Here is a 981602-nt window from a genome sequence, read left to right on the forward strand (position 1 = left end):
ATTTACGCATTTTCACCCCCTTACAACCCCCTTTTCCAGTTAAAAAGTAGCCTATGTCATTTCTCAGGCTTTAGACTATCTGTGTACAAAATTTCATTAAAATCGGTTCAGTAGTTTTGGCGTGAAAGCGAGACAGACAGACAGACAGACAGACAGACAGACAGAGATACTTTCGCATTTATAATATTAGTATAGATTAAAAAAAAAGGTCGCTGTCACGTTGACGCTGTCACTCATCTGTCACTCGTGTTGTCACTTCTCACTTGTCAACAATATATATACTAGATCTGTGCTTGTCAAAGACATTCTTTAAAATTTGTAACACCGCATCGTGGCCTCTGGCCGGTGTTATTTTATTGAAATTTAATTTATTTTTAAGTAAATACTTGTGTTTTACCACTATATATACTAAGAATTTTAAATATAGCACTTGAAAGTAGTGCCGTGCTATTGTGCCTAGTTCCATAGAATTCCAGGTGGGTTAGGTTATTGGTTTCCTATTTATCTTTCATATTATTTCTTATTATTAAGTTTATATGTGTTTTAAACTATAATATATCTTTGTATGTTTATAAGAACAGTTTTCAAACTAACAACTTTATTGTATGTAACAATAAATATCTATTAGATAAGTACAGAAAATTAACTTGAGTCTTAACATATTGTGTTAAACTTTCAGAATGCCTCCCAAAAAGGTAGAAGAACCAGAGAAGAAGCCTTTAATTGGTAGAGTAGGAACAAATCTAAAAGTCGGTATTGTTGGAGTGCCTAATGTGGGCAAATCAACTTTCTTCAATGTGCTCACAAAGAGCCAAGCTGCTGCAGAGAACTTTCCCTTCTGCACAATAGATCCCAATGAAAATAAGTATTTTTATATTATCTTTATTCTTGCCTATCTAAAATTGTATCCGTAATATTTATTTTAATCAAAAGCATGTTATATAAAATACATTGATAGCGGATTAATCAAATTGCACCAGACAACACTGTTTATTTCTGGCTTAAAGAACATTATTATAATGCATTATTAACTAACTTGATATATACCTAAGCTGGCCACTAGATGAGCAATTATTGTATTGCGCAACATCACATATTGCATAATATAATTGACCATCTAGGGTTGATATTGCACAATACAATAATTGATCGTCTCAGAAGAAATTGATTCATAGGCAGATGACCTACGTCATTTGGTCAAATTGTGTCAATTCAACATGATCTGTCGGCTGGGTTTGAAACAAACCTACTGAAGGTTCGTCAACTGCCTATGAATCAACTTGTCTTAGAGTACAATAAATACTCATAAAACATAATTATTATCATGATAATATGTTATTTTGTGCTAAATTTACACAAATTTTGACATTTTTTAAATTGGATTGAATGGAAATGTAAAAATACTAAGACGAAGGAGGACAATTACAATTAGTACAGTCTGCATCACAGATACTTGAGGTCTGCATAAAATTTACATTTTTGACATTTTGTCAACAATGTCACAACTCAATTACTTACCAAAATAATATCAAAATGGAAATGCATTGTTGTTATAATAAAATTTGTCACCAAATTGAGATTGATGTAGAACCAAATTCTACAGAATGTGTGAAAATGCGCCCCTTAGCAGCAGCAATTATTGGCTTGGACAACACCAGCATACCAATCCCTGAAGATGGTGGAATTGAGAATCCCTGGACTGATCATGATGCCCTAGAATCATATCTCAAACGGCCACCCACATGCTATTTAATTATAGGCAAGCAAGGCACAGAAATATTTTCTCTGGGAGAAATGTTTTCCAAAAAGATAAACTGTATACACTTATGTCCAGAGAACATATTGTCTGATGAAATAAGGCAGAAAAGCAGCACTGGAAAATGTATTGATTTTAATTTGAGACACAATAAAGTGTGTAAATCAAACTTGTTGATGTCAATGCTCAAACAAAAACTAGAATGTCCAGTTGTAAAACATCGTGGATTTGTAATATCTGGATTCCCTTTGGTCGACTCCAGTGCAAGTATCAATTACATTTTTAATCAATTTTATACTGAGGAATCAGTTACCATTGTAGAAGATATTGTTCAAGAAATACTAGAATTTAAAAACAAAACTGATGAGCCAGATAATACAGATACTGTAACAAATACTTCTCTTAGTACTGAAAAAGATATATTAGAAGAGGGATCTAAAGGAATGGAAGAAAGAAATAAATCAGAAGAGCAATTCCAGTTGCGAAGGTTTATTCTAGATCCTTGTCAAAATATCGTCACTGCAACAAGTAAAATATATTATGCAAAAAAATGTGTGATAAATGCACAAATTAATGAAATTTTCAATTCTGAGCCTAACATTATCATTAATATTACTTGTCCCCACAGTGACCTGGCTACAAAAAGGATCAACAAATATTACAATTATTTGACTAATAAAAGAGAAAATAAACCTTTTGCGAGTATAAAACATGATTTTGAAATACGTTGGCCATCAAATTATAAAATAACTGATCATAGTCAATTGGTAGATCACAAAGTATTTAACCCAAAATATAACTGCAAACATCCATTAAATTATAAAGAAAAAACACATATTCAAACATGTAACTTTAAAGATCACACTGATAAGTACATAGAAGAAAAATTGAAAGAGTTTCATCCGTCCAAAATGTTAAATTTAGATGGCCGTATAACACTATCTGAAAAAATAAAGTTCATTGAACAACGTTTGTCTCTTATAGATGTGACACCAGTACTTATACCTGAATCACTGTTTTTAGATGATGCGTCTGGAAACAATGATCTATTTTGGACAGATGTGGAAAATTTCAATGTTTTAAGAGCTGATACTTTGAACTTTAATAGGCGTTCTTCCCCGTGGCATAATCTTTGCCCTGTTGAACTATCCCACCGGCATTTAACGCTCGGAAAAGCTAAATATAGTGTGGCATTGTACAAATATGTTTATCTGTTGTCTTCTGCTTATGCAATGTCTTCATTCCGTGATAATCCTCGTCCATTTTTGAAATTAGAAGATTTAAAGCCTACATGTAGAATAATAATCACAGGAACCGAGGCAACTGGAAAGTCAATGATTGCTACTTGCTTTTCGTGGATTTTTGACACTCCCGTCATTAGTTTCCAAAACTTCTATAATGAAAAAAAGCTTTCAAGGTATAAGACTGTTTGTGAAAATGTTTTTTCCAAAATAATTTCTACCATTGAAGATAAACGTAAAACAGAATGGGAAAAAATTGACGCGGAAAGAAAAGAAAAATTAAATGTATGGTTGGAAACAATAACGCTTGCTCTAAAAGCATATTTGTCAATAGAAAAAAATAAATCGAACAAAAAACATAGGAGAAAGGTACTTTCCAGAAATAAATTTAAAAACTTAAAAGAGATTACAGATAAGCTTTCTTGTATACCACTATTAGATGACTTAGAAAGTTGTGAAGAGGCATTAGAAAATAATATGTTAACGAAATTCGCACCTATTGAAATTACTGCAGAGTTACAGAAGCCTGCGATTCCAGCTATAGACGATATTGATGTTGTTTGTGAAATTGATAAGTATATTTCGAGTAACAATTTAGAAAACGATTTACTACCTTCTAATGAAGAAATAATGCAAGACCTCATAAGCCTCATACAGTGTAGATGTAATGATATTGAAATATATTCATGTGGTAAAGCAGAATATGACGACTTTATAATTGACGGGCTTCCTTCCGACCCCGAATTATGGGATTACTTATTTGAATCTGATTTATTACCAGATTACGCTATAGCTATTTACGATACAAGAGATCTAAACGAAGAAATAATAAAAGTATACGACGGAATTGAAATAAGTATGAAAAATTACTTTGAAAGAATATGCTTAGCTAATGATCCGTTAATAAAAACAAAACTTAAGCAGAAAATTCCTAGTAGTACACCGATAACTTCAACCAACTATATCCAATTCTTATTAGATAAAATTTTAAATAATGCACTTAATTATAAAGACACACAAGAAAAAATTAACGGGCGTACAAAATCCAAAGAAGATTTTCAAGATAACTGGAATAAGCTAAAGTTAAAGCTGAATGAGAAACAAAAATGCTACATTGAAGTCGATATTGAAGACAAAAGTGATATACAAGTTATAGAGGAAACTTTACTAAAATTAAGAAAATGCTATACTCAACCCTGCCGAAACTCTGATGTGATCATAGATGATAAAGATCGTGATAAAAAAGATCATGTATTGTACAACGAACCTGTAGCACTTGGCGAAACAAGTATTTACTGTCCTGTGTGCTTCTTTGATCATGGCGTTCTATGGAAAAGCAATCAAGAATTGTCTTTGAAATACGACGGCCGAGTTTATTATTTTAGTCAAAAACAGTGTAAAGATTTATTCAAAAGTGATCCAACAAAATATCAGAAATACAATTATCCATTTAAAAAAATCCCATGTATTCGAATTTGTATTATGGGTTGCGTAGGAAGCGGAAAATCTACAGTCGCCAAGAAAATTGCTGATGAAATGGGTCTTATACATATTGATTTTGATGAATATATTATAAAGTCGTTTTTAATACCTAAGAGATTCAAAAAAGTTGGATGGAAGTATGAAAATAATTTTATTGACAACAATCTGGACGCTGGTAAAGAGTTAGTTGATAAAGAAATTAAAAAACTAGGATCTGAAATTTTCAGCAATGAAAATTATGTCAGACGTACTATACATAACTATTTCGAGAAAAGAATTTCACTCCCTCTTCCGTGGATTCAAAAAATATTGAAAGAAATTTGGAACGATGTACCGTACGTCGATACAGGTTTTGTACTGGATGGATTTCCAAAAACAACAAAAGATGTCAAAAGTATGGTTGAAAGCTACTTTGTCCCAGATTTGGTTATTGATTGGAAAGGAAATTTAGGTACTACATTGAAAAGATTGTCACCACAGTATAATGAACTTTGGAGAAGTCAACTAAAAGAAGCGAAACAAAATGCTGCATTAAAATTGAAAGACAAAAAAATTAAATGGATTGCAGATATATCCAAAGCATTGATAGCCAAACTAATTATTGATGATATACTTGATAAATATCCTGATTTTAGTCAACAAAAGGAGTCACCTTCAACAAAGGTTGCCTTTAATATTGAAGATGCAATAAGTACTGATCCTGAAGTAATAAAGAAATATGATGAACTCGTTGAAAAATACCCCGCACCAACAGATCATACTGAATGGGAAACCTGGGAGTCAGCTCTTGATAAAATGAAGTTGAGGTGGCAAAGGATGTTTGAATTGGATTTAAATAATATCGAGTCTCTGAAAGAATATCTATCGGAGCAGAATATAAACGTTATTCCAGTAAATGCACTTAAAAGACAAGATAAAGTTTTACCCAAATTAATTTCACAACTAATATCAATTACAAGTAGAGGTCAATCAATTTTTGAACAAACATTCGTCGTCAGTCCGGAAGTTGCAGAAATGTTGCTACTAGAAGGTTTGGTATTTCTAAGTCGATTCAATCGTCTCTGCCCAGTATTTATAACCGAAAACCCAAAAACAATAATACATACTTTTAACCTTTGTAAGGTCCAAGGCAAATCATATCCGGTCATACACCGTTCCTACATTTACTTCATTTGCTCTGAAGATAATCTCGCAAAATTTAGAAAAGATCCCTTGAAATATCTCGATATCGAAGTATTGAAGGCTTACCGACCGTATCCTCTCAGTGTTGGTATTATTGGACCTCCTAAGTCAGGGAAAAGCCAATTAGCGGCTAAGATTTCTAAACGCTACGGATTGTTTTGTGTATCTAAAGGCATGGTGATTCGATACATACTTGAAGAAATGGGATGGACCGAATTAGGAAGAAGGATAAAAAAATATATTCGTTCCGGAGAAACTATAGATGATGAGCTCTTTGTTAAAGCTGTGCTGACTGTAGTTACAGTATTTGGGGTAAATACAAATGGCGTAATCTTTGATGGTTTCCCTGAAACAGTTCACGAATGTAGCGAATTTCTAAAGCATAGAATTTATCCTATTATGATTTTTCAACTGGCCAGTAACTTACAGACTGTCCAAAGGAATGGTCAGATGGAGGTATACGATAGTATAGTTAAACATAAGCCTCCCTACTCAAAACCATTGATCACTGAGAGATATAACAATTGGATGGCAAAAAATAAGGCACTAAAAGATTGGATTAATCAAGACCCTCAGAATCTCTACGTTATTAATAGTAATGAATCGCAATGGCAGTGTCTTACTGAAGCGATTGCAATTATAGATTCAATAATTCCAAAAATACATTATTATTTAGATGACGTGGATTGGAAAGTAGTTTCGGCCAACATGTTCGGGATATCCAATGAAGCTTTTGAAAACAAAATGTCTCGATTCAAAAACTTTTGTCCGGTGTGTCTTGAAAAGAAGATTCTTCGGAACAGCTACTATCCACCAGACAAGAAGGGTCTCGTTCAGTATAAGGACAAGTTTTATTGGTTTTGTCCCAAACATCTGGATCTCGTTCTAAAATACACTAGCGTTTTAACATTGCTGACCGATGTGGATATACCTGATATACCCATTGTAATTAAACATGTCGATTTAACGAGAGTTTACGAGGATGGAATATGCTTGGTAACTTACAAAGACAATTTACCCGCATATGAGATAGTAAAAGCAAAAGAGGACTATGCGGCTTCATATAAAAGGAGAGTATACTTGTTTTGCTCCTCTCAATGCCACGAAAAATTCTTAGCCACACCCCATTTGTACTTTGACATAAGTATACCGGAAGAGATAAGAAACTTTCAAAAGACGCCGTTAAAAAGTCTTCCACATTTGGATTATCTGGAGCAGACTGTTAGCAATGCAATCACAGACGCCTGCTGCGCCGTAAACCAGGCGAGACCGAAATATATCGGTCTCGATATCCGTTTATCAGCCCTTATGTATATTGGATTACATCTGAAACTATCTAACCCTCACACAGATAAATCCTTGTTACCCATATACAAAAACGCCTTACAACGTTATGAAAGTAGATGCGAATTTTACTCGACACTTCGCAAACGAGTTCGCTGTATGGAAAATCCTTTTGCTTTGTACCCTAAATGCTGCTCAAAAAGCGACATAGCTGGGTCACTGAACATGTAGAAATTCGGCCACCGACCTACTCAAAGCTTCCAAAGAAAGTCGAAATATCGCGCTCCAATCGCAAACATGTGGAAACGAGATAGCTAAATATAAATTCGTGTGCGAGTGAAAGAGAAATTAGCAATAGGCCAAATTTTGACGTTGATTTCTATGTAGGCTGTAGCTACTTAATTTTTTTTTTAGATTTGCATTTGTGTGCATTATTTTTGATTGAAATAAATGTTACTCATTCACCAAATGTTTAATTTTAAATAAATTTTATCAATATCAAAGTAAGTTTCTTGTTATTGGATAAACTTATAAAATGTTGGCCTTATTTTCAGATATCTAACCTTAATTTTTGTTTCAGCAAGTAGGGTACCAGTGCCCGACGAAAGATTTGACTACCTCTGCCAGTTCCATAAGCCAGCTAGGTAGGTATTATTTTTATAACAATTTTAAAGTAGTATTGCCATCACATTATAATATCGTTTACCAACAAGATTGGATTGCCCTTTGTACTGTTCAGCAGCCCATTGGCTCTGCTGCTCAAGTTCTGAGTATATGCGTGCTGCATTTTCAAACTTAACTGTTAAGTTTTCAAACCTTGCTCAATCATTCTAAAGCATACCCTTATACTTTTTTCAGCAAGGTACCCGCGTTTCTGAACGTGGTGGACATAGCGGGCCTGGTGCGAGGCGCGGCGGAGGGGCAGGGTCTGGGCAACGCCTTCTTGTCGCACATCAAGGCCTGCGACGCCATATTCAATTTGTGCCGTAAGTATTCCATTAATATTATAGTACCCCGATTCTACTACCTTTAATCCAACATACCAGGAGTAATTTTATGGTGCCGAAAAGTGCGTGCAGTAGCTACATAAAATCACCCTTCCTTTATATTCATAGGTCATAAGTCAATAACCCAGTTAAAGATTGACTCGAATGGCGAAAGGCCGATTTATTACATGCTCATCTAATACATGGACCTGCGTTCACCAAAATGATCAGCCTCCGAAGTCCTACATTTGGAAATAATATTTTTCAAATGCGAAAATCGATCTAACCGTTTTCCGTGGGAGAACCATGCTTCGGCACGAATGGGCCGGCTCGACCGGAGAAATACCACGGGCTCAGAGAAAACCGGCGTGAAACAGCGCTTGTGCTGTGTTTCGCCGAGTGAGTGAATTTACCGGAGGCCCAATCCCCTACCCTTTTCCCTTCCCTACCCTCTCTTATTCCTTCCCTACCCTCCCCTATTCCCTTCCCTTCCCATCCCTATCCTCCCCTATTACCCTATTCCTTGTTAAACGGAAGTTGCTTTCTATCAGGTGACCCGTTTGCTCGTTTGCCCCCTTATTTCATAAAAAAAAAAAAACCTCCGAGCCAAGAGACACTCTAAGCCAATGGACCACGTAGTTATCACTACTATAAACAGTGCTCTACCAGCGCCCTGGGCGAGATTTCTTCGCCGCCCAGGGTGCTGGTTGAACTAAAAAAGGAAGCGCCCCTTTTTATCCAGTGCCCTGTGCGGTCGCCCAACGTCGCCCCGTCTAACCTACTGACTATAACGTGATGTTGATGTTTCCTAACAACGCGTTGACATTGCCAGGCGCGTTCGACGACGAGGACGTAATCCACGTGGACGGCGAAGTCAACCCCGTCAGGGACCTGGAGACGATAGGCGAGGAGCTGCGGCTGAAGGATGAGGAGGAACTGATGAAGAACATCGAGAAGTTAGACAGGGTCGTCAACAGGGGCAACGATAAGAAACTCAAACCCGAATACGTGAGTAGACCATTGCCTATAAGTATACAAGGTGTAACAAAACATAGTTCAAAACGCCCCTGCGTCACTTCCCCATACAAAAGTGAACCCGAAAAGTACACCTTGTATACAGTATAGAGAGCGTTCAAGTATTACGTACCATCCTAATAAGTAATAGTGGACCAAGAGCCCGCGAGGGCCAGACCTTCCTTCGTTTCGTAAAGCTGAAAGTTTACCTTTAAAGGAATCTCGTCTTCTAGTGCCGGACATTTTTGAGTTGCTTCCCACCTTTAAACTTTCTTAAATTATTAGACTAAGGGTGTCTAGCAGTGGGAAGCAACTGTCAAAAATGACCGGCACTGGAAGACGAGATTCCTCCAATTACCGCGAAGAAAATAAGCTATGAAATTAAGCTTTACTCTTCGCGAAGGTCACGTAGACCTTCAGAAATGGATACCTGCTAAAGTAACCGCGACCGAAACTCCATAGTTGCTGGTTGTTCTTACCTCTGTAAAGGTCATAAACAGCTTTACTTTAAGCTTTACGAAACGAAGGAAGGCCTGGCCCTCGTGGGCTCTTACTCTATATTTTATTTTTTATTTTATTTATTTATTATTATTTATATAGTCTTACTATATTCTATAGTTTAAAAGTACTTACTTTAAAAAAAAACACGCCAATTTTTTTTTATTGTTTTAACAAAATATTATTGCATTGTTATTGGCTCTTGAAGACAAGAGGCTTGACTGACTCACTTCCGGCCAAAAAAATTGGTTTGCGTAATTTTTTCCTGAAAGCTGCTGAAAGGTTAAGTAATTTTATATTGAATATTTTAGGCAAACACTGGCATATGGTGAGGGCAAAGCATTAATTTTTTTTTTTTTCAAAAAAATTTTTACCTACTTCTGGCTTTGCAAATCTACGCAAACCGAGCGTTTCGAGTTTCCATAGTTCTAAACCATCTATTTTCATCAAAAAAAACCAAGCACACTATGAGGGCACTTTCGAGATTGACAGCTCCCGGACCAATATGTAAAAATCGTGCTCAAAGATTGCGTTACATATGTACAGTCCAAGCTACAATGCAGGCTGATCACCTGATTGTCTGACAAGTAAGATGATCCATGCGTCGGATGGGCATGTAAAAAGTCGGTCCTGCGCCTGATCTCTCGCCTATCGTGTCGGCCGTCCGTCACTGGGCTATGGGAGTATAGGAATAGAGAGTGCTCTAGTGTGCTGCGCACACACTTGGGCACTATAAAATTACTCCTGCGTAACTGGCCTCGTTTCAATGAAACTGGCTACCGTCACCGAAACCGTTGTGAGAGTTATTATTACAGTCCGAGCTAATTAAATCGAGTTAAAAAGGGAGAGGTCTGTATCTTTACTTTGCTTCTTCTGACTCTTAGGCTGAAAAGTAAAAGCTTAATGTAATACTTGAACTCTCCCATAGGCGGACCTACGTATGTAATTTAGTTGGGTTATGTCTAGTTTAGCCGAAAGATTATCAAATCAAGTCTATGTATCAGTATAGATATTTTGACTGGTCTTATTATGCGGAACAGGTTAATGACAACAGCTGATATTGTGGAATGTCTTTTATTTTTTATGTTTATATAATTTTTTTCAGGATGCATTAATGAAAATCAAAAGCATTTTGGTGGACGAAAAGAAACACATTCGATTCGGTGACTGGAGTGCAGCTGAGGTGAATAACTTTATATCAAGTTTAGTGTTTATTTTTATACTCAAAATAAAAAATAACGAGCATTCGTTTTTATTTGCAGATAGAAGTTCTAAACAAATATTTATTCCTGACGTCAAAGCCCGCGTTGTATCTCGTCAATCTTTCGGAAAAAGATTACATTCGAAAAAAGAACAAATGGTGAGTTTGTCTACTAACCGAAAATATTTCCTTCGGCAACATATTAGTTTCCATAAAATTTATATATTATACACACAAGACAAGTACGCACGCACTCGCGCTGAGTGCGTGCGTACTTGCGTGTGCCGCAGCCCACAGAGTGCGAAAAAGTGGTTGAACATTCAATTCACATTAATGGCAATGCCTCTATACCTATTTTTTTTCGTTACGTTAATCTATAACCCTTGGTATATTTAATTTTTTGTATTATTTTAATTTATGTATATATCCAGGTTACCTAAACTCAAAGAATGGATTGACAAGAATGACCCTGGAGCGCCTCTCGTACCTTTCTCGGGAGTGCTCGAGTCCAAACTGTTTGAAATGGATCCCGAGGAAAAGAAAGCGTTCTTGAAAGAGCACAATATTACCAGGTACGCGTTAAATGATTTTTAGGGTTCCGTACCCAAACTCGCACTTGGGCGATTATTTACAGAGCGAAAAATATCACTTTGATGTTGTAACTTGTAAACACCAAACGGAATTCATTGCAAACTAGATGACGCTCGCAACTCCTTTGCGCCAAAACTCGATTATCGCGTGGGAACAGTTCACAAAAAGTATCATACCTAATATTATGTCCTTTCCCGGAACTCAAAGTATTTCCATGGCAATTTTTTGGAAAATCGATACAGCGGTTTGGGCGCGAAGAGGTAACAGAGAGACAGACACACTTTATTATAGTATGAATAAACAGCTTCAACTGGCTTATATTTATACATTTATGACATTTATCATTATATATGATAGATATTATAAAACAAAAAGTGAATAAAGTCATTTTGTTTTAATAATAGATTTACACTCTCGCCTTGCGTGTAAATAACTGATTACAAAACTTTTACGCCCATTGTTGCAGTGCTCTAGACAAGATCATAGTGCAGGGTTACCGGGCGCTGCAGCTGGAGTACTTCTTCACCGCCGGACCTGATGAGGTTAAGGCCTGGACGATTCAGGTAAAATAAAAAATAGTGCAATCCCATAATTATTTTAAAATAAACACAGGATTTTGTAAAAAAAAAACAGTGTAAAAACGCGGACACTTTCCGCCTATGAGTTATGACCTATCGCTGCTTTGATTGTCGCACTTATAATGTAACAATCTAATTGGCAATTGCTATCTAGTCCCCCCCCAAGTAATAATAAATATAAAAAAATGTGGAACTCCTCAAAATTTATAGGAAAACATGTGGTGACTTCGGTTTCGTGAGAAGCATTCTAAGCATATGCTACCAACAAGTAAGATTTTGCACCAAGGTATACCTGGTATACTGTGGTTCGGAAGGTGCTGAGAGAACTCCTGATTCTTTATAGATACAAGTTTGGGAGTTTCGGCGTTGTTTTAAGAACGGAAAGCATATGCTACTATGCAAATTACATTCATCATCATCATCATCACTACCATATTATACCATGCATCGTCCCATGATTATGAGCCTTTTCATAGTCTTTTAGATCGAGACTCGAGTTTGTCAAGCGATAATTTAAAAATATATATAATATTATAAACCTGAAGAGTATGTTTGCTTGAACGCGCTAATCTCAGGAACTACAGGTTTAAAAACTTATTTCAGTGTTAGATAGCTCATTTATCGAGTAAGGCTATAGGCTATATTATATTATCACGCTAAGACTAAAACGACCGAAGAAACTCAGGAAAATGTGGGAAAAACGGGGAAAATATTAGAAAGGGTTTATCTCACGAACTACTGGAGCAATTTTTATGGCAATATTTGGCACATATATAAGGTAGACCACGTAAAAGGAGTACTTATATCTATTTTTTATGGGAAAATGTACGGTTTCTGTAAAAATCCTAATTTACGCGGGCGAAGCCGCGCAGGACATCTAGTCTGTAATAATTTCTCTTATAACTTACAGAAGGGAACGAAAGCCCCGCAGGCGGCGGGCAGGATCCACACGGACTTTGAGAAGGGCTTCATCATGGCGGAGGTGATGCACTTCAAGGACTTCAAAGAAGAGGGCACGGAAGCGGCTTGCAAGGCGGCCGGCAAATACAGGCAACAGGGTATGCCTTATTACATTATATTAAGGACATTTCGAAAATAGTACTTACCGATTTTGTTAGAGAGATTTGTTAGTTGATGTAGGATTTCCAATGATGTCGAATGATGTTGAACTACATATTTTAATTTTATAACAAGAAAAAAATTTAAGGTAAGCTGGACGTATAATATTAACGATTGTTCATATAAAATCGGGTTGAGCTATAATTGGTGAATTTAGATACATGCACGCACGCACGCATACAATCGGCATGGCCGCGCCATGCCGATTGTATGCGCGCCGCAGACTCGATCGCACAAAAAGTCTGTCGTCTGCGATCTCCCTCATGGACCGTTTTAAAATCTTACAATTAAAAATCACTTAGCATAAACGTATCAACTCAACATGGTATGTGGATCCTAAAAGCTCAACCAAAACAATGGGGCCACTTCGGTGTTGTTTGGGACCTTTCTGACTAGTGTTAACTGCAACTTTTTCTAGTATAAAAATATCGTGTCACATCGGGACTTTTAAAATCATTACTAATAAGTAATAATGTATTTTCTAAGGAATACAATTCGTTTTTCAGGTCGCAACTACGTAGTGGAAGACGGCGACATAATATTCTTCAAGTTCAACGCGGGCGCCGGTCTCAAGGACGCCAAGAAGAAATGACGCGGCACCGTGCTGCTACTGTTAGTACACTTCCTGTACTTCAATTTGGCCGTGTACTCGTTGTTACACGTCGAACGAACCGCACAGACTGAAGAAATACGTACCATCGAGGAAATTGATTCTTAGGCAGTTAACGGACCACATCATTTGGTCGGATCATGTCAATTCAATGTTAATTGTGATCTGTCGGCTGGGTTTAACATAATACGACCAAGCTACGTAGGTGCCCCATCTGCCTAGGAATCAACTTCTCTGATAGCACCTAAGGTACTATAACTTCCACGCATTTAAAACTATCGATATGCTGTGTTTATGTTATGATTTACGCATTTTGCCGCATTTTCAAACTGTAAAAAAAAAATCGCATTCCGCCATTTTTACACTGCCGCGCTGGTTGATATTTAAACTTTATGTCTTTATGGTCACACGTTGTTTCTTTAGTCTGTGCTAAATTATAACGCTTGTTACTGTTTGTAATAATATCTTTATTGAGGGATTTTGTAAATTTTGCTGTCAATTATATAACTTCAACCAACTCTTCTATTCTTGTGATAGCCTCTTTGCCCGTTACATCTTTGAATACCCTCTCTAATATGATGCGAATTTGTTTGATAAACTTCTTCAAATTGTTGTTCGATAGTATATCCTGGTCAGTAACTGGGGCTAGCTTTTCATTATCTTTGTCGGATTTCTTTAGAACGTTCTTGATGAAATATGATGATGCTTGAAAAACACTTTCTTCCCATTCCTAAAATATTTATTTTCTTATATTATTTCTAGCATTTACAATTGCGACTTTAACAAGTTGTTAATAAATTTTTACCTGAAACTGTTTGCTTATAGTGTCCAAAGATAGCATTTCCTCTATAAGTTTAACTTTGAAATCGTCAGGCGCCATTTGCTTGAGTATATAAATGACAAGATGGCCGACAGCGCACAAAGAATTTCCCGCGCTGAAAATTTGAAATTTAAGAGACATTATAGGTTATTTTGATAAACACATTTATATAAAAAATAGAGAACAACATTAATATGAACAATAGAGAACAAATATTTTAATATCATGTCATATCAAATAGGCGAAAAATCCCATATTTTTTGTTAATATATACCTGCAGACATTATTCTTGTGCACCAAAGTCTGTTTAGCGACGTTAACTATCCGCTCGTGTGTATCTCTCATGAGAAACTCCAGCGAAGCACAGTCCCCTGGCGGTACGGAACCGTATTGGACTAGCAGCCTCTTCTGTACCAGAGTAAACTGCTTTTGGAGTATGTTTAGCTCATTCTAGAACACAGTGACATCTGTTTAAAATTTAAAATAGATAATTCAGAGGTTTTTGTAACATTAGTATAGACTAAAGCACTAGAGACAAAACGCAAAAGGCCATCTTAATATCTGATTTAAAAAAACAAGAGTCCAATTCATTGTCTGTAAAGTGATGTTTTTAACTTATCAGACAAAGGCAGCTATATAGATTAGCTTATTCATAGAGAAAATAAGAAAAAATGTTATCTTCTAACTTATAGCGTTTGCATCTGGAATTGTCCCGGGGCAGTTCTAGATGCCGAAAACGCTATAATATAGAATAACGTACCTCATAAGTTTTCAACAGGTTTCTCTGCTTCGCGTGATTCTCAATACACTTTAAAAATCTCATTGTTACGTTCCTGTTCAAATCTGCAGTTATTTCTATATTCGCTTGTATGTCTTTGATGTCATGTCTGATACAATGGTTATTAAAATGATATAAGAAACAAACGAATATAGGGTAGATATCACAATAGTCATCTGCTTCGAATACATAAGACTTCTCTACTGCTTTTATTGTGACTGTTTTGTTGCTTGTACGATATGCAAAAGTTATGGAATTAGATGTGACATAATTGTTTAATTCTTCTTTAGTGAAATCTAAAAAAAAATTACTCAGTGAGAGTTTAAAGTTGAACTTAAAATAATTTTATTAAATATCTTTCTTGACATGAATAAAGGAGATGGACATAATACAGATATTTAGGCGGACTTAGTATAAAAGTAACGTCAGAATATAATATGTATTTAGTAAACCTACCTGAAAAAATATCTGCCACATCAAAAGACTGGTTACATATAACTGACAATATCGCATTGTTCTTCGGCACAGCGTCAACCGGGCTACAAAACAAGGATACAGGCAGCTGCACTTCTTTGGAAATGATACTTATTTTCCCAGTGCTGTCTATAACAGTAAATACTATAGACACTCGTGTGTCATACACATCCATATCTCCATCTATATAAACTCCGGTTTCAATGATTTCTGTACCGTTTATGTTCTCCAAGCATATTGTATTTTCCGTACATACTATAGGTTCATGATAGTTGTATGTAATTTGAATGCTCTCAATCAAATTCGGTTCCTCGCAAGTCAATATTGTCACAACGGAAGATGTATTCAATTCTTGGTCATTCGAAAATTTGTAATTTGAATTCACCGGTTTGCCGATGTCCACTTTTATGTGTAGTATTTTTTCGATTGTTGAGGATCCTTCATTTGCATCTAAAAAGTAATAAAAAAGAGTTTTTATTATGAAAGAAAAACTTTTGATAATTGTTATATAATGATATAGTCGGGCCACGGAGCACATAAAAATTCACTGACCCATTATTGCGAGCAAAATTTTGACCTCCACGACTGTTCGACTTTTTAATGCGATTTGCTCAACTAGACCCAACATTTACTATACCTTCTTTAGACCCTAATATCATTTCCAGCGATTCCTCAACATCTTTCAACTCATTTTGTATCTGCTCTGGATCTACCACTTCGTGCATATTCGCCCCGCTCGCGTTTAAGTCCGGTTCTGTGCCCAAGTAGCCGATATTCACGATCCCGTTGACGGACAAACTGACAACACCACCGGAGAGGTTTCTAACGTAGCACCTCGAGAGCGATATGGCCTTGTCCAGCAAGTCACATGACCATAACAGCGTTGAGGATTCGTATACGTTTAGCTTGGAGTCTTCTGATGCTACCATGATTAAAAGCCGTGAGTTTGGTTCTGAAATTAAAATTGTATTTCTTTGCGACAACGAAAAAAATGTTGATGTTAGAAACTTCTTAAACTCATGTTTTATTTAAATAAAAACTTTCAAATTTGATACAGAATCCACATTGACCGTTTAAAAATGCGTGCTATCTCAGGTATCTAGTCCAAAAGCTGCTTAAAGGTGATAGCACATTTTGATAAATGCGGCGCGCACGGCGCCTGCTTGCTGATGCAAGCAAGCGCCGTGCGCGCCGCATTTTAGAATTCTTTGTATGAAATGATGTGAAACTTCGCACATTCGTCCGCACCGTACGCGCAGCATTTCGTGTACTATGCGGTGCGTTCGACGCGTACGACGCTGACAAATGTGCGATCAGCTTAAAACGTAATTAGGTATGTAATATGAACGGCTCCTTACCATAATACCACCCAATCAAATAAGCGTGGAAACAAGTCGGCACATAATCAAATCTGATCATGTACTTCATGAGTCCATTGTCCTGAAAGCAGTAGAGATGTCTCTCTCCTAGAGCGATGATGCTCGAAAAGTTGCTGCTGGTCTGTTGAAAATTAATAGTGTTTTTTTCTTTATCATTAATCATTAGGTATAGTGAGTGTGGTAAAGTGCCACACTAAAACCCGGCAAGTACGCCATATAGCTATTTTTCCACACTGCTGATTAGAGAGGGTAGGCGCACTTTGCCACACTCACTAAGTAGGTATAGGTATTTTCTTTTGATACTGAATCAAAAGCTCGAAACCGCGCAAAAAATGTGTGTCTTAACTCTTTTACCCGGTTTCGGATTTTTTTACAGGATGTAAAATTGTCTATTCTGTTCAACAGCGGTTTAGATTGGCAATCATCAAAACTTTAACCAATCAAAAACTATATTGAACGTATAAGATAAACTCCAGTCAAAAAACCGTAGGAACCGTCCATTACCCGTATAACTTGAAGTGACAATATCTCTTCTCCAGGGTTATACGTCCATTGAGGTATATTCTTTTTGCCCGTCTTTACACTTAGCTCGCTGAATTCGCCTAGTTGTTGGTAGCTGAAATTTGAAAACATGTTCAAGGATGTGTCTGCTTTTATAAAAATAGTGATACCGTAATTCTTGGTGCCAGTGATAACACTCCCCAAGTTTTTGGGTAGTACGGTATCACCTAAAAATTTGGGCAGTATTTAGACAGTTACTATCTTTATCAGAAATATCAGCTGGCTTAGAGAATTTTTGCAACGTTTATATTAAATTCACCAACTGCTGCACTCAGGGTGGAACATATATTTTTTTATTTATATATTTATTAATAGCCGGTAGTGACCCACTGCTAGGCAAAGGCCTCCCCACTTTCCTTCCACACGTCTATCCTTCGCTGTATTTGGCTACTTTTTATCTACATCGTCTAGCTCGTCGCGCCACCTTTTCTTGGGTCTGCTGGCCGATTCTGTATCGTACATTTGTGAGTTAATCACTGAGTTACTAACGAAACGGAGGAGTGAGTAACGGAAAGTCTCACTTTTGTATGCAAGTGAATACAAAAAAGACACTTTACGTTACTCACTTCTCCGTTTTATTTACTAACTCAGTGATTAACTCACAAATGCACGATACAGAATCGGCCATCTGCCCCTGTTTCACCGACCGTTCGGTAGCTACTCCGTAACTAGACGCGTCCATCTGTCCGGGTACGTGCCGACGACGTGCCCTGTCCGGTTCCACTTTAAGCCAGCAGCTTTCCTGCCCACGTCTATGAGCCTCGTTTTGGAGCGCAGAGTAGTGTTTCGGATACGATCTATCCTTTTAACACCTAAAATGCTGCGCTCCATAGCTCGTTGACAAACTCCGAGCCTGGACTTCTGTAAATCGGTCAATGACCAAGTCTGAGCAGTGAGCACCGTAGTCCGTAGGTTAGCATGTGCAAGATGCACATGTCGACGAGTGTACGTTTGAGGCAAAGTGGAAGATCACCTTTCATTAGTTCTTACTTCTTTCATGGATCAAAACCTTTTCCACGCCTTCTCTGTTCTTTGATCTATTACTTTGTCTTGCCTGTTATTAAAAGATGTTATTTGGCCCAAATATAATATGTACTCGTCGACATAATGCATATCGTACCCATCTACCTCGACCCTACGTTTCGTGCTGTTAGTCATGATCTTGGTCGTGTTGGATGAAGTCCCGCCTCGATGCTTGCCGTGCTCAGGTGTAGCATACTGCATGGTATGTAGGTTCTGAGCTGACGTGGCAAACGGAACGATGTCGTCAGCGAAGCGAAGGTTTGTCATCCTTTTCGTGTCAATAACAACGCCGCGCCCTTGTCTCCCCAACCGATCGAGACTTTCTTGAAAACCTCTATGTCTGAGACGCTGAGTAAATTATTTTCAGTAATTCTATGTAAGCTGGTTCGATATTCTGGTTAATGAGGTCCGAAAAAATATTGTCATGAAATATTATGTTTCATGTAAATATTATTAAAATCGATAAACGCTAAATATAAGGATAAATTGAATTCATTACATTTTTCTATTATTTGGTTCACGGACCACAGTGTGGATAATATGATATTATGATCAGTTGTTTACTTATATATGTAACTAGCTGTCCCAGCAAACGTTGTTTTGCCATATAAACTGGGGATGAACAATGATTAAATTACTAAAATGGCTATTAAAAAATAAGGGTTGATCGTAAAAGGGTGAAAATTGAGGATTGTATGTATTTTTGTATGTTGTATCATAAAAAATAGAAATTAAAAATTTTGTCTAAAAAATAAAATAAAAATTTAGGGGTGGACTACCCATTAAATTGGAGTTTAATCATAATTAAAGTAGGTATGTCTCTGAGTACGGCGGTTAATAGTGGACATTTTTCCTTAACATTTAGATCTTTTCGTACCTGTAAGTTTCCAATATCCAAGTAGACTTGCATATTAGAAACAAATCGCTGCTCGGTACGTAACACACTGGCCCGGGTATGATGATGTCATTATAAATGCACATGAACAAAAACGTGTCCTGGTCGAAGAAACACAAGGACCCGTCCAAGTACTGAATGCAGATGTAGTCTCGGCTTTTAGAACTTCCGAAGGGGCCGGCAATAAGGCTACATGCTCGTCTCGTGAATGAGTGCTTTATAACACTTCTGAGGGAGTTTTGGTCACCTGTAAGCAAAATGTAGCAGGTAAGATGTACTGAAGTCTGAAAGCAACTTCCTAATAGATCCCGCGCATCTCTATCCTTTACAAGACCCTATATAATTATACAAAGAGTAAGGTATAAGACGCCTCACCCCGCATTAGGGCGTGCGTATTCCTCGGGCGTGTGAGCGACCGAACGCCGCAAGCGCGCTGCATAAGCGTCGCGCGTTGCCGCCGTGTGACGTGTGTGCAGCGAGCGTGTGGCGCTCGCCTTGGCGTTTAACCTTATATGTATTCTGTGGTTTAACCCTCTCAATCAAGTGAGTCATAATTTGGACAGTGTAGTGGAAGGAGTAACGCCTCCAGTCCACCGACGCTGCGGTCTGCGAAACAGCGACGAACCGATTTACTGTCTCATCCGAGTTCCGACACACTAGTCACGGCAGTGCGTTATATTGCATCTCGCTCTATTGCTGTTTCGAATTGGTTTCGCAGAGTTTTCGCGTTTCGTAGCGTACTAGAGGCGTAAAAAGTAAGAACGCATCGCGAACGCCTCATGCGCGTTGTGTGCGCTCTTAACACACGTCACACGGCGGCAACCAGTGGCGGATTTACCAATAGGCTAAGTAGGCTGGAGCCTATGGCGGCAGATTTAGAGGGGCGGCAAATTTAGTTCCATTTTTTATCTTACAGAAATAAAAAATCCCACTAAAACATTTCTTGTAAAATATTGCCCAGACGACCACATAAGGTTTAAGGTTTACCCTGTGAAAAAGATATGAGATCTCATGTAGAGCCAAGCTTCTGAATCTACACGGCCTAACTCTATTAACCCTAACTTAAACAAATTCTACATACCAGGAAATATGTACCTATGGCTTCGCCGTTTCGCTACCGCACAGGGTGAAACCTTGTGTGGTCGTCTCAGCAAAAATTTTCGAAAAATTTTTTTGGTGGGATATGTCATATGATTGTGAACTAAACTACCTAACGTATTGAATTTCAAAGGTCAGTTATAGGGGCGGCAAAAAATTGAATAGCCTACATAACAGGCGGCAAATTTGTAAATCCGCCACTGGCGGCAACGCGCGAAGCTTATACAGCGCGCTAGCGGCGCGGACGCGGCGCTCGCCTAATGCGGGGGACGCCTAACGAAAGTAGCAATAGATCTCAGTCGATTGATCTGCGTCCCGACTACACGCATAAATAGCTTCTCAATAATAAACTGAGAACTTACCAAGATCAATATGCCCTTCTTTTCTGTCTAAACAATACACGGCGAAGCTTTTTGGATGTAGTACAATAATTTGGCGATCGTGGGCGTCCCTTGAAAAGTAACGTGTTGGTTGAGTATTAGGTAATTATTTTAATAAACAAATTCCTTTAGTAAAGCTGTGGAAATGTTCTTATCATTTCCACAGCGAATAGTTGTATAATATCAGGCACTCTACTCATCTTGTCTGGCATATTGGAAACGTCACAATATGAAAGAAAACAAGGACGGCAGACCTGAATTAGCTGCGTAAATATTTTTATTATTATGGGGGTTATTCCTTAATATTTCTTCTTTCTTGTAAAGGAGGTAATGAATTGTCTGATAGTGATAATGCTATGTGATATTAGAAAATCGCACTTATGCCAAGAGCATTAGAGTGCTTCCGGTTTGTCACATCCACTGATCTCCATTGTATAATGGAGGTCAGTGGTCACATCGCATAGTGTGGAAACACTTCTAAATATTGTCACTGAGGGACATATTTAGGTATTTATAGTCTGTCAAGAAAGTGAAGAAATTAATAAGTGGCAACATCGTAGTGTCATCCCTTTTTTAGTAGATCGATTTGAAAGGGATGACACTACGATGTTGCCACTTTTTAATTTCTTCACTTTCTTGACAGACTATAGCTAAACTTTAATTAAACAATCCAACGACAGAAAAAAATACACTTACATAGTAAATTTTCCTGTGCCCACTTGTAATATAATATCATTCAATTGAGATTCTATTATTATATTTGATGCATTTTGTTCTACATAAGGTTTGTAAATACGAATGATGGAGCCATCACCGACGATGATGGTATCACTGTCGCTGTGGCAGTCAAACCTCTCCACTTTGATGCTGTTGGCATTTTGGAAACCTTCATTATTATTATCATCTAAAAGCTTTTTGTTCGACCACCATTGCTTAATTTTAAATATAGACATTGGGAAACGAAGGTATGTGGATATTTGAAGTTCTTTTGTTTTGTTTTTGTCGCGCGTATCTTAGCAACCAACGCAAGGTGCCAAATTGCCAATGTTGAAGTTACAAAGAGAATGATGATGATTCCAGGAATCAGGCAGCTCTAGGTGTACCACTGACCTCCATTAAACATGTATAATGGAGATCAGTGAGGTGTACTAATAAAAAAATTGAGAGGTGTCAAGGGTCACTTGGATGGAAGGAAGTTATAAAAAAACGCCATCTAGTTGACGCCCAGGAATACGAACAACGACACTTTTATGAAATTGTAATAAAATTTATTTAAACGTGCGGTAGATGTCGCTGTTTACTCTCAAAGACGCCATCTAGTTGCCGCCCAGGAATACTATCAACGCCCTCTGTCCATACAGTGCAGAAACTAATAAAAATGTGCCGTTACAACTTTTTCCGTCTAGCCCCTTTTGAGTGCGATAAGGAACTTCGTTCCAAAACTCATCATTATCAAAACTCAAAGACGTATTTATAAGAACATGATAAGAACATAACGTGAGAATAAAAATTTGATACTGATGTCAATAGGGATGATGACAAGGTCAAAGATTAGCGAATTTTGTTAATAAAATAAAGAAATCACCGTGAAAAATAAGTGTTCCTAAAATTTCAGCTTGATAGCACTTGTATTTTTTTTTGTTATGCGCCTTCAAAGTTGGATATTCAAGTCAAATTTTTTTTCAATTAAATTTCTTAATATTTGTTACACAATTCGATAACTTATGCAATTAAAAGCAACTTTTGTTAAGAAACCACTTTCATAAACGCAATATTTAATGCACCTGTCGAACAAAGTTGTCTCCCGATGCGTACAAACTACGAAAGACTGACGTCATACTTTCGTAGCACTTTGTATGGAGCGTTTCGGGTAGGTCTTTTTTATGACATATTTGAATTGTCATATCTTGGTGAATTTTTAAGCTATCAGAGTCATTATTTCAACGATGTTTCTATTTTTTAAGTGTCTTTCAATTACCGATAAGAAAAAAAATCATCATGCCTATTGTAAACAGGTCTAAGGCCCGTATAAATAGTCAGTACTCAAGATTCAGTATAGGCCTACTACGAAATCGTTTTAAGACTCAAACAATCGGACGAGAATGCCGCGTCCTGCTCTAACGACGTCATTTCACGTTTGTTAGAGAAGGACGCAACATTCTCGATTCTCGTACGATTGTTTGAGTCTCAAAACCGTTTCGTGGTACGGGCCCAGGCTCTGTGATTGGTTGGCTGTCAAAATTTGGACCAATCACAGAGTCGAATCGCCTCTTGAGACTATGTCGCATCTTAAGTTCTGACTATTTATACGGGCCTAAGTATAATAGTTTTCCTGAAGAAAAAGAAGTCAAAACACATTATTGTCATTTCTCATATTTTGTTAAATACTGTTGACAGTTGTTTTTCCCGGAATGTGAAAGAGTGATGTTGTTTTTGTATTATTTTCCTAAAATTGTGTTAATGGGTTTAATGTGAAATATTGGTAGGATATTAACCATTACATAATCATTATCGTGCACAAGTGTAGGAAAGTGATGCAATATTATGTGTTCCCTCCAAAACTCCATCGAAAGTTTCAGTAAAGCGACTTTTACTGAATTGACTGACTTGACTTCTTGACTGTATGCTACTGATATATAATCTGTGACTGTATCGACTTTTACTTAGACTGACTAGACTTTAGATCTGACATTATAGAGAAACGATGCTGAAAATTTTATAATTAAAGAATATTGTTATCCCGCCATAATATACTCGACACTGGCCATGGTTGACGAAGTGCCATAATAAGAAAAAAAACTGTTGACAGTTGTCAGTTGATACGCCAAGTGCCATTGTGCCAACTGCCAACCGCCAATCGCCATATTCTGTTGTACGCTGTCAAGAGTCGAACGTCGTTATTTGCGTCATCTTCGTTTGTATTGCCCGAAAATACGAAATCAAAAAGTGTTTTACAAAGACTAATTAATAAACAGTGATCGTTTCCAATATTCTATTGATTTATCTTTGCGTAAAAAGAATATTTTCAAACGTGTGATTAAAATGGCGGATTGTGAAGCTCACAACAATGGTGATGAGAATAAAGAACAAAGACCCAACGGAGGTGGCGACGAGGGAGATGCATGGGGAAGCCGAGATTTCTCCTCAGGTCGATCGGTCGCGAAAATGCCTGTGGAAAGAAACGCTCCGTACTACAACATGAATCATAAAAATCGAGGTTGGGCTCTCATCTTCAACCACGAGTCGTTTGATGTTCACAATTTGAAGAAACGCGTCGGAACTAGCGCCGATAGTAGCAATTTAGCAAAAGTTTTGGTATCTTTGGGATTCCGTGTGTCCGTGATGGACGATAAGACAGTTTCCGAGGTTCATAAGTATCTTCAAGACGTCGCCGAAATGGACCATACTGACAACGATTGCCTCATCATCACTGTCCTCACGCACGGTGAAATGGGTATGTTGTACGCTAAAGATGCTCACTACAAGCCTGAAAATCTATGGCACTACTTTACAGCCAACAATTGCCCTACACTTGCTGGAAAACCCAAGTTGTTCTTCATTCAAGCTTGTCAAGGTGATCAGTTGGATGCTGGGACGACTCTCGTGAACAGAACAGAGACCGACGGCTCCTCTAGTATGTCCTACAGAATTCCTAATCATGCAGACTTTTTGATTGCATTTTCTACCGTACCCGGCTACTACTCCTGGCGAAACACAACTAAAGGATCTTGGTTTATGCAAGCTCTGTGCGAGGAATTGCGTTATTCGGGAACTGAACGGGATATACTTACTCTGCTTACATTTGTGTGTCAGAGAGTGGCGCTTGATTTCGAATCCAATACTCCTGATATGATGTTAATGCACCAGCAGAAGCAGGTTCCATGTATCACCAGCATGCTCACTAGATTGCTAGTATTTAAGAAAAAACATTAGTCATTTCATATTTGTTACTAATTTTTTATTCCTTTTTATTTTTAGTACCATAATTATGAGAAAATAGTGTTTCATCTAATTATTGATCATCTATTTGGCCTTTAAATATCATTTTATTTAAGCTAATTGACTGAAGTCAATGCAACTTTGATCTCGGTGCAGGAAAGAGATTTAAGTGTTGTGCATTTAATATTTAGTTTAAGTAGCATTTCTCTAAAGCAAAAAAAAAGTATTTCTCTTTGTGTAATCACCATGTTTGTAGAATATATAGAAAATTTGTTAAATGCATAATATTATTACAGCATAGTAATAATAATAATAATTAAGGTGATTTTAGAAGTAATTGTCGCAGCAATGTAAAACATTTTTGTATCTAGAAATGCACAAACTAAATAAGACATTATGCTCAATTGTATGTATTATTATTAAAAAAAATATTAATTGATATAGAAAATAGCGCTTTGTATGCATTTTTGTTCAAAAGAACATAAAAAGTACTTAAAGAATAATATTTTTATGTATTTAAATATGCAATATTATATTTAGTATTGTATGTGGTACATATCATTTGTACACATAATGGGCTCAATTTTTTTACTTTTTTATACAACAATGCTTGATCAATTACCTAAATGACATAAAAGATTACAAAATAATATTATCAAACTATCGCCTCATATTATCAAGTAACATCATAGAAAGACATTTGCCATAATTTTTTGTTGCTAGTAAAGGCACCATAATATTTTGGCTGCCATAATATTTGAATGATTTAGAAATTAATGTTTGTTTTGTTGTTTTTAATTTTAATTTAGTTTATTAAATGTGCCGATTCAACGGGTTATATCCAGAGTACTGCCAATTGTTAAAATACATTGCCATTTCTTCTGTAGGTTTTACGAAATTTTAGGGATTGCAAACCCTTTTTTTGTATTTTACCAACGCAATAGAACTGTATCCTGAGTATTGCCAAGTGTTTAAAATACATTACCATTATTCTGTATAGTTTATGGAATACCAGGGATTGCAAACTTTTTTTTTTAAATCAACTACCTTTTTTTACAGTCATAATATTGTCCCAGCAAAAATATTATGTAACTTTTTAATGTGATTTTGTATGACTAATAATTTCGAAGTTTTATTAAAATGTTTTTTGTCACAATATCAAAGAGTGACACAATTATTGTTATTAGATTATTACTATTTAAGTATAGGTTTGCAATCCTAACCATACTTATTAAGATTGCAAGATCAAATTCTATTTAAGATTTAGTACAAATGTTTTAGAACATTTGATTATAATAGTAACTTTACTTTACTCAGATCTGTATGGAGAATTGTGATATATACGACTGAATTTAGAGTACCGTATATTTACAGATACAAATGGAGGAAAATAGTGTCGGTCCCGTTAAAAGTGTGCCTTGGAGATAGCATCCGTTTATATGTATTTCCGGAGCCAAAAATCCTCATAGATTTGAGTGACGTAAAAAATATGTATGTAAGTAACTTTAATAAAAATATTTTTGTATTTGATTTAAGCAATAAATCTTTCAATTTTACTTATGGCTTTTATGATGCAAAATTATGTTCCTCCCATAGAATTAATAAAAAAATTTATAATAGAAATTTATTAACCAACATCTGATAAATTTATTTTCTTATCTAAGTATGTCTACATCAAACATGCATTTTAAGGGCATTTACAAACAAAACAACTTGGTAATAAATCCTTTATTAATAAATATTAACAACTAATGCCGATTGCTTTCTCTCTGAGCTCCCAGCACTGGTCCCAGAACTGGCTGAGCCGCTGCTCCTGGTTCGCACAGAAGTGTTTGAAGTCCCGCAACATTCTCATCTGGAAGCCCTCGTCCCCAGTAGCGGGGGTTTGGGAGAACTTCAACTTTTTCGATATCATGTGATTCCATGACCACAGGAAACCCATCTGTAAAGAATAGATGTCACAGTATAGAAAAATCGGCCCAGTGCGAGTCGGACTCGCTCGCGAAGGGTTCCGTACCGTTATAGAGCGAAAGTAAGCAAAAAATTGTGTTTTTTGTATGGGGGTCCCCCTTAAATATCTATTTCTTTATTAATTAATAATAAACAAACATAATTAAAGATTTTGTGAATACTTAAATTGCCTATCTCTTACCATTATTGTTTACAAGCAAACAAGAACAAAAAAATCACTTTTGTCGTATGAGAGCCCCCCTTAAATATTTGATTTATTTAATTTTTTGTATTTGTCGTTAAAGCGGCAACAGAAATATATGTACCTAAGTACATAATCTGTGAAAATTTCAACTCTTTAGCTATCACCGTTCTTGAGATACGGCCTGGAGACAGACAGACGAAAAGACTTCGAAACAGAACCCTCAAAATTACTGACCCGTCTGCTGCTGTCATAATCATCTTTATTCTTCCCGCTGACGCTCCTCGTGATGTACGCTTCGTGTGGACTTGGCACCACGTCTGAGATTACTGGATATCTAAAAATTCATGTTTATGTTTAACTATAAAAAAATTATAGGTTTTCTTATAATTCCAAACGTAGACTTACATCGACAGATAAACATTAAAAAAGTATTGAGTAACGCAGATTTTTTCTTTGATCTAGCTATAGAAATAGAATTATTATTTGACTGTAGGTGCCTAAAGCCCTAAAGTTAGCAGAAATCGATTCCAAAATGTTCGCATTTCTTCCTTAGCGTGAAATGTAGATGAGAGAATTGAGAAATAATGCCGACATTCAATGTCTGATCTCATTTAAAAAACAAATCCTGTGAACTGTGCGATATGAATCACTTTTTAATGGTTCTAAGAAGCTACAGATTTGGGTCAGCTGAAGGGCGCCGGCCACGGCGCGGGCGGTTCAACGTTCGGACTATCGAGTTTTCACGTGAACCAATCGATATGTTTATCGACAAAGCTTGAATAGCAAGATTATTGACCTTCTTCTATGAGCGATCGATGCCGGTGAATCATTTTTGAGCCTTATTGCTTAGTAAATAAGGCTTCAACCTATGCCTTCGACCATGCATTAAGCGGTCAGAAAATTGTGGTGTCATCTTCAGTCGTTTTCAAGCAATTTCAAGCTAACATAAAGCAGCGAGCTATGTGCTAAACTTTAGCACATAGTTATATTATTTTAAGTACCTACATATATATTTTATTGCTAGGATAAGTCGGTCGTTGGACCTTGCACAACATACGACATAATTTTTACAACATAAAACTACGCAAGAATTTACACGTTATCTGGCAATAAAACTAGGTGCAATGACCGTTATCGCAGCAGCCTATAAGGTCAAGGTGAGGTGATAAAAAACCGCGGTGTGAATTGTGATTCACAGACTAAAATAGATAACACGTCACGTTATCACAGTTTTATGCAAATATTTAATTATTACGTTTAATGCAAATATTTTTAATAATGTTTGTCCTGTTTGGGTAACAGCAATAAAGTACTTATCAATTTAAATTACCTAACTATATACTTTTGGCTCGTTCATAGTAAGTATTGTAAGTTTTCGGTTTAAAGATCTTTTTTGAAAGAAAAAAGAAAGAGTTTTATAATGCTAATTCTTATTAATAAGCCGAAAGGATTTTACAAAATGTGTATAGAAATTATGAAAGTAATTATTCTGGTCGGCTACTTTAATAAGGGAGCTCCCGGCTTGCACCAAATTGCTAGTTAATAGGATATTAATAAATAAAATCATGAGTCCCGGGACCTTTGGGTCCGAGAACCCGAGGCCAGAGAACAAATTATACTGTTCGATTTAGCGCAAACGGCAGGGTGACTTTGTATCTTGCGGCAGCAATTCAACAAGGGATTGACAGAAAATAGATCACTGCGTAAAATTGATCACTGCATTGCACTATTTATAACCGGTCACGGCAATTTTAAAGCTAAACTTCATGGATTCAAGTTAATTCCATGTACACTTTGGGAGTGTTCGACCGAAGGCAGCCCACAAGGACAAACTGCTCATCACATACTCTGGGAGTGCGATTTCTGGCATGAGGAAAGAACCGATATGCTAAACAGCCTCCAATGTGTCTCTAGGGTCGTATATTACAATGATCTCGTAGACAGCGCAAAAAATCAACCTGCGGATCACCATTCACCGATCTAAAAAAGTTGTTCTTAGTAGCAATTTTACTTCCTTATAAGCTCTGATAGTATCACTAACCTGTCAGCATTAATCAGCTTGTTCACCGGCTTAGTCCGTCCCTTCTGCTGGGTCTTGACAGTAGTCGGTATGAGTATGAACATATTCCCCGTGACGTGCACGTAAAGGTGGTCGCCGACGCCGGCCGCGTGCGAGGTGCTCTCTACGGTGCACTTGATGAACCCGAACCGACCCACTATGGCTTCTTGGAAGAGAAAGAGACGCTCCAGCCATGTCTCTTCGGGGAAACCTGCGGCATTAGAGATTAGGAACCATCCATAAAGTATGTCACACCTAATGAGGGGTCGACGAAGTGTGACATGGTGAGACAAGGAGGGGGGAGGGGTCCAAAGTTTTGTGACATTACATTTTAAATTTAAACGCCAAACCACTGAACCGATTTTTCTGAATTATGGTATGGAGATACTTTTAATTCCAGGAAATGACATAGGATAGGTACCTATCCTTCCTTTCATCCCGAAAAAGTGTCCGGTTCCCGCGTGATAAACTAATTTTGACGCAACGGAGTTAGCGGGCCCCTAGACGAGCAATTTCATTGTGCAATATCAGGTATTGCGGTAATATTATTGACCGTCTACTTCACCGTCTAGGGTTGATAATTATTATCGCGCGCCTTCAATCTTATTGTCAAATAAACTGTTCAATAAAATTGAAGCGCGATATTGCACAATACAATTGACCGTCTAGGGGCCGGCTAAGATAATATTTTGTTTACCTTCAAACAAGGCACTCTTGCCTCTCAACAGTGGTTCCTCATTGAGCGGCACGTATATCGGTCCCCGCAGCGGGTCGGACTTCTCAGTGAACGGCAGAGCTAGCGGGTCCGCAGGGATCGGGACCATCTGATGCCTGCAGGTTTGGGCTTTGCGCGCCCAGCCCACGATCTAGTCAAGAACTAACATTTTAACTGAGTGTTTTCAATATAATACTTAATTGTAAACAGATGCCTAAATTATCACTGGAACTTTTCAAAATAGTAAACGGATTTTAAGAGAAAACTGTTATTTTAGCTAGGAATTTAGGTGGTGTTGAATCCAACCCAAACGTTAATGATATCTCCCACATGTTTTTGTTTCGATGACGTTCGCCAGTTTCATTGAAACCAAGCCAAGTTACACAGAAGTAGTTTTTATAGTGCCCCAGTGTGTGCGCAGTACACAAGAGCACTCTCTATTCCTTTACTCTCATAACCCAGTGGGACGGAAGACCGACACGACTGGCGATAGATCAGGCGCAGGACCGACTTTTTACAAGCCCATCCGACGCATGATCATCTCACTTGTCAGACAATCAGATGATCAGCCTGCATTGTCCTAACCAAACTTGGAAATAACATGTTTCCAATGCGGGAATCGAACCCACGACCTCCGAGTCAAGAACCAGGCTCTATACCACTGGAGCATGACGGAGGCGTTTAAAAACAGACATCCAAACAGACATTATTATATCGAATAGTGATTTCGTCCTCACCAGCTCCGAAACAATATTGCCGCTGGCCACAGCCCACTGTATACACATCTCGTACGCCTGGTCCGGCCGGAAGGTGGCCTGGTAGCGCGCGTGGCCCCACTCTATGCGGTCGCTCTTGTTGCTCACGTCTATGTCGAGGTGCGTGTTCTTGTATAGGGGCACTGAAAGGGAACATACACTGTAGAGGACTATGGAACCAAGTATAATTTAAAACTGGGGAGCGTGCAGCAGCTAAAGATGTCAAGTGGGTAAATAATAATAACAACTCCCACACCGTTGTCGGTACGGTGGCCGGTTTCATTGAAACCAGGCCAGTTACATAGGAGTAATTTTATAGTGCCCAAGTGTTTGCCCAGTACACAAGAGCACTATCTATTTATTTTTCTCTCATAAGCCAGTGGGACGGAAGACCGACACGACTGGCGAGAGATCAGGCGCAGGACCGACTTTTTACATGCCCATCCGACGCATGATTCATTCTACTTGTCAGACAATCAGGTGATCAGCCTGCATTGTCTAACTAAACTTGGAAATAACATGTTTCCAACGCGGGAATCGAACCAACGACGTCCGAGTCAAGAGACACGCTCTTAACCACTGACCACGGAGGCGTTCAAATAATAATACTATTTGTGGCGAGTCGTCGTGCAAGTTGCAAGGCAAGTTGCAACTTGCATGTAAACGCAGCACCAAAATCACGCCACGTGACGTCACACTCACCTGATTTCGGGGGATGCCAATACGCATTGCGTTAGCTCCGCCCACTTCGTTATGGCCGCTTACTATCGATCGCCTATTTGTCTACGCGTAGGGCCGCCATGTCTTAGCACCCCCGCTCCAACACAGGAACGGCCAAGTGGGAGTCGTTATTATTATTAATTATTTTTTTGTATAAATAGCCGAATTTGAAAATGTATTAGGACATTCGCTTTTTAGGGTTCGTTAATTAATTTTGTGTCCGTTAATAGCGAATAAATCGAAGTGTTTGTTTTGGCATCTTTTATTTAAAATTTAAATCAGTAATTTAGAGTTTTGGCAGTTTTCCTAAAAGTAATTTAAATTGAAGTAAATAGTTTATTTCTATTAAATTAATATTATCGTAAGTAGCTAGGTAGCTCCTAGCTGCTTCACTGGTGACCCCTGACTGCACACGCCCCTTCGGTTCATCATCAGCATCAGCCCAGGTGACCTAAATGGCGGACCAAGGTAGGACACTTCCGGCTGCACCAACCGCTGCACCAGCCGCTGCACCTGCCGCTGCACCAGCCTCCGCGCCTGCCACTGAACCTGCACCTGCCAAGGACGTGCTGCAAGAAGCATGCCGTGTTGGAGTACGGACACCTACTTTCAACTCAGAAGACCCTATGCTATGGTTTGCACAGTTGGAAGGTCAGTTTGTTTTGTCTAATATTACTGCAGACACCACCAAGTTCTACTTCGTCCTGTCTCAACTGGACCCCCAGCATACCATGGCAGTTCGGGACCTGGTCGTTTCTCCACCAGCTTCAGGCAAGTACGAGAAGCTGAAGACCGAGCTGATCAAGAGACTGTCAGCATCACAGGAGCGGAAGTTGAAGCAGTTCGTCTTGCATGAGGAGTTGGGCGATAGAAAACCCTCACAGTTTCTCCGCTACCTGCAGCAACTGGCCGGTCCCACCGTACCTGAGGATCTCATACGTACGATATGGTCCAGTAGACTACCAACCAACTTGCAAACCGTAGTCGCATCGCAGGTGAATATGAGCCTCGAGAACGTAGCTGAATTGGCGGACAGGATCAACGACATCGTGACAGTGAACGGGCAAGTAGCTGGCGCCAGTGCACCCCCGATGCCCCCGATGGTTGATTTTTCACCTGCTTCGACTTCTACCCATCAATCCATCGAAATGTTGACCCGGACAGTAGCCGACTTGAGCAGGAGGTTGGAGACAATGAGCATGGAGCTCCGTGAACGCCATCGCTCCCGATCCAGAGGTCCATGGAGATCCCGTTTTCGTTCCCGCTCTCGTTCCCAGTCCAGAGATCGCTCCTTCTGCTGGTACCACCACCGGTTCGGCGACCGGGCTCTAAAATGTATTCAACCCTGCACCTACAAGAAGAAGCCTGGTAACTCGGGAAACACCATGGGCAGCCATTAGTGGCGGCGAACGACTGCCTAGCTATTTCGAGCCGCCTGTTCATCACGGATCGCAAAACTAAGGTACAATACTTAGTAGATACGGGTTCAGACCTGTGTGTATTTCCGCGATCCGCTGTACGGGAGCCACGCATCAAGACTAAGTACGAGCTGTTCGCTGCAAATGGAACAGTTATCGCCACATATGGTTATTTGCCGCTTACTTTAGACTTAGGCCTGCGTCGCGCATTCACTTGGCGATTTATAGTTGCAGACGTCTCCAAGCCCATCATCGGCGTCGATTTCCTAGGTTTCTACAACCTACTTGTCGACTGCCGCAACCAACGCTTAATCGACGGTGTCACATCAATTGCAGTTGCCGCGCCTCGTCTCAAGGCTGCTGAGAATATTTCATCAGTCCGCACAACCCTGGAGAATACGGACTACGATAGACTGCTGAGAGAGTTCCCCGAGATTACTCGCCCTGCTGGTAGACCAGGTACTCCTAAGCACACTACAGTGCATCATATTCGCACTACTCCAGGTCCACCAACGTCCAGCCGCCCCCGTCGTCTCGATCCTGCGCGGATGAAAATCGCAAAACAGGAATTCGACGAGATGCTGCTGAGTGGTACAGCGCGCAGATCAGAGAGCGCTTGGTCTTCGCCTCTTCACCTAGTCCGCAAGAAGGATGACAGCTGGAGACCCTGTGGGGACTACAGAGCGCTGAACGCTCGCACAGTTCCTGACAGATACCCCATCAGGCACGTTCAGGATTTCGCTGACCAGCTAGTAGGTAGCACCATGTTTTCCACCGTGGACTTGATCAAGGCCTACAACCAGATTCCTGTTGCTGAAGAGGATATACCCAAGACTGCGATCACCACACCCTTCGGATTATACGAATTCCCGTATATGACATTCGGGCTTCGTAACGCTGCACAGACCTTCCAGCGTTTCATGGACGAGGTTCTCCGAGGGTTAGACTTTTGCTACGGGTACCTTGATGATATTCTGGTCTTCAGCCGTGATGATGAGGAGCATCAGGAGCACTTAAAGACTCTTTTCGGAAGGCTAGCAGAGTACGGAGTTCTGATCAACACCAACAAATGTAATTTCGGTCAGTCTGAGGTGAAGTTTCTGGGTTACACAGTTTCTGCCGCAGGTATTCGACCTCTCGAGTCCAAAGTGCAAGCAATTCTGGACTTCCCAGCACCCAAGACAATTAAGGATTTAAGGCGCTTCCTGGGAATGATCAATTTCTATCGTCGCTTTTTACCTTTCGCAGCTTCCTTGCAGGCACCCCTCAACAACCTTTTGACAGGACCGAAAGTCAAAGGTTCTCATCCAGTCACCATGTCGCCGGAGCTGCAAGAAGCTTTTAATAAATGTAAGCAGAGTCTTTCACAGGCAGTACTTTTGGTTCACCCAGACCCTCAGGCCGAGCTTGCAATCCAGACCGATGCTTCTGACTCAGCGATCGGAGCTGTTCTGCAGCAGAGGAAGGATCAAGACTGGCAGCCGCTCGCTTTCTTCTCCAGGAAGCTCAGACCTTCTCAGAGGAAGTACAGCCCTTATGATCGAGAGCTCCTGGCTATTTACGAAGCGATCAGGTATTTCCGATACATGGTTGAAGCAAGGACCTTCTCGGTGATTACAGACCACAAGCCACTGACATTTGCTTTTGCCTCACCTAGAGAGAACTGTTCTCCTCGTCAGTTCCGTTATCTGGACTTCATCAGCCAGTTCACTACTGACATCAGATTTGTGGCTGGTAAGGACAACGTTGTAGCCGATACCTTGTCACGCATTAATGAAGTTTGTTTGCCCCTAGATTACCATTCCCTGGCCCGCGAACAAGCAACGGACTCTGAGTTGCAAGATTTGCTCCAGAATGGCACGAGTCTCAAGTTGGAGAAACTGAGGATACCAGAGTCAGGTGTCGAGGTATATTGCGACACCGCTGCAGGTACACGACCTTTTATAACAAAATCTTTTCGCAGGCAAGTTTTTGACTCTCTTCATGGCCTGAGCCATCCAGGCGTGAAGGGAACAGTCCGCCTTGTAACAGAGAGGTTCGTCTGGCCTGGAATACGCAGGGAATGTCGACAGTGGGCTAAGGAGTGTCAAGCATGCCAGAGAAGCAAAGTGACGAGGCATACGACAGCTCCTTTGTCAGCATTTAAGACTCCATCAGCACGCTTTCGCCACATCCACCTTGATATTATTGGTCCCTTACCTTTGTCTTCTGGCTTCAGGTACTGCCTCACAGTCGTCGATCGTGTCACCCGTTGGCCTGAGGCGTACCCGCTCCAGGACATCACTGCTGAGACCTGCGCAGCCGCCCTAACCTCTGGGTGGATCGCGCGGTTCGGCTGCCCTGAGCACATCACCACGGACCGCGGCAGGCAGTTCGAGTCCCACACCTTCAAGGAACTCGCCGCCCTGGTCGGGGCCTCTCATCACCTGACCACCTCTTACCATCCCGCTGCCAACGGCCTGGTTGAGCGTTTGCATCGCCAGCTCAAGGCCGCCATCACCTGCCACGCCACTACGAGCTGGACCGAGGTGCTGCCCTGGGTGCTCCTTGGCATCCGCAGCGCGTGGAAAGAAGACCTTCAGGCATCGGCAGCAGAACTAGTCTTCGGTGAACCGCTACGTCTACCTGGCCAGTTCTTCACTTCCACTGTCAACGAGCCGGTAGACATGAGCAGCTTGGTGAGCAGACTTCGTTCCCACATGCAGAAGCTGGCACCTCAACCCACGTCTTGGCACACTAGTTCCAGTCGACCCTTCTATGTGCCAAAAGACCTGGACAAGGCATCGCACGTCTTCCTCCGCCAGGGGCCTGCACGAAGACCACTTGAAGCCCCGTACCTTGGACCATACAAGGTGCTCCAGCGAGACAAGAAGACGTTGGACTTGGAGATTAAAGGGAAGACGCAGAAGGTCACGATAGACCGCGTGAAACCAGCTTTCGTCGCGAGAGAGACGGCTTCATCAAACCAGGACAGTCCACCAGCCGAAGATCAGACTGCGGTCAAGAAGACGAGGAGTGGACGCAAGGTCCGGTTTCCCGATTTCTTCCGCCCGTAGTCACGGTCTCAGCGGGGGAGTAGTGTGGCGAGTCGTCGTGCAAGTTGCAAGGCAAGTTGCAACTTGCATGTAAACGCAGCACCAAAATCACGCCACGTGACGTCACACTCACCTGATTTCGGGGGATGCCAATACGCATTGCGTTAGCTCCGCCCACTTCGTTATGGCCGCTTACTATCGATCGCCTATTTGTCTACGCGTAGGGCCGCCATGTCTTAGCACCCCCGCTCCAACACAGGAACGGCCAAGTGGGAGTCGTTATTATTATTAATTATTTTTTTGTATAAATAGCCGAATTTGAAAATGTATTAGGACATTCGCTTTTTAGGGTTCGTTAATTAATTTTGTGTCCGTTAATAGCGAATAAATCGAAGTGTTTGTTTTGGCATCTTTTATTTAAAATTTAAATCAGTAATTTAGAGTTTTGGCAGTTTTCCTAAAAGTAATTTAAATTGAAGTAAATAGTTTATTTCTATTAAATTAATATTATCGTAAGTAGCTAGGTAGCTCCTAGCTGCTTCAATATAAGTAATTATGTTTGCGCTAATAGGCCTTACTTTGTTCGTATTAAAAGAACGTGTAGGAACGTGTAGGATAGCGGGATGTCTCGAGTAAATACTTAATCAATTAAGTATAATGAGAATGAGACTGGGCACAGAATTCCATACAAAATTTGATATTTTATGTAAAGTTTACTGCCTCTATTCGCCGTTTAGACTTTACAAGTTTCGGATTGCCCACAGTTCGCCACAACGATAACTATAAAACTGACGGTTGTACATGATAGAAAGATGTTTTAAAATAATCATATGGGAGATCGCAGACTCGATCACACAAAAAGGGTGCCGTCTGCGATCTCCCTAACAAAAATAATAATTAGCAAATATTTTTATTGCGCAATAATTGTTAATCGTATACCTTTATAGGTATACGATTAACAAATTTTTCGACGATCAAAAATTAAGTCAAAATAAATGAAAGTGCAGTATAGCAGACATATGTATTAATATAACTCATACAACACTCTAGTTTATATACATCGACATTAGAGTTTCAAAGTAGCAAACCACGGGTGTCCGTGTCCTGACCTACTTTTGTACAATCGCGTTCACGGACGCTCTATTTTCATAGAAATATATGTCGATTACAGTCGTTTATTGCGTTTCTCGATACACATAAAGTCCTTTGTCCTAGAATGTTTTGATCGTGGCAAGAGTAATTAATTTTTTACTAGATTTTTTTTATCACGCGGGAACCGTACTTTCGAGAATAAAACTACCTATAAGATAATATTTTGTGTCATGTCATTTTCAGGAACACAAAATATTATCTTCATACCGAACTTCAGGTATCAGGTAACAAACAGACCAACACGCAGACAGACAGACACATACATATAATATGGATTTATTGGCAAGCGCTCACCATTTTATAGACTAGTTGATACATTTAATAAAAACTTTGTCTCCGTAGACATTTTTAACGATAAGATATTAAAATAGGTATAAGAAAGAGATCTTTAAACTTTTGCCAAAATACACCCAAGACACCGATTATATTTCCTGAGTTTCGATGGCAACATATTTTAATTTTTCTTTCTTTTATCTAAAAATAAGTAATGATTGAATATATTTGTTACATTACACAGTTGACAGTATACTTACCTAGTGCATCCAAAGCCTACTGTAAATTGTTGCTATATTAAGTATTGTTTTATTCTTAAAATAATAATACGTATACTGTTGGTTGAACCAAATAAACTTAAAAAATAATGTATAAGATGTGATAGGTATTATGATTTTTAGGGTTCCGTACCTAAAGGGTGAAAACGGGACCCTATTCATGAGACTTCGATGTCTGTCTGTCCGTCTGTCTGTCTCCAGGCTGTATCTCAAGAACCGTTATAGCTAGAGTTTTGAAATTTTCACAGATTGTGTATATCTGTTGCCGCTATAACAACAAATACTAAAAACAAAATAAAATTAATATTTAAAGGGGGCTCCCATACAACAAACGTGCTCGTGCTCGATATCAATAATGGCAACAGGTAGGCACTTGATATTTTCACAAAGACCTTAATTATATGTCTACTTCAATATTTAAGAATTATATTAAAATAAAATAAAAAATTAAGGGGGGCATCCCATACAAAAACACAATTTTTTGCCTATTTTTCCTCTATAACGGTAGTCGGTACGGAACCCTTCGTGCGCGCGTTTTTTGCAGTACTTTTCCCTGACAGCCAAACACAACTGCTGCTACTTTCACAGTGAACTCTATATTATAAGGAACACGTACACACCCTAAAGTATTAAAATTATCACTCAGTTTAGTTACACCCAGTATTTATACTCACTATCATCACTCCCATGATGCTGCATATAACTAGGATCTATGTTATCACAGAGGAACGCGGGTATGCTCCGCCAGTCGGCGGTGGGGGCGCACCCCACTATGTCCATCCCCCCCGAACTCTCCTCCAAAAGGGGGGAGCGCTCCCCCAACACCTCCACTTCCATCCACTCGTTCTCGAAACTCTGCAAGTCTCCGAGGGGTTTCACGTAGTCGTGGAGTTCTGGAACGAGAGAGAATATAGAAAATTCTAGAATAACTTTTAGCAATGTGTTTTCTTATATTATGTATGTGTCGCAGCCAACTTGTTAAAATAGCCGTTCAATCAAACAGTTAGCCCTTTGACTGAACACGTTTGACGTCATTCAATCACACGGCTATATGTCTTTTAGCCGACTTGTGGACTGCAACGTTCAACACTACAGCTAGACGACGCTTAGCTAACTGGTTAAATGGCAAATTAACTAAGCTGACCATTAGTTTAGTGTTATTATTACACAAGCGCAATGATAATTAGCAGAATAAATTGTATTCTAACTCATTTTGAAAACAATAATTACAATTAATACCTTGGTGATGCATTTCACAATCCCGTAATTTCTCCTCGAATATATTTTGTTAAAATTTTGAAACACTCGTATGTGCCCCCTATATTTTCTGTCACTTTAATAACACTTGTAACGTATATTTACGAAAAATATCCTAATACAATCACAAAACACCGGCTAGTTGACGCCATATTGTAAACAAAACGCACCTAGCGCGGCGGTGGTGAGCGCTGAACTAATTCAATCAAACGGCTTCTTTTGCATCAGCTGTAGTGTTGAACGTTTCGAGCGACTGAAATATTCAATTAAAAAGCTAGCCGTGAGATTGAATGGCATTGTTCAGTCAAGGGGCTAGCTGTTTGATTAAACGGCTATTTTAATCAGTTGGCTGCGCAATATGTATAACATTTGCAAATCAATTATAAATAATTTTGTGTATTCGTAAACGTAATGTTAATATGTTATAGCGTAATTGAGATAATTTAGGGCATAAAATATATCAGTGTCCAGGTTGTAGGAATTAATTAGCCTTATTAAAAAGTGAACATATATAAACAGTTGAAATTCTTAAAAAAGTTGATTAGTTTTCTTCGCAATAATGATGCTGGTTTGCGTTTCAGTGGCGCAGATTTTCCTACCTCATCCTGATGGATAACTAATAACTTGATAGGTCCTGATGGACCTAACGTGGAGAAGGACTATAGGATAATAATATGTAAAATTCTTGCCTTTATCTTTCTTCTGTGGTAGTATGTGATACATGTAGTAGCCGACGACATAGCGTTTTAGGGTATCACCCGACGCGTGGCATATCATTTTCTCTTGTAAAAGTTTCTGCAAACAAGTATCAAATTAAATTTATATGTATTTTGAGTTGTAGTACAATTAATATATTATTAACTTAAATATAAACACAGGTTTTGGGTTACAACCATTCAATGATATTAAAGATAACATTTTATAATGATATGATGAAATACTAAATAATTGTATAATGTGATACGTTTTTTTATTTTTATTTTGTAGCTTTACCTCCATGATGCTAGTTGCTTTTTCATACGTCATATTTTCCATATTCGCCTGAAGCCACTGTATGGCGTAAACAGACACAAAAGTGTGCGAAGGAAGACTGACAGTTTGCTGTAGGAATCCCACGCCAAGTGTGGGATGTCGCATTCGCTCTATAATTTCAGCTAACGACGCATTTGCTTTTAACTTTGGTTCTATTACCCTGAAAAAAAAGTTGTGATATACGTTTGACGCATAGATACGCAAAGTACACAACGTGCACGCACTTTGCGTATGCGGTATCTACGTGTCGTCGTAGAATGCAAGAAACGTTCACAAAAGCAAATAATAGCAGAGTAGACGATTACTTGAAAGCCTGTTCACACTATTCAATGTCTTTTACCACTTACATTGAAATAGTCATTTGAAAAAATATATTTAAATAATGTTTTTTAGTACTAATACTCAAAATTTAATATGTAACAATTACCCATCATCATAACCATCATCCATTTCTCCCGTTTGCGACTGAGTTCGCTCCAGAACAGTCTTTGCGACAGCCCTGAAAAATTATGCGAGAAATATTTTTGTAAGAATACGTTCTGTGAATACCTAAGGTTGAATATTAAAAAATGCTGAAGCACTTCAAGCAGTCTAGTAATGATGCAGGAAAATAAATGTTTTTAAATGATCGTAAATAAAAATTACCAGATAAAAATGCCACCCAAATATGAAACGTACCCGGTACCACCCAATACTGACATATTTTGTTTATTTCACAAATTTTTATCCAGTAATTTTCAGTTTGTTATGTTAAATGAGATACTAGTAAATTACTTACTTGACCCCTTGGCAAGAATACAGTGACTTAGAAGGTGATAGTTGCTGCAATGAAACATTCAAAAAAGGATAAGAAAACAAGCTATTGAAGTCTATTCAAGCGGCGAGAGAAATCAAAGAGTGGAAATAATCTTCTCCAGAAATAAATAGACTACATAGATACATAATAAATAACAATATATAGATTTAATAGATTAGTCAGAGGATAGCCTAAACCTGTGATGCATGTTATGCTGGTGATTTGCAAAAGCACTGCCATGCCAATAGCGAAATCTACAGATTAATAACACCGTAAGCGAAACACAGATAGCATTATATCAATGATTTGTAGTACATTGTGCAAATACAATTAGAAATATTACGACATAAAAAATAAATATTGTGTTTTTGCACATTGCATGAAATAAATTTTTCATAACTTCTTAGTTGGGTAACAGAAAAGATTAATGTGATTGTTAAATCAGACATTAACTTTTTGAAGTTATCGATGTAGAATGTAGATAGATAATTACAGTAATCTGTGCAATCCATATTGTATTTTACAAAGACTGAAAAATTTATTTGAAACTTCTATCCCAGATACATTTCTAGACAATACTCTGATTTATGAATAACATTTTCTGAACTTTATATCCTCCCTTTCTTTTCTGTCACACAGGCTCACTTATGCTAGTAGTTTTTCGTTATTTAAAAAACATGATATCTCAGTTATCTCACGTTTTGGATTGAAATTTTCAGAAGCGACTATAAAATACTATTGTAAGAAATTTTGTAAATCACCTTTAGGCCAGGGGAAGAACAGACGAGATGATTTTAGCTAGTCAATAAATCAGAGTATAGTCTCACAAAGATCCGCACATATAGTACGGGTACTGACATATCGATCCGGAGGCGCGGCCGGTCCGGCAGGCGAGTGCTGCCGATCCGCTCCCTGAACGGCGAGCTGCTCGACCCGCCCTGCCACACGACACTCGTATACATGTGTGTTCACACGCACAAGCGCAAAACAGCCTAATATTAGTTATCTGAGCACTCTGTCGTGTTGTAGCGGTTGATAGTGGAACTAAAATGCGTGCGTGTACAGCATGCCACGCCTACCATGCACGCAGCATAGTAGGGCGTGGCATACAAAAATTTTCTGTAAAATTCTTGACGATAACTACGTACTCAAACGACACTACGCATATTTTATATTTTGCTTTTGAGGATTTTGTTTGCAAATTTTCTAACGAATGCTATAATGGTTGTTGAAATTCTATTTGCACCTGGTGGCGCGATGTAGCCTTCGGGTCTATCGTGTCCTACTATCATAAGTCAAGATATAGCTGTTGTGTGTCACGATAATCTGTTTATTTGACACGATAGATCCGAAGGCTATTTAATACGTCGCGGCACCTGGAGGCAAATAGAAAATTTGCAACGAAATTAGCGAAACTAAAATATAAAATGTGCGCAGTTCAGTATATCTAAGAACTCCACACAAAAGAAAATTTCGAATGCCACGCCCCACCATGCTGCGTGCTGCGTGCATGGTAGGCGTGGTGTGCTGCGTATACGCACGCATTTTAGTTCCACGGATAACCGCTAGAATCACTATTGACATGAAGTTAATAAAAATACAGGCTGTTTTGAGCTTGTCTACTACAATACATGATTTTAAAAATACCAAGGTTAGACTAATTTGTTTTGGTGTTTTTAAAACGGCACAGTTATGACAATATTGGTGAATTCATTTTAAGGCAAACTGATATTTCCGTTATATAAGAAACTTATGAATTATAATGTATTATTTTTTACTTTTTAATGAAGACTTTGCCTTGAAACAAAAACACCGTGGTACTTATATTTACAGTAATTGCAAGGACGCAGTCACTAAATATATTGAAGCCAGCAAACTTAATATAGTGCGGACCGTGCATATAAAATAAGCTGTGCTGAACATTCTGACAATTTGTACTGTGTATTAGTATCTACATTTTGTTTATGGTTTCTACTTGTTTTATTTTGTACGCGTAAACCCAATGTACTGTGCGTTGTTAAAGTTAGTTCTACGTTTATTAGCGATCGTTACTGGCTATAACAATTTGTCTCTATTACAGTTATTTCCTAAAAAAATAAAAATGCAAATTATATAAAAACTCGCAAATAAGGCATAAAACTTAGCTTTTTTAGATATTTTTGGGGAAAATTCGACCAAACAAGATAATTTTAAAGTAAGTAAATATAATTTATAATTACACTATGGTGAATGAATCTAATTTGGTCGAATGCTAAATATGTTACCGCTACTTTTTACCGACCGCGATATATTTTATTCCGACATAGTTATCTCAAAAGTATCTATCTTTTATTGATATTTGCTCGCTATTTTTGTGTATAAATTAATCATTCTATCTTAACTTAAGCTTATATACCTACACTTGTCTAAATCTTAAATGCCTACTTCGAATCTTAACTTGCCTCTAAATTTAACCCATGAAAATAATCTTTCCCGACTTATAATAAAGAGAAATTTCCTTACTAATAAAAAAAGTTACACAAAAATATATACAACGTTTTGTCCTTGTCTTTCAAGCGTCTCTTTCACACACACATACACTACATACAGACAACATTGTATCTAGTGTAAATATTTTCACTAGTAGGGGACGTATTGTTATGGGCTAGGTACCTGTGTTTTCGTGAGTATGGAGGTGGAGTGGCGGCGCCTAGTGAGCGCCGAGTCCGCCGCGCCGCCGCCCCCCACGCCGCACACCACGCCCCCCGCCACCTGCATCACGCTACACTATGCCCTCCTATTCTCTTGTTCTGGTAGCTGGACTTATTTTGACAACCATGATAGGTACATTATGATGCTACTAATCTCGGTAGGACCCGCTTTAACACCCCTAGTACCTAGATTATGATATTGCTAAATAATTTTGGAACGAAGTTCCTTATGGCGCGTTCGGCGTTGCGAAAGGAGGCTAGACGGAACTACACTTGACCTCGACACTTTTTTATTAGTACCTGCCTATTAGGGGCAGAAGGCGATCATAGTATCCCTGTGCGTCAACTAGATGGTGTTTTTGAGAATAAACAGCGACATCTACCGGACGTTTAAAAAACACCCTCCTGCACTTTTGTCAACCTAGTAGTTGACTTTCTGCAGTTTACGGTACGCGTAGACCAATTAAACTATAGATTTAATGAGCATACTATTTCACTATTTATGCTCAAATATTATATTAAACCCTCATATTTATTTTTGTGCAAAGGATATTTTTATTATTTACAATTTTGAATTTTCATAGAAGATTTACGCTAAATTTATATTATTACCAATATTATGTACAGTTGGTCCATGTAGCTGTAATTCAAAATTTATTATCTGTCGCCTCCGTTTGAGTAGACAGTCAATATTTAGATCGAAAGTCCAAAAAGTAGAGGCTTTTATTTTTTTATTAAGTATAGAATATCGAAATATGGAAGGAATGAACGTTTAAATATTAAAAGCAAATTAGATTGAAGACAATTGCATGCAACACTCAAACAGGAAACTATGCAAGAGGCGAAAGGTACACTGCTATGCAAACTAAAGATTTGTATCAAAATGCATTTTACTGTATAATACGGTCGTTAAAAAAATACTACCGCTTAAAAGGTATCGCTAACAATAGAATTACATAGTTTCATAGATAGAGGGTAGAATAAAAAAAAAAAATTCTTAGCGACCGCATTACGGTCAGGCAATTTTGACTTGCAATTTCATGTTTGAGTCTAATTAATATTGTGCAAAATTAGTAACGGATTACTAAATATATTACATGTTCAAACTTGTGCAATCTAAGCATGCATGCTAAGTGTAATGCAAATCATGCATACATCGATAATATACATGTATTTTTCGGATATAATATATAGATTATACATTTGGGGGTATTTTTAACCCCCGACAAAAAAGAGGGGTGTTATATTTGTAGTGCTTACCCGCTGCTTGTTAGGTCTTTTTACTTTATTGAAGTAGGATTCTGTCATTTTGAGGAATCCTTCGGTGAGGTTGTCCAAGTCCTGTCTGGTCGGGGTGAGGTAGATGTCGCAGTGCGTGGTCTCGTCTTCGAGTATCTGTTTGGTTGCCGGGTTGTTGAGAGGCAGAAGTAGCGTGCGGAACCGCCAATATTTCGATGACTGAAATTAAATAATTTGCAAGTAAATATAACCGCTTTGTAATAAGCGTTCACTCTAGCGCATAATATGAATAGAGGGACTTGAATACCGGGCGCCAGTAGGCCTACTACGAAACCGTTTTGAGACTCAAACAATCGGACGAGAATGCCGCGTCCTGCTCTAACAACGTCATTTCACGTTCGTTAGAGTTGGACGCGGCATTCTCGTACGATTGTTTGAGTCTCAAAACGGTTTCGTGGTACGGCCCCAGTTTCGAGCGTCGCTACTTGTCTCTGTTACGACGAAGTTTTCAGACGCAAGATATTATTAGAACTTCTACGAGCTACGAACTATTAAGTTTGTATGGCGCGTCCGATTCGATCGAAGTCGGTAACTCCAAAGGCACGGCTCCGCGCGACTCGAGCAGCTCGTGATATTGATGCGTGATGAGAACGGGTAGCGCGGACTCACCTGTTGGCTCGTGCTCGCTCGTACAAATCGGACGCGGCACGCCTCGTATATTACGCGCCGTGAGAAGCCAGCATGATAATATAGCTACAGTTACTGACCTCTACAAGCGCGAAGTCGGTGTCGCCGCGCGTACAGATGTAGTGGTCCATGTAATTCCAGTTATAATTCTCTAATTTCTCTGTGGTGAAGGATACCCATGACACCTCGTAGGTATCGTGGTACGGCGCGTGGAACCGGTACCGGTAGTGGATGTTGAACGGGGGGTAAGGATGTCTGAAAGGTACCATAAATAATCACCCAGAAATACCTTAAAAATTTCTTTCTCTTTCTCGCAAAACGAAATTTAGTATGGACTTATGTATGCAATGCCGGTGATATGACGGTACAGTTACACATTGGATCTATCTCTCTAACTAAGTACTTAAAAGAGTTATAACTTTGTTATTTTTTTTAATAATAAGAACACACAGTTTCTAAATAAAAGTATATTTAAATTAAAAAGTGCACATTATCTATTTACCTCGGTCTATATCTTGTGACAGTGATGGTAGAGCCCACTAGTGTCAGTTTGTGGAAGACTCGTCCTATCGACAGTAAGTAGCATTTGGCGGGCACGGGCGCGGTGGTGGGCGCGACGCGCGACGGCGGCGCGTGCGTACCGGGCGTCGTCACCGCTGACTCGTTCACGCCCACTATTAGTTGGAAACCCTGGAATTTTTAATGTTTTGTGATAACTTTTTGCAAAACTAAATACATATTATAATATAAACCGACATTTTAACTTTTAACACTACGCGTTAGTAGTTTAAATCCTAATATAGGACTTTATTAGAAAATAAATACAACTAAGTAAGGTACTTAGTTGTATTTATTTTCTCCTCCTGATTACTTTATTTAATACAAGGACAGGGACTCGAATCTCTTGATACTTCTTGTAATTGTTCTTTAATCGTAAAGGTTTACATTGATTCGGGATTTGGGGACGGAGTACACGGTCCTCTGACAGAGACCACCGAGCACTATAGCTGTTAAAATACGTCAATAAAAGTAGATGCCACAAAGCAAAGTATCCCACTTGACTTAACCCTGTCACTAAAAATATTTAATGTTATTTCAAGTTTTTTTTCATATTTCCTTACCTGCGCCAATCTCTGCGAAACCAGCTCCTTGAAAACTTCATTGGTCTTCAACGGTTCCTTATAAATGGCTCTGTTCCTCGCGAAGTCAGCGTTTACGTCGTCAGGCAACAGATTGTAGTCCGACACCAAATAGTCGTTCTGCAGTGACCTCTTGTCGGGGAAATAGTCCGTAGTTATCGGCAGACAGGCCGGTATAGTCAGGGACTTCCAATCGACACCTAGTTATTGAAATAAATACATTGATTCATAACTGTTGCTGTGGTTGGATGATACATTGGTAAATTGAAATATAGACTATAGTCAATAAAGTGAAAATTCGCATTTAAAATCGCGTGAAATTGCGCAAAATTCGACAAACGTCAATTTATTTAAGCGAGCTAGAATAAAAGGACTAGGCTCTGATATTGATGACACTATATTATAGTGTCATCAATATCAGAGCGAGGTCAAATTGCTCCTCTGCGTTGCGGTACGTCGCCGCAAAGGCGACACTACAAAGTTTCACTTATACATTTCGTCTACGCGATGTTTTTAAGGAATTAAGTGGAGGGAGAAAGAAGACGCACATGGGCGTACCCAGGTAGGGGCAGCTGAAGGAAGATAAAATAAACTCATTTTTTTTTAATTTATTTATTTAACTCAGGCATATTGGCCCATATTATAAACTAGCTGTTGTCCGCGACTTCATCCGCGTGGACTTCACTATATAGGTTACGTCACTGCATAGATAAAGTACTGAGTTATTTAATAACGTAGAAAAGAACTTTTGAGCAAGCGTCAGCGCGAAGTAGGAGACGCACGGCATCATCTCATATGAATTTTTGGAACTTAATTTGAACAAATTTACGCATTTTCACCCCCTTACAACCCTTTTTTCCAGTAAAAAAGTAGCCTATGTCCTTTCTCAGGCTTTAGACTATCTGTATACAAAATTTCATTACAATCGGTTCGGTAGTTTTGGCGTGTAAGCGAGACAGACAGAGATACTTTCGCATTTATAATAATAATATAATAATAATAATAATATTATAGTATAGATACCTTATAGACTAACATACATACAATTATAGTAAAAACTAACAATAACACTAAACACATATTGTCTGCGACGTGGGGCGCGACGCGTTTATCTACTCTGCGCAAAATAAAGTGTTGGAAAGAAAATATATTTTCAGTCAGATTATAATAAAAGTCAATTTCATGAGTTTTTGTTTAAATATATATTACCAGACCGACCATCTTCTCGAAACAGGTATGCTGCCCCCCCCCCCCCCTCCCCCCCAGCTAAAATCCACGGCTATGAATGCGCTTTATCATTCCGACACAATGCACCGGAGCAAGTTGACCTCGCTTTATGGATACCTATTAAGTAAGTTAAGATGACAAGCGCCTTTTTATGACGCATGTTTTTGCAAATTTTATAACTTTTAGCACTCGCAATTTGTCGATTTTGGAAGGTTAGTAAAAGCAATTTCTTAATTCATCGTCGTATTAAAAAAGTATAAATAAAGCAGATGAGCGGTCTACAGTGTTGATGTAAGTAGGACTTATTTGACAGTGATTCGATATTTAACTTTCTATAAAATCTTGAATAGATTATGAATTATAGCCACTACAAAACAAGTCCTGATTATGTATAGAAGCATAAACAAGGCCCAAAGCGTATTATGTTAGGTCCGAAAAATTATTTCATAACACCTCAGCACTACAACAGAAGAAAAGTTCACTGAAGAAAGACAAATAAAAAAAAACATTATAAACCAATTTAATAATATTTATTTATAATCTATACTAGCAGTGCTGAAACATTATTAATGTTTTTTCATGCATGGTTTTAAGCGCATACTAAATAAATAAATAATTGATTTTTTGGATAAATAATAATATAAAATATGAAACAAACTGTAAAGTTCTTGATACAAATGTGAATTAAAAGTATGTACTACTATATTCTATAATATTATAGTTAAAGTAGTCATCACATTATAATCGTAATATTCGTAGTATATACACTTGCATTGTAAATCTACAACATATAATTTGTACGATTTCAAAAGTATTGGATTTGCTAAACTCTACAAAGCGATTGCGTTCAAAATAACCCCCAAAAAACAAGAAAACTACGATGCAAATCCAATGAAATATATCAAACCTATGGCACGGTTCGCTTTGGGCCCGCACGATCAAGGAGCAATGCGACGTCATGAAACATCAAACATACTTGTTAACATACACATAGACAACAGACTGAGTAGTACTTTTAGGGTTTAATTTCAAAACGATGGGGATTCATATTTAATAAAATAGTCATTCAAATTTGGAACAGAACCCTGACACTCAAGGCAAGGGTATGGGTGAAATGACTAGTGATTGGATAGTAGTCATTAGACAGAGCACAAAAACACAATATTTCTTAAGGTGGCCATACACGGGACAATTATCGTGACGATTTATCTCCTCGATGTTAAAATCGAACGACAAATTGTACGTGTGTAGCAATATCGCAAACGATTTTACGTTCAAAAGATCGATTGGTCGATTTTCTTGACGATCGATCGAAACGACAAATTGTCCCGTGTTAACCCACCCTTAAGGTTATTTGTGTTTTTGTGCTTTGTCCAATGACTAGTACTGTCCAATCACTAGTCATTTACCCTACAACGAAAAAAAATGGCGACCTGTAGTAAGTGCTATTCCAAATTTATTTAAATAGCTCATTTGACCATTCAGATTTAAAACAGGCAGCCTTAGACCGCCAGCCGTATTGCTGTCAATTCAATGTATAACTATATAAGTATTGCATTGTTGTAAATATTAAAAAATGCATCCCAATTCCTAATGCATCGACGCGTTACGTTGCAATGGTTTGTATGCAAAGGCAAATAGTCTTCACTCATCGGAATCGGTAGGCTCCGTACGCACTATCAGTATTTATATAAAGGCTAAAGCTATATGGACTTTTGACTGTGCATTACACGAAGACTTGCCGACTTTTTGAAAGAGAAGAACCGAACGAGCGGCATGATACATATCGACAAGAGCACTTTTTTCACCTTTTTTTCCATTGCTGGCATTATGATATAATTTTAATATTCACTCAGGTCTATTGTCTATTATAATTATGCTTGGCAACCACACGACATACGCGCCAAATGACATAACTTTAGAAAGGCAATAAAAACAAAAATATATTACATCACTTTTACCACTGACACAAGACCTTATTATCATAATATAATAAACCGCGAATATAAGAAAAAAGGTAATCTAGATGTGAAAATATTTACATGATTTTCAAAGCACTTATATTACAAAATAGCTCCTATAAAAGTCTTACTTTCGCAGTTTATCTCAATCATAATGCATGAATAAAGTATTTACAAATTAAGATATGCATTGTGTAATAAACAAATCAAGCAATATTCAATACCACTTGTTTTCATCTCGATTGTCACATCACACATCATAAACATATTGTAAAAATTCTTACGGCAGCACTCGGAAACAAATATTAATTACTTAACTGTGTAATTAAATGATGATTTTGATATAAGCCTATTCATTATCTGTAAACTTATCATTAAATTGAATGATTAAATATCTCTGAGCACAGCCGTTACAAGCAATTGATAAACAAAATGGTGGATACCTCACAAAATGGCGGTGAAACAAGATGGCTACCTGTAGTAAGAGCGGGAGTCCACTCCTGTTCTCCAGTGGCGCCCCACAGCAGCGCTAATGAGGCGTTGTTTGTGGTTGAGGGCGTCCCCAAAGACGTGCCCAGAGAAGTGCCCAACACGGCCAGAGCACCAGAGGCACTAATCATGCGCTTGCGACCTGACATCACGTTCCCTGAAAAGTATATCAAGTTATTACAGATTTATTATATAAAAAATATAATACAACAATAAATTTCACACACTGAACCGCTCAAATATAACTCCAGTTAATGTAATAAAAACGTAGCGGCAACGAAATTATGATTTAGAATATTTATTTTTTCGTAGGCTCTATATCCTATTTAAAGGAAAGAAACTCCCAAGTCTCTAAAGTATTTTTTATACTTTGGCCCGTTATTTGTTGCGCTCCTATCTTGAGTACCTCCATTTTTGGCGAGGGATCTTACCATCGACCTGGCAGACGCCGTTGTGGTTGTATGTGGTGACGGTGTTGTCGTTGGTCTCACGCTCGCGGCTCGCCTCGCCCGCCGGCCGCGCCTGGTAGTGGTGCTGCTGTATCAGCACGCCCGTCGGACCTGAATAATAGTAAGAATATTAAGGGATTATAAGGCCTGCGTTGAGCGTGTGCCCGGCGCGGCTGCCCGTCGAGGGCGCCCGCGCCGTGTGCTCGCCATAGTAATCGTGCGACGGCTGACCCGCTCAACGCAGCGCTGCTCTATGGGATGACATGAATCAAGCACTGATGATGGTTAATCAACTGAGACTACCTATACGCATTTTAATTTGACAAAGGTTAAAAAAAACCTCCTTCATAAGCACTTATTCGACAACGTAATTTACGAGCCTTATTTGAACTAAATTGTATTTTTATTTTAAATCTACTGGTAAGATTGACGGTAATGGTGGTATAGGTGTAACAGAACTTAGATTAAGATTTAGGAAGCCGTAGCACATAAGATAGATATTTCTTTCTAACCTTATGCGAAGTACTCATACGGTTTTGCTCGATCGAGCAATAACGTCGAGCAATTCCATCAAGATGGCTCGATGCGAGCCTTCGAGCTGTCAGTTTTGCGGTCCACACAATAATTATTACTAGATTTGGAGTAAAACTATCGAGCAAAACCGCATGTGAGTACTTAGTCTTAGGGAAAATATATTATGCGTAATATATGCGAAGTAATATGTCTATCTCTTTCTAACCTTTTGGGAATATGTGAGTCCACCGGCGCCTATTACTCGTCAGTTTGACAGTGACGTGGGAGGGATCAAACGGGTTGATGAGAGCTCGGCCAGTGCGTTTGACGGGCTTGTGCGTCGCGCGCGGGGAGAGGCGCCCCCCGGCCCCAGTGGCCCCGCCCCCGCCGGCCCCGCCCCCGCCCCAGTCCGTACAGTCTGTGCCCGAGTCGGAGTATTTGCCTGAAACAGTTAATTAATTATAGCGTCTTTGTATTTTATGAATCTTTAAGGGGCTGTTTCTCCACTTCCTGAAGAAGTGCCGGATAGGCTATCCACAACTTCTCTGACAGATACTCCATACTCTATCTGTCAAGTAAAATGGTGGATAACCTATCCGGCACTAATCAGGAAGTGGAGAAACAGTCCCATAGTTTTCAATTCAGACATTATACATTAAAATTTGTTTAGTAGTTTCATAAAGCGTAAAAGCAAACTTGAAATCAGGAAGTGATGAAACAGGCCCTAAGCCTTTTTAAAGGGGTGACAGACTTGCGAGTAAGTACGCGGACTTATGGCTCGACGATCTTAATCGCCTGTGTGTCAGCAAAGAGCCGCGAGCTGCGAGCCTGGGGACATGGTAATCCAGTGTGAGCGATTTTCGTGTGTCACCGACGCGAGCCGAGTAAGTTCGCGAACTTAAAACCCGCGTACTTTAAGTTCGTACGTCTATCAGGCACTTTATCCTGACGTCTGATAACGAATAAAACCTCAGTTTTAGGTAAGCAAGCATTGTTCATGGAACTGACGGGTAATTTAAGAAATATTACTTACTACCATTTGAAAAGATATCACTCAAGCTGTGATGTATGTCGGGGTCGGACATTTTCCTTATCGCCGACACAGGGGGACTCTTTCTGCATGTTTCTAAGCCGGCTACTGATGTTTTCTTTGTACGTTGTCTTACTCTTTGTACACTGTAATAATAAGAATTTAGTTTACCAATTTAAATGACTTTATAGATTTTTAAGAAGGTACAACTACAAAAGATAATCTATTTAAAGCTTGGATCGGTTATCGAAATGGGTCTGCTAACATTTCTGAATGACACAGGTATGTCGATACAGTAAATCAAGATAAAGGTAAGTATCTCAAATATTTTTAAATAATAACTATGTGTATATCATACTTTTACATTAAATACATACCAAGTCCCATGCGCAAGAGGTAGCTGAAAAACTTGCGCGTCATACGCATCATAATCGAAGAGTAGATCCGAGTTGTGCATATAATCATCATCCTTTAAGAGCTTGCCTTTATCATCCTCATACATTTTCTTCAAAGGCTCTTGACTCTTACGTGGAGGTAACTTGATACGGGGTATAAAATTCGAGTAAGCAACCTTTTTGTTCGTCGAATAGAATGACAAGTTAATCCAATGGGGCATAGAGTAATCGTCTATGGAGTTAAGATTGCTGTCTTTGTTGTGGAACTTTAAAAGAGGCACAGCGTGCAGAGGCTGCTCTCCAACGCATACTAAGTCACTGCCTACACCATTATCGATGATCCTCTGCTTTGTAACGTTAGTCAGTTCTCTGTCCACTTCGAAAACTCCCACCCCAGGTGTGATGACCACACTCAACTGACCGGTTCTCTCGAAACATCTGTCCAAGTAGTGTTTTTCAAAGACTGAAAAAGTGATATTAATAAGTCATGCAGAAAAAAGTAGATTATAGTACCTTATTGAGTGTTAATTTACTAAACATAACACAAAAATATGCGAAAATAAGTGGCGAAAGCTATTTCCAAAATCCGGGAGTTGACAACTTTTTAAAAATAGTTTTAAGCGCTTCAGTTGTTTACAATAATACCTGTAAATTAATATTTTATTCATTATTATGCCCTAGAATGACTTAAAAGTTATTTTAAATACTGAATTCAAAATATGTCACAAAAACGCGGCATTATGGTCACGTGACCACGTGTGACGTCATCGTTCATGAAACAAAACAACCGTAGACAGAGCAAATGTGAGTTAGGGAGGTATTACATTATCATATATATATATGATCATTTATATGATCATACATAGGATCCAATATATATGATCATTTGATCATATCTGCATATTACATTGTCATATTTCATTGATCCTATTTTACGTCATATGTGGTTTCAATAGCCAATGGAGAGCGCTAACGCTGACAGGTATTGACGTCAGGGTTACCAGATCTTAGAGAATTCGATTTGTCAAAAGACATCGTCATTTTTAATACGGCTTGTTTTTTGTTATTTCAGCAAGATTATCCAAGTATATAATTAGAAAAATAATTACATTACATTATTTGAAACATATTAACGAACAAGAAATTAAAAACTCTTTTTTTATAATATATAATTTCATATTATTTAAGTAAATAATAACGTTAGATTATATTTGTTACTAGCTGTTGCCCGCGACTTCGTCCGCGTGGACTTTAGTTTATAGCGGGCGGTGTCAACAAAATGTGTGTCTTTAAAAACTTTTTAAAACCCTGGTAAGTGGTACCCCTCTTAGGGCCGCGCTACACCGGAATGGCAGCGCTGAAAGTGCTCGCCTCGCCGCTGCCATTCCGGTGTAGCGCGGCCCTTAATCAAAATACCCAAAAACAGCTGTGCAGTGTGCACATAATCTATACTAATATTATAAATGCGAAAGTATCTCTGTCTGTCTGTCTGTCTGTCAGTCTCGCTTTCACGCCAAACGCCAAAAGTATCTCTGTATGTCTGTCTGTCAGTCTCGCTTTCACGCCAAACGCCAAAAGTATCTCTGTATGTCTGTCTGTCAGTCTCGCTTTCACGCCAAACGCCAAAACTACCGAACCGATTGTAATGAAATTTTGTATACAGATAGTCTAAAGCCTGAGAAAGGACAAAGGCTACTTTTTTACTGGAAAAAAGGGTTGTAAGGGGGTGAAAATGCGTAAATTTGTTCAAATTAAGTTAGTTCCAACAATTCATAATAGATGGCGCCGTGCGTCTTCTACATCGCGCTGACGCTTGCTCAAAAGTCTTTCTATAAGACGTGGTATCATCTTACATTTAAGTTTCGATTTTTTTCGATTGGTATATCTATTCTACGGTATTAAATAAGTCAGTACTTTATCTGTGCAGTGACGTAACCTTAAATCTATCAATGATAAATAGTTTATGGGTAAAGTTGTGTAATTGGAGGGCTAAATAAGCTTTAAAATTTGGCATAAAATATAAAGTTTAATATAAAAAAATGAAATACTTATCGTGTGCACACTGCACAGCTGTATTGATTTAAGGGGTACCAGGGTTTTTTTTATAAAAGCTTTTGACACCAATTTTGTTGACATCACGCGCTATAAACTGAAGTCCACGCGGACGAAGTCGCGGGCAACAGCTAGTAACAATTAAAGAAACAAAACGAAGAAATTATAGTATAAATGTACCAACAAAATATAACAATGACGAATAAAATACAATGCGATGACCTATCACCTAACTAAAGAAAACCAAAAACGAAAAAAACTTAATGCACAATTTTGTAATCAATTTGAAGCAAATACCAATGAATTTCTATCGGAAAAAATTCAATTTCGCATACGTGTGTCACAATAGTCTGCCCTCACGTGTCTGCCCGTTCGGGTAGACACACTTGGACATGTTTCCCCCACCTAAAGCACGCGGCGCGGCGGCCGGCGAGTCGCAACTCGCAACCACAGAATACAAATTACTCACGGTCCACGGAGGAGGTCGCAAGTCGTAACTCGCAGACCAAACATTTTCGGTTTGGTAGCTTTCGCGTAAAAGCGAAGGTAATCCCGCGGCACGCTAAATTGTTTGTTTTAAAATTAAAACAATGATACCTATATATACTTACGTGAAATTTAAAACAATGAAAATTGGACACCAACTTTAAAATTTAAATAAACAAAGTTGGTGTCCATTTCAAAGCTTCATAAAACCTTTGACAAAATTTCGTTATAACCAGGGTCAAAATATACCAAGGGATAGTATATAGAAAGTATCTCTGTCTGTCTGTCAGTCTCGCTTTCACGCCAAAACTACTGAACCGATTGTAATGAAATTTTGTACACAGATAGTCCAAAGCCTGAGAAAGGACATAGGACATAGACTTTTTAACTGAAAAAGGGGTTGTTTATGCGTACATTTATTTAATTCATGAAGCCCCAAGCGGCCACATCTGGCCGCGATAACAATAGATAAGCTATTATTGTGTCTCGTTTTTCCGCGATCGAAAATTTCAAAAATTCATAATGAGATGGCGCTAAGAGACCCTACATCGCGCTAGATAGCGCTACTCAAGCGTGTTTCTATATGAGATGGTACCATCTGAATGTATTTTTTTCGATTCTTTCGATTGTTATACACGTTTATTAATAACTCACTACTCATTTGGCATAAATAAAGTTTAATTTGTTAAAATATTATGTGCACCCTGCACAGCTATTTTTGGGTATTTTGAATAATTATTAAGGGGTTACCACTCACCAGGGTTTTAATTTTTTTTTAATTTGACACCAATTTTGTTGACACCGCGCGCTATTAAACTGAAGTCCACGCGAACGAAGTCGCGGGCAACAGCTAGTTTTGAATAAAAACATATTATAATAAAGTATGATTAGTTCTGTTACAATAAAGTGAAATATAAAACGCCATCTGTTTTCCTATATTAGAACTAAAATGTTCATTGCATTGATATTTCTGAATGAAATATAGGCTAACACGGTACACTCCGCGTTATCTGGAAATGCAGTAGGAATAGATAAGATAGATTATACCAAGTGATAATATTATTAAACATAATATTCTAACGTATTAAAAATTATAAAAAAAAAACATTAAGTATGATTAATTCTATATTACAATGAAGTAAAACATAAAACGCCATCTGTTGTCATATATCAGAACTAAAATGTTCATTGCATCGATAAATTATATTTCTGCATGGAATAATAGGCCAACATGGTACACGTACTCCTTTATTTTAGAACGCCATCTGGTTTCATATTTTGAAACAGCAGTAGGAATTCATTTTATCGTTATTTTCATGGAAATAAGATATTTTCCCACATCAAAATGTAGCCTATGTCCTTTCTCAGACTCTAGAATAACTGTGTACAAAATTTCATTGCAATCGGTTCAGTAGTTTTGGCGTGAAAGCAAGACAGACAGACAGACAGACAGACAGACAGAGATACTTTCGCATTTATAATATTAGTTTTTGGCGTGAAAGTGAGACAGACAGACAGACAGACAGACAGAGATACTTTCGCATTTATAATATTAGTATGGATTAGTATAGAAGTATAGATACATAAAATATATTTAAGTAAAAAATAAAACGCCATCTGTTGAATCGTATTAGAACTAAAATAAAATAAAACGCCATCTGTTGAATCGTATTAGAACTAAATTGCATCGATATATTTCTGGATTTTTTATAATATTATACATAAAATATATTTAAGATTTTTGAAATATTATTTTAATACACATCCAAGACCCAGGAACATTGAAAACTTGTTCCGCCTGCGGGACTCGAACCCAGGACCCCCGGGATGAGCGCTGGCCTGCGCAATGCGAATAAATTTTCATCGATATTTTCATGGAAATAAGATATTTTCCCACATCAAAATGTAGCCTATGTCCTTTCTCAGACTCTAGAATAACTGTGTACAAAATTTCATTGCAATCGGTTCAGTAGTTTTGGCGTGAAAGCAAGACAGACAGACAGACAGACAGACAGACAGAGATACTTTCGCATTTATAATATTAGTATGGATTATTACTTTACATGTAATTACAAGATTTATAAAAAATTTTATGGAGTCACATCGTGTTTTATATTTTTCGAAATATTTCATGTAATACTTAACAGATGTTTCAAAATGATGATTAATATTCTTTTATTTTTAAATATTTTAGAAGAAATGATACAAATGACAGGAAAAATCATTAATATTTAATATTTTTCTTTGAAAAAAATATTTTTACTTATAATTCGCCCATATTCTTTTAAATTATAAATATTAATTTTGAATTAAAGGTGTGCTGTAGTTCGGTTTTATAACAATACATCGAAAAAGGTTTGCTTAAGTTACATTATTTAATTGTTTTTAGTGATTTAGATGATTTCTTTTCTCAGATCGATAAATGACTGATAATTAGAAAATAATAACATTTTAAATAGTGTTATTACAATTTACTAATAATATTATGTATTGCATATCAAAAATGTAGAAATTATTCGCAGACTTATGAATAAATTCAATTTCTTTAGACTCGTTGCGCCCGCGATATTCTGATGTTGCACCCGCGATCGTGAAAATTGTTAATAATTCCTAGTACTAATTACTTAAATTAATTGTATCTAGTTAAATCATTTCTTTGTCTTATACACTTTTGAAATATGGGTTAATAAATTACTAAAAGTTCCACAATTACCAGTATTCTGAAATGACCCGTCCGAGTTCTTAATAGAGGACCAATTTGGTTGCACCCGCGATAGCACTTCAAACATGTTTTGTGGCTTTTCTTAGATTTAATTTTAGTTTTCATTTACAATTTATGATTTAACTAGTTAAAATGTATCCCTTCAAAAAATAATTTATTAATAAAATTTTGTCAGTAGGACGCTTTAAGTGCGTCAAAATGTTGCACCCGCGATAATGGAATCGCCCAAATCTATAAAATTTAATAATTATTTTAAAATTTTAAACATACTGTCAACTCCCGGATTAGCGCAGATTTGCACACTTTTCCACGACAATAGTCATAACATGACTATTTAATTTTTCAATTTTACCATAACCATTTGGTGAACAAATTAATAGCTGCTAAAATTTATATAATAGTCAAATTTTTTATACTGTTTTAAGAAACTATTTCTTTTTGCGGTATCAAAACCATTAATTACAACAACTTCTCACCATTTAAGCTCATGTTGAGGACCTCAAGGAAATTGCCTTGTGCTGCTGTTGAGTTGATTGCGGTAGGAATCTCCATGTTAGGTCTTTCATGGTACTGCAACACTATTTTCTGATAGTCGGTAAACAGTCTTCTCAATTGAAGCAGTACATTTGACCAGTCTTCATATCTGTCGTTTTGGACTGCAACTCTAAAAACAATTTTCAGCAAAGATAATAAAATTTACAGTGTTATGTATGGTTTTAATAATAAAATAATAATAAGCTGCAATATTTTTAATATATAGAAGACAAGATTATATCAAGTATTTCTTGTGCAGAAATTAGTTTATGGCACAGGAACTGGACTCTCCATATTAAATTTGATCTAAATTGGTTAAGCTGTTCAAGCATGATAAGCTTATCAATTATCATGCTTTCGAACAATTTAACCACTTAACTCTTTTGCGCTTATTTAAATATGAATGTAGATAGATATACAACAATTTCAATACCTATAAAAATCCTCATAAAACCTCCCCCTATAATCCTTTTGGAGACACTCTTTCATGTGTTGGGGAAACTCTTCTAATGACTTAGCTTTATAGAACGTTCTTGAGAAAAGGACTATTGTAACTTCATGATTGCTGCCATTTTTCTAAAAGTAAAAAAGATTTTAATACCTTATAACTATTTAAAAATATTTTTAAGTAGTTAAATTTTTCTCTGACTCTATGAGAAACTAAATTAACAATAATGCAATAACGAAATATACAATTGGGGATGTTTTGTATAAAATACCTACCTTCCACTTAGTAAACAGATCAGCAAGGAAACCATTGACTGCTTTTTCAAAATACAAGTCACCATGTATATCAAAATCCCACATCTCCGAAGACATTTGAATAAACAGATACACCATGGATGTTGAAGACCTGAACACAATTTTGGTGTCTTCGGTGATGACACCGCAGGCTACTCTATCTCCCTGCGACCACATTTCGTAGACCTGACATCTTATGGCTCCACCACAGTATTCTATCTTCTTATTGAGATATACACAGGTGCTTACCTGTTAAACAATAATAAAATGTACGTATGACTAAAACCATTACATATTATATTATCATTATAACGTCATGGTACCACTAAGGGTGGATCACTATTCAGTAGTGTTATACAAAATGTTGTTCAATACAATCTTTTAATCTTTAACTTTTCCAATAAGAAAAAATAATAATATTTTTCTTTATCAACTGCTAGATGACGCCCGCAACTCCGTTGCGTTTTATCGAGCAGAAACCATACATTTTTCCAGGGTGTCCTATGTCCTTTCCTGGGACTCAAAGACAGACGTACACACTTTCGCATTTATAATGTTAGTAAGTAAGTATGGATATGGATTGTAAGTAGCAATAATTCAAATAAAAATGAATATTGAGAGCATGTATATTTAAAAACAATAATGTTGGCAAATGTTATCTACACTGATTGCTGAGGAATGTCCTCTTAAGGCGAGGATAAACCCCAATTTGTTATTCCGCACAGTGTTTATTGTTGCCCAAAAAACGGACATCGTCTTTTTACTTGTTAATTCGAAAGAGTACTTAATTACAAATCCCCGAGTTAAACACCCAGGTGTCTCGCTTTAATAGTTTTTGAATTATCTCGAAAAGAAAATCCCAATCCCGCGTTCATAAAAAAGTGAAAAGTTATTATATTTCAAAATTGGTACAGATTAGAAAAAACGTGTAATATAATACTTGTAGGACATACAAAAAGCTACATTATGAACCCTTTTTTAATCGGCTATCACTTATGGGGGCCATGAAAACGAAGAAAATCGATTTTTAGTTTTTATTTTTTTCTGACTAAACTAAGTCGATGTCGAAAGCGCATGTTACTTTAAAAGAAAGGTAATCATCACCACTACCAATAGTAAAAATACCAAATCCCTAACCCGTGGAACTTTTGAGTTCTATGACTTTAAAAAATCCGGGATTGGCGGGATTCGTGAACTTTGTTTTTTTATTACACTATTCGATCGTGTTGCTAACAAGGAACAAACTCTGCGAGTAACTATAGTTATCAAACTCTAAAAAGTATCAATTTTCTAAGAATGTAATTTTTGACGAAATATCTAAAGAAAAAGCGTAAGAAGTTAAAAATTTGTATAGAATTTGTACACAGTAATACGTGGGAGAGCCATGCTTCGGCACGAATGGGTCGGCTCGACCGGAGAAATACCAGGTTTTCACAGAAAACCGGCGTGAAACAGCGCTAGCGCTGTGTTTCGCCGAATGAGTGAGTTTACCGGAGGCCCAATTCTCTACCCTATTCCCTTCCCTACCCTCCCCAATTCCCTTCCCATCCCTACCCTCCCCTATTACCCTACTCCCTCTTAAAAGGCCGGCAACGCACCTGCAGCTCTTCTGATGCTGCGAGTGTCCATGGGCGACGGAAGTTGCTTTCCATCAGGTTACCCGTTTGCTCGTTTGCCCCCTATTATTTCATTAAAAAAACAGTGCCTTCTTATTTTTATTTCTAACCAATTAGAAATAAAAATAAGTTTTATTTCTGAGTATTTAAATACTTTTTTCCAGAACAACATGTAACATGTTGACCTACCACCGTTTCGGGAACTAACCCGTCGGGAAGAATCAGTGTAAGAATCTAGCTCGGGGCCACTTTTTAGCCAAAATTTTAAAATTATTCTTTTAAAAATAGGATTTACAACTTAATCTATAAAATGTAAAAAATTAACATATAAGTTAACAGTGTAAGTCACAAAATGATGAAAAATATTCTTTTAAGGTAGACTTGCTATCAGCTACCAACTGACAAGATGTGCCATCGCCCATCGCCTATGAAATCGTTGAATTTATTTGGTAGGCTTTAGCAAAAATAAAACGTTTTTTTGACTACCTTTTTCAATTTATTAATGGAATGATTTTGAAATATTTTTTAAGTTTTATTAAAAAAACGCATACATTGACCCATGGAAGTTTAAAGGCTTATAACTTTATTTTTTTCTATATATATATATATTATGGTAAAATATAAGAAATGTGTTTTTTAAAACTGTGGCATAACTCAGAAAAACTAAAAATTAACTTCGTTTTCATTGGAAAGTATGATAGTATCATTATTATTATGGCTGTTTTCAGCATCAATATTATAATTACTATCACCGTCGTCGCTGCTATTATTATTATCATCGGGGACATCGGGGCATGGGGGTTCAAAAGGTATTAATAAGTTTATTACTTCAGGTGGATAAGGTCGGATGACTCTAGCGCTCGATGGATCAATTCGGTCATAGTGTTTATCCTGGAATTTTTACGAGTGTGATGCTCCCGATCATTACGCCAATATTTGTTGCGCGTTACGCCAATATTGGGGGGGGGGGATTATTTAAGTCACTGTAAGCCAATCTTTAAAAAATTTAAAATTCTTCCCCTGGCCTGCCTATATATATATGAGGTATGTCTATTCGTTAAGAAATATGACTTTATGTTTGAAAAAAAAAGATACAACAAAAACTAGAAATAATAGAAATATAAATAAAATTAACATTCTTACACAGAGATTAGTAATCAATAGCAAAAACGCATATTGCATGACAATAAAAATATATAACAGTCTCCCAGACAAGATAAAAAATGAGAGTGATACATATAACAAATTTAAAAAATATTTAACTGGTTATTAGAAAAATGTTACTATAAAATTCAAGATTATTTTAACGACATATTGATTGCAAATAAGTTTAAAATAAAATAAAACATTTGACACTTTACCCATTTGACATCGCCTCTTTTTTCTATAATTGTATAATTAATTTAATTTATATTTTAAATATTGACTGAATAACATGAATTTAGACTAACGACTTTGTGGTCCAAACATTTATTTTATTGTTATCTTGACATTAATATTATTGTTTTGTATGTGTGATTGACATTATGAATTTGCATGAAAAATAATAATTATGACTGTTAACTGAATATCGCTAAATATTACTTAAGCATTGTTTCGAGATTCCAAATGTTTGTATAATTTTCACTGATTTTTTTTTTATAATTGGATTAATGTATTACTAATTTTAAATTTGCAAAACTGACACTATTTCCACGCCTGAGAGGCAGAAATTTTGTACCACAGTAAACTTGTACCACCTTGTAACAAATTTCTTGGAAATAAATAAATTCTAAATAAATTCTCATAATTCGCTTAATTGTATGTGTTAACAGTCCCTGTCACGAAACGGATGCTTCTACTTCATTTACGTTAACCGAATCTGGATAGCGAAATTTTTTTGCCTTTAATACCTTTGAATAAGAAGGGAAAATAGGACAGCCTCTTTGTTTTTAATCGCGCTGTAAAAATGTGTAAGTTTCCACGGTTAATTTTTTATCAATTATTAATCCAAGCGCTTCCTCAGCGGTATAGGGCTTAATTTCAGTGTCTAATTTTTCTTTGCATACATTTGGCTCTGTAATACACTTTTTTATTACTGTTTCCAAATTTTTTCGGATGCTAAGGCTACTTTTAGAAGTTGACACCGTGTTAACAAATGACTTGATTAATTTGTTCTGTGGTTCATCCTGCAACATCGTCTCCAACTGTCTTCGTTTTCGTTTTATACATTTTCCTAAAGCATTTCGTCGAAATATATGAAAAAAATATTTAGTACCTTTTAAACTGTTACAACTATAATTACTTCGCAGAATTTGATCCTTGTTAGCAACACGATCGAATAGTGTAATAAAAAAACAAAGTTCACGAATCCCGCCAATCCCGGATTTTTTAAAGTCATAGAACTCAAAAGTTCCACGGGTTAGGGATTTGGTATTTTTACTATTGGTAGTGGTGATGATTACCTTTCTTTTAAAGTAACATGCGCTTTCGACATCGACTTAGTTTAGTCAGAAAAAAATAGAAACTAAAATCGATTTTCTTCGTTTTCATTGCCCCCATAAGTGATAGCCGACTAAAAAAGGGTTCATAATGTAGCTTTTTGTATGTCCTACAAGTATTATATGACATGTTTTTTTCTAATCTGTACCAATTTTGAAATATAATAACTTTTCACTTTTTTATGAACACGGGATTGGGATTTTCTTTTCGAGATAATTCAAAAACTATTAAAGCGAGACCTGGGTGACCTGGGTGTTTTACTCGGGGATTTGTAATTAAGTACTCTTTCGAATTAACAAATAAAAAGACGATGTCCGTTTTTTGGGCTACAATAAACACTGTGCTCCGTGACTCCCGGTTTACCTAGTTCCAATATAATAACGAAGTGTTAAAAAATATGAGATATAAAGCACAATATTTAAAATACCTTAAACCATAAACATTTTAACAAAACGTAATACTTTGGCTGTAATTAATTTACAAACTAACCTCCGAAAAAACTATTTCATCGAAATATAAGTATTAACTAGGATAATTGTACATTTTATTTGAATAAATTGTTAGTAAATTTATATTAAAATCTCTTTAACCGAACAATTTTGTTTCTTAATATTTATTTCCAAAGATATTTAAAAAAAACATGAAAAATAGAGAAGATCCGCCCGAGTAGTTACAGTTTTATGCTAAGCTAAAATGAATCTTATTGCGATGCGTATACGCTTGGTCTTTGGTTGTGTGCAAGATTATCGTTTTTGATTGAGATTAATCCCCGCCTTAATGAGATTATTAGACATACTTCCTAAAAATCATAGTTTTATTACTGCTACAACAATTTACTTTAAAAAATTTTTTAAGATGAATTATTTATTTAAAAATATATAAACTTACTAAATGGTTTTTCAATCTCCACATTTCAGACCTTCCCATGTACTGGTCTTTAAATGTGAGTTCAACGGAGTCCAAGGCAACATCGGCTACATTCACAATGTTAACATAAACATCAGCAAATGTTCTTAGTTGGAATGTGGTAGCAATGCTATGTTCTACACTTATTGTATCTAAAAAAAAATTGAAAACTCAAAACCCAACTTGATAAATTGTAATACCCGGGTAAGTACTCAGGGTAGCATTAAAAATATATAGAAATTTTATTAATTAAAATTATATTAGTAGATACATTTTATTATACTATGGTAAAAAAAAAGCAAATATTTATAGACTTGAGACTGCCAAAATTGTTTGGCCTTGAGAGGTCTTTACTAAGGTTGAGTACAGTGCCATAAATAGCCTTTTTCGCGGCCTGTGCGAGCTTCATAACTGCGCCCATAAGTCTTGACTGCTGCCTGGACTGGCCATTCTTGTGTCTACGCCCTGTGCTGGACACCAGTGGCACTGTCCTATTTACAGCACTAAATTGAGTACAAAATTGATTAAAAAAGATAATGCACCACCATAACGTTTAAAAGTAGTAAGTTTACCTCTGCCTCTTCCGGGCGAGTCCACTTTTGTAACTTGTAACAGCAACCGAGGATAATCATTTTCAGGGTGATATATTTCTACTATATCCTTTTCTTTCAATCCTGGATAATCTTTTAAATTGATAATTAGATCTTCGGCTACAAAATACAAAGGGTGTGTATAAGAAATTCAGTGACATCATAAAAAATAAAGCCTGTAAACATTACAAAATAATATACTGTTTATAAAAAACTTACCACTAAAACTAGATTGATGCACAATAAGCTTAAATGACTTCATCATTCTCAAGTCTACATTAGATAGCTAGGTATACAATGTAGCAAAAAGACCTATAATAAATTCTAACAGAATATCGTAACCGATGACAGGGCACAATACACCATTTTAATTTTTTTGTTCAGCTTTATTCATTTCACTTGTAAATTCATGTTTAATATTATTTAATAGATAATTCACAATTATACAAAACAAACAACAGTTTTATTTTACAATTGAACAAAATCAAATAATTTATTTTTTGACAAATATAACGCCATCGGCTATTTGTTTATCTTCTTCTTAGACGCACAAATTATAAAATAATCTACATTTTTGCCAGTTTTGGGTTTTATATCATTTCAATTTTCATGCCGATTACGCGATTGTCGAACTTCTCAGTTCTCACAAAACAATTTGAATTTATTTTAGTATACACACAAGTATATAAAAGTGTATAATGATTAATGATACATTTAAAAAATCTTGACAATCGTCATCCGTCTTCAATTTTTTTAACATAAAAAAATTTACGACCACTGACAGTTGACACTTGACACTAGTCTCTGACAAATGACTGCTGACACATCGACAGTCGGCACTGACGAGTGACAGATCACAGAATTTGTGTTTGTTTTAGGATGGTTTTAGGTCAATCAACTCCTGTAAATATGTATTTTTGTTAGTAACCGTACTCTTGACTCTTGTTTCTTCACCAGACCTTCACTACTTCTTCTTCTTCTTATAGAGCAAAGTCTTTCGAGCCACTCTGACAATGGCAACTCACTGAGTCGACCATTATTAAAAGAAGAAGAATAAGACAGTTTTGTTTTGGAATTTGGAGCGATGTCCTTTAAGTGCGATATTTGAATAAAATATACTAATTAATTAATGCAAAACGAAATTATGAATTGGTTTATGGAAGCTAATATTAGATAGTAAATAGTATAAGTATTACACCAAGCACTATGGAATTAGTGGAAATAAAAGAGTTCGTAGCCAGTTTAGCTGTTCTTACTACTATTTTGCAGTTTTTATCCGGCATGTATGAATTTTTATACTATTTATAAACAATTTTATGTTAAACAGTATGAGAGACGTCATAAATAATAACTTTTGTTTCATTGCAGCTTGGTTTGCAAGCAATATGTTGTCAATAAAACTACCGCAGAGGCTTCACCGCTTCCATTTATTTGCGGTTTTATTTCGTAAGTAAATTTCTGTTTTATGATAAAAACTAAAAAAATATTTGGGGATAAATTGCTTTTACTCATTTTTGTTACTAAAATATTTGCACTGGCTTTTATATGTGCCATAATACCCATAATGTCAAAAGTTATTCATAAAAATGTAAAAATGCAACTTATTGCACCAATAACAGTATTTTATCGTTCATACACGTGTTTTCGTGTGGGCGCCGATCGATTGTTAAGGTGAACGCACACTTATAGGAACCGAAAGAATGGAACGAGCCGAAAGAAACGAATTTTAGAATTCTTTATATGAAGTCCTATGAAACCTCGAACATTTGCCCGCGTCGAATTGGTCGAATCTGGCAGGACCCCAGTAAGTTCGTTTTCTTCATTCGGTTCGGCTAAGTGTGTTCACCTTTAACAGTTAAAGATTTTATATTATGCATTAAAACTGGGTAAAAATAATTGTTTAATCATTATTTTACTGTTGGCATTAAATTAATTGAATTGTACCATGAAATGTAAGTATGTTATATCTCAATTTTTTCAGGGCAGGAATTTGGCTGCTCTATGGATTGGCCAAACATAATAATAAAATTATTATGGTGAATACAATAGGAGTAACACTTATGTTTTTCTATACAATAATATTCTATATATTTACCATAAAGAAATCAAGTGTCTTAAAGCAATTCCTTGCGGTTCTTGTGATGTACATATTTGTGATATTCTATAACTCTGCTGAAGAGGATAAATATCTTTTGACTAACAGATTAGGTGAGAGTTCTTTGCATACTGTGTACTATTTTTAGTAGATAAGGATACTTTACATACTTACTCTTGTGGGGTGTCATTATTTAACAGGTTCCTTTTTCAATGTATCAGACAAAGATCTGATAGCAACATAGATCAGAATATCATGACATAGCTTTTACCACAATATAGGTTTAGCAGATCTTGTTGCTTGACTCTAAATTTTTTTAAATAAATACTATTTGAAAATGTTGCAGGAACAATGGCATGCTCTCTTACATTGATAACAATAGCGTCACCACTGAGTAAACTATTGTATGTGATTAGAAGAAAAAGCACAGATTGTCTTCCATTCCCATTGATCTTGATGACTTTTATTGTTTCAAGTCTATGGTTCTTGTACGGATTACTAGAAGAGGATGTTTTTCTATCAGTAAGTAGTTTTTTTATTAATATCAGTTTGATAACATTGGAACAGTAATGCAAGTAGAAATATCCATCTTATGTCTTACCCTACATACAATTTTGTTCTGCGAAAGTTAGCAAACAACAGCATTAGAATGATCTTTATCTTAACAATCAAAGCCCTGACTAACTGAATTCAATATTGCTGTTTTTGTCAAAATAAAATTAGTAATTTTAAAAGTATAAAATTTTCGTTTTCAGGCTCCGAACTTCATTGGTGGTACTTTAGCAGCGTTCCAGCTCTCACTCTTCATTATATACCCGAGCATTCCTAGTTCTCCCCTAATAACTAAAAACACTCTAGCATAATAGAGACAAAATTTCGTTCCAGTAACAATATTTTTCGCTCAAAATATCATGCTTATTGAAATACTGTGAAAAACACTACAGAAACAGTATTTTTGTGAGTGTTTTTATGTTTTTGTGGATAGTTTTAACATAATCAAGATTGTGGTTTCATATAGCTATAATATAATGCTTAGTTTTTTATTTTATTATTGACTTTGCCAGTATTTAAGTTATAGTATTAAAATGAACTGAAATATTTTACCACTGTGGTAAAGCTTCTTAAATATAACAAAGCATCATACTTTAATATTTCAAATCATCATCACCAAACTGCTACAAAACATACTTAATATACTTAGTTCAAATATTTTTACTTTGTAAAGTAATAGGAAAATAGTAGGTACTACAGACTACTTATAATTCTAGCACAATTAAAAAAAAAGAAAATAGTAATAAATAATGGTTGTGTGCAATATTTGAGTGAAAATCAAATGAATTTAAATAATTTTAAATTTTTATGTGTGTTCAAATAAAACTTTTAATAATTTTGTTGTAGTTAATTTTAAATCAATTTATGTTAAGCCAGTGGCCACAATGTGTGTTAACTAGGCATTTAGCATTGTGTTCAGTTGAACATAGTTTAATTTTTATCTAGAGATCCTTGCCTTGCCCTTAAGCAATAAGCCCTAACTTATTTTAGTTATTAGATTTGCAAATAATGAGGTACAAAATGAAGAATCTCGATTCTCGACCCTAAAAAAATATAAGTAAGTACTTACTTACTAATCTATGATGAAAATATTTTTGCATTAAGTAAGTAGTTACTTAAACAATAATTGGAAGTCAAAAATTATATTTTTGACTTAGATAGTAAGTACTTACTTATTTCTATTTTATTTTAGCTTGATGTTACTAATTATATTATGCATTAATTAACATAATTTGAATTTATTAACCTGTAACCTTTAAATACTTATATATTTTGCCAGTAAGTTTTTACAATACCGTACTGTAAAATTTGTATTTGGTCCATAAACATTAATTTTTGAAATGTAAACGAAGAAATGCAGAATTTTTTTCTGGCGAGTGCATTTTGTAGATATAACGTTGACATGTTATTTAAAAAGATAACTTACCAGGTACCTACTAAAATAAAATTATTAAATGGAATAGTGAATAGTCTATTCTGGTTGCAATAAAAATATAACATAATTATTTTGTTTGTTTTTTCTAAACATCTCTAAAACGACGAAAAAAATTAAATGGTAATTCGCAGTCTTCGAATTTTATTGGTGGGACCGGACGAGGTAAAAGCGGGGCGGGTGTGAAGTGCCTGATAGACGTACGAACTTAAGTTCGCGAACTTACTCGGCTCGCGTCGATAGCACACGAGAATCGCTCACACTGGATTACCATGCCCCCACCCCAGGCTCGCGGCTCGCGGCTCTTTGCTGACACACAGGCGATTAAGATCGTCGAGCCATAAGTCCGCGTACTAAGTACTTACTCGCACACGGAATATATAACACTAAAGGAAGGGGCATAGCAAGTAAGTTTCATTGAAACTGCTGTCGCCAAACTCACACAGTAACATTTTACGCACACACAAAAAAAAAAAAACCAATCACAAAGAGATTACTTTTTTAAATACAATGTCGTAAACACAACCCTAACCCTTTTGAAATAAAGAAGAATTTAAATTTAGCAATACCGGCTCTGACTACCGAGTTCAGTTATTCAACGCTAGATGGCGCTTGACAGCTAAATATGATAAGACTTGAATTTGTACGCAATTTTACACCTTACGTCAACTAACGTAAGGTTTAAATCCCTACTCACGAATTTCCTTTTGCGTGCGAGTTAAGTTATGTCCAGCTGGACATAACTATGGCACGCGGGCCACGCCCATATGCCCTTTCCTGTAGTGTTATATATTCCGTGTACTCGCACGTCTGTCACCCCTTGATCAGACGGGTCGATCAATATTTAAGGCTAAACCGCACTAGGCGACACTACGCTGCATTGGAGCGACGCGACGCTTTACATTCTGTGAAGAGAACTCTGAACTGAAGTTTCGTGTGGCTTTGCTGTGCTGCTAGATATTGCAGTTTAACACAAACGAAGAATTTTAGGCCGTGATCTGTCGCATCTCTTCGCTGCAGCGTAGTAAGCCTTAGTTTTGTCTCTCTGTTAGGGTTATTAAAACAAAACTTTACTTGATTGCGGTCATCTATTTGGTTTGTGACAATGCGATAGTTTCGTACAGATACAATACTCCTTGTTGCTGCGTGTAGCCGTACAAGTACTTCTGGTGTTGTAAGCGGTAATCGTGTAGGTGGGTTGGAGTATGGTTAAGGTGCCGTTGTCTTCGACGACAGTAGTTTCGAAGCCAACATCGCCTATCATATTCACAGCCAACACATAATAGGTCTTATTGTTGTCGTCATACGTGTGAACTCTGTGCACATGCTTCAGCTTAAGTTTTTCGCATTTGGTACATTTTACAGTCTTTACTAACTGAGACCGATTACCCAAGTGCTCTGCGACCATTGCTACGCTACGTTTAACGGTATCCTTACTTTGGTCGGCTTTCGTCATGTGATGGCAACTACACCATTTGTCACTCACCCCGGCGTCGATGCATTTTCTATACGGCGATATTACTTTAGTTATGCTTCTGCATAGGGGACAGGCTTTCAATGTTTTAAACGACGCAGAATCATTCGTTATTCTGTGTATTTCCCACATGGTGAGGTGTATATCGAAAGGCGTCACCAACCGGAACTGATTGGTCTGCAAATTCTCGTACTTCTCGCGATGCAATCGTCTGAATGGCTCGGGTACCCATAAAAATAGCATCGGCAACCTTTCATCGTAGTAAGATTGGTACTGTACTCTCACTTCTCCGCTCCTTATACCGTGGTCGCTCAGAAAAAGTATGAACGTGTCCTCCAACGCGCCGGTTCCGTTTAGGCTTTTGAAGAAATCTATCAAGTCCTCCTCTAGAAATTTCGGATTGTTGTTGCTGTTGTGACTGTAGGAGTTGAGCCAGAAGAATCCGAAGTAGCTCCCGTTTCTATAGGTGCTGCTTAAGTCCAGAGCGTAGTTCAGTACGTGCTTAACGGATGTCAGTTTGTGTGTGCACTCCGTATTTCCTGTCGTAGTTTCTCCGTTAAGAAACAGCGGCCGCATGTAGTGGTCGGTGGGCTTGTTTTTGAAACCGTCGTATCTCGAGAATGTGTCGGGTAGGCGGATAAAGTCTTCGCCGTACGCAGTTTTGTACCCCAGCTGTTGTAATTCAGACCATAAGAGAAACTTGTTGCACCCGTCCATCCCCATGTAGCAAGTCCTTTGGAATGTCTGGTCAGTCATACCCGTCAGAAGCGACGCGATGTTTGGAAAGGTGTTGTAGCCGATCTGAAAAGATTGTTTTATGAATTAAGTGTTTTTTGTTTTGGTTATTATTTCAAGAAATAGTCCGGAATCCGGAGTGTGGAAGAAATATATTTTTCTTCAGGATTTTTCCCTTCTACCTAGGCATAAGACCACTGCCCAAACCAAAAAAGAAAATAATAAAAAAGCCTTGATTACCTTTTGATATCCCCTATAATCGAGCCACTTCTGTTCATTAAAATATCGTACAGTTTTCGGCATATTGCTGTACATTCTAGCTCTAGACATAGAGTCCATTCCTACTATCAGAATATTCCATCGTTTGTTATGCGTTTCTCTTTTCTCTTCTTCTTTGTCCTTTTTTACGAGCATGTATGAGTCCTCGTAAATTTTTATACTCTTTTTCCCGACAGTTTGGACACACGTGACCGTTATTATTTCTTCCTGTAATGACGATTTCGTTCCATTGTTAAAATATTGACAAGTTGTGTATCTGTAAGTGCAGGCACATTTCTCATCAACCAAATAAATATTGGATTGCATTTACAAAGCGATTAGCGACATTATGGCTATGGCAGCCAACACACGTTTTCCGTATTCGAATTTCGAATTCGTTTTCTGTATTCGGAAACCCGAATGCATGCAATCAGTAGAAAATACATTGACTGACGCACACGTTCGCTTTTTTCCAAACGGGACGAATTCCGCACGTGCGTTTTGAGTACAAGACAGCGCGTTCGCGAGTCAACTAACGTTTGCGCTAATCTTACGGAATTCCAAAACAAAATTCCATATCAGGAAATCGAATACTGAAAACGTATACGTGTATGCGGCCAGCCTAAGTTACGATTCATGTAACACGGTTTCCGAGTGTCATTGACTCAAAAGCGTCGTTGATTAATTATTAAAGCGCTCCCTAGACGGTAATTCAGCATGACATACATGCTGAATTAGGTACCGTCTAGGGAGCGCTTTAATAATTAATCAACGACGGAAACGAGGGAAACGATCATTCGTGCATGTCATGCACATAATATAGCAGGACGAAAAATTAAACAACTTATCAATTAATGTACAGCACGTAGTTTGCATGTCATTCACATCAATCAATACAATAAACGATCATGCGTGCATGATAGCAGTACGTAACGCATGTAATACTGAATTATCGTCTAGGGAGTGCATAACATAATATTGGAATTTAGCGCTGTAGAATTGTCGAAAATCCCCAAAATGCGGGCAGTAATCAATATAGAGTTCTACTATTCTCAGTTCTCACCTTACTTTCCTGTAGTCGTTTTCCCCATTTTTACTTCTATATGGGTGTCCAAATGCATAGCAACATTTGTGTGGTGACTTATTTTTATGTTTGTATGTATTTAGTACTTTTTCGTCAATTCGAAATTGTATGGTGTCATCAAATATCTTTTTGATAAACACTGCTCTATGCCCGCAGTTTTTATGTTTGTTTTTCGCCTCTGGGATGCTTATGGTTTTCATGTAGTTGGGTATTTGGCACCCTGGGGTGTTGATTAAATAGTAGTCATTATCTGAAATAGCAAATAAATCAAATATCATAATTGCAAAATAGGCATGGTAGTAATTATGCTTTTATGGCCTGAAATTCTGTTGGAATAGACCTTGATTCTTCATGGTGTTAGAACTCTACTCTCCGACTCTTCGATGACAAAATGGTCAGATAGAATGTTTACTAACTATGACGTCATTTTAGGGGTCTCAAACTTGGAATGAATTAAATATTCTCTCTTCTTCACACCTTAACTTTAAAAAAACTTTATATTTACCACTGTCATTATAATATAAATGCTGGTAGGTCACAGGAGCTTCTGTAGTGTTCCCGAACAGTCTATTAGTGTTGTTGTAGTAGTACATGGTTATGACTACCCATGGCACTACCAACAATAGAATCTTTGCCGACTTGCCTTTTGTCAGCTCCTTCGGTAACATGTCCTGAAAATGATCAACAGGTAAGAAATAAATCGGTTGCATAATGCATTACAAATGACATCAATCACTTAATTGACATTTTAGTATCTGTAGTTTAGGCGCTACTATGGATTAAGTAACATGCTATAAATTGCCCGCACGTCCGTGTGCCTCTGTCGCTCGCTATTTGTTATTTGTTTCTACATTGTTTTGAAAGTCTACTTTTCAACAGAACTTGTACGTTCCTCTGGCACTTGGCAGAGTAGTCGGAATGATAGATGAATAAGCTAGTATCGGTCACGAATATTCCTTAATTTTTTTAAAGGAAGTCTGGGAAATGAGCAACCGAATCGACTGATAACACCAGTAATCGCGGGTTTACTAATTTTGATAATTTCGCACACAGTTTATTCGCTGTAAGTTTTCAGAGACTAAAAATAATAAAAAAATTAAGTAGCGTCACATTGATATTTTCACTCCGACTTACTGTGAATGGACTATTGTACTATCAGAGAAGTTGATTCCTAGGCAGATGGGAGACCTACGTAGGTCGCGTTATGTCAAACCCACTAAAACCACCTGCGGTTTGCCTTCAGCCGTATACGGAGGGATGTCCTGGATCTGTCTAACACAGGACTCCCTCCACGACCGGCTGGTCTACCTCAAAAGGGACCGGACTTCCACCAAAGTAAGGGAATGCTCCGGCAAACTGAAGCGTTCCCCTCGGCGCCGGGACTAGTTAAGCCGGGCAGGTTCCGTCTTTGCCCCGGAACCTAACCTTTTTTTTTTTTTTGATGCGCAGGGGAAACCCATCATGGGTCCCCCGGGTCGGGTATGTGCCTCAGATAAGCTGAAGCACCCCGGGGGTATGTGAGACTCTTACTCACTAAAACCACCTGCGGTTGCCTTCAGCCGTATACGGAGGGATATCCTGGATCTGTCTAACACAGGACTCCCTCCACGACCGACCGGTCTACCTCAGGGACCGGACTTCCACCAAGTTAGGGAACGCTTAGGCAAACTAAAGCGTTCCCCTCGGCGCCGGGACTAGCTAAGCCGGGCAGGTTCCCATCCTTGCCCGGAGCCCCGGATTAGACGGAAGTGTGGAGGTTCGCGTAACGACGCCTTCGCACTCCCGTCCTACGCCGGCGTTATGTCAAACCCAACACAATCACAATTAACATGGAATTGACATGATCCGACCAAATGACGTAGGGTCTGTCAACTGCCTAGGAATCAATTTCCTCGATGGTACATAAGTACACCGTATCTTTACAAAACAAATGAGTAATGTTCCATTCAATTTGCTTTGTTTTTCACACACATCCACACATGACATTGTCTGTCATGATAACTTCATACATTCCATTGCTGTTTGCAATGAATTTGTAAACAGTTTTGATTCAAATCGTGTTTCAAGTCGAGCGTGACTGTGGCATCCTTGTGAATCTTTTCGTAACATTTGAAGTACTAATAACAGTTGTTAGATTGCATCTTGATTTTAACTATTGAAAAGTTGCTCAATAAGATGGACAAGCATCTGAGGTTCAGGGCATATTAGATTTTGTGTACAAGCCAATAAGATTTATTATGCTATGGATCTTATGACTGCAGTGTTCTCTACGTCATCAAATTAACATTGATGTTCAAATTCACTTTCACGTGTAGTAGTGACGAAAGCAGGCCTCAGCATGCCTCACCAATCACTATCATAGAAGGGGTTCAGCTTTACGGTAAAATAAGTCAAAAAGACTAATGCCTGTTTTCACCAACGGTCTCCTAACGCTAAGTGTTCCCTAGCGATCTTTGCGGGTCAAATATCTCTTAAAACAAACACATTTAAAAAAAAAAGTTATGTTTTGCAAAAGTTCTTACGCCCTAAGGCGAACGTGACACACAAAAATTCGTGAAATCTTGAAGGATAATATGTACCCTTAATGGCCGCTAGGGGACCACTTAGCGTTAGGACTTAGCAGGCGGTTGGTAAAAACAGGCATAAGCAATCTTTCAGTTTGTCCCTTAAATCTATCAGGGTTTCTATTCTTCCGAGTGCTCTACTGTGGTCTGTGGCTAGCTTAAGTGTGCTAAGAAAAGCCTATATAATATACTTATTTAAGAAACGAGTTTTGGGATTTGGATCGTCGTTCACAATATTAAGAGGATACACCAGGGGCTAGAGAAATGAAAAAAAAGTACGTGTAATATCTATAGCTGTCTCCCTTACCTCAAGCCTATATCGCAGAACGCGATAGAGACAACTGCAGAAAATCCAGAAAATCAACGATTCGTTGTCCCCTGATTCCTTCTCCAAAACTTAACCGATTTAAGTACTTTTTTCATTAAAGATTATAAAAAGGCTTGAGCTGTGTTCCTATGTTTTGCTTTTTTTGTATAATCTAGCCAAATCTGTTTTTTGCGGAAAATCTGGCCATTTTTTTGGGTTTTTGAACGTTCATATCTTATTTAATAATTAAATTATGAAAAAAAAGAAAACATAGGGACATTGTATTAGTGGCCGTAGATATTCAGGAAAAAATTATAACTCTACTAGCATTATCCAGGGAGGAAACAGGGGACAACGTTTGTGTGGAAAGCGGTGTGGACTCCTCTTAAAAAAAATGTATACAGACTGTAGGTAATGAAATTATCCCTATAATAATAGCCTTACGCCGCCTCTGAAGTTTTTCATAATATTATTGCAATAGGCCTCTTGCCCTTAGGGACATCCTAGACGTAATAGAGTATGTGGGTATCGTGTTCATTCATGTTGGAACTTGAAGGTCGGATCAGGTTGCCAAGTCGCGGAAAACTGGTGTTTTTCCAAACCTTATTGTCATAAAAATAAGGTCGAAGGTACAACATTAATTTGATACTAATTAATTAGATAAAAGTGCTAAAACGCCCAGACAGTCTGTTGGGGATTGGTCACTATTAGTTCACAACGAAATTTTATGGTGTTTAGTAGAAAATTGAAATCTAGGAGCCGTACATACACAAAACTATCATGTTCATCGCCACGCCCCTTTGTTTTCGTAAAATTGGTATAAGTGCTCCCAAAATAATTATTTTGTGTTATAGTAATAAAGTAAGTATTAATATTTCGCATTACCCGTAGGTACTACCCGCATAGAGATGGCTGGTATAAATAGTCAGTACTTAAGATGCGACCCGGTCTCAAGACGCGATTCGGCTCTGTGATTGGTCCAAATTTTGACAGCCAACCAATCACAGAGCCTGAACCGTGTCTTGAGACCGAGATGCATCTTGAGTATTGACTATTTATACCAGCCTTAGATTGTAGAGTTCTACTTTATAGTTATTTTCGTATCGAAGCCAAAAAATGAATGTTCAATACTATTAGATGTTCTCAGGGACTCTATAATCTATATTCTTCCTTGTGATCTGTATAAGGGCGTGTTCAGACGTGCGCGTGTTCTGCTGCTGTAGCGTTTGGGAAAACCCGCGTATTTAGCGCGTGCCGTCTGAACGCGTCCTTGTATAGTACATAATATATTTATTTGCCGCTCATATTAGTATATTAAGAGCCTGTTTCACCACTTCCTGATAAGTGCCGAATAGGCTATTCACCACTTAACTTTACACATAAAGTATGGAGAATCTGTCAAAAAAGTTATGAATAGTATAAATAAAATCATAGCTGGTCGCTGTTAAGTATTTGTGTATTAACTATTAACCCACAAAAAATTGTTCGAGTTAAGAATTCAGTCTTGTTCTAAATTATCTAAAGAACATGACATGCATTCATAAGTCAATACGTAATTTTTTGTAGGAACTGGGATGATAATCAGCGGCGCGGCGTCCAGCTTAAAATAAGCACAGTACAGTGAAAAATTGTTATCCAACTACGTAAGTTGGATAACAATTTTTGTGTTATCTCTGTGGTTATCTCTATCAAACTCAGCGGCAAGGGCAAAATAATTTGCATTGCATTAAAATTTATAATTAATAACAATATGTATTAATTATAAATTTTATGACACAACAGACGTTGTTTTATCTTTTTTTGCACAAAAATCTCAGATCTATCTTCCTAGATGTTATTATTATTATACCCTTGCAAGTTACAGCCCGTGTCTACAATACGCTCTTGTATAGAATTCATAGGTCGATCCAAGTATTAAAACAGAGCAGATTATTCAAGACGAACATTGTTTTTAATATTTAAATAGAATGCATCTAGTTTATCTCTGAGAAAATGTACTAATGTAGGTAATTAGAATTAGAGGGTTTTATCAAAAAGTTATGGGTAGAGAATACGTTTCGCTTAAAATTAAATTTAAAATAACTTCCTACTTACTGCTTATTTCAGTTTTACAAAACTATTTTATATTCATTCTAGAAATGTTACTCATGGTCATGAACCAAACAAAAATAATTTATGACATTAATTAAATCACTTTTACTTACTTTACCGATTTTTTGCAAAATATGCATTTATGTAAAGATTCAAAAATACATTTTCACTCCAACACCTTGGCACAAACTGAAAATGGGAAACGAAATACGTCCAACGAACATGAGTGATATTGGCCGACTGAAAAAATAGTTAGGTCAAAGCGATATGGCTATCGCCGTTCCTGTAACCTAAAATCCTTCAGATATCGGTCATAACTATTATTTTTATTATAACACCTATATATTCTAATTATTATAACTTAGAAAAAAGTGTACAAGGCTAACCTTGGCCTTGTATACTTTACTAGACGTTCCGCGCGGCTTCGCCCGCGAAAATTAGATATTTCACAGACAAATTAGTCCACAAAAAATAGCCTATTATCCTTTACGTGGTCTACTTCTTATCTGTGCCAAATAACAGAAAAATTGCTCCAGTAGTTCGTAAGATAAGCCCTTTCAAATAATTTCCCCCGTTGTTTCCACATTTTCCTCCATTTCTTCGCTCCTATTAGTCTTATCGTGATAAAATATAGCCTATATCCTTCCTCCATAAATGGGCTATCTAACACTGAAATAATTTCTGAATAAAACTGAAAATCGGACCAGTAGTTCCAGAGATTAGCGCGTTCAAATAAGCCCTTTCAAATAGTTTCCCCCCGTTTTTTCCACATTTTCCTCTATTTCTTCGCTCGTATTAGTCATAGCGTAATAAAAATATATAGCCAATAGCCTTCCTAAATAAATGGGCTATCTAACACTGAAATAATTTTTCCGAATTCCGAAAGCGGAAGAGTTTGTTTGTTTGTTTCTTTGTTTGAACGCGCTAACCTCGAGAACTACTGGTCCGATTTGAAAAATTATTTCAGTGTTAGATAGCCCATTTATTTAGGAAGGCCTCCTCCAACATAATTCATAATTGGACTTGTTGAAAAAGGCTTGCTGAAAAAGGTTGAAACGAAATCTATACTAATATTATAAAGATAATATTAGTATAGATTTCGTTTCAACCTTTTTCAGCAAGCCTTTTTCAACATGTCCAATTATGAATTATGTTGGAGGACATTTCTGGGTTTTACTAATATTTCATTACTTTAAAAGTTTCTACAGTAGGAACTGACTGAACTGTAGAGCAATAGTCTCTACCATAGTAAACCTAAAAGGCGTTTGGCAGTTCTCAGACTTCTCAGACTAGAATATATAAATAATTTCATACATACTAACTATACAACATAATATTTTTATAACTCACCTTATATCGTTCGGGCCGAATATGATCTTCCTTACCTAAGTAACTTGCTGACCAGCCAGAGTTTTCATAACAACTAACAATAACTTTTTGTTTAAATTCTAATTGTCTATAATGCGTAAATCGTGCGTTAGGTACCTTATGCCTCATGGGTTTCCCGACGGACACGTTCTTATTTTTGATTGACAAGATAATTAACCCTGTACGATGATTATGGTACCGAATTAATATCAGCTTCTGCTGTTCTTTAACCCTTAATTCGACCCTAAATATCGGGCTATACGTTTACTTTAAAAAATTCTAGCTCGTAAATTATTCCATATTTTAATGAGGTTTCTGTTTTGTACTATTAAAAAACTCTTCTAGTTTTTATAAAAAAATACTATTTTATGTGTTTCAAAGAAAAATAATATAAAAAATCGAAAAGTGTAAACCAAAGTCGATGGTTTGAAGGATACGTTTTTAAATAATATTATTTAAGATATTTATAATAGTCTAAGTTACACTTTAGCAATAATTGTCAACTATCTGAATCATGCGACTGAATAATAATTTGGACAAATCTGCTTTCATAAAATACCTATAATTATGCCTAAACTATACGTTTAGCCGATTATACATTGCCGATTTCTCTGAAATCACACTACGAAATTCTATGTATAGCGGGTTTCACTTCGTCGAATTAAAGGTGAAGTCGGTACTATCATCCTGGACCTTTTGTCAACTGCTGCAGCTAGAGCTGTTGGACTTATTGGACTTATACTTCGTCCATGGTCTTCATTATACTTAATATTTCGACATTTGGTCCCAGATTTGATCATTTCTATGGGAAAATTGTTCGGCCTCTTTAGTCTTAGCTTACTTTTGTACTGGTCTATGAAAAATATTTTGGTTATTCTAGGAATTTTACATTTCTACCCACTCTAAGCTCTTAAAAAAGCTTTCTTTTCCTCATTGAGTGAGATGTAGCTTACTGATTTTTTTTCTGATATTCTTAATTTTGTAAAAATTGGTAAATTATTACTTTGAGGCGTTTATTTTTAGTTGTCGGTGTTTTTTTACAAAAAATACGTGAAAGGAGTTTTAGAGGCCCAAAAGTATAGCTGGAAATGATAATTGACCTTTTTTACCAGTAAAATTTAATTAATTGACCTTTACTGTCAACTGTGTGTAGATAAAAACCCTCACCAACCACCTAGACTAAATCACTTTTAGTAGGCACTTAGATGGCTACTAAATTGGTTTTTGATATAATATTACCTTTTCCAATGTTTATCCTGTGGTTCTCTAGGTATATGACTCTATTATAGTTCATGAAACATTGTGTTAGAGCTTTCAAAGTTTCTGTCATTACTGCGCTTTTACCAACCAGCCATAAGCAAGTTATATAGCTGTATTTTATTGAAATTTCAATTTTTTTACAGATCAGGACCTTAAAAGCGTCATCTAAGTGCTTTCTGAAATCAGCCAGTTGATAAATACTTTTACTCGAAGCTTCAGAAGCTTTCATCTGTAAATTCTCTTAGTAGTCAAATTTTGATTCATTTTAAAATCCATAAAGAAAACCTCGTAGAAAATTACGTTTGAAATTAAGTCTATAATGTAGCTACTACTCTCTGCGGACATTTAACACCCTAAAAAAGGACACTTATAATTATCTTTTGCAGAAACTTATAACTATCCTATGTTTCATCCCCAATAAATGTCACTGCTTAAGCAAATCGATATAACAAGCTAAAGAAATAGCTATTATTTGTCCTAACTTAGCCTTAAAACCAATTAATTCTTTTTAAATTATTTTATTAAAAAAAAAAAATGCAATGTGCTCTGAATCAGAGTTGCATAGCGGGCTATACGTATATACTATATATTGGAAGGGTGTTTTGTAGGAAGGCAGGCAGTGTATAATATACTATATCATTTTCTCGAAAATTGTCAAATAGGGATTTTTTTAAATATTTTTCTGTACATATTTAGACACTAAAGGAAAGGTATATGAACAAAAAAAATTAAAAATCGCGAAAAAAAATTCCGTCAAATTAAGGGTTAACTTTGATTATGCATCTAACCTCCTTTTCATATTTGAAAATGTGTAAATTAATTTGTGTGGCTAGCTGCTACTAGCTGCAATCTCCTTCTTCTGTATCTAACTGTTATGTACTATTGAAGGAGTTTAATTCATAGGCAGATGGTGGACGTACGTAATTTAGTCACTTTATGTCAAACCTAGTCGACAAATTACAGCTCATTGAACTGACATAAGCTGAGATAATGACGTAGGTCCGCCATCTGCCTATATATTCTTATATATAAAACTAGCTGTTGCCCGCGACTTCGTCCGCGTGGAGTTTATAGCTGTTGTTCCCATACATCGATTGAGTCGTTTACGCGCAAATTTGGGAACCACACATTTTTCCGGGACAAAAAACACTCCTTGTCCCAGATTCCAATTAGTATCTCCAATATCCATGCCAAATTTCATCAAAATAGGTTAAATAGTTTAGGCGAGAATCATAAAAGTACTTTATTGTGCGGGAACCGTATACTTTCCGGGATAAAAAGTATCCCTTGCCCTTTCCCGAGACTGAAAGTATTGCCATACCGAATTTCATCAAAATAGATTGAATAGTTTACGCGCAAATCATAAAAGTATATTGTGCAGTAACCATAAATTTTTCCGGGACAAAATGTATCCTATGTTCTTTTTTGGGACTCAAAGTATCTTTATACCAAATTTCAGCAAAATGGGTCCAGCCGTTTACGCGTGATGTCGTGACCACGCGTAATAATATAACGTTCCGCGCAGCTTCGCCCGCGTAAATTAGATATTTCACAGACAAATTAGTTCACAAAAAATAGCCTATGACCTTCACGTGGTCTACTTCTTATCTGTGCCAAAAAACAGAAAAATTGCTCCAGTAGTTCGTGAGATAAGCCCTTTCAAATAATTTCCCCCATTTTTTCCACATTTTACACTATTTCTTCGCTCCCATTATCGTGTTAGCGTAATAAAATATAGCCTATAGCCTTTCTAGATAAATGGTCTATCTAACACTGAAAGAGTTTTGCAAATCGGACCAGTAGTTCCTGAGATTAGCGCGTTCAAATAAGCCCTTTCAAACAATTTCCCCCATTTTTTCCACATTGTCCTCTATTTCTTAGCTCCTATTAGTCTTAGCGAGATAAAATATAGCTTATAGCCTTTCTCGATAAATGGGCTATCTAACACTGAAATAATTTTTCAAATCGGACCAGTAGTTCCTGAGATTAGCGCGTTCAAATGAGCCTTTTCATATAATTTCCCCTGTTTTTTCCACATTTTCCTCTATTTATTCGCTACTATTAGTCTTAGCGTAATAAAATATAGCCTATAGCCTACCTCTATCAATGGGCTATCTAACAATAAAATAATTTTTCAAATCGGACCAGTAGTTCCTAAGATTAGCGCGTTCAAATAAGCCCTTTCATACAATTTTCCCCGTTTTTTCCACATTTTCCGCTATTATTCGCTCCTATTAGTCTTAGCGTGATAAAATGTAGCCTATAGCCTTCCTCAATCAATGGGCTATCCAACAGTAAAATAATTTTTCAAATCGGACCAGTAGTTCCTGAGATTAGCGCGTTCAAACAAACAAACAAACTCTGCAGAATTATAATATTAGTATAGATATTTATTATAGGGTAGGGGATTGAACTCACACACTCGGCGAAACACAGCGCTAGCGCTGTTTCACGCCGGTTTTCTGTGAAAACGTGGTATTTCTCCGGTCGAGCCGGCCCATTCGTGCCGAAGCATGGCTCTCCCACGCATACACGTACATTAGCTAATTTTAAACTTTAATGAAAATACATTTCAAAGCAGCAATTTAAAACGGCTCGATTTCGATGGAGTAGACGCGATTAAAGTAATAAGTAATTAAAACAGATAAATTGTCATCACATTTAATAGAGTATCCTATAACATTAATTAGGCATTAAATAGACATAATTCCATTGAGCTGTACCTACCTAACGTAGGTACCGATTACATAAAAATTTAGTAAAGTCTATCACAGTTAAAATAATTGGCTGGGGCTTAGATAACATACCGAATAAGGTTGTAACAGTATTTTAAGGACTTACTAGTAACTTTGATGCAATAATAATAATTAATGGTTACCATGTTTGCATGCAAAGGTAAACGATAAGTGTGAGTGATGTGATAGAGGGAGAAATTAATCTAATTAAGAAAGGACGTATAGTCTGTCAAGAAAGTCATGACAGGCGGGAAATTATTTAAATGAAAAAAAAATACATAACTTTATTAATTCGAGATAAAAATGTGCAAGGTGACAGTATTTAAAATGTAATAAGCGTTCTCTGTGAAAATACAAATAAAAAAATACATATTTTAAGCGTGATTACGTTTAGAAATTTTTTCCCGCCTATCATGACTGTCTTGACGCACTCGGCACTATACAAATAGCCTTGGCAGTGACGTTGCAATTTTCCGGGAGCTAAGATATCTCCTTGTTTGAATCTCAATTAAAAAAAGAGCAGTTGTAATACCACAACAAAATAAAAATAAGTTCCATTGGCAACCCTATAACACACATAATAACCAGGCGTGGACCCAGCTTTACACTATATTTTATTGGGAAGTAATATGTGCAGTACCTATGTCCCAATAAAAGACATAGCTATTACTAATTACCTTTATTATTTTAAATTTATTAGCTACTTAGGGGGAGGGGGGTCATGTTCCCTGTTAATGGGCATACGTATAACATATTACATTCTATTACAATTCAGACGCTTTTGGCACATACAAAATTGACGATCTTTCGCGTCGATGGTACAATTTCCAAAATCCAACGAGGGCGTTTGAAAAATCTCAGCTCTAACAAATTGCAGCTGAGTATCTTTTTCACAAACGATTGCGTCGTACCACAACCCTTCCGTCGTAGTAAAGGACATGATGTGGTAGACGTAACCCTTCTCCCTATTGATCATGTAGTAAAGGGATGCAACGTCCTTGATGACGAGAGGGTAGCATCTCGTGCAGCTCACTGTTCTGGTGCTTCGTACTCGTTTCTCCAAATGCTCCTGGACCAACCGGACGCTTTTTATCGTTAGCGCATTGGACGGCAACATCTTTTCCATCGTATACAATCTATTGCAGCTGCACCATACGAAGTCTATGCCGACTTTCTCGCAGGTGCGCTCACCGCTGACTTCGTCCAGGAGACTTTGGTGACTCTCGGTGATTTTGACGCTACCTCGAGCGTCCTTCTTGCACCTGGCTATTTCGCTTATATCGTACAGAGTGTCGTAGAGATCGAACAGTGTTATCAACCTGAATTGATTGACTTTTAAGGTCATCGGCTTTCTAGGGAATTTTCGTCTAAACTCCTCCGGCAGATACATGAAGAAAGCCGGCGCCTGATTATCGTAGAACCCTTCAATCGACAGAGGCCGCTTCTTGTGTTGGGGTCCGTGGTCGCTGACGAGCATCACGAAAGTGTTTTTCAATATCCCGGTGTAGGTGAGACGAGTAAAAAAGTCTTCTAGCATCTTATCAGCATTCTCGCGGTAGTTGTCCACGTATTTGCTAAAAGTGTTCATCCAGAAGAAACCGAAGAATGGTGTTTGTCTATAAGCTAGAGCGAAGTCGTAGGCGTAGTCCAACAGCTGTTGGGCGGAGGGTTTTTTTCCTGTGCAAACCAGTTTTTTCTCGTTGACTTCCCTTTCCTTGCTTTGGAAAAGTGGATGTATGTAGTGGTACGTGGAGGAGTCCTTGTAATAATACTGCTTGTTAATACTGTCTGGATGATTGACGTAGTCCTCTCCAAATGCCGTCACGTATTCTAAATCCTCGAATGTCTTCCAAATGGGATCATGGCATAACTCGGTCGCAAACGCGCACTTCTCTGTTCCCATGTAAACATCGTGACCTATAAATGCGGTCATTAGATTGGCGATTTTATTTGTGTCGCTGAGCTGAAAAGAAAAACGAAGGTAGAAATATTATGAAGAAACATAACATTTAAAAAAATGGGTGGAAAAACCTAGACGATACCTTGTGATATCCACGGAAAGCGAGCCAATCATTGTCTTTGAAGAAGTTGACCGTCCTCGGCATGGTCTGTGAAAATCTCGATAAAGACATTGAATTTACGCCAACAATGAGAACATTGAATTTATTAGAGCAGGCTGACGTGCCATAATACCCTGTATTCCTGACAAAAGCGTATACGTCCTCATATATAGTTCTTTCCTCGTCACTATCCATGGTCTCGAAGCATTTGACGCCAACAAAATCGTATTCCAAGCGAATCATGAATCCATCTCTGATATCTTGGCAACTAGAATTATTAGAAAAGAAGAAGATGCAATTAACATTTTGCATCGTATGTAAAAAAATCCTAACAAATGCCTTTATTATGCGTAAAAATTTTATGGATCAGTTAAATAAAGGCTTATAATTAACTGATCACCAGAAAAAATTACATTCCACAGACAAAAATAGTAAACGATCACCAAAATACAGACCACCATTTTAATGTAAAATGATAACCAAAGATTTAACATCTTAAAACCAAAAATAGTAAATGATCGCCAAAATAAGTAAATGCTCACCAACATTATACTAATTACTATCATTTTAAAGTAAAATGATCACCAAAATTAGTAAATGATCACCAACATTATACTAGCATTTTAATGCAAAATGACTCCAAATAAATCATTGTTACTTAAACCAAAAGTATTAAACGATCACCAACATTATACGTTAGTATTTTAATGTAAAATTATAACTAAATATATTTTTATTTAGCAAATATCCTAGTAAAGAGAAGAAGACATATAGACGGAGAGACAGACATCGAAGTCTTAGTAAAAGAGTCCCGTTTGTTTTCCGTATCCAAAGGATTTTGGATACGGAACACTAAAAGTGGAAATCTATTACTGAGACTTCTATGTCTGTCCGTCTGTCCGTCCGTCTGTCTATCTCTAGGGCCTAGGCTGTATTGTATCTCAAGAACCACTCCAGCTAGACTTCTAAAAAAAATTTTACAGATTGTGTATATCTGTTGCAAGTACTAAAACAAAATAAAATTATTATTTAATGGGGGCTCCCATACAAAAACACAATTTTAGGTCTAATTTTGTTTTATAAGTTATAACGGTACGGAACCCTCCATGTCCGACTCACACTTGGCCGACTATTTTGTTAATAATATGCTTGTTACATGTTTTGTCAATCGTAGTGATTTATTTGGACAAAAATATCGCATTGATTTGCTCACAAGGATTTGGTGATCATTTACTATATTTGGTGATCATTTACTATATTTAGTGATCATTTACTATATTTGGTGATCATTTACTATATTTGGTGGTCATTTACTATACTTGGAGATCATTTACTTTATTTGGTGATCATTTACTATATTTGGTGTTCGATTACAATTTAAAGTGTTGTCATGATTAAAATAGCTGGTAGTATTGCAATTTTAGACTTTATTTTTTTGGTGTTAATTATCTTTTTTTGGTAAACAAGTTTAGGGTATCAGTGCATTTTTTGGTGGTCATTATATTTGTTCCCTTAAATAAAATAACTTACTGACAAAATGTGTTGTACTTACTCAGTTTCCTTAGTTTCGTTTTTGTCTGATGTGAATTGGTAATAGCAGCAGTGGAACTCCGAGTCCTTAGCTATGATTTTAATGAAAGCCTTATCTGGTATGGACACTTGAATGAAATCGCTGTCAAATCTCTTCAGGAACACCATTCTCTCGCCACAAGTTGCGTTATCGATGTTCTTAGTTTCGTTGTACTGTTCTAAGATCATTGGGATCTTGCAGCTCGGAGTGTTGATTAAAAAAGCTAGAAACAGACATTTTCGGTTAGGCATGATGCCTCATACAGAGCTATGTATATCGCTTTTTGGATGACGTATTAATTTTGCAATTTTATACTTCAACAATAAAACATTATGTCGTCAAAATAACGATATTAACTATGTTTTATCATAGCGCTGCACAACGGAAGAAGATAAATTCAAATAGAGCGGTACAATTGAATAACCCACCAAGCTGATAATAATGATAATGTTGCTGAATCTTATGAAGCAATAAAATATGGAGCTTGTGTGTAAATCTAGTATAACATTTCGTCTAGGAATTGAGTAAGAGACCCTTTATAGTTATACTGTATAGTTAAAATCTCAGAACAGGAAAATAAGGTTAAAATCCATTTTTCTTAAGGTCTTTCTTAAGGTACGGTAAATCTATGTATTATCAAATATCAGAGAAATTTATTCAGGCACATGACGGAACTACGTAATGTGGTCGGGTTAATTCAAAACGTAGGTACGTATATCGGACGTCTGCCTACGATTTTTTTTCTTTTATAGTACTTTCTTGGAGTCTGTCTCCCAAATTATTGCCTTGTCAATATTGGCTTGTTTTGATGTTGATAAGTAGGTTATCAGCAAATAATTAACCACTAGCTACTCCTGTTGATTTGATTTTGGTCAAACTTACTCGGCCTATTTTCTTCAAATTCCAAGGAGAGATCGTCCAACGGCTCGGATTGTTCCTTATAAATCAGTTTTACACCAGGTACGTGCATCATCGGTCTGTTGATAGGTGGCCTGACATCTGTCATCGGTCCTGTATTCACCAACAAAGAATAATGCACCAACGCCACGATGATGAATAAAATGAGCAGCAGGATATTATACTTCAGTGGGATTATCTGTCGCTGTACCCTGTTAGCGATAGAAATAAATTTTACTAAACTTAACTAAAAACCTTTATTAGGGCCGAATAGTAAAAACTAACATAGGTTACTTGACCTACATTCTATTTCATTGAACAAATGCATATTTCTAGTAGAACTTGGCTTAGGAAACCGTATTTCACCCTTATCATCAAATAATATAATAATAATAATAATAATCTTTATTTTCTCCTCACAATACAAGTTCAAGTAGTATCTAATATTAACAGAATTTTTGACAGTCAGGTGAAGTTGTGAGGAGCTGGTGTCCATTATAGGTCATGCCTGTATTACGGATCACCAGGTCCTCACCCCAAGGAACATTTTAGTTATTTAGGTTAGATTCTAGTTTACAATCATGTTACAGCATTATGAGAAGATAAAATATTTTAAAAGTATATGTTTTTAACAAAAGTAAATTAAATCAGCACAATAATAAATGCCCTTTAAAACATAAGTGTGTGTGTGTGCTTGCGTGCATGTGAATGTATGTATGTGTGTGTGTGTGTGTCTGTCTGTCTGTGCGTGCGCGTGTGTGTGTGTGTGTATGTGTGTTTGTGTGTGTGTGTGTGTGCGTGTGTGTGTGTGTGTGTGCGTGTGTGTGTGCCTGTGTATGTCAGTGTGTGCGATGTGCATACATCAATGCGAGGGTCTGAACATGTGTAGGACCGTATTCCAAATTTTGTAGCCATTGACTCACTACAGACTTACATTTGTGTTTTGTCAAGGTGTAAATTTTTAGAATGCTTAACAGCGTCCATTAATAAAATAGTATAATTCATATGTATAGACTTGTCACTCAAAAATCTGTCATTTTTCCTAGTAGTAGTGTCGTAGTGTGTGTAACGTTTTATTTGTTAAAAATATATATGATAAAAGCATGATTTTAAAATAATATTAGCTCGATGCACTCCTTCACCATATAAACTATAACTGTGCGAAATTTTATGCACCTACGTTTCCCCATTTTTCGTAAAAAGGGTTACAAAGTTTTTCTCTCACGTATTAATATATAGATAATGTTATCTCCATTTACTGTAGTTGGAAAATGAAATGCCAAAACTTTTCTCCAAAATTTTTCAACATTACAAATGATTTCTTATAGTATTGGATCCGACCGTAAAATCCTGCAGGAATCGTTTTTTTCGATGAAATATATTTTAAAATAATCTTTAGAACGTATAGAATGGATTAATGCTGGGTTGCCTTGTCAAAAGTAGCCGCAAGTACCTCTAATTAAGTTGAATGTTCATGAGATAAATGCATAATTTGCATGTATTTTTTTTCAGTAAATTTTACATCATTTGAAAGAAAATGACGTGAGAAATTAAGGTATAAATGGTTGCCAGCTCTAAGTCAGCCGCAACCTAGGGTTGCCAGCCCGTAAACAGACATAGTTCTTCATCTAAATTGAAGCATCTATTTTTTTTAATAATTTTGATACCAAATTAAAGTTTTATGCATTTTGTACATGAATATCCATGGTTGCCAGTTGCACGATAGCCGCAAACTGGGGTTGCCATCACTTTTGTATATGACAAATGTTCAGGCCTACAATTATTATGCCTGGCATTATTTGAGGACGTCGAGAACTCGCAAGATTGCTATTTTTATTTAACAGGCGTTTTTATTTTTATGTGTATTGTCCTGTCATTCCTCAATGTCATTCCTTCTTAATTCTCTTACTTTTCTATTGAATACACGCAAGTTTGTATTACGGGCTTTCATTTTGCTCAATTAGAGGTACTTGCGGCTACTTTTAACAAGGCAACCCAACATTAATCCATTCTATACGTTCCAAAGATTATTTTAAAATATATTTGATCGAAAAAAACGATTCATGCAAAATTTTACGGTCAGATCTTAGGATATTATTTCTTATTTAATTCTTTTCTATTTTTTTGGCACTTTTAGACTCGTACGTTTAGCACATATTTATTTTTTAATAAAGAAAGTATAAAATACATGAAATACATATGACGCCACACTATGGCGGACAGTGTTTTCGGCGCCATTTAAAAGGCATAATTTTCAATCAACAGTTTTATGGGTTTCTACTGTTCAAAATATTAAAATATTTGTTTTTTTTTTGTGAAAATGAATGATTAAGAAGCGATTAGCATGAAGAAAAACGTAGGTCAAGTAGCCTATCGTATCCAAATAGTACCTACACACAAACATAGCTGTTAGTTGTAAAGCACACAAACAAATTAAATACTCCTGTGCACGCCTTTATAAGTTACTAGACGTTTCGCGCGGCTTCGCCCGCATAAATCAGGAATTTATCGGAAACCGTACATTTTCACGCAAAAAAATAGTCTACTCTGCTCTACATCTGTGCCAAATAATTTAAAAATTCATCCAGTAGTTCGCGAGATACGCGTCTCGATAAATAGGCTCGATAAAATGTAACACTGAAAGATTCTGAAGTTTTATTATATTCTAGCAGAAGTTTGAATTCTATTTCCTTAACTTAGTCTACCAATGTTAGCTCACATCATATCCGTCTCCGTAGTCACGTCACTGACTATCATCAGGTTATGCTGGCGGCTGTCGACCTCCTTGGTCACATTTGGGGGTCTTGCGTCCGCCCTGGACGACCCATTTGCATTGGCCGGGCTCTTTGGCAGTGGCGACCTACGTATGAGATGAATGCAGTGCAACTACGTTCTAGAAGTGATTAGTTAGAAATCGCTGTTTTATAAAAATCGGGAGTACTTGTAAATTATCGTTCTAAGTACTTTGAAATTAGGTGATCCTTAAGAGCGGGCTGTCAAATTTTGCTGTGTTTTTAATAAGTATTACGATCCCGGAAGACTAAAATGAAATTAAGATTTATTTAATCATTGCATATTTATCTGATATTTAGCTAACCAAAAACACGATTCACTTATTTTGACTAGTTTTATTTTTCGAAATTATGAAACTTTCTGGGCTTTTTAACAAATATCTGTTTCACTTATTGAGTTACTATCATTAAATAACTTGCACTACTACAATCACACACTTTATAAAATAATAGCTAAAGGGAATATTAGTATTGTATTCAATTTTTATTTTTTAGGACATAATCATCAAAAACATTTTTACGACTTGCGACCTTTACTTTCGTGCTATAATGCGGGAACTGTTGTTACGTGATTTACGCGTAAAGCACTTTGCCCGGGAGCACGATTCATGGAATCATTGTATCACGATTGGAGGATAGCGGTGTGTGTAGGCGGGGCTAGCGTTTTGACAGTAGGCTCTTAACTTACATTAACAACGAGTATAAATCATTCATTTTTATTTTTATTGATTCACTAAACTGGATAATACACATTTTCAACTTATTTCTAAATACAAGTTAGTAAGTATCATAACATTCTCCTTGAAGTGAATACTACATGCAAAATAAATCTAAGTTACAAAAATGGTGCTAAACTCTTGTTACCTAATCTTTGCTTACAATTTCATTTAAATTATCTTTGAATAATGATACAGAAGTACCAAAAATATCGACTTCACCGCAGGTCTTATTGTATGAGGCACGCATTCGGTATAATGGGGAGTTTTGTCCATAATTTGTGTGGTGTACAGGTATGTCAAAGGTTTTTCTATTTCTAATACGTCTGCCCGGTCGAGGAACTGATAAATTGATCTTATTTAGAAGTGGGGTGCTGTCTAAATTCCCGTTAATAAATTTATGCAAAAAAACAATATCGGAGATGCGACGTCTATGCTCCAGTGAAACTAAATTGAAGTGTGCTAATTTAGCTTCATAAGAAATTAAATTTTGACAAAGGTTTAGAGAGTAACATAAGACAAACAAGAAGTGTTTTTGCAGTTTCTCGATTCTCGAAATGTGGGTATAATAAAATGGATTCCATACTTGAGAACAATATTCAACAATGGAACTAACATAACAGTTAAAAAGTATCACCGGTATTTCTGGATCTTTGAAAAACTTGGTCTGTCGTATTACAAACCCAGCCATTTTAGCAGCTTTAGATGTTATACTATTTATATGTTCTCAAAAATCTAGTTTGCTATCAACTATAACACCCAAATCACGCATGGAAGACACTTCAGTTATAGGATTGCTAGAGATATGGTACCTACATGTGACGGAAAGGATTACGTTTACGTGAAAATTTTATATAATTGCATTTTACAACATTTAAATTCATTCCGCACAAATTTAAGCACCAATGAGTCACCTGGTCAATATCTCTTTGTAGTAAAACTGTGTCAGCCGTACTTTCTATAACTCGGTTTATTTTAAGATTATCGGCGAACATTTCATAATTGGATGTTAAGTTCAAACACAAATCGTTAACATAAATTAAAAAGAATATTGGTCCTAAGTGAGAGCCCTGGGGCACACCAGACGGTACCATTTTTAAAATAGACTCTAAAGTAGGGTTTAACCCCTAATTTTAACTAGCTGAGACCGGTTTAGTAGATAGTATTCACACCATCTCAATAGGGAACCACATATGCCAGCATGAGCTAACTTAGCAATTAGGATTTGATGGTTAACTACATCAAAAGCCAGAAAAATCAGTAAATATGGCATGAACTCTTTTTTGTTTTCTAATGCTTGATAAATATCCGAGACGTAACCTATCAGGTTTGATGTAGTCGATCTACCCGGAAGAAATCCGTGTTGATTTATATCTATTTTGCTTTTGATGTGAAAATAGAGCTTATTTTTCACAATTTTTTCGAGCAATTTACCCATTATTGACAAAATTGATATAGGCCTATAATTTGCTATATTACTTGGATCCCTGTTTTAATTATATGTTCGTCTGTTTATATATATTTTTTTTGTATGTTCAACCATAACTTCGCCGTTTGTGGACCGATTTTTATGATTATTTTGGTGTTGTACAGGGTTGAATCTGAGGTTGGTACCATGTTCACAAAAGTGGTGATCTGATGATGGGATCCATGAGGAATCGAGGGGACTCCTTGAAATTTGTATGGAAACATATAGTGATTTCGATTTTTTGAGAAGCATTCGAGGTAAATGCTACCAAAGAGTAAGATTTCGCACCAGGTTATACCCTGGGTCCGAAGGTACCGAACAGTACTTTTGAATCCTTATAGATACAGGTTCGGGGATTTCGGCGTTGCTTAAACAACTGAAAGCATAAGCCAACACATCAATTTAATTGATCATCATCATCACAACCATAATTATACCATGGGTCTTCACATTATAACCCAATTATTGGTACTTTTCGTGATATTTTGCATCGAAGCAGATGTTTTTGATGATTATTTCGCTGTTTGTGGACCGATTATCAAAATTCTTGTGTTGTTGTATAGGATATAATCTTAATTTTATATAACAATTACGAAAGCGGTGAGTTGATGATGGCACCTATGAGCAATCGAGGGAAATCCTTGAAATTTATCAAAACACTCATAGTGTTTAAAATGTTGTTTCTAGTAACTTAAGCATATGTTACGAATAACAGAAATTTCAAACGAAGGTATCTCTTGGTCCAAAGGCACTGAACAGAACTCCTGAACCTTTAAAGATAAAAGCTTGGAAATTGCAGCATCGCTTAGATAACTGCAAGCATTTACCACAATTTCGCTTACAGTAATATAATATGGACAGTTAATATTCGTAGTGGTTAACTACGCATAAAGCTTTGTCTTGTAGATAACTAAAAAGAGTAAAATTATTATTTTTTAACAAAAAATTGAACCCGACTTCCCCTTGGAAGTTGGATCACTTTTTATTCGAAGTTTTGAACTTATTTTTTTTAATCGTAATGTTATCGTTCGAAGAACCTTATCGATCGAAGATAAAATAAATTTTGTTTGGAGTAAAAACGCGAAAATTTTATTTCTGCGAATAATGATGTTAGTGGTAAAGTTTTACCCTACCTCGCCGCCGAATAGATACAAAGTTAAATGTATATTATTTTTTAACCGACTTCCAAAAAACGAGGAGGTTTTAATTATATAATAAAATATATTCGGCTGTGGATTTTTTTTTCTATTAGGCTCATTTCGTTTAAATAGTTAACAGTAAAGCAAAATTGGTTGAATTAGCACGAATAATAATGATAATAATAAACCCATGATTTACATTTTACACAAACAAAACAATGATTAAGAGTTATCTTAACAATAAGATTAAAAATCAGACAAAGTGTAAGTTTTAATCACAATAATTTTATAAAATGTTAGTAAGACTGACACAAAAAAACAAATCACGCACCCTTTAACTAAAACACGGAAAAAGTGAAAAAATCTGACGTAAAAAACTTTCCTTCTCTCTGTATCCATTTTAATTACAATTATTTGTTTTTATCAAGACAAAACCCTAACGGCAACGTATTAGCTGTCATACTGTAGAAATGTAATATAATTTTATATAAACATTGAATCAAAATAATAACAAGATTCAGTAAACACAAAACAACATGCATGATACATGACATAAGATTCATAAATTTTCTGTCAAACTGTTCATTATATCAAAGTTAAGTAATCATTAAATTTCTCTGACTTCGTCCGTAAGTGAAAATCTGATGACGCTGCAGCGTCATGACTCATGGCCAAGTTTGGAAACTTTTGTGCGCGCTACGTCACAGGTAGAGCCACAGACATATATCGTCACAGGTAGAGTCACAGACATATTATATCAAGATCTTGATCTATTTCTGTGGGTAGAGCTAACTCTACATAGCATCTATACATATAAATAAAATTGGAGTGTCTGTTTGTAATATTGAAAGAACCGTTTTAATTACTAAATGCACATGAATGTATATAGGGTACAGACACCAAAACAACATTTTTTACAATTTTTGTCTGTATGTCTGTCTGTCTGTCTGTCTGTTTGTTCCGGCTAAACTCCGAAATGGCTGGAGCGATTTTGACAGGACTTTTTTAGGCACATAGCTGATGTAGTAAGGAATAACTTAGGCTACTTTTTAACCGACTTCCGAGAAGGAGGAGGATATATTATTTCACTTTTTTATAAAGGAACCTTAAAAAGCGGCCAAGTGCGAGTTGAACTCGCCTTTTTTCTATGAAATCAAAAGATTTTTGATTTATTTTTATATTTCAGTTGATTTAATGAAAGTTAAATTAAGGTTTACCATTTACGACGTATAAAAAAACTACTTGCTAGATCTCGTTCAAACCAATTTTCGTTGGTAGTTTTTATAGAAATGTACATCATATATTTTTTTTTTAATTATCATGCCCCTACTTTAGAAGTTAGAGGGGGGGGGGGGGGGACCAAATTTTACCACTTTGGAAGAGTCTCTCTCGCAAACCATCCAGGTTAAAAAAGTGATATTAGAAACCTTAATATGATTTCGAATACCTATTCATAGATACCCCACACGAATAGGTTAGACAAAAATATTTTTTTTGTTTCAGTTGTACCTATGCGGACCCCTAAAATTTTTAATATTTTTTTCATTTTTGTGTCAAAATCTTAATGCGGTTCACAGACTACATCTACTTACCAAGTTTCAATGGTATAGCTCTTATAGTTTCGGAGAAAAGTGGCTGTGACATACGGACGGACAGACAGACAGACAGACAGACATGACGAATCTATAAGGGATCCGTTTTTGGCATTTGGGTACGGAACCCTAAAAAGGGGATTTTTTTTCTCTTTTTATTTTCTTTGTTATCACATTTTGCTGACGCGGACGAAGTCGCGGGCAACAGCTAAGTAGACAGTAAATCTAAACCGAAAATGTATAGTCCGTCAAGAAAGTCATGACAGGCGGGAAAATTTTCTAAACGTAATCACGCTTATAAGGTGTATTTTTTTCTTTGTATTTTCACAGAGAACGCTTATTACGTAGCATACATTTTAAATATTGTCACTTTGCACATTTTTATCTCGAATTAATAAAGTTCTCATATTTTTTATTTCATTTAAAAATTTTCCCGCCCGTCATGACTTTCTTGAGAGACTTGCTTCCTTGGCTAGCTAGCAATGAGATAACAATTATGAATAGTTTTCTCATTATAGAAAAAAAACCCTTGAATAGAGATAATTTTACACATTTTAATAGAACTAGCTATTTGACCGAGCTTTGCTCGGTATTCGATATAACACGAATAAAATGACATTTTCTAAAAATGATTCCTAGCTAGATCGATTTATCGCCCCCGAAACCCCTTAAATTTACTACCTACTAAATTTCATAAAAATCGTTGGAGCCGATTCCGAGATTCCAATCATAATATATTTGTATACAAGAATTGCTCGTTTAAAGATATAAGATACTAGCTGTTGCCCGCGACTTCGTCCGCGTTAGTATAGTAGATCACCTCCCAAGTATTATTTATTATACAAAAATATTCAATGTACAGCATTAACTTTCCTACGATTTTATTATATATCGCTGCTTATAAACTAAAGGGCCACAAATCAAAAAAGTCTGAAAACGTTTTTAATTGAAAAATGTTCCCGAAATAGGCCTTTTTTTTATATTTCACGAAGACACCTGTCAAATTTGGCCTCTGAATAGCTTATTTACATAAGCGCCCTTTTGGCATTTTCGAACTTTGACGCACAAGTTTGGCGCGAAACGGCCATATTTTTAGTTGCGACCCAAACGTCAGCGCGAGCGCACGTCTTCACTATGCGAAAAGGCCACATCGCGAAAAGTAACTGGTGTTGTAATTAGTTTTATGTGCGACAGAGCCACATTTTGGAATACGTCCGTTTCGCATATAACAAATGCAAGTAAGTAAATATTTATTTTTTTACAAAGTGCCAGGTTTTGAAATATGGCTGTTTAGCAATTAAAACATGCTTGATATGATTATTTTGTGATAAGCCAAAGAGTTGTTTCTGCGAAACTTCTCTTTTGCATAAAACATTAGAGTAATTGTCCCGACTTATTTTTAAGCTAAAAAGCTTAGTAATATATTTTAATTTTATTCTTAAATTTTGATTATTTATAGTATTCATATTTGCTTCGTTCAAACCTACGCGACCAATTATTATTATACTTAATATTTTTGAGTACTAATAGCAATCATTAGCCCTTGGAGCCCTATTATTTAATCTTGTCAATTTAAGAGTAAAATGAATAAAATTCATCGAAATTATAGTGAAAGATATAGTTAATATATTATTATGTAATTTTTAAAAAGGTTTATTTAGGGTTTTATTTAGCTTATGAAATAAAAAGCAATAACTAAGCTTGAATATTGTAAATTTTATATACTTATTAGTACTTTTACCACTGTGACTTACTTGAAATTATTCCCTCAACTTTATAACATGATAATTAGAGATTTAAGAGATTACTTATTATTATACTCACACGTCCACTCGAGCATTGTATTCGTTTTTACTTTCAGGATGAGCCGCAGTAGCAGGATTTTAAACATGATTTTACCTGAAAAGGAAAAACGAGAAGAAGACTCTCATATTCTAGAAGAAAATCACAATTTACCAAGTGATCAGCACTTGCTGAATCATGATTCTTCTGTGATTATTGGCTCTGAACCTCCACCTACTAACTTACATGACGATTCGTTTGATACCGATTCTATACCAGATAGTCAGATAGGCCTTGATATTAACTTCTCTTTTGATGATGACATTGAAACTGAGTTGGACAATTTGAAGAAACCAAATCTAGTTATCGAAGAAAGTAGCTCAGACTCTGATAAAGATTCTCAAACAAGTTCAGAGAGTGATTCTAGCAGCAGCCTGGGTAAAACAGATAATGATTTTTCATCAGACGACAGCGTGAAAGATCCCGACTACCAACATAACTCTTCAATTGAGTCAGATTCAGATAATTTTTCGCCAAAACCTGGGACTTCTGGAGCTCTTTTTAAGCTGTCATCGCGATTAGGTAAGCAACAACGTTCAGTAGATCATCAAAATTTCCAGCAGGTGATGGCTTTTTTGCCCCCTAATTTCGTTAAAAAATGTAGGTACTAAAATATTACAATTGTAATTATTTTCTTTTTCAGACAACATTGATAGAGAAGCACTCACGTCTGGCAAACAACCACACGACATGATTAACCAACTTTGTGAAGTCAATAATAGTGCAACGTTTTTCGATCTCCAACAATCCAATAACGACATTCAATCACCCAGCGTCCTCGATACTTACTTACTCAACGTAGATGCTCAGTCAGCCAATATCGATATCCAACCAACCAGCGTCGATAGTCAGTTGCTCAGCGTAGATTCACAGCCAGTTAACGTCGATATCCAGGTATCAAGCGTCGATGCACAATCTCCCTGCGTTACTTCTGTTTTTCAGTGCAGCAGCAATAACCGCAAAAGGAGAGCTAACCCAGAACTATGGAAAAAAAATCGCACTAAGTTTTTAAAAAATAGTGGTAAAGCATATACTTCTTTATCAAAATCTAAAAAAATTTTTGAAGCTAAAAAAATGGGACCTGTATGTTCTGATAAATGTAAGCTTAAATGTTCTACTAAATTTACAGATGAAGAACGGCTGTCAATTTTCGAAGCATACTGGGACACAGCTGATTTATATGTTCAGAGACAGTTTGTTCACGAGCACATGACTAAAATTACCCCAAAGTATCGGTACACTCGTGTTGGCAGTGATAGGAAAAATCTTAACAGTGCTTATTACTTGCCTCAAAATAAGGAGCGCCGTCGAGTTTGCAAAATATTTTTTATGCATACTCTCGCAATTTCCGACAAATTTATAAGAACTGTTCAAAAAAAACATTCCAACACGATAGGAGCCCAAACAAAAGACAATAGAGGCAAACATGGTACCCACAATAAGACAGATACTCATTTGATTGATGGTATTAAAATGCATATCGACTCAATCCCACGGATTGAGAGTCATTATTGCCGCGCACAAACCAAGCGAGAGTACATTGAAGGTAGTACTAACGTCGCTACTTTACACCGAGACTACATAGAAAAATGCAAATCGGAGGGTAAAGATTACGCTACGTACCAAATATATAACAACATCTTCAAAACTTATAATATCTCTTTTTGGCGCCCAAAAAAAGATCAATGCGACGATTGTGTCGCCTTTGCTAATGCTCAAGACAAAGCGCCACTCCAAGAAAAGCATGAACTGCACCTTAAAGAGAAATCTCTCGCGCGAGCCGAAAAGCAACGAGATAAAGAAAACGTCAGTGACACTTTTATAGTCGCCGTCTATGATCTGCAAGCCGTGATGCCTTGTCCCCGGGGTGATGTTTCAAGCTTTTATTACATCCCCAAAATTAATCTGTTAAATTTTACAATCACTGAACTCGAGACCAAAAACACAATTTGTTACGTTTGGCATGAGGGAGAAGGTGCTCGAGGCGTCAATGAGTTAGGTTCTTGTGTACTAATGTACTTAAAAAGATTGCATGACAAAGCAAATGCATTTTTTGATGTTGTCTTTTACAGTGACAATTGCTGTGGCCAACAAAAAAATAAATTTATGTTGGCAATGTATCAATATGCTATTCGCGAGTTACCAAAGCTGCGTAGTATAACACACAAATTCTTAATTAAAGGGCATACTCAAAACGAGGGCGACTCGGTGCACTCAATGATTGAGAGAAATATTTCTAATGCTTTAAAATCATCGCCAATCTATGTACCTCATCAGTACGTTACACTTATAAAAACGGCCAAGAAAAAAGGCCCACCTTATACTGTTATAGAGCTGACACACGACAATTTCTTTGATTTAAAACCCCTTGGTGTTGGCAACTACGCCGTTACAGACGATGGACAAAAGTTGAGATGGTCAGATATAAAAGTTTTAAAAGTTGACAGAGAAAACCTAAACAAGTTTTTCTTTAAGACTTCATACGATGATTCAGAGTACAAATCAGTATGCACTTTGACCAAAAGACAATCCAAGTCAAACTTTGTAGCACCTACAACATTGAAGAAAATGTATGCACAAAAACTTAAAGTTCCTGAAACAAAAACACGGGGAATTCTTAACCTAATACAAAAAGATGTGATACCTAAATTCTACGAAGATTTTTATATTAATCTTTAAATGTGATATTTGTACCATTTGCCTTTAACACAGGCTGATTTTTTAACTGTAGTATGTACACTTGATCTCATTTTTAAACTTATAGGTAGTAGTAAGAAAAATTTAGCTACAACTAAGCCAGAGGAAACTTAAACTTAATTTAATACTAAGTATTAGTAATAAATTAAGTTTAAATTATATTTATACTTAGTATTAATACTTAGTATTAAATTAAGTTTAAGTTTCCTCTGGACTTATAATTATAACAATTATGTGCTAAAACTCTATGAATTCCATGAATAGAATGAAGATATCAGAAGTTATAAAGTCTTTATAACGTAACATGCTGACATCTTCATTCTATTCATGGAATTCATAGAGTTTTAGCACATAATTGTTATAATTATACGTCTATTAGATTGTTGAACTGTCCTTTATACTTAAAATAATGTCTGTTTAAGTTTTTGAAGCATTTATTTTTGTTACTTTATTATATTGTATTTATTTCTAAAATACTGTTTTTGTCATACATTTTTTTTCGTTGATTTAATAAGAAAGTTAAAATGCGTAAAAGTGAGATTTTTTATGTTTTTTTTAAATAGCATAGATATGATTTTTAGCGAACGTATTTTTGTTAAAATATATAATAAAACATTTTTTATTTTTTGATTTGTGGCCTTTAAATCAACATGATAACATTATTTATGAAAAGTATTTTATATGCTAAAGGGACTTATCTGCTCCTACTAGTCTGTAAAATAAAGTTATGATTGAGCTTACAGAAACAATAGAAAGATAATTAAATAACGCATTGATACATATATAATACAACACCGCTGAAAGGAATAGCTAAGAAAAAAATAAGAAGTACGAAAATAAAATATTCTATGAGCTCTCCTGAAAAAACTATGATTTTGAGATGTGGCCCTTTAGTTTATGAGCAGCGATATATAGATGTTCCGCGCGGCTTCGCTTGCGTAATTTAGGAATTTCACGCGACCGTACATTTTTTCGCAAAAAAATAGCCTATGTCCCTTAACGTGGTCTATTCTTCATGTTTGCCAAATAACATAAAAATTGCTCCAGTAGTTCTTAAGAATTTATACTAATATTATAATTGGGAAGAGTTTGTTTGTTTGTTTGAACGCGCTAATCTCAGGAACTACTGGTCCGATTTGAAAAAAACTAACAAACTCTGCAGAATTATAATATTAGTATAGAAGTCGTTGCCGTGTGTCAATATTTTTGGGATGTTCTGTTTTAAACCTATTCTTATTTGAAACAATACCTCACACAAAACATGCACATAGTTACAAACAAAACCGAATCCTAAAAAAACATTTTCTAAACAAAGCAAGAAACAAAAGTTTACGTATTCGACATGAAAACTTACCCTGCGTCCTCATCCGGTGGTATTTGTGACGTCATGGGCGGTTCTCACTTATTCTTTACTAATTAAATTAAAATTTATGAGCACTAAATATGGTCCCTAACGATGCCAGGTCCAAAGTAATACTTTAAATTTTCCGGTCGGGCACTGCGCATGCGTTAATCTTCGATTTATTGTCACACAGCCAGATAAATACACACATGCAACAGGTCGTGCATATAGAAAGTGCATCCGAGGCGTTTGACCTAATAAAGTGACCTGCATCCTAGATCCAGGGCTCCGGGAGACGCCTGAAACCACGCCTAGGTAGTTGCTTTGACGCTGTCAATCAAAATATAATATGAATCCGGAAAAATGTACGGTTATTGCACTACTATTCAATCGATTTTGATAAATTTGGTATGGGACATGGGTATCCACGGGTGTCAACTAACTAAATAGCTCCAGCTGTTTAGACGTCAAAAACTAAATATTAACAAACATACACATCACAAACTTTCACGTTATTGTAATAAGTGATTTAAATATATACGTGGGAGAGCCATGCTTCGGCACGAATGGGCCGGCTCGACCGGATAAATACAACGTTCTCACAGAAAACCGGCGTGAAACAGCGCTTGCGCTGTGTTTCGCCGAGTGAGTGAGTTTACCGGAGGCCCAATCCCCTAACCCCTACCCTATTCCCTTCCCTACCCTCAACTATTCCCTTCCCTTCCCTTCCCTACCCTCCTCTATTAACCTATTCCCTCTTAAAAGGCCGGCAACGCACTTGCAGCTCTTCTGATGCTGCGAGTGTCCATGGGCGACGGAAGTTGCTTTCCATCAGGTGACCCGTTTGCTCGTTTGCCCCCTTATTTCATTAAAAAAAAATATTAGTGTGATTGTCTTTATTTGCTAAGTGACTTTTCCGACGAGCTTCTCGCAAAACTAGATCTACTTACTTTAAAAATATAAGTAGCTGAAGGGGTTCAATGCACATTTGAATAGAAATAAATAAAAATAAATCACTCTTCACCTAGGTTTAACTATACAAACCTAGGTGAAAAATGACTTTTTTTTATTATACTTACTGTAAATAATATAGTAAGGATCATCCTTACATGCCAACTTATTAACCGACTTCCAAAAAGGAGGAGGTTATATGTTCGGCTGTGGATATTTCAATAACTGCGTTATTGTTGATTATGAATTATGATGAAGCATCAAAAACTTAAAACACTATGTCCATGTCGTTGTAAAGTAGGTATTGATAGGGAAACATAATATACTTTTTGGAATAGATGAAATAAGTATGGTTTGTCACCCACGTTTTTTCACCTCTGTCTCCTAAGGAAAATAAATAGCAAGAAAAATATTAATGTGTCTCTTTTTTATTTAAAGGAGGAAAAAGGAAACAAATGTAATGTTTCTAAACATATTTATTAATAAATAAGTTATCACTTATCAGATCACATTCACGCACACACGAAGAACTATTTTACAATAAGTTACACAGGGCTGCATAGTCAAAACTAATTAATAATTATAATATTAACTTCACTTAAATAATGATTTCAAAGTTGTCTCATTTGCTGTTTGATTGAATTGTGAGATTTTGTGTCCTTTATGCTTTTGTAAAAAGCTTCTGTTTTTTGTATGATCCGCAAAATCTTAAATATTTATCTTAGTGAAATTAAACAATATATTTTTGTTTTGTTACTAGTCACTCACTTGGCGAATAATCCGTAATGTAAAAGCAAAAAACCCTTAATTTTTTATATAGGTAATTATTTAGAGGTTGGTTAACATAGTTAAAACTCAAGCACGAAAATAGCTCACAATTAATAGAAAAAAATAACTTCCTCTTTCAATTTATTTTGATGACATTATATTATTTAACTTTTAGCGTCAGTGTATTTTACTAGAATAGAGAATCATAATCTAAGATCTAGAATCTAGATAATAATTAGGATTAATAGTTACCAACATAAGTAAGAAATAATTCGGCATTTCAAATCCTTTCATTATAATATTAAAAACGTTAATTATATATAAAAAAAATAAAATCATTTAGCCTTAGTAATTGACAAAAAATCAAAATTAGGTATATCATATCATTCCATATCATGTGGTTTGGCGACTGACACATTCTAGTTAGGAGCTAGATACAGTTCGCCAAGGCGTTATATGAACGTGGTGATAAAAGGAACTAAGCGCTTCTATCATACAAAAACGTCATTTTTGGCATATGTTTGACAGTTTTCCTTTACCAGCAGCGCTGACGTCAATGTCACCCACGTTCATTTAAAGCCTTGGCGACCTGTAACTCTCTGGTTGCTACTCTTTTACTACGGTGACTACGTACTAATAAATAGCTACTATTTTCAAATCTAAAATTAATATATAAACTTACACTACTGCTATGTACAGAATCTCAGATCTAAAAACGTGAAGACAGAGTTTTGTTAAACAAAAACTGAGTGCAGTATTTTGTTGATGTAGTAGCGCGACTCACACATCTTTAAAAATTGCATATTATGCAATAAACACACACATTGCAAAGTAAGGCTTAGTTTCGTTACATTTGTGTGTGTGACTGTGACACTGTGTTATTACGCGGTAAGGCGTAGTTTGAGCGATCTCAGTCTGTTGTTTGCAAAACTCTATCTTCACTTTTTTGGTGTCTGAGTACAGAACTATAAATCTAAAAATTCCAATAAGAATAGTGTTAAATGTCTACTTTATCTAGGCGAAGAAAATAGTGCAAGAATTCTTTCTCAGTCTTATTTTGTTGCTTTTATAAAATACAAAGCAATAGTTACATAATTATTTTAAATTGAATCTCGTTTGAGTAGGTATAAGTTTATTATGTAATACAATAGAATTTTTTTTTTTATGTTAAAGTTTTTTTGAAAATAGAAGTTTAAAATCGGAATAAGTAAATATTTGTCGTGTTCTATAAATGTGACCAGTTTACTACTTTCAGTTTAAAGTCAAAGTAAAATTGAAATCATCAGAAGAACATTAATTTTACACTCTACGAAAACTTCTTATACACTTTTTGAGATCCGGAGTTATCTTCAGTTATCCTTGGTTCAGGGCGACTCTGGCGGGGCTGGACATTCTGTAACAGAAAAAAATATTGCTTTCATAATATCTTAAATATACTGAACTAAAAAAAAAAAACAAACATAAATAGGTAGCTAGTAGGTATATATTGTTACGGTACACGGTATACGGACATGTGGTGCCATGTGGTTGTGTTTGGTTTTGGTGTGGGTTTGGACTTAGTGCTTAGTGTTGTGACCTGGGTAGTCTTTGTGTGACTTGAACTTAGTGAATAAAGTCTTCAAGAGAGTCAGCTGGTCTTTCTCTCCAAATCCTCGAACCCTAGCACGTAACAATATTATAGGCCGTGCACTATTTTAAGTCGGCCGGCGCGCGGCGCGTTCGCTTGTGAAGAAAAACGAACGTTTGCGTTAATCTCACGGAATTCCAAAACGAAATTACACATTCGGAAAACGAATACCGAAACGTGTGTATGCGGTCAACCTTAAAATAGTATAACTAGTAGAATCAAGTACCTTCCAAGTACTCAATCAAACAATTCTGATTTCTGCCGTCTGTCTCTGTCATGGCCTGTCGATATGTCTCGTGACACAAAAGTAGAAAAACTCATATAATCTAACGGTGTATGACCATGGAGAATTGGCAGCATTGTTATGGCTACGTGCCTGGGTCTGGTCCTAAACGTTGACCTCTCTTTGACCCACAATGTTTAATGTAACCTTTTGTAGAAACCTTTTTACGCGTGGCTAAAAATGAATGGGAAATCAAAACATAGGCCATGTTTTGCTTTAACCACTAAGGGTGGATTCGACCAAACTGGAGTAAAATTTTACTCGAGTATAACTGTCTCCTAATCTAAGAGTAAGCTGGTTTTGCGTTTTTCCAACTTCTAATCCAAAAATGAGGTAATTACACGGGAGTAAATATTTACACGGGCTATTTTGGTGGAGTAAATATTAAACTGAGAATAGTTGCACAACAGAGTTCAACTGTCACGGTCGGTGTCAATGTGAACTATGACATTTTATTTCATACTCTTTGAGTAACTTGGTAAAATGCAAACGATAATACCCTAGAGTAAATTAAAGGAGTAAAATTATTCTCATGATAGTTATACTCGTGTAACTTCAAGTTTGGTCGAATCGGGCCTAAAGGTACAAGTTGGAACCGAGCGACACGCGACAACTGCAGACAACGTGTCGTCGCGATACTACTGGTTTCTACACTTGGTTGCAAATAAAAATTTTGAACTAAAGAAAAAAATACTTCTATGAATTACCCTCCGTAGCTAGTGACACGAAGCCAGCGACACTTACATAGAAACCTGGGAGGTGAGCCAAGATCTTTTCTTTATAGAATCGCCGATCAAAATGTATGGAATTGACATAAGACGAGTCGAACGTCAACGTCATATTGACGAACGCTTACGTCAATTCCATACATTTTCATCGGCGATTCTACAACGAAGCGATAACGAAAAAGTTATATACAGTGTGTAACACATTTCCCATACAAAAGTGAAAAAAAATTTTGATCTTTCAGCGCTGCTACTTTCACAGTGAACTCTCTACAAAGAACACGTACACATCCTAAAGTATTATCACTTATTTTTGTTACACCCTGTATAAATACAAGGACGTGAAAAACTAGTGCAGCGGAAGAAAATAGTGACACGCACAAGTTGTCGCTTCACAATAATAATTATTTTAGTGAATTGTGAGTGATTGTCACGCACATCGTGATCACTTGATTTTAGGCATTACGTATTATTACGTACGTACGATAACGATCCCCCTTTTTTTTAACATGGGGAAATGATTTACGCATCCCGGCAAATTGGGGATATCGGCCAGGGCAGCCCGCAGCTCCTGTAGTCTACCCACTAAAACCCCATGGTGCTCCACTCCTCGCTTAAGGAAGAGTTGCGGATACGATACTCGTATCATACAACCTACCGCAACTCTCCAGCGATTATCTACATTTTGCAGACCCAACACCACCCCACTACTCGGGGGGCCGCGATGCGCAGGAATACCTTGCGTATCACGTCTCTCTCTCTCTAGAGCCTAATGATCCCCTAAGCGGTTAACGTGAATTCCCTGGTGGCCAGTAGTGTTAGCACGGCGACCAGCGGAAATGCGAAAGTATGGACAAACTGTGGAAATAAACCTAAGGTGCCGTTCCGATCTTTTTTCGAAAAATTCAATTAAAATGCCACTTTATGACACACTATAGTATATGTCATAATGTAGGATATTATTTGAATTTTTAGAACTATAGTCTGTCATAAAGTGGCTTTTTAATTGAATTATTCGGAACTAAAAAAGATCGGAACGGCACCTTAAGTTTATCTCCACAGTTTGTGACTATAGTCTAGCATAAAGTGGCTTTTTAATTGAATTATTCGGAACTAAAAAAGATCGGAACGGCACCTTAAGTTTATCTCCACAGTTTGTGACTATAGTCTGTCATAAAGTGGCATTTTAATTGAATTTTTCGGAACGAAAAAAGATCGGAACGGCACCTTAGGTTTATTTCCACAGTTTGTCCATACTTTCGCATTTCCGCTGGCGGCGACCAGCTAGCACTACAGGAAAACTACTCAAATCTACTTTGGTATGACAAGAATAGTGGTTTATAACCACTAGACTTGTCAACAAAAAATTCTTGTTTTAATTGTTTATCAGACTGAACAGAAATGTTAGTTGTCAAGGGAACTATAGGCCCGAAGCTGCATGACGTAAAGGGGAATACCACCACTTGTGGTAAGGCGCATAGTCGTATAATTATCATCTAGAATTATTTTATTATTGTAACTGACATTCCTTACAAACATGGCTGCAGGGGCTTTGGCAAAGTTAGGCATATATTTCGCTCGGTCAGAGGATCTTCCTTTGGGGCCTGCCACCATATTCCCTGATTGTATGCTAAAGCTTTCTTGAGCTTATTGTGAATCAGGGTGCTGGGTCTGGATACTTACTACAGACGGAGCAGGCGATCTCGTCGCTGTTGTCGCCGCAGCCGTCGCGGCCGGAGCACGCGACCGCGGTGCTGCGACAGCGACCGTTGCCGCACCGCAGCGGACAGAACTCCGCCGCGCGCCATCTGGTGGTCAAACAACAACTTCATATTTTATTTACTTACGTGTTTCTTTTTTAGTAAATGTCCAAGAATTGAAGAGTGCATATTTTCGAGACAATGAACTAATGAAAGCGATTAAAATTGTTGGTTCCCCTTTATGAGGTTTTGACAGAAGTTTAGTTCTTTTGAATAGCACTGGTTAACTGATAGACATTAGCAATCAAAAGCTCTAGAAAAAAGACAAATTTCAGCAAAAAAATGTGTATTATTCAAGTAGAATTGAGACTAAACCAGACATTTGGTTCAAATGGTCATCACCAAGAATCAGAACTTATAACTTTACACTTTACAGGTTAAAACAATGACCGTTCATAACGGAACATCTAATTGTTTGCGGTAATCTCATGGGAACACAAAAATATTTGATCATTTTATAACATTTTTATTAGACTCTTCACCTAACTCATATTATTAATGGTTATGATGCTACTAAAGTAACTTACCTTATAATTTTATTAAATCAAAAGTATAAAGTTTTATGCCAAATACTTTGAACGGATTTTTTTTTATTGCTGAAGGCAAGTCAAGTAGCCCTGATGTCACTGCGACCCTTGAGGATCTATTGTGACTCCTTCGCATTAGAGTACCGTCCCCAACCCAATGCTGCTCATAAATTGAACGATGTGGTTGGGGTTGGTGCCACGATTTTCCTCTGTAGATGAGTATTCGTAGCGACCTTGTGCCTGTTCCTGCTCTGCAGTAGAGCAGGACAGTCAAGGAGATGGTGTATATAGGTGTCTCATGCTTCTCCTCAGACTCTGCGGTCTGCAAGTCGTTAAACAACTAACACCTATTCTGTTAAGGTGGCTTATTGAGCTTGCAGTGCCCAGTTAGGCTTCTGGTAAGGATTCTTATTTGATTCCTACCCATGGTGAGCACTATTTCTAACAGTTACTTGTAAAAGCCAGGAATTAGTGCCGTGGAGTGTTCAAGGCCAGGGGTCTCAACCCATTGCTTTCTGCTTAGTTCACGAACCCATTTTGAATGGATATTAACGTGTCTTATCAGCATATTACTCATAATAATTAGCTGCTCTACTATAATAAGAATACAATGAAAAACCCGCTTAATTCGCGTACATTTTTTTTAAATAAAATAAGAGGGCAACGAGCAAACGGGTCACCTGATGGAAAGCAACTATTCGCCCATGGACACTCGCAAGAGCTGCATGTGCGTTGCCGGCCTTTGAAGAGGAAATACGCTCTCTTCTTGTAGGTTTGCAGATCGTATTGGTCCGGAAATTCTGCTGGTGACAGTTTGTTTCATAGTTTTGTACTACCTCTGCAGTCGTTGCGGCTACTATATTTACCTGGAGTGTTCAGAGTTGCAGAGATACGAGGGCTCATCGGAGCCGTCCTTGCAGGAGATGATGGCGTTGCAGAACTCGTACTCCGGCAGACACTCGCCGGAACCGCACCTGAACGTGTGGCGGGGGCATCTGGAACATTCAACATCAATCATTTTTATCATTATTTATAAACAGACACTGTTGGGACCATTGCTTATTTAGATTAAAGCGTATAACTTAAAAATTATTTTTCTTGAGAAGACGACTAATTCTCCTAGGTAGAGAATGTGAGTTGTGATCAAAGACAACTCGGTCTAAGTCATAACTCTTATTATTGTTAAATTATTTTATTGAAAAAAAATTTTTTTTCATCTTTTTTGGGATATTTTTGCTCTATAACGGTATGGAACCCTTCGTGCGCGAGTCTGACTCGCACTTGGTCGATTTTTCTCTTTTAATAAAACACTAATTGTCTATAAATAAACTTAAATTAAATTACTTACCACAGAAACCGGATAATATAATATATCATACCAAAAGTACGTTCTACGTAATTTATTATGTACGTAGTATGTATGTGAGTGGCCGGAGCTGTATGTGTGTCACGGGCAGCGGGAACACGGAACTTAACTGTCACACACTACATAGTCACATACATACATAATATAAATAGTACATGGTACATACTACTGTGATACAGTAGGACTAGCAGGTAATGTATGTTCAGAGTTAATTTACTCCACACAAACCCTTTATAAATGCAAATGGAATAAAGATTATTATTATGATAACTTAGAACCTAAAATTACCGAACAAGCCCTTTAGCCAAGACATTTACTTTATAGAATCGCCGATCAATATGTTGGAATTGATACAACATGAGTCGAATGTCGACATTGTTTTATCGAATGGTTCGATAAATCAATGTCGACATTCGACTCATGTTATATTCGATTCGAACGCTTATGTCAATTTCATACATTTTGATCGGCAATTCTATAAAGAATACGATAAAGAAAACGTCTTGGCAAGGGCCGCAGATTATGTACAACCGTGACAAATTAGCTCCTTATTGGGTTCTGAAGCAAGGATTGTTGTGCTCTCCTACACTGAATGAAATCTGTTAATGTAGAGTTCTAAAGATGCCTTAAGTATATTAAAAATTTAAGTATATTATATTATTCAGTGGTTTAAGCTGCCAAATAAAAAGGTGTATAAAAAGGGTGTGTATATATGTGTATATAGAGTCCGCTGCGAAAGTAGCAGCACTGAAAGAGTAAGTAACTTTTTTTTCACATTTGTATGAAAAAATTCATACGCGGGGGAGCGCTTGCCCATGCAATTCCCAAAAAAATTTGCTCGTTCAGCGCTGCTACTTTTACAGTAAACTTTATATCAGGGACATAATATACAAACCCTGAAGTATTATCACTTATTTTTGTTACACCTTGTATAGGCAAGGACCATAGGTTGTCTAATGACGCTAGTACCTTAGTTATCGCTCAGTAGTTTCACGGATTCTAGTAAACACACTGTGGTAGAACTGACAAAACTGGTTGACGCACATTCCAAGAATCTATTACACGGTACTCCGTGTCCTATGGTCAAGTTATTTCAAGCGGCCACTGGGAAATAGGTCTCGGATACTAGGTCTTTTTACAAGGCTGTTCCATTAAGGACTATGGTGATTGAACAGGTTCTGTGGGTTGCAGTTGTAAAAAATAATCTAACCCCTTAGGGGGCGTCCACAAATTACGTGAGGTGTTTTTTTTATATTTTTTGACCCTCCCTCACTCCCTGGTGAGATTTCGTGAGATTTTATTCCCCCCACAAATCTCACGTGAGATTTTTCAAAATGTCTGTTTCTTACGTAAACGTTTGATTTGACAGTCAGTAGATTTTCTTTCGAATGAATTTGTGAATGATTTTAATCATATAACGATTACGCTTCAATTAAATCTTAAGCATACGTACCTACAATCTGAATGAAATGGACCATAATAGTATTATTTTGAAGAGAAAAAATTACGTGAGATTTGCCCCACCCCCCCTAAACACCTAACGTAATTTGTGGACGCCCCCTTATTAATGAAAATATCGATGCTTACAAACTTTCCGAATAATATAAGTTTACTCAGGAAACTAATTTTCAAAACAAACTTAAAAATTAAATACATTTAATAATAATTAATTAAAGTTAAAATAGAATCTTTATTCTTTTTATATCACGTTAGATTCATGGCAATAAAGCCGGGAACTTTAAGGGATTATTCAAAACTTATTGATTGCGTTAGGTTTTTTAATAGAACCTACAGAACCTACCCAATATTTTTTTCCTCATCTGTTTATTTGACTGCTACTGTTCTGGATAGAGTGGAGAAAGGCCTTCTCGTTCATTAATAATGTGACTTGTATACTCTACATTTCTCTAATAGTATAGCGCGCTTTAATAGGTTACGTGTATTATTAATAACATATGGTATTATTAACAACAAAAAACAAAACTCCAACAACATTCGAACCTTCCCAACGTAGGTCTAAAATATCTTGAAACGTGTAACAAAATCTGGCTCTACAATTATTTTCATCCTGGCCACCGGGACACTGCTGCTTTCGCGAACGCGGACCAGAATACTAAACTCCAAACCATACCAAATAAGGTCTAATACATCTAGAAACATCTAACAAAATCCTTACCCCCTCCTCCGTGTGGCTCTACAATTCTTTTCGTCCTCGCCGCCTGGACACTGCTGCGTGCCGTCGCAGCGCGCCGCACGCGACACTGAACTCCAACATCATTCAAACCTTACCAACTAAGGTCTAAAATAACCTCAAAAATCTTATAAAATCCTTACCCCCTCCTTCGTGTGGCTCTACAATTCTTTTCGTCCTCCCCGCCTGGACACTGCTGCGTGCCGTCGCAGCGCGCCGCACGCGAAACGCACGGCGAGCCCGGACCGCCGCACCGGAACGCGTGCATTGGACATCTCTCGCCAGCGTCTGAAATGGGAGTTATAGAAGTTAAGAGGGGATAATATCGTTTTCTCTGTTGCCGCCTCTGTAACGTTCGCAATAGAAGTTTAGGAAGAGAAAAACATCCCTCTTGCTAATAAAGAGTTCACACTGTGTAGACAGACGGTATGGTTATACAATGTTCTTCTTCTTCTTTTAAAAATGGCCGCCTCGGTGAGTTGCCAATGTCAGAGTGGCTTAAAGGACTTTGCTCTATGTAGCGAAGGTTCTTTGTCTGATACGTTACAATAGTAGCTTGACAGTTGACAGGCAATGACAAAACATTGTAAGTGTTTAGAATTTGAATTAAAACTTATTTAGATTGTCAGTCCGTAGCCAAAGTACCGAGTCTTATTAGGACCGAAGAAGTAGACCACCACCAGATGTGCGAGAAAGGGGAAAATGTGCAGGAAGTTACCTTTGCGAGTACCTTGACACTTCTCGTCGGAACCGTCGGGGCAGTCGTTGCGGCCGTCGCACACGAAGTACCAGCTTATGCACGTTCCCGTTGACTTGCACTGGAAACATTAACGTTTATATCATGAATAAAAAATTATAATCTCTAAAAATATATAATGTTTTCTTCCCAAACATTTTCGTTCAGGAACTAACATTTTCGGATTTGTCCTACATGATGTCTATAATTTCATTATATTCAGAAGCACATCTGCTGGAACAACCAGCGTAAGAAACTCGCACGACAAGCAAAAGCTTTGCTAAAAGTTTCGGAATCAATAGTTTTGCTTTGTTCTCCATGAAATTGTAAACTTACTTACGTTCGCATTATAATATAATGTATTATATAACCATTACCATACCTTATACCTACTTCTAATTTCTTAGTAACAAAATAATGCTAAACTTCTAGTCATTAGTCATTACCTGGAATGTTCCTGGCAAGCATCCTCTGTTCCGCGCCGAGCAAGCTGAAGTGGAGTTGGTGCGGAACGCGCAGTCGCAGCGTTTGTTGACGCAGCGTGCGTTTGCGTCGACCGCGCTGCACTGCTCGTCGGTGTAACAGGGCATGCCCAGAGAAACTGGACCCAGGACTAATGGAACAACACCGTCGAGACGGACTCGTTGCTTATCTGGAAAAAGTTCTTAGATAATATTAATGTCTTCGATATAGGAGATAAATAGGCAGGACGATTACGTATCTTAACAGATATTTTGCAGAACGATAACAGGTCGTGCAGTTGTCACACCATAGGTTGCTTATCGCTTGAATCGCAGCTTTTGACAGCAGGTATTGCATAATACCTGAGAACTTATATGTACGACATTTTTGAATACGGGTGTTAAATAAGGATGAAGTGCAAAGCTAGACCTATGGCTCGCATTTTACCAAATCTAATTACAAAGTTCGTTTCAGTTACCTTTAGATGTCTTTTTCTGGGGACTTTTCTGTGTCTTCGATCCAGTTTGTTCCTTTGAGTTGCCCTTCTTGGCATTCTTCTTGTCGACAGAAGGTTGGGTTACTACTCTGTAAATCGGTTGATCGTTTGCGTGCAGACTAGCAGTCATCTCGTCTAAATTGATTAGTTCATTGTTATCTCCGTCCTTTCTTACGGATATCGGCCTTTTAGCTGGTTCAACCGTACTGGGAACCTTCAATACTGCTTGCATAAGTGGACTGTCTTCTTGAGTGCTTAGCACGTCATTCTTGCTTGTGAACATGGGCAGATTACTTGGCTTAGCTTCTGCAGTATCTGCATTGGCTGGTGTCGTCTTATCATCTTCAATATTTATAGTTTTGTTTGCGTTCTTTGATGCTACGCTAATATTCGCAATCGGTACTTCCGCATTATGTATATCTTGATCTGTGAACTGTTCTGTTGCGTAAAATGGCACTTTATGCGGGAAGCATTTGGAGCCGACTTGTTTAAAGTAAGAGTTGCATGCGCATCTCCCGATAAGATCTCTGATCACGAACTCGCAGTGACTTTCTTTGTCCCATAAACGACAGTGCTCGTTGCTGTAGCACACGTGGCCGGGGGCGGCAGCTGTGGAAGAGATATATCACGTCATTATCTAGCTCTCAAATCAATCTTAAAAAAAAAAGAATTTGAATATTTTCTTGTAGACAAAGTTAGGTCATTTTTAAAAATACCTGGCGAGTGGCGACTGGCGTTGTTGAAATGAAGTGATTTTTTGGTAGAGGTAGTGTAGAATACGATATGAAGGGAATGGTAAATCGTGATTTTTTAAAACGGGCTTTGGCCCACCACACATTTCCACCGCTGTATCTCCTTTGTCGCCAGGATCGACAACGGTACCCAGCCACGAAACCCCTTTGATATGATCTCAGCAAGTCCGAGGGACATGCCAAAACTGTCTTGGGACCCGCAACGAACCTAATCAGAAGAAGATAGGAGTCTTCGTTCCACTTTCAAAAAGTGTATAATGATATCCATTTTGAATAAAAATATATTTTATTTTATTTTAAAGTGGTAAATTGTGATTAGTCTATAAAATAATGATACAATGTCTTTTAAACGGTGTTTGATTGTTCTACAGAAGTTCTTACCCGACATTACACAATCAATACGAGCAAAGACATACAAAATCACTATTACGTGACCACTGATATAAGATTTACACATAGCGACTAATTATGTCTGCTGGAGATGTTTTTACTTTACCGACTAACAGGCGTGAAATGATCACCGAGTCTCATGACTGGCGAGCATTGTGCAAGACACAAACTCATGAATATTGTATACAATTGCGGCAGCGTATTTTTTCTCACATTACATTATAGTTTCGGTACAGTTATATCACTTTTCTCATCGCGAACGGAAGTATGACAATTCTAATCATGAGAATACAACTTGTTACCGAAACGTATTGTTCGTGACCATAGAGTATAGATTTAATCGCAATTTCACAAAAAATCTCTACTTTCATCGCGTATTATGGGATTACATGGTGGCTTATTGTTGAAGCGTTGTAATGGTCTTGACACATTAAGTCCGACCCGAGATGAGATCGAAAGTATTTTCAATTATCTGTGTTAGCAAAAGAAATGTCTTATCTGCTCATAGCTACTATTATTTACTCACAAATCACAAGTTTTAGTCATCAAACAAAAAGTTTGAAACAAAATTATCTCGTCTTTAATCCTTTGAAGCCTTCTGGCTAGCATTGCATTGGTCCTATCGTCACAGGGACCAATGCAGATCTCTCTTAATTGATGATTATTAATATTTTTTAAAATTAAATACTAATTTATACGTGGGAGAGCCATGCTTCGGCACGAATGGGCCGGCTCGACCGGATAAATACCACGTTCTCACAGAAACCCGGCGTGAAACAGCGCTAGCGCTGTGTTTCGCCGAGTGAGTGAGTTTACCGGAGGCCCAATCCCCTACCCTATTCCTTCCCTACCCTCCCCTATTCCCTTCCCATCCCTACCCTCCCCTATTCCCTCTTAAAAAGGCAGCCAACGCACCTGCAGCTCTTCTGATGCTGCGAGTGTCCATAGGCGACGGAAGTTGCTTTCCATCAGGTGACCCGTTTGCTCGTTTGCCCCCTTATTTCATAAAAAAAAAAAACTAATGGAATTGCTTAAAAATTAATATCAGCTAAGACCTAAACTTTGACGTACCCAAGAATGTTACTAACCTCAGAACAATAATGAAACAATAGGTTGTTTAACACTACTATCCCGCAACAACGAAGATTCTAGCAATTTCTACAGTTCTAAGAAAGCTTAGTTAATTCCACTTGTTTACAGGTAAGTATTATATCTTAGCGCGTACGTAACTTTTGATTTTTATGCGACCATTGGCCCACCACAAATTCTACTGCAACTCCTGTATAGCTAGAATCGCAGCGATGACCTACCATAAAACCCGTTGGTAGGATTTCAATTACTTCCAAAGGACATGAATTTATAGCTTAAGCCACCATTCGTAGTTAAAATATTACGTTGCTATGAGTGCTAACACAATGATAATAATATTATGAATCGAAAACTTTTATAAACATTTGCTGTTTCTAACAAGTTCTCTTAGCTGGAAGTTTCTGCTGTTTACGAGACATGGCTTATGTCATGATTCATGACCTTTACTTTCTAGCATATTTACAGTTTCTAGCAAGTTCTGTTCTAGAAGTTTCTACTCACGAGATAGACACGTATGTTTCCTGAACTGCAGATGACCGTCGGTGCACCGGCAGACCCCTTCTAGGCAGGCGCTGTAGGCGACGCGCAGGGAACACTGCTCGGATACCACACACTCCGCACCCAGAAGAGTCGCTGGAATAAAAAAAAAATTGGGTGATGCTTTTCGAATGGGCCTACGTCTCGATCTAAAAAACACACATGCGAAAAATCTAAATAATAAAATAACAAAAAAAGGATATGGACGAACAGTCTATAGACGGCCCCAATTTTATAATAATAAAAAAAAAAAAAATAAAAAAAATAAACACCAAGGTATATTAAACTGCGTCACATAAGGTTCAATACCTTATGTGACGCAGTTTAATATAGTTAAGTCGGTCGGGTAAATTCTAAAAGTATCGAGTTAAAACTTCTGGTTTAGGGCTCTAGGGGCTATATATCTTAGAATTCTTTGTCTTTGTAATGTCCTGCTACAGGACATTATTCATCAGAAGCATAGAGTCAATTTGTAAATCTATCTGACTTCAGTAAAATTAACTAAATGTAACGATGTGAATACTCTTGTGTAATATCTAGTAAATCTATAGACGCTTTTTTTTATGAGATAAGGGGGCAAACGAGCAAACGGGTGAAACCTGATGGAAAGCAACTTCCGTCGCCCATGGACACTCGCAGCATCAGAAGAGCTGCAGGTGCGTTGCCGGCCTTTTAAGAGGGAATAGGGTAATAGGGGACGGTAGGAATGGAAAGGGAACGGAATAAGGGAGGGTAGGGAGGGAATAGGGTAGGGGATTGGGCCTCCGGTAAACTCATTCACTCGGCGAAACACAGCGCTAGCGCTGTTTCACGCCGGTTTTCTGTGAGGACGTGGTATTTCTCCGGTCGAGCCGGCCCATTCGTGCCGAAGCAAGGCTCTCCCACGTCGGCTTCACACCACGTCAGTCAGGCCCCGTCCTAAGTACCTGAAGGACTTGTGTTACAGGTACCAGACAACGGAAATATATTTAATACTTTTAAACATACATATATTTAAGATTTTTATTATATCATACACATATTTAATACGTGTATGATATAATAAATATGTGTCAAACTTAGTCAATTTAATTACGATTTACGACTTAATTTGAAGTGCTTCACCTGAAAGATAATTTCGCGTAAAATGTACCTTTTCCTCACTAAGTACCTACCTAAGTAGTTGGCTAAGTACCTGTGTTGCAAAATCTGTAATTATAATAATCTGTCAAGTGCGAGTCGGACTCGCGCACGAAGGGTTCCGTACCGTTAAGGAGTGAGCACACTGAGACGGGCCGTGCCGGGGCTCAGCGTGCCGGGACTCATCGCAAAAATCCGCCTCCATACAATTTGTATGGAAGCGAAAATCCGCTGCGCCCCGACGCGACACAGTGTGCGATACGCGCTTCCGCTTTCATATAAATTGTATGGAGGCGGATTTTTGCGATGAGCCCCGGCACGGCCCGTCTCAGTGTGCTTACTACTTTATAAGGCCAAAAATAGGCCAAAAATTGTGTTTTTTGTCGAGGGGCCCTAAAATTTTCATTTTATTATAACAGATACTATAATTTAATATTAAAGTACACATTAAGGACTTTGTGAAAAATTGAAGTGATAACCTGTTTCCATTATTGATATAGAGCAAAAAAGGCTGAAAAAATCACGTTTGTTGTATGGCAGCCCCCCTTAAATATTTATTTTATTTCATTTTTAGTAATTGTTATTATAGTGGCAACAGTACACAATCTGTGATTATTTTTTTTATGAAATAAGGGGGCAAACGAGCAAACGGGTCACCTGATGGAAAGCAACTTCCGTCGCCCATGGACACTCGCAGCATCAGAAGAGCTGCAAGTGCGTTGCCGGCCTATTAAGAGGGAATAGGGTAATAGGGGAGGGTAGGGAAGGGAAGGGAAGGGAATAGTTGAGGGTAGGGAAAGGAATAGGGTAGGGGTTAGGGGATTGGGCCTCCGGTAAACTCACTCACTCGGCGAAACACAGCGCAAGCGCTGTTTCACGCCGGTTTTCTGTGAGAACGTGGTATTTATCCGGTCGAGCCGGCCCATTCGTGCCGAAGCATGGCTCTCCCACGTATTCCAGAAGTCTAGCTATAGCGGTTTTTGAGATAAAGCCTGGAGACAGATAGACGGACAGACGGCTAGGTATCGAAGTCTCAGTAATAGGGTCCCGTTTTTACCCTTTGAGTGCGGAATTCTAAAACAAACAATTCAGTACTTTCCAAGCTTAATCAAAGTAAACAATCAAATCTTTACAAACACACTTAGCACTATCAAACACAGGTGCATCTGCTCACCTACATACAATCTTTAAAATAAAGTCCGCCATTCAAGTTACATGAATGGAGGTGATTGCGATCGGGAGATGAGGGGTTCATGACCTGCGACCCTATTTTGTTTCAAGTTCGCCGTTATAGTCTTCAATTTGCATGCAATACAACTGTATTGTCTAATCAGTTACTTTTACTTGGTACTTTCACAGGTCTAATTCACCGAGTTATGATAGTCTTTATAACAGAAAATATAATCTTTCTACTAGGTAATCCATTTTACTGCTTGCTTATATCATGTAAACAAATAATTTTATAACGTTACCCATAATTTCACTATATCAAATTATCAAATAATATAAAATAACTGTCCTCATGCGATTAAATAATTTCAGAGTACTAACGAACTTCATTTCGTAAGTAACATAGAGTTTATTGCTATTTAAATATTATAAAGTCGACCAATTAGTAACTCGTACCGGAACCAAATTGTGTAAATATGTAATTTACAAAGAAATAAATCATAGAAAATGAAAACAATATAATTAATCGTAGAAAAGTAATGAAGCGAGACGCTTAGACTCTAATAAGGAAGCATTATGGCGTATTTACACTTTCATTATTATTTATGGCAATCGGAATTATTGTTATTTACATTTCACGTTATTAATCAACGGCGTTCCGTGTACCGTTAACACTTTCCAACGATTAATGGTTTTGAGCCAATGCACACCGATGCCACTGCAATAATTGTACGACGCGGCCAATGCACAAGTCGTCACTATAATTATAGTCTTTGAGGACATCGCGATAATTGCTCGAAGAAGTCGAAGATCGTTTTTTGCCGGAAAAGCTAGTTTACCTACAATTAAAACTAAACTGCCGATAAATTGGCAAATTGCGAACACGTAGAGTGGCAATGTTGGTAACGTGTTAATAATATTAGCTAATGAGCACCCGCTGCAGGCATGCTACAATATTTTTATAATATTATGTTCGTGTGTGTTTTCTAAAGAGTTAGTGGACTTCCTCAAGTATTGATTTAGACCGCAACACGACGCGTAGATGCATTTCTAAATTTATATGGATTTGAAAGATTCGCAAGATGTCCCACGCAATTGAAATCTGTCATATCCATACAAATTTATGCCGCGCCACGCCTCGCCTCGTCGCGTTGCGGTCTGAGTTATTATGGTGCAGATTACTTGCATTCGATAATTTCGTCATTATGAAGTTATAAAATATCGAACATGTTTTGACTTTTGCTTGCGATGCCTGTTGAGTTTTGTCAAATTCCATACTTACATTTTTAATTCAAAAATCATAATAGGTGAGTTGGCTTAAGCAGAGTAGACAACTAACACATAAGTATCTGTTTTTAACCGATTATGTACAAGTCGAATGGAATGATAGTAATAATAATTATTGTTTTAGCAATTGCCATTCTATATCAGTATCGGTAGTGTCATATCTGGCATATTTCTTAAAAATAAAAAAATAAAGTATTCGAAGCAGCATTATGCCCCCAAAACTTCCAACTTTATTAGGTACAATTTACAGTTTACACATTTATTCCACACACAATCCCCAATAGAATATTAAGCATACACTTCGTCCCACATTCGACGCGCCGCGCCGCTTCGGCCGTGAAAAATCGCGCGCCGATTAAGCCATTGTTCTAATTTGTGTACTACTGACCGAGTAGTGAGTACCAGACAATTAATTTGAAACTGTAGAAGATTGCCGTGCAGCGAAATGTGGATACGCGGAAAATAGACTCTACATAAAAGGTACAGTCGTAGAGTGTAAGCAGTGTTGACCTACGCAGGAAAAACTGTTACCACTAGGCTTCTCCTACTTTTAGCGAGATACGACTAGATCTAAAATATGGTTGTGTTAATTAAATAGTTAATACCTACAAAAATAAAAAGTAAAATAAATAAAACGTTTCGTATTTAATCCATACTTTGTATCATACAAAGTAGTAAAATAACTTTTAGGTATTGAAAAAGTAAGTCTGTCTGAAAAAATTAAAATAATTCATCATTGAATCGCTAAATACTAAATTACGTTTCAATCGGAAAAAAACTTGAGAGGTATCAAGGGACACCCGAATGGAACGAAGTTATTTCTTATTTTCAAAAAACCTGTAAACTACAATCAAAAATTTAAAAAAAAAACGCCATCTAGTTGACACACAGGAATACTTACTATCAACGCCCTCTGCCCCTAACATGCAGATACTAATAAAAAAGTGTCGAGGTCAAATCAAGGTCGAATATCGTTCTGTCTAGCCTTCAGATTTACAACAGCCAACTACATATAAGAACTCTACATTCAAACACATTCTGTAACATAGTTTTAAAACCTTTCCCTAGAAAGCAGCTGCACTTAATATCTACTTACAAGTAATTAATAACGATAACTTTTCACTTGGCTAAGACGGAAACACGCTCGATGTCCTTGTCTGGGATTAATGTCATACATCCATTTTCCTCGCCTTATCACCCCTACTGCATCTACTATCTAGTTTACTGGATAAGAATTGTTTTTAATAGTAAAAATATTATTTACAGCTACATTTTTACTAGCGTTAAGCTGCGAATAGTAAAGTAGGCGTTAAGTAAGATTTTATCAGTATGATTTATGTAGAGAACTATAAATTATACTTAAACAGATAAGAATATTATAAAGATGGATACATATTAAGATTATATTACACTTATTATCTTAGTAAGACCTTTAGTAATACAGATGAACTTTGTATTTTTAAATAATATAATAATAAATTCTTTATTTGCACACACAAAAGAAAAGACATAAGAGCACATAAAAGAGACAAAAAAAACAAAAGAAATACTTAACAACAACAAAAAAAAGTATAAAAAAAATATTTTTATCAATGATATTCTACTTATATACAGATTTTTTTTTATGAAATAAGGGGGCAAACGAGCAAACGGGTCACCTGATGGAAAGCAACTTCCGTCGCCCATGGACACTCGCAACATCAGAAGAGCTGCAGACTGCGTTGCCGGCCTTTTAAGAGGGAATAGGGTAATAGGGGAGGGTAGGGATGGGAAGGGAAGGGAATATTTGAGGGTAGGGAAGGGAATAGGGTAGGGGTTAGGGGATTGGGCCTCCGGTAAACTCACTCACTCGGCGAAGCACAGCGCAAGCGCTGTTTCACGCCGGTTTTCTGTGAGAACGTGGTATTTATCCGGTCGAGCCGGCCCATTCGTGCCGAAGCATAGCTCTCCCACGTATAGATATGTTCGTCCATACTATTTTCCGGCTTAAATCTCTTCCGAACAATTTTCAAATTCAAAATTGCAAACATTGACAAATATTTTGACAGATAAGTAAAACAAAAGATACGAAAAACCATTTACATAAAAGAGACAGTTCTATTTTTAAACGTCGAATCGTATCGCTGTCTCTTTCTTAGCCTGAGCTATGACGAAAATTAGTTTTTTTCCAGATTGTACGAAAAAATTATTGAAAATGTAAATAATCGAGGTATTTATTGCAATCAAGACATGTGGTAAGAGATTCCATGTGTTTTGATTTACTTTAGAGTCATAATTGGTACATTTTCGAAACACGCACGACGTCATTTTCAATTTATTTACAATTTTATTTAGGTAAGACAAGACGCGGCACGTTTGTGACTGCGCTCGATGCAGACTAAATAACAGACGACCCAATTGGGCCGTATTTGAATCTTCACAACGCGCCCGATAGTAACATAATATCTGCTTTGAGTTTTTCATCATTGATTTTTATTGAAAGTTTTAAAGCTGCATAGGAGATCTTGATAGAAAAATTTAAATGATTGCGACATGTATCCACATTTAAAATATTGCTAAGTATATGTAATAACTTACTGCCGCACTCAGAGACGAATATTAATTACTTAATTGTAATTAAATGAAGATTTTGACATAAGCCCCATACATTATCTGTCAAACTCTTCATTAAATTCAAGTTCAATCATCATTTGTCGTCTCTGAGTGCAGCCGTTAGAATGAAATTTTGTTTTAACTATATTATCATTTATCAACAATAAAATTCGTAAGATCCATATTCGGTAGTAACAAATTAACCAATTTTTCGGTAAATTAAAAATCACTAGTGTACCATTTATAGTCATTGGCAATTAGTGAAATGGCGGTAGATTTTAACCGATTTTCGAGGGTATTTAGGGCATGAGGGCATGAACGCTTCTTTCTAACGTGCCTTGCATTTGACAATTTTGACAGCAAAGTTAGAAATGAATAATATTCGGATCATCAGGAATCACAAGGGTCATAACACTTAGCGATGCCTTACGCCAATTTTCATTTCTCATAGGTCACTCAACTAGCTGTCCCGGCAACGTTGTTTTGCCATAAAATGATTTTCCCTGTTTTCCTCTTGAATTTTTTTCTGATTTTTTTCTATAGACCTCACGGAGTCCGAGACCTTTCCAACGAATGCAAAACCGTGGAAATCGGTTCGTGCGTTCTGGAGTCATAGTGTCAGGAAGGAAAACCCGACTTATTTTTATACGTATTATATAGATTAGTAATTACTAATTAGGTACATAATATATTTTACATCTGACTTCGTTACTATTAACCGATTCAATGCGGCACGCCTTTTTGAAGACTTTCAGTCGTGGCGGCATACAATTTTCTCGTGACACGTGAGCCGTGTCATACGCCATAGAAGTAGATGACACGGCTACCGTGTCATCGGCCACGTTCAAAAAGATTTATTGTTTTTCTTGTTTTTTTTCGTGTTTATTCACTTAATTTATTCAATTGAACAAACCATTGATGTTAACGGAAGGCTACGTTGTTTTGAGTGGATTTCGAGTAGTTTTACTAAGTTTTAACCTGAAAATGGCAGGTAAGCTATTTTTTATTCAGGTGTTGCAAACCTTTTGTGGGTTTCAAAGTTAGAAAAATGAGTACTTATATTAAATAGATCTGGGTTTCCAATGTAAACTAGACCACTTTTAACCGCAGGGAAACGTTTTATTCCTATGGATAAGGCAGTTTTCAGAAACAGCTAGTTAGAAATATTTTCGAAAGAAACAACTTAGATTAAAACAAAAATCGTTAGTGGATTTGTAATACTATGATGTTGACGCAAGTATTTTTCTACATTATTGTTAAAAAAAAATGCGAGAACTTGAAAGTCTAAAATAATATAGAATAATATGGGCTCCCAATATTACTTCTTTATTTTCTTAAAAGTTTACTACTAAAAAGCCCGGCCGCACATTATCCGAATTTCTGATCAGAAAAATACATTTTGACACGTCAGAATTCTGATAGCATGCGGGGTCCACAACAAAATGTATGAACAGAGTGCGTTCCGGCGGGGGTCCGGCGGGCGTACTGCCGGGCTAAAAAGCCCCTACTTTTTTCAATTCCCAGAATATTCAGAAACGAAGCGTATAGGCTTGTTTTACGTGGAAAATTAAGACGGTTTTGTTCGGAGTAGAACCTTCTAAAGTGTAATTTGAGAGAGATACAATCGCTTTCTAAATGACACGGCTCACGTGTCATACGCCACACGTTAAAAACCCAAAAGATGCAGCTGTCGTGTAATCCGCAATCAATGCACCTTTTAAAAAAGGTTGACGGCCCCTACTTTTTTTTAATTCACAGAATATTCAGAGGCGAAGCCTATAGGCTTGTTCTACGTGGAAAATTAAGATGATTTTGTTTGGGGTAGAACCGTCTAAAGTGTAATTTGAGGGAGATACAAGCGTTTTTTAAATGACACGGCTCCCGTGTCATACGCCAAACGTTAAAAACATGTATGACACGGCTCCCGTGTCATCCGCACTGAATCGGTTAAGCCCAAGGTTTTCCTGTATGTGACCCTATAGGGGTAAGAATGACCAGCAACTCTGGATGCGGTTACTTTAGGAGGTATCCAGTACTAAAGGTCTACCGGCCCTTTGATAAAGAGTTAAGCTCAATTTTTATCTTATTTTCTTTTACTTTCGCCAAACTCTCTTAAATTTCCTTAAAGTATTAGACTTTAATTCGATCGTGGATTCTTGGAAATCTATTGTTATTCTATTGTGTCTCGCACACCGGTGAGCTTATGGGGCTGATGGTCTGGCAATGGGAAGCAACTGTCAAAAATATCCAGTAGTAGAAGTCGAGATTCCTACAGTTAAGTCCCGAAGAACTCTTTCGAATGCATTTTGTCTAGTACCCAGGCTTTTTAAAGGGATCTGCCCCCGTAGACAAGTGGCAAAACGCTAACGCTACCGCTACAAAATGTATGGATTTTTATTTTTATTTTATTTTTTATTTTATTTTATTTGGAAAACTTAAAGCTACTTAAAAATAACTATAACAAAGATTACTATAAAGCTAAGAGCCAATTACAGGTTTCCACTAATAGTTAAGATACTAAAAAAGAGAGAGAAGTGAAAATCAATGTATACATATATAGCTATAACTTTAAACTTTATCAAGACAATGATCTGGATGGTATGATTGGCTATGGCTAAATACTAATAGTACAGTTGAGAAAAAAAAAATAAATATATATATATGTATATATATATATATATATATATATATATATATATATATATATATATATATATATATATATATATATATATATATATATATATATATATATATATTTAGTATAACCACTGCAAAAGTAGAACGAAAAACTTATAGTAAGTAATAATAGAAAAATTACACAAGTGATTTTGAAAATTTATAATTGTTATATTGTATCATTATTATTATGCAATGATCTGATTTATTTTTCATGTTAAAACACGTAATATAATAATGAGTATTTTATTGGACTTCCTAGAAAAGTACGCGTCCGTTAATAGTGTTCTAATTTTAAAGGGTTTCAAAGAGAAAATATCTTCGAGTTGATTGTTAATAATAAAATTATTAAGTTGGGTGCTCGATCTACACATGAAAAAGTTGCGACGGTAAAAGGTGTTGTACGGTGGGACATATAGTGGAACAAAGTTACGGACATATCGGTTAGGGATATTAAAATTGTATTGGCTTAATAATTCAGGAACATCGACAGTATTATTAATAATTTTAGTAGGCCAGATCGGAAACATTTCTGCGATAGTGTAGTGGTAGAAAATGGAATTTTTTACATCTCGATTTATAATCTGGGAGATTGAGACCACATTTAAATTGAAGATACCTTAAAAAGCGCTTTTGTATCGATTCAATTCTTTGAATATAAATGTTATATTGAGGATTCCAAACTTCCGAGGAATATTCTAAAAGACTGCGTACATAAGAACAGTACAAAACTTTCATAGTTTTGGTGTTCTTAAACTTTTTGTAAGATCTTATTATAAAACCGAGAGCTTTTGAAGCTTTGTCGACAATATAATCGACGTGCTTATCAAAAATTAACTTAGTGTCGACAACTATTCCCAGATCTTTCATTGAGTTCTTCTTTAGCAATTCTTTATTATTAAGTTTATATTTAAAGTTAATTGAGTTAGGTTTGCGGGTGAAATTTAAAGTAAAACATTTAGCTACATTTCAGTCTAATTTGTTAATAGTACAGTAGTTACTAAATCTGTTAAGATCCTCTTGCAGAAGCCAACAATCGCTAAGAGATAAAATATGCCTCATTATTTTGGCATCATCAGCATAAAGTAAAAGTTTGGAATAAAAGAAACAAGAAGATATATCGTTTAAGAATATGGAAAATAGTAAGGGACCCAGAAGGGATCCTTGAGGGACGCCAGAAGGCACTGGCATTCAGCTTGACATAAACCCATTAAGGGCTACCGCTTGCGACCTGTTACTAATGTAGGAGGAAAACCATCGAAAGAGGTTCCCATGTATAGGGAAAGTTTCCGCAATAGTACAGAGTGGTCAATTCGGTCAAACGCCTTACTGAAATCCGTAAATATAGCATCAACTTGGGCACCCGCATCCATACATGCACTAACATAATCGTACGCAACAAGAAGATTTGATGTAGTAGATCGGCCTTTTAAAAACCCATGTTGATCTGGAGTGAACCAACATTTGAGGGTTGAGTAAACCTATTTGTATACAATATTTTCGAAAATTTTGGCAAAAATGCAAAGTTTTGATATGGGTCTATAGTTTTTAATATTAATTGTATCACCTCCCTTGTGTAATGGAGTAATAAATGCGGATTTCCAAATTCTCGGGACGTATCCTTCTTTCAGTGATCTACTATAGAGCATGCACAAAGGCATGGGCGTACCGAGGGCGGGGGCAGGGGGGGCAGCTGCCCATCCATTTATGTAACTGTAAAACGAACAACTCAATAACAGCTGGATAACTTTTACGATCATAGCATAATTTATGATGAAGTTGGTAATAATAAATAAATAAACTCTGATGTGTAAATATTATAATTGTATAAAAAATGGTGTTCAATGTAAAATGTAATGTAAATAAATATAACAAGATGAAGATGGTTAAATAAATATAAATCAGATCATTTGAAAAAGTAAGCGCATGCAAGCAGAGTATTAAGAGCATCAATAAACAATTTTTAAAAGCAAAGCGAAAAATTTGCAAGCTTTTGCGGTGGTTTACATTTATGTTTGTGTTTAAGTTCAAGGTGTGGTAGAATCTAAATGAGATAATATGAAAGCATTTGACATTATTATTCGCTAGCGAAGCGATGACTTATGTCAAATCGCATACATTTTGTAGCACTAGCGTTAGCGTTAGCGCTTTGCCACTTGTCTACAGGCCCTGTCCAGTGTCATGGCTATGTCTGTGGTATTCGGTACAACAAACCGCGATTGTTAACGCTCAATACGCACACACTCACCTACATAACTTGTGAACTCTACACGTAGTCGGCTGTTCTATGATCTATTCCGAAAAGTTCTAGAAAATTGCGTACTTTGTTACTATCAGTTTTGAATCTTTAAACTTTCATCTAACCATTTAAGCATAATATATTATGTGTACTACTTACGTTTCCTATCTAGTTACTAGTTAGATCAAAGAGTAACATCAAAACTGATTTTGGCAAGGTACACATTTTTTAAATAGAGCCTTTTAGAATAAACAAAAAAAAAGTGTAACAAAACTAAGTGATAATAATTTAGGGTGTATACGTGTTCCTCATAAAGAGTAGCAGCGCTGAAAGACCAATTTTTTTCACTATTGTATGGGGATTGGGGAAGCTCGTGACGCTGGGGCGCTTGTAGTGAAAAAAGAATTGGTATTTTGTACACCCCTAAAGTATTATCACTTAGTTTTACTACACCATGTATAACAGCCATCATAGTAAGTGAACATTCTTATACTGTAAGTAGAATTACACGAAATATCCAATGATATTCTATGTTACTAACGTAACTAGATTGGAAGTTTACGGCCGTAGCAACGCGTTGCCACTTCGAAGATGACTGCAGGCATATCTCACATATCTACATAATGACATAACGAATATATGACTTGACATTGTCTTTTGAACAAAAAAGTGGTTACGCATTTCTGAGAATCTTTTGTAAGACATTGCTACTCTAGTATTTTAGAAACTCATTGGAAATATCTGTATTTGATTTTTGACACCCTTTATTAGGTAACATTAATTTTATGTTTTTATAATACCATAATGTAGCGTATGAAAGTTTCGAGAGCTTTCTTTTCCAGTTTCTACAAAACTGCTAAGTGCAAGCATAACGGGCTCAATATTGATACCCTAAATTGATTCTCAATGTTTAATTGACGCATTTATTACCGAAGAAAGTCCATAAAATGAAAAACAAACTGCACTTGACGTTTGTAGGGCGTAAATGAAATAAAACGCTTAATTTCAGCAAGTTTTAAAAATATATTTTATTTTTATTTTTTAGCGGTGTGGAAACTTAACGGTAGCAGTGAAACGTAGTTACGGTAAAGACATAATAATTTTTAAAAATTGTATGAAGTTACACATCATGGTGATGACATGACAGCTCGCTGACAACCCGTCATCTCGCTCCCGCCTCCCAATTAGAGCAAGTAGTGACAAAGTGTCAAAAGGTAAGTCATACAAGTTCTTGTAAGGTGAAACACTGCCTATGTAAGCAAATTATTGCAGCAAATATACAGTAAACGTAGATATGCCCTACAATTTTGTTCCAGCGAATAGAAACCAGGTTAAATCATAATAATATTATATATTTTTCCGGGATTAAATCTATCATATTATTATTATATCCTTCTCCGGGATATCAAATTTCATCGAAATTGGTTGAGCGGTTAATTTTTCTTATAGAGATAATATAATTATAAGTTATAACATAATATAAAGCTGATTGGACAGCTAACAGAATTTTGAATGCGTGCGTTATCTTTTTTTTATGAAATAACGAGCAAACGGGTCACCTGATGGAAAGCAACTTCCGTCGCCCATGGACACTCGCAGCATCAGAAGAACTCGGGTGCGTTGCCGGTCTTTTAAGAGGGAATGGGGTAATAGGGGAGGGTAGGGAAGGGAATAGGGATTGTGCCTCCGGTAAACTCACTCACTCTGTGAGAACGTGGCATTTAAAGTAAGTCTGCCAGCTTTTTGATAGAGCATAATATAATCACATCTTGATTCTTGGCATCATTTTACATAATATTATATAATATAACTAAATATTTTAGCTACCTAAGTATATTTTTGATGATAGTGTTATAAACTTATCTAACTAGCTGTTACCCGCGATATCGTTCGCGTCAACAAAATGTAAAATACATAGGTAAAAAATAAAAAAGTAAAAATATGTCCTCCCCCTTTTTGGAAGTCAGTTAAAAAGTAGCCTAAGTTACTCCTTATTACATCAGCTATCTGCCAATAAAAGTCCCGTCAAAATCGGTCCAGCCATTTCGGAGATTAGACGGAACAAACAGACAGACATACAGACAGATAAAAATTCAAAAAATTGTTATTTTGGTGTAAGTACCGTCTAAATATTCATATGCATGTAGTAAAAAATGGTTATTTTAATATTACAAACAGACACTCCAATTTTATTTATATGTATAGATATAAAATTCCTCCTCCTTCCTCCGAAACGGCTTGATCGATTTTGATGAAATTTTGTGAGCATATTGAGTAGGTCTGAGAATCGGCCAACGTCTATTTTTCATACCAAAAAAAATATATATGACAAAACAACGTTTGCCGGGACAGCTAGTAACTATATAACTACAAGTACAAGTAAAAGTTTACGTTTTGAAGAAGGGGTTCCAGTAAGTGGCAACTTATTAATAAGTAAAACGCTCCAGTCACCACCGTTTGATTTATTCGTTAGCGAACAAGGATTTATTGTTCCTCACTGATGCAATGACTTTAGCATATTTTGTAAGTACCATCAGAGAAACGAATTCACTAGATGGCGGACCCACGTAATTTGGTGAGGTTATTTCAAGTCAATGTCAATTATTGTGATCTGTCAACTGTGTTTGACAAAACCTGACCAAATCACGTAGGTTTACCATTTGCCTCATCATCATCATCATATCAGCCTATAGTCGTCCACTGCTGGACATAGGCCTCTCTCAATGAACGCCAAGATGACCGATCTCCTGCTACTCGCATCCAACATGGGCCTGCAACTAAGCGGAGATCGTCGTCCCACCTAGTTGGAGGTCGACCTACACCCCGATTTCCCAGCCTTGGTCTCCATTCCAGAGTAAGTTTACTCCAGCGATCGCCTGTTCTTCGAGCTACGTGACCAGCCCAGTTCCACTTCAGCGTACTGATTCTCTGCACTATGTCAGTGACTTTAGTTCTTTGACGAATTCTTTCATTTCGAGGCTTATCCGCCAAAGAAACTCCGAGCATAGCGCGTTCCATAGCACGCTGAGCGACGGAAAACTTACGAGCTAGCCCTGCTGTAAAAGGCCAGGTTTCCGCCCCGTAGGTCATAACGGGAAGCACGCATTGATCGAAGACTTTCGTCTTCAAGCTCTGCGGAATATGCGACGTGAGAATGTGGCTTAGCTTCTTGAATGCTGCCCAACCCAACTGTATCCTCCTATCGGTTTCTCTCTCGAAGTTATGTCTACCTACCTGCAGTATGTGCCCCAAATAGACATATTCCGTTACGACTTCGAGAAAGACACCGTTAACTGCAACCGGTCTCGGGAGAACATGTTCGTTGAACATGACTTTCGTCTTGTCCAAGTTCATCCCGAGACCGATCCGCCGGGAAGATTCATTTAGGTCGTTCAACATTTCCTGCAAGTCCTCCAACGATTCTGCCAATATGACGATATCGTCAGCGAAACGAAGGTGTGAGAGGTACTTGCCATTAACGTTTATGCCACGTCCTTTCCAGTTTAGGGTCTTGAAGGCGTCCTCTAACGCATTTGTGAACAGTTTCGGGGAAATAATATCCCCCTCTGTCTCACTCCTCGATGCAAATAGATTGGCCTTGTTGTGGCCCCCTGTACTCGGACGGACATAGACGCGGCATTATATAGACCTTTCAAAACTTCGACGTAACGCCAATCGACTTGACATCGTTGCAGGGCTTCCAGAACAGCCCAGGTCTCAACAGAGTCAAAAGCCTTCTCATAGCCCACAAAGGCAAGGCACAATGACTGCCTGTACTCATGTGACTTTTGTACAACTTGCCTTAAGGTGTGAATATGGTCTATGGTGCTAAAGCCTCTGGGAAACCCAGCCTGCTCCGGTGGCTGGCATTCGTCAAGTTTATTGTATAGGCGATTCGTAATGATCCTAGAAAACAACTTATATGTGTTACTCAAAAGCGAGATGGGTCTATAATTTTTAAGAAGGGTGTTATCGCCCTTTTTAAAAAAGAGAACCACCTCGCTTTTAAGCATAGCTGGGCACCGTTAATCAAATAGTTAACTTCGTTAATCGTTAATTCGTTAAAAAATGTTAGCTTCGTTCGGACGAATTAACGCAAGTTAACGTTAATCGTTAATCCGTTAATATGTGTAATATGGCCTTGCTGTAACTTATATCATTGCGTTAGCGTCCATATAAAACCTGTTGGTTTAAGGTTTTGGAAGTTAACATGTTAGGGACAAAACAAAATACTTCTATAATTCGACGACCTCTGTGGCTCAATTGGTTGAGTGTGTGGCAGCTCAAGTCGGGGGTTGCGGGTTCGAATCCCGCCGACGGAACAAAAAGTTTTCAATGTTCCCGGGTCTGGATGTGTATTAAATATGTGTATGATATAATAAAAATCTTAAATATATGCATAGTATAAAAGTATTAAATATATTTCCGTTGTCTGGTACCTGTAACACAAGTCCTTCAGGTACTTAGCACGGGGCCAGACTGACGTGGTGTGAAGCGTCCATAGATATTATTATTATTATGTTGTAAACTCTCGAGCGAAGATTAACTCCCTGGGGTCTTTCCTCCTTTAAGTTGTTTCAGAGCCAATCCTCTGCTCGTAATCAATAATAGCGACAGCTAGGCACTTGAAATTTACACAAAGGACTTAGTTTTATGTCTACTTTAATAATTAATAATAATATTTAAATAAAACAAAAAAATAAGGGAGGCTCTCATACAAAAAAAACAATTTTGTGCTATTTTTCCTCAATAACGGTACGGAACCCTTCGTGTGCGAGTCCGACTCGCACTTGGCCGATTATTATTTTCATTTAATTAATTGACGTCACAATATTCTGTCAATGTCTACACGTGAAGACCCTTAAAGGTTCCGTTATCAATTAATTACTCCCAATTAAGTCCGATATTGATTAGGCAATTATTAACTAAATAATAAAAATATGATGCGATCTCATTATATTGCTGTAATTTAATGAATGATCGATCATTGCTTACTTAATATTAAATAGCCACAAAATAGCAAGAAAGTTTTGGAAAAATAATCCATTATTCCATACTTTATGCAAAAGTGTTTTATCTATTATCTCCATCCTTGATCGTGGAACCGATTACGATAAAATTTAGTGTAGAGATGTTTTAATTCACAGGCAGGGAAATATTTATCGCGGAAGAATGAGAGTTCCCGCTGAAAAAAGTATTTTGGAAAGGAATAAAATTATAATAATATGAAAGTCGTTACAAAAGATTAAAGAAAGCTATTCAGAAAACTAATCGAATTTAGCCCACACGATTACAAACGCGCGCTTTTTAAGACTTGAATGTTTGATTGCTTTATACTACAGATTAGGCTGTCAAAATAAAAATGTGGGTCACATGTCTCATGTCACTCATCATGTGGCCTATCAGGCGAGTACAAAACTAAATGGTTATAGGAAACAACTTAATTATAGCACAGAATATATATTAGTAATACCAACAGAATTCCCACTCGTGAAACCCGTTTAAAAAAATAACAACTCATGCTGCGATTCTATAAAGTTCAAATTCCGACCGCGCAGTGCCAACAATTATATTTGCCTACATGTGCGCTCCCTTTCTATCGCGTAAGAGGTACCCTTTCTGACGAAATCAAGATTGTCACCTTTTAGAAAATAAAATAATCTTCTTTTAATTACTATAGCTACTAATAGCAAACTTTTTTATAGTAAGAATCAAATTTTAGTAACCCAACGTATATTTTATAATAGTTTTATATTCGATTATAGTGTAGGAGCTGGTCAGGAATTTTTTACAACTTAAACATAGTAACTTTTATTTATTTATGTGTAGAATGCGGTTTATTTGTAACAAATTGGTTTATTTGCTATGTTTGATTTTTTTGTATTTTAAAGTCTTAAAATACTTTATTGAAATATTTCTTTGACTTTTTTCAATTGTTTTTATTTATTAGATTAATAACGATTCTGTCACAGCGGTTAAATCAGTACGTAGATATATGCGACGAAAAAATCTTGCGCGCGCGTCACCGCTCGCTTGTGAGTCCCTTGTGATCTGCCCCTTTAAAGGGGTACTTACAGTTCGATACCTAAATGCGCGAGTAGGACAGGCCTGATTATAGTTCCCGTGTAATCTCTAGCCCTAGAAATAAAAGCTTGAGATTTTTTTATAAAATTAGGGGGCAAACGAGCAAGTGGGTCAAATGACCCACTTGCTCGTTTGCCATAAATTTTTATTAATTGAATTTGAAATATTGCCATAAAAATTGCTCCAGTAGTTCGTAATTTCTAATATTTCCCCCGTTTTTCCCACATTTTCCTGAGTTTTTTCGGTCGTATTAGTCTTAGCCTATAGTCTTACTCGATAAATGAGCTATCTAAAACTGAAATAAGTTTTTAAATCGGACTTGTAGTTCCTGAGATTTCAAGCAAACATACTCTTCAGGTTTATAATATTAGGTAGGTATAGATTTTTTTAAATTATGGCTTGACAAACTCGAGTCTCGATCTAAAAGACTATAAAAGGACCAATAACATGGTATAATATGGTAGTGATGATGATGATGATGTTGATGATGAATGTAATTTGCATAGTAGCATATGCTTTCCGTTCTTAAAACAACGCCGAAACTCCCAAACTTGTATCTATAAAGAATCAGGAGTTCTCTCAACACCTTCCGAACCACGGTATACCAGGTATACTTCTGTGCAAAATCTTACTTGTTGGTAGCATATGCTTAGAATACTTCTCACGAAATCGAAGTCACCACATGTTTCCCTATAAATTTTGAGGAGTTCCCTCGATTACTTATGGATCCTTCATCAGATCACCACTTTTGTGAATATAATACCAAATTGGGATGATACCCTATATACCAAAAGAAAAAATTTGAAAATCGGTTAACAAACGGCGGAGTAATTGTTGAACATAAGAAAACGAACATAACACCTCCCCCATTTTGAAAGTCGGTTAAAATTGTAGCCTATGTGTTATTCTGATGTATAAGCTATATTATTGTAAAGTTTCATTAAAATCCGTTCAGTAGTTTTTGCGTGAAAGAGTAACAAACATCCATACATCCATACATCTATACATCCAAACAAACTTTCGCCTTTATAATATTAGTAGGAAGTAGGATAAGTTTAAGAGTGTTAATTAATAAATTTTGTGACTTTTGTCATAGTATGAGTACAATTCTAGTCTAAGGCATTTTGCAAAAGTTTTGGTAGACCAGTAAATAATTTCCGGGAGAAGAGTGTCCGGTCTCGGGTGGTTCTGCTGGTAGAGCAGATGCCGTTGACTGGGCTGCTGTAGGTTTTCCCCTCGCGGGTCCAGTAGCTCAGTGGCACGCGGAGAGAAGGCACCGTTTAGATTTAGTGTGTAACCCTGGGTGGAGCACCCAGGGTTACACACTCACCCCGGAGCACCCCGGGAGTCCCACATATCCCCTCTCCCAGGTTATCAAGCATTTTCCAACAGAAAAAAAACCCGCCATCAGTTGCCTTGAATCAATTTCTCTGACAGTACAATGACTGTATCCAATTGTAGACAACGAGGCTAATTTCAATAATTTGTTTAAAGGCCCGTAATTTTCTATGCGAGCTGCATGGAGAGTCGCAGATAGTATAATTATGTATTACCTAACATAATATTAGTTTAGACGTGCGTGCATAGGTACTTGCACTTTTGTTTGTTTCACTTTTCAGACGACTAGACTCTACCGAAGAACGTTTGAGGATTTGCATAGAAAATTTAATGATACAGGTATTAAGAGAACAATTTAATAAAATGAAGGCTTTTTAATCAACATGGCACTCAAGTCATATGCTGTTCTCCTCATTTTGCCAACTTACGACGAGGATTGTCGACAGTCGACATCCGTGAGAATATCTTTTCTTCGCGGCTTTAGCAACATTTCTGTAGTAGGTAAGAGGAGTCCACACCGCCCTTTTTTCCATACAAACGTTGTCTCCTGGATAATGCTAGTAGATAATTTTTTAATATTTTTTTTCCTGAATATTTACGGCCACTAATATAATTTCCCTATGTTTTCTTTTTTTTCATAATTCAATTATTAAATAAGATATGAACGTTCAAAAACCCAAAAAAATTGCCAGATTTTCCGCTGTGTTCAAACATCCAGAAAACAGATTTGGCTAGATTATACAAAAAAAAAATAAAACATAGGAACACAGCTCAAGTCTTTCTTTAATCTTTAATGAAAAAAGTACTTAAATCGGTTAAGTTTTGGAGAAGGAATCAGGGGACAACGAATCGTTGATTTTCTGCAGTTGTCTCTATCGCATTCTGCGGTATAGGCTTGAGGTAAGGGAGACAGCTATAGATATTACACTTACTTTTTTTTCATTTCTCTAGCCCCTGGTGTATGCTCTTAAAGCCCATGTAACATAATAAAATAATAGATTATATAGCTTATCTCTATATTATTGCATATCTCTATTACGTAAGTGCCTGAAAATTTGTATAGTTTCCTATTATAATATTTCAATGTATGTCCTAGTCCTAGATAAAATGACTATAACGTTTTATATTTTATAGCCTAAGACTGATCCAAGGCTATAAAATTATAAAGTCCTGTAACCATTAAGTGTTAGGGTCAGTTCACATTTCTTAAAACGGGCAAAAGGCCCACCACACATTCCCACCACTGCAACTCCTGTGTCGCCAGGATCAACAGTGGTAACCAACCACGAAAACCCTTTGATATGATCTCAGGGATGCTCGAGGGACAAGCTAAATCTGTCTTGGGACCCGCAACGAAATTAATCAGAAGAAATGTAGGAGGAGTAGGAGATAGGAGGTCAGTTCACATTGTATCGTTATTGCTTGCGATGTCTCATGTCAGGCACAATGTTCCAAAGGGTCTATACAGACGGACCGCATTTCAACTGCAATCCAACCGCAAATTGCAGTTCAAGTGCAGTTTGAAAACAGTTCACACGACTGCACGCCAACTGCAACTGAACTGCAATCCGACTGCGCGTTTGGTTTGCAGTTCTATTGCAGTCGTGTCAACTGCATTCAAACTGCACTTGAACTGCAATTTGCGGTTGGATTGCAGTTGAAATGCGGTCCGTCTGTATATAACCTAAGATTCATAATAGAGCGCCTTGTGTCGTTGCTATGTGTATTGGGCATTGGCCCTTAGGTTTTGTATTTTATAACCTTACACTATTCTGAGCCTATAAAATTCAGATAGACAACTATTAAGTATTGTATACCCTCTATTAAGTATTGAATACTTCCTCGATAATTTGCCACATATCGACAATAGTGATGTTAAGCGACGTATCGATAGATCGCAGGCAATCTATGTGCCGTTACAGGTTATTGCTAACGACTTTCATGCCAATATTCTCTAATTCTCAGGTTCCCTTAGGGTTGCCAAAAATCATAGGACAACCTTGGTGCTGCTCAGAAAACAGTGGAAGGTAATGGCGGCGTAAAAGTAGTGCCTAAAAGACGTGGATCACACTTTCTCTGTTACTGGCGAATTCATAAGATAGGTAACATGAAATTACGGCATACCGTTAAAGAACAACGAACCTGATTGGCATTTGGCATACACCTATGAAACATACGCCAATCGATTGAGAAGATCTTAACATAACAATAAATACTCTTTGAGAAAATGTAAATAATATACTTTGTGAGTTATTTCAGTTTGAAAATGAAAAATAGAATAACATTTAGATATTAAGTATATACAATCTGAAATATTTCAAAAAGTATATCATTTACGACATTTTTACCGACTTCCAAAAAGGAGGAGGTTATACGTTCGGCTGTATGTATCTTTTTTTTTTGTATGTTCAATGATAACTCAGCCGTTTGTGATTCGATTTTTAAAATTCTTTTTGTGTTGTATAGGGCTTAACTCGAATTTGGTACCATGTTCACAAAAGTGGTGATCTGATGATGGAATCCTGGAGGAATCAAGGAGACTCCTTGAAATTTGTATGGAAACATATAGTGATTTCAATTTTTTCTGAAGCATTCAAGTTAAATGCTACCAAAAAGTAAGATTTCGCACCAGGTTATACCCTGGATCCGAAGGTGCCCTACAGAACTTTTGAATCCTTATAGATACAGGTTCGGGGATTTCGGCGTTGTTTAAACAACTGAAAGCATAAGCCAACACATAAATTTATTTGATCATCATCATTAAAATCATAATTATGCCATGGGTCATCACATTATGACCCAATTATTGATGCTTTTCGTGATATTTTGCATCGAAGCAGATGTTTTTGATGATTATTTCGCTGTTTGTGGACCGATTTTCAAAAATTTTGTGTTGTTGTATGGGGTATAATCTTGATTTTGTATAATAATTACGAAAGTGGTGAGCTGATGATGGGATCTATGAGCAATCGAGGGAAATCCTTGAAATTTATCAACCTCATATTGGTTAAAATGTTGTTTCAAGTAACTTAAACATATGTTACGAAAAAGAGAAAGTTCATACAAAGGTGTCTCTTGGTCCAAAGGCACTGAACAGAACTCCTGAACCTTTAAAGATAAAAGTTTTTTAAATTTCAGCATCGCTTAGATAACTGCAAGCATTTACCACAATTTCGCTTACAGTAACATAATGTGAATAGTTAACATTCGTACTGATCATTTACGAATGAAGTCTTATCTTGTAAATAACTAAAAAGAGTGAAATTATTATTTTTAACAAAAAATTAAAACCGACTTCCAAGGTAATAATAATATGAACTAAAAAGTATTAAATAACTCTTACTCTATAATGGTGCCTTTTTCAGAATTCGTCTAAATCTCAACTATTTCTGTACATACTACAGTCTTCATTACTTTGAAGTCGGTAGCAGTCCCAAAAGCTTTTTTTTTTTTTAATGAAATAAGGGCGTAAACGAGAAAACGGGTCACCTGATGGAAAGCAACTTCCGTCGCCCATGGACACTCGCAGCATCAGAAGAGCTGCAAGTGCATTGCCGGCCTTTTAAGACGGAATAGGGTAATAGGGGAAGGTAGGAAAGGGAAGGGAAGGGAATAGTTGAGGGTAGGGAAGGGAATAGGTAGGGGTTAGGGGATTAGGCCTCCGGTAAACTCACTCACTCGGCGAAACACAGCGCAAGCGCTGTTTCACACCGGTTTTCTGTGAGAACGTGGTATTTATCCGGTCGAGCCGGCCCATTCTTGCCGAAGCATGGCTCTCCCACGTATAAAAGCTTCAGATATTCTGACATTGACTGAACTCACGATAAAATTAGCTGGTACCGACTTCAAATAGTGAAGTTTCATGGTCGTTAAGTGTCCACTGTCCAGCTATAAGCCTGGCTTTACTCGACAACCCTATTTATAATACGGTCCTATACTATGGTCCTAAAGGTTTTCCGTGTAGTTTAGACTACCTTACACTGTATGATCGCAATTATAGTTGTTACATAAACCTGATATCTTCATTATTTTCATATGATCACGATTGGACTTAAGCGTGTTCTACACTCAACAAATTTACAGAAATATATAGTATGTTTGTAGAGAACTAATTCTACCTCCTTGGCCAAAATATTCCACATCAATTAACAAAAATAATTGACCATAGCTAAACGTTAATAGAATTAATAGTTTTGCGATGGATAGTAGACTGGTTTTTAAATACGCAAATGATTCGTAGGTGTATAGTCGAAAGTTTAATATTTTGAGTGATTCAAATTCTAGATTTTTTGGCCTAAGTACCTAATTGTTTTCAAAAAGTTGTCTATCTACTCCTTTCGACCTTTCTTCTCCCATAGTTTATTTTTCTTTTGTCGTCTGTAACCTTTTTTATTTTACCGTTCTATGACTATCAGAAAATGGGTCGAAAGTCGATACTAATTTTCGGAAAACCGCTAAGATGTACCTAGTGTCCGATTCTAATCATTCGGTGAAAGCAAAAGTGATTGATTCTAAGTTACCGCAAATTCGCAGTAGATAGTACACGTATAAATAAGCTATATTGGCTAAGTAGAAACGTGAGGTTCAAAGTACTTAGAGATAGGGCTACCTTCAGCAATTTATTTGGAAGGAAAAAATCTTCATACAAGAAAAAATGCACCATTTGGGTTAGGTTGGAACTATATTGTGTTGGAGTTATTTTGGCACTTTTAGTTGATTACGCTTTTGGCTCGATGTGCCAGTACCTAAGTATTTTATAAATGGCCAGGTGTTTTATATAATATAGTATTTAATATGTACCCCCTTTTTTTTGAACCAGAGATAAACGTACAGAACATATTTTATCTATGGTTATTTTCTGATTCTAAACGGGTAACAAAGAGTAGGCTCAAATTTTTGGCAGCCCTATGATGACCATTGACCTCGCCTCGTAATCAGTAATCATCTCATTACTTTGTTCTCGCCGACCGCCGCGGTGCAGGTGAAATACTGCTGCGGGCTATATTGTCACAGTTAGTGAAAATTGAAGAAGTCGGAACTATTACGAAATAATATGAAAGAAAACTAATCGGTCTCTAACAACGGATTCACTGAAGGACGAAGTGTGTTCCCGACTAATTTCACAGCTCCGAGGAAAAAATATTATTATAGAGATTGGGATTGAATACGCTATGCAATGTTTTGTCCTTGTATAATCATCAGAGAAAGTGATTTATTGGCAGATGGTGAACCTACGTAATTCGGTCGTGTTATGTCAAACCCAGCTGGACTGCGGACAGATCATTGAACTGACAAGTATAAACCAACCAAATGACAGACGTCCGTCAACTTCTTCGATGGTATGTGAACCGTCTTTTCCAATGTAACAGACAACGGCAAAATATTTAAAGCACTGCTTAAATATTATTATTGAAAAGGGCGCCTTAGCACTTTAAAAAAGATTTAGTCTTCTTTACTCACATTCGATGCAGGTAGAATTATCCAGATTGGCAAAGTAAGGTTGGCATGCACACACTCCCTTCTGGCAGTGGGCATTTGGCACGTTGCAGTCATTATTATTGCGGCAGTTCGTGCCGATTTGGGAAGCACTGGCCACTCGCAGGATCTGGAAAAAATAAAAAAACTTAATGATTTTTACAAAGGAGGTCGGGAAATAAGAACCCAAGAACGCAAGTGATTACAGCGTAACACAATGGATATTTTACTGGGTTTAAACTGTAACAACATTAGGTGATAATACTTTAGGGTGCAGTGTGTATTGTGTTCCTAATATAGAGTACACTGTAAAAGTAGCAGCACCGAAAAAGCCAATTTTTTAGAACTTTTGTATAGGCAAACTCATGACACTGGGGCGCTTGCCCATACAAATCATAACAAAAAGCTCTTTTAGCGCTGCTACTTTCACAGTGTACTCTATTGGAAGTGGAACACATACACACCCTAAAGTATTATCATTTAGTTTTGTTACTAAGTACCATTATACGGGTGCCCAAGTGTCAATTGTGTACTATCGAGCAAAATAGTCAAATTAATAACATAACAATGAAATTAATAATTATGATTTATTATATTGCTTCAGAAACCTGCGTTTGTTTTGTAGTGTCTAGTTGTGGGAGTAGCCACACAAGCACAAAATTACGTAAGTAATCCAAAATAGAGCTATTTTTTGTCGATTATTGATTATTATTAATAGTTATGATATTGTCGTTAATATTAAAGATGACCATGACCTATAAAGAGACGCGGAAACAATTTTCCTAAGTCTTATTTTATACCAAACATGTTATACGATGATTAATCTGTTTGTCCCTTGTTAAACAATTTTAAGCGACCAAAGTTGTTTAGGACTTTTCTTAAGGGGGCGACTAACCCTAAAGTGTCAATTTTATAATTCATTTTTATACTTAAAAATAAACCCCGAATTGTTTCATTTTCTAAAATTAGATACGTTACATTATATTATTTCCGAGAATTCGATCTGAGCAAAAACACGATATCTTAAAAAAATTCTCGATAGAAAAAAATCAAAAAGATGCATGTAATTTTCACGAATTTTTCATTTATTGCCATAACCGTTCATTGAACTAAGTTAATATTTTAACACATTGTATAAAATTCTATCATTGAGAGATCGACCTAGCGGATTTTTAAAATGTATATTTATCGAGTTATTGAGAAAAAACTAATTTGGCGATGAATCCGTGTCGTCCTTTTTCGCCTGGCCTATGAAAGACGGGCGTGAGTGTGAAGAGAGAAGGACGATGTTTGATTTTTTTGGGTTAGTCGCCCTCTTAAAAACTAGATGACACTTGCAACACCGTTGCGCCAAATATCGTTTATCGCGTGGGAACTTTATATTTTTCTGGGATAAAAATTATCCTATGTCCTTTCCCGGGACTCAAAGTATCTCCATACCAAATTTGGGGAAAATCGGTTCAGCACTTTAGGTGTGAAGAAGTAACAGACAGATAGAGAGCTGATCACACTTTCAAATTTAAAATGCTGATATGGATTTTAAAGTCGTTACACGTTACGTCAAAAATGATTCCAGGCCGATCAGACACAGGAATTAAATGATTTTGGTCAGGTCAGCCTGAAATCAGTCCGACCTTAACGATCGATATACAGTGTGTAACAAAAATAAGTGATAATACTTTAGGGTGTGTACGTGTTCCTTGTACAGAGTTTACTGTGAAAGTAGCAGTGCTGAAGGACGAATTTTTTTTTCACTTTTGTATGGGCAAGCGTCACGAGTTTCCCCATACAAAAGTGAAAAAAAATTTTGGTCTTTCTACGCTGCTACTTTCACAGTGAACTCTCTACAAGGAACTACACACCCTAAAGTATTATCACTTATTTTTGTTACATCCTGTATAGAGGCCTTTCGGAATATCTTCGCCTCATTTCTCTCCAATCGACATAAATGTGGACTATGATGACTCTAACATATCATAAATGGCCAGATAAGAGGTCAATTCACTGAAGCTTCAAAGAACATTCCGACACAAAAGATTCCTTTATCGGCATAGAATTGTCTACTATAATGTGATAGATCATAAAGCTTTCTTGATATCGCTAGTGTCCATAAGATTATAGCACTCAAACATCTTCATCGAGTTTGGAATTGCTATTTAATTGCAATTTTATTGCTCATATTTAGCGGTACATAAAGTGATACCTCTATAAACATTAAACACGAGACGAGCTATAATAACTTGTACACAGTTATTGTTAGTTACTGGTAACGTCGTAAATTTTACCATTTATAAATAAAGTGAGAAATGCACATCACTTTCAAGTTTCATTCATCATAATATCTCATATTATGTTCACTAAAGGAGTGAGCACACTGAGACGGGCCGTGCCGGGGCTCAGCGTGCCGGGGCGCATCGCAAAAATCCGCCTCCATACAATTTGTATGGTAGCGGATGCGCGTATCGCACACTGTGCCGGGGCGCATCGGCGCGGACTTTTGCTCGGCGGATTTCCGTCAATGCGACACGGCCCGACAAGACCCGCTGCGCCTTGGCAACAGAGTGCTATAGCAAGCGGCGCGCGGATGTGATGCGATGCGGCCCGGCAAGCCTCGGCTCAAAATCCGTCAATGCATTACGACCCGACCGCACACACGGCAATAGTGTGGTATAGCGCATTTTGCGCTGCGCTGAGCCCCGATCCGAACCGGCACGCCTGCCTGCCTAGGCGTATTATGTAACATTCGATTTTGTAGCATGTAAGATTCGTCTTTGAGCATTCCATAGCAAGTTGACTTCACTGTCACGTAGCATTGATGTTACTTGTATCAAGATATTACACATTGTATCATTACAAGGTGCGCATTGTAATACTCGGTCCTCCTCAGTCCTCCCTCACTGATGTAATGCTCGTGCCTCGACTCTGTAACGTTACATTACAAGCGAATAGCACCTTTAGAGACATTTAATCTTGATCAAACTTTAGTTTACCGAATATTTTGACAGACAATAATAATAATAATAATATCTATTGACGCTTCACACCACGTCAGTCTGGCCCCGTGCTAAGTACCTGAAGGACTTGTGTTACAGGTACCAGATAACGGAACGGAACGGAACAATGTGTGGGTCTTATGTAAAAATCTTCATTAATTATCTAATTACAGTTAAATAATTAATATTCGTCTCTGAGTGCGGCAGTAAGAGTCCATGAACCCTAGCTTTTCGTTATTCTATTTAAAACTTGAGAGGTGTCAAGGGACACCCGAATGGAACGAAGTTATTTATTATAAAAACCTGTATGTATGTAACATATACACTCAAAAAATTATTTTAAAAAAAACGCCATCTATTGATGCCCAGGAATACTAACAACGCGTCGCTGTTTATTCTCAAAAAACGCCATCTGGTTGACGCACAGGAATACTATCAACGCCCCCTGCCCCTACCATGCAGTAATAAAAAGTGTCGAGGGCAAATATCGTTCTGACTTCTGTCTAGCCTCCTTTATGCCGAACGCGCGATAAGGAACTTCGTTCCAAAAGCTAAAAGCTTATCAGCGCATTATACAATGAGTTTCTAAAATACTAGAGTAGCAATGTCTTACAAAAGATTCTCAGAAATGCGTAACCACTTTTTTGTTCAAAAGACAATGTCAAGTCATATATTCGTTATGTCATTATGTATGTGAGATATGCCTGCAGGCATCTTCGAAGTGGCAACGCGTTGCTACCGTAAACTTCCAATCTAGTTACGTTAGTAACATAGAATATCATTGGCATTATACATATATAGCTGATTCTAATTATGTAAGTGTAGATACTAGATAGTAGCATAGTTATGAAGTATGTAGTGGGTTTATATTGATGTACTTAAGGTGACGGACGCCCGCCGCGTTAAAGTAAAAAAATGGAAAGGGCGTAAGCGACAAAATGGATTTTGTGCGTAATTTAATAACCATAAATACATTTCATATAAGCTATGGGCAAATTAAAGTGTATGCTTGAACCAATTTATGTACTGGAAGCTTAAATCACTCTCCTCTGTTGGCAAAATAGGAATCCCTTTTTTAACAGAGGTCTTTTTGATTGATTATTGTGTGTTATAAAATTTTACCAATCGTGTTATGCTATGGGTGATTCAAAGACAAAAACATGAGGAATACTGACAATGAACTTTAATTTCTTAGCTTTAGTCATTGCTGAGAAAAATCGATATCGCTACAGCCAAATTATCAAGCCGTCGCCTTAAGTTTTTTCAATGTAAGTTAGTTCGGGGGTCTTCTTTGCCAAACCCTCTATCTTTTTTTTAAATTTTACACAAGCTTTTCTGCTTTACATAAAATTTTTAAAATGAAGTTCGTGAAGGTTCTACAAGAGATTTCACAAAGTTTTATATTATTTTCTTTGTTCATTACTTACCTGACCTTACGGGTACATCATTTAACTCAATGAGGTCATAATTAAGATATCTATCAATGCTTAATGAATAATGATACACCTCTAGCATGACCAACATTGTATATATTATGACCTAACGAGGTGACATACAGCTACAAATATTTTAAGGCCCAATTCTGTCGTGCAATTTGATATGACAATCATAGTTAAGATGTCTTCGCCTATTATGAGGATGTCCGTCGTACCCACGCCTCAGTATCCAGTTTACATATTCAAACTGGATAATCAAGATATTACCCCATACTTACTAAAATGTGTCTTAGATTTAAAAAAATTGGCCAAGTGCGAGTTATACTCGCGCACGAAGGGTTCCGTACCACAATAGAGCAAAAATGGGCTAAAAATTGTATTTTTTGTATGGGATTCCCTTAATTATTTAATTTATTAAAATGTTATTATTAATTATTAAAGTACAAATACAACTGACTATTTCGTGAATATTTCAAGTGCCTGTGTTGCCGTTATTGATACCGAGCCAAAAATATCAAAAAGCACGTTTGTTGTCCCATACAACAAATGTGCTTTTTGATATTTTTGGCTCGATAATAATATAAGGGGGCTCCCATAGCCCCCTTAAATATTTATGTTGTTACTAGCTGTTGCCCGCGACTTCGTCCGCGTGGACTTCAGTTTATACCGCGCGGTGTCAACAAAATTGGTGTCAAAAGCTTTTTAAAACCCTGGTACCCCTTAAATCAAAATACCCAAAACAGCCGTATAGTGTGCACACAAAAACGGAAGTCTAGTTATCGCGGATCTTGAGTTACAGTTTGGAGACACACAGACAGACAGACGGACAGACATCGAAGTCTTAGTAATAGGGTCGCCTTTTTACCCTTTGGGTACGGAACCCTAAGAAATGATTAAAATTGATATGTTTAATAACTCATCAAGATTTTTGTACCAATTGTAGGTAGATGACCTACGTAATTTAGTATCATTTAGTCAAGTCAACGTCGGTTAACTTTTAGCAGTAAGTTGACATAACCCGAATAAATTATGTAAATCCGCCATTTGCCTATAATAATAATTATAATTTTTCTGCAAGTACGTATAACCCCACACCATTCGTGATAGTCCCACAATCCCTGTCTTTAAAAGACGCTTGAAGGAACACTATCTCAATACTGAATCCAGTTAAGATTATTATTAAATATACATATAGTATACAGTATCCATATAATGTTTAAATATTTATAATTGGTATATAATATTATGTCGATATAGTATGTAATAAATTATAGAATAGTATTATTAGTATCTAAGTATTGTAGTATAATAATATAGTATAATTATTGTATTTTAAAATGTTACATTAATTTAACTTGTTCATCAATATTAATTATTATCTGTGCACGCCCTATCTGATGTTTCTGTTCAAATTTCTCTAGTTAGGACTGCTGGAAGAAATTTCTTTTAGAGATAAGCAGTACCTGTTGTGTCGTCTTTCTAATATTATGTTACTTTTTAATGGTTTTGTGTGCAATAAAGTGTAAATAAATAAAAATATAATATTAATATTATTTTATCATGAATCATTCCTTTACTACAAATTGAAATAATGGGTAAAATAAATAACAAAATACGTAAATAGAGATTCCTCCAAGAGGGTAAATAGTTAGAAATACATTTTTAAAGTGTCTCAATACAACGTGCTTATCACTTATTCAACATCAGGAAATGGGAAATTCACAAAGGAAGAAAGGAAATTATTGTTGGTTCGTGTTGACGATTCGTGTTGTTTTGTTATGATTTCGCTCGGATGGATGGAATTTTGTCAGACGGAACTTGACTTTGGTGTTTTTAACCATTTTATGGCATGGCCACGGAGTACTATTATACATAATATTATAATACTTATTCTGTGGCATGACTCCTAAGAATAATAAATAGTAAGGCAGAATATTAACTAAATCAAAAAATGGGTCCACGCAAACCTAGGTTTATAATATTATTGGAACTATTGAATTAAGAACTATCCGTTTCTTCCATTATCGTCCCTCGACGACTTCGACTTAAAAAAATATCTATGCCACCTAACTTTATAACTCACGTGTTGTCTTAAATATTTGTAGACATACCATTTACCAAGTCTCATAAAGTATTTTTATGAGAATATATTTAATTTCCGTGCTACTTTATTTTTCCTTAAAATGTTATCCGAGACCTCTTTGCTATTTTAGCTATCCTCTTACTTTCCACGCCCACTTCATGGACTTATCAAGCTTACTTTTAGCTTACCTTCGTATCATTGATGTCAGATGATTTCACGCGCCATAATATCAATCGTAATAAAAATTCTGTGCCGTACGTGTGAAATCTAAGAAAGAAATTAAAGTTTTTATGGGATATATCTCATCTAAGGACAATGCATAGATATGAGTAATGAGACATCATGATGTCGAACTCAGTTTAACTTTAGTTTCTGGACAAAAAATATACTTAAACTTGGTTTATTTTTTTACCGTATTATTTTTTGCCGATTATAAGAATTCGACTTTAGTAATCCATTTAATTTTTAAACAGTGTTCCTTTGTCAACACTAATTCAATTAAAGTGCAAAAAAGTGTACCGTGTGCTTACGATAGCTTTTTCACTATCATAGTAACAGTTAAAGTAATTGAATCGTTGTGACTTGTGGATAAATGCTACAAAAAGTAGGGACCTGTAATAAATAATACTTAATTTAGTCTTAAAGAGGAAACGAAGAGACTAAAAAAAGTAAAGACGCCTTAAAAATTTGAGCATCTAATATACTGTATAGTGTATACTTAACATAACCCCTCTTCTTTAAATGTTTTAAAAATTTTGCATTACACGTTATTTTTTATTAAGAACATCTAGATTCTAGATTGAAGAATATGAGACTATTTAAGTCAATTCGATTAGAAACAAATATAAAAATATTGTGTAATTATTTTTCCCTAAGCGTCAATTGTATCGATCACAAACACACCCCGTATTTGTGATCAGAAACACATACGCCTGCGAGTGTTGGCCAATTAAACTTGAGAGTCATTCTAGGAGTTCAAATATTATGCCATGCACACAATGCCCGGTGCATACTAAGCGATCGAAAATTACTTTAAAGTTGTGGTATTAAAGTCCACTATGGTTTGATCGGATAAACCTGTTGCAGCCAGGAAACACGATGCGTGCGAACGTTTGGAGCCTAAATAATGAGGCGCATAGAGTCTCGCATACATACATAAATGATAAATCTTACGATTACTAAATAATTAATGTCTTGTTACTTGTACTTAATGTTATAATCGACATGTGATCTGTATCTGGATATTATCGATCTCGCCGCAGAATAGTCATATCGGTAGACATGAGCATGACTTATTTATGTACTAGGAGTTGGTCCCTATTTCGTTGTGTCGTATTAGTTAACGCGAGAAAATTTCCTGGGACTCAAAGTATCTCTATTCTCTATACTAAAATTCTTCCGAAACGGTTCAGCAAATAAAACGTGAGAAATTAATAGAGACAATATTACGAACTACTTTACCTAACATTTTGATCTTGTTTAATAGGTACTTAATCTATGAAACTAACGGTTTACTATTTTATTTTTATAACTTTGTGAAAGTGCAAACTACATCAAATTTAAGTGTGCAATAAAAAACGCTAATTTTTAAACACCTAACCTTACTTCAAAATTAATTTAATAGTCATTCAATAAATCATGTTAAAATACTTCAAATGTCAAAAATTATCCCGATTTATTTATTGAGTTCACATAGCATGGATTTATCAAAACACAAAAGTATGGTGAACATGACTAGTGATTGGACAGTACTAGTCATTGGACAGAGTACAAAAACACTATATTTATTAAGGATGCTTTAAAAAGTTCTTTTACTTTAAAAACAGGCAGTTTTTAAAGCAACATTAATAAATAAGGTGTTTTGTGCTTTGTCCAGTGACTGGTACTGTCCAATCTACTGGTCATTTACCCCATGATAAAAGCATGCCTTTGCCTCTCATGACTCAAAGATTAGTACTTTCTTTATGAACCCCGTTCAGGTCTGAATAAATGATAAAGATGGGACAGCCCTGGAATGTATTACCATAACACGAAGGGTTCGTAGAATCTATTGAGTATGATAATACATACACGACGACAACAAATTGCTTGAGTGAACAACGACTTATTTTGGGATCATAAAGTTGTTGTGATAGTCTTGCTGTAAGTTTGTGTAAAATGTGTTATGTGACATACGCGAGTTGAATTATTTCTTCAAACTAGGGCTTTGTCTTAGAAACAAAACGAACATTCTGTTGATTAATAACCGCCGAAAAAATAACCTTGTTGTTGAAAGTCGGATAGTGGTTTTCATGATTTTTAGACCCCCTCCCCCCTTTAAGTGAGACATATTTTATGGATGGCCTCTTGTTGATAATTTAATTTTTTTAAGAATGTCTCAGATAATACCTTCAATCTGCATTGTTACCAGTTACCACACACGATGCGTCGATACATCTATGGTCGATACCAATGCTTGAAGATCGATACGAACTGGCAACAAAGTTAAAGATAAAGTTCGTACCATGGCCTCTTTGCTGGTAAATGGGACAAAAGAAACCTACAAAAGGTTGATAGTTGACGAGGCCCTCATGAACCATTTCGGCTCAATCGTCATGGCGAATCAGTTAACAGGCGCCAACGATGTTATCCTCATTGGAGATATTAACCAACTCCCGTTTATAGAGCGTGAAAACCTCTTTAAACTTAATTACACTCGTCCAAACCTGGTAACCAGCATCACCCAGGAGTTGTCTTGCACACACAGGAGCCCTATGGATGTGGCATACGCCTTAAGCATGGTCTATAATAACATCTATTCATCGAAGGAAATAGTGCGGTCCCTAAAGCTAATGAAGTATTCAGGAGCGAGAATACCTAAAACCAATCTAAATACCCTGTATCTTGTCCACACACAAGAGGAGAAAGCAGCCCTCACTAATACAGGCTATGGATCGGGAACGGACTCTCGCGTCCTCACAATCCATGAAGCTCAGGGATTAACGAGTCCCTCGGTGATCATCATACAGACCAAGTCCCGAAAGCTGGCAATCCATGACAGCGTTCCTCATGCAGTTGTAGCCATATCCCGGCACACTAACACCTGTGTCTATTACACTGACACTGATGGAGACGCTGTGGCAAGCTTCATAAAAAGAGCCACGGAGGTGTCAACCGAACACATAAGAGATTATAATATAAAAATGGCTATAAAAGACAGGAACGATAAAGTCCTAAGCCACATGGCGGGTAGATTCGACACAGAACGATGTCTTTTTAACAACCTAGAAACTCCACCCAGCTTGAGTGACCCCTCTCCACCAAGCCAATGTCACAACATCTAAAGGCAAAGGGTGGAGCAGCAAAAAATCTAAGGAAATCGGAAAATGTCGGATCTACTGGCCGCCACACCGACTGGGACCTCACCGTTCAAAACATTAATATTATTATTATGCAATTTATAAAACAATAAATGTATATATCTATTTATTATATGTATAACATATTATACTCTATTCTATTAAATTTACATATACACATATATAAAAAAAAAAAAAAAAAAAAAAAAAAAAAAGTGTCCATGGCGTGATGGACCACAATTAATTAAAATTCATAATATTATTTCAATTATCCTTGGTGCGAAAAATCTAAATAATAAAATAACAAAAAAAGGATATGGACGAACAGTCTATAGACGGCCCCAATTTAAAAAAAAAAAAAAAAAAAAAAAAAAAAAAAAATGCTTGAAGATCTAGAATGCGCTCGATGATAGAGTCGGGCGGGCAATCATTGTTCCATAGAATTGCTTTGCAAAAACTACATCCATAGTAGTAGTACAAATTTATATTTGTCTGGTCTGTCCAAATTTGGTACGGCACATTGAATCCTGGGATAGGGTAGACTGTAGAGGGTAGTTTTTCTCTAGAGAATGTACGGTTCAAGTTTCGACGGAAGTTAGGGACAACATAGAGTTGCATACTTTGGTATTTTTGCACCTTTATGTCGATACCTTTTTTTTTGGTGGCATTCATTATAATTTTGGACAGCCTTAGAAGAAGCGTAGTAGCAAAGTTATATGTTTCTCTTTCACTGTTATGGGCTCTACCCTTTTGGCCTTTATATTTGTGTACAGATAGCTGCACTGCAAAAGCCGATACTTTCACCCCCTTTTTTTAAATTCTTAACAACTGTTACTATTTTATATTGCAACAACTTTGCATCTCTACTCATCTCTACTTTCACCCCCTTACCTACTAATAAACGTTGTATAAGCTTTGAATAGTTATACAGTGTTTTGTTCCTGTCACACAAGTGACATTTTTAATTGGATTGAAAAAGACAAAACACTGTATAACTATTTAAAGCTTATACAGCGTTTATTAGTAAGGGGGTAAGTGTTTTGTCCATCTTTTTATTCTTATCCCGAACTTTAAACCACTATTCTACTTGAATTTGGCACGAAAGGCCAATGGGGAATGCATTAATCCAAGTAAATTGCAACATAACTAACATACTTTACTGTGAATAGATAAATTTATAGACGATACCTCATACCGCTCGTAGAGGTCAGGGAGGGCACAGTGTCATCGGTACTAAGTGATAGCACAGCCTACAGGTGCATAGAAGTTAAACATAGTTAGACCTACTCTATAAATACAAATATCTTTATTGCAGCCTACTCTTTGGTCCATTGGTTAGTATTACATACATTAAATTTTTTTTAGGGTTAGTTAAAAAGAACAAAACATAACTTAAAACAAATAATTAACACTAAACTAAATCATGCATCCCAATTAGAACTATGTGCGGATGCATCCTGGAGGTCTGCTCTCGAATTCGTTCATTATCCGCACATAGTTCTTCAATATACCTAGGTGCATGCGGATCATCTGCCACAATCTTCAGGATGCTGTTGTCACTTCCGCGATTTATTACAGATGCAGTTTTCTTTACTTTAACTAGTAGTAAGTTACTAATGTAACCTAACTAATGGCGGCACTCGAATACAATAATTAATAATTACTAATATTCAAGGTTTTATTATGAACATATACATAATCTGTATCAACTTCCCATGTTAACTTACTATTTGCCTGTTGATAAAGCTCAAGTTTTGGGCATCTGATGATCTGATATAATGTAAGAAAATTGTATTATTCATATCCGTACATTTTTGTTCTTTATTCATATTATTGAATAATAATGTAATGACTAATAAAAGTGAAATAATTTTTAATGCCCCTGAGGTTTTTTGTACTGGAGAGTGGAGATTTCTTATGCACTCTACATATTATTGTGTGTATATGTATACCTACTTGATAATAAAACTGCAAGAACCATAACATGTAACATAAAACATTGTAATATAATATTAACGAGTTCTAGCCACGGTAATAAATCTAGACATCAGATATTATCTAGATCCAAGTCATAATATATGATCAATTATAATAAGTGTCGTGTGAATTATGTTACAACGGTTTTAAACTGCAATAAAATAACTTAATTGTTGGTAATTATTTCATTACTTGAAGCTGTTGTTGTTAATAATGACAGAGAGGTTTTGTGTTGCACTTTATGCCTCAGATTCTGGGGCCCAGAGGAATAATATTTAGGTGGCAGCTCAAAAGATTCTAGAGGAGTTTCCTTAAAGTTGCTTCTTGAGTAATGATGAATAACCATGATTTTTAACATATTTAGGAATTTGACTTAAGTATGCACAATTGAGGTCGATTATGGGAAATCAGTAATTATCATAGACGAATATGCTGCAATATAGCTCCTAGATGTTCGTAAATATTTGCTTTTGTCCATCAGGAGTGTCTTCTAGTTCTTTAACCCCTTACTAATAAACTATTAGCTTTGAATAGTTATACAGTGTTCTGTATCTGTCACACAAGTGACATTTTTAATTGGATTGAAGAAGACAAAACACTGTATAACTATTCAAAGCTTATACAGCGTTTATTAGTAAGGTGGTTAGTGTTTTACATTGATTCGATTATAGCGTGTTTACTTATTACAAAAAGCTGCTGGATGATGCAAAGCCAGAATGCAGTGAAACTGGCACCAGCTTCTAATGGCATATCACAGAATACGGTTTTCGCTGGGAATCTTTAGTAGATAAGTTTATTTGGTCGTGTGTGTCGACTATACAGGTTTAGCCAACTTCCTACACTAGGTGGGAAGAATAGCCCGTCCCAACCGGTAAAAGATAAACTTATTTACATACCAACCGCTATTTTCGTTACTTGGCCCTAAAATGTGTAGCCTGTATGAATTATGATGAATAATGAAAAAGATGAATGATGTACGTTAAAATGTTGCTAAATTGTCACACCGCAATGATTTGAAATGTCGATATTTACCTTTTGAAACTTCGAGCAGTTACATACTTCTTCATCCATTCGGCCTGGTTCCGTTTCGGTGTCACCTGATCCTTAAAGATTACATTTTTTTAAACCTACATTACATACACGATTTACCTTGTGACTTTGCTCTGATTCTGCCGTCATTTACAATGCTGCGACTTTGTTTTATTTATGCCATTAGGTTAAGTACCGCTTAAGGCCGCCACACACGTTCAGTGTTACAGGTTGACCCAGGGCTTTCCAAACTATGCGAAACGACGACAACGCGACACCTACTCCATCAAGGAGTACGAGATACAATCAAATAAATTACATGGATAAAGAAGCGTTTCGACATTGATATAATTATAGCAATTAAAGATTAGGAAATGATATTAATCTGAAATAATTGCGTTAACTTTTGACAGAATATAAATCATACCCCGATGTCGCAGTAAAAAGTATGGAAAGCCTCAAACCCTAGGTTTCCTAACCTGTTAGCCTTTTAATTCGAAAAGGTAATAGTCAACAGATCTAGCAAGGCATTAACCCTTACCCGGTTTTTCGGAAGTTTGAACCGGCCAGTCTGCAGAATGGCTTGAACGTGTATGTCGGCTATAAAGCTTAAGCCATGGTCGTTGACCGACGCGTGCGCAGCCTCTCATTAATCACACAGCCATTCTCGTACTTTTTACGGTAGCCGACTTCTCGTGCGTATTATATGACGTATGCCACATAAGGGTAATTTTACTTTGCAACGTACTGACTACTGACTACTGACCCGACGCGACGATGCGCTGCAGTTTTAAATGAGCTCTATATTTCAAAATTGGCAGACATCTCGATACTACAAGTGACAAGTCTGTCAATTCAATGTTTATTTTCTTGTATAGGTAAATAAATTTTAGTATTGAATGCAACGAATAATAAAAACTAAGAAAGAGTAACTCTGTCAAAAATTTGTTCCGCGAGCTACAAAAAGAGACCCGAATACATGCATACTTTATGCAAAAAGAATACATGTAAGAATTTTGTGTAATTATAGGAGTGACAAAAGGTTTCGTAGCTATTGTTATATTTTAGTGTGCGGAAAGGAACTAAATTCAAAACGGTTGAAGTGTGGAAGAAACGTAACTCACGTTGCCTTAGTTTTTATTATTCGTAGATTGAATCGCTCATTCAAGAATGTATCACGTTGCGTCGACGCGTCACGTTCCAATGTGAAGTGACCCTAAAATTTGTAGTAAAAAGTGAACTATGCTAGAGAGGGCAAACGTTTTGGCACGTAACATACTCATGAAGGTTGGAGCTTTGACAAGTAGCATAGTCGCACGACCTATGACAACTTTTGAGGCTAGTACAGATAACACAATCTATACTAGCCTTAGATTATAATCTTTAATTCAAGTTTAAATTCAAATTTATTGGTATCTAAAAACTGTCTTATTTTCATATAATCATCTCACAATACACAAGGCCTATTATTAAACAAGTAGATACCCACTAGATACCTAATTAAATCGAAATTTGGATGAAACTTTTACTTACTAAATTAGCCGCTATCGGCTTTGGACTTACCGTTATGGTTTTAAATTGATGCAATAATTTGAATTTTAAACACCTTTTAATGAATTAAACACATTCAATAAGATTTAAATCTGTTGATTTGAATAAATACGGCTTCTTCAAACTTTTATTTGATTTTGAAACAGGTACGTTTGTAAATTATGTTTTTAGTTTAGTTAGTGTTCAGGTAAATATTTCTTGTGATTCTTGATAAAAGAAATAGTCTATATAGTCTAGTATATCAAATAGTGTGTAAACCATAAATGCTTAAATTAAAGTTCTATACCAGGGGTTCCCAAACTTATTTTGTGACCTGCCCACTTTGAGAACAAATTATGTCTAAGCGCCCCCCATTGTTTCAATTTCAAATGCATCCAGATGAAAATATGAAATTAGGTACAAATCACCCCCGAAGCCTCTACATAACGCTCCAATATTTTTTTCTGGGTCCCACACCTCCCCCCTTTAGATCTTCAGCGCCCACAAGGGGGCGTTATTGCCCACTTTGGGAAAGGCTGCTCTATACGGACAATATTTATATATTTTATTAATCTATCAAGCCACATTTCCAACGTATCAGACGAACACAAAATATAGTATAACTATACCTAACGTTTATACAAAACCAACCGTCCGTCTGAAATAGGTAAGTACGTACCTAAATTGAATTTAGAAGTGTTACAATCTTTTCCAATATCTAATATCATTTTAAATAAGATATAAGCAACTCTTTTTCTTGTTTGTTGCGGTGCAACCAATTTTCTTTTTCACTTGCGGTGCAACAAATTTATTTGGATTAAGTTGAAAGTGGGAAACAATTACTGGTGGGCAATTTGTTTATTATTGAGTCAGTGGACCGAGGCGGTGGCTTTTCACTTTTATTATTAATTTCGCCTTGGTCGGCTTGCTGGCACGCGCTACTACTTATAGAAATCATCGGTGATTCTGTAATTATGGTATGGCTACTGTTACTGGCCTTTACTCGACTTTGTTATTCTTTAGACCAGTGTTTCCCAACCTGTGGTCCGGGGACCTCTGGGGGTCCGCGAGTATATGTTTTTGGGTCCGCGGTGGATCATACGTAATCTCTGGTTCATACGTAATCCGATCTTTTTGCTGTTTATTTTATTAAGGGGGTCAGTGGAAACTGTGCTTTTCTTCCTGGGGGTCCGTGGCTGAAAAAGGTTAGGGAACACTGCTTTAGACATTGCAGTTCATTAGTCTGGGATCTCGTCACTGACGAGGTCGTCAGTGGTTCCCCCAAAATGTGCCGGCAAAGAAACGCTAAGACCAGGAAAGGAGCACTATGAAGAGAAGTCAGAAAATAGTAACAGAGTATTGTAGAGTATGTAATTAAATTGTAATCTTACTCTTATTATTTGCTCTTCTATTATTATTATACAAAGTTAGGTCTGCTTAACTTTATCTGCCATATTGGATACATCACATGATAGATAAGGACTGAGTAAATAATATCTTTATCCTGAGTAGGTAAGTGTCCATGATGATACTAGAATTTTAAATATAATACTATAATTTCCTATGAAATGCCTTTAGTATAATGTACATTTACATATTATATTATATTATGGAGGTAAGAATGTTTGACATCTCAATCGCTTGATCTCCCGCACCGATTAAGTGATACAGTTAGAAACTCTAACGTCTTATAACTCGTTGCAAATGCAATTAAGTCCTTATGCAGATGTATCGTTATGAAGAATCTTAACTTACATAGTCGTTACGGTTAGTGATAAGATACACTTTGTAATATAACTTTGATAAAGATTACGTATGTACTCAGCCCCCGTAGACAAGTGGCAAAACGTTAACGCTAACGCTAACGCTAGCGCTACAAAATGTATGGATTTGACATTAGTATTCGCTAGCGAAGCGATGACTTATGTCAAATCGCATACATTTTGTAGCGCTAGCGTTAGCGTCAGCGTTAGCGCTTTGCCACTTGTCTACAGGCCCAGAACAATTGGGAAGAGTGACAAACTAATTATAAGATTTTTTTTGTCGAATCTAGAGACTCTATTAGCTGGCTAAACTAAGCATAGGCAGCATAAATCAGGCGCGGTCGCAGCCTGAAATTTCGGGGTCACTCACTAGTCACTACACTCGGACTTCTGGGTTGACAGCTGTCTAAGGTCGGACGCAGTGGTGGTTAGGGAATAGCTAGAAATGTCTTTTTATAAAATTTGGCAAGATTTTGAGATTTTGAGATTTGACCTTTAGATTTGGGGGGGGGGGGTTTCATGTCCCCTGTGACCCCCCCCCCCCCTTTGGACCGCGCCTGGCATAAATCCAGCTAAGCATTAGCATCTAGCTTTTTATATCGCTATAGTTACCTTTTAGCGATATTATTATCAAATTACTGGGTAAACTTTTAGACATAGATTCATTACTTTACTGGGTACACGTACAGTATCGCTTTTGATACATAATTATAGTATTTGCTTATGTCCGTGATTCAATAACTTCATTAGGCTCATCAAGTTATTTAGCTCACCATGATGTCTAATATTATAACATAATATCATAATCAGTATATCAGTTTCACCCCGCGGGGATCTTGCCCTCACCGTCTAGACTACCCCGCATCTTATCTAATTTTAAACGTTCGCAAACACGACTGCTGTAGGGTTGGCACAAGTTTGTTAATCCAGCCGGGATCACAGACTCCAGCTCCCACACAAAACCGCGAATTCGCATCGCATCGTAAATATCTGCGACAAAACTCATAATAAAAATGACATTACGATGCGAATTCGCACGAATTCACAGTTATGTGTGGGAGCCCTAAAACTGAGGCCTATTGTACAAGCACTAGATCTAATAAATTAGTTAGTAAAAAACAAAGTCGCTTCCGGCTGTATCTTTCAAGAATAAATGATTCGATATTTCATATTATTATAGAAAAATGAAAAGGACTTCCAAGGTGTAAACAATAATATTATTACTCTTAAATGAACTAAAAAGTATTAATTAAAATAATTCTTACTCTTTAGTAGTGCCACTCTAAAGATCTAATCAACTATTTCTATACACAATCTTCATTATTTTAAAGTTGGTACCTAACTCAATCGTAAGATCTATGACAACGTCTAAAATCTGAAATTTTTGGCACTGGTAATAAATCCTATTTAAAATATTTTTACTCATTAACAAAGCAGATGTTTTCCGAAATGTAAATTACTTTTTTTCAGAATACCTAATTGATAAAAATCTAATAAATGGCAACCCTACACACAAGGCTCCTTACAAACGTTTTTACAAGGGCTTGCTAACATTGTTATGTTTCACTTGTCCTTTTGCGTAAGCTTTTGTATTCTTTTGAAGAGACTTTGTCATTTCTTTTTAAAAATAAACTGTTGAAAAATGTGTATTCTTGCGTTCACTGTGTATATCTAATGCAACGAATGTTTCACTTTCTTTTGAATATCCTTCATTTAAATGTCTAAGAACTGTTTAATCGGCTGAACTACTTTTTTTAACTTTTCAAATGCTCAATTTAAGTTATATTAGTATTATAATAGCAATATAACTTAAAAATATAACAAAATATAATACGTAACAATGCTTTTTAAAGAATTTCAATTGAACAATTGAAATTCTTTAAAAAGCATTGTTACGTATTATATTTATACGTGGGAGAGCCACGCTTCAGCACGAATGAGCCGGCTCGACCGGAGAAATACCACGTTCTCACAGAAAACCGGCGTGAAACAGCGCTTGCGCTGTGTTTCGCCGAGTGAGTGAGTTTACCGGAGGCCCAATCCCCTACCCTATTCCCTTCCCTACCCTCCCCTATTCCCTTCCCTTCCCATCCCTACCCTCCCCTGTTACCCTATTCCCTCTTAAAAGGCCGGCAACGCACCTGCAGCTCTTCCGATGCTGCGAGTGTCCATGGGCGACGGAAGTTGCTTTCCATCAGGTGACCCGTATGCTCGTTTGCCCCCTTATTTTATAAAAAAAAGGTGTTCAGCATAAGCTCTACATTTTACTTTTCAATCAGGATATAAAAAATGCGATCACCTTATATAAAATCTTAGGCACGAGTTTTCTCGCAAATCGCAATCAATATTATCTATAGGCTATAGCCAAACGTTCCACATATTGGAAAATCAGCAAAATTCTCCCTTTTATGGGAAATCAAAAATTCGGATTTCACATTCGTGAGGGTCAAATTATAGTCCACGCTCCCCTCGCGGAGTAATCTTCACAATTGGAGTGCCGATATAGCGAGGAGTCTATAATTGGGTATTAGACTTAATACCACGGCGGTTGCCGCAACTTGTGGGGTTTTGAGCATGTTCTAGTACAAGTTTCCCAATATTTTTCAGCCACGGACCCCTATGGTATCAAGCACAGTTTTCACAGACCTAGAACAGCAAAAAAAATCTGAACTTGTATGATCCAGAAATGACACCGCGAACCCCCATACACACTCTATATCAGGGATATTTAATATATCCCTGATATAGAGTATGTATGGGGGTATAAAATGACCTTCGCGGTCCACACATTAAAAATAATATTTTTTAAACAAATGTAAAATTACGGAAATTACAAAGGTATTTATTTGTATCAATGAGAAAAGTGACAATAATATTTGTTGCAACAATATGTTCATCAGTATGTCGAGAACGAAATTAATTTTTAATGAAGTTCATCTTCGAACATGCCATGTCCGGATGCGGACCGCGGTCCGCCATTTGGTGACCCCTGCTCTATATACTCGTGGACCCCCAGGGGTCCACGGACAACAGATTGGGAAACACTGTTCTAGAAGAACTAGATGAGGCGATGCATGCACTTTCAAATAAATCATTCGAAATTGGATTAGGCAGTCTACTGAGAGCGACAAATGTGCCAATTCATCGAAATCATTGTATAAGTTCAAAAATATTAGAGTTTTCGCATAGCCTCGTCAATTTGCAATGTGTATCTAGGTACTGACCCTAAAACTGTTTAATCTGCAGCTACATGATACCTACGATTCTTATTCAAACCATATCAATAAGCACATTTTTCTGTTAATTCGAGAAATAAATAATAAAACAATTATGAACCTTTTCATTATGCTGGGAAAGCTTATTTCAATGGGTAGCTTTTAATTGTTTTAGTTATTTCGCAATATGCGAATAGTCTTATCTTAAATGAATATTCGTAATAAACTTAGAAGACGTAAAACAGCTATGAAACGTGCTCTAACAAGCTGCAAAATAGATATATAATTCATAATTTACGAGCTGGAAGAGATAAAAGTTACATAAAGTTCCGTAGATGAACGCGAGCTAAGTCGTACCATTATGTTTTATTAGTAACTAGCGAAACGCCCCAGCTTCGCATCGGGTATAAAATATAATATAGGCACTGAAAAAATGATTAAAATCGATTCAGCAGTTTTGACTTATATTCATTATTACTACCCGTGGCCCGCATTGGTCGGTACCGCCACAAAAGCTACTTCCCGCAATTTTTCAATCTTCGAAAATATTCATTTAAATCATATGCATTAAAGGGCCATATAGATCTACATTAAATCAACAAATAACAATGTATTTAAGTTATTTAATTGGATAAGAATTAATGCTGTATTTATTAAAATTGCTTCGAAAATTAGCCACTATTTGTCGTAAAAGTAAATGACAAAAAATGTTATTGTGGGATATCCATAAAAGATACACCATCGCGGAGTTTTCTGTAGACCTTTTCAATGTGTACAATACTTGGGGTCCTTCCCGTTTCGTACCACAAATTTTTCATACCGCGGTATGAAACAAAGAAGTACTGTTTTTGAATTGCCTGTTTCATACCGGCGTCCGAAACAGCGAAGACCTTGTATGTATTATTGTGCTTTATTAAAAAACCTGATGAGGTAAAAATTCAAAAAGATCAACACATTCAATTGAAATAAATCAAAGAATATGAAACGAGCAAACGGGTCACCAGATGGAAAGCAACTTCCGTCGCCCATGGACACTCGCAACGTCAGAAGAGCTGCAGGTGCGTTGCCCGCCTTTTAAGAGGGAATAGGGTAATAGGGGAGGGTAGGGATGGGAAAGGGAGGGAATAGGGTAGGGGATCGGGCCTCCGGTAAACTCACTCACTCGGCGAAACACATCACAAGCGCTGTTTCACGCCGGTTTTCTGTGAGCCTGCCGAGCCCGAAGCATGGCTCTCCCACGTCACAACCATACAAAAATTTAAAAAAACTAGTGGTACTACGGAACCCTACCCATATTGCGCGTGGCCCGATATGCACTTGGCCGGTTTTATTATTTGTATTTTCTAAACTATCCATTTTCCTCAAAAAAAAACAATGCACACTATGAGGGCACTTTTGAGATTGACAGCTCCCGGACCATAAGTATATTTATATTCTTTTTGATAATTTAAAATTAATTATATAGTGTTAGGTTAATTTTCCTATTTTTCTAATTTTTCTAATTTAAATGTTTTAGGTTAAGAGGCTTATGTCCAGCAGTGGACGAGTATTGGCTGATATGATGATGATGAGGTTAATTTTAAAGTTATATGTGTAATCAAGCTGTGATTCTATTGTTAGAAGTCTGATAGTATATATAATATTATATTTTTTGATTTTGAAAGAAATTACATTTCTTTATACAAAATATTTTTTTATTTCTTCTTGTTACCACTTTTCTATACGCCAGTATAAATAAGTGATTAGACTAAAAATATTTACTAAAACTCATGGTACGAATCCACCCATACCAAAAAAGAATTCGTCGTTTCATACCACTCCAAGCACCGCGGTACGAAACACAGGCAATTCAAAAACAGTACTTCGCTGTTTCATACCGCGGTATGAAAAATAAGTGGTATGAAACGGGAAGGACCCATACTTGGTGCATTATTTTGATAAATCTCGTAGGGTTCAGCCTGCGTTTGTAATGTAAGCGGAAAAAAATGTAATTATTTACGATATCACATTAGAAACGCCAACAATAGCGGTATTTCTCCACTATTTAGTGAATGTTATTATATTTATAAACCTTCCTCTTTAATCACTTTATCTATTAAAGAAACCCGTATCAAAATCCGTTACTTAGTTTTAAAGATTAAAGGGAACAAAGGGACATGAGGGAAAAAAGCGACTTTGTTTTATAATATTATGTATAGATACAGAAATTGGATACGAGTCATCAATACAAATGGCTAAAACCAAAACTGTTCAGTGAATGGTCGAAGCCCCGGCTATTTGGTAACGTATTTTATTTTGAGTACCGTATTTTAATTTATGTTGTGGAATATAGCAATTTATATACACGGCTCGCCGCTCGAGTGTGAGAGACTAGAAACATTAGTGCATTTTTTTTTCAAAAGATCTGGGGGCGCGTTAGTAATCCTGCAAGACAAGTCAAGACATGGCTGGACCGACTTGTTTATGTTTATTCTATAGTTTTGAGAATAAGTCAACATCCATTTTAGATACCCGAAATACGGCTAAACAACATGCTGCCCAGCTATGTAATAAAGTAGATGTCAGCACTTGGACAATTAATCTAAGTTTAATGCGGTCCAATCATAAAACCGCATGTCCAAGCATTATTTGTGATTTGTGCGTAATTCGGACAGTGATTTATACGGGGGGCGAGCCACCCTCGTAGGGAACCACAAATACGACAAACATTGATTTCTGGAAACGGGAGACATTTTTGAGCAGCGATTGAGCGATTGATTGGATGTTTGTCAAGAAATTTCGTTTTGATCGGATTGAATCTCTAATTTAATTTCTTAGAAGCAACTTTTTATTTGAAAACAAAATATTAGAAATTGGAAAATAAATTCTAAACAAAATACTTGAGAGGTGTCGAGGGACACCCGAATGGAACGAAGTTATTTCTTATGTTCAAAAAACATGTATATTTACTTTTTCAGGCTAGCCTAAGGCGCAACGCGCGATAAGGAACTACGTTCCAAAACTACGTAATACGTTCCAATAATAAGTAGAGTTTAAAATATCGTCAGAAATGTTTGCCCTTAATTCGTAGCGCTTCTATTGCAGATTACTACAGAGATGTAGAGCTTGTAATTGTAAAAAATCAATCTCACTTTAGTTTGTTACTTGTTTTCACGGCTTATTAGTGTAATAGCACAAAAAGACGTACTTACTACCTATACATATTTAATTTAAAAACTATGGAGTCACTGTACCACTTTCACATTATCAAATTATGTTTATCGCAATGAATAGAACTTATTTGGATGAAGCCTTGCAGATTTTGCACCAAATACGAGTACCTATTGTTCGACACTTATTGTTTGCATTTCTTTTTCGTACAAAATAATTGTACCGTTATATTGTACGATACCTCTTTTGTGAGCCTCAACTGTGTTAATTAATGGTCGCTTTCCTGATTAAGATTTGGCTCGAGGTAACGGGGGTATGTCAGATGTTTGGAGAAGATAGCTCAAAATATTCGGCCCAGCTCCGGCTGTCATGTTTGGAACACGCTGACATGGTTTGTCATTGTATAATTAATTTAGGCGGAATTAGGCGCCAATTGAAAAAACAATGAGTAGATAATTATACTATGATGGATCGTTACCGTTATACAAATTAGGACGAGCACGACTAAACCGAGATACTTTTTTCTAGTTCGACAAAAAATTGCAACATAAAGTTAGATAAAGAAATATAGAATAAGGAATTTATTAGCGGACACCTCGAGATTTGACCTCTGCCGAAAACAGTACTAGTAAATGTTAAATAAACGTTCTTATTATTATTATTAAATATCTACTGGATCTTACTAGTTACAACATTACACTATATACACACTTTCAATGGCAAAATAACAGTGGGTAACTCATTTTAAAGGTAAAATAACGATCGTGGGCCCAAAGGCCAAAGTCATGATTGCAGCCCATAAAACTATGCCGCCGTATGTAATTATTAATGCATGCAATACTGAAATATTTAGCCCTATTAGTTTGAGGATCGATAGAGCAATGGGGTCGTATACGGCGGCGTTAACTATTCAACAGTTCCTGGCTATTCAAGAGAAAATCAGCTAGAAACTTTAATAGTAGAGTTCGCGTTTGTGAGAATTCAAAATGAGAAAACAAGGAAACTTATTCGGCAAGTACACAATTCCCAGAAAAATGTAAAATATTAACCACATTTATGATCATTTCGATGTAAATAAACCACTAAAGAGTTTTAAACAGAACGAAAAATACTGTCGAAACTTAAGGCCATCCCCCGAGCAAACGACCTTGACCATACATTTGACGCGTTGACGAGATCGCACAAAAATCCTATTTTTTACTTATCTTAGTTCAAAATTGGTCTAAAAAAATTCAAAATATGTAGTTAATGAAATTGTCTTTCTATTGTCGTGTGTTTCAAATAAACGTAATTTTTAAATACTAGGGAGATGCTGAAAGTATGCTTGAATTTTAATAAATTGGTTTTACTTTGGAAGCTGATTTCATGAGTGTAATAAACAAAAATAGGAAATTAAAAACGGGGAAAGGAATTTTGATATACTGAAGATTATTGCTGCATTTATATTATAACTTTGTAGCTTTCAAATTATGAGTTAATAAGGCTCAAAATACGATAAATTATGGCATCTCCGTAGGGGAAGCGCCTTAAACTATACACTACACAGGCAAGATCGAATAAAAAATCAATTTAGGACTAATAAATTAGCTGTGCTATAGATCAGTTACAGATAAAAGCATAATAGCAAGCCGAGTTGATACCATTCCTATTGTTGAAACGACTCAAGTAGGTGAAGTAATATGCTTAATTGAATTTAGAATGATGTGAAGAAACAAGCTAGAAATACAAATGCAGACGTAAGTGGATGAAGTGGGGTGGGTAACAACTTGAAATTGCTCGTTTTTGACATAAATGGAGGCTTTAGGACTGGAAAAATTATTTGAAATAAAAATATGTCGATTTTTGTTGAGCCACATAATATATTGCCAGATGATGAAGTAGGTAAGTTACAAGGTTTGTTTAAATTATACGGGAAAAAAAATGAGTAAGAACTAATAGCACTTCACTACATAATATAAAAAAATTGTCGCGTTTTTTTTCCGTCATGTCCTTTGTTAGGAACAAAGGACATTAATCTTTAAAACTACGTAACGGATTTTGATGCGGTTTTTTTTAATAGATACAGTGATTAAAGAGGAAGGTTTATAAGTGTAACATTCATTAAATAGTGGAGAAATACTGTTAATTTTGGGGTTTCTAATGTGATGTCGTAAATATCTATTGCAAACGCAGGCTTAACCCTACGAGATTTATCAAAATAATGTAATAAGTATTGTACACTATAAAAAGGTCTACAGAAAACTCCGCGATGGTATAATATGTCAATCTCTTGAGGATATCCCATAATAACATTTTTTTTTGTCATTTACTTTTAACTTCAAATAATGGCTAATTTTCGAAGCGATTTTAAGCAATACGGCAATAATCCTTGAAATACATTATTGATTTAATATAGATCTATATGGCCCTTTATTTAAATTTTGATTTGATTTGAAGAATTTTATTGATTTAACGGGACGTAGCTTTTGCGGCGGTACCGACCAATGCGATGCAAATACCATGGGTAGTAATGAATATAATTAAAAACTACTGAATCGAGTGATATATGTTATACCCGTGCGAAGCCGGGGCGGGTCGCTGGTATGTTATAAAATGTGAGTTCAACCTGTGGAAAACACCTCAATCCTCATCCATTTACGTCTTCAAATCAAAGTCTAGGAAAATTAAATTAAATATTTAGATAAGTAACATAGACTCATTTCTTAATAGAGGTTGTTGGTAATACTAATATATTATTTTCTGTGGTAGAGGCTTATAAATTATGTTATATAACATCTCAATCATTTGTAACATATAATTATGAACGTTTAGCAAGATTCATTCCAAATTTCAATACATATATTTTGATAACTTTGCATAATTATTATGCATAAAAAAAAAATTTACTTTCATAAAATTTCAATTTTATCCCTGCTTTTCACTGATATTTTTGGACTCATTGAAGCATACGAACATGAAATAAACTTGTGTACACGAGGTAAATGTAAAAATACTTCATATGAACTGGTTGGTATTAAAAAAGACTTTTAATTATCCTTTCAAAATGCATTAATAACAAAACTATAGCAACTCTTTAAGCAATATTTTATGTGTATCTTGGAACGTAACATAAATTGTACCTCCCTTCTACATCTACATAATATTGTGAGTTGTGACCTCTTGTAAATTGAATTAAAATACATAATTTGCTAAGTTCCTCTATAATTGTTTTAGAAACATCTTATATAAAGCGTACTTGATGCTGGTCAAGTAACGCGCAAGTCATCTAAATTATACAATAATTACTCAATGTTAGGAGTCAGATCGTAATATTAAATATAAAAAAATACATAATAATATATTTTATTAATTTTAAGTAAAAATTTCGTAAGGATGTACTTACTTAATTTTCTTTAATTTATTTTTTGTTAGAATCAATTGTAAAGCATTCTTTTTTACATTTAGCTACCACATAAACCTAAGTCGCTTCTCTCACTCGCAATCTTGTTATAATATTATATCAATGGTCGCAAGTAAGCAAATCTATAAACGCTGACGGTATGATTTGTGAATTCAACTGAAAAAAAAGCAATTTGATTTAAAAAAGGCAACGTAGGAATCCAATGTGTATCTTTCATTAGCCGGCGTAATTGGACTGGGTCGTTGACGTTTAGGAAACATGGCTTTTTATATTCATAGGTATTACTTATATGAGTTATATGACTGCATGTGTATTCTATAAAACAACATTTAAACACAAAATTGTTGCTTAATCAAGCAAAATTTACCATAAACTCTCTATTTTAAAGTATTTTATGGCTATTTGGCATAACTTGCCCACCTAATAAAAACTCGAACTAAAAAAAAAAGAAATTTTACTTTTTACGGTACCTCATTTTAACTAGAGACCCAGTTTAAAAAAAGAACGTAACATTAAAAAAGTAATAAGCACAAGCGTACATTGCATTCTGCCATAACTTAACGCGTACTTCAAATATGTGCTCAAAACATGCGTATAAAAGATAGCTTAGTAAACAGTGTCTTACTTAAGCTATTACTGAACTTTTTAACATGGCAGAAATAGCATCTACAAACAGACAGTGTTAGCTTTAATAATGGAGTTTTCTTGTGAAGCGTGCGCCAAGCCCTTGTATGTGCTTAACTTGTCAAAATACAGAAGAGAGTTGAAGTTAGAACTTAATTTTCTTTTGTTAAATAACACAATGTTTATTTACTTTGAATATTCTGAATGTTTTGGTAGGTTTTGTTTGTGAAAAATATTTATTGTAAATACCCTCCCGCGCGGTCTTGGCGTTGGCACTACCATGGCCTCAAGTACAGACTATTCGACTCCACGGTATGTACTGGGAAAAAAGTACATAAATAAAGTTATTATACATGATGAGCACCACTCAATCTTCGAGTAATTCTCATTTGAACTTTCATTGAAGTCAATTTCTAATTACCTTTATTACGTGATACAACCTAATGCTTTTGTAATAGCGCGGTCGTTGCCGTTTATCTTCTAATGACTCCAAATGTTTTTAGTACTTATTCCCTAATATTTTCTTCCTTTTAAATGCAGTTATTTTTAAAGGTGTCGAAAAAATATATATACAATACTTAAAATAAATAGGCTTGATGACTATTTTTTTTTCTTATTGGTAATTGAAAGACCCTTAAAGAATAGAAACATCGCTGATAGCTTAAAAATTCACCAAGATATGACAATTCAAACATCTCATAAATTAGACCTGCCCGAAACGCTCCATACAAAGTGCTACGAAAGACTGACGTCACTCTTTCGTAGTTTGTACGCATCAGGAGAGAACTTTGTTCGATAGGTATATTAAATATTGCGTTTATGAAAGTGGTTTCATAACGAAAATTGCTTTGAATTGCATAAGTTATCGATTGGAATACAAATATTAAGAAATTTAATTGAAAAAAAATCGACTTGATTATCTAACTTTTAAGGCGCATAACAAAAAAAATAAAAATGCTATCAAGCTGTAATTTTGGGAAGACTTATTTTTCACCGTGATTTCTTTATTTTATTAACAAAATTCTCTAATCTTTGACCTTGTCATCATCCCTATAGCCGCACTCAGAGAGATTAATGATTGCTGAAGGTACTACTTAACTTCTATTTAATGAAGATTTTGACGTAAATTCCATATTTTTGCCATTAAATTAAAATTAAGTAATCATTAAATGTGTGCGGGCATCAAAGCCCTTATAAGTACTATCAGAGAAGTTGATTCCTATGCAAATCGGGGACCTAAGTAGTTTGGTCGCGTTACGTCAAACCCAGCTGACGGATCACAATTAACATTGAACATTGAATTGACATATTCGACCAAATAACGTTGGTCTGTCAATTGCATAGGAATCAACTTCCTCGATGGTACATTGTTATTCTAAAACAAAGTGTTTACTTTCTAGAAAAAGTAACACCATAGTAGGAAGATCAAAGAACTCGTTCGAGATTAAAGAACAAAGGTTTTGATCTAATACGTGGGAATCTCCCGACAATCAGGGATAGGGTGTACAATTACCTCTCCGTTCTTACCGTGTAGATCATGATCCCTAAAAAATGTACATGTACTAATGATCTACGGCAGATAGATCATAGAACGAGTTAGTAGTAGGTTGATGAATGAAATAATATGCTAAACAAAATACGCAATTTCTAATTTATCAATATTAAAGTGCTTTCAAAATGCAATAGTAAAATGCTTTCCTTTTCCTCGATCTATTGTTATTCTATTATATATAACTTGGTTTGAGAGGTAAAGTAGCTTAGGAAAGATAAGGTATTAGGTAGTAGGCATTTTAATTTTTAACTTTTCATTATTTAAACTCTACCGTTTATTAAATTTCGAAGATTAACACAGGTGACAGGACCATTTTTTCCATGTTAGTGGGTCTATACGTTGGAAAGGTCATTAGACAATAACAGCCACATGATAATTAAATTTGTTGATAAGGTAGAAGTTTCCGAGCGAAGTTTTGCGCGGTCTATGCTAAGTCTTGAGACGCACATTCAGAATAAATAGGTTACACTTTTTCCTTACAACCTTGTCCCTACACTTATGTAAATTCAACCGCGATTACGCGGCTCAGAGGCAGCAGAACAAAGCCTGTCGCGTGTTAGGATTCTGCATAATCTTGCATCGATAAATAGGAATGATGGGTAATAGTCGGGGGCACCCGAGCGGCACTGGTAATTGATATGACCAGCTAGCGGTTATTCTTCGCTGCATGCATCAAGCTACGCTCTTCGACGTATGTTAAAAAGAGCCCCTTCACACTTCATCGGCTTACGGGCAGTCAGCAGCTGATGCAGTGTGTATAAAAGAGTGAATTTTAAATTTTGTTAGTCTTGCCAAAACTCGGCAACCGATTTGGTTCATATTAGTCTTGAAATTTTCTTGGAAGTCCAGGGAAGGTTTATAATAGGAGGGAAGGGTCATCTAACGTGTTACATAAAAAGTTGAAAGATGGAAAAAAATAGTTTTTTTCACACGCCAATGCCAATCATGGCTGTCATAGATCTAGGCAAGATCTAGGTTGCTTATGGCAATCGCTGGCAAACAGGTGAAGCTGGCGATGCCCAAGTCATGAAAACGTTCGTCTTTAAAGTTTGGCACAATATTGGTCTGTAAGATTATAAATTCACGATAAAACCCCGGTCTATACAGTTATATGTGCGATAGTTAAATGTACGATGTGCGATAATTACTATTAAACAGTGTCCGTTGAGAAGTATAGCCTAACTTAAACGAGATGGAGGCTCTAATTCAGTATTTTTCAACCTGTTGTTCGCGACCCCCTTAAGGGTTGGTGGTTTTTCATACCAAGGGAGATCTATGACGTATAAAGAAGGTTGAAAAACACTACTAAACTCTATATTCCTGGAGCTTCGCGGCAGTCTAAATGGGTCTTTACCCTTTAGGTTACGGCAATCAAGTATGGCGCTTCTGGGCTAAGTAATTCATCTATGTTGTAACAGATACAGTTATGATGGTTATCTTATGTTAATGCGACTAAACGCCACGCGTTCCGATGCAATGACTTGTTGATACAGTTGTGTTACGTCACAGGCCTATTACTTACTTGCACTTGCGCTGTTCGCTATGATTGCGTTTCTTAAAGAATTTCTTATTTATGTCGTATTTTAATTGCTATCTGCTGCTGCACCTTGTATATATTTTATTCGCAATTAACTTTACATGTATGATGTACGTGATAATTTATAATATATGCCTATTTTTAGGAGTATTTCGCATACCACAAGGAACCCTATAAGTTTTTTTGTCAGATTATTATCCGTTCCTACGTTCTATTTAAAAAAGCCTTTGAAAAAAGACTTAAGTACCCTGTAGTACAGGGCTTGTACCACACATTTTTATACGTGGGAGAGCCATGCTTCGGCACGAATGGGCCGGCTCGACCGGATAAATACCACGTTCTCACAGAAAACCGGCGTGAAACAGCGCTTGCGCTGTGTTTCGCCGAGTGAGTGAGTTTACCGGAGGCCCAATCCCCTACCCTATTCCCTTTTCTACCCTCCCCTATTCCCTTCCCTTCCCTACCCTCCCCTATCACCCTATTCCCTCTTAAAAGGCCGGCAACGCACATGCAGCTCTTCTGATGCTGCGAGTGTCCATGGGCGACGGAAGTTGCTTTCCATCAGGTGACCCGTTTGCTCGTTTGCCCCCTTATTTCATAAAAAAAAAACACAAGAAATTATAGCTGGCTTAATATATTAAAGCTAAAGAATATCAGTCTTAGATGCTGTCTGCAGAATGTGGAGTAAGTTCCTTACTGTATAATTAATTTTTACATACCTAACTACTTACTTACTGATTTGAAAAGGGGAAAAATTCTATAAAAATACCGTACGTTTCACGGTGCAGTAATCATAAGAGAATTATAAATTATGAAATCATAAATAATAATTTAAATCAGCCCGCTTTAGTGAAAACATAGAAACGCGCTAGAAAATTCCTAACTAGAGAATACTATATTAATTGTGTTTAGTAGGTTGTACTTAGTAATTTTTTGGCAAATTTTAAGTAAGTATTTAAAGTGCTTAAGTTTTACAAAAAATATTAATAAAATAGTCGGAAACAAATCATTTCATTCTTTTCTTCGAATAATTTTAATTTTTATGTTGGTTTAAATCATTATAGTACACATAACATTATGTAAATATTTTTTAAATTCCATTATTTATAGTCAAGCATTGAGATATTAGTTAAGTATATTTTTTAAAGTCAATCTAAAAACCTACTTTTAATGTTTGATCAATATTTAATCAATATTTGGCCTGACTTACCTACTTAACGTTAATTAACCCAAAACAAATGTGTAACGGATATTCCGCGCTCCGCACAGTTCAAAACGATTTCCGCTCAATAAAATAAATAAATTGAACATCTTCGATATTTGACCCCATTTTTAACCCCCACAGTTCACTGTATCGAAAATGATCTAAATTCAATCAAATATTACACACAGATTCATGGAAACATTTAAGTATTAAAAACTGAGACAAATAATTAATAGAAAAAGCTTTTATCAATTTTTGAAACAAGCTAAATAAGTTGGAAATACTTACTCTTTTTATAAAATATGTTAATTTGAAATAAGAAAATAAGAGATTTTAGCTACCTTACAGAATAGTTTTAATTAATTAAATGGTAGATAAACAAACCTAGGTCCTAACCTCCCTTCGGAAAAGCACGCAAAAAAAAATATTTTTTCGAGCGTATTTTCAATTTAATCAACAAAATACAATAAAACCTTTTATGTGTAAAATATACTCACCAGAGCGACGTTCACGAGAAAGAAGCATCTCGTCATAAAACCTTTTATCTCCATCCTGTGCGACAATCACATAAACTAAAAAAAATGTTATTTTTTCGCGCGTTCCCGCCAATGTGAGTGCGCGCGCTCCGCGACGCTTAGCCCGCTAAACTGAGAGCTTCGCAAACGGAGGGAGACTGGCGGGAGGACGCGTAGGGGAACAGTCAAACGCCCGGTAATTCGCTAAGAAAACTTATGATTTATTTACCCGGTGCACTGAGGTCGAAAGTGTTTTGTTTTGTAAACAAATCGCGAGTTTATTGAAATGGTAATGAGCTTGGAGTGTTTTGGAGTAAAATACAAAAATATAATGAAAATTGGAGTAGCCCGGCTTTTATTAACAAGTTTTAAATAATATAATACTTATGTAATAAATAATAATATGTTTTAAATACTTACCTATACATACGGTACCTAGTTGGTCACATCAAAAGCTCAGTCTTTTTCAGAAGAAACTTTACGGTAAGTAGATATAGGTAGTAGGTACCTACCTAGGCAGGTAACATTGAAGTTGTACCTAATTCGTATTTTATCAGGGCGAGCGAAGCTAGCCCTAGTGTACGAGTATAATATCTAACGTGATCTGAATACGTCTCGGGACAGTTTTCCCGCTTTCAGGCAGTGTGGCCGAAATTGTCCTGCTTTTGCAAACAGACCAAACGACAATAATTTAAAAGTAGCCCCCCCTACTTTTAAATTATGGGAGGGAATAGAGATGATGACAAGGTCAAAGATTAGCGAATTTTGTTAATAAAACAAAGAAATCACGGTAAAAAAAGAAGTGTTCCCAAAATTTCAGCTTGATAGCATTTGTATTTTTTTTGTTATGCGCCTTCAAAGTTCGATATTCAAGTCGATTTTTTTTCTATTAAATTTCTTAATATTTGTATACAATTCGATAACTTATGCAATTAAAAGCAACTTTTGTTATGAAACCACTTTCATAAACGCAATATTTAATATACCTGTCGAACAAAGTTGTCTCCCGATGCGTACAAACTACGAAAGACTGACGTCATACTTTTGTAGCACTTTGTATGGAGCGTTTCGGGCACGTCTTTTTTATGAGATATTTGAATTGTCATATCTTGGTGAATTTTTAAGCTATCAGAGTCATTCTTTCAACGATGTTTCTATTTTTTAAGTGTCTTTCAATTACCGATAAGAAAAAAAAATTGTCATCATGCCAATTCTGTATTTGTCCCGCTCTGAAAAAAAAATGGTCACGTTAAGTATATCCCACAATAACATTTTGTGGTACACTTTACGGAAAAACGATGACGCCTATTGATATGTGCTTATGTACCTATGTATATTAATAATATTACTATGTTAAAAGAGATGAACAGTAAATAAATATTTTTGACCTTACTGGAGTAAGGGAAATTATACTGCTTGCGAATTTGCACTTCACTTTGCTCGTCTTGGCAGGCGCGATACTGTGCCCCCGGAGTCGGACGCACTATAATTAAGTATACTATTTAACAGCTTTAACTTTAAATAATATTACGAACTATATTTTATTAACCCCCGACAAAAAAGAGGGGTGTTATAATATAATTATGAATTAGGCTTAACAACTATGTCATACAAAATCTGTGTTATTTTGTTATTTTACTAGTAGGCTTTCTGAACTGCCTCTGACTGAGTTTTAATCTTTGGTTCGGTGGTTTCTTCAAATGTTTCTTAAAGCATGTAAGTTTTACGGCAGGTAATCGAAAGTTTTCCTAATTGTATCTTACATAAGTAGGTGGTTATTTTTAATCAAAAGAACGTCGCGCGTCCAAACCGCTTATAAACTTATAAGTTATAACTTATAAGGCACTTAACATCCGTTACGAAATTTTTTTATGGTTCTGGGTTCTGGCTACTGGTTCGATGCCCTGTCTCGTCTAAACGCCTAAACAGCTTAAGCCTTAACGGATCAAATCGTAAATAAGTAGTATTCTTTGTTAATTATGAAATATTATTATTACTTAATAATGATGTAGTCATCATAATATGACTTCTGAATCTGGGAGCAGTTAAGGCTAATAAGTCAGAACTTAATTTAGGCAATGAATTAAGTTATTACAATTTACATTAGTTATCATTAATAAGACGTACGTTTTCCTACTTAATGGACTCATTTCGGCGCTGTCAGAAGACAGATTTGGTACGTTCTTACTAGTCTACAGAATAATGAAACTTGCTATCTGTAACTTGTCTGTAGATAATTATTAAAGACACATTGAGTTACTTAGTAAATGTAAGTACAATCAGGAAAAAATATTCTTTGGCAGATGGCAGAACTACGTTATCACGTCTTATCACTTTTAAAATTTCTTATGAGCAACATCTCGTTATAGTTTGCTTTTCGTTATCAATAGGCACTGATATAAAACGCCTTTGAAATTTTTTGCAGCTACTTTTAAAATTATACTTTTAAATAATTACGTATATCACTGTCTGTATTTGGATATTACCTACTATTGACACGATGACCCGGCTAACCGAATAATTAAAACTTTATTTATTTTAACTACCTTACTTCCTATTTCATTCAATGATTCATTTCATTTAATTGTACCAAATCTTGGTCTGTTAAAGTTAATGCTGGAATTAGTATTGACACATTATCTCTCCCGTTTTTCATACTAACGAAAGAGAAGACATGACATTTTAACAAGCCATTAACACTAACTGAAATTAGGCCTTACTACATTATAATTTATAGCAATATTAAATATTGTCTAAGTAATTTGCATTTTAGCTGCTTACCTACTGAGGATGGCATAGATTATATTTTATTCACAGATAGGGTTGCCAGATGTCCGGTATTTAAGCGTACAGTCCGGTATTTTCGAGGCCTGTCCGGTAAAAAATAAACGGCCACACCGAACAGAACAATGTCCGGTATTTTGAGGAACGTCGGTGACACTGGTACCTAGTTTTAGGTGATTTTGATTTTTTTAGAAGCTCCTACCTTTATTTCGATATGTAAGTTATAGTATATGGCGACCCCCCCCCCCCCCCCAATTTTATAACCGCAATAATAATAAGTATAAAACTGTATTTTTGCGACCTACCATACAAACAACCCCCCCCCCCCCCCCATTTGGGGTTGTCCGGTATTTTTTCGTGACTCGCCTGGCAACCATATTCACAGAATACTGGTTATCAAGAACTTGTTTGTATCCGCTGGGCACATAATATCCCATGACAACCATTGGTAACCAGCCTCCTAACGGGCAGCGATATACGAATCATGCAGGGTAGTCTACATCTATGATGTCTGAAAATTCCACATGTTAATAAGTAGATATAGACCTACTTATACCGTAGCTACCTTAGTACCTACCGAGTACATAGGTACCTACGTTATGACATCAGTAATGAAGTCGGAGTTTTGCAACGAACACTGCACTGTAACAAACGTAGATTATAATAATAATGAGAGTTTGTCTATCTGTCTGATGTCTCTACACGCCAAAGCTGTTTAAGATGAAATTTTGTGTAGAGATATTTAAAGTCCCGTGAAAGGAAATAGCATAAGTACTTTCAGGTATCCTGTAAGTTGTAACTTCAACGCAATGATCGTATTGAATATGGAGTTAGAGAAACTTCAGTTACCTATCTACTCTTATTATTAACTTAATTGCAATTTTATTTATGGCAATAATTACTGCGTCATATAATGCATAATATTTATTACTAGCTGTTGCCCGCGACTTCGTCCGCGTAAACTGCATACAAAAAAAGTAAAATATATCATCCTCCTTTTCGGAAGTCGGTTAAAAAGTAGCCTAAGTTATTCCTTACTACATCAGCTATCTGCCAAAAAAGTCCCGTCAAAATCGCTCCAGCCATTTCGGAGATAAGCCGGAACAAACAGACAGACAGACAGATATACAGACAAAAATTGTAAAAAATGTTGTTTTGGTGTATGTAGCGCATAGGGAATGCAATAGCGGGATACCGGGATCCCGAAATACCGGGATCCCGCATGCGTTTTGCGGGACTGATCCCGGTCGAAAATTTAGCGGGATCCAGCGGGACTGGCGGGATTACAAAAAAACATGATTTATACCTGTAACACTGCGCGCTGGGGTGCGTGAACTGCCTACAGGCAGCCCACTAAATAATTTACCTTCGATTCACCTATAATTCACTTTAAATGACAATTGTACTAACTAGCGTGGAAGCTGAGCGAACTTTTTCAGATGCTTGCTACCTTGTGTCGAATATCAGGAGCCGTTTGGCAGACGACACAATTAATACCTTAACTTTTTTGACATACTTATATTTGAGCTTGTAACGGAATCTTTATGCACAATTTTCCCTATATTTGAAAAAGATGAATAATTTTTAGAAAATATGAAAAAAGCGTGTTCTTTAGTTTTTTTTTAACTTTTTTTTGAGTAGTCATTCCCAAAAAAAGTTCAGTTATTTATTATTTTTATACTAGTATATTAGTTTATTAATACTTCCGACTTTATATCTAAAGTCGGAAGTATTAATAAACGCTTGTAAAAAAGTGTCCGACAAAGTTTGTTTTATTTATGTTTATAAGAATAAAACGGGGTAAGTACTTATATCAAGTAAAGTCAATATAACGATTTATTTTAAAAGTTTAAGTCCACCCTGCGGGATCCCGCAAATACCGGGATTGAAATTATCCTGCGGGATTGCATTCCATAGTAGCGCATATACATTCATGTGCATGTAGTAAAAAACGGTTCTTTTAATATTACAAACAGACACTCCAATTTTATTTATATGCATATATTTAGTTATCAGCTGGAACGTGGTATGGTAATCAATTCAATAAATTAATTATTATTGTAATGTACTATACTTGGTCCAGTGCAGTGCTCTATTTATTACATCACGGACTTATGTGCTCTATGGACACCAAAGACCTATTTTCTTAGATACTGTTATTGAAGTCTGAACACGCAGAAAATAAGTATTAACTTTGCACCCGCGTTTTAGACTTTCCTTAATTGCCTAAATATTAATTTCGGCTAGTTATTCTAATCTTCTTGTAATAAAAGTAAGTATATACCTAATACTATCTACTTAACAATTATTACATTAAAATACATGAAAAACAAGAATACGTAGTGTCGACTGTCGATGTAGACTGTAGAGTCTAGAGGTCTGTTAAGTTACGTCATAGGAAGTGCGTGTGCACTGTGCACTAACTTAGTGTGAATATAAATACACTAGATGTCCCGCGCGGCTTCGCCCGCGTAAATTAGGAATTTTACAGAAACCGTACATTTTCCCATAAAAAATATTTCCCCCGTTTTTCCCATATTTTCCTGAGTTTCTTCGGTCGTATTAGTCTTAGCTTGATAATATAATATAGCCTATAGTCTTACTCGATAAATGATCTATCTAACACTGAGATAAGTTTTTAAATCGGACCTGTAGTTCCTGAGATTGACGCGTTCAAACAAACATACTCTTCAGGTTTATAATATTAGGTAGGTATAGATTTTTTTAATTATCGCTTGACAAACTCGAGTCTCGATCTATTAAAAGACTATGAAATGGTATAATATGGTAGTGATGATGATGATGAATGTAATTTGCATAGTAGCATATGCTTTCTGTTCTTAAAACAACGCCGAAACTCCCAAACTTGTATCTATAAAGAATCAGGAGTTCTCTCAGCACCTTCCGAACCACGGTATACAAGGTATATCTCGGTGCAAAATCCTACTTGTTGGTAGCATATGCTTAGAATACTTCTCACGAAACCGAAGTCACCACATGTTTCCCTATAAGTTTTGAGGAGTCCCCTCGATTACTTATGGATCCTTCATCAGATCACCACTTTTGTGAATATAATACCAAATTGGGATGATACCCTATATACCAAAAGAAAAATTTTGAAAATCGGTTAACAAACGGCGGAGTAATGTGTTGAATATAAGAAAACGAACATAACACCTCCCCCATTTTGAAAGTCGGTTAAAATTGTAGCCTATGTGTTATTCTGATGTATAAGCTATATTATTGTAAAGTTTCATTTAAATCCGTTCAGTAGTTTTTGCGTGAAAGAGTAACAAACATCCACACATCCATACATCCATACATCCAAACAAACTTTCGCCTTTATAATATTAGTAGGATATTAGTAGGATATTTAAACTAATTTAAGAATACATGAATATAAAAACGTCGAAAAATCACTCAAAACTAGCAGAAATATCGTCGCAGGTGGCCAGTCCGTGACCTTTCTAGTATTGTCGTACTTAGTAATTAGTACTCAGTAACTTAGTAGTCGTAAGTAGACATTAGTAGAGAATATATTATAGTAAGGTACTCTACGTAGAAGTTATGTTACGGAACAAATAGATTTTAGTACTATCTAATGCAAGTCCTGACCTGGCAGATTACATAAGTTACAACTGCTTGATATTATGAGGCTGTTTGAGTGAAGATAATTAATATACCTACTCAACAGAGGTTTTAAGACCAGCACTAGCAACTAGGTCCTAGGATTTTATAATAGTTACTAGCTGTTGCCCGCGACTTCGTCCGCGTTAGTATAGTAGATCACGTCCCAAGTATTATTTATTGTACAAAAATATTCAATGTACAGCATTTACTTTCCTACGATTTTATTATATTATATAGATTACGTGGGGGAGCCATGCTTCGGCACGAATGGGCCGGCTCGACCGAAGAAATACCACGTTCTCACAGAAAACCGGCGTGAAACAGCGCTTGCGCTGTGTTTCGCCGAGTGAGTGAGTTTACCGGAGGCCCAATCCCCTACCCTATTTCCTTCCCTACCTAATAGGGGAGCCTATTCCCTTCCCTTCCCATCCCTACCCTCCCCTATTACCCTATTAAAAGGCCGGCAACGCACCTGCAGCTCTTCTGATGCCGTGAATGTCCATGGGCGACGGAAGTTGCTTTCCATCAGGTGACCCGTTTGCTCGTTTGCCCCCTTATTTCATTTAAAAAATAAATAGTTTCGCACGGCTTCGCTTGCGTAATTTAGGAATTTCATGCGACCGTACATTTTTCCGCAAAAAAATAGCCTATGTCCCTTAACGTGGTCTATTCTTCATGTTTGCCAAATAACATAAAAAATTGCTCCAGTAGTTCTTAAGAATCTTAAGATAATAAGCAATTTCATATAATTTCCCCCGTTTTTTTCCACATTTTCCTCTATTTCTTCGCTCCTTTTAGTCGTAGAATAATACAATATAGCCTATAACCTTCCTCAACAAATGGGCTATCTAACACTGAAAGAATTTTTCAAATCGGACCAGTAGTTCCTGAGATTAGTGCGTTCAAACAAACAAACAAACTAACAAACTCTGCAAAATTATAATATTAGTATAGATTATCATTTATGGTGTTGCGACTAGACATGCAAGGGTCTTCTTTCTAGCTTATGAAAAAATCTGATTTGCCCCCCCCTGACCCAGAACCTGGGTAATTTGCCCCCCCCTGGCACCAGAACCTGGGTAATTTGCCCCCCCTTGGCCCAGAACCTGGGTACGCCCATGTGTATTTTGATTAAGTAATTGAGTAAGAGCCCGCGAGGGCCAGACCTTCCTTGATCCTTCGTTTCGTAAAGCTGAAAGTTTACCTGTTTGTGACCTTTACAGGGGTAAGAACGACCAGCAACCATGGAGTTTCCGTCGCGGTACTTATATAAAATTCTCGTGTCACGGGGTGCGTGGTTTAACTCCTCTGAAACGGCTCGACCGATTTTCGTGAATCTTAGCGAGCATATCGGCTAGGGTTGAGAATCGGACAACATCTACTTTTTATATTGATAAGTGCATATTTTGTTGAATAAATAATAGTAAATTGTTACAACTCGAGACTGACGGAGACCATTGTTTGTGTGATGGGATAGCGATGGACGTTGCCATGGTGACATACTTATTTAATGGGCGAAAATTGTAATAATTTATAAGTACGGCAAAACAACGTTTGCCGGGGCAGCTAGTAAGCTATGAAATTGAGCTTTACTCCTTCTCGAAGGTCAGGTAGACCTTCAGAACTGGATACCTCCTAAAGTAACCGCGACCGAAACTCCATAGTTGCTGGTCGTTCTTACCTCTGCACTGTAAAGGCTACAAACAGGTAAAGTTTCAGTTTTACGAAACGAAGGAAGGTCTGGCCCTCGCGGGCTCTTGGTCCATAATAGTTTGATATGTCTTATCACTTATCACAAAATGACATTGTAGTTTGTTATCGAGGTTCACATTATCACTGTGTGGTGTTTTCACAAGTAACTTTTTGATGACTGAAATGAAACAAAAAAAAATCGATTACGTATTATATTATATTAAATTAATAAATAATAATTTAAATGCATAAACCCAAGAAAATCCATTAAATAAAAATATTTCATTTGCTTACTGGTAAAAATAACTAATAAGTATAAAATTACAAATTACTTTTGTGACAGCTAATCAGTCATTTGCCCAAACTCTTTTTCAGGTTTTCGGCGAGCTTGTCCATGAACTCGAAGGTCTCGTAGTAGTCTGATCGCTTAACATTATTCATACCCTTGATGCAGATAGCCAGATCCTTGGTCATGATGCCTGACTCGATGGTGTTGATGCAGACACTCTCTAGAGTCTCAGAGAAGTGCTTGAGTGGCTCGTTGTTGTCGAGCTTGGCGCGGTGCAGCAGACCTCTGGTCCAGGCGAAGATGGAAGCTATCGGGTTGGTTGAGGTCTCCTTACCCTGCTGGTAGAAGCGGTAGTGCCTCGTCACGGTTCCGTGGGCCGCTTCAGCCTCCACGGTCTTGCCGTCCGGGCAGATTAACACCGATGTCATCAAGCCGAGGGAGCCGTAGCCCTGGGCGACGGAGTCAGATTGGACGTCGCCATCGTAATTCTTGCAGGCCCACACAAAACCACCCTCGGATTTCATCGCGTACGCCACCATGTCGTCGATGAGCCTATGCTCGTACCAGATGCCCGCAGCTTCGAACTGATCCTTGTAATCCTTCTCGTAAATTTCCTGGAAGATGTCCTTGAAGCGGCCGTCGTACTTCTTGAGGATCGTGTTCTTTGTGCTCAGGTAGAGGGGATACTTCCTGTCCAGGGCGAACTTGAACGAGGAGTGGGCGAAGTCGACGATGGACGCATCAGTGTTGAACATGGCGAGAGCTACTCCTGCACCTTTGTAATCGTTGACGACTTGTCTGATGGGTTCCCCTGATTTGGGGGTGAAGATGAGTTCGAGCCTGCCTTCCCCGGGCACGACGAAGTCGGTCGCCTTGTATTGATCGGCGTGGGCGTGACGACCGATGATGATAGGCTTCTCCCAGCCGGTCACGAGACGGGGAATATTCTTGCAGATGATGGCCTCCCTGAAGACGGTTCCACCGAGAATATTACGTATCGTCCCATTGGGACTTTTCCACATTTGCTTCAATTTGAATTCTTCGACGCGCTTCTCGTCGGGGGTTATCGTGGCGCACTTAATACCTACGTTGTATTTCTTAATAGCGTTAGCACAGTCAATTGTGACCTGGTCGTCAGTCTTGTCGCGGTATTCCATACCCAAGTCGTATGTATGTAATTCGATGTCTAAAAACGGTAAAATAAGCTTATTCTTGATAAGGTCCCAGATGATCCTGGTCATCTCGTCCCCGAGGACGTCAACAACGGGTCCAGCCTTTATTTTCGACATGTTGAATCTGGAATGGAATTGAAGATTGAGTCACTCGAGTTTCAATTGTAAGTAGTTAATTCAAACAATGTAATTTAGCATAATGCCTACGAATAATAAAAACTAAGGAAAAGTAACTCCGTCAAAAAAGTGTACTTAGGTAACATTTCAATATATTTGCAATATTCAGGTGGCCTTGAGCAGTATCAGTCTGATGTTTCATGACAGTTCGAAAAGAACCAAATTTAAAACGGTAATAGTATGGGAGTTAATTTTTTCTTCGTACATATTATAAGAATTTAAAGGATTCCCACAATAATATCCCGTATGTTTTCCAGTAAATATTGTAAAAAAAAATCAGTCAGTTTTGTTTTCTCATTGTTAAAAATAATAAATTCATCAATAACAAGCAGATAATGTCAATAGTCAAATAGACTCTGATGCAATAGCAGATTATAATATGTTACATAATATTTTGATGATGCTTGTTGCATGCAAATAATATTAGTTGTTTATACTAAAGTACAATAACACCAAAAGCTTATCTTTATTATGAAGTTGGCCTGTTTTGAGTAAGATATTGTGTTTAGAAGCAAAATAATGATAGGTATTTACGATTAGGACCATTTCTTTCATCCTAATTTATATTATAACTTTATGGGTGAAGAATTGATTTACCTATTGTGATTTGTGTAAGGTACTTTTGTCTCAGATTTAACTATAGTTAATTAACTGCTTCGTTAATCACAATGCTTGATTAAGCATTATAATAATTATGATACTAGAGTATATTATAGTTATACTCTAGTATCAAATTTACTAGAGTACTAAAAGTACCATCAAGGAAATTGATTCCTAGGCAGTTGACGGACCTACGTCATTTAGTCAACTTAATGTCAATTCAATGTGAGCTGTGATCGGTCAGATGGGTTTAACTTAGCGCAACCAAATTACTTAGGTCCGCCATCTGCCTAGGAATCAAGTATCAACTTCTCTGATAGTACATTGATATAACAATTCTTGGGACTAAAATTCTCAAGTATTAAATATTGTTGTTGCACTTGCCAAAACCTCTATGTGTATTAAGTCAAGTTTTCAGGCGTAGACAATAAACTATTTTATTGAAAGATTGACAGACTTATCAATAAATTAAAGTCTCACTTATTACATAATAAGATTTGGCAAGTGCAATGACGATATGCAAGTGGAAATAAAATATATAAAATGACAAGTAAAATAGCAAGTGAGCAAATTATTTTGATAAATCATACACATACACTGTGTCTTTAGAGTGCAGGCCACTTTTGTTACACACAAGTTATATAATATTAGATTAGATAGGCCTAAAGTGAGAAATATTGCTAAATTACTAATATGTAGTCCATATATATCACTGTAGTAATAACAATTTTATGATGCATTAATAAGAATTTGTAACAATAAAAAAGTAATTAGAGATAATTAATTGCCACCATTTCTATAAACAGTAGTTGTAAACTTGTAATACCTCGATCATGGGAATTGCAGACACAATAGATTTTCAATTGTCATGCGAAAGCAGAGTGCCGCTTGGGGATCGATGGGTTATTTATTATAGAACAATATCTTAAATAATTATTAAAAGATCATAACTGAGATTTATTTATGTTAATATAAGAAAGATAGACCACCAACAGATTACTCATATAAACTTACTTTTTTACAGTGTAATTTTTATTGATAAAACTGTAAAAAGTAAATTTTTAACTAGAAGGAATAAAGGTACAGTTTATAGCTCCAAGAGGTAATAAGTATTATGTAAAACCTTGAAAACTTGTTTTGTCAGTACAAAGTCCACTTAAAAAGTACTACCTACTTATCACATTTTTTCTTGCAGATTGTTAAGTACCTAAACTTTCCAAATCTATTAAAAAATGCTTACCAAATGTAAAGATTATTTATTTATATTAAAATAATTATGGATTTTGATGAATATTATAAAAGAAGCCTAGACACTGTTCACTGCACAACAGCCGGTAGTAAACTGGTTTGATTTAACTGATTTAACAAGCGGCAAGCCTCACCATTACTATGCAAACTCTACGATGGTACCTTGGCCTTTGAATTCAGAACATTCCAAATCAAATCGTACCTACATTCCTTGACGATGCCCCGTTCGTCACGTACAGTGGAGCGTACTCTCTCTAGTCTCTACGGCTCTACGTGAAACTATGATATATCTACTAGCACACTACTACTATCTTTCTAAAAGGATTGGGTATTTAAAACAAATTTTATCTTATTACAAATTATGATTTATGCTACATGAGATTCTAAGAATTTATAGTAAAAACTTTATTAAATTGAGGTAATGTTCAGAATAGATTTAGAATTACCTCTATTGGCAAAAGATGAATCGTAAAAGTGTGACGCAACGAATACTATTGGTGTGACGCGTAATTAGTGCAGTGTGCATAGAAAAATTCATTTTCTTACCTTTTATTTTATTCTTGATTATTTTAATTATATAAGCGTCGTAAATATATAAGAAAAATTAAAATTATTAGCAGTATTTACACTCAGTTTTGGCTGAAACCACGTAGTGATTATATTCTCTTTGGCTGAAACCAGCACAGATTACTACAAAATTGTAGTTTATATGGAAACCAGGAAAGAGAAATTGAAATTTGAAAAGTCAAAACTTCAAATAGTGATGGGCAACTCGAGTCTCGACTCTCGAATCACTTTACTCGAGTTTTTTTTTATGAAATAAGGGGGCAAACGAGCAAACGGGTCACCTGATGGAAAGCAACTTCCGTCGCCCATGGACACTCGCAGTATCAGAAGAACTGCAGGTGCGTTGCCGGCCTTTTAAACTCGAGTTACGTAACTCGAGTTCAACCCGAGTTACGTGAATTTTAACTCGGGTTAAATCGAGTTTAGTTTTTTCCGAGTTGGCACATCACTAACTTCAAAAGTGAAAGCTGAGATGTGAGACGTCAGATGCGTCAGCACAGATGTCAGACAAACTTCAAATCATACTGTCAAAAACAGCTCGCATATTTTGATGTGCATTTGAGGGTTGCCACCGTGGCCAAGTGGGAACTGGGAAGACCTTGTTTGCACTTTGCATCTGAGAGGGTGTAGGTCAACGATTAACCAATACGGTACCATACTCACAAGCATGGGCGTACCGAGGGGTGTTCCGGTGCTGAGCTGAGTTCCAGTGCGACGGAACTGTTGCAGTGAGTCCGAGTAAGTCGGAACTGTAAGCTGCTGCACGGGATCCAGTTAGTCGGATAGCTGCCGTGCGGGGCCGATGCTACGTGCTGACCAGGAGAGATGTGCTCTGCTTGCTGACCGGTAGGTGTAGTGAGAAAGTCCGATGATGCCAATGCGGAGTCGCCCAGGCCGCGGTACATTGCGGCTAGTGGACGAGGTACTCGATGAGGCGGTGCTGGCTGGCGCAGTGCGGAGAGGCGAGGAGTGATGATGATGAAGGAGGCGTGTTCTGTCGAGGGTCACCAATGTGTGAATAATGCGTGGCCACCACAAAGGAAGATCTTCCGACCGAGCGAGGTGTTATGCTCGGTCAGGCCGAAGCCCACGTGATACATTTCAGCTGTCGTATATATACCAACGCGCTCAGAAAACTTCGATAGCGCGATGCAGGAATGTTAGGCGAATTGTGGGTACCGCCACAATATAAAGAAAATCGCTGTTTGTGGGACCAAAAATCCCCAGCCTATAGTAATAAGCAAATAAGGAATACGGCACTGCGGCAAATTTATTTCCATACATATACAGATTGAAGTCTTATGCAAGTATTTTCAGAGTGCCACGGGGCGGGGCTCGACGCGTTTGCGAGTGGCAAGTGGCAACTTGCAACGGCGGCGAGGCGCAAGAGGGGCAAACTCGCCGAGCCCCGTAAGGCTCCCTGAAAATACTTGCATAGGACTTCAATCTGTATGTGTATGGAAATAAGGAGCAAAATCGTATAAATAAAAAAATACTTTAATTGATTTAGTGCGGATGACTCGGCAGCGGTGCCATATATGTTTTTAATGTGTGGCGAATGACACGTGAGCCGTGTCATTTAAAAAACGATAATTGTTTCTCCCTCAAATTACACTTTAGATTAGAAGGTTCTACTCTCAACAATACTCTTAATTTTCCACGTTGAGCATGCCTATATGCTTCGTTTCGTTACGTACTCTTACTTAGAAGCCCTGATATTGAATTTTGCAAGTACAGTATATTTCGGTTGTAACGACGCCGAAGGGACCATGTAAATGTCGTCGCTATATCCGGAGGTCTCAATATACGAAATAATAAAAAAAACAGATGCATATTATGTGTTTACTTATTAATTATTCAATTATAATATTATACATGGGTCTTATTGAAAAACGTGTTATAGTGCACTGTTTAAGTTTAGTTTTCAGTGCACGCTGTAAGGTGTATTCCATTGTCATAATTCCTTCTAAATCTAAATTATTTTAGCCTTCACCAAATAAACAGAACTGTTTGAGAGTCTTTATTTATTTTTATCGCTTCCGCTGATAATAATTGTAATTGGTTGTAAATTTACGTCTATGAGCCATATTTACAAGTTTAAGAAACACTGTTTACTCATTGGAATTTGTTGTCTTACTGATTATTTTTTTTAACAAAATGCATGCTTAGCATTCCTACATGTAACAAGCAAAGCATTTGTTTGAACATCTGTGAACTTAAACAAAGAATAAGAAAGCTTAATAGTTTTATAAACGAGTCTTTGCCTTTGTCAACTGAGTCACAATATCCGCATGGGATTTCTAGGAACCGGTCACAAAGGGGTCATAAAAAAAGTCGCTACACCCGAAATCGTCGCTACATCCGAAGTCGCTATTACCGAAAGAATTTCTTACGAAAGTATGCTTTAAACTCAAGGGGCGTAAGTTTGGCGTCGCTATAACCAAAATGTCGTTACAACCGAGGTCGTTACTAACGAAATCCACTGTATATCACATCCCTAGATGGACGGCAAAGTAGGATCATGTGTGAGCTATGTCCATTTCGCAGTCCTGCACGGCGGACTGCAATGCAGGATAGTGAATGGACCCTTTAAAGGGGCCAATTCTCGGTAGGTTGATTTGCCGTCCGTCGGTTTATGCAGGATTGTGAATGTTGTCGCAGCCTGCATGGTGGCCAGCAACACCGCGTAGGATGCGACTTGAGTCCTACACAAAACGTGCAAGTTCCGCCCACCGCTTGCAGTCCGCCGCGAAGGACTGTCAGTGACTCGGCGTCCTGCGTGGCCACAGAGTCTGTCAAGAAAGTGCACAAATTAAAAAGTGGCAACATTGTAGTAAATAAATAAATAAATAAAATATCTTTTTATTCAAAATGGGTATCATGATACACTTTTTGAAAGTCGAACGAAGAAACTACGTTGCCTACCACCGGTTCGGGAACTACCCCGCCGAGAAGAACCGGCGTAAGAAACTCGCACGGGGCCATCTTTTACTAAAAAAATGGAAGATTACAGTGTTATGGCTTACAGCTATGTAACAAAATTAAAAGAAAAGTAACCTGCATGGAGCCACCCTATTCCCAAGGTGTGCTGTCCTCGAAGAAATCATTGACTTTATAATACGCTTTAGCACACAAACGTTCTTTAACTGCTTTTTAAAATTTGTTTAAAGGTAGATTTTGAACATTTTCTGGGATTTTATTGTATAGGCGTATACATTGGCCTTTAAAGGATTTGCTTATTTTGGCTAGTCTGAACATTGGTATTGCTAACTTGTTCTTATTTCTAGTATTTACATTATGATTATCACTTTTCTTTTTGAAAATATTTATGTTCTTTCTAACATATATGAGATTTTCCAAAATGTATTGAGATGTGACGGTCAGAATTCTTATTTCTTTAAATTTTTTTCTTAGAGATTCCAAAGATGACATCTTATAAATAGAACGAATAGCTCGCTTCTGCAGCACAAATATTGTATTAATGTCCGCCGCGTTTCCCCACAAGAGGATGCCGTAAGACATTATGCTATAAAAGTAGCTAAAGTAAACTAATCGCGCGGTCTCTACATCAGTGATTTCACGAATTTTTTTAACAGCATATGCTGCAGAACTAAGCTTATCTGCCAGTTTCGCAATATGTGGACCCCATTGTAACTTACAATCGAGCGTTATGCCTAGGAATACGGTGGTGTCTACTAAATTCGTTTTCTCATCATTTAATAGTACATTGGTTTGTACTTGCCTAACATTTGGCAAGATAAATTTTAAACATTTTGTTTTATTAGAGTTCAAAAGTAAATTATTAGCATTAAACCAATGTACTATTTTTGAGAGAGCACTATTTACCTCGTCATAATTAAATTGTCGCCTCTTCACATTAAAAATTAGTGAAGTGTCATCAGCAAAAAGTACTATCTCATGCTTATCTTTAACAAGATAAGGTAAATCATTTATATAGATGAGAAAAAGAAAAGGCCCTAAAATGGACCCTTGTGGCACACCTAGTTTTATGTTGGTTCCATTAGACCTTATGGAGTTAACTTCCACCCTCTGCGTTCTATTTGTAAGGTAAGATTTTAGAAGTTTAAGTGCCGTGCCCCTTACACCATAATGGTGTAGTTTTCTTATTAGAGTATCATACTCCACACAGTCAAATGCTTTAGAGAGATCGCAGAAAATACCAAGTGCATCCTGCGACTCCTCCCAAGCTTCAAAAATACTACACAGAAAACTAATGCCTGCATCTGTTGTAGACCGACCTTTAGTAAAACCAAATTGATTATTATGTAATAAATTATTTGAGTTAAAATGAGCAAGTAATTGATTTAGAATTATTTTTTCAAAGATTTTACTTAAAGTCGGCAATATGGATATTGGTCTATAGTTGGCTGGGTCTGATTTCTTCCCAGCTTAAAATAGAGGCATCACCTTGCTGTGCTTCATTAAGTCTGGGAACACACCACTTTTGATACAATTATTAAAAACTAAAGCTAGGTAAGGGGCAATGATGTCAATTACTGATTTTATAATTTTTGTGGACATACCCCAGAGATCAGTGGTACGTTCAATATTGATTGATTTGAAAGTCTTGATAATATCTCTGGAGTCAATATCTCTAAAAATAAAATTGACATCACATTCCTTGACATGTTCTCTAAGTATTTTTTCTGCAACTGTAGGTGATGAATTTAAGTTCTTTGTAGTTGAGATTGGAATGTCTGCAAAAAACTTCTCAAAGACTGTCGCAACCTCAAGATCAGAATTGATTTTTTTATTATTAATTAAAAGTTCAAATTTAGAGTTATGACAGGCGACTTTTCCAGTCTCATCCGCAATTATTTTCCAGGTGGTTTACACTTTATTTTTAGAGTCTCTAATTTTCTCTTTAATTTGATGTGCCTTCGCTGCTTGACAGGCCTTTTTAAAAGTTTTTGAGTATTTCTTGACGTACAATTTAAAAGCTTCACTCCGGTTTATAGTTTTCTCGTTATACAAATCATATAATTTTTGTCTACTTACAATAATAATGTTGGAAATGTAACTAGTGAACGCAATCTCCTTAGTATTTAATTATAAAAAAAGTAAAATCTCAGCTGTCATTATCATTTTTGTAGAATGTCAAAAATGACAGCTCTCCCTCTTGGCCCAACCTTTGCGGTGGAATGTACGACTGTGCTCTTGAATAATATAATATCTGAATTAATCTCATCAAGTGTTTATTTTCCCAACCATTTTCCTCAACAAATAACAGTTGCCCATTTTTTGAAATTATTTCTTTTATTATTCAAACTGACCGTTTTAGAAGTAAATATAGCGTTATATTGCTGATTTACTCTATTGAATAAATTGTTAAACGCTTTATCTGGATCATTTGATACATTAAACTTCTCAAAACTTGATGATAATTTACTTCTAAATTTCTCAATACGTTTTGTATTTATAGGTATATATTCATTTTTTTCTTTTAAATTAGTATCACAATTAATCATCCCTTTCAAAACAATCTAAGAAAAAAAAAGATGACACTACGATGTTGCCACTATTTAATTTCTTCACTTTCTTGACGGACTGTACTATTGCGTGGTGGACTGCCGTGTAGAAGCAGGAGTGTGAATTTGGACGCAGGACTGTATTCTGTCATTTTTTTGACAATGGACAACACGGGCTTAGGGGCGTTTATTATACAGGGTGCAATTTAACCTTCCTGCCAAATTTGGATATATTGAAAATAAAAATATACGTATTTCTTCTTTTATAATCACTCAGTACTAAAATTTTGGGAAATAGCCTCCGAAAGCTATCCTACCAAACACCACAAAATATGGACACATGCGCGGCCTGGCCCCGCCCCGCCCTTCCATTGACATTCTTGTTATTATCATAAGTTGCGAATTTTCCCTTCATACTTTGGCGAGCTTAGGATCGTCAAAATGTAAAGGACGTAGACAGGTATGCTTAGAATAAAATTAATTAATACACATCAAAAGAATGGAAAATTTCAACTTTTTAATTACGAACAATAAGCACTTTAGCTTATAACAAATCTAAACCACATCCTTTGCATTTAGGCGTATTTAAAAAATTCAATCAACTTATGTACACAGTACAACTAATTAAAAATCAAAACGCCTCACCTCTAAATCTTATTTACTTCCACCTTGTCTACACTTAACATAGTTCAAACTGCAATTACTCATTAAAATCCGTTCAATATTTTTTTTCCGTAAAATAGTAACAAACATCCATATATTCATACATACATCCAAACTTTCGCCTTCATAATATTAGTAGGATATGTATGTACATATATATAGCCCGTCAAAAAAGTCACGACATTAATAGAGTCGCCACTTGTTTCCGGTGTGGCCTCTTATGGCCACACTACATCCAGTCACTATAAAAGATTTTGATACTTTATATTAAATATTTATAATATATAAGTAAATATTATGATTTATATATACTAGAGATCGCCCAATGGTCGAAATTCGACCTTAGTTTCAACGACATTAGAACTATACTACCTATATTTTGTAAAAAATAATATTGACTGTTGTCTCTGGGACTTAGCTGATCTGAGACTGGCCGTGGCAATATATTATCTCAATAAAAAACTATAATCCATTTTCAAATTGTCAACTTGTTGTCAAAAGACTTCAACCATAAATAAAAGAGTGTAACTCGTATGTATAGGCTTGTCACTCAAAAATCTGTCATTTCTCATGTGTGTGTGTTGTAGTGTGTGTAATATACTAATGATAAAAGCATAATTTCAAAATAATATTAGCTCGATGCACTCCTTCACCATATAAACTATAACTGTGCAAAATTTCATGCACCTACGTTTCCCCATTTTTCGTAAAAAGGGTTACAAAGTTTTTCGTTCGCGTATTTATATTATGATTATGTAGTTAAGAAAATTGGAAATAATTATGATGTAGTTATAGTGTGTGTTTAATTTACGACATTACAAGAAACAATCTAATCTATGTAAAGTATTATAATCTTTGTATATGTCATAGGTCGTGTTCGTTTCGTTTTTCAATGCACATTGCGCATGCGCAAAGTTAAAAATTAGTGTCAGTGTGAGTGTCATATTCAATGATATTCTACTTATACTATTGATTTTTATAAGTGGACTCGGCATAATGGTCTCTACCAAATCAAAATACTGTGGCCAGTCCACCATTTTATGTTCCGGTTCTCCGAGGTACATAAACTGTCAAAGTGTCGTATTATAGGGATGTCGAAATTGAAAGAAAATTTCGATATATCGATACATCGATATTTGAAAAAATATCAATATCGGTCTCGATATATCGCGAAAAAAATAGGCACTTGAAATGTTCACAAAATACTCAGTTGTATACATACTTTAATAATAATAATAATTGATGGTAAAATTAAAATAAACTGTAAACACTTCGTGCGCGAGTACAACTAGTATTTATCCGATTTTTTGGTAATTTTTGCCCGATATCAATAATGGCAACTTAAATAATAATTAATAAACTTAAAATAAATTAAATACTTTTATTAAAATTAAGGAGGCTCCTATATAAAAAAAACCATATTTGCCTATTTTGTCTCTATGTACTATAATACATAGAGAAAAAAAAAAGGCAAAAATGATATTTTTTTTATATAATATAAAAAAAATCATTTTTGATATCAATATTATAATCTATACTAATATTATAAATGCGAAAGTATCTCTGTCTGTCTGTCTGTCTGTCTGTCTGTCTCGCTTTCAACGCCAAAACTACCGAACCGATTGTAATGAAATTTTGTATACAGATAGTCCAAAGCCTGAGAAAGGACATAGGCTACTTTTTTTACTGGAGAAAAGGGTTGTAAGGGTCGTAAATTTGTTCAAAAAATTCATAATAGATGGCGCCGTGCGTCTTCTACATCGCGCTGACGCTTGCTCAAAAGTCTTTCTATAAGAGGTGGTATCATCTTACATTTAAGTCTCGATTTTTTTCGATTGTTATATCTATTCTACGGTATTAAATAACTCAGTACTTTATCTGTGCAGGCAGTGACGTAACCTTAAGACCAAATTTCACCAACGACTGTTAAAGTTAATGCTCGAATTAGTATCACGTTAGCTGTTCCGTTTTTCATATGAATGAAAGAGAAGACAGGACATTTTAACAAGCTGTTAACACTAACAGACGTTGGTGAAATTGGGGCTAAACCTATCAATGATAAATAGTTTATGGGTAAAGTTGTGTAATTGGGGGGCTAAATATGCTTTAAAATTTGGCATAAAATATAAAGTTTAATATAAAAAATGAAGTACTTATTGTGTGCACACTGCACAGCTGTATTGATTTAAGGGGTACCAGGGTTTTTTTATAAAAGCTTTTGACACCAATTTTGTTGACATCGCGCGCTATAAACTGAAGTCCACGCTGACGAAGTCGCGGGCAACAGCTAGTATGTAATATAACAGGACGCTCACTTATAACATGTTAGTTTATCGATGTCCTCGACAAATATCAACCAAGTGTCCCATCACTATAGACCGCCATGTTTAGTTCTTGGCGATATGGCGTCGGCCATACTTTTTTGTAGTTATGTCGCCTCCATCTGTTTCCTTATTCATTGACTTATACAGATCTGTTACTTTCATACTATTTTCCGGTTTAAATCTCTTCCGAACCACATTGACAAATTTGGCAGTTAAGTGAAACAAAAGATACGAAATGCCATTTTAAATAAAAGAGACAGACTAAATAAAAGACGACCCAATTGGGTCGTATTTGAAGCTTCACAACGCGCGCGGTAGTAACATATCTGCTTTGAGTTTTTTATATAATATATCATTGGTCATATTCTTAAATCTGACAGAAATTGTTAGTATTTTATATAACATGACACTCAATTATGAAGTTGACAGTCAGCTGCCAAACTGCGAAAAAATGAAACGAACACGGCTATTGTCTGTCTCTGTCAAGAAAGTGAATAAATTAAAAAGTGGCCACATCGTAGTGTCATTCCTTTCAAATCAATCTAAGAAAAAAGGGATGACATTACGATGTTGCCAGTTGCCGCTTTTTAATTTCTTCACTTTCTTGACGGACTATATAAAAAATGCAATAACTCGATTAAACGGTTGAACTGATGTGGCTAATTTTAGTCTTAAAATATTCCTGGAAGTCCAGGGAAGGTTTATAAGTGACACGAAGTTCACCGGGACATCTAGTCACTAGTGTTACATATTATGAATTTATAACACCTGTTATTATTTAAGTACCCTCTCCCTGAGAGCTGCAGAGCTACTTTGATGACCAGTGAGAGCTGAGAGAAGCTCACTCCTTTTTTATTAAGGAACTACTTATTTAAGAAAATACAAAAAATAAATAAATGAAAAACAGGGTTTTGTTATTTTAATAAAATATGATCATCCAAATAATATTCGACAATGCAGCCGGAAACAGAATCATCGCCACTTTCTCCAGGTCCATGTAGTTACAGCAGTGGTATCACAGTGAAGAGGCACTTTCATCTTCAATAATCAGCTCTTCAATATTCTAATAAAGGGTTACTTCCCACTCCTTGTATTTATTTTCAGTGTTTTTTTTTCAAAATAAATTCTCCAAGTCATTTCGGTTATTTCGTTAAATGCTTTTTCTGCTACCTGTAAACATAAAACGTAATAATTATAATATTATATAACGCTGCATCAAAGTGTTAAAGGAGACACATACACTGTGACACGAGAATTTTATATACATCTAAGAATTAAGATACATAATTTTACGCAAAGCACCTTAGTCAAAGTATCAATCAATGTTAGGCGCGTTATATGATATTTTTTTTGACAGTTCATTGTTTACGTAAACATAAGGTTTATGTAAAATTGTTGTTTTATTATTTCACATAATACTTACTCATGCTACTTAAAATTGCACTATACAATAAAATTAACATACAGAATTTATAAAACAAACCCTTAAATACCTGCTACTATGGCGATTGGGCGATCAGAATCGAAAATGTGGACGCGAGGATTTCAGTGATATTTTCGCGTTATACAATTTTTCTTCAATGAAAATCTTCAAATTTTCAGCACTCTGACACATCTTTCACTTTAATTATTAATATTAATCATAGTAACATGTAGTTTTCACATTGTAAAACTAAATTTAAGCAAATTGAAAATCTTTGATAAATAAATTTTATGTCAAAGAGTATTGATACAACAACGGGACAAATGTCAAAAGAGTGTTGCTATTGCTAAAAAAAAGTTTCACCTCCTAGACATTCTTGACGCACTATAGATATGTACCTATGACATATTTTTAATAACACCAACACTGAAAAATCGTCTGCCTGAATACCAAAATTAGGTAGTCTATCATCAAAATTAGTTATTACATAGCTGAGATACATAATTTTTCATTACTGAGTCCAAAAAATACTAAAAGAAAATTTTGCATTTAGTATAATATACATATTATAATTTTATTTTCATTTATACTGGTTATACTTATAAGAACATAGCTTATACGTGAAAATATCATACAAATAAATAATAAATAAAGAAAAACCTTAAATAATTCAATTCTGGTTAGTAAAACATAAATAACAGTTAAAAGTATACTGAGTGTCTAAATTCCTTTTTACTGAGTATTTACTCTGGTCTGCTCAACGCCGCTAAAGAAGTTTCACTTCAAAAATGAGTCGTAACAACTTTTTACGTCTAGCGTAAAAAGGTACGCGCGATAAGGAACTACGTTCCAAAAATTACTTTTAACTTATAAATTATAACAGAAAATATAAACATAGCAGAATAGCTATTTTCTTTTATTCAGAAATAGCGCGGAACATTATTGCAAGAATACCGACACTAAAGATGTATGCAACAGTACTGATGGACGCAGTATAATGTGTATTCTCAATAATAATTGTGTGAACTCAGAACTGTGAGCTATGTGATGTCCAGCTTCACAGTCCTACACGGCGGATTGCCATGCAGGATAGTGAATGGGCCCTTTTAATAAAAATAAAAACAAGCCAAAGATATTTTACTTCGTAAAATATCTTTGAAACAAGCACTCTGTGGTCCACTGACATTTTACTTAAAAAAAATGTAATGGCGATTTGATGGCGATTTCTATGTGATAAAATTTGTAAATAAATTAAAAGTAATATGTACGGTACATGGAGTCTCCCAATCATCCAATAAGAAATTTAATTAACAGAAATAGTTGATGCGATTTCGATAGATATGTTAAAAGTAGTGCATTAATTCAATGTATAGCATAAATTTAACAATAAAGTGTACCTATTGATCTTTGCTGGGCATAAAGTTTGAATACATTAAATCGTAATGTGAATGATTGTAATAACGAAATGGTGGTCCAGAAGAGTCCAAACGATAGTGAAGCTCCAAATAAAAGTGGTGGGACTGATTTAAATACCAATAATACATGGAATTTTCAAGCTCCCACCAAACATAATATCCGAGTCGGTACAGCTGCAAATATGCAAGCGGTACGTAAATATTTCAACAGTTAAAAAAAAAAAACAAAATTATATATTTTTATTAAAGCAATCGTCCCTTTTTTGTCTTTAGAAACAGCCAGTGACTCGGCAAATCGCCATAAGTACTCTGGCAGCTATGCACAGAAGATTTAGTCTGCCTGGCCCTGTGCAACCACATTCCCGCCCAATAGCCGAGTTCCGAGCGAGCGCCAATAAATCCCTGGACATGCTGAGACAAACAATACAGTCAGCAGTCACTAGAGAAATAGATCAAGTCATCAAAAAGTATCTGGAGGTAAAAAATATATCATTAGATTAACCTCTTGAACACAATATCGAGGCATCCGTAAAAATACCTCTGTGGTTCCACTGGCTTGATATGGACCTCACACAGTTTTTTTATCTTATTTTAATGCGTAATAAGATTTTTGTGAGATGCATAATTTTTAAAAGTATGAAGTTGGCTACAAAAAGTATGAACCAAATTCGTTAAAATTTTGTAAAACTTGAAAATTTTTAGAATTTAAATGTTGCCATAGAACCATGGGCGTACCCAGGTTCTGGGCCAGGGGGGGGCAAAATACCCAGGTTCTGGGCCAGGGGGGGGCAAATTACCCAGGTTCTGGGCTAGGGGGGGGGGGGGGGGGGGGGCAAATAAGATTTTTTATAAGCTAGGTGTTTATAAAGAATAAAAAATTTATATATAATCTTTAGTTGTAAAAATATTGTATTTCAAACAAATAGCAAAAATTCGTTTTCTTAATTTTTGATTTTTATAGATAAAAGTACTAGATAATATACTTAGTAGGGATTTCAACATGATCCAGACAGAACTCTGACATTGATGGCTCAATAGAAATTTGAGACCCCGGTATTCGAGTGGTTAACCCTATTATTATGTTCTGCAAGGGTAGCATACTGTTTTTAACATATAATTTTTTGTGTAAATGTTCAAATCTATACTAATATTATAAAGCGGAAGAGTTTGTTTGTTTGAATGCGCTAATCTCAGGAGCTACTGGTCCGATTAAAAAAAATCTTTCAGTGTTAGATAGTCCATTTATCGAGGAAGGCTATAGGCTATATTTTATCACGAGGAAAATGTGGAAAAAACGGGGGATATTTATTTGAAAGGGCTTATTGCACGCACTAATCTCAGGAAGTAATGGTCCGATTTAAAAAATTCTTTCAGTGTTAGATAGCCCATTTATTAGATAGAAATTTTATTACACTAAGACAAATAAGAGCGAAGAAATAGAGGAAAATGTGGAAAAAAACGGGGGAAATTATTTGAAAGGGCTTATCTCACGAACTACTAGAGCATTTTTTCCATTATTTGGCTGAGATAAGAAGTAGACCATGTGAAGGATCATAGGCCATTTTGTGTACTAATTTGTCTGTGAAATATCTATTTTACGCGGGCGAAGCCGCGCGGAACGTCTAGTTATATAATATTTGCACTTTGTTTCAGAAATTCTTTGTCCCTGCTGTAAATAACATAAGATTAAACTTAGGGGAGGAATCTGTAAGTGAGGATCAGGTGAGATCATTCAACAATTTTAATTAAATATTTCACTCTCCTATCTTTTTGGATTTTCATATTCAGGGAGTCTCATATAAAAATAAGGATTATCCCTCAATCCCTCTTTAAACTTTTCTCTACTTTGTTAACTAAGCTTGTGTAAATTGTAAAATTATAGCATATTTTTGTGTTTATAATTTATTGCTTTTGTAACTTTATGTATTATAATATTTTTTATACGTGGGAGAGCCATGCTTCGGCACGAATGGGCCGGCTCGACCGGATAAATACCACGTTCTCACAGAAAACCGGCGTGAAACAGCGCTTGCGCTGTGTTTCGCCGAGTGAGTGAGTTTACCGGAGGCCCAATCCCCTACCCTATTCCCTTTCCTACCCTCCCCTACCCTCCCCTACCCTCCCCTACCCTCCCCTACCCTCCCCTACCCTCCCCTCTTCCCTTCCCTTACCTACCCTCCCCTATTCCCTCTTAAAAGGCCGGCAACGCACATGCAGCTCTTCTGATGCTGCGAGTGTCCATGGGCGACGGAAGTTGCTTTCCATCAGGTGACCCGTTTGCTCGGTTGCCCCCTTATTTCATAAAAAAAAAAGTTTTTTTTTAGATTTCTTATTAGGGTGCTATGAAAAATCTGTTTGCTTCTTATTGGATCTACTTTTGTTTACAGGTCAGGGCTGTATGTCGTGCAATGTTGGATGCAACTCGTCTGTTGTACACAACACCATCCAAGACAAATCCATCCACATATGAGTCAACCGAAAGTGAAGCCACAAGCATTATAACAGAAACAAAATTGCCACGCCCGTCATTGGTAAATGTTTACATTGTTCCTTACATAGTTTAAAGCATACTGAGAAACAATTGTGTTATTTTGGTTGTGATATTTTTGAATAAATAATACGATTAATTTCTTACTTTTTAGATCAAATGTCAAAACTTATCAATAATGCTTGCTCTACTCAAATCAAATCAACCAATGACATATTTGCACTGTGGTTCACTGCAAACTTAGCATGACTAAAGAAATACAGTCTTAGTAATAGTACTCTGCTATAAAGTCCTTTGTTATCTAGTTACAGATACAGCTGCAGAACAAAAGAAAAGAGATAGACATTGACACAGATTTTATCACCAAAACAAAGAAGATCAAGCAGGAGGAAGCTTCTGACAGTGGGTCGTCATCACCTATCCCGTCACCGGCAGTACGGGATCCGGAGAAGTGGAATCCAGCCAGACTCACCCAAGATACACTCTTCATAATGGGGTCTCATGCTCATAAGGTAAATGTTATGGAATAAAAATATATATGCTTGCAGTTTTCTTATATTTATGACATGAAAAACTGAAGAAAAAGAACAATGAGAGTAGAACACATCCTTTATGCACAATTACTTAGCGAACATACTGTATAGGTTAGCAGTGAACAGTTGAACTAAAATATTAGTCCAATAAAATTACGGCTCAAAATGGGTTAAATAAACATTGAGCTGACCTCAGTAGAACCCCTCAAATTGGAATTTATGCTCAGAATACACCCCCCTATCGATCCTTAAAACTGTGTTCGTTCATGTTTATTTATTTCGTAATTTGATTGGACTATATTGGTTTGGCGGTTGGCCTCTGTTAACCTATGTTAACATTGTTAATAGAATTTAATCATAGTAGAACAAAACGTTTTTACTATTCCTATTTTCCATTAGTTTTTATTTTCTTAAAAATATATTATGCTTTATTATATTTTCAGGTTTTGGGTCTGGGTAATTCTCGCGGCCGTTTGTACACCAGGCATGCTGGGTTACTCCGTTATCCAGCTGATAGTGCCGACAAAGAGTGGATTGCCAGTCACAACTTAGTTAATGCTGTAGGGGGGAAAACTTATATTATGGTAAATATGAATAATTTAATACATATGCCTCTATTATCCAACATGCTTATAAGTAATAAGTAATTGACCGAAATTATTATAAGTAAGAAGTAGGTAAATAAGGGATTACAAAAAAAGTTAGTGTAACCTACGAATAATAAAAACGAAGGAAAAGTAACTCCGACAAAAAACATGTTCTACTATACTTGTCAAAATTGAAAATGTGTACCTAGGTACACATTTTCAATAAGTACATAGCATTTGCAATATTTAGGTGGCTTTCAGCGGTATCAGGCTGATGTTACGTCATGACAGTTCAAAAGAAACCAAATTGACGGTAATAGTATGGGAGTTACGTTTCCTTAGTTTTTACTTTTTATTATTCATAGGTTCTAACACAGAATTTTTTATTTCAGGTATTAGAAGACATTGAAGAACTGGCTACTAGTGATACATACAAACACAACTCTCTGCCCATGCTAGGAGAACTGACAGGGTTCAGAGTCCCACCGTTTATGCTGAAGAAAATAAAGGCGTATGTTCTAAAGAGGTCGCAAAGTGGAGAAGTGAGTAACACTAACAGTCCCCAACCATCCACGAGTTCACAGGAGGACAAATTCAAAATAGAAGACATAAAACTGGAAGCACACGACGACTTTGATTCCGCTAACTTTAATGCTAGCCAATATATGACTAATTCTGAAAATAACGGTAACTTCGAAGAGGTTTCTATGATGAAGGAGGATGCAGACTTTGCTGATATCAAGGTGGAAGACATGGAGGACATCAAAGTCGATGGAATCAAAGTCGAAGACTTAGATATTAAAGTGGATGATATCAAAGACGAGGATTTAGAAGACGAAAATATTGATGATTTGAATGTGGACGGAATAAAAGTGGAAGATATCAAGCTTGAAAACGAGGACGCTTTTAATCTTTGCAAGCAATCTGATGACGATCAGAGTCATCTAGTTGATGGATTACTAGAGGCTGACATAGAATTTTTAAGCCGAAATCTGGGTAACATAGAAAGTGACGCGGATGCCCGTAAGACCATTGAAAAGTTGACTGGTGGTAGCGCAGATACTATTACACTGGTTGGTGACGAATTCGATCTGGGGTCGACGCTTAATACAAGCAATGTAAGTATGAAACACAACATTTACTGTGGACTGGCAATACATTTCTAATAAAATTTAAATATTTCTCTTGAATATTCATCTTGTGGTGTTGCGGCTGGGCCGTTTGGTCGCCCAGACGCATATAATACGAGCCTTATTGTAGTATTACAATTTTGGTCTCAAAACAACCACACTTAAAGTACTCTAATCTCCAGTTCTCAGGCTCCTCGAGCACCAAGTGTATAACGGTGGCGTCGACGACTAGCGGGATGGTGCACAGCGTGCCGGTCGCGCACCTCGCGCCGCGCATCACGGGCAGCACCGTCCACTACTACAGCACGCCGCCGCGCGCGCTGCCCCACACAGTCACCATACAGAGCATCCCGCCCCCCTCGCAGATGATACGCGGGTGAGTGTCAGATAGACATACACAGGGGCCGTACTACGAAACTGTTTTGAGATTTGAGACTCAAACATTCGAAAGTGAATGCTGCGTTCTGCTCTAACAACGTCATTTCACGTTTGTTAGAGTAGGACGCGGCATTTTCGTTCGATTGTTTGAGTCTTAAAACAGTTTCGTGGTACGGCTCCTGGTCCAGTAAGTGTATAACAGTGGCGTCGACGACTAGCGGGATGATTCACAGCATACAAAGACTTAATTACCATGATTCATATGTCGCTTTATTCGTAGGCTGTCAAAATTGCTAGACTGCATGTCACATGTGTGCTTGAGTAAGACGGCCTGTGCTTTCATCAACACAGTCATTGGTGACCCAAGTAGCAAACAATAGTAACTAATTCGACTATAATTAAATTATAACAAAAACAGCTGAGCTGACTGCGACGGTTATGACTTGCTGTAATCCTTATTAAGTACCGCAATTATTTCGCAGGATACCCATCAACAGCAAGTCAGGGACAATCAGTACAGTGATGTCACAAGGCAGCACCATCATTGGCTTTGGCACCCGTACTTCGAACGCCATCATCGGTACGCCGCAATACGTCAGCGTCTCCAAGCCCTTCCCCAACATACTCCACAACGCCATCTCCAAGAACATCAATCAATCAATCAACCGCGCGGTAACCTCTGCCGTCTTCAACGTGACCACCATCCGACCACACACGACCACACCAAAAACGGTGACCACCACTGATTTCGACAGCATATCCACGACGAAGGATATGATCGATAACGCCTGCAATTCGTCCGTTATGCTCAAGAAGGTATTGACTCTAGGCAGTGCAGGTACCAAGTCTTTTATGATGCATAACACCCAAAAGGTTTTGTCTACGGGGTACGCTAATGGGGCTACCCCTCCGCCTAATGTGACTATAGTCAGCTCGGGCACAGGTGGCATGATTAATCCCAGCGTGGGACCCCCGAATATGGTTTGTCCCACGTCGGGCAATCTGAGCGCTACTCACGCCACTTTGTCAGCTTTACTCGCGCCAAGCGATTCTCAGGTCAGCAAAAAGTAATGCCAAAGATTCATAGGCAGATGACGGACCGACGCGACGTCATTTGATCGGGTTATATCATTTCAACGTTAGCCGTGAATCGTGATCTGTCGGCTGGGTTTGATATAAGTTGACCAAATAACGTAAGGCTGCCTTCACATTAGGTCGCAAGCAGTGCGGCAGCAGCGCGGCAGCCGCGCTGCTGCCGCACTGCTTGCGACGTAATGTGAAGGCACTCTAAGTCCCTTATCTGCATAAAAATCAACTACTATAGTCAGTACCAAACCTATACCAAGAAGTATTATTTTGCTCAAACATAATATTCAATTTATTTTAAAAGTTTAACTTATCAAACAATACAATAGTACCGATATATTTCTTATACATTTTTGGATAAGCTAACGTCACTATTTAGTAGTATTATAATGAAGTCTTATTTTCTTAACTACAGACTTAAACTTACTTGTTTCACAAAATATTCTAAAAACTAAGTAGTTAATTATAATATACTATGTTTTTGTTAATCTAAGTGTTTGCTGTTTATTTTTGTTGAGAAAAAAATAAGTAACTGGTTACATTTATTATGTTTTGCTTGTCATACCTCTTAAAAAAAAACATGCAAAGATAACGGTTGTGATTATATCTACCTCTTTACGTTACCTGATTTTTATATTTTGTGGTTTACTTAAGTTTTACTATAGGCCAAGGCTTATTTAAATGTTTAAGTTAATTTCCATGTCTAGATTTAATTATATTATTTTGTGATATTTTGGCTGTGTATTGCTTTATTGCATGTACTGTTATGCGCAAAAGTGTTTTCGCAAATTTAAATGTTAATATTTTATGTTCACGAATGAAATGTTATCCTAGTTATTGCAGACACGAGTCATTTATATTCGACGATGGAATTGTAGCAATTACCTTTAATAGAGCTAATATATTGTGTTACAGCTAGTACCGCGTGGTATGAAGCGACGTATAAGTACAGATGACGTTTCACCTTGAGCTATAGCATTTTTATATGATTTACTATGCATCATCACAATCATATTTTAATTGTATTCTAAAACAATGATTACTGGCATTAAATGAAGTCACTATTGTTTACTAAAGTATACACTATACAAGATTAGATTTAATAATGCATTTCCAATTGCAAGAAAAAAAAAACATAACATTGCCATAAAAAGACTAATTTAGACATTCCAGTATTACTTTCTGGTAAGTGGTATGGCTGTGTATTTTGTTATATCTTTATAACTGCTTGTTAAAAAGTGTTATATTTTTAGATACTGTTTCTGATATTACAGAAATATACCAGTTTAGGTTTAAAAATATAATCTTTACAATTTAGGCTTTATTTTGAGTAGGCTATGTGACTGAGAAATAAGTTTAAGTTTTGCTTATTTTATGAAAAGACTGCTACGCCCATACCAAGAAATTTAAATTATTATCTATATATTTAAGTTACAATAATATTATTGTTTTGCAAAATGAATATTAGCTTTATTTATAAAAGACTGCTTTAACTCTCATGCTTTAAGTATTTTTAGTTTTTTAGCCAAAATTGTGCTTTATTTTCTAATTTTATTTTTGATATTGGAGAGACTGCATGCTTATTGCTTATGCTTGAGCATTTTATTTGTGCAATTTTAAGCTTTATTTTATGACTCAATTATTTGCTTCTAGGCAGTTCGTAAAGAAGGTTGTGACTTATGTTTTTAATATTAAAATTATTAATTTAAGATTAAATTAATAAACAAATGATATTATAATAATATACTTGGCGTCTTACGGCCATTCCCAATATTTGATCTATCTCTGGTTTTGCCCTATTAGAGATAGGAATAGCTCACAATTGACATAAAAATATTTTATGTCTAATGTGAGCTATTCCTATCTCTAGTAGGGCAAAACCAGATGTAGATCAAATATTGGGAATGGCCGTTACTATCCTAAAATGTTTAGTGACGTAGAGTAGTCATAAAAAACAACTGCCAAACAATGATTTTTATGAATTTGTAAATAGTGTCACACTTTTACAGACTTTGTCAAATAAAACGATGGTATTCTCAGCAAGCTTAATTTTGTGCTGGCGCTTTTAAGCTTTTACGTTTTGCTAATTTTCTTTAGTTATTAATATTTATAATTTTATCATCTAACATTGTTGTGATTATAATACTTTTTTGATAATAATAACGGAAATGATAAGTCGTAATTTTAATGTTTATCTCCACAACAAATAACTTCTGTACCTGACTGTACGTACCAAATACTAATATGTTTCGTTGTGTTTAAGACGGTACAAAATTGGTTAAGTTTTTTTCTGTTTAAGGCTTTGCTTTTCCTACATCTATACTAATATTATAATTGGGAAGAGTTTGTTTGTTTGTTTGAACACGCTAATCTCAGGAACTACTGGTCCGATTAAAAAAAAAAATTCAGTGTTAGATAGCCCATTTATCGAGGAAGGTTATAGGCTATATTTTATCGCGCTATGACTAATAAGAGCGAAGAAATAGATAAAAATGTGGAAAAAAACGGGGGAAATTATATGGAATTTCTTATTATCTTATGAACTACTGGAACAATTTTTATGTTATTTGGCAAACATGAAGAATAGACCACGTGAAGGGACATAGGCTATTTTTTGCTGCAAAATGTACGGTTGCGTGAAATTCCTAAATTACGCAAGCGAAGCGCGATTACGCGCGGAACATCTATAGGTATATAATAAAATCGTAGGAAAGTCAATTCTGTATATTGAATATTTTTGTACAATAAAATATAACAAGTACTTGGGATGCGATCTACTATGCTAACGCGGACGAAGTCGCGGGCAACAGCTAGTATTTATTAAAATTATTATTTCTGTGAGTTTTATATAATATGTATAACTGCCGCACTCAGAGTGGAACATTATTTACTTAATTGTATCTAATTAATTCAAAATTTTGACATAAGCTCCATACATTATCTGTCAATCTCTTCGTTAAATTCAAGGTTAATCGTAATTAAATGTCTCTGAGTACGGCGGGTGATGACATGAAATAAATGTTGGTGTCCGTTCTTTTGTTTTGCTTTAATGTAATAAAATTTGTTTCTGAACACTTTTGTTTTTTTTGTAAATATTTTTTTGGTAACTAATCACAAAGCAAAATATGTAAATTTTAAAGAGTAAAACATGGCATGGTGGGTGAAATCCGTAACTACTGAGATGACATGGGAAAAATATTGAAGAAACTCGCCAAGTGCGAGTCGGATTCGCTTCCTTACATTTTTTTACCGTTTTTGGGAGCCCTCTTAAATATTTATTTTGCGTTATAAGTTGAATGTATTCTGCGAAGGTACATCGGAACACAAGGCTTTCACTTCAAATGAGTGATACAACAAACGTGATATTTTGGCTTTTTTTTTTATATGAAATAAGGGGGCGAACGAGCAAAAGGGTCACCTGATGGAAAGCAACTTCCGTCGCCCATGGACACTCGCAGCATCAGAAGAGCTGCAGGTGCGTTGCCGGCCTTTTAAGAGGGAATAGGGTAATAGGAGAGGGTAGGGATGGGAAGGGAAGGGAAAAGAGTAGGGGATTGGGCCTCCGGTAAATTCACTCACTCGGCGAGACACAGTGCAAGCGCTGTTTCACGCTGATTTTCTGTGAGAACGTGGTATTTCTCCGGTCGAGCCGGACCATTCGTGCCGAAGCATGGCTCTCACACGTATATTTTTTGCTCATTATCAATAAAGGCAGCCGGTAGGCACTTGAAATATTCACAAAATCTTTAATCATAATTTTATTTTCATAATTTATAATAAAAGTAAAATAAAAGAAATATATTATAAGGGGGGTTTCCATACAAAAAACATAATTTTTGCTTAGTTTCGCTTTGTCCGATTCGCATTTGACCGTATTTTTTTTATTTTTCCCTAAGCTTACACACAATTACCAAGCTGGATTCCAAATTTCACCCTTCTAGATCATCTGGAAGTGGGTTAGAATTTTGATCTATAAGTCAGTCAGTCGGTCAGTCAGTGATAAAAAATTTTCGGACGTTATTATCTTAATAACCGTTCAAGATCTGTTTTATGTTTATGAAATTTAGAGCATATAATATTATGTATCTCGCAAGTCTCAATATATGAGCCAAATTTGAAACGTTTATGTGCAATAGTTTCTGAATTATGAGGGGGTCAAAAGTGGCTGCAGATAATAACGATAATAGCTAGATAATAGGTAATAAGTAATGCAAATAATTTCTTCGCGGTACCTACTCTGCCATACATTGCATTGGACAAGACGTAAGATGGATTGTTTTTGGGGCATTATTCCAAGACACCCCCCCCCCCCCCCCCCATACAATGTGTCCCGACACCGGTGTCCGATCCTTTAATGTCGAAGTTTTTCTCCGGTTTTTACATCACACGGCGTAGACTCTGGGGGGGGGGGGGGGGGGGGGGCGCAAGAATGGCCAGACAGATCCTTATTTTTCGAATTGCTCCCGATAAGTTCCCGCTGCTCCCCCGGTCCCAGAGATGTTTCCCAATGTATTAAAAAAATATCCACAGCCGAACATAATATAACCTCCTCCTTTTTGGAAGTCGGTTAAAAAACAAAGGTGCAGTTATATATAGAAGCTCGCACAGGGCGCAAAAAAGGCTATTTACGGCACTGATTAAAGGATCGGACACCGGTGTCGGGACACATTGTATACGCCCATGCACGTTAGTTAGTTACTTGAACTTGGCTTGACACGCTGCCGCACATGGGCGTACCCAGGTTCTGGGCCAGGGGGGGGGGCAACTACCCAGGTTCTGGTGCCAAGGGGGGGCAAATTACCCAGGTTCTGGGCCAGGGGGGGCAAATCAGATTTATCATAAACTAGGTGTTTATAAAGAATAAAAAATTAATACCTTTTAGTTGTAAAAATATTGTATTGCAAACAAATGGCAAAAATTCGTTTTCTTAATTTTTAATTTTTATAGATAAGGTACAAAATAATATCCTTAGTAGGGACGTCAACATGATCCAGGGGGGGGCAGCTGCCCCCCCCCCCCCTGCCGCCCCTCGGTACGCCCATGCCCTTTATCCTTAGTTTTAGATTTCGCCCACCATGTAGGTACTTAAAACATTCTGCTTAGCTTACGAGGTGAAAATATGAATGTATTTCTTGATATATATGAGACCTACAAATATGAGACCTACAAAAAAGGGTTTATAAACAAGAATTGCAAGGTAAATTTTTATAATTAGAAAAAACTAATCAGCGCATTTTGAAGACGAGAATGTTGAGATCATCGTGCGCTGAACAGATTTGTAAATTAATTATTTATTGCCATAAACTAAGCGCACAAACACAACTCGAAATGACATTGGGCACGAAAGAGCTGTATTTAACGCTTGATTTACCTAATATTATCCACATAGATGAACTTAAAAAAAATAACTAGCTATTACTTATATTAAGTATACGCAATAATAATATTTCGTGTTATTTTATTAGTTAGTGTTAGTTTGACAAAAAAAAAATACAAAACTGCGCAAATAATTCGCACTAGTCATTAAATCAAATAAAAGATTCAACAAGATGACTGCGACATAACATCTATGTCTACCCTTCTATAATATGTTATGTATGTTTCTTATGTAGGGGTTCGGCCGCTGCCCACTTCCCCCTACATCACACAGACTTGAAACTTTGTTAAAAGCTTTAGACTTGATCGATACAAACATGTATTACATAACTTCACACAACGTTGCAAAATATTGCATAATCATTGATGAATATCACACATACTATAAATTGAAGTTTAAGTACGTAGGAACAGAAAAAAATATCATACCTTGCCCGTCTCCTAAAAGTATCCCCAAATCAAATTTTATTCAAATCAGTTCAGCCGCTTGAGCGTGGAGAGGCAACCGACACACAGGCAAACAAACTTTCGAATTTATAATACTATAGTAAGGACGTTGAAGAAAAGCGTTAAGTATATGCATAAATACAAACTCTAAATACATATCTACTCGTACTTTGAAAAACATATAATTTCTTTGACTGTACTCCATGGTCACTCTTGCAAATAGGTGATTTGCACTGGTATTATTTCTTCAGTTGATATAAACATCACAAGAACTTAACTTACTTAATAATAATTGTTGTCATACTTCAGAATAACATCAGGTCAACTTCTTGGATTAAGTTCACAGTCAAAGTTTTCGCCAAACATCAATAATAATTAGCCGAGATCGCAGTCAGAGTTCTGAGAATCCACTGATATATGTATTGTTGAAAATAAATAATCGATTCTCCAAAAATCGTATGTCGATCTCGACGATGACGATTTCGGAAAAACGTACGGTTGCCGCATGATGAAATTTCTGCGCAACTACCGTAGTTCTTCATATTTTTGAATATTTTCAATGTGAAAATTGAAATATTATAATCATGTTAAAATACAATGTATAATTATTAGGTATAGAAAATTATTATTAGGGTATAATATGAATATTAGTTATTTTAAATGTATCATTTAAGTATGTATTTTCAAACACTGTAAAATACTTTTTAGAGTTGTGAATTGGAATTTAAAATATATTATAAGAAAAAGTTGAAAACTTAAATAAATGTCATAAAGATACCTAGCCTATAATATTATGTTAAATGTCTGTATGTCTCGTTGGCAAAAATAGAGTACAGATAATGAGATAAAATGACGTAAATTAGGGTCAATTCAGACCGCAACGCGACGTGTAGATTCATTTCTATAGTTTGTGCGTTTTATGATGATATGCGTGACACATTATAATTGACAATAGTAGGGAAGTTACCTAACAAAATTAATCGATAGTTTAAAAATATCGAATCACATCGTAAAGGAATTGCAATCGAAATTGTCGATTTCGGACTGACATTTCAGTGGTGCCGGCGATTTAAAATGGCCGCCCTTTTTATCGATTTGACTTCGATTCAACAGCGTCAATCTCTATTGACATAAATTCCGTTTCATGCATCTGACATTTTTCAAATGTTTTCTTAACAATAATTTTATACTCCTATTTCACAGTTAATATTTCGACGGGTGCAAAGTAAAAAAAGTCATCTGCAATTTTGAGTTTTTCGTTTTTTTGTAGAAACTAGCTTAAAATATCATGTTCTACAACATACCAAAAACAAAAATTCAAATATCACCTTATTTTTGGTACTTTTGTCACGTAAAAGAAGACATCTACTCTTGTTTTGTGAAATTGCACGATGTAGATGCGGATAACTACCGCTGGTCGTCTATACGCGGGACGCGCGGGGGTCATGTTATGCGGCATAAGCGGCTATCTGCCATATAGCTTTTTCTACGTTGCGATTGTGATTTAGATGTCTCAATTTACTTTTGCAAATTAGTATTGTTTATTATGTTTATGAGTACCTATTTATGTTAATTCTTATTGTTAGCTATATTAATTGACTTCTAATTTGTTACTGTTGTGTAGTTAAAATAGCATTTTGTATCGTAGTGCTTTATTTGTAAAGAATAGTAATGAAGTGAAGTAAATAAGCTCGGTACTATGGCAACGACCAAAGGTGGCATAGACAAGTATATGTCAGCTCTCCCCCGCTATTCCTGAATGCTTGCGCAGGAAGCAAAACCTCCAGTGTGTGCCGGCGCCAAATCGTTACAGCATCAGTAAGGACTTGTAGTGTCGTAGGTACGGCTCAAAATTGTTGGTAGCTGCCGCCTCCTCCTCCCTTATTCCATGTATATTGTATATTACAGTAGCTCTTTTCTCGTATGCGTATCTTGTATGTCTCCAAAATGTTGTACATAAATCATTTCTTTCAGTCGTATAATTCTGTTCGCATTCTTCCTTTTCTTTCCATTTGTGCTTAATATGTATTTTTAACTCGAATGTCGCATTTGTATAGTATTTGAATCTGTTGATAGTATTTTTAAATTTCTTTTGAATAATAATACTCTGCCTTTTCTTCTCATTCTGTTCTGTATAATATTTCCCTATTTGAGTGTCGTTCGTGTCCTTTTCATCCTTAAATATGTCGTATATTTTGTTAACGGAATTGTATTCATATTGTGTATTCATATTTTCTTCTCTTGATGAGAGTTCGTTCTGTACTTTGTTTTTTATACTCTCATCCGTAAATATTATAGATTTTAATGAGTCGTGTATGGCGTCTTCAGTTATGTCCATGGTGTTAGCTGAATCTTCAAAAAATGTTGTAGATTGTAGGTTTTCTTTGTTTAAATATTTCTCCAATGCATCACAGCGTGTATATCTGTTCTCTGTAGCTAATTGTGGTATTCGTGTAGTTGTAGAATTACTTTCAGCTCGTTGTTGCATGGTAAGAAGTTGAACTTTGATGGAAATAAATTCCTCTTCAATATTGTAACTAGTCTCAATCTCATTATCTAGTTCCTCATCTGGTACTTCAGATATTATATTTTGTTGCAGTTCTCGAATTATTTGAATATCTTCGTGTAGGCGCTGCAGCCTGACATGAGTTTCCGCGTAATCAAGATTCTCATGTGTTTTTAAGTATGATTCCCACCTCGTAAATTGTGCTCGTATGGAGGCGCGAATCCTCTTCCAATTCTGCAAGTTCGTAGTCATCCTCGTCGCCAACTCTGTTGTGTAGTTAAAATAGCATTTTGTATCGTAGTGCTTTATTTGTAAAGAATAGTAATGAAGTGAAGTAAATAAGCTCGGTACTATGGCAACGACCAAAGGTGGCATAGACAAGTATATGTCAGTTACTGTTATTTTTTACTGTTTTTTCATGTTCAGAAAGTCCAAAACGACTTTTTAAAGAAGTTGAAAGTTTCCAGAACATAAGTGATAGATTTATCGAGCAAAATACTGTGTTGCCCGATGAAATTATTGAACATCTTATAGAAAACCTTGATGTGTCACCGATGAAGACAAATGAATATAAGTTAACTTTGTAAGATAAGTCCCCATGATCTGAATACTCTAGGCCAGTCACACCAGTTCACTCTCAGTCTGAAATATAAAATGATTTTGAAAATTTGTCGATCTCAGCAAATTAACAAATACGCCAACACCCTCAGAATACAGTTCATCACTTCAAGTCCGCCGCGTCCATTATCAGTATTAGATCAAAATATTATATATTCTTTTTTATTAAACAGATACTTTGATCTCATATAATCTATGACCTGCTTGAGTTTATTAACTCAAGCAGGCCATCGAGTAGGGTCGGATGTCTCACATTGAACCAGGCAGCTACATTTAACCACCATTTTATTTCCAAAATGCGACGTTGCCAATTTCTGCAAAAATGGCTGAAAGAGAGGTATTTACTATCTCTGTCTGCCCACTAGTTTGCGTGGCGCCAGCGCGCGAAGAGGTTGTGTGAGGAGCATTTTTACGAAAATGAACTCGAAAAGTAAGTATTTTTTACAAATTTCTTTTTTTTTCACTTTTTTACAATCAATGATATTGGTCTCTTTATATTAATACTGTATACTGTAGTTATCCAGCTTGAAAATGCACCTTAATTCGTTACTGTGCGAGATTATTTTCTGGCTAAAATTTTGAGATTAGTTGCCAAAATGTGGTCTGTCCCACAATGAGCCACTTGTAGGTGGTACACATTGAACCATGGCTCAATGTGCACCACCCCACAGGTTAAATGTGTACTAATACCATAATTATTTATTTTGTTACAGTATGGCGCGAAATAAGGTGTTAGTAAGAAAAAGAGGTGGACATTCAGCTGCCAATAATTGCATAGATCAGGCGAAAGTATTAGAAAACTTATGACATTGCGTTCCCAACTTTACGACGTTACGTAGAAAAATACTTGCACGTCAACGTAGAGGACCTTGCTAGGAAGAGATTGCTACCGAATTATGACAATCATCTCATTTTTACCAGCGAACAAGAAGATGTTTATAAACAGTACATTTTAGAATGCACTTTAAAATTTTATGGACTGACCCCAAAAGACTGTCGTAAAGTAGCGTACTAAATGGCGATGGTAAATAACATAACTATCCCTTATAGTTGGCAGCGAGAAAAAATGGTCTAATAATTGAACCAAAGTTTAAGAAAAATGTTTTGTTATGCTTAAAGTAGGTCTAGGTTATAAGATTTTGAGCTTTTATTAATTATTTTGTGATAAAAATCATGTTGCTCAAGTACAAATGAACAGTGACGTTGTAAACTTTAGTTTTATGGTAAAATAATAAATATAATACTATCGATATTTAGCTTTTTATTACATTACAAAGCAATTTAAATACAAATTAGTCTAAATGTAAATGATTTATAAGGCGGTTCAATGTGGAAAATACCCCGGTTAAATGTGTACCTCCCGAAGGACACATTTAACCAAATCTAATTTTTTATAATTTATTTTTTATTGCTAAAACCAAACAGAATTTTAAATAAAATTGTTGGCCTTATTGAAGTTAAATAAATTTTCAAACTATATTTAAAAAAATTTGGGGAATTAATTTAGAAACAAGCATTCTACGAGACTTTGAAATTTACCCGATTCAATGTGAGACAACCTACCCTATATTGTCCCTCTCAAACTTTAAATCTTCTATAGACAACACCATTGATGCTTCTTCGGCAGTGGAGGCATCAAGTGAATGTTCTACGCCTTCCTCGTTAAACGGTAGAAAAAGACGTCAGTTAAATATTGATCTAAAGAAAAGGCGATTGAGAAATAAAGACACGTGTATTGATACGAGACGTAAATTACGACAAAATTTAGGTAAACAATTACATCAGTCCAGAAATGGTAAATTGCAACCTGCGTAACATCATATCCCGGCATTTGCAAGTTCTCGCGAAGTTTTTCTATTAACTTATCTTTGACCGGTTTTGGGATCTCTGTGATCACGAGAAGCAATTGAGAAATCGTTGAAATAAAATTTCATTTTGTGTTCTGAAAAATCGTATGCACCCCTCCGATGGTGTAAAACGTCCGGCGATGCTTATGATGTTATAATGAACCCATCATGCTTACAAGTGCCAAGTACAAAGACTTAATAAGCCTCTGCCTAATAATTTACAACATAGTTCCTGTACTGATAATGATACTGAATAATTTTTAAATTAGTTTAAAATAATTAAAGTATTGACACAGAATTTCATTTTTGTTGTGAGAAAATACGATTTTTACGAAAGTAAATGAATGATTCCTAAGTATATCCATACTAATATTATAAATGGGAAAATATGTTTATTTATTTATTTGTTTGTTTGTCCTTCCTTCACGCTCTAACGAAGAAACAAATCGTATTGTTTTTTGGCATAAACTTAATTGAAAGGATGAAAAGTAACATAGGCTACTTTTGGTCTTGGAAAAACATCATGTTTCTAAGGGAGCTTACGGGAATATTTGCAATTTACGCGATTTTCAAATTCCACGCGAGCGAAGCCGCGAGCAAAAGCTAGTATTTCATATTTTAACTTCCTTCTAAATCGTGTACCTTGCACCGAATCAACAACGTAGAAAAAGATATCTACGCAATTATGTTCTGAACTTGGTGTGTTTAAGATGTAAAACGTTTAACTTCATATTTTAATAATATAACTTACTTTTAATAATAATTTTAATAATATAAAGTGTTACACTTTACGTAGTTACTGATAATCGTACTAGTAATCGGTAAAAATACTTTAATAAATATAATTTTTAATTCCCACGTAGAAACGACCAAGTGGTAGTTAACTCAGTTGTCATATTTTCAAGCGCAATGTAGATGCAGACAACTACAATATCTCGTAAATTAAACATAATTAGAAGAAATTAAATATACATGTGGATTCATTAATAAATAATGAAACAATGATGAAAATTTCAATAAATTTGATCGGAAATTGACAAAATGGGAGCATTTTTTCCTATTATGCGCTCTCCTGAAAAGTTGCTGTTTTGTAGATGACTCTTTTTACTTTGCACCCGTCGATTTATAATTTTATATTAATAAGTTAGCATTTAGCAACATTTCATTTTTAGTCATTTATAATTATGGGAAACATTTGTTTTTGTAGATGGAATATAATTTATTACATTTGTTTTTTTTTTGTTTACTTGTAAAAGAAACCCGTAGCAAGGAATATGAAAACTGTCACCCATATCATCTTATAACGCACAAACTATAAAGAACAAGGGGCATTTTTGTATGGAAGCCGTACCCAAGATGTAGCACATCCATACTTAAATCAAATGAAAGGGCTTGAAAGCTGAACATTTTATTATATGACATAAAATCTCTAAACCATGGGAGAAAAAAGTTAACAATTTACATTTTATTACACTAATAATTGAGTATTTTTATTTACAAGCTGAAATAGTTTTATACACTGCCTACTATTATAAAAATACAAAATTAAACTATTTTATAAATAAACACTAATATACTAAACACTATATTCTCTAAGTGAAAAATTAAGTCTAATTCGGAGGCTGCGGGCCGAAAAGTGCCAATTTTACTTTTTTGTAAAAATAAATAATATTTTTATTTGTCTTTATAGAGCCGCAGGATAGAGCTAGTCTTCTTATTATCTTAATTTTTCTTACTAAGTTTAGAGGATTATATACGTAAGATCTTAAATGTGTTTTTAGTCTAAACCAGGGGTTCCCAAACTGTGCGCCGCGGCGCCCTGGTGCGTCGTATAAAGGCAAGAAGGGCGCCGTGAGTCGATCCCCCATCCTTATCCAAAACCACAAATATAAAAAAAAATATTATAATATTAATTAAATGAAGCAGGTAGATGATTAAATAGATGTTTATTATTTTTACCTGCATAACCTAAGTGTAATCATTAAAGGTGTTTATTTATGTAGCTTTTACTAATAGCTAGGTAGAGTAGGGCGTCGCGACAAAATATTGACGTGTAACTGCGCCGCAGGATGAAAAAGTTTCGGAATCCCTGGTCTAAACTCTAAAGTTTATACCAGCTGCAGCGGTCAGCAACCTCTTGGAAAAGACTATAGATACTTGTCATCATGGCAATAATTCATAGTAACCTTTTTTTTTTTTTTATAGACATCATAATGTGAAGTACGGTGATTTGTCTTGTGGTTTTGACCATATAATAGATAATAGGGCCGGTTTTTCAATCGTCAGATAACTTACCTAAAGAATAAATATGACACTTTGACATTTAAATATCCATATAAAATCTGTGAAAACGTTAAATTTATTCCATTGGTAAAATTTATCTGACGATTGAAAAATCGGCCCTTAAACGTATTAATTTTTCCGTGAAAACATTATATGTTCTTTTACAAAAGTAAATTCTATATTTTGATCAGACGATTCTTGATTTAGTTTCAAAGTGCCAATATCTGGAGCGCTGCCAATCATAGAGTACTTTAAACGCACTTTATGCGTATTGTAAGTAGTTATGTATTAATTGATTTTAATTATATTATGTACGTAAGTGTAGGCTAGATGTAAGTCTGTCGTACTTGTTACTGTGGATAAATGTACTGTAGCTTGAATGTAAACTGAAAACGTAATAAAATGAGTGTTTGTAAATAAGGATTACTCAATATTTTTCGAGTGAAAACAGATACGATCATATTTTATTTTTACTCGCCAATTTTATACCGATGTAACAGCAGCTATTAAAACCAATATTTTTTACTCTAGTTGACACAATTTGTAAGCATTGAGTTTATTTGTAATTACCCTACCTATATTTAAATGTATGCTATTTTATAGTTTGTCATTTCAACATTGTTCAGACGAGTAAAATAAATTTATAGAATTTTAGAGTAAAATAAATTATTTTATAGAATAGAAACGTCAAACGATTATAAAAGAAGGAAAATATAACGAGACGTCGAGTAATTATAATTGAATGAGTAATAAATAATAATTAATAAAATTGAATGTGAAATAAATAATATATTCCACTAAGTACAGGCTACGTCGTAGCGGCTCGTAGCGGTCTCGTAGCGCGGCGCGTCCGTAGTCGGAGGTTTTCGCGCTACGGCGGTTTCGCAATGTTTACCGCCGCGTGCCGCCGCGTCGCCGGCAGATAATGTTCACGGTTCACGCGGTAACGGAAGCGTCATGTTCGTCACGACTTTGTATGCGTCATTTTCTCGCAGCCTAGAAATATTTTTATATCTAGCTCGGCATTTGTGTGCAACGGGTCTGTGTAACTTTGGAGTGTAGGGCAAAAATATATTTTCGGTATTGTTTCGGGTAATCGAAAGCTAGCCGAAAGTTTGGGAAGTTTACGGGAGGGGGTCGGCGAAGTTGTGGGCGCGGGGGTCGGGTCGCGGCGGTGGGCGTGCTCGCTGCGGGCGGGGGGCGGTGCGCGCGGGCGGCGGGGGCGAGCACGTGTGCGCGCTCACGTGGTCGCGCGCTGCCCGTGCCCCGTCGTCGTGCGGCTAGATGAATAATTGTACGCGGAGTGAATGAATCGATGCGGCAGCGCGAGTGGCGCGCGGGCGGCGGGCGCGGCGGGCGCGGCGAGCGCGGCGGGGCGGCGGGGGGGCGCGCGGGGGGCGGCGGGCGCGGGGGGCGGGCGCTGCGTGGCGCGGTGCGCCGCGGCGCGGCAGTCTCGTGCCGGTAGTCGGTAGTGCAACCGAGCGACTCCGGGAGCCGTCCCCGCCGCGCCGTCGCTCGCTCGTAGTCGTAGTGTACCGCTGGCCGCCCCGCGCCGGCCCTAGCCCATGGAGACCCAGAACCAGGACGCGGCCCCCGGCTCCGCCGAAGTGCCCAACGACCCGGGGTAGGTGCGCCGACCGGGGACGGGGGGGTGGTTCCCGGACCACCGTCTAATGGTCACGTTTGTCTTGCAGGAAGATGTTCGTCGGCGGCCTCAGCTGGCAGACTAGTCCAGGTACGCAAGTCGACCACCGGCCGCTCCGGCCCCGCGCGACGGAAGTGCATCCGATGCGCCCGCCGGTCTCGACTGTTCACCGGTTACGCTGAGGCCTAGATATGGATTGAGGCGAGTGACGTTCTGCGCAAAAGTTGCCGCCGAGCCAGCCGCCGGCAAAGTTTTGGTAGTCAGCTGATTTCCGCGTTGCGAGGTTCGGGAGCGGCGGGGGCCATTCCAGCGGCTCCGGCCGGCCGGGGGGTCCGGCGCGCCGGCCGACGATCGGCGTGCCGGGGCGCGTGCAGCGTGCTGTGATTCAGTAATTCAGTTAACACGTTGAGGTATCCGGCAGTCAGGTGTGCGGCGGCGGCCATGCCGGCTGCGCGCGCAGTCGCACCGCTGTCGGCACTCGGCGCCTCCCCCGTCCGCCGAAATCGTCCCTATTGCGAGGGTGGTACGGTCAAATTTTGCAGCCGCCTCCGGCTGTTTTTATTCTAAAGAGTTATCACAACATAACCTCAATCTCGATAATAGGAGCTAAGTAGAGCACTGCGCCGGTACCTTTACGCTTAACCGTCTATTATTATACCGACAATTGGCTTTATATCTGTTCAAATGAATTGTTATTATGCGAAAGTTAAATTAATACAAAATTAGATAATTTACACTCATATTGTTTTATTCCAATCCGAAGCGCGTTTGAGTTTTCTTTTCGTTCGAGCGTCACGTAATTAGCGGCGCGGAAGTTTTTCTAATTGATGCGTAGTGCGCTCATACTATGAGTCTTATCATATACGGCATGTGACGCGTCATTTTCCATTTACGTGTTTGTGGCGCGGCGCGCGTCGACAGTTGTCAGTGAGCCGGGCTGCGCTGGCGCAAGATGCGTCGAGGTATTGGGTCGCCGCCCACGCTGTACTTTGATCCGCCACGTCCATGCCAACAGTATTCTTCTAGGCCTATTCTAGGTTCAATTAGGACGTTCGATTCGATCTGATGAAACGACTGACGTGCGATGATACGGCTTGTGAGAATTGCACGCGTCGTTCTCAAAAGATTATGTTAATCGTTCATTATGTCGTTTACAATAGAAAACGTAATACTGGAAATGATGTCGCAATCTTTGTTTTATAGACAGAAACCTCGTATCGCCGACTATTTGACCAGTAACATAAATATAAACTCCTAATTCTCTACCGACGATAAAAAATTATATCTGAGATATTCTGTTTTATATTTATACTTTGTCAACATATTGCTAGAAGTTATTGCAGATAAAATATTATTATTATTATCTAATATCTCGAAAGAAAATTTATATATAAATCTAACGAAACATATCTTATTTTGGGCCCAATTCTCATTGCTCCAAAGTCTACTAAAAGCTGTCTCACTTTTGCACACACATAATATTAGTATTAGCGTGATAATATAAAGCCTATATCCTTTCTCGATAAATGGGCTATCTAACACTGAAAGAATTTTCTCAAATCGGATCTGTAGTTCCTGAGATTAGTGCGTTGAAATAAGCCCTTGCAAATAATTTCCCCCCCGTTTTTTCCACATTTTCCTATATTTATTCGCTCCTATAATTAGTCTTAGCGTGACTATAGCCTTCCTCAATAAATGGGCTATCTAACACTGAAATAATTTTTCAAATAGGACCAGTAGTTCCTGAGATTTGTGCGTTCAAACAAACAAACAAACAAACAAATTCTTCCGCTTTATAATATTATAGTAATAGTATAGATATATTTTACACGTGAGACGGGTTGCGATCGAAGTAATTCGAGGTATGAGAATCAGGGCCCTGGTATGTAACTGGTATCTAGTACAGTTAGCAATAATAAAACAATAGATTTATAAGTATTGCTATTATGATCAGTAGCGGGAAATCTGCGTTAATATAGATTTTTTAGTGCCTAGGACATATTTTCTCATTAGCCGCTTGCTCATTGTTGCCGGGACTTTTTCATTTAATTGATGGCGTGTTGCCAAACTACTTAAACTAGTTCGCCTTTTAGGATTCCGTAACCACAGTGTATAAACACACTATGCCGAAGTTACGCGACTGAACTTCAGCGTAGTTACGCCCGCAATGGTCCTTGAATTGGTAAAAATAAATATTGAGAGCGTAAAAACGAGTGATCTGTCTCCAGAATGTGTCTCGAGATCCCCAATCTATATAGATAAAACTCAAAGGTGACTGACTGACATGGTGATCTATCAACGCACAGCCCAAACCACTGGACGGATCGGGCTAAAATTTGGCATGCAGGTAGATGATATGACGTAGGCATCCGCTAAGAAAGGATTTTGATAGATTCTACCTCCTAGGGGTTAAAATAGGAGATGAAAGTTTGTATATAATAATACTTCTTAACGCCAGCGAAGCCGCGGGCAAAAGCTCGTCCATTATATTTTGACATAAAAAATCATAAATTACTATTTTGTTATTAGAAAGTAAAAGGACCGTACTTTGCTTATACGGAACCCTCGTTTAATTTTGACTCGCGCTTTAATTTTTAAATCAAAACTCGTGGAGCATCCTCGACTCGGTCGTGTTATCATTTCCCTGGCATGTTTACTTTATACGTTAACACCTTGCTAAGATACTGATAAGATATCATATTCGGCGCCTAATCTCATGGGCAGTGTTGTCATATTAAAAAATCTCAACATGAGATAAGGGCGGCCTATGATATGTAATATATCAAGATATTGACGTGCAGAATATTTTTATAGATCACGGGAGCATATTTTAGAAATCATCATCAGCAGTAATATATCACTACATTGTAAATGTTAATGTCAGCTTGTTTGATATCCTTTTAGGCGAAAACTGCCTAACCTATGATGATTTAAAAAAGAGAATCAGCCTGAATTAATTTTGTTTATGAAGTAATACTATATTGAAGGGTAGGGTCAGGACACACCGAAACAAAACGCAATGACACGCGACGTAATCGTGCAAAAGAGTTAGAGTATAGAGTATAGTATTGACAAAGCTGTTATGATTTTACATTTTATTTTTATCGCTGTTACGCATCGTCGCGTCACGTCATATTTCGATGTGACCTGAACCTTATGCGACAAATATACTTTGTAAATATTTCACATATGTACCTATAAAATACCCGATGTGGTACGAATCACAACATTGTACGAAATAGGTTTTTGTTTTTAGGTAAACGACTGAAACTTGTGTGGCCTTGTACGAAAGTGCCACAATGTCGTGCACAGTTAAATATTTTAAACACATTCTACTATTTTAAAGCTGAATTGCAGCTTCGTTCTTTATTCGATTCGATCAAACTACATTTTTTTTAAATGGCATTCTCATGAAATGTTAATGTATCTGAAAAGGGTATTGTTTTAGGGGTAGAGATTCGGGGGTCTGGTTTGGTTCTTTGGTTGTTCTGATGGTTCAGTTTATGGTTATTAATACATGTGTGTTGGGTAGAGTTAAAAGATGCAAAACTTGAGATGTTACGAAAGAATGCGGCTAATAAATATTCATAAAATACAGTATGCAATATTTACTTGTAAATTTAAAAAAAATTAAAATTTGCATAATGTATGTTTTATAATTTTTAATTTTAAGGACGCTATCACATTTTTTCACAAATATCAGCGATTTTCAGGTACCATTTTAAAGAATTAGGAGTCACACTGCGAGGATATTTTGATTTCAAATGAAAGGTAATAATATATTCATCTCCACGTATACACCATAAAAATGTTATAGCCGCATACAACATTTCTACATAAATACGTTTTAACCATCACAATATTCGCAAAAGATAAAAAAATGGGGTTTAATTAGGGTACCATTATAGCTATTTAGCTAGTGTATTTAAACTGAACTAAGAAAAATAAATATACAAAAAAATGGTTGCTTATTTAGTCCCCTAAACGAATAGCTAAATATTTTATATAAAAATAAATAACATTTCCATTTATAAGAAAAATAAGAAACGCTCTCAAATTTCTTCATACATTTTCGCCCTATTAAGAACGCGGCGAGCGTCGTAACCGCCACTGTACAAGGCGCACTGGTATTGAAAGTTATTTTAATGTCCCTAACGTCGATATTTGTACTGACCTGCTAATTTTTGTGATATCGTCCTTACATCACAATACACAGAATAAACACTAACTACGCTTATCTACCCAAATTCCTCTTAAGGATGTTAATTTCATAAAAAGCCTCTTCAGTACATTCATAGTTATTTTGTCTTTAATAGTACCTTACTGCCAATGGATTAAGGGTCATTATAAAATCTCTGAAGTAATAGTTGAACGCACTGTATGCTACTGTAATATATTGAAAATATGTCGCAACCTCGTAACGACAACTCACGCTTCACGACGCTCTAACTAAAAAGTAAATACTTCAGTAAAAGCGAGGCCAGTGGCCAAATTGTAGTGCGTTGCGTCGTCGGGATGGAATAAGGACCAAAACACATAACCGCATTGCGGCAACGCACCATAGTAAAAGAAGGGGAAGTAAGTTATCTTCATACAAAGGCACAGCGCGCGGCTTGTATGTGTGCGCCATAGTATCAATGCCACGTACGGCACACAACAAAATCTCGGCCAGTTTAGCTTCGTGGGTACCGCCGAGATTTTGTTGTGTGCGCGCGCGGTGCCTTTATATGAAGATAACTTACTTCCCCTACTTTTACTATGACCGCACCGCCAAAATCAGCGGCTATAAATTTCAAAACTCATATAAAATACTAAAGAATTCCGCCAATTTTGGCGTTGTGCTGCCGCAACGCAGTTACGTGTTTCGGCATTGTAAGCTATTTGTTTTGCGGCGACACGAGATAATACAAGACGAAAGTGTAGCACGTCATTAGTTACTCTCCAATTTTTCCTGTCATAAACATTGCGTTTGCTGACGAAATGCATCAACGTGGCACATTTTAAAATGTTATGTTTTGAAATCGTCGGTGTGTCGCCACTGCGGCTTCACAACGGAAGTCACAGCGTAGCAATATGTCATTTCTCTTAATTCTGCGCATCATTATACTCTCTTACGTCACTTTCTCTTCATAGTTCCGTCAAAACATCGCTGACGACACAACACCTCAAATTATAAAAATATGTATTTAAAACGTTGCGTTGCCGCTGCGTCCACACAACGCAACGTAACTTGGCTTCACTCTAATTTTCAACACTTCGTTGACTGCTGCTGTCAGTAACTAATATTTTTAACTGATTTTTGTCATATCACAAATGAGTGCAATATAGGACAAGGTTAGTTATTCTAGCTTTGTAAAGAAACTCATTACTGCTGTGTAAGTCGTTCGCGGTCGCTTGTGTGGCCCATTTATGTGTTGACGTAATCGTAATATTAGAACAATACAGAAGTAGAGGTACCTCAGAGCCTTTGCGCATCCGCATCAAAATCCAGAGAAGTTGAGTCTTTCGTCGTATAAACGTTCGTCCCAACGGGACGAACAGAAGAGAATTTATATATTTCGGCCGTTCGGAACGTCAGGCATTGCTTAATTGGTATGGAACAGCATAAATGCATTGCATCCTAAAAAATCTATCGGCGTTTCGTAAATACTTACTGACGGCGCGTACGCACCGTATCGATTTCGATGTAACATATTGTCATATTCGACCGCGAGATCAATACGAAAATAACTGAACTTTCAATTGGTTTTGGTTAATTTGATTCGTCGTAAACTGTTCTCTTTAGGAAAATACAAAGAAATACATAAAATCGGCATATAACTAGATAGGTATTATAAAAAATATGTGCTCGAAAATTATACATTTATATTAATTTACTTGTTTAACCAAGTTAACCTATGAAGGCTAACTTGGTTAAACAAAACGAGCTTATGAAAGCTCGTTTTGTGTTTCACCCAAAACTATTATATCCAAGAGCATCAATTTTCATAATTTATTCGGTGTTTAGTCCGAAAATTAGCTCGTTTTGTGTTTCACCCAAAACTATTATATCCAAGAGCATCAATTTTCCTAATTTATTCGGTGTTTAGTCCGAATATTGTACTACTAGTTAAATCACAAATTAAATTTTTATTACTATGTTTTATGAGTGCACGAACAATTTTGGGACGAAACACTGAAGCTCAGTTTTGGATAATTTCCGATGCTGCCGGGAAAATTGATGTGTTTATTTTGAACCTTAATCTCTGTAAACACGATTCAATTTCACTTGATTGATTTCCATCAAGAGCGACTCGTAAAATTAAGCCCTTACCTTATAATAAATCTTGAAGTCGTTTTAAATTAACTACGTGCATTTATAGTGATACTGTTTTAGATATTTCCATACTTAGGTACCGATTCAAGAGCTCGCTTTTAAAATAGTTTGATTACAATGAATAACCGAAGCTTATAAGAAATAAAAAAAGTAATTGCGAGTTATCTAGAGTCACTTTCACGACCAATAGCCCTAGCACGGCCACCAGTAGAAATGCGAAAGTATAGACAAACTGTGGACATAAACTAAAGATGCCGTTCCGATCTTTACCGCGGGCAGTCGCGACCGACAAAAATTCAATTAAAATGCCACTTTATGACAGACTATAGTATATGTCATAGAGTAGGATATTATTTGAATTTTTAGGACTATAGTCTGTCATAAAGTGGCAATTGAATTTTTCGGAACGAAAAAATATCGGAAAGCCACCTTAAGTTTATCTCCACAGTTTGACTATACTTTCGCATTTCTACTGATGGCCGTGCTAGGGCTACTGGGCGTATCATTAGATTCGCCTTTTAGCTCGAATTCAACAAGTCGTTTAGGCTTTAGTGTTGCAAAGTGAACTTACTATACAAAAGCTGACTTCGTTCCACCAAAATTCGATTATCGCGTACATTTTTTCCGGAAACAAAAAGTATTAGATATTTTTTTTCCACAAAAACGTACCTTTTTCCCGAGACTCCAAGTATCTCCATACAAAATTTCAGCAAAATTGATTCAGCAGTTTAGGCGTGAAGGTGGAAGGAATTAGGCGTCTGTCCGTTTGTTTGTCTGTCTGTTATAAGACAGATATTTCACTGACAAATTGGTCCACAAAAATAGCCTATGATCCTTGACGTGGTCTGCTTCTTATCTGTGCCAAATAACAGAAAAATTGCTCTAGTAGTTCGTGAATTAAGCCCTTTCAAATAATTTCCCCCGTTTTTCCACATTTTCCTCTATTTCTTTGCTCCTATTAGTCTTAGCGTGATAAGATAATATAGCCTATAGCCTTCCTCAATAAATGGTCTATTTAACACTGAAAGAATTACTACTGGACCAGGGCCTGTAGACAAGTGGCAAAGCGCTAACGCTAACGCTAACGCTAGCGCTACAAAATGTATGCGATTTGACATAAGTCATCGCTTCGCTAGCGAATACTAATGTCAAATCCATACATTTTGTAGCGCTAGCGTTAGCGTTAACGTAAGCGTTTTGCCACTTGTCTACGGGGGCAGTAGTAAATTACTACTGGTCCGATAATCTAAGGAACTGTTCCTGAGATTAGCGCGTTCAAACTCTTCCGCTTTATAATATTAAGTATAGATTAAGTAAGGAAGTATGGATATCATTTTTAAGAGGAGTCCACACCGCCGTATTTCCATACAAACGCTGTCCCCTGTTTCCTCCCTGGATAATGCCGGTAGAGTTATGATTTTTTTCCTGAATATCTATGGCCACTAATAGTGGCCATATAATAATCTTACCATTTTTTTGGGTTTTTGGACGTTCTTATCTTTTTTAATAATAAAATTATGAAAAAAAAGAAAACATAGGGACATGCTAATGCATGTCCCTATGTTTTCTTTTTTTTCATAATTTTATTATTAAAAAAGATAAGAACGTCCAAAAACCCAAAAAAATGGTAAGATTTTCCTCTGTGTTCAAACACCCAGAAAACAAAACTGGCTAAAATATACAAAAAAAGTAAAACATAGGAACACAGCTCAAGCCTTGCTTCAATTCTTAATGAAAAAAGTACTTAAATCGGTTAAGTTTTGGAGAAGGAATCAGCGGACAACGAATTGAAGATTTTCTGTTCTTTTTTTAGCACTTTTGTCGTGTTGTCTCTATCGCGCTCTGCGGTGGGAGACTTGAGATTGGTGAGACAGCAATACATTTTCAAATACCTATTTTCAATTTCTCTCGCCCCTGGTGTATCCTCTTAAGATCCTCAAATTACGCAAGGTTCTAAAAAATCCCCTAAATTAAGACTAAGGATATGCTATTCAATTCTAGAAGCAAATGTGTAAGCAAATTAGGAAGATCAAAACCACGTCTGGTTGATGCGTACAAACATAATTTGTCTTGCGTGATCTTACAAATTCGTCCCTTTAATGTAGCCGTAGGGACAATTTAAATACGGCTATTAAGTGGGGCAATCCGCCACGCTTCCTTAGGGACAGACTACTCGCTTTAATATAACCTTAATATTAAAAGGAATAAGGTACAGTCATAGAATTATTATACTTGCGATATACTTTTATTTAACCGACTGCGAGAAGACGGGTTATATTTTTGAGGGCTCAGTCCAACTGGTTTATGGCATTTATAGGATATCAGAATATTGACAGAAACGTCGCCAAACGTCGAACAAAATTTTTGGTTTACTGTGCTAGTGCAAAATATTTCAGTTATAATATCCTATTGAGTCATAAAGGAGTTTTTAGATTCGTCTTAGTCTTTAGAGTTATACTGGGTAGGTATATTGCAGTCGGCTTTTTAAACAAATTGGTTAAAACTTAAACTTCATCAAGGCCTGTTTAATTTTATTTTAGTTTAACTATTTACTTTTCCTCATTAATCATTGTGCATGGTAATAAAAAAATACATCTAACTAAAAGGTAAAAACGTCGTAGATACTCAACTTTGTATATAAAAAAAGTAAAAGTAGATAAGTCTTTCGGAAGTAGATTGTAAATTGAACCTCAGGTAGCACTAGAGTAGTAGAGACTGCGCTAGTGCTACCTGTTACAAGGAAAGAGAGATTAGATGGCAGTAACATTACACGGTTCCTGCTTGACTGCCCTTTCACGGTGGCGAGTTCAATTTTCTCTAACCGAGGTCATACGAGATGTGCCGTTAACTGTCATAGTCTGTTTATAGGTCTCGCAGAATTTAAATATCGCTGATAAATGGTAAAGGTGAAATGTTACATTTTTAGGTCTCCTTGGGTGGGAGGGTGCGGAAGAAAATGTCACCTATGTACCCTTATAGGACATAGTAAATTTTAATCACCTTACAAGAAATTGTAGTGCAAGCATAAGGTATTCATATTATACTTTTTGTGCTTATTAAAGGCACTAACTACCTTACCTAATAACTTGTAATTATAAAATATACCTTCTAATTATACCTAGTGTTACAGTTTATATTATGGCACAAAACTTAAATGCTTAAAGTGGTATACGACCGATGCACCTGTACGAAATTTCTACAAAGTCTAATCGTCTTTTACGATTAAAAGTTCTTGATGGTTCATAATTCGTAGACACATGGGGAAAACTTCGCTGGCTAGTTTTAGTGAAACCACTAAGGGTAAAAATATTGTGTTAGTAGAAGGCTTTAAAGTTTTAACAATAAAAAGTACTCTTTAGTAATCTACATAACATTTTAAAGGTCCGTAAGAAGAGAACTATCGAAACTTCGTCTATTTCTATTTTCTGTTCTCTAATTTTACCCGGAAGACGACCAATTGTCTTCGCTTGTCTCATTAGTAAAGTAAGTAGTCAGTTTTCTTGAAAATCGTTAGAGTATAATCGAGGCTAAGGCGCAGACGATAGCGCGGGGCGGGCCGGACAGTTTCGCCGCGAACGATAGCACAAAGGGAATCCTATATTACCAACGCACATGATGGGCAAAAAGACCGCACCACAGGTGCCCGGCGGGCACTGACGGCGCATGTCCGCGGCTGCCCGCCGTGGATTACACAAACCAGTTTACATGCAGTAACGCAGACGGCGTGTGCTTTGTGTACGCGGCGCGGGCAGCCGCAGACATCGACGGGCGTACGCAGCGAAGTTGACTAGCCCGCCCCGTCCCGTCGTCTGCAAAGCGCCTATAGGTCGCAGTCTGACCTGGCACAATGTTGGAACGGGATCGGTCGCCGTCACGCGTGTCAGCGACAATTGTTGCGCGTGCGCATGTTACCTCACCTTTGTTATACAAATCTCTTCGGTTCCTTCGTAAAGGTATTAAATGTTACTTCATTTGTTTCTGTGACTTGAGTTGTAGAGTACTAAAGTGTTAGGGCGGCTACGCACTTGCGATCGTCGAACTGGAATTAACTAGTTCTTAGAGAGCAAATATAAGAAACTTTACTTCATATTAGCTTTCTATAGTTTTAAATGATCATTTGCAAATGGTCGCTTTAAAACTGTGTTAATTATTTAATTTTTAGGGTTACGTAAGGTAAAAACGGGACCCTATTACTAAGACAAACAGACGGACAGACATCGAATGTCTGTCCGTCTGTCTGTCTGTGTGTCTCCAGGGTGTAACTCAAGAAGCGCTATAGCTAGACTTCTGAAAGTTTCAAAGATTGTGTATATATCTGTTGCTGCTATAACAACAAATACTAAAAACAAAATAAATTAGATATTTAAGGGGGGCTCCCATACAACAAACGTGATTTTTTTTCGACTTTTTGCTCGATATCAAGAACAGCAATACATAGGCACTTGAAATATTCACGAAATACTCAGTTTTATTTGTACTTTAATAATTTATAATAAAATTTAAATAAATGAACCACAATTTTCAGCCTATTTTTGCTCTATTGTGGTACGGTCTACGGAACCCTTCACGCGCGAGTCTATCTCGCACTTGGCCGATTTTTATTTAATATTCAGGAATCAGGTCTCAAGGCCGTGGTAGAATAATACATAGAGACAAAATAATGCAGCTTTAGAAGTTCGTGTGTTATCCCAACAACAAACTTAAATACACAAGATTGTAAATGCGTTTTTAACTCCCAAGAAACGCTTGCCTACCAAGCGTTTCTTGGAGTGCTAGCGGTTATTAGCATTAACTTAGGGCCTTTCCACACGACGTATTTTTTGCGCACTGACGACGCGCGTTTCTGATGCGCTCGTCTTCATGCGTGTTTTCATCGCCTTTTGGCGGATATAAAGTTTAAAACGTGTCGGCTTCCTTCCGTTTGCTGAGCGTTTAACTTGCGTTTGTATCGATGCAAATGAGCGTTAAAAAACGTCGTGTGAAAGGGCCCTAAACATTGATACAGTAACAGGCGCAAGCAACATTGATTGTTTACTTACAGCTGTACAGTAGCTACTGGATGGTACATTGATAAAGCTTAATTCAGCGCCAAACTAGTAATGGTCACAGCACACATATCAACTCGGAAAGGGATGGTCACCGTATCGCCTTCGCCTCACCGTCAACCAGGCGTCAACCTAACGTATGCACGTATGCAAAGCTTATCAGTAGCGCCTGTATGTCAACTCGGCTACGGCTAGGCGACGCCTCGCTTACGGCTCGCCGACCGCTGTCCCCTTCCGAGGCGAGGCGATTACGTTACGGTTCCGTACAGTGTGCGTTGCAGACTGCAGTAGGGAGTTTCATACGTAAACAATATTGAACGGCTCGAGGCGATACGGTGCCGAATGCCGATCCCTTTCCGAGTTGATGTGTGTGCTGTGACCTTAATGCTGGCGCCAGCTACTGTATATCAATGTAAATCAGCACTCAACATTTAGCATACGTTGAATATGCAACGGGTGACTGACGCAAGGATTGTCGTTATTTAATTTGGACTCCAAACTTTTGGTAATTACGCCCATTTGCCGAACTTCGCCTAGTTGGAGTTTAGTTACGCTTAGGCTAGACCTTATGTCTAGATACACAAGTAGTTCTGACAGTATATAGATAACATATTACGAAGCACAAGACACATTCATTCTAGTAACATTAGATTAATAAGGATACGTGCACACTCGTAACTTACTTAGTTACATTGAGAGGTTGTGATAATAATAAAAGATACAATAAGTATACTAAAGTAGTACCAGAGAAGTTAATTCATAGGACTATAGATAGATAGCGGACCTACGTAATTTGGTCGCATTCAGATCACGACTTTATTTAAGTTGACATAATCCGACCAACCGAAGCAGATCCGTCAACTGCCTATGATTAAATTTCTTCGACGGTACACCGCATATTTAAATAATTAATACATTGCCATTCTTACGATTTGTGCTCTAAAGAATCACTGCATATTTCACGCGAATCGTAAAGAAACACGCCATAATGACGCGGACAGTTGAAGGATAAGACCTGTGGATAAGACAGATTTATTGGTGATCTAAATTATTTTGAATGATATCTGCCGAGCTTGCCAAACTATCTCAGGAACTTCGGCGCAACCACCGTCACTCCACGATTATATTCATCAGAGCGCGATGCAAGAAGTATTGCAAGTCGCTTTAATTATTTAATAACACTTTCACTAATAAAGATATTTACATACTACACAGTTAATGTATTAGGTAAATCAAATCAAATCAAATCAAAATCATTTTATTTGCTTAGGAATATGGTACAATAAGGTGTTAGCTTTTACATTTTCCACATATTCTACTACAATGAGTATGCAAATATTACTACAAACTACAAAGTACTAAGTCATAATATAATTTAAGATCTGCTTGCCTTTGCCTTCCACATAGAATAATGTATTTTAAAAAGATAAAACCGCCTTCAAAATTGTACGTAATTGAGAATTAGAATTCCGTATCTCAAAAAATACTGCACCGATTTTGATGAAACCTGCACTATTCTCTAAGTTGAACAAAATCTAATACAACAAAAGAAGAATTACTTAAATCGGACTTGTGGTTCCAGAGATATGCGAACACAAACATACAACCATACATACACTAAATTTACATACATACATACACTAAATTTGGCACCTTTGCTCAGATACAAATATTAAATTAGTTCTCTGAAGGTTTGTAAGAGGTCACAACATACTTGTAACATAAACTTATAAAGTAGGTAAAGGTTTTCAGGCTTAAATATTTTCAGTATTCAAATAATCGTAACAAAATTAATTTTAATATTATAGAAGAACCTTTACCTACTTTATAAGTTTATGTTACAAGTATGTTGTTACTTGTAACCTCTTACAAACCTTCAGAGAACAAATAATATTTGTATTTCACATATTTTAGTGAGCCTTAAGAGGAGTCCACACCGCCCTTTTTTCCATACAAACGTTGTCCCCTGTTTCCTCCCTGGATAATGCTAGTAGAGTTATAATTTTTTTCCTAAATATCTACGGCCACTAATACAATGTCCCTATGTTTTCTTTTTTTTCATAATTTAATTATTAAATAGGATATGAACGTTCAAAAACCCAAAAAATTAGCCAGATTTTCCGCTGTGTTCAAACGTCCAGAAAACAGATTTGGCTAGATTATACAAAAAAAAGAAAAACATAGGAACACAGCTCAAGCCTTTTTTTAATCTTTAATGAAAAAAGTACTTAAATCGGTTAAGTTTTGGAGAAGGAATCAGGTGACAACGAATCGTTGATTTTCTGGATTTTCTGCAGTTGTCTCTATCGCGTTCTGCGGTATAGGCTTGAGGTAAGGGAGACAGCTATTAGATATTACACGTACTTTTTTTTCATTTCTCTAGCCCCTGGTGTATCCTCTTAAGCACAATCGAGTATAACTCCACCGTACCTGCTTCATAAAAAATGTATTTTATTTGATGTTAAAGACTGAAACGTCGGTATACTCGCAATATTATTCCTGCAACAGTTGGCGCAACCAGAAATATACTTAGTTTGGTTTATTTTCCGGAGCGCATATAAAGTCTTTTCATCTGTACGCATCTGCGATAGTTCAGACCTTAGAGTAAGAAGTTGTATAATAGAAGGAAACTTTACTAAAAAACGTTAAACATATCTAATTTACTTAGTACAAATTCAGTTATAATCGAAGTAATATTTGAGATTTGAGAACTTCACCATTATTAGGAATATTGAAGGAAAATGATTATTTAGATATCTTTTGCTTTGCTTCTGATTTCTTTACAATTTTGATGACAATTCATAGTAAAAATACGTCTAATCTCCAATCATATCGTGGTTAACCCATTCCCAAGCGGTAGCCGGCTGCCGCATAACAACTGAAAATCTATTGTGTCTGCACTCTGCGATACCCACGATGGAGATGCTACTTAACAATTTTATACAATTTTAATTTTTTTTTAATTTTAAATTTAAATATCGATCGATAATAATTTAATGATAACGAAAAATTTTACGATAGTAATATTTTTACCATATTATAAGGTGCTGATATTGCTCTCTGTCGTTTTAAAGCGAACTTGACAAAAAGGATAAAAGAAAGACATTGGAATCATAAAGCAATGGTTTGCCTATCATGAAAGAGGGAGGATAACTAAAGACACTTTTGAGGTTATAGGCATAATATTATTTTATATTATATTCTTATTATATTCTTAGTTCTCTCTGCATGTTTGCTTACTCTTAGGTCCAGACTGTCGGTTGTCGGTACAACGCTGTTGTCATTACTCATATGTCGCGCACACGACTTCATACACTTCCAATCTCGTCATACAACGGCGTATGACGAGGATTTTTCTGCTTACTCTCAACTTTACCACTCAAATAATAGAGTTTGTTTTGCATCGAACGACTTTGAGTTGTTACTTTTTGAGTACGGGAGACAGAAGCGCATCTTCAAACGAGATGCTAATTGACGGTGGCGTAAAGACTAGAAGTTGAGACGTTTTGAAATTTTTGTTACTTTCTCGTGGTTTATTTATGATTTTCGTCGTCTGCTTCGTAGATTTAAAAGTAAACAGTTTTTCTCGCCCTCTAAATAATATAATGTACAAATATATTTTAAAATATAATAATTTATTTCATAAACTGATAGTTAAAGATATAGCTAATTTGCGTTAATAAGTCACAAAATAAATTTTATAAGTAAACTGTAAAATTTTTGATTTCCTAAAACTATATTCAGTGGATCTTCTGGTTTTATTATACGTGCTTTTTAAACATAAAACCAAACTCAAAACTTCTTTGAAGAAATAGAAGCTACAACTAGTGTAAGTGTAACGCGTAGAGCTCTTTTTATTATATTTTAATATATTAACGTGATCTAATTTCTTTTAATTTCAAGAGAAAATATAACTGGGCGTTTAATCCAAATATTATCTTTCACACATCTGGTGGCTTTTCAATATTTTATTTATGAATCGCAATCGCCACTCTGTATCGTTGGCCTCATTACGAATCTGTCTTGCTACAATTTTTTTTTCTTTAAAAATATTTTTATAGTAGTATACGTTACTCTATTTTTGCGTACCTCGGTGAATAAATCATACGTTGTCAAAACAGATTATAGGCTTAGCAAAATATAATTTATTAGCAAGTATCTACGCAAGTATCATAATAATACTATTGTTCATATTAATAATTTAGCAAAAAATATTTTTTTCAAATCATTGCTTTAAAGGTTGAGTTGTACAAACTTTACTAGCTACAATATCTCTATCATGCTAATAGATGTGAATGTGTGTTTGTTTGTCTGTAACCTCTTCACGCCAAAATCCCTAAGCCGATTTTGCGGATAGGGGGGTATATTTTGAGTCCCGGGAAACAATATAGGACACTTTCCCGGATACGTCTCCCGCGCGATATACGAATTTTGACGCATCGGAGTTGCTGGCTGCATCTAATAAACATAATAATATTATAACAACATAATAACCTAGGATGAAAACAGTTTCATCCTATGTCGGTTTAAAAGTATATCGACAAAGCACTATAGGTCTCTAGGAAGGGCTAATGTTTGTCGTCGGTATAATTAATAGTTCCTACTTGGTCCGGCCTTTCCGAGAAACTACATTAATAGTCGCCCGCCGAGCTTCGACGAACTGCTGAGTGATCAAGGTTGATTTTAATACAATTAAAATTAAATTAAAGCTATTAATATACCTAATTTGGACATGCTTACACTTGTACGGTACATGCAAGTAGGAAAAAGAAAATGCATGCAAATTGCAAGTAGGCTTGATAAAATTATATTTCACAAATCCTCTTCGATATATTGATATCCCACTTGATATAATTAATTTCAGTAGGTAAGTTGAAAATAGTGAGAATTCTTTGAAACATTTGCAGAGTAAAGATAACTAATTATATTTGAGTTTTAATGCTATTCAATAATATATTGACTAATTATATTTTAATTGGTCACGTTAAATAGTGCGTAAAATTTTTAAAATTATATAGAATATTAATAAGAATATCGTTCTCTATCAGTATAATAGAGCTATGAACAAAACCTACTGAAAACTTAAGACAGTACTCACATTTGCGTGTTTTAATACTCAAAGTGAATATTAATTGAGTTTTATCATTATACCTGGATAGTGCAGCGCAGACAGGACACTAGATCGCGACGCGACAACCTGTTGACTATAAGAATCTTAAATATTTTTTTACAATTGAATTTGTAAAGACTTGCATGGAAACGAAGCGATCGTAAAGACTAGAATCGAAGAACTAAAGTATAAAATGTCAAAATTTGTATGAAACTCTGAGTTTCGTCATTTTGATTATACCATTTATTTCTAGGAAGGGCGAGCAATATTGCTTGTGGCCCGTGCTGATCCTGTTTTTAAATTACACCTCGTACTTCAACGTTGTCATTACTGTCAAGTATAGAATTGTTATACACGTTCTCTGTGGCCGGAATTGCCTACTCAAAACACCGGTATCTAGTGGCCCGTCTGCGTTGATCCTCAGTTTTTATGATTATTGCTCGGACATTCCATGTTACTGTATTATGGCCAAGTAGAGTGCCAACAGTTTATCTAATGAAACATGTAAAATGCCATCAGTTATAACTACACTTCATTGCCTAAGGGCTAAGTTATTGAATTATATACGACAGAAGTAGGTACTTTATGCTTCGTAGGTTTGGTCGATGTTGCTAGAATTTTCCTATTTGAAATTCTTACATTTATGTTATAACGAGCATTTGCCCGCGGCTTCGCTCACGTTAACAAGTATTATTATATACAAACTTTCATCCCCTATTTTAACCCCTTGGATATAATTGATCAAAATTCTTTTTTAGCGGATGCCTACGTCATAACATCTACGTGCATGCCAAATTTCAGCCCGATCCGTCCAGTGGTTTGGGCTGTGCGTTGATAGATCACTAGTATGTCAGTCAGTCACCTTTGAGTTTTATATTTATGTTACAAAGGTCTTTTAAATTAAGAACTTAATGTATAAGAACTTTATTTAATGAAAAAATCAAACAAAAATGTTTATTCATATTTTGTCTACTATTTTATGCACTTTCTTTTCACCACTATGTACAGCGCGCAGCGGTGAAAAGAAAGTCTAAAAAATATGACACATAATATTATGTGAATTGCAATGTGACCTTTTTCACTATCTAGCAAATCACTATTAATATTTCTATAATTCTAGTTACAACAAAGCAAGTCTGTTGGCTCATAATATCTCTATTCTACAAATGCCATCACATCCATGATCCAGAATACATAAAATCATTAACTGAACAATGCATCTAGGATATTCCTAGCATGTGACCTGTCTACATTTCAGCGTGGCACTAAATATTAACTATTTTGTTTTATTGCCAGCGGTGGCTGTTGATCGCTAAGTTGGGTGTTTATTGCTCTGGCCTTCGTCGGTTTCAACAAGCCATGCATCATTTGCTGCTCCTTGCCAATTGTTTCTGGATGAGGGAGAATCTTCGAAGTGGTGCAAAGCTTGTCCTGTGAATCGAGTCATCTTCTACCTACTGTATAATTTGGTTATATGCGTTTATAAGGAAGTGAAATATGGGGTATTCGATGTTCTCAACATGTCCACGAAAAACAAACGTGTGGGGACCGTTAATTTTTTTTGCGAAACTATAATTATTCTTTCTTTTCTTCCCCGTGGGTCACCGTGTTAACACAATAATTCTGTGATTGGTTTTGCGAGTCTTCGGAAATTTACATCTACAGAAATTTACAGAATATAGTTCCTCATAAGTAAAATAAATAAAATAAAATAAAATAAAATATCTTTTTATTCAAAATGGGTATCATGATACACTTTTTGAAAGTCGAACGAAGAAACTACGTTGCCTACCACCGGTTCGGGAACTACCCCGCCGAGAAGAACCGGCGTAAGAAACTCGCACGGGGCCATCTTTTGCAAACATTAAGAGTTTTAAAGTTCAATAATTAAATTAATAGTCATTAATTATTCGACATAATATTCTATGTTACCCTTGAAATTAAAATTTATCAAGAAATCGATGCGATTCCACCGTTGAGGTTACAATGCGTTGACCCGTAATTTAATAGTCATTAAAACTGCCATCGTTAACAGACCAAGGGCAAATAGATACTAGCAATAAGTATATTTATACAAAATAATACCGGCTAAGTTCAAGAAATATTCATTGTTGTTCCGAGAAATATTGTAGTATCTTTTATGTTAAATATCAAGATTAAAAATCTTTTAAATGTTAAAAACAACTTTTTCTAGTTTTATCTTTTCATCAATTACTTTTCCCATTTACAGGGTAATATTTTTTTATGAATATGTTTTCTACCTTTCTTACCGTATCTGTTTATAATAATCAAACTATTTTTACGATTTTTCTGGGCAGTAAAAAAGCGTAAATGTTATAACAGTAATATACTCATATTTTATTATGTAAATGTATAATTGTAAACATTTTGACTAGTTTATGTTTTGGTTGTAAGAGAACATAAAATATTTAAATTAAATTTAACATGCAGAAAAAGAAACATCTTAAAATATAGACAATGTTAACAAGGACACTGATGATAATCATGATGAGCCAAACCCAGACATAACCAAAGCCCAAATTGAATTCGCGTAAAGGCTAACTTTTAAAGGTTTACCAGTTTAGAGAGAAAGTGTTGGAGAGGAGCCAAACCACGTGTCTAGATAAGATCATGGACACAGCGGTATAAACACGTTCGGTAAATCCGAGGAGTCGTTAAACTATTAGTGAGCTGCGGGGAAATAAAGTGTGTTCTAATTAAAGTACAAATTACTCGTCCACTAGAATTTATGTAACGGCATATCGATTCGACAATTACGAAACCATAAAGTATTCTATTTATTGTCAACATCTGCGTCTATTATAGTTCGTCTATATATTTACATATCGGTTAGGCGCTTTAATCGTAGATCAGCAAAAATAATAATTGGTCATTTTGATTATCCGGATTAGAAGCTATTTCATCAACACTAGAGGTTTTGTGACATCCTTTTTTACTTATGTCTCCTATTTATCTATCTGATTTTGTATTTTATGTCTCCTCTTTCTACTCATCTCTTTTTTATATCACTTGTTTGTTTAGTATCTAGACAGAATATTCTAACCTATTTCATTAATGAATGGCCGTTATCTAGATATAGATAATGGCGGCGACCTCTGTGCAGCGCACGCACTGCGTTATCGCCCTTTGATAGCCTCATGCACTTCATATAATCCGTTTAGATGCATATGTCGTAGGATGATTTGATAAATCCGTGTTTTCGCGAAATCCCTAGAATTTTCGCGAAAATTCGATTTATCAAATCATCCTACGATGTCGTAGGATGATTTGATAAATCGAATTTTCGCGAAAATTCTAGGGATTTCGCGAAAACACGGATTTATCAAATCATCCTACGACACATACAAGGCGAACTTGATACAACGATTTTTCCTATTTCATTAAAATTGCAAAACAAATAGACGATTTTTACACTCACTTCTTGAGATAAATGTTTAGTAATTTTGTATATTTCTGATCAGTGATTACTGAGGTAACTAAAGATATAAATATGTAACATTTCTTATTATTTAAGCTTTATTTTTAAATGGAGTCACTATCCTATATCTATTTCAATAAAGTGAGTGATCACACAGTAAAGTAACCTGTTTAAAGTTGTTTTAAGAATTTTGTTGTCATATAGAGAAAAATGGAATATCTCTCGGCTAGAGAAACAAGACTATTACAGATTTTCTTATCAGCTGTGATAAATTTTATTGAGGTTACCAATTGATATGAACTAGCACCATTTCTAAGTCAAACAACATCATCAGAATCTTCTAAACTAATAGATAAATTCGTTTTAAACATAAAATCAACTTTAAAACAATACCGGGTCCATTGAAGTTCCCTGTGGCACGCTAATAGTTTACAATACAAATCAACCGTAACATTGATTAGTACTGACGTTCAATTATTTTATTTATCATAATTATAATATCATAAACGTATATTATTATTTATGATACGTCTAATGCGTTGAAAATCAGTGTAAAATATTATTATAGTAAATTTTTCTTCGGCTTTCTATAATATGAAACATTTGGAGGCGTGCTCAACTATTACTATAGTCGGATGTATACGTTAATATTGAAGTAAATCATCAGAGATTTTTGGTCTTAATTTTGTCCTCGTAATTAATCATTATATTAATTTTATTTGGTTCAACATGAGATATTTATACCATCAAAAAAAACTTTCAGTTTGTCCTTCATCTTTCATTCTAGGATCTTTTTCATTATGTATGTCTAACATAATTATACTATATTTATACTATGTCCTCAACTCTGACTATTAAATTCTCTACCGTCTATACTTACCTTACATTGACTATTAAATTCGTGCACTTTAATGTTTCTAGCGACTTTGCGACATTTATGATATCGTAAACAAACGCGCAGTAGCCCGACTGTCACGTTCAGTTAAATAGGACTATTTGATGGCTTACTCATATTTGGATAAACTCATTAAAGTTGATTGTAAATTTTTCCGATAGCTTGTTTAGCTCTAAACCTTCATATTTCTTTTCCAAAACGTCATTTCGAAAAATTTTAAAGGCGAGATTATAATAATATCGCGATGTACAACTTTAATTTATTTTGTTAGAATCGTAATTCATTGGTCAAATTTGAACATAATTCTTAAGTCTTGAAGTTGGTTAATAAAAAGTCGGGACCGTCCTATTAACATTGTGATTTCTATTATGCCACTTTTTCATTTTATAGGGCAAAAAGACAAATTTTCAAAAGCCTAATTATTTTGTATTTGAATAAGGGTTCATAGTAAAAGGGTTATGAATTATGATAGGATCAATAATGTTAAGGCGTCATGCAGGATTAATGTCATATGATCATCCCTCGCTGAAAATGAGTGGGCGGACGATATGATACATCTAATCATCGTGTGAGCGATTACGATAATACAACAACTTCACGCCTTTTGCGTAAAATTTTAGATGGCCTCTAACCTCTTTTTTTTTTTAATTCCACCCCCTAACATTATTAGGGCTTGTTATTATTCTTTTATTTCTTTTTTCTTTTCCTTCTATTTCTTTTCTTTTTGTTTCTTTTAGTCTTTTTTACTGATTTCTTACATAGCTATTACATTAAAATATCATTTCGTGATTCTTGTCACTCTTATACAATTTCCTTTTTCTTTTCGATTTTTCTTACTATAGCCTATGTAAAATTATCCTTCATACAATATGGTTCCAATAATCAGTTTCTTACAATTTTCCATAATATGTTCCATTTAATAAATTTCTGAATAATAAAATTCCAATGTGATAAGTACAAATTGTAAATAAAAATTACCAAAAATAAAATTTCAATCCACATTTTCAATATTATACAGCAACAATGACAAAGATAAAACAACGGCACAAATGTAAAACTATCCTAATATCACAGCTAACCATTAAACTAGAACCTAACTATATTCCAGGTAGAAGGTCTCCGCCAACAGTTCTGCGGAGCTTCGGGCGTCGAGGGTCTCACTGCCCCTTGTTAGGGGCAGATCCTCCTCCCTCCCTCTCACTCTGTTCAGCACTCTGTAGATGCCCTCCCAGACCCCCTCCTGTTTTCGGCAAAACTCCTTCCAGCTCGCTACTTGAGCCTCTTTCACTGCCTATACATACTTCTCTTTCGCTTCCGATATAGCCCAACTACGCGGTTTCTGCGATCAGGCGCTGCGGTTCGGATCCTGCGTTTCCTTGTGGCGACCTCCTTCTTCATCTGCGCGAACCCGGCCTCTAACCTCTTAATATCTCTACTAGAACTATCGTCATCATTATACTAATATTATAAATGCGAAAGTGTGTCTGTTTGTCTGTTTCTCTCTGTCTGTCTGTCTCTGAAATTTAGTTAGAAGATACTTTGAGTCCTGGGAAAGGACATAAGATACTTTTTATCCCAGAAAATCATGCGGTTCCCACGCGATAAACAAATTTTGGATCAATGGGGTTTTGTGTTTAATCTGTAAAGAAAATCCTTACAGATTAAACACAAAACGAAAAAATATTCTGTTTTCGATTTCGTAATTTGTTATTTATCGGATTTTATGGGATAAATCCATGTGTTTCGGACTATTATGGTTTGCTTGGCATCGCTTAATGTCACTATCCCAGTCTTTATCATTCTTTTAATGTGGATAAAAATCTAATCCTACTCAAAAGTACATCTAGTCAGTCCACACCCAGTCAGCAATCAGTAGTTAGCAGTGTCTTGAAATAGGTTCATGAATCAATATTTAAAACCTCTGATATATTACCCACCAAGAATGCCTTTTAATTTTAGCTAGTTGGCATGTGCATGCGGACGTATGCTGAAATAAACAAACAAAGCGCGTGTCCATTCACATTGTTTTGACTTTTGACATTTCTGCTGTGCCTAATGTGACAATCCTTGCCAATTAGGAAGAAATTTATACATGCCTCTTGCCCGCATGATGTTCAATACACATACTCGTAACAGTACAATAATTTTATTTGGTAGATCTTTTATGTGAGTGTACACACTACACCAAAGTTTTCTTTAATTGAAACTTCAAGAACAAAAATAACTAAGAGCAAACATAAATTCGATTTCAATTAAGTTTATGGCCCAGCTTTGAAAAATTAATTTCCTAAAATATTTTGTATTCGGCTCGGCTTAAAAGATATTTACGACCAACGTAAGTGTTGGGTTGAAGTTAAAATACTCCTGAATGTTATAATATTGTTTGAATATAACACTTATCGACGGGTGAAAGCGGAAGTGGCGTAACTTGAATTTTCGCCAAAATCACTTTTTAATTGACTATTGTATAAAAAAAAATCTGTGTCGAATGGTCTATATCTCGTCTTTCTACGATAAATTCTAGTAAAGATACGACCATGGATTTTTACCACCTTTTAGAACAGACCTTAAAAATTTTTGTCGTAACTAGACGAAAAACTGTAATTTTTGGATAAAAGATAGATACGACAATGCGTGAGAAATTAGAAAAAGATACGACACAGGTTTTTTAACGCTAGAATTTGATTTGAATGAGTAACGACATTTCTGTCGCCTAAAATACAACATTCCCAAGGATACGACAATTTCGCTGCGGGAAATGTTGTGTACTTTTATAGATACGACAATTTATTTCATACTTATTTCATAGGTATGAAAAAGTTTTTACATTTTAAACACATAATTTTAATCTTAAACCTATACTTACAACCAACGAATATAGTTGAGTTATGTGTACAGAGATAAGTAACGACATTTCATTTCCCTCCCGCCCCTCTATGATACCTTCGCTAGCGCTCATTATACGCCGTTCTTAACGCCTTTTAGTTGATGCGCGAGCGTCGACTTGAGAAAATGATTTTGTTGCTGTATTTATTAACACTATTGTATCAATGCACGTTTATTCGTGTCATAAATGAAGCTTAATCAAGTGTAGTGAAAGAAGAGTGGTCCTTTTTTTGATGGGCAGGGTAACCCATCATGGGTGCCCCGGGTTGAGGGTGTGCCTCAGTTAAGCTGAATCACCCCGGGGGTATGTGGGACTATTACCCACTAAAACCACCTGCGGTTTGTCTTCAGCCGTATACGGAGGGATGTCCTGGATATGTCTAACACAGGGCTAACTCCACGACTGGACTTCCTCCAAAATAAGGGAACGCTTTGGCAAACTGAAGCATTCCCCTCGGCGCCGGGACTAGCTAAGCCTGTCAGGTTCCCATCCTAAACCGGAGCCCCGGATTAGACAGAAGTTTGGAGGTTCGCGTAACGACGCCTCCGTACTCTCATCCTACGCCAGCGGAGTGGAACGGAGGATGGATCATCCTCTCGCACGCAAGGACGGTTTCGCAGAAAGGGACCGCTGCCTGCCAGGCCTCATCGCTCTCGAGCATGCAGCGAACCATGCTCGAGAGCGAGGGGTCTCGCCCAAGCACCGCCAAAAATCATGGTGCTGCACGGTCCAACAAACTCACACCTTGAGGGTGTACTGGGCCGTGTCCTCCGCAGCACCGTACTCATGGCAGGCTGACGTTGGCTGGCGACATTACACAAGTACGCACCGAAACATCCGTGTCCAGTGCAAGGCGGAAGGTGAGGGGTTTTCTCTTGCGGCGCCGTAAGAACTGGATGCAGAGCCTGATCAGTACGTTAACCGTACTGGGCTTGCGCCAGGCCCTCACTCCACCTCCTCAACAGCCACTGCTATCTCAGCTTTCGGACCCGCTGGAGCTGCTCCCAATGTAGGTCTTCGCCCCGTGACCTCCCTGAAACGAGAAGGTGCAACTCGGCAGAGACCGTCGCAACAAGCTCCCACGCCGGGTTTTCCACCAGGGCAGTGGCCGCCGCCCAGAACGCTCACCGCAAAGACCTTCTGTGCTCTTCGCAGCTGGGCCTCTCATATATTCTTACGAATCTGCCCAAATTGGGGCACCGTACAGGGCTATACTCCGACAGACTCCGGAGTAAAGCCGCTTGCAGGCTTTGCTGGGCCCTCCTATATTAGGCAGAGGCCGGCCCAGCGCTGACGCCACCCTTACTACCTTCGGTCCCAACATTTACCGTGTAAAAATTACGCGTGTAGCGGCTTTTTATGAAAGTAGCCGGTGGCTCGTATGCGGCGACCCATACAGTTAGGCTACAACACGGGTAAAGTTGTTCTTGCAAGTTTCAGGTTAAGAACGGGAACGTGCCTTTATACGCTTATGTAAATATGTTCAGTGTACAATAATTCTCTCACTAAGGCTACAGTACGTTCAGACTTATATTACCTCTAATAGTATCTTTAAACCAACGATATAAGAGTCATTTTTAAAGAAGTTTCGAGGTAATATTCAAACTCTTAATGTGTTGTACCTACATAATTAAAAGAAAATAACTGTTAATACTTTATATAAAGAGCAAAATATTATAGTCTAAGAAAATTAGTTTCAAAATCGACGATCAGACCGAATAATTCGTGTTTTGCAAGTTGGTACAGTTGTTCCTAAAGGTGTCCAGTAGTCCATAATCGGTCGATTGGCGGGGTACGGGGCACTTTTTTGCGATTTTTAAGGGTTATATTTTTTATTTATTAGTAAATTTAGATAAAAACAAACGTAGCTTTAACATATTATAATATTGTATAAAAAATATTTGTCTAAACGCATTGTCCAGGGAGTAAATTGGGGAATACGTTTGTATGGAAAAACAATGCGAGCGTTCCCTTTTAATACTCTGTATTTCCTAAAGTAATAAAACAACGTACAGTAAATATGTTTGGACGTAATTTATAGGAAATTGAATGTAGATAATTAATTAATGTAGAAGTCACTAAAGAGATATTATAAATAATTTTCGAGTCACAAGCAAAAACCTTGAAAAAGATACCTTTCCCCCCCTCCCCCACCGCTGGCTCTTGTCCCACCCTCGGGGACTTTTAGTATATTCATCTGGACACCTTTAGGAACAACTGTACCAACTTTCAAAACTACACGAATTATTCGGTCTGAATTCCTTAATTTTTCCAGGCTATTAAGTGAATTTAAAGAATTTTAACTTCAAATACATTTCGACGCCCCCACCGAATAATCGGACAATCGTAAAAATGAAAATGTTCAGGAGAGCCGAAAAACTGATTTTGTTAATAACTCCGTCAAAAAAACAGCGCCAAAGATTTTTTTATATCTCAAATGAAAGCTATTTTTTTGCCTATCTTGCTATCTTAACAATATTTAATCATCACCGAAGGTTTTTTTTTAAATAAAGCAAAACGCAACTTATCGTTCTGGAGTAGGCCAAGTTCTGATCATTATTGTCTATTGCATGATTATTCGGATATGATTATTCGGATAATGAGATAATAAATGTGCAATAAAATGCACATTTATTATCTCATTGCAATATTATTCGGGGAAATTGTTTGGGATAAGTATATTGGTAAACACCTATTACTTTACTATTCGGTGATTAAAAAATATTGTACACTTTATAATTATAGTCATTGTCGTGTATTCCAATGATTATCTACTATAGGTAAAATAAAAATAATATGTATTTTTGTTTTAATACATTAATTATTTGATGATATAAATGACATTATTGCAATCGAAACAGCTCTAGGTTAAAAAAAAATACACTCTGGAGACTGGCACTATCATTTCATTAGTACTTAAATAGTCATTGCAGTTAATTAAAATGTTAATCATAACCCTAATCGCCACCAGAGTTGGTGTCACAATAATCAATATCATATTATGTTCTAATAAAATGAATGATAATGGCAGGAAATTATTTTAGACAATCTTCCGAGAGCATCATAGGCCTTTCTTATATGACGGTGCTTTAATCGTCAACTTCTATCTAAGTACATCGTAATACAGTTCAATGTAATCAGGATCAAAACTATGTCAAAAATTTCTCAAGTTACAATACAATACAATATTCACACAACACACTATAACAGCACATCTTTTAGTAGCTAGCAATCGCATTTCTAATTAAATACTGAATTGGGTCCCATTAGGACCTGCAGGATAACTTCCACGAATAATGTTTGACTGTCTGACAGCTGCTTGCAGGCGTGAAACTGTAACAAGTGCTGTTATGAGAGTTTTAAGCACTTCTTAGGAGTCTTTGCGAAAAAAATATATCTAAATACGTTCTCGTCAATTTGTAACAGATCTCGCCGCTTATAGGTCACGATTAGTTTATTTTGTAGCAAGTATTACCCATAAATCCTTATTTGTGAGTAAAACCGCATGTGGATTACAAAGATCGAAGCAGATTATGATTATATATCCTGAAAACTGAAGAAGACGGATTCCTACAACAACCGTAAAGTATAAAATAAAAATATGAGGAATGTACATAATTTAACGAATGTTAGGAAAGATTTTACCATATTTTGATGTCTTCCAAAACGACCGCTGGTCTTTCTTACGTCTATGAAGACTTAAGACATCCAAAAAAGCTAGCCAGGGACAGTCAGACATTCTTATTTTTTTAATGCAGAAAGTCAGACTATTGCTGACTCTTGGGTCCTGTGTAAACCTCTGGGATGACTGATCTGATGCTGGTCCGAGACTGGAGGCTGGAGGTGAGTGGACTGAAATAATCACCGCGATATGATGGTCGTCCGACTCAGATTCTACAAGTTGTCCAAAATAAAACCCAACCAATATGCCCCAAAGGTGCACTGAAGACGCCCTTTATAGGTTAGTGAACCACATCAGAAAGAAGAGAGAGAAGGGGAAAATTTCTGTGTCGCTGGACACAGGGGGGCCTTCGACAATGCTTGCTGGCCAGCTGTAAAGGTTCGGTAAGCTGAAGTTAGGTGTCTGGGGAACCTGAGGCGGGTGATCAGCGGCTACCTGAGTGGAAGAAGTGTGAAAGTGAGATGTGCAGGAGTGGAAGTGTGCAGTAGGCAGCAATGTATTTACCCGAATAATCATGCAATAGTCGTTTATCGTCAAATCGTTTTGATATATTTTTTCGCAATAGTCTATTGCCCAGTTTTTGGTGTAAAATATAATTTTAAGTATTGTTATGGAATAAACACATACAATAGATAGAATAGAGAAATACTATACACATATACACAAACAATAGATAGAATAGAGAAATATGGACTACGCATCAGCCGCAGCAAGACAGAATACATGGAATGTAATTACGAAGGAACGGAAAATGCAGGCAATAATGTGTTCATAGACGGCATAGCACTCCCGAAGGTAGAGAGCTTTAAGTATCTTGGATCCATCCTAACATCAGATGCAAACGCAGACAAAGATGTCCAACACCGTATAAATTCAGCATGGCTCAAGTGGAGGTCTTTGACTGGTGTTCTATGTGACCCTAGAATGCCCATCAAAATCAAGGGTAAAGTTTATAAGTCCGTGGTAAGGCCCACTCTTACCTATGGTGCGGAATGTTGGACTATGAAAAAAGCTCACGAACAACAACTGCACGTGAATGAGATGAAGATGCTCAGATGGGCGGCTGGTGTAACCCGCATAGATAAAGTCCGCAATGAGTACATAAGGGGCTCGTTCGGGGTAGCTTCTGTTGTGGAAAAAGTCAAAGAGTCCAGACTGAGATGGTACGGTCACATACAAAGAAGAGACGATGCCTACACCGTAAAGAAAGTCCTCAATATACCAAACGTGTACAAGAGACCAGGAAGACCACCCGCAACCTGGTGGAACAACATCAAGAGAGAGATGGACCAGGAAAGCCTAACTACTGAGACAACCTAGAACAGAAAATTCTGGCGCAAACGTACAGGGAGACCCGACCCCAGATGAACTGGGAACATGGGGTGGACAAAGAAGAAGTTATGGAATAAACACATCATTTTTCATATCTTTGTAAATATCCACAGAAAAATTCTGAAAAAAATTCACATGATGTATTTTGACTTCTAGATGCCAAAAATCGCATAACAGCAAAAACCCCACAATAGCACATTGTCTGATTATTCGGTGGGGGCGTCGATTTAATGATTTATTAAAGAGTAAGTAACTTTAACTTAATAAGAGTTTAAAATAAAGTACGAGATGTATATTAAAATACATACTTAAATTAAAGTTTATTTACAATAATTGGTGGAGACTGATAGCTATAAACATAATAATATTAAATCATTACTGCTTATAACTCTGAAAGTTAAATTCATAATACCTTTTGTACTCGTATTACTGGCTTTTTTCCTCTTCTACCCTCACAAAATCAGTGTTATAAAAACACTTAAATATAAAAGAACAATTTTACCCTAAGCAAAAACGCGTAGAGTGTAAATCCAATAATATAATAATTTCGCTTTACGTGTATACGGCAATTATTTATTCATCCTTAAAGATACTGGCACAACCAGGAAAATATCTTTGATAAATTTTAACAGCCTTAAAAAGGTGCGTACCCCGTAATAACGTGTTTAAGGGTGTTATTTCATACAAAATTCACTTTCATACAACTTGGCTATTTTAGAATATAAGCTTCTTTATTTTTTGTCTGCGTATTACCACAGTATAATAAACACAGTAGATCGTGCGAATCGGGTGCGCACACAAAAACACACACAAGCGCCATTTAAGACACAACACAATATCTATGGACTCTTCACACCATATCAGTAAAGCTTTGAGCTAAGTATTCAAAATTATTTTAGAAAGTAGGAAACGGAAGTATCGAGCGCCTTAAACTTGTCTCTGTATTGCACGAATTTGATTGCAAGAATACGGCCCAGTCAGTGTTAAGAGGATACACCAGGGGCTAGAGAAATGAATAAAAAGTACGTGTAATATCTATAGCTGTCTCCCTTACCTCAAGCCTATACCGCAGAACGCGATAGAGACAACTGCAGAAAATCCAGAAAATCAACGATTCGTTGTCCCCTGATTCCTTCTCCAAAACTTAACCGATTTAAGTACTTTTTTCATTAAAGATTAAAAAAAGTCTTGAGCTGTGTTCCTATGTTTTGCTTTTTTTGTATAATCTAGCCAAATCTGTTTTCTGGACGTTTGAACACAGCGGAAAATCTGGCCATTTTTTTGGGTTTTAGAACGTTCATATCTTATTTAATAATTAAATTATGAAAAAAAAAGAAAACATAGAGACATTGTATTAGTGGCCGTAGATATTCAGGAAAAAAATTATAACTCTACTAGCATTATCCAGGGAGGAAACAGGGGACAACGTTTGTATGGAAAAAAGGGCGGTGTGGACTCCTCTTAAGTGTTCTGGTCATCATGCGCCAATGCAAGCTAAAATTAACTTTGTTTTGAAATATCATGTTTATAATAATTATTAATTACTGATAGGAATGACAAAAATGACATTAAATTGAATCCAGATTTGACTCAAGCCCAAAATGGCGCAAGCAGCTGGTGTTGCTCTAGTTTGCTTCAAAACAACTGAGTTACGTTACTGTATTACTTTTATGCTACGTAGTGACGGATGCGTCGTCAATTTTTTTAACAAATCTCGTGACAGTGTTATTTCTGTACTCCTTGTTTCCGTGCCATCTACATTTACAACGGTTCAACGTATTGTTTTTTTTTAGTTTTTTACTTATTTCCTTTAGTTTTTTTTTTAGTTTTTTCGTAAGTCCTGAAGTTAGTTAATATTTGGGTTTGCCGCGGTTGATATTGGCACCGCTGGGCGTACGGAACTCTCCAATATAAATACATTTACAGAATTTATTGCGTCTATTAGCACCTCCATTGCAGCGGTTAATTGCAATTAATGTCTTAAATAAATAACGCGGGGATCACTTGTTGCTAGAATTATTTAACCGCTACGAAGCTAAATTTATATTCGTCATATTGTAAATCTATAATTAAAGTGCGAAGAGCCGAACCCGGTTCAGAAATAGACGATTGCGCGTCCCTAAATCAGTTCCTACTGGCTCGCGTAAATCATTAGTTTGCCGACATATGACACGCATTATTGTCTTAACAAACCTGACAAAGTGCTATACGAAATATTACTGCTGAGTCATCGTGGATCAAGCTTTGCTGTCCTTAATGCCTACGTCCACACTGCGGACGTAGGCAACCGCGCGGATTTTTTTTCGCACTTCTGTAAAACATTGAATCTTATGAGAGTATCTGCACTGCGAATGAAAAAAATCGATTAATAAATTCGCGCGAATAAAATCCGCGCAGTTAAAGTGCGGACAGTCCCGTAGTAGTCAATTAATAAAATGCGCGGTTTTCTGGGAACATTCTCTATATTGTCTTTTCCCACTTCAAACCTCGTGCATTATAAATTCCATGGACATAATATTTGCTGCCACCACCGAAAAAATGTTTAACTTTATATTAAAATATTGTTTTATTATAATATTAGTTAATGGAACACTAATTTCAATAATATAAGCTTTAGACTTTACTTAAAAAAGTAAGAATTTGTTTAAAGAGATCGGTATGTTAAATAAATGATTTTAATAATTATTATCTGTAGAAGTATTAATGTGATTAATAATAAGAACTCTATGTAGTGACAGATATTCTACCTAAATGGTTCCGTATTCAAAATTTTATATGTGGGAGAGCCATGCTTCGGCACGAATGGGCCGGCTCGACCGGAGAAATACCACGCTCTCACAGAAAACCGGCGTGAAACAGCGCTTGCGCTGTGTTACGCCGAGTGAGTGAGTTTACCGGAGGCCCAATCCCCTACCCTATTTCTTTCCCTACCCTCCCCTAATACCCTATTCCCTCTCAAAAGGCCGGCAACGCACCTGCAGCTCTTCTGATGTTGCGAATGTCCATGGGCGACGGAAGTTGCTTTCCATCAGGTGACCCGTTTGCTCGTTTGCCCCCTTATTTCATAAAAAAAAATGTATATTGTATAACCCTCTAGCCGCTACGTATACGGAAAATGTAAGCACTAAGCGCCATTGCACTATGAAAGTGTTCTCTTTAGCACTGAATTAACTTAAACGCTTAGTTATAAATCGTGTACTAGCAGCTAGTTTCCAATAGGTCAGTAATCATCTGCATTTGAGGCCATTATCTCAATTGGCAGTACTGAATGAGACGGACGCCGCGCCCGCGCGCACAATGAATGTTTGTTTGCCTGACAATGTGCTTTTCGCTATACAAATCTGCGTCAGTATAAACATGAATACATTATACCACTTTAGTGTAACCTATATACTATATCTGGTGCTATCTGGGGGCATTATAGTTACTTGAATATAGCTAGGATTTTAGGGGCTAGAAAAGTTTTCGTCTATACTATTTATTACTTCGATGATTGTTTTTTTTTGTTGAAATCATTTTTATATCAGCTGCGACCTAACAAGGTCAAACCTTTTCAGCACTCAGTGTTGTTCATACATTTTCTATTTACTCTTTTTAACATCAGCAGTAAAATATATTAAATTTTTGTACTTGTTTATTATAAATTCTCTTAATATGTATAATGTACATTATACACAAGAATTTAATTTTAACATTTTGAATGTTTTTTACGCTACTGTAACTGTTAAAATGCTTTAGTACAGGATTTCTCAAACTTTCGGCTCCACGAACCCTTGTTAAAATTTCCAGGTGACAGCGAACCCCTTACTTACTAATGAAATGTTTTTTGAATAAAAGGTAACATATTAATTAATGGGATGGGTGCGCTTGTTTCTTGTCGCAAATGGAATCAATGTTATCAGTAATTTTAGACAATTTTAACCTTAATTCTGACTCGGTATCAAGTCGATTTCTGTATTTAGTTTTTATGATGACCAGTTGTGAAAACCCACTCTCACATAAGTATGTTGTAGCAGAGGGAAAAAGGAAATTCACCACTTTACGTGATTGTTTGAAATACTCTACCTGTCTAGCTGCCCAAAAATCTATAAAAGACATCCTTTTGAAATCAGCTTGTAGAGTTCTACGGACATTTCTAATAGTAACTCATGTTGCCTGACACTCAAACTAGAAATTATGCTCTCGTTCGTGACCGCAAACGGGTTACGAATCCAGCCAGTTATCAAGCCACCATTAGCCACCATTACGTAAATTTTGTCGCGAACCCCTTGCCGTCGCATGGCGAAACCCTAAGGGTTCGCGTACCCCACTTTGAGGCACCCTGCTTTAGTACAGTCAAATTCCTATAAACCTACAATCATTGGTTATTCCCAGGTTTAATTCATATTTTATTGTCTTCATTTACATAATTTATGATTTTTATTTCCTCGAAAGCTTAATATTATGACGTAATGCTCTCTCTATTTATTTTTAATTTATGACTTAATTAATTAACTTAATTAAAAACCCAGAATAATGGTTTGATATTCCAAAATTTTTTTTATTTAGCGGTTAATTTTTTTTCCTTTTTAAATAAAAATATTGTTTTTTTTGACATGCTAATTTGAAATATAATAAATTCCATTATCCTTTGAATTAAATTGGCTACTGAAGTGATAAATAACATAATATTTACGTAAACGTACGTAATTATTATCTCTGCAATGCGTAGCTAATACCACTGATTGAGAGATAAGAGGCGGTATCGTTTAAACTGATTTGACATAAAAACATTGCGCAGTTCACCTTTCAAATAAACTTTTAACTTTTGAGGAAAAAAGTGTTAAGTAATAATAAAGTACTTATGTATTTTTGCGGCTTAAAAACTCATTGTCCTGCTTGACTAAACGACATCGATATAAAGCATACATTTTTTTTTCGGTCTCGTGACTCTCTTTTGCCTTGAATCATAGTTTCATGTTTAATTAGACCCATATCCAGTTGTATATCCAATAAAATTATAGCGACTCTACATCCTATTTCCAATAAAAAACTTGTAGATAAGCCAAAGTTTTTTTGTCCTCTATTCTTTCTCTTTCTGTCATACGTGAGAGAGTTTTTTTACGCAACGGAAATGTGCACACTTCCGGTGTTTTCGTAAAGTTGGCAGTGAGTAGTGACGTGTTAAAATAAGACGTCAGTTTCGTATCACACCATCAACAGTGCGACCATGTTGTTTGGTTTGGACCATGGTTTGGATGAATTTTCGAACAGTCTGTCAATTCCTATAAAAATGAAGATTTAAGTATTTTGTTACTAGTTGATGACCGCAACTCCGTCACACAGAAATAATTTATTGCGCGGGGCGGGACTCCGCGGGAGCCATACATTTTTCCTTAGTCAAAAATATCCCAGGTCCTTTCCCAGTAGCCCTAGCACGGCCACCAGTAGAAATGCGAAAATATCGACAAACTATGGACATAAACTAAAGGTGCCGTTCCGATCATTACCGCGGCCAATCGCAACCGACAATAATTCAATTAAAATGCCACTTTAAGACAGACTATAGTCTATGACTCAATGTCATAGAGTAGGATATTATTTGAATTTTTAGTACTATAGTCTGTCATAAAGTGGCATTTTAATTGAATTTTTGGGAACGAAAAAAGATCGAAACCTTAAGTTTATCTCCACAGTTGGTCCATACTTTCGCATTTTTACTGGTGGCCTTGCGAGGGCTACAGGACTCAAAGTATCTCCATACCAAATTTTATCAAAATCGGTTCAGTGGTTTAAGTGTGAAGAGGTAACAAATAGACAGATACGCTTTCGCATTTATTATATTAGTATGGATCAATCAACAGATTCCTTTTGGAGTACTGCTAAAGAAGCTTGTTATTTTCTTGACATGAGGTCATATAGGAAAGAGTCAAGTTTAGAATGTGAATAATGTAAACTTATTAGTATGGGCAAAGCCCATGTTACTTATTTTACCTATATATTTACCTCCAAAAATAAAACAATGCGCAATGTTTTAATGAATTCTTATTTCTTATCCAAAATGTGTATTATTTAAATTACTTTTTTACTACAAAATAATGTAAAGGCGTTGCTGGGTAGTATTAAATTTAAGGTTTTTATGGACTTTACAAAAAGTTACTAGTGACATACAAAACTTTTTGGATTTTTCTTTCTTCATTTGACTACTTTATAATTTACACGTACTTTAAGATCTCTTTAAATTACGATATGTTTTGACCATTTACCATCATGCGTCTTTCATTATGTTACGTAGAGATAAGATTTTCATACTCTAAAGTTCATAAATATTAAATAATTTAATCTAATATGTAATTCTTTTTCAGGTTCATTCATTCATTAGTTTAAAATAATGGTAATTACTGTAAAAATAATAATATGTAGACGATTTAGTTGTCACATCATAATCGCTACCGATGTGTTAGTTGTGAACATGAGAACTACGAGTTTATAGAATAGCTCCCATGTTCATTCATATGTAACTTACAAATAGATAAACATTGTGTCGTTTAGTTAACCGTAGGCACCGAATAGCGGTCTAGATTTTTATTTGAGAGTTAAAGTAAAGTAGACGCAGATCTCCCCGAGTAACGAGCCACTCCTTGTCCGCTCACGAGACCGCATGTTAGTACTAAGGCCACTGTCACAATGTTTTCAACTATTTATAAGAACATTCACTGTAATAAGAATAACTTACACGTTAGATTCACGGAAAAATATTTTTCCCAGGGTTACGCAAGCGGTAGTGTGGTGGAGCACCTTAGTTGCCATCCTCCGAAGTTTGGTAAGTGAGGCTCTCCATATATACACAGTGCCCGCCGTGATTCCGGAGAGAAATATTTTGTCGATTGTACCGCCGATGCCAGTGGCCCCCGTGCCAGTCGTGTGCCAGTCAGTCGGGCCCCGAGAGTGCGGAACATAGCTAAATAGATCTTTCCCGGGAACCACCGGATGCCTCTCACGTAGAGTAGAGCTTGAGACCTGCTTACTAGTCTAACGGTCGACACGCCTTGCATGATTATAATAAGAGCACGATTCTTCTTATTTTTATTTAGAACTTTTCTATTTTTAAATTTTTTAATTGCACATTTTTATCAATTTTTTTCTCTTTGATCAGTGTTGTCTGCTTTTGAGAATTTTGTCGCTCTAAAGTTTTTGATTTCGTGTTTCGTGTACGTACAGTGCGTTAAAAAAAAAACAACTAGAATCACTGTGAAGTATCCGAAACATCTGAAATCTCAAACCATAAAAAGCAACAAATTCGAAAAAAGTAGTTTTATTACTTTTTTATCTTGTCAAATATTTTTAGCTTTCGAAGCCTGCAATCGGAAAGGCTTAAGCCGACGCTCGCAAAGGTATTGACTCGTGAAATGAAGGCTTTATCGAATGCATGTGATTCAACATTTCATATTCGATTAATTGCAGGGAGGAACAGATTTTCTTTGATGTTATTAACCTTCAAGCGGGCGCGCGCTATTTTGTAACGACACTGTCGCGCGTAACCTAAAAGACGTCGATGAATTTGGGAAACAAAACACTTTCATTCAACATTACTTATTATTGCATAAATTTAATTATTACTCTTTTTTAAACTAATCAATTCACCCAGAAAAATAAATCTATTTTAGTAAAAACTTAGTTAAAAAATCCGGTGACCCAAAATAGCTTATCTTGTGTGAACAGGGGCAGAAAAAGTGATCGGAATTTTCTTATTCTAGTTTCGATTTTATCTTGCAATAATACTCGATGTTTTCCGTCAATGATAACTTAGTTTTATACTTAAACATAATTTGCCTCAATTACGTCATGAAAACTACATATAAAATGCCGGCGCCGAGACCGAAAAAATTGAGCTTCTTGCTGCAAAGTGTGTGCGAAGAGTAAGTGTAAGCGATTTGTTTGGTAGATAGATAAATCATGAAAAGCTACTGAGATGATACGGATTCAATGAGAAATATCGATAATATCAACGAAAATGTACTGAAATTTGAAGGGAGTCGATTCGACGTCGCGCGACCGCTTAAAGGTTAATTAATATGTTTCGAATAGACTCTAGGACTCTACGCTTCTACGTAAGGCAGAAATTGGCAGAAAGCAGCCATACTTGGTAGGATATAACGGATTCATATAAGACAACACAGTTCGCCGTTTTGAAATTACAATCAATGAAAATATCTTTGTTTCCACATAAAAACTGCTTCAAAAGATTTTGCATTTACTTTGTGTTTTTCAAAAGCTTTGTAACGCGATTTGCAGACTTCGGTATTGATATGCGGGCGTCGTGCGAGGGCAAGCCCTAATCCGATTACTTGTAACAAAATGCCCTACGACCAGTCTAGCCGTCCACAAACGCCCTTCCAGTCTTAGCAGTCATATTGTTTTACTTTTTCTTTGTTTTCTTTCAGGAATTGTTTTTTCCAGTGATTAATAAGTAACTTCCTTCTACTCGGTATGGGCTCTACCTCGGACAAATCAATGTGACAGTTCTAAAAGAGACTCTACTTTTTGGAGCAAAAAGTTTGTTGCTTCAGAGTCTTAAACTACCATGCTAAATTCGATCAAAATCCATTCAGTAGTTTTCAGTTATCTAACAAAAATACGGATAGTATTGTTCGCTTTTATGAATTAAGTGTTTTTAAAAGTTTGTTCTACAACAATAAACTTATTGTTTGAAAAATATAATATTATTAAGTATTGTAAAATCATCGCTAGTCAACTCAAAAGACCGTACACACATTTCATTTTCTCCGTGTGCGTACTGCGGTTATTATTTAGGCTAACATCTTGGCGATAAATTATTTGGACATGTGCGATTTCTATTCGGATTTTGAAACTTATCCCTTTCGTTTAGCTCTCAAACGACGGAGACAGAACTAATAACTGTGAATCAAATAAGTGCTGCTTTCCTGTCACGAAAGCGACTTTTCGTTAATTTAGTCGTAACTAGTTGTGACCGACTTCAGTTGGTGTAATTTAATATTTCACTAACACGTGGCACGCGTTCGACCGGACCAGAATATCTTTGGGATAGTTTTGTAACGAGATATTTGTTATTTGAATTTTATTTCCATGAACGATGTTTTATAATGAAGTAGGTAAGGTTATTAGAAGGAACATGCGTATATGGGTACTATAACACTTGTATGATAGAGAAAGGGTAGCGTGTTACTTTAAAACTACATAACATATATATTTTTTATGAAATAAGGGGGCAAACGAGCAAACGGGTCACCTGATGGAAAGCAACTTCCGTCGCCCATGGACAATCGTAGCATCAGAAGAGCTGTAGGTGCGTTGCCGGCCTTTTAAGAGGGTATAGGTTAATAGGGGAGGGTAGGGAAGGGAATAGGGGCGGGTAGGGAAGGAAATAGGAGAGGGTAGGGAAGGGAAAAGGGTAGGGGATTGGGCCTCTGGGAAACTCACTCACTCGGCGAAACACAGCGCAAGCGCTGTTTCACGCCGGTTTTCTGTGAGCCCGTGGTATTTCTCCGGTCGAGCCGGCCCATTCGTGTCGAAGCATGGCTCTCCCAAGTCAGATATTATTAATGCCCTCTTATTAATAACTATAAATAACGTTTACTTAGACATTTGTTATCCTTATAGATAATAACTTAAAATAGTTTCAATAAGTTTCGTTTATCTATGCTATCAAAATGTACGTAACAGTAGGAGTCATAAATAAAGATTTTATTCTAACAGTTGTGAGGATCGAGCTCGCCTGTGCTGAAATGTTTCAAACACGTCCGTGAATAATCAATGTAGGTATCTATCGCTTAGAATAGAAGCTATAAATGGTTTATCCACTCTCGAATCTGTATCGATATTGTTGGCGTAAATTTTTTATGATCGAGAATGTAAATAGATTTTTGATTCGAGAATTTTTCGATGATTGTTTTGATTTGATTATAAATAATGTGTAGATTAATGTGTAGACAGACTTATCTCGTTTGGTAGACAAAACCGTGTGTAACGTGCATACGCACATACTTATTAATTGTGTATACGCAGTCTAAAGGCCTGTTTCACCACTTCCAGATAAGTGGCGGATCGGCTACCCATAACTTATAGAGCAGCTAACGCTAACGCTAACGCTACAAAATGTATGGATTTGACATTAGTATTCGCTAGCGAAGCGATGACTTATGTCAAATCGCATACATTTAGTAGCGTTAGCGTTGGCGTTTTGCCACTTGTCTAGGGGGGCTGACAGATACTCCATAATATTTCTGTCGTCTGATAAGTTGTGGATAGCCTATCCGGCACTTATCAGGAAGTGGCGAAACAGGCCCTAAGTCTTAATTAACAGTCAACTTGACCGTAGGGCGTAGACATTACAAATAGTGGATTTCTCGTTCTCGTAGCGTATGGAAATGTCTTATCTGAATTCTGAAGGCCCCTTTCCACGTTGGACAACCATGATTAACACCATCAATGCGCAGTGAGCAGTCTATAATACACACGCGTGAAGCGACGTCGATGGCCCTTTACCTGTCGTTAGTTACAAGTTAGAAAAAAAATCATGATTGTTGTATGGGAGCCCCCTTAAATATTAATTTTATTTTGTTTCCAGTATTTTTGTTGCTATAGCGGCAACAGATATGCAACTATCTGTGAAAATTTCAGAACTCTAGCTATAACGGTTCTTGAGATACAGCCTGGAGACAGACAGACGGACAGACAACGAAGTCTTAGTAATAGGGTCCCGTTTTTACCCTTTGGGTACGGAACACTAAAAATCATTCCCAAAATATAAAATCTCCCATGTTTACGTTTCACAACAATTGCAACACAACACGTTGTCGCTATCTTGCCTCTTCAAGCCCCGTCGTTTTGATAAACTGTCCCCGTATCTAAGATAAGATTCTGTTGACTCGTTGAAAAAATCTGTGGGTAAAAAATCAGGATGTCAGGGAACGTGTGATAACTGATAACTAATTTCTTATCAAAAAACCAACATTACATTACCTGTTAACTCACGTTTGATGTAGGAACAATAACGATTTATAGCGAGTATGCTAAACCTTGTAAATACAATCCCTGGTTATTAAGTCTCCAATTTTCATAGTTTACAGGAATATTCCCGGAAACGATTATGTGATTCTTTTACCCTAATAAAATTAACGGTACTATTAATTATTATAATATTCTGCTTTCATTAACAGTATCAAAACAATTTTAACACCTGCTAGGTACCATAGCTCAGTTGTAGGAATGCTATGACAAATTATTTTAACCGCTTCTTTAATTTCTAAGCAATTTTGTTAAAAGAGAAAACAGTTAATGTCTTGCGTGTTCGTCATAAATTGAATAAACGTTTGTAGTGAGTAATTGAATAAGAAGCTACCAAAGTACACTCATAAAATCATAAATATAGGTTTACGATGTCACCTGCCACCAAACACCTCACGATAAAATTTGACTCGCCCCCCCCCCCCTCCCCCCTCCCCCCCCTCCCCCCCCTCCCCCCCCTCCCCCCCCCCCCCCCCTCTCGCCCCTTCAAACAAGGGGGGGGGGGGGGGTCGAGTCAAATCTCATCTAATCTCACGTTGGGGAGAGGGGTGGTCTCAGCAAATCTCACGTATTTTTTTTTCTCATTATTAAGTACATGAAAAATTATACTATTTTGGTCCATTTTATCCAGATTGTACTTATGCTTAAGATTTAATTACGATTACGATTAAGATCATTCACTAATTCGTTCGAACGAAACTACTTTGACGTTATACCTTATAACATCTACTGACTGTCAAACAATCCAACGCGTATAATATGTAAGAAACCCACATTTTGAAAAATCTCACGTGAGATTGGGGGGTGGCGGAGGGGGTTGAGTAAAATCTCACGATATCTCTCCAGGGGGGGAGGGAGGGTCACAAAATGTGAAAAAACACCTCACGTAATTTGTGGACGCCCCCAAACCATAACGCAGTAACACTCCAGCCATCGCCAAAGTCATAGAACCTTTCGCATTATTGACGTGGGAGAGCCATGCTTCAGCACGAATGGGCCGGCTCGACCGGAGAAATACCACGTCCTCACAGAAAACCGGCGTGAAACAGCGCTTGCTCTGTGTTTCGCCGAGTGAGTGAGTTTACCGGAGGCCCAATCCCCTACCCTATTCCCTTCCCTACCCTCCCCTATTCCCTTCCCTTCCCATCCCTACCCTCCCCTTACCTATTAACCTATTCCCTCTTAAAAGGCCGGCAACGCACCTGCAGCTCTTCTGATGCTGTGAGTGTCCATGGGCGACGGAAGTTGCTTTCCATCAGGTGACCCGTTTGCCCCCTTATTTCATAAAAAAAAGAAAACTAACATTAAATACCTAAGAATTTGAACTAGTGCCATGTTTGGGAACCGGATGCGTTCTAAACCACATACGCTACGCCAGCCGTAATATGAAACGCTCAGCCAAATTTTTAACTTACAACCTCACGAAGAAAGAGTTTATGAAGTCATATAGAAAACGCTTTGCAGACTCCATATTGTCGTGCATTTGGCTTGAGTTGGTTCCGTTTGCGATGACGTGAAGACGGTTTTTACAAGTTTTATTTTAACGGCTTAGAGTAGGTTTAAAGTGTTTTTAACCGACTTCAAAGAGGAGGAGGTTTTCCAATTCGAAAGTATATAGTGTTTTTTGACAGTATTTAATGTTTGTTCGCGGATAACTTTGCCGTTTGTGAATCGATTTTGATGATAGTTTTTTGTTAGGAAGAGGATAAGTACGTCACAGGTGATACTGACTGATGATGGTGGATAAGGGTATGATTGAATTCGGTTTTTCCTATTAAAATTATTACCTTGGCGTGTTCGATAGGCGAATAAGGAGTAGGATTTGAAATGATAATTTGTTAGATTTTTTGCCATTGATTATTATTATTTTTAGGGTTCCCATAACATAATAAAATCTATACTTAATATATGTCCCTAAGTTGTAACTAGACAATAGCTTAGAGACCAATGATTTCCTTTTTAGGGTTCCGTAGCTAAATGGCAAAAAACGGAACCCTTATAGATTCATCATGTCTGTCTGTCTGTCTGTCTGTCTGTCTGTCTGTTTGTCTGTCTATCCGTCCGTATGTCACAGCCACTTTTCTCCGAAACTATAAGAGCTATAATGTTGAAACTTGGTAAGTAGATGTAATCTGTGAACCGCTTTAAGATTTTGATACAAAAATGGAAAAAAATATTAAACATTTTAGGGGTCCCCATAGGTACAACTGAAACAAAAAAAATTTTTTTTTGTCTAACCTATGCGTGTGGGGTATCTATGAATAGGTATTCGAAATCATATTGAGGTTTCTAATATCACTTTTTTTAACCTGGATGGTTTGCGAGAGAGACTCTTCCAAAGTGGTAAAATGTGTGTCCCCCCCCTCTAACTTCTAAACTTCATGATAAATCTAAAAAAATGTATGATGTACATTACTATAAAAACTACCAACGAAAATTGGTTTGAACGAGATCTAGCAAGAAGTTTTTTTTATACGTCATATATGGTAAACCTTAATTTAACTTTCATTAAATCAACTGAAATATAAAAATAAATCAAAAACATTTTAATTTCAAAAAGAGAAAACCTTATTGCTGCTGCGGAACCCTCCATGGGCGAGTCCAACTCGCACTTGGCTGGTTTTCTTTATAATAGAATATCATAGTTAGAGATAGTAATAATTTTTATGCAACCTAAAATATTATGTTGTTAACCATCTCCAATTTATTAGGCGTGATCTTAGGCTAAAAGAGTGGCCAGGAGCTGTACGTATAGGCACAAAACCTATATCGAAATAAAATATGCATATTATTATATGCATTTATCTAGATTTAGTGAGATGTCCTCGCATATCTTCAATCTTTATGTACTTGTTTAGAATGCAATGAAACATTAGAGGAAGCCAATAAAATGAGGACGAAATATCTTCAAACTGTGAAGGAATACGTCGGAATGGCTTCTGTACATCCTTCCATGTCTTTATAGCGCAATAACAGCGGTATCTGGCATCGATGCTGTATCTAATTGTATGGGAATTTGAATAATAGGTACACTATACTAACCCCGTAGACTTGGCATACACGCAAAGATTTGTTCGGTGTTTGACATAGTAAGTCATGCCTCATGAGTCTTATATATTTTACTAGCTTTTGCGCGGTTCAGCTCGTGCAAAATGGTACTGTCATACAAAATTTGGTCATCCCTTTCAGGGGTGGATTTAAAAAATATATTTTTCAGTGGATCTGATTTGAGAATTCATTTAGAGTGCAAAATGATCGGTTTGGCATATGCGTTGATGTAGTAGTTAATCAGATTTGCATAGAACATTATGACTAAAGATCAAAGAATATACCGACGTTATCCTAACTCTATGGATACCTTTATAACGCATCATGGATCATCACATTATCACACGCAGGTGATCATATACATATAGTACTGCACACACTGAGGCACTATTAAACTATGGAGACAGCCTCGTTTTAAGAGGGCTATTGAGCCAAAAAATCAAACATCATCCTTCTCTCTTCACACTTACGCCCGTCTTTCATATGCCAGCATTGCCAGGTGAAAAAGGATGACGCGGAATCATCGCCAAGTTAGTTTTACTTAATTAAAAGACGAACTATAATGATAATAAAAAAAAATATGAAAAAATGTAGGTTTTATCAATGCCTTTTTAATATCTAAAAAATATTAAAGAAAAGACAGCAAACTTCGAAGATCTAAGCAAAAATGTGTCTGAAACAAGTTTTTTTGTAAAAAAGAAACTATCGAGCATATTTTCAGTAATCGTGTTTTCGTCTTGAGCATTTTATCTTCATGAACAGAAGTTACTTGTGTAAAAAAATCAGTTTTCTAGACCTAAAAGATTTTGAGATCTAGTCAAGTTAGGGTCAGGTGCATTCTTAATGAAATCAAATATTATGGTGTAGGAGGCATTATACTGTGATACCTGATAGGAATAGCGATACGCACAGTTGGTAATAAGGTTTTAATTATGCAAATTTCGACATTGTATAATATTTGAAATTATATAATTTAGAGGTTTTATTATTAGATTATAATTAAAGTAATAAAATATATTATAAGTGTACAAAGGGGAGTTTCGTTTTAAATTACAAGTTTGTGCCATTGATGCACATGCTAGAAGCTAAACTATTTGATAATTAGCATATTAATAATTATTTTTTTTTTTATATCTATGGACGCTTCACACCACGTCAGTCTGGCCCCGTGCTAAGTACCTGAAGGACTTGTGTTACAGGTACCAGACAACGGAAATATATTTAATACTTTTATACTATACATATATTTAAGATTTTTATTATATCATACACATATTTAATACACATCCATGACCCAGGAACATTGAAAAACTTTTTGTTCCGTCGGCGGGATTCGAACCCGCGACCCCCGGCTTGAGTTGCCACACACTCTAACCATTGAGCCACGGAGTTCGTCATTTCGACGTCATCAATTATGTTGCAAAAATATATGAATTTTAATACCTCTTGCCTTTCGCCGTGGGAATGGTATGTTTAATTAAAAAATATAAACTGTCATTACTCATTAGAATAGACAAAAAATGGAAATATAAGCTAGAAAGATGTTTTAAGAGCGGGCTGCCAAAATTTTGCTGTGTTTTTTTCTAATAAGTATTACGATCCCGGAAGACGATTGATTCAAATGAGATTGAGATTTATTTAATCATTGTATATTTATCTGATATTTGGCTAACGGAAAACACAATTCACTTAATTTGTCTCGATAGTTATATTTTTCGAAATTATGAATCTTACTGGGCTTTTTAACAAATATCTGTTATACTTATTGAGTTACTATCATTAAATAACTTGCACTACTACAATCACACACTTTATAAAATAAATAATAGGTAAAGGAAATATTAGTATTGTATTAAATTTTTAAGTAATCATCAAAAACATTTTTGGGACTTACGACCTTTACTTTCGTGCTATAATGTTGGAACCGTTGTTACGCGATATTATTCATTATTAGCTGCAGCGTAAAGCACATTGCCTGGGAGCACAATTCATGGAATCATTATATCACGATAGGAGGATAGCGGTGTGTTGGCGGGGCTAGCGTTTTGACAGTAGGCTCTTAATAGTACGTTAAAAAGGGCCAAAAAAGCGTCTTGAAGCCCACATGTATGGAAAGGCCGGTCAAGTCAAGTCAACCAGACCGAACTCTATTAAGGCGTCCCCGAGTACACAAGTTTTTTTATCGCTTCTTTAATACAGGGTGCAATTAAACCTTCCTGCCAAATTTTGATATATTAATCCATGTTAAAAATAAAAATACACGTATTTTTTCTTTTATAGTTGCTCAGTACTAAAATGTTGCGAAATACCTTCCGAAAGTTATCCTAAAAAACACTACAATTAATGGACACGATGCGTCGGCCGCGCGTGACGTGTCCCGCGTCACCCCCTCTCATTCCCCCGCGCCGCGAGTCACCATTCTGTAACGATTTTAAATGGGATAAAATATGTCATTGAATAAAATAACACCCAATTTTTTTTGTTAAGGTCTCTCCTTATGATACCTAAGCCCTGGAAAAAATTTGGCAGGAAGGTTTAATTGCACCCTGTATATAGAGTCTCCCATGAGTCGCCTATCAAAATGTATACTTAGCTAATTGATGTGAGTCGAAAATCGACTTAATAATATTTTTTATAATATTATCGAATTCTTCTGTCAATTCCACACATAGGCAGTTCTATAAAGAAGCCATAAAGAAAATGTCTTAGCTAGGCTCAGGTTCATCTTCGGTCAGTCTAACAGTAACGATCGGCATACCCGTATATTGAGGCTTTAGTCGTAGGTGTATTACGGACTTTAAAAAACACATTTACTACAACTTACAAGTCATTTCTTCACTATTTGAATATAATTATGATTTTATTATGATTAAGGAAGGTCATTCACACCTACCTTATATTTAAAGCATCATTGTCAATTGCAAATTTTTTAAATTTTTTTATTTCAAACACATTGCTCAGTGCGATTTCGATCGCGTTTTTAGGCTACATTATACGTAGCTTCGTTAATTTTACTGTCCATTTTTAGAACTCAAACTCAAATATTTTTATTTCAGAATATATTTCTGCAAATCTTCTCTGAAAGTCTACATGATGCCTACCACCGGTGCGGGAACTAACCTTCGAAAACAAATATAATATGAAATTTGACATAAAGTAACGCTAAATGAGGTTTTATGTAGCAACAAACATCATTTTGATTTCAAACTTTGGCTGTAAAATTAACGTAAGCATCTTGGCTAATTTCCCTGAGTGACGTCACGAAGTAATTGTACCGACGAGTACATTACGCGATTTGTATCTATCGCCATAAATTGGCGCCAAATGACACCGGAGTTACCTTAACGAATGTGTATAGTACTCTGTTAATTAAATTATTGCTAGTTTATGTACTTAAAGGGGTGACAGACGTGCGAGTAAGTACGTGGACTTATGGCTCGGCGATCTTAATCGCCTGTGTGTCAGCAAAGAGCCGCGAGTCGCGAGCCTGGGGGCATGATAATCCAGTGTGGGCGTGGTAATCTCGTGTGTCACCGAAGCGAGCAGAGTAAGTTCGCGAACTTAAAACCCGCGTGCTGTAAGTTCGTACGTCTATCAGGCCTTTTACAATCTTTTAGATGGAATTACTAGTAGGTACACTAGATCAACTAGGTGGCTCCAGCAACGACCGCAGCGTTTATCGCGCGGAAACCGTAAAATTTTCCGGCATAAAAAGTATCCTACGTCCTTTCCCGGGACTCAAAGTATCTCCATACTAAATTTCAGCAAAATCGCTGAACCGATGTTTTGGGCGTGAAGAGGCAACAGATAGGCAGAGCGACAGACAGACACACTTTCGCATTTATAATATTAGTAAGGAAGCATTGAGTTATAAGTAGTACGTAGTACTTATAACTCAATGTATTTTTTTTTTATGAAATAAGGGGGCAAACGAGCTAACGGGTCACCTGATGGAAAGCAACTTCCGTCGCCCATGGACACTCGCAGCATCAGAAGAGCTGCAGGTGCATTGCCGGCCTTTTAAGAATAGGGTAATAGGGGAAGGTAGGGATGGAAAGGGAACGGAATAAGGGAGGGAAGGGAAGGGAATAGGGTAGGGGATTGGGCCTCCGGTAAACTCACTCACTCGACGAAACACAGCGCAAGCGCTGTTTCACGCTGGTTTTCTGTGAGGACGTGGTATTTCTCCGGTCGAGCCGGCCCATTCGTGCCGACTCCCACGTCTAATAATGTATGGAAATAAAGGATACTAGGCTAAAAGGCTTTATTAAAGCTACTCTCCACAATGCGCCATTATGCATAGCCATGATTGTCGAAGCGAAGCACGTTGCTGTCTATAGTCAAATATCTCATCTATTTTTTTGAATATTGAATCAATACTTAAGACGTAAATGTAAAGACAAAGTCAGTATTTTATCAATACTATTGATAAAATACTGACTTTGTCTTTACATTTTATTGACTCATGTCCCTTTTTTCTAAATCTCTAAAAGAATTTCTTCACGTAGGGTCAAAGCCCATAATATTATAATGAATACCTAGTATAGAAGACACAAAAGTTTCGCAATCATGGCTGCACATTAGGGTCGTTTCAGACCGCAACGCGACGCGTAGATGCATTTGTAAATTTGTATGGATTTGACAGATTTCAATTGCGTGGGACCTCACTTCAGTGGTAGGCAACATGTAGTTCAACATTCTGAAAATATTTGATTCAAATTTATTCAGAAATAAAACAATTTTTATTTGTTTTATTTTTATTTATTTTTAGTACTTTAGAAATGCAACTACGCGTCGCGTTGCGGTCTAAATTGACCCTAAACCATCATGGTCTAGTGACGTCAAATCCAAATCATGTCGCTACCCGCAAATAAATAATAATCAATTTCGCTTAAATGTTTGTAGATGACGGATGACGTCTGTCACATCGAGCGTGCTCGCTTTAATCTCGCAGAATAATCGCGTCCCGCTCCCGTCACGCTGGTCGAAGCTAGGAATCTAATGTAGAACACGTTGAAATCTAGCAACTGTCTGGCTACTATTTACGGATAGATCGAATGCGAAAACTGAAAAATTTTGGCATATACAAAGGGATAGGCATAGACATAAAATACCTTAAATATAGAGTCTACGGGGAAGGATATAAGATTAATTATCGCGGGAAAATGTACGATTACCGGTGAAGCTGTACGTAACATAGACATGAGGAGATTTTAAGACCAAGAAGCATTGTAACTGTTGATATTGCAGGTGTCTAGACTGCAGAAAACAAGAACAACTCGTCTGTTCATTTCAAGGCCAATTACTTTAAAAAATAAAAACGTTGGCAGCCAACAGTCAGATATCTATTGGAGATAGCGTTGAGTAGGTCAGGGTATTATAGTTCGTCAAAAATAACGACAGGATCACTTTTTTGTGTCGATTATTTTTAGATTGGAAGAAATTCTTTATTCTCTTGACTCTTTCAAATGTTTTAAAATTAGTCCACGCATATGTCTATAAATACCAGGACATCAAAAGAGTTAGGATTCTACTGGCTAGGCCATTATTCCCTCATTCCAAACTCTCGTTGTGACTTGCTAATTTATTTGGAATTAATGATACAAAAATATACGGATGATCCTGACGTATACGAATAAATAAGCAGCCATTAAAAACAAATTTTGGCGGCGCGCCAACTCTTAGAAGACATTGTTTGCCATCTTAGCAGAAATAGAGTAATAACAATGAATGTTTCGACTTCAGACTCTCGGTTTTATTATAAACAATAAGAAATTATACGTTTTACTAGTGTGTAATGAGTAAATAGTAATATTTAAGTAATAGTAATATTAATATAATAGTAATATTTAATGAGCATATCGATGGGATTGTAGCTAAAGCTTACAAACAACTGGGAACAATTATTCGTATAGGTCAACCTTTTAAACGCGTAGAAACGTTTAAGCTGCTGTATAATGCTTATGTTCGAAGTGTTCTTGAGTTCGCGAGTGTTGTTTGGAATCCGGATTATGCTTTTAACATCAAACGTATTGAAAGGGTCCAGTTTAAATTTTTGAAAACACTAGATTTTAGGTCTGGCTCACGGTCTACTGACCATCTTGAGAGTGCAGCTAGACATAATATTCAACAATTAGACTTGAGGCGTAAATATTTAGATAGTGTGTTTCTTTTCAAAATTCTGCATAGTTCCATTAATTCCTCTAATCTCTTAAGCAAAATTTATTTAAAAGTTCCGCGACCATCTTCACGTAGTATGGACACGTTTTATGTCCCGCCCTATCATACAAACTACGCGAGAAATACCTTCTTCAGGCGATCATGTTCCTGCTACAATAATGATCTGAATTCTGTCGATATTTTTTCAAAAAATTTAAGACAATACAAAAGAGAATTAAATGAGGTAATATTTGGTTCATAAAATACTTATTAATAAATTTATTTATGTATTATCATTGCATTTGTGTGTAGGTTATAGGATACTTTATAATATGTAAAGTTGTACTTTTATTATATAAAAAGTTGTATTAGTTGTACTTTTTTTGAATGTTAATATTTTGTATTGATGTTATGGTACTTTAGGTCTAGTTGTAGTTAAAACGTTTATACATATTTGTTAAGGACTGTTTGTTACCTAAATAAATAAATAAATAAAAAATAAAAGTACTAAAATAATTATGTATGCAACAAATTGAAGAATAGAAACTTTAGAAGGTAACTAATTATTATGCCAAGGCCCAGGATAAAACAATGCTAGTGATTATAAACGTGTAAATTATAATTCGTTTATGATTATTATTAATAATTGACGACGACGATTACAATAATATATTTATTTCCGCAAACATTGTAATCCATCGGAGTTGAACGTGAAGAGAGCCCTTTAAAGAAAAGTGACATAAATCAGCAAAAAAAGTTAGTATTCTAACATTACTAAAGTATGAAATAGGAGGCAAAGTACCTACTTTAGTAAAATTTTATCAACAGAGCATTTGATCAGAATTCTTATCGAGATGTGCAGATTGAATTTGCTTTGGAATTACGAGCGCCGCCGATACGATTTGAAATTTTATACCGCGCTTATCAGCTGATAAAGACGAGAAAGAGTAGAGCTAATGCGGGGTTTACACGGGTGACTATAAGCCGCACGATACGCCGCACGGCGAGTATCGACTGTCTAAATGGCAATACGCCGCATGCCGAATTGCCATTTAGATACATCATCATTTTTCAGTATTTAATCTTCTGAAAAAAAAACACGGTAAGACCTAATTGAACGAAACAAACATTGAATGGTTCTATTTTTTTTGTGGGTTAAGTTTTTTGTTTAAAAAATACTTTTATCAGTACCATGAATTACTATCATAACGATTCACGATTATTGTTAACGGTAACAACTCGAAAACTCTGTACAATCGTAGATTTTACTTACCTTCCAACCTAGGATTCCTTAGACTATCACTGAGAGCTTTATGAATGCAATGACTCGGAAACCGGGATGCGACTAATGACGTCACAAAATAAATCAGTATGACGTCATACACGATAGCGATCGTAAATATGCGCGAGGAGCTAATGTACCCGTGCGCGTGCGCAGGGAACTCGTCAGTGGGCATATGAGCCGCATTATTTCCTAACATATTTACTATCTTCGTGATGGATGGAGCATTTAACTATAAATACACCGACACTTGTTTCGTCTCTGACAGCTCTCGAAATTATTAATACTGGAATATTTCTAGCGACCTGTTTAAATGCTGTCTTAATATTAGACTAGATTTTCGCCTACATACCTCGTGACAAAGTCAGTTTGTTTCGGATGTAACGAATGTTACAAATCACTAGCAACGATCTTTGTGGTGATTTATGTGTATTATCAGACAAAAACATAATATAAAAACTTACAATATAATTTAAAATACCCATTAATAGTAAGTTACTTAATTGTTCGTGCGATTTTTAGTCCTCCAAACACCAAAAAAGCCAATATATTTTCAATTAAGTATTGAATTAAGTGTAATATATTCTGTTGTCAATATTTAAACGCGAGATAATTCCTACTTTTGACAGTAAAATTGCAGATTTTTATACTGTTGAATGCAAAGAAAGCCGATAATGTTGATAAAGAGTCCAAAGTAGATACGTTCCTTTCTTTCGCCAGCTTTCGCCCACTAAAAAGAAAATAATTTTAACTTGCAAATTCGTCTGTTCTTGGAACACATTTGAATTTGGAATAAGTTTTTTCTTTTAAAATACATTATGTCAGAAGGTAACTTAAAAAGATAATTAGCATCTTAAGTTTATACTTTGAACACATGTTCCATAATCGTAATTAATTTTCATAATCACGTTAAAAAAGAATTTTAAACGGCCAAAAATAGAATAATGATTGATGGGCCACTTCACGCGTGTTTGTTTTCGACGTCGACCGTCAAAAAGGAGTGTTAGACGACATGGTTTTTTTTTCTTTGGAACTCGATACCGTTTAGGCCGCTGCCACGAATAAAGCGACGAGTGAGCAGGCCAGATGCAGAACCTTTGTTCTAGACAAATATACATAGAGTTTCCATAATTTTTTAGATGAATTAAGCATAATAGAATCAAACAATCGCACAATTTAGATCTTACGTAGGATTAATGTCAGTATACCAGTGTTTATAGGCACGCTTATTTATTTTAACCTCACCTCACAATAATTACTTATTAATTGTATTTTTTTGGCATTTTCTGTAAAAATCAAAATGGAGTCAGTTTGTCACTTATTACTTAGGACTCATTGACATAATAATATTTTAATTCTTCGAGGTCAAAAGTTCGCGACAAAACAGCTTTATTTTCACCCCGGAGCCCAATAAGCTCCAAGCAATATCTAATTTCAATCCAAATATGTTCTTAAAGCGGTTAATTCGTATTCGCCCGTCTCTCGCTCCCCGCTCGCCGCTGTATTCGAGACATCAACCTTAGGACTGTTTGGTCACATGAGCTAATGAAGCTGGAAGTTTTTGTTCAACGGGAGTTTAGACAGGAAGCCAACGTCACAGTCCGAATAATTACAAAATCATTAGGCTATTTTTACGACGAGTCACCTGATTAGGTACATTTATGTATAACAAATAGGCTGTCTTTTTGGTAAACTGTAGAATTTTCTAGAACAGCAACCACTATATTTTTCGAATTTAGACGAATTGGAAGTTGTTTTTTTTTTGTAGTTTTTGCATGCCTTGGCACAAAATTATATTTTTATATAACTTATATAATATTATATACATTAGTAGTATCGACTTTATAATAACAGCTGTTTAATTATTTGACTACGCTAAAACATAATATAAAACTAACAAGCTTCGATGAAAACACTTAGAGAAAAACATCGTGAAATTGCCGTTTATAGCTAAATAGAGTTATATAGGATGTTTGTGATTGAGTTAGACAGTGCGCGGGAGGCTGCGACGTAATCTCCGGTGGGGGTATTGTCACCCTGTATACAGTCTACACCTACCTACCCCTACCTACACCTACCTACACCTACATGATACGTACATGAAGCGAGCGACAATTTATTTCACTTGAATCTATAAATCTTTCGAGTGTACTCTCTTCGTCTTAATTACTCTTGGGCTAAGTTATTGGTGAATTAAAGTAAAAGCTGTTTGTTTATAATTCTCGTTTACCCTTGTTAAAATTAATGACATACATTATGTTGACATACAATATGAAAAATGTAAATTTTTTAGGGGTCATGTTGATTTGGGCCTATTTTTGATTCGTTATGATTAATGAGTTATGCTTGTCGTGTCCTATTGAGTCGCAAAATTTTATTTTTCTCAAACCCATTACAAACTATAAGGAACTAGCTGTTGCCCGCGACTTCGTCCGCATGGACTTTAGTTTATAGTAATTGTTCCCGTACATCGATTGAGTCGTTTACGCGCAAATCAGAGAAGTTTATTGTGCGGGAACCGTACATTTTCCAGGACAAAATTAGTATTCCTTGCCCTCTCCCGAAACTCAAAGTATCTCCATACCAAATTCCATCAAAATAGATTGAATAGTTTACGCGCAAATCATAAATATATATTGTGCAGTAACCGTACATTGTTCCGGGACAAAATGTATCCTATGTTCGGTTTTTCGGGACTCAAAATATCTTTACACTAAATTTCAGCAAAAAGGGTCCAGCCGTTTACGCGTGATGTCGTGACCACGCGAAATATTACGTTCCGCGCAGCTTCGCCCGCGTAAATTAGATATTTCACAAATAAATTTGTCCACAAAAAATAGCCTATTATACTTCACATGGTCTACTTCTTATCTTTGCCAAATAACAGAAAAATTGCTCCAGTAGTTCGTGAGATAAGCCTTTTCAAATAATTTCCCCCATTTTTTTCTTTTTTCCTCTATTTCTTCGCTTCCATTAGTTTTAGCGTGATAAAATATATCTTATAGCCTTTCTTGATAAATAGGCTATCTAACGTTGAAAGAATTTTTCAAATCGGGCCAGTAGTTCCTGAGATTAGCGAGTTTAAATAAGCCATTTCAAATAATTTCTCCCGTGTTTTCCACGCTTTCCTCTATTTCTTCGCTCCTATTAGTTTTAGCACAATAAAATATAGCCTATAGCCTTTCTAGATAAATAGGCTATCTAACTATGAAAGAGTTTTTCAAATCGGACCAGTAGTTCCTGAGATTACCGCGTTCAAATAAGCCCTTTATAATAATTTCCCTCCATTTTTTCAACACTCTCCTCTATTTCTTCGCGCCTATTAGTATTAGCGTAATGAAATATAGCCTTCCTCGATAAGTGGGCTATCTAACAGAGAAAAAATTTTTCAAATCGGACCAGCAGTTATTGAGATTAGCGCGTTCAAATAAGCAAACAAACAAACTCTTCCCAATTATATCCTAAATAATAAAAATAATAAATAATATTATTATTATAAGTATAGATTTTCACCATACTTTACATATTAAAACATATTTCGAATAAAACTATACAAAACGTTAATCTTCACCTAGATTTAAATATTCAAGAGAGAGTGGAAAAACAATTTTAAAATGTTTCTACAAATGTCACCAGATACATTTATGCGCCTGATATTAGTTTTCCGAGCGCCCGGTTCAAACCATATGAAGTTCGATTTAAAGGAAATTTGAAGAATATTTTCCTTAGGGTTGGGGCTTATCTCTCATCTCTCTTTTTATACCTTCATCTCTATCTTATATTAAAAATTCTCATGTCTCGATGTTTGTTGACAAACAGCTAGACAGATTTTGCGTAAATTTTGTGTACCCGTTGAGTATGTTTAAGAATATGCCAATAACATTCATACTCCTTGTAGTGGACTAAACAGCATTACTGAATCGCACTATAGAAGTTTGTCGGAAAGTTGGAGGTTTCGAGAAGAGTTATCATTACCATGTCTGAAATTACTATGGGATATAATAGTACTGCAATATTTTCACGTTAGACATCCATTACACGCTCATGCAAGCGACAATCAATTCCATCAATCATGAATTATGTTTGGCTGATGGACTGACGAATGGTATTAGACGGTCACTCAATTCTCTTCAGTTTTATGTCAGTCAAAGCCAACATTTTCAAAGGTTTCTAATTTTCTTCCTATTTTGTCAGATGTGACAACACTCACTCAAAATTCGTGAATGATACATTAGGTTACATGAAGCAAAAATCAAGATATCCAGATTTTTGACAATCAACTTTATGCAACTGTCTGTCACGCTCTTACATGGTAAGTCATTATCATTACATCCATCAGTTACAGCCATGACTATGGTAAAACTGACAGCAAAACCTACTGTGTAATGAATGCCTAAGAGGTAGCACCAAGCATAGGCAGTAAACAAAAAATTTTGTTGATCGTTTGACAACATTTCTGTATTTTTACTGTGTGTGCTAGTGGTGACTGGTGTCCTCTGCTCTAATTTTTGCGTAATTTTCCCTATTCCTCGCTCGGTCGGAAGATCTTCCTGTATCTCCCACAAGCATATTCTCACATATTATGGCAAAACAACGTTTTCCGTATCAACTAGTTTACATATTTTGTCACTAATAAGTAAGGCGAGATTGCGACAAGTCGACCGAATAATTAATAATTTTGTGAGATGATTTTAATTATCTCTGGCAGCACTTAATAGGATAATCTCTCAGTAAATTATGCTGTTAGAGCGTTATTTTAGGAGATTAAGTTATTTGGGTTTACCTTCGCATTATATCCTTACACGCGTCAGAGAACTGTCTACTCTAGTCTCTACGTACTCATCATCATCATCTGATGGTTGTATCTTGAGAGAAATTGATTCATTAGCAGATGGCAGACCTAAGTAAATTGGTCAGGTTATGTCAATATTAGTCGTGATCTCAGCCAGCCCGAGATTTATAATTATTGGTCCGTATAAGCCGCGGCCTAGGGGCAGCAGCGTCCAAGGGGGCGCGCAGATTTCCTACAGGGGGCGGTGGAAATAAAGTGGCTTGCACTAATAAAAAATGTAAATCCGGCACTGATCTGGGCTTGATATAACCCATAAAGTTAATATACCAAGCGGAATAGAGAAACAAAGGCCTGAGCAAGAGAGATGTCACTATCAGTGCGTGTTTCGCGTAACTTTCTGCCGCGCACTGTAAGCCCGGCCGCACATTGTTCGAAATTTCTGATCAGAAACAGTTAAACGTCCGCGCTGTCTCTTACATTTTGTACTGAGCCGAGTGAGCTCGAACTCGCCGGAAGGATATTTCGGATAGTGTGCGGAATGGCGGTCCGGCGAAATTCAACTGTTTCTGATCAGAATTCGGACAATGTGCGGCCGGGCTAAAAGTCTGGAACGAACTGTCACCGGCAGTATTTCCAGACCTATACCTGACCTGCAAACCTTCAAGAAAAGAGCGTATTCCCTCTTAAAAGGCCGCAACGCACCTGCAGCTCTTCTGATGTTGCGAGTGTCCATGGGCGACGGTAGTTGCTTACCATCAGGTGACGCGTTTGCTCGTTTGCCCCCTTATTTAATAAAAGAAAAGTAACACTGCGTGGTAAAAAGAGACGTGTGATACATGACAGCAGCACACTTTTTTTGACGTCCAGTCGGCACGTGCCGCACGTTGACAATTTAATCTCATAGAAATCATGATCAATCATGCTTCCGCTAGGTATATTAACTTTATGATATAACCCGACCAAATAGCGCCGGTCAAAAATTGCAGTTTCGGTGCCACAAATAAATTTTGCCTCAATAAAGCAACATCTAGTAACTAAATGTAGAGGCGATGACAAGTTTATGATAATAACGGTAGAATAATAGTGATGCTGATAAAGAGGATGATGTAAACGGTTATTATTCTGTGTTTAGCAACTAGGTCACTACGGTAGCCGTACACGTCAGCCTATCTAGCTAATCAATCTTCATCAAAATTAATTTTGTAGTTTATCCGTGAGAAGGTAATCTATGTGATGTACTCGTAGATCGTATCGGGGTCTACCTATGTAGACGACATCCGCTCTTGATAATGTCCGTGCATCCTGCGAGGAAAAAGCGTAGCGTTGCATTCGATACATTTTAGCGTTCCGTATCCTCATAGAAAAACCTTATAAGATCTCTTAATTTATAGAACATTATTATAGGTATGTTATACAAGGTGTAACAAAAATAAGTGATAATACTTTAGGGTGTGTATGTATTCCCTAATATAGAGAGTACACTGTAAAAGTAGCAGCGCTGAAAGACCAAAATTTTTTTTCACTTTTGTATGGGGAAACTCGTGACGCTCGGGCTCTTGCCCATACAAAAGTGAAAAAAAAATTAGTCTTTCAGCACTGCAATTTTCACAGTGAACTCTCTACAAGGAACATGTACACACCCTAAAGTATTATCACTTATTTTTGTTACACCCTTATTTAAGGTTTTACAGCGTTAAATAGATTTATTTTTAATTGTATAAAGTTATCGATAGCGTTTTCCAACATCATAACAATTAATTGACAAAGATTAAAAAGTTAACAACATTGTTACAATTAATCTAATTTAATTGTGATAAGCTGCCGCGATTATGTCATCCACAAAATATTATGTTAATTATTTATCGTTTATCATGTGGGGAACACAACATAATATTCGGAATTCGGATTGCAGCTATCATTTCTGCGTGGGTCGTACCCAGGATTTTTTACCTTGGGGGGGGGGGGGGGGGGGGAGGGATCTGTTTCCCACTTGCCAGGAAAACTTTGACGTTTATTTTATCTTCCAGGGGGGAGGGGCCTGCCTCCCCCCTGCCCCTACCTGGGTACGACCATGTTTGTAGAGCATGTAGAGTTCACTGTGCGAGTTAAACAGTTCTGCAAATACTAACATTAGTTTCCAATCTGGTTTACGCTCATATTTATGTCATGAAGGTGTCAAATGTCACCTCGACTCTCATTGTGGCTGCAATAGAATGCAATGCATTGAAATCGACCAGACAGTACGCGTACCCAACTTTCAGTTCTATCACCAGTAAATACAGTTCGAAATAACTTGTGACGGCGAGTTCTAGATAAATACGAACAGTTTGTTCATTTCTTTCCGTTAGCACTTAGGGTCAATTTATACTAGCGCACAGTCGAAGCGCACCGAAGCGAATTACCATAATTGATCATAAGTCATATTAACAGCCTTAACACCAAAGCGTTAAGGCACACATTAACTTCTGAGAATTTAAAAAGGTGCGCGTATTCGCGCGAATTCGCGTGAATGCGCCTGACTAATGTTGATTGGCCTCGTAGAAGTAATGTGTGCGTTATGCTCTGGAGTAAAGTTTTTGGAAATTCGCTTCGATGCGCTTCGACTCTGCGCTAGTATAAATTGACCCTTAGTTTTTGCTTCACAGGCCTCTAAAATTCTCAGTGATTAGCGACGCACGACTCTCCTGGGCTGACAGAACAAATATGGCGACATTCGAATAAACTCTTCATCTTACAAATATTTTATCTCGTAGGTTGTTAAGTAGTCGGTCACGGCAGTAAAAGTTCAGAGTATGATGTACTAGTTAGCGACTTGGGGTGAATAACATACTTTCTAAAAAAAAAATGTTATATTTCTATTACTAAGGAATACACAGTAAAAATATTATAGGATTCCGTAGGTACAGAGAAACAGTTATGAAACTGTTATATTTACATACTATCTTATTCTTATAATATACTAGCTGTCCCGGCAAAGTTGTTTTGCCATATAAATAATTTTTGGTATGAAAAATAGATGTTGGTCGATTCTCAGACCTACTCAATATGCTCACAAAATTTCATGAGAATCGGTCAAGCCGTTTCGGAGGAGTATGGCAACGAAAACTGTGACACGAGAATTTTATATATTAGATAAAATTCTCGTGTCACAATGTTAGTACCGCGTACTCCTCCGAAACGGCTTTACTGATTTTAACCTATATGCATATTAAGTGGGTCTGAGAATCGGCTACTGGGTAGGTACTTATTATATTGATAAGTGCATTTGTTGAATAAATAATAGTAAATTATTACAACTTGAGACTGACGGCGACCATTGTTTGTGCGGGATAGCAATGGACGTTGCCATGGTGACATACTTTAGTCACTTCAATGAAATAATATTGCAAATAAACGCTTGCCGGAACAGCTAGTAACTTATAAGAATACCACATGTTATTAATTTATATCACAGTTTTTCTCAGTACAATATTTTGTGCACATTATATTTTTGTTTGTAAAATTTATGAAATTGATATATCAGGTTATAATGCGTCTGTTACTCTGAAAGCGTATTTTTAACTTGATACTTTTAATTAAATTCAAATTAAGAAATTCGACAAGTTCCTTACTCCGAATGATATATATTATGTTACGCTCAAAGACCGAAATCGCTCAATGAGCGAAAAAAGGGCTCACAACGCGTTGTGGTCACATTGAAACAGTGAAACTAATATTATTACTGTATGTCTGGCGCAACATAGTTGCGGGCATCAACTAGTAGTCTTATATTTAAATTATATAAATAAAAATAAAACTAAATTTTTATAATTTATTAAGATCGGTTACGTTACACGTTACGCCAGACAGACAGACAGTAATAATATTAGCACGGATATTATGGAACTATGGATATTTTAAAATAATAATGAAAAAAAAAAACACGTTATGCAGTGATTTAGTAAAAGAAAAAATATTTTGTAGTACGCGTGGTAATTTAAATATAATCTTCCATACCTATGGACGATTAATCAATCAAGAACAAATCAAGAAAAACGAATAGCATATCAGCCACGACACGAATTTCGCGTTATGGTCTTTTTGTGATTGCCAGAACGCGTCGTGGCCGTTTTCATTAGAGCCACGACGCGAATTTCGCGTCGTGGCTGTTTCACTGTGGCCACAACGCGTTGTGAGCCATTTTTTCGCTCATTGAGCAATTTCGGTCTTTGAGCGTAACATATATAATATTTTTTTTAAATAAAATAAAAAAATACACAAAGACTATATTCCTTCGAATCAATGTACGGAACTTTCTTCAATCGAGGCCATCTCGTACTTGACCTACTTCGTCAAAGCTCTTTAATGAACACATAAGAAGCTGTTATCATTAACTCTTACTTTTATAAGGCAGCGCCATCTATGATTTCTTTGCAAAGTTACGAGCTCCACTTAACAGCTTTTTGTTTTACGTTTTTTTTCTTTCTTTGAACTTAGGTTATATAAAAAAATAATCAGTTAGTTACCATGGCCTCACAGAGAAACGTTGCGAAATAAAACCTTAATGTTTTTTTTGTCAACTTTGTATTAATTTGTGGGGTGTCCCGTGGTGGGGTGGCAGCGGACGTACAGTGTACAGTCGAAGATGAATGTGTGTAAGATTCATCTTCGACTGTACACTGTACGTACCCCATTACCGAATGCAAGTAGGTTCAAAAGTGATAACCCAGATCTGTCTTTGAATGTACCATCAGAGAAATTGATTCATTGCGGGCCTATGTTATTTGGTGAGGTTATGACAAATAAACGTTAGTCTAATAGGTTGGCTAGGCTTGACGTAACCTGACTAAATTACGTAGGACTGCCTATGTTTTTTTTTTTATGAAATAAGGGGGCAAACGAGCAAACGGGTCACCTGATGGAAAGCAACTTCCATCGCCCATGGACACTCGCAGCATCAGAAGAGATACGTGGGAGAGCCATGCTTCGGCACGAATGGGCCGGCTCAACCGGATAAATACCACGTTCTCACAGAAAACCGGCGTGAAACAGGGCTTGCGCTGTGTTTCGCCGAGTGAGTGAGTTTACCGGAGGCCCAATCCCCTAATAGGGAATAGTTGAGGGTAGGGAAGGGAATAGGGTAGGGCCCTATTCCCTTCCCTACCCTCAACTATTCCCTTCCCTTCCCTTCCCTACCCTCCGCTATTACCCTATTCCCTCTTAAAAGGCCGGCAACGCACTTGCAGCTCTTCTGATGCTGCGAGTGTTGGGCGACGGAAGTTGTTTTCCATCATGTGACCCGTTTGCTCGTTTGCCCCCTTATTTCATTAAAAAAAAAAAAAAAAATTGTACCGGTTTCTCTGATGTGTGCAGATGGCTGAAATCTCATAATACCATGTGTTTGCACACTCTGTTATAATTACTTTAATACCGGCCGATTGTTTGTTAAAGGACCTTCGTTATTCGTATGTAGTAATTGCTCGCTCACTGCAACAACATGTTTGTTTAAAAACACGGTTTTGTTTGTTGTTTACATCCCAAATTTTTGGTTTATCGCTTTTTATTTACTTGGAAATTCAAATAGGAATGGACTCTTGGAACTTGTTTTGATTGGATTTTAATTAATGAACAAATAATAATAAAATTATGAAAGTAATTAATTATTTTTAAAGCAAACACCTGCATAATGAGTTTGCGTTTATGTTCCAGACAAATATAGTTTTTTAGCTGTCCCAGTAAACATTGTTCTGCCATAAAAGTATTTCGCCCATATTATTTTATTGAAGTGTCAAGTGACTAAATAAGTATGGCACCATGGCAACGTCCATCGCTATCCCGTCGCACAAACAATGGTCGCCGTCAGTCTAGAGTTGCAATAATTTTCTATTATTTATTCAACAAATGCACTTATCAATATAAAAAGTAGCCAGTAGCCGATTCTCAGACCTACTGAATACGCATATAAAATTTGGTAAAAATCAGTAAAGCCGTTTCGGAGGAGTACGGTAACTAATATTGTGACACGAGAATTTTATATGTATGAGAATAATAATAATAATATGATCTACGTCATTTTGTTGGTTTATGTCAATTCGATAAGTCGCGACCTGTCTTCTGGGATTTGACATAGCACGACCAAATTACGCAGGTCCGCAGTCTGCCTAAGCATCAACTTCTCTAATAATAGGTACTTCTCCTACTTGGATTGCAAATAGTGTTTGAATCTTCAGATTCATAATTCCCTTTCGGCATGACGTAGGCGTTTCCAGTACATACTAGTTCTTCATAGTGCTGATTCGCGGCAGGAAGATGCTCATCTACGTGAATATTGACTTAGTCATTATGACTAGTGCAGGGTTCAGTCACATCTTTTCTTCATAAATCTGCATATAAATAACATGACCATTTATAGTCCTAATAAGATTAGATGTCCAGATACTGTAAAACTCTAGAACGAGCTGTCGCCAGCAGTATTTCCGAACCAATACGACTCTAAAACTTTCAAGAAGAGAGCATATTCCCTTTTAAAAGGCCGGCAACGCAACTCTTCTTATGTTGCGAGGGTCCATGGACCCGTTTGCTCATTTGCCCTTTTATTTTATAAAAAAAAAATACTGTGCAAAGTCAACATCCATTGCCTACGAATTCATTGTCGATGTTTAAAGTTCATATTAGAGTTTTCATTTAGAATTTTTAAAACAGTTTTTTGTTTGGCCATGGTATTTTTTATCAAGGCTATTTATAGCCATAGCCTGTCTTTTCCTGATACGATAGAGGAGTGGTTTTAGAAAATAACTATAGCCTCTATGCATATGCATGGTGTACCTACCTTAATATATCTGGTAGTAAGGTGGTAATAAGTTTTTTGAGCCCATCCATCTCTTCAATACAAATTAAATGTGAAATGTTCTATCGATTGAAAGTTACTCAGTTCTAGAATAGCCTCGATTTATTTTGTACATTTTCTACTACTTGGAATAATTAAGTACTCGGCTATGGAACTAAATTTAGCCGTCTCGATCACGTTCAATAGTCAACCGCTAGTTCCCAGAAGTTCCGGATGTCGGTTAGTGATTTTACACTTTTATTGTTAGTTAAATGATTAGTTCAATGGCGACTTAAGTGGTAACTTAATAGTTCTTACTTCTTACCAATAAGTGAAGCTAGCACTAGCACTCAAAGTTGTACGGATTTGGAGTCCTTATTTTTGTCTCTCCTTTTCCTCTATTACTAATAATAATAAAAATATTGACATTGTGCAAGTGTGCATAATATGCACACTTGCACATTGTCTTAATGATTAATATAATAATAATGATTTGGAGTCCTTATTTTTGTCTCTCCTTTTCCTTCCTTACTAATAATAATAAAAATGTTATCTTTCGTATTGTGTTAGATAAATGCGAACCTTTTATAATTAAAACGTCTTATACTAAGCAATACACCGTATAATTTTTTTATTAGTTAGGTAATTCGATGCGAAAGTCTGAAAATCATAATATTTTTCTAAATTACAATTGCATAAGTTTATAAAAATGCTATGCTATAGCTTTACCGCGGCAGTTCCCGAGTGTCACACGCATTTTTTAATGATACAATTAGCTTATTTTTTGTATCACATAATTGGTAGACTACTGAGTACTGACTACTCATTCAGTAAACAGTCGTTATCAGTTTATTTAATGCTATGAGTTATGACCTTTTTAACAGATAGCGTAGGTAATGATAGCAATCATACTCAGTTACCACTATTACTATACGTCATTACTGTTATGTCTGCGATGACATTCTATCATATGATTACAGTCATAGACTTAATATATACATAGGTTTAGGATTGCAGTGGATTAGGCATAAAGTTAATATACCTAGCGGAATAGAGAAACAAAGGCCTGAGCAAGAGAGATGTCACTATCAGTAACACTGCATAGTAAAAAGAGACGTGTGATACATGACAGCAGCACTCTTTTTTTGCGTCCAGTCGGCACGTGCCGCACGTTGACAATTTAATCTCATAGAATTCATGTTCAATCATGCTCGTGTAAGTGTATACGTACACATATTTTTCACACAGATGAAAACCAATTTCAGTTTCGTTTGACAGCTCGAGACTGTTGCTCTATTCCGCTAGGTATATTAACTTTATGGGATTAGGTAATATGGAAATGAAAAAGTTTTACATTGCTGTCTAATATTTATGAAAGTATATAATTATATGCCCTTTTATGGCAGCCAAAACGGCAACCTGTTGACAAGGTTCTCTTGTAAAATAGAATAATAAGATATATTTTTGTTACAATTTATGTAGCACACGGTTATTATGTTTCTCTTCATCCGGAAACCGTATTATTTGTCCAGCCGACAAGGCCTTTTTTTCAAGAAATTTTGCCCACCTCACTTTTTCACCAGGGCAATTCCTGTGTAGCCAGGATATGATCTCAGGGTGCTCCAAGGACAAGCTTAATCTGTTACAGGATCCACGTCGAAAGAACTCTGATAGATACTGTCGATTGCCATCTTACGTAAAACCCCAGTTACCAATATAAAGTGCAAACAGGATTTAAAATTGAACGATAGGTATGTGGATTACGGGCTGACAGGATAATTCCTGGGTGAAATATGGACACGTCAATACAGCACCGAATTCACCAAAATATGCTGATTTTTGTGTATAAATAATTGCACATAACTTTTTTGTGCGGAAATTCGATTTTGTGCGTACATTTTGCTCGGATAAAAAGTATAGTATCTTCAGAGCTATTCTGAGCAAAAAAACATAGTAGGCAGATTTAATTATAATATTAGTACTTATATGGGTAGAAAATACCTAACAGAGTTCAATTTTGAAAGCACTTGTTAGTCTTTTAAAAACAAAATGAAATATAAACGATAAAATTATGCAAATTGTCGTTTACAGAATCTGTAAATACTTATTATACTTGAGAATTCTCAAACTAAAATTGCTTATATGTACCGTCAGTGAAATTGATTTAAAGGCAGATGGCACAGGCACATAATTTGGTCACTTTATTTCAACCGCAGCTGATAGATTACAATAGGGATGATGGTCAAATATAAGCAGATTTTCTATAATAAAATAAAGATATCATGTTTAAAATTACTGTGATTTAACATCTATGTAACCTAAATTCGCAATAAATAAATGTTTATGATTATGAAAATGGTGAAAATAGGCAGTTCCGAAATTGCAGCTTCATAACTCATGTATTTTTTGTTACGAAATATGAGCCTTTAAACTTCGCCGATGTTTCTATTATAGAGAGTTCTTTTAATAAAAAATATAGTAGCCTATTAAAATTAACTTGATATAAGCCGACCAAATAAAATGGCTCTGCCATCTGCCTGTTAATTTATTTCTCTGATAGTACTTTCTAAGTATGCACGTTTTTCACATAATATTTTAATTTTCCTACCATCCATATCTAGTCTAGGACCTAGATATAGGCATTAGGTGAATATATATAGATAAAGGCACAGGTCATAATTTAGGTTCCCCACATGCGAATGACGTCATAAATCACAACACAATAGCGAGGAGAGCCGCGGGTTTTAGTCGTCTATAGAAACTAAAGTATGAATAATATCATACTTTAGTACTTTAGACTTTAGAGTATTCGGTCGTGACTTGAAATCAAACCATCGATAAAAGTTTAAGGGCCTGTTTCACCACTTGCTGATAAGTTCCGGATAGACTATCCACAACTTTAGTGACAGATACTTGATACAGCATACTCTATCTGTCAGATAACTTGTGGAGCCAATCCGGCAGTTAGTGGTGAAACAGTCCCAGACTTTAGATTATAATATTGTGATACAGCCATTATTTTGCTAATTAATGTTTACGAAATCACGCGTATTGAGTCCACTGTGAAAGTAGCAGCTGTGCTATACAGGGGATGCGTACATACCCTTAATTATTATCAGTTACCAGTTTTTTTATTACATATTTGTATTGAGTGAAATCTCAGGAGTTTGTTTTATCTCAACATGAAGTTGAATGGCTCGTCTCACGGTTTCGACTATAGCGGCAGACATCTTGCGGTCGATCGCGCCTATCTCGCGACCAAATCGATTTTGTTATTGAGTTTAGGGAGGGAATTGCAAGATGTAACTTTTGCTGCAGTATTTTACGTTTCGATTGAAATAAGTAAACATGTTAAAAAAATCTTTTTTACAGGAAAACCGTACGCAATTTATATGTACCATCAAAGAAATTAATTTATAGGCAGATGACGGACTCACGTCATTTGGTCGGATTATGTCAATTCATAAACGTGATCTGTCGGCTGGGCTTGACATAACGCGACCAAATTATGTTGGTCCGCCATATGCCTATGAATCAACTTCTCTTATACTTAGTGCAAGTTATGCACAATTATAAACAGTCAAGTTAAAAAAATAATTGGCCAAGTGCGATTCGGACTCGCACACGTAGGGTTCCGTACCATTATAGAGCAAAATTAGGCAAAAAAATGTGTTTTTTGTATGGGAGCCCCCCTTAATTGTTTATTTTATTTTGATATTATTATAAAATATTAAAGAACACATAATATAATTCAGGACTTTGAGAAAAAATCACCTACCTGTAGCCATTATTGATATAGAGCAAAAAAGGCCAAAAAAATCACGTTTGTTGTATGGTAGCCCCCCTTAAATATTAATTTTATTTTGTTTTTAGTATTTGTTGTTATAGCAGCAACAGATATACACAATCCGTGAAAATTTCAGAATTATAGCTATAGCGGTTCTTGAGTTACAGCCTGGAGACAGACGGACAGACGGACAGACGGATAGACATCGAAGTGTCAGTAATAGGGTCCCGTTTTTACCCTTTGGGTACGGAACCCTAAAACGGATTGCACTCTCGGAGTTCTTCAGATACTAATAAATTATTAGCGTGAGGCCAGATTTATGTTGTGTGATTTGTGAAGCGTTTTAGGATATTACCATTTATCATAATATTATGATTATAATACGCAGAAATATTTTAGATAGTCTTCGTGTCATTCAATAAATTAATGTCATTATAATTTGGCTGTCTACTGCTTGGGGAGGGATTTTGGATATCTCCTACACCTCCTACCTTTCTTGTTTCTACTTATTAATTTCGTTGCGCTGGGTCCCAAGGGCCACTATTTCCCACGCGCTCCCCTGAGATCATATTAAAGACTTTCGTGGTCGTTTACCACTGTTGATCCTGGCGACACAGGTGTTACAGTGGTGGATCATTTTCCATTAAGAAAAAATTGGAAAACATTAATGTAAAAAGTAATTCCATAGAAATGGTGTCATTAGAAGCCTTGGTAGACTTAATTTCCTTCACGACGAGAACTCGCTTGTTTGCTATCTAGGTAAAGGGATCCATCTTTTTGACATAAAATTAATCTGTAAACGATCTTAATATTTGTTCGAGTTAAATCGATCACTGTCGTAAACGTAGTACATTGACCTGCCGAATTTCGGGGTTCACGCACTTGTTTATCAGCTAGCGCCAGGAAATTCTTAGCGTCTTATCTTTGTTTACTCGCTTAATTACACTATCTTTTACAATAATTTGTTGAGTTTTTAAAATGTGTAGAGACTAGACTATATTAACCATAATGATTAAGTCGAGCTGTGATTTGAATCAATATGATAAACCTTATTTGGTAATGACTTATTACAGGTAGAATTTTTTCGTTATCGTTTCATGACTTTGGTACGGTTGCATTGGCGAAACTTCGACTGAACAAGGAGACAGCAGTAGGCCGAATGTCAGTAACTGGGCTATTAGGTATTAAAAATAAAGTATAGTTCTGTAATATGCATACACAATATTAAAATTACGAAACCTTCACGGAAAATTGGTTACATCTTACCTCGGTCATAACGAGCCTGGGTCAGGAACATCATTTAATGACCGACAATTTGTTTTATGCATGTATTGTTGTAAGCTGCGGTGGGATATGAATAGACTATCAGGTTCTCAGATAGAAACGACAGATATTTCATGGCATAGGTGACATGAAGCAATGCAAAACGTATTTTGTGGTAAATAATAAAGCCTCAATTTAAAATACAAAAGTTCACAGCTAACTCATTGAAGCCTGACCTAAAACGTAATATAGTTTTTTAAGGTCTAGTTGACACCCTGGTGTTACCTCCTTTGTACCTTATTGCCATTACAAAGAGGTCAAAATGTGGAAAAAGCTGCCGATAATTCATACAAAGCGATAAAATAGAGACCGTTTTTTTTTTCAAAAGAAATGTATAATTTTTTATTTTACGTTTACCGGCATATTAAAATATTAAAGAAGCGATAATTGTACCGACATGAGGTTATCCAGGATATAGCATTATAAAATTGTTATAACATTATTATAGCTATAAAATGAAAGTTTATGTACCTGCACGTCTGTTCGCTACGTTGCTCTCATACTAGGACGAATTTCTATCTTTCAAGAATATGTCTCTACATTAATTATTTCCTACAAGATATACCTGTATACGAGCTTGTTTCACCAATTCCTGATAAGTGTCGGATAGGCTATCCACAGCTTAACTTGACAGAATATAGAGGGCCTGTATCACCACTTCCTGATAAAGTGCTGGATACAACTTTTTTGACAGATTCTCCATACTCTATCTGTCAAGTTAAGTCGTGGATAGCCTATCTGGCACTTATCAGGAATTGGTGAAACCTGCCCAGAGTATGGAGAATCTGTCAAATAAGTTGTGGATAGCCTATCCGGCACTTTATCAGGAAGTGGTGAAACAGGTTAGAGAAGTTGATTCATTGGTATCGCAAGGACCTACGTTATTTATTTGGGCTATAATATGAAGGCAACTTTAATCATTAATCATTTATCTAGGCTTGACAAAAAAAAAAAACTAGGCCTTTACATCCGTTATGGATGATTTATACAGTATTTTTCAGAGCGAAGTAACCACTCCTCAAGTACTGTAGTGCCTGGGACAAGATTTTTAAATGTCCGTATGGTAGCCCAAGCGCATATGGCATTCTCGCATCATAGTCGGCCTAGTCCAGAGGAAAGAACTAGTCAATACGTCTGGGACCAACTATGTGCGGGTTTCATCACGATGTTTTCCTTAACCGTACGAGCGTCCATATTATGTACTTGAGATCAGAGAATGTCTCATAGATACACGCCTCCACCCGGGTTCGAACCTGCACCCTCTAAGAGTGCGAACCAAAGGTCTACCCATTAGGCCACGGACGCTCTAGGCTTGACATAACCCGACAAAATTGCGTAGGTCCGCCATCTGCCTATTTATTTCGATGATACATAATATTTCACCGAATAGTCTACTAGTTTATGATGAAAATTATGACATCTCGTAACGAATGTCTTAAATAAACAGTATTTTGTTTATGTAACGTGTTTAAGAAGCTCCGCTCTAAATGAGATGCCCGGCTGAGTGCTGTTTATTTTTTCACCACATCTCGCGGAATTTAGGCGCGGAAAATGCAGAAAGTTGTGTGAAGTGGCCACAATTTATTATCTACAGCTTACGATGGAATTGTTAATTTTGACGATTATTCATATACTCTATTAGGATCTGTAGATAGGCAAATGTTTTAAGATTATATATCCACATTTAACATCCAAAAAATATAGCAATGTTTATTCATCTGCTTCTTTCACATGAACAAGAATATTGTTTTTTTGTAGTTTAGAATAGTAAAAATAACAATTTATTTTTTTGCCTTCGAAAAACGAAAACTTTGAAAAACTTTGAGATCTTGTAAGACCATAATAATTGAACATACTAACATAATAACACAATATACGTGGGAGAGCCATGCTTCGGCACGAATGGGCCGGCTCGACCGGATAAATACCACGTTCTCACAGAAAACCGGCGTGAAACAGCGCTTGCGCTGTGTTTAGCCGAGTGAGTGAGTTTACCGGAGGCCCAATCCCCTAACCCCTACCCTATTCCCTTCCCCACCCTCAACTATTCTCTTCCCTTCCCTTCCCTACCCTCCCCTATTACCCTATTCCCTCTTAAAAGGTCGGCAACGCACTTGCAGCTCTTCTAATGCTGCGAGTGTCCATGGGCGACGGAAGTTGCTTTCTATCAGGTGACCCGTTTGCTCGTATGCAATTTTCATTTCATAAAAAAAATAATATAGGATATACACAAGCTGTGAACAGAAGTCTAGCTATAGTGGTTCTTGAGTTACAGCCTGGAGATAGACAGACAGACGGACAGATGGATAACACCTCTTTATATTTTAGTTTTCTTTTCCGAAGTAAATTTTATTCTAATTTTGTATCAAAAGACAGTCGTTATGGTTCAATCATAAAATTATTATTTATTTACATTACACGTAGTCCAAAACCGGATGTATGAGCTAAAAAAAGGCATGGAGTTATCTTAAAATTGCAATTAACCAAGACGTATTCCGCATTTAACTGACAGTTAATATAAATAAAGAACCGGTGCGACTGGGATGATTACATCGATGTCTTACGTTAGATAAAGATAGAGAAAATATTAAAGTAAAAACTTTGTGAGGGTTAAGGCCATAATATGTTTGCTAGAAAGATGAAAGATAAACAAAATATTAGATATGAAGTGTAATTTACATACATTTGCTCATTATCTCGCGTTGTAGCCATCAAATCGTTCGTACGCGCGGATGCATTGAAATCCAGTCTAATTAGAAAAAATAAGCTATTTAAAAAGTTGAATGCAAATCGCGAGGGTTTAGTTTTAAATGTATAAAGGTACAAGACTGCAGGGCTGCGAGACCTGATAAGGGCTGAGCTTTCACGCCGCCTTAAACGCTTTCAACATTTCAATTGCTGCAGCTTTTTGTTTTGTACCATATTAAATTAAGAAAAGATACATTTGTTCCCTTGAAAGTATTAAAATTAATTCATCCTGCTTCATTTTAACTCGTATTGCTTTACCCTCTTATGATACGAAGCTATTCTAATTTAAAATTCTATACTGTTCAATAAAATTTTATGTTAGATACTATTATTAAAAGGAATGATAAAAAAATATTGATATGCATCAAAAAGTTTCAAAACTACTAGAACGAAGTTAAATAGACCTCCGGGAAAGACTGATTTTTTATTGAAAAAAAAAGCTTGCCTGAATTTTTTTTGCGTAGTCGCAGTCAGTTATGGAATAAAAAATATTAAAGCAAGAGAATTTTTCTCATTTCTCTGCATTCCTAATCATAATAATATTATTTTCTCATTTCGCAAGCAGTAAGACAATTCACATAAGTATTATAAATAATATTTAGTAAGTAATAGATGACTCCATACCTTCAAGCAAACTCGCTTCAGCGGTTCGGGCGTTAAGGCGACGCCTTGATAATTTGGCTGTAGCGATATCGATTTTTCTCAGCAATGACTAAAGCTAAGAAATTAAAGTTCATTATCAGTATTCATCATCTCTTTGTCTCTGAATTACCCATAGCATAACACGATTGGTCAACTTTTATAACACAGAATAATCAATCAAAAATAGCTCTTTAAATAAAGTGATTCCTATTTTGCCAACAGAGGAGAGTGATTTAAGCTTCGAAAATTTGTACATAGATAGGTTCAAGCATACACTTTAATTATTATTAAAAAAATTATTTGCCCATAGCTTATATAAAAATATGTATTTATGGTTTTAAATTACGCGGGCAAAACCATTTCGCCCTTTCCATTTTTTTCTGTTCCATTGCGTGAAATGAGAGGCCGGCCCGGCCTCTAATAGAAAACAAGCAATCTAAATCATAACCAACACGGTTTTTTACTCTAACGCGGCGTCACCTTAAGAGGTAACAGACAGACACACTTTCACATTTAAAATATTAGTATGGTTAAAATATTATTCTTGGTCAGAAAGTCGGACAAAACGCAGTTGCCTAGTCGATTAAGGTATTTAATGTTGGGCCATATTATTATTGATTACCCCTCGATGGCTTTTAGTTCCATGGTGTTAGGCATTTAGGAAATGTTTCGCAGCCAGAATGTTATTTAGAGCCCATTGTGCGGTGTGCGACGGAAGTTAGATATGCGACAGGTATTACAAACTTACCAGTTGCCGCTATTTGTATTAGCAGTACAGTTACAGGGGTAATACGGTAGACTAAAGTAGGTAGAAGACCGAAAAACGATGGTAGTATAATATAACTAGAGATCGCCCAATGGTCGAAATTCGACCTGAGTTTCAACGACATTAGGACTATTACCTATATTTTGTAAAAAATATTGACTTGGTCATATATTTTTTTCAACTCTTGTCTCTGGGACTCAGCTGATCTCAGACTGGCCGTGTTAGCATTGTCTAATAGTATCACACAAAATCACCTAGTTAGGTTACTATATTTCACTATAAATTGGATCGCGTAGTCACTTTGCAATGTGAATTAACCCTTACTAGCTTTTTTGTAACTTTTACTGGTTTTTAACTTACTATATTTTAGTGATAGAGATTGCACTTCCAAATAAGGCGCTTTTGAATTCGAAAAAGGCGCACACAGAAAAAAACGTGTGGCACTCGGGGACTGCCGCGGTAACGGGTAAAGCTATTGCATAGCATTTTTTATCTATTTATGCAATTGCAATTCGCATACGTCTAGTCGCACGCCTTCAAACACCGTGCCGAAGACTGGCAAAGTCGCACAGACCGTTGGAGTGGGGGGTTTTAGGTTTTTTTTGTTATTGAATTTCTTGAAAAGCTATGCAATGATATTTATTAAGCATGCCTGCAATCTGATGCACTATCATTGTTAGCATAATATCCAAACACAGGGTTATAATACGTGTCTAATCACAATAGACTCGCGACCTTCAGGTCACGAGACAATGCTCTCACCGTTAGATCATGGAGGCATACCAATGAAGGCATTCATCTCCTTGTAATCATTATCGAAATTCTCTAAAGTGCAGGATACTGAGTTTTTTTATGAAATAAGGGGGCAAATGAGCAAACGGGTCACCTGATGGAAAGCAACTACCATCGCCTATGGACACTCGCAACATCAGAAGAGCTGCAGGTGCGTTGCCGGCCTGTTTCGAAAAAACACCAAAATTGCCAATATAAAAAACCCAATATAAGAAAACCTTTTTGCTGCTTTATGTATGTATGTAACGTAGCATATTTTTGTTTTAAAAAATCGGCCAAGTGCGAGTTAGACTCGCGCACGAAGGGTTCCGTACCACAATAGAGCAAAATGGGCTGAAAATTGTGTTTTTTGTACGGGATTCATTATTTAATTTCTTAAAATTTTATTACTAATTACTAAAGTACAACTGAGTATTTCGTGAATATTTCAAGTGCCTAGTATGTGTTGCCGGTTATTGATATCGAGAAAAAAATACCAAAAAAACCACGTTTGTTGTATGGGAATATATTTCAATGTATTTTGTTTTTAGTATTTTTTTTATAGCGGCAACAGATATACACAATCTGTGAAAATTTCAGAAGTCTAGCTATAGCGGTTCTTGATTTACAGCCTGGAGACACACAGACAGACAGACAGACGGACAGAAATCGAAGTCTTAGTAATAGTGTCCCATTTTTACCCATTGGGTACAGAACCCTACAAATTGAAAATTGCCGATATTCATAAAATCACATACAAATAATAATTTGTCTCATGATTTATTCCAGGAATAAACTGACGTGTTTGTAAATCTAAATGATCTAAAATGTATTCCAGATTCGGAAGTCACATAAATATTAACTAGACTAGGTCGCCGCTTATAGCCTGGACGAACAGATCCAAAAGTGACCGAATCGATAGCACTAAAGTCCTATTTCAGGGCACATCACATTTCTATTCTGAGTCACTTAGCATGTATTATTCACACGCGGGTTGAAAATGTCAGGCTGTAGTGGGTCAGAATTGGGTTTATTTAAAAACGACCCATTAATGTTGCAGGGTTATACTCGGCCGATCGAACTGGCTATTATGGGAGTTCGGAAATTCAGCCTTTTCCTGCCCCGTCATAATATCAGGCCGTTCATTAAAAGCCGAGTAATTAATGTTCTGTCTGTTTATGTTCCCCCGGCGATGCTCATCTGTTAGTTTGGGATATTGCTTATTGAATTACGTTGTGCTGTGCCTTTAGTTTGAATGTTTTGGACGTTTGCGAGATCTCCGCGAATACTTTTTCAGCTTTTAGTATTTCATATTATAGTTTTTTTTAATAATTTTATTTTTATATAAGCTGGTACAATTTTGCCGTCTTAAGCTGGTGGTACACAAGTCAAGCATTAATTAAAATATAATTGATTGGTTCAAACGCAGTTTATTATGGCAACCTGTTTTATTTGGAGTTCATGGTGTACATTCAAACCAAACAGACGCCTCGTATATGGCCAGCTTTTAAGCGTCTCCCAGATAGACGCAGCCTGCGGTGGCGGTGGCGGTGGCCGTGGCGGTCAGTTGGATGTAGGGGATTTCCCCGGATTTGTCCTAGTTTGAAGGGCGTCTGGGGACCGTCCGGCCGGGTTTTTGAAAAGTGTCCGGGTTAAATCCCGAGACTTTTGTTGAGAGAAATCCAACTTTTTAGCCAGGAAGCAATAAACGAAAGATAAAAACTCGCTAAGCATACACATTTTCGTTCTTCTTTGATCAAAATCAAGTACGATTTCAAGAACTTAAGTTAATCAAATTTTTACAAATTATTGTTGAAAAACTGGGACGTAATAGTAAAATATAGTTTTTATGGGTGTCCGGGGAAATAGCCATATTTCGGCCAAATGTTCGGGATTTTTGTCGTGCTAGACCGGCGACGGTTCTAGGAACGACACAGACACACGCGGCCACGCGGCCAAGTCATCCAACTGACCGCCACCGCCACCGCCACCGCCACCGCCACCGCCACCGCCACCGCCACCGCCACCGCAGGCCGTGTCTGTCTGGGAGACGCGTGTTTTAATGTAGCTTTTTTAAGTACTATAATAGAAATATTGCGTATGCCATCTTCGCAAGCTCTGTTTTGAAGGCAGTGGATTATGTACCATATTTATGTTCTTCTTCCTCGTTAAGGAGACTGTACTTAATATTCTAAATCGTTCGAGCGCAAAAGTAGCTTAGTACTGGAAATTTAATTTGCCAACGGTACGGACTAAAGTACAAGAATTAAGTACATTTGAAATCGCCCGCACTAATACATTTTCTTCTTGTTCCAGGTAGAATTATGCAATAAATTGCAAGAACTTCTTTGACTCAATTTTTCCCGAAGTAACGTGGAAGAAACGTAAGTCATAGACTTAAGAAACTAAAACACTTGGCACGTATTTCTTTGGTTCGGATTTTCAGGAAATACTTGCTTGGATTTTTGTTTTACTTGACTACTAATGTGTGGTTTTGGAAGAAATAGTGGTTAAGTTTTTAGTTAATTACTTGAAGTGTTTAAAAGTTGGTCTAGTTACAAAAGGATCTGTAAAGGGAAGGGTGACAAAAGTCTATTTTGATTAGGGAAAATTGATGGAAGGCGTATTTTTAGGATTTCGGACTTCTTCGTGAGACTTTATATAAATTCAAGTATTATAGGTACTCAAATATAATTATAACTATATTCTGAAATAATTTAATATGATAAGCATGGATGCTATAGCTACGGTATTTATTTGAGCGCGGCAGTGCCTCATAGTACGGGAGCCCTAGAACAATTTTTTTTATTTACTATCAAGCTAATTTTTTGTGAGTCTTATCATTTTGATAAGACGAACAACATTTTTATCTGCGAAAAATCTTAAAAGTGGTAGGTAACAAAAATAGAAAAGATTTCATACTTTGATTTGATGCTCCTAAAATATGGATTGTTCTATTTGTAGGACAATGTTACTCTTAAATTATTATAATATGTATAACTAATAACCTATCAATTTACAAAAAAAAAAAAACAGATTGTTAGGGTTTCTCCTTAATCCCCATAAGGCCCACTTGGGCCACGCTAAATGTCAAGAGCCATTCCATCAAGCGCCATAAGGCCCAAGTGGGCCGCGCTCTTCATTCGATTATATTTCGTATTTCGCTGATTTAGAGACTATTTTTGTATGAAGAAGTTTGGTTAGTTACGATCTATGATACATTTGCCACATTCTGAATTCGGCTGCCCCCCCCTGGATCATGTTGACGTTCCTACTAAGTATATTATCTAGTACTTATATCTATAAAAATTAAAAATTAAGAACGAATTTTTGCCATTTGTTTGCAATACAATATTTTTACAACAAAAAATTATAATTTTTTTATTCTTTATAAACACATAGCTTATGAAAAATCTGATTTGCCCCCCCCCCCCCCTGGCCCAGAACCTGGGTGATTTGCCCCCGCCTGGCACCAGAACCTGGGTAATTTGCCCCCCCTGGCCCAGAACCTGGGTACACCCATGTATGTTTCGATGAATTGTTGATACAAGGGTCTAATGTTAGGGTTCCGTCGTGTAGATTATAACAAAATATTGTTTAATTTGAAATTAAAGGTCAGAAAAATAATTTTCAAAGTACATACTGTGAAAAGAATATTAAATCAGACTAAATACTATAATTATGATGGCTTGATAGATAGAAAATTTAACATAGCTGTTAATGTTTTTCACAGAAACATAAAATGTGGGTTGGATGAAAAAATATTACATTATTGGTAAAAAAGGGGCGGGGCCGGGCGCCAGTGGTTAAGGTTTAGTAATCAACCAAGTTTTGTTGATTACAGAACCCTATAACGGAACCCTAACGTGCTGATTTTTTGTATATCGATAGGTTATTAGTTATACTAGAGATCGCCCAATGGTCGAAATTCGACTTTAGTGTCAATGACATTAGGACTACTACCTATATTTTGTAAAAAATATTGACTTTATCATTATTTTTTTTCAACTCTTGTCTCTGGGACTTAGCTGATCTCAGACTGGCAGTTTAAGCATTGTCTAATAGTATCTTAGATCCATCTTAGATCCAATAAAAAAAACTATATAATCCATTTTCAATTTGTCAACTTATTGTCAACAGGCTTCAACCATAAATAAAAGAGTATAATTCGTATGTATACATTGTCACTCAAAAATCTGTCATTTCTCATGTGTGTATGTTGTAGTGTGTGTAATGTTTTTTTTGTTAAAAAAATGTATGATAAAATCATAATTTCAAAATAATATTAGTTTGATGCACTCCTTCACCATAATATAAACTATAACTGTGCAAAATTTCATGCACCTACGTTACCCCATTTTTCGTAAAAAGGGTTACAAAATTTTTCGTTCGCGTATTAATATTATGATTATTATATAATTTAAGAGTAACATTGTCCTACAAATAAAACAGTCCATATTTTAGGACCATAAATTGAAAGTATGAAATCCTTTCTATCTCTGTTACCTACCACATTTGAGATTTTTCGCAAATTAAAATTTTGTTCGTCTTATCAAAATGAAATTACTCACAAAAAATTAGCTTGATGGTAATCAAAAAGAATTGTTCGGGCTCCCGTACTATTAGCCAAGATGGGTGATGCTAAATTTCAAAGACAATACAACACCTTTTCTCGAAGCCTTTCAGTAAGCAGCTGCGAGTTTTTTTTACTTTTTAACCGACTTCCAAAAAACGAGGAGGTTATAATATGTTCGGCTGTGGATATTTTTTTTTAACTTTTTATATACTTACATAACCTTTTGTATTGTTAAAAATATATTTGACAGATTAACTGGTTTGATTTATGTTAACAATTTAAGAGGAAACATCACTTAAATTAAACGTTTCTTGGGTGTTTTTAATAGGACATAATACATTCGGGTGGGGCAAATAAAATGAGTACGGTGAAAAATGTTAACGGTTCCTTTAATGCCTTGTAAACGTGTAAGTATTACGATGACCCCGTTCCGTAGACTTTTTTCTGTGTTCCTTTCTTGACTGAAAAAATACTTTTGGGGTAAATCTGTTCAAGCATATAAAATTACCAAATATAAACATAAATTTGAGTAGATGACGGCTGGATGTATTTGAGATTCCAAAACAGAATTTGATGAAAAAAGTATATCTCAGTATAATTCTTTACTTCTTATTTCAACGCAAATAATTTAATTGCTTTGAACCAAAACGTAGGATTTTAAATTCGTGACATAGTTTGACACGACAATTGACATGAAATAATACACTTCATATTATCTTCGCCTCGTGGGGCAGGTGGTAGGTTCGAAAGTGTCAGAAAAATCTTCTTCTTTGACGGCTCAATGGGCATTGTCCAAAAAAAATCACATGTACTTTTTATATTTTTTTTCGTTAAAATAGGGTATTTTAAGAATATAAATTAAATAATTTTGAAATTCATTGGCTAGTTTTTTCTTAATAATTTTTTAAAGTTTCGCTCTGACGTCATCATCGGCCGCCAATTGACCTCTGCATATGTTTTAAATTTCCTTTCAATCTTATTTATAATGGCTGGTTCGTCAAATGCAAGTTCTCATTATGTGATAGCTGATACGAGAAGCTTACCAAAAGTTCGAAACGTAATGTTGGTCGAATTTATTGCTAATTTAACGCCATTGAAGGTCAAACAAAGGTTAAACGTATTTGTTCAAAAATATAAGTAACTAATGGGTATTTTTTTCGTTTATATACAGAAAAACGATCACTGACCTTATTCCTCGAAATGTTTTTGTAATGAGCAAAATTAAAAAAAATGGACAATCCCCATTGGTTGAGTGTGTGGCAACTCAAGCCGGGGGTTGCGGGTTCGAATCCTGCCGACGGAACAAAAAGTTTTCAATGTTCTGGATTTCAGGGTCTGGATGTGTATTAAATATGTGAAAATAAATATATGTATAGTATAAAAGTATTAAATATATTTCCGTTGTTTGGTACCCGTAACACAAGTCCTTCAGGTACTTACCACGGGACCAGACTGACGTGGTGTGAAGCGTCCATAGATATTATTATTATTCTTGTGCCCTCTAGCGGCAAAAAAATTAAAACTCTTATTAATGTAGTTAACAACGTCGTGTAATATCAGGCCTCTGACATTTCGATTATTAAGGAATCATCATGAATGAGGCTAAGTCATTTCTGAGACGGGATTGGCGGGCGAGCGAGGGAAACGTGCCAGTTGGCTAGCTTGCTCGCTAATCAGCTTCTGTCTTATAAACAAATCATTCATTCATATCCCACCTTTATAATTTTCAATAAGGGTCCAGATTAATCTGACAATCAATGTTCGTCCATCGTCCATACTAATATTATAAAGTGTGATGTGTGTCTGCCTGTATCTTTTTACGATTAATAAGGTGGGATTTCACAAGTGACATTAATCTTCGTTTTATAAAACTTAGTTCTCACTGAACGCGTTCATGCGGCGACGTAAATCTCGCTTTGTTTCAAATGGATTTCACATTTTGGAGCCACGTCACGTTAATTTAACAACAAAATAATAAGAGACAATACATAATTGTACTAACGAAACACATCCGTCAAAACTGTCATCATGACAATATTATTTTCGTCTATGTTTTTCGTTCCGCCATGTCACTACTCTGACAGGACTTGAACGGGTTTTATGAAGTAAACCGCGAAAGTTCAGGCGTTCAGAAGATAAAACTCAGATTTGTTGTGAACGCGTTCAGTTTATGTTGGTGAAATGCAATTCGGTGTTATGAACGCGTTTATACGTTTAGAACCGGTTCAGGGTGCTTTGGTATGATACTTCAAAGCCGGGAAAAAAATGTATCCCCCCCCCCCGATGATGCCGGTCCCCGTGCGATAAATTAATATTGCCGCAGCAGAGTAGTGGGCATCAACTAGTTTTCATAATAATAATTTAAATGTTTTTAGGTATTTTAAGTTATAAGTACAAGCCGAAAATTATCTATAAAATGTTTAACATAATATTACTTATTCAAAAAAATATATTAAAATATACTCCATACCCAACAAAATCGGATCAGTGGTCGAAAACGGATGAGAATTTGGAAAAACTGTATAGAATCTAATTTATAGAGAATTTAATAAGCTTTAATTTCATCAAAGTATACATAATACTTTTTGCTACAATGCATCGTTTTTTAGTTATTGGTGAAAAACCAAAAGTTGACACCTTTGTCGCCCCTCCCTCCGGCTCACCTCCTAGACGTCAGGACTTTTAGTGTGTTTTGTCCTCAACCACCCTGAGTAAGTTCCTGTAGAAATTGCTTAGGTTTCCGCTCATGCATTCTACAACTAATTTGTTGTATGATCTACTGGGTGTGAAGACGTAACAGAAAGACAAACACTTTCACATTTATAAATTTAGTAATATATGGTTTATAACGCCTCCGTGGTCTAGTGGTACAGAGCGCGGCTCTTGACTCGGAGGACGTGGGTTCGATTCCCGCGTTGGAAACATGTTATTTCAAAGTTTGGTTCGGACAATGCAGGCTGATCACCTGATAGTCTGACAAGTAAGATGATCCATGCGTCGGATGGGCATGTAAAAAGTGGGTCCTGCGTCTGATCTCTCCGGTCGTGTCGGTCTGCCGTCCCACTGGGTTATGAGAGTAAAGGAATAGAGAGTGCTCTTGTGTACTGCGCACACATTTGGGCACTATAAAATTACTCCTGCGTAGCTGGCCTGGTTTCAATGAAACCGGCCACCGTCACCGAAACCGGTGTGGGAGCTATTATTATTAATATATGGTTTATTATTTTATTGTACTAGATTAAAAATTACATAACAAATTGTAACGTAACGTAACGAAGCTTAAATCTGTTCGCGTATTGTTTACCGCACTTAGAGAGTAGCGCCCCGCGTCGACCAATTTTTCTACACTCGCAAGCACTGCGGGGTGCCACTAAGTGCTGATTAAAAGTTTCATGTGTAGCATCAGTCCCGGCCCCCGTATTCAGCGAACAGATTGCTATTTTCGGGACTGACATCATTAATCAACCCCAAAAAAATATATTTAAAAAGCGGAAAAAACTTTCTCGAATCCATTACGTTTTATGACGTTTTTGTCGTAACTGGAGCACAAAACTTTCATTAGCAGCTTTAGTCATGTCTGTATGTTATATACTTTGTCTCATCAAATGAATGCAGCTAGTACCTTTCGTACAAGTAAATAGTAATAAATTATTTTCTACTAGACGTTCCGCGAGGCTTTGCCCGCTTGAATTAGATATTTCACAGACAAATGAGTTCAAATAAGCCCTTTCAAATAATTTACCCCGTTTTTTCCACATTTTCCCCTATTTCTTCGCTCCTATTAGTCTTAGCATAATAAAATATAGCCTATAACCTTCCTCGATAAATGGGCTATCTCACACTGAAAGAATTTTTCAAATCGGACATTTATTCCTGAGATTAGCGCGTTCAAACAAACAAACTCTTCCGCTTTATAATATTAAGTATAGATTACCTTTTGTATAAAATAAACTTAATCAATCTTATTTTTATCTTACATAAAGCACTATGTAGATGTAGGTTTCTTTAGATTATTGTTTCTTACGTTTGTACAGAAATATTGTGAAAATTTGCAGGAAACAGACAATGGCTACTTAACAAGCTATGAAATGGGACGATGCTCATTTGTTTCGGTAAATAAAAACCCAGAGCTGTACAGTAAATATAAATAATGCGGCGAATTGTTTTAAGAGATTTTACGTCCCTTTCATAATTATTGTTACTCATTGTGAAAGATAATTTCAAACAAAACATCGCGTAATGAACCAGGACGTTCCTAGAGTTCCGCGAAAAACATTATAGTTTTATTTTGGTAAATACTAGCTGGCCCGGCAAACGTTTTTTTGCCATAATTATGAAGTATTTCGCCCGTATTATTTTATTGAAGTGACTAAATAAGTATGTCACCATGGCAACGTCCATCGCTATCCCGTCGCACAAACAATGGTCGCCGTCAGTCACGAGTTGTAATAATTTACTATTATTTATTCAACAAACGCATTTCGACCGACCGACCGATTCTCAGACCCATTTGGTTGAAATCAGTAAAGCCGTTTCGGAGAAGTACGCGGCTTAAAATTGCCGTATTATGATATTATACCTAATATTATGTTGTTCACGATACGTTTATCGTGCGGGAAACTTAAAATTTTAAAACTTTTACATATCTACTTTAAATAAAATGGATTCAGCACTTTAAGCGTAATAGGTAACGCAGATAGCCACACATTCTGATTTATATTATTAGTTTGTATTGTGATTAGTGTTTGTCAGAACTCCAAACAAGCCAGCATTTTGTTCCTCCACTTTCACCTGCCTTATAAACAAGCTAACTAAACAATAAAAGCTACAATTTGTAACAGGTAACGGTATCATTACAGGCTACATTAGTCATTACAGGTGTGCGGCGAGTATTGAACGGTATCTATTAATAAAAAATGGCCGCCCTACAAAAATAGAAACGAATAGTTGAGCTACAGTTCAGTGCCACTGATGCGCTTTGTTCCCTCCGAGTACATTTCAATATGGACCTGATTGAGATTAATTATCGAGAAATGGACTTTAAACTACTCAAGTAGCGGCGACTATAAATATTTCTGAAATAAAAAAGACACGTAGCTACGACTGTAAAATATACTTCTCAAAAAAAATGCAATAGTTGACATATTGTTTGTGTTAAATATTTTAACTATGCGTAAAGTATCAAAATGAAAATGTCATCGTTTTTCAGATTTCACTATTTAATTTTTCAATCACGATTTAAAAGTCGACAAAAAGGATTAATAAATTTAAATATGATTAAGCGGGAGCACTTAAAATGTCAGGGAATTTTAACGTTACGTCCGCGCCGTTACGTCGAATTAATTTAATAAGACTTTACAGTCCCTTGACGTTTACAGTCTTTAAATGCTGGGGACTGTTTTCCAGTGAAAACAGTCCTCTGTCATTTTGAAAGGTAATTCTGGGACCGAAATTGCTAGGAAAATGATATAGTGACCAGTCATGGTAAATTGGTCAATTTAAGTCGTCAAGCTTGTAGAGCTGTTGATTAAGTAGAATATACTATGGCTATGATTGCAAGTAATTTTTAAATCTCATCCGTAATTTACGTCATCAGATTATTAACTAATGATTCATTTAAATCACGTTACCGCTTTTATACTTTATCAATTCTGATGGAATTATTGTTAATTACGAAAATGACAAAAACTTGAGACAAGCGGTAAATGGAGATCAAAACGTGGGGCTATAGAGCCCTTAATAATAATAGACTTTTTAGACGTACAAGTCTAGTATCTCTTATGTTAATGTAATTACATTTTTCATATTATAATTATTATGTACGTAGTTCCCTTAAATCCCTTAATACCTGAATTTATTGTAGAGCGTACCTAATAATTGTAAACTTTTTAAAAGAGTGATGAAGTATTGAACTAATTTTAAAAAATCACGAAGAAAGTGTCACAAGCTATGAAAATTTCAAAATATAAAAAAAAAAAAATATTTTTTAGTATTATTGGAATTCCCTTGGGCCTTGATTATTGTCTTGGTGAGGGCAGTACCGTGTCCCCAAGGCCCATTAACACGACGTTATGCTTAATCACTTTTAACTATTTTAATACACTTTTATTTAATATTTAAAACACTTATCGATTTTAATTATAGTAAAAACACAACTCAACACAAGCCTCGTCGCGCAGTAGACATGTCCGGCAAGTTTGGAACGAACCAATTTCCGCCCACCAAAATGAGCCCAAACTCATTATTTAACATTGCATTATTTCAAACTTTATATTATTCCATGATTATTATTAATACAGGGTGTTACAAAAACAAGTGACAATACTTTAGGGCGTGATTCTTTCAGAGCTGCTACTTTCACAGTGAACTCTCTACAAGGAAAACATACACACCCTAAAGTATTATCACTTATTTTTGTTACACTCTGTATATTTTGTCGTGACAATGAAAAATTTTAGTCAAGTTATATTGTGTATTGTCCTTTATAAAAATTAAACAGCTTAATAACGTAATTAACCCATCAATCCCCAAGCTGCACTCGGCTGTCGCATAACAATTGAAAATCTATTGTGTCTGCTATTAGAAAAGTTAATACAATTTAATTTAAATTACAGAAGGAAAAATACGAAGGAAGTAAATTATAATAGTTAGGTAAAATACAAGAAATAAACATAAAACAAGTTACCTAATGGCACCTGCAACAGAATTGAATAAACACCAGCTCAGGCTGTGATTAAACAACTTTAACTTCTCTTTGTAATCAGTTGACTTGCCTTAAGCTCGGCGCAGACGGGCGACAACTGACAAGCAATCCCTACTGTAAAATACAAGATCCATATTGTGGCTGAAGTAATGAAACTAAAATTCTGATATCATGTTATTTAAAACATCGTTGCACACAATTGCGAAATCACATAAGTCGCTAATCCGAAACGTTGACTTTTAAAGTTGACTTAACTTTACTATTTACTAGACATGTGCTTGCCACCTGTAGTTCCTGCACGGTGTATAAATGTAGGAGTTAGTCATTAGAAACAATGAAAATATCTTCCTCCTCCTATCAATCTAAGTAGGAATGGTATGGAAGTATCGTTGGTATTTTTTTTACTAAGGAATCTCAGAATACAGAATGAATACGTCATGCATCCCGCCAGATTAGTGACTGGTGCTGTGTGTTGAGTGACTCCTGAGGAATGAACTCCTAAAACCCCATGATGCTTCTCTCCATCGCTAGCAACCTGTCGCGGGCACGAGTCGTGCGTATGCATCAAACCTAAGACTTGATTTAAAAGATGTTAATATACAAAACAAACCCTACGTTGACTTTAAATTAACGGTAAGCTTTTTATTTCACTAAGCGAATTAAAATAAAATATATTTTGTTGATTGCGAAGCTTGGCTATATAATTTGTTTTAAAGAGAATATTGTACATATTAAGAGCTTATTAGGTTTAACGTAAGAATGTGGTTTTATTATAACAATTACCATTTTCTCCAAAAGGCTGGTTCCAGTTTCCATACATTTTTGTCCATGGTCCTTTACTTCGCTTATTAACGATGTTAAAGTCTTTCAAATAAATATACAGTAAGTAGTTAAGTACTAAGTGAGTACAAAATTAAAGCAGAATTAGTACAAGTAAGTTATTAGTTGCATCAGTGGGAAAGAAAGCTCTATTAATGGTATGCGGAGCCGTGCCAGACCTGCGCCCTGCTGCCGGGGCCACGAAATCAGACGCAGCGGTAGCGACAGCGTTTGAACTAATTGATGGATACTGAAATCAAGCAGCCAAATAATAATATACATTTAGTATAATTTGGCTATTACACAAAATTTATTTTATTTGGCTGCTTGATTTCAGTATCCACCACAATCATTAAATCGAAATCGTGCAAGGTATGTAAGAGCAAACTATAGAATGTGAATGAACAACTTTACTGTGAATAGAATTGAAAATACTAATGGATTGCCCCGTGGTTTAGAACTGTAACGATGTTTAGAAAATGTGCGATTAAGTCTATTACTTTATTACAATTTACATAATACAGTTCCGAAGTATTAAAATGAGCCGTAGCTCCGTAGCTCCTAATTAAGAACAGATACTTATACAATTTAAGATCACCCTAAAATTAATGAAATAAGGGAGAGAGAAAAACGAAAAAACAAATCGTTTTTGTCTCTCTCCTTCTCTAAAATTCTAGACATGATTTTACTACTCTACTCAATCATTATGTTATTAACCGCTGCGTTTATTCGCTCCCGCGCCCCGCTACATTTGTGGCCACCACATAATGGTAGTGGTACGTCGTCCCCGCCAGACAGATTACAGAGACATCGTTTGTATGGTAATTGCGTCGCACACACGTGATACACTTTTCCACTTGTCTGTACTCACTGGAAACTAGTTACAGCTTGCGGTTTTTCGTCTATGGAAATAAGTGGATGAAAATAGTATGAAGCTTTGTTGTGTTCATTTCATTTCAAGTGATTTTAAACCTTTTATAAATTTACATGCTTGTATCATTGTTTAAAATAATTATGTCTGTCTATTCCATATCACGGTTAAATCGCTGAACCAAGTTTTATTAAATTTGGGTAGGAGATGCGTCGACCAGTCTCTGGTAATGACATAGGATGGTCATCACGCAGGTGAACGAAGTTGCTCGTAATAATATTTCAAAAAGTATTTGTTACTTTGAATGCATCGAACAGGTTGCGAAAGCACTGGACTTTAATAATAATAATATTTTTATGGCATAAACGTACAGCAGATTATGGGAAAAAATAAAAGCGTACAAAATATAACGGTTGTCGTTGAATCCTAAATTATCCGTAACAAATCATCATCATCAAACATCCAGCAATAAATGTCAAACAATTTATCTTACAATGAGCATTAAACTTTAAACAAAGTTTCCTATGAATTAAAAAGAATTTGTCCACAATTTAATAGTGACCACTGAAGTCGGTGACGTATCATTATCATGTCCTCACCGCAACCGGCTATTACTCAATTAGTGCATACCATATTACCCACATAAACATTTCACGTATCACTAGGTCATCTGAATATTAAATACTAATTAATAAGTATAATAAGTTAATACCCGCAACTCCGTTGTGGCTAAAATCCGTTTATGGCACGAAAACCGTACATTTTTTTGAGACGAAAGTATCCTAATATGTCCATTCCCGAGACTCAAAGTATCTTGCCTTTCAGCAAAATTGGTTCAGCGGTTTGGGCGTGAAGAGGTAATAGACAGACAGACACACTTTCACATTACGGGCCTGTTTCACCAATTCCTGATAAGTGCCGGATAGCCTATCCACCACTCAACGTGACAGATAAAGTATGGAGAAACTGTCAAAAAAGCTGTGGATAGCCTATCCGACACTTTATCAGGAAATAGGCCCTTATACTCATAATATGGATAGGGATGTTTTAGATAACTAATTGTAAGATTCTTCCTTCTTTACAATCGATGATAGATTTGACTTTTTGATGTCCAATTCAGCATTTATTTTGGCTTTTATGCAAAATTAGGCCACCAAAAGCGAAAAGTTAAAATTCTTTTCATCGCCATGAAAGGAATCGTCGAATAGGGTCGCTCTTGGTTACTCCTACACGTTCTTGAACGCGTGAATAAAAAGTCTCTAATACGGCGTTTAATCTTTTCTTGTGTTTGCTAAAAAGCTGATCCTTGCACGCATGCGTAGAAGAAATTCCCAAGTCTTTTGCATTATAAGCATCTAAGATCACAGATTACTGAATAGTAAGGGTCAATTCAGACCGCAGCAACGCGACGCGTATTAGCTTTTCTAAATTTTAACTGAATTGGTAGATTTAAATTGCGTGAGACGTTATGCAAGTCTGTCTATTCCATAGACTTAATATATAGGTTTATGGCCTATTCCATAGACTTAATATATACTGTCGTATTATAGGTTTATGGTCTAATCAATACAAATTTAGAAATACGCGTCGCGTTGCGGTCTAAACTGATCCTTAGATCACAGATTACTAGATATTGTGTTTTGAAAGTTTTGCGTGGTGAAAGATCTGAGAGTTGTGGTTCAGTCACCTGTCTTTAAATTAAAGAGTTTTGTTAGTTCAATTTTACGTTAAGAAATGTTTAAGCTACTTAAACGTTGTAGCTTAAAAGTTATGAAGCTGACTGACTTGGTAGAGTAAGGTAAAATTATACAAGTACAGATACAAGAGGTTTCTTACAGACGACGTCCGACTGCCGTCGACAAATGCCGTTCGTCTGTAAGAAGCCTTATAGTGACTGGCCAATACTTGAATCTGTACTTTTATAATTTTACCTATATAGGCGAGTGCCGTCGACTGCCGTCGACAAGTGCCGTTCGTCTGGAGAGCTTAGGAACGTACACAGTCACAATCAGGAAAAAACCTAAAATTACAAATTGTTTAATTTTCTCTAACGACCTTCGCCGAACACAGAAACCCATAACCTCAAACCCTGTGAACAGAGGCCCATAACCACAGAGGGATATTAAATCATAATGGACTCGTAATAAATTTGTTGAACACTCCACCTAGGGCCATAAACATTCTTAATCGAATAGAACAAGTGAAATTGGGACCCGTGAAGGGCTAAGTACGTGTAGGGTCCCGAATAAATTACATAGTGATTTACATGACCCTCTGTGTCTCGCTGATAAAATTGTTATGGCTTCAGAAAGTTTTATGCCAAATATTGATGCAGGCTTCTACGATTTACCCGAGATAAGATTTTTCAGGCTTTTCCATTCCATTCTCTGAACTCTCAATTACAACTATTTTGGTTTTAGGGTTCTCTACCCAAAGGGTAAGAACGGGACCCTATTACTAAGACTTCGTTGTCTCTCTGTCTGTCCGTTTGTCCGTCTGTGCGTCTGTCTGTGTCCAGGCTGTAACTCAAACCCACGGCTGTAGCTAGATTTCTGAAATTTTCACAGATTGTGTATATTTCTGATGCTGCTATAACAACAACTACTAAAAACAAAATAAATTAAATATTTAAGGGGGGCTCCCATACATCAAAAGCGATTTTTTTGCTATTTTCTGCTCGTAATCAATAATAGTAACAGCTAAGCACCTGAAATTTTCACAAAATCCTTAATTATATATTTTGTACTTTAATAATTAATAATAAAGTTAAAATAAAACAAATATTTAAGGGGGGCTCCCATACAAAAAACACAATTTTTTGTCCACTTTCGCTCTATACCGGTACGGAACCCTTCATGCGCGAGTCCGACTCGCACTTGGCCGATTATTGTACATAAATAATAATATCTTGTCCCTGGTCGTCAAACTACTTCCTACATATCGAACAAAGACAAACACTTTTTAGGTTTTATATACTACATTGGTTAAGAATAGACTGAAACTTGACAGACTAGAGTCTAGAACTAATTGATTGTTTTTAAATACAATTTGCAAAATAATAAAACAAAAATGATTACTTAGTAACATGCAATAAGAACATGGGTGTAAGGATTTTCATAATCTTAATATAGATATCGTTAATTCGTTGTACGTAGATTAAATAAATCATTTCCACTTGCAAATTTATTCGCTAAAAAGTGGTGACGATTCTCTTGAGTGAATGTTCACTTTTAAGGGTCTATACAGACGAACTACAATCCAACCGCAAATTGCAGTTAAAGTGCAGTCTGAATGCAGTTGACACGACTGCAATATAACTGCAAACCATTATCAACTGCATTCAAACTGCACTTGAACTGCGATTTGCGGTTGGATTGCAGTTGAAATGCGGTCCGTCTGTATAGACCCTAAATGAATGCTGCATTTTTCTTTGAATACATTATAGGCACTAGTAATTTAATTTATATATGGACTTTATACCTAAGGTGAAATTATTTAAGATAAATAAATCTACAAAAAGAGCCTTAAAATCACAGTCAGATATTATAGCACCTATCACCTATTACAATATTATTATCACACAGTATTCGTACATTTAAGAACTTCTTCTTTCGATTCGATTCCAATTGCATATATATATATATATATATATATATATATATATATATATATATATATATATATATATATATATATATAGACCACAACACAGAGGGAGCCAAGCGAGCGCAGCGAGCGTGCTGCGGCAGCAGCCGGCGACTGCCGTCAAACAAATGGGGGGCTCGGGGGTCGCAGCCCCCCGCCAAAACAAAAACAAACCAGTTGGCTAAACGTCGTCTAGCTGTAGTGTTGAACGTTGTAGTCAACAAGTCGGCTAAACGACGTATAGCCGTGTGATTGAATGGCGTGGTTTAGTCAAAGGGCTAGCTGGTTGATTGAACGGCTATTTAAACTAGTCGGCTGCGACATATATACAAGAATTGCTCGTTTAAAGATATAAGATACTTTATCAAATAAATATGATCCCTTTAAATATATTTCATAACATTTAGAAATCACCACTTTCTTATAAATTTTTCTGCGGAGAAACGCCAAGAATTCGTAGTAAAGTAATAGTTTCATGCGAGGGGAATGATGCGTATCAGCTCCTGGCAACGGTTCCGATAGGTGCCCCTCGTATTAAATTATGACAATCCAATAACGGAGAGTAGGTATCGGCCAGGACCCAAATTATATGCCGATGGATGCCAAGTTCGGGCTCAAAGCTGTATGCCTGATCATACAATGTAGCTTTAGTGTTGATTCAGACCGCAACGTGACGAAGAGAGGCGCGGCGCGGCATTTTGTATGGATTTGACGTTGCGGTCTGAATCAAGCCTTAGGGTTGATTCAGACCGCAACGCGACGCGTAGATGCATTCCTAAATTTGTCGTGAATTGACAGATTGGCATGTCGCCTCGTGCAATTGAAATCTGTCATATCCATACAAAGGGCATTGGGTAGGTAACTTTGTATGGACCTGTGGCGTCATTTTTTTTTCCAGCGGCCAGGGATAAAACCATAACTATGTTGTAGCACTACATTAGAGAAACAAAGATTAGTAATAAAAATTGTTCTAAGTAATATCGGAGCTGAGCTACGATCATTTTAGTTTATTTTTGCATCTTATGTTCACAAAATCGTGTTGCAAATTAACGTTACTTTATGGAGCTATCCTTAACAAACAGGCGTAAAAAGGGTATATTAATCTGGTGGATATATATTTCTCACTAACTATTGCCCACGACTTCGTCCGCGTCAAATATGAATAATTTTTCATACATATTTTCACACTGGGTTTAACTCTCGTCCGACTAAAATATAGCCAAACTTGAGACTATATTTCATTAGACAGTGGTTTTCAAAGGGCCGGATGCAATATGTGCAATTATAATTATTGTTCTTGTGTATTAATGTGTTGTGGGTAAAATTACTCTAGGGTGTTGTTCCCATAATATAATGTCGATTATTTCCATTATTTAGCGAATTTTGCAGTATGCAAAGTAGTATGGTGCCCGACGCCACCAGCTTTCGGCAGAATTTTCAGCCCAGCTTTTAATCTACTCCCCGACTCATTATAGAAGTACAGCTGCAGGAATGTTTTATAGAATACTAGCTGTCCCGGTGAACTTCGTGTCACTTTAAAACCCTTCCTGGACTTCTACGGATATTTTAAGACTAAAATCAGCCCAATCCGTTCAGCCGTTTTCGTGTTTTAGCGCGACTAACACATTTGAAAATCCATTTTTATTTTTTACTAGCTGTCCCGGTGAACTTCGTGTCACTTTAAAACCTTCCCTGGACTTCTACGAATATTTTAAGACTAAAATTAGCCCAATCCGTTCAATCGTTTTCAAGTTTTAGCGTTACTAACACAATTGAAAATCCATTTTTATATATATAGATATACTTATGAGAAGATTAACTATTTACTTACACAAAAAATATGAAAAAATCAAAACGGCCCTCTTTAAGAAATTCGAGAAAAAATGGATTTGCATTTTTTTGCAAAAGCAAAATAAATACTTAGTTAAAAAACTCATTAAATGACAACGCGGCGCGTAGATTGTATGTTAACTAAATTGTACGAATAATTTTAGATATTCGTACATTTTAGTTAACATGCAATCTACGAATAAATAAATGATGAGATGAATAATTAACTGTTCTTGTATCTATATCTACAGGTTGTAACATAAGTGATAATACTTTAGTTAGGGTATAAATTATGTGTCTCTGAAAAGAGCAGGGCTGAAAGACCAAAAAAAAATGTTTTTTGATTTGCGCGCCCTGGCGTAAAGAGTTTCCCCATACAAAAGTGAAAAAAAATATTCTCTTTCAGCGCTACTACTTTCACAGTAAACTCTAATACACGGGAATCATACACAGTACACACCCTAAAGTATTATCACTTAGTATTGTTATACCCTGTATACTAATATTATTACGTTGAAGTGTTTGTGTGTTTGAAAGTGCTAATCTCAGGAACTGCTTGTTTGATTTGAAAAAATATTTGTGTGTTGAATAGTCCATTTATCGAGGAAGGCTTTAAGCTAATAAATAACGCCGTTTTATTGTATTTTCCTGAATATTCATGTTATGATTGAATTTACGTTTAGTTGAAAATACGAACTTAAAATGCCTAATATCTCGGCTCCGATATAGTTTAGCAATATGTCCCCCATAATAAAGTTTACTCCCCTTGATATGTTCTTTCATAATATGCCGTAACATGGTGAGTGGCCGCGAGATTTGAAAATGACGCAAATATTACCCAAACCCCTTTATGCCGCGCCGCGCCTCGCCTCGCCTCGTCGCGTTGTGGTCTGAATAGACCCTTAGGGGTATGCCAATGTATGAAACACTAGATGAAGCCCTGGGACTCAAAGTATCATCATACCCATCAAATTCAATTTAGTGATTTGGGCGTTAAGAGGTAACAGGCACTTCTGCACATTTATAATATTAGTGTGGATCTAACCGTGGAGGCTGATCGAATCCGGTCGCACTGATCGCAGGTCGATCTGACTGGATTCCTGCACACGCAAGGTAATGCACAAAACGAGTCCAAACGGCATCGGTATGAACGGATTCAATCTCGTCTCCTTCGTTAAAAAATTACGTTAAGCAACTATCAGTGTGTTTTAGAACGCTGCTATTTGACACACACGCATGTTTTTAACTCATCTACGTAGTTTTTTGCGAATACGTCGTTTGCGGACAGGCTATTCTTACGTTGGACCTTGACGGATAACCATGATCGCAAAACTGTCTCTCTAAACATCTTCACAATACAACACGACGTGATGCTTCGTTATCACGGTTTTTACAACACTTATTTTTTATTGAATTTTAAAATCTGTCTTTTATTGTCTGTAATTTAGACGTGGATGATGACATGACGTGGTGGTTAGTAACGAGATCAAACTGTACATTAAAATATTATGCATTAGTAATGTGTATAGCCCGATATACGTCGGGGGAGAGTGCATTTGAATGACGCGATGTCTGCAATATTTACGCACACGACTGATATCGATCGATCTCATTAAAATATCTTCCGCGCTCGTTACGGAACTTATTATGGATGTAAAGGTTTATATTTCCGTGTATTGCTGCATTCCTGGTTTCTGCGAAGAAATATATAATTTTCTTCTTTCATTAAACTATAACTTCTGTGTTTTCTTTCACAAGAAACTTCTACGAAAACTTATATTACGCAGTAATAAGCAAGGATCATGTTAGGGTCGATTCAGACCACAACGAGACGCGTAGATGCATTTCGAAATTTAAAAACGCAATTGAAATCTGTCAGTTCAGTACAAATTTACAAATGCATACGCGTTACGTCGTTGTGGTCTGAATATAACACATATTTTTTATGCATTCTTGATCACACATCAAATATGTCTTAAAATACTTTAAATCCTAATCACGACATGTACAATATAAAAGTATTAAGTTTATTCCTTTACAACAAAAGAAAATAAGAAGAATTTAATATGAACTACAGAAGCGTACCATACTCATGATGTTGAGTTATTTATATTATGCGAAAGTACATTTAATATTGACTGCGGGGTTTCATTATGTTATTTCAGCGGGAGCATGTAATATGTCTCAGAAACGTGCCATGTGTATCCTGATAGCACCCGCACTTCCTAAATATACACTAATATAAAATATACATACATTTTATGTTGTTTTACGGTATGTGTAGTGTATTATGATTTATTAAGATTTTAATGTTTTAATGGGTGTAAAAAGTGCCTCTATTTTATTGACCAAGTGAAATATTCGCTTATCGCACATAAGCATCGCAATACACGAGGTAACCGTACATTTTTCCGGGATTGTACGCTTTTTGATATCCTTTATTGAGTCTGCTATATCCTTTTTTGAGACTGAAAGTATCTCCATACTAAATTACAACAAAATCGGTTATTTGGTTTGGGCTTACAGGTAATAGACACACAGAAAGACATACACACTTTCGCATTTATAATATTAGTATGGATATACAGGGTGTAACAAAAATAAGTGATAATACTTTAGGGTGTGTATGTGTTCCTTGTAGAGAGTTCACTGTGAAAGTAGCAGCGCTGAAAGACCAAAAATTTTTTTCACTTTTGTATGGGGAAACTCGTGACGCTCGGGCCCTTGCCCATACAAAAGTGAAAAAAAAAATTTCGTCTTTCAGAGCTGCTACTTTCACAGTGAACTCTCTACAAGGAACACGTACACACCCTAAAATATTATCACTTATTTTTGTAACACACTGTATATAACTATTTGAATTATCTATCGGTTATTTTTGAAGAGAATTTAAGGAAAATTAATATTGGAATATATTATTATATTGTTAATTTATTAATCTCTTGGTGTATCCTCTTAAGCTTGAAAAGGTAAAACACAGATACCCGCTTTGTATGGGGATCGGGAGCTGGTGCTTCCTACCTATTTTCTTCCGATTAATTTCGTTGCGCATCCCAAGACAACTGAGCATGTCTCTCGGGCTCCCTGAGATCATATCAAAGGGTTTTCGTGGTTGCATACCGTCGTCGATCCTGGCGACACATGCGATACCGTGGTGAGCCAAAGACCGTAAAAAAGAGACAGATACAATATTATTATTAGTTCGGATTATTGTTATACATGTAAACCGCAATTAGTCGTGAAAGGTCAAGTAGTATTGTCTCATCGGATGTTCTTTCACCACCCGGCGCGCAGATGCGCCACGTGTGTGCGCAAAAAAAAAGATGCTCGACATCATGTACACATCAATCATAGATAATGAACGCTCTTCCTGGATTTTAAGTAACATCATCCCTTACTAACTTCGAAATATCACTTGTAAATTAATACAAAATTTTTAGCGGCTACGCCAGTACTAAATAATAATAATAATAATATCTATGGACGCTTCACACCACGTCAGTCTGGCCCCGTGCTAAGTACCTAAAGGACTTGTGTTACAGGTACCAGACAACGGAAATATATTTAATACTTTTATACTATACATATATTTAAGATTTTTATTATATCATACACATATTTAATACACATCCAGACCCGGGAACTTTGAAAACTCTTTGTTCCGTCGGCGGGATTCGAACCCGCGACCTCCGGATTGAGCTACCGACGCGCTCACCACTGAGCCACAGAGGTCGTAAAAAGTGTTTACTTAATTATATTCATATTATTAAAACAGAGTACAATAATAATTAGTATTCGTGATACTGAGGGCCTGTTTCACCACTTTCTGATAATAGGCTATTCTCAACTTTTTGACAGATCCATACTTCATCTTCCAAGGTAATTTGTGGATAGCCTATTCGGCACTTATCAGGAAGTGGTGAAACAGGTTCTTAATCATTAAGCTTTATCCCTAATTATTAATAGTCCATAGGGGCGAAAGCAATGTAGAAACTATATTATTATACTCACATTATATAAATATATAATGTGAGTATAATTAGTTATTTACTTATTATTAAAAAAATAGTATAATACAATTATTATTTTTCTCTTGCATTCTGCATAATATAAATAGAAGTTCTCGATTCAGCAGCGCTTCTGTTCCAATTGAAATTTTTAAGAAAACGTAAAAGTACGCTAGAATAAGCTGGAAGAGAGAATATATTTAAATTCCTATATAAAGGTATTGAATGTTCCGTAATTGATCTAAGATTCTTTCATCCAGGAAAATGTTAAGGGATTTCCCGGGGGAGACTCTGCTTGTGAGGAATTTAATGGACAGTTTGATAAGATTACAACGATTTCCTGTTACATTCTTACTTTAGTAACTATAATATAACTAGCTGTCCCGGTGAACTTCGTGTCACTTTAAAACCTTCCCTGGACTTCTACGAATATTTTAAGACTAAAATTAGCCCAATCCGTTCAGCCGTTTTCGAGTTTTAGCGTTATTAACACAATTGAAAATCCATTTTTATTTTTAACTAGCTGTCCCGGTGAACTTCGTGTCACTTTAAAACCTTCCCTGGACTTCTACGAATATTTTAAGACTAAAATTAGCCCAATCCGTTCAGCCGTTTTCGAGTTTTAGCGTTACTAACACAATTGAAAATCCATTTTTATTTTTTACTAGCTGTCCCGGTGAACTTCGTGTCACTTTAAAACCTTCCCTGGACTTCTACGAATATTTTAGGACCAAAATCAGCCCAATCCGTTCAGCCGTTTTCGAGTTTTAGCGCGACTAACACATTTGAAAATCCATTTTTATATATAAGATACTAGCTGTCCCGGTGAACTTCGTATCACTTTATGACTTTAAAACCTTCAATGGACTTCTACGAATGTTTTAAGACTAAAATCAGCCCAATCCGTTTAACCGTTTTCGAGTTTTAGCGCGACTAACATATTTGGAAATCCATTTTTAAATATAAGAAGAAGATATTATAAAGATTGAATACTAATGTAGACTTGGGTGAAGTGGGTAACTAACAATTTGAAAACTTTAGTATTTTTTTGCAAAAATGGAGGCTTAGGACCGGGAAAATCATTTCAAATAAAAAAATGTGGATTTTGTATATAGCTAGATGATAAAGTAGATAACTTACAAGGTTCCTATCCTCCTATTTGAACCCCTTGGGGCTGGAATTTATCAAAATCCTTTCTTAGCGGATGCCTACGTCATAACATCTACCTGCATGCCAAATTTCAGCCCGATCCGTCCAGTGGTTTGGGCTGTGCGTTGATAGATCAACTATGTCTATATATATATATATATATATATATATATATATATATATATATATATATATATATATATATATATATATATATAGACATAGACATAGACATATAGACATATATATATATCGGGCTGAAATTTGGCATATAAAACTCAAACCTGAACGGCTGGATCGATTTTTTTGAAATTTAATATATAGAGATACGAGTTTGAGTCCCGTAAAAGAACATAAAGAACATAGATACATTTTGTCCCGGAAGAACATACAGTTACTGCACAATGTACTTTCATGATTTGCGAGTAAACTTTTTAATCGAGTTAGATGATGAATTTTAGTATGGAGAATGGAGATACTTGGGAAAGGACAATGGATATTTTTTGTCCCGGAAAATATACTTCCCGCGCAATATAATTTTATGATTTGCGAGTAAACTATTCAATCTAGAACAAAACAAACGGGAACAACTATAAACTAAAGTCCACGCGGACGAAAACGCGGCCTACATCTAGTAAGGGATAAAATGAGTCCAGTATATTAGAGATATTCAATACAATTTGGCTTGAATATTAAACTAAGTACGTTGAAGGACAAAACAACTTTTTGTTGCAACAAGTGCTGCTACGCAACATTGTATAAAAACGCCAGTTATTTTTTCAGCATTCCATATAAGTACCTATATACCACTAGGTACCACGTATTGCACTCATAAATTGTACAGACAGACTTCATGACAATGAAACCCCGTACTTAGGGGTTGAAAAGTGGTTTCGTCATGTCTAAAGTGGCGAGCAGGTAGAAAAAATTAGCACTTCAGAAACTCTTTTATTCTCCACAATTCATAGTCTGTAGTTGCTGATTTGACTAAAATTCTTTGTTACAATAAAATATGATACAAGTTTTTGTAATAAAAGAAAAGTCTGAAATATTTTATTACAATAAATGTAATAAATAGTTTTATACGTGGGAGAGCCATGCTTCGGCATGAATGGGCCGGCTCGACCGAAGAAATACCACGTTCTCACAGAAAACCGGCGTGAAACAGCGCTTGCGCTGTGATTCGCCGAGTGAGTGACTTTACCGGAGGCCCAATCCCCTACCCTATTCCCTTCCCTACCCTTCCCTTCCCTTCCCTCCCCTATTACTCTATTCCCTCTTAAAAGGCCGGCAAAGCACTTGCAGCTCTTATGATGCTGCGTTGCTTTCCATCAGGTGACCCGTTTGCTCGTTAGCCCCCTTTTTTCATTAAAAAAATTACAAAAAATGTACGATTTTTTCAAAACCTTTTTACCCAAAATAATTTATCACCATAAATGATAAAAAAGTTTTTTTCTGCTCACGCAGCTTACGATAAAACGTCAAAAACCGCAAGTGTGCGAGGGGCCTTATCGCGAAAAGTTAGTAAAGTAATTTCGGCAAGTCTCAGCGATCGGCCTGAGTCATAAAGTTAATCTATCGATCTAAAGAAATGATTTTATGGCGCACACATTAAAGCGTTAGCTCACTGTGGTGTAAGATTCTTTGCGTGTTTCGGCGCTCGTAAAATTATACCGAACCCTGGGACCGTAAATCCATCTGAAAACAACACTATTTTTACTTGCGTAGCGAAACTTTGGTAGGAACTTCTATTGGTTTTTTCGTTTTCGCATTGTAATAATATAATCCGTGTTTGATTTGTTCAAAATATTTTTTATACTTGCAGAACTAATGTCATCCTTACTAGAATTTGCTAATCTGGGTGCACGGTAGAGCCAAGCGAAGCGCAAGGGCACTACCTACCTTCTCTCGAAATGTTTCGTCGTTTTTTTGGACCCAGATAGTTAATATTTTCAGGATAAGATGTTAATAATAGTCTTATTAAACATACAAATTCTTAATTGAATAGATTTAATACTTTAGATTTTATTGGTATCTAAAATACGCCGATTTCGTCACTGACTCACTCATGATCATTAAAATGTTTGGCTACTTCCTGAATCCTGAAGTGTTAGAAAACTGAAATTTGGTATTTAATTTAAGTTTAGTATACGACTAATGCAACAATTTATAAACTGAGAACTCCCCCCCATCCCCTAAAATAGGAGGGTAGAGTTTTATATGAAACTTTCACCAATTGTACGAATTAAGACATAAGAGTTTACATGGGACTGTAGACAGTAACTAAAAACATTTAAATAAGTACTTACGATAGGACCAACTTACAAAAAGAACTGACCAAAAAACTCAAATCTCACCAAAAACATTTCTTGTAAAATGTTGCCGAGATTTTACAATTCAGATCAGAAACTATTCGCATAAATTTGCATCACATCCGCGACGGTAGCGAAACGCCGAATCTCTCTAATATATATAATCTAAAAAATATTTACTCGTATATTATAGAATTTGTTTTAGTTAAGGTCAGCCCCCGTAGACAAGTGGCAAAACGCTAACGCTAGCGCTACAAAATGTATGGATTTGACATTAGTATTTTAGTATTCGCTAGCGAAGCGATGACTCATGTCAAATCGCATACATTGTGTAGCGCTATCGTTAGCTTTAGCGTTAGCGTTTTGCCACTTGTCTAGGGGGGCAGTAGAGTTAGGCCATGTAGATTCAGAAGCTTAGCTCTACATGAAATCCCATATCTTTTTCACAGGGTAAACCTTATTTGGTCGTCTCGGTAACATTTTACAAGAAATGTTTTTGGTTGGATATTATTAAGTATGAAAGTGTTTGTCTGAACTACCTCATCAGTCGACACGCTTAAACTTCTAAACCGATTTATATGAATATGCCATGAAGATATTATGTAGTTTGAGAGACGGAAAAGGATATAGGATAGTTTAAAAAAAAAATATCCGGTCTCCGTCCGAAAAATGAATTTCAGCGCAACAGAGTTGGGGGCGTCATTTAGTAAATACTCCGAAACATAATAATATTATTTAATTTTATGTTTCCCTTTTTTGCTAATAGTACTTTCGTTAATTTGGAGAGAAGCCTATAGGTCTGACACGCCGCGGTGACGTTGAGGTTAACGACTGCGAGCTGCTCCATTGTTTACCAAAACAATGCCTGACGCAACCCTCATGTGAAAAATGTCGCCTAAACGTGATTTATTTTAGAAAGGTATTTACATAGAAACGAAATTAATGTAGACCTCGTTAAAGAGGTTGCTAAGGAAAATGCGTGATAAAAAGTTTCAAATGTCTACTCGTGGTCGTAACGAAATTAGTGCACAAAGAAAAAAAAACGTAATTAGATCGACTGATTCTTTTTTTCAAAAGTTCGATATTTATCCGTGTAAAATAAATTGGTAATTTTGGAGTCGCGATGGGCGTTTTGGCGGGAAAATAACTGGATCCGTGGATAATTAATGACTTCATTTATGTTTCTGCTTTTGAGAGCTCAGATTTTGCTGACCGCTTTTTTCTTTTTTGTTCGGGCGCTCATTTTGCGTGCAAATTATTGTGCTGAATTGAAACTGTAAGTTTGAAAACCCTGACCGATATTAATATCTGGGTAACCTTTCATTAAATTTTACGGCATTTTTTATTGTTATTAAAAAAGGAAAAAATAATGCATTTTTTTAAATTAAGTTTTTGAACATATTTTTATTTTAGTATTAACGAATCTGTTACGTTTTACTTAATTTTCCGTATAAACGAAACCATAAATTATTTAGAATTTCCGTTTAACACAGCTTTTGGTGTCTATCTATTAAAAAAATAATTCAGCTTTTATTTACACACATTCATGATAGAGGAATTCACGTGATCGTTCTAAAACAATCCATTTTAAAAACGCCCACGCGACGAAAAAATAAACGACTCGTACACTAAGATTGGGCGGAGAAAATTAATATGTGAGAGCGCTCTCGTAAATATTCTGGGATAAGCAGAATAAAAATCATAGCAGAATATTATACATCATTTTATAGCAAGTTTATTGGATGAATGTCAAGTTTTGCATTGAGATTCCGGAGCTGATTTGCCTAATAAAGATAGTTAATGTAATAATATCTGGCTTACTGCGTAAACATGCCAGTAGTTTGCCTGAAAAATGCCCTTTATTATTTGTTTCCTTTCATGTATAATTAATTCTATCAATATTTGATTGATTGATTATGATTTGATATTTTATAGGTATAATTTTGAGCTTAAGCCGCTTCAACTCCCAAGCGGCCACATGTGGCCGCGAGAACAATAGGTTTCCAAGAATCCGCGATTGAAGGATCGAATTTTTGAAAAAAAAATTGAGAAGGATTATACATAGTCATCGTAATTTTTTTAAGAACCTTGTCAATTCTACATGATTGTTCATTTCTACTATTTGGAGTTGCTTAAACTAATTTCTTGCGATAATAATAAAATATATTAAATTATGCGTTGTAGCTGTTTAGTGTCCATTTTTATGGAGATAAACTCACACGCCAGTAGCATGTTACTGGCAAGTGGCATGCGAGTTTATCTGCTTGTATCTCATGCAGATTTGCGTCGGGACTGTCGGGTTATTGTTATTCACGGCGCATCGGGTTCGTCTCAGCCCTGACCCCGTGAACTCTGTCAGACCGGGACAGCGCGAACAAAATATCACACTGAGATATTGGATTGCTGTAGCTAGTGTAGTGTTAGGGTCGGCTTAAGAAAAACATTTTTGGTCTTTGAAAAAATTATTACTAACCACCATCAATTTCTTCTTAACAGCTTAACAGTTTAGTTTATGCAAAATATTATATTATCACATCGGCAGGATTTTTGTGCTCTTCGAAACTCAATTTAGTGGCAAATATTACAACAATATTTTTGACCATCGGTGGTGGTGGTTTGACAGGTGGTGGCCTGATGTATATGTTTGGTTTAAAGCAGCGAATGATTTTTTTCAATTTTAGATGTTGTTAATATGTATTGTGTTATGTGTACGAATATTAGCGAAGAAAAAAAGGTAACAACAAAGCAGCTATTATTATAGATCGTTATTGTTAACTCATTATCTATTTATGTATTTGGGAACACTTGCCTGGTGTAAATCCGTTATAAGTGTAATTGTAGAGCTCATTCATGATTGTTTTGTGAAGTTGTAGTAAGTTTGCTATAGAAGTTAAAGTGTACGTGCTTTCAGAGCATGGAGGTGTGTATTCTGGCAACTTGTTGCTTTTGTTATTATCACGTTCGCTTTAGAATAATATAACATGTATTTAATGCTTTTTGCACTTGACAAAGCGGTCCAGAGAGGATAAAAAAATCTAGTGTATTTATTTTGTAAGTAGACAAGCCTTTTTTTATTTTTCTCGTCTAGGCGAGCGTTAATATAAAGAAATGTTGTTGTGTTTTTCGCTATTACTGAGAATTCAATACTCTAAAAATAGTCACCCACTTTACATATTTTCCGATGACCTAAACTTTACCTATTTTAATAGTTTGTAACGGTTACGTCCTTAATTAGAATAGGTACAGAGAGAATTTGAGGCTTCTCTTCTGGTTTAATGAGGGGGCAATCGTGTCATCCCTCTCGCACAGTTTTGGCCCCGCCCACCGGGCGGTGAGAAAATCAATAATATAGTCCAGAAGTGCGTTTGGTGAGCTAGAATGCTGACGTCGCCTATCTAGGCGATCCACTCTTAAAATCTAGATATTGTTTACATTTCAAAAAGTTTGACCTAAAAATTTTTAAATGTAGAACTTTATTTTCTTTTAATTTTTATTGCAAAGTGCATCTTTTTATTTATTTATTCTAAATATTTTACTTGCTTGCTTTATTATTTTTTGGGGTACTCGGTATGTGTGTAAACTTTAGTTATATCTCATAACATCTCGTTAATTATGTACAATAATTAAACAGAAGGTATCTAGAATTTATTTTTAGTACACATCTATGAAGTTTATATACTTTTACATTAATATTATCCCGCCATTATAATATTATATAGAAATAAATAGACATTTTAAAATTTACTGATACATAACTCCACAGAACAATAAATTTATTGTTCTGTGCATAACTCTGACTCGTCTCGTGGATCATAGCAGTATCCTTAAATAGCTCCACAGAACCCCCTCGAGGCTCGTTACAACACAATAGGCATTGATGACCCCAGGTTAGAGTTAATCCAAACACCTCTGTCTTGGCAATTGCGTGTTAAGACCCGATACCCGGATAATAGATATCAGTAACGGGTTAAGATGTTGAACGTCAATGGGTTAACTTTTTTGTACCCAATAAATTTAACATAATATTATTCATATTATTTATTAGGTACTGCAGCATAATTTATTTTTCGTAAATTAAGCCCCCAACATAGCGTATGAATGATTAATACCACAATATGTACAATATAGAGGTACAAAGTAGGGTATAGTACTGTTATAGCATAGACGTTCACAATTTTACCTCGATACAATTATTTAAAAATAAATTTATAATGAGTATGCATTTCATACATTGAATGCAATCTGAAATGTAACCGAGATAATATAATATTATTATCATTATAGTAGGTCAGTATCGGATCGTTGTAGGGTTTCGCGGCGCGGCGTAGCCTCTCGTAGCGAACTACGTGAAGGGTCTGCTCACACAGAAATATTGTAACAAATTTTTATTAAGCTTTTCAAAATTTTAGTAAATTCTGTACACAAAAAATTGTGTAACAATAAGTATTATCTACAATAGATAATCTCAGATTATTTAAGAAACGTTACTTATAAAGTATAATATTTGATACACACAAAAACGTTAAGCATAACAAAAAGCCTACTATTATTAAGGCCCTTTTACATGCTGGATTACGATTAATAACCATGATTGCCATCATTCCATTTCGTATTAGCGTGACACTCGTGCGAAGCCGGTCTGTTGCTAGTCTCGTATAAAACGTCTATCGCTTCTTTGTTATTTATAACGAAAGATTAATTACGAGGGCGTATTTTAAGAATTCGTAACTTTCAGTCGCCGGGATTCAGAATTTAATTTAAAAATTCCGAAGTGTAACGAGACAGGTGGACCGTTATGAATTTTGCCGTTAGTTGCAGTTTTTTGCGGACTTTGTACGTAAGCTAATTAGTAATTACACGCCAGGTCCGTTTGGGTTCGTTTGCAGTGATTTTTGTGTAAATATTCAAATAAACCAATGACACTTATGATGTGTGAGGGTAAATGACCAATCCTAGAAGACCATTTTGTCTTATTATTGTGCATTGCTAATCTCTTATATATAAAATTCTCGTGCCATGTTATTTACTGATTTTAACCAAATTTTATATGCATATTCAGTGGGTCTGAGAATCGGCTACTGGGTACTTTTTATATTGATAAGTGCATTTGATGAATAAATAATAGTAAATTATTACAACTCGAGACTGACGGCGACTATTGTTTGTGCGACGGAATAGCGATGGACGTTGCCATGGTGACATACTTATTTAGTCACTTCTATAAAATAATATGGGCGAAATACTTTATATGGATGGCAAAGAAACGTTTGCCGGGACAGCTAGTTTATAATTTTTGCCATGTTACCAGTATTGCATATTATATTTATGCTTATTGCATATTAGTAACGATGTAATGGCTAGCATTTTGTAACTTCAGATAATTTTAATAGACTATTTTGAAATTTCAGTAGTATATCAGTTAATACAATATTGAAATTCAAAATAACCCATTTGTAGATAATAATTATTGTAGATACCAGTTATAGTATAAAATAACATTAAAATGCTTGCTAGTGCATGCGGCTTTGCCCGAATGAAGTATTCCGATCCCCTATTGAGAGAGGTCTCCCCAGTAGTCATAGTACGTCGATGCGCCGCGCGCGAAGACCAATGATTAATCTAAGAGAAAAATCCTTAAAATTTTGAAACTGTTAAGCTTACTTAACTCACAAAATATAACATGGCTTTCCATTGATGTAATAATTTCAGGAATCGTCTTAATAAATCCAGACATGTAGCCCCTACATTGTAGAAGCTACAATGTCACAAACTCGAAAAGACTTTACTCTTTATAATATTAGCAAGCATATTGTTTGTATTTCTAGTATGAACCACATTACTACAACATTCTAAACGTTCAGCGAACTCATAAATAATGTGTGTATTGTTAAATTTTTGCTCCATCATAAAACATTATTGGTTTACAACTAGTAACATTTTACCCCACACAGTGTTAGATGTTCGTTGTTGTTAGATGATCTTTAGTATCGGATACGAACCGCAATCAAAGTTAAAAGCGCCCATTAAAACGACAGTAAAGGTGCGTCCACACTGCGCTACTACGGGAACGGATAGACCAGCCGCGGTACTCAACCTTATTTTTATACGGACCAAAACATGTTTTAACTTTGGTGTCGCGGGCAGCAACCAAAATTGTTCAGTAAATAATAACCTTATTCAAAATTAATAAACTCCCGGCGTCGCGGGCCGCAGGTTGAGTACAGCTGGGATAGATCCGAGGATGCAATGTAAAGAAGTTTTTTTTATAATAATACAGTTCACTACCAATGATATACATTGGTAGAGAACTGTACAAAATTATGTACCAGCGAGGAAATTGATTCCTAGGCAGTTGACGGACTTACGTCATGTGGTCGGCTTATGTCAATTCAATGTTAGCTGTGATCGGTCGGATGGGTTTGACTTAGCGCGACCAAATTACTTAGGTCCTTTCATCAACTCTCATCAACTTTTCTGATAATTAATAATACATTTAGATCTTGTTAAAGATTGTCTTCATCAAAAACCATCTCCTGGTATGCACAGTGTAGTAATACGACCATACACTTATAGCAGGGGTTCCCAAACTGAGATAATATGTCCACTGCCCACTTTGAGAACAATTTTTTTGGCGCCCCCCTTGTTTCACCTACTTTCAAATCTTTATTTAAATTAAGTTTGACGTATGAAAAAATATGAGTAAGTGAACTCGGAGTCTCAGATTTTTAAAAATAAATGCAAAATTAGACGTTGACAAACCAAATGTGGGGAATAAATGCATTAATTTAAAATGCGTCCAGATGAAATAAAATTATAAATCCCAAGCCTCTACACAACGCCCTAATTTTTTTTGGGTCCCCCTTCTGGCCTGCAGTGCCCACAAGGGGGTATTATCGCCCACTTCGGGAAAGGCTGGTTTATAGTAATCATCTCTCATTCTTCAAAGTTGATTTTGTAACTTTATTGCAAATGGATTGGTCTTCCAGTACGTTATCGAAAATGAAATAATAAGGATTTATCTTCAATCGACCTCTTTCTTCTACTCGTCTTTTTCACTACGAATATATTTTTAATACTATCGCATTCGTGTTTGTACAAACCACTTATTATTTGGGCGAAGCAGAGACATGTAGAGATAGGTTAATAAACGGTTTTCTTTATGCTCAACGACCTCGCTATTGCTTATTAAAGGTCTACCAGAATCTGATGGCAAAAAGTGAGAAAATATATTGACTCTAGCAATACCGGGGTAATTATAATAAAACATTTTGATCGTTTTTTTCTCTTATAGCGGCTGATTCTGTGTGTTAAACATGCAAATATAAAAATTTATCCAATGATCAAGGATATTTTTTGAAAATCTGCTGTCAAAAATTGCCATCAGATTCTGGTAGACCTATAATTATTATATCGTACTGTCTCTATGTATGTACACACTTTGAAAAGCAGTAAATCCCACCAGGTCATGTGATTCTAGCACTGGCAACACTAATCATTTATATTTCGTCTCATTATGAAGTTTTCAACATAATTTTTATACGTTTTAGATAACTTTGATCGCGCTATTTTTGTAAAGGTTAAAATTAGGATACCATGCTTTAATAATAACGACCTATATAGTATAATATACGAATGTAGTAACCGAAAATTGAAATTTAGAAACAAAATAGCAGATCGAGTTAGCAAGATAGGTTCTTGCAACATAATGAAGTTCCAAATGATTTAATGACATTGTTGTTTTATTATTTTACTAAAGTCTAAAAAGTAAAAACCTAATGGCAGTCATGCATACTTTCGGACTAAACAATGAAAGAAGACTCGTTTAGAAGAAGATTTATTTACATCAAGTGACACGTATTAGTCCTTCTAAATGAGTTGATAATTGCTTAATTGATTCAAAACTGAATTATAAATAGAACTTATTTAAAGTAAAAAAAGCAAAATAAAGACACACAATAATGTCTGCGACGTAACCCGAGCTCCCGGTGGAAATCCCATTAGGCCACTGTGGCAACAACCCTCTCTAGCGTAAGCATTGTAGCTTACAATCAAAGCAAATATTGTTCTTACAAAAACGTCTGACATCATCATCCTAACGTGACTCTACATTTTAACATGGTCCTCTGATATCTATGGAAAACCTTGTATCGATACAAATGCAAGTTGAACGCTCAGCAAATGCAAGGAAACCTAAAGTTAAATATGTGCCAAAACGCGATGAAAACGCGCAGAAGACGAGCGCATCAGAAACGTCAGTGCGCAAAAAAAAGCTCGTGTGGAAGGGCCCTAAGTAGTCTAAGTACCATTGAAGAAATTGATTCATAAGAAGATTTGTCAGCTGGGCTTGACATAATGCGACCAAATTACGTAGGTCCGCCATCTGCCTATAAATCAAATTCTCTGATAGCTAGCACATCGACGTATACTTTTAACATCAATTTAATCATAAAGTTAATATACCTAGCGGAATAGAGAAACAAAGGCCTGAGCAAGAGAGATGTCACTATCAGTAACACTGCATGGTAAAAAGAGACGTGTGATATATGACAGCAGCACTCTTTTTTGACGTCCAGTCGGCACGTGCCGCACGTTGACAATTTAATCACATACAATTCGTACACATATTATTTTTCACACAGATGAAAACTAATTTTGGTTTCGTTTGACAGCTCGAGATTGTTGCTCTATTCCGCTAGGTACATTAACTTTATGAATTTAATGAAGATTTTAATATTACTTTTATACATTGTCTGTCAAATTGTTCATTTAACTAGAATTAAGTTAACAATAAATAAATAAAGTGCGGCCATACTGCAAGACCTGTACTTTTATATTTACAACACTAGTAATCCTTATGAAAATTGTAGAAACATCCACACTAATATTAACTATAAATGAAAAAGTGTTTATGTGTTTGTCTGTTACCTCTTTACGCTTAAACCGCTGAAGCGATTTTAATGAAATTGGGTATGTACATTGTATTATCAGAGAAGTTGATTCCTATAGGCAGATGGCGGGCCTGAGTAATTTGGTCGCGTTAAGTCAAACCGATCAGACCGATCACAGCTAACATTGAATTGACATTTAAAGCCGACCAATTGACGCAATCCTAGGAATCAATTTCCTCGATGGTCAAACTTTGAATCCGAGGAAAGGACCTAGTTCTTATCCTAGAAAATGTACAGTTCCCACGCAACAAACGAATTTCGGCGCAACGTAGTTGTGGGAATCATTTAGTATTACTTATAATATTTCTAAGTTTGTAAAGAACATTCAGTGCCCCGAAAACATGCTATTTTCGATTTCGATAGTTTCGATTTAAGACGCTCCCCCTACGGAGATACCGTAATTTACCGTTTTTAGAGCCTTATTAACTCATAATTTGAAAGCTACAAAATTATAATAAAAATTCAGCAATAATCATATATATATGAACGTTCCTTCTATGAATAATATATGACGTTCCTTTCATAATTATTAATTTCCTATTTTTGTTTTGTATACTCATGATATTATCAGCTTCTAAAGTAATACCAATTTATTCAAATTCAAGCATATCTCCCTAGTATTTATATATTACGGTTATTTGAAACACACGCCAATAGATCGACAATTTCAATAACTATGTCATACTGAAAGTTTGATTTTTTTAGGTCATTGTGAACTAAGATAAGTAAAATAACTTTAACTACAATGCAAAATGTCAAATCTTTGGTTAAATTTACAAAATAGGATTTTGGCGCGATCTCGGCCACGCGGCAAACATTTGCCGCGTTGCCGAGATTGCGCCAAAATCCATTTTTTTTCCCATGCATCAAGGTCGTTTGCTCAGGGGATGGCCTTAACCATTTCAATTAGCTAACTCCGAAACAACTAATAACACCGATTTAATCCCTTAACAACTCATAACTCACATATTCATGTCAACCAGCAGTAACGCTCTCCACATTAAACTAACAATTTAATGAGCAATAATTGTGTGAAAAATACGAAGTACTATCACGGAATGTTATAACGTCTAATTCTATTAGTTTCAGCACGTAACTTCCATGTTTTACAGGAATTTAGAACTTACGTTTAAACATATAATTGGAGTGCTGAAAGTATTTTAAATGTTGAATACTGAATACTTTACGCTTTCAAAAGTTCTTTGTTTTTATTTGTAAACTAAATTACGAGTACTGTAACGAATCTACAAATTCTACCAAACTATCTATAGTGAGATAATTATATACGAAAGGCTTTATATTACAATATTAACACTCTTTAAGATAAGAATTTAAATTTTTGGCCTTAAAAATCGAAAAAACTTAGCTTTCTTCAAAATTGGTGAAAACATATTTTTTGTGAAAGTTTTGAAAATCAGAATATTAGATACTATTTACATCTTGATATAATAAAGATAAATAGAAAAATCATTTTTTATCATTTTTTACAGGCTGTAGTATGACTCAAGCAGCTGATAATGTTACCCATGCCTCTGCAATTAATTCTGGTATTCAGAAGAACAAAAATATAACATTTCGTATGAGGTAATAACGAGAAAAGTTTACACAACTCACTATATTGTAACTTATTTATAACGTAACTATAATGATACTTTTTTTAATCCATAGCGGGATACTTTGCTTTTAAATAGAATAATTAGAATTAGAGCAGTGCTCAAAACATAGCTCAGAAATTAGCTGACCGTGTGGCAACCGACCTGTGTATTTGCATAATGATCCTTCTTATAGTTTTCCAAGTATCTTCAAACCAAATTTTACTACATTCGGTTCATCCATTTGAGCAAAAAGAATTAGCAGACACATATTTGAAATTATCTTTTTTTTGCCATTTAGCCGAAACTTTTTCGTTATCGCTTCGTTATAGAATCGGCGATCAAAATGTATGGAATAGACATAAGACGAGTCGAACGTCAAAGTCATATTAACGAACGCTTATGTCAATTCCATACATTTTCATCGGCGATACTATAACGAAGCGAAAACGAAAAGATTTTGGCACACCCCCCAGGACTTTAAACAGTTTCCTGGGCAGAAATTTTAGAAAACCGATAGAGCCGGGGGGAAAAACGAGTTAATTTTGCCAAGAAAAATATTCTTATTTCGCTTTTAAGTAAATATAAAACAATTTTGACTAACGGTAATTGAATATTTATTTAGAAATTCTCGTTCCTCTCGTAAGTTTACTCCGAGTTTCTCTCATTAAAGTTTCTGAATCTTTATTTGGCTTCACTGGATACTATCTTACTTCTTGAATACATTTACACATATTGAAGACAGTGATTACGACTTCTATGTTTCTTTGAACCTTGAAGAATTTTAAGGTTTTAGAGCTTAGATATTTAATTCTACTACTGGTAAATAAAGAAATTTTGATTCCAAAAAATCTCTGTGTCAAAGAGGTATGATATATTTTTGCCTGTATTGTGTCTGTCTGCTTCTAAGACCACTTAAGGGAGGCGAGGCGAGGGATGGCCTCGGGCAAACGACCTTGACCATATTTGACGCGTTCGGCGTTGCCGAGATCGCACCGAAATCCAATTTTTTTACTTATTAGTTCAAAATTGATATAAAAAAATCAAACGGGGAATATGTAGCAAATGAAATTATCTATCAATTTTCGTGTGTTTAAAATAAAAGTAATTTTTAAATTTTAAATACTAGGGAGATGCTGCAAGTACGCTTGAATTTTATACATACTTTGGAAGCTAATATCATGAGTATAATGAACAAAATAGTAAATTGCTAATGCGGAAAGGAATATTAAAATACTGAAGATTATTGATGTATTTTTATTATATTTTTGTAGTTTTGAAATTATGAGTTAGTAAGGCTCTAAATACAGTAAATTCAGCATTTCCGTGGGGCGCCTTAAGTGAAATTGCATGAAATTTGGTGAGAGATATCTGTGAGCCCCGGGAAAGGACACATATTAGTTTCTAATTTCTATTGCGCAGCTAAAACTTATATATATAGAGTATAACTATATATATTATAATAATTAAATTTTCGTACAACAGTGCTCGTTGCCAAGCTACTTCGAAACGGTTGTACCGATTAGATAAAAATTAAACCGCTTATCGGATCTGTCTAAGTCTAAATAGTATAGCTGAAATTGTATTTAAATATTCTATTTAGTATAGCTGAAATTGTATTTAAATATGAAACGATATGGCGAATCAAAGTTTGCTGGGTCAGCTAGTAAATAATTAACTGCATTTAATTTTGAGACTTGACAGCTTAAAAATAACAATCTCGATGTGTTTTTCTCCACGAAACTGATGACAAAAATTCATTAAAGTATTTTGATGAATCTATAACACGACAGAATCAATCCTCGGTATAATATGTTAAAATATGTCAGACTATTCTGGGCGACGGAATATGATAAATGTGCTCCGGACTGAGATATATAAATATAAACTATGCATGATTAGCTTCTATCACGCTGTGAGCACGGATACGCAAAATTCGAGATTTAGTATCGGTTAAAAAACGTTAGTTTGTTGTTAGTTTTGGAACTTGTGGTGTCAGGTAGACAATTTAAAAGGTATTATAATAGTTCATCCCGAAAAAATCTATCCAAGAACCGTACATTTTTCCGGGAAAAAAATATCCTTTCCCGATAGTCAAAGTATCACCATACCAAGCAGCAAAATCGGTTCAGCGGCTTGGGGATGAAGAGGTAATAGACAGACAGACACACTTTCGCATTTATGTATCAGTATGGATTTCACTGTAACCCAGTGTTTTTTTTTAAAGAAATAAGGGGGCAAACGAGCAAACGGGTCACCTGATGGAAAGGAACTTCCTTCGCCCATGGACACTCGCAGCATCAGAAGAGCTGCAGGTGCGTTGCCGGCCTTTTAAGAGGGAATAGGGTAATAGGGATGGGAAGGGTAGGGAAGGAATAGGGTAGTGTACAGCAAACACGCTCTACGTAGACACAAGTTTCACGTCTATATTAACCGCATTGTTGTATTTTGTACTGCTTTAAGCTATCGGAAATCACACTAAGGGTGAAGCCAAACGAGCGTAATTTGTGAGTTGTGAGTCGCAGAATTTCGGCTGGCAGAAATTCTGCTGCATTTAGTTTCATACAAAAGTCCCGTTTGATTCACACGAGCGTAATTTTGTGAGTCATCACTAACAAAATTACGCTCGTTTGGCTTCAGCCTAATGATTGCTTCAAGTTGCCGAAAATGCGCTTGATTCTTTTTTTCTTGATTCTTGATTTGTCTACTGTACCTATATTAATTATTATTATCTATATTATGTTTATGGTATCGGTCTTTGCACTTTTACGTCAAACCAAGGTGTATTTGTGTAGTAGTTTTTTCTTCATACCTTCTGTATATGAAATAATAAATGGTACATTTATGTAAAAATTGCACAACAAACGCATATTAAATAAGTTAAGATTCCTTAGATCCTTTAAAATATAATTAAAGCTATAAAAATGCGCTACTAACAGTAATTAATAATAAATATTAAAAATCATGACGTCTCATAAGAAAATCTTTATTAATCACTAGAGAACGCTCGCAACTCTATTGCCTCGAAATTAGTTTATCGCGCAGGAATCGTACATGTTTCGGGGTTAAAAAGTATCCTATGTCCTATCTCCGGGTCAAGTACTACGAGTATCTCGACCATACCAATCGGTTCCATGGTTTAAGCTTGAAGAGACAGACAGACAGACACACTTTAGCATATATATAATATTAGTATGGATATGGATTCCAATTCTCATATGCCCACTGTACACATACAGTTAGCTGGACGGTTGGCGACCCTACGTCACTTGCGTCACGCCGCACGCGTCCACGCCGCAACCGCGCGGCCGCGCCCGCGCACGCCGCACGCCCGTGCGTCATCCTGCGTCACGTGCTCAATTATCTCTATAAACAATATCTATGGTATTTGTTTTCTTCCTTTAAACCGTCTGCGGGCTCCATCAATAGATTATTGCATTATGTTTCTTGTTATTGTAGGTGATTTACCTTTTTCTCATGCAAAATACAATAATAAGCGATGCAAAAAGGCAGCTGCATGTTAATCTCTTGTTTTCCCTTTGTTCTTAAAAAGTTATTTTAGTGCGTAATAAACTGATTTTGCCAAAGATGAGATGTACCGCTAAAAGCATTCCTATTAGTAATTTGACGCCACTCCACGTTCGCTATGCTCGCGCTAAATCCCAAATTGACAACTGAAAGTAGAGCGTGCAACTTTCCGAAGTTGTGATGCTTTGCGCTAGACGTAAAGTGATGGGATGACATGTATTCTTCCCTGTGTATTGCTAAGTACTCACATACGGTATTACCAGAGTAGACAGAATGATAGAGTATGCCGACTTAGAACTGATGTTGAAATTTTTAAATTTGATGTATTATGACGAAAATCGTCGCCAGGGTTGTTAACTTGTTACAGAGTAGACAGAATGATAGAGTATGTCGACTTAGAACTGATGTTGAAATTTTTAAATTTGACGTATTATGTTGAAAATCGTCGCCAGGGTTGTTAAATTGTTACCTACGAATTTAAAACTATGACATATTCGCTGGACGTGTTCCTCTTTGGTCGTATTGTTGTTTGTGTTTTGGCACATGCGATTAAAATTGACAGAATCCAATTTTTAAATCTTTATTGTAAATATTTAAAAATAAATTACATCAGCCAGCGCGAGGCACATTCCGTTCATAATCCTAGTGAAACCCGACGAATTTGACAGATATTGAAACCTGTTCGTTTCTTTGCAGTCGAACTACTGGTAGTTATGTCTATTGTGCTTGTTACGTACGAATTTAAAACTATGACATATTCGATGGACGTGTTCCTCTTTGGTCGTTTTGTTGTTTGTGTTTTGGCACATGCGATTAAAATTGTCAGAATCCAATTTTGAAATATTTATTCTAAATATTTAAAAATAAATTATATCAGCCAGCGCGAGGGACAATCCATTCATAATCCTAGTGAAACCCGACGAATTTGACAGATATTGAAACCTGTCCGTTTCTTTGCAGTCGAACTACTGGTAGTTATGTCTATTGTGGTATTACTCGATAGTTGTACTCCAAATCGAGTAAAAATTATCATGTGGACCGCAAAACTCACAGCTCAAAGGCTCGCATAGAGCCGGCTGGATGGATTTTTACTCGATTTTTTAAAATGAAATAAGGAGGCAAACGAGCAAACAGGTCAATTGATGGAAAGCAACTTCCGTTGCCCATGGACACTCGCAACATCAGAAGAGCTGCAGGTGCGTTGCCGACATTTTAAGAGAGAATAATGTAATAGGGGAGGGTAGGGAAGGGAATAGGGGAGGTTAGGGAAGGAAATAGGGGATGGTAGGGAAGGGAAAAGGGTAGGGGATTGGGCCTCCGGTAAACTCACTCACTCGGCAAAACAAAGCGCAAGCGCTGATTCACGCCGCTTTTCTCTGAGCCCGCGGTATTTTTCCGGTTGAGCCGGCCCATTTGTGCCGAAGCATGGCTCCCCCATGTCAAAAATTTGGAGTAAGACTATCGAGTAATACCGATAGTGAGTACTGACCCATAATATGATGGGTAAAAAATTCAATTTTGATGTAAATGTAATAAGTTTTGCATACTTGTTTAGCACCCTCAAAAACTCTTGGTTCCTACTTGTCAAGCTCCTTGTCAGCCGTGTGCCTGTATTCATAATACTGTAATTAATCATATTACATACCTCAGTAGCTAGAACTTTAATACCTCGATCGTGGGAATCGCAGACACAATAAATTTTCAATTGTTATTGTCACCCAAGCCGGGTGCCGCTTGGGGATTTAACTGTGATAGGTCGGATGGGTTTCACTTAACGTGACCAAAATACTTAGGTCCGTCATCTACCTAAGAATCAACTTCTCTGATAGTACAGTTCGGAATTTTCCGCTACACCTCATACAGGTATTTAACTGGTGAGGCATGCGCATGTTTGCGATCCAATATTGCAGTTAAATAGACATTAAAAGTGGCAATTAAAGAGGAGATTACGAGCCGGGAGATTAATGCATTTGTTTGATGTAGTTTGGAATGGAGACGTTAGTCAATATTTATTTGGATGCATGTATGTAATATTCGCTAGGAAACGAGGCGTGCGTTTTTATTGGTGCGTAAGAAAGAGTTATGGATATACCGAATTTATTTTGAGTCTCAAATAGATTATCTGCGTCACGTCGAGACTCGTCATGTGACTAGTTATTTTCAATGTTACGTTTTTTGCTGACGAAATCTGTAAACCATATTAATTTTTATTGTTATTTGTAAAATCATTTTGAAGATCTTGAGATAATGTCTGTTGATTGATAGGAACATACATACATTATCTATTGAAAAAAATTAACCAATCAGCACCACAGTTAGATGAAAAAACTCCTGTTAAAAACCTTATGAATCTGGGATAGGTCGACGAAAACAAAAATCATGAAAACCCCGGATTCCAATCTTTTCTTAAACCAGACGTTAACACCCGCGCGACGTGTTCTAATGAGCGGCGAACAAGACGATTGAAATAACTTTTGTTTTGTACATTTTGTAACTAGACCAACTTAGATGACTGTTTGAAATGTTTGGCCGATGTCCAAGTTGTAAATTAACTCGATTCGTTTTTTATTTGCAGGTAAATCGCCGAAAGATATGGAGACAAACGTTGCGGCCCCCGAGATTTGTTGGCCCCTTCCGGCCCACACGTTTGGGCCAAACGCGGCCAAATAAAGTTACGAGTACGAGGCAAAGTTTCGGATAATGTAGATTGAATAAACGTAGCTCGTACACTTGTATTTTTATTTATATCTAACGAAGATTACGTCTGAGTGCCAGGAAATGTATCGAAATGCGTAGCTAAATATTATCAACAGATAAGTACTATAAATAATACTAAATCTAAGGACGTAATATAATATCAACCAAATTAAGGTATATTGTTTACTTTGATGGAGTTTATAATATTATACATAGGTACATATTACATGAGTACCCATTATGCACTAAAACTTAATATTATGCAACTCAACAAAACCTAGCGAAGCCTTTGTAAAATATCTAAATATCTGTCAGAAATTTTCTGGAAATAGAATAATTTTTCATAAAAAGTTTTTTTTCAATGAAGAAAAATACTAATCTTTTGAAATAAGGTAGGTAAGCTTTACCGCTGCTAACACATAATGTTTAATTAAAATAATATTAATACTATTATTATCTGTAATATTAATAATTATGCTATTTAACATGAAATAGTATAAACATGATTTTAGTAAAGTGGATATTTATCATATTCATAAATACCTTATATATTATTAATTTGTATAATTATGTAGGAATTGATGATATAAATTTTGAATTTGTGAACGTTTGAATTTTCAGCGCATTCAATAAAATAATGGTAAATGAGATGAATCAAATATGTAAATATGGTAAATTAATTGGTAAATAGTTTTGGCATTAATGTTTAATTTATCAAAATTCAGAATTTCGGCTAGGAAACTAATTCGAACTAAATGTTATACCTACTTTATATACTAGCTGTTCCGGCAAACGTTGTTTTGCTATATAAAGTACTTCGCCCTGGATATTATTTTATTGAAGTGACTAAATAAGTATGTCACCATGGCAACGACCATAACGGCTAACCCGTCGCACAAACAATGGTCGCCGTCAGTCTCGATTTGTAATCATTTGCTATTATTTATTGAACAAATGAACTTTTTACATGCCCATCCGACGCATGGATCATCTTACTTATCAGACAATCAGGTGATCAGCCTGCATTGTCCTAACCAAACTTGGAAATAACATTTTTCCAACGCAGGAATCGAACCCATGACCTCCGAGTCAAGAGCCGCGCTCTATTCCACTAGACCACGGGGCGTTGCGAGTCTGGTAAGGTGCATTGGGGTAACTTCGGAAGAAAAAAAAATGGGGATATTCCGAAAATGGCAAATAATTACCAAACAGAAAGTAATTTTGAGCTCTGGCTACATTAACCGAGACGCCAATTTAATCACCTCCCCCACTTCCTTTCCCTCGAGCCGTCAGCCGGCAGTGTATGTGCGCTAAGTTCATTTTTTCGCGCCAAGTGCAATTTTATGATTTTTTTGGGATTATCAAAATTATCGAAATTACCCCGTATTTTTTTACACAGAAATTAGGTAAGTTACGTAATATTTTGTTTGTTTTAAAGAAGCTTTGACGTTTTTTGCTTTCCTAAGAATAGGTTATGTTGCTCTAGCTATGATTTTTAATAAACATTCGAAATAACCCCAGTGGGGTAAAATTGTTAACGAAATTTCCCCAAAAAATTTTTCATAGTCTTTTGCAGGGGTGTGCAACATAATAATATTCCGATTTGATGGTCCTAAAATATCGATTGTTCTATTTGTAGGACAAGGTTACTCTTGAATTATATAACTATAATAACCTATCATTATACAAAAAAACAGCTTATTAGGGTACCGTTTTAGTCGTTTTAGTTCACTAATCAACAAAACTTAGTTGACTATGGAACCCTAAAACGCACCCCTAACCAGCAGATTTTCTGTATATTGATAGGTTAATAGTTCTATCTCTGTTAGCTACCACTTTCGTTGGCTTTTTTATTGTTCTTATTCTATTTATTTCTTTGCTCCAAATGTTGAGGACATCTGCATCCCCGATGGGGTAATTTCGAAAATTTTTCGGTACAAAACTTAGTTTGGTGTCTTCTATGGCTTGTATGCACAATGTTTTTGTATGGGGTAAAATAGAATAAAAATAAATATGTGCCTTAAATGTATTTTTACATTAGGTCGTGTTTCGGCTGTTATTCGAAATTACACCTTGAGTATTCGAAATTACCCATGAAAAGTAGAAATAGGGTTATATTTTAAAGGGGTAGTTATATCAGAATCCGTAAATACTTTTGAACTAAAAAATATACAATTCACATGGAAATATGTTTATTATAACTAAAATGTTACAGTTATAGGTAACAATATATACAAATTCGTCTTCTAATCTTGAAACAATGACACAATATACTCACTCTTCCAAAAACTTTACGATATTGCCCCAATGCACCTTATAGTATATACAGTATCATGTATGTCCGAATTTCAAATTTGGACGTGTCTGTTTATCTATCGGTCACATTGACTGATAGATAAAAATATCCTAAGTACAGACACTCCTCCGTTTACATAATATAAAATTAAAATTCTCGTGTCACAGACAGCACAGTGTTTGCTGTTTGTGGGCGAATAAACGGCGCAACCGATTTTAATCAAATTTTGTATGTACGTTCATTAGGTCTGAGAATAGGTTTTTATCCACTTTTTATATTGATACAAGCAATAATTTAAATTATGGCAAAACAACATTTGCTGGGTCAGCTAGTTAAAGTATAAATTCATCCTTTTAAGGCTACGCCTTGATAATAATTTGGCTGTAGCGATATCAATTTTTCTCAGCAATGACTAAAGATAAGAAATTAGAGTTTATTGTCAGTATTCATCATGTCTTTGTCTTTGAATTACCCACAGCATAACACGATAGGTCAACTTTTATAACACAGAATAATCAATCAAAAAGACCTTGCAGAGGAAAAAGGGATTCCTATTTTGCCAACAGAGGAGAGTGATTTAAGAGGAGTCCACACCACCGATTTTCCATACAAACGTTGTCCCCTGTTTCCTCCCTGGATAATGCCGCTAGAGTTATGATTTTTTCCTGAATATCTATGGCCACTATAAGCAAGTCCCTATGTTTTCTTTTTTTCATAATTTTATTATTAAAAAAGATAAGAACGTCTAAAACCCAAAAAAATAGCCAGATTTTTCTGTGTTCAAACACCCAGAAAACAAAACTGGCTAAAATATACAAAAAAAAAATAAAACATAGGAACACAGCTCAAGCCTTGCTTTAATTCTTAATGAAAAAAGTACTTAAATCGGTTAAGTTTTGGTGAAGGAATCAGCGGACAAGGAATCGAAGATTTTCTGTTCTTTTATTAGAATTTTTGCCGTGTTGTCTCTATCGCGCTCTGCGGTGGGAGACTTGAGATTGGTGAGACAGCAATACATTTTCAAATACCTATTTTCAATTTCTCTCGCCCCTGGTGTATCCTCTTAAGCTTCCAACATTTGTACATAAATTGGTTCAAGCATAGACTTTAATTTGCCAATAGCTTATATGAAATGTATTTATGGTTTTTAAATTACGCGACAAAAACCATTTTGTCGCTTACGCCCTTTCCATTTTTTTGCTGTGCCATTGCTTGTTATCTATGAGAGGCCGGGCCGGCCTCTGATAGAAAACAATAGAAAACAAGCAATCTAAAACATATCCAACACGGTTTTTTATACGGCGTCATCTTAAACAAATTCCAAAAAGTTTTAATATGACCACAATTTTAATTGTATCGTGCTTTTAAAGTTATTTTAATATGTAGCTATAAAATGACACTTATATCTCTAAAATGTACACCACTTTAGTTCTTACAAAGTGTCAACTTACAATTTTCCAGTCTAGAACTTATTGCGCTTGAAGTAGCACGGTCGACTAACTTTGATACTTTACCTATTATATAACAATCCGCCCTTAAGTGGCGCTGGCAGTCGAACGTATGTCACTTATTGAACGGAACACCGGCCCTTAATCACGTTTAGCCATAGAAACTTATAATTATGACTGTGAAGAGCTTGCAGGGTATGATTTAAACCACTGTGGCTTTAATAAAAAAGTAAAGTTTGACGACCTGTGGCTCAGTTGGTGGGCTGTTGGTAGCTCAAGCCGGGGGTCGCGGGTTCGAATCCCGCCGACAAAACAAAAAGTTTTCAAAGTTCCTAGGTCATGGATATATGTATTAAATATGTAATGTGTATCATATAATAAAAATCTTAAATATATGTATATAAGTGTAAAAGTATTAAATATATTTCCGTAGTCTGGTACCCGTAACACAAGTCCTTCAGGTACTTACCACGGTGCCAGACTAACGTGGTGTGAAGCGTCCATAGCTGATATTATAAAAAAAAAACTGTTTTCCACGTTTGTCAAGAATTTAGCAAGCAAATCCTATTTTGTTGGGTAAATATTATTTGTGCCTTTGTCAAAATGTAATTACCATTAGTATCATTTTGTTTCGATATTATAAAAGTCAAATCCGATTGAAACGTGCTAAAAATATTCGTTATACTAAAACCTACGAATAATAAAAACTAAGGAATCGTAACTCCCATACTATTACCGTTTTGTTCCTTTTGATCTGTCATGTAACGTCAGCCTAGTACCGCTCAAGGTCACCTAAATATTGCAAATGTATTGAAATGTGTACCTAAGGGCTATGGTACACTTTTTTGACAAGTATTGTGGAGCATGTTTTTTGACGGAGTTACTTTTCCCTAGTTTTTATTATTCGTAGACTAAAACTATATTTTCTTCATGTAAAACTCAATTTTATCAATAACTGTAGTTTCACAAAACATTACAGTGTATTCAGATCTAACATTTATAAAAGCCCCGTCAAAAGATCAACAGGCGTAGTAAAAAGTGACTTCGAAAGCAATAAATTTGTTCGGTTGTCGGTAGCAAGTGGTGACCATTCGCGATTGCAGATTGATTCGTTGATTGAAGAGTCCCATTCGCTTCGGCACCGGCAGCCTTAATTGCTCCCAGCATATTGCTGTATATTTAAAACATAGAAACTAGGCGCTTTAGTAGTTTTTTTTTCAGTTAGCAAGCATCTAATAATATTGGTGGCTTAATCGGAAGTTATGTGTTTCATTATCAAGCGTCAAAGACAAAACATCTGTTTCTACTACTTTTTCTCATTACTTTATTAATACTTATATTAATACGCAAGCGAAAAACTTTGTATCCCTTTTGAAGCAAAATGCGACAACGTAGTTGAATGAAATTTTGCACAGTTATAGTTTATATGGTGAAGGAGTGCATCGAGCTAATATTCTTTTTTTAATGAATCTGAGATACTAAATAGACAATGCTTACCCGGCCAGTCTGAGATCAGATGAGTCCCAGATACGAGAGTTGAAAAAAAATATGATAAAGTCAATATTTTTTTATTAATTACATTTTACGTAGTAGTCCTAATGTCGTTAAAACTAAGGTCGAATTTCGACCATTGGGCAACCTCTAGTTTAATTAAAAGTAAGAATCAACTAGACTATATTACTATATTTTATACTATACTAGCTGTCCCGGTGAACTTCGTGTCACTTTAAAACCTTCCCTGGACTTCTACGAATATTTTAAGATTAAAATCAGGCCAATCCGTTCAGCCGTTGTCGAGTTTTAGCGCGACTAACACATTTGAAAATCCATTTTTATATATAAGATTTTTCCGTGATAAATGCCATGTCTTATCCCGGGACCCAAACTCATTCCAAAATTTATCTTAATCAGTTCTTTAGCGCGTAGAGCATAACGACAGATTTACATTTAAATTATCAGTATAACTACGTCCTACCTCAATATAAATTAAAGTATCAAGATCCAAGCGCAGTACATGACGTGTCTTAACTCTTAGGTCTGGAGCGCGTGCGACCGCGGATGCGCTCAACGGCCCTCGACCTCCCGGCCTACATAGCGAGCACCCTGTATGCGTCATTATGAAAACCTAAGGTCTGGTCACGTCTGAGAAAAGTTTTTCTAGGTATTGTTGGAAAACAACGCGTATTGAAATATTGTGAAACGGTACGCTGCTGAAAAAACAACGTAATAATGTTATAATTAATATCATGATACGGCCGCACATGCGTGATGCGTCTATCGTACGAAGCTTCGTGCTATGATGAGTCCATTGAGACGATACCATTGGACGATACACGCAGATCGTCCAATGGTATCGTTTTAACCCTTAATTAGGCGCATCAAAAAAGTTACACAAGTAGTCGCATGGGGTCTCCACTGACCCCAAATAAAAAAATGAAAATTAAGTTGAAGAAATGAATAAAAAAAAGTATTAATTATGCGAATTGTTAGAATGCTTTAAGATAATTAATCTTAATAAGCAAAAATCTTAATTTGCTTCTATACAACTAAAAAAATCAATCAACTACTGCTCTGTCTCGAAATCTCATAAATATCACTATGGTTAAGATCGAGATTAAAAAAATGTATTATTCACTTTGATAACCAGATTTTTTTGCAGCACCGAAGGAAAAAAGTCCTGAGCTAATACTAACAAACATATTTTCCTCATTTGTATGATTTGTTACGCAATTGGTCATCACCCCCTCATCATCATCATCATCACCATCCAGTAGTCAGGGATTATTTTAGCCATCTCTAGGCTCTTAAATCTTGTCTACCGATTCATGCCCGTCACAAATCGATACATAGTTTTGAAGTTCGGAGGCTATAAACTCGCAAAATCTCTTTTGTCTTCAGAAACCTTCGAGCCGCCAGTGTATTTCACTATCTTGATTCTTGACCTATATTGAAATTTTTACAGAGCGATTATATAAAATAAGATTGTCAATAGAATAACATACTCATATATTTATAAATCATTCTAAATTATATCAAAAATAATGTAACAATACATAATATTACAAAAATGGAAACTTGTCTTGTGACAAAAAAAATCACGTAAGTGGTGGCATGGGGTCAGCGCTCAAGAGAGTAGCGACACACGCACCATCCTTAGCTAACCGGCTACCACGTCTTATTAGGATACCTCAATAGGAGTTAAGAAACTACCAAAAGCGTCGTTGCATTCCTGGAACTCTAGCACCTTTTTCTTTCGGTTTGAAAGTGATCTGACCCCATGCGACCAATTAAGGGTTGAGCACGAAGCACTACGCAGGTGCGGCCCGAGCATCCGATTAATTTAATAGGGAAGGTTAGGCAGGATACGCTAACCTAGACAGATCCAGAATATCCTTCCGTATACGGCTGAAGGCAAACCGCAGGTGGGCATCCATAAAGGGTGTCCCCTGCGCATAAAAAGAAAAGTTACGCTAACCTACCCTAACCGAAAAAGGTGCTAACTTCTTTATTAACATTATAAAGCTGATGAGTTTATTTGTTTAAACGCGCGAATCTCACGAACTACAGGAGCGATTTCATGTATTTTGGCTCAGACTTAGAAAGGGAGATAGGAAAGGACATAGGCTTTTCTCCGGGAAAATATAATAATATGGTTTCTTTGAACAGCCTCATTTAACGTATATTAAACAATCTAATCTTATATATAAAATTCTCGTGTCACAATGTTAGGCCGCGTACTTCTCCGAAACGGCTTTACTGATTTTAACCAAATTTTATATGCATATTCAGTGGGTCTGAGAATATATGTAATTGATTGTACTGTTGGTTCTGAAATTCATGTTGAATACTAATAAAACAATATTTTTCGTGCACTTTATAGTGGAATTTAATTTAATATAGTGGAAAAAGTGCACGAAAAATAGTGTTTTATTAGTATTCGGTCTGAGAATAGGCTACTGGGTACTTTTTATATTGATAAGTGCATTTTTTTAATAAATAATAGTAAATTAGTACAACTCGAGACTGACGGCGACCATTGTTTGTGCGACGGGATAGCGATGGACGTTGCCATGGTGACATACTTATTTAGTCACTTCAATAAAATAATATGGGCGAAATATTTTATATGGCAAAGAAACGTTTGCCGGGACAGCTAGTATAATAAAAAAATCTCGTGTCATAGTGTTTGCGCGCGAACTCCGCCAAAACGGCTCCACAATTTTATTGAAATTTCGTATATGTACAAATATGTTAGGCCTATGAATAGGTTTTATCTACTTTTATATTGATACTTGAAATAATTTATATGGCAAAACAACGTTTGCGGAGTCAGCTAGTACATTGTATAAAATTTCAAAGCTATGCCTAATGCCTACCTATCATTATGGTTCATGAACCATAATGATTGCAGTATCTGTTGGTGATAGTATTTCACTTATGATCAATTAATAAAGCAAGCGTTTACAAATTGGCGCTTAGTGTAATTAGTTGTATTTAGTGATTCGTAAAATTAATGGCCCAGCTTTCTCCACGCATGTATGTAATATATCCTAAGTAGTAGTATTATGTCCTAAGTAACATCACTATAATAATAATAAAGTGTAAATATTGACGGCAACTTAAAAAAAACAACTATTAAGGGCCTGTTTCACCACTTCCTGATAAGGCTACTTGACGGATCAAGTATGGAGAATCTGTCAAAAAAGTTGTGAATAGAATTAGGCACTTTATCAGAAAGTGATGAAACAGGCCCTAAGTAAAGTTAAATAATGCGATCACATCTTGTCCAGATAAACTCATTGTAGTTTTTGCGGAAAGATTTCTTGTAATCTTGTAATATTATTGTATACAGCATTGAACAAAATAAATAAATTAATAGTCAAAACGACATAATGTTTTGTCTTGACTCGTAGTTTGGTTTTTGTCAATATTACTGCAATGTTTTGTAGAGGCAGTACCAGCACTGACAGTAAACAAAAAGCATAAAAGGTCTATAATACTAACTCTCAATAAAACAATAATTTGTATTATATTTAGTTTACTGTCTACACCCCTATTCAAGGATGGTTGGTTAGTGTTTCAATTGATGTTAGCCAATCAAAAGCGCTGAATAGATAAACCCCGGTCAAAAAACTAAGAAACCTGGCATAAAGTTGGAACTATAGATTAATTTTTAAGAGCCTGCTTCACCACGTCTTACTGATAAGTCCATCCACAATATCCACAATATCCACAACTTAACTTGACGGATAGAGTCTGGAGAATCTGTCAAAAAAGTGGTGGATACTTGGATAACATATCCGGAACTTTATATCATTTTTATTGTTTCTTACTCTTGCGAAAAAACTTTCTTATATTTATATTTCTTTTACGATTATCTTACAAATTATGTGTAAGAATATATTTCACAGAGCGTTAAGGTGTCTGAAATATCAGAGAATAACGTTTTACCATGTAGTAAGTAGCTCAAATTTATAATACCATTATACACCTGGATATCATGCATCATGAATTTTATTGCTATTTACATAGGTCATCTTTCCTTAGGTTTTAAGCGTAAACGAATAGTATAATAATACATATTAGCAAACTCAGCACATAGATTCAAGATCGTTGAGCCTACTCTACATAGCTTTAGATTTTATTTATAACAATAAGATTATGAATTATTATAGTAAGTTATGACATAAGTACGAATTTACCAATTTCCAGATTAAAATCTTTGCAAAAAAATATTCCCATAAGGTGTGCAAAAAGCTTCCTTATTAACCCTACAAAATTTAGTACATTATTTTCGTTTGTTACTTTAATACTTTAGTATAGCTTTTTTTTAATGAAATAAAGGGGGCAAATGAGCAAACGGGTCACCTGATGGAAAGCAACTTCCGTCGCCCATGGACACCCGCAGCATCAGAAGAGCTGCAGGTGTGTTGCCGGCCTTTTAAGAGGGAATAGGGTAATAGGGGAGGGTAGGGAAGGGAATAGGGGAGGGTAAGGAAGGAAATATGGGAGGGTAGGGAAGGGAAAAGGGTAGGGGATGGGGCCTCCGGTAAACTCACTCACTCGGCGAAACACAGTGGAAGCGCTTTTTCACGCCGGTTTTCTGTGAGCCCGTGGTATTTCTCCGGTCGAGCCGGCCCATTCGTGCCGAAGCATGGCTCTCCCACGTCGACGCTTTAATATTATTATATTAAAGTATTAGCCATTTCTTAAATTGTGTTTTAACCACCGCCTCTTTCCACAAAAATCGCAAAAGTTTCCTTAGCAACACTGGCAACACTGCAACTCATTTCTGTTATATGAGCCACAAAAGGGTTTAAAAATCCTTACACTCGATCGTGAGGGTCGCTTCGTGTGCAAGTGGCGAGCTCTCGACCACTTTAGAAATCTTTGACAGCCACTCAATGCACTGTTACTATGCACATTTTTATTCCTATTATCTTTTCGAGAACGTTCAAACAATGTTACGTGAATCGACGTGAAATTGATGCCGTATTTATGAACTATTACATTCAATAACACTTGCGTTCTATTTGCAAAGAAAATGCGTTATTTTCAACGTTTCCCATCATGTTTCTAGTTCTCACATTCGTTTTAGCATATTTGGAAAATACGGCATTTGTTTAAATATTGTTTTGAGCAAAGTAAGACTTCTGAACCATACTTAATAAAATAGGTTTACCAACTACGAAATAACTGTGCCATTATTTTCATAGCTAACCAAATATAATACAATACAGGGAACAGGTGGTAATGTGGCCCCTGCGTATATATTGGCCCCCATCAATATTTTAATGTTTTAACAACGCTATCCAGTATAATTTTGGTGGAACGGGATGATCGCGGCATGCTACTTATTTTGCATCATACAAATCCAACAGAGGCTGTCAAGTTCGATTGTCATTTGATGGAGTTTAAACTTGCGACCGGCGAAACTTTTAAGTGTGTGTGATTTTATTTCGATAGTTGTAGAGCCATGGGTACAGTATAAAACTTTTGACTAATGGGCTATGTAGACTGTGGAGGCTCCAAAGGTGACTATTACATTTGTGATTTTTGCCGTTAAGTTTCACTTAATGTGCAATACATTTAATGTAACATCTCCGGGTAATGTGACCCACATTACCATCACATTATCTCAAAATACCAAATGTGATTGATTAAGAATAATTAAAACTCTTGATTATCCTGCACGAGTTTTATTTATTCTCTAATAAGACATGTTTAAACAAATGAATAAGAAGTCCCATAATGTATTTTTTAGGTTTCTGACTCCTATATTTTTTTAAATAATGGTTGATAAATAAAGTGGAGGCCAAAGACTTCTATTTAAACTGATGGTGGAGGCCCATATTACCACCTTCTCCTATATTATCTATTTCATTATTATTTTTTTATATTATTTTAACCAGCTTTGAAGCTGAATATATTTAAGCAGAATGATAATAATATTATTGTAAACTTTTTTTAATCTTAGCCTCCTATTACTGAAAACTACGCTAAAATTAGTTTCATTAAAGATGCTAAAATTAGTTGAGTCATAACTTATAAATAAAATATGTTAGAAAAATGCAGCGTACAAAAGTGGTTTTACTTGTGACGACTTACTTCGTAATTAATAATTTATTATTAGCTGATTATAAGTTACTGCCGCCTGCCTGCCATATAAATGTATTTTTATAGTAAATAAATAATTAATAGAGGATATTACCTACCTGTGCAATACAAGGCATAAAATTCAACCTTGTAATGCCTTGTACGAGCTGATATCCGTTGTTTGATAAGTTGCGAAAGTAGATGGATGAAAAAACTTGTATTAGTTTTCCGCTGTGCAAATATTTATGTTATTTGTAAGAGTTTTTATTTAAATACCCTACCAGAATTATAATATTTGCTAATTAGCAAACATTATACTGAGAATAAGGAGTTTCGCATGAGGCCAGACTTCAGAGTCATGTCAATTTACTGGGCATTTTAAATTTCTCAATCGCACCTTATCAAATCGTGTCATATTGGTTGTGATATTGGCATGTCGTAAAAGTTTATAATTTATTATTATATTCTTACGAATAGGCAGCTCTTTCAAGGAATACGGGGCGGGGTGCATTTTCTATACAACGTTTATAGCCTGTTACAAAATACATGTATGGAAAATGCGGCCCGCCCCGCGGCGCCTCTTCACAACGTGTTCATACCTTAACCGTGACGTCACCACAATCGTTGGGAAAACTGCTGCAGTTAGCTCCCCGTCCGCGAAACTACCGCTGCAGTGCGAGGGCCGCGCGATAGATGGCGCTTTTACTAGTTCTACTTTTTAAATAAATTCTTTAACCAAGTGGTTATATAGTGGTTATATAATAATAGTTCATTATATTAGAATCAGTTTAATATTGAAATTTAAATTCAACAAGAGACGAAAAGAATAGGCGTTGAAAATTTGCTTACGAAAAAGATAGACATTTTCACTACAAAATGGCCTTAGAAAGTGACAAAACAGTATGTACTATCAGAGAATTTGATTCCTATGCAGATGGCAGACCTAAGTAATTTGGTCGCGTTATGTCATACTCAACCAGAAAGAGAGGAAGACCTCTCACCCGATGGGACGATGATATCAAAAAAGTCGCTGGCACAAATTGGTGGCAAATAGCCCAAGACAGAGAAAAGTGGTCATCCTTGGAGAAGGCCTTTACCCAATCCGGGGACCTAGTTTAAAAAGTAATATACTTAAATATTATGTTAATACTTAGTTGATAAGAATCTTTGTAGCTTGGTCATATAAAGGCTTTTTTTTATTTATTTTATTTATGTCATACCCAGCCGACAGATCACCACTTACATTGAAATGACATATTCCGGCGAAATGACGTAGGTCCGTCAACTGCATAGGAATCAATCTCCTCGATGGTACATAATATTCTGTTAGCAATACACTGTCATATACACCGCATTGCAATTATTACTTACTAATATTATGTAGCAAAGTAATATTTTACAATATTATAATATTGATTAAAGTACACAAGTCATACAACAAATGAATCTTTCAAAAACAAATTTTCTTTTGTAGCATAATTTTACCGAAATCTGAATTTAACCAAACCGTAACTTATAAGTTGCATTTAACACAGAATATTTCATTAATTACAGCAAACTATTAATTAAACGTAACATTTAGTGCTGGAAGTTAAAAGCTGGTTCGGCGCGAACTTTATGTTCTCATTAAAGATGCTACAAAAGCTCCGCTGCCAAAATTACTCTCGACTCATCGTTTCTGCCCCCACTTTGTATCGCACAATCAAATTATGCTTATCAGGAATAATTAAAAGTATCGCATGATATTTCCGCGAAGTGGAAATCGCATGCGATACATAAAAAATGCGAAAAAGTTTATGTCTGCCTGTTACATCTGTGCAGTGACGGATTAAGACTACGTAATGCCCTAAGCAATCCATGCCTGTGGGCCTCCCTATCTGCACGTCAACTATAGAAATCTTTAAACCTATACCGCCCAAAAACATTAGTTTTTTTCCTGGAAAGTTTTTTTGGTGTTTTTTTTGGTGACGTGAGAGTGAGATGTGAACGTACCCTAAGGACGGATTTTTTTGTGCTTCATCTGGTACCCCCTCAGACGTGATGCCCTAGGCTATTGCTTAATTTTATTAAGGGTTAATCCACCACTGCATCTGTGAAGAAGTAAACTACTAAATTAAATGCTAAACCGATTAAGCTCAAGGGGCCCGGCCTCTCATAGAAAACAAGCAATGGAAACAAAATCCAGCGCCAAAAGTATAAAAATGATTGAGTATACCTATAATATTTTCAAAATAAACGTTTTATTTCCATATTTACACATCAAGTCAACCGATCGGTGGTCCTTTCAATCGCGGATAGATTATATTCAAAAATATCCGCAACGCGATTGTTTTTTTTTTTAAATCAGTGTCCTGTCGAACGCCATTTCCAGTAGTGTTTTAAAAGTTTATTTCAAGCAAATATTGAAACCGTGCGAGTTACAATTCCATTTTTTGAAATTGGAACTCTCGTTGTTCCTAGACCGCTTCGTTGTCCGAATGTTTTTGTTTATTGTTGTTCTTTTTCACGTTTGCGGCCACGAACGTTTTCAAACTTTACCTATTATATACTTACCTAGATATTCGTCACACGGTTTAAATATTATATTGTATGTATTCAGTATTAACATGTATAAGTGTTACCTAATCTGTAAAATTAGTTGCAGGCAGAAAAGAAGCAAACAATTAGTAACAAAATATATTTTACTCATTTGTCTTTGGTCTAAGATTCCCGGTTCTTCAAAGGGTGAATAAGGCAATTTTAAATATCTTCTGTAATACAAAAGTCGCTACAAAAGAATTAAAAATTGTAACCTTACTGTATAATTTTGAAATGGTTTTATAGTACAAAACACTCATTTTACTGTACGGCCATGTTTGATAAGCAATTGAAGTTCATCGAGTCCTTTATCCCAGTGTTATCAAGGCTCATTTCAGAGGATCTAAATTGAATTTAGTCTACCGAGATGCCTAGAAAGATATCTCATGTCCCCTAACGTAGTTGAAGAGTCAAAACTACACAAATTAAACTTTATGTCTCTGATAGTAAACTACTCTGTTAGATTAAGCTGTAAGGAATTAGTCGGATTTTCGGAACTTCATGTTGTGTAATCTAATTAAGTTGAAATTTTAGTTTTAAATGCTAGTACTTATTAGTTACATGGTATTTTATGTATGACCTATGGCAGAAAACTGCTGTGAAGAGTGCTGGTGGATGATGCCGGCTATTCCGTTGCACCAAAATTCGTTTATCGCTCGGAAATCGTACATTTTTTGGGAAAAAAAAACTATGTTATGTACCATGGAAAAAATTGATTCATAGGCAGTTGACGAACCTATGTAATTTGGTCGCAACATGTTAATTTAATATTACAGTAAATTAATAATGGTGAATGGTGATGTTTAGAAGTATCCCCCCATCACTTTATATCAGTAGATAGTAACAGCCGTTGTTAGTAGCACCTACTAGTATAGATTTACTAGAATTATTTTTCTCTAAAAAGCAAAGAAGTAACTTTGAACTAAGTCTTTGGTCTAATTCCCGGTTCTTCAAAGGGTGAATAAGACCATCGTCAAGAAGTTTCACCCATCGGCCATCTCAATTAGGGGCAGATTCCGATATAGCTGGTCATCGATTCTTTTGGCGAAGAGCCAACTGCTCTTTGCTATGATGATAATGGTTTTAGTCGAACAATGACTTTTAGATCAAACAAGTCTAAAATTGTTACAAATGTAACCATCGCCTGAGGTTTGATCGTGATTCGTGAATAATAGATACAAAAATTTGAGATTATTATAATTAATTATTTTTAATGTACAGTCGATTGCTTCGATCGATCGAAAATAAACTGGCATAAACTGATTATATGGCACATAATATTAGCTATTCTATAATAAACCTCATAGGAAACTAGTTCATACCACTCCATAAGTTCATAACGCGCTAAGAAGGACGTAAACGTAGTTGCGATAAGCACCCCGAATTCATCATCGATTAGACGGGCATAATTGCGTCAACGAACAAAATAAAAACATAACGATTCGATAAAGATAGCTTAAGGTATTCCAATTCGCTTATGATAATATTGCCTTTTTATTAATTTGAGTCGGGGAAGGAGCTCGGATATTTTCGTGAAACAACAAATTTAATAAAGTGGCCGTAGACGCTGAATTATTCAAATGCTGTGGTACATTATTTATGGGACCGTCATGTCTGCGACACACACTTACCTGTGGTTTGCATCTAGAGCACGTCCTAGCAATATCGGCAAGATTTGATGCAGAGAGATTGGGCCGAGTGTTTGCGGCTAAAACATTGTACGTTTGCCAACGAAAGCGAATTGTGATATTTTTAGTTTCGTTAATTACATTATCTATGTATCTTTATATAAAAAAAAACTTGAGAGGTGTCAAGGCCACCCGAATGGAACGAAGTTATTTCTTATGTTCAAAAAACCTGTATACATAACTATGAATAATAAAAACTAAGGAATCGTAACTCCCATACTATTACCGTTTTAAATTTGGTTCCTTTTGATCTGTCATGTAACGTCAGCCTAGTACCGCTCAAGGTCACCTAAATATTGCAAATGTATTGAAATGTGTACCTAAGGTACACTTTTTTGACAAGTATTGTGGAGCATGTTTTTTGACGGAGTTACTTTTCCTTAGTTTTTGTTATTCGTAGATACATAATATACACTCAAAAAAATATTAAAAAAACTCCATCTACTGACGCCCAGGAATACTAACAACGCCTCGCTGTTTATTCTAAATAAACGCCATCTAGTTGACGCACAGGAATACTATCAACGCCCTCTGCTCCTACCATGCAGGTACTAATAAAAAAGTGTCCTTACAACTTTTTCATTCTAGCCCAAGGCGTAATACGCGATTAGGAACTACGTTGCAATTAAATTTAAATTATTTTAGTCTCGCTAAAACTGCAAACGGCTGAACCGATTTGGCTAATTTCAGTTTTGAAATATTTTTGGAAGTCCAGAAAAGGTTTGAATTAGGAAGAAAGTGATACGAAGTTCACCGGATCTAGTGTTTCTAATTAATAATGGCGTTGATTTGTTGATTGTAAATCAATGGGCTTGAGCTTATACCGAAACACTTTTTATTCGATTTCCCCATATTATATCGGGAGGCCAATCGAATCCGTTTGGACTGATCGTAAGCCGATCTCACCTGAGGCTGTCCTGACTCCTGATGTGTTCTAGGACATATCAGGAGTTAGGAGAGTCGAGCGTCCTGAAAGCGTCCAAAATGTCTTAGGTCCTATTCTGCAGAGATTATTGAAGAGTGCTCGTCCTAGGGTCATCATATCCCTACTATAATTAGGTACCTAGAATAGAAGTTAGGTTCTCTTTCAAGTTGCGGCAAGAAAAGAAGAAAAGAGAAACGTTATTATACAATAACAATTAATAACAAGTTGAACGATGCTGTTAATGAAACCAGTTAATCTGTATACAAAGTTTCTTTGTGGTCATAAGGCGTATTGAAACCACATGCACGGTATGAGTTAAATCAAACAGGCATTGTTTTCTATAATATGGGCTTTGTAGTAAATAGGTTTTAATTATGTATGTATCGGGTAAAACTTGAGACATACGGCAATTGTAGCACACTTACAGCAGTTTGAGTGACCGACGGTCGCGCAATGGATGTTGAAAGTTGGGGTAAAACTTATGAACGGCATGATAATTCCAGCACTCCAACGGCCTTACCTTTCCAACTTTTACCAACCGACTTCCAAAAAACGAGGAGGTTATATGTTCGGCTGTGGATATATATTTTTTTTCAATACCAATCTCATCACATTCCGAATGCAATCCTAATTTTGATGTCACGTTACGTACTACATTGGGGGGGGGGGCAAATTACCCAGGTTCTGGGCCAGGGGGGGGGGGCAAATCAGATTTTTCATAAGCTAGGTGTTTATAAAGAATAAAACATTAATAATTTTTAGTTGTGAAAATATTGTATTGCAAACAAATAGCAAAAATTCGTTTTCTTAATTTTTATAGATAAAAGTACTAGATAATATACTTAGTAGGGACGTCAACATGATCCAGGGGGGGGGGGGGGGAGAGCTGCCCCCCCCCCCTGCCCCTCCCTCGGTACGCCCATGGGTAACATTGTAATTCAAGAGAAGAGGAGAGAGAGGCTTGCTTTACAATACATCTTTGAACTCTGCGTTTTTAACGTTTTCATTTCTAAGGAAAATACTGAATACCAGAAACACCACTGTTATTATCAGTTTTATACGATTCGTAACCTTTAAACCAATTGAAAATTCAATTAAATTAGACAGAAAACTTGGTAAATATGGTCTGATTGAATAAATAAAGAGCTGCCCTTTACTGCCGCTATAATTTATCGACTTGTGCACTTTAATATTCGAGAAGCATTGATTTTCTTTTCAATTTGTGAATAAATAAGTCGCTTGTTATGGGATTGAGGTCGGTAGTATGCAACCCTGTGATTTGTATTTTAGGTAGGTTTGCCTCCCTTACACTATGACATACAGACATACTTATATTACAGACATTTTCTGAGTTACATAATGTTTTGATCTTACCTGGTATTTTTTGAATACCACATAAGGACGAAACAACCTGAAACCCGAAACCTTTCAGACAAGGACTTAATTTTTTTTTAATTTACACAATAAATAAAACATAAGTATTTAAAATTAATAGTTTTTAGTTCATCGTAAAAATAATAAATGTGCTTCATTAAAAATCGATAAAAATTATGATTTGGTTTTCCTACATCTACGTCTTGGATGCTGGCAGTTTTGATAAATAGTCTCTAGTCTTCGGGTAATTGTTTCTTTCTGAAATAAAACAACATCTTGGGAGATTAATAGGAATAGAAATGTGTCTTAAAATTACCAGAACGTTTGTGTTATCATCAAATATAGTTATAATAATATATTATAATACTAGCTGTTGCCCGCGACTTCGTCCGCGTCACCATCTATACTCTATACATATAAATAATATTGAAGTGTCTGTTTGTAATATTGAAAGAACCGTTTTTTACTACATGCATATGAATATATATATGCTACATACACCAAAACAACATTTTTTACAATTTTTGTCTGTATGTCTGTCTGTCTGTCTGTTTGTTCCGGCTAATCTCTGAAACGGCTGGAGCTATTTTGCCGGGACTTTTTTTGGTAGATAACTGATGTAGTAAGGTGTAACTTAGGCTACTTTTTAACCAACTTCCAAAAATGAGAAGGTTATATTTTTACTTTTTTCATAATATATTTTGTTAGCGGACTATCCTTTTATCTTTGTTAGGGTATTATACTATGTTGACGCGGACGAAGTCGCGGGCAACAGCTAGTAGTATAATAACAAAGATGGATAGTCCGCTAACAAAATATATGAAAAAAGTAAAATATAACCTCCTCCTTTTTGGAAGTCGGTTAAAAAGTAGCCTAAGTTATACCTTACTACATCAGCTATCTACCAAAAAAGTCCCGGCAAATAGCTCCAGCCGTTTCAGAGATTAGCCGGAACAAACAGACAGACATACAGACAAAAATTGTAAATAATGTTGTTTTGGTGAGTGTAGCGTATAAATATATGAATGCATGTAGTAAAAAACGGTTCTTTCAATATTACAAACAGACACTCCAATTTTATTTATATGTATAGATGTATAGATGTATTATAGATGTATAGACTAGGTGTAGACTACCTAGGGCCATGATGGAAAATCATAATTTTCACCATGATTGCTAAGGTGTAGTATATTATGCACAATCAAAGTCAATTGGCAATCATACACGAATAATATGCCCTTTCACGCTTTTGTTAACCCATATTGTCAATCATTTAACGCCTCCGTGGTCTAGTGGTATAGAGCGTGGCTCTTGACTCGGAGGTCGTGGGTTCCAATCCCGCGTTGGAAACATGTTATTTCCAATTTTGGTTAGGATAATGCAGGCTGATCACCTGATGATTGTCTGACAAGTAAGATGATCCATGCGTCGGATGGGCATGTAAAAAGTCGGTCCTGCGCCTGATCTCTCGCCAGTCGTGTCGGTCGTCCGTCCCATTGGGTTATGAGAGTAAAGGAATAGAGAGTGCTCTTGTGTACTGCGCACACACTTGTGCACTATAAAATTACTCCTGCGTAGCTGGCCTGGTTTCAATGAAACCGGCCACCGTCACCGAAACCGAAGTGGGAGCTATTATTATTATTGTCAATCATGAGCCAAAGTAATAGCGGTTTTATAATTACTCTATGGTAATAGGTACTTACACCTAAAATTATTATGTATCATTATTTCATACTTTACTTTTGTAAGTAGATAATTTGCACAAATAAAAAGCTTTCGTTAAAATATACGTACTTAAATGTACACAGTTCAAATTAAACTAGGTATGTTATAGACTATAGTGTAATATTTGAAACTTTTTTGCCCTAACAATTTATATAAGTTCTATATAAATTTTTAGGGCAAAAAAGTTTCAATACTCAAATTTTGAACCATTTGAATAATACATTCAGAATGAAGCGGCAAAACAAACGATTTATAAAACAATAAGATTCTAGAACAAAGACTGGGATTATGATAAACGATACGCTGGACGTTTTAAAATACTAAAAGTTTTTAAAATTGTATACGTCCACGTCAATGTAAAAACTCGGCAGGATTTAAATTTAAAACTGGTCCGACGTTCAAACGCTGTGACATGTCTATTAATATTAGAATAGTTTTTGTGGGAAGCGAGCGTATCACCTGATACTGCAATAGTAATGCTGTTACCTTTTTCTTTTTACCTTTTGCTGTCTACACTACTTTTAAGATGAATCTGGTATGTTTTGGCAGCTTTTCATACGAAAAATAGTTGTTAAGCTACGGCGTTTCGCAAAACTGTTGAAAATCAATGCGCTATGATCCGCGTCCCTCAAATCTTAGGTTAAATGGTAGCCTATATCTTATATCTTTAAACGAGCAATTCTTGTATATAATATATAATTGGAATCTTGGAATCGGCTCCAACGATTTTCATGAAATTTAGTATATAGGGGGTTTCGGGGACGATAAATGATCGATTTAGCTAGGTTAGCTAGGAATAATTTTTAGTAAATGTCATTTTATTCGTGTTTTATCGAATACCGAGCAAAGCTCGGTCAAATAGCTAGTTATTATATTAAGTATGTTAATCCATAGCGAAAATTTTCATCAGCAGTCGTTCCGCCAAATCGCATCGCAGAATTAAAGTACTTACCTATACTTGGTTCACTTATACTAATTTAGAATGATGAAATTTTGATCTAAATCCATTCGGTATTGCCTTTACTACGCTAGTGTTATGCTAGTGTCATGTGAACCCATGTGACATCAGGTTTATTATTATAATAAATGTACGTTGACGTGTGCGTAAAATACCTAACACACACACTAACTAATATAACTCTGTGTGTGTGTGTGTATGTGTGTGTGTGTGTGTGAGGTAGTGTATGTGCATGCTATTTGCGGTGTATCGTAATTAGACGCTATAAATAATAATCGTTCAGCATCCGTGTACCATAGATCAAAGACGAGTCAGATACGCCGTGACCATAGACATTCGAAATACGAGAAGCGGCGGAAAAAACTAGTGTTTTAAAGCTTTTAAGTTAAAGTGCTTGCTTTAAGTTTGGAGATTGTAAGATAAACGTTTTGTATACTGCCTATATTTAAAAAAATAGATTTACTTGTATATTGATGCCAAAGACTAGTATAATAAATTCCATAATAACAGGAACCACCCTCCCTGACAATTAATTCAACTATTTTTAAAAGGCGCTTAATACAAAATGTTGCCATCTCTTAAAATAATTTTAATTTTCATCTTATTATCATAAACAAAAATTTTACACCCTCATCTGAAGAACAAGTACCACGTAATATTTGTATGTCTGTAGTTCCTTTTTATAGAGCAGCACTTGTCTGTCACTTTCGAGCTCTGCGCGTAACCAATCAGATTGTTTGTCTCGGTAAGATAAATGATGATGTTTCGTTTCAAACTGATCGTTTCATTTGTGATTTCTCGAACCACTGAGTATTAGTTACGGGCTGTGACGATTTTCTAAGATTTAATGAGCTCTCATTGATGATCTCTAAACACCTGTAATGCTGATATCAGACGCTTTATTCCATCATTTCGAATTATTCACTCCAAGTGATGCATCTAAATTCGAAACAAAAATGAAACATACCAAAATACTCAAAGAAAAATGAAGTGCTCATCCAAATTATAAATCACTCGAGTGAGCCGTCTGATATCACTTTTTATGTAATTTATAGATTTGTAAAGAATCACATATTAATTTGATAGTCTTATTTCTCTTCAAAGTTTCTCAAAATTGTAGTTTTAAATTTACTAATTCAATTTATTATTATCAATATTGAGTATGGTGATTAATGATAACAACTGCTGCACCTTTATAATAAGGAATTATAGAACAAATATTTAGCAGTGGAACGAAATATTAGAACCTACTAAATATTTAAACAGCTAGTATTTTTTTTTATTAAATAAGGGGGCAAACGAGCAAACGGGTCACCTGATGGAAAGCAACTTCCGTCGCCCATGGACACTCGCAGCATCAGAAGAGCTGCATGTGCGTTGCCGGCCTTTTAAGAGGGAATAGGGTAATAGGGGAGGGTAGGGAAGGGGAAGGGAATAGGGGAGGGGATTGGGCCTCCGGTAAACTCACTTACTCGGCGAAACACAGCGCAAGCGCTGTTTCACGCCGGTTTTCTGTGAGAACGTGGTATTTATCCGGTCGAGCCGGCCCATTCGTGCCGAAGCATGGCTCTCCCACGTAGTAAAATAAAATTAGATAATGTTTTTTGTAATTAAATGCAATATATGAATATGTACAAGAATCACCAAAGTCATCTAATATGTCGTCCTAAAAACAAATCGTCGATTGATTGAACATAAGTGAGCCATTAGGCCTTATAATTAACGACGAATTAGTGCGCGGACATTGAAACGTAATTAACAATAGAGCAATTAAGTTTCGGACGGTCTGAAAACGAATTTCGCGGACGGTCCGGTCGGTTCCGCTCTGCCGGACAATGCGTTCCACTGATTCCGCTGACGTTTTTGCTGACTACGATTGTAGGTGAATGCGGCTTTGAAATTTGAAAGGATATTTGGTAATTTGTAGGAGAAAATTTGTACCTGGGAACCTAAAGCGCAGATCTAGGAGGCTGGTGGCTGTTGTCTATGACTTGAAGTCACATGAGAGACAACTGTTCCTAACTCACGCACAAAATGTTATCCAAGGACAATTTTCACTATGCCGAAATGAAAACAATTATTCATGGTGTTATTTTGATTGACTTTTCCTTCTCGTCCATGCTCTTACCATCTCTTACTAGTTCACTAAGAGATACATTGCAAATTGTTTATTTATTAAAAAAATCGTGACCAATCAATAAACTAGTTTAATTTATTTTGCTCGTTTGCCCCCTTATTTCATTAAAAAAAATTGATAGATAAGTAGTGTAATTTATAAAATGCACGAGTTTTTTGGAGTTAAAAAATTACGCACCTTTTTTAAACTACGGAGTGATTAAGATCCAATTTAGTTTAAGTAGAACTAAAATAAAGTAAAACGATTTGGTTAAAAGAATAACATTATTATTATTATGAAAGTTAAAAGTTTTAGTTCATTTCGCCGTGTAAGTACAGTAGAAAACTAGACACCTGAAAGTTATTTTGATCTTAACGTATTATCTAAACATCGAACATATTATTTTCTCCATAGAAATGATCCTCCAAACATAAATTATATAAAGCCGCGAGCAACACTTTCATAAACTAGAGCTTCCCAATTACTTTACCGATTTCGCACAAAGCTATAGATTCACGATTACACCTCGATTTAAAGAATCCCATCTGAAATTTAAATAGAAGGCGGATAAAGTTCCTACGTATTTTTGCACTACGACGGCGAAAAACATCTTGCTCCCATATAAAGGAGTTAGCTATAGACTTTAGATTTGTCTACGTCAATAAAATCCATTATAAATGCGAAAGTGTGTATTTCTGTATGTGTGTTACCAAACCGCTGAACCGACTTGCCAAAGGTATAGAGATACTTTAAGTTCCGGGAAAGGACAAAGGGTACTTTTTATCAACTAAATTATTTACTCTACTTTTGGACTCTAGCATCTATGCTCAACACAAATTCCCACTTAATCCTAATTAATCTACTAAATAAATTTCAGTGAGTATTGACGGATTTGTGACTAACTATAATATAGAAGACAGATTTGTTTAAAAACAATATAGAGATAAAACCTTTCGACGAATAAAAAACATAACAAAAACGTTCCTTAACGCCATCCCTGAGCAAACGACTTTGACCATACATTTGCCGCGATGCCGAGATCTCACTAAATCCTATTTTTTTACTTATCTTAGTTCAAAATTGACATTAAAAATATCAAAAGGCAAAGAAATTGTCGATCTATTGGCGTGTGTTTCAAATAAATTTAATTTTTAAATACTAGGGAGATACTGAATATAATATGCTTGAATTTAAATAAATTGGTATTACTTTGGAAGCTGATATCATGAGTATAATAAACAAAATAGGAAATTAATAACGGAGAATGGAATTTTCATATTATGCTGAAGATGATTGCTTTATTTTTCTTATAATTTCGAATTTATTAAAAAAAAATTCTTACCTTCAAATTATAAGTTAATAAGACTCTAAAAACGGTAAATTACAACATCTCCGTAGGGGGAGAGTCTTAAGAGGAGTCCACACCGCCGTTTTTCCATACAAACGTTGTCCCCTGTTTCCTCCCTGGATAATGCCGGTAAAGTTATGATTTATTTCCTGAATATCTATGGCCACTATTAGCTTGTCCCTATGTTTTCTTTTTTTTTTTTTCATAATTTTATTATTGAAAAAAGATAAGAACGTCTGTTACACCATCCTAACTACGATACACCTCAATATAAGTGTATCCACACCTTTATTTTAATATTCAGAAACCCAAGTGTGCACACAGCTTTACCGCGCTGTACCGCACACGGTGCAAGATTTCAACATCAATTAGAGGAAATATCCAAGTCAGCAGAAGCGGCCACCACCATCGTGCGACCAGCGGAGGACCTCATTCTTTTACTTCACTTCAGTAGGGAATCACTCTTAATTTGTAATTTGTAATTCATAATTAGTAATTTTAATTTTAATTAATGTAAAAGCTATAATTAATAAACTATTATTCAAAATTTGCTTTTTTTTGGCACCCACGGCTGCAGCTATCGTTACTCGTCCAAAAACCCAAACAAAAACAAAACTGGCTAAAATATACAAAAAAACATAGGAACACAGCTCAAGCCTTGCTTTAATTATTAATGAAAAAAGTACTTAGATCGGTTAAGTTTTGGAGACGGAATCAGCGGACAACGAATCGAAGATTTTCTGTTCTTTTATTAGAACTTTTGTCGTATTGTCTCTATCGCGCTCTGCGGTGGGAGACTTGAGATTGGTGAGACAGCAATACATTTTCAAATACCTATTTTCAATTTCTCTCGCCCCTGGCGTATCCTCTTAAGCTAGCTTCACCTTTCCAGATCGATCGTAAGCGGATAGTGTATCAGAGGCCTAAGTGTCCACAGATTTATATGAGACGATTAATATAAGTTCCAAACGCCTGACTATACAACCAGGTCGGCCGGCACAATAATTCACACTTACTAACGAATTAGCCTAACCTCACTAGGGGACAGTTACTAATGGTACAACTCACAATCTAGCCATTTTTAACGCTTATCTCTTTATGTATATAATTTTATTTCATAGTCTTTTTAAAATGCAGACAATTTATATGGAATCGATTTTCTGAAATTTCAATTTTGCAATTGAAAACCTGAAAGGTTTTGAGAAAATTAGTGATCGGAAGTTGTGCTAAACGTAAAGGTACTTGTATAAAACTGTATAATTTTGTTACTGAAGAAATACAAGGACATTTGAAAAAGTTGACGAGCGTTTTCGAATTTTAAAACAGTTTGTATTTACTCGATTAGGGTGACTCGAATTATTGTTTCATGCCGCGTGGCCTTTACGACCGGACATTGATAAACTCGTCGCTTTTATTACAACTGCATAGGGTTCAAAGTCATGTCGACGCTATAACAGCATGCCGTTAATAAAAACTAACGTAGTAATTACACACACCCCTTTATTAGTCGTGTATCAATAAATAATCACTAGCACAACAGGTGCGCTTTTTATTCTCACTTTTTTACACTGAAAAATTTGTGACATGTCCATTGTCCATTACTTTTAAATTATTACATTGTACAATTTACTGTTGCGGATCACGTATCACATGAAAATCGCTTATAAGGGCCGTGGAATCGTTCACAGACACACATTTTCACGAATAAATATTATGTACGTAATCGTTGATCACAATTCACAACACATAATATTATTTAGTTTAATATTATATTTTATTCGAAGCGTTCTTTTGCAAAGGCAAAGTTTTAAAACTTGTCGAGTAATAACTTTATCGATATCACATAGTGATATTATTTTTTTGATATGCAAAAATGCCCATGTGTTGCTCAGAATCACAAGTTAGTACAAACGTTCATACAAACGTTATTAGGGGCCAGATTTCGCGCTTGGCTTCGCGTATTCCTCAGGGATTTGCTTACTTCAAGGGGAAAGTAGCCTTCGCTCCGAAGCGCTTAGTAGTGGAAGCGTTAAAACAAACTTATCTTATTTAGAATTCGATTTTGGGATATTTTAAAGACGTCATCAGGTTTTACAATCGTTAGATTTGTAAATCGTATTAAGTATAGGCTTAGTGATAGAAAAGTTCTCTAGTTATCTGTCGAGCGTGGATTCAAGACGTGAGTGGAAGAATAAGGTAAATAATAATAAGGTAAAAGGGAACATGAAAATACTTCCAGTTTTTTTGCTTAAATGGAGGATTTAGGGCCGGAAAAATTACTTGAAATAGAAAGACTATGGATTATATGTGTAGCCAGATATATTAGCAAGGTTATGAATTAGATAAGTTGCAAGTTTTATTAAAATAATTAGGGAAAAAATGAGTTATTGTCCGTATGTTTCGAAATGTTACTTGTTCGATTCTTCCATTCACGTCTTCATTATTACTAACTAGATGTCCCGCGCGGCTTCGCCCGCGTAAATTAGAAATTTTACGGAAACCGTACATTTTCCCATAAAAAATAGCTCTTATGTCCCTACTCCCTTCACTTGGTCTACTCTATAACTGTGCCAAATAAACTAGGCCTTTACATCCGTTGTGGATGATCTATACAGTATTTTTCAGAGCGAAATAACCACTCCTCAAATACTGTAGTGCCTGGGACAAGATTTTTTTTTTAAATGTCCGTATGGTTGCCCAAGCGCACACGGCATTCTCGCATCATAGTCGGCCTAGTCCAGAGGAAAGAACTAGTCAATACGTCTGGGACCAACTACGTGCGGGTTTCCTCACGATGTTTTCCTTCACCGTACGAGCGTCCGTATTATGTACTTGAGATCAGAAAATGTCTCATTTGTACACGCCTCCACCCGGGTTCGAACCTGCACCCTCTAGGAGTGCGAACGGAAGGTCTACCCATTAGGCCACGGACGCTCACTGTTGCCATATATTGCCAAATATTGCCATAAAAATTGCTCCAGTAGTTCGTAATTTCTAATATTTCCCCCGTTTTTCCCACATTTTCCTGAGTTTCTTCGGTCGTATTAGTTTTTGCGTGATAATATATAGCCTATAGTCTTACTCGATAAATTAGCTATCTAACACTGAATTAAGTTTTTAAATCGGACCAGTAGTTCCTGAGATTAGCGCGTTCAAGCAAACATACTCTCAAGCAATATTAAGTATAGATTTTTTTCAATTATCGCTTGACGAACTCGAGTCTCGATCTAAAAGACTATCATAAGTACCAATAACAGGGTCATTATAGGCTCTTAAGTCATAACCATGGGACGATGTATGGTATAAAATGGTAGTGATGATGATGATGATGATGATGAATGTAATTTGCATAGTAGCATATGCTTTCCGTTCTTAAAACAACGCCGAAACTCCCAAACTTGTATCTATCAAGAATCAGGAGTTCTCTCAGCACCTTCCGAACCAGGTATACCTCGGTGTGGTGGTGGTGGTGAATATAATACCAAATAGGGATGATACCCTATATACCAAAAGATTTTTTTTTTAAATCGGTTAACAAACGGCGGAGTAATTGTTGAAAATAAGAAAACGAACATAACACCTCCCCCATTTTGAAAGTCGGTTAAAATTGTAGCCTGTGTGTTATTCTGATGTATAAACTATATTATTGTAAAGTTTCATTAAAATCCCTTCAGTACTTTTTGCGTGAAAGAGTAACAAACATCCATACATCCACACATCTATACATCCATACATCCAAACAAACTTTCGCCTTTATAATATTAGTAGGATTGTATTATAATATTATGAACAAGCCCTGTGAAAATTAGCCTAGATAGTGAAAAAATATTTAAACAAAGTTAAAACCATTTTGTGTAGTATTTCAGAAAATAGCATATTTTATATAATCTACTTTATTTATTATTTTGATGCAAACAAAATATATTATATTAAGCGTTTAATATTATATCCGGCGAACATCAGTATGTAGGCGAACTTTTTAAATTTTCAATAAAAACTTAGTCTAGATATTGTGCATGTACTCGAGACCGGTGAAACAAATTGAAAAGCAAATAAAGGCTTTCCGTTAAAAACGACGGAAACTTTTTCAATTACAAACTTGCGTGCGCGGCGTACGGACTACCGTACCTGCCCGCGGATCCGCTCGATTGGAGATTAAAATTACCACGCCCCATATATTTTATACTAGATCACGTAACTCCGCAACAAAAATCGTTTATCGTACCGTACATTTTTCCAGGATAAAAATATCTATGTCCTTTCTCGGAACTCTTAGTGTCTCCATACCAAATTTCAGCAAAATCGCTTCAGTGGTTTTGGGCGTGAAGATTTAACAGATAGACAAACACATTTTCGCATTAATAATATTAGTATGGATATAGCTATAAATCTCAACCGATATACGAATTCTGAAGATACAAATCGTTTTTGATACAGCTAAAAAAGTGTAGGAAATTAACGAGGAGCTAAAAGGTGTGTACATTTAGTTTTCAACAAATAATTGGTTTCATAGGTATAAATAAGCCCCAGGGACAGTAAATATTCCTGTTGACGCTTCATTTAAAAATCATAAAAGAGTAATTCGCACGGATCGAAAACTAAAATAAATTAGAACTCGCCAGACTCGAAGGCGACTAATAAATGAAATTTTTTACAAAATAAATTATACATTACACACGTGTGAGGACATATTTAAATTCGCGCAGTTTAAATGAAACATTCCAGTGAATTTATAATACTTAGAGAATAAATAAATCATTCGAGAGTATTTTTTCGAGTAATGGCGTTCGAGCGTCTCGCAAGGATTTTATAATAGTGTCGCTATCGGCGGGCGAGATCGCGAAAACTAAATCTCAATTAAAATTTAAGAAAAGGTCGAAACTTTTATCAGTTATGAAGTTTCGTGACATTTCGTGGAGAATTATTATCGTCTTATCTTCCTTAGTTTTCGAAGTCGAGTCGGTCCGCTACACTCGCTGCATTTACTTTCAATTAAAGATACTTAGCGCTCGTTTACAGAGAAAAAATTTAATGAAGAGGCGAAGTTTGAAACAATATTCTTAAGCGGAAAGCCGCTTATGAAATATGTCGGGAGAAAATTAGACAACGTTTCGGAGTAGGGTTGATGGGACATGGAGGTTTAGCATAACACAAACGGAAAGAATGGACATACTGACAGATTTTAGTGACAAAATGGCGGATTTCCTTTGCAAATCTGTCACTTTCTTTATTCTTCCGTAAAAAGAAACCGTTTCTATGGTGACCATGCTAAGCCTGGTCCTGCGAGCGAGGTGTCAGCCACAGTAAATAAATACAGCCAGTAAGCTAGCTCGCTATTCACAGCCGGAGAGGTTTTGATTCATTGTCACGTCTCGTTTTGATTGGACGTGCTTTGATAGCGATAGCCGGGATTGGAAACGTTCGAATTTTAATATTTTTTTATTCCCCCCTCATATTCCATTCTGTCCTGCTGCGGTTTGGCAATATTTACGAGTTGTTTTGCTCCGGGATCGGGCTAAAGTGGTTAGACGTAACTCTATTTTCGATGCCTTAACGAGGTTTTCGCTCAATATCGTCGAAGATACGATATTTTTTTCTTAAAGCTTTGTACAATGTACAGCGTTACAGTTAGCAGTTAGTTTTTTTTATCACAATACTAGCTGTCCCGGCAAACGTTGCTTTGCCGTATAAAGTATTTCGCCCGTATTATTTTATTGAAGTGACTAAATAAGTATGACACCATGGCAACGTCCATCGCTATCCCGTCGCACAAACAATGGTCGCTGTCAGTCTCGAGTTGTAATAATTTACTATTATTTATTAAAAAAATGCAACTATCAATATAATAAGTACCCAGTAACCGATTGTCAGACCCACTGAATATGCATATAAAATTTGGTTAAAATCAGTAAAGCCGTTTCGGAGGAGTACGCGGCCTAACATTGTGTAATCGACAGTGTAAAAATTAAAGAGTCAATTACGAGTAAAGTACTTAAAAAAAACAAAGGTACATTTAAAATTGTTTAATTTTGTATTTCTTTGATGTGCAATAAAGTGTTTTTTATTGTATTGTATTGTATACGTACATCATCTGCAATCATCCGAAAATATTTCAACTCATCATTTTCCCCACACTGGCACGCAGTGAAATCCGGTTCGGTTTACGTACTTCCCAAGGAAGTATCATTTAGAAAGGATTTTCGAGGGAAGCAAAAACTTTTCATGTAAATCTAATTTAAAAGTTTTTGTTTTTACACGGAACGGCGGACATCCAACTACATCCCTTTTCTAAAGGCTATACGAAGTTATTGGATTACTTAAAGTAAATTGCCAAATAACTGGAACTTTCGTCTAACCTGCGGCCTTGTCGGAGGGAAGTCAACCGCTTTAATTTCAGGTTTATTTAACGTTTATCTATCGTTTTCGGATCAAATCTCATTTGGTACTGAATAAGTTTCTAGTGTTATCATCAGCAACATTGTGGTGTGAGAAAATTGAGTAGTTTATTAGTTATTATTTGTTAATATTGAATTTTTGAAAACGCATGATGGATAGCTAAGCTGGCTTTATCTTATTATGCAATCGGTCTTCGATTGTATATTATGTTAAAATATATCATAATTATTATCGTATACGATATCGTGTAAATACTCTTTCAAGTTCGTAATTAATAATTATTGTGCAAGCCATTTCATTGGTCCATTGGCCATGATGGACCACGCAATGCAAAACTTTATCATATTAAAAATTTACAAATATTTCATATAAAATGGGATTTTATATTTAAAAATATAAATAAACTTATAAATAAACCGAAAACAGGTGTAGCGATATTAATAGTATGCATTTTACGAATGAGATTTACCGCAGCCCGCAAAGTGTTGCCATATTTCAAGAAAGACGAGAGCGCGATAAAAATTTCCCAAGTAAAATTTACAAAACATGAATCAGAGATTTACCGTGAGTCTAAATACGAAGTAGGTCTCACAAGTTGCATCATTCAGAGTTCCTCTTTGTCTCAGATTTCAAGAGCCATTCAACAGATTGTTCTGAGATACAAGTTTTTTGAATCGAAAAAATTTTTTCAAAATTAAAAATGTGCATCATTTTCCTTTTTACTTTTTGCGTAACGTTTTCTTGAGACTAAGAAAAGTGATTTTTTAGCATATTTTTGTCTAGCTCTATGTTGTTAATAAAATATCAGTCATCGTTAAGGAATGTGTAAGCGCTCTACTAATCTCCACTTTAAAGTGTTAAGTGTTGCCAGATTTATAACACTCCCTTACAACATTTAAATTAACTTTCTGAAAAGCTTTATTTGCAGTGAAAGTAAATAACGCTGTAAGTTTTGTAACATAGGAAAATCGGAGCAAAAAGCACACAGGTACGAACACTCTTAGTAACTTAGAACAAGCGCTATCGGTCGTATCGTAAATAAAAACAAAACACCTATGAGCTGTACAAAAATTGTTCCTTTTTCAGTTCCATACAACTGATGGGTCCATTTATAGAGTCGAGTGCGACTTTCGAATGGCGCTGGAGACTGCACTTTTACGACCAAATACCCACATGGATGCTTGGACAAATCTTTTCCAATTTATGATTATTTTTAGTGTCCTTACGTAGGTGAAGTATTGAAGATGATTCAATATAATATACAGTAAGAATTTTCAGTGCTAATTCAATGCAAAAAAAAAAAAAATTAAACTACTAGGGTAAGTTCACATTGCAACGTGATGATTCGATTCTAATATTTTTAAAATAGCTAATCAATATTTCTAATCACATAAGAATATCATGAAACTTGGTACATAAAGAAAACTACTGGTAAATCTAGATTGGAAGTACAATGTGATATTTTTGGGCGGCGATATTTGCTTTCCATCTGGTGACCTGTTTGTTCATTTGCCCCCTTCTTTTATAAAACGTAATGTCGACTTTAAGCATTCACTTAGCTTAGGCATCTAAGTCATCACGAGATAAAATTGAGTCGATTTAGTTCCGTTGAATGGACTCGATATGAGGCATATTGTACAGAACTTTTCCGACTTCAATATAATTTCAACACATCTTTTGTGCTATTCATGCCGCTCCTATAAAGATCCTGAAAGGAATTTTATATATATTACTGTACCATAGGCTATATAGCTTGAACTATTTTTCATACTGAACATACGAGTACATAATGTACTATTAATAACACACAATAACGAATATTATGTAACAATGGTGTATGAAATTGACCTAAGCATTCGATAAAATAAAGTCAACATTCGACTTACTTATGTTAATATGTCAATTCCATACATTTTCTGCATAGTTGTATTTAGAAGGCAGAAGCGATAAAGAAAACATCTTGGCTAAAAGTGCCAGGCCCTTTTTCCTATTAATCCTATGAATCAATAATATTATCTCTGATAGTTCCAACAAAAAACTTACGTTTTGATCAAAAGGTTTAATCAAAAGTTATAAAAACAACTTAAGTACTACGTAGTTTTATAGTTTCTTCAATTTATAAAACTTACCACCTCTAGTTGATTTCGTGACAATGGCACAAGTTTTAATGTTTGCAACAAGTTCCTAACGAACATGTATACAATGATCGGTTTTAGTAAACAAAACGACCCCCAAAGTAGCGATATTAGAAGCTGAATAGCTTTAAATAGTTGGGAACAAAACATATACCGGGGAAGTTAAAGGAGCTCAGTTAGGGAGTGGTGCAATAGGAGATTCTTAATCGCATTCCATTAGATAATCGTTGGAATTACAACTTTTAATGATATTGAAGTTAAGTGAAACAAATTAATAAGATAACATTTTGTGATAAACATACATAATATAATTTACAAACACATAGGTAAATGAAAACCTTTTAGTCTTAGTCCTTAAGAAAATGAAAGTGTTCAAGAAATGTATTATAAATCAATTCAAATAAGTATTTCATTGCTAGTCATGACTGATATCGCTATAACGATACCTACCAGAATAGGGACGTAATTTAAAAAAAAAAGACAAATAATCGCGATGAATTGTCTGCGGCGAGCAAAGTGGCTACTGATTTGTGGTCCCCGCCGCACCGAGCGTCTTATTCTGAAGAATGCCCCGGTAAGTACATCGAGACGTGAGCAAAAAGTAAATATTGGCCGGTACCCAAACGTCTGTATGGCTTGTTTTATACGTCTCATTAATTAGGCATTAGATAAAATCTGATGTGTGAGATGCTGCGAGATATTCACGATAAGTTAGGACCACCCGTGCCAGATGTTTTGTGACAGATATAGCACTTTGTGACATAAAATATGACGTTTTAGTGACTAAATATAATGTTGAGATGATTTATTTCCTACGAGATTTCGTTTGTGGCGTTGAGTGGACTTTAATTGAGGTTTCTAATAGACGTTGTTTACGAGAAAAGCAAAATAATGATGACTATAATAATAGTTATTAAAATTATTGCAACTTAATATGCATCTTAGTATTGCACGCGAAATAATTGATTGATAGGCAGATTGGGGAATCCACATTATTTCGTCGGGTTATATTATTATGTCAAGACTCAAGCCCGCAACACTAATCACTATAATATAATATTTTGACAACATTGACTTGACATAATCCGACCATTTAATCATGGTATTACATTTAATACGTTAGAGAGCCATGCAGACCGGAGAAATACCACGTTCTCACAGAAAACCGGCGTAAAACAGCGCTTGCGCTTTGTTTCGCCGAGTGAGTGAGTTTACCAGAGGCCCAATTCCCTTTCCTATCCTCCCCTATTCCCTTCCCTTCCCATCCCTACCCTCCCCTATTACCCTATTTGAAGGTATATTTGGTGAAAATAAACTAAACTTTCACTACAACGCAGTTTATTCACTTTTAACTTATTACACAATGTATTTGCAACAATCACAAGACAAGAGGAAACCGCCATTAGTTAAAAACAGTGTTGCCAATACTTAGACAATATTTTACCTTAATATTTAAATATAATGTTGCCAACTTTAGTATTACATTGATTATTACCAACACCCTCCCTCAATGTGATACTTTTAAGTACTATACATATTAATAAAACACATTAAAAAACAAAAGAAAAACTTACAATTACAAACTAATGTAATTTTTAAAACTAGACATAATATTAACTATTCATAAACAATATTCATTCTTGTTATGAATTTATTTAACAAATTTTTATTTAAGGGCTTAGTAAATAAATCAGCAATCTGATCTTGTGTTTTAACATATTTCAATAAAATTTTACCCTTTTTAATTGACTCTTTAATATAATGAAATTTTATATCTATGTGCTTTAAACGTTTGACACAATCTGTTTTTGCAACCATAATTGCACTTTGGTTGTCACAATATAACTCTACTGGAGTAATATTCATTATACCAAAATCATTTAACAAATTTAATAACCAAGAAACATCAGCTGTTGCCATACTAATTGCTATATACTCAGACTCAGTTGATGACAAACTGACACTGGCCTGCTTCTTCGAAGACCAAGATATTACACAATTAGCAAACATAAAACAATAACCACTAGTTGATTTTCTATCTTTTAAATCCCCACCCCAGTTAGCATCGCAATAACCAAGTAACGAATCATTATTACATTTATATATTAAACTATAGTTAATAGTAAATTTTATATATCTTAACACTCTTTTCAATGCTGCTAATAACATATTATTTGCTTTGTTTTGAAATCTGCTTAAAATTGATACAGAAATACACAGATCAGGCCTTGTTCCTAACGCTGCATATGATAAACTACCTATAATCTTTCTGCATGTGTTTTCAATTCTTTTATCAGTTGCATTATTTTCTGAATTTTGTTCTAGAGTTTTTACATCAAAATTAAAGTCCATAGGAGTAGATATTCCTTTACAATTTTGCATATTAAATTTTAATAATACATTTTTAAGATATTCTTTCTGACACAAAGTAGTACATTTATTCTGTAAATCCTGTCTTATCTGTATACCTAAAAAATTTGACACCAGCCCTAAGTCTTTCATTTAAATTCACTGTTTAATAACATTTTTAAGTTACATATTTCACTGCTATCATTTCCAAAAATTAACAAGTCATCGACATACAACAATACATATGTTTTAGTATTACAATTTATTTTAACATACAAACAATTATCACTCTGAGATCTGACAAAACCTTGTGTTGTTATAACAGAATTAAATTTATCATTCCAATACTTTGGTGATTTTTTTAAGCCATATAATGACTTATTAAGTTTTACAATATTTTTATCACCTTCAAATGCCCCTTCTGGTAATTCTAAATATACAATCTCATCAATATTTCCATACAAAAATGCACTAGTCACGTCCATCTGGTAAATAGGTAAATTCCACTTGGTAGCTATTGAGACAAATAACCTAAAGGTAGATAAATTTGCCACTGGAGCATAAGTTTCAAATGAATCTATTAAGTCATTTTGTTCAAAACCCCTCGCTACTAATCTAGCCTTATATTGATTCCCTTTTTTAATTTTGAAAACCCATTTACTAGTCACCGTTTTTACATCTACTGGTGGAATACATACCTCCCATGTATTGTTTTCTTTTAAAGTTTCCAGTTCCTTATTTTCGCTGTCTTCCACTTGTCGGCATCCTGCCTGTTCATGGCTTCCCTATATGATTTAGGTTCATTATCTTCGAGTGATACATAATGACACTTGTAAAACGATGTATGCTTCCTAACACGAGCACTTCTCTGACGAGGTGGTGGTGAGTCATTTTCTTCAGTACTCAAACTTTCTTCATCGGTGCATGGTAAGTACAAACTTGTATCATCATCTGTAGATTCTACTAAACTTTCATTTAAATTATTTTGCTGCACACTGGTATTAGACTGTTCATTTGCATTTTCTTCAACTGTAGTTTTATTTTCTTTAGTATTATTTGAATCATACTCTAACAGCATTAACTTCTCTGTCGCTTCATTACCTTGATCTAGAAAAACTATATCTCTTTTTATCTCTACACAGTCTTTCTCCGGAAAATATACTCGAAAACCTTTAACTTCCTCTCCGTAACCAACCATTATTCCCTTCTGTGCTTTTGCATCCCACTTCAATCGTTTTTCCTTTGGAATATGGACAAAAACAGGTGTTCCGAAAGTTTTTAAATTATTAATATCAAACTTTTTATTGCTCCAAGTTTCATATGGAGTTCTTCCTGGCTCATTACTTTTTCCAGTACGATTCAGAACATAAGCCGCTGTTTTCACAGCTTCTGCCCAAAGCTTTTTAGGTAAACTTTTTGCACACAATAATGTTCTTGCTGCTTCTACTAGAGTTCGATTTTCTCGCTCCGCTTTGCCGTTTTGTTCAGGAGTGTATGTCACTGAGGTTTGATGTATTATCCCATGTTTAGTAAACAGGTCTTGTACTCCTTTATTCACAAATTCCAGTCCATTATCAGTTCTAAAGTATTTTATCTTATGGTCTGTTATATTCTCAGCTTTATTTATGAAGTTCTCAATGCACACCTTCACTTCATCCTTCCTTTTCACAAAGTATACAGAACGATAGTTAGAGTAATCATCTTTCATAATTACAAAATATCTGGATCCTCCTACTGAAGGCTCTTCCATAGGCCCGCATGTGTCTGCATGTATGATTTCACATGGCCTTGTAGTTTTTGTCTTACTGTTGCCAAAAGGCAGTTTGTGTATCTTGCCTTCTAAGCAGCTTTCACACATAAAATCTGTTTCATCAGTTACTGAGATATTGTTGTTTTTCAATAACTTTTTTACGTACTGCATATTTTGATGAACAAGACGTTCGTGCCACTCTTTTAAACTCAATTGCACTTGAGACACATTTGCCACTTCCCAGTTCCAGTTATAACGTACATCCATATAGTATAAATCACCTCTGCGGTTGGCAATCGCACATAGTTTATCTTGTTTATAAAATTTACACACATTATTTTTTGTGACAATGACATATCCTTTGTCAGTGAGACATCTGACAGATAATAGATTGGTTTTTAGTTCTGGAACAAAAAGAACGTTGTCTATGGTGCTATCTATCCACTGACTTCCATTATAGACTTGCAGCGCCACCTGGCCGCAACCATGCACTCTAATCATGTTCCCGTTTCCGATCATCACAAAATGTTTATTGTCCAACACATGATTAAAAGTCGTGAAAAGATGGCGATCACGGCACATATGCTGACTTGCGCCCGAGTCCACTATCCATTGTGATTTATCGAACTGTCCTTTTGAGTTTAAGATCACAAACGCATTACTCACTTTATTTTCATCGTCTTTATTCTTCTTGAACCAACACTCACTTTTCAAATGGCCTATTTTTTTACAATAATAACACTTTTTGATAGGTTTAGTGTTCGAATTAATCATTTTCTGGTCCATGTTGCGATTATTATTGCACTCACTCTGGAAATGTCCCATTTTGTTACACTTATAGCACTTAACGTTTTTCTTTGCTACCTTTTTCGCTACAAATGCTGATGATTGACACACATCTTCTTTGTCTTTTATTCTCTCCTCTTCTATGAGTAATCTAGCTACGAGATTTTCATATGTTTGTTTACTGTCCGGGGCTGATTCCCACGCGGATACAAAATGTTTGTACCTTTCTGGTAGTGACATTAATACCTTAGTTATAACAAATTTTTCTGAGATTTGTTCTCCCATCTGCATAAGCTGATTATTTAACTCTTCTATTTTTGATAGAAATGTAGACATATCCGTCCCTTCCTCATACTTATATTGGAAGAAACGTTGCTGGATGATATGTACGCTTGTTTCTGATTTTTGCTCGTAGACACTACCAAGTTTCTTCCACATTTCTGCAGATGTTGTGCAGGTTAATATATGAGTCATTACTGTTTCAGAGATCCTGGTCACTATCCATGTCTGGGCTTTTGAATCTTGGTGTTCCCATTTTGTTTTCTCTGTCGCCCCCTCCGGCTTCCCCACCTTGCCTTCTACAATTCCTAGAAGATTTTGACTCCTCAAAATAATGGTAGATTGAAATTTCCACACATTCCAATTAGACGCTCCTTCTAATTTGATTGTGGAAACAGGCACTTTGTCTTCCATTGTGTATAGTCGTATAATGTCTTCCTAGTCTTCCAGAAACTAGTATTTCTTGCTGTGAACTTTCCGACACGTGTTCACCACGCCGCGCCGTGCTTTTTGTATTTCGTATTTTCGATTTAAATCTTGCAGGATTATGTGTCTGTGCCCATAACCTGAAGGTATATTTGGTGAAAATAAACTAAACTTTCACTACAACGCAGTTTATTCACTTTTAACTTATTACACAATGTATTTGCAACAATCACAAGACAAGAGGAAACCGCCATTAGTTAAAAACAGTGTTGCCAATACTTAGACAATATTTTACCTTAATATTTAAATATAATGTTGCCAACTTTAGTATTACATTGATTATTACCAACACTATTCCCTCTTAAAAGGCCGGCAACGCACCTGCAGCTCTTCTGATGCTGCGAGTGTCCATGGACGTCGGAAGTTGCTTTCCATCAGGTGACCCGTTTGCTCGTTTGCCCCCTCTTTCATAAAAAAAATGCAATTCAAGTTCAAGTCAACGAATCAACTTGACGGTACCTTACATTTTTTAAGAAAACTACTGATTTAACTCACATACGTAATTATTATAGCATAGTATAAAGTGCAATCTAGACTTTGATGTGTGATTCATAGTACTAGGGAAAGAATATCTAGGTCTAAGTAGGCCACTCAGACAATAAGGAAACAGCTAAAGTGGCTATTAGCAAGTCACGATGGGCTGGGCTCGCAAATTTCGATTCTGTCGAATGTGTTTCGTGATTCTTGAGTTTTGGGTACTTTGTCTATAAATCGACGGGTGCAAAGTAAAAAAAGTCATCTGCAATTTTGAGTTTTTCGTTTTTTTGTAGAAACTAGCTTAAAATATCATGTTCTACAACATAACAAAAACAAAAATTCAAATATCACCTTGTTTCTGGTACTTTTGTCACGTAAAAGAAGACATCTACTCCTGTTTTGTGAAATTGCACGACGTAGATGCGGATAACTACCGCTGGTCGTCTATACGCGGGACGCGCGGGGTTAATGTTATGCGGCATAAGCGGCTATCTGCCATATAGCTTTTTCTTCGTTGCGATTGTGATTTAGATGTCTCAATTTACTTTTGTAAATTAGTATTGTTTGTTATGTTTATGAGTACCTTTCTATGTTAATTCTTATTGTTATTATATTAATTGACTTCTAATTTCTTTCTGTTATTTTTTACTGTTGTTTCATGTTCAGAAAGTCCAAAACAACTTTTTAAAGAAGTTGAAAGTTTCCAGAACATAAACGATAGATTTATCGAGCAAAATACTGTGTTGCCCGATGAAGAATTATTGAACTTCTATAGAAAACCTTGATGTATCAGCGATGAATACAAATGAATATAAGTTAACTTCGTAAGATAAGTCCCCATGATCTGAATACTCTGGGCCAGTCACACCAGTTCACTCTCAGTCTAAAATATAAAATGATTTTGAAAATTTGGATGTCGATCTAAGCAAATTATTAAATACGCCAACGCCCTCAGAATACAATTCATCACTTCAAGTCCGCCGCGTCCATTATCAGTATTAGATCAAAATATTATGTCTTTTTTATTAAACAGATAGTTTGATCTCATATAATCTATGACCTGCTTGAGTTTATTAACTCATATATCGAGCCATCGAGTATATTATCCCTCTCAAACTGTGAATCTTCTAAAGACAACACCATTGATACTTCTTCGACAGTGGAGGCATCAAGTGAATATTCTACGCCTTCCTCGTTAAACGGTAGAAAAAGACGTCAGTTCAGTATTGATCTAAAGAAAAGGCGATTGAGAAATAAAGACACGTGTATTGACACATGACGTAAATTACGACAAAATTTAGGTAAACAAAATATGCAAAACATCATATTCCGGCATTTGCAAGTTTAACTGTAGCGCAAAAATATCTCGTGAAGTTTTCCTTTTAACTTATCTTTGACCGGTTTTAGGATCTCTGTGATCATGAAAAGCAATTGAGAAATAGTTGAAATAAAATTTCATTTTGTGTTCTGAAGAATCGTATACATCCCTCCGATGGTGTAAAACGTCCGGCGATGCTTATGATGTTATAATGAACCCATCATGATCACAATTCACAAGTGCCAAGTACAAAGACTTACTCGTAATAAGCCTCTGCCTAAATTATAATAATTTACAACATAGTTCCTGTACTGATAATGATACTGAATACTTTTAAAATTAGTTTTAAAGTAATTAAAGTATTGACACAGAATTTCATTTTTGTTGTGAGAAATTACGATTTATAAGAAAGTAAATGAATGATTCCTAAGTATATCCAAACTAATATTAAAATGGGAAAGTATGTTTGTTTATTTATTTATTTGTTTGTTTGTCCTTCCTTCACGCTCTAACTAAGAAACTAATCGTATTGTTTTTTGGCCGCCTATGTTACTAGGCTACTTTTGGTCTTGGAATAACATCATGTTTCTAAGGGAGCTTACAGGAATATTTGCATTTTACGCGATTTTCAAATTCCACGCGAGCGAAGCCGCGAGCAAAAGCTAGTATTTCATATTTTAACTTCCTTCTAAATCGTGCACCTTGCACCGAATTGACAACGTAGAAAAAGATATCTACGCAATTATGTTCTGAACTTGGTGTTTTTAAGGTGTAAAACGGGCATTAACTACATAATTTAATAATATAAAGTGTTACACTTTACGTAGGTACTGATAATCGCACTAGTAATCGGTAAAAATGCTTTAATAAATATAATTTTTAATTCCCACGTAGAAACGACCAAGTGGTAGTTAACTCAGTTGTCATATTTTCAAGCGCAATGTAGATGCAGACAACTACAATATCTCGTAAATTAAACATAAATAGAAGAAATTAAATATACATGTAGATTAATTTATAAATAATGAAACAACGATGAAAATTTCAATAAATTTGATTGGAAATTGACAAAATGGGAGCATTTTTTCCTATTATGCGCTCTCCTGAAAAGTAGCTGTTTTGTAGATGACTCTTTTTACTTTGCACCCGTCGAAATGTTTTCTGAAAATAAAGTATTAGATAAAAATCTATAAGTGTAAAAATTTCGTAACTGATACAATAAAATGACAAAGGAACGGTGCATATTTGCGCATATTTTCCGTGGTAGAGGTGTATATTTAAAAATAATATCTGAGCCAAATTTAATCAAAATCGGCCTGACCGTTGATGATGGTGTTCATGATGGTGTGTCCATAGGAAACAAGGAATCATTTTTTCAAACGTTATTACTAAGCATGTCTTTTGTTTCTGTCGTTTACTTTACAATCACGGGCCTATTATTATTATACATCGATTGTTAGAACTTGAAACTATTCACAGCTATTTTACCTTTTCTTTGCTGGAAGATGAACCTTACATCGTCGGAATAAAGAACTAGTTAGATGTAACTGTAAATAGGAATAGAACTACAGCGATTACAGGAACTACGGACTAAAATAGCACCTGATTAGAGGATACGGACTGTCTATTTTTATGATATTGAGTTATGTATGAAAAAGGGTGAATGGCATGGACTGTCTGGCATGGATACTAGAATATGGTTCACTCAATTATTTATTCGAATAGGGAATATTATTACGCAAAAGTCAGAGCAAAGGGCGCAACAACGTACTGAAAACAATTCGATCAAAATCCGACAAGTTGAACACGTCGTTTCGTCATTTTATTTAGTCATAATGACACTGTTATTTTATAATATTTTTTTTGTAATTTTCCATCTTTTTAGAAAAAGATGGCCCCGTGCGTGTTTCTTACGCCGGTTCTTCTCGCCGGGTTAGTTCCCGATCCGGTGGTAGTCATCTGTGTAGCCCCGACGTTCAGAGAATATTTGAAAAAATTTATTCTGAATAAAAAATTTTGAGTTTGAGTTTGAGTTTGAGTTTTCATATCAGAATATTGACAGAAACGTTGTCAAAATATGTTGTTAAACGCCGAACAAAACTTATTGTTTACTTTCTGTGCTGGTGTTGCCATGTACCTAGTACCTACGTCATTTGGTCGGCTTATGTCAATTCAATGTTGGGGTCAATTCAGACCGCAACGCGACGAGGCGAGGCGAGGCGCGGCGCGGTATTTTGTATGGATTTGACAGATTTCAATTGCTCGAGGCGACATGCCAATCTGTCAAATCCATATAAATTTAGAAATGCATCTACGCGTCGCGTTGCAGTCTGAATGAACCCTTAGCTGTGATTGGATGGGTTTGACTTAACGTGGCCTAATTACTTGGGTCCGCCATCTGCCTAGGAATCAACTTCTCTGATAATACATTTTTCGAGATAAAAAGTCCTTTCCTGGCAGGGACTCAAGCATTCTCCACTCAGAATTATAAGAAGAGGTTAAAGACAGACAGACAGACAGAAGGACAGACAGTCAGACCTTCGCATGGATACTAAAATTATATTAAATGTTTAGTATGGATACTAAAATTATATTAAATTAAGAATATCCTTGAGATCTGTCTGTCTGTTACGTCTTCACCGAACCATTAAAACGATTTTGTTGAAATTCAGCATGGAGATACTTGGAGACCCCACAAAGGGAAAAGGGGGGGGGGGGGATGGGGAAAGGGACCCTTTTTTGGGATAAAAAGGAATCTATCATCCTTTTTATCCCAAAAAGGTACGGTTCCCACGTGATAAACGGAGGTGTGGGCATCAACTAGGATATGAAATTTGTTTCTGCTTTAGTCGAAGACCAAAATGTTTCTGGTCTCTGACCCGCCGCTTAGACTATGCGGTCGCGTATCTCGATGATATAGTGCCGCATTCAATTGTGCGCTTGTATCAACAGCTGCCATGCCAATAGATAGTTGCCCGTGATTCATGGGTAAGCGGGCATAATTATTGCCCACCATTATGTTCCATTAGCCACTTTTATGGAAATAGACGGCTAAATAATTCGGATAAATATTTAAGAGGAGTCCACACCGCTCTTTTTTCCATACAAACGTTGTCCCCTGTTTCCTCCCTGGATAATGCTAGTAGAGTTATAATTTTTTTCCTGAATATCTACGGCCACTAATACAATGTCCCTATGTTTTCTTTTTTTTTATAATTGAATTATTAAATAATAATCTATGGACGCTTCACACCACGTCAGTCTGGCCCCGTGGTAAGTACCTGATGGACTTGTGTTACAGGTACCAGACAACGGAAAAATATTTAATACTTTTATACTATACATATATTTAAGATTTTTATTATAACATACACATATTTAATACACATCCATGACCCAGGAACTTTGAAAACTTTTTTTTCCGTTGGCGGGATTCGAACCCGCGACCCCCGGCTTGAGCTACCAACGCGCTCACCACTGAGCCACAGAGGTCGTCATATATAAATAAGATACGAGTATGAACGTTCTAAAACCCAAAAAAAATGGCCAGATTTTCCGCTGTGTTCAAACATTCAGAAAACAGATTTGGCTAGATTATACAAAAAAAAAACATAGGAACACAGCTCAATCCTTTCTTTAACATTTAATGTAAAAACTACTTAAATCGGTTAAGTTTTGGAAAAGGAATCAGGGGACAACGAATCGTTGATTTTCTGTAGTTGTCTCTATCGCATTCTGCGGTATAGGCTTGAGGTAAGGGAGACAGCTATAGATATTACATGTACTTTTTTTTCATTTCGTTTTCAATACGTGGGAGAGCCATGCTTCGGCACGAATGGGCCGGCTCGACCGGATAAATACCACGTTCTCACAGAAAACCGGCGTGAAACAGCGCTTGCACTGTGTTTCGCCGAGTGAGTGAGTTTACCGGAGGCCCAATCCCCTAACCCCTACCCTATTCCCTTCCCTACCCTCAACTATTCCCTTCCCTTTCCTACCCTCCCCTATTACCTCTTAAAAGGCCGGCAACGCACTTGCAGCTCTTCTGGTGCTGCGAGTGTCCATGGGCGACGGAAGTTGCTTTCCATCAGGTGACCCGTTTGCTCGTTTGCCCCCTTATTTCATTAAAAAAAAAAAAAAAAACTCTAGCTCCTGGTGTATCCTCTTAAGGACAGAATTCACCGATCAATAATAATTCATTTATTCGCAGTAGTTTTTAAGTTTTGACATCGTTCCGAGACTCGGCTGGTTCCACCATTCATTTTGACTAAGTATGACAATGAGTTTCTAAAATACGTAACATAGAATATCATTGAAGTATGGTGTCTCAAATCTCAATAAAGATAACCACTTCAGTTTTTGGCGGTAATAATGCTAAATCAATAACGTGTGATACGTATTTGAATTCTCATTAACGAATTAATTACGCTCTCAAAGTTTTCGCCTCATTTCACACAATTACTTGGCTGATCCATAAAAGATTTCAATTCCTAGAATCAACGAGAGATTGATTTCATAACTTGTAGCTTTTTTAATTTCGTACGAGTTAATCTAAAAGGCACCTAATTTATATTTTCAGATAAATGATAAATTATAATATTAATATCTGTAGACACCGGCCGATTCTGTGATATAAAATATCACTTTCAGTGTTGTTTTTCTTCTCAAAACGTCTTAGTAAACTATTACATAAGTTAACCATGTACCATCGAGGAAATTGATTCCTAGGCATTTGACATACCAACGTCATTTTGTCGGATCATGTCAATTCTATGTAAATTGTAATCTGTCGGCTGGGTTTAACGTAACGCGACCAAACTACGTAGGCCCCCCATCTGCTTAGGAATTAACTTCTCTTAAAGTAAATAGCAAGAGCCTATCAATGTTTTTAGTTTGGGTTTTTAGTATTATAGACATGTCGAAGCAAGAAACCTTGATACTTATTAAGCCCTTTACTCGTTATCGCCTACATTTGTCCATCATGAGAGGTTGAGGTGTTTAAGAGATATATTAAGGCATAATCACAGATTACTCAAATAAAGTTACTTCGTAAGATCATTTGAATAAACTAAGATTGTTTCGTGACACTTGAAAACCTTATTTAAAAGTATTGACTATTTTAAATAAAAAAAGGTTTCATTCTGTGATAAAGTAGGCTGTTTTCTTTTAGCTAGGAGCGGGTAAACAAGCCGATTTATGAGTTCCAGCGGCTTTCCCCCTTTGTCCCAGGTAATGACCTCGCTTTCATCCTGGCTGAATAGACGTGGAGTGGTCTCAGGCGTCTCGAGACTGCAACTGAATTTACTATTAAAATTATCTTTATTTGTAGTGGCTTTTGGCAATAAGAGTGAGGGTTTTTCATGTATCACTGAGACCCACTTGCCTTAGATTCGGTTAAACTTTTTATCTCCTTTTTGCTTTTTACGAATAGCGCCGCTGCCCATAAAGGGTCTCACACACAAACAGTCCGCCTGCAGGCTCTGGTCGGCAGGCTGCCTGACAGTCATTGACCGTCGATACAAAATCGTCAGGGGAACTGGGAGTCTGTGATTTTTTCCGATTGCTGCCGGGCGGCGGCCTGCCGGCGAATTGTTAATGTGTGGGGCCCTTAATAATCAGTTTCGGGAGGCGAGTAACTGATGGTTTAGAACTTTAGACAGAAGCGTAGCGTGCCTAGGTGGGGCCGGAAATTTGTTTGGGGCCCTCAGAAAGATAACTTGATGCACGTTGATATGGCAGATAGCTACGCTCCTAGGTTTAGAGCTTCTCAAGATCAGGATGGTTGGCACTCATTGCGGGAAACCTTTAGCAAGTGAATGCTGATGATGTGCATTATAACTCATACATAACGTGACCATACGTCCCGCTTTCAGGCAGTCTGTCCCGGTGTCCCCCACGACACCGAAATGGCGGGACCATTTTGCAAACAGACCAAATATAAAAATAAATATTCACAAAATACTCACCGCTATACATTAATAATTAATAATATTATTAAAATTAATTTGGGGGCAGGGGGGGGGGGGGGGGGTAATGGGATATGTAGATGTCCCTCTCTGACAAAAGAAATAGTCACATTACTCATACACCAACTTTTTACTGACACAAAATTAGATCACGAAAGGCTAATTCATCGCAATACGTGAGTACTACTCGGTAACGACCGTGTAACGCTCGCATTATTATTTATGTTGTGTAGTCGCCGCATAATACCACCATAACAATATAAATCTACGCCGTTTGATGTTTTTGTTTCCCTTTTTCGTAGGAGAATTTCTGGAAATGTGTGCAAGCGTGAACTAGGTATATTTTGGTTTAAAAATGCTCGTTTTTCGCTTATAATAGAACTAATATTTTTTTATAAAGATAGATTTTATAAACGCAAGTAAGTAATCATACATATTTTAAGAATTTGAAGTAAGTAAATTTCAAAATGTATGTGGAAAAATATTATAAAATATAGTAAATCAACCCTAAAGGGACTAGTGTGGATCTAAAAATATTTTTTTTATTATAGGTATTTTGATAAAGAATACAGACCAACCAAGACGTACACAGTTTTGAATGTACGAATTCAAATAAACATAATATGACAAGAGAAATCAAGCCTACATAAAAGCTAACCTAATTAATTAACATGGAATATTAATAAATTACAGCTAACTTAATTAATTTACTACCCCCGCCTATAATTGTGGATCCCCATTTTTTGTCAGGGCCAACATAGACCCCGTCTAGTCTTGGGGTCCACCTGAGAGGTACCTTGGTAGAGAGGTACCAAGGTACCTCTCTACTTAAACCAGTAAATAAACGTGTCTGCTGAGCGCTACCTGAGTCAAGACTTTATCACTTCTTTATGGAGTCGCCGATTAAAAATTTATAGAATTGACATAAGCGTTCGATAATATGGAGTAGACATTCGACTCATTTACATTTCGATTAGCGATTCTATAAAGAAGCGATAAAGAGAACGTGTTGGCTAGGGGCTCTAATTTGACACGCAGCTTCCTTATTTTATGCGTCTCCACTATACAAATAATGTCTATATATTTTCACCCTGGAGGTTGTCAACAATTCCGGTCGTCTTCATTATCACTTGTTACCGGTAACTCGATAAACCGCGTATAAATGCATTTTCTGTTTTTTCTTATTTCTCCTGCTTATTTTCCCTGTGCGAGGGTTACCTGTTTATTATATTATCCGCTATTGGTGTAAAAGTAAATGAATTTGTTGCGTATATTCATCATTTCATTGTTTTATTTAACGCAATAGTGTTGAGAAAGAATTAGGCGGTGATTCAAAAATCTAAATTATATAAAACTCAAAGGTGACTGACTGACATAGTTATCTATCAACGCGCAGCCCAAACCACTGGACGGATCGAGCTGAAATTTGGTATGCAAGTAGATGTTATGACGTAGGCATCCGCTGAAAGGATTCTGATCAATTCTAGGGTCCAAGGGGTTAAAATGGGAGATGAAAGTTTGTATATAATAATACTTTTTAACGCAAGCGAAGCTGCGGGCAAAAGCTAGTGTTTTAATAACAATAACAAAATCTTTAATATTATAAAAACTTATTGACTATAAGACGTGATTTAATATGAGAGCTTACTTATAAGTTTCTACTCTGTGTTATTCTTGTTCATAATATAAAGCCTTTTTCAGGGTTCCGTATCCAAAGGGTAAAAACGGGACCCTATTACTAAGACTTCGTTGTCTGTCCGTCTGTCTGTCTTCAGGCTGTATCTTAAGAACTGCTATATCTAGACTTCTGAAATTTTCACAGATTGTGTACGTCTGTTGCCGCTATAACAACAAATACTGAAAACAAAATAAAATTAATATTTAAGGGGGGGTCCCATACAATAAACGTGATTTTTCCGACCTTTTTCGCTCTATGTCAATAATGGCAAGAGGTAGGCATTTGAATTTTTCACACATTATTTTGTTATATTATGTGCACTTTAATAATTAATAATAATATTAAAATTAAATTAAAATTTAAAGGGGGCTCCCATACAAAAAAACACATTTTTTGCCTGTTTTTGCTCTGTATCGGTACGGAACTAAAATAATACTTTTTTAATTACTTAATGTCATTAAAAAGTTGATAATGTGAAAATCGCTCAGGGCATGTGACGAAAACTTTGATTCCCGATCTCGTAGTTCTCGATAGAAACAATTTGCAGCAGTTTAATAAAAAGTAAAAGACTCGCCATTAATGCCTTAACGTCTAACGACTTCGATCAAATGAATAAATGATTGAATTTTCAATTAAGCTTAAAGAAGCGAAGGAAGTTTGTTGACAATTGTCGTTCTTAGCGACCATAAAATGTATTTTGCTACAATCTGCGCCAATTACGAGTTCCTTATATCAAATATTTAATACAGTTCTCGTAGGACTTTTGTTCAGCTATTTGAGACAAAGCACATTTTTTTAAACAATGCGAGCTAAAAACAGCCAAGTTTGACTCGCGCACGGGTTTTGACTATTGACTATTCTCGTATTGCCGAACCCTGTCCGTAGCGGTCATTAAGTCCCTGTCAAAAATATGTCATATGTCACCGTTTTATTAAGTTAACTGAAATCTGAATACAGTGCGAGCTTTTTTCATATAGCTCCTAGACTAAATAGGTCAACGACCACTGTGGACACCTTATTTAATTTTGACTTGAGGTCCTTTATGAATATTTCGAATGCAATAATTAAACCCTTAAAAGGAAGAATAAACGATAAACATTTAATTAGAGACAGTAAAGCACGAATAATTAGTAGACACTTATGCAAAAATAAATCTCGCGAAACGGGGAATGTTTGTAATGAAATAAAAATATCACATAAATTTAAAAAGAAGCCATTTCTTCTGTTACGTGCTTTGTCGAAAGCAGCTGTGTCCTGAATTGTGTTCTAGTTAAAAATGTTTTACTCCGGTTTTATTATATGAGTCATTAGTAAGACATTAAGCACGCAGATAGCCACTACGTGTTTTAATAAGTCCTCTTCCTTCGCAAAATCAGCGGAGAATTCCATTTTTTTTTTAATGAAATAAGGGGGCAAACGAGCAAACGGGTCACCTGATGGAAAGCAACTTCCGTCGCCCATGGACACTCGCAGCATCAGAAGAGCTGCAGGTGCGTTGCCGGCCTTTTAAGAGGGAATAAAATAGGGGAGGATAGGCATGGGAAGGGAAGCGAATAGGGGAGGGTAGGGAAGGGAATAGGGTAGCGGATTGGGCCTCCGGTAAACTCACTCACTCGGCGAAACACAGCACAGCGCAAGCGCTGTTTCACGCCGGTTTTCTGTGAGAACGTGGTATTTCTCCGGTCGAGCCGGCCCATTCGTGCCGAAGCATGGCTCTCCCACGTATTATTTCCATGACTTTACCGTACCTATTCAGGCAAAAAATAGAAAATAAAACTAAGAAGTATGTAGTTATTTTTTTTTAATTTTCTATGAATTTTAATTTTTCAGCATATCTCTTTTAAACTAATCAGTAATCACTAATCACACAATTTCGATGAGTGATATGCGAATATATATTATTAGGTATTTATTATAGTGTTAAATATATAATTTAATAACCAACGTTTATCCAAGCTCAGACACTCACAGACGAATATTAATTACTTAGCTGTAATTAAATGAATATTTTGATATAAGCCCCATATATTATCTCACAATCTCTTCATTAAAATATTGAAGCCGCACTCAGAGTATGGCCGTAAGGGCATGTATTCACTTTGATGAGTGCAAGTGCAGGTGTTTAGTAAAGAAAAGAAAGCCAGTTCGGATAGCGATTGATTAGTGCAAGTTATTTATTTTCTCCTAATGACTAATCACCTGCACTCCCACTAACCAAAGTGAATATAGGCCCTAAATGTTAGTAGGTATTTGCAATTTCCTTATGTTGACACTTTTCTCTAATAGCCTAAGTCCCAATTTCTCCAACGACTGTTAAAGTTAATGCTCGAATTAGCATCACGTTACCCCTTTTTCATGCGAATGATGAATTAACACTAACAGACGTTGGTGAAATTGGACCTTAAGCTATTAGATCTAATTTGAATTTAAAAACTTTTGATGTATCAAGTTTATTCTCAGTTCATATTTCTTAGGAAAAACTTGAAAACTAAGAAAGTTTAAGTCATTCAACAGGTAGAGTAGTAAAACAAATAAGAACCCATCTTCATGGCTAGTAAAAAACTTTATGCTTCTTTAAAACCTAACTTTTATTTCAGTCGTCAGTTTAAAATTAACAGACTCGGTGTTGACTAAGTTTGTATAGAGAAGTGACATTATTTGCTAGATTGCATTTTTAGTGTTTTGTTATAAAATGGAACCCAACTACTTACTAATACTTTTCTGTCTGTCGGTCTGTCAGTAGACTGCATCTCGTAAGCTGTTACAGGCAGAAAATTTAATTTTTCTACAATAATCATAATATAATAATAATAATAGTTTTTTTTTTACTTTAATAAAATCCATACTAATATTATGAATGCGAAAGTGTGTCTTTCCGTCTGTCTGTCTCTCTGTTACTTTTTCACGCCCAAACCGGTGAACCGCTTTTGCTGAAATTTGGTATGGAGACTTTTCTTCCGGGAAAGGACATAATATGATACTTTTTGTCCCGAAAAAAATTACGGTTCCCGCGCGAAAAACGTGTTTTGGCGCAACGGAGGCGCGGGCATCATATTCCAGTTACCTAAGTAATAAATATTTGCTGTCAAAATATATGTTTTGAGTTGTTGAATGCTGATGCTCAGAAAAAAAGGAAGGCATGCGTTATTAGTCGAATTAGGAGCAGAAGAATGGTGGTTTAAATTTTAATTAGTAATTACACTTGACCGTCGCGTAGATGCTTGGTCAGACGCCAGAAGAACAAAAAACACTAGTTCATCGAACGAGCAACATTGTATTGTAGCTAATGTAAATAATACTATTTATAGTGCACATTCATAGATCTTGAAAGATTGATTGTAGGAAGTTCAATGTAACGCACTGAGAGAAGTGAAATATTTTATTACTTAACGAGATATAATAGTTACTATTATATAAAAGGGTATACAATATATTATTATATAATAGAAAAAGTAATATAATATAGCACAATCCAAACTATAGAAGACAGCGAAAATGCTGTACAAGGTGCGACTTGTACAGCATTTTCGATGAATGATGATTTTTTATTAAAAATAAAAAATCATCATTCATCTGCATTATTTTAGTTATTATCAATTTGAAATTTCCTCAGCCGGGAATGAATGGAAGAAAAACATCACAACCTGTATAACACCAATGGATAATAATGGAAGCAAGTCTGGAAAGAAACGAAATGTAAATAGTTTATATACTGCGAAGTGATCAAGTATTTTCCAAGTTTTTTTATTTTTTCGATGTTAAAAACTTTTAAAGTAAATTGAAACAAATCTCGAAATAGCGACATCTGTTAATTAATTTAGTAAATGCGTTTAGCGTCTAGTTAGGAAAAGCTCTGCTGTGCGCCATCTAGTTTATCGAAATAGAAACTAAAAATGCTCAAATCTGAAGAATTCCAAAAAAAAAAATGCTGTTTTCAATCAACTTTTTAATAAATAATAATTTGCTATTATTTGACTCATAATGAAAATTAAGTTTGACGCTACTCGTTGTGCAATTAAAAACTTTAATTAGAAATAATTAATATTATACCTATCGAAGAATAAGTAGAAACTTATAATCGAATTTTCGTCCCTCTCCCAGAAGACATAGCGAAAACACTAATAAAACGCAGTTCAATTTATACAAATCATCAAACATAACGATAACACATTTCCGTCCTCATGAAAAATAAAAGTATCTATCCTCAAATATTTGGGCTATCTTTGCAGTGGAATTATTTTTCTTTTCCTCTCCAGTTGCCAGTGTTGTCCCTGAGGATCCAGTGTATGTTTTTAGTTATATTGAGTTTGGAAACACATTTATCTTGTCTTGTTATATATTTTCACTGTTTTATATTAGGTGGCCAGTGTCACTGGGGAAAGATTAACACTTGTGGTAGGTATGAGTATGACGATAGAATCTGCAAACACAATACTATATCATATATATTTATACGTGGGAGAGCCATGCTTCGGCACGAATGGGCCGGCTCGAAGGGATAAATACCACGTTCTCACAGAAAACTGGCGTAAAACAGCGCTTGCGCTGTGTTTCGCCGAGTGAGTGAGTTTACCGGAGGGCCAATCCCCTAACCCCTACCCTATTTCCTTCCCTACCCTCAACTATTCCCTTTCCTACCCTCCCCTATTACCCTATTCCCTCTTAAAAGGTCGGCAACGCACTTGTAGCTCTTCTGATGCTGCGAGTGTCCATGGGCGACGGAAGTTGCTTTCCATCAGGTGACCCGTTTGCTCGTTTGCCCTCTTATTTCATAAAAAAATAATAATATAGTAATCAAATGTTAGACTGAAAAATGTGTTACGCTAATTGCATTCAGGTTATAATTATGATAATTAATTAAACAATAAGAAATTTCTCGTGTCACAGTTTTGGTTGCAAAACTTTTTCGAAACCAATTTTGATAAAATTTTGTTTTCTTACTTCTTATAGAGTTGTACTGAGAATCGGTCAACATCATCACTACATAATTATTATAAAAAAAACAAAGTCGCTCTTTTCCCTCATGCCCTTTTTTCCCTTTAATCTTTAAAACTACGCAACGGATTTTGATGCGGTTTTCTTTAATAGATAGAGTGATTAAAGAGTAAGGTTTATAAGTATAATAACGGTCTTTAAAATATAGTGGAGAAATACTGTTACTTCAGTGAGTGACATAGGCTATAATATATGTTGTATCCGTGCGAAGCCGGGGTGGGTCGCTAGTAATATAAGTAGTAGTAGCTAGTAGTTTTTCGAAATAACGTCGAAGTGATAATAGTAATAATTTATTTAAATAAAAATGAATTTTAAAATGTTAGTCTCGCTATAACTCGAAACCAGCTGAACCGATTTTGCTAATTTTAGTCTTGAAATATTCTTAAAAGTTCGGGGTAAGTTTATGTTAGGAGAAAAATCACACAAAGCTCACTCAAGGGTCATCTACTCTTATAATAATAATGGATCATAAAATTTCATAACACGTAGGTAGCTATCGGCAGTCTGGGTAAGATATTCTATGTGAATATTTTTAATCGGCTAAAACCAAAAGTGTATATTTTTAACCGACATCAAAAAAAGGGGAGGTTATATTCATCAAGTTGAAACGTTGAATAAGCATAAAGGTGTATTGAGACTCTACTTTTAGTGTTTCAGGTGTATGCGATAATTATGTTGTCAGTAAAGCAGCAAAGCGATACAAAGCAGAAACCGCTTTTTGTGTCGCTTAAAGGCCATTACCGATACGTTTTGGTGGAAAAGTCGTTACTCATTACAGACGGATTTTGTGACTTTTATGCTGCAATCGTAACATGAATGTACACAGTGATATTACTATGGTGTGTGTATGTGTCTCTAATATAGAGTTCACTGTGATAGTGGCAGCGCTGAAAGAGTAACTTTAATTTTTATATTTCCATGAGAGAAGCCAAAATTTGCCCATATATATTGAAAAAAAAGTTGTTTTTTCCTTTTACCACGACTCGACTGGCGACAGATCAGGCGCAAGACCAACTCTACATGCCAATCTGACGTTTGGATTAATTTACTTGTCAGACAATCAGGAAATAACATGTTTCCAACGCGGGAATCGAACCTACGACATTCGATTTAAGACTCAAGAGCTACGCACTAATAAGCACTGGATCACGTAACACGTCCTATTACGGGTCAACGTGGTTCGTAATCAGGGTTTTCAATATTTCATTTGCCACTAGATAGAGCTATGTAGCCATAAGGTCTTTCTTGACACCTATATGACAGCTATATCGTGACATAATATGACAGCGGGTTGACACGATAGACCCTAAGGCTACATAGCGGCACCTGGTGGCAAACTTTTGACGTGGGAGAGCCATGCTTCGGCACGAATGGGCCGGCTCGACCGGAGAGATACCACTTCCTCACAGAAAACCGGCGTGAAACAGCGCTTCCGCTGTGTTTCGCCGAGTAAGTGAGTTTACCGGAGGCCCAATCCCCTACCCTTTTCTTTTCCCTATCCTTTTTAAAAAAAAAAAAAAAAAAAGGAAATAGGGGAGGGTACCCTCCCCTATTTCCTCCCGTACCCTCCCCTATTCCCTTCCCTACCCTCCCCTATTACCCCTTAGAAGGCCGGCAACGCACCTGCAGCTCTTCTGATGCTGCGAGTTTCCATGGGCGACGGAAGTTGCTTTCCATCAGTTGACCCGTTTGCTCGTTTGCCCCCTTATTTCATAAAAAAAAAAAACTTAATATCACAAACCCTCATTGCCTCATAGCATGTACCTGTCCGAAAAAAATGTTCCATAAACTTTTAAATAAAATAAAAGTTAGGTGTTTTTTCCCACCCTAAGTTGTTTTCACAACGCTTGCGATTATGTTACACTAAACATGCCCGAGGCTATTCCAAAAGTATTTTACATAAAAGCTTGTTAAACATTATTCAAGGAATTTTATTAGGTTTCGAAAATAAAAAAATATATTTTAACGTACTTATCTTTTATGATATTATTATTTTTGTTACTTTTCAATTTTCATAACTAATGATTAGAATAGATGGGCGAAAATTTATGAAACAGTTACATAAAAAATTACGCTGTATTATCTTATTTATTTACATAATATTATATTATTATTGGACACCCAAACTGGGTACTGAGATTTGAGAAGAGTTTATTTTATTCACTAAGACTGGGTTGCACCAACTAACTTTAACTTTAACCTTAACTATAACCGGAAAAATTGACAGATGTCGTATGAGAATATGGGGTGTTTGGACGACATATTTAACTTTAACTTTACCCACGCCTCTGGTGCAACCCAGTCTAAGTTTTGATTGGTTGAGAAAAAAATTACAACCAATCGATAACGCTACTGAGAAAGTAAAATTTTAGAATCATATCAGGCGTAATATTTAGTTATATGACTGTCAATCGGTAGTTCCTTTAAAATACATTATATTAATTATAATTTATATCAAAGTAGGTTTCATAAAGAAATAATCCTGTATTTTTCGCATATTTTTCTATCAAAACTCCGCACGCTTGTTAATGTTTTCATTTCGGGGCTTTCACATGAAATTGAATCCTCGATTATTGCAAACTATCACAGCTTTTTCATACCACTATTAGAGATTAATCCGGAAATTTATACATCAAACGGGTTTACTCATATTCGAATTCGGCGATTGTAAAAAACGATATCAGGGGTTCCCAATCTTTTTCAGCCTGCGCATTATTTTGTAACGACGCCCTACTCTACCTACTAGAAAAATATACATAAATAAACACCTTTAATGATTATAGTTCGGTTAGGCAGGTAAATGATAATAAATAACAAATATTTAATCATCTACCTGCTTTCCTTAATTAATATTACAATTAAATTTTATAATATTTGTGGTTTCGGATAATGATGGAGGATCGAGTCGCGGCGCCCCTCTTGCCTTTTCACGGCGCACCAGGGACCAGGGTACCGCAGCGCACACTTTGGGAACCCCTGAGCAATATATTACTGACACGTGAGAGTGCGATTTGTAAAAATAATTCATTTCTCTTTCGAGTATAATTTATATTTTGGGACCTTTTAGAAAAAACGTCATTAATTCTGAACGAGTGGCTCAATGTATGACAGCATGCAACTTTTTGCTTTTCAATAAATCCCAAATATTTTATGGAGCTCACAAAAAGGCGGTTAAATGTAACGCCCATCTTACGTAGTTATTTTTGGTTCGAAAAAGAAAAGAAAAACTGGACAGAGGAGTGTTCCCTGATGGATTAAAGATTTGCTTATCTTCTATATAAATTTAAATGAATTTTAAATTTTGTTAGGCTCGCTTAAACTCGAAAACGACTGAACCGACTCAGCTAATTTTAGTCTTAAAATATTCGTGAAAACTGAAAGTCCAGGTAAGGTTAGTACTTAGTATTATGAGGAAAGTGATACGAAATTCACCGAGTCATCTTGTAATAAAACAATTTGACTAGATTCTTTTGCCTGGACCTATAAATAATTTTACTTATTACAAGAATATGTCATAATCATCATCATCGCCTTCAGCCTATTTCAGCCCACTGAACATAGGCCTCTCACAACAAGCGCTAATTCTTGAACAGCCCTCATACATCCGCCGCCAGCTATGTTCGTCCATCAAGCCGCAGATCGTCCTACACCATAGGTCTACCAGAATCTGATGGCAATTTTTGACAGCAGAGTTTCAAAAAATATCCTTGATCATTGGATAAATTTTTATATTATTTGCATGTTTAAGCCCGGCCGCACATTGTCCGAAATTTCTGATCAGAAACAGTTGAACGACCGCGCTGTCTCTTACATTTTGTACTGAGCCGAGTGAGCTCGAACTCGCCGGAAGGATATTTCGGATAGTGTGCGGGGTGGCGGTCCGGCGAAATTCAACTGTTTCTGATCAGAATTCGGACAATGTGCGGCCGGGCTAACACACATAATCAGCCGCTATAAGAAAAAAAAAGGATCAAAATGTTTTATTCCAATTACTCCGGTATTGCTAGAGTCAATTTATTTTCTCACTTTTTTGCCATCAGATTCTGGCAGACCTATCCAATACCTAATAAAAATGTAAGTCTAGATAATGAAATATGTAACGACGCGTATTGTCAAATCAAATAAAACATTGCTGTGTACATAATCAAAACAGAATCGAAAAAGAAACCGCGTAATTTATGAATGAGATTTTATGAGCGCATTTTTTATGCTATTATAAAACGGTCTCATGGAGATACCTTGTTAGCTTCGCAAATTGAAACAAAAAATATTTATACAATCATTTCATACTCTCACTCGTGATAGGTCCCCGGAGCGCCCATTTTTTCCTTTGCCCATCGTTCATCTGCGTTATTCATAAAAATCTAAATTAATTATAATTGGGGTGCCCTTTCTCCCCTGAAATAAATGTAGCGGTCATTCCACGTCTTACATTTTTAATGGTCTTGCCATATTTAGCTGCGGAGGTCGAGGGCCGTGAATTAGAAGTCATACATTTTTCACGTAAATTCATTCGTGAATAGGCAGTATAAACACTTTATCATTATTTGTTCAGATAGAGTTATTTTATAATCTATATTATGTTATCCACTCATAATAAGTCTGTCGTCATGTCGCATTGTTGTTAGAGATTTTAAGTACAATATATACGATAAATCTGACAATGTACCAGAATCTAACTAATTATCCAGATGCAAATAAATTGAAAGTCGCTATGTCTGTGTATGTGACTTGTACAATTCACACAATCACAAGCTTTCTGGTTAAGCCTTACAAATAAGTACTTACTTTTAGAATATGCAGTACAATAAGTTATTACTTGTTGGTCATAACTAATGATGTGTTAGTAACAATATCAATTCAATATGTCACTGATTTACTGTATTGGCTGGCCAATTGATTAAATGACTACAGCTGCCCGCAATGAGCTGCCGCTGCCTCTTAACTGTTACCGAATTAATATTATATTATAATCCTATTTATTAACATTAGTGTAAACGATAACGTAACTTGACGAATTCAATACTGACTTAATTTAACATCATATTCCAAATCTAATGTTATAAAATGTTTTTCTAACATTAGATTAGGAAGTTCATTTGAGAAATTAAATTTTTATCGGTCCACCCGTTCGAATGCTGCGATGTCTCGGACAGAAACACCACATAGACAGACAGACAGGCAGACATACATACATAGACAGACAGGCAGACATACATACATAGAAAGACAGGCAGACATACATACATAGACAGACAGGCAGACATACATACATAGAAAGACAGGCAGACATACATACATAGACAGACAGGCAGACATACATACATAGACATACAGGCAGACATACATACATACACAGACAGGCAGACATACATACATAGACAGACAGGCAGACATACATACATATACAGACAGGCAGACATACATACATATACAGACAGGCAGACATACATACATAGACAGACAGGCAGACATACATACATAGACAGACAGGCAGACATACATACATAGACAGACAGGCAGACATACATACATAGACAGATATGCAGAAATAAATACAGACAGACAGAGAGACACGCCAAACTCCTTTTTCGTCGTGGGTTAATAAACAAATATCCATTTTTTTTATGAAATAAGGGGGCAAACGAGCAAACGGATCACCTGATGGAAAGCAACTTCCGTCGCCCATGGACACTCGCAGCATCAGAAGAGCTGCAAGTGCGTTGCCGGCCTTTTAAGAGGGAATAGGGTAGTAGGTGAGGGTAGGAAGGGAAGGGAAGGGAATAGGGGAGGGTAGGGAAGGGAATAGGGTAGGGGATTGGGCCTCTGGTAAACTCACTCACTCGGCGAAACACAGCGCAAGCGCTGTTTCACGCCGGTTTTCTGTGAGAACGTGGTATTTCTCCAGTCGAGCCGGCTCATTCGTGCTGAAGCATGGCTCTCCCACGTTAATTCAATTCTTGCTTAACATCCTTATCCATTTACGAAATTCGAATTCAACAAAATCACATTCGCAGTAAAACTTGTATAAATATTTAGGGCATTTATTCAAATCGTGTTACAACTTACATGTTAGTGTCATGCGCGTGGAATGACTTATTTTTCAAAAGGGTTAAGACTCGAGAGAATCATCCAACCGAAAAAGAATTCCAAGTAATTCTATTCCATAAAGTTATATTTCGTATCCAAATGAATAAATAACGTATAACTTTATATTAAAAGAGGACGATGAGACAAACACGTGTATATTACACGTGTTTGATCGTCGACACTTTATAATTTGACGTACCCTATTTGGGGATTAGGCATTTTATAAAGCGCCCGATATTGGAGTCCCGTTGGTCTTCATAAATGTTAAGTAAGATTATGATCTGACTAACCGGAATATAGTATTCCGAGTACAATTAATCTAAAACAAACAATGATTTTCTTAGGGCTGCTGAATGCCTTTTCGGCTAAATTTATCACTCATTACAAGAAAATTTTGATTTCTTCTGATTCTAGACTTGTATATGGTCTCATAACTTGTATAAACAATAGTATATACTGATTTTATAGTTAACATTAGAGAACTAATCGAAATAGAAAATCAAACAAACTGTGTAACTTTCCCTCGGCAAAAGGTACTTATCTGAATTCTGACTATTGAAAAATTAGGCTAATGAAGGGTTTATAAGATACATTTCATAAATGCCTTAGATTAGAGGCTCTAAAGCATTTCACGAAATATTTAATCAATAAGGTTGGGTTGCACCAGAGGCGTGGTTAAAGTTAAAGTTATGGTCAAAATTATGGTTATAGTTAAGGCAAATTTTACTTTAACCTTAACTTTGACCACATAATTCGACAGAAGATGTTGCTGGTCCGGCAAGGCTTTATAAGAACGTAGGCGGGGGCGCTGCTGGTGAAGGAGAACTGTCAAAAATGGCGTTTGTGTATGATGACAGCATTAGTTCCTTTTTTTCGCCACGTGCATTTAAAGCCTTGTCGAGCTCTATGGTTATGGTAAAATATGGCGTCTTGATGGCTTCCATTTTTAAATTTAACCAAAGATTTGACATTTTGCATTGTAGTTAAAGTTATAGTTAAAGTCAGTGCCGTAAATAGGGCGGTGCCACCGGTGCCCAGGCACAGGGCGTAGACTCTGGGGGAGCGCAAAAATGGCCAAACCAGGCAGGAGTATTAAGTATATTTTCGGTTTGCTCCCGATAATAGTTCCCGCTGCACCCCTAAAGCACGATTCCAACAGTAAACATTTAAAATATAGACCTATACATTGCTTTGGGTAATATAATATCTAAAAAAGCAAGGGCGCAGTTGTAGAAGCTCGCACAGGGCGCAAAAAAGACCGTTTACGGCACTGGTTAAAGTTACTGTTATAAGTAGTTAAAGTAAGTTGATGCAACCCACCTTAAGATAGTATATTACTGCAATATGATTTACATATTGTATTGTATTGTATTGTGTTGTGACAAAATAAAAAAAATATATGTTCTTATTCTTATTCAATATTTTTACGCATGAGGCAGCACCAGCATAGACTGTAAACAAAGAAACTGAAAAGACTGTAAAAAAAGACTGTAAAAAAAGTTTTGTTCGACGTTTGACAACGTGAGTAGAGTAGTTTGATAACAATATCCATTCTATATATTTAAAACTCAAAGGTGACTGACTGACATGGTGATTTATCAACGCACAGCCCAAACCACTCGGACGGATCGGGCTGAAATTTTGCATGCAGGTAGATGTTATGACGTTGGCATCCACTAAGAACGGATTTTGATAAATTCCAATCCCAAGGGGTTAAAATAGGGGATGAAAGTTTGTATATAATAATACTTCTTAACGCGAGCGAAGCCGCGGGCAAAAGCTCGACTATAAATAAAACTCAAAGCGACTTGCTAACCTAAGACGATTAGCTTAAAATAATTTTAAGTGTAAGTATTGTAAATTCAAATTTGGAAAAGGTACAAAATACAAATCCTAATTCCTCTATCACACCTTTTTGTCCCAGCTCATCCGATTTAAGCCTTTAGCAAAGTGAAATATAGATGTGAAAATTTAAGCGCTTTAAGGAGCTAAAGAATAGCCTTAGTAAGAGAAAAGATAAGAAAATAATGTACCCTCATATATCATCGCAATCGCTAAAACTCGTCGGGCCGGTCAGACCCTCCTCATCCACGCCAAATCCCAACAAATATTTAGATAACTAAGCTGTGGACAATGGAAAATATTCATATTATAGTGATGTGAGACTCGATCGCTCTCCGTTTTAAATATAGAAGCGTAGTACCTTTAACTAAAATCCACTCTCTCAATGTATTATGTCACGAAATTTGATTCATACGCAGAGGACCTACATAATATGGATGCGCTATAATCATGTCAATTTTGATCCTAATCCATCGATTGAGTTGGACATAAGTCAACCAGATTACGTGGACTTGCCTGGTGCAGATTTAATATTACTTCGATCACAGTTTCCAGGAAATGCTATTGTATTCTATTGTTGTCGCGACCACCGGTGCTCTTATGGGGCTTGAAGATATTTCTTCAGGTATTACACTTGCTAAAATTACCTTAGACGACCTTCCTTTATTTTCTTTCCTTAATTGAAACATCTGGATCCTGAATATGGCTCACTTAACATTGACCTTATTGACTATTGTAAATCATCGTGCCAGATAAACAACGAAAAAGCGGTGAGAATAAATTTAAATAAACATCACACTTTCAGCATAACAAATATTATCTCTTGACGCATTTCGGTACATGATGGTGATAAACATAAAGATAACATACCTAGCGGAATAGAGCAACAATCTCGAGCTGTCAAACGAAACCAAAATTGGTTTTCATCTGTGTGAAAAATATGTGTACGTATTCACTTACACAAGCATGATTGAACATGAATTCTATGAGATTAAATTGTCAACGTGCGGCCGCGTGCCGACTGGACGTCAAAAAAAAGAGTGCTGCAGCTGCTGTCATGTTTCACACGTCTCTTTTTACCACGCAGTGTGACTGATAGTGACATCTCTCTTGCTCAGGCCTTTGTTTCTCTATTCCGCTAGGTATATTAACTTTATGGTGATAAAGAGCTGTAGACATAAACTTGACTTACTCCAGAATGATTCATTGTAATACTTCTGGAAATTGCTTCTACTTTAGGAGCATGTTAATAAAATATTAAATAACTAATGAAGTTTCTGATCTAGAAGATCATCATCTTTCAAGAGAAAACGAGATTCCTACAGCTACAGTTATCGCGAAGAAAATAAGATAAAAAATGAGCTTTAGAGCCGTGCCACACCGGAACGGCAGCGGCGAGGCGAGCACTTTCAGCGTCATATGATTTTAAACTTTATCTTCATTATTGTAATACATAGTATCGCATGAGAAATCGCGGCCACCGGCGCGGCGGCCACCAGCGGCCACGAGCAGCCGTAGACTTCTCAAGCGATACTATGTATTATAATAATGAAGATAAAGTTTAAAATCATATGACGCTGAAAGTGCTCGCCTCGCCGCTGCCATTCCGGTGTGGCGCGGCTCTAAAGCTAATTTTTTATCTTATTTTCTTCGCGGTAACTGTAGCTGTAGGAATCTCGTTTTCTCTTTCAACGATTCTATCAACGATTTGCATAAATTAGGTCTTCAAGGTGATATTACTTTATACGCAGATGACACTAGCCTCTTTTATTTTGGTCACTCGATAATCAATATTATAAAAAAAGCACAAAAAGATCTTAACCTGCTATATGATTGGATGCAAAACAACTTACTTACAATTAATACATCTAAAACAAACTATATTATTTTTTCTGCACTAAATAAAAAAATTCCAAAATATCCCTCACTTACTATCAATAATGACCCTATAAGCGAAGTTAGTAAAGAGAAATATCTTGGTTTAATTCTTGACAATAGATTAAATTGGAAATCTCATTTAGGATACATAAAGAAAAAACTTATACCATTATGTGGCACATTTCGCTACATATCCCATTGTTTCCCTAAATCGGTAAAATACCTAATATATAATTCGATGGTAAAGCCCCACTTAGAATACCTAATAGAAATATGGGGAACTGCATTTAAAACTGATCTTAAAGTGCTTCAAACAATGCAAAATAACATAATAAAAGCCCTATTTAACTATAATTTTTTAGAAAATACAGAAAAAATCTATGAAGAAACAAAAATTCTTACGGTAAACCAAACTTATAAACTTAATACATGCATTTTGATCAAAAAAATCTTAAATAATGAAATAAACACCCAAAAAAAATTTACTACTAAAGGTTGTTTTCAAAAAATCAAAACTAGACAGGCAAATAATATCTTTTTAAAAAATCCTAGGACAAACTATGGAAAGAAATGCATTTTATTTGAAGGAGCGCAAATTTACAATAAACTACCATTAGATATTAAGCAGGCAAAATCTTTAAATACATTTAAAAAGAAATTAAAAGCACATATCATAGAAAATACCACAATTACTTAAGATTAGAAACATAATATTTAATAAGTTTGTATTGTACTGATGTGTCTTGTCTTAGCTATTAAGGTTTAGATCATAACAAGAATGAAATATCGAAATCAGTTCAGCCGTTCTCGAGTTTAGTGCTAAAAATACATTCTGCTATCCATTTTATTTTATTTTTTTAATTACAGATCAAAATTAGCATCAATAACAAATCAAATCAACAATAATATATCTTCTGCATATTATAATTATTATATCTTGACAGTGTGCGCGAGCCTTAGATAACACAGAGCTCGATATTTTTATGTACCCTACACTTTTGAATACAAAAAATTATTACAGTAATTAACAGTTATAAACTTGTATTGAGACAATTTGGACTTTGTTATGTTCTCTGAAGATATCAAAATGTAATTTATAATTATAAGATTATGAAAATGTGTAACAGAAGTATCAAAATATAAATAGGTAGGTTGTGCAGTGTAGTAAGCCGGCCGGTGTGTGATGTGCCGTGTGTTAAACGAATTTCTTTGACCTATATTGCAGAAAGGTGTGTTCAAATTATAATAACTGTAAGTATAAGTATTATTTATGTTATATATAAGCTGTGTCTTGCGCTAGAATAAGTTTGCTTATTATTAGTCAATGTTATCAAGTAAGTGAATTATTGTTATTCTTTTTGAGAAATAAAGTCTTTAACCGTAAAGTTTTAAATCATAATATTATGACGCTGAAAGTGCTCGCCTCGCCACTGCCATACCGGTGTAGCGCGGCCCTTATACTTTATTTAATGTTACGTAGACCTTTAAAACTGGAACTCCAAATGTAACCGCCACCGAAACTCCATATTAGCTGGTCGTTCTTCTTTCTATAGGGGTCATACAGCTAAAGGTTTACCTAAACTTTCAGCTCTTATAAAATGACGAAAGTGTGGCTGTCACTGGCTTAATACTAACGGCCCTTCCCAATATTTGATCTATCTCTGGTTTTGCCCTACTAGAGATAGGAATAGCTCACATTAGACATTAGAGACATATATTTTATGTCAATTATGAGCTATTCCTATCTCTAGTAGGGCAAAACCAGAGATAGATCAAATATTGGGAACGGCCGTAAGTAGACTGAATACTGTCACATTATGTAGGATGCTATACGCAAGCTACATGCTACTCTTATGCTAGGTAGTAAGTATTCACATACGGTTTTGCTCGATCGAGCAATAATGGCTCGGGAGTTCGTCCACACTTTCCGTGGAAGAGCCATGCTTCGCCACGAATGGGCCCGCTCGACCGGAGAAATACCACGGACTCACAGAAAACCGGCGTGAAACAGCGCTTGCGCTGTGTTTCGCCGAGTGAATGAGATTGCCGGAGGCCGCATCCCCTACTCTTTTCCCTTCCCTACCCTTCCCTATTACCCTATTCCCTCTTAAAAGGCCGGCAACGCACCTGCAGCTCTTCTGATGCTGCGAGTGTCCATGGGCGACGGAAGTTGCGTTCTCGTTTGTCTCCTTATTTCATAAAAAAAAACACATTCAGCATTGCTCGATAGTTTTATTCTAAATCGATAGTTTTATTCTTAATCGATATATCCTTCGAGCGGCTTGATGCGAGCCTTCGAGCTGTCAGTTTTGAGGTCCACACAGTAATTATTACTCGATTTGGAGTAAAAATATCGAGCAAAACCGCATGTGAGTACTCAGACTTAACCATACTAATATTATAAAAGCGAAAGTGTATCTGTCTGTCTTTGTCTGGCTGTCTGTCAGTCTGTCTGTCTGTCTGTTATCTCAACGCCCAAATCGCTGAACCGATTTTGCTGTAAGGTATAGAGATACTTTGAGTCCTCGGAAAGGACATACGATACTTTTTATCCTGGAAAAAATGTACGGTTCCTTTGCGATAAACGAATTTTGTTGCAACGGAGTTACTGCCGTCATCAAGTAACCTATAAACCCTGTTCAAGGTCTGTATATTCATTGTTGACGGGCTCGTGAGTGACGTACCATTACCATACATTGACATTCTAGAATAAGAATTCAGATCAGACCAAAAATAAACAAGGTAACTTTGCAATGACGCATTGGTGCATGTTTAAAGATTACCGTTTTTAAATCGGCGATTAATTTAAAATTCGAATTTTTCGGAGCAACTGTTAAGTATAAACGTTAAACTGTAAAGCCACAATAGACATAAGGACCAGTAGTTCGACTGCAAAGAGACGGACAGGTTTCAATATCTGTCAAATTCGTCGGGTTTCACTAGGATTATAAGCGGAATGTGCCTGATATAATTTATTTTTAAATATTTAAAATAAAGATTTCAAAATTGGATTCTGACAATTTTAATAGCATGTGCCAAAACACAAACAACAATACGACCAAAGAGGAACACGTCCAGCGAATATGTCATAGTTTTAAATTCGTAGGTAACAAGTTAACAACCCTAGCGACGATTTTCGTCATAATACGTCAAATTTAAAAATTTCAACATCAGTTCTAAGTCGGCATACTCTATCATTCTGTCTACTCTGGTAAAGCCCTTGCCTGAGGATGAAAGACGTCACACTAGCAACCCAATACAAAGATGGTGGAACTACATTATTTGGCTGGGTTAAGTCAAGACAATGTAATCATGATGAAATTCCGCGACTAAATTACGTAGGTTTCCTATGCGCCAATGATTCAACTTATCCAACAGTACATAGAGCTTTTACAGAAGTTTTGTTTACTAATACTAATTCATTCTAATATTATAAATGCGAAAATGTATCTGTGTGCAACCTCTTCACGCCAAAACCACTGAGACGATTTTGCTGAAATTTGGTATGGAGATATTTCGAGTCCCAGGAAATACATAGGATACTTTTTTCCAGAAAAATGTACGGTTCCTGAGCGATAAACAAATTTTGGCGCAACAGAGTTGCAGGAGTCATCTGGTAATAGAATAAAAAGAAGCGTAAACTCGACATAAAGGCTTTTGCCTAAAAGGTTATAATATTATACTTTTTACTTAGTACCTACCTGTAAAAAAGTCCTTCGCAATTCAGAACAGATATGGTTAAAATTTGATTAAAAATAGCATCAGCTTAATTAACATCATACAGGATTATAATCAAAATGGTATTGTCGAAATGAAACTGGCAGTTTAAAAAACAATTACAGGCATACGATGTTACTCGATATATTCCGAATTACATTTTTATATCGATTCCGTGTTAAATCGTGTTTGAATTTAATTAACAGATTTTTAAATGTATCCACCGTTTGCGAGTGCTTTTATGGAGTTTGTATAGGTAATCGTTTAAACTAAAGCAACTGTTATATCTGATAAGTTACTAATAATAGTAAAAACTGGAAAAAAACTGACTAAGCTGGAAAGTTAGATTATAGTTATCGCACTTTATACGATAAGAAACAAAAAGTATGTCAATATAATGGCTTCATTTTGGTTTGTATGGGTCAATTTTAACATTTGCATTGACATTGACGTAGATGGCGTTAATTTTTTATAGAATATAACGTATACGCTACTCCAATATTGGGTTTAAAATTTTTCGAAACGAACACTTTACAAATCCGGTTACATAATAAAAGTTCCAAGCCAATTAAATACACATACAAAAGCACTTTAAAATACTGGAATATAAAATAAGTCTTCGTATCCTCAAGTACGTTGAGCCGATCTGCAATACATGACATTTCACCGAGCCTTTATTTACCAAGTCGCGATGTACAGTCGACGCCCCGATCTCGCGACCGCCCCCTCGTACACGGTTACCCCGAGCCGGGGTTATCGTGTGAGGGTGCATCGTACAATAAATGCCTCACAATCCAGTTACGAAGCGAGCCTCGACAATTGATAGAGAAACTGCGTGCAACGATGAAATTTAAAAAGTCATTTATTTCGAAATGCTTTTTCTCGAGCCCGAGGCGGGGCAATATCAATTTTATTCCCCGCCCGAGGTGTGGTGGCAACAGTCACTTGTAACTGTTACAAATAACCTGCTATACGTTACTTTACATCGTAACGCGCTAGTGCGATACCTGCTGAGAACTGAGTTTCTAAGAAAATTGATAAAATGATTTACTTACTCTCACATCAAATATATTATGTACATGTTATAAACAGACTATAGTGTCTCTCAAGTCACTTTCCCAACGTATCAGTCAAGGACAAATTTAAACATTGTATAAATATAACGGGGCTGAGTTTTGGTTTAGTTTCATTACAAATTTGAAGAGCAAAAGTAACCCATACCTTAATGAGACTGTCATCAAATTATAAATTACAAAGATACATATTTTTCACGTTTCTCTACGGCAGTAATGAACTTTTTAGCGCGAATTTTTAAAAGTTTGAAATATACTCGCTGTTATTATTAATAACGTAGGTACTTCTCGTCAACTGTAGAACGTAATATAAGCTGTGTATACGCTCTCTAGTATTTTATTTGATCCACTTCCCCCGTCTTAGAACAGCGGACGTCGCTATGCGCGGTCAATGCAATTATCTTTGATCATCTAACGACAAATTTTCCACATGTTTGTTTTCCTTCGCTATTATGAAAGGGAAATATTAAAAATAGTATTTTCCTTGAACACTTCGGACCGTTGAAATAAAAATTAAAAATACCAGAGAGTGCCAAAATAAACGCTCATTAATTTTATAACTTTATTAAGAATTGAATATAAATAGAACAAAGAGATGCAGTTATTTGAAGCTGAGCGATTTCCTGACTTTTATTTAGTATTTCATCACTGTTCTATGCGAAAATTATTTAAATTTATTCCTGAATATTTGTTTTGCGTAAATACAGGAGACCTATTCACTATTTTTTTATATATTTGGAGTGGGTTATTAGGTATGTGATAAAACACATTGTTAATTGGAATATAATAAGGCTTATAATTAACTGATTACCAGAAATAGTAACATTTCACAGACAAAAATAGTAAACGATCACCAAAATACAGACCTCCATTTTAATGTAAAATGATAACCAAAGATTTAACATCTCGCTATCCTGTTTATGTAAAATTACTCCAAATAAATCATTGTAAAACCAAAAATAGTAAATGATCAACAAAATTAGTAGGTACATGATCATCAACATTATACTAGCATTTTAATATAAAATGATCACCATAGATTTAACATCTCGCTATCCTATTTATGCAAAATGACTCCAAATAAATCATTGTTAAACCAAAAGTAGTAAACGATCACCAAAATTAGTAAATGATCACCAACATCATACTAGCATTTTAATGTAAAATTATAACCAAAGTATTTTCATTTTACTATCCTATTAAAGAAAAATGAACCAAAAAAATTATTGCTAACCGGAAAATAATAAATAATAAAAAAACAAATTTGAACTACATTTTAATTTTAAAGTGAGAAACAAAAGAATTACATCTCGTTATTTGACTATCGTAAATAAATATTAATAATATAATAATGATAACGGGGCTCAGTATAAGTATCTCCATACGAAATTTCAGCAAAATCGGTTCAGTGGTTCGGGCGTGAAAAGGTTACAGACAGACAGACAGACTTTCGCATTTATAATTTTATTATGTAGTAGGTATGTGAAACTCTCATCATCCATGCTAATATTTTAAATTGGAAAGGGTAGGTGTCCATCTGTTATCTCTTCAGGTCCAAACTGCTGACTATAACATATTATGGAGTTAGCATAATTTTTTTGTTAATATGCTTACATTTTTTGTCAACCGTAGTGATTAATTTGGACAGAAATATCGCATTGATCTGCTCGCTTTGGTGATCATTTACTATATTTGGTGATCATATTCTACTATATTTGGTGATCATTTACTATATTTGGTGATCATTTACTATATTCGGTGATCATTTACAATATTTGGTGATCATGTACTATACTTGGTGATCATTTACTATATTTGGTGATCATTTACTATATTTGGCGTTCGATTACAATTTGAGGTGTAGCCGTGACTAAAATAGCTGGTAGTTTTGCAATTTTAGACTTTCTTTTTTTGGTGGTAAGTATCTTTTTTTGGTAAACAAGTTTAGGGTATCAAAACATTTTTTTGGTGGTCATTATATTTGTTCCCATATAATAATATTATGTAATATTATAATTTATAAAGCATAATCTTTTGTACGTGGATTGAAAACCATGAGCCACGACGCGCGTTTTAAAGGAGCATACGGTTTTGCTCGATAGTTTTACTCGAAATCGAGTAATAATTACTGTGTGGACTGCAAAACTCACAGCTCGAAGGCTCGTATCGAGCCAGCTTGATGGAATTAAATATATCGATTTAGAATAAAACTATCGAGTAATGCTGAATGTGCGGACGAAAGTCCGAGCCGCGGGTTTTGCTCGACGTTATTGCTCGATCGAGCAAAACCGTATGTGAGTACTTAGCATTATGCTAAGTACTCACATACGGTTTTGCTCGATAGTTTTATTCGAAATCGAGCAAAAACCACCGTGTGGGCCGCAAAACTCACAGCTCGAAGGCTCGCATCGAGCCATTTTGAAGGCTCGAATCGAGCAAACTTGACAATTTTTTGACACTAGTTTTTATTATTCATAGCTAATTTCCTTCGAACAGGAGTAAAACTATCGAGCAATGCTGAATGTGTACGAAAGCCCGAGCCGTGGTTTTTACTCTATATGATTGCTCGATCGAGCAAAACCGTATGTGAGTACTTACACTTACCCTAACTATACTTAAAAGTAATATCTCTGTGTCGTTTTCTATAAATACTCTAGAATGTAGTAGAATCTAATCTTCCCTATTTTTTATTTCTTGCCTAATAAAATATTATTATGATCCTAAAATGTGTAATTAGTAGTCTTTGCGTTTTCGATGACATAGATACGTGTTCAGTTGTGTAAATCTTTTTGTACTTAAAAATTATTTTCTGTCCGTAATTACCATCAAAGACAAAGTTTGTACTGTGGTTAGTTAATTTGTGAAGCGTTAAAGAAGCGGCAATCAGTGTGAGTGACGTGCGCCTACACTGTACACTCCGTTCAATGTTATTTAACCTCTAAGCTTCTTAAAATTGGCCCTTACGTCTTTCGCATAAAGGTTCTGACAGAGTTAAAATATTAAACGCACGGTAGCGCGAGCAGCTAGGAAATTTGTACAGGGGTAACTTGTATTGTACAACTCATACAAGTTGTACAAATTATCACAACACCTGGATCTTATAGCCCCTTCGCGTTAAGACGGCAGCGTATCATCAGATCCATAATTGTAGGTAATAGACATACATTACCTACAATTATTATGTCATATTCGTAAATAATAATTGGTCGATAAACACGTCATTACTCGATTTTGGCACTTTGCTGTGATCATATCTTTTTTTTTTTTTTTTTATGAAATAAGGGGGCAAACGAGCAAACGGGTCACCTGATGGAAAGCAACTTACATCGCCCATGGACACTCGCAGCATCAGAAGAGCTGCAGGTGCGTTGCCGGCCTTCTAAGGGGTAATAGGGGAGGGTAGGAAAGGGAATAGGAGAGGGTACAGGAGGAAATAGGGGAGGGTAGGGAAAGGAAAAGGGTAGGGGATTGGGCCTCCGGTAAACTCACTTACTCGGCGAAACACAGCGGAAGCGCTGTTTCACGCCGGTTTTCTGTGAGGACGTGGTATCTCTCCGGTCGAGCCGGCCCATTCGTGCCGAAGCATGGCTCTCCCACGTCAAAAAAATATCATGAGACAACAATCATAAATACTTATACTAGCTGTCCCGGTGAACTTTGTGTCACTTTAAAACCTTCCCTGGACTTCTACGAATATTTTAAGACTAAAATTAGCCCAATCCGTTCAGCCGTTTTCGAGTTTTAGCGTTACTAACACTATATTATATTATTAAAATATTATATTTTATGACTATAGACTTTTACAGTAAAAGTTATCATTTTGGTTTTATTCGCATTTAAAAGTTTTTCTTACATTGAATTTTATATATTCTTGGACAGTAAATACAACGTATAGCGACCCCTAGATAATAATAATATAATTTCAGTAAAATATTGTGTTCTAATAATTGAGATTTTGCAGAAACTGAAACGGTTCCATTAGCTTTTCTTTTCTAAATTACAATAGTAAATACAACTTAAATTATTGTCATTATTATAAGTATAATTATAATTCTTAAAGTGGACGTTTTCTTAATTATGACGCAATTAAAAAAAAGCAGCAAAGTAGTCTTAAAAAGCAAGCGAGGGTAAAGCCCTCTTAGTTAGAGACAATCCTTAAGCACGCTCCGACTGTGATTCCTTCAAATGAAACCTCCATATACTTTACATTTAATAGTCTTATTTAGTTTAAAGTTAAATATAATGAAGAGTCGTAATTAAACATCTATCTGTAGGTACTAATATTAATGAAAAATTGTCTGCTTTCTGTAAGATACGTATCTTAAACCGCTTTTCTAAGTAAATTATGATTTTTTTTTTCGAAAGGGTCTAAGCTACTGGTCTGGTTAAGACCATGGTATTTTAATCGTGGCTATAACTAGTCTGTTGCTAGTTGGTTTGGAAATAAACAATGAGGGGGCCTGGCCCCCTCCCCTAAAGTCACACGTATGACATTCTAGTCGGGCAATATTGGGGAAAATTATGAAAGGATGCAGATACACCATTTGTATTTTTTATTCTGGACATGTTTTCATCCTGCGATGGGATTGTTGTCATTGTCGTTTAAAAACCAAAGGTTTAATTGAATTATTGGTTCAGTAGACGATAAGCACTAAGGATATCTTGATAAGCAACTTGAATATAATTCTTCACTACATGGCCTTGTCACTGGAATCCTAAACGGCTGGACCGATTGCCTAAAAGTTTTATGTGTATGTTGTGTGGGTTTCCGAATAGTCAATAGATGTGATTCAACCCTGGCCTAGTGTTGAACGTATTGTGGATTTATTTTCAAATACAATTTTAAAAAGTGAGCTACATTTTGTGGCCGTGAAAGTAGGTAACAAAGTATGAAAAGAAACAAGCGTATACGGCATATATACCAGTCAAAAGAATTACAAATACAGAATGTAGATATTCGGTACGATAAAAAAAACTTGTGCGTTCTGTCCATAGTGCATTGACACCAGACTCTCGCATTGTTTTTACTTCTGTACATTTGTCAAACGTGAACTATACGTTGTGTAACACACTGCAACACGTACTATTTTCGTCTGTATTTTATGTTGTAGGATTATCATGCGTTGAAAATATATCACAAAGTTTGAAGGAATCTTTCAGGATTCATAAATTAATTTCAGAAAAATTATGGTAGATAAGAGTATGTAGGATCACTAGATATGTTCGAAAGCAATATGCATTTCACATACAAAATTATAATAATATTAATAATTGAGTAACAGGACAGGAGAGAGAATTTATAAGAATTATAATGTAAGTTGCAATTTCAGTCATAACGTACCTTCTGTATCCTTGTAAATTGTAATCATGTACAGCATTTAAAGGCATGGGCGTACCCAGGTTCTGGGCCAGGGGGGGGCAAATTACCTAGGTTCTGGTGCCAGGGGGGGGGGGGGGCAAATTACCCAGGTTCTGGGCCAGGGGGGCAAATCAGATTTTTCATAAGCTAGGTGTTTATAAAGAATAAAAAAATAATAATTTTTAGTTGTAAAAATAATGTATTGCATTTGCAAACAAATGGCAAAATTCATTTTCTTAATTATTAATTTTTCTAGATAAAAGTACTAGGTAATATACTTAGTAGGAACGTCAACATGATCCAGGGGGGGGGGGCAGCTGCCCCCCTCTGCCTCCCCCCCTCGGTACGCCCATGTATATAGGTCTACCAGGATCTGATGGCAAATTTTGATGGCACTTTTCAAAAAATATCTTTGGATAAATTTTTATATTTGCATGTTTCACACACAGAATAAGCCGCTATAAGGAAAAAAAGGATCAAAATGTTTTATTCCAATTACCTACCCCGGCATTGCAAGTCAATTTATTTTCTCACTTTTTGCCATCAGATTCTGGTAGACCTATACAAATCGTTTATAATTATTTTTTGTACGCTTCCATTGTATCATCGAAAGCAAACTTTATATTTCCGAACGTCTAAACATAGCCTAACGATGTTATATCGTATGCAAGTAGTTGTGCAAACGAATGCATCTCATTACTGTCACTCTCCGCTGCGCTAGGGCAGGTGTAGGTTTTCATTCGCCAATAACACGGCTAAAACTGACGGTGAGTAGTGACGTCACATGTCCAAATTTATAAGGCTCAGCTCATTAGAATTTGATACATTTTGGAGTATGTATTTGCTATGCTGCATAAAATGACGTGTTTAGTTTCATATTATACAGTCACAGAATAAAAAATATTATTAACTAACAGAGTGTAATACTTTAGGTGTGACAATACTTTAGGGTGTGTATTGTCCCTTATACATAGAGGACACATACACACCCTAAATTATTATCACTTAGTTTTGTTACACCCTGTATAGTTATTTAAACCTCAATAAGTAAATGAGTGGATTTCAACAACTTGCCCTTGATCCAGCCCACAGCCACCTCCTAAACGGGTTAGCGTGTGGCTGAATGAAGTAAATGGCGTATTTTTTATGCTTAAGGGATCAATGGTATTTTGTAGAAACAACGTTTCGTAAATGAAACCAAAATTGGTAAAATCTCCGCGACAGACCTAAACTGTCATAAAAACTCAACTACAGAACTTAGTACAATAAAATCCATATAATATCAACTATATAAAACGACTACATAAACATTAAAATCCAGTCCAAATATCAAGTTTTTTGTAAATCGGTCTAGATATTGAGTAAAATAGGTCGACGACAAGCCACCGAAATTGGAAATCACCTATTTATGTTTATTATCTTGGAAAATAATAACTACTTATTTTTAAAAAATAATAGTAGGCCAAATTATAAGCATTATGTTTTACTTTTAAAATCAAAAATGAATACCTTATCTTAAAACAATAGGATAGTTTTCAGCCTTGCCGCACAAAAAAGCGGTTTGGGAAATCCAGTCAAATACAAAAAACTCCATATTAGTACAATAATTATTAATTATTAAGCCCGTCACAGACTTAGCTAGAAATATATATTAATATACCGTACTAAAATATATAATATTATAGTAGCTACATACCAGAAATATATATTGTAGCTGAGTGTGCGGTCACGCGAAAATTAGTATAGAAAATATAAAGTAATATGCCTAGCTATAAAAATATTAAAATATATTATAGCTAAGTCTGTGACGGGCTTTATAGTCGATAGATGATCCGACTGCAACATTTAATTCAGTCAATAAATTCGATTTGACATTACTGACCTGAACAAAATTAGGCAATTTAAAATGTTACCGCGATCCACTAGTCAATACAAAAATGCCGGCCTATGTTGCGGTAAATACTTAATTAGCGAATAAAACAAAATGTCAAACACGAATGCAAATGGATTCCGAATTCAGTTAAATGCGGAACAATGAAAAATTATTCTCAGTGGATAATTTTATTGAAATATATCAAAATAAATCGACGGGCGAGTATTATATTTAAAATATTGGGAGCGATTATGTGCAGACTGCAAGCTTAAATGATATACAGTAGAGTCAGTAAATCAACTTTATACTAGACTACCCGAAACACATCAGAATGATTTCAGATAACTGAGACCAAAAGATCAAAAATGCCGAAATTAAGTTAATCGTAATGTTTTGTAACCAGTTCCTCTACAATAACTACTGTATGACATTACAGGATAAAGCCACTTTTAAGAAAGCTACTGAAAATATTAATTATTTCACCTGAAAAATAACCGAAATTTGAAACCTAACCCATTAAGAAACATAATATTATCATAAAACACTAAAAATTGTTATATGCGTGCAATGAAACGCACGTTAATGTAGCCTATTTGTTACATGAAATAGATTTAAAGTAGATGACTAAGTTACTCTACTGTATGTTAATAATACTGTGTTGGAAGACTGTCGTACATAAATGTATTATCGCGTTATAAGCGTCAGTCAGACTGACGGCTCTCGAAATGCGAGCGTTTAGCTAATAATACTATTAACATTGTCATAACTGCACAATGTCCTAGGTTATCTATGTCGAACACTAACATCATCTTTGTCCACATTTCACTGACTGAACACAAAGATAATATACCTAACGAGCTTTTGCCCGCGGCTTCACTCGCGTTAAGAAGTATTATTATATACAAACTTTCATCCCCTATTTTAACTCCTTGGGGGTGGAATTGATCAAAACCCTTTCTTAGCGGATGCCTACGTCATATCATCTACTTGCATGCCAAATTTCAGCCCGATCGGTCCAGTGGTTTAGGCTGTGCGTTGATAGATCACCATGTCAGTCAGTCACCTTTGAGTTTTATATATATATAGATGTATGACTATGCTATAAGCTTTGATTATCAGGCATCTGTGGCCCGGTGGTTTAGATTGACTAGGTATCGGCTTTGGACGTGAGTTCGGTTCCCTCGTTGAAGCAAAAAAAGTTATTGTAAATGTTGTTTGCTATACACATCCACACTAGGAGAAACCATTCATGCAATTTCTAAAGCGTTATATTTTCGTGAGGTGTTTTTATTAATTTTATAATTTTTTTATTCCATAAAGGCACGTTTTGTTTTACAAGGTGGACCAGTGTCGCTATGAAATGAAGCTAAAGACAGTAGTTTAATAGTAACATCATTTCCTCTGTCAAAGGAGTTCGGATGGAAATGGAATGGTCACAAAGATGGGATACACCGAAGCTTTGTGTAGGTGACAGTAACGTGAATATTACCTTGTAGTAACTGCAATCAATTTTCAATCATAAAGTAGCAATGGAATAGGTTTTTGAGAGTTGGAGTCGTGGGCTGATGGTCCTCAAACAACGGTAAGGCTGAGTTTATATGGGTCCACTCGCGTTCGCGCGGATGCATAATATAAATGTTTGGCGGCTACACCGCGAGATCACAAGCAAAGCAATTATTATAATATAGCGACCCGCCCCGGCGTTGCACGGGTATAAAACATATCGTCGTATCCCACGAATAAGGGCGCTGTTGCAAAAACCCTACTTTACAGGAGAAGGTTTTTTGTGTTCATTTCAAATATTGTTAGACAACTTTTAGAAATTTATTATGAAATTATCCTTTTTTTTTTTTTTTTTATTAACGCCTCCGTGGTCTAGTGGTACAGAGCGCGGCTCTTGACTCGGAGGTCGTGGGTTCGATTCCCGCGTTGGAAACATGTTATTTCCAAGTTTGGTTAGGACAATGCAGGCCGATCACCTGATTGTCTGACAAGTAAGATGATCCATGCGTCGGATGGGCATGTAAAAAGTCGGTCCTGCGCCTGATCTCTCGCCGGTCGTGTCGGTCTGCCGTCCCACTGGGTTATGAGAGTAAAGGAATAGAGAGTGCTCTTGTGTACTGCGCACACACTTGGGCACTATAAAAATTACTCCTGCGTAGCTGGCCTGGTTTCAATGAAACCGGCCACCGTCACCGAAACCGGTGTGGGAGCTATTATTATTATGAAATTATCGCATAACTACGTAGCGGTTGCTATGAAATTTTGAATGAGACGTTTAATTTGATATTTCGGGTAGATTTGTCCCTTATTTCTTTTTTCGCCGGAGTAAAATAAGTCTCATCAGACACAAGTAACGTTATGCCTTTTTTGTGCGGATTCAACGGGGTCTTAAGAGCATTTGTGTCTTTTTAGTGATCATTATCAAAGAATTTCCTTTTTAAAACCACATTGAAAAATCGGCTAAGTGCGAGTTGTACTCGCGCACTAAGGGTTCCGTACCTTTATATAGTAAAAATAGCCAAAAATGTGTGTTTTTTGTATGAGGCCCCCCGTAATTTTTTAATTTATTTTCTTTTTGTTGTCAATTATTATTAAAGTATACCTAAGTACAACGGAACATTTCAAAAGCTCACCTGTTGCTATTATTGACATGGAGCAAAAAATACCAAAAAATTACGTTTGTTGTATGGGAGCCAATATTTAATTTAAATTTTTTTCAGTATTTATTGTTATAGTGGCAGAAGATATACTCAATCTGTGAAAAGTTCTTGAGATAGAGCCTGGAGACAGACGGACGGACAGACAGACATCGAAGTGTTATTAATAGGGTCCTGTCTTTACCCTTTGGGTACATAAACCAAAAAAAACAATATAAATAGGCATATGAAAAAAAACATACATTAAATTAATAATATGGAACGTTTTATAATATTAATTCTCAACCCTTTAGGGTTATTGTGATTGCTTTCAAGCAATCACAATAACTATTCCTTCAACTTGTAAAAATAAAACATATAACGTGATAAGACTTTACAGTTTTATGCCAGTTATTTTAAATTACCAAATAACATTATAACTAACGACTAGTTACTCTGACTATTATAATATTGGTTAACTTTTATGACAACTAGATTATCCAAGAGCCAGCGATAGACAGATTTTTGTCATTTTATAAAAGCTGAAAGTTTTCCTGAATGAACAAACAGCGACTATAGAATTTCGATCGCGTTTAGGAGGTATCCAGTTTTGAAGGTCTACCTAGCCTTCGATACAATGTAAAGTGCTTTTTTTTCTTACTTCTTTCGGAAATGTAGGAATCTCATCTCAGACACCCTTAATTATTCCCTAAAATGCCAAAAGTATTACACTTTAAGGTGGTATGGCAGTGGGAAGTAACTGGCATAAGTTGTCTGGCATATGTATATGTCATAAGGGTCCGTCAGTGGGAGACGAGATTCGAGAGAGAGAGTGGGAGAGAGGAAAAAATTACCTTAAATTTTATCGAAGGTGCGGTAGACTTTCAAAACTGGATACCTCCTAAAGTATCCACGACCGAAGGTCTGTAATAGTTGCTTGCCGTTCTTACCTCTACATGAGTGACTAGCTTTTGCCCTCGGCTTCGATCGCGTGAAATTAAAAAAATCTCGTAAATCTCGTATTTTAGGAACATTATGTTTTTCCAAAACCAAAAGTAGCCTTTGTTACTCTTCATTCTTTCGACTTAATATGTGCTAAAAATCATGTCGATTAGTTGCTTCGCTAGGGCGTGAATACTTTCAAGTATAATTTTATAATTTAAGTATAAATGGGAAAGTACGAGTATAGCATAATGATTGTAGGTAAAAGAAAACTCTGGCTGTTTCTGGCTCTTGGTTTAGCTTATGAGTAGTTACAATATGACGGAGCGGTGCCTATTCTACTTCAACATCAGCTTAGCATGATAACGCTAATATTTTGTATTCTAAATAAAATTCTTTTATGAGACGATAAACGACATCCCTCCTGTCCTTTTGCAAGAGTGTGATGACCGATGATACATCATCAGCACAGCTCAAGAGATGTACTCAAAATTTTGGGTACGTTCAGTTACTCACAGTTCGTCCAATAAATCAAAAAAATTAATAGTAACAAAAAAGTTTCGTTACACTCACTCTCGATACATCAAAAGCTCTTTACTAAATTTTTAATAAAAAAGAAACTTTTTTTTTCAATTCTTTCAGGCACCGGAGACTGTTTTCATTTTCTAGAAGCTAAAAATACTTACAAAAAAAAACTCAAATTAGGTTGTGGAATATTATTTTATATTTAAAAATTCTTGTAGCACACTACCTTTAACTATACGGCGGAAAAAGCCACAAAGTTCACTGCGGCTTTTTAACAAAATTAAAACAAAACATTATAAACTTTCAATTATATACTTTAAGAAATGGTTAGTATACAAAAGGCAAATTCATGTAATAATTTTTCCATTATTAACTGTTCAACTAAAGAAAAATTAAAGAAATAAATTTCGTACATAGAAAAAGGCAACAAAAGCCATTAGGGCAAACGATTCCTTCGTGCTAGTACTAAGAGACGATTCTGTGGAAAAAGGCCACAGACGCAATAGTGTCTTTTTTCCAGGTAATTACTTTTAAGAATGTAAAACATTTTTTATACTTACTGTGCGTTCCCTTTTACGGTTAACACAAAGTAATTTAAACAAAAAACAGTGCAATGACGCATACGCGAGTTCGCGGAGTAAGGGCGTGGTGGCACGAGCGCCTCGTCTCCGCCCCGCGCTTCCTTTCACGCACTCCAAGAAAACGGTCACTGAAGCCTTTGTTGCTTTTTTCGCCGGGAAATTTAAGAGCTAACTGTGTGGCATTTTTTAAAACTTCATTTACTGGTTATTAAAATTAGCTTTTTACTATTTTTTACACTGAAGGTTATAGATAATGAGGTGCCAATTTCGATTTTTCAATAAAAATAAAAAGCCATAGCGACCAGGGCGCCCTTATTCGTAGGATACGACGATATATCCATTGAAAAAAATATTTGAATCAATAGCCTATGATTCTTCACGTGGTCTACTTCTTATCTATGCCAAATAACATAAAAATTGCTCCAGTAGTTTGCGAGATAAGCCCTTTCAAATAATTTCCCTCGTTTTTTCCACGTTCTCCTATTAGTCTAAGCGTGATGAAATATAGCCTATAGCCTTCCTCAATAAATGGGCTATATTATAACACTGAAAGAATTTTTCAAATCGGACCAGTAGTTCCTGAGATTAGCGCGTTCAAGTTAGCCCTTTCAAATAATTTTCTCCGTTCTTTCCACATTTTCCTCTATTTCTTCGCTCCTATTAGTCTTAGTCTTAGCTAACTCTAAATCAAAATCCGTTGCGTAGTTTTAAAGATAAGGGAACAAAGGGACATGAGGGAAAAATCAAAAGTCGCAAAACAAAGTCGCTTGAATTTGTTTTATAATATGCATAGATGTAAATGAGAGCGTGATCGCGCCGCTTTTCAAATAAATCGTTACCTACGCGCGATCGCGCCGCCCTAAGAAATAAAAACAATTTTAGAATGTGATACGCTGTGACACTTAAAACACTTAGCGTGTGTACATTAAAATCAATTAACTTCCTGCGTAGGTAATAATAATATTATTTCCAGTTTCCACATTACCTTTGATGCACATTTTCCTGGATTGTATTGAAAAGATTGTCTTTTCAATACACAAATTACACATACAACTTAAGGCATTCATTAATTTAATATCATATTAGCTCATTAGTCATTAACAAATCGATTTATGTTTTATTATCTTTAAGGTAAAATATCTCAATGATCTTTCCGCATATTAGTCGTATATTCCTGAATCCTATAAATATTGTAACGAAGCATGTTATAAAATTTCAATGCTCAAATTACCAACTTCTAAACCCTCATGGAAAATCCAAATCCAATTACCTATATCCCTTTATAATTAGACGTATCTTTTTCCTGGCTGGCTGTAAGTAGGTAATGAAGCGAGCTGAGGTAAGGAGTGAGGCAGTGATGCGGCCGCTCACCGCATCAGGAATCAATTAGGAGCGGGCCCGCATGAATTATTGAGTACGAGCACACCCCTACTCGGGCTACTCGAATTTATAATTATCGATATCGACTCTGTAATTTTATCGACACCGACTCTGTAATTTTATCGATATCGACTTTGTAATTTTATCGATATCTACTTTTTAATTTTTATGTAGAATTTTGTGCGAAACGGTATGAGCTTGTGCATTCGTTCTCGTATTTAGTTAGTTCTGTTATGCTGGTTTCTGAGGTTTTTTGAGTACTCGGGCTACTTGAATTTATGATTATCGATATCGACTTTTTTTATCGACATGGAATATTATGATTATGGAATTTTGTGCATTCGTTCTCATGTTGTCTTCGTTCTTTTATGCTATGTTTCTATAGAAACTTCTGTCTTTCTTTCTTTCTTTGTAATCTTAGCCAATCAATAACGCTGTTAAACTGTACCTCATCAAAAAACTGTAGTCAAAAACCTCAGAAATCGAACATGGGTGTTTAATGGCATAAGCTATTTAAAAATACTATGTTAATAACTTTAAAAACAATTATTGTATGGCGTTTGTTTGTGCGTTGCAATATTTTGACAAAGCAACTATGATTCATTAAAAAGTTAGAAAATAATATTATTATAATATAGAGATCGCTGACAATTTTTTTTAATTAAAATGCCATAGAACAATCATTACAATATAGAGCTGTTGCATTATACTGTTATCTAAAATGTTATATTTGATTGGATTCGGATATGATATTGTATAATATATTTTACAAACTAAGAAAGGAAAAGAGGAGGAAACTTTTTCGTCTCTGTAAGAGGTCGAGACCCGAGAGTAACCACATTTCAAGACCTTATTGACGTTCAGCCAGCGAATTGCATACTTAAGTAGATTGCACCAATTTTTCCAAAATTTATTTGCTTTATTCGATCCCACAGATTCTTCACAGTAATTTTATTTAAGACAAAATTTAGTTCTATAAATATAGAACTGAGATGATTTAAGTAGTACCTTTAATTTTTGAATATTATTATCGTATTAGATATCCAAATAGGTAGTGCACTTACTAACATTAATAATTTAAGTGTCAATGGCTTATTAAATAACCAATCAAAAAAGATACCCCACTCATATTATGATACGATACACATCGCAGCATAATGCTCCTAATTTTCGACAAAAATCATTCATTCTTATATTATTTAATACAAAATTTTATAAAAAAAAGGAGAAAAGATATGAGAACAGCAAATACAGTTTAAACTGTCGATACTTGCATCTACACCAAATATTTACCTGGCGTAATGTATTATTATTTACGTATTGAATGATTGAGTGAATGAAATTCGTGGAGCCATACAAATCATGCCTCGCCGAACGTGTAACTTTGAACCCTATGATGAGAGCCATTAGATGTAATTTTATCTGAAGTGTATCAGGGTGAATGGCCGGTCGTGGCATTATTCTGGGGGACAGTACAATTAGCAATGACATTTGCATGCTATTTAAAAATAATATCAATAGAATGGGTTCAATATAAAATGGCACTTTGGGGATTCTACGTTGGTTATTTTAATGAAGTGTACATTAAGCTCAGGTTAACAAAAGCCCTTCGGTATATTGATAGCGTTTTTCATTGATAGACTATAATAATTTATTTATAACTTTTTCCAGCGTGGGTACTGGGTATACAAGTTTCTATTTAGTTTACTGACGTCAGTCGTCTCTTCTGTTAATTTAAAATATTCATTGAAAGTAAGTACTGTAGGTATTATATTTATTTTATATATAAAAGTTGTAAAAAAGCTTATAGTTAGTTAAGCTCTATAGAGCTAATAAGCTATAACTCATAAATTTACTTATGGTCAGTTCGTCAGGTTCTTTGATAAGAGTCTATCTACTGTTTGACGTAGATCAATCTGAAGCCATAATATGGTACTATACTGTACTCGCCGAAACATGGTGATAGCGGTCATTGACTCCCTGTCAAAGAACTTGTCATTTTCTATATTAACCGCGATTGACAACATCTGATGCTTCATTGTCAATTGCGTTTTATATAGAAAATGACAAGTTTTTTGACAGGGAGTCAATGACCGCTACCGCCATGTTTCGCCGAGTACTCGTACAGTAGGTATAGCTAAACTGCTTTTCAGATGATGGGCGCATGTATTAATGATTAATTTCTTATTTCCGTTTCACAAAATCCTTCGCCAAGTTTCATCTGAAAAAATTCTGAAAAAAAAAATATTATTTTACTAGTTGACGCCCGCAGCTCCGTTGCATCTTGCACCAAAATTCTTTATTCGCGTGGGAACTATTAATTTTTCAAGGATAGAAACTATCCTATATCCTTTCCCAGGACTCAAAGTATCTCCATACCCTTCAGCAAAATCGGTTCAGCAGTAGCGTGAAGACAGACAGACACACTTTCGCATATATACTGTTAGAGTATCGAAGTAAGGACATTGGTATGGATATGGCCGACTATTTATAAAGCATTAAGCCCGTCACAGACTTAGCTATAATATATATTATTAATATAGCTAGGCATATTTTTTTTTTAATGAAATGGGCAAATGAGCAAACGGGTCACCTGATGGAAAGCAACTTCCATCGCCCATGGACACTCGCAGCATCAGAAGAGCTGCATGTGCGTTGCCGGCCTTTTAAGAGGGAATAGGGGAGGGTAGGGAAGGGAAGGGAATAGGGGATTTCTGTGAGAACGTGGTATTTATCCGGTCGAGCCGGCCCATTCGTGCCGAAGCATGGCTCTCCCACGTATAATTTAAATTACTATATATTTTCTATACTAATAATTTTCGCGTGACCGCACACTCAGATATAATATAAATTTCTGGTAGCTACTATAATATATATTGTAGTACGGTATATTAATATATATTATAGCTAAGTCTGTGACGGGCTTAAAGTGAACTCAAATATTAAGCTGTTCTGAATAAAATTTTGAAATAAAGTTGTCCAGCGAGGTGCAATGCCGCTGATATATTTAGCCTCACGTCTGCACCGGAGTGAAATGTACGTTTCATTATTGTAATACTACACTCGACCCGCGGGTCTAGAGAACTTACATTTTTGCCGTGGAAATATAATGGCATTATTTATATTTGGACGTTTTAAGCTACATGATATCTTACACCTAAATGCTCGCAACATTTCTACTTTTTGTCTTTCAGTTGAAAATATGAATTAAATAATACTGAATTAGTTAAACTTGCAGAAACAAAATGGCTGCTTCTTCAACTCTCATTTTTTAAAATGAAATAAGGGGCAAACGAGCAAACGGGTCACCTGATGGAAAGCAACTTCTGTCGCCCATGGACACTCGCAGCATCAGAAGAGCTGCAGGTGCGTTACCGGCCTTTTAAGAGAGAATAGGGTAATAGGGGGGTAGGGATGGGAAGGGAAGGGCATAGGGGAGGGTAGGGAAGGAAATGGGAGAGGGTAGGGAAGTGATTAGGGTAGGGGATTGGGCCTCCGGTAAACTCACTCACTCGGCGAAACACAGCGCAAGCGCTGTTTCACGCCGGTTTTCTGTGAGAACGTGGTATTTCTCCGGTCGAGCCGGCCCATTCGTGCCGAAGCATGGCTCTCCCACGTATAAATATCATTCATTCATAATTCATCTATTCTTATTATTACAATAAATAGTGAGATTATTTGAGTGTTTTATAAGGCTTTAACCTCACGAACAACTGGACTGATTTTCATATTATTTGGCAAAAATATAGACCACAATGGTAGACCACGGGAAAGGCAACTTTTTTGCTGGAAAATTTAAGGTTCTCTCAGAATTCCTTCTTAATGGTTTAAGTTGTATGTAGCTCCTGTAAGCCCCACCGATTTAAGAAAGAAAGAGAATGGACGCACATCAAAAAGTCACTTTTAAATAATATATTCAGATGGAGGTCAGCTATTTTATATAACCTACTTAAGTCTTAACTCTTAACCTGCAGGTGAGCACGTAAGAAGATAAGTCCGCTTTGGGTCAGGTATGACCTATGACCCACTCTCAACTTGCGCCGATGTTTAGTTACTTCGCTTAATAACTTTAAACTTACTAAGTTACCAATCATAACTTTTAATAAAAACACCCAAACAGTTTCATGTATAAAATGATCGTTTAAATACATTTTTTTTTCTGGTCCTGAATCAATATAGAATTTTTTAGATTCTAGAATGGAATCTAGGCTTACGGCTTCAAGGGTTTTATAGGTTCTTCCATTCTACAATGAAAAAAAATGTGTTATTGCCGCACTCACAGACGAATATTAATTAGTGAATTATTATTTAACGTTGTTCGTGGCGGCCAAAAAGGAAGATCTTCTGACCGAGCGAGATAGCATGCTCGGTCAGGCCTTTGCTTGATGTCTGCTGACGTGGTGCGGATGGGCGGGGAGTGTTGATGATGATTGATGTCCAGAAGGATGCGTGTTCTTGTCGGTGGTCACCAATTTAACGTTGTTCGTGGCGGCCGAAAAGGAAGATCTTCCGACCGAGCGAGATAGCATGCTCGGTCAGGCCGAAGCCCACTGACGTCATTTCAGACGTTGTATATATCTTGCCGTTCTCCGAAACTTCGATAGCGCGATGCAGGAATGTTAGGCGAATTGTAGGTTCCGCCACAATTATAATCGAGGGAAGATTTTGCCATAAAGCACAAATATGATCTATCAAACTTTTCATGTAATTAGATTGAAGTGAATATTCGTCTCTGAGTGCCCGTAGCTTGGGCATGAAACATCCCTATTCTGTAGAACTAAGAGCCAGGCCACAACACAACGTCGCGGCGTCGTATCGCAAAAACAGCGTCGTGCACCGAAATTTCATATAGTAGGTATAGCACTCTTTACATCGGAAATTTTCACGATGCGTTCTGCGGCGTCGTAGATTTATACGATGCGACGCCGCAACGTAGTGTTGTGGCTTGGCCCTAAGTAGTAGATTTTCGGCTCATTCTTAAGACATCATCGAACACCCCACAGCCGAATCTGATAAACATTGCGATTATAATTATCAAATAATATAATCATATAAGTGGCATATAAAATGAAATTCCTACTATATGCGACATCGCATAATATAATTTCATATCAGTGTGAATGTGTAATGTGAACGACTGTTGAATATTGCACATCAAAATTTATTGACTGAATTTTGTCTATTATAGGCTCGATTGTATTGGATGGTAATTTCAATAATTGAATAATAAAACTCAATACGCTATAACCACCTAACTTCACTAATGGATGCACGCTAACGTGGCAGATATAAATCACACAGTGTACACTATTCCACCTTTTGGAAATACATTAAATCGGAGTGCTCACAAATAAATCCTAAATTGAGGAAAGGGAACAAAAATTTAGAAAGTTTTTAATGTTTTTATTGTAAGGGATTTTTGTATTTAATCTAAAATGTAAAATGACTTATGGCACATGATAAAACTTTCAAGCTGTTTATTTCTGACGTGGGAGAGCCATGCTTTGGCACGAATGGTCCGGCTCGACCGTATAAATACCACGTTCTAACAGAAAACCGGCGTGAAACAGCTTGCGCTGTGTTTCACCGAGTGAGTGAGTTTACCGGAGGCCCAATCCTCTACCCTATTCCCTTCCCTACCCTCCCCTATTCCCTTCTCTTCCCGTCCCTACCCTCCCCTATTACCCTATTCCCTCTTAAAAGGCCGGCAACTCACCTGCAGCACTTCTGATGCTGCGAGTGTCCATGGGCGACGGAAGTTGCTTTCCATCAGGTGACCCGATTGCTCGTTTGCCCCCTTACCTCATAAAAAATATATCTGAAAAAGGTTTAATATTATGATGCTTTATACAAATGCTTAGAAACAAGGAAGGAAGGAACTAGCTAGGAATCATTTTTAGAAAATGTTATTTTATTCGTGTTTTATCGAATAACGAGCAAAGCTCGGTCAAATAGCTAGTATTATACTTATACTGGTAATAATACACTTTTTTTAGCCGTCACCCTAAGCAAAACAGTTTTCATACGCAAAGCCGACATCGAGTCAGCTTATCGACTGTTTCCGTATTTAGAATCTATTCCAATCATATATTATTCATAGAGCATTCACAACTTTAAACAAGATCGAAAGGGTACGAATGGATTTGTACTGTAACTTAGTTTTACAGAAAATGCATTTTTGTCAAGAAGTAAGTTTTGATCAATGTCGGGTCGCACAAACATCTTGAAAATAATACCCTTTTATGGTAGGGTTGACACACAAAAATTTAAAATATTTGATAATTTGTATTTTGTTAGAATATACTTTCTATCGTTATAAAAATAAAACCAAAGCATATTAAAGTTCAATATTATTTAGTAGGTAAATTATAATATGTGGATAATATTGATATCTAGATAGAATTATATTACATCTCTATTAATTTTTCATTCTAAAAGTAGTATTTTACTATATTAATATATTTTTGTAAAAATAATAATAAATGATTTGCTCTCTATCCATACTAATATTATAAATGCGAAAATGTGTCTGTCTGTCTGTCAGTCTGTCTGTCTGTCTGTTACCTCTTCACGGCCAAACCACTGAACCGATTTTGCTGAAATTTGGTATGGAGATACTTTGAGTCCCGGGAAAGGACATAGGATACTTTTTATCCCGCAAAAATGTACGGTGCCCGCGCGATTACCGAATTTTGGCGCAACGGAGTTGCGGGCTACATCTAGTTAAGATATAAATGTTACCAAATATGGTGTTGGATAAGAGTAGGTGCCTCAAAGGAAGATACAATAATAGTTACCGATCTTTTGTACATTATATATTATTTTTCATATGTAAAAGAGTTTGTGAAAACCCTAATGCTAAAGCTGAGGCACCGTGTCTATAAGAATGAATACGTTGGGAGCTACTACGATAAGTTATCTCCAATACTTTGACTTCTGCTTCTACCTACGGAGGTATGAAATCGCCTAATATTGATGTTCCACATTGAACCTGACTTTAACTCGTTCACCAAACTTACATTGTGCTCACGGGTTAGTCAGTTATTTAATAAAATGATACTCGTATGAATATCAAAAGAATCCGGGCCTTGCGCCGGTTTGGGAAAAAGTTAGCTCTTGGTCGTTACTAATATCATATACTAATATAATACTAGTTATTAATATAATATATTCATTTTTAAGTATGCCAAGTCAAGAGAGATAATATAATACTTGATCCTTACAACTATTCAAGTGGTCTAACTAATTAACTCTTAGCAAAATTATGAGTATTCTTTGATATAACAAAAGTAAAATATAGTCTAATACCTTCGGAACTGTGAAATGTTTGATGTTGTCATCAAACGCAATTTAGACAATGACAGCATCAGTGATCAGACAACATATTAGTGAAGAGGTAGTGTATTTTTAACTATATGTTGCGAGTAAGGGTTGATTCAGACCGCAACGCGACGAGGCGAGGCGAGGCGCGGCGCGGCATTTTGTAAAGGGAGTGACAGACGTGTGAGTAAGTACGCGGAGTTATGGCTCGATGATCTTAATCGCCTGTGTGTCAGCAAAGAGCCGCGAGCCGCGAGCCTGGGGGCATGGTAATCCAGTGTGAGCGATTCTCGTGTGTCACCGACGCGAGCCGAGTAAGTTCGCGAACTTAAAACTCGCGTATTTTAGGTTTGTACGTCTATCAGGCACTTAAGGATTTGACAGATTTCAATTGCGTAGACGTTTTGCCAATCTGTCAATTCAGTACACAATTAGAAATGCATCTACGCGTCGCGTTGCGGTCTGAATCAACCCTAAGAATTTACAGTGCGTTGAGTTGTCGGAAGGTCGTATATAGACGTATGCCACATATTATGACATAGCTGCGTTGCTGTTACGCTCGTCAACATTAACAGAGAGTCACAGTGCGTCATACACCCACTTCATCCATCTCTTTTTTTTAAAAACTGCATCTGCTGAGGCTTCTCATCTGTATGAAATATCATAAAATATCCTTGTAAAACGCCGGACTTCCGATACTACGCCGACGCGCCGCAACGTACCGGGGCAATGTGGCTCCGCCAAGGAATGAGCTGCCGGGCGGCCGCGCCGGCCGTTTCCGTTGGAGCCGCCGGTGCCGCGATATTTTCAATTTCACGAAACAATTATTCCGCCATGTCATCAATCGGCTCCCGCTTTGATTGCGCGGCAAATTCATTTTGTTTGGACACAAAAATTGCAATATAAAGAGCTGCCACATCATTCCCTTTCGGTTTAACGTAGATTGTTTCCAAAATGTAATATTGTTTGCCGTTCATTTTCGACAGGATATTGGCCACTTTTAGTCAATTTATATTTATTTCGACGCTAACTCGATATTTTGCGTATTTTTAATCGGCGGGCCGTCGAAACTATCAAACCGAACTGGTAATAATTTAATCGAACGGAAAATTTTAGCCAGGAAATTGTAAAGAAAGTCGCGCAAACCGGCAGGCGAGCGGGGAAACAACATAATATTATAATACCCGCGGTGGAACAAAGCATATTTGTTCTGCCCCGGGTAGGCGGCTCACCTCGTTGCGACTTCTTTGCGACACCACCGACACTACTTTGTACTCAATAGGGACATTATTAAACATCTCGCAACTTTAATAACGATTTACTCGTTTGAAACGCTTCAGAAATTTTAAATTACGACTCGCAGCGCAGGTAAACGGAGACGGAAGAAAATAATTTACTTTAAAGTACATTTTTCCAAAAGCATTTTGCACAATCTCCAAGAATCAGGCTCCGACGAGGTCTCTTTACGCAGCGAAGTAATCAGAATGCACCCTCGAGCTAATCTCGATGTTCATACTGCGCGGTGCTCGTATTATTGTATACCCCGGGTTTCCATTATTCCGCGCTCCGTGCCACGTTTTAACGGTACTCGAACGTAATTAAGAAGCCGCAGTCGCCGTTCGACTGGGCTTCGGCCGGAAAAACGGCGGTCATAATGTGGTCGAGTCTTTGTTCGAACGGCGCGGGCGAAGTTTACGGAATTAAGAGGATGAAAGTTAAAAAGCGGGGCGATGCATGCAGCGCAGGCGAGCGGATTTATCTAGGAGGTGCAGGTATTCGCTGCTGTCTCGTTCGGCGACCACACACCGCTATCGCGGCGACCGGCGACCCGCACCGGATAATCGACTCATTTATAAAGTTTAGCGGCACGACGCTCCGCGAGTTTTTGATTGAAAACAAACTTAGGAGGGACGGGCTCATTTGAATAAGTATTCCGAGAATAAAGTGTGGCTTTATGTTTTCCTTCAGGTGTTTTTTTCTTTGTTATGCAAAACAATATTCCACCTTGTTTAGGTCCGACGCTTTATTTTTGAGTGAAAGACTCTTTTGAAGTTAAGCTCTCCCGTATAAATTATTTTATTTTCATTGTTAAAGGGGACATCTTTTGCTATTTTAATGGCGACTCTAATGCGGGGATCCTAGTTATTAATTGAATGAAACGTACGACTCGAATTGAAAAGTCCAGTCCTAAGAATATAACGAAATGAACATTTAGTTTTAAATGGCTAAGCTGTTTTGATGTTGACTTTATCAGAGTTAAACACTCGCGGATACGAATTAAATTTTATTTCATTTTCTTCACATGAAATGGCCGTTCGAAAATATATTTTAGTTTCATTTTATTGTATTTCATACCGAAAAGAATACAAATAGGTGGAGCACCCTCAATATTATTTGCACATATCGAAAATATAATTTGGATATCCAAAATATTACTTTTTCTTCATTAAGGAGTGAGCACACTGAGACGGGCCGTGCCGGGGCTCAGCGTGCCGGGGCTCAGCGTGCCGGGGCTCAGCGTGCCGGGGCTCATCGCAAAAATTCGCCTCCATACAATTTCCGGAAATCCGCTGCGCCCCGACACAGTGTGCTATACGCGCATCCGCTTCCATACAAATTGTATGGAGGCGGATTTTTGCGATGAGCCCCGGCACGCTGAGCCCCGGCACGGCCCGTCTCAGTGTGCTCACTATTTAAGCAGACAAAAATGTGTAAATAGACCTAATAGCCGGCTTACATTATTCCATTCCAGTGATCTAATCGAGCGCGGAATTGCTACTGGAATACTTAATATAAATCCACTATAATATACCCAAGCTCAAGTGACACGACAATGAACAAAATCACAATGAGTAAATCGACGGTCCCTACGTATAAAGCGACATGTCAAAAGTAGTGGTTTTCAGGAGAGCGTTTTTAAGATTCAAACTGTTACGTGTTGAATGTGCATCTCATTATATGGAAGTGCATGATGCAATAAAAAAAAAATGCTATTTTGGACATGACCTGTTATACGTAGGGACCGTCGAAATGCAGTGCAGATCAAAGAGTGACACAGTCTCTTACGGTACGGTATCTTAACGTCACACATTTAGCGGTTCAATGTAATTATTGTGAGGGACAGCGTTTGTGCTAATCTGTGCTTTGGTTAGACCGTCAGACCGTCAGTTAGACCGTCGGTTAGTCGGACGCGAATTTGTCTAATCAACGGCCCACGGCTTACGCACAGTATACATTACACAGTAGTCTATCTTTAGGCTACCACCCGAGTCACCGGCACGCAGACATAAGCATGTTTTCAGATAGCTTTGGAGTCCAAAACATACGGAATAGCGTCACGCGCAAACTTGTCTGCGCGATTTTGGAAACGGAAAGTTACTCTACTGCAGCCATTATGAAAGTGTGCTCCAGCCTTGGGACAAAGCCTTGTTCCGCTCCGCGAGAAATATTATATCAATAATTATTTTTAGAAATGTCATCTGACATCAGCTTGGAAACAACTGATACAAACACAACCTTGTATTGGGATTTGGGATCCTTCAAAAATGGAACTTCTCAAAAAAGTTTCCGCCACCAAAAAAGTTTGAGAACCGTTGCTCTACTGTATATTTAATTATTTATACTGTGATTAGACAGAGCACGCGAATGTTCTAATCAGTGGGCCAGTGACGTTTTACGCACAGCGATAATTGTGTGTGCCCGAAGGTTTGGCGATTGATTCATCTGCTTTATTGACTCTCTTTGTGGATATTCGATATCGTCCGATCGGGTTCTATTTAGATTTGGAAATCTGTTCAGCTGTCAGACTCACTAGCGTATGTATTATATAGCGTCACTAGCTGTATATAGAGCTAGGAACCTGGAGTTGGTTGCGCTCTATCTATTTACATTGATAGCTGCGCCGCCATGGCTTCCCGGTAAAATATTGAAAGTGGACGGGCTAAATAGATCTAGAGTTGATAAGAAGATTGGCAAATTTCAATTTTTTTTTTGGAATTTGTTTAAAAGCAGTCGCGGAAAGATCTACTAAAAAAATGCCATACGTATTGAAAAATACTTAGGGACTGTTTTACCACTTCTTGATAAGTACCGGATAGGCTATCCACAACCTATCTGACAGATACTCGATACTGCATCTGTCAGATAAGTTATGGATAGTCTATCCGGCACTTATCAGGAGGTGGTGAATGAGGCCTTTGGTCTATTTATATTAAGGTGACGCCGCGTTCAAGTAAAAAACCGTGTTGGATATGTTTTAGATTGCTTGTTTTCTATGAGAGGCCGGCCCGGACTCTCCTAAGAAACAAGCAATGGAACAGCAAAAAATGGAAAGGGCGTAGCGACAAAATGGTTTTTGTCGCGTAATTTAAAAACCATAAATACATTTCATATAAGCTATGGGCAAATTAAAGTGTATCCTTGAACCAATCTATGTACACATTTTGGAAGCCTAAATCACTCTCCTCTGTTGGCAAAATAGGAATCCCTTTTCTTACAGAGGTCTTTTTGGTTGATTATTATGTGTTATAAAAGTTGACCAAACGTGTTATGCTATGGGTAATTCAAAGACAAAGATATGATGAAAACTGACAATGAACTTAAATTCGCTCGCGCGATATCGCTACAGCCAAATTAACAAGGCGTCGCCTGTTCGATTGGACTTGATAAGTTTGAATTCCACCAAACAATGTCATCAAGTATGTATCAAATAATCGGCATTATTAACAGTCACATGTTTATTCACTTGCCAAACTATTTTACAGTAGCTTTTTCCTTCCCTGAATACACGTTCTCTTCACAAAATGTCTTGTTTATCCAAGGTTAGGCTAATGCCTTTCAGCGAAGTCCAAAATACGATGCAATTTGGGCTTCCACTGATGTATTTTTAGTAAAACCCTCAGGTCACATCCAGTTTTGTCGCTCTAAAAGTCAAATTGTATTGTGCTTGTTCACATTTGGGAGGTAGAATTTCGAAAGGGCATCAAAAAACATTAGAAAATCTGTAAGAATAGCTACTGAGGTTTAAGACGTTAAGGCCTCCTTCCCCCTCATCCTCTAGGAATAAATTTATGATTCGAAAAAAAATATAGAGACAGAAGCACAAGAATGGATAAAAAAAATTACAAAAAGGTCTTACGCAATTTATAATATCTCAAATGTGTATCGCTCAGACGAAACGTTGTGTTTTGTAATGGTCTGATCTAACCCTTAAACTTTCTAATCTAGTATTTCTATACGCCTTGTTTAGCAACTATTTCATTCTATGATCTATGAACACAATGATCCCTCGTACATATTTAATCCTCTACAAGTCACTTACGTTTCTTTGCAGCAATATTTAATGAGGAGGCGGTTATAGGCCGCCGCGAAGCATAATTACAAGAAATCAATATTGGTTTACTTATTTAAACTTATGTACTAGAGTTTGTTTTCCACAAAGCGATAGCTATAATTATCTGGAATTTTCTAGAATATTATACGAAGGTAAAATTACAAGTAACGTAGACAATAATTGTATGTGAAATTGTGATATACAAGATGGTAATATTATATTATGATAAGATGATCTGGCAATCGTTCTTTTGACACCGCTAAGCGCAAAAAAAAAATAAAGATTAATAAAATTACAAAAATAAAATAAAAATTTCGAATTGGCCACCCTTAACATTTAGGGGTATTAAAAACAACTGATAATCATGGATAACTGTCAACATCATGGGGCGAAATCTTGTCATAAATTACGGTTAAATTCGATATAATATTTATATTGGCTATCAGTAGAAAATACCATTTAATTTAATCTCCTTTTTACCAACCCAGTTAAATTTTATCGCCGATTAACGCTAATAATAGACTTGCACGTAATCAAAGCCATTCCGCATTTTTACTGCACCAAGTTTGTCACTATTCACTTAATAGTGAACTCCGCATCACATAAGACTTATAATAACGGTCGGTTGACGGCGGTTCTCATAAAACAACTCTTTTATTGCCTCGGTTCACCTGACGTAGACAATTGTAAGCCGCGATCAAATCTCTACATAGTTCACGTGAATCAAATTTTACATACATTTAGATGATTGCTTTCAACATTGTTTACTTTGACGTTAAAGATTTATGACACTTGAACCTACATCCTGTTACCGTTTTATGTTGTCCTCCACTATATTTTATAGACCGAAAAATTGATTTGACTGCAGATAGGCGGACTTGTAGTGTTTTGAAATTTGCATTGTGTTTTGGGTTATGTTAAGTCACGCGTGATGTTTCGGGACTAACAATAAATAAATCAAGACTTTATTAGTATTAACTAGACTTTATATTTATTAAAATATAAAATATTTGGACGGAATGAGGAATACAATTTTTTTTAGTATCAGTTTACAACTGAAGCAACTCATACACTAAGAATTCTTGTGGTTGACAAAACCCGACCAAATGTGAATCCTACTAATCAATTATCCAAATAGGTACCTATGTATCTGAAAAATTAGTTCTATTACCGAGAAAATTCTAGCCAGTAAAAACATTTGAATTTCGAATCCCGTCACAAACAGAAGACAATTATCGAGCGGCAACAATAGACACCACAATACCAACTAATATGGGGAGGACATTATTGTAGTGTAAACTTGTACTAGAGGTAACTGAATCGCGGATAGTTGAGAACATCCAATTATTACTTGCACAATGGGTCACGAAACAATCTAAACTAAGAAAATTAATCTTCCCAGTCCAGGGAGCGGTGTCTGTGCGAACTTAGACAATGGATTTATAATTCATCGCTTTTGGGCCATCGGAGGCGATCGCGAATCGGCCTTTCGTTAGCGAATCGATTATTCGTTAAAAGTCCATCTTCTAAGTTTAAAAAGAATTGCAATCCATTCATTTAATATTATAAATGCGAATATGTGCCTGTCTATCTGTTTGTTACATCTTCACGCCCAAACCCAAAGACTTGTACTATTATCTATTCTGTGCCCAAAGCTAAAATATAGTATGGAGATTGGAGATACTGTGAGTTCCAGGAAAGGCAAATTCACAGACATAGATCAAGACACAACACAGATCTTGATCTATGTCTGTCGGCAAATTATACTTTTGATCCCGTAAAAATACATGGTTCCCACTCGATTAATTAATTTTGGCACAACAGAGTTGCGGGCGTCATCTATTATAATGTAACTAGCGACCCGCCCCGGCGACGCACGGGTATAAATATATTATAGCCACTGAAAAAATTATTAAAATCGATAGCCTATGATCCTTCCTTCACGTGGTCTACTTCTTATCCGTGCCAAATAACATCAAAATTGCTTCAGTTCTTGGCGAGATAAGCCCTTTCAAATAAATTCCCCCGTTTTTTCCACTTTCTCCTACCTATTAGTCAGCGTGATAAAATACAGCCTTCCTCAATAAATGGGCTATCTAACACTGAAATAATTTTTCAAATCGGACCAGTAGTTCCTGAGATTAGCGCGTTCAAGTTAGCCCTTTCAAATAACTTTCCCCGTTTTTTCCACATTTTCCTCTATTTCTTCGCTCCTATTAGTCTTAGCGTGATAAAATATAGCCTATTATAGCCTTCCTCGATAAATGTAACACTATAAGAATCATCAAAATCCGTTGCGTAGTTTTAAAGATTAAAGGGAACAAAGGGACATGAGGGAAAAAAAGTGACTTTGTTTTATAATATGTATAGATTACGTACATTGAAATGATAACGAACGATACCAAATCTGAGGTCAAATCTACGATCGATAAGTGTGATGATAAAATGAACTCAAATTTCACTTTAATCTCAGGCTGTCTTACTCACTCACATTCCGCGCAAGTAAGACAGCCTGCAATCGAAGTGACATTCAAGGCATGAAAATCGGGCCCCAGATTCGCCTAAGGGTTGATTCAGACCGCAACGCGACGCGTAGATGCATTTCTAAATTTATATGGAATTGACAGATTCGCAAGACGTCTACGCAATTGAAATCTGTCAAATCCATACTTTATGCCGCGTCGCGCCTCGCCTCGCCTCGTCGCGTTGCGGTCTGAATTGACCCTAAGGGTTGATTCAGATCGCAACGCGACGCGTAGATAGATTTATAATTTTTTATGGATTTGACAGATTCGCAAGGCGTCTACGCAATCGAAATCTGTCAAATCCATACAAATTTATGCCGCGCCTCGCCTCGCCTCGTCGCGTTGCGGTCTGGATTGACCCTAAAGGTAAGTCTGGTAATACACCCGTTAATAATTCCAGCGGCTCCTCCCAATGTTTGTTATCCCCATTGAAATGTTAGAACAAACATACCTTTTCCAAATTATTCAACTATTTACCGACTGAAACTGACCGTTTATCTATTCTTCCATGAACACGCCCGCTATACGTATACACTGTCGATTGATTTCATATTTGTTCTCGCGTCATAAATGTTTCACAATACACCATGTTAAAGCTTGTCGGATAGGATATTCACATATTGATGATGTAGAATCATGAGCAAACAATATGGCACCAGCGATGCAAACAATTGGTTAATTGGAGTGTTCGATACAAAAACTAAATCAAATATACAAAGATTGCTTTTATTGAGTGGCGTCTATTTTATCGCGATTTTGTTACGCTGGATCTTATTTATTACGCTATTTTCGGGGTTACGCGATAATAGACGCTGCGGCTCTCGTCTTAAGGTCGGAACTGAGATGACGAGGGCGGGGTAGCCGTTGAAGACACTTATGTTCACGAGTAGAACTCTAACCAACAGGGATAAGTGGTCCCCGGACGCATACCTGCCGGGAAAACTTTCTTTTTCACAATAACGTAATGATTTAAATAAAATATAACAGCAGTAATTACAATACAAATATTAAGTTTCGTTTGTGATTGAAACTCAAAGGCTATTGGTTTATAGACTCTGGAGACGGAGGTATACTTAAAGTTACTTAAGTGACATCTTCATTGTTAAAGGAATAAAGAGTTTTTTATTGGTCTCTGCAAGAGTTTTAAGCTTTCCTAAATATATAATTGCATACGTATTTTGTGTTTCGATTTGGTAAAATTTGTTTCTGTTATAAAAATATTTTCTAAACATACTCTATAAAAAAACGAGCTTTTGCCCGCGGCTTTGCTCGCGTTAAGAAGTATTATTATATACAAACTTTCATCCCCTATTTTAACCCCTTGGAGTTGGAATTTATCAAAATCCTTTCTTAGCGGATGCCTACGTCATAACATCTACCTGCATGCAAGATATTGTAATATTTGAATATTTATATTTTAATATATTTTAAATTTAGGTACAACGTTTGTTATTTATATTTTTTTGTGATTTTTCACAAATATTGCAAATTCACTGTTAATAATATTTAATAATTAAGTTATTATGTAGTTAGTTAAGAGAACTAGAGAGGGGAAGCCAGGAGTCCCAAGGCACAGGGTAACCTAGTTTGGCACCTGTCTCTCACACTGCAAGGCTATAATGTATGTCATATCTTTAATTTTGTTTTATATATTTACTCAATGTACTTGTTTGTGAGAGAAATAAACATATTTTATTATTATTCTTATTTGATAACAAAATTACGAAAACAATCAAAACATTCTTTGACGAGATTTGAACCTGCGTAATATTGCTGAAACCCTCAACCACTGAGCCGATATAACAGACAAACCCGGTGTCACCGCTAGTCGCAATATAAAATACAAATAAATGATGTCGCTAGCGGTCGCGCCGCACATTTAATATTTTAGATATTCGTCTCACGCGCCATCTCCAACGGCTGTCCTGATTGCTGTTAAATTCAACTAAAAACTTCTTCAATGCTCCTAAAATGTTTCAATTATATTCGTGTTTTTTTAATAATCACAATATTGTGCGTGACTGTAAAGGCCCTTCTCCATGTTGGGGATTGGTGGATAATCATGATTGTCTCCAAGTTTGATGATATTATACAGTCGACGTCACAGTGTTTGTGCGCGAACTCGTCCTAAACGGCTCAACCGATTATAATGAAATTATGTACGCACATTCGTTAGGCCTGAGGTTTTAGTTTTTATTTACTTTTAATATTGATACTAGAAATGATTTATATGACAAAACAACGTTTGCCGGGTCAGCTAGTATTATTATAACTATGATAGCGAAAACTTCCGCAATTAAAAAAAACTCAATCATAGCTGTCCGAAACTTTACCAGAAGAAGGGTCTTTGGCGATCATTTTTTTATGAAATAAGGGAGCAAACGAGCAAACGGGTCGCCTGATGGATAGCAACTACCGTCGCCCATGGACACTCGTAACACCAGAAGAACTGCAGGTGCGTTGCCGGCCTTTTAAGAGGGAATACGCTCTTTTATTGGAGGTTATCATTTCCTACAGATTCGTATTCTCCTATATTTGTCCATCATGGCCCAACGTATAGACGCCTCATAACTCTTCAACCGTTGAAAACACATTCGCATTCGGGGATTAAACAAGTTTGTTATATGTACTGCATAGCGTTAAGACGTTTTCAATAGAACCGATAGCAGTGAAGTTTAGCAATAGCGCGCTCTACGCCGGCAATTATTGCCGACCGACCACTGATTGAATTCTTAGGTAAACTTTACACGGCAACTTTGCATAGAACCCTAGCAAAACAATCTTTATTTTCGTTTTATAAGGCTCTGTTAATTAAAACTAGAAGTCTAAAGTTGTATCTCAATCTGATGGGTGAACTTTATATTTGAAAATAATTTAAGTCTAACGAACAACAATGTTTTCCAATATTGATTGTACATATCGAAAAGAATTATAATATATTTGAAGCAAAAAAGACTTTCCTGAAGGTAAATTTTAAAGAAACCTTTTATTTCGGCAAATATCTTACAGAATTTATCGCAAACTCGTAATTGACCATTCGCCAACATTTCGTTAACACGCGTGTCATGTCGGCCGTCGTCCATGTTTTCGGAATTTAAAATGGATTCGTTTATAAAGGCATTTACTGGGGTTCACATTTCCGATGAGGGGGACGGCAGGTGACTGACTTGTTTGCCGGTGGCTCAAACACGAGCAAAACTGAACAGTTTAGTCCGCCACTCCCCCCATAAATCAGCTGCCGATTGACGCTTTCCTACAGGGAGTGATCTATTTTAACGCTTCGATGATACAACTTAACTTGAACATAGAATTATAGAAGATTTATTTCAGCGCTGAGCACTATTTTCGTCGTGAAATTGCTGTTGTAACTCCTACCCAATTTCAGTAGAATATTTAATTTGTTGGCAAAGTTTTGAAAATATTTTCAAAAGGCAGTGAAGTGAAGTCTTAGAATTAGTATTTAAAAATAATAAACTATTGATTTTATTATTATATCATAGTGTTAAACGACTATGATATTAGTCAAAATTTATATTTCACTAAAACTACAGTAACAACGTGCTCTTCAAAATAAATTGCGCGCGGAAAATTTGTACAAAAATCGTTAGATTTCACCTTACATTATGATTCTCCGACACGTATCAGGCCTAAACCAATAATTGTTTAGGTTATCCGACACTTGTTCGCACTTTTTAAGCCGTGTATTAAAAGTTTAGATTAAATCCTGTTAACGAACTTGATTTGTTTCGTGTTAAATTAATCTTTTTCCCCATCCATGTTACATTTTATGACATTTTATTACGTGTTTAATAATTAATAATGTTCAACGACCTAGTTTGAGTGACGTAAATAAACTGAAAAATGTAACTTTACTTTATCATCTGTAGGTTATATTTAATTATTTTTCTCTACAACCATAGCAATAAGTTACATATTATAAGTTTAAAATTGTTTAACGTTATAAGTAAGAAATTAACTATGTTTTTTTTTGTTACAGGTATAATATCGCATGGGCTGTGGCTTCTCATTGTCTGGGGAAGTTTTATCAAAGGCAAAGGCAGTAAAATCTTAATTAAAACATAAGTAAAGTTATCCTTTGTAAGTGCATCAACAGAGTAATTATAATTAGAAATTGAGACTAACATCGCTTTACGAAGCACTGTTTTAATAAGCAAAATTTAAGTAATTTTAAGTTTGAATCGCTCCAAGTAACATTTTAATTTAAGAGCATTTTTAACCAACTTCAAGAAGGTTATAAGTGATGTCTTTTTCGAAACTTTTTTCCATGAATGAGTTGGGTTGTTGGTTAAATGTTTTAACACCTCTATCGTGGGTATCTAATATAATAGATTTTCAATTGTTATGCGGCACCCGGCTGCTGCTTGGGGATTGATGGGTTAAATTAATAACGTCAACACTACGACAGAGTAGACAGAATGATAGAGTATACCGACTTAGAACTGATGTTGAAATTTTTTAATTTGACGTATAATGACGAAAATCGTCGCTAGGGTTGTTAACTTGTTACCTACGAATTATAAACTATGACATATTAGATGGACGTGTTCCTCTTTGGTCGTATTGTTGTTTGTGTTTTGGCACATGTGATTAAAATTGTCAGAATCCAATTTTGAATTTTTTATTTTAAATATTTAAAAATAAATTATATCAGCCAGCGCGAGGCACATTCCGTTCATAATCCTAGTGAAACCCGACGAATTTGACAGATATTGAAACCTGTCCGTCTCTTTGCAGTCGAACTACTGGTCGTTATGTCTATTGTGACTACGATTAATAATAAAATTTGACATAATATTGCTTAAAAATATGAATCGCAAAGTCGCATCTATATCAGTAGGTTTTCTTAACTGACCTCAAATACATTTTACACTTGGTATCAAAACTGCAACTTTAGCCAGCTAAAAAACATTTAGTGTACAAAGGCTGGGGTCTTCAAATTAAATACTGGAAGCGCTGAATCACTTTATTTGCACGAAAAGTTAGGTAGGCGATGGGCAGACGACTGACTCTCGCAGGTTAACTCGCTGCGCCACTTATAATATAGCTGACTTTACAATATGCTGCAATTACCGAGAATTATAACACACACTACAGACACAAATCAGATACAATATACGTGGGAGAGCCATGCTTCGGCACGAATGGGCCGGCTCGAGCGGAGAAATACCACGTTCTCACAGAAAACCGAGTGAGTGAGTTTACCGGAGGCCCAATCTCCTACCCTATTCCCTTCCCTACCCTCCCCTATTCCCTTCCCTTCCTTTCCCATCCCTACCCTCCCCTATTACCCTATTCCCTCTTAAAAGGCCGGCAACGCATCTGCAGCTCTTCTGATGCTGCGAGTGTCCATGGGCGGCGGAAGTTGCTTTCTATCAGGTGACCCGTTTGCTCGTTTGCTCCCTTATTTCATTAAAAAAATGTGCTTTATCTTGAGTAGATACCTTTTATCACGAACTGCAGCAAGCGACCAAAAGACACAAATCAAAGCAATAAACGAAATTTAATAAATCTTTTTATGCTTAAATAAGTTACAATGTGCTCGATCTCAAACACATTTAATATATTAGTGAGTCGTCTCACGCGCCGCCTACAACCGTCCCTGATTGCCGATCCGAATTATATTTCAGGAGCACATTCAAAGCTCACTGGACAAGATTGCTTTTCGCTACCTGTTAAATATTTCATTTTGTAAAATATTATGTAGCTTCGAAAATGTAGAGCTGTTATTGTTATGTCAATTGTTATTTAAAAACTTGTATTTGAAAAACTAAGTTACTTGTAGATGATGTTTAAATAGCCCTGACATTATATCATCGAGAAAAAAAGTGTTTAATATAAAAACTATTTTTGTAAATATAACATTTGTAAGATGTATAATCTAATGTTGTAAATACAATTTTGATAAAATTTGTAAAAACCTACTTCTAAAACTTATTTAAATGTAAATTTAGGAACTATAAATTTTGACAAAATAAAATGAATTTTGTTACGATAATATAAAAAAGTGACTGAGGTTACTACATCAGTAATTCTATAGAAAGCCGATGTAACCTAACCAGCCGATTTTTTGTACATTGGTAAGTTAATAGTTATAAAATTTAAGAGTAACATTGTCCTACAAATAGAGCAATTCATATTTAAAGACCATCAGATCAAAGTATGAAATCCTTTCTATGTCTGTTAGCTACCACTTTCAAGATTATACGCAGATAAAAAATTTGTATGCCTTATCAAAATGAAGCTACTCACAAAAAATTTGCTTGATAGTAATTAAAAAAAATCTAGGGCTCCCTGACTATTATTAAGCTGTACCTAGAAAGTGATAAAGAAAAAGTATTCACTTCTTTGCAGCTCTACTCACTGAAAATAAAATGGCGATAAAATTAATAAGATTGAAATAATCTTTGAAACATCACCAATACTTTATAAGTAATCAAGGATGACACTTGGAGATTGAATCTTGAGAGTACTCGTAACAATTTCAGCGCTGGAATCATAAAAGCGGTAACCTTGGTTCATCCTTTGAGATACAAATTGGTTTAGAAATAGAGAAATTATACCGCAGCCTCAAAGAGTTATGTGAGACGTATTCTGTGTGAACCACACATTTGTGGGTTTTCGGGATATAGGACAGTATTTAAGAATTCTGACGTAACCCAACGGTCTAGATACAATTTAGTTCACAATCGATATCAAAGTAACATTACTTTGAAATTTAAGTTGACGCCGTGTTTAAGTAATGAACCGTGCTGGACACGTGTTGGATATGTTTTAGATTGCTTGTTTTCTATGACGGCCCGGCCTCTGCTAGAAAACAAGCAATGGAACAGCAAAAAATGGAAAGGGCGTAAGCAACAAAACGGTTTTTGTCGCGTAATTTAAAAACCCTAAATACATTTCATATAAGCTATGGGCAAATTAATTGTATATACAATTATATTTGAATAAATGAACTTAAATTATTACTTAATATAAATTCAGATAAAATACTTAAAAATATATTCTCTGTATGTTTATGATCTATTATTTATAATATATTCTCTGTATGTTTATGATCTATTATTTATAATATACAATTATATATACAATTGGAAGCTTAAATCACTCTCCTCTTTTGGCAAAATTGGAATCCCTTTTTTTACAGAGGTCTTTTTGATTGATTTTTCTGTTATAAAAGTTGACCAATCGTGTTATGCTATGGGTAATTCAAAGACAAATACATGATGAATACTGACAATGAACTTTAATTTCTTAGCTTTAGTAATTGCTGAGAAATATCGGTATCGCTACAGCCAAATTATCAAGGCGTCGCCTAAAGCCTAACGCCTAAAGCAGCGAAGAAAAATCGAATTATTCTGTAGCTTAGTCTAAGATTAGGACTTCAAAAAAGTAGGTTCACCATCCATGTAAGAAAAACGTAAAATTGAACCACTTAAAAGAGCAAAACAATGCAGTATCACGTTGCTGTCAAATATGTCTCTCTATTATTAATTACTTCGGTTTAAAATATGTTAAATATAATTATAGTCCGCTCACAATTAAATTAACGGGACTCTAAATTTTTTTATGGAAGAATAAAAATAATATTTATTTATTTATTTATTTAGGACCAAAAACAGTTTTGCATGAATTACAACATTAGGTTTAGACATTAAAAATACACGCTACATACAATAACTAATTACAATTGGTCACAGCATGCAATTACATTAAAAAGTATACGGTAAACACAAATAGAAATAAAAATAAGATACATAAAAACATCTATAAAGACATCGTACCTATGACATAATATTATAATATTATGTCATACGATGTGTTAATTTTCGATTAAATTCTTAGTTGTTCTTAAACCAAACGAACTGTTTCTATATTGATATAGGAATACGAACTGCCAATAATTATTTCATACATTAGCATTTAACGCATAAAATACATAATGTTGAAATATGTTGAAGTTCCTTTTCACTCCATGATATTGCGTGTCGGCCAGCCATGCTTTACCCAAAACGAGTACCCGTTGTTAATCTTTCTTTCATTGTACAAAATTCACTTTTCTTAGTCCGCTCTTTACACAATATACATAGCTTGCCCAACAAAAGGAAAAAGCCGTTCATTTTATTTTATGTTTATTTAACGTATTGTTTAAATATGTATTATGATAAAAGTTATTAATTCATTCTATTTTCGGAATTTAATTTTCATTTTGAATAGGATTGTGTTTACTTGTAGGGTTATTTTCTTGTCTTATTATATTTTACCGACATGGTGATTTGTAGGCAGATGGAGTACATGATCGCAGTTGCTATTTGGTCAGGTTTTGTCATGTAAAGTCAATGTAGCCGTGATCGTTCGGCTGGGATCGACATAGCCCGATCAACTTAATTTGAAGATCCACCATCGTATTTTTTTTTTTTTATGAAAAAAGGGGGCAAACGAGCAAACGGGTCACCTGATGGAAAGCAACTTCCGTCGCCCATGGACACTCGCAGCTTCAGAAGAGCTGCAGGTGCGTTGCCGGCCTTTTAAGAGGGAATAGGGTAATAGGGGAGGGTAGGGATGGGAAGGGAAGGGAATAGGGGAGGGTAGGGAAGGGAATAGGGTAGGGGATTGGGCCTCCGGTAAACTCACTCACTCGGCGAAACACAGCGCAAAGCTCTGTTTCACGCCGGTTTTCTGTGAGAACGTGGTATTTCTCCGGTCGAGCCGGCCCATTCGTGCCGAAGCATGGCTCTCCCACGTATGAATTAACCTGATATTAAAAATAGAAAAGTATATAAACAATATAAAAATTCAATTGAAAACGCTGGTTAAGCGTAATCATCTTTGAAATAATAAAAAATGCCAAATATATCAGTTAAACTATTACTATAGTATAACTTTTTGATTTATCTTCTTCACTCTTTTATACCCTCTATTCGTCTATCACACCAAAATATTATAATGCAAAAACAGATGCTTGGCGATGATTTTAGTAATAACACAATGCAAGTTTTAATTGAGTATCAAGGAAGTTATACTGGCAATTTATTGACAACATTATAGACATGAGCATCCCCGAAGAGCAACTACAAACTTCCACCGACATTCTATACCTAATAACGTACTCTTAGTGTGATTTAATATTAATCCGACATACTTGTGGGAACTCCAATGTGTTTAATATTCATTATGAGTCCGATTCCTCATCATCAGTAGCAATTAATTCAATAGCGATCCAATAAACACGTGTTTCGATAAATAATAATTGATTGTATTATAATTTTTCACAAGTTTTTTTATTCATTTCGAAAAGCATCTATATATTTTTGTCCAATCATCTGAAAGCGAGCTTGTTAAAAACACAAAACAAAGTTCTATTTTTGCTACTCAAAACTTTTAAAATTGGAATATCTGGTGATGAAACAAGAAAACATTTATAGGTACTAACTGTTTCAATTTGAACCAAGGCAGACACTTTCAACTCGAAGCGGAGTTTGCAACTCCGTCTACTGGTGCCTTCTATTAAATCTGTAAGACATTCTTGTACGTAATGTAGCAAAACACACCAAAAACTAATTACGTCTGATACAAACTGGATGCAGAAACCGCATATTGGTTGCATAAGTTACTACGTCCCAAAATACGCTAAATCGTACGTTTATACTAGTTGTTGCCTGCAATTACTGTGTTCGCGTGAAAATTAATTTATCGTGCCGGGCAGTAATTTTTGCAGGCCATATAGTATCTCTGTACCATAATAATAGTGTTTTAAAAATATAAAACCGACTTCAAAATTGTACGTAATTATTAATAATTCTTACTCTTTAATGTGCCTAATGCAGAACTCTCCTAAAGCTCAACTATTTCTATGTACACAATCTTCATTATTTTGAAGACGGTACCAGTCTTAAATATTTAAAAATATTTTGTCATAGAACTCAGCATTAATAGCTGGTACCGTCTTCAAAATAATGAAGATTGTATACATAGAAATAGTTGAGGTTTAGGAGAGTTCTGCATTAGGCACATTAAAGAGTAAGAATTATTTAACACTTTTTGGTTCATTATAAATTATTATTGTTTTTACCCTGGAAGTCGGTTTTAATTTTTTGTTAAAAATAATAATTTCACACTTTTTAGTCATATTTAATAAGCTGGTTTTTTATACAGACCAATGTGTTATGCTTAGTGAATTTGGATCCGACAGCTCGCTCTTAATCAAGCAATGATAAAATTAATGTTCATACGCCTGTCTTTAAAGGCTCTAAAGTACTGTTCAGTGAATTTATTTCTATCATTACACTCATGGAAACTCATCAGCTCAACATAATATAATATTATGCTCAAATATAACTATAATCGTCCTTATAAATTTTAAGGAGAATAACATACCTCATAGATCTTATGATCAAATTGCTAACTTGGTAACCTAAACACCAAGATCGAATCATTTACATTGAAATAACATTATAATTTTGTAATCGTTCGACAAATTCGGGTTTCATTCTTAAAGACGATTAAAAGTACCAATAATAAGGGTTATAATTAGATAATTCATGGTGTGGTGACTGGTGGTAGTTATAATGATGATGATGAATGTAACTTGCATAGTAGCATATGCTTTCAGTTCTTAAACCAACTCCGAAACCCTCAAACTGATAGTTATAAGGAATCCGGAGTTCTCTTAGCACCTTCGGAACCATGGTATATCTTATTGCAAAATCTTGCTTTTTGGTAGCATATGCCTAGGATACTTCTTAAAAAAATTAAATCACTATATATTTCCATATAAATTTTGAGGAGAGGTGGAATGGTGGTGATGATGATGATGATTAATTAAATTTGCACAGTAGTATATGCATTCAGTTCTTAAGACAACTCCGAAACCCCAAAACATGTATCTATAAGGAGTAAGGAGTTCTGTTCACCATGGTATATCCTGGTGCAAAATCTTACTTTTTGGTAACACATGAAATACTTTATATGAAACCAAAAAAATCATATGTTCCCATTTGAATTTTGAGGAGTTCCCTCGATTACTCATGGATCCCATCATCAGGTACCACTTTTCTGAACATGGTACCAAATTGGAGTATTACCCTATACAACAAAACAAAAATGTTGAAAATCGGTTCACAAAAGGCGAAGTAATCGTTGAACATACATAAAAAAAAAACATATCCACAGCCGAACGTATAACCTCCTCGTTTTTGGAAGTCGGTTAAAAACTACTGAACCGATTTTAATGAAACTTACAGCATTCCCTAAGTTGAAAAATACCTAGTACAACAAAAAAATAATCACTTTAAATCGGACTTGCAGTTTCGGAGATAGGCGAACACAAACATAAAAACGTACACATACATACACTTTTGAAATTTAGCACATTTGTTCAAACGCTGATATAGACCAACATATACGAAAACTGGGCAGTTCTGGAAATATTACTTACATACCTCCTTTTTTGAAGTCCGTTAATTAAAAATATTATCTTAATCGGTTCAGCAGCTTAAACGTGAAGAGGTAACAGGCAGACAAACACATTTCACATATTTGGAAATGTGAAAGTTCACCAATCCACACCAATTCGCAAGTTCACCAATTCACCCATCTATTATTAGCTCCCACACCGGTTTCATTGAAACCAGGCCAGCTACGCAGGAGCAATTTTAAAGTGCCCAAGTGTGTGCGCAGTACACAAGAGACGGAACGGAAGACCGACCCGACTGGCGACAGATCAGGCGTAGGACTAACTTTTTACATGCCCATCCGACGCATGGATCATCTTACTTGTCAGACGATCAGGTGATCAGCCTGCATTGTCCTAACCAAACTTGGAAATAACATGTTTCTAACGCGGGAATCGAATCCACGACCTCCGAGTCAAGAGCCGCGCTCTATACCACTAGACTACGGAGGTGTTACACCAATCTAGGGAATGCAATCCCGCCAGATAATTTCAATCCCAGTATTTGCGGGACTGAACCATCACAATTACGCGGGATCCCGGTATTTGCGGGATCCCGCAGAGTAGACTTAAACTTTCAAAATAAATGGCTGACTTTAGTTGATAGACCCCGTTTTATTCTTAGAATTCAAATGAAACTAACTTTGTTGGACACTTTTTTTTACAAGGGTTTTTAAATACTTCAGACTTCAGATGTAAAAAAAAACTAATCATTTTTTGGAAATGGCTACGTAATAATAATAATAGTTAAAATAAACTAAAAAACCATGCCTATTTCTTTTCATGTTTTATGAAAAAAAAAAATTTCGAAATATAGAGAAAATTCTACTAAAAGATTCCATTACATACATACAGCCCAAGCTTATAAAAGTTATATGTATTAATTTTGTCACCTCCCAAACGGCTCCTGATATTCGACACAAAGTAGCCAGCAGCTGAAAAAGTTCGCTCAGCTTCCAAGCTGGTTGGTACAATTATTATCATTTAAAGTGAAATATAGGTGAATTGACTGTAAATTTAGTGGGCTGCCTGTAGCCAGTTCTCGCATCCCCTCGCGCAGAGTTACACGTATGAATCACGCTTCTTTGTAATCCCGCCAGTCCCGCGGGACCCCCCAAAAAATTTTCGAACGGGATTAGTCCCGCAAAATACATGCGGGATCCCGGTATTTCGGGATCCCGGTATCCCGGTATTGCATTCCCTACACCAATCTATTACTAAGGATGTTGCCAACTTTGTTCTCGTGGTAAATTTTTCGCCATAAATAGTAAATACTATCATGGCTATTCCTTCTTGCGTAGCGCTGTAGCGAAGCGCGTAGCACCGTAGCCTCGTAGCAACGTTGTAGCTACGCGTGTAACGTAGCTAAAAGCCTTTGTAATTGTTTTAACCGACATTGTTTTTTTACGTGGGAGAGCCATGCTTCGGCACGAATGGGCCGGCTCGACCGGAGAAATACCGGCGTGAAACAGCGCTTGCGCTATGTTTCGCCGAGTGAGTGAGTTTACCGGACGCCCAATTCCCTTCCCTATCCTCCCCTTTTCCCTTCCCTTCCCATCCCTACCCTCCCCTATTATCCTATTCCCTCTTAAAAGGCCGGCAACGCACCTGCAGCTCTTCTGATGCTGCGAGTGTCCATGGGCGACGGAAGTTGCTTTCCATCAGGTGACCCGTTTGCTCGTTTGCCCCCTTATTTCATTAAAAATATATATATATTTTTGTAAGATATTATTATTATATAACATTAAGGTATATTAATGAGACTAGTAGATTGTTTAATGTTTGATAGAAGCGTTTCTTTAACCTAGATTTTTTTTCAGACTGGTCGTGACATTCGCTCTTCTCAAAATGAAGTAACTAGATATAACAAATAACTTAGTCACATTACGGTATAAACTATATCCTTACGTCACATTTTTAATTACTCATAATCAGCCAAGTAAACGGAATCCAATCCGGAATACCGTAACACTAATCAATATACGCAATTCACTAACTGGGTTTGGTGCTTCACAACACTCGGCGCTGAAATATCTTGGCTATCCGAGACAGCCAAATCCCAGATGGCGTTGCTTTCGATGAATTAAAGTCACTTAGACTAGTTGACTTGGAGCTGCAATGAGCAGCCCGTCACTCGCAGTTGATCAATATACAGTTTTGTTCATAACGTGTGGGATTTACACTATAAATTCGTGTCAGCTTCTGGCATGATTGATTGTTATGTTTTAATCGTAATAGAAATTATTGTTTGCTAAATACGTATATAATATTATGGTAGAAGGCTCATTTTGGGACTAATTCTTTGTCTAAAATGATAGCAGAGGTTTTGAAATTCACAAAAATCTTTTTTGTTTTTTCTGTCAACTACCTAACTTGAGTTTTGAAACCTGTAACAAATTGAAGATTTAAAAAGTAACTGACCTATGCTTAGTATGTTCAGCAAAACAAGAAATATAATGTAACGAATTATTATTTTATATTGCAGATGTAATTTTAAAACACTATCCCCTCCTGATACTGATTGACACCATAAGCAAAATATTGGCAGTACAACGTTTACCTATGTATAATAGACGAATCTATCAAGCAAACTATAATATCAATGTTCTAGTACTCGCGCCATCCCCCTCAATATTATGTCTATGTCGTCGCAGGTGTACTCACCATAACTGACACGTTCCCGAATTTACGATTGTGGCTGGATTATGTTTATGAATGTTTAAATATTTCAAAAATGTGCCAACCCTAACACTTTAGAATACCGATTTTATGCGTTTTTTATTTTCTCCGACGATGATTGCATATTGCGCATAAAATTTATGAACAACTCGAGCGGTTAGCGAATATCTTGGGAACTAAAGTGATAGTAAAAGCTAAATCTGGTCTAACGCTTAATTAGCCTCTGACAATTTTAGTTTTTAAAGATTGTATATATAAGAGTGCGTTTTCGTTCTTTTCAATCACTTAATTGTGTTTTAAATGAATATAAATAAGAGATGATATTATGACTAGATGGCGCCTGCAACTCCGTTGCGCCATAATTCGTTTATCACGTGGGAACCGTACATTTTTCCAGGACAAAAGTATCTTGTTATTGTATTCTCTTACTTTGTCCTTTTCTGGAACTCAAGTTATCTCCATACCAAATTTTATCAAAATCAGGTCAGTGAATTGGAAGATGTAAAAGCTAGAGAGACAGACAGACACAGTTTTATACGTGGGAGAGCCATGCTTCGGCACGAATTGGCCGGCTCGACTGGAGAAATACCACGTTCTCACAGAAAACCGGCGAGGGTAGGCCCTCCCCTATTCCCTTCCCTTCCCATCCCTACCCTCCCCTATTACCCTATTCCCTCTCAAAAGGCCGGCATCGCACCTGCAGCTCTTCTGATGCTGCGAGTGTCCATGGCCGACGGAAGTTGCTTTCCATCAGGTGACCCGTTTGCTCGTTTGCCCCCTTATTTCATAAAAAAAAGTCATGCATTTATAATAATAGTATGGAAGTATGGATTTAAGTGCAAATATTACTTTTTATCGACTTCTATCTTGTTACTTGTTACTCTTTTTGACCAGTGTCTGAAGTTATTTGATTGAAGTTTATCTTTTCGTCACCGTTGTTGATTGGTGAGTTGTTTGATATTAACCAATCAAAAGCGCTAGCGCTGAACTTCAGACAAAAAACTTAGAAACCGGGCGAACCGAAAAATAGATAAGATCAATCGTAATTATTATGCAAGTCTTTTAGGCTAGATTTATTTTATGCGTCCACGCGACCGCAGCCGCCCCCCCTACAAGAGCGATCGGTCGCTAATGCTCACGAGTTTCATACCTAAACGTGGAGCGGAGAGAGTTGCGGGATTGAATACCTCCTGCATTCAATCCCAATTCCCAGTTCACTCGCTCGTTTTTTACCTCACCTTCAATATAGTGTTATATACTCATAGGATTTTTTTAATCCCCCCCCCCCCCCCCCAAGACCTATGCCCCCCCCCCCCCCCCCCTATATAGAATCCTGGCTACGCCCATGCCGCTGCACCGCGAGATAACAAGCAATAGTATGTAACAATTTATTTAAACAGCGGCGCGGTCACAGTGTCATTTATATACAACTAAATGACGCCCGCTCCGTTCGCGTTTCACCAAAATTCGATTATCGCGCGGTAACCGTACATTTTTCCGGGATAAAAAGTATTGTATGCCCTTTCCCGAGAATCTAAGTATCTCCATGCCAATTTCAGCAAAATCGGTTCAGCTATTTGGGCTTGAAGAGGTAACAGACAGACAGACACACTTTCGCATTTATAATATTAGTATGGGTTGCTTGTCTTGTAGTGTGGCCAAACCGCGCGTTCGTGCGGTCGCATATAAATGGTTACGTTATTTTTCCTTGAGAGTTGTATGAGTACATAGGTACTTCAAAATAGGCCACGAATCATGTTTCTATTTCGAAAGCAATTTATAATTCGTTACTTCCTACAGCTCATTCAGTTTTGCGATTGTGAAATGAATGGATGTTTCAAATTTAGCTACATACTGTGTGCCAGCTCATATCTCAGGCGGACAGCGCCGCTTGTTGACAGAGATCAAGACAATTACTCGGTATTACCTGATAATATATTACACGCACGGCCCCTTAATCATTGCATGACATTATATGAACAAGAGTGCGATTAGTAGCGCGTGTCGTTGATATGTTAAAAATAATCTGATTGAAGCTCGAATATATTAGTGTATAATAGAGATTTGGCTTCATTTTAGGGGCATTCTATGCCAAGGGGTACTTAATTAGATAATAACATACTGAAATATTATTAAAATCGGAGACATCGACTTTTTTCCTGCTCGCTTGGCGTGCCTGCATGGCGTGGAATGCCCCATTAGGAAATTATTGTGATGATGATTGTGATATTAAGGATTTCTCGTTAGGCAATGATTGTCACTATGATTGCGTTATGGAAGTATGATTATGACATAATTTTCCATAATATTTTATGGAAAATCAATGGCGACTATGGGAAAACACTGACAAACGACAGAAATCATGTTCGTTCATAATCGCTGAAAAACATGGCCATCTCCAGACCAGCTCTTTAACTCAATCTCATCTATCAAAAATCATCGCCTATATTTGTACGCGTTTCAATATATTTTTTAATTATACCTCTGCCGTACTTCACATAATACAAAAGGAAAGGCATATTTGCAAACAAAAAAATATATGATCAGACAGTACACTTTAGGTTTTAAAGTACCAAATTAATTAAAGCGAATGAAAATACTTTCGCATGGAACACACTGACAGATGTTGAAGAAACTTGCCGTCAGTTCAGCCGTGCTGGCGGTTAGAAGATTAGTTGACAATGTCAGAAGTAAACTTCCCCCAAAGTTCATCTCAACTTGCGACGGGCGCCCTTAAATTGAAACAGTATAACATCTGCACTAGCTATGATAATTATTCCTTTGATGATGCTTTGTTTGTGACGGTGGTTCAGTAAAATTATATAGATATTTTCGTTAAATGATAAAAGTAAAGGAGTTTTTTAAACGCGATAAAATACAATACAAATAATATAGTACAATCAGAGAAGTTGATTCCTAGGCTAGTCAAACCCAGCCGACAGAATATCACAATTAAGGGTCCATACAGACGGACCGCATTTCAACTGCAATCCAACCGCAAATTGCAGCAATACTAATAAAATACGACTGCAATAGAACTGCAAACCAAACGCGCAGTCGGATTGCAGTTCAGTTGCAGTTGGCGTGCAGTCGTGTGTACTGTTTGATTTGCAGTTCTATTGCAGTCGTGTCAACTGCATTCAAACTGCATTTGAACTGCAATTTGCGGTTGGATTGCAGTTGAAATGCGGTCCGTCTGTATAGACCCTTAGTGTCTAGACTCACTATGCCGAAATTCCGCGGCGGAAATTCCGCATGATTACGTCAGCAATGTTAAACGCATACAATATAACGCGACGGAATTTCGGCATGGTGTGTCATCGGTAATTTAAAATAGGTACATTGCAGGCGGAACTTCCGCCGCGGAAATTCGGCATAATGTATTAAGACACTTATAACATTAAATTGATAATAATATGATCCGACCAAATAACGTTGGTCTGTATAAGTACTGACTAGGAATCAATTTCCTCGATGGTACATTAAATACTTGTACAACTAGAGAAATATGTTCATTAGTTTAGACGACGGAGGGATCAATGTTATTTGGTCATATTCTATATGTCTATTTGTCAGTTAGACTTTACATAATATCTCGGTCGTATTTTGTAGGTCCGTAGCCTATGAATCAATTTATTTGATAGTACAATATTTTTGTGTCGATTATGCATCTAAAATGTTTAGGATATACTCGTTCCACCCCGCTCCGCAGAAACACGGAATAAGGTTTTTTTTAATTTATGTAATTTGGGGCCGTCTATGGGCTGTTTGCCCATATCCTTTTTTTGCTATCTTTGTATATATGTTTTTCACACGGAATAGGGTTGTTAAAACAGTAATGTATCGATCATCGTGCGTAATTTACGTATTTTTGAGGCTGTCTCTTGACCTCATAAAAACAGCGCAGTGCAGGGCTGAAATCGTGGGCGAGGGCCCTCGAGCGGATCTCCGCTCGCGCCTATCGAAAGTGGGAAAAACAAGCGATCCCACTCGAACCAAGCGGAGGACACTTCACACGTGCTGTGATTTTTTCAATGTTTCCCTCTGATATTTTATGATACATTCCGCGTTCGGTAATTGCGTAGCGAGAGATCTCTTTGATCTGGAACTTTACATTTCTTTATATTTTAAGGGCGAGTTGAGAGTTAGAAAATTAAGGGCCTAGAGACAAGTGTCAAGCGATTATCGTAAACGCCAACAAAATGTATAGGATTTGATATTAGTATTCGCTAGCGAAGCGATGACTTATGTCAAATCGCATGCATTTTGTTGGCGTTTACGATAATCGCTTGCCACTTGTCTAGTAGGGCAGGAAGCGTTTTGAAATCTCGTTTTCCTTACGATACGATAACCAATGATAGTTCAGTAGAGCTTATGCCAAACGTGGTCATAAAAATAACAATTTGAAAGTTAAAAATTGTGATGAGAACTCAAGTCACCTAAGTTTTGTGAAAGCACTATTGATTCTGAGATTTTCTTAACCGACTGCAAAAGGTGACCTTTCTCCGATTAGAAATATTTTGATTTCAGAGACAAAACACCACACAATTTACATTCAAAAATGACAATAGCGATTTTATCGAATATGATTGATCTAACCCTAGAAGCCTAAACATATTTTTCCAGCTATAAAGCCCAATCATACGTCACAACGACGTGTATATAGTAAAGTCACTCGATTTCACCTTTTTATTTTAGAATATGCAGAATTTTTAATTATTTATTTAAAGTATGTTATAATGAAATGAAAGAATGCAATTTTAAAAATATATAATTTTTATTAATAATACAATAGACAAAAGAACAAAAAAAATAACAAAAATTAGATCCACTCAGGTTTTTTTCTTATAATAATAAAAGTTCTGTAAAAATCAACTTTTTAAATGTTTCTCCTTAAAATTAAATCATCTCTTATCAATAATAAATAAGAAAATGTATGTAATTCAGTCTCTAAATATATTATTCACAAATTTTAATATTATGTTCTCCGCATACCGCTTTTTTGCATTTCAAGCACTGCGATTTGATCATCCGCCTTTTTTATAGAAGCAAAACCCACGATATCGTCGTTTTATTTTGTTCAGGCTCATCACATGATGTCTCTGGTGTTGTCTGTGGTACAAGTTATATTATAATTGTTAAATTTTGTTGCAAATTCTTCTGCAAAATAGGTGTCTCCAAATGTTTTGCCATCCATGGTTCCGTCAACTGTGTGCTCAATATCTTCATAAAGTCTTTACGACTAACTGGTTTTTCCTTTTGGTTAACTTTGTTATGACAATATAATTATAATATAGGAATTCACAAAAGCCATGTTTAAAATACCATAGAAGACCGCCATTGGCCACCTATAAGTTTTCCTATAAGAACTAAACCAATTCCGGAAAAGATGCAGGATTTTATGGGTTTTCTGGTCCATTTTCTAGACTTGTATTTTCCACGTAGTCCACAACTTCATCTTCTACGTCACTCATAACATCTTCATGAGTAACACAATCTTAATCTTCAGATTCTGTATCAAGTGCCAAAACAGTGCTTCATTTGCCAAAATAGCAGCAATTTCATCTTGATTGAGCTGCCGACTGGACGTCATGGTATGGTTGGATATAAAAAGTGAATATCGAATGGAAAACCACTCAAAACAAAATATAATTAAATAAAAATCAGAATAATAAATCATCAAAGCTATTACCAAAAGTTACAAAAAGCCCAAACATACGTCGAATCGACGTGCAACATGTGTGTAACAACAAAATGGCGACACTTACCGAAGCGGAACAACCGTCCCCTGTTTCGTCTTGGCGGCTACTAAGTTGGTTCGGGAGTTTGCGGCGATCCGATCTTGCGCGAGAAAGATAGAGCAGATTTTCGTCGGAGTATACGTCGAAACGACGTAGATTGGGCTTCTAGGGCTAACCTAGCTGTTGATACATCAGAATCCAGTATGGAGAGATTCACAGATTCGCCGCTACGTGTTTGGCAGCTCGCCAGCTCCAGTACACATTTACGGGCCGATTTTATACGCAAGACACAATTTTAAACTAGTCTATAAACGTTAAGAGTATCATTAAACTGTTGTATATCTTTGTTGTCTTTTATTTGGTTATCTAAAAAGTATTAGACGGTTCTAATGTGACATTACTGTGCACTGAAGGTTGAGTTTGCTTACATGTGGAGTCATGACCTAGCGTATTGGACGTTTAATATCTTACTAGCTATTTGACCGAGCTTTGCTCGGTATTCGGTAAAACATGAATAAAATGACATTATCTAAAAATGATTTCTAGCTAGATCGATTTATCGCCCCCGAAACCCACTATATACTAAATTTCACGAAAATCGTTGGAGCCGATTCCGAGATTCCAATTATATATATTATACAAGAATTGCTCGTTTAAAGATCTATACTAATACTAGATGTCCCGCGCGGCTTCGCCCGCGTAAATTAGAAATTTTACAGAATCCGTAGGTACATTTTCCCATAAAAAATATTTCCCCCGTTTTTCCCACATTTTCCTGAGTTTCTTCTGTCGTATTAGTCTTAGAGTAATAATATAATATAACCTTCTCGATAAATGATGAGTCTTACTCGATAAATGATCTATCTAACACTGAGATAAGTTTTTAAATCGGACCTGTAGTTTCTGAGATTGACGCGTTCAAGCAAACATACTCTTCAGGTTTATAATATTAGGTAGATATAGATTTTTTTTAATTATCGCTTGACAAACTCGAGTCTCGATCTAAAAGACTATGAAATGGTATAATATGGTAGTGATGATGATGATGATGATGTTGATGAAGAATGTAATTTGCATAGTAGCATATGCTTTCTGTTCTTAAAACAACGCTGAAACTCCCAAACTTGTATCTATAAATAATCAGGAATTCTCTCAGCACCTTCCGAACCACGGTATAACAGGTATATCTCGGTGCAAAATCTTACTTGTTGGTAGCATATGCTTAGAATACTTCTCACGAAACCGAAGTCACCATATGTTTCCCTATAAGTTTTGAGGAGTTCCCTCGATTACTTATGGATCCTTCATCAGATCACCACTTTTCTGAATATAAAACCAAATTGGGATGATACCCTATATACCAAAAGAAAAATTTTGAAAATCGGTTAACAAACGGCGGAGTAATCGTTGAATATAATAAAACGAACATAACACCTCCCCCATTTTGAAAGTCGGTTAAAATTGTAGCCTATGTGTTATTTATTTAATATTTTAATCAGCACATGAATTGAATAACAAATTTTTTTTCAAATTAATCGTAGCACCATCTGTCAGGACAAACTAAAATTGAAATAGAATAATATTGAATGCGATGATAGCGCCGTCCGCCGGATCTAATGTAAAACATTCCAAAATCAACAACTCCTTATAAATAAGAAATTAATTGAAAAAACATTTTCCAGTAGACCAAACTGTAAATCTAAACCATTCTCGAATCTCCACGAACACACACAAAAAATTTCATCAAAATTGGTCCAGTCGTTTAGGAGGAGTTCAGTCACATACACACGCACACAAGAAATATATATATTAAGATTATAATTGGGAAGAGTTTGTTTGTTTGTTTGAACGCGCTAATCTCAGGAACTACTGGTCCGATTTGAAAAATTATTTCAGTGTTAGATAGCCCATTTATCGAGGAAGGCTATAGGCTATATTTTATCACGCTAATACTTATAGGAGCGAAGAAATAGAGGAAAGTGTGGAAAAAATGGGCGGAAATTATTTGAAAGGGCTTATTTGAACGCGCTAATCTCAAGAACTACTGGTCCGATTTGAAAAATTCTTTCAGTGTTAGATAGCCTATTTATCGAGGAAGGCTATAGGCTTTATTTTATTGCGCTAAGACTAACAATAACGAAGAAATAGAGGAAAGTGTGGAAAAAACGGAAAAAATTATTTGAAATGGCTTATTTGAACGCACTAATCTCAGGAACTACTGGTCCGATTTGAAAAATTCTTTCACTGTTAGATAGCCCATTTATCGAGAAAGGCTGTAAGTTATATTTTATTACGCTAAAGCTAATGGGAGCGAAGAAATAGAGGAAAATGTGGAAAAATGGGGGAAATTATGTGAAAGGGCTTATTTGAACGCGCTAATCTCAGGAACTACTGGTCTGATTTGAAAAATTATTTTAGTGCTAGACAGCTCATTTATCGAGAAAGGCTAAAGGCTATATTTTATTGCGCTAAAACTAATAGAAACGAAGAAATAAAGGAAAATGTAGAAAAAAACAGGGCAAATTATTTGAAAGGGCTTATCTCACGAACTACTGGAGCAATTTTTCTGTTATTTGGCACAGATAAGAAGTAGACCACGTGAAGGATCATAGGCTATTTTTTGTGGACTAATTTGTCTGTGAAATATCTAATTTACGAGGGTGAAGCTGCGTGGAACGTTATTTTTCTCGTAGTCACGACATCACGCGTAAACGGCTGGACCCATTTTGCTGAAATTTGGTATAAAGATACTTTGAGTCCCGAACATAGGATACATTTTATCCCGGAAAAATGTACGGTTACTGCACAATAAACTTTTATGATTCTCGCCTAAACTATTTAATCTATTTTGATGTTTGGCATGGAGATTGTAGATACTAATTTGAATCTGGGACAAGGAATGTTTTTTGTCCCGGAAAAATGTGCGGTTCCCACACAATTATATATTTTTCTGATTTGCGCGTAAACGACTCAATCGATGTATGGGAACAACTATAAAGTCCACGCGGACGAAGTCGCGGGCGACAGCTAGTATAAGATATATAAAATTCTCGTGCTACAATGTTAGGCCGCTTACTCCTCCCAAACGGCTTTACTGATTTTTGACTGAGAATCGGTTACTGGGTACTTTTCTAGATTGATAAGTGCATTTGTTGAATAATAGTAAATTATTACACCTCGAGACTGCCGGCGACCATTGTGCGACGGAATAGCGATGGATGTTGCCATGGTGACATACTTATTTAGTCACTTCAATAAAATAATACGAGTGAAATACTTTTTAAGGCAAAGAAACGTTTGCAGGGGCAGCTAGTACTCGTATATATTTTGTTTAATATTCAAACCTTTGCTCCCTTTTATATTTTTTGCCAAAAGTTGCCCACAACTTTGTTTTGCTGAAGCTCGTGTATAGCGCTGAAAGCGTCATTTTTTTCTTGACATAAAACTATAATACGTTCTTTATCGTGATCAAATTAAATTTTATCAAAATTGGGTCAGTAAGACACACTGACATTTCTTACAAGATTATATATTCTTCTATATTTTATGGTTATGTTTGTAATGTATTAATGTTAGCAAGTTGTTGGTGAATAGTGGAGCGCAAAGATTGATCAATGCCATAATCAGTCAGTCACTCACAAAGATCATTAGACCGGGACAGATTCGCAGTAGCACGGTGAACTACACTCATTTGAATATTGATCCCGTCAATACCTCGCCCGTCTTTCAATCAGACTAGCGGTAATGAAGCAATCGATCAAAATGTTAACGAAAACAGTCCGCATCGCATATTTTATCTTTAACAATCCTTGCTCGGCCCGACCAATTAGTATAAAACCTTCAATGTTATAAATTTGGCCCTTAGCCTGACGCAAATTTTTAGCGGATGAATGTGCTCTATAAAACAGTTGCAATGACTTCGGCTGCATTTAATTGTCAAAAACTTTCCCCCTCCAATTAAGTTTTATTGCCGCGAAAGTGGGAGGACGTTTTTTTACAAGCCCGACGATATTTTAGAAAAAACCACCTCAATTTCCCGAAACTATCCAACAAAATATAAAAATAAGACGGCGAATGTATAAAAATTATTGTGTATAGCTTCATACGGCGAAAATGTCATAGAAAAATTTAAATTAAAAGAGAAGTGTTGAGTGTCGGATGGCTTGTGTAAAAAAAAAAAACTTTTGTTTATACGTACATTTTTCAATTACGAATTTCGAACATTTTTCCTGTATAACTTTTTAGCAAATATACGTTGGGTTAAAAAGTACATAAAACTCAAAAATATATTTTCAAATGAGGCTTTCGCTGTCCAATAGTGCAAATATTGAGGTTTTTTCGTTACTAGACAAAATAGCGCTAGCATTTCATGAACAACCATTGTTTATTTTTATGTGGAATGTATTTTTATATGCTTCTAGATTTTTTTCATGAAAATCAGTAATACCTACAGATTTTCATGAAAAAAATCTAGATGTCTGATATTAAATCTGATATTAAAAGAGTCTATAAGACTAAGGGCCTGTTTCACCGCTTTCTGATAAAGTGCCCAATAGGCTATTCACAACTTTTTTGGCAGATTCTCCATACTTGATCTGTCAAGTTAATTGGTGGATAGCCTTATCAGGAAGTGGTGAAACAGGCCCTAAGAGTCTATTTGATGGTCAGTTACTATTATATTTAATGTTGCACGCAACTTCGTGACGAAAGGTTCGTTAATTGCACGGGAACCGTAAATTTTTCAGGGACACAAACTATCCCAATATTATGTACTTTTCCTGTACTCAGAGTATCTCCATACAAATCATACGCCTCTGTGGTCTAGTGGTATAGTGCGCGGCTCTTGACTCGGAGGTCGTGGGTTCGATTCTTGCGTTGGAAACATGTTATTTTCAAGTTTGGTTAGGACAATGCAGGCTGATCACCTGATATTTTCACAAGTAAGAGGGGATCCTCTTACTTGTGAAAATAATATGCGTCGGATGGGCATGTAAAAAGTCGGTCCTGCGCCTGATCTCTCGCCGGTCGTGTCGGTCTTTCGTCCCACTGGGCTATGAGAGTAAATAAATAGAGAGTGCTCTTGTGTACTGTGCGCACACTTGGGCACTATAAAATTACTCCTGCGTAGCTGGCCTGGTTTCAATGAAACCGGCCACCGTCACCGAAACCGGTGTGGGAGCTATTATTATTTTATACAAATAATAATAGCTCCCTATTATTATTTTTATACAAATCAGTTTAATCCTGAAGAGACAGACAAATTTATAATAATGATGTATAAGTATGGATACGGATAACGAAGTGTCGATAATAATTACGTAGTTCACCCCCATATAAATCTCATAAAACACCCGAGTTACTTTGTTCAAATACGTCTATAAATTTTCGGTCAGACGATTTTGATTCGTTTTAATACCGACCACGACAAGTTGTTGCCTACTTTTGGTGAATTCCGCACAAAAGTTAGTAGATTAAAACTGCCAATTAGAGAGCATTTGAAGTCCCAGTTGTTTTAGAATTTCCGTAATTATTCTTCGATGAACAATTATGGGCAGAACGGGGATAAATATTCCAGTTTTAATATTATGTGAAAACTTTGTATTGAAACATTTTGGATTTATACACCTTATTTATGATCTTAATTGAGGTAAATTATTTTATTTGGTTAAATGTTGTGCATACATTATACAATGCATGCATGCATAATGTATGTATTATAATATCTTATATATAAAATTCTCGTGTCATAATGTTCGTTCCCGTACTCCTCCGAAACGGCTTGACCGATTCTCATGAAATTTTGTGAGCATATTGAGTAGGTCTGAGAATCGGCCAACATCTATTTTTCATACCCCTAAGTAATAAGGGTTGTTCACATTATTAAAAATTATTTATATGGCAAAACAGCGTTTGCCGGGTCAGCTAGTGTATGTAATATATATTATACATTATGCATAAAAAAGTGTATAAACAAGCAGTAGTAAGTACCTAATTAAGTACCTTATAGTGTGTGTCACTTAAAACTTGTGGGCTGTATTAGAAGTTAGATGTAAAATATAATATAAATAAAATTATTACATTTTTAGAAGAGTAGTTGTTGCATCCCTGGCCCCCTGATGGGTTGTGAAGTGAAGAGAAGAGAAGTTCCGGTGTTGCCACGGCTGGAAGATGTCTTGATACTTGCGTTTTGGCCCATAAAAAAAGTTATAGCCGTGTATGGTGATTCTAAATTGCGTAATCGCGTACATTTATGCTGAAACTAGATGACTCCTATAATTCCGCTGCGCCAAAATTTGTTTATCGCGCGGGAACCGTCAATTTTTCCGAGATGAAAAGTATCCTATGTCCTATACCGGGACTCAAAGTATCTCCATACCAAACAACAAAATCAGTTTAGCGGTTGGTCGTAAAGAAGTAACAGATAAACATACTTTCGCATTTATAATATTAACTAAGTATGGATATAGGTGATTGATCTTTAGTAAGCATACTATAAGAAAAACAATAGGCTATCGCGGTATCCATTTGCTTATCGCGCATGAAAATGAACTTACCGACTTTATTCCATGAATATTATACTTCACATTTATCCAATTGTATTTTCTTCATTCGAGTAATTGTAAGCATTGTAACGGTTGAAAAATGGCCGCTCGAAATAAATCTCGGGTATATTGCTGTGCAAAAATATTCGAAAGTATGAAATCACATGCGAAATTCCGTTGCAATCGGTTCAGGACCGGGAAGGTCCAATTTAATGGTGGTTGGGCATGACAAATGCTGCGTCGCCTCACTTCTTCACCGATATTATTGTATTTTATTAAAAACTAATTAAATTCATAATTGGTTCGTTTTAATGCGGTAAGACTGTTTTAATTTATATCACTGTTAACTTGTTGTCGCGTCAGTTGGTGTCGGTGATAGCGAGCACGCTGAGTTACATAATCAATAACTGCTTATAATTCATAAGCATGAGAGCATTAGTTGATGACTTTAGCTCTTTAAATCATTAGTGGTAATCATTGAATAGAAACATCTATAGTTTGTGCGTTCTAAGATGATATGGGTGACAGTTTTCATGTTCCTTGATACGGGTTTTTTTACAAGAAAACAAAAAAAAATCAAATTGTAATAAATTATATTCCATCTACAAAAATAAATCTTTCCTATAATTGTAAATGAATAAAAATGTAAAGATGCTAAATGCTAACTTATTAATAAAAATTATAAATATTAACTGTGAAATAGGAGTATAAAATTATTGTTACGAAAACATTTGAAAAATGTCATATGCATGAAACGGAACTTATGTCAATAGAGATTGACTCTGTTGAATCGAAATCAAATCGATAAAAAAGGGCGGCCATCTTATATCGCCGGCACCACTGAAATGTCAGTACGAAATCGATAATTTCGATTGCAATTCCTTTACGAAGTGATTCGATATTTTTAAACTATCGATTAATTTTTGTTAGGTAGTTTCCCTACTATTGTCAATTATAATGTGTCACTCATATCATCATAAAACGCACTTGAACTATAGTTACGTACTATTTAGTAATCATGTCATATTCTAAGAAAGACACAGGATTTCTCCTAACAAATTATTCGGTATCGTAAAGAAACAAACTCCAATACGATTCTTGAGAAGTGCCGACCGTTTTGCGGATTCAGGTACCTTCGGAGCTTCGGCTGAAAATACTACTCGCCAGGCAAATGCTAATTTTATGGTGGCTGAACAACTGTGCCGAATCTACTCTGTACGTCCTTTATAATTTAGCTGTGTAAGCGTAATGCCTACTTGCGTACAGAAAAACGGTTGTTTATCGGATTTAAAATGCTTGTTTTAATAAATGTTAAACGAAATATTGATCACATTATTCGATATCTTAAAAACATGCAGCATCTTTTATCTAACCATATTTTTTTTTTTCATATAAAATGTTCTAAACTAGTATTTTCAAAATGAAAATTTTAGTTGTTATTGCTTCAAGAAATGTAGAAAAAGCCTTAATATTCTTTAAATAAAATATGGATATCTAAGTAAATCCATATATTTTTAAGCTGTATGATTTTAAATTTGACTAAACCAAACATAAAATATTGATTTTATTTTATTTTTTACAACAAATATTGATGTAAACAATTTCAACAAAGCGTATCCTAATTTCGGTGTGTTCTGGCAGTAACAAATGACATCCTTATTGCTGATTAATGGCGAAGTGAGCATGCAATCGTTACTTTTCATTACAGCCCGAAGTGCGGTAGCCGGTCAGATTAGAAAAGTTCAGTCCGAAACAAGACCGAGAATCGACTTTAAAAGCATAGTGTACATTCGGTTTTAGAAGCGCTTTACCGAATTGGAGGCAAGTTTAAATTGGAATGTATCCCGCAATAAGCCTCCTCTGATTGGGCTGTTAGTTCTTAATTAGTATTAATCGAAAATCCACAGTCCACACGGACAACACGGGAAGTTAATGCATTGTAATATCAGTTTACCCAATTTAAAACGTAATTCAAACGGTCTGGATAACGTTGGATGTACGGGATTGTTTATTGAATAAGCTCGCCCCGATTTGTTTTATTTACTGCGCGATGTACCGTTGGGGAAATTAATTCATAGGCTGATGACGGTCCTACGTAATGTGGTCGGGTTATGTGTATGTTGCCCGCCATTCTACTTCCACGACTCCAAGTAGATATTAGTTAGTCACGCCGCAACCCACACATTTTTGTTGATAAAAACCTTGAATCTTTTCTCTTTTCCCACGATTTTGCAGCTAAGTTCTTTTACATATTAACTTACCTTATACGTAATGAAGCAGCTTATTAAATGTATTACATAGGGTTAAAATTTAAATGGAAACTTCGTAGATTACGTAGCCCCTTAAAGTCTGTGTCCAGAGCAGGTAAACTTCCTCCTCACTCTTTAGTCTTAACCCGGAGAACTCTTCGAAACTGATACTTGATACGAGTAAAATCTAGGAGGATCTAGTAGTTATATAATTTAATAAACAACAAAGTTATCCATTTAAAATATTAAAAAAAATGTTTGGTTGATATAATATAACCAGGACCTTCGTGAATTGTTCGGGTTATATCGAGCTAATCTATCGCCTAGCGATAGATCAGCGCCAACATTGACTTGATTAAATTTATCTGATAGTACCGTACATAATATCAAATGTTACAATCATGAAATATCAAAGATGAACCTAAGTTATAATAATAATTATATTATGCTTCTTGAGTTCAAATGTGATTTTTCGCATGATTTTTGGGTCAACTAATACAAGTAAAACACCCAGAAAACCCTTCCTTTGTCACCTAAAAATAGTTTACAAAGATTATTTATGCTCATAAATCCCACACAAAAAACACTTTTTATGCGAAACTTGTATTACGGAGTTTTAATACTGGATTTCTACACAGAGGTAATTTTTTTCTCTCGGCAAAGCGGTAGGTTCTATTGGTTCAGCTAATACAAAACAGGGCGCTGTTGGATATAGCTTTAACACGTTTGGGAGCCTCCGGCCATGACACTTTTTGAAACTTTTTTTTCAACTTTTATTTTACTCGCATTTTACTTTTGTTTTATTTTTGTTTCACTTTGCTGTAACGTATCATCATCATGAAAGAATGTTATAAAACATAAAATTCTATGTTTAAAATATTTGTTTGTATATAATATTATAATATTTGTTTGTATATAATATTGCAATGAAATAAAATTAAATATTAGTTCTTCTAATTAATTGTAAGTTTGTTTACTATATTAATTATTACATAAAATATTATAGTAAGTTAAGCATTTCTTATGACACACTTCTAGAAACTTATTTTTAATGAAAGGACAGTTGCATACGCCTGTAATTAGCTATTGTGTTAGTTTAAAACAAAAATGTATTAGTTTTTAAGTTATTAATGTTGTCACAATATGTTGTTGGTGTATCTTTAAATAAATAAATAAATAAATAAATATAGCAGATTAATGTAGGTAAGGTACATATTATTATTTTCAAATGCCTTCAGAACGTCCCTTACGTCTTGCCTTCCTTACAACATAAACACAGACCACACAACCTACATTTAAACCCTAAATCAATAATAGTATTAAGTATATCCACAGCCGTACTTCAAATTATAGGAGGTTATATTTTGAAGTCGGTTAAAAAAGTTTACTCATGTAACCAAAACTCGATGAAAATGAGTGGTTTATGATATTAAACATAACTACTTTATTTTAATCAAAATAATGCATCAACCACTGACCGGAAATTATGTAAAATAAGCCTAAAAACGCCGCGGTAAATCAGCATATTCATTTTAAAGGGAACTCTCCCCATCCATCCATTAGTAGACCGCAAATCTGTACCTGATGCTCCTTGCATGAGCCGAGACGTTATATTAAATATTGAAATAATGCGGTGAGAAATTGTGAAAAATGCTCTTCTATTTACCAGTTTGTGAAGCATTGAAACCACATACACATGCCATTATTGGTAGACATTAAAATATTGTAAACTTAAGATTAATTATTTAGTGAAACTTAAGTATTCGAACGCCTACAATTTTCGAATATCATTCTACACATTGTTTATTTTTATCTTTAGTCATTTTTCTATTCGTGTTCCAAAGAATATATTAATATAATCACACATTTTATCGTATTCCTTTTTGTTCTCACAAGCAAGTTACAATATTTTTGTCATCTCTAGTTGCCCAACCATAGTAGTACCAAACTGTATCATAAGTTATAACATAATAATTTATATAGTATATGTGTGTAAAGTAGTGTGTCAGTATGCGTAAAAAATCTGTGTACTTGAGAATTTGAGACATATTGCAGACATGGGTAATTTGATCGGACTATGTCAAGCATGAAGAAAACGAATTACATAATAATATTATTTACTTGGTAAAATCTAACCAAATATGATAATCCGCCATATTCCGACGACATTGAAAAATACTTTTAAATAATTTTTGTAGCAATGATAAGGAGAAAATATTTCATACTGTAGATATAATGAGTTTGCGAGTCATTTGTGGCTCTTATCATTTTTATGTACGTTTTATGTATCAAAAAGATTTACGTCACATTTCGCATTCACATAAAATATACTTACCAGATTTGAAGAGAAGACATGGTAAGCGATTACCGTCGCCCACAGGAACCAGCAAGAGATCCAAATCCAGTGCTTGGAAATTTATTGTTATTCTATTGTTATCGCGGTCGCATGCGACCGCTTGGGGCTTTAAAGGTTTAGGGTCAATTCAGACCACAACGCGACGCGTGGGTACAAATTTAGAATTGCATCTACGTGTCGCGTTGCGGTCTGAATTGGCCCTTATTCGTTTGTCTCGTAACAAAATTTAAATCTTTTTTTTTTCTTTTTTTTTTCAGAAAGCCTTCGAGATTATTTTAACAAATTCGGCGAAATCACGGAAGTTATGGTTATGAAAGACCCAACGACGAGGCGGTCGAGGTATGTCCTTTTATTGTTATAATATCAATAAGAAAATTAATAATTTATAAAAAAAATAAGTATTTTTGTGGGCTGATTCACAATTCCCTTCGACTCGTATTCGGAAAGCCGTGTTGTTATTGGTCAACGTTACCCGCGGCGAGCGTTCATTGGCTGTTTTGCAGGGAATTTATCGGAATTGAGACGGATTTTATATTGTGAATCAGGCCTCTGGTACGAGATTACTTTCAAAAACGATCCAGAAATGAATGCGGTTAACAGTATTGTTTTTTTATTCTATATATTAATTGTACCTTTTTGCATTCTTTTTGGGGTATCAAATTATTTTACTCAACCATTTCATCGTAAACGCAGGCCACTAGAGGCCTGCGTTTACGATGAAATGGTTGAGTTGAGCGAGCACTACCAAAAACGATTTCCTAGAAATATAATATGAGTTAACAGTATTGGTTTTATTTATTCTGTATATTTATTGTACCTTTTTGCATTTTTTCTGGGATTGTAGAAATTAATTTCAAACATTCTATAGTTGCCGCATTAAAAAAATACTCTGGAAACGACAAAAAAAACAGAATTAAAGTAACAACATTTTACCAAAAAACTTATACGTATTGTAAAAAGGATATTATTAATGGCAGTGAAACATACAAATCCAGTTCAAAGGCCTGCAAATAAAATTAAAGTTACCTTTGTGCTAAAATTATTTGGGTATTTGGTAGATTTATTCCTGCATAATTGCTTCAACATTTGCGGTTACCTTTAAATTTAAGCAGTTGTTTCAAATTTAGAAACATAACAATAGAAGACCGAAATTATTTCAACTGAATCAAGCATTCGGTTGGGCTGAATGAGAATTCGTTATCCACTTTACAGGTTGCTCAACCAAATTCCTTTAATGGCTCTCGCTTTGAACATTGTCCGAATGTTCGAGCCATACTGTTTCAGTTTATTGTCATACTAATATTCATAGATCTACTCTGATCCTCGCGGCATCGATGTACAATTGTTTAAGCATCCTGTGCAAGTATTTTCCAGATTTAAAATATGTTTTTAAAAGTTTAAAATAAATGGACCTTTATTATCATTTTTCCAAAGTAATATTTTAGGTATTAACTATTAAGTAATTAAAATTATAATATTATTAAAACAATTCGAAGTAAGTAAACTTAATATTATTCACTGTCAAGCAGTAAGAGCTCTAAAATACGGTGAATTCTTTTGGAAACGCGACGGCTTTAAATACAGTTTATACGATATCGTTATAATGTTACCAAACCTTTTTGGTCACAGGTTCAGAACTCATTTTAACCGTAGTTTCTCTCTACCTTTGTAAACCTGGATTTCATTTGAACACAGCATTTACTATCTGGTAATCAAGGCACACAAACAGTCCCGAGACAAGAAATAAGTTGTCAAAGTGTCGAGTGAAGTTGGTCCGTTAGCGTCTCCTAGGTAAATCGAGGAACTCAATATAGACTGAAATAATATCGTCGATATTGGACGGCTCAGCTGCTCTGGATCTAGCCGGCCACATTACGTGGCCGAATGTAACGTCGTCTTTTGTTTATGCTTCAACTATTATTTTACTATTAGCCTGTGATTAAACTGAACCTGTGTGTTCGAAATTCAAAATATGAATAATATTGTTTCTGTAATATTTTGAAAGTATGCTTGAAATTTTTAGTAATATTGCTCGTCGCTCTGTTTACATAATATCCCATGGAAATACGTGTAGGGTTTAAGGCGCTTTGCAGACGACGTGGCGGGGCGGGCCGGTCAATTTCGCTGCGTACTCCCGTCGATGTCTGCGGCTGCCCGCGCCGCGTACAGAAAGCACACGCCTTTTGCGTTACTGCATATAAACTGTTTTGTGTGATCCACGGTGGGATCCGCGGACATGAGCCACCAGTGCCCGCCGGGCACCTGCGGCGCGGTCTTTTTGCCCGCCGTGTGCGTTGGTAATATAGGATTCCCTTTGTGCTATCGTTCGCGGCGAAATTGACCCGCCCCGCCCCGTCGTCTGCAAAGCGCCTAAATGTCAATCCAGAGTAATCTAGAAGCTAAAATTTAACGAACGAATAAGAAATTTGTTTAGTACTTTTTGCGTTAGGAAGTGATAAACTCACACTTTCATCTTTACAATATATTTGGTGAATTGTGACACTAGTTTATTATTATTAAAATAAAATTATTTTGGTGAATTAACTACTTACTCATCCAACAACAAGCAACGTTATTACATCAGTCCTAAATACCTACCTGAGTTTTCGCATAACGCCTCTAACAATAGCAGGTACCTTACAAGACATACGTTTCCACTCGATTGATCAAACACTTCCATCCGTAAGGTTACCGAAATTACAAAGTTTCCCGAACTTATCCCGGATCATAATTTATGTAAGTGCGGACAATGATATTTTTCTGTTACTGCGAAATATTTTTTCTGAAACAATAAAGGTTGCTTCGTTCGGTGTTAAATCTTTCAGGGCGATGTTGGGAAAGTTTTTTAGGTCGACACCTTATCGTGACAGTAAATCAGGTGGACATAAGAGACGCGGACCCTGAAAGAGATAAAAGTAGAAGTTACCGTAAACAAAGATATTAGGGGCTGCTTATTTATTATGACATCCGTGATATTGGCTTCGGTTATCTACCTGGATTTGTGCAAGTTTTTGCTGGTGTTAGTTATAATACCACTAACTATCGCAAGCAAAAACTTTTTCACTAAAATATTTATCACATATTTCTTACACTCAATTTGAGATTGTGGGTGTAGCATGTCCACATCGAGAATAAAAAAATGACAAATAATGCAGTACTAATTGGACCAAGAGCCCGCAAGGGCCATACCTTTCTTCGTTTCGTAAAGCTGAAAGTTTACCTGTTTGTGACCTTCACAGAGGCAAGAACGACCAGCAACTATGGAGTTTCGGTCGCGGTTACTTTAGGAGGTAGACCTTCAGTCTACCTTACCTTCGAGAAGGAGTGAAGCTCAATTTCATAGCTTATATTCTTCGCAGTACGTGGAGGAATCTCGTCTTCCAGTGCCGTACATTTTTGACAATTGCTTCGCACCCTTAAACTTTCTTAAAGTATTAGACTTTGAGGGTATCTAGCAGTGGGAAGCAACTGTCAAAAATGTCCGGTACTGGAAAAAGAGTTTCCTCCACTTACCGCGAAGAATATGAGCTATGAAATTGAGCTTTACTCTTTCTCGCCTCCTAAAGTAACCGCGACCAAACTCCATAATTTCTGGTCGTTCTTACCTCTGTAAAGGTCACAAACGGGTAAACTTTCAGCTTTACGAAACAAAGGAAGGTCTGGCATTCGCGGGCATACTCCAAAAAAAATTCCGTCAAATCACCTTTAAGCGCCAAAAAGTTATTTGATGCTTATATACCTTGCTAGAATTTCAAGAATATAAAACAAAATATTATGTTTTGTTAAAAAATAAACTTTAGCAGGTTATCAATCGCATGATCGGCTCTACACCACCCACCGGATCATCTATTAATTAAATTATAATAAGAAAGTTTGTCGAGCGGCGGGATCCACGCACGCGAGGCGCCAAACTTTGAGCCCCTCGATTTACTTTTGTGCTTTTCCAAACTACAACTTATGAGAAAGTAAATCAATATCCAAAGTCAATGAATCAAGAGTAATATATTCGGGTACATAATAAATGTGCGCTACCTGAAGGCAATATCTGAAAAATTTGCCTTCTCGATATCGCTTACAACGGAGTTCCTTTCTCCCCAAAATTTAATGCGTCGCCCGCATTTTTATAAAGAGAAGTAAAATAATTCGCGGCCTGTACTTTATTTCTTGTTTTAACGGCCGACCGTCGACGGGCCTGCCGAAGGTTTACCTTTGAATGTAGTTTTAATAAATTTTCCTCGTGGTTCCGAGGCGAATTAGTTTGATTTTGATCGCTTTACCGAAAATTACTTTCCTAATTAATTTAAACGTGGTTTCATCATTTCCTCTGGAAATTTGTGCAAAAACACTGTAACGCCCGATTTCATAGGCGTTAAGTATTTAGACGTGACTCGGTGTAAATTATTTTGCCGTAAAAACAAACCCTTTATCATAATTTTATGGACCGAGTTTGTGAACTTAAGACACCCGATTCCTGTTTGAATATTGTAAATGTTTTTAATAATGATATTTAAATTTCATTTACATTATTTATTCGGCTAAGTGTTTTGGAATCTTTATTAATTTGCCATGAGCGCTGCGTTCTCATTCAATGAAAGTCCTGATTAAAAAACAAACACATTATTTGTATACGTCGTTTTATGTGTTAATAGGCTTTGCTACCGTTACAGTACAAACTGTGCGTTTTCACGAATAATAGTGCGACAATCTGTAAAAATCAATAAACAATAAAAAAATGGAAACTCCATTATCAATCAGCATAAAACAACCCGTTCAATGCATCAGGAATCAATAGAACCCTAAAAAGCATATTCTACGAAATTACTTGCGGAGTTTATATGATATTAATGTAACTTCGCCTCCTGATATACGCCCGCTTGAATGCGAGTTTATATCATCGCGGCGGCTTACGGCGGCTTACCGAGCGCGTCTCCATTCACGCTCATTTCATTCGTTTCGCTTTCCACTAAAAATCTAAAATCAATAAAGGATCACGGTATAAATGCAAAGATTACCAGCTTTTACGTAGCATGAAAAATGTACGCGCCATTACATGAGGCCGAAATAAAAACGCGAATCACTATGACTCTAAGTAGGACCATAAAAGGAGGATCCTTCTCGGAATCGCTTCGGCAAACACCTACAGAAGCGGAGTGGTGTTAAATAAGAGGGATTCGGCCCCCCACCCCGACGACGTCGCGTCTTAATAGATGGGCGACGTACAGTCTAATTCACACTCAAGAGTACCCAACGGGTTAAATGGATCGGGTTTTAAATATGCTTTGAATTTTCTTTTCATATTTTTGTCGATTCAACTGCGAGTGTCTATTGAATTTTGGTATTGATCCTTATTTTTAATGAGGTACTTCTATTTTAATTACAAAATGGGTATTTTTGAAGCTGTATATTCTGGAATATAATTGACTGAAAATATAAAAATGTTATAGACTTTTTCCAGTGGAAAACCTTTTTTGAAATAACTATAATATTTCGTATCTATTCTATTTATATTCTACCATCCACTTAATAAGACCAACTTAACAAAAGTTATTGTACATAACTCGAGTATTTTGAATGAAAATTAAACTCAAACATCAATCCAAACACGTGATAGGATATTATAACGTTCTGTAAAACGTATGCCTCTTACATAACGAATTAACTCAATTACTAAATAATATGGTGGGACAAAAATGCAAAATCGATAGGATCGAAAAAGAAATTATGTTGCTTAATGCTTGTTAAATTTTGAATCGAATATGATGCTACCAAAAAAGCAAAAACAAGAAAGACGGTATTTTTAATTTTTCTCTTATTTCAAGACTACGATTCTTGGACCAAGCCCTATAAGGAGTCCGGAAAAAAGATGCTACGTAACAGATAATAATGTATGTCGATTACGATTTTCAATAGCGAAACTACCTAAAGAAATAAATTGGTTATTAATGCATTCGATAAAAGTTATGAAATTTTGTAGGAGCTCGACGGTAGTTCGATAATCGGCCGGGAGTGTGCGATGCATAATCAAGTAGTCACGCGGGGGGCGGGGGTAGTCGTAAAACTATTATGGCTACGTTCTCTAGAGCACTACACCGGCTTCATTAATCGGGCAACGTATGAAGCTATCCAGTATCCGCTATTATGAGACGCGTCGCTGCGTAATAGGCTCTATGTTTATACCTTTAAAGTTGTATTTTCAGTGAGGCGTGCGCAATAATGAGATGCTGAAAAATTTTTGCTGTGACACTCTTAAATTACCTTCCAAAATGCAAATGTAATGACATAAATTGGATACAAAGCCTGCTGTTACTGGTCATATCGATCGGGAAATTATTCCAAAACTACCGGACCGATTTTGGCGAAGGGCACAGGCGTTAGGAAAGAAAATAGGCTATTTTTTCACGGAAAAAAATACGCTTCACGTGAAATTCTGCGGGAGAGCGGGAAATATATATCATTACATAAATATTATGAAAAGCCTTATTTGACGCCGCTTTTCTGGAAAATCAAGTAGCTAGTTAGTGACGTAATCGATACCCATACAATTTAATGTTCATCGAAAATTCTCATTGATACTGTATTGGCTTATAAAATTACATTGAAATATTTGCTCTTTGAATTCAGGGATCAAGTATACGATAGATTTTAATTGGCTCGGTAAGAGATTGCAAATGTGTTGTGGTGTCTTTGATACTATTTTCGTTATTATAATTCTTATAAAATAGTAGCTATCCCGGCAAACGTTTTTTCGCCATATAAAGTATTTCGCCAATAATATTATTTTATTCAAGTGACTTACCGCCGTACTCAGAGACATTTAATTACGATTAACCTTGAATTTAATGAAGAGTTTGACAGATAATGTATGGGGGTTATGTCAAAAATTTGAATTAATTACAATTAAGTAAGCAGTAGCAGGAGATCGGTCATCTTGGCGTTCATTGAGAGAGGCCTATGTCCAGCAGTGGACGACTATAGGCTGATATGATGATGATGATGATGAAGTAAATAATGTTCCACTCTGAGTGCGGCAGTAAATAAGCATGGCACCATGGCAATGTCCATCGCTATCCCGTCGCAAAAACAACGGTCACCGTCAGTCTCGAGTTGTAATAATTTTCTATAATTTATACAACAAATACACTTATGGTCCGGGATCCCTAGAACAATTTTTTTTATTACAATCAACCAATTTTTTTGTGAGCGGCTTCATTTTAATAAGACGAACAACCATTTTGTTTCCGAAAAATCTCGAAAGTTGTAGGTGGGATAGTGATAGAAGGGATTTCATAATTTGATTTGTTGGTCCTGTATTATGGATTGTTCTATTTGTAGGACAATATTACTCTTAAATTATAATATAACCATTAACCTATCAATATAGAAATCTGCTGGTTAGGGTTCCGTTTTAGGGTTCTATAATCAACAAAACTTGGTTGACTACGGAACACTAAAACGGAACCCTAACTAGCAAAAAAAAAATTTTTTTTCTAGGGAACCCGGACTATAAAAAGTAGCCAGTAGCCGATTCTCAGACCTACTGAATTTGCATATAAAATTTGGTAAAAATCAGTAAAGCCGTTTCGGAGGAGTGTACGGTAACTAACATTGTGAGTTGTGACACGAGAATTTATATATAAAAGAATATCTGGACTTAAGTCAATTTTCAGTTCAAATCTAAATAGTAAATTTAATAATATTAATGGCCGCTTGATAGATGTTTTTATTTAAATATTAAAATTTAAAGGTGTTTTTGTTTGGTTCACATCATTAAAACACTGACCAACTAACAAATTATTCAAAAAGAGAAGAAGAACTTTTGTCAAGAAACCTCAGATATTAGACCTAAATCTAAAGAATATTTATACTCCAAGTGTAAAGTTATAACATACGCCTGCTCTACGTTATTTTGTAGAGACCTTTAATAATATTACGAAATATTATGTGTCTTTTAAAAGATTTTTAAGTATTATGTATTTAAGGTCGTATTTAACAACAAAAGTCATTGACGATCACATATTTTACAATATAATACAATAGAACTATTTAAGTTCTATTGTATTATAATGTAAAATATGTGATCGGTATTAAAAGGTATTAAATTATGGCAAAAAGAAAACTACACTTTGATGAACTTATTTAGTTCTATCCTATAAAACACCAGTACATCTAAAACGACAATCCGTTCAGATCAAATAATCATACATTTTTTAAACCATGGACCACGAAGTTTATTAAATTTTATCTTAATCAGGACACAGAAATATAAAATGATTTAATCGAAATACGTAACACAAAAAGTATTTATTTAACAAACCCGAGGGTCAAAATTAAAAGACGTGGTTTTGTCATTACTTTTGCCTGTTTTATTTATATGAAGATTATGTTCTCTCTCTTAATAGACTTTTATGATTTTTGCTTAAATTCAAAATACATTTTTGCTTTTCTTGCTTCTTATATTTTAATGAGATTTTCTTGGTGAAAGATAATGTTAGTTTAAGGACATTTTAATTAGTTAACTTTTTAAAAAACCGCTACGAATTTTTCATTTTATGAAATAAGTTTTTTCAACCTCTAAAATTTGCCACCATTTTTAAATGTTCAATAACTATTTTAAAATATACCTTACTTCTTTAGTAATAAAGTTGATCAAAATTACAAAGTCTAAGCCGCTTTGTGGTGCAGCAGATTGCGTCCATGTAACGAGACCGGCTGCACTAGTCAGTAGTCACCCTTATAGCCTATTTGGTTAAATTTACCACCGGATCTTGTTGCGTAAGTGGATCGTACCGCCAATTTTATCGTCAATTCCTACAAATAAATTGCTTATTTCGTAGTTAAGAGTACCTTGATTCTACAATTTTAATACAACATGTAACTTCGTTGTGAAATCCATTCTATTTTCTATCAAACAGCAATGTAGTATTATTGTACCGTATACGTCAGAAAAACGTCAAACTTAAAACTACGCTACGGAATTTGATGCGATTTTCTTATCAGATGAAAATAAAAATGAATCAGATTAAAATTTTGGAAAAATCATACACAATATTTGCTGAACTTTGACTCTACTATGAGACCTACTGGTTCGGGAATTTTTGATGAGAAGAAGCGGCGTAAGTAACGGCACCATCTTTTACCAAAATATGTATAAAAATGCATCATATAGAGTATCAAAACAATATTTGAAGGGTCAGCTAACTAGTTACATAATATTATTATTTTCAAGTGGTAATCACGCCATAGGGAGCATAGAGAAATTATACATGTATAATTGGTTCTATAATGATAATGATTAATGAGTCTATAATGATGCCTACTACTTGTTCGGCAATCGGCACAGCTAACCCGGTGTGAAGAAGTGGCGTAAGAAACTCGCACGGGACCAACATAATATTATAATTTATATCGCATTAACTAGTCGGGTAGTTACATATATTTTCAAGTGGAAAGTAATCACGCCATAGGGAGTCTATAATAATGCCTAACACTGGCTCGGCACCTAACCCGGTGAGAAGAAGCAAAGAAGAAACTCGCATGGGAGTCGGGACCAACATAATATTTTACAGAATGTAATAAAACTAAATGATAATACTTTAAGGTGTCAGTATGACGTGCGCCTTATAACATACAGCTCACTTTGAAAATAGAAGAGCCATTTTTTTTTGTGATTTGTGTGGGAAAATTCTTGATGCTAGGGCGCTTGCCGATACAAATCACAAAAAAATTGCTCTTTCAGTGCTGCTGCTAGTCGGCTAGTTACATAATATTTTCAAGTGGAAATTTGTAATCACGCCATAGGTTTTGAGACCGGGAGCGACGCGACAGCCGTGCATGCGGCAGCGGATTATTTTATGCGATCATGCCGTTTGCGGCGTGCCAAGGATTAAGCGTTTCAACTAGACAGAAATGAATATACCCCATTATACGAGTGCGTGATTGATTTTAGCATTTCGCGAAAACGTCGCATGATCTATCACGGCTTATTTGTTCAAAGTCGGGTAGTTGCACGTAGTTTGAAAATAGTTGATTATGATGCCTCTTAGGCTGGTATAAATAGTCAGTACTCAAGATGCATCTCGGTCTCAAGACGCGGTTCGGCCCTATGATTAGTCCAAATTTTGACAGCCAACTAATCACAGAGCCAGAACCGTGTCTTGAGACCGAGATGCATCTTGAGTACTGACTATTTATACCGGCCCTAGATACGTATACTCAAGCTATTGAAAAATAACTTTGAGATAATAATATATTTATGTAACTAGATGTTAGGCGTATTATCTACTTGTATATTAGCATTTACACTTGCTATTCATAATTTGAGCGATCAAATTTTACACAATTTTGTAAAGTCGAGCGATGGATGGATGTGGACTGAAACACAGTCCACACCACAACGTGAGAACTGGGAGTACATTTTTAATGAAATTAACCGAATGTGATCTTCATTTTGATTTGAATACAAAATTTAATTACGTAGATAAGCGGTGCCCCGTATTGACTTATAAAGTTGCCACTCATTTTAACAATGGCCGCGTTGGAGGTGCGCCAATAAAAACTTGTTAATTTCGCTAGTGGTACGTACCAAATGAAAGCTCGGACTTATATTCACTTCATACATTATGTATAGGTACAGTCACACAGACTATCTAGCACTAGTCTACTAGACCACGTATGTACTTGAGCAAGAATTTAACGAAATAGTATAGGTATTAGGCTCGATTTCTATGCGTCCGCGCAAATGAGTGGGTTGTCGAGATCATATTTAGGGGGGGGGGGGGGGGGGGGGCTGCCATACAAAACACGTGTTTTTTTGTCTTTTTTGCTCGATATCAATAATAGCAACAGGTAGGTACTTGAAAATTTCACAAAGTTCTTAAATATATGTATACTTACTTTAATAATTAAAATTAAAAAAATAAAATAAAAATTAAAGGGGGCTCCCATACAAAAAACACAATTTTTAGTCTATTTTTGCTCTGTATCGGTACGGAACCCTTCATACACGAGTCCGACTCGCACTTGGCCGATTTTATTATTTTCATTTAAGTATTTTTTTTTATTAGATTTTATTATTTTCATTAAGTACAATAAATCCAGTGTTTCATGTGTAATCGACATTTTGTTATTTAAAATTTTTTGCTCATCCCGGTTCCAATTATTCTGTATAGGACAGAAAAAAATCGAAATATCCCATATTATTGGTCGTGACTGTACTTAACCCTGCGAGTCTAGACGCAGTGTGAATGAGATAAAATGAAATATCGACTCAATACTGCTTTCTAGTGTTTAATTGAAGATCGCAATCATATCTATTGAGTTTAGTAAATTGTATTGTAAGACTATAAGCTAGACAAGACTTAAATATGATTAATACGTAAGTTATGTCTATTTTAGTATGAGCAAATTACTTTGTTCAAATTAAGAATGATTCAAGTAGTTCATTCATTCATCAAGAACGGTACCCGCATCTTTCGTTCACCTGTCACGGGCTGGACAGTGTATTTGTTCGTAAGGATGATTTGCTTACTTTATCAGGGGATATATAAAAATGTGTATCATTATATTCTATCAGTTTAATGCATCAAACATTAAAATTCTTACAGTAACAATTATTGAACGTTTTTTCACTTCAAAGGTTTGCATTGCAAAAATAAAATTATATTCTATCTATTCTTAATTATAATATTATTGATAAGATAAAGTTTCATACAATATTTCTATATATTGTCTTTCTTATGCTTGGCACAAACTTGGTTAAAATATTAGTTAAGCTTGCATTTACAATGTTTTTGTGTCTCTAGATTTTTTATGATATTTTGATAACGATTAAACTAAACTTTATTAATTGAAATTGTTCATTACTCCAACCTCGATATTTCTTCTGCGGGGAAGCCATTGGAAATTCGGGTCCCGATAAAAAACTTCAAAAAACTAAAGAATAGAGCCACTTTGATCGTACCCCGTTTGTTTTGTTTTCGATACTAATAAATATAAAAGATAAACGTGCAGGGAGCAGTTGCTATCGGCCAAAAGCTGGGGTTTTCTTAAAACTGCGATTGCCGTAAATATATCACTCCCTGTCGCCGCTTACCTACGTGCGGTAACGTACATAACTTTAACTTTTTGTGGAAAAAATATACAATTTAATAGTTTTTTGTTTGATAATAAAATTCTTCGGGAAATTTCGGGAAATGCAGTAGTTCCGGCGAGTGTTTGTATTGAATAAAACAGATTTTTAGCGACAACACTGCGCAATCAGGTATACGATGAAATTATGGGTGAATCGTTTTACAAAATATACTCATGTCACGTCACGTCTGCAGTCGTTGCAGTCATATAAAAAACCTTTATAGGCTATATACCTACGGCCTACATAATATTGATTCGTTATATATACAATAGTAATTATAAGGTAATTGAATAAAAGGCCTCCGCTTGTTCAAATAAAATACAATTTGGAACTGCACAAAAATCCAATATATGAATCTGAAGTGGCGTACTTCGTATCAAAAAGACAGCGCGGAAATATTTTTTACATATTTTGATGAACTCTTAATTACGTCAATTTAGGTTCTTCAACGAAAAATAAAATATTATGTTTTGTACGATATTTGTATTTTAGCTGTTTCTGAGGTTTCGCTGGAATAGGAATTTATCTATAAAATATAATAGGTAGTATTATATTTTATATAAATAGGTTATTTTATATAACAGAACTTGACTTATCCCGAGAAAAAAAAGCGTCATATAATATTTGGTTAAGTATAGCTCTTAATAAAACATACCTTTAATATATTGTAATAATAATAATATTGCTTGTATCTATAGGTTTAGTCATTTACAAAATAGCAGACTACTTAGAGGTACATTTAGCAAATTAATGTAAGGAGCATCAATAACCAAATTACGTTAATTGGTGCTGCTTAATTATAATTAATTGCTAAATTTGCCGTATCATCGGCAAATACTTATTAGCCAAGTTAAACTTGTGACAATTAAATTAATAATGCTTTTAATATTTTTAAAATAATTTGATATTTTAATAAGTAATTTAACATTGATAATACTTTTATTGTGTAAATGCAAGAAATATCAAAATGTATCCACATTGTATGAAAACATTAAAAGTTGGACATTTTGCAATGCCCTTTCTGATATCTGCAAAAGATGTACAGTTTTATTGTGAAAGTTAGATTCGAGTTCGGACTTTATCCAGATGCTGTACAATTTTGACGCGAACAAATAAATCTCCGGCAACTAACGGAAAAAATCTTGACTAGAATATACGATTACATGTCATAAGTTTTATACCCTAAAAGTTTCAAAGTAAATTCTAACATCCAGCGATAAATCTCGGCGACGCAACGATTTCATTTTCGAATTTCAGGAGCGATTGCCTCCACAGTTAAAGTTTGTCTGAAAAATGTTCGCGGACGATTGACTCGCTATAAACGGAAATAAAAAGTTTTGTGTTAGAGCAATACCGTTGTACATCGCGCATATAAAGTAAAGAGCTCGCAAAGAGGATCACAATTTGAAACGATCCAGGATTTTTCCCGACTAAAAATGTGACCAACTTTTTTTGCCGGCTATTGTAAAAGTTCACCCGATGAACTTGCATTCATCTTAACAGCGTTTAGAGCTTAACTTTGCATTTATAATTTGCCTTTTCATTTTTACTTACTTAGCTAACCGCTGTTTAATACTGGAAGTTACGCGTAGTTTTGTTTGTGTAATAAATATAAAGTTTTTAATATATTATGCTTAATATTAATTTATTTAAATTTATAGGACTGTATTGAAATAATAAAAGCAGAATTCGTAGAAGAACCGACAGCAGCTACTGCGTAAGTATCAATTAAATATTGCTAGCTCAAGCGAGCTAGCAATATTTAATTGCAAGTAGGTTTCTAAAGATATTCACGTCCACACAAACGTGGTACTCCGTTTTAATTCACTTATTTTGCTTTGTTGCCTCTTCCCGTTATCATTTTTAAAGCGGCTTTTATTATTCTACGATATTCGACTTTAGGGGTTTCCTATGCGGGCTAATGGAATAAAAAGTAAGGTTACAAAATAAGAAGATACAGCATCACCCGCGGAGCTCGGCGCGAAATTCAACTGAAAATTTTATACGTTCAATCTATTCGAGGCGCCTTTATTTTGTCTCGGCCCCGACGCGCGAGAGCGTTTCATTTTCAATTATTGCCCACTTGTAGATCGGGAATCGAAAAAGAAAAACCTAAGCTAGAAATGATATTTTATAGACAGGACGCTTTATTCGATGTTTACTGCACATCGATTTGTTCCCGGTGAGATCTGATGCTCGGGCAGAATTATTGACGAAACGTGCGGGGCGCGGTCCTCGGCGCACGTCGCGGACCTCCGAACATCTCTGTTCGCTCCCATTCTATTGTCACGATAAATGTGCGTTTTGTTTTAGTTAATGTCTCTTACGTTTTATTTGACTAGATGAGGGTTATATTTGAGTACAGACCGACAAGGATGACACTTGGGGACATAAACATGGAAGCGTGGTCCGTACGAATATTGCTCAAAATGTCTGATCTGAAATCAGATCCGCATGCGGGTGACAATTTGCTCCTGGCCGCACTCGTACTGCCCGCATGACAGGAAAAACTGAAATTATAGTATCCGCCCGCAACTTTCATGTGGACCAGATCCGTGCGCGGGCGATGCCACGCATGACCGGAAAAGCGCCCTGGGTGTAAAAAAGCTGTATATCAACTGAAATATTTTTATAAAATGACAATCATGGTAGTTCCAATTTTGCAGCAAAGGACAACCGTAGAGACAACTCTTCAAGGCTCTACAGTCTACAGTCTACAAGCTAAATGAGACTATACAATATTATACAAATATTGTGTAGTATCCTCATTTTCGAGAGCGTCATAAATATTAATGATGTACTTTTACGTACCGTAACAACCAATTAATAAATACAGCACGATGCATATTTATAGGAATTATAAAACAGCTAACTTTACCCGCAATTAAACAAAACATGGGGGAGAAATTCTTTCGCCACATTTCGTAAAGAGAGCCCGCCGCGCGGCACATAATAATATAGTTCGTTTTTAAATTATGAAATACAAATACCTACATGAAATTTTCATAAATTAAGCTTATCGTGTGTAATGTTTATGTTTTAGACTATCGCTACCTAATATTTATGTAAATGCACCGACCATTTAACGTAAATTATTTCAAACGTTAGCGCCACGCTTCGGTTTATTTCATTAGGGAAATAGGTACATGCGTTTATATTTTTGTGAGCATATTTCAACGATATTGAAAAAATTGCAATATCGAATGCCGTGCAATCTTTTATCGTCGATATTAATTTTGACGAATGCGTTTGGATTAACTTTTAGCTTTTCCGTACAATACTTCTCATTAATAACTTTTATATCCCCATTGCAAAAAAATTATGCCTGCGCACGCTATAAATTTTGTGCTTCCTGCAGATTTTTGATGTATTGAAAATAAATTTTCGTACAATGTATTATTTATTACAGTCATATAAAAAAATAATAATTATACTTACTTCTCATTTTGTTTTCTAAGATTTGCTCCTTTAATCTCTAACTCTATCAGATTGCAGAATAAAATTGTAGTGTGTTTTTATCAAAACGAGCCGGTTCAATTTCTGATTAGGGAAATTAATTCTATGAAAGACTATTAATAAACACATATTATAATATAAACAAATTATGTTATAATGTGACCTGCAGACTACCCTGCAGATCATTGTTACTCATATTTTATTGTTGATTTTGTTTTTGCATTAATATTCTTTGGCCCGCTGTTTAATTATAGAACAGTGGTTATTGAAACAGGTATCAATATTTATTTAAACAGTCGGCCGACGATGACGTCGGCAGTATGCATCGCAGGATCGAACCCGCACCAAACCGCACGATCGATGGACAAGCACATTTTGCATAATTGATGTCCCATTCACGGGGACGGAGTGCTTATTCATATTCATGAATTTTACAAAATTTTTCAATTTGTTTCGCCAGAAAGTGTATTTACAGTGCTGCGACGTCGTATTTGTCCCGATACAATCTGTGTAAAAGCCGAACGGATCGTAACAGACCGACGATAAAGGTAGCCCCTAATACGACATTTTTGATGCGAGTGCTCGTCCAATAGCGATGCCGTTATTGCACCGCACAAAACGTGCTTTTAAATTCCACTCCGGGCGACCATCTTATATTTATTTTATACTCGGAACGTCTAATTCCAGTCGTCGTATAAAGTTGCGTAACAAACTTACAGTGGAGATATCGGACGGAAAATAATGAAAAAATATAACAAATCTGATTCCCAGCCGAAGCCTCGGAGGTAATAGGAGATTGTAAAAGGAGGCAATAAAAGCGTGGTATTGTGTGTAGGCCGCGGGGGGCCGCGGGGGCCGTGGGCCGCAGGGAGCTCGCATTGTGCGCGTCCGCGGGGCCGCGGGAATCGACTGACCATAGATGCGGTCAAATTGTACAGAAATGAAATTATCAAGGTACGCTGCCGATTTTCCGAACCAATGAATCAAGATCCAATCCCCTTTTGTAATAGAACATCGTCGCGAAACGCGCTCATGGAGTTATAGTATCCACTCAGTGGACTTACACACTTTATATCGGCTATATCGGCCCTTTTAGTTCAAACGCCTACATTTATTTTGCGGTTGCTCTAATCAGATAAAAGAAATTATTGCGTCTAGACACAATTAAAAGTTGTTTTACGAGTAAAAAATAAAGTTAGTATTCTAGGATAAATACAGGTAAATATAAAATTAAAAACACTGGATTTATTTTAGAATTTGTGTTAAATTAAATTTCAAAGTTGTCGTATTAGATGCCACTATACTTTTTACTTAATAAAAAGCATTTTAAAACTTTATGTAGGGCCGCAAATATGAGAACTTTCAATAGACTTTATGAAAAACATATTTGTAGAAAGTATATATTTATTATAATGTCATTAGGCATTATATTATATTTATATTTGAACTCGTGGTTCCGTAATAATTATTCAGGAACGCGGTGAAGCCTGTAGGCTGTAGGTATCACATAATAAACGCCTGTGTCGAGCTCTGTTGACAATGTTTCCTCTTTTTATCATCCCAAGTGTCGTGTAGCCTTGTTTTATTCTATGAGAGGCGGTCGTGAAATGTACATAGCCAATAAAAAGGTATTTATGATATTTTGTATAGTTAATAATGTCAATACCTATGTTTGTAGTTTCAAATTCTGTGTAAGCCAGCCCCTAGACGATAAATTGTATTGTCAATTTTATTGAACTGTTTATTTGACAATAGGGAACATGCGAATAAAATATAAATGAAAACATCAATGTCTTAGTACGGGTCCCGTTTTTACCCTTTGGGCACGGAACCCTAAAAACTTTAAGCTTTTTCTAATTTTTTTAAGCGTTTTGATCGTTTTTAACGGTATAATGGAACGCGGGGTATGAAAACTTTTTGAGAGGTACGATCAGGCGGGGCCATTGTCAATAATTGTCAAACAGTAGTGAGTCATACAGACTATAGATCCGTTTTGGCGCCAAAATATAAATTGACAATTTTAAACCGCATTTTTTGCAGTAAATTCCAGTGTTTTAATTTTTTTAACGTCTTGTGGTCTATACTACATGGAGTTCTTTAAAATAAACACAAAATTAAAAATATCGCATCTTCCCTATTAGATTGAAGGCGCGCAATGTTCAATTACATAATATTATAATATCATTAACTCTCTAGACGGTCAATAATATTATCTGCGCAATATGTGATACCTATTGCGGAATAAAATTGCTCATCTAGGGGTCCGCTTACACTCATCAAATTCAATGTGTCAAACACCACAATTTACAAAATTAAGCGAAAAGTTTCGAGCGAAGTTTCAGTACACTCGTTCTAGCAAATCCCAGGTAGCCCGAAGCGGTAAACCGAAATTGTAATTTGACGCAAAGTAGTAAAATAGGAACGTAGAATCAAGATGTCAAAATGTTATTTTAGAATAAAACTTTCATTCAAGTCGGAGGATAAATACGTCATTCCCGAGGAGCTTTGTCGAAAATTGTGAAGCAGCTGGATTTGAGGGCTGTTAAAAATTAATGAATAATCTTATCTGATAATGATTCTCCGAAGTTTAATTGAAGTTGTCTTATTGTCACTTTTTACTGACTTATTAATACCTCAGATATCTTTATTCTTGTGAAAGTTTCAACTTGAGAAACGCTGAATAAATTATCGTGAGCATTTAACTGCAATAAATTGAAAAGAAAATTAATATGTAATTTCTTGTCCCCATGGACGTAGCGAGGTACGGGCAGGGGGCTGCCCCCCCCCCCCCCCTACAATAGCGATCGGTCGCTAATGCTCACGAGTTTCATACCTAAACGTGGAGCGAAGAGAGTTTCGGGGTGAGAGGCATTCAATCCCAGTTCGTTCGCTCATATTATTTTGTTTTTAATTTTTACCTCACCTTTAATATTATTGTGAGATACTCATAGTATGTTAAAAATCACGAACTCGAAGTCTAGGATTTTCTTAATCTGTCCCCCTACCTCCCTGTATAGAAAAAGGCTACGCCAATGCTTGTCCCCATTTTTTAGTTAGGGTGACAAGTTTTGACAAAATACCCCCAAATACTTACACACTAATATGCATTGACATACAATCATTATTATAATTTAGAAAAAAAAAACAATTTGCTATCAATACCTCTTAAAATATTGTTAGAGGACGTTCGAAACTCCGTTGCGCCAAAATTTCGGTACATTTTCCGCAATAAAAACCATTGTCCTTTTCCGTCTTCCAAAGTATCTCCATGTCAAATCTAGTCAAAATCGGAATAGTCGTTTAAGCGTGAAGAGGTATCATCACCACATAATATTTTAGCATTAATTTATAACGAAAGTAGTAAGGATATCTAATATCTATTGAAAATCAAGTAAGTATAATAATTATTATACTAGGACTGGTCCTATATCCTTAGTACTTCCGTTATAAATTAATGCTAAAATAATATTATGAAGGACACCAGTGTCCTTCACTCCGAACCCGCACATACGACACAAAAATCTCTTGAACCGTTTCGTAGACGAATTTTATTAAAGTTATTTATTATTTATTAGACTTTATACTTTGTATGAAGTATCGTGATTTATTCATTGCAATATTGCAAGTCTAAGTTTGAACACGTATGAACTTTCAAGTAGTTTTCTTAAAAGTGCTCGCTTCGGATTAACGTTCGCTGCGTCGATTCTAGCTAATCTGTTTTATAACTAAGGGATTAAAACTTATGCAGGTATGAGTTTATTGATATAGTTTGTTAAATTTAATTATTAGTTAGGAAGTAGCGACTGTTTCTTAGATTTTAGCAACTACACACTACACCGATACAATAAAACTTAAAAGTTTGTGTTACCTATACTTTTAGATAACATATTATTGACGACCTCTGTGGCTCAGCGGTGAGCGCGTTGGTGGTTCAAGCCGTCGCGGGTCGCGGGTTCGAATCCCGCCGACGGAACAAAAAGTTTTCAAAGTTCCTGGGTCATGGATGTGTATTAAATATGTGTATCTTATAATAAAAAAATCTTAAATATGTGTATAGTATAAAAGTATTAAATATATTTCCGTTGTCTGGTACCTGTAACACAAGTCCATCAGGTACTTACCACGGGGCCAGACTGACGTGGTGTGAAGCGTCCATAGATATTATTATTATTATTATTATTATTATTATATTATAACTAGCTGATGACGCCCGCAACTCCGATGCTCCAAAATTCGTTTATCGCGCGAGAACCGTACATTTTTCAGGGATAAAAACTATCCTATGTCCTTTCCCTGGACTCAAGGTATCTCCATTCTCCATACCTTTCACCAAATCGGTTTAGCGGTTTGGGCGTGAAGAGGTAACAGACAGACAGACACACTTTCGCATTTATAATATTAAGTATGGATATGGAAGTATGGCTTGTTACATAATAATATTTAAGAGTCCGTATACGAAATTTTGGCGAAATTTCGAATTAAACGACAGAAATAATCTATATAGATAAAATTCTATCCAATTCGAGAAAATAGAAAAAAAAAACAAATTGTGCCAAAAAACACGATTCAAAATAACCTAAATCTCACATTATATCACTCGCCGCAAGGCTAATGTGAGATTTAGGTTGTTTTGAATCGTGTTTTTTGACACAATATGCTTTTCTTTTTTTTTTCTTTTTTCTCGAATTGGATAGAATTTTATCTATAGATTATTTCTGTCGTTTTCTTTTTACGAATTACAGCTCCAAGTTGCCGAAATTAACAGCAATTCTTTGCCCATTTTCTCTAAAATTTTGCCGAGTTACATATTTTTTTACTCAACTATTTCATATTAAAGTGGTAAAAAATAATTCCAACATTGTATAGACGACTTTCTCAACAGTACATTGTATTTTTTTCATACCGTTAAGACGTCAATACAATCCATAAACAGGTGATATTCTAAACCTTTTACAGCAAAAATCACAAAACTGTCGAGGGTTTGAGTTGGATTATTTAAAAATACTTAAAAAAAAAAACAAAAATCTAGCTCAAACATTAGATTATAATTAAAATGATCTTACATGTTGTGCATTAAAACTTATAGAAATACTGTATTTTAACTGTTAAATCACGTCTGTTAATCAGCGAAATCGGCAAATTTTCGTATACGGACTCTTAAGTTGCCCGGTATCCATTAATGATATTATTCTACTTTTTATACAATATCATTGAAGGTATCCTTTTCTGTTTTAAAAGTGTATCATACTAAATGCATGGTAAAACTATTTCAGAAAAAGTAGACGTTTAAAAACACAACAAGAAAGATTATCTTTCTAAGTATCAGAAATAAGGTAGCAATAATTTAATGAGCAAAAAGTGGGTAAAATTTATTTTAAGAGGTACGTAGAGTACAAGTAGATTTATAAACGTTGCCGGCATAATGTTGTTCACGCTTAACCTGTAGGTTAAAATTAAATCTGTGTCATTAACTTGGAATTTATTAACGAATTAAGAGCATATACGCCCCGTTTGTTTTTAGCCTTATTGTAATATATGTGAAAAATTTTAAAATAAATTTCAGATAGCTTCCACATAACTGAATTATATTTAATAGCATCAATACTCATTTGCGACGCTTTACGTAAACTATTAAGCCGGCCGCACACAGCCGTTTTTGAAATGAAAGTTTCGTTTCGGTTGCGCACACGTTTTTCGGGTGGACCTAATATTACTTGATGGTGACTGGTTTCGAACGATTTCATATTGTATGTAATTTCTTCAATCTCATCATCTTATTTTTTTAATGTTTCATTTCAAAAAATTTAATTTTATAGCGCCTCATAGAGAGGTCATATATAGTGTTTTACAAGTAATTACCAACATATTTTTATTACTAGATGTCCCGCGCGGCTTCGCCCGCGTAAATTAGGAATTTTACGGAAACCGTTCATTTTCCCATAAAAATAGCTCTTATGTCCCTACTCCCTTCACTTGGTCTACTCTATATCTGTGCCAAATATTGCCATAAAAATTTCTCCAGTTGTTCGTAATTTCTAATATTTCCCCCGTTTTTCCCACATTTTCCTGAGTTTCTTCGGTCGTATTACTCGTAGTCTTAGCCTATAGTCTTACTCGATAAATGAGCTATCTAACACTGAAATAAGTTTTTAAATCGGACCTGTAGTTCCTCCGATTCCGTTCAAGCAAACATACTCTTCAGGCTTATAATATTAGGTAGGTATAGATTTTTTTTAATTATCGCTTGACAAACTCGAGTCTCTTTCTAAAAGACTATGAAAAGTACCAATAACATGGTATAATATGGTAGTGATGATGATGATGATGTTGATGATGAATGTAATTTGCATAGTAGCATAATATGCTTTCCGTTCTTAAAACAACGCCGAAACTCCCAAACTTGTATCTATAAAGAATCAGGAGTTCTCTCTGCACCTTCTGAACCACGGTATACCAGGTATACCTTGGTGCAAAATCTTACTTGTTGGTAGCATATGCTTAGAATACTTCTCACGAAATCGAAATCACCGCATGTTTCCCTATAAATTTTGAGGAGTTCCCTCGATTACTTATGGATCAGATCACCATTTTTGTGAATATAATAGCAAATTGGAATGATACTCTATATACCAAAAGAAAAAAATTCGGTTAACAAACGGCGGAGTAATCGTTGAACCTAAAAAAACATAACACCTCCCCCATTTTGAAAGTCGGTTAAAATTGTAGCCTATGTGTTATTCTGATGTATAAGCTATATTATTGTAAAGTTTCATTAAAATCCGTTCAGTAGTTTTTGCGTGAAAGAGTAACAAACATCCATACATCCATACATCTATACATCCATACATCCAAACAAACTTTCGCCTTTATAATATTAGTAGGATATTAGTAGGATAGGATTATCAAATATATTTTATAATAATTACTGTCTTCTGTGAACATGATATTATGCTGTTCTGGCATTAATGTATAATTCGGTATAATATTGAAACTCTACATTTGATTACAGAAAATATTTTTCTACGAAATGTCACATACGGCAACTTTGAATTTTATCCGAATTCGAAAGCGCGTGTGCGGCCGCTCTTACAGAATATTTACCGTATGAAAAAATCCTGTCATGAACGGAGGGTGTCGCAGTAATTGCTGGCAATTTGTAATGGCCGTATGATTGCCGGCGGAACGTCGACTCTAAACTGCGCTATTAATTTCGTACATTTGATTAACGAAACTACTTGTTATGGTAATGAACGCGGGGAAAGAATGCACGCCCGTGCTAACCCGACAAGGCGTCGACATGTTGTCGAGCTCGCGATATTTTCGCTTCGCTTGTAATTACGGGCTTTTTCCAACCCTTATTTATAGTGCGTCGGTATTTTAATTTGACAATTGGCGTATTGACACGCTCGGGTAGGATTTGAAGTAGTGGGACCTAGTTGAGCATGGCATGCAGTTTTATCTCTAATTTTTGTGTGTTTTATCTCTCATTCTCTTTATCTATTTAGAAGATTCTATTAATTATGATATAGTATACTGTTTAGTTTTTAAAACAACAATATTTAATTAATTTCTAATTACTTAAATGTAAAAAACTCTGTTAATACCTTTCAGAGTTCTTTCATCTTAGAAAATACTCTTGATTCATTAGGGACATCCTTAATACTGTGAATCGCTTCCAACGTCTAATCGAAACTTTAATGTGAGGGTGCAATGTCAAGGAAGTATTTTCGTGACTTGTCGATTCATTTGCGATATCGATTCAATCTCGAGACAGACGGCCGACGGAAAGTTTCAGCACGAACGCCTCACGCACGCGATCGGCAATTTGTGTACGGAAATAATATTAAATGGTATAGGAATGATTTCATATTTTATACGAAAGTAGAGAATGTACGTGCACGTATTTTCGGTAAGGCTTTTTATATTCCTTATCCAACGAATATATGGAATGTTAGTTTTGAATATTGCGTCGGTGATCTTTTACAATAATTGAAAGCTTTGATATATTATATTATGAGACAGATTGGTATTTTAAGACAAATACTATAAAAAGTCTAAGCCTAGAATACGTTAATAATACTTTACCTTAAATTATATGCCCTAAACACCACAAGTTATGAGTTACGACGTTGTTAAATCACTTCCGCGACAACTTTCATCAATCGTTAAAAATCAATCAAACTGAACAAAGGATTCAATTTGCAGTGATTCTGCATTAATTAATACCACAAAGGCAGATTTACAATTACATGGCCATAAACAAACTTGATTGCTTTACAAAAACTCAAATAACTAAGGCAGTGTCTCAAGTAGAGGTTCATTTCAATATCAAAGACGAAATTCAAATTAGAACGTTTACAATAAAGGCTCTACGGCTCGGTATTACGCGCTCATGTAAATTTCCGATACTCATTTCGAGGATGAAGTTCTGATGTCTTTGTCGCGGGTCGCGAACACTATGCAGTATTATAATAGCCAATTATGAATCCGCGTGATTTCAGCGTGTAATTGATGCTTAAATTATTATAGGAATTATAACGAGGACACCTGGTGAGGAACCACACCCAAAGGTTTCTAGAACTAAAGAGATTAATATAGTAATAAACAGTTAAATGTTAACAAAATATTTTCAAGAAAAGGAAAGATTCACAGTAATAATATACACTTTTCATGCACTTATTCCACTTTTATTAATTTATTTTATGTTTTACACGACCGGTTTCGATAAAACCATCACCAGGTGTGAACTATGAACTGTGAAACATGAATTTCCACCAAGAAGTTACAGTACATTCAATATCATATATAAAGGAAAAAATTTTTGCTCGCATCTGACCGGCCCAAAAACTACAGGAACAGCAACAATGGCTAGATTAGTTTTGATGTCATTTTGGAGTACAAAATAAAGTATAGACTGCGTAACTCTATATTATATTCTGATTGACAATACCTAGCTTAATTCTAAGGGTCAATTCAGACCGCAACGCGACGCGTTTCTAAATTTGTATAGATTTGACGGACTTTAAGGACGCTATCACATTTTTTCGCAAATATCAGCGATTTTCAGGTACCATTTTAAAGAATTAGGAGTCACACTGCGAGGATATTTTGGTTTCAAATAAAAGATAATATACTTATTCATCTCCACGTCTATACCATTAAAAATGATATAGCCGCATACAAAATTTTCACATAAATACGATTTAACCATCACAATAATCGCAAAAGCTAAAAAAATGGGGTTGGATGAGGTACCATTATAGCTAATTAATACACTGAACCAAGGAAAATAAATACACAAAAAAATTGTTGCTTATTTAGTCCCCTGTACGAATAGGTAAATATTTTATATAAAAATAAATAACATTTCCATTTATAAGAAAAATAAGAAAGGCTCTCAAATTTCTTTATACATTTTCGCCCTATCAAGAACGCGGCGAGCGTCGTAACCGCCACTGTACAAGGCGCGCTGATATGAATGTTATTTTAACGTCATTAACGTCGATATTCGTACTGACAGACATCGAACCTGCTAATTTTTATAGCGTGATAGCGTCCTTAATGTCGTACAAATCCATACAAATTTAGGAATGCATATACGCGTCGCGTTGCGGTCTGAATTGACCCTTATGAGACATTTTCCGATTCCGCGCGAGTTTATTTTACGCACAAAGTGACAGAAAACAGCTGGTACGGTGTAAAACATCAAAAAGAAAATTCAAACACGGTAAGCGTTTGTTTTTCGCTGTCAATGCAAGTTAAGACTCCTTCGCGCAAAATTGAATAAACTGTTTTACGTAAACAAACGTTATTACAATATGTAGCAACACTTCCTGGGGTGAAATTATGCTCAAATCCGTTAGTATAAAATTCGCTTCCATGTTATCTTTGTTGGTATAGAAAAGACGATAAACAAGCTTTATTTTTTGAACGTGTAAGTTGAGAATATCTTGTTTAATATTCTTTACTAGTTGATGCCGGTACTCCGTAGCGGAAGAAATCGTTTATCGCGCGGGAATCGTACATTTTTCCGGGATTAAAAGTATCCTATGTCTTTTCCTGGGACTAGTATATTTATACCCAATTTCAGCTAAATGCAAAAAGCTTTCGTGGTTTAGACATTAAGAGATAAGATATACGTGGGAGAGCCATGTATACGCGGGAGAGCCATGCTTCGGCACGAATGGGCCGGCTCGACCGGATAAATACAACGTTCTCACAGAAAACCGGCGTGAAACAGCGCTTGCGCTGTGTTTCGCCAAGTGAGTGAGTTTACCGGAGGCCCAATCCCCTACCCTATTCCCTCCCCTCCCCTATTCACTTTCCTTCCCATCCCTACCCTCCCTATTACCCTATTCCGTCTTTAAAGGCCGGCAACGCACCTGCAGCTCTTCTGATGCTGCGAGTGTCCATGGGCGACGGAAGTTGCTTTCCATCAGGTGACCCGTTTGCTCGTTTCCCCCCTTTTTTTTGGATATTCTAAGTTTAATCTGAAGATCAATTATAAAGATCATCATAATATAATTTTACTTTAATTTTATAAAACTCGAATGTATTTTACAACTGTTTTATATAATTATACATTTGAAGATAATTCTCTGAGCAGAGGCTCTTAATCTGTCCCTTCTGACCCACAATTTATTCCAAACCTTTCCGGTTGACTTAAATGCCAAAGCAATACTAAAATAGAGTAAATTCATTAAAAAAATTAAATTGCTTTTTTATTTATATCGTAAATACTTATTTTAAAGGTCAAGCTACTCATTTACATTGTCATTTTGTCCCCTGTTCACGAATGCACAAGTGTACAAGTTAAAATCACGTAGAAATTCAATGATGAGTTTTTACGACGCGACGTCTTACGATGTCGTGTCGTAGTTTTTTACGACGCGTTACGTATATTCCCACGACACGACGTCGCATCGTGAGACGATGTCGAGTCGTGGTACGACACGACGTCGTGTCGTGTTTTTGTGTCCCGGCCCTTAGCAATAATAATATTATCTTCCTAACTCTATTCATTAGAAAAAATTAAAAGCGGAATGAAGAAGTTTTGCGAACTACACTAATCCTGGTTAGACCACGCCTGGTCATGTTACACAATGAAATTATGCCTCCTTTGTAAGATTTATCGTTGGGTGTGATATTAAAGAAGATGCATAGATACTTCTGTCTTCACTTCCTATTCTGTCTGAGCTCCAAGAAGATCGACGAAAGCAAAGAGGATACTCCAGGGGCTAGAGAAATTAAAAAAAGTACGTGTAATATCTATAGCTGTCTCCCTTACCTCAAGCCTATAACGCAGAACGCGATAGAGACAACTGCAGAAAATCAACGATTCGTTGTCCCCTGATTTCTTCTGCAAAACTTAACCGATTTAAGTACTTTTTTCATTAAAGATTAAAGAAAGGCTTGAGCTGTGTTCCTATGTTTTCTTTTTTTTGTATAATCTAGCCAAATCTGTTTTCTGGATGTTTGAACACAGCGGAAAATCTGGCCATTTTTTTGGGTTTTTGAACGTTCATATCTTATTTAATAATTAAATTATGAAAAAAAAAAAGAAGACTTAGAGGCATTCTATTAGTGGCCGTAGATATTCAGGAAAAAAATTATAACTCTACTAGCATTATCCAGGGAGGAAACAGGGGACAACGTTTGTATGGAAAAAAGGGCGGTGTGGACTCCTCTTAAGATATTGATTAAAACTTTGAAATCTAAAACCGAATACATTCAAGATAAGCAAATTGTAAGTTAGTTCGGTGGTCTACCCTCTTAGCATAGTAGTCTGATCGAAGTCACACTGTTCACGAATTAAACCAGTTCATTCATATGTATGTATGTTTGTGAATACTAGAGACGTCCAAGCTTACATTTCAAAATACTGTTGCAATGTCTTTTGAACTATACATTCCTTAGAATTGATGAACAAAACATAGCGTTCCCGATAAATTGACTATAGTTTTACATTACTCACAGTTAATAACATAGGATATATTTTTTTACGTGGGAGAGCCATGCTTCGGCACGAATGGGCCGGCTCGACCGGAGAAATACCACGTTCTCACAGAAAACCGGCGTGAAACAGCGCTTGCTTGGTGTTTCGCTGAGTGAGTGAGTTTACCGGAGGCTCAATCCCCTACCCTATTCCCTTCCCTACCTTCCCCTATTCCCTTCCCTTCCCATCCCTCCCCTCCCCTATTACCCTATTCCCTCTTAAAAGGCCGGCAACGCACCTGCAGCTCTTCTGATGCTGCGAGTGTCCATGGGCGACGGAAGTTGCTTTCCATCAGATGACCCGTTTGCTCGTTTGCCCCCGTATTTCATTAAAAAAAAAAACTCGAAAAAACGTCCTGTTCCATTGCTATAACTGACTTCGGTCTAAGGAACTTACAGGAAACGTATAGAAAATAAGTAAACTTTATTATTTTGACGATCTCTGTGGCTCAGTTTGGTAGCTCAAGCCGGGGGTTGCGGGTTCGAATCCCGCCGACGGAACAAAAAGTCATGGGTGTGAATTAAATATAAAAATATGTGTATCATAATGTAATAAAAATCTTAAATATAATTATGTATAGTATAAAAGTATTAAATATATTTCCGTTGTCTGGTACACGTAACACAAATCCTTTAGGTACTTAGCACGGGGCCAGACTGACGTGGTGTGAAGCGTCCATAGATATTATATTATTATTATTATATAAAAAATTGGTAAATTGGTAAACTTTTTAAAATAATAATTACAATAAGGAAACGAAGAGAGAACGACAGTAAATAATACAAAATATAATAATGCAATATTACCGAGATCTGGGAGCTTATCAAGCCTTTCTTTTATCATAGCATTGCTTCCTGTTCATTCTTTCCCGCTGAAATATTCTGCTAATTAAGGAAAGAGTGGCTGAAGATTTCCTGCTGCTGAAGCAGATTACGGCATCACGTAGAATTTAAATCATAATTCGCATTTTTACGAGGAATTCTCATTATATTATAATTAAGTAGAATTAAATAACTAATGGAATTAGATCAGCGAACGAGCACGGACAGTCTTAAAAGCGGGACTGGGTTCATCATCATCACATTTCCACCTGCTACCCTAAAGTGCCAATATTATTTTTGACGTTTTTTTTTCTTGAGCTTTACCTTTACATACTTAATATATCACACCAGTTTTTTTGTTACGGCAGATCCTCCATCTGGAAGATCCAATCAAAATGGAGAACCTCCATTATATTTTATTTCAAATAAGAAGAAACTTAAAAATATCACACCGTTATTCTACTTAAAAATTTTATACCCTTCAAATCATTGAATCAAAAATAACGTTCGAGTAAATTTTTATACATTTGTGAAGTTCAAATCAGTGGCATCATAGCTGAGTTTTCATTGACATCAAAATGAATCAGAGATGTTTGTGGACTACTTAGCCCAAATACTCACCTACTGTATCAACAGGACTACCAAATTAGTTTATTTATGTTATGTCAAGGCCTGTTGTAACAGTCAGACATGGGTTCTCAATTAGAGGACACAGCTGCCGCTACGCTATTAACGATAACTTATATTATTTCCTTATTTACTAAATTAACCGTAACCATTATATAAAACTGTTGCACGTCGTAAGATATTGTCTAACTGTATTCAGCAATAACAATAAAGTTTAAAGAAATAATTGACAACATGAGCGGATGAAGTGACCATTTGGATACTGTCGTTTAAATGGAGGCTTTAGGACCAGGAAAATTATTGAAATAAAAAATGTGGATTCTATGTATACTGTATAGCTAAATATATAAAAAAAAATTGGATTCTATGTATATTTTAACCAAATCATAAAGTAGGTAAATTACAAGGTTTATTCAAGTAACGGAAAAATCAGTAGTTGTTCTTATGTTGTGAAATGTTACTTACCCGGTTAATCCACTATGTCACCAATTAAGGCCATCCCCTGAGCAAACGACCTTAACCATACATTTGCCGCGTTGCCGCGTTGCCGAGATCACGCCAAAATCCTATTTTTTTACGTATCTTAGTTCAAAATTGACCTAAAAAATTAAAACGTTCAGTAAGTGGTTAATGAAATTGTCGATCTATTGGCGTGTGTTTCAAATAACCGTAATTTGTAAATACTAGGCAGATACTGAATGTATGCTTTTATAAATTAGTATAATTTTTTCAACGTTCATATTATACTGTAGACTATTGGTGTATTTTTATTATAATTTTGTAGCTTTCAAATTATGAGTTAATAAGGCTCTAAGAACGGTAAATTACGGCATCTCCGTAGGGGGAGCGTCTTAAGTAAAGAAAGTAAAAAAAAAACGCACAATTGAACTTTTACGTAAGATATATCACGTATTGGATTTCGATTTAAAAAACATTTTATTTTACAAGAGATTTTCCTTTTTGGACAATGGAACTTTTTGTACGTAACAGCACCTAAGAAAGGCAATCATCGCCTAATCGTTTCAGTAAATAATATTACCTATTATTTTTGGATAAATATTTTAAGCTAGATGACTTCCACAACTATGTTGCACCAACATTCGTTTATAATGTGGAACCGTACATTATTCCGGGATAAAAATATGATCAAAGTATCACCATACCAAATTTGAGCAAAATCGGTTCAGCGGTTTTGGCGCGAAAAGTTAACAGACAGACACATTTTCGCATACTTTATGATATTAGTATAAGGATTTTAATACTAAAAATATATTAAGTCAATAATAAACGCGGCTATCACTTGCAGCAACCAGGAAAATGATAATAAATACTAGAATCGCTCAGAATCAGATACATGCGAGCTTGAATTGGTTCTGAGATAGCGTCCTCGGTGGTCGACAATGGGGCTATTATGTGAGCAGCTTCATCTGGTGCGGATAGAACGACTATGTGCGTTAAAGTTTATTATGCCGTAACACTAGCCATACTTACTAATATAAATTAAATGTGAAAGTGTGTCTGTCTGTATGTTACTAGTTCTTCGCGAGAAAACCACTTAACTGATTTTGCTGAAATTTGGTATGGAGGTAATCTGAGTCCCGGGAAAGGACATAGGATACTTTTTATCCCGGAAAATGTACGATTATCCGCGCGATAAACTTTGTAATTTACCTGCTTCATCATCTGGCGCCACATAAAATGTTTTTTTTATTACAATTCATTTTTTTTCCTAAATACTCCATTTATGCAAAAACACGTACATTTTCAAATTCTTACTTATTCACGAATCACGTCTTCATTTAAGAAGTGATAGATTAAATAATTTAGAATTAAAAATTAAAATAGTGGGTCGTTTGCAATATTATGTAATCCTACGGTACCCGTGGTTTTCGGCTTTACTCTTCTGTAGGCTTTCTATGTCTGCATGCAGTCTGGCATGTAGTAGTAGTCTGGATTTTTACCTTCCATCATAGAACTACCTATGAAGGAAGGTAACACAAAACTATAATTTGTTAAATTAAGCACTTTTTGTTCTTTTAAGTTTATGGGCAAAATGAGTATCTGCTACCCGCAACTTTTAATTTTACTGTTACTTATTTCCTGTATTTGAACTCAAAGTTTCACTAAACTGCATTTAGCTGTTTAACCATGATGAGACAAACGGATAGCTAGACGACATGCAGATTCATTTTTGCCTTTATAATATTCATTGTGGCTATATTGATTTGAGGGTTGATAACATTAATTTTATAACAGTTTTTTTTTCAGATACTAGCTGTCCCGGCAAACGTTTCTTTGCCATATAAAGTATTTCGACCGTATTATTTTATTGAAGTGACTAAATAAGTATGTCACCGTGGCAACGTCAATCGTTATCCCGTCGCACAAAAAATGGTCGCCGTCAGTCTCGAGTTGTGGTAATTTACTATTATTTATTCAATAAATGCACTTATCGATATAAAAAGTACCCAGTAGCCGATTCTCAGATCCACTGAATATGCATATAAAATTTGGTTAAAATCAGTAAAGCCGTTTCGGAGGAGTACGCGGCCTAACATTATGACACGAGAATTTTACATATAAGATTTACACTACTATTTTACATGTAACTAAACAAGCAACAAAGTAATGTAATTTAATACAGTATAATGATGTCTAAGCTTAGCTGTGACGTTATTAGCATACAAAGTCTAATGAGGTATCGATAAAAGAGCAGAGTTGCAGAACAAGTGGTAACCAAGATCGGATAGGTCAAGGGTCCTCACCATCATCTTGACTCCGGGCAAGTTTGCATACAGAAATGATGAATATAAAAACGGAATGAGACGTGCCGAGGTTACCCATCTCATTTACCTGGGTATTTACTCAAGAGTCTATCAGCGTTCATAAAAAATTCTATTACGACATAAATTAATTTAGGTGTAACCAGAAAATGATGTAACGTAGGAATAGTATTTACTGCTATTGAAAAATCAATTTTTTTAAATAAAATAAGGGGGCAAACGAGCAAACGGGTCACCTGATGGAAAGCAACTTCCGTCGCCCATGGACACTCGCAGAATCAGAAGAGCTGCAAGTGCGTTGCTGGCCTTTTAAGAGGGAAGAGGGTAACAGGGAAGGGAATGGTGTGGGGGATTGGGCCTCCGATAAACTCACTCACTCGGCGAGACACAGTGGAAGAAGAACATTTTTTATTAATTTTGTGCCTTTATTATGTGGGTGATGACACGAGCGAAAGCTAGTGCGAAATAAATACGTAAATATATTACGAGTACATTAATCATTTGCAGAATGCCTTGAAAATTACGCATATAAACGGTTAATTATTATAATTTATGTTTAGCAAGTTCACATTTCCATTGATATAGCATGTGCTTACATGCACTATGTGTGGGTGGAGGGAGTGTATTGTTATGCAAATACCAGTGGTTTGGCTTGCCAGCGTCAGTGTACAAGACAAAGCAATGTTGACGACCGACATCAGCCTGATATCAGTTGAGCAGCCCTGCATCTCGCACTTTGTTCGTGTTCAACACTATGTTTATAAAATGTTGGTGAGCCCCGAAAATTTATGCTGAAGGCTGGCCGTATTTCCAAACTGTGCTATAGGTAATGTCAGTAGTAAGAACGATTGTAATATTGAAATTATAATATTAAGTAAAAGTTGATTTTGAAAACTGATTTAAATCAACTGCAAGCAAAAATAGGAATTAAGTGACTTTAAAACCTAAAGAAATATAAAATCATGCGATGGTTTCCTAAAACATACTTTTAATTTTACGCCGTCGGAAATGGCAAGTATTTTTAACCAAAAATTAAAATGGTTCCTAAAGTAATGTAAAATTTTTTTCGAATCTAAAAATTAGTATTACAGGGTAAAAATCCGATTACAGAGGGCTTTACCCCAAAAAGCAGATGCAGTTAACAAAAACAAGTGCTCGTTAAGCAAAAACATTTTCCTTTTTTTATAAAGATAAAGTAAACCCGTAAATATTATGTTGATTAAGGCACCTACTTTAAACAATTTAAACGCCACGGAGGCGGAAAAGTAGGAATAAAAATGGTAATCAGGCGAGTGAATATTTTGCAGCGAGTATAGTAAAATATAAAAGGCTGTAAGTGTAAGCGAGGCTCACGCAGGTTACTAAATGGCATAGAATTACAAATAGCCTTTTCATTTTTTCTCTGGGGGCATCTGAGTATCAGTCAGATGCATTGCCTTGAGATGCAAAGTGCGAGGAACGAGGGCTTTTTATATTTGCGGCAGCCACGCTTGGATTTGCATAATATTGCTTCTTTAACATTTGGTCTGTAACACTATATGAGATACATTTCGACTGAAAGGGAATAGACGAATAATTTAACTTTTGATGCCTTTAGATCTCACTTTGCGTTTTACTTCTCTTTAGAATTTTAAAGGAAAAATATTTTTATCCCTTAATTCATGAATACCTAAGCGGCCGCATCCGGCCGCGATAACAATGGGAAAGCTATTGTGTCTCGTTATTCCACGATCGATGGGTTAAAATATTAGCTACCAGAACCTTTTTTTACATGTCTTCGTTAAATTCGAAATGTAAATAATAGGTACTTTAAAAACCAGTATGTATCAAAACTAACCAAAACTCTCGACGACAACATATAAAGGAAAATATACTAAATAGTAAATTGAAATGTCATAAACAGACGAACATATTATAACCTCCTCTTTTTTGGGAGTCGGTTAAAAATGTAGTATGACACCGCTCGAATTTTTTACCTCAAGCCTTTATTAAGACCACTTTATTATTAGTCTCTAATAAGTAATAACACAGATATAATAGTCATTTTTGTGACAACCACTGTCGTCTATCGTGGCGTTGATAAAACTTAAAAGTTCTATCAACGACACGATAGAACTTCCAAGTTTTAGTGCTCAAATAAAAATCCTTACGCAGGTTAGTGAGATCTGCATAATATTGCTTCCTTAATTCTGCAACCGCAGAGGGTTTTAAATTGCTTTTTTTCTCTTAAAGTCAATGAATTTAAGTCAATGGTGGATAGTGAGGTCGGGTGTTTGCCTAGTCAAATGTGATGGAAAGGCGGGACTGGTCTCGGAGTCTTTTGAATTTGTCCCTACCTTACGTAACGTTTTAAAGCTCCTCGTACAGCGCTTGAAATTTTCATATAAATCTTTTTGCTACTTTATTTTAAACCTTATTTTGATACATAATGATCATCCTTTAGGTATAACCGTTCTAATGGTACGGTTCTAGGTACGGTTTTGCTCGATCGAGCAATAACGTCGAGCAAAACCCGTGGCTCGGGCTTTCGTCCACACATTCAGCATTGCTTAATATTTTTACTCTAAATCGATATATTTAATTCCATCAAGCCGGCTCGATGCGAGCCTTCGAGCCGCAAAACTCACAGTAATTATTATTACTCGATTTGGAGTAAAATTACTATCGAACAAAACCGTATGTGAGTACTTAAGGCCCTGTATTCCCAGAAACGGACGATTTTCAAGATTTAAAAGTGACAGTAGACACAAAAATATAGTAATTTAAATTCTGAAAAAAATATATTATGTGTTAGTTAAGGATCTTACACAGTGGAATTTATATTCCATTACACAATATCATGAACTTCACTCGATAGAAAAAAATCCCAAAGTTACCTCTTCTTTTAACGAATTTTCCATACTATGTCCAAATTATTTGGAATTTTTAGATAATTTTTGCACTGAATTAAAGACAAAGAATATATCTAGGGCGATTCGTTTTTTTGACTCAATTTAATTGATGTATAAAAAAACTACGATCAAAAAACTATAAAATACCAGGCGCAAAGATTCGGCTGGTACGCTTTCAGTCACACACTTTGCGCACTTTTTTCCTTAAATTTTCTTGACGGAGAGAGAGTTGACAGTCGTTTCACTCGTTCTGCCATAAGCGTGGAAGTAATATTATGGCTCCTACATCCTCCAATACTGTTTATTACTTTCTGAATAGGTTGGCTACTGTCTTTTATCAATTTGCAATTTTTTTCTTCAGGTTTTAATATAGTATTCATAGAAAATGTACACGCAGATGGTGTGACAGGCGCGCACGTGGACGTGTCGTTATTAGCTTATTTATTCCCAGTTTCCGATGACCAGGGTCCGTTCGACCTGTCACAACCTTTATTTTGAAATGAAATGATATTTATTTGGATTTTTTGACAAGAATATTACGAAGTATATTTTGTCTTTATGATGTTTTTTTTTTAATCTTTTTGAAACAAAATAATGTTACAATGGCAATTATTTATATCGTTATAGATTTCACAAGCATAAGGCTCACCCGCCTAGAATATGAGTTTTTGAAACTTATAACTGACTAGCGACCCGCCCCGGCGTCTCACGGGTATAAAATATATAGCCACTGAAAAAAATATTAGAATCGATAGCCTATGATCCTTCACGTAGTCTACTTATTATCTGTGCCAAATAACATAAAAATTGCTCCAGTAGTTCGCAAGATAAGCCCTTTCAAATAATTTCCCCCGTTTTTTCCACATTCTCCCATTAGGCTTAGCATGATAAAATGTAGCCTATAGCCTTCCTCAATAAATAGGCTATCTAACACTGAAATATTTTTTTAATCGGACCAGTAGTTCCTGAGATTAGCGCGTTCAAGTTAGCCCTTTCAAATAATTTTCCCCGTTTCTTCCACATTTTCCTCTATTTCTTCGCTTCTAATAGTCTTAGCATGATAAAATATAGCCTATAACCTGCCTCGATAATTGGGCTATCTACCACTGAAAGAATCATCAAAATCCGTTGCGTAGTTTTAAAGATTAAAGGGAACAAAGAGACATGAGGGAAAAAAAAGCGACTTTGTTTTATAATAAGTATAGATATAGAGGACATGACATTCAAAATTCAAAATTCAAATGTCTTTATTGCCAGAATGTTGTTGATATAAAGGTCTTATTCACTACTTATAGTTCTAACATTCTGCCATAACAATGGCGTGCAATTAAATTAAATATATAAGTAAAATTAATTAATACCCACATCATTATCTTACAAAGAATTTTATATATAATTTGTCAATTGAAGAAATATATATAAGCTTCATATAAAATAAAATACATTTCAAATTGAATAACTATACAATAATAATAATTACATTACATAGAAAATATTTATGTCATAAGAGATTTTAATTAATTAATTTTATTACATCATACATTGAATTATTGGTCTATAATTGTCAAATTTAATTAATTTTAATAAATAATATATATGTTATACATTGCATTATTTTTCTTTAAATGTCATATATTCGTTTAATGTGTAAAAACAATTGTTTAATAGCCATTTAGTAATTTGTCTTTTAAAGTTACTTGCATTTAATGATTTAAAATTATCTGGTAATTTATTAAAAATATTAATGGCGTTAATGTACACATTTTTCCTATATACATCCATGTGGCACTGTGGCATGTACAGTTTATATTTGTATCTTGCTGTAGCACTTCTATTGTTGACATCAGCATTTTTTGGAAAGTAGTGCGAATGTTGCTTAACAAAAACACAAATATCTCTTATATACAAGCATACCAAAGGGAGGATCTGTAATTTCTGAAAAATTGGTTTGCAACTATCTAATGGGGAAGCTCCACAGATTGCCCTTACACACTTCTTCTGAACTTTAAATGCCCTATCAATTTCAACAGAGTTTCCCCATAGTAGTAGCCCATATGAGAGTACAGACGAAACATATCCGTGGTATACACATTGAGTAGATGAAGGCGTGGGTAACAAACAATTTGAGAACTGACAGTTTTATATTTTTATTTATTTTTTATTTAAACATTTATTACACACAAGACACTATGTACTTAAAAATTGACATAGAAAGACGACACAAAGGAACTGCTTTTTTCAAAAGAAATTTCTTACAGCAGCCCTACGGAGAGTGATGTGATATAAGACATCAGACAGAGCGTGCACAATAACAAGTGAAGCCTCCGTATGCGGTTTTCTCCGTATACGGAGGCTTCAGGACCAGCAAATAAATAAAAAAACTGTGGATTCTCTGTATTACCTAGATGGTTCGGTAGGGAAGTTACAAGGTTCATTTAAATTATAAGGGAAAAACCGGCCAAGTACGAGTTGGACTCGCCCATGAAGGGTTCCGCAGCAGCAATAAGGTTTATTTTTATGAAAATAAAAGGTTTTTGATTTATTTTTATACTTAAGTTGATTTAATGAAAGTTAAATTAAGGTATTCCATTTATGACGTATAAAAAATTCTTGCTAGATCTCTTTCAAACCAATTTTCGTTGATAATTTTTATAGTAATGTACATCATATATTTTCAATAGTATAGCTCTTATAGTTTCGGAGAAAAGTGGATGTGATATACGGACGGACAGATATACAGACAGACATGACGAATTTATAAGGGTTCCGTTTTTTGCCATTTGGCGACGGAACCCTAAAAAATGAGTTATTGGTCTTATGTCGTAAAATGTTAGTTACCGACTTCAACCACCGACGTCTTCATTTATTACAAACATTTAGTGAATAACTTTGAAGATTATCGAACAATAACATCAAAAGCACGATTTACTCTTTAAATCAATAACTTGAGGTTACTCAAGAGCAATCGTCTCGATATTAGCTACTTTTTGTTCGTGATACATTTTCCCAATTGTCTCCGTGCAGTGCGAACTAACGGAATAGAATTTTCAAACAGTTTTGATTGATAAAGGTAGACAGGTTTTCGCTTTCTTTGTTTGTTAAATTAGATTCGGTAGCGTGAAACTTCGGTTCCACTTGATTAATGATTCGGGGGATACAAGAAAAAGAAACGATTTCAGGTCGTTCGATTTTCTATAAAACGTATCAGTGAGCAACGCGATGACCAAGTTGTGAAAATAATTTTCCTCGTGGCACAGAAATTTCGGTTCTCTAAGAAGTTTAAGGTTCCTACTAAATGATTTAGGGCTGATTTTTAAACTTTTACCTGAGGAATAACCACTTTGACATTTTTCTGAAGGGTCCTAATATCATTATGGGTGTGTAATTTTTGTATTGCATCCATTCTACTTTAGTTTCTTCGTGAAAGTGTCAATCACTAATAAAAACAGTCTTACATGATTTTCGCTGTAGTTGTAAGAATAATAATAACCCATTCCACAAGTTTTCGTTTCGAAGTTTATTAGCTATGCGAAAGATGAATTCAATTTTCGTCATCTTCTTTCATTCAACTTTCGTTTTGGCGCATTCAATAATTGAATGCATCAACGAAAACAACGCCAACATTGTCCTTTTTGTTTTTTGGATACGGTCAGAGGGCATGCGTCGCGGGCATGCCTCACGTGACTGCGCTATAATGCATGCCCTTGACGAATAGAAAAAGGCACAGTGTGGACAAAGCTATAGTTTTCTGTCATATTAACAGAGCCATATTGTCCGTCAGTGGTTCGTACACACTCGCAAAACGGACCCGGGCTAATTTCATTTGGCGGGCAAATGCGTTTAGATCTGATGCAATGGTGCGATATTATCCTATTTCACGAAACAACGTTCGTTTCATATTTGATACGTTCTCGACTTTTCTCCAATTTAACGGCCCGATTAAACAACGGAGCGGGGATTTTATGTGAATGTTTAAAATGCTATATTGGTTATATTTCGCCAAAATAACTGTATCGCTGAAACAGGTGTAATATTTACAAGTTACATCTCCAAAAGACAATAACTCTCAGTATTATTCTGTATTTTTCTTTTTAATCAACATTAGTTAAATAGTTTAAAAAAAGGAAATTGTAGATGTTTGAAGTACATTTTTTTAAAACTTACGCTTCATAAAAACGTCATGAAAAATGATTCGAGGTTCGGTAAGACTGACTTTTAGACAACATAGTTGCACCGGTTGGGAAGCCATTAAAATAGAAGGATTACTTTTATGACCCAGTTGGTCCGCTCGAGATAATATCGGTTTATTTTATGGATGCAATAAAGGGTATTCGATTTTAGCCAGTCATCTGTATATGATTGTGTAAGATCCGATCTAATAAAGCGCAAAATATAATCTATGTAAGCTTCCAACATGGCTTCATATTAAATTCCTCCAATATTTATTGTTACTTTACGAAATTTATTTCTGAACATATTTTACGTATTTGCGACTATTCGCTATAGTATTATTAGTTTATCTTTTATTTATTTTCAAAGTTATCTCATTCAAATAAGGGTTTTTAAAGCATATTTAGATGATTAAATATTTCTTCTTATTTATGATTAATACTACCATTTTTTTAAATTAAATAAAAGGCAAACGAGCAAACGGGTCACCCGATGGTAAGCAACTACCGTCGCCCATGGACACTCACAACATCAGAAGAGCTGCAGATGCGTTGTCGGCCTTTTAAGAGAGAATACGCTCTCTTCTTGAAGGTTTGCAGGTCGTATAGGTCCGGAAATACTGCTGGTAATAATATCTATGGACGCTTCACACCACGTCAGTCTGGCCCCGTGCTAAATACCTGAAGGACTTGTGTTACAGGTACCAGACAACGGAAATATATTTAATACTTTTATACTATACATATATTGAAGATTTTTATTATAATATGATACACATATTTAATACACATCCATGACCTAGGAACTTTGAAAACTTTTTGTTCCGTCGGCGGGATTCGAACCCGCGACCCCCGGCTTGAGCTACAAACGCGCTCACCACTGAGCTAATAATACCTTTACCTATATTATAGTAAACAAAACAAAAATTCCTATAGTAATATTTTATCCTATTACGGACAAGGTAAGGAGTAGGTAAGGACTCTAATTAAGATTGATGATAACGAGCCCTCCTCGCATTTATGTAATGTTTATTATTATCATAATACTATAACTGCATACTTTATTTCTATCGTCAAGTATCCATAGCTACCCAACCTTAAAAATATATATTTTTAATGTAGATAATACATTTATTATTACTATAGTTACTTACTTATTACTATAGTTCTCAAATAATAAGTATCGATAGAATAATAAGTGCCAGTTCAAAAATATTTGCATTTATTGTGTCATTTTTGCAGGACATTGTACCGTTCATTGGGACAGTAAAAGCACATATCACTGGACCAGTCCAACTCATTGGGTTTTATGCTTTTGATCCTACGCCTTCATCCACCATCGAATCCTTTACGTATAATATTATTATGTATCTTACGTCATGTATAATACCTACAGTCCTACATGTAGCAAAATCGTACATTTCTTCGCTCCATAGTGATCGAAACAATAAATAAAGCCTTTCTAAATCTTAATATTAATATAATTAATTAAAATCTTTAGTTTGTGAGTTACCTATATTTGGGTTATATGTATAATATAATATCCATAGGTCTATAAATAAAGGATTTTGTAAACTTTTATATTTTAATTGTAATGTGTGGCTAAAAATTACATAATTATTTAAATAAGTATGAGTTAAACACTTAAGAAAAAATAAAATATTTGTCACAATAAGGAAACGGAACAATGTAGTTTTATATTAATACTGAATAGTAATTAGCAGAATAACATTTAAAAGTTGTCTTGATTTATAATTTCTACGAAAAATGTTTAACAGTTCCTCCTTTAACTTTCATTTTTCTTGTAGTTTCTTTAGCTCAGCAGTGTTTACTTATAACACTGTGAAAGCAAAACTAGCTCGTTCAAAATATTGAAAACTTTCAACTAGATATTTAACTAAATTGAGTACATTTTTATTAAGTTGTATAAAAACGAACATTGAAAAACAACCGAAACAGCTATACATAATTAGAAAATATTATAGTTAATGTAATTGTGTTGGTTACTGAACTAATAATAATTTGATATTATGTTATAAAAGGAAACGTTAAGAGGGCGACTAACCCAAAAAATCAAACATCGTCCTTCTCTCTTCACACTCACGCCCGTCTTTCATATGCCAGGTGAAAAAGAACGACACGGATTCATCGCCAAATTAGTTTTTTCTCTATAACTCGATAAATATACAACATTTAAAAAATCCGCTAGGTCGATCTCTCAATGATAGAATTTTATACAATGTGTTAAAATGTTAACCTAGTTTAATGCACGGTTATGGCAATAAATGAAAAATTCATGAAAATTAGATGCATATTTGTGATTTTTTTCTATCGAGAAAATTTTAAGATATCGTGTTTTTGTTCAGATCGAATTCTCGGAAATATAATGTAGTATCTAATTTCAGAAAATGAAACAATTCGGGGCTTACTTTCAAGTATAAAAATGAATTATAATATATAGGAGTCATTAAGGGGGCCACTAACCCAAAATTGACGATTTTGTAATTCATTTGTATACTTGAAAATTAGAAATGTTTATTGTACAAAAATATTCAATGTACAGAATTGACTTTCCTACGATTTTATTATATAATAGATGTTCCACGCGGCTTTGCTTGCGTAATTTCACACAACCATACATTTTTCCGCAAAAAATAGCCTTTATCCCTTCACGTGGTATATTCTTCATGTTTGCCAAATAACATAAAAATTGCTCCAGTAGTTCTTAATATAATAAGCCATTTCAAATAATTTCCCTCCGTTTTTTCCACATTTTCCTCTATTTATTCGCTAGTATTTGTCTTAGCGTAATATAATATAGCTTATAGACTTTCTCAATCAATGAGCTATCTACCACTGAAAGAATTTTTCAAATCGGACAAGTAGTTCCTGAGATTAGCGCGTTCAAATAAGTCCTTTCATACAATTTCCCCCGTTTTTTCCACATTTTCCTTTACTTCCACGCTCCTATTAGTCTTAGCGTGATAAAATATAGCCTATAGCCTTCCTCGATCAATGGGCTATCCAACAGTAAAATAATTTTTCAAATCGGACCAGTAGTTCCTGAGATTAGCGCGTTCAAACAGACAAACAAACAAACTCTGCAGAATTATAATATTAGTATAGATATTTCCGAGGATCCGACTTAGCAGAAACACGATATCTTAAAATTTTCTCGATAGAAAAAAATCACAAAGATGCATCTAATTTTCATGAATTTTTGTGCATTACACTAAGTTAATATTTTAAAATTCTAACATTGGGAATCCGACAAGAGCGGCTTTTTAAAATGTTGTATATTTATCGAGTTATTAAGAAAAAATTAACTTGGCGATGATTCCGCGTCGTCCTTTTTCACCTGGCATGTGAAAGAAGTGAGTGTGAGGAGAGAAGGACGATTTTTTGGGTTAGTCGCTCTCTTAATGTAATTTGAATGAAATGTAATGATGAACAAAGTACTACGTGCCTTGGCAGGGTTAACTACACTAAAATTTTCCGCCCTAGCGTGGTTACTACTATCAATTTATATCGTTATTTTGATGTATTTTTCATTATTGTTTTGAGTTAAAAAGTTAAAAAATATTTAAAATATAGTTAAAAATTTTGCAAAAATAAATTATTTAAATAAGTATTTTGATATGCACAAAAACTGTAGTGTTATTACTTTGTCAGATGACTACAATCATTACGAAATAGCTTTTTATGATTCATCAGTTCAGCTCTTTTCAACACCTGCACTCTGTCTAATCAGCAATAAATTTAGCATGACAACTCCACTTATAAGAATAAGAACTTATCGAAGTTTACATTCGCACAATCAGAAAGTGGGTTAATGAGATTCGCTGAAGAAAAACATCTCGTTAGGGCATACATTATTCAAGCTTTGGGGAAGTTGCTCATGCGTTCATTAGCCGCGACCGTCCGCGACAACTATTCCCAAGTATTCGGGGGCCCGCTTGTTATTTAAATTTATCACTCAACTTTTATACTCTAAATTCATTGTAGCAGGTAATATTTTACAGGTTATTAATTACGTAGCGCCGGCATCCTCGGTGTAACTCTTATTACATTATGTCAGTTGCAAATTGAAAAATTCCCGAGGCGTGTGTCCCGCCTCCGAAGTATTTTGCCGAAATTATTCTCATTCATTAAGTCGGCAAGTGGGGGGGGGGGAGGGAGATTGTCTACGTACATTCACGAGTGAGTTACGGGGTGACTTCCGCGTTCTTATCTTAACTATATAATTTACTTTGATTTGACGCGAAGGATATAATTAAGGATTTAATAGATGGCCGAGTCGAAAACATGGTAGTTTGACTAGAAGTGTACTAGGTAGAAGTATGATGTAAAAGTTTTGGGGTCTCAGTCTCTTGTGCACTCTTTTGCAAGAATTTTTACAATTAAATATTTAAATACAAAAGTTTTTTTTTTCTAAGTTGAATTTTGAACCGTGCTTTTCTTGAAATATAAAGGAAAATCAAAATCTATAGGTATGTAAATGCGTTCCTATTTCTTTTCCAATTTCGAAAAGGTTTCGCTGAAAGGCTGGCGGCCTCGAGAAATTGTTTTTCGGTAATGGCAAACGATATTTGTCAAAGTAGAGTGCTGACGACGAAATAAGTTTTAATTAATGGATCGGTACTAGGAGACAGGAGGACTGCGTAGATTGGGGACGGTGTCGTACTGAGTACATGTCATGTTCTAAATAAATGATAGCCCTCTGATAATTGTGGACATTTATAAGCTTTTGTGTGATATAATGACTTTCGAACCTTCGCATTTCGGCGAATAAACAACGGGTAATGTTTCGGAAGTTTTTGAGGTTAACTTTTTCTTTTTCTGTAATTTTTACGAACGATTCTGATGCAACAAAAAATTGACATAACTTATATTATATGGACATAGCACGACCAACATTTTTTGGGGAGTGAAAATGAGTTTAATTGTTGTTCTTAAAATATATTATGTTTTTGAAGAATAATTAATTAATGACAACGCATTATATTCATCAATAATATTATGCAAAAACTTGGTTCTTTGACAACCAAAGAACCACGTTTTTCAAATTACTAATAATATGATTCAAAACCTCTTTAGGTATAAAATATTTTTTTATCCTTCCTACACGAAGACAGAAGCGAAAATCACTAAACATTGTGAGTTAAATGATTTTACATTATGTTGCAGAGTTATAAATTAAAATAAATAGTCCATTAATTATTCTTGTATGTAGGATGTTACTTGCCAATGAAAATGTAACGTCTTTTCCTTAGCCAGATGGAAGTGAAATAATATCTAGTCTGTGTTGTAAGCTTAAACTATAATAACTCCCTCACCAACCCCATCCGTACCGAAGCCAACAAATGAGTCATTTTTATAATGTCCAAGTGTGTGCAATACTTAAAAAGATACTGTATGATCCTTACATGAATATGAATCATAGTCTAATAGGATAGGTATATTGACAGGCGTAAGATCGGCTGACCGACTTTAACATGTCGGCATGCTGATCATCCAACGTATGGAAGATATATTTTTTTAATATAATATAAGTCAATTGATCACTGAGATATTATAAATCTACTGAATAAAATTTACTACACGAAATAAGACAATAGATGTACTAATCTTATTAGTAGTTACTAGTATAAATAATATGTCAATTAAATAATTATACACTTTCCTTGCACTTATTCCACTTTATTTTAATATATTTATTACAAAATTGTTAAATACACGACCGGTTTCGAAAAAATCATCATCATTTTTTCGAAACCGGTCGTGTATTTAACAATTTTGTAATAAATATATTAAAATAAAGTGGAATAAGTGCAAGGAAAGTGTATAATTATTTAATTGAAGATGAATTTCCACCAAGAAGTTACAGTACATTCAATATCATATCTAAATAATATGTAGTAAAGTAAGTGTTCCTAAAATTTCATATTTTTTCTTCACTAAACCTGCTATTTCATAATGTACAGTAGCCTTTTTACAACTGTTTTGGTTTCATAGTTTAATACCTATTAATATTATGATAACCTTCTTTTATACGGTCGTAACAGCGTTATGGCACTATATCCAACTTTTTTGTCCTGTATGGAATTTTCCCCTAGTTATTAGCCAAGTGGGCTCATAATATTCATAATATCATGGGTAGTCGTTGTGTTTTATTATATTTTCGTGTGAAGAATTTATCAGGACAAAATGTAATCGGGATGTAAACCAGTGTTTATTATTTTTGTTGCAAGTTACACTTTACTTGAAATTATGTGTAATCAAATGTTATTCAAGCTAAGTACTGAATTTACTGACATTTTGTAAAAAAAATGTGTTTATTTTAGATACCAAAACATCTATGTATTATGTAACGGAAGCCTTTTAATTGCAAATTGATTGTTGCGATCGATCGATAGCATAATGCGATTGCCCGCCGAAAATGAAAAAAAAAATATTATGTCTTATTTGGTTAGCGGGCGTTAGCATAACATTGTAAGTTAAAATATACAACAATTATTATACAACCATGGTAAGAAGTACACAATAGAATATTATTTACTTTGAAAAAATGAATTTGTAATATTAAATTACACGGGACGTAACATTGTAGTATTCGCTTTAAAAGCCTCAAAACAAGTTTACTGCTGCAGCAAATCCAGTTTTCTGAATATGGAACAAAATTATATTGCAATTTTAAATTTTCAACTCTAATACAATTCTTTCTCGGAGCTTCGCAAAGATCGGAAATCTTTCAAAGATAGCGTTTAGCACGAGACAAAGGCTGATTTAGAACTCTGGTGAGGTCCCTCAAAGGCCACTATTTACTTTACTCACGGCGCCTCTTCCAGTCCGTAGCATCCAAATCCCATTGCTTGAATTGTAAGAACTATCTTTTTATCTTTATTCCGACATTTTAGGTTCCAAGATTTCTCTTTAATCCGAAGTTTTAAGACAAAACGGAGGGGAATCACTCATTGATGAGACGTTATTGAGACAAAAATATAATATCCATCGCTTTCAAACGATATAGAAACTACAAGATTAAAAAATATTCTGCTTCCTAGTAATGCTGGTTTTTAAAAATCAGCAACCCTGTTTTGTTGTACTGTTTTGGTATCGGAGATTACATTGTGTAAAAAGTTTTCTTGGTATTTTGGCTTTATCCTCATGGAATTAAAAAAGATTTAGGTCTACCTTTTTATCCCTTTAGGGATTGAATTTCAATAAATCTTTTGTTGGCTCGCCTTCGTTATAGGTGAACAGCGTGAAGAAAATTTCAAATACAACTTTTACAATTACAATACAATGTATTGAGTAAATGCAATATAGGCTCTATCGAAGAAATTGATTCCTGGGCAGTTGACGGACCTACGGCATTTGGTCGGCTTATGTCAATTCAATATTAGTTGTCATCCGATGGCTGGGTTTGACGTAACCTTTCGTGGGAGAGCCATGCATTGGCACGAATGGGCCGGCTCAACCGGAGAAATACCACGGGCTCACAGAAAACCGGCGTGAAACAGCGCTTGCGTTGTGTTTTGCCGAGTGAGTGAGTTTACAGGAGGCCCAATCCCCTACCTTTTTCCCTATTCCTTCCCTACCTTACTCTTAAAAGGCCGGCAACGCACCTGCAGCTCTTCTGATGCTGCGAGTGTCCATGGGCGACGGAAGTTGCTTTCCATCAGGTGACCCGATTGTTCGCTTGCCCCCTTATTTCATTATAAAAAAACCCAACTAAATTATGTAGGTCTGCCATCGGCATCAACTTCTCTGAATATACAACGCATAAGGTTGTATCTGTAATCACTTAATGAGAACTTTATTCTATCTTCTAACTGTATGACATTGTAAGCTTTCATAAAATGAATCAATTAAGTTTGAATAGTTCGTAATACATTCGATATTAAAACCAGAATTCATTATCTAATCTGCAATAATATGATAAATACCTATTGTGATTCCATAACGACAATACTCATTATTGGATATTCACGTATTTCGTACATAATTCTAATCTCAATGTGTAATGGAATTAGATACGTAATATAATACGTGGGAGAGCCATGCTTCGGCACGAATGGGCCGGCTCGACCGGAGAAATACCACGTTCTCACAAAACAAGAAACAGCGCTTGCGCTGTGTTTCGCCTAGTGAGGGAGTTTACCGGAGGCCCAATTCCCTTTCCTATCTTCCCCTATTCCCTTCCTTTCCCATCCCTACCCTCCCCTATTACCCTATTCCCTCTTAAAAGGCCGGCAACGCACCTGCAGCTCTTCTGATGCTGCGAGTCTCCATGGGCGACGGAAGTTGCTTTCCATCAGGTGACCCGTTTACTCGTTTGCCCCCTTATTTCATAAAAAAAAACTATGATATTGCATTTTTTAATGTTCATATTACAAAAAATGACAAGGAATTTTACAGAGTAAAAAGCTCTGTGCTAATATTGCAACATTTGTGATACCCTCGTATAAAAATTGACGTTAGTTTTTTTTCATCCTCGTCAAAACTGGAACCGAGTTGGAGCGAATTCAAGAAAATTAAAGGACCGTCTCATTTCGATGACTTTACGGTTGATAACAGCAATATTGAAACGAGACGCTTGAGTTTTAATTTCACAATTTTTTATAATATCGATTCGTAGTCAGTATTGAATATGGTTGAGTCTGTCGAGATAGAGAACACGCTGAACTAAATTTTGTAGATGTAATCACGACCGAATGGTGTTTTTAGGTTTCCGTACCCAAAAGGTGAAAACGGGACCCTATCATGAGACTTCGATGTCTGTCTGTCCGTCTGTCTGTCCATCTGTCTGTCCGTCCGTCTGTCCATCTGTCTGTCCGTCTGTCTGTCCGTCTGTCTGTCCGTCTGTCTGCCTCCGGGCTGTATCTCAAGAACCGCTACAGCTAGAATTTTGAAATTTTCACAGGTTATGTATATCTGTTGCTGCTTTAACAACAAATACTAAAAATAAAATTAAATTAATATTTAAAGGGGGCTCCCATACAATAAACGTGATTTTTTTGGCCTTTTTTTGCTCGATATCAATAATGGCAATAGGTAGGCACTTGATATTTTCACAACGGCCTTAGTTATATGTCTACTTCAATGTTTAAGAATAACATTAAAATAAAATAAAAAATTAAGCGGGGCTCCCATACAAAAACACAATTTTTGGCCTATTTTTCCTCTATAACGGTACGGAACCCTTCGTACGCGAGTCCGTCTCGCACTTGGCCGATTATTTCTTTTTGAATTTTCACAGACCGACCTATGCGTAGAACAGAGTTCTATGTGATCATAGGACAAAAATGATTTTATTGTATAAATGAAATAGGAAATCAAAGCTCTACAGTCTCTCATTTTCAGAATTTTTATATCTTAGTTATTTTCCGAGATACAGAATGGTAAAACGTCCTATTTGAAGTAAGCTCCGTCTTAAAATGCACCAAGCGCACATTGGACGAGGAGAGGGGAGCGCGCGTGGCGCACCATCGTCACTTCGAGCGTTGTTGTGCGGAGACAACGTTGTTATTGCGTCTAATCTATATTTATATCAGACGTTGTTTTATGGAGGGTTAGAAAAATACGTTTCTAAGTGTAAAAAGTGAGATTTGTTTAATATTTGTATGTTAGGTAAAAATTCGTCGTGTTATCATCAAAAATAATGTCGTAAAAAGTGGACGTTATAAGTGATGATAGGACGATGTTGAAAAAATACTTTAAAGCTTTTATGGGTTATATGTAATTATAGGACAATCGTTTACGGAATGGCTGATGCATTTTGTAAGTCCGTTGTGCAGATGGGACGTTATCACCTGAATCATAGCATAAGATAGGACGTTGTACGTTTAAAAATATTGTCAAATATAAATAAATTTTTAATTTTATATATAAAAATGGTTTAAATCTGTATTACCTTACAACTTATGGTGTGTGACAAATCAAAATCATAAAATTATCACTTTTGTGCGCATAATATCATTTACCTTATAGCAACATTGTATTATTTTTAAATATATTTATTTACAAATAAAATGAAGTATTTTTTACATTACTATATAATACTATATATGTGAAATTTGATTTGCTTGTAATACATTTCTTGACATTTCATTTGATGAGAACAATCTAACACCGCAACATTCGCCTTTGCCTCCGGGTGCAGAAGAAATAAGCCAGCAACTGGACGATATTTGGCATGAAATTAACGAAGAGCCTAATCCATCTGCTGACCTCAACGTTAATAGCATTCAACCATCTCTACTTTCTTTAGAAGCGGCATCTAGTATCGAAAAATTCACCTTTTATACAGCTGGAAGACTTAGAAATTTCCGACAGTACGTGTACTCTGGTTAGTCAAGAATTGTTAGTACAAATTCGTACTCCACTTCCAACTCTCTCTGAACTCTGACTCTGAACTCTGAAGTCTGCAGACCGCAGACAAATCGACGCCTTCGGGATGTAATGATGGAGGAAAATGCGCCTTTCATGGACTGTTTTCAGAAGCAACACATCCATATTGGCTAAGCTGAACATAAAAACAAGGCTCTGTACCACATGCCTCAAATAAATGTATCTTAGAATACCTACTATGGACATATTGTGTCCATTTTGGCTATGTAGCCAAAAAGGAAGGAGGCAATATTAAAATAGGCAAGACTGGCAAGACTCGGGGCGAAGAACTGAGGGGCCACCGTCCAATTCGTTAGTCCGATCAAATCCACACCACAATTATTGAGTCAATCGTCTACGACGCTCTTCGAATAGATGAAGACAGGAACATCATTAGCAGGAACTAGGAAGGTTATGAAAGGGGAGGTCACGACCCTCTGACATGAGGAATACGACTTAGATAGGAATAGGATCACTTAGGTTACTAGTACTAGTTCCTAAGTTTCCTGCCCGAAAGAAGAGATATTGAAATATTAACCAAGTATAATCTATATCCATACTTACATTATTGTAAATGCAAAGGTGTGTTTATCTATCTGTTTATTCGCCTGTTACATTCTCACGCCCAAACCGCTTAACGGATTTTTCTGATATTTAAAATGGGGATACTTTAAATCAAGGGAAAGGACATGGGATACTTTCATGTCAATGTTCAGTTCTCGGGCGATAAACGGATAAGGCCAAGTTAGCCTTGAATAAGCTTAGTATTCTTAACAGAGTGAGACAGTATTTCAGTCCGATGCAACGCCTAAAACTCTACAAGGTGAAGATTCGGCCTCACGTGGAATACTGTTTTCATCTTTGGGCAGGGGCCAAAGATGAGGACAAAATACCAACTATTCTCTCTGGATAATAACCAACGATGGGCTGCTTGGATTGTAGACAGCCATTGTGTTTCAAACAAGCTAGAGTCTAGACCCCTCGGAATTACGCTGAGATGTGTCTTCGCTCTGCATCTTCTATCTGCTGAATCACGGGGAGTATAATTGTTCGCTATCACACCTCCTGCAACATTTCATCATTCCACGGAAATATATACAATTCTCATCACCTTGATGAGTCTTTCACAGTAAAACTGAAACTATCTGCCGCCATCTGTAAATTTTCCGGACCTATACGACCTACAAACCTTCAAGAAGAGAGCCTCTTAAAAGGCGGCCGGCCTTTTAAGCACCTGCAGCTCCCCTGATGTTGCAAGTGTCCATGAGCGACGGTGGTCGCTTTCCATCAGGTGACCCGTTTGCTCGTTCGCCCCTTTTTCAAAAAAAAAACCAAGGAGTAGTCGAAATATACAGTTGGCACTAACAAAATATCTGTAAGATTTGTTAGTGCCAACTATGATTTAATGTTAGCATTTTTTTTCAAAACACCACCTATTTTGAGATTTTTTATTAATAAACGTTTTTTTAAGAAAAAATAACTTTTTTGTGTATATGAAGTAATAAAGAAAATTACATAGGACATAGAAATGACAGATAACTCCAACAAAAAACGAGTGATATGAATATAATACGTAATTTCATTAAGAAGTTTCCATAAAACAATGTATGGTGTTCAATACGGACCCTCGTCTTTCCGCTATAAAATGTCTTAAGTTGACATCGGACCCGCTATCTTTGTAAATATAATGAATTATTAAAAATAATATATACCACGTAAATAAAGAGGAATTTCTTAATAACATACAAAAAAATCAAAAATATAAGTCTTACAGTTTTTAAGCTATTAAAGTTTTTCAACTTCCAAATCTTCTAATTGCTCTACTGAAAAGTAGTGACTTTGCAGATCGGACTTTGTTCTATGCATAGGTCGAGACAATGTATATAAACACTTTAAAATAAATATTAATTATCACTCTGATATTATGCTTTAATAATGTTTTTATACTTTTATGTGATTTAAAAATTATGTTCAGAGCTAGTTTTTATTATTAGTAGTTCAGAGCTATGCTTTTTTGACAAGCCATATATTTTTTTTAAATCCGTTAAATTATTTCCTTTATCCGTTTTCATATTGTGTAGAAATCGAATAATAAAGAAAATCTTTGTTGGAGTAAAAGACACGTTTCTTACGATTCTCTTTGTCTTTGAAGGATTTTAGAACTCTTTTCAAGAACCTAAACTAGTGTTTTGTAATGTTAAGTAACATGAAGCGTCATACGGAGGTTTTTTTTTGATGATTACAAGTAGACAAAATTGTAAATTGTCGAGTATTAGTCTAATATGCCAAATCCTATTACACGTACATTTCTATAAATTTGATAATATTTCTAGTAATGTAATAAAATTTCTAGAAATTTACGTTAGTATTTTTATGTTAGTACGTTAATTTAGTTATTAGTACTGGTTACAAATACAGTGGAAAACGTGTGGTTAGTCAGGTTACAGGTTACAGGTTACATCCTACAAGTTACAACTAAAGGCCCTATAATAATATAGCCATGGGAAGGCCGAATAAAAAATTGTATAGTTTCTGGTGTATCTGAACTAGCTCTTACATCCTATCGTTTAAGTCGTAAGTTATATAGTTAGTCCATGTATTGTAGTTGTGGCCACATACGGCCATCCAGGCTCTAGACTCGAGTACTAAATGGAATGCCCTGAGTCAGTGACAACGCTTCTTGCCACACTTTACGAACCACCTCTCTTCAAGTGATAGACTTAGTACCAGAACTGTTAGATGTATTGTAATGTTGTATGGCAAGCGTTTGTTAAGACACGTACACCCAGTATCACTTTATTTTGACCCCAATCTTAATAAAAAAAAAAATCACTTGACCAAATTAACACCAATTTAGGTACATACCTACCACATTAATGACAATATATTATATATTTTTTTATAAAAACAGAGGTCAAACGAGCAAAACTACCACCTGATGGACAATAATTACAGGTCATAGGCATCCGCAATACAAGTCGCAAGTGCGGTGCTGAATATCTGAAGAAATGTTGACATTTCAAAGCTTTAAAAAAGTCCAAGAACAGTGCTATGAAAGCTTCGCTATAAAAATTAAATATTCACAATCTTAATTCTATTTTTATTCGTAGCTTCTCCGCTGCAAAAGATTTAATCTCATAAATGTAAATGAAGTTGAATAATAACTAATAATTTGCTGACATTGTCAAAGACAAGAGTGTCTGTCGCTACAGATAAGTTGAAAAGAAAAACGACATTTTTTTGTGATATATCAAGTTGTGAAAGTTTATGCTCATGCTTCACTTACTTATTTTTAGGGTTCCGTAGTCAACAAGGAACCCTTATAGTTTCGGTCTGTCCGTCCGTCTGTCCGTCTGTCTGTCCGTCTGTCTGTCCGCGGTTTTTCTCAGAGACCATAGGACCTACAAAGCTGTAATTTGGCATGAATGCACATATTAAAAATGCCAAAAAAATGGTACAGGAAATCTTAAAAAAATATATTTTTATGTTACCTTCCCTACACATCAATCGGGGATGAGTTTTTTGCGTCCACCCCATCGTGTAGGGTGTGGTTGGATAGGTTTTTTAAAAATAGAATGAGTATTCTAAAATCATTTTCCGATTTATGGATGCGTTTGTGAAATATTAAGTTTTAAAGTGAAAAAAATTGTTAGAGTCCAGTGTCCCCCCCTTCTACCAGCTAAACGGTGGCTTCTGGAAATGTGAAAAATTCACGGGAGTAGGAAATATGCTGAATTCAAAAGGAAAACTATCACGGCTAAGAAGACTTCATAAGTTATTGAGTAATAGTCGATCAACTAAAAAAAATCGATCGTATCCGGCGAAGTATTAAAAGGAATTGTGGCGGGGGAGGAAATGTTTGGTCATAGTCGAAACCTTGCCTCGTCGGTGTTAGGTCCAATCCTCGGTGCTCATGCGCAGAGACGATAATTAATAACCATATAATATTAATCAGTACGTTAGATACATATTATTTAGTATTATATATATAGTACTAGCTGTCCCGGTGAACTTTGTGTCACTTTAAATCCTTCCCTGGACTTCTACGAATATTTTAAGACTAAAATCAGCCCAATCCGTTCAGCCGTTTTTGAGTTTTAGCGTGACTAACACATTTGAAAATCCATTTTTATATATAAGATTAGTTAGATACATAATATTCTTAGAATTTACCTCTCATTACGACAATACATTACTCGGTACTAAACGATAAGCGTTTAAAAGAAACGAAATTTTATTTTCTTGTAAATCTCATAACATTCTCAAGTCACGAATACTTTTTATCGCGCGAGAGAATTACATCGCTTAAAATGCATCGCTACGCGTAAGGCCATTCCAAGTTTACGAAAGAAGTTAAAGGGCAGTTAATGGCGGCGATAAAGTCCGGTGACCACTGCAAAAACAACAATGAGAGAGAGAAAGAGTTTTCAAGAATTATTTAACTCAAATCATTCTTGAAAGCTCTCTCTTATGCACTCAATTTCAATTTCGCGAACTAGCCTCCGCAGATGTTCGGACTCGTAAATATGATTTGAGAATCGTTTTATGTATAATAAACTTTTATCTCTACCATCGCTAGACGGACACAAAAGCTGCAGGTTTTAATATTGGTCCGCTGTACGTCGGTATAAATTTCTACGGAGCAGAATAGCCGTCGCGCACGCCACCTTCGCTTGGTCAAATAATAACAACGTAATGGCTAACTGTTGTCTAATGTATTTTGGCTAAATGGAATGCTTCCCGTTGGCAAGGTTGCGATTTAGATCGTACTTAGTGCCTCAGACGGTCGGAAGCACCGCCCCTATTCAATTTAGGTTTATTAAGGACATTGTTATTATGTTTCCATTGTTATTTAACGTGAATTTAACGCTGACTTCGACTTATGTTCGTTTACTTTGTACGTTTGAATAAATTATAATATTATAATTTATTGAAACTTACAAACGTACGTAGATATTATCTAACTAAAATAATGTGATATTTTAATATAAGAAAAAATTATGCTCTGTCGACGACCTAGACCAATAGTCTTGTAATAATTTAAACTTGACAAGGACTTAATAAAAAAAATATGTGTTTATGCTTTTCACTGAAAACTAAATAGGTTTTAGGTCAGTCAACCTAAAATGACCTCACGCAAAGATTTCTTGCACTTGTAATATTTCGTAAAGACTTTTCTTTAAAAATTGATATTTAATTATTATTATAAATTAAGTGGGATATTGAGAATGAAAGGGTTGCAAAACTACAATCTTTTATTTTATATTTAAGAGAAAATTTTGTATCTTAAATTATATATTAAGTTTTGTCATGTAAAATATATGATACATAAAATTTGTCTGACGCTCAGGATAACAAAAAACTTACAGCTAGAGAAAACTGGTGCTTAAATATATACCTAACAGACTAATAAAATTATGTGGTAAGCGTACAATTCCAACATAGCGTCAATGGTCATTATAATATTAAATGCCACAGGCAAACGCCCATTATGTTTAGTTAATGATACATATTAGCACAATTGGCATAAACAAATCCACGAGCAGCACTAGTGATTAAATTAAATAGTCCAATCGAGTCCAGCATGCGTTTCCAGCACAAATACCATTAATCTTCTCAGGAGCTCTCAGTTACTGACCATAAATTAATTACATTTACCAGATAAACCAGTGTATCAAAGTACAAATGAAATCGGCAAAAAACTGATTAGTTTTGATACCTTTACGTTGCTTTACATTGCTTCTACATCGAAGCAATGTTAGGCCGGTATAAATAGTCAGTACTCAAGATGCATCTCGGTCTCAAAACACGGTTCAGGCTCTGTGATTGGCTGTCAAAATTTGGACCAATCATAGAGCCATTGGGTCGCATCTTAAGTACTGACTATTTATACCGGCCTTAGTGTCTCAATTGAGAGATGGAAAACATAATAATATGAAGCTCACGTATAAATCTTCATTAAATTAATGTTAAGTTATCACTAAATGTCACTGAGTGCCGTCGTAAAACTTAAAAGTATAAATTGTTGATTTGGATGTGACAATACGAGTTACGGAAATGCCTCTCTTTGCTACGTCGCGTAGCAGCGTCGTAGCAAGTAGGCACAATATACATAACTTCGTAGGCAAGGTCAGTAAACAATATCTTTAAAATTATTGTTCTCATATATATTTTTTTGTTATTGAACAGATACTATTGTAGTAACGAGTAGTAGTAGCTGTAGTAACGAACCATAAGAATCGTCCATTTAATCTATACAATAAATATTATAAAACAAAGAGGCTTTTTTCCCTCATGTCCCTTTGTTGCCTATAATCTTTAAAACTACGCAACGGATTTTGATGATTCTCTCAGTATTAGATGGCGCATTTATCGAGGAAGGCTATAGGCTATATTTTATCATGATAAGACTAATAGGAGCGAATAAATAGAGGAAAATGTTGAAAAAACGGGGAAAATTATTTGAAAGGGCTAACTTGAACGCGCTAATCTCAGGAACTACTGGCCCGATTTGAAAAACTATTTCAGTGTTAGATAGCCCATTTATTGAAGAAGGCTATAGGCTATATTTTATCACGCTAAGACTAATAGAAGAATGTGGAAAACACGGGGGAAATTATTTGAAAGGGCTTATCACGCGAACAACTGGAGCAATTTTTATGTTATTTGGCACAGATAAGAAGTAGACCACGTGAAGGATCATAGCCTATCGATTTTAATCATTTTTTCAGTGGCTATATATTTATTACCCGTGCGACACCAGGGCGGGTCGCTAGTCATATATAAAAGAAAAGGTGATACATCCTGAAAAAACCCACTACAACGCTAAAGGTCACGTAACAATAACGTTAATATTTAACGAATTCCCATCAAATTGTGTAATTAATAACTGTCCGCTTATAATCTATAATTAACGATCTGTTATTACTTGTAACAAATGACCAACGATTGTTCCAGCGTTTCGTTTCAAAAATTAACTATTCGCCATTGAATAGATGGCAATAATTTGTAATCCATTTTAGATATCACGCTCCCTAAATTTGTGAAACGTTACAAAATAATAACGCATAGTTATGTAAATATTATATCGCGAAATTAACATCGCTCCCCGTTCGCGCGTGTTTACTCGTTTTGTGGTTACGCTAATCATAACATACATACACAGATCCACGTAATGTACCATACTGGTGAATGAAATTGGATAGCTGTACATTTATAGATTAATATTACGAATGCAAAAGTTTGTTTATCTGTTTATCTTTCTGATAATTACGATGTATCTTTACGTTTAACTCCTGAACTGAATTAATTTAATAATAATAATCTATGGACGTTTCACACCACGACAGTCTGGCCCCGTGCTAAGCACCTGAAGGACTTGTGTTACAGGTATCAGAAAACGGTACCTGTAACACAAGTTTATTATATGATACACATAATATTTAATACACATCCAGACCCAGGAACATTGAAAACTTTTTGTTCCGTCGGCGGGATTCGAACCCGCGACCCCCGGCTTGAGCTGCCACACACTCAACCAATTGAGCCACAGAGATCGTTAATTTAATGTGTGGAGATTGTTTCTGTTTTATTAAAAGACATCAGATAGTTTTTAAAGATACGAATTTCAGAGCTACGAATTTATGAATTTACGAATTTATAGTAAGATTTACGGGAACACAAAAGATTTCCAGAAAAATGTACCAAAAAGCTATATTTCAACAGGAATCGTCTTGAAAATATGCTTATAATATGTTTTACCAGGTGACCTTTTCAACTGAATCACAAGGTATTCGAGGTTTTGGGGGTCAAGGATTCTTTTATTGGCAGCTTGCCAGTGAAGAATAGCCAACCGCTTTGGTTCGTTTTAGGCAGCCGTGCGCTGTTAGACAGTAGTAAATTGACATGTTTGCATAAGTATTAAGGCTATCCAAGATAATGAAGTGTCCGTTGGATACAGGAATGTTCTAGACTAAAATGTCATCATTTTATTCTGGAAACTACACAAGTTAGAGCTACCGAGGTGTGAGTTTCTTTTACTGTTTCCTCTCACTGTATTTGCCATGAACTAGTCAGATATTAGATCAATTTCGAAAACATTTGTTTCAAATTAGGTAACTCATAAAAAATAGTCATTTTTAACGTTCGTTTTAAAAACGTTTGATTTTTGGAAAATTTCGTTACTTATCTCCGTCATATGTAAGTTGCTTTTTCTTTTATAAAGTTGTTTACTTTATAAAAGAAAAAGCAAGTTATTCTGGAAGGAATCGATTTTCTGATTCGATACATTCCAAATTCAAATCCAGAGCAATACGTTGCTCGTAGTTTTAGACAAGAAAAAGTTCTTTGACACACTTTCGTGTAAGAATTTTATGAGACATTCCCACGAGCTTGTGCATGGTCGATGGTCACTGTAGAGTGTAGACTGTAGACAGTTTAATAGACAATACTTAGTTGATCAAACCTTAATAATATTATGATGATTACGGAAGTGTCTGTTCAGCTGACTGCTATTACTATTTTAAAATCAAGTCACTGCAATTCTTAACTTAGGATTATACTGTACTCGGTGAAACATGGCGGTGGCGGTCATTGATTCCCTGTCAAAAACTTGTATTCTATATAAATCGCGATTGACAATGAAATGTCAGAAGTTGTCAATCGCTGCTTTGTATAGAAAATGACAAGTTTTTGACAGGTAGTCAATGACCGCTACCGCCATATTTCGCTCAGTACAGTATGGATATTATTCTTTGAGTAACAGAAAAGGAGACAGTTTTAGTATGGTGCAGTTTTCGTTTGATAAACGCATTTTTGATTTTGCGCCAATGAAGTTGCGGCAACATCAATTTACAATTCGAGAATAATGCTGCATTACTACACGAACATAATGCTTACAAAATTAATTGATTAAAGCAAACATGTCTAAACGAATCAAACAATTTCAATTAATTATATGTAGCGATGATATGGCTTATGTAATTATTAGCTAAGTACACATTGGCCTTTATACTGTTATCCTTGTGCCATATGACAAATAATGTTTGATGCAGTACACATAATAGCTGACTTTGGTTAGTGTTAAACAATAGTAGTGATTAAACATGAATTAAAATATTGTTTCTTAAATATTTAGAGTTTGAAATTTATAGTAATTATTGATAGTGGACATACTGTATATATATTATCGTTCTAGCCAATAATCACAATATGATATTTTTGCAAAAGTATTCCAAAATAGCTGGGCCGGTTTTGGTGAACTTTTATTTGCTTTTCTGTGCTCGGGTCTGAAAATAGGCCATGTGTTTTCTTAACTAAAATAATGTTTATGGCAAAGCAACATTTACCGGACCTACATGTAACAATTTATAATCTATTTTTCATTTAGTACTTCGATCACAGTTTCCAGGAAATGCTATTGTATTCTATTGTTGTCGCGATCACCGGTGCTCTTATGGGGCTTCAAGAATTAATATTTAATTTATTCTTGACTTCACTGAAGTTCAAACCGAAATCTTCGAAACCAAAACAGCAACTTAATATCTTCGCACCCAGCAAATACAACTTGCATACTCTCAAGACGTAAACAAGGGCGTGTGCTAGGCCGATAAGCCGAACTAGCAGTCAAACCTCCGCCAGGCACGCCACCTCGTACTATTCCCTCGTACTATCGGCCTATTGTCTTTTATTTATGTCAGGGCGAGTGAGCCGTGAGGAGATTACGTAAAATGGAGCATAAACTTTAATCGTCATTTAAAGCTTATCGATCAGGGGATGAACAAATTGGAGATTTTCAAAATGGCCGCGTTAAGATAATGTCGTTCGTTTCGATGGGTATTACTTATTTATTAGGTTGGTGACTGGTTTTTTATTAATTTTTATATTCTGTTCATTCATGCCAGTTTCTATATTTTCGTTATCATTATGAAAAACGATTGATAATGACTCTATATATGCCACGGGAATACTATAGTGTCCCCGTCCGTCCCCGTGTTTCGGTGTTTAAAGTAGCCTATGTGTTAAGTCAAGTCCTAATATGTAATAGACATTATCATTGCCACCGTGTTTAGTCAAAATGCTTTCAGAAACTTTGCCCTAAAAAATTAGTCAGAAACCTACATAATATTAGTTTTAACATTTTATCCCCTCACACTATATTCAATTCGATTGAATGTGGTGTCTATATATCACGTAAATCTAACACTACTCGTTCAACTAAAACGTTGCAACTGAAATATATCGAGTTGTGTAACTTGATATAATTGATCAATAGCCTTCAACCAATCAAAGAGTTTCCTCTTAGTTAATTAAGCTGGATATGGCGCCATCTTTCGGTATCAGTTGTGATCGATGACACTTGTTGTTTGGGTTTGTTCTCAATGTCACTAGTCGGCATACCGTTACCAATTACGGGTAAATCAAATAGCATTTCAAAGTCAACTGTGACTATATTCTAATTTCAACTGTAGCTGAATTTATGTAGGAGAAGAAAGGTGTCAGTTTACTGTGACACGAAAAGCTGTGCATATACCACGCTACGTGCAATTTTTGATTCTTCAAGAGAACCAGCATCTTTAAGGTTCGTCGGTTCGCGTATCTTGCTGTGAACTGATTTAGGCTTTTCTAAAACGCATTAAGCAATCTAGAAGTATTACAGAAAAATGATGAACGCCTTTCTATCTTCTATCTCATACTGTTCTCAAAGCAGGCGCCCAATCAATACCCAATATCAGCTGAAAAGCAATTAGTCCGAAAGTCAGAGAGCGTGATTTATGAAAGTATGTTATTAAGTGGTTAATAAAGTAATCGGGGGCTAGACACGTTATTTTTCATGAGGCTTTATTTTTATGGAGCCACATCGCCGGTCGGCATCGAACGGGATTCTAATCAATTTAATTTATCAGGGATCCCCCGGAGGCGGCCATTCACTTCATTTAATGCGCGTATTTTGCGGCAAGGCTGATTGTTTTGAACCATTCGGTTGTACGGTCCATTTAGATTAATTATTGGATTACTTAATTTTGCAGTAAATTATATCAGGGCTTCACTATGTTGCGGACTGCGAAAGTATTTTTGAAACAGAGTTTTTTAGAACGTTCAATTTGCGATTTGTGTATTATTGTTTTGTGTAATGCATGATTTTGATTACACGGAGATGAAGATACCGCGATATCAGGGATAAGTAATTACCATACGAGATTCGAAAATTCCGAGTCAATCGCAAGTAAATTGACGCAAAACTTTCGTGATTTTTAATAATTATTCTGAGTTACATCACAGGAAATATTGTTTCGTTTTCGTAAGTCGCAAAACAAATATTATATCCTTTTAATGTTAAAAAAATAAAATGTTGACTACTTATTCTACTCGCATAAAAAGTCGGCTTAATCTGATACATTCTAAGTTTGTGAGTGTCAATTCCCGTATACTGTCGTTTCGTACGCTTCAGGAAAAGCTAATCGGGGTCAGGCGTGATTGGGGCATTTTGCTTGGGGTAATGTTAATCTCCTGTGACAGTGACTTAATTTGTTACTGCTCCAAGCATTAGACTTGTTTTCGGGCCCCGCTGTGAATAAAATTGAAACAGAGCCGTTCATTTCGATTTCACATGATATAAGTGCAAATAAATGCAACAAAATCAATGTGCTAATAATTTTTGCTTGGCAAGTTACACTATTTGTAGCTTTATTTTCCGTTAAGGCCTAGACAAGCGGCAAGCGATTATCGTAAACGCCAACGCCAACGCCATAAAATGTATGGGATTTGACATTAGTATTCGCTACCGAAGCGATGACTTATGTCAAATCGCATACATTTTGTTAGCATTTACGATAATCGCTTGCCATTCATTGTTGAATCGAAACAGATACGAAACAGCTCACAGAATAAGGCGAGCTGCTTTCGTGGCGGTAATAAGAAGTATTAATTTTCGTGAAGATTAAATAAGAAAGACGATCGAAATGAGGGTAGAATTACGACAGCATTTGTCCCGGCGACTAATAACGGAGACAATATTGCACTCGATACGTATAAATGTTGCTCGCACATTTGGGGCGTGATATTAATTCCGCCAGTAATTGCTATCGGTTTCCACCCGGGGCTGCAGCCATGAGCCATGAATACGGGAGTTACCGCTATTTGTTCCTGACGTTGCGGTTTAGGGTTTTACCTCGATCCCTTCCTATATTTATTTTCTTTGAGTTTTGTCCATGGCGAAGTGGATTATCGCTGCTCGAGCTCAGTAAATCAACAGCTTTAGCTGCAGCGAGACAGTGTCAAATGATCTTTACGATTTAGGAGTAAATGCGATATCGTTTCGTGAATAATCTGCCCCCTTAGACAAAGTATCTTTCGTTAAAAACGATGACGATTTTTGTTATCAAAATGTATGCGGTTTGACATAAGTCATCGGTGAATGACATTTACATACATTTTGATAACGGATTTCGTCATCGTTTTTAACGAAAGGGACTTTGGCTACGGCTTCTGTAATGTGAAATTGTGGCTGTCTGTTAGATTATGCTGCGTGGTCTAGTGGTTAAGAGCGTGGCTCTCGACTCGGAGGTCGTGGGTTCGATTCCCGCGTTGGAAACATGTTATTTCCAAGTTTGGTTAGGACAATGCAGGCTGATCACAATATGATTGTCTAACAAGTAAGATGATCCATGCATCGGATGGGCATGTAAAAAGTCCGTCCTGCGCCTGATCTCTCGCCAGTTTTGTCGGTTTTCCGTCCAGCGGGACATGAGAGTGTGGGTTATGAGAGTGAAGGAATAGAGAGTGCTCTTGTGTACTGCGCACACACTTGAGCACTTTAAAATTACTCCTGCGTACCTGGCCTGGTTTCAATGAAACTGGCCACATTATTGAGCCGCTGCACTGATTCGGATGCTTACTATGATTATGATTCCTAGCCCCTACGTTTTTACTCGGCGTACGTTTTTCTGAAGTAAGAGCAGTCTAGCCAGTAGCCTTACATACATAAAATAGTTTTTTGTTTAAAAAACCTACGGTCTCCACGTGATAAGCGAATCTAAGTTTAGTAATATTATAAAATTATGAGTCACCGCTAGAAACTTAAATATATTATTCAAACGCTCATACCTAATGCAGCAAACCACTTTGATATACCTACGCAAATCTTCTAAGTGCGCTCATTAAATTTTGGTTTCGGTAATATAAAATTGAATATTGTATGAATTAGCATTTGGTTAGAGTCGGTACCATCTAAGCCACGTTAACGTCATTATGCATAAGCAAAGAGATTCTGAAACCAACGTCGTGGCTTACGGTAAAGAGCGGTAGAGAAAGCTTAGCGTTATTAATATCTTAAAGAAGCAAAAACTTAGAACGCTCTCATAATACGATGCTTCTAATTAAATGCAACATGTTGCATTTTCATCCTCAACAACACTGTGCTTACCATTATTTTGTTAAGTATAATAATAATAATAATTTATTGAAAACAACAATACATCTGTTACAAAATATTTTAACAGATACACTATATTATTTTAAGATTACAGACGTTTTAGTGCCGAGTTTCTTTGATGTCTGCACTAGGCTGCAGGAGCAGATCACCAGATGGTATCTTAATTAAAATTAAAAACAAAGCTACTGAAATTTAAGTATCTTACACACATTGAAAATATAACGTCCTTATTGACCTATTATATTATAGCTTTCTGGCTTTGAGCGTGTTAACCGAATTAAGAAATTCCGTAACGAAAAAGCCTAACAACCTCCACTCTGACCGGCACAGCGGTGCGGCGTTGCCGTGCATCTTCGGCACGATGTTTGTGTGCATGTGACTAGACGTATGCGAAATATAATTGCATAAGTTGATAAAAAATGCTATGCAATAGCTTTACCGCGGCAGTCCCCGAGTGCCACACGTATTTTTTTAATGATTTTATCACAACATACATGAAATAACCATTTCGGTAATGATTTCATATTATACTTATTAATACATTGATAAACGCATGGTCAAATTTCTCACGAACTGAATATAAAAATTATTCACAAAACTTATTCGAAGTTCATATTCTGTATACGAAAGAGGCATCGACTTAAATATAAGTAGGAAGTAACTCCATTTGGCAAAGGGCCTCTCATCTTCACGCCACTATAATGATACCAAGTTGAGGAGAGCTGTCGCGTCTTCTGTGTGTGCTATAAAGACTACCGGAAAGCGTGTGCAGTTAAAGGATGTGACGGGTCGATTACTGTTGGTCGTGTTATACGCATTGAGCTCGAATATGCCAGCGAAGGTCCTCAATATTTTCAATCTATACGCGCGCCCTTACTATATTCTCATTTGCAGGGTGTATTATGCTATGAATCTTATAAAGACTCAACCTGATTTAATATGCTTTGAGGAAAAAATAAGATTCTTAGGAATTCCGATAAAGATTTACTTTTTATTAGATTCATGGGAGTAGACTCGTAAGTATTAACGACTTATCTATAGGTAAAATAAATATTCTAAGATTTCTTCTTTAATACAACTGTAATCACATCTTAAAAGTAAAATTATGTTGACGAAACGAAGGTAATTTATATCAATATCCTACGTAATGGAATAAAAGAGCAGTATAATAGCAAAAATTCACGTGAATCAACTACACACGAACGTTGTTAAAATACAAAATAAAAAGGCGATGAAAGTTTGAGAAATAGCCACATAGACTTTTAATCCGGGAAATATTCATGCAAAAAACATTCGGGAATTTAAAGTGGTCGGAGCGGCGCGCGGGAAATGTGATATTCAAATTCATCCAGTAATATTGTTAACATTACATATTTCTGGCCGCGCAGCGCGATCGCAAGGTAATGCGGGCACGGTACAATGAAACCGGTACCTATTTCCATTTTTACAATTTCAATTTAGTATTAATTCGAGTCCGCGGCCGGGCCGAGCGCCACATGTAAAATATGGATCGGCTAAGTGAAATTAAAATGCTCTATAAATTGTGATTTTTGCAAGTCCTAAAATGGAGAAGGCTTTTTATTATTTATCGCCCGGGCGCTCGTGGCCAGCGTCGACTTACCTACTGAAAATCGCTATTATTATTCAATTTACTTGTTAAGATTTTTTAGTCCACGAAAAGTTTCTCCTTGTCATTCTATTTCAGTATCTTTTCTGTTCTAGCATTACGTTTCAAAATAACCATTGGCTTCATTATTTTTATTTTAATAAGACATTATTATTATAGTTATTTTCTCGAAAAGAAGATTGAATTTTAATTTACTGTGAAATTGCAATTATCCATTAAATCCATACTTACAGTAATAAAAAAGTCTCCCACATTTGCGAATTACGCGGAATCGTCTTAGACGTAAAACCGCGATTCGCGGAAAATCTGTCCGATATAAATATTAATAAAAAAACTTTTGTTTCAGGGGCTTCGGGTTCATCACATTCACCGACCCAGCTAGCGTAGACAAAGTTTTAGCGCAAGGAACACACGAATTAGACGGTAAAAAGGTAACTGAACTTTTCATATTTAACTTTGCTTGCTAAGAATTTCTCGTGTTTTATCACTTACACTTAGCTGATGCTGAGAATTCGAAGTGCACTTCATATTTTTTATTTATTTAGAACATTTTCAAGACTCACAATTGTTTTTAGACGAAGCGATTTCTTTAGATGTAGGTATTATATTTGTTTTGAAACATTTACAGAAAGGGAGTGAGAATGAGTTCCATATTTCATAACGTAGCGACAATGTAGCTGTCTACTGTTCATAATTTTTTCAGAGTCATCAGAATTTCCAAAAAGTGCCTTAGTCAACTTCATTTAGCATTAATTTTTCCGAACCGCATTTCTACTTATTGATATAATTTTCATAAATTATCTCAAATCACGGCGAATCGGAATTTATTACAAAAAAGGCAAATTTTATAGGAGCGTAACTTTTCGCAAAGTTATAAAATTAATCAAGGGCGATTTGAAACTGTGGATTTATTGCACACGCAGATGCTTTATTTTATTGAATTCGGTGTCCATTTATCTTAGTTTCAAATGTATTACTGCAAACGACGAATCGCTCAACTATTGGAGTGTTTTATTATCGAGCAGAATTGTTCCGATGGCCCGACTAGTTCGCCAATCTGAAACAAGACGCCATGTTTTTACAAGACAATGCTAGAGGTTTCTGAACAGTATTAGGATGAAAGCAATACATTGGTTTATAAAATTTGGTTCTTATCACATATTTATCTGAACGATACCTACTATTATTTAAACATTATGTTTTTGCACATTTAACAAACGGGTCACCTGATGGAAAGCAACTTCCGTCGTCTATGGACACTCGCAGCATCAGAAGAGCTGCAGGTGCGTTGCCGGCCTTTTAAGAGGGAATACGGTAATAGGGGAGGGTAGGGATGGGAAGGGAAGGGAATAGGAGAGGGTAGGGAAGGTAATAGGATAGGGGATTTGGCCTCCGGTAAACTCACTCACTCGGCGAAACACAGCGCAAGCGCTGTTTCATGCCGGTTTTCTGTGAGAACATGGTATTTCTCCGGTCGAGCCGGCCCACTCGTGCCGAAGCATGGCTCTCCCACGTATATCCTATCCCAAAAGAAGGCGAACAACGTGAGTTTACAACATAAAAGCTGGTATTAAAACGTATATTCATTTCGAAGCGCTACAGATTTTCTTAATAATCATCACCCAAAAAGTGAGGAATGTAAATAAAAATCCGAAAAACGAAGTCGCAAAACTCCGTCCCTAAAATTGGAGGATTTATTGCCTATTATTTTTAGCATTCCTTCTATAAATGGAGTAAAAAAGTCAGTTTCTATCACTCGCCGCGAAATAATCTAGATAAATTACCGTGCCTCCGTTGTTTGCTTTGATTAAATTGTAGTCGACCGGTGGAAGATTAGCCAAAGCCTCGCAAATCGAGCGGGAAGAGCATTTTCTCAATTTACATAAAACGAGGAATATCGCGATAGTGTTTACATCCAATACTTCTTATTTCATTGCTCCTTTTAATGAATCTTATAGTATTTATATTTGCTAAACAATTTACATTTTCACCTGGACGCTTTTACCTGCGAGAATTTGAAATGAGGTTTTGGTTTTGTTTTTTTTTATGTATTTGTCGTATCATTATCAAAACAATTTTATTTCTAAAAAAATTGGAATCTTATATATTACTTTTTGACCAACCACTGGTTCGGGAAGTAAGCTGACGAGAAAAACCGGCGTAAGATGCATATTTGGTTTTTAAAATTATCTAGTCGTATACTGCCGAAAATTTCAATACATTTTAAAGTTACATGCGCTTATATTATGATATAAGTACACTAGAAAGAGAGAGACAGAGAGATAGCCAAAATTTAATTGTCACAAATAAAAGCCGTTGAAGTTTCGATGGTTGAGTCAATTTTGTACAATCATTGTGTTATTTCGATACCGTTCCAAAACAGAAGTTAATCGCATGTCTTTTCATCGTAAATTGCCGGTAGTAGGTAAACGTTTTTCGGCGATACGTCGGAACATAATAGCTTTCTGCATCATCAATATTTATAGATATTATGTTCACGAAAGGTATGTATACACGTAATATATATTATTTACATGTTGACATACTGATTTATTTGAGCTATGATCAAACAATTTTTATTGTATTTTTTTATACTGTACTGATGATGATGCCTTGGTAATTATTTTAGTATTGAGCTCTTAGTTAAATCAAGTAAAATTGATGATGATATACAGGCTGTAACAAAACATAGTGATTATAATTAAGGGTGTGTATGTGTCCCTAATTCAGTAGAGTTGCACTGTAAAAGTAGCAGCCCTGAAAGAGTAGATTTTACGTTACTCCCCAGCGTTACGAGTTTGCCGATACAAAAGTTTAAAAAAATACTCTTTCAGAGCTGCTACTTTCGCAGTGAACTCTATATAAGGGTCACATGCACATCCTAAGATATTATCACTATGTTTTGTGACATCGTGTAGATATCCAGGAAAGAAGAAATGGAATTGAAGACACGTCGATAGGTGGCATAATATGGAAAGTATTTAAATATTACAATTTACAATGTTTGCAATGAAAGGTAATGGTAAAAGATTTTGAATATTGTGTATGTGACACAAATACCTTTCCCGTCTCAGCTACATGGCATTTACGATCTTCTAATAAATCATGTCGACTTTTAAAACATGAAGCGACGGAAATTCGCGGAAAAATTAAAATTTCCTATGCGATGTAAACTTCCGATATTTTACGTGGTCTCATATCGGCATGTTAAAATGTTAAGTACGTTGTACTTTCCGAATAGAATGTTATCATTCCTCATGATATAAAATTATATTTTAATTTTTAACATTTCATATGAAATGTTTAAAGTTTTTTTAATGAAATTTCTTGAATGAATTTTTTTAAAAATTGATGGTGAAATAATAAAAAAAAACTGAAATACATGCTCGATACCCTACGAATAATAAAAACTCGATACCTGACGAAATACGTTTATTTGATACTTCAATTATTATTACGAATAATTGTAGGTGTCACTTTAAATGCAAAAGATTATAGCATAATACAAATAATTCAGTAGCGTACCTCAGTTATTAAAATGAACATAGAAGTAGTAGACTTCTAGAAGCCAAACTGTTTTAAATTTTTTAGCACAGTGAAACAAAATAGATGTCCAAATTAAAAGAAAAACTTGAGAGGTGTCAAGGGACACCCGAATGGAACGAAGTTATTTCTTATGTTCAAAAAACCTGTATACATATACACTCAAAAACATTATTAAAAAACGCCATCTATTGACGCCCAGGAATACTTACAACGCGTCACTGTTTATTCTCAAAAAACGCCATCTAGTTGATGCACAGGAATATTATCAACGCCCTCTGCCCCTAACATGCAGGTACTAATAAAAAAATGTCGAGGTCAAATATCATTCTGTCTAGCCTTCTTTACGCCGAGGAAGGAAGTTCGTTCCAAAAAAAGGGTTGTTATGCAATGAACTTGTAATTCAAAAACAAGAATTCGGGAAGCCTCTCTTTCGCGCGCTCTCTCCGTGCTGCATCATCTGAGCTTGCTCTTCGTGTTGTCTACGATGAAGGTGTTCTACTGTGTACTGTTATACTGTGGTAGACAGAGACATAGCGCACAGCGAGCCCGCATGGCCCAGTCAAGTGTGAAAAGCGCTTAATTACATTTCGATGCGTATTTCGCCGGATCACGCCCGACTTTGGACGCATTTAATGTAATGAATACACTGCAGAAATGACCCGTGAGTTAATAAGATTTTAATTATCATCATCGGTGTATATTTGTGATAAAAATGTATTTAAAATATCGTATACCAGTTGCTACGCGTAAGTTCGTAATATCCAAAGTAGCATTAGGTTTTGCCGCTACAATATACGTCTCATCTATAAGCTAGCCGAGTATACCCTTTTAATCTCTTTCACAAAATTATTTGTAAAAGCGATAAAAAGGAGTTGTACCAAGGAAATTAATTTCATCGATTTACCTTAAATAGTGTCTCTCTCTGTCTTAATACCGGGTTTTCATGTGAGTTATATGTCTCAGAATAACATTAGAATCTAGCAAAACAAAAAGCGTAATAAAGATTAAGGGCCTATTTTAACACGTTCTGATAAGTGCCGAATATGCTATTCACAGCTTTTTTTGACAGATCCTACATACTTGATCTGTCGAGTCAAGTGGTGAATAGCCTATTCGGCACTTATTAGGAAGTGGTGAAACAGGCCCTGAGTATACTAATTATTATTATTAGTCTTAGAGTGTAAAGTGTAGGTAAACTGCATATTCGTTATTAACACACAAATATTAATAACGAATATGCAGATAAACTTATTTTAGTCAAGTGGATGATCTCGATGAACATATTACTAACACGTCCCTCGGAATCTGGAAAATATGAGTACCGGGCGCGGCGTCCATGAAAATAAAACGCTTTTCAATGCAGCCATTGAAGTATGTTACCGTGCAGCTGCATAAATTTGCTGTAGTACGCTATTTGAATTATTGCATAACTTGTAAACACGCCTGAGACTCTACGCAGACTTCATTTTTTACTCAGCGCTACCTTAAGAACGTCACGTTCGCGCTGTGAAGGGCCATTGTGTTGCGGTGTGTATATCTTGTAACAATTCCCGCTTAATTATTGCGGAAAATATTGTTGGGTTGGCGATATTACAAAAATAGCTACACTTTTTACAAGGTTTTTCATACCTACCATACACGTGGGAGAGCCATGCTTCGGCACGAATGGGCCGGCTCGACCGGAGAGATACCACGTTCTCACAGAAAACCGGCGTGAAACAGCGCTTGCGCTGTGTTTGTTTCGCCGAGTGAGTGAGTTTACCGGAGGCCCGATTCTCTTCCCTATCCTCCCCTATTCCCTTTCCTTCCAATCGCTACCCTCGCCTATTACCCTATTCCCTCTAAAAGGCCGGCAACGCACCTGCAGCTCTTCTGATGCTGCGAGTGTCGATGGGCGACGGAAGTTGCTTTCCATCAGGTGACCCGTTTGCTCGTTTGCCCCCTTATTTCATAAAAAAAACCTAACCTAACCTAACCCAAGGTAAGTTAAGTTAAGTTAAGAAGTTTAGACTATGACCTGACTGTAGAAAAACCCGACGTCGAACACGTGAATTGTAGAGAAAAATGCCTACGCCCACGGCATCATTGCAAATCTATTGCCACCATTCGTTAAATCTGGACCAGCATCAAAACCGCTACAAACGTACATCCATATCCATACTTAAAATAATAAATGTGAAAGTGTGTTTGTCTGTTACCTCCTTACTCGCAAGCCGCTGAACCGATTTTGCTAAAATTTGGTATGGAGATACTTTGAGACCCGGGAAGGGACATAGGATACTTTTTATCCCAGATAATTAATGTACGGTTCCCGCACAATAAACGAATTTTGGCGCAACGGGCGTTAGTACATGCGTAAACTAACATCCATAAGATTCTTTTTTGGCTTCGTTATAGTCAGGTTAGAAGAAGACAAAGCAACATTTTTGACATAAGTCTGACTAATATTTGCTGTTAACGTCCAGGCACTAACCTACTGAATATTATTCTTCCTAGATCCGGCATCTCGGTTATGTTCAATTAGTCGCCGGTAACGACTCTCTCGATCGTGATAATATGTTCCATAAGTCCGTTTCAGTGTCACAAACTACCCGTGTGTTAAATTCACGGCTAAGATTACAGAACTTGGAGTTATTGAATCAATTAAGGTCAGTGTTTGATTTGATCGAAACTGTTCTAGAGACATTTGGAGATGAGACTCTTAATATCTATCAGACTTGATGATTTTGCACGTGGATAGCATCACAGAAGAGTAAATATGAATCAGTTTTCGCTGCATATAAAATCAGTGATTATAATTCGCCTACTTGCTTAAATATCTGGATGATATTTGGAGAAAATACGTGTGAAATCTGGCTCTCAACATTTTACAAAATGGCGTCTTTAATTGGGCACGGTGTAAAAACATTATTGTATGACTGTAGCCATACTTAGACAATGTAAACTAAGTACATTAACGGCCGTTCCCAATATTCAATCTATCTCTGGTTTGACATACAACAGATCGCAGCTAGCATTGAATTGACATAAAATATATGTCTCTAATGTCTAATGTGAGCTATTCCTATCTCGACTAACGGCGGTTCCCAATATTTGATCTATCTCTGGTTTGGCCCTACTAGAGATAGGAATAGCTCACATTAGACATTAGAGACATATATTTTATGTCAATTGTGAGCTATTACTATCTCTAGTAGGGCAAAACCAGAGGTAGATCAAATATTGGGAACGGCTGTTAGTAGGGCAAAACCAGAGATAGATTAAATATTGGGAACAGCCGTAAGTTACGTTAGAATCGAGAGCCTTCGCTAACTTACTTTACTTTTTACAACGAAGTTAAAACGACATATCACTTAGCGATGCGTCAAATTCCTTTCATGTTTTGGAATTTCCTTGTCGTAATTAGCGATGGCCACTTGGTTTAGTGATCTGTGAGGTGTGGGCCCAACATTCAGTGGGTCTGAGAATCGGCTACTGGGTACTTTTTATATTGATAAGTTCATTTGTTGAATAAATGATAGTAAATTATTACAAGTCGAGACTGACGGCGACAATTGTTTGTGCGACGCGACGGGATAGCGATGGACGTTGCCATGGTGACATACTTATTTAGTCACTTCAATAAAATAATACGGCCGAAATACTTTATATGGCAAAGAAACGTTTGCCGGGACAGCTAGTATTATGTAGTATAAAATGTGGCATTTTTAATTTGTATACGTTCCGTCGGTACATTGTAGGGGTAAATTACATTTTTTGCGTGAGAGCGGAGCAAACATTGTACCGTTGAATTGCTGCATGTTCATGAATCATCTGTCCGTCTAGCTTCTGAATTTTCAATTGGACTAAAATATTGCAGTTATTACTGTATCAACGTGCTAAACACTGAATTAGGTGTTAAAATAATATTATTGAGGGTAAAAAGCATGAATTGATAATTCAATACATTTGAAATAACTGGTTGTGTTGTGGTTGCTGGTATACGCTGATTTAGTGTTACTTCTACAGTTATTACTTCTTTAACTGTATCTACTGCTGCCAGCAAAGGATTATATAGAGTTAAATTAAGAAAGTAATTTTAAGACGTGTTATTATAGAGACCATGATAAATTACTATGACTGTCGTTACTAAGCCGTCTATAGCATAAATGTCTATAATGGAAAATCATAGGAATATTATCTTCTACACGACCATGATCATAAAAAAAGATACCTATACTTCTGTTTGAAATTATTTACTCCCAAAAGCTAATACCATAAATGGAGACCAATTTTAATACAATTTAAACGATTTTTATCACGCTAATTGTAAAGCAAACACACTTTTATACTTTATCATGTAGACGTGTTTTCGTTGGATTAACCGTTTAAGCGCCGGCATTCCAAATAAAGGGAAACACTAACCGCCGCACTCGTTATTCTTCCAAAATTAACTCATAACGCCAAGAGTTGTTTTTTTAACCGTAATCTGGTTTAACGGGCACATGGCCAGTGGCTCCGCCGCGAAACTGGAATCTTTAAATGGTGGACGTACATTTTTAATGTCGTTTAATACCGCGCGCGCCCGATTGCGGCAACAATTAACGTTATAACGAGTTTATTAATGATGGATGGTTTTAGGCGGTTGTAAAATGCTTTATACATCACATCCATTTTGATTTATGTTTCATGACGCGTCCGGAAAAATCGCGCGTTCCATGATAATTCGAAAGCGATTCAGCTTTCCTGTTTTTATTGCGTTATTACGTAGAATCGTATTAATTAATTTAAATTATTATACACTTTGTGTCATCAGCGACTTTGTTGTCACAGATATTAAGTATAGATAATATTTAGGGGGCGACTAACCCAAAATCATTTCGATTTTATTATTCATTTTTATACTTGAAAATAAACCCCGAATTGTTTCATTTTTAAACAAAGATACTACATTATATTTCCAAGGATTCAACCTAGAGGAAACACGATAAGTATCTTAAAATTTTCTCGATAGAATAGAAATAATATAGAAAAAATCACAAAGATGCTTCAGCTAATTTTCACGAATTTTTCATATTATATTGCCATAACCGTACATTACACTAAGTTAATATTTTAACACACTGTATAAAATTTTATCATTGAGAAACTGACCTAGCGGATTTTTTAAATGTTGTATATTTATCGATTTATTAAGAAAAAACTATCTTGGCGATGATTCCGCGTCGTCCTTTTTCACCTGGCGTATGAAAGACGGGCGTGAGTGTGAAGAGAGAAGGATGATGTTCGATTTTTTGCGTTAGTTAAGTATATTGCGCAGGTACTGTATGCCGTTACAAAAAACTAATGTGTGCTACAACTAAAAGTGTTTCCACAAATTAAATTTAAAACAGATAAGTGGTTTAATCATCATGTTACAGATTCTAAACCATATACAAAAAATAATATTTTTGTTATAAATATTTAAAACAAGCCCATATTTTCTTCAAATATTATGAATTAACATTTGGATTAGAATTGTAAATTACGACCACAAAAATATTAATAAAATGGAGATATATGTAACAAAACATAAAATGTATTATAGAAAAACAAAAGCTCAGAACGCGGCCAAAATATAATAAGTTTGAAGATGAACATATTCTGCCCCCACCTGCAGACATCGGGGAACAAAAATGCTTAATATAGCCTCTTTTACTACCACGGATGCCTCCAATAACATAGCTAGGTAAATCTTGAGATTCTATTTGATTCCAAATTACATAAACCAGAATATCTTTGAATTTAATAATTCAAAGATATTTTGTTTTTGTAATTAATTATTTTTCATGCATAGTTTAATAACTATGCATGAAAAATAATTTATTACAAAATATTGAGCAAAAATGCGCGTAATTTTTTTTGGTGTTATATTACAATTTTAATGCTGAACCTAGACAAGTGGCAAGCAATTATCGTAAACGCTAACAAAATATATGCGATTTGACATAGGTCATTTCTTCGCTAGCGAATACTAATGTCAAATCCCATACATTTTGTGGCGCTGGCGTTGGCGTTTACGATAATCGCTTGCCGCTTGTCTAGGCCCTCTGGTCCTTTTTCGAAACGTATCAGAGACATAGTACATCCATATATAGTAGTATCAGATGGTCAAAAAGCAGCAAAAGTCGCGGGTAGTCCTCAAAATCGGTAGCAATTCTGGTGCTCTCTATTAAATTATTTAAATTAAATGGTAAAACAAGTTAATAGTGTCTTATAATGTGTTAAATCTATGCGGGACTCACCTGTGCTCAATCTCAAATAATAATCTCCTTTCTCTTAAACATATTTACAATTTCATCAATATCCACAAATATCAACACAATTTTTGGACACTTCTACAATCATGGATGTCAATAACCTGGAGTCTTTAAGCAGTTTCTTTGATTCCCGTATGAAGAAATATGAGGAGAAGTTGCAGAAGATTGCCGAGGGTTCTAAAACCAATCCAGAAATTGTGTCTCTATCTGATGACTTCAAGGAATTTAAAAACACTGTTTTGCAACTCTTATCAAGACTCAAGAATGATGTTGACTCTCTTACTCTGAAGCTTGACCGACATGAAACTATGATGCGCAGAAAGGTTCTTCTCTTTCATGGTATTCCGGAGAAGCAAAATGAAAAACCGTGTGAACTGATTCATCAAGTGTTCTCTGACAAGATGAAGCTCTGTGATATGAATACCGACTGCATTCAGGTTTGTCATCGTCTCGGATACTCAACATCTAAGGCGAGACCTATTTTAGTGCGGTTCAGAACATTTGAAAATAGGCAAATTGTGTGGGACTCTAAGACTGCATTGAAAGGCACTAATATCACCCTGTCAGAGTTTTTGACCAAAGAAAGACACAGGGTTTTTACTACAGCTCGCAAGCATTTTGGCGTCAAAAACTGTTGGTCGAGTGAAGGAAAAATTAACATCATCCTCCCAGATAAGAACCGCCGTAAAGTGGAGTCCTTCATATCCTTGGAAAAGCTTATGTCGCAGTTTCCAGTAAGTTGCGAGGAGGAAGCTCATGCGCAGGACCTACGATCTGGAAGAACCGTGAGACAAACACGGCGTCGCCATTAGTAAATAACCTTAAACTTTCCATGTCAAATAATTATTGCTCTTTCAATTTGTCTTATATTCACATGGCACTTTTTCTGTTTATATTTCACGATTTGTAGGTAAGTTCAAAATTATTTAAATTCAAAATTTACTGTTCTATTCCTCTTAATCAAAACTTGTCAAATCTCACAATGTTAGCGGTATGTTATTAACAAAATTTCAACACATGACACATCTGACATCTATCTCATATTTGAATAGTTGTATCATCTGACAGCGTCAGATAAATGTCAGTTGCGCTATGGCAGCTATTCTTCGTCTTCTCCTTCCACTGTTTTTTTTTTTTGTGTGTTTTGTAATTTGCCAAAGTGATATGTCATAAATTCATATTAATAATATTATGATTTTAAATTCATAGTTTGTCCGAGTGTTTCTTAAATAATTATTAATTATTTGAGTATAAATTGAGTACCTTGTGAGTTCATTGTAAGTCTTTGTTTGTGATTTTATAGTGTAGTTTTTTAGTCACAATATTATTAATCTTTATAAGTTATTATAATTATTTCATTCGTTTATTATATATAAATAATTAGTTATTATATATATTATTAATTACACAGGGTTTAGTATGGATGACTTCAACAGTAGTTTTTTCACGTGCTCCTCGTCGTCCAGTTTTAGAAGTGCAAACAGTTCATCACCTTCATTACCTCTTGTCTTGGGTGATCAACTCTCTAACATCTTTAGCAGTTACAATGTTAACTTGAACATAGCACACATTAACGCCCAAAGCATCCCCGGTCATTATCCTGATCTCCTTGCGTCCTTCAGCGCTGCTAATCTCGATGCCATCTTAATTTCGGAATCTTTCCTTAAGCCCTCCCTTCCATCCGTTCATTATTCTATTCCTGGATTTGTCCTAATTCGCAACGACAGAACTGGCAAAGGTGGTGGTGGTGTTGCCATATATCTCCGCGCTGGTATTGAATATAATATACTCAATATGTCTCCTTCTTCTTATTCAGAGCAAGCGGAATATCTGGCCATTGATATTGTCACACATCATACCAAATTGCTCCTGATTGCTTTATATAGTCCTAATTCCGGTATCGACTATTTTGACTCTCTTGACAATCTACTTACTAGTTTTCGTCTAAGTTATCAACACGTTGTAATTATGGGAGATTTTAACACCTGCCTTCTTAAGGATAACTATCGTTCACGTAAGTTGCTGTCGCTTTTAAATTCCTATAACCTTCATGTCCTTCCCTCTGATCCTACACATAATTCTCCTAATTGCACCCCCTCACTATTAGATCTCATGATCGTATCATCTCCCAATAATGTAGCCACTCATGGACAGCTCGACGCCCCTTTTTCCTACCATGACCTTGTTTTCCTGTCCTACAAAATTAGACCCCCTAAACGTAAATCCCAAACTATCCTTTCGCGCAGCTTTAATAATATTGATGTTCAAGCACTTGAGGAAGATGCCAAAAATCTAGACTGGACATCCGTACTCAATAGCATGAACATGGACGACAAAATTGCTAATTTTAATACTATTTTATTAAACCTTTACGATCGACATGCCCCTTTAAGAAGAATTAAAGTAAAATATAACCCGGCACCATGGCTTACAGATTCTATTAGGGAGCTTATGGCGGCACGTGATAAGGCCAAGAGGAATTTTAAGCTTTGTCCTAATGAAATAAATCATGCCAAGTTTAAGTTGTTGCGTAATCGCTGCAATCACACTTGTCGTGATGCCAAACGGCGTTACTTTTACTCCTCCTTACAGAACCGTAACACAGCAGATACATGGAAATTTCTCAAATCAGTTGGTATTGGCAAGTCTCCTGTTTCTGACTCAAATAATTATGATTTAAATGCCCTCAACAAACACTTTTCCCAACCTCCAATCTGTTTAAATAATACCCTAAAGCTTAATACCTTAAAATCCCTATCCAACCTACCCATCACTTGTCCGTCATTTACTTTTACCCCTTGCACTGAAGCGAAGGTCCGACTTGCAGTTCAATCAATCTCTTCAGAAGCAGCTGGCTGTGACATGGTGACTTCCAAGATGATTAAGATGATTCTCCCCTCCTTACTTCCTATTTTGACTCACATCCTTAATTTTTCTCTATTCTCTGGCTGTTTTCCTCGGGATTGGAAAAAAGCGAATGTCATTCCTCTACCAAAAGTTCCCAATCCCAATTCACTATCTTCCTTTCGTCCCATTTCTATACTACCGTTCCTATCTAAAGTTTTGGAGAACATCGCTCACCAGCAGCTCACTACTTTCCTGTTAGAAAACAACCAACTTAGCTCGATGCAGTCGGGGTTTCGTTCTGGACACAGCACCGTTTCCGCCCTCTTAAATATCACTGATGACATTCGGTGGGCCATGGAAAATAAATCCCTTACCGCCCTTGTACTTCTCGATTTTAGTAGTGCCTTTAATTCTATCGATTTTGATATTCTTCTCGGTATGTTACGGTCTCTAAATTTGTCCCCTTCCGTCCTGTCCTGGTTTAACTCCTATCTTAGGGGTCGGTCGCAGAGAGTTACGATCAACAATAATTACTCTGATTGGTCAGATCTCGTTGCGGGTGTCCCTCAAGGCGGAGTACTTTCCCCGCTTCTTTTTTCCATCTTCATAAACTTTATTGTAAAAATACTAGTGTGTAAATTCCATCTTTATGCAGATGATTTGCAAATATACCAGCATTTCACCATACCCAATGCAGCTTCCGCCATTGCTCTCATTAATGATGACCTTAGACGTATATGTGAATGGGCGCAGTCTTTTGGTCTACTCATAAATCCCACTAAAACTAAGGCACTGTTAATGGGCAGTAGGCGGATGCTAGCTCTGCTTGATAAAGCTACTCTTCCTCCAATTATATTGAACGGCACCACGATACCTTTCTCCGACACTGCTAAAAACCTAGGAGTTATTTTTGATGAACATCTGTCATGGAATTCCAATGTGAGCAACGTTAGTCGTAAAGTTTATCACACCTTGCATTCACTCAAATTGCTGCAAAAGTTTCTACCAACTCCTACTAAGATCTTATTAGCGCAGACCCTTATCCAACCCATTATCGATTATGCAGATGTTTGTTATTTAGACGCCAATGAAGATATTTTAAACAAGTTGGAGCGACTGCAAAATCTTTCGATACGTTTCATTTTTGGCCTTAAGAAGTATGATCACGTGTCCGAATTTAGAAAGCAATTGCAGTGGCTCCCTATTCGCTTGCGTAGAAATTATCGTATACTATGTTTCCTATTTAATATTTTATTTAGTCCTACATCCCCTTCCTATCTGAAAGAGCGCTTCTCCTTTCCTAACTTACAAAATCCGTCCTGTCGATCCTTTAGACGCACCCTTTTAGATATCCCTCCTCATCGTACTGACTTCTTTGCATACTCCTTCACTATTTATGCTGCTAAACTTTGGAATTCCTTGCCAAGTCAAATACGTGAAAGTAAAACTCTTGCACTTTTTAAGAGAAGACTGCATGAGCACTATTTAAGCTTCACCTAACAATGTCACCTCAATCAAACCCCTAAAATTTTATATAAGTAATATATATAATAATATATATTATATATTATATGTATATGTATATTTACATATTTGTGTATTTGTAAATTTTAAAATATTTGTTTCTATAATATTTTATTTATATATAAGTACTTAATATGTAAGTAGGTACGTAATTATAATTATAGATTAGTATTACATTTATATATTTATATTTTATTTTTATTTAATTTGTTATATGATAACAAATTATATAGTTTTCTGTTATTTTGCGTAGGTATTTATAATAATTGTTATTTTTATATAGACTCAATTGTTGTGTGCACTGATTTTTGTTACCTGTTTTCTAAATTTCCTGTAACAGGTCTACTGGAAGAGATTCCAATCGGAATAAGTAGTACCTTTGTACTGAAATGTATTTCTAATTTTAAGACTTTCACTGTAAACATTTTTTGTGTACATAAATTATTAAATAAATAAAAATAATAAATAAAATAATAAATTTTTAATACAAAACGTTAACAATATTCAAATCCATCTGCGTATAAAAAGACAAAGGACATCCAATCAAATAAGTCGGACTCCGGCACAGCATATCAAATACTTCGCATCCGTGTTTACGTTCAGCTGACAGCCGTATTCATTCTATGCACGAAAAGTTTGCCGGAGTCGTGTCAGTTGCGAACTTCCCTCGGACATCAGGAGCGGTAGATACAGTTACACAATAGAATAAAGTAGCATCCGAAGCTCGTTGGAGTTAATAAATAATACAGAAACTGAATGACATGCGCAGAGAGCAGTTCGGTGCGCCCTAAGTCTGTTTTGACTGCAAATATCTGCGCCGGATGTCTGTCCGTACTTTCAGACGTGGATCGTGACTACGCTCTAGATAAGCTATTATCGAAATTCAAAACCGTATTTGAACAATTCTAGCCAGCGCCATACTAAACGTTTGTTTTTGAAAGTTATGCTCCGCAATATAATTCTATAAACATTTTCGAAGTTATCTTATTCAGTTGCGGCGATGAATATACACTTTCTTGGTTATATTTTATACCATCGTTTGTATTCTTGTTTGTGGTATTTGGGTTCTTCGCCCTCGCTATCATTATTTTATGTAGGTAATTGACAAAAACGTAATTGTTATGACAAGAAAGTTCGAAAACGTTAATGCTAGGAATTTGACGTATAATCATTTTTAAACTTCGTTTACTTGTACTATTATCTATTCTGTGCTTCGTTGTAGAAATATTTTAAGTTTTCGCAAAGTATCGATCGCTAGCTCTCGATTCTAACTTATCTTTTGAATATATTTTACAATGAGTTGGCGAAAAGATATAAATATACAAAGATGTTTTACACTGCGCCGAATTATTAACTAAAGCCTAGGTAACTAACAATACCCCCATCATCCACTCCTGTCTTAATTTTTTTTATGAAATAAGGGGACAAACGAGCAAACGGGTAACCTGATGGAAAGCAACTTCCGTCACCCATGGACTCTCATCAGAAGAGCTGCAGGTGCAGCTTTATCGGCCTTTTAAGAAGGAATAGGGTAATAGGAGAGGGTAGGGAAGGTAATAGGAGAGGGTAGGTAATGGAAAAGGGTAGGGAATTGGGCCTCCGGTAAACTCACTCACCCGGCGAAACACAACGCAAGCGCTGTTTCACGCCGGTTTTCTGTGAGCCCGTGGTATTTCTCCGGTCAAGCCAGCCCATTCGTGCCGAAGCATGGTTCTCCCACGTTCAATTACCAATCTTCAAATATTGGACTACTATATAAATTACTCGAGTCTGATAGTATAAAATTGGCTTTCTAAAATTCTAATTACATTTAAACTTGAAGTACAATTTTAGCAATTCAAAACAAAGTCGATGTGATCCAGTCCAACGGTGCGTAACGCTCGTCTCGTGAGGGTCACCGTAACCGTCGCCACATTCAACAGCTTTCGGGTTTCCAAAGTCGCTAAGCTTCAACTTCCAACTCGATTCAGCCTGTCAGTTGTAATAAACTGCACCTAAGAGGATTAGCCGGCGAACCGAAATACAAGCGGCAGTAAAAGTACTCCGATGTTTAGTTAAAACGAATCCATTGGGTAAATATAAGTACGGCTAATAGACTAAGAGAAACAAATTAAGTCGTTAAGTATGTCTGTAAATACTCAGCGAACGTATTACGACGGAAGAGTGTGATGAATAAAACACACGTAAATACGAGGGCGGAGCCCCCGCTAAACACCGCATTAACGTCTAACGTTGTGCTGATGGATAAGATTACGTTTTCACTTTCGACAGCCGTATTTAGGCGAAAGTAATATCTTCCGAGAGTATACTTCGGCTGCACTTAGACGCGAGCCCGAGGCCTCCGAAAGTGTGTCGGTTCCCACGGCCGTCTATCTCCTATTACGCCGACGAGAAACTCATTTTTCTTTCAGAATTAAACAAGCGATAAAATTCATGCGACGTCGCATGAAAATGTGCGTTACCTGCCTTGCATATTTATGCGTTCCTCGGTAATGACGTTCGCCGAGCGTCGAACCGCCCAGCGAACTTTCATTACGGCTCGTCTCGGCGTTAAAACAGACCCTACTTTATGAAATCTGTGTCGAACGCCCGTCGATCGCTCCGCAGTTTGTACCTTAAGGTATTCCCGGCAATAAAATCCTCGAACAATTCCGGGCGGCCAGGAAGATTGTAGAGTATTTAATTAAGTAGACACGACAAAATATTATAGTTTAATAAAAATGTCCGCGTGCTATAAATGATTTTAACGAGCGTTTAAGTAGTGCTTTCGCTCGCGTTAAGTTCGTCTAAGAACGTCGCACCGAACGTTACCTCCGGCTTCTGCAATATCGTATACCGTATCTAGAGTGTGGAGGGTAAATATTGTTCCTAATTTAATTATAGTCGGTGTAAGTGCGCACGTGGGTGACGCGAGGGTCGGAGCCGCAAGTCGCGTTGCACATCAAATATTTCAGAGGAAATAGTCCGAATATACTCGCAATAGCTTGCCCTAATCTTGAGCCAGCTCGAGAGCTGCACCTGCAGCCAAATTCGTTCCAATTAGAAGGAATTAGAGTTCGCGGAGCTGACTGAGCAGCAAATGATGCGGTCCCACTTGACGCGCGCGACACTTACCCCGTCTGCACGTAAATAAATTTAGTTACCACCTGCATAAGTGTATCTCATTAAACATTCTTGTCTTTATACGTTTTAAATTAAATTCCTATTTTTCCCTTCGCTGTTTACTTGGAGGTCGTAAATTAGATACACAAGAAGCTCTTTAATTGCTGCAGCTTCATTGTTATACTTTTAAATTTTCAGTCCAAACATGCCTTATTTTCCAAACATAACTTGTTTTTTCGTTGATACATGAATTATCTTATGACCTACTCGACTATGCAATATGCATAGCTTAGGTATTACTAGGCATTGTAATCCGTGAATATTATAGCTGCTTAGTATATCAAGTGGCATATCAGTACATCATCGAATCTATCCGCACCGTGTTCGAATGTGCAGCGACACCGGACCGATAGCCCGATAGTAATCCAGCTCACGTTACAATGGGTGTTATCGCACTTCGGTACTACAACTGTACTGGTATGTACGAATGTATTCAACTTTCCTGTGATTCGAATCAGGAAACTCTCTTGCTAGGAAAGTTCATTGATTTGAATCAGACTAATATTATTAAGTTTGTGTGTTTATTACTTCTTACATAGCTACCAAACGGTTTTGCATTATATTTGGCATAGTAGTTAAGGCATTGAGTACTTCTTGTTTCGGAAACTAATATTTTTTTGTAAGACACTATAATACTATTGATTACAGTAGTATTACAGTGTAGGGAGCTAGGTTAAAGCTAGTGGAACGTAATAAAAAGGATGATTAATAATATTATCATATTCATCATCACTTGCTAGATTTTTCAATCTTCATAATAATATAACTACTATACTATGACCACTTAAAGCGTGACTCTCTTAGCATACTCGTAGCATACATTTAGTATGCTACGAAGGTCGCGCTTAAACTGGTCGCACTATAGGTTTAGTGTGAAGAAGAATAATAATTTAAAGAATAGCTAGTAACTTCAACGGAGATTAAAATATACCTACGAACAACGTAAAATTATGAATCGAAAAACTAATAAAATAAATCCTACCTTCGATACGCTGCGAAAAAAATGAAAATTACAAATTGTACGTCAGTCTAAATTTGGCAAGGTACTACAGTATGCGGATTATCTCAAATCGAATGGCAAATACTAGGGGAGAATAGTTAGCAATACGTTTTCCAGTTAAAATAAATGCTGTATCAATTTTCTCTATATTTCCATTGTTGGAATTCGATAAAAATAATTAGTTTTTGTCCGTCTAGAGTCTGATGTTGTCGTTTGGATTAGTAGGATTAATTTATACTCTTTACAAAGAAACAGGGACTGAAAGTTATTACGTATTTTTATGATGGGAAATTTTAATACATACATTAACAGTAGTCTGTTATTATAATAACTAGCTATTTGACTGAGCTTTGCTCGGTATTCGATAAAACACGAATAAAATGACATTTTCTAAAAATGATTCCTAGCTAGATCGATTTATCGCCCCCGAAACCCCCTATATACTAAATTTCATGAAAATAGTTGGGGCTGATTCCGAGATTCCAAATAATATATAGGTTTATATATTATACAAGAATTGCTCGTTTAAAGATATAAGATAATTCTCCACAAATTACAAGAATAAAAGGTACTTAAAAACTAATTGTTTACAAAATATAAACAATATTATTATACCTCTACATATTTCATTTGCATCGGATAGGTTGCGAAAACAAGCGACCCATTATGATGAGATTCGGCACAGAATAGGTTAAACCACGGTTGCAAAAAATTTTGTATTCCTGTGGAAATCTAAACATTGCAGAAGGAATTTTTCTGTTTGGAATTAAGCATTGTATTTTCAATCTATTTAATGTGAACAATGAACTTATTTTTCAATTTCTATGTTTTTCCCTAATATCCTACATAGTCATCCGCCCAAGATAATAACATTATTGTACCAAAGCTCTTAGTAAATAAAGTAAGCGTGCTCGAACAAACATCGCAGCTTAAAACTACATAAAGCTTCGTGCTATTTTTCAACCAGAAGTGATATCCCACTAATGTGCTTTCTCCTGTAATCTTTTCTTGCGATGACACGCTCGAATTTGTAACGGTCTTCGCCATTATATGTTCTAGCTCCACGGATTAGGGTGTATTTTTCATCGCGCATTCAGCTTCGACTTAGGCTAATTTGAAATTTAAATGGCGATGTCAATCTTTATCGTAAGGGAAGTCGAAGGGGAGAGGCGAGGGCGCGGCGCTGCGTCGATTGTAATCACGCTAATGGCCCCGTATCAAAACGTCACATTCATATCGTATCGATGTTTCGATGTCAATTTTGCGGTGGTGTCACTTTTTGCCGTTTTGGCTGCACAAATCTGACGTTTGTGGTATTTTTTTAAAATGGAATTGATGCGAATTCCATACCAATTGTTTATTATGCATACAAATTTTATTACCTGCTGATCATGTTGGATCCATAAAGTTAATATACCTAGCGGAATAGAGCAATAATCTGGAGCTGTCAAACGAAACCGAAATTGGTTTACATCTGTGTAACAAATTATGTGTACGTATACACTTACACAAGCATGACTGGACATGAATTCTATGAGATTAAATTGTCAACGTGCCGATAAGTGCCAACTGGACATCAAATAAAGAGTTCTGCTGTCATATATCACACATCTCTTTTTACCACGCAGTGTTACTGATAGTGACAACTCGCTTGCTCAGGCCTTTGTTTCTCTATTACGCAAGGTAAATCAACTTTATGGTTGGATCATCAGTACTACTGGCTTTTAAGACATCATTGTATATTGCGCACACACTTTATCACTATAAAATTACTTATATCTATGTATCTGTAACTGATTGATTTGAAACCGGCCATGGTAACCAAAATTAGTTTTCAGCTTAAAGTTTATTACGATTTTGGGGTTCATGTTACTATCGCGCAACCATCCGAAATCATTTTCGATGGTATAAAAACTTCAAGCAACAATGTTACGCACAAAAAGTTAGGCTCCCCTTAAAAATACAATTAAATTTAATGAAATAGCTATTAGAAAATGGCTTCGGCGATTCGAGTTTTATTGCAAACATTTCCAAAGATATTAGGAAGCGTACCCATTTATTTATCAGAAAAACTTAATAAGATTGTTTAAAGCCGGGGTCGTTATTACGAAACTTCTTAAAGTATTTTAAAATAAAAACGAGCGGAATCACGAATTGAGCAGTCTCTCGCCGCTTCGTTTTATTTTTCTATCGGTACAGGCTGCTAGCCACTGACTGCGATCGTTTCCATTAAAATAACTCGTTAAAATTTATCATCGAACCCGCTTAATCGCTTTAACGCCACCATCTGGGGTTTTATGATTTTTCTGCTGGCTGTACACTTGGCGGTTTTTTTACATCCAAATGATGCGGTTATGATCATGATTTATTTTGTTTTTTTTTCAATTTGACGTGAATGACAAAGAAGTTCCTTCGTATAGCTGCAGCAACAATCGTAGCGCTATTTTAGTCTATGTGTGATTATTATTATTATTAGGCTATTACTTATTACACTAGGGCTACACCGCTAGGATCCGGGTACGAGTCAACTCTGAGATACATGTCACTTCATCTCTTTCACGCATATGAAGAGCGAAGGGATATCATGATATTCAACCGAGGAACCTTTAATCCAAATCACCGCAAGTAAACCTTTATAGTGTGAGCGGCCCATTAGATGAAACACGCCACAGGAAAACCTTAACAAGGAGAAGCTTACGTACCTAATTATTAAAGTAAAAATGACTCCAGCAAGAGAATCCAATTTAACAAATTTCCTGTAGATTTTCTTCATCAAGTTGCTGCGGCGCACTCAAAAGATAATTAAATAATTAAAAATGTATGAATGACGCTGTAAAACCGTTTCTCTGATATTGTAATAATGCAGTACTCTAGGGCGGGATCCTGTTAATTATTCTCTTACGCCTGCCTCATGATAGCACTGACACAATCTACAACGGTACATACATAGCTACAAGGATTTTTGGTAGTTACTCGGATGGTTTTCAGGGGGACGAATAATAATAATAATAGCTCCCACACCGGTTTCGGTGACGGTGGCCGGTTTCATTGAAACCAGGCCAGCTACGCAGGAGTAATGTTATAGTGCCCAAGTGTGTGCGCAGTACACAAGAGCACTCTCTGTTCCTTTACTCTCATAACCCAGTGGGACGGCAGACCGACACGACCGGCGAGAGATCAGGCGCAGGACCGACTTTTTACATGCCCATCCGACGCATGGATCATCTTACTTGTCAGACAATCAGGTGATCAGCCTGCATTGTCCTAACCAAACTTGTTTCCAACGCGGGAATCGAACCCACGACCTCCGAGTCAAGAGCCGCGCTCTGTACCACTAGACCACGGAGGCGATAGAGAGCGAGAGGGGGACGAATGATGACAATCTAAATGATACTTTACCTTTAATTACCACCTATATTGGGTACATAGGTACTTGGATAAAATAAACAAAAAGGAAGAGAGGTAGATAGAAATATAAAACAGAGTTCAAACTGGTATCTCCCAATTAACACTTTATGTAAGGTGATAATTTAATAAATAGCAAAAAAAGGATATGGGCGCAGAGCCCATAGGCGGCCCCAAGTTAAATAAAAAAAAGGTAATAATTTAAATAACACGAAATTCCGGTGACACTGTGCTATTATCAGTCATAATATTATTGCAATAGAGCGTCCGTAGCCTAATGGTCTACCCATTTTTTGATTCGCACTCTTAGAGGGTCCAGGTTCGAACCCTGGTGGAGGCGTGTTCTGCGTGGCATGAGACATATTCTGATCTCGTGAGGAAACCCGCACATAGTTGGTCCCAGACGTATTGACTAGTTCTTTCCTCTGAACTAGGCTGACTATGATGCAAGAATGCCGTATGCGCTTGGGCAACCATACAGACATTTAAAAATCTTGTCCCAGGCACTACACTATTTGAGGAGTGGTTACTTCGCTCTGAAAAATACTGTATTATAAATCGTCCATAATGGATGTAAAGGCCTAGTTTTTTTATTGCAATATTTTTGATTAACAGGTGTTGAATGTTCAATAGACGTTCTATACTTCATGTATCATGTTACATGTAATAAATCTAATTTGTAGGCCATGATTACCTTCTGCATAAACTTACAAACTAACATTAATCATCCTTATCACCGTCTTCATAGATAAAACCGTAATGTGTGCAAATATTAGCGAGGTTCCTCAATGTTCACTTTAATAATTATACGCGCTTAAATTACATTCTAATTATATACAGCTGCATAAAGGTGTTAAATTAAATTTTGATATTGATATTGTACTTGTGTAGTTACAATATCAATATTTATAGGAACTTTTTAAATGGTGTTGTGTATTTTAGGGAAGAATAAGATTGACTAAGACGGAGTAAGAGATGTTCATCATAATCAGTTCAGCTGTTTTATAGCTTCAAGATGTAAAATACCTACCTACATAGATATATTACTTATGTTGCTTTATTAATGTATGAGTAGATACTACGTTAATGTTGTTTTTTTATAATAATTACAGGACTAAGTTACAAAAACCTTATCATTTTAAGATAATAGCATTAACTTTCGAGCATCAAATTCAATTTCCATTCAAAAAGCGTTAGAATAAAACGCATTATGGTAATTTAACATCGCGACATCGAAAAAGACCAACGGGAGTCGAAATGAAACGTTTTACCTCCGAAATGTCAAAGGTACTTTCGGGTTTATATTTTGCGTTTATAACGGTCAGCGGCGCGGCGAGATACGAGAAAAAAGTGGACGCCGCCGGGAGAAAATCTGAGGGCTTAAACAGTGCCACGTATGAAATAGTGCGGCTCGGTTACATGAAAAAGACGAGAGGAGAAATCGAGTGACAGGACCACAGCGGAGGATTTTCAGTCCGATGCTTTTTTGCAGGCGGGATTTTAGAGCGGGCCGAATTTATAGCTCCGTCCCGCTCTGCGGCCCATGATTAGTTGGGGGCGGGCTTGAGTGATTTTTTTCGTGGCCGAGTCATTAACTTAAAATAAGCTATCCGGTTTCTTAGTATAATGTTTCCTCGTTTTAGGAAACACTCTTTCATAAAATGTAAAATTCTGATGCTATCCGTGTTTTTGATGAAATATTGAAAGCGGAGAGTTGCAAGTGTGTTTGCCAGTTATTACAATATATAATATTAACTCACTTTTAACTTTGTTAAATACACCAACCAAAGTACATTTAAATATTTTATAGTAAATTATTTCATTTCTAATCTCGTTAATTTTGTTTCAGATTGATCCAAAAGTGGCCTTTCCCAGAAGAGCACATCCAAAGGTAAGCTAAAGTTTATATCCACAAATAACTCTGATTTACTTAGGTAATTCAAATATTATGTAACCACACTTCAGCGCAGGACTTACGACGCGACGCCCATACAAACTCCTCTTGTTTATTTCCAAACATTTACACAAAATATTATTTTAGGCTGGACATAACTCTCCCGCCATTAAGATGTTGCCTCACGATGCATAAATAACGGAGGGTTAATGATTTAGTATGCGGCCTGTGCTCTCAGCCCGGTGATACTTTGACTTGATTGAATCTAGTTACAACATTATAATACCGTTTTTTAAAGGATTTTGATAAAGATAATATGTCAGTAAACGAAGAGGTTACCATGAAATTTTAGGCACCAAAAGTGTATTTCAAGACTACGTCATTTGTATAAACCATATTCTTTTATTGAAATCAGAGCGTTACCTAAACACTTGATATAAAGCTACTTAAGGCCTGTTTCACTACTTTCTGGTAAAGTGCCGAATAGGCTATTCACAACTTTTTTGACAGATTCTCCATACTTCATGTGTCAAGTTAAGTGGTGGATAGCCTATTGTATATATATTTTTTTCTTTATGAAATAAGGGAGCAAACGAGCAAACGGGTCACCTGATGGAAAGCAACTTCCGTCACCCATGGACACTCGCAGCATCAGAAGAGCTGCAGGTACGTTGCCGTCCTTTTAAGGGGTAATAGGGGAGGGTAGGGAAGGGAATATGGGAGGGTACGGAAGGTAATAGGGGGGGGTTCGGAAGGAAATAGGGAAGGGTAGGGAAGGGAAAAGGGTAGGGGATTGGGCCTCCGGTAAACTCACTCACTAGGCGAAACACAGCGGAAGCCCTGTTTCACGCCGGTTTTCTGTGAGGACGTGGTATTTCTCCGGTCGAGCCGGCCCATTCGTGCCGAAGCATGGCTATCCCACTTCAATATGTATATAATATGTGTATAAGTGCCAGCCGGCACTTATCAGGAAGTGGTGAAACAGGCCCTTAATAAAATTATTTCATCCTGCTCTCTCAGCAAAAAAGAAAATAATAAGATATGTCAACCTAATTATAAGAAGCAACTCATTTTATTTTCTTCGTTTAGTCCCTACGTTTTTCTTTCTTTACTTTGAAGGCGTTAATGAAAAAATATGGTTAAATCCTAAAAATTACGTCGGACGGAAGTAAAGCAGCCGACTCTTAAACTATGAAATTAAAGTTAATAAGATTCAGATTTTATATTCATTTTATACGTAGAATAACGGCTTCTCTGGATTTAAATTAAATATTCCTTGTCACTGCTAACGCTTTTAAAGTTAAAATATATGTACTTTTTTATAGTGTGGTAATATTAAAGTTTATTGTAAGTTTATGTTGAATAATATATTATAGTTACTGACTACGTTACAATCCATACTAATATTATAAATGCGAAAGTGTGTCTATCTGTCTATCTGTTACCTCTTCACGCCCAAATCGCTGATCCGATTTTGCTGAAATTTAGCATGGAGATACTTTGAGTCCCGGGAAAGGACATATAATACTTTTTGTCCTGGAAAAATGTATGGTTCCCGCGCGATAAACGAGTTTTGGCGTAACGGAGTTGCGGGCGTTATCTAGTATTTCATAAAAATTGCTGAATTGTATACTCGGGCAAATATGAGGTAAATTAAAAATATGATGTAATATACTCTTTAGTCGGCTCAAAAACATTTTAACAAAAAGAAACATGATGTAGTGGGAAATATTATATTACGATAGTGCAAAGTTGTATTTTTTTACGTATAGCAGCTACAAAACCCTTTACATTTTTTAGAAAACATGTAATATCGTAGCCAACGTTAATAAGTATCAATTTTCAGGTACCGCTGGCAAATTGGTTGTTCCCAGCAGAAAGTGCATAATTTCCGTTCCAGACAATTATATTTCACGTATTTCCTCTGCACCAGGTATTAGGGTGCGCCCTCCTGCAGCTATCGAAGCGTTTGTCCAAATACAATTATGGTACATGCGCCTTATACGTACTCTGAAAAAAATGTTCTAAAATTTCCGTTTTCATGTAACCGTAGACTAAAATTTTACGCGTAAAGAAAAAAGTAGAGGTTGCTATTGGAGGAGCATAAAACTTAAATTTTGATGTATGTAAATACTCACAAAAATAACGGTTATAATAATTAGTATTATTAGTTAAAAATGGCTTCATTTACCAACGTCTTGGCAACTATCTAGCTCATAGAAACATATTACAGTACATAGTTAATACTTAGGCTGCCTTAAGGGGGCGAATAAACCAAAATTTTTATATTTGAAAATAAGCTCCGAATTGTTTCATTTTCTATAATTAGATACTACATTATCTTTCCAAGAATTCGATCTAAGCAAAAACAAGATATCTTAAAATTTTCTCAATAGAAAAAAATCACAACGATGCATCTAATTTTCACGAATTTTTCATTTATTGCCATAACCGAGCATTGAACTAAGTTAATATTTTAACACATTGTATAAAATTCTATCATTGAAAAACTAACCAAGCGGATTTTTAAAATGTTGTATTTTTATCGAGTTATCGAGAATAAACTAATTTGGCGATGAATCCGCGTCGTCCTTTTTCACCTAGCATAGACAATGACGGGCGTGAGTGTGATGGGAGAAGGAAGATGTTTGATTTTTTGGGTTAGTCGCTCTCTTAACATTAAGTCGCGAGTAGTGCGGCAGCCCCGCGACTTTTATACTAAAACGAGCCGCATTACTTGCGACATAATGTGAAGGCAGTATTACAGTAGTAAAATTAAATTCCACTGAACTTAAAAGCGGTTATTTTTAAGATTATAATCGGCTACTGGCTCTGTGAATTTAAACTAGCAGGTATCAGTGTGGCGGCCGCATTTAATGTAAATTGGTTTCTGACGCGCTGCTTCGTCCGCATAGATGATTTTAGGGTTCCCTGCTCAGCGGGGCTAAAATGGTCGCTTTAAAGAATCATGATATGAATCATAACATGATTCATTTTTCTAAAATCACAAAATGCAACTCTGCTTGCAATTCATTTCTGTATTTTTGTACTGATTTGACATTTATCAGTTTGACAGTTTTGACAATTCATTTGCTGAATTGATTAAGAGGAATTGCTAAATATGACCATTTTAGCCCCACAGGTTTTTAAATACCAATTACCCCTTTAAAGTAGCCACTATATATACTTTAAAGTGGTTTTGAGGTAATTGTTTGTTATTAACATCAATTATTCGTTTTTAACAATTTTTCTTTCTCTCATATTTTTGTGTAGTTATTTAAAAATCGAATGGAAATATTCAACTAACTTAATGTTATCAATGTAAAAGAGAATCGGTCTGTTGTTGTCTGTCTGTCTTTTACATGTTCACGCTGAAATCACATCTGGTTTTGATGAAACTTGATGTAGAGTTACCTAGAGTCACGGGAAAAGCATAATAGTTTTATCCTAGAAAATATCCGGTTCCCGAACGAATGACGGCTTTGGGTGCAACAAAACTATAGTTTACATCTAGTTCAACAACAATTTTTTAAGTGGCTAATTAATTTCAATAATTATAAATTGCTTTTTAAAGTTATCCATTTTGATATTATTGTTTCAAATAATATCTCAATTAGGTATAATTATAGTGAGAACGTTTCTTAATATAAAATTTACGAGCACTTTTATTTGGACATTAAACATGATGGATCGTTTTAAACCGTGACGTACGATATTACTATCCCGTAGGCTTATTACGTATGGCGATGGCTTATTCACTATTATTTTAAACTAGGTAACACCCGCAACAAAACTCGTATATCACGCGGTAACCGTACATTTTTCCGGTACAAAAAGTATTCTTTGTCCTTCCCAGGTCTTAAAGTATCTCCATGCCACATTTCAGCCAAATCGGCTCATCGGTTTGGGCGTGAAGAGTTAACAGACAGACAGACACCCTTTCGCATTTATAATATTAGTACCTTGGTATAGTACCATAATTAATATTAATTTGTATTGAACAAGCTTCGGCCGTCGATATTGCTGGGCTGGTTTTTATGAAACAAATACACAACACACGACGTTCTAAAAGTGTTAACTTTGTTAACCTACTTAGAAATAAATATTTTTCATTTCTTTTCAATTATGATAATAACATGGACTTATTAAGCTACGAGTGTACTTTTTAGCGGAACTAAACTTAGAGATTCTGAGGAATATTTTCTCCGTATATAATTGTGGAATGATATTTACATATTTTTTTTTTACAATTATCTTGTACTTAACTTACTTTAAATACATCTACTAAAAGGTCCGTAACTTTTAAGGTTAATGATGAATAAATCCTAGCTTATTATTCCATTATGGTAAGCAATCTATCGCGGAGTTGATTGCTATTTTTACCTAATAAGACTACAGCTATGCGTGGTCAAAGGGGATGCCAGCTATGCGAATTACATGAATATATTAAGGCACTGCCCGATACGTGTATAATACGAATAAATTTGGAGCATGCTCCTCATAGTATCTAATATCAAATAGCAGCTATGTAAATTCAGGCATTCTATTGACGTATCGATTATGTCGGACTGCAATTCGTCTAGTGGCTATTCCGTATTGAATTAACGCTGTAATTTAAACTTAGAATGCATCTAATAAACACCTGCTGAATTTTCATGAACTCCTAGTGCGTTAACAAATTTTATTATACATATTATTTTGTACCTACCACATGTATCTATAGATAAAGAACAACGGGCATTTTTGTATGGAAGCTGTACCCAAGTTGTAGCATATCCAAACGTGTTATATAAAAGCGCTCTAAAATCCTGTATTATTGCACCATTCGTTAGTATTGCTTATTATGAACAATTTCTCCAAAGTTATAATATACGATAAAATCCAGAAAAGGTTTAATTTTTAAGCAACTTGTTGCTTTCTCATTCATTTTTTTAAAATATGAAACAATATTAAACTAAAATTCAACACTTTCCTCAAGTTTCCATATCCGATAACATTTCTTACCAGCAACACTAAATTGATGCAATAATACGGGCTGTTTTTTTTTTTTTTTGCGATTTTTTCTTACCTTCTACCCTCGTTAACTTCTTTCTCCCCCCATGGCTTAGAGATTTTTCGTCATACAATAAAATGTTTAACTTTTCAAGCCCTTTCATTTGGTATATGTTTCAAAGTGCTTTATGAGTGGGTACGAAATATCCCTCCTTCTTAATTGTAACTGTAAAAAAAATCTGGTTAATTGTAGAATCCAGAAATCTAAGTACCTAAATTAATCATGCACATTTATTTTAATAACATGTCTACGTTCTTTAACGTTTTATATTTCACCAAAGTATATGAAATCAAAATACAATTATTACAGACCAATCTAAGTACGTTCGTTCGGAATCGGAAAAAGTTGATAGTCGGGACTTACAGTTCTTATCCGCACGACAGAGTACTCATCTGGGATAAAGTGGGAGAATCGTTCAACGTCAGTGGCGGCCACTCAATAGTACGATTGACAATCTGCCCCCGCCGGACAATTACGCACAGATTTCTTTTGCCCCGACAAAAGTCTATAGAAGGTCTAAACAATGACATTCTCGATTGAGCTTAATTATTGAGGGTATCTATTCATTATACTGACTGGCGCACTCGGAAACGAAAATTTCCGATTAATAATTGCTGTAATTAAATATAAGCACGATAATTACTGTAATTAAATGAAGGTTTTGACATAAACTATACATTAGGGTTTATTTCAAAATTTATAGAGGAAGATAGAAGTATGAAGAATACTAGTTTTTATGTGGACGCGTCGTCAGATTAAGTTTTTATAGCTTACAACAAAATACATTTCACTTTTTCTATCGCATCAAAAGTTAACAGAAATAAGGGGAGAAAGGAAATTATCTACCGAATTTCATAATAAAAGACTGCAAAAACTCAATTTAATGTTGTAATATGTTGATTACTTATCGACGCCACCGTTTCCTCGCCTTAACAAACAATGGAGCGGGGAACCCCCGGAGGACGCCCGAGAACAAAACAAACGAATTTTTAATATCGCCTTTATCGATAATTGAGACTCTCGCAAAAACCCCTTATTTTCAAAACTTTAAGACTGAAAGATCGCGAAGAAAATGGAATCGAGAAAAAACTTTTTTCATCTTCTTTGTTTAACTTGACATTGACAGTAAACTTTTTTATTTTCGCAGTGGATCTATTTAATTTAGCATCAATTCACGGGAATCTAATTGTTTGACATCTGGCAGAGGGCGCCACCGAGATTGAATAATTTGAAATTTCCGTTTTAATATAAGGAATAGCGCCGTCGCGAGACATAATCTCGGATCGGTGTATCTCTTTGTTTTGCTCGTGATTTACTTTTAATTCTGGTTGCCTATGTGCGCGAACAAAGGCTATATGTCATAGAGACGGAGTTAATTGACGCGGTTTCCGCACCGGCGCGGCGGAAAGAAGACGTCAGCGTTTCCTCCGCTTACATATTTATATGGATCGCGACTCTTTCGGAATGTAATAAACATTTTTAAAATTTATAGCACGAAGGAATCTAGATTTTAATGTTATTATTATAAGTGCCTTTTTGCACTTAATACGTAAATTAATTATTGTTTTGAGACAATGTTTATTTTAAGATACCGTTGTCGAACATGAACTTGTCATGCCTAAATTAGAAAAAAGGTATTATGATAACAAAAAAAAACTATATTAAATGTTTTTAATTCATAATGGACAGTGGGACACAGTGGGCCGATAATAATAATAATAATTTGTCATATTATGTTTTATTCTAGAACAACACAGTGCCTGATCATATTGCACTTCAAGAAATATAACGCAACAATGTTACCAGGTTAATCAAAACGACAAAGTCGAATAAACATTTTACAATACCAGTGATATAAAGGGTTATAATAGAATAGGAGCAGAAGGTGAAGTTTTTATTGTACTGCACGAAACGGTTCGCGTGATCGATCGTAAGGAAACTAGGATATCTATAAATAAAATAAATCAATCATACACGCTTTAGGTTCCACCCTACTGCATTGTGAAAAGGGTTGAACGAAACACATTGTTGTCTCTTAAGAAACCGCCAGCGGCAATGTAATCACTAGGAAACCAGATATTTTCAGGACATAAGAAAAGATATTATAGGTACAAAGACTTTACTCGCTTTTTGAGTTCCGATTTGGACAATTTTATTTACTTAGGTACTTGGTAAGTGAATGTATGTTACATTTCTTTTTATAAATATTTTTAACTTCATTGTCTGAATTGTTTTTTTTTTCAGAAATTTAAAATCGCTGTCTATAAATGCGCAGGCGCAGTGATGAGAAGTTTCTACTGAAATGACGTGAAATGACGTTGTTAGAGCATGAAGCGACATTCTCGTCTCATTATTTGAGTCTCAAAACGGTTTCGTGGTACGGCCCCAGGATCGTGGCCTCGCTCTAACAATGAGCTGATCATGCAATTTTACTGCTCGCACATCAAGTTAAAGACCCAGTTGAAAAGTCAAAGGTATTAGAATGAGACTATTATGATAACTCAAACTCTGAGTTAGGATTTAATTAAAAAGCGGTAATCGAGCCATAACTGAAATCGGTGGCATTCGTAATCAGCGTGGCGTGAGTTTATACTTTAATGGAGTTCGCTGAAGTTGTTCCAACTCTCCTTACGGGCAAGATATTTGTGTAAAAACCCGCTACCTACCGCAGCGAGTGTAGTTGGCAAAGTATGGCATGGCGTGGCGGGCCCAGTCGGCGCGATTTAACGTGTTCCATTAAACGTTTTGTCGGTGTAATCGCAAGTAATTTAAGCGAAGAGAGCCCGGCTTCCGACTTCCTAAGTATTTTGTGTTTTCTTTTTTAATTACTTCGTTTTAACTTTGTTCGACTTTTAAAGTTGACTGACAGCCAAATAACAAAGTTCCTGCAACTATTTAGGGTGGTTTAATGAAAACGTAAGTAACACTCGAGTGCACATTTGCACTTATATAAATTAAAATGGTTTATAACTTTCGAGTTTCCCTCAACTTTGGTCACGATTTGTATCGTTTTTGGTGTAATTTAATTTTTGCATATTTTAGTATATTTGGAATTGTTTTGTTGATGGTGATTCGTTTAAAATAATACAATGAGGTTGCACATTGCTGAAAGCATAAGTAAGGCCCAATTCGTTTGAGATGTATCAGTGTCAGCCTGGGTGATTGACAGTGAGAAAATCATTTCCATCCTTTTATTACTTTTAACTATCCGCCTGCTACCTTAGGTCTCATGGTAGCAGGTTTCCTAGACTTATTACGTATATTTATATATTACAAAAACCTATGGTTAGGGCTAGAGGGCTGTAGGGCATTAGGGTGGGAGGCGTTAGGGATCCAAGTGCTAGGGTACAGCCCTCCCCCATAGTAATGTAAAACCTTATCCTGGGTTTTACAGGTACGATTGGCTTTCCACCTATGTAACGCTTAATTCTTGTTCCTTTTTACATTTTAGTGTCAATATCTGAGATTCAAGATTCATTTGCAACAAATCATTGTACTCGTACATCATTAGCGTTTACACGTCGCTCAAACTCAACGTACATTTCGTAGCGTTCCTTCGCTAAAACATTTCGTGTTCGTGTGCCTGCGATAAAACGCAGCTAAGTCCGATGTAGGGTCGTTAATTAAAGGTAAAGTACGACATATAACATAGCCGTGAATAATGCCGCCGTCGGCTGCAGCTTCAGTGCGGTCGCGGGACTTATGCGCCGCTGGACGGTAGTTATGAGCTCCGACCTGCCCGTTACTCACCCCAACATCTGTTCCATCATTCTTCGAGTGTTACCTTTGTTACGTCATATTACGTATTAATGTGTGCATTTGGTTCTGTTACTATGAAAACAATTGAAAATTGGGAGTCGAATTTTCGATACATCTTTGTTACGTGTTCTGTTACTATGGAAATCATTGAAAATCTACTTCGGAGTTTATCCTATGTTTTCGCTCAAAGATGTTGTGTTATATGCATCTTTATTTTGAATCACGCGCGTCCAGCAAAAATATAATTTGTACGCGTTTAAAGGGGTTCATCTTATGTTACTTAAATTAAGTACTAATGAATATTATTAAGCCACCTCACAAACAACGTCTTTTTAGTAAATACCTAAAATATGCTGTTTTGAGCATGAAAACAGCTAATGTTCATCGATTTTCAGACTTACCTGCCCTAGTAGACAAGTGGCAAGCAATTATCGTAAACGCTAACAAAATGTATGCGATTTGAAAAAGGTCATCGCTTCGCTAGCGAATACTAATGTCAAATCCTATAAATTTTGTGGCGTTGGCGTTAGCGTTAACGATAATCGCTTGCCGCTAGGTTCTCTAATAAGCACAAAAATTTTATCAAAACTGTTTAGCCATTTCAGAGGATTTAAGCATCGATCTCCGCGACACAATTTTACATTTAAAGTATTCTTTTAATATACGCATGAACCATAACTGCATTCGAAACAACACAAGACTATAGCCTTAAGTGTATCAGTGTATGGATAATAACGAGTATTCCTGAGCGTATATTGTATGAATTAGTTATCTCCCGCGTTCGTTATCGAGGTTCTACTCCGCTTGATTAGAGACTAGATACTAAACATCATAGATACGGTTTGTTAACTCGTTTACAAGCTGATCAAACAGCTCAAGTTATACAGCTAGATGTAAGCAAATCATATATACATATACAGGTTATTGGTATACTGGCAAGAAACTTTAGGTATAAATTGATGTTGAATATAGTGATGAATAATGAGCATAACATTACAGCTTCAATAAATAGATGAGCTTGAGCATTTTAAATAATTTTAAAATTATTAAAAACCCGTAAATCTAATATATATAAAACTCAAAGGTAACTGACTGACTGATTGACATAGTGATCTATCAACGCACAGCCCAAACCACTGGACGGATCGGGCTGAAATTTGGCATGCAGGTAGATGTTATAACGTAGGCATCCGCTAAAAAAGGATTTTGATAAATTCCAACCCCAAGGGGTTAAAATAGGGAATGAAAGTTTGTATATAATAATACTTCTTAACGCGAGTAAAGCCGCGGGCAAAAGCTCGTTTATCATAAAATATGTATGATTATTATAACAAATTGTATGAGCATAAGGTATTAAATATATTATTACTCTTCATACCGCAGTTCTTAGCGTTCAAAAGGAACTCACGTATTTTACCGTAAGCACAATTTGCGCTAAGATGTCACTTTTTTACCGAGTTCCAAAGAGGAGGAGTTGTATTCAGCTGCGGATATTTTCACAGAACAAGCACTGTGTGGTCGTAGCTCGTAGCGCGTAGCGCGTAGCACGTACTACGAGAGGTGCTACGCGCTACGTCATACAAACTCATAAATAACTATTTTAGTATCTTTTCATAAAATATTTTATTTATGGCCAGTTTCACCGCTTCCTGATAGGGTTATTTGACAGATAGGGTTATTTGACAGATTTTCCATACTCCATCTGTCAAATTAAGTGGTAAATAGCCTTATCAGGAAGCGGTGAAACAGGCCCTTAATAAATTATTATTATGTTATTTTTGGTTAAAGAGGAAACATTCCTATCATTTCTTGGCCCTACTAAGTATTCGTCATTAATTAGGATATTATAATGATTACAAACATTACTATGTTTCTTACATAACAATGATCTAGCTGATGATACAAAAGCAAAATAAAAAACATAGCAATTTTACAAAACACTGTAACGTTGTAAAAACGTGTGATAATAGACGATAATTTTCATTCTATAATTTATTAAGTCTGCACCGTTAACAAGAATCGGGCTCACTTTAAAACTCACAATCGCTCGAATATCGCCCGAGTTTAGAAAACAGTCTTGAAAGGAAAAGTTCCACATAGAACGAGCGCATACTTTGTAAAGAAATTGCATTTAATCATGTTAGGACCTCCTCATAACTCCGGTTTTTGCCGTTTATTTTATGAATTCTTTACATACTTCCTGTCAACAATTACTTTAACGTCGCATGGAGTTTTATATTCCTTTAACTATTTTAATAAAAATCATTCGGTATTCACATAATCTTACGAGGTGGTTGTAAAATTATAATTTTATTACGGGCGTATAAGCTGTAGTTAAGTTTACGATAAAATATTGAGTTGGGACGTAATTTTTCGTTGTTTATGGTAATTATGTTTAATCAATAATAATTGTTAGTTTGCGTTTTATTGATCACTAGCTATTTGACCGAGCTTTGCTCAGTATTCGATAAAACACGAATAAAATGACATTTTCTAAAAATTATTCCTAGCTAGATCGATTTTTCGTCCCTGAAACATCCTATATACTAAATTTCATGAAAATCGCTGGAGCCGATTCCGAGATTCCAATTATATAATTTATATAGTATATACTTATATACAAGAATTGCTCGTTTAAGGATATAAGATTATTTTACTAATATAATTGTACCCATTCAATTTTGAAGCACATTTTAAAGTGATACAAAGCTCTTTTGACGTGTCACAATGAATATCATCAGAGTGGAATAAAGTCCTTGCAGGTATAATATTATATCAAAACGAGCATTTGCCCGCATCTTCGCTCGCGTTAAGAAGTAATATTATATACAAACTTTCCTCCCGTATTTTAACCCCTTGGAAATGGAATTGATCAAAATCCTTTCTTAGCGGATGCCTACGTCATATCATCTACCTGCATGCCAAATTTCAGCCCGATCGGTCCAGTGGTTTAGGCTGTGCGTTGCTAGAACACCATGTCAGTCAGTCAAAACCTTTGAGTTTTATATATAACGATATCAAAATTGTATTTGACAGTGTAGAAAATACTCTAGTTTCTTTCATCTAAGATAGTCAACGTTAACGTTTCATTAATATAAAAATACTAGCTGTCCTGACAAACGTTTTTTGTATGGACGTTGTCATGGTGCCATACTTATTTAGTCATTTCAATAGGGATAGCGATGGCGCTATCCCGTCGCACAAACCATGGTCGCCGTCAGTCTCAAGTTGTAATAATTTACTATTATTTATTCAACAAATGCACTTATCTATATGAAAAGTAGCCGCAGGAGCCAATTTTCAGACCTACTGAATATGTATGTAAAAAATCCGTAAAGCCGTTTCGGAGAAGTACGGTAACTAACATTGTGACACGAGAATTTTATATAAGATACACTTCTCATTAAAAATAAATTATAAACTCGGTTACGCTACAAAATTACGATTTAAATGTAAAAACGCGTAGGCGAGCCTTCCCCGAATTCTTGGGCGGGCTGCGGTCAGAAACATTACCTGTGTTACGCCGGAATTTAATGCGCGTTCCATTATTAATTTATTGACCGATCCCAGCTCATTTTAAACTTGTACCTTTGCGTTCTAATCCGATGAAGGAATTTAGTGTTTCAAACGTAAACATTTCGAAGTTGTTGCTTACGATATTTTGTAAGTTATATTTTACGTTTGTTTATTTAAAAAAAATCACAAAATAATATACACTCTTATTTATCTATAAATTTGTATAACACACTGGAACATTACATTTTTTAATGAACGCTGTCCTATGTTTTTCACATGGAATCCAAATATTTACATTCCAAGTTTCTTCTAAACCAGATAAGCGGCTCAAACAAAAAAAATCAAAATCCAAATAATTTTGTTTGCTTAGGAATATGGTACAATAAGGTGTTAGCTTTTTTGTTAAAAAAAGTTAGCTGATAGACAACAAGACTGGGATAACAATTTCTTACGTGGGAGAGCCATGCTTCGCCACGAATGGGCTGGCTCGACCGGAGAAATACCACGTTCTCACAGAAAACCGGCGTGAAACAGCGCCTGCGCTGTGTTTCGTCGAGTGAGTGAGTTTACCGGAGGCCCAATCCCCTACTCTATTCCCTTCCCTTCCCTCCCCTATTACCCTATTCCCTCTTAAAAGGCCGGCAACGCACTTGCAGCTCTTCTGATGCTGCGAGTGTCCATGGGCGACGGAAGTTGCTTTCCATCAGGTGACCCGTTTGCTCGTTTGCCCCCTTATTTCATAAAAAAAGGCGTACTTTCGCGTTTAGTAATATAATAATTGATATTTTGCAATTATTATAAAATTCATTCCCTATAAAAATTCAATACATACCCTATGATTCGGCTATATTTTTTGCAATTAGTCGTCATACATGGCACATGCCTGAATAATAGCGTTATTAATTAATAACCAGAGTCAACAGTACCCTGTCATTAGTTGGGGCACGTATCAATCATGGCTTATCGTTGCGCACCCGACGCTAACTTACTCTGTTTATGTTATTTGGCTCTCACATCGTGCTCAGTTGTAGGTGACTAGCAGGAAGGTGACTTAATATATTCATACACCGTTTTGATATTAATCTAGTGTGAATAAACTGCAGGCTAAGAAAGCAGAAGTGAACACGAAACAAGCAAACATCGCTACAAAAAACGTGTTAAAAAAAGTTGTTACATTAATTCTTACCATAAAATATGTTGCAGGATGCAATTTTGTGAGAATGGTTTAAACACAAAAATAAATATAATAATCACTAAATAGCAAGCTGATAAAATTTGCCTATAGATTGGATATTAAAATTGGCTAGTAAAAATATATTATCAGCATTTCAGTAAAAATAAAAATAAAATTTAACATTAAATATAAAGCGTTATCAAAACTTTAAAACCGGCGCAACCGCTGCAATCAGGCGCCTATAATTATAGTCATAATATAAATAATATATTTTAAAGCCTCGTTGTGGTTCTGTAATGGTTTGGCATAGAATGAAGCATGATATTTTTCGGGGCCTAAATTCCTGGCCCTGAATTTAATATTTAATCGCACCCTTGTCTAGTACATTTAGCGATCCCGAAATTCCCCATCAAAGGTGCGTTCACACAGCGCGACAGACGAGATACATCAAGTTTTATGAGACTTCACCCGAGGAACCCCCATGATCCTTTCTATTTTTAAAATGAAGAAAGCTGATTGGTAGTCCGATGTCCTCTAGTGTGAACAAACCTTTGGGGCACATTGGTACAGTTTTTTAATCGCCTGGACACCACTTGTCGTGGCCCAGTGATGGATGGCGGGCTGGCTGGGTCACGTTTTGTTATTTTATTAATACCAAATTGGTTCACAATGACGAAGGGAAAATAAATCTTGACCAACTTTATACACTAAGCAGACCATGAAAAAAGTCTACTTTGGACTAGTTCCTTTTGCGACATAGTATAAAGACGCCTTAAATTATTATCAGTCCTTTAGAATTCTATGTTATTATTTCAGATCATATCGCTATTAAATCACAGAAACATTTGGGCAATTTTTTCCGTTGGACATATTTGGATACAGCATCTAGTAAAATTTAAATAACACGGATTTTTCATTGAGTATTATAAAAAAATCCGCCAAATCGATTGGTCAATACAACTCCGCCAAATTGACAAAAATCTATTAAACTCGCAATACTAGTTTATTACGTACCAAATCGTTCTGTACTAATATTATTTCAGCGAAGCCAAAGCCTTAATAACCGGTGGGTTGTGTCTCAAAACATTTTAGCGGCAGCTCCAGCTGGGTTAATGGGGTGTCATCGTATGATAGGTCCGCCTTACGAGTTACAAGCTCATCAGCACTTCGGACACCCACCTTATTGACAGTCATTTAACAATATGGCGGCGAAAATTGCTTTTCACGTCTTAAGTTTTATGACGTCAGCTGTCGCGCTCTAATTGTGTGACATAAAGTGTGTAGGAGCTTTAAGTTGAAGTAACAATATGGCGGCAAAATTGTTGCATTTCACGGCTCAGGTTTTTTACGTCAGCCATCTTAAGGGACTTTATTATAATATACTGTAGTAATTGAAAAGTTTAGGTGAAATAAATGTTTATTATTTATTTTAGTAAAAAATATACTTATAGCAGTTACTTTTTAGGGTTCCGTACCTAAAGGGTAAAAACGGGACCCTATTACTAAGACTTCGTTGTCTGTCCGTCTGTCCGTTTGTCCGTCTGTCTATCAGTCTGACTGTCTGTCCGTCTGTCTCCAGGCTGTAACTCAAGAACGGTAATAGCTAGAGAGTTGAAATTTTCATAGATTATGTATATCTGTTGCCGCAGACAGCTATAACAACAAATACTAAAAACAAAATAAAATTAATATTTAAGGTGGCTCCCATACAACAAACGTGACTTAGTTATATCACAGTATAGCAATATATTGCTATACTGTGGTTATATTATGTGTACTACAATATTTAATAATAATATTAAAATAAAATAAAAAAATAAGGGGTGCTCCCATACAAAAAACACAATTTTGGCCTAATTTTGCTCTACAATGGTATGTAACCCTTCGTGCGGGAGTCAGACTCGCACTTGGCCGATTATTATGACAATCTAGCTGCTGTCTCGATACAATGAGGGTGTTTGAAATTCTCTTTGCCACCAGGTGCCGCTACGTAGCCTTAGGATTTATCGTGTCAAACTGCTGTCAAATGTCACTTTCTTCAAACACATTGTGATATATTATTGAAAACGATAATGACGCAAATATTACTAGATGTTCCGCGCGGCTTCGCCCGCGTAATTTAGGAATGTCACGGAAACAGTATATTTTTCCGCAAAACAAAGAAACCTATGTCCTTTCACGTGGTCTATTCTTCATGTGTGCCAAATAACATAAAATTAAAATAATTAATTCAAATAAGCCCTTTCAAATAATTTCTCCCGTTTTTTCCACACTTTCCTCTAACTCTTCGCTCCTATTAGTCGTGGCGCAATAAAATATAGCCTATATCCTTTCTCGATAAATAGGCTATCTAACACTGATATAATTTTTCAAATCCGACCAGTACTTCCTGAGATTAGCGCGTTCAAATAAGCCCTTTCAAATAATTTCCCTCCGTTTTTTCCACACTTTCCTCTATTTCTTCGCTCCTATTAGTATTAGCGTGATAAAATATAGCCTATAGCCTTCCTCGATAAATGCGCTATCTAACACTGAAAGAATTTTTCAAATCAGACCAGTAGTTCCTGAGATTAGCGCGTTCAAACAAACAAACTCTTCCCAATTATAATATTAGTATAGATTTGCGTAAAGTCATATGTGTAGTGCTATATACAATCATGTGTCCCGACACCGTTGTCCGATCCTTTAATGTGAGAGAGAAAATATTTGAGAGCCAATTTGTCGATAAAATATGCCATAGATCATGACTTTAAAGTATCGGACACCGGTGTCGGGACACATTGTATATTATATTAGCACAGTTTAGAGATGACTTTACGCACTTAAAATTAAATTATGAAATACTGAAATGAAAAAATGACATCATCACAAAAAAATCCATTCGGAAAAAAATCCTTAACGAAAACAAAAACATAATAATACTAAATGAACAGCTGTGTGTTTTAATTATAGATAATAATTAGGTGATTGGGTTATTCAAAATAAACAAAACAATAAATATCAAAAACAACAATGTTTATTATTTTAATGGTTAATTTTATCAAACAGCAATAAAGGCAAATATTTATTCAAAATGGCTATTCAGTCGAAAACCCAAATAAACAGTTCAATTATAATAAAACACTTTTACGAAGGAACTAATTTAAAACAAAACGTACATTTATAAAATTAACGGTAATTAAAATTAAATCTCCATTTTAAAATTAAATTTACAAAATCCTAAGCAATTAATACGACCGCTTTTATTATTTTAAATCAACCGGAGTTATTTTTTCTTCTCAACCCTTGTTCACTTTTAAATGCGAGGCGAGAAATCTGTGCGTTTTTGTTTTATTTCTTAACACAATTTAGTTAAAGACTTTAAGATTTGGCAAGGGGCCCGGCTCCTATATAAACTTATTCTGCGATCGTAGCACAAAAAGAAATAATATTTTTATGTTCCTCCTATGACTATTTCCTTTCTTTCGATGTTTAATATTATCCATACTCTCCGAAACTCACACGTAATATTTTATTTTGAGGTAGCGTGCTCTCGCGCTCTAACCAGACGCTTTTACCGATACAGAACTAAATACGAAGTAGCCCCCGAAGTTTTAAAACTTTCTCAAATCCATTTCTATCTAAGTAAAATATCCAATATAACATGGAGCAACTAATACCCTCCATTTCGAATAAACATCGAACAATAGCGGGGCTTTGTTTCAAAATATACAACTTTGACAACTGCCAAACGGTACAAACACAATCTAACGGAAGGCAGCGCTACGCGCGACTCAAATCAAATAACTGTATCGCTGCTAGGTCGGCGAGGCTTCAAGTGCAGCGGCGCTGTTCTTGCTCCGTCTCGGCTCGTAGTCTACGACACCGCTCCACGCCTTTTTCGTGTCTGGCGGGGCACGCACGTCGTCGAGCTCCCGGCTGAGATACCGCCGACCTAACTGCTCTAGTTTATCCCTTTAATTGCCTTTTTTCTGCGCGGCGGCTCGAGCCCGTATCTCCTCACGTCGCAATTACCGAGACGTTTTATGATAAATCTCCCGTAATTTGCATGAGATAGCATACGCTCCAAGTTTCACGCGCGGCTTCCTCCTGTCGTTTATAAAGTTGGGGATTATTCTCAAGAATGAGAACGAGCTATTTAACTACTAACTAGCTCCCGCCACTCATCGGTGTTATTAACGCTTTATTTTACCAGGCTCGTGACGATCGCACCTCTACAGAATCTGTAGCAAACGACGCGGCGGGAAACGAGTGCTCCCCGCATGTCTACCGAGACTTTAATTGTTGCCGGGAAAGCGTGTCAATTTTGTAACAATTTAAAAAAGTTGCCACCGTTTCGTCGTAATGTAATTTAGCCCTCGACTAGACTCACTCGCTCGAGTATCCTATTTTTTTCTATTTGCTCGAGAACACGGTAATACACTTTGTAAACTAAGGAGATGCAATATATGAAACAATTTTCTAGGAACAATTTGGTCTTACAATTTTTGTCTGCGGAAATGGGACGCTAACAGGCGAGCGGAGCAGACGGCACAATCTCCGCGCGGTCGTCGGGCGACACCCTAAGGCTTCGCCGTTGTTTTTGCCGATGTCGACATTTTTTGTAGACACCGGGGCCGGTAAAGTGAAGCGTCAGCGGCCGCCCTGCGGACTGCGACGGTGCCGCTCGTCGTGCGCCAAAACACAGAACTGCAATCACACGGAAAAATTACACCAGATTGCTACTCTTGAAGGCAAATTTACGTTTCTAGATTTTATAATACGTCGCGCGAGATAGAATTTGTGTTATCTTGTTGGCAAGCGAGTTGATGGACAATTTTGTTCCGTTTTAGTTATGCGAGGATTTGAATAAAGATTTAATATAATATTATGCTGTTATGAAGTTACCAGCTCAATATATTATCTTCTCGATATACTTTAGGCATTTTTAATATTGTACTTATTTTATTATATTTAATTTTATTTTATTATGCTTATTCATGATACTTTAATTTTTAATATTTAAAATGTAATATCAGCTTAAAAACTGCAAGTCAGATTTTTTTTTAATAATTTTTGTCTCATCATCTTTTATCCGTTGCTTTACCTTGTAATTAAAATATGAAACCTTCACTTACTTTTTTAATCCTTTAGAAGCTGCATAAAAAACTCATACTCAAGTAAATATTCCACAAGAAACCTTTCCTTAATCATTGGTCAGTTTAAGTCCTTTTTAGCAGCAAAATTTATAAAATCTATACGCAGCCTCTTTCGAAAAAGTATGCAATATAATATCTGTACATTTAGATAATAAGTTTTAAGTACTTAAGGGTCAATTTAAAACGCAACGCGATGCGTAGATGCATTTCTTTTGTACTGAATTGACAGATTTACATTTCGTGAGACGTCTTACAAATCTGTTAAATCCATACACATTTAGAAATGTATCTACGCATCGCATTGCGGTCTGAATTGACCCTTAAGCGTTAAAAGACAATTACTGATAGACTCTCATATTAATTTTATTATTTTGGGGTCATCCCATACCAAAAACTGTGTCAGGGTATCCATTCTTACTTTGACCTTATAAACTAAGATAACAAATGAAACATCACCTAATTCCATGCCTGACTAAAAGCTTTCAGATTCGCGATCATAATCAAACGTGGAGTCCATCAAAATAATGATTTACGGCGATATGTGACATTCGGTGCGGTAATTAATGCAAATCAATAGTAGGCCTGGGATTGATTTTGGCCTGAGCCGATCAATTAAGTTAATGAGGCCCAGGATCGTATCGCTGACGCTTTCATATGCAAATACTCTGCTGATTATTTTTTGTGGTTTTCACCGGAACGTATGAAGATGCTTTAAAATGCTCTTATGCGGTGAAGATGTTTAGCAGAGAAAAAAAATCCTACAACTTTTTAATATTAAAAGATGTTCAGCAAAGAAAAATATTCCTATTTTTTTATTATAAAAAGTGTTCGCTACTTTTTTTAGCAAAAGTTGACTGATACATGAAAACAGATAGAATAATTACATAATATTTAAAAATTTTGTTTTCATTTGTAAGTCTCGGTAAAACTGGAGAACGGCTAAACCAATTTGGCTAATTTTAGTCTTGAAACATTCATAGAAGTATCAATTGTATCCAGGTAAATTTATATTAGATAGATAATACAAAGTTCAGCGAGTCATCTAGGAACATATTGTTACGGAGACGGACATGTAGTGCCATCTAGCGTCAAACCAGCGAAACTTATCAAGGGAACACAGACAATATAAATCCCCTACTCAATACTAGATGGCGTTAGGTGTATGTTTACCTGCGCGTACTTTCTAGAAAAGTCCAACACTTGTTTACGCGAATCAATTGGGAAAGGAATGTTCTCGTACATTCTGCGATTCGCCTAGGCACATATAAATAGTCGCAGGCAGACGGGCCGGTAGTTCAGTTGAGTTCGAACGATCGTTAAGGCGATTTCGAAGTGAAAACAAGTGATCAATAGTGAGTGATTCTAGTGAACCTACGTAGTACGACTTGGCTACGACCTAGGACAGTGATAGTGCTTAGTGCTTGGACCTTAGTGCTAGTGAATAAAATCTTAAAGAGAGTCAGCAGGTCTTTTTCTCCAAATCCTTCAAACCCTAGCACGTAACAATATTACAAATCAACCGGTTATTTTTCCTACATACTACAGAGGTCGTCAAAAGGAGCCAAAGCAAACGGTTTTCTATAAGTGGTAATAAAGTACACATTGTAAACAGGGGAAGGGCGAGATGAGCCGCAGTGCATTACGGTAGGGCGACACTGACTATCGTTTATCAAAGTCAATATCGACTGTCGACACTTCACTACCTATTACTTACACGCCTATAGTCACTGATATACTTAACTAGTCATTATATTATACTTAACTAATAACTAGGTATTCTTAGATATTTTATTTTCACAGTACTCCAAATTCATGTTTTAGATTTAACAAGATTTAAAAGAGTTTTACAAGTTGTTAAAAGATTCTGGAACGAACTGTTACCAGCAGTTATTCCAGACCAATAGGACCGGAAAATCTTCAAGAAGAGAGCGTATTCCCTTTTAAAAGGTCGGCAACGCACCTGCAGCTCTGCGTGCAGTGTCCATGGGCGACGGTAGTTGCTTTCCATCAGGTGACCCGTTTGCACGTTTGTCCCCTTACTTTTATAACTATTTTTTTTATAACTATTAGATATTATGGCAAGTTTCTGTCGGTTGCAAATTAATACCCAATTTATAGGTATTTCGTCAAGATTTCAACATCTTTGAGTGGCTTTTACAATTATTATAACCAATCAGAAGTCCTTATGTATAGACAAACTTTTGTAAATAACCCTAGGACTGTGACAAAATTACCTATTTAATAATAGCTCCCACACCGGTTTCGGTGACGGTGGCCGGTTTCAATGAAACCAGGCCAGCTACGCAGGAGTAATTTTATAGTGCCCAAATGTGTGCGCAGTACACAAGAGCACTCTCTATTCCTTTACTCTCATAACCCAGTGGGACGGAAGACCGACACGACCGGTGAGAGATCAGGCCCAGGACCGACTTTTTACATGCCCATCCGACGCATGGATCATCTTACTTGTCAGACAATCAGGTGATCAGCCTGCATTGTCCTAACCAAACTTGGAAATAACATGTTTCCAACGCGGGAATCGAACCCACGACCTCCGAGTCAAGAGCCGCGCTCTATAACCACTAGACCACGGAGGCGTATTACCTATTTATTACATAAGTAAATGACGCTCGCAACTCCGTTGCGCCAAAATTCGTTTAATGCGGCGGAACCGTACATTTGCCGGGATAAAAAATATCATATGTCCTTTCTCGGGTCTCAAAGTGGCCCCATACCAAAAATCCATCAAAATCTGTTCAGCGGTTTGGGCGTGAAGAGGTAACAGACAGACAGACACACTTTCGCATTTATAACATTAGTAGGACACTACCTACGCCAGGACAACTTGTTTTAATGCAAATTATGAAATTTTCACTACGCAAACACTTCACTTTAACCTAAGCTCGTGTTACAAAATAAGCGCACATTTATTTGATGTTTTATGAAATTGTAGACAAGAGCTTACGTCTTGTGGTAAGTAATAGCTTAATAACTTTATGCTTAGGTCTCTGGAGGTTGTACGGTGTACCACTTTAATGGCCGCCGCAAAACATTATTTTGCCGTGAAAGCAGATTAACAGCTATAAAACTTTACGATATTGTAATAACATAGATATAATCAAATATACATAATATTATTATCACGATAGTAATTTGATTATAGCTGAAAAAGTATGTTTGCTTGTTTGTTTTCTTCATACGCTTAACCTATATTTTATGTAGATGTAATTTGATAAACATAATTTACCTTGAGTCCCAAGAAAATACATGGGGTAATATTTTCATCCCCGATAAAATATTTTATTATTTCACTAATAATACTTAAGTCATTAATTTAAAAGACGTTAGTCTTCTAATTTTTTACTAATTAACTGAACGTAATAAAGTGATAATTTGATTAAGTACCTATGACGTATTATTATACATATTTTATTATTAAAGAATTATGTTATTAGATAGAGATTAGAGAACAAGGTACTTCAAATAGATTACGAACATAATATTTGTCACAATCGAAATAACTCGAACGTACGGAATAATACAACATGCGATAGTTGATATTTTCAATATTGAATGCAAAATTATTAGCGAAAACTCAAAGATTTAGCGTGTGAATGTATACAGAAAAAATCCATAAGTCAAATCTAATATAAAATTTGAGATACACAACTTTTGGCATAACTGAACCGATTTTCATGTTTGTTATGGAGATGATTAATTGAGTTCCGGGAAAGGATATGGTTAAATTTTTGTCTGAGAAAAAATATAATTCCTAAGCTATAAACGCAATTTTGACGTAACAAAACGTCGGGATACAATATTTAGTATAGTGCAAGGCCCTTTCGCATGCCTGTTCTCTAAAATTGATAGTAACAAATGAAACTTACACGAGTGTAAGTTTATATACGTCTGTCATGTTTTTCCCAATGTATAAACGCGTTCAATCATATCGCCGATGTAGGAATAAATCAAGCCCCACACTTTTTCACCTGCCACACACAAAAGCTGCACCGAAACTTGATTTCGGTTATTTCTGATGAAATATCAGCCTATTTGTTATACTATCGATGCTAACGCTATGTAAATTCGGAGGGCGCGGATGGATTGTTCTAACGAGAAGCCATTTTCACACCTTCGCGAAATTGTTACTTCTATAGTTTTCGTAGTTTTGGTTTTATACCGCCGTGTTTAGTATTCCAAACTCCGCTAAAATAATGCAAGTATACCAATCTATCGATGCAATAAGATTAGCACCTCGTAAAAAATAATATCGACGGCCGAATAAAAATAACAGCCTTTTTTTATGAAATAACGAGCAAACGGGTCACCTGATGGAAAGCAACTTCCGTCGCCGATGGACAGTCGCAGCATCAGAAGAGCTGCAGGTGCGTTGCCGGCCTTTGAAGAGGGAATAGGGTAATAGACGAGGGTAGAGATGAGAAGGGAAGGGAAAAGGGGAGGGTAGGGAAGGGATTAGGGTAGGGCATTGGGCCTCCGGTAAACTCACTCACTCGGCGAAACACAGTGCAAGCGCTGTTTCACGCCGGTTTTCTGTGAGAACGTGGTATTTCTCCGGTCGAGCCATCCCATTCGTGCCGAAGCATGGCTCTCCCACGTATATTAGCCTGTTTGGAAGTCGATTAAAAAGCGCCATGATTGCACAAAAATACACAGACTGACAAAATCATCATCAGTTGGTTAAAAATATGGTAGTTTTAATGATCATTTTACTTGCGGACCGTGTGGAAATCGACGAGCGATCATGCAAAATGATGATAACAATCATAATACTCAACTATCATTATTATTTTAGTTATAATAATATGGTCAGATAAGCATGAATGATTGACATTAGGCATCCTAGTGGTTTATTAACACTGATCTCAAGACTAAGTCGTAGGGCTAGAATGCCTAAGCGGCATTTACATAATTATCCAGACCAAGTCCCACTCACATACTCCATTTTACAATGAAACAAGATGAAACAACATTAAACATAAGATCATTTTAATCTATACTAATATTATAAATGCGAAAGTATCTCTGTCTGTCTGTCTGTCTGTCTCGCTTTCACGCCAAAACTACCAAACCGATTGTAATGAAATTTTGTATACAGATAGTCTAAAGCCTGAGAAAGGACATAGGCTACTTTTTTACTGGAAAAAAGGGTTGTAAGGGGGTGAAAATACGAAAATTTGTTCAAATTAAGTTAGTTCCAAAAATTCATACTAGATGGCACCGTGCGTCTCTTACATCGCGTTAACGCTTGCCCAACATCTTTTTATAAGAGGTGGTATCATCAAATATTCGAGTTTCGATTTTTTCGATTGTTATTTATTATACGTTATTTAATAAGTCAGTACTTTATATTATTTAATGTGACGTAACCTTAAACCTATCAATGATAAATAGTTTATGGGTAAAGTTGTGTAATTGGGGGGCTAAATAAGCTTTGAAATTTGGCATATTATATAAAGTTTAATTTTAAAAAATGAAATATTATGTGCACACTGCACAGCTGTTTTGATTTAAGGGGTACCAGTGTTTTTTTTAAAAGCTTTTGACACCAATTTTGTTGACATCGCGTGCTATAAACTGAAGTCCACGCGGACGAAGTCGCGGGCAACAGCTAGTAATCTATAATAATATGTCCTAGAAGTTAAACTGGTAGGTTACTGATATCATTGTTATTAAATTATATAGGACATATACTGTAATGCTAGCTACATATAATTAATTGTTGTGAGCGAAATCTGCCTACAAACTGTTGTACAGTTCGGCAGATAAAAAAATGTATGATAGCTGTATCTGTTTATTGAATAAACCTTTTTTTCATTTCATTTCATCATTGCAACAATGCGGCGTTTACCGTTAGTGTGGGCTCACATAATAGGTCGCTAATGCATGCCTAACCCCCTAGGTACTAAACATGGTTATTAACACGTCAATGGTAATTCGTTGAAACGGCTAAGTACTAATTAATGAAAAATATTTCAAGTAAACCCGTTAATTTTTAAAATCACTGTACAAATTGTTACATTATTTAAAATTAGTATTAATAGTGACTTTATCTAAGCACGCGATGCCACTTAAAAATTATTTAGGTCTCGTGTTAACTTTGTTTCCAAAATGGCCACTGAGGGGTGAAAGCTTTGCATTTCAATTTTAAATATAACAATTTATATTTGCTATACTTATTGGGATAGGCGCGGATGAGCGAGAAGTAAAAGCGCTATAAGGTTTAGTGAATTTCCTTTGGGGTGGAATACAGGGTGTAACAAAAACAAGTGATAATACTTTAGGGTGTGTACATGTTCATTGTAGAGAGTTCACTGTGAAAGTAGCAGCGCTGAAAGACCAAATTTTTTTTTCACTTTTGTATGGGGAAACTCGTGATGCTCGGGCCCTTGCCCATACAAAAGTGAAAAAAAATGTTCGTCTTTCAGAGCTGCTACTTTCACAGTGAACTCTCTACAATGAACATGTACACACCCTAAAGTATTATCACTTGTTTTTGTTACACACTGTATATAGTAGCAAATTAAGACGCAGTTTTTTTTAAATCTATTTTTATGGGGGTTTTTGTCAATAGACATGTCAACCCCTTCGTATCCGCCTTAATGAAATTCACTCATCAACTTCCAGCAATAAATTGTAAACAGCCAAAGCTGCATTAGACCTAGGCATGTGCAAACAATTCAGAATCCATCCCACATCTAAAAGATTTATATTAAATTGGTTGATGAGTAAATAAGACGCAGATGTTACTAGTGGTAGTACTAAGCCTTTGGTACACCGACGCTCCGAACTGCGAAACAGCGGCGAACCATAAAGTTAATATACCTAGCGGAATAGAGAAACAAAGGCCTGAGCAAGCGAGATGTCATTATCTGCGTGGTAAAAAGAGACGTGTGATACATGACAGCATCACTCTTGTTTTGACATCCAGTCGGCACGTGCCGCACGTTGACAATTTAATCTCATCGAATTCATGTTCAATCATGCTTGTGTAAGTGTATACGTACACATATTTTTACACACAGATGAAACCAATTTTGCTTAAGTTTGACAGCTCGAGTTGCTCTATTCCGCTAGGTATATTAACTTTATACGGCGAACCGATTTACTGTCTCACCTGCCACATGACAATGGCTTATATTGCATCTCGCTCTATTCCTGTTTCGCAGATTTTTCGCGTTCGGTTCGCCGCAGTTCGCAGCGTCGTTGTACTAGAGGTGTAAAGCATTTAAATTATTTTCTGATTGTACTTATTTTAAAATAGCTTTCAGGGCAAAAGTATAATGGCGGACCTACGTAATTTATTTCAAGTTTTATAACATTACCTTAACACAACCCGACCAAATAACGTAGGTCTCCCTGACTCACTTTTTAATAGTAGTCGGACTCAAATCACAATTTAGTTGTCCATCACAATATTATTGAACTATCATATTTGCCTTCAAGTTAAAGTCGCCGTAAACACCTCAGCTGGGAGTGAGTAGTAATTCAATTACGACATAAAAGCGCGTCGTATCGGTGGTGATAGCACAATCTTCGAGTGCGATCTAGCTAGAACGAGGTTCATTGCGGTGTAGGTAAGTGCCTATTTTGAGGCTATAGCACTTACGCCGTGGGCCGATAGCATAATCCGCAGTGTATTGTGCGTTGCGATACTGCATAGGGTTATGCAAAGTGGGTTCTTGAATTGTAAAAATATTGTAGAGGGGTTTATATTATCTTCCTTAGATAATAAACAGCTCTAAGTTAATGTAATAAAATATCAATTTTAAGCTGTTGTATAGCATAGCGGGCTTAGAGCGCGGCGACAGAATCAAGAAATACCGTAACGAATATAAATCTAACACTCGTTTAACGTCGTTTCCGTTTAGCAGACTTCGGCACGATGTTTGTGTGCATGCGACTAGAAGTATGCGTGTAGCTGTGTGCTGCTAACTACAATTATAGCTTTGCCGCGGCAATCTCCAAGTGTATTTTTTTATAAAAAACGAGCTTTTGCCCGCGGTTTCGCTCGCGTTAAGAAGTATTATTATATACAAACTTTCATCCCCTATTTGAACCCCTTGGGGTTGGAATTTATCAAAATCCTTTATTAGCGGATGCCTACGTCATAACATCTACCCGCATGCCAAATTTCAGCCCGATCCGTCCAGTGGTTTGGGCTGTGCGTTGATAGATCACTATGTCAATCAGTCAGTCAGTCACCTTTGAGTTTTATATATATAGATTATAGATTAAAATATACAAGGTAACAGTGATGCCAAAGGTAGCAGAAACGAAATATTAATTGTTTTTTTTTCATTCAACTAATCCACATGTAATTTTATCTGCATTTTTTTAAGTTTATCTTATCTGGTTACAACACTGTTCGTTGAAATTCTAAAATATAAAATAAATAGCGAACATTCTGGAACACGTTTTTACTGTGTCATTATTTTTTAAAACACTCCCGTCCACTAGAAAATGATATTCTAAATCGCTAGTGAGTTGTTCAGGAGGTTCAATGGCAGTTTTTTTAGAGAATGACGTACTTTTTACCTTCTATAAAATTCTATTGTGCGTTGTTAGGAGTCTCTAGAGTTTACAGGCGATTTGATATGTCCTCTATATTGTCATGTCAGACTTTTACAGCGCTTGGGCCATATAAGTTTATCTGGAATTCTTTTAGAAATGTTATGGCATAGAAGAAATAAAACAAAATGATAATAAAACAAAGGCTTTCTCTAGACTTTTAGAGTCATTTGGAGTAGGTGAAAGTAAAAAAACCTATGTTTCTTTTATGGTTTAGGTTTGTGATATTCATTTTTTTTTAAAGATGATACCCGCAATTATGTTGCATAGTTGTTTATCGAGCGGAAACATTTAAGTACCAACTCTCTCTCTCCTGGTACTCAACGTATCTCCATACTAAATTTCATCAAAATCGGATCAGCTGCTTAAGCGTAAGCATCACCAGATAGATAGACACTACCCCTTTAAGTAGGTTTGGACTTTAGATTGATTCTACATCAAGATTTCCAGGTACATTACTAACTCACAAGTAATTCTAGTTACTGCAGAGTAAGTGGTTTAGAAAACAAAAAAGCTCGAATTAGTAGTCAACAACAAGTCGCAGAATAGGAGCGCATTGGGGTCACAATATAATAATTTACAGTAGACCATCTTCATGATAAACTTCCCAAAAATAGGTACGAACTTTACTATGATCTTGCAGAGCAAATATAAGGTACAAAAATCACACTGTCACATCATCAAAATATTATCTCTATGTTGAGTGATTTCGATTTGAAGAATACGATTCTACTGTTTATATTTATACTATCAGGGTGTCACAATCGCGTCGGTGGCTGACAGACTCCTGCCATTAATCTTATCTATTCACGGCGAGCTTCAACTCCGACGGATAGAATTTGAATACTGTCGATGTGGTGAAGGGAGCCCGACCTATGTAGACGTGTTTGCAATGCGTAAATACACTGAATTACGGTTCACACTTATGTAATGAATCGCAACACGGGATCGCAACGACTACTACATCGTTACGATATCGGTAAACCACGATTTTTATATTTTAACCAGCTTTAAATCTGTTACGCAAAAAAATCTAAATTGTAGTATTTAAAGCCATAGCTGAAATGCAATTACCCATTTAGATTATTCCAGTAGCAATCCAGTGCTGAATTGGATCACTGAACTCATTTTACTTAAACTAAACTCATTTTGATTTGTGAATACTTAAAAAAAACAATAACCTTACTGTGACGCGACAACATTACTTGGATGCTTGATCCTGACTATACAGAAGCCGCATCACTGTTGTATCAAAATAACAAAATCCGAGTGGTAATTTCTGTTTATTCAAATAGTAAATGCGCTTAGTGTTAACTGATTCAGTCTCCTGAATTCAAGTGTAGGTAAAATATTCAGTGCAAAGAAAGATGCAGCGAGCGGAGAGCCAATCAGATGTATTTGCATTTCTGTATTCGCCATTATAGCGAATCTCTCGCCGCATTTGATGCCACGGCTCGATTTTGATTCAAATTACCTAGGAATGTATTTAAAGCTTATCCGTGAATTTAATTAAATATTTGAGTAGCTAGAATTAGTGTTAATCGATTTATGTACTGTAAACGATTAGGTGTGCCTAAAATATGAAATTATCATTAGGATCACCGTCAAAAAATCTGAATTCAATTATTAGTAGTTATAAGGAAAATGCAAAATTTTGTACATTATTAGTACAGAATTTTGACTTTATGTGCGCAAAAACGTGCTTCCCAAAAATTCTCGTGGTTACCATACAGTTTCCTATAACTGTGCAGAATTTTATAAGAATCGATCTAGTACTTTCAGATCCACGTTTTGTTGTAACCAAAGTATTATTATTATATTAAAACAAATAGATAAACTATGATGTATCATCAATCATCATCTATATTCTATAACGTAAAAAATTACTATCATTAATCCACACTAAATTGTTAATTATAATGAAACGCTAGCAGTTCGCATCATTAGAATTAATTGATGACATTATTAACGGGACAAAGAGAATTTATTCTCTCTTGTTTCCAAATGACGATTCCGAAGGATTCAGATTAATTCTGAAAACATCGCATAAATATCTCAAGTAATTACAATAAGAAGTGGGATTGTGGGGAACCGTGGCAATTAGTGGGCAACACCCAGCGGAAATAAATAAGGATATTAGCTCCTCAGCCCATGTCGAGGGGATAAAAACTATATTAAGGAATCGAGGCTAACCTATTCAACTCTTTTGTTTCTATTAATCACGTCATGGGAGACGATGCGATGAATCTGATTCGAAATTGATATTTTCTCGATTGCGATTTATATTTTTAACGGAAAAATTATTTTATGTTGGATAAAATAATTTTGGCGCAAACCGCACATTTTTCAGGATAAAAACTATCCTATGTCCTTTCCAGAATAATTCAAAGTATCTCCATGCAAAATTTGAGCAAAATCGGATCACCGGTTTAGGCGTGAAGGGGTAACAGACAGACGGATAGACAAACTTTCGAATGATAATATTAGTATGGAAGTGTGGATTATGATATTGATTGTACTATAACTTTTTGGTGGGAATTCATGTATAATGAAGTGGATTAAGTGCAAGGAAAAAGTATAATAATTATTGCTGTGAAAAAAAAGTAAACTCGCAGAAAATGCATACAGCTATAGCTGTATGCAATCAATATAGTAAAAATGTTAAAAATTGTATGCACAAGTTTTAGCGGCAGTTTCCGACGTCGCCGTTATCAGGCAAATGACACTTGGGACTCAATTATGATTGGTTCTGGGACTGCATTTATACGTTAGCTCTTTTATTAGAAAACTAAAAACATAAATCGACGATAAATTATTGCTCTCCTAGTCAATAGATGAATGTCAATTTGTCTGTGATGATAATATTTTTAATAAAAGAACTTTTTCCGATAACATTATGGTCCGGGATTTGTGATTTTATAAATAGGAATGTCTCCTACATTATTTTCTTTTACGAAAAAATGAATATTGCTCGTGCATTTTCCACGATAAAGACTATAATATAATATTACTAGCTGTCCCGGCAAACGTTTCTTTGCCATATAAAGTATTTCACCCGTATTATTTTATTGAAGTGACTAAATAAGTATATAATATGTCACCATGGCAACGTCCATCGCTATCCAATGGTCGCCGTCAGTCTCGAGTTGTAATAATTTACTATTATTAATTATTCAACAAATGCACTTATCAATATAAAAAGTACCCAGTAGCCGATTCTCAGACCCACTGAATATGAATATAAAATTTGGTTAAAATCAGTTAAGCCGTTTCGGAGGAGTACGCTATCTAACATTGTGACACGAGAATTTATATTAGAGAAATTTTACAACATTTCATTTCAATCGGTTCGGCTTTTCGAACACGGTCGTAATAGACAGAATTATTCCTAAAAAATTTAAAGATCTAATGTAAAAAAATGCATATTTGTCATAGCTGTATTTTGCAAATTTTACCCAAAATTAAAAACGGGACCGAAGAACAATATTGCAACAAGGAATTGCGGTGGACTCATCACTCTTAGCGCTGCGACTCAGACTCAAAATTTACTACTCATACAGTTGCAAAGTAACCATTATTACTGCACAGAGCTCCGGTTTTATTCAGCAGATCGGTTGATGCTCCCCCTCGCTAAAACCAATTCCTTGTTACTTGATTTCTGCATTTCGAAAAAGCGTAAATATTTTCCTCTTCGCCGCTCCCAAAGAATTTTTCGAAGGTACATTTAATTGTTAAAATAAGTCTCGTTCGAACGTAATCTTTTATTTATTGTTGTTCGCGATATGAACAATTTGACAGTGACCTATTCGCGGTGATAAACTACAAAAAGTACGCGTTGGATATAATCCAACGATAGTCAAAAATATTTTTAAAAATGTCGCAACGACAATGACAAACTGTGGTGTTACGGCCATATTTACAGGTTATTCTCGTTTCGCAAATATATAAGTAATTAATATTTCGATTGTGCACTACTGTCGTATTATTTTTTTAATAATATAATATTTTGCAAACCTATCTTTAGACAACTACTCGAATACGTCCGTAAACGACTACGTAATAACTTCAATAAATTACCCATAAAAGGTATAACAAACGCGGAAATAAAAGGCTCCTTTCTTTAATAAATAATCGAAAATCGATAGTAAAACATATTAAAGTGATAAATTATAAAAGCACAAAACGCTATTACCAAGCGAAAAATTATAGAATAAAAATATTCACGTACTTCTAAATATATGAATTTTAAAGCCAATGTTGGATCGGATTGAAATGCTATCCGTGTTGTTTACTTTACACTGAATAAAAAATTCAGAACATATATTTCTACTAATAGCCGCGCACATTTGGGGCTTTTTTCTGATATATTTTTTCTTTTGTAGGAGATTGCGCTAAGTGATCACATTTCGATATTAAACCATTTACCGAAGGCCGGTGCCCGCTACGTATTTCATTTTACTGAGTGTCTGACGTAAGTTTTGGAGATTTGCTTTTTGTCAGAATTATTTTCCAATTCCTTTATTATATTCTGTCAAAGTGTTGGCCCTAAGTCAACATTGTAACTATTACATTATGACAAATAAACAAGTATAATAAAATTATTTTGGTACATTCTTTATTTTAAAGTATTATTAGCTTTAACAAATATTATTACAATAAAATAACAAATGAAACAATAGGTAACCGTAAATTAAAACCCAAGTATATCGAAATTTGTTTTTAATATACTCTCTTAAATAAACTCATCTGATTATTTTTCAAATTTTATCAAAAGTCCTTTTTTTATAATAATGTGAGTAGGTGAAATAGTTTTTAGGTAGTGAAAAGGTGGGCTTACTGCGTACTCAAGTCTACGGATACAATAATCTGAAATTGCACTCCTACGTACCGGATACTTACCTTAGACTTGAGATAACATTTTATATAATGATAGTTATCTTTAGGACCATCAAATCAAAATATTAAATCCTTTTTATGTCTGTTAGCTACCACTTTCGAGAATGTTTGCAAAGGAAATTGTTGTTCTTTTTTTTTATTTTTTTATTAAATAGGTGGGCAAACGAGTAAACGGGTCACCTGATGGTAAGCAACTACCGTCGCCCATTGACACTCGCAACATCAGAAGAGCTGCAGGTGCGTTGCCGGCCTTTTAAGAGGGTATACGCTCTTTTCTTGAAGGTTTGCAGGTCGTATCGGTCCGGAAATACTGCTGGTGACAGTTCATTCCAGAGTTCTACAGTGCGCGGCAGAAAGTTACGCGAAAAACGCACTGTGGAAGACTGCCACTCATCAAGGTGATGAGGATGGTATGTTTTTCGCGTGGGACGATAGCGAAAAGTTGCAGGTGGTATGATTCCGAACAATTCCTCAGAGCACTCCCCGTGATACAACCGATAGAGGATGCAGAGTGAAGCAACATCTCGGCGTAATTCCAGGGGGTCCAAGCTGTTTGAAACACTATGGCAGTCAACAATTCGAGCAGCCCTTCGTTGGATACGATCCAGAGGGAGCAGTTGGTATTTTGGCGCCCCTGCCCAGAGATGAGAACAATATTCCATATGAGGCCGAACCTGCGCCTTGTAGAGTTGTAGGCGTTGGTCCGGACTGAAGTACTGTCTCGCTCTGTTAAGAACGCCATGCTTCTTCGAGGCTAATTTGGCCTTACCCTCAAGATGATATCGGAACTGGACTTCGCTCAATATGTTGACGCCAAGTATCTCAATGCTAGGGGAGATGGTTAAAGATGTGCCCTCGAAACGAGGATAAACGACCACTGGTGACTTTTTAGTGGTGGACGCAGACTTGTGTCTTGGCGGGGTTGAATTGGACTAAGTTACGTCTACCCCATTCAGAGACCTTCTCCAATGAATTCTCCACCTTAGACACAAGTTCGTTTCGACTCTCAGTGACATTTTGCCGAGAAATATTAGGGGAGCCGGTATATAAAGCATCACCAGTACTATCATCCGCATAGCAATGAATGCCTTTGGTTTGTAACATGTCATTGATATGCAGTATGAATAGAGTAGGCGATAGCACACAGCCCTGAGGGACACCAGCATTAACAGACTGAGTTACCGAGCATTCGCCGTCAACTACGACCTTTATGCCTCTGTCTGCTAAGAAACTAGTGACCCACTTACATAATTTCTCGGGCAGCCCGTATGATGGAAGCTTTGATAGCAGCGCTTTATGCCAAACCCGATCGAAGGCCTTTGCAATGTCCAAACTAACAGCCAATGTCTCTCCCTTCGACTCAATTGCCTGAGCCCAACGATGAGTCAGGTATGCCAAGATATATTATTATACTACTTCTTATCGAAATGAAGCTACTAACGAAAAATTAGCTTAATAGTTATCAATTTTTTGATTACTAAATTGTTCTTAGGAACGTATTAATTCTGTACATTTCAAAAACTTTAATTTATTAATTATTTATCTCGTGAGAACCGTAAATTTTTCCGGTATAAAAAGTATTATTCCTTTTCCGGGACTGACAGTAACTTCATACCAAATTTCAGTAAAATCGGTTCAGCGGTTTGAGCGTGAAGAGACAGACAGACAGACACACTTTCGCATTTATAATAATATGAGCTACGAATAATAAAGTAATGAGTATAGATGGCTCATGAATGTTTCGTGTAAAACAAACGATGCATTCAGTTACAACTATCTACTCAGCCATTAAATTAACACGCAACAAGCGAATACACTCGGGTTCACTTACGACGTATTTATTTTACGATGCATTCATTTCGCTCTCGAAAAGTTGTGCGAATGTTGCCACAGCGTTATAATAGCATTCTAAAACTGAAACTCGCGAGACGGTTGCGAAGTTTCTTTCCCTACACAACTTTCGGTTTGTTCTCTCATTAAGTTCATTAACGAGATCTGAGGTCAGTATTTTTGATGCTCCCGCCTCGTTCTCAATATTTTCTACTCGTAATTCGCTGTGTTGATGTCTGCGTTAGCAAAAATATTCGGGGAACGCTTTGAATTTCGATGTTTTATGTTTAAGGCAAATAATTTAAACACTCGCGAAAACTTCGCTGTCTTGATTAACAGAGCTCAATTAGGTGATTCGAGTTTAACATTTTCGACGGCGCCTCCTTAATTGTTTAGCGATGTTCTGTTGACGCGGGACTTTGGATGCCGAAAAATACTATTGTTTAAAACAATAACACAAATTGGTGTGCAGAGTTCTCCGCCGGCGACTCCGCGCGTCCCCTTAATCCGCCGACTGCCGAACAAATAAAGCGAACGACTTAGACTCAAATTTTCAGATTTTAAATATTACATTGTACTCCGTCGAACTGCAGTGCGGGCTTTGTAAATTCCATTTAGCTAAATAGCTTTCGAGAGAGATAAGAATCTAGCCATACAATACTACCCTGCTTCGAGCGGGAAACTGAGAAAATTGAAAGGAGTCGCCTAGCAGTACGGCGATGTCGATGGTCCTATTTCAGGAAACCTGAGATTTCGAATTACCTACGTAATAAAAATTTAGCGGCGATAAACAGTCGAGTTTCCTCGGACGGGGTTTTTCTGATGCAATCCCTTCGCGATCTCGGTTTTAATAAGTATATAACGTTCTCGAGATGTACCTGTGAGGAGTGGATTTACATAATCATTACCATATCTGGCGCAGCGGCGCGTATAACGCCCGGGAGGTTAATAATGCTATTTTCTCGCCACGTTTTCACGTTGCTATTTCACGTTATCGACCCACTTTATCTGCCTCGTCATTGTAACTAGCCACTCGAGGAGCGGCTCCACCTTGCCCGGCGAGCTCCGCGATAATGCTCACTTTTAATATCGAATAAACCGTACGCGCGGGTTCCCGAAGGGTCCGACAAAAAATATTTAAGTAAGTTTGTAGAACGAGTTAATACCTGGAGATAAATGTTGACTATAACGTAGGATTTGTTTGCGGGAAAGCTTTGCGCGGATATTTCTTAGGTTACGGTCATACTGGTGATGTATTGTTCCGCAAATCTGTGGAGAATTCTAATGCTACATGTCGGCTACACGCTTTACGACTGGAAGTGGGAAAAGGTTTTTAGATTGGATCTAGTAGCTTCCAATAACTAGTTTAAATTGAACATTTTAAATATTATAAGATTTCTGAAGTACCATCAAAGAAATTGATTCATAGGCAGTTGACGAATCTACGGCATTTGGTCGATTTATGTCAACTAGGGATCGCCCAATGGTCGAAATTGGACCTTATTTTGTAAAAATATTGACTTTATCGTATTTTTTTCAACTCTTGTCTCTGGGACTCAGCTGATCTCGGAATGGCCGTGTAAGCATTGTCTTATATAGTATCTAAGATTCAATAAAAAAAAACTATAATCCATTTTCAATTGGTCAACTTGTTGTCAACAGACTTCAACCATAAATAAAAGAGTATAATTCGTATGTATAGGCTTGTCACTCAAAAATCTGTCATTTTTCCTAGTTTGTGTGATGTAGTGTGTGTAATGTTTTATATGTTAAAAAAAATAATTGTGCAAAATTTCATTCACCTACGTTTCCGCATTTTTCGTCAAAAGGGATACAAAGATTTTCGCTTGCGTATTAATATATAGATAAGATTTCTGAAGTACCATTAAAGAAATTGATTCATAGGCAGTTGACGGATCTACGGCATTTGGTCGAATTATGTCAATTCAATGTAAATTGTAATCTGTCGGCTGGGTTTGACATAACGCGACCAAAATAAATGGGTCCGCCATCCGCCTATCAATCAACTTATTTAATAGTAAATTCTTATCTAATGTGTGTACCTCAATTTTGATCTTATAAGCAAGTCAGTCCCATAATCCGTAATAATTGTTTTTAAATTAAATCTCTTATATTATGTAAAAAAATGTCTGCCTGCCTAGCATACGCCAACGAGATATCTCACTCGATAATTATTAAAAACTACTCGTCTCATAATGTCAAAATCTCGATATTATCTCGACAAAACTCTATAATTTAAATGTGTGTTATTTCGATGATAGATCTACGCGAGAAAAAATGTTTGTCATGCTAGGGTCAATAGAGATGAAGAGACAAACCATCAAACATCGAGAAAACAGGTAGAGTGAGATACCTCGTTGGCGTATGCTAGGCAAGCTGGTCCTCAATCTTTGGTACCTATAATATATTATTTATGAATCATACTATACCATAGTTCATATGCCAATCCAATGCGGTACAAACGCCTGCAGTACAAATTTCACCATAATGCACAGCGAAGAAAATAAAATTTTAAGCAAGTTTATTTAATGCTTATTTTCATAATCTCAAAACAACACGTGACGTGTCACACACGACGTGACATTGCACGGAAGTTAGCTTTACTCACATGGTCTTATTTAACGGATCACGAAATCCTTGGAAATACCATACGGAATGCCATTTCCATACTGCTCATTCGTGAGCGAAACATTTTATATTCGCGCTTATCAATATGCAAAATAATAAAGGTTTTTGTACACTTTTAGCGCACTAAATAGAATTTGATTTTTTCATACTCATGTGAAGATAAGCGTTTACGATGTTATAGAACCACTAGAAAGGTAAGTAAGCTAACCATCTTACTAATAAAAATATTATGTACTTTATGAATAATCACCCCATATTGAAGTTAAACAATTTTTATTTTTAGTATCTAGCAAGGACCTAAATCAATTTTGTATAACTATATCGTCTGTACAATGTAGCTCTTATGATTTCGTTCTGTCTATCCGTCAATCCGTCCCTTGCCTTGACAACTTCAGTAAATTTTACGAATAATACGAATTGACAAAATTTTGAATACGTCGCATAATATTATGCAGATTTATTTCTTGGCATTATAAAATTAACAAAGTCAAATATTATGAATTTCACGTCTACATTTTTGCTTTTTATATATAACATAATTACACAAAGTGTGACGTAACAATTAGTTCATTACAATTCAAACAATATCGTTTAAAAGTTTAAACCGCACACGATACACGTTTTAAAACCACCTCATTATGTTCTATACCGACAAAGGCGTGAAATTAGTGGAATTTTTACACCTACCCACTAATTAATTAAATATTTTCACAACATTTTATTATCAAGTAATTGGCTCATTTCATTCCTGTATACGGTGTAAACGCGTTTTATTGTTTCAAACACGCAAAATTCACTTGTAAAATGTATTCATAAAGCATTTCGGTGTCAGAATTAAACACTAAACCTACAATTTTATTGTATAGTTTTTTGTTGATCTATGAAATTCAAAACATCTTTGTTTAATATAATGAACAAGAAGTATAAAATATATCTTATACCATGTAATAATAATAAACATTAAACATAATATTATGTACTTCATTTCAAATCTTTATGTAGACCTAAATGTACTTAAATTCTTGAAACTTAACCAAATTGAATATGCCATTAGCCATTATATTTCTTTACTGTGCTGTTGATATATTTTATAGATCCATACTAAGTTTTATTTTCATTATATCAAAATGAATTAAAATTTTAAAATAAAAAAAGCTTTTAAAATACACAGTCATAAAACATACTGTCATAGACATTACACCTCTTTTTATTTTCATAACGGACATTTCTATGAAAAATATTTAAGGTCTATGGCGCCCTAAAGATTCGTATTCCAGATAAAAAATATCATTCAATTTTAATCTAAAAGTCTTGTGATGTCACAACCAAAGAATTCGGGAGTTTGGGCGCTTGATGCCGGTAGATACTTCAAATTAAATTTCTTCATGGCGGAATGAATAAAAAAATTAAGATTGAATATAATCCTCCGTTATACCTTTTAAATAATTATATTTAACCACGTAAATCAAACTTATATATTCTGATCTGTTGATGGTTTAATCCTTTTTATTTTAAAATAAAAGCATATTAAATATAAGAAGAGATTATATAATGAACTTGCAGTAGTTCTTTTACCTAATTTCTATAGCAGAGATGCAGTGATCTTTTAATTCACACATATATTTAATATCGACTTTAAGATATTTCATAAAAAGAGGCCCTAGAATTTTATGACCACCAGTGGTCTGCTCTCGTCCAACAAAATATCGTCCCAGTAGAACAAGTTTCTAGATGCAATTTTTTAAATACCTACCTGCTAGGTTCTATATTATAAATATTGAAACGAAGTTCCTTATCGCGCGTTCGGCGTAAAGGAGGCTAGACCTCGACACTTTTTATTAGTACCTGCATGGTAGGGGCAGAGGGCGTTGATAGTATTCCTGCGCGTCAATTAGATGGCTTTTTTAATAGTTTTTTTTAGTGTAATTATAATATATATACAGGTTTTTTGAACATATGAAATAACTTCGTTCCATTCGGGTGTCTCTTGACACCTCTCAAGTTTTTTTTTTTATTTTCTTCGCTGCGCATGATGATCATGCTGATATTTATACCAAAAACCTCAATAGCCGCGTAAGTTCGATACATTAGTATTTTATTCGATACATTATTACCCGCAACTTCTTTATAACCGTACTTTACTAGGATTCCGTAGCCGAATGGGAAAAACCGAAGCATTATAATATTATATTCGTCATGTCTATTCGTCTGTCCTTCTGTTTGTCCGTGTGTCACAGCCACTTATCTCCGAAATTATAAAACCTTAGATACTAACGAACCTATATAACAAAACTAAGTAATAAAATGCAGTCGTTGACCCGTACTTACATTTTGACACAAAAATAGAAAAGGAAATTAGGTGTCCTCATATGTCAATGTCAATAAATTGGTACGGAACCTTTGGTGCGAGAGTACGACTCGCACTTGGCCGGTTTTTTCTAATCCTATTACGTGAAGTGGACTTATAAGAAAGTACCCTATTAACTTTATTATTTACATAAGAAACACGCAAAAATTATTGTCATGTATGGGGTAAGTTTATCTTGTGGTCATAAGAAAGTTTTGTGATACAGATAATGTGGGGTGAGTGAACTATCGTATAGAACATAAATAAACAACATTTGGCAATTTGTAACCGAATTTCCTTGATTTAATTCCTTACATTTATTTTCATAAAAATAACGTTGAACGAATGAACCTTGGCATTTGCATAAAAATCTAATTGTTATGTTTAACTAGATATTGCCCAAAAATGGCGAAAAATCATATTATATTTTCCATGATATAAAGTTTTAACGAGTTCATTTCCGAGGTTTAAAGAATGTTTCTACACACTACATTAAATTTTTCATGGGATAAAGCGTGAAAAGGTCCGAGACAAACAGAAACATACAAACGTTTCGGGCCGATTACGATTTGACAAGTTTCGTACACACACGGGCATAAAACGAGTCAGGCCTTGTATCATGAAACATGAAACTGTTTTGAGACTCAGGTAATCGGACGAGAATGCCGCGTCCTACTCTAACAAACGTGAAATGACGTTGTTAGAGCAGGATGCGGCATTCTCGTCCGATTGCATTGTTTGAGTCCCAAAACAGTTTCGTAGTAGGCCTTGGGTCAGGGCAACATGCGATCAGTGCGACCGGAACGATCATCCTTTACGAATAGGACCATATTAGGGTTCCGTACCCAAAGGGCAAAAACGAGACCCTATTACTGAGACTTCGATGTCTTTCCGTCAGTCTCCAGGCTATAACTCAAGAACCTCAATAGCTAGACTTGTAAAATTTTTACAGATTGTGTATTTCTGTTGCCGCTATAATAACAAACACTAAAAATAAAATAAATATTTAAATATTAACGTTATTTTTTTGGCCTCTTTTTCTCGTAATCCATAATTGTAGCAGATAGGCACTTGAAATACTCACAAAGTTCTTAATTATATTTGTTTTTTAATCATTATTAAAAACAATATATTTAGGTCCCATACAAAAAGTACAATTTTTTGCCAACTTTCGCTTTATAACGGTACGGAACCCTTTGTATACGCGAGTACGACTCGCATGTGACTGAATTTAACTTTTAACTGTTACTACTAATAACTCCCACACCGGTATTCGTTGACGGTGGCCGTTTTCACTGAAACCAGGCCAAGTAGTAATTTTTGTAGTGCCCAAGTGTGTGCGCATAACACAAGAGCACTCTCGACTATTCCTTTCACTCTCATAACCCAGTGGGACGGAAGACCGATACGACTGGCGAGACATCAGGCGCAGGACCAAATTTTTACATGCCCTTTCGACGCATGGATCATCTTACTTGTCAGACAATCAAGAGATCAGCCTGTATTGTCCTAAACAAACTTGGAAATAGCATATTTCCAACGCGGGAATCGAATCCACGACCTCCGAGTCAGAGCCACGCCCTAAACCACTGAACCACCAATATTAGTACCGTACTAATATGGGAAAATAATTAAATAAAAGGTCTTTATACCTGTGTGTCTGTTACCTCTTAACGCTCAAACTACAGAACCGATTTTGCTGAAATTTGGCATGGAGATACTTTGAGTCTCGGAAAAGGACTTTGAATACTTTTTATCCCAGAAAATTGTACGGTTCTAATATTAAGTTTTGACGCAACGGAGTTGCAGGCGTCATCTAGTATCTATACTTTCAAAACTTCAAGACCGAATCACTGTATTACAACATACAAGAAAATACAGTTTAATTAATGAATGGGTATCGATTTTCCCGTATCAATGCTACTTAACAGTTTTTATGATTTACTAGCCGCGTGGGGAGTGGTGATGTAAAGTATGGGTTTTATGATGATTAAAATATGTTCCGTATTAAACGTAAGGCGGGAATTATCCTTCATTCATATGTGTGATAGGAATTGTGATTCATATTACTGTTAGATTGCCCCAATTTTTAATACTATCCCCCTAATGGGTGTAATTTTTAAAAATAAATTTTATATTTTGTTAAGCATTTTTTTAATAAAAAGTATAATAAGTTAATTTTTATGCCTCCACAATTATGTATAAAAAGTATTATGATAATCGGTTGAGTACTATTCTAGTGAAGAAACTGGTCGTTAGGTCAGCTTTGTATTTTAGAAGTTGATGATGATCATAACATAGACTAATGCAATATGGATACCATACTAAGAAAAATTAAACCACAAAAACATAAAAAGTAAAATTCTCCCCTTTTAAATTACGACGTCGATTAGCGACTTCTAGTTGTATTTCACAAAGGAAGCAGTTTTGATAAGACGAAAATTTTCACTTGGGTGGCTAAAAGTGTGCTTTGTCAAGGGAATAGGAGTTTTTTCAGTAAAATCAGTTACCTTTAAGGACTTAACGTCGTAGGAAACGGCCGAGCGAGTATACGAGCGCTGATAACGGAATTATCCCAATTGTTCCATCTATCTCTTAAATGTTCATACTTTTGTTGCTATGGGCCTTGATAGCGGTATTAGACGGTTTAGCCCTTTGATGCCTTTTGAAAATAAACATATTATATTATAAACGAGCTTTTGCCCGCGGCTTCGCTCGCGTTAAGAAGTATTATTATATACAAACTTTCACCCCCTATTTTAATCCTTTGTGGTTGGAATTTACCAAAATCCTTTCTTAGCGGATGCCTACGTCATAACATCTACCTGCATGCGAAACAGCCCGATCCGTCCAGTGGTTTGGGCTGTGCATTGATAGATCACCATGTCAGTCAGTCACCTTTGAGTTTTATAGATATTATTACGAAGTATCTAAAAAATACTTCGGGGTTAAAAAATAGATTAAAATAATACGTGTGTTTTAGAGTGTTGTTGATGTGTTAAAAAGTTCGTCAAAATTCTTTTGTTCGTCTCTTCCTCATGAATTTACTCACACTATTTTATAAAGATTGCTTATTTAAAATTAGGTACTGAAATACTAGTACAGCTAGTGAAATAGCGAAAATGTTTTGTAAATTTCGTAAATGGTTTGATCAAAATTCATTAAAATTTATTTATAGTCTCATCCAGTTTAGCTACAGCTTTATACGGATCATTAAATTTCAGAACATTATGTAAAGCGAAAAATTTTAAATGACGTACAAATTTTATATTCGGCAATGTCATGATTATTTCTGCATATAGTATTATCGACGCATTTAAGCATTAATTACTATTTGGGCATCGCCATTGTCAGCTTATTTCGTCTCTTGAACATCAATTAATTACATGCTGAAGGTAATTTTAATTCAGCTAATTTAAAACGAAAGCGGATCCTGTTGCGTTGTGCACCGTGAAAATTATCATGGTACAATATTCCTTTTTTCAGAGCTATTAGAAACATAACCGTTTTGTCGTTCCTCTACATACCTTATTCGAATTCTTTATTAGCTAGTAGCATTAATATCTGATTTGATAATATACAATTTATCGTTTTTATATTTTTATTCCGAAAAGATCTTTGGTTCTAGACAAATACGGTTTAATGACTTAACGAGGAAACCGATTTGTATTTTCCCCCCCTCCTCCCTAAAGGGAAATAAACCAGGAATAGGTTCACCTAATAAACTCGTCGGAAATTAACGTAGAAATAAAAGTGAGGGAAAATATGAGGGCAATCTCATAACGATTCCTAACTTCGAGATCGCATTAATTTCTCGAGAGACATCACGAAGCATCTGGCCCGGTCGCATGTTTATCGAGGAATTGCCTAATCCCAAAGAGCTACAAAACAAAACCACATCGGAAATGTTGTGCCAAAGTATTTCTTCCCTCGAGAAGCCGGTACCCTCGTCCGGTAACCGATCACCCCGCACTCCCGCGTCAACTATTATTTGTGTTTCTTAATAATTGGTAGGAAAACTTCGAACAGTCGTTTTATTAAATGTAAGAAAACTTCCGCACAACTTTTGTACTGCGCTCTGGGATCGTTCATTAATGCGGTTACTCGATCCTAAAGTTGATCAAATTCGACATCTGCGGTTCTAGAGTAATATTGTGCAGATTTAACCAACCTAAATGTTGCTTAATTTAATCAAATGGAATGGTTAATTAAAGAGCCTTTTCTTCCTTGTTGATCTTACAAAGATATTGAGATATTTTATAGCATCTTTATAAGTATGCGTAGAATATAAACATGACGTAAGTTTGATATTAAGAAAATAGTTTACATTAGATACAGTTGACAATGTACAATTTTCGGAAGTATTTGTACAAAATCATAACAAATGGATGGATATAACAAGTGCAAACGGACATGGCGGACCATCCCGCAGCGGACGGCGGACGCATCGGAAGATGGATCGCGGGTAATCAGTTAATGCATTATGCGGCCGGACGGAAAGTGCTGTACGCGCATATTGATACAAATTAAATTGAATCACCTAAATGTTTACATTCAGAAATTCTATTTAATCTTTAAAAAGACTAGGATCTTTTAATGATTAAATAGAATTTTATAAAGGCTAGAAATCAAAGAGAAACAAATAACATTTTTTTTTATTGTGATTATAATCATTTTCTTAATAAGCAGCGTTAAATTCTGAGCAATCCTAAAAGTATAATATTGTAAAAAATCGATACGTTCCTGAAATTTTCTCGCTAAGCAAGAATAAGTCTACTTATCCCAATTAATTTTCTTTTGAATATCTAACATGAAGTGTGAAAGAATAAAGGCGGGCTACGCACTCATCGGCGCCGAGTGCGCGGCCACTGGAGAGCCCTCCAAGCCCCTAGTCTTCGGATATCTTACGCCGTAATTACACTCCGCTGAAAGAACGACACGTTTCAAATACTGTTTCCAAAAAACGAGAGAGTTTTTTTGAAGATCAACCCTCTTTGTGAGCGAACGAACGCGAACGCAAAGATGAATGGATGTATTCGAGATTTAAAATTGTTGATTTTTCAATGGCTTCTGGTTTTTGTTCATTAGTATTTTCAGTATCATAAAAACCACTACAATTATGCTACATAAATTTTGTTGCGGATTAAGCAAAACACCTATAAGTTAAAAAGGTATAATCGACTCCATAGGTGCTTAGTAACAACAAAAAATATTTCTTTCAACTTGATTCTTTTAACAGTATTAAATGGACTTGTTAACCTTTAAGGAAATTGAGGAGAGTACCTACTTAAATATTATAATTGATTATAATTGATAGGCTGAAAAGCAGCTTCCTTTATTAAATCTCAATTACAGAATGATAACTAAAAATTACGTCAATTAGAATATATTATTATAACCACAGTATTTTTGTCTGAACCTTTTTCTTTTGAGATCAATTATAGTTGCTTGCCTATGTTACAATATAGCGTTATAATAATGAAATACTTAACACATACATTAAAATCGTTAACGATACGTCGCGTCGGTGCGATACGAAACATAAAGTTTTTAGGGTTCCGTACCCAAAGGGTAAAAACGGAACCCTATTACTAAGACTTCGTTGTCTGTCGGTCTATCTGTCTGTCTCCAGGCTGTAACGGTAATCGCTTTGAAATTTTCGCAGGTTATGTAATATGTATATATTCTGTTGCCGCTATAACAACAAATACTAAAAACAAAATAAAATTTATATTTATATATATATTTAATTTTTATTTATATCCCATACAACAAACGTGATTTTTTTTCGTCTTTTTTGTTCTATATCAAAAATGGCAACAGCCTACCTGTTGCCATTTTTGATATAGAATTTGATACTTGATACTTGAGATACTTGAATTTTTCTCAAAGTCCTTAGTTATATTATGTGTACTTTAATATTTAATTTTAATACTAAAATAAAATAAAAAATAAGGGGGGCTCCCATACAAAAAACACAATTTTTGGCCTAATTTTGCTCTATCTGTCGGTGTCTGGTACGGAACCCTTCGTGCGCGAGTCCGACTCGCACTTGGCCGATTATTATTTACTACACTTACATGTAATAGTTATACATGTAAGTGTAGTAAATTTTCTTAGCCTATCTATTCCAATTTTGAATGGTTTTAAAAATGTACTGCATGACGACCTCTATGGCTCAGTTGGTGAGCTGTTGGTAGCTTCCCGGTAGGTTGGTTCGAATCCCGCCGACGGAACAAAAAGTTTAAGCGTCCATAGATATTATAATATTATTATTATTATATTATAATATCGCCTCTTCACGTTGCAACTGACCCTTATGGCTGGTTTACATTATTCCAATCCAGTGATCCAATCCAGCACACCGGATCGGAAGGATGTAAGCCCGCTATTAAGCAAAATAAATTTACATCCATTGAAATTCATCGTAAGAAACATACTAACTCCAACTTCAGCATTACCTTCAAGTTGTCCCAGCACTAAAGCTTATCAAGTCAGAACTACCAAAGTGTATATTTATTTGTTTCTATTTTCTCCTTGATTGACTCGACAAGTTGAAGAAAGCCGGGGCCTACCTTCGGAACTTCGTCCCTGATTCAAAATCAGTTAATGCAAAAGTTATTTTTGTAAGTAAGATTACACGGGGTGTTTGGATAGGAGTTATTTGAAGCTTTTCAAAGCTGCGCTTCTTGGGTTCATGCATTAATGTTTGGAATTACGTTTTTTGTGTCGTGAGGGTTCGGGTTTTATTTCTAAGCTTATTTATATATTTATCTATACAAGGTGTAACAACACTAAGTGATAATACCTCAGGATGTGTATGGGTCCCCTCTATAGAGTTCAATGTAAAAGTGGCAGCCCTGAATGAGTAACTTTTTTCACCTTTGTACGGAAAATTTCATGATGCGAATGCCCGTACAAATCACAAAAAATGCTCTTTTAGCGCTGCTACTTTCAGAATTAACTCTATAGAAGAATCACATACATACACTTAAGTATTATCACTTAATTTTATTACACCATCTTTATATACTTGGTTGATTTGTATTCAATAAGAGATTATTCTCATTATTTTTTATGGGGAAGTGCATTATGTATCCCCATAAAAAGGTGGTTTTGGATACCACTGGCTTGGCAGCCAACTTTCCGCTTAACCCCCATTTTGTTGTTTATTTTGAATATGGTTAGGCAACTTAAAAAATATGACTCCGCCTGTTTTAGTTTCAATGAAACCAGCCACTGAAATCGGCTTAGAAACTATTAGTTCTATATGTTTTACTATTATGTTTAAAATCATCAGTCAAAATAAATTTTAGCACAAAATGGGAGAGTACGAAAAATTGTTTTTTACACTTATCCATTTTATATACCTTTCGTAACAACATTATCCGCTTATCTGTAAAGGATTTTTAAAACCGAGCATCGTTTTAATTTCATTGTAACATTTTGCGCGGGCGATAGTATTTATGTACGCTTCCCTATGGAACTCATAAACATTGTAAAACTTCCGGCATATGGCGGCCGATTATTTTGCCCCCGACCACAAAATCCTGTACCATGATATGTAAAATTAAAAACGCTAATTTATTTAACAAAAACCAGAACAATCGGAAAATGCTTTGTTGTCGGCGCTTAGATATGTTTTGTGCGTATTAACGTAGGATATTAATCCTGCGGATAATAATAAACATTTTTATTTTATTATTCGTAGCTAGTTTGTAGAAGATATATTATAATTATCTAAAAAAAGTAAGATTAATCGTAAGAATGCTTAAAGCTTAACAATAATATTACTACCTAAAAAACCTAATAGGTAAGCGAGTATCGAAAATAGTAAATAATTTGTACACCGCATGAGTACCATATCAAACTCTTTGATATTGTTATTTAAACTTGGCCGGTATAGTGCTATTAAAATTGCTATTATCACACATGTCGTACCAATCTCCTTATTACCGCGCTGTCCAGTGTACAGCCCTATTAGCCACTTAAACTGCGAACATTGAAAAATTGGACATTAATTGTTGACCAAAATTATAAAGCGGCACATTTTAGGTGACACCCGCTCAGTCATAATACACCATTACCGGGTAAGCGACGTGGCCTGTAATTTCGGAGTAAAAGCCTGCACTCAAAGTCAGGAGTAATTTCGTCTTAGCAATACCAAGCGAAAAACTAATTTGTCAAGAATTGCACTGTTACTTTTCATTGAATATTATGAAAAACCAGGGATGTCAAGTACAATTTATCCCCGCTAAAGGAATTTTAATAAATTCCGATTTAAATTTTGCATTATAGCAAATTCTTTGTAGCATTAAAATATTAATGAGTGTTTGTAAATGTTTATTTTATTTTATTTATTCCATAATTTTGTGTGGGCATTTGCTTTTAATAAATTTACATATTTTTAATCTGTATAATCAGTAAAAACTAATTCTAGATAAATTCTTTGCATTTTAATGTATAAAAATATTGATATAATTGTTAATAGTAATAATTTAATAATATTGTCCTCTTATCAGATGACTGTCAAAATAATTTAGGTAACTATAACATCATAGTAGGTAAAGATAATAAGTTTACATTTTGATGTACGCTAGCTTTGTACCTACGACTAGTTTATAGTCAAGATAATGGACAGATACATATTCACAAGGTTAAAATAATATTATAGAAATTAAAGTATTCCTTTTCGATAATGTTGCATCACGCAGCTTTCAATCCTGCGGCCCCACAGAAAAACCGAAATGGTACCTATTAGTTACGAATAGTTTCCCCGGCTGTCAAAAGCAGGCCTGGGTAGCTAGTCAACTTACATTCGATAGTTTTAATAACTAAAGCAGAAATCAAAAAATTATGTTTCTCGGGTAAGGCATCGCAAACGCCATCTCACGTTATATCAAATCCCAACACCTTTGATTAGTAGGTTTTTGTAGAATACAACTTGTCTAAGTAGTCCTCGGTCGTCCACGGTTGCTTGCACACTGCTGCTTTTAGGGTCTAGCAATTGGACCATGCACTGATTGTTTAGGAACAATGTAAGATACTTGTCATAAAAACGAATTGTGTCCCTATTTTATTCGCCTATAACTCCCCTAAACGGCTCTCGTATGATTTTTTAGTGATAACGCAGTAAAACCTTTTTTATTTTATGTCAATTTTAGTTCATTCAATATCATAAAGTTGGCCTGGGAATTAAAATATTTATGTATGTATTTTACGACGTAAAAGGCTTTTGAAATGTATTTTAATTAAAATATATGATAAAAGTAAATAATAAAAATAAAATAATAATATTATGCTCCAACAATATGCTCTAATTTTAATTTACCTAAAAAGTTTACTTTTAATGTTAATAATAATATGCATTTAAATTCCTTTTAAATGCATATTATATATATATATATATATATATATATATATATATATATATATATATATATATATATATATATATATATATATATATATATATTAAATCGCCGAAGACTTGTTGCGTCTTTTCAAAGTCGAACCCTATGGCGTCTACCATTTCCAATGACTTTTTAATTGTTATTCGTGCGAATATAGTTACATTGCTGTCATGTGAATTCTATTGTCGACGAGAAATTTTGTTTACGTACGAAAATTAGATATTCAATTTGAAATAATTCTCGCTGGTTTTTTGCTTCCGTTCTCGATGGAAATCATGTGACACATTGTATATTTTTGTATTCGTTCCATGCATTTAATCGTTTTTCCTACATCCATTTAAATGTATGGATATATTGATACCGTATATTGTACTATATTAATTCCATGCATTCTACTAATTAAATGACTCCTTACTATATTTGAGATTATATCGGTACCGTATATTATTTTTGTATGTACGCCATAAACTGTTGAGTTTGTTGCTTCCTCCTAACCTTATATGTTATATCGATATATATATAGGTACCTATATAATAGATCCCAATAAATTAATTGCGTGATGTGGTCTCTGTCTACCCCAATGTGGGACAGGAGTGACGATATGTATGTATGAATAGAGAATCATCCCTCTTTATGAAGTCGATTAAAATGAAATACTTATTTCTATAACTTGGAGTACATAACAGACATTAAAAACAAGTTATCCCTATATTACATAGATTAATTAAATTTAAAATTATAATTAGGTAAGTCCGCTAGGCTAACTAAAAAATATTAAGGATAATTATGATAGATATGATGTGGGAGCATTTTATTTATGTGAGCGTGTTTCTTCTGAACTTAAGTATGAACACAAAATAAAACAATTGTTTCGGTAGTAGGTATTTTTAAGTTTTATTGTTTAAAATCAAGTAGGTACAATAATAAACCCATAGTCATAATAATCAAAGTGTCGGACAAATCAAATACACCGAAATAGGAACATAAAAGTAATTTAAGAAATTAACAATTTTAAGAACGACCAGTTGAGAGGCTAATTTACTGTGACATTGACTATAGTTAACTTGTGTATGTAAGCAATACTAGTTTTCAATCGTGGCTCTGCCCACGTGACAAGTTGATAAAATTTAACAAATTGAAATTTGTTATTAGCCGTTTAGGCGTTAAAAAAATAAAACAAAAATGCTTAGAAAAATATTAACCTGAAGAATCACATATCAGACATACCTATCAGTACAAAGTCTCAAAAAAAGGCCCTTTAGGCGTCGAAAAGAAAAATAAAAACGTTTAAAAAATTATTAACGTACCTATCAAAAATAAGATAAAACAGTCCAAAATCTCAAAAAATTACACAACTACACAAAAATTACACAACGATATATATACTTTGTTTGTAAATTTAAATTATGGTTATTATCTATAATAGTACCTATTATTTCTGTTTATTTGTTTTGTACAAAAAGAGGACGGTATTTGATTATAATACAAGTTCACAATAATAATAAATTTTTTCGTAAGTAGTTGGTTAACGCGCGCGCGTAAGCAAACACGACGCGACGTTGCGTTCTGTGCTGTGATAGTCATAGTCAATCATGGTTGTCGTGATTGATGTAGATCGTTTCGATCGTTTTTTGTATTGTTTATTGTATCTTCTTCTTCCTAGTCGTATCCTCATGGCTGAGGGACGTGACCACCAAAATTTGCTTTTTGGGATAGGGCTCTCCACTTGTCTCTATTTTTGGCCTGATAAAATGCCTCCTGGAACGTGCAGTCAACAGCCTTGACAATCGCGTCTGTCCATCGTGTAGCCACTCTGCCTCTGCCTCTTTTCCCCTCTAATTGCCCAGCTAGTATGAGACTCTCAAGATTATTAGGCTCCCGGCGGGCTATGTGGCCAAAAAAGGCAAGTGATCGTTGTAGACAAAGCGTGGACAGGCGGGTGGTAATTTTGAGTTGCTGAAGTATAGACGTGTTGGTCCGGTGTGCGGTCCAAGGGATGCCGAGCATTTTACGCCAGCACCACATTTCAAAAGCGTCAATCTTAGCTCGAGTACGTGTTTTTAGTGTCCATGTCTCGGAGGCATATAAAAATATTGAAAAGATTAGGGAACGCATTAGTGTTATTTTTGTGCTACGATAGATGTTCTTATTCTTCCATATCTTTTCTAAGCGCCCAACCGCAGATTTAGCCATCTGAGCCCGTCGGACAACCTCCCTCTCGCAGTTACCATTGTTGCTAATCAACGATCCCAGGTAGACAAACTCCTCTACGGGTTGGAGATCTTGTAGTAAGGATGTCTTTTGTATTTGGTTCAGCTTATCGACGTACATCAGTTTGGTTTTATTGCGATTGATTTGGAGGCCAAAGTCTCGACTAATCTTTTCGAGCCGCGCTAGAAGTTCAGCAAGTTTCACTTCGCAAGTACTTATAAGCGTGGTGTCGTCAGCGAACCTTAGGTTGTTGAGAAGGTATCCGTTAATTTTAATACCATCCTCCCAATCTTCCAACACTCGACGCATTATATATTCGCCTACGAGGTTGAACAGCTGTGGAGAGAGGATGCAACCCTGTCTGACACCACGCTCTGTAGCAAACGGCTCTGACAGACCATTCTCTAATCGCACCCTTGATCGACCTTCCAGATAGAGGTTTTGTACCAAAAATATGAGATGATCGGGGACGCCCAACTCTCTCATCACCTCCAGCATTTTGGACCAGACGATGCAGTCAAAGGCCTTAGCGTAATTCACAAAACAGAGTACTATTGGGACATTGAATTCTCGCTCTTTTCTATCAGCTGACGGATGTTTAGGATTTGTTCTCGGGTACCCCTGCCCTTTACGAATCCCGCCTGCTCTTTGGATATCTGTCTAGTTATATAGTGTGCCAATCTGTTGTTTATAACATGGAGAAGAATCTTACTGGCGTGTGAAATTAGTGAGATGGTCCGATAATTTCCACACTTTTTAGTCGACCCTTTCTTATGTAGTGGTATCACGAGAGATTCTGTCCAATCGTCTGGCCACTGTCCTGTTCTCCATACTTTAAGACATATTGAATGCATTACTCTGATTCCACACTTACCCAAGCTCTTAAGCACTTGTGCCTGTATACCATCTCCACCGCAAGCTTTTGTTTTGAGCTTATTTATAGCTGCTTCTACTTCATGGAGAACGATGTCGGGTTCTTTATCTGTAAAATCTAATCTAGTGTCAGGTTCATCAGCGTCATATTTGTACAGGTCTTGGCAGTAGTTCCTCCATCTTGTCATCACTTGTTTCTTGTCTAAAATCAGGTTACCCTTTTCATCTTCTATGTTCCAAGATTTTGATTTTCGTTCCCGTGTGAGAATTTTCACCTTTTGGAACATGTCTTTTGGATGTAGGGTATCAGAGTGTGTTTGTGTATCTCTACATATGGAATTGATATATGCATTCTTGTCATGTCTACAGAGACGCTGTACTAGTGAGTCAAGTTCAGAGTATCGCTGTTGTTCTTCCTTTGAACGAATTCCTCCAGTCTTTAGAGCCTTTCTTTGTGCGATTGCCTCCCAAGTGGTCATCCACTCAGATCTAGGGTGTTTTACTTTCCGTCCATTTGTGATTGTTCTAGTTGTCTCTTCTAATGCGGCCTTAAGCTGATTCCATGATGTATTGGCTGAGTCAAATGGGCAATACGTTTCACTATCCAGTCGAGTTTGTAGTGTGTCCTCAAAAGCTTTCGCTTCTTGTGTTAGAAGAATATTTTTGGATGGTGGAGGCTTTGAAACTACTTTGAGGCGGACTCTGTATTGAGCTATTAACAGCTGATGGTCGCTGCCACAATCTGCACCCGGAAAAGTCTTTGAGAGAGTTATGCATGACTTCCATCTGCTGCTGATTAATATGAAGTCAATCTGATTTTTATGACCTGTTGGCGATCGCCATGTCCATAAGCGTCTTGGATGTTGTTTATATGCCGTGTTAGTTACGAATAGTCCTTTTTCAATGCAAAACTCTAACAACATCTCACCTCGACTGTTGCGGGCTCCTAAGCCGTATTCCCCAATAACATTCCTTAGGTGTTGATCATTATCAGTGTGCCCTATCTTAGCATTAAAGTCTCCCAGGATGATAGTACATTCCTTCTTTGGTAACGCTTTGCAGGTTAATTCTAGCTCGTGGTAAAATTCCTCCATCTCTTCTTCGGTGGCTGCAGTGGTCGGCGCATAGACCTGTACAAAGTTAATTGGGTGTGGATGGGCTGAAATTTTTAAGGATATAATTCTATTGTTGATGGTATTATACCCCAATACCTTGTCTCGTAGCCAGCTAGCAACTATGAAGCCCACACCACTAAAACTATTGTCTTGCCTGTCAGAGTAGATTACCATATTTCCTTCAGGTGTGATGTGGTATCCGTTATCTTTGACATGGGTCTCACTCAATCCTAGTATAGCCAGATTATAGCGCTCCATCTCCGCTTCAACAACTTCGATTTTTCCTAGCCTTAAAAGTCCACAGACATTCCAGGTTCCTATTGTTATTGCCCTTCCCTTGGGTGTTAGTTTGCTAGAGTAAGATGTTATGTTTCCAACTGCAGCCGGTAGCCAATTTCACACCAGTCGGCCCGGAACCAAGCTGGCGCCGAGCGTTAGTCGGGTCGCATGACATCATATTATCTCTGGTGGCATTCTTAATCATGGTGGTTTTCTTGGGATTATAGTCGCGGTAGTTTCCGCGCTAGACTTTTTGAGGGTATTTAGTCCTCAAGGCCACTACTGCCTAGGAGTCAGGTTATCATATCCGCCGCCTGAGACTCGGTGTTGTTACTCGTTTAGCACCACCCGGGGGACACGTGTAGGGTAGTAAAAGGTAATTCCTACGGACGCGAGTAACCACCGCCCCCGTTTATTGTATCAAGTTTGATTAATTTTAAACATTGATTTGATTTGTAATCTAATTTTAATTGCCTGAAATGTAAAATCAGCGATATGCGATCAGTAGTTGGGAAAGGGTCCAGTGGCTTTAACACAGGTTATACTGTAACCTAGCTAAGCTGCCGGTTGCGATCTTAACATTCTAATATAAAAAACCATTGAAAATAAAATAATTTGCATGTTGTAATTGTCTAGATTAAGGTTTTTATGTTATCGAGCTGAATAAAAGTACATTATTATTATTATAAGTATGCCATCACAGTTACTATAAATCTTGTCAAGGGTGTCGATTTATGAATGTAGAAAGTCAAGATTAAAAAAAAATCTCAGAACACTGTACAGTGTACAGCCTAGCCCATGACCCGGTAACCACTTGACGTTGAGTTTCGATGCACTTGTTTGGGCTATTTTCTCATTACCGTGGCTTTCTAATAGCGAAAGAATTATTTAAGTTGGTTCAGTAGTCTCGTAACTCGTAAGTTAAATAGTAATAAGCAAACGATTAAATATTTCGTCTCTACAATATTAGTAAGTATAGATATTTAAAAATACATTAGTCCCAACCCAATTCGCAGTCTAAACTCAGTCACTGATGGGCTTTTGTTTAAAATATACAATAGGTAAGTACTTATCAAAGAAAATCATATACGTAGGTATGTAGGTAGGGACATAGTAGTTAATACAATCGATCCAAAATACTTTTAGACAGGTAAGTATATAAACAGTTCAACAACAAACAGGACACTGGACGTCAGGATAATGATCGTAAATTGCATATTTATTTGTAAATAAATATGCTGCACCAGAAAAATGAAGTTTCATAGGTAGAACAAAATTATTTGTAATAATATTGATATTATTCTTGGTCGTTGCACCACAATTAAAACATTTTTTTTGTATTACAAAATGGGTCGACGGCCAAGGCCATTTTATTTTGTCTTTAAAATAGTTTTTAAAATCACTTCTTTTAAAAAAAAAAACGATCTACATCAATCACGACAACCATTGACACGACAATCTAACACTGAAAGAATTTTTCAAATCGGACCAGTAGTTCCTGAGATAAGCGCGTTCAAATAAGCCCTTTCAAATAATTTCCCTCCGTTTTTTCCACATTTTCCTCTATTTCTTCGCTTCTATTATTCTTAGCGTGATAAAATATTGCTTATAGCCTTCCTCGATAAATGGGCTATCTAACACTGAAAGAATTTTTCAAATCGGACTAGTAGTTCCTGAGATTAACGCGTTCAAACAAACAAACAACCTCTCCTGCTTTATAATATTGAAGTGTAGATAACATTTTTACTACTTTTCTTACTATTCTACTACTATTTTTCGAAAATGTGTCAAATAACTACCTAATTGTAATATCGACATTGCATCGATTCGATATATTTGTTCCTGTTTTCCTGAAATACAGTTACAGATTTAATCATTATTCTGAATGATCGTCATTATGTTTTTAGGGCTATTCAGGAAAAAGACGTTCAGGAAAATGAGGAATTCACTAAATTCGTTTATAATTAAGTATTGATATAAAGAAAATTATTAAGAACTTAGAAATGTTGCGGGCCTTTATAACTTGGTATAAAAAAAGTAGTGAAGAACAGACAAATGTTGGCACACATCGAGAAATGTAAATGACGTCTTATTTGGAAATTTTTGTAGAACGTATTTCAAAGAGAGAGAGAGAGAGAGCATAAAACGAAGACCTCTATCCACACCAAAGCACTGCGATCAAATAAAGTGAGCCAGCAGATTTTATCGCAAAATAGGTTTCAACCCGTCACGTTGAGTATATCGGCAAGGCATTCAAAACAAACAATGCGCAGGACAATGACGCGAATTTTATGAACATTTTAAAAATATAATTTTTAGTTATTTAATGTAAGTTGATGTGTTATTTGTTGGTATCGGATTCTTCTCTTCTTTATCTTCAAATTAATATTAAATTTTTAATCCTTTCTAGCTAATTTTTTTTTATAAATAATAAATTGTAAGCGGCTTTTTTTGGTACTTTTTTTTATAACAACTTTTGAAATATTAACTCTACTTTCAAATAGTTTTAGCAGCATTTTTGTAAGTTAATTAGACATTGAAATGTGTAATGTTACATCAAATTTACGAAGGCGTTGTGAACCCAACTTTGAAGACATGAATTTAGTCTCTCTCAAATATTCGCCCCACTACACAATATTTATACCACAAGCGTCATTACGTCCGCGCTGGCCGGCAAAAAATATAAACAAAAACATGCCCTTGCATGTCGCGTGCGAACTCCGCCCCCTCGCCTCTGTCACCCCCGCGTCTCCTCTGGGACGATGTCGTTTTGTGGGACGTAATTAAATCACACATTAGAATTGATAAAAACTTTATTATATACAGGAATCCACATTATCGGCGTGTTATACGTAAACAAAGTATCGAATATACGCCACCGATATACGGCGCACAGTAGCGACCTCCAAAATTCGCGCGCCAAATAGCGGAACTAAGAAATACGCCGAAAAGCACTCCGCTGACAAAACAACGTCCATGCCAATATTTCACCCAGCCATTGTACTAACCTTAACACTACTTCTGGCTGAATTTGAGAGATGGTCAATCTTGCGTCCGTATACAGGATGCAACAAGTCAGTCGGACGCAATATCATCGGTAAAAACCGCCATGTAGGACGCAATATCAACTCCGGGGTGGAAATATATATATATATATATATATATATATATATATATATATATATATATATATATATATATATATATATATATATATATATATATATATATATATATATATATATATATATATATATATATATATATATATATATATATATATATATATAATTTTTTTTTTTTTTTAATATGCTTAAAAAGTTTAAAGACCCTTTAGGACTACGCTACACCGGAATGGCAGCGGCGAGGCGAGCACTTTCAGTGTCATATGATTTTAAACTTTATCTTCATTATTGTAATACATAGTATCGCTTGAAAAATCTACGGCCGCCCGTGGCCCGCTCGCCCGCTGCCATTCCGGTGTAGCGCGGCCCTTACTCCTGTACATTGTACAATGTATAAAAAAAAAAAACAGTAAAAACTCTTCGAAAACGTTTAATAATTTTTCTATATTACCAAATCATTTCATGTATCCGATCCGCTAAACCGATTTTGCTGAAATTTGGCATGGAGAAAATTTGAGTCCCAGGAATGGTTCTATAGGATACTTTTTGTCCTAGAAAAAATTACAGTTCCGCGCTATAAACGAATTTTGTCGCAACGGAGTTGCGGGCGTCATCTAGTATATAATAAAAGTAAAAATAAAGTATTCTTATTATATAATATATTTTATAGCGCCTCACAGTATACCTTATGCCAAGAGTTTCCAAAGTGTGCGCCGCGCCGTGGAAAGGTAAGAGGGGCGCCGTGAGTCGATCCTCCATCATTATCCGAAACCACGAATATTATAAAATAATATTATAATATGAATTATGTATAGCAGGTAGATGATTAAATTCAATCTATGTTCATTAGTATTTGCCTGAAAAAAGTAGGTACATAAAAAACACCCTTAATGATTATAGTAAGGCTAGGTAACTATAATCATTAAAGGTGTTTTTATGTACATTTTTGTAATAGCTAGGAAGAGTAGGGCGCCGTCACCGTAAAACTGCGCCACAGGCTGAAAAAGATTGGGAACCCCTGCCTTATGCTATTCAGCCATGTTACGAGCTACGTCACAGTTATTAACGCCAATAATATAATATGTCAAACCTAGCATTTAGAGTAATAAAAACAAAGTATACGTATACTTAGCGTCTGCGGTGACTAAGCCCAATAACACTTACGTTTACGGCGTGTTCGCAGATTTTCGTTATTTTGAGTTCACTTTGATGGCAATTGTGGTTTATAACTAGCGTGCCGCACTCCTGTGCCCACAGAAGGCTGGACTCAGCAAAATAAAAAGATTATTTGTGATTAAGGCAGTCGAGGAAGAAGTAATAATTCCATTCTAATTTAATTTAAATTAAATTTAAATTCTATCACAAATGTGAAAATGTGTTTGTCGCGCTATTACACGGCGAAACCGCTGAACCAATTGTTATTTAATTTGGAATATAAATTCTACTGCGTCAACGGTCAATGTTTGAAAAAGTCTGAACAGAATCCCTCCCAAGGTTCTCCTAAATGCAAAAAAGAATTATTTTTTGCATTTAGGAGAACCTTGGGAGGGATTCTGTTCAGACTTTTTGCAAACATTGACTGATGACGCAGTAGAATACTGACAAAATATTATAAATAATTATTTTAAATACAGTTTTTCCATTACATAGTATCACACATTTATTACCTCTATGTCTATGAATTACGCTTCCGACTTTCCATCAGGGATTTCTGACCATTCCTTTATAAAAAGGTCTCAAATGCTAAAACATTTCACCAATATTCAAATAGGAATTTTCGGATGGATATTGGCCGTATTTTATCCAGGTGCAACTCTATTTCGCAGATACGAAATGGCAGTGTTTTGTGAATGAAATTGTGCGGGAAAACTGGTAGGCCGTGGTATAGAACACGTACTTTTACTTTTTCACAGTCGAAAAAACAGGAAATTTGTAAATTTTACACCAATAAATTGAAATAACCTAGCGCTGGAACGCGAGGATTAAAAAAACCTGTGGCCATTGTCCACCACTAAGACAACATTGGCTCTAAAAATATGTTGTAGATATATTTATTTACAAATTGTCAAGATGTTATTATAACTAATGTTTTAAAATTTTATATCTTGACAAAATTTATTGTATCATTCATAAAATATATTTTACAAAATATAATAATATTATTATTATGTTTCAGCAAAATTATTAAATAACTATGTTTGGGGAGGCCTTTGCCCAGCAGTGGGACAGTTTAGGCTTATAATAATAATAATAATGTTTTTTTTTTGTTTCAGGTAATTTCACTTTATTGCTAAGCATCACAAACGAAGAGTAGCGAAGTAAGCTCGGCCATTCACCCAAGTGTCTAGAATCTAGATACTACACAATTTCCTATAAGGGAAGTGGTTGTATCAGTTTGTCGTGTCTATTCAGCACGCCTAAAATCGAAGACACAATTTTATAATAATTATGAAAAAATGGTCTATTTTAACTCCACAAAATATAAATTATTTAAATTCATCTACTTCATGTCTTCGCATAAAATTCACGGAATCAGCAAAAAAGCGAAAACAAGAAAGTGGAAAATTTGCAATTTGTTCCAAATCCGCGGTGAATATATAAATTAATTATTCATCAGCTTGTAATTTTTCTACCTCTATTTAGAGGAAAGATATTTGCATACCATAAATCTGATATTATTACAAATTAAATTAAAAAAGGGCATTAAAATAAATGAGTCCCTTTGTCACTGAATCGTATTGTAATAAACGCATTCGCTCGACAAAGTCCTCACCCGTAAGAATTATATCATTCATCTTTAAAATGGATTCCTAAGAAGGGAAGCAATTTCATTTGTGAACCTGCTCTGTTTATAATCCGTCCGAGCTAATAACATTTCATATTCGTAATAGAATCATTCCGCCCCGAAAGTTTATAGTCTCATTTTCATTGGAAGCGTTTAAAAGGAAAACTTTTTGAGTTATTTCACGCCTATGGGTGAATTTTTTTCTTTCACCCCCGAAATTTATTTAAATGTTTCCCATTCTTGAAAATAGATTTAATTTTTATAACATGAATATTGAATAAGCAATCATTTACATTAGAATAAAGGTCATGATAAGAAACGGTACATATAAATAATAAAAATCTATCATAAAATATTATGTTACAAATTATTTTAGAAAGAATATCGAAGTTTGGTATAACGTAGTCTAATTTATATAAATATAATAAACTGTTATAATCGAATTGACTGACAGCCGGTATTAAGAGCCTGCTGTCAGAAATATCAAAGCACGCTAGCCCCGCCTACTGCACACCCTACTATTCTCCAATCGTGATATAATGATTCCATGAATCGCGCCACCGAGCATTGTGCTTTGCGCTGCAGCTAATAGTTAACGATATCGCGTAACAGCGGTTCCCGCATTATAGCATGAAAGTAAAGGTCGTAAGTCCCAAAAATGTTTTTGATGATTACTTAAAAATTAAATACAATACTAATATTTCCTTTAGCCATTATTTTATAAAGTATGTGATTGTAGTAGTGCAAGTTATTTAATGATAGTTACTCAATAAGTATAACAGATATTTGTTGAAAAGCCCAGAAAGATTCATAATTTCGAAAAATATAACTATCGAGTCAAAATAAGTGAATCGTGTTTTCCGTTAGGCAAATATCAGATAAATATACAATGATTAAATAAATCCTAATTTCATTTAAGTCAATATTCTTTAGGGATCGTAATACTTATTAGAAAACACAGCAAAATTTATCAGCCCGCTCTTAACTGACATAATATTTTTTAACCTTCGATGTTTAACTTCCGATTTGCTTGAAAAACATTGTACTACTAAAATGTTGTACTACTAAATCCAATTACTATTGTGGCAGGTACTAACACAGTTTTGTTTGGCGCCTTGTAGCTATCGCTGTCGATGCTAGCTCACATTTCCAATGGTAGGAAAGCAAGATGGGCTTACGTGTGGTCTCAGGCGTCACAGGGAATATGTCCCATAAAAATCTTGGTGATTAGGTATATACTTAGTATTTATTTCTCGAGGTATTTAAGTACTATCCATGAACCACCTTAATATATTATCGTGTGACCTTCTTTTCCGAAAGAGTCAGACTGATTTGCACCTGAGAAAGCCATTTAAAAGAATTCTATATACAAGAATCGGGCTTTAAAGGTGAGCGCCCACGATTTATGTAAAGACTTGTTTTCGCGAGTAGTTAGGGGAGCTCATCTGCATTACTTTTGAGATATCTTTTGTCTCGTATAGTTTTCTTTAACGACAGGAAAAACTCTCGTTTACATATGTGGAACTTTTTGAATTTCGCCATAGACGTGACTTGTCGGAAGTCCTTTTGTCTTCGAGTCAGAACTGTAAGGAATATTCAGCTCTCCGGAGACTATAGGCATTGTTTCGAGAAAAATCTACACTCACACTTCTGCGCGTCTTGTGCAACACGTGGCAGTAAGTAATGAAGTCGAGCTTTCACAATTATGTTTAAACGAGCTTGTGCCCGCGGCTTCGCTCGCGTTAAGAAGTATTATTATATACAAACTTTCATCCCCTATTTGAACCCTTTGGGGTTGGAATTTATCAAAATCCTTTCTTAGCTGATGCCTACGTCACAACATCTACCTGCATGCCAAATTTCAGCCTGATCCGTCCAGTGGTTTAGGCTGTGCCTTGATAGATCACTATGTCAATCAGTCAGTCACCTTTGAGTTTTATATATACTAGCTGTTTGAAAAATGCTTTTAAAGCTGTTGTTAAAATGTTGACATCTATCTTATATCTTTAAACGAGCAATTCTTGTATATATATATATATACAAGAACGGCCGTTCCCAATATTTGATCTATCTCTGGTTTTGCCCTACTAGAGATAGTAATAGCTCACCATTAAGACAGATGTCAACATTTTAACAACAGCTTTAAAAGCATTTTTGCCTATATATAACTAATGTAAATAAATCTTTCAGTTCACTATTTTAAAGTAAATGTTGCTTTTAAAAATAATGTTGTGTCCAAAGTACACACTTAATAAAACGTATTACACTAAACTAATCATAAAAGATTTACTACAACTTAAACAACGTTAAAATTAATTAAGGATCCATACTACGTAATATAATTACAAACAAACACACAATCAGATAGATATAAATTTTATAATCACTTTTCGCGCCGTAACGTTTTATATAGGTCAGAAATGAGGGTAGATTTATTGCGGTTTAAAGCGAATGTAAAATTGTAAATGTAAGTAAAACATTTCTGTCGCAGATACGGACGGCCATTCAGATTTCTTGTTAACGAGTTGTTTAATGAGGTTAAAAGCCAGTTGTAACGATAATATTTACCTGACAGGTGAAATGTGGTTAATGTTATTGAAACTTTGCGGTTTATTGTGTTTTTATCTCACTTCTAGGGAAATGGTTTAATTGTTGTTTTTAGTTGATTAATTTTCTTGCTTGTTTTGTTTTTATGTATTTTAAAAAAGTTATAAATTTAGAAGCGGACGTGTATTATACTAGATGATACGCGCAACTCCGTTGTGCCAAAATTTTTTTTCGCGCGGGAACCGTACATTTTTCCTGGAAGTATCTTCATACCAAATCCAGCAAGATCGGTCTAGCGGTTTAGGCGCGAAGAGGTTACAGAGTGCATTTATAATATTATTATAGTGCGACCAGTTTAAGCGCGACCTTCGTAGCATACTAAATGTATGCTACGAGTTACGACTTACGAATATGCGACGAGAGTCACGCTTTAATTGATCAGGGTTTATGGATAGGTGTTGTTTTTATAGATATTAAGTAAAGAAAAAAAAAATCAATAGATTCATCTGTCTCAAGCTGATGATGAGGTTGACACTTCAGTTATATTTCGGCGCCTAGTCGGGGCGGATTAAAATGAAACTAACAAAAACTATGCAAAATTATGCAGGGACATAAATAAAGATGTCTACGTCGTAGCACCGTAGCTCGTAGCTCGTAGCAGCTCTACGAAAGGTTCCGTAGCGCCAGTTGGGATACCTTGTTCTATAATTCTAAACTCTTTAAAACTATTATCATAATTCCACGTTCACATTTTGTTATGGCGGGTCTCGCTGTTTTCGTACTAACTGCTTTGTAACTGTAAATTAGAAGATTCCAAACTAAATCACACAAAGGGAAGTTTGCTTAAATTATGATCTTATTATACGTTTTCGTGTTTCTGTAAGTTTATAATTAGCAATGTAGATTGTTATAATTTTAGTAAACAATTACTTCTACTGGTAATCAAGTTTGTAATACTAGTTATTGTCTGCTACTTCGTGCGCAAAAAATTACTTATCGTGCGTGTACGGCAAATTTTTCATCGATTAAAACTATTGCACGTCTGTCCTTCCTATTCCCGGGAAAAACTTTACTTTTAGGTAACAAACAAACGTGCACTTTTGCAACGATTAATTTAACGAAAAGGTGATTGGAACCGTCTTAAAGTTTTGATAATATGACACGTCGCTACGTTAGAACACAATTGGTATATCTATTCAAATTATATCACCTACGAGTATATTATTCATTTCTATACATTACCCAGCTCATTAAATCACGAGTCATTACCTAGCTGTACTCAATGCCCCGGCTTCACACACGAAGGTTCCCAATTTCACGCCTCGCGCGCGCTGGTCCAGGACTTTCACTAGCAAAGTTATGATTAATCGACGCAATAAGAGTATGTTACAAAGATGCCTAGCGAGCGAAATTCCATATTGAATAATTACGTCACTTTCGTATGAAAATTGACATGGTTTTTAAGGACTCTGAAATACTTTTAGATCTATAAGACAATGGTCGAGTTTATAATACGACGTAGCACGGTTTAGCAAAATTTTACCGTTACGGTAATAGGAAAGCAAATATATTATGCAATCGTACTATGACGAAAACTATAATTTGACGGCCATGGCAATAGTCATGAACAGCAAAGGCTACAAAAACCTTAGACTTCAGCGGGGTTACTGTGCCGTGGCAAATTATAAGATAACAAGCTGTTGCTAATATACATAACACCGGGCTCTTTTTGTAGGGGGTTAATAAAACGTAACAAACAAAAGTCTGCAGTACGGTACCAAAACTTCAATCTATAATATTCACACAGAATAAAGTTTCAATAAAAATATCGTACTCCTCTTAATACTTTTTTCTAAATATTCATAATGTGATTCTTGATCACTAATTATGAAGTATTCTTATGGCCTGTTTCACCACTTTCTGATAAAGTGCCTAATAAGCTATTCACAACTTTTTTGACGGATTCTTCATACTTGATCTGTCAAGTTAATTGGTGGATAGCCTTATCAGGAAGTGGTGAAACAGGCCCTTAATAAATTATTGTTTTAAGCATGTCAATAAATTTAATAAAAAGTATTTAAGTGTTAGTATTTCTAGCGCCTTATTAACACGGTCAGCTGTGTACGGCTTCACCTGTAGTGAATCCTAGGTACAGGAAAAGAGGCTAAAGGCATAATCAGATCAGAATGTAAGGATTGCAGAAAAAAATTATTTGATAATATAAATTTATACAATTTAATATTATAATTGGTTGGTTAATATAATATTTTAACTGTTTTGTTGTTGATCTATATCAATAAAATGCTTTAAAGTTTTATTTTATAAGACGTTTTTACAAGACGCCCACTCTTGAAGACCATTGTTTTAGCATATTACTTTTTTTGTCGAGCTTTGCTTTTAGTTTTCTTATAGAGCCTCCTATCACTTGACAATTGTACTAAAATTACTAACCTGACGTGGTATGAAACGTCCATAGATATTTATCAAACTTTGCTTATTCCCAAACTGGATTATGGTAATTAACCGGCTGCCGGTTTGGCGGCGAAATTGTAATCGAAAACGTGTATTTATTTATCTAATCAGTTTTGTTTCTACTGCGGATTTGATTAATTAACCCCGAAAGCCTTTAATTTTGATAAAGAATTTAAGTTTTGATAATTGACCCTATGAATTTTTGATCTTATCTTATATTTATGTAGAGCTTAGCTTTTCTCTATTCAAAGTAGCCAGTAAAAATATGATTATAACTATCCATATTATTTGACGTTATAGTCGGCTAACTAAACTAACGTATAACAATAAAAATTTGTCAAACAAAACAAAAAACGGCCGAACCGTTCACCATCGAAAAATTCTAACTCAATATTGTAGGTATAATATAAATAAGGCTCTGAATTTAATTTGTCACAGATATATTTCCAATGCGTACACCTGTCACAACAGCGCGGGTAGAGGGACAGTTATCAATAGCTCATAGCTCAAGGCGTCTGTCTGCGAGGCCCTTCATAAAATACGATAGAGAATTCAATAAAGAATGAGATTTTATATAGAGATACTGATCGTAGATTCATTTACAATAATTAGTTTAGATGTAACATTTAAAAAGATTATATTTTATGATATTAAAAATATTTCAAACTAGAAAAATAATTGCTACATTTGGTGATAAAAATCGGCCAAGTGCGAGTTGGACTCGCGCACGAAGGGTTCCGTACTAATACAGAGATAAATTGGCAAAGAAATGTGTTTTTGTATGGGAGCCCCCTTATATTTTATTTTAATATTATTATTAAATACTAGCTTATTAAAGAATGTGTGAAAAATTCAACTGCCCAACTCTTGCCTTTATTGATATAGAGCGAAAAAGGCCGAAATATCACGTTTATTGTATTAATTTTATTTTGTTTTCCGTATTTGTTGTTATAGCAGCAACAGATATACACAATCTGTGAAAATTTCAGAAGACTAGCTATAGCGGTTCTTAAGATACAGCCTGGAGACAGACAGACGCACAGACAACGAAGTCAAAGGCTGGTTTTATTGTTAAGCGTTTCGCAGCGCCGTAATTGGAGCACGCGCGTTCGAAGCTGTAACAAACGTATGGACGAACGGTACGGCACTGCTCAAGCGCGCGACTTGAAAACGCTACTAAACGCTACTACTACCCCCATACATCTTCGAACGCGCGGCGCTCCAACGGTGCTGCCGAAACGCTTAACGATAAAACCAGCCTTAGTAATAGGGTCCCGTTTTTACCCTTTGGGTACGGAACCCTAAAAACTATCGTCTGTCTGTTTTCGAGGTTTAAAGTATCTTCAATTTAAAAATCAATTTAATGGTCTTAACGTAAAGAAGTAACACACAGATACAGAAATACACAGTGGCCCATATTTTGTTAAATATTTGTATAGTGTTCCATTTTCCAAATACTTGTAATATTACACATATTTTTGCGCAAAAATACGCACAAAATGGTAGCAGCTGAACATTGTAAGTCACTACAAAAGGGAAATTCGGTTGTAATTATAAACAAAAGTCGAAGACCCTGACGCAACAAATGGGGGAGTAAATCAAAGGCATCTGGAATATTCCATCGAACACTATTAAAGTTTTTTCACAAAAGGCAAAACACCAAAAAGTTTCGACACAAAAGCAGATTTTATTTGTTAGGTCGCCGAATCCGTAACAAAAAATTCTACGTCTAAAAATTACACGCATTCACAAATCGTAAAGACCCTTTCGGAAAAACTTCGGCCGCTTTCAAAGGAGTTCTCATTTTCAAGTCCTTGGGTTTCGTCCGTGTGCTTTTCAAAATGTGTTCGCCTTCATCATCAACCTCGGAATATACGAGTGTTTCAAAAGAGGTGCTTATAAGTTGGTGCAGGTTTTGATAAAAATGCGTATTGGGAAGGATACACGTGTATTGTGAAGCAGTGTTTGAAAGGTTTTGAAATCTTTTTTTTTTATTATTCGTATAAACTAAGTCATTATTATTATTCCTTAAGATTGATTTGTTAATACGTCTAGCTAAAAACTGAGCTTTGTGAGGGCTCGTGTCGTCACACCTGAACTGACTGATAATAATAACACATCTGCATAAATATAAAAAAGACGGGTTGCACCGGGAGTGCCGGCAGAAGTAAAAGCTTGATTATTAACGTTATACATTATTTTTTTTAACCCATTTTTTATGAAAATCGATTTTAAAGAAACCGATTTTTTTAATTAATCGATAATTCTTACAATCGATTAAATTTTTAACCCATTTTTTATGAAAATCGATCTTTAAAAAATCTATTTTTTAATTAATACCCTTACAATCGATTAAAAAATCGACAATCGAAAAAAAAAACAATCGATTGTTCGATTAATAGATTTAGATGTTACAACACCACTCTCCAACCGTCTTACGGTTTTTCGATCAGCACGAGAATCTGACGCGAGTTTCACAGTTTTTACCCATCCCACAAAAGTGTTCAATGCCGCTAAAGAAGTTTTCACTTCAAAAATACTATGTTCAAGCACAAAATATAATTATAGGCGTGATAGTTTTTCCTTAAAGTGTACCACAAAATGTTAAGGTTAGGTATGGGATATACTAAGGCTCGCTTCGCTCGCCGTTTAATTTTTTTTTATGAAAATAATAATATTATTATAAAATACTGTATGTAATAATAATAATAATAATAGCTCCCACACCGGTTTCAGTGGCGGTGGCCGGTTTCATTGAAACCAGGCCAGCTACGCAGGAGTAATTTTATAGTGTCCAAGTGTGTGCGCAGTACACAAGAGCACTCTCTATTCCTTTACTCTCATAACCCAGTGGGACGGAAGACCGACACGACCGGCGAGAGATCAGGCGCAGGACCGACTTTTTACATGCCCATCCGACGCATGGATCATCTTACTTGTCAGACAATCATCAGGTGATCAGCCTGCATTGTCCTAACCAAACTTGGAAATAACATGTTTCCAACGCGGGAATCGAACCCACGACCTCCGAGTCAAGAGCTGCGCTCTCTACCACTAGACCACGGAGGCGTGGAGGCGTTACTGTATGTAACTAGAATAATATTACTATCTCAAAATGCTACATGCACATTTTGAATGCAGTTATCACAAACAAGATGCTCTCACAGCTTTGTTAGTATGAAACTACACCTCAACCATCTACTACTATTTTATACCTAAAGGTAAAGAAAAAGATACACTAACGAACAAAAACATATACGTTACATCAGTATGGATTATAAATATAATTTTTCTTATCTCAATGTTTTATAGATCGTGTAAATCATGATCTAATTCCTTCATACGAGCATCAGTGTTATGAAACAAATAATTGGTGAGCTGCCAGGTATCGATTAGTACAATACTGGGGCGCTGATGACGAATTATACTCCGAGAACAGAAGTCACATAGATATTCGATAATATTGATATGGATATCGCATTCGGAAGATGATTTTGACGCATATTTCGTAAATATTACATTATTTCTAATATCATGTTTGTAGTGAGTAGTTGAGTATCGAAAAGCACACAAATAATAATTATAAACAAGAACCCATTTTTCATATTACAAAACACTCTTAGTCTGGCGCACGCGCAAATGCGTAAACGTGATTTCAGATAACTTCAGAGCAATTCAGTATCACGTCGCTCCTATTACTTTTTTTAAGAATACGATTTATGCCCCTACATTACTTGTATTGGAGCAATAATAAAAATTTAAACCTATAAAATCTAGCTATGGCATGTCGGATGTAACAAGAACCATTCCAATATAATGCTAATCTTATCTACTTTAAATATTTTATGCACCTTAACATAAAACAATCAGTTAAATTAAACGTATATACGTTTAATAATACTATAATAACGTTTAATAATATTATAATACCAATATTATGACGTCACACATTTTTGAATCGAGCTATCTCCAGACGTCACCTGGTGAATCGAACTCGCATTAATCGAAGACTGCAGCACGATTAGATGATTAATGCTCGCACGGGAGCGCCATCTGGCGAATTAATTGCTTCATTTCCTCCAGACGGCTTCAAATGCAATTTTGTAGTCGGCTCCGTAGCGTGGTTTTTGTCTCGCGAATACGTTCGAACAGGTGTGAAGCTATTGATAAATGTTACCATTGTTATTAGAAATTAGAATGTAGCGTTCTAGGAAACTGATTGGCTGATTTAGCTTGTGGACTAACGGCCGTTCCCAATATTTGATCTATCTCTGGTTTTTCCCTACTAGAGATAGGAATAACTCACATTAGACATTAGAGACATATATTTTATGTCAATTGTGAGCTATTCCTATCTCTAGTAGGGCAAAACCAGAGATAGATCAAATATTGCGAACGGCCGTAAGATGACATGTCACGAGTAACGTTGAGGCAATTGTTATCCTCAATTTATCCCTATAGCTATATTGTCTTAAAATATTAAGGGCCTGTTACATCACTTACTGATCAGTTCCGGATAGGCTATTTACAATTTATCTAACAGATAGAGTATGGAGTATCTGTCAGATAAGTTGTCCCAGCACTTATCAGGAAGCGGTGAAACAGGACCTAGAAGTTACAAAACATAAATCCAACAATATCATAAAATAGTCTAGAGAATGATCAAGGTTTCTTTGTGTACATACTTTGCTTATTTTTCCCTTTCAAATCTGATAAGCCTTCTCCCATATTATTCTTAGCGTTAAACTATCTTATTACCGCAAATTACGATATTAATAAAATATGTCTTTATAATGTAAAATATAACGGAGATTAATAGGAATTAACAATATCCGTAAAAATGAAAACATCGACTAGGCAATTGATAGCATCGGATACGATTATCTAGTTTAGTATCATTGTGTGGGCTAATCCGTACTAAGCGGCGTTGGCCGTCCATTACATACTCGTATTTTCATTACACCGCCCACATCATGCTTAGCTTAATTTTGTTTTGCTAAATATTCTTATTATATTACAAACTAATGAGAAATGTGTACGCTTACTGTATTATTACATTTTGAGAAATAATCAAAACGTTATCATAATAATTTATGTTTGACTTTTATCAGCAAAACGTTTCCAAAATGAAAGCAGTTTTGTCAGTTTTAATAAATTCTGATACTTTAACATTAGGTGAAGATCACCTTGAAGAAGATTAGAGGACAAAGATCAGAGAAAAACAAGAAGGAACCAATCAGAAATATAAACCAATATAATATATCGTTAGGCGGTTTCAAACTTGTTTTCGCGATTAATTCCCGCTCGAAATTTCAACAGCGGCAGCAGAAGCAATTAAAAATGGATTATACGTAAAAATGAAGCAAGTGGCTCGTTTAAGAGTCGGAATCAAACTGAGAGCGGGTAGATTAAGGCACTCGTCCGATAGGGATTACAAGGCAAGCAAGTGGTAATGAAATTTGCCCTGAGATGCGAGCGAGCGAGATACAGGCCTAGCTTTAAGCCCTGTCCAGTCGCCGCTGATTGGATTTGATGAGTTTTATCTCACTATCGCCGAAAGTAATCGCGCCGATTTAACTCGCAACTTTGAATCACTTTTTAGGCCTTGAAATTACTGTGATTAATGCTCGGCCGACTTAAGGAACTCGCGGGATCAGATAATATTAATTGCGTCGATTTAAAGTTTCGGATTTAATTAAACATACGAATTTGATGCTGTAACTTTTTTACGTTAAAGTATCTATTATCACAATCATACTTTTTTAATTTGAACCTAAAAAACATTAAGCAACACAGAAATTACTTACTTTAGGAATAATTGTCATCTTCAAAAACTTAGTAATGCAAAATCGCAAACGAATTGAATCTTCTTATTATAGGAGATCTATAATAATTAATTAATGATGTACATGTACATAGTACAATGTCTCAATCATTCTTTCTACATTTCAATTTGAACTTAAGAAGATATTCAGAAGTTTCACATGAACAATTTCGTCATTCGTCTTCAAAATCTTAACCATTAATTAATCTCTAACAAATTGTATCTCCGTATTGATGTATTATTAAACTATGTACGTTAACGTCTATTAGATAAAATCTTATATCTAATGAAATATTAAACAAGGATGCAATTTGATTGCAACCTTCCTTATTTTTTTTAATTTGAACCTAAAATATATTAAAATAAAGAAACAACAGACATCTTAAAACTTAACCATTCGAATCTCATTCAAATTAAATCCCAGTATCATTGAGGGTCCAAGTGAGCCGAAGTGAGTCGAAGTGAGCCGAAGTGGCTTGAGTTAATTAGGGCAGTCAAAGCACGACGTCAGCATGCGCTCCCGAGGGCCGGCCGGAACTGATTCAATAAGGACCAACTACACGACCCTTACGCTCGTAATGGACCAAGACGATTGCCAGTTACAGTTTTTATCTTACCCAACTTGTGAGATTTAACTGGTAAAAAAAGGTTTGAACTGGGTACATAATATTAAGATTATTTAGTTTTAAGCGAGTGTTGAACATTTTAGTAATTATAATCGTGTCGCCCTTGGTGTAGATTTATGTTCTGGACTTATTACTTTAAACCACTGTAATAACATGTTAAGATAAAATCTCAGAGCAACAAGAAAGTCATTGGTTCCTTTCCTATGTATCAAAATATAGTCCGTCAAGAAAGTGAAGAAATTAAAAAGTGGCAACATCGTAGTATCATCCCTTTTTTCTTAGACTGATTTGAAATGGATGACACTACGATGTGCTACTTTTTAATTTCTTCACATTCTTGACAGAATATACGTCAAAAGTTACGGTACTTAATTTAGGTATTTTTCTATTTCTCGTTCATAAGATATGAACTTTTAATATTTTGCTTCAAAATTAAAACTGAAAACATTGACCAAATATTCGATAGTTGCAAAGAAACTACGAACCGGTACAAGGCTTTTTGGCAACCTTTGTTGTATTTGACAGCATCGATGTAGGCTATTAGATTCCTAAAAATATCCCACTTACCTAGCTACGGCACAATAAATACTCAAATAACGCATTTTCTATGGTTGGGTTGTACCAGAGGCGTGGTTAAAGTTAAAATTAAAGTTATGGTTATAGTTAAGGCTAAATTTAGCTTTAACTTTAACCTTAACTTTGACCGGAGAAATTGACAGATGACAGCTGGTCCAACAAGGTTATAAATGAACGTAGGCGCGGGCGCTGCTGGTAAAGGAGAACTGTCAAAAATGACGTTTTATGACAGCGTTAGTTCCTTTTTTGGTACGTGCATTTAAAACCTTGTCAAGCTCTATGGTTATGGTTAAATATGGCGTCTTGATTGTTTAACTTTAACCAAAGATTTGACATTTTGCATTGTAGTCAAAGTTAAAGTTACAGTTATAGTTAAAGTTAGTTGGTGCAACCTAGCCTTAGTAATCTTGGTTAAATAAATTACTTCAATTAACTTTAAATATTGTTAAAGCAACGTGGAAATATAAAACCATACAAGACAACATGTCATTATGTCGTTATGTTATGGAGTACCTATTAAAAGTAACAACGATATTGAGTAAACAATACGAATATAATATTTCTCCCAACAAAACAACACAAAACTTTGTCGTTACGTGCGCAGAAAAAAGTAATTAATAGTTACAAACTAAATGAAATTTACGTCGCTCGTTTTCATTACGTATGGAATTATCTTCTTGTCACAACGGGTGGATAATAAATGACAGCTACAGACAAAGCGGGCAAGATTTCAATGCGGGGTAATCGTAACAGGTTACATATCTGAGCCTTTGTCGCTGATTACTTTTAATTCTCTTTCCTGTATATTTCGTAGCATTTCTACTTTTAATTCTTATTCTAGAGTTATTTTGTAGCATTTTATTTTTGATTCTTATGCTGGCATGTATTTTGTAGGATTTATAAGAGGCTGTTACCCATAATAATAATATAAATGCGAAGGTGTGTCTGTCTGTCTGTTACCTCTTCACGTCCAAACCTCTGAACCGATTTTGTTGAAATTTGGCGTGGAGATACTTTGAGTCCCGGGACATAAGATACTTTTTATCCCGGAGAAATGTACGGTTCCCGTGCAATAAACGAATTTGGCGCAACGGAGTTGCGGGCGTCATCTAGTAATGAAATAAAGAACGTAGTGATACTTTTAGGGCTAACCCACACATACAACATAACCTACGCCCGACCATATTGTGGTATAGTTGTTGTGTGGTTGTGGTACATGTGGGTTGGTCTTTAATTGTAACTTTATCGTCAGAATATAACTATAAAAGTTATTGAAGTCCTACAGTTGCCCCCGTTTTGTATCGTGTGGCGTATTGTACAACCTTTACTGAGTAAAACCCAAGTATCGAATACCCAATTATTCTGTATACAGGTGTAACTACATACATAACGTCATTATTATGAGTTATAAAGCAATAGTGGTAGAAAAACGTGACGCCGACTTCGCCGTCAATCAGTAAATTGTTTTCCGCGCGTGATTTCTTTTTGTATGCAATAAGGAAATCTTGCTGGAACATTTTTTCACCACAAAATGTTGTGTATTATTATGTACAAATGTTTTGTATTATGTGGAAACTATTGAGTACACCATATTATTGATTAGAATATATTATAGTTAAATGTTTATCCATAATCAACAGTAGTTTTTGTAAATGAAAAAAAAATCATTCCTCGTTCTCGTAAAGTTAGGGCAAGTCTACGCGTTTCGTGCTATATCATCCAATGTGATCTTACCCCTAATGAACGAGCATCGGAGACTACAGATGTCCCCTTATTCTACGATTTTAATCCAACATTAAAACAGAACGATTCAGATGCGGTATAACATCACAATGATATTCTCATGATTTTGAACCAAAATACGGCACCCTTAATAGGGTCCCGTTTTTAATCTAAGACTTCGTTGTCTATCCGTTAGTCTATCTGTCTCCAGACTGTATTTCAAGAACCGCTATAACTAGACTTCTAAATTTTTGACATAATATTGTGTATATCTGTTGCTGTTATCAAAAAATACTAAAAATAAAATTAATTTAATTTAATTTTTCTATTGTTTAAGGGTTTCCATACAACAAACGTGATTTTTTTACTTTTTTTTGCTCGATGAAACGAAATGTTCACAAAACAACTTGTGCAACTTAAAATGTTAACAAAATACTTGCAGTTGCATTTATAATTTAATAATAATTATAAAATTAAAATACATCTTTTTTCTAATCGGAACATGATAATATTGTATTTATACATTATTTTGCTTTATATTAAGATCCGTACTATATCGAAGCTGTATTAATGTTGGACGAAAATAGCGGAATCAGGGTGATGCCGTCATATTTCTGTTAGCGCCGGACATGCACTTACATTGACGGCCCGCGGGAGTTAAGTGTAACTCAAATACTAAGTGCTGTTTTAAGTGGTGTGATACATATTGTTTTGTAATCGCTAAGACATTGTTGCAAAAGCCTTTAGCTATGTGAGATAGATTTCTAACTTGGTTGTCAATTTTCCCGACCTCGCCAGAAGTAATGTTATGCTTTTTAAGAGTTTTTTTGTAAGATTACGTGTTTATTGTAAGAGTGACACTGAGTAGTAAAAGTGGTTCATTTCTTTTATAGCTTCACAAAAACATAGTCGGTTTTTTTTAAACAGATTTTTATACACATAATATGATCATTAATTATACTCATTTCGTAAACTTCTGTTTTACGATAAATCAAACTCAAAGAGGTAAGAAACATGACTGACAAGTGACAAGTAAACAGCAATTCCTATCGTCCTCTTCTTAATATTATATTTCTTCAATACCATGTAAGCTCATAACAACGTTACTTAAAATATAATAACTAAGATATTACAAGCATTAACGACTATAGCTGAAGCGATAAGACTGATCTACATAATCCCGACAAAATAAACAACACTCAGCGCTACATAGCCGGTTCAAAATGTACATTTGGCTGTCAACATGTAGGCCGTATTGGCAATATTGTTTGTAATAGACCTCCATTAATATGTAGCGGTTGTCACTGGCGACAGTTAGTGCTGGTCGTGGGCAGGAAGCCTTAAGTCGGGATGATACATGTATTGCGCCCTTATGTGCGCACCGACGTTGGGTTTGTATGTCGCAGCCAACTGTTTAAAATAGCCGTTCAATTAAACAGCTAGCCCTTTGACTGAACAACGTCGTCTTTTTAATTGAATATTTTAGTCGCTCAAAACGTTCAATACTACAGCTGATTCGTAGCCGAAAAGCTGCCGCCTAATTAAATTAGTGCAGCACTCACCACTGCGGCGCTAGGTGCGTTTTATTTACAATAACTAGAGATCGCCCAACAGTCGAAATTCGACCTTCGTTTCAACGACATTATGTTAGGACTACTACCTATATTTTTATCATACTTTTTTTCAACTCTTATCTCTGGTTATCTAGCTGATCTCGGACTGGCCATGTAAGCATTGTCTAATAGTATCTAAGATTCAATAAAAAAACTATAATCCATTTTCAATTTGTCACCTTGTTGTCAACTGACTTCAACCATAAATAAAAGAGTATAATTCGTATGTATAGGCTTGTCACTCAAAAATCTGTCATTTTTCCTAGTGTGTGTGTTGTAGTATGTTTTATGTTTTATTTGTTAAAAAAATGTATGATAAAAGCATAATTTCAAAATAATATTAGCTCGATGCACTCCTTCACCTTATAAACTATAACTGTGCAAAATTTCATTCACCGACGTTTCCCCATTTTTCGTCAAAGGGGATACAAAATTTTTGGCTCACGTATTAATATATAGATAATATGGTTCAACTAGCCGGTATTTGTGATTTTTTTAAAGAAATTATTCGGAAAGAAGGATCTTTTACTGATTTTACGCTATTAAGTTTCTAATTCATATAAAAAAGATTTTTTTAAGAGTTTAGACTTTTGTTATCTACTTTCTAATTAATATACGAAGGTTCGTTTGTTAAAATATTAAATAAGTATTACAAACAAATAGTATTATAAAATATAATTTATATTGCGTAAATTTTTCAGTTTGTCAATTTTTGCTTGGTGCAATAAAGAATATTAATATGAACGTGTTTTTAATTTTTACTTATTTTAAGAATAATATCCAATAAAATAAGAATAAAAATTACAAAATTTATCCTATTCTCACAAATTACATACTAAACTAATGATCACCTTGGTTAATTTGCCATTTAACCAGTTGGCTAAAAGTCGTCTAGCTGTAGAATAAAGTTAATATACCTAGCGGAATAGAGCAACAATCTCGAGCTGTCAAACGAAATCAAAATTAGTTTTCATCTGTGTGAAAATTTTGTGTACGTGTACACTTACACAAGCATGATTGAACATGAATTCTATGAGATTAAATTGTCAACGTGCGGCACGTGCCGACTGGACGTCAAAAACAGAGTGCTGCTGTCATGTATCACACGTTTCTTTTTACCACGTAGTGTTACTGATAGTGACATCTCTCTTGCTCAGGCCTTTGTTTCTCTATTCCGCTAGGTATATTAACTTTATGAGCTGTAGTGTTGAACGTTGCAGTCAACAAGTCGGGTAAAGGACGTATAGCTGTTTGACTGAACGGCTATTTTAACTAGTTGGCTGCGACATAATATTATACACGACAAGACACATAATAGATTTAGTATATGACTTAGTTTTTTGTTAGTAGTTTATTAAGTTAAAATTTACATATTCTTTCTAAAGAATTATTTATCTATTATTCATACATTCATAAGAAAAAAATGAAGCAGTAAAAAGTTAAAAATATATTACAGATACAACTTAATTTTCTGAATAAAAACAATGCTATTTGAGCACAAACATTGGAAAAAATTAGCAATACACTAATCACTTTTAATAATAGTACTCAATATTACTATGAATAAGTAGATCAAAAAAAGGATCCAAGTAACCTGAACTAGAAACCTGAGTTATTCGAACCCAAAACAAAACAATAACGTCCAGAATGTACGAAGTTGTAACTTTTTTTTAATATCGCATGTCATTTGTCATTGTCTTGAAAGTCTTATTGCGACGCACGCAATAACTACTCAAAACACAATCTTGAACGTCTCCAAAACGAATAGCATACCGACCACCAAAACAATTTCAAAATGGAACTCATACGAATACCGAGACATCAGACTTTCCTCTGCCGAAAGTTATATTACAAATATGAAAACATTAAAATTGAATCGTGGCCAAGTACGTTAGTTACTTCGGCGAGTGGACGGCGCATACCGATCGCTACGACGTAGGCAGGTGCTACGCCTATACACTGCATTTCACATTTTTCAATTTTGCATCGCCGAATTAGTTTTTGTGTTTACATTTATTGGTTTTTTGTTGTGATCTTTTTTTTGTGTAAAAAGGATGTGTTGTTTTTTGTTTACACATTTATGTGTATATTCAGGAAAACTCTTACACTTTAGTGTAAGAGTTTTCCTGAATGTTAGCGCTTAAAACTTATAGTAATAACTAATTATTTAGACTAATATTGATAAGTATATATTTTTAAGTCAATGCGAAAAATATGTGACAAATTTTTCAGCTACGACAAGTTTGGAAATAATTTTACATCCGAAACGAGGTAAATTGGAGACGGAACGTGGAAGTTTCTGGTAATACTTAAATTAATCAATGCTAATTGGAGGTAATAGTTCGACATCCGGTGCCATCACAGAATATTTCAGCCGCCGCGGTGATAAATCAAACTCGAAACCGTAATGAAAGCGAACGGATCGCGTCGCGAGGAGAGGGAGGAAAAAATATCACGGAAAAAATCAGGTGCGTCCCCCGGTCGGTGCCGAGAGAAAAACAGTCGGGCGTCGCGGCGCTAGGGGGGGTGGGGGACGGTGGGTTACCCCACCCCCCGGGCGGCGGTCGATGCGGGGCGGGCCGTGCGCGCGTCGCCGGGGGCCGTGGGCCGTGGGGCCCGCTCACTCGGCCGCGCCGCTTCTCTCGCGCCGACGCCGGCCGCGCCGTGCGTTCCCGTCACGTGTCCGCTCCGACTTTACATGTCCAAAGTGCTCAAGTCAGTGCTCCCGATCGCAGCCGCGCGAGTGCTCCCGCAGATCATCGAGCCGGACCCGACCCGCACGCCGCTCACGGTTAGTAGCGTGCCGCCGACCGCGTCGAGTATTACATATTTGTGAATGATCGATAGCGCGCGTTGCGAAAAGTTTATTTCGGGAGCGTAAAGTTTTGTCGAGTGGAGTGCGCGCCTCGGATGCACTTCGCGGGGCCACGAGTGGCCGCCGTCGGCCGCGCGGCGCCGTCGTGTCGCTCTCTTCTCGCCGCTTTCGACCCCCGATAAAAACAACAAACAGATTAATCGACCTCCCCGTGCGAACTATTCCAGTGCGAGATTTATCCGTTTCCCTTCGTCCCGAAGGATCGAAAGACGCCGAAGTACTGTCGTAATGTTCGCAGTAAATGTACGATTTTTTTTAAGAAACGAGACTTCCAGTAGCTAGAAATGAAATCGTAGGATTGCATGTAAAGGTGGTATTAACAGTGAGCAGTTCGAGTTGCCCATTTTTTCTTTATCGCCCGGGGGCCGCTTTACTAAAACACCGGGAAAACTATCCCGGAAGAATTTTTATCCAGCTGTTTGAGCGTAAAAATTAAAAACATTGTGAATTCTGAGTAAATACACACAGTTTAAATTATTTTCACGTAGAAAAATATGCTTAAACGGTAATAAAATGCGGGAAATTTTATAAAAATTAAGTTTATCGGTGTGAATTTGGAAGTGCTGGTGTTGTAAAGAAAATTTGTGGTGATTAAAGTGAAATTGTGTTTGTGGTAGTTATATTTTTATGAAAAAAACAACAACAGCTCATTTTGATTAAAGTTGAATTTTTTTAAACACGAATATTTCACCGATACATTTATTTTGCCAAGAAAATTAAATTTTCAATCGGCAGTATGGGTTGAAATTTTTATTATTCTGTGACAATCACCTGTGACTTCCATAATTTTTACGCTCACACCTTTGGAAAATTTATTCAAATACAACTGCGGCTTATGTAGGTAACATTTATTTTACGATTTCGTTAATATTTACCGGTGATTCTTAATTAGATATATATTAAAACAATAACATAGAAAAAAATATATACATTATCTATCGAAATGCTGAACTTACATGATTAATTTTGGGAAAAAATAGGAAATCCGTGAAATAATTCATTTACTGGGTCCTTAATTCTCGCCTCGCGTGACGAGTCGCGCAGTCAATCGGCGAACGCACACCGAATTTTATCAAACTTATGTATCTCGGTGAAACACTATTATTTTTAGTGCTGTTTCCTATTAAACTGTTAACTAAAATTACCTGACCTTTGGGAAATATTTTAAGAGACCGCCTAAAGTTCAAGATTACAATAACAATTTTCTTCCGAACAATAAACCTGCGGCCGGAGAAATAAAGAATCGCCCGAAGAAGAAAATCTTTTCACGACGAGAAGAAAGAGTATTTTCACGGAGATAATGTTCGAAACGTTGTAACAGAATGTAAAGAATCTTCCTCGAAAGTTTCCAAAACATTTGCATTTAGAAATGTCCATAAAGCAATTGTAAAATGTTCAAACAATTCCTATGATAATAATGCGAGCGCCCGCGGCTAGATTCATGTTTTCCTACCGCAAAGTAGCTCAAATGAAATAATGAAACCTCAAATATTTTGAAATCGCGTTCTCAAAGAACAATTTTGTTTGCAGCGAAGTTTATGGCTTGCATAAATTCAGCTTCATAAAACTCATAGTTATATTACTCTAACGCTGCCGAAGCGGAAACTGAAAAACTTTTTGTCCAAACGCGAAATTGCGATTTCCGATGAAGTGAAATTATCAATTTATATAACTTTTTAATAAAATTGAAACAATTTCGTTTCGGCACCTGTTGATTTCGTCGAAGTGTGTTAAGAACGTGACGTTTTCACGGAATAGCTCATTGAAATGTACTTGTTATTCACTTACCTGGGGAAAAATATAATTTAAGTTTATTAGTATTTAGTTAATTAAGTAATATAGTACAATTATCTTTCTTATATATGAAATTCTCGTGTCACAATTTTGGCCGCGTACTCCTCCGAAACGGCTTTAGTGATATTAACCAAATTTTATATGCATATTCAGTGGGTCTGAGAATCGGCTACTGGATACTTTTTATATTGATAAGTGCATTTGTTGAATAAATAATAGTAAATTATTACAACTCGAAACTGACGGCGACCATTGTTTGTGCGTCGGGATAGCGATGGACGTTGCCATGGTGACATACTTATTTAGTCACTTCAATAAAATAATACGGCCGAAATACTTTATATGGCAAAGAAACGTTTGCCGGGACAGCTAGTTACACTATAAGATTTTACGCAATGCAATGCGTAGATTTTCAAAATCAAGTAGGACAGGAAAGAAATAAAGTTTTGAAACATTATACTGAAGTAATAAAACGAGCTCTAGCGTCATATTCTAATACATTTCATAATTTTATCATTGTTTTGTTTTATAGAAAAATCACCAATGCCTTAAAAACACAAACAAAGAATAAATTGTATTGAGTCAAGTATATTTTCTGTAATCTTTTTTCGCCTGTATACTCATGACTGAGCCAAACCCCAAATGTAAGTTGAAATGACACACGTCAATACAACATTAACTTTATAGCGGCCCCACTTGTCTGCATCCATAAAAAAGATATAAAATCTCAATATGCCAAAAATATCTGTAACGCACTCCGTGGTGGAAATATTAACTAGAAAAATTGTGGTCGTTATTACCGGCGCCTTGTACAATCCCCCTGGCATCGAACATTTATTTTATTTCTTTCATTTTGGCTGCTAATCAGAAATGCGCTTCGATATTAAGCTGAATCCCTGAATTTTCGAATGAGATTTTTGTGATTCGTATCTCAAAAATTAAGTTATCATAATATTAATACGCGAGCGAAAAACTTTGTAACCCTTTTTACGCGAAATGGGGAAACGTAGGTTCATGAAATTTCGCATAGTTATAGTTCATATGGTGAAGGAGTGCATCGAGTTAATATTATTTTGAAATTGTCCTTTTATCATACATTTTTTTAACAAATAAAACATTACACACACTACAATGTGCACACTACCATACGAGTATTTTCGAATGACAAGCCTATACATACGAATTATACTCTTTTGTTTATGGTTGAAGTCTGTTGTGATTTTGTTTTTTTTATATTTAATAAACTATTTCAGATTTGAATTTAATTATATTTAAAATTAAATCTGAAATAGTCATTACTTTAAACGGGGAGCCAAAAGAAGAAGATAATTAGATTTAAGGTCGAATTGCGACTATTGGGCGATCTCTAGTAATAATATTATTTTCTGTCAATAGTCTAGTAGATAACAATTTAGTTAAAAAGATTTTTCCTTATTCACGTAATATTTATTTTCAATCAACGTGCTGTGAAAGAGTAATTTAATTTCCATAAAGCTACGTCAACTTGTCGTTTGTTTCTCCGTAAAGGTTTACAACCTTTGAATTTAATTTACAATCGCGACGCACTACAAATAAGTTTTATGTAGAAGCCGTAGCGTTTTCTTAAAACCTAGAGCTTTCTTACTAAAATATATTTTGAAACACGTAAAGCGTAATATACCGGAGACATGTTCTTAGAAAATGTTCGATATTTTCCTTTAGCGTACATGTTTCTGAACTAATTTGTCACAAATATTATTAGAATTTCGTTTAGAATAGTGACTGGTCCAAAATAATTTAATGTTTTGTGAATAATTTTCGTTGAGTTTCCGTTTCTAAATTGTGTTTTCACAAAAAATGTACATATTTGCACGTCTAATATATTAAGAATTTACTATGCAAGTTAATCGCACCAGTTTGAATGGAAGCTAATAATATTAATTTAAAATGAGACCTTTCTCGTGAATTATGAAAGAGAGGCAAGATATTTTGACCAAAGCTCAGCAACAGCCTATTATGGAGGCGCGCGCGGCAGCGGACATGCTTGACTTGCAAAATATTTGATCTCTATTTCCTCCGCAACAACACACATAACATATTAGTGTATAAGGATGTAGCAATGCTACTAATGCAAAAGTGATTATGTCTTGTTAGATCTTCAACATTAAGGCCATCCTCTGAGCAAACGACCTTGACCATACATTTGCCGAGATCGCACCAAAAACCTATTTTTTTTTACTTATCATAGATCAAAATTGACCTTCGAAAAATTCAAACTGCAAATATGTAGTTAATGAAATTATCTATCTATTGGCGTGTGTTTCAAATAAACGTAATTTGTTAATACTAGGGAGATACTGAATATATGCTTCAATTTAAACAAATTGGTATTTCTTTGGAAGCTGATATCATGAGTGTAATAAACAGAAAAAGGAAATTAATAACTATGAAAGGAACATTAATATCATACTGAAGATTACTGCTGTATTTTTAGGATAATTTTGTAGATTTCAAATTATCAGTTAATAAGGCTTTAAAACGGTAAATGCGACATCTACGTAGGGGGAGTAAATTATATAACTTAAATATAAGGTTACTTTGATCCTGCGAAAGGATATAAGATAGAACTTAATATTCGGGAAAATCATTCGATTTCTGCGCGATAAACGAATTCCAAGACAATGATGTTACGGAAATTCAGTACATAGTATCAAACAAGGTCGCTTGTCGCTTCCCGCTATCTGTACCTTTATGAAAATATATAAAACTACGCAACAAGTTTTAATAAATTACTAGAGATCGCCCAATGGTCGAAATTCGACATTAGGACTACTACCTATAATTTGTAAAAAATATCGACTGTATCATATTTTTTTAACTCTTGTCTCTGGGACTCAGCTGGTCTCAAACTGGTCGTGTAAGCATTGCCTAATAGTTTTTAAGATGTAATAAAAAAAAACCATTTTCAATTTGTCAACTTGTTGTCAACAGACTTCAAACCATAAATAAAAAAAGTATAATTCGTAATTTATGTATAGGCTTGTCACTTAAAAATCTGTCAGTGTGTGCAGATAAAAAATTACACACATTACAGCAGCTGTAGTGTGTGTGATCATTTATTTAAAACTTGAAAGAAAAACCCACTTTCTTTGGAAATTTTATTCAAGCGGTCAACTGACCGCTGCGGTCTTTCTAGGTAGGTTGTTATTTAAAACTTATAATTATTGAGCAATCATTAAAAACACGTTATCACAATTTAAACAATCGAAAATTATTAAATGTCACGAGAGGAAAACGAATTTTACGCAACGGTATCAAAAATATCGCAAATTAAAAACGAAAATGCGGTCATTTGACCACTCCGGTATTTCTAGTGTTAAATAAAGCATAATTTCAAAATAATATTAGCTCGATGCACTCCTTCACCATATAAACTATAACTGGGCAAAATTTCATTCACCTACGTTTCCCCATTTTTCGTCAAAAGGGATACAAAGTTTTTCTTTCGCATATTAAATATAGATTTCAATAGGACTTCAAAATAATTTAATATAAAAAACGGTGTAAGGTGTAATATTATGGCAAAACAACGTTTTCCGGGTAGTTCTTCGGAGCTGGCGCATTAGCGAAAGGCCTTGTTATAACTTTTGAGCCTAACACAAATCCGATGTTGCTGAAGTAAACACACTAATGATCGAGTATCGGGAATGATGATAGATGAACTTGTGTCTCACGCACAGTTCCGGTCTGAAACAAAGGATGTGATATATTATACCGTTTTAGCCTCCTTCCGTTTCGCCTGGTCATAACTTCCTAATGGCGAATCAACAGAATTTTGTACGCATTTAGGCTACTAAAATGTTTATTTTTATATAAAGATTGTTTGATTGCTGAAAATGTGAGCAGTTGCAAGAGATTTGTTGTTCATAAGGAAAAAGTTAAATAAGAGCAATAGATGTATTTGCGTCTACTTTTTATAAAAAAGTCATTAAAAAAGCGTGTCTCCTTAGCCTTCTTAGCGGGCCCCTAGACGATCAATTCTATTGCGCAATATCACACACAATATTTATTGAACAATTTATTTGACAGCAAGATTGAAAACCCTGGACGGTCAATAATATTGCACAATACGTATACACAATGATATTGATCGTCTAGGGGGCCCGCTTACAATTTTACAATTTACAGTTTATTTTCACCCGATTCTAATTGTAAATCTCATGATTGTAAGTCCTAATAACAAATGACATCATGAAGCATAACCGTTTTATGAAACTGAACCCAAAAATTGTTTTACGGCGCAAATTATAAGCGTCGTGATCTACAACGCCGTTATGCCTGTATTTACTTTTTAATTGGCCATCCTTCTTAATAGCGTAATTGCACCCTTTCATCTTTATGGTTATTATAAATTTTGTTCAGTGATATTGCGAGTAAATTAGTAGGCTTACCCGTTTTGCTTAAAAGTTAGTGAAAAATGTGCCTTGTTATTAAAACAACACTTATTGATGGGTTTTACTTCAAAATGTGTGTCATTAATAATTTACTAGATGACCCGGTCAACTTTGTATCAGTTATCTCTTAAATAAACCTTGCCTAGACTTTCACGAATATTTCAAGACAAGTTAAAGTCAAATAAGTTCTGTAATCCTCGAGTTTTACCAAGACTAACAAAAATGTAAAATTAATTTTTATTTATTGAGATTTTCGAAAGCATGATAACTTTAATCTTATACAAAAGTAGATGTTCTGCCCGGCTTCACGGAAACCGTACATTTTTCCGCAAAAACAGTCTATGTTCCTTCACGTGGTCTATTTTTCATGTGTGCCATAAACATAAAAAATACTCTAGTGGTTCTTAAGCTGATAATAAGGAACTTCATATAATTTTCCCCGTTTTTTCCACATTTTCCCATGTTTCTTCTGCCCAATTGATTTTAGCTTAACATTATATAGCCTATAGCCTTCCTAGATAAATGAGCTATCTAACACTAATTTTTTCAAATCGGATCAGTAGTTCCTGAAATTAGCGCGTTCAAACAAACAAACTTATAATATTATTAGTCTCTCTAAATTAAAAAAATCTTAAGTGTAGATGTAATATTAATATTATGTAAGTAAACCCAGATATTAAGCTCCTAGACGTAGATTAGAGACAGACAGAGATTAGTATCAATGCGTCGCCACGTACGGCACACAACAAAATCTCGGGGGTACCAGCCTAGTAAAACTGGCCGAGATTTTGTTGTGTGCCGTACGTGGCGACGCATTGATACTATGGCGCACACATACAAGCCGCGCGCGGTGCCGAAGATAACTTACTTCCCCTCCTTTTACTATCTTAGAGATGTTTAATCCCCCAAAAGTTTCAACTTGTCTCTATTCTGCACTCTAGACACTTAGTGCCTTCCGTAGCTTTGAAAATGTTAAATACCACTTGACGGTCTTACATTGGCTTTTTTCTTCAGTCACCCCACTTTCGTGCGTGGTTTTGCAAGAACAGGGATGTGATTATTTTTTCTCAAATGTTTTAAGCATCACAGGGGCTCAAGCTCGCAACTTTGTTGCTATGTAATCAAACATGAAGTTGGTACCGTATTTTCCGTAATATAAAGCAATGCGTTTCTCGCTATTTTTTAGGAGTTATTATATCTAAGGGATTAAGGGCCTGTTTCACCTCTTCCTGATAAGGCTATCCACCAATTGACTTGGTAGATCATGTATGGAGAATGTGTCAAAAAAGTTGTTTTTTTTTTTTTTTTTTTTTTTTATGCAATAAGGGGGCAAACGAGCAAACGGGTCACCTGATGGTAAGCAACTTCCGTCGCCCATGGACACTCGCAGCATCAAAAGAGCTGCAAGTGCGTTGCCGGCCTTTTAAAAGGGAATAGGGTAATAGGGGAGGGTAGGGAAGGGAAGGGAATAGGGGAGGGTAGGGAAGGGAATAGGGTAGGGGATTGGGCCTCCGGTAAACTCACTCACTCGGCGAAACACAGCGCAAGCGCTGTTTCACGCCGGTTTTCTGTGAGCCCGTGGTATTTCACCGGTCGAGCCGGCCCATTCGTGCCGAAGCATGGCTCTACCACGTAAAAAAAATAGAACTGTGAATAGCTTATTAGGCAAAGTGCCTCAGGAAGTGATGAAACAGGCCCTAAGCATAATATAGGAAACAGACAAATACACTTTCATATTTTTAATAGTGTCCAAATACGATTTATGAACCAATACGATTTCGATAAGTACTTCAATCCACTACTACACTGTAAGGTATCGTAACATATTGTACGTTTTAATCCAAACTAAGCAGGAAACGCTTCAAGGATCCTCTGTAATTATATCACGACTAAATTGATGTAGAAATTGTATAAACATATTAGAACTTAAATAGTTAAACGGAACTCTCACCTCTGAGCAAACTTTCATACTTATGTAGTCTCAATACAGTTGTGAACTTTGCGTATGATAGTACATTAATTACGCCGGCGAGAGCCCAATAGGACGGTTTATTAAGTTTAAACGTGTAGATTTATGATCTACCCTTTCATTAAACAGGTATTAAGAGATAGATAAGCCCATGCATTACATACAAGTTTAGATGTAAAGCTTCGGCCGATTGTGATTGCCTCACCCTTTTGATATCCTGTTTCGACGTAATGACAGGAAAACCTAATCTTTAATAATTAATTCAATGAAAGGTATAAGGGGCGTCATTAAGCGTTTTTAATGAAATTTGTAAACACAGGTCGATACCGCGCTATCGATTATAACTTCAATATTTTAAATACGTGGTCATCTATTCAGTTTAGTGATACACTAGCGAACTAAACTTGTATTATGAGTAAGGTATAATAAAGTGGTTGGTCGGTAGGCTCGCAAGATAAATCTCAAGTAAAATTTAACCTAATTAACCCATATTTAAGCACACACCACCTAAACAACTTAGTAAATTAGATAACTCGCTCAGGATACCGTTTATACGCGAATAATTCCCTCGTCACAGGAAATTGTCTTATTAAAGAGGTAATTGAGCGTCGCCGGGTGGATGACAGAGCTCGTTTTGTTTCACGAAGATCGATTTTAAAGTTCAGTGGATTGTAAATTATATGAGAGGTGGATGCGACGCCCGTGAACCGCCAATGCGCTTGTCTTTCGGTTCAGTGGGCTTTCTTTAAATTGGCGATGCCCCCGCCGGCCGCAATATATTGGCCGTCCGTCGCGACGCTCGATATTGCCCGACCTTAAAGCGAATACAATTTCTGTCTCGAATAAGATAGTAGGTAAATCGACTCGCAAAAAAGGAATTCCATTTTTATCGCAGCGCCAAATTGGTACCGATTCAAAATCGGCCGGGCTCGGCGAAATCTGTGCCTGATACAAACTAATACAGTACGCAATACGCACGAATATAGAATAGTACTGATATTATTACATGATGTATCATAAGTATAACTGGGTCGACTCCATCGATGCCGACATGATAGTTCAATTTATTCCGCAATCGCTGCGTTCTTTTGTTTTTCGTAGGCGCTGTTTGTTGCGTAGGAATTTTATTGTACTAAACATTACGATACATCTTTTAATATTTATTCTTAATCCACTGTACGCACAATGTTTGTAGTAAGATCTATCACGTTAATTAGGCATATTTCTTTATAAACTTACGACACATTTTTTATTTTTAACGAATAAAGTGTGTAATTATTACTATGCTACAAAAACGCAAAAATGATTCATCAAAATGACAAAAATATTTTACGATAAAATCAAGTGTTAAATCCCATCAAACCCGAAAAACCCGATACCCCAGCTAATATAATTCTGGGCTATTAATCGTGAAATTATATCCATTTATATTGTCTCCGCCTGACGTTTGTATCGACAAAAAGGGCAAGCAAAGCCTCCGCCATCGTGGATTCCGTCCACGGACTACTTCACGGCTTATTGTAATTTACAAAACTGACATAGTTTCTCGTATCATCGTAGGACGAGCTGTTTATTTTGTGATTCCGTACTTGTCTAGTCCCTTATATCGTTCTTCGTTCTTCGATTAGATGTCTTGTTTGTTAAGATGTTCAGCACTTTTTGTACTATTTTAGTTTTATGAAATACTTCTTTGACAATTTACAATGTTATGATTTCTCTTTTATTTAAACTTCAGTATGACTTCCGTCACACTCCGCAATTGTTTTAATAATTCCTCCAACAGAATGTCAGCACAGAAAAAATTAAAAGGATTTTTTTTTTTGGAAAAAAAGAAACGAAATTGCAGAAAGTTCGTTACGGGCACAAATCCAATTCTGTAACGCATACACTTTGAATGTGGGATTGATAGTACGCCGGGAACTGTGTAAAGTTTTCCGAAAGTAATAACCAATTTGCGTTATTTCTAGTTGGATTTTTGCATATTTTTCGATATTTCTAATAAGCGATCGTACGAATATCTGCAGTGGAAAACCGCAACTATTTACAGGTTTATCATAAATTAAAAACATGATTTCATAAAAACCTACTTTTTAGGGTTCCGTACTTACCATTAACTACTAAGTACATACAAAACGATATTTTAGTCTTGATATTAATTTGTAAACTCCAAAAAGTTCTAGTATATTCAGCGTCATTATGGCTTACTTTCAGCTGTTCGCGAAAAAAATCTTATTGTATATCAATATTAAATTGCATCAATATCGGTCATTTTAAAACGTTTTACCGCCGTAATGCATTTGTGTGTAGAGCTACTGCAAGTTTTAATAGGTTTTATTCAGGTAGAAATATTGAAGACATCTTTGAAATAAAAACGCCCGAGATTTGTAGGCTTTTATCAAATGAGTATTTTAAAACTGAAAAATGAATATTGTTACATTTATGGTACTGAGTAGTTACAATGTGTAATTAGTGCGTTTTGTGAGTGATCTTTGTATATAAATTTAGCTATGTTATTTGTTGTTAATGACTATTGAGTGTTGTTGCTTATTTTGCTTATTCTCATTTTCGAGTTACAACTGTTGCATGTTACATAATATTAATGCTTATTTTTTCTTTTTTTTGTTACTTATATGTGAAAACTTTATAAATGGCTTTATGTTTCTATAATAATTGTACTCATAGTGAAATTTTTGAAAAGCTGTAAGTTTTCTGAATAAAAAAAAAAAAAAAAAAAAAATTTTGCATCCTATTTAATAAGAACAAAGAAACATTAGTATATTTTATAAAATTCATAAAATTATTATTTGATGTAAGTAGAAGCCTATTAAAATTAACCACATAGCATAGAGTAACCACAGAATATTACGTTCTATTTGAAATTCAATTTCTATAGTCTCACTACGAGGAATTGAGTGGTCGGTGTTGCTTTGTTTTTTACAACAAACATCGCCAGCTTTTATTCCGGATATACAGATAATTTAGTGCGGTCGAATGTGCACTAAAATACAAAGAGGTATATATTATATCCTAAGGCTGCGTTTCCACCAGAGATGTGCGAGGGAAATGTGTCATGCGAAAATGTCTAGCTGTGTTGTGAGATTGTGTAGGTGTTTTCACCAAAGCTGTGCGATGAAAATGTGCTTACGAAGATGTGTAGCGGAGCTGTAAAAATGCGCTGGTACAGTATGCGCAAACCTAGCAACACATCCATCTCAACACACATTTCTCGCAAAACATCTCTTGCACACATAGGAATGTGCGCTTGTTTTGAATGCGCAAAAATCTAACTCTACTAAGCCGTTTCCACCAGAGCTGTGCTGACCAAGGCGAAGTAAATGAAGCGATTCTATTGGTTCTTTACAAACACATCCCTCGCTACGCATCCTCGCACATCTCTGGTGGAAACGCAGCCTAATAGTGGCTTTTGCACGTAACTGTACTGCTTGTATATTAATCATTGTTTTTGAGAACAAATTACTAATAATAATTTGACCTTATACTAAAGGAAACATACTTTTATAATTTGTCTTACAAAATTCTTACATCGTTTTTCCATCCACCTAAAAGTTGGAAATCAAGTAGATGTTGCAGCCGTTTCCGACAAATAAAGTATGAGTATACAACATAGTCAAGTGTGAAGAAAGTAAAAATTTATGAGAGCACTGAACTGTTAAGGATATTTCATAATTCCCACTGATACCATAACATCTATTACAACAAAGTGTTAAAGCATTTAGAGATATTGGATAGTTGGATGACAGAACATTCCAGACGCCATCAATCATTATTACCGCGAAGCTGCTCGATCCCTTGGCACTTGGCCTAGATTCGAAATTACACAAATTTACGTTGGGCCTAGCTGGCGTGGGATTAGGCGGCCGGCGCAGCTTACATCCAATAGCCCAATACTACGCTCAATCGATCCCGGCCGAATATTTCTGATTTTTCCATCCCATTTACTTGCTAAACAGTTACAAAATGTTTACTGAATTTGTGAAAGTAACTGAAATTTGAAACCATAAAAACATAAATATTATTTTTTAAAGTATAAATGATGAGTTTTTGTTGGCAAAGTAAGCTTAAAATGATGGACGTAAGTAATACTTTAATTAAGGAGAAACTGGCCATATTATCATATTATAACATCACCATGATAATATAAATGTAAATAATAATATGTTGGAATTCCATCTCCTTTAACTTATAGACAAGGGCATACCTAAATCACGTCCCAGATTCTTGTTTTGAACTCGATATCGGCAAAAAATATCATAACAATATTACGAATGTTCGACAACAAAAATATAGAAACCGTCTTATAAGCAACTTAATAAGAGGGAAAGTTTCAACTTAGCTCCACATTGACAGTCATCAAAGTACGTCTACTTTATCAAAAGTTACCCTTAAGTAGGATTTGTAGACTTACGCTTTCATTACGCATTAACTTATTATAAATATTGAATCTGTGTTCGTGTGACATTGATTTATTTCATACCGTATTATAAATTACAGTTATTTAAAAAAAATCTTGAAAAAAAGCTGTTATTACTGTTAAACACTTAACTAACCATACAACAAATGTACGGTTAGTTAAGCATACATTTAATTTAATTGTTTCGTGCGTGTGTAAATAACGTAGCACGTTTAGCACGTTTTATTTGTAAGCGGAAAATAAAACGTTGAGTCTAGAACGATTCGAGTAAGTACTAGTAAATAAAAATTGGGTTTCTAAAAAAATAAATTTTCCTGTCGAGTAAACAGGAAAAATTTGTACAGAAATACTTATAGCAAATATACGTAATACCCTTTCATTTATAACTCCCGGCGCGGTTCTTGATACAGCTTTGCCTTTAATTCCGACTTAATTAGTGTCACGCAAGTTCTGTAATCCTAGGCTCGAGGATCGTACCGTTCTTAAAATGGAGATTAGTGCGGCATCCACCTATACCGTACGAATTGTACGGGAATGAGTCCGTATAAATAGTGGGAAATTGTTTTCTAAGTGGAAATGTTATAACATCACTTTCTTCGCTTTTCAAACTTTCAAAAGGATTTTAGCATATTATATTATTATGGTGCTGTTAATTATCTATATATTAATACGTGAGCCAAAAACCTTGTATCCCTTTTGACGAAAAATGGGGAAACGTAGGTGAATGAAATTTTGCACAGTTATAGTTTATATGGTGAAGGAGTGCATCGAACTAATATTATTTTGAAATTATACTTTTATCACACATTTTTTTAACAAATAATACATTACAATTTACACACACTACAACGCAAACACTAGGAAAAATTACAGATTTTTGAGTAACAAGCCTATACATACGAATTATACTCTTTTATTTATGGTTGAAGCACAGAAGTCTGTTGACAACTAGGTGACAAATTCAAAATGGATTATAGTTTTTGTTTATTTAATCTTAGATACTATTAGACAATGCTTTAAATACACGGCCAGTCTGAGATCAGCTGAGTCCCAAAGACAAGAGTTGAAAAAATATGATAAAGTCAATATTTTTTTACAAAATATAGGTAGTAGTCCTAATGTCGTTGAAACTAAGGTCGAATTTCAACCATTGGGCGATCTCTAGTTTATGTAATAAGCCACATTTTTTGTTGAGTTATGAATGCAGTGCAGTCCTGTTCTAAATGATGTAAAAACATGTTTGCATTCATAATTCAATACGTAATTTTTGTGGATGATACACAAATACTTAACAGCGTCCACATAGCATTTTGTGCCACCTAAAATCTGACCTTAGATAAAAGGTTTACTATAAGTCGCAGTAGAAACACCCTCAGGTAGTTAATTAATGAGACGTATTCATGAACTATAAATTTAGAAGCCGAAATATGCGCTGAAAACTAGTATTTATGTTTAAAACACGTCAACACAAAGAGTCAAGTGTATGGAATTTGTGAAGAAATAAACACAGTATTTTGTGTTCCGCGACCGCAGCGGATGTACAGGAAACCGCTTGCATACAGAATAGAGCCTAAAAGACACTGCAGACAGGATTACACGAAACTAAAACATGCCACCGATATTCGCAACCAAAAACTACACTTAATACTCATTCGCGGTGTTCATGTTGCAGACAAAGTATTTTTATTCTGATATATATTACGAGCTTCTGCCCGTGGCTTCGCTCGCATTAAGAAGTATTATTATATACAAACTTTCATCCCCTATTTTAACCCTTTGGGGGTAGAATTGATCAAAATCCTTTCTTAGCGGATGCCTACATTATAACAGCTACCTGCATGCCAAATTTCAGCCCAATCCGTCCAGTAGTTTGGGCTGTGCGTTGATAGATCACCATTGAGTTTTATATATTAAGATTTTATATTTATTTTCCTTAATCATTTAAAAAAGTTGTTTATTTTAACGTTTAAAACGGTATTTAATAACAAATTCAAGATTTAGATATTTTTGTAGAATACATATCTATACAATTTTCTAAATCACTTTATTACGATATCGTATTGCTAGAAAACTCAGCTAAAGGGACTATTTAAATGGTTTTTAAATAAGATTCATGAAATTAAAAATTAACGGAACGCCGATACGTCGGAGCAGGTGTGAATTCTCATCGTGCTAATCTCATTAAAATTTTAATCACAATCTTCTACCGTATTAGACGTCGGCATAATTTATTATTAGACTGTCCCTCGAAGTGTGTGTCGACAGTGTCGGCAAATTAGTTGACGAATTTCTTGTCGATAATTTACATTCGGTTATTTTTAACGTGACATCAAACACGGGGCCTCTCGGCTGTTTACAAATAAGATGCGGCCGTAATAAATATAATGCGATATCGATTTAAATTCGGAATATCAGATCGAATATTGGAATGTTCCGCGCTCGAAATAGTCTCCCATCAAAGACGAGCAGGCTTGCAGCTGTAAGCCGGTCTCAGTGTTGCTTGTCCGTCTTATAAATTGGAGCGTGTACTTCTGGTATTTATAAGTAAGATCGTCCCGAACTGACTCTACTATTTAAATGCAACATTATTGCATGTTCCTTGTTTGATTCAGAACGTTTCCTGTCTATGAAATTGTATTTCAATATGTAAAAATGAACGTCAAACGCGTCCTGATTGGCTAGCTCTAAAAGTTGTTTGATGCTTGTTTGAAGCATATTTTGTAGCTTGGAAAGGAATATACTAGATCGAAAAAATAAAGCTGGACTTTAATAGCCTAATTAAAATGCTAAAATCGTGGTGGCAGTATTTATAAGTAAGCGATCTCGTCCCATTTCTCGATTAACATATCCAAGATATTAGGGCAGATGTACGGCGTAATTTAATTCCGTGTATACTCGCAAAATTAGAGGAAAGGTAATAGAATACATAAATACAGACCCGAATCAACGCCGCCACGTATATATGGAATTAGCAATTCAATTTTATTATAATCTGTCGACCTGTGTCGCCCTTACTTAGTGCTGCGCCCGCAAAAAATAATAAAGGTAATATGCTGATATATTATAAATATATTATAAAATTATTATTTTGCGGTTAAAAAGTATTTTCTCAAACATTTTAGATCTATAATAATATTATCAAAATTAGTTCTCCTTAATAATATGGTTAATATAATATAATATCATCATACTTTCAAGTGGAAGTATTACCATATATTTTACAAATAGTACAAAATTATTACAAAACCGTGTAGTTATAATAAAATAAAGTTAATACTTTTTTTATAAAGTACTTAATCACAGTCACAAAATGTAAAGACTGATTGGTATTAAAAATAAAAAGTTATCCCCTAATCTCTTGCCTAAAACGTCGAGGAATTTTCCAACAATTATTTCACCCTTGCTTAGCCATGTGAAAGATTTTAATCCAAATGAGACTTATAAAACCCTAGGGGAATAAAAGAGGTTAGCCGTCTTAACGATCGTCGGAAAAAATATTTCCCGACGAATTTTCGCTTTGTTTTAATCTACGTGCTTTATAATTTTAATATAAAAATGAGTTTAACGACGTCGGCCGCTCGAACTACTCGCGTATGATAATTCGAGTCAGATTGCATTTGATGAAACTCCGGACTCCGCGCCCGCACTAGACCGCACCGCATAGATTTGCATTTTACCGGTTTTGATACGTGGGCGAATATTCAGCGCGGTGTCGACGTAGGTATCTTTTCAATTCGACGCGGCGGGTGAAGAGTGGACTTTGGAGTGGAGTGGAGTACGCTCCGAGAGCGGCGCGTGCTCGAGTGCTCGGCCCGATGCGCTTGCGCACTGCGACCGCCCCCGCCCGCCCCAGGGCCGCCCACCGCTCCCGGCCCTCGGCGGAAGGTTATTACAATTAACTACAACCTGACTTAAGCCTCAATTTGGCACAAGACGCGAGTATAACGAACACAATTCTGTAACTACAATAAAAATATTCGAGCTTTTATATTTTAAAAACAGTTTTACGTTTCGAAAGAAAAATATTTTCAAAACGCGCCTGTCATTAGCTCGCGAAAAGGGGAAGCCCCGATGAGGCTCGTCCGATAAACTGACATCGGGGAAGAGTTGAAATCTGTCTTTCTGCTAATATTTTAATTGGCCGCCTATTTTATGTTCCGTCATTACAAAATCTTTTCTTTTTATATTTACTCACAAATTGAAAGATTATCATAATAATATGATCGCGCTAGAGCAAAATTATGCAATCTCATGCATGTTCGCGCGTGCACAATATTAGTGAATGTCTGTAAAATAGATATGTGCTCCGCTAACTGCAAAATACTGGCCGGTGAAGTCATAAATAAACTCATGTTTATTACGCAGCGAATATCGATACGTGTATTCATAGAAATATTGATACATTGATTTACAGGCCGCATTGTAAGTCATGCGTCAAACGCGTAGAGGGGGATCTGTCAGCGGGAATAAAGGGAGAGAATCACATTCTCTATACCTTATTACGTTCATCTCGTAACTCGAATATCTAGCTCTTTTGTCTATTTCTTAATATCATAAATGCGAAAATCTGTCTTTCAAATCGAGTATGAGACTGCCGTTCATATATTTTGGGAGTACGCTTGTAAATCAAACAAATGGAATAGAAAAATAATAGAATACATTAGGAAAAATATTAAACGTACTTTACATTATTTACTGACAACACTGAAGGCAATATCGAAAAGAAACAAGTCTTCGAGAGCCCTTCAAAGTTTGAAATTAAAAACAGTGTCGTACTTCGACCCCACAAAAAGAATTCAAAAATTTTCCCCTCATACGATCACGTGGTCGCCATTATTTAATTTCAGAAGAGATTATGATCCGGTAATCTTAAAATATACTAAACTGAAGCAGTTCTTAATTATAAAAGCGCCAAAGTTTGTATCAAAATGTGAATTTGAACTCAATTTTCGAACTTCGGGTGGGAATTAAACAAACACCGGCGCTGTTTTAACATACAATTAACTATTTTAACGGAATGTTAAATTCTGCATTGCACCATCAAAAGTTTGAACTCGAAAAGTTTACGTTATATTTTGCTGTATTGATATTCAATTAACTCGTATTTTAGAGGGTTTTCTAAACAATAATTAATTACGAGTTATGTTGAAGTAAAATTTAATAAAAAATATGAAGTAGAAAAGAAAAAAAAATATTATAATAATCCTATAATATTCAAAAAGACATTTCTTTCGTTTTGATCGTCTCCCTCATTTCACATCAAAGTAGGAAAAAGACATACAAGTATTATTTTTCACAGAAAATTCATTTTCCTTTTTATGTAGTAGCCTAAGGTTTCTTCCCTCCCTTAACCCTTGGAAATATTATTCACGAGGATGCATTTAAATACTTTCTTCATAAGTGATCTCCGAGTGGTTTTTTGAAGCATACCATTTTATAGTACGCGAGGATCTGGTCAGAGATAAAGAAGCATTTTACTTTACTGAGCACTGAATATTTTTTTCTTAGAAAAACTAAAAGTTTACCTATAACATACATTTATTTCAATATGAAAGAAAGAACCAATGTATGAAGCTAGAGAGACTCTACCTTCTTACTTTATCTCTATCTTCTTACCTAGATATAACAAAATTTTTGTGACTCACAAACGTTTCAGTATGCAGTTACATTAATTATGTTTGTCATAAAATATATAAAACCAAAAAAAAAAGCTTATAATACAAAGAAAATAGAATTACATTAATTAACATTTGACTAACGTACACGAGAAACGTAACATTTTGTGTACGAGTACCTTTTGTATAATTAAACTGCGGGCGAGCCCAGTTTAAGTTTAATCCTATAGCCTCTTGACACCACACTCCCACTCACAGGGAAGCTTATTTTGTTCGTCAACACTATCGACCGATGTAGACACGAAAACGCTCATCCCCCTTTACGAGTGTCATTCGAAATACAACTATCAGCCGTACGTAATTCGAGCCATTTTCTATTGTTGCCCTGATTTCGTTTTCTTTTCATAAGGATTCAGAAAAATGTACGCGTTATTATTAAGATAGAGTTTAGTTCGATGCCTCGCAAGGGTTGAATTTTTTGGGGAGGATCTTTTATATTATTACATGCTGAAAGTACAGCTCATTACTGAGGGCTTCCTTTGAGGGCAACTCTTCAATGCGAGCTTATCAAAAATATTCACTTTTTTTTCTGCATTGATGAAAAAATCTATGATTCGTTGGATTTCTATCTCACTTTCAAAAATGTAGGTACTTGAATGTGAGAACAAAGAGCAAGCTGTGCGAGCTCGATACAAATAAATAAGAAAATATTATAATATAAAATGATATTTCTATGAAGCTCATTTTATACACGATTTTTTTAAAGGGAAATATATTTTGTATGTTCAATTATCCTTTCCACTGTAAAAAATAAGTTCCTGACATCTCTTGATTTCAATCGCAAAGTCCATTGAACAAACCGCTTTAAATATATTGTATAGACTACTTATCATTTGTATATAAATCCAGGTATATGCCAATTCGGCAAAACTGTTTCATGGTTACGTAATATTTTCCATGTATACATTAAAAGGACCAATTATGCATTAAAACACTTAAAACGGAGGTCAAGCGTACCCGAAAATATAAACGAAGGTCGAATATCGGATTGTCCAAATCCCCGAAAAATATAAATGCTCTCAGCAACTGTACTTACAATATTTAGGGTCCTACTGCGTAGCCTCGACATTTGCTTAATGTATGAAAATTTGAAAGAACCATGTTGATGGTACTCGAACAAAATAATTGCTACCGTCTCGCGGTCCCGGATTCGGCCTCCGCATTCATTATTCACTTTTTATTCTGCCCTCCCCTCGGCTTATAATTTGAGTTGAAACATAAAATCAGGTTTTATTTGATTATGTGTAGAAAAAGAAAAGTGAAAAAATATTTACAACTTTTAACTCCGACAATGGAACAAAACATTATTTTTCATTATTTATGTTAATGGATCTCGAGAAGAATGAGGCTCTTGGACATATTTTAGTACTCATTTATGCCAATTTCAGTACAAACTCTCAGATTCTGATTCACTGTGCTGAGTAAATAAAATGTTCTGCGTATGGATATGGTTTGGAAAAATAATAAAAATACTCAAATCCTAAATAATATAATAATATCTATGGACGCTTCACACCACGTCAGTCTGGCCCCGTGCTAAGTACCTGAAGGACTTGACGTGTTACAGGTACCAGACAACGGAAATATATTTAATACTTTTATATTATACATATATTTAAGATTTTTATTATATCATACATATTATATTTAATACACATCCAGACCCGGGAACATTGAAAACTTTTTGTTCCGTCGGCGGTATTCGAACCCGCGACCCCCGGCTTGAGCTGCCACACACTCAACTAATTGAGCCACAGAGGTCGTCTACTATATAAGACGCATCTGAAATTCCCAATAGAAATGTTTCGTGGCTTTAGTTTAAAGCATTTCGGAGTCTATATCTTAAGACAAAGCCGTCGTAGTGATACGAACAATGGCGCGGCTTGATGGAGGCGTACTATTTCACATTCACCAAGAAGGGAAATGCGACAAGGTATCCCGGTTGTTTTCAACTACTCTTTAGGCGCGACGACATAAAAGAAAATAAGTGCCTACCTACGTATATACTTTATGAATGCAACCCCTATGTATACCGCGTCGCGATGTGTTTCGAATGGCTTTCGATGACAAGTGCAGAGAGCTATTTCTCTTTTTAGATTGGTAAATGTGCCTTTTGTTTCTTTCGGTACTCGTGTAACAATTTCTGAGGTTCTCGAGTGCGCATCTGGATATTTTATTGTTCAAAACATTGTTTGTTAAAAATTACAAGTGCCATTGAAATGTGATCGTGGTTAATTTTTGTAATTAGTCATACTTGCTTTGTTTCTATTGATTATTGTAATAAAAGCTTGCAACTGATTTTCTTCTTCATTTTCGTTATAAAATATTTGGATTTGTTTTTTGCCATCTATACGAGCAGAGGAGAAAGAATATTTATCTATTTCATCATTTCGTTTTTAACTCTTCCGTATTACAACAGGCAAAGTCTAATTAAAATTAATGCATATTTTGAATTATTTTGCCACAGCGAATGAAAATGAGATATACTCGTATTAATACCTCGCAAGTGGTGAAGCTAAGAAGCAATAACATTTCGTCAATGTCTGCCACAGTGCGCGCTTAGCGTCGAGTCGCACTATACCAAGAGATACTTATTTCACGTCTCGAGCTTTACCCGAGTCTTGCATCTCGAGCTATAGATCCATTTGCCATCTGTATTGTAATAAATAGCGTGGATCTGTTGGCAGTGCGCGACCTAATGAGCCGTGAAGCAGATAAGGTGCGACACGAGAGGGATCACGCTATCTATGCAGAATGCTCGCTGCGGCCGAGTACAATACGTTTTACGTAATGTAGCGGTAGCGAGATAAATTTAAACGTATAAGGCCTTCCCACATTATTTTTGGGATAAGCGATGGAGCGAAAGAGATATAAAAACTTAGAATATAAAAGATGCAATGACCCACACGGATGCGACTGAAGTGAAGGTTTGAAAGAATGAGCTGATACGGAAAACGTTTACCTCTAACTTTGTAAAAACCTGCTCAAAAGGGGTGGAAACAGTGGACATATCCAGTAACAACGTTATTATTCATGGTAATCGTTTTGAAATTGGACAAAGAGTTAAAAAGCGTACAGAAATAGTAAAAGAAGTCCACAAACAAAGAGCTTTATAACGTCCGCTGTCAAAAGATTGGGCGAGTTTAGCGGACTCTGAACGAAAATAAAGGACACCCGTTGATCCTACGAGTGACCTCTCCGTAGCCAATTCAATGATTATATGAGGTTTTTTCTGAGAATGGATATTAATAAATCTTGGTCATTTGGTCTTTGGATGCATTGTTTCTCTCATCTTCACATATTAATTCTCGTCATATATAGCTTAGATACTTTAATTAATTACATTTTCATATTAAGCTCTTAATGTTTTTAAGAAATATATGAAATCAAGTTTAACCTTAAAATCGAATTGGATCTAGTTACCCTTGCCTACATTGATTGGTTTCCGCATATCTAAAAGCAGATCTTTGTAAATTAATTTTGTATACACTTTTTTGAAAGCGCCAAAGAGAGCACGCGTTGAGAATGGTTTTGAAGCAGTAAAATATATCCGCTTCGAAGTAATTGTGCGAGTGCTGATGTTGGAAGCATTTTTATATTTTTATGTGGACTGTTCGGTATCTCTTAAATTGTTTTCCCAACATGAGGGTACTCTGTAGTAGGTATACCGTTTTAAATGATATTGTTAACCTTTTTTTGCCATTATCAGTTGCCAACTATTTGAAAGATTCAATCGAAATAATAATTTTATATCTTATTTCAGTTTTGCTATTTCTAACTATCAACTGCTTTTCTAGTTTCCTTTACCGTGTCCTACATATTCATAAGCATTTCGCTTACATTTCTGAGAATCCTGACGTACATTCTGGATATTACGCATTCCCTAACGGTGAAGTATTGTCAGGATACATTTTACAAAAATGCGCCACTCTCAACAGATGGAATGAAAAAATTTTCCGTGCTGCACTGTCAGTGGCACGTTATGAATTGAGTTAGAGCAACTTGCCGGGGTAAAGGGACACTGTGTTGGAATTGATGTGTGTGCTGTGCAGCTCTGTTGTGCTCCACAGACTTGGAACTGTAGACACTCCACGATTTCAAGTTACTTCAACTTTTTCCTCACTTTTATCCTATATCTGGATGTGCTTCGTTTGGACCATCAATGGCGCTTTCTTTTATTTTTAATGAGTGACTTAAATCGATATTATAAGTTAAATTTAGTGGCACTGCTTAAGTTTCTTCAAATGTAGAATTCATTTTGCCGCGTCTGTCAATTCCTTCGGTCTTCCGTGTTTGCTGTCGCCCGTGGTCAAGTTAGAGTTAATTAAATTGTTGTATTTTTCACAACAAAATGACTACGAGTAACCGAGTACGTTAACGAGTGGGCGGTAATGTCGTTTGTCTGTTGCGCTGTTTGTCCAACACGTTAAAACAATGTATTGTGTTTTACCTTCAGCGCCGGCCGCTGTTTGACTTTTACGTGTTTTATCGATTTTCATACGCCACCTTTAATATTTTTATTATGAGTTTTTTATTATGTTTTTATGGTGTTAAATATTAGGTTTCGAATTGTAATTTATTTATTAGAATAAAGCTTATAGTTTTAACACTGTTTTGTAATAGTTTCGAATACAATTAGCACTTTTGATTCATTAATGTAATACTTTATCAATCATTTTGGTTATCATTTATGATATAATATATACATATTATGTAGGTACCATTTGACTCACAATTTTTCAAATTACAACATGAAAATCACAGTTAAAAACACGAGTGCAATTAATTTAGAATTGGAAAAGTGTACGTTCCCGGCGGACCGCGGTTGTCCATATTTAAGATAATTGGCAACAATTCGAGCTGACGTGGGCCGGACCTGGCACTCGCTCTCGCGGGACCACCCTTTACAATTCCATTAATGAATGCCACTTATTAAAATTTTGTTTACATATTTATTACTAGTGTTACCATTTATTTTGTATGTCGCGTTTGATACTTTTTAACCTATTTTAGTAGCGAATGCGTATTAGGTTTTAAATATTTTTTAACTTAATTAATATTTATGAGTTAACCGTATAATACCTAAGTTTAGTACTTAAAATTTGCTTACATCTGTTAGCAACTAGGACCAAAGCTGCTGTTCCTATAGCTATATGAGCGAACTATATTTTACTTGCTCCTTTTTCACGAGAAACCATTAAAATAACACTGAAGCAAAGAAATGCCGAGTAAATTGCGTTATAATCTCATCGCAAGCTCTAAACACTTCTAGTAATTGTAATCCTCTCGCCTTTAGCATAAATATTCAATAAAATAGCGCTCTTTGAGAAGGTCAATATTGATATAATGAAATCCTTTAACGTCTACGTTTTGATTGGTAAAATAACTCCCTAGGTAAATAAATTATTCACGCCAGTTATTTTAAGTCCTCCGCTGGATTTAGGTAAATAAGTTTTAATTTTATTTGCGTTTCGGATTAAGTTTTAATATTCACTTTTAGTTCTTGTTGAAAATAATTAGGACGAAACCGGTCGTGTAATTTGTTAATAATTTCTTAATATAGTGGAAAAAGTGCACGCAAATATTGTTTTATTAGTGTTTAATTAGGAGGACTCAAATAGATCTAAGCGTACGGCAGTGCGCGGGCCAAGTTGAAGCAACATTAATTATTTTTTACACGGTCTATAATTTTAATTGAATTTAATCTATAACTACTTTTTCTAAAAATGTGAAAGCATGGATATTGATTGGTTGTTTCATTTCAGATGGTGACCAGGACGAAGAAAATTTTCGTTGGCGGGCTATCAGCACCCACAACGCTGGAAGACGTAAAAAATTATTTTGAACAGTTTGGACCGGTAAGTACTTTTCCTATTTTCTTAGAATTGATAAATATGCTTTTTTCAATTGTAAGGATTAAATATTTATTCCAGTTTTGCTATAAATAAAAAATAATTTTATCTGAAAATCGCATTAAACACGCATAAAACATCCAAACGACGTATCCGGGGTATTATTCCGAAATAAAAATGTCAGAAATTGTTGACCGTACGAAACGGTGTATTTTCCCGTTTTAAAAATTCAAAATTCGTATTTTTGGAAACCGGACTAGACACATAAATATCATTATCATGGGCAGATTACGTCGTATATAATGGAGGTAGATAACGGAGGGAGCGGGCAGGACGGAAGCGCCGTCGAGTGAATCACTTGTGTGACTCGGGGATAAGTGAAAAGGTCTCGTACGAATGTTTAACAAGTGATCTGGAAAATTATATTATACGTATTTAAATTGGTAATGCTAACATTATAATATTGTACTTGGATAAAATTACAAATAAGTAGTCCTTTAATATCTATAATATTTGCACTGCAAAAGCTTGATAAAAATGGCTTGTAAGATCAGGGAAACAATTTCATAATTAAAAGTTTGAATACTCTTAAATAGCTAGTTTAATGTGATTCATCAATGCTAAGAACAATCGGCGGCAAAAGTTAAAGGGGACCTTATTGTAAAGGATTAAGGGGGCGATTCGATTGACGCGGCGTCGGCGCCTGCGAGCCTGTGATAACTTAGGCCTTTGTCTGGCGATCGAGAGCAGGTGTCTATCTATAAAAGTTTGCCGTAATTAGCCCCGTATCTAGCGTGGATGCAGACGAAGGAACTTTTCAGAATCAACATCGGCCGAGTCATTGTGCTGCCTCAAAGTAATCGGCCGGAGCCAGCCGGCCGCGACGATCGAAACCTTCATTACCCATTATGAGAGTTTAGAATAAAGCCAAGGAGTTTTTCGGAGTGAATGTGATTGATGCCGAGCGGAGGAAATATCCCGGGAGAGATAAAAGGAATTTAATGAAGAGTCTTTAAGAATAATGATTAAGGGAATGCTTATTCCTTTTGATCGGTCCCACAATGATGGTCTACAAATAATTTTGTTTTTGTTACTAATTACGACGTCTGTATAGATAATTACGAGATCAGTATAGATAATTTCGCGGTCATCAAAAGTACCTCATACTTAAAAATTATTAAAACCATTATTACAAAACTCGAGCCTCTACATAGGTACCGATTAAAATCGGCAAATGAGTGTTATTGTATTTTCAATGCTTGTGCACTTAGCGTCGTTTTGTAAGGGTGTCACATTTTAACTAGTTTAATTAGCAACCCACGCTAGGTACCTTCATTAGCGTATTTGTTGACAAACAGCGCAAACTCGCAATCCCGCGATCCGGAGATCGCAGCGCTCGTAAACACACGTGTGTGCGTGACGTGTATCGATAGTGATGCACCACCACAGGGTTGACCGAATGTCACGCGTGTGACAGAGTTTATAGGCGTAGTTATTTCTGACGAATAATCATAATTTCTAAGGGGAATTTTAACTCTAAGTCAGTATAAGGCAATTGTATAAAATTGCAAAGAGTAATACAATATTCATAGGATTGATAAACGAATATCTCGATAAAATAGGTTTTAAGTGACTAAAGTCCCTTCCATTAATAAGATATAGCCGAAGCAAATATTTGGACAAACGGCGAATATTCGGATCATCTCTAGCTATCCCAGCTCTACTCACGTACGTTCCGAATGTAAACTGTCTCAGAATATCAAATGAGCCACTTAAATAGCGAATACAATGGCTACGCCCACCTGCAAAGGCCGCGGACGCGTGCACGCAACGCCGTAAATGAGAGCCCTTAGGGTCGGGTAGGGCGAACGGTAACGATTTCCTTGTGATAATAGAGAATTTTCTGATGAAAGCTGCTCGCCCTTTCGAGGATTAGGAAACGCCGGATTTGTAGGCCGGCCGACGCAATTCGTCCGTCACGGTACGGCGGCCGCGTCGCATGAATAAATCTATACGTGATGCTCCCTGAGAGCATTCTTTCGCTAAACTCATTTTATTTGTGAACTTCGAATGGAATTTGCATACTTTTCAGGATACGTTTAGATCTTTGTTTTCGTACAAAGCTTTCGACCCTTCAAAACAAGTTTTGCCTGTAGCCGTTTATTCTCCTGCTTGATTTGTAAATAAAATACTGTACGATGTGTAATTTTTTGCATTAAGTACCAAGAAAAACAAATTAACATATATATATATATATTTTTTATTTATTTATTTAAGGTCGCTTTAACATCAGGGTCATTAGCGACCACAACAAAGAATACATTACAGAAGACTTAAATACATTTGTATAAAATTATCATTTTCAAAATTTTTAGAGTTTTAATACATCCATTTTCATCATTTAAACATTCTTTTAGATCGGATTTTGTTTTTCTTGGTAATGCAAAAAAAAATATAATGTGATGCGTTTGTCACCAAGAAAAATCATTAATTCAAAACAAAATAGCCGAAATGATATCACGGCGACTAAAAGATTAATTATCCGGAGAACCGGTGTAACCTTTGAAGCCTACACCCATTTACAGGGGTATCCTTGAAAGTAAATATCATACAAATAAATAAGGCTCGATTTAAAACATCTCCATCCCGTCGCTTAGGTCCTTTTCACATTAACACAAATGCAAACTGAGCCCCAATTTTGGCGCGGATTGCTGATTTTTGTAAGCTCATGAAAATGTATGTCCTCTTTATCTATCTATCTCCCTCACTAAAACGATCTCGTTCTTAATGTGGTTCAAGTTATTCATAAATATTTTGCTTAGAAAGAAATGAAAATATATGCAAAATTATTCCCTGATATTTTTCTGAAGGTTTGTGGTGTTAGAATAAATAACACGAAATATGATTCCGAAACGTTTTTATATTTTTTCATAAAGAGCTTTTTTATTGTGACACTTTTTTCTTTAAATTGTTTGTAAAAGCAAGCGCACATCAATACAATATATTTTTGTTTAGACATAAAATTTCGTTGAGCCTACCGTAAACCTTATCATCATCGGAAATCGATAGGATAAAACTATTGTTCAATTTCTTCCAACATTAATAACGGTTCAATGCTCCCGTTTAAGTTCAGGAACCAATATAAAGTTGGGGCACGAGTCGCACGCACAAGAGGGTGTCTTCTACGAAGTTCAGTTGCATGTTCGATTCGGTATTATTTTAGCATCGTCCAAACTCTGACCGTTGCTTCGACGATAACTAAGACGTGTGCCGGCAACTAGGACGATTACTTGCTATTATCTCGATGTTTGCTTCTAACTTCGACTGGCTATTTCCAGTTTGTAATTTTGTTTATTGCGTATTTGTATATATAAGATTTAGCTATTACCTAGTACAGATCACTTAATGCTTAGGCATATTAAGCTTTGTTACCTTCTCCAAAGAATTTACGACATAGCACATTACTATGCGTCAAAAACTCTCCTTCTTTACTTGTAAAAAACGCAAGAAATCTTAATCAATAAAGGTCCAGGCGGTTACACAAAATCCATACTATTTTTCAAGGATAAGCCAACCTCATTTATAACGCTGCAAATTCTGTATCGTCAGGATCGAGGGTTGCCCGTGGGCGACCCTTCGATATGATCTCCGGAGCTCTAGGAAGGGCCGTAAACCTGACAAGCTAAAAGAAGGGACAGTCAATTGTTTCAAATAAAAGCCCCACCAAAATTTGTTGACACCAGGATTGCTTTGAGAAATGAGTTTTCAAATAGATTGTAGAATCTTGTTAATATAGCGAAAACATGTTGGTAAAGGGTCAATTCAGACCGCAAAGCGACGCGTAGGTACATTTCTAAATTTTGTATAAATTAACAGATTTGCAAGACGTCTCGCAATTGAAATCTGTCAATGCAGTACAAATTCAGAAATGCACCTACCCGTCGCGTTGGGGTCTGAATTGACCCTAACACTGTAGTAAAATACAACACAATATTTTAATTCAAACATCTATACAATGTATAGATATTATTATTAGTGTGATAAAATATAGCCTATAGCCTTCCTCGACAAATGGGCTATCTAACACTGAAAGAATCATCAAAATTCGTTGCGTAGTTTTAAAGATTAAAGGGAACAAAGGGACATGAGGGAAAAAAAGCGACTTTGTTTTATAATATGTCATATTATAAAACAAAGTCGCTTTTTTCCTCTCATTCCATTTATCGAGGAAGGCTATAGGCTATATTTTATTAAGGAGAATGTGGAAAAAACGGGGGAAATTATTTGAAAAGGCTTATCTCGCGAACTACTGGAGCAATTTTATGTTATTTGGCAAAGATAAGAAGTAGACCACGTGAAGGCTATCGATTTTAATCATTTTTTCAGTGGATATATATTTTATACCCATGCGACGCCGGGGTGGGTCGCTAGTGTTATAATAATATTGTGTCTTAATGTTGACACATTTTAATACAATCAAGCCTATATTCAATAGACACTCTGTAATATACCAGCTATTAAGGTTCGAAATTTAGTACAGCATCGTTCACAGAACGGTTGAGTCGCAAATGATTTAAACAAACAATATACAATCGATGCCCTCGCTTAAACATCGCTTACTGTCAGCAGCACTCCGACTGTAACTGAGACGGGTTCGGAATTCGGAACTATAGGTACGATATCATCGCAGCCCGTATATCAATCAGTTGTTACAACGCTTTACGATTGTCGTTTATCTTCGGGGCCGCTCGGATCTATCTGTCCAGATTCGTGCATTGTTCCGACATTAGCCTGGGCCACTGAAACGGTGGATGTCTGAAATACCATCGAGACTAGCGTTCCAGTTGCAACACTGGGTGCCCGATAGCGTTTCCAATTTCCTGACTTAAATTGCTCTAATTTGGTTATGCACTGACGGGTAATCGAAGGCTAAAGTCTACGCCGATATTTGGAACTCGTTTCGAAGACCAATATTTGAAAGTTAAACTATTAGACGTTTTAAGTACTAAAGTTTGAACGGTTTTTTGTTGGATGAATCAAAAAAGAGTAATATTTGGGTAACCACGAAGCCGAGTGACATAAAATCATAGTTTTTAACGTTAAATTATTTTCCAATACGAATCTTTCCTCCAATAAATTCCAAGCTCAATAAGTTCAATAATTAATAGACAATACGATCCCAGAATATAAATAGCGAGCTCAAAATAAAATTACGGACTTGAATTTTCCGAATTAAGAGTTAGATTTTTTGTTTGCTTTAAGTGGTACGGGCAGCGGCGGAGTGCCAATATATTAGGTTAATGGCGAACTAATTACGCCCCTGAACAGTTATACAGAACCACAGAAGGGGCACTTAAGGAGCTTTGCTTTTTATATTCAACTTCCAATATTAACTTGTCTACATTTATTACATTCTTAACAGCAAAAGTTAGTTTCGATAGAGGAATTTTTAAATTGTAAAAATGCTGGAATAAGAATTATAATAGTTGGATCATAACGATTATAATTGTTGGTAGTTATTTATTTACTACTTTTTAATTAAAGTAAGTAAAGCACCTTAAACCTTTTTAATAAAAAGAATTAGAATTTTAAGTATCTATCGAATGAAACTATTTTTATTTGTTATTTTTTTACCGATGAAATATTATAATTACTAGCTATTTGACCGAGTTTTGCTCGGTTTTCGATAAAACACGAATAAAATGAATGACATTTTCTAAAAATTATTTCTAGCTAGATCGATTTATCGCCCCTGATTCCGAGATTCCAATTATATTTTTATAGTTATACAAGAATTGCTCGTTTAAAGATATAAGATCAGAAGCAAACATCACATTATTGTCAACCTCTGGCACACTAAACGCATTTCCAAAAATTCAATCATTATCACATTTACACAAACTCAAGCATTTTCAAAAATCGCAAAAGACGTGTGGACGTTAAATTTACTTAAACTGAGTAATAAATTTACGAAATCGAAAAAGGAAAAATAAAATGTCCTATCTCTGACGCTGGATTTATTCCCGAGCATGGAATAAAAATGCGGTGGAGCAATGATGTAATAGTTTGCCAAAGAGTACGGGAGGGGTACGCCGATAAACGTAGCCCCAGGCGGACGATTTGTATTAGCTAGTGCTGTACACGTAATTGTCGATGCTCGAGGCTACGTCTTGCCCGCACTACACGTAATGAAGGCAATAAGTACATCCCTACAGTGGCTTTATCGACTTTTCAGGTCGATGTTTTATGAAATTAAGTGTGGGTTTTATGAGCGATTCCATTTTTAAAAGTTGACAGTATGTGAATCCTAATAGCTTTGGACAAAGGCAAGGCACTGTGCCTTTTTTTGTTCATCAAGGGCATGCGTTAAAGCGCAGTCAACAGCGAAAGTGAGGCATGCTCGCGACGCATGCCCTCTGACCGTATCCAAAAAACATAAATGACAATGTTGGCGTTGCGTTCGTTAACGCATTCAATTATTGAATGCACCAAAACGAAAGTTGAATAAAAGAGGATGACGGAAATTGAAGACGAAAGCGCATAGTGAGGACATAACTAATGTTATTCTAAATCAATGGGTCTTACATCAAGATATAAATTTTACAAACTTGCTTACTTGTTGCACAGAGTTTCCTGACAATTAATGAAAGATTCAAGTAATTATTTTTAGGTTATATACAAAAAAAAAAAAAAACAATAACGAGTTCAGTAAATACTTACTGGATAATTTGCCTTTGAAATATGAAAATGAGGGTAGCATTTGAACAGCATGGAAAAGAACGTGAAGTCTTATTCAAAGCCCCTTAGCGACGGATCGAGTTATTTTACGCGTGTGTGAATACTTTTTAAGTAGACTTTACGAGCGTATTTCGGGTAGCTAATTATTTCTTTTTTTTTAATTAAAATATTCAAATCTACCACTCTCAAAAACTTTTATTACTAACTTTGCCTGTTTGAGGACGGTTTTGCATGTGGATTATTCTAAATTATTCGAAAATTTTGATTGCCTGCAAAAATTAGGTATTCGTATTCTGTTAAACATTCAATTTTTTGTTTCCAACCTTAGATGGCAATTAGGTATGCTAATTCCCCTACTTAAATTTCTTCCGAAGTGTTAAACGAGAATTGGGGCTTCTGACAATAAAAGACTCGGTCCTATTAATTACAATATTATTGCGAATTAATAAAATAATGTCCTCTTCGACTACATCTTAAAAACGGGTAAACTAATATGACAATACTTAACTAACAATCTACGTTACATTCGTGTAAAACCATAAAAGCGAATTAATGTAAAACAAATATTTTGAAGGACCAAATAAAAGGGTACATAATATATTTCTATTTGAGAACCCATTTCCTTTAAGCATAAGCTATGTCACTGGCACATGTCACGGAATAAAGTAACAAATATCCCGTAATGTTTTTTAGTGTGTGGGAAAACAAAAACGGGCACAAATGACAATCCAAACTGTCAAATAATTCAAGAAGCGGTGCCGCGTATCTCACAATCAGGGAGACGTACTGCCGGTGTTAAAAGCGCCTTGTGAAGGTTTCCATATGAATTCCCCAGGCGCAAGAATATTTGTTATACAAGCTTATCATATCGGGTGCATGTATTTTGCGTTTTTATTCGTTTCCTCAAACGCTTAAACGTGTCTTTAATCTTAAATTCTCTCTAGTTTCTATGTAGATTGTTGCCCCAGCTTCAGCAAAGTAGATCCAAACTATATTAGAGCCAGACTGAACTTATATAATACCCTTGTATATTCATATCGACGGAAAACCACTGTATTGATATCGCTAATATAACTAAGTTATCAGACCCATAGCCTCTTGGTTGGGACTCGAAAGTTGGGCTCTTATCCATTCAAACTACAGCTACTCTTAATAATCCAAACAGTCCTTGAAAATTTCTCAAATACGCTTGTCAGTAACAGCGACCCAAATTTACCTTTTAATTATATGAATAAAACTCCAATCCGGCTTACGTATTGTATACGCAATTATAATTTTCAGCTTTCTTTGTTTTAATTCAAACTATAATTATGCGATATAATTTTACTCTTACTTTTGTTTTCTGCGTTCTTTCAAAAACGTTAATTGACTACCTATTTTGAAAAACAAAACGATTTTATTGACATAGTATTTTGTTTTTGAACTGCTTGATGTGTTTTTAAAATAAACAACATAGAAGGCAACATTACGTCATCACACTAATCGCAATCCAAATTCACTTACGCTATCCGGAAAAAATGAATAAGCTTCTTAAGAGCACTCAATAAAACTATGTCTATAAATTGCATTTTTCCACTTTATTTTACGGAATAAACTCCTTATTAAAGGAAATATAGAATTTCATCTTCGAACGAGTCAACCACAATCTTTTCCACGACAAAATGTCGTAACGTGCTGTTTTATAACGCAAAATAAAAGAAAACAAAATGCGCCTGAAGCAATAAAGAAGCTCGATTTCCGCTATTTAGTGTGGCGCAGAGAATTAAAGTTCTTTTTGCGAGAAGCTCACTACAATATAAACAAAATGTATCCAAAGTGAACTAGTAATACGAATGTGTTATTTGAACAAGTCGGTCTACGCTGCGAAGAAGATTCAAAAACTTCAAGTTTATTTTGTGTCTCGTGATCCTTTACTACAAATACTTGACGCTATACTATGACATAGTACGCTTAGCACCTACGAACATTGTTCGTAGGTGCTAAGCGCATAAAAATAGTCACCTGTTAAGTGAAAGTTTCTATGCACTAATTTGAAATTTTGTTCCTATCATCAATATTTTCATAAAAGTATCGTAGCCGATGATTCTATTATTATTATCCTGATTGGACACTTTGAATATTGTGTCTATTATTAGACGTGTTCGGGGTAATTTTGTCGACGATTAATTTCAATGACCGATTCCTCCTTTGTACCTTTTAATGAAATAAAACAACGGCTACTTGGATTTAAAAGGTTCACCCTGACGCTTATTTTAGAAAATACGGTTTGAAGATATAAAGTGGGAGTGGTAGTCTCATAAATATTAACTTCGACATTGTAACTTACCGTTTTCTTTTCGCCGGAGCAGCGCCGCGATCGTCGGCCACCTCTAAGCGAACTAACAAATACTAACTCGAAACAAACTGTGATAAAGGTTCGATTGTATGTAGTAAATAAAATATGAGTTGGCCATATTTCTTTCGTTTCTCCGCTTTTTATGTCCCTTTTTTTTGGGCGCCCTGAAAACCGTTCATACAAAATACCTTTCCGATATTGCCCGACTTTATTAGCATCGGATACGTGTTTTCATATCAAAAATATTTTCTGGGGCTATTCCTCGACGTCAGAATAGCCGTATGCTCTGAAATATGATAATATTTAAAATGGATCCCCATATTCTATGGGATGAAAGAAAATATTTGCCTCCATTAAGAGAAACGTTCCAACGAAGGTTCCGTTTGTAGGTCGTTTTTCGCGATATCTGATTATTTAATTCGTCCGAGGATATTTCGGATCGACCTTTCGGGAAATGCAACGAGTCGAGGTTATAGCTCACATAAATAGGTTCGTCGAAAGCTATCATGAAAGAGAATTAGAATAATGCTCTGCGATTTGGCGTCTCAACAAACGTGAAGCGGTCCTCGGTGGATTATTCGGGAGTCGGGAGGGCCCAGCTAAATTTGGGTATAAATGGAGATGTCATGATTCTAACGAAGGTTAGATATTGACTAACACTAACCCAATTTTGGACACTAAAATACGTTAGATTCTCAAACATTATTGGAAGATTTTTCTGAGCAAAATCGTGTTACAGATATGCCCACCCAAATATAACTAGAATTGTTTCTCCGAATCTCGATGTCGACAGTGATACAAGAACCTTCGCTTGAACATGAGCGAAGGCTTACAACCGGTGTCAAGCCGAGCCGCCTCTCGCGACAGGCGTTTTGAAGGGCCCGCGGGGAATCCCACTCTACCTAAATAATTATATTTAAATATTTTTTCCCAAACAGACCCTCGTAAGATCGCTTATATTCCTGCGTTTACCGTTTTATTGGCGCAATATCTCTTTTGATGGAAAAAATATGAAAGCCTTCCGTGTTTTCAATCATACTTAATATTTGATATAACAATAAACGTACTGACGACATTAAAATATGATGGATCATTTCCGAGACTGGCCGAAATCGATATTAAGTACGAGGTCGTAAATCAAAACTGCCGATAAATAAACTGCAATAAACTATACCATCAAACTGGGTTGAGCTCATTTTTGAATTATTGGAAGCCGGGGAGATCTTATAGGGCGCAACATGTGTTCTATATCATTTCATCCCCGTATTCCGCGCGACGAGCGACGTCGAGCAGACTCGATACCGAATACAGCAGGGATTTTAATATAACGAAATGTACGAAATAGAAAGGTGCACTCGTATTCATACAAGTGTTAAAAAGTCGTAATAGGATTTGGGATCCAATTCCGATCGCTTGCATTTTTTATTACGTTTTCGCCCACGGATTTGTTACAATATGTAAAAACGATAGCAATATTTTTCAACTCTCCCCTGCTCCGCATATCTGATCTTTTAATTTGTGTAATAATTAAATCTTTGTGTGTGCGCGTTAGTGGAAAATAGTGCATTGATTTTTCGGACTTTTTATTGGTATGCGAATTGTGAAGTTGAAAACTATTAATCAAATTGTATAAAAGGAAAACGAGGTGCATTTGTATCGACATTCTGTGTATTTCGTAAAAATAAATGGAAAAACATTTCAAATTGTTTACAAATAAAAATAGTCTCTACAACTTGAAACAATTTGAATTGAATGAGAGATTTTATTTCATAAAAACGTCGAATGCGACCAACGCTTTCAGGTGAAAAAGGTGTGCTGTTTTTACTTGTAACTAATTAATTGTAACTTAAGCTTTATCAAGGAAAAAAAAAATGTTAATTTATCAGTCAAAAACCACAATTTTGCTTGTGAAACACTTTTTCCATTAAAACTATTATTAACTTAATACTCTACAAAGTGGCGGGTAAATGGTAGTCTGAAAATCTAGTTCTTTATTTCACCACTTCCATTAGTAGTGGTGAATAAAGAACTACTACCGATAGTACTACATTTACATTTTAGACGTTCACGAGTTCGGCGATACAGTTTTTCGTATCACAATTAACTGCTGATCGTTAAATCTTTTAACGTCCAACGTAAGACCCTTAAATACTTTAAAATGGCGTCTTTAAAATCTATAAAAGGTCTACTTTCATCAACGTAAGCGTAATAAAAGTTACTTTGTTATCTTATCCAGGGTAATAGAATTAAATAATTCGCTTTTTTGTTTACGTACAAATACATTGTAGTGCACACATTTTGTATTATGCCTTGAAGGTTTCAAAAAAGGTTAATGTAATAGGTAGTTTTAGTTTCGATGTTTAAGAACAACCAAGAATTTCTATAACATTTTAATTTTTAAATTCAGTGCCGTTAAGATCAGAATACATTATCAGGAAGGTTAGATAGCATGGTTTACATAAAGGAACACTCTATATTGAAGTTTCGATATATAAGATTATGTCCTTAGGTATCTCTTACAGGATAAGCTTATGAAGTCGTTCTAGCAAAATCCTAAGAATCTAGCTTAAAATAGCGACTTTCATGACACAATTTGGCTTCACTACTAATACTTGTACATTTTATGTCTATATAATATCTTTACTATTAATATGAAGTTTTTGCTTGTTTGTTCGGATCGAGTAGTTACGAAACTGAAGCGACGTTTTTACTTAGCAGAAATCAAGAGAGAAAATCAAGTTTTCTTACTTTATAAAAATGTACGATCCCGCGGGATTACAAAGACACGTAATGAAGAATCAAGATGGAAAGACAGCCTTTTATTTTACGGGATTACATGTACAAAGTCACTATAAAAATATAAACAAAAAAACTGAAAGCAAAAATATACATGTAATGAAAATTATTTAACAGAAAATGTTCATTTCGAGTAAGAACACACAAGATTTGGAATTCTCTCCGATATTATTTTATTGAAAAAGGAAGGTTCAGAAGGTGGTACTGACTGACCTAACAAAACAGTAATATTGGCGCCACCTGGTGTCAGATATCAAGTATTAAAATGTTATGCTACATAAGTCGGGTATTGCGCCTTTTCGGATCAAAAATAATGAATATTTTCGGAGAACAAAATCCGTCTGTTTTATGTTTGATCGGGTAAATCTAGAAATTGTATCTAACGTAATACTTCGTTTATTTCCAATCAATTGAAATTATAATTATATTATAATACTCTAATTATTATAATTGAAATTATGATATTGTAGATGTCCCGGTGAACTTCGTGTCACTTACCTCCTAATATAAACATTTCCTGGACTTCCACAATAACTTAAAGACTAAAATTAGCCCAAAACGTTTTCCAGTTTTAGCGAGACCAACAAAATTGAAGATTCATTATACAGATTAATTATTTATTTAATTGTTCTTATATTTAATTATAATTTATAAATAACTGATATAAGTGAAAATTAACCTACATATTTATGTTTTTAATTTGCTGGGTTTAATTCTGATAGAAACATAACGGACTATATTAAATTACACGTGAGAGCGAGGTAATGGAATAAACTGCATTTTTACGTGAGCTTTAAAAATAATTAATGCTGTGGCTTATGTCCAGCTCACATAAATAGCTTAAATAATTTAATTACTTAACTTTTGTATAGTAATTACCTATTTTGTCGCATTATTTTAGAATATTATGTTAAATCGTTTTCATTTATAATTTGCGTAGTTAGGTGTTATGAAACTAGATATTCCTTACAATGTTTACTACCTTTTTCTCAGTGACTGTTTCAAAGCGACAGGGAAAGATAAACTTAGATCTGACACCTCAACCTCACCTATACCTTAAATATAAAAATACATATTATGTATATTTACAATATTATATTATTAATGGTTGATGCTCGTAACTTTGTTGCTCAAAACATTCGTATATTACGCGGGCACGTACGTACATGTTTCCTAAATAAAAAAATACGTTATGTCCTTTCCTGGGACTCAACGTATCTCATACCAATTTTCATCAAAAACGGTTCAGTGGTTTATGCCTGAAAAGGTTACAAAAATACAGACAGATAGTCACACTTTCGAATTTATAATATTAGTATGGATTCTTTAACTTTGTTCCACACACCAAATTGGTAGCCATTGGACAATGTTTGAAAAGTTTACTTTGTTCCCACCTATATGAGATTAGAAAAAACTAAATTGCTTTTAAGGCTATAAAATAAAAGAGTGAAATAAAAATTAGTTATCCGCAGCAGCTAGCTCTGTCATAAAAGTACATGACACTGAAACTATCAAAGGCGCACTAATAAAAGCAAGTAACAAAGTGGAATACAATGGAAAAGACAATGTATACGCTGCGCTCCCATTGATGACTTTCTCTACCCTTTTAATTTATTTTACACATGGAAATATTTCGTTATTTTCCTTTTATCTAGTAGCCGGGTAATATGGAGATCAAATACTTGTAGATAAAGGTATGTGTAATTAGATGATGCAAAATTTCATATAAATTAGAAAATATCAGTCCGGGAACTAAAGCGAGAACAAGAAGACAGACAGACACATTTTCGCATTAATGATAATATTATCAGTATGGGAGGTATAGAATATGTTAAAATGTTAATTTTCATGATGGACAGTAAAAAATTATTTTAATTTGGGAAAGTTGAAATAAATAATTACAATTGTATTTAAAGTCAAATTTAATGCGACAACTCTTAAAGTTAATTACTTGAATCTTGAAATACTTTCAGGGCGGCGTCTGCTTTTTACTCCCTCTGTCAACCGTAATTAGTTTTTCTACCAAAGTAACCGTTCTTGGTGGACATAAACATGCAACTTTGTATTTTCTTAATGAAAAGTGTTCCAGATTTCAAAACTTTGCGTTTTCGTTCATAATCATCGTCATCTAAGTTTGAATTCGAAGAAATACTTTTTTTTATCTAACTAGATATTTTAGTTTTAGTGAAGATTTAAATATTATAGAAAAATAATAATTTTCTAAAAAGGTGGCATTTACATCTTTTTCTGTACAATATGAATATTCCTATCGCAAAAAATACATCCTTTACAAAGTACACGTAATTCCCCATATCCAAAAGGATATAAGACATTAAAGGCTGAAGCATTACTAAGGGAAAGATGTCAACAATATTTTGTACCCTCAAGGTATAAGATAACGGTGACGTGTTTACAAAAACGAGAGCTCGGCAGCTGTTGATAAAACATTAATCTTCGTTTAAAACTTGTAAGAAATAAAATAAATCATTGCTTTTTCTACCTTTGCCTACCGACTTTGCTAAAGTACTTGGAACGGCACTTAGAGAACTGTCACGGGAGGAATCATTTGTACTAATAAGAATAAGTTACGTTTGATCAAATTGCTCTTCCGCGGCCGCGTTGTGTAATAGCTTTTCTTTACCGCAAGAAATAGATTAGAAATCTTGGACAGTGAAGAATAGTTTTAATATACAAATATAATTGTGTCCAATAATGTTTAAAATATAATATTATTTTTAATGATAACACTTTTTTACTAATCACATAAAGCTTCGTCCAGTCGCTTAAATTAAACCCGGTTTTCAGGAAAATGGTTGTATGTTAATTGTATTGACGTAATACACGTCAAAATTTTCACTCACTGTCAGCGCCCGATGGGAGGCGAGCCGCAAAAAATGAGAGGCCATTAGACTCCGCGCTGCAAAATAAGCAAATTTCACCTTTATTGCCATCAGTCTAGAGAGCCGGGCGTTTCAGCTTTTTAAGTTTATTATTTTTGATAACACAAGTTTTAAAATGTTCATGAACATTATATTATTTTTTATGTTTCACTACGAATAGAGAATTTAGTAGCAGGCAGTAAGATATATGTAACTATTGGGGTGATGTATCAACAAATATTTGTGTCATTAGTGATAACTGATAACCAATCCAGTACTAATATTCTAAATGCAAAAGTTTGTATATCTGTCTGTTATGTCTTCACGCCCAAACCACTGAACCGAATTTGCTGAAATTTGGTACTATAAGTCCCGGGAAATAGGATATTTTTCACCCCGGAAAAATGTACGGTTCCCGCGCGAATAACGAATTTTAACGTGGAATTTTGAAGGAGTTGCGGGCGTTATCTAGTTTAAGTCATACCTAATTTTTATTGCCTATTTAGTGTAGCAACTTACGTCGTTTTAATTTCCTGGGATTCACCATGGTCGTATCGCCCCTATTGCCGCGAGCCTAATGTCGCAAGGCGTCGAAATTTATCGCACCTTGTAACTCAGCCCCGTAGCCCCATACCCACCCGTCCCCACACTTGTGCTTCTAATGAAATTGTCCGGACGCGTAGGGTACTGATTGTAAAGATTTTCTGGGGACTTTTTTTACTTCCACTAAATCATGATTTGAGACTATGAAATTAATAGGGATGTTTCTCTCAAGCTATTCATTTATTTGATAAGACTTGTGTTTCAAAATTAAATACTTAGTAATAAAAATGCGATAGTGAGATACAGATCTATAAATTATACAGATCTAAAACCTAGAGCATAAAAAACTTGAGAGGTGTCCAGGCCACCCGAATGGAACGAAGTTATTTCTTATGTTCAAAAACCTGTATACATAATATTACATACACTCGAAAAATTATAAAAAACGATATCTATTGACGCCCAGTAAATACTAACAATGCGTCATTGTTTATTCTCAAAAAGCCATGTAGTTGACGCACAGGATATATCAACGCCCTCTGCCCTGCTAGTATATCTGCGTAAGGTACTAATAAAAAAGTATCGAGGTCAATATATATCGTTCTGTCTAGCCTCCTTTACGCCGAATATTTGTAACAACCACTGAATTACTCCCGCGCAACGTCTTAAATCTACACCAAAACACCGCAATATCCAGCAGTAACGCAGCGGAAATATCTCGCAAACGAAATTGCGTATCCTTATTAGCGTTGGATGGACCGAAAAAAGCACGGCTCTCGTTACTAATGGCTTCATTTATCTTAGTCACTAACACTGATACACCAAAACGTTTTATATTTAATTTGCCGCCGTGCAGAATAAATGACGGTCGCATCGGGCCTATAATGATATAGGGCAAGCAGCGCCGCTTCTGACTTATTGGCCGGGTAGCCGGACGTAGGCTTTTGGACTAATTTGTTAGTGGCCGAGTGATAAGTTAGAAGCTTCCCGCTATAAGGGTCATCAGTATGAATGGATTAGAATCGGATTAGACTGATTAATTTGTAAGAAACGTAATCACATTAATTACTGTAGCTTCTTGTTTGTTAATCTTTAGCTGTTATAACCAGGGTCAATGTGAAATTGAAAACTAATATTCATTTGGGTTATATTCCTACATAGTTGAGCAAAGTGGTTTATTTTTTGATGCGGGTCAGAATCACCTGACCCGATCGAAACCTTGTAAGACGGATATAGAGTACACCGCCCTCACGGCGTAGGGAAGGAAATATCTGCTTTTTTACCGCGTTAAAAAAGGTTTCCTGCTTCTGCTGTTTTGTTTAGACACTCTCTGAGTGCCATCCGATGATTCTTATAACAGTACTATTAGATACTAGCTGTCCCGGTGAACTTCGTGTCACTTTAAAACCTTCCCTGGACTTCTACAAATATTTTAAGACTAAAATTAGCCCAATCTGTTCAGCCGTTTTCGAGTTTTAGCGTTACTAACACAATTGAAAATCCATTGTTATATATATAGATTATAATTAATTAACAAAGATTAAACCCAGATATCCCGTAGAAGCAGAACTCAATACGGAATTAGCGGAGAATAATAGCGGATTCCAACCATGCTGGAATGTTCCATTTTACGTCGTTCCTCGTGCGCTCTTGTAAGTTATCCTGCAGGTTTACGAGGACGATAAACGTACCCTGTCGATGGCACCCCTTATGTATCCCGGGGACTTTGTAGGCTTATCTCAGGAATTATTTCTCTTTCCAAAGCGAACTTGGCTGTTCTGCAAAAGATATCCTATCTTGACATAATAAGGACAGTAACATTTTTATACGTGAGAGAGCCATGCTTCGGCACGAATGGGCCGGCTCGACCGGATAAATACCACGTTCTCACAGAAAACCGGCGTGAAACAGCGCTTGCGCTGTGTTTCGTCGAGTGAGTGAGTTTACCGGAGGCCCAATCCCCTAACCCCTACCCTATTCCCTTCCCTACCCTCAACTATTCCCTTCCCTTCCCTACCCTCCCCTATTACCCTATTCCCTCTTAAAAGGCCGGCAACGCACTTGCAGCTCTTCTGATGCTGCGAGTGTCCATGGGCGACGAAAGTTGCTTTCCATCAGGTGACGCGTTTGCTCGTTTGCCCCCTTATTTCATAAAAAAAAATAACATGTTCTAAGCTACTTTCCTTGTAATGCTCAACGCATGTATTAACGTTATGTACTTTAAAAGTATTTTTCTATTTACATAAAAGGTATTGCCAATTATTATTGGAATTATCATAGATATGAAAAATAATAATTTTCAATATTAGCACACCTATTTAATCAACAACGTCACAGTAAATTCGCCATTAGTAACAATGAATTTCGTACATCGCCGAGATTAAAGTCGCTTACATCGAAACAGCGTAATTTGGCAACTGAGCTGTGATTAGATAGTGCTTCGGCCTCGTTACCTAATGAAGATGGAGCTTATGATACGATACTAAAAATGTACGTACAACTGTAATAACTAATTTATCGAAGAAAGAAAAAGGAAAATTACCGAAGCTAACCGCAAGATAGTATTAATAGATATAATATTTTTATTACAATGCTTTATGCACAATATTATGACAACGTAGATCACTCGTGTTGCGCTACGCGTAGACCGCGTGCTACGTCGTAGCGACGTAGAAGCGACGTAGACGTACTGTGGTAGATTTATCCTCCTCCTCGCGTCGTGTTCCTCATTGCTGAGGGTCGTGATTTCCCTTTTGGAGTTTAGTGACGACCACATTACGCCATCTGTGGCGATCCTTGGCAGAATGGAGAGCATCATGGAGGCCGGTATCTAGAGGTGTGCGCACTTGATCAGACCATCTAATGTCTGATCAAGTGTGTCTCAAAAAATCTCTTGGGCGGCGACCGTCAACTTTGCCTGTAACCACAAGCTGTTCGAGGTTATGGCCATCCTTTCTTGCGATTTAACAAAATAAATCCAAAACTCTACGTAGGCAGATCGACGACAGTCTGGTTTTTATCTTTAAGTCACTAAGGATTGAGACGTTTGTACGAAAGGCGGTCCATGGTATTTGGAGCAGGTAGATTTATACTATAGGATAAATTCATAGGTAGGTTATGTCCTATGGTATTTATTAGGTCGGATGATAATTACTGCACGATAATGATATTTTTATAGACATCAAACTAACAGTTACAACAGGTTTTAAGTTCGTTGTTATTTACAATCAATGGTACTTGCCACACAAAACTATCACATAAAGCCCTTGAAACAAAGCACATTATACTGATTTCACAGTCAAGTTCTAAATCAGTTAGCATTTCCAAGCAAATTTGTCTTGGTACGACTCCCGTTTCGGAAGTCATGTAAATCGTACTCCAAGATATCTCGCCAAAGGACGAGACGCTAATGTATGCAGCGTTCTACGTATTGTTCTGAGCTCGTCCTGTTTGCTCATTTTAACTTGTGAATAAGTTTAACATTGTAGGTAAACCAATAGGTAGACTTTGTGTTTCTTTTGTTTACCTTTTATTCAGCCGAGTTGAACATCCTGATATTCCAACTGAAATAATTATGATTTTAAAATCTTCAATTTATTAAGCACTACCATAATCTTCAACAATTATGGTAGTACTTAATAAATATAGCGATCAGCAAGTTTGCCCTTATTAAAAAAAAAAAAAACTCTTGCTAAATTGACTATCACAGAGATATCTGGTTTTTTCACGAGACAATCTGACAATCCAATTTTTGACTCTACCGTTACTTCTCTTCAGTGTTTTTGTAATTTATTCTACGGTTATGTATTATATAAAGTTGAGGCAGAATATATAGAAATTAAAGGAACAATAACCTCACCCTAGCTTTTGTATCGGGCATTGTTTAACGGCATTACGTGGCGGATACGCCGCAGTGTTCTTACTCCCTTTCTCTTACTTAATTTAAATTAATTTATTCGCCGTGCAAACTCATATTTTAACGATACACTAAATGGGAGTTAAAAAGCTCGGCTATTTAATAAAACACGTGTAATTTAAGTTAACATTTAATAAATGTTACGGCTTCAGTGGTTTGAAGGTTCCACAATTTAAAGGCATTTAAATTAGCAAATAGAAGGTTCAATCTAAGATTTCAAATTTCGGCAAATGTTTCGCGTTTTGTGGGGCAGAAAAGTCCCCATTATATGGGGAAAGACCTTAACTTGTGATGTTTATTAGTTATTACTTATTACAATATAGTCAATGGCAATAATCTAAACATACATACATATACATATAAATAAAATTGGAGTGTATGTTTGTAATATTAAAAGAACCGTTTTTTTACTAAATGCATATGAATGTATATAGGGTACAGACACCAAAACAACATTTTTTTTAAATTTTGTCTGTATGTCTGTCTGTCTTTTTCGGGCTTTTGTTCCGGCTAATCTCTGAAATGGCTGGAGCGACGGGACGGGACTTTTTTTGGCACATAGCTGATGTAGTAAGGAATAACTGAGGCTACTTATTAACCAACTTCCGAAAAGGAGGAGGATATATTATACTTTTTTTATAAAGGAACCTTAAAAAGGGGATTTTTTTCTCTCTTTTTTATTATCTTTGTTATCACATTTTGCTGACGCGGACGAAGTCGCGGGCAACAGCTAGTCTTCTATATAATACAAAAAATATTTTGAAGTTTTATTAGTCTCGCTGAAACTCGATAACGGCTGAGCCGATTTGGCTAATTTTAGTCTTGAAATATTTGTGCAAGTCCAAGGAGGGCTTATATTATTACGAGGAAAGTAATTCAAAGTTTATCCGGGTCATCTAGTACAATAATAACATTCATGAGCTCAGATATCTCCTTACAGCAATATCGAAACGATGACTGATGTCCGAAAGCTTGATATTTTGTATTTTAATCTAAAAGCCGATCCGACATGTAAATATTGTACGACCATAAACAGGACATTGCTCCCTACAGGCGTCAAACGGCGTCCATCAACCATAAAATATAATTTGCATTATCCATACACTGCCAGATATCTGCAAAAATATAATAACGAACCATCGAAATTTTATTTAGTCAAGACTCGAAATTTTTTACTTGTGTCAATTAACATTTAAACGAATAGTAGATTTGTAAGTAGGAATAAAATATGTTAAAGAGCTTTGGCATAGATTGGGCCGCTAATCAATACTACTTACGAAAACCAACTTAATGATTATTTTATATTTTGTCGAGCAAGATAACTGAAGGTTACATAGATAGATAAATAAATAAAGATAGATAGATAAACATAATAAAAAAGTAGAGTTAAAAAAATTATCATGAACAGTGAACACACATCGAAAACTTTATAGAAATTACACGTCTAGGGTGCCGTCTACCACTTACCATCAGTTGAACTTTTATGGTTCTTTAAAAAATATATTACAAGTACCCATATTGAACCTTTCATAATAATTGTACAAGTAAACATAAATAATTTGATTAATGCCACATCCAAAAACAAATTTAAAACAGCAGGAAAAATTGTGATGTTTCCTAAGAAAATAAATTCCATCCAACAATTTTTTTCCATCCGTTGTATAAACACTGACGTCGGATTTTCGTTGCAGCGAAGGGCGCTATTTGTATTTCATTATCAACAAAAGCTTTTGAAAAGACGAAAATTCAAGTTACATCTAACTACAGACCGCACTTTTACAACCTAAATATATCTCGTATTTACTCAGGCGTGCGAAACTTGTTTGCTTATGTTATGTTCGACTCCACGCTCATTACGGCGGGCTTTGTTACGACTTAAACTAGGTTCACACGGCACAATCCTGCACGTTTTTTGCAGTATACGTCTTAACATTCATACGCCGATTGTACTGCAACAAATCGTGCAGTACAATCGACGTGTGAATGGTTCTATATACAAGATGTTAGTGTAAACACCGTTATCCTTTAAACTATCAAAAAAATATGTCTTCATACCCATATAAATTGCTGATCCACGCCTCCGTATAAGTATGAAGACTGCCTTTTTTTTTGAGTTTCCAGCATTCTTCTCATAGAAAAAGTTGTTCATATGGACGGGCTCATATTTTGATGGTTTCAAGGATAATGGTGTTTACACGAACACACTGTATATTGTATGCGCCACTATTAATTCGTTAAGACGTATACTGCAAAAAAACGTGCAGGAAACACGTCATCCAATGTCATGTATGTAATGAGTGTTTCAATTGCCATCATCTATAAATTACCACTTTACAAGGCGACGGATTTAGGTACAAAGGATCCTTGCTGGTCTATATCTATACATTCTAAATAAAAATATATATATTTTTTAATCTTGACTTCTTGGAAGTATGCGGAGGTTGATCGTGTCTCAAGATAACCCTCGAGTAAAACTTATTAATATGATACCTCAAGCCTAAATGAGTTAACGTTTTTTGGCTCTAGAGCATGCCAAATAAAAAAATAACTCTCTAATATTAGTCGGACTGCACGCTTGGTAAATATTACCTTATGTACACTTGGTCGCCCATCTCAAGTCGTAGGCACCGATGGCAAGACGTTCCTTATACATTTATCATTTGAGAAGAGTTATTGAGGCGCTCGCGTTTGAGGATCCCTTTGAATGTATTAACGGCTTACCGGATACGGGGGCAGACGGCGAAAATATTTAATTATTTCCCCATAGTTTTCTTACCGGGTTTTAGTTCAAAGAAAAATCTTCAAGTTTTTCCTTTTCTGTGATTATTTTAACGCTTTGAAAATGTTACACTAAACGCGCGTTCATAAAATATATTTTTAGAGCGAGAACACACGTTGCGTTGTCGGAATGGAAAAACGCATTGAGTATACGAGATAATATCAGCGTTGCGTCCACCAATGACATAGAATTCAAAACAGTGACAACGCCTCCTAATTTATCTCTTGTCCGTTGTTACATTCAAATATCGCCTCCTGTAAGGAGTAAATGTTAGTACCTATGTCACAAACTAGGTACAAAAACGTCGGAACATTATCGTTGCGATGACGCACCGACAGAGCAACAGTCTCTTATTCAAAAGTCTTAGTTAAACAAAATTTTTTTGCATGAAAGTTTCACAGGACTTTGTCGACTAAACTGCTGTTAGAGTAAGATACTCGTATACTCTACAATTTTTAGGGTTCCGTACCCAAAGGGTAAAAACGGAACCATATTACTAAGACTTCGTTGTCTGTCCGTCTGTCTGTACGTCTGTTTGTCTCCAGGCTGTATCTCAAGAACCGCTATAGCTAGACTTCTGAAATTTTCACAGATTGTGTATATCTGTTGCCGCTAATATAACAAGTACTAAAAACAAAATAAAATTAATATTTAAAGGGGGCTCCCATACAACAAACACAATTTTTAGCCTACTTTTGCTCTGTATCGGTACGGAACCCTTCGTACGCGAGTCCGACTCGCACTTGACCGATTTTTACATAATCATTTTCCACCTAGTAGATGTACCTGATTAATATGTATAAGTTGACCAAGTCAATAGTAATAATTATTCACGGAACAAGCGGGGTGTCCCGGTGGAGCGTTTCAGTCCACTACCATGTCACGTGTAGATTGTCCTGTCCCGTAATTTACGGTCGTATTATGAAAATGTAACTAATATTTATGACAACAGTAAAATTAATTTAGAGTTTTTGTTAAGTTTCATTTTATTATGTTTAGGACCTGTTTCACCACTTCCTGATAAGGCTATCCACCAAGTGGTGGATAGCCTTATCAGGAAGTGGTGGTGAAGTTAAGTAACTTGACAGATGAAGTATGGAGAATCTGTAAAAAAGCTGTGAATAGCCTATTCGGCACTTTATCAGAAAGTGGTGAAACATACAATTAGGACCTGTTTCAGCACTTCCTGATAAGGCTATCCACCAAATAACTTGACAGTTCAAGTATGAAGAAGCTGTCAAAAAAGTTATGAATAGCCTATTAGGCACTTTATCAGAAAGTGGTGAAACAGGTCCTTAGTGGTGTTATTTACAATTTATGAACTTCAGCTTTATATTCTTAGAACTTATATTTCTTAATATTTATAAGTGTTATCAAAAGACTTTTCTTTATCAAATTCTTGCAAAGACCCGCTTTAATTTATTTAATTTACGAGTGAAAATTACATTGCTTCTTCATATTAATACGTTCTGTCTAATACTTTCCGGGAAGCTTAATCACTTGTACATTTTCATAATCCTCTAATTCGATTCCCTCGCATTCATGACGTAGATTTAATTTATCAATTGCGAGCTTCGTTTGGACGTGCGTGTGTATAACCGTTACTATTATTACGTTTTTAACATACACGAGGGAAAAATTTTAGCGATTTCATCATGTTTACAGCGAAATAAATTGCTGTATTCCATGACGATTATGAACATGCAACGGCGGTTATGTTGAAGAATTGAGGGACTTGATTTACGTGAAAATAGACTCGGGCATAGACAGCGTTACACCTAGAGCATTAGGGTCAATTCAGACCGCAACGCAACGGAACGAGGCGAGGCACAACATAAAGTATGGATTTAACAGATTTCAATTTCGTCAGACGTTTTGCAAATCTGTCAAATCTATATAAATTTAGAAATGCATCTACGCGTCACGTTGCGCCCTAAATCAACCCTTAGGTACAAATAATGATTTCTTAGGTTTACGCGAGTATCACTCATTATATTACAAGGTTCAAACACTTACGGATTTTGTCGCGGAGCACTTTTATTAATCCTGACGTTTCGGCTACTTTACAGCGGCCGTGGTCACGGGTGGACTGAGGTGACAGGCGTCCAATTTGTATCCAAATTGTCCAATGTGTAAAGTAGCCGAAACGTCGGGATTAATAAAAGTGCTCCGCGACAAAATCCGTAAGTGTTTGAAACTTAGGTACAAATTTAAATAAAGTAATTTATCTGTATCCTTAGAATCAAACTCGCAGAGTGTTTTGTCAAGTTCAACAACTCGTGTTTGTATTGTTTTACTCTCTTAAGCTATCCGAAAACACGCTTATGTGCGTGCGCCGAATCTGTTTACTATAAAGGTGGTGATTACTTACTTTTCTTTAGCCTTCGTATGTTAAATAATATTTTGTGTATCCAGTACCAATGTCTAGTTATTTATGCTTTATAATTTTTTGTTTAGATTTTTGTATATTACATTGGCTCCATTAGAATAACGAAAAAGATCCTGTTTTTATAAACTGCAAAAATATCAAATACATTTTTAATGCAAACTGAAACGAATTGAAAAGTGAATGGGAACATGATTCATTTGAAATTATTTAATAATGAAAATGACGCCATTGTTTATAATGACGCAATCGTTGACAGCATTCAAACGAAATCGCATCAAAACATAAATATTCGCTCCAGTTTCCTCCGACAACATTCAGTTCATAAGAGATAAAAGTCGTTTTATCCGACGGAGGCCCGTTTGGAATCATAACAAATAGCTCTTCATAAAACCACATCCCCACTCGAAGTGTCCTCAGGCGAACCCCTTTACGCATTACGAATCTTACCGCAGCGCCGCTAGTTAAGAGGTCGCCGATGAAATCTTTTCTCCCCGACTATTCGTTATGTCTTAATGGATTACGCCGTATAAAATAGGCATCGAAACAAAAGGCGTTCCATGAAAATCTGACCACACAGTTTGCGGACTGAAACAAAATTTATTACGTCTGACCTTAGTTATTCTCGCTGAGGGTTTTCTAACATTATTTCGACCGTTTCGGCTTTGAAGGCAGATCGCGGGCCGCGGTTTCGCCTAAATATTTTATGACTTATGAAATAGTTAATTCTAAACGAATTTTAATCCAGTACGATTTCGTTTTGATCGTCCGAAAGCGACCCTTATTCCTTTCTGCTCGGAAATTCAAAACTATGCAAACCGTAGATACGTAAGCAAAGTTTATTTAATTTATGCTGAGTAAACCGCTTACGATATTACTTCGCGATGGATCCGTCGCTGGTATTTTTAAATTAAATTAATACTTATTTTGGATTTTAGAGAGAGTTTTAGTTTGCGCTAGCTTCGGGATAAAATAATCATTGTAAATGCCGATGGGAAAAAGATTTTACTGATTAAAGATTGAGGGAATTTGGAAAAATTCAATTTCACGTCGGTTCGAAGAAAACAAAGTAATGATAATGACTGAATCTTTTTAGGGTTCCATAACTCATCAACGAAAACGGGTTCTTTTTAAAGATTAAACATAAAAGAGATTAGATTGACAATTTCGCGTTATCTATGCTCACGGGGCTATGAAATGTTCGGTTATATAACTTTACTTTGAAGTTATTTGATCTTTTATTTAGACATCCGAGCTCATCTCTTTAGCTTTACTGTTCTTATTTTCATTTCACACTTTCACAAAAAAGAACTACTGTGAGAGTAGAGATTTTAATTAGCCTAATGTACGTTTCTTACTTTCAATCTTTTGCATCTAAGCTGGAATCTTTGTTCGCTTTTAGGTTCAGCTGTAAAATTTTGTCACTGCTCATTCGTACCCTACTTCCACTGTTTTGTTTGAGATTTCGTGTGACTCAAAGTGAAATAATCTGTATTTTAATGCGGAAGTCGTAAAGAAAATATTACAAGCGAGACGAGAAATCTGACTCGATGATTACTTTCATTTTCGTCTCCGCTACGAAACGAGGAACTTAATGAGGAGTCATGCAAACTTAGCGAATACAAATATAGCATTAGTATGCAAGAGCAAAGTTCTTATTCAATATAACTTGCAATATTTAATTTTCCGTTTGTCTTTTTCACACCAGCGATTGCGACAATAACTTGTAATAGCAGAGGGCGTCGATTCAAATTGCTTTATCAACTCCAGCCATGTTAACTTTTTAATTTATACGGCACGATGCATTAATAATTTCTACGACTCGATGGAATTAAAAAGTTTCTGAATACAAAGAAGAGACAATAGAAGAAGTATAATTATTCGAATTACTTAATTTAATAACGCCAAATGTTTTTATTGATTTGCGTTAATTAGGTTTCCACCTCTTGCATTTAAAATAGGCACTCGCGGCTTCGTAAACAAACTTTTGCACTAATTGGAAAAAAGAGGCATCACAATAATTAAATCCATGGAAAATCAGTAATTTGTGCAAGTTGATAGTACTCATAACGCGCAGTGAGCTCGCACGGTAACAGTCTAACGAGTGCAATATCACCTAACTATTTTCAACTGGAGTACCCCTCCTGTTTAAAACTAGAATCCATTTCGCGAACAAACTCCACAAATGTGCATTTTCTCGAGCGGAGCGTGCCACAAAGTTAAGTTTTACCACTTGCCGTAATTACCAATAAACCATGTTTCCGCGGCGTACGGGGGGCGACGCAGATCGCGTTGTTAGCGCTTCCCTCCTGTGTCCCGACGCGACGTTAACGCGCCGCCGACGTTAAGTCCCCTCCCCGATATCCGTCAAACATGCTTTATATTTGATTGAAAAGTTCAGATAAATTTCGAGGCAGAAGCAGAATTGCCATGTCTGCAGTACTCGTTAAAATGAAACGCTACTTTTTAAGAATAATTTCATCTTTGTTTCCGCATTACTAAATTGGATCGAACGCATCGTGCGCTCGAGGAATATTGACAGATATGATCACTTCTCGATTGGATCGGGGCCAACGAATGTCTAGATTTTCTGTACGATTTGTAACTCTATACTATTTTAGCTTCCGTTTAGAATAAATATGCCATTATGGAGTGTTGCGTATTTCTCGTATCCGAGGGGCACCCTCGAATCTTTATGTACTGCCGTTGCAGTAATGGCGGATTCAATTAATGTATCAATCGGAGTATGTTCGGTCATTTAAATGATAAAACACATTGTGTAAATGGAAGCGGGTAATTTATATCAAATATTGATGATAGTCGGATGCCGTAGTTAGAGCAAGATCTGTGATCGCTCGCGTATGATTCCTTTTATTTATTTTAATGAAACGTGCTTCTTGTTTTGACGCGGCGAGGTCTGCTGCGGCGGGCGGCGGGCGGCGGCGGTAGCGGCCGGTTGTGTGTTCCAAATTCGCCCATGAATTCCGGTGTACGGAGTTGTGGGCAGATGAATATTTTAACATTTTACATATCCGACGAATGAATTCGTTTTCGGGAACATTTTTTCATTTTAGTCAGTTATTTGATACGTTTATGTTTGCTCTGTCGCTATATACTTTCGGTTTAGATGCCTATATCATCCGCGGATTGCTCGAAATAATAAATGATTCGAACTCCATGTTTTACACCAGTGTTTTTGTTGGAACTGATTTAGACTAACACTTCTGTTAACTTTTTTCATCAACGAGTAGGTTTCAAATTTCAGTTTTCGATAAATGTTTTTAAAAGTTAATTGATTTTTCCTGCAAAAATAGTTCGGTAAAAAGTGCTATCAGAGAATTTGTTTGCACTGAATAAATAGTGTGACAAAACTTTTCACAGAATTATTAACAAGTGGCTAGTTATAGTACTAAGCGGTGATTAAATTAACAAGTATTACTACTTATTTAGTATCTAATAAGTAATACAAGTGTGCACTTTGAAAGTAATAAAAATCCTTTGAAAAAACGATAAATTCACGCAACAAAGTATATCACGATGAATTCAAATGAAATGGAATAGAAAAATAATCGCTTAAAGCCGCAATGGATGACGGAGACTGTCGTTTCTTCTATCTAATTGATTCCGATCCTTTGTGCGGGCAGTGCGTACTGCCGACTGCGGTCCGATTGTGCAGGAGCAATCAATGGTTATGACGCAGTACAGATATCCACAGATAAATCTTTTATTTTTAACGATACGGGTTTGTTGAGTTTTTATTACCTATCTCGTCGAGACGTATGCTACTTAATACTCAACTTACAAGTATTTAGAGTAATTGAGACAATAACATTATAGTGTTTATAACGTACAATTATATAATAATAGCTCCCACACCGGTTTCGGTGACGGTGGCCGGTTTCGTTGAAACCAGGCCAGCTACGCAGGAGTAATTTATATTGCCCAAGTTTGTGCGCAGTACACAAGATCACTCTCTATTCCTTCACTCTGATAACCCAGTGGGACGGACGACCGACACAACTGGCGAGAGATCAGGCGCAGGACCGACTTTTTACATGCCCATGCGACGCATGGATCATCTTACTTGTCAGACAATCAGGTGATCAGCCTGCATTGTCCTAACCAAACTTGGAAATAACATGTTTCCAACGCGGGAATCGAACCCATGACCTCCGAGCCAAGAGCCGCGCTCTATACCACTACACCACGGAGGCGTTATACAATAATGAGTCTCTAGCGCATATTTAACTAGCGGCTAATTCTAATCGACGGAGAGGTGAAGATCTCTCGTTCTTTATTATATGAGATGATTCAAGCAGACGACCAAATCGGTCATGTGTCTTCAGCTGTATTAAAACTCCGTAGTCCGTTAGCTACTTCCCTGAAGAAACTTTTCTGATAATCTGGGTGCTGGCAGGCCGTGGGCGGTGGGTGTGGGTGATCGATTTAAAAAATATTGGGTGCATAGAAGTACAGAGCAACTGTTTAGAAAAAGAAATGTCGCTGAACCTACATTTTTTTCCATTTTTTTCCCCACCCCACTATACCCACACCCACCGCCTACTGCCTGCCAGCACGCGGATTATCAGAAAAGGTTGTTCAGGGAAGCAGCTAACGGACTACGGAGTTTTAATGCAGCTGAAGCCACATGACCGATTTGGTCGTCTGCTTGAATCATCTCATATAATAAAGAACGAGAGATCTTCACGCAGTGTTTGCCGCAAAACTGGTGAACAGGCAAAAGGCAATAACTTTTAAAATTTGAGCATTCACCGCTTCACGCTTGCCGCTTACATGCAACAATCAGGTCCTCTCCCATATCGACTTTTTCCACTTCGTTTATTGCACCCGGTTCGGAATAGTTTTTGTTTCAACCGTACTAATCAACGCCTGTACATAGCCATTCGAGTGAGATTTTCCATTTTGCGATTCTCAATAAAATGTTCCCATATATTGTGCCATTTCTAGTTCAGCTGTGAGCGTGTGTACAGAGTGTTAGAAGTATTAGCTTTAACAATGTTACGAGAAAACCGTCCTAATTTCCGAAGATTATAAAATCAAAAGATTCGATTTTTTGGAACGAAGTTCCTTATCGCGCGTTCGGCGTAAAGGCTAGATAGGCTAGACAAAGCGATATTTGACCTGGACACTTTTTTATTAGTACCTGCATGGTAGGGGCAGAGGGCATTGATAGTATTCCTGTGCGTCAACTAGATGGCGTTTTTTGAGAATAAACTGACGCTTTGTTAGTATTCCTGGGCGTATTTTTTTGAGTGTATAATACAGGTTTTTACAACATAAGAAATAACTTTGTTCCATTCGGGTGTTCCTTGACACCTCTCAAGTTTTTTACTAACATTTTAGTACAATTTAAAAAGACATTGAAATAAAATGTCTAGAACAAACAATACATAACTATTATAGGAATTATAGGTTACCTTCACTAATTGCTCGTGGTCATTCCAGACCCGAACTCTTCGGCGGCATGCGGACTATCGATCCCCTGTATAATTCAAAGGTTGAATAATGTATCGCCTTTCATTAGCACATCGCCCAGTAAATGTATTTGCACATAAAGCTCCCACACAAGATTCACGGAACAATTAGGATAAGTTTCATATAAATTCACGTCTTACAGCAGTTCGCTTTAAGCGATGAATGTAAATTTCTATTCTCTTTATTAGACTAAAGGAGTAGCTTACTCGTGTTTCTGCTTGAAGGTTTTGGACAGGAATTTATGTATTCATCGACGTTGTTGACTGCCTAATATTTAAACGATAGTAACTTATGTCGCTATTAAAACTATAGAAAAAACACCTGTCAAAATAACATTAGAAACTGGGTCATTATTTTCCAAATTTAAACTCATCAATTGGTTACTTTTTGCTCTAAAATTTAATCTGTTATGTGATAAAAATGATGACAGATAACAAACTTTTTACTTATAACAATTCCTTTCGCTGAATCTAAAATTCCCCATTCGCATTTATACATTATGTATACAAACTGTAGTTTCGAAGAAATAAAAGAAACAATAGTATTAACCACCGAAGTTCTCGCATACGTCTGGCACTCGGAGAAAACATCCCAGAAGTTTCGGCCAACTTCATAGCAAACAATAACAATACATAACACTGCCGTGAGCCTGCTAATCAAATACAATTAGGAAGTAACCTTTGATATAATAATTTAGCTATATCATGTTCTATTCCGTATTTAGTAATAGGATGTTATTACACGATGCTTTCAAAAGAAAAACTCTCTTAAATGACTAGATGTATATTGTACATATGTAGTACACATTTTTTTCTGTATAAGAAGGTGCTCCCTCACTGAGAGCATGTAATGTTATACAGGATGTAACAAAAATAAGTGGTAATACTATAGGGTGTGTACGTGTTCCTTGTAGATAGTTCACTGTGAAAGTAGCAGCGCTGAAAGACCAACAAATTTTTTCACTTTTGTACGGGGAAACTCGTGACGCTCGGGCCCTTGCCCATACAAAAGTGAAAAAAAATTTCATCTTTCAGAGCTGCTACTTTCACAGTGAACTCTCTACAAGGAACTGGTACACACCCTAAAGTATTATCACTTATTTTTGTTACACACTGTAGATTCGACTTTGAGCATTTGAGATCAAGATATTACACATTATATCATTACAAGTTGCGCATTGTTCTCTTCCCTCACTGATGTAATGCTCGACTCTGTTACAAGCGAATGCTCCCAGTGATGGAGCACCTTAAAGAGTTTTTAATATAAACTATTTAAAGACTTATAATTACTAGTCTCAAAAGAGTTTATATTATTGTAATGTCGCATCAACATAGACGCCTCGTTGTCTTATTTTTACGATTAAAAAAAAAATATGAATAAACGATCTGTTTATTTACTACAAGAATAGAAACAATAAAAGAGCATAAAATATTCAATATGCGTCAACCTTTATACGGCTTCTTTGGTAAGCCCACTGCGTGCATTGACCTGAAACGCTCTGATCTACATACGAATCAATTTTGCCCGCGTTCTAATCGCAATATTCGGATCAGCGTAATAGAAAGCTTTAGAGCAATCAACGTGGGCAGAGTCATTTTAGTTTTAATTAAGCTCATCGGCCCGTTAAGCCGCACGATGTAAAATCGAGCATGTGCGAGTTTATCAACTATTGTAACTCTATGGAAATTATCTTTGCTCATACTCGGCAACGATGATGGAAGTTTCCATATAGCTGACAGCAGCTCTTTTATACAATATCTTTTAATAGGCAAAGCTCAATAATAAAATATTGCATTTTAACCGCCCAACAATTTGTTTAAGCTAGTTACAGTTTTTTAACATTTACACGGTTCCTTTCAAGGGCCAATTATGACCAACTGGTATACTTTATGAGTGTTTAACTACTTAAACACTCATCAAGTATGTAACCAGTTGGTCCCAACCACCAATATTGACATCTGGTGGCAATATTATGCGACAGTTATAGCTACCTTATTCTTTACCATTAAGGGTCAATTTATACTAGTGCAGAGTCGAAGCGCATCGAAGCAAATTATTAAAACTGAACATTACAAATTCAACCTTAACTTCAAAGCGTTAACGCACTCTATTACTTCTGTGAATTTAAAAAGGCGTGCGCATCCGCGCGAATTCGCGTGATTGGCCTCGCAGAAGAAATGTATGCTCTCGAGTTAAGGTTGAATTTTCTGTGTTCAGTTTTTGGGAATTCGCTTCGACTCTGCGCCATTATAAATTGATCCTAACATTCAACCGTTGGTACTAAACTCGATAATCACCAAGCGGTATCCCACTAGAGGTAGGTCACGCTATGGGAATGTGTGGGAAATCACAATAATCGTGGCATTTGGATTTGCGTGTTCAGGCGACACGGTTGCCACAACAATGCGACTAACGACTTTAATAATTATTCAGTGTCCATCTTAATTGGATCCTCGGCATACCTCTAGGGTAAGGATTGATAATTTGGTGGTTAATTGGAACGAAGAATTATGGGCAGATACAATTACAAAACCGCTTTTGTTAATAAATATTTTAATTACGGAATAGAATTTAACATAGAAATAGTTCAGATTGATTTTAGTTACATATTTCAATATTTTTTTAAGTCAATGAAATATTGCACTTTATTATTGTAACAAAAATTGTGATACATATTGTCATTTCATACACATTTTTCCTTTCTTAAAAATATGTTTTCATGTGATCATTACAATAATTTTACAATTTTTTTGAGACTTCTAATACTAAACCTCGATATACACTTAGATCAATCCTTCCTGTAGATTTTACGCCTTTTCGTTTATTCTCAGTAGCAAAACACTTCAGCCGTCTTGCCTCATAGAATAGTGAACGTCGTGTCGCTCACAGCTCACTGCCGATTAGGTGTACGGAGGCCAGGGAACCTAAACCAATTGAGGCTCTGCATAATTCACACAGCCTACATCGTATTGTAGCAATGAACTAATAGTTGTATTAGGGCTTACGTGCACCTGAATGCCGACGGGATCTGAAAACAAATGAATGAGATGAACACATGATTCTAATCTGCAAAGCGATTACACTATGTTATATCATCAAATGGATTCTGATGAAGCAGATAAAGGTTTTTAAAACCATTTAAAGTCGCACAATAAAATATAAGAGCTCTATAGTTTCCATTTTCCATTTATTTTCATTCCTAGAAACTTTCAAAAGGCGTTTGAAATTATTGAACGTGTATTATCCCGAGTTAATCGAGACTTTTCGCATACACATCACGTTGTCACTAATCTCGACTCTTAGCGCAACCTCCGCTCATTCCACGAGGAAACAATACCTTTTGCAGGGAACAAAGATGAAATAACAAAGGAAAGAACCGGGCGATTCGGTACAATACATTATCGTCTCACATACACGAGTGGGCTCGCTATTAAATAAAACACAGGGGTATGAACTCCAATTATCTCATGTTTGTTAGAGCGTACGTGTACCTGATTAAATTCAAAAGTATACGGGATATACAATATAGGACAGGAGTTCGACAGTATGGTGAAATCATTCGAGGCAAACTCAATCTGCAAAATGATGGCTGAGTTAATTTTGATAAAATAATAAGGTATATGGCGCACCGCCAAAAATTACCTTCGAAGAAATAATATAAAGGTACTTTATGGAGTTTGTGTATTATGTAAATGAGTCTCGAAATTGAAGTAACTGCGACTTCGCAAACAATCTGCCAATAAAGTTAGCATCTTTGCAATTTTCTTTTCGAGAGGAGATTAAATGTTATCGGTAACGCGTCTAGACTGCTGAGATTTAATGAATACGGATGTGCATGCGGGTGAGCAGCTGTTGCATTGATTTTTTCGTTTATGATTGACAGCACACGAGCGGTGCTCGGTCGCGCGTTGTGCCCAGCGAGCCGAGCGCCGTAAGAGAGCTATCTCGTGCCCGCCCAGAGCCACAGCCCACATAGCTGACCATTAGATTTTCACACTGGAAATATTTACTCTTCTGTGGATTTTATTCTGCTTTTACGAATATCGTTTTAAACTTAAACAAAAGTTATACAGTTATTAGATTCATAAAGTCGCTTTATTTGTTCAAATTCAATGCAAAATGTGTTTCGTTAATGTATCATTTTTAGCACCTAATCATTTAGCTTTTAGCCAGTATAATAATTTCAGATCATAAATTTAAAAAGTATTTAAACATAGCTGGATTCATAAAGAAATAATCGGTTATCATTCGTTTTGTACATTTGAATACATTTAATTTCATTCAAATATTTACTCCATTATACGTAAAGTGGGCGCACTTGTTTGAACCAGAATAATGGGCGCAGATGAATGGTCTGAACCGAGTTTTGTACTTAGACGTATCCGATTCCATAAATAAAAGGAGCTCTCTCACCAGCGCTAAAATATAGAAAGAAATGTGTTCATCTCGTTAAAACTTTCGTCTACAAATATAAAATTCAATTTCTGAATGAGCGCAAAAAATCTTCCACCCTGTTTTTCGCGTTCATTTTGCATCAACCGACGTAGAATCCTAATTATCTTTCCCAGTTAAGCTTAAGTGAATTATTCCGGCCGCCCACTGTAGAGCACAAACAAAACGGCAGAAAGTTCACAACCTCACTCCGAAATACTAAAACATTAAAGGGAGTTCCGCACACGTATAATATTCTCGGGCTGCGACGGTAGTACGTCGTCTTAGAGTAGACGGTGCCCGCTTTAGCCGGCTCAACTTTTAATAACGCCCGCAAAATCATCTAATTAATCTGATTACGGATGGACCCGCACGGTGGGCCCCACGCTCCCCGCTGATACTTATTCCTGAGCATTAAGTAAACTTGTTTGTCCATGTACTGTCTTGTGGATTAGCGATACGGCGCTCGACCGAGATAAGGGTACGCTACGAAATGACGTCATTATTTGGTAATGCTTAAACTATTCGGAATATATTTTGTGCGGATTAAATTCACTTGCTTGTTCATTAACTACATTTTAGCTACTTTAAGTAGGCTTACAGAAAATTGAAAAAAAACTGATAAGACATATTTTTCGTATATAATAATATAATTTATTTAGGTTTCAATAACAACATGGTTGTTAAGGGAAATAAATTACAGCTAAAAACGATTATCTTCACCACCAAATCAAATAAATTCTACACCCGAATAGGCCGTAATAAATAAAGCCTGGCTTTGATTTTAGGGCCGCGACATACCCTTTTAATAGTCCATAGACTATAGTTTCTATGTGGTAATTAGGACGCATCCTAATTTAGTTAATTCACTCGCAAAACGTAGTGTAATGTGAAAGGGATTCGTGTAATGTCGTTACGATCAACGCTCAGGCTTACTGCAATGTAATTTGCTAAGAAATATGTTTAGCGCTAAATTGTAGTGTCTCTATCTAATAAAATATTTATGAGAGAGATGGAGCTAGTTAGTTTTATTGAAATTGTGTTTTGTCTTTTCTTAGTTCTAGTTTTATTTTGTGGTTCTATTTCGTCGTTGTATTCAGTTTTTTTTTTTATGAAATAAGGGGGCAAACGAGCAAACGGGTCACCTGATGGAAAGCAACTTCTGTCGCCCATGGACACTCGCAGCATCAGAAGAGCTGCATGTGCGTTGCCGGCCTTTTAAGAGGGAATAGGGTAATAGGGGAGGGTAGGGAAGGGAAGGGAATAGGGGAGGATAGGAAAGGGAATAGGGTAGGGGATTGGGCCTCCGGTAAACTTACTCACTCGGCGAAACACAGCGCTAGCGCTGTTTCACGCCGGTTTTCTGTGAGAACGTGGTATTTATCCGGTCGAACCGGCCCATTCGTGCCGAAGCATGGCTCTCCCACGTATATTACGCATGATTTAAATTATTTTCAATCTAAAGGTTTACAAAGTGTTTTGGATTTATTATAATAAAATCCTTCTTTCGGTATCACATTTCCCGTGTTTAATGGGTGGGGTATCAATTTCACAACAATTACTTCTTAATCACTTTATTCCATAAATATTTAGACCTACAATTTGTGGCGCTCTTAGATATAAAGAAAGGGACGGAGCCTTTAAGTGTTCTTATTGAAAGTAATTTTCCTAATAACATTGTTTATCACGCTTTGAATCTTGGGAAAATTATATCTCGTTAACGAGTATTCTGAAAAGACTTACTTAATTTGGAGTACGATTCGGTGTCTTTAATTTATTGTTGCTTAAAAATAAACTTACACGTGTAATTTTTGGTACTTAGTAGCATGTTCTGTAAAAGGATTTCGATCACATACTAAAGTTAAATTCTAAGGATGAAAACTCTGTTATCATGTAAATGAACTTCATAAAAAGTCCACGGCCAATCCGTACGGAAGGTGTAAGGCACTCAATAAAATATGGAGGCCCATTGGCGAAACGATCTTTCGGAATACAGAACGGAGATAGGCTGAAGCGGCTCGAATGCGACATTTCAATTTGAGCATATATTATTCATGGTAATGCGTTAAAAGCACCGCCACATGCTCAGAGCGAGCGAGTAATCGCACGTGCCAGGTATACGTACCGTCAGCAAATGCTTCAAAAATCTCACTTAAATACAAGCGCTCTATTTAAGCGACTTACTATTTAAGTAAGTAAAAATTGGGTTTATTTATGGATTGGATAATTTCCTATATATTTTAGAAGTTCTGAAATAATGCGTTGATTTCTGTATGTCTAGTGCTCAAAAGATTCGAGCATTGTGTGAGGAATATTCGACTAATGCGGCCTTTTTTGTGGACTGTACGTATTCAATGTTGTGCTTTAAAATTGTCGTTTCGCGCCATTTGCAGTGCCCGAACCGATGTGCTTTGCCTGTAAAGTAACTACGTAGTCTTTTTATTTATTATACGTCGTAATGACGCACGCTAAGGTACTCAACGCGCAAGTTTGCTTTACATTTTCCATTGCATTCTATTCAAATGTTTCATATAAAGGTTCGTGTATAATGGCTTCTGTAAATCTATATCTATATATAAAACTCAAAGGTGACTGACTGACATGGTGATCTATCAACGCACAGCCCAAACCACTGGACGGATCGGGCTGAAATTTAGCATGCAGGTAGATGTTATGACATAGGCATCCGCTAAAAAATTTAGAGGATGAAAGTTTGTATATAATAATAATTCTTAACGCGAGCGGAGCCGCGGGTAAAAGCTTGTTCAATAACAATTTGTCAGTTCATAATTTAGATACCTTTGCAATGGGCACTGTAACACCACATAATATTTCCACTACTGCATTTTCTATCTAATCAACATTAACGGTTGACTAAATAGAAAATGCAAAGAAACCTTTGATATTGTCTAGGGTTGATAATTTAGTTATTATTCTAAAATAATTATAATAACTACATAATGAATGTATGTTATCATCGATGTCTACATTTTAAATTCAGTCGTACGTATTCCGAATCGAAGTAAAACACGAAATGAATGTTTATCCTCCTCGAACGGAGTCGAGAATGGCATCTATAATTCATCGATGAAGGCATAGAAACAAAATTTGTTTAAGTACGATGCGATTCCGCCAATCTCGCAATCTTTATTTCATTCGCAATAAATCGATTACTCTGCTCACAAACATCGTTTTGCCATCCACGGCTTTATTTGGCTTGTAAGCGAATTTCGTCGGTTGTTTCCCGAAGGTTTATATTTATTTATGAGTGAAATATCGTTTCAAAACCCCGTTACAAGATTGGTAATGACGCTTAGAATTTAGTTGGTCTAATCATAGTACCTACGTTCTAGTAGCAAAAAATACAATATTATTATTCATACTACATTATGTTAAATAGTAAACCATATAAAATTTTAATTTTAGATTGTAGGAATAGTAATATTTGTATAATTTGGACCTTTAGATGTAGGATATGACTATTAAATCATAGTGTCTTTAATATTAAGCCGAAGGGACTGTAGGGCCTGGAATCGGACTGAACGCCTATAAATTACTAATAAAATACTCAGCGGATACACTAACTGTGATGTTAGATTAGAAATGAAGAGGGAATATTATGCCTCTTACAATTATTACAATAAGAGGTCGTTAGAATACATAATAAAATATAGGCTTACATAATATTGCACACGCTTTAGTTATGCAGTGTCTGTGTAGCCTTGTCTTTCATTTCTTTTTTTTTTAATGAAATAAGGGGGCAAACGAGCATACGGGTCACCTGATGGAAAGCAACTTCCGTTGCCCATGGACACTCACAGCATCAGGAGAGCTGCAAGTTGCCGGCCTTTTAAGAGGGAATAGGGTAATAGTGGAGGGTAGGGATGGGAAGGGAAGGGAATAGGGGAGGGTAGGGAAGGGAATAGGGTAGGGGATTGGGCCTCCGGTAAACTCACTCACTCGACGAAACACAGCGCAAGCGCTGTTTCACGCCGGTTTTCTGTGAGAACGTGGTATTTCTCCGATCGAGCCGGCCCATTCGTTCCGCTCTCCCACTTATAATTCATGCGACTTTTCTATCGTAGATACGGACCAAAATATTGTATGGCAAAAACACAGTATTAATCACAGTATTAATAATTAATATTAAGCTATTGCACTTCTTTTATCGCGGGCTTTGATCACGGCGACCAAATCAAGGAATTCTGTAATGAAAAAATCCTAAAACCCCCACTCCCCAGGCACAGTAATGCGGCGTTGCCATACTTTTTTTTTTAATAATATCTATGGACAATTCACACCACGTCAGTCTGGCCCCGTGCTAAGTACCATAAAGACTTGTGTTATAGATACCAGACAACGGAAATATATTTAATACTTTTATACTATACATATATATAAGTTTTTTTTTATTATATTATGGTACACAATATATCGCAGGAACTTTAAAAACGTTTTGTTCCGTCGGCGGGATTCGAACCCGCGACCCCCGGCTTGAGCTACCAACGGCCCACCAACTGAGCCACAGAACGCCATTAAATTCGTCAAACGTCAAACTTTGGCACGGTGTTTGTGTGCGTGCGACTAGAAGTATGTGAATTATAATAAATGCATAAGTTAATAAAACTCTGTGCAATAGCTTTACCACTGTAGTCCCACACGTATTTTTTTGCTAATATCCTCGCGAAAAAATCAGAGCCCACTATTGGCATAATGCGATGACATTAATAAATCAGGAGTCTGCCTCAAGCAAATCCATCGATTCATCATAAATAGAGCGAAGATTCCGTTAATCCCTCGAATATCGCCTTTTATGGAGATTGCGGATCGTGCGTACGCATGCAACAACACTTGATGGATGACGGGCTATTTATCAATGTGAACTTGACTTTATACCTATATATCAAAGAATTGAAGGGGCAGTGATAGAATTCCAATAAGGCCATATTGTGACTGTGGCGAGCGATATCCGCTGGAGCAACACTGAGAGAGGTTCCAAAAATAATATTGGCTATGAGATTACGTTTACGTTTTTAATAGTTTTCAGTTGAATTTTTTGAGCTAGTACGATGGTAAAAAAATCGGCCAAGTGCGAGTGGGACTCGCGCACGAAGGGTTCCGTACCGTTATAGAGCAAAAATAAGGATAAAATTGTGTTTTTTGTATGAGAGCCCCCCTTAACTGTTTATTTTATTTTAATTTTATTATTTAAAATTAAGTACACATATATAATATTGAGAATGTTGTGAAAATTTCAAGTGTCTATATGTTGCCATTATGGATTAGGTACGAGCCAAAACGACCAAAAAAATAGCGTTTGTTGTACGGGAGTCCCCTTTAAATATTAATTTTATTTTGTTTTTAGTATTTTTTGTTAGAGCGGCACCAGAAATACATAATCTGTGAAAATTTCAGAAGTCTAGCTATAGCGATTTTTGAGTTACAGCCTGGAGACAGACAGACAGACGGACAGACATCGAAGTCTCAGTAATAGGGTTCCGTTTTTACCCTTTGGGTACGGAGCCCTAAAAAAGTTAATTTTGCTATGAGCGTAGCAGCACAGGCCCGGTTGACGTAGCACGTCGTAGCAAGTGCTACGCGATCTCTACATCAAAGAGTATTTCGATTTGGTTGTCGTTTAAAGACAATTCAGTCAATAAAATCTAAACTATAGTTACTTATCACAAGATAACTAAAGTATTGGTATCTCTTTTATAAACGTTATGTGATTCAAATACAAATATTTTCTTGTGCGTGTGAAGATATGCCAATGGAGAATTTTTTCTTCATCCGAATAACGAGGTTTTTAAGCATATTAAAATCATGAAGATATTCTTTTTGAGGCCTCGAGAGAGGCCTATGTCCAGCAGTGGACGACTATAGGCTGATATGATGATGATTATTTTTTCAATTTTTAGTTATAAATCTTAGATACAATTTCGTGGTACTAATTTATAATTTCATCTCGTTTAAAATCTATTCAATGACAAGATTTTGTGCGTCTGTAAAAATTTACGATTAATTTAATTCCCGCCTTAAATTGTGGAGCATTTCATTATTGCTTGTTTAATAATTTACTTTAATGCTTCGTGTTTTATTTAAATGTAATCAATTGTAATTGATTTTCGACGGCGTGTGGATTGTACTTAATTAAGTTAATAAGGGCAAAACTCAACAAGTTTTAACTGATGCAAACGTCAATTTTGGCTTTTCTACTTCGTTGATGAACTAACTGGCCAAAAAATAGACAGTATGTTAGGGTTAACATATTCTATTTAAAAAAAACTTAAAGTCTTAACAGTCCTCATGACTACAAAATATTACCACTCGGCTCGACGAACTAACTCAAAGTGGTTTTAATCAATATACTTAATCTAACATTTATATTGTCTTAGATCCTATTAGTAGCGACGAAAAACAGCACGGCATTTCAAATATTTCCCCGTCCCCCAAGTAATAAATTACGAAAAAAAGTAATTGTGAAACTTTTATGTAAAAGTCCACAGAGTCAAAAAGTAAAATTGTGCCGAATAAAAATCAGGGTGGGCAGCCCTGATTTTAAGACTACCAATTTATCAGTCGAGGGACCCCATTCCGTGAAACGTTGTAAATAGCTCGCTTTGTTATTTACAACATTTAATGCGATTCGAATGCTTGACCGATTTCCATATTTTGAGCAGATAAGGTCAACAGCTTTTATTATATTTCTCAGGAGGATTCACCCCTTTATAGAAAAATGTAAGATTCAAAATAATTCTATTTTAGCTAAGAGCGTAAAATAGGTTGGTATCAAATTGGATTTTAGACAGCGTTTAAGCCGTAAAACAGGTTATAAAAACATTTCGCTTATGAGCATAGCAAAAAGGTAGGCTTTGATTGACGCGGGCAATCGGCCTTATGTAACCTCGGGCGAGTTCGCCTCGCAACGACGCAATCCTTCACACGCCACGCAAAAGTAACTTTTCATATAATTCATTTCCTTATATATTTATCTTACAACTTGATTTGTTCGATCCGAAAAATGACGAGCGATTTTTTGGGAAAACGTTATTGAAAACTTTGGGTATTGGAAGTACGAAACTTAGAAACTTTAGGTTTTTTCACGGCATGAATCCATGATTCTTAATAATATCTATGGACGCTTCACACCACGTCAGTCTGGCCCCGTGTTAAGTACCTAAAGGACTTATGTTACAGATACCAGACAACGGAAATATATTTAATACTTATATAATATCCTATCCTACTAATATTATGAAGGCGAAAGTTTGTTTGGATGTATGGATGTGTGGATGTATGGATGTTTGTTACTCTTTCACGCAAAAACTACTCAACGGATTTTAATGAAACTTTACAATAACATAGCTTATACATCAGAATAACACATAGGCTACAATTTTAACCGACTTTCAAAATGGGGGAGGTGTTATGTTCGTTTTCTTATGTTCAACGATTACTCCGCCGTTTGTCAACCGATTTTCAAAATTTTTCTTTTGGTATATAGGGTATCATCCCAATTTGGTATTATATTCACAAAAGTGGTGAAGGATCCATAAGTAATCGAGGGAACTCCTCAAAATTTATAAGGAAACATGTCGTGACTTCGGTTTCGTGAGAAGTATTCTAAGCATATGCTACCAACAAGTAAGATTTTGCACGGAGGTATACCTGGTATACCGTGGTTCGGAAGGTGCTGAGAGAACTCCTGATTCTTTATAGATACGAGTTTGGGAGTTTCGGCGTTGTTTTAAGAACGGAAAGCATAATATGCTACTATGCAAATTACATTCATCATCATCATCATCACTACCATATTATACCATGCATCCCCCCATGGTTATGACTTATGAGCCTGTAATGACTCTGTTATTGTACTTTTTAGTCTTTTAGACCGAGACTCGAGTTTGTAAAGCGATAATTAAAACCTAATATTATGAACCTGAAGAGTATGTTTGCTTGAACGCGTTAATCTCAGGAACAACAGGTCCGATTTAAAAACTTATTTCAGTGTTAGATAGCTCATTTATCAAGTAAGACTATAGGCTATATATTATCACGCTAAGACTAATACGACCGAAGAAACTCAGGAAAATGTAAGAAAAACAGGGGAAATATTAGAAATTACGAACTACTGTAGCAATTTTTATGGCAATATTTGGCACAGAAAATAGTAGACCAAGTGAAGGATACTCCTTCCTAAAAAATCCTAATATACGCGGGCGAAGCCGCGCGGGACATCTAGTACATAATATATATAAGATTTTTATTATATCATACACATCCAGACCCGGGAACATTGAAAACTTTTTTTTGTTTCGGCGGGATTCGAACCCGTGACCCGGCTTGAGCTATCAACGCGCTCACCACTGAGCCACAGAGGTCGTCAAATGATTTCTAAAACGTAATCGCCTTAAGCTAATTGCACCATAGATTTTATTATAAGACTTATCTGTGAATCGAACATTTTGCTGCAATAAAATAATATTCTATGTCCACCCATAAAATTCAAATTCACATACTTACTAACTATATTTATATAATAATAAATATAGCGTTACGTAAATAATGCTATATTTATTAGGTACCCGTTCTGAACTATTGTATACCTAAATTACTTTTATTGATTTTATCGGAAAACATAAAAGACTTTAATGCAAACTGAATTAATATCAAAATGATAAGATATTCAATCAGATCACATTGTCTCCTACAATATAGTTGATATTTTGCGTTACGTGACTGGGCATAGTAAAATCGGATGATGTTGATAATTTGGCCTGTTATAGCCGAGCCCAATAAAACCTTATAGGTAAGTCCTGGATTAAAGGAAGTGGATCAAGGCATGGCAGTTTTATTAACGGTAGATAGGGAAGCTCATATCAAAATAGCAAGTAATCAATGTGATTGGCATATGAATGGCATATGATTCGGTTATTGTTTGAAATATTATGTATAATATGGACTTGTAATTTTCAAAATATTATTAATACTATTTTATTTTAAGCTATACAACCTGTTTTGCATTATTAATATTGTTATTAAAGTACCATTTTATTCGTTATATTACTTTACAATCTTAAATGTATGTGTCTCAGTTTTGTAATGTAACAGTAAAAAATCGGTCCCCTAACGACGAAGTGATCGTTGAACATATAAAAAATATATATACTAAACAGACGAACATGTAACCTCCTCCTTTTTGGAAGTCGGTTAAAAAGAGAGTTAATTATAATTAAACGCCAAGATCTCTTAATCTGCACTGGCTGGACTCCAAAATAATAAGCATTAAAAACTTGTAATGTGCAGAGTAAAAGAGTCATCTTGTTAAGTATATCGTTACATTTTACTTTTATTGACTAATTTACGTCATAATATTATTTCACTTTAGTCCGATTCTAGTTAAAATAAAGAACTCTATTAAGACAAAAAATTTGCTTACTTATTTATTTGTTTAGGTGTGACCTCTTTATGCAAAACTATTTTGGACACGATTTGATATGGAGATACGTTGAGGACTTCCAAAGGACGAAAGGATATTAGAATCGTTTTTATCCCGACTTTATAAGAACAACTTTGTTACGGGCATACTGTACATAGTAGGTCATAATTATATTATTTTACCTTATATGGGGCTTAGAAGAGCTAATCGAAATTGACCGACAATTATTGCATACGTTCACAACGCACACGCACGTACGCTAAGTCTACTCTGGTTGTGGAAAATACTTAATTACTGCTAAATAAGGATTTATTAAAAAAAAAAAACACTTTAGCAGTAGTACTCTGGTAGCCAAATATTGTTCATAAATTAAATAATTATTGAGTGCAATTTACTACACATACAGAGCATTTTAAGATTTTATTAGAGGTATGTTTGGGATGTTTTTCTATAGAGAAAAATAAGTTGCATCGTGTTTTGAAAACACTATGGAACTAGCATAAATATTCTATATATAACTTTCTCAATACAAGTACCGCATTCTATCATACAGACATTCCTCTTCGAAATCTCGCATTTAGGTGTTCTAAGCCCCCTTAAAAAACTACTTTAAAGTACAATGCGTTTAGAACTTATTAAGTCTTTGATTTTCATTATTCTAGCTTCTAACTACGTCCGGTGTCCAGTTAGAAGTTTAGTAAAGCTTATAATTTACATAATAGGAGTAGTACTTTCCGCAGCGGGTCATACAAAGTTCTGTGGATTAGGGCCTTCACGGGAGCTTATCGGATTTTGAATGAATTTCGGGATGCTTGCGATGGCGACGTCATTATGAATATCCGATTTATATGCAGATTGGATATGAAGTAGCCGAACTACTCTGGCGTGTAGGCACGCGCCACTAACCACCTTCATAAGATGCTCAAAAACCTCCTGGTACTTTAGGCGAGCCCGGTATATGAAGAAGTTTGATTGAACATAAAATCGTTTTGATATGATGATTGCTAGTCATAATATAGCATAATTCATGAAGCCCCAAGCGGCTACAAACATGTTTTGCGTTTCAATTTTTTTTGTGAGAAATTTTCGTTAACATTTTTCTTAGATGTGGGTAGATTTAAAATAAAATACACTTAACAACGTTTCAATGCTAAATATAAGTCTGGACAATTCGATAAAACTTGCATAATATTACAAAGTGTCAAAGGCTTTGCCAATATCAAAGAAATACATAAAAATATCTTATTAGATTGCATCTATTTTCATCTTCACTAGATCCATTTCTGTGATCTTCACGCAATTTAATACTATTTTATTAAAGTCATTGCTTATATTATCAAAATAGAATAGTTTTAAATATAACATTATAGAGTCTGTTGTTAAAAATATTCTGTCTGTATACAGTCGTTCCTCATAAGAGTGAAGGATTGTTTAACTTTTCCACTCCACAGCGAAGACAGATTCTATTGTAAAGGCTTAACAATTTCTGGCGCGGCGTTGCATTTCATATAATAATAAAATATCACAATGGCTGTCAAGTCTTTTCATGATAAGTGGCCAAGATGAAGCGCGTCAGTGGCATAATTCACGAAATCAGATGACGAATGAATAATTTCAAAAGCGGCTGGTTTGAACTCGTAACATTGTCGTAACTGTCTTTTGTTCGGGCTAGAAAGAGGAAGAATTACGCTCATCTAAGTGTCTGAGAACTTTGGAAATTATCAAATTGTTTTCTAATTAATTCTGAATCGCGACATCTTCTCTCTGTGATCGCAGGCAAAATACCTTGATGAAATTTCTGAGAATCTGAATAATTCTCGGAGTTGTTAATATGGTTGAAGTACCTTAGAATTTCATGATGTATTTTTACATAGATTAATGACAGGCTTCCGTCGTAGGTATTAAAGGTGTATCTCGATTCTCAATACAACCAAGATTTGCAAAATAATTTTATTTTTTTATTTTATTTTTTGACACACCAACAAGCAAATACATTTGAAAGAATAAAGATTAATGTATCCTAAATTACAGTTGTTGTAGTATTATAATAATAATCAAACCACAATATAAAAGAAAAACAAACAGAGAATAGCTAACACAAAAATAAAACAAAACTTGTATGTAACTTTAAACATCAACAACAACGTAGAGTAACAAACCAACAAATATTTTTAAACTTAGTCAATTTATTGAAGAAAATACAAGTATCCCAGTATTTGACAAACTGTTATAAGACCTGCACAACCTTCTAATCGGAGAAAATTGGCCCACATTTTTGTTTTGGCTGATTTAATATAAAAAGGTTTCTATTTATGTTTCCTTGGTAAACGATTTGGCATATTTAATATTATTCGTTTCAGGAGTTATTTACTATCAATAGTACCGTTTTCAAGTTTGTCCAGGAAAATTAAGAATATTAATTACCTGTTTGTACATAAAACTTCCATCCCATTAAATGAAAATGAACATTACGACACAATCACGGTACATTTGGCCACCTGGTGTAATTATAATTAAATCTGTATGCAAACGAACGAAATAAAGAGTGAAACTTTTAATAGAATAGTTGCATACAGCAATTTTACGATCGATTCAATTTATCTACGTATCGAACACTAAAACATATTGGGCGGAGCGTTTAGCACCTGAGCCAATTTAGTGTTGTACTGAAATTCGGCGTTCATTCGATTTCAGCTCGGTTTATTAATGACTGCCCGGGCTTCAAGTTGCATACTGAAAACTAATGCTCGGAGTTCCATTGAACTTGTCATGGTATCTTATACGGCACTCAGCCAATAATAAATTTCTCTACTTCTCAAGCAATAAACGTTGCTTTATAAAAAGTATTTGCTTTGCACTGTCTAATTCACGTGTTGCTATCGTTGAAAAACCTAATTGACAGAAAATAAAAGAGTTTGCTTTACTCTTAGGGCGTTCGCTGCGTTAAGAAGGAGACTAATCCAAAATTGACGATTTTATAAATCATTTTTGTACTTGATAATAAGCCTCAAATTGTTTGATTTTCTAAACATAGATACTACATTATATTTCCAAGAATTCGATCTGAGCGAAAACACGATATCGTAAAATTTTCTCGATAGAAAAAAATCACAAAAATGCATCTAACTTTGACGATTTTTTTCGTATATTGCCAAAACCATGCATTAAACTGAGTTAATATTTTTACACATCATATAAAATTCAGGCGGGCGCCCGCGCCGGGCAGCCGCGCCGAGCACACGCTCAACGCGGCGAACGCTCCGCTACATTACTGTCATTGACTTGTACGTTAAAGAATCTACTTGACAAACAAAAACAACCAGAGTGGAGCAAATATTTTTAATAAGGGCATCAAATTTAGTAAAACAAATAAAATCTAATCCACTTTGCATTAGAGTATGATGTACCTCGATTTACTTGTCTTGAGATTCACAAGCAAATACTCAATCACGTGATCAAACACGTAAACATCGTGAGTGGGCACAAAATTCTAAATTAAACAGGGCATTATTATATCGCCGCGATGATTTTCCTCTTTCATCGACGGCCGAACAATGCCGAGGCGCGCCTAAACCCCTTTGCATGTTTTATACGAGTCAGCTGTCAAATTCAAGTTGTTTTTGTTCGTCCATTTTTACGAAACTCTCGGTCGAAAAGTGTAATGAAAAACCCAACACATCATTCATCGTCGACCGCTGTCTATTATGAATTGCAGTTTTTTTAAAGTTGATAATTAACACCGGGCTCAGTGGAAGGCAGGTCCCAACTTTTAAGTATTATAAAGTTTGTGAAAGACTCTAATCATTACAGCCCTACTCGTACAGGCGAGTTGCGTGCCGGGAACGTTTTTAAATTAATGGTGTTGTATAGACGAAAGGCTTTTTTCGAGATGACATTTTCTTTAGCGCCTAATTGTTATTTATGGTGGCTTTAAGTGACTTTTTTAGTTGCGAAATTACTTTAGGATGATTTATAGTGGAAAAAATGTAAGCGTAAAAGCACCAGGCGCTAATTCACCTCATTTTAGTTACTACCTGTTAAAATGTATGTTACTTGTTCTATACAGAAAGCGCATATCGCAGAAGAAATAATTATGATAATTACAGCATATATTATAATAGAACTAAAAGTGTCATTACTCGGCTTTATATATTTCTACTAGCGACCCGCCCCGGCATCGCACGGGTTTAAAATATATAGCCACTAAAAATGATTAAAATCGATAGCCTATGGTCCTTCACGTGGTCTACTTCTTATCTGTGCCAAATAACATAAAAATTGCTCCAGTAGTTCCCGAGATAAGCCCTTTCAAACGATTTCTCCCGTTTTTTCACATTCTCCTATTGGTCTTAGCGTGATAAAATATAGCCTATAGCTTTCCTTGATAAATGGTCTATCTAACACTGAAAGAACCATCAAAATCCGTTGCGTAGTTTTAAAGATTAAAGGGAACAAAGGGACATGAGGGGGAAAAAAAGCGACTTTGTTTTATAATATGTATAAATTAACCATACGAGGACGATGCCTCGAAAAACCTTTTTGTATATGAAAATAATATAAAATGAAAATCTTCATAACGTTAAAAAGATAGGTATTAATATGGCTTAAGTATACTCTGAAATATGACGGGACGTTACTGAAATATTTTCGTGTCACCTTTGTTCTTTTATGTCTCCATTTTTCATTGATTTCGGAAATGAACTTGCATGAATATGAAAGTATGTAAAGCTGTGTGAAGGAAAACGATATGACACTTCGCTTATTTTGTTTCGGGATTGAAAGTACCTATTTATTTTACAAGTACCTACTTTTATAGGAGCGTATTTAACAAAAGAAGTCAAGAGGTATTGAACAACGTAATGTTATTATAAATGTAAATGTATAAATAAATAAAATGTAATATTATCGTAAGTCCAAGCTGAGAAAAATAATAAAAATAAACAAGTCAAGAGCACTCGTAAATATTTTCTTATACTCTATCCTTTTTTAATTTCTGTCAATAATTTTATTGAATCGTAAACAATTGTTTTAGGTCTGTTTGCTTCGTACTTAAGCACGTTAATAATAAATGAGGTGGATTTAGTTCTGTTTGTCAAATAGATTATTCAAATAGGCAAAACGTTTCGGGCTGCCGGAGAACTTCTTTTATATTTTATTCATCTTGTCTTTACACATTTAATTACCAGATTGCCATAAAAAAATGATAATTTATTTACCTGTCTCTAATTAGGTATATTTTACTTTTATATCTTTAATCGTTTTCTATTTGGTATTTGCTATTTAAATAACATTTTAAATATCTAATAAGTGAGTATGAAGATATAACTTAAAACTAAACTGGTTAAAAACATATTATATTTAAAAATGTTACCTATGATTACTACTCTATACTACACTATTTCAGAAAAACTAATCGTATCCTAATCCTATTTAGATTCAAAATCCCAAACTCATGATTCTTAGAACACCTAATAGACAAGCCTCACAAATTCAAAGTTAGTCGAATGCGGCTTACATGTGAGAAACGTGCCCGAACTGGATAAAGGCTAAATATTCGAGAATACAACCCCCTGACATACAATACTCCTGTTATACAATAAGTTAAATTGATTTAATGGATCACAAACAAAATGCTGTATAGATATTATACTATATTTTTCTATAAAATGCCAAATCATGGGACTAAATAAGTTTTAATAGATCCATACTTTAATATCAATATTACAAATGCGTATAATAATATGTGTACTTTGAGTCTCAGGAAAGGACGTAGGGCATTTTATAGCACAAAACATCAGGGATACGCCAGATTTTTTTTTCTCAACCTGCGGGTACTATCTATTGAAATTAAGAAGGAAAAATACAGCAATATCATTATTTATACGACCAAGAGGAGATTCATTATTACCGAAGAACTTGTCTTAATATAAATCCCGTTCGTAATCAATTCGCTTATAAAAATACGCAAGTAAAATAGCGTCTTCGGAGAGTTTTCTCGTCGGAGTATCATTACGTAAATAGAACAAAATTGTACCCAGTCAAGGGGTGTTGTTTACCGAGGGCCGTGTATCTGAGCGGTATACCGTAGTGAAAATAACACACAGTACACCTACTTCGTACTTTGATCCAAGCCACGAACCTAGTCGTGATTTGCTACATTTCGCCATCAGATAAATTATCAGCCTTTAAACCAATTTCTTCTTTTTGCATCTAGGCAAAGTTTTCTGTGAACAGAAAACTTTGCGTAGATGCAAAAAGCAACATAATAATAATTACCCATAATATTATATCAATCATGCACTGCCGAACAACTAATATTGAATTGACATAACCCAAATTATTAGCCTAATGACTTAGGTCAGCCTTTGAACCAATTTCTTGAAGAAATTAGATTAAAGGCCGATAATAATTTATCTTATGGCTATTCTTTACCAAAACAATAACTTTAATATCCCAAAGTACGCGCATGATACTTGACCATGTATTTTTACCATTTCAATGACACAGTTACTCTACTGTGTTATATTATACTGTGGTATAAGCTTCACATATATTTTTTTTTCCGTCCTAATTGTGATGTCGCGTTTAGCCAGGTGTCTCGTTAGACCACCAAGGGCAAGTTAATGCCCAACGAAAGGGGTACCCCCGAAGGAAATATTTAAACAAATTAAAACTTTCTCCTCATGATATTTCCCCGAGAGTCGTTTTGATTCCTTTTTATTAAGTTCCGAGTGAACGTACTTTAAATCAATTTAGTTTTCAAAGTCATTAGGGTGCATTGTTGCTTCATTTCTTAAAGTAAGTACTATAAGTTTTTTTTAATTTTACAGTAAGGAGGTTTAATAATAAACAGTTATTTTAAGATTAATATGTTCAATAATTTATTTTATTTAAAAAGGCACACTAATTCTAACAAACATACACAAATCTCAACATAAACATTGCGAACTAAACCACCAACCACGAAAAGCATAACAAGAGTAACTTATGTGCGAGGGGTACATTCCGCTGCAATAATTAACATTTCTATGAACGAGAATTCTCCCTAAATGAGGTCCGCGTAATTAAATCTAAATATTGGACCAAAATATCAACGGAGGATTCCTTGGCTTAGCTACTTGTTAACATAACACGACCTGTTGATTCTCGGCTTCGTAGAACAACAAGATTTTAAACAATGAACAAAGTTTAGAGGTCCTACAACAGAAAAAGCGGAAACTTTTCAAGTATATTTTCATAGTATAGCTAGTTTTATTCATGATATTTTCTAGAAGTTTCAACGCGATTTCTATGAAAGTAATTTATGTTGGGAACGTTGTTAGCGTCGGTGCTATTGTTTTGTGCTGTAGTATCGATTACAAAATCTTTAGATGTTAAAATTATGTCTCATTGTTATCACTTTCTAAAAATCGGCCAAGTACGAGTCGGACTCGAGTACTAAGGGTTCCGTACCATTGTAGAGCAAAATTAGGCCAAAAATTGTGTTTTTGTATGGGAGCCCCCCTTAATTTATTATTTTATTTTAATATTATTGTTAAATATTAAAGTATACATATAACTAAGGACTTTGAGAAAAATTCAAGAACCTACCTGTTGCCATTATTGATATAGAGCAAAAAAGGCCAAAAAAAATCACGTTTAATGTATGGGAGCCCCCCTTAAATATTAATTTTATTTTTAGTATTTGTTGTTATGGCGGCAATAGATATACATAATCTGTGAAAATTTCAACTCTCTAGCTATTGCCGTTCTTGAGTTACAGCCTGGAGACAGACAGACAGACGGACAGACATCGAAGTCTCAGTAGTAGGGTCCCGTTTTTACCCTTTTGGGTACGGAACCCTAAAAACTGAGAAATCTTAAAAACTTTTTTTGATAACGTATATATTTTCGCAGCATTGGGATAAGTTAGAAAAAAGACGTAATTTTCGGAAACTGACATTAGTAATGAAGCTTAACATGGTCAGTAAGATTGATCGCTGTGTGTAATCGGCAACTGTGGAGGGACTAACATATTAATCATTATTTTGCTAACTAAACTTTTGTTGTAAAAATATCACAGTTGTAGATAACTGTATTAAGATATCCATTATTATTGTTTGCATTATATTCAATTCACTAGATAGTTTATCTAAACTTTATTATTATACTACACTAACAAGTATATATATTTATATATTATTATAATATACTCGTGCCAATGTTAGTAATTTTAATACAATAATTAATTTTTACGTATATCATGCTTAGTTAATTATTATTAAATATTTTACTTCTATTTTATTTCCTAATCGTATTTAACACTGAGTAAGATATTATAATAATTTATACAACACGATCTTACTAAAACCTGACCTACTAAACTCACAAAACACGAACTAAATGACAAATGCTTTCGTCTTAAGCGCTTTATAATCTTGGAACAACATACCAACTCCCCGCTAATCCCCTTTATAAAACACAGTTTGGGAGTTTTTACTACGCGTTAGGGCCTGCAAGGGTTGCGACCCTCGTCTAAAGGCACCGAACAGCTTAATATCATGTGGTTCTAACAAACATATCTGGAACTTTCTGAAGGATTTCAATCCATGTATGTGTAATTAACTTTTTGTGCGACAAGCGATCAATTATTATTACTGTAATGTTTGTTGGTTTTCACGTGAACTTATGCTTAAAAGAAGTAGTTGAAGACTTGTAAAATCGTTTTTGATTGAACTCGACGAAAAAAATTTTGCTACCGGTTATTTTAAAAAGCGTATGATATTATTATTATTTTAATTTGTTACGGTATGTATATTTAATTCCATTGCTGTATTGATCATACCTTCGAGGGATACACTTTAGTGTAATCTTATATATAAAATTCTCGTGTCACAATGTTAAGCCGCGTACTCCTCCGAAACGGCTTTACTGATTTTAACCAAATTTTATATGCATATTCAGTAGATCTGAGGATCGGCTACTGGGTACTTTTTACATTGATACTTATCAATGTAATAAGTACCCAGTAGCCGATCCTCAGCCGATCCTCAGCCGAATGCACTTGCATTTGTTGAATAAATAATAGTAAATTATTACAACTCGAGACTGACGGCGACCATTGTTTGTGCGACGGGATAGCGATGGACGTTGCCATGGTGACATACTTATTTAGTCACTTCGATGAAATAATACGGCCGAAATACTTTATATGGCAAAGAAACGTTTGCCGGGACAGCTAGTAATTATAAAAGCCGCGCTTACTCTTTTATGTAATATGTTTGCATGAAACTTATATAGCGCTAAACTATTCTTGTACCGATAAGAATATGATTAACATCCCACAGCGTTATCAAACACGTAGCAGGAGGCCGTCACATTACCACCTACTGAATTTATCGCTCTATGGTGAGGGAATAAATCTGAGTATTATAGAATCGTACATGAAAATACATAACGTTTTATTTTTACTAAATGGACTCCGGCTTATATTATAGCTTGTTGACCGAAAAATAAATTTCTTACTTAAAAAAATAAGACTCCAATTTTTTTTACATTACTTCAGTAAAACATTTCTTTTCTGCCTAAACATCTGTGCATCATTTTCCATTCTTAATTCACTTTTTCAAGTCTTCAAACTTTCACCTACTACAGTAAACTTTGCTTACAAAATGAACATCCCACATCACGAATACAAGCGTAAGCTATCTCCGAAATACATTCCATTGTATAGCGTGATATTTCGAATAACCAATAGACATTATTCAGGCAGTTAACAATGGCATTTGATGGACAAGAAGCTGGCCATTACACTGTTCAGAACTTCACAAGCAACCGCCGAAGTAACCAAAGCGAGAAAACAATCGAATTGTTTCCAAATTCCTGCGAACAAATAACTGTTCTAATTTGGCAGAATGACTGATTGTAATCATTAAACATAGTTTCACATGGACTGAATATATGTCTCGATTTGTGTGCGTAAATGAAAACTAGATGTTGTTTTGACATCAAAATCATTTAATGAAGAGGGATCCATTTCTCTTGTATGCATATATTTTGAGTTCTTATGTAAATATTTTTTTAGGGTTCGGTACCCAAAGGGTAAAAATGGGACCCTATTACTAAGACTTCATTGTCTGTCTGTCCGTCTGTCTGTCAGCAGGCTGTATCTCAAAAACTGCTATAGATAGACTTTTGAAATTTTCACAGATTATGTATTTCTGTTGCCGCTATAACAACAAATACTAAAAACAAAATAAAATCAATAATGAATAGCTTCCATACAAGAAACGTAATTTTTTTGGCCTTTTTTGCTCGATTTCAATAATGGTAATAATTAAACACTTGATTTTTTTTATTTAAATCCTTTTTTATATTATGTGTACTTTAATAATTAATAATAATATTAAAATAAAATAAAGATGAGGGGGGTCCCATACAAAAAACACAATTTGTGGCTTACTTTTGCTCTATAATGGTACGGAACCCTTCGTGCGCGAGTCCTACTCTTACTTGGCCGATTTTTTTAAGTATCAATAAAGTACCCTGTACAGAAGTTTTAAGCTAGTTTCAATAATTAAAACACACATCTTACAGAAACAATTCCTAATAGCATTACCAGAGCATAACATTCACATACAAATGTACAGCTGTATTAATTTTGTTTGCGCTCCGTTCGATTCCGGTTCGATAGGATTATTGACCTTAATATTTATAATCGCACAAATCCCAAAGGGTAGAACAAACATTATGAATATTACAGTCAGCGAGCTTGAGCAGGCGATGTTTACGAATCAATGACTCAGTAACGTACGAGACGCATACAGTACGAATAAAGGTCGGTGCATACGAGCCACTGATCGATTTGAGATGATCATTTTCATATATAAGCCGTATTACACGCACAGTATCGTTTAATACACAGAACTGTGACAAGATTAATGACTGATTTTATAGCAGTGCAAAGAGTGCTGAAACTGCTGAAAGTTTAATTTTATAAAAGAGGCACACGATGAAGAATAGCGTAACAGAATCAAATAATCATTGAGGCTACAAGATTATACTAATACTTCATATAGATAATGTTCACAAAAATCAAAACGAAAAAAAAACTAAACAGGCTATCTATAGGTTGCTTGTAGCCCGTCTGCGCCGAACCTAAACAGCGAGACGCGTGTACGAATAAACATTCACGCGATCGAACCACGATTGTTCAGATATTAGTACTGACAAATGTTCGTGAATAGCGATATCGCATGCTGCCCGTGATGAATTGTGCTACCGAATGTAATGCTCATAACTCAACGATTGTTGTGTCCGCGATCCCGCATTAAGTAGATCAATGCTTTCAACGTTATCTCGATTTGTCAATATGTTTAGCAATTTAGATTTATGTACTGCAAGTTGCTATGATTAATATGGAAATCACTGATTCTTTAGACAATCAACAACAAAGTATTATTGCAATGATGATTTTTAAAAACCATAGCCAGAGTAGACAGAATGATAGAGTATGTCGACTTAGAACTGATGTTGAAATTTTTAAATTTGACATATTATGACGAAAATCGTCGCTAGGGTTGTTAACTTGTTACCTACGAATTTAAAAATATGACATATTCGATGGACGTGTTCCTCTTTGGCCGTATTGTTGTTTGTGTTCTGGCACATGCGATTAAAATTGGCAGAATCCAATTTTGAAATTTTTATTTTAAATATTTAAAAATAAATTATATCAGCCAGCGCGAGGCACAATCCGTTCATAATCCTAGTGAAACCCGACGACTTTGACAGATATTGAAACCTGTACGTTTCTTTGCAGTCGAACTACTGGTCGTTATGTTTATTGTGCCATAGCCGCCGTAATGTACTTGTGTCACTTGCAAGAATACTGTTCACAGAAATAAATCAAGATAGAACGGCGACGCGCGTGCGTTGCTAAGGAATCGATCGTGTCAATTTTTGCTTTGCATTTAGTTAGAGCAAATATCTTACCCGTGGAAAGAACAATAAGACACTGCACAATGAGGCATTTTTGCACAACCGCTCCAGTGTAATCAAGTCATCAGAACATTCAACAAATCTTGCTCACTTGTGCAAGATTGAAACACGCGTACGTCCGCTTAGCCGTTGATTTATTTCTGTGCTGCTGTTACACACCTGTCAGTTACTAGTAATATGCCTCACCTCATGACAATGTAATTCACGCCCCAAAATATCATTTTGGGTTGATATTATCACCTTAAAAATAACTCGTGAACCTATTATGAAAAAAGTTTTACCAAAAGTTGACGGAGACAGAAAAATATGAGGGAAATTAAAAAACTAATATAGAACGTTAATGTTCGAAAGTTTCAGGATCGTTGTAAATCTCTTAAACGACGAAGAAAAATTCCGGTCCCACTTAAACGCCTACATCGCAAATTAATGCCACAGGTACCCCGGGAGACCGAGTTTCCTTAAACAAAATGTTTAATAAAAGAACCCACTGTTTAGTGTGAGTGTACCGGCATTAGTACAAATTGTTACAGGCGTCTTCATTGAAATGGCTCTTTAACGTCACGAGGAAAAGCAAATAAAGAGATTTGTAAATGCTCGAAGCGATGTTTGTATGGGATAGTTGTAAGACAATATTGTACGTTTTATGTAAGACGTATTGTTTCGTACTCGTTGCATTAATATAAAATAAATGCGAAAGAGTATTTTAAACACGTCAGATTGTTTATTCTAATATTATATTTTAACGTTATAAAAACTTTTGGACGATGTTTAGAGAATAAAATTAAATATTTAAGCTTAGATGAAAATATTAACTGAATTAAAATTATCAAAGTTACACACATACACGGGTTCCGCCATACTGTAGGAATATTAAAAGCTGAATTAGACTGGCCACGCTGCTCATAAATGTTCTTATTAGGGCACTACTTGTTAGGAAGCACGACGTGACTTTTGCGCTTCAAACTTGGCATTTCGCTGGCGTACTGGCTGGTACTGGCACCGACAATATGTCATATTATAATTCCACTGGCATGGCAAAATTATAAGCCGCGGTCCACTTTAACTTCCATAGCGACCATAACTTGCCCATTAACAAAGCAAAATGCACAGCTGGACACTAAATAAAAGTTTAGATTAAATAAACTGGCCCGCACTTGGTGTAAGTCCCGCTTTTTACTTCGCTGCATCAAAAACTTTAAAACCTTAGTAATTTGTTTTTCGCGCAGACTATTTATGTTTCCATTCAAAGTATTATGTTATACTCTCTTGCTTTTGTTACTTTTCACTCTTCTCTCATCTTGTTCATATTAAGTTGATACGGCAAAGATTGTAAGATTATAATTTTGTATCAATAATGTTTTTCTTCTTTTTTGTGCTTTATACATAGCACAAACTAGCAGTTTGTAACTTATTATGTGAAAAATGAATAATCTACATGCTGCCTAAAACCGAGTAACAAAACAGTGGTTACGAAACCATTCAGCTTTCAGTCACTGGCCATTGTTAGCAAAAACGGAACTGACAACGATAAAGCTTATCGTTTTCGGTGGTCCGTTTTTCATCCACATATTGTATGTTGTTTCAACACCGCGTGTGCTTATATACAACCTGTCATTGAGTAAAACATGTAGCAAAATCCAAAGAAACTTTTGCAATAATATTCGTGATCTGTTCTCGGCTATAAGGAAGTATTTCTTTGATACCCGATGGGACTGCGAACGAATGTTATCGCTCAAAACATGCACACAAAAAGAAAATGTGGAAAAAACAATACCTCGACAGACATGGCATTGTTGTTTGATGGATTTTTATGTACATGGTGTACAGAGACTCTCGTGCGATGTATGGCTTTGGTTTTTCTATTCCTACTTCAGTATACAAAGAAGTAAACTTTGTGAATTTAGAATATTACAACATCACTAGTTTTTATAATAAAACAAATATATTCTCACGATCATTAGTTGCTGCTTAAAATCGTCTATATAACTTTTAATAGAAGCGTTTTATTTTCATTACGAAAATATTTTCAAACTCGTGTCGATAAAAACGTTATTAAAGAAAATTACATAGCGCTCGATGGAACTCAATTATAAAAACTCAGCAACTACAATTTGAGCCGATAATACAAGTTTTCGAATTTACTTTATAGCGCACATGATAGCGTTTAATTCCATGGAAATTTAAATGAAATCAAAGGTGAAATGCGTAATCGTTATGAAGATTTCTTTCACATTTTGTTCTCTGATCTTCTGTAGTTGCTTTTGCTATTTTTGGCCTTTAAGGGTACCACCAGCCAACCAGCGATTTGCTTATACTTAAATCACTTTTAAGTAATGCAAAATATATTTCTGACTTTGCAAAGGATATACTTTTTATTAAACGATGATCACGATATTCAAAACTAAGTTACGTCCATAATTGCCGGTCGGATTGCGAGGTCTGTGGCTTTTTGTTGGTAAATCTAAATGTAGTCTGGAATTAACAAGTCTAGTTCTATTAACCGTCGAAGCATCCCCTTGGGAGTTAATCACAGACGCAGCGGCGGAATTGCATTCGTCCAGTTTTAAATCCAAAGTTTCAGCTTCATTTAATAATACTGGGTCACAAATTTCAATTGTGACTGATAATTTTTGTACCGTTGTTTCAAGTTATATAATTATTATAAGCATTGTACATAGCAATTTAAAAACAACGACCATAGTAATTCACTGTGAGAATTTCGTAAAACTTGTCCTTAAAATTAATTTAAAATCAGCGCTATTTAATGATACTCTCGAGATCGGAAGGTGATCACCTGTCCAAATTCGTTTAACGTTAACTTTACATTAGGGACCAGAGCGCGCAACGTTTCCTATTACCTATATAGGTTATCTTGAAAATAAACAGACATTTTGTGTTTTTTCTCCTTACTTTTTCGTTTTTTTTTTAAATATTTCAAGTACATTATGAAAGTAATATTGATGGTTTGTTTTTGGGTTTGTCCTTTCACTTTGACGATGTAATGTTTGATTTATAATGATCACGCAAAAACTTTGTGTTTTTATATCAAATTCAATCCGCATTAATATTGTACGTATTGCACTCTGTTAATCTAATTTTAGTTTCATTGTGGGAATAAATTAATTAATGACTATGTTGCTGTGGGAAAAGTTTCACGTGTACACAGACTAATAATGATATATTATTACAATGAATTTTATATTTACTATTGTTTCGGTTAATGTAAAACGAATTTTATACATTAAATGTAAAAAATTCGTTTTACAAATGAAAACAGATTAAATTTTAATCTGTTTTCATTCCGATGGTTCGTCCGTTTTGCAATCCGCATTGCCGTTAAAGTGCACAGATAAGGATCCGTGGAACGCTGCGTCGGACCCTGCTATTTTTAATAAAGCACGTTTTAGTAAAAAATATGGGGCACCTCGTACAATATTGTGTCAGATTTTTAGAACCGCACAATAGGAACACTATTCACGGCTACCCAAACAAAGGATTTGCAATTTCCGAACAAACAAATCACCTCGGAACGAGCGTTTCCACAGGTAAGAATAATTCGGGGAAAGGTCACCTGTTAGGGGTATTCGACATCGATCATAGGGACCAGGGAGTGCGTCGCGCCGAGCCGGGTAATGTCGCCCAGGGGAACCCCCGGCGCGGGCGTCGCGCGAGACGTATGCGCGCGGGGTTAAGCCCCGGGCGCCGCTGTCACATTCGACTCGTCCGCTTTTTATAAACGCTCAACATGAATAAACGGCACCCTCCCGGGACACTCTTCGTGCCGTCCCACTAAAATTTTAATAAGATTTCCGTAATTGCGATGTACCAATAGGATTAAATGTCGGATTCCACATGAATATTATAACTCAATTTCGCCTCATATAGTATTTATCATGGTTTTGTGAGGTGCCGGTTTAGCGGGCCGGCGCGGCGGTGACAGCGCATCTGCGCGCATTGTTCGTGTCCTAACTGCCGACTTTCCATTTATTTCTCTATGAATACGTTATTACCTGCTCGCCCCCGCTTATCAAAGTTTATTTGCAGCGTGTGGTTTACTCTATACGGTGCTTATTCGTTATTACAACGCCGGAGTGTTTTATTGCCAGGGCGGGGCTCGATCGCGCGCGACGCCCTTGTTTTTCACTATTTTCCCCGCGATCTTTATGGGTTACTATATTTTATTTATGTATTTCTTTCCTTGTTGCAGATTGAGGACGCCATGTTAATGTTCGACAAACAGACCAATAGGCACAGAGGTAAGTGTTTTTACATTAAGTCATAAAACGAAACTGGAACGAGTTTGCAACGCACTTACGTTCATTTCCGAAGTGCGATTTGGTTACGCATAGAAACATGAAGACGTAATAATATTATGAATCATACATAGCTCCCTTACTAGTTTTATAACTTTTCATCTTTTAAATCGTTTAGATTCTCGAACACAAATTTCCATATAAACATTTCCATATGGGCTATATGGAAAAATATCGCAAGTATATTTTTGTTTTAAATATCATGATGAAACTTTACTTAGCGTCAACTTTTATGCCGATTGCACATGTAAAATTCATATTTACGTATATGGAGTTTTGAATAAAGAATAACCGTAAATATTCGTATACGACTTCTAAATGACTTCGCGTAGGCAACGTAATGTCTAGCGAAAGTTTGGCTCGGCATTTTCCTCACAAAAACTACGGGCTCGCATGTCATACGAGCGAACAAATCACTCCGAACACGGCACGCCTCATTTCACGGCCTGCCGCGAGTCACTCGATAACTAACACACGCTAAAATTATATAGCGAGCAACAAAATCGCTTGAGCCATCCGTCCCACTGCGCCTAATGTAATATAAAAGGTATCGGAGCTCAAATAAGACCGGTCAAAGAAATAGTACATGATAATCGAAGCGAAACGTAGGTTCGTGGCGCAGCCGGTACTAAATAGGCTCACCGTTTTCGGCATTGTGTTCCCTCCCTCGTGTTACGACTATTCCCGGCTAATAAATAACAAATCGACGCCCAAATAAAATATATGGTTCCCCAGTAAAGATTTCGTCGGCTTGTTGCTGTATTACGAGTAAGTGAAAATTCATGTTCAATGTACCACAATTTACATAGATGTAATAAATATTTGTATAAAAATATTTGACTCTTTTACTTGGTATTCGATAAAATAATATTTGAAAACAGTATTTCAATTAGAACAGTACAACAATGTCGAGAAACCTTAAAAAGGCTCTAATTGAAAAGTTTATCCCTTCGTGACTATCAAAAAACCTGATTGTGCATTATGAAAAGTTTCATAACACTTTCTTATTTAAACTTTCTCCTATTGTATTAGTGTCTATACAAAATCGGGAACCTTTTCAGATTTATAAAAATTAAAATCGGTCACGCCAAACTTTTCCATTTCCATTTCGCAAATCTCAAAAGAATAATAAGAGTTTTATTCCGAGTTACTTAATCTATGCCTCTCTTATCCCTTACCCTTTTGTCCTAAATTCGCGCCTAAAAGCAATTTCGGTCCATTCGTTCTTGTCAAAATTATTCCCTTAGACCGTCAATACGAGTGTTGCCATTTATTTCTGTATTAGCAAATAAATCGCGGATCCGCCGGGTCCTAATATAATCAGTCGCTTCTATTATTCGCACAACGCGTAAGATTTTAATTAAAATCCACGAAAATCGCATCAAGGGCAACCGTCCTTCGTAGACGAGCTCCCATACCCCACACCGAGTAATGTAAAATTTACTTTTGTAATCTCCATTACACAAAAACAGGTTGACCCAAATATCCAGCTGGAATATCGTTGCGATGTCATTTATGCAAGTTCGCAAAAACGAATCCTGTTTCATTAAGATTTAAGGTAAATCCGCCTTTATTGCGACGGCATAGAACATAAAATGTTCTCTCGAGCGGCCCGCCCTTCGCGTGTCATTTGGATGATATTTCAGATCCCTGTTTTTGTAATTAGAACAAACAAAGATATGAAATATCTTGGGCATTTTATCTTATTCGTCATTAGTCTTTGGGTAGCAGATTATATGCTAGACACCAGTTATAGTATGTTTGACTTCAAATAAGCCTCAGTAGATCTGAGGCACAAAGTTAAAGAGGCCAACCATCCATCGAAACAACAGAATATGATGTTCATGAAATATAACACTTTTTACAAAGCGTGTTTACTATATTGTGTAAATTTGCGCCGCCAAAGCTTCGGTTGAAACTTCATCCTGGGCCAGTGGAAAGTCAAACATTCATCTAAATTCGATACCGAGAAAATTCTTTTGACGTCAGTCAAACGCGATCGACTGGCGGTACAGGCGCGCCAGAAATCTGATAACATCACGAACACCTGATGGATAAAGAATTTTGAACACCAGTTGCACTCGCCTGTACACTGTTATTAAAGTTGACAAAGGCATTGCGCGAAAAGACCAATTTCGCACCAAAAATTACAAAGAGAAAAACTTCAGTAAACAATTAGTAGCAGCGATGTTATTAACTTGCTAGCTTGCACACTACAATATAAAGTAAGCACCATACAAATAGCATATTAGGGGCTATTATCCCCCGAACGTAACGCGGGTCGAACATAAAAATATATTTATCTGTGCCCGTACAAATATGAATGCAAACTGGCCGGGCCAAGTGTCGGAACGGCGCGAATCAAATTAGGTACGTGAATACTTTACTGCGACGGCGGGGAAAAAAATTGAAATCAAATATTCATTGACTCTCAACCGGATAAGCCGCCCGAAGCCGTTTCAATACATTTTATTATCTATTTTTCGCTCCTGACCTCATGCCAATTTGAATAATTAATAATATAGGTACAGAGTACTGAATGTTACGCTTTGCACTGCTTTCTTGCTTTCTTTATTAATATTCTATAATCCTCTATGAAAATTTGTGATGAAATTTTTACTTCGATAGCTTCTAAGCATTTAAGAATTATTAGACGGTCCGTCCACTGAATCAGTGAATTAAAATTTTCTCGTAACCCAAAAAGGGTACAAAAGTTTCAATACGCCATTTCAGTGAATCACCTTAACGAATCCGAATGGAACTCACACGTTGGCCGTTTTAAACAATGGCCTAATTTAAAAATGGCCGCCCTCCCGATACTTTATCTGTAAACCGTGAATGGTTTAAATGTGATCTTTAAATAAAGCTGTTGGGCAAAAAAAAGGCTTTTCAGTACATTAAATATGCGCGAATAATGCGTTTAATAGCACCCTTAACTTTTATTTATGACCCTCGCCACTGAAAAAAAATAATTAACGGTGTCCCCGGCAAAGTTTTCTATTGTTTTCCATTGTAAATTATATACAATATCATTTTTTTTAGAACAATTAATAATGTTTTGATTAATGTCTGTATTATTTTGGAAGTAAAATATGGTGTTGTTTAAGTCCCTGAAATGTTGGGAACATTTTGCGTGAATTGCTTAGAATACGTACAAATAAATGTGCACTGGGATTAGTAGTGTAATTAAAAAAACATAATGATTTTACTGATGTGAATATCAAGGGAAAGATCTAAACAATTCAAACGCTTCTAATACACAAAATATCTGCAGTATTTTACATTCGGTTGAAATTTAATGTATGAAATAGACTGCAGGAGGCGCAGGTTAAAAAAGTAAAAAAAAGAAGTGGAACCTATTCGGAAGGGTAAATTCCATTTGGTCGTATGAAGCAGTTCTGGTGCGCCGATGGGACACATTTCTACTAGTGTGAGCCTTCCCGTATTCAGGGCTGACAGTCGACTAGAAATGCCACTGTGTAAAAAACCTTAAACGTTTGATCTTTTGGTAATTGGTAGTTTATTTAAAAAATAAGTGATATTCGTTATGAGCATAAGTATGAAATAAAATTGCTAGTTTGTGCTTCGTACTTATGTGTAGTTATGACAAAAATTGAATACTGAAACATATTTTTTGGTGATTTATGAGACAAATTATTTAAATTAATAAGTGGTTAGTTAGTATTCTTATTATTTGCTAAAATAATTCTATAATATATAAAAAAAACAAAGTTACAGAAATGTACAGGAAGGTATATATTGTATGGGCCTACGTAGCCTGATATACATAAATAAATAAATAAAATAAAATGTTTTGTTTGAAGTAGCAGCCCTACTTTTGTTTTCCATTTGCGAGTAGTGTTTTATATTTCATTTTGCATTCGTGATGTCTATAGGCATATATTGCGTGAATTATAAATGGTGATCGTTTTTGTCAGCCTCTGAAAAGGTTTTGAAAAAACTTTCACAACATAGAAGAATATTTTTTAGTTTGATATTTGGTAGTTGCTATTGTTAAAATATCCATTCACGTATATCCAGCTTCAATCTGCATCAGTTTGAAAACTATTTTTAACAAAATTTACTTCAGAATAACTAAATATAATATTTTTATTTTTTATCAACTAAAATATTTTCTAGTTATTATTATACTTACTTTGTTTATGACATAAGTACCTTATAGAAGTAATAATAATGAAATAAGTGCCTAGAAGTCGTATATCAAAATATTTTTACAAAAACAATAAAAAATAGAACGTCCGAACAAATTTTCGGTATGAAAACTCTTCCCAACGATAAAAATCTCGGTGTTGAAACAACAGTTTTGTTTCAACAGGCGACCATTTCAGTTATTTTGTTAAATTTTAGATGTGCATTCACCGCGCAAAGTGGCACGCGCGCCCCTCGGGAGTACGGGATGCATCTTGCGGGAAACCAGGAATCTTCACTAATACTTAACAATTAATAATTTTGTAGCACAACTAAGTGGAGTTTGAGCGTGTGTTTTCATAAAATAATCTACTAATTTTGAGAGTCGAAGTTAGAAAATGTTTATGACGTTTTATGTAGTTTTTGATGGTGAATTTAATATGCTGCCTCTTGACTTTGGTCCATTATGAACAAAGGATTATAAACGTGTAAAGTAGCTTATAATATAAATCGATTTTCCGGGCGACATCGATATTGGTAGTATATAATATACTTAATAAATGTATAGTTCCACAATCATGGTGGTGTCCATGCTTTTTCCATCACGGCTTATTGTAGATAATACTGTAGATCCTCGCTGTAATACCAGCTAAGCCGTTCTAATAGATAAAATATCGATATTTAAACGACACACAAACATTTCCTGCACAAAGTTAGGTATCGTATCTAGTTCCGGTCCCCCGAGAAGCCGTGGTTGAGGCGGTGCATGTGAGATACAGCGCAAGGGAATACTGTAATCACAAAATTTCTTAGCGAAATGCGCTTAGAAATTGATATCTGATGTAGATTATAATATTACAAAAATCGATTAGTACCCTGTCTTAAATTTAAATTAGATTAAATGCTATACTTTTTAAGATTATTATTTTGTTAGGGTGGTCTATAAGTCTACTCATAGCCACAACCTAAATATATCATCCACTTTATAGAGCGTCCTATTTTTTGACGCGCGGCCTGCAGCGTTACACGCACAAAATACTCGGTGTTATAAATTGTGTACTTTAACACATAATTAGTAAATGGTGATTTTGCTATAATTTTGTATTAACACATAATTTAACTGTGTTTGTTATAATAAATCAAGTCCATATCATAAATTTGTTAACCTTTAATAGAGCATTCGCTTTATTATAAAATCGATTAGCTCGCATTACCTGTTTAAAATCATGTTTATATTTTTTGTATTAGGAATGCTTACAAAAATTCTCAGTTTATTGGAGTATAATGACGTGATGATTTGATGATAACTACTCATTTTATTGTTATCAGAGAATAGCTTTGTGACGTATCATTTACGATGTCTGTTAAATGGGACATGAAACTTTGGGCATGATTACTTGAGATCCATAATATCATAGTTCTGGCTTGTGTGACAGTGAAATGCAACGAAAGTAACTTGGTCATAGGTCCTCCTACTGCTATTACTTTATGAAATCTCAGTGCATTGTACCTAATAGATGTTTATCTAAGCTCTACCATTAGGTCCGTATATTTTCTATCTTGTGTGTTTGCGCGTTGGTCTGGAATCTCAGTCCCTAGAGTGGCATGGCTAGAAGTGGTATAGAAAATACAGCGAAACGTTTTAGCCTGTTCTATTTCAGATATCTTCTGCTTTACGTGGCTGTCCGCCTGTATATATGGATATTACTTTTGGGATTCCAGCGTATAAAGACGGGGTTTCGTATGAGCAAACAATTTAGATGTTAACAATGTTTAAGACAATTTAATGGCACATCCAAACACTGTTAAGTGAGTGTAAATAGTACAAATGGCGAGTAAACCGTTTACTCCCGTTTACCTTCGCGTATGGAAAAACACATTTGCTAACTAAATGGTAGTAATGTTCATGTGGATTGCATTAAATTTCTTTAAGAAACCATTGATGATTACTATTAATTTGTATTGAATAATATAGTCTTACTAATAAGCGCCAACGGTTCCGTTTTGAAAAGCACTGATCCATTTTCTAACGATCTAGAAAGAAAGATGGGTATTTATTGTATAAATAATATAGAAAATATATTCGAGATACTCAAAACTAGATTAGGAGTTGAATAAATTCCATCAGCGAAACGATAGCTGCACAATATATTGTACAACATAAAAGATAGCAAATAAAAAGTTCAAACATACAGAATACAAAAGAAAATCACATTTCTATAAGAGATATCTATAATTCCTGCAACAATAGATCTCGAAAGGATGGCAATAAATTCTACTCGAATTGAACTCGTATGGGCCATTAAAAAGCCTGGCCTCACAATACACATTAGGAATGTGGAAATCACTTCCTACGGGCCCTAACCACGAAAAGGGCTAAGTACGGGAAATGACACGGTAAGAACGCCTCGGTAAATATACGAATTGAAAAGTCATTCTTAGAAATAATGCAACTTTGTCGAATGGCCTCTATTGCGTTATTATTTCGCGTTAACGTTTAAGTAACTAAAGCTTTCTTTATTTTATGAAGGGGGTTTTAATTAGTATTAGCTTAAGCAAGTAAAGATTAGAATTTAAGTACACTCATATCATTGAAATCAGTAAAAAAATTTAGCCATCGCACGGAATAATGTCAAAAGTGGCGACTTTAATATTTTAGTTCTAACATTTCATGATTATTAAAAAAGTAAAAAATAGTAATTTATAGTTGATAATTATTATTATTAACTACCAAGCTATCTGAAAGTTAAGTAGCAATTTAAACTGGAATATCTAATATATAAATTAATATCTCATCGAATATATCTTATCGAAAATCCAATATACATTTTCTTTAAACACGTGTGAAAAGGACAGCTGGTTGTGACGTGCGCTAGGTCGCGCAAACAACACAAACAGTAACTTACTTCGTACGTTTGGGAATAAAATTTAAAAGTGTATGATACCTTTTACACTGTCCTTTATGGGTATAATTAATAGATATAATATTCTATTTAAAATAGAATAATCGTAACTTAGATGGAAAACATATAATATGATACACTCCTTTAAAGTTTAAATTTTAAGTCTATGACTATGAGAAGTTTTATAAAAATAAATCTAATATTTTGGGTGTCATAAAACATATAAACACATTCATATACTTATAGTATTAATAGAAAATTATGGAAAGCAAAATATACCGCATTACTTTAAGTTAATAATGTGCAAACTAAATTATATCGTCCCATCTTATTAGCGTCAAGCTCACCCTTAGTATTTTGCCTCCGTCAAAGGATTCCTGACATTTCCTCCCGAGCATCTTTACAACGCACCATTTATATTATATTAACTATCTTAATTAGGGACTTATATTAACACCTTTACTAATAAGAATATAATTCCTTGCATATATTAATATGCAAGGAATACACAAAGTATGAAAAAGACGGTGTGTCTGCCACTTTGATTCACATGACAGATGAAGACAGCTAACCATGAGTAGATGTTAAGCTCTGCCTAAACATTTTTTTCTAGCAGGAAAGTGAGAAATAAACAAATATTGAAACCTGTTTTTATACGTCTTTAATTTTTGTTTATCATTTATACGGATCATCTTGTCAAATAAACTTTCCGGATATTTTTTCTTAATCACATTTATTCTTTTCTCAATTTACTGTCTACTTAGAGCCTGGGATAAGTTTTTCTTTTTCATTTTTATCTCGCAATTTATCTGTTACTTTAAACTTTGTGGTTCTTTACGATCCGAGATATTCGAGCATACTTTTTGACAGGTGTTATTAATTTTATTTCAATCCCAAATTGATTAATAAGTAAACGAAATTCGCAGAAGTCGGTGTGTCAATTTAAGTTCGCAGCATTAAATTGTTTTTTTTTTTTTATGTTCTTTGTCTCAATTATTCGTCATAATCTGGATAGAGTAGGTATATAATTGGACGCTGTTAAGCATTTGTGTATCAACAAAAAAAAAACGTATTGAGTTATGAACGAGGCAGACATGTTCTTTAGATAATTTAGATTTTAGAACAAGGCTGATTTCATTCTAATTCAGCTATTTAGTGGGTTAATAGTATTAACATGTAGTATAAAAATGTTTCGTTATGCTAGTCAGTGCGATATGCATCTCTATAGTTATAATAATAATATTATATTATAGGGTCGCTGTTAAAGTAAATAGAAAAAAATGCTTAACAGCGACCCTATCTTATGTATATAATTCTCGAGTCACAATGTTAGGCCGCGTACTCCTCCGAAACGGCTTTACTGGTTTTTACCAAATTTTATATGCATATACAGTGGGTAAACTTTTATATTGATAAGTGCTTATTTTGTTGAATAAATGATAGTAAATTATTACAACTCGAGACTGACGGCGACCATTGTTTGTGCGACGGGATAGCGATGGACGTTGGCATGGTGACATTTATTTAGTCACTTCAATAAAATAATACGGGCGAAATACCTTATATGGCAAAGAAACGTTTGCCGGGATAGCTATATAATAAATATATAATATTATTATTATTACTATAGAGATGCATATCGCACTGACTCGTATTACGAAACATTTTAATTTAAAACAACAAAACCGGAATTAAACTAATTAAGCGCCAGTAACAATATTAGCGTATCAATTGATTTTTTGATCAGTGAATTATTTAAATGTTGTTGCGGGCGCGTCGTAATTGCGGTTATGAATTAATCGAGGCAGTTTCATTGTGCTGCGACACTGGGCTGGATGCAATCAGTCTAATATGTTGAACGGCAGCACCATCTCATTACCATGGCGACCGCAGGTGAGTGATGTGCCGTCGTTTTGTTTGCGGTCGATTTAACGCCCCGGACAAATTGCGTGTTTGCCGGCACCGAGATCATTCCCGCAAAATCGACGGAATGAATCGATTACTTTTGCGCAATTACGAATCGGAATCAAAAGTACGCTCTTGATTCCGAACGGTTTTTATTTACGAAAGCAGTATGAAGTTTTTTTTAATTGGAAAGTAATTGTCAATTCATCCTTGATAGTGATTTAAGGCTTAGAATAGGCCTATTCATTAGGAGTTTAGTCCTCTTTTTACCTGATGTTAATTTAATTTTTACCTAATTTAACGCCTACATTATCAACGCTTTACTCGGGATCAAAGCTCGTTAACAACACAATAAAAACACAAAATAAAACTCGAATCCGAAAATCCCGACGCAAGAAAATAAAACAAAATATAAAGTATAATAAAATTATATTTTTACTTTGGTGTGAACAAACACGGATTTTTATCTTCTTAACAAGAAAGTAATTTGTCGGGCTCGGTCGTGATAACGGGATTTTTGTGTAACAAACTCTAGCGCCTACCCTCACCTAGCCCGGGGCGGGGGATCCCCGCATTTTCAGCTTTTACCGAGGCCGCGGTAATACATTTCCCGTATCGAAATTATGACTGTATTCCGTACGTACATAAAATCGGCGTAAAGACGACAATACCCCTAGTTGGCTGTAATTCACGGTTTTACTGTTCCGCCAGCGGTGTATGCACTCGCTACAGGACGAATTCGCCATGTGACACGCTTGCTAGACATTAAAGTGGGTTCGAGCAACTTTTAAAGAATTTACGACGTAACTCGAATCTTACACAAAAGTTCGCCCCGGTCCGTCGCATAACTCACGCGAGATATTTTCCCATGTAACCAAAAATAGGATGAAGCAACTTTAAAATCAAAATCCTCGCTCGACATCGTAAGTTGAGTGCACTACTTTATTACTTTAGCATCCTTCTAGGTAACATGTAAATAATAAAATTGTGCTTTTCTCTTATAAAAGCAGCAAAAAATAAACACGCCGGCAAAATTTGAAAAGATAACGGCAAGATAACAAAAAAATTGAAAATTATTTTTTTGAAAATTGTTCACTGTTTTTTATATATTTATTTATCAATTTAATGATTGATTAAAAAATAAAACTTACGTAAATTTAGGGCATAAAAACGTGTAAAATAGAAAAAAATCGGCAAAAATCTAAAATTAAGAGATTCTTTGTTTCAGTAGTAAGTTTTTAAGTTAAATTCTCCATTTTAATTAAATAAATGCCATGTTAATAGCGTGTGATGCCTTCTATGGATCTCAAAAGGGCCTGGATACGCCATTCCATGCTTGCATTTTGATGTCAATCATTTCCTGTGGGATATTCTCCTACTCCTCCAGTAGCGCCAACTCGAGCTCATGGACACATGAGCCATACGTCTTCAATCGGATCCACATCCGTAGATCGTGCTGGCCTCTCCACCTGGGCTACACCAGCATCATTAATTAATAATGCCCGATTTTTTATTCTATGAGCGCGCACAGAATTGAAGTTACTACCTAAAACTGTGTTAAAGGCACAACATGCAGTCTCAGTGCCCTGTACGGTCAAAGTACTATCATCAACAATCATCAGCTCTGGGCGGGCTCTAAATCATATGCCACCCCAAACCATTACGAAGTTACGATGGACCACGGAAGCCGACACACCTAAGGCCTGACTAACCGAACGGTAGGTGTGACCTTTTTCCGTCGTGGTTACAGCTCTGGCTGTCGTAGATGTTGGGAAGTCACTAATTTTGTATCTAAGCAATGTGTTCTTCCAAAAACCAAACAATCAAATGAGCTGAGCATACCTTGCACCCCGCTGAAACGCCATTTTTATCAGGAACACTTACAACGTCAATCACCGAAAACACTTATTAGGGCATAATTGCAATAAAAGCCTGTCAACTTGCTAGTTTTTTCCAATATTTTATTTCTTAAATGAGCTTAGAAACTATAAAAAAGGATTCCACACAGCCCGACCCACTTGAGTTCAAGTTGTGGCCCTTTTTATCTATATTCCTCTAATTTTGCCTGCGTGTTTAAATAATAATTCGCTATCGTAAATGTTACTAAAACAACCAAAATGATAAAATTTACCAGAATATGTCTTGAATATTATTCAATGCGAGATATTCAGTGTTTATGGTAAGTTAAAAATAACAATCTACAGTTAAAGTTTAAGTCTCAACTTAATAGGTAACAGGTTATGTTTACTACAATGCTTCTCCACTCACGCGCTCACATTTCCAACTTTATCTTATCATATTAAACATCTTGTGCCACACAGGAAACATATATCATACATAATTAAGTACTTAAATTATCTTCCAAAGTACGTCGGCTTACGAGGTACGCAGCAGCATTTTACAGTTTGGAAAATTGCTTAAGGAAACTATATTATGAAGTTTAACTTGTATGATCTCAGCACCAGTTGTTACACGTGTGACGTGACGAAGTTGTTTGCCGGCTTCGAGCTTGTATGAGCTCTAACGTACATATTACTGGACTACTTTACTAAGTGATTTCTGGATATTATTTTACAAAAAATATTTTCTTTCGTGTATTACTTTCTATGAGTGGTCGTAGCTGCTAGCTACGGCGTAGCACAATGCTACGACACGTCGCTACGTTGCTACAAATTTTACATCCCAAATTTTTTATTTAAAGTATTACTATTAATCTTCTATAAAGTCATACGATCTGGGAAACTCATAATATTATAATTTTGTATAAGCACTTGAGCCGATATTCCAGAACTTTGAAGACCGATTAATCTAAATTAAACCGTCTACGAAACTAAAATTCATTATAAGTTTCTTATGCAAACTATCTGACATGTGTCCCGTTCGCTCGGTCAAGGGAATATTGGCCGGGCACGAAATTATACACAAGCGGCGACAAGGCGACTCGGGAGCACGTATACGAGTAGTAGTAAATTTTAGTTAAAATTGTTGCCGGCAACAGGTGCAAGGGATGATCCCGCTTTAGATTGTAATTATTGCGATCCACGGAGAATATATGAGCCGCCATTGCAGATTTTTGTCGCTCAATTTGAATGCGGAATAAACTATGTTCGGTAGCGAAATATTACTGTAACTGTTGCAGCAATGATTTACTTTTTGTTTGCGAAATATCGGAGATCAAAGTTGTTTTGTGACCGAACAGCGTGTTATTAGCGAAAAAGCTTGTTGTTATCGCATTTGAATACGAGATTATTGTTGCGATATGCGATGCGATGTTTTATTTAAACAAAGTTTATGCGGCCCGACCGTTTTCATGAGGTTCGTTAATAACGCGCATATTTTATTGTCATTGAAATATGTTTAATCTGTTGATAAAAACTGTATCAGTATTATAATTACAAACAATAAATGTTCGCGATCGCTTCATTCGCACTCCACATCCTATGTAAAAACATTGATCCAATAACCGCAGAATATTAATCAACCAATTTCAGGCACGCAATTCATAGAATAATTTCGAATATGTGAATTCGGTGACCGCTAATGCACCGGCCCCTTTACGTCGAAGAATTATTTAGTTTGTTCGACGTGGTATCAAAACATAAGGGTCAATATATCGCAACGCGACGTGTAGATTCATTTCTCAATTTGTATGGATTTGACAGATTTCAATTGCGTGAGACGTCTTGCAAATCCGTCAAATCCATACGGAAATGCGTCTACGCGTCGCGTTGCGATCTGACGAAGAATTATTTAGTTTATTCGTGGATATATCAAAACATATGCGGCGAGTATTTGCGATGAGGGCATTCACAGTTGCCGCTGTCAATGGCGCGACGTCCGTCACACGCGCCCGATTCGCTGCGAATTTACCCACTCGCCCGAATATCAACTGACCAAATGAAATTTGCATAAAAAACACATTGTTTCGCCGTGCCACTTTTGCACGCCGTATTTAGATACGTTTTTGCCGATACATATTGTTTATTCCGATTTAATTAGAAACAAATACGAGCTTGAGCTAATATTGTAGATGTTTTATTTTTATTTATCCCATTTTATGCTCAGTTTTAGGTAAACGTAAAAGCACCGGCGTCAGCCGAACTTTATTTTATTAAAGCTGTTAAATTATATATTTTAGAAATATTTTTTAATACTTTTTAAGTACGATATTTATATAAGCGAGACTCGTGTAAGCTAACTCCTCTGTATTCTGTTTCACCCAATTCCAAGTTAGGTTACAAAATCAAACGAAACTTGATTAACTCAATTGACGTAGCGCTTTCCAAAATAGGCCTCTGGGGTATTTAAAAATCACAGCAACGGCGTGATGTTATGTATCAATCGGGAATTAATTTAAACTTTGCCGGCCAAACCGAACACCGAACAGCCCTAGGGATCAAACGGACATCAAATCGAATAGAAGGTTATAATTGACTGGCAGCGAGCTAATAAAGCTTCGAACACCGTTTAGCGTCAATCAAACCTAGTCTTTATTATGTAACGATTAAAAAATAAATTCAAACTTTCCGTCGACGCGTCAAAATTTGATTAACTGAATTTATTTAGTGTATCACTAAAACAAGGGAATATTGTATATTAGGGTGTGCTTTTGCGGGTGTGAAATTGTTCTGTTATTTCGCACTTCAATATGGGCCGTTAGAAATACATATTTTGCGCAGGCGGAGTGGCGAGAAGCTTGTAGTCTATAAAATAGAACGTAAAGGCCTAATTGGCACAATTAGCGTTACTATCATAAAACGAGTCCTTTAGCATAAACCATGGTAACAGGCTACTGGTAAGTGGATTTATTGGCACTAGAACGAGAACATGGGCGGTAACGGTTTTGTAAATTAAACCCGTTATGCGGCGTTATCGTTACGCCGCTTAAGCGGGCCGTTATTTTTATTTACCGCTCTTGTTTTCATTACGGAGGGAACTGACAAATATGGAGGATTAAAATTAAGTAAAAAACTATATGTGATGATATAAGTTGATAAAAAAATGGAAAAAGACAATTTAGATGAATACTAATGAGTTTTGAGAATTAAAATAACATAAGTTAGATTATTAAAATTGATACAACCATAGATATTAGGTAATCCTTTTGAAACTGAAAATAAGTTGTAATCTGAGTTATCATAAATTCAAGATTGATCTTGTCTTGTTTACCGCAAACTTTAAAATTATTAGAGATATTAAACTGTTCAAAAACAGACTGTGAAGTTTCCAAATTCAAACTATCCGAAACTATCGGAGCAGTCGAATGGAGTTGCAAGCCTCGGGGCTCTGACCATTTCCTGTCTAAGAACGACAGGGCCAGGCGCCTTCGAGATCCGACCCTCGCCACGCCTAAAGCAAAATTAAAACTGTCAATCAGCGCGACTGCTACTGCTATTACTGATCAATCACCCGCTCCATTATTTTCACCCATTAACTACATTCAATTGCGTTTTCCGACTCGAAACTTTTTCCACGATGCCATTCCGACTTTAATTTATATGTTCCTTTAAAAAATCAAAACAAAGGAGATTTTAGACGGAAAAATAAAACGTTGATGGCGCTGTAAAAGTCTTTCATTAAACGAACGCTTCAAAGTGAGCAGTGAATGAGTATTCGAGTAATAAAAATTAATATTTGCCTTAAAAACATTATTATAATTACACCTAACAATGCCCCCAGATTGTATTGATGTCCGCAAAGCCCTCTCGATTAATTTCATCTCGAGTAAGAATAATATAAAAATATTTTCACAAAGAGATCTCATTCTGAAAAAACGTAGCGAATTTTAAATAAGAAACAGATGTTTTGATCCATAACAACCCATTCTATGCCCTTTTCTTCTCTTTATTTGCAAAGTAATGAAATCAACGTAATATTAATGGAATAGGCTGATAAGGTAGATATTGTACGAAATATAATAATGCAGATTATAATATAAAATGAGCATCGTATATTTATAGAAGCAATAAATTACATTACGGTCAGTAAATGTTCAAATAAGTTAAAATTTATGATTAATTTTATACAACAACACGTTTTAAAATAATTTATGTTGTGTAAAAATATGTAAGTTATATTTTAGTCGTATCGTTTAACGGACAGTTTAAATCTCTGTTCAACCAAAATATATTATGTTGTATGAAAATTGTACTCAATATGATGCTCTAAAATACAATCATAGAATATAATTATATAATATCTTACGGTTTGTAAGAATTCTAATTATGCAATGTTAAATAATAATATAATATAATAAATATGGAAATTAGTTTTCACAGCGAACATTTTTCTTCAATTTTATTACAATAAAATTGCTAATAATCATCATCAGCACATAATATAACATTTAGGAAAAGCCAAAAGACAAAATACGAGATCGACACACAATTTCGCCTACTCTTCGGAAGTTTCAATTCTCCTTTCAAGACGTTCCGAAGGTGATTACAAGACAGTCATCAAACCGTTTACGCCTTTCAGATAACATCCTCTTTTTGTGCCACACTTTACGAGCACTTCTCTGCTCTTGATTAGACGACGCGTGCTTCACAGATATTCACAAACAATCAAACTGCGCCATTTGATCGTCTTAAAACTTGTCCAATAAAATGTCAGTCGTTAAAAATCCAGTTAAACGTTTTATGGGCGAACTACTGAGCGTTTAACTATTTGAATGTCCCGGTAATTATCTTGCTCGTGAGATGGCATGTGTTAGTAAACACGACAGGACTTCGAAAAGTTTTGGAAGGAAAATTAAATATAATAGGAACAAAACGTAGGTACAAAAAGTTTTCAAAAACAGTGTCGTTTCTAAAATTATAATTAGACAAAACATTTTCACTAGTTTTAACAAGATTTGCATTTTCCATCCTCCGTTTAGTGGCGACGGGAAAACGCAGCCATAAAAGTCCAGAAAAAACTCTCTCGTTAAAAGCTACATGCATAAATGATACGGGGAATCTGACAAATGGCGCGACAGAATATAACAATGGTGATAGAAGTGACCGTTCAATTATGCAAATATGAGGAGCCGTGTTCGTGAACTGTTTAACAGCTGACAAACTGGACAGTTTTTGTTCCTTGGCAATAAAAGGACAGGTACATTGCGGCGCGAGTGCTCATATTAAATTAGTCCCCGTTTGTACGGGTGCTTTATTTTTATTCGAATCTCATGAAAATATGGATCGAGCTCGCTCATGTAGCGTTTTATGCGAGGGTCGAACGTTTATGCATTCGTCAATAAACACCTATTGGTGTTTTTAAAATTGAGAAAATTCAGTTTTATCGACTGTACGTATTTTTCTGAATTGCATCGTGTTTGAATATTACGTTGAGCATCAACATTTAGGTTTGGACTTAGAGTTTCTTTTGCGGTATATTCATGAGATTTCTTCGAGTTATATATTTTACATTTATGTTCATTACTTTAATTTTTTTCATAATATAAATTATAATAAAAACAATAGCCCTTACACTTTACTTTAGAAAATTATTTGCAATTTGGACAAATAATCTATACGACATCTGGCGCTATTGATTAGGAGCAGCCTAAGTCTGGAAGCGTTATCAAGCAGGTATAAAAACGAGGCTGAACATCGCGCCTTATCGCAATCACACTTTACGTGAAAATGTGTCATTACCGCCATATAAATATTTAACGACGATAATGTAGCTGTGCGTAGCGCTCTAGGCAAAAACGTGCGATAACCAATCACACTTGTCGCTGAGAAAAAGAGAGAGAAAAGGACAGAATTTCTTGTACATGTAACGTAATGAAAATTTCGTTTAACGTACTCTTGGAGGGATGAGAGAAAGAGACAGGAAACCGCTAACGTTAAGTTCATTTAACCTATAATTTCGTCGCCAAGTGCGTCGATATTAAGGCGTCACGTTATCAAAATTGCCAGCGAGATAATTTCAGTCCAATTAATAGGGCCGTATAATGGGGACGAGATTATAAATTAATCGGGAGTAATTTTTCGTCCGTAACTCCTCATTAAACTGATCCGGCGTCTAGGTGCTTTATCACTCAGTCAAATTGCGTTTCACTTAATTTTCTTTCGCCAGCAGGTGTGTTCGACAGAGCAATTATTTACACCGGCAGCCTTGACGTCACTCGCGCATCTCCACCCTGCGGTTGCCTCTACGTATTCCACCGATTTACGGTTAAAATCCTATTAAATGCGAAACTTTGTTAGGCAGGAATGTGCGTTTGATTCTGTCGAAAACGAGGTTTGGAGTGATTTCAGTATTGGATTTAAATAGGTGTATCGGTAATAATAATTATCGTTAGAAATATTTGAAAGAATAAACTTTTTTGTATTAGGCTCCGTAATTACTGTAATTATTTTGGACAATATTATTATTAAATATTAATGGATCTCGAGAAAAGGCTTATAGCGGTGATGTCTGATCAGTTACACTAAAAATTTCATCTGGTCTAAGTAAATAAGTTATCATTGAGACGATGAAAACTTGTAATGATAAAAAACTAAGTCTAGCGTAGTCCTTACAGCAGACGGCCGTTCAAGTTTTTGTGCTCAAATCTGGCCCAAAATTATTGAGACTTAACCCTTTCGCTACAAGGTCGTCACTAAATGTCATATCCATTTATTTGCTCCCCTCGTGTTTAGAAATGTCACTGTGGCTGATACGCCTATGGTTTAGTGTCAGTAATTTGACACTGAAATATGGGATTAAATTAGAATGTCATGACGCAAACGAATTCGCATTTCGAGTGTTTTACTTGTAATTACTAAGACTGTTGCTTTCTACCTAGGCATTGGTTTTGACGTTACGATAATAATAATTGTTACCTTTTTACTGTATACATTCTTGTGGTAGAATGTTGCAAAAAGCTATAGTTTGCTTTGAATAAAAGAAGATTATAAAATTTAATTCTAGTCAAAACACTAAACTTAATTCTTGTAGCCTCTAAAAATTAAGTTTCGTTTACTTATTAAATAGTTATAGTTCCGTCACTGATAACAGAAATAGAAGGTAATTCCTTGTAATTACAATTCGGTCCACTTATACAACGAAACTTCTGAAATGTTAATGATTTTTATTGGAACGCTGTGACATTTAGACATGTGTACTTGGCATTTAGCTGAAGCGTTTCAGCTAAACTATTGATTCCTCAACAATGTGTAACCTTTAGCCTAAATATTTGTTCGTTCTTTTGTCACGCATACGTTTCATACATGAAATATTTAAGTTAGTTTTGTGGGAGTATTTCCTACCTATATTCATTTATAAAGTTTTAGCCGTGTACCAATATTAAATGCAAGTATTTCTGTAGAGTAGTGAACAGTAAGGATTCTAAAATAATATTATACACTTAATCACTATCAGATTGTCCAGAATGTACCGTTGCATAGCCATTTCTTTATCGCGCGTATATTTCCTGTAACTTGACTACTTTATATCATTTTCTGAAAAAGCAATCACGATTCAGCACAATTAGTTCAAGTTCTTAAGCATAAAAAACTATACAGACTCACTTTCAAACTTATAATATGACCATTATTGGTATAAAACACTCAAATAAGCTTAAGCACTTGGCTATATTGGATCATTAATAAGCGCTTCGAGATCTAATAAACAAAACAATTTCATTTCAATAAACCTTACAGCGTAATAAACGGACACTATAATATCTCGCCCGCATCGATAACATTCTCGATATACCGTTGCATTTTAAATCCCGGACGAAACTGTTTTATAATAAATTTCCCCTCATACTTTGTGGGATTAATCGTCTTACTTTTCTCTCCCGTCGTAATCCGCACTGGGGATTGTATGACCAAGATCTACTACTATTGGTTTATTCACTCGAACTTCGATTCGTTTTTAAACTAGCGTACGCGGTTGAACAATTTAAATAAAAGTCACTTCCGTGTTGTTTAACGGCCGTTCCCAATATTTGATCTATCTCTGGTTTTGCCCTACTAGAGATAGGAATAGCTCACATTAGACATTAGAGACATATATTTTATGTCTAATGTGAGCTATTCCTATCTCTAGTAGGGCAAAACCAGAGATAGATCAAATATTGGGAACGGCCGTAAGTCTGCGTCTATCTTATTTCTTTAGGCACTGCTACTTTCTTGATTACTTTCAGCTTACTTAACATACTGTTAATGATGCTGTAATATGCAACTCAAAAGACGTTGCCACTAATTATTTTGTTTGTAAATATCGAATGAAAATTTAAAAGGTAGCTTTTTCTCATTATATTACTCAACATCCTTGTGCGGTTTTCTCGAGTTGATTAAGTTTATTTAGGACAACATTAGGGCTTTGTTATGTCGAAATCGGTTCCGAGAAGTTTTCGTAACTTGGAAATCCGAGGACAAATTTGAAGTCTCCAGCTCGTTATGGAATATGAATTCTTAATATCATAATAGAATAAGTGCTCCCGACTCGAAAACTTATAAGAAATTTGACGGGCGAATTTTCCGGAACAATTTCGTAACAATTTTGCAGATTTAAGGCCGTACTTGCGATATGTACTCATAGGATTTGCTGCATGAGTACGCTCAAATAACTATCGTCGGTTCACTTTAACTTATGAAATGGTCTCTTTGTGCACTTTCGTGTCTTTGTTGACTGAATGCGAATAATTGCGTTCATTCTGTCGGGATATAGATCGCGTAGTTTAATGGAATAGTAGTTTGTATTCTTAGCTAATGGCTCCCACAAATGACGCACTTGGAGCTATACTTAGAACGCTTTCACTAGAATACACTGTAAAATACTTCAAATTTTGTAACGGTTGTCAAATTTGCGAATTTATACCGCAACAAATTTATTCGAACGTCGGTCGAGTGCGGTCCCAGTAATAGTAATTTATTCCCAAGATGCAAGTCGAGATTGAAACTAGTTACACAACAAATAGAATTAAGTGAATAGTTTAGTCTGGACGTTATTAGTCAGGTCACCTGATGGGCTTACTGCCGGCAGCCGGGTTTAGTGATGTCACAATCGCCGCCTGCAGAATTAGCCTGCTCGTTCGAAACGTCACTCTTATTATCATCTGACACTCGGGCTTAGGCGGATAAATTGTTTTAACGTTGAATTTTACCGAGTCGACAGTTATTATCCTTTCGAATTAGCCGATTTCACCTTTAGGTTTTTTGAGCTAAACTAGTTTTCGCTCGGAGCTCTGCCAATTTAGCTTTTGATTGGTCGCAACAATCACTTCCTAGCGGCGCTGTCACTTGCCAACGAAGTTTCACGGCATGACGAGCTGCACTACGTCTGCTAATAGCATTTTCCGTTTGGCTAATAAGTTTAACATGCGCTATTACCAATCGGACTGGATGCGAACTCCAATTAATGTGTTTGATGTCGGCGCTCTGCTTTTTTGATTGTGATGTCAATCAGTTCCAAACACAAACCTAATAAAGAGGCTTTGTGAAGCCCTTTGACGAATGTAGGTGCATTTGTGATGCTTGAAACTCATTAGTGGTAAATTTTAGATGAAAATAACTCTAAACTTCATAAATGATTTATTTACCTAGATGCTTAAATTTAAAAAATAACATTATACCTGTTGAGTATAAGAGGTACTTATAATATTACTTATTAAATTGATGATATACGTTAATGAATGAAAATTATTCAGCATATACAAGTGTAAAGTATAATAATATATCTACGCTGTGGATCTCCCGGATTCTGTTCGGTTCATTAGACATTCGGATCACGACCGCTACGAACGATGTCCCATCCCAGCTTGCTCACACCGATTGCATTAATTTCTACTATAAAACTGAGTTTAAAGACAATGTTAACAATTCAACTATGAAATAAAATGGTACTTAGAATGATTAGTAGCTGTGTCTTGCTTGGCACATCATTCATTGTGGTATCTTCATTAGATCTTATTTTCGTTTTTATTTTACTCAGGAATTGGTTTATTTTTAGTGTTATCATCAGGAGATTTTTACACCTTTCACTGTTATATCCTGCTAGGTAAAGCAGGAATCTTCAGTATTGAAATGTAAATGCGGAGCGGCTTTTATCATTTAATGGAATCGCACTTCGACGCGTGGTCCTAAGACCCGCGGATCGCTAGTTTTTTAACATCTGCAGCATTCAAATCAATCTGAACATTTTCAATTTATTTCAGAGCCCTTATCTGTGACAGGCTCGGCAGCGAATTAATCTGGACTGCCCCCCCTCCCCTCTCCTCCCCCCTCCTCTCCAGTCCGCGCCTCTCACCGGAAATTAAACGAATTAACGCCATCCAAATGTACATTTTTCACTTCGGGAGTCGCGCTATCGACTCCAGTGTTTCCATCGCCTTATCTCCACTAAGATTGAACAATTGATACGTCTGATGTACGCTGATGTAAATTGAATTTCTGATATTGATTTCCCGCTACATTTACTTTAACGATTTAATTAAACTCACCAATATTTGGAAATGGTGTCGATTTATTGGATCGCTAGCTCGTGTTGATTATGGGGGGAAATATAGCTGGTAATTTTTACCTTTTATAGAAATAGATGATTAAGCATGGTCATCTCCTAAACTATTATTAACCAACAATATACTTTCAGTTATTTTCAATTTAAAATATTTCTTGATAATTGGATGCATTAAAAGCTTATTACCTTGTTACGCGTACATTAAAAAAGGTAATAAAAATATTTATGTGTGGTCAATAAGTATGCCGCAGCAACCCTAGGTATTAAGTGGTATAATGGCGCTGTAAAGCCACGTGCACACCAGCGCCGCGCCGCACCGCTAATTACGTAGGGCTGTTACGATCCGGTATTGCGTACTTCAAATCTGTTGCTACTTAGTTCTCTATCAACATCGTAATTGGCCAATTAAACACTGAAAAAATCACTAACGCAGACTACTGGAGAAGTGAGCTTATTAAAAAATCGGTTTATTTTCTAACAGAAATTAATGATTATAAGTACACTGAAATTAGATTAACATCGCCAGTAACAGTTGCAAGAACATGAATTTCATATAATGACTTTTAATTTAAGGACAATACGTTATATTCGTAGTAATTTTAAATTGCTTAAAAAGTTACATCAAACCGTGATATGATAATAATTATTGTGATATGATAATAATTATTGAACTGAAAGCTTGCAGCTTATAGACATTTATACAGTTCGATAAAATGGTTGAAAGTATGGAAATTTCATAATAAATCAGATTAAGATTATTGTTGCGTATATTTTGATCCGGTATTTATTTTATTATATTCGCTAAAAACGAATTAATCACGAAGATAATTAACGTTGTTATTGAAATTATTATCTTTTGTATTCCGTCCTCATTGCTAACGTGAATTACGTTTCGTCGTTACATTTAACGCTACCTGATCTTTTATTCTAACGCTATAAAAGGTAAGTTCTGTTTTTATACAGTAATTGTTTTCCCCACCCTTGCTCTTTATATCATTTTTTCCATCCGTGGAAAATCGGCTCCTCTTGAAATTGCGATACTTAGCATTAAATTGTGAGCGCTTAAGGGCGTTTCCAGCAGATTACCGGCAATTTTTCCATGGGCTTTTCTAGACTGTGCAAGATTTCTGTTTCGTAAATTCCTTTAAGATATCATCTCGTAAAGTAGCCGCGGATCCGTGTTGACGTTAATGAGGAGCCCCACCTTATCGCGGACTTTAATTACTTATCATTTCATTTTGCATCGTTGTGATTTTTTATTCACTTTAGAGGTTCTGCGATACTTGAAATTTGAGATTTATTTTTCAAATTTAAGGCAAACTATCTTAGTTATCTCTATCGGTTAGCCATTTATTATTGTTTGTCTAAATTTTTAATAAGACGTAAGTCGTAAGCAACTGACTTCTAAACTTTAAACCCACGTATCTATTCATCATTCAATGATTTATGAAAACTAGAAATCTCCAAGAATATATTTTGATTCTTTGAGAAAACTTTACCGTGTTTTAAGATGAAATTTCATATTTTATGTAACGGAAGTGCAATAAATAATATCTCGATTTCAACTTAAGATTCATTATATTTTCTGTGAAAATCTTTATATTAATACTAGCTGTCCCGGCAAAAGTTTCTTTGCCATAATATAAAGTATTTTACTCATATTTTTTTATTAAAGTGAGTAGCCGATTTTCAGACCTACTGAATACGCATATAAAATTTCGTAAAAATCAGTAAAGCCGTTTCGGAGGAGTACGGTAACTAAAATTGCTACACGAGAATCTATATATATAAAACTCAAAGGTGACTGACTGATTGACATAGTGATCTATCAACGCACAGCCCAAACCACTGGACGGATCGGGCTGAAATTTGGCATGCAGGTAGATGTTATGACGTAGGCATCCGCTAAGAAAGGATTTTGATAAATTCCAACCCCAAGGGGTTCAAATAGGGGATGAAAGTTTTTATATAATAATACTTCTTAACGCGAGCGAAGCCGCGGGCAAAAGCTCGTTTTATATATAAGATAAACACAGCATAATACAGCATTGAAGTTATCTTTGTAATAAATTATTTTAATTTAATGTCACATTCAATTTATTCTTTCCCCTTTTCTGATTTTAATTTTTTAATCATACTGGAATATACTGGAACATTTCAACTGCAACTTACTTTAATACGGTGAGAAGTTGTAATCAGATATACGTCCTAAGCTAAACAAATTACGTATATTTTTTCCTCCGTCGTATTCGAGCACCATTATTAACTATACCGACTGAAGCTTTGCCATTTGTGGTTGAATAAAAACGCAATAAATAAACCTTTTTTCATACATACAGATCGAGCGAGTGATATGTTTAATTTAACAGTTTATTTTATTTACGTCCCGGCGAGATAGAGGAGAGTTAATTATATAAATGGTTTCTATAATCTGCGCTATCTAGGGTTATCCGGTCCAATCGACCGGAGACAGATAGGGCGGTAGGCACGCAAGCGTCGATTGATTAGGTAGGCCCGCACAGCTCTGACGGGTTAATAGAGCCTCCTACTGCGTGCTGATTGCCTTGTAAGCCACCCATTCTGCCTTCAGTTGAATTCCGTGTATTGATCACCACGTTCAATCTAACATATTACGACGTATAAAGTTATTAACTTCCGTGTTTGTAATTGCATTTCGATGTGTGCTTTTCATTAGTGATTCCAAGATTTAAACGGCCCTTTATCGCTATGATATTTACTTTAGTAAATTGCCTTTTTAAAACGTTAATAATCAACGATTGGGCGATTTGAATGGCTTTAAGCATTAGCATAGAAAAAAGAAACTCAATAAAATAAAATTACTTCCTTTTCTACGATAAGCGTACACCGAATAATGATATTACGATGCGTAAAAGTATACTATCTCTCGCTCTTTAAAAAAGTTCCATAAAAAAGTCGTAAAGACGTTAAGAAGATACAGCGCTCGCAGGATGAGATGCAATATTGAATTAAATAGAAATAAGTGCCAAGAGTGCAGTTTTGAAGATATCATTAGAGATAAAAAACGCTGCCATCTGTCCGATGTGTGATGCCAATTTCTGCGAGTACGCCAAATTGAGTACTTGGCTTCATGTCGCGCATAAAAATGTTTCTCATTATCTGGCATATTACATTAGATTTATTAAACATTTTATCTCTGATGTTTTAGTGAATGAAAACAGCTTTTGTGATTTAGCTGAAACACAGCTATATAATCATCTATATAAATAAAAATTATTTTTAGGTTTTGTTAGTCTCACCTAAACTGAACTGTACGGCTGAAGCAATTTGGCTAAGTTTTGTCTTGAAATATTCTTGGATGTCCTGGAAAGGTTTTAGTAGAAGGGAAGTGACACGAATTTCACCGGGTCATCTAGTGTAAAATAATAAAATTGTTTTTAAATTGTAATCGCTCGATTACATTAGACAGATTCAAATTGAATGAAACTACCGAGTACTGGATAACTTAATCAAAATAAAGTTTGTGACATTGCTTTGGGATTATAAAACCGGTAACCGGGACAAGTTTAAAAGACGGATTGGATTAGACCACCGCGGCTGCGCCAACACGGTATACGTTTCAGAAAGTTCCCATTCGGAATTAGAAAGTCAGTCTACCAAACAAATCTGGATTTACTTCGTCGTGGAAATGTCATTTCAAACTTCACAATTCTCGGCTGCGAACGCATGAGTGGGTTATCCCATGAATGAGTTTTTGTTTACTTAATTTCGCAGAGGAAATTGGTACTCATATTTGAGATTTCTTATGTACCTTGGTATGAACCAATAAAAGGTCTAATAAATAAAAGGTCTAATAAATAATACCCGCGTTCTTTAAAAAATTAAAGGGGGATGGCGACACTTCAAATTTCAGATCAGATAACTAAACAATTAGTAAAAGTAGGTGAACGAAACTAATAAACACGATATCAATGTACAAGTTAATTCGAAATGTCTTAAACAACGCTCGTCACGCAATACATTATCGTTATTAGCCATAAAAGTAAATACTTTTCGGTGTACGACTTTTAAGTGGAAACAGACAAAAATGATTTACGTTTATAATGTGTGAATTTGGCCCATCACTACGATTGTAGACACGCTACGCACGTAGGGCTGTGCCCCGTTTTATCGATAAGCGAAAAGATTTATTTAAATTAAACAAGTCATTTTCACACACGATGCGGACGTGGGACAAATTTAGAGAGTTTTTATAACATTGGTTCACCATAAACAAAACAAACGGAATGTGTAAAAATTGTTTAGTCCTAGCTAGATCGATTTATCGCTCCCGAAACCCCCTATATACTAAATTTCATGAAAATCGTTGGAGCCGATTCCGAGATTCCAATTATATATATATATATATATATATATATATATATATATATATATATATATATATATATATATATATATATATATATATATATATATATATATATATATATATATATATAATTGGAATCTCGGAATCGGCTCCAACGATTTTCATGAAATTTAGTATTCCGATTCCGAGATTCCAATTATATATATATATATTAGACCGGTTCAAAAAAATCGACTATTTTTTTTTTTCAAAACCCGCAGTGAAATATCTTCCTAGTAATGAAAAAAGAAGCCTGTGAAAACGGGAGCTCTTAATATCAATTTTGAAAGGTCGCTCATCATGAATTTCTATTTTACGTTTAAATAACATGGGAAATATTTTTTTTAAATTTGGAATTTTACAACTCATTTTTGAATTAACATGTCGGGATGAGCGATACATATTTTTGAAGGAAATTGAACGCTCTAAATAAATTGTCTCTTATGTTTTTTCTGTAAGTTCACTCCTTCAAAAGTTATTCGAGTTTAAAATCCAACATGTAATCAATTCAACGTTTTTTTCCTTAATTGTGATATAATAATAATACTTGTCTTCAAAAAAAATTATTGTACACTTATTAATTGTATAGTTGATAGCTTTACGTTTAACACGATTATTTTCAGTTGATAAAATTTACGATAACATTACAAAATTACATTTACATTCATTTTTACATTTCAAAATCGTAATTATAACAAACAGCTAGGAACCAGAACAACAATTGAGCAACAGTACCGAAAAAGTATGTTGATATTACAGCACATCTCTATTTCACCGGTAAAGAAGTGCACTACATTTCCTATAAACCACAGTTGGTCATTATTCCAAAATTTATGTACATACAATCCAAATTTTTTGTAAAAAATAAAGAATTAATTTCGGATTTTTTAAATTAAAAAGTCAACTATTTTTAATAGCAGAATCATAAAGATCTACTTTATCAACGACGTTAAACTTGATGATTCAATATTTTAAGCCAATTTTTTTTTTCAATAATAATTATGAAATATTTAAGAAAAATTAAAAAAAAAAACGTTGAATTGATTACATGTTGGATTTTATATAGTATATAGGGGGTTTCGGGAGCGATAAATCGATCTAGCTAGGAATCATTTTTAGAAAATGTCATTTTCATCGGATACCGAGCTAAGCTCGGTCACACAGCTAGTTACTATTAATAGCTTAAAAACTGTATTAAAATGTGTCTTAAATCATTTTAATAAAATAGGTTAAGAACTCATCGATAATATCATTGAGAATTTCCTATTTTACTCATTGTCTCCACGCGAGCGGCGGAACGCAAGACCACTCCAACTCGAAGACTACTCGAACTATCTGATCTTTAAGTAATCCCCCTCCTTCCTTACTTTCCACGTATTCAGACTTCTCTGACAGTTTAATAGACTTCCGTCGCATTACTTATGTAAAAGGGTGTGGGGAGGCTAATAGCACACCTACGCTACTTTTTACCACCACTAATATATGCAAAATGTCCGACACATTAAACTGAGTCCTTTAGTAATTTGTTGCGCTTACATTATCGTCTTCCATTAAGATATTATTTGACAAAACAGTTTTTGCTTCAACGGACACGATTTCTTCGTAACAAAAAAGTTATTTCAATATTTTAAGGTTTCATTTTTTCCACGAAATAAAATCGTGTTTAACGCACTCGTAATCGCCGAATGCGGGCGAACCATGAAATTATGTTTTGGATATTTAAAGGTAATATAAAAATATTTTAGGCGATTAATCTGAGCTCGTGGATTCCATTCTTTAAATACCGCCTGGGGAACCGGCGTAATGAAAGCCTGACCGCTAGTAATCTGACTAGATTTGGCTTCCTTTGAGGATGTGTGCAGTCGGGCGGTGAATCTGGGCCCAAAGAGGCCTTTCGGGAGCCGTTTCTTGGGTACTTGGCGTCTCTTTTGCGTCAGCTATCTATCGACAGTTTTACGTGCGATTGTTTTTATCGATAAAATCTTTTTTTATCGATAAAGATCTTGCGTAACCAGCAATCAAATTGCGTGCTATGATTTATATGATAATGAACTATAAAGATAACGTAGTTTTATAGCTTACAGAAACTGTAAAAAAACCTGTTGTTTTTGTGATTTCTAATATACACTTCAGTTTCGTATGTGTATTTTGTTGTATTTACAAAATATATTTAATTCTATTTCACTTCATTATCACTTGTCAGTCCTGGCCACAGAAGTACCAAAATATGTTTTAAAGATAGCACGGCTACAATTATTAATTAACGAGAATGAATGAAAGATTGTTTTGCCTCTACTTTTTTCTAATGATTTTTTTCCTAGTTAGATTTCCTAGTTTTGAAGTCTAAAATATGGATTTAGTTTACCATTTTATTGTATTGCACATAATATTCCTTTCAAATTGTTAGCAATACCAATTTAGAGGACACACCAGCCTATTATCAGACTATAGTCCTATCAGCCCAGCAACGCCACGCGCGACTAATCTGTCTTCATTTCCTATCAGTCGCGGCGGCGGAACGGCACGGTGTAAGCATTAACTATCGTCGCTGGTGAAAAATGATTTTATACCGAGCACTGTTTAGTTCCATAGATAACAGAAGTTGACTTCGCGTGCCCCGCACGTGGTATTCCTTTGATTTCGGTTATGTACAGATAAAAGTGATATACAGCCTGATAGTACTACATGACTGATGACTCCCACAAACGCAACTATTCGAAACGAAGTTCGACGGAATTTACTATACTTTATTACTGTACTAGTCTACTTATTTGGTATTTTCTCTACTTTCTTATTGTGCTTAGGGTCAGTTTTCATTGTGAATGAGTAGTAAAGAATTAATCTTGACATGATACTGCGTTTCTAGACTCATATGAAATAGTTATGATATCCCAGTAGTTAAGGTGAAAATAAAATACAATTTTTTTAATCTACATAATATAAAGCCCATTCAACAGTTTAAATAGAAGTCTTTGCATTCAACACTCACATAAGTATTTTTTTTTTGGCCATCGTCTTTAAACGGCGCGTTGTTTCATGTTTTTTTTTACATAATGCATCATTGCGTTGCGCTTTGTCTCGTTAAGTTTCGGTGTGAATCAATCCAAAATTAAAAAAATAGTCCATTAAAAACTCAGGACTCTAAAATTAAAACCAAAAAGTTAATTATATTAGGAACAATACAGAATTCATCAACATGAAGTTGTCATACTAATTACAGCAAAAACTCCTAAAATGCCTAATGAAAATGGAATGGGAGTGGTTTATTTTAACTTTATTCATCGCCTTTACGGACATCATAATACGTCTATATTCGACCAGTACAAAAAAAAACCCAAGCCGCATACTTTTAGTATGCTACGGGGGTCGCACTTAATCTGGTCAGACAATACGTCATTAGGTTTCAAGTAATGTGCAATTACAGGGGGCGAAGTCTTTGAATAAGATTACAACTTAACTGGATGCTAAATGCGACTCTGAAAAAAGAAATCTCGTGGCAACCGTATATTTTGCTCTTATGAAATGGTCTTATGGTTTAAACTTTAAACCAATGGTTGCTAACTGCGGATTGCCCACCGTTCTTCTTTACATTTGTGTCAAATTCTTTAAAAATCGGTCCTTATGTAAGTATGTAGGCACATGTTTCGTTTCCCAAATGGACAATAACACTTAAAAATAAATGTTTAATTGCCAACATAAAAATATTTATTCAAACCGCTAAACCAATTCGAAATTTGGTATAGAGATAGTTTTTGTCACCGGAAAAGACATGGGATACGTTTTATCCCAAAAAAATGTACAGTTCCAGCGCGAGAAACAAATTCTGTTATGCTGGAACTTGGCTTGACACGCTACCGCGTGTCTAGATTTTGGCGGAACAGAGTTGCGGCGTCATCTAGTCCAAATATCATTAAGAAAATTTAATTTGTTAAACATCATTAAGGCCCATGTAATGTAAAGCAAGTTTACTTCCAGACCTTGGCCTAGCCCTCACGAGTCTAGAATACTAGAAGATTAATTGAAAGCTCACCTTGAGATAGTTCGAGTGGATTCGAGAGCTCACCCAATACACACCCCACTGAATATTACTAATTGGATGTAGGCTATATAATTACCTTCATTTTTACATTAATTGCCATTTTTACAAGGATGGTGCATGGAAGAACTAACGCCGCCATCTTGTGTGTGTGTACTTGAGTGATAGCTCTTTATATTATAAGGGCCAACCCACACGTACCTACCACAACCACATCACATCGCAACGACAAAATGTCGTCGAGCAGTGGTTAAGTGTGAATGGTATCGCTGCAGATTTTTGTAGTTGCGTTGTGATTCCGACAAAATGCCGACGTTGTTGCGTTGTCGCCAGTGGTTGCAATGTGGTTACATACGAAAGTCATCGACGCAACGTTGTGGCCGCTTTGCACGCCTACATGAAATCCCCAACTGCTTCATTATTCTTGTAGGTCTGTACTTTTAGAAAAAAATAAAACAATTAATAATATAAAAATAATTTGAACGCAATTATTGTGACTGCACTTAAGGTAGTCTGATCCCCTGCATTAGGCGTCTCATATGCTACACAGCTAAATATCTTGTCATGATAAATTTTAATTGCATTTTACGATACAAAGCATACGCACTTAACTATTTATGAAGGGCTGAATACGCAGCCCTCCGCGAACGCTTAGGGCTGCCTCATACAAAACTTTCACCGAGTCATGTAGTAATTCAAAACCCACGACATACACTAAGTATTCATTCTACTTTAATATTTATTGAAATATTAACGTTCTTTGTCCGTCTAATTTACGTGTAGTTGTTTTGTCTTTTGCTTAGGTAAATATTATATTATCTGATGTTATAATATCATTACTGTGTGCCTTAGGGTCAATTCAGACTGCAACGCGACGCGTAGATGCATTTCTGATTTTGTATGGATTTGACAGACTCAATTTAGTACTTCAGAAATGCATCTACGCGTCGTGTTGTGGTCCGAATTGATCCTTACGCCTCTATTCCACCGACGCTGCGAACTGCGAAACAGCGGCGAACCGATTTACTGTCTCATCCGCCACACGAAAGTGCGTTATATTGCTTCTCGTTCTAATGATGTTTCGCAGAGTTTTCGCAGTTCGCAGCGTCGGTGGACTAGAGGCATTAAACCTACGCTCGTTTTCGGAAACGTGAAAAAAAAACAATTTTATTGTTATGATTTGATACATAATTTCCATTGTCCCATCCTCACGTGATCATAAAGTATCGGTCGTAAAGTTGGCCAATGAAATAGATACGAGCCAATTTGTCCAAAATCGCAATTTAAATCTTCTCTTTCAATACGACCGCGTTTATGATGGGTTTCGTATCGAGTTTTTAGTGGTCCTTAATCTTTGTTATTTTTTACAGATATAGGACACTCTTGATAGATGCCTGATAAGATGATCTCCGTTACATTTTTATGTTTTCGCGTCTTTCGTGCAATAGAATAATATAGACATAAAAGTTATCCTATGTTTTTTTCTTGCTCTTTGCAAAATATGCGCTGTTTTTTTATCGATTCAGTAGGTCCTTAGAACTCAAGAAAAATGAATAAACCTATTCTGATTATAATAGTACTCGAACCTGCAGGAGTGTGGATTTCCTAAAATTAACGTTATCATAACACTTTCTTATGTACACAGTAGAAAATGAGTTTTCCAAACTAAATACTTTTTTGACAGAACAAAAAATGATTAACGATGTAAGAGCGCGATCACGCAAATATCAAAAACAGAAAAAACGCTAAAATGAGAACCGACAACAATGGAACGTTTTCATAAATAACGGAGCGAGCTCAGTGCGGATGTGGGTAGATTTTCCAAATCTAAACTTACTTTACAAACTTTACATGGAACTGTAATATGAATGTTGGATTAAAGTGACAGATTCAAGGTACTAAATAGGTTTAGATTCGATTTAATAAAAATTCGATAAAAACTGTATTCTAAATCAGCTATCCCCAACTCGCGGCCCGCGGGCCGCATGCGTGCTGCCGGGACTTTATCTGTGGCCCGCGTGATATTAAACTATTTTGAAATTCACGGCCACCGGCAAAATAATGTAAGGTCATCATGAAAGTCGTGATATATTTTCCACTTTGATATCGTTAATTTTGAAGAACTTTATTTTTTAACACTAAAAAATGTTTGTTGTGGTCCGCGACTCCAAGACCAAAGCTTGTTTTGGCCCGTATGAAAAATACTTGTGTTACTGGTACCAGACAATGGAAATATACATATTTAACACTTTTATACGGTACATAATATATTTAGGATTTTTACTTTTATTTTAAATACATACATATTTAATACACATCCATGACCCAAGAACTTTGAAAAACTTTCTCTTCCATCGGCGGGATTCGAACTCGCGAACCCCGGCTTGATCTACCAGCAGCCCACCAACTGAGCCACAGAGGTCATCAAATAAAAAAAATTACTTCGAACTAAGTTTTATTGATCGGTGGCAATAAAACTTAGTTCGATTTTTTTTCCAATCTCGGTAGATTGCACCAAGATCATAACAAAACTGTATTACTGTCAGATTTTCTAGCAAAATCGCAAGCGCCATTGTGTTCTGAAACCCTTCCATCCCCTACACAACATTCATAAACAACGGGATTTGAGTTATGAGATTTAACAGTAAAATAATTCTGTTATATCATTTGCCGATACCGATGGGTAAATTAGTATGCCGTTCGCATTTCATTTTGTTTTCGTAATTTTCTGTGAAAAGAAATAATGATATCGTCAAGGGGAGATAAGGCATACTGTTTATCGAGTCGGAGGGCCCGAGGCATTTTTAATGGTGTTAAACAACTTTATAATATAAAGATATTATTTTTTTTCCCCTTACAATTTGTTTATTTTGTACTCTAATTTCATTAATTAAAACTAGCAATTTACATGAAATTTGAATGCTTTACCGTATTTTTGATATGAGATAACGAAAAATGTATTGCGTGAAACATCGTGTATTTTAATATTTAATGGTTTTATTGTCGTTTTCCACACGGCCAAATTTTTACAACTCCAACGCTATACTAGAGGTATATTTTTAGAGTAAATTAAGACACATTTAACTCCTTTTGTAATCGCAACTCTCAACTACGTAATTACTAATAATGTTTAGCGCTACAAGGGCTCAAGTTCAATGGAGGGTAAGAAAACAATATTGTTTCTCTAGATCTTATAAGACACTCAATCATATTACTAATAACTCTATCTTAGTAAAACTTATAATTGCTGACACAATAATCTTCATAATATAAATGAGCAGTCGTTAGTTAAAATATATTAGACGTTACGTTTTAAAGTAATCACGAGATGAAGAATATTATGAAATTCACGAAACGTTACAAAGTATTAAGAAGATTTGAGGCAAAATTAAGTTTCACAATAAGAACTAGTATCAACAAAAACAGACTATATAGACGGAGCTTAATGTTCCACTTACACCAAATCGTATTTTATCGAGCGAGGCCCTCCATTTTATTTCTTATACAGCTCTTTACGTGCCCCTGGCGGCCAGTAATAATCTGCATTGTCGTTTACATGGACGATATTTTTTCATAGCACTACTGTCACTGCCATAGGCTAATGCAAATAAACTTTGATTATTCGCGTTTTGGATGTAAAATAACGTTCTGTAACGTAGTCCATTTATAAGATTAATTTCTGCTGTTACTCGCAACTTTGTTGCTCTGGCAACTAACTATGGTTTATATATTATATAGGTCCTAAGACTTGGTTCACATGGAACAATACTGCACGTTTTTTTGCAGTATACGTGCATTCACACTTCGATTGTACTGCAACAAATCGTGCAATACAATCGACGTGTGAACGGTAAATATACATTGTATGCGCCACTACACTTTTTTTGCAGTATATGTCATAAATCGTTAAGACGTATACTGCAAAAAAAGTGCAGAAAACGTGCAGGATTGTGCCGTGTGAACCTAACCTAAGTCTTTTTAGGGCTCAGAATATCTCCATATCGAATTTTATCAAAAAATCTTTCAATAAAAAGGTATAGACACAGTTTTACATGTCTAATACAGTAGCATACCTATGTAGTAGGAATAGATAAAAAATCAGTACGTGACTAAACAAATAACGTTCCGTGTGTTTTTAAATTCCGATTCACCCAGCTAGGAATATCGGCACAATACACAGTAATAATATTTTATCGAAGCACTACATAAAACATCGCAATCTATCCCGACCTATTGACACAATTCGCGCAATACAAGACGCTATTGAGAAACAAATTAAACATACTACATAACACGTATAAATAGAGTTACATTTGATACTAATTTCAGTTGTTTTTCCGATATAATTTCTATTTCGAAACAGTTTATCTAATAAAATATTGAAATTTTAATTAGTACTACTTGCAAAATATTATATAACTAAACGTCATAATTAAAAGAGCAAAGTTTATCTGCATAAAGAAATTTAGTTCTGAATTTGAGTAACCAAGTATGCAATTGCACCTAGTTTACTATCTAGTAGCTATATCTAGTAGCACTGACCTTAGCAGATTCTAAAGCGAAAGAACCATTGTCATATTCAAGTAGACCAACATAGCGTATCGTAAGCGCCGCATTAGATCCAATTTGCGAATATGATCCGATATTCGATCCGATCGGGTCTTGCAGTGGCATTATCTGGAGACTTCCGCCGAACTGACACATTAACTATACATGGAAAAGATTTCAAGCGGTTGAGAATTTTATTTCACTTCTTACGGTTATCTTGAATATTATCTTTATCCGATAGCTGTAGTAGTAGAAGTTTTCACATTTCCTACTACGGCTATAAGTAAGTTATTTTTTTTTTTTATTAAATAAGGGGGCAAACGAGCAAACGGGTCACCTGATGGTAAGCAACTACCGTCGCCCATGGACACTCGCAACATCAGAAGAGCTGCAGGTGCGTTGCCGGCCTTTTAAGAGGGTATACGCTCTTTTCTTGAAGGTTTGCAGGTCGTATCGGTCCGGAAATACTGCTGGTGACAGCCCATTCCAGAGTTTTACAGTGCGCGGCAGAAAGTTACGCGAAAAACGCACTGTGGAAGACTGCCACTCATCAAGGTGATGAGGATGGTATGTTTTTCGCGTGGGACGATAGCGAAAAGTTGCAGGTGGTATGATTCCGAACAATTCCTCAGAGCACTCCCCGTGATACAACCGATAGAGGATGCAGAGTGAAGCAACATCTCGGCGTAATTCCAGGGGGTCCAAGCTGTTTGAAACACTATGGCAGTCAACAATTCGAGCAGCCCTTCGTTGGATACGATCCAGAGGGAGCAGTTGGTATTTTGGCGCCCCTGCCCAGAGATGAGAACAATATTCCATATGAGGCCGAACCTGCGCCTTGTAGAGTTGTAGGCGTTGGTCCGGACTGAAGTACTGTCTCGCTCTGTTAAGAACGCCAAGCTTCTTCGAGGCTAATTTGGCCTTACCCTCAAGATGATATCGGAACTGGACTTCGCTCGATATGTTGACGCCAAGTATGATGAGTTAATGAAAATGATTGATAATAATAATTAATATTGTTTTACTAAAACCTACAAGCAGGTGTTTTTATTCATACAACTGGTGAACTGATTAAGTATAAAAGTATTTAGAACCAAATCTTGAGGTTAGTTTTTATTTATACTCCATTGCGCCAAAATTAAAAAGGATCCTATGTTTTTTCCCGGCAATCAAAGTATTTCCATACAAAATTTCGGCAAAAGTGGGCGTAAAGAGGAAGGATGTGGATTTATTAGGTATGATAGTTCAGTTAGTGGTTGAACATCATCGTAACGTCTAGTATGACATATAAAGCGATATTTTAAATGTAAAGCCTTTAAAGATATAATTTTGAAATCCAATCGTCCAAACCCTGCAAGGCGTCTTGGGAAATCCCCCAAGGTGAGAGGGCGACGGGCAGTGGAAAATCTCTCCCCCTCGGATAAGATTGTCCGGCCGAAACGCCAGGGGATAGAAAAGTTCCGCCGAAACGAATACTATCCTTCGGGATCGATACCGTATTAGTTTTATTTCTTTGTTTATGAAATATGTTCGAAGGAACTTGTGCTGAATTAAATAATTGATTCTGGCACGATGTGTTCACCCGAACGCGCGGTTTAGCGGCCTATTTTTCATTATCGTAAGCCGCGAATAGAAATCTCAAGAAATGGGTCAGCTAGAATTACAATAAATAAATCTTGCTACATAAATGTGTCAAGCGCATTACAGCGTTTTTATCACGATAATATTAAAAATCGTCGAAACAAGTCGACGCCAGTTGCCACTTTAATCTAAAATGTTTAATAAAAAATCTGAGTAAACTGGTTTTTTAATATTCGACCAGGTCTTAGTCAAAGTAAAATTAAATTCTTCCCCGCCGAGTACTACAAGGCACTCTTTATTTTCCACATACTTATACTATAAGTATAAGGATGTGGAAAATAAAGAGTGTGGACAACTCCTAGATTATGCTCCCCGAGGGGAAATCGCCTCTTATAATTTTTCCCTGTAAACAAGGTATTTGGACAAGTTGCATCCAATAATTTTGACAGCAACATAGTATCAAAAATATGTGGGATTTGAAATAACTCACCAATCATTAGTGACATGACGCTTGTGTAAAATTACAGTTTTCTTTTAACTTCGCTATCGGAGCTATCGAATATACACCCAGGAGCAGTTGTTTACACTGGGAATGCAATTAAATTATTGTGGTTGGCAGTCGGTCGATTGCTAAAGTAATTAGCAAATATTTAACACCACGCTCATAGAATAAATAAGAAGCGATCGTCTTTATAAAATGGCCGTATGATTTCTTTTTGATTTAAGTTGCAACTTTATAAAATCTAATTAGATGGTTGTCGAAATTTAACTTTAAATTATTATGAAAATAGACTCACCTTGGCGGTAACTACTTATTTACTCAGCGTAAATGACCAGTAGATTGGATAGTACCAGTCATTGGACAAAGCACAAAAACACCATATTTATTAATGTTGCTTGAAAAACAGGTAGTTTTTAAGGCATCCTTAATAAATATAGTGTTTTTATGCTCTGTCCAATGACTAGTACTGTCCAATCACTAGTCATGTTCACCCTATTTAAATTTAAAATTGTCCACGCTACAAGCTTCGGAATCAAGAATATTTCGATTTAATACGATTACCTCCTCCTCAAATTCTCTTGGGCCAATTCTGGCGGCAATAAAAGTTATAAATTTTAAAATACGACGCTACACGACACCAGGAACGATCAAATATAAAATTTCTATACTATTAACATTTCGCGTCGCTTCGAAATTGATACGTCGATAAAAGTCACGTGAAAATGAGAGAGAGAGGTCTCTGCTTGAGAGGCATTCGATAATTTCCTCGGAGGTTTAATTTCCTGGACCTCGAATGTGCTTAATGCAATTTCCGAAACTTGATGTGGGTATTACCTGGGGACATCTTCGACCGCTAGTTTCATACTGATAGCCGGCATTCTTCACGATTCACTCGCCCTACGTCTTATCAATCGGTATCGAATTTAAAATCATATTTATTGAAACGATATGACAGGATAAATGTACCAAATTTTCCCTTGGATATTATTTTGTCCAATCTTTTTCTATCAGTTTATCTCTTTCTAACAGAAAATAAATTCTAAATCATTTTAAATATTTTTTTACAGTAATGCCGTGTTTCCATAAAAATGCACTTAGAACATTCGCATATAAGTTTAATTCCTCAATCGTTTATCATTTCATTTTTGCTATGATTTATCGCGCGACTCGGTTCGTTTTTGCCGGAGATATTAATCGCCGCGTGCCACCGTTTGTTTTCTGGCACCGCCATTAATTATCAATGAGCGTCCGCTATGATGAAGGTATACCTCGCGCAGGGAAGGGCAGGGAAGGGAAGGTGTCAGTCGTCAACCCTTTTAAGCCCGCGCGTTAAGTGTCCGTTGTCATAAAAGTGTCCGATACGTGTGCCCACGCCAAATCCCGCGATTAACTTGTTTTTGACGAATTAAAAATACATAAGGGATTTACCCAATTTACACCTTTTTTCGAATCTAAGCTCGCAACTGAATTTTTTATGGTTATCCTATTTCAATATAATATATTCTGGAGCCCACTTCTCGTCTACCGTCTACATTCGATTGTCAATAATGTCGAGTGTACACCTAAAGAAAATTATTGCCACCTAATCCTTGTAATAATTAAGCTTAATTAACCTAGTTTTAAGCTAAGAAATAAAAAAAAATCATTTTTGTGTTTAATTTTCTAACAGCAATATTGTGACTTTAGTGTTGTGAAATTAGGTACCCAAATCTTATGGCTATTTATTCATTGGAAAACGACTATATTCGACTAGTCGAATACAGTTTTTAAGGTTTACCTACCTAGGCGTTTACCTTAAAAATTTGAATTTTTAAGGTAAACGCCTAGGCGGGTGCGTTTACCTTAAAAATTCAAATTCAGAAGCATCGGCAATCGATCAAATCTCTCGATCGCTGGCAGCGGCCTAGAAACTTTTATCTAAAATATATAAAAATTTATTAAAAAATATGGAAAATTTATGGAAATTGATTCTTAATATCAGCCGGCAGTGGCATCTGGTGAGGCGTCAGTGATGGATGATGGATCGCGCCTGATTGATCGTTGACGCCGCTGACGCGAGTCATTAGTGGCCTCAATTCGATTGTTTTTTAAACAATTTGCTGCTAGTCTGTGGATTAATTTTGATACTTAGCGTTTGATTTTTTAATTTTCGCCTCTAACGCAAGCCGTTAGTGGCCCTAATTCGATTGTTTTCTAAACAATTTTATGCTAGTCTTTGCATTAATTTTGATATGTTTAAAGATGATTTGCTTAAGAGGCATAACGCTTTTATTTAGTTTAAGTTTCTTATGGCGGTTCCTCTCACTGGGCTACAAACCGTAACGGTGGTAGGCAACATTGCAGACGAAAAAAGAGTATTGTACAAAACGAAAACACCTTCCAATTTAAATTCTATTTATGGCTTTTTATATGTACTACATCTTTTTCATACATTTATTTTTCATCAATAACAGAACAAGAATTTTTGATGAACAGTAAATTTTATTGAATAATTTACATGACATTTGATCAAAGGTTATATACCATTAAAATTCAAATTGTAAAGATGGCTATAATTAAGGATTCCGGGCCTCAGTCCCGACTCCCGGCCAGACCACGGGAACGCAATTTGCGCGATTAATGACGTGAATATAATCCGTCTAAGTAGAGAGGTCGTGGTGTGTGAAGTGTTACACAAACATCAATTAAGATTTTGGACGTGAAGATTATAGGGGGAATTTAGGAAGTACTTTTATTACCTACCACTATACAAGCATTGTAAATGTGACACGCCTCCGTGGTCTAGTGGCATAGAGCGCGGCCTTTGACTCGGAGGTCGTGGTTTCGATTCCCGCATTGGAAACATGTTATTTCCAAGTTTGGTTAGGACAATGCAGGCTGATCACCTGATTGTCTGACAAGTAAGATGATCCATGCGTCGGATGGGCATGTAAAAAGTCGGTCCTGCGCCTGTTCTCTCACCGGTCGTGTCGGTCTTCCATCCCACTGGGTTATGAGAGTAAAGGGATGCTCTTGTGGACTGCGCACATACTTGGGCACTATAAAATTACTCCTGCGTATCTGGCCTGGTTTCAATGAAACCGGCCACCGTCACCGAAACCGGTGTGGGAGCTATTATTAATATTATTATTGTAAGTGTACTGACAAAGAAAATGCAAATAATGTGGTTTTAATATTAATAACCAAATCATCAAATTATATTTCAATTTACGTACCTATTGATACAAATTTTTTTATTAATCCCAAGCTTAAACGGTTCCAAACCACCAGTGACACGCTGACTACACCAACCGAACCACACAGTCAAACATACTTATAAAGTTTCGCAATCACGGCAAATTGGCACTTCCAACGTCTTGAGTCCTTTCAGCCCCAGGAACTTCTTCAAAATGCGGTTAAAATGTTGTCACAAGCTTATCACAAACAAAGGAGTATTAAAATGACGGTTGCGGTTATTCTTAACTTACATTAAACTAACTAGAGTCGGTTAATAAGCCTAACCGTATCACGCGTCTCCGAGCCAGGGGACTGTTACGACGTAAATTACGATTAAACTTTCGGTTTTATCTTTCCTGCTTGTTGATTACTCGAGTAGAAGTTCCCTTGAAGTGTTATGTGTTTAATCGATACCATTAGATCTTTGAAAATTACTTTGACTTTGATCACACGCCTCGCATGTATATTTTATTAACCCAACACATAATTAAGTAAGAACAAACTTGGATATCGACTTATATTTACGCATCGAAATTCGGGTATTTCGTATATTTTATGTTTTATGTTCTTATACTGACTGAGTCTACTCAAAGACTTTATTACGTTAGTAGATTATTACGATTGTTATACATTAATAACGACATTTTACTAAACATTATAAAAACTCTTATCTGTATTTTATTATTATCAGTTTATATATTTAAACGAGCAATTCTTATATATATATATATATATATCTCGGAATCGGCTCCAACTATTTTCATGAAATTTAGTATACAGGGGGTTTCGGGGGCGATAAATCGATCTACCTAGGAATCATTTTTAGAAAATGTTATTTTATTCGTGTTTTATCGAATACCGAACAAAGCTCGGTCACCTAGCTAGTTTTATTATTATCAGTACAAGTTACATTTAATTAAATATAAAATGTTCCATTTATCCTATATAAGATATCCCTAAATTAATCCTTGGTGTTTTTATTTAACCCGCCAAATCCCGGGATTATTCGACCTAAAAACAGAAAAAACAAGTGAAATTTTCGGTACATTTTTAGTTGCTTTTTAATTACTTCACTGGATGTACTCGGTAAGTCTTTTTAAAGTTCTAAAGCTGAATCCTGGTTTTATTTTCCCCGTATGATAAAATTTTGTTACTTTTTAACCAGGAATTTTATTTAAACGATAAAGTCTTCTGAAAAAATGTAGGTGCACAGTTATTTTACTGTTAAGTTTGTAGTTAGTATTATATTTTCTGCCTTGTATGATTCTATGTTGCATTAATTGTGATTTTTCATTTACTATCTAAACAAATATTATTCATTTTTTGCTTTCTATGATTAATGTTCATTAGTCATTTTTAAACTATATTATTATAGTCGTTATTCGACTTTGTCTACTCAAACTATGAATGAACGTTGAACAGACTAATATATTTCAGTAAAATTTAATTCACTCAACGCTAGATGGCGTTGAAGCTTAAATCGCACCACCAAACTGTAACGTACACAAACTAATGCGCTAAAACTAAACAAACATATTCAATTAACGAGTGAATATTACTGAGAAACCAAAATAATCGTTTTAGAATAAGAGCAAATGAGCATGGGCGTGGGAAGGCTGCTCTGAGAAGCAGGTGACGCCTTACTTTATTTGCTTACTCCTTAAGACACAACAATCCCCACGAGGAAATGTGCCATAATAAACCGTTTAGAATAAGCTTATATTATCCATACGAGGCATTAAGTGTATTGGCCGTTTATTTTTGGGTATCAAATATGCTTACGTTGTACGCTTTTAAATGGAATAAAACATTTTTATACACGGTGCAATTGTGTACTTTTGGGACAGAATAAGAATAGAATAAATACAGTAAATAAACGGAATTTATTTCATTTAATTATTCTTATTCTTAACTTATTTTTAACTTCGTACATTACCTACTTAAACCTTTGCAGATACAAAATTCATTAGAAAACGATAACTTAGATCACATTTGTATAAAATATGAGCCCATCTGTTTGAATCTCTACGGACTGGCCTAAGTAAATAAAACTTGGGGAAGAGTTAATAGCGTAAGTTACAATGTAAGAACCGCAGTTTTTTAACTTCATTAAAGGTAATTTGGAGGATCTTAAATATTTAAACGCAATTACGAGCCAAAATTAATCTTGCGCGTTACCCAAACTTTTAATTGCGCGATTTAAAAAAAAATATTTATTACTTCGATGATTTCGTTTGCTAATAAATTCAAGATTACCTACGTTTATTTTTGTACGTGTTTATAAAATGTCAGGATAATAAACATTACACGTCCTATTTTGTATTACCTAGCGTAAAAAGATATAGTTTCTACTGTATTATATTATTACACTAGCTGTCCCGGCAAATTGTTTTGCCATTAAATGATTTTCCCTGTTTTCCTGCTTTTCTCTTGAAGTTTTTTCTTAATCTTTTTTCTATAGACCTCACGGAGCCCGAGACCTTTCCAACGAATGCAAAATCGTGGAAATCGGTTCGTGCGTTCTTGAGTTATAGCGTCAGGAAGGAAAACCCGACATATTTTTATATATTAGATTAAAAATAATTACTTAGAATGTCATGAATACTAAGCTGGGGTCAAAATATTTATACGTGGGAGAGCCATACTTCGGCACGAATGGGCCGGCTTGACCGGAGAAATACTACGTTCTCACAGAAAACCGGCGTGAAACAGCGCTTACGCTGTGTTTCGCCGAGTGAGTGAGTTTACCGGAGGCCCAATCCCCTACCCTATTCCCTTCCCTACCCTCCCCTTTTCCCTTCCCTTCCCATCCCTATCCCCCCCTATTACCCTATTCCCTCTTAAAAGGCCGGCAACGCACCTGCAGCACTTCTGATGCTGCGAGTGTCCATGGGCGACGGAAGTTGCTTTCCATCAGGTGACCCGTTTGCTTGTTTGCCCCCTTATTTCATAAAAAAAAAACTAAAAATGCTTGTGAAAATATTATTACATTTAAACAACTTTTCACACCTAAAGTGGTTTCCGGAAATTGCATATTATTTATGACCGAACCAGTGAAAGGTGGACTCTCGTAGCACGGTCCCAATATGCTACGAAGGCTCACTTACACTGGCCGCCTATTAGGGAATCTGTAAGCTACAAACCGTGGTCCCGTAGCGGCGTAGCAGCTACGATATTCATACCGCAGCTACGGGCTACGAGCTAACGTGAAACTACTAAAAAGATTTAAAATTTACGTGTAATACAAACGTAATTAGAATGCCTTAGCAATTTTGTACACGAATATTTAAATTATACCTTGTAGCTACGAACTATTAAGTTGTACTAGCTATTTGACCGAGTGTCTATTAAGTTGTACTAGCTATTTGACCGAGTGTCTATTAAGTTGTACTAGCTATTTGACCGAGTGTCTATTAAGTTGTACTAGCTATTTGACCGAGTGTCTATTAAGTTGTACTAGCTATTTGACTTTGCTCGGTATTCGATAAAACACGGATAAAATGTCATTTTTTAAAAATGATTCCTAGCTAGATCGATTTATCGCCCCCGAAACCCCCTATATACTAAATTTCATGAAAATTGTTAGAGCCGATTCCGAGATTCCAATTATATAATATATATACAAGAATTGCTCGTTTAAAGATATAAGAATATTTCAAAAAAGTTTTGAGGTTACTAAATATTTTCCCGTTTACGAACTACGTTTGCGTACAGCCAAAAAACCTTTGAATCTTACTGTAAACATTAAATTCTCATAACCGTGGCTGCTCGCGGTATGATATCTTAAAACCTCTCGTTTATTATTTACACTCGTCTGGGCTTCCTTTAACTTTAATTGCCTCAGATTACGTCGGAAACATCTTTAAATGTCGCCGTAACGTTCTGAGATAGAATATTGTTGACATGTTATACTAAAATATGCTTTCAACATTTTCATAATTATATGTATTATACATGATGTTCCGGCAAACGTTGTTTTGCCATATAAAGTATTTCCCCCATAATATTATTTTATTAAAGTGACTAAATAAGTATGTCACCATGGCAACGTCCATCGCTATCCCGTCGCACAAACAATGGTCGCCGTCATTGAAGTTTGCTCCTTATTGAAGTTTACATTTTAGTTTCTTTTAAGTTCTAGCCAATGACTAGAACTTAACGACTTTTTCGATTCGTTCATATTTTAAGGCATATTATATTTTGCTACAGGCTACTTTCCAGTGGCCACGGTTTTGGTGGACTGAGGTGACAAACGTCTACCTGAAACTGACCTAGCTGAAGATGTTTAAATTAATTATTATATTAATAAATAATATTTGGATCCCCTTTGACGAAAAATGCAGAAACGTAGGTGAATGAAATTTTGCACAGTTATAGTTTATATTATGGTGAGGGAGTGCATCGAGCTAATATTATTTGGAAATTATGCTTTTATCATACAATTTTTTTGAACATAAAACATTAAACACACTACAACACACACACTAGGAATTTTGAATGACAAGCCTATACACACGAATTAAGTTTTTTAATGAAGTATGTTGCCAAATTGAAAATTGATTATAGTTTTTTTATTGAATCTTAAGGTCGAATTTCGACCATTGGGCGATCTCTAGTTACTATTAATCTCCTAAAAATACGCAAGGCGAAATAGAGCGTTTTCGAATCCGGTCGATGGTTATCATCTTACTTGCTTCACTCACTAAATCAAGTGTATAACTGCAACAGGAATAAAATTCTATTGACGCATTAGGGTAAGTCGTACACGAAACTGCAGGTGTCGTTAGTGATACTGCCGGCGCGGCGGCGGTGCGCTGCGGTAACTGGTATTAGCACTAAGCCCGAGATAACGCTCATTTGATCGCACAACTTTGTTAAAGAGATCTCTAAATTTTGCACTGCATTTCACATATTATGTGTATGTGTGTTTTTCGTAGATTATAATAATAACTTTTTATTTCGGATCACAACAAGAATCCATAGTGTTAGTAAATATAATTGAGACTTAAAACTATGTTAGTACATCACAATATTATCAAATAACAATAGTAGTTCTTACGTGGGAGAGCCATGCTTTTGCACGAATGGGCCGGCTCGATCGGATAAATACCATGTTCTCACAGAAAACCGGCGTGAAACAGCGCTTGCACAATCCCCTAACCTATTCCCTTCCCTACCCTCCCCTATTCCCTTCCGTTCCCATCCCTACCCTCCCCTATTCCCTCTTAAAAGGCCGGCAACGCACCTGCAGCTCTTCTGATGCTGCGAGTGTCCATGGGCGACGGAAGTTGCTTTCCATCAGGTGACCCGTTTGCTCGTTTGCCCCCTTAATTCATAAAAAAAAGAAAAAAAATAGTAACAGTTTGTGTATTAGGAATGATGAGGCATTGGAACTTTTAATGAGCCTATACCTATTTAACGCGAATCTCTATCTAATGCCTTACCAAACCATCAATATTATCAGTTAATATCCTTAGAATGCATAAAGATAATGTGATAGTGAAAATTGTAGGAAAGACGCAGTATCACTTTTAAGCCTGACAATATAATTTTTAAAGTGAAAACATCTGTAACGGCGTGCTTTTCTTGTATAGTAACAAAATTCGTAAGAACGAGGGCGAAGAGTCTGCCGGCACTTTCGGAGTCCAGACGGTTGTTTTTATACAGAAATTTATCAAAATAGATTACGTTGGTATACAGTATAGATGTGGAACTATTAAAAAGGATTCATGCTCCCAAAAAATGTAAAAAAACGCAGACTTTTGTAAGATTCTCTAGTGATGTACCTACAATGTCATCATAACGCTGCCACAAAGCATTTTTGCACAGAAGCAGATTAACGTGGTGTTGTTATTCACATTAGAGTGATTTACCGTCTGAGGTCTATATTATTTATTCGCGCGTCTAACGCCACAAACAGCGCTGATTTGTTTATGCTAAGCAACCTGCAGCCGAACTCCGCTGCCGCACTCAAAAATTTGCATATTTCAGGACATCTTGTTTATCGTGCGGAAAACTTAGGACAATACTACTTTTACAATGCGTGAGTTTGTGCTGTTATATGAGACTTTTGTTGCAAGAAAAACATTTAAAGTGTAAGCTAATGTAGAGTTGTGTCCTTCTTCTTTTTTAATAATGGCTCCTTAGTGAATCGCCAAGGTCAGAGTGTGCTGACGAAAAATCTGCCTTATAAGTAGGTTTTATGGAAAAAAAGGGTACGGTGAATTACGGACTTTGGGATAGTAAAAGAAGTAAAAAAAAGTACCTGATTGAAAATTATTCACATTGAGGGAGAGTATACCGCCGGTGCGGCGTAAGACAAGTATTAATATACTCCTATACTTGTATATTTCGTTTTCACTTTGTTTCTTTTTTTGTGTTTGTCTTTTATACTGTCTTCGTAATTAAAACTGAATTGACTTCTTAACTGTGAACAAAATGTACCTGTAACTATTTTATAGTACTCCATGAATAGCATTAGCATACTTCAATAATTTCTTGATAACTCGATATATTTAACATCTCTTCAGTTTACGTAGCACAGACAATATGCTCATTAATAAGTTAAAGCTAAGACTTAGTCCGACGCTTTTGTTACTGAACTAAAGGAATTTTAATTCGCTTACTACTACATTAAGTGTGTAAAGTTTGTTAGACTAAAGAGCAGAGTAAATTAAGTAAATGCTTTCATGTTCAAATTATGTGATCGTATATCACATGACACTTAACACGATTCTTCGTTTACAGCATTAATTTTTTTTATGAGATAAGGGGGCAAACGAGCAAACGGGTCACCTGATGGAAAGCAACTTCCGTCGCCCATGGACACTCGCAGCATCAGAAGAGCTGCAGGTGCGTTGCCGGCCTTTTAAGAGGGAATAGGGTAATAGGGAAGGGTAGGGATGGGAAGGGAAGGGAATAAGGGAGGGTAGGGAAGGGAATAGGGTAGGGGATTACTCCGGTAAACTCACTCACTCGGCGAAACACAGCGCAAGCGCTGTTTCACGCCGGTTTTCTGTGAGAACGTGGTATTTCTCCGGTCGAGCCGGCCCATTCTTGCCGAAGCATGGCTCTCCCACGTAAATAGGAAGTTCTTTTTAATCTTACACATAAAATTCTTGTGTCGCTGTGTTTCGTGTAAAACTCCTCCAAAACGGCTAGACCGATTTAGCTAAAAGGGTCCTTATCTTGTAGGTCTGAGAATCGTCTAACAGCTACTTTTCGAACCCGAAGGAAGGTCTTGCCGGGTCAACTAGTAGTACAGTACTCCAAAATTAATAATGCGCATGAATGACCGTGAGTAATGACCGTGTTACTAAAACTACAGGAATATCACGACGAACTTTGACTAATACATGTATCTTAAACGCAATGCAATTAGAAAATGCAATATCGTCTACCGTCGATTTGGAAATACGACCGTTGCCGAAAAATTTCGAAAACTTCTCTGCGCATTATCACTTTGGGAGCACTATACTTAACATAAAATAATAGATTGAGTGCAAATATGGTAACATGATCATTGATTATGCTATTTTGTGACAAAATATTTTTTATATACTCATCAATATATATTTTGTTTCAGGTACGTACCTACTACGAAGTAAACGGATCGGGCGAGTAGTAAAATAAGCTCACAGAAAAACAATTCCCCCGCGCTGAATATTTTACTACGCGATAATTTACACAATCCAGCTATAAATTCTCTCTATATCTCAATTTTTATATCTATCGGGCGAATTTGTATCTTTGGCGCGTGAATCATTTATGTAGTATATGCTCCTTTGGTTACAAATCTATTTTATGACCGAAGGTTAACCGATAAAATCTAGGAGTGTTTCGATATCTGTGCGCGCAATAAAACGAGAAAACAGAAATAAATCTAAGGACACAATGGCGCGAGATTCTAGAATCAATCAGTGGCGTCGCTTAATCGCTTGTACCGTTTTATTTCACTCTTGAAGTCTATTTCAAGGCAGCCCTTAAAAATGTACTGCCAGATATTATATAAATAGATTGATAAACAAATAGCAGTTAAATGTGATTTGGTCGGGCTATGTAACATACATATCTCGACCAAATAAGATCTGCCATCTGCCCATTAATCAATTAGACAGGGAAATTGATTGATAAGCAATTTACCGATTCACTCAATTTAGTCGAGCTATGTTAGGTCCAGTCGAATGATCAACGAACACTTGTCATAACTCGTCCAAATGAATTCTGCGATTTGCCTATAAATCGATGTACGTCAAACAACACCCAGAAATATTTAATTAAAAATATTCCATTTAATCTGTGATTTTAAACGGAGCAGTGTTGGCAAGTCATCGTTTGTATTCAGTTATTCACACGCAGCGCTTTATCTTCCCTTCGAAAACACGTCCCTGAATTAGAAATAAGCCTTCGTCCGCGCGGTTCTGTCGGAGACAAGCTTCTTTCGAAAGTAACCCAATGATAAATTATTCCGGCACATTTCTCGTCACGACCCATTCTTTTCGCCCCCGACAAAGCGGGAATCCCGGGCCATACGAGCGTCTTTATCTGCAAAATAAAATGACATTTATCTCATCTACTAAGTAGCATAACGAGCTTTCCAGAATGTTCCAGTGTTATTGTAATATCGTGAGTTTTCCTAGTTTTGTCGCGTTCAATATATTTAGTAGTCGCTGGTATTATTTTGTATCTTTGGAATAATTAATCTTATTAATCGAAACCTATGATCTTCTGATTGAAAAACTATAATTGTAAATTTTATTTTAAAAGATTAATTTTTTATCTCACTTTTTTGGTAAAAAGCTTCTCTACTCGCCTAGTAGGAACCATAATATCAACATTCTTTAAGCATTTTCTTAAAATCTATTCAGAAATAAAACATTTTTTTTATAAATACCTCACTCATTAAAATAGCATCAAACATACTAGATTATAAAAGCATGCTAAGCAAACTTCATTCATATACATCTATGTAAATAATATAATAGACATGGCATGACGTCCACGTTATGCTACTGGAACAAATGGCCCCACCATTTATTTTGCCAACTTTTCGCCTTAACAAGTGTGGCTTATAAAATCGCCCTATTCCTGTGTTGTCTTTTTGTGACACTTAAATTAGGTAAGATAATATTATTGTTAGATAAATCCGTGTCAAATCCTGAGTTTTGAATATTTTGTACATTACAATAAAGATGATTCCATGAATCTTCGAAATTTGTGGCAACTTCCTTTTTCTATCGCCGTGGTCAAATAAAAACATCAAAATAAACTACTATTGGTAAGTACTAAACAACTTTATATAGTAGACTGAACGTATACGCAGTGCGATATATAGTTTTACAAACGGCTGGGTCGTATTTAGGCAAGGAGGCGGCATAACTCGTGTCACCCGTTCGTATGAATTAGGTCTGATAAGCGAAGCAGATTTCCAGGATCATGCGACCGCCAGCGCCGTGCCAAGTTTCTTGTTACACCCACACATTAGCATGTTATGAACGCGTGCACGTCTTAGTGTGCATCTCCACTAAGTACGATTTAAGTGAATACTTACGACTCGGAATTTACTTGGCTCTATTTATTTTATGGCATTATAAATAGTTTTGTCCGCGTCCCCGGTTGATATATTCCACTTTGCGAATTCGCAATTTGGAACGCTTTTAAAATTTCATGTGCTTTTATTGAATTTTTATGTATCGTTTTGCATTATTTTAGTTACTTTTATATTATTTACTAGCTGTCCCGGTGAATTTCGTGCCACTTTAAAACCTTCCCTGGACTTCTACGAATATTTTAAGACTAAAATTAGCCCAATCCGTTCAGCCGTTTTCGAGTTTTAGCGTTACTAACACAATTGAAAATCCATTTCATATATAAAGAATATAATATACTCGTACATTAGAATTCTATATTGATTTTGTAATCGTCGTCATTATAATACCGTCTAGAAGGACATTATACAAACAACGCCACAGTTTTCATCCAGACCAAAAACCCGCTTTGTGCAAGTCGTGGTAATTTAAGCCGATTATAACAAGGAAAAACAGCCGTCATTAGCAGACCTATCAATCAATTAGTTTTATAAAAAGCATCGCTAATTAACGTTAAGGAGAGTTAAGTAATAAATCAGCATTTGTGAGTAAACAAGCGAGAGTTGCTCAAAATACCCGAGTGCAGCAAAAAGTGTACTAACTGCCGAAGGACAAGGGGCGCTGTCGCAAATACTTAGGCACGTAGTAGTTTTTCTGTCCGATTGTACCTTCCAGTTTTTACTGCAACATTTTAATCAACCGTTTTCCAATGTCATTGTAACGATTGGTTTTCTACGTCGGAATCGATTCGAAGAGCTACCCGATGCTCAATTTTACTTCTCTAAAATATTGTATTATTTTTATGCACTGAGATACAAAACTTTATAGGAAAAACTGAACCAACAACCTGGTGCATATAAAAAGAAAAGTTAAATAACATTCATTTAAAGCATGACTACATTATGAGTCTATAAAAATCTAATGCAAGTACAAAATAACTTTCCAGTTCAAACAACGCTGTTTTCTTCTTGTTTTCGAATTGAATTCAAGAACTTCAGAGTTACACAATATGAAAAACTAAACGTAACTTAGTAATGAAATTAGTTTAAACGACAAGTTCATTTCAGTTTTTTGCAAGATTCTGCAATTGCTAGGTGATTCTGCGGAAAGTTTTCTGCAGATTTTGATTAGACACGCTTCTAGAAAGTTCCTGTCGGATAGGAATATTAAATCTTATTTAAGTTAGACATCCGCAACGGCTCTTGTTATTTCGAATAAGGTGCTTTATAAAGTTATACCATAACAGCGGTCTACAATTTAACCGTTGTAACAGAAACTTACAAGTTTCTTTGCTACGTTTAACGTTTATTTCATTCGGATACATTTCGGTTTCATCTTTTGCACTGCTTTTTAATAAGTAGATATATTATTTAAAGATAGTAAAACAATTTTGAAGATGAAGATTAAGATTTACGAAGAATATATCACGTACTTATTTAATGTTTTGAAGTTTGTATAAAATGAAAGCCGGCGGCCTAGTGATTCAGTTTTTTACGAAATAATAAAACCGAAGTAGATCCTAATGCTTTTATAAAATAATGTACACGAAACGTTAAAGAACCAATATAACTTTCATGAGACGTTATAAAGTCAATTTCGGATCTTATTATAATTTTAAGTAGGCCTTTAAAAACTTGGTTACGCTTATTTTAGACAAAATAAAGTACGGCATAATCTTTCTGTGCAATTTTGGAAACACTTAAATTTTAATTGGTTGTAAAAGTGTGGTTATATAACCATTACGGAGGCATTACGGGGGCACTACGGGGGCAATCGGGGGCCAACGCGGCGAGACGAGCCGCTCTCGGCTCGACTTACGTGCAGCATTTACTTAATTACTTACTTCATCGGCGTGACACTTTCTCGTTCAATTTGAAAACTTCGCAAAAAATGCATAAATCTCGAATGAAAATCTCATTCGATACCATTAAAGTTGGCCGGCGAGTTTTAAAATATGAAAAGCGAATACCAGTAGTAACTTTTATAAATGTAAAGCAGGTGATGTCCGCATTCCCGACCCTGTGGAGGTTTCGGAGCTACTTATCTCATATTTCTTAAAGTTGTGTTTAACGAGTTATAAAGTTAATATAAGTCAGGCGGACGGCAGAGAAAAGGAAGTCGAAAAATAGAGTTAGAGTGGCCGGAATCGATGAGCGGCGCCGCGGAGACGAGTATGGCCCGTGTATTTTAGAAAATATGAAAAACTTTCGCGCCGCCGTACATTTGACTTGACTGACTTTCCGCTTGATGGTCCACGTAAATTGTGCCGTGAAAATTCTTCGGCAGAATACAAAATTCGTAGACAATTTTTAAAGTTGAAAATGTGTTCGTATTTATTTAAAATTATTCAATACTAGCTTGTATCTAGAAAATTGCAGGCGGAGGCGAAATTCGCTTGCTCTTACCTTTTTGAAAAGTGCAAGCAATCAAATATAAGCTTGAAGATTATTATTTGACAGCAATAAATTGTAACGTGTTTTGCTACTAACGCTTTTGAAGATGTATATTATGTTTGTTCATAATATTATTATGAGAGTGACTTTCATATATTTTACAAGGACATTATTTATATTACTATTTTATGAGTAATGTTATTTATTACTCTGTGTACTTGATAAATAAAGCTCCAATAAGCCTTTGAGAAACCACAATAATTATTTTGAAATAAAAATATATTTGTAAACAGCAAGATGTAATTATCACAAGTTTTAATAACTAATCTCTTTTGCATCAATTTAGACACAGACATTTGAAAATAATATTTGTCTATCTCTTGATGCGTACAGTAAACTACGTAATGCCTCAGAAAACCAATATGAGACTATATTAATCAAGTCCTCGTACATATGGGACAAAAATTCCCAACAGAAACACATTTCCTACTGAAAATGTACAAAGCACGCGACATAAATATCATAAGTGACTGCTCAGACATTTTAATTCTATTAACGTCTTGCCTCGAATAAAGTAGATTTCTTTTGCCAAGTAAGGATCGGGAGTATAATTTAGACTACGCAGCAACCGGTGAGCGTTCATTATCGTTCTTTTGTACCTGATTTGGAGATCTCATTCGGATAGAGAGTCCGCACCGCACCCCGAAATGGAAAGTGCGAAAATGAAATTATAAAGCCCAGCGATAAAAATAAATTAAATCGGAATCCACGTTCCCAGTAGCCAGAGAGAATTTCGTAGCCTGCGAATTCTTTCTCTCTTTTTAAATATTTGTTTTAACGGTTGATTTGTGGCGCAACGGAAGATTACGTTTATATCACCTTAAATATAAATGATAGACTCCGCAGGCGGAATGCTGATTCTTGGATATTTTTAGATTCGTATTAAAAAGTATTCTCGGCAGACTTATCTGCTTATTAATAACTTCTTTTGATATTCTTTAGCTCATTGTGAAGTATTCAAGACTAATACAACTCATTTCAGTCGTTCGCAAGTAGAGACTATAGTTGAGTTTAATCAATAACTTAAGAAAAAAATGTTCATCCATACTAATATTATAAATGCGAGAGTGTGTCTGTCTGTCTGTCTGTTACCGCTTCACGCCCAAACTGCTCAACCGATTTTGCTGAAATTTGGCATGGAGATACCTTGAGTCCCGGGAAAGGACATGGGATACTTTTTGTCCTGGAAACATGTACGGTTCCCGCGCGATAAACGAGTTTTGGCGAATGGATTTTTAGGAATTTATATTTCAGCAATTCATACATATTTTAAATATTTAGGAGTTACCTTACCATATTTGTGCGTATGCAGGTAACGCACATATTTTCACCTACGATTATTGAAATTAGAAGTTTGTACGACAAAGACGAATGGGTAGTAATATCGTAAGATCGCCACGGCCGATAGGGCGGGTGTACACGCGCGAGATCCCCCACGATACGAGATTGATCCTCCGATATGCTTCTGCGTATACCTTCCCCGACTAATTTTATGCGCCCTAAAGAAACAAACGCCTCATTGGGTCAAAGCTATATTCAAATTAGTTTTAATGAAGTGAATATTTTGAGATACCTTTACAGCAAAAATGTAAATAGTTTCGCTCACCCATATAAATTATGATCGCTTATGAAAGGTGTCTTTGTTTGTTTAAGACACAACTTTGTTGGATCAAAACCGTATTCAAAATAGTTTGAATGAAGGATTATTCAGACATTTTCGTAGTCCATATTCATGCTTCTACAGCAAACAATAATTAACTAGCTATAATATGCAATCCATATTAATATTATAAATGCGAAAGTGTGTCTGTTACCTCTTCACGCCAAAACCGCTGAACCGAGTTTACTGAAATTGGTGTAGAGACACTTTGAGTCCAGGGAAAGAAAATAGATATTTTCTTTACCTGGACACTACTTTTACATCCCGAAAAAAATCAGGATTCTCGTACGATAAACGAATTATGCGCAACGGCGTCACCCAGTATTAAAAAACTTGAGAGGTGTCAAGGGACACCCGAATGGAACGAAGTTATTTCTTATGTTCAAAAAACCTGTATACATTTACACTCAAAAAATCCCATCCATCCATCTATTAACGCACAGGAATACTAACAACGCGTCGTAGTTTATTTAAAAAAAAACGCCATCAAGTTGACGCACAGGTATACTACTATCAACACAATACACAATAACACAATAAATGGCTTACTTATATTTTTTATATATTAGACAGATTAACAACATCAAGTCCTCAATGATGTAAGCATACTTTAAAAACGAATGAAAGAGCGATACAACAACCCCACGTAAATCTGGTCCCTGGGGCCCGTTAACGTTAATTGTCTTGTCTAGGTCTGAGGGTCATGTTGTTTATTGTTAATAATGCGATAATAATTGTACGTTGGTTAAAGCTCAAGCTGTAATTATTAAAAGTAAGTTGTTTGAATAAATTCCTCAGTAAACTGAGGAGTTTTATTTAATAAAAGATGTTGCAACTTCGTAAGCCGAATTTCATTTATCGTATGGTAACCCTACATTTTTCGTGATAAACTAACCTATAAGTATTATTTTCCAGGATTAAATCACCATAGCACCAGACAGACAGATAAATTTTTAATCGTTTTTAAGCTTGATTGGGAGATCTTTAACGTAGAAACTTATGTAATAATATAAATTCAGTAGTTTTATTATTCGTAGGTCACTTTGCACAAAAATCCATTTAAAAATGACTTCCACACTCGTAGGAATAATATCTCAGCTATGACACGTAGCGTTATAATTTTTGGCGCAAGATATTGTCCGAAAGTGGGACAAGTCAGCATACAAGAGATTCTGTGAGATTTTTAAACCCGAATAAAACAAACGTGTTATCTAAAAACTTCATATAATAGAGTGTCCAGTGTAAAATGCAATCTTCAGATAGAGCGCGTTCCAAACTTTATGCTTTTCGGATTATATCTTGCAAACTAGGTCTTTTCACTATGAAATAAGTCTTCAGAAGTTTAATTCAGATAAGTCTTAAATTAACTATCTAAAATAGATCACAGCACACAAGAGTGTCCTAGAATTGAATTCTTCAGTAGAGTTAAAAAGAAAAGAAAACGTTATTTTATTACAAGATAGTCACTGAACTGATAAAATGAAATGTAAGAAAATAGCGCACCGTTCACTTCAGCAAACATTATATTAGCTGATGGAATCTATTTTTTTATGAAATAGCTTCGCCAGGAAATGAAATATCGAAGGGGGTGACAATGACATGCAGGTGTCCTCCACCCCTGCCTCTCACAACCCTTCGGAGTGTCATGATTTAGCTGATTTCAAGTACTAACGTCTCGGTGTGTTTACAAAAATGAAACTGGTTGCGCGTCCCTGGTTGCTTTATTAAAGAATTAACGAGACAAATACTTTGTAAATACAATCAATCTATTACATAGACTGGCTGTACACTTTCTACATAAAAAAACATCGCACAATCGTAGTTATACTTCTTATTATGATGTTAACAGCTGAAACAAATGGCGTAGAAGTATCAACTCTATTTTATAATCCACCCAATTCTAGGTACACACTATCAAAGTATTTCAGCTCCACATAATACAGTGCTGTAATATTAAATGTTTGCTACAATGTAACCTTAAATTCAAATTTAGCGTAGGCAGAGCTCAGTATCTAAGAAAACTTGTGCTCTTTAATCTTGTCACAAAAGCTACCTGGTTTACCGCCACAGGTACTCGAGGAACGGAAGAGCTGTACTGAATTACTTCCTAATGAAAAGAGCCGAGGACAGGTGGGACAGAGTGGGGTATAGTGGGACAGAGTAGGACAGAGTGGGACAGGGAGTGTTTGTCGCGGCCGCTAACGAACGCTAGGCCTCTCGACGTCGCGTCGAGTGCACTACCTACGTATACCTTATCGGTATTGTTAGGTAGTATGTCTGGATTAACTAATCTAGTTTAAAAAATGTCGTATGTTTTTCTAACAAAGTGTAAAAGCGTTAAAAGGTGAGATTTTGCCCGAAAGGGTAAAACATGACTGTTTTGCATAATACAGTAAACTATTATAATTTTGTCAACACGATGATGTAGTAGTATGTCTAGCATAAAAACGTTTATCGCTGGTTATCTAAAAGGACTGAATTCCGAAAAATTATTTCTACGTAGATTTCTTCAATACATTAAGAAGAATCATTATCATCATGAAAATAGACAGCATTTCGATATGTATGTGAAATTTTATTTATCTAGCTCTTAAATTTTATGTAACAATCAATTGCCTTGTCTTGCCATTTATGTATATAACATTATACATATAGTTAAACTTGCCAGAGATCTTTGATAAATGAATCCTTATTCAAGCAGCACAGAAATCAACCCCATTGAAGCAGAGTTGGGCTCCCCGTGGTGCTCACACCAGTAGTCCAATTCATTACTTATTAAGTACGCCATGAGGGAAGAAATGCCCTCCCAGAGATTTCATGCATAGTACGATGATTGCAGTTATTATTACATTTTGCTTGTGCTCACATGGGATGGATCAAAATAAGCCATCGCAAATAATGTAATCTGCTGGTAACTACTTTCTAAGTAAAGAAAATACCCAATAGAAAATCTTAGAAACAACTTCATGCCATTGAGACGGGTGACAACAAAAATTAGTAGCTTCTGTCTTCCAAATGGTGGATATTTTTTTTTTATTTACGCAGACAGTAAAATAATTCAAACATTTATTGCATTATGCAAAGGATAACTGTATCGGTTATCTATAAATCTATATATATAAAAATGGATTTTCAATTGTGTTAGTAACGCAAAAACTCGAAAACGGCTGAACGGATTGGGCTAATTTTGGTCTTAAAATATTCGTAGAAGTCCAGGGAAGTTTTTAAAGTGACACGAAGTTCACCGGGACAGCTAGTTGCATATAAAAAAACATTCCTATTATTATGCAAACTTAAAAAAAAAATACACAGGACAATGGAATAATTTGTTTCGATTTAACACAGTTTTTGCCCGCACTTAACTTCTCACTGTTAGCTCGCACAAATAATGACCGTCAGTTTTTAACAATTGCTTTTATTGTATGCTTTTATTTCGAACACATTTCCAATTAATGTTGCCATTTAAGCTTCGCTATCTAGATTATAGTCGACAGTATGTGCTTTAAATCTGCATGCAAAAGTTTTAGGTTACCTATTACTGATATTCATTAAAAATATCGTTAAAATATTTTTAGGAATGTCAACTAACTTAAAAATATGAATACAGTATGGTACAACTCTAATGCTAAGTACTCACATACGGTTTTGCTCGATAGTTTTACTCCAAATCGAGCAATAACCACCGTGTGGACCGCAAAACTGACAGCTCGAAGGCTCGCTTCGAGCCGGCTCCGATGGAATTAAATATGTCAAATATGTCATTTCCTTCGATTCGGAGTAAAACTATCGAGCAAAACTGTATGTGAGTACTTAGCATTAGAATAATTTTCGGTTTACAGTCATTATAGAAGCAAGAGCCCATCGGCACAAAGAGTGATTGACAGCTACGTATTGCAAAACTAAAACCACTTGAAATGTTCAACAAGCCATCATTATAATTGGTTTAGTGTTTAATTTCAGTATCATAAAGAACAAACTTTAATAAGGAAACACCACAAGCGCATGCAATTTCAAATACAACTAACAATGTACGCGGCGTAGCTTTGAACTTTTGTATGTACTGCTATATTCGCTTCTATTAAAGGTTTTGTTGTGCATTATTAAAGCCGTTGTAAATAAAAGTGATTTCTTTGTAAATCACGACAATCCTTCAGACACTGAAAGGCTTAAAATACATTTGGAGGCTTCTTAAAGTGTATAGAACTTGGTTATCACTATAAAATGTTGATAATATAAAGCTTAAACTTCCGTATGTGAATTGTGCATTCAGCAAACTTGTTAGGTTTATAATAATATTGACAAAATGTATGTATATTTTTCAATATAATAAAATGTTAAAACTTCCGATTGTGCATTGTGTATTCAGCAAACTTATTAAGTATATAATATAATATTATAGTATTAAAAAGGATTTAAACTATAAAGTAGAAATGGCGTGGTACAAACTCGTATATAAAAATATAGATACGCTAATTCCACCTCTCCAGATAGAATTAAAATCGTTTGAAATGCGTCATTCGGCGACAGATCGATAGGAGGAATCGAAGGAATCGAACAGTCGTTAATGAAACTTCCCTGCGCAATTAGGTAACGTCTTGGTTTTATTAAATTTAATCAAGAACTTGTGTAATATTACACAGATTGGGCCAATCGAACCGTGCAAGTTTCGATAGCTAGTTCGCAACTAATCCGAAAACGCTGTACATAAGAAAAACATTGAAGGTATTTCAGACTAAACTCATCTTTATTCTATTGCTTTTTATGTAGACCGTATCGTTATCGTATATGAATTAAGAAATAAAAAGGATTTTGTGGGTTATTTTAATAAACAATAGCGATTAGTTTAATGAAACATTTTTTTTGTATTGTTATTAAAGTTTCTCTCCACGTCTTCAAAGTGTGTCTGTCTGCCTGTTGCCTCTTCACGTCCAAACCGCTTAACCGATTTTGCTGAAATTTGATATGGAGATACCTTAAGTCCTGGAAAAGGACATAGGGTACTTTTTATCCCGGAAAAATGTACGGTTCCCGTGCGATAAATGAGGTTTGTCGCAACGGAGTTGCGGGCGTCATCTAGTATAACATACTTTTATAACCATGATTGATCGGCAGCTGCCAACAAAATGCACATTGCATAATTAACTTTTATCGTGGGAAATTATTATTGATGAATATGGACGTCAACGTGATCGTGATCGCCTGTATTTGTCCATGATGGGCGAACGTCGAGAGCGATAGGAAGAAGTTGGATTATTGATATAGAAAGGAGTGGAATTTTAAAAGCCTTTTATATTTTATAGCTTCGTAAATTATTATTATATAATAAAACTTTGAAACAATAAAACGATAATTCCTCGCTACGCGCAGTTCCTGATAAACCCGCAATGGTTTCATCATCCAGCTACAGCGCTGCACGAAAATATACACTCATTATATTACCATTTAAGTTCGCTATCACAAAATTCAATTTAATACAATTTCACTTGCATTTATCCACGTTGCCTCAGTTGAATGTTCTTATTCAAACTCGCTCGCTATAACAACGGGAATCGAATTCTTAAAAACAACTATTCCGAACAGTTTCCTCTTAGTAAACAGAGATTGCGAAACTTACTTCCGGTGCTATTGTATTAGGCACCTGAAAACCACGAACGTAGTTTTAAAACAAGTATTGCACAATTTCAAACGGAGGTATAGACGGGACGACATTACCATAAGGCGCGGCTCAGTGGAAGCGCGAAATTGCTTTTTTGAACTACCACTATACCGCTATTAGTTGGAAAAAGTTGAAGAAAGGTGGCGAAGATGCACGTAAAGACACAATCACATTCCAAACTTGGGTTAGTTAATGCAAAGTAGACACCTTAGCGATGTTTGCAAAGCTTGCGTGCCGCTTCAAGCGAAAGATTAGAAGTGGGTATTTAAATAACTTTAGGCGAGTCCCGCGAACGTGCTTTTTAGCAATTCTAAGACTTCTAGTCGTTAAACAGGATAGCTGGTGTCTTCGCGAGTGCTCATTTACATAATGTCATTCGAAGAAAGGTTATAATTTACATCTCTATTTACTTAAGTATAACGATCTTTATCGCAGTGATATCTGCAACTTTGGCCGTTAAACAAATAAATTACTGCATTTCATAAGCCTTAACATTAAAACAACAGCTTGCAGGCAATAAATAGGGTCACATTAACTGGTATAAAGCGGAATAAAACAGTTCGAAGCGGTACGGACCGGTATAAAGTAGAATAATCCAGTTCGAACCGGTATAGATGGCGGGGTTCGATAAAAACATCGCTTCACGCATTAGCCCCGGAACGAGTCGGTTCCGCAGAGCGTGCGTGGAGATATATTGTCTGTCTAACACACCACCGGCAATTATAAGTACGTGCTTCAAAGCAATAAGCCTTGCCTTCCACGATTAATAGATCGCCCGATAAAACCACGCGTAAATTAAAATGATAACGTGCGATTGATTTTTGACCTGATTTCTTACATTTAACTGTAGTTTTTAGCGTTGCTCAATTTTGGATCACTAAAGTTTTAGTTTTTAAAATTAACCGTAAAAATAGACTTAAATAAAACAAACTGGACTCGTTAAATTGAAAGGATATTTACCGATATGGAAGGAAATGTTGGTTTGCATCGAATAGGTTCAGTATAAGTACTAGAATAATAATATTATTATTGGAATTCAGTAATGCATATTGCATTGGAATCCCTACAGCGCAAGAACTTCTAAGTGTATAAACACACTAGGCCGAAAAAATGCGGCCGAAGTTCGGCATGATTACGCTAGCAATGCGCTACGCATACAATTTACGCGACGTAATTTCGGCATGGTGTGTCATCACTCATTGGTAATTTAAAATACATTGCAGGCGTTATCATGCCGAAAATCTGCCGCGTTTTTTCGTCCTAGTGTGTTTAGACACTTGGTGTAGGGGGCTGCGCTATGCGCATTAACTATTTCATGTAAGTAATAACTAGCTATTTGACCGAGCTTTGCTCGGTATTCGATAAAACACGAATAAAATTACATTTTCTAAAAATGATTCCTAGCTAGATCGATTTATATTATTATTATCATACCGTGACGTGGCTCTTTAATGATGGTAATGATGAGATTGTTTTTTGGAAAAACACCGTACATAAAACGTACATTAACAAACGTTTACATAAAGCCTCTTTTCCCCTCACGAAATATATCCGATGAAATTTTAATGTCTTCTGTATAACTTATTCCACAAATTTTATCTGCGCTTTCCCCTAACAATAAATAAATGATTTATATAATTATTATGGATCAGAAAATATCTATTACATTTGTGTTCATTAGTGTAAGAAATTCTCTTTCAACGCAATTAAGGAAATAATTGTTTCCATAAATAATTACTAGAAACCTTATACCTAGTGCCTATGTGTGCATTATTAGAATACGCTGGAACAAACTAAACTTTTATTTTACAAGTTCTATAGTTTTTATAATTAGTGTTAAGGTCTTTCATTCTATTTTGTTTGTTCTTAAGTTTAGACACATGACTAGATTGTAATCACATCTTGCGGTCATCTTTGTTACTGTTTTAATCGTAGTAAAAAGTGTTTACTGGACGAACATTTTAGGTCTAAATAAATAACCCGACTTATAATTATCATCTATCTAGGCCATTATTACAATCTGTTTTCATCGAAAGCTTAAGCGCTGAGGTGGAAGAAATATACATCTATAGTCTATACTTAATATTATAAAGCGGAAGAGTTTATTTGTTTGTTTGTTTGAACGCGCTAATCTCAGGAACTACTGGTCCGATTTGAAAAATTATTTCAATGTTAGATAGCCCATTTACCGAGGAAGGCTACATTTTATTACGTTCCTATTAGTCTAATAGGAGCGAAGAAATAGAGGAAAATGTGGAAAAAACGGTGGTAATTATTTGAAATTGCTTATTATCTTAAGAACTACTGGGGCAATTTTTATGTTATTTGGCATACATGAAGATGACCACGTGAAGAGACATAGGCTATTTTTTACGGAAAAATGTACGTTTTCCGTGAAATTCCTAAATTACGCAGGCGACGCCGCGCGGAACATCTGGTTCCTAATATCCGAAGACGTACGTAGACTTTTAGCTAGATACGTGTCGTTACGCTCTACAACCGGCGTTTACAATCTAGTTAAATCGCAAGTTTAAGTTTAACGTTTATGCTACGAGTATCACAAGCTGTATAATAATTTAGCTACCTGTACCGGGCTCATAACAAGCCGCAGGCGATGAGGAGCAGGCGATACAAAATAAGTAATTCAGGATATATATTTTACTAGTGACCCGCCCTGGCGTCGCACGGGTATAAAATATATTATAGCCACTAAGAAAATCTTTAAAATCGATAGTCTATGATCCTTCACGTGGTCTACTTCTCATCGGTGCCAAATAACATAAAAATTGCTCCAGTAGTTCGCGAGATAAGCCCTTTCAAATAATTTCCCCCTTTTTTCGACATTCCCCTATAAGTCTTAGCGTAATAAAATATAGCCTATAGCATTCCTCAATAAATGGGCTATCTAACACTGAAAGAATTTTTCAAATCGGTTCCTGAGATTAGCGCGTTCAAGTTAGCCCTTTCAAATAATTTTCGCCTTTTTTCACATTTTCCTCTATTTCTTCGCTCCTATTAGTCTTAAAGTGATAAAATATAGCCTTTAGCCTTATCTAACACTGAAAGAATCATCAAAATCCGTTGCGTAGTTTTAAAAATTAAAGGGAACAAAGGGACATGAGAGAAAAAAAGCGACTTTATTTTATAATATGTATGATTCAGTAAACACATCTATGTATAGGACAATTCTGATTGTTAGATTGAAGGGCTGGCTAGAGGTATAGAAACTTTAAATTTCGCTCTTGTTTTTCTCCTGATCGGAGTTCTACTAAACTAGTTTGGAAAATGAATCAAATAATGTGAAGCGAACACTGCCGCGGGTAAAGCCACTTATTGAAAAAAAAATTGTCATTTGGTCGGATCATGTCAATTCAATCTTATTAATAATTGTAATATTATGTCGGCTGGGTTTCACTTATGTCCATAACGCGACCAAATTGCTTAGGTCCGCCATCTGCCTACTAGCCCCTAGGAATCAACTTCTCTGATAGTACCATCGAGGAAATTGATTCCTAGGCAGTTGACGGACCAACGTCATTTGGTCGGATCATGTCAATTTAATGTTAATTGTGATCTGTCGGCTGGGTTTGACGTAACGCGACCAAACTACGTAGGTCTGCCTAGGAATCAACTTCTCTGATAGTACTTCAAACGTTTGCAATGTAGAGTTGCTTAAAAGTTTAAAAAAAAACTTTAAAAGCTACTAGTGCTGATGAGCGTCATGAAACAACATAAACCGGAGCAATATTAGTCTTGGCAGGTCTTATTAAAATATCTGTAAGCATCTCGCGGTGGAAATTAACCCGGCTAGATTAAATATTAATATCGTATCTGACGTGACGTCACCCCACACGTGAATAACTGAATTTCCAAACGTGTCAATGACCTTAGTACAAAAGTAGTCTAAGGAAACTTAGTACAAAATATTATTGAGAATTCCACGAGAATTCCCCGCTAAAATCGAAAATCGAAGCGTGTTTAAATTGTCACTTCTGCGTTCACGTTCCGTTTAAACTTTTCCATTCCGCGTTAAATGTTGTGACTTGACGTGTTGTGCGATGACGTTTTGTTTTTTTTTATTTTTTTTTATTTTAAGTCGCTTTTCAACAGCCAAAAGCATTAGCGACTACAATAATGATTACATTTATATACTATCATACATATTTAAATACTTAACAAAATTAATGGTCTGTATGTATCCTTGTTTCAAATATTCGTCAGTATTTGCATGGCGTGTGTGAATAAAATAATATTACTCTTATCTTTAAGTATGTAAACATAAAAATTTGTATAATAGTTTTCTATTATTTATTACAATATTTTGCCAACAAAAAATGAAACTGCGCAAACAAAAAAGGTACATTTGAATATTGCTTTGACAAATTTCCATTTAAATATCTATCTCTATTTATACATAACATTTGAATTGTACATCGCTAGTCGGGTATCGATAAAGGAATAATCTAGAACGAATCAATCCTTGGCGCTCGCATAAAATCGGATTGAATTTTTTTATCCTTTCATTATTTATTTACTCCCATCACCGCCCTCTGACAATTGAAAATAGAGAGCCTTTTATAGAGTACGATATATCAAATAGGAGTAATGCTCGCCTACAAGTTAACGAGAAATATTCGGAACTCGACGAGGTTTTGTTTCGCTCGCGGCTAGGATTTGCATTTCTTTATCGATCATTCAATTATTTAGCCCTCAATACATAACTCGATTGTTACAAACAGACTTTTAATACTTTTATCAAACACGAGAGTTCCTGTTTACCTGGTAACAACATTTTTCTTTGTTGGGAGTCGTTCAACATAATAATATGCAAACATTTACAAGCCCGCAATATATTTGTGTGTGGTGCAGTTCTTAACAACGGAGTGACAGGGTAGTGGGAGGCCACGGGGGGCTTCATTAGATGGAACCTCGGGCTCCGAGGGCCGCGAGTTGTGACGTCAAACAGGCGAGGGAATCGGACACGCAAAAGGCACTAGTTTAACAAATTCTTGTAAACGCAAATACACTCTTGTGTGTCCTGTATCCCTGGTACTCTAGGAGCTTTATTGAAGTTAATTTTGTTTGTTGTTTTTTGAGAAATATCTTTGTTTAAGGCGACTAATACTAACATTATTAACGTGACAGCGCATTGTTTGTCTATTGCTTATTGACACTTGGACTGCTAAATCGATTTTAATAAAATTTTTAACGAAGATACTTTGAGTCCTGCCTGCCTAGCATACGCCAACGAGATATCTCACTCTCGAGATAATTAAAAACTACTCGTCTCATAATATCAAAATTTCGACATTATCTCGACAAAACTCTATAAAAATGTGTTACTTCGATGATAGATCTACGCGAGAAAAAATGTTTGTCATGCTAGGGTCAATAGAGATGAAGACACAAACCATCAAACATCGAGAAAATATATAGAGTGAGATATCTCGTTGGCGTATGCTAGGCAGGCTGGAAAGGGGACTAAAAGAGTTTTTCTCGCAAAAACAATTATTGATGTTTCAAGAAACGAATTTCAGCGCGGACAAATTTGCGGGCCACGTCTAGTTCAATGTGTTTCTTTAGCTTGTATTCCTTTTTACCTCGCAAATTTGATGGCACTTGCAAAGTTATAAAGCATTCTATGTAGTTAAAATATAAGTAGCGTGCGAACAAAAAATTAATTAATTGAAGTTAAACCAAAAAATCTCTCATCTTTGTATTTATAGCACAAAATGTTCGCGCGAACATTTTATCTTTCAGCAGCTAAATGGTCTTTATAAATCTCATAATAAGCATAGAATTAAATAACGATTACAGTCTAAAACAAACTTGTATAATTAAACTACATTTTATATTAATTCAACTCGTTGAAGCTATACAAAGTTACTAATTAAACGTAATTAGTGTAAATTTTAAACCCATTCGCGGGGAAGTTTTATTGTAAATGTTCACCACTAATAAGCAGGAGTGAGCATAAGTAAGCGTTAGTAAGCATAACGAAAGCCAACTCTGAACTTCGTTACGTGTTGTGGAGTAATTGAGAACATCTCGAGTATACTGTTGAAAACTTCAAGTTGATTTCATTTGTCTATCGAGACAATTCTTTTATGATTGAAATTCTAGCTAGTATGTTGCGTGTTTGTATCATAAAGTTAATATACCTAGCGGAGTAGAGAAACAAAGGCCTGAGCAAGAGAGATGTCACTATCAGTAACACTTCGTGGTAAAAAGAGACGTGTGATACATGACAGCAGCACTCTGTTTTTGACGTCCAGTCGGCACGTGCCGCACGTTGACAAATCTTGCTTGAGTAAGTGTATACGTACACATATTTTTACACACAGATGAAACCAATTTCCGTTTCGTTTGACAGCTCGAGATTGTTGCTCTATTTCGCTAGGTATAATAACTTTATGGTTTGTATATAAGTACAAAATCTATACTTATCTATACCAAAGTTCTTTCTTTGCGCTTAAATCACTGAAACGGCCGAAATTAAATTTGCTAAATTATAATACTTTGAACTCGACGAAAGGACATAGAAAATGATGAAGGATGACAACAAATCTCTAAAATACAATAATTAAAATAACTTCAAAAAGTACTTGCAAAATTAAAAATATTATTTACCTTGGCATAATTTCCAAGTTTATTTTAAACATCTCTTACGCATCAAAATATTAGAAAAAGACCTTAAAAATTTGGATGCACGTCAAAATATTTACGCGCGTTTGCTCACGTCGGTTTGAAAAGAACTGGCAGCGGAAAATTGCTAGGCCCTGTGTTTAGGTGCGGTTCTCTAGACACATCATTACGAAGGTTAGGGCCTGCGGTGCGCGCCGAAGGGTGAGATAAGGGCAGCACAAAAGAATACCTTGTTCTCTATCCATTATATTGTGTACTAAGCCTAATAATGCCGTATATAAGTGAGCTTCTATTTTAACTCATGCAAAGGTTTTCACTCGTTTCGAGATTACTCATAAGTGCGAAATATAAAAATGTAACAGAACCGCTCTTTGTGCGTATTGCCTTTCTCGGATGTGGTTGGAAGATGAAAGAACAGAACCGAGAACAAACGGTGTGTAATTTTTTTTACGGAATATCATCATTAATATCAGATACATGGCATAAAAATTTACGAAGTACAACAAGACGAATTAAAGTAAAACAGAATTTTATAAGTTATAATTCACATTTTAGTAACTAGGCTCATTGATTTTTATTTATAAAATATCACTAGTAATAACATACACCATTACATACCACTAGTACGCCATTACAAGAAATTAGGAGCATTCCAGGTATTCTAGAATACATCACAATGGTACATTAACTTACAATTCAGGTCCTCCGGAAAATGACGGACATGTCCCAGATTCCGCAATCTCCATACACCAGCGTGGATTAGCGATATCTCCAGATACGACGTCAATCCATGCAGGATCATTATCGTAAATGTTAATGGCCAGCAATTACTAGCATAGGCCTTCGAAATTGAGCATTCCCGATTTATGCCGATCGATGGAGAGCCGGGCTCCCCGAAAATTCTCGAACTCGACTTTAATTAAAATAGTTCCACGTAAAAAATTGTAACGTGACCGAGCGTAGCACAGATTTTGGTTCAATCAGGACAGCGTCTTTAATATTACAAAGGTCGGTGTAATTACGATTACGGATGAAAAAAGGTTTTCGGTATACGCAGGGTACTGTAAGGTAGGTTTTCAAAATGGCTTTTATATAGCATCCGATGGTAATGTTTTTCAAAATCGATAAAATGTTTATATGACGAATTTTCTCTATAGATATTTGCCCAAATTAACCAATAAAAAGATTATGATAAACTCTGCTCCCTCCCGTTCTATATTGTTTCAAAAAATCACGCCCAACAATTTCGTTTAATCTTCGTTTCCGGTCTAAAGTATCAGATTCATATTCTCATACTATCACTCATCACTTCAAAACTTTTGTGGGGAACTACACCCAGAGAGGCTCCGGCGCGATCATTTATTTCCCCATTGAAAGCTCCGAGCACTGTTTACGAATACCAAATAGATGACTTTATACAAAGTTTCACAAACTTTAAATAAATAGTTTCTCATGGTTCTGATTTTCCTTGGTCGTGTTCAATCGACGCCGTGAGGGGCGTCGATATTGTGTTTTTCTAAATCTCCGACAATAACGTCACAAACATACAAGTTTTTCTGTTCGACTTTTTACAGTGTTGATGACAAAAGGAATTATTAACTCGTAATAACGATAAAAATATTAGTTATCATTTGTACTTCCATTAGGGTGGTCCTTATTATTCGACTTTTAAGTTATGCCCGGGGCACTTTTTCATGGTGACTGACTGACATGGTGATCTATCAACGCACAGCCCAAATCACTGGACGGATCGGGCTGAAATTTGGCATGCAGGTAGCTGTTATGACGTAGGCATCCGCTAAGAAAGGATTTTGATCAATTCTACCCCCAAGGGGTTAAAATAGTTTGTATATAATAAGACTTCTTAACGCGAGCGAAGCCGCGGGCAAAAGCTCGTTTGATTATATACCTCTAAATATGAAATATTTTTTTTATTGTTAAAATTTAGAGGTCGCGACCAGCTGTCAAAAATTTTAAAAAGCTCTGAAGAACAGTTTCAATGGTTTCATTAATTTGGTGTTTATTCATATTTGAGGTGCAAGTACAACTTACACAGACTATACAGATATAATCAACGTACGTAGTACCCCGCGAAATTAATTTTTTTTTCTTAGGAATAAGGACCACCCTTCCATACAATTATGTAAAAATCTGTCTGTTACCTTTTAACATTTGAACTGCTAAATGTGTTAAAAAATATAATATCTAATAATCTATTCTTCATCTTTTTAGTAAAAGATGGCCCCGGGCGAGTTTCTTACGCCGGTTCTTCTCGCCGAGTTAGTTCCCGAACCGGTGGTAGGCCTCGTGTAGACGCGACGTTCTAAAAGTGTTAACTTTGTTAACCTATTTAGAAATAAATATTTTTATTTTGAATGGTTTTTGTTTCAGCAAAATGTTACAAAACGATTACGCGTTCTAAACTCTTTCCTGCGTGATTGAAATGAGGATGTTTCCAATTCTATCTGCCACCAGGTGCCGCTATTTAAAGAATGTAGCTTAGGGTATATAGCTGTCATAATATGCCTATCTAACACGATAGACCCTAAAGCTACATAGCGACACCTGGAGGCAAATAAAATTTCAAACATCCTCATTCCTCATTCAGAGCAAATTTTGCATATTATATACTATACTTTCTAATTCAAATAGTGTAGATGTAGATATTTCATGATGATGTTGTTCTTCATTTTTTGTATCCGATAATGAGGTGTATTCTGATCCACGTTAATAAATGTTTGCTAATGAAGTAAGTCGCAAAAATAATTAAATTTAAAATTATTTAACGCATAATCCAAATTGTGAAAGGCATTACGTTGTAGGTAAATATTGGGAGTGATATTATTAATTTTCATAATTTATTAATTTTCTTTTTAATAATTAACGGGGTCGACTGTCGTTAACATTATTGTTAATTCAAAGGCGAACTATAGGAACTGGAACAATTTAAATTTTGTCATTATTGTAATTAATAAATATTTTATTTATATTTTATGCACCACATTAATAATTGAGATTTTTTTTAGAATGTGGCTTCTTTGCTTCAAAAAGTAAGCAATTTTTTTCCATTACGAGAGTCTGTACAGCATAAAGTTAATATTATACCTAGCGGAATAGAGAAACAAAGGCCTGAGCAAGCGAGATGTCACTATCAGTAATACTGCGTGGTAAAAAGAGACGTGTGATACATGACAGAACGACTCTTTTTTTGACGTCCAGTCGGCACTTATCGGCACGTTGAAAAAAATCTAAGAAGGATGTTTGTGTAAATGTATAGACAGAAGTAATTAGTACTCGAGATTGTTGCTCTATTCCGCTAGGTATATTAACTTTATGCTGTAAAGAGAGATTTCTTCAGCATTGTGCATACACTTGGTAACTGTAAAATAATAATTGGACGCTGTTAAGCATTCGTGTACTAACCCACAAAAAAATTACGTATTGAGTTATGGATGCAGTTATGTTCTTAACTGCATCCACAACTCAAAAATTTAACAATAAAAAAAATTGTGGGATAGGACACTGATGCTTAACAATGTGGTATAATTAATAAAATAATTTCATAAAATCTTAGAACACTTTGCGATAAATTATTTAAATCACAAGTGTCAGGCTGTGCTCGTTACAGTCGGGGACACGTCTCATAATATCTCCAAATTAACTTCATGTGTCACATCATTCTTAAGCAAAGTAATTAATATAAGGATGAGAAAACAATTACGGTAGGTAATTTGCAAATTAAATTAAACGCAGCCTTCGCAAAAAGGCAATTTGAAAAACAAAGTCTGTTAAGGGGTTTAAAATTTAATTTTGAGATAAACTAGTTATGAATGTGATAGAAACACGCTACTCGATTCCATTTCTTGAAATCTTATTGAACAATACTTTTATTAATATCATACTGTTGTGACTTTTGATACAGCAATCAATTGCATTATAATATTATACAGCCTTAACTTTTTTTTCAATCCAATAAGTTTGATGTGGATCGTGAACATGTGTAGCGGGCATTAGGTTTAAAGCGGGCGATCGGAAAACCTTTCGTTCTTTTGTCCCCAAGTTAAGTTCGAACAGTTTCGAATCTTACACTTTATATTTATACGACTCGAGGGAACCGTAGCCCGAAAAGAAAACTGTACTTTTTCCTTATAACGGGACAAAAGATGCTATCAATTTTTGCCATTAGGGATATAGTGGCAGTATTATTATCTGCCGAATTGCTTTATTAATGCGTTATAAAGCATTGTCACGAAAATAGAGAGTTTTATGGCTCTTAACGAATTTTATTTCGTGTTTTATAGACACAAAAATGTTTTCGGCCGGTGCTCCCAAACTATGTTATATTATTATATTGTATTGTTCACGCGAATATAAATTATTGAGATGTTTTTATGAGCAATAACGACTATTGTAAAAAGTTCTACATCACCAGCTTCCAAGTAAAAAACTAAAACTTTTCTGCTCCATAAAATATGCTAAAATAATACGGAGAGAAATATAAATTAAAGCACAAAACGAATTGTCAACTTAAAGTCACGGAGCCAGTCAAAATACAAAGGAAATATGAAATTATAAAAAGAATATTGTAGAGCCAATATAATATTAAAGAAAAGTTTCTGCAAAGGAAATAAGTAGTTCGCTTCTTAAGGCGGGCGGAGACAATAGAATCGGCGTGACTCCCAATATTAATGATGCACAGAGAATGCACGTGGAACCTTCTCGAGCCTTCTAGAGCTTTCTAGAGCCTCCCGATACTCATTAAGTATTGATTCATAAGTAATACCCTTTCGAATGGACTGGACAACTTTTCAAATTTAAATGCGAGAGCATTACAATTTCGAGGCAGACATTCAGTATTCGCTTCGGCTACGCTTTTATAGATTTTATTCAAACTTTAAATAAGCTTTGGTTGTTCTGTAAGTTGTGATTGCTATTCATATTCAAATAATAAAAAATATTCTTTTGTGTTTACACTTTTATTCAGTCCACAATTCCTGTAAAACAATGGTAGTAATGTGATTACATTTTATTAAATTGAATGGTTTTCAGATCAAAATATCTACTGATTATACAATACAACAGCATTAAAACAAACAATTATTGTAATTTATATAAATAAATTAAAATTAATAATGTACATAATCCAATAAAATATACCATTCATAAATTGTTATGTAATAATTCTATGAAATTAACTTAAATTTACATGTCCATTATCAATAAAATATACTAAGAAAATATAAATATAACAGCAAATATAATAAAGTAAAAGTATGTTTTTTTTAATTGAATAAGGGGAAAACGAGCAAACGGGTCACCTGATGGAAAGCAACTTCCGTCGCCCGTGGACACTCGCAGCATCAGAAGAGCTGCAGGTGCGTTGCCGGCCTTTTAAGAGGGAATAATAGGGGAGGGTAGGGAAGGGAAGGAAATAGGGGAGGGTAGGGAAGGGAATTAGGCCTCCGGTAAACTCACTCACTCGGCGAAACACAGCGCAAGCGCTGTTTCACACCGGTTTTCTGTGAGAACGTGGTATTAACATGGCTCTCCCACGTTTTTGGTTTTGTTCTCATGTAGAAGCGACAGCTTAATCTATTGTGATGAATTTTAATATAAAGACACCTCGGTTCGTCCCTCCGGACACCTCCACTTTAACGTAACACAATTATTACACGGTAAAGTTTGTAAGAAATTAACTATTCATATGTTGCCACTGAATTTTAATACCTAATTTAAAGCTGTGAACATCTTACATTTTAGCCTTAAAGTTATAAAATAAAAGTAAGAACGGTATGAAATCGTAAAGGTCATTTCACATTGTAATTTGTAACATGACGAGTCGATACGATTAAGATCCATGCAAAACTGGAATTAGTGGGCTGCGTTCGCGGACCACTAGACGATCAATTTTATTGCGCAAAGATTATTGACCGTCTAGGGTTAATATTGAACATTGGCGTGCCTAATATCTATGTCAAAATAAATTGTACAATAAAACGTTCAACAAATATTAAAATGTCAAAAAGATGTTTAAAAATTTTATTATGATTCACTGAAATCCGCCATTTTTGACCTACTCGTTGTCGTTACAATACGTACTTTAAACGTAATTTATCTATTCGCACCGTCTATTCAGAGTAAGCGAAATTAATTGGAACCAACAATTATGAAAGGGAATAGGCTCATATTACGAAATCAAAAGGATTAATACGCGCGCAGTCAGAGCTGCCGATGATTAGGCCATTGAGGGTTCTGAATTTAACTGTTTAATTTTGAATCAATTTCCGTTTCCGAGTTATATTTACACAAACGCGTTGAACGCTTTAATCACGATCGGGCCAACTACTCTTTAGAAATCCACACCTGTAATTATCGTTTACTTTGTTAATTACAATTACTTAATAACTTAAAGCTTAAATCGCATTTTTATCACTTAACCGCAATTATTTTATAAACAGTTAATATCCCAGCCGTGCTCTTGAAATCAAATTCGTTTAACATGATACTCCATAGTTCTGCTCTATAAAATTATTTGACATTGCACTTAATAAATGTGTATTTATATTCATTAAAATATGTTCATAAAGATTACATATTATTATTTAGATTGAAAGTAGTCAATATACATTATTATTAGTTTAAAAGTATTTGGTTGAATACAGATATAAAATGCATTTGTTAATGAAGCCTGCCATTTATTTCGTGTTACAAAACATTTAGGCAAAGCTATTTTATAAAAACACGGACATTTTTGGGCAGTTACATAGAAACAAAACAGCAAAAAGTGATGTTTTATCATTTATTTATTCGGCTTGAAAAAACGGGAGTGAAACCTAAGCGCTGACGAAATATTTTAGTTGAAAAAAAAACTAAATTCTCAGCACAAAATTTGTCACTCGCTGGATGAGAATTTCAGGCTTCGCTTTTCGTTGGTTAGCCACATCACTGACTCTATTTAATACTAGTACAGTTTAATGGTCGACAAAGATTTCGGATACGCACAAAAATATTTTTGCACCACTACGAGTATGACGAAGCTAAAACGGTGGTTTTTGCAGTCAGTAATAACAAATCAATCCTTTTAAATTAAGTAAGTAATTCATATTATTATTACTTCCCGAAAATCAGAAATATTAATTGACAGGCTGAGTTACTCTTGATTTGATTTCGATCAAGAAAACAACGGATTTATTTATATAAAATAAATATTATGAATATTTATTTATAATATTTTTTAATAAATATTTATAAAAAAGAAGACAAAAGTAAGTACACAAAACATTATGTTAAATTAAATGTCCTTAAATTCTGAAAGTACGAAAATAATTTCCAACTGCTAAAGGTTTAAAACACTAAAACAACCGCTAAAGCTAGTAAAGTATCCTATCGGAACTATTTAATACGTTTCCGAGTCGTTTTAGTGTTAAAACATCTGTCGCGTATGTAAAGTTAGGGTCATAAAGAACCCTGACCCACTCACAATTTAGGGTTAACTTTTAGTATCGTAAAATTGTTGTGAAATTATCAAGTTTTCGTAGTATACAAGGTAGTTAGTTTCGTTTCGTTGTATACATAAATTGTTAGTTCACTTAGATCTTATGATATTTTTTTCATTTTTCCGACCAATCCTAAACTGCGCTATCGAAGTTTCTAAAGGCATGACGTGTGCAAGGTATGACATTACGTACAACATAGTGTTATATACGGTTCCCATGAGTGTGACGGGCAATGTTAATTCTTACTATCAAAACAGATTCACACTGACTGTACCTATACAGTATACAGTGTATACAAACGTTACAGTCAAACACCTGTCCTTGTCTTATAGATACGCTAGAAAAGTGTTTTTCAATATTTTTGATTTCGCGACCCCTGTCGGCGACCCCCCGAGTAAGGCTTCGCGATCCCCCTAGGGGTCGCGACCCACAGATTTAAAAACACTGCGCTAGAAAATTCACTTGACAAAGTATAAATATTACAAATGATAGCTGTAAGACGCACTGAGAATATTTTTATTAGTATGGGTCTAGTGTATTATATTTTGCTAAGTTAGGTCATAAACGTACTTTTTATAACTGCTATAAGTTCCATATAAAACGGCAACCATTTTTACATTGTTCCAGCTGTTTTAGTATTCTATGAGTGTTAGAAATCTGCTTACTATGAAGTATAAAGTTAGTCACGTCGAGCACGAAGAGTCCAGCCAGCATTATTACCTAACTGATTCAGGTAAAGGAAAACTTCTGCTGAAACTCAGACGCTAGTGCGTCAGTGTTTTTACAAAATGAATTATTAAAACTTTCGAATACTTTCTGTGGATATAAATTGAAGATCTTGAAGTTTGAACTTCGATGGGTGGACGGGTAGGTTTAAGACCTGAATGGCGACACAAAATTATATTTTATAATAAAAAGGAGGCACGTGAATTTTTGATTTCTTTTAGGTACTCTAAAAATATTATTAACTAGATGACGCCTACAAATCCGTTGCGTTAAAATTCGTTTATCGTGTGGAATCCGACTGTCTTTGCAACAGACAGACACACTTTCGCATTTAGAATATTGGTAAGGATAATGATTGTTATGTTTTTCTAGCGACAAACTATTCTGCCTTTGACGTTTCACACGACGTGAACGTAGACGATTGCGGCGTAAGTTTCGTTAAAAATCGCCATTTTTCGCGCCATTCTGCGAGCGACTCGTAATCGCGCTGCGCAAATACATTTTGCACTTATTGTGAGCTTCGCATCAGGTGCTTGTGTGCTCGTACGAGGGGTAAGAGAACAAAGCGGATATCTGTGTTGTATGGATCGACTTAAAAGCCCATCCCCCTTTTTATTAAAACTGTGTTGGCATATTTAACAGCTGACAAAGGGTGTGTGGAGACCACTCGAGACGAATTTGTCCGGTATCGCCTATCGCTACTACATTTTACAATGTCAACTTCATAAATATAAATTTGAGTTTACTTTCTTTACTTTTTTGATAGACCGACCAGTGACAGTTTTAGTTGTCGGCTATTTCAAAGAATCAGATAGATTCAATACGTAAATATAACATGGATTGTGTAAGTATTAAAAATAAACTTTTTATCGCAATATCAGAAGCCAATACGGATGTTAAGATAAGATTTTCGCATGTTCACTTGGGACCTATATAAAACTTATATTAATCTCATTGTGTCTGAAGGATAACATAAAAACATATCTACGTCACAGTATCATATTATGACAAGTATGACATATACCTAACTAATATTGCTATACTGTGTCTACGTTCAACAAAAGTTTTTGTATACAGTGCGCTTGTCACAAATGACAAACCGAAATACAAAGCACTGTACAGTCGAACACAAATCTTGCGTGTTCAACGACTTTATTACTTAGCAATAAGGTTGAAAATCTGTCGGTGACTGTACGTGTTGAGGAGGAAAAAACTATCCTTCATGTGTGATATGAAAAACTTGGTGTGAAGATAAAAAAGAAATTGTGTGATCAGTTAACTCTTTGTCGTCTTACTTTGATATCGCATTTGGCCTAATCTTCGTTCGCTTTTGGCAAAAGCTTTATTTCAAAAGCTATGTAGAACACTTTTACTCGTAACACGATAATAGTGTTATTTTGTATTAAGCACTTTTTAAGTTAGTTTATAAAATATACATGTGACTTTAACGCTAAATAATATGCTTTTTAATCCTACTTCCTACTATCCTACTAATATTATAAAGGCGAAAGTTTGTTTGGATGTATGGATGTGTAGATGTGTGGATGTATGGATGTTTGTTACTCTTTCACGCAAAAACTACTGAACGGATTTTAATGAAACTTTACAATAATATAGCTTATACATCAGAATAACACATAGGCTACAATTTTAACCGACTTTCAAAATGGGGGAGGTGTTATGTTCGTTTTCTTATATTCAACGATTACTCCGCTGTTTGTTAACCGATTTTCAAAATTTTTCTTTTGGTATATAGGGTATCATCCCAATTTGGTATTATATTCACAAAAGTGGTGATCTGATGAAGGATCCATAAGTAATCGAGGGAACTCCTCAAAATTTATAGGGAAACATGTGGTGACTTCGGTTTCGTGAGAAGTATTCTAAGCATATGCTACCAACAAGTAAAATTTTGCACCAAGATATACCTGGTATACCGTAGTTCGGAAGGTGCTGAGAGAACTCCTGATTCTTTATAGATACAAGTTTGGGAGTTTCGGCGTTGTTTTAAGAACAGAAAGCATATGCTACTATGCAAATTTAAATTCATCATCATCATTATCATCATCACTACCATATTATACCATTTCATAGTCTTTGAGATCGAGACTCGAGTTTGTCAAGCGATAATTAAAAAAATCTATACCTACCTAAAATTATAAACCTGAAGAGTATGTTTGCTTGAACGCGTCAATCTCAGGAACTACAGGTCCGATTTAAAAACTTATCTCAGTGTTAGATAGATCATTTATCGAGTAAGACTATAGGCTATATTATATTATCACGTTAAGACTAATACGACCGAAGAAACTCAGGAAAATGTGGGAAAAACGGGGGAAATATATAGAAAAATGTACGGTTTCTGTAAAATTCCTAATTTACGCGGGCGAAGCTGCGCGGGATATCTAGTATATAATAAATATTATAGATCAATACACGTGCTTACAAATATTTGTAATTGCTTATTATTGAAGTATATTGCGTTATATAGTTTCGCAACCACGTTGGCAATCGTTGCCCAAGATCTTCATCTTGGAAGAAGCCTTACAAATAAAAAAGACAATAGAAGTAATCATTTGGCAGTTACAAAAAGTTTTTAAGTTCATAATAACAATTTACATCAATGGATATTGAAATGTCGAAGTTGAACGTTGAAGTTGATTGCACAAGGAATTGTAACCGCAGCTGGGATTGTCCGGCGTCCGGCAAATCCCCTGTCCGGCAGGCCGGACACGTACGTCTTGTAGGATTATTACTATCTTGTAATACCACTGTTGATTTTCAGGTTAAAACATTGTAATGCGAGGATTCTAAGGCAGTTAAAACTTAGAATAATAAAATGAACAAAATAAAAATTTTGAAATAATATTATGGCAGGCTACCCATCAGACTTTAGTCTACTTCTTATGAGGATTGTTGAGCTATATAAATTAGGAAGAAATGGTCATAATATATATTTCCCTACCATCGAATCTAACAGCTGCGATTGTTAAAGTTAAAGCTACAAGACCAGATTTTTTTTTTAAATTTACTATACTTAAAGTTTTGTGACTCTTCGTCTGGTTTACACCATGAGAATATCTACAATTTTTATTTACCTCTACAATTGAACAAACAAAACGCTATAGTCAATAGATTGAATAATAGATGTGTCTCAAGCATGATACCCACATGCTCAGTCAGTCGTGTCGCGATAACACGCCTAATTTCGCTAATCACTACACGAGTTCAAGACGTATGCTATATCTAATGAATGTCAATTATGTATCAATGTGACGTAAATCAACCGGTAAGTTGATATAATAGGTGACGCCGCTTTAAAGTAAAAAACCGTGCTGGATTAGATTGCTTGTTTTCTATGAGAGGCCATCATCAAAAGACATGATGAATACTGACAATGAACTTTAATTTCTTAGCTTTAGTCATTGCTGAGAAAAATCGATATCGATACAGCCAAATTATCAAGGCGTCGCCTTAAATCTAGACATTTTTCGCTTTACGTTACTAATTTTCTGCTTTAAAACTATAGTAAGGACTATCCTGAGTATATTCGAGCGTTGTATTTTTCCCCCTTTTATTGAGCCGTTGGACAAAATGTATTTATTTGGCACACCTATATACTAAATGATCTCTTAGAGAAAAATATGCTTAAGGAAATTTGCCCTCGAAGGCAAATAACTTGGCGTTGGCTTAAGGCTGAGATGTGCGAGGTCCTAAATAAACAGTCAAGCCTCTCACGAAATATGGAGAGTTCACAATACGTTCGAACGTTAAGACCGAGGCCATAATATAATTTCTCGAATGTCCGCGTCGTCAGCAACGCAGCTGCCTCGGGTCAATTCAGACCGCAACGTGACGCGTAGATGCATTTCTAAATTTGTATGGATTTGACAGATTCGCAAGACGTCTCACGCAATTGAAATCTGTCAAATCCATACAAATTTATGCCGCGCCGCGCCTCGCCTCGATGCGTTGCGGTCTGAATTGACCCTAAGGGTGAAGCCAAACGAGCGTAATATGTGAGTTGCGAGTCGCAGAATTTCAGCTGTCAGAAATTCTGTTTGCATTCAGTTTCATACAAAAGTCTTGTTTGATACAAACGAGCGTAATTTTGTGAGTCATGATTTGTATGAAAAGATATTTACGCGGCAGAAGTTCTGCGACTCACAAAATTACGCTCGTTTGGCTTCACCCTAATATAAGCTGCGTCGCGAACGTGCGGCACCACAATACAAGAGTGACTACTGACTCGTCACTTACTCTTACTGAATCTCAATCTACGCTCTATTCTCCATTGATGCGTATTATGTTCAGTGTATCAGTGACAACTAACGATATGACTTCGCTCTAATGGTGGCCATACACCATCCTTCCTATTGTCCATAGCATGGCTCATGCCAATCCACACACGGTCAGTTCTAACTGATTCAAACGGTAGCGTCATGCTGATTGGACGATAGGAAGGATGGTGTATGGCCACCAACGCCAATCCACTCCTACATACGCTCAGTTCTAACTGATCCAATCCGTAGCGTCATGCCGATTGGACGATAGGAAGGATGGTGTATGGCCAGCATAAGATTATATGAGATGTAATAATATACACTTTTCATTTCAAATTTCAAAAACAATTATGTTTTACACGAGCGTTTTCGATAAAATCATCATCAGGTGTAGTGCAGGTAATTTTAAATTATTTTTTTAAAATAATTGGTAAACAAAAATAGGGTGTCATGACGCTGACACCCTATTTGTTTACCAATTATTAAAAAATTTAAAATTACCTTCACTACACCTGATGATGATTTTATCGAAACCGGTCGTGTAAAACATAATTGTTATTAATAAAAGTGGAAAAAGTGCATGAAAAGTGTATATTATTACTGTGAAACATGAATTTCCACCAAAAAGTTACGATACATTCAATATCATATATATGAGATGTATTTTGAAGCAAAATAATTCATATTTCTGTATCGAGGACTTTATAACATGTGTGGAATTTTTCAATGTTCAGACTTTGAGTCATAACTCAAATACGAAGCGAGAACATAATATTATTATCTCGCTTTTTCTTGAGGCAATTTTAAACGTAATTATTATTTTACTAAAACAAGTTCATATTTAATCAAAAAACTCATTTTTGTTTATTTAACGAATTATCATAAGCAAAAGAGAAAATCAGCATTTTATATACTTTCAGAATGTTATCTAAGCCGCTTTACAAAAAGTAACTTAATTGTGAAGGCGGCCTAATAACGTAAACTTCGTTTCAACAAAAGAAAGAAAAACTTAAGATTAAAGTTTTAGCTCAAAATCGAGGCCCACACAAAGTACGGGCAATTGTGTTTACTTCGTTTACCTGAGTAGACAATAAGGGTGTCTACACAATCAAGGCGACGAAAAAGTTGATTGTTTGTGTTCCATTCAACTTCACAATGGAGAAAATGAGGAGCCAATTCTTTTTGCAACAGCTTTTATTCGCCGTTTCTGTCACCGAAAGTTTGCAGTCGCTCGGAACGCATTAGACTCGTCATATTATATTTGCTTTGGAATAAACGTGTGTATTATTCTTCGCCGCGGAAATCTCGAAAAACGGTATATTCTTAAACATGTTCGCGCTGTTTGATGTTCTCTTGTTTGTCGCAACTGAATATGTATTGCAATGTTTTGTGTGTGTGTGTGTGGTATTCGGTCGCGCGCAAGTGAATAATATTGCAATGTTTTGTGTGTGTGTGGTATTCGTTTGCTCACACACTGCCAGTCATTTGAATTTGAATAATATTATTTAACAGTGATCAGCGGTACTCTATTTTCTAAACTCTAGTTCAAATATTTAAAAATAGAATTGGCTTTATTTAATATTTGAAAAAAATCTTCATACAGAAAAGTTTTGCCATAGCGTATGACTCCAAATTACCATAAAATAAGGCTTTCAAGGCATTGAGTTATTAAGTACTACGTACATACATCGCAATGTTTCAAGGTTTTCTCGTTACTGAATTTTTACCTTGAAATAGATTAGATAGAAATGAGAATGAAATAGATTAAATGGAATGAGATTATAGTCTATATTGTATGTACATAATTTCAGTGTACACAAGTCTTTACTTGTATGTGTGTGTAACTGTCAAGTGCTCCATGCTCACTAAAGTATAATATTTTATTAATTCAAATATTTTTTATACTTCATTTTTAGGGTTCCGTACCCAAAAGGTAAGAACGGGACCCTATTACTAAGACTTAGATGTCAGACAGACAGACGGACGTCTGTCCGTCTCCAGGCTGTAACTTAAGAACGGTAATAACTAGAGAGTTGAAATTTTCACAGATTGTGTGTATCTATTGCCACTATAACAACAAATACTGAAAATAAAATAAATTAAATATTTGAGGGACATACAGCAAATGTAATTTTTCAAACATTTTTTGCTCGGTATCCATGATGACAACAGGTAGGTACTTGAAATGTACACAAAATACTCAGCTATATTTATACTTTAATAAATAATAATAAAATTTCAATAAAAAAAATTAGCCCCCCTTAAATATTTTAAGGGGGGCTCCCATACAAAAAACATATTTTTTTACTATTTTTGCTCTATAATGCGCGCGAGTCTGACTTGCACTTGCCCGATTCTTTATCTCATCGATAGTACCAAATAATGCCAGATAAGAACTGTAGTATCTCTTAATTATGCTTGCGTACTCCGTATTACAATAATGAAGCGAACTGCGAAACAATAACAAAAGTTTGGCCGAAGCGCTGCTCGCGGACAACTTCGGAGTGCTCGTTGAACTCTCCTAATGAAAACTTGCTTGTTACGAACAGAACATTTTATTTTATACAAAACGAGGTAAAAATTGTCACGAGAAGTGCACCCGGTACTTATTCAATTAGCTACGATGTTTGAGACGAAATAACAAGGTGGAGCGAGGTACAACTAATACGTTATATTTTTTTAATTTGTAATTTAATAAGTTTTTTCTTTTTGTTCTGACTGGTGGATATTAAGATGATTGTTGTGTATAGTGTATACATGATTTCTGATTTTAAAAACGCATCCTCTTAGTTTAATTCAGCACTTTTAATAAACAAACATTTCCGATTTAGAAGCTTGTGATGTTAGTAAAGATGGAGCAATAAATTATTGTACCTAGATAAGGTATAGAAAATCGCTACACTGTAAAATTAACGCAAGCTGACAAGATATCCAGTTTTATGACGATGTGTTCCCAGCAAAAAATACTCGAAACTTTGGGTTCGTTACGCCTCGGATTGTATACCCGCGTTATCGACGCCTACAATAAGTCGCATTTTATATGGTTATTATAGCGCCATAAACGCCACCGGCCGGTGTTTCATACAGTGGGGCAGATTATACTGCCTGGCTCCTGAGGGGGGTGGGGGGTCACGCCGTGGGGGGGAGGGGGCGGCCCCCGCTGTCAACTCCACGTGCCGCTCGACAGATGTGTCGAGATAGATATCCGATATCGGAAGACACATTCATAATCTTGGCTAAAATTTTCATTTCTTATATTGGATCGGATTAGATCGGTGTTCCATAGAAATCTTATTTTATCCGTCTCGTATTATCTGGGCTCTCAATAGAAATGTATTTTGCATTTTTTTGTGAATGAATCTTTAAATATTCTTACCATATTCCTCGTTAAAATATTGTTGGGAGTTATACTAGGTTATATTATGGTTTTTGTATTTAATTTACAGTTCATGGGTTCAAATAACATTTAGTATGCAACAGCTAGTCTTAAGTATTAATAAAATTAGCTTTCTAATATTTAATGTAGTAAAGAATTTATTCATTTATTATTAATGAGATAAGCATAACATTTCCTTAAGAATAATAATGACGAAATAGCACAAGACCATTTAGGATTCTTCCCATCCTCAAATTAATTTATCGTTAGTTAGCCCAGCCGACATGCGTAAGAATAATTACGTTTCCGAAATCCTTTTCCTACGCAGAAATTTATCCGGGCATTGTAAGCGGCGGTGACGCGGACGAATTTCGCCAGAACATCCCCATTTATCTCCGCACAAAGGCACGTGAAACCTGAAACTTTTTACGTGGTCAATGACAATGCTGTACTATTCTCTTAGCATTTCTCGAACTTCGCCGGATATTGTGTTTCCGATGACTTCTAATGTCCATACTGATAGAGAATAAAGTATTCTGAACGAGAATTTTAGAATTTTGCCTACCGGAGAACCTCAGGGTCTTTAAGTGTTTTAACGTGATTGAGAACAAAAATTATTAACAGGATATCTAAAATATCTGTAGGAATAATATTATAATTATTATTTTACAAAATACTTAAATAATTACTTGTTCAATTCTACAACCAAGAATAAAGATCAATGTTTTTAGATATAGATGAAATTCAAATAAACGCCGGAAGTTAAAAATTGAATGAGAATTACAATTTTTAAAAATAATTATGTACCGGACAAATTAAACTTGTACCGCACTAGAAAATTTTACAGTACATAAGGATATTAATCTAAATATATAAAACTCAAAGATGACTGACTGACATGGTGATCTACCAACGCACAGCCCAAACCACTGGGCCTGTAGACAAGTGGCAAAGCGCTAACGCTAACGCTTACGCAAGCGCTACAAAATGTATGCGATTTGACATAAGTCATCGCTTCGCTAGCGAATACTAATGTCAAATCCATACATTTTGTAGCGCTAGCGTTAGCGTTAGCGTAAGCGTTTTGCCACTTGTCTACGGGGGCTGGACGGATCGGGCTGAAATTTAGCATGCAGGTAGATGTTATGACGTAGGCATCCGCTAAGAAAGGATGTTAATCAATTCCACCCCCAAGGGGTTAAAATAGGGGATGAAAATTTGTATATAATAATACTTATTAACGCGAGCCGTGGGCAGCGAATGTGTTAATTAGAGCAAGGGACATAGTCAACTTAACTAAATGCTCCTGCAATATACAAGGTGTTTTATATTTTCAGTCAACGTGTTAAAATCAATACCTAACTTTATATTACATTGTTGCTTACAGTCCGAGCGTTCATTTAGAATAGGTGTGTGTAAAACGTTTTATTAAGTCGTAGTTTGCTGACATTGCCCGCAGAAAAGTTCGCTAGTCCGTTAGTTACTTTCCACTTTTCCCGATGTTTACCGACCCGCATAAGGATCGATCCGCCCCCGGCTACGTAATTACTGACCCTAAATTTGTTTTGATTTAAATCGTAGTTTAGCGCGCCAAAAAAACAGAATAAAGACAGTATATATGTCACTAGCCATCATTTATGAATTCGAGATGGCTATGGTCAAACGTGGCGATTTATAGGTGTACCAGAATCTGAATTCTGGTGGCAAAAAGTGAGAACATAAATTGACTCTAGCAATACCGGGGTAGTTGGAATAAAACATTTTGATCCTTTTTTTTTTCTTATAATGGCTGATTATGTGTGTTAAACATGCAAATATAAAAATTTATCCAATGATCAAGGATATTTTTTGAAAATCTGCTGTCAAAAATTGCCATCATTCTGGTAGACCTATACAGTATACACGTTCATATTGAATGTCAAAATTTGTATGAATTTTTCTCAATAGCATTTAATTTGGACCATAAACAGTTTAGATGTGATTATATATATCTTAAAATTAAATTAGCACTTGGCCGGTTTTTTCATCGGTTTGCACTCGCTTTGGAATTGTGTTTATTGGACACAATCGTTTTGGATCCTTCGTCGTAAAACTATAGTATCTACGCAAAAGAACTTAACTGTAACCCCTTTATTCTTTTCACGCCCTAACAAAACAGTGCTAGTGACTAGCTTTCCTTAAACGACAAAATTTTAAACAAACAGATAAGGGCCGGGACACAAAAACACGATACGATGTCGTGTCGTACCACGACACGTCGTTTCACGATGCAACATCGCACGACGTCGTACGATGTTGTGTCGTAGTTTTTTACGACGCGCGTCGTAATCTACGATACAACGTCGCATCGTGAAACGACGTCGCGTCGTGGTACGACACGACGTCGTGTCGTGTTTTTGTGTCCCGGCCCTAAGTCCGCTAGATCGAGCCTGGGCGCTACAAAACGAGATCTCAAGTAATTGTATAAGTAACGATTTATTTAAATAGCGGTGCGGTCGCGTTTACATTCAATTACTAGTGATCTCAGTAGCGTAACTATAGGGCCCTGCCAGGGCTGGCAAAATACCACGGGCCCCCGACCCAAAAGGGCCCCGGTCAGAATTTTTTTTAAGCATCGTTTTATTGTTAACGTGACGATTTTCACTGATAAGGCCCCATCAATTTGCCATGATCCCCGGATCTTATAGTTACGCCACTGAGTGATCTCATGGTATAGCGGCCAAACCGCTCGATCGCGCGGATTCATATAAATCGAGCGTAACGGCCGCAAAGATCGCTGATTCCAAATGAAGTCGTTCAGTTACTTAAACAAATTCCTCTGACTGTACATGATATCAATGACGCACCATATATTTGGCACGTGTTAGCACCTGCTTACCACCCTAATGTTGTTTGCTCGGTCCGCTCGCCACATGACTTTGTGTATCTTAATCGTTAGCATCGAAACACTCGCTGTGTCACGTTAATCGCAACTTTCCGTTGACTTTACACGCCCAAAGTCGTCGTACCCGAACTGCGGCAAAAAGTTTTAAGCCGAAACGACAAAAACGTCGCATTATTCAATTTTCCAGCGAAGAGTGGATTTTTTTGAAAAACGCCTTTAGAATTTAGAACTTCTATCTAAGCTTTTTTACAAAACAATATTTTTGCTTTACAACTAAACCACTGATGATTATATTTTGATGTTATGTATTTTATTTCAGTTAATAAATAGAAGTTCTCTTTGTTACAGGTTTCGGATTCGTCACGTTTCAAAGCGAAGATATTGTAGATAAAGTTTGTGAAATCCACTTCCATGAAATCAACAACAAAATGGTAAGTATATTCAAAATATTTATATACATTGGTAGTATTCAAAGTCCTACCTAGTCTTATTTTCCTGTTCTGAGATTATATTTTGAGGCTAAAAAACGCAAAAAATTTGAACTTCGTTTAATATTATTTGTGATTTCACCATCTCATGAAACATTCACAGATTTGCCCAAACCTACCTAAATTTTTATTTCTTCATTCTAGACCAATATATTCTAAATAAAAAATGACCCTAATCTTTATAATTTCTTATTTCTTGACTACATTCTAAATACAAAAATTATGCTGAAATTTCTGTTAAAATCAGGAGATCTCAATCCTAATGTTGGTATTATGGTCGAGATATCAATTAAATTGAAAATAACGAGCTGGCATCACTCCAAACGGGGCCAATAAAAATCCACTAAAACGCTTCAAAATCCTGTTTAGACTTTTTCCAAGCTCAATCGCATTTCTTCTGTAACCAAGAATTTAATTATACTTACTGCTTACTGTGTTCTTTAGAAAGAGACAAAAATGCGTTTTGGAAATTTGTGATAGGCATGTCTCTAATTGGTATCATAGTGTAAAATAGTATAATATTATAATATTATACCATTAATAGTTGTAAATAACTACTATAAAGTAATAATAGTTATAATTAATGCTTTTGCTCCGTTTCAAAATTTATGATAAAAGTGACGCTGATAGTTGTGAAATCAAAGTATTCATTTTATTACCCTATTACTGTTCTAATAATAATTATGATAATAATTATTCTGATTAAGCTCTAATTGCTTCATAAGCTTTACATAATATTTCACTCTTAATAACCATGTACTTACCAATAAAAGTTGGCCCAAATTAACTTCGACACGCACTAGACAATTTTTGATTATTTTTGTAAAATGAGGAGCACGCAATACATACTTTATGAAAACATTAAATATATGTGTTAAAATTTTTAAATAACATACCTATCAATATATTAACTAACCTCTTCTTGAATAATAGTCGAACTTGCAAAGATCGGTGTTTCTCCGTTGTGCGATTTTTTTGGAGTTTGACAATATTTCTGTCTCAAAGCTGTTTTTTTTTTTTATGAAAGAAGGGGGCAAACGAGCAAACGGGCCACCTGATGGAAAGCAACTTCCGTCGCCCATGGACACTCGCAGCATCAGAAGAGCTGCAGGTGCGTTGCCGGCCTTTTAAGAGGGAATGGGGTAATAGGGGAGGGTAGGGATGGGAAGGGAAGGGAATAGGGGAGGGTAGGGAAGGAATAGGGTAGGGGATTGGGCCTCCGGTAAAATCACTCACTCGGCGAAACACAGCGCAAGCGCTGTTTCACGCCGGTTTTCTGTGAGATACCAAAGTTGAGTTTTCAGGATATACCAAATATATCCTGAATTGATTTTGTCAATCGCTAGTAACTAATTTCTTTTATAATAATTACCCTCGTGAAACATTAACGCCTACATACATTGGCCCGACTGCCTGATAAATAATGTATTATTATGGGTCCTATTAAGTAGGCTGTCTTTATATATTAAAAGGAAAATTCGAAGCTGAAGGCTGAAGGTATTAGTAATATATTCGGCAAAATACACTCTAGAGACTGTCGCATGTCATTGAGAAAGGTTACGCTGCTTTGAAAATTATTTCGTAGTACAGTGATGGCTTATTATCACTGGTCGATAGTGCCCACATGCAGGGTGCGGGAGATTTTTGAAACGCATGCCTCGACCAATAAAAATGCGCCATTAGTTGTAATAGACTCCCCGTATGCTGTATACCGTACGAGTTAACGACTAATGAAAATGCGCCCTTAGAATGGAAGAAAATATAAGTAGGTAATACTAGAGATCGCCCAATGGTCGAAATTCGACCTCAAATAAAAAATTAAGTTTCAAATTTCAACGCTTTTCTATTCATATTCTATTGTCAAAATATTGACTTTATTATTTTTTAGACATAATTCCTGCGACAGTCTCAGATTGATAAGCCAAGTGATGACAGACTGGCATTGGTATGTAGGTATAAACCCACCCGTTGTGTGTGTTGTAGTGGGTGTAATGTTTTTGTAAATCATTATTTCAAAATAATATTAGCTCGCACTCGCTTAGCACTCCTTCACCATATAAACTATAACTGTGCAAAATTTCAATCACCTACGTTTCCGCTTTTTTCGTCAAAAGGGATCCAACGTTTTTCGCTCACGTATTAATATTTTATAGATACTAGATGCCAGTGACTTCACGCGCCCAAAAGGTCCCTAGGGAACCGTATATTTTTATGCAATTGAAAGTAGTATTTTATACTTATTACTCGTACCTATGATTTACACTAAGTATGTCTGTGCCTTTCATCAAATTCAATCCTATTGTTTTCTGCAAACAATCAAACTCCTGTTTATTTAGTTATGTTAGTTAAGATAAACTCCTGTTATAAACCTCAGGTGCCATCAACGATCGCGAATATGATATAATAGTTTCTAGTCTGTCTATGACTAATAAACAGACGAATATATTATAACCTCCTCCTTTTTGGAAGTCGGTTAAAAAGTAGGAAAAAGTAGTGCACTATTTTAGACATTAAAAGTAGTGTACTATTTAAACCGTATGCATTTATATAATTCAGTGGGCTTAATAAACAAAATTACAGCATAATTGCGATGGCTTTGAATATAGAATTACGAAGTTGGTTATTAACTGTATTTGTTTAAGCTCATATCAGTTAAAATTAAATGCTAACTTTGATAATGGCATTTTGCGAGTCAAACCGCAGAGCAAAAGTAATTAAATTAATTTGAGAATAACACGTTAATGCTTTTTATCAAAGAACCTGCAATTTACAATGACAATTAAAATTGGTGTAAAAACGTTCGAAATATTTAGTCGACGGTGAAAATGTGACCCTTAGGTACATAAAATTACAAGAAAAAAACTTTTTCACAAAAATAAAGGCAATACAGAATAATGCATGCCACGCTGTTTGTGAGCGACATAATCACTTAAAATTTCCCCTTACGGTGTTAGGGAGTCGAATTCCTTATTAATGCTTGTTTTTGCTCCACCCTAATAGCTCGAATCTTGCATAAAAGGAATCGGGGGATATACAGAGTAAGTGCAAATAGAGACATCAAACGAATGGGTAGTCTTTTAGAGTAATTACGATCGCGAATGTGCAAGGTGTGGAGAGCACATTCGCGGTAATGTATGCCGGAACCATTTTGATGCAATTACGAGTTTTGTGACTCAAAAGAGCGGTGATGGATATAAGTTCGTAATATCGAAACACAAAAATTATTAAATCATACAATTTTACTAATCAAATGTTGTCCTTATACTTTTTTACTAATCAAAAGACACACTTTAAAAAAATATGTTTTATCCCTATCTGTCATTCAACTTCTGTTGTGTACCGGACCAGGGCAAATCATATCAAAATTATAACGTATGTCGTGTGTTAGAAAGGTTACTGAAAAAAATCCTCTTTAGTTTAACAAAACAAACACTTTTGCTTAGAAATTAGGCGGAGGTATTATAGCGGTGGACTATAATTCTGACTTGTAGAATAAATATGCTAATAATATTTTTGTATACCAAATGCTAATAAATTTTAACAACTTACAATTAATCCGATATAAATTTGCCGTAATATTTGATATCGTTGTTATTCTAATCAACCTTTTTAAATGCCTTGACCTCTGTCAACATGGGGTTTGTCCCTTAAGAGGATACCACAGCGGCTAGAGAAATGAAAAAAAAGTACGTGTAATATCTATAGCTGTCTCCCTTACCTCAAGCCTATACCGCAGAACGCGATAGAGACAACTGCAGAAAATCCAGAAAATCAACGATTCGTTGTCCCCTGATTCCTTCTCCAAAACTTAACCGATTTAAGTACTTTTTTCATTAAAGATTAAAAAAAGGCTTGAGCTGTGTTCCTATGTTTTGCTTTTTTTGTATAATCAATCCAAATCTGTTTTCTGGACGTTTGAACACAGTGGAAAATCTGGCCATTTTTTTGGGTTTTTGAACGTTCATATCTTATTTAATAATTAAATTATGAAAAAAAGGAAAACATAGGGACATTGTATTAGTGGCCGTAGATATTCAGGAAAAAAATTATAACTCTACTAGCATTATCCAGGGAGGAAACAGGGGACAACGTTTGTATGGAAAAAATGGCGGTGTGGAATCCTCTTAATAGGGGAGTAAAGACTAAAGGTCTCAGCCCCTAGACGAGATAGGTGAACTTTTTCAAGCAAATCATTGTCATATTCAAGTAGGTATTTCAACAAGGCTTTACTTTATTTAAACGATCATTTTAAACAAAAAGAATTAACAATGCGTTTTAGAAAGTTTCTGCGACTGGATAACTTTCTGAAGATATTAAATTTACTACGTCGAATGCTACGTAGAGTATCATAATATTATTATCATATTATGAATTCTGTACTGCATGGTACTGTGATTTCATTTTTCCGTTCCGTTGATCATAATGTCTTAATTTTTTTCAGCTTAACCTCACTAGTAACATCGAGTTAACTAACTAAATGTAATAATAATAATAGCTCCCGCACCGGTTTCGGTGACGGTGGCCGGTTTCATTGAAACCAGGCCAGCTACGCAGGAGTAATTTTATAGTGGCCAAGTGTGTGCGCAGTACACAAGAGCACTCTCTATTCCTTTACTCTCATAACCCAGTGGGACGGAAGACCGACACGATCGGCGAGAGATCAGGCGCAGGACCGACTTTTTACATGCCCATCCGAAGCATGGATCATCTTACTTGTCAGACAATCAGGTGATCAGCCTGCATTGTCCTTACCAAACTTGGAAATAACATGTTTCCAACGCGGGAATCGAACCCACGACCTCCGAGTCAAGAGCCGCGCTCTGTACCACTAGACCACGGAGGCGAACAAAATGTAATAAACCTTATTAATAATAATCAAAAGCTATTCTTACCAACCAAAGAGCACGATAGAAATGTGGTACTAAATATAAAGTTAATTTTTAGTGGGAAACCTAAATTATCTAGCCACCGCAATCCCGCCACACCTGCTCCAGATACGCCGAGCTATTATCAGGCGAAATTTAAAATAAACCACATCCCTATCACTAGTGGTGAAGGTCTATTAACTTAACGATCCTTTTTATATAGACGATAATATTATAATATAATTAATGTGTTGTGAATTCACAACACATTAATTATATTATAATATTATCGTCTATATAAAAACATTTTTATAATATTAGATATTCATATCTAATATTATAAAAATGTTATAACCCTTACGAGTTTAGCAACAAACAATGGTGCATAATTATATATTTTGCTCTAAAATTAAGAATGTTTACTGCATTTATATAATTATTATGACCGGTAGCGTGACGCCTCTATCCAACAATTTTGAACGTAAATGTTAAATATTATAGGTTATGTTAGGATCAGTCTGAAGGTGGATACTGAGTATTATAACCGTAACCGATTTTGAATAGTGAAGTGGCAATGAGATACAGCTATGACTTAAACGTCTAGGTTTTTTTACAAAAAAAAATAGCAATATTTTCTATCACCTTAATTAATAGCTATTAAACACAATTAAATAACGATATCTCCTTTGAAAAAATTAAGAATTACAAATCATTTAATACTCGTTAAAAAGCAAATCCTCGGCTATAACCTAAACAAACAATTTTAATTATGATTGAAAAATGACTGCCCCCGGCCCTAACATATTGTGATTAACATGCCGTTTCGCTCGTGTGACGCACGCACGACATTGAAATTCCAACACAATTCCCAGGACCTTATTTCCAAAGAAATAGGGCTCACTATCGTTGCAATTCAGAGGTAAAAAATCTCTGAATGATTTGTACACTCTCGCAGTAAAAATATTTGCGAAACGAATAACTATAAAAGGAACTTGGTATAGCACATTATGAAAAAGTGACTTTACATACAAAGACACCTAATGATATAATAATATTATGTATACTGCATAAATAATTTTATAGAGAGAGAGGAAGAACCCATGGTGCTGGTACCATTGTATTAAGCTACAAAGAATTATATTTCAATCGGTTAGTTATTTTTTTTTATGAAATAAGTGGCAAACAATCAAACGGGTCACCTGATGGAAAGCAACTTCCGTTGCCCATGGACACTCGCAGCATCAGAAGAGCTGCAGGTGCGTTGCCGGCCTTTTAAGAGGGAATAGGGTGATAGGGGAGGGTAGGGAAGGGAAGGGAAGGGAATAGGGGAGGGTAGGGAAGGGAATAGGGTAGGGGATTGGGCCTCCGGTAAACTCACTCACTCGGCGAAACACAGCGCAAGCGCTGTTTCACGCTGGTTTTCTGTGAGAACGTGGTATTTTTCCGGTCGAGCCGGCCCATTCGTGCCGAAGCATGGCTCTCCCACGTATTATTTAGTATTATCATTATAATAATTATTTGAAACTGTTCATTATTAAATTCCAGCTAGTACCTACTGAAAGCATTTTCATAGTATCGGTAATTATGTCACTATAATTATTTATCAAATTTCAAACCAAATCGTACAAAAATAACTATAAAGTTAAGCATTAACATCAAACACATTATAGTTTAAATCGCATAACTGAAAAAATATTATGTCGCATGTAATTGAGCAAAAATATCATGTAACACGAACCAGCAAAATACTGTTACCTCCAAGAGAAATTAAGCCAGAGTCAGCCTCCAGTCGCCTGCATTTTCAAACATAAATAGAGGGTCCCATTAAGCCGGCAACAATTTCTCGACACTCTATTACGTCCTTATACATTACTCGCTTAATTGCTTCAGTTCACTAGGAATTTTAACAATATACATCTTTGGAGCCGCAAAATATTTTTAAAGAATTTACAACCATTAAATTCTCGGAGAAGAACTTGACCCAGTCAACTGTTACTCGTTTTTGAGGTATAATTGTATGTTTTAAAGTGTTGAAAAAAATGCTTAAACGTATATTTTTTGTTCGTGAAAAACAATGTAGTTTTACAACTGTGTTTCTAAAATTGTATAAGATATTAAGCCAGCTTAAAAAATATTAATATTGAAACCTAACTTCCGTATAAGTAAACAACATGCAAAGTATCAATAAAATAAAAATATCCATCAAAACTAATAAATTCAGAAAGGGAAATACTATATCGAAAAACATGTCTAAGAAAGTTCGGAGGCGATGGCTCAAATGCAATGAGTGATGGAAAATGGCGGCTGCCTTCCAGCGATCTCATAAACACTTTTGCGAAACCATTTTAGGTATTACACACATTTTTCTCCCCGATCGTACATGAGGCAAACAAATGGTTTCCGCTTAGGAAATAACACTAAAAGTAGGCACATTCGAAACTGCCACTTAAATCTCGAGATACTCGATCGTTTTTCTTTGCATTTAAAAGGGATAGCTCGCCGCCACAGCGGCCATCTTGGTTATTTTTAAAGTCCAGAACTTTCCTTGAAAAGTAATACATGTTTCTTTTGCCCACGTCGAGCCAATATTTATTTATGTTATAACATTATTCATGCAATTGCTATGGTTTTTCTCAAAGGGTCTATTTTAGTAATCAATCACGATCGCCTCAGCACCTGTATCGTGTTGTATTAACATAAAGGATATATTTATTGAATTTTTGAAGACCTTTTTTATTAGATAATAAAAACGTATACAAAATATGATTAAATAATATTGTAGGATTTCATTTTATCATGGTAAACTATAAATCTCTTTGCTTTAAATAAAATATCGGATTAAAAATACTTATATAACATAAACTTATCTATATATTAATACGCAAGCGAAAAACTTTGTAACCCTTTTTACGAAAAATAGGGAAACGTACGTGCATGAAATTTTGCACAGTTATAGTTTATATGGTGAAGGAGTGCATCGAACTAATATTATTTCGAAATTATGCTTTTATCATACATTTTTTTAACAAAGAAAACATTACACACACTACAGCATACACACATGAGAAATGACAGATTTTTGAGTGACAAGCCTGTACATACGAATTATATTCTTTTATTTATGGTTGAAGTCTGTTGACAACAAGTTGACAAATTGAAAATGGATTATAGTTTTTTTATTGAATCTAAGATAGTATTAGACAATACTTACACGGCCGGTCTGAGATCAGCTAAGTCCCAGAGACAAGAGTTGAAAAAAAAAAAGTCAATATTTTTTTAGAAAATATAGATAGTAGTCCTAATGTCGTTGAAACTAAGGTTAAATTTCGACTATTGGGCGATGTCTAGTTATTATTAATATGAATATTAAAAGGCCTGCCAATTAAAGCTAAAGGAGTGCGAATTACGATAAATTTAGTTGAATTGCGGCTTCAACCCTTCGGCAGGCTAGGGTTGATCACATGACAGGTGTGAGGGGTGACACAATTAAATTGTAACTCACATGTGTCCCGACGTGATAACTTCTTACTCCACGTAAATAAGCGTGTCGAGTAAATAACGTCCCTGTTTAGTGTTACGCTAAAGCTTTGGTTTTTTTACTTACCTCTGATTGTTAAAATAGAAAACAGAATTTGATTAATAAAAGAATGTGCGATGTTAATTTGATAAAATTTTGTATGATTTGACGAACCTACAATCAAAATTCCATTGTTAACATCGTGGTAAATTTAATTGGTTAACGTTATTAAATAGTTTCTTCTTTAACTCTAAAACTACGTAACGTTAATTTGGAAGGACTCACATTTACGAAAATGATATAAATGAATGCTAATTGTTAAGGCACAAGTATACCTTTGTCAAAACAACACCAATTGTTGTCTATGAGACTGCCACTAAATATTTAAAGGTGATTTCTGTTTAAACACATTTCAAATAACTCGAGTTAATTTTCGCTTATAAAAGTTTAGAAAAGCGAGAAAATTTTAGGAAAATTATATTATTTTGCCTTTATCCTAAAATGGTAGTCTTTATATCGCTTCCATGTTGCTAGAACTTCCTTTTAAGATATTCATTGCTACTTACTAAAGCTGCCTTTACGTGTTTTCGAAAACCTCTTTCAATGACAATAATGCATATGAATAAAACATGCGCAATTGCATTTACCTTAGCAAATAAGCAGTTTTATATAAACAGTGGACTGTCATAATTTTTAAAGCTTATGACATATTTTAGAATTATTTTTGTGTCGCGGTATAGTTTGTAATAGCCGCAGCGGCCTGGCCGCCGCGGCTTGGCCGCTAGTGCGCGCCCGGGCTAACAGAGATATAAATTTATGCATTTCAACAAAATAAATGACCTATTTATTTATAAAAATACAACTTAAAAAAAGACAATAAAAGGGTACATTTCCCAAAATTGTAGTAGTAGTTTTTTGGTGATCTTTCATAATATTATGACACTAAAGTAGTAAAGGTAACACATAGTATTTATGTAAACTTCTACCAAACTTATACCTTGTACCAAATGTTACTTTAATAAACCTTAACTTATATTTACAAGTTCGGCCATAATGCGATCGTAATCTAACAGGAACAACCATCTTATTTCCTATGTACGTAACGATATAAATTTAATGGTTATAATGCACTTGGGGCACGCAATACCCCAGCGGCTGAACGCAGCGTGACTTATGACTTAAGGTGCGTATTCACTATAGCCACGTTGTAACACCATGTTTGGAGACAGGTGGCTCTGATAAAGGCTTTGCTTTAAGGCCATGATGATTGTACATGATTGCGCAGCTGTTTAACACAATCGACAACGATCATGGATAACAGATGAATATATTCGACACTGTAGTTAATATATTCGAGAAATTATGACGTATGTGTAGAGTCTACACGTTCATAATCGCCTGTATATTTTGTCCATTATGACATGCGAAAAGGCCTCATTACATATACTTCAGTCGTATGATAATTATATACTCGTATATTTGCATTATTTAATACATAATAAGCGACCTTAAATAAATTAATAAAAAAAATTATTTTAGAAGTGTCATACGACATATACTTTTCCTAATGTTTATTTATTTACTTATTTTATTTATTACAGGTTAAAAACCTAATACAATAGCGTGTTACTTTTACTTAAAAATATGTTACTTGCTACACAAACTTAACGCCTCCTTGATCCAGTGGTCTAGAGCGTGGCTTTTGACTCGGAGGTCATGGATTCGATTCTCGCGTTGGTAATATGTTATTTCCAAGTTTGGTTAGGACAACGCAGGCTGATCACCTGACAATTAAGATGAACCATGCGTCGGATGGGCATGTAAAAAGTTGGTCCTGCGCGGCTGATATCTCGCCAGTTGTGTCGGTCTTCCGTCCCACTGGGTTATGAGAGTAAAGGAATAGAGAGTGCTCTAGTGTATTGCGCACACACTTGGACACTGTAAGATTACTCTTGCGTAACCGGCATGGTTTCAATGAAACCGGCCACCGGAGTTATTATTTGTGAACTTATTCAATGAGCACGTAAGCACGGTTATAATAGTGTATACTGCGCTATACTGCGTGATGAGTCTTGACGAGTTTCTTACGGTTCTTCTCCCTGAAATAGTTAAATTGGTGCACATCATGGCACACTCGATTAAAAAAAAACAATTTTGAATAAAAACATATTAGTTTGTTAGTGAAGACCTACCTTTAAACTCCAACCAGCCTTCCGCCGCCTAACGATTTCGACTCGAAACTTAAATTCGAGACGCGAAAGAAAATTAATTAATCACACATGCTACTTGTATTGACTGGGGCGCACACAATATACGAATTAAAACTTTTAACGATACTCAACTTTATTACTGAAAGGAACCTACAACCTCACATTTAAGTTTAGCTATTAAAATACGGACTTAGTAAAATGTTGTATTGGCAAATGTTGTAAGTCAAAATATTATGCATATTTTATACTAATACTAGCTGTCCCGGCAAACGTTTCTTTGCCATATAAAGTATTTCGCCCGAATTATTTTATTGAAGTGACTAAATAACTACCATGGCAACGTCCATCGCTATCCCGTCGCACAAACAATGGTCGCCGTCAGTCTCGAGTTGTAATAATTTATTATTATTTATTCATCAAATGCACTTATCAATATAAAAAGTACCCAGTAGCCGATTCTCAGACCCACTGAATATGCATATAAAATTTGGTTAAAATCAGTAAAGCCGTTTCGGAGGAGTACGCGGCCTAACATTATGACACGAGAATTTTATATATTAGATTACAATTACCTCTTCGCGCCCAACAAACCGCTGGATCTATTTTGCTGGTTTTTAAATTTTGGATGGAGATATTTTGGCTCCAGGGAAAGGACATAGGATATGGCGTCATCTATAAGTATAGTATAAATACAAATTTCTGTCTGTCTGTTTGTTGCTTCATCGTGCCTATACTATGATAATTTTATGCCGAAAAAATGGTCAGTTTTTGGGAAATAATCTTACGTCTACGCAAACGAAGTTGCAAGGAATATCCATACTAATATTATAAATACAAAAATGTATCTGTCTGTCGGTCTGTCGGTTACCTCTTCATGTTTATTAATCTCATCTTTTTGCCCTAACCCTATAATCGATTTTGCTGAAATTTGCTATGGACATATTTTGAGTCTCTGGAAAGGATATAAGATATTACTTTTTATCCCGGAAAAATGTACGGTTCCCCCGCGACAAATTAATTTTAGCAAAACGGAGTTGTGGGCGTTATCTTATCTAGAAATAAATAACATCAGAAACAAGTTTAGATCATTTATTCATTTTGGAATTTTCATATCAATTTTAGTTGGAATAATTGAACTCGTGGTCAAATCACGTGGCATCTTTAATTGGATTTTGGCGGCACAACAAAATTCGAAACGTGCGAAATATGAACTAGTACAAAATTACAAATATCTTTGTTTTAATATCCAAAAACTATGTTACTTTTCAGTGGCGCAGGTTAGTTCTTCTTTAGATGGAATACTTAACTGTATAATGGGCTTGAAATTAAAAAGTACAAAATATAAGAACGACTTAAAGGATCTTAATTCACTTTAATAATGTTATAAATTATATTATAAAAGTTTAAGTGTATACTAATCGTATAAAGTGTAAAATAAGTGTATCGATGTAACAAAGACGTACAAAATTAAGAAATCGGTTTCGAATATTATGTATATTCGTTTCAAATCACTTCATTCGTGACCTTATACTGCTTTAAAAATATAATACTTCATGTTACTTACACGAATTGCCTTATCTCAAAATCCAAAAGTCACAATTGCAAAAATTTAATTAAAAGTAAAACGAAACCAATACATTAATTAGAACGTGGACTTATCAATAAGGCGTTACGCAGGGTTCATTACGGCCCACATTCCCATTACGGCGAAGTTAGGAGACACGACCGGGTATAAATACCGGCCGGGAATCCCTGCTTTATTTCTTGCACAATTTCATTTACATTAGAGGTGGCTCCCGGCGGAGTCATATGGAATATTCGAGCGAGTTACGACCGAGCCCACGTGGCACCATAATCTAGTGGCCGCTACTCCCACTTAATTACGCCTAATTGCTACTAATAACGTCGTAAACTTATGCGAATGTGTGTTTCGCTTGAGATTCTATGTGCCTTTAAATTGAGAAGACACTCTGGAAATATAGACTTGTCGGTAGCGTGACCAATCAAGTTCGAGATAGAACTGGCAGGCCGTGTATGTGTGTATTACAGGAACCATTTGGCAGTACCTTTGACCCCCTCATATACGTTTTTTTTTTTGCAATATCATTATCATGAAACCGTATTGGTTAGAGCGCAGTGGAAACGCAAAGGCTTATGTAACCTACACTGTATTTTCATTACCTAATGAAAGGGGCCGTTTGACATAGAAAAGAGAAGCTCTACCGCCACAGACACATTTTGCTAATCAAAGCCGCATAATCGCATACGCATGTGTGTCAGACTGTCAGCCAAGTTCACGTAGTCGAACAGTTTCAGAGACACTGTTTACATTTTAAATTCCACTAGGGGATTCCCCCGACACGGAAATACTTTTATAGCCGCTGCAGAGGTAAAATTGATATATTTTCAATCGACTAAACGATGCGGTCGTCGCTTTTTTCCGCCGAGAACCTCTTAAGCTTGATACGAATTAGTTAAGCGCCGAGTGCGCAGTAATCGTCGGTTTACAATTGCAAAGCACCGCTAATCCAGCTCAGCAGTTGCCAATACGCATTTTGTTTGTTTTACTGCGACGACAAGCCAAGTTTTGTAATTAACTTAATTCGTTTCGTTAATTTGAACTAGTGTAATATTACTTTTGTAGCGGAGGAAAGTTTTTACATAAATTATAGCATTCGAGTTCGCTTAATATTTTAATTGGCGAATCGGGTCAATGCGAGTTAATCTCTCTGTTACCTGAAGGTAGCGGGTTATCGAATTAGCCGGAGCGAAAACACGGAATCTGGCAGCGCTATTCGGAACGCGAATCGTTATTGCCATCGTATAATATCAAATATGGCAGTAGAGCGTCTTGTGCTTTGGCAGGTCGGCGTCATGCTGGAGCGATCGATTCGCCAGAAATAGCCGACAGCGTTAGCGGTGCCGCTTCCACCGCGATAAATGTTGCAAGCGACCGCCGGAGCCTTAATATTTAATGCCCGAGTAACAATTTCCATAACGTTGAATATGCCGGCAATCGATGTCTTTGATTCCGTTTATTCTCGTAAGTAAACAGCTATTATGTGCAAAGACAAAGAAACGTTCGTGGACGATTTGAATATTATAGCACGAATCAAAAACTTGAAATGCATTTTTGCCGGCGATTGGCGAATGTTTTTTATTTTTCCTTTTTTTCTTTTTAACGTTTGCTTCTTCCCATAATAAAGAAATTATCGGTCGTTAAAAATGTATTTTAAAATATGGTCTTTAATAGAATTACACATAAAAATATGATGTTCAAAGACTACGTAAACTAATGCCCTTTGTATAAATATCTAAAGCGGAATAAGCATTTACTCGTAATTTCATAATGCTAGTTGAACGTAGACTTGGCTAGGTTAATATTTTATTAGCGTCGTAAATGGACGATAGTTGACTGTAACTTGACGATAGAGGCAAAAGACAGTATTATATTATTATAGCATAGTAGATGTATGCATAATAAAATATATAGATTTTATATTATATGCTTCAGTTTCTTTAGCTTTATAACAATTTTTAAAAGCTAGACATGTAACGAGCCTCTTTCTGCCGCATGAAATTATATAATTTTGGGCTGACGAATTGTTCCACAATTTAAGCCTCTTTTTTTAAATATTTTCTTATTGACGAGTGCATGCATCATAATATGAAGATCACGATACCAAAATTCCTATAAAAATTCTACTGTGCGATGACCCACCAGTCGGCTTTACTTTTTATAGTAGGTACCATAAACCTATATATTAAGTCTATGGTAGGTACACAAGATAATTTGACGGCTTCAAAATATGATAATAATAATATTATAATTATTGTCACAATACAAAGAATTTAATAATACTAATAAACTTTGAGCAATTTTATTACTCACCTATATTAATAACCATGTCAAATTACAATAATCGTGAGTAAGTATGTCTAACTTGGCATGGTTATCAATATAGGTAAATAGTAAAATTATTTGCATTAAAATGTGTACAATGCGTTAACGCGTGAGCGCAATTTTATTTACAGTGTCCGTAATGTACAAATTTTTACGGTAATTACGCGTAATGAATTATGTTGTACGAAAGTTTACGCGCCATCACCGTGAGTTTGATTGATGATTTTAACAAATAATTGATGCAGCATCCATTTTGCCGCGAAAACTCCATTTATCTTTAAACAGTTTTTAAACACTCATATTAACGTGCACATTTTAAATGTCTATTTTAAATTGATTATCTTAATTACACAATTTATAGTTTTATTATATTTTAATTTGACCCGAATATTTCGCGTGTTTATTTATTATGCGATTTAATTATTGAACGTATTATAATGAACCGATAAAACATTCTGTTTAATTATGTTTATGGAACAAAAGCGGTAATATAATAACAGTACAATACAGTAGCGTAACTCAGTTATGTTTTTGACATTTGTGTAGCAAAGCGACAAGTTGCTTGCGCGTGTGATACTTCATTGTGTAGGCCTAAAATGGCGTTTTAAATAAGTTTCTATCACTTGTGACTTTTCAAAATTCACTTATTAAGCCCGGCCGCACATTGTCCGAAATTTTTGATCAGAAACAGTTGAACGTCCGCGCTGTCTCTTACATTTTATACTGAGCCGAGTGAGCTCGAACTCGCCGGAAGGATATTTCGGATAGTGTGCGGGGTGGCGGTCCGGCGAAATTCAACTGTTTCTGATTAGAATTCGGATAATGTGCGGCCGGGCTTAAACTGACAAAATTGGGGTGTCATATTTTATTTGCCATAATAATATTACAACAGATGAAATATGAGCTGTTTATAGAGATCAAAATTCTGAAATAAAACCACTTTATAAGAAATCCCAAACACTCAATTAGCCATTTTAGACCTACTGCTCTTTAAAGTTGTCTGAATTTTCTGAAAATACGCTTATTTGTGTGCGTGCGCAATAGACCTAGTCTATTATGGAACAGGTTTACTGTATATTTATACTGTGCCAGTAACGTTTATGAAAAAGTGGGGAACCGTGGCGGGTTGGCGGCAGATAAATAATGTATAACTGGCGTGTTCTTATGCAATTTCACGCCGTTTTTGTCAACACAAAGGCGAACTAATTTGTATTTTTTGTTTGGTTACTCTTTTATTAAAGTTATTACATTTTGTAGCGCTCTCCTTTTTGTGGTTTCGTCGGTTTTTTGTCAACATCGGACTGGTATTTCATACGAATTTGTAATTAAAAATAACACCAAACTATATAGAATATTCGAAAGGCATATAAATTGTTTCCTAAAATAAAATCTAAACGAAGCTATTGTTGAAACACAAAATGTCACCGAAAGGAATTTTCATAACGGAATAAACAAAACGATTTCTATTCTATTTTTGTTTAATCACTATTTACCAAATAAAAGATAGTATTTTGTTTGAGATCGACGAGACCTAAAGGAAAACCTAGAAAACCCCACGCCTTTAGGCCTCCGATTACCATAATCACTCGGCAAAATATTACATGCTTCCCATAGATTTTCTGTAAGGCCGTGGCATTCCATTTAAGCTTTGCTCTCCCATAATGTATAACTAGCTATTTATACGATATACATAATGTATAACTAGCTATGTATACGATAAAACACGAACAAAATGACATTTTCTAAATAATATTATTCCTAGCTAGATCGATTTATCGCCCCGAAACCCCCTATATTATACATTTCATGAAAATCGTTGGAGCCGATTCCGGAATTCCAATAATATATTATATACAAGAATTGCTCGTTTAAATATAATAAAACATATTATTATGTATGTAGAGCATTATTTCATGTGACAAAAGTAAACAAACTTATTCCATTATAATATAATATCCCACATGGAAATATTTAAAATGTAAGATAGAAATCTTACGTGAATTTATAATGTCACAAAATACGTGTAGCTGAGGGCGATAAGGTGACGCTTATCGGCAAACTCGTCGATCTCAATTCCCGAACATTACGAACTCGCTTTCCCTTAAATAAACGGGGGAAGCGCCTTAATTTTAGGCGAATTTGATCTTCGGCTATCATATTTCTATTAGGATTTTTCCTATAACATAATCTGTAATCAGCGTTTTATATTTTCACGTTTATAAAAAGAGCCGAGTTTTCTTGGGAAACTGCGATTTAATAACGATACTAAACATTCTTCAAGTTTTGTTTCTCTAAAATGATATCAAATAACTAAAAGTAACTACAGAAACAGTACATAGTAAGCATTAAAAACTATAATAAGTGCTTTCACGAGGTGTGCTACCTGTGCCAAATTTCAGCTAAATTCGGTTGATTTAAAGCCTATTCAAAAGATTGAAATATTTTCTTTTTAAATGAAGCCATAGAACCAACAAATCTATAAATATAAAACTCAAAGGTTGTTACGCTACTGTATTGGACTGACTGACATGATGAAAAACGCACAGCCCAAACCACTGGACCGATCGGGCTGAAATTTAGCATGCAAGTAGATGATATGACTTAGGCATCCGCTAAGAAAGGTTTTTGATCGATTCTACCTCCAAGTGGTTAAAATAGGGGATGAAAGTTTGTATGTAATAATACTTCTTAACGCGAGCGAAGCCGCGGGCAAAAGCTCGTAACTTATATTCCTTAAAGACAAGAACATAGACTGTAGCAAATAATTTATCGTTCGCAAGTTTGCAGTGCCTCGGCCCGTCTTCCGTTTAGCGGCAATCAGCGCGCACTTGCGATGTTCTGTCAATACGGAGGCGAGAGGTTTCCTTGATAAACTTATTCCCTCCTCTCCAGCTCCCCTCGCCTCCCCCTTCACCCCTCCCCCGACCGAGACCTCGTCTATCCCTCACGTACACATGTGGAGGTGCTCGCACACGGGATATTAAAACCTTAATAAAACCCTCTCATTATTGCCGAGGCACCCGATAGAAGATAATTTGTATAACATACGATATTCCACGTTGTAAAACTCCGTCCGTTGGCTAGGTGCCCGCACCGCAAGAATTTCCAAGGAAACAGAATTCGGTGCAAAGAAACAAACGCAAAATCTTATAAAATGCATTTTACGTCAACATACGTAGCGGTTCACTAAGCGTGTACACTTCACAGAAGTTGCTTTATTTTGTGTAGTTTCTTGTTCCACGCTCGAAAGGAACTTGCAATACTAAATTCATACAATTGCTCAAACTTTACCCGTTTAGTAATTTTATACATGTAATGATGCAATAAAAGTCTCGTATTTTGCACACAATGAAAAACAAAAGAAAATTCGAGCATTGAAAATAATAAAGCTGCTAAGACTCTCCTAATTTTATTCAAAGACGATGGAAATATAAACTGTGCAATAGAACATGTCAATGTAAGCAATTAGAAACATCCATTTCCGCACAAAATAAATCAATGTTTATCGCAAAGGTAATTCAGTATAAGTATTCCTTCTTATGTTAACATTTAAAAATAATATTTTTGCCATAGCATTATATAACATTCGAATTTGTTTGTTTTATCGAAAACATTATCGTAAATTACGTACCCGAATCGGAACGATACGTTAAAATGATACAAAAATTACGACGCGAAGAAATGTTTGATTTTGCGCACGCCATATTTCAACAATATTACGAAATCACGTTACGAGTCAGCGAGCGGCTCTCGCGTTTAAATTTGTCGACGTTTACGTATGAATTTGTTCCTCTAAAAGATCGGTTAAAATCAATCGACTGAAAATTTAATGACTGCTTTGAGATTCATATTATCGCGCTCCCATACGTAAATACGCGTCGGAGGATGGAAAAGCGATGTTTTCCAGCGAGACAATTAAATTCATACGTCGATAGGATTATGGGCGGAAATTCGGCGTGTAAAAGCCCCCTATTCTGATATCTCCAGCCTATTGGATCTTAAGTTCGCTCGGTTAAGCCGAAATCTCGGGTGTGTCGGCGATCGATCCGTCACCGGGGAGCGACCTACCGACGGCGCTAAATACAATTTACCTTTGTTATTTTTCGTGTCATTAAACTGCGTCGCGATTTCGAACGCTCGATCGGCTCGCGAACTCGAATGCGAATTGTTTGTGAGCCTTTGTTTCCCGCCCGTCGCCCGTCCGCCCTTCCGACGGGACATCAATTAACACGGGATCGGACTGAATTTTCTTCGTGACCGTCCCTATTATTTCTGATTGCTTCGGAATTCTATCGATATAAATTCTAATTCGTCTCGGAGATAAATTTCGTTCGAATGCAGCGAAGTCGCGGGCGTATTTATCTAGCGCACCCTATCCGCCGGTCGCGTGCCCGACAAATGGGGTGACCACGAATACCATAGGCGCCGATTCATTTGTTAAGCTTTATCGGCAATGACAAATTGCGGCTCCCGCTATTTCACGCTAAAAACGCTCAAGGAAAATATAAATAGCTTCACTCGGCGTATTGACATCGTGACGTCATCGCACAGGTGAGCGCCACGCTAGCGTAAATAAATAAATGTTCGCTTAAGAAGCATCTAGCATTACTCTGCTTAGTTTAAGAAAGCTAGTCCATCCCTTTTAAAGCCAAATATACTACAGAAATCTTACGATTTGAATACATCACGGCAGAATTGTAATACATCAACGTAGACGAAAACAATAACTCCTAAAATAGTGTCTCAGAAAGCGGAACAAAAGTTTGCGTTGCTTTGAAAAAATCACTGTCTACACTCAAGGTTGGTGTTGATTATCTAGGCATAAAACTTAGAGTACTTTGCACTTCCCGGTAATGCTACGGCGCGGGGGAAAGTTGTGTGGAGTGCACAAAGTGCGCCAACACGCCGCACCGGCAAAGCCTTCATTTGTCGGGCTGACGGCCGTGACAAATGTGGACGTATGACTACATGTTTAGTTTCTTTTGTCTGCACATTGATTGTACCGTTTTATATTGCTTACAATATAGTGTTTTTTATGAAACGTTATCTTTTTAAAATGAAGATTTTATACAATGCACTTAACAAGTACATTAATTGTGTTTTAGGAGTTTTACTTTTTTTTAACCAAGGAAAGTGGATAGCAATAGATTACAGAGAAGAAGCAAAATATACCGAAACCACTTGGCATAAAACGCATATTCCCTCGCTAATGCAAAGGATCTGATCAGGATATTAACTGCAAAATCTAAAGCACTAAAATCTATAATACCCGAACTGGCTGGCAATATATTAGATGTTGATTTATAAAGGTTCCTTTAAAATTCAAGCCTGCGTAAATTCTCTGCACATTTTACATGAGGATGAAAATTCTATCGGTGAAGGCTTAGGTTAGCGTAGATTGGGTAATTTATACTTGCCTCCCGCTCCCCAACTTCGAGAGGAATATACGGGCGAAAGAGCTATGTTATTCATCAAAAGTGCTTAATGAATCGATTTGTTAATTTAATTATAGCTATCATTATTGCTTTTTTCATTTAACTAACCATAAATGTTACAACCTAATCACTAATGAGATGAGTAAAAAGGAAGGACGGTTGTTTTATATAACTACTCGTATATTATAGACGAAATATATACCTAGACAATAGACATATACCAAAAATTCATAACATAATATAAATAAATATCATAAAGTTACACATTTTACATTTTAGTTATACAGTGTGTTTGCAGTCAAAAAAAAATGCCGTCTGCATACCCATACGGATGCCCGGATCGGCAATTTGTATGGGTATGAAGACGGATTTTTTTAAGTTCTCAGCATTGTTCTCATAGAAAAAGTTGTTCATTTTGACGGGCTCATTTGATGGTTTCAAGGATAACGGTGTTCACACTAACATTTTGTATATACGTATGTCGTAGTTGCTTTATTTGTACTAATAACATTCAGCGCTCTGACAATACACTTGGTTGCAGAGACAATGAGAACATAAATGTAAAAAAAAACAGTACAAAAATAATATATCTGGTACCGACAGACAGACAGAGCGACTGAGACATCGGAACAAGACAGCGCGACCCTAAAAGCGAGATTATAAAGATGCTTCCTCCCGTTTAATAAGTATTCAATGTCAAGCTCTTTAATTTGATAAAGCATGTTAAAATTCAATTTGTGTTTCGAACCGTGAACCATAACGGATTGTCGGCTGATTTTGTCACCCTCCCACCTCCATCATTTCGCGATTCACTCTTCTGATGATAACAATTATGTCAAGAACAATAACGGCTACCCCTTCCTTCGCAATTTATTATTTTGATAGCGATTTTTAAAATCGCTCATTTATAAAATACAGACTTATTAAGTATAATGAAGCATCGCTGGGGAATACTGGCTTTTTCGAGGGAGATGTACCTTTTCGGTGTTTTAAAGCCCTTTTACACAATTACCTGATAAGAATTTATTGCTCTACCTTTTATTTTGTATACGTTACGGCAATTAAAACGTAAATTTTTACATACTTTATTTAAATTAAAGCGTCTTTATTGCGCCGTTTTACTCTGTTTGTTTTAAACTTTATATAACAAAGAAATATATCCATTGAAACTTTAAACTCTTTCAAAAGATGACGATCAACTACAACCCTTTCTCACGCCCCTTTCTTTGGTTACAGGTGGAATGCAAAAAAGCACAACCCAAAGAAGTAATGCTTCCAGCGAACTTGGCGAAGACGAGAGCCGCCGGTCGCGGGGCCTACGGTGAGTTGCTAGGTAGCGCGGTGGCGGGGGTGCGGTACGCGCCCTACCCGGTTGCGCCCGCGCAGCTGCTTGTCGCCGGCGGTAGCAACGCCCTCTACCGCCGGGCCCTGGCTACACTTCGTCCCAGCCCGCGCCCGCCGAGACCGGCTCTAACTCCCATCACCATCCCGCCGCTCACCTACTCCGTGTCCGAGCTCCTTGGCGCCCACACCCTCGATCTCCCCACCATCTACTCTCCCATCACTCACTCCACCATGCCCACTCCTCTGCCCCTTTGATCCACGATCCTCTTCCAGCAGCACCCGCATCACCCGTTCTAGTAGTCCCCGCTCTTTTCCCCCCTCCCTCTTTCCCCTATTTCGTTTGATCGAGCTGCGCACGCGATCCCCTCCACTCGTCTTCGCTAACATTCCTCCATTGTGTTCGTAACTCCGAGGATCACATCGCTAGGAAACTGATAATAACTCAAGTGTCTTATTTTAGTAATCGCCACTAGTGGGCCAGTTAGCTAGCAGACTTCCAAAGATTTGTGCCAAAAATTTAGAGAAGCCATATTTATAGTCCGTTATACAGAGGTTTATACGAATTGACATTTATATGAGAGCGTAGAACATACGTCTGTGTTACTTAGGGTCATATAGAGGTATGAGCCAGGTCGTAGGTGCTTTCTCTCGTTTGATTTATGACTAGATAGAAGGTATAGTGAAGCGCCTGGTAATTTGATATAATTTCTGTAGCTTTTAACTGAGGACCTCCCGGTTCTGCCGATTCTTGCCATTTTTGCTACATTTCCATCCATATAAAACTAAAACAGTTATTAGCGAACAAAATTTTAGATCCACATTGATTGCGCTGAGTTAAGAAATGTTTTAAGATGATATTTTTTTAAGTGATATTATATTCCTTAGCTTTTTACGATAAATAGCTTTACAACTTGATGTCGGCTTTTCAAAAACGTTATCGATGAGGAGAAAGGTACTTATGAACAGTCGATGTTATGAGTTTTGTGAGATTACTAGAAACGATTACTATTTATTTATTTATTATATTTTTGTTATTATCATTTAGTCTTACATTGAACTTATATTTTTTGTGTTATAGATACTATTAGAGTGGCGATTTTGCGATGCTAAACTATATATAAGACTTCTTGTATATCGTTTGTTATGATTTGTTTTTCTATATTTCATAGCTATATATCACTCGTTTTAACAAGATATTGTTAATATTACACTCTGTATTAATAACGTAGTATTCGTATTAACTTATAGCATTAATGTATTAATAAGTAGGTGAAACAGTAGTGTTTAGATTAATAAATATTATTTCATAAATATATAAAGAAGTATGTTTGTTTAACATGTTTAGCTCTAGACTAACATCGTAGACTAGATTAACAACACACGACAATACCGAGGGTAGAACTAACATCCCCCAGCGACACTTTCCACGGGACGATAGTCGCTCCTTCGCTAGTATACACTTATATGTATAAGTAAATAGTATACATGTCTGTAACGAACTCTCGCCAAGCAAAATAGTGTCTCCCGGTACACTTATGATATATATTATTAACACATAAAATTAATATGTAAAGATCGATCAATTTATGTAAATGTTTTTACATTTCTAGATTTCATGTGGTCATTGGGTGCTCTTCCTGACGGTAAGTTGACATCATTATATATTTTGCATCGACATCCGACACGTATCATTGGCATTACCGGCTTGTACTGTATTGAGTCCGACTCGCGAACACGACTCGGACGTATCGGCGGCCAGCGACAGTTAACGGATCGCGTGTCCAGTGACAGATACACTATTTTGATTGGCAATATTATGATAAACGATCTGACGTGGCAACCGCACCGGTCCACGCCGGTTCGGCCATCGATCACGCACATCTTTTCACGATACTCGTCCACTAGCCTAGCTTTCGAATCTTTTGTATCGTAGCGTAAACTTAGAACATTTTTTACATTCATAGTTTATATGGGATGTTCACTATCTGGACGCCGTCCAAAGCCGTGTCGTCCTCGATACTTTACCTTTAGGAGACGTCTCTATTTCTGGCCGGGAAGCGGCGCGCGTGTTAAAGTAAAACTGTCCAGATGACTGCCACTCTATCGATACAGTACTAAAATATATCATCATGCCGTGCATGCGTTGGACTTGTTCCCGTTAATCAAATTTGATTGGTGTTTTTTGTTCACGCAGGTTTCCCCGCAGCGTACGCCGCCTACGCGGCCGGACGTAGCTATTCGGGCTATCCTAGCTTCGGGCTACCGTACCCCGCAGGTAATCCCTTGGCGAGCTTGCACCACCAACTGTCCGGCAACCACTACCACCACCTGGCGACCCTACTCCCATACCACCCGCTGGAGCTCAGTGGAGTATACAATGTACACGCCATGCATCTGTAACGCGACAATGCATTCCACCGCTAAGATTAACACCGACTCGATCCGACGTCACACGATTAACCCCACGCATTCGGTACCCGGCGACCGGTGTCCTAACTTTCATTTCACTCGTGCTCCGACGACAAAAGTTCGTGTGAACTCACTAACAACTTTACTAACAAGTTAACACCTCTAACAATGACTGAGCCATCTAGATAAATCTGCCCCGGCGTCAATTATAAAACGTCCAACTTTTGAGAAGCGCTGTTTATTGTCTGTGCCCGCGCGGCGCGGTGGTTTACCGACGCTAGCGATCTCTGACGGTACGCGCGTGGGTAAACACGGCCGCGAGTGCTGCGTTCGCCGCCTTCCCCGGCGGCTCCGCCCGCCCTCCGTTCTTATCTGGCGTCTAATTAAAAGCACAAGCTTGCAAATGAGCGTTTAATAAGTATAATATCCCGCGTGAAGTTCACTCCGGCGCTCATTAATGGAATGACCTACGCTCGTGTAACAAGTTTACAGAATTACGGAATTTCTCGCATATAATTTGTGTGGTAACTCCGCTATTACATGATTACTGTTTATTCGTGTTACATACTACGGAGTTGCGATATTGTCGAAAAATAACAGCGTTAAAGCGTACGATTTACGTGTAAACAAAATATTTGTAAGAAGTACGCAGCTGCGAGCGCAGCCCTCCTGCCATTAGGTAAACAAACAAACAATACCTATTTGTCGACGAAATGACAGTTCTACTATTGTTATTTTAAGGCAAATGTCGTATTTTGTTTGTGAATTATTTTAACTAAATGTTTTCTAAATTCTTATGAAATACTATTGGCTGAACTTTTTATTTAGAGTCACATAAAATTATTATTATTGTTAAACCAAACCGAAAAGTTGGGAACTATTTTGTTACTTGTTGAATCAAATGATTACTTATGGTCTCAAAAACTGCTATAATGCGACATAATGTGCCGAAAGCCTAAAAATTTCTTGCACCGTCCGTTCCTAATAATTTTTTTACCCGGAATTTAACTTTCGATGTAAGGATAAATGTTCAAGCAATTAACACAAAAGCAAATACGAACATTGCCATACCATCTTCCTCGCATATGGTACATTTTTCGATTTCCCTAGTTAAATACTAAAGTTAGAGTCGGTGAAAACATCCAATAGCGTATTCGTAGTCTAATAATATCAGTATATCAATGTAGACCGTTAGAAAGTAGAGTAGAAGCGAGTAAGCTTAAACTTTATAGTCGAATCAATACTTTAAAAGTTTTAAATCTAGTATAATATTAGGGATTTAGCGTACATCTTCTTGCATGTGTGCAGACGTACTCGTAGTTGGGATTTTGTAGGAATTAGACGACTGAACACAACTAGTCATTTAATTTTGTATTTGTGGATAACATTAACAAAACTCTAATTCCTTTCAGTTATATTCTTTTATGTCCTATTTGGACATTAAAAGTAATTCATCATTATATGTATGTTTTAAATATTTTGACGCAATAACAAAATAAATCAAAATACAAATACATTAACATAGAGCGAGCCTGTCAAATCTTGACACTTGGGATCCTAGATTTGTTTCTACATAATACCCAGCATTTGCACTGAAAACCCTGATCCCTTTAGTTGTGTTCAGTCAGATCAGTAACGTAAGATTTTTCTCGTAATATATTCTTAAACAAACGACTAACGTGTAGGCATAGATATTAAAAAGTTAATTTATAATTACTAAGTTTAGAGGATGTGTAGCCACGACTTTTAGATTATCATTTGCGTAGCTTCGTATCGTTGAGTAGAATTAGTTTAGATATCATTTAAAAAATCTATAATCGAGCTTCAAATTTTATCACCTTTTTATAATATATTTGCTATAATTATAATTAACCTGTACTTAGATATACCTACTTATGTTTCAAAGTTATTTCATAATATATGTATACACTGCTTATAAGATAACGTTGTTAATATTATATTTATCGTTGTTGTTATGATATTTTTGGATGCGAGTATTTACGCTACCTTTCTCGTGTTGTTACGATGCGCCGGTTTCGGAACTCGACGTCGACTTATTCTAAGATGACGATTGGCATAACGGCCCTTGTTTTATCGTTACGCCTAGCATTTATTTATTTAACGAAATTTTTAACGAAATTATTACATAAGTTACTTGGATCACTAAATCGCTAAGTATGCGACCGTCCTTATCGCCATCCTCTAAACTAGTCGTACGTTAAGCTTGGAATATTCTATCGTTAAGGCTAGATGTCCTGGTTGCGTAACATGACCCTCGACAGTTGCTCGACCACGGTATCTGCACTAAGTATAATGTGTGTATCAATTAAGTGAAATCCATTTCGTAATAATATTGCTCCGACATCATTACGATAATAGTTTTTCTATCGGAACGTAATACTCACGGCATAAAGTAATTTATGATCAGCCTTAATTTCGACGATCGCCTCGCCCCATATTGGTGTTCTATTTGCGTGTTTAAATATACTAATATCGAATTCTGAATAACACCGCTGCCTAAAATTGTAGTCAATATGTTTAACATAATGACCCCTGCCCTGCATCGTGGTTGTGCGTGATACTGTAGGGTTAACTTAACCGGCGGTTACTTCACGTTACGCTTACTAAAAAAAACAACTTACATGCTACTTAAAAAAAATGAGGTTTGAATAATATTCAAATTATTTAAATTATCTGATATTTTTGATTAAATAAATTATGGTATAGTTTACTGCTAGCAAACAAAATTTCAGGAAACCCCAAGTGGTTTACCCTTAACATTTAAAATGACATTTTAATTACAACGTTGTTAAAGTTTATACAAATTAAAATTACGTTTATAAATAGAACAAGTCGATAACATAAATTTAAATAAATTAGATCGTAACGATTAGCAGTCGGACGTGAGTGACCGCAGGTTAAGTCATAATTACACACATTACAGCTAAAAATAAAATTAAACTCAGTGAAACTCCATAATTAAAAGTGTAGGTTACATTTTTGTTGAAATATTATGTTATTTTAGCGTTTAGTTAAATTAGAGAGCACATAAATCAGGGCGAGCTTTAAAGTTTGTTTTGTTAATTTTGGCTTAGTTTTTTTTTACGCTGTGGCTCCAGTGGAGACTCCGCGGGGCCGCGGCGGGCTTTGTAGCTTTTTTATTTTGTTGCCGCAGGTGTAGTGGGCGTAGTACCGGACAGCCGGCTCTTGGTCGGTGTGGAGTACGTTAACGTGGGCGCCGCGACCCCGTGAAGCCTTCGACCCGACGTCTAACGGCTCCCGGACTAAACGAAAATAAATCTTTGCATAACGAACTCTGTTTGGTATAACGACTCCCGATCGTAGCCGAGGAATGCAATGTCGCGCGTACGTTGAGCAGATGCGTGCGCGTCCGCCCGGCTAGGCTCGCCCCTATAGCTCGATATCGGTAATGCGGTACCCCTCAGGAAGCTAATCCAATCTAGTTAAGTAAACGAAGCACAAACGCTGAATGTAACTCATGTGTCGAACTCTCGATGTATTAATATAAGTCATTAGCGATGTTCTTATCACTGTTTAACATATCGTCTTTCTATTCGTAAGGTTATATTGTTAAGCCGATATATTTTAAAAATAAAGGACTTTGCCACTGTGTAAGCGAAATATCGTTTTGTCCATTGATTTCTCGACGAGGCCGATTCCTCATTTATGATTCGGAGCGTATCGATTCGGACCGAAATAAACCGAAAGAAACGGTGTGGAGCATGGAGTTGGCTAGCGTGTGTTGAAGTTTATTCATTACATTCGTCAAAACCTACGATTAATTGTAACGGAGGCTTAATCGCCGTCTGACTCATCCAATGCGGTTTCGGCGCGGCGTCCGCGGCGGGCTGCGGCCGGTGAGCGTGCGATGGTCTCGTCCGAAACTCTCGAGTCGTAGATATCGATTGTTTTTTCGTCGGTCAGAAGTCTTGTGTAATCTGGAGTATACGGAGTGCGACGCGCCAGACCGCCGACCGCGCGCCGCTGCATCTTCGGCATTCCTCACATACAACACATTCGCCCTCAGAATGCAGCCCGTGAACTCACTCGCACAACTATTTTGAATAGTTCCGAACATGCTTTCGTTCTTCGATTTATCATGGGCGAAATATTCGTGAACTTAAATGAACGGCAAACGTAAGAACACTTAAAACATATTACCACAACGTAAATTGAATTTCCACGAAAGTTTGGAACTTAATTCCATTTCTATATTGTTATGTAGCAGAGAAAGTTTTTCGAATTTAATTTACAAGTGCTAAATTTTGTTAGCTATCGTCATGAGTTTTGGCGTTGTTTGATAGAGACTAGGTTTATAAAGAGACCCATTAATTAAAAAGAGTTCGCCAGTAAAGCAATATAACAATGTAAATGTTCAGTTTTAAAACCCATAATAAAACGCTACAACCGAGTGGCTATAATATTATTAATCCAATTTGCTTTACATATTCTAGTATAAGTTCAATAGAACTTTGTCGTAGAAGTTCTATTGAAGTTCTACCGGAATAGGTTCTAGTGCGGAGTTAGGTGGCGCAGTAAAATGAAATACTTATTTCCTGTTCCTATCTATTACTGAATTATATCATCCTTTAATATTAGTTAAAATTTTGAAAATGTATTCCATATTATTCCAAAATCGAAAAAAGTTTTTGGAGTTAAACTTCCTTATGACGTTGTATGTAGCGGCTAGTGGTTATTTAAATACTTGATAAATTTAAAAATATTTTACCTTTACGTTAGTACTTATTAGTGCCTGTTTACTAAAAATAGAGAGGTTAAAGATTTTCCTAGACTTTCCAAATAGATTTAGGATTGGATTGCAGACAGTTATTGGATGGGTCAGATTCGTAGACACCTAGTTTTTAGGTATGTTCATAATATAGAGACCTAATAGATTAGCAACTCCATGGGTCCTACTGCCTAAATTGTATTGATTGTCTAACTTACTATCTTAATATATAAATATATACAAAGAAGTATTATTTATGAAGCAGATGCAAATGAAATTAAAATATCATTTGAAAATGATGAAAGTTTTGGTGCAGTCAGCATCAAATTGTAATATCTAAATGATACGAATATAGTCATAGATGAGTAAGTTTAGACAAAAATAGTGATAAACGAACAAGCCAAGCAAGAGGGAATCGAAGAGAGCAGAACTGCAATAGGGCGAGTAACATTTCTAACTACAATTTTGAAAGTATCTAACTCCGTTGAAGACCTAGATTAGTTTAGGCGATGATGTGTAACGAAATTTTTAAAGTGTGGTAGACAACGGAGTGAATTAGAACAGCTTAGATTAATTAGTACCTAGCATAGATGAAGTATTAGAAGGTCAAATAAATCAATGTAAGCTAAATTTGTAGACTGAATCTGGTCATTTATAATGTTTAACTAGCAGAGTTCCAGAATAGTTAGTATTAGCGAGAGTCATTGCGGGCGATTTATCTAATAGAGAAGCTTAATATTTAGTCGACTACGATTTTTAGAAGTAAGGATTAACCGAAAAGTGGTATTAACATAGTCGGTAGTTATAAGTAATAGTACGGTGGTACATGTAATGGTGGTGCAAACTCTATAGTCATGTAAAATTGTATCGTAATAAGATATAGATAGTTTATGATGTAAACTGTTGTGCCTTAGGCAACGTATACTAGGCTTAAGTGAAGAGAAATATTTGACGCCTAGACTTAGCCATTTCAGATTAAATTGTGTATAGAATAGACAAATTTTCTCGTAGACATTGTGTAGAATAAGACTAAGTAATTTATAATTTAACTACATGGGTAGAAAATGTTTTCCTTATGATATTCAGTAGAAGTTTCAATTTTATATATTGTGTGATTTTTTAACTTTACTCACTTCGCTTCTTTTAATATCGCTTTTTGTGTTTTTTAATATTGTTGACTGAACCATTGAATAAAACTGTTCGTTCACACAAACAGACATTACACGCATAAACTTAAAATCAACCATATAACGTTCAAAATCATCTAAAACGATATCAACAAACGTATTACTTACACATATTTAACTCACACATAGACAGCAAGAATTATTATAATATCTCCATAAAGATACGCGTCTATAAGATAATCTCATACACAGTAAATCTAATTCGAAACACACATTCCATTAAATTAGAAATCACTATGCGGTAAACAGAATCATGCCGTAATCAGGGTTGCCAAATTCACAATAAAATACTTTATATTTGGGATGTTACAAGGTTCTCAAACTTTTTGCAAGTGGTAACCCTATAACCAAGCAAACACTAGAACACTTGAACTGTGAGAAACTAGCCTTCTTATAAACAGCTTACATTACTTTGCGGGATATATATATAACCAACCCTAGCAACAGCGCAGAATTCCACTAATTTGCAATTGAGATAAATCTATATGGATCAACGGGGATCCGCGTATCATCTTCACGTGTTATTGATGGCGGCCATTAAATACACCTTTCCCCAACAACGCCACAAGAAAGACTTACGTAAACGCAAAAATAAAACATCCAATCTTGATAAGTGGAGGAATTCTGGAGATCCGACTTAAGCCCTTAGCTTTACACGTCTATCATCGTAATTATTTTGTGGATGATGTTAATGATTAATTATGGAAGTATGTTTCTATACTTAGCTGAAAATGACACAAAACGTAATAGGGAAGATGCGATATTTTTATTTTTGTGTTTATTTAAAGAACTCCTTGTAGAATAGACCACAAGTATATTTAAAAAATTAAAGCACTGGAATTTACTGCAAAAATGCGGTTTAAAATTGTCAATATAAATTTTGGCGCGGGGATAGCATGTGTGATGTCACTGAACGCTGATTGGTGTTTTGAAATCCGTTCCGTTTCAAGATACTTTTAATTCGTAATTTTTGTAAAAAAACAAACAATATTTTAAAAAAATTAACCTTGCAGTGACCCTTCTTTTATATTTTTTTAACGTTTTAATAGCAAAATGTTCTTAAATATTATATTTGCATGTTCCCTATTACATTCTTAGTAGAGCAATTTTTTAACTTTGTACAAAAATTCAATTGTAGATACGTAAACTGACATTTGGTGATAAAGATATAAATTTGAAAAGAAATAGAATTTACACTCTCCATTTACGAAGTACAAAATATATTACTTTGGGTGAAAATGAAATTAGACAAGGAAAAAAATGAACGGGGAAGTTATGATGGGTTCGGAGGTGCGTCTCCCGCCCCTGAATATCATCCCACTTCTGAAGAAGAATTATTAAGTTCCCTCCAACTTCGCAATTATGAAAGTTCGAATAGCTCTCGTAAGACGGCCTCAGAATTTATAGAATATGTGCTCAGTAGAGGTGTGAAACACCTTGCCCTCAGCCGCCGTATGTTAAAAGTTTCAAAGTTACGTGTTATTCTTATGAATAATTTGTATTTGAACGTGTTTTGGGATTGAAATATGACTTGAAGGTAGAACGGTGTTTTACGGTTTTTAACGGAGTCTTGTCTTTTTTTTACTTAAACATGGTGGTAAAGGCTTGACATAAAACGCACCACGAATAGGAAAACACTATCAAATAAGTACTCTATTGAATAAATAAAAAACTGAACGAGTGACATAATTAGTAATATGACGTTATTGTTGAGTCATAAACAAAAACTTGGATCGTAACACTAACCTACACTTGTACTAGTATCTATTCTGTGCCTACACAAAGTAATATACCCTATCCAGAATAATATTATTAAAGTTAGCCATACTTTTCACGCTATATTTCCTTCAAATCTGTCGAAACTAAAGCGATTATAATCAAATTATATCATAACGTATGTAACAGCGAGAAACATTACGAAGTTAGCGTCCGACACATCTGATATGACGACTGTAGATAACTTCCAAGTTACTTCACGGCTCAGGGGATCGTTAGTAATAAATTTACAAGCAGTCAGAAACACACCCGAACCCAAAACTGCTAATGACGACCACAACACGAGTTCCCTTCTTTCGCAACAATTAATATACAGAGGAAAGTGGAAACTAGAGCAATCCGAGCTCTACTCGCCACGGGCAATAAATATAAGTAATATCGGTGTCGATATAATGGGAAAAGAATGAGGTACGTGCCATCGACACGTTAACGATCGGTAGACGTGTCTGCTCTACTCAAATTCTTATTTATTACTCGGCAGCCCGCAAATAAATAGCCTCTCACGTCGGTGTAATGTTATTAAAATGTGTCAGCATTTTAGTGGGGCCCGAGTGCGGGCGGGCGCGGGCGCGGGCGGAGCGGTCCGCGAGGCGTGCGCGGACCATCTATCATTCATCCTCCATTACTTATATTGTGCTTTTTTGCAAAGTCACCCGCAGGCCGGTAATCACCTGGTGCGTCCACGGAATACCATTTTTCACACTAAATCGTAACTCGCACATCTGACAATAATAAAATTTGTCACACAAGCTAACGGGGATATTATGAGGTAGCGAAAATTTTAATATTCATGCTGTTTACCATTACCTTATCATGATTACAATAATACTATCGTATCTCGTAAATAATACTGAATCAAGTTTTTGACCAAATAGCTTCGGATTAAGACTTTAATTAATGCTTTGAGGAATTAAAGCTGAGTTTGCTTATTTTACTTCAATGGCAAAATAAAATACACGTGTAACAGATATAATTTGATAAAGAAAACAATAAAGCGGAATTACAAAAAATCAACAATTAACTCATCCAATAATTTGCTGAAAAAACTTAATAAAAATATTTTGCTTAAAAAAGGACGGGCCAAGTAAATAGCGGATAGCGTTTCGTCGCGCGGAGCGGGCCACGCCGCTGCTACGTGCGGCGTATGCTAATGACACTCCCTATTCAATAAGCAGACCACCGCGTGCCTCGAGAACTCACGTCAGATAATTTACTGGATATTTTGTTAAAGTTTTTTCGTCCTCTGTGATTTATGCGCGCGGAACTTCCCTCTTTTTTCATTTGATAGCACGTGACGTAATATTTTTGTTCCGACATAATCTGAGTGTCTTAGCTTAAGCATTCATGTATTTTCGTGTGCGAACAGTTTTGATGTCGATGGTTCAGTCGGGAGTGTGCTAACTCATGTCGGTGTATGTAGAGCGAATGCGATCCGTGTGTATGTTTGCAGTGGACCTCACCAACGGCCAACTGACACCGAATAACAACACACCGCTCCTCGCGCAGGCGCTCTCAGGTGAGCCCGCCTAAGTCCTGCTACACGTAATGATATAACTGTACAGTTTCATCGCAGACGACATAATTTTCCTAAACACGACATGCCTGCATAGCATACGCCAACGAGATATCTCACTCTACATGTTTTCTCGATGTTTGATGGTTTGTCTCTTCATCTCTATTGACCCTAGCCTGACAAACATTATTTCTCGCGTAGATCTATTATCGAAATAACACATTTTCATAGAGTTTTGTCGAGATGATGTCGAGATTTTGACATTATGAGACGAGTAGTTTTTAATTATCTCGAGAGTGAGATATCTCGTTGGCGTATGCTAGGCAGGATGATGTAATGTTTGGGGTGTCTAATTATGAAGATGTTTCACTGTTTAAATTTAATGCGACGAAACTGTACAGGTTTATCGTCACCTATGCAGTGGGCACCTCATTATTAACACTGGTGGTAGAAACTAGAAATTCTACCATGAACATGAATATCCTTTACATAAAATAGTACTCTCGCTGAATAATGTGACTACAAACTATGTTTTTTTTTTACTTAAGTAATTTAAAACCAATTATGAATGATTAACAAAACAACTAAATATCTGTGTATTCAGCGACCGTAATTACTAATTAATATTATATATTTCTGACTGTTCATTCATGTAAAATAACCATTTGAACCATTTGAATTGACAGTAATTTCTAGTATTTTTGCATTGTGACTAGTGTTTATTGTTACATACCGTATGTCATATTTTTAGATCTGCCTGTAACAACACTTTTCTTGTGTATACTAAAATGTACCTCACAGCTACTACATATTATTCATCACTTGTTGGTAACACCAAGTATATTCCATTGGGTGACAAAAGAGGTGGTCGGTGGTGGTTAAAATTCTTGCGATTCATTTTTCCTCATTAGTCCCCTTTCAGACGGGTAGCTCTAGAGGAAATATATTATATCTTATGCCAAGGTAAAAAGACTTGAAATAATTTAGCAAAGTTGAAAAATATTTCCAGTACAAACTTTAATCCTTAATATAAGTTTGCAATAAGTAATAAAGTTAAGACGTTAAATGCATAAGCGGAGAAAATCACCACATTATGTTTAGAATTTAAAAACTTTTACAGTTTTTAAAATTTGTAAAATATTTTATACTAAGCGATATTTTGAAAAGTTTTATTGGAGTAGTTATTTACAAATTATTACAGTTTCATCCATAGGGGCATTAAAGTAATGAACTATAGCCCAATCTCGCCTAAATCTTATTGCAAAGTATAAGTCAAAATATAATGTCCTCTTTTTGAAATATTATTCTCCATTCTTGCAAATATTATTACCATCTCCTTTTAATAAGAGAGGTAACAATGTATCTCTCTACTCTACTTATCCTTAGCAGTTATTCTGTTATTGGGTTCTAATAATTGGGTATTTATCTTATATCTAGGTTGTCGGATATATTTGCCACTGGAACCTGTAGGCCTACTACGAAACAGTTTTGAGACTCAAACAATCGGACGAGAATGCCGCGTCCTGCTCTAACAACGTCATTTCACGTTTGTTACAGTAGGATGCGGCATTCTCGCCCGTTTGAGTCTCAAAACTGTTACGTGGTACAGCCCCTGGGTTTAACCCAATTCGCCGTATAACTTATGGATGTTTTAACCCCATTATCTGCCTACAACTTAACCCCCACGTCACGTTCCGCAGTGATGAACAACTACCAGGCAGCGGCGGCCGGGTTCGGGCCGCCCGCGTCCCCGCACACGGGCTCCCGGGCCGGCTTCCCCGCGGCCAGCTCGCCCGGCCCGGCGCTCGACGTGTACGGTAGCGGCGACAGCGTCGGCTACGTGCAGGCCGCCAGCCCGCAGCCCTCCGGCTTCCCCGCTATCGCCGTCAGCCGCGCACCCCTTAACTACACTCCGGTATGTTTTTTTTTAAATATCTTTATTCATTCATAAAAATGTTTACAATGGTACTTGTACTATTATCTATTCTGTGACAATGGTAACTTATACATAAAAAATCGCCAAACTGCACCGCCAATCTATTACAGGTTTATACACTAGATGACGCCCGCAACTCCGTTGCGCCAAAATTCGTTTATACACTAGCTTTTTTTATGAAATAAGGGGGCAAACGAGCATACGGGTCACCTGATGGAAAGCATGGACACTCGCAGCATCAGAAGAGCTGCATGTGCGTTGCCGGCCTTTTAAGAGGGAATAGGGTAATAGGGGAGGATAGGGAAGGGAAGGGAATAGGGGAGGGTAGGAAAGGGAATAGGGTTGGGCTTTCGGTAAACTCACTCACTCAGCGAAACACAGCGCAAGCGCTGTTTCACGCCGGTTTTCTGTGAGAACGTGGTATTTATCCGGTCGAGCCGGCCCATTCGTGCCAAAGCATGCCTCTCCCACGTATAAAAACTAGCGCTGACGTCTTTTTCCGGGACTCCAAGTATGTCCATACCAAAATTTAGAAAAATTCATTTGCCCCCAAACGAGCATACGGGTCACCTGATGGAAAGCATGGACACTCGCAGCATCAGAAGAGCTGCATGTGCGTTGCCGGCCTTTTAAGAGGGCATAGGGTAATAGGGGAGGATAGGGAAGGGAAGGGAATAGGGGAGGGTAGGAAAGGGAATAGGGTTGGGCCTCCGGTAAACTCACTCACTCAGCGAAACACAGCGCAAGCGCTGTTTCACGCCGGTTTTCTGTGAGAACGTGGTATTTATCCGGTCGAGCCGGCCCATTCGTGCCAAAGCATGCCTCTCCCACGTATAAAAACTAGCGCTGACGTCTTTTTCCGGGACTCCAAGTATGTCCATACCAAAATTTAGAAAAATTCATTCAGTGGTTTGGGCGTGAAGAGGTAACAGACAGACAGACAAACTTTCGAATTTATAAGATTAGTATTTATAAGAATTTAAACGTGACAAGTCGATGCATTTTTAAATGAGCCATTTGAAATTGAAATAGGCCCATCACTAGCGGCAAGTCTGTTGAGTATTAAACTATTTCAGTTTGGAATGGGCATGATCGCCTCATTGCAAAGGTTAATTGCAGGTGTTGATTACCATAAGATCGGCAGCCTAATTACCAAGCCCCATCCTTGCTGGCAAATCGAGTTTTTAGCGGAGATGTGGCCAACACGTAATAATATGAGAACACAACAAAAGACAAAGTTTTATATATTTAAATTGGTATCCCCAAAAGTGAGAAGACCGCATAAAACATTTTGAAATAAAAATAAACGTTGCACCAACCCACAAAACCATAAAAACCAAGAACTTGATTGAAATATTATTCCCAAATTGTTTTTGCGCACCGCAAATGTAGCAAAAAATCGTTCCACAGACGACAGGAATATTTAAGAAATTGATGTCAAAACATAACCCTCGCTCGGACCCCCCATCCATCACATGAATGTCTGCACTTGACGGCCCTTTGAACTTGAACGTAATCATTTACTAAATTCCTTTTATTTTCCGCACATATCCGCGGGGTGAGTAGTTTTGTGCCTTTTTGTACGGGAAATGTGCTTTTACTGTGCGGTACGGTTTTGTCATCAAGCGTTTTGCAGATTTTTTACACTTGTATATAACAACAGAATATGGCTGAACATAAATGACTGTACCGGCTTGCTAGATAGGACAAGACAGTACTTGCTATTTTCGAAAAAAAAAATGTAGTCAGTCTAAATTATTTTATTACTTGAAATAATATAAATAAAGTGACGTATATTTCAGTTAATATTTATAAATAAAAATGCAGAGTATACGGTACAGTAAAGTATACGGTAATTTATTCCACAAGGGACCAATTGTAGCAATAAATTTTGTTTAAAATAAAATAATTACAAAGATAGCCCCACGAACAAATAATTACCACGGATCTGGACTAAATTAGGAATATCTTAATTATTACTAAGTCGGACTACAGATTAGAGTTTTGCTGGCGTTTATTATTCAGCCAACATCATTTATAAAAGGGCACAAAAATTTCGTGGGTTTTATTACCACAGCAACGAGCATTTTTATGAGCGCGGCCATCTTTCTACTCGATGAATTATAAAAAATATATATTATTTTTGCAAGTTATAATAAAAGGTAACTCGGTAATTTTAAAATATATTCCTACTGTGAAACCTGTTAACGATTAAACTAATCATTTGACGCAGTTTAAAAGCTTTGTTGGCAACTAGCTGAACACTAAAAGCCAATAAAAGTTAATACGTGACAAAATCCGAAACACATAAAGCAAAAATATATTTTTATTCTAAACTAAAATTTGATTTGATTGCGTTAAAATTCACATCGCGTTTTACCTAAAATGGTGTCAAATGGTGCCACTTTTACCTTTTTAAATAATTGCACTATGGTGTCAAATTGCTCCGCCATCTTCTTAGTGTCAAATAGTTCTAGAATCTTCGGGGAATCTTTTCCAAGTTAAAATTAGAACACGTTAAGAAGGCCGGAGACGCGACAAGCACCGCAGATGTAATTAGCACACGACGCTCTAAAATTTTAGCGCAAAGACCCAATCTCATTTACCGACCGATCTTGTCGCTTAGAGCATAATCAACATAAGTTAGCGAACAAGTGAGGCGCGGGATGCGATTATAAAGTGTTCCGAAATAGCGTCCAATCTGAGCGGGTAATGGCTTTTTAAAACTACGAGCCCAGACGCGATCAGTCTTCATACCGTGTCACCGCATCTTAACTTCTCGTGCTTAGAAAATCTCTGAGTTAAAATTATTTTCGAATTAAGCTCGAATATGCGGTTACATTTTCATAATATTTTAAGTTGATTCGATTTTAAAATGCGCCGTATCGAGTTGCTAATTTGACACTGCTACTTTTCTTTTATCTTTCGAAGACCGTCTAGACTCATTAGTTACGTTTCGAGTTACTAATTTCTAATTTTCAGTTCGTTAAAGAAATACATTCATTGAACTTTACTTAGTAGAACAGTGTTTTACAATATCAATAAGTCAATGCATAGATACATGGGTAATGAGTAAATAAACGGTCGGAGAGCGGCGGCGAACGGCGAGCGGCGGCGGCGTGACGCATGTGGTCCCGGGTGCGGTGCGGTCTTATTAGGTAGCGGGAATGGCCCGGGCTATAACCGTAAATCACGGAACAAGCGGTGTAATTACCGCTCGCCGCTCTAACTCATCCGCCTGTTTTTATTTTGTTGGCCACCTCTACCGCTCTATCGACTGCGAACTCGCTACCTTTAAATCTGTCCCCCGAGTCGATTTGCCCCATTCAATTATATACGCCCGATTGAATCGTTAATATGTATCTGGCGGCCGGCCAAATCTCATTGTGCGTTTTTTCTGTTACAGGGACCTCTGATTCCTGCGGCTTTCACCAACGGTTATCATTGAAAGTGTTTTAGCACAAATATTCAACGTGAGTATAAACTTTATGTCGGACAACACAATTAAAATGTCGTTACGCAGAATAGTGTTTTAAATGTTCGCGTGCTTAATTGTAGTTATCACGAATGCGGAGCGTTCAGCATTCCAGTTAATATTCAGATATTTACGTTTCATTTTTCGCTTAATGTTGAAATCATTTCTCTACGTTGCACTGCACTAAGTGCTATATTTTATCTAATGATGAATGTGCTCTGCAGATAAACTTAAATAGAAGACAAAATTCCCACGTGACAGTAATTGCCTGTTGTGGTTGTATATTTATTTTTAGAGATATTTTGCATTTTGATTTATGTACTTTACACTACCTGCACACGCTGGATATACCAAATTCCCCTGTCTACTACCATGGGTTAGACCCCTGTCTAACCCATGGTAGTAGACAGGGGAATGTGTATTGGTATACCAACTTCCCCTGAAGTTGGTATACCAATACACACACACACAGAGTGCTATATCTACTAATACATGTGTGTGACGCAGGTGGCGAGCGGCGTGGCGGCGCGTAACCAGCAGCGGCATCGCGGCAGCCACGCGCGCGCGCCACGGCCGCTTCGGCGACGGTCTACTCCGTCCGGCCACCGCGCGGACCGATCCGTCGACCGCGGCAGTCACCGCCCCCGCCCAGCTCGACCCCCGGACCCCCGACTCTTCCACCCCCCCGCCGCCCCTCGACCCCCTTGTCTATTGTAAATAACGATAATCTACTTTTTGTCGTGTGAACGAAAGATAGCTATATTGATTGAACAGGTATTTTTTCAAATTCTCGCTTCGACTGTACCGTAGATGTGTTGTCAATATAAACGATAAACTACAAAAAAATCTCGATATAATGCATAGACGATTTTATCGCAGGGAGGTTTTCGATATTTTCGTAATTCATAGTTAAATTAATGTTAAGGACTCGCGTGTAAATCCCTCGACGTCCGTTCTGTCCTCCGCGACGTCGAGTCCGATAGTGTATACGAAACGACTCGTGATGCTAACGGATCGCGGTGAATTTCGGATGACTACTGTCAGGCGCGCGGAGGTATACGACGGCATTAGTTTCGCAAGTCGCAACGAGCTTGCCCCTCCCTCGTGTTCCGCGTAGAGGCGCGCCCGCCGCGTACAGTCGCGCGCACAGAGTTCGGTAGCGGTACGTAGGTCGGCAGGGTCCGCCGCCGCCGCGGACCGCAGCGGCATCCCGCAGCTGCAGCCCGCGGCCCGCTCGGCCCCGCGGCCCCCGGCGGACCGGAGACAATAACGCGGTACGCGACCGCGCGTTCGCCGCGCGCTTTTCGCTCGTCCACCTCACATATTTTATTCTATTCTATTTTTAATATTAATGTCAAATATAATTATAATTACTATACTAATACATATTGCGCATATTTTACCTATGAATGTAATTCTTTTTGCCTAATTAAATTGTATAAAATCACTTCTTATCTGCTACTTTTGTTTCCGTAGGAAAAATTCTGAATTACTTCCCTATAAGACTACGTTAGATGTGCATATACATACGTTCGAATGATAATATGTATTATGATATAAATTTTATCCTAAGGATAACACGATCACGTTTACGATTCACGAGTACCTTCGGGAAGCATAGTCGGAACGTTTCGAGTTTCTCTCATCGCGATAAGATAATAATTCGTTTTTATCTTGTACCTTCGAAGTAGGTATTGTAATTATACTATAATAAATAATAATTTTGTGCATTACGTAATTAATACTTCATCGTTTCTTACGATTGTATTTACATTAAAATAAGACCACTGTTAAAAATTCGCGGCCTCTCTCGATCGCGGAGTTTCACCGTACTTAGTCGTATTTAAAGTTTTAGTCGAAGTAATAATAATAATATTGTAAACGGTTACATTTTTCATACAAAAATATCTCGTAATCAAATTATTCAGACATTTCGATACACAAAAGACAGGGATTTTATGAAATTTCAGCCAAAGCGCAGGTTCGAGGTAATAGTATAATATGAAGTCAATTCATTAATCATATATTCGTTAGGTACTCTCGGACACTTTTGACCACTTCGTGTAGTTTGCCGCGTGCAGCCGCGCGACCGCCCGCTGCTGTGGCCGACGGCACCGCGCCGCATCGCGCCGCACTGCAACTGCGCCGCAGCTGCGACGCGGTCGCGCGCTACACGCGTGCACTCGGTTGCAATCGTTCGTTATTTACTATTATTATTACTCATTACCTACATCAATTAACATTTATATTATAAATCTAGGTATTAAATTTTAGGTATAATAATGAACAATCTTTTAAATGCTATTATTATATAAATACGTTATAAATATAAATGTTTCCTGTTACAAAAAAATAAATATTGAAAATGATACGAAATAAATCAATATTCTTTTTAAAGGTAATTTATTACTTATGAGTAGTTAATCGAATAAAGGAGTGTCGTCGGAGCCGTTCGCTTCGCGTTTAGTTCGTGCCGAGTCATCGTCCGCCGCGCCCGACGCGCCGCGTTGCGTCACGCGACGCCGCGCGACCGCCGCCGCACCGCCGCGCCGCAAGACGCGACCGCGATTGTGTTGTTGAACGTTAGCTAGGAAATTGATAATAAAATCGAAAGGTGTGAAGTCCGTTGAGACGGTGGGAATCGATATCATACCTAACAAAATAACGTAATTATTTGTTTTATATTTACGGTGTTATAGGTATTTAAGACATTTTTCTTAGAATATTTAATTACTACGATAAAATGTTATAATTGTTAGGCTCGGGCCGGCGCCGCCGCCGGCCATTTCATTGACCTTACATCTTCACTATAATTATATTTTCTTACCGACCTTTATATGTAGGAGAAGCGTACACGGCCGCTTGTCCCCGTGCGAGCTCGAGTGCCGTCGAGGACGGACACTCGGACAGTCGACGCTGTCTGTACCGCTCAGTACGTCGTTCGTGAGAAGCCATCGGTTCGCCGCCCGCGACGTCGCGCGTCGCCGCTCGCTGTACATACGTAGTAGCGCGAGTGTAGACTAGCCGATACCAGCTGATCGTTGTTATTAGACTCATCGGAACCGCAATCGGATTTAGCTTCAGATGTTCCCTTTCGTTGTTTATAGTTTGGATTCGACGCGTGGACTCATTTCGTTAGTTATTGTTTAGCGCTCCCACGCACGGGCCATTTTATTCGTTTAAAGTTACGCTTTTAAAGAGCTAGATAGAAAGATACTCGTACATAAGTAATTTTCGCAATAATTACATTTTTATTGCTTCAATTATTATAAGTAATTAAATAAGGACCTAATTTTAAAATAGTAGTTGATTTTTTTTAATAATAAGAAATATGAAATTATAAATGAAATTAAAATCTGTTACGATTATATTTTTATATTTATCGATTTAACCATACAATTATGGCCTGTGAGTAGAGCAATAAATAGCGGCTCGGTGTGCAATACTAAATACGGGACGTGGTGCTACGTCGTAGAGGTTCACTTGTAGCGGAATACACCGAGACTCGTAGCGCAGTCTCTCGTAGCGCGGAAATGGATGGCAGATCTTCCGTAGAGTGTGATCGCCGTAGCGTAGGTCACAGCGCGCGCGGCCGCCGGCTCGTAGCGGTGAGCCGGCCGCTCGTAGCGGTCAGCCGACTGCTCGTAGCGGTCAGCCAACTGCTCGTAGCAGTCAGCCGGCAGCTCGTAGCAATCAGCCGGCAGCTCGTAGCGGCCGGTTCGTAGCTCGTAGCGGGCGGCCGCGCGCGCTCGTAGCAGTCGTAGCACAGAGCGCGATCACACGCGCCACCGCTGCCGCTCCTTTCTCGCTGTTTGTTTACTATTAGTTTTCATTTACACGTTAGTAATGTGTTTATATCAAATATAAGACTACGTAATACTAAGCGAGATCTCAAATTTATTTAAAATTCGTTATGTGATCCTAATATTGCGACTTATGGTATCTATGATATGCATCTATATTTAAAAAAGTATATAAAAAGCAATTTATTATATTTTGTATAATAACATTCTACATTAATTTTACACTTTATATCGTTAAAGATAATAATTAATTTTAATCTAATAAAGTGACAGACTGGTAAAGTTCGTAGAGTCGCCGTGACGGCCTTAGATCAGTAGCTTTGCTTACTCGGCGATGGCCAACTTAATGTTTCAAGGACCAAAGGTATACTTATTCGCGTAGAACCGGACGCGCATTGGCTCCACACGAACCGATTCAGACGATCGGTCGATCAGCAGAAGACCGTGTCTGTGAGGATTGCGTTGAGATTCGAGGCGGGCTGAGGCGGCTACTGCTGCTCCATGCGGCATTCTGTTTAAATATCTAAATATTTCTTAAACTTGTATTAGGTGTAAATTAGTTGAAATCCTCACAAAATTAGACTTTAAATTTCGACATTTTCACAAAGTAAAAGATGTCAAAATTTAAACTCTCGTAAAGTTAATTGAAAGCCCTTTAGCATCTCGGTGACGCAACAGACATGCTACAACACAAACATTTGCGGAGCAAAAGTAACTGTTATTTGTTTTGTGGAGAAACATGTAGGCGTGTGTCTAGTTAAGTATTGGCTGTAACAACAAGCCGGGGTCGGTCTTACAACATCGCGTCGCGTTGTATTCAAATCAGCTCCCAATGTACACAAGATTAAATATCCAAATGGAGTTTCGTACGAATTCGCATGTTTAAATATTATTAGATCTTTGTCAATTCTAACGTCGCAGTGTTGAGCTTTAACGTGCATCTTAATCACTCATTAGATGACAGGCTGCCGTTCTGTTGGGATATTTACTCGCGTGTCGGTCAGTGGGGTTAAAATGGTCGCTTCGGAGAATCATATTATGAATCATAATATGATTCATTTTTATTAAATCGCAAAATGGTCATTCTGCTTGCAGTTCATGTCTAGTAATTCGTACTAATTTGATATTTGTCAGTTTGACAGTTTTGACAATTCATTTGCTGAATTGATTGAGAGGAATTGCTAAATGTTACCATTTTAGCCCCGCGGCGCCCTGGAGCGCAGTCGCCGCCGGCGCTCGCGCGCGCTCGTCCCCCTTACCCCCCGCCTCCCCCCCTTCTCATCACTTCCCCGTCCCCCACCCCCGCTGGCCCAGCCCCGCCCCGCCCCCCGCGCAACGCCGCCCGCTTGGTTTCGTTCTCGCGGTTACTTCTCGATTACGTGCTTCGCGTGCTGACTGATTTTCTATAGCAATAAAAATCAATTACCTAAGATTTTACATTAAAATAAATTTGGATTTATATACGTTCGGATTTGGTGTCATGTACATTTAAAATTTAGATAAATAAAGGAATAACGATAGGCGAACGAGCCGCAAGGCGTCGGCGCGCTATTTTCGTGGTTTCTTGGTGTATGATATGTTACATGAATCTGTATACAATATGGATATAAATCGTATCGATGAATAAATTAGTTTTTACGGCATCTCTTTATTATAATGATAATATCAACGTTTTGTAAAAAGCGGCGAGTACGCCCGCCGCCCCGATTTCGTGCACCGGTGCACTTTAACTTATTGGAAATATTACATTATTATAACGTACATAATATGAGATATATAATCATACAGCCTCTCGGGGCGCGCGTGTATGGCGATGCATGTATACACATTGTGCAATGTACATATACCTATTATAATACAATGATTTAAGACGAGGTCACATCGTGCCGTGTGTATGTGGTAATAAATATAATATGGACATTGTTCAAACGATAACCGGTTGTTTTATTTCGACTACCCCCATCCTGTTTATTTACTTGGAGCCCATCGAGTTTTCAATTTGTCGAAAACTAAAAATGTCGATCAATCGGCCTCCGCCTCCGGTGGATTTGATATTCGATTCGTTAAAAGTGTTGTGACTTTTATTGAAACGAATTTTGATCGAGTAAATGGAATTACAAGTTTTGTGCACCGATGACGTAGGGAATGCTGAGCTTCTATAGCTTGTCCCTGTGTGCAGTATTTAAATTGAAAAGTTAGTGGCTAGCTCTCTGGTATGAATAAATCTCGTAAAATGGTTTGATGCCTCGACATCGATTCAACAGGTGCATTACGATAATGAAAAAAATATGCAAATAACTAATGTTGATACTCAATGAGACCTAATATTTTTTGTAACAATTAATATGCATCGTGTCTCAAGAGAAGAAAAAAAATATTTTAAAAGAAAAATGTTATTGTTAGCTTCACCATACTGCGTCTGGTGCCTGGATAGGAGAAACAAAAGTGTTTGTGTAAGTATAAAAGGTAAAAAGTTACAATTTAATAAGGTCTAAATCGTATTAGAAAGAGAGAGAAAGAGGTGCAAAACTTTGAATTGACATATAAAATTATACAATCTGTAGTTTCTTGCCAATAAAATGGTTCATCATGGTTCTGACTAGACTAATATTAATTCATAAAGCTTAATATAATATATCACATTTCATATATTATATTGCTTGTCCTCATTATATCATATTAATTGGATGATACAGTTATAATATATTAAAATGTACGCATACAATTTGACCTTGACACTACTGCGCCAGGATTATATCCGCTGCATCACATTAGTACCCACAAGCGGCCACTCATTGTGGATATAATATGATAATAAATAATTATATCCACATAATAGCTAATTTTAGTATAATGCAAATACGCAGGGAATTATTAAATTGATTTAGTAAGTTCGTAAAAAATGTTTTGAAATAATTGACTGAAAATAAATAAGGAACCAACTCAATATTATATCGTCGTTGAAGTACCAACCAAGTACTAACTTGTGAATAGAAACATTAATAGGGCTAGCCCATTTGTTTTTTAAACTATGGAGTGCCAGGAGTTCATAACGTATGAAGAGGTGTTTGCGTTAAGTTTTTTCTACCTAATTAACCTACCCACTAATTTTAAGATTTTTCTTGTGACTACCCTCAATATTTTGTTTCAATTCTTGTGAATTGAAAAATTAATAGAGCTAGCCCATTCGTTTTAGGCTTCCGTAGTCAACAAGGTACCCTTATAGTTTCGGTCTGTCCATCCGTCTGTCTGTCTGGATTAAGGAAATTTTCGTTCAATTTCCTTTGAACGTAACTGAGATGATGTTGTTAATAGTGTAAAACACGTTACAAATGTACATTCATTAACTATACAAAAATTATCAAAAGCTAACTAAAGCTAGCAAAAGCTACTACGGAACCCTATATTGCGCGTGGCCCGACACGCACTTGGCCGGTTTTTTAAACTATGAAGTACTAGGAGTGCATAAAAGTTGGTTATAATTTTTTATCGTGAATCCTAATATTGTTATGCCTTCGTAATTAAAGAAGTAAGGGTTAAAAAATTGCATGAAACTTTTACTACACACTGATTAAGTTAAGATTAGGTAGATATTAATAGAATTCTTCGCTTATTTTGAAGCATGTTCAAATCCTAAAAAAAAATTAGTTCATTATAATATTTTTATCGATAAACTAGTTCAAGTAATGTGCATCCCTTACACACGTAAAAATCTATGCAATATTTGTAGCCAAATTATTACTTGATGTGACATTTTTATCACTAATGCCTTATATAGCACGAATAAGAGATTCTTAAACTTATAAATTATCGTTTTAGATTACAAAAATATCGATAAAACGCCCAAAAAACGTTGTTCAAAACTTACGTATGTATGTATGTGTGTTTGAGGCATTCTTTAGCCGTTCTAATGATTTTAATCTTGCATAAAACATTCACTAAATACTTTTATTACGCTTTTATTTTATCACATCAAATATGCAGACCGATTTCTTTGTTATGACCGAGTATAGCGGTCTAAACTTTACATGCTTTACACGCTTATACACCGATATGAGCTCTCTCTTTTACTCGACTTATCGCATCGTTAGTTAGAAAGAGTAACATTGTCAACTGTCAAAATATAAGACGTCCAATAGTATACCCCAATAATAATAATAATAATAAATAATAAATAAATATCCTCCTCCTTTTCGGAAGTCCGTTAAAAAGTAGCCTAAGTTATTCCTTACTACATCAGCTATCTGCCAAAAAAAGTCCCGTCAAAATCGCTCCAGCCATTTCAGAGATTAGCCAGAACAAAAAGACAGACAGACAGACAGACATACAGACAAAAATTGTAAAAAATGTTGTTTTGGTGTCTGTAACCTATATACATTCATAAGCATTTAGTAAAAAACGGTCCTTTCAATATTACAAACACACACTCCAATTTTATTTATATTATGTATAGATGTATAGTTTTATTTATATGTATAGATGTATAGATATATCTAATGAAGATTTTAATATAAGCTCGAATAGACTCAAAAATTTTCTGAAAAAAAAACTCATTAAATTAAGGATAAGTAATCATTATCTCTGAGTGGTTGAAAGTCATTGATTGGGACCTCTTTTGATTGTGATGATATTAATTATACTTTACAAACGGCAGTCATTATCAGTATTGCCTCTATGGTATGTTCCAAGAAGGCAGAAATCTTTTCGTCAACTTTATACCTAATACCTAGGTTAATGAAAACAGAACTCTATGTTGATACACTTAAAGTCTTAAGTGGGAATGTAACACCGCTTTCACCTTTAATATGAAACCATCCTGTTCAGTACGTGACTCTATTTAGTCGGCAAAGGGCATTTTCCACTATTTACCCGGTACCCTACAAATGATTCGTAGGCACGAATCTATTGCATTGTACTTTAACAATGGAACTCCGATAGCGTTTTAGGGTTCCTCGTCAAAGAAACGCATTTGTCAATCGCTGACGAAGCATCAAGGATTTAAGTTGTGTAAAGTGAGTAGGAAAAGTGCTGAAGTGATTTATGCGGACATAGAGACATTATTGAATTTTAATCAAACAATGTTTTTCAGTATAGTGAATACTAATTTTTCTCTTAGTATGGCTTTTTTGTTTATAGACGCGTTGCTTTGAGTCAAAATCTATACTAATATTATAAAGCGGAAGAGTTTGTTACTTTTTTTGTTTGTTACTTGTTTGTTTGAACGCGCCAATCTCAGGAACTACTGGTCCGATTTGAAAAAATATTTCAATGTTAGATAGTCCATTTATCGAGAAAGGCTATAGACTATATTATATATTAACACGCTAAGACTTATAGGAGCGAAGAAATAGAGGAAAATGTGGAAAAAACGGGGGGAAATTATTTGAAATTATCTCACGAAACATTGGGGCAATTTTTCTGTCATTTGGCACAGATAAGAAGTAGACCACGTGAAGGATCATAGGCTATTTTTGTGGACTAATTTGTCTGTTAAGTATCTAATTTACATGGGCAAATCCGCGCGGAACGTCTAGTTAAGAATAAATTAGGAATATGACAACAATATTAGTCAGATTTCAGCTTCACAAATATGTATAGGCAAAAATTAGGTATATATTTTAAATACATGCCTATATTTGTATTTGTATTAAGTCGTATTACATATTATGACTACAGAACCAATGTACAGTTCGCGTTTCACAATTTTCTTCTAATATCGTCCTATCCTACGAATAAGGGCGCCCTGGTCACTATGGCTTTTTATTTTTATTGCAAAATCCAAATCGGCAGCTCATTATCTATAACCTTCAGTGTAAAAAATAGTAAAAAGTTAATTTTAATAACCAGTAAATGAAGTTTTTAAAAATGCCACATTTGCTAGCTCTTAAATTCCCTGGCGAAAAAAGCAACAAAGGCTTCAGTGACCGTATTCTTGGAGTGCGTGAAAGGACGCGCGGGGCGGGGACGAGGCGCTCGCGCCACCACGCCCTTACTCAGCGAACTCACGTATGCGTCATTGCACTGTTTTTTGTTTCAATTACTTTGTGTTAACCGTAAAAGGGAATACACAGTAAGTATTAAAAATGTTTTACATTCTTAAAAGTAAATACCTGGAAAAAAGACGCTATTGCGTCTGTGGCCTTTTTCCACGGAATCGTCTCTTAGTACTAGTACTAGGGAATCGTTTGCCCTAATGGCTTTTGTTGCCTTTTTCTATGTACGAAATTTATTTCTTTAATTTTTCTTTAGTTGAACAGTTACCTATTATTGGAAAAAATATTACATGAATTTGCCTTTTATATACTAACCATTTCGAAAATTATATAATTGAAAGTTTATAATGTTTTGTTTTAATTTTGTTAAAAAGCCGCAGTGAACTTTGTGGCTTTTTCCGCCGTATAGAAAAATAGTTAAAGGTATTGCGCTACAAGAATATTTAAATATAAAATAATATTCCACAATATAATTTGTTTTTTTTTTTTTATATTTTTCGGTTCTAGAAAACGAAAACAGTCCCCGGTGCCTGAAAGGATTGAAAAAAAAGTTTCTTTTTTATTAAAAATTTAGGAAAAGAGCTTTTGGTGTATCGAGAGTGAGTGTAACGAAACTTTTTTTTTTATTACCATTAATTTTTTTGGTTTATTGGACGAACTGTGAGTAACTGAACGTACCCAAAATTTTGAGTACATCTCTTGAGCTGTGCTGATGATCACATTCTTGCAAAAGGACACGAGGGATGTCGTATATCGTCTCATAAAAGAATTTGATTTAGAATACAAAATATTAGCGTTAACATGCTAAGCTGATGTTGAAGTAGAATAGGCACCGCTCCGTCATATTGTAACCACTCATAAGCTAAACCAAGAGCCAGAAACAGCCAGAGCTTTCTTTTACCTACAATCATTATGCTATACTCGTACTTTCCCATTTATACTTAAAGTATAAATGGGAAAGTATGTTTGTTTGTCCTTCCTTCACGCCCTAGCGAAGCAACTAATCGACATGATTTTTAGCACATACTAAGTCAAAAGAATGAAGAGTAACAAAGCCTACTTTTGGTTTTGGAAAACATAATGTTCCTAAAATACTCGTGTTTTACGCGATCGAAGCCGGGGGCAAAAGCTAGTAACTCATATAGAGGTAAGAACGGCAACCAACTATTATAGAGCTTTGGTCGCGAAAACTTTAGGAAGTATCCAGTTTTGAAAGTCTACCGTACCTTCGATTCGAAATTTAAGGTATTTTTTTTTCCTCTCTCCAACTATCTCTCTCGAATCTCGTCTCCCACTGACGGACCCTTATGACAGTTGCTCCCTATTGCCAGACAACTTATGCTAGTAACATCCCACTGCCATACCACCTTAAAGTGTAATACTTTTGGCATTTTAGGGAATAATTAAGGGTGTCTGAGATGAGATACCTACATTTCCGAAAGAAGTAAGAAAAAAAAGCGCTTTACATTGTATCGAAGGCTAGGTAGACCTTCAAAACTGGATACCTCCTAAACGCGATCGAAATTCTATAGTTGCTGTTTGTTCATACAAGAAAACTTTCAGATTTTATAAAATGACAAAAATCTGTCTATCGCTGGCTCTTGGATAATCTAATTGTCATAAAAGTTAACCAATATTATAATAGTCAGAGTAACTAGTCGTTAGTTATAATGTTATTTGGTAATTTAAAATAACTGGCATAAAACTGTAAAGTCTTATCACGTTATATTATGTTTTATTTTTACAAGTAAAGTAAAGTAAAGTAAAAAGTTATTTATTTGCACAAATTACATATGTTCCTTTATAATTTGTACATAATACAGAAATTCAATATAATATTTTTACAAGTTGAAGGAAACCAATCGTTATTGTGATTGCTTGAAAGCAATCACAATAACTATTGGTTCTCAACAATCTCAACCCTGAAGGATTGAGAATTAATATTATAAAACGTCCCAATTTTTTAATTTAATGTATTTTTTCTTCCATATGCCTATTTATATTGTTTTTTTTAGTTTACGTACCCAACGGGTAAAGCGGGACCCTATTAATAACAATTCGATGTCTGTCTGTCCGTCCGTCTGTCTCCAGGCTCTATCTCAAGAAAAGTTCTTGAGTTAGAGCACAGATTCAGTATATCTTCTGCCACTATTACAATAAAGACTGAAAAAAAAATCAAATTAAATATTTAAGTGGGCTCCCATACAACAAACGTGATTTTTTGCTATTTTTTGCTCCATGTCAATAATAGCAAATGTTCCGTTGTACTAAGGTATACTTTAATAATAATTGACGACAAAATTAAAATAAATTAAAAAATTATCATACAAAAAACACACATTTTTGGCTATTTTTACTGTATAATGGTACGGAACCCTTCGTGCGCGAGTACAACTCGCACTTGGCCGATTTTTAATGTGGTTTTAAAAAGGAAATTCTTTGATAATGATCACTAACAAGACACAAATGCTCTTAAGACCTCGTTGAATCCGCACAAAAAAGGCATAACGTTACTTGTGTCTGATGAGACTTATTTTACTCCGCCGAAAAAAGAAATAAGGTACATATCTACCCGAAATTTAACTTAAATTAAACGTCTCATTCAAAATTTCATAGCAACCGCTACGTAGTTATGCGATCATTTCATCATTAGTTTCTAAAAGTTTTCTAACAATATTTTGAAATAAACACAAAAAACCTTCTCCTGTAAAGTAGGGTTTTTGCAACAGCGCCCTTATTCGTAGGATACGACGATATAAGAACAAAAAATAGCATTAATTTGTGTGTGTTAATAGATTTACGATCTTTTTGTTTTGCTAATCATTTTAGGTTTTTTTTTTATATCCACCATTATTCAATTTTCCACTTCTATTTAAATTAATAATATAAATGGGAAATATATAAACTATTTTCTTAATAATTATTATATTTTTGTTCTTTACATCAACATTATGAACACTAGTTATAATGCCAATATAACTCCACTCCATATCATTCTATAGTCTATCTTCAGAAAATAATCCAGGTTCCTATTAAGAAGAACCAGCAATTACTACTGTTAAACATTTTTTTTTTAAAGTGAATTTATATAATAACAAAAAACCGACTGAATAGAATGAATGATCCATACCAATATTATAAATGCGAACGAACGCCTCCGTGGTCTAGTGGTTAGAGCGTCGCTCTCGACTCCGGATGTCGTGGGTTCGAATCCCGCGTTGGAAACATGTTATTTCCAAGTTTTGGTTAGGACAATGCAGGCTTATCACCTGATTGTCTGACAAGTAAGATGATCCATGCGTCGGATGAGCATGTAAAAAGTCGGTCCTGCGCCTGATCTCTCGCCAGTCGTGTCGGTCTTTCGTCCCACTGGGTTATGAGAGTAAAAGGAATAGAGAGTGCTCTTGTGTACTGCGCACACACTTGGGCACTATAAAATTACTCCTGCGTACCTGGCCTGGTTTCAATGAAACCGGCCACCGTCACCGAAACCGGTGTGGGGAGTATTATTATAAATGCGAAAGTGTGTCTGTCTGTCTGTCCGTCTGTCTGTCTGTCTGTCTGTCTGTCTGTCTGTTACCTCTTCACGCCCAAACCGCTGAACCGATTTGGCTGAAATTTGGCATGGAGATACTTTGAGTCCCGAGAAAGGACATAGGATACTTTTTATCCCAGAAAAATGCACGGTTCCCGCGCGATAAACGAGTTTTGGCGCAACGGAGTTGCGGGCGTCATCTAGTCAGCTATTAACTTTAAAATTGAAGCTTAAGTATTTTTAATGATTCCTATTTGATTTTATTGTTAATGGCAACCAAGTTGAAGTACCTATTTAAACATTAAGTTAAAGTAAGCAAACTAGGAGCACTTAACATTATGGATGTTGAATTCATGTTACAAGTTAACAACTAGGTATTCCCAAGCGGAGCAGCCAACTAGCGCGTAAGACACGGCTCGCCACTTACCGGCTTACACATGGAGATAAGAAACTCAATCTGAGATCCATCTATCTAATTATATCTATGGTATTAAGCTATATAACTTTTGTATGTACCATCAGACTCAAACTGAGATCCATTTATGTAATTATATCTATGGTATTAGGCTATATAAATTTTGTATGTGCTATCAGACTCAATCTGAGATCCATCTATCTAATTATGTCTATGGCATTAAGCTATATAACTTTTTTATGTACTATCAGACTCAAACTGAGATCCATTTATGTAATTATATCTATGATATTAGGCTATATAAATTTTGTTTGTGCTATCAGACTCAATTTGAGATCCATCTATGTAATTATATCTATGGTAGTAAGCTGTATATAGCTTTTCTTTGTACATGTTCAGATGGTGGACCTACGTATTTTGGTCGCGTTCTGTCAAACCCAGCTGACAGATGATGACTTACATCAAGTTGAAAGAATTCGACCAAATTGCGTAGGTCCGTCAACTGCCTATGAATTAATTTCTGATGGTACTATCAGAGAAGTTGATTCATAACTTCATAAGAGATGGCGGACCTACGTAATTTGCTTGAGTTATATTAAGCCTAGTCAACAAAATCACCTTTAACATTACTCGTATTTTGACATGAACCGACCGAATAGCGTAGACGTGTCATCTAACTATGAATTAATATATCTGATGGTACAAACATTTCTCGTAATATAAGTTTCTTACTTCAAAGGAGATTTACCACCCCATGTATCAAATAATTGCGAAAGAAAGACAAACGTAATTCGATTTTAAATATAACAGTCATTTTATACTGAAACTATACGTAACGATACGCGAGCCAGCGATGCATAATATTTATTTGAAATTGAAATGTCCAGCGGTGTCACGCTATTTGAAATTTTATTTTGAAAACTTTCTATTCATCGCTAAGTCGTGACGCTTTGTTTCGTATCGAAGATTCTTATGTCTTAGTGTTTTTGATAATAAGACTATCATGACAGAAATATTTGGGTAAAAAAATACTCATTAATAATATTGGCAACGCACTCTTTTGATGTAGCTGCAGTGTCCATGGGCGGCGATAGTTGCTTTCTATCAGGTCGTTTCCCCCCTTATTAAAAAACTTAATGTACAAAACATTGCAACATACAACACGTTCTTTTGAAACTCTTCACAAGAATTATAGGACATAACTGAAATTTCCGAGGCGCTGAAGTATGAAGTTTGTAAGATTGCAAAGCATTTAAAATTATTGCTCGACTACTGCAGCCGAGAAGGATCTAAGTAAAGAAAATAAATTCCGGTATAAAATTTTATAATAGACTGTTAACTGCCGTCCTGCGAGCTTCATTTTACGTCCTACGCCGAATGCTCGTTACGAGAAAAGGTATTGAAATTATTTTTTCAGTTTCAAATTCACGAATTACCTAACTTAAATGTCAATCTGTTGTTAGCGATAGAAAAGTGTAAAAATTATTGTAATATTAAAAATTAAAAAAATAATTAAATAGACACAAAAGATTGAATTTAAATCTTTTTTACAAAGTATAAAATACTAAATATTATGTATTTATTATTATTATACTAAGCATAACTAATTGACGCCCGCAAAACCGTTGCGAGGTGCGCCAAAATTCGATTATCGCACGGGAACCGTACATTTTCCGGGATAAACAGTATCCTATGTCCTTTTCCGGGACTTTTATACTTTTATAACTATAGTACATTTCAGCAAAATTTGGGCGTGAAAATGCAACAAAGAAACGGAATTAGTAGAATAGGATGCTAAGGGCCTATTTCACCACTTTCTGATAAAGTGCCGGATAGGCTATCCACAACTTTTTTGACATTGTATCTGTCAAATTAAGTGGTGAATAAGCCTATTCGGTACTTATCAGTTATCAGGAAGTGGTGAAACTGGCCCTAATATCAAGAGCTAAATGGTATATTGTATGCAAGATGGCTCTATTTCACGAGAACCAGTGAAATTAGGTTATTTCCGATAAGAGACATACTACTACATAGATTGCACCGCAGACGATTTCATCATTTTCATTCGCGTTTCGCATTCAATATAGTAATCTGATTTCGCGCATATCGTCGGCGCTATTTAAAACGATCTGATTTTGGCAGGCGAAATAATCTTCACGGCCCGCTGGGACTGATATAATTAATACGATCGGCCCGCTGACATAAGTTGGCAATTACTGCTCGATATCTCGCCCGGCTTAAGGTAGTGTCAGTAGCGATGCTCACTTGTATCGTTTTAAGTGGTGTTAAATTCGTAAGCGGATTAAAACTCCGCCGGCGGCTTATGAGGCAACAATGAGAACATTATGTTTGTGATACATCGAGATGTACATTTTGTGGCGCTTTGTGCGACGAATTTAATAAGTCACGTTGTCTGAGGAATTATGTTTAACTATTATAGATGTAAAGGCTTACGCAAAACCGACATGCGACAAAACATGAATGTGTAGGCAGTGCTTCTTTTAAACGTTCTAAAGTGTAATATGCCACTTAATGAGAGCGCTTTCGTGATTCTTGATGTAAAAAGTAGGGCAATATTTAAACCACTTGACAGTAATACAATGGTACCCCACACAAGTGTCCGATCCTTCATTGTCATGATGTATGGCATATTTTATCGACAAATTTTTGGCTCTCTGCAAATTTTTTCTCTCCCTCACGGTTGTAAAATGGCAGCCATTTTAGGTTTTTTTTCGGGCTCTCGTACTAATTTGACCAATACATATCATGTAAGTTATCCTTTGAACATAAAAAAGATTTCATTTGATACCTAAACTTCTGGACTACGCTTACACAGACATTATTTTATAAATTTCAGTGTCAGATAGTTTAAAAGTTATAACGATTTGCTTATGAAGTATTTGTCAGATTAGTATAACTTATGAGAGCACGCAAAAAAAACTAACGTTATAAAATTTAAAGACAATATATCGATAAAGTATGTCATACGTCATAAAACATTAAGGGCTGCACTGGTGTCGGGACACATTGTATATAATTATATAGCAACAATTTCTGGGTTTTTCTTTCAATGAAAGAAAATCTATATTTTAATAGCGAGCTTCGAGGTGATTTACTGCTATAGAATTAGAATAACCAGCAGATGACAGGTGCAACACAATACACCTGCACAGACTCAATTCCATTTTATTGCTACAAGGACATCAGATATTTAATGATATTATGGCACGGGTGACTACACGTGTCTGAAGCACGTTGTATGAACGTACATACAACGTACATAATACATATACCGTACATACAATTTTCATGCTCGCCGATATACGTTACTTATTTCTTTACGTTGAATAGAACTGAATAGAATGCTCGCAGCGTTATGAAATATTCTTAAGGTTTTTAGAATATATTTGAATAAGAAATGAACGGGGTTTAAAAATTTTTATGTACGCAATAAATGTAAGAGTGTACTACGTATTCATCAGAATAAATCGAACTCTAAAGGAATGATGAAATTTTTTACAAACGAAGATAATAATATTAAGTTAATGAAAATATTATTACAATCAGAATAATTTAATCCGAATAAATATTGGGATTTAAATTGACACTGCCACTTGGTGTTGGTGTAGAAATAAAATAAAGTTATTTTTTTAAATATTTAACATTCATCTTTAAAAGCAAATAATCACAATACCTAAAACTTTACCTAAAAAATTCCCATTGTACTTATTTGAACATCGCTTATCTTACAGACATAATATTAAAACGGTTGCCTTTCATATCAAAAACACAGAAGAATAGGAAAAAGTCGTACCAAGTGAGTCACCCAAATACATTTTGGTTATACAGTGTGTAACAAAAACAAGCGATAATACTTTAGAGTGCGTACGTGTTCCCTATAGAGATTTCACTGTGAAAGTAGCAGCGCTGAAAGACCAAAATTTTTTTTCACTTTTGTATGGGCAAGGGCCCGAGCGTCACGAGTTTCCCCATACAAAAGTGAAAAAATGTTTTGGTCTTTCAGCGCTGCTACTTTCACAGAGAACTCTCTACAGGGAACACGTACACACCCTAATCTATTATCACTGGTTTTTGTTACATCCTGTATACATACAAATTGTCTTGACTCAAAAATTCAATAAACAAGGAATTCAACCACGCTCGTGCCGTGCCCACTCTGACCATTAATATTAAAGGTTGTTTCGAAGATAATCAATTCTATTATACAACTACAAAACCAACATTGATTTTCCTTACCTGTGACATTATTCGAAAGGTTGTATTGTACGCTCAAACCTCACTACGCGACAAAAATTGGAAGCAAACAAAATTGCTAGAAAATATATTATAAATGCAATAAAATACATTGGTATATCTGAAGTAAATTAGGTAAAAATACATGGCAATAGATTAACATAATGTAATATTATGATGTAATGAGATTTTGTTGAATTAAAAAAAGAAACAAAAGATTTTTTTCTACAGGTATACATTGCACACTATTTAATTGTATAAAAACTATTCTCGCTGCTAGAAAAATGGTCTTGATGCCTGGTCAATTATGAGCGAAGGGTCAATAGTTTATAACGGCTCCATATTACACAACACATTACGAAACCAAAACCGACACTATTAAACACTAGCTTCGAACAATAACAGTTGAGTTAATCTAAATCTATTGAACATGAAAATAGGCTCCCGTAATACCGAAACAAAATATTATCATTAGAATCTAAAACGGAACATTATTCGGATAACCGAATTACTCGTAGTATTTCAAATCGGATCGAAATAACATTAACGTGCACTGTAATCCTATAAAACCTGTTAGGATTCCGGACGACTGTACGAAATATATGTGAACTACATAAGTAGATAATATAATTTTGCGGAGTTAAATCGATTGTGCTTTTATCTATTGGACGGACTAAATTGTTTCGCTAAATCCAAGATAATCTCCTGCCGTATTATCCGGCTAAAACAAAATGCCATTGCTGTAATAATTGTACTTGGATTGTTGGTCCGTTTCGTTAATCCTGTATTGTTTTTAAAATGTCTTCAGTATGAACTCTGACTGAAAAAAGTAGCAGAATGTTTGAAAGTTTTTTTTTCGGTTTGAGAATTACCATTCGTAGAAACGAATGGCAACGTGAGGCGATTTGTTTATATGAAATTTGTTGATCGAATTTGTCGATCTTCGCTACTGCATTAATCGTGTTTTGTGACATAGTCAAATTACAGAGAAGTATGCGTGAACGCTTAAAAATGAAGTAGCCTATACAGCAAGACTGGTGAGACATGATCAATACTTAAGGAGAGTACTCGGTACGGTACTCGATTCTCATTACAATTATGTAATAAAATTAGGTACTTAATTTTTGACCAAATTTCCCTTTAAATAAATGAATCATGGACACTTAGTAAATCACTATGCGGCGCACGCGGCGGCATGCGCCCCGCGCCGCCCGCTACCCCTCCCACGCGCGGTGTCCATGCGTTGGGTAAATAATTATTTAACTTTAAGCTACATTTACTCAGTGATCAATTGATATTATTTTTTATATAATTTTTATTTCAACTAATAATATAATAACCAAATATCACGTCCTCAAGTATTGATCATGTCTCACCAGTCATGCTGTATAATTATAATATAAGCACCATGTTTAACCTTACTAAAATAATTTGGTACAATTCTTTGGGATCGTAGATTCAGTACGCTTTTTCAGAAGTATTCCATTCGACTTTATACTTACTTAAAACTAGCGACCCGCCCTAGCATCGCATGGGTATAAAATAGGTATATAGCCACTGAAAAAATGATTAAAATCGATAGCCTATGATCCTTCACGTGGTCTACTTCTTAATTGTGCCAAATAACACAAAAATTGTTCCAGTAGTTCGCGAGATAAGCCCTTTCAAATAATTTACCCCGTTTTTTCCACATTCTCCTATTAGTCTTAGCGTGATAAAATATAGCCTATAACCTTCCTCAGTAAATGGGCTATCTAACACTGAAAGAATTTTTCAGATCTGACCAGTAGTTCCTGAGATTAGCGCGTTCAAGTTAGTCCTTTCAAATAATTTTCCCCGTTTGTTCCACATTTTCCTCTATTTCTTCTCTACTATTAGTCTTAGCGTGATAAAATATAGCCTATAGTCTTTCTCGATAAATGGGCTATCTAACACTGAAAGAATCATCAAAATCCGTTGTGTAGTTTTAAAGATTAAAGGGAACAAAGGGACATGAGGGGGAAAAAAAGCGACTTTGTTTTATAATATGTATATAGGTTAGGCAAACTATAGATTTCATATTAAGGGCAACGACTTTATATAAAAGGTCTGTTATAAAAGAATAGTAACGACATAAAAATATAATTTACAAAGGAAATTACAATTTTCGGTACCCCACTCCCAGCTACACCACGGCAATTTAAAAGTACATCAAATTGATTTCATCTTTAATTATCGAGTTCATTATTTTGGATTTGTGTGATCAATACCGTGAGAGGTCCTCAGACGAAATTATTAGCAATACGGTAATTGAAGTAGATTCGTTATTGGATCGAATTTAATTATAAATTCCTATAGACCGCTTATGTTTTCGTGTTTTCAAATTAATATGGCAATCGGGCTGCGTACGAAATTTCTAAATTTGTTGCGTTCTATGCTTCTATAATACTACTAAATACAATAATAAAGCATTCTTTTTTCCGAAAAGCGTTACACTCTAATTTTGTTTACGTTAATGTAGTTCAGTGTGCCACTCGGCCTAGCCCTCCTCCAGTGTTCTCCACTGATCTCAGCAAATCCGATCCAATAAGATCCCAAAGTCAGGTAAATGCCATCTCTACTAATTAATCATAATTTAAATTTTTGAATGTAATATAATATTTGTGTTGTTTTTGTGAATAGATGATGTCATAAAAAATAACTTTGTACCTCGGAGTTTAACCTAACGATTTTTATAAACCTTTTACAAACGTGCCAATTACTATATATATATATATATATATATATATATATATATATATATATATATATATATATATATATATATATATATATATATATATATATATATATATATATATATATATAAATTTCAAGTTCTAGCTAAAACTGGAGAACGGCTAAACCGATTTGGCTTGTTTTTTAATGTTCGTGGAAGTTCAGGAAAGGTTTATATTAGTGAAAGGGATAATAATTGAAAATTAAATATGAAGTGCAACTACAAATACTTACTGCGGGGCTAAAATGATCGCTTTGAAGAATCATGATATGAATCATAATATGATTCATTTTTCTAAAATCGCAAAATGCAACTGTGCTTGCAATTCATTTCTGTATATTTGTACTGATTTGACATTTGTCAGTTTGACAGTTTTGACAATTCATTTGCTGAATTGATTGAGAGTAATTGCTAAATGTGACCATTTTAGCCCCGCTGGCTACGAATAATAAAAACTACCCGCTGGTCATAAATCCATACTTCCATAATTATTTATATTATAAATGCGAAAGTGTGTCTGTCTGTCTATCTGTTACCTCTTCACGCCCAAACCGCATAACCAATTTTTCTGAAACTTAGTTTACACTTTAACTTGAATACTTTGGGTTCTGGGTAAGGACATAGGCTACTTTCGATCTTCGAAAAATCTACGGATCCCGCGCAACAAACGAGTTTTGGCGCAACGGAGTTGCGGGCATCATCTAGTATTATAATATTTTACGAATTGGTTGGATTGTTACAAACACGTTGAAGGCGGCTGGCGTCAATATTCCGTGAAACTTACGTACTACGTAGGCCAAACTTCCCTCCACAGTTGCGGTGGCCATACGTGCAGATTCGAATGTAGTTTGTTCCCAATTATAAATTACATCTAACTTTAGGTTGTAACTGCATTTTTAATTAGAAATATTGTTTTGAATGTTTAACACTTGTCACCAGTAAAATATAAATTGGTAAATATAATATTATCAGAGTAGACGTAACTAAGGAGTACCTCGACTTCAAACAAACGGGTTGGGCGTGTCAATTTTAAGAGGATACACCAGGGGCAAAAGAAATGAAAAAAGTACGTGGCCGAGCCATGCCGACTGTATGGACGCCGCAGACTCGATCGCACAAAAGTCTGTCGTCTGCGATCTCCCTTAACATGTTTCACAATGCTTAGTAACGCAAAAGTACGACGCGCGGCTACCATAATATAAATGGCATACTACATCAAACGTATAAATTTCGAGAATCAAGATCTTTTCTGAGTCAGCCTACTCGTTAGTTCTGTTTACTCTGATATTATTGTCACGACTCACGAGCACTGTCCAACACACTGGGTTAAATTTCGGCACCTAGGCTTTCAAAACTACACCAAAGTTGAGTAATTTATTTCAAATATCAAACAAAAGCAATATCATAAATTAAAGTAACATTCGAGTGTTGCGCGACATAATATTGTAGACAAAACAATATTATTTATTTATTACATAATTATTAGGGTGTTGTTAGGGACCACGTGTGGCCGGGGGCTATTTTACAACTTTGCCGATATTATTTTAATTTTCGATAAGGAATTATTCCAAAATGGTATCGAATAAAAATTATTGTTTTCATATAACTTTTAAGCGTATCAACATTTGTAGCTAGTTCGAACTCCGTTGTAAATTGATCTAAATATTAAAAATCTTAGTATGCTGCGAATACTGCCCTAATATTTCTAAATAATTTGAATTGTACCCAAAACAATTTGCTCAATTTTACCTTTTTGTGTTTAAACTTTAGATTTATATCAAAATACATTTTAACGGGGTAGGTATTTACTTTTAGTAAATATACGAAGCTAGTATACAATTATATAATTATAGAGCAGTAAGCGGTGCAGGCACTGGATTAAGCAACTTCAATCCTAAGGCGGAACAAAGTTAAAATTCCGACATCAGTTTCAGGCATTAAAGGATGAGTCTTCATAAATAAAGGCAGTTTGCGTTAATCCTATTTGTTAAGACCGCAAGCCCATAAGCAGATTCGTATAAGCTATTCTCTTTATAAGTCAACTCTTATTAGGTCGCTTACATAAGTAATGACTAATGACCCAAAACAAAATATTTTATCAAGAAGCCATTCGACATAGGATTTCTTGTAAATACTATTTTCTTTTTAACAATTTTGATTTCAAAAAAATATATTGTATTCTTAAAAATATTCCGTGTACTAATATAGAATAAAAGTACACATAACACAGTACTAATTGTATAGTAAGCTTCATTTATTTATCAATTGTAAACTATAAACCTCCTAAACACGATATGAAAATCCTTAAAGCTTCTGCCAAACCAACTAAAATACAAAACCATCTCTAACAGTACGAGATTACAGCACATCGTCATAAAAATGATCACGCCTTTATAACGTGACAAAATAATTGTTGCTCGAAGTAATTTCGTAGTATTACTCCGGGTTCCGTAGATCATACGGGACTCTGACACGAGGCTTTGGGCATGATGAAGCACCTGCTCTTATATTTTATAGTCCACACATTGAACCCAAATATATTACGATATTATGTAATATTTATTCGAACCTCCCCTAATTTATTGATAATATTTGTGTCGTTGTAATCTAAGAGAGATTTGGCCAAATATGTTATAAACTAGCATACATTATTGTAACTTTTTATGCAACCTCTATTGGCCGATGATGGACCGATACAAGCAATTACGAACATGGACAATCGTAAACTCATAATATGCGCCTAATCTATGACTGTTCATGATCAACATCAAGGATGTATTAACAACATGGAGAAAGTTTTTAAATAAAATTACTCACTGAAATGACAAAAAACCCTTTCACTTATTATTAGTTTTTAATACAAAATATGTTTTGTATTAAAAACTAATAATAAGTGAAACATACAAACAAACACACAGAGAAGAAAGTATTTTTTTATTTTTTAACCTGGGTGCCACAAGTCAAAATGCATAAAAATACGTCGTTGCAAGAGCGTGCGTTGAATAATTCAGGTAAGATATTATGCAGTTAAGTTTAAACTAAGGTCATCTGGCACCTTAATTTGTAAGGCGAACGTACCATTTCAATATTTCACACGAAATACAGTAGCACCTGCTTTTAAATCTTCCATTTCCACGCCGGCGTAACGAATTGTGTACGGTTTCACTATTTCGCTGTTTAGCTACATCTTGGAGGTATTTTGTGCTTTAGTTGAAAACTTTTACAGATTTTTCCATTAAAATGTCCGTCCGTATTGACAAAATTGTTCTCCTTTTAATTTTATTTTAGCTTTTGTTCATTTTTGATATCGTTGTACGCTGCGTAGACGTTTTGTGCTAGGAGAATTCTTTTATCGTCGATAATGTTAAACAGCTTTTTCCTACTTCAAAATCTGTTGGTGGATGCAGTATTTTGCCACCTTATATTATTGGACCGATATTATAATATTAGAAACAAATTCACGAATTGGATATGGAGGACTTTACGAAATCTCAAAACAAAACTTATTTTTTTATTTCAAAACCCTCCATAAGTTTACTTTCGCATAATTCAAAAATCTTAAGATCCACAGTTAATTGAGAAGTAAAACTATAAATCATAGGCTGGGCGAAATTAAAAGCGATTACGGCGTGAGTAATACGGGGCCGGCGGCGCTCGGCGGCCGGCGACGGAGACATATCCCCGGTACACCGTACAGTTATTAATTTCACAACATATGAACAATTTGGCCCCAGCCCGCACATATTTCATGCAGATTTTGTAAGATTTCCACGTGCAAATCCGGGCGAAAGTGCTAGGAAAATCGATGCCGAACGTGTAAAAACTAATTCAATCCGTACAAGGTAGTTTTGCAAGATTTCCTAAAAGGTGAAAGGTAATTGTGTTGTGTAATGCTATCTACTTAATATAATATTATTATATCATTCAGAAACTTATTAAATATTATAATTTAAATATTTCTATTAACTATAAGATAGCTATTATTGTATACGAAATATTACATAAATAGCTACGTTCATAGATTAAATAAAATTAATACAATATGATAATCAATTGCATATAAAGTACCTATTCACAAAATTTCACAGGTTTCCAAAGACCATAAACACCGCGCGTATCTACAATTTGGCTGATATCCACGTCGGCGCCAATAACTAAGGGGTAAATCAGTTAATTTCATAGGTGATGTATCGGCAGCAGCTTGATTTTGGATTCACGAGCATTTCGGCTCACAGATCATCGTCAAATTTGGCCTCGATGTCAGCCCGTCGTTACTTTGTAAATAGAAATTTCAATACAATACGGCGCACGTTGCGATAGACGCTTTTCATGTATATTTGACATGGAATATGCAATATCGTGATTAATGCAAGTGGCATGGCATTATAAATCATATTTATTATATCATAATCTCAATAAGTTACACTCGAAATAAGTAATAGCTAATTTAACGCTGTGTTAATGATATTATAATTGATAATTTAGCGAAAATAGTCAAAATAATAAAGTTCAAAACCCCATAACGCAAAATACCTATACTCCACTCGGGCTAACTTGTCGCTAGCGGTCATTGATTCCCTGTCAAAAACTTGTCATTTTCCATATAAAACCACGATTGACAATATCTGACTCTAAATTGTCAATCGCAATTTATGTGGAAAATGGCAAGTTCTTGACAGGGAGTCAATGACCGCTAGCGACAAGTTAGCCCGAGTGGAGTATAGGCAGTGGTATTTTTGTTACACCTCTCAAAATAATAAAAAAAACCGCTAGAGTTCACCAAAAGAAACAAAATAAATACGTGGGAGAGCCATGCTTCGGCACGAATTGGCCGGCTCGACCGGAGAAATGCCACGTTCTCACAGAAAACCGGCGTGAAACAGCGCTTGCGCTGTGTTTCGCCGAGTGAGTGAGTTTACCGGAGGCCCAATCCTCTACCCTATTTCCTTCCCTACACTCCGCTATTTCCTTCCTTTCCCTTCCCATCCCTACCCTCCCCTATCACCCTATTCTCTCTTAAAAGGCCGGCAAAGCACCTGTAGCTCGTCTGATGCTGCGAGTGTCTATGGGCGACGGAAGTTGCTTTCCATCAGGTGACCCGTTTGCTCGTTTGCCCCCTTATTTCATTTCAACGTAGTCGCACAATGCGTTGAAATATAATTTTGTATTAAATTAGTAGTATACCGTTGCTGTGGCATAAAGCTGATAGTACTGTAGCTCTATCGTAGAGCTGGTTGTATACAAAACTGTGATTAAACAACGATACTATCAGCGGCTATTAATTTACATTGATAAAACATTAAAATCACATCGAATTATGCGTCATCGTTATCGCAATGACTTCCTTTATGACGCGTCGTTAAATGATAATACCGTCGATGGTAATGGCTTACAAAATCAAATAAAATTTTAAAATATTCGCCTACAATTAAGTATAATAACGAATAAAGTTATCTCCCCGGCGAATGAAATGAGGCCCGATTCTGATACGTCGAATGTCAATTCGATTCGACTGGCTCACTTGTGCGTGCGTGTGTGGGCGCGAGAATGCATACGATCAAAGTGGCATTCTATACTATACTCGGCGAAACATTTGAGCCGTGATTGACAACATCTGACACTTCATTGTCAATCGCGGTTTATATCATAAAGTTAATATACCTATCGGAATAGAGCAACAATCTCAAGCTGTCAAACTAAACCAAAATAGGTTTTCATCTGTGTGAAAAATATGTGTACGTATACACTTACACAAGCATGATTGTACATGATTTCTATGAGATTAAATTGTCAACGTGCGGCACGTGCCGACTGGATGTCAAAAAAAGAGTGCTGCTGTCATGTATCACACGTCTCTTTTTACCATGCATTGTTACTGATAGTGACATCTCTCTTGATTAGGCCTTTGTTTCTCTATTCCGCTAGGTATATTAACTTTATGGTTTATATAGAAAATGACTAGTTTTTGACAGGGAGTCAATGACCGCTACCGCCATGTTTTGCCGAGTACAGTATATATTATAGGCACAAGAATCGGGCCCCTCGCCTTCGTTCTAACAGGTAAAATTACTACTTAGTACTTCACACTACTGCAGCGAAGACGGTGTGATTATTCACATTTTAAAGTGCACTAAGTAAATTAAAGTTTAAAAGATTTTTAATTAAGATAAAAAATCTATTTCTGAAGCTTACGTAGAGTGAATCGGTAGTGTATTTAAATAATGGAAGAGGAATAACCTACTTAGTCCTTGCTACAGTTTTTTCGCATTATATAAAATGAACAGTAATAAATATTATGTACTTACCTATAATAACTACTAGCTGTTGCCCGCGACTTCGTCCGCATTGACTTTAGTTTTTTTAGAATTATAAAAAGTTTATTGTGCGGGTACCGTATATGTTACGGGATAAAAAGTATCCCTTGTCCTTTCCCGAGACTGAAAGTATTGCCATACCAAATTTCATCAAAATAGATTGAATAGTTTAGGCGATAATCATAAAAGTTTATTGTGAGGGAACCGTACATTTTCCGGGACAAAATTAGTATTTCTTGTCCTTTTTCGGGACTCAAAGTATCTTTATACCAAATTTCAGCAAAATGGGTCCAGCCGTTTACGCGCGATGTCGTGACCACGCGAAATATAACGTTCCGCGCAGCTTCGCTCGCGTAAATTAGATATTTCATAGACAAATTAGTCCACAAAAAATAGCCTATGAACCTTCACGTGGTCTACTTCTTATCTGTGCCAAATAACAGAAAAATTGCTCCAGTAGTTCGTGAGAAGCCCTTTCAAATAATTTATCCCGTTTTTCCACATTTCCCTTTATTTCTTCGCTCCTATTAGTCTTAGCGTGATAAAATGTAGCCTATAACCCTTTCTCGATAAATGGACTATCTAACACTAAAATAATTTTTCAAGTCGTACCAGTAGTTCCTGAGATTAGCGCGTTCAAATAAGCCCTTTCAAATAATTTCCCTCATTTTTTCCACATTTTTCTCTATTTCTTCACTTTTATTAGTCTTAGCGTAATAAAACATAGTCTATAGCCTTTCTTAATAATTGGCTATCTAACACTGAAAGAATTTTTCAAATCGGACCATTAGTTCCTGAGATTAGCGCGTTCAAATAAGCCCTTTCAAATAATTTTCCCCCGTTTTTTCCACACTTTCCTCTATTTCTTCGCTCCTATTAGTATTAGCGTGATAAAATATAGCCTATAGCCTTCCTCAATAAATGGGCTATCTAACAATGAAAGAATTTTTCAAATCGGACCAGTAGTTCCTGAGATTAGCGCGTTCAAACAAACAAACAAACAAACTCTTCCCAATTATAGTATTAGTATCTACGAATAATAAAAACTAAGGAATCGTAACTCCCATACTATTACCGTTTTAAATTTGGTTCCTTTTGATCTGTCATGTAACGTCAGCCTAGTACCGCTCAAGGTCACCTAAATATTGCAAATGTATTGAAATGTGTACCTATACACTTTTTTGACAAGTATTGTGGAGCATGTTTTTTGACGGACTTACTTTTCCTTAGTTTTTATTATTAGTGGATTAGTATAAATATTTCCATAAAATTAAGCTGACAATTTATTTTATTATATTTTATTAAAGTTTCATTAAACGTTAATTTATTTAAATCGAAAGATTATTGGACTTTAAGAGTACAATCGATTATTTCATTAAGTTATATGCTTGATATACCTACAGTAGATCATATCCCTAAAGTCTATCTTAGCCTTGAAGGCATAATAGGAAGGCTTCTCACTGCAAATCACCTATGTCACAAGACGTTAGTAAACCATAACGTCCAAAGCAGTACTGCAAAATCAATTTAATATTCCCCATTTGAATTCAGTCGGAGATAGTGCGTACAAAAGGGAGCTGTAATCACTCTAATCTCGGATGCTCAAGTTGAAAGTTCATCTCAAGATAGAAGGATTACATCCACAGGTGTCCGGCAGAGCTGGATCAGGCTGACTGCATTTTGAATAACACTTTGAAGATTATTTTAATGTAGGCGTTAGGCAATTTCAAGTAATTTGAACACGCTTTTAAGCTTGGGCTCTATGTATGTAACGGTTTAGTCCAGTTGATTCGAAGCTTTGCATGTAAAGTATTAAAAGCCAATGACAATGCAATAGTTTGTTAAATTTTTTAGAAAAAAACGTGTTTTTTTTTTATTTATTTTTTATTTTTATTGTTTCACAACTTCTATGATAAAATGTATGCTTTTGCAGGCGAAAATTATGAATGTGAAAGTGTGTCTTTTTGTCTGATACTCACTGAGTCCTGACAACTAACAAAAGATTTTTATCCCGCAAAATGTACGGTTCCCACGCGAAAACTACTTTCGGGCTATCAAAACTCAAAATTGCGGCCACATCTAATAAAATGTAACTACGACACTATCGGAATCGTCAATGAAACGTTCTTTTTTCGTATATAACGTTTATGTTAAAATAATTTTTTGTGAACCGAATACTCATTTACATTATTCCACATATAATCCGGATTAAATATTGCTATGCTCAGTTAGGAAACGTACACAATTAGATTATATCAACTAACATTATATTACCCATAGGAAAACCACAACTAATGAAAAGCAATTACATCAAATGTAAAATGCCGCGTCGAATTTACAATAATTGCATTCTGGATTAACTGGATAATAGCTAAACATCTAAACATGTTTGACGCATAAAAATAAAGCACGTTGAGCTAGTAAGATAGAGACCAATAGACAATGTAACCATAGTGTCTTGTTGGTAACTTTTGGGTACATTACTAGAGAACAAATATTTAAAACCATATTTACCTCTGTTGTATAAATATAGAACCTTGATTGAAATTTAATATGATAAACAATATTAAAACACAGTAATTATTATTCTCGTTTAAGAGGAGTCCACACCGCCCTTTTTTCCATACAAACGTTGTCCCCTGTTTCCTCCCTGGATAATGCTAGTAGAGTTATAATTTTTTTTCCTGAATATCTACGGCCTCTAATAAAATGTCCCTATGTTTTCTTTTTTTTTCATAATTTAATTATTAAATATGATATGAACGTTCAAAAACCCGAAAACATTGCCAGATTTTCCGCTGTGTTTAAACACCCAGAAAACAGATTTGGCTAGATTATACAAAAAAAAAACATAGGAACAACTCATGCCTTCCTTTAATCTCTAATGAAAAAAATTACTAAAATCGGTTAAGTTTTGGAGAAGGAATCAGGGGACAACGAATCGTCGATTTTCTGCAGTTGCCTCTATCGCGTTCTGCGGTATAGGGTTGAGGTAAGGGAGACAGCTATAGATATTACACGTACTTTTTTTTCATTTCTCTAGGTCCTGGTGTATCCTCTTAATAACGAATACACGAATTATTACTCTTATTACTAAAATTAAATAATTATTTACCCAACGCATGAACACCGCGGGAGGGAAGCGCATGGCGCATGCGCCATGCCGCTGCGCCGGCCGCATAGTAATTTACTAAGTGTCCATGATTCAATTATTTAATGGGAAATTTGTTCAAAAATTAAGTACCTAATTTTATTACATAATTATAATGAGAATCGAGTACCGAGTACACTCCTTAAGTATTGATCATGTCTCCCCAGTCATGCTGTAATTTACGAAAGCACAGCCAAGGCCAGCATCTAACAAAATATAGAGGTTTATTTTAGTACTATGTTATCAAATGATTATGTTACAGTTATTGATTTGATCATTTATCAGTTTGATTTTATAACTAGATGGCGCCTCCGTTGCGCCAAAATTCGATTACCGCGCGGGAACCGTACATTTTTCTGGAATAAAAATATCATATGTCCTTTCCCGGGACTCAAAGTATCGCCATACTAAATTTCAGCAAAATCAGTTCAGTGGTTTGGGCGTGAAAAGATAACAAACAAACGGACCTTTGCATTTAAAATATAAGTAGGATTACTATCTTTCGAATAATATTTTATTATTAAAAATATATATATTTTTAAATTTTAGTTTTAATAAATACTACGCTTATTATAGAAGTCACTTAGTAATTAAACTAATCATTTCATTACTGTTATATTGTATAGGAGGCTAATGCATTAATTGTGCATTAAGTGTACGTGCTAGGACAATATTATCACTACAATAGTCCAATATACTAATGAATAAACCCACTTCATACAACCTAATCAAAGGCACACGGATGGATTAGTAATTACATACAATCGCGTTATAATCTTATAGTAATGAATTAATGATAAATATGGGAATATTGCTACCAATATTCCCATATTTATCATTAATTCATTACTATGTTACAAATAAAAGTTACATATTATGCATAGCAACCGATGGCAACAATAGGCAATATAATATACCAATTCCTCCCCCATAAAATAACAAATAAATACTTATAACAAAAACAATATTTTTTATTTTTATTCTAGTAGGGGCTGATTTTTTAATCATCAGATAAATTTTATCACTGGAATAAAGGCGCTTTGACAGATTTTATATGAAAAAAATGTCATCTGTCATAGGTATTTATTCTTTAGCTACGAATAATAAATTATTCGTAGTTCTTTAGGTAAAAGTTATCTGACGATTGAAAAATCGGTCCTTAGCCAAACATAATAATATTATAATGTAACAGTAAGTTCTATTGCTAGTAATAAACCTCCTTGCAAACTAAAGATTCCAGACGAATGGAAACATAAGATGATTTTGAATTTTTCCAAAGTAATCATAACATAATATACCAAAAACTAAGATTTTGCAACACGGGTTCTTAAGGTGCTGAACAAAACTCCTGAGTCCTTAATAAGGCTCCCACACATTAACAGTCCGCCTGCACTGCGCCGCCTGACACTCATTGACCGTCGATACAAAATCTACAAAATCTTCAGGAGAACAGCTGTGAGTCTGTGGTCTTTTCCGATTAACTGTCTGACGACGGCCTGCCGGCGAACTGTTAATGTGTGGGAACCTTTAGAAACATGGGGCCGTTTTGCCGTTGTACTGCAAGCATAAGTCATAACTGTTATAGTGTTTTAGTGTTAGTGCTAGTTTTTATTACAATTGTATGTATGTTAGTCTACAAGGTATTTATAATATGGGCCAAGATGCCTGAGTTAAATAAAAAAATATAAATAAATAAAATTATATTTGTAGCGGTACAACTAGCGCCAAATTTCTGCATCGCGATGTCGAAGTTTTCTAAGTGCGTCGGTATAATATAATAATTTACGGTTGCTGAAACCATGGGGCTTCGGCCTGACAGAACTACAACACCTCGGTTGGAAGATCTTTCTTGGCGGCCTTCACACTTATCCAACATATTATTAATCATCATAATCATGACTATTATAATAATCTGCGTCATCGCATTAAGGGTCGAAACACATAAATAACCGCTATGCGGCACCGCACCACGAAAATCGACGGCAAAATCATTCCAAGCTTATAATAAAAACTAAATAATTCCGCCAATTTTAGCGCCAAGCGTTGTGGTGCCCCAACGTGGTTGTCCTTGAACCCTTTATAAGCAAATAATATCAATAACAGTCATAATATGTATCATTTTAATATTTATTATACGTTAATATGAGCAATAAAACATACGGAATGGACACAGATAGTGAGTAGAGCTCAAACACTGAGACTCACATAACTCACTCTCAACGGTGATATTATCGCGAACTGTTGCTGGTGCGGACTGGAAGAAATTACTGCAAATTTATTGTACCACATATAGATCTTACAGATACATGTATGATGCTCGCTTTAAAATTTTTATAGAACTATTTGGTAACCCGGCAACTTTGTTTTGATGTGGTATTTTGCGTATAGGAGAAAAATATGTGAGTCGAGTCCCAAACCTACTCGATAAGTATACAAAGTCATAAAAATCGGTCAAGCCATTTCAACGTAGTTGGACGACATAATATACCGCGACATGAGAATATTACTATCCAACATTAATACAGCTTCATTATAGCATCAATCAATCAAAACTGGTAATCACCACAGATTTTAGAAGTTATCACGTTCTGATTGGTCAAAACTTTAAATGCATTTAACATACGCGTGTACGAGAACGCTATTTCATTGGATAGGATTAGGACAGGATTAAAGCTGTTTTAGCCCGGCCGCACATTGTCCGAATTCTGATCAGAAACAGTTGAATTTCGCCGGACCGCCACCCCGCACACTATCCGAAATATCCTTTCGGCGAGTTCGAGCTCACTCGGCTCAGTACAAAATATAAGAGACAGCGCGGACGTTCAACTGTTTCTGATCAGAAATTTCGGACAATGTGCGACCGGGCTTAATGATAAACTTAAATAGTTGAGTCAGTGTAAAATATAACTCATGCTTTATAACGCATTCAGTAGTTTCAAAGCACGCTGCAAACTCGCACTAAAAGCCCTCGGAATTTCGACATAATTAATACACGCATTATAATTGGTGGGAATCTCGATTGACGTATCAATAGCTAATTGGGAGGCAATGATTAATGCCGGCGGGTGAGTCGTGCCCAATCGCCATCTGCCCTTATTGATTGCCCTGTCAGCCGGTGTCCTTCGCGACATCCTGCCCTTAGCCCTTACAGTGTAAATATCATACAGTAGAGTGGGCTCGATATGGAACTTTAAGTACTAAGTATTATAATTATAATTATAGTACTAAGTAAATATTTTTATTAGTATAATTTATATTTTAATTTAGATTAAGTTAGTATTAGTTAGTATAGGTTTATGATTGTTTGATTTCTTTTTTTTGTCTCTTTGTGTACATGCCCCCTCTATTACAATACATCCACAAAATTATAAGGTTTGCTGGAAGAGATCTCTTTTAAGAGATAAGTACGCCGATGCATTATTACAAACGTTTAAATGTGTCTTTGTAACCTTGTGCATGAAGAATAAATAAATAAATAAATAACTTTTTTGTTTTTCTACTTCAAAAGATTTAAACGCGTTAGCAAATTATTGCGTAGGTGCCCGATTCATGTGATCTAGTAAGAATTGTATAACTTAAAGTTGTTTATAAAGCTTAAAGTTGGCCTACTATATATCATCGATAGCGACTGAGGCACTAAACCAAAAAAATTTATATACAATATAACAACAATATCTAAGATTTTTTTATTGAAATATCAAGCAAATCAGACCCGAGTTCACGGATAGCTTGCAAAAACCTATTTAAAAGATTTTAGTTTTCCGAATAAAAAGATTCATTCTAGACTATCTTAGACTATCAATGCTTTAAAGATAAGACGAGTACTTGATAGGTCAATCCTTTAAGTTATTTCTATCCCAAATATTTGCTGTCAGCTAAAGAGGGAGACATAACTACCAGGAACGCATAAATCATAACCGATGGCTTGATATATAGCGTTAATAGTCAATAACTCGAAGCATAACATGTGCACTGTTAATCACTTCCTCGATTATAGATTTGACTTATTATTGCATAATTAAATTAGTAGTAATTATGTTTGAATTGTATTAGTAACGGATGTAAACACAATGTGCCAAATCATTGAACTCTTATTAAAAGTAAACGCTATTAGTAGTAGATTTTCTGTTTTAGTTGTCTAAAGTTGGTTAGATGTGAGAGGTTACTTCATATTGCAACGTGGCGATGCAATATGGCGATGAGCTATTCATAGCTCAGTTAAAAATGCAACGCATAGCCGCGCCTAAATCATTAAAATATTTTGACTAAGCAACTACTTCTACTATTTATAAATCTGAGAGATTGAATGGTATGCTAATATAAATACGTGGGAGAGCCATGCTTCGGCACGAATGGGCCGGCTCGACCGGAGAAATACCACGTTCTCTCAGAAAACCGGCGTGAAACAGCGCTTGCGCTGTGTTTCGCCGAGTGAGTGAGTTTACCGGAGGCCCAATCCTCTACCCTATTCCGTTCCCAACCCTCCCCTATTCCATTCCCTTCCCTTCCCTACCCTCCCCTATTACCCTAAACCCTCTTAAAAGGTCGGCAACGCACCTGCAGCTCTTCTGATGCTGCGAGTGTCCATGGGCGACGAAAGTTGCTTTCCATCAGGTGACCCGTTTGCCCCCAAAAAAAAAAGCATATTGCATAAGTGTATCCATCTAACTGTGTCTGTTAGATAGATTGTTCCATGAGACTCTGAGTTTGATTCAGCATATTTACACCAAAAAATATACACAGCAACGGCACATACAACATCTACGTCAACAACCAAACCACCATTACAAGTATATAACATCATCCAGTATTCAATTACATGGAGGCAATATATAAAAACATGTAATGCGTCAGTATACCTGTGACTAATGACTGGTGTAAGAGCAGCGATCAACAGATGACAAGCAATTAATAGAATTAATTGGTGGACGCTTGTCGAGGGCCGCGCGCCGGTTCTTGGGCACGTAGCCCTGTTTGTTGAATGCTCTTCAAACGATTATTTACTATTAATAAATATAAGGAAAGATCATTGAATAATCAACACGCCATAACATAACCATGCAACATTTAAATTGTAACTTAGTTAAGTTTCTCTATAAAGGTCAATTCAGACCGCAACGCTACGCGTATCGCATTCCTAAAGTACTGAATTGTCAGACTTCCTTGCAAGTGTACGTGTCACATTGTGGTCTGAATTGACCATAATAATTTATAAAATTAAATTAAGAAATTTAAAAAAACCCCCGTCAAACAACTTTAAAAAGTAATGAAGTAATATATTTTACTGACTTTAAGTTTAAATAATTCCTAAGTGTAAAGTGATATTTTAGTCCATAATTGTTGTCACGGTGTGTCGGGGGACCGCCAACAGTGTATTTTGCATTTTGTATCGCCATGTCACTGATTGTCTCGATTCGGTTCACTGTGAACTGACCCTTAAACTTTAATGTTATGTGAAATCAAACATCTACATTAGCGGTCCCCGACACACCTTGACAACAATTATGGACTAAAATATCACTTTACACTTAGGAATTATTTAAACTTAAAGTCAGTAAAATATATTATTTCATTACTTTTTAAAGTTGTTTGGCGGGGGTTTTTTTTAATTTCTTAATTTAATTTTATTTCATGCTTTTTAAACTTGTGTTGGTATAGTGCAGAATAATTCCTATCAACAGATCATATTATATGCCAATGAATACCATCTACGAATGTCCTTTTGGATGAGGCCGTCAATATGAGTCCAAACATGAAACCTCCACTTTGGGTTCATAAGGAGCTCCGCTTCTATAGAATCCAGGTAATGCTGCAGCAGCAGCATGCAAAAATTTATTGGTTATCTACGTCTTACTAGTTGTCGCAATTCAAATGAGCCCAAACACGAAACCGTTGCTCTAAGTTGGTGAGGAGTTGGGTATCCTATTGATTACCAGGTGATGCTGCAGCACCAGGTCAACTTTCCATTAATGTGTAAATATTCATAAATGTCACGAACTAGAATGCAATGAAGCCCACCAAACGACTGCAAGTTGCTAATCAGCCCTTCACGAACCAGATGAACCGCGATTTTTTAGCACGGAGCAGGCTGATGATGATGAACTATAGCTAAGAACACTCTCAATGAAGTCAGCTTTCAAACAAAAAAAACTAGATCAAAATCGGTCCACCCGTTTGGATGCTACGATGCCACAGACAGACAGACAGACAGACAGACAGACAGACCGACAGACAGACAGACCGACAGACAGACAGACCGACAGACAGACACGTCAAACTTATAACACCCCTCTTTTTTGTCGGGGGTTAAAAACCATAAAGTTAATATACCTAGCAGAATAGAGCAACAATCTCGAGCTGTCAAACGTAACCAAAATTGGTTTTCATCTGTGTGAAAAATATGTGTACATATACACTTACACAAGCATGATTGAACATGAATTCTATGAGATTAAATTGTCAACGTGCGGCACGTGCCGACTGGACGTCAAAAAAAGAGTGCTACTGTCATGTATCACACGTCTCTTTTTACCACGCAGTGTTACTGATAGTGACATCTCTCTTGCTCAGGCCTTTGTTTCTCTATTCCGCTAGGTATATTAACTTTATGTTTAAAACTAAATATGTTTTTACATATTATTTCAGTTTTTACATTCAACATAGAACGGCAAATTAACAGTTTCATAGAACTATTTCTTATCTCATTTACTGTTCCTCAGTATTTGTTATTTCCTAAGGATTTATTTGAATGACTCAAATTACTTTTTCTGATTTTGATTATTTTGCATTGCTTTGCATTTGGCACAATAGTTATGCAATGAAATCACCCCACCAGCTCAGCTTATTATATTATGAGAAAATAAAACTGGTTAAACAAAAGTATTCATGTTCACATTACAATACGTAAGTTGGATTTCCCGGAAAACATCAGTGCGAGTTGTTTGATCTATTCAAATTATGTTACGATATTGCATCGTGAAATTCTTATTCCTAATATAGCGTAATCGAATTATTTACATACTAGCTGTTGCCCGCGACTTCGTCCGTGGCAATAATATTATAGTAGTATGTCTGCAGGCGTATATATCAAGAATCGCGCTAGCTAGAAAGTTGAAATTACAAAATATTTATGAACAAATATAAAAAATTAAAATATATCCTCCTCCTTTATTTAAAGTCGGTTAAAAGGTAGCCTAAGTTACTCCTTATTATATCCACTATCTGCCAAAAAAAGTCCCGTTAAAATTGCCCCAGCCGTTTCAGAGATTAGCCGGAACAAACAGACAGACAAAAATTGTAAAAAGTGCTATTTTGGTATATGTACCGTATGTACATTCATATGCATGTAGTAAAAAACGGTTCTTTCAATATTACAAACAGACACTCCAATTTTATTTATATGTATGTATAGATTATACAACTAACCCTCTGTTTGCGTGTTTTGGCTGGCTTGGTTTGGCCTTTTATTTGGGCAGTGAAGAAAAATAGCTGGCTCGACTTCTTGCGTATATTATTACAAATTTTTACAATTGTAGTTAGCGATTTTTAGTGAAAATGTGAAGGGGTTACAATGCGTAATTAACGATGGATAATTCAGAATCGAAAGTAGGTGCGTATGAGGGGTTCTCACGGCAGCTTCGACCGCGTATCACGTCATCGGCGGCCAATCGCTGCAATTATCGCGTGATGGACGACCAATGGGCTGCTACAGGTATTACACGTCAGCTAGACCAGGATAGCATATATATCTTGTGCGTGAACACCCTCTTATTAATAAAGATATTTGAAGACATGAGTGGATAAAGTGGGTGAACAGTATGAAAACTGTCGTTTTGAACGAAGTTCTTTATCGCGTGTTGCAAAGGGGGCTAGACGGAAAAAGTTGTAACGACACTTTTTGACGGACACTTATTTTAGTACCTGCGAAGTAGGGGGAGAGGGCGTTGATGTGGCGATGACGTCAACTGGTGAGAAATTTAAAATTCTACGTTCTAAATACTCCTCTATGGCGAGAAATTTTATAACTTCGTTCCATCCGGGTGTCCCTTGACACATCTCAAGTTTTTTTTTACATAAATGGAGGCTTTAGGACCGGGAAAATGATTTTAAATTAAGAAAATGAGGATTCTCTATATACAATACTTTTATCCCGGTTCGGCTCCCGCGCGATAGACGAATTTTCGATATTCGCGATAGACGTCATCAAGTTACCATTTTCATCTAAATCGATTAAACGGTAGAGGTAACGGACATACAAAGTGGCACGCTTTTATATAAATGTGGATATGGATCCCAAGATCTTAATGCCAGTAAATTACAACGTTTTAGAGGATTAGCGTACGGCGTCTTCGCCTAAATCTTTCCATACAATATGGTAATTTCACATGTGTTACTGAGAAAGGTTTTGTGTTGGACTTACGACTGCGATAATATTTGTGTTCTCTAGTAACTTAATCCTGATTTACTCACTGTAAGGGTCAATTCACACAGCATGTGGCAAACGACGCAGGTATGCAACGCCACATTTAACCAAAACTTTTGTTCGAGTTGAAATTTGAAATGGAACAGCACAGTTTACAGATAAAATAATATGTATAAAGTTGAAATTCAAACCATGATATTTATAATACATATAAAGTTGCATTGACACGTCACGTTTTCTCTCCAAATTTTAATGAGTTTTAGAGCTGGCGTGCAATGGACTTTATGTCGCGCGATTATTTTACCGACCTATAACAATTCAAATAAAACGCCATTTTATAACATAAGCTATAGCTTTCATTTTTCTCTACGCCATTGGCAAGCAGCGAGGGCATGGGTCGCTAAAAAAATATGGCGGTAGAAAATGAAAGCTATAGCCTTTGTCATAAAGTGACATTTTATTTGAATACTTTTCGGTCGGTAAAATAACAAAAAGTCGTAGTGCGCGCCAGCTCTTAGTGTAGATTAAAACCGAGACCAGCAAAAATTACATTCCAGGCGTTACGGTGGAACAAACAGGTATACTTCCATATAATAACTAAATTGTTTAGTTCAGCTTTGCCAAAACTAAAAACGTTCTTGCGGAGACATGACGTGACGTTAAAATAATTTAAAAAAAATATTAAACGTTGCGTCGCATCTCCGTATGCGCTGACCCTTAGATCCGGCAAAGTTTCGTTAAACTACTTTAACTTGTACGATCGATGTCGAATTTAACACAAGAATAATTTGTATGGCAAATATTTTGAACTACGCTCTTAAGCTTCGTTTATGAGGTTTTTTGAGTGCGATGTATCTGATTAGCAGCGATGTTGATTGGTTAATGCTTTGACGCTAGCGAATCAAAAGTGATAATGCATACATTGACTCATTGACTGTCAAAAAATCTCCACCAACCAGATTAAGCTGTCAAAAGACACATTTTTTACATTAAGGGCTTGTTTCATCACTTCCTGATATAGTGCCGAATAGGCTATCCACAACTTTTTTGACAGATACTTCCGTCAAGTTAAGTGGTGGATAGCCTATCCGGCACTTATCAGGAAGTGGTGAAATAGGCCCTAATTATATTATAATAAGTCAAGTATGGAATTAAAACATCTCTACGTAATAATTTTGTTCCAATCATAATTTAATCTACTCATCTACTTTACATACATTTTCATTTAATACAAGTAGGTCAATACTTAACAAGTATATTTTATTTGAAAATACAAATAATTTTCATAAAACTGTTCTTTTAAATTATAACTTTCATACTTCACCTGTAATTGACCACCATATTTTGAGACCACACTTTTAATTCTGTCCACTCTGCTTTTTCTTCATGTCATATTATGAGCCGGCATAAGGTCACATAACACATATCAACTCGGAAAAGGATCGTCACTGTATCGCCTTTCGCCTCGCCGTCAACCAGGCGTCAAGATAACGTAATGCACGTATTACCAAAGCGTATTAGTAGCGCCTGTACGTCAACTCGGCTACGGCTAGGCGACGCCTCGCTTACAGCTCGCCGACCGCTGTCCCCTTCCGAGGCGAGGCGTGCGTTACAGTAGGAAGTTTCATACAAACAATATTGAACAGCTCGAGGCGATACGGTGCCGATCCCTTTCCGAGTTGATATGTGTTCTGTGACCTTTAAGCGTCTCTCGCAGTCTGCTATTTCGATAATACCATCATCGTAGGTATGGCAGACACAATAGATTTTCAATTGTTATGCGACAGCCGAGTGCCGCTAGAGGATTGATGGGTTAATATAATAATATGTGTAATGTGACACGCGGCACCCGACACTAGGTGGCGAATGGCGATCGCTTCTAATATCCTTCTGTCCTTGGCTCACATTTTGCGTTTGTGTTTTTGAGAGCATAACTAAGTATCTAGAGCTATTGGCAGAAACGTTTTCTTTATCGCTTCTTTATAGAATCGCCGATCAAAATGTAATTGACATGACCAATGACCATTATTAAGTCGAATGTCGACTTCATAATATTGTCGAACACTTCTTAGGCCTGATTCGACCAAACTTGAAGTTACACGAGTTTAACTATCATGAGAATAATTTTACTCCTTTAATTTACTCTAGGATATTATCGTTTGCATTTTATCAAGTTACTTTTATATTTTTTATATAGTTCACAATGACACCGACCGTGACAGTTGACACCCTGTTGTGCAACTATTCTCAGTTTAATATTTACTCCACCAAAATAGCCCGTGTATATATTTACTCCCGTGTAATTCTTGGATTAGAAGTTGGAAAAACGCAAAACCAGCTTACTCTTAGATTAGGAGACAGTTATACTCGAGTAAAATTTTACTCCAGTTTGGTCGAATCCGCCCTTAGTGAACTTCAATCGGCGATTTCGGCGGCGAAAAAATTTGGCTAGAGGCTCAGGCTATAAAGCAAAATATAGAGTGAAAAAAGTTATTTGATACTTTTCGTATCTGCGATTCAAATCAAGTTTATCATCTGAAGGCGTGTGTTGGAAGTTCGTATCGCACCTGCTGTTCTCCCACAGACTCGCAAGTCGCTAACTTACTCCTTCATAATTAATTCTTTATTCGAAACTTGGACAGAAATGAACCGTAAGCACTTAAACAGTCCGAATTGTGAACGGACATTTTTAATTAGTTCAAAACGCTTCAATTTTTAATGAAGTTTAAGTGAATCGGGACTTGTCACTTTAATAATTGATAAATAACTACAGTGTAAAAGAATATCTCAATTTAAGATTTTCGTATTCGATTTCGATGTGGAATTTAGATTCGGAATCCGTGAGACTAGCGCAAACGTTTGTTTTTCTTCACTCGCCAACGCGCTGGCTTGCACTCGAAAGGTACGTACGGAAAAAAGCGAACGAAGTGTTTTCTACTGATTCAATGCATTCGGATTTCTGAAAATGGAAAACGAATTCGGAAATCGAATATTGTGTGCGGCCAGCCTAATACAGTTACACACCCTCTGACTTACTTGCCAACATGCTGGATGGAGAAATAGGTATCCCACCAAAAACATAAATGTAAAAAAGAGAGCCAAGTTCAATACAAACATTATGCTTGTGTCTGGACTTCGCCGTAAAAAAATTTAAACTCTGATAAAAACTGAGAATTAATGTTCAATTACTTTATGAAATGACTGATGTAATGAAAACTGGCCAAGTTAAATCTAATCTACCTTAAGATTACACATTATTTAAATAACAGCAATTGTTATAGATATTCAATAAAGCAAAGTAATAGACTTTATTATTTGTTCATAACATTATTTGGTTCCTATAAATACATTCTTTTTACGGCGAAGTCCTTAGACAAGCATAATGTTTGTATTGAACTTGGCTCTCCTTTTTTATATTTATGTTTTTGTTGGGATTTCATCAAATCGATCTTATAATGCTCAATCTTTCAACCTTCTATACACTTCGATATCCTTCTAGAACATATGATTTTAATGCGAAGACAAACACAATAACACAATGGCGTATCGCGAGCAAACAATGTGTTTGACAAATCAATCCGGGAGCGTGCGCGCGACAGTTGCGACAGTCTGTCGCATATTGTTTCGTTATAGCGCGGCTGACAGATGGGACCAACGTATCAGGACTAGACCTGATTAATGAACAGTTAGGGCCTGTTTCACCACTTACTGATAAAGTGCTGAATAGGCTATCCACCACTTAACTTGACAGATGAAGTTTGGAGAATCTGTCAAAAAAGTTGTGAACAGCCTATTCAGCACTTTATCAAAAAGTTGTGAAACATTCCCTTATATCATGTATCTTTGAATTTAGAATTGCATAATTTTCTAGTACATTTTTGAAATATTGTTAGATGTTGCGCCAAAATTCATTTATCGAACCGTACATTTCTTACGGAGATACCTATTTTGAGTCCTTGGACTCAAAATATCTCCGTATCAAGTTTTGTCAAAATCAGTTCAGTGGTTTAAGCGTGAAGAGGTCAAAAATAAGAAGACCAAAGACACACTGTCGCATTTATAATACTACAATGCATATTTGATATTACGAGTATTATAATATAATATACGATTATAAAACCATAAAATATGTTAATATGGCACAACAGATCCTACGTAATAAAAGCAAAGATTTCTATTTAAACTGAGGAATAAATAAAAGACGTGTGTCCAGTAAATAATTTCTATAACATTCTCGTGCAACAAACAAACTCAAAAAAGTGATAACTTTGAAATATGTCTGGCATTCAAGCATAAAATGTAAAAACTTAACACTAAAGTGCGAGCACACACGATATCCACACGATGTACGTTAGCACGTTAAAGTGTTCAGTATTTTTAGCCGTCCATTTGTGTAATAGCTGACAGTATTGCTCATAATCACATCATTTCACTTCATGTGCATAATTCAACCCGCTTCCATAATAGAGCATCGGCATAGACCGCGCATATTAATCAGCTATTTCAATGGCTCTAATTAGGCTTGACACTGACAGTGTTACAGTAAGCGGACATTATATCCGAAATATCAAATGACATTCGAAAGAGTACACATTAGCTAATCCAATTATGCGGCGCAGTTAAAATAAATTTTATTGCCGTTAAAATAAACCATTGTTTGTAACGCGTTGCTATGCAGTTATGTTGTGTCTTTAATTATTAAAGCGTTAGTTGAGGAAAATAAATAAAATTATTAAGGACAACATGTTTGTGTTATTTTGAAAGTAACCTTGTGGCTTGGGTAATATTAAATAATCAATGACTTTACCCATCGAGAGTAATCCAGAAGTAAAATCTACAGCTTGTAATACTTACTTCTGCCGGTCTTTGGCACAAAAAAGTAGTTTTTAGGTCTTTTGATCTACCTATTGTTGTCTAACTTAAAATAACGCGCCCCTCCCTCATATTCACAGTACAAATTTTTTCATTTATATCAAGTATCAACTAGTGAAGTGGTGGGGCACGTCATTTCAAATTACATAGACAAGCTACTAGAAAACCGAATGTAATACTTCGATTCGATTTCGACCAATGACAGACTTTAAGGGTGGGTTGCACCAACTTACTTTAACTATAACTTTAACTTTAACCATAACAAAATGTCAAATGAACTGTCAAATCCCTAGTTAAAGTTAATAATGGACGCCATAATTGACGTTAACCTTAACCTTAACTATAACAACGCCTCTGGTGGAACCTACTCTTAGTTTAGTTATATCGTTTTGTTTGTAGTTCAACCCCACAGTAGAAGTAGGAAAATCAAAATGGCCCCTGATTTATTTAAGATGTCAAGGGCAGGGCTAGGATTTAAGGAATAAATGTCTGACCCGCTGTAATTCGACAGTCAACATAATTGATTAACTGGACCAATTTCCCGATCGGACCGATTACGATCCCAGATCGAGGGTAACGTGGATTATTTACTGTTTTTAACGATAAATTATAAGCACTTTTTATAATAAATAATAGTATTTTTAAAATATAAAATCGACTTCAAAATTGTACGTAATTAAGAATTAAAACCGATTTTGATGAAACTTACATTATTCCCTTAGTGCGACCATACCTTAAACAACAAAAAAATAATTACTCAAATTGGACTTGTACTTCCGGAGATATGCGAACACAAACATAAACACATACATACATACACTTTTGAAATTTGGCACATATTTTGTTCAGACACTGATGTAGACTAACATATAATACAAAAACTGGGCAGTTCTGCAAATATTACATACATACGCGTCGAATTGATAACCTCCTTTTTTTAAGCTGGTTAAAAATACGTGTGGCACTCGGGGACTGCCGTGATAAAGCTATTGCATATCATTTTTAATCAACTTAGGCAATTATAATTCGCATACGTATAGTCGTACAGAAACACCGTGTCAAAGTCTGCCGAACTGAAACGACGTTAGACGAATGTTAGTTATATTGGGACTTCGATCACGAAAAGAAACAACAAATAATCGGCCAAGTGCGAGTCGGACGCGCGCACGAAGGGTTCCGTTCCGTTATAGACCAAAAATAGGCCAAAATTTGTATTTTTTGTTTTAAATTATTAAAGTACACATATAATTAAGGCTTTTGTGAAAATTTCATGTGACCTGTTGTCATCATTGATACCGAGCAAAAATGTTTGGAAAATCACGTTTGTTGTATGGGAACCGCCTTAAATATTTAATTTATTTTCTTTTTATTATTTGTTGTTATAGCGGCAACAGAAATACATAATCTGTGAAAATTTCAACTCTGAAGCTTTTACCGTTCTTGAGTAACAGCCTGGAGACAGACGGATAGACATCGAAGTCTCAATAATAGGGTTCCGTTTCTACTCTTTGGGTACGGAACCCTAAAAACAAACCGGAAGCAAGGAAGCCGCCTTAAAGTTGTTTAGTACTCACTAAATTCAACACTCACGGCTATTGTTAAAGTGTGCAGTCATACAATGACATCAAACTTCCATACAAAAGGTTATTACAAAGTAATTGTCATCCAATCGCTTTCACGATTCATCTATATTCATCAATCATCGTGTTTATAGGGCGAAATAAAGTTAGCTTTTCAAAATAATGTTATTAATCTCTAACTTTAAGTAGGGGTAACAGTAATTTCATGTCATTTACAATGAAATAAATTTATAAAAATTCATTTTTCAAAACTCACATAGGGTGAACATGACTAGTCATTGGACAGAGCACAAAAACACTATATTTATTAAGGTTGCTTTAAAAACTACCTGTTTCTCTTTAAAATCAGGCGTTCCTTTACTTTTAAAAACCGGCAATTTTTAAAGCAACATTAATAAATATATATTGTGTTTTTGTGCTTTTTCCAATGACTGGTACTGTCCAATCTACTAGTCATTTACCCTAATACACAAAAATACAAAGCTTGTTTTTCAAACTTAATGTTTTCTTCTCAACAATCAATGCTTTTTTTAACGGGGCAAACGAGCAAACGGGTCACCTGATGGAAAGCAACTTCCGTCGCCCATGGACACTCGGGAATAGGGTAATAGGGGAGGGTAGGGATGGGAAGGGAAGGGAATAGGGGAGGATAGCGAAGGGAATTGGACCTCCGGTAAACTCACTCTCTCGGCGAAACACAGCGCAAGCGCTGTTTCACGCCGGTTTTCTGTGAGAACGTGGTATTTCTTCGGTCGAGCCGGCCCATTCGTGCCGAAGCATGGCTCTCCCACGTATAAAAATGTGATGGGAAAATTTTATCAAAAAAATAGATTTCTTTAATAGCATTAAAACATTAGGCAGGTTTATAGGATAAATAATCCGAAACACTTAAACATTAACCAGCTCCGTGTAGTGTCCATTTATTGTGGTGAAACTTTTTAAAAAAGGTTTGAAAACCTTAAAGGTCGAAAAGGGTGCTTAAATATTTATTCCACGCGGGTAAACCCGTGGAAAACATTCATTAAATATATAATACAACAATATAAACAGAATTAAAATGGTACATACGAGCGTTGAATATAAAATACAAAATTTTGGGTTGATTCTATTTAAATAGCTCCTAAAAAATTCAGCTCGCCTTTTCTTAAACGCTGATTTCGCAGGTTCTAGAACAATTGAATGGAGCCTGGATTAACAATATTACCAGCGAAGTCATAAAGCTTAGCAAGAGAGCCATCAGTAAATGCGAAAAATCTAAATAAACTCCCTCATGAATGCGAAATATATTATAGTTAATCCTTATTTTTCGTATTATTGTAAAACATAATCCGAAGCTTCAATGGCATATTATTACATGGTTAGGTAGCTTGATTGGATCAATAAATATAATAATAGAAAATATTATTTCATAATAATTTTACCATATTTTCATTAAAACATAACTAACCTACATTATTATATAGTTAGGTAACAACTGTCAATCTTAAAGCATTTCTATTATATGGAAATCCATGTCTTTAGAGCTTATCCGGCTGATAATAATATTATGATAATGCAAAGGAAGACCATAATATTGTACTTGCAATAATATTATGTAGCAGTTCGAAATGCGTAACTGCTATGTAAAATAGATTTATTGTCGTAGCTATGTCCACACTATGCAATCGCTTTGTCCACATTATGCCTTTTTCTGTTCGTCAAGGGCATGCGTTATAGTGCAGTCAACAGCGAACGTGAGGCATTCCCGCGACGCATGCCCTCTGACCGTATCCAAAAACCAAAAATGACAATGTTGGCGTTGACGCATTCAATTATTGAATGCGCCAATATGAAAGTTGATGACGAAAATTGAGGATGAAAGTGCACAGTGTGGACATAGCTAATTACATCTTTAATTTTCGTCATCATCTTTTTATTCAACTTTCGTTTGGCATATTCAGTAATTGAATGCGTCAAAATCCACCCGCGTTGGAAAGAAAAGTGTCATAGCGTCGCGAACGTGAGGCATACCTGCGACGCATGCCCTCTGACCGTATCCAAAAACCAAAAATGACAATGTTGGCGTTGTTTTGGCGCATTCAACAATTGAATGCGCCAAAACGAAAGTTGAATGAAAGAAGATGACGATAATTTAAGATAAAAGAGCATAGTGTGGACATAGCTAATCAGGGGGGTTAGCCAAGATCTTTTTGTTTTTGCTTCGTTATATAATCGCCGATCAAAATGTATGGAATTGACATAAGACGAATCGAACGTCAGCGTCATATTAACGAACGCTTATGTCAGTTCCATACATTTTCATCGGCGATTCCAATGATGTTTTATTAAAGATGGCGTATGCTCATACAAAGCGGTCCTCAGAATTTGTTCCTGTACGACATATAAATACCTACCTCTGGTATATCTATAAATTACAACAATGAATGCGACAGATAATACGTTACGAATGATATAGAAAAAGATTGCTATATACTTTGAGTTGCACATCGACACGCATACGCGATTATTCTGTCACACGATTATCTGTCCTTATCATGCTGCAGTTGTCGTCCGTATTTTCTATCCTTTTTTAGTTTAATATTTTGTATTAAATAATTTGTCGACAATGTTGGAAAATATCCAAATAAAAATTAATTACTAGATGTTTTCATGTACTTACTTGTGGTACGTAACTTTTTCATCCTTTTTTACCTTATAACTATAATTTTTGCATTTCCTAAAAACGCAGCTTGACATTTTTAGTCAAAAACGTGACACAATGATATTCTAACGTGACACCTCATCGCTCACTCACTGCCAACATGCAACTAATTCAAAAGAAGGCACTTACCTTGATTTGGCCGTATCAGACTGTACGCGCTAGTGCGATATCTACCTTTTTTTATAATAGAATACTAGATGTCCCGCGCGGCTTCGCCCGCGTAAATTAAAAATTTCACAGAAACCGTACATTTTCGAATTAAAATAGCTATAAATACTCCTTTCACGTGGTCTACTCCCTAGAGATAAACCCTTTCTAATATTTTCCGTATTTACCACATTTTCCTGAGTTTCTTCGGTCGTATTAGTCTTAGCGTGATAATATAATATAATATAGCCTATAGCCTTACTCGATAAATGAGATATCTAACACTGAAATAAGTTTTTAAATCGGACCTGTAGTTCCTGAGATTAGCGCATTCAAGCAAACATACTCTACAGGTTTATAATATTAAGTATAGACTTTTTTAAATTATCGCTTGACAAACTCGAGCCTCAATCTAAATGACTATGAAAAGGCTCATAATCATGGGACGATGCATGGTATAATATTATGTGGTACTGGTAGTAGGTAGGTAGTGATGATGATGAATGTAATTTGCATAGTAGCATATGCTTTCCGTTCTTAAAACAACGCCGAAACTCCCAAACTTGTATCTATAAAGAATCAGGAGTTCTCTCAGCACCTTCTGAACCACGGTATACCAGGTGTACCTCGTTGCAAAATCTTACTTGTTGGTAGCATATGCTTAGAATACTTCTCACGAAACCGAAGTCACCACATGTTTCCCTATAAATTTTGAGGAGTTCCCTCGATTACTTATGGATCCTTCATCAGATAACCACTTTTGTGAATATAATACCAAATTGGGATAATACCCTACATACCAAAAGAAAAAATTTGAAAATCGGTTAACAAACGGCGGAGTAATCGTTGAACATAAGAAAACGAACATAACACCTCCCCCATTTCGAAAGTCGGTTAAAATTGTAGCCTATGTGTTATTCTGATGTATAAGCTATATTATTGTAAAGTTTCATCAAAATCCGTTCAGTAGTTTTTGCGTGAAAGAGTAACAAACATCCATACATCCACACATCCACACATCCATACATCCAAACAAACTTTCGCCTTTATAATATTAGTGGGATCATAGCGCGATTCTATAACGAAGCGAAATGAAAAAATCTTGACTCACCCCCCTGGGTATTTAATCAGATTGCATTTGTTTTCGACAGCTATTTTAAAAGACATAATGTAAAGATTTAAGTCATAATATCTCATATTGCATTCACTAGTTTCAACAGCGGAATTAGGTATCAAAATAATATCAAAGCATTCAACAATTAACAAAATAGAAATTTTTAAATCTCTTTTCGTTGTGAAATATATGCAATTTAGAGGTTTTATGCGAAACCGTGGTAGCGAAACTCTCAGCGATATAATCATTACAGAGTTTCCTCTAGTTTTACAATCGATGCTTCTGGATGGCGGGAACAAAGCCCGGCAACAGTTCTGTCACTGTCAGACCTAATTAGCGGCATTCAGATTGTCTGATTAATATGCGTATTGTCTCCTTTCATGCGGCACTATCGATTTTTATTACATAGGTTGCCTACAATTTGTGTACAAACATTGCAGTTTATTACTACAATTATAAATGATGAAATGTGTCTGTTTTTGTGTATATTTCTCTTTATCTTATGCTGAACTGTTTTTGGAGAAACTTGTTTTTTTTTGAGTCCCAAAAATGGCATGTCACGGAAAAAATAACATATTAATATACAAGATGTTAGTATAAACACCGTTCTTAAAACCATCATATGAGCCCGTCAAAATGAACAACTTTTTCTATGAGAACAATGCTGGGAGCTCAAAAAAATCCGTCTTTATACCCATACAAATTTTCGATCCGGGTATCCGTTTTTTTTTTGAGTTCCCAGCATTGTTCTCATAGAAAAAGTTGTTCATTTTGACCGGCTCATTTGATGGTTTCAAGGATAACGGTGTTTACACTAACACACTGTAATTATATGGTTGAATTGAGAAACCTCCTCCTTTTTGGACGTCGGTTAAAAAATAAAGAAAATCAAATACTTGCGTTAGCAAAGTTGTGAGAAGTTGCTTTTGTTAAAAAAGTTTCTAGTCTGTATAAATAAAAATTAATTCTATATTTTGTTAGTCTCGCTCGTGAATGGCTAAACCTATTTGGGCAATTTTGGTCTCGAAATATTTGCCTAAATTCATTATTTTAGCTTACTGCTTGGTTGGATGTATTTTATCAACGGAAAGTAATTTGTTATAATGATAAAAACATTACAATAATCGGTCCAGCCATTCTGTGCGATGCGGTTATACATACAATTATACAAATGTTTCCTATTTACAATGTATTTAGTACAGATTATTATTTTGATAACGATTAAAACATTATTTTAGACGTCACATCTTTGAATGTAACATTACAAGAAATTACCTGAAGTTCTACTTCAAAACAACCTATATTGAAGTTGTACATTAATAAATTATTGGTGTTTCCCTTTATGAATGGGCAGAAGACTAAAGCCGCAGTTGTCGGCTTTGTACGTCCCACATAAACACCTACACAGGTGTTACCCTCGGCGTGGGTTACTGTGGGATAAACGACGTAGCACCAAAATTAAACACATTTTAAGTTCACAAAGGAAGTTCAATTAGGCTTCAATTTACAACTGAAGTTCTACAATTAATTTTATGTCTGTTTGTAATTAAAAGATATTTTAATAAAAATTGGTAATCGTTAAACGTAATCAAACAGAACATTATATACTAATTTTCGTGTTTTTATTGATCGACCATCATAAAAAAGCTACGCCTTAGGCGTATATAGACTCCACGCTACACTGATCGTAGCAAGCTACGCTACCAAAAAAATACTATAAAAATAATTATATTTATTCAAAACTTATGTTCTGCTTTGGATTTGATTAGATTTCGATTTTTTTTTATGAAAGAAGGGGGCAAACGAGCAAACGGGTCACCTGATGGAAAGCAACTTCCGTCGCCCATGGACACTCGCAGCATCAGAAGAGCTGCAGGTGCGTTGCCGGCCTTTTAAGAGGTAATAGGGAAGGGTAGGGATGGGAAGGGAATAGGGAAGGGTAGGGAAGGGAATTGGGCCTCCGGTAAACTCACTCACTCGGCGAAACACAGCGCAAGCGCTGTTTCACGCCGGTTTTCTGTGAGAACGTGGTATTTATCCGGTTGAGCCGGCCCATTCGTGTCCAAGCATGGCTCTCCTACGTAAAATTAATTAACGTAAATTAATATGTGTGTGCCCTTTAGCCACGCTCGAAGAATATTGAACAAACCATTAATAACAAAATAAAAAGCCTAACATACTAGTATTAAGTTATCATACCACTTGACCATTACTTGAAAATGTCTTTTATAATGGTGGCCGCAACGATACACGCGTAATTGGCCCTTTTGGTGATAAATGCTGGTAGCGCGGTGTTTATGTGCAATTAACTGGGAATAACATATTTATCAATGACTTATTAGCGTTATATCTTACAGGTGTTGCGCTGTTATTACACGGTAATTTATTACATACATATATCATTTGTTTTACCTTCACGCGTGACGCACATAAGGGCGTCTACGCACTAGAAAGTTAAATATACAAATCGTATAATTACGACGTGTCTTAAACTATAGTAGTTAAGGAATATTTAGGAATATACTTACTAAGGAATTAGAAATTGTTACAAAATAGTTTTTATGCTATGTAAGTACTTATTAGGAAGTAACAACTAACAACCCTTATTCCATTCCTTTCAAATCTTCAGTTCATTATATTTTACGTCTTTATATCCAAATATTAAATACACTGTATTGAATATAAATTGTGAACACTTTAACTTTTAATTAATTATTTTGGAAACACCTCGACATTTATTTTAATTACAAAGTAATTTTAATAAAATGTCTATAGTGAAAACTTCGATTCATAACTCTACAAAAGATATTACAAAATGTTTCGGGCAACATTTTCGATATTGGGCTTTTCATTTCGAAATAATAAATTTTGTTTTGAAATCGACAGAGCTAGTAACCTCTATTCGGAGGGTAATAAAATTAATGAATTCGCCCCTCAAGTATTGGAACATTGTCGGGGAATATTTAACCATAATTATTATAAATAATTACGCAAACTCGGCAAAGTTTAACCATTAATAACATATCAATGTGAACAATAATGCTCTCCACTCTTCCGTCGCCGCGCGAACTTGGCGCTTTGTTAGCACTTCGCGCAGTCGACACGAGCAATTTAGATAATTTAATGAAATCTCTGTATTGTTTTTAGGCGTTTAACGCCCGGTTCAAGGGGATTTGTGTGATTCATGTGTTATTCTGCGGTCGATCGGACAGGAGTGAGGAATTGGTTGACGTTACATTATATTGTCCAGTCAGGTAATGTAGTTGGTTTTATAATGTAATATTTTGTAGAGCATAAAGCCGAGTTTCGATACACTCTTAGTCAAGTTACATTTTTAGTACTTTACGCTACGTACCACGTGGTAAAAGTATTATAATTAAATAGGCATCTTACAAAAACGGCGTCCCCAGTTACGATTTCAAAAAACTAAAAAGTTAATATTATCTTACAGAGCTGTATTTAATCCCTAATTTATTTTAAGTCGACACAAAATTCAACATTTTCTTCGATTTAATTCTTAATTTAGCGAGGAATAATGTTGTTTTACTTCAATTTATAAGAACATTAATCAAATGCTAATAAGCCCCTTGACCTCGGCCGTCAATCCGTCGTTTGCTGGAGTTTTATTTTTCACTGGAGCTAGGCAAACCACACGACTTTGTTCGACTAATTACACCCAGTCTTAAAAATAGAATCAAATCAAATCAAAATTGTTTTATTTCTGAATAAATTTAAAATAAATGTTTTCAGAATGTCCTACATGATGCCTACCACCGGTTCTGAGCTGTACTTACCGTCCGTAAAGAAAATGCATGTCGACTTTTCAGGTTTACTCAGGAATAAATGTGACACAAATAAATTTAAATATCAAAAACGGAATCTTTAACAATTCTCATTTACTTTTTATTAAAAAAATGTATTTATTTATTTCGCAAAATTCGTGGAAAGATAACTGTACATCACTGTGTTCAAACAGAATTAAACATGACATCAATATAAAATGCAATCTTAATAAAATCGTCTATAAAACAAAATGGCCCATACTAAAAATAATTAGTCCATAATATGAAGAACAATGCGATCGTCAAGAGAAGCTAATTCGAGTCTCAATAAGAGGCCGGCGGACTTTAATTACTAGTTCCACTATAAAATCCCGTTGACTTTATTGTGGAAGTAATTAAGAAAGAGCTCTGATAATACTCAAAGAGTTAAGAAGTAGTCCTACAAATTAATGTGTTTTATTCTAGTGAAATTTTTGTGTGCCACTTTTTATAGGGTTCTGTACCCAAAGGGTAAAAACGGGACTATTACTAAGACTTCGATGTCTGTCTGTCCGTCTATCTGTCTCCAGGCTTGTATCTCAAGAACGGTTATAGCTAGAAACGCTCTTTAATAATAGCTCTCATACAACAAACGTAATTTTTTTAGCCTTTTTGGCTTTATAACAATAATGACTACTCTTAGGGACTTGAAATATTCATAAAATACTGAATTATATTTAGACTTTAATAATTAATAATAAAATTAAAATAAAATAAATATTCGAGGGGTGCTCCCATACAAAAAATACATTTTTGCCTATTTTTGCTCTTAACGTACGGAAGTGCGCGAGTGCGACTCGCACTTGGCCATTTTTTTAGATACATTTATAATAACTTGAAAATAGTAATGCATACTTACGAAATAGGAAAAAACAATAAGAAAATCTCCTACAAAATGAAATTGATGTACGACTAATTCCACTCTCATTTGCTTGTAACTACTTGTTCTTCTTATTTTAACAAAATTATTTAGAAGCTAAAAACTAAGAAAAATTCCGCACACATAAAATGAAACGGCACATACAATAAGTTGAAAACTTTACATAGATTGCTCGCTTTAAGGGACGTGAGCTTATTTCAGCATAATCTACAAGTTGGGGGAATGGCCAAGTTTCGAGTTCGCAATTACAGCTGGCTAATGGCGTTCTATTCCAGTCATTACGGCTCCAAAGGACTTGTATGGCGATTGTTTCTATTTCGCCGCTCTGTCTAATTTGATGTTGCCTAATTTTATGACAAAGAACGATTTCGCGCTGTATTGTTCTGTTAATAGTGTTCTAAAAAGGCTGGCTTTTTAAAAAGGAACTAATGCATGTGAGTAATAATGCGTTAATTATTTTCATCTAAAGCTCGATTTACATGCGTCCGCGCGAAAGAGCGGTTTTTCCGCTATTGTATGCAATTGCAATATGATTTACTTAAAACATACAATTACTTGTGATCTCTCGGCCAGACCGCTCGTTCACGCGAATGCATGTAACTCGAGCCTAAGAGCCAGTCCACACGGCGCGACGATTACTGAGATTTCGATGTCTGTCCGTATTAGCTAGAGATTAGCTAGAGAGTTGAAATTTTTGCAGATTGTGTATATCTATTGCCGCTATAACAACAAATACTAGAAACAAAATAAAGTTATTATTTAAGGGGTAAAGCCTTACAAGTTACAACAAACGTGTTTTTTGACCTTTTTTTGCTCTATATCTATAATGGCACCATTGCCATGGCACCATTGAAAAATCCAAGTACCTACCCATGTAGGTACTTGAATTTTTCTCAAAATCCTTAGTTATAACATGTTTACTTTAATATTTAATAATAATATTAAAATAAAATAAAAAATTAAGCGGGGATCCCATACAAAAACACAATTTTTGGTCTAATTTCCAATTTGGTCGGACGATCGGCTTGTTGGATGCGCCGGAGATCCAACCACTTCCGACCAATAATAAAAATAATTATGTCGTGCCGACCACTCAACAGACGCTCCGATTTGACTGACCAAATTGGAGCTGCACTGTTCCTACTATTAACGTCAACACCCCCTCCCGCTTCGTCTCGGGGCCTGCCGTCCATCATGTGTGCGTTGCGACGACGACGCAGCGCGCCGGTTGAACACCTTGGTTATAAAACAACGCAACGGCAGCGCTGCGTCGACGCAACGCTGATGCAACGCGCCATGTGGACTGCCTCTAAGGTAGATATGCCATCATATGTACTAAAGTAAATAACGCAAGTGATGGCCTTAGATGAAATGCTGTAATACATCATAAGAATATTTAGTAGTTTAAGGGTCAATTCACACCGCAACGCGACACGTAAATGCATTTCTAAATTTGTATGGATTTGACAGATTTGCAAGACGTCTCTCACAATTGAAATATGTCAATTCAGTACAAATTTAGAAATGCATTTTCGCGTCGCGTTGCGGTCTGAATTAACCCTTTTTTTATTATTGCTCTAAAGACATCCTCTTCCACAGTCAAAAACTTTCACAAAAACCAATAGGAAATTGGCAGTGCAGTAGACTGTATAAAATCACAACCGAGCGCTAAAATTACATACGGTATGATATTTAACACGTCAAGCTTAAATGTGTGCTAGTATTTTCGTCTCAAGCATCGCGGGCCTAGAATAACACATGACCTAACATTATTTATAGGTCGTTAGACACCTTCGTTGTGGATTGGGATATATCATTCTCGGTATGACCTGGATAGTTGAAGGCACGAAAAGGAGGTGCCCTAGATTGTGACGGAGGTCTGAAATCACTTGTGGTCTGTTGGAACAGGTAGTGTTTTATTTTGCGTCCGTTTATTTTCATAAAATAAATAGTTAAATGCTTACATGGTTCTAAAAATAAGGTCGACAAGAATGTGACTTGTTATTATATTATCACTGACTGATATTGAGTTAGTGTCCCTTATCTTTAATAAGTGTTTAACTATTATTTAATAAAAGTTTGTCACTCATTTATTTGAGAATAAACTAATCGGTATTCCTATAGGATTCTGATTAAATAACAAACTGTGAAATTAATATTAAAAGCTCTTGTGGCTTAAGCTTGTTTCTCTCCCAGCATATAACTGTCCAAGAGTTTACAAAGTTAGATTTACGTCTATGTTGGTCTAGTCACAACCCTGTAAGGATCACTTTAATGCAGAGTTGATTTTATTGTAGTAAATACAAGCTTGAGTCAACCTACCGGAAGCGCCTGCGTTTGACAGAGTGAAGGCGATCTTTTCACGCATATTCTAGTCAGGGCTTAACCAGAAGTCTAAATGTACATTTAGATCGTAAAATAAAAACAATTTTTAATAATTTATACATCTATAAAGTGATTTTAACCACTAAATTGAAAATAATAGCTATATGGGCTTATAAATTATAATAGAGCTGTGTTCTTTGTCGGACGTTATTCTAACTGAATATTTAATTTTCAACTATCCGAATGTGTTTTATTATTGATAAAGGATTTTTATTTAAAAAATTAGCATCGGGAACATTGTTTTATAGGCGGCGGACCTACGTTACTTGGTAGTGTTGTATCAAGTCAACATTCACTTAACTTAACGCGACCAAATAACCTGTCCGCCATTTGCATGATTTCTCTGATAGTACATTTAATGCTTTTTCATCGACACATATTTAAATCGCTTTATAGCTTCCTTTTAGTACCATTAAGAGAAGAAACAAACGAATACCATGTGCACAAATGGGCCATAACGATTTGTATCGTGGTACATTATGGCATTAACAATACGTTATTTATAGAGCTAATATCTTTATTATTTCCCGGTCTTAATTTATAATATGTCGTTCTCCATTACACGAAGGAAATCAATTACAGTGTGCGTGACGTGGCCAATATCGAACGGCCATTTGTCAACGTACGGCGTACACCCACACACCCGCACACCACTACCGTAATGAATATGACACATTATTGTACAATTAACCTGCTCATTTATACGTTCGTCTCCTGTACTAAAGTATTTAGTATACTAGCTAAAAGTCGAACTTTGTAGGGGCTATTATATTATAAATAAAAATTACTATGTTAAAGCACAAATGAATAAAGTGTACCACAAAATGTACACGTTGTGGTATATACTATGATAAGCAGTAAAAAGAGGACTCAGTGCTCTAATATTTTAGAGCGTGGCTCTTGACTCGAAGGTCGTGGGTTCGATTCCCACATTGAAAACATGCTATTTTCAAGTTTGGTTAGGACAATGCGGGCTCATCACCTGATTGTCTCACTTCTGAGTATACTAAACAAACCTAAAAAATTATATACATTGGATTGTAATAAAAGTCTTGGTGTCATCTATCATTATAAAATAAGTCTTCGAGATTTGATAAAGAAGACAGCGTTTGGAGTTTGTACTATTTTATAAGACAACTATTCTGATCTAATTATGTCGAGAACATATTTTAGCTGTATCGAAACTGTTGCTGTCGAAATAGTCGTACTGCTAATACCAAATTATTATATATCACATTTGTATACCCTTATTAAAAAATACATAATATTGTTCTGCTTCTAAGTGGGCAATTAGATAATAAGCAATTAGTATAAGTCATGTTCAATAACTGTTCATCACTGAAAAAAAATCACATCAACCTTCAAAAGAAATCGTAATCAGAATGTTATTATGTACAGCATTATGATTATGATTAAAATTACATCCAGCAATTTAGGTAAATTGCGGAACAAAATATACAAATATACTATTCATCTCCTGTTACCGAAAGTAATGGAATTTAGTAAATTAGCAAGGATATGTTCATCCCTGATTACGATTCAATCGAAATTAAACTTACCACGAACGTATTACGATACAAATTCGAGCGACGTGTGTGTATGTTAGGACAGTTTATAGCGGGTAGTTCAGTATTTGTAGCAGGAGATAGCACCGGAGCCGGCGAACCTGTTGATAAGCGTCGTCGGTGATAAGGCGTGCTGATGGAGTGGACGAGAATTTCGGTGAATGCATATTTCATGACTTGATTAAATAGTTCACGCTTTGGATTTCACATGTATGTTGCTACAATCGCATTTCACACGTAGGCTTCTAAGTTTTCGAAGTGTAAACCTCTTTAGCGGTTCTGTGATGGTAGGTAAAAATTGTAAACTCATGTCAAAATACGTGATCTGATCATTCGTAAGACGAAGAGAGTAGACGGCGCAGCATAGCAGAGAAAATAAAACCCCCCCTCACTTTCTAACAGGGATAATATATGCCTTACGTGCAACCTTGAGTGCAACCCCACAAAAAAATTAAACTGAACTATGTATCATCAAAATACTTCAAAAAGTCGAAATGTTTAAATTCAACGTATCACAAACGAGTCCATACACTCTACATTGTAAAACCTAAAACCCGCTCAATACTCTTTTGTTAATTTCAGAAAGTAAGAGAACACACTGAAAACGTCCGAAAATAGACTCCATAGTTTTGTATTATTTTTACGTAAGCGCAAAATTTTGTGAGAGAATTGATCAGGTTTTATTGTGCCATATCGCGCTATATTGTGCTATTCCACCCGATAGTCATGCAAGCCTAGTACATGTTGAAGACTAAAACTACATTTCTTTTGCTTGTTTAACAAACGCCCGCCTGTCTCGAATAGCGCAGCTTAGTAAACTAAATTCGCTTCTAAAAAGAAAAATTGTCCCAGTCGAGCGATCGTAATGGTATCCACTACTTTAGGTTTCAGTATTTTAAATGTATGCTAATTTTATTCTGTAAATTCTGTTTATAGTGATGTATAAATTTTAACGTCCTCATGATACGGTAACGAGCAGGGCCTTCACTCGAAAACTGAGAAAGAAATTAAACATGCACTCTTTAAGTGCGGACTCATTGTTACCTGTGGCTTCGCTTTTATTCCTTTTGTTGCACTCTCGGACCTTCTCCACATCAAAGTAGGTTGAGTAACTTATTACTAGCGCAGCTCAACAGACGACATACCGAAAATAACTTCGCGACTTTGTCACATCTCTGGCAAAAGAGTGCACTATATAAATAAAACGCCATAAATAAAGTTAGAAACGTAAATATAAAATATAATAACACCATTAGTAGCGGCTAGTCATCGCAATAGGTAGCAGGGTAGAGATAAAAATGATATACGCCGTGTGGTACTCACACCGAATCGCGAGTTTTTATGTTGCAGTTCACGGTGGAATTGGCTCGCGTCTATTCTGCCCTTATCTACGGGTTCTTATTGACTTGTTCTTATTTGTACTGTAACATTTTAGTCGTGATTTACGGGTATTTCATTTGTGGGACGTTAATTACGATATTCAGAGTGGTTTTGTATTTTTACTAGACCTTTCCGGATACTTCTTTGTCGAAATTCGTTTTAATTTTTTTTAGTTTTTCAACATACAATCCGTTTAATAAATGGGTAAACCCTCTTTCGAGGATAACAACCACCATTACATACTATAATATTATAACGTTACACAACAAAATTCCTCAATGCAAGTATTGTTCATATATAAAATTAAAATTTATCAATACAAGTGATATTGATGAATTTTTGATTGCGAATTGAGCTTCAAAGTGACACAAAATAAAAATATACCATTTTTATTTCTATTTTGCGATGTAATTCTAAACGATATTGTGAATTTTATTCTGTAATTTTTCCATTTCGCGAAATAATCGTCTCTTTTTTTGTTTAATGACCTACTCGTTGTAGAGGCTTCCTGATGCCCGCCGGCTAAAAAGCCTCGTATTTTCGAACCTCATGCTCCTGTGTTGTAAAAAAATAAAAAATAAATTTTTATTTGCGTCGAGCATCATGTTCTACGAAAGACACGATTGTTAACAAATTTTAAGTGCTCTTATATGAATTATACGATTTTATAGGCACTTGGTAATGCCCGCGGCTTTTTTTATTACACTTCCGCGAACCTTTGTTCCTTCAGAATAAAAAAGCTAAGTGGACTTAGAAAAACAATTTACCGTCAACAAACTATAATATTTTTTTAAATGTAATTAGGGGCCATCTATGGGCTGTTCGCCCATATCCTTTTTTGCTATCTTTGTATATTATATTGTAATTTAAATACAATATTACTAATTGTAATTGTAGTCACACCATGGACTTTTTTTTAATTTATTATTATTATAACTAACATATTTAAACGCCGTAGATAACGAGTTGACCGGAGTTTAAAGAAGAAAAAAAAAACATATTAAACTAGCTGTCCCGGTAAACATTGTTTTGTCATAAAATTGTTTCCTGCTTTTGTCTTGAAGTTCTATCTGAATTTTTTTCTATAGACCTCACGAAGCCCGAGACCTTTCCAACGAATGCAAAACCGTGGAAATCGATTCGTGCGTTCTGGAGTTATAGCGTAAGGAAAACCCGACTTATTTTTATATATTAGATAACTACAAATGCTCAGTTTCCCAAACCTACTTAAGTAATACTTTCGTAACACACTTAAACACAATTATGCAATATTGTCTCGTTTCAACTTTGACACTAGATTTACAATCGAATTCCTGAATATACAAGCTACAAGTGATGCCTAACGAACACACAATGCATAACCTTATAAATACTAAAATTGATAATTTCCTGAAATAAAGTTATAATCTTCTTCTTCTTTTTCTATATATAAAACTCAAAGGTGACTGACTGACATGGTGATCTATCAACGCACAGTCCAAACCACTGGACAGATCGGGCTGAAATTTTGCATGCAGGTAGATGTTATGACGTAGCCATCCGCTAAGAAAGGATTTTGATAAATTCCAACCCCAAGGGGTTAGAATAGGGGATGAAAGTTTGTATATAATAATACTTCTTAACGCGAGCAAGGCCGCGGGCAAAATCTCGTATAACATAATTGTTAATATAAAGTATAATAATATCAGGAGGAAGATTTATCTGAGGCGGTGGAATCAATTGTTCCCGCGGTTAACGGGCCAGCAGGCGATAAGCAGAACTTATGACCGCTATTTTGTTTAAAATATTGCACTCTCAAGATGGTGGGTAATCTTTAAATATTATATCTACAGTAGTTGAGACTTAAATTATTGTTTTAGATTTAAATTAGTTTGAGTAATGTAAACGACTTGATTGTGGTGAATAGCTATTAAAAATTTTAAGTAATTGTAATTAAGTGGCTTGAAACGTATGTTGTAGTCCAGCTTTACAAAAAGTCTGAAATACCAACAACTTTGTAGATGATTTTTTTATTTACTTACTACAATTTTTTTTAACTGTAATAAAATTCCGTGTTTCACTCTGTAATAAAAAAGTGTGCATATCCATAAAAACCTACCACTCAAATTTTGATACTAATCATTAAAATCAAAGTAACTTATTCATTTAAATCCGGCTATCCAGCAAATCCTTGATAGAATTCACACAAAAATGAACGTAACACCACTGGACCTCTTAACCCCTAAAAACCCGTTAACACATAAATACTTGTTGCAGATCATCCGTTTCACGTAACTCCCCCGACCGGTAGCCTCTCCTCCGCCCGCCCCCGTAAAAAACGACAAAAGGAAAGAGAAAGCGACCACCCATAAGCCTTTTATGAAATCGCTAATGATTCTTTTGATGGCGTAACGCTTTAAGTGCTCCGATATCTTTGACCCTCGACGGCACGAATGTATTTCGAATTATTGTATTTATTTCCAAGTATTTTCACTTTCATGTGACGGTAAATTGATTTTTACAGCGTAAATGTAAAGATAAAGTTTCGTAGAATGTCTACGAATCGTAGCGGGCGTATAACATCAACGACGCGTAGCGTTCGTAGACCATCTACGAGTTGTAGTAGTCGTAGACCATATTCTAGAGACTTTTTTTTATTTTTTTTTATGAAAGAAGGGGGCAAACGAGCAAACGGGTCACCTGATGGAAAGCAACTTCCGTCGCCCATGGACACTCGCAGCATCAGAAGAGCTGCAGGTGCGTTGCCGGCCTTTTAAGAGGGAATAGGGTAATAGGGGAGGGTAGGGAAGGATAGGGAAGGGAATAGTTGAGGGTAGGGAAGGGAATAGGGTAGGGGTAAGGGGATTGGGCCTCCGGTAAACTCACTCACTCGGCGAAACACAGCGCAAGCGCTGTTTCACGCCGGTTTTTTGTGAGAACGTGGTATTTATCCGGTCGAGCCGGCCTATTCGTGCCGAAGCATGGCTCTCCCACGTATGTCTCGTAATGGTCGTAGACCATCTACGAGTTGTAGTAGTCGTAGACCATTTAGGGTTCTATCCCCAACGGGATAGCTGGCATGCGGCTCGCCTGGACTTTATCTGTGGCCCGCGTTATGTTAAACGATTTTGAAATTCACGCACACAGACAAAATAATGTAAAGTCGTCGTGAAAGCCGTGAAATTTGTTCCACTATTAAATCATTGATTTTGAAGAACGTTATTTTTAACCCAAAAATATTTTTGTTGCGGCCCGCGACACCAAGACCAAAACATGTTTTGTGGCCCGTTTGAATAAAAGGTTGGGGACCATTGATCTAGGAACTAGGACTCGTAGCGATCGTAGACCATTTATAAGTTGTAGTAGTCGTATAACATCTAGGGACTAGGACTCGTAGCGGTCGTAGACCATCTACGAGTTGTAATAGTCGTAGACCATCTACGAGTTGTAATAGTCGTAGACCATCTAGGACTCGTAGTGCTCGTCGACCATCTACGAGTTGTAGTCGTCGTAGACCATCTATGACTTGTAGCGGTCGTAGACCATCTACGAGTTGTAGTAGTCGTAGACCATCTAGAGACTAGGAATCGCAGCGGTCGTAAACCATCTATGACTTGTAGCGGTCATAGAGCATCTAGGATGCGTAACGTTCGTAACTAATATTAATATTTCAATCTTAATGCAATTTAAAAAGAGAACATTTCATTACAAGTTTATATTTTAAAGAATAAAGATAATTATCATGATTATGCTGTAGTCAGCGCAGTAGTGAAATATCTACAACTTGATGATTTAGTTATTTCCCTTTCTACGCACAAATGGCATCCTAGTTGTATCTTGAGATTCATAAAAAAGACCATAAAGATATTCCCTCCGAGTTATTTATGTGTAATAAAAACATAAGGGTTGAATAAAATATCCCTTCTCGAATAAAATAATAGTCATTTGCTTAAGCGATTAAAATAATATTATCATGCATTGATAAAACAAACGGTATTTTCATACGGCGATAAAGTCATGGATAACTTGTGAAAATTTCGCCACAAAATTTCCACCTGAATGTCTAACTTGATTATGATTTTTATTTCATGTATGACGTTCAGTTCTTTATAAGTTATAACACAATTAAATTACTGTATACCATAATATATTATTTACATTCATACATTATATCTGTATAGAATGTAAATAATATATTATGTAATAAAAATATTGTGAAATTTAATTGTCTTCATTATATATTTTTTCTCGAACAAAAATTTTGAATATACCTAAAAACGTAATTAAACAAACGTAACGCAATTAAGAAAAAAAACAATTAAAACCAGCAACAGTCGAATTTAATCAACGATTTAAAAACATCTGCATAACAAACAATACGCGATCCACGCAAACAGCGCCGTGGCTTGCTTGTTTGTTCGTAAAAATAATAACTCTCGGTCCCGCACCACTTGACATTCGCAAGTTTTAATTGCCACACTCCGCTGCCGTGCGCTACTCCGCGCTACTCGGCGCTGCCGCGCGTCACTGTGCGCTGCCGTGCGCGCCACAAAAGATTTAGCGTAACCGCGGTTGCTAATGAGGATTTCATGTCGAAGCTTATTCTAAATTAAAATTTTATTTGTTACACAGTTTTGTGAGCATTCACGTTTGTTAGTAAATAATTAAATATATACAACAAATGCGACATCCTAGAATTTATTATGTCTCATCAAACTATATAGAGACTGTAATCTTAGGTTTTTTTTTCTTTTATTTTATATGCTTGAAAAATCTTAAAAAACGTTGTAGATTTTTTATTCTTGAGCTAAATACTTTAATTTGTAATCCGTCTGAATTAGGATTGTGTACTTATTCTTTCAAAAAATTGTTTTTTCCCAATTCTAAGGTGTCGTTAACAAAATTGGTTTGTTTATCAATAAGTGTTGCCAATAAAAGACAAAATATTTTTAATTTATACAAAAAATTATATGCTTAAATCAAAATAATAACAGAGGTACGTTGTACACAAACATCTTTATCAATATCGAGAGGGATGATCAAATAATACGGATCTAGCGCATCCCTTTACTAATGAAAGTGGCGCTGCCGTAGTTTGTATACGTGTGTCGGGGCTTTAATCACGATATTGCGTCTTACAACTTCCAATTGGGAAACGAAATCATAACGGAACTGTACTTTGACAAATCAAAGTTTGAATTTGCCTAAATTACAATGTACAGTAGTTGTACATGTAGCACATTAATGATCCGAGTATATTTTCACTGATTTGGTTTATTTTGAGATGGGTTGAAGAGGTCGTTTTAAAAAAATCCAAAAATAGTGGTACAACAAAAAATGGGAAAATATTAGCACACTAAGGCAAGTATGCAGTGACCTGCCCCTATCATACTGCTAGTGCACCAATAGTAGCTTAACAGTTTTTAAATGCCAAACACCTCTTAATAAATTATGACCTATACAAAATTTAAATTTTGACCCATAAAAACATCATGGTAACCAATTACTAAACAATAATAAATTATTGTTTCACACGTTGTTGTTGTTGAGTTAACACTTAAAAACGAGCAACATTTTAATCACACATTTACACACATTTACAAAGATTTACATGTTTCAAGATTAGTGATCACTCAAAAATAATAATTACATTACAATTACACCCTTTAATTACATTACAATTACACCCTGTAATTACATTACAATTACACCCTGTAATTACATTACAATTACACCCTGTAATTACACGGTATCGTTTACATCAGTCGGTCGGCTTCTTCCAATAGATCAGGTCGGGCGCTGTATATCAGGTTTAATTGACCAATCCGTTGACCCGAGCTCTGTCGCGACTTAATTGAACACGGCACCGAACCGGCACACGACTACACAATTCGTTACTTTAGAACAAATAAAGAACACGTGGGTCCGAAACACGCATTAAAAAATGGCCCAGCTTATGCGAGAAGTTTTTATGTATCGGAAAGTACGGATTAGGAGCTGAATTTTTGCTGAATATAACGAGAAGTTTCTGGAAGGATACGTTAAACGTATTCTTCCAGAAACTTCTCGTTCTCTCATTTCATCAAAGCTCTCATTTCATCGTTCAATCATCATAGCTCTCAACGACTGATCTATTCAGAAGTTATTATTAGTAAAACCCAAATGTTTCTACTGTTACTAAAAACTGACCAGTTCGTCCCGAAGCGAATTTCGCGGTGAATTTTTATAAGAGATTTTTTTCTACGCTCAAGAAACTTGAAAAATTGTAATTACCCTCGTTCAGCGTCACTCACATCCGCACCTGATGTAGGTCACGACGCGACGCCAGTAAATTTCAACATTTTGTAGAAGCGGAGCCACATTGCTGCGTTACGGTGCGATGCGTTGCCTCGTTGGAATTAAATAACGGTTAGTATGTGCGTTGCGGCTATGCATTTTTTAATGAAATAAGGGAACAAACGAGCAAACGGGTCACCTGATCGAAAGCAACTATCGTCGCCCATGGAAACTCGTTTCTCGTTCGAAACATCAGAAGAGGTGCGTTGCCGGCCTTTCAAGAAGAAACACGCTCTTTTCTTTAAGGCTTGCAGGTCGTGTTGGTCCGGAAATACTGCTGTTGACAGTTCGTTCCATGTTTTACAGTGCGTGGCAGAAAATGTATAGTGGAAGACTACATGAAATTGCAAGACAGTGACAATGCGTCGTTTAATCTGTGACTTTTATTCCTGTCCACCGTTTCATTGAAACGCCGACGCCATAAACGAATGTGTCATTATATTTAAGAATATTTTGTACGATAACATGAGCATCGTACTACGGAACAGTGTGTCCTCGCTCTAACTTAAAAATTATTTAAGACGTAATTTAAATATTTACTTACTGATGGTAAACAGTACATACTCGATAATATTATCACTCTATGGGAAATTTAAATTTAGTAGAGCTTTGGCACTAATGAGTCGACTCAACCGGATCAATTTGGCTGGACACGGTCTCACTAAAACTGGCGTGAAACTCTGCTTATGTTATGTTGTCGTGTAAGGTAAGGTTGTTTGTATACACCGAGAACAAACACATTTTGCATAACTACAGAACACACATCTACTCTTGTGTTGCAAATTTCTTCTAGCAGTATGTATTTATGACCCGTCAAACAAGTACTTGTTATAATTATGATATATTATATCATAATTCATAATCCTGACAATATCACGATCATGATACTGAGCAATCACCTAAAATAACTTATCAAAGATATAATTTCGCTCGGTCTAGCGGAAGTAAAAGTTTATAACAATTTTGCTGCGACGTTTCAAGTTTCTTGTTTACTATCAGTGTTCATTTAGTTTTAACTATATTTTCACATTGATACTTACTGGCATTCGATACGTTGTTTCCGCAGACAATACTTAACTTTGTAATACAATTTTAATAAACTTTTACACACAAAAGTGTCTGCGAAAATCGACGCCAATTTTATTAAATACTAGCTGTTACCCGCGACTTCGTCCGCGTCAACAAAATGTAACATACATAGGTAAAAAATAAAAAAGTAAAAATATGTTCTCGTCCTTTTTGGAAATCGGTTAAAAAGTAGCCAAAGTAGTAACTTTGGCTACTTTTTAACCGACTATCCGACCGACCGACCAAAGTAGTAACTTTGGCTACTTTTTAATAAAAGTCCCGATAAAAAGTAAATATATAATATATATTTACTTTTTATCGGGACTTTTATTGGCAGATAGCTGATGTAATAAGGAGTACCTTATTACATCAGCTATCTGCCAATAAAAGTCCCGCCAAAATCGGTTAAGCCATTTCGGAGATTAGCCGGAACAAACAGACAGACATACAGACAGACAAAAATTCTAAAAATTGTTATTTTGGTGTAAGTACCGGCTAAATATTCATATGCATGTAGTAAAAACGGTTATTTTAATATAAACAGACACTCCAATTTTATTTATTTTACAGCAAACAGCAAATATTTACAGCAAATAGCATTTATAGCATAATATTTTAATTTTATATCTAATGTTTTAAAAACAGATTTCTAAGGATCAGTTCCCACCGAAACGAGACGCGATGCAACGATGGACAATGGCGATGCTTATTCATGCAAACTATACAATGCAAATGCCATTGGCGTGCCACTTTTTGAAGTGTCAATTTTTTATTACATTTTAAATGTATCGTGTTTCGACTGATTAACGGCCATTCCCAATATTTGATATATCTCTGGTTTTGCCCTACTAGAGATAGAAATAGCTCACAATTGACATAAAATATATGTCTCTAATGTCTAATGTGAGCTATTCCTATCTCTAGTAGGGCAAAACCAGAGATAGATCAAATATTGGGAACGGCCGTTAATCAAGATTAGGTATAAACTTATCTTCACTGTGTTACAAAGTACAACAAAACAATTTTTTTAAATATTATAACAAATACCGTGAAATAGATTTCTTAAACTAGTCATAGATCATACTAAGCTGTCTTCACTTATGTAAAGATCATTCCATAATAATAACATTGTTATTCGGCTTCGCGGAAAGTCGTTCTTATTATTGTAAAACAGTATCAAATTAAGTCTAAATAAAAAGGGATTTCTTTCTAAAGCTAACATGCAAAAAATGCTGATGTCTGGACATGGGCCAGGATTCATTTTAAAATAATGAGAATACTCAGTACTATCCCTAGTTGGCTCCAAAAGTGGTGGCTTTTTTATTTATATTAGATTTTTATCTGGTTTTTATTTTACATACTTTGGTTAATCTTATTTGAACTTACATTGCAAAATAACAGGAAACAAAGGTTAAGAAAATGCAAAAAATATTATTATTACCAACTGCAAATTCCAACATTTTATATAATATGTCTTTTTACATTGGCCATCACAAAGATCTGCAAAGAGCTAAGAAAGAGACCAGTTACCACAGCCACACACAAGAAGTTAATTGAATAAATCTGCACTTTTTCTTGGAATCTTCATAGGGGACTTAACGATGTTATTTATCGTGTCAGTGTGGAGGCGGACTTATCTCCGGGCTAGGACGGGCGGGGGCGGAGGCGGCCGATCCTGCGGCAGACATGACTTATTACAACCACCAGGATACAACCCTATTCCAGTCCTAATGACGACGCTCGTATAGGGCCCTTAATTTCGACGCCCCACAATTTTATTAACGCCTTCGAGCAATTTAGGGCACCGAGTTTATTGTGATACGGGCTATTTCCAATTAATGCTTTTTTCGAGCTTCGATTTTAAGCAGTCGAGAATCACTTTTTCTGGATTTGAGGGGGCTATTCTGTAATACATTGTAACGTGGGGGTTACTCTACTGACACTTAACCGTTTACGATTTGGCTCGGGGAAAAGAACATTGTAATGAGAGCCGTTAAGTCATAAAACAATTTTGTGTAGCCCGACGCTAATCTGCGGGTAATGTAAATGCCGGTCGTTAGGCAACTTGTAACGTTCAAATGTTCCGGGATATTTTTCTTTAGGCGCAACTTTGGAAATACGCAGGTGATAAATTTACATAAATAAAAACCTAAGCTAATGGACTTGAAATTTTTATGTATAACTTTTAATGAGCGGTTGAAATACATAAGACAACAAATACATTTTGTTAGTTGCAGAAATTGTATAATGTATTTAAAAACTTTATTAAAGAATTACAAAAGCGGTCTTAATCAATGATGCCTAAATTTTAAATTACTTATTGAAATTGATTTGAATTAATTACTTATGAGTTATGACGATAGTGGTAACTTAACTACTTAAGTTCTCGGCTAATATACGCCTCCGTGGTCCAGTGGTTCAGAGCATAGCTCTTGACTCGGAGGTCGTGGGTTCGATTCCCGCGTTGGAAACATTATTATTTATATTATTTCATATATTAACATATGTTATTTCCAAGTTTGGTTAGGACAATGCAGGCTGATCACCTGATTGTCTGACAAGTAAGATGATCCATGCGTCGGATGGGCATGTTAAAAAATTCGGTCCTGCACCTGACCTCTCACCAGTCGTGTCGGTCTTCCGCCCCACTGGGTTATGATAGTAAAAGGAATAGAGAGTGCTCTTGTGTGCTATAAAATTACTCCTCCGTAACTGGCCTGCCAGTTACGGAGGAGTAATTTTATAGTGGTGGCCGTGGCCACCGTCACCGAAACCGGTGTGGGTGTTATTATTATCTCGGCAAAGACACACGTATCGAATATTTCAATGATTTGAAACAATGTAACCTTCTCGTGTTTAAAAGAAGAAAATAAGACACTTGTCTTATTTTCTGTTTTATACTTATAAAAGAATGGAAGAAAGTGGCTAAGTTAATCTTTACTTGCTATTCAAAAAACGCCCATGTCGCATGTATTTTTTATTTTTATTTATTGAGAGGAAAACTTACAGCTAGACAACATGGACATAATGATAAACATAGAAAGATAAGGTCAATTACAAGTTTTCACAGGTATTCAACTAAATAACAATAAACAAACAGCAAACAAAAATATAACGATATTAAAAGTACAATTAGAAAGCAAAAATTAAGCTAGACATAAGGAGCTGAAGATATAATATATTTAAAGCAATCAAATATAGCAAAACATAGTAAGCACACTACTAAAAACTATAGATAAATCATAAAAGCAATACAAGCATAGACATAAAGCTATAGTTAAATATAAAATTATTATGATCTAGTATGATCTTGACAAATAATAATAGCCCCCACCCCGGTTTTCGGTGACGGTGGCCGGTTTCATTAAAACCAGGCCAGCTACGCAGGAGTAATTTCATAGTGCCCAAGTGTGTGCGCAGTACACAAGAGCACTCTCTATTCCTTTACTCTCATAACCCAGTGGGACGGAAGACTGACACGACAGGCGAGAGATTAGGCGCAGGACCGACTTTTTACATGCCCTTCCGACGCATGGATCATCTTACTTGTCTGACAATCAGGTGATCAGCCTGCATTGTCATAACCAAACTTGGAATTTACATGTTTCCAACGCGGGAATCGAACCCACGACCTCCGAGTCAAGAGCCGCGCTCTATACCACTAGACCACGGAGGCGAATGTTTATCATGTCAATGTATCACCGACTATTACGTATGATGAACATATCGGTCCTGTCGCAAGCAATTCATCGCTGGAGCTCATAATTGCAACTCTGATGACGACTCGTTAATCTCCGCCGAATATATTAGCATTATTACCCCCGTTCGTTATCTAAACCTGATAAAACGCTTATTAAACGATCGTTATTAGCCTCCCAAGCGAGACTGATTGGATTTGACTGGAACTCTGAATTTGTAGTTTCGTAGACTAGCTCAGTCAAAAGTTAAAAAAAGGAAAAGGAATTTACCATCGAAGAAATTGTTTCATAGGCAACATGGCGGGCCTACGTCATTTGGTCGGGTTATGTCAATTCAGTGTAAAGGTGGTTTTCGGATCTTTGCCGCGAGCGACCGCGACCGAAAAGAATTCAAACAAAATGCCACTTAATGACAAAGGCAGGTTTCAGTTTACTACGCCACTAGCTCTTACGCCGCCGTCGCCACACAAATGTCATTAGAAAATACCTGAGGGCCTAGACAAGCGGCAAGCGACTATCGTAAATGCCAACGCCAACAACAACAACAACAATAATATGTCAAATAGCATACATTTTGTTAGCGTTTACGATAATCGCTTGCCACATCTTGTCTACTAGGGTTGTAATGTATGTCATAGAGTAGCATTTTATTTGAATTTTCCATCAGTCGCGGTCGCTCGCGGCAAAGATCCGAAAGCCACCTTTAGTTGTAATTTGTCGGCTCGGTTTGACGTACTGCGACCGAATTACGTAGGTCCGCAATCTGCCTATGAATAAAAATTAAGCAAAATCTATACATAAATAATATAATATCTAGAGTTGATTTATATTCATTTGCATTAAAAATGATTTTAATGCAATTTGGAAAACCTGCCTATTTTTAACACGTCAAAATGTGTGGTTTGTTTAATATAATAAACAATGTGACAAAGAGCATGACTAATTTTATATTTTAGTATGATTTTCACATTTCTTTCATTCATTTGCATTGATAAGATACTCTGCATGCGTTCCTTAAAGCGGAAAAAATGATAATAATTTCATATTTGTATTTAAAAGTGCAGATATTATAATGAAATGAAAAAAATAAAATGCAAATTTTTTGCTAACCGACTTTAGATTAAGTTATCAATTGAAATACGTAACCATTTGAGTTTCGGGAGATTAGAACACGGCATGGGTTCTGTAAGTATTTTATGCTATAAAATAAAAAAAAATATTACCTTGTATGTTACAGTTCAACATATTGTTTAAAGATATGTATTTTAATGAGTAGCATGAAAATTAAATCAAGTTTTATTCAAAGCGTAAAGTATGTTTTTAACCGACTTCCAGAAAGGATGAGGTTATGTATTTCTGTCTTTAAAAGCCCATATGACCCTAACTTGACTACATACTAGACTACATAGATCTCAAAATCTGTAAGGTCTAGAAATCTGATTTTTTGACACAAGTAACTTCAGTTCATAAAGATTAAATGCTCAAGACGAAAACACGATTACTCAAAAAATGCTCGATAGTGTCTTTTTTACAAAAAACCTTGTTTTAGACACATTTTTGCTTGGATCTTCGAAGTTTGCTGTCTTTTCTTTAATATTTTTTAATATCTAAAAAGGTATTGATAAAACCTAAATTTGCTCAAAACACTTTTTTCATAATCATTATAGTTCGTCTTTTATTCAAGTAAAACTAACTCGGCGATGATTCCGCGCCGTCCTTTTTCACCTGGCATATGAAAGACGGGCGTGAGTGTGAAGAGAGAAGGACGATGTTTGATTTTTAGAGTCAGGTGAGCTCTTAAGATCATTGTAGTTCAAGATATTATATCGTTTTTCGTCTGAATTTACCCTTTCTTATCAAATATCTTGACCCAAAGAACGTATTTTATATTCTGAATTTTATAGTCACGGTCTTCTCTCATAAAATATTAATTCAGCACATAATACTACCGAAAAGTAACGCTACCGTTTTAAGTTTAGTTCCTTTTACCAATGACATTTGACAACGTAACACACCTCCTCCGTACATGTTTCCTTGCGATTGGCGCCAAGGTCGTTTCCCGTGAAACTTAACAACAACCTGTGCACTGTGCAGCTTAAATCGTACTCAAAATCCGATGACAACAGCAGTTACTCAATCGCAATTTTATGTGCTGCCGCGGTAGCCTGTTACGTTTCTTCAACATTATATTTCTATGGTTTCGATCAATAATATTTCTTCGACCGAGCATTACCCGTAATTCCATTTCGTAGAAAATATAAATTGTATACAAACACTCGTCACGGAATAGAATCTGCGAGTGCGAGCCGTGTTTATCTTACGATATTTGTATGACGGAAATGTACAAAACTTACGGTATAAAATCGTATAATTTAACTTTGACTCGCTGATGTACATTTTTCTTTGAAAAGCAGTGGAAACTCGAAATTCTAAGAAACAGAAAAGTTATAATAATCGTGGTCGCCTAAGTAACGCCTCAATGTTCCAGTGGTTCAAGCGTAGCTCTTATCTTTGAGGTCTTGATTTCGATTTCAGCGGTGGCATTTTTTTGGTTTCCAAGTTTGGTTATGAGTGTGTAGGAAGAAAGAGTTATCTTGCGTACTGCGCATACACTTGTTTTTTTTTATAAAATAAGGTGACAAACGACTAAACGGTATTATTTAATGATAGAATGAAACATATATAATTGATTGTACTGTCGGTTCTTGGTGGAAATTCATTTTAAACACAAATAAAACACAGTATTACATGCACTTTTTCCACTATATTCATTAATTAATTACTACAAATTTAACTTAAACACGACCGGTTTTATCATCAGATGTAATTATACTTAACGTCGGTAGTTTTAAATAATTAAATATAATCAAAACAAATATTAGGGTTGTCAGTATCGTGGTATTTTTTACAATTTGGTAGAATTTTTCTTCCAATTACGACTATTTTCTACTGATATATTTAAAACTACCGACGTTCACACCTGATGATGATTTATATCGAAACCAGTCGTGTTTAAGTGTTTGAATATAGTAGAAATAGTGCACGTAATACTGTGTATTATTTGTGCTTATAATGAAACAATAATAATTATTATGTTCATAAATTTTACCCAGACCTCAATAAGTAGTGAGTCTTATGAGGAATATATTATAAGGACTCCTAAAAATCCTTGGTTCCCTGACCGTCCTATACGAACAGTGATATACCAACGTAGGTGGATCAGAGTGGCTTCATATTTCTTAATACTAACAAGGTCGTTCCGAACTCACAACTTCGGTACAAATGGGATGCAGAACTTGCTACTGAACTTATGCCAAATTTCACATTTTGTGCATAAAATATTAATAATAAAATTGCCCAACTTGTAAAAATATCAACAGAAATGTGAATTTGTTCGCCGAGTTGCTGCATTGATTTGAGTTGTTATAGAGGATGGGACAAAAATAAATTGACAGCTTCGTATCTACTACGTGAAATTTTAATGGTTGTTTTCCCGGAGTAAAATGATTCTATCTTAGTAGTACATAGATTTAAGATTTGTGAAGTTTTTTTTTTATTCAAATCATAAATAAAATTCGGCCGGGTCATAGCAGCTCGCAGCTTTCGGCAAAAAGTTGCCATATTAGGTCATGTAACATATTTTTAATTTTAATATTGTAAAAGCGGAAGTGTGTATCTATCTGTCACCTATTTACGCTCAAGCAGCAGAACTGATTTTAATGGGTATGCAGAAACTTTAAGTCCCGGCAAAGAAGATAGTTCTCATCACGAAAAAATAAACGAGTATTGAGTAGGTACTCTACTTGATAAGAGTTAAAGACCTCTTATCGTTAGAAATGAAAATTAAAATATTAATTAATAAATTATAGGACAGATAGACTTTCGTTTATAATTTTAGTTTGGGTAATGGCTGTTCGTAAGGTCCTAAAATATACTATGTTAAATGTAGCGTGGACGTATAATGCGTTATTGATCTATTAGCGCGGCTCTGTTTGTTCTCAACACTTCTTAACTAACTCCAATATAAACTTTGTTTTCTTTGATAGTAAATGAAACTGAATAAACTTAATTTTCCTTGCAATAAAAGTTCTATTCTCTTGGAAACAATCTCGATTGCAATACAATATTCGATGGCTTGAAAGAACTTGTTACTGATGTGTCTGAAGGTCGGGTGACACCGACATGAAACAAGACAAGACAGAGGCAAAGAATCTTATACAAATCCTGACATTTTTAGGGTTCCATACCCAAAGGGTAAAAACGGGACCCTATTACTGACACATTCGATGTCTGTCCGTCTGTCTGTCTTTCTGTCAGGCTGTAACCATCTATACATCTATACTCTATACATCTATACATCTATACACATATAAATAAAATTGGAGTGTCTGTTTGTAATATTGAAAGAACCGTTTTTTACTACATGCGTGTGAATGTATATAGGGTACAGACCAAAACAACATTTTTAACAATTTTTGTCTGTATGTCTGTCTGTCTGTCTGTTTGTTCCGGCTAATCTCTGAAATGGCTGAAGCGATTTTGACGGGACTTTTTAGGCACATAGCTGATGTAGTAAGGAATAACTTAGGCTACTTTTTAACCGACTTCCGAAAAGGAGGAGGATATATTTTACTTTTTTTTAAAGGAACCTTAAAAAGGGGATTTTTTTCTCTTTTTTATTATCTTATCTTTTTTATCACATTTTGCTGACGCGGACGAAGTCACGGGCAACAGCTAGTCTATAACTATAATAATAGAACTGCTATATCTAGACTTCTGAAATTTTCACAGATTGTGTATTTTGCCGCCAGGTTGCCGCTATAACAACAAATACTAAAAACCTAAAAACTAAACAAAACAAATATTTAAGGGGGCTCTAATACAACAAACGTATTTTTTTGGTAATTTTTTGCACGTAATCAATAATAGTAGCAGGTAGACACTTGAAATACTTGCAAAATTCCTAATTATATTTGTTCTTTAATAATTAATTAAAAAATTAAAATAAAATAAATATTTAAGGGGCTCCCATACAAAAAACACAATTTTTTGCCATCTTTCGCTCAATAACGGTACGTAACCCTTCTTGCGCGAGTTCGACTCGCACTTGGCGTCCGACAACACTTTGTTAATTTACGTTTCGTTTCGATGTGAACTGATAATGAAAAAAGTAAATATAAATAATATGATTATTTTTAATTTTTGTCCATCTATCGATCCAATTAATAATACTCCCCGCACCGGTTTCGGTGACGGTGGCTGGTTTCATTGAAACCAGGCCAGGTACGCAGGAGTAATTTTATAGTGCCCAAGTATGTGCGCAGTACACAAGAGCACTCTCTATTCCTTTATTCTCATAACCCAATGGCACGGACGACCGACACGACAGGCGAGAGATCAGGCGTAGGACCGACTTTTTACATGCCCATCCGACGCATGGATCATCTTACTTGTCAGACAATTAGGTGATCAGCCTGCATTGTCCTTACCGAACTTGGAACATGTTTCCAACGCGGGAATCGAACCCACGACCTCCGAGTCAAGAGCCACGCTCTTAACCACTGGACCACGCAGGCGTTCGATCCAATTGAATACTTTACAAGCCTTGTTTAAAAAATGAAAAAAAAATTTGATTGGCTCTATGAACCTAAGTATGTCTAGGCACTCTGGGGAAACTAGAAGTTTAGCGATTATTCTAGATGACCTAAGGTAAGAGTCAGCGTTTTTAGTCGAGGACTACAGATCTATTAAATCAAGTGCCCTCTATAATGCGATAGACTTGTACCAAATTAGCATGTCTAGTTGAACGTCGATAAATTTCTTTATTGAATGTAATTTACATTGCAGATTTTCGACTTCAATTTAAAACGCCTCTCGAAATTTTATATTTACTTTAAATTATTATTGGCATTAATCTCTTTCGAATATTTTACTGTTGATAAATGTGCTCCCTGTTCATTTATTATACACGTAAAGCCTCGATTGGTGTTTTCTCTTTCGCTCTCGTGTGCAGTTCTATTAGTGACAGTTTTTTTTTTTATTTAAGATGCAGTGACTCCCTAAAATTTTATGGCGATTTCGTTATAAAAACTACACAGCGAAAAATTAATAGAAAGAATGCGCCGCAATGAATATACTTCGAAATTAAAAAAAATATATTTCGTCATCATCGGCTGAATTTCGTAAATTTTAAATTTCAAATATTTATGTTCTTATTGCTTTTCGTAGCGTAATTCTTACGTTGTATGTTTTCTCAAATCAAATCCTAATTTATTAGAAATCCTGTAGGTATGTTAAAAATATTATAACGTAAAAGTACTTCAATATATGAGGCACTTTTTCATATTTTCCAAATACTTTTCGGAAGTTATAAGCAGATATCCAAACTTAATTTTATGTAGGCGAGGGATCGTTCCGCTTATAACTTTCGAGGCTCAAGTTATTTCTCAGGGAGAATTTATAGGATCATGTGAAATTGTTTTATTGTTTCACCTTTACTAAATGATTTTGCTATAAATAGTTAAACATTAATTTTTTCACTAAGATTGTGACTTTAACTGTAATTTTAACTTTAACAGAGAGACTATAATATTTTGCTGTTTAGTAGTATAAAATTAATTTTAAAACATAGAGAAAGAAAGAATCAAAACGTAAATAAAAACACCAGAACTGAATTCAAAGTACGTCGCAGCATATACTACGAACTCTACGCTTAGATATAATGTAGAGGCGGTGAATTAGCAGATAACCACTAGTTTAGGTGTGACTTGACCCTTATTTTTTACTTCATACTTAATGCAACTACCGACCATAGCCTAATACCTATGCTATGTATGATGTAACCTATCGGCTATCGCATATTTATCAGCACGCACGCGCCGAACGTGCCGCATTTTAGAATTCGTTGTATGAACTGATGTGTATTACCTTGCACATTCGTCCGCATCGCATTTCGTGTAGTTATTGTAACTTGAATAGGAAGTTCCGTAATATTCATCATTGAATTGCGACGGACTTCAGTCCATTCTAGGTGGAAGTAGTTCCAGCTATTCGCCTAATTGACCGGAGCCCAGTCCTTCAGGGTTTTTCACAGGCCACTTCAATTACTCTAATCGAAACTTACCTACTTATTTACCAACTTATTCGTCCATTAGCGAATAAATTACAAAGTTAGTTTCTTTGCCGTCGCTAGTTGAAAAAGTGAACTTTATAAATATTTTCTTGCAAATAAAAATACTTTCGATCGACGTCGACGCTGCGAGCATTAAATAGTGAAGTAAAAAAAGATAAAAATACTGATTGCCTGTACTAAATAACACTGCAACCATAATCCTAATAAGTATTTAGAAGCGAGGCGCGTTTAGTTTCGTCTAACAAATCTAGTCGGCCTCTGCGGGCGCGGGCGACCACAAATCTTTATTAAGAGGAGTGCAAAGAAAGGCGTGCGTCGCGTAACAATGCTTTAATTGCGACTGTTTATCGCCGCGATTACTCTTCGGGCTCCCTTAAATAGCGCCCGTACGTCACGGGCGGCATGTAATTATTTTCCACGTAAAACGTTCCAAAAACCTCGTACCGAACGCACCGAGTCCTAATACTTTCGAGCACCATAATTTGTCTATCGGTTTTCCTCGGAGCGAGTACTTCTCTAATTTCTTTTGCGACACACCTGGGAAGGCTAATGATGCAGGCGAGCGATTTGTTTTTGTTTCGAGCGGCAATAGAACGAACAATTTGTAATTGGAGCCGTAGGAAACTTTATCTCGACAAATTAAACAATTTTGAAATAAGCGCTCCGAATGGGAATGATTTATCGAGTTCTATAAGACTCGAAGCCGTAAATTAAGTGTGTCATAAAAGTGAGTCCCCGGCACTCACTGGTCGACTCGCTTCTCGTTTTGTCGAGATAATTTCGATACTTTATTTCGTACTTTTTATTGGGACGACAGTTGAGGATGATTGGGTATAAACGTCCACAGGAAACGTCTAGAATTGCGCTGGGTTGAAAATTAGCTAGCTCTGTTAAAAGTCTGTTTTTTTTTTTGTAATAAAAGAAGTAACTTTTTGAAGCGATAAAACACAAAATAAAACAATACAAAATAATCGTTTAAAAATAGAAAACTGCTTTACTTCTCAACTTTCTATTTTTATTTTTAGCGTATTTGCCACCGTAACAACAAATACTACAACCAAAATAACGTTAATATTTAAGGGGGGCTCCCAAACAAAAAACGTGATTTTTTTTGGCCTTTTTTGCTCTTAATAAATAATGACAACAGCTAGGCACTTGAAACTTTAACAAAAACCTTAATTATATTTGTACTTTAATGATTATTAATAAAATTAAAATTAAATAAAAATTTAAGGGGGGCTACCATACAGAAAACACAATTTTTTGCCTATTTTCGCTTTATAACGGTACGGAACCCGCGCACGTGCGCGAGTTTGACTCGCACTTGGCCGATTTTTTCGGGATCCGGGCATCCGTATGGGTATGAAGACGGCATTTTTTTTAGTTCCCAGCATTATTCTCATAGAAAAAGTTGTTCATTTTTACGGTCTCATATTTTGATGGTTTCAAGGATAACGGTGTTTACACAAACACACTGTATAATATATTCTATAACATAATATCTCGATTAATTCTAAAATCATACTATTATGGGTTACTAAAATAATATGTTATAAAAACATAAATATACTAAAATTAAATTAAATTTATTAATATAACAGACTTTAACCCTACTCTCAGTATCGACTTCAAACAAAATTGTACACATTTTATTTATAATTATTTCTATGCTAAAAATAGAATTATTTACAGTAAAATTAACTCTTTTAATATAGCCCAGTGTTCGTGGAATTTCTTATTAATTTATATTTTGTTCCATATTTACAGTTGATGACTAAAATAATAAATTATGTTCTCAGAATATAAAGCTAGGAATTTCGGGAAAGTAGCTGTTCTAAATAGTATATTGCCAAGTTAGTAATGTAATTAGTGTTACTTTTACTTTGTACCTACTTAGTAATATAAATAGTTTCTCTATTCATTGCATTAGCTATGAAAGTTTATTTAAAACGTATTCGTCGGAATTTTTTTATCTGATCAATGTACCATCGAGGAAATTGATACCTAGGCAGTTGACAGACCAACGTCATTTGGTCGGATCGTGAATTCAATGTTTTTTTTATGAAATAAAACAAGTAAACGCGTTTGCGTTTGGGCAAACGAGTCACCTGATGGAAAGCAACTTCCGTCGCCCACGGATACTCACAGCATCAGAAGAGCTGCAGGTGCGTTGCCGGCCTTTTAAGAGGGAACAGGGTAATAGTGGAGGGTAGGGATGGGAAGTGAAGGGAAGGGAATAGGGTAGGGGATTGGGCCTCCGGTAAACTCACTCACTCGGCGAAACACAGCGCAAGCGCTGTTTCACGCCGGTTTTCTGTGAGAACGTGGTATTTCTCCGGTCAAGCCGACCCATTCGTGCCGAAGCATGGCTCTCCCACGTATAATAATAATAAGTTAATAATTGTGATCTGTCGGCTGGGTTTGACACAACGCGACCAAACTACGTAGGTCCCCCATCTGCCTAGGAATCAACTTCTCTGATAGTACATCCATTTCTTAATTTTATAAATACGAAAGTATGTCTGTCCGTCAACCTGTTACCTTTTCATGGCTATGCCACTAAACCAATAATTTTAATGATATTAGGTACGGAGAGAATTTAAGTTTATTTACGAAAGAAGGCGCTAACAAAATCTAATTGTAAGAAAATTCTTAAAATATATACAAGGATACATAAAATAAAATTTTTGCTTCAATTATATTAAGGGGGTGACTAACCCAAAATTGATGATTTTATATTTCATTTTTGTACTTGAAAATAAGCCCCGAATTGTTTTATTTTCTAAACATGAATACTATATTATATTTCCAAGAATTTGATCTGAGCAAAAACACGATATCTTGAAATTTTATCTATAGAAAAAGTTACAAAAATGCATCTAATTTTCTCGAATTTTTCATATATTGTCATAACCATGCATTAACCTCAGTTAATATTTTAACACATTGTATAAAATTCTATTATTGAGATACAGACCTGGGGGATTTTTAAAATGTTGTATATTTATCGAGTTATTAAAAAAAACTAGCTTGGCGATGAAAGACGGGCGTGAGTGTGAAGAGAGAAGGGCGATGTTTGATTTTTTGGGTTAGTCGCCCTCTTAATATATATAATATATAAAATTCTCGTGTCACAGTGTGTGTGCGCAAACTCCTCCAACCGATTTTAATGAAATTTTGTATGCACATTCTTTAGGCCTGAGAATAGGTTTTTATCTACTTTTATATTGATACTAGAAATAATTATTTATATGGCAAAACAACATTTGCCGGGTCAGCTAGTTGAACTATATTTTAATGTATTATGGCCAATAGCTAATGGTCGGTAAACGGAAGCATTGCTAATGGCTACTTGACGACATAATTTCCTTGTTACACCACGAAACCACACCGTGGCAATTTTGGTGAGATGAGATTTAGCTATTTTGTTTATTTATGTGTTATGGTCCTCATTTTTTTAAGGTTTTTTTAATTAAAAACATATAATCCACAAAGAAGGTTTTGGTATTTAGTAACATGTAACCTCCTCCTGTAACATGTAACATTATTTTACCATGTAACATTATTTTATTAGATTTTGCCATTTTTTGAGGCTAAAATTCAATTACTATCCACTAATTTTAATGTCTTAAATTGTACTGTAAATCCGTCTTAGGACATAGCAGCTTTTAAGGGTTATCTCTATGGTTCAGTTCTTACTCTAAGACCACACAGGACATATTTTATAATGTAGAAAACACAACTAAGCTGGTGTCATCATATGTGCCAACGTGAGCCCACCACCACTTGTAAGTTTAAATAAGCATAAATAACCGTGACTTATGTACATGGACTATTATACTCGAGAACTCTTTACTTCCTAACAGTCGATACTCGTTCGCTTTATTGCGAAACTTTCGCAAGCATTCCTCTTTTATTACTCCAATTTCGTACGACTAAGCCTACCGTGAGGGGATGCCTCGATCTTTATTATTTAGATTTCGATCGCGTGCCGAACTACCGAGTATGTTATAGTACTCAATTATTGACATGCGATAAATCCGATCTAAAACCGGGCGTAAATCGACATGCTGCACTTTTCAATCGTAATGTCAAAGAGTAATGGTCGATGCAAATGGAAAAATGATTCGATACCCTGAACAAGTGAACACTTCGCGGAATGGAATTAGCAGGTCGCGCGAGTGACGGCCGACTTTTGTCCAGGGAACGTTGACAGCTTGCACTCGATAATTTTGTAACTGAAATATCCAGATCAAATAAAAAATTATCTGACCATACAAGTGAAACATGCGGCCTCACGACACAATAGACAATTCTGTCTACTCTGCTCACGACGTTTCCCTTTCATAGACCAACTAGCCTTTGATTGCTCATGATCGGCTCTGATTGTCTATGATATCTTCCCAAAATTTCAAAGCCAGAAATCGTAATTGTGTCAATTATTAAAAACCTTGATTAAATGAAAATATGTCTTTACAAGTAAAAAATTAACTGGAGACCCAATTTTGAATAAAAGATGAATGTTTTCAATCCGTAGATTGAAACGCTACAAAAAGTGCATTAAAAGGATCATCAAAACTGTACGTTACAAAAGCCGCTGAATTCGGCCTGATCATTTGACCCACAAAACTTCTGACGTGGAGCGTCAAACCTGCACCCCGCAGATTAAAAAGTGAATGTCCTACAAAAAGAGGACGGTGGCACGGGAGGAAAAGTGTTCAAAATTCAGCTCGGCACCTGCAGCTCTTCTGATGTTGCTAGTGTCCAAGGGCGACGGTAAACTTGCTTTCCATCAGGTTACCCGCGGGGCTAAAATGGTAACTTTTAGCAATTCCTCTCAATCAATTCAGCGACGATATTACGAGCGTCTGTGATTCATCTAATTTTGTAAAATAACGTCCTACGTCAATGGCAATTCAATTCATTAGCAGATTCATAATTAAAACTGTATTGCCATTCTGAAAAACATAAAAACGAACATGACCGGTTTTTTTTCTACATTTATTTATGATTTTATGAATGATCCACGAAATATTTGATATAATTGTTATATTTTATGTATTAAACTGTACATTTATTGTATATTTGTTCATTAAAATCATTTTATAACTAAAAACAAAGTGTTGTTTAATAATTTCACTATAATCTTCAAATATCGTTATATTTTCGTAACGTTACTGCCGCAAGGGCATCTATGCCCATATAAAAATATGAAAATTTAACCGATACTTGAAATTATTAATTATATGGAAACATCATATTATGGTGATTTTGATTTAAAGAGAAGTATCCTAAGCATATGCTACCAAAAAGTAAGATTTTGCACTAAGGTATGCTATGGTTCTGAAGTTACTAAGAGAACTCCGGATTCCTTATAGATAAAAGTTTGGGGGTTCCGGCGTTGTTTTACGAAGAAAGCATATTATTATGCTACTATGTAAATTACATTCATCATCATCTTCATCACTGCCATCACACCACAGACCAATTATACATAAGACTATTGAATCCCATAAAAAACAGCGTGTCTGCAGTTTTTAGTTCTCATCTGAACGATAGATGGCGTTGAGTGTATCAAATTACCCTAACAAATAAAAAATACTATAAATAAATGCACCATCTAGTATTTTTAAACCACGTTCACAAACTGCAAAATTCTCCCAAAGATGTCGCTGATTAATTTTAATCGGAAATGACATTTATTAAAGCTTTCATAACTTTAATAAATGTCATTTTAACTCTTTTAGTTTTTGGCTCTTTTAAAATATCTATATTTTTTTATAAATATAGATACTAAAAAAAATTTTTTTTTTATTCCGTCGGCGGGATTCGAACCCGCGACTCCCGGCTTGAGCTACCAATGCGCTCATCCATCTGTTTTTCTGACATTATGTATTTCTATTGCCGCTATAATACTAAATACTAAAAACAAAATAAATAAAATATTTAAGGCGGGCTATATGTAGCTTCACTCTGCATCCTCTATCAGTTGTATCACGGGGAGTGCTCTGAGGAATTGTTCGGAATCATACCACCTGCAACTTTTCGTCATCGCCCCACGCGAAAAATATACTTACCATCCTCATCACCTTGATGAGTGGCAGTCTTCCACCGTGCATTTTTCGCGTAACTTTCTGCCGCGCACTGTAAAACTCTGGAACGAACTGTCACCAGCAGTATTTCCGGACCTATACGACCTGCAAACCTTCAAGAAGAGAGCGTATTCCCTCTTAAAAGGCCGGCAACGCACCTGCAGCTCTTCTGATGTTGCGAGTGTCCATGGGCGACGGTAGTTGCTTTCCATCAGGTGACTCACGACTCACAAAATTACGTTTTTTGTGAGTGAGATTATTGTTGACTACGGAACCCTAAAATATGCGTCATGTCGATTTTTTTTAATGAAATAAGGGGGCAAACGTGCAAACGGGTCACGGCTCACGGTTCACTGAATAATTAAATTAACAATCTTGCGCGTAAATAAATAGTACGAGCACACCCGCGTGTACTGTGCAGTGTTCGCTGTAAATAAGAACAAGTATGACATGTCCGTGTTCGCGTGGAATGGCGCGTAATTTCAAACACGGTACAAGACGGTAAGTATAGATGTCCGCATCTGGCACAGTAAAATTTAATACAGACAGACAGACGGCCTGACAGACCGAAACTATAAGGGTTCCTTGTTGACTACGGAACCCTAAAAAGTAGGTAAGCACAAATCTTGCGAAAAAACTTTGGTGCTCGAAGTTGGGCTTTGAGTGAGATTTCGTGCGTCTACTAACATGAACGGAAGGTGTCGCGTCGAACTGGCATCGTTGCATACAAAAATTACTGTTAAAAATATCAGTATTAATAACGTTATTTTTATACCTATAGGTATCTAAAAATGTTACCCACAGACTTGTATGAATATTAACGAAATGTGTCGCGTCGAACTGGCAACGTCGCATACCAGAAAATAACGATATTTTTACCGGTAATAATAACGGCATTTTTTAAACTATATTTAAATGTTATGTTACCTACTAGATATCGTTAAAAATATCGTTAAGCTACCCTTATAAAAATAACGGTACGTAACGGTAATTTTTCTAGTAATCGATAACGTTATGAAGCCATGATATATGCTGGCAACATTTTTTACTTTAGTCATGTTTGTATACAAACTTCAAAGTTTTGAAACCGACTTTGTAATTTTAAATTTCTTTAGTTAAACAATTTCTATAATGTATTACGACATAAGAATTATAGTTCTAAGATCAAAGATGACGTTTATAGTAACATTTGATGATTCTGCTATTTGACAGAAAAGCAATTCGGATTTATTGGACCATTTTTACGACTTTTCATAGAAAAATGTCAAACAAATGAATTGCTTAGTATAAATCATTAAATGAATTGCACGTTAAGAGAAGTTTAAAAATGAATCGTAAATGATTCATTGTATGATTCAACTAAGCGACCATTTTAGCCCCGCCGTTAGCTCGTAATAAAAATCCATCCAAAAATCCATACTCATAATAAAAGTTCGAAAGCGTGTCAAAACTCAAAATCAATTTTTTTTTTTTATTCAGAGTAATTTTTTTAACAAAAATATTTCTGAAGTCTGAACGTTGATACTAAGTCTATCTACGTATTTGTCTATCACATGTTTATGTGTCTGTATTTTTGTCTGTTTTCACGCTAAAACCGATGAAGAAATTTTCGGTGCCAGTATTTAGTATTTAAGACGCTCCCCCTACAGAGATCTACAGAGATGCCGTAATTTAGCGATTGTAGAGTGTTATCTATCTATCTATATCTATACTTATAATAAAATCGTAGAGGTGAAATTTTTGTACATTGAAAATAAACTTGAAAAAACGAGTCAGGGGTATGTTAGAAGAGTAAATGAACACATTTTAACTGTTTTTGAAATTTTTGTTTCTCTGTCTGTTTGTCTGTTTGTACAGGCTAATCTCTGAATCCGCTAGACCGATTTCAACGAAATTTGACATGATGATACCTTACATTTTCAAAAAACTTTCAAAAAAGGAGGAGTTAATGTTTACTTTGCTCTTTTTGTTGTATAGATTGCCCGAATTTGATACCATGTTTACGATAAAATCGGCCAAGTGCGAGTCGGACTCGCGCACGAAGGGTTCCGTACCGTTATAGAGAAAAAATAGGCCAAAAGTTGTGTTTTTGTATGGGAGCTCCCCTTAAATTTTTAAAATAATCTAATTTTATTATTAAATATTAAAGTAGGTACACATATAATTAAGGATTCTGTGAAAATTTCAACTGCCTGCCTGTTGTAATTATAGATATCGAGCAAAAAAGGCCAAAAAAATCATGTTTGTTGTATGGCCCCCCTTAAATATTAATTTTATTTTGTTTTCAGTATTTATTGTTATAGCGGCAACAGATATACACAATTTGTAAAAATTTCAAAACTCTAGCTATAACGGTTCTTGAGATACAGCCTGGAGACAGACAGACGGACAGACAACGAAGTCTTAGTAATAAGTAATGGAATTGAAGAAACTTCTCGAAATTTACAACGACAACCAAAGTGATTACCAATTCTAGCAAAGGTCGATCTTTAAAACTTTTCCTAATAGTCGTAAACGATTATCCAAACCCTGGATGGATATTGACCACTGCGTATCTCAATTCGTTACCGGCCATGGAAATTTTAAAGTCAAACTTTACGGAGGCAAGTTTTTGTTATAGCGGCAACAGATATACACAATCTGTAAAAAATTCAGAACTCTAGCTATAACGGTTCTTGAGATACAACCTGGAGACAGACAAACGGACAGACATAGAAGTCTTAGTAATAGGGTCCCGTTTTTACCCTTTGGGTACGCAACCCTAAAAACAGTGACTTGATAAGTAATGGAATTGAAGAAACTCCTCGAAATTGTGGTTTAATTGTAGATTATGAATCTGAGAATCAAAGGTAGGTTAAAGATGGATAGATGAGCCTACATTAAATCCCGTGTTCTGAAGTCTATCCTCTATCTCCGTCACATGTTCCTTTCCCCTGTCCTGTGGCCCTCATCCCCTGTCCACGCCAAGCGATCTTCGAAGAAAGGATTTTTCAAAACGATAAGTATCTGAGGTTCAAGTTTTCTGGGTCTTTGATGTAAATTAAAAATTTCGTGTGTAATACATATAGATCCAAATAAAATAGTCGTTGATGGGTATTCAATTTTCTAAATCTCGATTTTAATAACATACATTCACGCAGACGAAGTTGCGGGCAACAGCTAGTCATCTCATAATTTGAAAGCTACAAAATTATAATAGAACTACAACAATAATCTTCAGCATAATATGAACATTCCTTCCTCCGTTATTAATTTCCTATTATTATACTCATGATATTATCAGCATCCAAAGTAATACCAATTTATTTAAATTCAAGCATACATTCAATATCTCCCTAGTATTTACAAATTACGTTTATTTGAAACACACGCCAATAGATCGACAATTTCAGTAACTACACATTTTTGCCGTTTAAATTTTTTTAGGTCAATTTTGAACTAGGATAAGTAATAAGTAAAAAAAATAGTATTTTGGTGCGATCTCGGCAACGCGGCAAATGTATGGTCTAGGTTGTTTGCTCAGGGGATGGCCTTAAAGTGCTATTACGAATTCTTAGTAAAGTCAATGTAAAAATGTAATCTTTCCACACAGTAAAACGAATTTCGGTGAAAAGAAGTCGTGAGCGAAATCTACTAACAAAGAGCATAATAGTCGCAGACGGAATGAAAACCGATATTAACCCTATTTCGACTACCGTGCGCAAACGACCAGGTTAATTTAAATTTAGTTGATTTATATTCGAAAATGGAATCGGTACATATCGAGTCGCACGTTAGTCCGTGTCAGCAGGGGTCCAATTCTAATATCTCGAATATCGCTTCGATCGCAAGCTGCGTACAGGATCGCATCCTATTCGCGCGTACACAACTTCACATGTTGTTTTTAAGAGGAGTCCACACCGCCGTTTTTCCATACAAACGTTGTCCCCTGTTTCCTCCCTGGATAATTCCGGTAGAGTTATGATTTTTTTCCTGAATATCTATGGCCACTATTAGCATGTCCCTATGTTTTCTTTTTTTTCATAATTTTATTATTAAAAAAGATAAAAACGTCCAAAAACCCAAAAAAATGGCCAGATTTTCCTCTGTGTTCAAACACCCAGAAAACAAAACTGGCTAAAATATACAAAAAAAAACATAGGAACACAGCTCAAGCCTTGCTTTAATTCTTAAGAGGAGTCCACACCGCCCTTTTTTCCATACAAACGTTGTCCCCTGTTTCCTCCCTGGATAATTCCGGTAGAGTTATAATTTTTTTACTAAATATCTATGGCCACTAATACAATGTCCCTATGTTTTCTTTTTTTTCATAATTTAATTATTAAATAAGATATGAACGTTCAAAAACCCAAAAAAATGGCCAGATTTTCCGATGGGTTCAAACATCCAGAAAACAGATTTGGCTAGATTATACAAAAAAAACTAAAACATAGGAACACAGATCAGGCCTTTCTTTAATCTTTAATGAAAAAATGTCTTAAATCGGTTAAGTTTTGGAGAAGGAATCAGCGGACAACGAATTGATGATTTTCTGTTCTTTTATTAGAACTTTTGTCGTGTTGTCTCTATCGCGCTCTGCGGTGGGAGACTTGAGATTGGTGAGACAGCAATACATTCTCAAATACCTATTTTCAATTTCTCTCACCCCTGGTGTATCCTCTAAGGGGGGTTATAAGTTGACGCGTCGCGGTCGTAGCATCCAAACGGGTGAAACTATACCGACAAAGTTTTTGTTCGTTCGAAAGCTGACATGACCGAGATTATTCTTAGAAACAGTTATCATCTTCAGTTTACTCACTGCTGAAAATTTTTGAGTTTTTATAGTATTTTTTTTATTTCTCAATGAATCTCGCGTGAGACCCTGCCTGCGTTCGAAACGACATTCAAGGCATTAGGATCGGGGCCCAGAGGTCCGACCATTATCAGCGCACAGTCGCCGGCATTACGCCGAAGATTGCAGCCCCGACCGAGCATCAAATCCCGGACCGAGCATATTAGATTAGGGGAGCTCGGCCTATTTAGTACCTACTTGAATACGGGCGATACCCTATATACTAGTGGGATTGTTGAGTTGATTGAATGCGAATAACTACACCTGAGTGCGACAAATCATATTTATTTAAATATTTAAATTCTGCTTTTAATATAAAACAATATTAATATGAAAACGTATAAACGTTTTCATATTATTGTTTTAGTTAAAAGCAGAATAATAATTGTGATTGTACCATACTCTTTTTGAACGTATACATTGCTGGCTATGTTAGGGAAATATTAAAATGCTACTTCCCCAAAAAAAATTATATGGACTTTAAATATAATATGCTTGAATCTCGGCCCTTACCATCAAAGTCGCTATACCAATACGGCAGGATCTATTCACATCTTCACAATAAAGATATTTTCATCAAAGGAGCGCGGTGCAGTCGTTAACATGTAACCCACGTCCTTCCCAATCTACCGTCCGTTCGGACGTCCCTCAATGCATTAGTGAACAGTTTTGGAGAAATACATCACTTGTCCCGCTGCATGCACTTCGATTGATTTTATTTGAAAAAGGAAACTATTTGGCGTGCTCTAAATTTAGTAGTTGGAAAGTGTGATAAAAAGTAGGTACCTGTGTTACCTTTATCTATATAAATAAAGATGATTTTTTAAAACTGAACGGCTGAAACGATATGGCTAATTTCAGTCTTTAAATATTGGTGAAAGTGCAGGGTTTATGTTAGGAAGAAGGTAATACAAAGTTGGCTAGGACATCTGACAATACTTTAAAATAATGCTTGCTTTCAAATATAATTAACTACCCACAAAAATTACTTCCGAAGTAAGAATCGCATGTGTTTTACAATACAACAATAAGGCATTCAAGAAACATAGTCGTTCACTGCAGCGCATTTCGTCGTACACAAAATGTCCGCATTGTCCGAGGGCATATGACATTTCCTTCATAGCGGCCGAGACAGTGACACGGGTTTACCCCACCCTTCCCCTTGATTATGATAAACGACTTATGAAATTAAAACGGTCGAGTACAACAAGTTGCCATACAAACGAATAAGCCTTTTGTTGAAATTCATTCCCTTGACAAATCGCTTCTCTGCAGTCGGTGTATTGTCCGTTAAATTAAATGGGTCGCCCATAGAAATCGCTCCCGAAGAGGCTATTCCGGGATACGTAATGCGTCGATTGCGTTCGCGTGGCGGCCGCGTCTCGTCCGTGGCGCGTCACGAGCGCGGGCCGGAGGTCGCCCGCTGACGTGACGCACGACATCCTCCTAATATTCCGCATGATGACAAATTGTACCAAATATTACCATGTTATTCAGCAATATTCGTACTCGACTTCACTACGCTCAAACGGCGCAAATGTAGCGTCGCAACTTAAAGTAAAAAATATCAGACACTTAAAATACTTTAAAATTTTCTCCTCCACTTAGTGACGTCACGTTCGCAACAAAACGAGAGTGGACACTTTTAACTTTTGCCGAGCGACAATCGGGGGACTCGAAATAAAGCGGTAATTTTACTGGCAACGGTCATCGAGGCAGCGGCGCAAAGGTAGAAAGATATCCGCTGCGAACGCTCCCTGACACCGGTCCAATAACTTTGACATCCGCGCTATCTGCCGCCGTCCGCCCCCGCGCCCGCGCCCGCTCCCGCCCCCGCGTCCGCCCCGCGCCGTCCGGTCTCACAATTTTCAGCTCGAGCGAGCTATAGTTTTCTTTTATCATTTCCTTATCGCGCTGCCAAAACGCGCTCCGTGACCATTATATAACACTCGCGTTTCGAGTGTAAATTGTATTCGCGGTCGTGTTAAGAGACGGCATTAAGTCATTTCGGAGCATTATATATAGAACACGACTCGTGCACAAAACGAACGGTGGGGTCGAAATAAATATTCTCTACACAATTTTCAGGAACAAAAACTGCGCCACAATTCTCTTAGCGCTGAAATACACGCACATTAAAAACTGGAATACAGTACAAAAGCAATTATTTATAAAAATCTCTTTGAAAACACCGCACAAATGCTTGTCGCAGGTAACCGCAATATTACCAGAAATATTTAATGTCGTTATACCGGCTGCACTCCCCGCGCCCGCGCCGCCCCGCTCACCCCCGCACACCCCCGCGCCGTACGTACCGTTTCATACCTGATAAAAATATATTTTGACCCTAAATTAAATAAAGTCCGTTACGTGTTTCCATTGCACCTCGTCCGGCGAATTAAGGTCACTTTAATATTTAACTTCGCATCCTTTGAGAATTACGACGATTTATAAATATTTTTAATCTATGAATAAAGCAATGATGAAAACGAAAGCCACAAAGAGTATGGATTAAAGGACTTAATTTTAATTCTACATTTGCAATTTTCACGAGGCGGAATATCATGAGAGATTTAGTTTATTCTGTCGGAATATTACGGCTTGTTTTCGTCGTATTTACTATCTTTTCTCGCATGATTTCCAAATATTCCATTGTGAATGCCGGGATATATTTTCACGTGTTGAATAACTCAACTGAAATACGAACAAACTATTGAAATAAAACGAATTAGACTCGTTTAAAAACCGAAATAGTTTTATACTCTAGCCTCTATTATTTGAAGATCATCTCCAGTCATTAGATGACATTATAGAATTAGTAGTTCGCTGTGTAGTGTGTATAAGCACTGTGTCGTAATTTCTCAAGTCGTGTTGACACCATTTGTCTGTCGCATATGCGGGGCCGCTCCATGCAACAACATCTATTTGATTCTTATCTCTCTCAGACCGCGACTGTCCTCCTAAAATGTAAACAGGTAAAATGTTCACTCCATTCTGCAGACGAAATCTTTATCCGTTACTTTAGTGTGAGTAAAATGTTACATAGATACCTAGATCTAAAAAGAAAAGGGTACAATGTAGCTTTAAAATACACCTGCATGCGCTTTGTTAGAACAATTTTTGCGTCATTGTTTAAAGTCTTAGCACAGTATACCGAATTTGCACGACTGTATAGTTCCGCATTATTACAATACCCTTGAATTGATAACAACTCGTAATGCCGATATTTCGTTCCGTTATTTCGACAGCATAATTTAGGTCGGTACTCCGAAATTAGGCATATTTCAGCGGCATCATATTTTGTAAAGTAAATAATCATTATTTCGACACTTAAAGTGAATATTTAAGCGTAGAGCGCCGCCGGCGCAGTGTAGGAGAGGATGTAATATTATAATGCCAGTATGTTGTGCCGATCATGACTTTGGCCGACTAGCCGACAAGCCGATTAGTCGGTTGCAAAGAAGCCGACTAATCGGCCGACTAGTCGGCAAACCGATCATAGTTTCAGATGTTTTCGTAACGCTTTGTTTACTGCTGATTCGCGGGTAAATCGCATACGCCGCCTGCGAACGTATCGGATCGTGTTTTGGTCATGTTAAAACGTCATATGATATAATGTGGTAAAGCTATGCAATAGCTTTACCATATGGGGCAGTCCTCGAGTGCCACGAGTATTTTTTATTATAAATGTTTAAAATGAAGAAATTATTAAGTTGTTATTTAATAAATGTCATAAATATTTCTTTACAAGCAAGTAATTTCAGAAACAATTCACTTCATTTCAAAATAATCAAGGTTTTTCTTAAATGTAATATCAATAATAGTAAAATAATAAGAAGCCGGATAGTTGGCGCTTTTTGGCGACTATTTGCCGACTAGTCGCCGACTACGAAAGTGGCCGGATAGTCGGCTCTACCGACTTGTCGGCACTTCTCAATTTGTTTATAAATCCGAGTCTTTTATATTTTGAATAAGAATAAATTTTCGTTATAAATGTTTATTGAAGAAGATGTTGTGGGATATGTGCGTGGCGGCCAAAGGAAGATCTTCCGACCGAGCGAGGTGGTATGCCCGGTCAGGCTGGAGCCCACGTGATACATCTCAGCTGTCGTATATATACCGACGCGCTCAGAAAACTTCGATAGCGCGATGCAGGAATGTTAGGCGAATTGTGGGTACCGCCACATCACTCCCCCCCGAAGACCGGAGTTCGAATCTTGAAGTCTTGTCGCTTGAGTCGCCAGTGCCAATAAGTTCCAGTGAATTGGAACTGTTGCAGTGAGTCCCAGTGAGTCGGAACTGTAAGCTGCTGCACGGGATCCAGTGAGTCGGATAGCTGCCGTGCGGGGCCGATGCTACGTGCTGACCAGGAGAGATGTGCTCTGCTTGCTGACCGGTCGGTGTAGTGGGAAAGCTCGATGATGCCGATGCGGAGTCGCCTAGGCCGCGGTACATTGCGGCTAGTGGACGAGGTAATCGATGAGGCGATGCTGGCTGGCGCGGTGCGGAAGGGCGGGGAGTGATGATGATGAAGGAGGCGTGTTCTGTCGAGGGTCACCAATGTGGGATATGTGCGTGGCGGCCAAAAGAAGATCTTCCAACCGAGCGAGGTGGTATGCCCGGTCAGGCCGGAGCCCACGTGATACATCTCAGCTGTCGTATATATGTCGTAGGATGATTTGATAAATCCGTGTTTTCGCGAAATCCCTAGAATTTTCGCGAAAATTCGATTTATCAAATCATCCTACGATGTCGTAGAATAATTTGATAAATCGAATTTTCGCGAAAATTCTAGGGATTTCGCGAAAACACGGATTTATCAAATCATCCTACGACATATATACCGACGCGCTCAGAAAACTTCGATAGCGCGATGCAGGAATGTTAGGCGAATTGTGGGTACCGCCACAATATTATAGTGTTGTTCTGTACCAAAGTATTATAAGATACAATTTTTATTTAATAAATATCATAGATATTTCTTTACCAGACAGTAATTTCAGACACAATTCATGAAATTTCAAAAAAAGCCGGATAGTCGGCGCTTTTTGCCGACTATTCGCCGACTACAAAAGTAGCCAGATAGTCGGCTTTACCGACTAGTCGGCACATCTCTAATATGATATTACCGCGCGGCGAAAATGCATGCCTACTGCGTTTCGATTCCACTTCTGCTGTTTCGTCCGGAATGCAACCCGTTGTTTTTTTCTCAGAAATCATCAACATTTTTGCCAAAATACAAAAAAAAATAACTATCAAAAATGGTACCTAATATTGAATGAATGAGTGAAAATCCTTTATTGCACCAAAACAACCATGACATACTTATCATTTTATATTTAATAAATAAGATATTATTATACAATGTAATGGCATTAAGGGTCACCGTATAGATAAGCTCTCCGATACTTCCAAGTTATTTATTGCCATAGTTATGTCCCGACCTTTTGGATTATTTATGTTAAGTGAAACCAAATTGGGTATACAAAATAGCACCGTAGCAGGTACAAATTTCATTCTATATTTGGTAAGTACAGCCAAGGAGTATTTCGTTTAACTTATGTAATTAGCTGTTAACAGATGGAAATTTAATTCGTTGTACAAATTATGAGTATTTTAGTTAGTTGTTATTAGTTAGATTTAACTTTAGCCTTAACTTTGACCACAGAATTTGACAGAAGGCGTTGCTGGTCCGACAAGGCTTTATAAGAACGTAGGCGGGGGCGCTGCTGGTAAAGGAGAACTGTCAAAAATGGCATTTTTGTATGATGACAGCGTTTGTCCCTTTTTTCACCACGTTCATCTATAGCCTTGTCGAGCTCAAGGTTATGCCTACATAACATACGCCAACGAGATATCTCACTCTACATCTTTTCTCGATGTTTGATGGTTTGTCTCTTCATCTCTATTCACCCTAGCATGACAAACATTTTTTCTCGCGTAGATCTATCATCGAAATACATTTTTATAGAGTTGGGTCGAGATAATGTCGAGATTTTGACATTATGAGACGAGTAACTACTCGCCTCATAATGTCAAAATTTAATTATCTCGAGAGTGAGATCTCGTTGGCGTATGCTAGATAGGCTGGTTAAATATGGCGCCTTAATGGCGTCCATTTTTAACTTTAACCAAAGATTTTACATTTTGCATTGTAGTTAAAGTTAAGGTTATAGTTAAAGTTACTGTTATAGTTAAAGTAAGTTGGTGCAACCCAACCTAAGTTGTAACTTTTGGCACATATTATGTAGGATAGACACGACAGACATGCACTGATTATTAAAATGTACGGTTCCGCCGAAATTTTCTTTTGCGCGGAAGAAGTCACCTATATCAGGCGTCAAAAATATTTTACGATAAATACCGTCTGTATAGACGGTACAGTAGTTATCGTAAAATATTTTTCAGACTTACAAACTTATTGGACCACAAAAACTTCAGCGTATTGTATTGTAACTAAAGAAAATAAACGCACAACACCCTAGAAGTACAGAAATTAATTAATTGAAACCCAAAAAATTCCAGCCAACTCTCAAAACAAAAGGAACTAAACGACCAGACTGCAAACAGCAAATCCCCTTGTCTCAAACATTTCGCCGTCCAACAAAAATGTAAAGCTTTAAAAGAATTCGCCTCTATAAAGCTTAGTTTAAAAGCTAAGTGATCAAAAAGAATCGCTCCGAAGTGAATAAATTGCAAATTTTATAGAAGTCATCTCGAAAAATGTTTCCAAAATCAAAGTGTACAATAAAACTTTTATTGGCTCGCTATTGTCTCAAGGGAGCATAGGTGAGGGGTGCGGCGGGGGTGAGACGGGGGGAGGGGGAAGCGGAACTGCACCCCGTGTCCCCGCCCCGCCCCCCGCGCTCGCTGCCCACTACAAACTTGTGTAATTTTTGCGACAAACCTCACCCCGACACCTGAATTCTAGCTTCGCAGTTCGCACACACACGAAATACATTTTCATATTAAACACCGCAATTAACGGGCGAAAAAAGCTGAACTCCCATGTTCCATTCGACAAAGAATGGCTCTAAATTCATCAAATGGAAACAAAAGTGAAAACTACAAAAATTCTATCGTGCAATTAAATCGCACTTTACTGCTACAATCCCTTGAAATAAAGAACTTTCAAAGAGTGTCTTTTTTGTTCGGTCTCCTTTATTTCTTGTCGCACGCCGTTGCACTGAAAATAATGTGGGCACTGTAATGGAGGTACCTTTACCTACACAATCGCACACAATCGCACGTAATCGCACACAATCGTGCGATGGCCACCGCTGCTTTAGCGACGCTATTATTTTTAACAGCCAACTATCGTGTATACCGGCATTGTCTCTGAAGATACAGCGCTATGACTAATTTTATTTTATGTACTTTTATAGAGCGCAGCAATTCTACGAAACGTTCAAAACTATAATAGAAATATTATTAAGAGTAACAAAAATAGAAGTAATAGTAGACATCCGAAAACGTACACAATTATACTAATTTGATATATCAAGCAGTGCATATTGCCTGAAACTTTGTTTACCCAGTCATATCCAAATTTATTGCACAGGGACTTCCTAATAAAAAGTATCCTAGGCCGTTATTCAAGACTAGATACTCGGAGTATGTATAACAATTGTCATTTTAATCAATTCAGCAATCTGTACGTAAAGGGGTAAGAAGCAGAAACACTTTCTGATTGATAAAACAAAATGTATAAGTATCTAAGGACTAAATTATTCATAATGATAAGGAAATCTGAATTATGAAACAAAATGTATATTATTCATAATGACAAGCAGAATAATATCCTAAAAGTTCACAATAAGCCAAACTCCGCACACAATCCCGCAATGTTCTCTTATCTCTACATATACAAAATCCGTGAGTCATCTAAAAATAAAATGTAATATGATTATGAAGTTTACACGGCGAGCGTCGGGTCGGTTAGTGGATGAATTTTTACACAAGTTACGGTCACAGTCAGCAATACTTTGCCAACAATATGAGGGTTAGCACCTGCCCCGACGTGTTACGCTTGGTCACTGCTGGGAAATGTTCTCTAATAATCATTTTCATGAAGTAAATGCTCGATATAATTATAAAAGGTTGATGTTTATTACAGGTAAATATATTTGTTAAGTTTTAGGTTTGTCATGTTGCTCATTTTGCATACAAAACAACCCTTTTTGGGATTTACTACAAATAACTACTATTTGTAGTAAATCCCAAAAAGGGTTGTAAAATTTCTCCCCTTCCATAAAATATGCTTTTTTGTGCAGATTTTTTTTATCTTTAAAAAAAACAAAGCTGTAATTTTAAATTTGAAACACTCCGGAATTAGTGTAAAACTAGGCGAGCATCCTTCTTGCGAGGAGTAACGGGCACCTGTAGCTTTGTGGCGCGACACCGAGACAGCCTGTGGCTAGCTGGTCACTTAAAATACTGCTACACCAGCGTAAATTATACTGTTTTTACCCAACGGCGATCCGAAAAGGAAGGGTATTTCAGGTAGTCTATGAGAAACATAGACTTCGTAAAACACACAAATGCAGAGAAATGCGTTGCATCATACATGTGTTTTTCCGGAGTGCCGAAGCGAAAAATAAACGGGATGGTTCTTAAGAACATAACAAAAGCATCCCGTTACAAAGCATTGTTAGTAATAGTAATTTACTTTAATTATTGAAAATTAATTGTAGTACTGATAATTTCGAGAGAAAAACGCGCCACACCGGCATAGAAAGAAAGAAGAAGAATATTTTATAGGTCATATTTTCATGCAATAAAATAAGTTAAATATTTCCTCTTGAATAGTTATTTAGTCGATTAGATCCTTACTTTCATACTGATATTATAATTTCGCTTAAACTGTTGAGTGAAATTTTGGAGTGTAGATACTTTGAGCCCCGAGAGAGAACATAATAATATAGACTAGATTTTATCTTAACAAAATGATCAGTGACATACGAATTTCGTTCAACAAATTTGCGGGAAAATGTATAAATATTTTGTCTGTGACAATTATTGTCTATAATAAACAATAGTCGACAAACGATCTCTTAGCACATTACCCAGCGACGATAAATCGCCAATCGGTGATCATACAGTTGGCCACTGTTCCTCCTACCGCCAGCTACTTGCCAAAAAATTATGCCGCATAATTGAGGGAAATAAAGGAAGCAATTATACTTATTCATTCTAATAGGCTTGTTAATTAAATTATTTGTCAATACTCTAATGTATTGAAAAAATATACTTACTTTAATGTACCTATATCAAATTGATTTATTCATTGGTGACGAACGTTATTGGGCCGGATTATATTGTGTACTGACTACACAATTTAACCCGGTCCAATTACGTAGGTCGAAGGTGGTGGGGATTGTCATAACTCGCCCAAAGACCTTTGAATTTTTCTGTGACAGCACTTACCAATATTGAAAGTACGTAGGAAAGCCTAAACTTGTATTATTATTATATTAATGCGCGAGCGAAAAACTTTGGATTCCTTTTGACGAAAAATGCGGAAACGTAGGTGAATTAAATTTTGCACAGTTAAAGTTTATATGATGAAGGAGTGCATCGAGCTAATATTATTTTAAAATTATGCTTTTATCATACATTTTTTAACAAATAAATCGTTACACACACTACAATATGCACACTACCATATTTTTGAATGGCAAGCCTTATAACTGTATAATTCGTGTGTATACTGATACACACGAATTATACTCTTTTGTTTATGGTTGAAGTTTGTTGTCAAATTAAAAATGGGTTGTTGTTTTTTTTATTAAATCTGAAATAGTCAAATCCTTTAAAGCCAAAAGAAGAAGATAATTAAATTTAAGGTCGAATTTCGACCATTGGGCGATCTCTAGTTTTTGTAATTGCTTCAATATTGTCCTTTCCCACTTATGCGATATAGTATTAACAAAAATGTCTTAGAACATTTTATTTCGCTATTTGTTTGCGACTTGTCGATATCTTTATTTTTTCTTGGCTCCGCTCTAATCCGTCAGTGGATCGCTTGCATCCGATTCAAGGGTCCTCACGCTCCTCCAACGGCATTGTTGCCCGAACAAAGCGAAGAGCACTCCGCGGTGTGACCTCGCTCCCCACTCTCCTCTTAAGCCACGTTTTTAGCAACCTTTCTGGATCAATCGATAGGATGTTATTATGTTGTTCGGTCGATAAAGTAGGCTTTTTGAGTTACAATTAGGTATGTAGGTCGAAAGTATCTCGCAAATTTGTGCAGTATATTTTAACTGAGTGACTGAAAAATCTACGGTACTACAAGCTTTTTTGTAGATACCTTTAATATTGTTTTCGGCGTTTAATAAAAAAAAAAACAAAGCAGGATATACCTATGATGATCGCGTATCTATTATATGTGTGCGTTAGAAAACATAGATGCCTTTACGTTCAAACCATCACACATTAAATTACTGGCAAATAAGGATTTCTTTTCTCCTGAATAACCGATTGATGGCGTATGCATTTGGTATGAAACCAGTTCAGTGACTCATAGGTTATTAATATTAAGTATATTAATTAATTTTTCCTAGCAATTATTAACTTTTATTTTTAGCATACTTACTTACTACTGTCATTAAATGTAAAAACTTGTAAATGGCTATTTGTTTCAAACTTAGTTGTTATTGAGATTTGTTTAGCTGTAAGTTTTTCTGTACAAATAAAAAAAAATAGAAATTATTATTAATTAAAAAAGATGTACAATATAAAAATAGTGTGTCCCATTTATAGTGTAGCTGTATATACAGGGCGCTCTCCACTCTAGCACCTTTCAGCTTACCCACTACTAAATTCCGGTTGCTTTCTCTTACAAAAATAAAATGATGTCACGTTTTATATTCGCCTAACAACGGGGACTTTTGCATTCATTTAATTACTGTTAAAAAACTAGACGACAAATGTTTAGGCGACGTACTACATAACTACACATTTTTCTAGTTTTTAGCCTTGTTATTATTATAGTGTACTAAGAGAATACTGTACTTTTTCGGGAAAAAGTAGCCTATGTGTCAATCGAGAATCTAAACTAAAACCACGCCAAATCCACTAAGCAATTTTTGTGTTAAGAAGTTAAATACATAGCACTCACCACCTATTACATTTTAAATTGTATTGGGGTTGTGTAATGTATAATATTACGTGACATACAAAATTGTTAAATAAAACAAACTACTTGAAATTATATTCGAAAAGATAAAAGTACTATAAACAAATTATATTTAATAAAGCATCGCTGTGCGACACGACTCTTGAAGCCTGCACTCTGTAGAAGTCACTGTTGTCCCGGACAAAGAATCTTAATTATTTTAAGCCGAACGAGGTCCCTTGTAATTTTAAGTTGAGTCCTCAGTATTTATTCCATTGTATCAGCTAAGAACCGTCTCCGGCCGGATATTATTCTACGGATTTATACTGAATCAGCTTCCAAAGAAATAGTTTAGTCTTTGAGACGTATCCTTTTTTAATGCTTTCTGAATTAAGTTATTCTGTTCCCTGTCTCGTCTAGGACTCGAGCTCGAGGAGAGATTGTCGAGGATTCCAATTTGAATTCTTCACGATAGCGAACTTCCTGATAGATTTATTTAAATCTATATTTAACAAGGAATATATTTTATCGTAACTACTTTGGGACTGGACAGTTAAAATTTCACTTTGTGAATTGTTCTTTAATATCTCAAATATTTTATGTCTATTTCTGAGCTTTTTGAGTGAATCATTTTAATAATATCTAGTTGATTAGTTTACGGATTGTTAGATAATCAAAAGTCTAGTGCATAATCTCTTATCAAATCTTGAGAAACCGAGCGATATAAACAAGTGAATACGTAAGGTTTATTACAAACATAAAATTCAATCTCATTTACCACTTGCTATCGAATCGGAAAAATTGTATAAATTTACAATCTACATACAACGTATATTGATGTGCTCAATTAAACTGAAACACGGAAAATATCCGGTTAATTTTAAAAGTTACATTGGATTTATCAACTACAATACTTAAATTGCTTACCACAACGTTTGGTTTAATTATTGTGAATATACAAATTCTCTGGGACGGTGCGCCGGATCGCTATCGGTGAAAAAGTGCATTTATTTTTGTTAATTGTAACGTATCCGCACTCGGATCCGCATAAATGTTTGACAGGAAACACTATCAGTACTCGATTACGCGAAACTAACAGAGTTTTTCACACAAAAAGGAAACTTTAATGTGAAAAATGTTTTGTCGCACGCAATTCTTTGTTTTTTTCCACATGAATAATAGTGACGTTAGTAATTCTTGATAGTCTAATAATGAATAAACAGCATTATGCCTCTACCCGGCTCCATGATGAAGCGATACAAGTATTTAAACGACATATTCCTCTATGATTACCCATGATCGACGTCTAGTGTGTATGCTGTAGCTACGAAATCATGGTCATCAACATAAAATAAATAAAATAAAAAACTCTCTCTTTATACAAACCATTAAAGAACAACATAGTAATGACTTCAGATAGGAAAGAACCATTCGTAATAAAATTAAAGTAGGTAAGTAACAAAAAATATTTCAAAACATAGCAGTCATTCCATAGTACTTGTTAGAATATAGAACGTATTTAAATTAGTATACACAACATTTAAACCAGTAAACAGTAATATAACCGTGCATTACTCAACATAACATTATTTGTTTAATTAAACTGTTATAACTGAGCAAGCTAAACATATTGTGGCCTTATTACCATAGATATCAAACGACTTAACACATAATATATATACGGAATGCTTACATTATCAAGATTTCAGGCAGTGTCAACAGACGGGCGTCTTGTGTACACGGCAGATTACACACATGATACCCCAGTCAATAGTTATTTTAAATCTATAAATAAACAACGTACAAATACAATAGTATTTTTATTTTCTTTGTTTTATCGAGTATTTGGTTGCTTTTGCTGCGTACAGGAGACAGTGGTTGCTACCTTTCTTTAAACAAAAAGATGTATATTAGTGTATACTGTATAGTCTGGTTGGTAGTTTTACAAGATCTCGTCCTGAAAGGACGAGTTTCCAAAAATTGTTATAGCGGGTAGTGTAATTGGCAAATTCCAAAAGAATGTAAAATTGTAACCTGGTTAAATAAATAGCTTAAATTAAAAAAAATAGTATAAAAATAAAAAATCAGGTACAAAATATTATATTCGTGCCCGATAAAATATAAGGAACAATTCAATTTTATGTTACAACTTACAAGTTCGCACTGACCGGCTTCGGGAAATTCCCAACTAAGTTAAGGGAAATTTTGAAAAATATGATATAACCGATCCAGAGGGTAAGGTCGGTGCAAGTTGGACGAGAAATTGTTCCCGGGGGTGCCATGATGAATCTTTCAAACGCTTTATCGCTTTGCATCGTGAATCGAACCTCACACCTTACATGACCAACAATTTATGGCTACCGATGATATACGACAATGAAAAAAACTGTAAAAGTGCGGTATTTTAGAAAAATTACTGCTATTGTACCTAGTTTTAAGCGTTTGAATTGTGTAAAGACATTTTGTTTTAACAATAAAACTAATATTTACATTACGGGTCAATTCAGACCACAATGCGACGCGTAGATACATTTATATTGACATATTTGCATGACGTCTCACGCAATGGAAGTCTTTCAATTCAATACAAATTTAGAAGTGCATCTACGCGTAGCTTTGCGATCTGAATTGACCCTAAGTAAAAGTTTATTCAGGCCTTTGCCCAGCAGTGGGACAGCATAGGCTAATTTAAAAAAAGAGTTGATATTTTTTAAAATTTATATTAAGGATTTGACAGAATCGCAAAACACAATTGAAATCTGTCAAATCTATACAAAATGCCGCGCTGCGCCTCGCCACGCCTCGTCACGTTGCGGTCTGAATTGACCTTAAGGCCACATCATTAGCTAGAAGCTACGTTCAATAAAAAGCCATAGTCTAAAACACAACAGCCGACTGATAAGGACTCATTAGAAATCTAATAAGTAAAAAGCTCATGAAGGAGCTAATTAAGTTACAATATGCATCAAGTAGTGGATAAAGCAGTATCTATGATATGCTCACTGGGTAAAGCAGTCTATGATATGCTCTCGGATTTGAAATTGGAACTCATTAAGAGCTCTTCTGTGGAGAACAAAGCGTAAACACAAATAGCTAATGTTTTTTAAGAAGCAACATGTTGTAATGAGAATAACTAGAGTATAAGTAGCTATTCGAATTCTTTTTAAAAGGCGGTGTGAATTCTTGAATTCTTTCTTTAAAAGTGTTTTTGTATCGTGTAGTCTTTTAGATCGAAATGCTTCTTTATAATAATTAATCTAGTTTAATACTTGGTAATTTGTAACATAAATAAAATTGTTTTTAAATCAAATAAGAAAGTTTTTATGCCATTGCATAGGTTTTATCGCGGGTTTTGAGCGCGGCGACCGAATCAAGAAATGCTGTAACGAAAAAACCTAACACCCCTACTGCGTCAACGCCGCACCGCTGTGCCGGTCGGTGCGGCGTTGCCAGACTTCAGCAGGGTTAAAATGGTCGCTTTGTGGAATCATAATTTGAATCATAATATGATTCATTTTCTTAAAATTACAAAATGGTCACTCTGCTTGCAATTCATGTCTACAAATCGACAAGGCTTTTATGAACGTGGCGAAAAAGGAACTAACGCTGCCATCATACAAAAACGTCATTTTATGATAGTTCTCCTTTACGTGCAGCGCCCCGCTCACGTTCATAAAAAGCCTTGTCGATCTGTTTGACAGTTTTGAAAATTCATTTGCTGAATTGTATGAGATGAATAGCAATTCCTCTCATAAATACCATTTATGAGAGGAATTGCTAAATGCATCGTATGGGCTAAAACGGTCGCATTTAGCAAAATGCGACCATTTTAGCCCCGCTGCACGGTGTTTGTGTGCGTACGCAAAAAGATTAACTAGACGTTTGCGAATTATAATTGCATAAGTTAATAAAAAATGCTATGCAATAGCTTTATCACGGCAGTCTCCGAGTGATACGCGTATTTTTTTATAAAACCACGCAGACGAACTTCAAACCATGACACGTTATCACTCACCACGCAACACAAAAACAATATTTTTTAGTCGCCACCAGCTATAGCGTGCTATTTTAGCTCTAAAGCTAAAAGTAGAGAAAGAAAAACTATTTCCTTATAAAAACAAGTTCATTATTTTGCTGTACAGTCTCAATTTACAATGCAAAAAAACTATTTAAAATTCTGTCAGCTATCAATTTCCAGTGCATACAAAACGTTACTAAACACCAAATTACCCAGCACGCAAAGTAAACCTGAAATTAAAAATACAATGCACACCTCGTTTTCAATTTTTCTAAATACCCCGCAATTAGCGTTGAATGGAGCTGTTAAAACGGCCGTGTAAAAACTAAGCACCAGTCTAATACTAGTTAACTTTATGATATGAATTCTTAGCTAAGTGGTTAACCGCCAGGCCGTAGTTTCAGCGGGCGCAGTCCGACCAAATGAGGGAGGTCGCCGCTCGCCCGCGCCCGCCACCGCGCCGCCGCGCATCCAACTCCGCATGTTTACATTTCCTCGTTATATCACTTAATGAACTAAATTACAGTTCATTTAAGCGAGTACCTACTAATTTCGAGTTTGAGTTTAACAAGCTGTTGCGTAAATATCTCGGAAAAATTAAATTACGCTCTCCTTCGTGTATTCTTGTATTTTTTACTCATTAAAATTTGCATATTTAAACAAAAATAATTATTGTAAATTTACTTTTTTTATTCGTTAAAAATTAACGTATTTAGCTACGAAATCGCAAGCGTAGCCCGTAGCCCGTAGCGGTGTAGGCCGTAGAACGTCTACGACCTACGTGCTACGCGCCGTCTATACTCTGCGTCTTTGTCGCAGAGACGACGTATAATAGACTATAGTCTATTATACGTCGTCTAGGGGCTGTGAGGCTATTGATTATTGAGGCCTATGATCTATACATAGTCAATACTATAGAGTATAGACTATGCATAGATCATAGGCCTTAATAATAATCAATAGCCTCACAGCCCCTAGAAGTGCAACAAATCAATCTAAAATTATATCATACAATGATAATTTACCCTGTATTTCATATACATTCCATATACCAAAATAATTATTACTACATACTTGAAATGCTGACATATTTTTATCAATAAAAATGAGACGTCATTAGAATGTTCCAGCATTATGTAGTCTGTCAATACGGTAAGTTGGTACGTGCTCTCTCATGATTAACGAGGCCTCCCCGGCCGATCAGTCAGTCGCTACGGGAATACTATTAATATGACGTGGATTTACTCAGCCCGGCTCACAATTTTTTCACCGCTAGATCCTCATTTATTGAAAGTACTTGAGATATTACTCGAACGTATGAGGAATTTTTCAATGTTTAATCTCGAAAGTCGCTAGTTTCTTACACTTTTCATACAATATTGATTCTACAGTCTCGGTAAGTTTTATAAGAAATGTTTTTGTTGTATATCAATTTGTGCAGTTTTTGTTGTATGCACTGTTATATTGTTTAATGAAGTTTTTAATCATGAACATTTTTTATTTATTTACGCTAAATATACAGCTTATATAAACGTAAAAGTTTCCTTTGTTCCTTGTGTATTTAATCATATAAATACCTTGCATAACGAATTCCATAGCTGCACAATTAACGAATTAAAAAAAATATAAAATGATCTGTCAAATCACTATACCGCGACCTGCACTCTTGATGATTGCAGCCGTAATAACGCGTGCAGGTGTGACGTATGACGTTTATAATACTGTATAGCAATCCCGCATAATCTTGAGCTTATGAGCGGCATGTAATTATGCTCCCCGGCTGGAAGTCTGCGATATGACAGACAGGATCCCGCGGGAGTTATCATTCATACCTATTTCGGTTGTCTGATTAATGCTGTGCAACTTACATGAGTTGCATTCAGGGATAAACACTACTTTGTTTAGGTTTTATATGGTTTTACTATAAAAGCATGTATAATACATACATACTAATTTATAAATTCTGATAAATAAATTGTAAGAAATTTTTTCTTATTAAAAAAGTTTGAGTTTGAATTTTTGAGATTATTCGAAATGTGTATGTTTGTCGGTTACTTCACGCTTAAACCGCCGAACTGATTTTTGATGAACTATGATAAATTTTTTAGGAAAAATGTATGGTTCTCACGCAGTAAAATACGATATTCAGCTCAACTGAGTTATCTCGTATTAATACCTAAGTACTTATTTTACTTTCAGACAGAACAAAACACAAACATAAAAAACACTTATTTCACCGTCAACTTGAAATTAAGCGTATGAAACGTGATTTCACGAATATTTATTGTGCCATTGTTACAGTTTCGCGTTTAAGCAAAACGAAAAATCAGTTTAAATTGTTAAATACTGTGCCAGAAATTTGCGGGCGTTTTCTCATTAAAGCGGTATTTAATAGGTACAAGAGTAATTGCTCATAATTGCTCCGCTTAGCGCGGGTTAGAGTTGATGATTCGACACTTTCCAACAACCGTTACAAATAATCACTCATGAGATATTCTACGATAATGTCATTCAATATTTTGTGATTATTCTAATTACGAAAACTTGATTTTTGGAGTGATGTTTTTTACCTTTTTGAACTAGGTAAAAACCGATAACAGGACACCGTGACCTGATCGAATATTTGAAAGATGAAGGAAGTGTTGAACACCAGCGTGGTTTTATAAGAGGGAGTAAAATACCCTTTCCTCCGGTGACTTGTATATTATGTGTAAACAAAATAGCCGGCTGTTTCGATAACATTTTAGAGTACACTTCTGGAGGGCAACAGATTTTGTCATCACTTGCTGGTGAAACTAATAATAGTCAACTTCTAACTTCTATATATTAAACCACACAATTCCAATGATAAATGCATTTCGGATTCCATTGCGGTTTCGGTCGCTAGTCAGGTGACGTTTAGTCGGCAAATTGCTTGATGATAATTAACTGACAGTTGGGCAATTTATAGCTGGAGCATACTCCTACAGTATTTCACTGTAATTCAGAGTAACTCAAGTCACTGCAACTCACAATAATTCAGTGCAACTCAGAGCTCTGTAGTTCAGTACCCATATTCTAATAAGGGCGGTTGCTGCGTTAAGCGTGCGGCCGGCGCGGCCACCCGCGAGGCGTGCTTGTTTCATGTCATCCCATAGAGCAGCGCTGCGTTGAACGGGTCAGCCGTCGCACGATTACTATGGCGAGCGCAAGGCGCGGGCGCCCGCGCGCCGGTCACGCGCTCAACGCAGCGAACGCCCTAATGATACACTATTAGAACTAGCAATTTGACCGAGCTTTGCTCGGTATTCGACAAAACACGAATAAAATGACATTTTCTAAAAATGATTCCTAGCTAGATCGATTTATCGCCCCCGAAACCCTCTATATACTAAATTTAAAGATATAAGATATGGGTACTAACTACTGAACTACAGAGCTCTGAATTGCACTGAACCATTGTGAGTTCAGAAGAACATCAAGGTCTATCGAACTGGCTGTGCGAAATCGGCAGGAATTTAAAAAAGTTCATAATTTGTGGCGAGTTAGTTTGCACTACCAGCTTGATAACATTATAATGTAGTCCCTTGTTTGATCTAGTTTGGATTCTATCAAATAGCAAATATTTTTAAGGGTTTTATAGGTTGACGTGTCTGTCTGTCTGTGTGTGCATGTTCGTGGCATCGTAATATCCAAATGGGTGGGCTGATTTCGATCTTTTTGTTTGTTTTTTATTTGGTAATAATTTGTTATTTATAGTCGAAAAAATTTGCAGTTTAAAGTTTGTTTGACGTATATCAAACAAACGTAAAACTATTATCAAACTTTGACCAATCAAAACGGGTCAGACGTTGATTTGACGCATCAAGAATACCGGTTTTCAGTTTAATATCAAAGCTGCATTGACGCTGTATTAATGTTAGATCAAAACAGCACAATCAGGGTACACAGTAAGCTCCGCAGTTCAGATGAAGATACATTGTCTTCATTTGAGTTGTGTCGCTTGCGGGTCAAAACGGCCACTGTCTCGGAGATATGGCTAAATTGAAGATCTTGTTGCGTTATTGTTTTGCTGTACGAGTTACGACAGGACGACCCACAATAGAACGTACTAAATAAGTATGACACATGACATAATAATTGAATAATGATTTTATATCGTTTAACATTAATTACACAACAACTAATAAAAATATATAAACTCAACAGGGAAAATATTCATTGTATAACTATAACGAATATTTTCTAACGCATACAAAGTCTTAAGAAAGGGGCTTGAAAGACATTGTAAATCTATATCGTCCGTATACTAGGTAGTATATCTTATATCTTTAAACGAGCAATTCTTGTATATATATATATTATATAATTGGAATCTCGGAATCGGCTCCAACGATTCTTATGAAATTTAGTATATAGGGGGTTTCGGGGGCGATAAATCGATCTAGCTAGGAATAATTTTTAGAAAATGTCTTTTATTCGTGTTTTATCGAATACCGAGCAAAGCTCGGTCAAATAGCTAGTACTACTTATATGTGGATATTTTACTAGTAGGTAAAGAGAAATATGTTGTGCAGTCGAATCTATGGCACAGTTTTAAAAGACTCTAGAAGCAAGCATTATAGAGTGAGCAAGACATGTTAACATAAAATCGATTTGTATTCTTAAAAATAAATTTTCATAAATATTGCTAAATGAGTCGTGTCCTACTAAACCACGCCTACTCCGCCCACTAAGAGCAAAGCAAAAATATAATTTCTTCACTTTGTAACATGTTATTAACAGCACCAGAAAAATACTTTTTCCTCTTATCTATCTTCACATTTTCATTTCCTCTTCAGAATTAACATATTTTGCGAAATATGTGATATTTCACTATTAAAAATAGTTACTAAAAGTAATTTAAGTAGTCACGTTAAATGTTATTTGCCTGATCGCTTGCTACTGGTATCAATCCTTCCCGCCAGGTTCTAAGAATAAAGAAACAGTGAGTTCTCTTGTATACTGCGCGCACACTTAGGCACTTTAAAACTACTCCTGATTTCTATGAAACCGGACACCGTCACCGAAACATTATTTATACATCGGGAAGCACCTAATATTGTAGCGAATACCGCAGCAGCAGTAAATAATCAGATCATGGTGATTTATTAGTTGAGTCTGGTATGCTTATTAAACTGCATCAACGTGCGATTGTGTGCACTGTGGCATCTAATCACATGTGATATTAACGTGATATTTGCGGTTAGTAAGGGTTTAACGCTTATTCTTGGTACAGTTCGGGTTATTTTGGGGTTATCAAGAAGTTACACGCGACGAGCGTGCATAAAAGTAACGTCCATTTGCAACAGATTTTATCAAAATCCATCAAGTAGTTAAAAAGATTTTACAATGTCAAACAAATGTGCAGTCTATAATTTTAATTTTTAATTAACGGTTTTTTATAAAAAATACATAGATATTTACCTAATACCTTTGAATACGAAAAACTTAAATTAGATTGCTATAGTTGACTTGTTTATGCAAAATAAACAAGTGTGCCGTGACGGTGTAGATTTTGCATCCATTATTATAATGTTTAAATGTTTTCTATTAACAGTGTTGCCGCACGCAAAGCTGAAAGTGTTAAATTCAGCGCCTCGCTGCGACAGTTTCATAAAATAAACGTTCATTTCTGCGAAACGCTCAAAAATATTTACATTCACGTCCTGTTTATTGGCGGATAGATAGCTTTGTTCATTTAACAATGTATAAATTAACAAGTAACAGTAGCAACGTCTCTAAATTACTTATAGTTGAGACATAATAGAATCGGCGGAAAAATACTTTACTCAATAAGAAACCGATTAAACGATTAACAAAATAAAATTGCACAATATTCCATTTCCTTTATCAATATGAATATTAAATTATTTTTTATACTTAGTGTTGTACAAACGTTAAGTGTTAATAGTTTATTAACTTATTTAAAACGTTACTCCGTACGCCTAAATTGTCGGTAGCCGACAGCCGTAAATTGACTCCCATCAATTACGAAATTAGAGATAAAAAATAACGCCGAAAACAAATTTTGTACCATCTGGGCTCTTTGACATAAAGTTCAAACTACTACAGCATTCTGGATACTCGTTATATAAATATGCAATGCCATTTATATTATTTCAAAGACTTAAAACGAAACTTCCCGGCAACTTGTACAATATGTGACTACTTGAGCTTTTGTTTTGTTACAATATTACGTCATTATACCGTTGTTACTTTATTTGCGATGAAAACGTTCTATTCTTGCTTTTCGTAGTATTTTATGAAACCTTGACTTTGTTTCGGTACCTTTATTTGATAAAACTGTGATTTTTTTTATGTTATAATAATATAAAATAATAATATAATATCGATGGACGCTTCACATCACGTCAGTCTGGCCCCGTGCTAAGTACCTGAAGGACTTGTGTTACGGGTACCAAACAACGGAAATATATTTAATACTTTTATACTATACATAATATATTTAAGATTTTTATTATATTATACACATATTTAATACATATCCATGACCCACGAACATTGAAAACTTTTTGCTCCGTCGGCGGGATTAGAACCTGCGACCCCCGGCTTGAGCTACCAATAGCCCACCAACTAAGCCACAGAGATCGTCAATGTTATATATTTAAATACTTTTTGGGTGGCCACTTGTTATATTATATTGTTTCAACTTTCGATTCATTGCAAATGACCTAGTATGAACTGCAGGTTACTAAATTTTTCTATAGCGTTTGAATAAATCAGTTCGTTCTAGTTTACTTGCGAAAATGTATCTGTTGCCTCTTTGCATTTTCAAGACAACTTATTTAAATCTAATGAATCGAATTTTCTAACCAAACATCCATATGATTGTGGTAAAAATAGCTTCATAAATAAAACAAAGCCCGATTGATTTAATGTATCAGGGCACCCTGAGGACTATGATAATGATATGATGGTACTTCTCAAATTGAAAAACGATGGTTATCTATGTTTTAAATGAATATTAGATTCTAATAACACATTGATTCTTCTGGAGCACGCTAAAAAAAGGAGTTCTGAAGAAAATGCTTTCATGAGTTCTGACTTCCGAAGCATCTACATACAAAAACAAAAACACACACTTCCAATCAAACTTTCAGACTGAGTATAACATTAGTTAATTACGAACCGTCATGACCTACATACGTAACGAGATGAAGCTCTTGTAGGTAACTAAATTAACTATGTCATTTGCGTACAACGACGAAATCAACTAAAAGTGTGCAGCGAAGGTGGCGGGAAGCGGAGCGCAGCCGAGCGCGCCGCTGCTGACTCAGGATACTGGAGACACTAACAAGGGTTCTCGAACGCGACTCGAACTCGATTGTAACTTGGTAAGCGTCATTCGCAACGCAACTAGGGTTGCCAAGCGTCCGGATAAAGCCGGACATAGTCAGGCTTTTTTATTGCGTGTCCTTTTGTAGAGCTTTGAATCAATAATTTTATATGAAAATCTACTAATTTTAGAAGGTTTTACACCTAATAAAATGTAAAATTGTATGTTAAATTGTTTTAATAAAACAGAAAATTACGATCTTATTCCTACACTAAGAGTTCAGATTCTAAGTATTCGATAGCAGGATTTTTTTGTACAAATGCCTGGCCAAGCCGGCTGCTTTGTCCGGTTCGGTTTAACGACTTGGCAACCCTAAACGCAACGCTAGGCGTTCGAAAAGTTTCAGTTTCTAACCTATTAGATCAGTGTTCCGCAAACTTTTTGTGTTCAAAGTACAGTCAGAAAAATGAAAAATTTTTGAGGTACACCACAAATAAGTGTGGACTAGGCCGAAAAAACGCGGCCGTAGTTCGGCATGTTACGCCTGCAATGTATTTTAAATTGCCCATGACACGCCATGCCGAAATTACGTCGCGTTTTATTGTATGCGTTTGACATTGCTGACGTAATCATGCCGAACTTCCGCCGCGTAACTTCAGCATGGTGTGTTTAGACACTAATTAATCAGCGTGTACGCTCGTTAATTATGTGAGCGTGTACGTGCTCTGTTCAAAATACTCATTCTTTTCGTCGATCGTCCTGAGATGTTGCCGTTTTTGTATTTGTAATATGTAGAAAAAATGTCATTTTTGTGGCACAACACCTATTGGCCATGGCCGTACACCAGTGTGTCACAGCACACATTTTGCGGAACACTGTATTAGGTAATGAAAAAATTGGGTTCCAGTTTTCTATGGTAAAGTTGAAGCGTCGGTTTAAGAGGCTGTGAGTTCTATAACCGGTAGGACACGATACATTGTTGTGACAGTATGCTTTAAAAATTGAGTAACCAAATGTCAATTTTTATTACCAGCAAAAGAAATTATAATAAAACATTTTGAGTGCTTCGAGCGGTATTATATTATATTTTGTACACTACACAGCATAGAGTATAAACATGAGACAACATAATAATATCATCCGGCATTGCTTGGTCAATAGACACTGGTAAGTGAGTGTAAGCAAAAACTTATTTTTTAAAATTACCCGTTTTTCGTATTTATTATTCATCGCTATAGAAACGGGTAACTTTTACAGGACGGTTTTGCAATTTCGGCTATTTTTATCGACGACATCGAATTGCAGTCGCCTGTAGTAGAGGTTGAATTTTGCTGAGATGGTCAGATCCCAACTATGTCGGACAATGAAAATGATGTACGGCATATGATATTCACTATACGGTCAGGATATATGTATGAATATAAAATTGTGTTACAGTTCCGTAAATACAACCACTATCTTTTACAGTCGTAACAAATCGCTTCATAAAACATCTATGACTATAAAAATTAAAAACAAAACATTTGTTTTTCAAACTTTACAGCACATAAAATTGTAACTGTATTTTCAATATCACGACATAACTCTACCGCTGCACGGTCACTGCTATTTTAATTATAAAACGTAATATTTATATTTCAAACAAAGGTAGCGGCTACGGGCGCGAGTAAGCGATTTGGCACATAGCGCGCCGGCCCAGCCATATAATTACGTACCTACGAAATGCGAGATGTCGTTTAAATCTTGCACTGCTTAAATTTGAAGCGAACATCACTGGGCTGAATTAATTTAATTTCACTGTTGTTGTACACGTAACCCTGTTTTAATTTTAGAGGCGCGTAATTTCAGTAAAGCGGGGATTACGTAAGTTTTTACATGTGTTGTAGTTGAACAACTATTCCAATCTACACTAATTTAGGTATGATATATGTAGATACGTTTGATTTATTTGTACTGAAGTATTCTACTGGTGCTTTACGTGGGACGAATGGGCCGGCTCGACCGGAGAAATACCACGTTCTCACAGAAAGCCGGCGTGAAACAGCGCTTGCGCTGTGTTTCGCTGAGTGAGTGAGTTTACCGGAGGCCTAATCCCCTACCCTATTCTCTTCCCTACCCTCCCCTATTCACTTCCCTTCCCTTCCCATCCCTACCCTCCCCTATTTCCTTCCCTTGCCTTCCCATCCCTACCCTCCCTATTACCTCTTAAAAGGCCGGCAGCATCAGAAGAGCTGCAGGTGCGCAGCTCTTTTGATGCTGCAAGTGTCCATGGGCGATGGAAGTTGCTTTCAATCAGGTGACCCGTTTGCTCGTTTGCCCCCTTATTTCATTAAAAAAAATTAACTAGCATTGTAAAACGTGGTGTAAAAAAGAGTATTAGTAAAAACCTGCTTTTTTTTTGCTTCTTTCTTTGCTAGTGGATGCCTACATCATAAGAGAAATTACATCTTCAAGATTTTAGCTCTAAATATGTTGTCTATGCGATCAGCCACTCAGCTTTTCAATCAAGCAGGATTTTTTCTTCAAAGCTCTTTCTGCACTGTCACCAAGTTAATATTTTTCAGAACATAATATGAACGTAACATTTTAAGCCTATCAGAGGTACTCTTTACCATATTAAATTTTTTCGTTCGGCTACAACATAAATCAAAGTTGGCGGAGGAGCGCGCGAAAAAATCGCTCACGTATAGATAACGAATGGGCCTGTAATAATATTGGCTTTTATTATACTTCCTCTCGCCCCACCGAAGAGGGAAGTTCTTATTCTTTAAGTACCGAATATTGTCTAATAAGGGGCTAAAAGCCGAAAGGGAGAGGTATACGCCTATTAATTATGTAAGTTTTTTAAGAATTTGCTACTTTTATATGAATACCACAGAGTCAACATAATTTCAAACTTGTCGAATTCTCAATTTGAAAACTGAATGATAGACAGAGACACAACGTAATCTCAAGTCCAGTTACATTTTTTTTATGAAATAAGGGGGCAAACGAGCAAACGGGTCACCTGATGGAAAGCAACTTCCGTCGCCCATGGACACTCGCAGCATCTGAAGAGCTGCAGGTGCGTTGCCGGGCTTTTAAGAGAGAATAGGGTAATAGGAGAGAATAGGGAAGGGAAAAGGGTAGGGGATTGGGCCTCCGCTAAACTCATTCACTCGGCGAAACACAGCGCAAGCGCTGTTTCACGCCGGTTTTCTGTGAACCCATGGTATTTCTACGGTCGAGCCGGCCCATTCGTGCCTCCCGCGTACAAACACATTTTAAGTACAGAACCCTAAGAAAAATGATCTTTAAATACATCAAAACGCGTCACATATTATGTGGCATGACGCATAGCCCCTTGGACTTCCAAGTTACTTACCATGAAAATGTATGGTAATTAGTAGGTAAATACCAGAAAAAACATTATATTATATCATTTGTTACTTATTATATGTACGTATAAGTGGTAATATTAAGGTAATAACATACAATGCACAATCCGGTAGCACAATAGCAACTTTGTGTGTAATGGACCCATTACTCTTAAGACATGTCTACATATCCATTAGCCGTAGAAAGGAATAATGAATTTAATTAGCATACTATCTTAAGATAATGAATATAAGGATAAAATGTTTTGTGGGGAGACCTATAATGTGTTACATACACATATATATAAAACATTCGTAACAATCTTATTTTTTTAGGGTTCCGAACCCAAAGGGTAAAAACGGGACTTTATTACTAAGACTTCGTTGTCTGTCCGTCTGTCTGTCTGTCGCCAGGCTGTAACTCAAGAACGGTAATAGCTAGAGAGTTGGAATTTTCATAGTTTATGTATATCTGTTGCGCTATTACTTCAAATACTAAAAACAAAATAAAATTAATATTTAATATAATAATAATTATAGGGGGCTCCCATACAACAAATGTGTTTTTTTTTTTGCCTTTTTCCTCTATATCATTAATGGCAACATGCAGGTACTTTAATTTTTCTCAAAGTCCTTAGTTAGATGTGTACTTTAATATTTCATTAATAAAATAAAAAATTAATGGGGCTCCTATACAAAAAACACAATTTTTTGCCTAATTTTGCTCAATTAAGGAGATGGGATGGGAAACAACAAAAAAAATTATCAAACCCAACCTAACCTAGGTTGGGTTTGATAATTTTTTTTGTTGTTTCTGTAATAAAATGATGTTACATACCAAATTTCAGCTTTCTCAGACTTCAGGACCCTAACAGTTTTAATGATCGGTGAGTCAGTGCAAAAATTGTGGGTTTTTGAACACCTATAATAAATCTAAAGTATAATAGTAACAGTATTCAAACTTTTCGTATTTAATTATTATACTCATGTCATTTTATCTTGAAAATTTTAACTATCCGGCATTAACCAAACCAAAGTTACGAGGGTTCAAAAATACGATGAAACATTTCGAGAAAAGATAGGTAGTGCCCTTGCGCGCTTCGCTTGGCTCATCTTGGTATGCCTCTCGGTTAGATCCATAATCCACGATCCACCAAAGCTAAATAATAATTTCATGCCGATCTGTTCTGTCGAGTCCACCGCTTCGTGAAACGTCTGATTTTACTCTAATTGCGCTATATGCATGGGCGTACCAAGTGGGGGGGGGGCACGGGGGGACTACCCCTCCCCTGGATCATGTTGACGTCCCTACTATGTATATTATCTAGTACTTTTATCTATAAAAATTAAGAAAACGAATTTTGCCATTTGCTTGCAATACAATATTTTTACAACTAAAAATTATTAATTTTTTATTTTTTATAAACACCTAGCTTATAAAAAAATCTGATTTGATCCCCCCCCTGGCCCAGAACCTGGGTACGCCCATGGCTATATGTTTCATATTGAGAAAGTGGTAGACAATAAATTATTTTCATTTGGTCTTTACTCATTGTATATATTTATACAACTAAAATAAACCAAAAGAAGCAGCAGTAAAACTTGCAACCAAATTCACTTCGTATACAAAATGTTAAACAACATTATCTTAATAAAATTGTAAAACATCGCGCACTCTCCTTTATGACGTCGTAATTTCGTTCGCCACATTTTTAAAAGCATCAATTATACAGATAACTCAATAATTGTAGCGCCGCTCAATCGATTTTCAATTGTAATGCAACAGTGCAGAGTCACGTCGTCAATCTGCAGACGATGGCCGGGTACATAATGAATGGGGGGGTGGGACGGGGGGACATGCAAAACGGGCGACCTCCGTCAGAAAAACAGCTTACACTGGCAAAAATAATTAAGAGCATTAGTAGAGAGAGCGCAGTGTCGCAGTAAATACCGCGCTAAATACCCACCTACATTTATCGGGCGGACTGCCGGTGTAATAGCGGAAACGATTCTGGCCTTTTAAAACACTGTTGGCTGTTTTTGTTTACGAATTATTACAGCGCGTTGAATAGGCCACGTTTAAAGGCCGATTCGTGTTGAATTTATCGAGGGCGGTAATCGCATTTTTTCGTTAACAATTTATTAACGAGTCAACGGAATATAAAGATAAAATTAAAATATGAACTTTATTGAGCACAAGAGTCGAGGAGTTCGCTTTCATTGAATAATTTATGCTGATATTTCGTTTTAAATTCTGTTAATACTGACGTACGACAGACGCTTATTAACTTTGTTTACTGCTCTGTATATCTGTATAAAAATATGTTGGTCGGAATATATTGGAATAGCTAAAAGCGTAGTACTTTTTGTTGTTTTTCAACCAAAGACCTCAGACCAACCAATTTTAGAAGCGTCAATTCAAATATAAAAAGGCTTACCTTTGTCCTCTGTCCATTAGTACGGTCTCGTCAATGGTATGGAGCCTCTTAGAGCTGGTACTAGCACCGATCTCAAATGCATCATTTGTTGTCTGTCACCGCTGACGACGGTAGTTCGGGTAATCTCAATTATAAAGAAACTGCTCCCCGTGAAATTGACTTACCATTTATACATACGAGCATTGTGAGAAGATTTTCTCATTTTAGAGGTAAATATACTTCTAGATATGAACTGAAACTTCGTTTATGCAAAGTTTGGTTTGTTCAAAAAGTTATAGCAATTATTATACCAATTTCAGGACCTTGCATTTATTAAAGCGACCCGCCCCGGCGTCGCACGGGTATAAAATATAATCCACTGAAAAAATTATTAAATTCGATAGCCTATGATCCTTCACGTGGTCTACTTCTTATCTGTGCCAAATAACATAAAAACTGCTCCAGTAATTCGCGTGATAAGCCCTTTCAAATAATTTCCGCCGTTTTTTCCACATTCTCCTACTAGTCTTAGCGTGATAAAATATAGCCTTCCTCAATAAATGGGCTGTCCAACACTGAAAGAATTTTTCAAATCGGACCTGTAGTTCCTGAGATTAGCGCGTTCATGTTATTAGCCCTTTCAAATAATGTTCCCCGTTTTTTCCACATTTTCCTCTATTTCCTCGCTCCTACTAGTCTTAGCGTGCTTAATCATATAGCCTATAGCTTTCCTCGATAAATGGGCTATCTAACACTGAAAGAATCATCAAAATCCGTTGCGTAGTTTTAAAGATTAAAATGAACAAAGGGACATGTTTTATAATATTATGTATAGATAATATAGAAACTTATTTTTGGGATAACTTAAAAATCTCGATACCAAATTTTCGTGAAGATCGCTTTAGCGGTTTAAAAAGTATAAAGAGGTAATAGATAGACATGCTTTCTTTCGCGTTTATAATAACAGTACGTACATTAGTAAGTGGGCATAGATAAATACTTATGACACTATATTAGTACTATACATACTATGATAAATATTGTTATTCAAACAACGTAGTTAACTTATAAACGTAGACTTTTTACGTCACAGCTTACGATTATTTTTTAACAACGAAAGGAAATGTTTTATTTTTTCCGGCAACAGATTATATATTATTCATGGTCCCTTTATACGTTACAAAAGCATAAACCGTGGGACACTTTGTTGAAATTAAATAACAAATAGCCCACACCCACGATAAAACCCACACTTCTCTTTAACGCAACAAGCGACAGAATATAGGAAGTTATAAGGGTATCATAATTATTATACTAGCTTACACTGGAAAATTCTGCCGTATTAATTTACACTCAAATTATAAATGTGAAAGTTTATCCGTCTGTCTGTCACATCTTCAGGTAGGTATTATACATATATCGGTCAACAGAATTTGCATAAATTTTATATGCAGATAGTCTGAGACCCGAGAAAGAACGTAGGATAGTTTATCTAATAATATTTATTAATAATTATTTTTTAACAAAAAATTTAAACCGACTTCCAAGGTAAAAACAAAAGTAATATTCTTAAAAATAATCGGACGGCACTATAATAACGAATAAGAATTATTTGATTCTTTTTAGATTATTTTTAAGAATATTACTTTTGTTTTTACCTTGGAAGTCGGTTTTAATTTTTTGTTAAAAAATAATAATTTTACCCTTTTTAGTTACCTATGAGACCACAAGGCTATATTACTTATAGCTTGTTGTCTTAGAGTTGTACATATTATTACTAGCGGTCGCCCGCGGCTCCGCCCGCGTGGATGTCGGTTACGGCTGCAAAAAGCGTACCCAGGAAAGAGTCGGTCAGCAAACTGATTCTCAGGTCAATTCACAGACTGCAACACTGACATCGACGACGCGGACGCAGTCATTATCCGAAGGGATGCATAAAGTGCACACTGCACAGATTGTCTTCCTCCCGCACGCGCACCCCCGCTTGGTGACGCCCACTATCGTTATATTTTCATTTCGCCATAATTTCAAAACTAAACGTCCAATTTTAATCATTCAAAGACCAAATGTTATCTACATAAACCGTACTTAGTGATGAAATAATTTATTTTCATAAGGATTAATTGCATAAGTAAAATAAACGCGTTTAAATGTTGTCCAAAAAAAATTCAAGATTTTTAAATAACAAAATTGTTATTGTGCCTTACTCGACATAGATAAGTATAGTGTGTCGCGGACTTTTTTGTAGATATTTATAAGATCTACAATTACTTAGAACATTTTATGGTTCTATCTTATATAGTTTCGGCAGCGTACGCAAAATAAGTAACTTTTCTGGTTGATTTTACACCTGGCGTCCGAAAAACCCAAATATCTTACGAAACCCAATTTTTTCCAAAATAAAATTTAGCCTATGTTTAGCAGAAATAATGTAGAATTCATTGGCTTTTGTTTGGAGTAGTATAAATGAAGCCAAAATCCTCGAACTTGTATCTATAAGGATTCAAAAGTTCTGTTGGGTACCTTCGGAACCAGGGTACATCCTGGTGCAAAGTCTTACTTTTTGGTAGTATATGCCTAAAACACTTCAGAAAAAATCAAAATCACTATATGTTTCCATACAAATTTCAAGGAGTCCCCTCGATTCCTCATGGATCCATCATCAGATCACCATTTTTGTGAACATGGTACCAACCTCGGATTCAACCCTGTACAACAACAAAATAATCATGAATCATAAAAATAGCAATCTACAAGCACTTACAATTTACAAACTATAAAAAACTATACAAATAGTCAGTCTCGTATATTAAGTCTATCTTGCATATATAAACAATATTTCCTTGCGGTGGATGAAATACCTCCATGACTTTTTTATGAACTAGGTAAACGATATTTATGACTATTTTTGATATTTCAGTTTTTGTCTCAATAATTATTATCTATACTTACTTACATATTATAAAACAAAGTCGCTTTTTTCCCTCATGTCCTTTTGTTCCCTTTAATCTTTAAAACTACGCAACGGATTTTGATGATTCTTTCAGTGTTAGATAACCCATTTATCGAGGAAGGCTATAGGCTATATTTTATCACGCTAAGACTAATAGGAGAATGTGGTAAAAACGGGGGAAATTATTTGAAAGGGCTTATCTCGCGAACTACTGGAGAAATTTTTATGCTATTTGGCACAAATTAGAAGTAGACCACGTGAAGGATCTAAGGCTATCGATTTTAATCATTTTTTTAGTAGCTTTATATTTTATACCCGTGCGACGCCGGGGCGGGTCGCTAGTTCTATAAAATGAATGTATGCAATTATGTAAATTATGTAATCGAAATACTCAATATCATATTTAATTCTCATTAGCCTGAAATCACCCGGTCAAAGTCATCAAAACATACCAAATATGAACTTTAACAACAATCATAATATCAGGTATATATTAAGGTATTTCTTTCACCGATCCCACTCAAGTACAAAAGTTTACTTTTCCACGGCAGCTCAGTCACGTCCGAAATGTTATCCTTGTATATTGAATAAAAATATTTTGCTCCTGGTTTTACAGCTTTATAGCACCTCTTTACCTGTATTATTTCACTCACAGATAGGTTTTAATCTTTTTCTATTATGAAAGGTCAGAAACGATAAAAATAATATGTTATGTAAAAACGTTTTTAGTATCTACTTATAATTTGCATAAAGATGTAAACTGCACATTTAGAACATATTATAATATGGTACAAACAATCCAACCTTACCTGTTTATAATATAACTAGCGACCCGCCCCGGCGTCGCACGGGTATAAAATATATAGCCACTCAAAAAGTGATTAAAATCCTACGTGCCTATGATCCTTCACGTGGTCTACTTCTTATCTGTGCCAAATAACATAAAAATTGCTCCAGTAGTTCGCGAGATAAGCCTTTTGAAATAATTTCCCCCGTTTTTTCCATATTCTCCTATTAGTCTTAGCGTGATAAAATATAGCCTATAGCCTTCCTTAATAAATGGGCTATCTAACACTGAAGGAATTTTTCAAATCGGACCAGTAGTTCCTGAGTTCAGCGCGTTAGCCCTTTCAAATAATTTTCCCCGTTTTCCCACATTTTCCTCTATTTCTTCGCTCCTATTAGTCTTAGCGTGATTAAATATAGCCTTCCTCGATAAATGGGCTATGTAACACTGAAAGAATCATCAAAATCCGTTGCGTAGTTTTAAAGATTAAAGGGAACAAAGAGACATGAGAGGAACAAAAGCGACTTTGTTTTATAATATTATGTATAGATATAGAATATAGAAGTGTAGGTATGAGATAGCATAGACATAATAGCCATTTAAGTATAAAGTAACCATGAATGCTTTTAATGATAAGAGAACTATGGATGATAATAAAGTGCCCACGGAATCTCAACGCTTTTCGTAGAGATGCTAGCCTTCGTAGAGGTACTACGTAAGGCGTAGAGGTCCACGTGCTGCTACTGAGAAGTGGAACAAAGTAAGTATAATATGAGCTCATTTGGCATAACTTTTTCATCTCCATCCTTTTTTATGAAATAAGGGGGCAAACGAGCAAACGGGTCACCTGATGGAAAGCAACTTCCGTCGCCCATGGACACTCGCAGCATCAGAGAGCTGCAGGTGCTTTGCCGGCCTTTTAAGAGGAAATAGGGTAATAGGGGAGGGTAGGGAAGGGATGTGGAAGGGTAGGGAAGGAAATAGAGGAGGGTAGGGAAGGGGAAAGGGTAGGAGATTGGGCATCCTTATGTTAACGCGTTGCACAGTGTTTTACTGGATCCTGCTGCAATTTAAATGCAGTACCTATGTATCATTTATTCGTTAGTTGGATAGCTCGTTATCCACATTTTACTGAACCTTGCCAAAAACGGTCATAGACATGGTTACGTCCTCCTACCCTCCCTGCTCCCATTTGAAAATGTCTTTACATTTGGCGCATTTAGCGGTGTCTATAAATCGCGCTGACCCAATGTGAACGATGGTTTCCTCGGTAAAAAGCGATTCGGAGGTTTTTACCTCTGATCAATTTATCACGCGACAGACGTGTGTCGGCGCGACACGACAATAGTGGTCGATCCGACCCACCACACTGTCAGCAAACGCGCACTACTCTGGTCTGAACTCCTGGTAATGTTGATGTGTTTGATGCTAAAGATTTGTGGGCATAGGGCCAATACAGACCACAACGCGACACGTAGATGCATTTTTGTACTGAATTGACAGATGTCGTGAGCGTGAGACGTCTCGCAAATCTGTCAGATCCATACAAATTTAGAAATGCATCTACGCGTCGCGTTGCGGTCTAATTTGACCCTAAGGGTCCATTCAGACCGCAACGTGACGAGGCGAAGCGCAACGCGACGCGACCTAAATTTGTATGGATTTGACAGATGTCGTCAGCGTGAGACGTCTTGCGAATCTGTCAAATCCATACTAATTTAGAAATCCATCTACGCGTCACGTTTCGGTCTGAATTTGACCCTTACACTATTTTGAACTCCATGCCTAAAGGTTAAGTGAGGCTTTATTGGGTAACCGTGATTGCGAAGTTGTATATAGCATGCCCAATGCCCATTGCGTAATCAACGTTCATCATATTCAATCAAGGATGAATATGGCGTACTTGTAATAGCTCCTATTGGTCCATTATGACTTACTAGATGTCCCGCGCGGCTTCGCCCGCGTAAATTAGGAATTTTACAGAAACCGTAAATTTTCCCATAAAAAATAGCTTATGTCCCTACTCCCTTCACTTGGTCTACTCTATATCTGTGCTTAATATTGCCATAAAAATTGCTCCAGTAGTTGGTAATTTTATATATTTTCTCTGTTTTTCCCACATTTTCCTGAGTTTCTTCGGTCGTATTAGTCTTAGCGTGATAATATTTAGCCTACAGTCTTACTCGATAAATGAGCTATCTAACACTGAAATAAGTATTTAAAACGGACCTGTAGTTCCTGAGATTAACGCGTTCAAGCAAACATACTCTTCAGGTATATAATATTAGGTAGACCGTATAGATTTTTTTTTTAATTATCGCTTGACAAACTTGAGTCTCGATCTAAAAGACTATGAAAAGTACCAATAGCAGGGTCATTATAGGCTCATAAGTCATAACCATGGGACGATGCATGGTATAATATGGTAGTGATAATGATGATGATGATGAATGTAATTTGCATAGTAGCATATGCTTTCCGTTCTTAAAACAACGCCGAAACTCCCAAATTTGTATCTATAAAGAATCAGGAGATCTCTCAGCACCTTCCGAACCACGGTATACCAGGTATACCTCGGTGCAAAATCTTACTTGTTGGTAGCATTTGCTTAGAATACTTTTCACGAAACCAAAGTCACGAGGAGGTGTTATGTTCGAAAACGAACATAACACCTCCACCATTTTGAAAGTCGGTTAAAATTGTAGCCTATGTGTTATTTTGATGTATAAGCTATAATATTGTAAAGTTTCATTAAAATCCGTTCAGTAGTTTTTGCGTGAAAGAGTAACAAACATCCATACATCTATACATCCAAACAAACTTTCGCCTTTATAATATTAGTAGGATAGGATGAGCCAAAAAAAAAATCTTAAATCATAACCATTCACTAAGCAAAGTGAACATACTGTTTATAACACTAAAATTTTAGTTTGGGATTAATGTGGGATAATTATTATGTATGTATGTCTACGTGGGAGAGCCATACTTCGGCACGAATGGGCCGGCTGGACCGGAGAAATACCACGTTCTCACAGAAAACCAGCGTGAAACAGCGCTTGCGCTGTGCTTCGCCGAGTGAGTGAGTTTACCGGAGGCCCAATCCCCTACCCTATTCCCTTCCCTACCCTCCCCTATTCCCTTCCCTTCCCTTCCCATCCCTACCCTCCCCTATTACCCCATTCCCACTTGAAAGGCCGGCAACGCACCTGCAGTTCTTCTGATGCTGCGAGTGTCCATGGGCGACGGAAGTTGCTTTCCATCAGGTGACCCGTTTGCTCGTTTGCACCCTTATTTCATTAAAAAAGATATCGTAGCATGCGTTTATTTTTAACACTTATAGCTATTAATTTTAATCCCTCATTGGAACTTTTGTATAAAAAAATCCATTTGCATTACTTATACTAAATTTAATAACTACCATTATACCCTTCTTAGCAGTCCGCGTAATATCGCAAATTTCGGGTATCGAATCCCGTAGACCTTACCGGGAGCGCATTGGCCGAAGCATCGTAGATCGTTGGCTGCGACCCAACCCTTCGAGACAAGCGACACAGTGATCGTCCGTTTACCGCCTTCATTTGGCAATCTTTTTGAGAATAATGCACCTTGAAACTTTCAGTTTGTTCGAGACTGGAAGATTCGCTTTTGAATAACGTTTCCGTTTATTTTTCAGTTAGTGGAAGGACGTTTTTAAAGTTAATGAAGTTTTAATAACTTGGGAAGTGAGACGTACCACATAAGTAGACTTTTGATATTATAGAGAGGTAAAGTTTTTGTGTAAAATACCTACTGTAAGTACAGGTAATTTCCATGTAGGTACTGGATATTTGATCATATTTCGCTTTTTAAAGTTAATTTATCAATTAAAAGCCTTATTATTTGTGAGTAACATAGGCTTTATATGTAGCATTATTTAGATATAATTAGGTGTGTACAGTGTAGGATATAAGTACCTAGGTATCGGCTAACACATACTTTATACATGTTAACTGTCTGTCGTTCAACATAAAGTATTCAATAGAGACTAAAGTACCATACGGGATGCCGGATGAGTTATAGTCGAGCTTGCTGCTACCTACTATACGTTCTACTTGATTTTTGTAATTTATTTTCTTGAAAATAAACATTTATTTATTTATAGTACACCTGTTGTCCTCGGCTTCGTAAATCGTCCACGTTAATTACTGATATTAAAAAAACTAGGCCTTTCCATCCGTTGTGGATGATTTATACTATATTTATATTTTTTCAGAGCGAAGTAAACACTCCTCAAATACTGTAGTGCATGGGACAAGATTTGATTTGGGCAACCATAAGAAAATGTCCATATGGTTGCCCAACCATACGGACATTTAAAAATCTTGTCCGGACATTTAAAAAAGTAGGCCGACTATGGTGCGAGAATGCCGTATACGGCATTTTCGCATCATAGTCGGCCTAGTCCAGAGGAAACGTATTAAAAATACATAGCTAGTCCAGACGTATTGACTAGTTATTTCCTCTGGTAGTCCAACTATGTGCGGGTTTCCTCACGATGTTTTCCTTCACCGTACGAGCGTTCGTATTATGTACTTGAGATCAGAAAATGTCTCATAAGTACACGTCTCCACCCGGGTTCGAACATGCACCCTCTAGGACCCATTAGGCCACGGACGCTTTTACAGCTATTAGAACTACGATTAATAGGTATTTACCGTAAAATGGTTAAAGTGATATTTTTTTACGACCATACACCTTGGAAATAAGGTGGTCCTATGCAGTTAACTTTGACTCCACTTTTCACTCCCCCTAAAAGAGGGCCGGGCAGAAAGTATCCACGACCATTAACGCTGAGACGTGTTTCGTTATAAAACTCTTTTTGTGAATAGCATTTGTTATTATAGGGGACTAGCCTCATATCCCTTTTGCCGTTCTGTACTCAGCAGTAGCGCGGCGCACAGACTGCTCCTGGGTTAGGTTAGGAGGCTAACCTAACCTATTACCTAACCCTGCTTGGATGCTGTTGGACTCTTGGCTGGACTTGATTATTGGCTCGTATGATGCTGAGAATGAAACGGCAACAGTATGCATTATGCATTTACATCGTGGTTTTAGCAATTTGAAATGACAAGTTAATTTTCTTTTTTACTTGTGGAATAAACAATTTTGCATTGATTTCTTTTAGCTATAACTTTTTTCCCACAGTAAAATGAGGTTGCCCCCCATAATAACAAATGAAGGAATAGCCAAGGAAAGAGATATCTAACGAGATACCTCTGACAGTTATTGGTGGTGGGTTAATTTAATCCCATACATTTCTGCCCATTCTTCTTTGAAGTTCCACGATCAGTGGTTTAGGCTGTAAGTACACGTTGATTCCACTTGCCAATCTTCTTAATTATGTTCATTCCACATTGTTTTTTTGTTGTAGGTACTTACCTACCACGCAGTGATTACAATATTCTCTTTGGACTTTGGTACTTACCTCTACATTCAAATATTTGGCAATAACATTTGTTGAACGTTGAAAAATGATAGTTATTTACTAAGCTTTATAACATATTGGGTATTATGTTACAATTGGATTATTTGTAGCGAGAAAAATAAATAATTTTTAATTTTTCGTTACTTTGTAAGGTAAGGCCCAATTCACTAACATGAAAACAGCTTGTTAAAATGTTATGTCTTCTCTCTCATTCATATGAAAAACCTTTGTGGAAAACGTGACACTAAATTGGGCCTGACTTAGGCCCAATTAGTATCACGATCCCGCCTAAGTAGGCTTAAGTTAAAGCTAAAAAAACATGGTGGTTATGTAGGAAGGCAGAGATGAAATAATTAATTACATACTAAGAAATTAAGACGGAGCCATTCATAAAATATATTTATTAAATAAATTACAAATCAGTTACAAAGACTTGGAATGTGGCACATAAATAATAACAATTAAGTATAAGCCCTCATTTTATTTCCTTTAATTATTTTTGACAATTTTAAAAATGATTATTTAAGCACCAATTGTTTTATCATAACGTAAAGAATAACGTAGGCCGTAGCGTAAAATACGTGGAAATGAACAGAGAACATAAAAATATTATTTAATAAATATGCTAACTATTACTATGACTATTACTGTTAAATTCGAACAAAAATGAGCGAGATTGTAAAATATAAAAATAAAACATTATTTACTAAGCAAGAGTAAAATCGGTGGCAAATTGCAATCTCTTTTCTATGAGGGAATTGTGCTAGCAATAATCGACTAACTTTTCATACAAAATCTGTTGCCAAAAGTTGCCCTAATCAAAAACTCACTTTTCTTTGGTCACAATTTTAAGGTTTCTCCGTGTACCAAATACCAAAGTACGACGACTAATAATACTTTTATCAAGACAATCACAAAACCTATTCTAAAGGCGACTTTCCGACCATTGCCGCGAGCTACCGCGACCGCGACAAACATTCAAATAAAATGTAAGTTTATGACATTGGCTATAAGTCATAAAGTTAATATACCTAGCGGAATAGAGAAACAAAGGCAAGCGAGATGTCACTATCGGTAACACTGCGTGGTAAAATAAGACGTGTGATACATGACAGCAGAACCTATTTTTTTCATCTGTTTGACGTCCAGTCGACACTTATCGGCACGTTGACAATTTAATCTCTTAGAAAGATGCATGTGTAGATTGTATACGTTAACATTTTTTTACACACAGACGTAAATCAATTTCGGTTTCGTTTGACAGCTCGAGATTGTTGCTCTATTCCGCTAGGTTTAACTTTATGCTATAAGTTGCAATTTTTTACCGACATTCGTCTAGCGACCCATGCTTTATTGTAACGCAGAGCAAAATGAATATCATAGAGTGGCATTTTATTTTGTTTTTGTCGGTCGCGGTCGCTCACCGCGTTGATAGGGACGGTACCTTAAGTGATCATGTCACTCTTTATGACACATTATAAAATTCAACAATTTTATATTTCAATACGAGGTACTAGGTAGCGTACAGTAAAGTTTTATAAATTTCATTCTACGTACAAAATATCACATGGATTAACATTACATTTTATAGGTATAGAAAATTTCACTATTTAAACTAGTAATCTATTAAAATTATGCGTCTATTAAATAGATATTTAACTAATCAAATATATGTATACTTTACTCTACTTTCGAAGTAGAAAACTTCTAGATTCGTAAAGAGTGGAAAAATTAGATATAGAATATTATAGATCTTAGAGTATAAGACTGACGAAAAAGTAAACGGCAGGGTGAGTAAGTATTTTGCGACAGCATGCTAAGTACTGTAAAATGCCTGTTACATTGCTGTTGCAAGGCCCTTCACCCTGACAATACAGAAGAGCATGCCCATAGAAGAATATTATCCCATCACTGACCTCTATAATACACTGGACAGGCGATCGCTATCAATAAAATGTTCCTATTTGAAAGTCGCCATATTGGCGCTGACTGCTATGTGAAAGCAGTAGTGAGTGTACTTGGAACTACTATTTTGCAAATGGCGGTTGTAATTTTCTATATAATTAGTTCACAGTACGCTCACCGCGGCGCTTCAAATCGGCACAAAAAATAACTGTCATTTTGTACGGCATAGCCTATCCAGTGTATTACAGAGGTCAGTGTATCCCATTCATAAAAAAATTATGAAAAGGGAGTGTTATTCCGAATTTATTTTGATCTAATTGTAATTTCAAAATGGCGCCAGTAGTAAGTGTCCAATACTTACTGAAGTATATTTTTACATTTAGATGGATTCTCAACAAAGTACATTCTTTTTGGAATAACTTGGCTCGTTTGTCCATCAACACAAAACTTTCACAATCAGCTATTATCTGTACTATGTTTTCTAAACCGGCTTTTGGTCCGTTTCATACTTTCACAGATTTCTTCGTCTTAACTCTGGGCGAGTGCGAGTACATCTTCCTGAATAACTCCGGTATGTTGTTGTCGGGGAACAGGTTGCTTAGTGTTGCTGAAATTAGAATGAGTACTTTAGTATTTCTTACATTTTATTCTCTCAATATCATGTCTAAATCGATTGAGGCGCGTAAAGCGTGAAGAGGAAACAGACAGACACATAAATAAGTGTAGATATTACGAGAAGACTGCAAAGAAATTTGTCGTAGATATGCTCCGCTCCTAAGCTCCCAAATCAAGTATAATACATTCGTATGGTTCTTATCAAATAAGGTAAGTCCGCTATTTTGCTCAAACAATTTCTCTAAAGGTACAATTCCGTGCATCGCGATCGATCGCGGCCGCGCGCGGCCTACGACTGTCGTCGGCTGCTCGCGACAATAGTCAGTGTATGAAAATGTATGGCACCGCTTCCGAGACCCGCGACAGACGCGCGCGGCCTACGACAGTCACGTCGGCCGCGCGCGACCGTGAGTTGAAGTTTATTACGTTATATGTATTAACTTCAAGAGACGGTCGCGCGCGGCCTACGCCGCACCATCTGAGAAATTTACTTTCAAATAAAGTGGCTCGACGGATGAGAAACCTACATTATTTGGTCGAGTTATGCCAAGTCATTATTAATCGTTATCTTTCGCCTGGGTTTAAAATAAACCGGCCAAACTACACTGGTCCGTCATCTGCTCAACTTTTCTATGATGGTACTTACCTTCTAGCAGCACCAGCATCAATCGCCGGTTGATGTCCTGGTCCTGGCACAGGTCAAACACGGTGAGCAGGCCGCGCCGCGCCGCGTCCGTTCCCACTATGTGCTTTAGGTCGTCTGCAATACAGTATTCAACATTGTAAGGGCTACCAAAACTTTATGATAGGTCGGCAACTATAATAGAAATAATAAACTTAGTATACTACGCAGCAGCACTGTAATCAGTCAAATAAAAAACAAAAGGATAAGATGCAGTATACCAGAAAAATAAAAGGTTAAATCAGTTTAATAAAAACTTGAGAGAGGTGTCAAGGGACACCCGGATGGAACGAAGTTATTTCTTACGTACAAAAAACCTGTGTACACTCAAAAAAAATAGTCGCTACACCACACTATTCAATGCGAGAGAGAGACAGAGAGAGAGAAACACGCGACACACACTTGTGACGATGCACTTTTTTGTAGTTACAACTTTTCGTCTAGCCCCCTTTCGCAACGCGCGATAAGGAACTTCGTTCCAAAATATACCTGAGGCTAGCGACAGCAGCGCGACCTTGGCGGCGACTCTGGTGCGCGCCCGCGTCGCGGCGTCCCGCACCGCGCCGCCGGGGCTGTTGCGGCTCGTCAGCCATTGCCTAAAAATAAATATTTATTTTAGATTATAATATAATATAATATCTATGGACGCTTCACACCACGTCAGTCTGGCCCCGTGCTAAGTACCTGAAGGACTTGTGTTACGGGTACCAGACAACGGAAATATATTTAATACTTTTATACTATACATATATTTAAGATTTTTATTATATAATACACATATTTAATACACATCCATGACCCAGGAACTTTGAAAACTTTTTGTTCCGTCGGCGGGATTCGAACCCGCGACCCCCGGCTTGAGCTACCGACAGCCCACCCACTGAGCCACAGAGGTCGTCGAAGATTACATTATAGAAGAAAGTTTTGTCTATCAAACTTAATCTTATCTGATAGACAAGAACAACTCCGTGCACAGTCAACAGCAGCGGACACTGCTAATAATAAAATACTTTTTAAATGAACTTACTTGAATGTTTTTAGATACTGCACGACGTTCCGTGGAGATGTCAGCGACGACACAAACTCCAACACCTTTCTGAAAACAAGAATCGAAAATAACTTTAACTACAGATATGAATAATTAAATCCATAATATCATATCCCTTATAAAATAATACCAAATCCGCGTTAGTAAAAATTAAAGGCGACACCGCATTAGGCGACACTTGCATGGGCGCGACGCGACATTTCAAGTTTCATGGAAATGACGTTTTGTGCCGCACCGCGTAGACAGCTTAGCTCTATGACCATTGCGTGTCCGTAGAGTGTAGTTATGCAACCAAAGTTTTGTGCCGCGTAGTGTCGCTGCCACGTAGTACTGTTCTATGGTTTTACACAAAGAAAATTTGACGTGTCGCGTCGCGTCGCTTCTGTGTAGTTTCTAGGGCCAAGGGCGGTCTCACCTTAAGTTTTGATTGTGATTGTTTGTTGCCCTAAATAAATAATAGTAATTGCAAACAAACCTATTAACGCGGTCCGCTATGAGTGTTCGCAGCGGCGCGAGCAGCCGCCGCCGCAGCCACAAACCCCGAATGCCTAAAACTTCTTCTAGCAACTTAAGTGGTACACTTTCGTCATCCTGAAAATGTGTCAATTATCTATATCAGTCTGTTGCCTCTTAACGCATAAACCACTGAAGCAGTTTAGATAAAATTTTATGATTAACTTAAGGTATGTACCTTAAGAAATGTCAAGGATAGTTATTAGCATTGAAATTTACGGCTACCGCGCAATAAGAAGATTTTAGCGTAACACGAATACTAGTATTGTATAACATTTTTAAATTACACTTGTATATTGTAATTTAGTAATAACTAATAAGTTAGTCCAAATTACTTGTGTCGAACAAATAAATAAAACACCTCGTTAGACACTCACATCTTGTACGTCCGAGGACAATCCGCTTTTTAAGCCTTCGTAATAATTTTCTTCTCCCTTTCCTTGAAACACTTTTGATATTCCTGAAAAACATTTACAATTAAGATTTCTGTGCATACTTTGTCATTCTACATATTGGTAATAACCGTAATAATTTCCGTAAACATGGATATCGTAGTTATCGTAGTGTGCAATGTGCATACTACATCTTGTTTCTTTTTTAACTATCTAATTGACAGATATAAAATAATAAATCACCGTCCATTACTCCATCCACCGTGTTGGCGAACTGGTCCGGCATACTCTTCAGAGTTCTGATGCCCGCCTTCACAGAGTTCACCAGCAACGCGTCGATCTGAAAACAACAATAATAAATACATTAATTTTGCGAAAACTACTATTTCAAGTAATTGATCAGTAAAACAAACCAAGAGATGGCGCTTTTCAACTTGAATAAACACGCTTTCTTTAGCTTTAGTCCAGCTAGTTCACCTGGAGCGGTAAGGACAGTCCCTCAAAAACGGTATAGCCGTTAGGTTTCTTGATAAAGGTTTATCTCGCAACTGTAATAAAAAGAGCTAAAAGTAAGTTACTCTAATATTAGATTAAACGCCATCTAGTAGACGTTTTGTAACTGATGCAAAAGCGCCATCTTGTGTTCGGTTTTGTAACTAAAAAAGGAAAACTATCTGCAGAGCGCCATATCGCGGTCAGGCCCTGCATGTAGTTGTTGAGCGTGCGCTTGCGGCTCTCTGGCTCGTCACGTGACACTCACCGTGTTGCCGTGCCGCTCGGTGTGGCTCTCCTGGCTGAGGAAGCCGCCCAGGTACTCCGGCGACAGCAACGCCATATAGCGCGCGTCCCGCGATTTCGCGGTCAGGCTCTGCAGGTAGTTGTTGAACGTGCGCTTGCGGCTCTCCGGCGCGTCACGTGACACTCACCGTGTTCCCGTGCCGCTCGGTGTGGCTCTCCTGGCTGAGGAAGCCGCCCAGGTACTCCGGCGACAGCAACGCCATATAGCGCGCGTCCCGCGATTTCGCGGTCAGGCTCTGCAGGTAGTTGTTGAACGTTTGCTTGCGGCTCTCCGGCGCGTCACGTGACACTCACCGTGTTCCCGTGCCGCTCGGTGTGGCTCTCCTGGCTGAGGAAGCCGCCCAGGTACTCCGGCGACAGCAGCGCCAGGTAGCGCGCGTCCCGCGATATCGCGGTCAGGCTCTGCAGGTAGTTGTTGAGCGTGCGCTTGCGGCTCTCCAGCACGCTGCGTGATGTGTTCTGAAACGTCTTCTTCGCCGGGAACGGGAGGTGAGCTAGTTCGGGCCACTGAAATTATGAAACTAGTTTTAGGTTACAACTTAAGTAGTTCCTTCCAAATCCTTTTCTACATACTACAACTACCAGTTTTTAAGTTTTTGCAAACGGGTCACCTGATGGTAAGCAACTACCGTCGCCTATGGACACTCGCAACATCAGAAGAGCTGCAGGTGCGTTGCCGGCCTTTTAAGAGGGAATACGCTCTTTTCTTGAAGGTTTGCAGGTCGTATCGGTCTGGAAATACTGCTGGTGACAGTTCATACCAGAGTTTTACAGTGCGCGTTTGGTAGAGGGTACTTAAGATTTGTTCCATATATAGCGGATAGATGGCGCTAGCTATAGCATCAAACTATTGAACAAGAATATATTTTATGACAGCTCTATAAGGCGTAATAACACAACCCACCGTCCTTGAAAATACTTATCACTTGACAAACAGATGTTCCATGCTAACGCCCTCTATCGATGTAATTTAAGTGCCGAAAGATTTTTGTATGACTGTACAATACAAAAGACTTTACATGGAAGTTACCTTGTCCTTGATTGCGCAGTGTAAATCGTAGAAATCGCTATATCGCCTGTATATGTGCCACACCTCGTTGTCGCTGGCACGTGTCACCGCTATAGCATATATGCCGAACGCACGACCCTTCTCTTGGACTAGAGCTGCAAATTCAAACAATAATATACATTACTAGCTGTTACCCGCGACTTCGTCCGCGTCAACAAAATGTAAAATACATAGGTAAAAAAATAAAAAAATAAAAATATGTCCTCCTCCTTTTTGGAAGTCGGTTAAAAAGTAAGTTACTCCTTATTACATCAGCTATCTGCCAATAAAAGTCCCGTCAAAATCGGTCCAGCCATTTCGGAGATTAGCCGGAACAAACAGACAGACATACAGACAGACAAAAATTCTAAAAATTGTTATTTTGGTGAAAGTACCGTCAAAATATTCATATGTATGTAGTAAAAAACGGTTTTTTTAATATTACAAACAGACACTCCAATTTTATTTATATGTATAGATGTATAGATGTATACATAATAATTATAGAGAACCCCCTTACTAATATACCACACGTTTTAGATAGGAGTAAAAAACTTGCCGGTTTCAATAATCAAGGCCGATAATGGCGACATCATGTTTTTTGCGCTTTGACTGATCGATGAGTGTGAAAGAGATAGATTGCTAGTATTGGCTGATCTCAAATTGGACGGACCTGCAATCATTCAAAAATGAAAACGTTAGTTAGCATTAGTTAAAATTATTTCCTTTTGCACACTAATATTTTTGACAATATTCAGAAATTAACTTGACACTAATTGCTTTATATAAAGTAATCTGAGAATGAGATACAATACATACCTAGTAATCTTCTATTTGTTATAACTTATAAGTACAATTCAAAAATATATTATATTTTGTGTCTGACCTGCACAATCATTCATCATTTTTTCTGCAAAGTTACCAACTATGTCCGACCTCGACCGATTGTGTCTCGACGTAGACGGTACAACCAAGTCACCTAAAAATAGTTTTATAAATTTTACAAATCCGCCAAAAATTAATATTTATTTATGTATGTTATCTAGCCTAACAAGTAATGACTAATGAGTGCTACATGTAGCGACATCTACATACAGAGCCAAGATTATGGTAAAGCTTTTAAAAAGTATGGGTAAAGAAATGGACTAGCCTAAAAAGAAGAATATATGAAATAGACTAAGACATTAGACATTAATTTTGACCTTTCTAAAGTTATATATGGTCTAGCAAGAAAGAGATAGTGGGAAGAATCGCGCCATCTCTTTTTAAATAACATATTCAACTCCATGAGAATATGCTCTATCTCTTTTCTTGGGTAAGTTCCGAAATATAACGCTGTTCACTAGCCAGTACTTATTGCGTCATGAAGAATTCGTTCCGAAAAATATAATATACTTTCTCGTACATTGAAGTATATGACTTTACACTTACATAATATATAGGTACTACTATTCCAATTGTTACACATATACGTCACACTTATACAATATGGCGTCGGATACGTCATGACGTCATGAGAACTAGCTAGTATACTGAGCTATATTTCGGAACCTACGCTAAATCTATGGACAGAAGTGCATGCAGTCTACGCATGCGTCACTACTGCATCTGCGAAAAATGCCTTAGAACCTCAAATGACACTCTTATAAGTACCAAGTCAACTACCAAGCAACACACTAGCGACTGTTTGAATGCTAAAAAAATTCCAAACTACCCACATATTTTGACATGGCTTTATTACACTCTGAAGTTATTTACGACTTATATGAATTTTGTATAACATCGTTATAGGTAGCCTAAAAGGGAAGGCATGGTAGGTATGTACTTACACAACACACAGGCGTGTGTGTAATTGGAACTTAGAATTCTGTTTTTTTTTTTAATGTTAATTTGTAAATTGTAAGAATCTTTGTGTTTTATTTCATCGTACAAACTAACTTCAGAGATCAATGTAGTGTTTACGTCATACATCAGCTACCTACATACATCCTACATACTTAAGCTTGTCTAAGAAATATTGTCCCTGAAGTTTTTACTCTGTTTCCTTTCCAATACTAAATTAATTATGGTGTCTATTAGCTATAAATTACCACTTAAAAGTCTGAAGACAATACTTCTTGTATATATCCAAGACTACTACGGCACGGTCACTTAGAAAATCATAAATGCTATAGCTACTTGTCTCTTTCACTAGTTTACGAATGTTGATATCTGCTTTTTTTTTTATTTTTTTTATGAAATAAGGGGGCAAGCGAGCAAACGGGTCACCTGATGGAAAGCAACTTCCGTCGCCCATGGACACTCGCAGCATCAGAAGAGCTGCAGGTGCGTTGCCGGCCTTTTAAGAGGGAATAGGGTAATAGGGGAGGGTAGAGATGGGAAGGGAAGGGAAGGGAATAGGGGAGGGTAGGGAAGGGAATAGGGGAAGGTAGGGAAGGGAATAGGGTAGGGGATTGGGCCTCCGGTAAACTCACTCACTCGGCGAAACACAGCGTAAGCGCTGTTTCACGCCGGTTTTCTGTGAGAACGTGGTATTTCTCCGGTCGAGCCGGCCCATTCGTGCCGAAGCATGGCTCTCCCACGTATAAATTTGTTTGCTTAGTTGATATTCCATACACACTCAGACCAATGTATTTATTGCTGTCTTTTTCACTCGAGCACGTATGTTTCTATCTCATTTCCATATATTATATTCATTGTATGACGCCAACAGTTTTAAGTGCGAGTAATAGAGACAAGTAGCGATAGCTCAATGGATTTCAACGTGCTTAGCGACCGAACTATACCACAATACCTACAGGCACGTTTAGGTATGGTGTGATTCTTGTTACTGGTCAGTCTTCTCACATAGCGGGGGAAGGTGGAAGCCTTGTTCGGGACGTGGTACTTATAATGTTTCGACTTATGGAATATTTTTGGCAATCGATTCAAACACGTTTTCATTATTTTCTTGCATTTTTCTGCAGATAATTTTTCGTCTGTTAGTTGCATCCTACTCAATAAACGTTAGAAACATCGCAACGTTAACAATCAATTGATAATATTATATAATACATTGCTATGTTATGCAAAATCTTCTGTTACAAATAATAAACGTTTTTCAGGTAGTTAAGAAATAATTGGGTATTTTATAGTTCATGGCTTACCTCCATATTTTTTATCTCCCTTCGCATCATTCTTCAAGTCTGAACTGAAATGAATTAGGCTTATTGAAATATCGCTAGCTCATGATATAATTATAAGGTAATTAATATAAGTGAAACATACCTGCTAGTATGTTCGGGGCTCTCTGAATCTTCCATCATAAAATCAGCTTGCCATGCAGGATCATCCTATGAATAAGTATTTTTATTAGTAACGATAAAATGTGTATTATATTTTAGTTAAGCGCACACACGTAAGTATGTTTCGGTGACTAAAAAATTTTTGTTGCGGCCCGCGACACCAAGACCAAAACATGTTTGTGGCCCACATGAAAAAAAGGTTGGGGACCACTGCCCTAACGTATTATCACTAAGTTTTGTAACACCTCGTATATCTATCTCGCTCACCTCTAGCGCATCACACACGCACTTCTGCACGTCGTCGAAGCACGTGACCGGATTAGTGGTGAACTCCTCCCCGTCGGTGGTGATCTTCCGCACCAGCTCCGCGTGGCAGTTGCCCACGCCCAACACCGTGGGCCGGCTGGGGGAGAGATACGTGTCGCAGAGCTCGAGCGCCGAGGATCGGAGGTTCTCGAGCACGGCGCGCGACGTGTCGGCGTCTGAAATAAAATGATTTAAAAGAAAATCAATTAATATCATCAGGTATGTATGGAAAATACTGAGTAGAGTATCTCATTTCTTTTGTTTAAGTCGATTAAACCGAATCCAGAAATGCCGTAACGAAAATAAACCTAACGCCCCCCACTCCGATCGGCACAGCAGTGCGGCGTTGTCAGTCGTGCATCGTCTAACGTCATTTCAATTCGGCAGACTTCGGCACGATGTTCGTGTGCGTGCGACTAGACGTAAGGGTGTGGACTAGATGCTCATTTCTATGCAATAGACTTACCGCGGCAATCCCCGAGTGCCTTACGTAATTTATTTTTTTATTTGAACTATATTGATCCGATTTGTAAATTGAAAAGATACACAGAGAAATTCTGTTATTGAACTGTTATAGTGAACAAACATTAAGAGGAGTCCACACCGCTCTTTTTTCCATACAAACGTTGTCCCCTGTTTCCTCCCTGGATAATGCTAGTAGAGTTATAATTTTTTTTCTGAATATCTACGGCCACTAATACAATGTCCCTATGTTTCCTTTTTTTTTCATAATTTAATTATTAAATAGGATATGAACGTTCAAAAACCCAAAAAAATGGCCAGATTTTCCGCTGTGTTCAAACATCCAGAAAACAGATTTGGCTAGATTAAACAAAAAAAAGCAAAACATAGGAACACAGCTCAAGCCTTTTTTTAATCTTTAATGAAAAAAGTACTTAAATCGGTTAAGTTTTGGAGAAGGAATCAGGGGACAACGAATCGTTGATTTTCTGGTTTTTTTGCAGTTGTCTCTATCGCGTTCTGCGGTATAGGCTTGAGGTAAGGGAGACAGCTATAGATATTACACGTACTTTTTTTTCATTTCTCTAGTCCCTGGTGTATCCTCTTAAAGGCCTGATAGACGTACGAACGAACACGCGGGTTTTAAGTTCGCGAACCTACTCGGCTTGCGTCGCTCGGTGACACACGAGAATCGCTCACACTGGATTACCATGCCCTTAGGCTCGCGGCTCGCGGCTCTTTGCTGACACACAGGCTATAAGGATCGTCGAGCCATAAGTCCGCGTACCTACTCGCACGTCTGTCACCTCTTTTAAGCTTCAACACACACATCACACACATACACACATAAGCTAAACCAATGACGTTTTATAACTTAGCTTCAGCTACAGTATTTTTACTTCTTACACAGCAAAATAAGTGCCCAAAGTGTATGTAATGATTGAATGATTCACTGAACGCGCTAATCAGAACAAATACCTGCTTCGTTCAATTCGATCTCTAGTAAGTACTGCGCGTTCGACCTCCAAGCGGCGATGGCTCGTAAAAACTTTAGACTTCTCGCCACATCCTCCGATATTATCTCGCTACTGGCGCTTGTAGATGAACCTGTATGAATGAATATTGTAATATTATTATTATTTATCCAATTTATAATCTAATCTTAACTTTGACTATGTTTCTAAAAATAATTTGCCTGGCAAAATAAAACTTATTGCTTTAAGCCGGCTTTAACAAAATTTGTGGTGGAGGCAGATCCAACTCAATTAAGAATAAATCCACATTAATTTTATAAGCGCAAAGGTTAATTGCTTTTGCCTACCTCTTCAAGTTTAAACCGCTAAACTAACTTAGGACTAGCTGTTCTACTTAAGACAAAAGGTACGGTTACCGCGAAATATACAAACTAATCTTGCAACATTTAATAAAGATAAAAACATAACATGTATTTCTTACAGAGGTCATATTAATAATTAATAAATTAATATAATTTAAAAAATAAGCATACCTTCTTGCGGTCCGAGGGTCGCTCTCCTAGCCTGTATGATGCGTGCGACGTACTGCAGCGACGACAGCTTCTGTCGATCCGACAGCTCCCACTCCCCGGCGCTGTCTCGTGAGTGCTGTACCATACAATTAGGGCCGGGACACATAACCACGATACGACGTCGTGTCGTACCACGATGCGACGTCGTTCCACGATGCGACGTCGCGTCGTGGGAATCTACGGCGAGCATCGTAAAAAACTACGTCGCGACATCGTAACGTATCACGATACACGGCGCGACCACGCGTCGTAGAAACTCACGATGCGTTCCTGTGTCAGTGCCACAGTTGTTATTCAAAATTCAAAGATGACGCATCGTGAGTTTCTACGACACGACGACGTATCGTGTTTATGTGTCCCGGCCCTTAGTTGTTTTGTTCAGAAAGTCACAAAAATTCCGACTTTGTCATCATCTTTCATATTTTTTAATGTAACCAGAGGCTGGCTAAATGCCCATGAATGACAATAATTCTTACAAATTTACTTTACTATCTTTCCAGAATTAACACACGAAAAAAACCCTCCATCTGCCGTTATTTAAATATTATAATAAAACTACACATTTTGTTTCATTATATTTTTGAGCGTACACGCACTCTATCAGTGCGGGCGCGTTCGCACAGTGTTCGCAAACAGGCTAATCTACAGTAGTAGTAGTGTAACTTTAATATATTTTTATTAGTTTTTTACTTTCGTAAATCCTTGTTATTTATTTATTTATTTAAGTAATACAATTATAACTTATGTCTAATTGAGAATGTACCATAAACCTGCAAGTTTGTCTAGTACAGCGAACTTGGGATGTTTTATTGGGATATATTAAGATGACACTTACAAGTTTTTGTATATCTTTTTGAACGAGTTCCAATGTCGCGTCCAACTCTTCAGCGTCAGTACAACATCTTATCACCATGAGAAAAAGCTCCGATGACAGGCACGAGTCTTTACAACACTGAAATAATGGGTATGTTATTTTGCTATGCTGTTTTAACATATTTTTTTTTTTATAAATGCACTTTTATTATGTACGTTTAACGATTACTTTGCCGTTACACATTATGGTGTTATACGAAATTGGTCCCATTATCTAATACAAATACTATGGTTGGGTTGCACCAGAGGCGTGGTTAAAGTTAAAGTTAAGGTTAAAGTTGTGGTTATATTTAAGGCTAAATTTAACTTTAACTTTAACAGATGATAAAAATTGACAGATGACAACAAGGTTATAAATGAACGTGGGCGGGGGCGCTGCTGGTAAAGGAGAACTGTCAAAAATGGCGTTTTTGTATGATGACAGCGTTAGTTCCTTTTTTCGCCATGTGCATATTTTAAATCCTTGTCGAGCTCTATGGTTATGGTTAAATATGGCGTCTTGATGGCGTCCATTTTTAACTTTAACTAAAGATTTAACATTTTGCATTGTAGTCAAAGTTACAGTTATAGTTAAAGTTATTTGGTGCAACCCAACCTATGTGTTTGGTAACTATTGAATCTGATAGCTATAACGCTGGTAATTGGTATTGATCGCAGTTCTTCGCGAAGACCATAGAAATAACTGAAGCTTAACTCACCAATCTTATAATAGTTCTGTTTATATTATCTGGATCGCTCAGTAAACTAATCAACGGCTTCAATACGACAGAGGAGAGTAACTCTATTAAAAACATTTTCAAAGCGTGACACCGCCACGCCTCTTCTGGCGCTATAAGATACAACACTGTCTCAGCTACTTCACAAAATAATGCTGAAACAAATTATGTTTACTTTTAAAAATCAAAATGTCTATTTTATATCCTTCTTAGAGCCAGTCCACACGGCGCGTTGTGTCGACGCAGCGCTGCCGTTGCGTTGTTTTACATACAAATAACCAAGGTGTTTACACACAGGACAACAGCCCCCAAGACGAAGCGGGAGGGGGTGTTGACGTTAAGACTGCTTCGAGTAATAAGTAATAACGCTGCGATGGCGCAGCGCCCATGTGGCCGGCTATGCGTCAAACGGCAGCGCTGCGTCGACGCAACGCGCCATATGGACTGGCTCTTATGCTGGCACGTAATATGACTCAGCTCGAGCCACGCGCCGTGTGAAGGGGTGGCTCGATGTGGCGCGGGCTGGCTCGAGCAGGCACGTTCGATCCGATTGAAGTCGGTAAATTCAAAGTCGCGGCTAGGAGCGGCTCGTGATATAATGCGCCGTGAGAACGGGTAGCGCGGACTCGGCTGTTGGCTCGTGCTCACTCGTACAAATCGGCTCGGCGCTGCGCGGCTCGTGATATTACGCGCCGTGGGAAGCCAGCATTAGGCGTTCCCCACATTAGGCGTGCGCGTTCCTCGGGCGTGTGAGCGAGAGAACTCCGCATTACGCGTCGTTGGAAGCCAGCATTAGGCGTTCCCCACATTAGGCATGCGCGTTCCTCGGGCGTGTGAGCGAGAGAACTCCGCATTACGCGTCGTTGGAAGCCAGCATTAGGCGTTCCCCACATTAGGCGTGCGCGTTCCTCGGGCGTGTGAGCGAGAGAACTCCGCATTACGCGTCGTTGGAAGCCAGCATTAGGCGTTCCCCACATTAGGCGTGCGCGTTCCTCGGGCGTGTGAGCGAGAGAACTCCGCATTACGCGTCGTTGGAAGCCAGCATTAGGCGTTCCCCACATTAGGCGTGCGCGTTCCTCGGGCGTGTGAGCGAGAGAACGCCGCATTACGCGCCGCTCGCGTCGATCTTACGCCCGAGGAACGCGCAAGCCTAATGTCGGGTCAGCCTATCTAATAAAATATTAAAACAATGCAAAAGCTACACATTGTCAATTACATTAAAAGGTTCAAAACAATTTACAGAAAAGGCGCTTTATAGACGAGAGCAAAACATTGTACTTTTATGAGCTGATTCAGTATGTAACTTTTTTATTAGAAATGGTTTGTCTATTACTAGTAACTTTAAACTTTGCTTCAATTTAATTAATAACTAGCTGTTTGACCGAGCTTTGCTCGGTTTTCGACAAGACACCGATCGATTTATCACCACCGAAACCCCCTATATACTAAACTAGCTGTTGCCCGCGACTTCGTCCGCGTGGACTTCAGTTTATAGCGCGCGATGTCAACAAAATTGGTGTCAAAAGCTTTTATAAAAAAACCCTGGTACCCCTTAAATCAATACAGCTGTGCAGTGTGCAAACAATAAGTACTTCATTTTTGTATGTTAAACTTTATATATTATGCCAAATTTTAAAGCTTATTTAGCCCCCCAATTACACAACTTTACCCATAAACTATTTATCATTGATAGGTTTAGCCCCAATTTCACCAACGTCTGTTAGTGTTAACAGCTTGTTAAAATATCCCGTCTTCTCTTTCATTCATATGAAAAACGAAACAGCTAACGTGATACTAATTCGAGCATTAACTTTAACAGTCGTTGGTGAAATTTGGTCTTAAGGTTACGTCACTGCCTGCACAGATAAAGTACTGAGTTATTTAATACCGTAGAATAGATATAACAATCGAAAAAAATCGAGACTTAAATGTAAGATGATACCACCTCTTATAGAAAGACTTTTGAGCAAGCGTCAGCGCGATGTAGAAGACGCACGGCGCCATCTATTATGAATTTTTTGAACAAATTTACGACCCTTACAACCCTTTTTTCCAGTAAAAAAGTAGCCTATGTCCTTTCTCAGGCTTTAGACTATCAGTATACAAAATTTCATTACAATCGGTTCGGTAGTTTTGGCGTTTGGCGTGAAAGCGAGACTGACAGACAGACAGACAGACAGAGATACTTTCGCATTCATAATATTAGTACAGATTATGTGCACACTGCACAGCTGTTTTTGGGTATTTTGATTAATTAAGGGCCGCGCTACACCGGAATGGCAGCGGCGAGGCGAGCACTTTCAGCGCTGCCATTCCGGTGTAGCGCGGCCCTAAGAGGGGTACCACTTACCAGGGTTTTAAAAAGTTTTTAAATTTGACACACATTTTGTTTACACCGCGCGCTATAAACTAAAGTCCACGCGGACGAAGTCGCGGGCAACAGCTAGTTATGAATAAAAACAATAATATATAATAAAGTAGGTATGATTAGTTCTGTTATAATAATGAAGTAAAAAATAAAGCGCCATCTGTTTTCATATATTGGAATTAAAATGTAAAAATATTTTCTGGATGGAATATAGGCCAACACAACACACTCGAACTCCTTAGAAATGCAGTAGGATTTCTATAAGATAAGATAGATTGATTATTATTATAGCAAGTGATAATATTATTAAACATAATATTCTAACGTATTAAAAACTATAAACAAAAACATAATAACTAATAAGTATGATTAGTTCTATGTTACAACGAAGTAAAAAAAAAGCGCCATCTGTTGAATCGTATTAGAACTAAAATGTTCATTGCATCGCGTCGATATATTTCTGGATTTTTTATAATATTATACATAAAATATATTTAAGATTTTTGAAATATTATTTTAATACACATCCAAGACCCAGGAACATTGAAAACTTTTTGTTCCGCCTGCGGGACTCGAACCCAGGACCCCCGGGATGAGCGCTGGCCACGCGCAATGCGAAGTAATTTTCATCGATATTTTCATGGAAATAAGATATTTTCCCACATCAAAATGTAGCCTATGTCCTTTCTCAGACTCTAGAATAACTGTGTACAAAATTTCATTGCAATCGGTTCAGTAGTTTTGGCGTGAAAGCGAGACAGACAGACAGACAGACAGACAGACAGACAGAGATACTTTCGCATTTATAATATTAGTATAGATTTCATGAAAATCGTTGGAGCCGATTCCGAGATTCCAATTATCTATATTAATATTATAAAGAGGTAAACTTTGTTTGTTTGTTTAATTGTAACGAATAGGCTCAAAAACTACTGGACCGATTTTAAACGACATATTGATTGCAAATAAGTTTAAAATGAAATAAAACACTTGACACTTTACCCATTTGACATCTCTTCTTTTTTCTATAATATTGTATAAATAATTTGATTATTGTATAACAATAATTTAGACGACATTAATTAAGTTATTATAAGATGTAAAACATTGTAGTCCGGCTTTATTGGCTTGTACTAATAATAATTTATTATGTTTCGTTTTCATATTGTATTGTATGACATTTGGTCATTTGACAGACATAACAAAATTATATTCTAGATTATTAACTGTTCATTATGTATTGTGATTTGTGGTCTAAACATTTATTTTCTTATCATCTTGACGTTAATATTATAATAATTGTTTTGTATGTGTGATTGACATTATAAATTTGCATCAAAAATAATAATTATAACTGCTGAATATCGCTAAATTTTTTAAGCATTGTTTTGAGATTCCAAATGTTTGTTTAAATAATTGGATTAATCTATTATATATTTATGATTACGATTTTAAATTTGTAAAGCTGACAATATTTCCACGCCTGAGAGGCAGAAATTTTGTACCACATAAACAATTATAATAATAATATCTTTTTTTTATAATATCTATGGACTCTTCACACCACGTCAGTCTGGCCCCGTGCTAAGTACCTAAAGGACTTGTGTTACAGGTACCAGACAACGGAAATATATTTAATACTTTTATACTATACATATATTTAAGATTTTTATTATATCATACACATATTTAATACACATCCAGACCCGGGAACATTGAAAACTTTTTGTTCCGTCGGCGGGATTCGAACCCGCGACCCCCGGCTTGAGCTACCAACGCGCTCACCACTGAGCCACAGAGGTCGTCATTTTATACCACCTTGTAACAAATTTCTCGGAAAATAAATAAATTCTAAATTCTAAAAATTCTTTCACCATTCAAAAGCGGAATTTCGGAAACAACCAGAAAATTTACTTATTTTGCGTACGCTGCCTAAACTATAAAAGATAGAACCATACAATGTTCTAAGTAAATGTAGATCTTATAAATATCTACAAAAATGTCCGCGACACACTATACCTATCTATGTCAAGTGAGACACAACAACCATTTTGGTATTTAAAAATGTTGATTATTTTTTTTGACTACATTTAAATGCATTTATTTTACTCATGCTAATAATCCTTATCAAAATAAATTATTTCATCTCTAAGTACAGTTTATGTAGACAATATTTGGTCTTTGAATGATTAAAATTGGACGTTTGGTTTAGAAGTTATGGCGAAATTAAAATATTGCGATTTACGCTCGTTTCGAAGTGGGTGCTACCAATTCGGGGGTGCGCTCGCGGGAGAGGAGTTTAGATCTATGAGTATTGACTATTGAGTAGTAATGTATCTATCAGTAATATCGACGGAGAGCTGACGACCAAATCAGTCATGTTACATGTAGCTTCAGCTGTGTTAAAACTCCGTTAGCTACTTCCCTGAACAACTCTTTCTGATAATCTGCGTGCTGGGCAGGGGTATTAGTAGTAGATCTATGAGTAAACAAACAAACAAAGTTTACCTCTTTATAATATTAGTATAGATTAAAAACTCATTTATTCAGTGAGTGACATTGGCTATATATTTTTTACCCATGCGAAGCCGGGGCGGGTCGCTAGTATATATATATATATACAAGAATTGCTCGTTTAAAGATATAAGATAATCATGTGAATTATCATTAAAGAAAGCAGATTAAATGTAGATTTAATGTAATAAGTATATTTGGTACTATTATTTGCACCACAATCATTAAAAAAATACTTACTGTATTCTTTTTCTGAATCCATACAATAGGTGTCCCTGCACATTTTCTTGTCTTCAACAGAACACTCCAAGTCAAAAAATATATCTTTTAAATTGTTACTAGTCAAGTTCTCTGAGCTATCATAGAATTTGGAGTTACCCATTATGAAACTATCTGAAAAATAATAATCTTACGATGTATTTATACAGTAAACTGCTGCAAAAAATATATTTTGACCCTTAACTGGTATCTGGCTGTGTAAGATAAAAGTGCTTAACGCTTCAACCCCAAGCGGCCGCATGTGGCCGGGAAAACAATAGATTTCCAAGAATCCGCGATCGAAGGATTAAAGTGTGTTAAAACTTGACTCAAAAAGATTATTGTAAGTACTACCTAGGTTTGTGTTTATTATACGCAGTAGGGATTATATTGTTGCAAAAATTCATATCCTTTTTACTAAGAAATAAATTAAAACAGGCTAATATTTTTACCTGGGGGCCAATTCAAATCAGTATCACTTTTATTTCTTCGATGTGTTTTTCTCTCATCAACTTTTTTGGGGCTCTGTTTAAAAGCCCCATTTATATCTTTGGCACTCAATAATTGTACATGTTTTAATCTGACTCTTGATTGTTTAAATAGCTTAAGGTGTATTGTTAATTCTTCTGGAAAACGTGTTGAGAGCAGGTGTATCCAATCAACACACTTTACTCTGGAAAATTTAAAAAAATTACCTAATTTATTATATATTTTGTATCACTGTCAAACTAATCAATAATAGCAAATGTGTTAAATATGTGCATGTTGCTACTCGTTCATGTAAACCCAACAAAAATGTTATATGCTAGTGGTATGCTATGCTATTTACAAGTACAAAAGCAGAACATATCTTTAAATATAAATTTAATGTTTTGATCATAGTAAATTCATTGTCAGGAATAACAAACAATGCTAATACTTTGTACAAAGATATTTAAATTGTAATCATAATATGAACATTAAAATTAATTTATTTGTTATGAATCCTAGTGTTATTGTACTTTATGAACAAGTTTATTAAACTTTAAAAAGTAAGTTTACAGTTCTTCAAACAATACCGCATTTAATATGGCCTTGTGGCCAAACATTTGAGAGTAGATGTATGAGTACAGAAAGGGTTTGTGTCAATAGAAGAATAGACAAAGTGATAGAATAACATAGGAAATCTGTCATTTTTTATTCTTTAGCATTTTAATTTTCTCCATACTAAGTCTGATGGTAACAAAAACATGTTTATACTTTGCACAAATCCACTTACCGGTTTGCTACATTAGCACTAGCTGACACAACAGTTTTTTTAATGGCATAAGTTGTAAACTCTTGGTCTATCGTTATCATCTCATACCAGGGAACTACATAATCATTCATGATAATTGTTATAATCTCATTTAGAAAAGAATCAACAGTTTCACTGCCTGTAATTCTACTATCAAACTTAGGTAGAGGCGTTTCGTTTTTAAATAGATGTAACACCTAAAACAAAGTTTTACTTTATTAGTTGTGGGCATTGTGATGATAACATTAAAATAACAAACATGTTACCTTGAAGCATTGAACGGAGAAATTCGTTTGTTGAAGAGGATTGTCTAAGCAATCTATGCCAACAGGAAATATTTTATTGCTATCATAGCTCAGGTACAATATTGTTAGTATACTGGAAAGTAAGACAAACTTTTAAGAACTTCATCTTTAATAGAAACTCCTTCTAGATCTTTGTGTTCATTTATTAAAACTGTACTTACCCTAACAGAAAGGATGCTATAAAAGTAATCAACGTTAAATACATTCCAAAACCTAATAAGGCTATAGTAATAATAGAAACAAGGCCAAACCACCCAAACACTCTGTAAGCCATTGTATTCATTTACACTAATAATTTTCTAGTACACTACATACACTAACTACTTATTATAATTTAAATTTGAAAAAATATATGAAAATAAAAAAAGAAACAAATTCTTGGCTAAACATTTTACACCAACTTTGACAGTTTGTTAAATTGTTTTGATTAATTTTGACAAATATGAAATGACAGAATTCAACTCAGCAAGTGCTGTCAAACTTATGTCAAAACTCAAAATCATCTGACATCAACCGCCAAGTGTCAACGCACTCTGACATTGGCGAATCACTAAGGAGCCAAGTTTTTAAAAAGAAGAAGAGGAAAAAGGCAGCGTATGGGCGGCGCGGGGAACCAAATTGGAGTTTGGAAGAAACACAAAATCAACACAAAATAGCACGCTTCCTGAAGTTTTAGACTTGCTTGCACTTGTGTATGATTAAACGAACATTAATTTATTATTATTACAAGTTACAACTAAACCGAAAAATTACACATTTGGGAATACATACAAAAACACATCGTCGCATATTATGAATGCAAAATATAATAGTTTAATAACTGTCTTTTGCAAGTGGCATTGCTCACTTACTTAGTTCTAAAGTTCCCCTGCTATCTTCAGGCAAATAGTTTCTTACTTTGTTATTATTTCGCTTACTTAGGCTTTGGCCGCTTTGCTACTACTACTCATTCACTGCGAAAATAGCAACTTACTTTTTTCACATGTGTCGCTGGGGCGCTTGCTCATACAAATCACAAAAAAGTTGCTCTTTCAGTGCTGCTACTTTCACAGTGAACTCTATATAAGGGACACATAAACACCCTTAAGTATTATCACTTTGTTTTTGATACAGCCTGTATATTAAGTTGATCTTTGTTCCTTTTAAGGAGTGAAGATGGCAATATTAAACACACATGTAACAGCATATTTTGGTTTTATTAAAATACAACACGACCACATAATTGTTATGAAATATTTGTTAAATAGTCTATTGGGTCAGGTTACACCGAAACGCGAAATCACGATCCTATATTTAGGATAGAGATTTAAAATTTTACTTTATTTACTCTATCGAAATACTTATCTCAAAAACAGAGTGTGTCTTGATATGACCTGACCTTTTAGACTTTCTAATACCCATTACATAGGACTATAAATTAGGTTATTGTCGAACATGCCAAAGGATTATAGACAAATATATAACATTACATTATTATTTCTTAGTTACACTAAGACACTGACAAACATATAAATTATGTCGATAATGATAACTACCAGTAAGTAGGGCTATCATAACAGCAGTAGACATGGGAAAGAATCGACATACTGACAGATTTTATCGACAAAATGGCGGATTTCCATTGTCTGTCACTTTGTCTTGTTTGTCACTTTGTCTATTCTTCCGTAGAAAGAAACCGTTTCTATGCTGACCATGCCTGCGTGAGGTTTTAATGAGTTCTAGAATTATAACGTACAGAAACAAAACAGAAACATCACAATTAAAGAAAACAAATTTAATTGGTACGCCTTCAATCGTAAGAAAATTTATTTTATGTTTTCGTTCTGCCAAATGTATCTATCACACAAAAAATAAGTTTATCAGTAGGCTGAATGTAAGTTAGTGTTTCTTCTCACCGTAAACACGTAAGGCGTCAGATTAGTTTACTATTCGCCACGAGAGGGCGCTGTTTGGACCCTTCCCCATATGATTTATAAATAGTAGTTTTCGTCTTCACGGTGAGAAGAAACAAGAGACAATACTTATTAACACCCTCAGAAGTAATAAAATAATTAAAAATTTTAAACTTTAAATTTTTTATTATTAAAATTAAAATTTAAAGCTGATCGCACATATTGTCAGCACCGTACGAGCAGAACGCACCGCATAATACACGAAATGCAGCGCGTACGGTGCGGACGAATGTGCGAGGTTTCACATCATTTCACGAATTCTAAAAAGCGGCGCGTACAGCGCGTGCTTGCTGATAAATATGCGATCACCTTTACCCGTCGTGCTATTACCATTTAGTTCAAATTGTGCATCAATAGATATTTAATTCTTATTATAACAGGGGGATTAAATACTTAATGATATCATAAAGTGAGAATAATTTTTGTGTGTGAAGTATACGCCATACTTCACACACAAAAATTATTCTCACAATTTACATATTAAGGTAAAAGCACTAATTGCAGACGCTTTAAGGAAACATGGAACATTTCAATGTTGTAAAATATATATTTATTAAAATAAAGGATTGATAACATCTTCCATGTCTTCAGTAACTCTTACAAAAGAAAACTATTATGATTATTTACTGACAAATCAATTAAAAAATATATTATTGGTCTTTTTGTAAACTTAGTCATAACAAATAATAGATGACATTACAGAAAACGAACACCACTAATAGTAGACACCAATATGAACTAATAGTTGACAAAGAACATTACATTACAGTTAACATTTTTCATATTATTAGGTCTTTATTTGCCGTTTTTTCAAAAGATTTCATTTACTTCATCATAGTAACTACATGCGTATGAAATATTATCCACGTTGTCTCCAGATTCTATCCATGCTAAAACTATCTTTCCTTTTATTTTTATTTTTCATATATTTTTTCCCATCAAATTTATTTTCAGTCTTTAGTCTCGATGCTTCTCTTGCAAGAGGCTTTTTTCTTCTTTCTTTTCTCAGCTCTCCTTTTTCTTCTTTTTACTGCTAAAAAACTAAAGCAATCGATTTTTAGATCAGACAAGGTCTAATATGTATATTTTTAGGTACAGTAGTTCTAATTTGTTAGCTTGTTAATAGAATTATATTTTCAGAGAATATTGATCATATTGCAGTAGAATAAACTACAAAATAACTTTAGTATGTATTGCAAAATGATGTAAGTTCCATGTCATCTATTAGGTTTTTTACATTTTCAAGAACTAATAGTAGACACCCTTTATATTGTTAGAGAAAATGGATAAAAAATCATAAATAAACATTAATTAGTGTATCCAACATGACCATTAATCCAATGAAATCAATAGAAATTACAAAAAATCAAATAAATGTATTCAAAACTTACATGCAAAATTTCGCCTTCCTTAACCTATTTGCTAAGAAACTGCCGAGTGCGTGTTGACATGGTCACATTATTTACAAAAACTGATCCCATTTTAAAATTTTGTTCCCGAAGGCGTCCCTAATATATTTTTTCATGTCAACAGATAGCTTGAGAAGCTTATAAAATTTATAGTGTTGAGAAAAGATTAGACTAATTCTTATTTTTATGGTATTTTTGTCGTAAGTGTCATTTATTAGTTCCGAGTCTACCATTAGTGCTTTTACCTTATATAGAACTTTTAGGTGTAGTCACTTTGCTGGTAGTACTAATTTAATTTACATGCGAATTGTGCTAATTACTAATTAGTTGTTTAAACAGTTCCAATTGTTTTTCGCTCATAATATTAGTTTTAGCCGGACCAAAAATATCCGTGAATTTTATTTTAAAATTTACAACGCGCAATTTAACTGCGGGTCGGTAACCTTTCCGAGGCGACAGCCAATAAACGCTCGCCGCGCTAAGCATTGACCAATGACCGCACAATAATTTTTCTCTATGGTCAGTGGTTTTATTTGGGTTAATTAAGGTTTTAAATTTCATATCTTATTTTCTAATCTTACTTCTTTAGACTACTTACTTATAAGCTAACCAAAGTTCGTACTCATTTTTGAAAATGCATATTAACATATTATTTTATGTGCATACAAAACTTACTTTGCATTGAAATACCAATTAATTGTACGTTAAGATTGCTTACGGTAAGATTATCACAAGTTATTTTTATCTTTTTTAATCTTAGATTTTCTATGGTCCAAAGACCAAACCACTTCACAAGAAACTACAATATTATCATTATATCGTTTTTGTAACTAGTATGGTGGCTTGGACCATATTACTTACATCAGAAACAAAAAATGTAATAAAATTTTAAATCGTCACAGCGCTCCTAGCGATTAAGAGCGGAACCAAAGTAATACTGGTTATGGTTATTTTTGTAATGGGCTAGAAGAAAGATTAGTGTCCATTACACCCAGTTTTTAAAGATTTATCAATTCGCATAGACCTGAAGTAATCATATAAATAATTAATTATTTATGTACAAGAAAATACAGTATTATGTACTCATAAAATAGGCCATAAAATACAAACATACAATGAGATATTATCGCTTTTCATACCGGATAACACTTATGATTGCGGATTTTGCATCTATTTGTATCAGATCTTTTGAACAAAAAAACTTAATACTAAACAATAAATATCGCTAGGTGCTAACTAAAATATAATCTTTCATTCTACTTTTCACTGACTAAAAGCTGAGCTAAATAAGCTTTTCTAGATTGGTATGTATCATGAAACAAAGCTTATAAATACACAGACTCTTTTTTGTTCTATTTTATTAGCTAAAAAGGCTGGAATTTAACCTTAAACTATTTTGTAAACAGTTTTGCACTATATGCTTGTGATTCAGTACTTTCACAATAGGAAACGATCCCCAGAAATAATATTATATTATATTGAATACATTAATGGCGTTTTTAGTTAATACAATAATTAACAGAGAATTTATATCTTTTAACACAGCTTGGCCATAATATAAAGAGTTGTGAAAAATGAGAGCGCTAGTTTTTTCGTTACTGTCACATTTTTGACGTTTGGAAAAATTTTAATTCTATTAATTTAACTGCTCTATATTATACATAGTATATTATACATAGTTTCCTTGAAAGTATAAGATTGATTTGAACATTTTTCACGAATTAAGACAGACAGAATTAAATTATTATGTGTGCTTACTGTTTGCACAAATGAATTTTAATACTACAAATTATGGAAATCACAATGGAAATACTAATTTCTACTCACGGACGTATAAAAAATAAGGACGTAACCTTCTCCAATCACGAGTGAAGCATAGTTATGGCCGCCCGTGTAGGATGTGTGCGTGTCATTGGCGCCGTCACTCAATGTACAATGACAGCGGGTTGTAGTACCTAGTTGCGTGTGTGAGTGTCGGTCACGCGTACAATAAACGAAATTGTCGTACCTTGCATGCTTCACCTCTATATAGTGTAATGCTACGTCCGTATTTTTTACGTCCGTGTTTCTACTGTGAATTTTTATAGATAATTTAATAAATGCAAAAGTGAAATCAAATTCTAGTCATAAATTTTAACATAAATGTAGGTATTTCTAAAAAAGACTTGTTTAAGACAATTCCATGATGAAACTTCTAACTATTGTACTTATATCGCTCTATACTTAATCATCCTCAAGTTAAGACGCACTCAAATATTAGTCTTTGTTATTCTGCGTATAGACGACGATAGCCTGTGATTGGCCGCCGATAGTTTTGTGTAAACGCAGCCTTAGGGAGCCGTAACATTATAGCACCTCTTCATTTTGGATCATGATGGAAAGCCATGCTTGTCATCATGATTGCGACAGGTGTACACAGAATGCAATCGACGTCGATCATGGAGAATATAACACGAATATAGAGGTCAGTGACACCATTACACGTTCGTGACTATTTGTCAATCATAAGCCAACGTGACTTGAGATATCTGACGGAACAATTTTAGTGGGACACATAGAAACACGTGCTTAAACAATTTAAACATACATCGTTCTTTTCGACTAAAATTAATTAAAACTACTTACAATTTACAATTATTATACACTTTATATCATAGTCAACAAGAATATCAACAATGGACTGAATAACTATAAACTAATTCAGCGTTTCTCAAACATTTTAAGTGTTATTAAATAAATAATGCCTTATTAATACACAAAAATTAAAACAGGAATAAAGCCGATATTGCACTACATTATGTCAAGGTAGTTAGGGAGCGTGGCCTCTTGCACGGGCGTATATGCTTGCCTTACTCGCTAATTTTTTTTTCACTGAATACAGTTTAGTGTAATTCAGGGCTAACTAGTCCCTTTTGCATGTTTTCCAAAGCATTAGACAAAGGCAACAACATGAATTATTGGATAATCCCCTCTTAATCTTCGTTTATTGATAAGGACAATAATATTTTAGCCTCACTG

The 981602-nt window shown here is 35.9% G+C and overlaps 12 protein-coding genes and 1 long non-coding RNA gene across 26 annotated transcripts; 7 read left to right on the top strand and 6 right to left on the bottom strand.

Moving 5' to 3' along the window:
• Positions 1–301: 301 nt before the first annotated feature.
• Positions 302–14059, top strand: LOC121731552 (obg-like ATPase 1). Its single transcript, XM_042121031.1, has 11 exons — positions 302–476; positions 680–861; positions 7529–7589; positions 7804–7931; positions 8764–8939; positions 10549–10626; positions 10706–10803; positions 11076–11216; positions 11702–11798; positions 12724–12871; positions 13439–14059. The coding sequence occupies exons 2-11, from the start codon at positions 681–683 to the stop codon at positions 13522–13524; spliced, it is 1194 nt and encodes a 397-aa protein (XP_041976965.1). The 5' UTR covers positions 302–476; position 680; the 3' UTR covers positions 13525–14059.
• On the bottom strand, positions 13993–21903 carry LOC121731551 (protein PTHB1). The gene is made up of 11 exons (XM_042121030.1): positions 21647–21903; positions 20933–21021; positions 19455–19719; positions 17498–17609; positions 16973–17114; positions 16252–16566; positions 15597–16064; positions 15123–15436; positions 14637–14812; positions 14348–14477; positions 13993–14272 (listed from the first exon to the last, which is right to left on the bottom strand). The coding sequence occupies exons 1-11, from the start codon at positions 21901–21903 to the stop codon at positions 14042–14044; spliced, it is 2499 nt and encodes an 832-aa protein (XP_041976964.1). The 3' UTR covers positions 13993–14041.
• A 1904-nt stretch (positions 21904–23807) lies between these two features.
• LOC121731987 (caspase-1-like) lies at positions 23808–26445 on the top strand. The gene has a single exon (XM_042121706.1). The coding sequence runs from the start codon at positions 23993–23995 to the stop codon at positions 24881–24883; it is 891 nt and encodes a 296-aa protein (XP_041977640.1). The 5' UTR covers positions 23808–23992; the 3' UTR covers positions 24884–26445.
• Positions 26446–26602: 157 nt separating this feature from the next.
• On the bottom strand, positions 26603–64920 carry LOC121731985 (GATOR complex protein Iml1). Of its 4 annotated transcripts, none has more exons than XM_042121701.1 (26): positions 64701–64920; positions 64464–64601; positions 63874–64043; positions 58871–59137; positions 58581–58723; positions 58090–58277; positions 52336–52816; positions 51962–52104; positions 51155–51370; positions 50398–50526; positions 49953–50123; positions 46272–46489; positions 45653–45840; positions 45231–45405; positions 44485–44682; positions 43187–43285; positions 40517–40560; positions 40166–40237; positions 39700–39898; positions 39396–39501; positions 38124–38342; positions 30556–30716; positions 29801–29969; positions 29086–29314; positions 27279–27378; positions 26603–26831 (listed from the first exon to the last, which is right to left on the bottom strand). In XM_042121701.1, exons 1-26 carry the CDS (start codon positions 64744–64746, stop codon positions 26631–26633), a joined length of 4470 nt encoding a protein of 1489 aa, XP_041977635.1. In that variant the 5' UTR covers positions 64747–64920; the 3' UTR covers positions 26603–26630. The 4 variants fall into 4 exon arrangements, with proteins under 4 accessions (XP_041977635.1, XP_041977633.1, XP_041977637.1 ...); XM_042121699.1 differs by lacking the exon at positions 40517–40560 and adding an exon at positions 41393–41472; XM_042121703.1 differs by lacking the exon at positions 43187–43285.
• On the top strand, positions 31193–33362 carry LOC121731986. Its single transcript, XM_042121704.1, has one exon. The coding sequence runs from the start codon at positions 31749–31751 to the stop codon at positions 32691–32693; it is 945 nt and encodes a 314-aa protein (XP_041977638.1). The 5' UTR covers positions 31193–31748; the 3' UTR covers positions 32694–33362.
• Positions 64921–65346: 426 nt separating the features above from the next.
• On the top strand, positions 65347–67679 carry LOC121731988 (sugar transporter SWEET1). The gene is made up of 5 exons (XM_042121707.1): positions 65347–65764; positions 65850–65927; positions 66463–66689; positions 66923–67098; positions 67332–67679. The coding sequence occupies exons 1-5, from the start codon at positions 65688–65690 to the stop codon at positions 67437–67439; spliced, it is 666 nt and encodes a 221-aa protein (XP_041977641.1). The 5' UTR covers positions 65347–65687; the 3' UTR covers positions 67440–67679.
• A 1963-nt stretch (positions 67680–69642) lies between these two features.
• On the bottom strand, positions 69643–87113 carry LOC121731878. The gene is made up of 9 exons (XM_042121553.1): positions 86949–87113; positions 86049–86289; positions 84479–84764; positions 83195–84399; positions 77192–77216; positions 72617–72782; positions 72091–72361; positions 71010–71304; positions 69643–70835 (listed from the first exon to the last, which is right to left on the bottom strand). The coding sequence occupies exons 1-9, from the start codon at positions 87070–87072 to the stop codon at positions 69645–69647; spliced, it is 3804 nt and encodes a 1267-aa protein (XP_041977487.1). The 5' UTR covers positions 87073–87113; the 3' UTR covers positions 69643–69644.
• A 16385-nt stretch (positions 87114–103498) lies between these two features.
• Positions 103499–170671, bottom strand: LOC121731997. Of its 2 annotated transcripts, none has more exons than XM_042121729.1 (10): positions 170523–170671; positions 139180–139324; positions 115176–115307; positions 112426–113052; positions 111932–112137; positions 111480–111567; positions 110893–111037; positions 108059–108187; positions 106589–106713; positions 103499–103663 (listed from the first exon to the last, which is right to left on the bottom strand). In XM_042121729.1, exons 1-10 carry the CDS (start codon positions 170574–170576, stop codon positions 103635–103637), a joined length of 1680 nt encoding a protein of 559 aa, XP_041977663.1. In that variant the 5' UTR covers positions 170577–170671; the 3' UTR covers positions 103499–103634. The 2 variants fall into 2 exon arrangements, with proteins under 2 accessions (XP_041977663.1, XP_041977662.1); XM_042121728.1 differs by having other exon boundaries at positions 111468–111567.
• Positions 170672–178935: 8264 nt separating this feature from the next.
• On the bottom strand, positions 178936–193263 carry LOC121731708 (isocitrate dehydrogenase [NADP] cytoplasmic). 4 transcript variants are annotated; one of them, XM_042121288.1, is made up of 2 exons: positions 193259–193263; positions 178936–180231 (listed from the first exon to the last, which is right to left on the bottom strand). In XM_042121288.1, the coding sequence occupies exon 2, from the start codon at positions 180222–180224 to the stop codon at positions 178998–179000; it is 1227 nt and encodes a 408-aa protein (XP_041977222.1). In that variant the 5' UTR covers positions 180225–180231; positions 193259–193263; the 3' UTR covers positions 178936–178997. The 4 variants fall into 4 exon arrangements, with proteins under 4 accessions (XP_041977222.1, XP_041977220.1, XP_041977219.1 ...); XM_042121286.1 differs by lacking the exon at positions 193259–193263 and adding an exon at positions 190193–190198; XM_042121285.1 differs by lacking the exon at positions 193259–193263 and adding an exon at positions 182679–182721.
• Positions 193264–193884: 621 nt separating this feature from the next.
• On the top strand, positions 193885–200313 carry LOC121731707. Its single transcript, XM_042121284.1, has 9 exons — positions 193885–194204; positions 194287–194490; positions 195667–195735; positions 196401–196544; positions 196807–197013; positions 197478–197618; positions 198014–198739; positions 198934–199127; positions 199612–200313. The coding sequence occupies exons 1-9, from the start codon at positions 194064–194066 to the stop codon at positions 200198–200200; spliced, it is 2415 nt and encodes an 804-aa protein (XP_041977218.1). The 5' UTR covers positions 193885–194063; the 3' UTR covers positions 200201–200313.
• Positions 200314–214708: 14395 nt separating this feature from the next.
• On the top strand, positions 214709–833534 carry LOC121731909 (RNA-binding protein Musashi homolog Rbp6). Of its 6 annotated transcripts, XM_042121592.1 has the most exons (15): positions 214709–214916; positions 214987–215027; positions 456508–456589; positions 520920–521004; positions 544185–544226; positions 645306–645398; positions 705317–705365; positions 790199–790281; positions 811506–811590; positions 813224–813256; positions 813808–813888; positions 823186–823251; positions 824949–825163; positions 828591–828657; positions 829167–833534. In XM_042121592.1, exons 1-14 carry the CDS (start codon positions 214858–214860, stop codon positions 828630–828632), a joined length of 1056 nt encoding a protein of 351 aa, XP_041977526.1. In that variant the 5' UTR covers positions 214709–214857; the 3' UTR covers positions 828633–828657; positions 829167–833534. The 6 variants fall into 6 exon arrangements, with proteins under 6 accessions (XP_041977526.1, XP_041977528.1, XP_041977527.1 ...); XM_042121594.1 differs by lacking the exon at positions 823186–823251; XM_042121593.1 differs by lacking the exon at positions 813224–813256.
• On the top strand, positions 250397–329406 carry LOC121731911. The gene is made up of 3 exons (XR_006036301.1): positions 250397–250445; positions 289111–289178; positions 329350–329406. It is a non-coding gene; the product is annotated as an uncharacterized LOC121731911 (long non-coding RNA).
• A 122863-nt stretch (positions 833535–956397) lies between the features above and the next one.
• LOC121731791 (sorting nexin-13-like) lies at positions 956398–975606 on the bottom strand. Of its 2 annotated transcripts, XM_042121417.1 has the most exons (24): positions 975385–975606; positions 975185–975296; positions 974901–975115; positions 974095–974315; positions 973625–973777; positions 968485–968657; positions 967749–967865; positions 966875–966989; positions 966346–966474; positions 964867–965081; positions 964583–964647; positions 964462–964505; positions 964114–964275; positions 962202–962294; positions 961875–961988; positions 961298–961431; positions 960562–960774; positions 959713–959809; positions 959455–959537; positions 959040–959155; positions 958544–958612; positions 958006–958112; positions 957481–957594; positions 956398–956826 (listed from the first exon to the last, which is right to left on the bottom strand). In XM_042121417.1, exons 1-24 carry the CDS (start codon positions 975504–975506, stop codon positions 956723–956725), a joined length of 3087 nt encoding a protein of 1028 aa, XP_041977351.1. In that variant the 5' UTR covers positions 975507–975606; the 3' UTR covers positions 956398–956722. The 2 variants fall into 2 exon arrangements, with proteins under 2 accessions (XP_041977351.1, XP_041977352.1); XM_042121418.1 differs by lacking the exon at positions 964114–964275 and having other exon boundaries at positions 975385–975605.
• Between the last annotated feature and the right edge of the window lie 5996 nt (positions 975607–981602).

The sequence above is a fragment of the Aricia agestis genome, chromosome 11, assembly GCF_905147365.1.
Source record: "Aricia agestis chromosome 11, ilAriAges1.1, whole genome shotgun sequence".
Classification (NCBI taxonomy): Eukaryota; Metazoa; Arthropoda; class Insecta; order Lepidoptera; family Lycaenidae; genus Aricia; species Aricia agestis.

What these genes read in the sequence shown, in the direction of transcription:
- LOC121731552 (XM_042121031.1), top strand. Translation starts at nt 681, where the DNA reads ATGCCTCCCAAAAAGGTAGAAGAACCAGAGAAGAAGCCTTTAATTGGT. An exon ending in CACAATAGATCCCAATGAAA is followed by an intron (nt 862 to 7,528) that starts ATAAGTATTTTT and finishes TTGTTTCAGCAA; the next exon opens with GTAGGGTACCAGTGCCCGAC. An exon ending in CGGCAAATACAGGCAACAGG is followed by an intron (nt 12,872 to 13,438) that starts GTATGCCTTATT and finishes TTCGTTTTTCAG; the next exon opens with GTCGCAACTACGTAGTGGAA.
- LOC121731551 (XM_042121030.1), bottom strand. Translation starts at nt 21,903, where the DNA reads ATGTCTATATTTAAAATTAAGCAATGGTGGTCGAACAAAAAGCTTTTA. An exon ending in GATATTAGGGTCTAAAGAAG is followed by an intron (nt 16,065 to 16,251) that starts GTATAGTAAATG and finishes ATTACTTTTTAG; the next exon opens with ATGCAAATGAAGGATCCTCA. An exon ending in CACAAGAATAATGTCTGCAG is followed by an intron (nt 14,478 to 14,636) that starts GTATATATTAAC and finishes TCAAATTTTCAG; the next exon opens with CGCGGGAAATTCTTTGTGCG.
- LOC121731987 (XM_042121706.1), top strand. Translation starts at nt 23,993, where the DNA reads ATGGCGGATTGTGAAGCTCACAACAATGGTGATGAGAATAAAGAACAA.
- LOC121731986 (XM_042121704.1), top strand. Translation starts at nt 31,749, where the DNA reads ATGGCGGACCAAGGTAGGACACTTCCGGCTGCACCAACCGCTGCACCA.
- LOC121731985 (XM_042121699.1), bottom strand. Translation starts at nt 64,746, where the DNA reads ATGATGAAGTCATTTAAGCTTATTGTGCATCAATCTAGTTTTAGTG. An exon ending in CTCGCCCGGAAGAGGCAGAG is followed by an intron (nt 64,044 to 64,463) that starts GTAAACTTACTA and finishes ATTTTTTTTTAG; the next exon opens with ATACAATAAGTGTAGAACAT. An exon ending in ACCACAGAAGAAAGATAAAG is followed by an intron (nt 38,343 to 39,395) that starts GCAAGAATTTTA and finishes CTCTCGTTCCAG; the next exon opens with AACTCCACGACTACGTGAAA.
- LOC121731988 (XM_042121707.1), top strand. Translation starts at nt 65,688, where the DNA reads ATGGAATTAGTGGAAATAAAAGAGTTCGTAGCCAGTTTAGCTGTTCTT. An exon ending in TTTATTTGCGGTTTTATTTC is followed by an intron (nt 65,928 to 66,462) that starts GTAAGTAAATTT and finishes CAATTTTTTCAG; the next exon opens with GGCAGGAATTTGGCTGCTCT. An exon ending in TCTTTTGACTAACAGATTAG is followed by an intron (nt 66,690 to 66,922) that starts GTGAGAGTTCTT and finishes AAAATGTTGCAG; the next exon opens with GAACAATGGCATGCTCTCTT.
- LOC121731878 (XM_042121553.1), bottom strand. Translation starts at nt 87,072, where the DNA reads ATGACAGATGTCAGGCCACCTATCAACAGACCGATGATGCACGTACCT. An exon ending in AACGAAACTAAGGAAACTGA is followed by an intron (nt 84,765 to 86,048) that starts GTAAGTACAACA and finishes TAATAATTCTAG; the next exon opens with TTGCCAAGATATCAGAGATG. An exon ending in CGTCTGAATTGTAATAGAAT is followed by an intron (nt 77,217 to 83,194) that starts GTAATATGTTAT and finishes TGAATCTTTACA; the next exon opens with TAAATGCATATTTTGCAAAA.
- LOC121731997 (XM_042121728.1), bottom strand. Translation starts at nt 170,576, where the DNA reads ATGGAGATAAAAGGTTTTATGACGAGATGCTTCTTTCTCGTGAACGTC. An exon ending in CCAGAAAAAGACATCTAAAG is followed by an intron (nt 112,138 to 112,425) that starts GTAACTGAAACG and finishes AACTTTTTCCAG; the next exon opens with ATAAGCAACGAGTCCGTCTC. An exon ending in GCTTGCCAGGAACATTCCAG is followed by an intron (nt 111,568 to 111,931) that starts GTAATGACTAAT and finishes TAATGTTTCCAG; the next exon opens with TGCAAGTCAACGGGAACGTG.
- LOC121731708 (XM_042121288.1), bottom strand. Translation starts at nt 180,224, where the DNA reads ATGTCGAAAATAAAGGCTGGACCCGTTGTTGACGTCCTCGGGGACGAG.
- LOC121731707 (XM_042121284.1), top strand. Translation starts at nt 194,064, where the DNA reads ATGGTGGTCCAGAAGAGTCCAAACGATAGTGAAGCTCCAAATAAAAGT. An exon ending in TGGGGTCTCATGCTCATAAG is followed by an intron (nt 197,014 to 197,477) that starts GTAAATGTTATG and finishes TTATATTTTCAG; the next exon opens with GTTTTGGGTCTGGGTAATTC. An exon ending in GGGGGAAAACTTATATTATG is followed by an intron (nt 197,619 to 198,013) that starts GTAAATATGAAT and finishes TTTTTATTTCAG; the next exon opens with GTATTAGAAGACATTGAAGA.
- LOC121731909 (XM_042121592.1), top strand. Translation starts at nt 214,858, where the DNA reads ATGGAGACCCAGAACCAGGACGCGGCCCCCGGCTCCGCCGAAGTGCCC. An exon ending in CCAACGACGAGGCGGTCGAG is followed by an intron (nt 456,590 to 520,919) that starts GTATGTCCTTTT and finishes CTTTTGTTTCAG; the next exon opens with GGGCTTCGGGTTCATCACAT. An exon ending in CGGGCTACCGTACCCCGCAG is followed by an intron (nt 813,889 to 823,185) that starts GTAATCCCTTGG and finishes GTATGTTTGCAG; the next exon opens with TGGACCTCACCAACGGCCAA.
- LOC121731791 (XM_042121417.1), bottom strand. Translation starts at nt 975,506, where the DNA reads ATGAATACAATGGCTTACAGAGTGTTTGGGTGGTTTGGCCTTGTTTCT. An exon ending in GATCGAATTGAACGAAGCAG is followed by an intron (nt 965,082 to 966,345) that starts GTATTTGTTCTG and finishes ATTTTATTTCAG; the next exon opens with ACGCCGACACGTCGCGCGCC. An exon ending in TGTCCTCGGACGTACAAGAT is followed by an intron (nt 959,156 to 959,454) that starts GTGAGTGTCTAA and finishes ACACATTTTCAG; the next exon opens with GATGACGAAAGTGTACCACT.